We start from the raw sequence: 1,100,136 nt of genomic DNA, 5'->3' as shown, positions 1-1,100,136 counted from the left end.
ATAGTGTCCACTTCACATTCTCCATGCTTGAACCTGTAGTGCTGGTAAACTAGTTGTGTTTCTCTAATAGATCCATCAGTATGTGTTCTTTGCAACAGCAGCAGCAGATGTATCTTAAATTTCTATTGGATTTAGAGTAGAGAAAATTTAATGCAAAGGAACATGAATTTGAAAATTCCTGTGTGTTATTTCCTAGGAGTAATTATTTGGGAAGGAAGGCAGTTCAGCCTGTGTAACAGGCTCTGCTCTTCCTCCATACATTTTTGGATGGCAATGGGGAAGAAGAAGAGAAGGAAGGAAAGCGGAGCAAGGAAGAGAGAGGTTTTGCTCAATGGCTGTTCTTGCCAAGGATGGCAGATGCTGAGCGGCTCCATTGGGAATTACAGAATGCTGGGAAGAATTCTAAATCAGGTGAACGAGGGTACTGGAGGCTTCGTTACTCTGTTATCATTAAAATATGCGTTCATCACGCAATCTTCAGAAACTTTGCTTACATCAACAAAAAGAATTCCCCACACTAAATGAAAAAGAACATTATCAGAACATTCTGATGTCCTGATTCACAATGCAGGCAGGCTGAAAGGACTTGGGGAATGGAAAATAAATCACAGAAATAGAAGGAGATGAGAAAACTAGAACTATTGGAGGAGATGAAGAGAGATTTGTGAGAGAAGAGAAATGGGAATTGTATGGAACTCAGCTGGCAGTAACAGTGAACGTACTTGGGCAAGGGAAGAATAATGTGAGGGGAGAGGCAAAGTGAGAGGAGATGGATGATAGGGTGGTTGGTTGTGTTATTTTTTTTAAAGGAGAAGATAGGAAATTACTGAGGAAGACCAAAGTATAGGAGCTTTGAAAGTGAACCAGTGAAGTGAATTTAGGAAAGGAGAAAATAACTGTTGGGGAGAGAAGGTTTTTGGAGGAGGGTGCCGGGAACAACGGAGGTCTCGGAACACTGGAGCGCTGTGGAAAATGGGAAACTTCACACCCAGAGGAGATCAGCAAAACAGAGGATGGAAATCTGGTAAAGTGTTTGAGAACGTATCTACTGTGAACAAGGGAGAGTGAAAGAAGTCAAGGTAAGTTGTTTGTTTTTTAAGGTATGGAGTGAAAGTAACAGCTAATATGGATATTTGTCATTTCTGGTGACACAAGGACGACTAAGTGGCCTTCTTGTTGGAGAAAGGAGCAAAACATTAGGTTTTCCTCACGACACAGCATTTTGGGCAAGCATTTTTAGATCAGCCAGAATATTTTATGATTTTGTGGTACACCTATTTGGGGAGGGGCGAACACGGTGGTCTAGAACTATTCAAACCTTGCTGCTCATACCACTGCACTGAGCAGAATTTTTACTATGACATGTAAATTACCTTTGGATTTTTATACCAAAGTACTCCTCTCATGAAATTTTAGAGAGCTATACAGTAAATTATTTATAGTGTACTTAGTGTATGTATAAAGTAGGGTTGTTTGCTCTGCTTTAGCTGTTAGCAGTAAGAGGAATAAATCCGTGTTTCTGTTGCGTGGCATCTGTTGCAGTGGTGGACCTCTTCCACAGCTAGGCATCCTGAGCAATTCTGTGCATGAAACACAGTAGTAACACAACGTTTGATGCAGTTGTTAGGTCATCAACAGACGATACTGAAATGCATTTGCTTCCCAAAAGAACGATCGTGTTGTTTCTACAGAAACCTGACTCTCTTTTTATTCAGAAATTACTAACTTCTGCTTTTTGAAAACTAATTCTTTCTCAAATAAGTATATGGAGAGGATACCCTTCGTCTTCATCACTGTGGAAGTCTTTCTAAAAATAAAAAAAAGCTACTTCTGCCACTCTTGCTTTAGTCGTAGTAATTGCTAGCAAAGGGCATAAAATATAGAACTAAAGCAACAGTCTTGTAAATGTCTTTTTTCAGAGTTCCCCAATAAGCACATTTATTCCCCAAAGCTCTTTTATTTATTAAAAGGCTAATTGCTAACTTTAATATCAGATGGTTAGCTGTGGATGTACTGACGAAAAGGAGGGCTGAATCTCAATAAGGGCAAAAGTTTAATATTTGGAATATTTTTCAAACTTCAGTGAAGATTTTCAAGCAGTTTTTTCAAAACTAAGGTATCCATAGTGTTTGCGTTGGGTTTTTTTCATAAACATTTGGGTGACGGGCTAAGTCTTAATTCCTGGAGCTATGCAGTAATAGGAGCTGTTGGCAGCAGTGGGAGGGATGCTGGTAATTGTAGAGTTCGTAGCAGCAAAAGAAAACTTGAAAATGTTATTCAGATGTGCATAGAAATTAATTACCCAACTCACGCTCAAAGCCTCACAATTTTAGAAGCAAATCTTGTGGTCTGGGTCTGATTTCAGACTGGGGGCTGAGGTGGGTGATGCTGCAGGTCCAAGCATGCGTCGGGTGTGCAGGAACAAACACCTGGGGCTGCGGATTTCCCGCTAATTTGATTACAGTCACAGTGATACTTGAAAGCAAAAATGATGGTGTCAGGTATTCTAAGCCAATGAAAGGAAAAGACCCAAGCAACAGACCATAATACTCCTGTTAAGTATCAAATGACCAGCTGATTTAGCTGGCTGAAAGACCTACCCAAAACCTTTCGTTTCTAATTACAATAATAACAGCCCAAATTTGACGGACAGGATGGTGCGTGAGGATATGGGGAGCATCTTATTTCCCTGCTTTGGGGGCTGGAGCTCGTACAGCTGCTGGAGCTGGTCCCTCCATCCTGCATCCTAGGAAGAGCATCCTGACGCGTGCATCCTAGGAAGAGCGCTTACCTACCACAGGGGCTCTGGTGCTACTGAGCTCACCTCTGGCAAGGATATTGCTTAGGACTGTTGCAAAGATCAAATGGGGTTTCTTCGTGTTGCTATGATTCCTGGCAAATAATTTGGTGGCTTGAAGCTTGGCCAGATGGTCGCTGTATGAACCAATCTCTTGGTGAACTGTCAAGGATGCTGAGCCTCTTCATTCTGCTGCTGGCTTAAGTTCTAGTTCCTCGTGACTTCCCCCCGTGGAGGTAGGAGAAGGTTCATTAATGACATCCTGCATCGCTTTTGTTGTGGAGTTCTCTTACTTAAGCAATAGATAAACGTTACAGTAGACTGTTGTGGACATCTTCAGCTCTTTCAGAACATCCCAGCAGGTGTTTTTGAGGAAGAAATTCCAGCAGTAAACATCTCATACAGCTTTTGCTGTCCTTGCACCATCAAAACAGCTGTCATTGAACTGCGTGCACTTGTGTAAGGGCTGGGAGAACATGCTCGGAGATGCTGCCTTGGAAAGCTGACTGGATGTGTCTACAAAGTAATTTTTTTTTTTTTTTTTTTTAATGGAAAGATACCACTGAGCCAGGTTCAGTCTCAAAGGCTCAGACCTACTGCAAAGGCTGTTCATGACCAGCCCCTGGGAATCCTCCATGCTGCAGTGTTTCCCGGGCCAGGCCAAACAGCACTGTTGAAAAATGAGGTGCCAGTTAGCACCTGGAGGGTCAAAGCCCATGTTCCTCCTGGTCCTCAGTCGTGCCCCTACAAGAAGCCAACTCTAAAAGCCTCAGCTGAAGTACAGGAGATGACACAGAAGGCACGTGAGGTCATCTGCCCTGCCAAAATAAGAGATTAATTTAGTCCTTGAAATGCGGGGTTAAATCAATTTTCAGCTGTTTTCATGAATTATAATGTACCCAAATGCCTTTATCTGTATAAGCATCCAGTTTGTCTTCTCAATGACATTCCTCTACTGTTGAGTCTGGGTTATTTTTTTTAGGTTAATGGAGATTTATTTTCCTTAGTTTTAAAGGTTCCTTTTATTATTTGCAATTCCTTTGTTCTTTGGATGAAAAGGTACCATCTACCTTCTCAGTGTCTTTTGAGAACTTTGCCATGCTCCCTTCTAGATTAATTTCCCTTTTCTGGTAAAGCAAACTGAAGTCCAAAAAACACCTACTACTTATTAAAACTACTAAAACCCACAATAACATGTTTTGATAGGAAAAACAGGCATATGCTGCTCTTAAAGCAAGCTCCTTTTTTTCTGATCGTGACTCACCGTATTACCATGCTTCCCTTTTTTTGCAGGAGGAGGGCTGTGTGCTAGAATAATCCACGGAATTTCACAGATTCACAACCCAAGTCAGAACTGATGGCTACTAATTTAGGAAAGTCTCACTTTAGTGAAAAAAAACCTGTGAAATAAGGTTGGTTAATGGGCTTTGTTACTAATTGGAAACCACATCCCAGGGGATCTGCAGCTGTTCTCAAGCAGCGCAGCAGATCATCTCCTTCCCCTCCACGGGATGACTCGGTGCTCAGAGCCCGTTTCCAGTACTTTCTCTTTCCTGCCCTGCCCTTAGCCCCATGCAATCTGGCCACCCATGGTGACTGTTTTTAGGCCTGGGTGGGTAGTGAGAGGAGGAGAGGCAGGAGGGAGGAGGACAGGGCTGTGGGGCTCAGGAGCCAAGGCTCTTCTCATCAGCCGGGCATGGCTTTTGCCCAGCCGGCGAGGCGAGCCAAAGGCAAGTCCCCAACGTCCTTCTAGCTGCTTCATCCCCAGTAGCCTCTGAGCCCTCACCTCAGCTCCCTAATTGCTGGCTCCTAGCAAACCCCAGGACTCTTTCCCTACCTTAGCAACTCCCCGAACATTTGTGGCGAAGCTTGTGCCAAAAGGATGAGTTGCCGTTGTGAATTTTTAACGGCAGCGGACAGTGTTGCACCCCTGCCCTGGCCAGGACCCTGCTGCTCTGACGACAAACACAAGCAAACCTCCAGTTCTGTGGCTGTTGGGGGAATTCCTGTCTACGCCTCAGGTGGGCTCATCTCCACGCTCTTATCATTTTCCTCTCTCATGTGATAGCCCAGTGTTCCCTCTGAGCCCAGCACAAACATCCCTTCACCCCGGGGCGTGCTGCCCCCGGAACCAGCTCATCTGGTGCAGCTCCGGCCACCCCACAGCCCCATGACAAAGAGCTCCAGCCCCGCTCTGCACCTTCAAAACCAGCTGTAGTAGACCCAAGTCTTCTAGTAATTACTTGGCTGTTTGTTTCTAACTGAATACAGCTGCTCTTGTTCTATAATTAGTATACTAATTGTTAATTGGCTTTTTTGTTCTCCAGTTCTTGTGTGTTTTCAGGGCTGGATACATCACTGAGCGAGATTCACCAGCACCAAGACTTTGATGTTCCTTACCTATCTTACATAGAACATTTCTTGCATATCTCTTCTTCCATTTTTGTATTGGATCCCTATGCATAGCTAAAGACATTTGGTTAAAACCAACATATTTTAAAATAGAACCTGTGATTGTTAAATCACCTAAAGGAATAATAGCTAATATAAGGTACTTTTTATGGCGTGTTGAACGTCACGCCTTCCAAGTTGCTAGATGGGATTCTTACTCATCAGTGTGATGACCGTTCGGTCGTAGGTGCAAGATGAGCTGGTGCTCTCACTTCAATTCTTGCAGACTTAACTTTGTCGTGGTTGTCAGTAGCTGGCTCTGAGGGCACAGGGTGCTGATTCAGCACTTTTGTTTGTGGAAAAGTGTCCGGGACTGTCATCTGCATCATTTCATAAGCATTTCAGAAAGAAAATACTGTGCTCTAAAATAATTTGTGGTTATTTTACCCAGGGTTATAAAGAGCAAGGAAGGTTTCTGTAAACGTTTAAATGAACATGCCTTTTAAAGTTAGGTGCTGTGACAAAACCATTTGGCTTGGATGTTGGTTGCACTACAGAAGCTTTACAGGCTCAAGGATGTAACGTCCAAGACCCGCTTCAAAATTCTCTCCCGTTTTTCTCAAGTGATTTTTTTTTTTCTTTACAAATTGAATGATGCTGTGCACCTGCTATCCCTGCATGTAAGGGTCGTGCAGCGAGCATATGGAACTGTGTGACCCTCCCCATGGCAGGAGCTACCGCTCAGTCCGAGTGCAGGGAGGCTCTCAAACACACCCAGAGTTACAGTCGTCACCTCCACCAACACCTCCTCGCCGTGGCAGGAGCAATTCCCAGCCCTTCACCCCTTCCCACCTGTGCCCCCGTGCCCGCCCTGGCAGCTTGCTGGGGGCAGCGAGGGGGGGTACCGGTGGTGGCAGTTGCACGGTTTCCTCCCCCCACGCTGAAAATCCATCTGATCGCTCACATATTCAGCTTCATTCACACCACATGAATTTCACATCACGGCACTGAATGGATTTGATTGCAATCTGGAGGCTCTAAATTGGGTCTGTTACATACTTTTACAGAGGGGAGCTGGGCAAAAGATACAGAAAGGAGAAACTGAATGAGCTTCATGGTTAAATTTAAGAAATTATTCTTCTTGTCCCTCTTCTCACAATACCTCGATCTGTTTGCTGGCTATCAAGCAGTTCGGTGTAAGGACTATGAGGTGTAAGACAGTGAGCGCAAGATGCGAAGCAGCAGGACCCCTGGCCCTTCGGGCGGGCAGTGGACAGGCAGAGAGCAGCCCCGAGGAGCAGAAGAAAGGTCTCCACTTCCCCTCCACACATTCATTCCCTGGAAAGCAGATAGAGAGCAGCTGAAAGAGCAAGGTGAGGATAAATAAAAAGCTGAATTAGACCCAAAGAAGGGGAAAATATTCAATGCAGCAGTGATTTTTTTTGGCTGGTTTTTGGTTTTTTTTGGTTTGTTTGGTTGGTTGTTGGTTTTTTTTCCTTCATTGAAAGATAGTCTAAAACCAGAGGGGTGCTATAGAAAAGACTGTGAAGTGTAACTGAGCTGCAGGAAAACACCCCAGTGCCACCTGCACACAGTATGGCAGGGAGCATCCCGCACTAAAGCTGACTGTCAGACTAACGCAACCTCCTGTGTTGCTGTGTAATGGCTGTAGGACAGTGCTACAGGAAAGCGTTTTCAAGTTGCAGAGCTGTGCAGGGGAAAATCCAAAGCTACTGTGCTGCATACCTGGAAGAGATACAGGCTTTTCTCCTTTCCATGAGAAGGTAGCTGGCATCTCAGTGAAACTGCAGGTTGGAAAACATGGGACATCCACTAGGATATATTACTGAAGAAAGAGTGGATGGGAGAGTGAGATTGGGAGTATCTTCTCTCTGGCATTGGAGCCCCAGATCTGTGTCCACCAGGGTTTTGAAGGCTATCACCAAGTTTGGTGGCAACCAGACGGCAAATGGGGTGCTTGGGCAAGCCACAGTGCTCAGAGTAGGATGTTGCCATCCACTTCTGACAGCGCTCTGGGATCACCTGAAGCGGTCATGTAAGCAGCGATGAAGTTAATATTTAGCTTTTCTACAGCTTAGCTTAAAAACGCTGTTAGACCTAGTTTACAAAGAGACACACCAGCATCAGAATTCCCCTTCAACAGACAGAGAAATTGGGCATGAAGGAGGAAACAAATTGCCTATCATCCCCTAACAGCCTAATAATAAAACCAGGGTTTGGATCCTTTAACGCTTCTGCGGTGAGTCCCCTTCCACCAGCACCTATTATACCTTCTAAAAATAGGAGGCGACTCAAAACCTTTAATGACATTCCTCCTCCCTGGCAACTTCAAATTGTCTCGTGAGGCGAGGGAGCAAGTGTGCTTCTTGGCAAACCATCAGCGGCGTTGCTGCTGCACAGATAAGCTGCTTGGTGATCTGTGTGATAACAAAACTGAGTGCTCCTAGTGGGGATCTTGCTCAATATAGTAAATGCAAAAAGGCTGGTACGAAAAAAATTGTAATTACTTGGCATTGATATGGGAATAACAGCTCTGAATGTGGTTGGTTTGTGTAGGTATGACTTCGAGCTCTTTATTCACTTTAGATCTTACAATAAAGACCATAAAATGTACCTTCTGGTTATATTAACTAGTTCTTGAGTGATTTAGCTTTACCCTGATGGAAGTGGAGTTGTAGCAGGCTTGGCATCTGATGGTTGGTCCCTGGGTTGCCACCGAGCCACCCCGGATGGGGTGCACTTAAGAAAAATGCAACTTCTGGGCTAAGTTGTGGGCTGGAGGGTGCCCGGGGGGGTGGGATCAGCTGCCTCGGAGGGTGGCACTCCACAGCCAGGCGTGCAGATTCCGACATCTCCCCAGGTGACCGAGTTGGCACGTGGGAGGTTCTGCAATGGGGAAGTGGGGAGGAGATCCATTCGGAAGCAAAATTCGATTCAAAACGTTAATTTGTTCCCAGATTCGCTCACTGAGAGGTGAATCGTGCAGGGTTCGATGAAACCCGGTGTAATCCAAGCCTGCCTGAAAGCCTCGTGGGCTGCCCCGAGCCAGGGACTTGGTGCTCCCACAGCCCTCTCCAGGGAGCAGCCTGCTGAGGCAGGGAGGGCTTCCCACCCCCCTGGGAAGTAAAGCTCCTTGGCAGCCTTGGCCATACCCAGAGCCAAGGACTTGGGATCCCAGGCAGCTGCGAGCTGGAATTGATGTTGTTGGAGTCACCGAACCCTCTCAGAACACAGGCAACAGATTTCATTACAGGGATGTTTCCAAAACGAAACATTCTTAGAATTCGCTGTTTGCAAAACGATTTGAAATGAAAAAAGGAAAGAAGAAACATCTTGTTCCAACATGGCCCAAGACCACGTTTGAACAGGAACATTTCTGGTAAGGGAGAGCCTGTGCTTTGTCATCCAGCTGCACGGAGCACACAAAACCTTGAGCACGTGGGAAGCTCCCTTAACCGAGGGCACAAATCAGGGAAAGGAAAAAACAACCCCCAAACCAAAAAATAACCAGCACCACAGGTATATCAAAAGTCAACTTAGATTTAGATGATTATTGCTTTGGGGTGTGGTTTTTTTGTGAACCGTATTTATTGCATTTCCTTTTTGCTGTTGTGCAGCATTAAGCCCATTATAACAAATGTGGTGTTATATTCAATTCATTTTCCAGGATTGTTTTTAGAAAAACAATATGCCTCAGTATCTGCAATCTACGGACAACTTGTGTGTGCCACCTTTTTGCTGCCCTGCTCGGCTACACTGTTGCTTTCCAATTCCAGCAGTTCTTAAATTTTTCCTGTTTAACTGGTATCTCAGGCTAGATTCTTTGGGGTGCATTGGAGCGCTTCTTCTTATAATATATCATCATTCAAAGGTAAAGAATCCGTGTTTATTTAATGGACCCAAATATACTACCTATAAAGTAAATGGATTATGAACAGTGTTCTACGCTTTCAAAAATGTAAATAAAATTTAGGTTGAGCAAGCAAATATTTGTTGCAGCAGGTATTTCAATTCTTACTCTTATTTTCACTTTCTGAGGAAGTAAATATTCTCTTCCCCTATGCCTTCATTTTTTAAAGACATTTGACATTCCTAATTATGAGCGAGCAAAGGGAAATGAAAATCTATTTTAAGAGATAATTCTTCCTGTAAATAGTGCCTGGGCACTCCTGCCTCACCTCATTGCATTTGGGCTGTCAGATGAGCATGATAAATAACTCGTCCTATAACCTCCGTTTTGTTGTACTTTTTTTCTGTTGCAAATAATTGTCAGTTCTAGTCCTTGCCTACACGTTGCTGAAAGACTTCCTAAATGACAAAGATATGGGAGCCTTGGTTTAGCTGAAGATAATTTTAGCCTCTGTCTTCCAACCAAAATTGCACGGGCTAAATTTGGACACCATTTTCTTGCAGACCTGATAATATTTGGTTTATCTTTTGTTCTGTTTTCATTCTTCATTTGTTCAACAGCTCCAGTTATTTATTTAGAAGTATTTATTTCAGACAGACCATCAGTGTGTATTTGGGTTTTTTTAACCAAAGTATCTAGCTATTCTGCCAGGAACATGATAAATGTTAGCAACAGCAATTTCTAATGCACTTGCCTGACTTTACAGGAACTTTTTTTTAAAAAAAATAGGTTCACTTGCAGAAAAATGCAGACTATGAAGAAATAAATTGGCTCTTCAGGAAAAACAAAGCGTCTTTTTTGTTTACTCAGAAAAAGAGCGTAGTGAATTTCTCTTCCCTAATTTTATCATTGTACGAAGAGCTTGGTGAACCCACCCAAAACCCTGTATGCATTTAATCCTTTTGGTTGACTTCTACCTTGCCGCCTTTCTTGACTTCTAGTCGTAATTGTGAGAGTCAGCCTAGGTTCTGGGGTCCAACACAAGCCCTGAGGCAATTGAAAATGCAATTTTTGTCTCATGATTTTAATGGCTTCCCACAGACAAACTGTAGCAATTAAATCTGTGTGGTTTCTTCCCTTCCTGATTCCAGGTGAGCTAGATCTCCTGGATCTGGTAAATGTAAGCGTAGCTCAAGAAACTAGGCCAAGGTATCCCTAGGACTGCAAAACATCAGGATAATGCATCAAACCCAGTATCTTTAGATATGCCATATAGAAATGATACATTGGATGGTAAAATTGTGGTGGATGCTGCAGAGATCCCAAACTTATTTTATGTAATAATTTGTTGTTGTCATTACTGAACATCAACTGGAGGATCTGGTTGAGGTTTTGAGGTGGAAAAAGCAAGCCCTAACTCCCCAGCTGGCAACAAGGATAGGGTGGGATTTTTGGTATGCTCTTGGGAAGTGACCTTTCAGGTGACTCCTCTTCCTTATATTCCATACACGCTAATTGAATGAACATTCGAATCGTATCAGCAGCTTCCACCAGCGTCCTCCGGATTTGCCAAGTTGTGCCTGAAATTTCTCATCTGTAAATAGGGTTTGTAAGAAGGCCAGCCCCCTAAAAAAAACCAGCAGAACCAGCAAGGTCCCTTTGCTCATGGGCAAAGGAGAAACAGCACAGGAGAGGGCAGGAAAGGGAAGAGTTAAAACCAGTCCTTCTTCCAAATGAGTGAATAAAAATAACCCCGTAATAGCAGCAGGTAGAGAGGCTTCCTCCATTCTCTCCATAATTCAGCATGCACAGATCGCAAACGACATGTGGTCTTGCTATGGCAAAAAAATTGCAAATTCTTTTTTTAGAGGGTAGTGGAGGTGTTGGGAAAAGGGAGTGTAATCTCTTTTTTCCTCAGTTTCTGATGGGGGGAAGGACTTTAGCTCCGACATCTCAGCTCTCACCATGACATTGTGAAGCTTCAACCTTCAGAAATGGTGCAAACGGAGCCCTGGCTACCTGGGAGAGACCCTCACCCCGGCTCCATCACCGCCCCTGGCTGGAGCTTCCCCCGGGATGGGGGCAGTGGGCTGGAGGGCACCGGCGGCTGCCGCTGGGGCTGTGATTTAGGCAGCAAGACGGTGCTTGGTGTGGGTGCCAGCTGCCAAAAAGTCAGTGTGCTCATGAGGATCAGGCCCATGGTCTCTGGTAAGGCCCGTTCAGAGCCATTTTTGACCACCCGTTTATTTCTGCTGCCTCTACTCTCAGTATCGCCCATTTACAATTTCAGTATCGTTTTGCTTGAATCAGCGCGGAATGACTCCAGAAGCCCGTCCCTTAAACCATGCAAGGCTGCGTACTTCCCTAATTCCTTAATTTTTATTCCTGAGGCTGGGCAGGAAAGGGGTGACACAAAAAGGTGACAGTTGGAACTACTCGCTAAAGATTCGGGCTTTCTTGCCCCACTGTAAATATCTTGAATTAGCAACCCTGTACCGTTTGAATCTGACACTTGTCCCTCTCTTGTCTGGCGCAGTTGCCAGCTGATGGATGCACTATTTTTGAAGATCGTGGCTTTCAGCTGTAAGGGATGGTGGTTGTAGGACACGACCATTCGTTCTGGGCTCCACGTCATCTGTTTGTGTGATACAACCTGAAAAGTCCGGGACAGATGCGCCAGTTCTGTTCATTTATCAACAGCCTTGCTTGAGGGATGAGTTCGGGGATTTTGTGTAGCTGAATCTGCAGATTAATGAATCTGTATTGAGCGTGTAGTAATTGAATTCTAGGCAATTTTTATAGATTAGCGTTCAATCCTATAACTAAGGCATGAATTGGGGGCAGCTCTCTAAAAATCAGCAGTCAAAATAAGGAATCGGTATTTTGTGATGTCATATTGCCATTTGGCATACAATGACAAGTGAAAATGCACCTGATTTCTTATTGTGTAACACAGAGGAAAAAAAATACTTACTGTTTGCGTGAGATAAGGTGGCTTTTTTTCTCAGTTTCGTTTTTCTAGCCAGTGGGAAATTATGCAGCTTGACATTTTTGCTGAACTGCTGTTTTTTAAAGGCACAGAATCGAAATCCTATGCCTACTCAGAACAAATTTGGATCAAAACCTGGGATCACTTTTGTTTGTCGTTTTTGTGAGTAAGGCTGTTGCTCAACTCTTGAGGCTACCAGGAGACATGCTACTCTCTTGCATAAAAAGATCGCTTGCCCTTATCCTCGGGGTACTCCAGTGAAAGTTAAAGGCAATCAGGTGGTTTTGTGTGATTTTTTTAAAACCATACATGTCGCTTTATCAGTTCAACAACCCTTCAGTTATCTTCAGTTACCTCTTTAACTTTTGTACTGTTCACCCTACGACGGCACTTGAGAGATCGTTATGGTTGTGCGGTTGAACCTGGGCAACAGCATTTCACTAAATCACTGAGAAATTAATAACTGCATCTTGGTTTTAATCCCCCCACCCCCGAGGGAAAAAATAAGAATCTGTACATTCTCTTTTATATGCAATGATTTGCATTTATATCGTGATCTATCTTCAAGTAAGATAAATTCCTAGATACCATTTTCTCCCGTACATCTGTGTTTATGGAACCTCTTCTACCTTTGCACCAAGCAGAGTTGAATTTTAGTCTAAAGGGATTATACTTATCAGTCCCTAGTTTAATTTGTAAAGATGAGTAATTATGGCACTTGTCTACCTGGATGTATGTAACGACTGAATTCAAAGTTGTTTTTTCTCTTTTTCATGAGATGAGCATGGTTGCTTCTTCCCACTATAAAATGCACGCTTATGGTGCTTCTTGCCTGTGTATTTTTTCTGGTCTATTAAACATTGTCTACACAGAAACATCTCCGTTAAGTGTCTGTACTGCTGATCTGCAGGAAGATACCTCTCAGCAGAGACAAGGCGATGTCAGCTGAATTCCCAATGCATTTTGGCTGTTTGGCTCTTCCTGGTGTACCACCAGCCTGGGGCCACGGGGGTAGCAGAGGCAGTGAGAAGTGGCGGGTTGGAGTCCAAACTTAGTCTCCCAATGATTTCCTCCTGCAAAAAAAAGATGCGGAAAAAATGATGGATAATTTAAGATATTGTTTCATGTTCCTTCCTTAATGCTTTCTTCAGCCGCTCCCAAGCAGAGTTGATGTGTTTTCTTTCACAGGGTTAAATTTCAGCCAGAAAGCAGTTCAGATGTACCTGGTGTCCTCATTTCCCATGGTGAACTGCCACGCTGCATCTCACTTTTTTGCTGTCTTTGCCATAGCTGGAAGACAAGGCTTGCTGGGCAAAGAGCCTCGTCCCAGGTCGGGTCTTTGACCAGACCCTCTGGAACAACCTCAGTACTCCAATTTGAGGTAACTGCTGTGGCATGAAAGGTGATCAATGGCAGCAACAGAAGATGACTTGTACGTAACACTTGTGATATGTTTCCTTTTCTCATTCTAGTTCCTGTGTCTTGAAGGGGATTCTTGAAGGTAACTTTATTGTTTTTTCTAACTGGTGTATCAGTTGAATCGATTTTAAGGCTTGAAGGTGCCAGGATGATCAGCTTGTCTGATCCTCCTGCCCCAGACCACAGGATTTTTCATCAGATTTTAACCAATAGATCTTGTATGCATTTTTATCTCCAATATAGACGCCTCAGGAATGAGAATTCATCTCTGTGTTGGAATGCTCTCACTGTGATATTTTAATTTCCAACACCTCGTGAGATACAGAAGTTGGTATTCTATGCTTCCAGGTCCTCTGCAGGCTTCAGGTAGCCATGCCCAGGGGCTGGGATTTTAGGGTGGCAAACCCAGTCCAAAATCTGTGTCTCTTTCAGCACCCAAATGGGTAAAAAAGCACCGGTACTGCTGAGCATCCTCAGCTTCGGTGCTCAATCTTCCCCTGTGAGAAGTCTGATTACTCCATAAAATGTTAGCAACTTTCAAACCCAGTTCTGCTTTAACTCACATCAACAGCATTGCACTGCACACGTGATTTTTAGCTTTGCACCAACCACTGGAGCGTGATGGCTGTTGTGGGAATGGCAGGTCTTTTGTTTGTAGGCAAGCGGGTACTCCAGGATAAGGCGTTTTCATGTTGGTGTTTGAGTGTGGGGTATTTTTTGCAGAAAAATAGTGTTGTGATGGCTTACCTCTGAGGTGCAGTATGGACAGAAGAACCCGTGTTACGTGTGAGCTGATGAAAACTGGAGGTTTCTGTAGGGGATCGCTGGGTGCAGCATGCAGGGCAGTGCGGAGGTGGTCCGTACAAGGCTGCTGGAAGCCAGCATGTGGTGCCTTTTTCAAAGAGGTCCAGAGGCTCCAAACCTGCCCAGCTACTTCAGCCCCTTCTCTCCTGCCTAGTGGGGCTGCACCTCACCAAGGTACTCCCTGGCATTGTATGGGCTGCTGCAGTCTTGAGCCTCAATAAATTCTAGGGAAAGCGTTCTGACTAAGCGTTCTGAAAAATCCAGCCTCAAGCTATAACATCTGTTAAGGAGATAGCAAATGCTCTGCAATACTAAGCTTTTAAGATAGTGAAACTGAAAATATTCTGTCCAGATTAAATTTGGGTAAAAGTAACGCTCTGTGATTAACTTGGGAATAAAACGAGGTTTATTTCATCGTATTTAATGCGATTCAATATAATGTACTTCAGTATTTAATGCAATGAAATATTGTTGGGAAGGAATCGGGAGCTTGTCTCAGTTAAACAAGAACTGCAAATCAGCTGTCAAATAAATAAAAAAAAAGAATAAATAAATAATAATAAAAAAAGGAATAAAACTGTCTTTCTGTGACCTTACTTTAACACAACATCTTACCTGCTGATGCACTTCGTTTAATACAACCTTCATGTTTCCTGGGTTTGCCTAAACAAGGAGAAATGCATGAAGTTTTGGAGGGGTTTTGGGGGGTGGGGGTTGAATCTGTATCGCTTTCACCTGGGAGAAAGATGGGGCCTGAACGTGGGAGCTGGGAAAGAGGCATGCAAGGTTGTGTCCCATTTGGGAGAAGTGGGGAGTAAAGGAGCCTGGACCATGGGGAAAGGGGCGCACAAGGGTTGTGCCGCCGTGAGAGGGAAACTGTGTGGTTAAGAATAAGGCAGAAGGAATGCAAATGTATTTTTAGTTGAAATCAGAGCCACCTTTCTAAGTCTAAGGCCAAATTATCCAGGCTCCTCTTACACCAGGCAACAACTATCCTGGGGACTTGGCCTCAGGGTGACAAATGTGCCCGTGGAGCCGTTAAAAAGCAGAGTCATGTATTGTGGAATTCGAGTGTTGTACATACAGGGGTTTTCTCCTGGTTTTGCTACGTCCAGAAGATCCACTAGTCCAAGCTTGCAGAGAAATAAATATAAACCAGCATGTTGTTTCTAGATTTCCTGAACTGAGGAGCTGTGCAGGAATATTCAGATTTCTGTGGGCTGGGAATGTCAGCTGGGAGCAGGGGAGCCGCTCAAATGTGACGCACAGGAGCTATTTAGAGCGCTAAGAAGCTGATAGCTGCACAGCTAGTGGCAAGGAATTTGCGGTGTGGCTGTAGATGAAAATTGCCGTGTGTGTGGAGCAGGCAGAATATCACTAAGCTGCTTACAAAGAGAAATTTTGAGCGAGTTGCAATCATTTCAAAAGACAAGGCACACTGGTGCCTGAGGGGAGAGGTATCGCACCGGGCTGGGAGCGGCTGATGTTGCCTCTCCGCTCGGTGAGGGTCTCTGCTTTCCTGGCGTTATTTTCCATCGGTTATTTTCCTCTTGTTCAACAGGTGCTTCTCAGTGGTATGAAAAGATGTTTAGAACAGAAAAGATGCTCTCCAGAAGCTGAGAATAAATGAGATTACAGCCTGCTCTCTGGAAAAGGGATTGACAGTCATAGTCCTAATGCAGCTGTCGTCAATCACAGAGCAGAGACAAAAGCAAAAGCCCAGCCTGCTGCCTATAAGAATCACTGGTAAAGTGTGGGGTTTTGGTAGGTTGGGGTTTTTGGTGTGGTTTTGTTGCTTTTTTTTTTTTTTTTTTTTTTTGTGCTTTGGTGGGGTTAGAGGATGTATTGCTCCCTAAGGGGTGGGGAGACAGAGCCTTGCTGGCCATGGCTCCTTTCCTAACTCTTAAATCAAAAGACTTTTTCAACCTTTATTTGCAGGTGTTGAGCCTCCTCCTTCCTCTGGGCTGAGAAAATCTGATTGATCTCCGGTCTTCACTTGGACAGCGTGGACTTCGTTCTCCTTGTACTCCACCCAAGTGTCCCTCATTTCAGTCCGAGCTACTGAAAGGACATTAGTACCGGATTCCGGCTGTCTGCAGAAATGCAGCTGCAGAGCACCTCCTTTTGAAAGGACAAACCTAGGCTATGGTTCGAACAGTGCTCTGCTAAGACAAGGCAGTTAATCAAAGTCAATGATGTTTTACAGGCATCCCAAGCCAAATTATTTCAGACTATATTCCACTCACAGGTCAATACTGGAGGAAGCTAAGGCTAATTAGCAGGTATTTTGGTAGTCTGCTCAGCTTCATTTTTTCTACATCCTACTAGGTAAGAGTATGCAGATGACAATGACGATAATCATTTTTAAAGCCTTCTCGAAGTGCTGGTTTGGCTGAAGAGCTGAACGTTAGGAAGGGCTGCTCTTCTACCCTTACCGCAGGTTTGCAGCCAGACGCTCACTTCCTTTGTGGAACTGTTAATGGCTTTAAATGATGTTGGAAAATATGAGAAGCAATCTTTCTCGATGGGCATAATTAGAAAAATAAGCAATAAGTCTACTGCATTTGGTTATGAAATCTGTTGCCTGACTTGGTGGAGCTGCTTAAACTGAAAGGAAGGAGTGTAAAGGCTGAATTACATCTTGCATTTTAGCTATCGCACCTGGCTGTAAAAAGTAAGGATCTTTTAATTCAGTTTTGTGGGAGAAACAGATGAGAGGATGTTAAGCGAATGGCTGGAGGTACAAAGCTATCCAGGGCTTTGGAGATGGGCTAAAGAGAACTGAATATGGGAGTCAGCAGCACGGAGCTGCTAGGGAAGGTTAGAGAGTGAGAGGGCTCCAGTGAGAAAATACAGTAAGTAGAAGATGGGGGAAACACTGACGCTGGTTTGAAAACAGAAATTGCAAAACTTGAGATCCGTCAAGGCAGAGCAGTCTGCAAAGCAGACAGGATAAAGAGAGAGCAACCACTGACAGCCAGGGAAGGCAATGTTCGTGGAAGCCGCAGAACATTCAGGTAAAACAGCACCAGAAACGTCTACTTTAACTTAGCAGTTGCTGTTGAAGTGTACCGGAGGAAAACCAGGAAGCGAGCTGCCAGAAAAGACAAGGTCCCCTGAACAGACAGCTTGCCTGAGACCTACGGAGACAACTTGAAGAGATATGATCAATTTTGTTGTAATGGAGGCACCAGATAGAAGTCAGAAAGGTAGTGAGAAGAAGGGCATTTTTCCCAAGATTAGAGAAGTACAGCACTTGTAAGCAAAGTAGATAATGCAGTTGAAAATAATGGAGAGAACACTGAGGCACGAAAAGCGAAGGAAACGAAGGGACAAATTAAGAAGAGCGCAGAATGGATTACCTTCCCCTGAGGTGCTGCAAAGACCAAGCTCTTAGCACAACGGGCATCTTTGTAGAAAACTGAATCTCCTGAAAGCTGCAAGTAGAATCATAGAATCACAGAATGGTTTGGGTTGGAAAGGACCTTAAAGACCATCTCATTCCAACCCCCTGCCAGGGGCAGGGACACCTCCCACCAGACCAGGTCGCTCCAAGCCCCGTCCAGCCTGACGCTGAGCACTGCCAGGGATGGGGCAGCCACAGCTGCTCTGGGCAACCTGTGCCGGTGTCTTCCTGGCTGGGTGCCAGAGTCCCTCACCACTGCTCCCAGCGCTCTGTAATCCTTCTTGATACTCCTTGGATGGCTCCTGGCTGCGTCTCTGGTGCCCATGTGAAACAGCAGCGGATAACAGTCTGTACTAGTCTCGGTGGTCTCTGGGTGATGTCCCTAATACGAGTCCCCAGTAAGGAGCCCAGCTCTCTAAAGAGAGTGTCAGGTGGACAGACGGGTGCCTCCGTCCCTCTCAGAAGAGAGTCACCTGCTGCTATCACCCATCACCTCTTCTTAGGTGCGCCGGTTGTTACACCAGGAGCAGACCGGGCTGCCTCACTCCGCTCCAGCATCTCTCCATCATCCTGTGGTGGGTCTGTCTTCTTCAGTCTGCAGAGCAGCAAAGCAGTTCTGCAAGGGCACCTCAGGCTTCGGGGGAAGTCTCTTCCTCCTGCAGGTCCTTGCCATTGCAAGCTTCCATTCTTCTGAATTATTGCTCCCCCCCTTCTGTGTACGCTGGTGGAAGAGTTGGTGGCTGTCTGGCCATGGGCTGTGGGTCCCCTGCGCTTGGAACCAGCTATCTAACTCCTGCTCAGCCTCCCTGGTGTTACGCAGCCTTCCCATTGCCTCCTGCCGCTCAGCCACCCGCTGCGGGAGGGCCTCCCCCTGGGCACAGCTTCTGCCGGCAGCTTCACAGCCCGTCCCTGCCCCAGGAGAAAGGTCTGGGCACGTCCTGCAGCCCCAGCTTCTTCGGCAGCTCTGTCTGGGTGGGGGCATCAGCCACCACCACGGTAGATGGTGCAGACCCCCCAGCTGGAGACGCGGCCTTTGCTTTAACATCTAGCAAATCATAATTTGCTAGAAAATAACTACTGGGTTTGAAGAATAACTAGTGATACTCTAAAGTATGAACGCCAGAATGGCCAGACTGTCAGAGGGAACTACTCCGCTTCCCAGCACCCTCCAACTCCCTTAAGATACTGAAGCCTCCATCTGCTCTTCACAACAAAGAAAAGCAAAAACCTGTGGTTTTCCTCGGGTGCAGTAGAAATTCTGCACTGAAAAGAAAATCTTCTCTGCCTTCTTTTCACAGTGATGCTGGCGGGTAGGACCAGTCTTTGATTAATTAAGAGCTACCATGATTGGTTTCAGGACTTAAGCATGCCTTAAGACAGAATCACTACCACCGTCAGAGCTTGTACCAAGGATATACCTCAAAGAGAACATCTCATTCTGTGATGTCTTCCAGATCTTTAAGTTACAGCTGTTCCTTTCATTCCCTTCTCTCTGAGGAGCGCTTCTTTTCCTCTTCTGCTTCTGGCACAGGATTTCTTTAAGGTCTTGTGGGCATCCACAGGTGCCAGTAAGTAACATGGACACCAAAAGTGTGTCCATGAAGCATTACCTTTAAGCTTCATTTGCCTCACTGTGGCTAAGAATAATGGTGCTGAGAGGATACAAGGTCTTAATTGCAGAGGTTTAAAAATCCTTTGATAGCCCAACAGAGAGGGGCAGTAGCAGAGATGCCAGACTTCCAGCTTCACCGTTCTCCTTTTCCTTACCAGTTTTTCCTGCTCAGAAAGGAACATCTTCCTTTCTAGAGTGACTGATGCTTCTGTAACTACTGAGGGGTTGTCTTACTTGCAGTGCATTTCCCTTCACACTTTAAGGATGCTGCTCCACAGCCCACATCTGCCTGGCCCGTGGGTGCTGTTCCTTCTCCCTGCCTGCCTGAGAGCTGCCTGCTCCCTGTCTGCAGTGCGGGCTGGGACTGCAGAAACGAGGTAGGAGCAGGGAATGGCAATGCCTCCTGCAGCTTTTCAAACGCTCAGAACGATTTGTCACTCGTGCAAATAAACATCTGACAGAAACATATGGCTAGGAATGAGCAATAGCCCCCTACGCTCGCTCACACGGGAGCTGGTAGGGCTGCTTGATGTCATGTATGGAAGAAAAAAGGAAGGGAAAATACATTTCTTCAAAACTGGGGTATTAAAATGTTCTCAAAAGTGATCTGTGCAGAATAGCTGCCAATTCCAACTGTTTGCACGCAGTGTTTGTCTCAAATTCTGTCTGTCCTAGCCCCCCCTAGTCTAACCATTGCAGGAACTGAGCAGCGATGTGCTCAGTTTCTCCATCGTGTTGTACCTTGCGTTTGGGCTGGTGATCGCTGCCCCACCGTTCTGTTGTGTTGGCTCCTGACTTCTAAGTACCTGCTGTCCAGCTGCAGAGCCTGCCTGTCATCCTCCTCCTCTGAGTTTTGCCCAAACATCCAAATTTTTCTGAGCCTTGCTGGGTCAATTACGGTCTTTTTTTTTTTTTTTTTTTTTTTTTTTTTTTTTTTTTATAAATAGCAATGGTCTTCAGCAGGACTTGGAGAGAGAACTGCTGAGATTCAAGCAAGAGGTGATTGGCAGCTTCATCTCTGCAAACCTTGTCACAGGATTGCCCCAGAGACTCCTCCAAGGTTCTGGAGGGGTGAAGATGCTGCTGGAGCAAGTGGCCTTGTGCAGACCCAGCCCACAGGGAAGGACATGAGGATCCAGGCAACATCCAGCACCAGAATTCTACTCCACACAGCTCCTCTCCTTCCCCCTGCTTTATCTCAGGTGCTGACAGGCTGGTTTATTTTTAGGCTAGTTTTCCTAAAAATGCACAAAACGATCAGGGCCATTTAAATTGAGATCTACAGGACAAGGAGAAAATGTCAGCTGGCAGTCATGGGAAAAGTCCTGGAGCTGGATGCTAGAAGGAGCATCATGTGTGGTAGTGACTCTAAGCGGTGGAGGGAATGCCTGTTTACACCACTGCCTTTTTAAATCTCTATTTATGAACTGGTGGATGGAGGGAGGCTCTGAAACTAGGTGCTCCGATCTGTTCTGCAGAGCAGTACCTCCCCGCCAATGCCCTGCCTGTACAGTGCTGATGGTCAATTAAGATCTGATGCTACAGGGATATGAAATGTGAGGGTATCAGGGAAGAATCACATACCCCCTTTACAACTGGTTATTCAGGAGGCAGCATTTTCTTCCTCCTGCTGTGAGTGATGTTGATCAGAGTTACTTGAAATTAGTTTGTTTGTTTGTTGGTTTGGTTTTTTTTTTAATAATCTGGTATTTCAGGGGGTTTGCACAACCTCAGCTCCTGAGTCAACCATGCCTGAAGTGATTGCCTTCAGAAGACTCCTTCCCTGCCCACTTGAGTGTCTGATTCTCCAGCACTGTGCATACCTGGTATCAGCTTGGGGTCTGAGTAACCTCCATGTCACCACAGAGAAAGAAAATAACAAATAAGCAATAATGCAGTCAAAAATAAGGCAAGAGCACAGTATAGCCTTTTAGGCTGTTTTATTGAATCTTCCTGGTTCAGACCTTGAATTCCTGGGTGCGTTTATTTACAATTTCAAACTCCAGGTCAATGTTCTGTATCTGTTTTTTATAGCCTGTTCTTGGTGTTGGTCTGCATTGACTCTTCATAAGGAAGATACGTGCCTACCTATTGCATCTCAAGTTTCCACCCTTGCGATAACAAATGTGTTTCTTGCTCCCCAGTAGAAGCCAAGACCATGCTCTCTTGTACCTTTAGTCTGCTGAGATAGATAGCCACAATTCTTCCTCCCAAATATAGGTTTCTGATGCTTTTCTCAACTGCTTCACGTTGATTTCTGGAAAGCGAGCACAGAAGGGTGGAGCTGCGGTGCTGTGCAGTGGTCCTCCCTGGAAATGCAGGAAACTTGTACTTTCTCAGTTCCAAACAGCGTGTGAAATAATGAGGTTTCAACACTGACAAAAGAAGAGGAACTCATACCTGCAAGACCAGGTAAGATGGGCTAGGCTGGCAAAGAAACGTAACATGCATCTGTATGACCAATTAAAAGCTACAATAACAGAAAGTTTCCACTTAACCAAACATAAATAATTATGGCATCAAATTCAAAAGTAGAATGGGTCTTTTAACTAACTTGTAATTAGCGTGATTCCCACAGAGAAGGTATAAACATCCCCAAGTTTTCACCCATGCTTCTACCTGCTTAAAATCCGCTGGACCCAAGGGCTTGTAGTGGAAGTTTAAGGGCTGTTTTGGGATGTTTGCGTGACGCCGGGGTGGGAAGGATTCCAGAGAACTGTGTCCCAGACTTCTCAAAGCTCATTAGGTATGCTGTGCTAATAACTGGCAGGAAATCTCGTGGAGTCAGCGGAGAAATTGTGTCTTGGTTTCAGGCCAGACTAAATTTAGGAAAAATGCTGAATGAAACAGACTCCTCCATTTTTCAGAATAACCATCAGGAGAAGTTTAGCTTTTGGGAGACATTGTTCCTGATCAGAACACCACCACCTTATCTTCCTTTTTTTTTTTTTTTTAATCCCTAGAGCTAAGTGACTTATGAAAAATTGTTGTTATTTTGATGGGTATTTATTTACCAATAAATTTAATTTCATGGTGGAAACCCCTTCATATCAGATACTTCTGAGAACAAGTCTCTTCCATCAGCCCAGTTCAGTATCCAGAAAAGGCTTCTCCTTTTTGATGGAAATTGTATTTTCTGTTTTTGAATAAATGTAAAAGTGCCTTTCTCTAACTCTTTCTAATCTTGCTGGAGGTATAAAATGAGATATAAGCAGAGATTTAATTAATTTTACTTTAGGTGCTGGTTGTGCACGTTGTGCGTTGGCTCCAGCTGTGAGCTGTTTAAGTGTGTCTGTTGGAGGGTGGCCGCCTGTTTCCCCTTCCCCTCGCTGCTTTTGGGTTCACCACTGTCCTCTGTGCTGGGGACACGCACGTAAGCCCTGCGTGGCTGTGACAGCAGGACAGCAGCGTGCCTTAGCTCCACACTGGGCGTTAAGCCAGCTGCCATCCTCTCCCTGCCCATCTCTGCAGCTGGAGCGGGTCAACACTGGCTGCTCTTGGACATGGGTTAGGAAGCAACTGCCCAAGTCGAGCTCCAGCAAAGTATTTTCTTCGACAATGACAGAAAGGGGATGTTGCAGGCAGAGGGAAATCAGTTTCCCCTTTTCAGATTATTCTCTGAATGGCCAACAATTTCTGCACAGTGTTTCTGTGAGATGGTAACGCTGCGGCAGTGAGGGCGCAGTGACAGCCCGGCCACAGTGGCAAGGAGCTCGACGGCAGCTCATTCCCACTGCTCTGCCTGTGCCGAGCTCTGCCCGAGCTGCCAGGCTGCTCCTAGTCACCAGCCTTGCTGACGGGCTGCTCGCGAATCTCTGCGTTTTGGGGGCTGCAGCATCGAAGTAGCTTTAGGTTGTCAGCCTGGAAGCTGGCAGTGGATGTGTAGATGAATGGGACCCCAGGCTTTGTGGGTCCGTGGGCAATGACACTGAGGAAATAACGTGCTGCAGGCAGCACGATGCTTAGCTCTGCCTGTCAACTTCAATTTTAGCTCTTTAATTTCCTGGGGCCGCAAATGATGGTGAAGGGCTGTGCTATCATTTAAAGACTCTGCCTTATACTACATGGGTTTTTTTGAACGAGATTGTAATTTTGTTTATATCCATCCTTAGGATCTTGATCTGCTGCTGTTCTTTGACTAAAGTCTTTAGAAATTTTCCTAGATTAAAAATATTAATTTTTATTAAGGTTTTTTTTTTATATTCAAGGGGCTTTGAGGACCTGAATAAAATCACTTGCCACCTTCTAATCCAGTAAATGTTGGGAGCTGTAGTGTTTTATCTCTAATATTCAGTATTAAAGAAAATAGGAATCGGGTTGAGCCTGTCATATTTGATTGTACTGGGCATATGCATGTAGCTATTTAGATGAGGTGTGTTTGCATTTGTTCTCTTTCCCCTTACAGTCTGCTAACTGATCCATTGGGTTATGTAAAATGGAGAAAATGGAATCTTACATCTGTTGTGAAATGAAAGTCAGTGGCCAAAACACTGGATGGCCCTTTTAGAGTGTTTTAAAATCTCCCCACACATACCAGAAAGTGTAAAATGGATTTTTGATGATCCCTTGGTTTTCTCTGGAGTTTTTACATGGATAATAACTACTCTTTCTTCATATTAGAAAAGAAAAAAAAATAAATAAAAAAGATGTTTTGACACTGAGTAAGCCACACTGGAGATGATGCATGAGCTTTACTTCTGTGTGCTGCAGTTGCACCCTGACCTATACTTCCCATTTGAATTTGAACTCTCCTAGCTGCAGCACTGTAGAAATCATCCCTTTGTCTTGTGTAAGATCTTAGAAAAAGGAGGATATTCCAGTGTAATGAAAATGCATTATTTTCAGTGATGACAAAGCCAGTAACAATGCCTTACCCAATCCTTTTATATGCTTGGGAGGGTTTGCTGAGTTACAGCCTTTACTTGACTAGCTGCATCCTGGGCAGGAGAAGATGAAAGTGAGAAATTGTCTTGCAAAACCACATGGAAATACATGTCCCCAAGAGAAAATTTAAGGCAAAGAGGATTTCCAAAGTGTAAACAAAAGTGTGAATCATTGCCAGTGGGCATTAAGCTTCATAACTGCTTTTTACTTCAATTTGCCTAGCTGCACTTCCAGGCTGACTCTAGGTGACTGGGTACAATCTTTCTAAATCCTACCTTTTCCTCCTGTAGATAAGGCTTCATACCAGACCACTGCTGATGTGGTGTTTAATAAGGAAAATTATTTAGCAGTAGTGATATAGCTGCCTACCTCCCTCTTGCTGTAGTAGTAATATCTGCACTATTACTCACTTTTATGCCAGCTTTATACAGGTTGGAATTAAGATCTAGCAGGATCAGGGAATTGACACAGAAGGGGTAGAAACTCGACAGACACCGAGCAGTGGATTTTTGCCCGATGCTTTCAACTACAAATACGGTAAAAAATACAAAAGTAAGTATGTTCATTTAATGCTGTAGGAGGGAAGTAGCTTTTCAAACAGCTTTCTGTACAAAAACCCTGCAGGCTGCAGAAAGCAGATGGTTTAATAATGGACCCTGTCTCTCTGTTGCATTGAATCGTGATATTCTGGATTCTGTACCCTTTACACCATCCTTTTCTCTATTGCTGAGTGCCTTGATCTGCAGCCTGAAAAGCAAAGAGGTGGAAGAAGCCTTGTGAAAAGCGGAAAAGAGAGAAATAGTTTTTCAGTGAAACAATCACAATCAGTTTATTTTTCCCCTGACACTTCACAAATTATGATTTTAGAGCACTGAGTTTCTTGTCTCTCTTGATACAGTGGGATAGGATTCACATGATGCAAACAGGGATCTTACTATATATATATTTTTGGTGTGATTTTTTAAAAAGTTATGAATAAAATCCCTCTCTATTGCCATTGGTGGGAGGCACCCACACACCCAGTAACCGATCAGTGCAGAGAGATGTGGTGTGTTTGCAGGAAGCTGATGGGGCTGGGAGTTGTGGGGTGTTGATTGTAACCCTGGAAGCCTGGGTGTGTTTGAGTCTGCCTGCACCGGGACTGAGCGATACCTCCTGCTGTGGTAGGGTCATACTCTTCAGGAGTGATCAATCCCAAGTGAGTAACACAACGGTGTGTGTTGAGAACAGCTGCACGTTGCCCTTCATATGCCGAACAAAACTCCTTTGTTACAGAAAGAAAAAAAACCACTTCAGAAATATTGGAGAGGATTCTGCTGTGAGTGTTAGATGTTGAGTCCCTGAGCCTGTGAAACCCAATGCTTTGCTACAGGTTTTAATCAACTCAGTGTTTATTCAGAAAGAGGCATAAATCCAGTGCCCCTAAAAATTAACCTGATTTTTGACTAGGACTCGAGGTCAAGTCTCAGTTAGCTCATACTTCTGGAAATGTCTCAGCCAGAGTTTGCACGCACATTCCCCCATCCACACAGTATTAATCATACTCCTGCCAATTCAGGGTGCTCGGGTATCTCTGCATTTCCCAAGCATAATTTTTTTTTTCTCTTTCTCTTGGTGTTCTACAAGTCCACATACTATGGACTGACCCCCACAGCTACACCTAGTAAGCGTATCACCTTCCTTTCTGTGGCATTTTCCTGAACACTGTGGATCTAGTACAGGCTGTAATGTAATGCTTGGCAGACCCACCCTCCCTGTAAAACAAAACTTTGTTTACTCTTGTTACTAGAAAAGCTTTTAAATGTGACTACTCAAGACTAACAAAGTAGGAGGTAAGCAAAACAGTATCTCCTGTCTGCTATTTCAAATAGCCATTATCTTCAAGTCATCCTGAATTTTTGCACTTGCCAACTTTGAAGTCTGGGGGCAAAATGCCTACTACGTTGGCCCCCAAATTATTTCCACATCAGCAATTCTGTGGTGTTTATTTCCCCCATATATATCTTGACGCTCCTGCTGCTACTGGTGATGGATGAAGTGACATTGCTGATTCTATAGGAACGCCTTGTGCTAAGGTGATCAGATTAAAAGTGAAAAAAGGATGTGGGCTGTAAGGAGCCTCTTCCCCTTCTTAACATGTGCTACAGAGCAATGCCACCTGCGTCAGGTCACAGATGTCAGTGCAGATGGTGTGTCACTTTACGTAAGCTGGCAGGGGTCATATAATAGTAGGACACCCCGTCTGGGTCAGGTTATACAACAGATTTGAGTCTGACGGCACGAACCAGTGTCTGCACTGGGGACTGTGCTCCCCCACAAACAACATAAATTACAATGATTCAGAGAAATCGCTCACATGTAATAGATTAAAATATTTTACTTAAGATCTCCAACACAAGTGATTGTAAATAAAGAACAAAGCAACGTACCAAGAATGACAGTAAAAAGTGGCGGCGGCAGCATGTTCAGGATGAGTACAAGGTGTGTGTCCCTAGGCTGCGTGATGATGCTGCGAAACTCCAGGCTGTTACCGGTGCTGATGCTTTAGACTGGGTCTCTGTAGCCAGGAACACTGTTTCTGAGCAGAAAATCCTGTATACTATCACTAACTAAAACATTCTTAATCTACATAAAATAATTAGGCTATTACCAACACTAAGTTATTTGTGAGGTGTGCTCATTTCTTACGAACGAACGTCTTCGCCTTTTTTTCTAGTGTTCTTATTTCTGATCAGACTAAAGCCCATCTGTTGCAGCACTCTCCAAACTAGCTGGCTGCAACAAGGTCTTTTACCGTCTCATACAGCACTAATACATTACTCCGTGTTCCAACAAGCTTCTGAACATCCTCGTGGTCGCTCATTTCTTCTTTGACTGGAGACACCTTCAACGAGCACATAAATACCAGCAAGAATACCACCAGGCAGAGCAGCAGCAACAGCTGCAGGAACCACCCGTGGCACCGCGCTGCTCCCACCCCTTCCCCTGGCACAGCCATCACCGCTGTCTAGCTGCACTCGCTCTGGACCCGCCACCACTGCGGGCTGCCATGTCTGGCTGTGTATTCCACCGCTATTGCCCGCCACCCTCGGTCTCTTAACTCCACGGCAGTCAGGCTTCCTTCTCTTTGATTCCAACGGCTCACCTTTACCGGTGTCTGATCCAGATCCCCAGGCTCTTCCCACCTATCTCAACGTGAGCTGGATCACAGGCCATCCCTGCCTGTCTCTGCTATATTGGGCGCCACCATCACTGTTCAAAATGTCAAACATCCCCCGGCACAGCCACCACCGCTGACACTGCTCATTGCACTCAGCCTCATCATCTGAAGGGCCTCACACAGGGCACCAGTTATGAAGGGCCTCACACAGGGCACCAGTTATCGCAGCACTCCCCAAACTAGCCAGCTGCCACAAGGTCTTCTACCATCTCATACCAGCATACTCGTCATGCCAGTCCCTCTGCTGCCTTCTCCTGGTCTCTCCTCACCCAGGGCACATGTTCTCTCTCTGCTTCTTCCTCCTCTCTTTTTCATTGGCTGCTCAACCACTCAACAGAACCAGCCACAGCTGCACCTTATCTACCTCAGCCCCCTGCCCCTGAAGCCAGCCCACAGCTGTATATTATCAATATTAATTAACCTGCCTTCATTCCTCTACACCCACCTGTTCACCTACAGCTTTTTTTTTTTTCATACTTCATGAAGCTGCTACCTTTATTTCAATTTTAAATGACATTTCATGGTCTCTTGTACCATCTGATGTACCAAGAACTACTGAAGAAACTAAAATTAGATTACAGTCCCTGGAGCCTACCTTAGCTTTGTGCTAAGGGGCTGGAAATGGGTCTCCGTAAGGAACGTGAGGGACGCTGCTCTGGACAACCTGTGGTAAAAGTCTGCTGAAGAAAACCCGACTGCTGGACATGGGCTCGTAAACTGAGCTCCTCTCGGCCAAACAGCACATCTGACTAGCCCCACAACATATTTTATTTTATTCCCCCCCCCCCCCCGCTGTTGTCCCCTTCTCTTTTTATCAGCTTATACTTTGTGAGAATTCCCACCTCAGACCGCCTGCTGGCTTTCCTCACACTGTCCTCCAGATGAAGACCCTCTCCCTCAGGTCTGCTGGAGAGCCGCGCTCCTCCTCCAGCAGGCCCTGCCTCTGCCTCGCCGCCACCCGCGGAGGCCATTTTCTCTCCTTCTCCCCCTCCCCAGCCCTTCTCGCCCCCCACAACCTTCCCCACCGGAGCGGCGGGAGGGGAACGGTGGCTGCGCGGCCGCCGGGCCGTGGCCCCCTCTCGCAAGCCCGGAGCCCTTGGGCCGCTGGCCGGGGCTGGGCGCGTCGCGGGCCGCCGGGGTCCCGCACCTGTGCGCTGTCGCGGCGGGGCGGCTGTCGCTGCCATCTTGCGGCCGCTCGGCGGGAGCGGCACGTACCTCGCAACCGCCGCCCCGGCGCCGGCGGGAAGGGCCGCCGCGGCCATGGCGGGACGCGGTCCCGGCCGCCTGCCTGCTGGCCTCGAAAGGGAAAGCGCTGCCTGAAGGCACTTCGGGGGTAAAAAAAAAAAAAAAAAAAAAAAAAAAAAAGATACCCGGGTTTTGGCCAAAATATTTCCAGAATGAGGAAAATATTTGGGAAACAGTGACCAAATCTGGTTTTTTCGTCTCAGAAATGAAAGGGGGAGAAAGGGCAAGTTAAATCTCCCTTGGGTGCCACATCAGCATACACTGCTGAGGAGGCAGAGCTGGAAGAAGGAGCTATCTGTGGCTGCAGATTTTTCTGTGTGCTTTTTTGTCTGTATTTCTGTCCTTTCCTCTGTGCCTATGATATCCTCATTTTATACATACACATTTGTGAGTGATTGTACTGCTGTTCATCCTTGTGAGTATCTGTCATAGCATTAAATGCAAATAAGCACCTGCATGCTGATAGCCTGTAAAAACTTCCATTGATCTTGGGACATCCTTATGCAACTACGAAAAGATACATCTTTGTGTTTGTCCTGGCTTTGAAAAGCTGGTGCCCCACTCGCTCTTTCTGTGGACTTCTGTCTGTCTCTCCTGTTGTGACAAGGCAGAGACCTGATGCTCTTAGGGAAACCATGTACACACATTCCGTTATTCCTGGTAGCTTTTCCTGCACTTAAAGGCAATTACCAGGTCAACATTTCTGCGTTGAAGGCATCACAGCAGGTGTGATCGTGCAGTGAAGGTGCTCCATTTGGTTTGTGATCTCAGCTATACTTTACACGTACCTTTTACAGATGGAACGTGGCATAGCCAGGATACCTGTTTATGGCATTATCTTTACATTGTAACAGGGAAATAATGAACAGGAGAGCTAGAGCAAGGTCTCAGAAATGGGACTTGATTTAATGCAAGTTCCTGTTGGCCTGACCTGTCAGTCGCAGAAAGGTAACAGTTCTGCTGAATACTTGCATCACCATATTTTTCAATAGACACTGTGAGACACTTGGACAGGAGAGGTGGACTCTCCCTCCTGAAAAGTGCAACCAGCAGTGTCACCATTTTTGTCATCTTGTGGGGTGACAGACTGGCTTGAGGGTCTAGTGACTAGGGGAGTGACTTACCAGCACACAGAAGTTTTCAGCAGACAGAACAAACCTTTTTTTTCCCCTCCCACTTCCATCCTGGTTACGTCTGCCTTGATTTAAGGCATTTTTATTGAAATAACAGGAAGGAGCAGTTCCTACTGGGAACAAACGTTCTCACACATGGAGCAAATGTCAAACCAACCTTCATTGCTGCTGTCCATCACTTAGCTTCTTTTTCCTTCAAGATTTTGTTAATACCCAAATGTCAAAAGAGTGTGTGAAAGAGAAATGGAAGAAATTCAACAGCAGCATTGCCTGCAAATTCTCCAGGGAAATATTCTTGTTGTACACTTGGATGCTTCCTCTTCAAACTATTGTTTCTGCAACACACCAACATAAATTTATTTAATTTTAACAGTTGCTTCATTGCAAATGTTGATTATTCCCTGTATTTCTCTGCCTGTCTGTCTCAGTCCTTTGCCCACTCTACCTTGCAAGGTATCCAAATATGTTGAAAAAAATAGCATTTTTTCATTCATTGACAGGAAACACGACTTGTTCAAATATTTATTGATTTAGAAATACATTCTTTTGGCAGCCACTAGGAAAAAGAAGGTTGTAAAACCTTAGAGGACCCAAATATGGGTACCCCCTGCTGAGTCTTAAGAATATAAAATTTAAATATATATTTACTTAAGAATACAATTCAGGTAGTTATAATTGGCTTTCCAGTTTGAAATGAGCACCTGCTCTGTGATGTTAGCATATGTTTCTCTGGAAGTTATCAACAGGGAAGAAAAGCCTGGAAAACAACCAAACTGTATTGTGCCTGATGGCTTCTGAAGCTGTTTTATGACCAATAGAGCTCAGACTTAAATCAATAAATCTGTCTCTGTTTTGACTGTAAGATGAAAAAAGTTTGCAGTGCCAAAGCTGAAAGGCACATTTTTTTTCCATTATTCAACAATTTTTTTCTCTTCATGTTCACTGGTGACAGAAAAGGAGCTTCGTAGAGATGCAATACATTTCATAAATTAGTTCCTATTGGAGATACTGTTGACTCCTGGATAACAAACTGGGCATGTTCCGGTATCCCTTTTGTAGAAAACCCTTAATAAACATGACTGTGGCAGCAAGCAAAAAGCAAACACAGTTGCTGAATTGTTTTGTTTCAATCTGTGGAGGGAAATGAGCCAAAAGAACTTCAGATAACAGTTAGGATCTAACTGGTAAGCACTGCTGAGAGACAGTGGTATTTGCCAGACTGCCGAGGAAGAAAGAAAGAAAGAAAAAGATATCTGATGCAGTGTATATTGCTTTTTGGATTGAAGAACAGCATTTGGGCCATACATATGGCAAACTAGCTTACTTCTCGGGGATTTACCATGCTGTTGCAAAACCATTTTCTGTGAATTGCTCAGCCTTAGGAGTCATCCCCTTGACCTTGCCTCACTTGTGAAAGATGCTAAAAGATCTTTAAAGAAATATATCCTACAGATATAAAGAATCAAACTCTAGAAACTCTTTCTGGGAGGAGATGGACATAAATGCAGGTATTGGGTAGCTGTATCCTGTGCCTGATACATGAGTATCAACGTGATTTGGCAGAAAGAAAAGTTCTGCCACTGAGTTTGTAAGACATGTAAATCTAGGAAGAATGTGGCTGCTTGTTTTCCCAGCGATCAGTCTCAAGAAGGAGTTTGTTCCTTAACTAGAGGCAGTAAACCTGATTATTTTACTTTCAGAATTGCTGGTGTAGAACCTAAGTAAAGGCATTTAGGGATGAAATTAATTCAATAATTCTTCTGTCTGGGGCAGAGTAATGAAAGGGAAAGAATCCCCGATTTAGAGGCTCTGGAAATAAGGAATGCAAACAATCAGGGAAGTGTGTCATTTTTCTTCGTTGTTCATGTCACTTTTTCAAATGAATTATCTGATTGTACAAAAGTGTGCAGCCACCACAGTTCTAGAGCAAAGAGAAGCCTGAGTTTTGTAAATTGAAGGAAAAGCAGAAAAGATCCCTGTGCCAAACAGGGTTATCTGTTCAAGTCTGATATTAAGAGGCTGTTTCATATTGGAAAATATGCCTTCCTTAGGGGGGCTGTGGTCTTGTCAGCATCCCCCCCTATAGTTTTAAAATACCTCTTTGGATGAATAGACAATGGATGAAGGCAATAACAACTTGGACAAGCTTCATGAGTGGGATTTAGTCTCCAGTCTTATGCCATTTCAGTGCCAACTTTCCAGACCACCAGCTGCTGCTCTTGAAAGCTGCAAACCTTCTATAGGTCCCATGTCCTGTTTGAGAATGGATGTCTCAGACACCTGAAGAGACCTCATACAGCACAACAGCTATGTTCAGGCCATTGTTTAGCTGTGCTTTACTTTTTAATGAACAGCACTTTATCTTAAACTTAACAAAAGATTGTTCTCTAATGAGAAGAAAAGGCAGACCACTAAAGTTGGATTTGGTTTCTAGAATGTGAATCTCTCATTAGCATGTCTTACTGATTTGGTTGTGTATGGTTTTTAGAGTACTGATTTTAAGATATGTTGACCACTCAGTTGCCAATGAAGCCAACTGGAAGCCAAATATTTTGTATTTCTCATAGTGGCTCCTGAAATCATGTTATTTGCCAATTGTGCTTTAGAATTTAGATTACAAAATTGAGATTTAGCTTTACTACTAATGGGAATGTTAGAGGGGTTGGAGTAGTGGAATAACTTCAGATCTGTGGCTGGAGGAGCTGTTGGAACAGAGAATTTCTTAGGAAAACATGCTAAAGACTGTGTGTTCAACATGCTAAAGCAGTTGTGAGGTGAGCCAAACTTCACAGGGCACCAGAGCCAAGACCAAACTCCTGGGCTCAGTCTGGATCCAGACTATGTACGTGCAGACTGTAGATGGTGACCGTGCATCTATAGATGTTTGTTTTTCTTCACAGTAAGCTTTGTCAGGTGCCAGGAATGCTTCCTTTGATGACACGAGAGTTTCACAGACAGCAAGATGTTAAGAAAACATAAGAAACCCTAAGTCCAGAACCATAATTTCACAGGAAATTTGTACTCAAGCCACAAAAAGCTTACATCCCACAAAGGGGATCAGGATTTTGTTTTAACAGCAGAACTAACACTCATTGGAAAATATCATGCGCTTACTTCAATCCTGTTGCTGGTTTTCATACTGCCTAGCAGAAACTAAGGGTACAGTTTCAAGGTTGGGTTAAGCCAGTCTTGCTGGGTGTCACCACAGAGAGGGGACAGGCCCTCCCTCCCACACTGCTGGCCGTTCCTTTAAGAACTGGCTGAACAGGTGCTGATGGTGAAGCAAGGGTAGCAAGTGTTAGTGCATTGCACCTGATAGTTACATTTAAGCTGGTTGTAAAGCCCCAGGGTGAGAGTCCGTCTGAGTAAGCACCATGCAAAATTATGGCACAGATTTTGAGCTGAGCTGTGGGTTTTGCTGGCTTTTGAATTCTTTTCTCTTTTAGTACTTTGCAATCCTTACGTGCCCAGTTTGTTACCTTGGACTATTTGGGACAATGATGGATGTTCACTTGCCACCCCTACTAAGAGACTTGATAAAGAGCAGGATGATAAGTGCTGGGTCCTGCTAGAAGTGCTAAGTAAAGCACTTCATCTGTTCTGAGGTCTGCAAACTGGAATCATAATGCTTGGTCTCTGCTTTCCTCTTAAATTCATCTTCTTAGGAAATGTGAATGGATACCTTATTCTGGAAACTTGGTACATCATTTCTGTTAATGTGTCCTTAGTTCTGACTAGTATTTTTGCAAGTCACCACGATAGAAATGGTAAGTGCTATGCACTGAGTCTGTTACCATAGAAAAGCAAAATGCTGGCTATTCTTGTGCTGCAATATTGCGTTCTCACTCTCACAGTCACTGCTCTGGTTAATCCGCTTTCTGTGATTTGCTGGTTGTTTATCAGAAACAAGTGTCTCTTAGGAGACTCTTAGGAATGTTTTTTGCTTTGTGTTTCAGTCCCTGATTAGGAGAATAAAAAAGACATGCTAGGTAAACCTACGCTCCACGTTCCACATCACATTTCTTCTCACTGCAGCTAATTTACAGATTGTTAAGTGCTAGTGTGCTATGGTGTTTCAGCTCCATATGTTTAAAATGGCCTTTAGATGTGCTCAGATTTTCCACAGATTTTTCTGCAAAAAGCCTCTGAAACATCTCTTCGTCCCTGCCATTTTTCTGCTCTTGTTTTTATAATAGCTGTTGTCAACTTGCTTTTCTTCATGATGTGGCAGGGAGGGGTTTGTAGTTTCGGATTGTAATTACCTGATACTATGTTTTATTTTGCTTACTGAAAGAAGGCATCTCATTTTTTGATACTAGGTGGTGTGTTTACCGATGTTTCTTTTGCTTGCTTGGTTGTTTGTAAACTGTTCCAATGAGCTTATGTACTGGGTTTTGTCCCTGAAAGATAAGTATTACAAACTTTTTATGGGCTACAGAGAAGTGATTATTCTAAAGAAATATTTTAATGACACCAAAGAGACAATGTTCTGTGTTTAAACACAAGGATCTATCCATGACTTGCCCAATGCAAACAAAATGTATTATCTTGTCTTTATTTTTCTGCAGAGACAGATCTTTTTAGAATTTATTACTGACAAATGCATAGGAGATTAACCTTTTTTCTTAATGGTAATTTATGATATTATAATAGGGTCCATGTAATGCTGTCTTATGCAGGAGGAAATGAAAACAACTGTAGTATGAAGAAACCCTTTTGCTGTGGATGACATCTAGTTGCCCTTGTTGATATTACACACCCATTAACGGAAGTGTTCACCATTTCACTCTGCAGGAGTCCCTCCTGAAGACTTTGCGTGCATGTGCTAGACAATTAGCTTCTGGAAGTATGCTGTAGCCAAGAACAGAGGGGTAGTGCTTAGATTTTCAGTGTGCTTAGGCAAGGCTCCTCAAGGTAATAGTGTTATGCCATCAGTGGCATGAAGGTGGTGGAATATGTCGGTGCACCCAGCCACTGTGGGTTTTTTTTGTTTGTTTGTTTGTTTTTTTCCTAAAGCTGATTTTAGTAGGGGCAGTCAAAGGAACATCAAGCATGTTTTGGAAATCCTCCGTGCAGCACTCTCTTCAGCACCGCAACTTAGTGATAAAGTTCTTGCTATAGCCAGGAATAATAAAACAGTGGTGCTGATAACTGAATGAAAACAACATCTAATTGCCTCTTCCTATGTTAAAGACTCCTCTCTTGGCTGATGGGCCTTCTGGAGGGAGGGACATCCACATGCAGCTTGACCAGTTATTCTGCAAAGCCAACTTGTTTGTCTTTGCCATATCCCTGGAGCAGAGGTTCTAAGCACTCCCTTTTCCAGCTAGGAAACAAATACACAAAGCAACCGTTACTTATTTAATTTTAATGGACTTTTTTGACTTCCTTGAGGTTGGTACACAAAGTCAACACATTTATGCATTGGCATGACATGAGCTAACCTCAAGTCCCCTTCAGAACTCTTGATGGATAACCTCAGCACCCAGAACACCCTCACCTTCCCCATTCCATGTCTCCTGCTTAGTGAGGATAATGGATAGCAGTTTCAGCTAAGGATGATATTAAAGTCTAAAATATGGCTTTCCCCAAAGTCTCTGGAAACAATGTGGATGATTACTATTAGCAGAGAAGACAGTATATACATGTTGTTCCTTTGTAGCTGAGGAAAATGGTTGGAAATGAGTTAACACTGATGAATGTGCAGATAGCTGAACATGCAGAAATGTGGTAACACATTTACCATGCAGCCTGCAGTGTTAGCTTCTTATCTGATTTGCTACTGGTGCTGCTACTGTCGGGCTTGTGCTTAGCTGGGGAAAGAGGAGGATCCAAAGGCTCGTGGATCTTTTCTTACATGTAATTTCATCAGATGTGCTGATACTTTGATATATGTAGGCTGGATGAGACTAGACAACTTCACCAGACTGGCTCAGGAACAAGTATTATCTCTACCTGGAATAAGTTCTTATTAGAGTTATTGTTTATTTTCAGTTTTCCACCCAAATGATAGTGCAAATTAATGGAACCTGTTAAAGGTCTTATTAACTACAGCTTGTGTTTACCTTCTCCAGAGCCTCCACTATGGGAATGCACCGGACCTGCTGGAAGCCCTATCTGACTCTCCCTGGGTCAGGCTACAAAGGATCTTCTGTAAGTTTGCTGAACAGGAAAGGATTAAACTATAAACAATGTTGAATGAGATGGGCAATAGGATTGAAAGCCTTTGATCTAGGTCACCAAATTAAATCTAACACTGTTAGAGTTTTATGCATGGTTCGGAAAGGGTTATTTTATTTTTTTTAAGTCACAGGCAGATAGACAGCCGTTTGACTCCAAATGGAAAAAAAAACAATGGGAATTAGCTGTCCTTTGGTAACCTCCTCCTGGAAATCTGAGAATTATTTCTTAGCCCAAACTAAGTTAGTTAGAATCTGAGGGAACTTCTGAGGAGGCAGATGCCCACATCACAGAATTATTATCCCAGTGTGCTTGGGTGTTAACAGTCTCAGCAGACATAGTGTTGGGTATGTTTTCATTCTTGTTTGTTTGTCTTGGGAAGAAACCCACTACTGGAGACCTGGAGTACTTCTACGTCTGTTAGACAGGGGTTGGGTATTTTAATTTCCCTAACTTTCAACATCATATCTCTAATTTTCTAGATAAAGAAAAATAAACATATGATAATTACAGAACTTGCTGATGGCTTGAAAAGGATAAATCTGACTGTGTCAGCTAAGAAGGTGTGTCCAGTATTGCCCAGAGTTAAACCCACAAGAAATCTTATCACCTTTCATAGGAGAATCAAATGTGCTTAAGTTATTGCTTAAGCAATATTTTGTTAATAAAATGTTTTGCAATTCAATTGAACAGGCAGGGCAGGTTAAATGAAGTAAAGATAAAATTAGGGCTGGTGGAAGGATACTGGATTAAATTTAGGGTAAATTAAATAGCTGCAGAGTTTAGTAAAAGAAAAAAAAAGATTGTTGGTATTTCCAAATGTTATTGGAGAATATTGAGAAAACACTTCATTTTTAGTTTGGACTTTTTCCATGATATTGTGTTATTCAAAAGTAGTTCTGTATCTATAGGCAAAATCTGCAGATCACAGAAACTGAAATGATGTTAATGGTTGGGAAGACAATACAATGTAGCCAGTTAATGAAAGAGCTTGATCTGTACAGAAAATTATTTTGAGCAGATACAAACATATATAGAAAGCAAGATTAATTTAGAGACCTTTGTCATTAAAGCAGATTTTTCTATGGTTTTGTGCGGGATTTAAGGGGGATTAAATGTTTGACATCACTTTGCCTGCACAGGCTATGTTGAAGAGGTTACTGAGCGGGTGATGGAGAATTCAAATATGCGCCTGTGCTGAAAGAGTGGAAGCAATGGATCAGATGGCAGCCTGGCCAAACAAATTGCTGGTTCGACTACATTTCTAAAAGCAAGGTGCTTCTGGTTTGACAGCAGATGCCGCAGGGATGTAGAGCTGAAGGAATACTTATGATTTGCCAAAATATGAGGGAAACTGGGCGAGGACATCAGAACCGGGATGCCCCCATCTTCTGTCTTCAGTGATGCCTTGCTTCATGTGCATCCTTTGTATGCTATGCTGTTTCTAAACAGTAAAACCACTAAAAATAAAAAGTCAGCAAGGTGGATTGGCTGATCAGTGCATCTCTCTTCTGGAAGAGATGGTCCTGGTCATGAAACTTCTGTTCCTTACCTGTCTGTGGCCAACAGCAGTGCTACACAGTTCTCAAAGTCAGCATCACCATCTTCATCATCGGCAACAATTCTCATTCTTAAGAAGGCATAACAGGTAAGCAATATACTCTGTCTGTGTTCATCTGATAGACATTATGCTGTCAACAACCTTTCAATGGACCCTTTTTGTTCACTGTCCTGTTTTGCCAGTTTCTGGATTTATAGTATGCATAGTATTGATAGGGTGTTCCCAAAACAGGAATGGTGAACTGTTAGTTAGTTTTCCATAACCAGACATTTCATATTGTGATTTCATGAATGCTTCATATATATGCAGGTATGTATACACTGACACCCACAGACAGCTCTTTTAACTTGTGTGATAGCAGGCTACTGTTGTGATAGTACTGTCGTGATGTACCAAGTATTCTTGCCCTCTCACTTCCATTACAAGAAGCAGAAATGCCTTCCAAAGTTCTATGCGAGCATTATAAAGTGACTTCCATTACCTGAACAGCAGAGTAGCTGTCAAGATACAGAAGACATTTTTATGGCACTAAATGTGGTGAATTGTAACTTATTTGTAAAGATGACACAGTGTGTTCCCTTTCTGGAATGTGCTTGTGCTTTTAGACATTTAATAGATTTAGACATCTCTATTCTTAGTCTTTTCAATCAAGTAGCTGGTTTAAAATGAATAATCATACAAAGGTTTTTACATGTAAATTTCTGTGCAAAGTGTTAGTGCTTTTTCCCCACAAATGCAATTTCACATCTGCCATGTGAGGTCTCTGAACCTGTTTCCAGATTAATCTAATAGTATGTGAACAGACCAATGACTGCCAGTGGTAATCCAAGCAAAATCTCTGTTGGGAGGTAGAAGAAATTGTAACAAGTAGCTCCATTTAAGGAAGGAGAAGGGATACAACTGTAAGATTTTTCTAGGTACTTGACCCCCTATTAGAATGAGCAGGGGAGCTCACAGTTTATTCATACAATATCACATGTGGAGGAAAAGTAACATAAGTGGACTCCTCTGATATGTTTAAACTGTTTTTTTTTCAAGTTACATGCTTTGCAGCAGGTGTACCGCTGTTTACCTTCTGTATCACTTCTTGTGTGATAATCCAGCAGTGACATATCTCTGAATCCCTACGTGTCTTGATAAAATCACATTTAAGCAATACAAGGCAACAGAACATATCCCACTGACACAATGGAGGTGCCTGGAGATGCTATATCGCTCAGTACCTCTGGATTTCAGTTCAAGGTCATAAGTTCCAGTTTGGTCTAAGCCAAAAGCTCATTAAAAGAATGGCTGTTCAGCAGACTGTTTTAAACTCACCGACAGTTTTGGAGTGAGTGCTGGTGCACTTACATTTGTAGTAACAAAACAAAATAAACAGAACTAGCCCTAATATCAACATAAGGTCTAATCTGGTGCTTTGTTAGTCTCAGAAAGCAGTCGAGAATCAAATGGAAACAGAATAAAATACCTTCTTATTGCTGTAGTGTTAAGGAAGGTCTATTTTAAGCTCAGCTGATACACTTTTGTCAGTGGTAAAAGGGAAGCATATGTTGCTGTTGTTTGCATTTAGCCTGTTCCGCAATAGCTGAGAGGAATCGCTCCATCACTGACATAAAAAATCACAAAGCATGAGAGAAGCCTGGTGGTAGGAGACAGCATATTGTGCGGCATCCTGCTGGCCATCCTTTGCTGGCCTCTTGCCACAGGACAGCAGTAACAATACTAGCACAGTGTCCTCTCCATCTTCACCGATCTTTGCTAATACATACAAATGGATCCATACGACAATCCTGTGAGACAGGCAGAAGTGTGTTAACAGAAGGGAAGAATAGGAACATGGAGGAACGCCAGGACTGCACTCTCAGCTCATGCTGACCAGTGTAGCAGTTTTCTTTACACAAGGCAGTGCTTTGGCCTTCCATGTCTTCATTTCTTAGGTCCTGGTGATTTGGAAGTGGGAAGAATACTGCAGAATCTGAGCCACAGAAGATCCCACGGCTTAACAGCTGCAAATCAGCTTTTCTGTGGAAACGATCCAAATACATTTAATTTCTCTTTGTTTGATTCTCTGTTTTTTTTCTAAAGGCAGCATTATCCTTCAGTACATTGCAACAGGGTCTGACTTTCCACCAGCCTCTTTTTCTTTCTGGGGAAAAATCTTTCAGCCAGCACTAGGGCTATTAGGGACACAGCTGACAGATGGCCTTGGTTAAATGGGTGGCCTTTTAAAAAAGAATCCCATGTGAAAATGTTACTTAACCTACAAGTTCCACCATTCTAATAGAGTAACCCAATTCTCCCCCCAAAGCTATTTGTCTGCATTCTCTTGTAAAGAAGATTTTAAAGCATTAACCAAAAGTACATGAGAAAGAGATTATTCTCGTGGTCCGTTTCCTACAGCAAAGAACAAAGCATTTGACTGTCAAAATATTAGGCTTTTTGACAGTACATGTTGCTGATGTGACTGAACACTTAGAAATGCATTTTTATGTGTGTGAGAGAGAACTGTGCAGTTTTGATTATTACATTTATCTGGGATTCAAGATTTGATCAATGTGTTTAAATGTTTGAGATGACACTGCTGTGCAACTCCACAGGCTCTCCTGGGAATAAGAGTTCTGTGACTTGTACTGATTGGCTACCTTTGATTTGGTAGTAGCTAGAGTATCTTGGGGACACTGGAAAGAAGTTTACGGCCATTAAATCTAAGCTATTCTTTTCATGAAAGGGTCCTTCATAGTACTATTTTCATAAACTTACCTAGTTTCTTTCTGAATATGATGAGATTTTTTTTCCCCCACTACCTCCATATTGCAGCAATAAAGGAAGTGTGGTATCCTGGATATGAAACTTGTGTAACTGAAACCAAAACCTTTCCTAACTATCCTTCCCAAGGCACAAGTTTCCAATTTTTCAAAATCCGTTGTGATGAGGTGCTGGAGATGTGTTTATGTCTTTGTAAATACCCAGAGGTGCTTCAGCCTTCCTCCAGGCTCCTATCAAGAACTTTTACCATTTCATTAGTTATGCAGGCATTAAAACAGAAGAACAGCCATGCAGGATCTTACCAAAGGTCCATGTACTGTAGTGACATGTTTCTAACAAGGGCTGTAAGCACAAGTTTGGAAGAATAAGGACAGGGCAAGCAATAAGACATTTCCCCCCAGTACTCCCACCCGTATCCGGTCACCAGATGTCCCTCAGAGACTTCCCGTGTTAGATATAATTTCTGGAGATTTAGTGACCTTCAGTGGATTTCTTTTCCATTAACTTGTCTGATTCCCCCTTGAACCAGCATAAACTTGTGATAACCTGGTAGGTTAAAGACAACCAGCTAGGATACTAAACACATAAATCCTGTGAATGCTACTGGTTATGGAACTACGTGAATGGCATTATGTGGTTAAATGCTTTAACCAAAACGGGTCCAAGTACCCTCGAGCAGACCTTTGATCTTCCATTCACTATTAGGTATTCAAGGTTAGGTAGGAGCAGCTAAATTTGTCTTTAAAAGCCTGCAACATCTTTGCCCACTGTTAAAGAATTCTGAATTGGTTGCTTTGGTTTTGTAGGCAGTGACTAACTGCTCTTTGAGAGCTCTGTCAGATACCAAGGCACTGGGCCATGAGTCCATATAACAGTATTGGGAAGTGTCTGAAGAGTATCTCTCACTGGTTTTCATCCAAAGAGCTAGCGCTTCCATTAACTTCCTGGCGTGTCTTCCCTATGTGATCTGAAGCACTTAAAGTGCTGTTTATAACCCCTGTTGGAGTTTAATTATAGATTACTATTTCACTTGCGTAATGTAAAATGTTGCCTGGAATACAGCTGTGGTGAGCACAGCTATTATAACTTGGAGCAGTAGTTTCCTGAGTGTGTGCCTCGCTGAGACCAACAAAATCCTATTAATCATTGCTCAGATCTATGCTGATACCAAGCCATCTTTCAGAGTTCCCTTTGTTACTACTAACTCAGGTAGGTAAAGAGAGGTTTCTTCTCCTTAGGTGCATGTATTCTGCTGATGCATGCATCTGTTGATGATTTCACAAAAATTTCTTCACCAGAAGCGTTGTCCTGAATTGGAACAGGCTGCCCAGGAAATTGGTTGAGTTACCATCCCTGGAGGTATTTAAAAGACCTGTAGGTGTGGCACTTCAGAGACATGGTTTAGTGGTGGACTTGGCAGTGTTGGGTTAATGGTTGAACTTGAAGATCATAAGGGTCTTTTCCAACCTAAACAATTCTGTGATTCTGTGTAGGCTTTTCCTCTCAAACACCACAGCCTAACATCTGCCATACGATGAATGTGCAGAATCGATGACTGCATTTAGACTCCTAGGTTACAGTCCACTGGCCAAAGCTGCATGATAAAGAGACCAGGGTGCCAGGCCACCAAAATATAATCTGTATCTTTGCTGTGCTTCTGCAAGAATGAAAAGTGTATCTCGACTGAACTCGGGAAGGTTTTCTGAGACCTACACTACTTAGATCTGTCTCTTCTTTTCAATGGGATTGGTGCCATGGGAAGGAGCACTCAAGAAAACATCTGCTGATGATTTCACAATGCTGTAGGGCTGATCAATAGTTAGATATGGGTCTAGAGTTGCTTGGGAGTAAACAAATATATACATGAGACTCCTTGAAGCGTCAGTTAAATAACTGTAATGCTGCAGTGAGAACAATTTAATACTGTAACTCTTAGCGAAAGAGCAACATCTGGAGTCCAGATGCTGATGTTAAAGGAGTATCTGCTAGAGAACACTTTTATCCTTGGGTGGGGGAAGCAGTCAAGAAGGAGCAAAAATGCGAAGCAGAAGTGTATTATTTTTTAATGATACAGAATTTTTTATGGATTTTGTCTAAGTTTTGGTACCTTTACACATGCAGTGTTACCAGTGTCCATAAAATTAATTCCAAGTACCGTAAGCATATATCTCTGCCTGTAATCCTATTTTCCTTTGAAACAAAAAAAACAATCTGCCAAAGGAAGGTATTGAAGAAGAGATGTAGCATGTTTGTAATGCAAGTGCTATTCTGACCCCTGCAAGATCTTGCCTAGCTTGAACAACCACTTTTGATAGCAGCTAGAAATAATTATACGTACCCCACCATTTGTATATCAAACATCAGCTTGAAGAGGCTGTTCAACTAAGCGGGCACAAAGGATGCTTTGCATTTAGGCAGCATTTCTGTTTATTTTATCCTCATCCAGGGAAACAGAGGGAATATAAAAATCCCATAATCTCTCTTCTCAGTGGCTCATTAAAAAAAGAATTCCTGCTCTGGTAGCTTATGTTTTGCCTCTTCTGACTAGGGAAAGTCTTCCTCAGTCACATCCTTGTTTCTTGTAAGAAGTTGCAGTAGATGTATCATCGTTTTAGCCTGCTTCTTCCAGTGAAATCACCGGAGCATCAAACAGATAATTTCCTTGGCATATCCAGTGACAAATAACCTAATGCTTCCAAACTGTATTAGCTGTGCCATGGCATTCAGAACATAATTCATCATTTTCTCTTATACTGGTTCCCAAGCAGCAAAATTTCCTCATATACCTATTGCAGACCATTGTAGGTGTTCAGTTCTACTGCCCATTCTACTCTGATACAGGTTTTCTCTGTAGTGATTTTAATTCTCTGAAGCATGGGGTTTCATTTTAGCATCCACATAATTTTCATACAGAGACGACTAAAGTCTGTATTTGAAATGCCTGATGGGTGTTCTGATTGCCCTGGTAATTTGGTTCAGACACTGCCAGAGACATTCAGGAATACTAAGGTAAATTAATTTGTTCAAGCCCAACAGTTCTGAACAGCCCAGCAGCCACCTCAGTCTTCCAGTAACATAGCATTTTCAAAAGTAAGTTCTTGGGCTTTGTTATTAAGAAAAAAAGGGGGAAAGGAGGGGGGGGGGGGGGAAGTAAATACAGATATCCCATATTCTATACCTTGTCTTAAGCAGTATTTGACTACAGGGCAAACCTTCAGAACAGACATCTATCATTCAGTCTAAAGTAATAATTAGAGTTGCTATCAGCAAAGTCCCAGCGAATCACAGAAGGCATGAAAGAAATTGCCTAGGGAGAGTCCCTTGCCTGTGGCAAAGCAGCTGTATTTAAGTCATTCCTACAGATAGATGTCTAACCTATTCTTAAATAGCCCCAGTGAAAGGAGTCTGAAAACCTGCCCAAGCAATATGTTCCCTTGTTTCACTGTTGTCACCATGAGAAAGGTGTTCCTAATGTGTACCATCCATCTGTCTTCTTGCCACTGCTTATCCTACTGGGGAGCGGACACGCAGCAAAGGGCCCTGTAAAAGCTCATGATGTGTTCTGAAGACTGTGATATGTTCCCTCAGTCTTCTCCCTCTAAATTAAACTACGCAAGTTCTTACCTCTCCTGCAGTGGGGGCCCAAAGCTGGGTGTAATTCTGTAGCTAAGGGATGGCTGGTTCTGTTACTACTTGGGGCCATCCACTTAAAGCAGAACATGCAACGAGAGGTGGAAACTTAAGGAGACACCACAGCATTTTCCTTATAGCAGAACCAAAGAGTCTAATGGATTCTTTCTAAAGCCTGTGCCCCACAGTTGCCAGATCTGGCTGTAGATCTTGTCTGTGTTTACACCCAATACCTTTGTGATACGGGCACATACCAGACCCCTCTGCTGTCTGTGCCATGGTTTCTGTTTATAGAAAAAATGCATTGTGATGGGCATCTGTTGTTCATTTTAAATGCAGGCTCAGCCCATGAGATTTCCATCTGGAGAGTTCAAGTCCATTCTTAGGCATGTGATTTTCCCAGTGGAATTTGGGATATTGTGCAGCATGTTCTGCAAAGGGAAGAAAGTTAGCAACAGTCACCAGAAAGAAGTACAGAATTCATGGTGTCCTGCTGAGAGCACAGGTTCATCTGTGCTGCCTTGGTGCTACGTAGAGGCTCAGTTATGTGTGGCATGGGGAAAAATGCAGAGACAGGACTCCTGATGCAAAGGAGTGCTGCGCGTGTGAGCAGCAAATAAGGGATGAGCTAACGAGTAATTTGGCCAAATCTGTGTGATGTTTAAGAGGATCTCCAAAGACAAGTCCCTGGATCTAAGACCATTGATTTCTGAGCCCTTCTGAAAAATTATTGACTCATGGGAGCTGCTAGGCAAAACAAAATAATAAAATAAAATATTTACAATAAAAAGTATATTTGTCTGTGTCATGGATAATGTATGAAGTGGTTTAAAAACATGGACACATGGTGTTACTTCCAAGTCTGAGTTGCAATGGTTATATGAATAATATTTTTTCAAACAGCTATAATCTCTTGTATAATGATAGATACAATCTCTGAGTGGAACAGAAAAAGCGCTAGGTGTTCTGGGACTTTCTAGATATAATTGGTGTTCCTCATGGAGCTGGGCACCCTCTTACCTGATTTCCCTACCTTTCCCAATATAACTTTCTCCAACTTTATTAGCACAGTTTTTTCCCTTATCATACCAGATTCAACCATTCAGTATTCTTGGGTCCCTGCTTCATTTAACTAGAACTCTGAATGTCAGACAGAAAAAAATATGAGGTTTCTTACTATTTTTTTTTAAACATAGCAAACGAGAAATTAAAATGAGGAAACTTGACAGCACCAAAGTACGGCCACTTAAGTCTGAACAGCTTCTTCACATAGAGGACCATGACTTTGCACTGAGACCTGGATTTGGAGGTAAGCAGCTCATGCCTGCGCTGTGCTGGTTAATAGTTTATCCTCTCTCTGGAAGTTTGCTTAAACTCTGTCCAGCAGTGTCACTTAAAATTAAATGACAGACTTAATCGCAGCTCACCTCTTCTGTTGCACTCTGCAAATAAAGAAAGAAGAAATCCAGAAATACTTGAAGGCAAGGGACATTTTTGTGTTTAGCATATCAATAGCAGAAACTGTTTAAATTGTCCCCTTTTCAGAACTAATTTTAAAAATATTAGAATGAGATTCTTTGAGAACAGTGATTAAGGTATCCCTGTAAACTGCATAGTCTAGTAGCAATTAGCAAATTAGTCATCAAATTTGTTTTGTGAGATTGAAATGAACCATCAATTCTTAAATCTGCTCTACAAAATTAAAAAAACTACCCACAGGCCTTCAGTTTATTACCATGTTGTTTCTGTGTTGTTGGGCTCTGTGATGATTATTTCTTCATTTAACGAAATTGCATTGGATAAAGGAAGTATTCAATGGGATGTTCACAGTTTGGATTCAATTTTGAGTCTCCTGCATGAAAGGTAAAATGAGAAAGCTGTCCCACTAATAAGCTTTGTCTGAGCCTTTGTGTCACCATTTCTGTGTTCACGATTCATGAAAATAGACTGAACTGCTCTGGATTAAGACAAAATAAAATATATGAGGACCAATAATCAGCTGTGTAAACAAACATAAATCTGGCAGGCTAGCTGAAGTCTGTGGAGCTATTCTTGTTGACACCAGTTGCTGGGACCTGGGGCATGCCGGGAGAGAGACCTGGGGTAAGAGAAGAGCCTCTCTGGATGCACTGGGAGAATGTGAAATGGTTTCTTGTTACCCTAGAAATTCTGTCTCATCAGAGAGCAAAAGTCTTGCCTGATTTTGAACAATAGTTGAGATACATCTGTTTCTTGACCACAAAAGTTAGGATTACCTCTTGCCTAATACCTGTCTAGTCTAATATCTATTAGTCTGGACATCTTGTTACCACCTGCTTTGCCACACAAGGAATTTAAATTTTTGAGTGTCATCTTAGAGAGGAAGTAGCATTTCCATGATAGCAAACAACAGTTTGGGATGTACTTTATCGCTGGATCATCCCAGAAAGCAATACTTATGATGTACATAAAAGCAGCTTTCAGAATATACCCTGTGATCTGGCAGATGTAATTTTCCACAGGCAGTGAGGATTTTTTTACACCCAGCAAATCTGTACCAGGCTTTTTCCCCTTGTCCTTTTATTTTCAGATGACTAGTCATAGAGCCCATTCAATTCCTATTGAAGCCAGCTGTAGTTTTTCCACTGACTTCATTGCACAGGCCTCTCAATAATCACTGTGCCATGGGTGTGATTTCAGCTGTACTCCTGTCTCTCAGAAATAGCTTTCAGCAGAAGAGTGCGTCAGCTTTGCTTCTCTTCTATCATCCACACGCCATAGTGGCATGGGAGACGCTTTTTTCAGTCACATCCAATAGTTTACATGCTTCCAAATTTTCAGAACTCTCTTAATATGTGGCACAGGTAGGTGTGAATCTCTCTAAGACTAAAACGTAGATCCATTAACATTTTTACAGCACACAGTGAAAAAAGTCTCTAGCAAAATGAATGTAGATCCCAAATTTTACTCCATTATTCCTATCTTACCATTGATTTCAGTGATGTTGCAGTGGTAAAGGATGGTTTGTTTTTCACAAGAGGCAGGTTAAGAAGGCAGCAGCAGAGAGTTAGTACACAGGTGTGACCTCATCAGACGACAAAACACACCAACTGAAACACAGATCTGAATAACATACCCAGAATTATTTTATGACAGCAGAGACAGAGAACAGGTTTCTGTGAAGAACACTGGTGATTAAGTGTGCAGCAGAAGGAAACTTAACTAGAGGAGAAGGTGAAATTAGAGATACCATTGCTACAGTCATTGCCACGGCAGTTGTAACATAGCCCTGAACCACATAAAGACTTACAACACTGCAGCTTTATGTATTTAAAGCAGGTGAAGTTTTGGGTTTGTTTTTATCAAATCTAATGAAGCATTTCAGTATTGTCATTCATAAGGGGCTTGTATCTGTCACATGCCACAGTGCATGATTTATTCAGCTCAGCACAATGCATCAATTCACAATTCTGATGGGAAAAAAAAAACCCCAGGTCAAAACAGCTGGGTGAAAACTAAGTATTTTAAAATCATTCTTTACCTTTAGAAGAGGGGAATTCTTTTGCCCTCTCCTATACCCCATTGTGATATGCTGGGTATGTCAGGGAGTTGGAATGACAGATTTTATTAATCTGGCTCCACTGTGCCCCTTTCTCTGAGGTCAATCATCCTTTGCACCTGTTTGGGAGAAAAAGCATCTGGAAAATTCATGCTGTTTTGAACCTCCTGGAGATCCCTCAGTTCAGGGAACTCTTAAATCTGGCTTGTTTGATTTCGTTTAGCCCCACACATGCAAAGTAAATGAGGCAGACTACAGGATCCAGAGATTTTAGTATTTATAATTAAGTAACAAAGAAAAACCAGAGACAGCACATCCTGAATTTGACTTGTAAACTGAGCAAATGTGCACAGGAAAAAAACTGGAGGAAATGAATGTAGAACTCTTGGATACTGATGCTATCAGCTGCAGTGTTACTGGAAATAATTGTGACTTTGCTTACATGACTGGTTCCTTTCTCATGAAATTGTATCATTGATCTGTGGAGATAAGAATCCCTTTTTTGACTAAATGGACACAAGTCCATTTGAGTGTTATTTACATTCTTCTGCGGTTGCAATGCCATTCCAGCTGTACAGTCAGAATTTGACTCTCTGACTGTTGTTTTCAAAATTTAGTCCTGACCTTGTCCATTTATTAAGAGATTAGCGATCAAAGTCTGAGAAGCATATTGTGTCAAGAGGAAGCAAAACCAACAAGCTGTTTCTACATTTTTGCTATAGACATGTTACTTTGTCTGCAGTTCATTATACAGTGAAGTTAAGTGAAGCAAACCAGTAATTCAGTACATCCAAACATTCTTAAAAAAACCTAAACTTACATTGTTAAACTGCACTTATTCCCAAGGCCAGGATCTTGGGTTGTTGTTTGGGGTGGGCAGGTGGTTGGGTTTTTTTTCTTTCCTGGATTTTTTTCTTTTGTTTTGTTTTGTTGTTGCCTTCTATGTAATGTCATAATCCAATTTGCTTTGGAAGTCTCCAACAGGTGGACCCCTGCTGATGCAAACAGATGTGGAGCAGCATAGTGATTTGATTAATTCCACTAGATATTGGACTAGGAGCATGGATGTTTCCTATGCTCAAACAGCTTTACCAATTGCATCAGTGAACATTGTAGGAATTACGTTTAATCCTTGCTGCTTCCAGAAGCACTGATACAGGCCAGGAGATGGGTATGAGAGGGGTCCTGCAATGGTATAATATTGCTTGCCAGTTCTGGCAAGGCTGTCTGTCTGCATAGGTCCTACTAAAGGAAACAGAAGACTGTCAGTAGACTCAGAATCAGGTCTTTTCATGACTTATATATCTTCATACTACTATGGTGAAAGTACTTCAACTGATTTTTCAGTAGCCTGATAAACTGATAATCTGTGAGCAGGTAGCTTAAGTTTGGGCTGGAGAAAAAGTAAGAAATTACATTATGTTGCCAGCACTTCTTGGAATGGTCATCCCCGTGTTTTAAACTCAGTAAGAAACGGTAAGCACAGGCCAAAAACAGCCAACGAGCAGAGACTTCTAGCAGCTCAGATCTGAGAGCTGTGATGCAGGCTGCCTTAGCAGCCAAAACTGTATACATTGAGAGAGGTATTAAAGCAGATCCTTTGAAATGCTTTAAAGTTACTTTCTTTGCTACTACACATCTATTTGCGTATATCCTATTATTTTCTGAACAATCTTATTTCGAAATACTGGCAGAAGTCATTGGTGTGAGCTCTTGGTTTCCTGAGTTCTATCTTCACTTACTAAAAATTAACATTGCCATTAAAAAAAATCATAGACTAGCATATAGAGGAGGCCATTCTTTTATTTCTCTGTACCTTGGTTTTCCTGACAGTAAAACACTTCCATGCACTCTCTGAACTGTTTTAGAGTCTAAAGGTTATGGAACCACATGATCATTGTCACTGTGTACATGCAAGTCCTTACTGTGTATATATATATATTTGTGTATAAATATATATTGAAGTATGACAAATTTATTTTTCTTTTACATTGTGTCTTAAGGACCTGCCATTTCCTATGCTGACAGTATGTTAGTTAATGAAGTTTAAAAATCCATTATCTCTGCTTTGTCAACCGGTATAGAGAATAATAACATTAGCAAGTATTAGAAATGATGGAAAAGAATTTAGTAGCATTTAGCTGGTCAAGAATTAACATTTTTTCTAGACAATTTGCATCCCAATTCCAATTAAGCATAATCTTAATTCCTAATTTTCAGAGGATCAGAAATTCCGTTAATTTACTCCCTGTTATGTTTCCTCCCTCCTCAAGCTAAATTAGTAACATTTAAATTCATCTGAAGGTAAACGGGGGGGGGAGGGAAAGGAAAGAAAATAGCACCCAATTAATGTTCAAAAAATGCTGCAATTCTAACAACTCTTTGCCACCAAGTTGTTTTCTTTTTTGCACCACAGCCTTCCCTGAAAGGTCAGAAATATCTTCTCACTGTGGTGAAGACTCACTCTGACGAAAGTGGAATGGCTTCTTTTCTTGTGTTACTGGAAGGAGTAGCTGGGGTCCAGAACAGGAGGGAAATATTTTGGTAATTTGCAAGACCTTTAATAGGCTCCTTCGCCTGGATATTTTTTCTCTTACATTATTAATTCTTCCATTCCAAGAGTTGGCTACTGCTAATACCAGGTGCTAATATCACCTTCATTTCTTACACAAATAAGAAAGAGACAAAACCGTAACATGAAGAAAATACCATGCCAGTAATTTTCCTGTTTCAGCCATTGCCAAAAGAAAGTAAATACATCCACATAGCTTCACTTCCCTGGGGCTTGTTTACATTTGCCTCTGGTTTTCTTCCTCTACAGGCCCACAAGCCTTTTTCAGAAGAAAGGGCTCTTGTAGACCTTGATCCTTCCCTGGTCTCTGTCTTCTTCTGGGAGCTTTCTGTAAGACCTAGCTTTTTTCCAGCACACACTGTTACAAAGCCAACTGGGATACAGTGGCTGGTTTTTCTAAAGTCAACATTTCATCTTAAAGAACTTCAGGTGCAATCCGTGGTGTATTCAAAAGTCTATTACAAAAATACTATAGAATTCACTAAACCAGTCATTATTACTGTAGAAATTGATGCTAAAATGCTAAAAGGATATATTTTTTACGTAATATCCCTTCTAAAAAGGGTATTATAGAATTTACCTGCTGTACTATCTATTAAAAAAATTCCATGCTCATCAAGGAATTCTTTTGCCATGTTTCAACCTTTAAAATAAAAGACTGGAAATGGCTTGTGTGAAGATAAGCCCATCTGAAAACAATTCTGTTTTTTCTGCTGAGGAGTAATTATCTTGAAAATCTGTGGAGCCTCCATTGCGAAAATCACTAATCCCTCTAAAATAATGATTTATAGCAATGCTCTGAAGCAACTGAAGCTGCTCAGTTTAACAACAAAATCCTCTCTGCCATCCACAGTTTTGTCAAACTGGGAAATAAAAATACAGCTTTGCTCAGGTTACTTTTTTTCAAAGTGAATTTAATGTTGTTGCCTGATGGTCAGCCAGAAATTGAAATTCTCTATATACTAGGGAGAAAGCTGTGGTACAGGCATAGAGGTAGACAAATCACTAGTCTGGCTGGTTTAGGATCCTTTCCAATGCTTATTGAAATGCTCTTTTTTAAAAACACCCAATTGTGGTAAAACATATCCAAGTGATGAAGAAATTATAGTTCTCAGCAACCTGTTCCCAGTAGTTATTTAATATTGTTTCTGGTGGAGTTGATTTTTAACCACAGAAAAAAATATTTCCAAGAAACTAAAAAGCTCAGAAGGCCTTTACCTGAGGAAGGCCAATATGTATCTTATGTGGTGGTGGTGGTGGTGACAATATAATAATGTTTCCAGTTAGAAAAGTGAACAGCACACTGAAGTGCCCAGGGTTGCACGTATATGCAATGTTTAGCGTCTTTATCGTCTACTTACATTTGTTGCTAGAGTCAGAACAGGAAGAAAATATTCGCAGCTGCTATGATCTGTCAATAATAGGTCAGGGCTGGACTTAGGGGATGTGGTTTTATAACGGTCTGTGGTAAATGCTAGACTGAACAGTATTTTCTCATTAAGCAGCATAAGTACAGTCTTTGGCCTTTCCTCAGCTAGAGAACAGGAATCTCTTTTTAAGGAGTCTGTTTCACAGTTCTAGCATTTCGACCTAATCAGGAACAAATTTCATTGTAACAGTTCCCTTTTGATTTAATTCACTTTAGAACCATCCACTGTATTTCTCCTGGCCATAGCTTTTGATCTCTTTTATGCTATTGTGTCCCCACTGACTTGGTTTTATAATAGTTCCCAACTTAGTGCAAGCCGTCCTTTCAAAGAATCAAGTGCCTCTGTGTATTTAAGTGGCGCTTACAGTTTGTATGCGTGTGACCTATAACATAAGCTGCCACTAATTTCTAGTTCTGTGATCAGTTCCTTTGTATCTGCCCAGATAAGGCCAATTATTGAATGAAGCCATGCCCACACTGGAATACGCTTGTTGGGGTAGGAAATTGTAATTTTTGCAAATCCCAAGAAAGTATTAGGACTGCCATCATCACACTTGAGTACCTGTCACTAAGAAAAACCTTTTCCTCACTACACATGATAAATGGCTTAGAAAGCCAGCCATCCTATTCTGTGATATGATTTGTGGGTAGCTCTTTGCCTGTTTGAAGAATGTTGATGGCAGACATTTAACTTTATTTGCTTTAGATTCGTGCTTGACTCAGAAACTGGTGAAGCTGTTGTTTTACATAGAGAACTGCTCCCCCCTCCTCCCCTTCCATTCCCATAATTCCATATAAATAGGACTAATCCCACTGTTTTTAACGTGCTAATCAAGCAAATCATCCCCCAAAGTTTTGGTAATAGCAGTTAAGGTCAAATGTACACCCAGATATGAGCACTTCCAGTATATCCCACCACGCACCTCTGCCATAGTCCCAGGGTAGGAGTTTGGACACACCTACAATATCAAGAAGTTGAAGCTTCATGGTGGGTTAGGTTAGATAATGCACAGTTCATCTGCCTATTTGCAGTCACTCCAAGCAACCCTGGTAACCAACAGGCATTTCCAAGTCACAAGCCACCTCCCCCCAAGCTGGAACGTGCCTGTTCCACTGCATGGACTTTCAAGGGAGCCAAGGGCTGAAGCCAGATTTGTATCTTCAATGCTGTTCACTTATTTAGTCAGCTTTTGTACTGAACATGCTCCTAGGCTGGAGCACTGTGCTTCTACAGCTACCCTGCTCCCTGAGCCACCCTGCCTTGTGGACAGCTAGCTCAGGTGTCAGCTCTGCAGCCCTGCCTTGTCCTGTTTCATCACACAAACAAGGAGCTTGATAGACAACTCCTTATCTTTCTGCGGTGTTTGCATTTAAATGATGTGTGAAAGCTGTTTGTGAGTGATGTTCACATCATGTATAAATCCCACAATCACTTCTACTTAGGCTAAACCTGCCTTTAGTTTGCGAGATAGCTTAGATTTCAGTGGCAGACTGAGAAGACGACTCCACTCAGATTACAACCAGACATTTTTGCACCAGTACTTGGTACAAGTTGGTATTTAGGGTAAGTAAACTATTTGTGTGATGTGGACAAAGCAAAGACAAGAAGCAGTCAGAAATGGTTTAGGAGAGGCATAAACATTTTTATTCGTTTGTGTAAAGAAGCCTGGCTGGATACATACATTGATACTCTTGTGCATCAGCCTCTAGGGCAGATGTCTACTGCTGTCTCTGTTCTCCAAAAGCAGCAGCGTTTTCCCAATTGCTGTCTAGTCTTTTACTAATAAAATAATTGACGGAACTTTTCTGTCTGGAGTCCCGAATTTTGTTTTGAGCTTTGGCCAACAGCCTGAGCAATGCATTCCTTTCAGAGGCAGACGTGATTTCTGAGCCAGACAGCATAGCTCTTGTCAGTGCTGAAACATGCTCCTGTGTGCCCTGCTAACTGAACACGTTTTATCTTGCTTTCCCATGCACAATGCATCTTCATCTGTTCTGTGCAGGGTCAAACCCTCCATTAAAAAATACAAGTCAAATCAAGAGATTACAGAGCCAGATTTTAAAATACCTCAATAATAGTTCAAGATCTCTTGAACCGGTAAGAACTGGAGGCAGCTGTGTAATCCTCGAGGGCTGCTATTTTAAGGATAATTCCTAAAAGAGACACAGTATTGTGGCTGGTTATCAGGAGAGTGGTATTTCTGGACTATCTTAGCTTGACACTGATAAAAGGAAAAGACAAGAAAAAGAGCAAAAAAACCTGTTGCTACCTCCTGCTATTCAGACTTCCTTGTACTCATGTTTTGTACTGCATTTTGTACTTTAAAAATATTTAAGCTGACTATTTTAAACAAATGTAATTAGAATCCCATGTACAATAATTACTATCACTTTTCATGTCAAATGCAGAATTTTCCTCAGGGTGGGGGCATGTATGCACACATCACTCGCCCTCCTCTGTAAGGAAGTGATTAGACAATTGTTTTAGTGGAATGACTTGCTTGCTGAAAATTACACAGATACATCACCCGTATAGAACTAGATCCTTCACTCTAGATACTGCACACTGAAGAGACTGGAAATAATTTTACATTTTTCTGTATTTTTTGGTTGATTTTCAGTCATTTTATTGTAAAAATGCAAATATGGTTTTATAATTTGTTCATTCAGATCCCATTGTGTTACATGCTTACAGCTTTTTTTCAGTGGCATGAAATAGTGGGGTAGTATATAAAATAGTAATTTTTTATATATAAAATATATACAAATATTAGATATAAAATATATTCTAAAAAGTCACCTAGTGCAGTTTGGTATGTATTGTACTTGATAAATTATGCACTCAGAAAAACACCACACTCCATCACAGAACAAGCTTAGTATGTGTACAGCTTTTCCTTTAGGTAGTGAGCAGTCAATCCTTTTTCACAAATATCTGTGTCAAACTTTAGAAACAGTTAAGTAACTAAAGATAATTAGGAGGTGTAATAAATATTTTGTTTATAAATGTGGGAATAAGTATTGGAACTGGTAAGAAAGCTTTGCAATCTTTGATGTATTTGATACGTTTACTCAGCTTTTCCCTATGACAGTTCTCAATAGCACTCCAAGCAGTTCATTAGCTTTGGCGCCACAAGGAAGCTGTCACTGCTGTCCAAACTGTAATGCCAGTAACAACTAGTCTGGTTGCAAAAAGATCACTGAAGATTTTGTACTTATTTTTACAACTGTTTAACATCGGGTTTTACTTTGTTGCCATGGGCTTTCTCGATCAATTACTGAAGTGGACAGACTGTAGTAAATGCTAGGATGGGGTACTGTCTGTATGTTGCTGAAACACAGTCTTCCCTTGAAAAATATGGATATGTGCTCCTCATCCCTCTCTCATTCTGTTACATTGAAGGGTCGCCAATACCTGTGGGCATTGATGTGCAGGTAGAAAGCATTGACAGCATATCTGAAGTTGACATGGTAAGTTGGTTAGCAGAACCGGAATAAAGAATTTGAACCAAAAATTTGGGGTCTCAGAAACATCCAGCTGGATGATACAGAATAATACAGCTAAAGAAAGCAAACCCTTAAAGAACACAACCTTGCCTTGAAGCATGCAAGTTGTTCTCATTTAAACTAGTGAGTGTTTTATAAGAGCATGTGCTGAATTTCTCTCTGGACAAAAGGAACAGATCAGAGTGGATAGTGCTCTGATTTCAAAATGCCATCTATTCAGTAAGCCCCATGTACTTCTACATGAACTCTTAGTCCTCTGCACTGATTAGTTACATTTTTATATATATAAGATATAAGATTATTATTATTATTTATAATTACATGATGAGGCTTTATGTCCTTTGCTTCCTTTGCTTATGCAGATCTGAATATTCCCATCACTTATGGCATGGGAGGAACTATGGTCACAACAAATGGAAATAAAAAAATCACTTCCAGGAGGGAGACAGCCTCACTGCAATCAAGTACCTGTAGCATTGGAATGCAGGCTGTTCATTCCTCAGCCGAAATTGTCGCCAATAATGTCACCCAGACATTAGTGCCAAGTTTCTCCATCCTATAATAGCAGGGCAAACTAACTTTGCAAAGAGATCTCATTTACAATATCTTTTCACAGTGAGTGTAGCTCTAGTCATAGGTGTTGAGTTTCCTATGGGATCTGTCAGTATGAACCCCTGCATTCCTTTGCAAACCTATTAAAATCATAAAATCATATTATAGGGGAAGCCCCAAGTATCTTCCCAGTATTCTTACCAGAAGTAATTGTTCTACTGAGATAAATGATATCTGCTTAATAATGCAGAAGGTATGTAGGTGAGCACAGAGCAGTCAGGCTGAGCAGCGTCTCAGACTGGGTTTGCAGCATCCTCTCCATCTCTTTCCACATGTGCATTTGCAGTTATGTTATTTCCCTAAATAGGATGATAAAATATTTGTAACAATCTTTCATATTAAAAAAAAAAAATGTAATTCTTGTAAAATTTGTTTACCTTTATGAAATTCATCATACTGTCTCTTTATGATGCATTTCATTCATAAATGTACTAATCTAAACCCCCTTGTGCAATATTTGTACAAAATGTACAGATTAATGGATTTTACAAATTGACCTAATGCTCATGAAGAACTCTAATCCCTTTGTAAAGGAACCACGTACAGTTCATTCTGGGAAAAGCCTGTGAAGATTTCCAGAGGAAACTTTTTTCCCTTTGCCTTTGATTGGTTTTGAAGTTCCTTTATTGCTTCACTGATGGCCAAATCCAGCAGACCACTGGAATCTGTAAAAGTTTTATCTATATATAAATGAAGTATAAACCTCAGAATCAGCCAGCAGTGATAAGGCAAACAGCCAGTAACTCAGAGATAGTTCTGATCTATATTTAAACTCATTGAATAGCGTTTGATTCCTCTCATTAAGGATCCTCCAGATGATGTCCAGAGAAGAAATTGATCTTTTGCATGAGTTGATTATTTTGTACTGTTTTCTATTGTATGTGAATAAAACAAGCATTGTCTTCTTTCATTTTTAATTATACGAAGGACTTCACAATGACTTTATACCTCAGACATTACTGGAAGGATGAGAGACTTTCATTTCATAGTAACAAAAACAAAAGTATGACTTTTGATGGAAGATTGATAAAAAAGATCTGGGTACCCGATGTATTTTTTGTACACTCTAAAAGATCTTTCATCCACGATACAACGGTGGAAAACGTCATGCTCCGAGTATACCCTGATGGCAATGTACTCTTCAGTCTACGGTAAGAACAATACCCTTTTATAAAAAAAATACATGACTGTAATTGTGGACCAATAATCTGTACAGTGAAAAATTATTGGAAATACTTGCAGCTGAGATTCTGATGCTGGACTGGCATTAATCCCCTGGCATCAGATAATGGCAACTGGTGACCAGCGTACCAGTGGGAAAATAAATTTAGGATTGGTAACATACAGATAACATATTTTTCTGTCATTCATGTGTTGTTTCCTGTTATGGGATAACAGCAGTTTTTTCATCTATTGTAAAGAGTGCTGAAGTTTATCAAATATTAATTCATTGCCAGTTGTTTTAGCAATATTGCAGCAGTTTTACTATTGAGTACAGTAAAGCCCAAAATTATTAGCAAAGAACAAATGTGTTTTTTTTTTTTCTCTGAGTCTTTTAAAACTGTCTTAGCTGTTTTCGACCCTGGGATACCTGTAAACACGCCACTGATATTAATCGGGGCTCCAGATAGGCACGGAGAGCAGATTATTGGTGCTGATACCAGCAATGTTAGACAGGCATGTTGTGTGACTACAAGGAACAGGAAAATGAAACAGCAATTCCAGGACTGGAGCAGCAAGGTCATTAAATGTGTCTCCCTTCTGTCAACATGTTATTTCTTTTCTTTATGAAGCAGTTTTGGATGATGTGGCAGAAATAGTTTTAATGGAGGAATTTTCCCCCTATGGTAAAAGCCCTGAGGCCTGTGCATTGCAGAAATCACACTTGTCCAGTTTATTACTAATTTGGCCTCTGCACAGAGGTGATGTTTCATCTAATCCGGAGAGTTTGAAGATTTATGCAAGCACTTGAAATTTTGACTATGTAATAATTGTTCCATCAAGTAATGAATTTCTCTACCCTCTGATGAAGACATGCAGAAACCCTCACAACAGCTGTACGCCACTTTAAAATAGTGTATGCTCAAGGATCACACTGACCAGTAAGAAACAATGAGGTGAAGTATGCATTTTATTGCTATATTCATTTCCACGCTTCATGAGAGAGAGAGGGATCAGAGGAACTACACTAGTGCACCAAGGCTTACAGCAGTGGCTGTCCATGTGAGGGGTATGACATACATTCAGCTGGGGGAAGGAAGAGTGGCGAAGAGACCCAAGATGTGCAAACACATTCTGTCAGCTTGCTGGAGAGGTAAAGTGTCATCGAAATTAACAGCAACAAATTGTGTGCAAATAGTTACAAACCAAAGGGAACATGTGATGGGAAGGACAGAAATGGAAAGAAAGGAAAAAGCGAGGTGGGAGGGAAGGAAAAGGAGGAAGCAGAGCTGAGGGACAGACACAGTGTGAATCAATTTGCTATGTTTCCTCATTGCTCGGAATCCCCTCTGTGATGGGAACCCTTGCCCTGTGTCCTGCATCGCATTTGCAAGCTGGTGCTCTACTTCCTTGCCCTCGCCCCCTCTGCTCCCACCGTTGTCCTTCCCTAACCCTGCCTTACCAGGTGGTGTGTACGAGGTGACTCCTCCTTGCTCTTCTGTACCAGTTCCTGCCAAACCTGTGGATTTCTTTCTGAACATAAGCACGAAGGGCAGGTGTGCTGTCCTCTTCCTTTCCTTCTCTATCAGTTATGATCAAACTGAGAGGCAGGGAAAGGGGTGACCCTAAAGGCTGGTGAACCAAGGTTTTAAAATGGTTATGGTGAAACAATGTGTTTCTAGCCTAAGTGGTGTTGATGCCTATGTTCCTAAAGAATCAGATGTTATTAAAATACCTTTTTGTATTGCCAGTTTTACATGCAGTGGGTAGGTTGTATTCCAAATACCTACGCGCAAGGAAATTGCATATTCCACAGTTTTTCTTCAGTGCCTAGCATCCAGGATTTTACTGAAGCAAAGTGGAACAGATAACCAGATTTGTTTCTAAAGTCTTTCCCCTTTTTTCAGTCAACATTTGCTTCTTGTTCCCCTGATACTTTAGTCAATAGCTAAAAGACGGAAACAACGTTCATAGTTGGAAGCCTTATGCATGATTTTAAAGATGTCCCAGACTCACAATCTCATTTCAAGCCAGTAAAATCTTACACTTGTAGAAATTCAGCTACAGTGTAATTACCGATCACAAGTTTTCAGAGATGACTTATATAACCAGTATATCCCTTATCACTTAAATCCGTGTAGGATTCAGCTTGGGGAAAACTGAAAAATCAAATAAAAACATCAAATGACATGCAAGCTGTGACAAGAAAGGGAAATTTGGCAGTATTTACCATATTTAAATTGCTGCCTCTAGCCTTTTTTTATTTATTTGTTAAAATGTCAAGCTATATTTATTTTCTGAACATTTGTGAAAAAGCAGGTGGAATATGAAATAATGTTGTTACCTACATTTCCTTAAGCTTTTTAGAGTACAAGGCATTTCCATGGCGTTGAAAAGGAGAGTAGGCTTCCTGAAATTGCAGCTTATCTTTTTAATGCAATTAAATACTGTAACTATTCTAGCTGGGAAAATAGCACTTGGAATAATATTTGCTCTAATCTGTAATATTACCTACTTCAATCTATGAGAAATCCAGTCAAGAAATGTGAACTCCCCTTGTTAATCTCTGTAAGTGTAACCTTTCACAGTGAAATGTGTGAAAGGCTAATGAAGGATCAGGCAGGCCAGTAAAGGGTTTAAAAATTGAAGGTAATGCACTTAATAAGAAAGACTATTAACAGTTTATAAAAACATGTTCTCTTGCTGATTTACTTTTATCTTGCTATCTTTAAGCAATTTTAGAAGCATCTAAAAAAGTAGAAAAATCCAGTCGTTGGGATTCTAAACAGCAAATTGGTTGGGGTTCTCACTAAGATGTCTGCACAATCCTAGGAAAGTGTGACATTCGTCATGTAATTTCTGTTTTTCTGTTCCTTTCTGCAGAATAACAGTTTCTGCTATGTGTTTCATGGATTTCAGTAGGTTTCCTCTGGACACTCAGAACTGTTCCTTAGAACTGGAAAGCTGTAAGTTTAATTCATACCTGTTCTTCGCACGTGCATCTTTACCAGCACTCCATCTCGTTCATAATACCTTTTTCACTTATTTTGGTGTGTGACCTGAACCCTTTAACCTGTACGTATTAAACTGTGGCCAGTCTGGGATCCTTCCAGAACTTGGTGAGCTTTGGGAACACAGAAAATCCGTGATGCATCCTGCTTTGTTTCAACTGGGTTGATATTCCAGGGCCAAAATCTAAAAATGTTTCCTCTGTCAAAAATCATGGGTTTTTTCTGAGAAAAAAGTGCAAGTTAAAAGTAAAATGAGAGGGCCATTTTTGATCTCATGGAAAAATGAATATGAGTCCTTGTGTTACTGTGAATTGTCTGCTTTCTCACCCCTGACTCGGTTGTCTGTAGTAAGCTGTAGAGCTGGACAACAGAAGGTAATTTTGATAGCTCAGAATTTATACTTACTTGGATTATGAGTGGGAAATACCAGAAACCATAAAACTGGGATGCTGGTTTGTTGTTTAGTCTTGGAAAAGGGTCCTCAGCCTTCAGGCAGTCTGCTCAGTGTGGCAGCTCCAGAGTTCTGATCCTTTGTGCCCTGTGACCCTGAGCGTGCCCATCTCCCCCGTCTGTCAGGTAAGCTGCTGGCAGGGCACAGGACTGGGCTACACTTGGAACAAGACGGAATATGGTCTTTACAATTTTTTCCATGTCAACTAACTGGCAAATTGATGTGAAAAGAATGCTTCTCTGGGGTTTTCCCAAGCTGAGTGGTCTCCTTTCCCTAAGAAAAGAAAACAGAAGCATTATTCCAGCAGAAGAAGTGATTTATTTTTTACTTTCCCATAGATGCATACAACGAAGATGATCTGATGTTATACTGGAAACATGGAAACAAGTCCCTGAGCACAGATGAGCACATCTCCCTCTCCCAGTTTTTCATCGAAGAATTCAGTGCTTCCAGTGGACTTGCTTTTTACAGCAGTACTGGTATAGTAAGCCCCTGTCTTTAGAACAGAGAAGCAGAGGACACCATCAAGCGAAATGTCTTTCACATTCAAATTCGTTGCTAATAAATGACTGTTACTGCTGACAGATCTCAGTTAAAATGAGGTCTGTCAATCACACTGGACTGTGTTGGCCAAGTCTTTGGTTCTCTTTACGTTACCAGTGTAACACTTTTCTTGATACTAGCAGAAGAGGCCATAACAATACTTACAATTTAACACCTGACAATAAGAACTTGTAAAAATTTGCACAGCAATCAAATACATGCTGTGGTGAGCTCTTGCAAAATTGTGGTGCTTCTCTGAAAGTCACTGGAGCATTGGGTTTGCAGGATTCTTTGGGTCCTGGTTATATAGAAAAAACCTGAAAATGCAAACCCTAAAGGGTGAAGTACTATAAAGCAAACAAGAGGAACCCCAGTGTGTTTTATTGTCTAAAATCTCCTCATGTTTGGAGCTGTAAAATGTCATTAAAAGTCTACCAAGTATAAGATTTCCACATGAGGGCATTTATAACCTGTTAAGGTCTAATTCATGGTTTCCTTAATGTTCCATGTTTATACATAAAAAACCCCTTTAAGTCAGTGTTACATTGTTTAAATACAGTTACCTGCCCCAGACAGGTATTTATTTCTCCCTATGGATCTCAAACTATACTTTCTGGCAAACTGCACAAGGCTTTAGGAGTTTATTATAGTCTTGATTTCATGCAAGGTGGGTTTTATTTTCTTTGTATTTGTACATGCAATTATAAATTTTGAAATACTTCCCTACATAAGTAATCTAACCACACATTTTTAACCAGATAAAATAGCATGCTTGCTACTGTACTTTCCAGTCAATACATTTCAGTGTGGATATTGTCTTTTATATCAAGGCAGATTAATACAATAGAAATTATTCCATAGAATATGATGAAATGCACACCACTTTGGAAAAAAAGCCTCTAAGACATACAGGAAAGTTGCAAATAGATTTATTTACTGTATTTTATTTACAGGATCACTTCTTTTTTGCATTTAAAAAAGAGCCATTCAAGTTTGCAGTGTCTGATGCCGACTGCAGACATTCCAGTTTAAATTATGATATAGCCTAAGCAGTGAGGAATTCACAGCTTGATCAGGTTCTTCACCCTTATCTCTTGCTTGTGCATGAGCTAAGAACAGAGGTCCAGCTTTCAAGAGCCACTGTCATGTGAGAAGAGGGCGAGTGATGCCTTACTATCCTAACTGTGCCTTGCTGAGAGCTACGTCAAATTTGTCCTTGTTGCAAGAAGACCGGGATGTTTTCCACTAAACTGCTATCACTGTGTGTTGAAATGGGGTTCCAGGAACTCAGCTGGCTTCTTTCTGCCTGGCTATTCCCACCAAAAAAACACTTAGGCAAGCAAATACAGCCTTGTGCACAGCAGTACAACCTCATGCCACCCCTTTACCCAGGCCACTGCAGCATCTTCACAGCACCTCTGACTTTGCATTAACACTCGCCTGCAGATGTTTAGATGATGAGCTTATTCAGTGGGGTAGTGGTGAAAGGAAAGACTTTTTTTAAGTCCCAGGCACCACCGGGAAGTACCTGAACAATGCATGTACCATATCTGTTAATTAGAACACTGTCCTTTGTAGACATACACTTTGGCTTTGAGGTTTTGTTTCAGTTGGGAGGTTCCACTTTCTCTTGTTCCTTTATTTTGCTTCTTGTTGGAAGAAATGATTACACACAGACCCCACCCCCGAAGTCAATAATAGTGGGGAACAATCAGCACAGCTCTAATGGGAGCCAGCTACCCCTGAAGAGTGTCAGGCAAAAAATGGACAAAAACCCTGGTCAGAAGCAGCCTTCTGCATTTTAGGTTCTGCATAACCTTTTCCGTGAATCTCAGTGAACTACCCATATGTAGCATTTAGGCTTCTGAAGTTTCCTGGCCTCCAAAGGAGCGACAATTTCAATCCATTTTTGAGACAACCATTTTTGAAACTGAAAACACATAGACTGTGTTTAATATCAGAAGGGATTATTGTTGAGATATTCTTTTTTATAAAGCCGCTCTTTGTGATGGGATAACTGCTCCAACACAGGCTCATTGATGTCTCTGTTTGTACTGGGCAGGCAGATGCTGCGCAGCCAGCCACTTTTGTCTCCTTTTCTTGTCTTTCCGATTTCCCTCCCAGCGCAGGAAGCCCAGCACGCGTGCTCTGCGGCACAGAGAGCATGCCCCACACCGCACTAGATGGCAGCCTTTCCTCTAAAGTCAGCGCTGGGCCGGCGAACAGACCTGACTGCAGGAAAAGAAGCGCTGCCTGTCGCTATTTGTAGCGTGAGAGAAAGCAGGCTGGTTTTGGGGGGAGGCAGGGTGTTGGTTCCACTCTCGCAGCCGGACTGGACAACTATATTCTGTCTGTATTCTCCAGAGAGTTTCACTCGAAGTCTATTTACTTTTTTTTTCTTTTTTTTTAATAATTTCTTAACCTCACTTGTAAAATAGTATTTTATTTATAGCAGTTGTGATGCTTCACTACCAAGGCAGCAATATTTTAATGAGGTGTGATGGACAGTTTCTAAAGTACTATATAAAGCCAAAGTGGTGGCAATATTTCTTAGGCATTTACTATTACTGACGTGGATACACCGTTCCTAGTAGAAGGAGGGGGGGCAGCGAACAGAGTTCACAAATAACACAGCTCTCTTCTCCTCTCCCCCAACCTGTTCCTCTCTCTTTTTTCAATAGGTTGGTACAATCGACTTTTTATAAACTTTGCACTCCGGAGGCATATTTTCTTTTTTGTGCTACAATCCTATTTCCCAGCCATGCTGATGGTGATGCTCTCTTGGGTTTCATTTTGGATTGACAGAAGAGCCGTTCCTGCCAGGGTATCACTAGGTAAACCTTTAATGTATATTCCTTTGGGAAGTACAGAATGGAGAAGGGAGAGGGTCTGAAGTTACCTGAGCTTATTTACACAGCACATGAGTAAGTGTATCAGGTAATTAACTGAACAACACTGTTATTGCCACTGTTGTCACTACAACAAACTCCTTCAGTCAACCTCGACATTTGGAAATGGGATGTTTGGTCAGACTGGCTTTGCTATATTAGAAAACAGCTTGCACAACACAGAAGGAAAAAGGGATGATTCTGCAGATTTCCCTATGTACAATTTTACTACTTTTCCCTGCCAAAAACTGGGGGTTTCCTCCCTCTTCCCAGCAAAGTAACAGGCAGTAACAGGTAGTCAGATCTGTCCCCGAAACCGTGGTTCATGAGAGATCCTTCATAGGCATAGCACAATCCATCTAAAAGCTTTGCAGCTTTGCTTTCTCTCTAGAAACATTTGGTATCTTCCCACCCACTTGGAACCAGTTTCCTGACTGGTCCCATGTAGCAAAGCCTTCCTTTGTTAGGCACTGTGAAAAGGTTGCTTTGGTGCCTGCGCAAGGCATAGGGCTTCTCTGGAAGCTGAAGAGTAAGTTGCACATCTTTCTGCTCTCAGAGTTTTAGTTCTGAACACCACAGCATGCGAGAAAAAGACTACTTACAGTGGGGTTTTTAATAACATTACTGTTTTTCTCAGTGATGAATCCGTTGATACCACTTCAAAACTGCCTTTGTTGGGAATTTAATGCTGATAGCCTTGGAATGAGGACATTTTGTCAAAGATTAGTATCTCTGTGACGATCTAACAGAACTTTGTTAAGATATCTAATGTAACCATCATGAATCTGAGCCCTGCAAATGTCAGTTTAATAATTAGTAAAGAAGCTCCTGTTTTTTCTTCTCACTGATGCTATCCCAGAAGCCAACTGTATGTTACCATTTTTCTTAGGCAAGCAAAAATTTGAGGTTCTTTGTTTAAGAAACAAACTTCCATGTACTGAGGGAGCCCTCAATTTTTATCTATAGCTGTATCAATCTAGAAAAAATAGGACTGTAGCTACCTAGCTCAGATCCCTTTCTACTGGCACAGCCTGAAGTTACTAATACATGAGATACAAATTTATTTGTTAGTCTAAAAGCAAATTATGGTACCTCCTACCTACTTTTATTAATGCACCTAGCAATTCCTTTTATTTATAAGAAATTTAACTTCAGCTTTAAAAATAAAGCTTTAATTCTGAGTAGGTGATTCGTAATGTCAATGATTTTGCTGATCATGTCCTTTAATTTGTGTATGGATTTCTGCAGAAGGAGTTCTATGAATAACACACATTTCAGTAGCATAAGCATACATAATTGACAGACAGTGTTAACAACAAAGTTTAAAAAGCTTATCTCCCTTAGCTTAGAGTATACTTATTTTAAATACATTGATTTTCTCTTCTATGGTACTTTTCAAACTCCATCCTTCAACCCAAGGAACTTGCACAGAGGGAGAGGGAAAATTATTCTATGTTCCAGTGGTCTTGAACTAGCATAAAACTGGTGACGGCTACCTTGAGACCCAGCTGAAAAGCCATGCTATCAGTCTGTGCTGCCTCACAGATGTTATGGAGATGTCTTCACTTTCAGTGTTACATTCATATCTTTAAAATCAGGGCCTGGGTCGGGGGTTGATGCTTCAGGGTTTTTTTCTAAGAGCAAAACAAAATGAGATAAATAGCTGCATGTAAGAGGACAGACTGAAAAGATGAGGGTGAAATTCTGGATACACTGAAGTAAGCACAAAAATATTTCTTAGTTTCAATTGCTACAGCATTTTTATGCCAGTGTTTTTAGGCAGCCGTGGGGTTATGAGGGAGACATACAAGCTGATACATGTTCTCAAGAAGTGCATTTTGAGAAAGGGTTGAGAGGGAAGTTGGTGATTTCTTCAGTGATTCTCCTGCACAAGAAAGTGTGTAGTGGAGATCTTGGTTCTGGGAAGTGAGAGACCACAGACCTTTCGCTTCTCTATAGCACTGCCTAAAGCTGTCATAGAGGTGTATTCCTTATGCTGCTGAATAACCAGTGTTGTGTTCCTGCTGTTCAAATCTGGCGTGCCACAGCTCTAACTGCGTGCACTGAGCAGAGATGATTTACTCATCTCAGTATTGTATGTGATAGGTCCTTCAAGGTTCACTCCACTTTACAGAGCCTGTGCAATGAAGTTAAAGGCAGTGTCAGTCACGTGCCCTCACAAAGCTGTGCTGCCCAAGCAACAGTGACGAGCTAAACAGAACCAGCTGGCCACTATTATGATAACCTCCCCTTTTTCTTTGGCAGGTATAACTACCGTGCTGACAATGTCAACCATCATGACAGGAGTAAGTGCCTCAATGCCTCAAGTGTCTTACATAAAGGCTGTGGATGTATATTTATGGATCAGCTTCCTTTTTGTCTTCCTGTCTGTCATTGAGTATGCAGCAGTGAACTATCTCACCACGATTGAAGAGAGAAAGCAACTCAAAAAAAGGGGCAAGGTACAATCCTCTGTGTTTTGTTGCCTTCAGAAAGCATCACAGAAGCCGTAGAGTAATCCTGATAACACCACTGTGATAAGAGTACAGTAACCATCTCTGTGACTCCTTTGTATCTCACTTTTCTTTACTTGGCTGAAGGGAGGAAATGTATCATCCTCTCTGAGAAGGTCTGTGCTTTCTCTCCCTTCCTTTTCTTGTGGCAGAGGTTAGGGAGTACACCTCCTGATTTTTATTCCCCAAGCCACCCCCAAGAGAAAAGTAACCTTCATTCTGTTCTCAAATACCTATTGATCAAAGTATTTTTCCTCTCACTGAAATATACCCGAGAATTACACTTATATAATATTCCTTCCTGCTTCCCGTGGAGCAGTCTCTTTCTCCTTCTCGTGCTTTGCCATTTTCAATTAGGAAGATGGGTTTAATGATGCCTTTTTGTCCCAAGACCAGATGAATGACAAAGTAATTTTTAGAAAAAGCGTGCCTGAAGCAGAATGGTTCACAAGTTAAACATTTGCTTTCTATGAAGCATTCACTTAAAATCTTTGCTTCAAGGATATTCCCCCCATGTAAACACATTTGTTGGAATATCACAAGGGGAAAAACACAAAAAAAAGTGCATGTGTTGTTGACATGATTTGCTAATCCCACCAAAAAACTACTCATGGAAATGTTTGAAGTGATTTCCCACAACTCCAGCAATGCAGACCTATGGGAGATGCAGAGTATGATTTTTCTGTTTCAGAAGATGGGGCACATATTGCCTGAGCTGGCAATAACCAGTCCGACAAGTGTGTTCCATTGCATGTCTCCCCTTTCTTGCTCATGTCCTGCTGGGGGGGCCGGCCCCACAGATAGCAATACTGAGAGGTAGCCCTGTTCTCCATATGATCTCCGCAGAGGGAACAACACTGAAGAGAAAGCATTCTCTATTTTCCATTTTATTTGTTTAGAGTTTACTAGAATGGCTTCTGCTAGATGCAGAGTAACTATTCTTTGTTGCCAGGCTTCAGGAACGTATAGTATTGATGCAGTGCAAGCAATGGCTTTTGACGGCTGCTTTCACGACACGGATGTGGACGTGGACATGGACGTGACTTCTTTCTCAGACCGCTGTGAAGAGAATGAGACTCGGGCACGCGCAGCCAGCGTCCCCAATGTGGACACAACTCGCATAAAGAGGAAAAGATCTCTGAAGGGAAACGTGGGCAGGATTATTTTACAGAACAATCACGTTATTGACACATATTCCAGGATTATATTTCCCAGTGTGTATATTGTGTTCAACTTTTTTTACTGGGGTTTGTACATATGAACAAACCCCATTATAAGCTAAGCAGTGTTTCGTGCATGAAGGTAGCATCGTGCTTTCAAAATAATGCAACAGCAGTAGAGGTAAGGGTTCGCAGTTTCCGAAACTGACTTCTGCATCATATCAAGGCTGGTTTGGTTAGCAGCGAAACTGTTAATGAAAAACTCTCAGGAGTCTGGTTTCTTTTTCAACTGGACTGTGCAATGCTTCTTTGGGGCAATCTAATGCACATGGTACTACTGCAGTAGCACAGAAGCAGTTTGCTCACTAAGGGAGCCCTTCGTAACACCCGTAAACAGACAGCAGCTCCCACCTGAGGTATTATCCCATCTTTACACTCTAACCGTTCCTCTTTAATCAGCCCTTCTGTTTGATCTCCACTTGCCGTCCATTTTAGTAGGCAATCAGCATCAACCACCTTCAAATAGCTCCTATCCTTATTTCTTTTGCTGCATTTTGATTTTGCTAGGCAACCTGTACACACCTCAGCAGCCTTTGTCCTCGGATGGTAACTAGGGGGAAAGTGATTCTGGCTTAGCAGTGGAGTAGGGGGAGCAGAAAGCAGGAAGGAAAGCTGATGGGGCTTTGCACATTGTGCATCATCGACACCTTCAGAAAACCCCGCACTTATTAGCTGTCCCTGACTTTCCACAGGATCACTAGGGAGGGCCTCCGATCTGGAGAAATCTTTCTCACTAGTCCCTGAGGCAGCAGAGGAACAATGTCCCAGACCCAATGCACTCAGTGTCTTACAGCCACCTCGCAGGTGGATGACTAGCATCACCTGCACAAGCTGTGCCCCTCATGCGACACCCATACACCTGTGCCTCATGTTGGTCTGCTGTAACCATCTGCTTTCTGCACAACCCTTGGTTTCAGAAACATGGGCTTTGAGACAGAGATTTTAGGAGACTTCGTCTTCAGCAGAATCTGGTTCTTCTGCTTTATGTCGCATACATCAGCTTGGGGTTTTGCTCCTCTCCCCCTTCCTTTGGCTGTTGAGATTGAATGTTACAGTGCAGAGAAACTACATATGCCTGCTTGCAGCAGCGATCCCCAGCACGGTTCAAGATACCACACCGTGACACACAGGAAAAAAAAGGAAGCAGTTGTGCCAAAACCGAGCCACATACAGGAATCCTGTTGGTCCCACATGAATCCTGCACTGAAATATCCTTAGGTTCAGGCTAAGGACGTTGAATTAAGGATGTTCAGGGACACACGCAAAAAGTGCTCACAGCTCCAGAAAAGAATCAAGATGATTTTTGCCATTTTACCAAATAAGGACCATTTTCCACTTAAATTCCTTGGGTTTGTCTGTCATTTAATGAAGTGAGTTTCTATCTACAAAGTCAGTTCAAAATGGTAATTTGTGGTGTCAAAAAATGTCACAAGGTAAATGCTTGGTCACTGCTTGGTCAAGATTAGGAAATGGGAATAAATTTGGAAGCCTCAACCAGTCTCTGGTATTTGATTTTCCTGCTCCAATATTGTTTGCTCAGAGCATGGTGATGTCTCTTACTCTTTCAAAAAGCTTCATTTGTCAATCTCCCAGTTACAGAGCTGGAGAAGCTGGTGACACACTGCATGCCGGGTGATTGAAATCTGATGGAGCGAGTGGGTACTTTGGCAGCCAGTTCACTGCCAGACAAATGATCAGAGCTAAGATGGCTTTGATACTCTGCCAGGAAATCCTGTCATGGAAAGCAGAACCATACCAGGAATGACAATGCTGGGAACGTAAAGCCAAAGGACACGTGGGCTTTGGCAACAGCAACAGCACACTAGACGTCAAGCTGAGAAAATGTGTAATATAGATACATATAAAAATTACCATGACATCCTCGTTACAGCACTGCCATTATGGAGGCATCCCTCACAGATGTTCCAGATCGCCTGAGAAGATCCAATCTAATTGCTCCAGATGCGTAATGTGTGTCCTAAACATTTCACATGAACTAACATAACATCATTGTTTTCACATAATTTTTGCCATCTGCCTTACAGGAAGAGCTATTTGTTGTGTAGCCAACAGTGAATACTCAGCCTCCACCAGAAAACATACCCATGTGCTTCTTGACCCAAACCAGTTCCCTCTTCTAAATTTCTTCTAGGATCTGCAGCAGCAAAAGCCCCCCAGCACCGCGTGCCCAAGCCCTGTGTAGGCCGTCCAGCAAACAGGCCCCCACACGGAAGCAGGGAGGAAAAGATTCCTGCCTGCATTTACCTTCCCGGCGCTTCCTACACAGGTGCTGCACAGCTTGCATCGGTGGAGGACACGCTCAGTTACTTTCAGCTGCAAATGTCACCGTCAGCAGTGTTCTCCCCAGAGAGAGTACTATATAGCAAGTTTTATTATGATAATGAAGACAACTGCACATTATGATGAAACTTAACTGCATACTCTTACACCAAAGCTTATAATTTTCATCTTTTTAATGCAGTGACAGGGATGATACCAGGATGAATTATACTTCAAAAACCTATTGCTTGTATAACTAGTAAAAAATAACAAACAGTACTTAAACACATTATTTCTCATTTAGAGGGTGCTAGAGGGCTGATTGAAACTCACATGACTCTCATCTGAAGCTTGTGTTATCTTCAAGAAAGGGATACTAAATACTTTTAGTCAATTTGTCTAGACAGACCAGCATGGAAGTCTTTAAAAAAAGTATTCACAAGTATTTCCTGTTCCTGTTATTTGTGGCTGGTTTTGCAGCCAGTCAAATGTATGGGGCTTATGTCCCACAGCATTTACTAAAAGTTCAAACATCACAGCCATTATGTAAATACATATTTGTTTGAGTATTCATGTATTCATCCTAGTGGTAGTCAAGCAATTATGCTGAGAGTACTTTGTGGATTTTTGGAACAGAAATAACAGCCTCTAATGGCTTCTGTGACCAGTTGAGGTGCAGGATGTGGCCTCCCTATTTTTAGCATCTGCTGCTACACCCATCTGTAGTAAGAAAACATTCTGTAAGCGTTAATGTAGGTGATGCAAACTTTTCAGTCTGGAGAACTACATCCTTCTTCAAAGCCTTGTAATTCTCATGAAAGAAGTAAGCAGAATTTCAATAGTGACCTATTTTTCAGAGAGCTACAAAAACGTGCATCTGTAAATATCCCAACTATTGGTGAGTATTTACACTAAAATATTCATAATGTAATAAATTTTGCAAAGTGTCCTGAATGTTGAATGATGTCGTGATGAACTGTCAGAATTAAAAAGTGGAGAATGTTCTCTTTTTCTTCAAAACTCACAGCCCAATGAAAGAAATACACTTCACAGAGAAACTTAAATTGTACTATCTAATTCACATTTGTACAATTAGGACAACCTTAGGTTCACCTCTGGCAAAATCTTTCTCCTGGTAACGCATCCACATGCTGATTAAGTGGCCATGACGTTTTGGTCAGCAGGTGACTGAAACGGTCCAGGCGGTAAAGGAGCAAGGACTGAACAGGGCGATTTTCTCTCCTCCACCCCCCTTTTCCACACCTTATATTTTGCCACTTTCTCTATTCAGTGCGTTGGAGTTTGCTGGATGCATTCATGAATGCAGAACCCACTGGAATCACATAACTTTTGTTCCAAAAGATCCAGCTTGTGCCACGGACGCAGGAGTTACAACTGCATTAACAACCACACTACAAGAAGGAACCGGACTACAAAACCATTTTCTAGAGAGGGAGGGATTTGAACTGGTATTTTAAGTGTGGAAGGCTCTATTATTTCCCTCTAAACTGTTGACAGAACACAGTCCCCTCTCTCACCTGTCATTGCAAGGTCCTGCTAGTGACTAACTTAAGCCCAATATAACTTTCTACTGACACTAGGCACGCACTGCAAGGCTGCTGAGGTTTCCGAAGGGCACCGTCCTCTGGTAGCTCTGCTTCGTACGCTTCAAGGTACCGGTATCTGAGAACAAAACTTCAGTGAAACCCACCTATTTATCTAACATCTTTCAGTGAATGTAAATTAAACCATTAACGGGCATCTTTAATAAAGGCAACTAAAAAAAAAAACACCTTCTAGAAGTTTTCATGTGCTCAGTGAGGCTTCTAGAGGTTCCTCTGTGGAAGCCTCAGAGGGACTTTGGTCCGGGAAAAAAATATAACCCAGCTGAAGCCCGGGCACTTTCGTGTCAGTGAAGTAAAATCTTACACCAAAACTCCACAAGGTTTTGTGTCGTATCTCCTAATTGAATCCATGTAATAATTTTAGTGCAAAAACTGTTGTGCATTTCCTATCGGTTTCCAAAAAGGAGCCCTTTTCTCTCTCACATGTACATGCTCAGTAACTTGGGTAGACAAATGAAATATTTTTTTCCACAGGTTACGTTTTCAACTGGTAACCGGTATAAAACTCTGGTTTGGGAGTAAAAAAAAATGAAAAAGTTGACGATAAGTGAAGTTAAATGGCGTGAAAAATCGTCCGCCTTCCGAGCTGCCTCCCTCCCCCTCAGCAGGCAAAGCGTTCGCGATGGCAAACCGCGCTTCTGCACAGCTCCCGGGGGCGGCAGCGCGGCCCCCGCCGCCACAGCGGCAGCCCACGCAGGTTCGGGCCAGGGGCCGCCGGAGGAGGTCTCGCCCCCGGCCCCCTCAGCCCCGCCGCCGCGCAGCCTCGGCCGTGCCGCGGCGCCCGCAAGCGCCACCTCCGTGACACGCTCCCGCCCCGGCCCGGCCGCCATTGCCTGCCGCCGCCTGCCCCGCCCCGCCCGCTGCGGCCCGGTGAGTGCGGGCCGAGCCCCGCGTCTGAGGGGGCCGCGGGGGAAGCGGGGGCTGATGGCGGCGGGGGGGAGCGGGCACGGCCGCCGCCCCGCCGGGTTCTGGTCCCCCTCCGCGGGTGCGGGGCGCCTGGTGGCGGCGCCTCGTGGCTGGCTGAGCCGCCGGGGGAGCGGCCGCGGCCGCCGTGCTGTGGGGCGGTGAGGCAGGCCGGGGGCAGGGAGCGCTGCCTGGTGCCTGGTGCCTGGTGCCTGCTGCGGGCACAGGAGCACAGGTGTCTGCGTTTTTGCCTTCTGGAAAAAGCTTAATCGTAGCCTGGTGGGGCGTGCGGTGAGGGGGAACAGCGGGGGCCGTGTGGCCTCAGGACCGCTGCGGCCTTCTTCCCTGCCCGTTGCTTTGGAGGGCGCTGAGCCCACCTGCAGCTGCTGGGCCGCTTTAGAGGCCTGAGCTTATAAACGGGTACATCTGGTGTGTGAGGTGAAAAATACTGACGTGAAATACCTGGTTCTGTGCGAAGCAGGGCCCTGTTCTGCGGCTGTGTTTTTTCCACAAGCCCTGTGGAGAAGGACTTGGGGGTATTGGTAGGTGACTGGGTATGACTGGAAATGTGCGCTGGTGGCCCTGAAAGCCAGCGGTGTCCTGGGCTGCATCAAAAGCCTGGCCAGCAGATCGAGGGAGGTGATTCTGCTCTACCTGCTCTTGTGAGACCCCACCTGGGGTACTGTGTCCCCACCACAAAACGGGGACCTGTTAGAGCGGGTCCAGAGGGCCACCGCAATGATCAAAGGGCTGGAATGCTTTTCCTATGAAGACAGGCTCAGAGACGTGGGGTGGCTCTGCCTGGAGAAGAGAAGGCTCTGGGGGGACCTTATTGCAGCACTTCAATACTGAAATACTGTAAGATGCAGAGAGACTTTCTACCAGGGCCTGTAGCAACAGGACAAGGGGCAGTGGTTTGAAACTGAAGGAGGATGGGTTTAGATTAGACACAAGGAAAAAATTTTTTCGGATGAGGGTGGTGAGATGCTGCAAGAGGTTTCCCTGAGAAGTCATGGACGCCCCGTCCCTGGCAGTGTTCAAGGCCAGGTTGGACGGGGCTGTGAGCAACCTGATCTAGTGGAAGGTGTCCCTGCCCTGGCAGGTAGATTGCACTAGGTGGCCGCTTCCAACCCAAACCATTCTTTGGTTCTACAGTTGTAATAACTTAACAAAATGCAACAGAACAGCACACTATGAATAGTACATATCAGAGTTTAACTTTGTGAAATACGGTGTGAGTGAGCTGAGAGGTTGGGGTGATGGATTTAGGTCTGGAATTCAAAACTGGCAATTCAGGGTTGGTTGCATTTTTGTGGCTGGCATTTGGGGGCATCGGTTGTAGATATCAATGCTGGCAGCATCTTCAGGTGTTGCTAGCAATTGGGGACTAATTTTCAGTCTTAATTTTTAAGTATTCCCTTGCGTCATGGAGAACCGTAGCCTGCTGCAGCCAGGAATGTGCGTCCTCTCGGGAAGGTGGTGATGTGGATTCCCTCCTGTAGGACTGAGGTGACTGTAGGTTAGTGTTGAGGTACAGGCTGTTACAGGAACTGCTGATGAAACGCTGCCCAGGAGTATAGTGGGTCAATGAGGGTGTCCTGCTGTTGGACCAGAGAACCTAGTACTGCATGTAGATACCAGAACCAGAGTTGTAAGTTTCATGATAAGGGTTCTGTGTAAATAAAAGCATCTTAATAAATGAGAGCATTTACTTTTGGAAGTAAAGCTGTCTTTTTTCCTTACAAATGCATGCTCTGCCTCCTCATGTGTTGGCTTCACAAGCTTGCTCAGACATGCCCTGTGTCATTTTGAGTTGGCTGAGCTGACTTAGCAGGCAAGCTGTGGTGCTAAAGGGCTTGGTGTTGGCTCATTGTCAGGATTCTTAGATCTGCTTCTCAGGCAGGCTTTTACTGCTGCCTGGTGTTCTGGGCTACTCTGAGGGGTGAAATGCTGGTGCAGACTTAAGGCAAGTACGTCTGCACATACTGTGGTGTTAGGCCTACCGTTACTTGATTTTTGCCTTTATTTCCTGAGAACTTGGCAGCTAAACCCTTTGTGAATTAACTTTTTTGTTTTTACATAATGATACACAGCCATATTACCTACCTGGAAAAACAAAGTAAATGACTTCCAACTTTAAATTAAATGACTGTGCTTGGATGAAAGAATTCTTTTTATTCTACATAAACCACAAAGTTTGGTAGCATGGCAGAAAGGAAAGCAGAATCTTACAATTTTAGTTTTTGGTGTAATTGCATAGCATCAACAGAAAGTTCCCTTTCTTATGTAAACTTAGGGTGGCTAAACCTGGGATTTCAAGTATGGAGATCCTGACAGAGGCTGAAATGTGGGCTACTGCTGCTGCCTGGAGAGCATCACCAGGTGCCTGGCACTGCCGCATAATTTAGCATAAAATTGTTCCTAGGGCCTGAGGCTTCAAGTAGGTGCCCATACTTCATGTTCCTAAAACTTGCCTCACCTGCAGGAGAGGAGCCATTTCACGGGTTTTTTCTCACCTTCAGAGAGAGTTTGCTCTGGGTTTTTCTGTTTCTGTGGAAGTTGCTGTAACCCTCCTGCCAACTGAATCATCCTAGCCCACTGAACCCGGTTACATATTCCTTCTTCGCTCACCGCAGTCTCTTTCAGTTGGCCTCCCCCCTTCCATGCCACATTTCCCTGTGTTTTCATTGTATTCTTGTGTAGCCCTTAGTGCATGATGTGCTAATGCGAGTGTCCCCTCACTGCAGCCACACTCTTCTCTGTGAGTCCTGCTAAAGCTTTAGTCTGGTAACTGTGCAGCTGTGTAGGCACTGGGTTTATGATGCGTAAGCCAGCTTGAAAGGAAAGCTTACCTTAACACACTGCGCACCAGCTACTGTGCTTAGCTGGTTGGATTCTGCGCTTGAAATGCCGTACATCCTCCTGTATTGTGCTCTGACTGGAAAGTTGTAAGTCTTCACTGTGTTTTTTTCCCCCCACAATGTTAATGCATTTCAAGTGTAATAGGGTACAAGTTTCTGATCCTGTCCCCTCTCTCCACCCCCCTCTGCATGTTGCCATTATATCTCTTAATTTTTTTAAGCAGTTCTTGCTACAGAAGACCAGTCTGCCACAGGTTCTTTGTGTGGCTGGATTCCTGCATCTGTAAAGATCTGTTGTGTAGACATCAGGTTTAATTATGTGGGTTTTAGTATAAAGTCTGGTGTGGGATTTGAGCTTCTGTGAGCAGCGGCTCCCAGTAGAGCCCTTTGGAGTTTGCTGAGGTTTGAGAGTATTGGAGGCTTGCTGCGGGCTTTCTTTTTTTGCTGCTTGGAGCAAATAGTGAGCATCTGAAAGTGGCTGTTCCCAGCATACTCTGATATCCCACTGGGTAAGGCAAGAGGAGCTGCTCTGGGCCTGTGAGCTCTTGAGGTTGTGTTACTGGTTGACACTTTGATTCTCTCTCCTTTTGAACAGGAACATGCCCAAGAAAGGAGGGAAGCATGCTGAAATGGGAAAAGAAATGCAGGCACAGTGTAAACGAGCAAAGGTGGAAGCGGCTTGCTCTCCGTTGATCATGAATTTTGACAGCCCGGAGAGCCTCTTTGGAAGCTTGATCTCTCCCATCAAAGAGGAGGTGTTTTTCAGGGAGTATTGGGAGCAAAAGCCACTGCTTGTTCAGAGAGATGATCCCTCGCTGGCTGCTTACTACCAGTCCCTATTCCAGTTGTCAGATCTGAAGGAACTGTGCAGCCAGCGTCTATACTATGGGCGAGATATAAATATCTGCAGATGTGTGAATGGAAAAAAGAAAGTTTTAAATAAAGAAGGCAAAGTGAATTACATGCAGCTGAAGAAGGATTTTGACCAGAAAAAGGCAACAATACAGTTTCATCAGCCTCAGAGATTTAAGGTTGGATTATTTCATTGAATATAATTAATGCGTGGTATACTTTGCTTGAGTTGTACTAGACACAGCTTCATGGCTGTCCCCAGTAAATCCAGGGGAAGTGGCTGACATCAATGACCTGCTGAAATCTACACGTGAACTGTATTAATTAAGACATGGTTTATACTTTTGCACTGCCCATCATGTTTCGGTGCTCAACTGTAAGAACAAAATCTGACTCATGCTATAACATTAGAAATTCTTTTTTAAAAAATGGCTTTGTCATGTGAAAGCTTAGAAAAAAATAGATGCACAGAATTGATGATTCTGCATCTGTCTACTTAAATTATCCCTTCTGCCCCACTGTTTCCTTGTGCAAATAGGGGCTTTTGCTTTCCTTTAATGGAGGGCAAGGTGTGAAACAATGTGAAATATTTCCAGGATGCTCCACCGTTCTTGCTAATGGATTGGCTTTGAATTGCACCATGGAAGTGTACCAGCCCATTTTAGCTTAGTGTTCTCTCTGTCTTGTTCTTTTTCATGCCTGTGCAACTTTCATGTATGAGAATGAGGTGGTGGTGTCTGCACAGTTGTGTAAAGGACTCAGATACTTGTGGGTACTTGGATTTAGGTAGTCCTTTTTTTGTCCCATGGTGTCAACATTTAATTTGACATTAACTTAAATGTCACAGTTTAACTGTGAAGTGGTCTGTAAGGACCCAAATACGCAGCTGAGTCCCAAGTATAGTGTTGCTGGCTGATCTCAGTTCGGGTGTAGCTACTATAATGGCCTGTGGCAGGGGCATCTGCAGGTGAAGTTGAAATGTTGCATGGCAGACGCTGAAATCCAGAGCTGGAGCTGGAGCTGAAGCTGTGTAAAGTCTGGTTGAAGCTGCACTTCTGCAGGTCTGGTAGTTGGCACCTTCTGATATGAGAGTCACCGCTTCGGTGCTTTGTCTGTCATGTGTTAGATGTGGATGAGTAAAGTTTGTTCTCTAATATACCCAAACAATTGGAGTCACTGGAAAAAGGTCTCTAACCTTTGTATGCTGTCTTTGATACTAGCCCATACAATCAAGTCCTGTGTGGTTTTTTATGTGTCTTAATATGTTTTGCTGTTCGTGGGATGATGGGTGGTTTATTTTCCTCTGTTTTTTGCAGCCTAAAAATGGTACAGGGAAGAGAACAAATGTCAACACAATGTTGTGGCACCAGACTTCTTGACTTACCAGTTACCTTCACAGCGGATGTCCTTTGGGTCTACAGTGCTTGCTTTCAGGAGAAACACTCATACACAGCATCCGCCTTCGCATCCTCTGTCTCCTTGTGAGGATGTGATCATTCTCCAGAAAAACCTCGCAAGCGACAGGGAGGCTGTGGGCGCGGCGGTGGTCTGGCTTGGCTGAGCTCTGCCGTAATAACAGGGTTGTTTCTTTTTGAAGGAGGAGCTGTGGAAGATTCAGGAGAAGCTGGAGTGCTACTTCGGGTCTCTGGTTGGGTCGAATGTTTACATTACTCCCCAGGGGTCGCAGGGCCTTCCCCCTCACTACGATGATGTTGAGGTAGGACAGCACAACCTTGTCTGTGAAACTGTGCAGGCTTTTGCTCGTGGCAGTGGATACCTGCATGTGCGCTATTTCACCCCATCTCTTTTGTAAAATAACTTCCTATAGTAAAATGTTTTTTCCACTGAAAACATAACGGTAATTGGTTGCAAGTGTTTCTTTATAGTTGTTTTTCTTTTACAATTTTACTGAAAAGGTATTAATAGTAATATCTAATGGTAATTTAATGTAAAGTGTGTTTCCAGACCTGGTATATCCGTTAGATGAAAAGAGAATTTGTTTTCCCAGCTGCAGAAGCTTTCTAGGACCTTTTTTCGTTTTCCCTTCATTCAGACCCCCAAGAATCTGGAAGTCCTTTTTCCTTCACTAAGTACTTGTTCTTTCTCCAGCTGGACAGTGAAAGCAGGCTGACTGTGCTGATTCCCATTTGCTGGTCCTGCTGTTTTTAGGAAGTTACTGGTATGATGAAGTCCTGTGGTCCAAATGCGTTTTAAATTAGCTTCTGAAAGAAACATTTAAATGGGCACTGTATTAAAAAAAAGTTGGGCCATCCCACTTAAAAAGTCCCCTTTATATGTGTTTTTAGCTTTGTATTATTTTTGTTTCCATTAAATACATCTGGAGTTTCATCTTCCTTATGCTTGTTCAGCAGCTCTGCAGCCTGTGTGTTCTAGTGTATGTCATCAACCCCCAGCTGACAGCATCCCCTAGAAGTTTCTGATGGCCTGTTTGTTGGTGCATGGTGATAAGACCTGAAATTTTGTTTGGCAGGCTTTACTTCGAAGTTAGTTGTCTGGGACTTAATGTAAATCACTGGAGAGAAACTGGGGTTTCCAGTTGCCTGCCTTAGGATAAACCAGATCACACTTCACAGCTCCTCTCTGTTGTCTCTAAGTAGAGCCTAAAGAAATAGTTCAGATGTAAATTTCTGCATTGTAGACATCTGAAAAATGATATGAGGAATCTTGTTTGCCATGCTGTGGAGTAGGTGAGAGCAGAGGGTGTGAAATCTGTTTCTTCTGTTGTCAGAAAGGCCGCCTGTGTCACTTCTGTTTGCTTTCTGTCCCTGGTTTCTGGCATGGTTTTACAGACTTTCCAAGTCAGGAGAGGGTTTAAAATTTCTGATAGGTTGGCTGTGTGAGAGGCAGCAGGGCTTCCTTACTCATTTTCATTTATGACCTTTTGCAGGTGTTTATTCTTCAGCTCGAGGGCGAGAAACATTGGCGACTCTATAAACCAACGGTGCATTTAGCTCGGGAATATAATGTTGAATCAGAAGATAGGATTGGGAATGCCACACATGAATTCACGTTGAAGGTATTATAACTGAATTGCTGTATGTGGTCTGGGCTGTGATTGCCAGAAAAGTAGTCATGTTTAAAATGCTTATTTATTGAAGCCAGTATTCTGAATGATCGTGGTTGTGAAATTGAGGGGAGGGTTGGCACACAAAACACTCTGAACACAAGAAATTTGGGTGATAGTTGTCCAACCTATCATTTTTCAAAGGTATCCTTTGGTTTAGTATTTAAATAATGGACCAAGAAACCAGTTATTTCTGGAAATTCTCCAATATTCTCCAAGTTAGGCACCCGGACTCCTGGATCGTGTTTGCAGAGTTGTGTGCAGAAAAACCACTGGGTTCATATATGGTTATGAAACATTTTTGTGCTTCTGCGTGCTCTTTATAATTCGGCTAATTCTGTGCACTAAGACTTACTGCTTTACTGAAGGCTGTCACTGTTCTAGTGCATTAGATTTAAATATTTATTCTTGGCTGATAAACAAAAGCATTAACTCAATCCCGTATTAACTCACTGTATTAATTTTATTTTTCTTTTTCCAAACCTGAAAATTAAGTGTTTGGCTGTTTTTTTGGAATAAAAAGAGCACTTCATGAAGGTTGATGAGTGCGGCCCCTTTGACAGCAGGGTGTCTGGTACTTGCCCCGTTCCATTTTACGTACTTGTGCTTTTTGAAGCAGGTTATTTACTCAGCAGCCAGCCCTGCTCCGTGTTGGAAGCCTCATTAGTTTCCCTGCCTTGTGGCCTGTCGTAGGGCCGCTCTCTGGAAGGTCTCCGCTCCGCCCGGTGCTCAGACCTGCCTTTGGGTGTAGATATTTATGAATGGTGTGACACACTGGATGTGGTACTGCCATCACTAGCTGTGTAGTCTCACAGGTGGTAATACTCGGTTGTCATGATGTGTTGGGTGATGCAAAGACTAGCAAATCACAGTTCCCTTTTTAATTTCTGGAACATTTTGGGCTGGAATTCAATGGTTTTGATTTTTATGGAATTACGATGTATTCCGCTAGCCGATTTACTGACATGAGCTGAGTTAAAATACTGGCTTCTGAAAAGGGCTTAAAAATTATCCAAGTTTTTAATTTCTTTTTCTTCTGTTTGATGTTCTTCACTTCCTGTGACCCATTTCTTCCAGGTGGCTGCTGTCAGATTTTGGTTGTCTGTCTGGAGCTGTCTGTGACAGGGATGTTGTCAGATGACTCTTACTTCCTCCCTAAACATCCTTCTAGAATATTTCTTTTATCCTGTTTTCCATTTCTGTCTGCAGTCTGCCATCCTTGGGCAGTTTAGAGCACATGGACCAGTTCGAGATTATATGGGTGGTGTTCTCCCTTCCCACCAAAAACTCCCACCAGAGAGCAAAGGCATGCTGGTTTGTGTGTAAGATCCCAAGCCGCAGTGTGACTTTGGTGATGCTGTGACGGGCTGTTGGCCATGGCTGGTTTGTTATTGCTGTCAAGCCCAGAGCTGATTTGGTAGCTGGCTATCTAGGCACCTTCATGTATGATTTTCCATTTCATTTGCTGGTACTTCTCCCTTGCCTGCCCCTCCTTCCTGTGATTCAGAAGTGAGAAGGTGGCAAAGTGCTCAGACCCACATCGTCTCTTGTCAAATGCCCTCTCCTGTCCCAGTTGGGGTGTTGCTAGCTGGAGTCTGTGAAGATTCTGATTATTTTAATTGAAGAGTGTTGTGTTTACTGGCTCATGTGAATGATGTTGATGAGACTGCCCAGCAGAAAAGGTGAGCAAGAGCTGGGCTTTGCAGCAAAGACTGCTTTGGAAAATCGTGATCCCAGCTTCTTCGTGGTAGGCGTGGGGTGCTACAGCATGAACTATTTTTTTTGCAGACTAGTTTGTCATCACTCTGGTAGGTGTTCAGGGCTCTCTTCCCCTTGCCCTGTGTGACCCTCCCTCCAGCTTGTTTTCTTGCTGTGGATGTGAAACATAGGAAATGAGGAGAATTCAAAATAATCTTGGTTAGTGTAGTCCCTGCACTGGTAAGGAAGACAGTTTGTTAAAGGCAGAGAGAGGCTTGCTTCAGAACAAGTAAATTGTACATAGCTCATCTGTGATGCTTTACAGCTTGTTATAAATGGATGAAGAGACTTGATCTTGCAGAGTCCTGTGAAGCCTCATACTCTAAAGAGACCTTTCGACTCAGTGAAAAATCAGGTACTATTCACTTGAAAAAAATCTGTGTTAGACAGCTGGTAGGCTCTTAGAAGTTGGTGATGTGACCAGATTTAAGGAATGGTAAAATGAAAATGGAATCAAATTTCACCATTGTTGCTTTATGATTTTTTCTCTGTGACCATGCTATTCAACGATATAGACATTTATAGAAGCCTTGGAGGCAATTTCATGTGCTTTGCACTTCTGTCTTATCTTGACTTTCCTAATCTAAATTTTTATCAGTGTGGAGATTTAATTTAGATAGGTGAGAAGAAAGATAGGGAGGAGGAAGGCTGTACTTGTTTTTTTCAGACAACAGTGTTGTAAAATTACTATCTTTATAGAATTTTTGGCTCTTTGGAATACTGACCTTTTCTTTTGATGTGATCTGACCAAATTCACATTGCACTGCTCCTCTGCTAGCCTGCTGTGTTGTCAGCAGGTTCTTCTCGGCTGCTTCTTTGTCCCCTTCATGCAGTTGGGTTGGAGTGTGCATGTTCTATAATGTTAAAAGCTTGCTTCCTGTTTTCAGACAGGTGTACAGAAGATGCAGTAAGTTGGAAAGTTCAAGGTGTTAGACTTCTGGCTTAGAGTGCTTTACTTCAATGACGTGTACAGTGGAGGATCTCTCTATTTTGTAATTTTAAAGAATGTCAGTCTGTCTGCTCAGAGGGTATTTTCTCTATTTTTTGACTGCGATAAGGTTTGACCAGGTGCCCTAAACGTATCAGTTCTCTTTCATTTTCTTGCAGCCAGGTGACTTACTGTACTTCCCAAGAGGGACTATTCACCAAGCTGACACTCCTCTTGGCATCTCCTATTCCACACATGTGACCATCAGTACCTACCAAAACAAGTAATTATTCTTTTTGTTTTGTTTTGTTTGTTTGTTTGTTTTAGTATGGCTTTTCTGAAAATGTCTTTTGCCAGATGGTGTGTGTGTACAGTACAAACCTGAAACAGATGTTTTGAAGAAGTGATGTCCTGTTTCTTAAAAAACCAAACAAACCAACCACCTTTTAATGAGCTTGGCTTAGCTCTTTTCTGTGTTCATTCTATTTAGCTCTTGTGTGGTTTGTTTTTGTGTGGGTAACACAGGGATTGGGCATGTCACCTTCCCCCTAGAGATGTGCTGACATGGAATATATGTAGGTACCCCACTATTATATACGTGCCCTGCTGTTAGTAACAGAATCTAATCCAGTGTTTAGGTAGCAGTAATTGAAAGTTTGGGGTTTGGGGGAAGGAAGGGAGTGAGAGCCTTGTTGTTTAAAGCAGCCTGTTTACTAGGTTTTCATGCAGCAAGCTTGATTGCTTTTTAATTGGTTATTTTATTATTTACCAGCTGTAGACTTTAATGTGGAGCATGTTACAACTGCAAACTCACTGTTGCATTTAAAAAAACCCAACTCTTACCACTGGCTGAAGTTACTGTTCATTTCATAACCCAGATAGTCACTGAGTTACTCCTTTCGACATGTTTCCTCCTACTTTTGATAGTCGCCCACAGCTATTCTGGCAGACTAGCTACGAATTCTTCCTTTGCAAGTATTTTCTACTTATCTGTGTTTTTCATCAACTACCCCCTGCATGCAAGTCAGATTTCCTTCGACACACGTCTGATCCTGATGCCCACTGAAACATTGGCATCCCACAGGGAAATGCTGCTGCCACCTAATCAGCTTCTCAGGTGCTGGGTTTGGAGTCATTGGCCTGAGTTAGGAATTGGGAAGTATTTCTACTAGCCGCAAAAGAGGGCAGAACAAGTCTGGGCCTGTTCAGGATGGTTGTAAGATGAATCTCTAACCACTAGCTGTACCATTCTGGAAGCCCAGGGTGCCAATACGGCTGGTAACTCTTGATGTGGCCAGTCCTCCCAGTTGGAGAGAGGGTTAAGATGAAGACGCCTAGAGGTGTGAGTCTTCATAAAAGTTGGCTTCAGCTGATTTTAATTTACACTCGTGTTCTATTCTTCTATTCAGAAGGCACCTCCCCACCCCCCCCCCCCCCAAACCTGTTTTCTGTAAGCTTTGATTGCTGTTGCAAAGAGTGTTTGACTTCATTTGTCACGCAGAAGGCAATATTAGTGCTGAGCCCTTTGGCAGGATTGATGCTTATTCAGGGTGAGCAGTGGGGAGTTCAGTAGCGAGGGATTCTCCTCCGTTCTGCTGCCTTCTGTGTCTCACCGCTTCCTGGTGCTTCTCTCTCCCCTGGTTTAGTGAACTGAACAGACAGAAAAGTGACACTAGAAGTGGGTGGCTTGTTGGTGGAGACTGGCCTGGAGTGATGTGTTACTGACGGGTGCAAGGAGTCCTCCTGAGCGCACAGGACGGGGTTTGTCCAGCTTGATCTGGACAGAGTTACCGGTCAAGTAGTGTTGGGGAGGTGTGAATTGGGTTCCTCGTAACAGGGTGGCTGGAGACCTGACAGGCTTGCGTGGGGTCAGTGCAGTTTCTCCATGGCTGCCTAATGCCAGCCCACTGCTTTCCTTGAGAAGCGGAGCTGTCAGGGAGCATGTTCCCTGGACACTGTCAGAATGAGGAGAGGAAAAAGGAAAAGCTTGAAGAGTGCTGTTCTGAGGATAAAAAGTAGAATCGTCATCCATTAAGGTTATTGGTAACAAAGCGTGAGAGCCTGCCTCTTCACCTGCTTTCAGCAAGCACAGGTAAAAGGAGCAGCAGTCCTGATGCAGTCTGGTATTTTGATTTGGCTCGTAGCTGGAAGTATGCTCTGGAAGTGTTTCCTTGGAAAATTGAAGAGAACTCATTGAAAATAGCTGTCCTTATTATGGAGGATGTTTGGACTTGTGAGTGCTCTGGAAGCAGCATGTGCAGAAGGAGCTGGGAGGGGGGTAAGTGCTGGTGGAGGCGGAACTTTCAGGGATTTTTAGGCACCCAAGACAAAAGGGGCTCTGCTGTGCGCTGGAGGATGGTTCCTCTGGGCCAGATCCCAGGACGCAGAGAAAGGGGTTTGTGTGCGTGAGTTCATTATAAGCAGGGCAGTTTGGAAAAGCAATGAACAGCCGAAGATAGTTGCTGGCAGATGGAGATTGGGGGCAACGGAAAGGAAGCAGTAAGAAATATGTCTAATTCTGTTTAAAATCAGCCAGGGTCCTTCCCTCCCAAAGTATAGCAGACAGTAGAACACTTAAGTGGAGATGATAAAAAAACAAAAAAAAAGACTAACAAGTCATATTTTTGTTCCTTTTTTAAACTGAAGTAGTGTCTAGAGATCAGTGCTGCAAACAGGGAGTGCTGAGGGAGGGCAGGAGCGGAGGGTGAAGTGTTCCTTGGAGGACGGGCCCTGCTCTGCTGCCTGCCCTAGCTGGGTGGGATTCTGCTGGCAGCCTTGGGTGCTGGGCGCTTGCTTGCCCATTAAACCAGCCTCTGAGGATGAGGGGGAGAAGTGCCTGTTCCTGATGAGGTTGACTCAAGCTAGGCAAAGAAGGTGCAGGCAGTAGTCCTCCCTCCCCTCTTCTAGTTTATTCTTGAACTCAGGGAACAGAGATTAAAGGCCAGTTTTGGTGGTTTTTTTGTTGTTTTTTTTTTTTTTTAATGTAGCTAAGAATGGGGATTTAACACATGGAAGACACCTACAAGTTGCCTGTTAGGAATCATTAAAAACCCTGTAGAGATAGGTAGGGGTCTTGTTCCTGGTATCATAATTAAGTTTGTAGATGCCACGTTGGATTTGGTAACACTGGGTACATTTCCTCCGTCGATGTATGTGTCCCAAAAATGCCTCTTAAATGCCACCAGCCTCACGCACGTCATTGTGTGCAGTGAGGCCGCCGCACGTACGTGCGGTTGGACACGAATGGCCACAGTAGGAATTGCTTATGTACTGAGGTCAGCTTTAAGCCGGATCCACTGGTAAATGGAAGGATCTGAATCAGAAGAAACTGGACCATTCTTAAGCCAATTCCTTCCCTCTGTAGGAGCACCACTGACCTGAGCCTAGTGAGGACACAGCTGAGAGGAGTGAGTTATTGCATGAAACTACAGAGCGCTAATGGAAGGGCCAAAGGCACAAAGCAGATGTGGCATCGGAGCACTACATTTCCAGCCCTTGACATGGGTTAGGATGACTGTTTTCTTTCAGTGCAACTATTTTAGCAATTTTTTTTCTTCCTGTCCTTTAGCTCTTGGGGAGATTTCTTACTGGATGCAATTCCTGGCCTTGTGTTTGATACAGCAAAAGAAGATGTGGCGCTGCGGACAAGCATACCAAGGCAACTGCTTATGGTAAGTAGGTGGGATTAAGGGAATAATAGCGTATCCAGCTGAAACTGCAGCACTGAGGCAAGCATGTATCTTGTTGATACGCTTTGAAAGCTCAGTGCAGTGGCAGTATCTTGCCTAGCAGCACAACCGCTTCTTTTGAAGTCTTCAGGATGACTGACCGTTCTGAGGTTTGCTCCATCTGAAGCATTGCCTAGTTCATCGCGCTGCCTTTCTTTCATGTCGCATTGTCCTTGTGTGGCTTGTTTCCTTCTAAAAGTGATGCTACTTGCTTTGAAGCTGTCAGACAGGCATAGTTCCTGTCAGGCCAAGCTTTTGAATCTTTGGAACTTCACAAAGCTGTAAATTGTTCAGTGACCTCTTCATGGTAGTCCAGCTGTGCTGCTGATCAGCTCACCGGCATGCAGAAGGAAAGAGTCTGTCTTTCAAGGACACTTGCAAGTCCTTTGGCATTGCAGGTAGCCCCAGAGTGAGGGAACGTGAGCATCAGTGTGGTGTGTGAACAGCTGGTGGGGAATGTGTAAAAGAAACAAAGTGTGTTGTTTTGGGAGTAAATGTTACCCTTTGCAAAAATAAAAGTGTGTCCAGACTTTCCCTGCTTTAGTGTACCTTTTTAGGCTAGTGTGTTTAGCTTCAATTAATGTGAGAGCAACTCTGTGAATATTTAGCAGGTAGAGGTAGCTGACTCGGCAAAAAACCTGAGTAGTCTTTTGAGAAGGCTTGCAGACCGTCTGGAAAACACCATTGAACTGAGATCGTCTGACATGAAGAAGGATTTCATTATGAACCGGTTGCCACCTTGGTTGGGATGTAACTCTGACCCTTTGACTCCAGGTAGATTTTGAAGTTTCCAAAACTGGCTGACGTGGTAGAGGTGTTGCTAACTCTGCCTCTTATGACTTTGGTGGTTTATGGTGGGTGAAGATCGTAGCCTGGCACCAGCTGTGTGTTGTGCTAGGCAATATGGGTGAATTTGCACACCTTGGTTAATTCCGTGTCTAGTGGAAGAGATGACGTGTGTCTCTGGGTGAAATAAAGGTTGTCCTACACTGAAAGCAGCAGCTTTAATAAACTGCTGTGTACTGAGAATATTTAACTGGTAGATTTTGTCCTTATGCTTTAGCTTGGTATTACAGCTATTTGTAGACTGTAAAGGCGAGAGAATTTAAAAATCTCGCTCTAACTACACTTCCCCACCCCTGGGTTTGACAACATGTGGCTGTTGAAACCTAGGTTATTAAAAAATCTGGCCACAGAGAGTGGGTAGTGCACGGAGGGCTCGGTTTGCACTGTTTGTTTGTCTGGTTTTCTTCCTTTCTAACCAGCAATTTTTTTGTCTCTAGGTGGGAAACTGCCAAAAATAGATAGCCAAATTAGACTGCAGTTTAGAGATCATGCTATCATTACAGTGGAACCAGATCAAGAGAACTCTGTGAGTATAACAAACCACCCTTGTGTGCTCGGGGTGGGAGTGCGAGCGCGAGCTGTGTGAGCTGTTGCTCTGTTGAACTGCTCTAACAGGGTTGTGCAGTTACACGTAGTTGGATCCTGCATCCCATTCGGGTTCGTCGGGAGATCGCGGGGTGGTTTGTTGTTGAGCAGTGATATGGCACACTCTTGCCTTCTGGAGGGCAGCTACAGAACTAAATTTGGTCTGTGATTCTGCATGGTAGATGCATGGTTTTTATCTGAGGTTAGAAGAGATAGAGCATTATAGCTGCTAAATGGCCTCCGTAGCTCTTGAAAATGGATTTATTTTATTTTCAATTCTTTAAGAGCATGAATAAATTATAAAATCACGTTCCCTAGAGAGAGAATTCTCTTGGTTGCAGCTGCTGCTGACTGTGCTGCATTTAGTCTTCACTCCCAAGTTACCTTAAGTGGGTGCCAGTGGCACTACTAAGTTGCTACTTAGTGGCATCCACAAAATTGATGCTGACATCCTGGGATTGTGTTGTGTGTGGACTGCTTCTTAGCTATGAAGGTTTATTAGTATGAAATTGTAGAAGTGCTTTTTGTTGTCTTAATTTACAAAAATTTACAAAAAAAAAAAAAAGGCAGGGATGGGCACAGGATGTACATTGTGCAATTGTTTTTGCACAAGTGAAGTGTTTCCCTCCAAGAAAGACATACTGCAATTTTCTGATTTTTCTCTTCTGTTTTGTTTGTATCCATACTGCTTGCTGTGAGACTGCGTACGTTTTGGAAACTTTTTTTTGCAATTTTTTTGCTGCCTTGCCTTCTGATGTCATACAGGTAAACCCTGAATGCCAGCACACATGCAAGGCTTGTGTCCACAGCTTCACTGTGAGACCTGCCCACAGAACCTTGAAGTGGTTCGTGCAGCTTTGACCAAGGAATAACAGGCACGTGAATTTTAAGACGGATGTGTATCAGAATGGAAACCTATTGCTGCACACTCGTTCATCAAGACTTTCTTGTGCACCGCAACTGGCCTGTTTTCTCTGCAGCACCAGGCCTGTGAGCCTAGTAGAGGCAGTACTAAGGCAGAAGATTATAGGTCGGAAAGAAATTTTCAGAGATGTTTTGAAGACTCCCTTATTGCTGTAGCAGATGGCTGTTGGCTCATTCAGTTAGGGAGGTGAATTGCTGTAACAGTGGACTCCAGAATTACGGAGCTAACGCTGTCACCTGACTGAGATGGTGTTGAGGGTATGGATCACATGTAACCGTTTTCTTCCTGCTGTCTTTCAGGATGAAATTCGCAGAGAGATGGTTTATGTGTATCATTCTTTAAAGAACAGGAGAGAAACTCACATGATGGGGACAGAAGGCGATGCTGCTGGCGAGGAGGGCACATTGCAGGTCGGTTCCCACAAACACACCCCAAAACCTGCCGTGCCCTGGTGGGTTTCACTGCATTCGCTGAGCCTGACGGAGGTGGTAGCGGGGGCCTGGGTGCTGCTGTGTTCCTCAGCGCCCGCAGCGTTTCTGCCCATCCCCTGCACACCCAGATGAGCTCAGGCTGTAACACAGAGGCAGTCATTAGTTGAACTATGTAATCTCATGCTTAATTAAATGTTTTTGAGGTGTTAATAGGATTTCTTGCACATGCCTTACGTCCTGGCTAGCAAAGCTACTGCAGTGGCTGGAATAGCTTCCATGTCCTTTAGCATATCCTTTACTAAGGCTGCTGGATACATTGGCATATGTCCAGTCGTAGCAGGGACCGCTGTGCCTCATGCGCGATGTTCATGCCACGGTGGGTTCTGTAGCCACTAGAACGTACCACAGAAGGGTGCCCATTTTAGGGTGGGGTGGGTCAGCATTGGGGGTAAAGGGTTAACTCTTACTGAAACGTGAGGAGGAAGCTTTTTATATTGTTAATAACGCTGCAGATGAGCCATCTGCATTCTTAACTCCGTGCTTTCGCTCCAATTCTAAATACTCCTGAAGAGTGGCTGTGAGCTCTGGGACGTTTTGTTCGACTTCACGAGGGTAAGGTGCTCACTTTTAGGTCTGTGACTGGAAGCGCTGGAATACAGGTCTGCACAGCTAACCCCCAGAGAGGCAGACCAGAGCACAGCCTGCTCTTGTCCAAGTAATTACAGCAAGGCTTTTTGCCAGGCGGTTACTTACCTTTTAAGGTAAATCTCATCAGTCCTCTAGAGTAGAGAATGCTGGTAGCCGAGGTTGTGCACTGGCACCTGTACAATGTGTGCAAAGCCCAGACAACACCGTCCTGCCCTTAAAAGACACCATGGGAACGGAGGTCCTCTGGGGTTCTGTCAAACTGTGTCCGAAGACTGCATGTGGCAGAAACAAACTTGTATGACCTTCCAAAAATAATGGGGAAGGTTTGACAGGAGTGTAAATTTTAAAGTTATTTCATCTTCAGTGTGGAATCTGCATGAGGAAGCCACACACCTTAAGCCTCCCTACCTTACAAGGCGTGCTAGAACATGTAAGAGATTTCAGCTATTTTCTTCAGTATTAAGAAAGGTGGCAGGGTAATACTGCACCTTTGGAGAATGCTCTCAGAAATACCACTGTGATGTGGAAGAGGAGTTTTACCTGCTGATCAGTACCTACAGCCTAACACACTGTCGTGTAGTAGGGGAAACTGCACTTAGCTGATGGATTTAAAAAAAAAAAAATATTTTTTTTTTTCCCCCACAGCAGACTCATGGACTGCGGTTTCCTTTGTCATACTTGGATGCACTGAAGCAGATCTGGAGTAGCAGCACTGTTAATGTTAAAGAGCTTAACCTTACCTCAGATGCGGAGAAAGAAAACCTTGCCTTGTCGCTGTGGACTGAATGTCTAATTGAAGTTATTTGATGCTTTTGTGACTTAGTTGCTCCTGTAAGTACTACTTCTGGCCATTACGCGTCCCTTGAGAGAAAGGCTTATTAAATGACTTTATCCATCCAGCCTTTGGTTCGTAGTGCTGTCCACAAAGCACTGCAATACACATACTTTGCTACTTTCTGGTGCCAAATGTTACTTTTCTTTCCTTAGCTTTGGGAAAATGGGCATCGGGAGAAACAAGTAAGCGGCTCGTTGCCAGTGAGCCATAGCTCCATGTCTGTGGGTGGCTGAAGTTACGCGTAGGAACACCGGTGCTGTGCTATCCCCTGTCCTCTGGATGTATGCCTGGAGGGGTGGACATCTAAGGGTACGCATACAGCAGGCTCCAGGACCTTGTGCAAAACCCTCTAACTTGGGTTTTCATTTGTAGAGTTCACCAGCAAGAAAACCTGTTTGCACCGAGAGAAACAAAAGCTGCTCAGCAGAAGCTGTGTATGTTGTTTGCCGAAGGGGGCCAGACTTTGCCCAAGAACACCCCTTTCCTCTCAGATGCTGCCACCACTGGAATAAAACCCAAACAACAGTATTAATAGTATTTAACCTCGACCTCCCCCAGCACCAATTTAATATGAAAGTAACCCAAGCCTGTGACCGGAATCTGTATCTTCAGTGCTCACTCCAGTGGGTTTTGATGGGAGTAGTATGGTTATTTAAATACTTGAACATCAACATTTAATATACAAACTAATGTAACAGCACAGTCCGAGTGCTTACCCCTTTTTTGTCCATTTGAAGGGAAATATTTTACTGGAATGTGCCTGACTATTGCTGTATTTGGTCTGTTAAAAAAAGAAACCACCAAGCAAAATGTTTCTCCTAAAAAATATTTTATACAATTAAAATACACATGCTTAGCATTTTACATTCAAGATCTGTTAAGTACAACAGCCTGCTTTGCTTTGTTATATAACACTGACACACCAAACATGATCTAGTCATTCCTGGTTGAGAAGACTAAAACTTTCTACACAGCCTTTTAAAATTTCATACACATGTAGAACACTTGCTATACTGACTGGCTTACATAAAAAAAGCTAAACATGTGCTTTAGTTGGAAAAATACATACATACATTTGAAGATCTGTTACTTAAAACAGCAGATTTCTGATAAATTTTGAATGTAAAATAGTAAGTGCAAGTAGATAGGTGTTTGTTTTTTTTTTTAAATAGTATTATATAGAACTCCATACAAAAATAGACATCCATATATTTCATTTCTGTGGCAAACTTCAGGTTACGTGTTTTTATTTGCTTGGGGATGAATCCTGTTTGAATGCACAACTGGAATAGTTAACAGCTTTTGGAAACTAAAATACCTGTCTTTAGCTAACTTAAACTTTTTAAATAGTTCTAGAAATAATACCCTGAATATACAAATAAGGAAAAAAAAAATACGGTATTTTCAATGAAGTACATTAATTTAGCGATGCTGAAATCAAATGTAGTTACCAGTGATCTAAGGGACTCCTCTTCGTGTCAGGTGTTGGCAGCCCTACACAGCTCTGCAGCTCCGCCTCGCGTGAGGGCTGGTGGCACAGTGCTGAGGTCGAGGAACATCCTCATCCTCTGCGCCGAGGTGTATGTGCTGGGCTGAGCCACAGCAACGGGAACATGCAGTCACGCTGAGCTTGTAACGTTAAACAAGTGTTGAAAGGGAGGCTGCTAGCACCTTTGAAAATACCTACTAGGGTGAATTATTTTCTGAAGGAAGACATGATTTCAAGACCAAATTACATTGTATTAAATTAATCTATATACATCAGAACAAAATACAGCTAGAGTTAAAATCGTCACTGCTCTAAGTGTAGCTAGCCCTTGCAGAGGCCTAGCCTGACCCAGGCCCGCGTATTCTCTTCTGATACCTGCACATACGGCTCCACGTTCCAGGTGATCTTCAGTGATAACTCACGATTTCACGGGTTGGAAACAGGCCGTGGGTCAGCAAGACCAGTTCCTGACTCTGGCAGTCCGGTACGGTTAAAACAACTGAAGACAAAGGCCTACCAGCAGCGGCAGGGGTGAGAGGCAGGTTTTCTGTTGCCTCATTTCACATGCTGAGCTGGTAATTCCAGTTCAAAGTTGTCTTTATGAACAAAATAAATTGCATTTTAGCAAGAGATACGATTTGAGCCTCGGGATCGCTTGAAGCCAAAACGGTTTCACTCAGGCCACAGAAGTCCAACTCAACCTTTTCCAAGCTCATCAGTGCATTCGTTCTTCAGGGAGCTGCTTCCCTCGGTCTGAGAGGAAGGCAAAGACAACATTTCTAAAGAGCCTCTCCCATATTGCTTCTTGTGGCTGACAACCTGCAAACCCGATGTCTAGTCTTTTGCCTTTACTGTTAATACTTCAGATGCCAAGTAACAGTGACTTTCATAAGAATGGCCTCTAAGAATCGCCTTCCTCGCAGGAAGACAACCTCCCATCTTCCGCATCCGTGCAAAATTCAGTTGGTTTAGAGTTGGTGCTCGGTACCAAGAAAAGGAGAGAGGAGCTGTTGCTTAAGGTTCCAGTGGTGTGTGACTTCAGTAGTTGTTTTCCCCCTCCAGGTGTTTACCCACACAAGGTCCATCTGTGTGGCGGGTTTTACTCACAGTATTTCAATATCCCATTTTTGTGAACATTTGTCGTCTATCGGCTGATTCATAACGATGTGATTCTTGTCATAGTAACTGCCTCCTTAAAAACAAAATCACAAAGGAAAAAATTTAAAAAGAAATACTCAGGAAAGTCTACACATCATCTTTAGTAAGTGTGACTAAGTAGGAAAACCAGCTGAACAACAGAACTTCGATGAGGTTGGGGGCTGGTGTCTGCCCCGCTGCCTCTGTGTGTTCGTCTCCTTCAGCCACTTGCCAGCTTGGGCTCGGAGGAGCTCCGCACCACGCACCGCAGACCTCACACGTACCTCTGGGCAGAGGCAGCACCTCTGAAGATTCTGCTTTTGGCAAATATACTCAGATACTGAGCTCCCACTACGTGTCTGGATGGTTGTGTGCATTGCTCTCGCAGAAACACACAGATTCACGGCTACAGGTGAGATTATTTGGTGTAGCAGATCTACGTCAACCACAAACTCAGGAAGTTCTTAAAATTTCCCTCCTTTGAATACACGTAGCATGGAAATGTCAGTGCGCTTTTATCATTACACCATAAATAAAAATCCATGAAAAGGAAAAGGAGCATTCCAAAGCGCTATCACGTGCTCTCTCTCTGCCACCAGCCTTCAACATCGTATTTTGCAGCAACCTAGGCAGCGCCGCTCTCGGCTACCCTGGGAGCTGCCGCCAGTGCGCCGAGACCTCTCGGCTGAGGGGACAGCACTGCAGAGCTCCCAAGGTCATTACCAGCCGCTGCCCCACAGCTTCTCCCTAGGGGTGACACCCTAGCGCCAGCAGCAGGGCTTTAACAACTTGTGCGTGAGGAACAGACATTCTCCAGTCGGGTAGTTCGACCGGGATGGCTAACGAGGACTAGGACTTGAGCAATGACAATTTTAACCAGCCTGAAAACATTAATGGGCACTTTTCTCTTTTTGAGCCGCATCTATTCCGTGATTGCTTTTCCTTCACCATTTTGTCTTCTGTAACTTGCATTTCTTGCCATTGGCATCACTGACCTGCCTGAAGTAGAAAAGCTGACCTGAACAAATAAACCCCTGGGATCGAAAGAACAAGGATTCCCTGTGCCCTCTGGTTTCTTGTCCCAGTCGTCCCACTGTCAAGCAACTGGACATAAACCTAACAGGAAAGATGGGATTCAGTACTTAACCTTAAATGCAAAAAGGGCTGGAATATGGCAATTAACCTCATCAAAAAATGCACTTAGAACATGTGAGGCTTAGTTGGTTGTTTTTCTTTCTTAAAATACCTTTAATATCGAGCACCAGTTGTTCGCTGAGGTATGAACTGATGGTTCCATCCTCATTGAGTCTCCACTTTTGCCTGTCCTTCCCATGTTCTGCCCAGAGCGCGACTTTGGCCCCAGGCACATCTCTGCCACCAATGACATCCAGACAAGCGTTGTTAGCCTAAGGAACGAGAGAGGAAGTGAGATCCAGGTCACACAGCCTCAGTTTTGTGTCGGACGAGCTTGTCTCGGGCATCGAGCATATTGCAGTAACTGCGCTTAGAGCTGGTACCAAGCCTGGCAAGCAAGCTAGGGAGAGATTATTCACCAACTGACCAGCTGCTTGAACAAAGGGCTTTGTTACTTCCCATGTTTCTTACTATGATAAATCAACAGGTTTTTTACATTAATAACAGACTACCAGGAGCAGCGTTAATAGAAAATAATTTGCTTTTTTCATGTACTACTTCTCAGAGAAATTCTTAACTCTTTGGAGGTAATACACTTAAACTCGCGACTTTAGACAAAACCAGGTTTCTACTGCCAGGAATGTCAGTCCCGTTAGACAGATGTGAAACGCAGTCCAGCTTGCCAAAGCAGACGGCTCAAACCTGCCCGTGCACAGCGGGAGGACGCAGGTTGTAAGAGTTTTGGGTTAAGGTGCATGGGAGAGGCCAAGAGCTGTCCTGGGGCCCACGCTAGCCTACAGTAAAAGCAAGAAGCGAAGGTGCAAGGACAGCGGGCGATACAACCCCCCTGCTCCCAGTGTCCGGAAACGCACCTTGGATTTGAAGAGTCCACGACAGTAGTGCCAGATCTGGGTGTTCTTGCCGTTGTACGGGGATGCGCACACTGAGGTTGCTCTTATATCCGTGAGGCTTCCAGCAACCGTCAGGTATTTACCTTGGGCTCGGTTCCTCACTCGGAGGTACACTGCTGGCTGAAACAGCGCGAAGGGAGCCCGTTACAACACACGGACGGGGGAAGTCGATGTGAGGATGCCTCCCCTCCATCTTACAGCGGTTTTCTAAAGTTTATGTTCCATTTCCAGTTTCAGACAAGGATGTTCAATGATTTTTTTGTTGGGAACAAATGGGCATGTAAAGCAGCATAAGTGTTTTTCACATGCAGATAAGACAGCTGGAAGCAGCAACGGCAGTTTTGATTTTTTTTTAAAAAATGCATTTACGTCTATAGAACTAATTCCAGTGATATGCAAATCTCTCTAGTTCAGCACATTTCACTCATTCCAAGGCCAGTAACTGGGCTGTGCTCCACAAGCTTTTTATTCTCTGGACACAAAACTTACTGAGCCACATACCCAGCAGCTTCAAGCTCCATTAACTGGAATATACGGCAGAGAGTTACACCGTTGCTTTGGAAGGTACACAGAGAACAGGGTACTGACGTGGCATCCCTGTTTAGTCAGTTTACTCAAAAAATAAGGAGATTTTGTAGGGCTACTACAGGGTTTGAGCTTTTGCTCTGTTACTCACTGATTTTGGCACAAATAAAGAGCCGTGAGTCATAAAGGGCAGCTCTACTGGAACCCCAGCTCGGGCATGGGTTTTCTTCTGGGAGCTTTCAATCTCCTTTTTTTTGGTATTAAAACAAACCCGAAGGTACTAGCAATTAAGCCTCCCACCAGGCAACGTGTATTAGTGTAGTGCACAGTTATTCCTCACAAGGAAGGGATTGTATTATGAAGTCACCGAGCAGAATTTTTGTTTCTCCTTTTGCTTGATTTTCCAACATTTCACTTGTTCTTGTGCTGCCTTTTACACCGGCAGACTTGACTATTTTTGTAGTTCGTAACGGAGACGGAAGGAAGAAATACAAAGCAGTGCGGGTCTGTAGCATTACTCCTGTCTCAAAAAGAATTATGCCCACAGAAGTGCCGAGCACTGGTAGCTGACTGCACAAAGTCAAGGGAGCCCTCAGCCTGCGGGATTGAAACCAAAGCAAAACCCCCCAAATCACTGCACAACCCCCACATGCCAAAGTCCCAGCAAAGGACCTGAAGGAAGCCTTGTAACACCGCTAACGGTTGCGGTGTGAGGAAGGATGCTACCAAATACAAAAGCTCTTCCAGACAGAATTCTCTTTTTAAGATCAGCACCAATTATTTTCATTATTATTTGCAAAAGCTGAGCCAAAATAGGATCCTTTGGCAGTTACCAATTCCAAAGAATTCCAGGGAGCTATTAACCTCTTAGACTAACAAATCATCGGTGGGGGAAAAAACCACAAAATTCCTTTACTTTTCCAGGGGTGTGGGGAAGCAGATAATGCGTAACTAAGACTAAAGATTATTACTTTTGTTCACTGCTGGGTTTTCCCAATTGAATCTAGCGTTCAAAAACAAAACAGCACTTGCCACGATGTGGAAACAAGTTGTTCTGTGAGAAGCAGCTCTAACAAAACCTCTTTTCCAGTGGAGTTACTGCTCACGTTCCCTGCCACACTCCCTGTCCTCCTCCTGCCTGCCCAGACACTGCGCTCCCGCTGCGGCATGGCTGGGCACGCGGCAGCATGTGCTTTGACTGCTGGGGAGCTCACGTGTGCCGCTGATAACCTCACACACCTTGGAAAGGCAGAGAAGCAGCACTGGACCTGCTTTTCCCTGAATGAGGGGCGTTTCCCCCAGTCTTGCTTCTCCATCCATCTGCCTTTCACAAAGCTCCTAAGAACCATGTGGTCTGGAGACCCGAATCTTTGAATGAGATTGACATTGGCATTATTTGGGGTGAGGCAGGGAGGGAAAACCTGGTGGGGCTGCGTAAATTTGGCTTCTTTTGGAAATCCAGGCTACAGCACAATAAAATTTGCTCTCGCTTCCATTCATGTTAATTATGAAACAAGCCGATGTAGAATTGGGTTTCTCATTATTATTGTTGTATGGCAAAAAGGTAAAAATAGAGCATCTACAGAACATGCTAATGAGCCATTCAGAAAAACAAAACTCAGCTCCAAGAAACTAGGAATTATTTCCCTTTAGGAGCCTAACACAGATCTCGGGAACTGCCACTAGAGGACTTTTCTGCTTCAGTAATCTTCCAGTTGGCCCTTCTGCCTGTCATCATTTGGCCTGATTTAAGGAGCACGATGCACAACACCATTACACCTAGTGATAGAGCTGATACTTGTGCCCTAAACCCTGTGCAAAAAAAATAATAAAAAAAATCCTCAGAGTCTCACGGTACCTGCTTAACAGGACGAAGGGAGCCAATTACTTTCCAGCCACTGTGTTCATTCCAGTTTGAAATCTCACTGGGCTCCAGCAGAATCTGCTTTCCTAAAAAATTACATCCCTCGTATGCAATCCACCTGGATACAGAAAACAGAACATGAAAGGCTACACGTTACCCAAAGCAAAACTTAAGCTACAGGCCAGCGTTCAGCCTGGGCTCTTGAAGCCCCCAAACCTCCCCCGAGTAGTGCCAATACCAGAGCTCTTACCACCACGCCACAAAACGCACCATCCGTTTCAGTGGTTTAACTTTTCTGTCTAAATGAAGCCCTGTTTTCTGTTTGTCTGCCTGAAACTTGTGAACACCGCTCCGCACCCCCGTAATTTTCCCCACAAACACGAGTCTCTGCATGAGCCCCGATGGCAACAGCGCAGGTTTCAGTGCGTGCACTGGGAAACTAGGGAGCCACACACCAGACTGTGCTACTTGCAGCTTTGCCTGCTCGTACATATTAATTATGAGAGGATCTTCTCCAGTGTTTTCTTTTGTTCCAGTTAAAGCTTTTTATAGCTATTCCGCGTGTCTGAAAACACATACAAAATTTTAACTCTGTAACCTGTAGATTGCTGTTACAGCCTTTCCTGCAGTGAATATATCTGAGAATTTATGGAGAAGCCTGAACCCTTTCACCCAAGAGTTAAAGCACCCGCACGTACAGATCCCTTGTCATCCAGGCATCTGTTCAGTAAATACCGCCGTGCTGCTTCCAAAGGCAGCCTCAGGATCACAGATCGGTTTTGTTTATATCAATAGGACATTGTTGTGCAGACAGTGAATCCTAAATGCTTGGCTCGCTAACTCATCTGAACACAAAGCAAACACTGTTCTCCCCGGGTTACCTGTTGTGCAGGCCAGCTGCTCGAGAACCGGAGGGATGGCTGCACGCTGGAGCCCGCTGCAGACACCCACAGCGCTCACAGCACCTCTCCTTTGCTTTCCCCCACCGCAAGTCATTTGGAGAAACTGACGGCCAGCCTTGTGCACGACTCCGTGGAGGCTGAAGTGTGCCACCGCGAGCCGGCTCCCGATGAGGCTGCATCACTGCTGTTTCTTCAAATTAAGTCCCAAACCTCCTGGCTAACAGGTATTCAGAGCAGCCTGACCACCACTGTGCGTTCCTTACCCTTCTAACGCATTCCTGGCTTTTTTTTTCTTGCGATAACTTTCTGTCAAGTCACCGAGAACTCGCTGTTAAAATTGTTCTCGGAGCATCAGTCTCATTTGAGATGCAGTTCAAGGCAGACATTTATAGTGAACAGAGATGGGAAAGACTGTTACAGTGATAACCACGTGAAGCCAGCTTGGGCTTCTGGCGTTCAGCGACAGAGACAAAACTCATGTCAGCTCTCCCACGGAGCAGCACCCTCCGCTGTGCCATCCCTCCCACAGCTCGGAGCGCCTCAGCCCCCAGCCCCCTTCGCCAAGCCACGGTCTAGGCTCCTGCCATTTCTCCCCGTCAGCCGGCTCAGGAAGGATCCTTGTACCTAAGCCTGGCAGCCAGATGCCATCGGTGTATTTACATAAATCTTTGTCGTCTGCCTAAAGCCAACAGTAGCCTTTGGGGCAAGGAGCCAAAACAACCTCGAAATCCGCCTTCCTGAACCCTCGATGACAGCTAAGGCATACAAACCCGCCAGACATCCCACTGACTTCCTACCATCACCTGCCACCCTCAGCCTGGAGGCCATCTATCTGCAGCGGGCTGGGGACGGGCTGGGGACGTCTGTTCCCTAGGGAGCGTCACGGGGACCAGAGCAAGCCCAGCCGTTCTGCCCTGACCCTTCCCGGAGACAGGGAAGCGGAGGGAAGCAGCTAACCTGTCTCGGATAGTCGGAAAGGAACAGGAAGGCGAGAAGGGGCTGGGCTGCCGCGCTCACCCTCCCGTGCCTTCCCACCCTGTGGTCCCAAAGCCATCACCCTGCCTTTGCGGTCAGCACCGTGATTTAATTCCCAGTTCCACACCCCTGACGAAAGGCAGAGAAAGCTCATGAGGAGATGTCTCCCAACACGACACGTTTTGGACCGTAACAGCTCCACAGAGGCATGAAGATTGACATGCTCCCACCAGAAATAAGTCAGCTGTTCCTCCAAAGGCCTTTCCTCCCCCAGACTAGCACAGATCACGGGGAACGTACGCACGCTGTTCCCGGCCTCAAGTGGCGGCTGCTTGCCGCTCTCACCTGGGGAGCCTCAAGACCTCAGCAGCAGATGAACACGCTCTGTATTTTCAGCAAGGGCTCAGGATGGAAGTGACCCAGATTTTAGGGACTACAATTTGTAGCGAACTGGCAAAGCCCTGGGGGGAACCTTATATCCACTGTGGGCCCACAGCTAAAGTCAGCTCCCACTGACTGCTCTTAAAGAAAGGGAGGTTCAATCCTCAACCAACCATTCCAGAAAATGCTGTGTGTGACACTCCTGAAGGACAACAGTCCCCGGTGGGTGCTCTGGAGCATTAGCTAGGCTAGGCTTAGCCTTTGTACCAACCTCAAAGAACCAGAGGAGCGCTCAGCAGTGTTATCACGGGTATCCACAGAAGCATTTTGACTTCTAGGTGGCAGCAGACTAGATGCGTTTGAAAAACTCATCGTAAGAATCACAGCATAGATCTATACCTAAGCCTTGAACAGTCCACACTAATTCCCTGCCCAATTACTTCAGATTTTGTGTGGTTTTGTGTCATCCCGTAAGATCTCTCAAGAAAACTGCAGCCTTGTCTATTTGAAAAAGGTGGGGAAAAGGAAGGTTAAAAATAAACACTGGAGATGCGTGTCACATCACAACAGCAGTTTCCAGGCAGTCTCAGTTGCAGGATGAGACTCCACAAGTTATTTGTCGCTGCTGGGGACGTGGATGCTGAAAACCTGGCCGAGACAGAATACCTGGGGGTTGCTTCAAAAGGTGCAAGGGGCAGATGCAGAAGAGGTTAGAAGGTCACTTCTGCAGAGGTAAAATGGTTCTCACAGCTGACCCTGGGTGTGTATTCTGACTCACAGAGGGGGGTTTCAACTAATAACAGGAGCAAACTACTGTTCCAGCTGTCAGATCCAGCCCAAGCTTCTCTCCTACGTTGCTGCCTCTTTGTAGCCAAGCTTCACTGAACCACGGCGGCGGCTGAAGTTAAATCACCGCGGTTTATAGCTGCTATGCCACAGCCGGCTAACAAAGGCAGCGTGAGTTTACTCTGCCTGTCTTTTTAAGTCAGCAATCAAAACTCACCTGCTTTTGGCTTCTGGCTTGAACAACAGGCTCTATTGTTTGTTACTGTATAGGGATAAAAGAATGATTCTTACAGGGGGAAATCCATGCTCTGCCCAGAGTTTTTGTTCATTTTGTGTCCTGATACAAGAAGCAGGTCTAGTATTCAGTATTAGGATTTTGTATTGTCTCAAAATAGAATGTAAATCACATCCTATGGAGAAAGGCAATAACTGCAAGAAAAATGCATACTCGGTAGTAGCTCCTGTAACGCAAAAATGACAAGAATATTTTTTCCATACTTACAATCCACTTCTCACCCATACAGACTGAGTGTAAAAATGAAGGTCCTCATTCAAAACAGAATTGATGGGTTCGGTGAAGTGCAGCTCTCTGCCCTTGCAGCATTCCAGAGCGAACAGACTGATGGAGGGCTCAGCAAAAACCTGCGGGGTGTGGGGGGAGAAAATAAAGCAGTTTTACTCAGAATAGTCTAGCTTCACTTGTTAGGCATGATGCACACATTTGCCCATTTTGGTTTAATTTCCACATGCTTTTGGGTTAAATCGTGCTCCCTCAGCAAACATAGCAGCAAGGAAAAAGAAAAATACATCCACAGTAGAGCACACAGGGCTGCAACATACTGGATTTATCAGTGGGTTTGTCATTAGAGCGTAGTGTCCCACTAACACAGGCCATAGTGAGTTGCTCTGAGATGCAGAGGCACCTGTGTTAGCATCTGAAAAATCTTTTTGATCCAATTTGTATCATCAGGGCCTTGATTCTTTTTCATAAATCCAGTGTATTTGTTGATGGAACAGGTTACAGCAGTAGTTTTCATGGTGATCTGCAGACTGCATCTGAAGTAGTGAGGCAAATCACAAGTCTATTGTCCACAGACTTCAGTTAGCAGTGGCTCACTGGAAAAACCTTAGGGATCTAACGAATTGGAAAAGGTTAAATACGTCAGACTAAAAAGTTCCCAATGTTTTTAAGAGACACTCCTAGGTTTCTACTGACAATCTTGAGGAAATAGCATAATTAGTAACCCCTTCAACGTCATGCAGAATTGAAACGTTTTTCACTTAATGCGTTCTTTTCTACAGTTGAGAGATTGCCTATGAAAGAAAACAAAAAGATCAGGAAAGAAAACAAAAAGATCAGTTTGCAGGAAGATGTGGTACAGCTCTAAGATCAGCAGAAAAGCAGAGGGAACAGATTTAAATATACAAAGCCTGTGCTTTGGAACAAGGAACACCGGTACAAATTTTCTACTATTTCTAACCTAAAACCGTAAGGGAATTATCATAACCAGACTCATAAGCACTTGTAATATATATCTTGATGCAGCTGGTGAAGGAAGATGGAACAGGTCCGAATAACTGCTTCAATTAGCAGCCCCTCCAGGGAAGTCACCTTGTTCTTAGGAGATGGTACCATGAGATAGCTGGCCTGGGCAAAAGATAGGATTTCTTTTGCAGCGAAGATATGGCCTCAGGTGGAACAAATAAAACAAAATCTTGAATTAAAGTTGACACAGGCGCTGAGTAATTAAGAGAACTTAACTTTCACATTTGAAGACACATGCGTTGTGCGAAGTCTGTCTGAAGAGCTCAGTGGTGAATCAGGACTTAGGAATTTACTGGCACTGACGCGTGCCCTTGGTATGTAGCTTGTTCAAGTCCTGCCTCAGAGACATCGCTTGCCTCTGCTAACCTGTGCACGGACAATGGAAGTCATGCAACACTGCATGGACAGGGAGTTTGCAGAGACATTTTAAAGAAGAGCCTGCAGTGGTCTGCCCAGAAATATTTTTTTTAAGCCTATCAGGCTCCCAAAAAATTGATGTTATGAAACAGAGAGAGATTAAAACCCATAACGTTTTCATTTTGGAATGTCTGCTCTTCCCACCTGCCTTCAGCTGGATGACGTGGGTCAAATTTAGTGTGTGTCCAAAGGGTTACTTTGAAATCTAGAGCAGCAGACCTAGCGCAGGCAGCTGCTTCTCAGATCGCCTGGCTCAGCAAGGCAGTATCATCACACACTGGTTTGCAAGAGCCTGCTCCGTGGGCACTGGGAGTGCAGACCAGGAGCCATGCCCAGAACAGGTCCAACAGGGGCAATTTTCACCAGTGCATCAGTAACCACAGGAAACACCGTTTGGCATCCTCGTTGCTAGACACTGTTACCAAAGCCTAACATTTGTCCTGCTGTTGCAATATTCAATATGTTCGAGGCAGGGATGCTGTCCTAGGTCCAGCATATCCACTTACATACCAAGAATCAGAGCAGCAAATTGGTGGAGTCAATTAAAATGACCATAGCTCTCATGTGGTGGAGACTGTTTGAACTTAATGGGCCTGAGAAAGCCCTGTCCGGTTGCTCAGAGCCCCAGCACACAGCAGACGTTGCAGCTCTGACACACACACACACACACACACCCCCCATCACAAGGACCGATACCATCTTTCCAGGGAGACCTCAGAAGGACCCCACTGCACAGACGTGAAGCACAAAGAAAACACGCTGCCGTCTCAAGCTCTGAAGCTCTCATAGTTCCATAACCATATATAGTGCAAGGAGCCGATTGCTCACTTTATATATACCGCCTTACACCAACAGCTGGCAGCAGTGACTTGGCCTGGCTTTCTTCTCTGATTTTGTTTTCAGAGCTCCATGGAAACTACCAACAGCAGAAAACAAGGTTTTGAGGCCATGCTGTTACACTTAGTACAGAGGCAACTTGCTCCCCCCCTTCCTTGCAGAACGCCGAGGTGCACGCTCACCTATTCAAGAGTCAGCACTGATACGTAAGTGTGAGATCAGCGATACACAAGACAGGATCAGCTTTCTTCGCCAAGGCCCGATCCTGACAGCCCAGGGAGGAATGGGGCTCTCCAAGAACCAGAGGAAGGACAACTGGGCAACAGTACAAGAGGGGACAACCTCACATCATGGCATTGCTTTAGGTCCCCAATTTCTAAAGGCGAGCTGAAGCCATCCACATCTACCCACGACTGGCAAGTCACTCCTGGAACGGCAGCCTTTGAGGAAAGCTTGCCAGCTGCACGAATGACATTACACTAAAGCCCTACTTAACCTGACCTGTGTGTTAAGGAACTAATTGCCTTGCTTAAACCAGTGCCCATGAAGTTTCAAGAGGTTTTGCCCGTCCTCTTTTTTTTTTTTTCTAATGCCAGTGTCCAGGGAGAAACTTGAAGAGATTGAATATATTCAAGAGGCTGGTGATTAAGGAAGGCTCTGTTTATGTAGCATTTCAAGATACACGCAGCCTTGTGAGCTGTTAAATACAGTGATACTCTTTACTTAACAGGTCTGCCAGTCCAATGCCAATACAGCACGTGATGCAACGAAAATGACAGTTTTTTCCCCTCCTCACTGTGTGATTTCAGAGGCTGAAAGGTAAGCCGTGGAATTTAACACTCTAAAAATCTCTTGCACAGTTCAACTCAGCTCAGACTTACCCCTCAACAACTTCCACGTTTTTTTAACAGAGAGAAGCTGCACACCACAAATTTTTCACAATTCAGAGCAGAATTTTCTATTTTACCAGTTCAGGAAAAAAACAGGCAATGCAAGCCTGAAGTATTTGATATTAAACAAAGATCAGTGCAAGATCAGCTTCCTTCAAATGCCTTTTGTTTGCAGTGCAAGGCTTAGGTGGCTTGACCAACTGTAAAGCAACAATATACAGACAGAGAGAAGTTAACCAAAAGGCGGTAGAACTGAAAACGCAGTGCACGGGTGAATTTGCACACATGCTTATAATAAAAACAAGTATAGCTTTAGCTATCGATAACATACAGATGTTGTTTCATTATGAACTCTGCGAAAATTATTACTAATAAAACCCTTTTGAGAAGGGCTCATCCCCCAACATGTTTTTCCTTGCACCTTATTTTTGCAGACTTGGACTTTGCAGACTTTGATGGGAAAGCCCAATAAAGGCAAAGAAAGCAAGCCACGGGGCCGGACTAGAGCACCACTGTAACCCAGTCACGGCAAGGGCTGGGACGTTTCCCCACTTCGCATCCCTGCTGACCGCTGCTATAAAACCAGCATTCACCAGAGCCGTAACTGGAAGAGCCTCCACAGCCGTATTACATCATCCTTGGAAAAATCTTTACTCTTCAGTCTTGGCTAACTCATCATTTACAACTGTCTTTACTGAAGCTGCGCTCGCCTGGCTGCTCCCTTGAGTGTGGGAAGGATGCCTGGCTGAGGGCGAGGAACGCTGTGCTGGATGAGAGGAACACCCATGGTCCAGTCCCAGCTACACAAAATGACTCATTCTCTGGCCGTGGGAAACACCAATTACTTTTTGTATCTGATTTCATTATTTGCCTCATAGGAATGCTGGGGAGATTAGTTAACACCTGTATTTAACTTACAAAAGATAACCAACACAGAAATACAGGAACTATTATGATTGATCAGAGCGAGAGTAAGGAATGCCTCAAAAGAAAAAAAACAACCAACCAAAACCCAAGCACATTGCACAACCTGTAACACAGATCTCATTTTTGTTTTGAGAAACCAAGAGACTGGTTTAACTTTTGGGCTGAAGTTAGCATTTTAGATGGAAAACTTACTGCTCGCTGCAACCATCCTGGATACTCTTGCCCATGTGAGTCACACCAGATATTGCAGGGAGTTTGACAAAACATGCCTGAGAAAAGGCAGCACTAGAGCTGAAGAACATCGTAAGAACTTCTTGTAAGGGTCTCTATCCCAAAAGATTAACCTCTTCAAGCAACAAACACTGGACAAATGCTCTAAGAAGCAACCATGGCCCCATAAATGGCCCAGTCGACTTCAGTCGCTCTCTTCCTGCCAGGTGAGCTGCCCGTGCTTTCCTTTTCCTGAATTCATGGCAACGCAAAAGGCAGGTCCTGACTGATGCAGGCATGGAAACCTCTAACTCTGCAGCAAATGCAGCAACCCTTAGCCTGCACTATGCTTTCACCCACCCGCAGAATGGCTATTAACAATAATAACCAGCAAATTTCATCAATAATCTTTTCTAAAAGGGTGCTTTGGGATTTTTAGATGAAAGGAGATGATGAGAGGCAAGTTACATTAGTTCCAGTTTTCCTACCACTACTAAATACATGTGTACCCTTTCTAATGTTAAGTGGGCTTCCAAAGCGTATAACTGCCTGTTCACTTAAAGAAATACATTCCTGTGAGATATCCTTTTTAGCGTTTTCCCCACTTACAAAATCCTACGTGAAAAAGACTCATTTGTCTTTCAGAAGCATTCACTCCCCTTCTCAGAAGGGAAAGGCCACCTAACACAACGCTATTCAGTATGCAATCTAGATTAATACATGGGTATTGCAACACTATTTTTCCTCCTAGAACACCGAAAACAAGACGTTATTTTCTCATTATCAAGGTACAGATATGCTTGTTCCTTCTCTGTATCCTTTAATTAACCTATAGCTTTTCCAAAGTGCTCCCCGAAGGACAAAACAGTCCAGTCTGAATCTGAATGAAATGGAACAGCAAGGAAAAAATACAGGTAGAGCTTCCTAAAGATTTAGTTTGAGTATTATACACCTCAGAGAATAAGCCAAGATGGGAAAGAGGTTCCTGGGAATAAGGGAACACCTTCCCCACTTTCCTTACGAACCTGCCTAACTTTTACTTTGCTGCTTCCTGAACAAACAGTAAGGGAAACCGGCTACAGAGATGTGCTTAATTCCTCTACGATGCCACTGCATCGCTAGCCTGAGCCTGTTTTCTTACCTAAATTAATTTTACACTGTTCTGAAAGGCTGGGGTTTTTTTTCCATTTTAACTGGGCCAACTCAGTGATGTGGAAAGGTATTTTTCATTTTGTAATGTAATTCAGCTCTTAAAAAAGCAAATTATATCTCTGGCAACTTTCAAACTAAAAATTCTAAAGTTTGCTTTCAAAACAAACACAACTCCTCCTCATTTTTCTCATTTAGACTGCTTACTGTATTTGTTTGCATCAACGCTGTGTTTTCCAGAGAACTAACTGTTCCCTCAAATCCTTTCCTTATCTTCAATTGGTTGATCTATTTTCAAAAAAAATAAAAATAAAAAAAAATCAGTCAAAGCATTGCCAAAGTTCCTAGCTGTTTCACACAGATTAAGGCATTACTGTTACCTCACCCAAAAAAATTCCAAAAATCCCACCTTACAACACTTACAGTGTTGTTCCGTCAGGTCACAAACGCACCCCCATGCCATGAAGGAGTACGACAGATACGTAACTTCAATCCTCAAATTCTCCTTCCAAAACAGAGAGCTCAGAAGTCTCGTAGCAACTGACAACATCCAAAGATCCCCTGAAAACCATTACAATTTTAAAATGAAAACTCAAACAGTTAACACTGAAAGTACCAGTGCAATCAACAGCAAAAACGTTGCTAGATGTTCCTTTTAGTTGCTAGAACCGACAGGAACAGAAAGGGCATCGATGCGGGGTCAGATGCAGAAGCCGGTGTGGACGCCCCGCAGGTGTCAGCAGCCTGTGCTGACCGCGGTGTTTCACAGCTCCTTTGGAGTTAGCCCCACAGACAAGGATCTATATTCTTACATACATCCCGCATATAAAGGCCCAGAGATGGGACCTCACCCAGCTGTACAAAAACCAAGGTAACAGAGAGTTAATTACCATTACAGTCTTCCGAATTAGAAAGGGAATACCCAGATCCTGTGTCCCCATCTCCTCCAGCAGATTTGTTCTCCTATGCCAAAGACCTGGCAGAAACCATCTACTTTTAAAATATACAGCTGGACCACAGCTACACCGGTCAACACAGCTGGATTGTTTCCAAAGGCTGGCAATGAGCTAGCCTTAGGAGTCCTTTGTACTGCTAAACCCGTATTTTTTTCCCCCCTCTGCCAGTGTCACACATGGGTCACTACTTCCAGTCAACATCTGGGATGCAGAATCCTCACGCGGTGAGGTCATACACGGTCCCCCCCCAGCATGACAGTCCTTCCAACAGTTACACTTACGGCAAATACACCTCACAGAGCAGAGCAGGAGACAACACACGTTCAGGGCTTGGTGTTGGGGTTAAACCTTCTCCCTCTTACGTGTAAGCTATCGAGATCCACAGCTTAGGTCTGAAATTGGGCTGGTATGTAAAGCTGGATAACGGAAGGGGTTCCCAATGTCACAATTGAATTCAATAAAGCCATACAACAATTCCACTTGGGAATACGCTTGCTGCTTTCTTGAATGAGCTAACAGAAATATCTTGTAATAAAAAGGGCTCTGTTCCAAGAACAGCGCACGGCGGACAATGCACAGAGCTAACGAGGGCTGCTCCTGACCACTGACGAAAAGCACCGCTGCGTGCTTAACATCACGTCTGGGCCACACAATGCCTGCGAGCACCGTCCTGGGCGATTAGCACACACAATGTGTTAGGGGCCGATGAGGGCATTTCTATTTGTAAACCAGGTGTGGTTCAATAGCAATTTACACTGTTTAGCGCCTCGATTTTATGAAGCACAAGGGCTCCTATTTGCAAGAGAGGAACTGAACTAAGAGGTGCTTGCTTAATACAAATGTTATTTACAAAATACAGGAAGATGTGTGTAACCTTCCCACACACAGCCTGCCAAACACACATCTCCCAGGGCTTGGCCCTCAGTAATCAAGGGCTGCCAGTAGCTTCCTACTATGCCAAACTGTAGAGTTACTTCCCTGTGAGATTACAGGCTGGGGGATTTGGACGAGACCTACCATTTCATGTCAGAACTTCACTCTAGATTTAGCAGAGTCGAGTCCAAGAGCCTAACGTGAAAAGGAGATCTTTAATCTGCAGACCAGGCTCTCGGCAGGCGGGAAGCTACAGCTCCACAGAAGTCACCATATCTACATAACCCAGTAAAAAGACCAAGTTGTACATCCTTCCCACCATGCCCACGGCTTTTGGTGTTTGGAGCCGTTTGTTGTTGTTTGTTTCTTTTTTAAAAAAAATCTGTTCGCAAGATTTGAAGAACACTGAATTGAGTAATCTTTAAAGTCTAGTTTCGTAAGAGTTACAGTGAAGAGCTACAAGTCACAGACTGAGTTTGTGCTCTGTGATGAGGGAAGCAGGAAGAGTTTTGGAGAAGTTGGTCAGTGCTAGAGAGGAGTATGCAGAGCAGCCACTTGATTCTCTTTTACCAACAGTGTTATGGCCAGCTTATCTTCGATGCTTTTCGATAGAAGCATACCAAGATATGGGACAAAGGCACAGACACCACAGCAAGAATCCAGAGGCATAAGCCTTGGGTGCAGGATTACAACAGGATGCACAAAAGGCCGTATCTGTCTTGTACTGCATAGTACAAGGCATTCCTGCCCAACCTGCTGGCCACAGAGGACCTCATATCTCACCCTACTGCTACAACAGGTCACTTAACTGCAAGTTTTCTTGGGTAGTACAACCAACGTGACCTGAAAGTCACATGAAGACTATATGCATGTGTAGGAAGTACTTGTCCTGTATCTCAGAACTGTCACCAAGAGAGAGGACAGCCACATGAGCTTTGGACTGGACCATCTGATGCGTCACACACGGCTCATAGGCCGCATGCACGGTATATTATACCACTTTATTGACCCATGACTTCAGATGCCATTAGGAGGCCAAACCCTTTTTTATATTTCTGTAAAATAGTACAGTACACAGCATTACGGCAAGTATATGCTACCTCGTAATTTCAATTTTCATGTCTTCCGTGTGTAGTTTGCTTTAAGATTGAACCTTGGCTGTAGGCCTTAGAAATGTAGCCCCTTAAGCTTAGATGGCGTGACAAAATGTCTCACTGAGTACTGAGCTCGCTGAGCTGTATCATAAAGACCTATACTGAGATTGTGGCAAGGTTTTGCCAGGAGCTATAGGGGTGACTTCTGTGAGAAGCTGCCAGGAGCTTCCCTGTGTGTGATGGAGCCAACGCCATCGGCTCCCAGACGGGCCCAACACTGGCCAAGGCCGAGCCCAGCAGCGATGGTGGCAGCACCTCGGGGACAGTGCATTTAAGAAGGGGAAAAACCAACAGCAACTGCAACCAGCTGGAGAGCGGAGGGAGAACACGTAAGAGAAACAGCCCTGCAGGCACCCAGGTTGGTGCAGAAGGGGAAGGAAGAGCTGCAGGTGCCAGAGCACAGACTCCCCAGCAGCCCATGGACTGCGCCCCCCAACCCCCCCCCCGGGGCAGGGGGTGCCCGCAGGGGGCTGTGACCCGCGGGCAGCGGCGCTGGGGCAGCTCCTGGCAGGGCCCGTGGCCCCGCGGGGAGAGGAGCCCGGGCTGGGGACCCCGCGGGGACCCCCCTGGGGCCGGCTGGGCCTGGGGGGCTGCGCCCTGGCAGGGCCCCGGGCTGGGGCAGGGGCAGGGGGCGAGGAGCCTCCCCATGGGGGGCAGGGGCGGCAGGGACAGCTGTGAGGGACTGACCCCAGCCCCGGCCCGGCCCGGCGCTGCTGGGGGGGCCGGAGGTAGAGACACCGGGAGTGGAGCTGAGCTCGGGAGAAGGGAGGGGTGGGGGGAGGGGGTTTAAGATGTATGTTTTATTTCTCATTATCCTACTCTGATTTGATTGGTACTAAATTAAACTTATTTCCCCACGTTGAGTCTGTGTTGGCCATGCTGGTAACTGGTGACTGACCCCTACCCTGCCCTCATCCCGACTCAGGAGCCTGTCGTCGTATTTTCTCTCCCCTGCCCAGCTGAGGAGAGCAGTGACAGAGCAGCTCTGGTGGGCACCTCGTGTCCAGCCAGGGTCAGCCCACCACAAGACCAGTCAGAAAAATGCCAACCAACACAACCTGTATGAAAGAGAGCACCTTTGAGCCCAGAACACTCAAAAGCACGCGCCTACAACTGACCACATGCACGCAGCCTGGCTTGTTCCTAACCCAAAAAATTCCGTAAGCCAAGAAAACAAACTTCACTCTTTTCCCTGAGTGGGAGTTTGTTTAGTGCAAGCACTTGCGTCAGACATCTGACTAGAAAAAAAGAGTTCTGAAAGGTTTTTTTGTGGTGGTTTTTTTTTCCCCAATAAAATCCTTACGTATTGAATAGGCTTGAGGGATTTGATTGCAGCAGTCGGGCAGCCACAGGAACTGAGGTCAACGTAGAGGCCTTCTTCCAGCACACAGTGATTGTCAGTGATTTCCCCCTGGTAATACAGGAGCCAACTGCAAAAATAATGTGACAGAAAAGATCACCTGCTCTAGCTGCTTATTAAAGGTAAGGTTTTTTTCAAGACTTAGTATTTGCTAAGGAAACAAGGAGTAAAAAAATTTGTTTGTTCTTGTTAAGCTTAAAAGTAAGGTGACGTGAAAGGTTTATGTGGCTAAGCAACCAAATCAGCAAAACCAAATCATGGGGCACAGAAATCTCAGTTCCAGAGTCAAACGACGCGAGTGGAATGCAGACACTTCTACTGTACCAAGTTCTCAGAATCTATAATACATTCTAACTGGAGTTGAAAAAATAAATATATCACAGTAACTGCAAACTTCCCAGAGGGAAAGCAAAATGCATACTAACTGAAACCAATGACAGGACAACAGTTACTGGGATGCACTGCAAGACAAAGGGTCTAAAACATGGTGGAATACAATGGGTATGTGTTATGTGCTTTCACCTGTCTGAAATTTAGTAGTGTTTAAAAAAAAAAATATTTCACATTACTTAAAATGGTGGCATGTAAAAACAGACTTACCATCCCCGCAGAACCTTAAAAGAACATGGTATGAATGATGTAAAATCAGAAACTTCTGCTGTGAAATCTATACATGCTCCTTGGAAATGTGTATTACTGAAAGCTTTGAGCTACAAGAACAAAACAAAACAAAACCAATGACTAGAAGGAAAATGAACGCATTATCATCAACGTGAACAGAGATAGCTGTGCTCTTAGAGAACTATCCATTCGATTCACAAAGGTACAATAAAAAGGATGAATTCTCATTTAAAGAAGCTTTTATGTTTCTACAACTGCTTTAGTTTTAGAAAGATTCAAGTGTTTTACCGTCTCTGGGCCCAGTACAGGATGCTTCCCAGTGATGCTAAGGCAGTGGTATCAAGCCTAAGTTCAACTGCAGCAGCAGAGGGCCCAGAGAAAAAGAGAAGGCTAGCACTGAGGGATGTTATCTTCCAGCCAAAGCGCCCCTGAACTGCGGCTAACTCTTGCTACAGCTCAGCAATCCGGTGTTCAAAACAGGACAGGGAAGTGCTGGTCCAAAGATACAGGGCTACTATTGATAAAGTGCCTTGAAATCTTCTGTTATCACGGTGATCGTAGGTAGTTTCTCATTTAAGAACATTTTGGGGGGAACCGGGTACAGGCAGGTAGATGCACCATGAACTTCTGAAGTTCAGCTAAGCTGGTTTTATATGTCATGATAAAGGAATTGAACCATACCCCACCAGTAAGATGTGATCAATTCACCCTGAAAAAGCAGTAAGGTTGAAAGTGCTGCAGTAAAAGAAAAAGGAAAAAAAGCAGTATGCTATAGCCTATGACCTACAGCAAAGTCGCCTAGAATTCTGTACTGCCGCTGTGTAACTGAGGTGAATTTCACTTCAAAGCCTGAAAAAGAGGCTGGAAAAGAATGAAAAAAATATAATTGTATCAAGAGAACAGCTCGTATTCTGTAATGGAGGAAAAACACGATGGCTGTTGCAAGAGCTACTTCCCCCTTCATGCCCCAAACTGGCCTAGCTTCCTGCCAAAGAAAAGAAATCAAATGCTTTTGCCAGTACAGAGCAAGGCGGCCAGACACAAGTATCAGCAAATGATTTTATGGAAAAGCTCTGTCCGTGTTTTTAAAATAAATGAGTATGTTTCCTGTTAGAGAGAACAAGGCTTAACCTGGCCTTACATGCTGGAACTGCAAATGGGAGAACACAAATCAGATACAATATCATGAATAAAGTGTAACTGATTTTTCTGTAAACATAATTGTACTGCTATGTCACAGAGCGTCTATTTAAGCTGTAATTACATAGTATTTTCTACCCACTTATCTCAAAGCTCTTTATAAAAGAACATATACATATATACGTACACATACACGGTCTTTCATAAGCCAGATGCTATGCAAGGCTTTTAAAAAAGGTCTCTTAACTCATTTTTATACAGAATATATCTAATAATGAATGGTGGTCTTAATTTGACAAAAGCTCGGCTGAAGCTCTGATTTCCCCGTGAAAGCACTGCATATCTGCAATTAATCTCAAACTGCAGCTTTATCTACTTTGTCAGTTTGACATTATTATACAAGGTTTCACTTCCTAAAAAGTCAACAGATAGCACGTTAAAATACAAGTTATCAAAGCAATTATCTCTGCTTCCTAAAACATCTGTACAAGTCAACTGCTACTGAAAGAGGCTTTGTTCTTGCTGGGCAAAACCAAATTGTATTTTTAATAAATAAAATTAATGGCTTCTTAGAGTTGGTGACTTCAGCCATTCTTGTATTCTATGTACTTCATTTATTAGGGAGCCTGGCATGAGGAAAAGGTCAGGGGAGTTACTGAAAGATTTAGGAAAATTTACTTGCTTTTCAGTTTCTGACAAGCAACTAAAAACAAAAGTGAAAGGATACACTCTTGTAGACAGTGAAAACAGTCCCCTTAGCTCAGACATATGTTTATTAAAGGTGGGAGAATGTATAATCACTAAAAATAACTGGTATATAGCTTATACAAAGGTCAAACATTGGGATGCTTACGATGCTTAAGGATTTCCCAGCTCATACACACCATGCTTTGAAGTTCCAAACTGAGAGACTGTTGCATACATGGAAACTTCTATTTTACTCTAAATGGGAAATTCTGCGTATTTATCCAAAAGACTGTCCTTTACTTACCCTAAGCGATTGATTTTTTTCTCATAAAAACTTACTCAAAATATTTCCCCTAAAAGAACTGTAGCAATATGAATTATGTTCTTCCTTCCCTAGCTTTGTGGCAGAATCTTATGAAAACCAGGATTGTGATAAACCAGGACAGTATTTTTTTTTTTACAAACAGAGTTAGGACTGCTATTAGAGAGCACAAAAGGCAAAACACAGTCTAGCACGTCAGTATTTACAAGTGACTGTGCATACCCACCCACAGAAGGTTTTTTTTCCATGTATTACTGGAAATAAAACAACTGTAAAGCACAATTTATTGAAACTTCAAAGGTTTTAATTGATACTCAAGGTGGAATAAAGCACTCAAAGAATAGTTTCTGGGTGATCCTGAAAAAATAGAAGAGTTGAAGATGGAGAGAAAATTATCTTCAACTGTTTGGATGTCACCATTTCGTCTGAGTCCGTTATTTTATCTGGTATCATTTGCCAAGGCATTACTGTGAACATACTTGCAAGTCTGTGGATTTGGCTGCAAACTGCCACATGAATAGGTCTGGCAGGAAAACAGTGTTTAAGACTAAAATAATACACCAATTATGTCTTCAGACAGGAAACATTTCCTGTAGTGCTGGGTTAACCATAAAATTGTAGAACTAGAATAAGTGGAGAAAAAGAAGGGTGTGGTCAACCTAAGGAACACAATGTATGTATTTCCCATGTGCTTCTGGCTGTTATACACATCCAAGCAAGAAAGAGCATTCTGTCCAGATGACAAAATACTTCAGCTTTCTGAAGCAGAACCAATGAGCTCTGAAGTCTCTTTTGTCCAAAAAACCGAAACGTTTCTTGAAATAAAATTTTCCAAATTTCCTTAATTAAAAGCATATCATAGAGAAAGCAATGTAACCACTCAGATCATCACCCATGCTAGTAGCATACTCCAGGACAGGAAAAAATAAATCAAACAACTAACATAGGAAGGGAGGAGAACCCTGTTGGGAAAGAATGTTGTGGGAGACATAGACCATGCTTGGTGATGAGCCAGACACTTAGAGCAGGTTTTTGTTTTAGAAAGATATCACAAAGGTACATTAATGGAACGTAATTTTGTAAGATAAGGACCAAAAATAAACCCCCAAACTAACTAGTTTTTGAGACTAGAAGTGAATTATAGGGACTGCTTTCTCTTTATAAGTCGTCACCAACTTAGACACAACTTTCAGGGAAATTGTCAGAATGTATGGTAGAAGAGATTTTTCATAGATTTAATATAATCAGGATGTGTTCAGTTCCGGTCTTACGTTACCGTGAGGAAAAGGGAAGCACGGAGCAAGTGGTGCCTATTCCTTAAGGAGCAGCTGTACGTTCCTTGGAAAGTACGAAAAGCAGAGCTACCAGCCTACAAGACTAAAAAACCTAACTTCCCGGGTCAATGCGTCTGCAGGTTTGAAGAATGCAGTTCAATTTTCTGCAGTTTATACTTTCTCATCTCATGTACGAGCAAGATAGTGACAAACCAGATAAAATGCAAAATAATGGAAAGAAAGTACACCACAAAGAAGGATGAATGCATGTGATAATGAGTTTCTAGAATCAGGAAGGAAAGAGAAGGAAAATAAGTAGCTAGGGAGAGCCAAAGTCACTCAAAAACCTACTGAACTGCTTGTGTTTTTGAGGACAGAATACTAAAGGGTATGGTCTGCAAAAGCAAAGAGCAGAGCATTAGCAAACTTAACCTTTATACATCTACCAGTTTCCTCCCATCAATGGTTTTCTGTGTGGAGATGATAATACTGAGATACTATCGGAAGTAACAAAGTAAAGCATTCAAGATTACCTGTATTTAATTATTAAATGTAGTTTAGTACTAGAGACTTGTTACATAATGCCAACATACCAAATGTGGAGGCTCATTCGTCCCAAGTGGTTCCTGCAATAAAAAAATACATATCAATAAATACAAAATATTAACTACAATTTATTTCCTACAAGACAGGTCAAGTTCCTGAAATTTGTTAATTATGAACTCAAGAGCAGAAAAAAGCCCCCATTTCCCAGATTCCTGGCACGATTCTCTTCCCCAACCTCTTCCATCAGCTGCCCGTAAACTCACGACTACCTGCCTGACTTGCTCTGTGCCTTTCACACAAAGAACTTGCAGCAGTATCAATTAGTTCACCTAATGTGGATTAGAGTCCATGTAAATGTGTCTGCATTTATTTTTTCTATTTCTTGAAAAAAAGACAGAATTAAAACCCACAGAAGACTGTGACACCTCTTTCAACATGTGCTCTTCAAAATAAGGTTAAATGTTGCTTTCCTATTTTCAGTGCAGTAGTATCATTTATTAATATACTTATTGCTGAGGTTTGCCTTTATTTCACATTAGGATTTTGACAGTTCTGGCACTAATCTATTTGGGCAAGTTGCACTACCTTAGATTTAATAATGGATTAAAAATATTTCCTGTCTTTATTCACTATATGTATTACAAATATTCTAGCATAAAAATAAGAAAAAAAAAATATAAGCAGACCTCTATTACACAACATGGGGCAGATAGAAACAGTTGAGAATTTATTTCCATTATCAATTAGGCTCCACAAATTACTATGTTTTAAGGCAAATTATTCTTTCCATGAACGCAGCCTGCCACAGGGCAGTTGTTTTTACAAAGTATCCCTGACAACCTTCTCAACGGACAGAAAGATCCAGAGCGGTCATTTCAGTCTCCACCCTGAACAGACTCTTTATGTCATTCACGAGGGTCTTTAAATTGTTTCCAAGTAAACAGACGATTGGATTAAACAGCACAGCCCACATTATAACATTACTGTACGCTTTGAACTCCAAAGGTTTAACTTCTTTTAAGTTTTCCCCTTAACAAGTTCTGGTAACTCACCAACTTAACAGGTCGAATTGACATGATGATTTTACTAGATCCTCCCCAGTCAAAGAAACATTTATATTTTCCTTTCTCCAATATATACTGATCTCCACAGAAGTATTTCTGCCGATAGGCGACCCACCTGGAGAACAATGCAAACATTAAACTGAAAACATCACATCTTTCTGTATAGTTTGATGAAAATACTAACAAGTTAAATAGAACAATTTTGTCCAGCTGTCTTGGTTAAGCCCATCTGACAGACAGTGCAACATAAGACTCAATGAGAGGCACAGAGCTGTTACACACTTGATTTTCTGCTTTTACTGTGCAAACACCACTTTGACAAACACACAGCTTTGGGTCTCTGCCTTTCTATCAAATATACATTGAGCATGAGATGATGCCTTGCTTAGAAGCCCAGAGGAAAGACACTTAACTGACAAGTTTTTGAATCTCTCTCAGCTGAATCTTTACCTGTTCAGCATCCCCAGACAGGGCTTTCTTCCAACTTTTCCAGCTGGATTTAAGAAAAATGGTGCAAGAAGAGAGCGAAGTAAGTGAGGAAGCCTTGATGAGATAAAGCAAAAGCTTGCAATAGCTGGCAGTTCGAGCTTCTCCCACCCTACTTTCTCTGTTGCAAGAACAAAGAAACCCCCAGACTATGTGAGATCGAGAGTCCCTCCAGCCCCGCGCAAGCTCTCTGGCAGTGGCAGAAGGAGAAGGAGGCTAGTTAGACGCCACTGACTTTGCCACTTTTGGTGGTGTGTTCCTCTCTTAAGTCACCCATTACCCGGGGCTGTTATGTTAGGGATATTAGAGTGCGTCTCCTTTCCTAGTCCTTTCAGCACCTGTTTATGAACCTGTCATTAATTTGTCTAATGCTTTGTTAAATTTCCTGTTGCTATCTGTTACCACAGGCTCCTTCATCAGGAAGTTCCAGAAATTCACAGCCTCTGGTGTAAAAAAGGCTTTTTGCTCCCCACCTCTGTTTTAAAGCAATCTCCAGTTAGTTCTGTAAAGCATCCCCTAAACTGTTGTCATATGGGATTCTGTGAATGCTGCTGCATTAAGCTTGTCTACCACCTTCAGGATGCCACAGATCTCATTTCTATCCCTCCTCATCCATCTCTACTCCAAATTGTGTTGCAGCCTGTCATCCTTGTACCTCATCCTCATGAGACACTACTATCCAGTCTCTATGTGAGTAGTTCAAATCCCCCACTGTTGCTACCTGTCCTAAGTTTGAGGCTTTTTTAGTCTCACTTAGCAGTTGCTGATCCCTGTCACCACCACCATTAGGGCAGGTATGACAATGTTAATACTGCACTTTTAAAATTACTATTAAAGTCTGGAACTTCCACCCACGATTCCATAGTGATCTTTTCCCATAACGTATTTTATGTTTCAGCACTTGAATATCATTCTTTATGTACAGGACCACTCCTTTGCCTATAATAGCTTACTCTAACGTTCCCGTAGAGTTGGTAGTGCCTCTGCTGATCCTTCCTGTGAATGTCTGCAGTATCTGCTATATCTGAGGTGTTATTTCATGCCAAGCATCTGTCAACAGATACTGCAGATGGTCTAATGTGCCCCTCTTATTTATTGCAATTGTGCTGTTTGTTTTCCTCCTGGACTTCACATATGCGCGCTGAAAGTTAGCCAAGTCCACCCTGTAGGCTGTATCAGCTTGAACCAGTACTCTCCCACAACTGCTGCTTTAATCCCCTTCTTTTAAATAGTTCTCTAAAAAGCATCTTAATTTTCAGTGCCAGCAGCCTGACTTTACTATAAATAAGGCACAGCTCATCCTTTCTGTACAGCCTCCACCTATCCCAAAGGTATCCTAGTTCTTGACAAACTTAAAATCCCTCTTCTGTATCACTGTCAAAGTTCTTGTATCATGAAACTACAGTCTGTGTGACCTCTGGAGGGACATCATAAGCTTTTTCTAGTAATAAGAATATGCAGATCCAAATCAAGGTGTAGGCATGAGATTTAGAGAAGATTTTTTTTTTCTTCTTCCATTTACCAAGGAAACTGAAAGAAACACCTTTCTTTTTTTTTTTTTTAACCCCTGTACCCTGTGAAATCTATTCTGTCAAAGGATGTACCCAAACCCAACTGCACAGAAAAATACTTAATACTTCCATTCATGTATTTCAGTAGACTTACACTCCACTTCTCACAAGAATCGATCTCGTCTCTGGGCCAAATCCAGTCTCCTCCAAATCAGGGATTTCTTCATTGACAACGTCTAATGTTTTCCCATCTTCATCATCAGACTGAAAAAGTGCCACTGACGACTCTATGAAATCCTAAGAGGCAGCACAGGAGTTAGACAACAAGCTGTCACAGCTCAATGACACCTTGCAACATGAAACATTCTGGAAAAGAGTTGTAGCATGAAAGAGTGTTTTATAAAGCAGTCAAGGGAATTAGGTCCCTTGTGTGGATCTTTACGGGATATTTTGGCACTGAAGTGCCTAGCTGGAAGTCTGGCAATCTGATATGGCCTTCAGTGGTTTCCGCTGAAGAGAGGAAGACCCTGCTGCCCCTGAGCACCATCCTTTCCTCTATGAGGGTGACTTACGAGTGCAAAGAAGCCTGCAGGGGGAAGACAAAGGTTGGGGATTTAGCACTGAACTTCCAACAGCTTCACAAATGACTACTCCAAGCATTACCATGACTATAGTTTTTTACTTCCAGTTCTCCTTCCTCATCCTTTCCTAGTGACAAGGCAATAAGGATGGAGAGGAAAAGGTCACCTTTCCAGCACAAGGGGTTTGTGGTTTCTGGATATATCCATTGCATCTAACTGTATCCACTGCCTAATCACTACAGCTGTAAAATAAATCCCACATCACATTGCCATGTTCTCACTTACATAGCCATGTGCCATTGCTTTACGCCTTCAGCTAGCATAGTTCTTTGACCAGATTACTTGCACAGCTTCAGATTATTTGAATTTGGGTTTCAAATCTCTAACTTCTTAACCACTTAGCAATTTCGAGCACACAGTTCAGTCACTGCTTGGGAAAATGGAAAACAACCATCCATTCACTTTATTCCTTTAACTTTTAACAGAAAACATGAACTCAATTCTATTTCAGTGCTTTTGAAATATTTAGCAATGTTACAGTAAGTTGAAAATAAGTCAGTCTTGTAAACAAGAGAAAAGGTTATCAAGCAAATACAGGAGCTGATACAGAATCACAAACGTATGAGGACACCATCACAGGAATTGTTGCACTAAATACTGCTGCTGTAGCATTTAGAAGCTACCAACCACAGAGCAGTAAACTGAAGGCTACACTGAGAAAACAGGCTTGCAACAATCAAAAACCACTCAGAAATTAAGGCCAGGCCAGGTATGCAGTCAGATTCATTTGGCCCAGTGACCCTTATCAAACTTAGACTCCTTAGAGGACACCGTACCTTTGTGTAGGATTCAGTCACCACGAAGAGTGAAAACCAATTTTAGAACGAACACTTGATGTGGCTCAACCTCTCTGCATTGTTTACAGGACACTAAAAAGTGGCAGAACAAATTCTGTAGTAAAATTGGTTTTCCTACTATGTTGACCATCTCCTCCTTTTGTTTATTTAAAAAGTCACAACTACATCAGGTATACACTAGAAATCAAAGTGCCAGGTCTGGCAAAATCATCATAAACAACTGCAGCTTCAGACTACTTTTTTAGAAAAAAACAACAAACCAAACAACAATTAACCCCAAAAGCCACTAGTGCAGTTTTATGAATGAAAACCAGCTACTCTTAACAGTCTTAAAGCAAGGACTTGTAAGACTTCCCAAAAATCCATGCAGATCAAATCTGCACATGATTTCGTTGACTAAATTTAAAATACTGAAATATACCCATGATTGTTACCGCATTTAAAACACGTTTCAAATTCAGCCATCATTCTGTCCTCCCTAAATTTTCACTACAGCTTCTCTTACAATAAGCAATAGAAGAAATACATAAAAATGGACTTTTAGACCAAGGCAAATCATTTTAGACTTGAAAACATTAGTGGGAAAGCTCCAAAGGCAGCACATTCTGTTCCACTGAAAAGGACTCGGCCACTTTGCTCTTTCCCCAGCCACAACAGCCACAGGAAGCCCCAGGTCCACAGATTCCCTCATTTGACGCTGCAGAAAAGAAGGAAATGCAAGCGTCCCCCAAGCCAGCACAGTACAAACTGCTCTCTGCCCTCAGGAACAAGCCCTGTATTTGACTCCGGTGCGTCCAATATAGATGCTGCTAACAGAGCTGGCAGTACGTTGGAGAAAAACAATTCTTCAAGCTCTTTCTATCTCTGCTTTCAAAACACTCCCTGAATCCCCACATTAGAGCTTGTGAGTGTTTGCAGCAGAATTTATTTAAGACTGAAAACTCTTGCAGCATGCCTACATGCGTATGCACCTTCACCAGTGGGTGGGGAAGGGTGACTTGAAACAATCCCTCTTCTGCGTGCCATCTAACCTTCCAATTTGTCAGAAAATTAAATTCATGCCTCAGCCGAACTGCAGTCACTCGTATGTGTACAGAAACACGTGCTGGATTTTCCTAGCGCTAATAAGCTCTGGTGGAACCTGTCACACTGAGCGTCGTGGCGCAGGAACATCTGAATAGCTTTGCATAGTACTAAGCCACGTCGACAGAGCTGGGACTGACACAGGCTAATGAAGCACGCTGTACCCAGCCTGGCTCTCTGCAAAGCCATTTACGTGCTCCTGTACCACACTCCCTGCTCTGGGAGCATGGCACAAAGACACTTGATCCAGCTCTGCCTGGAGCTGACTCAGGTACACAAGGCTCATTAGCTTCAGCTGCGTGAGCCAGGCTAAGTTGTTTCCAGGTCTGGCCTGGCCTTAAAGCCAACACAGTCAAGGTCGTCTGGTGTCATGCCCAAGCCAAAAAAAAAAAAGAAAAAAAAGAAAAAAAAAAAGAAACAAACAAAAATACTCTAGCTGGATTGGCCCCTACATGAGACCACATCAGCGAGTGCATATGAAGAGCAGCGTCAATGCCCAGCCCCACTCCCTAAGCTGATCATGAATAATGCAACGCGGCTACATGTCACAAAATCCTTCATCTTCTGCAGAGACTCTTGAATTCACCCGATTAAAACAGAATTTCTAGGGAAGAGCAATAAAGACCTGATATCCAGGAACAGCCCTGCTGAGTCAGACACCATCGCAACCGTTACCACGCTACTTCTGACAGAATTTCTGAGATGACCGAGAAGACCTACTGTGCTCACAAGGGGCCTGCAGCACACAGAACTAGTTTTGGATTTTTGCCCAGGCCCTTTTGAAAACAAGAGTTTGGTACTAAAATGTTATTAAATACCTGACCTTGAGTATCGGATACAAAGTCATGAAGGGAGCATATGGCAAGCCTGAACGCTGACCTACGCACTGCACATCAGCGAGGTAGTCAATCTGCTGGTCAAGCCGAACAACAAAATGCCAGTGCCATGAGTCATTTTATCGGCAACTAAGCCAATTGCCTTTAGTTATGCTACAATTTGAGAAAAAGCATTACTTACGCTTTTATTACATACATCGGTATTTATATGCCAATTTGCATGATCAATGTCGGTATATGAGTGCAAATGATACGTGTTTTTAAAATGTTAATGACTGTTCCTGGCACGAGTCAAATTAAATACATGCATATATGTGGAAGGTCAACCCTCCTAGGCACGTGCACAATTTTAAGCTTGTAATTGTGTCCTTTGACAAGAAGATCTAAAAAGATCAATTTAAGTTACTCAAGTATCCTACATACAGCCTGAAAAGAAAGAAAAACTAAGATATAGTCAATAATTCAGCCGAATTCCACACGTTCAAAAAACAGCCTGTTTTTCTCAGAAACCTGGAAATAAATTAGAGAAGGACATTTTCCTTTAATTCAGTTTATTCTTCTATCTTTCAGTTATATGATAGATTCTGATTATAAATATAGATTCTTCTAGGTACCTTTTATAAAAACCAAAACTGCAAACTGTGAATTTAAGCATGGCCTTTCTGGGTTCACATTAACTTTATGTTTTTCCCTTTAAGTAATGACTGTTGAGACAGTCAGTTTGCTCTAAATGCCTACCCTCAAACTTCGCAAAATTCCTGGCTCAGGAATATCACACCTCCTCACATGAGGAGATGAGTAAACCGAGTATATATGATTGAGCAATCTCAGAGTGAACAATCTAATTCTCAAAAGGAGTCACTCTCTGCAGCTGTATTTAAAGCTCACAGAGTTCCTATTATAACAAAAAAATCCTCAAACCCCCAACAAACAAAAAAATGCCAAAGCAAAGGAATTGATGAAGTTCTAATCCCATGTTTCCCCAGCACTGAAAAGTCTAACTTGGCTTCCAATACTGGACTCTTGATACAGTTTTTATTATTATTTCATCTGTGCCCCCACTAAACACTTTAGTAGCAGGGATTTTTTCACCATGATTATTTTTGCTGCCAAAATTTTCTGGCACAAAAATCACAGAGACAGAGGGTAATGCTGTTTTAAGGCTTGCAACAGCTGCTGTGCTGAAAAGCTATTTTTATTTTAATAAAGAACTACACTGTACACTTCCTCATGGTTAAACTTTTAAGAAAATTCTGTTCTAGAGATTCAAATAGCTTGAAGTGCAGAAGTGAGATATTTGAAAAATCTGGCAGGTAGACAAGGAATTCTGCAAGATACATTCTTTGTATGAACTTTACAAAGGCTCTTTAGAGCCTGCTTTTGCTTTACCATGTATATACAGTGCAGTCTAAATTTCAGCAAGTAGGAAAAGAATCAGAATGAACTCGGGCAAAAGATGGAACGACTAAACCCAAGACAGCTGTACCATATAGAAAGAATAACCCTCCTCTTTATGCCTAGAGCTGTGCATAATTGGTGTGAAATTCATAAAAGTACTTACAGCCTGAAGGAACCGGAAAGACAGGAGGACACTGTCAGTTCCCCCCCACGAGTGTCTGTCTTCATAATCTCCCTCCTCCAGCAAGTACTGATGGCCTTTGTAGCGTTCTTTATCATAGGCAACCCATCTACAGCAACGACACAACAAAAGAAAGAGAAGTAACTAAAAGCAAAATGACTGCACGCCTGATTTTCCCTAACAAATAAAAGGGGAAGAGAACATCCTAAGAACCCTACAATGAGTACCACAGACTCTGCTAACAAACGAGGCAACGCTTGTTTGAAATCACAACAGTCATCCACAAAGTGTTCTTCGTGGATCAATGCTCCATGCAATTCCTTCTCCAACAACAGTTTCTTTGCGTAACACTTCCCCGCACACCTCCTCTGGGTCAGCCACGTTCCCAACACCAACATCCAGCACTAGAGAGGCCAGTACACCAGCCAAAACACCATAACCCACCAAATGTTAATGAAAAAAACACCAAGCAGTAGATGTCTTCAGTGTATTAATAAGTGATGAGATTCTACCCTTGCTGGAGCAGGTGACAAAACAATGGGATTTCAGCAGAACAGACTTTAACCTGCTTATATTGTTTCCTGCTCTCATCTAAAAACACATATATACGAGTAAACAAGTGAACTGAATATATATAAAATATTGCATATGGAATACATTTTAGCACTAAGGGAATAAGAGTTTTTAACTTTTTTTTTTTCTTTTTTTTTTTTTTCTTTTGAACAAAGAAGGCTCAATTAAAAGAAGGTATTTCCACATCAACTTTGAAAGCTCTAATGGAGCTTAATTTGAAAAAGTGCTTCCCCCTCCTTCTTTCTTGTAAGCATTTCTTTCATCAAAGCTTCCTTCTAAGTATTAGAACTACTGTACAAATTCTGTCAGCACTGAAATTTGGCAGGCAGGGATAGCCTTACTCTTTCTACCATTTGGTTTACATTAATTCAGCTGTTTAAGTTACCGCAGTATTAAATATAAAAGCCGCCACAACAGACAGAAGGATGATTTTTAATAATTTGAGGCTTCCCCGATAGTAAATACATAATGTATTTATGAATAGATTATTTTAGAGTATTCACAATTAAGTTTATTCGTAATTTAGTGCTTGTAAGATTCTGACAACAGCCTGAAAGGATGCGTATGATTGAATCTTTATACTGAAGTATTAACATTGAAATCATGGAAGAAAAAAAATAAGAATTTCTGAAAACAATTTTATTGCTAAGCTCCTTGGCCGAAGCAAACATCCTGCGTGCTTTCAAACAGTCCTGTCCTGTTGAGTCTTGGGAGAGGTTGAAAGAATAATGCATGGTGGGGTTGGTAGCTACCTAAAATAGCTGGCGCTGAGCCTACCTCGCGAGCAGGTGACCTAAGGGCTGCGTCACACAGCCCTTCTCGTGCCTGTGTACGACGGAGAGAGCGAGGCAGGGCAACACAGAATCGATCTGAGGCCCCAGTGAAGGAAAATGAGTAGGTTCTTAATGCCAGCTACCACGCAGCAGGGTTGCAAAGGAAAACCATTAAAACAATAAAACAGTTTATAGATTTCAGAGGCATTATAATGTCCAATTGAAGACTGACCACACCTACCCAAGGTCATTTCCATAAATTAATTAGAGACTATCAGAAGTATAAAAAGCAATATAAATTAAAGCTCTGTGTAAATGCTGTCATTAAGGAACAAAGTGGCCTAGTTTATTGGCATACAAATGGTAAACACTGACTTCACACCTCTCACACATTTAGTTTTATCTTCCTATGTTCCCTAGATAAGCCACATGGAGAGGTGGTTTTATCCAAGGCTGACAACTGACAAAAGAAATATATATTCCTTACTTTTCAAAACATCTTACCAGCGAGAGGTTCTAACCCCCCCTTAGTCAGTACTTCTCAGCATTTAGTTATGATTTCCTATTTTAAAGTAAATAAATATAAAAGTGAAATATACTTACACTCCACCAATTACACGTATTGATCCAATTTCCTGAAACTCCTCTTCACCACCAAACACAGCTGGGACAGAACTGATGTTCTCCGAAAACTCCTTGGACCATCCTCCAAAGTGGGTTTTCTCATATATTATTATCTAGAGGACATGATGTTAAACAATGCCTTAAGAATGCCCTGAACAGTAACTTGAAGGCTGGGGGGGTGTACTGCTCCAGTACGTGGAAGACATCCTTCTTCCCCCTCCAACAAGCCATCACTATGAAGAAAATTCAGTGTTGCATTCCCTCAGCCCTTCTGACTCAAGTGCCCTTGTCAGGCTATTTGCAGACGTTTCCACAGAAAAATACTTATTCACACAATTCTATATACATAAATGCACTCTGCAGCTATACGACTGTGATTTATTCTGTAATCCTGTGCCTGGGCAGTGCATACTAGCCTGCAGTGAATCCTACCTGGTCACAGCTAGACACACCGAGCTTAATCCTTCAAAAGTAGTCACAAAGTCCTTCTCTGACTTTGCTGAGGTTATTTCAGTGACTGCAGTTAACAGTCCCTTCTGTTTCCTCATCTGCCAAATCACACAGATCAGCCATTAATAGCATTGATATTTATTGTGGTATTGATTAGAAAAATGCCTGAGTCTTGCATGTATTTGGATAATTAAAAGTTACCTAAAACATTAGTATTTTTGTGAAGAACTAGAAAAAGGAGGGAAAAGGAACAATAACTGGATTAGCTTTCTGCTCCTCAAATCACAGAAAGGTCATGGCCTCACTCACGACTCTTGCAACGGGATCAGGTATAGGAAGGAACAGTCCTATTCCTGCCCTCTTCCTCCCCTCCCTTTTTTTAAACTCTGTATGTTAAATAGGAACATCTCTTCTCATCCTTTTCCATTATGGTGACTGATGTGTCAGTCAGGAAAACTCATTTTATTTTGTAAAAGCTTTACAATTCTTCTATAGGAAATTCACATTCTCCTAATGTGTAAGAAACAAACTACTACTACTTTTACATCTCACGAAACACTAGTAAGAAAGTCTGGATTTGACAGCATTAGTGAATACTTATTCATCAGCAAACACTGAATACTTCATCGAACATCACACATCCAACAAAAAAACCACAACAGCTTAAACAAAGGTTTTTTATTTCCAATGTGCTCATATTTTATTTCCAATGTCCTCAGTGCTTACCTTGACATTCATTGGCATTTGTACTTTTAGTCCACCCTAAAAAAAGTAAAGAGGGGGGAAAAAAAAAAAGTATTTATATAAAACTTAAAGCTTTGACATATATTTTGTAGTACTATTGGAGCATGAAGTCTTTGTAATTATATTCACCATTTTCAGTGTTGGCCAAATAAAATGCTAGTTTAAATGCTCTGATAATTCCTGAAGGCCAGGGACACTATAATCCTGACCTATGAACAAATCAGTGCGTTGACAAGCCTGTAGGAGTGCAAGCAATTTAAAAATATTCCTTCACTGTTTATTAGTAAAAGCAAATATTTACTATGTGTTTTCAAGCTAATTGATATTGACCTATTTTTAAAATTAACTTTTAGATCTTTGTTGTATGTATTTCAAGTTTCTTAAACACAGATGGTGGAACACTAAGAAACTATGAACACCAGAAGAGAGAGAAAATAGAGGCTGACATATTCATATCTATGGCCGAAGAGCAAATGCAACAAATGCACTTTCTCTGAAAATGTTAGTGAATAACGTTCCGTGAGGAAATAAGACACCTACTTCCCATGAGCGACTAAAGACAGCTGTTACATCTTATTCCTTTGTGACTTTTAAACTCTCTTTCTGAGGTTTGCTATGTATACAGTACAGTTCACCCACAACTCTTTCGTATTTAGATCTACGTGCTGTCTAGCAAAACAAAAATCAGCTGCACCTCCCAAGGTTTTTGTGCAACGTGTGGTCACAGGAGTCCTACCTGGGTAATAAACTCCTCACCTGATCTTCCACCCCTGGTAGATTCTAGCTGTACCATTAAGAAAAGAAAATCAACAACTTCTGAAGAGCTTTTTTAGTTAATGAATTGGTGTTGGCTGCAATACAATTAAGAGCCTTTCAGTTCTGGCTTATTCAATCTCCACTCCACAACAGCAGTTTCCCAGGAAGATGTCCTGGTGAATCAGAAGCCCAGCAAGCCAAGGTGACTGCTGTGCCGTTACAACACTGCAAATACACCATGGCGTGAGATGTTACATAGATAAGGTTTAACCTAAATCATATTTAGGTCAAAACTCTCTGGGAAGCAACAACATAAAAAGGAAGACACAGAGCTTATCAGGAAATTGTGAAGTCCTCACCATTTTTAAGGGACGCAGAGATTTTACATCTGCTGAAGGAATTCCAGATGGTGAATCGCATTCCTCCAAAACCTTCATCTCTCCTTTGTAATTAAAGTCTGAGTAAGCAAGCCATCTATAACAACAGGGACACAGGATTTATTGATCTGATTAGATAGATTACCAAATACAAACATCTTATTAAACTTATTTTCCTTTTTGTACTCAGAAGAGCTAGATGATGTGTTTTAGATACTGCCAGCACACCAAAACAAAGCTATATTTAAATGTACTGGCAACATCAATACCAAGATGATCTCACTTTTTCTCAGTCCAAGCTAAACATAAATGAAAGAGAAGATAATTACCAGTTTGTTCACTTACTTTAAGAAGTGACTTTGTTACGCTATGAATACACAAAAGCATCATTAGTACTGAGGATGAGACACATCAAATTTTACCTCAGATTGTCACCTTAGGAATTAAAAGGCTTCTAATATCAATCCTACTTTGTTTTTTCAGTTATTAAAATAGTGATGATTTACAAGACTTCTTTGTAAAGCAGGCTATCGTAGTATTGACATGAAGATTAAATATGGTAAGACTCCTTCAGACTGTTTTAAATCAAAAAGCTGAATGAAACAGTGGGACACGGGGTTAGCAGACCAAATAAGGGAAGAAGGAAGATGCACTGAGCCATATGAAAAATTATTTTCTTAAAACTACACAGACCGACCATAAGCAGTTAAAAGCTATAATAAATTCTATCAAAATAAAGAGAAGACTCTGTTTTTAATTCCTGCACCACCTCAAGCTTCAGAGATGTACTGTGAGATTGTGGGAAGGAAGGCTCGGCTCATGTGGAAAGGCAGACTCAAGACTCTTGTAACACAACAGCTAATGTCACTCTGCAATGATTTATAAGAAGAGGCACAGAACTCCCAAACTTTAGGAACTGCGAAGTGCTGGCCACTTACCCAGGAAACAGACTATTCTGCTCAATGCACGAAATGCTGGGCTACCAAGGGGCCAGTATCATATCGCATCACCTCTCTCCAGAAAGTCAGGATACGGCTGTAGCTTGAGAAATGCTTGGATGATGCAATATTTATTTTCTGGTATTCAGCCATAGTGTTACAGCAGGGTGGAGGACTAAGGAGACATCATCTATTCTCCAATGAACTAAAAGCTAATTATAGCTGAGCTGCTTAATCTATTTATAAAGCTACTAAAAGATAGTGTTATAAAAGACTTCTGCCAGTAACTAGAGGAAAAATGCCTTCAAAAATTTGGTTCCATTGCGAGGAGCCTACATACCACAACGCAGAAATGTATAGTTTGGAATATCTAGTGTATGTTACCCGATTTGTAGCGCTCCCCCCACCTCCCCAATATTATTTCTGTTGCTGACTGACTTCCATCCCATGACGTTACTCCTCTACCTGCTGGCAAAATGCTATTAAAAAAGGTTCAGTACTCACACTCCTGATTTGACTCTTATATAAGGGTTTTTCTCAACATCCAGTTCTTCTAAATTGGCAACTGCACTCTGTATGCAGATAGGGAGTCCCTCCGTACTGCCAGCTGCCGGGCAGAATTCTGCCTCTGGAACGCCGCAGCCCTGTGGAAACAAATCAAAGGGTAAGTAAGGTTTATCCATGCTTCCAGAGCCCGGCCCCTTGCCGTGGGGGAAGGGCCAGGAAGGTTTCCTTCTTTTTTCCCCTGTCTTCCGACTCTTCTAACTCCAGGCTTCATATGATGGGAGGGTTTTAGTTTGTTTGGTTGTTATTATGGGTTTTTTTGTTTGTTTGTTTTGTTTGTTTTTTTTTTTCTTCAAATGAAGACTGGAACTTTTAGAAAGGCTAAGGGAAGTAAATTTCCAGCTCCCACTAATTTTCAAAGAAGAACTATGCGTTTACGCCTGTTAAGCTACTTTTAAAAAGCTCAGTTTAAATACTCTCCAAGTCAAGGATCTGACAGTATTTACTGATGGACAAACCATGCCTACAATACTACCGACTTTTTTGTTTTGAAAAACAGTGCTTCCGTAACACACACAGATACATATGATGCAAGCATAACCAAAACTTTCTGGAAGCGTTTGCTACATCCCCATCTCCCTCCCTCAGTGACAGTTAGGTTCTGTAATGCATCTGACTATGGTTTCAAGCCATACGAGTTCAATTTTCTGTCGCGCTAAATACATCTACCACGTTTTAGACAAAAAAAAGAAAAAGATCAGTGCTATAAAGTATTTGTTTTGTTAAGTAGACATTTTAGTAAGTTTCCTGTTACTACAAAGCAACAACCCCTGTTACCTTACTGAAAGTTTTCTACTGATAGGTAACACCATGCTGGAGAACAACTTGTTGAACACATGATCCTCTCTAGAATTTGCAGGGATTTTATTGAATCACCCTCGTGTCATAATATTTCTATAAAACGCATGGCCAATACTTTCTCCCCCAGCGTTCAAACGCATCGTGAATCAATGAGGATCTTTCATAGGGTGCTGCTCCAGCGGCACGTTACAGAACAGCCTTCCTGCTACAGCGAAAGGTGGCTCACCTGCTCCCAGTTTGCTCAGCTGTTGCTGGAAACCTCCAGTTCTCAGTGACAACTTCACAGCACCCTTCCCCTTATCCCCTCCTGGCCCACGGACCCATGTGCATTAGGACAAAGGGCTTGGACAGCATACAGGGACCCTGGAAAGTTCTAAACGTGGCTGGAGGAAGATGCCCCTTGCATATGCACTAGATAAGAGGGATAAGAAGCCGTCCCTGAGGATGCCCTCGGGAAGCACCTGGTTACTGGATTTGTTGAGGACGCAGGCAGGTTCGTATCAGGACAGAGATACCATACGGCCTGGCCTGTAGCTTCTGCCAGACCCGAAGGGCAAAACCACGACAGCTTGCAGAGAAACCCAGCAACAGGGCACGAAAGGTCTTAAAAGTCACAGCACCTCATCTCACAACAACACCTGCACGCTCTCCTTTTACACATAGGTTTTGAGTGTAGCTTTCAAATGATGGAGTAACATCCCACCAAGGAACACACCTCTTGGCAAGTAAAGCTCTTTCAGGAGTTATTTCACTGTCAGCAATAAACGTGGCAATTACAATAGATGGACTTCAGGGTATTATTTTGATTTCCTCATGAAACCTGAAGTAACAGTTTACTTTTGCCAACTCTCCCTCATGCACAATCGTGTTTCCTCTGTATCATACCTTGCAAACAATGCGCCATTTGTTTTTGGAACAAAAACTGCAACACCAGAATTTTTATTTTCAGAAGAGTGAAACCAGAATAACTAGGAAAAAAGACTTTTAGTACAATGTTACTTTATGGCAAAGCGCTAAGGAACACCATTCCTCAATTGTAAGTGTATTGCTAGACACATTTTTTATAAAAAAAATTACCACAAAAACCTCCTCATAGTTTTCACATGTCTGTGCATCTTATTAAATCACAGTTAAGAAGTATTTGAAGTTCATAGTTTTTTCTAATAATATCTGATACGTGATAAGGCTGAAATCTGTGAATTCAACAATAAAACTTGATACTGAAAATCAGAAGCTGCACCTGTAAGAATTCCACAAATAATGATGCTACTCTTAATGGTTTCATTCTAAAACAAAGTACCTACAAGACTAGACAAGTGGCAAAATAAAGTATCTTTGCCTGCGGCCTCAGACAGTACAGGAGACGGAGTATGTTTAATTTTAATTCAGTAGGAGGCTTTTGTTGTTGTTTTTTTTTCATTTGAAGATTGGAAAAAGTCAGTCTATGTTTTCTTTTCAAGTCTGCTCTCCTGCCTCTGAAGCTCACAAGGCAGGCTCCACCTCAAGAGATGAAGAATGTAGTAGTTCTCCAAAGGGTAGGTAAAGAACTCATAATAACATCTCTCCTGTTTATCACCATTTCTCTCCAGCCAGATTTTGACAGTCATAAAAAAAAAATAAAATCTACCCATTGTGATGGTATTTGTGTGTGTAATAGATTAAGTCCACAAAGTCCTCTCACAAATCATCACACAGTAAACTGAGGTCTTCATCAAAAGCAATTCAAGTATCTATTTTTAAAGGTAATAACATGTTTGAGCAAGAAGTACATTGTATTTTCTAAGCTCATTTTTTTGAAGTCACAGTATACCTTTTGACTTAAATACTGAGTTAAATTTACATATACTAATTCACAGACTGCTGAAAATGGTAAAATTTAGTATTACTGCATGAGGTGAAAACCATGTATTTGCAGATGTACACTCCAGTACTACGCCATCAATTCATGTAATTTAAGGTTGTAAACTTTGGCTTGGTAAATATTTGCCCTAACACGTTCATATTCGCCTCCGCATATTTAATAGGAATCATTACTTTCAGGTTTCTTTGACATTCCTAATGAAGCCACCATCTTTAGAAACAAAATGAAAACCACACAGATACGATAGCATTCAGGTTGAGAACTAGATCCTTCAGTCCAAAGCCCTTTCATTTGCAAGGCGTCAAGATTTTGAAATAAGATACCCACAATGCAAAACTATTACCATGCAAAACTATTTACCACAGCGTTTCAGGCCAGATCCAAAACTGGGAAGTTTCCTCCCTGTACCTCCCCTGGCTCTGCCACCCCCATCACAACCAGCCAAAACTCAGGTCATGGGCATTATCCTACTGACACATCATGCAAAAACAGAATATAAAGCCCAGCAAACAGATTAGGTAGCTGTGTTCATTTCCAATGATAATGCACAACCAGCAAATGCTCAGGTAGGTCGCAGCCTCCAGGCACCCCGCTCTGTTTTCCTTCGCTCTGCGGTACGCTCCTGCTGCCTCCACGCTGCCATCCTGGAGTGCCTGTGCTTCCCTCGCCGTCTTTTGGGAGCAGAGATGTTTCCAAAAGGACAGGGAATACGTGTGCTAGCTCGCACAGAACAGACACTTCCCAAACAGTAACACAGCCCTCAGCAGAAAGGTTAAGGCTTCTTCCGAAGAGGGTTAGGATGACCCTCAAGACCTCAGCATGAAATATTACTCTTCCATAGCATCTCTGCCATTTTTCTAGTCCAACCAAGAGCTCCACCAGAAGTAAGAGACCTAGAGCCTTCAACCCCCTCCAGGCGGCTTTAGCCGTTTACCCTTCTTTCCAGCTTCAGGGCTGCAGCCCCAACAGGGCTAAATGATTTCAGCACTGTTAGGTCTTCTCCTTGGACTTGTAAGCTGTGGTGACTGAACCGATCTAAAGTAGCTTATTTAAATGAGGTAGCCTTTTATCTCAACAACAGGACAAAGAATGACTGAAGTCTGGCTTCTTAAGCTAAATGCCAGAACAATGATGAGAGAAGAGTCTATTGAAAACCAGGCCTAATTAGTTCTGGTATTCGCACGATTCCTTTTTAATACAGTCTAGACATGCATCTTACTTTTGATACACAGTTTGTCCTTAGGATATGTCAGCTTCCACAGCATTTTTTACTTTAAATCTTACTCTTTGTTGGTCCTCCAGCCTTTTTTACCCATTCATAATTCTTTCTCCTGCTCTGTACCACTCTCGCACTTCTCCACCAAACCAAACTACAGAACTCAACAGGGCTGGTAGCAAAATAAAATAATACTAAGGAAATTAATGACTGCTGTTTTGTAAATACCGACTAGCACATGAGACAATCTGAAGCTGCTGGGTGTCTCCCTGTGGCATCTGACAATGTAGTCCATGCTTGAATTAATAACTTTTCACCTAGCAAACCACACAAACAAAAGAAACACACCCTTTGTGTCATACCGTGAACATTCCCAATCACAAAGAGCTTTGCTTAAGGACAGTCCACAAGGAATTCAGTTATTCCCTGCTCAGCCACCTTGCAGACAGTGATTATAAACTGCCGTTTCAGATCTCCTGCCATCTTGCAAAATAGTGGTTTACAAGATTACTGCAGAATGGAAATATCAGCAACCCTTCTCAGCTCTTAATTTTGAGAAAGTAATATTTAGCACCCTCTTTGAGGTTCCAGAAACAGATAGAAAAAGCCCTCCAATTCCATACGATCAATATATACACTTGCAGTAGGCCAGAGAACTGAATTGGCTAAACAGACTGTACAGCAGGAGCGGCACTGAACCCGTGCGTGCAGGCAGATTTCACCAGCCCGGGCTCACGCTGACTTGCTTCAGCGGAGTTCAGACGCCACATTACCTCAAGTAGGACTTCATTTGACTAATGGCGTGATCTTTTCCTTTGGGATATTTTTCTCCCCCCTCCTAAGTTCCTTCAAATTAAACACATATGCATACATCTAATGCGCATCCCCAGTAAGTCAAGCCACAAGCTAACCACAGAGCTAACAGAATCTTTGCTTGCTGTGGAGGCTTGAAGCCAAATCAGAGCATGAAGCTACTGGCAGACTGTTTTTCTCAGCAAACTAACATCTGCCAGTAAAAAATAAAAATAATATTAAATGTACCTCCTACAGTTTCTTTAGTAAACATCTGCTTTTCTCTTCTTGGCAAGCTATTTTCTTCTAAAAGATTTAGCCAATTTTCAAGTCTGCTAACTGAAGGCATCTGAGTAGCCATTAAAGAAGCACCATAAAAAGCCACTTGAAGGATCGGAAGACAAGCCAGACAGCCTGGACACACAGCCAGTATGACCAAACTAGGCAGGAGAGAACCACTGAGCTACCCAGCCTACAAAAAGAGAGAACGGCAGTAAAACACGTGTGTGATCCTGCAGATCACATGAGCTGCCTGAAAAAGAAACAGCCACTTGTCAATTAAAAACAATGCGTGTATTTTTCACAAAAAATAAGGTGCTGCTTTGACAATCTTCTAAAAGTAGTTCCACAGCAGCTGAAGTACAACCTAAAAAAAAGAGGGGGATGCTTTCACAAATCAAGGTTTAGAGGACAAAACCCAGCTTAGCGAGTCCCACACCCACGCTAGCTCCACACAGCCCTACGGGCTGAAACAGCAGAAGCCCTCCCAACCAACCATACCTGCTAGAGGTTTAAGTTACACAAGAAACAGTGTACTGTAACAAAGCTTTCCATCTGTGTTCCACACAACTGAACCCCACACGGGAAGAAGAACAACGCTCGAACCTACTTAGCTCTATTACAAAGATTTTTATCAAGCACGACGAAGCTAACCACAGTGTCCTTCCGATCCAAGGGTTTTCTTTGATACCCAAGACACACCCAGCTTCCCTTGGCTTCAGACCATAGTTCCACATGTTTTTGTGGTATTTCATTAATTGTTTAGCTGCCTTCCACATTATTGAGCAATATTCCATATTGGTCAAATGCTTTTGTTTAGCTCAAATAAATGTTAACTTCGTTACTCATGCCCTCAGCCAGCCTCTTTTGAATTTATCTATTTATTGTTAAAGCTTTAAGAGAATGAAAAAGTATTTCTAATTGTTACGACATTATGCCCCCATGTTGACGGCAAAAAGGTTATCAATTTTAAGATGACCACTATACCAGTGGAGAACAGAGACACATCTTTTTTCAGAAAAACTTCCACATTGCGATACAAATGGTAATTCACTTGCAGTAAAGGGCCATTGCCCTGTGAATAACTGGAATGTTACGCTAAACAATAAGAACACTAAGTCTTCCTAAATCACAAGATCTGGTAAATATATTCCTCATGCACTGAATAACAATAGAGGCATTACATTTAGTTTTCAGCATTTGATTCCCATCTTTTCAACAAAAGGCCTTTTAAACTTCTGGCTGTACACAGAGCCAGATGCTGTAGGTGTACCACTTGTGGAGGCCCTACAGATGGGACAACACTGTAGAAAGAGTGACAGTAATTTTTGGAAGCTGTGCTGTACAAACGGGATCGGAAACCCAGCTACTAACTTCTGAAACAGAAGCCATACAGACACAGTAGATAGTTGAAGCTTTAGGTGAACACTACTTCGAAAAATATGGATTGATTCCATTTAATCTCAATTAACTGGACAGGTAAACATCTAAAAGGTGGGGAGAGTCGTTATTAAATGTCACATAAAGTTGGTGTCAAAGAAAGATAATCCATCATCTTTAGGAAGAAAGGCAAATCTAGCACAGCAAAAGCTCTGGAATTTATCTTGAAGGTGAAAAACATAATTCACGGCAAATTTGAATGAAGTCAGAAACAGAGCATACACACATTTTCCACTGCCAGTAATACACCGCTACTGCCAACAGAAATTCATTATGTATGTGAGTATATTATTAACAAAGTCTATACCTTTGTTACATGTTTGATCGAACCAACTGTAAGGTTTCTTCGATGATGCTTCATGCCTGGAAAATCCCAAAGGTAATCCAGCACCGCCTCTCCTTCTTCCAGTACATGTTTCCGACCCTGGAACTTTGGTTTCTCATAAAAAATCCAACTGTAATGATATCATCAACTGAGTTGTTGCAGTTAGGTAAGACTGTCCGTATACACCTCTGCTGTAAAGCTCAGTAACTGAGATCATCTTATCAAGCCAAATATCACACCTTTCTTACGCTGCCCCTCAGGAGTCACATTGATTTTAGATAAATATGGGGCTTTTATTTCTGTGCTTTAAATGTAAAATACACAGTTCTCCTCCAGGACATAGCCTAACATAACTTAAAATATAACCTGTATAAAAATACTACAAAATACCATGTAAATAAGCAGCCTTATTTTACCAGAGCAAATATATTAATTGTCACATCAAAACATGTCCTGTTCAGGCAGATACTATGCAAGGCATTAAAAACATACATACTAATGATGGCATTCAGTATTTCTTAGAACATGAAAGAAACGTATGCAAAAACCAAACAAGGCTGCCTCAAAACTGCATAAATGTGACAATGCATTGTCACTATGGCTGACAGCCAGACATGTTCACTGTAAGCACCACCAATTAAATTCTGATGCAACAACTGATGTGGTCCCAGCCCCAGCTTCCTGAAGCAAGCCTGAAGAAAACACTAGCAAAATCTACCTTAAAGGTAATTGTATATCCTTCTGCATCCACATTCTTCTAAATGCTACATTACAAACAGCAGCTGAGATTGTTCATTTTATGGTCCTTTTGCAACAGTTACTATATAATGAAACTGAACTGTAAAAAGAAACATTTTCTTTGGCATACACATGCTTCCACTGATGATTATGGCCGTACTGTCTCTCAACACTTCAAGCAAGAAATCTAAGCTTACTTGCGGTTCTATTAGAAACTTTCCGTTTGAAGCTAGTTCCCAAGGGAAACTTTTTTTTTTTTTTTTGTACTGCAGCATTTGAAGCCTCGTTTCATGCTTTTTTTCATTGGTACCAGTCTAATTATAAAGAAAGAAAAAGACACTTGCAGAACAGACATGTGTCATAAATAAAAAGAAACGAAAACACCAGAGAAACACATATACAGTCTTTTGGAAAGACTATTTAATTATGACCTGGATTTCTTACCATCCTCTAATTATCCTAAGTAATGATCCAATGGGAAAGATCCAGGATGTGGCATCTAGCACATCAGAATGAACTTCTTGTTTACTTTTGTTGCCATAAATATCATAAATAATAATCTGAAACAACATACAATGCATATGAATGAGGGCCCACTTCATATTGTATAGACTGTTATTTTTTGCTTGGAATGAAATCTATTTCACTTTGTGCCCATTCAATTGATATGCTACATATTTTCTTTTATGAAAAATTTTACTGAACTACAAAAGCAGTTGTTCACAGAAATACAGTAGAATTACTGGTGGCAAGACTTTTAATAATACAGTGTCATTATTAGCATGTGCAAGCATATGCACCATTAAAATACAGAGAACTAGACTAACTATCCCAAATGCTTTCCATTCAAAAATTTTGGTCTAACGAATTATTCCATGTATCATATTGATTCTATGTGACACAAATTCTTCTTACCTTTCCCGGTCTTGGATTATATTTGAGACTTGCCCTGTCAATGAGGTTCTGAAATTAAAAGGACATGGAAGACTACTATTAACATCTACAACAGCAGCACAAAGCATAGGCAGATTATTCTGCGTCCACTATTCCTATAAATTGTATGCAACCGTTGCTAGCAGAAACAGCCAGGATTTGTTTCGTTGTCGTTCAGAGTTGGTGCAAATAGTTTAATAGAATGAAACTATCGGTAGAAAGCAGCAAGTGCCAGAAAGGAAGAACTATTATGGAATTGGTAACCTCTGCAAATGTATTAACCATTCCTACCAAACAATAAACTGCCTTTCTTAACAGTGTCAAAACCAAGAGAGACCTCTAACACAGACTGAAATATTTCCAACATCATGGTAGGACTTTCTTCTTCAGTTATGTGTTTGGGCTGTGTGGCATTTTCAGTTTCTAAATACTGGGAAAATTATTTCCATATCCTCATTAGCCATTGCTTGAAATAAACTAAAAGAAATACTTATCTATGGAAGCAGCTATATTACTTACTTGCTAGCTGAGCTACAGTTTGTAGAAGACTCTGTATGAAATAATCAAGTAGCCCAGTAAGCAGGTATTTGTATTTTTTGGACAATACAGCTCTACTAATCTCCAAAGTGGAAGAAATTAAAGAACATTTTTCACACAAAAGGCAATTCCATCATCTTCAGGTTGGAATGTCCTTAACACGGACAAGTCTGTGTTTTGCTATTACACAGATTTGCTATAATGCATATTTTACTATCATGTTTTCTCTTCACATCTCTTTTACAATTAAATCACTTTCGTCTGTGTGGTGAACCAAGAATACCGTGTTTTCAAAAGCATTTTATCAGAAGACTTCTTACTTTTTAAATTATGATCTTAAACAGCCTAATTACTTTTCTTTATGGTAGAAGAATTAACCTTAAAAAGGGAGGAAGGAGAATAGGGAGACAGCAATTTCAAATCTGGGCTAATTATTAATATTAATGTGACATGACATCTTACCGCTGACAGTTCTCCCAGTTTTGGCATAGTGTTGTCTTGAGACCAATGAATCTTTGGCTGCAACATATCCTGGAGAATGCTTCCAAACCTGGTCCCCTTCTCCGAGGGGCAATTGCTGGCAGATTTCAAATACTGGTAGTACACACTTGTAGGAGGATGCTTCGGAGCAGCATCAGCTTTCTGTGAAACTGCCTTACAAGGTGTTTCACTGGGGGAAGCTGCATCTGGAAACAGTTCTGGTTGTTCCTTAGAGTCAAGTTGTCCTTTAGAAAGAAAGGGTGACTGTTCAGGAAACAAAGATCTATTTTGGTCATTTGATGGAAACGTGGTTTCTAAACTCCCTCTCCACTGACTGGAAAGACAATTGTCTTCTTTCTCAGCATCAAGCATATTTTCTTCATATGACGATGACTCTTCCTCCTCTTCCTCTACTCCCTCCTCCTCTTTACTGAACCGAGTAGTAAACTGTAAGCGCTCAGAAACTGACTGGAGAAGGGAGAGCACAGAAGCATGGTCAGTGTTATCTTTAGATATTCCACTAGGATGGCCTTCTGGTGACACATCTGTGGAAAGTAAGTCTTCTTGGGAGCTGTCATCTTCGTATATTGGAGACAAAGAGAAAGGATATACTCTATAGCGCCTGGCCTCCACACTCAGAAACGATTCTGTGCTACGGCTGTCGGTTGCTTCGTTCAACTTGTTATCCTTCCCATAAAGACAGGCTGGCTCACATTTATTCTTCACTGTTTCACACATTAGATGATCTATATTATCTGAAGGCAAATCAGAAGAAGAAAGTGAATCAGTTTGCATATCATCAGTCGGGACAGATTTGTTCTCAGTTTGAAGGGCACCTTCATAAATGATAGTAAAAGAACTGTTTTCCCACTGTTCAATTAGTGGAGAAGAGGCCAAAAGATCTGTTGGTTCCTTCACGTCGTCACTGCAGTCCAGACCATTTTCTTCAAGCTGATCATTTCTCTTGCTGTCTTGATCCTTCATTTGTATCAGCTTCAGATTCTCATTACTTTGAGCACGGTCTGTGTTGAAGCAGTTCTCTCTTTCACTGTCCTCTCCAGTAACAGACAATTCAGGTACAATGAATCGTGCATTTAATCCCGTATTAACCTCTGCTACCTCACTTGCCCCTTTTGCTAGTTCCTCTTTACTGTCCACTGCCTTTGGATCTTCTAAGGTTGCTTTTATCTGTGCTGCAGCCTCTCTTCCGCAGTCTTCATATGGACCGTCCTCTGCACTGCTTTCCAGGGACCCCCGAGGACTGCTTTTGTCTTTGGATTCATTCTGCATGCCAATACATTCTTCATCAGGCGTAAAAGATAACAAATTAACATTCACAGCTGGCAGCAATGTGCAGTCTGGCATATTTGCATTATTGCACGAGTCCTTTAACTGCAACGACAGAAGCATCGCTTCAGTCACGGTAGCATCTCTATGTATTAAATGTAAAGATCTATCAGATTTCCCATTAGTCACCGATACCTCAGCTTTGCCACACACCTCTACTGCAGCCAGATGTTCACACACTTTTCTATTCTGTCTCTCTTTTGCTGGTGTCATGAGTTCCAATTCTGGCCTTGATGAACTGCCAGTGGGCAGAAATCCATTTGTTTGGCAAGTGAATGCATTATTTGGTATCTTTTCACCTCTTTGGAGGCCATCTATGCCATTTTCCACACTACTTGGAAGCAAAGGAGGACCTGAGCAATCTGCCTTTTCACAGTTTACAGTTACATCCTGAGTTTCCTTCTTCCCTGTCGGTTCCTGTGACTTGGCAGGTAACTTCACATCCAGGTTTAAAATCTTTGGTGTTTCAGCCTTTGGTTTAGGATCAACCTTTTCAGGCGGCCTTTTATTCTCACTGCCTTGCCACTGATTGGATATCAGGTTTTGTTTGGCTGAGTTAACAACTTCATCAATTGTTTCTTTTGCTTTCAGTGCTAGTGCATTATGCAGATCAGTTTTATCAGGGATGTAAGATATTATCTTTTCATCTTGATTATTTGTATCCACCATTTCATTTCCTGTAAATGAAGATGAGCCTTTTCCACTGCTCTCATTAAAATGTCTTAATGACTGCACAGCTGACTGGATTTCTTCCGCTTCCAGCTGTACAGTTTCAGCTTTCTGATCATTTAGAGTATCTGTATTTACTAAACTATCCTTGCTCCCAGAAAGCTGGCAGACACCAGTGGCTTGCTTTGCTATTATTTCTTCTATAGCCAAGTGTAAAACTGAGCCCACTATTTCCTCAGCTTTTTTAAACAAAACAGCATCTTGGAATTCAGCACGTTCTTGTCCCTTCACATTGTTACCTTCCCATACTTCCTCAGAACAGAGCTCATTTGACTCCGTAAGTGCAGCGGGTGTTTGATCATCCACTACAGAAGGGACTTCTGAGATGGCAGAAGCATTGTTACCCAGCATCACCCGTCCCACAGCATTTTTGCACGTGCTCTCGGAACAAGCTGACTTGTCTGCCATTTCCAAAGACTTCACAGGACAGCCGGGTGATGGCATTGCCTCCGCCAAGACACTACTGTCAGCCTGCTGTGTGGAGGAAGCCTCCTCTGCCCCACCACTAGCTCTTCGACTGTAAGAACTGCGGTGCCCCTGAGCAATGCCTAACATTTCCAAGGCAGAAACGGAAAGGTTGGAGGCTTCTCTGGATCCCAGAGTAGGTGAAGTGGGCCTGGGGATGCAAACACCCCCCACATCTACTCCAGCAGCAGAGCCATCAAGCAAAACTGGAGTGAGCTCAGGTTCCAGAGAACCACCTGGGCCCAAAGCTCTCAGATCTCCTGAGCAAAGTGGCACCTTGGTCATTCTGTCCTCAGAGATTATTCTCCTACACTCAGCACCTGGAAAAATAAAGCTGTGCTGTTCAGAAGCAGCAGACCATCTAGCAATCTGGCCACTTTCAGAGTTCGTGGCAGGAGAAGGCATTTTTGCTTGGTGGTCAGTTGAAACATCAAGTACTGTGGGTGGTATCCTAGGCTTATTACTGTTTTCCTTCTTCAAAGAAAAATTAATACACCTATCCTCAGAAACAGGTGGAGATTCAGAAATGATGTCTACATCAACGTCTTTTTCAAAGACAAAACCAGAATGGTTGGTCAAAGGTCTTCCTCCAGATCTCAAGGCAGAATGAGAAACCTCCAGATTTTTTTCCTGTGACTTAGAAATGTAAGAGGAAAGTTCAGAGATGTCATCTTTACACTCAGAAGGAACAAGAGCAACCGCCGTCATACGAGTCTTGTCAATTTTAGAAGCAGCAGGAGTACCGTTGTCTGTCCTGTCAACAGTGACTAAAGGGCAAGATGCAGGCTTTACTGTGCTGTCTTCTGTGAGTATAACTAGTGCTTTGGCATGAACGTCTTCAACAGTTTCAAGGGAAACAGGACCATGGTCGTGGACATGCATAGAGTTTTCTGAGAGGTTCACCTCTACAGGCTCAAAGGATTCGCTCTTCTCATAGTCAAGATCAGGACAAGAAAGCATCTCTCGTACATCTTTTAAACTGACTTCTCTTTCCCCTATAGTTTTATTTTTGAACTTGCAACTAAGATTAACAGAAGGTAAGCAACAGCCTCCAATTTCAAAAGAAGACTCACAAGACAGAGGCGCTGCCAGCTCACTGAAGTTAGGCATCACACTTCCACACCCTTGTATGCAGGATGGAACACTGGCAAGGTTTTCCACTGCAGCCTCTGATAAAACCTTCATTGTTTCCACACCATCAGTTTCTAGACAAGGTAAACCAGTCTGCTGTGTGGCAGTGTTCTTGGAACTCTCCGCAGTGATCAATTGGTGATCATTTCGTACATGCACTGGTTTCCCTAACTGACTTAGTTCTTCATTACAAGTCCCCTTGTCCTTGACCATATCTTCATTGTTTTTAGTAGATGACACTGAAGTAGCTGGATTACCTGTGGCTATGCATTCTCCTCTGGACTCCATGCTAAGTGAAGTGGGTATTTGTTCATTAAAAGGTAAAAGAACAGTAGCAACAGAGCTCTGTGGATCTTGCTGTCTTTCTACAGCAGCCACAATTTTCTGTGTATCACTTTTTCTTGGATCACTATCTTTATTTGCACTACCTATATGCTGATCTCCTAGCAGCTGGAACGCAGTGGTACTGGGACGAAGTATCTGGCCATTCAATAGCTCTGAGTGACTATCTGTTTGATGACTACAACAAAATTCTCCCTTACTCACCGGTAGCTCTTCATTAACTGCCTTACTTTTTGATTTGGGTGAATGTAAACAATCACCCTGCATTTCTTTTGTGGACTCCGTATTAGCTGTTTTACTACAATCGTTTTCTTTATCAAAGTTAGCAGTGCCATTTTGGTCTGTCTGAAACAGCGCTTCTGTCTCTCTCAGCAGCCTGTCTTCTTTTCCAACCAAATCGTTTGCAGAGCTCATTTTAAGGGAACTGGTAATCCGGGAAGTGGAATTGGTTAGGATCTCACCGTTTCTACTGCTAGATGATAATAATGAATCTAGCGAATATGTCCTTTTAACTTTTGCTGCGCCTAAAGCAGGCGTATGTTTTAAATTTATCTCAGAACACGATTCAGTAGATGAAGTTGTGGCCTTTGCAGTTATTTCATGTTTACTGCTACCTAAGCAGTGCTGAGCTTTACCAGACTTCTTCCTTCCCACCTTAACTGCAGAAGTATTTACTACGGTATCATCTTCATGATCTTTACCCTCATCTTCCCTGTTTTCTTTTATTAAGTGTCCTGATTTCGCAGAGACAGTTGCTTGGATTTCTCCATTTTCTTTGATCATTGGAGCATTTCTGTTCTCAGCACTTTCTTCTCCTTTTTCAGCCATTTCTGTTTGATTCTTCAGTAGCTGCCTGATCCTTGCAGAACCTCGATATGTTGCATAAGTGACTGCGGGTGCTTCTGGCTTCCGTTGCATCTGCCTGTAACAAGGACCATCATTATGAGTAGAAGACAGACTATCTAAATTGCTAGCTTAATAATAAAGGTTAACACAAACTGCAGATGATGCACAATACTGTTTTCCTTCACAGGTTAGCACAAACTGTAGATTGCATGCAACACTATTTTCCTCCTTTTTCTGCTTGTTCTAAATATGGGTTGGGGTGACAAATGGATACATACACTACCTTTTACAGAAAAAGTCAATGTAAACTAAAAAGCAAAAAGTAGATGTTGCTACGAACAGCTTCCATCATTTGCTTCTCAGTAGACAATGGAATTATTATTCATAACTGCTACTGCAAGTCAACATTTGCAGTGACAGAATATAAACATATTTTTGTGAAGACATTACACACTACTAAAGCAGGTCTATAATTTAAAACTGAAAGAAAATTACTGCACTAATGCTCATTAAAATATTGAATTGAAATTTAGATTTTTACCCAAGGTCTCAATATATTGTTAAGGAACACAAAAATGAGAAGCAAAACATGGAGAAAAGAAGTATACAACCAGGGATGTGTTCTGAAACACAGGGTGGTAAGGAAAGAGAGTGAATGGAGACCAGGTAAGAATGAAGACTTGCTTGAAGGCTGGAAGAAATACCAAAATAAGAAGCCTAGAAATGTGGCAAGGATCTGGTAGATCTAGTCCATCATTAGTCTTAAAGTTAGTAGCAAAAAAAGTGAATGCAAAAACTAATGAAAGAACCACCATGGAAAAACTGTGACTCTGATCCTTTACTGCTCTTTCTGATAATACTAAGGATAAATTCAGAGACTGTCACGTTCAATTTTCTGAAGCAGCTGTTTTTCTTATTTCTTGAAACTAACAGATGTCACAAATACCTTTCTTCCTAAAGCTTATTTCCTTCCCCCTTATTTTTTTATTGGTTAAAGACTTCTCATAAAAATCAGGCAGTGACAATATGAATGTGACCATCAGCTTTTCCATTCTTTACCTTAGGACAAAGCAGAGGCTCAGGCTGTGCTTAACTCCATTCTGCCCCAGCCTCCACCTAAACTAAGAACAAGCCCTTCCAAACTCTCATCCAGTCTGCCCTATGTCTGCTAACCCGGCGGCTGGAAGTGGCCATGCACCTCTCTTGGAAATGGTCATACTCCTTTCAGATGAGTCTCTCAGGGGTGGGGGTGGAAAAGGTGTCAGCTGAGATTTTGATTTCTAACATAAAAGCATTGCCGTAAGTAAAAAATACCTTCACAGCTTTTTTAAGAGCTCTCTGCATCTTACCAGTAGTTCACACTTTACGAGAAGTTATTACAGCTCTGGAGCTGAGGACAAATAATTTAAGTGAGAAATCAAACATACATTTACTAAGAAAAATGGAACAGCAAAATAAATAATTGTTTCTTTGAGTATCACCGAGTCACTAATTTCAAAGATTGTCTGTATGAATTCCGAGTGTGTATTCGCTCAACAGGCACAGAAGACGACAAAAATAGAGTAGATTTACCAGTCTAAAATAGAATCTCTTTTCTATCAAGGTGTTAGTGGCCCAGATTCTTACTTCAATATTAATTTTATTTTGAAGAGGGAACTTAATACTATTTAAAATCACAAGGAAACTCCCTCCTTGTGCAGTATTTGTACATTCAAAGAATACAAGTGAACCAAAAGTGAAATTATTCGTATCTATAAACATTAAACCAGATATAAACAGTCATTTATATGCATGTTTTACATTGCCAGGTATATTTAGGCTAATGCCAAAATACATGAATACAGGAATTTAGACATTGTGAGAACCTGAAAAAGAAGTCTGTATTGGGATTAAATTAAAAGTAATCTCTGACAAAGGCTACAGCAGAATCTCAACATAGGGTTTATTAGCCAGGTATATTGTCATAGAGGAAACAGGAAAATTGTGTATAAATAGCATGTCTCCCAAGCATTTGCCAAGTTAGATGCCTACGTTTAGTCTTTTATACCACTCGTTTGTTTTCCTCAGATACCAATAGTGATTGCTGCTAAACATCACACACACAATTTGTTAAAGTCACCATCTTCCGATTCGCACCTTTTCAAAGAAAAATACACATTTCTGAATTAAAGAAAACAAAACACAGTTGGAAAAAGGGTCGTAATTTTTGTTTCCCTTAAAAAAAATAAAATTACATTATTTTCCACTTCCTCACAGAATACCTTCTTCTACATTAGAAAATATTTTCCAAAGCTCCAGAGATCCTAGAAATCTCAGAGGAAGGATCTGTTGAGTTCTGCAGTACACTATATTCGCTCGGCATTAAACAGTCATAGCCATAATAAAAATAAGTCTTATGAATGCAAAACCTGATCATGCTGTCATTCAGAATTAACCTTACCGAGTAACCTCTCCTATTTCAGTTACGTCAGAATGGGGTCAAAATGTTTCAAATAATCACTATTAAGCTTTTGCAAAACCCATCAGCTCTCCTAGACTTTGGCCAACCTCAGAAATAAAAGTTGGTCTACAACTGTCCTGAATCCAGAAAAAAATTTCAAGAAAACAGAACACAGGTTGGCACCAATTCTCTGAACCAGTTTTATGGATTTTTGAAAAGGAAAACTGTAATGCTACATGTTTAAAGTGAGCACACTGATGGTATTTTGCAAGGTACCAGACACTCATTTCCACTGAAAGGAAGGCATTATTTTGAATGAACGGCTCAATGGCAATGAACTTTTACTGAGTGTCTTTCATTTCACAGTTGGTATTTTGTCTGCTACACAGTGGGAAAAATTCAGAATTTATCTATAAACATGTGGAAGCACTACTGCTCTGACACAAAGCTGGAAAATGTCCTTCCATTTGCCTCTCATACCCAATACTGCCTTCAAATTCTTGCCACGAACTCAGCAATTCCTAAACCCAAACCATCCAGAAATATGACTAGGTTATTTTTGCAGAAGATTGCCTACACAGGGATGACAAGGAGAAGCCAGCATGATGGGACACTATTTCTACATTGATCTGAGCCACAGATCCAAACAAATAGTTACAACGTGTATTACACACAGCCAGGCAAGACAAACATAAGGTTTTTTTCACCTATTTGGTGCCCTTTATAATTTCTCCCAATTATTTTTGCTCTCTGTTTGTCTTCTGAGGGAATTTTATGGTCCAACTGATTGATTTGGAGTCTGAGCAAGGCTCAGAGCAACCTGCCCTACGGAGCTCTGTGCACAAACCCAATCCTGACTAGCACTGGCTACAGCACCACTTTGCGGAGCCCCATCCTGTAGCTGGCCTCTGCTAGTGCCTCCTAACACACAGCTCTGCTTTCCTGCAGACCTGCCTCTACCGATAGCTTTTGCAGTGGATGCTATTTTAAAAGGGAACCAACCTCTCCTCCACAGACACGGCAACTTCAGGATCTCTGACCTCTGATAAAAGAAATTGCTGCTCAGTGTATTATAAAATTTTTTTCAACAGACCTTTTTGTCCTGATGCATTTACTTTTACAGCACATAGAAGTGTGTTCAATCTGAATGCTCACACGCAACAAGACACTTAAAAAATGAAACGCCGTGTTCCTATGCAGCAGCAGCAATTCATCCGTAGTCTTATGAAACACGTTTAGAAGCAGGCTGCGTCACAGAAAATCTTTTGAAAGTGTCACTAGAGACTTGTCTCATAGACATTTAAAGTAACAATTCTTTTCTGATCACAGAAAGAATACGCCAGTTCAGAACCTACCTTAAAAAATCTATGTAAAAAGAAAATTTTTTTCAGCTCTTATGAGGATACAGATGAAAGCCTGATTACACACAGAACCCAGTGTGTATTCTGTCACATTTATCAAATACTGGGAGATTCCTTCTCTCTCTTCTTCACAGGAAGCTATTCAATTCCCTATAAAGCCTTAATTCAGTTTCACAAAAGGCTGTTTGACAGCAACAAGAGAGGATGTCAACATGAGTTACATTAAATTTGTCAAAAGTAGGTCCTTGTTGAGATATCTTCTAATCTGAAAGAAAAATAAAAGTTCAAGAGGGACTAACTCAAGGAGGAGGGAGTTCTCCTTCTGACATCTCATATGGTGGACAACTTGTGTAACTTGCCCCAAAAGTGGCATTAGTTATAGTCATGGTTTAGCCCTGACCAGCAACCCAGCCCCACGCAGCCACTCGCTCGCTGCCCCTCACGCAGAGGGATGGGGAGGAGGATCGGGAAGGAACGTAAAACTCAAGGGCTGAGATAAGAACAATGTAATAGGCAAAGCAAAAGCCGCGCACGCAAGCAAAGCAAAGCAAACCCAGGGATTCGTTCCCCACTCCCCACGGGCAGGCAGGGCTCGGCCATCCCCGGGACAGCGGGGCTCTAGCACACAGAACAGTGACTCGGGAAGACAAACGCCATAATGCTGGATGTCCCCATCTTCCTTCTTCCCCCAGTTTATATAGCCAGCATGACGTCCCATGGTAAGGAATACCGCTTTGGCCAGTTGGGGTCAGCTGTCCTGGCTGTGTCCCCTCCCAGCTCCCCGTGCCCCACCAGCCCTCTGGCTGGCAGGGCCCAAGGAACCGAAAAGTCCTTGATTTAGTGTGAACATCACCCGGCAACAACTAAAACCATCAGTGTGTTATCAGCGTTGTTCTCACACCACATCCAAACCACAGCCCTGCACCAGCTACTGAGAAGAAAATTAACTCTGCCCCAGCGGAAACCAGGACAGTTATAAAACAATCTTGGTTTTGAAGCCCTGAAGCGGGACACCTACAACCTTGAATGCCTCACCTCACTGCATTCATGAAGACAATATTGTTTGCATCTTTTTCAAGTGTATGTCATCCGGATGGCGACCCCTCCAATCTTCATATTTTCATAATTTTCCTATCTTTATAATTTCGTAACACAGAAAGCAGACTTCCCTAGTCTGCTTTCAAAAAGACTGAGGAAGATCACACAGCATGATACAGCACTACGTGGGTACAGCACCTCCGATCCCCAGGCAGTCCAGCTCCCTTTGCACCGCACAGCATCCGTGCTAGAGAGCCCTCCCGAGCAGCATCACCTGGCCCTGGGCTCACTGCTGAAGCATAAGCATACTGCGGGATGACTTGTTTCTGCAGCATATGGGCTTCCCCAGACGTGCAATGGTCATTTTTTCCTCATACCTCACTCTTCCAGGTATTTTCTCCCCCGCCCAGCAGTCTCCTGCTTTTTCCAGCATACCTGTGCATGTTTCCCCTAATCTCCTCTCACAGACCCCTCAGAAGCAGCTCCCAGAGCAGAGAGATCTGCAGGCTACAGGCTGAAAACCACTGATCCAAATCAGTATGTCTCTTGTGGTTCCCGTCTCCCTCTCCCTGACTATTTTAAAATTATGCTATTGTTTATTTTAATTTTTTTCCACTTAGCTTTTTTTCTACTGTGTACTTAACTGACAACTTTTTTTTCCTTCGTTATGTTAAGGTCCTTTGTCTGGAAACAACTGCCTTAAAGTCACTTTGAAGAACCTTCTGGTTCTAACCTTACTTAGTCAGCTGGTTTCTACACTCATGTCAGATCTTCATAAATGGAAAAACTAAAAGCCTTTATTGAAAAAAAAAAAAAAAGACACCGTGGGCTAACTGAAAAGTTGCCATATACAATGAAAGAAAATTATTTTTTAGCCTGAGGGGATAGCTTCATGATTTAAATCTGAAGTTTGAAATACTAGTGTCCTGGGACTCCATAACATGTGTTTCAAAAGGTCAAAAGTTTGGTTGAAGTGATTTGCACACAGCTGATTCTGCAGGAAATTTCAAAGCTAATGTTCCGTAAGGACAATTAAGAGTCAGTGACTATTTTAATAAAAGCAAATGTAGTCTTTGTGACCTCGGAAGGAATGCTTTGCCTTCCCCTTTGCCCTTCATGGGACTACTTGATTATCTTCCACACCTGGAAAAGCAACCTACTCTTTGAGTCTGGAGGAAGAAAGCACAGACCAAGATTGATGCAGAACACTGGCAGCTGGAAGAGCAAGAGCAGCATGAAGGGTCTGGAATCACTCCCAGTTCCTCCCCGCCATCCCGCCACCCTTCCCCAGTACCTGTCAGCAGCCAACCTTTCTGCCCCATACTTGCGGGAAGCACCCACGCACACCTACCTGCCACCCTTGCCCCCCCCCCATGTAGTTCAGCGAGCAACCCCTCTGTCGCTCAGGTATTGAGGTGCTTAAATGCCTGTGTCCTGCCTCTCCCAGGGAGCTGGGACAAGCACGGGCTGTGCTGTCTCTGCGGCAGTTTGCCACGCTCTGCCTTGCGCTGACATGCAAGGAGGGCTTACAAGATGCTGCACAGTCCAATGAAAAGCAAATCGCCTTCAGAAGCTGGATGGCACAAAGTCACCTGGTGGGAGACGGCCTTGCCTTTGGGCACAGAGCTGTGATACAGGCTGGAAAGGACCGTGTGAGACCGTCCAGTTCAGCCCCTGATCCACGCTGAGCCAGCTAGCTCAGGGTGCTCGGGGCTTCGTCCCACCACTTGTGAGCACTTCTGAGGGACAGAAGCCCTGTGCATGTGCCCCAGGGCCTGACCACCTTCACAGATATCCCATGTTCCTGTTGCCTCTAGTCCCAACAGCGCACATCTCCAAGAGCAGTCTGCCTCCATCTCCCTTAAGGCCTCCACGAGGGAGCAGAGGACAGCAGGAAGGTCTCCCCTCAGCCTTCTCTTCTCAAGACGGCAGCAAGCCACCCCTCTTGGCCTCTCACACATAAGGCAGAGTTAAAGCTAGAACATCCCTCTGCTCTCAAGCAGGAGTGTAGCTTCAGATGTGTTAAGGAAACCAAAGGGTTTGACTTTGCGATGCCAGAAAGATTATTCTTCCCTTCCATGTACGCCAGGGCCAGGAGGAGTTCAGCAGGTGCATCAGCAGATTATTCTGGGACCTGCCCCGAGCATTACACAGGCAACCAAAGGTGATTACATGCTCCAGCAGCCCACCTGCCTACTTAAAGCAGGAACCCAGTGGTACCCTCTCCCTGATGCTACTTGCTACCCTGCAACAGTAAAGATGAAGGTGCGAGAATTAAGCCCTGATTGACAAGTAAAGGCGCAGGTGGCCTGAAAAATTACATTGCAGGTAGCTCCTTAACTTCAAAATCACACTGTAAAATACTGTTTCTAAGAAACAGTCTCTGTTTAATTGAATACACTGCACAAGTGAACAACGCTACTGAAAAATGTTCAGTGCAACAAGACAACCCAATGAATTAATTTGCAGCTTAATTAATTTAGCTCAATTTTGCATCAATGCATCTGTTAAGTATTGCTTTTAAACCAAGCAGCTTTCACCCTTCAGAAACACAGAAATCTTTGCTTTGGCGCCAACAAGAACATCTCCTGTGGCCCACATCCCAGCTCCAGGCAGGTACCCTTCCCTGGTGGGCAGGCCTGGCTGGCATTCCTCCTGCAGCCGAGCCCTGACATCTGCCCACCCCACTGCTGGAAACGGGGCGCTGAGCCCCAGCACAGCACCTATCCTGACAAGGTCTCGGGTCACAATTTGCAGCTCTGTGAGTAGCGTTAAAGGGTGGTTTGTTCAAATCAAGGTACGGATGTAGAGATGTGTCTGGACGAAACAATTAAAGAATAATGAAGCCCTCTTCTTTAGTGACCTAACCCTAAATCCTTCTATGGGGGGTTGTGTATACCCCTGCAATCACTGCTGGAGGCTTCCCTCCACAGCTCACCAAGAGAATTAGGAGCAGGATGATCCTGATCCTTCCCCAGGGCAGCCTTCTAAATGAATTTTAGGCCATATTTGACTGTCCAAGAAGGGTGAAGCTCCCCACCTAGTTTACACTCCTCTCAAGCAAGTCACTCTCAGCAATGACTCACCGTCCACCTGAGCACCAACCACTGAACAATGCGCTCCCACCCTCAGTTTCTGAAGGCAGAAGCTAGAGAGCCATTGGAAGACATTTTTTATTTTTGTTATAAATTACTATGTTCCCCTCCTCCCTTCTCATTCCCCCCCCCAAGATACTTCTGCCCCCACTCCTCCTTGTGCTGCTTCAAGTGTCTGTTCCAGTGCAAACTGCATCAGGGAATCAAGACCAAAAGTAACCGATCTAGGTCCAAACAGCAGTGCTTGCAGGCAGGCAGGGCACACGCTGGCAGGACCACCCAGGGTCCACAGCTTCCTGGTCTTCCCCAGAGCCACCACCGAAGGCAACCTCTTACTAAAAAGAGAAGCAGCTGTCCCTCCTGCCTCTGACGGGTTGTATACTACTGTATAGCTATCCCTATTTGTCTGTACAATGGGAATCTTTACGCAGGTATTATTTAATAGAAGTAACCAACACAGTGCTCTCGTTTTCCTCTTACTGCCATCACCCAACAGATGCTTTCAAAGATGGATGGACACTGCCATGCTGTGTGTACGCTTACGGTTTTAAATGTTCAGGTCCTGTATGTAAAATAGGTCCTGGGTAGGCAATTACAGTGACAGGCACAGCTCTGACCACAAGATGTATTTGGTTTCAACAAATGCAGTAGCAACTTTCCCACTCTTCTACATTATACCTCAGGAATCACCTGGCGAGCCCACTGCTTGGATTAAGTCATTTACTTTCCATTCATTTATTCTTGATTGTCTGCCAAAGGCATCTATAGTGAAAGATGAATGCTGCTGATACTGATGGTATCAAAACCACAATACACAATCCATCAGACAAATTAAGAGCTGTTCTGTATCACCACAAGCCTGCATTTGACCAGTAACACAAAGGTGAATGACAAGCTCTGAAACAGACATGTTAACCAGAACTATGTAGACCTAAAGGGTTCTATCAGATGTGTTTCTAACAGAGCAAAATAAAAGGGCAGGATTTTTGACAGCACTAAGATGGGAAACACTATGCAATTAGATGTATAGCAACAGGTTTACTAGATGACAAAATACATTAAAAAAAAAAAAACCAACTCCTCACAAAACCCCATAATGTGTAACACAGTAGAACTGTAAATGGTCTGAAATTTTTCTCTCCTCAAGGCTACCTCCCTTTTCGAGTAGGGTGTGAAGTGTAAAAGCACAGTTTTGAGCATTTGCTTTTGATCCTATGTGGAACTGGATTCTTTCTCACTTCCAAGTCCACAAGGTTCATAAAAGAAGGTAGAGATCAGGACCTTAAACATTTTGTTGAATCGGGGTATTAGCATCTTAACCAGCGGTCAGGATTTTATAATCCAAACATTTAGAGTGGGTATAACTTTGATTTTCATCTCGTCAACCACGGGTTTCCTGCTGAACTTCAGAACAAGCCGTGCAGTTTCACAAGTACTATTGTTTTGCACACCACTACATGCAACATCCACTTATTGTTACTGGATGTTATAAAAATAAAAAAAATCTACTAGAAAATAGGCAAATGGCAAGCAGTCAATAGAACAGATCTGGCTCATTACTCTCGTTACTCTTCCCCTCCCCCCCGGGGAAAAAAAAAGAAAAACGAACATAAATTATCAGGGTTGTGTTCTCAGTCACCTATAGAGTACTGCCTATTACCACGACTGGTATTCCTCAGAAGATGACCAGTATGTACCGCAGGAAGTCCATTCTCAGGAATCTTAAGTGAAACAGCCTCAATTCCGAAGCCAAATCATTGCTTGTCAGTGAAAGGCAATATATGTGTAACTGAAAGAACGTTGCGTTATAGGAATGAAAGATAGTGGAGGCAAACCCATGTTTATTTCTGTCACTTTATGAAACCTTGATCTCCCTCCTGTAGACTTTTAGCAGCAAGAAATTAGATTAAGTGCATCCCCACTGTTCCACAGCTTTATTTTTAAGGCTTATTTAATCAGGTAAAGGTTGGTTTTTAACATCATTAAGAAGGAATGCAAAGGTTAAAACTAAACATGAACCTTTCACTTTTGTACTTACTCCTCTGCCACTATGGACTACTCTATACAAAAGTTGTCATCTTACTTAAGAGACTTTTTTACGCTTAGCAGCAAATACCTTACTTTGCATTTTTCTTTTCCACTCATAGCTGAATAAGCTTTACTGTAAGACTATATTTTACTGACCTCATCCTTAACTTTTTGTAGAACACTGCAAGCCCAATTCTTTGCTTCACTTCTCAATGGTAAGGAAATCTTAACTATCCCAGACAAATGGAAGGCTAAGGGATGCAGTATCTGGAGACTTGGACAATGCAACTCTCCTCACCCATCTTCAGGGCTGCAATTACCATGTTACTGTCTGCAGTAACTGTTGTCTAGAGGCTTTGCCGGATTTGTCATGGTTTTGTCCTGCGTGCTTCTCCTTTACCACTTGCCACTGTCTGGATTAAAGGAGCAGAAGCCGTTAAGGTATAGTTACCTGTGAGCCAACCAGTCAGGGTGACGGAGGAATAACATGACATACACATTTTGTCCCTCACAAACACGTACTCCACAGACTGAGCTCATGAATTCCACTTTCCTTGGCTCAGGGCCTGGAAATTTGAGTCTTTACCAAGTGCCAGGCCTCCCACTGAGGGCAAGATTAACCTCAGCCTACAGGTCAGAGCAGTCTGATTTCCTTGTATTTTGCAAAATATTGCTTTAAGGAGATGAGGTTAATGAAGTTGTCTGGGTAGAGGCATCTGAACCCATTTGGTGGATATTACAGTTCTGAAAGATTGTTTTTTGTGGGTTTTTGTTTTCTGGGTTTTTTAAAACAACTCTAATGGGGATTACGCAATCTAACAACTGTTCTCTTATCACTGCAACCTCCTCCCTAACCACAGATAACCTCCAATTTAATATCTGAGGGTAGTTTAGAATTAACAAATTCATTTAAATGTTCCTCATGACAAAGGGAACAGTGGTAAAATTAATAACGGGGTGGTCTTAAGGATTTGTAAAGCCCACAGCTGCAATTTGCTTCTACATTAAATGCTAAAATTGCAGTTTAACATAACCATCAATGGAATCAATAGTAATCAATAGTACCTTTGAATTTATATGGATCACTAGCACATCAAGAGATTCACAAAAGATCACCATTCCTTACCTTCATGGTACCCATGGACCTTCCTGTTCCTTTGTGCTACAACTTCCCCCCATCGTTATTCATGTGTTTTTAGCACCCACCTTCAATGACTTCTTAATAATTTCTACAAAACTATCTGGCAAGCTGTCAGCAATCGGGAGCACTTTTACAGTTTAACTATGCTAAATGAATACCAGTTAGTTAATATTTAGTAAAGTAGCTAGCTAGTACTGAAAAGAAAAATCTGCTCTACGTTTTTTAAACTTATAAACTAAAAGAGAACAAACCCAGCATAATCCCTTCCATAACAGAAAAAAGAGGTATCCTCAAGTCAAGCTTTTGAAAAGGTAAACAGCGCAAACCTCTGCTTCCACATTTCCATCTCCATTTCTCTTTACTAATTGCTTCAAAACACAGTTCACATTGTGTGGTCAGGCAGAGAAAAACACACACGAAAGTTACACAGATTGTCTAACTTGTTTGTATCCTGAGCCAAAAAGGGCAAAATGTACACAGTACCTTTGAGAATGAGCTTAAAAGGAAAACGACTGGTTTAACGTTTGCCTGATTTTACAACAGCTACAACACCCCCCCACCCCCCCCCCGCCCGATTTTCTTCCATTTAAAAAAGTAATTTTCCACTGGAAAACTTCAATCTGCATACTGACTGACTTACCCCTACCTCCAAACTAGCAACACACATTTTCATATGCTTGCCTGACCATGAGACAGGTAAATTATACTGAAAAAAATCTACACTGATTTGCACAGGTTATCTAACGACATGGGACAATTGTCAACTGAAAATGCCACCTCCAACTCTGATTTCAAGGAAACTAAAGTAACTCAAAAATACTTGCACAGAGCAAGGAGGTCACTTCAGTGAGTTAATAACCACACCTTCTGAACTTTATAAGCTTTTATTAATGCCAAGCTTACTAATCAATGTTGTTCTGAAGAAGGATTTCCAACAAGCAAGTGAAGACTGGGACCATCTGGACCCTCTATCTAAACTGTGCATACAGACTGCTCAGCACCTTACCAGTTTACTGCTCAAGGGGGCAGCAAAAAAATACCATGACTTTCTGCCACTTCCACCGCTGCTATTCACAGGCCTGCAGGCGTCAATAAAACAGGAAAATCAAAACAAGGCTCATGCATACATTTTGAAAAGCCAGCAGAAGTCAGAGGTTTCTACCTGGAAGGAAAGACGTGCATCAGCTCCTTATTGCATTGGGGGTGTGTGGGGGGGATGGAGAGAGGGAGAGAGACTGACTTTGCAAGGGGCTGGCCATGGCTGCCTCTCATCTACTTAGTGCAGGCTCCGATGGCCATGTTTAGTGTTTATTTCACCACACTCTGGGGGCCTGCAGCAAATTTCCGAGATTCCTATTTGTCTGAACAGGCAGGAGACACCCAAGGTAAGTTAGAGGAGCACAGCATCTAAGAGGACTGACTTTGCTGGCGAAGACAATAAGAAAAAGACAACTGCCCGGAGGACAGACTGCCACTGCAAAGTGAAGGATACAACCAGTAGCTGTGGATAGCTGAAGTACAGCCGAAAGCATGCTGAGAGACAATATGGAAGAAACCACATGGAACAAAGTAAAAAGTGAAAAAGATCTATTAATGCCTACTGTCTTTTTTCTCTTTGAGGCACGGAGTGACTTTTCTTGTGTGTCTGCACAGCCCCTGGCACAACAGCACGCGATTTACCTGCAGGTTTCCAGATTATACTACTGAAACAGCAAATCGCAGCAAGAGACATGCAGCAAGCCAGCCTGTCCAAGGCTTTAAGGAATACGTGGTTTGTTCAGAATTCAGACTCAACAATGTAATGCTCCTAGGCCTCTCCAGATAACAACTGAGGGAAGAAGAACTTTTCTTCTAGATCAACCGATACAGTGGTGCTGGGCTGCAACATGCAGCTTGGAAAAAGCTTCAGTCAGATGTGTGTGACTACGGTAAGATTCTGTAATAAAAACCAGGCGACCACATCACACCCCAAACCAGAATACAACTATTATTATTATTAATTACAAGCAGTACTGTATTTTGGTAGTGGAACTACAGTCTTAAGTTCACCTGAATAGGTATCACATCCCCTATTCATATCCTGATCGGCCGTTACATTTATAATATAAAGGCCAATGACAGATGCCTCAAATCGCAAGTCTACTGAATAATAAATGAGGACACAGTACCGGAGACATCCCCAGTATGGAAGCGAAATTCATTAGGCAGCTGCTTTGGGAATCTCTGACCTCCTATATGCAGATGAAACACTTCACATGCCACAAATAAATATACTCAGCGCAACTCAAATTTATAACTTCAAAGGAAAAAAAAAAAAAAAAAAAAAGAAAGGTGTTTTTTCTCCGTACATCCACTCATTCTGCAATACAAGTACGAGCATGGTGACAGACTTACTGGTTACCCCAAATGATTATTTTTGGCTTAAATTTGAAAAAAAATATCCTGGGCAGTATTGAAAATCTGAGTAAACATCACTTACGAATTCATTGCCTGTGGACAAGTCCATATTCTACACAACTATCAAAAACTGGACAGGTACCACATGCATACGTACACACCTAACTCCAAACTCACACTGTACTGCCCCACATATAATCAAATAGTCAACACAACAGCCACAGATGTTTATGGCATACTATTACCTACGTTTATGCCACAGTCAGAAAGATTTTGTAACATACAGTGTGGACCACAGCCAATGTTTTTGCTTTTCTACTCTCAAGCTCACATTCGTGCCCTTGGCACCATTTTTTTGGAAATATTACAAAACTGTTAAGGATGTTCCACATTCAGGCTAACAGTGTGTTTTATGTAACATTACAAGAAAACCCCAAAGAACAAGGGGAAACAAAACACAGAAGCAAAAAATCACCAGGTCAAATAAACCAGAAAAGATAGTTTAAAAATGAGGAAACCTTACTTGCAGAAGTAAAACCACTGAACTAGTGAGATACAAAAAAGATAAATACTCAAACCTTTATTTAGCCCACAATATGGACAGAAGTAAGCTCTTCTCACTTTTTTTTTTTTTTTCAGTAGATCCACAATACTGAATGTATTTCTAAATGCCACATCTTTAACCTCTATCACTTAGATGGATCTACACTGGATCTATCCATGGTCAAGAGACTTCTAGAAAGCCTTCTTTAAAGTTTTATTTTGTTGCAGTCAATCTCATTTATTTAAGATAGTTGCTACTATAGTTTTGCATGAAATCAAGTCAGGGACACTCCAACCATCCTTACAAATGACAGTCATTTGTCACACAGTCAGCAGAACTTAGACAAGGTAGTCCTGTGTGCACACACATGCACCAACATCAACATATTTAATACTAAATTATAAAACTTACTTTTGTGCATCGGCAGATCGTTTCCAGCCTCCCTGCAGATCCTGTGAGATATCTTTCCTGATACTATTTAAGATGGCATCATCTTTATTTACAGAATCTTCTTTTATTCTAGCTGTAGAACAGATAGGCTCCTCAATTTTCAGATGCTTTGGCTGCACGTTCTCCGGAAGGGTATTTGTGTTCTGTAAATCCTTTTCACATCTGTTGGGTTCATCTTGAAAGGTAGAAGGTTTAGATTCCACCAAAGAAGATTTTGTTGCAATATTAAATAAGCTTCCAAGAAAATGAAAAAAGCCTTCTCGGGGTTGCTTGTCTTTATCTGATGTTTTGATTCCAGGAGTCAAACTAGGAAGGCTGTTAGCCTTTTTCAGCTCCTCCTGGATTTCAGACTTGCTAAGCTCTTCTGTGGAATGATTCTTCTCTTCATTTTGACAAACCTAAGACAAATACAAGAAGCACATAAAGGAGATGTTTCCTGTCATTTTCCCACATTCCCAAATTCCTTAATTTTAGTTTGCTCCTATGCAATATATTCCTTTGAGGAGATTTGTTGTTTAAAGGTCCATTTCAAGATCAAAGCCCTGGGCTCTCTTCTCCTGTTTTTTGTACTAAAGAGGCACCTATTCTACAAAAAAACAAAAGGACTACATAGGCTAGAAGACTTACAAAACAGCTGCTGTGGAAGTGAAGTACAGAAAGACAAATGGAGAACAATTCCTTCAACTGACAGAAAAAAAAATCAAGGAAGAAGCAAGGGGCAATTTTTCATCCTTTAGACTCTGACCTGCTCAAAAAGCACAACTTCACAAGCAAACTTCTACGCACTTGGAAGATGAACAGTTTTCAGCTTGAAAATATACACAAGAACACCACAGCAAAACACAAATGTACCATAGCCTTAAACATGGGGTAGCCTGCCATTGTAAAAAGAACAGGAGAATCAAGAACAGAATTTGGATAAAATAAACTCTAATCACAACCCAGAGACTAATCCCTACCCGCTATGCTTAGCAACCCCACGTTGCACCCTTTGGCCAGCCTTCCTTCAACTCTACAGCCAATTAACTGCACAACTCTATTTCCAAATCTATTTGTAGCTTCACACAGCTCCATAGTCTACCATGCTCAAACTGCACAGTCTTCCATACAGCCAAAGTCCTACACACCACCACCCCTGCACCCAGGACCTTCTGAACTGGCCATCAGCTAACAAAGTAATTAGTACTAAGGCAGAGCTTCACTTCATTTAAACCACCTGTTCATTTCTTCAACTCTGCTGAGCACCTACCCCCGGGGCAACAAAAGCTCTGGTCCTCACCAGTTTATGCCCTTGAATTTCCTCCGTGTCAGCTTCCCTTGCAGACCCAAGAACCTCTGCCCAAGCCCATGCTACTTCTACCATGACCATCTGCCCCAAAGGATGATGCAACTTCACCGGTAGGCTTCACAAACACCGCATGTAATGCCATTTTCAGCTTCACAATCTGAAAATGCTTTTTCCCTGGCCTAAAATGTGCTGGGGAGCACCTCTCACCCATCCCCACCCTTCACAGCGGGTGCCATATGCTGCTGCTGCCTATTTTATCTTTACGGTACAATCCTTGCAATTTCAATCTCTGATTCAACCCAGTTTATTTAAACAGAATAAAGTTACCCCAGGTTTTCTTAGATGAAATCTATTCTGCTCAACAGGATTGGGAAAGGAGAACATGAACAAAAGGTCCTAGGCAAATTTAAGTTGTGTCAACAGTATCTTTGGATAAGAGTAATTATTTAAAATTGGATAACACCTACCCATCCAATCTATGCAGAGAGCTACTATTTTCATTAGGTCACTAATCCTATTTCAACTTTAAGACATACTTGTTCAAGTAAACTAAAATAAACAAGTAGGCTTATTTGAATATTCCATCTAATATCATGTTAACGATGAAAAAAGCGTTTTAATGAACAAAGTTTAATCCTTGGGAAACAGCAATTTCTTAAAAACTTGCGAGTTATGCCTAGTGATACTGGAGCAGTGGGTCTTTGATCTTTAAGCAATATTTTTTCACCTTTTTCATACAAAGAATAGATGCGATTGCTTAGTATTAAGTGATCAGATATATGTGTTGAAAATTGAATTGTTTATGTGAGGACAGAAGTTGAATGGCACTAATTTGTTCTTGAGAAATCCATACAAACTTCTATTTTCTTCACACTGGCAAGACACAAACAACCACAATAAAGTAGACTTTCAAAAGTGGGCTGAGTCAAACTCCAGCTTTTTTGGTCCCACCTGGTTCCCCACATACTGCACTAATCAGTAGCTGATGCATCCCAAAGGGATGTAGTCATCCCTGCAGTATTCAGGTATTTACTACTTTACAAGTCAACTCTACCCAAACCCACCACTGGAAATGAAGACAACAGCGCAGCTCACAGAGGTTCCGCAGTGCTGGCTGCTATCTTCAGTACGAGGCAAACTGCGTAAAGTAACATGCAAACCTAAGATGAATCTCTGGTACAATTAACTTTACCTCATAGGAACTAAATACTTTGCATAACAAAAACCAAAACACACACAAGAAAAAAATTCATTTCCAAAATTTGGTAATACATGAATGAATGAGTCACCATAGTCAACTTCAAAGTTCTACTGTCGTAGCTTCTTCCTTCACTTTGAAAAATACCTCCGCATTCTTCAATACCAGGCAGAGTTTCTCCCTTGTTTTGTGATTCATATCATTCACACACATCTGTCAGTTAAAGTATCTCGGTGCAGGAAGTGCACACTTCATATTATTTTCTCTGCAGATATAACTATTATGGACTACAAACATTTATATTAATTACTACAGTATCTATGAAGTTAACAGCTAAATGCATTAACTATAAAATAAAATATTACATTTGAAACTTGTCAACAGTTCAGTATTATGTGTTTTTGTTGGTTGTTTGTTGGGTTTTTTTAAAGTCATTTGTATTCAGGAACTACTGGGTTTTTTTCCTATTAGGAACTGAGACTTCAAATATGGCTAAATCTCTACATGTGAAACTCTTCCCCTAGCAGCTCCGAGACATAACGCTTGTAAAGACTGTGCTGCTTATTTGTGAGCATAATTTATGCCTTGCATGAAAAGCTGTTTTGTAGTCTCTGTTTCCAGAAACAGAAATCTATTTAGACTTCCCTCCCTCTTTAATCTTCGTTTCCTTACTTAACTTCTGGTAAATCAAAAGAACAGGAAGTTTTAATATGAAAGGGTCCTTCCATACCTTTAACCGTAAATAGTGTCTTGCATAAAAAAAAGCCCTGGAGAACATTTACACTGTGCTTACTTGAAGATAGACACGGATATTAAGTCCCAACACAGAAACTATGCAAATCCTTCTTTCTTGCCTTCAATACAATCGATCCTACTCTCCATATATGCTCCCTCCTGCTCCACTTTGCCTTTGCTATGAAAGACAGCACGAGCTATTGCTGCTTCATCATTTGCCCAAAGAATCTCAGTTCGAAGTCTGAACCACTGTTTAGGCATTACACAAACGAAACCGTTCCTGCTACAGATTTTGAAGTGTGTGTTTGAAGATAATGCCACATTCAAGTTATTGGGACAAAAGCACATGATCTGTAAAGCCAGTAAGCCTTTAACACGGCAGGAGCCTGCAGGCCCTAGCACCTGACAAACACAGCCAAACAGCGATTCCATGAGGCAGTGTCACGGTAACTTTCACTTATTTCTCATATCTCTCTCCAAGCTCAGCTCTGACAGAAGCCCTGAGAAAATACTCAGGGGAAAAAAAGACAAGGGTGTAGGGTATAGGCAAAGTAATCCTTTCCCTGGTATATCCCACCAGTTTTTGAGTCAGGGCCTTCAGCTGACCTCGACAGAGCAGTTCCATCTGTGTGGCGAACAAGCTTGAGCAGTTTGATATTCACACCACTGGAAAAATACCAGTGACTCTCCTATTCATGTCATCAGTTAAAATAATCATCTTCTAGTGTCACAGCAGTCTGAACAGTTTCTCAGGCTTATCGCACAAACAGTAGTTTCTGGATTAAAACCTACCTGCCAGATCCCCTTTGAGATACTTGCTGATGCAAGGGAAAATGTCTTCCTGCCATAGTGTTGTCTTTCTGCTCCTTTTCTATACTGTTATCAGCCTTCCCCTTGACTCTTTCTCTACTCTCCATGAGCTTGTCCACCTCCTTGTGACATGCTCCAAAAAAGCTTTAATTAGCTTTTATTCCTTTACCAACTTGTTACTTAAAGTTTCACTGAGCAAGCCCTGGGTAACCTGGCCTGACCTTATAGCTGCGCCTGCCTTAAGTGGGAAGCTGGGCTAGATGACATCCTGGCATTCCTTCAACCTGAATTATCTTATGGTCCTGTGACCTCACATGCAACCAGAGCCAGTGCAGAGGGGAAGCTCGGCAGAGCGTGAAACAAGATTATGACTTAAATCAGGTGACTGAAGAGACTGCAGCAATAACCGAAGCTGTACCTACCGTGCAGTCAGATAGCGTGGTCCCACCTTGCTGAAGCAACCACTGCAGAGAAGCCTGGCAGCTCGGACTCAGAACATAAGCCCGTGATGTCATGTCTCAAGTGTGATTCTTATCTGAGCTAATTTATTCCATGGTAGATTAGGTATGCTTTCCAAGCTGTAATCCACCCCTGACTGTAGCACAGACATACGCCCAAAGCCTAAGTGCACCTAGGCAGTCAGGCACAGGGGTTGCTGCCAGCGTGAACAGCCCCCCTGAAGGGCAGAGAGCAGCTCCAGCGGTGCAACAAGCACCTGGAAGAGGGATTGCTTTGCCAGGTTTGCCTCACCTCCCTACCAGCTGGGAACAGCCACCCCGGAGGCCACCGTCTCTCGGCAGTCGGGTGGCAAAAGTTCAAATTGCCAGAGGTTCTCATTTGGCAGGGGTTATGTCTGTCTGCCAAGGATACAGTCTCTTTTATTGCCCTAACAAGTGAATGAAATGAAAACGTTAACAGCACTAAAACAAAGATCTCTGTGAACACAGAATTAGCTTCCAGCCACAACAGCCAGACATTTCGAATTTCACTCCCCACGAATACAGGCTCATCACAAAGCAGAAACTCTAGATAGCTGCATGGAGACCTCTCACAGACCGCCTGTCCTGCCGCACTGGGAGCTGCTGATGGAGACATTCTGCATATCGTGCAGATATACTCCTGCACTTGAACCACCCCATCCCACCTGCACCTGTGAGAGAGGATGGCCAGTCATCAGGATTTTAGGATCATCAGTGATTCACCCCAGGGACCTCCAACAAACCATTTAACCACAACATCCCAATTTATTCATCTGAGAAACAGTCAGAGCACTACTCCAGAATTTCTGTTTGCTAGCAAGCAGAAATAGTTTAAGAGCTTCAGATTAAAGTGTTGGGTGCACAAAGTAGCACACTTAGGCATTGCTCCCTCTAATACTGGAAAATTAACCATGTTCCTAGCCTTGACTGTGACCTTTCAACATAGCTAAGATGGTTGCATTTCATTTAACAATTATGAGCATCCCATTTAATTTGAACAGTGATACAGTATGTAAACATTGTATGCTAAACAAAATCCACGCTGAAATAGCTCCAGTTGCTGGCAGACTAGCACATCCTCACAATGAATCACTACTGTATGTTCTTCAGGAGATTTCCCTTCTCTGGGAAGCTAAAGCATCTTTGGTGTGATCGCCCACTTGTTTGCAATGAGTGGGACACGCTGAGGTACAGTCAATCCACACACAAAATAAGCTTTTTTTTTTTTTCCCCAGCTACTGTGAGGAAAAGAAGTTGGGCATTCCCAACCAACAGGAGGCAATGCATACAGAAACCCAATTAAAAAGAACCAGACATAGTGAGACATAGATTAGGAACAAGACTCGTTTAAGAAAACTGTCATAATATTAAAAAAAAAATAATCAGGAAACATGTACTATCAGAATGTGAAATACAGAATAAGCACAGAACTCCTAAAAGTCCACTGTTGCTAGAGTCCATGAGAAAAATGGATTTAAAAAAACATGCAAAGCGGGGTTTTCCTATTTATGCCAGTAATTAGAGTGGGGATGGAGATGATGCAAGGGAGCTCCACCATTGTCAAAAACTGTTTAGTCTTAACTAAAAAACACCTTTTAAACAATCACAAAAAAGCAAAACCCCAAAGATTAATAAAGACAGCCTTCAGGCTTTGGGGGGATTTAAGTTAAAGGTGAGTTCTCCATCTCTACAAGCAATCTGTGCTTTGAACCTCTGAATATTTTGGCTTTTTTATACTGTGATGTTTTCCTTCCACATCCTCCTTTCCCTGCGTGTTTTGACATGAAAAAAATCAGGTCATGACAACCCCGGAAGACAAGAGTAACTAGAAAACTAAGGAAATCATGGCATCTTCATAATTGGGCTAAAAGCTAAACAGGAATGGACTTTTAGTTAAACTGTACCAGTTTTGCATTTTTAAAAATAAACCTCTTTAAATTCAATTACTATTTAACATTTACCATTTGGAAAGACAACTGCCTCCGTTGAAAGTTCAGCATTGTGACTTTAAAAATTTGTTTATCCCATCTGAATTCTTGAAACACCAAGGAGTCCTTAATGTAAATTTAGTTTGTCAGATGAGTAAAGAAAAGATGAAACAAACACTCTCTGAAACTCTGTAATGGTCTCCTAAAACCAGAGGAAGCATCCAGACTCGCCTTCCCTGAGCAAAGAAAAAACCCCGAAGTGGTAAAGGTGAACACTTCAAATGAAAAGGTAGAGGAAAAAGGAGGTACAATATGAAGTAAAGTTTCTGTTAGGTCACCTTTACAGGGAATTGTAAAGAATTGTAAACTCAGTGAAAGTCTCTAGAATGGCAGTTCACTTTATGATTTAAAAAATTCTGTTTACACCATTTGCAGAGTTTAAATTTTCTCCCTTCTGAATTTTCTCCTGAAATTACTGTAAAGCTGTGATTGAAGGTTAAGAATTGTACTCATTTCTTAGCATGTAACCATTGCCTTATTACTACAAGGTCTAGCATGGAGCCAGAGACAACAGAATTTAATTGTCGATCTTATTTCTGTTCTTTCCTCTAAATTCTCCCAGTATTACACTTCTATTGCCTTCTAGTGAAAATGATTTCACAAAAGTGAAATAATTTTAATCCTCTTTTACTCAATTATTCCCTGATATTTGAAAACAGATTAAAAAAATAAAGGTGAAATTCACCTTTCCAATGCAGAAGGTGTGCACAAGCAGGCAATACACTGAGAATGGGGTCAGACAGTGCAATTTCCACCCATACTTACATCCTACTGGCAGCCTACAGCACCTGGCACCAGCTTCTGCTTCTCATCTGCTGTCTCAGCAGTTTCCTGTGCCTGACTGAGCAAGGTTTAACCCCCTCCCCCCCTTTTTTCCCCCCACCCATTCAGAAGTGAAGTTTCCTGCTCAAGACCCTTTCTTTGAAGAACTGAAGTAGTAGAGAGTTCTATTTCAGGCTCATCCTTTCTAAAAATCTTCAGTATGATAAAGGAATTTACCAAGATTTTAGATAGGATGATCTTGAAATATCTTCCTGAACACATACAGCTGACAACACCATTAATTCAACAAAGCATCCTGGGAAACCAGGAGGTACTATGTACGCCTATGAAATTCCATTTCAACATGAGTCTACATCATTGTCAAAGAGAAAAAGATCTGCTTTCAGGTTCCACAAGGGAAATCCTGGTCATGCAAACTCTAAAACCATTCTGGTTTTGCTTTTCACTTGTGGTCAGCAACAATCTTTAAAGGTAACTCTCTGATTTTCCAAAAATTCATGATTGCCAGCAATAGGCCACCTCCCTTGACTCCCAAAAGACAAAGAATCCGTCTCTCTGATTTCTAATTACTGGGTCTAAGACACAGGCATTCAGCAGGCATCCACACACAGGCTGAGCAGACATTACTTTGGTAATGTTCATATGAAGTAAGACAACATAAAATAAAACAATGACAATATAAACCCCCCCATGCTATATGGAAACGTATGTGGGTAACCAAGCCACTGGGCTTAATTTTGATTTCTAACTTTGTGTAGAACTTGAAACTAATTATAAAGTCAGAATTAGGGACATTCAGTAAGAATAGCTATATATATTCAGCAAGTTTGTGGCATTTTTTTTTTAAAAAAAAAAACTTACGTGAGCTCACACACCAGATGAAAAACGATGTGACAGAGAATTACAGAGCAAATTAGGCTGAAAGGAATGTGGCTGGGGAGTTCATGTAGTCTAATCTCCTGCTCAAAGCAGCTCCAGTTAGAGCAGGGCTTCACCCAGCTGTGTTTTGAGTATTTCCAAGGATGAAGATTCTGCAACATCTTTGGGCAACATGTTCCAATATCTGACCACGCTTTTTTTAAAGGGGGGAAAAGGAAAAGAAAAAAAGAACAAAAAAAAAAAAAAATCTTACAGGTGACTAGAATTTCTCATGTTCCAACTCGCGCCCGTTGCCTCTTCTCCTATTTGCTGCAACTCCAAAAAGAATCTGTCTCCATCTTATCACATAAATTGCAGACCTTGCCATCAAATTTTAGTATGTCTCCTGTTTAAATACAACCATCTTTATGTTACCTTGAAATTAATGTGGGAAAGCAGGGCTACAGAATAATCACATCTCCATCTCCACAGTATACAAGAGTACTTGTCAGAGGACAATTAGCAACAGGTTTAATTTGTAGTAAGGAAGCTTTAGATGGGATGTTAAGAAAAAGACTTTGTAATTACAAGGTTTATGAAAGCAGTAGAACAGTTGTCTGCTGAAGTTGCTGAGATCTTGGAGATCTCCATCCCTGGAGGTCTTTGAGAACAAGTTAGACAAACTTCTATCAGGTAGATAAAGGGATCTCACCTTGGGGCAGCGCAGTGGGCTAGATAATGCTCACAGTACTTTCTGCTCCTATGTTTTCTATGAAGGTTGATACTGCCTCTAGTTAACCCAGGTGACTAGTGCCCAGGCTTGAGCCTACGGGTCAAATTATTAAATATTTAATGCTATTGAAATACTGAAGTCTAAATTACACATTTGGTATATCATATATGCATCTACTTCTTCAAACTTCTGCATTTGCCTGACAGAGCTCACATAGTAGTTCCTGTGCTGAGATGCTTAAGAATTTCTTCCTAATCAGTTATGGGATAATGTGGTATTTCCTCCATGCACCGCTACAGGAAGGATATCTGGGGATGATCAGCAGGCAAGTGAGTTTGCCCACACTGTCATGGCAAAGACTTCAGATGGATGAAAGCCTCGGACAGGGCAAGCCTGGGACCTAAGCCATCCACTACTACTGCAACTAACCCAAGCACCTCTCACTGCTGCGACTACATGGTAATACAGGCAGGAGCCAGGTTAGACTTGCAGCACAAGCACATCCAACAAGATGTTGCATAATTTCTTCGAAACTGTATTAACATGACATTCTCCGGCACATGGCTTGCTACAGTAGCAGTGTTAGCTTATTTGGTAGCTGTTCCACACGATCCAACTAACAGTGGGCCAACCGGTTATAAACCTCTGTTTTAAGGGCATTATCAAAAGCAAAAGTATGTGAAACTTTTGCAGGAAGCACTGTTGCAATATTCCTTTTAAAAACAAAGTCCCTGTAGCGCTAAATGTGAGGTTAATGATATACTAGCACAACCTGGACACTATGTAATGCAGATACTTAGAACACTAAGCATGAAGTTCAAGAACTGTTTACATCCACACAATCATCTGTTCAACAATCACATCACTCAAATGGAGTGTTTACTCAGAAAGAGCTCTAATTCAAAGAAACAAGCAAAACAGAAGCTGTAAATAATACCGGGGGATGACTGTGTATTCTGGCAATGAATTAATAGACCTGGCAAACATATTTCAGTAATACTTTCTCAAAAGTGATCAAGTGATGATTGATAGTCACCTTTGCACAGAAAATTCAGGCTTTGTATTTGCATAAGATGAGTATTAAAATATTGTCTCCTTCCCCACTGAGCTAAAGACCTCATTGCAGGGAAAAAAATAGCTGGGGTGAATTACAGAACTGGTAACCGAAGTGCTCTGAAGAGCCAAAGAGCTACCGTAGCTCAGCATGTCAGCTATAATTTAGCTGTCCGACCACTGCTGCTGAATCGGACTTACAGCTGCCCCAGCCTCCTGCTGAGACAGTCAATGAATATACAAAATCACAGCATGTAAGTCTATCAGAAACATGATAACTCACTAACTTGGTGACACACACAGTACGGCTTCAACTTTTGGTCACCATCCACCTGAAATGACAAGGTAGAAGCACAGTGCAGAGACATGGGCATGTACAGGAACCTGCCTGAACCCGATCCATGTAAGTACACAGATTTAGACATTCCTCACAAAGTACATTTTCCGTAACAACAAAACATTTTTTTTCAGCCCATAGTAACCTTGATGAGTCAGTGAATTGAACTGGAATGTCTTTCAATATCATACATTATCCCTTTCATATGAAAATCTCAGATGTCTCCAACTGTTCAGCTGCATTCGAGTGATCTTTGTACAAGACAGTTTATTTTGGCCAAGGTCAGGCACCAGGCACTGGGGTGTTATCAGAATCCAAGTGTGTATTGTAGGGAGCAGTGGAGGTGGAAACTGAAATATTTTCTTCACAAAAAAAAAAAAAAAAAGAAAAAAAGAAAAGGGGAACACACACCAGCAAGCAGTAGAAAATAAATTACTTTCTCCACCTCCCTGTAATCAGTTTTTACTATCTAGTTGTAATTTCAGTGCACACAAGATGTCAAACTATAGTTCTAAAAGTACTCATTACTATGCATATGAAACTGTTCAAGTGTATCTGAAGGTTTTTGATCAGCTTAAGAAAGAGGGAAGTCAGTCAGACAGGAAGCTCTCAGTACAGTTGAACAGCCAGCACATTCTGGTAATGTGAAAACCGCACCTTTCTTCTAAAGCCTATACAAACACCCAGTGTTATTTCAAAGGTAATGTAATGTACACTGTAACGCTTTAGACTTCTAAACATAGGTTAAAGACCATATAAGTAAATAAAAAGTTATGGCAAGACAAAGAAAACAGGCCAGACATTTGGAACAAAATTTCACAGCATTAATATTGGCACCAACTTTTAGTGCAGTATTACAGAAGCACAGTTTCCGAGTAGAAGACTTTACTGCAACAAATCTAGATTCAGTGAGAAAGATTCTGAATTTGGGCTTTTTTAAATTAGAAAGTAAATGAGATTTAGTTTTTGGCAAGAAAGAAACACTCTTAGGTAATTCAAACCTGATATGCTCCCTTTGCTCCAAGTATGCACCCTGCCTGAGACCTAGCCTTCTTCATGCTTCCTTTTAAGCAATTCCTGGTGTTGGAGTCCTGTGCACGTATGCTAAATGTACAGGAGGCCATTCAGTGGCATCTTCCAGGAGCTCAGAACTGACAGAGTTGGCTTGAATCCACAGGGCTTCTGAACAAACATCATCGCACTGTTACTCACCTTGATGCAGATAAACTACATTCAACATGGAATTGTTCTTGAGCTAATAACCCTGCTGGACCAAACTGGGTCTTTGCAGAGGCAACTGCCATGTCTCCTCACCTTTGGCAAAGCCTAAACAAACGGTCCCCAGATAGTGAAGACGCAACTACACAGAGACTATAGGCCACAAAGGAAGCAGATTGCTTCCCTCTCCATATACCATTAGTGCTCAATAAATGCAATACAGGATAGAAATATCAGATTCAGTGTTTGAAAAGCCTACTGCATCTCCAAGTAAATCTGGCAGACTAATCTAGCACTTTTGGGTAAGTAGCCAAGTACTATCTGCACTAAAATAAAATGACTAGGAAAAGTGCTAAAAAGAAAAGTTGTTTTTTTTTTTAAAAAAAAACACAACAAAACCAAACAAGCTAAAGTACTTAGTGAATGAACTGCTCCAATGGCTCTGTGCAGCGCATGATGTGACAGCAGCAAAGACGGCTGTTATCACCAGGCCCTGTCCTCAACATAATCATTTATGATATTTGACTAAATCTAAAGACAACTTTATAGGCAACCACCACTTTTTGTCAAGTGACATAGGAGAAAGTCCTGTTCGCAGAGAAGCATGTCCTTTTTTTTTTTTTTTTTCCTCTCCAGTAAAATGCTTACAGAGATGCTTACAATGCTTACATGCTTACAAGCACGGATAACACTGGTGAAAAACAGCCAACATGCATATGACTGTCAACAGGAAGATCTTAACAGTGTTTTGGCTGGCAACCAGTGGACCTTCAGGCAGGCAAAGACTTGCTAGTTAGATCTTCATAAATGATACAGAAATGGTGCTTTAGAGGAATGCCTGAAACCATTGCTAGATAAAAATTTTAGCTTCCTTCTTCACTGGCTAACTGCATGTAGAATTAGCACTAGACTCCCACTTCCTTAATATAAGTAAAGATGTGAATTTTAAGAATACAAAAGTAGACAGTTTTTCTGTCCTCTGCATGTGTGTAACTACCCTGGTATAATGGATTAACCCATAATATGGCAACCAGGTGCTGCATTACAGTGCAGGAATACATCCAACATCACAACACTAGCAAGTAGTCACAAGCACAGGTGGTAGGCTTTAGCTCAATTAAATATTAGTAAATAAAAACCGTACCTTCAAAAGTGCAGGCTGAGTTGTGCTTTCCTTTTGGTTGCTCTTTAAATTTATGGCTTCACTTCCTTTGTTTTCAGAACTGAAAAACAAAGATATTTTATCATACTGAGGACTTGCATTATTCAAATCTACCTGACAGTCAACACAGTATCATTCAATTTAAACACCAGAGCATTAACTGAAAAGGACAGAAGAACTTATTTTCCAAACCATAGCCCATATTCTGCACATATTGTAATGGAAAAAGCTATGCCCCAAAAAGCTGAAGATGAAGCAAAATGCCTGTTTCATTTCATATAGAGGTTTTCAAACTCAAGCGTTCAGAAATGGTACACAGCATTTCAGCTCTTCCAGCTGAAAAAACCCAAGCTTTCCATGCAGTGTATGTATTATTTTCTGCTGGAAAAATGATACTATAGTTGATCAATCATTTCTACAGCAGCATTTGTTGCCACAGCTCTATCTGGCACACCTGGCAGTTAGAGGGTACTCCCAGTCCTTATACTGAGGACTGTGATTGAGTGGAACATACTCAGGGCAGACGGAATCATCACAAAATGCAGCTACTACATGAAACAGATCATTACCAAACACACCTAATGGGGCTTTGCAGGCAAATTCAAAAGAAATTTTAGAAAGGGACAACAGGCATATTGTTATTACCAAGGCAAAATCGGCTGTTCCATTTTAAAAGTCAGAAGCCCAAAGTCACATACGTCCTTATTGCCAGTTTACCTTAGTCAAATTTCCTTCAGAGCCCATCTTTGGAATGAAGGGAACCATCTTCCCTGCCCCCCTCCCCCCAGCCATCTTAAAATGATCCTTGAGCAAAGCCCAGCAGAGAACATTTTTAATCAAAACCATTACGCTACACGCAACTTAAAAGCAAAAATGTATGAAAGAAAACATTAGAGGATGTTAACAACAGACATCACTTCTTGCATTGCATATCACAAGCTGAAGAAAAATAACCTTACACCAATATATCAAAGTTGTCAGTATTGCAATGAAGTCATTATCACTTCAAAAACCCTTCTTCATCAATTAGAAATCTAGCTTTACTACTCATAAGTGCACAAACCCTTATTTCCGAACTTGTATGAAGAGGTGAATTGAAAGCTGCTTAAATGAAAATAAAAAATATTTACATTTTCATGAAATTCTCCTAGGGTCTGGAGAAAGGATTTACACGTACCAGTACTCCTGCCACTACTGACTGTTAACCACAGGTAAGCACGTCTGTGTAAGGCTTTGGAAAAGAAAGGTTTTCTTCCCATTGTGGATTAGACATCTGAATTAAATATACTTTGATACACACGCGAAATACAAAAGACAGTCTGACTAAATGTTAGTTTCCCTCTCAGCTGCTCACAGACAACATTCCCTGAACAAAAACGAGAACAGAACTGTCCCACAATTAAGTTTTTTCAAGATCTTTCAGATCTTTTCAGATACATCAAAAGAAAAGCGCCTTCCTCTCTTCTATAGATCCTCTTAAAGTTGAAAACCATGTACTTTCAGATCACCTCAGGTAATCGTTCATAATGCATTCATAAACACAAAGATGCTTTTTCAGGGACAGCATCAGAGGCAAGTCTGGGCTGTTCTTTGCCTCTGCGTTAAGACAGAGCAGATGAATTAATATTCTATCCTATTAATTTCTTCTGCTGTTAATGCGTGTCATGAAGGAGATGTCACAATCCACAATCACTACTGAGCAAGCTGGTACACCAATAAAAGGGCTTCTCAGCACACAGCCTATTTCTCCCTCATAGTTTTTTCTTTAAAAAAACCCATCCTTCTCAAATCTGCATAGCTTTTCCTGATGCTGATACACTTGACATGAACAGGAACTCCCTGTACTTCAGAGCAGAATAATACGCTTGATTTCCACCACACGGTCTTCCTGGCTTCAGGATATCACTCTTTACGGAACTGGTCTGCAGACCACAAATTCGATCCTTGCTTTTGTTAAGTATTGCCAGCACAGATCACCAGTGCCCTATTCTTTTATCACTTTGTTTTGCTCATATTCTTCCCTTCACATCATGTTTTTTCCCCAAACTTTTTTCACTTTCCTACTTCTTTGTATTTGAAATATATGCCTGCATTACTTTCTTCTAGCTAGCCAGGCTTGGACAGATTGCTATAAATTCCATAGTGTACATACCAAAACTGAAAGAATGCAATTTTGCAGATAAGTATCTTAAAATCTACAAGTAAAAAAAAAAAAAAAGTCTCAAAACTTTACTTTCCAGCACAAAATAAACCTAAACCTGGAAGCAATTCTTCACACCCTTTCATGGTTTATATTCTAGTGTTTCTACATTCCTTAACGTTTTGCTTTAAGGTGTAGTTCCTCAACATGCTGACTTTGTCAGCAGAACCAGCTTTAAAAATTTCCACTCCTTCCTTCTCAAACTCGGCTATCTCTTCCCCCACTTAACGCAGCCAAGCAGGGCTCCCAACAGGGCCATGGTCTTGGATACAATCGAGGAGGGAGCAGAAGTTTCCATCGGGAAAAATTCAGCCTGTGATGCAGCACACAGTGCAGTGATTTGCAGCAGCACAGAAGAAGGGGCAATGAATGCCACAGGGAGGGACAAGCAAGCATCACCACTGCAGCTCACTTCAGCACTGAAGCTGCTTTTTGTGCACCTCTGCCACCCTTAGCCAGCACCCAGATTTAAATGCATCTGACCAAAAACAAGTCTCGCACTGAATGAATGAAGTTTACAGCACAGAAGTTCGCTTTGCTGGAAACCGGCCTCTTGGATTATTTAGGATAAAACTGTTTTGTTCTTCTGGAGAGTCAAGATGATCTTATACAGCCTAAACACCACAGACAGTAGCTGGTGCCACACTCAGCACTTGGGATGGGAGAACATGTTCGTTGGGCTCAAATGGTGCGGCTTATCACTTCCCGCTACCAATCCCCTAAATTTTCAGGGCTTTTTCCCTTCTTGTCATTGCATCAATCACATTCACTAATTACAAATTTTGGAACACTACCGGTATCTTCCCCACAAATTCTCTGAAGAGGAAAATAAAATAGTAAAGTTCATAGACTCACACCCAACCCTACACCCCCGTTAAAAAAAACATACACGGTGAAGCTAATGTAATTATGCCATACATTTTTATGTTGTAATGTAAGCCTGTGTTGTCCATATGAAGCTATATTCAGAGATGCAGTAAACAATTATGGAGCTATGACATTCACAATTAGAATTAATTCTTGGGAAATATGCAAGACATTTAGTATTTATGCTATAAATTCTCCATTTTTCCTTCTATGTCCATGCTATACTATCATTAGTGGCTACATATTACACTTCCCAAAACCTGTATTCCAAGAGGGTGTTTATATATATATATATTTACTTTTTTTTCCCTACAGGACAACCTCTGCAACTAAATACTGTTACAAAATGTTGACTTGGTAGCTACATATCACACCATCACATTCTTATGCCTTTACTAAGAACTGAAAACAACAGACTGGTAGCATATACACGCTCACTGTGAACTAGGGATTTCACCCCATCCCCCCACCTCTGAATCGGGCTGCATCTATATTATTGAAGTTTGGCTCCACAGAGTTTCATCCTTGCCCTAAGCTTTTCCAGAGCGGTGCATTTCTGGAGTGCTTTGCCATGGCAGACACTGAGATGCTATCTCCAGTTCAGCACTCTAGAAGTCAGGTTTGTGTTTAACCACCCACGTGGCTTTGCTAGATCAGCCAGCCAGCTCTCAGGCAGCATTTCAGCACTTCCTAAATTGCAAAGATGAATCTCATCAGTCTTCCACTCTGTGCTTCACAAACTACTACTGTTACATTATATACCCAGCAACAGGACTCAGCTAACCCCAGTTTTGAATCTACTTGTACTTGCTCTTAAGAGGTGAGAGAGCAAAGCACGATCCTAGGAAGACAGAAAACACCTTTGCCCTGCCAACTTGCTTCCATGGACTTCTTAACTATACAGGCACTCAGCTACAAATTGTCACAACCACCCATTTACATATTTAGGCAGATATTGCTTTCATTTTATAGATTTTTCTTTTTTAAAAAAGCATGGAAATACTAAAGAACACCCATAGTAATAAAGGCAGTGTCAAACTTAACACTAGAAACCCAGCCTCTCAACTACTTCTCAAACATGTAGTGTACGGCCTTTCTGCTGCTGTTTCTGCAGATATTCCCTTTTCTCTTACATATTAGTGTATCCAACATGGATGGGTTAATCTTCAGTGATGGTAAAGGGATCTCTTCTCAGCTGTCTTGCTGCTCTTCCCTACTGTCTTGCCAGCATGCCTAACCTGATTGGCATCACTCCTATTTTTAAATAATCAAGATTAAACTCAAATTACAAAAGATTCTGTTCTGTATCTTCTGCACAAAGCTTTCTTTGTGTGATTTTCTAACACTTTCTGTCCCTCTGCTGCTGAAAATATGTTTTGACCTTTCTGTAATACTTGGACAGGTGGTCTCTGAGTGAGATGCAGATTTGTGGTCCAAGTTTTTTACCATTATGCTTATGCAGGAGAGGTTAGAGATTCTTACGGGGCAGACGAATGCTCGTATTCTGCATTGTTGCTCACAATTAAAAAGTAGACACATATAAATAGAAGTACTCAAACTCAGGTTAGCTAACATACATGAGGCATTGCAATCAAGCCAAAAATCAATTTAATGGAGCAAATTTAAGTACATGGTTTCCTAGATCTTTTCCAACCACCTCTAAAACAGAACGAGACAATTACAAACAATCACATCTTCAAAAGGCCCTCATGGCCATCCCCGTATGGTGCGAGAAGTCTGCTTCCTCCATCCTTGTCCTTCAAAACAATCCCTCGGAACTTGCAAATTAAAAGCCCTTCCCCTTCTTCCTTTATTTAATCTACCCCACCCATGTTATGCACACAGCAGATTGTGAATATGTTGTGTTAGATTAAAAAAAAAAAAAAAAGCTACAGGCAGCATGCAAGTGAAATAAAGCACAAACATGCAAGTTTTGATAAGCTTGACTAGAAGCAGAGCTCACCAAACTGAAAGTAACTGTTGTGACATTTTAGTTTTCTTTTACAAGGAGAAGGTATGGGCTGCTGATTGCCGTTTGGGAAGGGGGAAATTAATCAGCAGTCTCTTAAGGAACCAGGGACAGCTGTCTAAAGCTCAGCTCGGGCAGCACTGTGACAGCACTTCTGGGTGTTGAGCCTCCCTCCTTCCCCCACTGCTTAGAAGCAAAGTCTCTTCCAGTGCAGCAGCTCCAGCAGTTACTTCTCATGCAGTCCAGATGCTACCACACAGGATACCGGTCTACCATTTTGCCATCTTTTTCTCTCTCTTCAGGGACAAATGACTCCTTGAAAAATCAAACCCTCTTTGCTACTGCACTAGGCTAGCATTATTTGCTTTTAACTGGTCTTCTCTTCACATTAACTCAAGAACCATTCAGCCATTTAATGTCATAACTCGTAGTGGTTAAGAGAATACGCAATGCCTCACCTGAAAGATGCTCCAGGGTGCCAGGAGGCAAGAGGCTTCTACATCTGGCTCTAGTGACATAATGCTAATAAACTAAGCATGACCTACACATACATCTATCTATCCAGGTTTCACGACATTACTTGTGACATCTCCTTCCCAATATTTTCCTAACAGTTTTGCTCAAGTTGATGTGTTTTTTGGGGATTGTTGACTGAATTCACTCTCTGCTGGAGTCCTCACTTAGGCTAACGTCATTTTTAAGTTTCCATTCTTCCCAGTTTCTTTATTTCAGCACATTCTGGGTGTAATGCCAGCTCATGACCCCTGCCTTTTACCTCTCTCTCAACAAAAGTAATGCTCCTCTGTGGGAAGCAACCCCTCATTTGGGTTTGATGTCATGACTTCTTTCCAATGTTACTTAGTGCCAACACACTGATACCTTCAGTACACTGATACCTTCCAGATATTTCAACAGGGGAATAGAGATTGTTAACAAGGATCTCATCACCTGGTACTTTAAAATCCACCTGTGCAAGAGCCTCCCTGAAGAACGAGTGGAAAACCATGAGTGTAATATGACTATCAAATATAGATGTGCAAGACCAAAAGCTCCATGAAGTTAGAGTGCATTACAGGGATTCTCAAACTACATCCACAGAGCAGTGGTAGTTATGCAACTTTTATTATACATCTGCCAAGAGCCATAGGTTAGCTAGTGTTGGTTTCTTCTCTGTTGTGGCTCCCAAGTGGTAATTAAAAAGATGACTACTGAAAATTCAGACCTTTTGAGTACTATTTTTCTATATATAGCAGTTACCCTACTCACCATACAGACCCTTATGGTCACTAAAGCTGGCCTCCTGCATCATCTAGATCACAAAATTTCACCAAGGGAGACCTGGGTCAAGCCTTTAACACCTAACCAAAAGATATAAGCTTTAACTAAAACTCATCAAGAAATGGAAAAATCTATCACATTTGTAAATAAGATCTTTCCATGTAAACTACTACCAGATTCACTACTTAAAATCAGGCTTACTAGTCTGATTTCTCAAGCCTCATCTCTCAGCCACGGGATCAACCTAGATCTTATGTGGGACAGATTACAAAGGCCTTGGGTTCAAATAATCTCTTCAAGTCAAAGGTCTACTATGACATGAAGCACTTGACTCTCATTCCATTTATATATCTTGCGGCAGAGTCATTCCTCAAACTGCAACCCTGTCATTTCAAAACCTTCTCTTAGACAAGCTAAATGCTATTAAGCTACTTAATTTTATCCTGTGAGGGAGGATTTCCAGACATCAAATTGTTCTGGAGCTCTTCTCAGAGCCCTTTTTGTTTGTCAGTATCTTTTTCATAATAAACCATGGACACCGCAACTAGACTCAGCACTCTAGTAACCAAGTTCATCCACAGAATACATGTACTTTGCTATTTATACATCCAAGAATCACATTTTCCCTCTGAGCCACCACTTCGCTGTGGCAGCTCACTGTCAACCATGGCAACTTGGTCTGCTTTTAATGTCATCTACATGGTGATTCCGATACTTTTCACTCTAGTCATCTGCAAACTTCATATGCTACAGTTCTGTCCTCTTTCAAATTATTTGTGGAGGTTAAATTAAATAAATTGATTCAAAAATACATCCTTTTAATTTTCTTGAAATATATCAAGTAGGAAATTATGTTTCACATGTGGTCTTTTTATATCCCTCTGTATGTCAACTGTTAGCCCACTGCCATTACACTTGCAAATATTTAATTGGAGCATCAGCACCAAGTCAGGTGCCTTAAAGAGTCTTAAGGATACTATTTCATCAGTTTGTCAACCAAAGCTGTAATCTCATAAACAAAACAGCCTGGCAGTTCCCATCCTCCATGGATATTAGGATCAACGTCATCTTTATTAACTTCTCAAGGTCACCCGGAAGCCTTGGTAAATCAACTTTTCAATCTTTCCATTCTAATCAAACCAAACACAATAGCCTTAAAAGTGAAATACCAACACTTTTCTCTAGATACTAATGTCACACTTGTGAAGCCGCTCATGTGCTGTGCAGCCAGGAAAACTATCAGAACGTGGTCTACAAAGAGAAGCCAATTTTTTAAGAGTCAAATTTTTGACATGTATATTGAATGACATCAGCAAGGGGGTACACTATACATTGGTTAAATGTATCAAAAGGAAGACATTACAGTAAAGCTCAGTGACAACAAGATTTTAGGAAATCAATGAAGATTCCTAAAAACTGCCTTCTGTGTCACATGACAGTTAAAATACCTTAGTATTTTAACAGAAATTAAAGATGCTAGCATTTTAACAGAAAACAGTAACAAATAAAGAGACTTCCTTCCTCTGTCCCATCATCCGTGTCCCATCCTGTCATGTCGTTCCCCAAGTATTGTCCTTTTTGAAAAGCTCCAAAATGAAAATTTTTGGCCAAATTCTCAGCGAGATTCCTGAGGCTAACACTGTTCCTGGGAAACCAAACGGCAGTAGCAGTGACAAAGTCTGCCCCTAGCCTCGGGCAAGGCTGTCAGGGCCTGTCTTAGGGAATGCTTGCACTGAAATCTGAATGTGAAGTTTCTGGCTCCTACTTCTGTGCTTAAGCCTAGGCCACACACATAGGGGAGGAAAAGAAAAAAATGAAAATAAATAGAAATTATAAAAACAAGTTAGTGAATTTGAAATTAGAGGGTCAAAGGAAAGCAAAGCTGCTATTCCATTTAAAAACAATTAAGAAAGGAAGTTGAGGAAAAGGGAGAGAAAGCAGAGAAAGGTAAGGAAGGAGAAAATGGAGCCAGGAACTTAGGCAAAAGAAATGTTACACAATCAGCTGATTAACTGAAGCGCTGGGATAGCACAAAATGTAATACGTTCAATTAAACTATCCCACTTCGAAACTGGCTCAATTACAGACAGCATTAAGCAATTTAGATTGTTTTAACTGAAACAATTTTTCCCCTCAGACCTGTTTATGCTGGTTATTTACATACTGTTCTGCTGGTGTGGCAAAGCTAGGCCAGCTTCATATTCTGCATTAGCAGCGCCGTGTCACACAGACTATGTGAGCTACATGGAATGCATTAGCATAAAACAAAGAGGTTTGGGTTTTTTAATCTTCTTTCAAAATGCAACTAAAAGTATGGAAAATAATGATGTTATAAAATCACAGATATGCTGCATTTTGCAATGAAAATTGACATGAAAAATGCAAGAAGCAAACTGTGTCTTTACACTGAACATATACCTTTAAGTTTAAAGGCTAGAACTAAGTGAAATAAGTATGATGGCCCATAATCGTCCTTGCTGAATGACTTAATCCGTTTTACATGTGAGGGAATTGAGCAGCCGCACAAAGGCTAGAGAAAAGAAATATAAATGTTTCTGAGTAGAGCTTACTTCGATATTGGGCAGTATGATTATACCAGATTACATCAAGGTTTTTCTTCTGGCATCTGTCAAGCATAGTAACCAACATTAATGTAGAATCTGCTCCATATTTGCCAGTCTGACTGGTTAGATAAATTCCCAGCATTCTTATCATACAAATATATTACTGGCGGCTAGCACAGAAACATGGTGTAATATCAGAAAACAGATTTATAAACTATTTAAGTTTATTAAGGTTTAAATTGTTGAATTAATAGACAACAGGCAGGCCATTATGCAACTGTTTTCAAATGGCATGTTTGTAGGGTCAGGATCAACGATGGTACTTACAAATGGCATGAAAACAGAAGATATTAAAAAAAAATAATCCAGGAAAGCTTTAAAGCAGCAGCAACTGCTGTCCTCCTGATAAACAGAGCATAACAGTTTTTAAAAGATGTCATTAAGAAAAAGCACCCAGGAAAAAAACAAGCAAGAGAGGCAGGTGTCACCAGTACAATGCAGCGAGCTCTTCCAGTCAGGTTGGAGCAGACTCTTGTAGAGGCACACAAGGCTGCCAGTTCAACACAAGAAAATACGTATCCGGTTCTCCCCATTTTTCACTCACAAAATATACATTGGGAAGTATCCCACAGCCACTTTCCAGTCCTTATCAAGGCTGCCTCTTTTGTGTTGAAAGCATTCATTTTCCATTCAACCAAAATAAATGTGATGGCTAAATCTGCAGCCTTTAATTGACAATTAAAAAGTCTGTTGTCACTGCAAGTCTTTCTGCATTTGCTCTTCATGTGCTCACAAGAAATGCTTCCCCCTATGTTTTCCCTACACAACTGTCCATAGGTGAAGCGCAGAGCCACACAGCGTTCATAAACCTAGGCTCCAAGACCTCCAAACTGCTCAAGCTGATATACTGTGTTCAGTAAAACATTTTTGCAATTTAAGAAACACTGGAACATTCAGGAAAACAAGACTCCACTTCAAAATAAGGCAAGTAATGACATCACGTTAAAAGAACACAATTAGAGACTGTATTTCTTGTTGAAAAACTGACATGAGAAAGTGAAATGACTAAGAAAACCCATGTTTCTCATCTTAAAAGTCTTCAAAAGTGATACTGTAAAGGTGGTTAGAATCTATAAAAATTATTTTAGAAATGAAAATTAAAATACCAGAAAAATAGAGGTATAATATATGCCCTGGAAAGCCTAAGCAACATAGTGCTGTGCTAATGTCTGGAAGTGTAATAGCACATGGTAACTGAGTTGTATGAAATCCAAAAACTCCTCAGAAAATAACAGTAGTTGGGTTTCCATTCTTTTAGGAAGTTTCAATAATCAGAAATACAATCCCCACAGCAACATGGTTTTGAATTTTGCTTTTTTCCCCTACCTGTGAGCCTTTTGTTCACCAAAAGACTGAGGAGTTTTCATCTTTGTAAAACTGTTCCTTAGAACAACAGACTTGTAGCTGTTTTGGAAATATTTTTGCATTATTAACTCTAGCATTTATGCCAATAATTGGGAAGGAGACAATGCTGTTAACATTTAAAACAGCGGAAGAAAAATATGTTGTTTTGTTTTTTCCAAGGAGCCCTACTATTATAATTAATACTCTAGTAACATTTCCTTTAGGAAATGTCTTACACATACACGGCCATCTGCTGGGCTTGCTCCTTCTGGTCTCAGTCCCATGAGACATCTTAGGTAAGCGCCTAATTCAAATCAAACAAGTAGTCCCACTACAGCGCAGAGAACTATTTACCTATTTAATTATAGGCAACCACTTTGGTACCCTGCTGAATCAGGGCCTTTGCTACTATTTTGAATTATCCTGCAATAAGAGTCATAATAGAGAAATCTACAAAGCAAAAAGAAAGAAGCACACACACACACCCCCCAAAATTAACAAACACACACAAAATTTTCATAATGCATCTTGCTCAGGTAAGTCTAACTTGAATTCTTCTATATGGTTGGAGTAGTCCCCTTGCTGATTCCACAAACAGTCATCCCTGATGTACACTCACAAGCTAAAATTTAACAACAAAAATTCCTGCTCTGTCTTTGAAAGAAAAAGTTTCTTTATTAGAAAGCAGAGATTGAGTTTTTCAGCAAACAATGGATTTCTTCAAAGATGCTAATGGTATCTGAATCAAAACTAGCCAAGAGGTAGTAAGTTCAGAAGAATTAAGTTTGAAATGTATTTATTACTCCCTTTTCAGTCAATTCCCAGCAGTTCCCAAATGCACAGTTTTTACAATTACAAAAATACATATTCTTTGTAAACAGGAACAATGACTGGCAGTCCCAGAGGAAGAAAGAGACTCTCTAATCTCTCCTCAGGCAGAATAAACAAAGTTCTTCCATCTCTGAAAGCTCTTACTTAGAAACTAATGGGTGAATGGAACAATAATCTCAGCCTGAATAATAAAAATAAAAAAGCCCTTTAAAACCAAATAAAAGGTTGCTCTTCCCTGTTCGATGTCACTGGTACACTTCAGTGATGCAGAAGAAATATCTGGACAAACCAACAAAGGCCCACTGGCACTGGTAGCTATTTGACCAACCAACCAACAGCACTTGGAGGGGAAAAGATAAACGTGAAATGAACCTGCTAAACAATATTTAGAATAACTAATAAAATACATCCATAGTTTAAAGGAGATTTTGGTGGTAGCTCTGGGTTAAAGTGATCCGTGAAAATGTGTCACACCTCCTTGGCAGCTTCTAAAGTGACCTGAAAGGTCATATTTATTTGCAACACAACAATTGTTCAGCCACAGAAGCTGCATATTTATGAAAGAATCTGTAGCGGATTGACTTAGACTGTAAAAGCTGTATCTTCATCCAGATGGACTAAGGAAACATACAAAAAAAACCCCACCACACAAAACCCCTGCCTCCCATTAGAACAGTGAAAATTCAATGGCATTTTTTTCACCCTGGGGATTTAGACTGCTCCAGGACAAACACTGTAGTAACAAATAATCAATTTTGTATTATTGAATAGCAAGTGGCCAAGTAAAGCATAATGACTGTCTTAGACAGAAGTTACCGATAAAAAACTGGGATGAAAGCACCGAAGCCCTCCTTCAAAGCAGCCCCAGCTCTGAAGAACACACTTAGGCAGGCAAGAACTCAGTGGGAGATACATCATTTTTGTCTACATTTTATGTAAAAGCCAAGCAAGCCCTTTACACATGTGCTGTTTTTTTTACCGGCATGAAACTTGCAACTAATCTGCACGGGTTATTTTTTCCACAAGCAAGCAAGCCTCCAGCGATTCTCATGCTCATCAGAGCTACAAATTGCTGAAAGGACAAGTTATTAACATAAGCTCTGAGAACCTCATTTGATGAAGAAGAGTCTAAGACACTGATTAACAAACAGTGTAATTTCCCCTTCCCCTTATTTTAAACCAGGGCCACAGTAGGTTTGGGTTTTGGTTTTTGGCGTTTTTTTAAGGCTACGTCTGAAGCTGGTGCCTAGAGCAAGAGTGGGTGAGAGCTCCATATGCCACTGAGCAGAGGGGCAGCTACGTGGCTGCGGGAAGGAAAGCTGGGGGTTTCCATCCAGCCGCTGCTGCCTAACTTGCGGGAGCAAGTGGAGGACAACTTTTGGATGTACGCAGGCTCATTTCTGCAGGCTTTAAAAATTTAGGAAACTGCTGTGCTCTGCACAGGCAGGAAGCACGATGCGTGCCTCCAGAGGTCAATGCAGGTACACAGGGTGTGTATTTGGCCCTGTATAACACACTGCTCCATCTCCTGCCTCTTTATTTAGGTGTTCTGCTTTTTTCGAAACCCAACTGTAGATAGAGTATCTCCACACACAAGTTTCTTTCCATATATTTCATATTTGATCTGGTTCCAATACATATCATACTGATAACATGAACAGGAAAGTAACCATCCCGATGTATATATTTCTCATAACACTTCACAAAAGACGTATTCCCCAACTTGCCTCATGCGCTCCACACCTGAACAATAAACATACAAAGCAGCCTTGGTTCCCCCTCCCCACAGACACACACGCTTTGTTCGGCGATCCATTCTTCTACACCCATCAAGCTCACTAAATAAACATGACGAGCACACACCTGCGGCACTCATCCCAGCCCAGCGCTGTTTAATGTATGCAATTACGCTAATCTGTGGAGAAGGCTGCCAGTGGAAACCAAATACTAGAACGTCAGCATTCCTGACTAACATGCCACGCTGCAACCCAGCTCAACAACAAAAAAAAAAAAAAAAAAAAAAAAGCGCGCTCCTTAACATACCAAATTAGACTTCTCAGAGCAGGAGCGTTTTTGCTGGCTTCCAATCCAGCAAGGAATCGCGGCTACCACCCTCCAGCTTACTGCACAAGGAGTTCAAGAACAAGGCCAAGAGGCCTGAGCCTTTTCATATCTCCTTTTCATATCTCCGTGGACTATCCCAGCTTCCTTGGCTGCAGGAAATGAAACTGTGATTTAGATAAAGATAACAGACTCCAGCCCCAAGTTAAATGGAGCAGGTCTATCACGAGTGCAACCTATAGATGGGCTACTGAGCACGCAAACCACTGAACTAGCATCGCCTTCCTCCTTACCAAGGCAACCGCTACACTTTTTTTGTTTATTCCAAACCACAGCTGTAGGGAGATGGTAAGGAGCAGCCTGACGAAACCTCTCCTATTGCCTCCTCAGGTCCTCTGCCAGATCCAAGCCTCTTCCTTCTCCCGTATCTTAACCAGGTGTAATAACCACACTATTCCCACAACCTTAAAGATGCCCTTGATTCAGCAGCCTAGTGATTTTTAATTTTTTTCCCCCCAGAAAATAAAATGCAATGGTTCATGCTCATGAAAGGCCAGTGGATCCTTGGTGATGTACTGATGTGTCAAATGCTTACAATAAAACAAAATCCCAAAGTTAAAAACCTAGACAGTGCACTTACGAGACGGTCAGTGTATGATAGCAAAACGCTCTGCTATTTTTCATGATTGCTAAGAATAGGTAGAGCAAGATCCTGAAGTTTTTTACTGAAAGAACTGCTGTGATACCCACTGCCTATCTGATTAAACTGCACTTAATTGTCTGCCAATTTAAACACAGACATACGCAGCATCACGAACAACTCAAAAGATTAAAACCACCATGTCGAAAGCAAAAAATAAATATTACACCTGAGGAAATAAGGGCTAGCCAGCTGGCACCTTTTCACCACAAAAATATCTTAATTAACAAGGGGCAATAATAAGGCTGCATGAGGAACAGAAGGAAACTTTATCTGTGCTTCTTTCCTACATACACACAGAAATCTGCCACCAGGAACAAACAAAAAAAAATAAAAGAAAAAAGGAAGAGGAACAAATACATGCAAAGTTTCCAAACGTTTTCATCTTGTAAAGTCTCCCTGCGCTAAGAAATATTTATTAATGACCAGATTTTCATAAACCACAAGTTTTGCATTGAGACTTACGCGCATCAGTAATATTTATATTGCATTAACGTTTGGTTTACGCCAGTCCAAAAGAAAACTTAAAAGTGTGAAAACTGTAGAGGGAAAAGAACCCACCCAAAGAAACAAAAAAAAGGCACGGGCAGACACACACACCCCGGGCGCTCTGCCCCGCTTTCAGTTCCCAAGGCAGGGGCTGCAGCCTGCGGAGCCCTCGGCGGGGCAGGGCCGGCAGCGGCCCCGCGGCGGCTCCTCGCAGCCGGGCTCCATCCGCCGGCTGCGCTCCGCGGCCCGGGAGCGGGGCAACGCGCGCTCGCCCGGCGCCGCCGCTCACCCGCGGCCGGGCCCGCTGCCGGGAAACCCCCTCCCGCGGCCCGAGCCCAGCGCGGGGGGCCTGCCCCGCACCCTGCCGCGGCTCCGTTACGCCGAAGCCGCCAGAGCCACCGGCGACGGCAGCCCCGCCACCACCCAGCGCGGCGTGACAAGCCGCCGCCCCGGCTGCTCCCGCGGGAGCCGCAGCGCCAGCGCCGGGACGGGCCGAGGCGCCCCGCGGCACCTCAGCGCCGGGACGCCCGGCCAGCCCCCCCGCCCGCGTCTTCCCTCTCCCTCAGCCGCCGGTGCCGCAACCCCCCGGGGCGGCCCGCACGGTCCCGCGTCCCCCGCGGCGGCTCACGGCGCTCAGGTGGGACGGGGCGCCGTCCTCGCCCCCCACGTACCTGTTGGCGCCCGCCGTCCCCTCGCCGGGGGTGCTCCTGGAGAAGAAGCGGGAGAAGGTGCTGTGCCAGGAGGGGCCGGCCCGCCGCCGGCTGCCCCCGCCGGACATCGCCGCCGCCGGGACAGGACGCTGGCGGGACGGGAAGCGCCGCCAGCAGCCGCCCGGCACCGAGTCCCCGCGGCGGGAGGCTGCAGCGGCACCCGCCTCCCTCCGCCCCCGGGGCGGGGCCGCCGCTCCGCCTCCGCCCGCCGCTTGTGGCCGGCGCGGGCCGGGCCCGGAGGGCGGGAAGGGCGCGGGGCAGCGGGGGGGGCGGGCGGCTGAGGGCAGCTGCGGCCCGCGGCTGGCAGCGGGGTGGCGGTACCGCAGCCCACCGCCCCAGCCCCGGGGAGGGGGGCGTTCGGGTGGCTTTTTTAAGTCACTGCGACATAACTAGCGTCAACAAAGAGGAAAACGATCAGAAGCGAAAATGAACTCCGTAAGAAAAACGACAGGCGGCCCTCGGAGCGTCACCCCGCCGGCGGCGAGCACCAGCGCCAGCCCCGGGTGTAACCCGGGCCGGCTCTGAGGGGCCGATGAAAACGACTGCCATGGAGGAAGCGGGTTTCTCCTGCCTGTTGAAAAGATTTCTTCCTAGAAAAAGAGTCTGTTGTCAGGGGGTTTTTTTTGTTTGTTTTTGCTTTTTGATTTTTTTTTATACTGAAACCATTTTTCTCCAAGGGCTGTGGCCTCCCCTCAGTTAACATCAAACTATCCCGATCAGCAGAGATGACCTTTCCGTTGCAACAACCCAGTAACAAATACCATCCTCGTTTTACAGAGGTGATGCACCAAACCTTAACGATTCACTGAGTGTGAATTACTACTCTTGACATTAGGATTTTACATGGAGAGCCACACTCTCCTCTTTCTCGCCTCGATGAGCATCTCTGCTGTTCTTTGTAACTGCTGGCACCTCACACCTGTATATCCACTCCTTTTGGCATCGTGCCATCTCACAGGATCGCCCAGTGGCTGAGGTTGGAAGGGACCTTGGGTGGTCACCTGGTCCATGCCCCCTGCTCGAGCAGGGCCACCCAGACCAGGTTGTCCAGGGCCATGGCTTTTGAGTATCTCCAAGCGTAGAGACTCCACAGTCCCTCTGGGCAACCTGTGCCAGTGCTCACCTCCTTTGCTGTAAGATTTTTTTTTCCCATTTGTTCACCTCGATCCACCCCCTCTATACCAAAGGCCTCTTTGCCCTATTCTTAACCGCTGTGCCATAGCATCAGCCTGCCCTGGCTGCAGCTTGGAGTGGCATGAAGCGGTACACTCCAGGCCCATCGGCAGAAAAACTGTCTGGAAATCAACTCCTGGCTACTTTTCTGTCTCCATTCCACTGCCTCAGTTATGAGCAAAATCTTCAAGAAATGTGAGACAGCTCCCGTTTGTATTGTCTTGTATGGCTTTGACGTGGATTTTGAAAACACAGACACAGGTGGGTACTGGACATGTACTTAAATCTCTACTGGTCAGAGCTGGGACTAGTTGGCTGTTTCACAGGTTACAAGAAGTAGCTTTCTCATGGTATAATTACCAGTCACAAACCTTCTTCAGGGGACCAGCACTTACTACACAAGGTCCTGCCTAGTTTTCAGTGGCCAGACAAGGAGCAGACAGTTCTCTTAGTGACACAATGCCCCATACCTAGCACAAAACTACAAAATGTTTAATTCCAGACCAGTGCAGAGAAAAAAGATACCACATTTTGAGAGTACCTACACATAGCTGCCCGTTCTCAGGGAAATGGCAATCAGGATTAAAACTACAAAATGTAACAGCAGCCCCAGTTACAGGAACATTAGAAGGGGACACTCCCTCTGACATTCAAAATGAGAAGTAATTAAGGCTCCAAAACCAAATTAGATGAGTGGCTATTTATTGGGACTGCACAAACAGGCTGCAGGGAGGCTTAGGCTCTCAGTGATTGTCTATTACTTGTAATTCTTACTTGCCACATACATCTTACAGCTTTCCTACCTATTGCTTAAGTAGGGTTTAATCCCTAATCTGTAGTAAACCTGAATATAATAATTAGCATTTATAAAGCTAATATATATATATAAAAAGCTATAAATCCAGTATCTCTGAAGGATTTAGGCATTAATTAATCCTCATAACCACCTCAGGATGTAATGAAGTATAATATAGTGAGTGGTTTGCACACAGAGACAGTCAAAACACCTAGCTGTGTCCAAAATCTGTCCGCACTCTACCAGCGAGGCGCTCAGAGGGGCACCACAGGGCAGCACGAAGCATTACCAGGGCTGCGCTTGTCCAGGAACAAAGAGCCAACCTCATCAGAAATGCTAATCCCAAACAGTAACATTTTGTGCTCAAATCTGTTTCTCCTTTCTTCCTTGCATCTAAAAGCAGAACATACAGAAACATACCAAACTACAGTTCTACGGGAGGCACGTAAGTAAATTCTAATCAAAGTAGTAAAACTATATTAATATAAAACCCATGAACGTCCCAGGTTAAATAATCCCTTATTTATTCCATACTCTGGAGTAATTTAGTGCCACATAAGTTAAGAGTAAATAATTTTCACACATTTAAAATAATAAAATGGGAACCGCCAGCGGAGTTGCCCACAGGAAGCCAGTTTTAGCCACCTACACCTTCCACGAAGGGAGAAAAGTTAGGCTTTTACCCCAAGATGCAGTATCGACCGTGTGGCAGGTGGCCTCGCATATTAACACAGCTGTCGGCATTAACAGCAGCACCAACACATGCAAGCCAAAACAGATGGGGGGAAAAACAGGTTCCTCTCTGCCTCAGATTAGAGTACTCACATGTGGCCCGTACGAGGTAATACGGCATCGCCAAGGGCAGCGAGAAACCATTAAAACAGAGCTGCAGAGGGGCACAATGGCACAGAAGAGGAAAATGTCAAGCCGAGGCTCTCAATACTTTTTTTTTTGTAGTTCAACCCGCCCAGAGTTTCACTTGAATCAGTATCTCGAATAAGAGAAGGGAGGGTGCTGTGCCCATTCCATATCCACTGATTTTCTACTGCAATTCAGATTTATAATGGTTGTGCACAAGGGAAACCTCCCCCTTCTCCTTGCTGCTTTAGGGTGAGCAGATGGTGAAGTTTTAATTGTGCTTTCTGAATTTCCTCCTTTTTATGGGTCTTTACAATCTTGAGTCAAATCTTTTGTTTTTGTTTGGATACCAAAAAGGAAAGCAAGTTTCCATCCTACTGATTTATGAAGAGCTCTCCCCTCACACCCTGTTTTAGAACTTTCCTGATACACTGAAGTCGTAATGAGGGGAGAAACATAGTCTTAAAACTACCAAACTAAACATTTTCACTGCAAGCACATTTTTAGCACAGCTGTTGAAGAAAAAACCCACATTCTCAAACTGTTAGCATGGTTGGACTGCTACAGTAAGAAATGGTCCTATGTTTTGAGGTACAACCCTGCTAAACAAAAGCATCGTTCCGTTTTCTGTTTTCATACATGTTTAATGCGTTTATCTAGAAAAATGTTTTGTATGTCTTGACTACTGTCTCTTGTTAAGAGGCAATCCCATTTTCCAGGCTCTTAGAGAACATGTCTACAGTTAGGGTATATGGGATGCAAATAGCAATGGTATGTTAATAATGGATGGTCCCTTACTTATCTTTTTCCTTTCCAGTATATATTATGGCAAGGCTTCTCATAGGTGGCATGAGACCATGAATTAATAACTGCACTTAATGGAGTCATCACATGTAGTATTTCCTAGCCATTTTTCACAATGTTAGTTGTCCAGATGTTAAAAAAATACTGATGCCTTTGAAATCTCTAATCTATGCTTATCCTAAAATGAAGGTGAGTAACAAAATTGAAGATTTGGGTCTCGGATATGTTATTACACAGATGAAACATGTTAGGCAAGGATTTCTAAGATATCTATCTAGCTATGACCTTCAGCAGTAAAACATGCACTGTGCAGCTTCCATCAATCCTCATCCCTTTAACTGCGAACACACAGTTCCTCCATTTGATTTACTGAAAATGGTTTAAGAGAGCGCCACACAGTCAGCTGCTATTGTTCAAATGCCTTCATGTCTGGAGAAGACAGCTGGAAATGACTCATGGTGTTAACTGCAGTTACTGAGGGTTGTAACCGTGTTCTTTATTATTTTGGGTAAGATTTATACACCGCGTTACCTATGGCCAAAGTTCAGTGTAGTAATTAAAATCTTTCAATCAACTTTTTGGAAGGCCTCTCCTATCTGTTTTCCACACTACAGTTTGTGACATTTATGTTTACCCAGCAGCAGAAGTGCTAAAATGGAAAACTGATTGTAAAGAACAAAATAAAAAAATGACCAACACACTTACAGAACCTCTTTTAACATAGACTTTCGCTGTACCTGGGCATGGAGCAAAAAGTATTCATAAGCCTCACACTACGGTGGTATATATGTACCTAACCACCCTAGACGATGACCAAAGTCCTTTTCTGTTAATTCCATCAGAACTGATAACTTTAGGCTGATTAGCACAGCTTGGCTGGAAGGCTTCCAAGACATTTTTGATAGCCCCTCCTATCAACTACACTTGTGTGAATACAAAGATGAAACTCACTTGTGTTCTTACCAACACTAATCATTGCAAAACACCCTGCCCTAACTGGAGCTCAAGAAAAACCTGCACATCATATAATGAGGTCTCTGTAAAACCATCATATTCTGGGTTATGCTTCCTTGCTAAGCCAATCTGTTTATTCACCACCATCCTTACTAGAAAACTCATGGTTAAACAAAGTGCTTCAATAAGCTAACTTCATCCAACTTCTAACATATATTCAATGTACAGTAAAAAGCAGCACAAGTTATTTAGTGTCCAGAAGAATACAAGAGGAATTTCCAAAAAGAGGAAATCCGTGAAATACATAACCAGCAACTTGTATATTGTAATTAATTTAACACTTTTCCGTATAGAATGTCTTTTGAATATCAGATTTGTAGTTAAAAAGTGAATATGCACCTTTCTGTACAAATCTACACATTTTCAAATATCAAATCAGGTTACTAATATTCTAAAGGCTTACCCTATTTCCATGCATGTACATAAAAGCACATTTTTCAGTTTGCAGATTCCTAAGAAGTTTTGAATTGTGGTGCAAGCCTACATACAGTAAATTTAAGCCTCTGGACAGCAGACCTGCCATTTTTTATGTTACCTTTCAAAGATTTAGAACTGGTCCCTGGACCCCAAGGCTTCCTAGAACCACTGACTGCAACACACTGGCAGACACGCACTAATTCCACCCCTTTGTCTATCCTGCTGGGTTTCACAACACAGAATACTTTTCAACCCAATGATCTAAGCCCTTTATAAAACATTATTAAAAATGTTTTAAAATCAGAAAAAAAAATAGGTAAAGTAAACCCTTACCACATTCATAGCAAGCATATGTATTGGTATAATCCAAAAGGAAGAATCATTTCAAGTGGCTGGAGAAATACACTGCAAAATATTCCGTATGTAAAAACGACTGCAAGTACACCCGTCTCTAACAAGCAGAATTCTTACGGATTTGAGCCAAACAGGATCATAAAAGCTTTTGGCTGCAAATGTTGCAGAATCCCATCTGGTTTCATGTAACAACTTATTTTTCTCTCCACTTCATTTAAGCTTCCAGAAAGAAATTAAAAAAAAAAGAAAAAAGAAAAAAAAAAAAAGAGGAAACCTTTTCCTATGTATACAAATTATATCCGTAGTTATTCCAAACAGGCAGAAAACACTCCAATCTTATTACAGAACAAACAGAAAACCAGCATCTAATTCTTGGCATACAAGTTTTACATAACAGTAAACAGTATGTATAGCATACAGAAAAAGGGTAAGAAATAATAAAGCCCAAATTTGTAAGAATGCAAGTGACCATTAACCGGACTGTGCGTGACTCCTCTCACCCTGCCCCCATCTTTTTTTTAAGCTCAACACAACAGAACCTTTTGTAGGGGAAAGAAGATTTCTCTTAATATGTAAGAACGAGAATTCTGAATAATCCATACATTCCCTGACTCAGGCGCTCATTATTGTTGAAGTTTGAGAACAGCAGTTTTTCAGCAAAGCAAACACCATCATAAGGAAATGTGTGGCTAATGGGAATATAACTCTGAAACTTGGTCTTTTCATCTGATGTTTTATAGAAATATTTTCTGTATGTAATGTACAGCTTTAGCCCAATTAAATATGAGTAATAAGACTAAAGATGCTTCCCTACAGTGGAAGATAGTATTTTATAGGATGTAGTTACTGTAGCTCATAAATATTAGATGTACACCAGTTTGTCCAAATTTTGTTCAGGGTGTGCTGAGCTGCTGCTGAAAAGAAAAGCTCACATTATCTCTTCATTAAATCAGTTCCCTGAATAAAGCTGTAAAATGTCCTTTCTATGAAAAACTGACTGAAGTGCTCCTATTTAGTACAATGCTAACATTAGATCAACTGTCATTCACTTAACAACTTGGGCATTGCTACAGTCTTGAAGAACGTACATAGATCGTTTGTATTCTGCATAATAAAGGACTTATTAAAATGCATTACCTGCCATGATGACAGAACACACACCTCAAGGAAAGCATGACACTTATCACCCATAAAAGTTTTTTTTATCCTTCTTTGAACCATTGCATGACATATCAGAGCAGACTGAGAACTAAGTGGTACTTTAACAGCTATAAAATGGTTGAAAAGCAAGTTTGGAACTAAAACCCCCCATTCCTACAACCTAAACTAGTTGATTTTGGATATGTGTCTCTTAATTTCCAGAAAGCGTAATACTACAACATAAAAGGTCTGTACATACGCTAATATTGGTAAGTCAACACTGAAGTGGCTATTCCACAATTGCTTTCTAAGATAAAATTTATTGTTCTTATTTTATAATGGTACTAATTAAAGAAATAATACAGCTAAAGCCTAAATTGTAATACACAGCAATACCTTCTAACCACTAGATCGGATTAGTTTATAGATCAATTCAGTTTGCTTTGAAACTTCTGCCAAAAATTTGTTAGAGCACTAACTTGCTCTTAATTTAAACCTCAACAGAGGACTTAAAACCCAGACAATTATCCATGGGTTCTAGCCACCTCAAAACAGAGTAACGCTTCCCCTGTGAAAACTACCTTAAGAATGTAAAAGATCCCCTAATTAAAAAGGGGGGGGGGGGGGGGGGGAGGGGCTGCAGCAGGGAAGGAAATAGGACAAGAGAAAAGCATCACCTTTCCCAGCAGAAACATTCTACCTTTACGAAGAAACCCTTCATCCATCCTTACTCCTCTAAAGCAAGGATGTAACCACTGGCCAACAAAATGATGTCACAAAGATGTTAAACTGGGACCAAGTTGCTTCCACGTAACCCATTGAAATAATAAACTATGAAAACATTCTCAGAACATTGTGATCATTGAAAACAACATACACTTTCTGGTTCATTGAATCCATTTGTTACTTGTTACATCATTTTTTTCCTGTTCAGTTTAAACTAATAAAAGTTAGTGGATAAGATTAAAACAGAAATTTACTTGCAGAGTGACATTAAGTCAAAAAAAAGCATTGCAAAGTTTTTCCCCTCATAACTTTAAACCTGTGTGATCATAAATACAGACAATGCCAGGATCAGCAATGATGCCTGACAGCCAATAACAACTTTTTACATTCATGATTGCCTATTTTTCCACAACTCACATTATGCCATTTCTTTTACATTGGATGTGTTGCCACTTAATCCCTGTCTAATGGTTAGATCCTTTATTAGTGGAATAAACTTTCCCAGTTCCAACTGGAGTGTACTACAAACTTGTATTTTCACTAGATATTTCACGGGAATTATTCCTGGGGAGCCGTGGCATTCAGAGACCTCTTGCCAAGTTCTGCTATTCTTTTACATGGTTTCAACTCCATGGTTTTAAAACTTTGGGATTGTTTCCCTCTTAAATTTGTACAGGCATGCCAATACGAGTGCATTAGTTCAGGTCACAAGGGTACTTTAAAGATCACCCTCACTAACTGCGCTTTTGTTTACATCACAAAGTAGGCTGGGAGTACACAAACTGAATTCTTTTTGGATGAAGCTACACTGGAAAGCTCCTTACTAGGGAGCCTGTATTGCCACTTCAATCATTTATCGTGGTGACTTCATTGAGCCTCAAGAGGCTTGGGCTTCTTCAATATTTGTTAGCATTAGCATGACTCTTCATGCTTCAGCCCAAACTTCTTCCACACATCCCCCCACTTTCCTTGATTTCATACATCCTTTTCCTTACTATCTTTTCTTCCCTTTACTGAGAACTTTTGGGCAACTCCTCAGCAAACTAAATTTGGTCCAATAACTATCTTGCTAGGCCTACAATCTCCTCACTGGTCTCCAAAGACAAAGTTGTTTTTAAAAAGGCTGCTTAGCATGAAGTTTCTAAATTATACACTTCTTTTACTGAACAAATTAACTTGATGTTCAAAGGTGCCCCCTAAATCGCAGAGAAATTACTTACTCTCCCTTGTGAGCTGGTACCCAAGTAATATGATTGTAATACAACCAAGTTCATCTTCTGATAAACAATTTGTAGAACATAAGATCATTTAATGGTAGACAAGAAACGTTAACAGCCTAGCTTTCATTTTAAGGATTGGTTTTGGAAAAGGGTAGTGGGAGTGGGTTTCATGCTATGATAAGAAAAGTGGAAAAAGTAAACATGGCTGATTCGCACAGTGAGATCCTGACATGCACTGAAAGACAATGGCATCTTATCACACACACACTATGCTTCTGAGAACAAGAACTTCATGTGGCTAGAAATATTCAGCCAATTAAGTAGCAATCCAGCTGACTGAACACTGGTAAATTAATTATAAAGTGCTGGTTCACACCAACACAGATGCTTGCATGATGTAACTTACTGTGACAGGAGCTACAAAGCCTCAGAACTAAAGTACAGTTACAGAATATTACTAAAAACACTTGGCATTTGTTAAAAGACAGCATTATAAATCCTGAATTCTGATTAGCTAGTACACATATTACTAGTAACATATGGGCTGTGCAATAATAATAAAAAAGATCAGGGCATATCAAGTTAGCCTTTGAAAGCAAATTTTCCTGACCTTTCTGAAAAAGGACAGCTGAAGTCTTTTCTCAGTAGTCCCCTTTTTTGCTTTTTTTATTCCAGTCTTTTTGACCTTCTCTTGTTATCTATTTTGCTTCTTAAAAAAAGAAAACAACCGGGAAGGGAGCTGCAAAGTTTCACTAGCAGAGTACACAAAAGTTAAAAGGAGCAGACCAGAGAGTTTTGAAGCAAAACTGTAAGGACTTCTGTGAAACAGAAATAAGGCAGACCAGAAAGAATTAAAGAAATGGATGACAAATTAATCATGAGGAGAGTTATTTCTCAAATGAGTAAAACAAAAAAACCCAAACCCACAAAAAACAACACTTAAGATTAAACTGTATTTCTTGGCATAAGAAATACTTGCTTTTAAGGACAAATATTTTGATCAACATTAATAACATTTTCTTAGTAACAAGAAATAAAATTTCCTAGTTAGAGCTTCTAAGAGAAGAGCTGTTTTCTGAGACAGCATTGCACAGCTGTTTTTAGGAAGCACTGAAATGCAGGATTATCATTCCACATATTACCACATCAGAATGCCTTCCTGTAGACAGCTAAACTGAGCTGTTATGTCTAGCCTTTCACAGCAGCTTATCTTTCTTATTAGTAAATAAAAAGTGCCAAGCATATTATAGTTAGAGGGCTGAGATTAAAAGGAGGATCCATTACATTTACATCCTACACTTAGAACTGCAATTGCTTAACAGAAATTTGCCCAGGAGTCTTCAGGCCTCACAGACTCTTGGCGTACCTGCAAGTAGCTACAGGTTGAACACCAAGTTCCCATGGATTCACGTCCCGAGTACAAGAGAGGCAAGGCTCGAAAGAATTAGGAATCACACATCTTGGAGCATCCAGGCAGAACTCATTCTTTTAACATCCTAAATGCAATGGGAGAACAGTATTGAAGACTGACAGCCACCGGGCCCTCACGAACCAACTCCAAAGAAGCCTTTCTTCCACAGACGCATGAGGCTTTTGTGCAACAGATGAACTTTGTACTAAATTCAATGTTACAAAAGCAACTCAAGGCTGTAGCAAGTGTGTATGTTAGGGACTTATGCCCGTACACCATGCGGAGAGGAGCGGTGAATATGCAAACATCCCTCCAGTAGCTTTATGTCCACAGAACGATCACAAATGTTCTAGAAGTGAGACACAACTAATGGCTGAAGTGGTAAGGAAAGGGGCGTGGCAAATAAATAAATAAATAAATAAACAAACAAACGAATAAATAAATAAACTAATAAATAAATAAATAAATAAATAAAGTCAAGCATTTCACCAACAGGCCTGTCCCCATTCCCACTCCTTCCAAGAGGTCTCCATCCAACCCAGTGTCCTGGTAGGAGGGGAACAGAAAGCTGCTGAAGAAAAAACCCCACCGTGAAACAGGAAAAAAACCCAAGAAGGGGAACAATCACCAACGTTAAAACCTGCTGTTTTCAAGAACGGCTTACTAACCACATCAGAAAGCAAAAAGTAAAAGACAATAGGGCACTTTCCTCAGATTTGTAGGGGGAAGAACAAAGCAGTAGGTTCAAACAGCTTCCCATGACAGTAAAGGCAATCCATAAGATAAACATCAAGTACTTGGTGTAGTCCAACATAAACATAAATAATCAGAATGCCATCAAGGTTCAGATTATTCAAGAAAGTCAAAAATGCAGACAGATTTTCTAACAACTTAAATTTTCTTTGGTAGAAAAAAAATAATGCCAACATAAACCTAAATTGAAGCCATATAAATGAACCAAAATAATTAAAAAATACACCTAGTCAGCAAAAGGTATTTCCAACAAGTATTATTTTTGTTACTGTATTATCCAGTGCAAACCAAAAAATTATCTGCCCCACAATTCCGTTAGAAAAACACCTCAGAATTATATGATTTTTCCTCCTTTGTATTTGATTTTTGTATAGATATTTAGATTGAGAGTTGACAGAAGGCATCACAGAAAGAGACATGAGAGATAAATACTTTCATAAGAAACTGAACTGTCAGAATTATGACATCCTGTAAGAAACATTTTTTTACAGTAAGACTCAGGTTCCTCTAGCAAAGCAAGAGAGTTAAAATTAACCAGTTAATAATAACTTGAAGTACATGGAAATATTCTACCATTTCAGGCAGGTCCCTTTGCTCCAAATATTACTCTTTAAGTGAGCCCTAGAAGGCATGCTTACAGAACATTTGTGTGTTTTATATGATAATAAGGTGTGTGTGGGAGCTTTTGCAAGACCTACATATTATATCTGCCACAGGAATCACCTAATCACTCAGTTAAATACAGCCTTCAGCATTCCCAGTGTCAGTCTGCTTGTTTCTTGGACAAAGGAGGAGGTATTAAAGGGGAAGAGGTGGCATGACAGAAATAAAGTTCTTAGCATTGGCTTAATTTGCTACCTATGGTACATATTTGTAGTCAGAAAGTTTATTAACAATTATTCTTGAAAGTAAAACTGTTTTTATACACAACAGAAGTATAAGACATATTTCATATTAATGATTAGTAAACTAGTGAACTGTCCCTTGACTGTGTTTCCAAAATATAACTTTCAACCATATGCTCTTTAAATATCTGGAAGAGCAGTCTAGTTTATTAGAAAGTGTAGCAAATATATTAAAAAAAAATTTTGGCAAAGGAGACACAATTTTATTACAGTATACAGTGCTATATTCGTTGAAAAATGGATAAACAAATTCCAAATGAAACTAACAGAAAACCAAAAATCTCTTAAGATGTCAAGACCATCAGTGAACATTTTAAGTTAAAAAAACAAACCATGGCATGTTGTATATTTGAAGTTTTATTAATGGGAATGCAACAATAACCATAGCATATCACACAATCAATTCATAACATTTCATTAAATCAGTTCCTTAAAAACATCTGCAATCATCTATAGCAAATACACTGAATATTTGAATCCTTGTCTTTTAAATCAAAATATTCCTCTAGAAGCCTATTGTAGATGGTTACTAAAAACCGAATGTCAAACTTTACAATAAAAAAAATGCAGAAATACCTAGAAATGGGCACGTAAAATTAGTACATATCTCATGCAGCTGTATTTCAGGAAGTGCTGATTTTTTTTTTTTTCTCTGGAAAATAAATATTTCCATTTGGTCAAAAGGTGCCCCCTTAAAAAACAGAGGGGCATTTCCTGATGGCTATCATCTAAAACTCAAATGAATGCAGATGTTTATTGTTAACACAATTCTTCTTTTAAAATAGGCTCTCCAGTTACAAGATTCAATTTAATTCATCAGTGTGCATACCTGAGGTGCTATGTTGCCTACATTCAGTTTTCCTGGAAGAGATACTAAAACGAAACAAGTCAACACAGTATATTTTAGCTGAACTGTTCATTTTCTTTAAATCATTTTTCCTTTCCAAGGATCTTGTACACCTACTGACAAAGTTTGTAAAAGAATGCCATATATCCTTTATTTATCTCTCATGTCTTCATTGCTTGGATCTGATCTGTTAATAAAAAGAAACATTTAATCTTAACACAAGGTGAATTCTTGTTGTGTTTTGCTTTTTGAAAAAATAACCCAGTATTGTCTGGGTTACAGAACTACACCAATAGATACTTTAGTGTAGCTACTTGACTGGGGGACAATGCAGTCAGTGTTGTTTTCAACTTGCTCTCTCATCCACTTCAGAAATTCCTCTGTAGCCAAGTTTTTTCCCCCAAATGTTGCTAACTGGACTGGAAGGCTCTTCCACATAATTCAATTTTTATATTTTTTTGGGCTTATAAAGTAAGCTGATGAGAATAAGGCCTGGAAGTTTACTTTATGAAGTATGCATTTCAATTCCTTGTACGTTTCAGCTTCCACATAACTGAACACACATTAACTCCCCAGATGCAAAGGATTTAAAGTTTATTTTTGAATAACTCACATGAAAACTTCTTTGCTCTCAATAGCCAAATTTCTCCATACTGCTGCCTGATTGCCACTTCTCAATTCACTACAGGCATTCCCTGAGTTAGCATAAATATACTGCATCCCCATCACAAAATGTGGAAATCAGCACAATTTCTCAGCACTAATAGGGAACGTGAACTGGGTTTAGACTGTTGAGAGACAGGTTAGTTTTACCCTACCAATAATGTGTTGTTGCAATAGTAACCCCATTGCTAAGTAGGGAAATAGGCAAACTCAGCCTTCACCAGGGGAAAAAAAGGCAAAACCTTCTGCCCCTGCTGCCCCAGATCTGCGAGCTACCTGTGTAATGGGTCTGCAAAAGGTAACTAAGGAAAGCATGGCTGTTGATAAGGAGAACTGTGCATTCGTTAATCAGTTGTCATTTCCTCCAGTGGATTTCATGGCATCTACAGGCTGTCATTTAGGGACCACTATAACTTAAGAGTCGTTCCAAATATTTCTATCTAGTGCTTTAGGAATGAGGAGAATAGTAGTAAAAAGACATTTTCTTGAACCATCCATTAAAAGTATAACTGCCAAACTGCATATGTTTAGGCAATAATGCAGTTTAAATCAAATCCCTCCAACTGTTGGGGACACTGAGCCATGAAGTAAAAGAAAATGTTTAGATAAACCCATCCATAAAAAATTTCAGGTCAGAAAATTAAGAGTTAACAATACATAAGAAATTAATAGCTATGAAGACCTATGTAAGTGAATGACAGCAGAAGCACCTGCTTACTGTGCTTAAAAATCCACATACAACTTTAATAGTTTGTCAGAAAATATTTAGGCAAGCATTTGAGATATTTTTAAGTAGCTTGAAGCTATGTACAAAACCATCAATTTGAAATTTGGACTGAAATGTAAAGGTTGCTCAAAGATAAGCAGAGACCCTGAAAATCACAGGAAAATAATACAAAATCATAATTATACCTGAGATCTGGAAAAAAATACATCATTGGGAATCTACCTCTATGATAATAGGGTACAGCAAGGAAGGAAACTCTGTACCGAGACACTGGTTCCCCACCACAGAACTTTTTTAGAGGTGGAGGATGCATCACTGTTGTTCTGTAGGGCAGCAAATTATTTTGTAAAGACTTATTTTTGGCTGGTCTCCCTTCCTCTGAAAACATGACCAAATGTGTTTTATTCTGCAATAACACTGTAAAATACACCATCTTTCTAATTAGCAGTAAGGATTCTAATTAGGAAGGACAGTCTGGTACCCACAGATAAATGCAGATCTGTCAAGTCAGGGACAACGGCTATCATTTAGCTGCAGTTTGAAGGTAATTAGTTTGGTTGACTCTGGATTCTGGATCGGGGCTGACATCTAGCGGCTGCCACAGCAGAGGACACGCCAGTGCAGGGAAACCGTCTTCCAGGTTCAGGTTGGAACAGGAGACGCAAAACACTTGGGAGTGTAAGCAACGTAAATTAGGGAGCTAAATTTAGAATGAGTCTACCAAAACAATACCACACTTCGCTATTCTATGCATTTAGCAGTACATGGGAGGATAAGAGACACCAGAACCTTGCCAACATACAACAGAAGGATATACAACATCCATACCAAGTTTGCAAATAAAAATGTATATGCAATACATCACCTAAGCTGGATCTGATATTTTGTATGCAGTTATGAATGTCTGCATAAACTATGATCATTATACTGTAAGATGTTCTTATTTTGGCTCTAGATTAAAGAGCTGAAGTTGAATAATCAAAACTACTGCATTTCTGTACTTTGCTTATTTTGCTAGCCTGCTTATTCACCATTTCCTGATATGTAACCTTAGGTTACGTAAAACTGTAACAGGACAGTAAGAATAAATTAAAGAACAAGCTGAACTACTACAGTAATAAATTGAAGTGCAGGAAATGGTATTATTATTGTTTACAAGAAAGCCTTACACTGTTTGCAAGAGTATGCATTAATATTTCATAGCATACACTTCTGTTGGAGAAACTGACATGATCTTTTGAGTACTTTAAGGAGGTAAATGAAAGGCAAATATGAGACAGAGCATCAGTACTCACTGTGTAATTTGGTCTGACAGCAGAAGTAGACAGAAAGAAAACAAAGGAAATAATAAAGAAAAAACCTTACAAAATGAAAAAGTTGAACAGAATGAAAATAGAGCAAGAGAATGACATATGGTATACCTTGGAGCCAATCCACACCTTCTTGTAACCCTTCTCCTTTAAGAGCATCACTGGCACTGAAAGAAACAAATCAAATTATGAAAATGTTGTAAATATACCGGGTTTAGTGGAGTCAATCGCTATACTTGTAATTTACAGAACTGCAAAGCAGCATCAAGTACTTAAGTTTTCTTCACATGGAGAAGGCCACTTCCCAAATGATGTATTCTAGAGTACCTCCCCAATATGGAACCACCATTCCAAGATGCAATCTGTATTTTAATTCCAGTTTCAAGGCAGAGGAATCATTCTTAGAACATGAGGGGTTTCTGGAAGAGCTCCCACACAAGGCAGCCACATTGTTCTGTGGCACCTCCACTTAGATAACACCCTCCTCAGACTATGCTATAAAAGATGTTTACTACCTGCAAGAACAGTGATGAATCATAGAATCATTTAGGTTGGAAAAGACCTTTAAGATCATCAAGTCCAACTGTCCTGCCACTCAGCTCCTATACACAGCGATAATGTTGGAGTACTAGAGGGAGAAAGTATAGGGCATATATACTTCATTGTAACAGCAACCCTAGGAGTACCTGTTAATATATATTAATATTAAGCTACACTGAGAACAGCGTAAACCTACCTTTTGAATCACAGGGTCATAACTGTTTAAAGGCCCCTCGTTCTTCAGTTTATGAAAACTAGCACAGCAATAAATCTAGATTGTTACTGTGGTTAGCTATAAAATTATCTTCCAAGGACCTTGGGAATTCATCAGTGTAATTCCTGAGACAAAAAGCAGTGACCCCTAAAACAATGGCCAGGTAATCAAGTTCAGTGTGAAAGGGCCTAAAATGAACATTGTAGTTTTCAGTAGCATTTAGCTGCTGATTGCACTTTTTTAATAGTATCTGAGGACTTTATTAAGACAAAAAATTAACTCCTATAAAACACTTTTGATATAATGAGAGGGTTTTTTCCTTGTGAACACTAATACAAAATCCTTCTATTCATAGGAAAACTTAAATCCTTCAGACAGAAAAGACACTAGTTTCTACAAGTAAAAATCCCCTCAAACATTACACAGTACAAAGAGTACTGTGTCCCTCTGAATTCACATGAGAACAGTTGCAAAATGGTTTTTCAACAGTAGTTTGCTAAAGCATCTGCACAGTGGAAAAAAAATCCCAACTCTAAAGGTTTTATTGTTGATATTCTGAAACCTACAAGACAAACTAGCAGCAGCACTCTGATAACAATGCTACTCAATTTCCCAGCAAAAAATAGCAGCAGCTCTTCTGATAAACCACTGCTTTCTGATTTCAGTAGCGGTCTTCCATTTCACTCTCTGGGTAACAGTTCTATTGTGAAAATTTTCAAGACACAGTCTACATGAACGCATTGTGCATTTAAAACAAGTTTTATAGCAAGTATTGTAATGTTACTACTGTTTCCACATGTGGCAGCACAGCATTTTATCTGGTTGATCCAATTTATGTTACATAATACTGAGTGGCATGATAGAGCTTAAATATGACTGTACAAAGCAATACCAATAAAAGGATACAAAAAGGGAAAATTACCAGATATGCCAGGGCTTGTCTTTGATGTTTTCTAATGACAGTAACTGAGATACTTTCACAGATGATATTGCATCCCTGAGGTCCATCTTGTTAGCAAAGAAGAGAATAGGCAGTCGACGGTGCTTAATATCTAGGCATGGGCAGAAACATAACGATCATGATACTTACTAATCTCTACATGTAATAAGCTACAAACAATACAGGAAGATATTCTGCTCACCTGGAACTGCCATTCTCTGAAGGTTGTATCCTACCAAGATGCACACTGTTGGGTCACATGTCCTCTGATGCATGCTTCAAGAATGCTCACAAACTTTCTGGAAGGCTTTGGGATCTTCCACCCACTCCCTCCCTACCTTATACATACATTTAAAGCTGCAGGTATAAATTGCTGGTGAAGCCGAGGATCAGGAGATCAAGCAACTGCCTACAAATGCTACACATCTCTGCTTAGTGAGAACTGGATGTATGAAATGGACAGAAACAATTATTTCTGTTCATTCATAACCTCACAACAATAGGTGCATAACAGTAGTCTGAATTATCCTTCGGCATCCTGGAGAATGTCCATGGCTTCATAAAAAAAAGTGCATGTCTGGACATCCCTTATCCTACCTTCACTTGAAGAAGGACTTTCTTCCAAAAGTTCTTATCAGCTAGCACTGAGAACTACAGATCAAACAAAGTACACTGGCAATTTCTGGCATATTTACACATTCAAAAGCACAAGCCTCGCTGATTACCACAAAAGAATAGAGTCATTGGAAGGAAAGGAAGTATACTCTCTTAAAATCTGACAGATGTAAAACTACCAAAAAATTACCAGCACCAATGCTAACTGTAAGATCTTTTCACATTATTTAAACAAAGGATTAGAGAAAAATCTAGATTTGATTCTATCAATCAATTCTGGATGGCAAAAGAAGTTAGACCCCTCCCCAATGAAAACTGCTATACAGTTTTGGGTTTTTTTTAAATTGTAAAAATAAAAGGTTATTTCATATAGAAAACAAGCTAAGGATTTATTTAAAAACTTCAAACATAAGCCAGCTGCCCCTCCTGGGGGAAGGGGGACAAAACCCCCAAAAACCCAACAAACTGTCAGTGCTGAAGTGGTTTGAACGTTCCTAATTAGGTTCTTTTCAAACCCCCTACTGAACCTTTCCACAAAAAACAGTGGAAGTAACACTATCTATTCATTCATACTCAGACATCAAATGCTGACTAAAATGCTGAAGATTTCCACAACTATTTACTCTGTCTGGAGCTATTTTTTCCTCTGATACCCTCGAACACAAAACAAAGGCCTCAAAATATAAGCACAGAGAATCATTAAATCTTTGCTTTGATTCCACAGCTGAACAACTTTTGTGTCTCCTGATTGAAACTTCTACATTAACCAATAGTATAAATAAATGAACCCTGGCACCCACAGGTTGCAGGTTATGGATAAATTAAGCCCACACAAATTAGTTGACATTGTGTATGCAAGTAGCCAAGTTAATCAAGAAATTTTCAGTACTTTTCTAAAGCAATTAAGAAGGGGCACAACCTACCCACATAGACTCATAAATGTACACTGAAAGATGTTTGCTAAATAAAGTGGTGGTTGCATGGTTTTAGATTATTTCCTACCTTATCATTGTTTCCTGCTACACAGTATTTGCTAGCTGCCACCCCCCACAACCCTTTTTCACAGTCATTAATGGAAAGTTAAATTTTCTATTTGCATGTAGTTATGAGTTACGCATTAAAAAAAATCCCAGACACTAGATATTTGTGATGTGTAATTTTATACAAAGAATTTCAAATTTACAGGGATTTCAGTTTATTTTAGAAGCATGTGCTGGAGGTCAAGTGACCCAAGAGTTAGTATCCAAAACAAGAAATCTGCACACTACCGTCTTACAAAATGCTAAAGAATGAAGTTTGTTTTAAAACAAATAATACTGTAACAGTGATCATTAAACAAGCCATTATTTGCAGAGCGTTGTCCAGTTATGTAAGTAAAAATAATGTATGGTTCTGATCCATAGAACAGTCCCAGCTAGTACAACTTCTAACCCCATTGACACTTGACAGTACACCCTCCCTTGCTGACAACCTCAGGCAAAGTCTGGCAAAAAAGTGAGGGAACTGTTTTACTGAAGGATTGCTAAGACTTTCAGAGACAGGAATTGATTCAAGGTTGTTACTGCATCCATTTAAACCTTAAGCAAACACACGTAAATTTAAAGCACTCCACAAGGTTCACAGAGGCAGAAACACAGATGGGGAGAAAGTAGGGTATGCAGAAACAAAAAGCAGAACAGTAATACAAATAAAAATATTGCTACAGTAAAACAGTTATATATCAATTCAGTTAAGAGCTACTTTTATCAAACATTACTACTAGAAGAACTTTTTATTCTCTTTGGTTCTCTTAGATATGAACTATCAAAAATCTGAAACACTGGAATAGGAACACTGTTGCTGCATTTGAACTGAGCTACTCCAAGGCAGAAACACTCAACTGCCCTTTCCTGGTTCTATACAATGTACTAGGTGGGCATAGCCGTGGTCTTTCAGAACTAGAAGACACAAATACGTCAAAATCTGAACAGTGCTGACCTGCTAAATCAGTGTTAATAACCTATTAATGCCTAAATGAAAAGTCCCACCTAAGGTTGCATCTCCTCAGTCTTAATATTTTCACTCTTTTGCCTTCTAATAAACCAGTGACTTATTGCAGCAGTCTTTACTTCCCACCCTTGGTCCCATTTTACCAACACAATTGCCTTTTACTACTGTGGTTAAGACCTGCTTTGGTACAAAGTTCCCTGGCCTCTCTATAATTCACCTGCAGCCTTTGGTTCACCTCATCCTCCCCTTTGACATCTGCCAGACTGTCTTTTCAGTGTCTGCATGTAAAGTGGCCCATACCCTCCAGCACGAAATTAAGAGGGCCCAGTCAGCTCACACACACTCAGCTACAGCATCTTTGTTGACTAACTAATGTATTACACGCAGTCTTCACAGAAAATGAAATCATACTAACATAACCGCCCCTATCACATACTACTTTTCTTGGGTGGAAATACAAGTCAGCTTCTCCATTCTTACTTTCAGCATGGTAACCCCACAAGTTAAGGCTCTACCAGCTTAATAAATAAATAAGGAATTACAGGATTATTTCACTTTTAAATTTCCTGCATGTAGTTTTATAATCTAGTTAGTCACAGCAACTACTTTAAGTGCTGAAAGTCAAAATTGCAGACTGCTTACAAAAACATTCCAGTAATGTTGCTATATGGAAGGGCAAAGAAGCAGAGAATTCACTGATCTCAGAACTTAATTAAAAAAGTATAGTCTCATGTAAAAAAAACCCAAAACAAAATAAACAAACCCCCTTATGAATGCTCTTATATCCTCTCCCATCCCATGTATCCTTTTATAAGCAATTGAAACTGAGTGGTATAATTATCCCTTCTTATTTGTGACTAAAGCATAATAAATAGAAAGAAGATGAAAAAAGAAATTAAAAGTTACATTAAAGGAATTAGCTGTCTTCATGGAAAAATTCAGACAGAGATAGACCTTTTTGTATGTGTTGGTCATCACATACAGGCTCTCCAGCTTTCAAAGGGTCCAAGTCTAATTCTTCCTCAAAACGATGCAACTTTGGATCTACACTGATTGGTAAGAAACCAATTCAACTCAGTGTAGCCAAATGAAGTACATAGTCAGTTTGTAAGTGTGAATAGGTACAAAAAACCCCAAATGCCAAACTTATTGAAGACTATTACTGTTCTAGTATTCATGAACAGCTAAAATATTTGCAAAGTACTCAGAATGCACAATGTGTCAGATCAGATCAGGGCTTTTCTTAAGACAACATAACAAATATGGAGACAGAAGGGGAAAAAAGCCTCCTCACCTGGATGATTCAGAAGGGTGTCAAGCTCTTCTTTGGCCACAACCATTCTTAATTTGTCACTGCTATCAATGACAAAAATAATGGCTTGGCCTTCTCTGCATAACATAAAAAAAGCAAAGAGGCAAATTATAGGTTCTCTTAAACTGTGACTAAGAAAAGGCTTCAGAAGAAACACCAAAAAAAGCAAACCAACCTGATGATTTTTTTTCCATCTATTTTTTGTTGTTATTTACCATTAACATTTGAATCCAGTCTTATTTCTGAAATTCAATCTTTTGGTAACCTGCATAATTTTTTGAGACATGATGTTGTTAGCTGTGTGACTCATACAAAGTTCACTCTACACAGACCCTTCAAAAAAGCTTGATTTCACTACTAAGGCTGAAAAAAGAACTCTGAAAATGTAACCAACCGCTATTCTGACGGTGTGGTCAGACAGACAAAGAAAATCAGGACAGGTTTTTGTAGAAATAATTTCCTACACTAGAACAAGTTTATTTAGAGAAAGGTCAATTACCTTTTCAGAAAAAAATGTGTGTCCACATCTGTTTAACAACTAGGCACATGCAGATTAATTTAGCTTTTACAAAAGCCGGCATAAACAGGATCTTTCTTTTGTTTTGAGTAACAGGAAAGAACTGTCACCTATTGCAAATCATTAAGACATTCTTCTGGCAATATGACCACAGTCACAACATATATACAACTTTCAGCTCATTATTTCAAGATATTATTAATATTTTATGATTTGATGTTCCATTTATTGAAACTTATTATTTGAAAGCAAGTTAAAGTCTGACCAATTCAGATGAACAATTACAAACACCCACACGAGGTATTTTTATTTACATTTTAATGTAACATTCACTTCTCCTTTGTTTTACGTTTCTCTGAGACATCATTAAGGCTACATTCTTCACCCCACTGCCCCCAGCACCATCTACCTTTGTATTTTGATAAGAAACAGTCCTAGATCTACTCAAAACCAGAAATAACTCAACCAGCCTAAGACTGTATCAGAAGGTCCGTTCTTTTCTGGAGTACAGAACTCCAACAGCAAATAAAGCTTTTGCGTATTAGCTGAAAACGTCTAAGTAATTTTTATGAACATACAGTATTTTTCTAGAGGAATCACAGTCTTAGCATGTATTTACCACCAAAAATATAACTTCAAAAAGACGTACGAGTAATAGGGACACAACTCGAGTTTACAGATATTTAAGACAAGTGTAATTTGAGAACATATTAGAAGACAGTTTCAAGCCAAACACAAGAAAACGGCAAGCTTCAAATATGCGAAAGCAGCCACTTAGACACTTGATCGGATTTGATTGCCATTTTGCAATTCTTGCAAATTAAATCTTGCATAACTTTTATAAACTGAACAGCAAATTATTGTTTTTACATTATTCTTAGAAGTTAATCTTAAATACATGACTACTGCACTAACTCAGGAGGAAAGGTGGACACGATTGCACATTTCGCTGTCAGCATTACGTAAGAAACTCCCTTACTGTTAAGATAAAAAGCTGTTTATGTGGCACAAAGGGTATGTTACTGCATTAAATACAGCAGTCAGAAAAATTGTTTGCTTACAAAACACTTGGGTAGTATTTTGGGAACAGCCTAAGGGCATCAGTTATTGAAATCCAAAAGATTTGGGAGACATACATCTAACACACTCGAACAATGAAGATCTACCCACATAACAAGTTTTCAAGAAAATATTTCAAATATATCATTGTTCAAAAAAATTCCAAAAAAATCAAAAAATAACACATTTTCCATAGAAAGGACATGAAGCGTTAATCCTCAGTTAAGAATACTTTACGCTCTATCACATCAAATATTAATGAGTATGATAATATTAATAATTTCTCTGTTCTATTTCTCCAAGCTATTTCTATGTGGTTTACTACTGTTAACCTTATTTAGATCAGTATCGGGTATTACAGAATAACAATGAGACAACATAAATGAAGATTCAAGTTTCATTAGAAGCCAGAAAACCAGCAATTGGCACTATTACAAATAAGGTAATACCATAGTGTCATAAAGTACCGCAAATATTCTGCTTAATAAATAACATCTAGGAATACCTGGTCAAGTTCTTAGTTACATGTTTGTTTCTCATTCTCTGAGGTTAATTTCCCTCACCTCTCAAAATCTCAGACATCAGCCAATACCTTTTAGGTCTTAAGTCACTTACCTACAGAAGAACAGAAAAACAGGAAGCCTAATTCATCTTGGTGCTTTCTTACAGGATCGATTTTCAGGTTTCAACAAGTAAATCCCACCTCTAGTATGCTCCCCTAATCGCTGAGTCAACAAGATGTCCCCAAAAGCATGCTGACTAGCAGCGTATAAAATTTTTCATTTTTTAGAACAGAAAGAGAAGTTGTATTTATCCAGCATGACCTTCTGTCAAACACCAGGTGTAAGTCTTCTCTGAATCACTTTTAACCACTAGATATTACCATACTCTGTTTAAATAACACACAAAACAGCCAATATGAACAGCAATGCTTTAAAATAAATGATAGGCTTACTTGTAGTAATGTTCCCAGAGGTTTCTGTATCTCCCTTGACCTGACATATCAAACACTGTGAAAGACAAACTGCAAAGAAAAGAAGCATATGAGACACAGAAACAGAGAACAAACGCCAAACCCAAATTATTTGCTTTGCTGCCCTGACAGAAAAAAAAGCCAGATCAACTTGAATCCTAATCAACTGGGAAAGATTCCCAAAGGAACTCTGGTTACTTTACCTGCCTTCAAACTACCTATCCTACCCAGTTGTGCAGTCTTATTATAGAAAAATTTCGTATGAGAAAATGTGTTTGTTTATTCTCTGAAAAGAACAAAACCAATTATAAAGTCACATCAAATATAAAATAATATCCCATTCAGCCTCTCTTGTTATCACGTTAGTATCGAATATTGTTTATAATGCTGAGTAAACGAAATTCAGATGATCCATGACTTAAAATCCACAGCTTGTCTTAAATTCTGTCCCTAGACAGGCACCAATAACATCCAAAGGGTTCTGTATACAAAATAAAAGGCTTTAAAAAAAAATAATTCCACCTTCAGAAAAAAAAAATAATCACCTTCTATTAATAACAGGTTACTTCAGATGACCAATCTACAAAGGGTAGTCTTCACAACTTTGACATTTTACCCAAATGCTAAATACAGTGAATCAACTTAAAGAACATTAGAAAAAAAATTCTGATCCACTCCTGAAATGTTTACAGAGGCAACACTTCATAATTCAGTAAACCACATAGAAATCAGCAAATGCTTAATTCAGTATTAAGCTTTCCTGTTTTGGGTAGTTCCAAATATCTCCCCCAAGTGGAGGCCACATAAAAATGAGGAGGTTTGGAAAAGGAAGCTCTCCAGCCATCCTTTCCACTCTGTATGTAGACATCCTCTGATTCTTGACTAGCTGCTCTGCTATGTGTAGTTATTAGCAACCCCCAAACAATGTTTTGATTGTAATATTAGATTAATGAGGTTTTGGGGTGGGGATGGGTTGTGAGTTTGAGTTTTTTAAATCATTCTACATGATGTATTTGCAGGTCACCTCTCCTGTTACAGGATGAGAATAAAGGAAAGCAATATTAACTGACTCACATTCTCACACATGTGCTTTACTGAGAAAGAATACAGTTGTTGAGCCTCCTATAAAAACACAAAACCTATCAGCCCCACACATCAGCTCAATGAATAAACAATTTTTTTGCAGATCTCTCATCCAGTGGGGCACGTCACTTGGTTTGAAGACTAACTGTACCCATTAAAAATACATTGTGAAGACTACAGAATAAAATGTTAACTAATGTTACCTGCTTGAAGTATCTTTGTCTCACAACATTCCTTTTCTAAATCTTAGCCTTCATTCAACTAATGATTTCTTCCTCCTGTTCCTGATCTTTGCCCCTGCCATCTTTACATTGCTAATGCTGTCGCCACCATTTTTCATTTAATGAGATTAGACTGCAATCTCTTCAGAGTCCCTTCCAGTGAGAGTGTTTAATGGAATATTGGTTACCACCTAAGCAACTGTCTCTCCTCAGGTCTGTAACAGTGCCCTATTCTGAAATTCTTAACAGACAGACATCAGATATTAATATACACTACTGCAAAAAAAAAAAAAATTTTTTTTTGGAACACATGTATAGTTTTATAGCAACACAATACATATGTCATGTCATTATACCACTGCACACTATACTCAGTTACATCCCACTGAAAGAGGTAATTAAGTCCAACTACTGTATATTAATTACTGTTAAATGGAGAAAACAAAAGAAACTACTACCTTGAAGTCTTGAATTTCTCTATGCTGAATCCTATTGTTGGAACAATGTCCTGAGTTTGAGCCTTTAAAGGAAAGAAAGTAAAAATTTTACAATCAAGCTGGAAAATGCAAATATTGAAATATATTTGAAACATGAATACACTACAGATCTATTTTTCCCCAAACTATGCAATACAAGAAACTTTCTACAATCCAGATACATTACAGTAAAAAAGTTCCCAGAAAGTACAGTAATTAAAAATCAAGGTTTTGTATTTTCTAGGAAATACAGTGAATGCTGTTGGACAAGAGCATTGAAGACATTTTAGCCTCAAGAATGAGATTCCACCGTTTACATTAGTCTGTTTGTACATGTATGGGTGTACATCACATAAATAGGAGATAGGTTAACATGGAAGAAAACTGCTTGAAGATTATGACTGAGGTCAAATTTCACAATATTTGTGCACTTTGGAAGTCACAATGTCAACCCAAACAAGTCTGTACATTATCGCAAGCCTCTTAGGTAGAGGAGGGTATAATTCCATCAAGATACTAGATTGGCCATACTCCCAGCTTCTGTCCACAGGCAGGATATTTGACATTGGGAATTATACTTCAGACATTACACAATGGCTTCTATTCTATTTTAACTACTAGACCACTAAAAGAAAACACCATTTGCCACAGAGGAATGGCCAAACTATAAAGCATTATTAATAGATCTGTCTGATAACCAGGTTTACTGTGGAGCTATCCAAGCAACTTATCAGCTAAGTTGGTACAACAGTATAGCTCCTTCAAGAAGCATCGATATTGATCGGTGAGAAAGGTCACATTCATTAGATTACAGAGCTGTCTGAGACAGTGAGACGCAATCCTTTTACAGGCTTTCTAGAGCCCCTTTATTAAAAGTGTTATCTATAAGCAACTGACTCCTCACATACAACTGAAGCAAGCTCAGCTTGTTCACCTGGAGCTTCATTATGAAAATGGCATTCTACCACTGTAAATAAACAGTTTAGTCCACAGTTCCTCACCAAGGGAAAATTATTGCAGAGTAGAAGAGATGTTACTTCTTTAACATTTCTTTCAAACGTATTTATCAGGCTCAGAAGAAACAACTCCAAACAGATGCTTGTATTTGCCAGACACCCAATATATTGCCCCTGGGGAAAACTAGTAGTTCTCAAGGTGGCTGGGCTGATCCACAGCTCAAAATCATCTATCCATTGATCTTCCCAAAAATAAACAATTACACCAAATCTGATCTAATGACACTTGTTGCACATTAAAGAATTTGTCACGTCTTGCAAGGATAGGACTTACACAAGTTGTACGCAAAGCTATCCTCCTAAAAGCATCATGTTAAATGAAAATGTTCAGAAGCAGATTCTCATGACACAATTTACAGCAAAGCAAGTAATTTCTATTTATTCTGCTTGTGTAATTCCCTTGGAACCTTCTCTAATACCTATTATTGTGATGAATCTTGTAGTCTGCATTCAACTCTAGTTAGGAATCCTTTACCGCTTAAGGCATGACATAAAAACCCTGCTACAATAAATGTCTCAAAAAATTACATAAATGTATAATTTGCCTGGTACAAATTGTAGTATTTCTCCAAAATGACTGGCAGCATATAGTAGCAGTTTTCATATTTGTCTATAAATCTATTTAATTTTCATGAAAGAATAATTGCCCGGAACAGAAGAGTGGCAGAGACTTTACCATGCTACATTTTCTAAACAATGTCCAGTGGTACTCTTTAGGAAAAGTTCAGTGGAAATTAAAACCCAAAAGCTGTGTCCTGATATAAACAGCAGAAGTTACAGTTTTGCAAATGCATATAACCAAGATGCACAAGCCTCTGACTCGGAACATGCCTAACAAAATTAATCTATTTCTATTCCACAAATACACCTAGAAACACGGTAAACCTATTTTAAAACTTTGCTCATAATATTATGCACTCTTAGTGGCCTGAAACACTTTTCACTGGATGAATGAACTGCAAGCATAAATGCTACTTCATTTAAAAAGCTATTCTGCTTCAAAAATGCCAAAGTCACTATTAAGTATGCATCTTCACATTATTTCCTATTTTATTATTTATTATATCTGTATTATTTCTCAGGAAAAGATTAAAATAAACACGAGGAATTTAGATAAGTTGTTATACTTACGTGCAAGTTGTTGTATTAAACCCAAATGATCGACACATCACTCATAACTGCAACCCTGTAGCAATTATTTAAGTGACTTAAGGAAAACTTTTCAGATCCTGATTTCAGCCATCATAAACCCTTCCTTACTGGTCATCTTAGAAAAATCATGCCATATCAACAGCGATTTTTTGGGAAATGTTTTCCTAATATGCATGCAGATGCTTATATTTAGTCAGTTGGAAACTCATAAACATATTTGTTCCACTGTACTAAATCAAAGAGTTCTTCACATCTTTTCCATGGTTACATTTAGTATAACAGCATGCAAAACCAGTTTAAACAACCATCAATTCTGCAGTAAAAATGTCAACAGTGAACTAAGTAGGCTACTTACATTTGAAGGTTTAAGTTTATTTATGATTGTTGTTTTGCCGCTATTGTCCAAGCCAAGGCACAAAACGTGAACCTCCTTTTTCTTCAGCCCAAGCCATCCCGCTAGCTTGTCAAACAATCCCATAATTCTCGTTCAAATACACAGGGATTACCTGTTGTTCAGAAAATCGGAGAAGGAAATAGCTGTTGGAAAACTGTTACAGCAGCGCTAGCACAGTAGGTGGGCATGTGGCTAAGCAGTCCTTAAACTTTTAAAAGGACAGTGCGAATAAGACACTATACAAACACTGTCACAGCAGGTTTGCTTGGTATGCTAAACAAATGGAGTGTAAGCTGATTATAGCGAAGAGGCCTCGACACAAAAGCAGATTGACCGTTTATAGCCCTGTCTATATAATGCAATGTCCTTGATTCGCTGGGTGGCAATACTGCCATCATTCTGAGCAGTCCAAATAGGAGTGCAACTGCAATGCCTCTTTACCTTCCATCAAACTGAAAAAAAAAAAAGGAAGACCATTATATTTTACTTCAGATTGTCACTAGTCGTAAATTAGACAACAAAGCTAAACAGTATTTCCCTTCTTCAGCATCTGTTACATAATTTACCCAATGATGAAGTAAGTAAAGTACCCTCTGTCAATTCAATTCAAACTCTCATTTTAACAGGCTTTGCCAATATTAACATGTATAAATTAGGAACTCATTCACTACAAATAGAAACTGATTATAATAGATCCAACAGACATGAAGCCAGACACCGTAACATTCACCCACACCTCAGGGAGATTGCAAACTCCTACATCAAAAAAGATGAAGTTACCTGTCAAGTAGCACATTTGAAGGAGCTTACATCATGAGTTCCCTTGTGGTACCTGGCTGAACACACTTTGCAAAGAGGATAGATAACTCTTGTCTATCCTGAATGAATTCCACTAAGAATAATTTCACCAATCAGACAGCTGAAATATTTGTGATGCATTCAATAACAAAGCAGTTAACTAATGTCAGAGGAACTTCGTGGTGAAGGCTGTTTTTTCTCTTAATAAAAGTGTCCCCCCCCTCCGCCCAGCACTGGACACATACCACAATCTTTACCCCAGAAAATCATGGCAGGTGCATGAAAAGGAAAATACATAAATGACAAGTGTTTGGTCTCACCTCTTCACTGAATTTAATAAAGTCACATAAGCCATCACCTTTGTCTGCAGTATGTTTCTGTTTCTTTTTTTAACACAGATGCTTTTAAAAGCTTTATCTAGTGCATTTTGATTCAAGACTAGTACTGATCTACCAAGTGGCTATGTGTGTAACAGCTACATACAGCTGTTACTGGGTCAAAATTGGCCAACATCAGTTATGGCGATTCCCTCAAAGAAAAAAAACATTATGGCTTTTCTTCTAACTCCCTTTCTTTTACACCCCACTCCTTTTTTTAACATACATACAACTCTGAAAGCAGATTAAGGCTCCATGTTTATTATCAAATTAACCTGACAAAACCCTGCTCCAAAACATGCTATTTTCTAGTCCAATCAAGAGTCTTATCTATGTATTCTAGGTGATAAGGTCCAAAAAAATACCTTGCTAGTACTCTTAGAATGGAAAAGGAGGAAACACAAGCACATGAAAGATACTTCTAGGGGTTCGCTTTTAAACAAAAAAACCTAAATACACATTCTTTGGCAACAGTTTCTGGCAATTTTGTAATTTTTTCTAAAAATCCACGTTTTTTCTAGCAGTTTTTCCTAACATGGCAAAATCATTATTTAAGAATACAATAGAAAAAACGTACCCTTGACTTCTTGCCCTACCCCTTTTCTGCCATTCTTTTTCCCAGCTGTGAAGAGTTTCAGCAGTTACAGCTGGCACAGGTTCCTTTTTTTTTTTTTTTTTTTTTTTTTTTGCCAGCTGATATTTAGCCTACAATGCTATACAGCATGTTAAACATGGCCTAAAATTATTTTGGATAGAGTTTGGTCCAGGAACTTGTTCTCCAGCTCCGGGACATGGAGCCAAGCGAGCTGCAGCCACACTCCCCGGAGATGCCCGAGCAGGCACGGCCACCTGTCTCCGGTGGCTGCTAAACAAGACATGGCAACCTGTCACCCCAATTGTCAGGACACTGTGCTGAAAGCAAAGAGCCACAGAGCACGATACTCATCGTCTCCTTGAGTTTTTGAGACGGTGGTCAGCGCAGGTAACCTGCGGATGGCCCTTCCAAACTCAACGGCACTAGAAGGCCATTTAATTCATGTGGACTACTCAACCATAAACGCTGAGATACCAAGGCTGCCTAAGCCACCAACAGAAGGCCTTTTCAGAATAGCATCACCTAAAACTCTAGCGATAGATGCTTTTTTTGTTGTTGTTTTTTTTGTTTTGTTTTGTTTTGTTTTGTTTTTTCCAGGATCCCCTGCTCCCACCGCACTCAGGGCGACAAGCCAGGGCCCAGCAGGTCCCCAGTAGCGCCTGCGGCCAGGGCCAGGGAACCCCTGGGCAGCCAGGCCGCTCGCAGTTGCCAGGACAGGTGGCCCCCTCCCGCCGCCGAGGCCCCCCCCTCAGCAGCATCCCACGCCGCCCCGGCCAGGGCCGCCCCCAGCCGCAACCGGCAGCGGGTGCGAATTCCCTCGCCCGGGGCGGGACGCAGGGCCCCACGCCGGTGGGACGTGGGTTCCCACAGGGGGCCAGGCCCGGCCCGGCCGACACCGATGCAGCGCCTCACGGCTCCCGCGCTCCCCGCGGCCGCAGCACCGACCTCGGCCCGCGAGACGTCGGCCAGGCCCCGCCGCCACCAGCCGCCGCCGTTGCCGAGGAAACCGCCTCCCCCGCCCCCGGCAGACCCGCCCCTTCCGGCCAGCTCGCGAGGCGGTGGTTGGGGCGGGGCGCGCCCTGCGGCCACGCCCACTGCACGGTCCCGGCGGCCGCTGTGAGGGGGCCGCGGGCACGGGCCGGGGCCGTTCGGGCGCCTCAGCGGCTGCCGTGAGGGGACAGCGGGCCGGGGCCGTTCGGGCGCCTCAGCGGCCGCTGTGATGGAACAGCGGGCCGGGCCCGATCGGGCGCGTCAGCGTCTGTGGCAGCTTTGCCTGTGCCCGGCTGCCTGTCATCTTCACCGGTGTAACTCACCTTCACCTGTGTAATTTTTTTCCAACGCCAGCTCCTCTTCTTGCACAGCGGCCACAAGAGCGCTCAGATAAATCCTCTTGGGTGTTACAATTAACGTAGGAAGAAAAAGGTCAATAAAAATTAGCATCAAAGGTGTTCACAGTAACTCTGGTTCTTAAGCAGGCGGTGTGGTGGAGTACAGTGTTCAGGGAAAACCTTAAACCCACTTGTCACTTAAATAATGGGTGAAAGTATTTAAAAATCGTGTAAGTAATGACAAAAAATGGTGTTTGGGAAGAGGGCGGCTTGCCTAGGCCAGGCACAGTGTGGGAAACATGCTTCGGTAATTTTTTGCTGTGTAGCACTGTCCAGAGAGCCTGGTTCTAGGATTGCTGCACCAACTTAAATCACTTAAAACGAGCTCCAAACAGGAGCATGTATAAACTAAACCCCAGTCTCTTTTCTGCCACGTACTTTTATTTAGCTGCCAAATTGTTCTCAATTCTGCAAAAGCGTGCTGTTACCCCCTCTGCTTCAGCACTTAACAAATGCAGTTGAAAAGACTGGTTTGAACTGGAACAGTGGGTTTTCCTTATTCTCTCAGCTCTGTTGAGGTATTCCTGGGGTGTAAAAAACTTTATATGCTGCTGGATGCCGACACCCTCCATGGCAGGCCCTGCTGAGAGCCCGCGGCCAAGCAGCAGAGGCAGGGAAGCGCTCCGCATGCTGTCCCAGGCTCGCCCCTCACAGACTGAAATACTAAATGTATTTTTGGGTTTGTCCTTCAGTTTTGAACAAAGAGAAGCAGTGACTGAGGGGTGAAGTAACCAGTTCTGCCTCCACTTCCCAGAAGGTGCTCTGTCCTCCTTGGCTTGAAGAAGCAATTTTTCTTCATGGAGCTCCACCCCTCATTTTGAAAAACTCCAGTTTTATGTATGCTGAATGCAGCTTTCAGTCTACTGTCTCAAGTTCTGCCCTGGGAAGAGGAGTGATGAATGGAAATAGCTGTTTGATGGTGATGCAAACAGTTCTTTTTAAGACAAAACTGATGCCAGAACATCCCAGATAGAATGTGCTTCACATTAAACTTCAAAGATCAAAAATACTACAAACACGTCTATTGTTTGGCTTTCTGACTCTTATTGTCACTTCCATTATTATTAAAGGTTTGAGGTAAACTGCAACCATGATTTCGTGATTTCCCTATTCCCAGAAATGTTCTGACTAGAACACGAGATTCCCTCATAGTGACCTTATAAGCCATTAAAGGAAAAGCAAGTAGCATAAATCTCACAGGGAAGTTCTGGATTGAAGCACTTTCTAAAAATTTAATCAGGTTGTGGGGTAAGTATTTGTTAGTAGAGGGCGTCATCTCCTACTTTTTATATTGAAATCAGTACATATCTGAGAGCTAGTTTTAATCGCAATAAAGAACAAAGAATACCAAAGGCATTTCTATAACCAGATCTAAACACTGATTATTCATTCGTCTTATATACACAATGTTAAACCTGACAGTCCTTAGTGAGAAAGCTCTTCCCATGTAAAATATGCAGGATGTAATGGACTGTGGACATCTGACATTAATTTCCCATTAATCTATACATGCTTCTGTTCAGTTTTGTATTGTATGCATGTGATGTTATTAAATGAAGGGCTAATTAGAATTTTAAAAATTTTGAGGTGGGATCTGATGATTGTATATGGCATTCACTTCTTTGTGAATCGCTGTGTGTTGCCATTTACATAATATGATCAGGTTTAAAACTGCATTTGTCAGTGAGAGTTTTGAAAAACACCAGAGAAGGAGTTGCATGGCTCAGTGAACCACAGTAAAGAGGGTGAACAGTACTGCAGGTTCTTAGTAGCACATTAAAATCTATTTAAAATTCAGATTCACAGTGTTTCTCAAGAAGGAGGGAATGCTGTTCTTTGGAACTTTTAATGTGTACATTTTTATCCTGATGTTGTTAACAGTATGTGCATTTTGACAAGGCGTTTATCAGAGCATAAACGGCCAGTGGTAAGCACAGAAAAGGCCACTATGATTAAACATACTTTAGCTGAAAAAAAACCACCACCCTGAAGCATCTCAAGTGTTCGAACATATTGCCGGTCCATCTTTATTAGTACACCACCCTGTGTTAAGCAGCCGGGGTTTTTTTGCATGATCATGTATGACAGGCTTCACTGTGTATCATTAGATTAGAAACTTAAGGCAAAATAAACACCATTAACTCAAAAATAACCACCAGTACTGTAACTTTTATTTGCTAATAAATATCTTAATAAACAGGCTTACCCCATCTGTAAGACCTGATAATGCCTCTTAGGAAATTATAGAAAAATAAAATACAATAATAATCAGTAACTTGTACTTTGTACAAAAATCTTATTATGTTGCTCAGCAGGTAGCTTTGCCAAACCCCATATTCTTTCTGCAAAGAAATGGCATATGTAATGCAATTCACCTTAAAAACACCCTAATGTTGAGAGCTGAGCATTCTATTACACTATTAACTTGTAGGCATGCCAGCACATGAAAATTTACATGGAACATATTATCATAGGAATAGAAGAATAATAAAAAAAAGGAAGATAACACCACTTTTCAGTAAATAATACCAACTTCACTTCTAATGTAAATTCCCCTTGGGACTGCAAATCAGTATATTAAGCTTTTTATTTCATGGTTATTCCTACAATACTGTTATAAACTGGCAAAAAGGCAGGAACAAAAATGCAGTGGGAACTTTATGGGAGATACATGACGTGAAGAAAAGTCATTCTGAAGAGTGAGGCAGTCCCAGGGGGAAACCAACGACACCATCTGTGAAATGTTCAGGCTCTCAGAATGAGCAGATCCTGCTTTGCTGTGTGCAATGTGACATGAGTTCAGACCGATGAAGATATAAATTAGAGGTACAGTACCAAGGCTGCTTTTCTGTGAGATGAATGGTGAAGGCTGAGTCACAGGTAGTTGTCATCATTCAGTTACATCTCGGTAAGAGGAAAGAAGCAATGGCAAAGCAAATGTTAACTGGGGTCTCTAAAGAAAAAGTGGGTTTCAGACTACTGGTAAGGATATGAGACCTGTGCTGAGGCCACGGTTTGTCTGTAAAATCATTTGCAAGTATTATGATTATGCCATTACTTTGGAAGCCATCTACCTTTAAAGTTTTGACATGGCTGGTTAAATATATAATCTAAAGTGTCTGGCATCAAATAGTTATTCATATATACACATACATTGATACATTTTATGGCTATGCTAGAACAGCAAACTATGAAGAGCAGTCATATTTAGTTGTGTACAATCTAATTTCACAGAAGAGACAGAGATTAAAACCCCTTTTAATTCAGATACGTTTAAAACCAACACACAGAAATAGATAGAGGCTATCCTGAGAAAACATACCAACCATGTTATCTTCCAAGAGTAAATCAAAGCTAGTTTTTGGAAGGTAGTCAAATATTTTTCTTGTATTTTTTCTGTAAGTCGAAGTGTTGTTGTTTTTTTTTACATGATGACAAAATCAAGACAATTAATTCCAGCTTGATCAGTAAAGGTTGCTTTGCTAGAAAATAAACCATTGCCTTTGAGTAAATATGGATTCACATGATTTTTTAATTTCCTTGTTAAACTGCAGATGCAATCCTGAGAAGTGCAGAGTACCTGCCGTTGTTACCGAAGTCAACAGGAGTTATACCGCACCAAACAAGAACAAGCCCTTTTGGTTAGTCTCCGGGTTTCAGTTACAGCATCACCGCGCATGACATAACTGATACCAGCAGAGAATTTTGACATTGGCCTCATCAGAAGCAGATGCAAGGCTCTAGGTAAGAGCGACATATACTGAAGTACTGTCTGAATCCAGTTCCTTCACCAGAGTTAACCAAGAAAAAAACTTTTCCCACTTTTAATCTGAAACAGCTCTCTCTACCTTATGTAAAAAGTTGGGAGAAGAAATTGCTGCAAAAGAAATGGTATTAAAGATGTTACGCTGCCAATTCAAAGCTAACCGTTTCTTGTGGAGAGGCAGATAGGGAGTCATGGCCATAAGCTTTAAAATGGTTACGTGTTTACGTGTTTGGAATCTTAAGAGTAGGACAGCTTTCTTGAGATAGGGAGTTAATGAAAGATTCCAATAAACAGAACCACTAGGAGGGCATTAGTTATGTTATTTGCTGCTGTGCCTTTCATTAAGTGGCAAATCTCAAAACTTACACTGCAACAGACTGGAAGTATGAAACAGCTTGTTCAAACAGGCAAACGAGCAGCTAGTACTGCTGTTATGAAGGGGAGATCATATTGCATAATGTTATAAGTTTAGGAAAGCAAAAAGATGGACAAATACTATTTTTTGGTAAGTTTTGTTTGTTTGATGGGGATGGTGGTTTTATCCTGAATTTAAATTAATGAGTTTGGGGAAGTTTCTAGAGAAAAAAAAACCCCACACCTAAAACATTTGTGTTAGATACTCTGTTAGATGTGGAGGTCATTTTAAATACTTATTCCAAACTCAGAGATGGAAGCCCATTCCAGATTAAACAACAGTGCAGCAACTTTGCCGTTCAGCTCTGTCATGTTGAAGGTAACCATAATCTATTTTACCACATTCCTGAGGTAGTAGCCTTGTCTTTCATGCTCAGTGCACTCTCTTCTCCCATGTTAAATGAGGCCATCCATTCCATGCAAATCTACAGAAACCTTTGATCCAAAATCTGTTTCAGTCTATTGTCATCTTCTTAAGAACTTAACTGACTTTGGATCATGCCCTGAAGGACCAACCTACATGTCCACCCAGAGAAATTAAAAGCAAAAGGTTGTAGCGATACACTCGAATGACAAGGCAGCATGCATCCTAGTAAGTGCTGGTTCTCTACCAACAAATCAGCCAATCAGTAGTGGGATGCAGGAAGGGAGAATCTGGTTGGAGAGCTGAATCCTACATACAGTATGTATAATGTAGGGCTTCATCCCACTGCCGCTGAAGTCAGTAATAAACTCTCATGAAATCTGGTCACAGCAAGACCATGCCTATTGACACCAAAGCATTTAATTTCTCACAGTTACATCACTGTCCCAGGAATTATTCCATCAAGTAGTTTACTAACACTTTCAGCAGGATTTGGAAGTATCAGGTTTTTTAGAGCAGAACCTTCCCAAGACAAAAATGGAACTTGTGACATTGGCATTTAGTAGCTAAAATAATCTACAGATTTGAAACATTGGCTGCACTTTGTCTTTTTCAGCTAATACTATTGTACATAAAGGGACTGTGATGGTAAGTTATTCAGCTTAAAGCACTCAGCTTCCTAAAAAAAAAGAATCCTGTTTTGCTTTTCCTTTTTGCTTCTCATTCGTTCTCAAGTAGAAATCAATCTGAATGACAGAAACCTGAAAATTCAGTTTGTAAGCCACTCTTAACTGGAAAGCTCTACTCTTTACTGTTTATTTAGGTTCCTCTGAAAAAAACCTAGTATGCAACAAGGAGACCAAGCAATCTTCAGTTACAGAATTGTGTCTACGGGAGGGTCTAGTGTAAATCATGATAATTTGAGCAACCTGGTCTAGTGGAAGGTGTCCCTCTCCATGGCAGGGGGCTGGAACAACATGATTGTTAAGGTCCCTTCCAACCCAAACCATTCTATGGTTCTCTGATAATTGCACCTGGGTTTTTTTTGTCATAGGCTGGACCCTGGAAAGTGAACAAATAGATTTTTTCTTATCACTGCTGTACATCAGAGCATTATGCAGTGATGATACTATAAAAATGCTCCCTAGACTGTTTCAGTGGGCACCTTTTCATCATTCACAACCAGAAATGAATATTTGGATTCCAGTGCAGATTTTCCCCAAATTTGATTTTCCAGATTCTAGATTCAAGGTTACTTTCTATACAACCAAGCCCCCAGGCATCACAGAGTTCAGAATACAAAGAGCCAGATTTCTCTCTCATTTGTGAATTTTCAGTCCCAGGGGTTTGGCTTATCTACCACTCAACATACGTGATGCTGCTTACCAGTTCTTCACTGAATTGTCAATAATGAGAAGTATTAGTATAATATTATGGTTTATTCACAAATTTGTAATCAGCTTGCTGATGTGCATGTTAGAAATGAGTATTGCCCCAAACATGTAGTATTTCCCAAATGAAAAAAGTCAGCAGTATCTCCTCACATATCAAGAACAATATGTGCAGGAGGTTTTGTGATAATGGCAATGAATATACCGGACCCCGCAAGGAAACCACATGTGGTAGTGAAGTTAAAGAAATGATAAAATATGTTATCTCATGCTGTCTTACAAATATTTTATAAGGACTTGGATTTGCAAGTGCTTTATGCCTAACTCTGCTCAGGTAAATAGTCCCATTTCTAATCAGCCTCCTTATATGAATTAAGCTGCAAAGACGTAACTGTTTACAGATTCAGGAGTTTCTAAGCGTGACACATTGCATAATTATGGACACGTGTGTAGCCTAGTCAAAGTGTTCAGATTCTTAGACATAGGTCAAATTTTGACCAAGAACTAAGTAGGTGTGAAAAGTTCAAATGATTTTGAGACTGATCTTTTTAATATTTTTTTCCCATATCTTTAGTGTCATGACTTGGCATTTTTTATTCCAGTTTAAGTAAACAGGTATGAAAGATCAGATAATATACTAAACCTTTCTGGAAGAGAGATGTACTTGGGAAATCTCTTGCAGGAAAGAAAGATAAGAGATACTTATGTAGGATATTTAAAGAAACATATACATAAATAGGTTTCACTGAATGGCATTGTATTATTTAATGTATAAAATATGGAAATATATTTGAACTCTAATCCATTTTTTAACCTCATGCTTTGTCATCAACCATTTTTGTTGGTTTTCCTCTCTAAAATATAGCATATCTTTTTATACTATACGCTGGCATATCCTTACTCAGAGCGCCTTGAAAATTTGTCTCATTTTAACCTCTTAAGTGTCTATAAATGGCTATTTAAAATAAAATAGTTTATATACTGTTTAAACATCTTGGAGACTTCAGCAGAGGGACTCAAACTTTTTATAGCACAGACTACATCTTACTAGATATGCTGGCTCACGGGCACCTTGCTTCTCCCTTATGATCACTGACGATTTCTGGAGTAACTAGTTGTAAAGAAGCGAATCAATAGAAAGGGGTTTGGTGTGGTGGTGGTAGAAGGGTCAGCACCAGCTGACCATGCAGTTTTGTGTAAGCCAGTTTGAAAATGGTTTTGTCTGCCTGTGGAGGAAAAGAGAGGCTGTCCATTTCCAGATAACAAGTCAAGGAAGTTTGGGAAGTCCTTTACACATACAGTACATGCCGTTAAAAATTTTAAAAGCCAATGGAGTGGATCAACCCCATTAGCATTATTGACAGTTAGGTAATTAATTCTGTAGGTTTGAAAAATCTCAGACATTATGATATACATCATATTTACAATTCTTTATGTACATATAGACAAATATTTTGTATCCATAATGTGCTCAACATATTCTGGTCTATAATCTGAGGAACTATATACAACCATAGCACTGGATAGGCAGCGTGCACTACTAATTACAGTATATGATGGTAGAAAATATTTGTGAGCTGTAAGTGCATGCAACTGTCTTATCTAACTCTCTTGTTTTACATTAGAGCTCCTTAGTACAATATGGATAGCTGTTCCTTCTTCACCATATTGTAGGCTTTAGGGATTTTTTTTCCTTTTCAGTGCTGATTCATTTGTCTCTCCAGGAGATTTCAAGACTACTGTCCTACTGTTAGCCCAGCCCAACAGATCTTCCCCTCACTCTCAAAATAATAATAACAGTACCATTATAAGAAGAAAAAAAAAAAAAGATTATTATCTTTGCCATTTATTCAGGAATGATCAACTACAGTTGGTAAACAAGACTATTCTGGAAGAAAACTGCTTAACAGAATACAGTGCTTTTCAATCATGTGCAAATGCCATAAGTGAAATACCTCTATTTTTAATACATTTCCTAGAAGTTGCAATGGAAAACAGACTTTTTATTATGTCTCTGACTTTTGTTACTCTAAAAGATGTGTTGGACTGGATTAGAAGTGAGTCCTCCTTTCCACTCTCTGCAGGACATATTCCAAGAGAGACTGAGCTCATTATGGGGTAGTTAGAGGTACCCTGTGCTCATAAGAGAAATTCTCAGCTGCCAGAACATGTCCCATAGAACCGTTCCATCAGCTCAGTTAACTAAACACACACTTCAGTTTGCCATGGAACTAGCTGAATTTTAGCAACTGGTCTTCAATACAAGTTAAAGTATGTTCTGTGCTGCTTTACCTTGGTGGCTGATGTCCCGTGGGGTCATCCTAACATGGAATTTGCTGTGGTTAATACAGTCTTACTATGTACTTCCACGGTCCCAGCTAGTCCATGTAGTAAATCTCTACTGCATCTGAATAAAGGGTGTCTGTATGTTACTTATGACCCACCTTTGGATCCCGTATGAATCTGCATGGAAAAATAAATTAATGGAGTCCCGTATTAGGCTCATAATATAAAAAAAATGGAAAATGGATAGTCAGTCTTAAATTACAGAAAAATCAAAGTACTACAGTCTATCAGTTCCATGTCAGAATAATCCACCTAACGCAATTTTGGACACAGAATGCTTTTCCAGAGCAAATGATTTATTTGAATTTATTGTTGGGTGCACTATTTGCAATTAAAGGATTGCCTTATGCCAGAAAATCTTGGCTGGTGTCTTAAAGCATAGCTATGTGTCTAAGCTTTTATTGGACACACACTGAATTTACATTCATAGGAAACAAGCAGGGTAACTTTTGTTTCAGAAAAATTTCAACTATGTAGCTCAGTGCTCTTCCTTACACCTCATGGAGTCCTATTGCTTCTCAGTAAGTCCAATGTGCAAACACCTCATGAGCAAAATCTACTAAACTTTTTGCTGTTATTTGTTCAATTTTAACGCCAGCATTATGGACAAGATCCTCTCTTTTTTTCACAGGTGCAGCATAAGGACTAGATACAATCAGTGCATGAGATTCATCTGACTAAGCGCAGATACCTGGATTTGAGCTAGTCATTTTGCTGTCTTTGAATGCAAAGAAATGGGCTTCTTTGGCACAATTCATCTAATCCAGAAGTAAGTAATTACATTTGTCAGATGACTCACATTCTACAAGGATCCACTTCCTTTCATTGATTAAAAGGGAACCTTGGTTGACTATCTCAAATGCAGACCTCTGAAACTAGGTGAGAAGAATTCCTCCCAGTAGTTCCCAGGGCTCTGATTGACAAGCAGGGATAGCTTGAGTAAGGATGACCGACATGTTTTCCATGTTAGATGACCATCCCACTTGGTTGCATGGACATCAAGTTGCTTGTCAGTCAACTTTGGAAGCACTGTGATTGGCACATGATGGACAGCTGGGGAGCGCACTTGTTGGCCAAAGAGATGCTACCTGGTCCTGCTCAGCAGTCAAGGCCCTCCCCTAAGCTTTGTTTTGGAGGCTTAAGTGATACACAAGTAGTGGTAGAAGTACAGATGGATGGATTTTATTCTAGGTTAATGACAGTCAAGTCTGTGAGAAAAATGTACACACGGATATTACTTGTAAATAACTTAGAACTATTTCCTTGCATCCACATTTTGATGCCTTTTTTTTTTTTTTTTTTGCTTGCATATCATGCACACTTTATTTTGTGAACTTTCAATGAGTACTTTTAGTCATGAAGCACTCTGCAATGTGGGATGGATTCTCAAAAACAGCCTACTAGATATGCTTAAATTTCTTAAACTAAATTGCACACTGCAATATGCAGGATAACCAAATAGAGCTAATTTTCACCTGAAGAAAGTATCCCCTGTAACAAAGAAAGTTACTCATATACATTTGTGGCCTGCACAGAATTAAGCTCACACTTGAAAAGTCACACCTGTTGGTTTTTTGTTTGTTTTTAAATGAAAAAATTAGGACACCACCCAAAATAAACCAACTGAGAGTAGGCTTGGAATCAGAGCAAAAGCAAATAAAATGTTTCCAAAATGGGAAAAATGTAAAACTGATCCAGATAACTATTATAAAAGTGTCATACTGCACCACAACAACAACAAAACCCCAAGCCATATAAACCCACAAAATCCTGGATTTACAATGTTTTTCATAAATGTTTTCACCCAAAGAATCCCTTGTTCTTTCCTTTCTGGTTACCCAAACTCTTGTTTATATAAAAAATATATCTGATTAATAAATGTGTTAATATTATATTTTTTCTATTGAAAATATATTTTCAGTAGTGAGATAAATTTGTAAATTAATTTCCATGAGATGTATCCAGGTTGCGTTCACAAAACATGCTGCTCTGCGTTCTCACTACCAGGAATGAAAAAACTGCAAAGTACAATTTAAAAGTGCACATACATGGTTTGGATTAGTTATGAGCAATTTTGAAACCCCATTAACAAATAACAGACTCATACCTCCTCAGTAACGTATTTAATTGTGAGAGAGGCTCCTTCCACAGATGTCACGTTGTTGGCCACGGAAGCAATGACAGGCAAAATGGATAACAAAATGGATAAAGGAAAATCAACTTTTAAATTACTCTGTGATGATAGTATTTTTTAAAAGACCATAAGAGAACCTTTACCAAAAAATTATTCAGATGTGGAATTCGGGCAGAATTTTTCAAGTGACAGTCACAGAACAAGAACAAATGCTTTTTGTCCCCTCTAAAGGCCTGTGATCCTGTAAAACACACGTGCTTGTACAATCCTGTTCAGCGGGACTACTTCATGCTGGCAAAATTACCTTTGTAGCCAGAATAGGACTGGAACTGCCCCTCTTTGAACAAGCTCATCAAATTGGCATTGTAGAACACTGGTGAATCCTGATCTTTAGAAAACTTGCTCCTCAGTTAAATCTGTCTTTTTTTTTTTTTTTAATGAAAGAAAGGAAAATTTACTTAGTGCACTACTGTTACCTCACTTAAATTAACACAGTTATTCCAACATAAAGTGACAACAGTGAATCAGGCCTAGCGTGTTCTACTCTGTGAACTGGTTGGAAGCATAATCCTTTCTGAGTTGTTTTCTGATTTTCTTTCTTTGCCACTGGTATACAATGGCAGCCTTTCCCAAGAGTTAGGAAATACATTTTGATTTACAAGGTGTAAATTAAGCAGTAAATATCATTATGATTACATAAAGTAGTTCATTTTGATATACACATATATTATACTAATTACCCAAACGTACGATTTAATGGAAGAGTTGTAATGCTCGAGTATATTGGAATGCCACATAACTCAAAAACGTCCTCCAAACTATGTGTAAATCAACAAAAGTATCTGCACCCTGTTTACATGTGACATGCATGTAGATCTGCGTGTGACTTCTAAAGCATGCAGACATGCGCTCTTTCCCCTGTTCCCAGTAGCGCATATCCCATGCAAAAGTTTGGAAATGTAGCCCAGCATGTCTGTGTAAGTTATCTGAATAAAACATGAAAGCTGTAAGTCCTAGAGAGGTACAAACATTATGTTAGGCCTTTGCAGACATTTTCTTGCATGTAAATATGGCTATTGAAGGGTTCTAAAGGTAATTGTCTTTGATGTCATTTAGATATCTGTACTAAATGAAGATCTAGCCCGTAGTAACCAGAGCTCCATTTCAGCAGTCTGCTTTTTACTCCTAAAAGCAGTTAGAAGTAGATTCAAGGCAACATATTATTACACTGCTGTCCTACATCTCCTTTTCTGCCTATGTACAAGATAACTGAATACCGCAGCATGTAACTTCCAGCATTAGTTGGTGGTTGTATCACTGCACTCAACTGGAGGATGATATGGCCAGCCTGCTCCCATGGGAATAAGCACATCGCCCCACTGATGGCTGGCCCTCTAAGGTCTACTACCCAATTATGCTTAGTTCAAGCAGCAGAGGCCAGCATTTTTGGAACAGAAAGCTTTCTGAAGTCTATGTGGCCATGATACAGCTGACAACCATGTTTTACGTGTGGTTATGGAAAAGTTACAATCAGTTTTCCAGTGAATATTTGCCACGTAGTAGAAGCAAATGCTGAGTACTACAAAAAAATAAAACCAAACCCAAACCAAACAAACACCCCCCCTCCCCCAAAAACAACCCCAAAAACCCCAAACCAAGGACTAGGGTGGTGAACAATCCCAAGGATGAACAAGTTTTCCAACCTAATCTCAAATCTAAAGCATAAAAAGTGTCGAGTGCTAAAGTAACTCAAACTCAAGGACCTTAAGATTTTGAACAGATTTCTCTCACTATCCTCCCAATTATTCACATACTGAAAACTCACTACATAAAATCATCAGTCATTTCTGCAAACAATACTAATGTTTTGAGGCACCAGCTTACCAGCATTCAAACTGTTACAAAGTAATATAACTGTAGGACCCATACATTTGGATTTAATCAAGAGATAAAATAAATATTTATGTCAAACTTCTTTTTGATTGCACATTTGGTATTGGAAGTTACATGGTCACAGAACATGAAAGAAGTCAAATACTTTTTGATCTACCAGCAAACTCTAAATACATCGATAAAGAAGCCACACCAGGCCAAATAGATTACTACTTTCAAGTAAGTTCATGAAAGTTTCCCAAATACTGTTATACAAAGTTACACATCCATGCTGAGTTATTCATCAATGTGTAGCAAGAGTCTTGCAGTAGGACAGGATTTGATCGGCAGATAACTGGCGGAGGAGCTATGCAGTGTGATTAAAAATTCCAGTTTGGAAGCATTAACATAGAAGTACTTTTTAAGTCTGAACAGGAGACTGCAGTTCTTGAAGTTGGGAAGAGCAGAAGGGAAGAATGAGAATATTTTTCCATTTTAGAAATGCTGAGGCACAAAACACAGTTGATTCTAGTACTTTCATACATGAAATCCTTTCTCCTGTATGTGCATCATGTGTAACCGCAAAGTCTGTAAACTGCTGACTATTCGTCTCTGGTGTCCAATGAGTACAACTCCAATTCTTCTAATGTCACTGCAAGATAAAAAGTTTCATCTTGGAAGCAAGCATAGTAAAGCCCCTTGTACACAAAAGAGGATAAATATATGATGAATTGCTCTTCTTCAGGACAGTTTATCTTCCTGACGGGGACATATAAGAAAGCTGCAAATGTTTCAGTTTTCTGCAACTGTCGATTCAAATTTTTAAAGACAGCCATTTAAGAATTAAAAAATATTTTGTAGTTAGGGAACTGGTATCTTATTTGATAACAATAGTCAAGTAATTTTTCCAAGTCTCAAGGAAGAATCTGAGAGGTGGGTTCTAACGGCCCGTTTTTGGTAATGTGTCAGTAGCAAATGTTTCCCACTCACACTTGCAAAGGAATGGGGCTGATACACTCACTCTTGTAGTCTTGAGGTGGAAACAAAAGAGGGTGTGCTTCTGGGGATTTGGGGAATGGTAGGGAGAGATGGTCTAAAGATCAGAATAGCAGAGAATCACCCGGCTTGACCCAGATTTCCCTCCTGGTTTCCCTTCATCTCATCTAGACCTGCACCCCAGAGTGGGTGGTTCACCCACAGAGCTTAACTGTTTGGCAGGAATGAAGTCAACACCCTCAGCATCCAGCACAATCTACTACTTGAGTTGTTCTCTAAACACCACCAGCTGCAAGATGCTGAGACAGATCACAGAGATGGCGAGGGCAGGAAGCTTCAGATATGCCTTGTCAGTTGTGCAAATCCCACCCTGGGATGTAGCATAGACACTGCCTGGTTAGATATCCTCAAAAATTGTGTGACGATCTAGCTAGTAAAGGAGCTCACAGGATGAGGCATGACCTTTATGACTTTCAGATCTGCAGTTCAAGATACCTCCCTCTGTATCCCCCAGATGAAGAGGCACTGGATAGCAGCAACTATTATGTACTTAGGCTTAACATCTGCATGGGGGATGATACACAACACTTAAGGTCAGCAGGGACTATGCAAAAAATATTGAGCATCTTAGAAGCTAAAAAAGGTCAGCTAAAAGAATAAACCTTTGCAGGGAGGAGTGGCATTAGAAATGCAAGAACAATGCTTAGCACTTATCAAGGAAGGCCGGATAAAGCTCAGAAAGAAGCCGCAGACCTAGGGTAACAAAGGTTATTTGAAGAAAGAAGGAATCTTTCAAAAAGCTGAAGTAGTATCTAAAGAGAGGAAGTAGAAAGGACAATAACCTTAGACAGATTATCTGTAAAAGCACAGTGAGACAGGTTAAAAAAGAACTTCAGGAACTACTAGAAAAAGGACACAATAATAAAACTCATAATACACCTTTTTGCAAAGTCACTGGGTACAAGAAACCTGCCAGAGTGTCTGTGGAGTCTAATAATGAATTGGGTATAAAAGAGCATGGAAAGACTGGCCAGTGTTGGAAGACTAAACCAGTTACTTGAGTTGACATTCACTGTGGAACAAATTGAAGTGACTCCCGTGCCAGAACCTTTATGGGGGACTTGCCAGAGAATCTGTCTGAAGTTGAAGTGACTGCAGGAGAGGTGATAGGACAAACTGAAAAAACAAGCAACAACCCCTCTTCAGACCAAGAGTATAAAAAGAGCTTAAGGATGAAACAGTGGAACTACTAACAGAGATGTGAGAGAAGAAGTTATCAGTTGTGTGCCATGTGACACCAATTTTTTTGGTGTCAGAAGCATGGAGAGTGATATGGGACAAAAATAAAAAGTTTCCAGGGGACACCTGGGGAACCACAGATCTGTGACTCAGATCATTGCAGGGCATAATAGAAACTACAGTAAAGTACAGGTTTATTGGATGCTTGGATAAATTATGTACTTGAGTCTCCATGGCTTTTGCAAAGAGAAGCCTGTTTTATAAAGTTACTTGTTTCCGATGGAGGAGTTAGCATACACATGGATGAAGGCGATTCATTTGATACATACACCCCATGTGGATTTCCAAAAGATTTATATTCCTTATCAAAGCTTTACAAAGAAAATAAGGAGCTATAGCATAAGAAGGTCTTTAAACTAAACCCGACTAAATAATGGGTTTAAAGAGAGGTTAGGACTAAATTGTCAAGTTTTACAATGTTATCATCAAATAGAAGTCTGCAGGCACCTATGCTGGGGTAACATCAAACATTATTGTTCAACAAATCAGTAAATGGTCTGGGAAAACAGGTGAGAACAGACATGGAAAAAGTCAGTTGGTGAGACTGAATCGTTCAGGGTAGTAAGAAAAATGTAAAATGATTGAATCTTGACTGACTGTTACCATTATTAATACAGACAGTCCCAACATCAAATAAAAGATTAGGAATTCATGGGAAGGGCACAGAGAACCAAACAGATCATGTCATTATGCTACCATATTAATATCCATAGTTTTCCCAAACTGTTACATACTGGGTGCAGGCCTTTAATTTAAAAAATGATAGAGTGGTATCAGAGGTGGTTGAAGAAGGGCATCAAGGTGTGGAACAACTTCCTTTTGGGGACTGACATTGGCTTGATGATGTTCGTAGCAAAGTAAGAAAAGATTTTTGCCACTGATCTCAGTGATCTAGATCAGAACTGATTCTTCAAGAAACATTTAAGGATGCTCACTGCCTGATCTTTGGTAGTGTTTGGTGTGGTCATAGAATGAAACTATCAGTTCTGGGTCTCTTAATCATATCATTTTCCTATGTTGTTTTGGTAAAAAAAAGAAGTATTTGTCTTTTATTAGCTTAGGTAGGAAAGGAAATGAAAGCACTGTTCCATACAACATGATAATTACATCACTGCAGCACCGAAGCCATTTCACATTGATTAGTCACTATAGGGATAATAGATGACATACTTACTCAATATTCATTCTTGAAACCATATCCAAAGTTGTGAAACCTGCTGCCATGAAGTTATTTTTATACTGACCCATTTTTATGGAGTCCAGCCAGTCACTGACTGAAACAAACAAAGGATATTCTGAAACTTCACCAGGTGAATCTGGCATTCTGCAAAAACAAAATGCAAAGGTTACCAAAGCAGTACAAAACACGACGCTCAATTTACTCTGGTAGACATTGTTTTTATTAAAAGGCAGAAGGAATGAGAGAGAAACCTGAGCTGCAAGGTCAGATCTTAACGGAGGATCTCTCTAACCCATTGTGTAAAACTTATAAATCACGTCAGTCTGCCAAGTTGCACTACTTAAACAAGACTTCGTGGTTTTGAGCACCGCAGCTGAGTAACAAACCAAGGAGCAGACATCTCCCACTGCTCTTATTTTTGTTCCCACAGGGTGTTTCTTTACAGATCTTATGTATTCAGGATGATAGTAATTTGTAAATACAGTAGTCAAAGTAGAGGACAAACAAAATTTAACATGAGATACAATTTTAAAATATTAAAACACTGCAAGATAATTTTAATGTTTATAAAAAAAACACAAATAGCTCCTTATTGCTATACCATTATGCAATGGGAACATTTTGATTACAATGTTCAAACCCTAAAAATAACCCTAAAAGAAGCAAAAGGAATAAAATTTTACATCTTTTCTTTTACATAGATTTATGTAAACTAGCAAATAAAACCGAAGGAGCTAATTTAGTCACATTTCTGGTTCAGTTCTTTTCCCTAATATTATCACAACTGAAGTTGAAAGATGGGCAGGGAAAAAAAGAAATCCAATTTTGGGGCATATATTTCCAGTCTTCTGAAGTGTACCACACTGGTGAGGGCTCACAACTTTGTACATTTTGTGTAGAGAAACTGTAGGAACAGAATGCAGAAAAAACACATTGCTGTTTATAAAAGCTTTATGATAGCCTTTAGGAGAAAGATATAATTTATTTAAAATGAAAATTTAGACAGAAAAAGCCAGCCAACATTAACTGATGGAACATGACTTACGTGTAATGTAGAAAGCAACACAACCTATTATCTTAACATACTGAGTTTCAACACCACATATTCAAATACACTAAACAAACTGATTGTCATTCCTATTATCAAAATGATTGGAAGAAAAACTGAAAGACAGGAGAACACTATTAAGTAGAAACCACAGTTAAAGACCTTCCAAGGTCCTTTCCAACCTGAATTATTCCATGATTGTACAATTCCATAGAATAACTGCTGACCTCGTAAGTTAATAGTACACAGTCATCATGCAGATTGACTGCATCAAGCATTCCCAAATGAACGGAAAAACTTTTCCAAGCAGACAAGCTTGGTCAGAGCTTGACTGCAAGAAAACAGGCTTAAGTTTTTAGATCTTAACTAATGTTTTAAAATAAGAAAAGATAAAAATGCATCACTCTGATGTTAAATAAAGTGACCCAAGTACAAGTAGCAAGTCATATCTATATTTATATGTGAATACACACAGAGGCCACTAACTAGTGGATGGGCGTTAAATCCACTAACTTGTAGTAGATGAAATGGCTGTAGCCCTAATTGTAGGTTTTCCCAGTAATCTCTCCATTCAGCCTCAGTCTTTGCCTTGTTGCTCAGCCCTTCCCAAAAAAACATACACTCCCCCTCTTAACCCACTGAGGTTCTCAGCAAGACCCACGTGGGTCTTGAGAACCCCTTATAAACCCGGAGGGCCTCCATGAAAACACCTTTATCTTAAGGTGAATTTCAGCTAATGAAGAGACCGAGGCCACCTGTACCTTCACTGATTTCAGCTAGTATCCAGGGTGAGCTTGGATCACTAAGCCTACAAACATTGACAAATCCTTCCACCAGAGCTTTACTTCTCCTGTGACTGCATTCATTTCTGTAATATTATTAATGCAAAAAACTTTGGGCAATGCCATCAAGAATTTTTTTGTAGGATGGTAATAACATAATCTCTTATTTGGTCACTGTTGTCATTCTTCTGCAGATAAATAAAGATCTAACAAGCTAAGACAACTTTCTGCAGGAAATTACTCCAAGGCAGTTCAGAAATTGCTTGAGCACTGTCAGATGGAGACACAGGCTGTTGAATAGAGAAAATAAATTACAAAGAGAAAACAAGCACATAGGAGATGCACAAAAAAAAAAAAAAAGGAACAAAGATTCACAAAGATTAAGGATAGATAACGCACAAACAGAACTCAGACAAAAAAATTAAAAAAAGAAAAATGCTTAATATAATCTGCATGATTTGAGAGAAAAAATCCTTCTACAGCAGTGTATTGACAATAAAGCAAACATCAAAAGGGAGTTAAAGTTATTTGAATCCCCGTAATTTTGTGAATTCAGACCTTTGTGCCTCTCTCTAAAACATCTAGCAACAGCCACCATCTGTTATACCAAAAAATAAGTACCCAAAAGAGTCTTACACAAGTACGTCCTCCACTAGCGTATGAAGGGTGCTCGGATTGCGGATCAGTTTGTCTAGGAAGCTGACGATGTCACTAAATTTTGGACGGTGGTTCCTCTCCTTTTGCCAGCAGTGAAGCATTAGTTGGTGAAGAGAAGCTGGGCAGCCCATGGGAGCTGGAAGCCTGTAGCCTTCTTCAATAGACAGTATAACCTAAAGAAATACCATGCATATGATTACTGGGCATTGGAGTTAAATGTCAAAAGGCAGCTTAAAGTTGACAATTAGAAACCAGTAATAACAATTAACGGCACAGCCACCCTCACTTTATACATTGCTGGGGCTTCGCTCAGGGAATTGGGACTGGCAGGAGTGTGACCAGAGCAGACACCAAGTATTTTGTAGGCATGTGAAACATGGCAGGCGCTTCTTTAGGCTTTCTGGCCACCTTCTTCAAACGGCCAAGAAAAGAGGAGGGGAGGAAAGGACTAGTATCACTATCTTTTTCACCCACTTCAGGTTGATGTTGTACTGAATGGGGTCACAGGGCCACAAACTAGCCTTGGATGGCCACTGCATGCGGGGATGCTCTACTGTTTGCATCCTGACAAAGTGTTACCGTGTGGCAGTGTCACAGTACAGTCAAGCACTACAAATGCACATTGCAGCGCCTGGTGAATTTACCTGGTGATATTATGTTTCTGCTGATTGTTAAGAGTACGATTAATTCAGGCACTGTCCCGCACACTGAGTTACAGCGAAGCACAACATTATTTTGCACAGCCTCTCTCAGAAATCTGGATGTCCAAGCTGTTTATGACTAAACGAAAGTTAACAAAATTACGGTGTTGTCATATACCCTAAAGTGAGTACAACTTCCAGATTCAGCAGATGTGGAAAATGTGTTTGGTCAGGATTTGGAAAGAGACAGAACTGATGTCACAGGTAAATCACACGCATGAAAAATTACATTTGATCAGAGCTGGAGAGAGGCTTGTTTTTAGTAAGTAACAAAAAACATTGGCTGAAAAGGACATTAGCAGCCCTGGATGACAGGAGCTAGCAAAAGTAGGTAAGGTCCATGAAAAGCTGGCTGGATTAATTCTATGTAAGATTAAAAAATGAGGAAAAAAACCTAGGTTCTGCAATGTGTAGTGGTGGCAATGGGGGGTCATAACATAGGATTTCTTGTATATAAAAGCATGGAAAGATAGTGAGTGGTTGATCAAAAAACAAAGCTAGGAAAAAGACCAACCCTACCACACACATAACCCTTCCCCATAAAAATCCAATCCATGCTAAATGTCCTCTAAAATACAAATGATTGAACACAATATTTATAATAACACGGTGCACTTATGAGAAACATACCTAATGCATTTATACCTGCTCTGCTTTAAGGAGACATTTATCATTTTCACACAGATGTATGTACATGCTGCAGACGTACTAATGCAGCTGGAAGGAGGTACATTGAACTGTTTACAGCAAATCAATGTTTTATAGCACTGGCTGTAGCTTCATTATAGTCAATCTTACTATCCTGGAGTATATCCTCATTCTCTTTTTGAATTCTGAATTAATGTTGTTGGCTCTGCTTAGCAATGCCTAATGCTTATGCTGCAAACATTATGCAAATAAATAAGAGTAATGAAGCTATGTTAGGACCTTAGCTCCCCTTCATGGCATGGTAGAAAATGGAACAAGACTCTTGTAGCTGTACGCAGCTGGGTGTCTGAGTTTTATAAAATGAGGTGACTTGGTCCTACAATGTGTATCCCTCCTGTATCCTGGCAAAAACTCCTATGCATGAAAAACAAGCGTTTGCAGCACAGCAGGGAATTGGTTTTGCATGGGGTAAGTTTAAAATCCATCAGCAACAGCACAGGGAAGTACAGGCTACTCCGAAGGCAGCATTGCTTGCCACTGGGATATCTGAATTTTATGCCCCTGTGAGTATTGACAGATCACATACTGCAGCCGGGACTGGCTGCACACACACAGCAGTGGTGCCTAGCAGTAAATAATATATCAGTATGTTAATCCTTCCACCTGCCTTTCCGGCTACTTGTTTATCTCCCTGGGATTTCCTTCAACAGGCCAAAATCCGGGTTGCTGAAATGGCTGCTATAGGAAAAAATACCATCAGGCTGCCAGGGAAAAATTTCCTCCAGAGCCTTGCCTCCTAACGATGAATCTGCCCCCCTGATCGCTCCTGTTACAGACTCAGGATGGGTGAGAAATTCAGCTCCACGTGCATGAAATTTTATTTATGAAACTGTCAAACCTCATGCGTCTCAAGCAGTTTGTGGAAAGTGGCTTCACAAAATGTAGGGACTGGTTATGGTGTGGGGTATAGCTTAGGTGACACTTGTCACTGATGAGGCAATCCCCAGAACTGCAGCTATCATCGTCTTTACATTTAACTGTACCTGTGGCAAATGATGACTTTGTGAAATGTATTTTGTTTTTAAAGCAAAGGGAAAGCTTCTCTACTTTGATGAGATGTAGAACATTTGCTCGACACAACAATAGAGAGCTGATGAGGTTTTTTTCTGAAATAATTTATTCAGGAAAAAACCCCCAAAGCAACCACAATTTTCCAGACATTATATTTTCTCTGACACATTCTATTTTACAATATCTTTGAAAAATAAGTTACAGTGCATTTTGTTTCCTGTCTTCTTTAAAAGGAACATTTCAGTATGAAGAGAAATGCCAGCTGGTACTGGGATAATTATAATTTCTCATTAATATCAGCACATTTATAAATAAACTGCAAATATCGCCTCATTAGTATCCCTTGTGAGGCAAGTATTATTTTCAGAGTCTAAGAAGCAAGAGTAAAGATGTGATAAGTGTCTAATACTGCAATGGGAATCAAGTCTCAAAGGAAGAATTAGAGCTTTTTAGTTCCTAATTTATTTATATATTTAAGCTTTTTAGTTCCTAATTTATTTATATATTTATTTCAGCTCCCACTTTGCTACTTGCATAGCACCTATCTCTGAACAGCAGAATTAGATATCCATATACCTAAAAGGGAAGAAGTATTACATTTTTCTTGGCAATACAAAATTATATCTTATATAATACATAAAGATTATACACGTTAATATCTTTTAAATGCCTTTTCCCTTGCCAGTTTAAGGTTGAAGAAGCACCACATTAATCGTGAAATGGTCTAAACATCTCTATCTACAAGAAGGATATAGCAACAGCTCTAGCAATCGGCGTTAACTCCTTGCACCTTGGCAAATCAATGTCCCATCTATTTCAGCCTGAAGGAACAGGAACATCAGTTTAGGTTCTACACAAACGAAGCCCTGAGTCTGCTAACAAAAAAAACCTGATTACTGCTCTCTAGTTCTGGTCTCCTGATGAACACTTGATGGGTGTCAAAAGGAGGAAAATATGCGTGTGTTCTGTGCTGCCATCAAACGCTGAGAAAAGGGCTGTAGGTTTCTTTTTGGCGATGAGTATGTTTAAAACTCATTAGAAGGTCTTGTGGGTCAGCATTAAGGTGAATAAAGTGGGCAGGGTGTATTTTTACAACTAATGCTTTTTGGCAAGTAAGAATATAAGCTGTAAGGGAAAGGGAATATTTTTTACAGTTAACATAGATAACTTTCCATGTTTTTTATTTTTATAAAGGGCACCATTCTTTTTATCTATTTTTGTAGACAGATGATATGTAACACTGGACACTGTTAAATACATTTTATCATTTTTGTTTGATGTTAGATGTAGCTGTAAAGGTTGAAGACAGGGTTAATATTAAATATTAATTATGATACCAAAATTTTATGTATGTTTACTTTCAAAATAATTTGAAATTGGCAAAAATGGCATCGGAAAATTAAGCTGTAATCTTTCTGATAGTTTCATTATTAGCAGTAACAGATTTTTGCTTTCCAAAGTTAACTGACAGATTTTTTAATGAGACTGAGACAGACAAAAGTCCAGGGGGACGTTGTCCCTGTGTCCTGCTGTCATCTGAAAAATCTACCAGGAGGGAAAGGCAGCTGCTCATGCCTCATGGTACAGAGCCAATCCCAGGTGCCTGCCAAGTGTTTTGATATCTGTGGGTTGAAAGAACTATATTATAGTAAGGTGTTTTTTTTACTATTACAAGAAACCTTCATAAATGTAAGGACTTTTATTCTGTTTGCTAGTAGATTTCTTGCATATTGATTACAATCTATTAAATATATATATATATTTTAATACTCTAGTTCTGCAACATGCACTAATTTATACAGTGGCCTCTAACAGGTGTCCCAGTAGACTTCACTCACAGCTGTTCTACAAACCAAATGCACGGAATATAAATCTTCCTTCCCTCACTTGAGCATTAGCAAGCCAGGCTCTTAGCACAATCTGTTCATCAGTACACTACTTTCCTTGGAAAGTTCAATATCTTAGCTAATGTTTATTAATTAAGCAATAAGACACGACAGACTGTGCAGCAGCCCTAATTAATGGACACCTCTGGTGCCTGCCGCACATCTAAGAAGTGCATTAATCAGCACCAACACAGGTCGGAAGTGACTTGCCACAATAATAAAATGGTTATTTACTTAAACAAGAACATTTCTCAAAGTTAACAACATTTTTAAACCTCTACATTATACCACGTACAGTAAATAAATAAATAAAAAAATAATCATGAGAGGCATTTTCAAACCTGGTTGCCTAAAGGTCAGCTTCCAAATCCCTGCTTAGGAATATAAATAGAGGATGCTAGATTTGCAGAGGTGTTCGGTCTCTCTGGCTTGCGCTGACCTGACAGGTACTTGTGAACAGCGCTAGTCTCTGAAAACCAGACTGGGTTTATTTAGGTGGCTGGTATCCGTTTAACACTTCTCATCGCATCAGCTTGGGCTGTGTGCTGCCTGTGCTGGCTCCTTGTGATTCGATTGCTGTGAGTGAGGGGTCAGACAAGAGACCCTCGGTAGACTTAGCTCAGCCCTACTCTTGAGCCAACTGACCGCAAGGTGTGCTGACATGGCAAATACCCGCACCAGACAGCCGTGACCTTGCCTCTCCCAGCATCGCCTCCCTTTGGGTAGGGCTGGGTGTATCGTTGGCTTCAATGTTATGCATGTAAGCAATGAGCATGTAACTGGCAGCCGCTCAAAACGTCACTCAGCCATGGTCTAGAAAAGTGAATTAATTTCCCAAAGTTGTTTAATTAGAAAAGCAATTTGTAAGATGAAATGCAAAAAAACCCCCAACAAACAAAACCCCAAAACCTTGCTCTGTGGAATTTATACTCTGAAAACTTTTGGTACTTCACAAAAACCCACCCAGTTCAATAAATATTTTATCACTAGCTAGAGAAGACCTTTATTATGATCAAAACACGGTAAGCGTTGTTCTGTTAACGTCGCCAGACATTTTGTTCTTGCAGAACCCCTGACTACTTATGTAAGACCTTATTAACTGTTGTTTGCATAATGTGTCTTTTATGAATCTTTTTAGTGCGTGCCCCTCTCCGTTACCTTCCCTGCCACATGTACAGTGTCACTGACTTTTGGGAAGGTCCTATTATTTCTGCAAAATAAGCTTATGTGAATTCAGGGTAATTTACTGTACTAAAAGGAATGTCCTGATACCCAGCAAAGTAAGCTTTACAATATGTCTAATAACTTGAAATTTCCCCATGACATTTAGAGTCACTGAACATATTTAAAAGGTCACAGGTGCTCACTGTTAACATTTTGGCACTGAAAGCCTGTGGGTAAGGCTCCAGGGAAAAAGAGTCCTTTGTGCTGTGCCTTGCTGAACTGCAGAGAAAGCCCCCCCTCCCCTGCCCGTCAGCATCGTTAGCGTTAGCAGCATCCATAGGGCCCACATCATTATTCTGTATTAGCAGATAGCTCCACTTTGGATGTAGGAGTAATTAAGTGTGGCTGTCTTCATGCTGTAGCAGATTATTTAACATACTCTAAATGGAGGGGTGGCTTTATGAATTCTCACTGCTGGCGTGGCCTCAAATAGGTACGGTGTAGGGTCTGACAGGGGGGAAGAGGACGGGCTGAAGCCAGCCTCAAACAAAGGGAGAGGCAGCTGGAATGAAGGTCTGGGTTGTGCACTGCTCTCACCTGGCAACTTGAATTCTATGTGAGGGTCCCACCAGCCCTTCAAACCCTCTTCCCAGGAGGTGAATAGTGGGGCCGAATGGACGTGATAGAAAGCCTCTGTTTCCTCCCATTCCCAGTTAGTGGTAGTTAGCACTGGGAGAGTCAAGAGGTGGTCTGGTGGCAGAGCTGGTGTGAGGAGAAGGGTTATGATTACAGAGGTAAAAAGAGATGACGGCAGTTGGGCTCCTCATAGAGAGCTGACACAACACCAGGTGAAATCACTCACAACTGGAAGAAAGACTGGAATTCCCCATGATGGAGCACAAGATCCTGTGACCGTGGGATATGATGGTTGAGGTGGGCTGACCCTGGCCGGACGCCAGGTGCCCACCAGTCGCTGCTCTCCTCAGCTGGGCAGGGGAGAGAAAATACAGTGACAGGCTCCTGGGTCGGGGTGAGGGCAGGGTAGGGGTCAGTCACCAGTTACCAGCATGGGCAGCACAGATTTGAAGAAAAATTAATGTAATTTTTTACCAATCAAATCAGAGTAGGCTAATGAGAAATAAAACTAAATCTTACAGACACCTTCCCCCCACCTTCCCATCCTCCCGGGCCCACCCTCACCCCCGGTGTCTCTCCCCCTCCCCCCAGCAGCGCCGGGCCGGGCCGGGGCTGGGGTCAGTCCCTCACAGCTGTCCCTGCCGCCCCTGCCCCCCATGGGGAGGCTCCTCGCCCCCTGCCCCTGCCCCAGCCCGGGGCCCTGCCAGGGCGCAGCCCCCCAGGCCCAGCCGGCCCCAGGGGGGTCCCCGCGGGGTCCCCAGCCCGGGCTCCTCTCCCCGCGGGGCCACGGGCCCTGCCAGGAGCTGCCCCAGCGCCGCTGCCCGCGGGTCACAGCCCCCTGCGGGCACCCCCTGCCCCGGGGGGGTCCTGCCCGGGCTGCGGGGGGGAGCTGCTCCCCCGGGGGCTCCGCGGGCTGGGGGCACAGCCCGCCTGGCCGGGGGCTTCTCCAGGGGCTGCCGGGGGGTCTCTGCTGCGGCGCCTGGAGCCCCCCGGCCTCCTCCTGCCCCTGTAGCCCCCCACTACCAAAACTTTGCCACACAAACCCTACACAATGATACAGCAAAAAAGCATCTCTTTCCCTCCCACCTCCTTGGACTGCAGTCAGTGCCAGCTGCCCGTCACCCACAGCTAGATAAGCCATGTGGCAAGGTGAGGGGCAGGAGCAGAGTTACAGAGAGATGCCATTGCAGCTGGAAGCACTGGCACCGAACAGAATCCAGGCACCACGGTAGGGCTGGCTTCGTTCTGAAGTGTCCCTGGCTTCACGGGCTTCTTTCATCTCTTAAAAACACCAGCCATGAATGGGGTGCTGCAGAGGGAACGGAGAAATGAAATACCAACTATACAGTGAGGAAAACCAGGCAAAAGAGCACTGCCCATGATATGCTCAGGGGATGTGCCAGGGGCAACCGCAGAAAGGACTGTGAGCTGATGCTGCATTTATGACAGTGCAGTCCCTCAATCAGGCAGTGCTAATGGGGGTGGGATGGAAAAAGAAACTGCCCAGTGAGCCTTGCTTGTCAAGGCATGCGTGGACATTGTACTTACAGCTCAGAGGGCGTTGAGTGGACAAGTTTGTGCTCCGTTGGGGCACAAACTGAAAAACATGGAATTCCATCAAAACATAAGAAAATGCTTTTCTATTGTGCATGTGACCGAGCACTGGCTGCCCAGAGAGGCTGTAGGGTCTCCATCCTTGGAGATGTTCAAAACCTGATCGGAGACGGCTCTGAGCGAACTGCTTTAATTGACCCTGCTCGAGCAGGGGGACTGAACTGGACAATCTTAAAAGCTCCCTCAACCTCAGCAGTTGTGTGATTCTGTGATTTGCTGATACCTTTTCCCCAGTTTCTTGTTCTGTTCTGTCTCCCGTTAAATGAAGGCTCCCAGTGAAACTAACCGTTGCATCTTTTAGTTTGGGAAGGCAGAAAACTTGAGGCTATACGTGCATTTTGATACCAAGTACATTCCGTACAGTGCAGAGTAATCAGGTTTTGCGACAGCATGGTAATGATGAAGGGGCTGATATTGCCATGGCTGTGTTCAGCTTTGCCTCTGAACAGAAAATTAGCTCAAGAATAGCACCCTCTGCTATTGCAAGGCTGAAGCGATGTCCCAGCTCCTTAGCAATCAGCTCCTAAATCACCACAACTCACAATGTGGCTTTTTTAAGGAAAGCAATGGCAGTTTTGCCTTAAATTGGTGCTTGTAAGCTGTGGCAGTTCAGGAGCTGGTAAATGGCTCTCAGTTCAGTCAAGGTACTGAGGATCAGGTACTCATATTTTTAGCTGGAATCTGCTTTTTCATTCTTTTTGGTTAACTTTGAACCCATCGGCTCACTTAAAGAAGTTGTGTAAGACTCAGAAGCTGGGCAGAGGCATAAAGTTGCTGTAGGACAGAGACTTAAATATATGAGAAATCTATACACGGATGATTTCACACTGTGACCTAGGGGAAAAATAGCCTTAATTCAGTTGTCTAAGCTTAGGTGTCAAATTTTAGACTCCCTAGGGTATCCTGCCTGGCCTTTAGTTGTTGTTCCAGAAGGTCTCAGGTCTCCTGCATGTCCTGTGTCAGCCGCACGTGGAGATCTTTGTTACTCTAGGGCATCTCAGATGCCAACAGATTGCTACCTGTGGGAAACAGAATTGAGCCTACTGGGTTTACCTGCTTATTTCACAGTAGATCCACGATGTGTTTATAGTTCAGATAGTATCAAAATAATGTTCCCACTGAAGAGAAAAGGTCTATCTCAGCTGAGTGGTTGCTTGTTCCTTTCAGCTGGGCAACCAGCCACCACTGCCTTGGTCAATCAACATAAATGTAGCTCAAAAGTAGGCACAGCATGAACCGTACCATACCTGGTGGTAATTAAGGAGCAGCAGGGAGGTGGGTTGCTGGCAGGTGGATGTGTGGAGAGGGGATGGAAGCCGTAGCATTGTCAGGGGAGAACGATCTACAGGACAGCTGGTTTAATTTCAAAGGGTAGACTCAGAAGAGAAATGCTGGAGAGAAGTAAGATTATAGCACTGGTGAGGCTGTAGAGTACAAAACCAAAGGAAATAAGGCTTTACTAGTTCTGCTGGTCTTTTCTGTTTTGGGTGGGTTTGCTTGGCTTTTTTTTTCCTTTTCTTTCTGAAACACTCTGAAATGATGTTTTTTTAATGAAAAGCTCTCTCAGATCCTTATCCCCAAATGACTGATCAGCCTTAACAAGCAACCAGACTTGAACAGCTGAATACCTTAGCAACAATATAAAACCAGCCATCTGGGAAAAGTCTTGTCAGCTCTTCAGAACCAATGCAGAGGTATTCTAGGCACATATATGAGAGAGGTTAAGATGGGCTGGCTGATATTCTGCATTTTGACACAGAGATTGATGGCTGGTGTGAAGAATGAGTATACCAGTTTGAGCTGTCATGGGGATCCATCAAATGAGAATTACTGAAAATTTAAACTGTGGTGAAGAAAAAAAACATTTCCCCTTTCCCACTCTTCATTTTCTAGAACAATTTTACTAAAAGCAAACGTGTTGTTTTTTTTTTTTAATTGGGAAAGCTCACTTGGCCACATCTTTTGCAGAAAGAAGTCAGAGGAAAACATAACTTTGTTATGAGGGAGGATTATTGTCCTGCACTGCGGTTAAGCCTGTATGTAGTTTTTAAGGTAAATAGAATGCATTTAATTCTCAGAAAGGAGAATTGGCAAATACATTTCTCATGGCAGCTTAACTCTTCTAGAATTTAACCATGTATGCCCATTGAAGGGTACTGTCAGGCTGTACTGGAGATAATGGGCCAAATTCATCATCAGAATAGTTCCAGTATTCCCTCAAGTTTTGCTGTACAGCTTAACTGAGAACTGCATCAACTTGCATATCTGATGCAGATTCCCAAGGATTTGGATGAAAGCCCCGTATAGCCAGCATTAGAACCTGGAAAGCTGCTGTGACTCTTTGTAATAAGTTTTTAATCCTTGGGAGGAAGCCAGTCAAGGTTTTGGTTATAGAGGGTCAAGTCTTCAGGCTGCATAAATTAACTGTCCCATGGAAGCTGACAGAGTTATGCTGATTTAAATAAGTTGAAGTTCCAGCGTAGGAAGTGAATAAGAAAGCAAAGCGGGGCAGGGATTGACAATCATTTTCAAGGAACATTTCAACAGCTGGCAGATTAGTCACAGGTGGTACTTACATCCTGGTTGGACATCTCCCAGTATGGCCGTTCACCGTAGGACATCACCTCCCACATTACAATCCCATAGCTCCACGCGTCGCTTGCCGAAGAGAACTTCCGGTAAGCTATAGCTTCAGGAGCGGTCCACCTTATGGGGATTTTTCCACCCTGGAAAATATGTTGAGAACTTGTCAATATGACTGGAATACTGAATAGCACATGTTTAAAAGAACAGAAGAAAAATATATCCTGGATGCTGACATTCGACATTCTGTCAATTTGCTGCAAGTGGGAAGGAAGAAATATACCTTTTTAAGAATGTGATAAAAAATTGCTTTTATTTGTGGTCTAATTCACAAAAAACAGCACTCTGTGACAACAAAACTCAGTTCAAAGAACAGAAAGCATTTTATATGATTCATGTTTGCTCAGTCATATAATCAGTCAGAACATGCCTTTTGATTGAAAACATCCCAAGCCTGAAATTCCTTCTGCATTGACTTATAAAGTCTTTTTTCCTTAAATGAAACAGAAGCATCTGTTGCAAAATGGCACACCAAAAGCACTTAATGAAACTATATAATCAGAAAGGAAACTATAGGCTTCCTATTATTCTTTACTTTTGATAGTATCTTTTATTTTTTGTTGTGTCATTTAAATATCCAGGTAAATAGCAAACCAAGTGTGTTTCTAATAGGCGTTGCTGTAGGATACTGAATAGAATAGTTTCATTCTTCGGCTTTCAAATCCAAGTGCTACCACAAAAAAAAAAAAAAAAAAAGGAAAAAAAAAGGTCAGAATTCAATCAACAAACCTGACTTACTCTTCACCAGACCACAGGATGCAGAGCTTTTCTCTGACATTAGTAATTTAAACCATTGAAGCTCTTCTATTCTCCCATAAATAGTTCATGTATGAAAACTACTTTTCCATTTGAAAATGAAGTATTTCTTCTCCAGATACATTTATCTTTTCAAAAGTATATGTCTTTATTTTCAAAAGTGTACGTTTGTTATCATTTTCCACTTAACTCTTTTAAGTCAAGAGCGAGCAGTGTCCTTCAGGTGCCACTAGATGGTAGGAGGAGGCAGCCAATAGAGCTGAGCTCACTTGGTTCCTTTCAACAAGCAGTAATGGATTGTGCTCAGCGTTTTAATTTTATTTCTGGCAGAAACAAAAGAAGAAATAAAGTAGAACATCCGTTTGGCAATTGAAGAGAAGCCGCAGTTAAAAACAAGTATGTAAATCTCTGTTAATTTGCTTTGAATACATAAAAAATTGTCTGCAAGTTGTTGAGGCCTGACTTCAACTGACTGAGATGTTTATTCTACCAAAAAAGTGTTCAGAAGCAAAGCTCTGTGTCTGTGGTGATTGCCAGTAAGCTAATTTCTCACTACTGAGTCTCACCTGCTGATGAAAAATGTAGGGTTAACATTTACGTTGTATGATGGTTATGACAGTAGCCAAGATGTCCTTTGTATGATGTGATGTTCCTTTTTTTTTTTTCTTTTTTTTTTTTTTTCCCCTCCAGCTGCTTTTTTAAAGCCTTTGCTTGCTTGGTTGTGGTTGAAGTCAGTGGAAAACCACTTACTGGTTTTAGCTGAAGTAAAGGTAATACTTTATTTTGTATTTTTGCCCGAGTACCTCCCCTGCCCCCTTTTCTTATTCCAATAACCTGGTGGTCAGATCACTCCTCTGTCAGAGATGTCAGAAATGTAAAGGACTTTACACCCCACCCGCTGGCATCTCTAAGCTTGCCCTAGCCAGCACTGCAGGCTGTGATGCTCTCCGTCCCTCCCTGGTACAGCCGGTCCACTTGGGAAGCAACTACAAATGCTTCTGGGTATGAGACTGAAGAAACAGCGTGACAAAGGAGGCTTGTGCTAAGACATTCTCCAAGGAAAGACCAGTCTAATTTCTTGTCTCTTCCCCAGGAAACAGTTAATACGTCTAAACAAGTTGGGTAAGAGCATGTGGTGCTTGATCTCGTGGTCTGGTTGCAGTGGTGCTTTGGTGGATATGTGGATGCAGGTGTCCTGAGGCAGTGGTAGATTTAGATATTCTGTGCCCCAAATGTACACTGCACACTGGGCTGTCCAACCAGGCCACATCCAAAGGATGTGTCTTCTGAGAAACAGGCACTTTGGGGTCTAACTCCAGAGTATAGTTCAAAATATCTCCTCACACCAGAGTTACGGGCCTTATCCTTTTAACTGGATTGGGCTTAGTCCTTTATTTTTAAACATTTTATTGCCAAAATGATGTCACTCCATCCTTAGATCCCTGGCTTCTGCAGACTTTTGGGGACAATGTTTTCCTGGCCTAAGTCACAGGGTCATGGTAGGCATTGAACTCCTCCTTTGGACCTGGCCACATGTGCTTTTCGAACAGTAATCAACAGTCCTGGTGATCCGTGTCACAACAGACACCGTCCTGACAACCCTGAGTGCCCTTCCTCATCAGCAGCACCATCGGTCCTGGCTGACAAACGATGTGGAAGGTGAGGGACTTGTTCCATCGCAGGAGTTCATTGCCTGAACCTTGCCGTACCGAGCAACCCCCTTTGATGCCTTTGGCTTTACATCCACTCGAGCGGAGTGCTGCCCCAGCGTTTGAGGGAGGATGAAAAAGAAAAAAGTTCGTATTTTCTTTCCTTATCATGGATCTGAGGAGATGACAGGAAAAAAACTCTACCCGTTTAGATGGCTGTGTTACTTTAAGACTCTATCAAGACAAACTGATGGATCAGCAAATTTGCTATGAGCTAGATTTGTAATTTGAAGAGTTTTATTAATCATTTATTATTGTTTGAATGTTAATGAAAAGTCTTATGTTAATAATTAAATATCTACCTGTAGGGAAAACACAAATCTATACATGAAAATAGAAGGCATTTGGGTATTTACAGATTTTACTTTTAGTGTCTATAACATAATATGGATAGCATAACAGGAAAAATATTTTTAAACTGTGTCCTTTTCATAAATCTGATTATGTGTTCCCAAATTATACTCGAAAAAGAGGTCACGTCTTGAGCAGCACTTGCAGCTAGATTTGTGAACAATTGGCTAAATATAAATGAGTTTTAAAGACTCTGATTAGGCTCTACAGCTAGTTTCATGATACAGCTTTACTGACTGATCCCTTTTGGACTGAAACAGTAGTGGCTTATTGAGTGTGAAAATGAGAATGGAGAAAAAGGTCTTAACACAATTCGGGGCAGCTCACGTTCAAGGGTATAAGATGTGTTCAGTGTTGTAAAATAAAATTCTTTTGTGCTGGCTTTAATGAGAAAGTGAAAATTTTTACAATGGATTCATCTGATGTATGAAGATGTTATATTCATAAAAATGTAAATTTCAATACTTAATTATGTCTGCGGAACATCCTTTTATGCAAAAAAGTTGTTTTATATATTTGAAAACATTCAAAAGGCAGGGATTGCAACATGACTACCTTAAGAGACGAATATGAGTGAACAGTAGTAATAGCTGCTCATGCATAATAAAAGAACACATAAGGTTTAGAGTAGCTGAAAATATATTTCCCATTTCTGATTAGAGTAATAAACAGTATTGCTGATATTGGACATGTCTTTTTACGTTTCGATGTAACTGGGAAAACAATAAATGCAATACTATTTACGCAATGCCCCACCTTGGAATTAAGATAATTTATAAGTCATTTACATTTTACTACTGTAGCAATGAAATCTGTCACAGCTGCCTGTGTGAGAGCCCTTATGCAAAGCCGTTTTGCTTCTAGGTTATTCTCTCTCTTTGGGGGATGAGGTGGCGGGGCAGAAGGGGTGTTAGGAACCAAATTGTATTTCTGCCTCATTTCATACATTAATAATGATATCGGTGATAAGCTAATTTTATTCTCACATAGTAAAAGAAGACTAATGCTGCTATTCAAATGATTAGAATTCAGCCTTTTTTTTCCCCAATTGCTGCAAGCTGAATAGTGTCTATCCCCTGATTTTTTTCTTGATTGTAATTTGATAAGCAATTTTACTATGCAGTGTCAAGAGTCCCCTTGGAATTAGAATATTAGGCTCACATTTCTTAGCTTGTTTGGAGATCAGCCCTCAAAATGAAATTTCCCCCCTTGCCCACCCACACCTCCACACACGCTCGCTTTCCCCCCATAGCTGGCAACAGCAGAGCTTGCTGCACGTTTAAGGCAGAGTTGGAACTACATGTTGCAGAATGCCTCATTCTTTACCTCAAGCTGTGCAAGAGAGGGAGACAGTCTTCCCCAAATGCCGTCTCATCTTTGAGCTTGCAAAAAAAAAAAAAATTGCTTATGAGCTGTTCTGTGAAAAGACCTCGGTGAGGCAACTGATACTGACATTGTATATGGTCCAACAGTGTTTTTGCCATCTCCCATTTGATTTTTTTTTCCATCTTAGACATCTTTTTAAAAACCAGAGCCATTAACAGTTTCTTTAATGAAATATTTAAATATATTTTAAAACTCCAGCAGAATGACGTAATGGCCCATTATTCTACCAAGGTGAAAGTTGAGATGTATCAGCAAGCTCAAAATGCATGATGTGAAAGATGTTCAGAGAGGGCACAGAAGCAAAGAAGGAAGCCTGTTAGATGCCCAGAACTTTTGGCATGCCCTGCTAGCTCCTTAAAGTGAGGCATGACACCTCTGAGAACCTTAGATATAAAACTGAAGGGAAGATGTATGAGCCCCTAATGGATGTGCAAAGACAGTGATAGACGTAAGCAGCCAGAAGCCTCAGGCTGATGGTGCCCCAGAACTGGCAGTGATGTGAAACAATGCGGGTCTCTCCTGAAAAGCCTGTTCTCTATTTTCCTTGAATGACAAACACTGCAGAGGGACTGTCACAGAGCTGGCTGTTTTTACTAAATGATGAGGTTCCAGATGCAGAGACATCTAGAACCGTCTATTTCTAGGACAAAAGGTACCAAACTATGGGCACCACTAGCTTAACCTGGCACGGTAATCCCTATGCATCTGTCAGTTACTATTCCTTTATGTAGGTTGTTACTGAATTGTGCAATAATTTCCCATTAAACAAGTGTAGTATCTGTCTTTTTCTCTACCCCAAATGACAGAGATGGGAGAAAAAGAAGAACTTCAGAGTGAAGAGAGACAAAAGTAATGAGAGAGATTAGTTTTAAATATTGGACATAATTCATCATTCTGTACAAAAGCCTTATGCCACTTTGCTGGAGCGATGCTTTTGTTTGAGCATATGAATCAAATTTTTCATGTGCAAAGTTACAAATAGTCAGAATTTAGCATCCTCAAATCATAATTTAGAACTATTCATTATTATCAAGAGTCTTCTCTAGTGCCTATTGGAATATCAGAGGAACTACATGGCAAGATAACAAAACTGCTCTGAAAAGGCATTTCAGAATTTGTTCTCATTATGCCCAATTCCAGTCAGTTCTACCAGTCTTTCATTTCCCTCAGAACTGAAATGAACAAAATCCCCTGATTTTCAAAAAGACTGGATTTGCTTTTAGTCTCTGGGAAAGTATTCATTTTCTTTCACATATCCTGATTAAGAATGCTAAAGTTAAGTATGTGGAACTTGATTCCCGCCCCCCCCCCCCCCCCCCCCCAAGTTAGCAACCCAATTTTTCAGCACAAGTTGTTTATGATTTTGAGAATACATCAATTTTAGTGAATATTAACCCTGACAGTACTGATCTATTTGTGTTTTCCAAAAGGGGGAAAACTGTTGATAGATGGAAGGAATCAGTGTTTAAGATATTGACAGAACTAAAACAGCCAAGATGAAATGTCTGCCCACAGATCACCAGAAACACTTCATGTTATTAGAGGTAGAGCAGGACGCTTCTCCAAAATACTCCACCCAACCTGTCATTTTGTCTTCCTAAAGGTCATCCGTGGGATGAATTGAGTAGTGGTATATGTACACAGGCAAACCTCCAGAGAGACAGATATATCCTACCCTCCCGTATTTCAGTTCAAAAATCAAAGAATTAAAATATTAGATTACTTTACTAAAAATTGAAGAATTATGAAATCAGGAACTCTCTCTAAACCAGCTGGGATTCTCATTAGTAGTAGTAGTAGCATTTCCTTTGAAACAAAACACTTCAACATGCTGTCTCTTGCCTGTTCTGAGGCATTGATCTTCACTTGGGTTGAAAGATAATAAGATGTCTGATAAAAATGCATAGCTTTGACCCTCAAAATCTATGTGAGTGAAATGGTAGTGAATATTTCTGACCACTTATATCTGTCCTGCATTCGTGTTTTCTTGACAGTGCAATTTAAAGGACTTTATACAATGACAAAGATACAGCAAACTACCAAAGACAAGCAGTTGATGCGATTGCCTCCTGTTTGTGTTACCAACTGGACTACAGACATCTTTCCTTGTTAGCCATGATGCCTTTGAAAGATGCTCGTTGAAAGACCCAAGGTTTTTACCCATTTAGTTTAAGAACATATATTTGTTTAGTTTCTGAATAGACAAAGTAGTTCATTCCAGTGATGGAGTGAAAGGGGTCCGCGGCTGAAGATGGGCAGAGGTCTCGCTCTTCTAGAGCCGAAAGCTCAATGTGCTTTTTTTTTTCAGAAGAGGAAGAGGAAAGTAAAGAGGAAGAAGGGAAAGACAGGAAAGAGATTAAGAATGATGCAACTTTCAGAAGTTAACTGCTTTATGCATCAGCGCAGGCAGCTAGAGCTGTCAGAGCAGCAAGAGCAGGGCTGCTCCCTGAGGGATGGGAGCCAGGAGCGGCCGCCACACAGGCTGAGCAATGCCCTCACGGACAGGGTGCACCCCACGGTGCCCGGCGGGAAGAGCAGGGCAGGGCGGTGATGGCAACGGGTGCTACAGACAGTCCCTGTGAGCACCAGGCAAAGGCGAGGTAGCAGGCCAAGGTGAAGCCAGCAAATCCAAACAACTTCCAGCCAACAGGGCTGGGGCTGGCTGGCTGCGACATCGCTGGAGCAGGGATCGGTGGTCCCAGGCTGAGCTGAAACAGGGTCCTGGGCCCGTCCATGAGCAGGGCTGGGGGAGTCCCACAGGAGGCCAGGCAGGCCAGTAAGGACTGGTGGTGTTCTCAGAGCCCTGGTAAGAACCAGGCGATTGTACAAGGACAGATAAAGAGTATTTTGCAAAACTTCTTTGAGACTGGTCTTTTGAAAGGTAATGGTGAGACTGGTGGGGCCAAGGCATCTCGTAATGTTTTAGAGAGTGGGATTTTGCATTTCCCTAGGATTAAGAATGCACCAGTGAATTTTACAGTATTGGGTGCTTGGCCCTCAATCACAGAGAAACCCTTTCCTTTTCTGAAATTAAATATCAGAACGATGCATCTCGACCAAATCCAGTTTAGAAACTATAGCACCACTTGACAGTAATGATAGGAAAAAATGTCATTTTCCTTGAAACTAATATTTCTGGCAAAGATCTATCTCTTTTCAAGAGCATCAATTTCCAGCTATCTGCCAGCTGTGTCAGCACAGCTCACATTACAGCCGTAACCAATTTCTTGAAAGTTACCCCTGCAGAGTCCTTCTATCTGCACATCCAGAGCCCATCCACTTTGCTTACACAGGTCGTGCTGCTGGAGTCAATGGAAAAGGTGAAAAGGATTTGGTCAGAGGCGCTTATTGGAAGGGTACCTTACGTTGCACAACTCTGTAACACAGGAATTTGCTACAAGGTCCATTCTTATGGCAAAACTGAGTTACTGAATACAAATATCTCTCAAACCCCAAGTAATTTATGTTAAAAAAAAAGTTACTAGGCACTATGCTTTCTCAAAAGCATCAACAAAGACTTGTCTCTGAAATGATACCCCTGACTTGCCCGGGGTTTACTGAAGTGTTTATTATCGAATCAAAAGTACACTGTTACCATTCACTGCTTGAATACTTCATGTCATTAACTATCATTAACGATTTCACAGCTAGTGATTTCCACATGCATATCTAGTTGACACGCACAACAAACAGTTCCCATGTTTCAGTAATCCAAGTGGCCTCTCTCTGTGCTGCAATAATGCCCAGATCATTCACACTCTACTGCCTTGCCCTGATCCCTGCCAGAATTCACAGAATCACAGAATCCCAGGATGTTTGGGGTGGGAAGGGACCTCTGGGCATCACCCAGCCCAAGCCCTGCCAAAGCAGGGGCACCCGGAGCGGGTTGCACAGAGTCACGTCCAGGTGGGTTTTGAGTGTCTCCAGAGAAGGAGACCCCGCAGCCTCCCGGGGCAGCCTGTGCCAGGGTCTGTCACCCTCAGGGTAAAGACGTTCTTCCTCATGTTCAGATGGAGCTTCCTGGGCTGCAGTCTGTGCCCGTTGCCCCTCGGCCTGTCACTGGGCACAGGATAATGCAATACCTACAATACACTATACACATACACCATACGATTTGAAGTGGCCAATAAAACCTCAGAAGCATACGGAAACTTGACAATTGAAAGTGAAATGCATTTAAATGCAAAATCGACACCATATAGGCTATGGTACTGTCTCCAGTATACATTTTTGTATTCCATTCTTTGGGGTGCTGCACTAGAGAGAACGTAGGAACTTCGATACTGAATTCACATACAGCTTGCTCTGAGGTACACTAGATTTTATTTATCTAAGGCTTCTTCAAAACTTTATTCTAGAAACCAGTCAGAAACATCACAAAAATTAGGCTTTTCTTTTGAAAGTTACGGTGCCACACACAGACATACAGATGGTGATGATCAGAAGTATTATGAGGCTGAGCTACTCTGCAAGTATCATTGCTTGAGTTTTCATCCCACCTGCATCAGGAAGTGCAGAGGAGGATTAATATCTTAGTAACTGATGAATTAAATGTTCTGCTCACATTTTTGTGAGGTCACTTGTCATTTTATCCTGAAGGAGTTTGCCAGTTAAGTTTCAGTCAACTCATGGATAAGTAGCTGGTCAAAAGACAGGAAACAAGCAGACAGAAAGAAAAGGTCAGTTTTTAGAGTGGCATCCCCCTGGGACCAATGCTCAAGTCCTGCTGGCAGCGTACGTATGTAGAATCTAAAATACAGACCAGACAGAAAACAAGTAAAATTGTGCTAGCGCTCCAAAGGTATTCATGGTGGCAAAGATGGTGGTTGACCACAAAAATTTGCCGAAGAGTCTTATGATACTGAGTGGCTAAGCGATAAAATGTCACAAAATTCAGTCTCATAGTGATGCACACAGACTAAAACGCTCCTAACTTTACGTCAAAAATAACAGGACTCTGTACTAAGCAATCACTCTCAAGACAGATCTTGTGGTTGTAACAGCCAGCCAGCTCTGTAAAATTATCAATTCCCTGCTCAAAAGCAGACTAGTGGGAAAAACTGAAATTAAATGATAGAAATGATCAGGAAATAAAAAAAAAAAAAAAAAAGGCATGGCACTATTATAACCTAGGATATTCCTGCGTATTGCTTACTGATTGCAGCCTTCATCCCCCACCCCAAAAGCAGACACTGAAACTAAGAGACCTGTAGAAAAAGACAGGATGGGTGTTCAAAGGTACGGAAGAAAAGAAACTAAGAAAGGTCTGTACAACCCTGAATATAATGGAGCAGATAATAGGTAGTGAGTAGAGAACCATAACTGGCAAGTAGCAGATTAAAAACATCAGCAATTTTTTTTTTTAATAAGGAAACATTGCTATGGGATGACATGAATTCTAAAATTACAAAGACCTTCAAAAAGTAACAAGAGAAACTTACAGAAGAAATATTAATGAAAGGTACTGTATGTAAAGACCTACCTCTGACTTAAAGAAACCTTTGAACGACAGGCTGCTAAAAGCTTGATAACCAGAACTGAGAATGCATCATGACGTGCTCTCTCTTATTATAGCCCTCCTTGACGTTGGCTACTTGCTTGCACTGTGGAGACACGCTTCTGAGCTTGCAAGCGTTGCAGCTGTCTGGGTTTGATCGTTGTTCCCTTCCTATGATCTCAGGTCACTTGCAAGTACAATATAAACATGACATAATAGTGTAATCAGGTAAATGTGGGTGATAAATGTGTTGCCAACATTTCTGGGGAAAGTAAGTTAAAGAAAATTAAAAAGTTCAAGAAAGGCACCTGAAGTGAGGTGTTCTTTGCTGTGAGACAGTGTAATTGTAGAAGGCTATCTTAAAGATCCCAAGAGATTTTTGTTGTTGATTCTATTGATGACATTACTATGTCTTTCTACAGGACCCCAATGTTTATAGATACCCTTTATGAATAAACCCTTTGACAAAAGGAAATAAATAGTTCTACTGTTATTAAGTTTTAGTGACAGAAAAAGGACCGAGTACTAGAAAGAGAAACTGGCAGACTTAGCTGTAAAAGTACTGCCCTGAGATAGTAGGGGCTTGCTACTGGGTGAGTATGCGGAGGCCTTATGTTTGCTCCGTGGAGCAATGACACTGTCTCGTAAAGGTTTTGGTCTCGTATCTTTCTTCATCAATAATTTTTTTCACTTAGGGGAAAAAAAAAAAAAAAAAAAAAAGGGAATAGAAGTATTCCCAGACTGTTGGGATGCATGCAAGCTTCACGTCTCTAAGTGAGCCCACATCCTGCATAAAAATATTGTTTATATATTGTAGGGGAGATGGGAGAACAGATGCTGATGAAGGAGAAGCAGCTGAGCCCAGGGCCACGGGTCAAGAAGCATGACAGGGGCCAGGGACCTGTCAAACGCTATCTCCTGCCTTCCCGCCTGGGGACAGGGAGGGGCGACGGGGAGGATCGGCTGGCCAAGGCCAGGGTGGGCAGTCAGGCTCAGCAGAGAAGAGGACGGTAACAGCCGTTCCTCCTGCAGTAGGTCAGAATGGTCCCAGTGCCTCCCTGCTGGTTTTCCAAAGAAACGAGGTGTACGCACTGCTGCTGCACCGCTGGGATGCCGGTGGGCCAGCTGGCCCCTGGGCTCGGAGCGTCAACCACTGCCAACTGCAAGAAGCACGGATGGCGGAAAGGCAGAGGCAGGAAAGACATCAAAGACCAGATCAAATCACCTAAACATGGGGTCTGCTGTCCCTTTAGGTGCTGTCACTGGCTCGCTAGCTGTTGTTTTAGGGAAATGCAGGTCTCCCACTCTCTCGTTCTTGTGCCTGCTGGTCCTTTGCAGAGATCTCAGGTTCCCCATGATATCTCAGAGGGCATTGGACCTCTACCTATAGGCAGCTGATCCATTCCTGATTTCCCACATATTTAATGAAAAACAGTACCTAAGCAAAGGAGAGAGATCACAGTATTTCTCCACAGGGAAAGGCAGGAGAGCTCAGGATGCAGCCGTTCTTCTGGACCCACCAGCAGGTAGAAGGCAGTGGCTCAGTGGCTGACCTTGCTGCCACTTGCCCAGCTGGCAAACTAGGCAAATGTTTGGGCTACTGGGGAGACAAGCAGAGGGATGTGGAATACGAATATTGAATATTGAAATGGAATTTGATATGAATAATTCAATATTGTATGAGGCCACAGGGAGATGGGAGTGATCTAAGCTTTACCAAGGAAGCAAATGTGGTGGAGCACAGCAAGAAGCTGGAGGTACCGTGAAGATGCCATAGGGAGACTCTGAGAAGAATGGAAGTTAGGCTGTTGAGGCTGCAGAAGACAGCCCCAGATCGGGGATAACTGCAATGTGAAAATGCAGTTGGCAATGTAATGGAGCCCTAGGACACAGGGCTTCATTAATTACGTTCTCGTGAAATAATTTTTTCTCTATCTCTGACCAAGGAAGGTATCCTGTTACAGCAGAAGTTACAACACAGCATTATCATACCGTAACTGCACAAACATGGATGAAGCACATCACCAAAAAATTACGAAGAAGTGAACGTATGAGAGCAGTTTTCAGTCCAAGTTAGGGGCTGCTTCACAACAAAGTTTCTCTGGTATTTCTACTCGGTTCAGTGACATACTGGTATTGTCCATAGATCACCGTAGCGTGGCAGCATGCAAATTGTTGAATAATAGGATAACCATCTGTTTGATGATGAATAGTCTGGCACAGGAGCGTGGTCGAGCCTTCCTGCAGATACCCATGCTCAACTAAATCTCCGTCAGCTGTCTGAATAAAGGGCACTGAACGTCAGGTTAGTTTCTATTTCCCTACCATCACCTTACCAGCACAAACCAGTGACTGATGCCTATGGTGGCAGCTCCAGTCATACTAACGGCAATACCAGTTTAATGTATAGTGTTTATACTGGTGTATTACTGCTTTACAGACACAGAGAATCAGCTTCTGACTTCTACAATAGTGACATTTCTTAGTATTGCACCTCCTAGACTTTTGTACTTCTTTTCTATATCTTGATATAGTTCAGTTTAGGCTGTTCATGAATTGTGGCACTGGGATGCCTTCTGTCCTATAAGTCAGCTGAATTTACTTCTTCTATTCCCCAGATGGCATAAAGTTTTGAGTAATACCCTATTAGATTATCTTTTTTCTGATGATGCATCGTACTAAATCATCATCTGACTGATGATAATATAATGGGAATAACATATTAACATAATTGATCATCCCTGTACCTTGTTCAGGGGATATTTTACTTTATCATATAATATATTAGTTGTCACTTCCATGATATATTACAGTAAGACATCATCAGAAGGAAACATTTTGATGAAGTAGTACCTAACAGTAGAGACTATTATCTAGGGATAAACAGCCCTCAGGGGTACTTTGTTTAACAGAATAGTGTAATACAAAGGTAAGAAGATACATGGTATAGTGAGAGATGTGATTTTTCTTTGACATCAGACTTGCCACTGGTGCTACACCAGCTGTGGTTGATCTTGGAATAGTAATTTATATAAATTGCCATACACCCTCTAAGCAGTGGTGACTTTTGCATTATCTACATGAATGTACCAAAAAGCTTCATCAAAGTAGTTGAAACTTGTTTTGACCTTTTAGAGTGTCTTTACAGATAAAAAAAAGCCAGTGTGAAAAATGAGGTTATGTTGTGTTTGTTTGTTTTCAAATTTAGAAATATTATTTGAGCAGAGGTATATTGGCAAATGACAAATCTTTTTTAACCAGAAATTCACTGATAGCCATTTAATAGTTTTTAGCATTCAAGCTTCATGGAAATTAAGCTTATGCATCTGGCAAAGTCATGGCAAAGCTGGCTAAATGCCTGCCTTCAGGCACAGGTGCATGGCAGTCACGTGTTTGCATGGCCAGCTCACATAACATATGGATACAACTTCTGCAGGGAGTCCCTTTTTCTGCTGTAACAAAGCGTATGCACTGAGTTTTTCTTTTTTTTCCCCAATCATCTCAGTTACATTTAGGTACTGAAAAATGAATACATGCATATATGCATATAGATATATGTAGGACATGGATTTCCAAAGCTCTTCTTGCTGACAAGCAAAACATGCATTCCAACAGGCTGCTCTAGCACAGCTGTGCCTGGAGCATCTGCAGGTAAACTCTTAGATGATAGCATTGGGAAAGAGAGTAAATCAAAAGCATTCAGCAGAACTCAATGACATTTCAAGAAAAAGCATTTTTCTCCTTTGTCTATAGATAGCTGACATTTTACTGTTCTGCTGCTCTTGATTATGACCTTGTATACTTAAGGAAATTAAAGCCAACTGGTTTTGTTACCAATGGAGTATGAAGTTACAGAATACTAATGCATAGTTTTGATTCCTTAGTTTTAAGATCTGTGTAAAGCGCTAACGTTCAAGCCAATCTTCAAAACCAGAAATTCGTATCACTTTGAGGGCCAAAATGCCAATCAAAGCACTACCTATTTTCACAGAATGGAGTATATTTTATAGCACATGCATCCCTCCATTGCTTGTTTCAGTGTTGACTGGAAAATTTCTGGAGCGGACTGGTGGTCAGTAATTTCCAACAACCCACAGGATCCCTTTAGTTCTGGTGAAATAACTAAAGAACAAACTTGAATTTTGTAAGGACGGGCATGATACTTACACCTGATAAAACCAGTGGTATCAAGATGAAAAACTTGTCAGGTAAACTCAGCGTTGAGTGATTTCACATCACCAAAAACACACTGTAAGGAAGACAGCATCCCTTACCAGCATTTCCCAGAACGATTTATTCCAGGTACGGGAGAGCTCGCTGATTGCAACCTCAATGTGCTCTGGCAAATTGATCTAGACGAGCCATCTATCCTCCTTAACAAATTTCCACACCTTCTGGCATATTCTCCAAAACTTCCCCCATGACTAGGCCATCAGTATCCCCTCAGCATGTGTTCTTATGACTAATGACAGGTAGATTAGTCTGCACTTCCGGCATAACTCAGCCTAACTTAAAAACCACAAAGCAACAGCCTCCACCCCTAGTTACATGGTCACCTACAATGTAAAAATCAATTAATAGGAAAAATTAGACATACAAATGCACTGTTTTCTTCCAAGGATGAGATGTAACGTTTGGAAAGGAAGCCCTTCACTGCTCTTCCCATCTTGTCTTTCTGTGCTGCACCCACGGTGCACCACCGATGTGGTCATCCTCTTGGTTGCTACTTCTGTTGAGTCCATGTACTTGAGTCGTTCCCTGAGCCCTCACATTTCAGTGCCTCAATTAAATGTTTTTCTCTTCACATTCATGCCTCTGTTTTACTATTATGTGCTACAGGTGATATTTAATTAGGGAACTTTTTTTATTTCTAACATACAAGTGGGTGCTAGAGATCTTTGGGTTTTAAGTGTATCTACTACTGCTTCTGCTGATTTATCTTGGCTGAAAAAAGGTACATCTCCAGTCTTAATCTGCCTGGGGTCACAGGATTCAATCCAGCATCTTTACCTCCTGTTCCATGGTTTTAGGCATCATTCTCAGTGGCAGGTATCTCACTCACTTATTTTCATGTTCTCTGTTTACAGAGGAGATGCCATTGCAGATAGCTTTCTAGTGATTCCCGTATGAACAGATGTTCCCTTGCTTTCCCCAGACTCCTTTTTCTGAAGCTCATGTTTTCTACTCCAGATTCCCTTTGGGATGCTGGAATGATCACAATCTCATTTGTCTAAATGAAGTTGTCGATGCCATGCTCTTGGTCTTTCTAGCCCTCTTTCCCCATCTCAGCCACAGTCTGGAATTCAAATAAAAACCCAAGAATAGGGGAAAAAGCAGTCTTCAACGTCTCACAGCTATATAGGAATAATGGAAGCAATGGACTGATCAGTTTTTTCATGTGTACTGCTTTTTGCAATATACACAAACATTGTGTTCATGGACTAAACCCATAATATTTTATTGCACATTTGGTCTTTTAAAAGTGCTTCAAAGCGTATTAGTTGTTTTTTTCAGCAACAGGATATGGGCAATTGCTGCTGCATTAAAAATGTCTACCAAAAATAAACACGAGGATATTTAAATAATTTTGTTTATTTTGGCATTTGAGGGTTAAAAAGCTCAGGGCTGAAACTGCCTTCTTTAGATTTGTGGTAATCACAGCAAATGTACCATACAAAAGCTCTTGAGTCAGAAAAACAAGCTTGTTTTTGTATTGTTCCCCAATTGTCTTCACAATTACGTAAAAGCCTATAAAGCATTTGTTTGATGTACGCTGACCAACAATGATTTTTCCAAGTACTGCAACCAAATTAGGAAACTGGGCTTTCACTCTTCATATTTTATAAGTATTTCCAAAAACAAGAGATGATTTTGCTGAAATCCGGTTAAACATTGAAATGGTGCAATAACACAGCTTAGCCATTTTGCCTTTCAGAGCGCTTTACAGCTCATAACTAATTACTCTCATGGCAACCCTCTGAAGATGCTGCTGTCTCCATTTAACAGCAGGGAAAACAGAGACAGAGGTTGAAGACTGGCAAACATGCAGCGATACCTGCAACTCCGCCTGGCAATCACTGCATTTCTACATGAACGCTGTTACCAAAACCAGACTGTGAATGATCTATGATGAGTAAAACTAAAAGTAAAAGACCAAGAACCTCTGAGACAAAGTCCCAGCTTATGCAGTTGTTGGTTTCCTGGGCTGTGCCTTCACCTCACAGCAGAGAGCGCTTTACGATGGATTTTGTACTTATAAAAATAGAAGAACAAATTAACGTTCAGCTGCTATGGATGCTTACATGGACACCTTTCTTCTTTGCAGTCTGTTCATTTAAGTAAAAAAATCATATAAAGTTTTTTAAGAATGAAATAATTACAGGCAAAGCTGAACCAGTTCTATTTTGGGACAGAAATATCAAAATTATTCTCACAGTACGCACCTCACCAGGAAGATGAAACATGTGACACAAGGAAATGTATTGACTTCCATAATTCCACCTTGGAGCAATCTTTATCATACTTACCAGTCCTAGCATTATATTCCACATATAACTGAGAAATGTTGCTAAAGTTATTAAGCAACAGTAACACATATAAATCTCCGGACTGTTAAATAATGAATCATATTCACTGTAATAAATCAAACCTTTCCCTCAGTGCAACACTGTGGTGTGTCTCCCAAAATACAACGATGCTGATCTCCTATCTCTCAATCTTTGTAAACACTACAAAACCAGCAGAAAGATGTTTAACGTCTAAGAGCATACAATCCTTTCATTATCTTTTTTTAGTTTAGCTCAACAGATCAGAAAGCAAGCTAAAAATAACTTCTCTCCTTCGTTATTCAACTTGCTTGATAACTTTCATGATGAAAATTCAGCTTCATCTTTTCAGCTTGCATTTGTGGCTTTTTATTTTTTTATTAAATTTTGCTCCTCTTATCATTAATTTGATTAAGCACACATCACTACTACTAAGCTGCAGGAACAAAATGTTGGCTTTAATGTGTTGCTCTGGGACTTGTCATCAAGCCAAATTCACAGATGTTCCAACGAACACATGGCATTTGGTCCATTTCTAGGATAAACATTATGGATTACTTTATCTGAAGTGTCACAATCCTATAAAGTAAGCAGTAGGATCATGTCCCCTCACCTACTCTGTCTATAGCTCTATATTTTTAATAAGCTGATCCAAAGGAGGAAGCAAGAGGAAAAGGCAAAAACAGGGGAAGAGGGGAAATCCTTGTGGTCTTCACGCCTCATCATGAAAGATTTTCTTTTTTGAAGATTCCTTTGTAGTTTTGTCTATCGTAAGATGATGTACATTTTCTTATAAACAGTGAGGTAGGTAGAAGCATTTGTACTTAGAAGTGGGAAACCCTGTGAAATTATATCAAGTAGCTGAGTAGAAATGAGATGATCATGATGGCTCATAAGGGTGTGAATAACCTTCCCAGAATCCTCATGAGGTCTTACCAACTTCTGTTATGTTACTGAAAGATATTGGCCTATAAAAACTTAATAGGACAGAAAATTGGGATTTCATATTTTGAAGCACTATGACATAAACAAAAGAATGCTTGTGCATACATGAAGAAATTGTTCATGAGCAATAAACAGCTCTTGGGACACGTTAGCAACAAAACAACTGCAAATATAAAAGTGTGATCCTTTACAACATACAGGAATGCTTAACAGCTTTGAGGTGCTGTTCACGTGGACTTAAACCTGCTGTTGTATGGCTACCAGGAAGAGTTGTGCGCATACTAACTATGAAAAATAGTATTTTTCCACAGATAATACACAACTAAAAATATAGGAAGATCTTGGGTAGAGAGATGTTCGCTCCTCATATATGCTTGTCCCGGCCTTGTCCTCCATGAAAAAAATATTACTCAAATTGCAGAAGTTCACTAATTTTTGAACAAGAATTTTTTTTTTAAGAAGCTTTTAAGGGACAAATTTTTAAAGTTTTCTTACTGTTACAAGAACTAGGCGGAAGAAAAAAAGGCATCGGTATTTCAGTCTCATGATTATTCCAAGAGTTGATTCTTCCTAAGCAAAGATAACTCAGAGTGAAATCCCATGTGCTGACAAGTGAGATGCTAGCAGACTGTGGAGCCCAGCCTGTGCATCTGCTGGAATTAAATTTGTACACACAAATTGGAGCGTGCAGTGCTGCCATTCCTCTTAATGGGACAGACCTTCTAGGCAGAACTTTTAAAGCCTGAGTTAAAGTCTTCTTTTATTTTACTGAGTCTTCACTATGTCACATCAATCTTTACTTATGGCTTTATGTGTGTTTTATACATATTTTTTTTTCACTGCATAGATTATCAAAGAACATCAGTTGATGTATAGCTGGCTAACACAAATACCTTTTACTATTGGCTATAAACAAGCCTGTGCAAAAAGCCCAGGACAATACAGCACACCACAAGCAAAAAACCTAAATACAGCACTAAAAGCAAAAACTCAAGACCATGTTAAAAACCCCCACAATTACTTTGCATTTAGCATATAGAGGTTGGTTATGTTGCCCCTGTAACAATTTCGAACTTTAATTTCAAATCCTTATGTTTCGATGTTTAAAGCTTGAGAGCACTATAGCATTATTCATGTGGAAAGCTAAGTGAAACGACGTGGCAGCAAGAGCCTTTTTCTTGCTTTTATTTATACACCTTGTAATACACAACAATTTCAATTCCAGTGTGGGACTAGAAGTGGGTACCTCGACACCAAGAAGATACAGCTTGTTGCACCGCAATCTGCAACTCTGAGGAGATCACGGACAGCTTGATTTCACGACACCTGGTCAAAAGGCATGGCTGAACTGGCAGTGGCACGGACTTTAAAAAAATAAGCAGCCAATGCAGTGCTTGGCCAACTGTTTTGTAAGGGAGAGAGGTTTCCAGAGGAGCTGGGCGGAGGAACCTTGTCTAGATGTGCCGTCAAGAAGCACAGAGCTTGCTACCTTCACCCTGGGGCACCGCAGTGGCAAGGATATTAAATAAAAAGGAAAAAAAAAAAAGACATGCAAAAGGACAAAAACTATCCCAAGGTGCAGCCCCCACCCTCATACAATTGGGACACTGGCAGGAATTTAGGACTTTCCTCGGGACATAACACACACTTGGAAAGAAGCTGTCCATGCGACAAACATTCATGTTTGTGCACCTTATCTGGGGGGGAGGAAGGATGCTTCACCAAAACATAACGTCTGCAGCAGTGAAACAGGATTTGTGGTGTGGCTGGTTATGTAGGGCATGGAAAAAATGAGAGGTCAGTTAATGGCAGATGGATGGAGTAGCAGCCTCTATAAAGGTATGACAGCACAGAGCCAAGCAGGCTTCTGCTGGCTTCCCTGAGACTTCCAGAGTGACAAACCTTCCCACGCAGAAAAACATCTTGTCAAAGAAGCCAGTAAGCAATTTCCTATATAGTTTTGCTGTCTCAAATATAGTAAAAGGTGTGTTAAAATTAGTAGGTTCCTATAACTGAACCTATAATATGCTTTTAATAAGGACTTGGTTCTGCCTTCAGGTATCACCTGAGAAAAAGCAAGCTTGAAGCAAGATACAGAGCTTCACTCTCTAAGCATTTTTCCTGGCCATGCAGTCAGGAGAAGGAGCAATAATAGGCCTTTCTAGAACATGATACAGGAAAAAGGCAGCAAACCCATATGACAGGTATTTGGTTTTTTTCCTTCTTTGTGTGTGTTCACAGTTGTTCCTTGTGTCAGTGAGATGAAAGCCCTGGGAGAGGTGCCACATTACCTACAGTTTTACTGCTGATGGAGGCCCCTTTGCTTGGGGTTCTACTGTCCCTGCTCAGGGAGAGGCGTGCTGGGGGAAGGGAAGATGTGGCAGGCAGGAGGCAGCTTTGAGAAGGTCATGCTGAGTGGAAAGACACGTACCAAGGAGCAGGTGGCCAAACCTGAGAGGAAAAGAACTTCCTAGAGATAAGAAGGGGTTGGCACAATTCATAAAGTCATTGCCTCAGCCTAACCTGCAAGCAAGACTTAGGTCTTTGCCTAAAGTTCTGGCTTACTCAAGGTCCTGTCACAAACTTCTTCTCCCCAGTTAGCAATAGGGACTAGAAGGTGAAGCCCTAAGAGGGGGAAATCCAAAAGAACTCTTACTGACGTTAAAATATTTAACCATGGAACCACAGCATCCTCTGCATGGCAAATTATGCTGTAGATGATTCTGTCACCTACTCACAGCAATGGGATATTACTACTCTGTGGAGGAGAGTTAATGCCAAAAATACATAGAAATTCTGCCCCCATTATCCCTTCCTAATTGAAAAGAAGATGTTAACTTATGCTTTTATTTCTGATGGAGGCCAAATGTTCTATATGCAGTTGGAAAGAAGGAAACAGATACAAAACCCTCAACAAATTGTTGAAGCTATGGATCCCAGTATATTTCTTTCAAGAAGAGTGTAGCAGATCTGCTAAAAAATTTATGAGCATGACAGTTTCATGAACCTTTGGCAGATCCCATTTAGAAAGGACTTTGAAAAGAAAGTCTGCACACACTGTGCATTAATTTCATTGAATAATTTACAGTGTATTGCAATGTGGTTCCCCCCCTCCTGCCCTTTATTCTATGAACTGAGCAGATTTCAGAAGCAATACTATGCAAGGAAATATATTCCTTTTGTTAGTCACAGCTGTTATGTGTATCTTTCTGTTTTTCTCTTTTTTTCTATATCTCTTCTTATTGTAACATGGCTGTACCATGAACAAAGGCAATTTCATCAAGAGACTGAAGGGATCCCAGAAAGTTTTTCAATCTTTCTGATTTCAAAACCCCTAGTCCAGGATATTTATTGCTTATAACAAATAATCCATTTATATGGTGTAAAGCGTTCCTTCCTGTTTGAGCTGGAAATACCCAGCATCAGCACAACTACGACACAAAGACACATGGTGCAGGGATGAGCTCTGGGGAAGCAGCCAGGCTAGACCATGTGGCATGGCTTGCTGCTGGGACGGTGCTACAAACCCAGGAGCAGAAATGCTGTTGACTTGCTTCAGTGCAAGCTACAAAAGAGGGCCAAGAGCTTTTTGGATCTAGTATTTCATAGAATACAGTCCCAGTTTGACAAGGCAACTCTTCACCTGTCTATCTGAACCTAAAGCCAAGGTACTCCTGCTTCCATTCTTATCCAGAATAGCTTGCTAAAGGAATACTTTTTTACATTACATAAGAAACTGAAAATTCCGTAAAACAAAATTTTAGGGCTACACAGTCAAGCACTCAAAAATTAATAAAAGCTAGAATTAAATGGGTAGTTACACAATGCTAATGAGAAATGCTGTAATAGGCTGCCTTGATGCTTTGAAGGATGGCCCGTTGGCTTCCTCCCTGTTTTACAAGTGCAAATATTTAGAAATAACTAACACAGTAAAATGCAGACTGATATAGTTTTTTCATTTAGAAGACTGAAGCAGTTGTGACTCAACACAGACACACACAGGCTCTCTCACCTTCAGGGAATATGCTTCCATTCATAATCAACATCTGCGCATTTGAAAAGTAAGTATCCTGAGCAAACCAGCACAGGAGCTGTTCATTTTTAAAACACATTTAAATTACTTCAATTCCTGCAAAGGACTACTAAACTAAAAAGGAAAAGATCAGTCACAGAGCTATGCCTGAGAAAATTATACCAAAAATCAGACCAAGGGAACAAAGACAAAATTTAACTTGATATTGAGAACATTTACTTAAAGCTGTACTTGAATGTATTATTTGGCAACTTGAATTAGTTATTCCAGTTTGTTAGAGAAAAGGCTGAAGACAGTCTCTTCAAGTTAGATACTTTTATGAAGCTAATGATGTCATTAATAATTTGCTGAAAAACTAAATTAACAATTCAGAGAAATGTATTTAAATAAATAATATAGAATACCTAATCCATCCATACATAATAATATATAATTAAATCTGTTAGATAATATATCATTAGATTACTATGTAATATAATGTACCATGCCATACAATATATTACATATTAGTATATAATTACGTATTATATTAATATAATACAGTATTATGTATAACGTTAGAATATCGATTATTACTACCTGATATATAATGTATTACATTAAGTATTATTTCACATATAGTATCTGAATAAATTATCATCATATTACGTATTATAATATATGATTATAACACATCATACAAAAATGCAGTTACAATGAGTGTGCAATGTTCATTCATTGATACACAAGCACACCAGGTCCAGACTGTTGGATATTCCATCCTTCTCCAGGAGGAAATGACCATGAACAGAGAACATTTCCTATGTGTTTGACCAACAGTACTGCTCCTGTAATTTTGGGAGCATATCTGCATTGAAAAGCTTCTCGGTGTTTAAAAAATAATAAATTAAGCATAACCATGACATTGGTAAAGAGGCTGAAATAAAAGGAATGGCTAAGTGTGGTGGCCGAGTTGCAGGATTTGGGCATAAAATAAAAATTTTCTTAGAGTTTGCTATATATGTTGTTATGATGAATTTAAAAGGAGGAGAGAGGTAAATATTCCTTAATTGTCACATGTTGTTACCAGCTTCCTTATTCTGGAGAAACGGATCTAGCATGCTTTTCTCAGGCTACAAGTGACTGTTTACCAACTATACTTCTGTACTCACCGTGAGTGCTGCAGTGGGAGAAAGAGCCTACAGACTCAAGCGAATTGTTCATGTTGAATAACATCTTATCCATGACTAGAAGTATTTATTTCAGTGGAGGCACAGAAGATTTGGCAGCTGCTCAGCCTGAGTTAAGGATAAGAAAGCTTCCAAGGAGATGCACAACACATTTGAGATTTACCCTAGAGCTTTTTGTAAAGCAAATAATAGGGTGACTGCATTTTTATTCAAAAGGGTTTGCATTAAAACCTCAGATGTGGATCTTCAAAAGGGAATTTAAATGAAAAGCAGAGTGCCTGATGGAAAAAATGTGATAGTTCCAGTCAGAGGGTCCGATATAAAACAAGATACAATGAAAAGAGAAAACAGAGGGAGCAGTAATAGGCAGTGCACTGAGAGTGAAGGCAGAGGCAGATAGAAATTATAGTAAAAATGCAAGCGCAGTGAGCAATGTGGTGTTATGGGAAAGGATGACAAGTCTCATCTCAAAATGCACTTCAGCTAATTTTACAAAAAAACAACGCAAAATCAAGGCAGTGAGCATGGCCACTTTACTAAGAAGAAAACGAGTTCTTCCATGTGGTTTCAAGTCTTTTTATGCCCTTCTTTATTTCCAAATACTGCACTTTTCTTGGTGTGGTCAATTAAGCATGCTCATCTAATGCCTTCCTTGCAAAGAAAAACTATTTTAAGAAAGCAATGAAATTTCTAAGTTTATTAATGACTCAATTGGCCTCATCTATTACTTCAGAAACCTGGCCCTAACCCTTATTGAATGGATTTCTGACGTTTGAACTCTGAACCAAAAGTCTTGCACGGAACAGGCAGTGATATGAACCTGTGAAACATTTTATAGGAGAAAACAAAAAGCCGTGAGATTTCTTAAGAGTAAAAGTTCTTTTTCTCCCCCAACCCCCTATAACTGAAAAAAAAAGCTGAAGCTCTAGACTAGAAGGAAGGGGAACAAGAAATCTAGAATGTAAAATGACACGTTCCCTTCTTATGCAGTAACACGCTGAGCTGATGCGCATAGATTTTGGAATTACTTTACATATAATGAATATGAAGTTGTGTGCGTGTTTGTTTTCTAATATTCTGGCAATGAAGATATGCTTAGTGTCAGCAGATGGAAGATTCTGCCACCTTTTAAGCCAATTATGATACAGCCACAGCGGGGCAGTCAAGGACAAGGCATACGCTTTGCTTCTAGAACACTTCCAAAGTGCAAGGCACAGATCAAATATTTTAGATACTAAGGGCAAAATCTCACGGTGCTTAGTCAGGCAAAACTCCCGTTCAAGCCAACAGGAGTTTTGCCTGAAAACGTACTAAGCAAAGACCGTGATGCTTGACCCAGATTTATCAGAGTCACACAAATCTAGGTCTAACACGTTTTTGAGACAGACAACCACCGTGCTGCAATATTTCTGCAGAATTCTGTTTAAAGGAAAATACAGGAACGGTAAACTATGAATCATCCATGTCTATAATGAAGGGAAGAATTCACAGCTGGGCAAAGAGCTGCTATCTTGAATGTCTGCCAAAAAACAAGACTGAAAAAAAGAATAATTTACCATTACAAAGTTTTGGAAATCTGATAAATACAGAAAAGTGCTCAAGTGAGATTCCCAAGGGCTTGTACGTGATTGAAAATAATCTGGCTTTCAATCTTTTAAGAGGACAGACAACAGTGAGTAATTCCTTTTCTATAGCTTTTCTTCTGATTTACAACAAACAGCAATTCCTACATGGTCAGCAGAAATTCCTCTAGCTGATTTCACCAGGGATTAATTTAGGTGAATAACTAGGTCAGTCTTGTTCCTAAGTTAACATTTCTATCACAGAAATATGAAAGTAGATGAAGTTTAACATACATTTATATCTTGCTTCAGAAACCTCCTTCTGTAATTACAGAATCTCATTTACAAGAACTTTGATATCACGTAAAGGAGAGATATTAGAATTAGTATCAAAGTGAGCAGAAATATTCATAAGCGTGCGAGACGTGCATGTTTATGGCTTCCTTCTCCTAGCTGAAGTGAATATCAAAACCCCAACACCAGCAGCAGCTGGAGCAGAGGGTCTCCCTGAAAGGCGAAGGGGGGGCGGTGGAATGCGAGTACTGCATATTGCAACACAAAAGCCAAAATCATACCAAACAAATGCCACCCTTGCATATTTAGCTGGGTCTACCCTTTGCAAGATTCCTTTACAGGAAGAGCAGCAGTTAAACGACATGAAAAGATACTTTTTTTTTTTTTAAATCTGATGGCTCTTCCATCATTAATGTATCCCAAACCTTCTGAACTGTGCAGTATTACCTAGAGAGGCAAACAGCTGTACTGTGCAGCCAGATAATAGCTTTATACCATCTTTGATTATTAAATTACATGTGATTTTTAAAGGGCGGGTCCTTGAAAATGAAAAGCTGTTGGTCTAGGGCCTTGTAATCTTACAGAGTGCTAAACCCCAGAGTCCAAGTTTGGCCAGCTCCAGGTTTGGTCACCGGCTTATGAAAGAACAGCACTGCTGGCTTCGCCTCCGTTCAGTTTTCAGGTGAGGCAGTGAGGTGCCACAGAACTAGAACCTACAGCTGGTTGCCTTGGATGGCTACAGCTGTGGAGAACATGACTCCTTGGGCTGGTTCTGGCTGGGAGAGAGGTAATTTTCTTCATAGCTGGTATGGGGCAGGTTGGGGTTTGTGCTGGAAAGGGCGTTGATAACACAGGGCTGTTTTCGTTGCTGCTGAGCGGTGCTCGCACAGAGCCAAGGGCTTCTCTGCCCCTCACCCCACCCCAGCAGCCAGCGGGCTGGGGGGCACGAGGGGCTGGGAGGGGGCACAGCCGGGACAGCTGCCCCCAGCTGGCCCAAGGGGGATCCCAGCCCACACAGCAGCATGCTCAGCACATAAACCTGAGGGAAGGAGGAAGGAGAGGGGGATGTTCAGAGTGATGGCGTTTGCCTTACCACGTGCTGGAGCGCTGCTCTCCTGGGGATGGGTTGACCCCTGCCTGCCCATGGGAACTGGTGAATGGATTCCTCGTTCGGTTTGCTTGCACATGGGGATTTTGCTTTACCTATTAAAATATCTTTATCTCAACCCAGAAGGTTTCTCACCCTTACTCTTCCGAAGCTCACCTGCATCCCACTGGGGGCAGTGGGCGAGCGGCTGGGTGGTCTTAGTTGCCAGCTGGGGTCCAACCACAACACTCATACTCCAGAAGACCGCGGCTCAGAAAACAAGTGCATCTGAGATTATCCTCCGAGTGTTCTGCATCCAAACCTATTCTCCTCAGCCATTTTCATAAAGTTGTATAGACTGGACTTCAGCATATCCACGACCTTGACACGTCTCCAACAAAACCCCCTACTCACTTTCTGGATCGATGGCTATCTGAAGCAAACATCAGGGTATAACAAAATCAAACCAATACTAATTCTCCTCTCTTTCAGAAGCATCAGGCTTTCCTCCTTGGTATTCCTGCAGGCCCTCTGCTCCCTCCTCTCCCTCATTTCTCGATTGTTTCCTTTTGGGGACATTATATATTAACACCAATCCTCGTTCAAAAAAACCCCAAACCAAACAGACAAAACACCCAGAAAGGACTTCCTTAAGTAAAGGCAGAAAAGGAAACTTGGCTTTCCCCAAATTTCTGTCTTGAAGATTGCATGTCAGAATTCCAGACTAAAAATCAATTAGGGTCAAGTCCTTGCTAAGCTAACAGAATTTCTATTTTTGACATTCCCATTTATTTTCATAGAATAAGAACATAAATAGTGTCTGAAATCTTCATGTCTCTTTCTAATTTGATAAACTTGAAATTGATAAAAGTCATTAGGAAACACAGGTCTAGCCAGCCACATGCAAATACAGTGTAGGATAATTCTTCAAGAACCAGACAAAAAACCCCACCCCAAAACAAAACAAAAAACCCCAACCCAACAAACCACCAGAAAAAAACAGGTACATCCATGTTTTGGGTCTTTAGCACACAGGAATTCCCGGTTGTAAAAAATAAGTTTGTATCATGGTCCAGCAACACTGCCAAGAACTTCTGGTCTCTTCTATCATCATAATTGCTTGCTCTCCAGAAGACACAGCATCCTCAGCACAAAACACAATATGGTAGGGAAAAATTGAGACACAAACATAAATGATCCCTATAACATCTGAAGATGCAGTATGAGCCTCTTTCTCTCAAGGCTCCTTCCCTGTGAGCTTTGAAATATGCATCTGACTGTGTCTGAAAAAGTGACTGCTTTCAAATAACCAAGTCTAACAGGTGGGTTTTCTGTTTTAAATTACTCTTATATGGGACTGGAGTCAGGAAATCATTTGATTATAATCATGGACATAATACAAAGGAATTACACCCTACTGTGGAATATGTCGAGATTTAATTATGAAACTTTACAAAAGCCTTGTGAAACCAACTGCTTCAAATTTTCAACCTGCTTCAAGTTTTCAACCCAGAAGTTTTATATGGCTGTATGCAGAGAAGTTACTTCTTACAGCAGTATTTAATGTGGATCATAAATTCCCAAGGTGAGTGGTGCAACAAATGAAAACAAAAAAAGCATCCAGATCTTATTTCCTTCCACCTAACAGCAGCTAAATAATAAAGTTGGAGCCGAGCTCTTTGCATCACTGGAGCTGAATGGTTTTCTTTTCCCATGGAATTGCTTACCACTTCTGACTTCAACAGCACACAGTAAACAAATTTAGTTTCTTAACCTGTCTTTGAAAGGTACCAATAATTTTGAATAAGGAGAAAAAAAACCCCAAGCACACATACAACCAAGCTACATTCTTTCTCAAGCTTTCAGGAGGTTGTTCTGCTTGCTCTATATATCAGAATACTATAACCTACAGTAATTACTGTCAGCTGACATGCTACTGAAAGCAACAGCTCTGACCTTAATGGAATGTCCTTAAACTCGTTAAACAGTATATCAGGAGCTGTTCAAACTGCAGGTATGTTCCAACGTGCTTAACACAGTAAAGGTATTTTATGATACACTGCACCTTGGTCAATACACTGAATATTAAAATACTAAGTAAACCGTGGTCCATCATTAGCAAGAGTTTAACAGAACAGGTGTTCAGGATAATATTCATTCACATAATTAACAAAAAAGCAATAATGTTGATTTTATGTCAGCACACCTACATTTTTAATCTTAAGTGTGGATAGTATCATTCTAAGTGAATGTAGGTGTTGCTAAAAATGTATAAGCATGTTCTGCACGTTTACAGTAGCTTCTTCAATTATAGTTTGAAAACAGCAATTCTGATTAAAAAATAAAAAGCTATAAATGCAATCAAGCCCATACGCAGCTAAAAAACCAGCTGTGTTTGAAATTAGATTATTATTCTGATAACTGTTAGCTTTAAAAAAAAAGAAAAATGTATCAGCAGTATGAGGCAGCAATAATGAAATGCTGTGACCGCTTGTAGTACGCAGTGCATGTATACACATATATATTAACATATGCTTAACTTCCTTGGACTTGGTTTCCAAGGTAAGTACTGTGCACGAACAGAATTTTCCAAAGCTCTCACGTCCAGCTGAGAAGTCAGTAACTTTGGTGCCTTGGTCAATTTGTAGCCTTTCTGAAAACATCACATGTAGCTTTCCAAGACTCACAGTCTTCATTTAACTATTATTTCAGAAGTGATTTGCAAGTGCATTGGCTTTTTCCTCCCCTCCTCTGTCCTTGCATACCTATTTAAGATTTGCTCAGAGAAGCAGCATTACTCATTTGTTTGGGTTCAATACCAACAAGTTTTGAATCTTATACCAAAGCCAGACTTAACACTCATGGCTGAGATAACGCTGCCTGGAGGGGTGGGGGATGGAGAGGGGTAAGAAGCCCTTTTCCCCCCCATTAGCTGTATAACGACAAGTAAGGAATGACCATTTTCCCCGCAGATAACTTCCTAGATGTTCTCCCCGTTAATGATACAACACCAGCCTTGGTGATGTTAAAACCAGTCAGTATTTTGACACACTTGATGAATAATCCTTCATTGTATGCTATAGCAGAAGTAAAACATATTTATAATATTTTTTTTTCTTAGACAATGGAAGGTATTATTTAAGCCCTGCAGGGAAACTGACCCTGTCTCTGCCTTCCCCAAAGTATGAATCAGATCCCTAGGTCACCAGAAGCAATGCCAATTACAGCTCTGAAAATAAAGAGGGTATTTGTGACATTGAAACATTTCAAAACGTAAGTTATCCGGAAGGGAAAAAACCCCACCACCGACAAACCAAAAAACCAAACCACTTCACAGCTTTATGCAGAAATTTAATGACACTTCTTTGTCAAGATAAAGAGAGACAAGCAGCAGGGTATGAAATACCCTGAAGACAACAGTGTGGTCACCACCAGCCACCTTCCGAAGGATGGCAGCTCCAGGGGCTCCCCAGCTCATCCCAGTTTCCTTTCTAAAAGGGAGTCTCCCTATATAGCCATACATCCTTGGCATTCCCTGCCAGCAGGGACTCAGCGATGCTGCAACGAGCTACGCAGAAGATTAACAGCAAAACGGGACTGCAAAGAGGGGATCTTCCCTTCATGCCAGTGGGATGTTGTATCGCTGCTTCACGTCTTTGGCCAGCCATGCACACTCCAACAAACAGGTACACTTGAAACCCATAGAACAAATCAGCATCTCCTGGTAATGAAACTTGCATTGCCAAAGAAGAGGTGATTGTATATTAAGTGATTAAACTACAAATTAGAAAGTAGTTGTTGGTCGGGTTTTTTGGTTTTTTTTAGGTCACAGAGTAATATCAAATGTTTCCTAGAATTCTGTTTTAAACCTAACAACAAAGAGTGAAATAAAAAACAACAGTCCCATAAGCCCTCACCTAGCCTTTGATGATGCACATTTTATTTAGTGTTTCTTTATATCTGAATTAAAAAAATAAAGCCAGACAGTATTCCCCTAACGGTATGTGACAGCTACAAAGCAAAAACCAGGAACTCAACGCTGCATAAAAGTATCACAATGAAATGCACCTTTTTTTTTTTTTTTTTTTTTTTTTGCTTGTGAAAGTAAATGAGGGATAAATTTTATTTGAGAAGGACAGTCATACCACTGGACTCTAAAGTCAGATAATGAAACATGAATTAATTCAATGAAAATACATTTCCACATCAGCATTCTAAGATTCTTCAGCTAGATCTTGAATGTATCTTTTGTATGTTTGCTTATGAGACCTCCTGGCCCAGTGTTTGCATTTGCTCTGTTACTGCTCGCCTTTGATCATAGCCAAACTACAGTGAAATTGCAGATGTGCTTTTGTAGGTTAGCTTTCTCCTCAGTTCTGTTCCATGATCTTCTGTTGTGTTAGCTGTTAAGCTGATCATTAAGATCCACTCCAGTGTCTTTTTTTTTTAACAAAGAAGCTTTTGCACCAGTCATTTTACCTACAAAAGTTACCTTGGCTAATTTTTGTCATTATTCACACTGCTAAAATAGTGAATGATAGCCTCCACCTTCTTACCCGCTCTTACCCTTTTTGATCTCTACAGTTTTCCCCACAAGAGTGATTTTATTTAAATTTGATATTCTATATTAAGTTTCAGAAGTGCCACATAAAATGTTTTAAACTCTGCAGATTTACCCGCTTGCCCTTCTCCGCCTGTTGTTACCGCTGTACACCGTTTTAGAGGCTTTCTGTTGGATCGTACTCCACTACATAACTGTTTCCACTTGGATTGAGGCTCCCACAGTTATGTTTTGATATTGCTTTCACCAACAGATGCATTTTGCAAAACTAAACTACGTAAAAGCAGTGACTTACTGAAAAAAGATCGAGGCTGGGATGATTTATTTTGCATCCATGTAGCAGGTGGCACAGAATTTCACTGTGTGACTCCTGTGCAGCCCTTTCTGTACGAAGTAGGGCACGTCTGTTAGGAAGGTGCAGTCCTCACGCAAGGACGTCTACAAACGGACATCCCACACCTCCACAGTCTGTTCTGGTGCTGTCGTGGTTGGACCCCAGCTGGCAACTAAGACCACCCAGCCGCTCGCCCACTGCCCCCAGTGGGATGCAGGTGAGCATCGGAAGAGTAAGGGTGAGAAACCTTCTGGGTTGAGATAAAGATATTTTAATAGGTAAAGCAAAATCCCCATGTGCAAGCAAACCGAACGAGGAATCCATTCACCAGTTCCCATGGGCAGGCAGGGGTCAACCCATCCCCAGGAGAGCAGCGCTCCAGCACGTGGTAAGGCAAACGCCATCACTCTGAACATCCCCCTCTCCTTCCTCCTTCCCTCAGGTTTATGTGCTGAGCATGCTGCTGTGTGGGCTGGGATCCCCCTTGGGCCAGCTGGGGGCAGCTGTCCCGGCTGTGCCCCCTCCCAGCCCCTCGTGCCCCCCAGCCCGCTGGCTGCTGGGGTGGGGTGAGGGGCAGAGAAGCCCTTGGCTCTGTGCGAGCACCGCTCAGCAGCAACGAAAACAGCCCTGTGTTATCAACACTGTTCCCAGCACAAACCCCAACCTGCCCCATACCAGCTATGAAGACAATTACCTCTCTCCCAGCCAGAACCAGCACGCTTGCTTTCCAACAAGAAGTTGCTTTGGGCAGAGGTGGTTTTGGGAGGCCAAGACAGGCTTTGGCAAGGCAGGTTTGTGTTCAGACTGGCACAAGTGGTTAGAGTTACTCTTACTGTTTGCAGCAAGAACTGCCATAGTGCATCAAGGCCAGGGCACTCTAGTCCCATAACCTGCAGCAGCAGCTATGTCAGATGTTTCAGCGAAGGTGTAAAAGCTTCAAAATAATCCACATTCTTGCATTTCTCTTTCAGATCCGTTTTATTCCTGTCCTCCTTCCTTCCTTAGGTTGAAACAGGTTTCATATCTCTGAAACTGTTACTGACTGCACTAACTGGATATTATTTCTTCCCAACAATATTCACCCCCTTTTTTAAAAAAAAAAACACCAAACCAACACAAACCCCCAAACTTGCTGAAATCTTGGCCCAAATGGTTCTCTGCAGCAATCAGCTCCATAGTTAATTACACACTGCGTGAGAAAACTATTTGCCATCTTTAAAATAGTTTTGAATTCCCCATCATTTAACTTAACTGAACATACCTATATTTTTGTACTTTGTGAAACAGGAGTGTACTTTCCTGACCTAGACCGTTCACTATTCAACATAGCATGTTTCCAGTGATCATGTCAGCCAGATTTTCAATCCAAACAAAAGACTCACTGATGTGAGTTTCCCGCGTTACCCTGGACATCCCTGCAGCAGGTAGGTACGTTTTCCTGTTAATCCACTGGAATAGTGGCTGGTTTTGATGGTATTCACAGCCAGAGCTAAAGAGATCTTTTCTCAGTATTGAGATACTTCTCATAACCTGGGATACCTCCCAACCTTAACCCCTATTATCTTTCTTGCTACAGCATCTACCTTGAGTCCAATAAAAATATGCAGTGAATCAACAAAAAATACTCCAACAGTAGAGGGGGTTTCAGCCTGAGGCATATCGACCCCTGGGAGTCTATGGAATACTTTAAAGAGAGTTGAAAGATACCAACTTGCAATGGGCTGTAGAAAAACCCACAAATGGGAGATTTCTAACAAAGTCCGCATCTCTACTGGATATATTTCATAATCCATGCGCTGAGAAAGGTTGACAACCACTGCACCAAAATATGCTTTACTGTTCCCAGACAATATTATACTAAAAAATGCAATCACTATCAGTAATAACTGTCTCAAGCAGATTCTTCATTTATCTCCTAGATGTGATCTACAACAGCATTGACACTGTATAAGAGGTTTAGTCTCAGTCCCTTCAAGTCATTTGTAAACTGTGCCTCCCTTTTCCATAAACACACTTACAGATGACCAGAGACCCAATCTGAAAAACAGCAAAGCACGTATATGTAGACTTTAATACTCAAATTTGTTAATAAGAAATCGGGAGGAATCAGAGAGACAAAACGTTGAAATCCAAGCTATACAGAAAGGCAGAGCTTGCAAATCTCTAAAGGCGGAAATTTTTAGATTGATTGCAGTACAATTTCTTCTTTTCATTGGAAATTAAATTACTTTATGATGAATAGTGGGATGATGCTTTGAAAGTCACATTAAGAACAAAGTGTAAAATACCACCCTTTTTACAGCCAAGATGTTAGGGCATACTTGTGCTGAGTTCATAAACATAATTATTTTGAACACGAAAAAGTGAAATGCAAAATTTTTAGCTGTGTTTCTCTATCAAATGCGTATTTGGAGTTCCTGCTTGGGGTGGGGGGGAGGAAAAGCAGGGATGAGAGCGCTATTAAGTTTTACAATTACATTCAACAAGTTAATTTAGAAATCTCTCGGAATCAAGCTCCTTTTGATTCTGTGTACATCTAAATGCAAATTTTCATGCTTTTTTCCTCACACATTCTCAGAATTCAAATGACAATGGTTACAGTGAGGAAGAGAGTACTCGCAGAAATAGAAAGTTAGACAAAAACATGGAGAAAGAATGTAATTTTATATTTATGTCTCATTCTTGTCCTTGGACCTTCCTCCTAAAGGTCTGCTTTTGTTGTGGTCTCTATTATATCCTGTTAACATTTCTATTACTAACTTTTAGGGAGGTTAAATAAACCAGAAAACCTCTTAAATGACCTTGGGATCACAGCTGGATAAAGGCTGACGAGACAATCTAAGAGTGGATGTATTAAATTTTGTCAAAGACACATCTTCATCTTTAGGTGCTACTACAAATAAGCCAAGTAAATAGCAAGCACCATGCCTTACACTGAATGAGTAAGTTTGGGATTTCTGTTCCTTTTAAACATACAACTATTTATTAAAAGTCATCACACCCCATGCTGTTGGTGCCCAAAGGACAACAAGCCTCTTTTTTCCATGACACTCCTTCCTTCAGCTACTCTTTTACCTGTTGGCGATTTGTCCTTGAGCATAACCCGAGCACATTTTTCCTTTGTCCAGGCCAACACAACAGAAGACAGAGGGCTGGAGGGGGCACACGCAAGGCCTCCAACCCCACGCATCCTTTGAGAATGGGGAACGGATCCAGCTGAAGCTGTCAACTCACATGATGGCAATTCATCTCCCCATCCCTTGGCACAAACCCCATCACACACTTCAGAACTAGTTACTGCATCTCCCATACACTGGTGCAGGCTGAGCACACCCGCACAGCTCTTATTAATTTGCTACTTGACTTCTTGCCCATGCTCTGAGAAATTATTTACTGTATATGTTAGAGTCATTCCTACTGTTATGTTGTAGTTAAAAGCAACCTGTTGCACTCAGCAGGCTGATGCCCAGCTAAGAACAGGGATGGGCAGTGTCTGGAGATAGGCAGCAGCTGCCAGCAGCTGGATTCCTGCACAGGAGCACAATAATCCCGATTAGACAAGATGATACCGATCGCCTTACCAAAAGGCAACCCCTCCAGGACCACTATCAAGTACTGTATCTCTGGTTTGCCAAACAATATTATGACCTCATGTGGCAGCCCTGGGAGGATACAACCTTTAGTTAAAACGTTTTTGCAAACATCAGCACTTGTCCTGAAAAGTAGGAGTTAGAGAAAGTAGGAGTTAGACCATGAACAGCACACATTTCAGCTGTAGCCACAAAGGCTAAATATTTGCCTCTTAACTGAACGGTAAAAGTAATGGAAATAACTGTCCTTTTCCTTTCCCTTCACTTCCAGCTAACCTGTTATTTTACAAAAATGCTGACTAAGCAAATATCCTGCATCTGATGCTTGGCTATAGAGCGGATGCAATGGGGAAGGGACAAGAAAGGGATTTTCGCCTGAACAGGAAGACGTGGGGTGGCGTGAAGCAAGTCCCTTGAAAAGAAGGGTCTGTCCTGTCCTACTTATCCCACTAAGATTTATTAGCGAAAGCTGATCTGTTAAAAGGTGTCAAACTGTCGGACTGTCTTACAAGCTGCAAGGAAGACTTCGAGGACTTGTGGATATGCATGCCCTCCTTTTAGATGCCATGAGGATAGATGCCACGAGGAGAGGAAGGCACCTGTGAAGAGTTTACTTGGCTATAGAAAGATGGAGAAAGGTGGGTTTGCAAACAGGCTCAGGCTATGTGGTTTCAACTAGGCTTTCATCAGAGTATTCAGACATGGTACACACGCCTGGCAAGATGAAGTTGCAAGGGTGGAGAAGAACAAATATTATTCTTTTCACAGGGCGTTAACTTGCTACCAACCATGTTCGCCCACTCATTTTGCAGTCAGTCTCTAGCAAGATCACATGCAAAAACCACCAAAACCCAAACACAACCCTCCAGATAAGGGAGAGTCATGGTGGGATTCCATACCACATGCCTGGTTTCTGACTGAGAACCAAACACGGTCATGATGCATCCTGCTTATCATTATTTGCCTCCCAGTTTGGTGACAAAATAAATGTGCTCTTAGAACCATAGAATCATTTATGTCGGAAAAGACCTTTAAGATCACCAAGCCCAACCATTAACCCAGCACTGCCAAGTCCACCACTAAGCCATGCCCCTAAGCACTGCATCTACACATTTTTTGAACGCTTTCAGAGATGGTGATTCCACCACCTCCCTGGGCAGCCTGTTCCAAATGCTTAGCAATCCTTTTGGTGAAGAAATTTTTCCTAATACCCAATTTAAACCTCCCCTGGTGCCACCTGAGGCCATTTCATCTTGTCCTGTCACTCGTTACCTGGGAGAAGAGACCAACCCTCCCCTGCCTACAGCCTCCTGTCAGGCAGCTGTAGAGAACAACAAGGTCTCCCCTGAGCCTCCCTTTCCCCAGGCTGAACAACCCCAGTTCTCTCAACTGTTCCTTGTAAGACTGGTTCTCCAGGCCCTCCATGTCACATAACAGAATTAACAAATTACCAACGATTGTGCTCAACCTTATGTCACCAAGTAGTTTTCAAGAAACCAGGTTAATGCAGGTCTTTAAAGTATACAGCCTTTTCTGATTTGTTGCCAATAATCAATTTTCTCCATTGTCTATGATTAATTTGATTCTTAAACTAAATGTCTAGGCAAGGTGCTTGTCATAGCATTCAGGTTGTTCAGAAACTATTGGTTGACGTCCTAAGTTAACTAGAAAGTTATTTGCGCCTTGTTTTACTTTTTAGCAAATTAAACCTTCTCCCCCCAAAACCCATTGTTTGTATATGGGTAAGAGTAAATAGAAAATGTCTTGACATATGGAAATTGATGCAACAAAGTAAAAAATATGAAGTCCTCATCCTGATGCCTCCAAAGTTGCTGCTTGCCTGTGTTTATATAGATTACTGGCACCAATCTGCTTTGCTCCTCTAATGAATCTAGTAAGTCTGAAATCTCCCTGGGTCGGGTATTTTACCCAACTGGCCTGAGAAGAATCAGACTCATAAAGTTTATCAAATGATTCAGGAAATTCAGTGCGATAAATCAATTCTCTAACTACTATTATGGAAATAAGAAAATATTCTATATATTAAGGCTGAATTCAGAAACACAGCTGGTAAGAGAAAGAAGTCTAGAATACATTTCTTTACATATCATAAAATTAAGTTTGTAGCAGCTGTTTGACTCACTAAAAATCAGATTTAATGCAGAATATTAAGGTGTCACCTTTAACAGAAATACCAGTCTAGTCCTCTTTGCAGTAGTGCCACAGATCTTGTTCTGATTATATACACGTTTTGCTACATGTAAACAGTTTTTCTGGAGGCACATCATTTTTTTGAAATACATGTGAACCCTGACTATGTTTTGAACTAAATGAATCTACAGCATATACCATAGACTATCTAAAAGATTTGCAGGGATGCAAGAGCCCAGAAGTCCTCTGTGTTGATAGAAATGCTTGTTTATATACTAAAAATGTCTTTTTATGAGTGACTGTTGCCTTGGAAACCACTACTAAAAATGAAAGTTTGTCTCCATGGAAAAAAAAAGAAAGAAGCATATTATTCAGTTATCCCGAAATTTACCTTATCTTTTCTTGATCAATCTGAAACATGCAGCTTGGCAGTCAGATGTTCCTAGCTCTTACGTCCTCCTTCCTATTCTAAAATTATATCTTGCTGTAAGTTTTGCAATTCCCAATAGCCAGCAGAAGCCACTCTCTTATTTCCTACCAACCCTCTTAAAAACATACGTACATCCTTTGTCTCCATAGGCTAGAGGACAAAACCCCAAGTGTTCGAGAAAGTCAGAAGGCTGTTTTCTGACATTTCAGTCTTTTCATGCACCCTTTTAAAGTGCTCAACAGCTCTTGAACCAGTAGCATCACAGTCTGAAATTCTTGGAAAACATAATGATCTTAAAAGATGTTATTCTGGGGCATTTGTCAGGTTTTTCCATCATTACTTAGTTGAATAGTCTCCTAACTAGTGCTGCAGCGTGAGCACAGAATGCAGTAATTTTCTAGGTGGTTTCCTTTCCAGCTTTTCCCTATCAGTGTTATTGTTTTTCCTAGACTTTGATTTCTGCCCTGTATGTGGAAGGATGCGTCAATAGAAATAATACAAGATCTATTTTAAACCAGTAAGCAGAGGAAGACACATACATTGAATGACAAGAGGAAGACAAAGCAAAAAGATGTCAATCATCTGACCCTAGGGTGAGCCTGCCCAGATGTGGTAAATTCACCAGGTACAAGAGTCTTTTGGCTTATTTTTGGGAGAATGTAACCTGTTTTGCCACAGTTTGTCTTTTGCATCAGTTCACATTTTTATGTCTGGCAATACAGTCACACATTATTGACCACAGCATTACAGATATAAAATTCTGGGTTCTTTGGCTTCTGTTTGGCTTAGGTTGTCTTGCAGCTCTTGTTCCAAAGAAAACATCCAATTGTACCATTCTATTTCTGACACCAGGAGGACAAAAAAGGGAATAAAAAAATGATCAGTTTCCTCTGAGCACTGACAGACAGTGGTGCACTGGGAGATGTAAGCCTAAAAATACCACTGTTCAATACACAGACCCACTCTATGGATTTCACGTAGCTACAGGTACTGGGCTATTACCAATAAAAACCTCTATGGAGAAGAAACACAAGTTCTAAAAGCACTAAAGCCTTTGTAAAAGCACTAAGGATTTAACCTTCATTTGGCAGAAGCACAGTATGGAACTAAATAGATGCTATAAAACCCTCTAGTAATACATGCAGCCTGCTGTTGGGAAGATGTTTATGTTGAGAAAAAAGGTCAATGATATAACGATGGTCAGTGGAAGCTACAAGAGGACATGACAGCCAGCGTGGGGTTCTTCTCTCTTACTATGAAAAGACTGCTTAAAAGGTGAAAGTCTTCACCAAGTCCACAGTCACTGTGACAAACATTTCCTTCTTCTTCCCCTCATCCTACTTTGGTCATAATTGTGCTGTGTTCCTTTGAAAAGTGTTTTTTTAGGGCTGTTTGACTCCCTACAGAGACCATCTCCTGGACCTGTTCCAAGGGGAGCAAAACCCAGAGGATGGAGCACATTATGGCAGGCAAGGGCATCACGCAGAAAACTTGGCTCTCACCAGATCACACAGAATGACTGCAACATGGAACAAAGACTGCAGCGGTCAGTCTGTCTTCAGGGATGAGGGAAGGATGTTTCCCAGGGACCAGAGACAAAAAGAAGAGAACTGGGCAGACTCAGCCACAGTGGCTGAAATGGTCTGGGTGTAAAGACATACTTGCAAGGACAGAGGGAGATGGAGTTGAAGGAACAAGCAATTTAAAATGCTTTTAATTTCTATTATGCAACATATTTCTATGTTGCTTCAAATTCTTCCTATTTACAAAGTTTCTAGCTCATATTATAGTGACACGCAGCATTTTTGTGCCTAGTTTCAAAGCTTTTTGATCTTCTTGGTGGAGTTCATGGTCAAAGCAGGTTTACCCTAAATGTCTGGCTGACACAGGGTCCTGACACTGGCCATCAGCCTCTAATGTCCCCTCCTTATGTGCAGTATCCTGATGGACATGCTACAGATACCTGGTCAGCATGATTTTCCAGCACAGCATGCAGATGCAAGCTTGGAGGACTGAAGCTCTGAGGTATCCCACCAAAACCAGCTGCCTCACAGACTCGTGTTAACCAGCTGGCTGAACAGATCTGAGAATAGCGAGCATTTCATCAAAGCCTGTCCTATGGTTCAAGAAAGTCCTTCAACACAGACACACTGCCATGAAATATTCCTTTATTTTTATTTTTTTAATCCATATAGCATTTCCTGATTCAAAGCAGCTTTAGCTATGATGAGAAAGGCAGGCATCAACTCCTGTAAAAAACTAAAAAAAAGGATATGTAGTAGCTGAAAGCCTCAAATTATCATTTGGTGGTTTTCCTGAACCCAGCTGCGATAGGCTGCACGGCATTCCCAGTGCCTTCCACCACTGTGTGGCATTCCCAGTGCCTTCCACCAGCCCAGCCGCTCAGCCCCTGATCAGCCCTGAGCGATGTGACTTGCCTGTCACAGGGGCACTTGCTGCCAGCTGAGCACGCTCACATGCACAATTAGCAAGGCTCAGCCAACATGCGAGAGCTTGTTAAGCTGCAGTAATGTTTATTTTTCCTTTCAAGCCTCATAGAAAGAAGCGGTGTGAAGCAAAAGATGTTTTGAGAACTAAACAAGGGAAATCTCCCCTATAAAGCAAAAAACTAGCCCCCTCCCGCTTATTAATACTGATAGAAAACCTTGCAGAGCGACTTGTTTTGCTCTAATCAGCTTGCAGTTCTACATAGACCTTGTTCTAAGAAATTAAATTTACAGTGAATTTATTAGAACACCCCTATTTTAGGCTTAATTTGGAAAAAAACACATAGAAAAGATCTATAATCCCATTACAATAGCTATATTGAATTCAACAGATAGAGCAGAGTACTTACTACAGTACAGTTAAATTGGATGAGTTCCTCATTTTGGCCATACATCACTTTTTAAAGTGAACTAGAATAAAAGGTTGAAATAAATTATTTAATGCTAATTTATTATCTCTATTAGAATTCTGTCACTGTGGGCTATCATGGGAACATACAAATTCTGTGTATTTGGCAAGAGTACTAATGAGAATGCACTCTGGCTCTGAAATAATTTCAGTTTCAGTGATATATATCTGAGTTACTTAAAATCAGCTTACAAATAGCTAAGATTCTTAATGTTGTGGTAATAATCATAACAGGAATGTAACTGAACTTCTAGTACGGTGAAAAAATGTATATCTGAACTTGTAATTTTATTAGCACCAATGTACTCCTTCCCCTTCTTTCTTCGTAGTGCAGGTAGGTACAATTTCCTTCTTTTATTCCAAGTCAAATTTAAAGAAGCTTCTCCAGGTTCAAGAATTTTTCACGTCAGCAGACACCCCCCCAACACCACAAACCAGAAAAACCACCCCCAAAACCCCACCTAAAAGTCATTTTCCACTATAACAATTTACTTGTATTACATAAGGAATTTAAGTATTAATGAAATGAGACTTAAACCTTGAGAGAAAGGTCCTATGTATCTTGTTAGAAGTTAAGCCCAAGTGAAATAAAATGAAAATTTTTATTTATGAATACAAGGCTTGCCACCATGCTTCCATCAGTGGAACAGGTGAGATTCTCTCTGTCCCCATCCTTCTCTTTTAAAAACATCTCTTTGTCAATGAACACCAGGTAACAGAAAGGGCAACTATGCAGGGAAAAAAAACCCCAAACCAAACAAAAACCCAATAGAAAACCCAAACAAGAATGGGAAAGGTCTCCCACTTGTACCCCCACATCTGCTTAAAGTGCTTTTGCCAAAGGTTTTATACAATCCTTACACCACCAAAAATAAAAACAAAGTCCCTTCAACACCCTGGCAGTGCTATTAAGCAACGCTGGCTGAGAATGGAACAAAGCCAACCCGAGCTAGAATTCCTACGGCCCAGACAAATCTGGGAGTGGAATAAAGAACAGAAGAGGCACAAGGCAATCAGCTGTTCAAATTAGATAAGACAAACTTACGCTTGTTGTGTAAGCTGCTTCAGGGTCGTCCTCTAACACTCGCGACAAACCAAAATCAGAGACTTTACACATGAGGTTGCTGTTGACCAAGATGTTACGGGCTGCCAGATCGCGGTGTACGTAGCCCATGTCTGAGAGGTACTTCATGCCAGATGCGATCCCCCGCAGCATGCCAACCAGCTGGATGACCGTGAAGTGGCCATCGTGCTTCTGCAAGTAAAGGAGCAAGTTCAAAAAAATCCAGCTCTTTTTGTTACATTTGTACTAGTGATATTAACTACAGCTCATATTTAAAACACACTTGTAACCCATCCAGCCAATCTTCCCACTGCAAGCTTGCTTTTTCCCCAGTATTTAACTTGATCAAAGTGCAAGCTATCTAATCTCCCATTGTGCAATTTATCTCCCTTTTTTTCCACATTTTCACGTACTCCACGATCCATCTACTGAGAGCATTTAATGTCTTTTATCTTCAGTTACTAAGAACACTTCCCGCTAACATTATTTCTTAATACAAGAACGACAATGCACACAAAAAACTCCTCTCTTCATCTCTTACTCCATGGCCTCCAGAAACAAACGCCCCCTCTTCTTATTGCCTCAGCTTTATTGTCTGCACAAGGTACTACTGTTACCTCACTCCTTGCTTTTTTAAGGGGTTTGTTTGGTTTTTTCAAACAAACAACAAACAAACACCAAAACCCACAACAAACCTGGAAAAAGGCTGGGCTTTACCTTACGCCTGTTCTGCACCTAACACCATATAGTCTCTGAACACTGGATTAAAATGGAGATTTGGGTTGAATTTCAGGGGTTATGTAGCTTTTCCAAAGTCTTCCTGGCCCGCTAAATCCATTAATCTCAGACCCACAAATGCATTAAGCTGCTTAACTCCTGCTGAAGTCTACTGGAGTTGAACATGTAAGTAAGAGTTATGTTGTTAACCACACTTGTCCGTCCTGGTCAGCCTCGGTGGGCCTCAGTTTCCCACCTGCAGTATTACAGTTAATATTGCGGTGCCCCCTACACCAGCAGGCTCCTGAATTAAGGGGCAGTGCGGACCAAGCGAGTACCTGTGCACAAATGTGACCATGGTTTAGGTCTGCCCTCTCTATCCTTTGCAGCAGACCGCTCACAGCAGTGTTTCCGTGACCTCAGCTGGCAGACATTTAGCTTCTCATGGATAATTCAGTGAGCCAGGCTTTTAAGTTAGTGGGAACAGCCAAACAACAGCAACCAGCTCTTCCTAGCAAGTTAACTTTCCATTTTCTCTTTCAACACCTTCAGCATTGGGCTACAGACAACTAGCAGCGTCCTGATCAGCATTTGGGACATTTCTATTGCTCATACATCTAAACAAGATAATTTTTGTAGAGAAGTTTACAGTAAATTCCTTAGATTCAGCAAAGCAACCTGCTGAACTGTATGGATATGCTTAACTCTATCCCTGATCAGCAAAGTGTTTCAGCATTTCCATCATGATTCAGTGATTTGGCGGCTATATCGAGCTAGTCAGTATATAAATATTTAAAGAAACAGGGAATTAGTACTTGGATATAATGAATGTTACCACCCCCACCCCAACAAACCACAAAACCCCAGACATGGAGAAGTGTGCTGTTCCTTGCTTCTCCTATTATTAATCTATCTAAAAATAATAAAGCTGCCTCTAATGTATGTTATACCTCTACTTGATCAAGTGATTACATATTCTTAAGTGATAAGCCATTTATTGTGCACAACAGGCTGCTAAACTTAAAAAGTTGTTTGCCTGTAAAGAAGTTGGAGGAACTAGTTCCCGAAGTCACTATTATTCAGTTAAACTCTATTGGATATATACAGAAAGACAGGCAAATGCAGCAAACAGAAAAGGCAGAGACAATGTGGATTCTGCAATTTGTAGAACTTGCAGAGTATCTTGAAACTCTTTCAGTTCATTTCATAAAATCCATTGGAAGAAAAGCCCAAGTGCAGCAGGACATGAAAACCTGCATTACGGCTAACGTTGACCAGTACTGCTATAACATGACAAAACCCAGAAAGAAAATGATAAAGGAAGATACGCATGGTTGCCACATGGTTAGGCTTCCAAGCTGCTATTCTAAGTCAATGTAATAGAATGCAAAAATTCAGATGCTAACACATCTTTTCATCTAGAAAACCTCACAGCTCATCATACCCCTCAGCAACACTTGTATATAAGGGACCGCGCTTCCATCAGTAGCCAAGCACCACAGCCACCTTACAAACTTCTCCAAACAAAGCATGTTTAATGACTTCTTTAAAACCAGCATTTATGACTGACTCATAGCAACATTACCCCTGGAACATTCATAGGATCACAGAATGGTTTGGGTTGGAAGGGACCTTAAAGACTATCTCATTCCACCCCCCTGCCATGGGTAGGGACACCTTCCACTAGCCCAGGTTGCTCCAAACCCCATCCAACCTGACCCCGAACACTGCCAGGGATGGGGCAACCACAGCCTCTATGGGCAACCTGTGCCAGTGTCTCATAACCCTCAGAGGAAAGAATTTCTTCTACTATCTAACCTAAATCTACCCCCTCTTAGTTTAAAGCCATTACCTCTTGTCCTATCACAAGTCCTCACCGTTCCTCCTGCATCAGTGCTCTGGACCTTTTTTGTCTCTAAATTACCTAGGTAAAAGTGCTAGCAGACCCCTCCAAACAATCATGTCACATCTACAAGCAACCCTCTTCCTTTGCTGTGTCCATACGAGCCACCTGTGAGCAGTCAGTTCTGCAGGCAAGGCTCAGCTGAGGGTGGAGGCACAGGTGTGACAAGCAGCCCTTGCACAACAAGCCATCCCCTGTTACCGGCCCATGATATTTCCTAGCACTGCCCCCACCACAAGAATAAGGGGAACCTCCCAGAGTCCAAAACATGCCAGTGACAGATGTTTTCAATAAAGGCTTTCCATCTAGCAATTAGCAGAGAGGCAAAAAAAAAAAAAAATAATTAAAATATTCTTACATACTTGAAGTCTTCCAATAAAGGAAGGCCATGAACTCCATCTTATATCTCATGTAATGAAGCTACATGGGATTTGAGAATTTAATAATTCTAAAGGCTCAATTGATTCAAAGTTTATTAAGCTGGTTGCAAAGAGTTAATACTCTTCACACTTACCCTGTATGGATAACATTTTTTAGTTAACTCCAGAATTAGGATTTGGAACAAAGCACCCAAGACTGACTTTTGCAAAACAACCAACCAAGCCCTCCCCCCCCAGTCCCTGCAACAAAGCACCAAAGAAAACCACCCCCCCAAACCTCTAGATTTTACCTCCTCCTCCTCATCATTAACAGCTCCATTCTTTCAACAAACCCGAGTCATCTGCAACACCTCCCTTAGCCTTTTATCCCCTTGGATCGCAAGCGTTCCTTCCTTCCTTTTTTTAATTTGTGCTCTTTCAAATCTAGACCGTGCTTGACTGATTTTTCATAAAACGTAACCTTTTCCTGCTCTTTCCCAATCTCAGTATTTGCCTTACCAGTATAGCAGAAACACCTAATTTAAAAACAATCTCATGCTTTTGCCATTCTCTCCCTCCTTCTTTCAAATTTCTTTGGGCTTCTGCCTTGACACAAAAAGTTCAAGCTGCTTTATCTCCACCTTTAAAGAAATGACAGACTTGCTAACATACCAGTTCCGATTTTCTGCTGTCCTCCTTCTGCCTCTGTAATTCTCTTTTCTCTGAATCCTCTTCTGCATCTGTTCTCCTCTGTCCCTTCTCACCCTTGGTTTTATATTGTTTCGTTGCCAGCCTTACAATTGGAACAACTACATTTTTCCTGTCGGCAAAACAGTCTTGTGCCTCTCAAGTCTCTCTGTAATCACTTTTGCATCAGTTTCCCTGCCAGTTGTATTCCCTTACGGTCTAGAAACTGTTATCTTGCAATATATCAAAATATTTGTCTGATTTAAACTGATCAGGATAGGGACTATAGGCCATATTTAACCCTGGGAAAATTCAACAAAGTTGATGAAATTATACCAGGTACGAATCTGCCTTCGTAACTTCAGCATTTGTAAATCCCCACGTACATCTGTGAGCCTAACCAGTCCTCTGGCAGCTTTCCATGATCTCGTTTCATTTGATTGTCATATAGGGACATAAAACTCTCATCTGAATGATATGGTGGTTGTGATCCCAGGGCTTTCTTTTGATTCCCATGATTTAGATTTGAAATGCACTTTTGATAGGGTTCCCACTGGGGTGTTAAGGGTGTTAATCAATACTGGCAGCAATTCAGACCTCAGTGGACTTAGCACATTTATCCTATCATCCCATCAAATTTTAATCAGGCTTTAACGGCTTTGCTAAATAAACTTTTCTCAACAGCTGAGTATAGATGCAATATCTGAGTAGTTGCCATTGCATTTATGGGGCACTGCGAACAGCCTGAAAAAAATGTTTTTCATTCAGCTGCAGTTTGCTTTTGAAAACCTTATGTGCATGAAATGTCCTCCTCCTGTTACAGGCCATTCAATAGCACTGACATATAACAGGCTGGTGAGGAGGGTCAGTTGCTGGGGGAAGGAACGATGATATCCCAAGTTTCTCACATTGCTTTACGCTCTAGTTTCCAGCTCCAGCGTGCGCTAGTTCAGTGCTCTTCTACAAGCCCTTGGCATTTTTCTTCTTCAGAAGATTCTTTCCATTTTACAGCTGAGCAACCTTTTGCAGGCGTGGTTGTTGAATTTTTCTGTATGGTTTCTGGACTTTTATCTACTCTAAAATCCACTCCTTTATTTGCCCTATAAGTCAGAGCACTTTTATGCCTTTATATTCTGAGATGTATACAGAATTTGCTATAGGTCTAAATATTTTACTGCAGCTGATTTAGATCTTATTTTAGATGGAGAATAGCATTGAAAATAGTGTGTCTGCATCTAACCTAAATCATATTCACCAGTGACAGTTCCTACTGGTCACTACACGTAAGAAATAGTTTTTGCTGTGCATTTGTTGTTACTATTCTGTCATGCAAAAATTCAAGTTGTAACTTGGTATCTCCTGGAAGTATAAACTGATGCTTCATCCTATCACGTGGCTCACTCAGCTTTGTATTGCTGGTACTGAATAAGGTCAGCTGTCAGTTTCTTCTTTAATCAACTGCTAACAGGCTTCCATACAATTAGCAATACGTAATCTCATTAAATATAATACATAAAAAAACCCGAAATGATGTTAGTTCATTTTAAATGCTACTGAGTGATCCTACACAAGAATCTAAGTGCCTCTTCAGCCATTAAAAATACGGGAAATCTTTTTATTATTAAAAAAAGTGTTGCAAGATGAAGCTCTTCCAAAGCTTATTTTAGGATGCAATAGTCACCCTCAAATCTGGAGAGAACAGCAGCGGTAACCTTGCAGCCCCCGACCCTGTATTCCTTACCCAGCTATGGCAACAAGAAGGGGATGCCCTGGAATAGCCAGGTGTCCCTGCCCACTCTGTGCACTGGAATATAGCCGCCAGAGAATCACGGAGCGGGACGGGACTTTGACGGGGGATCAGATCATCTCCTTGCCCTGTGTCACCCCGACATGCTTTTCTAACCTGCACATAAAGGCTGCTAGGCCCAGTATTTCTTATCCTACCCACTCTATACCCCATCTTAAATAAGATGCCCGCTTCAATAAGACGCCTCCCTTGAGCCTGGCACTTTGACTGGCATAAATTTCAATTCCTCTTGGCCACTGCTTTTTATGCCCATGAAGACTAAATATCTCTCTTGCTCTTTTCTTTGGGCTTAACACAGGCTCAGTCCAGAGGTCCCATTTGCTTGGCAACTATTATTTTTGATTGTGTTGTGGACTCTTCCCACCTACTCCATACAGCTCCTGAAGCACTAAGGTCCAAACAAAACGCAGTACTCTGAGACCTCGTCAATGGAAGTAGCATCTCCTCGGAGAAGCTGCTTGACAGACCTTGCAGGGGATACTCCTGGTTTTGGATTCCACTGTGGTATTTGCCATTTTCACAGGAACGTGATGCCCCTGACCTACTGCAACCTCTCGAGTCATTTCTTCCAGCAGACTTATTTCTGAGCAGTTCTTCTCTGTTCTCTCTAGCTGATTATACCAGTCTCAGTGGAGTATTGTGCCCTCATCCTTACTTATTTCTAATTACTTTTTAAAACTAATTAATTACTAGATTATTTGTTAAATTTGTTGGGATGATTTTAAATTCTAGCTCTGTCCTGCTGTCTGCCTGTGGTCCTACTCGGCTTTGCATTGCCTGAAAATTTTCTAAGTTTGGTCGCAGTCTCAGGATCCAGAAGGTTAATGAAAATATGGGAAAACACAGACTGCCGAACGACCCTACTTGATATATCTTTCCAACCAAACTCCCTTCTCTTGACACGGTACATAGCAGTACGGTGTCCACTCAGAGAAATCTCATGAAGACCGTATTTCTCTAGCTGCTCACAAGGTTCTCGTGTGACAGAGTTTTAAAGCTTTACTAAAGTCCAGGTTTCTGATACCAGCTGTTTCTCCCATACCCCAAAGCCCATGCCCTGTTACAAAAGGAAACCACTGTTTGACATAATTTGTTCTTGACAAATCCATGTTGGCTCATACTTTTCTCACCATTATCTTTAAGGTGCTTATAAATACTTTTTTGATAATTTGTTCCAGAAATTTTACAGTGGTTGACATTAAGCTGACTGGCCTGTAATTTCTTGGCTTCTCTTTTCCCTTCTTTTTAAAGACATGGATAACACTGGCTCTGTTTTGATCTCCCGGTTTCTTATGTATTCTCCACAAATTCACAAAGATAAAGATCACACCGTGGATAAAGAGTCCACATAACCTATCAAAATCTTTCTGGCTTGAAATACAAGACAGTTTGTAATATATTTCTTGTTGCTCAGTAGGAAGAATATCTACAGTGATTAAAAATACCCAGCATTTCTAAATAAACTTCTCACAACAGTATCAGAGATACTGTTGTCTGCCTCCTTTTAGTGAGGTAAAACATTGCTTGAGAATAAATGTTGGCTTTGTAGCATCAGCGACAGCTTATTAGCGTAATGTTTGATCATGTAAATACACCCTGCTTACAGTTTCCCTACTAAGCAACACGTTCATTCAAACTCAGTTTCTAACTGCTCAGTTTGTTTTTTGGTTTAGAAAAAAATACTGGAATCGGCAGTCTCCGGTGCAGGTTTTCTTCTTTACAGTCATTTTTGAGAGCGAAATGCCACCTTTATCCTACCAGGAAAGGAACGTGCCTCCAATAAATAAAAGTGCCCATGAACTCTGTGTGTGAAAGCAAAAGGAGAAGTATTACTTATGAGCTCTAATGTTGTTCCCTCTCTGGATGCAGATAAATAATAACAGGAACCATTAGATTTAGGAAAGGCCATCTGGCCTCTTTTCTCCAAAGAAGACTCTGTCTAGTGAGGCCATGTTTGATGGATATACAACATATACTTTACAACATTGTTTTGTAGAACTTTCTACAAGTCTTCATTTTTCTCTTTTCTCCCTTTCCCCCAAACTCACTAAATGTAGGTGTCTGCTGCAGCATCAAAACTCTAGTTGAAAAAAGGGCGAGCCTGATAGCAAAGCTGCTCTGAGAGTAACTTCATAACAATTACTGCATCAAAGAGTAATATATCATAATATTTTCTCCTTCTAGGAACATTTTTTTCCACACATTTTTACACTTATCTGAGCCTTTGCTAGACAGGCCTCAAGGGATTAAAATTTGGTGATTAATTCCAGGGTTTCATTTGCTGTAAAGTCTGCTCCAGTTAGTGCTCTAAGGCAGTTAAGCATATTTTTGTAGAATCTTTAGAAAATATTTTCGTTGGAAGAACAAAATATACTTCACAGCATTTCTACCTACTATGCATGCCTGTAAATAAAGCTAACATTTTTTTGGCAAGTATTTTAATTATCTGAAGTGAAAGGAAATATATCAGTCACGAGGTTTTAGGCAGGAAGAGGAGCATTACTATTGCAAAGTGACAATGAAGAAAGCAAGGTGACCCTGTGATTACCCTAGGTAAACGAATCCCTTCCTTCTACAGCTGAGGTTCATAAAACTGGGCAAGATCGGAGCACCTTTCAGACTTTAACATCTGTCTTTTCAGGGTACAGTTAAGAGAAAATGTTGCAAAGCCCGAGGAGCTTGCTTTCCCACTTTGACCCCTGGTAAGTGCATGTTCCCTTCTGAATAAAGCAGGGTGAGTAAGTACGGTGCAGTGCATACGCGAGCCTGCAGCTGATACTGCTGCGTCCCTGGCGCCTGCCTCACTGTGCTGACTGTGGTGAGCATGCCTTGGACACGGGGCAGGGGTAACCCACTGACAGCGGTCCGGCAGCCTGCAGCTGCAGGCAAATACTGAATTATTTAGAAAGAATTACTCTGCTGACAGTTTTTGGGTTTGTTTCACGTGATTCTACATAGCCAGCCACAACCAAACGTCCCCAGAAGGCAGCTTCTAGATGCGTTCTTGGTCTGTGGTGTAAATCCGTGGCCATACCGAACGATGCACGAGGAGGCTGAGCAGAGGCCACAGCCCACAGATGCTCGCCAGGTATCATTCTGGGCAACAGAACCCAAGAAGCAGTAGTCCCCCCAAGCACACAAGCCACCTAGCCTCCTCATCACCCCGTTCCTGTCTATCTGATGCTAAATCCGATTGGTTTAGCCAAGAATGACCCTTTAGATGGAGCTGTGAAAACACTAGATGAGACTTAACTCTTAGCAGCTCCATAAGTTTGTGAGGCATCTGGAGAGCGGGCTAAGCAGGGGAGGGTACGTCAGGGTGAAGGGACCAGCCTTGGGGCAAAGGGCTTTTACAGGAATTATTGCAATCATCTGCCAGGCAAGACGGAGGGAAATATTGTGGTGTCCAGCACAAACAGTGAGGGAGTGAAACTGGGATTCAGACCTGGGCTGCAGTACTGTATCACCCTCTGACCTGCTACACAGGCTCGGGTGCAAGGTGGCATCCATGTCCCTCTGCCCTCCGCAAAATGGGGTTGGGTTTATGTCACGTACAAAGACTGAAGGATCACCAAGCAGTGGTTCGGTACTCGTGGGGTTTGCTCAGCCATGGCCAGGCTCAAAGAACCGGCATCTCAGACCTGCAGCAGTGGGAAACCGCTTGCTAAAACGGTTTTGTGTTTTTAGGCTTTTAAAATCTTTTTTTGATTATGCGTCTCTCTCGGTTGTCTCTCATGTTATTTCTTCTGTAGTCTGCATCAACAAGCCTGAACAAATATACCTGACTGCAATTATCCCATCTAATTACCAAGGACATCTTTCTATCAGCACAGATAGCTGCCCTTTCCACTCTTTGTGTATTTATTATTTCCCTCTTATGCTTGCAGAGTAAGTAACTGCTAGGATCTCTGTGACACAGGCAGGTGACTGAATGTGTCCCATCCTGTCTGTGAAGCTGGTAGATGGTACCTGGATCTCCTAAATTCCCAATTCTTTCCAAGCACAGACTACTTCCATCTGGCAGCTGTTGGAGTAATACTGGAAAAGGATCCTCCAGCCCCTTGGGAAATACTAAGCTGGAAGCTCATGTTCTTTTTCAGAGAAATCTCTCCAGATCTTACCAGAAATGAAGTCACATGTACCTTATTTCTGGTCAAATGACCATTTCATTGACAGCCAACATCAGGTATACTTTTGTGGGATGATTAGCTTGCATGCCTCAATCTCATATGAGGGAAAAAAAAAAAAGATAACTGAGTTTCATCTTATGGAAATTAGTTATATATAATTGCAAAAATAATACAGGATTTCTGAGGAAAATTTAGTGTCAAGTGTCTCCAGCAATTTAGTCTGTCTGGTGGTGCACAATCACTGTAATTAATTACTGTCATTTTATGGAATTGGCTCTAATTACCTGATGCCTTTCCACTAAGGATATATCTGAAGCATCTTCATATTGCAAATGCAGGCCTAATTTTTTTACCCCCAAGCTTGAAGTTAGCAGCCAGTACACAGGATATTTTGTGGGGTGGACAGACGTAATCTAGCTGAGTTTACTGTTCAATTAATGCAAATAGCAGAGAGTAAGGCACGGGTTTGGGGACTTGGTCACATACTGCAACCAAAATACAGCACTAAATGAAATGAGGGATGAGTGTAAGCTGCTGGCCTGGGATGCGGGGGAACTGATTTCAGTTTTATTCTCTGCCCCACACTTCGTGCATAATAATGTGCAGATAACACCTCAGTGCTTTACTTTCCTGTCTGTAAAGCAAGGAAGTAAAGGCTATTAAGATTTCAAGGTTTAAAGGTCAAGGGGAGTTTTACTTGGAGCTTGTGATTCCTGACGTGACTCATACTGGCATGAAAGCTAATATCCCACCAAGGCTGTGAAGAGGGTGGTGGTAAATGTCTTCCATGAAGAGTCCTTCTTCTGGAACACCCACACAGAGTTTCATTTTGAAACGGTGAGATTGACCCATTTTTGCAGGCTTTTGGAGAAGGACGGGTTGGAGGGATGTGCTGGTGAACTTTTGCACGTTGCCATGTGTGGGGAAATATTCCTTCTGATGAGAAATGGATTTTCTCCCCTCTCTGTGAAAACACTTTGCACTGTAACGAGTGATTCCTTTAAATAATAAGTAAGATCAACTACCCTATAAGCCCTTCAAAATCTCACCACATAAGAATTGTTATATTCACTGAACACCTTTCATTAGCATTGCTAGAGATAAACCCTCTCTGCTTCTTTGTATCTTCACAAAAGCTTTTAAAAGTGTCGACTTCTATCTGCAGGAAACAACTGTTATTAATGAAGCAGCTGGATTTCTTTTTAAATAGGTTATTTTGCAGCCATTTGCTTTGCTAATTATTAACAGAAATGCTGATGACATATCTACAGTGCTTTGGGATGCTGAATATTATCTAAAGTCCTTTTAGAAAGCATTTTAGAAGAATAAACTGTATCTGAAGCGTTAATTGAAACTGTAAAATAATACACAAGGAAACCAGCTGCAGAAATGATTAGCTCACATTCCCCCCCAGCAGTTTTGCTTACAAATACATCTGATGCAATGTGAGAAGTATTGCTTCACAGTAACATCACAATTTTGCTGATGTCGGTTTCTATTAATGTATCCTAATAAGTAGTTACTATTCTGATAAATGAATACATGTGAAGAAAAACTGGAATATGGCTATCACACTAGAGCAAATCAGAGAAAAGTAATTCTCTCTCATGAATTAGCTCAGTATTTGGTTTTCTTCTCTTCTATGAAACTCTGCACACACACACACACGTGTGTGCACAGTGCGGAGTTTCAGGCCCAGGCAAGTTTTCCTGTGGCACTGATGGAAAATGACAGCCCAGGGAAGGCCCAGGTATTCAAACCAGTGGCAGTCTGTCTGCTGCAGGTGTATGGAGGGATGAGCTAGAAAGGCAAAGGGGGTGATTTTTTAAACCTGCCCAGTTTTTAAGAACTTGAAGAAGTCAGACTCTCCAGAAAAATAACCTGACTTGGAGAAATCTGAAAATTCTCACCATAAACTGTGGTGCTGGTGATTCTGACAACACAGCAGGTATCTGTCATGTGTCTTGACAAAGGAAAATTAAAAAAATAAATATTTGGGAGAGTTGGTGAAGAGGACAAGAAGAAATATTAGAGTTAGATTGCTATGAAATACTCAAAAGCAAAAGGAAGGGAGAAACTATGTTCAGAAATAGCTAAAAACTATGTTTAGAAATAGCTAAGACAATAGCTCTGATGTGCTTTCAGGGCAGTATCCTCTGTTCCAGATGCTCTTCTCTTGTGACTACCTCTTTTCTCAGCACACCATCAAACAAGTACTCTTTGACTTTATTTCCCTCTCTCTGATTTAAGACTTTCTAAAGCGTTGCTTTTTTTTTCCCCTCTGCCTATCCACTCTTTTCTCTTAGCAGTTCCTTCGTCCTGCTATCAACACATCCTGGAATCACCATCATCTAGATTTTCATGCAAATATTTTCACAGCTCCTTATTGACCACCTTTGCACTTGGGATGCCCTTTCAACCAACTTCACAAACCCACAGTTCCCCTACCCCCCATCCCAACCTTTGCCTACAACCCCAGCTCAACTGTTCTGCAAGATGGAGCTGGCAAGGTTTTAAGATGAATTTGAAATACTTGACAATCAAATTATTCACACAGGGTCTTATGTCAGTAGGCCTCCGGAGAATTTCCAAAGGTTCTGTTAACAAAAAGACTATTTTAGGATAAATTTAGCTTAGGAGGGTCCATGCTTTCCTTCTGCTTTTCTAAGAAAAATTCAATACAATCGTGCCAACTTATTATTCATGCTTTCTGTAGCCCTTCTTTAATGTTTGTTTGTGACCTTTGGGGGTTAATTAATGTCAGGACATTTCACCCATGAACTGTTTTCTAATTCAATTTGTTAAATGCAAGTAACCATACATAATTATAAATCAATTACTGAGTCTATTCTACACTTCACCAACCAAAAAAATCATAACAAAGTATTTTTGAAGGTGATCGAGAAAAATGAACCGGTTCCATAAGGCTAGGCGTTTGTGATTCAATTTATCTTTTTCTTCAGAAAAACACTATTTGAAATTCATTTTGCTAAATATGGGAACTACTTTTGTAGAAGAAATCAATTATATTCTTAAGTTTAAATCTTCTTTTTTTCCAGACATGCTCTAATGTATCACTGTACCTCCGAAATGTGCCCTGGGGAAAATGCTTCTATTCTTCACTAAAAATCCATGAATAACATTATGTAGAAATTAATTTATGATAAATGATTTAAAATCTTAACCTAGAATGGTGTCTTATTCAAATGTCATCAGAAAATGATACCTCACCCGCAGAAAGGAGTCAAGGGATCCATTCTCCATGTATTCAACTACAATCATTACTGGTCTGCCTGCAAAACAGCAAATATACACATTAGGAATATAGACATATTATGGGGCTTTTATGATTCCAGCTGTTATGCACAGATTATTCACAGTAGTTAAATACGTTACATATTTGCAAAATCCTCATTTATACCACAAACACAATTCCCTGTGTTATTCTCTAAGAATTATTTTTTTTGTTTGTGTGTGGTACTAGACTAGCTGAATGCACACTGTTTGCTCCAGTGTTTCCTCCCCTTAAAAAGGACCAAAGAAGCACCTGCTCTTTCCAAATAGCAACACTTGCTGTGTAATATTTTGGGATATATTTGAGTTAAAAAAAAATAAAATTCATAAACCATGTCCAAGAATTTATAAATGCAGTGCTACACTTTCCTTCTCAAAGAAAAAAAATATCTCAATGATTTAGGGGCATACAGATAGAAAGATAGAAGGGAATGTCACAAAAAAGCTGTCCTAGAGGGGGGTGCGTGTATTGGGTGTGTATAATCCAGCAAAACTCTGAATTCCTATGTCTGTACATACATAACATACACAATGTTACTCAAATCAAAGGTTTGCTTAACTAGCACAGCCTTCCTGTAGGCTTCCAGGGTGGGATCATATCCGAATTGAAGAAGAATAACACATGACATTTATTTCTTAAAAGAATATCCAAATCCGAAGATGAACTTTTAAACTGGGTGCTTAACTAAATACTATTTCCCTGTTGATACCCAGGAATAAACTACCTGGAACTGCTTGACAGGAGAGGCCCAATTAACACATTAATCAGGCTACACAGTGAGAACTTTTTAAGAATTGTTAATATTACAAAGGAGCCATTCTAATATATGCAAAACTCATGTAATGAACAAGTATGTTAGATTAGGAAGCAGGCAAAACATCTTAAAAATGCCAACTTTCATTCCGCTGAGCACGCCCATCTCTGGGTGCCAAGTGGTGACCCCATAAATCTGCCCATTTCATGTTCTCAATACATCAGCTGTTCCAATATTTTTCAATTCCAAAGGAAGCCACTTTCATGCTTTTTTTTTTGTTTGTTTTTTGGGTTTTTTTGTTTTCCCCCACCTCTCAAAATATGTTTGTGCTTTATTTGGAAGAGGGGATGAGAAACAACCCCAGTGGTCAGGGTGAGCAAGCGGAGAAGGGCGTTGCGGCCGTTCCAGCACAGCTGTCCTTTCTGTACCTGCTCACTTGCTGTTCAGTTTGGTTACTACTGGAAAGCAGCTATTAAATTGTCCACAATACACAAGAAGCCACAGCCAGGTTTTTCTCCTGAGCTGTTACAGCTAACCTTGAATTTCAAGAAGTGAATGAGCCGTTTCTCTGTTCACCCCAGCATGTTGACTTGGCCTTCCTGGTACACTGGTGATGCTCATTCACGCAGCTCAGTCTGGTCTTTCTGGGGTTCCTCACAATATTCTCTCATTTCTTCTAGTAAAATTTGGGGTTCTTTCTGTATTCACCCTCATGTTTAGGCCCTCAGTGTGCTTCATAATATTGGTGCAGTAGCACGTTTTTTTATGTGTGAAAATTCTCAGATGCCTTAATAGTCTTTTTGGATAGCTTTTCTGAAGCGTGAAGAATTACCAGCTTCTTTATTTTTTAATTGAATGTTTGGTCTCAGCTGCAGATGTGCATCTGCCACCAAATCAATTTATATTCATCTGCATCCATTGGTTATACCCTGGTTTTGCATTAAATGATAAATCACTGTTAAGCTCTTAGAGATCACAGCATTTTAAAAATCAATGTTTTCTTAACTTCAGCTTGCTAATGATGACTAGTTGTATAGCCTAGTCTCTTTAGTTTCAAGCACACGAATGACCTAGATTCCCTTACCTTTACCATTTGCTTGCTGTCAAGGGGCTGACATCCCCATGTGAAAGGAATATTCTCTAATCTAAAGAAGTAAATAAATGGCAGCCTGATGCTAGAGGATCTTACCATATGCAGAGCTCTCAAGCAAGCAGTAATTTCTAAATTGTTGCAGACAAGAGCATTTGCAATAAATAGGGATGTAAAGCTGGATTTCAGATGGTATATTCGGTCAGGCACCCAGAAATTTCTCTTTCTGGGTAAATCAACAATTCAAACAGCTTTATGGAAGATTTGCATTTGAAGGGACTGGCAAGTGGAGCTATTGAGCTTTAAACCAGTGCCCCTAGTTTCCTGTTGGTAACCCTCTGGCACCCTACACTTTCTGGAAACTATTTTGTAAGTTTCTCTAGAGGTTCATAGGCTCTTGTAACATCTTTTATGCTCCTTAGGTTAATATCCTTCAACAAAAATTATTTTCACACTCAAAGCAATTTTTAATTCTGCGTTCTCTCACAAAATATTCCTCCCTCCACCAAGCCTCCAACAAACTGTACTTCATTTTGCTCAGACCAACAATATGAACTTCTAGGCTAAAGTAACTATGAAATGTATCTATATGCATTTATCTGTGGATTTAAAAAAGAGATTTCAGTATTTTTCACTGGATAATGTTTATGAGTTTTTAACCTGCTCAATGTGTTCCTTTAATCACTTGAAATGATATGCCTTAACTTAAAACCACACTTTCTTCCCCATGATAGCACGGGAATGGCATGATGGGATAAATACACCAAAATAAGCAGCATTTGGCTTCAAACAGGTTGCTGTATGTTGGAAGATCAGGATGTCATCAGGTTTTCAGGAATTTTGGTGAACGATAAATTTAGTCACTCGGGCTGATAGCTTCCCACAGACTCAGTCTGTGCCACTTGCCATCCTCCCTAAATCTCAAATGAATGTGATGCAAGATTGTCTCGAGACACCACAAAAATGAACCCAACTTCATGGCTTGATTATCTTAAGCAAAAACCTTAAATCTGGATCCTAACACTAACTTCTCAAACACTCGTCTTTTAGTGTGCCAGCACTTGATAAAAGATCCTATTTTGGCTGTGAGTTTAACGTATCACTGAAGATATTTATGTATTCCAGGCTGGACTGTGACAGGCAATATAGTGAGAATTTTAGTCAGCATATTATTTGTCTTTGGAGTACCTGTAGATCAAAAATGTCTCAGCTATTGTTTTGGTTGCTTGAAGATATAGTAAAAAACTCTGCTACACAGCAGATTCCAGTAGGTACATTTATCATCAAAGCAGTAACACACAGATTCTATTCCCAGCAAACAATTTGTTGCCAATAATTTTAAAGGTTTGCAAATTTCATACAAGGATCTCTAAACATCTCACGAATGTAAGTACATCAAGTGTCAGGAGATGTAAGGTAGGACACATCTTGATTCCAAAGGTGCAGGAAAAACAGGTTCAGAAAATCAACGAGCCCTTTCCTCTGGTCAGTACAGCCCACCCAGCCAGGCTGTGCTTGGTCACCAAGACACAATGCTGAATTTTCTTCCCTAGAGCAGTAGCCTGCAGAGGCACTTGAGTGATCCCATGGTTTGCTGGTGGCTGCATGAAGAGACTCCCCAGCTCACAGATGGTTGAAGGACTGGGGCAAGCAGCTGGCTCTGGAGCAGCTGGCTGAGATGTGAGGGTGAGCAGCTGACTCTGGCACATCCAAGGGTAGAATCCAACATTGGGCACCTCAGTCCAGAAGATCAAGTCACCAGTCCCAAGGGCAGGCTGTGGGGCAGACTGGGGCTGGGACGCCCAGTCTCCAAAGGGTCAGGGGGTGGCACCAACCCAAGGGCTTGCGTAGAACAAAGTTCTTAATAACACACAAGGCTATGGATGACAGTAGTTGATGTTAGCTTCATTTTAGCTGCAAAGAGCAGATGCTATCCTTTATATTGGGGTACAATTTGAGTCCAGGAAAGAGAAAGGTCTGTGCTGAACCCTGTACAAATACAGAATACTGCTTTCGCTTTAAAGAGAACTAAAAAAAATGACTTTGAAAAATAATAGTGGGATATTTCTAACCTAGTGAAATTTTTGCCTCTAGACAAAGAAAAAAAAAGACTATTACTTAGATTATGAAAGTCCATGTTACTCTCATGGTACTAAGAAAGATGAATTCTTCATCCCCAGAACAAGGACAGGAATGAATTGGGGGGTGGGGGTGGGGTGGAGTGGGGAGGGGAGGGCAGAGAAGTCTCAGATGGAGAAGCAATCTCTGAGTATTTTATCATGGGGTAGGCTAATGCAGTTCTGGAAGGCCCTGAATCATTTTCCTCTATTTGTTATTGCTTACACATACAAAACATCAACATCTTTACTTGAGAAACAGGTTTAAGGACAGACTCCGTACAGGGAAGACAGCATGCACCAGAAGGCACTCGTGAGACCAATAACAAGTTCCCTCTGAAGCGTGGGTGCTCCTCACCGGACAGGTGGACACCTAAGCTCTAGTTTAAAGACTTGAGCAGTCCAGGCGAGCGTTTTCACACAGGTACAAGCATACACACTTGAAAAATACCTGAAGAAGAACCAGGTTAATTCTAGAGTCAAGTTCTACGTAGGAGAAGGCATGGAAAAAGGACACTGAAAAAGGTGTCAGCTTGGGCTGAGGACTTGGCACAGAAGACAGAGGTCAAGAGCATCTAGGAGAGAAAATCAACAGATGCTGCTGGAGGAGAGGACACAACTTCATGTTTGAATTGGGGGAGGACAAAATAAAAGGTTTGAAGATGGATTCAATTATCAAATGAGCCAAACAAATAATTCTTGCGGCAGTTTTAGATACCCAGCTGTGCTGCATTAGGGAGGACTGTGAGAAAATAGACTTTTAAAGTAGAGGAATTATATAGTGTTCTGAGGTTCTGTTTTAACCCTAAACAAGCATTTTACACGCTATGTATATTTAGCATTTGCAGCATCTTACTGTAACAAATTTGTCATTTAACTACATGCTTAACAATATGAAATTATCATATTTATACATGATGAAGCTATAAATAATCCTGCCCCTGACACGCGTGAGGGATATTGGCTAAAGCAGCTTCCCCTCCTTGCACATGGAGTCACTCTGGCAGATCCATGTCACTCCCACCAGCTCAGAAAGCCAGATTGAACACACAAGAGCAGTATCGCTGCTTGGCGTGATGCAGGAAGACATGGATCTCATTACTCAGAACTTGACTAAACCTGTGGAAGGTGTAAGGGTTATTCATTGCTTTGATGCAACTACTACCTTGTGGCACGAGGCTGACTGCTTTTGACAAGGTGGGCTTTCTTTCCTAAGAAAGTTCTTCACGGGAATTCTCCCACCCAGCTGTACTGCGATGTCGTAAAATAAAACCAGCATAAATGACAAACACTCTTTCTTGATGTCATGCCACCTCAGAAGATGCTACAATTTTGTATTTTCCACTGATCAATCTGCTTGACATTGTTTTTAATAAGCAGAAATGCAAAAAAGAAAAAAGCCACACATTGCAGACTAATGTAAATACAATTATATTTAAAACTCAAACAATATATATTTTTAGTTATCTTTCTGGGTTTCTTTTGTTTTGTTTTGGTTTTGGTTTTTTTTTTTTCCCACAACAGAAGATTTTGGCAATTTTTAATTTAATTGAGTGGTGGAGCGATGAATAAGGAGGAGAATCTGAAGTGTCATATCAGTGACAAAATATTCAGCTTGTTGTCTCCTGTTGTCATTTTAAATAATGCAGCGAAGCCCACTTTAATGAATTTTTAATGTAAGATTAATCCTCCTAAAAGAATACAGTTAGAACATGTTCATTTCTACAGTCTTTACTTATAATGGGATCTTTAATACCCATTATGGGAATAGATCTGTGAACATAAACAGGGTATTTATTCTTCCACTTAAAAAAGCAAAGGTTGAAATCTCTTTAGTTCATATAAGAATATATTGCTCCTGGGGCGCAGGAGCCTGCAAAGCACACGCAGCCATGTCCCCCCCTGAGGTGTCCAGGGCTCAGAAGGCATTCCTAGACCTCACCCTAGTTCCATTCATTGCATATGCCTCAAATAAGAGAGCCACTTGCCAGGGCATTGCAGCTTCTTCCCTCCTCCTCCTAATGATGCATTTGCTCGCATCACAGAGGAATTTCAGCGAATGAAAAAAAATATTTTTTTTTCCATAATGCAAAACCAATGGGGGAAAAAAAGAAAAAAAGAAAATGAATGTTTATGGTAAAAGTCATTGAAAAACATTCTGCCAGGTTTTAAGTTGTTAGCCCACATCAACACATGTGAAGCCAACGGGAATTCTGTGGCCAGCCATCTCACTTGCGTTACTGACTTACTTCACAGGAGGTCCCCAAGACCTGTGTTCCAAAAGCCTCAAAAAGTAGAAGCTGCAGTTCCAACCCCCTCCTGGAGACTTCAGAAGCCAGTTGGCAAACAGGACAGCACTGACATATATACATCTGCTGTTGTGGGAAACCACACAGATCGAGCCTACTTATCTTGCTGTTAGTTCTCTTTCTATTTTTCTGCATCTGTATACCGCTTTTCATTACTGAAATTAGTTTAGTCAAAGGAAGATACCTTTGCAAAATTGAATCATAAAAAAAAAAAATGAATGAGCATGTTACTGTCTATTTTTTAGTAAACTATGGCCATATAGCCGTTACTGAAGAAGATTTATTGTATCAACACAATCTGAAAATACTGTTCTCTGAGCTTTTTTTTTTTGTAATTTTATATTAAATACTTTCCCCCTCGCTACCGTGTAACCCACTGGCAAGAATTTACATCTGCTGGTATGTTTTGGAAGCCAGGAGAAGACTGTATGTATACTTCTAAAATACCATCTGAACCCCCCTGGCCCTCCTCTCCTGCCACAGTGCTGCACTGCCAGCAGTTCTCCTGGTCTCTCCCATGACACAGGGACAATGTGCTTTGGACAACAGATGTTTTAGTGGTCTCCAGCATTCCGCAACCCCTAACTCACATCACTCCTCTGGTGTGCCTACAAAAGATGTTCCGGAAGGCTTTGAGGAAAGAAAAGTGGATCTGTAAAGAGAAAGCAGCTGCACTGTTTCCATGATTTATTTTCTTGTTCTTGTCTTTCCATGGAGAAGCAAATGGAGTGGAGTAGAAGGCAAACCCAGAAGAAATAGGTTTTGGTCACTAGTTGGAGGTTGGGTAAATGAGGGAGAAATACTGGCTAAAATTATACCATAGAAATACAAAAACTGTCCCAAATTTTGACTATTTCCCCCTACATTTATACCTTCTATCCATACATCTTTGAAAAAAATCTGAATTTCTTCAAGTTTCCATTTGTTGCGTTGTTTATCTGTATCATCTATTTCTACATATTTATTAGCATTACAAATACAACAAGGATGAAGAAAGTTCCATTTTATTCCTGATGCTTATATTTACATGTTGTAAGCAGAAATAAAAAAGAATCGTCTTCACCATTAGGGCGAGATGGCTTATTAGAATCCAGAAGTACACATGGAGGGGAAAAAGAGCTGGTGCGGTTGTAGGCCAGTTCTGAAAGCTGTCGCATTAGCTGTTCTGAGTATGTCTGAAGCATCTCATTTGAGAGCTTTGCACTGTTTTTCAAATATTAACCTATAAACACATAAATCCATGCTATGTACGGTGAAAAGAGAAGATGAGCTGAAGTGGCTTGGCTGAGGTATCACAAAAAAGAAGTCCTCAGCCTGCAAGAAAAAGCTGTGGGAGCCACCATATCTGCAAAAAGTGCACCAAGAAGGCTTTGCATTGCCTTCATGTTCTCCTGATCCTTAGCGGGCAGCATGCCAGCCTAGGCCCTTGGGATAAACCCATGTACCCTAAAAAAGTAATCTATCCGAATTGTGGCAGTTGCCCAACAACTTCCACCGATCAATAAAACAGCTGATGTTTGCATCAAAATCTTGGTTATGTACCCTGGAACTGTTCTGTCATCCCCACGCCTTGTAAGGACCACTTTCTGCTGACTTGAAAGAGGTTTTAAGAGATGACAAATCACAAGTCAGCACAATGAACAGAGCTTAAGGATCGCTTTTGAAACATCCTATGTCAAATACTAGGTTATATCATCCCATCTTAAATCAAGAAAACCCATCATTAATGGCAGCCTTTATCAGTGTGTGAGTAGGAGGGAGAATGCGGAGTTGTGTCTTTGTAAGAATAGGTAATTTATTAGTGACCAGCCACAAAAAATGTGGGCATTCAGTTTTAGTTTAATATGTTCTGGGGAAAAAATTAACTCAATTAAAGTGATACTGGCATAAGATTTATATTGCTTAAAATTTCACTCACAATCTTAAACGTTCCAGCACTTTCACTTTAGCACTGAAGCAAAGAACAATAAAAAAATTCCATAACAAATACCAGATTCTGTTGAGATTCAGTTTGAGAGAGATACTTTTGCCCAGTTAGTTTAACCAAAACAATTCACCTCACTTTTTCATAAGTGCATTTCAGCATATTTTGCTTAATCTAATGACATTTCAACCTTAAGTTACTCTTCACATTTCAAATGTTCCTATGAATATACATCCTCTTGTGGAAAGAGCAAGGGATGTTCTTTGGTTCAGAATTAGTCCACAGCATCTGACTGCATCAAGGATCACTTGCCCTATTGACCCCAGAGCATGTAAAGGAATTTAAGCAAAATTAAGTCTGTGTATCAGGGGCTTCTGCAGTTCATCAATATGCAGCACACCATGATACAGAACAAGTACTTATGGGATGTAAGAAACAATGCTTACTTAATCTCTGTTGTGAATTTACCCATTATCATAGGTGTGTTACATTTAGAAGCTGCAAGCTACAACAGAAATTTGAAAATGAGCAAAATAAAAAAATTGAATACGTAAGGTTACAGTAAAACATGGTTTGGGTCTTTCATAAGTATAATGACATGGTTAAGGTATTATTTTAATCCTACTCTGAAACATCAGATCGTTTTTTGATTATTCATTACTATGCCTGATTGTGATATTTATACGATTCTGACATGTCTTGAATATCCTTTATGTATTTTTTCCATTTACTATTTGAGCACACATACTTTGCCCTTATTTCCCTTTGGTTGACATAAACTTTAAACTTCTGAGCTATACAAAACTGATGAGTTATCACCTCCTGCATCATTGTTTATGAATATCTCGCTGCTTTCTACACATGAGAAAGGCATCATTTCCCATTTCAAGAAGCAGTGGAGGCCACATATCAACACTCCTGATGTTTCTGAAAGCCACAAAGGAAGCTCTGGTTGTAACGTGCAAGTTGCTCAATCCAAAATTAAGAAAACAAAACATCATGTGTCAGGTTTCCAACAACTAAATGATGCACTGCACCTAACATTGTGACTGTTTTGTGATCTCATGACTTTTTTTCTTATTTCTCTGAGGCTTTGTACCTTCAGGACATGCAGGCATACATTTTCAAGCTTCTCCCTTCAACCCTGAGTTGTAGAAGATGAACAAAAGCCAAGAGTTACAATGAAGATGGGTCAAGCAGCAAACCTCATATACTACTTGAAGAGATAAAAATATGAAAACACATTGACACATGAAGAGGAAAACCAAAAGCGTTCATCTCCCAAAACTTAACTCCTGTAACTGTAGAGTCATCTGCAGCGCCAGCAATTCTAGTAATTTTAGTTAAGACTGTTCTGAGAATGTAAAAGGAATTTCAAGGGAAGGAGTCAAATTCTCATAACTATGCAACACAAACTAGTCATATGAGTCAGTCCAGAACTGTCCAGTGTTCACCAACTGTATAATGCACCTAAACGGGTTTGTTAAATATCGGTGTGTAAAATCCAGAGTTCACAGATTATTTCCCGTACATGGTATTTGGGTCTGGGAATGGTACTTCAGCAAGTTGAATTTGGTAAAGGTACACCGGCTTCCTACCTAGAACAGATCAACCCATCCCTACATGTTATTCAAGTTAACTATTCCCCCCATCTCCCACCTCACAAAGTCAGAAAATTTGGAATCTGCTTTCATATCCAATGCTTTCAGGCTAGGATAAAGAGGGAGTTCAGTTTTGGTTTTATTTTTTTCTCCTTTCACCTCGAGACAAAGAATACCTGTGTGCAGCTTATTTACAAATACATTTATGTGTGTATCCACCAGGCTCCTCCAGCTGTCCTCTTCCTGTCTTTCTGCTCCTGTTAGTAATGAACAGCAACTTGCTTCAACTTACATGCCTGTTACAATAAATTACCGCATGTGCTGAAGTCAGATTTTAAAAAAATATGCAAAGTAGTGTATATTATGAAAAAAAAAGGACCACATATGCAAATAAACTTTTCTGAACTTCTAGGGCTAAAATATTTGGAGTTGTTTATAATGACCGTCTGGGCATGAGATGAGTTATTTAGCAAGGGTGGAGAATTAAGACCTCCTTTTTATCACATCCTACACTCAGAACTTAATCCTAGTTCTACAGTTCAAGCTAAACCCTAATGGACCAGTACAAGAAAGTTTTTCTCACTATTCACGTTACTTGCTGCTCATCCATGTTTTGGTTCTGAAGTATTCTGTGCCCACCTAATGGAAATGTCCATATACGTTTGAACGCCTGTCCTCAGAAAATACATGCCATTATGTATTAGCTATAGGGTTTATAGGCTAGGCATGCCAGAGAAATAGCACTGAGGCTGGAAAGAAGAAACTGGAAGAGCCATTTGGTTCGGATATCCTAGAAAATGGATATGCAATAAAAGAATCAATTTGTTAGTCACCCGAGAAAGAACTAGCAATTTTTGTTTAACAAATACAGGAGTTCAGATGCTGGAATCCAGAGTAGGGAAAAATGCATTAACTGAAAAAAAAAGAAAAAAAATAGAAATTACTTTTCTCATTACTGGAGTACTTTAATTATAGTTGAGTTTCACTATGAACAATTGCTCCTTGATGGTTCTTGTTGAGCAATTTTGTTCAATAAGGGTCTGTCAATACAATTTTCTTTCAATTGTCAGTTTATAGAATATCAAGAATAATGGGCTTATTCAGGTGCACTTGGAAATTGTAACAAAATATTAATTTGGGGGAAAGAAAAACGGATAATCATCTTGTTTAGTATTCTATGGTTCTGTCTGAGTTTTTTGAGAAACTCCCTGTAATAAATGTGAACATTACAATGTTAGACAATCAGGCAGTGAAACACTGAAAAGGGGATATCCTCGGTATAACGCACTTTTTGTGGAGGAGGAGTCCTGGCACGCCCTAGTCCAAGACAACAGCGAGCAAACTGCCCTGTACCACTTCTAAGTTTCTGGAAAGTAAGCGCATCCTCATTTCTTGCATATTATATATTTTCTGAGGTTCACAGGGGTAGGTTGGTTTACCAAGCCTAATTTCCTTGCTTGCCTTTTCCTAAAATGTAAAAGACCCGAAAATCATGCAAAATGACCAAATAAACCATGCAAAACAAATGGTAGGAAATAACTGATGCTCATATTTCATTAAAAAAAGTCACATGAAGATACTTTCACAGGAGCTTCAGAGAGGTGCCTTGTGAATGAAAGAGGGGGCAATGATCCAGCTGCTGACTCCGTGGGGACATCACAAGCAAATCACAGCACTGATGGCCATAGAAAGGTGTGTGTGGAAAGAATAATTTTGATTTTTTTGCCCCTCTCCTGCTAATGCAGTTTGAACTCTGAGCAGCATGAAGGGGGTCTGGGAGGTTCGCCTAACACGAACTTTTCCAGTTCCTCATAGCCTAACACACATCTCTCATTGTTCTTGTCAACAGAAAAACTCAGGAGTTTATCTTGAAAGATACACTAGGGAAGGCATTTGCTTTCCCACCCTTCCTTTCCAGCTCGGCAAGCTTAACAATCTGTCTGACACTCTTCAAAGGCAGCAGCATACCATCATTTTTTCTTTCCTTAACTTCTGCAGGGCAATACGAGCATCCATTTACATAGCAACACCTTTACATCTGACTGAAATTGGGAGCTGCCAATACACAGCAAGAGCAGTGAGTTACGAATTTCCCCCAAATGGAGCAAATAACACTGTGCCTAGTTTGGAAGAGCCAGAATTTGAAGAAATAGATCCAGCACTGGCACTTTGCAATTTTTTTTTCACACCATGTGTACGTACGTGTATGTTTGTGTGTGTGTTTGTAATTATGAAAGAAGGGGTGAACTTCCACAGCTTATGTATGTATGTATGTATGATGAGGAGTGTAAACTGCCACGTGGATTAAGAATTCTATTTAATATATGCAAGGATATTGCTTGAGAAAAAGTATTTATTGCTTATGTGAATCCATCTGTCATAGACCCCCATCAACTAGGTCATCTGAATTTGCACTGCTAACAAATGGGATAACTAGAAACTAAGTAATTTGTGACAAAAATTATAGCTAAATGAAAAGGAAGCTCCTGCCTTAAAACGAGCATATTTTTGCAAAAGTCTAGGATGGATATTTGGAGGCTTGCTGAAAGCTTTGCTTCTAGTGAAGTGGCTTTATAGCAGCCACAGACTTTTTTGATGTAACTATCAAATATAAGCACTATTGCATTAGCATAGTCATGTCTAGGCTTAAAAACCACCTATATTTGAGGCAATCTATTTATGCAGAAAGATGTACCACCTCATGCCAGCAGCATAAATTACTCTTTCAAGCTGGCTAAATGAGGATACTTTTTACATAGGTGAATCTCTGCACAGTGCAAAAGCAGACACCAAATTCCACAAAAATGAACATCAGTTGTCAGTGCAACGGTGAAAAAAACCACACTCCCCAGAACTATTGACTGAAAAGTAGAATGAGAAGAAAGGAAACCAGCAGCGAGGTTGCCCTGCTAAGCTGTTTTCCAGATACTTATAGCAGGCTTTCCAGTTTAGTTCTGTGCCTCACTTAAAACATCTCTGGGGAATTTTTTAGAAAAAAAAAGACTTAAAAGCATTTTGTCTTTAGTAAGGAATACATTTTCTGACTATTTTGAAGTAAATCTGCCACTTAGCTTAGCTTAAAGGTTTTGGTGAATAAACCCCATCTCATTATCTTTGTTCCCAATGACCCTAACAGCAGAATAATGCAGGCATTTTAAGCCTTCCACGTAGTTAAATTCACTGAAACCTTACGCACAAGCTGTATGTGAAACAACCAGGTTATAGTTCAGCGAAGTTACTAAACGTTCAGTACTTCTGTTGGGCTCAGGAAAGCTGCTGTCCAATATGAGCCCCACGTCTCTGATAACAGAGGTGGGTCACTGCTGTGGGAGGCAGGGATGGAGCATGCTGCCCTGCAGTACCCATACACACAGCAGCCCTCCCGCTTTAAATTAAATTTATTTTTTATATTTATAAATTAAATAAAATTTAAGCTAATCAAATGCCAGGGTAAGCCTCAGAGACAGCATCAAGACTGCAATGGGAGGTTGATTTTGCTGGCCTGTTGCTGTTCTAACAGCCAAAGGCTGCCACGATACCTTAGAAGGAGCATTGTTACCTTGGGTGACTTGTTCCTTGGTAAAGCAATGCTCAGAAAAAAGGTCCGGTGTTTAGTGCAGTGTTTTTCGGTGCAAAGGAACAAAGAGTACATCCTATCTCCGGGGTTCAAGGATGAACTTATATTTTCCATTGATCATGCACAGTAAGAGATTCAGTTCTGAGACTCTCACATCCCAGATCAGTACTCCCTTCAACAGACATTTTTTTTCCCTTAAAAGTGCTGTAAATGTGTGTGGTTTTTGCTCACACGTACAGCAACACTGGTTTTAGCAATTTAGGAAGTTATCGTGAAAAGAAAATGGCATCCTCTGGTCATCTCTGTAACAAAGACAGGCAATTCAGAATTAAGATGGGGCTTAATGTAAATACAGATATGATGAAGTCAAAAAGGAAGAGCTAAATAGCAGCACTAGAGATAAGATTGTTAGGGTGCATTTGTTAACAGCAATGTCTGACTTACACTGCTGAGTTCCATGCCACGTGCCCCATTGGATTTATCACAGTCCTTCACTGGCTTTCAAGTGCCTGACAATCCTCACTTTCCAGAAGGTGGGCAGTCTCTCCCTGTCTGTGGGGTTGCTGCTTGGATAATTTTTTTTTTTCTATTGGCATAATCAAACAATAACATTGATTTCCATTACCTTCCTAGAGTACATGCTGCACGCTATGTAGTTGCATTTCCATTTTTCCCCAAAAAAATTCCCATTTTTTGAAGATATCATCAGATTGAATCAGAATTCCTAGTAAAAGACATTTAGTAGCATGAAATTATGAACTAATTTTATTAAACTAACCACATCTCAGAGTCCAAAGTGAAAAAAATGTGATAAAAAGCTTTACAAGCACTCAGAAAACAACAGTCCTGGGGACCTTAAAAGTAAACTTGTAGGTAGGTATGTAGCTGAGAAGCAGTTCATGAATGCAGTTAAACCATTTGTAATTAACAGAATCAGTGATATGCTGTACCTAATGCTATGTTCAAAATGGAGAATTTTACGAGCCTTGGAGCATTTCCTCTTTCACAGAGTTGTTTGGTTACAGATACCAATCTCATCATGATGCTAACTGCCAGAATGGCTGAAGGGCTATTAAACACTCTCAGATACATGAAGCACAAAAAAATTTACAAAAAATATTTTACAAACTGTTGACAAAAGACACCTGAGCAGTCATAAGAAAAGGCATCAAAGTTGCTGAGAAGCTTCTATTCAAAGAAAGAAACAAAGAAATAGTAGCACTTAAGAAAAGGAAAAGTAAGCATCATCTTGTAGTAACGAGACCTGTAATTACTGCAATAGATAAAATGGGGCATAGAGAAGTAGAACAGTTTCTTTTGTACAGCAAATCAATAACATTACATAATTTTTCAATTTTCTCCCTACTTTTACAATGAATTTTTTTTTTCTTTAAGAAAAACTGTAAGTAACATTACAGATGTCCTGAAAGGATACAAGTGTGACATTAGCCCACGTGCAGATTAATTTTACTTAGAAATATCTAGTTTGGAAAGCAACAGAACTGAACTTTGATCCTGTTTTATTTACAATTAAGATACACGTATTCATCATGTATTAGCTTTGGTGGAAGATAATGTTTAATGGCTCCAGTATAGGATGGTTAACATATATAGCCTTTCTGGGAAAGGATGCCTCTGACCTGCCCTTCTGTCCTGTTTCAGCCCCGTGTCCGGCAGCAGCTTGCTCACTGGCACGGTGCTCTCACCCTCTGCCTGCACCCAACACTGCGCCGACCTCCGGGGTCCCTTGTGCCATTGTACAGCTGGCTCTCTGCTGGGGACCTTGCCAGAGGCAGCGCAGCACACTGTGCTGGCAACACAAATGATGGGGATGGGGTTTTCCTACTCGTTGTAAGAGAATTACAGTCGTTCAAATTGTGATAAAAATTATTAAAGAAAGTTAAGGCAGCTTTCGTGAGATACGAGTTGCAACTGCAGAGGCATACAAAGGATTTAAACACTATATCTATACATAATTAAATTTTCCCTTTCCTTTTTTTTTTTTTTTTGTGTTTTAGCAAGGGAATGTAAATTTTTAGGGAAGAGTCGCGCAGTCACATCAAACCTGGGATTTCACAGAGGCATTATTAAAGTTATGTTTCACTGGTGCACATGGGCATGTTTCATGAAATGCACGATTAGAGGATACTAGGTCTTCTCTTCCAATATTTAGGTTGACCACTTAACTACAGATCAGTTTCCCTCACATTTTTTCCTGGATTCAGAAAAATGGCTGGTTCCTGAAAAGCAATTTAGCTTTCCCATTTTCTTTCAGTTTGGCTGGTTATTGGAAGACACACCTAAGCTCCCTGGCTGACCAATACCAAATCTTATTTCCCTAAGATGTGTGGAGGGGGCAGAGGGTGAAGGGAAAAAACGATGTGGGGGAATAGGCTGGAATACCTACCAGAGGAAATGCTGGGGGGTAAAGATCCACCCCCTGACACTGGATGTGAGGCCAGGATGCTATTTAAAAATCCCGCCCTCAGGAATCTCGAAAGAGACTTCACCCCAATGGTCGGAAAGGATCCTTTCAAAGAGATAAAAATGATCATTAATCAAATGACTTGTTCTTTGGCTGATAAAAGAAGTTGACTGTTTAAAGAAAGAATAACCAAATCTCTGCAGAGTTAACAGTGGTTTCACTGGAACAGATTTTACAAAGCAGTTAAAAGTCTTTGTTTGCTTTTCAACCAAGTCATACAATACACAGCTTTAACCAGAATTCCTGCAAGTGCTGCAAATGGAGAATTCCAGCACTTCTAGGAGGAACGGAAAAATTTGGTGTTTTACAGGCAGATTACCCCTACTGAATATTCATAATGCATTCCAAATGACGCTACCATAGAGGCATTTTACACGTTTGTATACAAATCAAAGAGCCCAGCAGAGGTGAAGCTATGCCAGCAAAGCTGTGTTTTATACCAGTATTTTAAAGATACCTGACAAACCACCTAACAAAAGTCATGTCAAGCAAGGGGAGAAGGGGAACCAGAATTTGCAGCTGCATTACTGACTTCTGCATCAGGGCAGCTACAACAGCCAGAGCTTCCATTGCATCTCCCAGCATCTGTCAATAAGCTGATATAGGTGAAAACCAGGAGTATAGGCATGACCCCTTTCTGCTTTGCTCTCACCAGAAGCTTGCACATTTTACGCTTTCAACATATTAAACTTCATATTCTTCTCATTGTCTAAACGTACAGTTTTATATCTGGAAACCATTATCTGATCCATCTCTTTTAACGTAAGTACTTGTGACATATCTATTTGAGTGATGATAAATACGGACTCTCTATCATTTGATCCACTGTTTCAGCTTCAGTCTATGTACAGAGATCTAGAGGCATCATCCCATCATGTCAGTGCTCAGAGAATGCCAGCAAAGGTGGATCTGAAAGGAGAGCTCTACACATCTTGCCTAAAAGCACAGAGCCAAGATTCTCCCACCTAGCAATAATTTTAAATCAACAATTAGAATAATTTTTATATTTTTGCAAGTACATCAAGCAAGCATCTATCCAAAAATTTAGGCAATGGCAAATTTCTTTTCATCATCTTGCAGGTACTTCACAGTTGTTCTTCTAAGAGATAGAAAACAACTTAATGTTTATATACAGTGAGAAAAATAAATGTCCCTCTTAAAATTTATGCAACAGTTGGGATTTTTTTTTAAACTAGTAAAAATGTAGCAAGGAAAATTTAGCCTCAAAACACACATATGTATTTGTTGAGCTTAAAGTAGCCTAAGAGAGCTTCGAATCTTTCTCTTTTATTTTTAAGCAAGAGTACTATTCTTTCCTCTCAATATACTTGCCCCTTAAATTTGCTATTAGACCTACTGCAGTCTGTGGGAAACAAATTAATTTAATCAGAGTTCTGGATGCAGTATTTTTATATCTGATTGGTTAAAGATAAGGTATAATAATGTTTTCCTCTGGCCACTCCAGAAAAGGCTTTGGCATTCTTGTGAAAATGTTTCCAAATTCCAGGGCTTGCTTTTTAAAATATTTTCAGAAGTGGTCACGGATGGAGAGTCCAGAATGCGGTACACAGAAATGAAATTTGAAAATGGAAAATGGTTGCATTAACTCCAAGATGTTTGGTACTAAACAGCATCTTAAAACAGGAGGGCTAAATGATGAACATATGAAGACTTGTCAAATAAAACTTTGCTTCTCTGTTTCAAAATACGGATTATACCAACCATAGCATACAGTCACATGCCATACGTCCAGACCTTCAGAAAGCCAAACAGCTTGAGCTTCACCATTGACATTTTCCTACATTTAAATGGTGTTAAATGGAAAATAACTCAAGTTTCCTGTCTTACAATAAGTTACTTTGTTATAGAAAGTAATGAAGACAAAATAAAATATATTTTACTTATTGTACATATTCAGAAATAAAAACAAGGAGCAGCACGTTTTGGAGCAATTAAATCTGTAAATACTAAGAGAGCTAGAGGGCTAAAATTATTGAGGCTTTATAAGCAGCAAATAAGTAAAAGAATGCATATAAATGATGTTTTTCTTTTACACTTCAAAGGTAGGATTCAGTCGCTAAAGTGTAAGTGCTTTCTGTCATGTGAGATGCTCTAGAAAATTTGAGACATTCACATGTGAGTGGCAGGCATGACACGATCTGCAGATTTGCACTCTCTGAAAGTGGCAGCAACAGGCAAAGCAGCAGTTGGGTATCGAAGAGTAGGCACTTTGTGTCATTTTAGGCAAATGAATCCCATCCAAATAGTCTACTGTCACCTCAGAAATGTCTCTGATTAAGGAGCGTACAGAGTTGCAAGAACAAGACCTCATTTATTCTCTTCTAGAAGTCCTCAAACAGCTTCTGAAAAGGACAAGATTGATAACATTCAGCCCTGATCAGTGTCCATCAACATGAAAATGCAGACAAAGGAGATGCTGAAAGTTCATTTATCTTAAAATATGCATGGTCCTAAATTAAAAGACAGCATATGTCCCAGAATGAGCAAATGGGCGCTTTTTTGGTATTATCGCCTGCACAACGTGAAGAGGGTTTCAAACTCCATTACAGAGCTATGTGTGTGGATGTTGAGTATCATTGCAGGTAGTTGGGAAAGAAAATGAATTCTTTTAAGTCCCATCAACCACCACCAGAAGGACAGAGGCTTGATGACAGCTTTGGGCATTTACAGTAATTTAGAAGCTAACTCAAATTTTTACTTGTTTGCATAAACATTCATGAAATAGGTGAAAGAAAATCTGCAACAAAAAATTGTGTTCAAGAGAAAGGGAGAAAGCTCTCTGCTAACACAACAAAGAAGGGAGGTGGGAACATGATATTAAAAAGAAAACACCAGCTTCTCAGAGATATTATAAACTTCTGTGTGGAAATCAATGAACAAGAATTGCATTTCCTTCTATTTGAACATTATTTTTTCTTATTATTGAACAATGAAGATGTAGTTTTTCCTCTTTTTCCATATTGGATCCATGCTTAACTATAGAAAATGTCCACCAAAAATGTGCCTGCTGCTTTACGCTCCAAATTGCAAAAGCAACATTTGTTTTTGAGAGGTGTATGCTAGCAATAGAATCTTAATGCTGGATTTAAACAATCCCTTTAAAGCAACCACACTGTATACTTTCCAGATGCTAGCATATTATCACTTTCATTAACCAGCTTTCTTGAGAAATACCATTCTGCCAGTGCACACTGTGCAGAGACTAGTGCTTTACATCCATTCTGTTTTATATAAAAATTATCACTCGTTTTTGCAGTAGAAGCTTTCAGTATAAGGTCTTACTGGTTCTAAACTGGGAAAAGCAGACATGAATAATAAGCCATGACTGCTCAGTCCCCTGAAATACAGCTGTTATTTAGCAGCTTACAGGCATGGATTTATCAAGAAAAAAACCCAACCTCTCCCCCCTCCCTCCTTAACAAGGGGAACAACATTAGTTACGGATATTAGCTGGAAAAGTGCATTGAAACAGTAAAAATATATGGCAACACTCTGAGTAGCTGACAGTTCATGAAGTATACACCATTTACTGAGTCTTGTGATACCAGTTTATAACTTGATGTAAATTCTTCTGTTTCACAATTATTACAGCTAAGTGCCTGTGCTCAGAGACGGTGGGGGAGTGCTGAATCAATTAGCCTGCCTTCCACCTTCATCTGTTGTTCCAGGGGGAATATCATCCCACAAATTGTAGAATTTGATAGGGAAATCGCTGGTATAGCATCCTAAACTGGCATAATTTTAGTAGCGTATTATCACACTGAGCAGAAGGGCAAGAGTAGGTAGCTGAGTAGGGGAAATACCTATGCTTAATTCAGCTTCAGAGCATATACATTATTTCACACACATTTATTAGCACTTGCATCATGACAGCAGGGCCAGCCAGAAGGAACGGTCATTTCTGCCCACACCAAAGGCACATCCCACCGCCTAGGGTTAGTGGCAATGTAACTGGGCTGCAGAGTCCTAGATCTACAAGGGTGAGAAAGTTCTGCCACGTGGCTCAGGAATAGTACTGAACAGATGGATGGATGGATGGATGGATGGATGGATGGATGGATGGATGGATGGATGGATGAAGAGAATGGCATCAAATGCACCTGGTGCAATGCTGGTGGAACAGTGGGCTAGAGCAAAGCACACAACTTGTTTGAATGGGGGGGGTGGTGGGCGAGCACTTGTGAGCTATAGTAAAAGGCATTTAAAAGGATCTAGCTAATATGCACTTTAAAACTCTCTGGGATTGAGCCAGCTGAGAAGTGTTATGTGTGCGACCTTAGTGTAATTTGTGGATATTTTCTTTGAAAAAAGAATATTTCTAGAGTCTCTACGTTGTGTCTAACGACCTGGTTGAAGTAGGTTATTAGAAAGCCTGCTGAAGATGCAGACTGCTCTTCAGGCTTGTTATTTGTTGTTGTTTCTTATTTATTACACTTTAAACTTATCCAATAGTTTCTGCAGGTGGAACTGACCATTTCAGGTGCTGTATATTTTTGTGCATTGTTATAACAGCTTCAAATTCACAAGGAGCTCTTTGGCTTTAACAAACTAGAAGGAGAATTTCCAGAGACATCACACTTACTGTCAGTTATTTTTCACTAGTACCATCTGTTAATGGCATGAAAAAAAGACTTTAGTCTGTTACTCTTTCCTCATAGATTTTGTTTATAATTTGGAAAAAAAAGGAAAAAAATCACGGTTAGTGTATTTAATGTAAAAAACCCAATGATATTTTTTCTATACAGTCAGTTGTCTTGATGCTTTCCATAGAGCGGTTGCAAAATACAGCTAAGAGAAATTTCTTAGGAACTCTGCAGATGAGCTTTTGTGTTCAGTTTGGCAGAAAGCAATGAAATGACTTCAGGCTTTTCACTCCCAGCTGCACTCTCATGATGGCAGGACTGTACCATTTAATTATGAAATACTAGAGGACAGAATGTAGAAAGTGTTTTCCTGCTTCTGCATAGGGGAATTATCCCATGTTATCACTTAATGTTGGGAGACGGCTGGCTTCTGTTACGAGCACCTTCCACTCTAAAATAAAACCTGGGTTTTATCATTACTAGTGTTTCCTCAGGGAAGCTAGAAGGGTTAGAGCATTTTCGCCAAAATTATTTGTAACACATCCATTATGGAAAGTATTGAAAAACAGTTGCCTTGTCTCTCACATGGTTTTATTGATTTATCCTTCCCAGATCACCAGGAATTGCACATCATAATCTTTTATGGGGGAACATATGGAAGGTTTTCATAAGGAAGGGCTTTAAAAAACTTTGAAATTATGTCAGGTTACAATTTGTAGAGCATTCAAAGTACTTGACTTGGAATGGAAAAAAAAGTCAGAATCAGGGTTAGAATTTATCCCCGACTAATTTGTTGGTTCCTATTTCCAGTGCATTTAGAAAACACGGATCTATACAATTATTTTTAACTGTTTTGAATGCATTAATCTGGAGATTTAGAATATGCTTTTAAAAAAATTACGTTTGAGCTTTTTAACACACACAAGTAAAGGTGATCGAGTATAAAGTGATATGCCTAAATTTTTACCTATATAACTTATATGTCTTAGGTAAATCTAATTTTCAAGATCACTAAACAATAATTTGCAATACGTATCATACAATATTAGAGCACAACAGCAATTAACAAAACCGAATGTGCTTACCCCCATTGAAATCACAGAATCACGGAATGGTGGAGGTTGGAAGGGACCTCTGGAGCTCATCCAGTCCAACCAAACCATGGCAAGATTTCCATTACCTTGCAAATAACACAGCCAAAAATTTGGAAGGCTAAATTCTGATCCCAGGAACGTAAACTAGACAAACCGAAACCTGTATGAAATGCATTTTGCTGTGCAGTTATATTTGTACTATAATGTTCTGCAGCAAATTTTCAAAGGGTGGTTTAATTTTGTTTCCCCACATTCCTCTTGACTAAATGACATCACCCCAGAGCACTCACAAATAATCCTGTCATTCCTGAACACACTTTCAAGAACCCACAGGTCTTCAACTGCCTTTGTCTGAGCAACTTTTAAAACAGCCTGAATTTTTACTTTCACCATTGTAAAATACAGAGCTTGCAGTCTTATCTCAAAGTAGAAAGTACCGTTAGAATACTTAAATACCCTAAATACAGTCAATGTAAAACTTAGATCTTCATTTACCAGGTAGACTCTGACAAATTCAGTTAGAAACAGTAATTTCCTGACATATCTCCAAGGGAACAACTACAGTGGAAATTATATCATTTACATTAGTAGATTTAGAAAGATGCCAAGGGATATGAATAGAAGAATAAGGAAAACAAAATATAAACTGCTGTCAGAGGGATGCAGCTGAGGACTGCTCGCTGTGGTACTTTTAACCAGTGAGACTGGAATTTCTTCTAAAGGAACGCATGTCAACATCTAAACCAGCAAAAGACTTTTGTGCCTGTTCTGTTCCATTTAAGGTCTGGAACAGAGTTTGTTTGTTTGTTTGTTTGTTTGTGTTTGTTTTTGTTTTTGTTTGTTTTTTTAAATAGAATCATTTAGGTTGGAAAAGACCTTTAAGATCATGAAGTCCGTCTGTTAACCCAGGACTGCCAAGCCCACCACTAAACCATGTCCCTAATCACCGCATCTACACTGTTTTTGAAGGCTTCCATGGATGGTGATTCCACCACCTCCCTGGGCAGCCTGTTCCAGAGCTTGACCACCCTTTCAGTGAAGAAATTTTTCCTAATATCCAACCTAAACCTCCCCTGACACAACTTGAGGCCATTTCCTCTTGTCCTATTGCTTGTTACCTGGGAGAAGAGACCGACCGCCACCTGTCTACTTAGGCAATATAGGGAGTTATTTGGCAGAAGCTTTTCAGATAATGAATTTTCACAATTTCAATTACAAAGCAGTGTCTAAAAACTGAAGCTGACAGGAATCTCTGTTGGGGAATAGTCACCCAAGCTGTGTGGTCTCTATTAGAAAACCTGGGTGCTCTTGCTAGTTCTTAAGATTAGAGATTTAGGGAGGCATCACTTTTGTCCTAGGATGTGGCATGGGTACATACTGTCTCCCTGACAGTGCCCATGGAAAGGAAGATCACATGCCCTGTGTAGAAGGGAGCTGCAATGAGCTTCAGCCACATTGTAAGTCTGCAATGCAGCTGCCCACACCCCGGGAATGATCCCGAGCTCCTTTTGTCTGCCTCCGAGTGCCTATCTCACTTCAGGTTTCAGCATTTCACGCCAGAAGATGACCCAGGTTCAGCTTTAGTTCGCACAGGACAGTGGCCCAAAGAAGGAGAAGGATCACAGGAACTTGTCTGCAACACCGTGCATCAAAGAGTGGCCAGTTGCTTCATTTTTTGGGGTGCTATTACATAGCCACCGTTGGTGATTTCATCTCAGAATAAACTCTGCTGTGTGTTTAAAATAGAGAATTTAGCTCATCCCAAATTATGAATATTATTAACGGAAACAAAATGGATTTTATGAATATTTGTGGTGGGTTACCTTAAAACACACTTCAGGAAAAGCTCTCTAAGAAATTTAACAAACCGCATCATATATTTATCCTGAATAGTCTTAAAAATGGAATAACAGATGCTTAAACATTCCTTTTTTTTTTTTTTTTTTTTTGCCATACCTTAGAGAGATTGTGTGCACTTGAAAATTTTATTTTTGAACAACATAATTCTGCCCTGTTATTCTGCATAGGAAAGCGTCTCTCTCAGAAAGGACTGGAAAGTAACAAGCTGCTGCGCCCCATAACCAGCGGGACTGCCCTGTTTCAAAAGCCACCTGCCATTACTCTCAGCTGGATCTTGCCTACAGGTCGGTGACTATTCCGAGAAGCGCAGCAGGCTTCCGAAGTATCTAAGGAGCCCAGATTCATAAATGACTCTGAAAGAGAGCTGTTAGATCACTGGAAACAGCAGTACCACAGCACGCTGTGATCAAAATTTCCACGGTGCAGATGTGCACAAAGAGCGATAGAAAATAACCTACATGTAGAGGATGACTCTAAGAAATCCAGGGAGCAGGAGATGGCACTTTTGTTGATGGATCAGTTTGCAGTTAGAAACAATGGCAAAACTTACTAAAAATTCCTAAAGAGCTCTTTTTAAAAAGCTTTGGAGCAGATATACTTATTAGAAAAAGCAAAAGAGAGATGAACACTAGAAACACACATGTTTGGAAGAAGGAAAAAGGTGTATGGAGGTTTGTGTGCTTTGTACCTAAGAACAGTGCAAGCAGAAGCGGGGACAGGAGGACGGATGAAAGAACTTTACATTTTGGTTTGGAAGAGGTTTGGAAGAGATTTGGATAAATACTTACCTGCTTTGGACTGGCCTAGCTGTGACAAACAACTGTACGCTCAACTTACTCAATCTGTACATTCTGGCCGGCTTGTCATGTGTTTTTTCCTTAAAATAAGAGCTTTAATAATTTCAGTAGAAATTCAAGGAAATACACAATGAACAGGCTTGCTGATGTTTAGGAAAAAAGAAAGCTTAGAAAGCTTAGAGTAAATTTTAGTATTTTGTTATTCTAGGACTGTGCCATGATTTTGAAGGGCCTGACCTGAGTTTTTTAATATTCAGCATCAAGCTGCATTTCAAGTATAAAGAACCACCGTAAAGATTTTTTTTAGCCCTTATTAATCACATATAGTATTTAAATAGGAAAAGGAATTTCCATCAAAACCCAGACTTCATTTTAACCAGCCACCTACAGTGAAGTACACTCATGTCCTGCAGTGAACTTCAGCCTGGAAGGTGTATTATGAAATATATGAGGCAACTGTAATGTCAACCTCTTTTCTTTTTCTGCCTCTGCCAGTAGGCTATGGGGGCCTTAGTGTTGCTTTTGCTTGACCTAGTGTGGGGCCAGAGGCACTGCCATGACACAAGCACTGATGGAGTTGGGATGGCCTCATGGAAATCTTACACAAACCCAGATGTCTGTCTCTTAGTATCCAAGCAATTTTTGGGGGGAACAGCAGGGAAGCTTTCTGGCACCCAGGCTCAACAAAATAACCTGAAGAAGTCTTTGTGTGTCTGAAAACATTTCTGTTTTCTTCGTCAGTGACAATAAGTAATAATAATAATAAAGGACCTGTTTTCTATGAATGTCGCTTTGCTTATTTTCACTGCAAGGTTTTTGCATGATAGCACAATGAGTAGTTCAGGTGCCTGGGTTATTCATTTCCATGCTTTTGGGCGTTTATTTTTCAGTTTGATTTTAACTGAATTTCCTTAATTTTCTTGCTTTGGGAATAACAAAACATCCACATGTTTTGGTCTCATTTCTGAGAAGCAGACCACTATAACCTAGTTCTTTGTGAAAATAATTTTAAAAAGCCTGTTTTTCTATATCAAGTCTCCTAATCTCTGTTCCAGACTTAAATTTACAGGGTCAGTCTGGAAAATACGAAGAAGACAAACACGTGGTTGGGCAAATCTGCAGTTCAGGTCCCCAACCCTGCTGAGTTTAACCTTGAAATCCCCGTGACAGACAACGCTTTCCTAGGAACCTAACATGCTGGAGTTCTCTTATTTCTTGATTGGCGGATGGGAATAAATTCAGACTTAGGAATATTTACACAGAATAAGACTATTTTAGAAAATCCCAATTATAGCAAGTTTTGGCTTTACTTAACGACTTCTCTGGGAGAAAAAGCAAATGCTGAAAGAAGCTTACAATTTCTAAAGAGGAACTGATGGAACTTACAGAATATTTGGGTAGAATATTAACATCTAATTTAATTTCCTTGCTGCTTCTAGACAAACAGGCAATTTGGGGTGGAAAAAATGAGGGAACTGCTTGAAAAGAGTTCTACAAACAGTATAGCCATTTATTTTGTGATGTGTTAAATGTCAATGCTGACTGAAGTTCTAGTTGCTGAGAGGACTGGTGTGACAACATTAATATGATTAAGGCTTTTAACAGCAATAACAACTGTTGTGTTGAATCATCTTTGTAGTCTTAATGGAATAGTAATTGGAAATACTCTGCTGTTATGGGAAAAACAATCTTGTGTGAGCTGTATATTAAATAAGTATTTTTCAGTCAGTGCTTAAACTGAACATAGCTTTAGCACAATGCTATACAATAATCTTTATGTATTTATACTTCTGTGTGATACACAGAACACTGTTCTGAGCACTCCATGCTGTACATTTGGATTTCATGATCACGCATATATTATCAAATTAGCTGGAAACAAAATAATTTAAAATTAGAGTTCTCATGACAGAAAAAAAACAAAACCTGCAATTTTGGCCAAACCCTTTGTGATTCATTTGGTAGATACCATGATTTTGGGGAATGATTGGCCCATTCATAATTAGCAATATAAACTGGAATACAGAGAAATTGTCCAAGCATCCAGGGATCAGGTTAGGAAAGCTAAAGCCCCGACAGAATTAAAGCTGGCCAGAGACATCACGGGCAACAAGAAAAGCTTTTATAGGTACACCAGTGACAAAAGGCCAGCATTTTCCCGGCCCTCTCTGGAAGGAAACAGGAGACCTGGTAACCCAGGATATGGAGAAGGCTGAGGTACTCAATGACGCCTTTGCCTCAATCTTCACTATGCTAAGGCACATAGAAGAGAGGGAGGTGATTTGCGACAGAAAACAGGGCTTCACCAAAGGCAAATTGTGACTGACAAATTTGGTGGCCTTCTATGATGGGGTTACAGCGTTGGTGGATAAAGAAAGAGCGACTGATGTCATCTACCTGGACTTGTGCAAAGTATTTGACACTTTGCCACATGGCATCCTTCTCTCTAAACTGGAGAGACATGGATTTGATGGATGGGCCACTCAGTGCATAAGGAATTGTTGGATGTTTGTACTCAAAGAGTTGTGGTCAATGGCTCGATGTCCAAGAGGAGACCAGTGACAAGTGGTGTTCCTCAGGGGTCAGTATTGGCACCAGTGACGTTTAATATCTTTGTCAGGGATATGGACACTGGAATTGAGCCCACCCTCAGCAAGTTTGCCAATGACACCAAGCTGTGAGGTGCTGTCAACACGCTGGAGGGAGGGGATGCCATCCAGGGGGACCTTGATAGGCTTGAGAGGTGGGTCCTGTAAGAACCTCATGAAGTTCAGCAAGGCCAAGTGCAAGGTCCTGCACGTGGCTTGGGGCAATCCCAAGCACAAATACAGGCTGGGTGGAGAATAGATTGAGAGCAGCCCTGAGGAGAAAGACTTGGGGCTGTCGGTGGATGAGAAGCTCAACATGAGCTGGCAATGTGTGTTTGCAGCCCAGAAAGCCAACTGAATCCTGGGCTGCATCAAAGCAGCGTGGCCGCCAGGTCAAGGGAGGTGGTTCTTCCCTCTGCTCCACTCTCATGAGACCCCACACGGGTGCTGCGGTCAGCTGTGGAGCCCCCAGCATAAGAAGGACATGGACCTGTTGGAGCAAGTTCAGATGAGGGTCATGAAGATGATCTGGGGGCTGGAGGCCCTCTCCCGTGCAGACAGGCTGGGAGAGCTGGGGTGGCTCAGCCTGGAGAGGAGAAGGCTGCGGGGAGACCTGAGAGCCCCTGCCAGTGCCTGACGGGGCCCTGCAGGAACGCGGGAGAGGGGCTTGTTACAAGGGCGAGGAGTGTAGGACAGGGCGGTGGCTTTAAAATGAAAAAGGGTGCGTTTAGGTTAGATAGAAGGAAGAAATTCTTTCCTGTGAGGACGACGAGACGCTGGCCCAGGCTGCCCAGAGCAGCTGTGGCTGCCCCATCCCTGGCAGTGCTCAGGGTCAGGCTGGACGGGGCTTGGAGCGACCTGGGCTGGTGGGAGGTGTCCCTGCCCCTGGCAGGGGGTTGGAATGAGATGTTCCTTAAGGTCCCTTCCGACCCAAACCATTCTGTGACTCTATGATAATACAAATTTCATTTCAGTCATCTTTTGGTCACCCAGTTTTTGTGATTTTGGAAGGAAAGATCCTGAGTAAAATCTGAGCATTGCTATGATGTGGAATTCTTCATCCATTTAAGACAGCAGCCTCCCATGTAAAATGTTGATCTGGTCTTACAAATGGAGTGGTTAAGAAGTTCCGGGGGCTTTTAAATTTTCAGATGTCCTTTTCCATGGCATTTCCATGAAAAGAGAGATAATAGGTTTTAATTTTGTCCTTCATGTTTAAAAACTGCAGTGAGTTTTACTTTAATGAGTGAAATACCTTTTTAGGGGCAGCATCTGAAGATGAATGTATTCAGGCAGCCTGCTGTACACTGCATTTCTGCAACTAAAGCTCTGATTATCTGCTCCTTTAGCCTGCTAGCCTGTAACAGTGTGAACAAGGAGTAGGAGATAAATGCTTTCCACTTTTAGACAGTAATTAGTATAGTTGAAAAAGGCTCACTGTTTTCAGTTAAAAAAAACCACTTGGGGCTGAAGTTCCGACAAGTCAATTGAGAAAAAGTGATTTTTTTGTTAAACAAATGTAGAGTATAAATTGCAGGTGAGGATTCCTTTCGCTGTTCACATTCATACCATTCACAATTCACATTTTTAGTAATATCAATGCCATTAAGTACAAAGGTTTGATTTTCTTCTTGGTTACAAACACCAAGTGACTCCCTCAAGTAAGTGATGCCAAGATTAGAAGCAGGAGGATCGCTATCATGAACTCAGATGAACTCTTTGGTAAGAAATATATTATATACTGGTCTACATTTACAAGTCTATATGCTAGATTAGAAAAACCTCTATGCCTGTGCTCAGTGAAGGTGTCCCAGCTCACACCTGACAACCCATGTCAGAGGCCAGGTTGCAGGCAGCCCCCCTGAGTTTATATCTGATGGGCTGTGGCATATGCATGGGCCTTTTGCTTCCTTTTTTTGGGAAATGCTACTGACCAAAAACTATTAGCTATGCTTGTTGATTATCTCTTTGTGGATATCAGTGTATTCAGAGGATTTTCCGTCAAGCTCAAAGAGCACTTGGTGTTAAGGGTGAATGCCATGTGAGAAAACCCCTCCCATCTGATCTTCCTTGAGCTAGTTCTGGCAATGGTGATTGTGGCAAGATGAATACTGGGCAGTCAGAGTTTACACAGGCCACCAAGTCACATTTTTCAATGCTTATAAAGGCATTAATTGAAAATTGGAAGTGAATTGCCAATCTTATCCAATGCAGCAAACCAGCATGTGTGTGCTGAAGAGTGTATTCCACAACAGCTAAGAGGAAAAGAGCAAAAAAAGGAGAGCGGAGACTCATTTCCAAAGTGGTTAAGTTATTACCAACCCAGGGAGAAGTAATACATGTTTCTGTTGTTTCAGGAAGAAAGGAAATCAATTATGTGAATTCTAGCAACAGTACAGTAGTTTGTTTCAGATTCCCACTATTATGAAAAATCCGTTTTATGCTTCTCTAGATGAAATATTGAAAAGAAGTTATTATCAGCTAAACTTATTTGCTTTCAAATTTTATTCAGCAGAAATTACCTTGTTAAAGTTTAGTAGGAAAATGACAATATTTACTGATAGATGTAGTCATGAATCTATTCTGAAATGTCAGATTGAATACATTTGCCTCTTAAAATGCGTTTACAGGACTGTCATTAGCGTTTTGTGCTTATATTACGAAAATACTTAAATGGAAGACTGCAAACTCACACCATCTAATTATGGTGGTTATTTTAAAAAATATTTTTTCCACATTTATATCTCTTTCAATTGTGTCCCCCTTAACAGTTTTATTATCTACTCCTGTTTTATAACCAGTGTCAAGGCTATGTTTATCTGTGAATTGTAAGATTTAAGAACCAGTAGGTTTTGCAAGCTGCATTTCCCACCAAAACTCCAAGAGTCTGGATAGGATCCCAGACAGTTTTCATCTAAATTATTTATTCAACTGGAACCTGAACCATGTATGTATTAAGAATCAGAAAGATAATTATAGCCTGTGAAATGGATAAAGCAAGACTCGCTGTAGAGAGGAAGAAAGGAATTTAGAGGTCAGAAATGTGCAAAGAACGTAGTGATGGGCTGAGTGAATAGGTTCTGAATACACAGTTTACAGATGAAAACTCAATTAAAATAATGGCATTATTTTGTGTGGATGTTGATGATAGTGCTAGAAGAATGGCAGAATCAGAAATAATTTATCTGCCTTGGCTGGAGCTGCAACGCTGAGCGAGATCAGGAAGCAAAATGCATGGGTGGGTCAGTTCACTGCAACCCTCTGCCATTAAAGTTCCCACTTGTTCTCCAGAGCAGAACACAGAAAACACATGACACTTCTCAACAGACCATAACTCAAACAAGTCTAAACAGATTTTCAGTGCATAATATGACTGTTCCACTTTCACATTTCAAAGATTTCTTGCTAATCACTGAAAATAGTTACTTTCAGCAACTTTTACTTCTGTGCACTGGAAAATTGATCTGTATGTGGGAAGCACATCCCAGCTGGCAATACTCCACACAAGTGCTTTGATTCCTATGGGAGGAGGATGTGTCTGGTTTCAGATAAAGAGAAACTCTTCCTTACTCAGAGAAACCTATCTGCAGCTTGCTAAAACAAAATGGTATTACCTCCTTCTCAAGAAGTTCCTTTCTTTCCTGTTCTGTACTCGCTCTGTTCTATCCAAAGGATTATAACTACAGTTGTTTATAGCAATCCTTGCATTAGAAAGAAGATGATGTAAATAACCAAAGGTTCCTTTTCTTCACATCCAACTCTCATGTTTCCATAAAATATAATGTCAGATCATTTATATGAGAAAATTACCAATCCATGTTTTAATTCTTTTCTTCATATGAATCTGCTGTTAAAGATATCTCAGGCTTCTTGCCTTCCATCAGAAATTTAGGTATGAGCTTTTAAGCTGTAGTAAAGACCACAATACAACCTCTTGAGGCAGAGGTTTATACACAGACTGTGTGACATCTGGACAAGCACTACCACAACTACCTGATGAACTAGCAGCTCCCTAGGGCTGATGGTCTCTCTATTTTAGGGTGACAGGAGATTGATCTCAAGGCTCTTTCTTACTCTAGTTCAGGTAATTCTGTGGACCATAATTTGTCCTTACATATTAATCTGTAGCGCACTGCTGGCATTCCCCCTTCAACTCATTACTGATGTTGGTCTGGCATGTCCTGTTTCATCACTAGTTTGGCCAAGTGAACTGGTAGGCCTAAGCAACACAGAATATGAAAAACTTATTATTTAATTCCTTATTCAAAGACTTGAAAACAAATGTAAAATTTAAAGAGAGGTGAACCAGAGAAGGGGTACAGCTTTTGTGGAATAGTTTTAATGACTCAAACATTCATCCAATTAATCAAAGCTCAAGCATACAAGATGATCTATTTAACTTTGCATATTAGGAGAATTAGGGTATATTTACACGTTGCATTCTCTTATTTCTTCTGTGAAGGCTTTAACTCAGACAGCTGCTAACTAGAACCTGGCAGCATGACATGGTTAAAAGTGCTAACGCCAATACTATCGGTCCATAAAGATTGTCAGTATACGCCATATGAGAAAGCACAAAGAACTGTGCTCTATTTTTGGTAGTGACAGAAACATTTACCGTATTTTTAAAAAGTTATTTAAGGATCTCAATTTACCAATAAAAATCTAGTTGCTATCTTGTAGCTGTTTAGTTTAATGAGATGTGCATTTTCTGAGGTTTGCAGAAGTACTAAGATACACACCTCCATCCTTAGATACCTAAAATCCACTGGACTAGGGAAGACTAATATTATTTATAACGTTCACTACAGTTAACAACTCTTCTGTAACAAGGTTCCAGCATTACTAAATTATTTAGTTGTAACGATTGTGGCTTCAGTAGCACTCCACCCCCTGGGTTTTTAAACACATCATATATACTGTCGGACTTGATGAGTTGGGTTTTTTCCAACCCAAAAGATTCTCTGATTCTATGATAAACGAACTTGTAAGTCCCCACAATAACCTTTTCACACATGTAAGGCAGTAGGCTTATGCAAAGAAGAGGAGAAATGCAAACAAAACTGTGAGGGTGAACAAGAATTCTTCGCCCACAAGCAAACTGTAGGCAACATTAGGGTAATACGCTGCAAGTAACTTTGCATCAAATTGAAAGCACCAGGGATGTATTATTAGTTTGATACACTCACGTAAGTTTGAATTTAGTTAGGCCAGGGAGGATGGCAGCTGTTTCTCTTAACAAAAGTAACAGTGGAGACTTAACAGTCAGCATGATTCTGTCTCCCATCTTTCATGTTGTCACCTCAAGGAGAAGCTGTGTTCCTTGTATCAGACATGGATCTAGACCCAGCATCTGCCATGGGACAGAAACATTGCTTCCTCCCCATTATTTTTATATCTAATATAGATTTCTTCCATAAAAGTGTAGTCTTAGTGTAACATCTTAACTCAAAAGATCATGAAACAGGTAAAACTTGGTATGATAAGGCTTCTACCCTAAGCAAGACACATCCATTAGCTTATTATCAAGAACGAACTGTAATCCATGAAAATACAGAGATATATTCCCCTAACGGTGACAGCCTTCCTGGTACAAGGTTTTATCTTATGTCACTGCAGCCTACAGTAGCTTTGTTGCCACTCTTTCATTCTTTAGGTGATTGGCAGTACAAGAACTACAACTGGAAATGTAGACTAATGGCAGCACAAAAGAAGGAAAGGTAGTAAGCGAGTTAGTCTGAGGCAATGAGACATCAGCCCTGACTACATTTCATCACGATCCATACAAGCTTGTATTCTAATCTGTACTCTGTGATTTAACTCTTTTTCCTTAGGACTTTCCTCACCTTTCCACATAACATTTCTGACGAAACTAGTGCACAATCAGGGTAATAACAGCTAGGAAACTGTCCTTAGAGGTTCACTGTCAACCTGGAAAGATATAAATAGTATGGTCCAGGGCTTTTGGTGCTGTTCTGTTTTCTCCTTAACGACTGTGAACTAGAACTAAGAGTGTGTTTCTAAATCTCAGAGACATCAAAATGGAAGACTTGGCATGCCAGGGAAAGGGGTGAGAAAACAGAGAACAACATTCTGGAAGACACAGCAGGTCAGTGGAGATGGCAGCAAGCAACCACACAAATACATCCTGGAGAAAAGACTAGACAGGCAGTTCACAGAGGGGGATCTATGGGTAATAGTAAATCAAAATAAACCCCAACAACGGTTGCTATTGAAACCCACACATATTTAAATATGAATAACACAGTTTATATTTAAAATATTTATTTCCTGCTTGCTAGTGGAAGGTAAGGCTCAGCATCCACTGCATCCACTCTTGAAAGCCATACTTTAAAAAAGATATGAATTGACTGGAAAGAGTCCAAAGTAAAGCTGTAAGAATGACCAAAGGTCTAGCAAACATATACCATGAAGAAAGACTTGACAGAACCTGGATGATTTACTGAAGACAGTAAAGACATTATAATGGTCTACAAATGTAAAATACCGCTGCAAAGAGGAAAGGCACAAAGTGTTCCACCACAGACAGGAAAAGAGTTAATGGCCATAAGGTGCAGTAAAAACAATACTGAATTTACTACTGGGAAGGTTAAGTATGATGATAGCTAAGCACACTACAGGTTGCCCAGGGAGGCTGTGGAACCTTCACCAGGAGAGGTTTCTGAGAATAGGATAGGCAACCATCTATCCAGACTGGTTTAAATACAACCAGTTTGCCTAGAGGCAGGACGATGGACAAGATGACCTCTCTGTCCTTCACAGCCCAATGCTGTACATTCTGCGAATTATGAGAGAAAGATTTATTGTTGAAAAACAGTACAAAGTTTATTTACTTTGCCGTTTACAAGGACAGAACCCTGCCTCAATTTCGAGCATACTGTAATATTTAATAATTAGGTTGAAGTTTACCAAATAATGCTTCTGGTCTAATCTGACTTTGCTAGGCTTTAAAATACAGCAGAACCTCTCTCAGCTATCATTAGCAATTATTCTCAAACTCAGCATGTCTTGGTATTAATTTGAGTGAGAGTCCCTCACCACACAGCAAAGGTTTAGTAACAACAAAGTTGCAACAGGACTTTACCAATACTCAATCATGTGTATTTACTGGTGTGTTATTGCCCCTACACAGAACAAAAAATGAATGCAAAGTTATCAGAATAAATCGACCAAACACAGCTTGTGAATCAGGATTACCGATTGCTTTATCTACACTTTTTAACCCACTCACTCCTTTAACGGGCAATTGCAATTGTCATTTATAATTGTTCTTGTCATTGCTTATACGGTTTTCCTACACAGGCAACAGATCAGCCATGCTGTTGTATCAAACCTGTCAGCACAGTGCCATCCTGTCTCCTCCTGTTATCCATTAAATATTCTGGTTACAGGTGCTAAAAAAAGCCCCAATCCTTCATATATCACCTACACAATACAACTATCTTGCCCTTTAACTTACTATACTCTTCTCTACTTTCATGGTGGAGGAAGACATTACATAGTTTATTTAGAAGATATGTGGAAATGCGATCACCTGCAGTTAATAATGATGATCATTATGCAAATTGATAACCATGCTTTTCCTTAAAAAGAAAAAAAAAATAAATCTGTCCATTTCTTATCTACGGGACTTTGTCTTTTTATGGCTATTGGTAGGAATGATTTTTGCCACCTGTTTTTCTACTAGAACCACATCTCATATCAAGGCATCCAAATATCTTTGAAGGTCAGGTCCTGTGTGTCTGAATACAGACATCTGAAGGGGAAGGATCCTGAAGGAAGTGAAACCCTGTTTCTCAGATGTAACCTATAAAAGTAGAATTATAGAAGTTTAGTTATGTTAGATACTGTATCATGGTCAGATTAAGCTGCTGCTAACAAGATGTTAGCTGTTTGATGATACACTTTTCCTCATTGCTTATCATTGTGTGAAAGATGTTACAGCAGAATTGACAGTTATAATGTATAGCTTGCTAGCTGCGAAATAGAAAAGCAGAACACAGAAACGTGACTGATTTGAATTGCAGGAAAACATAATGGCCCTTTGCTTTTTGTGAAAAAAAAAAAAAAAAAAAAATCTCAGAATGTAATAAGTGAAAGAAAAAATTAATTTTCCCCACAATTTAAAAACTAATGTCTTTTAAGCATGTGCCATTCAGGAGAACCAATATTGTGTATTCTTAATTTTTGCCAGCAACCTTCAACAAATGGAATGCATGGTATTTTGCTGTGTTGTCTGAAATATCTGCATGCATGTGTAAAAATAACTCAGTACTATCAACATTAATTAAGTTCTTCGAATACCAGTTCCTGAAGGGTAATCTATTTTGCAAGAAGGCTACAGACACTTAGTTATATCTGTGTTACAGCAGTCATATCCACAGCTCTAACTTTCAGTGCTTTATTTTGGATGATATTTTAATAAATTGATCTAGTAAATTTGGCTAACAGTGCAGGTGGTGATTGTGGGTTTTGTGCTAATTTGCTGGCCACAGCAACACAGAATTCAGTAATGTGTTGTGATATATATCGATGAAACAGGATACAAAGGAAAATAAAGGCAGTGAGCCAAATTTAAATTTACAGCTCCAGTTACTGAACAATTTACAACACAACTGAAATTCTGCTGTTTTGTATATCATTATGTGCACAGCTATACTATGCTGCATCAGAGAAATTCAGCTTAATGCCTAATGTCATGTAAAGCCAACTGGCTAATATGACACTCATACAGTCTCACCACCACTCTGGGTCACCATGGGTTGTCCACAAGCAGAATAAAAGATATTCAGGGATGAATAATGTCTTCATACCCTGCTGTATGTCTCTGCTGCCCAAGGTGGGTGCAAGTGCCTGCCAGTGCAGGGGGCAGGTTCAAGGATGGGTGGGTGGGGGGTGTCTGAAGCCATTTTGGCCTCCAACAGGTACCTCTGTGCCTGGAGATGTCAGTGAGCTCTCTGTGATGTACTGAGATTACTGACAGAAGTAAATGTCAAGATTTGAAACTGGTTAGACTGTAGGTTATATACAATGCTAATATGGAATTCATTAATGTCGTATGTTTTCTGTTGGCCCTAAAGGTTTCACTTTCCAGAAACCGATGATAAATACTGTAATGTAGGTCTCACATTTTTTGCTGTATATTCACAATAATATTCTGTGAAATATCATGGTGTAGCCTGCTTCAAACAGTCACAACCTAACTCCTACAAGGTCAACATTTAAACTTTGCAAAACCACATTTCTTGGGAGTACAATTTCACCATCCACGGCCAAGGTAAGAATGTTACAAACGCTGCCACAAAATTTCCTAAATCTTTTGCATAAGCCAGCCAAATATGCAATGCTGCGTAAGAAACATGTACTGCAAAATACATAATAAACACATCTACCTTCCAAAATGAATTCTGAACTTCATTTAACAGTCTCAGCCTGTTAACAGGTTGGAGAAAAGGCCAACATTAAATTCATCATACTAAGGGCTCAAAGACCTAGAACACAAAGTCTTGGCTAAAAATAAAATAAAATAAAATAAAATAAAATAAAATAAAATAAAATAAAAAAATCATTGTTATCTCCTGCATTTTTAAAAAATGAAAAATGGATCAGATATGAACAGCTACATACTGGAAATTGTAGTGAAGGAGGATCATGCTGCTGCTCTGCCTTCTTCACGGACAAGGCAAGGTACGCTGACCTCCGGACTCCTCTTGCACTGAACCGGTTATGTACAATAATTTAAAAAGAAACTCAATGATTAGAGCTTTGAACTTCATCTGCCAGATGACTGACTAAGGATTTCAGAACTGCGAGAGCATTCACTGTTGGAAAGTCACTAAAGCAAAACAATGCGGAGATGATGAGGGAGTTGAAGGTGTCATTCTAGACACAGACTCGATGTCATGAGGGTGTGAGCTTACACAGAACCAAAAATCCAGGTGCTGTCCTTCATTCATCCTCCTTTTGTGAAGGGATTAATTTGAAAATTCTGGAGAATAACAACATACGTAATGTTGTTAAAGCAAATGAATGCCTTAAAAGGATTCCTATTGTACATGTGGCAAGTGCAAATCCTCCAGCATCCAAAGTTCAGAAATGGAAGCAATTCCTTGGAAATTAGTTTTAAGAACCCAAAGTTCTTTGGGATAGATCTGAGGGGAAGGGGAACAAACTAAGATTATGAACACAGCAGAGCCCTTGCATGCATTGCTGTTTGGTAATGCCACAGTATTACACAGACCTGACAAGGCTGTGCTATAAATAATTGGGTAAGACACTATCAAGCTAAGCTACCTATAGAATCCAGTTTGGCTAGCCTAACACCAGTGGTTTCTTCCTGGGTTTCAATAGTCAGAGACCATTTTTTCATGTCTCTTGTAGATACAGTTATATTGGCAGGTGTTTGCTGTCAAGCATAGCTTTAGTTTACAGACTTTTCATGGAAAGGCTGTGATGCAGCCTTCAGCATGATGTGGAAGTGGAAGACACGTCTTAGTTCTATAAAGCCCTGATCTCAATGTTGGTTACATATGTTCACGCTGCAGAAAGACATCTTGGTTTTTTTATACCTGTTTATGAAACAGCAGCAGCTCGGACAATAACGTACAGTTCAGCCGAGTGTACCCTGACACCCCCAAGAAGAGGTCCCAGAATTAGCACTGTCCTAATACGACTTGAAAGGGGGACATGAATGTTTTTACAAAGTACCTAAGCATCTCTCATAAATTAGTGAGGCAATAAATAAGCAGCCTTTTATGGCAAACCCTGCAAGGAATGGTGTTGTTAAAGCAAACCAAAGAGGAATAAAGTTTCCCTTGTGCCTTCTGATTAGCCATATAAGCCAGCAATCAGATCCAGATTCTGTGCCACAGCGTATTTGCCTTGGCACTGCAAATTGCCCTTGAAATGAACTCGTTGCTAACAGAAAGCTTGTGCTACAGCAACTGTTCTGCCTACTGCTCTCCATGATTAGGGATCGCAGTTAGGACAGATGAGAAATGAAGTAATTAGAAAAGGGGATTAAAACTCTGTTTCAGACCTACTTTGGAGCAGGCTTAGTTGAGCATTTTTTCATCCTGTACTGTATATATTCCATAGCAATTTTGAAACCAGTATCATTTAAAAGTTAACATCTGCTTAGCTGGTAGCACCAGATAAAAGATTTCATTTGTAGCGAACAGGCAAATTTGTTACTGCCCCAGTCAATAGCTATTGACTTGGTAGAGCACTTCTGCTTATTATAATCAAATCCTTTTTGTTTTCTGTTCAGTATTCAATGACACTGTAATGGAAGGTACTGCTTGCAACCTGATGCAACATATATCAGCAACTGCTAGAAGTTAATGACTAATGGTTACAAAGAGGAAAGCATGTGCTAAGGACAGCGTTAGACACCTATTAATCAAATTTACTGCATCTGATGTGCCTTTATATGTTAGTGGCACTGTAACGCACATCAGATAAATAGTTTCTGCTGTTATTAATCTAAGTTTTAACACAAAACACCATTTAATCATGCTATCATTACATAAATAATTTGGCTATGACAAGATTCTGTCTGACTTTTACAGCACACCTTCTCATTATGGGAAATTTCTGTCCTGGGTTGGCTGATGCAATCCTAGATTTAGGATTTAGTGAAATGCGAGGTAACTGTTCTGCTTCCAGCTAAAGCCATGTTATTCTCTCAGTACCACAGATGGGGCAGTATAAATGCAAGGCAACATCCTAAAGATAAACTGGCAAAAAAGCAGCATAGTGGCGTGTATGCGTCCATTGCGCAGCCTGCCTGCCAGCTTCTTTCCTGCAGCAGAGCAGTACTGCACAACTTTGTCCTTTACGCTTTCTATAACTTGCACTTTCCATGCCTTAGGGTGAAATCTGTTGATAACTCATGTATTTTTTCCATTCTATAACTATTGCTGTATAATTGTTTTATTTTTTAAACCTGCCTGGCCCCAAAATAATTTCTTTCAAACTTCATCTATGTATTTTATATCTGAAAGAGATGCTATTTTTATAGGACAGTATGACTTTAACAGTAACACCTACAGTTTTTATATTACCTCTATGCAAACTTTCCAAAAACAATAATGAAGTTTGTTGACTCGTTAGAAAAAAGTGGAACTGCTGCTGCTGACTTCTTGACTTACAGGTGTCTATAATCACTTTTCCTGTAGAACAGGAACAAAAGCTCTAATGCTGGAGCACTGATTTATCTGTTTCTGTTTTCAGAATGCAATCTTCATTTCTCCCTAGACTGATGATGAGACATTACAGAAAGAAAAATTATAAATGTGACAAAGACTAAACAATCAAGCCTTTGCCAAGCACACGATATTGTACTCGGTGTGCACCTTCTCACTGGATTTAAAAAATGTTCGTAAATCACAGCCATCAGCCTTTTTCAGAAATGAGACAGACGCTACTCGATCCACTGCATGGCTCCTAGTCATACCTGTGATACTGGTGCATGACCTGCCCATGCTGGTGAAGGCTGCTGGAATTCAATTGTTGTTGTGCTGCCCATTATGAAGCAATGAGCTAAATTCAGTGAAGTTCCTACATATTTACATCTCTTGACAAAGATCTCTAATGCTGCTCAGCCAGTATTAACTTGTGTTCTTGTTTTTTTGTCAGTAGAGTGGTTACTGGCAGGAGAGCGACGGAAGACACTAAGCAATATTTTTCCAGAAGTCTTCAACCTAACGGATTTTGTTAGTCTAGTAACCAAACATTCCTAAATGATAATGAATTTATCCTTGCAATACTGTGTGAAGAAGAAAGGAAAGATCCTTTTCATTTTTAGAACCTCAGAGAGACAGATTTGAAGAAGGTCATTCCATATACCTACTGAAACCCCATTCCAATGCCATGAGCTCAGGATCTATACTTTCCTCTTTGTTCTAGTAAATTGCATTTCCCGAACAGCTTTTGATATTGTAACAAGGTGAAAACAGGAAATATTCCTAAAATATTGATTGTATTTATGTGACGGTAAGAGGACATCATTGTTTTATACACACAAAACTTATCTTTAAAAGAAAAATATAAGTACTGCATATCAGCAAACAACATGGCTTAGTTGAGGCAATGATTAATTTTCAGAAGAGTATCACTTATGAGTCTTTTAATTCATTACTGAAAAAGCTGGCATTAAAGAAATTACATGCATGTTAATAAGTCTTTTTGCTTAATACTTAAGTGATAGCTAGATATTTCAGCATTTCAGAAAATTTCGTAACTGCTTAAAATGCTAGATTTCAGAGACAAGTGATATCTCTTGTCAGCTGCAACAGGTATAAAGAGTAAGACATTTTATAGATTATTATGGAATTTTAGTGAATCATTTGCAAGTCTACAATAAGTTTAAAAGAGGTTACATTTTATTTCTTTTAAACAGGAAGTTGATCTCTTCTGATATAAAAATTGGCAAAACACAACCAAGTAAATAATGAGTGCTTGGGGGAAAAGAAAAAGATAGCTGCTACCTTACAAGACAATTTGACTTCATTGTCAACTTAGTTAACGTTTATGGTTTTCTCTGCTGTATTCCACTTGCCTATAAGCAAGCTCTACAGTCTATTTCATAAGAACCTGTAAAGACTTTATTTGAATGAGGAGGATATTTATTAAAATATAAAACCAAACCATATTAATTGGAAACAGATAGGCTATGCATTTCTTATTATGGTCCCAAACTCTGCAGTATCTACTGCCACTTTATGATTTGGATAATTACTGAGAATGGCAATCCATCTTGAATGTGGAAGTAATGATTAATTTGATAGTAAATAACAGAGGATGTGAAAACCAACAAAAAACCCCTATTAATAGGAACTTACTTTTTGTAACAACTCCTTCAAGGCGAATTATATTTGGGTGATCAAATTGTCCCATGATACTAGCCTCTCTCAGGAAATCTCTTCTTTGCCTGTCCACATAGCCACCTTTTAGAGTTTTAATTGCAACAGGTATCTCTCTTTTTCCTGGTGTCTTTAGACGTCCACTGCATACTTCTCCAAACTCACCTTAAATAGATAAAAATATCTGTTAGATCATTCACAGTGCCTGAAGAACTACAGTACAGTTTGCATTGTTGAACCTAAACACCACGTTTTTTGAAATAACCTTCAACAGCTGTCTTAAAAGCTGTCTTTTTTAATAGTTCAGGGTTACCTGTAGTTGTCAGCGAAACAAGAACGCAAAAATATTGAAGAAACTCACACATGCAATACAAGTAGACAGAGAAATAATGGATAGGATATTCGAGTTCCCAAGTTTCATCAGATCCCAGAAAAGCGAAGAATTCATCATGACTTCACAACAAATAATGACCTTTCCTTTGTGCCACATCACAAGATCATGGGGACTTGTACTTTGACTGCAAGAGCCAAACCATCTGCCCTCCGCAGCGTGGCTCATCTTGCTTTACTGACACTTTGAGACGGGGATCAGTATGTTTGTGATATAACTGAGCATGCTATGAGTAAGGAATGTAATTGTAATGATGACAACATATCTATCGAAAAAATATATTTATAGCAATATCTGTCTATAGGGGTTGTCATGCACTAAGACCTACATGAAAAGAAATGCCACCAGAATATCAGAATACCTGACTATCGTGTGATTGTAGAAAGCATTTAAAATGTACTTTATGCTGTTATGCCCCAAAAGAGCAATTGCACATGATTTATTTAAATGGGCTTACACACCTACTTGAAATTAATTACATATTTCACTGTTAATCCAGCCAAAGGCCACCAGTTTCAGCATGAATCAGGGCTGAGCTGAGTAACGAGAGGAACCTCAAAGCTTGCTCCACCTGATGTTTTCCTGTGTATGTAAGGGCCTTTGAAGAATGCGTGTCTCCTCGCATTTCCTATACACATTTACTAATTAAGCTTGTATGGAAATCACAACTTTCTTTTGATCCTGAAGCCACTCAAAATTTATATAAAGCCCCTACCAAATATACCCTGGATGCCTGCAGGTCAGTTTTCAATGGGTCATAATCCAGTAAATGAAAAACAGTGTTTGCAAAAATGTTTCAAAGCACTTCCCAGTGCAGGGTACGTCTACAGCAAAACTAAATTCTCTACCCCAGTCGTTTTGGAATCAGAACTTTTGAAAAACAAAAAACCCAAGTAATGAATAGACATATATTTAACTGGAGGAAATAATTTGTTATCCCCTCCATTAGGTGCTGTTTGAATTAGTTGTCCTTAGACTTGAAGGACAGAATGAAAGAAAATGAAATGAGAGCTCTGTCCTGTAACAGTGTGTCTTCAGACATGAACCAAATCTAGAAGAGAGAGGCCTTAAAGGCAGAAGCTTCCTTAAGAAAATTATATCTCCCTGATGTTATAGGATTAGAATTGATATTGTCATACAGCTTTTATTTTATTAGGTTCTGCTTCTTCCGCTAAAATAAAACCAGGTTTTATTAGCCAATAAGGTCCAGGAAGAGTGAAGGGATTAGAAAACCAATTTTACAGCTTGCCTTTCACTTCAAAACAGAGGTGTCATCAAGTGCAAGAGTACAATTAACAGATGCTGAACGTAACCTCTGAATAAACCAGCAGCTTCTCCAACAGCTAACAAAAGCCAAGTGTCCTAGGTCTCCTTTTTACCAAAACCCCCGCATTCATTTTATTTCTACTTAATTTCCCAAAATAAACCAAAGCATGCGCTTCCCTGAAGGAGTGTGTCATCAGACTAATGCTCTGGGAATCTTTTGGCAAAAGGGGAAGCTGCGTTGGGATTTTCCTGTATGATTTTGCCACTTTAGCTCTTAGAAGGCTCTCCTTAAAAGTTTGTTTGCCTGAGCACTGCCACTGGAAAAATACTAGCTAATTTGGACTTCCAAAGTCCTACCATAAATCAAAGTCATGGAACCTGAATGTTTTGAAGGAGACATGGTATATCAATCTTCTGTTCTGTGATATATCCGGCAGGGCTAGAACACACCTCTAAAGCCGTGACCTTATTGCATCTTACTGGCTTTTGGAACTTAAATGCCTAAAATGAGAAAAATTTCCAATTTCTTTCTCTTGATGAAACAGTGAAAATAAAAAATACTAAGGCCTTAAAATCCAGATTTTTAATGAGATTTCATGATCAATATATCCGCAGAACTGCAAAATCTTATTTCTGAGAATAATTTGGAAAGCATAGGTTATAGAAGAAATTGCTTTGCTAGTATGAGATCATACAAGAGTACTACAACTTCAGAATTTCATAAGTAATGGCACTCATACCTCAGGGACTGTAAAGGGCTGTTCACCAAGTGTTTTGAAATGAATTAAACTGAAGGAGGCAGGTGAAGGATTTACAGTCCCAAGATTTATCATCTGTACAACATCCAAAGCAGGGGAAGGCACATCGTGTTTAGGAAAGGTACGTTGTGTCTTCTCCCTGACCTATTTTTTTCCCTGTTTTTGAATGTGGGATTTGTACAGTTAGAAAGAAATTTCACTCCCCTTGGATATTAGGATTCATAAACTGGTGAACATGGAGACTAACAGCAATTTTTCTGTGATGTAATATCAGCCAGTAAGTGATCATCAGCTCACAGAACAAACACCTACATTTGGAAACCTGAGGTACGTTTAACTTCTAGTTCTGGTTTAGACTAGATGGAGATCAATGATATAATTTAAAACACTGAACTACTTAAACTGAGAAAGGTCTTGACAAAATTTCATCCTGGAGTATTTTTTTCTACATTTTTTTTTTTCAGATAAAGGATTTTGAATGTTTTTAAAATCCAAGGGGAATGTGTTCAACAAAAGGGGGTTTTAGAATGTAAGAACTGAAGCCTCATTGCTCAGGTTTGACAATAAACAAGACAAATGTTGACCCTGCAGCAGTAAAGGTTCATGACCGCATGTGTAATAAGTAGAAGCTAAGAGCCAGATGTCAATGAAGTCGCCATCGTTCCTTGCTCCAGGGAAAAAGCTAGTGATAACTAGAGAAAAAGGTTCATTGAGAAAAAGAGTTCATTGCCTGTTCAGTTTTAATAAAGTGTAAATAATCTCTGGTTTAATGATATAAACCCTACACGTCTTACTGTATGTTATACAAAAAGAAGCTAACCGAGCAGTCTAGAAGCTTACTCTATGCAAACCCTGCATGCCTCTTCTCATTCAGTCATAACATATGTGTTACTTAAAATGAAACGGGAAAAGTCGGTCACTTCGAAGTCTGATATGCTGATATTACAGCACGGGATCAAAACAAATGTCTTACAGACAGTTGCTGTTGATAGAACCGAAAGGTGACAGCACCAAATACAGTTCAACTCATTTCTCCCCAGATTTAGTCATTAGGCCTGTGGGAGAACTGGCAGAAGATTTAGATTATAAAAAGAATATAGTGTGTCCTCTGAGAAACATTGAAGAGTTGGCCTCTTCCTTGAGTTTCAACGTTTTAACAAAGAAAATAAGAGGGTAATAGTAACTCTTAAGGACAGATTTGACAAAGTACCTCTGTGATATTCCTCCTATGAAGAGGTGCTGAAGCCTTAAAACAAAGAGCAAGAAGTGATGGGGCAGAAAAAAAGTGTCATGGACAGGAGAAAATCAAATGGTATGACAATATGTCTGTTAGTGCAGCAAGCTCAATATGGAAAGTGGCTGGAAGGGACCATCTGAAGGAAATCTACAGCCATGTATAAACGGCAAATTGTGGGAACCAGCAGGATGATAATTACCAAACACTTTAAAAGATAACTTGGGTAGAGAGTTAGGTAAGCTGAAAAAGGAAACTAGAAAAAATACTTGCCTTGAGTGTCAAAGCCATCTGAACTGCAACTAGTAAATTGTCAAGACCTTTTGGACATGACTTTTTCCATTGAAAAACCAAATTGGAAACTGTTTTCAGGAAAAGATCAGTTTCAAAATTACTTGACCAGAAATGCTAGAAAAAAATTTCAAATATTTGTAATGTTCCACTTTGATATTTTCAAAATGAAAACTTACAGTTCTTAAATGGAAATAATTTTTCTTTTGAAAAATTAAAGTTACAGTAATTCAAAATGAAAATCATTGATGAAAATAAAATGTTCAAACAAAACAAATTTAAGAAATGCATCTATTATTTCACTTCAAAGATTTTAATGTTTTGTTTCACTTAGGTGAAAAGTGTAAACATCTTTTAAAAGTAATTCTATAATAAGAAATCCATTTTACATTCTGTTGCCATGTTTAATACAGAATTGGAGAGAAGGCATAAAGAAGGTTTTAGGATTGCTGTGAATTATAATGATATGTTGTGTCCCCAGCAGCTATCAGAGAAATCTGTCAGAATTTGTACTCTCTGTGCCTCAGGTATGGTATTTAACCTGTATCTTGCCTGCATGGAAAGGGATTTAAATTTCATTGCAACCAGTTTGCAAGTCCTGCTAGGCAAATATCTTTGAAGATGGCAGATTACCCAAGTAATTTTAGAAGATAAAAAATATAAAAATAAAATATATTAAAGCAGGCAAAATTCACCCCCATGCATACAAGAAAAGGGACAGAGAAGCTGAGTAAAGAATTTTCATAAATGAATTAAGTTGAGAATAAGGACACAATTTTCATCTGAACTAAAATCAATAAGCTCAATCCTTTTCTGTCGTACTAAACTGCTTTGAAATCAGCAGTTATACCAGTGCTGAACGTAGTTCAATGTGCTTTATAATCTAAGACATCAATATCTATAGTATGTCTGAAGAAAAGGAAGAAATAGAAGAATTGGATAGGATGTTTTCTGCAGAAGTCAGCCCTCTGGCTGCACAGTGCCAGCTACATATTATCTAGCTTAAGCAATCAGGTAAACTCCAAAGTACTCTAGTGATATGGACAGCACCGTGAAACAGAATTTTCCCTACTTTCAGACTGATACTTTCTCTCCCTGTTTGTTAACAGACCTGGTTTTATTTCTGTTGTATTATTTGCATGACATTTTCTAGTGCATAGAACACTTTTCAGCAACACTGGAGTAATTTCCATTGCTATCAATGTAGTAATGTATCATGAATTGAGGAATCTCAACTGAAAAATACCTCTCCTTTCTAGAGTGACTATGATATATGAATCAAGCACGACATAAAAAAAGGATCACAGTGCATTATGCCTTCTGATAGTAATTTTCCTGACAATGCTTGCTAGTATGAGTTCTTTGGTGGGCTCACTATGAGCAAATTAATATAATTTTTTTCCCACTGACCCCCTTCTACAAGATGTAGTTCTGATTTTTGCAGTCTGTGAAGTATTTTTTTTTCTTGATGACATTAGAGTTAGACAAAATAAATAAGGTTAAAAATAAAAAGCATTTGTGTGTTGGCATTTACTTAGTAAGTAATAAAATAGCATCGTTAAAAGAAATCCCAGAATGGATAGCTCAAAGATGGGCATTGGTGTATGGAACAGTAATTTTTGCTATTGAAATAAAATCACAGTGAAGACAAAACACCTGTGTAGTCAGTATTATAAGTGCCTTTAAGACAGCAATTTACAAAACTCGGTCACTCTTAATACCTTAAAGACACAGGGAAACATCTATACTGTGTGAACTAAAGATGGGTATAGTGTTAATGTCTTTCACAGGAAGAAATTAAATTTCAGAGCTGGAATTAGAGCTCAGGATTCTGTTTTTATGTTCGTCAAAATTTCTGACAGAGACCCTTTGCTCTCCCACCTTCCCTTTCTGTTGGGGCTGAGCAATGACGAATGCTCCCCAGCCACTGACGGCGTGTGGGTAACAACACCGTGGATGCAATGCACCAGCAGAACTTCAGACACTCCTTGCCAGTCTAGTTTTTGTTTTCATTTGCTGTAACTGTGTGAAGTGTTGGTGGAGCTTCAGAATGACACGCTCACAAGCCATGCACTGAGATCCACTCGTTAGGTAAGTTTGTAAGGCCTTTTTCTAGCCTTGACTCTCTCAGTCCTCAGTAAATTACAGCTGGTTCAAACAGACAGCAAGCAATCTCAGGACGTGGTCAAGAGCAACATGCCATCCACCCTAGACGGTCAGAGCACAAGTTACATGCAATGGTTTTACAAGACTCTGATCTTTACAAGTATTTCACTTTTGTTGTGTTAACCCCAAAAGTGTATTTTCTGTCACCACTGAGCTGCCACCAGGACCTTTAGTGAACTCTGGACAGCAGCCACCATGAGCCTCTATCCCTAAAAAGTCTTTCCAAAAGTGAAGGTGTGGGAACACTTACACAGCACTCTTGAGTAGCAAAACCTGACAATTAAACCAATGCTAAGACAAGAGGATAACAACGCACAGGACAGACATGCCTATAAGCATTGCATATTAGGAAAGGGTAAGATCCCTAAAAACACACAGGGCATGTTATCACCTTTAGCACAAAAGGCCAATACACATACAGGACTCTTCTGACACTTATTTTCAAACAGCTGTGAAGTGGCCTCTGTCCCCCATGTGATGTTCTGAACTGAAGGTAAACACCCCATAGATGAGAACAGGGTCTAAAACAAATGTTCATGTGTCCCCACCACACACTTGGACAGACAGGGATGTAACAGGAGATCCTGCTGCTATTTTTCTCATTCATCCTGCTTCCCACCTCTGCATCTACACCTTCCCATCAGATCTTCCTCCTTTCCCTCTCTGCCAGTGATCCTTCTTTGCACAGCTACAGGAAAGCCTGTCCCAAGCCAGCCTCTCCTTTTCCCCCTTGTCCTCCTCCTATTTTCTATCTGAGAATATTTTTTCCTCAGCCTTCTATATTCTGATCTTATCTCCTCCCAGAAAGAGACTCTGATCTAATCTCCCTGTCAGTGACAGAGAACAATATGTGACACTAGCTATGGCAAATGCTGAGTGACATGGTGTTTTGAGTGCATTTGGGACAAAGTAAAAAAAAAACCAACAAACCAAACAAAACCCCAACTAAAACTCCAACCCTGCCTAAAAAAAATGATAAAGCTAAAAAAGATTTGGGATAAACCTATCACTTTGGAGAATCTGCCTCTCAAGAGCTCCTTATTTGAATACACCCACATGTGGAACATTAGCCAAATGTAATACTTCATGACCACCACACTGGAGAGTGAACTGGTGCTGTCAGAGAAATATGCCCCTGTTTTGTACTATACTTGACCACCTGCATTATCCTGGTGACTTGAGAAAAGCAGTTTTTCCATGCCCAGACATTTTTAAAGTGGGTATACATTTACCTGCCCCAATAACTCTCTCAATACGAATTCTTGAAGGATCTATCTCCTTTGCAAACTCATGGACAGCAAGAGATGGGTCTTCATACGTGTCTGGATCAATATATGTTTTGATTCCTGGGAAACGTACTGCAAGAAAAGGAGAGAATACTAGGAACCAAGAATTCTTTGACACTCATGCAGTGTAACAACATGGTATTTTCTCCCTGCTCCACACCCTCCCCCTCCCCCCCCCTTTTTTTTTTTAACTAGACACCTGCAAGTTTTGGAAATAATATATTAAATCTTCCACATTTAACATTTCAGAACCCAAAAGAAGAGCGTAACGACCCCAAATTACTAATGCTTGCCACCATCTTCACAGAAACCAAGTGCAGAATCCACATGAGTTGTCCCCATATGCTGGCAGCACCAGGGCCTTCAAAGACTGACCGAACACAGACTGAAAACATTTCCTCTTGTCCTTCAAGTGGCTGTTTTAGGTGAGGCTTTGGAGACATTAAAGAGCTGGGTGTTATGACTCCGTAGACAGAGGATGGGCCTCTGCCAACTCAAAACTTGCAAAAGCCATGGCTGAAGCTGTAAGCAGGTTCCTGCTGGCCCCTGCTCAGATCTCCTGGGATGCTCCGGGTGACTGAACGCACGGCTGCTTCTTGAGGGCTGCTGCAGTGCAGTGTTACATTAAATATCCCTTCAGCGTGCAGTGAGAACTGATAACTAGTGTTAGTGTAAAGAACGGTGGAAATACAGTATTAGGCGCTCCGAATGTTATTTATACCTCTAGTTACTGTCGTGTTGGCTGTCTACATGGGTCCCAGAGTTTATCCTGTCCCACAGGAACAAAAAGCCAAATGCCTTTAGAAAACTCAGTCTTTGGTATTCAACTGATAAGATGTGCCAAACTCTTAAGCTGTTTTTTGTCCCAGCTGAACACAAACATCTGCTGAGGTATAGCATTTCAGGCAGGAAAATTTAGAAGTCAACAAAGTTTCTGGAAACTTTTCCATAGGGAAAAATAACAGCCCTAGCTAAGTTTTAAAGAAAATACTACTTTGGGTAAGATAAATTCCATTATTTTTTTTTTTATTGTAAGCATTTTCTTTCAAAATGCTACTTAGTATTTTAGTCTGAAGGGGCTCCTTAGAGTCTCTCCACTTAGCTCACATCCTTAAGGAATGTTTCAAGTACAGCTGGTAAACCTGGAAAATGCAGCAGGTCATGAGAGAAAATACGAGCTCTGAGCTGGTCACTTGTAAGGGTGTCTACAGGGATGCCAAACTGAGGGTTCAAAGATACAGGGAAAAGCAGATCCTCAGGACTAACAGTGATTAGTGCCAAAACAGTTTACATTCCCCTTTGCTGCTCCTTGGGCAATTTAGGCAATCTGTCCTTTACTTTGAAAACAGTGCTTTCTAATTCACTCCTTTCATTTGTGGGCGGATGCCTGAACAATCCTTTTGCCAAAAGGGTCCAATCTTTGAGATCGTTTTCTCTCAGGATGGCTCCTGGAGGACTGTGCTGCTTTGTTCTCTTCTGATCAGCTGGAACAACCAGACAGCCAGGTGCAAGACGAGAACAAAAATATCCCAATCCATTTACAAGGCTTCGATAATTTGTGTCTGCTTCCTTGGAGATGGCCATGGCAATAGTGGGTTGGTGCCAGATTGCTTTGGCAGGCTCCAGCAAGCCATCATTTTCTGGCGTGGCTAATATCCCTTGTGTTCTTGAGTACAGCACATCCAAGAACTTACGTTGTTTCTCTTGGACTATCTGTATGGGAATTTTTTTAGGTTGCTGCCATGCAGTGATTAAGTTCTGGAAAACTTTCAATCCATTAACAGAAGCTGATGTAGATAATGCATCAACTTATGAGGATAAGAGGAGGGTACTGCAGCAGGGTCCAGAGAACCTCTTTTAAAATAATTAAGTACCTCTCAGCCTTCTTCCTCTTACCATTTTGTAGCTGAGTCTAAAGCAGCTCATTATCTGATGAACCTAAATGCATTAGGTAAAGAACACATGTTCAGGACACATGAGTGTGGCTGGGCATCATTAATTAGTATGCAACAGCCATTTGGGCCACTGCTGAGAGAGTACATGCGCCATACAGAAACAGGGAGGACACCAGACATCATGGGATGTCGTATTACTGGCAAGATCACGGGTCCCATTCTAAGTCCCTTCAAAGGGTTTATTTCCTGAAATCATCCTCCGACTCACAGCGAGCTCCTAAGGGAGAGAGGAAGGACGAACAGGAGATGGTTTTCTTCTGCACACAGCAGAAGCATAGGATGTAAAATGTGGACATGACAGATCTGGGCAGAGGTGACGCTAAGCAGTGCAGGGTTTGCAGTGAGGCTTTTTTTTTAAACAGCTTCAGCCAGTCTAGGAGAGGTTACCATTATACTGATCACAGCAGAGACCCTGCAGCCCCACATATTGTTTCAAGTTGAGATGTTGGATACCAAATCTATAGGCACTCAGCAGTCAGGTAAAGATTGCCGCTAACATGACAGAGGCACTTTTGGAGGTGCTGGGTGCTAAGCGTAAAGGAGGGAGTATTGCTGGCAATCCAGTCTTAGCTGTTAGGGCAAATCACAGAAACTCCTGTTTATCCTTAGTTCTATGGAGCACATGTGAGTACTTGCCCCCTCCAGTCTGATGCTGAGATAACTGCAAATGAATGAGAAGCCTCTGAGATGAAGCTACGTGTCAACATGAAATACAGTCATCATTCACCCTGGCCTCAAAGACACTGAGCGAGGCTTTTCTCAAATGCAGTCACGGTCTCTGAGGCGTATATCAAACTTTTCAGCAGAAAGCTTTCTGTCGTCTTTCCTTTCTGATCATATTTGAAAACAAATGACAAACAAATCTTCAAAGGGAGTATCCTTTATGGGGAACTGTGCCCTTTTCCTTGACAGAAAGAGTCACTTGGCTGGATATAGTGGTGTCACCTGAAAAATGATTTTATTTCTGGTGACTTATCTTCTGCCTTGATCATAGTATTTTGAGGGATGTTACAAGAAATGGCAAAAGAATAATAAAATTTAGTGCCCTTTTTCTAATACTCTTTGAATAAAGACTTTAAATATCTACTCTAACATAACAGTAAGGCTAACAATTTAAACTAAGTAGCTAAACCAAACTAAATAAACGAATATACTGCCTATGGGACATTGCCAGGATATTCTCTCACTGTACTGATCAGTGAGCAAGAACACGAGGGAAGACACCCCATTCCACTTTTAATTTCTTGGGTGGCTGGAAGTGAAGATCCCTAGAGCCAAAGAGAACTGGATATAAATGAGGCACATAGCAACCAAGAGAGGAATTTTGAGGCAGAAATTCAATATGGTCCAGACCAGCTGAGAATTCAAAGAAATATACCTGAAAAACTGATAAATAGTATTAATAGAATACCAAAAAACCTTATTAACTAGAGTGAATTCAGTGAAATTGTTCAAGAGAATATAGAAATAAATACCCTTGAGGGTGCAGAAAGTAAAAAACTATTCAAATAGCCAGACTAAACCATCAAGGGCAAAAGCTGTACAGAAAACAATGAACATTCTTCATTTAAAACGTGATACAGATATTCTGTAACTCAGTGCTGAACTACTTACAATGTCCGTTTTGCAAATGAGCCCTTCTTTTCTCTTCAGATTTCATTTTGGCCTTTATGTACCACTGGCATCTTTCGAGAAAAACAAGTGAGGTTTTAATTAAAACACGTGTCATACATAAACCGAAGGTAAATAAAGTTTTATCTGCACTTTTATGAAAGCCAAAATCTTTGCATTTGGAATATACATTTATTTATTAATCTAAAGAGAGAAATATGCATGAAGAACTACAAACAAATTAGATACAAATAAAGATAAATCATGGTTGAATGATAAGTATGAAAATGACTACTTAATTTCAAGGCTTGATCCAATATTTTATTTCCAAGTTAGACTCCTCCAAAGAATCCTGATATTTTAATCAATCATTTCCCTGAATTCTTATTTGCATACATTGGTTTTTACTAATTATCTTATTAATTTTCATATCCAAAGGGTCAAAAAAGCTCATATTTTCTTCATGAGGTAATAGTTTCTATGACTTCATCATGTTTCATGAAAAAAGGAAATATTTTTTCACACCAGGACTGCTTTGTTTTTCCTTTCTTTTCTGAGTAGCGCTGTTCAGTCTGAGCCAGGCACTGACTTCTTCTGAGATAGCAGCTATCCTATACGATAAACAATACGTAGCCTCCTATGTGAATATGATGATTTAACATATGACTGTATGATTGCTATAAAATCGCAAATCCTTGGCAAACAACACAAAACTGTGGACGTTTGTGAATTGTTAGTGACCTTACCTGACAGTGCAAGGGTGTGTTGGAGAAAACTGCCAAATGGCAAGCTCTCAGGTTGCCTGTAACGAAATCCCCCAGCCTGGCTACTGCCTACGTGTGGGACTGTTAATGCTGATTTAGAGGGTCACATGATAGGAGCAACTGTTTCAATCAAGAAACCCCAAAATACTTGCTTTTGGTCTTAAAGCTCATTCTCACTCACTGAAGAGTTTAAGAAGTATGACTTAGAGGGAAATCTGGGCTAAGGGCTGGTGAGGCACTGACCCTGGTGGGGAACAGCAGTGCGTGCGGACATGTGCATCGCTGTACAGACATTCAGTTTCAAGACCAGCTTGAAAGAAATGACTGGCCTCTGTGTGTTCATTACCAGCCTTATAAAATAAACTAAACTATAATTATAGATTGTTTATCCAGTAAAATGCTAACAATGGAGACATGAGGAAAATGTGAATGTACCCACCTCATTTCAATGGTTCATATGAAATACTGAAGCAGAGTAGGAACACTCATAAATTCATTTATTGCTACAGATGTGATGATGAACACCAGAAGGCAGAAACTTCTGAAGCTCATGGTTATATACACTTATAGAGGGAAACAGCAACCGGTGGCTTCTCAGCTTTGGTTGGAACCTTTAAATTGCACATCAGCTGTTGGGACCACTAAATATGCCAGTGCCGTTTTTAGGACCTGATCTACTGCTCTGTAGCATGCCAACTGCCAACAACACTGAACTCAAGTTCTTACACAAGGGAAAGGTCAAAGAAACAAGGCTTTAACCCTGTCCAATCCTCCTAAGTATGCATGTTGCCCCAATTTGACTACAGAAGCCAGCGAGTAATCACCAGCAGAGGAGTCTTCCAGCTCCCCTTTCCCCGTTAGCGCTAGCTACAGAACAATCAGGGAGGAATGATTTCTGTAATGAGAAGAACAAATCACACTGAGCTTTAAGTTTGCGTTGCCTGGCATTTAGCCAAGACCCCCATCTTGCTGCGTATCCTGCGCCTCCAAGTCTCCGTCGCTTTCATTTTTCTGCCTGCAGTCGACAGCCACGCTCCCTCCTTGCTCTAGGTGGGTAATCGCTCAGCAAAGTGCCGAGGCAGGTGCTCACTTAACCCAGCCTCTCCACTGTCAACAGGCTCATCAGCAGCCCTGCGACTCCACAGCTCATCGAATTGTTAATTCTAAACAGTGAAGCAGAGCACGTCTGTAGGGTACTGATCCCGTTTTTCCAACAGAAATTTGCCTCCAGTCCTAGAGTAAATTGAGTATTTGTTTAAAATTTTCTTGTTCTGTCTTCTGTGGAATACACTCTTACCACTGCATTTAAGCAGCACTTCAAAATGAAATCGTATCTTACATAATTGAAATGGTTCCGTTGAGTAAGATGTTAGAAAGCTAAGAGAAACTCTGATATCCTTAAAATTAGCAGACAAGAGGAATAAATGCAGAAATAAATCTATTTCCATATATTTTTTAAATTCCTGAGTTTATTGACCTTTTTCTAAAGGAAGAGTTTGAGTTATGTTCCAGGATTCCACACGATCATTTTCTTCGAAAGTTTGAGTAATTCCTCTCTCTTCTGAAAGACCCTACTGTTTGTCAGTGTTTGTAGTAATCACAGGAATATTTGCTTAGCTTCTAAGATTATCTAAGGTCACAATGTGTTCCAGTGTTAACTGCTCCCATTAACTTCAACAGAATGTTAGACTTATGTGGTTTTATTATTTAGCAGACCGAGCATTAATTCCATAATGGCAGCTACCGTAGTGCCATATTTGGTTGCTGCGGTACTGCAAATAAAACCTCCAGCCTATACTGATAGGACTCCACTTAATTTTCAAATTAGAGGTAATGCTACACCAACAAAACAGAAACTTCATTACAAACCTGAAACCGCAGCACCGCCTACCGATACCAGCCCTGCCCGCGGTGACTGTTACCGCGTTCAGAGGGGTCAGTGTAATGTGTTTTCCCTAAGGACAAACGCAGGCTCTGAACCAGGACAGGAACAGCGCGGCCTCCCATCCCAGCTCTGGATTTTTCCTGGCCCCAAGGTGGGCAAGAAGAAAACTCCACGGAGACCATTCCTCACACAGAGGTCATCCACCGGCTGTTTTATGGAGAAGAGTGTATAGGGGAAGAATGTAGAGAGGGGTCTGAGCCCACGTAAGCCCCTACGGAGCCTGCAGCAGGAGCTTGAGCCCAACTCCTTGGCTCGAAGGCCCACACTCTGCACATACCAGTCTGCTTTTAGCCTTTCTCGATCCATGGCAGCACCGTGGTGCCGCTGATGTCTCACAGAGGAGATGGGGACATAATGCCTTTGTCCTCTTAAATTCTGCTTTGCTTCCGGGTGGAAGCAGGTAAAGTCCTGAAATCCTACAGGAGACACACAGAAGCTCAGTGAAAAAGGAAACAAGGCAGCATGGAAGCAGCTACGCCTGTGGGAATCTGAGCTCCAGCAAGGACTGATGTTCCAACTCAATGTGCGTTTTTTAGCATGTTCGATTAGAATTTGTGAGTTCCCTAAAAACCTTCACTGTGTAATTGAACGTGGCATCTGCCCACCCAAATCAAAATGCTTTTCTGATCCACTTTGCATAATGTCATTATTTGATCCTGATCAACACATCAATTGAAGGAAGGATGACAATCAGCACTGTAGTGAAAGAATTGTAAGTAAAGAATCAGGGTAGTTACAAAAAATAATCATTGTCCAGACTGGTGAATTCCCCTGTAGTAGTGCTGCAATGTAGATTTAATTGGCATAGCTTCAATGCAATTAAAAAAAAAAAAAAAAAGAAAAGTCAAAAAGCAATAAAACAGGACCTTCAGAAAGCTATTTTCTGTTCACCAGTGGTATCACAGGCCATAGAATAATTTTGAGTATTTTTGGAGTAAAGTTTTCCTTGGGTTAATTTCATTACATAATTCCTGTATTTTATCTTAATAGATGCAGGAATGAGCATACAAAATATATACATAATTTTGGAAGTGCATATAAAATAGATACATAATTGTGTATGATTTTTCCAAACAAATTTAAGGTAGGAAAAGTATTGAAGAATTGTTCACTCAGTGCCTTTAGCAAGCTACGTTGCCAAGGCCAAGACACCAAAAATCCTAAGGTTACACCCTTCAAAGCTTTGCAACAGATAGCTATAAGATTTTCCAAAAAATACCATAGGTTTTTTGGCTTTTGTCTTCTAATGTCAGAGCCTTGGGGATGCAGGTACATTGTATTTTTAAATTCTTGCTCTGTAGGCAAAAGGTCCAGAAACTTATTTTAAAAATAGCCAAGCTAGTTCCCAATTTCACATAATTGCTTAGCATCCCAAACTGGGTTTTTACAAAAAACCAACACTCACAATAGAACTACGAGTATAAGCAGTGTTGAACAAAGAGGATTTTCACCTCACTATGTCTAAACCTTATTTTAGCATTGTAAACATGGTTTAATGACTTAACTATTACTCTTAAATCGTATGACTCTGACCCTGACTCAATGAGACCATTGTAGTGTTAATTACCTCCCAGTGATCAGGAAGAACAAAGTGAGGATGACCAGGAGAGTGAATCCACCAACAGCAGCAGTGGCGATTACAAGAATCTGTCCCTGCTCTGCAGCCATATCCGAAGCTGAAAGAGAAGCACAAAGAAAAGGGGTTGAAGTTCCATCACCCAGGGTTCTTGCAGAAAGGTGGTAACACTTCAGTGGTCAAATGTTGCAATTACTCTGTACGTCAGATGCGAACATACCTGTGAAGTGAAAAACGGTAATCCATATCCCAACTACAATGAAGGGGAGAAGATGTTTACAGTTTTTTAAAATGAGGAGCTGGCATTATCAGACACTTGCAAGTTACAAAAGTTTGAGTGTGACAGGATTTTGGACACAAAACTAGAACATATTTTTTCTTTAGCTTTATTTAGATTAATCCTACATCTAATTCAGAACTTTTTTCCGTCCAGCTGTCCCAGCGAAGCCAGCAGCAGGGCTGTGTATGTAAGAGAGATGAAACTGGGTTCAGAAGACAGCAAAGCAGAAAAAACACACCTAATGTGTAGCCTCACACACCCTTTTGTATGTCAGGTGTTTAGTTTTATTGTCACAAAATGTGTATGGTTTTATCTATAACATGCTCTGGTGATTTGCAACACTATAGTTGAAAGAAAAGACTGATTTTCTTACACCTTGTGTTTTTCTCTCTGCTTTTTGTATGACATTTAGGAGTTAAAAAAGATCACCTGAAATTATCCAGTCTCTAGACACTTGCTATTTATATTAATTTATTCTGTATAATATAAAAACTTTACATTAACAAAGTACTACATCCAGTCCAGTTGGTCCTCACTTTCCAAGTATTACATAAGCAGAAAAATAATTAGGCTCAGTTTTTTCTCTATCATCTCCTGTTTTGTGACTCCAAAGTTTTATTTCTTAAACTCAGTTACACTTGAACATTTTACTATGTCATGTTTACCTAACTTTCTGTTTCCATGAGAAACACCACTTTGTTCTGAAAGAAGAATAAGTAATTCTATTCAATGACCTCTGGCAAGAGTAGTAAATGTAGGAAAGAAAAGAAATTTTAGATTTCTCAGGAAAGCAGCTTTGAGTTTTTAAACTTGCAAACGGTTCCGTGAGCAAAATCTTCAGCTTTCTTTAGGCACCAGGCGATTAAAACTTAGGGAAAGCACCTAAGCTGCTGCCTAGAAAGGTCAGCAGGCTGTATTCTCTCACTCTGCAGTTGATGAAACCCATTACAATGCACACATTGCTGCCCAAAGCCTCATAAAGTGCTGTTTCCAAGAAAAACATTTGGCTTCTAAATAATATTTATGAGTGGTTTAGAAATTAGCAGTGTAAACTGGCTTTGTAAAAGTAGTAAAGCAAATAAAAACAATAGTTTATGTCAAATTTTCAGCAAAAACAACTTGTTAAATTTAAGCCATTAGGTTTCTGACCGTATAATTTAATGGAGATATGCACAGGCAGTAAATTACAAGTCATTCAGTATCTGTGGTCATAAGCTCTCCACAGACAAGTTAAATATATACATCTTCCAATAAATGATGTAGCAAATACTCACTGAATAGCTAATCTCCAAAATGGTATCTAGTGATATTATGGGAGTGGATTCTAGCACTGCATTATGTTCTGCAGAGTCAGATTTAGTTGGAGAAATACAGCAGAACAAATATCATGCCACACAAGTAACAATGCCAATAACAACAGGCTCTGCAAATGAAATGCTGAATACTGTTTTCAGACTAGCAGGGGGTTGTGCTAAATGTTGTAAAGATTGTTAGAGTCAGGCACAGTTTGAAGGTGTAAATGGAGGAGGAGGTTTTAGATAAGTCTATCTTGCCCATCCTTGCAAAAGGAAGTGAGAGGACAAGCTGCAGCCCTCAGATTGTTTTTTTTTTTTTTTCTTTCTTTTTATCTCATTTTAATACAAAAAAGGAGTGTGCAAAAATAGTGAATTCATCAGGAGAAAAGCAAACCATGAGCTCAGAGAAATTAGCTGTCTGCTTCAATAGACATTCATTGCCAAGGAGACAACCCAGGGCCTTTCTTCATGAGAATTAAAGATGCAAATGTAGGGACTGATTCCATGGTCCAAAGCAGTGCTCTGCAGCTCTCAAGATGAAGAAAGTAATGTGTCCTGGATCATTTCTGCTGAATCGAGCTGATATTTTTTGCTGGTTTAGCTAAACCAGAATGCAATCTATCAGTTTAATGGCATATATTTCCTATTAGGAACCAGGGAGAAATTCATGAAGGGGAGAAATTCCGGACTGACTTAGGTCTTTCAATCCCTAAGCAATCCGAGTTTTAGCTGAGACTGAACATACATAAAAAGTGATCATTCTGTTTCTCGTTTGTATTTTACTATGTTGGCAGAGGTGCCAGAGTCCAATACATGAGATTTTTTTTTTTTTTTTCCCCAAGTAGCCAAATCACTGTAAAGGGCTTTCAGGCCTGACGCTCCCCGATGACCTTAATTTACTTGTCAGATAAAACCGGCAAATGACAGAGAAGTATAATTGGAAAATGTGGATTTGTTAAAAACTGACAGAGAGGCAGGTAAGGTAAAATGATGGAAATACTTATTTTTTCTTGAAGCGATCTTTCTAGAAATCAATAAAGGCACAGTGCAGTGAACAGCACATATATAAGCACATGTGTATGCGCACACCCAGGCTCCTCACATGCAGGTAAGAGGTTCCATAAAACACTATCTAGGCAGCAAGAAGAGAGTAATCAGGGATACTCAATAATTAAAATTTTTACAGCATTGCACCATTCTAAATTAAATTCAGCATGTCCCTCCATCTCTCTGTTCTTTTCTAATTTCTTCAACTTTCTCTTAAGTTAAAGTCCAAGTTGTAAATAAGAGCCTTTACATGTCTTGTTTCTGTTGTACATGTTCCTGAATCTTTTTTGTTTCCTGCTTTTTCTTCCTTCATTTTTCCTCTCCATCAGCTGGGCATATCGGTATATGGCCCTGTGCTTCTCCTCAGGAATATTCTTGATTATGCAAGACAGAGAAACTCAGTTTAAAAAAACAATTATGATAGGTTGCAAAACCAAACAAGCCCCTGCAACCTTAGTTCATCTCCTTGTGTGCACATATTAGAGTGCTGCATTTAATCATAGAAGTACACAGCACTTTTCCCAGAATCTCATTTGTTAGACATGCCCAGCAATCACAGAGCTAAAATCAAGATTTTGTTGTCTCTACAGTCTCCGATGCATGGTCTTGTATCTGCCAGCTGTGCACCGCGCTAATGTGTCCAGTGCAGGGGTGATCAGTGGCTCTGTGATCACAGGGATGGATGTGGCTGTACCACGAATGGGGCCACGCTGCATTCCATAGTTGAGGCTGATAAGCAAGGGGGCAAGGATGTGCTGGTGCAACAGGAATATGTAAACCACCAGCAGTGCTAAGACTCTTAAGGGAGCTTAGTATCTATCTAACTGGGCTGGCTGTTTTGTCTGGTAGTATGTCTTTCTCTCTGCCTGTCTGCTCAGTAAGTTTATTTTGACAAAAAACAGGTTTTAAAAAATGAGCAGCATAAGATGAGGAAAAAGGAGGATTTATTACTTATCCCAGTAGATGATTAGATAGTATTCTATTATGTTTGGGTATCAGAACTCTTTAAACACATTGTTGCTGCAACTAATGTGATTAGTCAAAGTGGCGATTTGATTTTACAATTGCAGTGTGTATCATACATGTACCCAGAAGTGTATTACCCAGATAAACTCTTCAGTCCCATTACTCTTCATGCTTACCTGAGGTTAGATGCCCACAATGACATTTGAAGTGTCTAATTTCATCATTCCAGCTTCCTTGTTTAAACTGTGCCCAGAAATCCCTTCTGCATCCAGCTTGGAGTCGGTTCTGTCCCCACCATCTACTCCTTACATCCTTGCCCTGTCTCAGTCCCTCTCTGAGTTCTTCACCCAGGTGTGTGGAGGAGGAACTGCACTTTCCTTCCTCTCTGTGCTGAAGGGAAATACCCTGAGGCTTCTCCACTTCCTCGCTGGGTAGGCGGGAAGAGATGGTGCAGATATTTTAGTCACGATGCAAGAGGATGAAAGACAGAGAGAATCTTCCAGCTCTGTTCTCCTGTCTTTTCTTTGAGCAAATTTCTTAAAATCTTTTAAAAGGTTATGTATTTGGTATAAAAGGGCTAGAAGCCCTAATGACAGCTCACTTCTGCCTTTTAGCTACGTTCTTTAGTTATTTCAATTTGACATCTATCAGGCAGCGGACCTTCCAGCAGACTGAAAGATAAAAAAGTGACAGAAAGACAGCTAGACAGATAACTGTGAGTAGCTGTGAGGTAGATAAGTGTGGCTGGTGAGAACTGGAGCTCTAACAGACAGGAACAGGCTGTCAGATGGGTTTACAAGGTGGCGTAAACAACAGTGCTTAGGAACAGTAGGAAAGAAAAATATAAAGTCTAATTAGGGTAACATTTACATTTTCATAAGTGCTGTAGTTCCTGTGCTGTAGTGAGCTGATGGGCTCCAATCTAAGGGGGAATGCAGGAAAGGAAGGAAGCAGTGGAAAGGCAATCTTAAAAAGGAATTTTAAAAGGGAAAAACAATGCCATCACTAGCATAAGAATCTAAAAGTTTTTGGCATGTATCTGCTTGAAAAGCCTTCAACATGTTGCCCCTAACATTAGCTTCCTGACTGGTGGGCGAATGGAAAGCCTGTGCAAGCAATTTGAGATCTGAGCAAGGATGTTGCTCTTGGTTAGGAAATGCAGAGGACAAGTAAAGTCTCTGGGCCTTCTGGACATCCACAGTAGAGAAATGAGATAGGCCAAAGTCAAATGTGAAGAACAACTGCCTGAAAGTATAAACCACAGCAAGCAAATACTTCAAGATCAAAATGAGACATTCTGAGGCATCCAGTGGTGGCTACTACTGAATGAACAGTAGGACTAGGCAGCCATGGGCAGAGACCCAGAAAAACAGTTTCTACACATGAGATATGTGCCATCTCATTTGTTTGTTTCAGCCAGAAACTGAATTTACTATTGTCAAAACCTCAAACATTCTAACAACCCCCCCCTCCATTTTGCATTGGTAATTCAATACATTTCTTCTCTGTTGTGGCATGAATCAGAGCATGTGCTTGAAAAAATATTAGAGCTCTATTGGATTCAACGATTCAGGACCCTTCTCTTGAGTTTTGGAGTTCTTCAGAAAACGGAGTTCAGGGTGTAAATCACATCTGGTGGCAAATCCAAAATAGCACGATTTGAGGCTGAAAAGTTAAAGATAGATTTTGTGGATGTGGGAAGAGGAAGAAGAATGTGAGAATTCAGCAGATCTGACAATACAAGAAAGTCACCATCTGTGCCTACAGTAAACAAATTAAAATTATTGTTTCATCATGATAAAGGTTCCAGGCCAATTAGTTTTCACAGTCCTCAAATTTATAAATTATCTAATCAGCTATTCTAGCAGCATTTCTGATTTTTTTTTTTTTTTTAATTCTTAATATGATTTATTTGAAGCATACAAATGTCTACGTTACTTTTGGATTAAAAGTTGTCATGTGCTTACATTTATCACTCTGTTCAGCCCAGGCACTAGCCCACACTGCACACATGCTAGCTTGCCCCTTAAGTCCCTTTTGGAACAAGCCAGCTAGTTCCCTTTCAGATTTTTTTTTTCTTCCTAATGACGTGAAGGTTGACCTGGAAGATACCCTCGGTTTTAGAACAAGCCCTGCGCAAAAGCTACAGCATGAAAACATGGCACTGCCTAACAGCCGTAAATTGTTCCATATTTTACAAGTTACTGGAGGCACAAGGGCCTCTGAGGTGATATAGTAAAAAGACATTTCTCCAGAAAAAAAGAATACTTTGAATCAGTAATTTAAAAAAAAACAAAACAAAAACCAGCAAACAACAACACAACACAACCAAACACAAAAAGTCTTCCGTAAACAGCTAGTTAGAAGAGCGAGAGAGAGAGAAAAATAGGGAGAGGGAAAACAGCTAAAAGACTAAAGCATGTTTGCCCTGGGACAAACGATCTTTTATTCTCAGAATATATTTTATTCTACCCTAGGAAGGACCAGAGCTGTTTGTAGTGATTCAGTTGGTACTCCTGATACATAAAAGCAGGAACTGTGAGTGAGGTTATGCTTCAGTTTATAGCCACAGCAGTGGCACAGGTCGGGGTGAAACCCTGTCAGCTTTGCTAGAAGTGTTTTGCCTGTAAGGTAGCAAAACAGGGAGATGGAATAAAATGTCAATTAGGAACATGGTCAAAAGCAGTAGTTACTATGCTCTGTAAAGTTATTACAGCAGCAGCCTCTTGGCTTTAATAGTGGAAGAAACGCTTGACGACATCCATTCATCGATCTCTGCTTCCTTGAAGAGAAGTTTTCTGACTTCTCCAGGTAACTCCATTTCCTTTCACAAGGAAAGTACAATTTTTACTCTATTAGCTGTTCCATTTATTGGTCTCTGCAGCAGGGATAAGAGTTCAAGAACAACACGCTCCCCAAGCAATGGCTGCCTCAGTCTGCTGGTAGGTGAGGGGGCTTCCCAAAAGCCAGACCAGCACTGCAAGATTAATCAACTGTCCTCATTATTGCTACAGACTTGGCCTTTCCACCTTGTGCACCACCGTTAATAATTATACCAAAATGTCTTAGTGTTCCTAGTAATGATGTATCTAGCTTTATTCTGTAAAAGTGAAGTGGCACAGAGAGTGTTTCAACCAGTAAACTGGAGCAGACACGCCAGCGCTGTCCTGCCAAGGGCAGTATGTTTTAGGACACTGATATACCCATCCCACAGTTCATGAACCATTACTTTTCCACAACTTCTCTATCACTTTAAAGAAAAATCTTAATTAATTTTGGCTTGCTCACTTTACCACTATTTATTAACAAATTATGTCAATATTCAAATGGAACAACCTCAGGTGTTCATCTGCAACTGGTCCTGGAATTCTTCTCTAGATGCTAAGACTGTAACATGTACAGTTTGTAGAGAGCTGAAGGATGTTTAAAGCTGGTGCCAGTTGAGAAGGATTTTTATGAAACACATGACTTGAAATATTTTTGGCCAATTTTATGAGATTTTCAGTTGATTAATTTTCTGTTGGCAACACAGAATTTCTTCCCAGCCTTCTCATGAAAATGTTAACTTTATATAAAATCAGTATAGCCCACATGAATTAAATCTGGCTATGTGAAAGACCACAGAAAGCAATTGCAAACCTGGAATTTTCACCAAGTAACTTGTTTCTGATGGGTAGGAATGGAGGGAGCTGCAATAGTCTGCTTTGGCCTAGCACTACTTGGTATCTTTCAGAATAATAGAGAAGAATATATATGTAAAAAATCAGAACATCTTCAGCTGAGCTGCATACTGCGAGAGTAATAAATGAGTCCAGAGGAGGGACACAAGTATGATCTGAGGGCTGGAGCCCCTCTCCCGTGCAGACAGGCTGGGAGAGCTGGGGTGGCTCAGCCTGGAGAGGAGAAGGCTGCGGGGAGACCTGAGAGCCCCTGCCAGTGCCTGACGGGGCCCTGCAGGAACGCGGGAGAGGGGCTCGTTACAAGGGCGAGGAGTGTAGGACGGGGTGTGTGTGGCTTTAAACTGAAAGAGGGTAGAGTTAGGTCAGAAATTCTTCCCTGAGGGTGGTGAGGCACTGGCACAGTTTCCCATAGAGATTGTGGCTGCCCCATCCCTGGCAGTGCTCAGGGGCAGGTTGGACGGGGCTTGGAGCAGCCTGGTCTAGTGGAAGGTGTCCCTGTCCCTGGCAGGGGATTGGAACGAGATGATCTTTAAGGTCCCTTCCAACCCAAGCCATTCTGTGATTTTGTGATTCTATGACTCTTTACACAGTTTGACTTGGACCACTTTGTAAGAGAGATGCATGCCAGCAAGGGTGAATTAGCATTTATGTGTACTGATACAACTGTGCAGCATAACCCTCCCTAATCCCTCCACCTAGATGTAGATCAGTATCTTGGAACACAACGGTACTGACAAAAATGTTGGTCTGTTCTAGTTATTCAGCTGTGTGAGACAATGCTCTAGTTCAGGCTACAAGTGCTTAGACCTATAGGTAAAAAAAAAAAAACACCAAACCTAAAGAATAAAAAGAAAAAAAAAAAAGGAGGTGAGCAGTGTTAGATCTGTCCACGGCATCATAAAAAGATTTAGTTTTCCTATTTAATTCAGCATCAGATTCAGCTCTGAAGTTATACTTCAAAAAGGATGGTAAAAATCTAGAGAGCTACAGAATTATTCAACGTTTGGAAAATCTGGATTTTTTTAGAGTGAGAGAGGTCATTTATATAATTTATGAGAAAGATGAGAAGTTTTAAAACGAGCATGCACACATTTAGATGAGGAAGAGATTTCTGATACTATTTTGCTTTTTTAATTTGGCAGAAAAGGGTGACAAGGTACAAATTAAATTAAAAACAAATTAAAAAAAAAGGGTAGAAATAAGGTGCTGATTTTTAGTTATGAGGCTTAAGCACTGACACTACCTATAAATATGGTAAGCTCCCCATTACTGGAAGATTTTAAATCAAGACTATTGGTATATGGTAGATGTTACATTTCAATCTATGGTCATTAGCTGTCTGGAAAAGTTACAGAATTACAGACATTTGGTCTGTGTTGTGAAAGGGGTACAAATGAATGATCATAATCATATGGATTGCCCTACAGTTTAGAATAGGCCGATTTTCAAAATACTGCTGTGAGGAAGTAAGATAACTGTAGAGTAACAAGGCATCATTTGAATGGTCAGAGTACTGCGTCAATTTGAAATAAGTAATATTTACCAGCAGGCACTTACTTTGCTTCCCCCCCCCCCCCCCCCCCCACCCCCCCCCTCCCTTGAAATCTAAAGCAGTGCTGTATAAATATTTGAATAAGACACGGTCCTTTGAACTACCCTTCTAATTAAACTGAAGTCTTTATTTAGCTCCAGGTAGCATTTCAAACAGCAACAGAATTTCTCTCCACCTCCATCTCGATTGATCATAAAGAACAATTCTATCTACATTTCCTTTCAATCGCACAATTTACATTTAGAACAAATCAAATACTTTTAGTCAGGAACAGGCTTAAGCAATAGATGTTGGTAAACAGCAAATAAATAATGTGTATTCATGTTTCGCTATCAAGATTCACACTGAGTGCCTGGAAGTAATAGAAGGTAATAAATGTTTAAGAGTGTTGTGAGCTCTAGCTCACCACGCAGCCCAAGAGCCAGTTGCATTAATGCAACTGAGATGGAGATGTGGGGCTGGGAAGGAGTGGGTGGAATCTCACTCCCAGGAGATGTTTCTATCAGCAGTGCCAATGACAGAAATGTCACTGGAACCACAGTCTTTCTGATTTAGATGGGTAAGTCACATTTTTACAAACATGACATAGGCTCATAGAGATTTAAATACCATTTACTTTTGATAAGTTATGTCTCTGGGTGCCTAAAGCCTAATATTTATTGCATCAGAAGAAGCAGAAAGGATCTACTGGAATTCTTGAAAGCACCCAGGTGCTCAGCTCCTATTCAAATCAATTGGCTTAAGTACCTAGCAAACTTCAAAAAGTCCATTTAGGCATTAAGCAATTGGAAATCTACTCCTAAAACATTTTTGAAATAGAAGTTAAGAAGCAATGAAAATGGAACACAAACCCATGGGTACTCTTGAAAACACTTATATAGTTTTGAGTCTGTATTTTAGCTTAAATAACTTGAATTCTAAAACACTAATGAAAAACATGGTATACATAATTGGTTAATTAAAGTAATTTCATTAATGAGTGTTTTAGTGTTGTATCTACTACACTAATTATATCTTAAATGCTAGTAAATACCTTGTGTGCAGTTTCTTTGAACAGGGAGGGCAGTACATGACTGAAATGTAAAATTGTTCAGAGCACGGACATCATATGTAGCATCAAGCCTTTTGTATATACTGTAGGAACATGTAGGCTTTTTGCTTCTTACTGGAAAATGTGGTAGGCTTATTGGTTGATGTAAATGCATATAAAAGTTTTCAATTTTTTTATTTGTAGAGTCTGGGATCACTAACAACTACAGAGAAAAGACTCCGTCGCTGTGTTCTGGGAGCTTGCCTGAGGCTGCTAGACTTATGTAGAGCCTGACTAAGGGTATTTCTAGATGTCAAAAGCAAGGCCTTCGTTAAACAAATACAGGATCACAGAACATCGCAAGTTGGAAGGGGAGCTGTATGGAAATTTTGCAGATGAAAACATTCTTCAGCTGCAGCACTGGGCTAAAACTTTCATTTGTGGTTATAAATCCAGAAGTGTGAGGCTGAGGCTTACTTGTTTTTTATCATAGAGCAGTGGTCATTTTGTGATAAGCAAATGGTATGGATTCAGCCATTCAAACTCCCAGGGTCTCACTGTTTTAGAATTAGATGCTACTTCTATTGCATATGATTATTTTTTTTCCCTTCAGTGAAACTTACTTTCATCTCCAGTTTCAAATTCAAACTTCTGGCTATAGCCGCTGTATCCTGCTGCCGTCCTGACTCTGATATGAAATATATACTTGGTGGCTGGCTTGAGACCTGTGATGATAACACTTGGAGCCTTGGACCTTGTGGAGGAATAGCTGAGCTGCTCATGCTCCTGGGGGACAAAAGAGGGGAGAAATGATATCAAGTTGAGTTGTACAAACTTTGCAAAAATGATATAACAGAACTGAAACTCTATATTCTTCTCATGAATGTAAAATGTGTTTGTAAGAGGTGCAGGTATGGATTTCTGTATTTTGATTTTGTGCTACAGTCATAATGTATGATATGGCCTTGTCTTAGATTTCATCTTTTTGTCTTTAATCTCGCATATAAACACATCATATCTTTGTGACTTGGGTTAGTAATTACACTGTAGTCAAAACTATATGGAATTAGTACAAGACTACATTCACAGAAATGGCAGCTAGAATGGTAGCTCAGTATTTTTGCACAATGGACAAACTAGGAGGTCGGTAAATACTAGTAAGCTGTAAAGTAAAGATGTGGGAGTATTCAAATACCCGCTACTCACTTCTACCCGCAGGTAGTGCCAAAATGCCGGCGCTATCCGTGGGTAGACCTGTGGGTAAAAGAAAATAAAAATTAACTTTTTCTTTAAAGTCTGTAAACTTCTAGCATGGTTCAACTGCTTCACTGCTGCTGAACTTCATTTTTCTTTCCAGGTAGCTGTAATGTAGTTGTAGATGAAATTCTCCTTAACATGCTACGAGGTGAAACAGTCTCTGCAGAACTCCCCTGCTAATCTCCTAGCAGTTGATCCTGGGCATCTACTCCAAATTCCTGACTCTTGCAGAGATGGCTGAGAATTACGGTGTGCAGGGAAAACTGGGAATTACCGCTGCAGACCAGCTGCTGTACTAGGGTGACCAGCCACATCGACTGCTGTGCAAAAACTAAGTGCTGCTTTGCTAGACGGGTCGTTGACGATACTTTTATGTGAGGGCATGACTTAGAAGAAGAGGGAGTTTATTCCCTGTCATTAGTTACTGTCACTTGATAGATCAGTAATCTGTAATATTTTATATGGTGCCTTAAGGCTAGCTTTGCTTTGTTGCAGCAGGATTTGTCTCCAAAATGACAAATGAGCAGAAATGTCCTTGGCATATGCCTAACAATCCAACTGTGATACCCATAGGGCACCATATACATTTATTACACTACGCAGTAATACTAGAGTAGGTATAAGTTACTCGAAGGGTGCTTCCAGCCTGTTAAGAAGGAAATCATCTGGTTCACAGAAAAGATATAACCAGGAGAAGAACAGGTTTCAGTTAGATTCTGTGGAATTCTTAACCTCTTCTGTGTAAAATACATATTTTTTTATATAAAGCAAACAGTTTTATATAAAACATGCCGAGTCAGCTTCACTCATGGTGTAACAAAGTCATATTGGCATAGAGCAGCAGGTATGTCAGTATTCCCCCAGTAGGCGTACAAGATTGTTACGAGAACCAAATTAAAAACCAGACACAAAAATAAACTAATATTTCTGCTAAGTGGAGGAGGAGAAGGAAGGCACCAATGACCAATATCTAAAATAACTGCATTTATTGCTCACTTCAAACTGTGGAAATAACTTCAGAAACTATAGTAAGAGGAAGTGTGGATTTTTCTACAGTATATAACCAAATTTTAAAACAGCAAGAAGCATATATTTAAATTGAAATAGTATGACACAGTGTACATGTAATCTTATGGATGGAGACTATGATTAATATACCATCTAACAAATTCTATAACTATCAGTTTTCTCCCAATTACTTGAAATGTTATAACTTCACTTTGAACAGTTTAGTGAATTTTGACAAACTTTTTTTTTTGACATTTCAGAAAATATCTATTTTCTTTTGACAGAAGGCCAACTTGTTAAAGTGATGGATTTATGTATTTATTTATTGTGATTAAGCTTGCTTCAACTTGAAAAACAGCTTGTATGTGAGCAGAAGAGGTATAATAGGTTAATACTCAGATTGGAAAGGCAATAGAGAACTCCTACACACACAGAGGAGTTTTCATACTGCTTTGTGGACATTTCACAGACATTCAGTGTCATGAAGCTAATTTCTATCCTGTAACCTTGTTAGATGTGCAGCATCCAGGGGCTTCGATGTGTAGAGGAGTCATATAACATAATGTGTAACTTGGCCAGGGTATGCAGACTTGGAGAACAAATGACTTGAATTTGTTTAGAAATGAAGCTGCTGGCTAAAGTGTGTGCATTTCTGCCCAAAGGGACCAAGTCTTTAAACACAAGTTTGCTACCAGCTCAAAATCAACCTAAGAATTAAGAGAAAAAAAGAAAAAAAGAAAAAAAGAAAATAAAAAAAGAAACCACCTGAGATTGCACTGTCCTAAGACCACACCGAATCACAGTGTGGCACAATGTTTGCGATCATATCTGTTAAATACAATATCAATACAAGACTCTGTTTCTGCACTTCAGTCCAGGTAAAGACACGGCATCCAGTGAAGGAAAGATTCTGGATATGTTCCTTACAGGTTATGTAAACAGCAAATGCTTGTTTTATACAGGCGTTAGTATGGTTTATTTCAAAGTTTTAGCAAGTACCACATGCTCCATCTGTCATGGCCCAGGTAGGCAGACAGAGACTTTATACTCTGGAATGCTCTGGAAATTTTTACTTAGGCTCCACAAACCATAAGATAAGGAGGAGACCACTACCTAAGGGGTTTCACTGCACGACCTAATAGTTGCAAGTCATTTCTTTTCTCCAGACTACTTTGCTGCTTGAAATCAAGTTCTAAGCATTTAACAATTTACTTTTTTTTTTTTTTCTGACCTGCTGAAGAGATCAGAGAAATAATTCAATGGAATTGTAGAAAGAAATACATTCCTTCAGAGGAGGATGGAAATGGAACTTTTGTCAAAAATTGGTGTAGACTCCCTGGGATCCACTGGTGTGATTTACTCCCTGAAGCCTGCAGAACAAGGCCAGTGACAGCAAAGAACTGGGAATGACTTCCGAAAAAACCCAGTCTGAGCTATATCTGTTATTACAGGCTAATTACTGCTTGTGTAACACAGCATTTGGGATACAGCAGCTCCCTAACCAGGGATGTGGACAGACAGTCAAGTATAATTTACTATTTGTAGTTGGTCAAAGATGATGAGTGTGACAAGGACTATGATGGTAATATTTAATCAACAAAATGGTCCCTCCATCTGCGTGGGCAGGCTGTGGATAATGGCAAGTTCCTGAAGAACAGCCACCTCTGTCCCTTCTGGGTGGTGGAAGGCATTTTGGCCACCTCTAATGGTTGTCTGGCTTGCTGCCCCTCACCACCTGCCTGGGGTCCCATCTCTGTGCCCCCCCATCCCCCATCTTCTTTCCTTTCTGCAGCCTCTTACGCCGTCCATCCCATGGTCTGAAAAATGCTGTCTGGGAGTAGGCAGCCACAAAAGTAATACTGTTGTCATATGAGAGAAGGGGGAGTATTTGTTATTGCAAGTGGAACAGGGGAAAGGTAACCTGTCCCCTTGGTGTGTCTCAGAAGAAAAAGCTTCAGTACCTGGTACTTGAGGAGGAAGCTACTCACACTCGAGACAAAGTGATTAATAGCTAGAAGCTTCACATTGTTTTATGTGAATGCTTCACACAAAGGAAACAGCCTTTTTGGACTGGATTCATACGTAAGACAGTTTTCCAAAGAGTGGATGCTTTGTCATTACTCCCTCCTCATGACAGTGACAAGATGTGTAGCCTTCCTGGAAAGCCAGAGCTTTCCACAGAGGTTGCTGGGGGTGGCTTTCAAGGTTGGCCGCTCCTTCTGCCGTGGCCTTTCCCAGGAAGGCTAAAGATGATCGCAGAATAAAGCCATAGAATTCTAGTCTGCAGAAGTATGGGATACTTTGTCTTATTCTTGCCACAGAAAATATGCACTCACTTTTGCATGGATTCTGGGTTCAAAAAGTGAATTTTAAACTGCAGGACTTAGATGTACTTCCTGTATGTTAGTGCACGCTTTTACCAGACCCTGATTTTATGTTGTGACAAAATTTAGACATATATCAGCCCTCCTGACATGCACCCTATTTTCCCTCAAAAAGAAGCATGGTTTTGTGGGCTAGAAGGCTCTGTGATAGATCTCTGACCTGAACAGTGATGGGATCAGGATCAATGGGAAATGGCAAGGACTATATCTGTTCTCTATTTCTTGATAACTATAAAGGATTACTAGAAAATCTGCAAAATAAAATAAATTTTTCACTGATGTGGCTGTATTTCCCATTGCAATTAAGCAGTAGGTGAACCGCTGGCCATTATGTATGCCTCAGATTTCATATAGGAGTACAAGAAATACTCTGATCCTTCACACTAGTATCAGAGCAGCATTTGTGGTCTTAAGATGGCATAGGACTCACAAGAAGCAGTTCTAAGCACAGGGGCTAAGGGTTTAAACATAAGTTAAATGAGTCTGTCTAATATAATATGTAATTGCTAGTCAGACTCTGGTACAAGGAAATTCATAAGACCTCTTCCACAGCCTTCTGCAAATTTATCTTGGTGAAAATCTGTAATTAAACATAAATATAATCCAAATGAGAAGTGATGGCAATGTTATTACACAATGTAATACAGATCCTATGACCACCCATCCAAGCTAAACAGAATTTTATTATGAACTTTGAAAATTCTATCTCTATTTCTAAGGAAATTGAATTTTTCTTGTTTGTGTGATGCTTCTTGTCAGTGGATTCAGTTCTGATTATGACAGACCGCTCAGGAATCCACGACAGTTTGGTCTCTGCATGAACATGAACACCTTTCAGAATCAAACTCTTTCCTGCAGCCACCTGTGCATGAGAGTCCGAGTCTGTATCTATCCTAATTTTATACTTGGCTTTATATTCAAGACATTTTTTCATATCTAAAGAAACAGACTGACTGACTGGAAGTTACAATGGTGCTAATGGTCTAAGACTAGACAAACTCATTTAATGGAGTAGCAGAATCAAGAGTATAAAAAAATCCTGAAAAGCCTTCTGCTTTTCCAATGTACCAGAATCCCTGGGTCTGTCCCATCAACCATGCTGTAATGAAACACTTCCACTGTATGACATTGTCAGATTAAATGACAGCTCTTTACTCACTGGACGTAGCTACTTTATGAATAAATGTTATATTCATTCAATATCCAAATGTTCTATTATTGTGATGAGTATTACTATTTTTCTCATACGCTGAAAAGAAAGGGGACTCCCTCTGATGACATTAACACTTGCAAAGAAATAGATAAACCTCCCCACGCCACACCTATGTGAACATGCTGCTCTGCTTTTATCCCTCCCTTACTTCAGAAGGAAGCGGCACAGAAATGGAGACTTTGTGCACATATATGAAAAAACCCAAGAAACGGATAAAGAGTAACCAAAATGTGACGAATTTTTATCAGTTTAGACTCATACTTCAAACCAAGTGTTTACATTCTGATGCTATGGTTGAGAAAATGTATGTATAACTAAAAACTTATTGACAAAAAATATTAATGTAAATAAAAGCTGAAATGCAGAATTTCACTCATAGTACTCAAATAACCTTTAAAAGACAGTAAAGTCTTTAAAGTAAAAGTGCCAGTAAAGCACTGATAAAAATCCAGGCACTTTCAGGCATACAGGATTTGTCACCATTTCTATTCGACTGGAAAAGAGAAATATAGCTCTCATCAAAATAATATCAGTCCCTACTTTAGCGATTGAAAAAGTTAACCAAATATAACTTTCTGTCATTTAGAATACATAATGGGAGCTCCTGGCATTACCACTCTCTTGCAATTTACTGTGTCTAGCTTATTTTACAAATGACAATCAAGGTATTTGGTTTGTTGAGTCCCATGAGTAGCTGAAAAGCCTTCTTAAAGTGACACTGGGGAAAGGGTTTTCAAAGGCTTCTGCCAGCAGAAAACATACTTATTGTGTACCTACAACTTCCAAATGTATGTGTGTGGAAAGAATCCACGGAGACAGTAACTGCATTAACTATCAACTGCTTGCAGATGCATGTTCTAGTTTATATCCATTGTCCTCCAACATGAAAATTCTGTACTTAAGCCATATAATCCTGCTCAGCCTTTTCAGAGCACTATCACTTAACAAAAAGAAATACTAACAGAGATTCAATCTATATACTACAGGGACCAGGTCTTTCTCCTGTGCACTAAAGCACAATGTCAAAGCTGAATAAGTACCGCATTAAAGTAAAGAAGATTTGGAGTTCCGTGATTCAGACATTATCAATGTTTAAATAAAAGCACCAATAATAAAAAAGATTCTTTTATGAGACCATTTGGTCACATTTTTCCTCTTTCCTAGATACATCTATCTGAAGGATATACACAATGCGACCTACAGAGGAAGCATCATTATTTTAAAGGAATAACCACAATTCTGGCAGATCAGAATTTTTACTAATCATAGCTCTGGTCCATTGTGAAATGAAATCCCCAGTCTCTTCCTTACTGTGCTCATGGAATCAGCTATGATAGCACTTACTTAACTTCAGGGTCACCTGAACTTGAATGATGTGATACACATGAGAATAAAACAGTAGGTAATTACTAGGTACAGTCAATAGGTGATTAATCAGTTCAAATAGAATCTATTGAAGACAAGTATCAGCTAACTGTGGAGTTTGTACCTATTGTCTGTGTTTTCCATGAAAAACATAGCCCCCACAGCTCTAATTTATGGAAATTGCCTCTGATTTATATTGCCTATATTCCTGTCACCAATAACTTGTCCCCAGTCATTCTCAAAAATTATTTTCTTTCTTTGCAATAAAATATTTCCATAATACCATTTCTGGATGCCTATTGCCCTTACTCATATCTCATAGGTTGTTTTAGATGAGGAGTAATTATACTGAAATCAGTTAAAGTAACTACACCTAGGAAACTCAAAGTCTGTTTTTGAAAGCTTCTTTGTATTTACTAATTTTGTGTGTGATTTTCTCTTAGACTATTTTGACATACAGTATATCTATTAAAATCAATGCCAACAGTAATATTTGGAAGATATTAGGGAAAAGACTCAGGTTCAAAAATGTGCTTCTAATATTACTTACTTTCTGATTACAATATAATCAACAGGATTAGGTAAATTCTCATTGCAATACAAAGCAACAAGAAAATTACAATAATAGAAATAATAGTAAAAGACATCATTCATAGCCTTAAAAACCCACTTCCTAAAAATCTTGTACCTTTGGTTTCCAGCTGACCAACAAACTTAAATTTAGCAAAGTGATTACAAAGATCTGACGACCAATCCAAACTAAAATGAAAACTCTGACAGGAAAAAGTAGGGCCATAGAGACAATCACCGATGGCTCTAGTACGGGCTTCAGAGAAGAAACCTACAGCATTTTAAGGCATCAGCCACTTCAGGTTGTAATCTTCTCCCTTCCCTTCTCGACCTCCCTTGTGATTAATCTCAGATGTAACAGTTTGGGGAGCTGAAATACTAAAGTGTGCTTTCCCTCTTTGGCCTTTCAATATTGTATATTTTGATTGCCTGTCAGTCAGCTCATCACTTTCTCCATACATAAAGTGAAGCTGTCAACAAGAAAACGGGAAGAACAGATGACCAATCATAAAGAAAATATGGAAAGGCCAAACCCCAGCCAAACCTCATTTTAATTGGATTATATACCTGGAAAGGCAGAAATGAGTTGGCGTGAGGTGAACCACGAAAAAGAGAAAATTAAACGAGGAGAGATGAGGACAGGGTGACTCTAAAGTCGTGTCAACATTCTCGCCACTGCAATGAGGCGAGAGGTGGGCTGTGCTTAGCAGGGCAGGCCAAACGGGACCACCAGGCATCAAGGCAGCAGGCAGGACACTGCTGATCGCACTGGCAAGGAGGGTTTATTTTATTGTCTTATTATTTTACATTATATAAATATAATAGAATTATAGAAATTATACATTTCATAATATAACATTATATGTTTGCAATTTATATATGAAATAAATCTATAACAATACATTATCATCGTTATCATTGTTATTATAGCTATAATTATTGTTATTATAGCTATTATTGTTGCGTTATTATTATTGTTGCATTACTATTACTGTTGTATTATTATTATTGTTATTATTATTGTTATTGTTATTATTATTGTTGTTATTATTATTATTAAGAATAAAACCAGGTCTGCGACTGAAGTCCATGATGGAAGAGGATGCAGTTCACAATATAATAAAGGGAGTTGGGCAGTGTGACTGGAATTGTCAGATAAGCGTGGGTGTTAAATTCCACCTTCCAGGCAGTTATGAGCCACTCTGGTGACATTTGTTTGCTAATTACAAATACTTACCAGTGAAAACCTCTGTACCAGGATCTCCAGGACTCTTTCTACCTTCAGCATATAAAAATGTCAGCCTGTCCAGTCGTCCCTTGAGAATTTTCTCATTTTTCCACTCATTTTAATTTTCTTTTGCCCTGAACTGCCTTTTCCAGTCGGAAAGAATCAAGGAGCTACTGTAAGCACTAACTAGTTTCCTAATGGTAAAAATCTGCTCTTGTATTCAGAAGTTTTGCTGTCAATAAAGCACACTTTCTTCTGAGATACCTAACACCAGGGTGTACTTCATAACGAGAAAATAAAGCTGCTGACAAACACAGCTCAACAGGAACCATGCAATCCTGCAAAATCCGAAGATTGGAAGCCTTCTGTGACTGCCTCTGTTGTGAAACATGCCCAGAGAACAATGTACCTCCAGCCAGTGGGCTAATTCCCAACTCAGTTATTTGGTATATGAGATTCATAGTTCAAATTTCTGAATCAAGTCCTGTCTGTGCCACTGGAGACCTGAGACTCCACACTAACAGCAGAGGTTCCTTCTCCCCATGCTCACCTTTAACAGTCCCCCAGCGTCCAGAAATCTGCAGAGTAGTGGGTGTCTGAATTAACTAAATTTGCTTCATTATGTTTTACAGCTCATCGACTTTTCTTCCACAAATATACTTAATTATTTTTTTGAACCAGTTTTGCTAGTGGCTTCCAAAACATCCCTAGGCAACAAGTTTAATTACAAACTGATTTTAAAAAAAATACATTTTTTTGTTTTAAATCTGCTTCCTGATGCTTTTATTGAATATACTCTAGTTCCTTGTCTATAAGAAATAGTGCATAACCATGAATATCAGTGATTTGTCCAGTCCAACTCAATATATCTCTGTAGATCATAGGAACGGTACTTCTAGTTATAGATGGGAAGTAGGTCACTGGATAATGAAACTTTTAAATTGAAAATGCAAGACCCTGGGGGAGAGATAACAAAAAAGGACAATTCACGTGATATAAAAATCTGTAATGAAAAAAGCCACAGTTCAAACACTTGAAGGTCTCTAAGTTACTGAGAAATATGGCAGGCAACCTTCTCATGCCTAACATTATCAGCATGAGTAAAACTGCAGCTGTACTCACAAAACTGCTGCACTCCTTCCCAGCAGAACCCAAAGTCGAGGTTTCCCTACCTCACACTGAAGTGTGGAGACATTTTTAAAGTAGGGAAACATCTTACAACTGAAGTGGAATTTCAACACAAGAGCAACGATCCAGCTTTTCAGAAGGCTTGTACAATGATGGTGACTTGCTACAATACAATATAGCCAATGCTCTATTTTGACAAACAAACAACAAAAAAAAAACAACCAAAAAAAAATTGTATTTTCAAAGCTGTGAAATTCAAGTGATTCTACCAACCCTAAAAATGTAGTACAGTACTGAGGCAGCTACACAAAACTCAGCTGTAACGGTGCTGACGACAAAAACTGCTTAACTTGCCTAATTTCAGATTCCCTACAATATCCATAGGCAGGTAGGCCCAGGATTTGGATTCGAGCTCCTGTTCTGTCCTGGATATTTTGTCAGGTTTATAATATCTTGGTAGAAAATTACAGAACACCCTTGTAAAAACTACTGTATTAAAAGCCTCTTGAGGCAACAAGACTTTCCATCTCCTTTTTACAATATGTTTCAGCCTTGGAGGGTGTTAGGACAGGTAGAGCGGCTGGGCTGATTTTAAGACTAGTTTAAGCCTAGGTTCAATCTTCTACATAAATACCTTTCACTTTTGGAAGCGCAGACTAATGTACACTTCTCTTTTCATTTGCTACTGAATTATTTCCTACCTGGCAAATACAGAAAAGATCCTTATTGATATACAGCAGCTTCGAAACAAGCCATACGTAAAGCAAAACTATGTATAGCTGTTTACTTGTTTCATAGATACACTTAAGAGAGCAGTTAGCTGTAGTTTAGTGCTATTAATCAGAAATCATAGAACTGTAGAATCACAGAATGGTTTGGGTTGGCAGGGACCTTAAAGACCATCTCATTCCAACCCCCCGCCAGGGGCAGGGACACCTCCCACCGGACCAGGTTGCTCCAAGCCCCGTCCAGCCTGGCCCTGAGCACTGCCAGGGATGGGGCAGCCGCAGCTGCTCTGGGCAACCTGTGCCAGTGTCTCACCACCCTCACAGGAAAGAATTTCTTCCTTCTATCTAACCTAAACGCGCACTTTTTCATTTTAAAGCCACCGCCCTGTCCTACACTCCTCGCCCTTGTAACAAGCCCCTCTCCCGCGTTCCTGCAGGGCCCCGTCAGGCACTGGCAGGGGCTCTCAGGTCTCCCCGCAGCCTTCTCCTCTCCAGGCTGAGCCACCCCAGCTCTCCCAGCCTGTCTGCACGGGAGAGGGGCTCCAACTCTCGGATCATCTTCGTGGCCCTCATCTGACCTTGCTCCAACAAGTTCCTGTCCTTAACAAAGCTATCACTTTTATTTAAGTAAGCAAATTACTTATTTTTACAGGTAGAATTGATTCAGATTGCTGTTGTGAATCTGGAATAAATGATTGAAGTCATTAAGATTAATTTAAATCTACATGTTACATTCTAACAAGTCTTTCACGTGCTGTGTATACAGTTGTTTGGGAGAATTACTTTCCTTTTCAAAGAAAATCAGGACTTATACAATAATGTTGACAATATTAATACAGGTCAATAGGACAATATTAATTGGTCAGCATCACCCTACAAAAATCAGTTTTGGAGGAAGAATTTCGGCTCTAAAATACAAAGTCTGACACTAACTAAAGTTTGACTTTGATCACTCCAATACAAATAATAAATGAGAGGCAAGAGGGAACATGCTGATTTATATATAGGGACAATCATTTGGGATTGTGTAGCATTTTTCATTATGCAAACCTCTTCAGATTTAAATACATCAAAATGTATTGAACAATCACTGAAATATGACATTCTTTGTGTATTTGTGAGCATGTGTGTACATCTTGTGTCTCAGTTCAGGCAGACAGCAAACATCTATCCTATAATATTAAAAGGGCTGAATTAATATCTGGTGTCATGACTCTATTGCAGATCCTTGCATTACGTCATCAGTAAATGTATCATAGTATTTAAATTCATGTTTTCTTCAAACACATCAGTGAGTTAGTAGTGGAGTATAAAGCAAAAATGGAAATATTTTTCCAATTAGTTTAACATGAGTTTCAAAGGACAAAGTAAACAATCTAAAATGAAAAAAAACAAAATGCTGATTTTACACTTTCAAAACCAAGAAAGTAGGTTTTGTTCCTATTTTTCCATCAGGGAAGTGCCCATTTCTAACTTTACCAGGAACAATACTTTTGGAGTTGGTAAAAACAAACAAAAAAAGTCTGAAAAAACTTTAAAGAAATCTACGGACAGGTGACAATACCTTATTAAAAGGGAAGAGCTGCCTCAGTCACTAAAGAATCGCCATTGTGTTAACATAGTATGTTAGTACTCCTGGCAGTATGCGCAAACCCAGACAGTTTGTGCAAGGTCATTGCAGATACAAGATGCATCAACCTGGTGAAGTTCCTACAGCAACATAAATGTGTTTATGAGCAGCAGGTGAATTCCTACAAAAGACTCTAAAGCTATTAAGAGCTCAGTAAGGAGTACATAATAATAGGCTGTTAACTCAGCCTCCCTGACAAGAACATCAAGAAAGGGCACTTTGAAACTATTAATACTAATACATTAAAAAAAAAAAAGAAAAAAGAAAAAAGAAAAAAGAGAATTTTCACATTATGTTTCTTTAAATCAACAAAATAAACACTCATGACTCTATTAGTGTATAAAACTAACAAAACTACGTGGGAGTAACTGAATAGCATGCCCTTTCTATGAATTCCAGTTGGCTAACAAAATCATGCATTTAAATGAAAAGCTCCTCTAATGTTCATTTTTCATTCCAACAATCACCACCCCCACCCCACCCCCCAAACCCACAGCTTTTATTTAATACATGGTAAAATGCTTATACTAATGTTAAACATGGAAATGGTACGTTTTATTGCATGGAAATGGAATGGGTCTCCTTAAAAGAGCTTCCTCTTTTCTTTTGTTTTTTTCTGCCTTCTCCCAGAATGACTGCTTGGGGACATCACTACTTAACAAAAAAGAGGTTGCTTACGATTCAGTTAGTGGCTTTGTTTTCATTTCAGTGTGAACAAAATATTAAAAGTGGAAAACTAGTAACAATCTCTCCTTCTGCACAGTTAGTGTGCAGTTGCAATGCAGTCTCAGAAGAGAGGAAAAAAAAATCCAAACTTTGTTTTTCCTCCCCAAAAGAATACGTCTTATTACATGTAACTCCCCAAAATGTCCTGAATATAGGAAAGACTGCAGGAAAAAACAGGAAAAAAGTGAAATGATACCTCATATTGGAACATTCCCTCATTTAAAGAAAGATATAACCTCACTTATTTCTCAAAGTACACAACTTCTTGACTTGGTCTGCAAATCCACCTTTTTGGCTGCGAAAGAACAACTTACAAACAGTACGTAGTTTGTGTATTGTGAAAGCACTGTCCCTAGTTTTTAAAACAGCTTGGACTTATAGATGAAGACTTTTGGGAATGTTTAAGTTAGCTCTTATTTTAAGAAGGTCTAAAGTAAACGTTCGGACAGGTTTTAGAGAAATGGAGACCTGGACATTGTATTTAACTTATAAATAAGGAAATTATTTTTTCTTAGATGGCCATCTTTTGGAAACTATGCTAATTATTTTTAGGTCATTGCTCACAAAGCTCACCGTTCTTTTTGTAAAAATATGTCAAACTTTCAAAGTTTGACTCCAGATTGTGCGTTAAGGTACTTGAAGGAACTACAAATCTGACTTCAGATACTACTAAAACTTACTGCACCAAAACTCAAAGGTGAATACACTGAAACTAGTTACTAATAACAGCAATGACAACAATAATAAAATGTTTTAAGTTGAGAGTACATCCTCTGTATTATTATTTCAGGATTAAACATGTTAAACTTTTTACCACTTCCTTTTGTGCAATTGCTATATTCTCTCTGAAGAGACAACATTTCTTTCTTACAATATGTTCATCAAAATCACCAAAAGCTTGTCCTTGGGAGGGAGCTGAACTTACTGTACTATACAATAGCTGCTTCTGATTTTTGACGCTACCTAACCATACACTTAAGATTAATAGCTGATTCCTGCAGTTAATGTTACTATTCTTGCTGTGTGAGTAATCTATTTTTTAAACTATTTTTTTCTGAAGTTCGAATGCTGAATGGCTAGCAAATATGTTTAATAATTCCTTTTATTAGGAATCAACCTCTGCTATCAGTGGATTTAGCTTTCTTAGCTTCCTCTGAAGTATGGACTAGCTGTGTTTGTTGCCTTGTAATAGTTCGCACAACTCCTATACTGATGTCTTTGAAAGAGTTTGAAAAGCATTTATTCAAAGCCATTAAAGCACCTTTACTAAATTTGTGTGGCTCTTCTAGCAGTTACTTCAATAAGCATTGTACGTGCAGTTTTCCTTGGGGAAAATGGTATTGGCTACAGACAAGAACACAAGATCAGCAAAGACTGAACTATGTGGTTTTTTAAATCAAATCCACTAGGCTTGCTTAAACAGCATTATATTTCTTGTTGAGATTTTTTGGTTCAGCAGGAACGACAACAGTAATAGCTCTGTAGGCTACTTTATTATTAAATACGAATGTTTAGAAGCTATATCTAAATAATTGACGAGAACGATTAGGAGACTAGCCAAACCAGGCACCTAATGGAGAAGGCCTAGCTCAGAACTTCTATGATAAACCCTTTGCTGCATGGAACAGATATTTAGAGGCCAGATTACTTTTTCTCCTAATAGTAATTATATCAGTGTCATTAATAATAGCTGCTGCAAGGTCCTTAGGTTCTTTCCTGCAGGCAAAAATTATATCTGGTCAGAGAGTCTCATAATTATTCACTCTCATTTTCAACAGTCCTGAGACCTATTTTTTTTTTTTTAAAGAATCTAAGGCTTTTACAGTTCTTCCCTTGGGAAACTAGGTTAATAACAACAGAATAGGAAAACTGAGAAGCTTGTTTAACATCACTTACTATGCTAAAATAAGCTAGGAGATTTCATTTTAATGATCATCTCCCAAAGCGCATTTGTAGTGACTGTTTTTTAAAAACATTTACCAGACATGGTTCATTTCCCAGGAGCTCCAAACGGCTGAGAATGCCAGAGGTGTTCCTTGGGGCTCTGGTGCCTTGCAGTGACATGCTGATCTGTTCCTGCAGCTATGGGCAAATACTAAGGTCTGCCTAATACTACTATCCAAAAGTTCTTAAGTATCCATATCACTCAATGCTCTTTTTCTTATGAGAACATGCTGAAAATGTAATGAAAATGTGTTACTGCATGAGCCCTACATTTCTTGCTTCTAGTCACATCAGAAACATTTTACTTGGAGGCAGCAGTTTGCTACTTACGCCTCGAGTAATTTGAATAATTGAAAAATATTACAGGAGCAAAGCGTTCGTTTTAAAAGAGAATGATTAGCATGAGGCTAAAAATTGCCCAGCTGATCATTCAATGCTAACAGCACAGCGCTCACTATTTTATACTGCATATACTCACTGAGTGGCCAGGCACCTGAAAAGCACATCCCTATCGTTACAAGCCTTCTCCTGTTCCCCAGTTTTGCCACCCACGTTGACTTTAACATTTAGGCAGGAAGCCTGCAAGGTTATCAAGCATGCTGTGGTAGGTATATATAAAAGAATGTGCCCGGAGAAAGAACCAGTACATGGTAACAATCCAGCCACAACAGTACCGAATGAACTGTGCTGCTCAGGAGTAACAGCGCACAGTCTGCAGGCTCCCTTCGGCCTCATGTGGGCTGGAGCTGGTGCGTAGATTATTCTTCATGATTTAAAAATCTAACATAAAAGCAAAATCTGAGCCAAGAAAGTATTAGCTGGTACTTCAGGGAAATACGGAAGCTGTAACATTGCAGTGCCTGAAAAAAAGTGATCCTTCTAACTCCGTTCAGCATTATGTGAAATTGTAACTAAAGGGGGTGGACAAACTGGAGCGGTTTAACTTTTTGAGTAGGAGGGAGGTTGTGGGTCAATGAACCTCACACATGTCATACAGACCTCACAGAAAGGCATAGGGCTATAGAAAAGAAATTACTAATTTTATTTTGTCTTTACAAAGCGTTACCCAGAAGTTCAGAGGATTGTCTGATCAACATGACATGGCTTCTTATAAGAAATGTACATATCTTGTCTAATGAGAACATGTATGTCTCCTGGTCAGTGAGGTTTGAATCCAGCTGATATTCAAGCAGGGTCACATTCTGCCTGAGCAGAACTGAATTAATCTGAGAAGATTGTAATGAAATATCTCCTTAGCTGGAGAAGACACAGAGGAACATCTGTTGTCCTAAACCAAGATGGGCCACACACCATACACTGGCAGCTCACATGGGAAAAAAAGCTGGAATGAAACAACTTGGGCACATGTGGGAAAGTGAGCTTGGTGTGTTCCCCGGGCTCCCAGGAGCATGAGGTTGCTGTGCTAGTCTTCAGTACGGTACCGAGCATAGCACAAGATTATCTGTTCCTCAAAAAGCGTGGAAAAAAAATTGGCAAGGCTTATCAGTTCATACCTCTGTACAGGTACCAAGTGTCACATCTTTTTACCATCAAAGTGCAAAGTATGTGATCTTGTATATATACACTTCTGTGGTTTTGAAATATATTTCTACACAGATAGATTTGCTACAGATAAACTACAGAATACTACTGTGGACAAACAATTCTGAAAGAGAAAATTACGTTCTTGCTAATCATTTTCCATATTAATTTTTGTAAAAATAATACTGTCATTCAAAACATTACTCATTGATTGTCTTAAATCTTCACATTATTGCTATCAAAGTCATTTACCTCAAGGTCTCTTAAGTATTTTACTACTTATATTCAGGGTGGCTCATTTTAATTCGTATTAATGAATATTCAAAGAAATAGCGGTGCTTGTTTTAATAATATATATTAAGAAGGAGCATCATTTCTTGTATAAGCTAAATAAATACAGCTGTAGACTGATAGAAAAATTAACAAGGTCATACTGCTTTCTAATCCTTTAATTCTGGTACTTTATCTCTTTGCCTTATCGGCTCTTCATCTCTTTTTAAAATCTCATTGAAAAACTAATTTCCCCCTTGCCTCTACTGCTCAGTTATTTTCTCTCTTTTATTTATTAATTCAACTCTAAATAATACTGGAATGGAGGAAAAGTCCTATCTGACATCCTACATATCCTGTCCGCTCACTGTCATATGGAGGTGAGTTACAATTTTTATGTGAAAACTGCCTGTGATTTGTAAATTGAGTCTGCCAACAAAATGAAATATTTTGTCAGAGGGATTTGGCTTTAGTGTAAATTTCATCAAAAGACGAGAAAGTGAAGAATCATCAGCCAGCCCCCCCCCCCCCCTTCTATATCCTGCTCCAAAAGATATTCTCTGCCTGGAGATGTCATTGCCATGCCTTGGGATATCACTTGGGTACATTCCATTAAAATCTGTTCTCTATAGAGAGGCTTCCTCTGCTAATTATATATTATCTTGTGCGCAACAGAAAATATAATCCAGCTGGTGTATTTGGGCCATATGGGAGAATAAACTTAATACAATTGCTGATAAGTATACAGATTGATATGCTTAATACAGCTCTCTGGGAGCATTAATTTTTGATGATTAACTTTAAGGGTTTGGGTGGAAAAGGGGAGGAATAAGCATTTTCCAGTTCAGCTGCACAACCTGAAGTGCTGCCGGCATAGTGTATATCCACCGCCGACTGCTTTTCCCTTCCCATGAGGGAATTGTGACAGAAGGACTTGGCGTCATGACAAGGCTGTGACAAGGCCACATCTCATCCCACTCCTCCACCTGACTCGAACTCGTGAGCTTCTTGGAGAGAGGTAAATAGATTACAATGGCCTGGTATCTTTCAAAAAGTACAAGCTTTGGTCAATGTCTGAGTAAGAGTTTTAAAGTATAAAAGAAAAGTTGATTACTCTTAGCAAGGAAACGGAGCTTCTATTCATACTGGGAATCTGATTTTTATAGGGAAAGACAATACTGCCTATAAGAGATTTTTTTTTTTTTTTTAAAGTACTGGGCTATTTGTGGAAGATATTAATGGATTTTAAAATAGAATGGCTAGCTAACAGACTGCAGAACAGGGCAGACACCCTGTACCAACCGACAGTTTGCAAATGTTTAGTATCTATGAGGACTCCAAAGAAGGTCTATCAAGAAATGCTTTTCAGAGTACACCTTAGATCTCTAAAGTCAAACATTTAAAGGATTCTTTGTGTGTTGGTGTAGACTCATCATCTAAGGTGACAAATGTTGCTAACTGTATAGTTTTCAGTGATCAATAATCTTCTAGCAATGAGATATTTCAACTACCAAGCCACAACATACAGTATTACTTCAGGCTCATGACAGTCTCTCCCTGGTTACATCACGTAACTATTTAAGCAATGGAAAACTTTTTCTCTTTACTGTGACAGAAACTCCTAGCATCTTGGGCTGAATGTCTGGGAATTTTTGTCTTCCTCACAGGCCAAGTCAGCTCTCTAATTATGTCCTGGGTCAGCTTATGTTCACTGCACTTTGGGCTGAAAAGCTGCAGAACAAAGTGACCTCTTGTCAGCCAACCACATAAATATGTACCAGTGTATTCCGAAATATGAAGCTAAAAATCTGTACAACCCATTGATTGACTCACAATGAATTTTTTTATTTTCTCAAGATTTCCATTTTTAGAGTCAGATAGGAAGCCAAACAATATTTTGTTACGATTCTGAGCGTTCTGCAGCAATTCACTGAAGAAAAGGTCATATGGAAGATGGTGCTTTAAAATAGACAAATTACTGAGCTGCTTTATTATATTTTAAAATTCAAATGTTTCATACTTATAGCTTATCGATAGCCTTGTATAACTTACTTTCTCTATTTCTTTATTGTTTGGTAGCTTTTCTCAGAAGAAGTGAATATTTTTCACAGAGACAGCTTACCTTTCAGTAGTTGTCTGTGTGCAATTTGTATTGCACAAGAGTGCAAATATAAGTTTCTTGCGTATTTAGCACCGTTTAGCCTCCTTCCCTTGTTCTGCTTGTTCTGGATACGCATGGAAAGATGCATCTCTACGTTCTGTGTTCAGTCACTAATTTGTCCTACTGATGAAACTGTTGGAAACTGCCCTATTTTGTGGAATGCTCACTGTAGCTTATTAGACAGGTACTTGATTTCTGTACGTTTACACATCTTCCATGAAACCTTGGGAGTACATGACAAGATATTACTTCCATTTATGAGCTGCAGAGTTGCTGCTGGTTATAATTAAATGCAAGCATGCTCCCCCAGTGTGGTCCCCAATGTCATATTGACAATTTTGCAAATATCAACAAGGAACCTTATAAGAAATAGCAGTTAATACTTGTAAAACTTTAAAATCCTGCAGAGTTCTTCAGACTTTTGCAAATTTAAGAAACGGATATAATCAGATGAATCTGGGGGACTGAGTGTTTGTACTTGATGGAGAAATACAATTTCTTATAAATCAAAACAAATCCTCTTTTATAAATACAAATGACCAGTAAAAAGGAATAAGGACAGGACTGAAAAAGATGTTCCATTTTACAAATTAGTGCATTTATTATTACCTAAGACTATTGTTTGCTGCATTTTTCTTGACTCCTTAAGACACTAATAAAATTTCTGACCTTCTCATAGTCAACGTGTTCTTGAACTTCAGCTGCATTTTTTACTGTCCAGTAGAGGACTAAATCTAGTAGACAATTCTTTCACTTTTATCACATTTCTTGTGGGTATGTAACACCATCTCTATTTTGTCACTGCTGCTGAGAACGTGAATGCTGATATTTCCCTCTTTGAGGGTTAGTGGGAAGCCTAACCTATCCACCCCTGACATTACACAAACAATGCTACTTAATACAGAGAGTTCCAAGGTGAATAAGAATGGATTAATTGATTCTGTTAATAATTGAATTAATGTGCACGTTAGTATTTTCTGGCTTTGAGTTAGGAACTATCCTTTTTTTTTTTTCCAATATACAAATCCCATTTGTATTTTGCCACTATATTTACCAAGTGCTACTGTTATACATTTCTTCAGCGCTATTTAAATATAATTAAAGTGTTATAAAATCACATTTAATACTGCAAATCATCAGACTGACTTGCAGTACTAGATGACTCATCTCTCCACTCTAGAATCTAGTCTTCAAAAAGTGTTGTAGAAAATCTCTTATATACCTATTCCTCTACTCAAATAAGTGATCTTTTTACTGCTGTTGCTGGCTTGTCTCTTACTCTGCCTGTTACACAGTACTGCCAGACAGCATGCCTGTTGTAACTTACTAATAAAAGGTGTATTCAAGAGCTAAGCATTTAGTGATTTAGGAAAAAGGTGATGCCTGTGGAATAGTGCTGGAATAGTGTGGAAGAGATGCCAGTAGTGCATTTATCTCCCCACACCTAAGAGGGGAGAGAAGATTATAGTTCGAGGATAACTCCTTATGTACTACAAAAGGTGAAAACAGAAAATGGTTCTTTTTTGGTAGAAACAGATAGGAGTGGTTTAGACTGTATACACCAAAGGGCAGTGAATCCTGTGTATTTAGTCTTGCTGCACAATGGACAAGAGTAAGTAATATGTACACCTCTAAGGAGAGCTATTTGACATGATATATCAGCAGATAATCAATCTGTTGATAAAGGACTTCTATAAAGATAACCTTTATAATTTAACATCTGTATGAATGGCTTTAGATCTTTGAAATTGTTCCTATTCACTTGAATAAAATCTCACTGTTTCTCTTGTTTAATTCACTTGGTTATTGGTTTAGTACCAACAAACAAAACAAGGGCAGTCCAAGTTGTAAGGTGGCTTTCTTTGCTAATGGATCAAAACCTGAAGGACTTCCATTACTGTAGGAAAGTAAGGTTTCCTTCCTTTGACTACCAAATATTCTAAGCGATGTCTCTTCTCCCTCTAGGTGTGCTGTTTAAATTGTTTGGATTTTTTTTCCCAGTTTACCATTTTTTTCTGCATCATTAAAGCTGCGTAATCTCAATGCAGCCAAGGAAAAAAAAAATCTCAGATCAATGATTCTCTGATTCTATTTACAGAGCCTAACATCCCTAAATATTTCTTTCATTACTTGGCTTATATTTCTGTTCTTTGTGGTCTTTTCACAACTAATATCCATTAGTTCCATTGTGACTTTCAGATGGGGACAGAGAAACAGCAAGAACTGACTTAGCAGGGAAGTGTTTAAGATGTTAAGAAAATTTAAAAATTTTCCTAGGTCTTTAGGAATGAAGGCACTGATTAGCACTACATCTTATACTGGTACAAGGCTCTATAACCAACTGGAAATGACAGAATATGTTTTGGGCTTTGGGAGAAGTAGGCTTGAAATCACGCTTTCACAAGACATACTTGTGTGCACCTTGTACCTTTACTGGTATTGCACGTTGTTGCCCTCTTTTGTGTGAAATCACCTAATTTTGACAGAATGTCAGAAATATGACATGGATGACAGGCAGTTTCTCTCCCTCGTGTAACCTTCTGTAACCCTCTAAACAAGGCTGGTGCACTCTATGATTTAAGCATGAATTATTGCTAAATAATGCCGCAAAATGAAATGACATTGACATTCATCTTAATTGTTTCAGTGTCGTGAAGTGTTTACAATCCATAAATCAAAATATCTTCAAGCATACGATCCATTTATCCACGTTCATAAATGTAGTTACTATAACACAGGTATATCTACTGCCTGCTTGCTGCTCAACTTGATTCTGATGTGAAACAAGACAGTCATTAAACAAGTTAGAAGTAAAACAACAAAAGACCAGTACAAAATAAAATGTCTACTTATATAGCATCGCACGTGGGATCAAGTGAAAAGTTTAGAGTATTTTTAAAAAATATTGAAAATATGAAACATATTGCTCTTTAGGATCTGAGTTTGGGTGATGCTGTAAGTGAGACCTACTTTCTCATAGTACTTGATCTCGTAGTCCAGAATTGCTCCATGGGGAAAGTCCGGCTCTTGCCAGGAGAGGGCAATGCTGTTTTGGGAAGCCCAGTCCTTCCTTACCATACCTATCAAGGAGGGTGCTGAAAGGGAAAAGGATAACTAAGGGTTAAAGACAAAGCACACGGTTTATCCTTTCAAACTACTGTCTTAGGATACCAACCCGAGGTAACTTGGAGTGACCTCCAGACAGAAAAGCATGACAGATGGCAATTCTCAGGGAGATGATACAACCTGGAATTAACGTCTCAAGTACATACTAGTAACTCCTTTGTTGAAGTGCAGTCCAGCTTCTGGAAAATGGCTATATATAAAAATATAGATAGAGGCGCCTGTGCCAGTCCCTGCCACCAGGTCCACACAACCAGGCTGGCTCCCAGGACATCGTGTCCATGGTAGAACCCCATTTCAGAGACAGTAAATCCTACATTCCGTATAATCTTCATTAAATGTTATAATTCAACTGTGTAAAATGTACATTGGGTTTATTCTTTGGAGTAAAATGAAGTGACACGGCTTAAACCAGATGCAGTGAAGTTGATTTCTGCTAGCTGGGCTGGCAGCAGCAAGGGTGTTTTAGCCGGTCGGTGAGGTAGCTGCCTGCACAGGAGCCAGCTTGTCAGGGGAGGCCAGTGGCAGGGAGGGGGCTATGGGCAAACACTGGGGGCAAAGGTGTGCCCAGACCTACCTGCTATAATGGAGACTGCAGGTCTGCTGCAGTGCAGCACGTAGGAACCGCTTCCAGCAGCTTTTGGAAAGGGCCCCGCATGGGTGGATGCACGCCAGAGCCAAATTATCTCTTGGTTATGGGGTTAACTAATTTTAAGAAATGCTTTTTCTGCCCTTCTAAAAATAGAAGGCGCACTGTTATCTATGCAGTAATTTCAAATGGTGCAAAAATCGCATTTTAGGAAATGGTCTTAGCTTATGTTATTAATCTGGTCAAGCATGCCAAAAGAGATCTAATATTCTCCAGGTACTAATGCTGCTTTAATGCTATTGGTGTGCAGCTTTCCCAAATTTTACAACAAAACCAGTCATGTTGTTCAACATTCTTGAAGATGACTGAGAAAGCTGAACAAAGCAGCTACCATAAAAAAAAAAAAAAAGTTATTCCAGTGATTCATAGCTTTTGCTATTTGTCTTTCCACTAACAAATATCAATTCATTACACACCCTCCCTCATTCCGCTCTATTACGAATCTTACTTAACCTCTTCTGAACTTCCAAGGAGCTGTCTCCTAAAAATAACACATTTTTACAGCTTCTGTTTTAGTCTTTTGAATGAAAGAGTCTCCCTAGGAAAATGAAATAAGAATCTGCTTCTAGTCACAAAATTTCAAGCCTTAGTTTTCTTCCCTGTAAATATTTCAAGAAGTTTAAGAAATGAAAACAATAAATAAATTCTAGAATGCAAAGAAACACTAAAGAAAACAAAACCCGATTGTTTTTCTTTGAAAAAAGGGAAACTTGCCACACAGACATGCACATAACAATCTCTTTCTTTGTGACAGTGCATTTATCCAAGAGAGAAAATAAACTTCCATCCACTGCCAATCCTCCCTGTGGATAACTATTCTGTAGTATAATAGTCCAGTCCTCTCATGTGAAAAACCCAACACCTCAACATGAAACACTAAATGAAAAAACCTACCAAAAGCATTAAGTGGACAAAACAGAGCTCACACAGGAAACTGTCCTACACCTGTACTTAGGCCGCTCTAACCACAGGTCTGCTGCAAGGGAATGAGAGAAAAAAAGAATTGCTGCTATGCTCAATAAAGGATTAACTTATTTTTAAAAGTCCTTAAAAAGCATAATGTAGAGTACCTGAATAGTACAAAATACAAATAAATAAATGAAAAGCAGTCATAGATTTTGGGCCAAAAGTTTATCGCTGGGTATGTATAACCACTCCCTCAGTTAAAATGAAATTTTTACTATTGAAGTTGAGGGTGAAGCTGAGCTCTTGTAATATCTGGGGTAAAATCAGCTACTCAAGCAGATAACAAAGATAGATCTGCTTAAAGGGAAAAAGAAGCTAGCAAACATGGATTTGTATTTGCTAAACAGTGATCGAAGGCCTACCAGGGTATTGCTTATATAAATTTGTTTACCATTTGTTGTTTTGATTCATTCACTGTTATTTGCTGTGATTTACAGGCAGGTTGAGGGAGCTATAGCAACCTTTCAGATACATCTAGGATACCCTGAGTACCTGCTCATGGGTGATGGACATCAGCTGGGCCACCTTCCCCAGCACATCATGGCTTTGTCTCACTGTGTTTGGGGGTTCACTGGTCAGACAACCAAATCCCTGGGAAATGACTGAGGTTGATTTACAGAAAACAGCAGTTTAAACTGTAGATACAATTACATTCTTGGCCTTTCTAGGTTTTACAATATAGATTAGTGCTATTACACTTCTTTAAATTATGATCTAACCTTTATAAGCTTTGCATATGTGCTGCATGTTGTGCATTTTTCTTTGGGTTCCGAATTCCAGATTTATACAGCAATTTATGCAGGTTTTCAGTCTAAGCTCACTGCAGTAACTCTGCCATTTGAGGAAGCGCATGTCAAAACACAGTCCTGGCACATCCGAAGATCCTCTCAAAAGTTCAGTGTAAGAAATAACCCAAGCTTTCTTCCTGGGAAACAACTCAGCAGCAAATTAATGAAAGAAAATTACTTTAGCCCTCTCCTAAACCAGCTGTGCTTCACCTGCACTTGAAGCTGAAACCCCCACATCACCCCTGTAGCGCTGTGCCAATCCTCTAAATCAAAATGCGGAGGTGTAGACATAGGACAGTGAATATAAAAAGCATATTTGTGTTTGTACTAGGGTACTGGGCAAAAAAAGAAAACAAAAAAGGAAAAGTGTACTTTTGTGTACTTTTGAACAAAAAGCCACAAAAGAGCCAACATTGTCCATTTCTTATATGTTCAGAAGGATAAGCCTGTATTTGTCATACAAAGGTTATCTATTGACATCTCAGAGGAAATAATGAGTTTTGGGAAAAGGATTTCAATCAGAAATTTATTGTACAAATAAACAGTCAAATAAACCCAAGTAATTAAAACCTGCAGCTAGCTCAGTTTCTATTTCTTTAGTTATTGTGAAGTGCTACCAAAAGCAATACTTTGTACGGAGATATTTCAGCTTCTTGTAACAGTTGCTCACTAGAGCAGAAGTTATTTATTCCCTAAAGATCCTATCCATTTATTGTTAAAGCTCTTTTTAACTGGAAAATTGTAAGATAGGTAAATCTTATTTGCCCATTTATAAAGACTGCTCTAATGTTCCTATGATGAATCAATGGGAAGTTCTTTTAATTAGTTGTTTCAAATCCAGTAGCTGCAGGAGAGCTCTAATTTGGTTACCCAATGAAACTATTTGGGAAAAAATGCTTAGAAGCACAGCATGGCTTTTAATCACTTTAATGGCAGCACTTTCTTGCCGTTGGTACTAGGCTGAAGAATGGCTTCTGGCTCTTAAGCTCAGCGCAGATCTCCATTTTGTACTGAGGATTCTTTGCACCATCTGCTCTCTATGTTTTCCGCCACACCGTTATAGATTTCTTGAATTATGATGAGTCATCTACAGCGCTGTGAACTCCTGATTTAGTTTAGTCTGATAAGTTTCTTTGTCTTTTCAAATTTGTATTGAATAATGGAAGTTCATTCCTTAATTCACAGTAAGCTTATTTTATTCTAAATCTGTTTGGCTTCTCTTTTTTTCAGAATCCCTTTTCTCATACACTACACGAAGGACAGAAAAATGTGTCTTTTAATTGATGATTGGATTCCGGTGTCATTTCTCAAGAGACTTTCTCTTCTTCTGAAGTTGACTTCTATTATATGAAAGCATCTGATTTCAAAACAGGTGACCTGTAGGGTTTCTGAAGCTTTTTTCCTTTAGTCCATTTTCAAATTTTCCTATTTCTTGTTCCACGCTGTCGAAAGACAGCAAAGAATTGCCAGCATTTCCCCCCTGGTTTTCAGGGTTGAAAAACTTTGATGTGGTGCCCATTCACTATGAAGAAGCTTCAGACCGAACGGTAGCTGACGACAAAAGCTCATTTGATGGCTGGCTGTACATGGAGTGCTCTACCCCTCTGGTATCTCATCTCAAATTTTACTACTTTGGTGAGAAGAAACCATGACAGGTCAATGCCCTTTTACTGGCTGGCAGAACCCTACCAGGTAGGCACAATCACTTTCTTGTTAAAAAAAATTACCATCCAACAAACAGGAACAGCTGCATCACTGTGTTCCTCTTCCCTGCTGTGTTCTGTCTGTTTGGCCAAAGCCAACGAAGTGCCAGCAGATACCAATTTGGAGAGGAGAGAGTGGAAGGGGGGTCTGAACTGGGCACATGGTGTGGTGAGGACTGCAGCTTCCCTCTTTTGGACACCATCCTCATGAGAAGGCTGTGGGTCTCAGTGGGTAAAATACTGTCATTTAGGATAACGTGGTTTAATTTAGTTAGATGTTTCTATACCTCTACCATTGCCAGTAATAATCTGAATCGTGTAACTGCATGTTATTCTTTCCTGGAGACCTCTGCTTGCTTCAAAGTACAGGAAAGACCACAGTCACCAAAATAAAGGGCTTTATCATGTTTTCTGAGCAGGGGCTTCCCAATAGATGACAGAATCCAGCCCCCTCCCTCTTCTTTCTCTCCTACCTCAGCGACTTCCCAACTGCAGCTGGGGGAAAAATACTGATTGAGGCCCCCTCAGCAACCTTGCTTCTCTTTGAAAACTCATTCATTGATCCCTTCTAGTTTCTTACAACACAGTCGGAGGAGGAAATCTGCTTTAACATCCTGCAGACTTTTGTTGGGGAAAAACTTCCTTCATTAAGGGAAGGATACTTGAGGGTGGAAGAAATATCAGTGCTGTGAGGACTAATTTATGTTGACTTGGGTTTCATGTCTCTGTTGGCCAGAAAACAAAAGACGACTGCTTTTCTGTTCATTAAGAGAAAAAGACTTTTTCAAGCTTATATCACATATTAATGGCATGAATTAAATCACACAGTAATGTGCCACTATGGAAGCCATGGGTATCTCATCACCCAAAAGCCATTCAACAACAGGTTTAGGAAATTAATGAAGCAGAATATGGTATAAGTACATTTACTTTCAAATGTTTTCTCCTTTTGCTTAATTGTAATCCTAGAAAGTTCTTTTGGAAACTACGGATATTGAAAAGGAAAAACTGTTTCTGTTTCTTTTAATAAATACAGCTATACCTAAAAAAAAAAAAAAAAAAACCCAACAAAAACCACACTGTCAAATTTTGTCAAATCATACATATGTAGTATTTATAATTGTTAACATAGATCTGTACTGAGATCCAATTTTCAAGTGTTTTTCTGGGTGCTAAAAACAACCTTCGCACCTTTTTCTATACCAGAAAATGTTATTATATTTGTACAGTGTTTCACCAGTCTAGGTTCTGTAACTATATTAGAATTTCTATACTATTGGGCACTGAGTATGATTTTATATTATACATAGCAATAAATGAAGTCTGCAATTTTATTCATGATCCCAAGCTTGAAAAAAATATTTCAGGGCACAGTAAGAAAACCAGTGATTTTACTTTTGGTTCTAGAGAGTCTGTGAAAAAGGTAATAAGCAATAAAAAGATGTTTTCTTAGGGGAGCCATTTTGCTCCAGTAACAGAACGGGAAGTAATGAAACAACATTTCTTGATCAATGATAACGCCGCCAGTATTATTAGCATTTGAGCTATTTACCAAGGAAGGATTTGCCAGGGAAGCTAAGAAGCCAGAAGACTTCAACCTCCATCAGTAACGCCACGCGTGACACGTATTACCAGCCAGCTGACAAGGCTGTAGTTGTGCTGCCTATCACCTACAGCACTCATTCCTGCAATACGATTATTACTCCTCCAGCAGAGATGCCTTTCATCCTTTTTTCCTTTTGTGTTTGCTTGTTAAATCTTTCTGTTGCTATCTTTGTAGGATAAGGGAAGAGACACTATTTTATGGGCAAGGAATGTGCTATGGATTCAGGAGACTTATGTTTGTATTCTTTTCTGGTTGTGCTCCAGAGATTTTCTTCTGACTGTGTTATTGTCATGGTTAACCCCAGTGACAACTCGAGTACTACACAGACACTTGCTCACTTCCCCCTTCTCTGTCTTCCCCGATGGGATGGGGAGGGAATCAGAAAAAAATATAAACCCATGGGTTGAGATAAGAAAAGTTTAGTAATTGAAATAAAGTAAAAATTACGACAACAACAACAACAACAATAATAATAATGAAGAGAGGGAGAGAGAGGAGTGAAACCCAAGGGAAAAAAACACCAAGTGATGCACAATACAGTTGCTCATCACCCTCTGACCGATGCCCAGCCAGTCCCCAAGAAGCGATCAGCAGCCCCCAGTCACCCCCTGCCCCCCCAGCTTATACACCCAGCATGACACCATATGGTATGGAACATCCCTTTGGCCAGTTCCGGTCATCTGTCCTGGCTGTGTCCCCTCCCGACCTCTTGTGCCCCTGCTTGCTGGACAAGCCTGGGAAACCAAAAACTCCTGGATTTAGAGTAAGCGCTACTCAGCAAGGACTAAACCATCAGCGTGTTATCAACATTGCTCTCATACTAAATCCAAACCACAGCGCTGCACCAGCTACCAGCAAGCAAATGAACTCTGTCGCAGCCAAAACCATGACAGCTATCCTAACGTACACTGGGAATGTCAATACCTTCCATTATGTACAGTATGTGAGAACTTTAATGTTAGAAGTGTGTGTGTGTCTATATGAAAGACTAAAAACTAAGCGCAAGTTTACATGGAAAAAATCATGGAAATATGAACATAAATTAAACTCTTATTAAAAAGCCCAGTTCATAACCCATATCTCTTTATATTAAAGATGTCCACATGGCTGCAACATCTTTGGGTTTATGCTGAATTCAGTAAGAATTCTTTTTCTTACCATACAAGGCTGTTTACAATTAGCACAGTGACTAGATAAGATACTTGATTCTTCACAAAAGAGAGTCTCTTACCTTCCTAATCACTTTAGTGGTAATTCACAGTTACAATGCTTGGAGGGGATACTATTACTGACACTAACCTTGGAGTTCAAAGTTGAGGATCGAGTTTTCCTGAAAAGTCATTAGAGCTTGCAAATTAGTAACTTTGGGTGAAAAATAATGTTTTTACTTTATTTTCTTACACTAGTTCCCTAAAGGTTTGCATTCAAAAGGCAGCGTAACAGTATGCTTCTTTTGAAGCACTTCATTCATTGAAAAATAGGCCTCCAGCAAGCTATAATTATAATTTCTCCCTCCATTTTAAATTCTTTCCCCTTGCAGATTTTCTTTGCTTGCTCAGAAAAGGTGGATGAAAGCCAAGTGAACCTAATACCATTACCAAAAAACAGATTCTGCTGCAGTGTGGTGGGCTAAAGGTCATCATAGATGCAATCCCCAAATTTCCTCCAGGCTAAATGTGGTTTCAACATAATTTTTTCCCTACAATGTTCCATAATGCAACTCTTTATTCCTTGTTGCTTAATTTCCCTCTCATTTATTGTTGATCTTACATAAGAAGACAGTTAAATACTCACCCAGACGATTTTGCAACACTACGGATTTTCTTTCAGTTGGAGAATGTGCTGCAAATCAGTATTTTGCAAGCTTGAGACAAAAGCATTCCTAGATCTTTAGTTCTACCAGGACTGCTCAGTCCCTGATTCTTCAAAAAAGATTATAGCACAAGATACTTAAAAGCAATTTTAGAAAAGAAAGCCTTATCAGCCGTCAGTCAGGGTGTGTGTATGTTCTGTTCTCTCTCACAAAGTGTATGTGCAAATCCCTCAGCTAAAATGTATGGTGAGATATTTGGCATAATTTATAATACAGTGATCAATTTAAAATACTTTAATAATGCTTCTTTAAAAAACTAGCTGACACCCCCCCCCCCCCCCCAATGTTTTATATATATGTACGTTTGAAGGAGTTACTCCATATGCTCTGTATTTCCAAAGCAAGCGGAACAAATCCAGTTCAGACAAGTTTAGTGGAAAGGTGGGACTCCAGGAATCACGTGCAAACAAAAATAGATCTGCAAAACTGAAAAAGGTTGCCTGTCACGTAAGTGGAAATCACCTCAAATCAATGCCCTCTGACAACCAATGGGATCTGCATCAGAATAAGCAGATTCTTGGCTCCCTTCCATTGCCTTTTACTGTTGAAGCAGCAGGACACAGTAAGTGGCTTAAAGACCTACTAGGTCCCTGCGATTCCTGAGGGAACAGCTCTCCCCAGCTCAGAGCTTCCCTGTCCTGCTTTGGCAGAAGACAACACACCGGTTGTGTGGCACCGGCGTATCAGCTCACATCAGGTAGCAACAACCCCTGTGGCTGAATGGCACAGCAAGAGCGTGGTAACTGGGGAAAAAAAACACCCTGCGCTCTGTTCGCTTCTTCCAGGCATTTTGTTCTGGATCAAGCAACAGAGTATTTGATGGCACAGGGGAGGGTGCGGGAGGCCCCCCAGGCAAATCCCTTCCTATCGTCTCTTATGACAATTATCAACCCTGTTGTGGTACCCACATCAGAACTAACAGAATGCGATGTTCTTAGCCAGCAGATTCCCTGCTTTCAGAAGCTCAAACGTTATGTCTTGTACTGTTCCCTGTTCCTCCTGACCCAAACGTTGTGGCAAGTCACCGACTGTCGGCTGGTGGAACATCCCATTTGAAGGTGGTGTGTGTGCTTTCCTGGGGGAAATATTCCAGACATGCAGGATTCCTCTTAAAAATGAAGGCTGAATGGCTTATAATATCCTTTTTAGGAAACATGGTGCTAAAAGAGAAGGAGGTGGGAGAAACTGGTTTATCAGCAGATTCAGATTGCTGCTGTAATGATGTTAATCAGCATGAAAAAAGATGTGTTCCAGCCAATGTGTTATGTAGTTATAAATACCGTGCCAGCACTGCTAGGTGGCCTGTGATGCGGGGACAACCTGTGGTGACACATTTCTCCGGAGAACTTTGTTTTCAACCTCCTAATGTAACTTGGGAATTGCTATAAATTTACTGGAAATACAACTTGAGGTTAAGGAGGCATCATTTATTGCAGCAAGGTGTCATTATGGAAACAGAGCTGTAACTAAGTCTCATTCAGCAACAACCCCTCCAGGGTCAACTGGAACCAAATTGCTCTGCAGAACTTCCTGCTGCTAAATTGATCTCAGAAGTTTGGAAATGAAATAAGCAGGTTAAAAAGCACTAGGAAATCTGCAATCTTTTCACTCCATTAATTGCTACTCATCCTGCCATGTAACAAAGACAAACCTACAATGTACGCTCATTTCAGCAAATCGCTCCTGATCTTGTTTATATCAAAATACAAGACTACATCAGACTGTAGGTCATTTTCTGTCAAACAGTACTTTAGAGGTCTGAAAGAAGTTTTTCTTCTGACAAGAAAGTCATGAATATTTTATTTGAACTTCCGTGAACCTTCTGTAAAAGCTGTTGGCGTGTGCAGGGAATGTCAGAGCTACTGTGCTTCAGCATTTTGAGTGGTATCTGTAGAGTGCATGGAGACACATCGGATACTGACTTAAAATGTACATCTTTGGACAATTCCCACACAAATGTTGATTTTGACAAAGCATTTTATAAATCACAGTGATGCTAAATAAATATGCCTTCATAAATTAATTGTCCCAGTGATGCTACAAACAAAATTATATCATATATTATATAAATGCTAAAAAGATTCCAAAGATATGCTCCCATCTGTTCATTACAAAGAATCATTAGATAACAACAAATGCTATGGTTTAGTCTATCTCTGTTTTACATAGGGTCAGGTATCTTTTAAATCTTTAATATGTCGGCCTGTGGACAGAAAAGCACACCATTTTAAGCTCTGGCATAGAGACAATGTGAAATACTTCTAGAAGGCCAGTAAGTCAATGGTTTGTACTTGATGTACATGGATCACTGAAAAGCACTGTTGCTGTCAAAGGTATGTTCGGTGTTCAGTTTTTAGTCAGGTAGGGTGGAATTAATTTTACTTGATTCAAATAATTTAAAATCTGGGGTTTAGTTTTGGCAAGCTGTCTTGTCAGAGGGACACAGGCAACTCCAAAGGGCAATTTATGACACCTGCCACAGACACCATCTTAGGGTGGCACCAGTGGCACACTGGAGCTGCCTGTTTAGATGCTGAACTTTGAGGTGGGTGCCACTGGGTCAAACGTAGACCCTAGTTTCAGCCACAGCATTCATTACATGCATCACTACTATTAGCACAGAAGCTTAGTGCAAAATCAGCCATGGAGCTTCTTCAAAGATGACCTCTAGAGCAATGCAAGAGCTATTTTAGATATGCCAACATCCTAAATAAAGTGGCTTTTCCAGTTGGGTGTATCTATATGACACAACACAGTGTTGCATAGACATATCTGAGTTGGCCAGCTTGCTTCTACACTGGAACTAATACATCTGAATTTGCTCAGCCTAGTTAACTCTTTGGAGAAGATACTGAGCCAGGATTATGCTGTGCTGGAAATACAATGGAAAGATATAAAGAACTGGAAAAGAAATTAATAGGACACTCGTGAGGTGAGGTTAAGTAAAGGTGATGCGTAGTGCTTAGTGCAAATAATGGCAGTCTACAAAGGTAAGTTGTAGTAATTCTCCTGCTTTCTGTGAATGACAGGAGGAGAGAATTAATGAATAGAAGGAGCATGGTCAAGTTATCGAGAAACCATAGATTAAATACCAGGGAACACATGGTGTAGTGAGAAAACAATTATGTCTTCTATTACTTAGATCACAGGGATGTTTGCACACCTGTGAGTCTGAGGACAGGCTCTCAAGGTGAGGGATAGAAGCAATCACACTTGAAGGCATCAGGGCAAATCAACCCTAAAAGCAAACAGCAGCCAGGTGGAGTGGTTGGATGGTCTATCTCACCTCTGCCTTCTGTTATGTCTGGGATCTGAGGTTCAGAAGAGGCAGTGGCTCTTCTTGGACTACTGTACTCATATATTCTGAAAATATGTTACAATGATATTAAATGTGTTTGAAAAATAAATGTCTTTGTCTTCTCTTTCAAGAAGATTGAGTCTCTTTTATTCACAGAGACAAAACTCCCCAGAGTTAAAGAACCATTGGGAGGCTAAAGAGTTCTCATCTTTCTGAGTTGTATAAAAATTAAAACACCAGGAACATAGAGCATCCTAGAGATCAGATGATAGGTGGTAAAAGATGTTTCAAAGGAAGGTTTGTGGAATCCTGGGCAATTACGGAATTCTGTTTCAAAAGGGAAGCTTGTTCAACTAGTAGCTACCAGTTAGCTGGTGCCCTGAAGCTCGTGGCTTTATATTTACTACACACATCCATCCCCATGCACTGATAGGCAATCTTCTGACAGAGATCCAGGTAAGAAAGAAACCTGAGTATTCACAGTTCCAGATGAGTGCATCACTTAGCTTAAGGAGCCTGTCTTTTATTTCCAGGAAATTAATTATCTGATGACTACCCTCTTAGCAAGAGCCTCTGAATTCTCAGAGATCATTCACTATGCCTTTTTGGTATTTCTCTTCTTTTTCTTGGCACTGCCTTAACCAGTTTTTGTGTTCTTCAACATTCTGTGTGCTGAACTCTGCCCTTGTAGTTTTTTTCCCCCAAGTCTTTTCTTCATCTCCTACCTCTCTGTCAAGCCAGTACAACAAAGGTGTTTCCTACAGACCAGAAAAGCAGGAAGGTTTAAGGAGGGAAGCTGAGCACTGCTGTCCTTCCCTTCACAACCTCTTCTTGTGCAAGGGACAAAGCCTAGTTGACTTGAGGACACATGTAGAGTTTACACTGTTCATTTTCTAAAGAGGACTGTAAAAATTCTGTGGCCTCCAAAAAGTTAGGAAGATGAAAGATCAGGCAAGAAACGGAGATGTGCCTTACTAACTAACATGTTACTGAACACTGCTGGCATCTGGAGAAGTACATAAGGAGAAGCATCCATTGATACTTTCCTGATTTCCTTCCGTCCGTGTCCCTTGTTGCTTATTGTCAGAGAAACAATAATGAACTAGATTAACCTTTTGAAATTCAGAAGTACTCTCTGATGAGAAAGCCTTCTGTTTGACTCAGTCCCAAGCAGAAAGGCAAGTTTGTTACATACAGCTCTCCTCTGGAATAAGCTTCTATCTATCCCTGAATAGTCTCGTGCACTGCAGAAATTTTACAGAGAGAAAACCCCCAGCTATGCAGCTTAGGTAGCTGCTTGTAAGAACTAATGGCTCATATCCACAGAGCACATTAGTGATGTGGAGCTGAGCGCTTCAGGGTCTAACTTTTAAAGTGCCTGATCCTCAGAATGAGAAATAGAGTTAAACTATGCTACGTGTCCAAGCTCTTTAACACTGTCAAAACAGAGGCAATCCAAAGCGTGCACAAAAGCAGAATTTGAGAACTATGACACCTTTTAGTTTGACAGCTGATTTAGGTATACATGAGTTTTAAGGACCATCGGGGTTAGACATTGGTATTGCACAATTTCAAAATTGTTACATTGGAACAATCCACAAAATAATGTTCTAATAAGCAAAATATTGTCCAGCCTCTTTTACTCTTATCGTTAAGTAAATCTTCTTATTTCTAATCCTCCTTAAGTATTTTAAATAATTCTCTTTGCCCAATATCACATTTCATGTCATGATTCAATTGTGAGGTGAGTTTGGTTGGAAAGTTTGAGAAACTAGCATGTTCACAAAGGGTATTCAAAATTATTTGGCAAACAAACAAACAAAACCAAACAGTAAGATCCCTAATTCAGATGTGTCTCAGTAATTGGCAATGTCACATTCATCTTACAGTATTTTACAACAGGCAATCATCTCAAGTCCCTCTGTACTCAAACATATGGTGAAACCCGTGCAAAGCAACCACCAAAACACGGCAACTACTAAGGGAATCCTTGATATATGAAAAAAATATAGCCTCCACACATGTAGCAATTCCTTGAATGCCATCTAGAAGATACTATCCTAGCGCAGCTCTGAAAGGGTCCTGACAGATTCAGATGTGTGCGCTCCAGATCTACTAGTTCTTTATATACTGTTCAGAAAACAAAGGTTTGTAAAATGTCATCAAAAAGGAAGTTTAAAAAGATCAACAAAATAAATCATACAGAATAACTTTATAATAGTTTTCTAAAAATATTATTCTGCTTGCACAGAATAATTCTGTGCCAATAACCTTATGGAAAAGAATTAATAAAGACAAACGGGCTATTTACGTATTACAGGTTTTCACCCTAAAATATACTTGTTATCATTTTGAGGAACCTATATCAATGGCATTAATTTTCTGAGACATCATGCTAACTCTGCCATAAATCAGAATTATCTATGCTTCATTAATGATCATGATCACCAAGTATTTGTGCTGTTGACTTAACTACTCATGCTGTGTGTTTTCAGATACATTGTGACTGGGTTTGTAACTGCTCATGCAAGTCGATCTTCACCTGAAATGTCCTTTCAAAATTTCCACTTTGGCTGAACACATAAAATCTTGAGGAAGAAAGGCTGTTTTGATAATTAATTCATTGGCTCCGGCTGACAAGAGAGGAGTCAACCGCTCTGAAAATGAACTCCTCTAACTGTAAGAGCTCTGAGTTTGTCAGTGTTCATTGTCAGTCCTCACTTGCTGGTCAGCTCCCATAGTTTACTACACTACCCCCATAGTCAGGCAGTTGGGAACAGCCAGCTAGTCAGCCAGAAGGTAATCTGCTAGGTGGACAGGCTAGCAAAATGTGGGAATTTCTTGACAATGGGCGCATGCATTTGGCTGGCTCCCTGGGGGAGGTTTATTTTGTTTCTCTGGCCTGGGGCAGACTAATTGGTAGACAAAGTGCTCTGGAATGCTCAGGAACAGGAGGAGTCCTCCCTGCACCATTTGTTATCCATGTTCTGGGACTGAGGATGAGTGAAGGGTGCAGGATATGCATGGAGTGAGGGGAAATGCAGGAACAAAGAGACTTCAAAACATCAGGACTATGGCAGCAGCAGCAAAGGAGGGAAAGGTCCTATGGAGGGAAGCACTGCAATGAAAACTGTGGAATGTCTGCAGGGAGTTAATTGTACCAAAAGAGGTGTAAGCTGAAATATTAGCCTATCTATGTGAGCGGATCATCCAAGAGACATCTGCATTGCCTGTTGATTTTTATAATCACACAAAGTAGGTGATGAAATTAATACACCACTGGAATGATCTCTTTTCATAAGTCTCAGAGTGGCTTAGACATTACCTTCTTTAAGTATGAGCTATATTCCTTAACATGGCTTTCCTGGTTAAAGACCTCAGCACTGTCTTAAGTATCATCACTATCAAAACAGCAACTATTTCATTCAGTACAGTTGGGACTGGGTAGAAAAACTCATGTGAAAAGATTTTATCACTTAATGAAGTTTGCATAGCACATTTAGTCTGGATGTAAATCATAGCATCTTGAATATTTACTATCTATATCCTGCAGTAGATAAAATAAGGGATAACTAGTCTTCTTCCACAAGCCAAAAAATAAGAAGCACGTTTTGGCTACTGATCAAACTGAAAATACGTAGAGATTGAAACTGCCTCATCTGTGTTCTGGCTGCAAAGGGGCTGAGGCATGTTGCAACTGAATCAGAGACATGAGCTTGAGTCCTGCCTTGCCTGTGCACTGAAAGCTACCGACGGTCGCTTTGGCGGCAGGTGAGTAAGCATCCACAGGCGGAGAGACACAGGTGGCACATCAGGCTGTCAGCCGCATCACTGGCTGACGTGCCATTGCCTACAGCCGTTCATACACCGTACCCACACTAGCCCAATGGATCACCTGTGTCGGAACTGCCTTTTTGTCTAAGCTGTCCAGAAAACAAGGCTCTCCAGGGATTGGTTTTAGGTCTGCCTGCTTAAAAATGCATAAAAATAGGCAGCTCCCAGATGGCTTTCCAACACATTACATTTTTTGTCATCATGTCTGAACGTACATTTATTGCAAACTGTTTTCAGAATGGAGAGATGACTCAGCATGTAAAAAATCAAAACAAAACATCCCTCCTGCCCCCCCATTTTCTATTCATGATTGCACTACTATCACACAATGGGAAATAAAGACAGACAAAAAACTGCTTTGGAAGTTTAATCTGAGTTTTCTTACCTAGTGATAAGAAACAACAGTAGTATAAACACAGAGGTATACCAGATGGCTCCAGTCAAGCTTTACCAATTTACTGAAAAGTTTTTAGATGGAGAACATGTAAGGTCTGAACTTGAAGTCCACTGCATGCTTGTGAAAGCACATGCATTACTTCAGAGGTGGGAGGCAACCATGGTGCTATAAGAAAAAAACCCCACAAGATGAAAACCAGAATTTTGACAAAAAAAATTTAAAATTATACAGGTTTCTTAGAGAGACATTTTTTGAAGTTAATTTTAAGAATGTATTTTCACTTCTGTTTGCAGCGCCCAAGTACTTTTATTTTCAACTTTTGCTTTCATTTTCCTAACAGATTTTTTATTACAAGCATATCTATCCTTAACACTTGTAGAAACTCATATTAGTTACTCCTTGAAACATTTGTTGCTGTGAATAAATAATGGAAAAAAAATTTAAAACAGGTATAGTTCAAAGTCTATGATTGTTATCTAACAACTATACTAGTCATCACTTGCTTAAAAAATAAGTTCATGTATGAATCAGTGCTTATTTATCTCAGTGTGTCAATCTACAATACAAAACTGTATGGCTTAACAATGTGAACAAACATATGCTATTGGTAAGACCAACCAGGTGAGCAACCCAAGGAAACAGAACTGATTTGGCTACAAAACTCTAGTTATTTTTCTTTCCATGTGGCTTATTTTGACCCTTTTAAGGGTATCTGGGTAAACGTGACATGTTGTCAAAATGGCCAGTAATAGCATGCAGAAAATACTTCTCTCTTTAGGTTTCCTACCTAGAAGCCATCCTGGTCCCTTTCTGTCTCGTAACATCCTTGAAGTCAAGGGTGTTTTTCCTCCCAGGGAAAATACCAGCAGAAAATAAAACTTTGTTTTCATTGTAATTATCCATTTAAATTTTGGGGTAAAAAGAACAAAAAACTTGTACAACTCAGCCCATAACCCTAAATATTTTATTTTGGGAATGCCTCTAGTGTTTCATATGAGTTGCTGTTCAGGTGCATCATGACTTTGTTCCTTTATCAGATTTCCTACATGGACCATAGTTTCCTCCTCTAGTTGTAAAGGAGGCAACTAATCCTTGGGACATCAGGCAGCTGTGATTGATGTGAGATACCGTCTGATGGAGACAGAAGAAGACACTGACATGAGAAAATTATAACTCTGATCACAGCCAAACTTCGGTTTTCAAACTTTTGTTTCTTAAATGGAAAGCAAAAACTTTCCAATCAAAACAGACTTTGTGTAGTTAAAAATGAAGAGTAATGATAATCTTAATGGAACACCTCTAACCAGTCTGGCTATGTTTACATCTATAAGTTTTCTACTTTCTCTCTGCATGATACACAATGTCAGAATGACAAAGATTTGGATGCTAGAGAACACATAAGTTCATCCTGGAGCACAGTTTTTTTTTTAATATGTACCTGACACACAGGCAGAGTACATTTTCTAAAGAATTAAACCCCCCTCTTATCAAAATGATGTACTAAAATCCCACAGATTTTATACATCACAATGATCAAGGGTGGCTGATTATAGCCACCCTGGAGAATTCAAATTAATCCTGGAACTCCACATGTTGGCTTCACCACAACCACTGCAAATGAGACATTTGATGAGTGTGGGGGATTTTCAAAATCAGACTAAACTAAGAATCTTACTCCTGAGACAGAATAAATTTAGTCTTGCTCAATTTAGAACACGGTAAAAGGAAGCTCTTAAGATATGATAGAAGGAAAACTGAGATTGTATATCTGAATTCTTAGTCAATGAGATCATAAAGATTAGACTGTTACCAGGTCTGAGTCTCAGATTTACTGCATTTGGAAACACTGAAGTAAAGTGTAGACAAGATAAATACTGGAGATGACACTGGCAGCCAATAAAGTGCTGCAGAGTGCTCAATTATGATCCATTATTTATGATCTAGCAAGAAAAGTGCGGGTAGGAGGAAAAGGTCCCTTTCTCAAAGGCTTGAATCCAAGAGATGAGGAATTAAGGAAGGAACAGAAGGGAAAAGAAGAGATTATTTCCTAATCGAAGACATAAATTGTGTTTTTTTCACTCCTAGAAGGCTGGCCCAGTGTTTGGGATATGTAGCAACATTAATAAAATTACTTGAAATGATCTGAGACCATTTGTATCCTAAATAATGCATAAGCAGTGTGGGTTACCGTTGGGATCAGTTTGGACTAACTCAGTGTCGGACGCATTGCTCTAACCAGAAGCAGCTGGATATTGGTCTCTCTGCACATTACAGTGAAAATACCTTTCAAATAGAATGGCTGGGGTCCAGGCTCCCTTCATTGCGGGGAAAGCTGTTCATATAGCACCTGCAGAGCCTTACAACCAAAGGTATAACCTGTCACAATTAAAGATTAAATGTAAATTACTACTCATTTTGAAATACACGTATTTGGTCATACATAGCCTGGATTTCTAAATGTGCTAAACTCTCACAGCATCCAGATGGAGTTACGGCTGCCCAGCTTCTTTGCAGATCAGGTCACAGATAACTAATTAGAATTTGGAACAGCGACATTAGGCTCTGCATGTTTAGAGTGACTACACAGAGTCAGCTTTCCTTAAAGCTACCTATAGGAAGAAATGCATGTGATCTTTAAGTTAAACTTTCCAGAGCAGCTCACCCAACTATACTGAGATTCTAAGACTTCTGTTACAAAAGTGGGCAATTTATCCTAACAGCCACTATTCCAAAAGACAGTTTGAAACAGATCCTTCTTCAGTACATGAAATTTTCATGTTCTTCTACCATAATGCAAAAAAATCATATAGATACAAAAAGTTTGCTTTTATGCTCTGATCAGTATCATCAATAAAAAACCCAAATCCTGTAAATTAAGTTTCAAATATATCAAACTACATTAAAACACAGAAAAAAGGCAAGAAAATTTTAATAGTTCTTCACGGTACATTGCAATCAGCAGAAATATTATACTCTGTTACTTTTTTTACCCACTGATTCAAAGTAAGTTTTTTCAACGTTTAAAGGCAAATGAAATGAAACGACTCCATTGTTACACAGCAGAATTTGGCCTTAACGCAATCATAATCAGCTACTTCACATTTAAATAATTTTGAAAACCGATTCTGAGCAATGAACTGCAGCCAAAATGCAGAGACATGGAGGAATTTTATATAGATTTCAGTGCAGAAAATTTACACTGCTCCTTTATTTGTCTCTACAAAAATGCTGAAACTATTCCTAAATTTGGTACTTAAAAAAATGTTAAGAACAACTTGGGAATCAGTAGCATCCACGCCTTTCAGCTCTGTTTCATGGTAGTTCCAAAGAAAAAGCAGTCTATTGTCTAAAGAGTGTAGGGCTGTGTGCAAAACCGGAGTGGGTTTTTCTCCCCTATAGCTAAGGGTTTCAGACTTCTACACCTCCTAGTAATTGCTGTATAGCACCGATGCTGATCTGTTCTTATTTTTTTCCCCATTTTTGAAGAGCAATACAACCTTCTAAATGCTGTTCATTTATTTGTTGTTCAAATATATTACATATTCTCCACTGCTATCACAACTTCTTCCCTGGGTCGTGCAAGACTCCAGGTAGGTGAATCTCCCCATTTCCAAGGCATGGCTGTAGAAAGCACAGGGAGTGTGAAAGGGGACCAGGAGGAGATGGGTACTTGCTCCTCTGCTGTGGGCAAACCCCTGGTGGTAAGGTGATGACAGGTGACAATCGGCTGGCAAGTGCCTCCAGGAGGAACGGCACCTCACGTGTCTCCCTGCATTTCCACCCAGCAGCCCCAGGGAAATCCCTCCAAATCATTCTGTGGCATGACTCGCTGTCCTCATAAATCCTCTTGCAAGACAGTGTAGTCCACTTTTCCTTAGAGAAGATTAAGTTCTTTGTAACATGTACTGAATGATAAATCTGTACATATATAAAAAGACTGGCTTTACCAGAACTCATGTGAAAACAAAAACTACCCAAAATATTCTTACTTTGATAATGTTATTCTGACAAAACAGGCACGTCTCTTTGTTGCCAACGTGGCAGCACATTTCTATTCATGCTATGCTGTAAAGGATTTCAAATTGCCTGGGATGGGGTGGGGGGAGTGGGGAGGGAAAGGGCAGTTTGTTCTTCATGCCACCATCCAGGTGGCCTCTTAGCAGCAAGTTGGCTCAAGCACACATTCTAATCTCAAATAATTTTGTGTGTGCTTCTGTGCATGCTAAGCAAATCCTGCCATCCTCTTCCAGCTCTATCAGCTAGCATCTTTCAATCAACAAATTGCACTTTGGCATGAACAGAAGGTTTAAGATGGACTTCTGCCACCCTCCCAGTCCCAGGCTAAATAGCTATGAACATATGCGGAGATTGTGTTGTTCATTTTTAGGGCTTTATGATGGCACATTTAATTGTACTAGAAGTGCAATTGATGGAAAGTGAGTTGCAGATTGAATAGGCAGTGTAGCAGATGTACAAGGTCATTCAACAAGGACTACTCATTACTTCAAATTACCACCCTTGAGGAGAAACCATAGTATGTGCCAGGATGGAGCTCTTTCTCTGACACCTCATCTTTCAGCTCCATCCCAAAGGCCATCTTTGTTTTCTTACAGATAACAATTCACAATTAGAACCTGCTACCTTAAGTTACAATGACTCAATTGCCGTGTCTAATGTATTTCACGTGTGAAGTATGCTGCTGCTGCTGCCATTCATTTTAAGACAGGCGATTGCCAGAAACTGCATACAATGTGTTTGTACATTCACAGAACTGTGTTTCTGCCCCATTTGACAGAATGATGAAAGACAGCTGCCTTACTTAGTTTTAAATCACATTAGTGTTCTATTTTCATTTACCTTTTACTTTCATAACTCTCCATTGAATTACAGTCTGGCAAAAATTTATCAAAAAAGAGCGTAACTTGCTCAACAGTTTATAGGGTTTGGTAGCATTGGAATGTTTGCTGCTTTTTATTTGGCTGTCCTGACATTCATGAACAAAGACAAATATTAGATGGACACAGTTAACGAAACCGCGAATTTGTTAATTCCCCTAGGAACCAGCAATATTTTATTCAAGATAGTTCATGACCTTTATCAACTGCTGCCTGCCAAGGAGCCACCGTCACAGCCTTCATAGTTTTCAAGTGATTTCCCAGTGAGCTAGAAGGGAAGCGGTGTCCTCTCCAGGTAGGAGAGAGGTACGTCTACGTGAGATGGAGACAACAGGGCATTCATTAAGGAATTCTCGTTCCAAGACTTCTTTCAATTTCATTTAGCAGCAAGTCAGACGTCCTGCCAAAGGAATATCTGCCCTAAGCAGAAGAAAGTTCCAGGAATTAGCTCAGCCCTCTGCAGCACTGCCTTGCACCTGTGGCACACTGCCCCACTGACCTCTTCCAGGGAATAAGGGGATACATGACCTGCCCATCCCTTCAGAGGATGCTTTTCTGACCCCTTCATGCCCTGCTTCCAAATCCCAGGCCTCTTTCCAGGGAGGACCCTTAAAGAAAAGCCTCTATTCAACATGCCCTCACCAGCATTTCAGACAATTCTGTTCTGCACAGCAAGACTTTTTGTTTAACAAATGTATGATGTGATGGTGTATGTTACAACATCAAGAAACTTTTTACTGTTCATTTTTGAAGCAATAGCAGAAATGTCTTAAAGCAAGAATGTAAAAAAAGTCTTTTACCTTTCTCTGATGAAGAGTGAGCATCACGTTGAACAGTAAATGTGGAAGGAAAAAAAAAGTGAAATCTCAGGAATTAAGATTTATATTTAACTGCTTGAATTGGTCAAGAAAAATCTCAGAAAACAGGTAAGTTAGGGCTGTTCACCTTGTATTTTTGTGTTGGAATTTCGTGTAGAGATGCTGATAAAATAGTTGAATAAATACCCTATTTCCATATAGGAAAATGATGGGTACTGTTCATATCGCCTTCAACCTATGGTCTCAAAACTGCTAATCTAGTAAATGTCAAAGAATGAAAAAGATAAAGTTGAACTGGAGATCAGTAGCAATATTGTTATTTGCAAACATTTTATCTGCAAATAGATGTCAACCTTTTTGTCAGGAATAATTCAGGATAATGGATTCAAGTAACTCTACTTTGAAATATTGTCCAATAGCTTCCAAAACACCCTCATTAATTGTCCTGAAAAATATGAAAAAATACAGGTTTTTGTCTTCAAAATGCAGAAGAGAAACCGTGAGAAAATGATTTACTGGGTACATTTAATAATGTAACTAATAACACTTACCCTGCAAGGTTGCAGAACACCCAGTAATTACGAAGAGCAGAGTAAATTTCTCTTGCTCATTTTCTTGTCATCCTGTTTCTTCAAGATCTGGCATCAAATTTATTTATTTATGAGTGGTCACCTATAAATCTCTGATAAGAACTGCTTCTTACAATCTAAAGTGCTGAGATAACATGTTCATTTAACAAACTATTTTTATCTGTGTGCTGTGTACATCACTGTGCTGACCCACTTTTACTAAATTCAGGTACTGTGGGGCCTTCAGGAGTATCAATCAGTCAGCAGATACACTCACTGGAGGCTTTATTGTTTTTTAAAATGGCACACAATGCGTGGACTGCATGGCTGTCACAACTGATAAGAGCTCGAGTCATTGCTGGACATATCCAGCCTTATTTTGTTTTTCTTCCCTCATTCTTTGTCATTGTTTATCTCTGTCTTGCAACACTTAGCTTTTGTGGTGGACAAATCCAGTTTCTAATATTAATATGTTTTTCTGCAAAATGTTAATTTCAGAGTGCCAAAGTATTTCCTTTTTTTTCCCTCCATACGTCCATCTCACATACCATTTCAAAGGCAACCATTCCCACGTATCTCACAGCAGTACTATGCTCTGGTTTATAATATGCACTGTGCTCAAGAAATGGTTAGAAACAGTAGTGATGATGGTAAAATGCCACACAAATAAATAATTGGAATGAGAAATATTTGGAATCTGTCCACATTGATAAGGTTTCTTTAAAAGCAAGCTTTAAAATCATGTAGCAAGACACGAAAACTTCTGCTCTGTTTTGTTTTTCAAAGGATGCTCTGCAGGCACTTCACAAAAAGGCATTAAACATTTCTCAGATTAAAAGAAAGTAATGAAAGTACTGGTACTATAACACTAACGATAAAAATGATAGTGGTCAGCAGTGTCATTTACTTTCCTGATAAACAGACAGACACCCAGACTAGGTGCTACCAGTAAAGTAGCAGTTCTGATATAAATCACAGAACCCCAGAATAGTTTGGGTTGAGGGACGTTTAAAGATCATCTAGTTCCAACCCCTCTGCTGTGGGCAGGGGACACCTCCCACTAGCTTAGGTGGGATGCTGTGGATGAAGACAAAACACTTTCTGAAATGGTTCATCTGCACTGGAGTCAAACAATGCTGGCTAGTCAGAGTCAGCACTCAAAGTGCTGGCCCTTGCACGAGCCTTGTCTTCCACATTAATATGAGTTCAGCCTCAAACTCTGCTACTTGTAACCTTACAAAAGCAATACAGTCACTAAAACAATTTTTATAAATGGAAAACGTTCCTACATTAGCAACTGAGTAAATGAGATATTATTTCTACTGGTTATTGATTAGCTTTCATAACGTTCTTGAATTTCCACTTTGCTGTGCCAATTCCAACTTATGAAGACATCAATAGTTTATGAAAACATAAATCATGTTCAAAGTCTCATTTTATATGGACTTGCTATCTAGCCTCTCATCAAGTATAATGGAGTGGGGAAAGTTTTGCTGGGTTTTTACAAAGAAATGTTTACTACTGCAATGGTACTGCTACTATTAAATTGTTCTTCAATAAATACATTTTTTAGTTTGAAAGTGTGTGCAGGTTATTCAGCTAGCTGTAACTTTGTTTCCACATTAACCCACAAATTACTTAGAAATGAGGATACTGCCAATGTTAATGGAAAAGTGCCACAGACAACTAGGTAGCTCCATTTGTACATGGATAATCATTAAATAAACATCTATACAGCTTGACAAAAACTGATGCAACTCAGCACAGTGAAAAGGTTTTTTTTCACGAAGAGTAGAGAAACACATTACTTTTTATACCTATGAAACCTCAAGGTAAGAAACTGAATAATCTCATTGAAGGGCTGAATGTTAGGTGTACCGGAGCCAGCAGTTCATAAAATCTTGTATTTCAAATTTAGATTAACTCCTTTTACAGAATATTAAATTCTTATTTGCTTAGGGGCATCTCTTTAATGTCATGAGAATGTTAGTAGGAGTTAATCGAAGAAATTTCGAATCACCGACATTGAAGAAAATTGGATCCTAGCAAGCGTATTGAATAATAAGATGACAGTGACATAAGAACTGGACAAAGCTTTACGTAGTTACCACCCTGCCCAGGTAATGCTAGACACATAATAGACAAAGAACAGGCAAGCCTTTCAAAAATTAATTAATCAACCCTCATCCCACTGAGATAATACCTTCTGTGAAATGTTTTATCATGGTTCTTTTAGCAGCTTCTGCTTGCGTAAGTCACCACCTTATAGCGTAAGTAAACCATACACATTGTACTGTTTAAAAAGACATCTCCCATATCCTGTGTACCATATTGCCTATGTAACTTCCACCAAGACATTTAAAAGGCAGGATTGCTCTGCATGAGATCTGTTTCTCTTCCCTCACTGACCCTGAAGGGAACATTTCCCAGTAATGCCAAGATAACGCTGCCCATTAGGGAGTAACACGCTGGGAAGGGCAGTGAGAGACGAGGGTTTCAGCAGGTGCTGAAGGTAACGAGCGGTAGCTTGTCTCAGCTTGAGGCGAGACGCTGTGTTTGCGGGGTAGGACAGGGATGTGGTGTATACTACGGTGAAACGTGATGTAAAGAGACAGCAGACTAAACAAATGAAATCTGCCACATACAGAAAAGCTAGTAAAATGAGATGAGAAAGTGAGTGGTATAGTCTGGAAATGCAAAACACTTTTGGGATGAGACCTGTACAGAGAGAAAACTTCCACGGGCCAGAGACCCCCACAACTTGCTGCAACCAAAGCAGCACCAAGGCACAAGTGGGTTGCCGCAGGAGTGACCAGCCTTGGGTTTTTAGGTCGTTTCAGGAACAAAAATAAGCAGCTTCCACATGGTTCAAGGGCAGCAACACCTCCTGCCTGGCGGTGCAGCAGGGCTGCCACGCGGGCTGCTGGATAATACGGACCCACAGCAATGGGAGAAAGCGAGACAGCAACAGGCAACCTCCCTGGGGAGATGTCTTCTGATCCCAGTCCTGTGCCAAAAGGAACTCCTAAACACAGAGAGAGCCTCTGTGGTTCCTGGTGGCCAGCTCCTCTCTGCTTTCTCGGCCATGGCACACACTTTTTGTCTCTTGATAGGTCACAGAGCTTGGTGTGTGGCTCTGAGGGCTTGACGGGACACTGGTGCAGGGAAAAAACATCGTTAGTTTTATTTTCAGCCACCGTTCAGCAGTTTAACTGTGTGTTGGAGCACCTATTAAAGGACATTCAAAGCTCTGCTGTGTTTGGGAAACTCTTTGGCCTTCAGTCAGACGTTTATAACTGCAGAGCAAACAGGAATGCTATTGAACCAGGCAGTTGCACCAGCTCCATATTCAAGTTCAGGTTCATGAGGCTGCTTACATTTTTCTGTTGAGCTTAGACAGCCAGTTTCCATTTGGGTTCCTGCTCCTTTTGTGCCCCATGCATTGTTCACTATAATTCTAGTTATTAGGTGCTGAATAAATGTCAAGAAATGCTATCTGTTATTTCTGTAATATATACTGCATTAGTATGTTCCATGCTTGCTTTCTGTTGCTTTCCCATCACATAGTGTGATGTTGCATAAAGGCTTTTATCCCCAGAGAGCTTTTTTTCATGAAATGTGCTGAGATGCTAGAAATCTATCCAAAACATTGCTGCTATCTTTGACTTTGATACAATTAGCTACTCAGTAAAAAGGCACATTGGAATACACTATGAAAGAAATAAAAAATATACTCAGTCAATTCCGAGTTGATTCAGTGCCAATGTGTTTAGCCGACTGTCTGAAAAAAGATAAGTAGCAAACCATTTCAAAGATTACTCTTCCCAAACAATAAAAAAAAATACCCCAAACTTGACATTTCTGAAATGATGAATCTTGGTTCATGTGAAATGTCAGAATGAAGAGAAAAAGAAAAATCAATATCTGTGCAGATGAAGCAATGTAAGGTCAATTGTACTATATTGCCAGTGCCAGGCCACCCATGTCTTTTTAACAGCAGTATTTTTAAAGTGTACAATACCTGAAAGACGCTGGAGATTAACTTTCAAGACTGAACCACCTTTTAACAACAAAGTTATTAAACATTTTGTTTTAGAGACTGGAGCAGAGGCATAATAAAATGGCACATTTCCAAAAAAAGTTTTTACTCTATCCTTGAGATTAGTTCACCAACATTATGCTCAGCATGTTACATTACATGAATTTTCCTTCTAATTTGATATATTTTTCCTGCCGGGTAACTGAAAGTTTTAATCAGAGGAGGGAATTTGAAATGTGTCCTGACCCTTTTGCTAACTCTTATGACAAAACCCAGCATTTCCCTGGGAGAGCCATAGGTGTGCCATGAGTATACTGGACGGGGTGTAAGTATATTACAGGGGCTCTGGCACCACGGAACTTGGGCACATTCTGAAGGAGCACATGCCTCTCACTCCCAGGCTATGTAGGTAGCTGAAGGGGGACACTCAAGGTGACTGTCCTGAGCCCATAATGCAGATAATCAAAAATCAAATGTAGACGATATGAATATTCCCCATATTGTATTTCTGTGTGCATGGTTAAGAAGTAGACCTAGGACATTTGATTTTTTTTTTTCATTTGCTGAAAGCTAAAATGTTTCTAAATTCCTTTTTAAAGTTGAACACATTGACCCTTTTTGGTTAGTCTGGGTCTCAGCCATGTACAGTGAGATGACATGGACTGACGTTCACGTCTTTACCATTCAGCACCCTGCACGGGTATACGCGGATTTCATGCCATTTAGTGTGGTCCTATGGGCCCGAATACAACCCCTGTGACGATGTGATCATTCACACGCTGGGAAAGCTGGCTGAGGAGCTCGGATCACCCTTGGACTAGCCAGAGGAACTTGCCAAATACTGACAGGTACCTATAGGTAATGAAGGGTAATCACCAAGTCAGAAAACCCCTTATTGTTCTAGAGAAGTATACCATAATGATTTCCTCATTACCTGTAATCACTGTTTTTCTTTAGGTTTAAAAGATTTCTCAGTTGACAGATACTCTAGACAAGGAATATTAGCAGAACTGGTTTTAATGCAGCACTATTTATATTTCCGAGAAAACCAGAAGTGCGATGGAACTGGATTACTCCTGGATAATTCTTTAAGAGGGGACTGAGAAAAGAGAAGCTTTTACTACTTTTTTTTTTTTTTTTTCCAATCTGAATAGTGGGACACAACATTTATTTGAAAAGAAAAAAAAAAAAATCAGAGCAAAGAGGGTGTTTGAAATTAGATTAGAGACTAGGCTGATAATGACTGACATTAGAGATCAGACTCTAAAGATAAATGGCATTAATTCACAATGCCATCCCTAAACCTCTCTAGTACTTCTAGGACCATATAAAATGGTGTATTTTTACAACCTGACCTGCTTTACAGCTTTAAGATGGAGACAAAAGTGGAGGCTAGAACATTTTGTAAAATGGAGTTAGTGCTACTAAAAGAAAGCTGTCTGTGAAGCTTTTCTTTTAAGTTTTCCTACGATAGTTATTATTGATGTCCCCTATTGCTGTTTAAAGAGAAAGTGGGGGAAAAGCCTCCCTTCGAAGGATATGAGAAGGATATGAGTGCATTATATCAAAAATGGGTTTTCATTTTAAGACTTTTTTTACAGCTAGGGGGAAAAAAAAAAATCAGCTTGCTTTTGAAATGAGATTTTTCACTCACGCACCCACTGTAGAGCTAACCTGACTGTGGCGTTGCAGTACACCAGCCTGTCAGCTCTCTCTCTAATTACCGAGCGGACAAGAGCATTTCTGAGCATGACTGAGAGTTTGTTGTTTCCCCAAATCTGGTAGGAATCTTGTTCAACTGAATGTGGTCAATAAAGGTAAAATAGGATAATATTAATTGGCTTTGATGAGCTGATGGTTAAATAGCTTCTTTGAAAAACTCAGTTTTTGCCAAGGCAATACGTTCAGGAACGTGCCTTTGAAGAGGAGGAAAAAGCCCCAGTTTCTCTTTCTGTCATTACAAGGTATCCAGAAAAGCAAGTATGAACTGCTTTATTCAAAACAGCTTAAATTTGTGATGTGACTGTGATGTATGACATCCATAGGATAAAAATCCATGAAGACACTACAATGTGGAAGAAAATACGTAATTTAGCTCTGCACTCACACAAACATTGATGATTAGAAGTCACAAAGTGACTGAGAGGGAATGCTGCTTTCTGAAAGCTCAGAAGAATCCCTTAAAATCATTTTATGCTTGCATGATTTTATTTTTTCCCCTGTCAAAGACATGAAATCCTCTTCAGCTACCCAATTCTGGCAAGAATGCTAAGGAGAACACAGTACATGTTCTCCAAGCTACTGTTAAAGGAAAGGGCTCTCAGCCTTGTCCATAGCACTCCTGGTCCATGTAATGGAGGTCCCTCCGAAAAAAATAACCAACGTATTGCACAACAGAAACGTGGGTAAATTTCTACCAGTGTTCATTTTTCTGCTGTTTATAGGTAAAAAATCCCCCAAATCACTAAAATGAGCCAGCATCCCTTGGTTAGTGTCTATTTACTTTCTTGCCAAATAAGAAATACTTAGCTAATGATATCTGGGGACAAACCATGAGAGGGAGACATGTGAAATATCAAGATGTCAAAACAACTACTTGATCTTATGGCTAAACTCACAAGCAATCCTAGAGAAGTGATGTTTTCAACAACCTCAGTTATAAATTACTCTCCTGTACTGTCTGTTCTTTTCTACATAAAAGACACTGAGGTCTTACAATTACTGCAGTGAGCATTTTTCAGATATGGAGGTCACTGTAACTTGTAAGATTATTTACATTTGAACCATTAACTTCCCTGTTTAAACTCACTTAAATAAAAGTCTGACCGTAAAAAAAAAAAATTAGAATTTCTGTTGCAGAGGACTATTCTTTCCTTTTTTTCTTATAGACTAGTATCTTTTGGGATCCTTCTACTTCTGAGGTATAAGCATGTACCAGATGTTTGTCAAAAAAGATCCTGTTAATCACTGTAATTAAACCAACTCTTTTTATTGCATACTTTTGCATTTCATCAGTGTTCTGCAAAATCAAACTGCAAATGCTAATTACATGAGCCAAAACTCAAATGCAAGCAAAAAAGCTCATTTAGATCTGATTTTTTGTTTTATTATAAAAATGTATCATGCAGAGGCTTGGTACTTCTACCTAAATTTAGGGTACTTGTATAACCCTGTTTATTATTAGCCTAGGATTTTAGAAAAAGTAGACCACCATGCCCTGCCATATATATGCTTGTCAGCATCTTCTCGGAGGCTTCTGAGCTGCTGATTAATACCAATCAAGCTGGACATGGAATAAGGTTATAACTTGGGATGAAAAGGACTTCAGAGGGCACCTGGTCTGACCCTTTGCTCAAAACAGCAATTAGATCAGTTTTTCAGGGTTTTGTCCAGTCAAGTTTTGATTACTTCTAAAGATAGGGCAGAAATCTTCAGGGCATCAAGTTTCCACAAGTATTAAGTAGTTCAGCAGAGTAAAAAGCCTTTATTACCAACCTTCACTGAGTAAAAGGCTGCTCTCAGCCTTCACACAGGAGTGCCTGAGACTTGAAACCACAGCACACGAGGCTTCACTGGGCTTTTTGCTTTCAGAACTGGGCATTCCACCTGCAGAACAACACCTCACAAAAAACTGACATGGCTTTCTAAAATTGGGCACATGGCTCTATATGAGCCACAATACATACGTGGCTCATAGCCAATTACAATAATATATTAGTACAAACGCATCACTTTGTGTATGCCAAATGATGTTAATCTAATAAATACATAGGTAAAAGATTTACTGTGAATTAAATTCATCTACAGATTTAACCTGGAAAATACTGTAATGAACCTAAGTTTTCCATCAGTCTATACAGGCAAAACAATTTTCAAAGTAGCTAAGTAGTTTAGATTATGAGGTTTAGTTCTTTCATATGATCTGGAGCTGGGCGCTCTGCCCATAATTCTTTTATTCTATTTCTCAGTGGAAAGAATAGTATTTAAACAGTTTGGATTATCAAAGATCTTAGTCTCAGTAAGAAAACTGACAGATCTAAAGTCCATTTCTCTACACATCTGCCATCCAACCATTTTTAGTTCAGTATTAAAGTTTGCCAAGTGCTTGACAGCCCAATTGCATAAGTGAATTAATCACTGCTAAACCTATTGTTCAACAAACCAGAAATTAAATCTCTGGAAAAACAGACTGATTAAGAATTGGGCAGTTTTGTAAAGAACAAACCCAAACCTTTTAGGCAGCAGTGCTAGGATTTGATTAAATCTGTGGTCACTGATAAAGGCAAGTTTTTTACACCACCTTTCATCTCCAGATCTGGTGGCTATTTTAGCCTCTCTGCATAGTGTTCCCCATGCCAGGAACATTGCCCTTCTTTAAACCTAGGGTGAGGTGATGCAGACACATATAGACACAGCCTGGGGAGTTGAGTTTCTGGTTATGTGTTATCCTGGATGTCACGAGGTTGCCTCGAACCTTTTCTCTGGGGTGTATACAATGCATTTCTCACCATATACATCTTGCCAAAAGAAAGATTTCATCCTTACGTAGTAGGAGACCTCTAGCTGATTAACTAGGCGTGATTAAAAACCTCTACTGATTAGAACACCTATCAGGAATACTTTGGAGAAAAAACAAATATAGTGTCTGAATTTAGGTTCAAGTATATCTTGCAAATATACCACCGTGTGCAGACTTACAGTTCATTAAATACGATGCTGCCATTGCTTGTGACAGGCCAGACTTTGCGTTAAGGTAACAACGCCAGTCTCTGGATTTATCTTGGCTTGCCTGAAGCTCTGCTTCAGCTTGGTTACCTGTAACTAATGCAGCTGATCACAGTGACTATCTCAGGCCCACGTGACTGGTCCTCATCTAACTTGTTTTAGCTTTTGTCTAGCTCTGTATGATTATGTGTAGTGCATTGTGTCATACATACATATACATTCTGTTACGAATAGGCAGTAATGACAAGGAGTTATTGTATGCAGAATGAACTGTCTATGACCACAGAACTACCTGCAGCATAAAGGAATAAAGGCACAGGATGACAGCAGACACCTTCAAAGTATAGTCATGGGATGATACCAGAAACCCTAGGGCTATAAAAACCTCAGCAATCATCAATTACCATCCTCATAGGAAGGCAGGTTTTGAAGCTGGGTAAAACCAGATCCAGAGGCTTTAGGGAAAAAAAGCAAAAGCATCTAACACACCTAAAATACCCACTGTACTGGGGCCAATTTGACTTAATGTCTTCATTAACAATTTAGAGAATGGGACGGAATAAACTCTCAGCAAATTTGTGGTCAATACCGAGTCTGCAGGAGTGATTGCTACACTGGAGGGATATGGCTGTTAAACCTGGGATGACTGAGGGGAGACTTTATTGCTGCCTACAAGTACCAAACAGGATGGTTTAGAGAAGATGAAGCCAGACTCTTCTCAGAGGTGCACAGTGAAAGGATGAGAAGTGATGGCTGCAGCACATGACATTCTGGTTAGATATAAAGAACTACTTTTTCACCATTTGGGTGGTCCAGTGTTGGAATAGGTTGACCAGAGAGCAATGTGGTATCTTTATCCTTGGAGATACTCAAAACTCAAATAAACAAGAAGCTGAGAAACCTGATCTCATCAGACCTGTTTTGTTTGGGGCTTGGATCAGATGATATATAGATGTCTCTTCTGACATAAATTATGCTATGGTTCTATTTTTTTTAAGAATTACAATAAAATTGCATAAGTTAGTAATGCTGTATCTGTCTTGTTATCACCGGTATCCATATATTAAATTATGTTTAGAAGGTAAGATTGCAGAGTAAAGCATTCAAAATGTGGAAGAGTTCAGAATTATGGCTAACCATCAACCAAATTAAATGCTATGCATTCAAGCCATACTACAATTCTTAATTACATGCATGAATCCATTATTCCACCACTTCAGTCACTGAATAGGATGAATCATATTCACTGAACAGGAAGTCATTCAATATTTCTTATCTTAAGCCAGCATGGTCCCAGATCATATTTGCTGTGGCTCTGAAAAGCCATATTCCCATTCTAGGATTCCGTAAATGTACCAAACTCTAGCGACAAAATTCTCTCTGTGAGGTGAATTGGTATTACTTTGAAGAGAAAAAATAAAAAAGGCAAGGATTAAAACCTGATGTTTCTTGAAAAGGGTGCATGCTGCCTCTGACATTGTGAAATCTACACTGTGATAGGGTATCAGTTTCCATTACACAATACAGGAGGAAAAAAAATCATAACTCACAAGTTTTATAGCATGCTGGGAACTAAACCAGTAGCACATATCACACATTCTTCCTAGGTTCTGAAAATACCACTTCAACTCTAGAGCCTTAATTCATGTCTGATATATCTTAATCAAATTAGGAACATCTGATATTGGGAATTACAGCAGAGTATCCTGCTGTCACATACTGGCTTTTATGACTGAATAACCCAACTCCTTTGTTAAGACAGAAATGGAGGCAATATTCAGAAGCACAGATCTAATAACAGAAGACCAAACAGAAATTCAGCCATGGTACATATATCCTCTAGTGATTTAGCTACTACGTGTGAAGGGATGGAGCTTTTGGGCTAAAAAGCATGAAATGCTGACACACCACATGCTGAGATGAAAGAGGAAGAGCAGGGAAGGAAACTCCATACAAAGAGAAAATTAGCAGAAGACAACAAGCAGAGAGAGCACAGAGCAGTGGATCTAGCTGAGGCAGAGGATGTGGAGTAGGTGGGTCGGCTGATTTGAAAGAAAGAGGCTCAAAGGCATCTGAAGACGGTACTTTTTTATCAGTGGAAAACTACAGGATGAAAAGGAAAAAAAAACCCACTATTTTGATGACATGTCAGAGTATGACCTGGATTAAGAAAGCACTTAAACATTTCTTTCGCTTCCAGTATTAAACAAAGATTACGACTGTATAATTCAAGATAACAAGCCATATTCTTCAGATAGTCCAAGTCCCAAAGATAAAAGAAAACGGTTTGCAAGCCAAGGAGGCTATGGCCCTACAGGAATTTCACCTTTGCATGGCATTTGGTAAGCATTTAATTAAGAGCACATTTTGAATGAGAAGACTGCTTCAAGAAAATAGTCTACAGAAATCAGAGATAATGTAAGTCATACATTATGGAAGTAAAAACTTGGAATTTGCTTTTCTTTTCTTCATTTAAAATTTCCTTTAGTTAGTGACATTCACACACTAACAGGTCAATGGAAAAAACTTACACAAAATGCTAGCAAATGCCACTGCACTGCCTGTAGAGAATAAGGGGTTTATTGACGTGCCAGCTTCTAGCATAAAATGTCATGACTGCAGCATTGACTAACAGTATATCAGAATAAACATCTGAAAGTTGGGCAATGCTTGGAGTTTCTGAAAACAGTCTTCTTGAACCACCAGCTCTGCCCTTAAAAAAACAAAAAATCTCATATCTATCTCCTGAAGCATGTTAAGATATAAACTAGAAATTCCATTTAAGTGGTTGAGGGATGATATAAAAATTCTGCCTGTTTCGACTTCTGTCTTAGGCAATTTAGCTCTTGCCATTTTTTCATTACTTTTGCTCTGTATCTTCAGTAAGTATCATTCTATGGGAATGGCAGCAAAGAGTATTTTGACTTTTACTTAATCAGAATTACTTGAGAAATTGTCTTGGGAACGGTATTAACAGCGAAGCAATATACAAACCAACGAATTGCCTCTGCTACTGATTACTAAACCAGCACTGAAATGTTTATAAAAGTAAAGGGCATCCATCATCAGCAAAATCCAACCAATTTAGCTAATTTGTATTGTATGTGACATAGGAAAAAATCAACAAGCCGCATTTTAATGACTGTCATATGTCTTCTCACATGATGGTTTGAAAGTACACCAAGGCCTTTGCCCTGTTAGGATTCCCACTGACATTAGTGCTGGTGTTTGTCATGAATAAATTTGTCCAGCAGAATAAGAATCCTGAGCAGGAATAGTGGGTTTGGCCAGAGTCTCCCACGGTAATATTTAGACTCATCTTTAGCAGATGATGGATGTCTGCAGTTCCTTCCTGCAGTTAATCTGGTCCTTTCATCCATTTTATTATTGAAGTAAAAGGAAATATGGATGGTATTGCAGTATGATTTATCAGGTTTTACTTCTTCAAGGCAATACCAAAGAACCAGTTCAAGCTATGTTGCACAAATACATGCAGCTATTTTCTATTCCCTGTTTCTAAGTTAATCCATAGTGGTTTGGTCGTGGTTTATTTATTTATTTATTTATTTATTTATTTATTTATTTTTCATTACCAAAGTCCTAAAATGCATCTATATAATAGAAACTAGTCAGATTATCAGTTGTTAACTCTTTAAATACTTCAGTATACTTCTTAATATGTCATTTACCAGACCCTTCGAAAGAAACAAGGCTTTTAGAATGTCAATTGCCACACTAAAAGGTTTCAGTTAAGCTCTAAAGTACAGCCTTAGTTGTCAGAGAGGGGAAAGGGTCAGATATTAAACAGGTTTCTTGAGGTTTTTGGTGGCACTGTAAGTGAAATCGCTCTTGCTCCATGCAGCTGTGCCTTAGCTGTTTTACCCATCTGTAAACTGAGACAAGTAGCGTTTGCCACACAAAAATTCAGAAGTGAATGAAGACTAATCCGTGGACAACATGGGAACGTATCAACCATACGGCATTTGCTGTATGTGCATCCCTTCAGGGGCTGGGCAGAAAAAGAAAATAAAAAAAAAGAAAAAAAAAAAAAGTAAGAAAACCCCCCTTTTTTTGAAATTAGATCCATAGTTTTAGAAATTGCCTCTGCTTGTTTTCAAACTTAATAACTGAAGTCCATGTCTTGAAGTGTGATGTACAGACTTTTTTCCCTTAAGAGCTCAAGTTCTGTAAATAAATAGCTTTTCATAAGTGCTGGGCACTCACAGGTACCTGGATATTTACGCAGGTTACATATGGGCAGATTTTCGTGCAGTCTGCGAAAAGAGGAGCTCACGCCAGTCCCAGTTCTGTCTCCTGCCTATACAAAAATATTATTAGAGGTCAAGTAACATAAAATTGCTCAGCTGCTTGTGACAGACTTAAGCTGCAGCCCAGTAGTCTTCACCTTTTTCAGACAATTTCTGTCTTCGCATAGACTGATCCATAACCCGCAGCACCTTTTAAAATAGCAGGAGTAACTTCACACAAAGTAGTAACTCTAAATGGTATGTATCAGATATGCCCTGGTATTGGTGCCACACAGATCTTTCTTTGCGGACTGGTTTGGCCTTTGCTTGTTGTGCCACTCTGTATTCCTGCTGAAGTTAATGACAGACACACTTCTCAGCTTATTTGGTGAAGCACTGTGAGTGTCCTAATTTCCTAAGATCACTAGCTTTCTTTCATGGCAGATATCTTTCATGGCAGATACATGCTATTGAATTGGGTCAAACAGTCAAGTGTGAATTAAATTACTTTTTTTTTCCCCTTTTTTTTCCTCTCTCTTTTTTTTCTGACATAAGTAGCTAACCCAGTTTTAATCTGAATAGAATTATCAGCAGTTATTCAGTTACTATGCTAAAGAAACATGAAATGCTAATTAATCTTTTTTTTTTTTGAATGAGAGAGGTATCACCATTTCATTGCCTAAATGATGATTCTCCATGAAAATTACTGTCTCTTACTGTGAAAGGAGAAGGCTTTTTTTTAGTAGAAATTTAATCTTAATTCAATTTGGATACTTCTTTGTAAAGGATTACAGGAAACAAACCTGATGACATATGAAGCAATAATGAGACAGGAGAGAGAGAATCTCAAACCAGTCTCAACCCTATTAAAATTTATGCTCCTTTACAACCTTGAAGCAGACAGATACCATAAACTGATATGGCAAGGAGACAAATTAAAAAACGTTATCTTTTTTTTTTAGATATTGTCAACATGGTTTTGTATTTACATGGTACAGTTTTGCCTGTTCAAAAAACCCTGAGCTTATGAAACCAAGATGCATTCTGGAGGAGCTTCCAAGCACTTCCAAGCTGTGGACCTAACATTTTCTCCCTTGACTCCTGGGGAAGAGCCCCTGTTGAACAAATTCCTGACTTTGCCTGGGTCTGATGGCAGGACTGACTTTTGAATGCTCAAAGGGAAACTGCAAACCAGCTTCTGCTACAGCTGGTGAAAATTAACCAGCAACAGTGAGAAAAGCAAATTCTGGCTATATATTAATCTGCTCTTATGAAAACCAATAAATATTTCTCACACCTGCCACATATTAGCAATTAATCCTGCAAGCTGAAGGTTTTGTCAGCAGGGAACTGAGGTGCCCAGAGAAACCCTCTGCATCCTTAGATGACTTGACTGCCTGTCTGTATCTTCAAGGATGGAGACTCCACCTCTCTGGGAAACCTGTGCCAGGGCTTGGTCACCCTCACAGTGAAAAAGTGTTTCCTGATGCTCAAACGGCACCTCCTGTGTTTCAGTTTGTGCCCATCACCTCCTGTCCTGTCACTGGGCACCGCTGAAAAAAACCTGGCTCAGTCTCTCATACCTCCCTTCAGGTATTTTAAATCTGCATTTATTTTTCATCCTACAGAAAAGCCTATCTTAACTTAGCAAATACAGATAATAATTTAAGCATCATTATACTGCATCCTGAGGAGAACAGACTACTAAATGAGAGCCAGGATGAGTTCTGGGGACTCATTTGGCCCCCACTCATTTCCCAAATGTGTTTTTAAGGCCTCACATTATAATTCACAGAAGAGAAATAAGTCCAAACGCCAGTACTATTAAACTTGAAAGAATTTTGCTTGCAAGAAATCTGTTTAATTAATAGAGGTACAAAAGAAGTAGGGACATGGATTTTAAACTAAATAACGAATACATGAGAAGTACAGGGTAACTGGAAAGTAAACACAGGACAAGCAAAATTCTATCTCCATTACACGTTGCAGCCCAAGGTCACCCCAGCAGCAGCGCCCACGTGTAACAGAACAAAGTGACTGGTGTGCACTTTGGCAGCAAGATACCCCATTCTTTCTTTCCTCCCACCCAGAAACTTGTGTTAGAAGGGAAAAGACAGAAGTAATTGTACAACTCAATAGGATGGCTATTCATTAAACATCTTCAAACCATTCACAAGTGGGTTTCATTTATATTTTATTCTAATAACTCAGCGATGCTGATCACAAAACATATTTGTTTCCTTGAATTGTCACAAAAATTAAATTTCAAGCACTGCCGCAACAATCACTAAACGAATATGCATGTTGATGCTGCACTTTACTGGGTGAGCGTAACTTAGTATGTCTTTTGCACAAATGGTGGCAAAAGTGAAACATTTTTCTTCACTTGGAACAGTGATAGGAAGCCGTCTATCCAGGTCACCATGCAAGAATGATTACTAAAGATATAGCTTTTTAACATCCTGTGTGGTCATTCTAGCTTAGAAAAAATATTTTTTCTTTGCATAATTAGTCAAAAAATGCTATAAATATTTCACAATAACGTGTGTATAAAGACAGCTACTGTGGAATAATTTATTGTGCAATAGCTATTCAGATAATTTCCAAATGTAGACAAGCTATTACACATTCTTCATTTTAGGAGGACAAGGGCACATCTCACTTCTCTCCTAAACCTTTCTGAGTCACTCACAAGAGGAAATCGGAAGAATTTCCTACCTGGGGAACCCTCATAGCAAGAGATGGAATAATTACCATGGATCTCCCCAGGCCCTTTGGTTTCAGGGGCTTTGAAATTTGCTGCTTTCACAGTGATCGAAAACAAAGCTATGGGAAAGGGATACTTTGAGAAAGCAAATGTTTACTCAGTTTTAAAGAAAAAGTGCCAGCTGTGTTGTGTTGGCCCCTTATTCCCTACCAGTTCTGCTGTTTTTTTAAAAATTATTTTTAATTTATAATATGGGTTGGGTCCAACTTCCAAGGCAGATGTTTATTTTGAATATTTATGTAACTTGCATCTTGCGAGGGAGGAGAGGAAGGGATTTGCCTCGTAAGCCTTGCAGGGAGTTGCTTTTTGTCCTGTCACTTTCTTTCCTTCCTGTGAACTGCTCATTTGTTGCTTTACCTGCGAAGGATTTGTCAACCCATTTTGTAATGCCAACTCTCTCAACTCTCTGAAGTACGTCATTATCTGTGGCAGTGCTTCACAGGGAAAAAGCTTGCTTACTGCACTTTAACTGGCAATTTTTTCCACATATTCTGCACTACTCGTTGCTTTGCCAGCTCAGAAGACAGCATGCATTCCCTTAACTCTGATCATGCATTGACACTTCACCAGATTTGGAACAACAATCAGTTGTTGCCCAGTACTCATTATTTAGTTGGCCAGGTGATACATCAAAAGGATTTCAGCACAGGAGACACACCAGCTGGGGTCTTGGCAAACAAAGGTAAATTTTCCCAGCCTTAGCTCCTCTGCAAAGATTACAAGCACTCAGACCTAAAATGTAGGATAATCTGCACCTAAATGGCGGGATAGAACATGCTGCTCTCAATGCTTACAAAGGTACAGGTTATTACTGTTATTTTCCTGTTACACAAACAGACCCTCTTCGCTTACTTGATAATGTGGAAATTTGTAACTCACAGACACAGGATGATAGTAAGTGTTGAAATAAGTAACAATTGGTTTGAATCACAGGCTTCCTTGAGCTGAGTCAAAATTAGTATGTGTATGAAATTTAATAGAAATATAATTTTTAATATATAAAGAGTTATGTTTTCTGGACTAACCATTAGATTCTATCATTAGCATTCCATCATGTGAGGCACTTAATTCACATAATGTAAAGATTCCTTTACTCTAGGAAGAACTTAAAGTAGAAATGCAGTCATATAAGAGCAAGTACATTAAAATTATAAATATGGATTAGTTTATGCATCTTTCCTCAGTGGTTTTATAAAATTGACAGGTTTCAGACACTTCTTCATCATACAGGAAAAAGCTTAGCAAGTTTTCCCAGCAGTGGCTACTACGACATAGCTAAGCCTACTAGCTAGTGCAACGTGCACATGAAACCTCCTACCAACAAAACATCTTCCTCTTCTTTCTCATCACTCTTCATCCTACAGTAAGTCCCTTATCATCTCCCCTTACCTTCCTCTCTGTTCTTCAGCGCTCAATACCTTCACATAATTTTCATTTTTTTCCCAACAACCCTCAATCCCTCATGCTCCATTCATGACACACATGCATTCAGTCCTGCAAAACTATAGCATTACAACAATTTAAGAGACAGAGAAGACAACCTACTAGCTAAAGAATGCTCTGAGAGACAATGCCAGCCCACAGCACATACTGGATTTTTTCTAGGCTGCTGCCAGCAGATCTGCCAGCACATGGTCTCAGAAGCGTAGCAGTGTTCTGCATGCTCACGTATTCCCCTGGGCAACGGAGTGTGCCCTACGATGTACTAAACAGCAAGACAAGGGCTTCTGAGGTCTAATTCTACACTCTGTGCTGATTGTTAATATTTTTGTGGGTCTCAGACTTCTAGAATCCATGTTTCCTATCTTTCTGCAGGAATGCAATGATCATCAGCTATAGAGAGGAAAAGGGGAACAAGATGAGATCTATCCGAGCACTCTAATGCTACAGCCCTCCTGATTTTGCTCTACAATGAAATGCCAATTTTGCTACTGATTCCATATTGCCCTTCAGCTGCTGAAGGCAGAGGAGCTCTGAAGAACCATGTGGTCCCAGAGTCAAGACAGGCCTATTGCAACATCGTCTATTTGTAGCCACTGAACTAGAGTTTATTAATGATATTATACTGCTGTCATAATGCTTCAGTGCTTTAAGGCAAGACCCATCTTATGCGATGTTCATCAAGACATTTAACAACCCGTGTCTCTAGAACTCAGGCTTCGCTCTCGGTGGTGAACGTTAGCACTTCCTATTCAGCCAGCAGGGTTTTCATCCACTGAGTAAATTCAGTGTTTCACTTTGCCTCATACCCCCTCTCACCTCTTTGGCCACACAGCTGACACACTAACGTATTCATGAGGCTGCACTAACATCTGCTGTCCTCAGAGGAGATGTCCTCTTGACGAAGAATGGCAGGACAGTGGGGGAAGGAAGCCTGTCCTCACTTCGCTAAAGCCTTCCAATTTTTTTTTTTTTTCCACAGGTAGAACTAATTTCCATGCAAATTAAGTGGAACATGTAAAATTCACACAAAATCTGAATAAGGCACCAGGCACTTGTAAACAGTTCTCCAGTTCTGCAAAAGCCTTTATCTTTCTTGACAAAGTCTAACTGGTCCAGCACAGTGGAAGCCTTCAGCAAAATTTCCTGTTGATGTAGTTTTTCAGCCTCCCTCTAAATAGCCTCCTGGCAGTGACTTGGGGGTTTCTTTGCTATTCAACCTTTTCTTCATTTTTATGTCTCTTCTAGTTGCCTTTTTTATGCCAGACTTCCCTCAGGTTCTCACTACTAGAAAGGCAGTTTCTCAGTAACTGTATTTTCATTACCCACTTTCTAGCCTCAGTCTAGGTTTTGAATAATCGTTCATAGCAGAGACCTCTCTGTTGCGAAGCCACACACATTATATTTTGCTTTGTTCACATTGATAAAGCTACTTTTCCTAACAGCTATGGTAGAAATAGGAAGATAGGACTTGCTTAGAAAGCCTTCTACTTAGAACTGCATTTCTAAAGCCATGAAATAGACTCTTCCCATAAGCCAACATCAAATAATTCAGTTTCTAGCCAATGTTCACAGATGTAAAAGCTCAGATATAATTTCTTCAAAAAGCTCTGAATTTTTCCAGACTTTATATGGCCTATGTATTGTTTGATGGAGGACTACTGTAGCACATTTTATAATGAACAGTGAGACAGAATTCTGCTTTTCAGAATCTGAAATAAAAATTTTCTGATCTGACAGGACCATGATTTTTCTGAACTAGGCTTTCCACCACTGACCTTGGTGACAGTTCAACAGAGGGAATAGTACAGCATTACTGTTTTAAAATTAATTTAGTTTAATTTTGAATCCAGTAGGAATTATGAGATGTTTTCACAAAAAATAACTCAGTAGTGATCGTCTAATCTTTTTTTCTGCTTTCAGTACTTATGTTACCGTGAACAATCATTTCCAAGGCAGGTGCCACTTCAATACTGGATTAAGATTTTGGAATAAAATCACAAAAAGATGCAAAGAACATGAAAATACATGCATTGACTCTTCAGCAATTTTAAAAATTGCTTGGTCTTAAGGAATTCATTCCCTTCCCTAAATGAAGCATCAGACAGCATGCTCAGTGGAAGAAGACAGGCTTCATGTTAGCAGGGCAACCCAGGTCATGACGTTTAGCCCCAAGTGCAGTGAAGAGCAATCACAGGAGCCGTTCAGACTTGGCAGAGCCTCAGACACCCTGTGCCTGCTCAGAATTTCTGGCTGGCCAAGGACCAGTGTGGTCACAGGACTCCCAGGAGGAAGCACCTTAATAAAAAGGAGATTCCCAAAGGAGTTGTAGTGTTTACACCATGCTGCAACAAAAGGGAGAAGAGAAATGGTAGAAACCAGCCCTACTATATTTATATTTGACAGACAGATGCCACCTATACTGGTCTTTTAAGATTTAAACCTTACAGCTAAGTCATCGAAGATACTGCTTTTGAGGGTATTGATATGAGTCTGCTACTAACGTATATTCTGCTTTGGTTATACAAGTGCAGAATGTTCTGACTACAACACTGTGATTTACTGAGTGTCAATCCTGCCTCACACCATCGCTCTTAAAACCAAATCTATTTACTTTGCACTTCTCAACATCAGTTTGTTTATAGGAAAGCTGTATGCATGGATGGCGTGGAGAAATGTGTAAGACTTTGCAGAGCCTGGATCAGGTATCTGTAACATTTTTTTTAAAGAATGGTGTATTAGTGAGGCTGTTCCTTGAGGAGATACAGAGTCTTATTTATTACTGCAAAGTACTTACGTTCATGCAGTATGAGAGCTAAAAGACATCAGCTCAGAATAACAGTATTTTCCTTTCTCTTTGCAAAACTGTACACGACTATATAAGATGAAAAGCATCATGAAGGATCTGGCCCTAATTTCTAGGCACTTTATTGCTACTTTTCCTTCTGGCTGAAACCAAGTGTAGCTATAAGTACAGAACCTGAATCATTCTCTATCAATTGAGAATATCTTGTAGTAACATTAGAGATAAACTGCCCAAAATTACTTTTTCAACAGTATGACTCCACCTTACACCCAGAAATAAGTGGTAGTAGTAAAGCAGGTTCAAGAAGAGACATTCCTGTCTTAAAACTGTGTTCTTCCTTTAGCATTAAGTAACCTGCAGTTAAAAACTTCTTAATTGTGTCTACCACTTAGAGGGCTGATACGTCATGAAAACTCTTTTGCTGTCTCATCTAAGATTAAACAATCAATTTTGGTAATTATGGTATACTGCATTAATCACAGAAGTGGTTTTTTTTCTGACAGTCTTTTTGAGATGCTGAATTAGGATTCTCACCTTCAGCTTTTCTCTCCTCTCTTTACCTTCATGCCTACAGCAATACCCCTCCGGCTATCATCTTGTCGTATCAGGCCAGTAAGATTCTGAATCAGATACCTCTACAACAAACGCAGATAGTGAGGAAAAGTCTGTCTGATGCTCAGTAGTTACTACTCTCTAATCAGTACTGAGTCATGCTAAAGTCACCATGTGGCATTTCTTTCAACTGAGTTATAACATCCAGGCTTCTGATCACCAAGGGCCACACATTTCACATAAATCTTTCCCATTAGTACAATTCAAATTTCATTTAATTTGAGAATGCATGTTAGTCCCATTTCTGCTGTTTCCTTTCTCCTTCCTTTTCTAAAAAAAAACCAGTCTGACAGTTCCTTCCCGGACCCTGCTCCATTAACTTTGACTTTCTTTGGGGGTCTTTTCCATGACATCCCCATGTTAAGCGTAACGGGATTACTTCTCAGTATCGAGAGCAAACTTGTGTTTTCTGCTTGTCTCATGTGTGTAGGGGCAATACAGAGTAGGGCAGACTGAAGGAGCACATAGAAGGGCTTATCCTTTCTATCCAAGCATATTCTTAAAATCTCTTTTCCTCTGGCAATCTGCCCAAGGTACTTCTCCATCTTACTACTTTATTAGCTTCTGATTTTGTAATTCTACTTTGTAATTCTGCATGTGACACTGACACACTCTGAGGAGCCAGGTTATGAAAAATTAAGCTCTCAGTTGCAGAAATATGCATATGGAAAATGACGCCTTCTCTCTCGTGAAAGGCAGTAAACAAATTAGCTTATGATACCTCATGATTTTGTAACATTCCCACATATCTGTAAAGGCCATCAGTTGCAAAAACACTTGCAATCTTTGTGTGCATTATTCAGTTTGTTTTATTAGCTTCCATTTTAATTGAGAAAATGTTTTCATAAAACCCCCAATATCTCTCAGAGAGGATGGCAGTGGAAATTGGAACCTATAGAATATTCTCCCTTTCCCTCTACGGAGAGGAGTATGTACTACTGTTTGTTTCAGTTTTCCATTAGCACGATTTTACATGAAAAACATCCTCAAATTCCTGCAACTCCAAATACTATCCCAACCTGATAGCATCTTAATGTGCTCTTGTAATGGATTCTGGAACAGGTGGCTAATAAATTAACCAGAGGTATGCAATCTATTATTGACTGGCATCATTCCAATCACATAGCTCTCAAATGACAGCTTGTTTCATGTAAATTTTATTGTATTGAAGGTTCCATTTGTTACCAAGAGACTTCCTTATAAATAGAAAATGCAAATAATATTTTCTACTTTACATAGAATAATGCTTTAAAAAAAAAAAAGGCAAGCAAACACTATTTTCCTCTAGGCCTTTTAATCTGTAGGATGTTAACTAACAAAGTAAATATGTTGAGAATATAGTAGTTTGGTAATCGAAGAGATAAAAATTAATATAAAAAGCTAATAGTTAGCTGGTTGGGTGCTTTTCACACTACTAAATAAAACAACTCTGTCTGAAGCAGATTATGAAGCTCTTGAAACCACCAAATGATCTTTATTTTGCCATGTAATACTGTATAGATTACCGAGTACTTTTTAAATCACCTCTTAAATTGAGCCAAATAGCCGCTTCCTTACAGATCTCTGACCCTCTATCATCCACTGATGCCCACCCCTGAACAAGTAAGGCAAAGGCGTCTCTTCTAAGTCTTTGCTGTCCTCCTCACTAGCTGTATCCATATTTCCTTGTGGGTGTGAAGCCATGAGCAGAGTGCTGTTAGAGAAGTTATTCGGGAAAAAAGGAATTCGTATTCATGAAGGACAGCCAGACTCTCTCCCTCCAATTCCGACATCAGCTTGCAGGATATTTTGCAGAAATTCCTGCAGCCCTGTCGGAAGGGCATGAAATAGGCCTTTAGCCATAGCTGTGCGTGTCCAAATCAGGCTCAAGGGCTGAAGCCACAGACTTTGAGTCTGATACATGAAATTTAAAAGGAACATAGGACTTAGTAAAACAGGCACTCAGAAAAGCTGTGTATTTTCCTGAGTGACAGGAAATTGAGTCTTTCCTTGAAAATGATAGTAAAAGTGATTTAATTTTGTCTGGAGAGAAAATGAATTAAAAGTTAGTATTTCAATCATGTATCATATTACTTATATATTACTGGTACGGTTTTCTTTTTACATTATGATTGACATATATACATGTCAATATTCTAACTTTAATGTCAAAGGAGACAAGGGTCTTGACACTTTCTTCCTGTAAAACAGATGAATAAATACATTCTTCTGAATTGATGATTTGCTTTGTGAATCCTTTTTACCTCACAGTTCTTCCTCTGATGGACAGTGCACTAAAAACAATCCAAACATTTCCATAGATAGACCTACCTTGTCCTTTACCCATTATCTGGTTATTACTATTGTAACCACCAAATTCTATGTGCTAATTATTATTTCTATTATCTAATTCTGGATTTGGAAAAAAAAATATATTTCTGCTACGAATTGCAGTTATTGATTCTATATTTCTCTGTCTTTACTCACTGATTTTATTATGCTGATCTCCTAAGTCTTTTAAGACTTATTTTATTTTTTGCCATAAATATAGTAGTTGAAGAATAATATTCAGTCATATATAGAAAAGGCAGTTGCTCACCGAGAAAACAAAACATTGTGATTCTTTCTTCCTTTTAATCATTGACACATATACATGGAGAAGGAAAAAAAAGGATATTTATGATATTTAAAAAGTTGTTCATGAGCTTTAAATTAATATTGGAAAATTATATGCAAAATAAACATCAAGTATTGCATTGGGGATTTTACATGCATTCTGCAAGTGAGTATCAGACACTGTTGTGACAGTCCTCAGAGAGTCTTTTGTAGCCTGTGTAAGTGTTACAGCTATTTGTCTTAAGAGTTGCTACGCATAAGGATTTGTCAGTTTGATGTTCAATAGAAACTTTTCCTCTGAAATACTGTCAGACATAGGACAGCTAATACTGATATCCATGGGATAAGCCACATGCCAGCCATGCTAATGTAAAGATTAACATCAAGAATGGTCAACTGCTGCCCAACAAATTATTCTGGCCTGCTGACAGTTTATCAGGCTTTCCATATTTTCTGTTTGCTATTTACCGCGTATGTACACAGAGATGATGACAAAAGATGGCCTGTTGTAATTTGTCCTCTTTCTGTGCAACCCCCCTGGGAGGCTCACTGAGAAATGAGGGTGAGGTGATGGCTGCAAGAGCAGTTTGGTCACATGCACAAAAGAAACCACCCGGGGGCATTTTCACTGAAGTGCAATGCTGAAGGTAACACCACAGAGAAACCTAAACCTGTCAAATACATATTTTGGAGTCTGACTAAGCAAATATCTTCACAGCACACATAAAAAAGGAAAAAAAAAAGATTATCCAAACTCAGGAATAAAATTTGCCAGTATAATGCCATTAAATAAAAAAAAAAAGAAACACTGCAGCATATTGTTTCATAAGACAGCACATTTATTCTTACAAACATTTTATAGTTCATGAGTCTTTCAGTTCTGTGGGAACAGGAAACATTTTCCAAAGATCAGTTCTTCTGTTTTGAGTTCTTTTTATCTGCCTCCCTACTGCCATTGCTTTTGTGCCTGTATTCAATGTGCATACAAATTGGATAATCACAATGATCCTCTATTATTTTTGCTTTACAAACAAAAATAAAGGCCAGCAAAATGAGCTGTCTTGACATTCAAATGAAAAGCAAAAATAAAAGCCAGCTAATGGTTTGTATGTATGGAGCCTGTAAAGAAATACCAATAAAGCGTAACGGAGTTTCCAGTGGCCTAGGGGAAGCCAGATATGTATATCAGAGATCAATAACCTCCATGTTAGAATATTAATATACAAAGTGAAACATCCACTTACTGATTAGTATTCAAAAGTTTTGAGTCACATGTCAGTATATCCTTTTCTGTCCACATTTGGGATAACACGCCTGCAAGACGTGGTGATGGTGACAGTTAACTTAGAATACACTGTAGGACAGAGCGTTTAAACCAAGAAACAAAACTGTCAGCAACTCGTCTGCTGTTCTTACTCATCACATTAATTGCTTTTAGGATCTACTGCAGTGGTACTCATGCCAATGCACCTTCTCCCCATAGAAGTCTATCTCAGAGGAGCACAAGAAGCCCTGGGAAATGATACTGGGTCCAAGACTGAGCCTTGTATCTCTGAAAATCAGATTTTCTTTCTGTCTAATTTCTAACATAAATTTTATCTTTCTCAGGTTGGTATTAATCATATGATCCTGCCTGAGCAGGATCAAGGTACTGTCATGCAAAGGAGTTTTGCACAGGCCAAAAGGGCTCCATTTAACCCTCAGAAATAATGTAGAGAAAACTTCAGCTCATCTTTTTCACTTTCCTGGCTTCTTTGATGACTTCTGTTATTCTTTTGAATTCCTTTCTATTATATAGCAGTTCGTTTTTGCATTAAGCTGAGATGCAGTGCATTCCCTGCCATCTTTCCTGTCATGTTTACTGGGTGGCAATATCAAGCCAGGTATTAGTGACAATCAGCTTACTCAAGGAGATGTTAATGCTCCCAGTTTCACTGATGCTGTTTAGGAATGGTTTTGGTGTGTGAGTTTAGGCTTATTCTGCAGAATTCCTGAAAATGCTACCTTTCTTATCAGGACATTTTGTTTTCCATAGATGAAATTTATCTTAAATTTCATAAAGGTGTTTCATTTGAACTTTTGTGGGTTTAATTTCAGCTTAGAAACTGCATCTTGTTTTGTGACTTCTAGTTCTTTCCATATTTATAAAGTCTACCATGACAAGTCTTTTTGGCAGGAAAATACAATACTAAATATTGGCCAACAAATACGTTGATGTAATAATTTAGTAATTGCACAGTTACACAAACAATATGATGTACTAACCAATGTGTAATTAATTTGAAAGTTCTTCATCCTATGGAAGATGTCTCTATTTCATTCTTGTTCTTATATTCAGAAGAGACAAAGGAAAGGTAAAAAAGACGATCAGTTGTTATCGATTTGATTATTCTGCTGCTCTGTTCCATTGTTTGTCTCTTTGAGCTAATATAGACCCTACCTACCATCTTGCCACAATGAAATGCCCCCAAAATGAAGTCAGTGCAAATGGTAGGTTGGTACCAATCTCACTGCGTCATGGAGTGACTCATCAACCCGTCTGCTTTACCTTTCCCTGTTCCCTTCCCCTTTTTATAATTCCATATTTACTTGCTCCTCATTTTTCAGACCCTAAACTCTGGCTTCATGAACTCTCTCAAAAACTCTCTTCATTTGCTGATGCTGTCCCTTCTGTATAAGAGCATTTATTCTTGTTCTGGGTCACTGGGTGCTAACATGGTAAGAACAGATGTTCACAAGTGTTGTATAGAACACTTGGTAAATCTATCAGATAGCATTATTGTGACATTTATCAGGTTGACATTTGAATTATTTTAGTCACTTTCAGTACAGCCTGATCAGAAGATTCCTAACTGCAACCAGTTGAGGTGAAAATGCAGAAAATGGTACAGAATATATTTAAGTAATAGTTAAAATAACAGGATGAAGTAAAAATGTTTGCATTACGTCTATGCAATATTCTGAAAACCATTTACACAAAAATCAAATAATGATATACTGCTTGTCTCATAACTTGACAAATCACTTATAAAATAAAGTAATTTTGACATTTCCCACTATACTTCTTGTCACTGCAAAGTACTCTACCATTATGGACTTTGTCTACCCCCCTGTGATGAATTGGCACCTCAGGCAGTTTTGTTCTTTTTGGTGTGTAATATCAGCAGTCAGAAAAATAGAAGAACCATTAAAGAGGAAAAAAAAAGAAGCCTTTTCAGCAGATCATGTAGATATGCTCCAACAGCATACAATTAAAGAGTGCAAAATTAAAAAAGATAAAAGGAAGAGAAACAGAGTAAGTAAAGAAGTGATGAAGGAGTTAGAAAAGTACAAGTAAAAATGCTGAAATAAGCAAGAAACCAATTTAAAAGTGTACCTTGGTTGCCTAGGCAAAAGCCTGGACGGAATGGTCTTGCAACCTTGTGGAGAATTTTGGTTTTCTGTATCATCCCGCAGTAGTTTCGATTACATGTGCAGCCACTCCTGTAACCTTCTGGGCTTGAACCGTTCAAGACTGAGCGCGACCTCAGCGAACTGCCCTCAGCCCTGGCACTCACACACACCTGCAGTCTCCAAAGGCCTAAGCTTTACTACGAATTTTTATGACAGTGAGCAGATTCCCCGCTAAGCCTTTGAGAATCATAAATGTTACGATTGTTTTAGTCTACTGCAAATAATAGAGGGCAATGTGGGGACTTTTGCAGAATAAAAGAATATTTATCTTTCTAGAAGGAAAGTATAATGTTTCATTTCTGTGGTGGTAAGGATTTCGTACTGTTTTTTAATGATAGTTACATGCCCATGTTCTCTCAATGAGCTTCCAAAGGGATCTAAAGCCCTCTGAAATCACTGCAGACGGTCAGGTGCAGGAGTAGGAGGAACCCATCCACACTGGGATGCCATGGGCAGCAGTGTCACACAGCCCTGTGTACCCACTTGTCAGATGCCACTGGAAACTGGTGGATGTTTTCTTTCTGCAGCATGTTACAGAACTTAATCCCTGTGACAGTGGAAATCCTCCATGTAATCATCCAGTTAAAGAAATTATTCAGACTTCTAAAATATACTTTTAATAGCTTTATGTGGCCATGTGAAATAATAACAATTCAATTCAATCTGTCATAAATTGTCACCAGCTAAGGGTAAATGCTTACCAAATACATCTAAACCAGACTGGGTGTTGATATATAAAGATGAAAAAGAAGTTCTAAAGCAAATAAACATTTTGAAAGGGATAAAATCTAAAAAATACTGTGAAATACATGACATTTCACTTCAGATGACGACCTTGTTACTAGCAAATAGTTCTTGAATTTTCCTCTGAATTATCTGGTATTGATAACTGTCAGAAGAAAAATATATTATTGGATGAAGGGGTAATTGACTTGATCTGGTATAGCACATTTTCCATGTTAAGTTGGAAAAAAAGTAAAAACTGTAATCATTAGTAAAAATATATTAACACTCTTCATTGTCAGCCAGAAAGACCCTTGGAATCATGAAGTTCAGAACTTTCAGAAGAGGAATGATTATTTTATAAATAAAATTACCTCTGTCCAGCATATTTACTGTCACAAGAAATTTACTTTTTTTTAATCCTATATATACAGTACATTAATCAGGAGAAATTTCCAGAAGCAAAGACAGGTTTCTTCATTTCTCAGCAGAGGAAGGACCTAATGCCACAGGAAAATTCTAAAACAGAAATTCAGGGACCCATCTCCACGGGAAGCAAAAGGCAAAAGCCATCCTGACTTCAGCAGTGACTGTAACCATATAGTCTCACTGTACACACACAGTTATTTTTTTTCCCCTGTATTTCTAAAACCATTTCCAAAGTTAATCTTTGAGAATCAATCCATAATATCCAAGAGAAAAAAACACAAACGAGCATAAATCAATCAACTTGTATCTTTTGCATCGTTAATGACGTTAAACACTAAAAGGTTTCATAACTGCTAAAAATAAGACCCCTTTAGTAAGGAACAACGTAAATCTCTGTAAACAAAGAACAGTACCATGACAGGGGTATAGCTATGGCTAATGTCACGTTAGGTTTTTAACAGCAAATGTGTTTAGTGATTTATTTATCAGACAGAAATCTGAATCCCTACTACTGGCATTTGACAGAAATCACTGGCTCTAGTACAGAATGCTTCTCAGACCCGTCATTTACAAGAAATGCAATTTTACATGGACCCTCCATCATGTCTAACACCTAATTATCTGTCTAAGTGCTTTTGCTGGGCAAGGAAGATAAACAATTAGCATGAAGGGTGGTGAATTTAGAAAGTTCAAAACCTGATTGTATTTGAAGAAAGAAAAAAAAGTTTTGATTCCTACCTGCCTGATTAAGTTAAACCTATGGTTTAGATTTTTTTTTTAAATACTCAATTAGTATAATTTTTCAATATTCATTATGGTCAGTGAGATGAAAAATCAATTAGTCACACAGCTTTGCACAGGAGACAAGTGGTGATGAGCTGGGAAATCATGAAAAACCATGAAAATGCTGCAGTTTACACAGAGAGAAACTTTGAAGGTTTGAAGACAGAAAGAGAAGCTGTGAGATATAATCTGAAATTGCATATCCTCTCAAAAAGGATTTTATTATTTTTCTTTAGTTGAAGCTTGAATAGTTTTCTATTTCTACATCCTATTTCATATAATTACTCAATTCTAAAATCTTACAAAAACAGTTTCAACTGTTTAACAGGTTGCTGCCTTTCTCAGCCCACAACTCCCTGCTTTCCCCAAAGTGTGCATTTTGGCATGGATTCATTATAGCCTTGCTTTTAAACTTTAGAAAAGAATATTTAAGCATACAAAGCTTAAAGAAAATCAATTGTACCCTTCATTTCTTTGTGGAGGAACAGAACTAGTACATAGGAGTAGAGAACGCTTGTACCTAAAATTTCCTTACCAGCACATTTGTCTGAATCAATCATATTTCAGGGCGCATTTACGACGAGTTACATTGCAAGTGCCAATAGAAGTACACGTCTCCAGTCACTCCATTCCACCCATCAAACCTCAATGCTTTTGCCTTTAGGCGCACAGGACCTTAATTAAATACACTCCAGTGAAAGTCATGAATCCTGCACAAGCACGATGCTTTATAAGCCAGACAGCCGAGCGCTTTACATTTACAATAAAGGTGTGTTATCGTCACACTATTTGATGTGTGCTCCAGTTATAAGAAACACCCAACTAATCACAAGATTCTGTAACTGTACTCCAGGCTTTAATATACTTGGCTGAAAACAGTAAAGACATTTCTCAGGACGAGAATTGTTTCAATGTCTGAAATTGTTTCAAATATCTCTAGAATTATTGAAGTTCAGAAGTAAATAAATCCTTGATATGCCTCATTGCAGGTGTGAACACAAAGTCTAAAGGACTGTGGCGAAATTAGGGCGTGAGCATTCCTAACACCCCGGCATCACCCAAACGTGCTGCTGAGGTCCCAGTGGCGAGCAGTAATACGGCAGCCCGTCACTGGGGATGTGATGCTGCACCAGCATGCAGTATGCGCGTGTGCTCAGGTCACAGACAGAAGCACTGAAGGCAAAAGTATTGCATTTGGGGTAGCCTGAATAGCTCCTTGGATGGTCTAGAAAGCGTTCACCTAAAAAAATGACACCCAAATATTGGTTGCCCCACGTTCAAACACACTGGCAAAGGTACAGGGATGGTGTTTATAGGAAACCTTGTGAGCTGCTGTTGTGGCCAGAAAGAAGCACTTCTCGCCACCCTTGCCAACAGAAAGCACCAAGACACTGGTGAGAGTATGACGGCTGCGGAGGATCTCACCAGTTTAGAAGGAGGAGAAGAGAGACCAAACCTTCACTGGTTTGCATTGGCACCGTGTAAGTTGGTCTAAAGAGAACAGTATCATCTCAACATTGCTAACAGAGACCTGGAGATGGAATGTGGTCCTCATGGACACCAAGACCCAGAGACCCTGGGAAGGAGAACTGCATGGTACAAAGAGTATTATGCCGCTCCCTGCTTCCTGGGACTTAAAGGAACAACTATGATAAGGCCGCATGACAGCTGTCCAGAAGATGGATCACAACCGTGGTCGTAACAATGAACCAGAAAACATGAACTTCAGGTGAACGTTCTTCATTATAATATCATTATAATACAAAAGCACACCTCCTGGTCTGAAGCCACCCGCCTCTAAGGCAAACCATGCCTTGGGCACTCTTCTTTGGACATGTGTGATAACCTGGCTCGAGAAGGTGGAGACTGGCAACAGTCCATGGGCCAGAGGAGGAGCAAGGTGTGCTGCCTGGTGTAAAATATGGCACCTTAGCAACTGAACTTTGAAGATCTTCCCCACCAAAGATCATGACAATCGGAAGGACCAGCGGGACGCTGCCTGGACCTGGGACCATAGGGGCGCCTTGGACCCGTGGTGGTAGCTATATTCCACTTTTGTTTTCTTTTTACTTTCTCTTCTCTTCACTTTCTGTCATTCTACCTATCGCACACTGCTTTATGGGCAAACAATAGAATTGTGCTGTTTGATTGAAGCATAACCCCTTGGCGTGGTCGCCTTGATTTTTGCGCTTCGAGATCATAGTAAACGAACCGTCACGAGTCCACTGAGTGGACCGTGACACACTGTCACCAGCAGCATCAAGAGATCACAGCTCTCTTTCAGTGCCACGTTTGATTCCAGAGCTTTGAAGGTACACTTGGAAGGTATACACAACCCAACAGATAACTGCCAGTTAACGAATGAAGGTAGTATTATATATGAAAGTCATAACCAGGACTTCAGAAGAGAATTACTGCAAGTAAATTGACTTGTAAAAAACAATAGTAGATTTTTAGAAAATTATATATTTTCAGTTTGCACAGCAAAACCTAGTGAACTATTATGTAAGTTTATATACATTATACAGCAACTGGGACAGTAAAACTAATAGGAAATGCTGCTTCTTGTCAGATTCTTGCAGCAAGAAATATGTTTTTTCCATTTAGGAGATATTTGGCATGTTGTGGAAATATAATAAGGTATTTCTGAAGAATTACAAAGGCAGTAATTTGTACAAGATTATTCTTTTTATCCCCAATTGCATTTTTTGTCCTTCCATTGGTGAGGCAATTAAAATTTTAAGTAAAAATTGAAAGAATGCTAGTGAGCAGTAATGCATAACATATGAAGATGGAAACCTGTAACAATCTGCTCTAGCAATCAAAAACTGTGTCTTACAGGCAAACCAAGGGTCTCTTTCTGAAGTGACCTAGCCTGTAATCCTTCTAAAGAATATAGGCTGATACAAGTAATTACCTCCTCCAACAAACTAAATAAATACCTGCACAACACATTCCCAAACGAGGATTTAGCAAGTGCAATACAAATGTACTTTTAGAACTTGGATTTGAAATGAAAACTGAATTCCTGAACTGAATTGAAGAATTCCATCAGCAGTAAGGTTAGCATCTCGCAGCCTGGTGGGAAAAGACATAGTCCAACTAAGAATTCCCCTCTTTTCCTTTAACACTTAAGCACTTGATGGTTCATAAGGATTATCGCAGGGATAGTGATACTTCAAATAATAGTAGTAGCAGCAGTAATACTAGTAGTAGCAGTAGTAGTAATAAAAATAATAAAGTAACAAACTGATGTGCTGCATTCTGATTGCTGAGGGTTTTGATACTGAGCCACAAATTGGAGATCTGACTCACAACTTACCTGAACCCTACAGGTCTAGAAATCAATATGAAAATACTGAAAAACAAAATGACTTTAGCTCTTTGCTGTTTGAGGTATTTCCATTTCTGCTCCGTGTTTAGCAATATAAAGATGTCATTCACTGTTTTCCCTGGCTGCATCCACTCTCACAGCATTGTTTCCAGACCTGCAAGGCACCCAGCAAGTGATTCCTGTATAATTCAAGAGTACAGACGATGGGCTCTGGTAATTTCCAAGGCTACAGCTTTTGGGTCTAATAATTTAATTTGCATATTCACACATATCTTGCATATGCAGAATGCTTCAGAACTTAACAAAAGCATGGATTTGGTGGTGGGGAAAAGGGACTGCCTTACCAGCTCTGCTTCATGAAGTTCTCAGTTTATCTGCAGGAAAGCAAAAATATAAGATTTCCCTATTTGCATTAGTGTCTTAAACTTCTGCTTTGCCCTGGGGACTTACTGTTTTCAAGACCTATCTAGTGGTGGGATTTCACCTTGTTTTTCAACTGGTGACAAGCATAAGGAAATATTTGTGTATAAGAGCAGAAACTGAGACATTTGTTGAGAGAAAAATGTACCTGGTTTAACATAAATCACTTTTAAATAGTGTTTTCTGAAAGGATAGCAAAAATAATGCAGAAGCTCTTTTTTTTTTTTTTTCAGATGACAAATTACTTATTTAACTGAATTTAAAGCAATTCCTAATTAACTTAAGTTAGTCCAAACCAAGTTCATTTACACATTAAGCCATGGATAAGGATCGGATGAAAATTAGTTTTGGCAGAATGAAGGTTATATTGGAGATGCCAGATCTTCCAGAAATGACCTTGTTCAATTTTTCAGGTGACTTCAGAGTAAAATAATAGGGCTGCCCCAAGCACAGAAGTGTGCAGCTTTGACTGATAAAAGTCAGAGAGTGTGCAGAAATCTTGGCTTCTGGATCAATGCACAACCCTTTCCAGTGCAGCGGCTGTGCGAGGGAAGGTCTCTCCCTTCCCATTTTTTCCCTGAGGTCTGACATGACGTGACAGAGCTGTCACCTACATGACTGCGAGGCATGGCATCCAGTAGGTTTACTGTGATGCTGATTTAACAGTGATTGAAAAGCAAAACTCAATTTCTAAAAGCTTTCATGATTCTTCCGTACCCATCAGCCATTAGACAAAAATCTATGCTGAAAGCTGTTCTGTCCTAGGGAGAAGCGAGAGCTGGCATGAGCCTTGCTTCTGAGGATGCAGGGAAAAGGTACTTGCCATCAGGGAAGCTGCCTAAGCACCCCAACCCAGAGCTGCAACAGAAGCTGGAGCTCAGCCCCTTCATTCAGTGTTAGGCTCAGACTCCTGCTCTTACTGTCTTGCTATAGCTCTGTGTGTTTCTGCATAAAAAATGCAGGCCTGACAAGAGTGAAAAACTAATTTATTCTGGCTTTGTCATTGTGTCTTCAGCAAAGAAAAAAAAAATAATTCTAGGTAAGATGAAATACTGCCTTTGAAAGTGAAATGAAATTTCTGCAGAAGCAATTTCTGAGAGCATGCTGTCTGCCTATCATCTGCCCCCTTTTTCTAGTCCTTCATAAACAACTTTGGAGCCAATCGGCAAATTTTAGAGGAATTTAGAGAAGTTCAAAAGATGTACTTCTACAACTGTCATGAGAAGCAATATCTGCGTAAAGACAGACACAACAATAAATGTGTAATTGTGAACTAGTCACAGCAATTACTGCCAATATTCCAGCTAAATCAGTAGGAAATGCAGGAAACAGCCCCAAGCCCAAATCTGAAGGAAATGAAGTTATACGATCCTGCTACTCCTACTACAAACCATTTTGTCTTAAAGAAAACAACCTTAAAGGTATTTTCATTAAAACATAGGGATAGCATCTATGAGGAAGATGTGAAAGGCTGAAGTTAGGTAGGTCTGACTTTGCATAAAGACTTTGTAAATGTCTTAATTTATTGCTTTCGTATATCCAGTTAGTGATATGATTGGGTATGAGAAAGAGTAGTTTTTAAAACTTACCACAAAAGAAATCCAGAACTTATTAAATTAATAAAGTTCAGATTAAGGGCCTGTACTTATGAAGGGAGAGTACAAAGATAATTAAAATGTCCAGTGGAACCAATTTTATTAAGCTGTATGATGCTTTTTATAACTGAGATGAGACTTCAGTTACCAGCCAAAAAAGTAAATATTGTGACTTTGGCATCAGTGTTAAGTCTTCAAAAAGACATGACACCTAGCTGGTGCCTCACTTCTAAGAGAACACAGAGTAGTTCAATCTCTTTGCTAAAAAGCATGTTACACGCAGACCTTCACTGAAAAAGCCCCAGCAGAATCTGCGATAGTTTCAGAGTATGTAAGGAGAATTACTCCTAAACACATTTCTTCCAAAAAATAGTGGTTTACATAGAGCTACTCAGGCATATCAAGGGGAGCAACATAAGCAGCAAGCAAGTGCCTGAAACCAATTAATCCAATTCATTTAGACAACAATTAAATACTTACTTTTGAACTGCAAGATATACTGACTACAAACTGCCCTTTTCACATTCTCTAATGTTTGCAGGATTAAAATAAATTAATTGCCTACTGAGATAAGTGCATGATAGGAGGTTTTACATTGCCAAATTCCTGCATATGTTAATGTGCTGCACCAGTGACTCCCCTGCCGATCAAGCCAGGGACCTCCAATCCACTATACTGCCCAGGGGCTGAAGGGCTGTCCTTAGCCAGCTCACCTAAGTGAGTTTGCAGAATGTTTCGCAATGTTGAATACAATATTTTCTACTTATTTAACAAGCACTACCTGGACTAGACGCTTTTTCAGCTAATTGTAAGTCTCCAAGCAAGAGTCTGCCCATAGACAATAGATACTACCACCAAAGGGGTACCCAGGGTCTCTACCGTTCCCAAAAGACATGAGTTATTAAGCATATTTGGACAATAATTATAGCAGAACTGTCTGAAAAAATAAAAAAGATTTAGCAGATTTGATCTGAGCAAGTGTAGTTATACAACTTTAATAATGCTTTAAATATCATATTTAAAAACTGTGATTTTAAATGCTGAAAATGGTGCACTACTGAATTTCAAATCATGCCAACCATCCATCCAGGTTTCTTCTAAATAGAAAGGCTGTAAAAAAGCATCTTTTTTTTTTTTTTATGGTATTAGTGATAAAGCAACTGGTGTATCTTCAGTCTCAACACTGAAAATTTCAAATAGTTGCCAGATGAAGGAGACTGCAAACACGCACTAGTATTTGCATGTTTCTCTAGTGAGCTCATGCACAGCTATGTGAGCTTCAGTGAAGTGCACCAAGATTGCAAACTCTGCCTTTCAAGGTCTGAAAATCCCTTTTTCTAGCCCTAACGTTAGGGTTCAGAGTACCTACAATATGTAGGCAGGTACTACAAGACACCAGAGTTTAAATAGAGCAGAAAGCTGTCCTAAAATCCAGCCAGAAATTATAGCTCCCTATGCAACCCATGCACATGGCTTTGATGTTTTTTCTTTCCATACTCAATTTCTTTTAAGCACTCGGTTCTTGTGCATCAGTCGTTCTGTCTTTACTGCCTTGTATCTTGCAACATTTGTTCTGCTGCAAGGCAAGGTTTAGTTGTGCAAGAAAAGGTTTCTGAATTAGTAAGACCTTCTCTCTGGTCCTGATACCAGACTAATACAATTATTTTAAGAGTTTACTAAAATTTAATGCTTGGTCTGAGGCTCTACAACAAAAACTTAACTTGAACAAATGTTTATGGTTGAATCTGAAAGCTTTGAAAATGTGTATGGTAGGAACAACTGGAAGACCATTAACTACCTAAGCAGAACAACACAGCACAGTAACAAATTTTGATTAAAACTGTACAGCTCCCTCCAGAATAAATAAGGCTTGCACAGTGACAGATTGAGAGTATACAGCAACTACCTGACTTCATGATTAACATAGTGGTACAAGACTTAAAACTGCAGAGGATAATGAAATAATGGTGTGTGTTCATGTCACTCACTGATGGGCTAAAGCAATTTTTACCTTTAAGGCTATGCCCTCTAGGAATAAGTAACATGTGGCAGTCCTTCCTGTGACAACTCATGATGTATGTATGTATGAATGTATGGATTGCCAAGGCCACAAATGATACCATCAGCTTTGCAGTGGGAAAAGGACTCAAGCATGGGAAATGCAAAAGTAGAAAAGCAAGCTGCTTAGTAGCAAGGAAAACAAAGAGCTCAGTTCAGTACTCTTATTTATACTTCCACTCTTGTACTGAGAGCTCTGTAGCAACTCAGATTAAATGTTCAACTTCAAATACTCATGTCTTTGATTTACGAGGTAAAGACTCATTTGCATTGACTTCAGCTTTTGCAGCTTTTTTTTTTTTAAATCCTTCTTTTCACCTGGGGCAAACAGATAACATTTCACCAATTTTACACTACCAGGAGCTTTTTCACATTGGTAATGAGTAACTAATGTGTTGCTAGAAAGGACAGGTAACTGACTAGTTGTGAAACAGTCCCACTGATACTGAAACTAGCATTAAATCTGAAATTTTAGAAATGGGAAACTACTGTCCAGTGAATTTCTGAATATTGTTGTGTCCACTTTTTAGATCTGTGCATAGTAGACATAAAGTAAAATAAATGAGAGACTTGTTAAGGAGATATAAGATTTACAGCTCCACTTGGTCTTTGAGGTCACACTCTTTAAAAGAGTAATTGTTCATCCCGGCACTTGCTCTGCTAAAACAGTTGACAGCAACTCTAATATCTAGTCAGTAGTGATAGAGATATACGTACTTAACCCCAACAACCTACAACCTAGGTACATGAATGTCTCATGCATCTTTCAATTTGCTCTTACACTTTTAAGCTGCCCCATGCATTCTCAAAGGCACAGCTATTGCCACAGATAGACACACCCACAGCAAATACCCACTTTTTCAATCGGACTAATTTTTATTAGTGTTTACTTTTTGAGATGTCAGATGGGATTGCTGCAAAGTGAAAAAAATGTTTTATGATGCCTTTTCCAATCAGCATCATCATTTTTATTGCAAGCTAGCAATTAACTGCCTGCCTAGTTTGTCACACTTAATTTAAAATGAAGCATGCAGCAATGTTTAGAGCTACAGTCATGGTATTTGTGTTTGACTGAGGTAGTGGTCACTAGCAGTCTCAATTTATCACCTTAAATTTAAGCTCCCATGCCAATGATTTTTGTTCTTAAAGCTATGACTGGCACTTATGGATTTCAAAATCAAAGGGAAAATAAAATAGAGTTAAGAATTCAACCACTCAGATCAATGAAAACTTGTTTTATAACTGAGTGTGCTCCAGTTAAATCCCAGCTGCCTGACAGAAAGAATTTAATGTTTCAAACAGTTCTTTTCCCACTTAAATTCTCAGAATAACTTTTTATTGCGGCAGTAAGCCACCACTTGGTGAACAGATGTGGACTGCTGATGTTATGGCCTCAGGAAATAGTGCAAAGCAAGAAAAGGTGAGTGCCTCAGCCTAAAGAAGCATGCACCAACATCCAAATGGCAGTCCCTGAACCGTTTGGTTGTCCCTGGTGTATACTTTCTCGTTTAAGAATAATGATACTACGTATTATATCGCTGTTAGCAGTTAACAACAAAAGCTTAAGATAAATTAGTAAATGGAAGAACATACTCCATTAAATTTACTATTGTGAAAATATATGTTAGTTATGTTTCTAAACTTCTTTGAAAGTGAATAATCTAGATTATTTGGTCCAACATCTCACAATTAGCAGTTAATTTGAATTGGAATTCTTTTCTGTCCCTTTAAAAAGTTAAACAGATAGGTACATATTTTTATCTGTTATTATTTGCTAACATATTTTCTACAATAACAAATGAAGACTGCACAGATCCACCCACACACGTCTGTGTATAGTGCTGGCACAGACCTACCCATCCACATCAGAAAAATAGAGGGTGAGGAGAGAAACAGAAGTCTGCATATTATTCCATACTACTCTATATAACAGAATAAGAAACACCCTATCATTCTTGTTCTATGGAAACGAGGAAGTAATTAAAAAGTGTTTAAAAATACTTTTTATATATATATACATTTAGGGGAAATGGTTTTGTTTGGTGTGGTTTTGTTGTTTCTAACCAGCCTTTCCTCTACCACAGTTTTCCATCCAGAGAGAGACTGTTACAAATTTCAAAGTCCTTAATAATCTTCTGGTGAATCAATATTTTATGTTTTGAGATCATTAGGGTAATCCAAACACTAAAGCTTGTTCCACATTTTAGGCTGTGAAACAGCCAAAGACAATTTGAGGGCAATTCTCTCTTTCATTAGGCTCACTGCAGCTCCTTGGGTTTACAGGATTATCAACCCCTACTCTGCTTCCCTTCTCAATTTATTATTCAGTAAAGTAGCCAAATGTAGCACGCTGCACTTTGTAACAAAATTTCCCATACAAGAAATATGTTTCAAGAAAAAATTAAGCAAAGCAGTACTAATTACAGGATTGATCATAAACGGGTTTTCTGGTAAAAAGAAATTCTTAATTTTCAAAATAAATCGACTACATTACTGAGGTAGTAGTGAACATTTTTCTCTTTTTTTTTTTTTTTTTTTTTGTGTGTGTGTGTGTACAAATGATGAGTATGCTTAACTGCCAGTGAAACATACAGAAAGCTCTAAATTCTCCCAAGTCCAAAAAGTTTGGTACCTGCATCCCGAGGGAGCTGTGAGCCGTGCTTACCTCATGGACAAATACACCCTACAGGGCTTTACATGCATAGACTTATTCCTTATCTTCTAAAATGTGAGCAATTCCATCTACTTGCCTTCAGGGATCACTGACAATGTTTGCAGTGTGCGTAAAAGCAACCTAATTCTACAGCATATGAATACAGCAGAAAAGTTACAACAGAGTATGTGGCACATGAAGGCGAAGCTTTGAGAAATTGGGCTAAATAAAGGATAAAGGGACAATGCACACACTGGCAGATGAGGATGATGTGGAATAACATTAGTTTGTTATCATGGAGACTGGACCAAAAATGTGTAGGCCGTTAGACTGCATAGTAAAACATAAAACATGGTCCTGAATTAAGGTTTCATGAAAAACTTCCCAGAGATTTAATTTGGAACCTTATTTTTTTAAATGAAGGTTTCAGTTGCAACTTGGGTGTATGAATTTCATATTTGATGTTTTATAGCTACATAAAAATAATTTCTTCAAGAAATGAATACATTATTTGCCATAAAAATGGTTGTGAAAGTCGTCAAAAGTAAACCACTCTCTTTTATTAAAATCTGGAGTATTTATATTACTGCCAACAAACCTCTGCTATTCTTTTTTCCTGTTGCAAATATTGCAATTCTTACAAAGATTATCTCATATTGCTTTAACTCAGAATAACAATCTTTTTGTGCTTTAAAGTCCAGAGTATACTGTAATAACATTTACCCTTATTATGTCTTTTTATCTTTAATCATTGTAAAGGTATCCAAACTCAATAGGTAAGCAGGAATTCTGAGCAGAAAAAGAACAAAACCTGAAAATCTATTTATTTAATGCTTTAGGAAACAGAAAAATCTGGTCAGAGCACTGGCCACCCAGTAATAAGGTTGAGAGTGTAAAGCTCACAGTTTCACCTTGTATCAAGAGATTAGAAGCACTCAAAGAGCACACGTGTTTAAATCATTTACTTTCACAGTTACTCCATACTTCTATGAGTGTATGAGATAATATGTGACCTCACATCCATCTGAAATTCACTTCAAGTGAATTTTATTGATTAAGAAAGGATTAACAGCCCAGTTTGTAAAATAAGCCATTAAGCACCTCAGTGATGGCACAGTATTTTGGAAGATGCTCTGGTGAACTGGAGCTCTCAGTGCTTTCCTTTCACTGAGATGCTTAATGGGACCCAAGTTCCCTGGAAAACCTGTTAGTCCTGTAGAAAACATGCACACACTTCCCTTACTCTCTGTGTGTACTCTCTCACTCGGTGGAGCACACACAGTGTGTAGTGGTAACTGCTTAGGAGGTACCCAGCTTCCTGTAGTTAAGGTCTTCATTTAATACAGCTTGTAAATGTTCATCATGTTGCTACTTAATTCACAATATTCCACTGAGGAAATAGATTGTACATGTATCAGGTACTTAAAATGTTTACCTGTCACTGCAAAAGAGAAAGGTGGGAAAACAGTTTAAACATAAAATAATATTGAGCAAGGAATGGAGTGTGATGAACTTTGCAATGGAGAGCAAGGAAATCTCGTCAATGAACTTTTCAAAAGTGTTGGAGAGTTTCAGTGAAAATGTCCTTTTAGTGTTACATAGAAATGTAGCTCATGTATCAAGCTGGTAAATACGAAAATATTACAAAACTATTAAAATAAATCAACAAAGTAAAATGATGTTTTCTTATAGCAAAGTGAAAGACATTAACATATTAACATGTATTTAGTATTAGCTAGGCTAATGAATCACTGGCAAATCATTATTTTTACGCTATTCTATATATATTGAAAGGCACTTTTTATAATAAATATGCATAGAGAAATAAAACTATATATGTTAAATATTATGCATTTTTATTCTTTAAATTATATTAAATTTATAAGAAATTCCAGATTGAGATTTTAATTAATTTTAATCCTCTGTCAACTGAGACTGAATAATAGTGACTTGCTCATGAAAAATGACACATATTCCACCCACTCATTATTTTTGAAGGTGTTAGTTTTACTCTCCCTAAAACTGCAGGAGAAAGCCATATTTTTAATGTCTCACAATACAACTATCACCTTAAAATAGAAAAATGGGAAAAAATCAGAATATTTTACTCACATTGCTGCTTAAAGGGGTTTAGATTTATTATGTTTATGCAAATGCAAAGGTTATCTAGAAAGTTTATCGAGAATGCTACTGTATATATGAATAAGGAAAACCAAGATCTGAACTGATTTTTCATGCAGTAGCCTGCCTTTTGGAACTGTTCACCAGCACTGCAGCTAATACCTTGGGTAACTACCTAGAAGTGTCAGGCCATCTTTACAAACCAGTCATGTCACAGGTTAATGCTTATAATGGAAAAGCAAAGATTTTAAAAGGGAAGGTAATGAGGCAAATGTGATATTGCATAACTGGAAAACAGATCAAGATATCCTGCAGTATGTCCCTGAACCTGCAGAAAACTGCACTCGTGCATACTTTGGAACGGGATGTAAAACCATCACAGTATCGTGTCCAACGCCTTAGGAGTGTGTTTGATGCAGGTGGCTCTATGGGGTACAGAATCTGTATGGGTCAAGTGTGGAGGTATTTGGATACAACATCCTTTTACATCAGCTCCTATGGGATGCAACATAAACCATTCACAGTGAAATTTAGGTTCAAAGATCTCGCAAACATCCCTTTGTTGATCTGAGATTAATCGCGTTTTCAGTATTTCACCATGCTGCATGTAACAAAAGTTACCATTGAAACTGGTACCACTGAACCTGATTGTTTCAGAGAAGATCAGGGAGACAAATGCAGATAAAACTGTGCTCTTCTAATCTGTCAGCACCACAATAATATAGACCAGGGAACTAAATTAATACAGCTCCACAGTCACACGTTCGCTTAAAGGGTATAGACTTCAGACTTCCATGTTGTCAACTTATTTGACCATACAAAATTCATTTCCAAATACAAGTAAGCATTTTAGAAGAGAAATAGTATTTAACACTACATCAGAAAAATGTGCCTTTCTCTATTTCCTCTGTCCAAAGGTTTCATATTCTAGCCAGAGTTCCATTTATAAACTGAAATCATTATTTTCTGTAAATTGGCATAGAGCAATGCTAAATATCAGTTAAAATACTTTTCCTTTATTAGAATAAATCATATCTATGAATATATGGAAACAAGGCATAAAAAAGCCACCTTGTGTCTAATTAGTACATGATACTTCTAGCTTGACAGAAAAATGTACAAACTGAGGGCAGAAGGCAGACACTTATTTGCCTGTATTTTTGATAGACCATAGCCTATCATCCTTGAACTATGGACTGAGTTTCCAGAGCCTCATTATTCCATTACCCTAGCTTGAAAAAAATATTTTTTTTGGCCCTCATTGATCTTCAATTACAGGATAAAAAGAATTGTTAGATAATTTTAGAACAGTCTAATTTTGAAAAATGGAGTTTGGAGTTTAATATTATGTATATATGAACTAGACATTGGATCGAGACCATTTGTTTTCCAGACAGCTTTGAGTTAATAAAATAAAATGATCATTTGTTTCTAAAGTGTAAAATACAATATTGGAAACTGGTTGAACAACTTGTCAGTGACTTACAGGATCGTACATCAGCTGTTTGCTATGCATAATAAGTTGGAATTTATAAGTCACTTAGATAATACACATTAATCTCCAAATACTTCAATACAATTATAGATCAAGTACATGATTTCGAAAGTGCTGCATGTATTATTTAAGATGATATGGAAAACACAAATTTAGAAATATTACTTTATATTCAGACAGAATAAGCACAAAGAAAATTCTTGCAAATGTAAATTAATTCAATGAAGAATGGGATTTAATTAACACTACAGCAAGTCATAGAGTTTGCCATTAAATTCAGCAGAAAAGTTGTGACTAGTTATCCAAGTACTGTGGATGAAGGCAAAAGAGTTAAGCAAGAGTAGAGGAGACAACAGGAGAGTTCAGGAAACATCAGCTGAGCCAGGCCTCCCTTGCCAAGGGGTCATCTGTAACTGACTTCCAGTGAAACAGCTTTGGGACATTAGATCTAATTTTGCACATAGAGATTTCTTGGAAATATTTGCTTTAAAATTTCAGTTTTCAAATAGTAGTTTAGTGTACAAGATGACATTGTTATTCCAAGAAAAAAATATACAGTGATCAAATTGGTCTAATTTGCTGAATACATGCTTTTTAAAAAACTATTAAATCTATTTTTTTTAAGCTTATTTTGTGTATTATAAATTTTTTTATTCACATGCCTCTTCCTTTCACACATGTTTTCCTTGTAATGGTTCTGTGCATCACCTTCCTTCTCCTTTTGGCTATCATGACTCTACATGCAGGCAGCAAAATCAAGTGCTTTTATCTGGTGCAGTGTTTGCCAACTTCCACGTCACTTCAGCAAAGTGAAAACAACCAAGACAAAATATTCTGAATAGTTAGTCCTACACAGAATTAGTTGCAGTCACTCCAGAAGGTCATCAAAGTATGAAACTGATTTAAAATGGTTTTATTGAAAAAGTCCACTTTAGAACTTGTAGCCATGTCTTGAATATCTAATAATATCCCTGCTTAATTAAGTGAAGGTTTAAAGTGAAGTCTTAAATGAGGAGAAATAAAGAAAAAATATGCAGATTTAATGTGCAAAAAATCACTTCTCAATTGAAATTACAGACTTCAAGCTAGAGGAAATAATATTTAGCAGAAGTAGAGTGCCTTTTTTTTTCTTCTTTTGCTTCTGGCCAACCAATACACTGGCCAGTCTTGATGCTGGTTGTCATCCCCTGCCTAATCTGTCAGACTAGGATTCGGACTAGATTAAGAAGGCTCACTTGTGATAGGGGTTGTTAAAGGCAACATGCGTTTCTAAAATAATATTGAGTGCATATCCTGGCTACTCTGAACTTTTCAGAGGAGCAATCATTACTATTTGTTCATTGGAGACCCCGTATAAATTTTACCACAGTGGGAAAACATTTAAATATGTAACACAGATATGAAGATAGTAAACAGATGTCCCTCACTGTTAGTCTTGGCAGAAAAAGGTGAAAGTGTATTATTAGAAATATCTTGAATCTAACAGAACTGAAAATAAATGGACTTCTGAAGCTTAGGAAACTATGTAATTTTGAGTCTGCTCTCAACCTTATTCCAATGTGCATAACTTAATACCATTATTGTATATAAATGAAAACTATTTCCAAACTGTGAGCCTAAGGCAAATGCATATGGAAGAGTCACAGAAGTGGAAGGAGAAGGGTTGTTGAGTGTAATGAAGAAACTACATTTTAAGAAGCAAATGAATCGGAGCAACCTGCTACCAACATAATTGCTTTAAAGACCGCACAGCAAACATCAGCAGAAGTGGCTTGTAATTTACCATGTCCTTCATTTTGAACATGCTCCCTAAAGGTTTGCGTGAAAGTCATGACATCTACAAACACAATTTGTTTCAGATTGACTAGCCATGATGAATGTCTTCTGTTACTACCCCAAACAAAACCACTCCTCTTGGCAAGAATGCAACAGAAGTCTTCATTTCACTTGCCATATACTGGGAACACCAGCATTGCTGTTGTTTTGTTGGTTTTGTTTGTTTTTTTTTCAAATGAAATAGCTTTTAGAAATGTTTAGGTAAGTTTTGAAAAGAGAAGGTTCCTAATGTAACTCTGAAGAATTTTGTAATTGTGGCAAAGGTTTCTAATTACTTAGGTCACCAGTTTATATCTGAAATATCTTGTACCCTACCCTAACCAGAATACTCAATAATGATAATTCTAACTACATATCATTCACTGTGAGAAAGTCCCAGCTAATTAAAATATGCTTGATTATCCTAACAGGACTCTAAGCTGAGTGGTGTGTAGACAGCACCAATAAGCTTATTCAACATTGCTGTTTAAAATTACCAAAGCTGATGAATAAACAACTCATTCTTAGGGGTCTTAATCATGTTGAATGCCCTTCACAGCTACTGACCACACCAGGAACAAACAAAATAATGGCATATGTCTTATCTCAGTGCTGTATGCCTACCAATTTATTTGTAACAATTATTTTACATTTTTCTCCACAAAAGCTCCTTTTACATATTGAAAAAACCCCCACCCTATTATTATTAAATACACAATTGTTGCAGCATTTGGACATTGTATTTTAGTGACTACAGCTTAAATCAGAAACTTGCTGAAAATGCATGTCACAGACAAATTGCCAATGGTTATAAGTGTGCTATGCAATGAAAGAAACTATTATAAAAGCTGAAAGACCACACTGCTAAGTATATTATGGGAAAAATACTTTACAGTATCGATTAACCTCTTTCCCCTCCTCCTTCAAACTAGAATTTCATTTTGTTCTCCTCATATTGCGTAACTTAGAGAAACATATCTTAAAGCCATGCATAATCTGACTAGCTTAACGGATGATACTGGTGAATAAGAAAAGAAAGCAAATGGAATCAGGTTGACTTTCACCGCATTAAAGAAATGGCTGATCATCAGTAACTGCCAGCAGAAAAAGAACATATTTGCTAAAGAAAAATTCTAACTATTTAAAAAATCTTTGGGATATAAATCAACATTGTTTTAAACTCCAATTTTTCACCTATGATTACTGTGTTGTAATCAAGCATATGTGTAAAGAAACATGATCAAAAAGTAGTCTAAATGTACAGAGATGACCAGCAGATGAAAATCTATGGGTAACAACTACGCTGCACAAAGACCTTGCCTCAAAACTCTGAATTTTGGCAGACCTGAAGAGTGTTCAACAGAACATTAGTTGAACAAGTCTGAGAATTGAAATTTAGCATTTTTATCTTGTGGTTTTCTTTGCAACTGTAAATGCTCTGATTTATATACACACACTGGCATATATACACATATACATTCATAGAGTTCAACAGACTGGCCTGAATATTCATTGCAGGATGCTGAATACCTTTTTTAAATGTATCATTTAAATATATTGTTCAGAAGTGGATTTTAAAAAGGAGCACACATCTCAAACTTTTTTTTTGTTTAGTAATCCCTCTTCCTGTCTTCGTGTCACATTCAGTATGGGCACAAACAGACAGTCCCTAGCCAGTAACCAACAAGTTAATGTTTCTTTTCAAATTTTTCACATAAATTAGCACCCACAGCACTGTTCTGCACTGCTCCCATGACAGCACAGGGTTTGGTAGAACTAACAACACAGCTGTAGGTGTTAGGTAAACAATTGCCATAAATCTCTCATTTACTGTCATCTACGAAAATTTCATCATCTTTCTTCACGTGGCTTGAGCTCTGATGTGGCAATGTCTGATGGAGGTTGCTTTGTGACTGTTTCATAGCAGGCTTTTATGTGACCTGCTATGCCATTTCAATAATTAGTAACTAGAAATAGCTGCTCCTTTAGATTTATAAACCATTAACATAAGCAGCTGGGAAGATGGTTCAAAGGGCTTCATCACATCATTATGAAAACAGAAGCTTTCTTGATGTTAAAGTTACAAAGGACAATCACATCTGTAGAGATCTGAGATTTAGGGAAAAGAAAAGCAAAGCTGACTTTTGATTAGGGTGAAAGTCAGATGTTACTGTGGGCAACAACTTAGGATAAGCAAACAGGGAACATCCCTGCCACCCCAGTGAGCATCCTGAAGCTCTACTGTCATCAGTCAGAAGGACTAATCCTGATAAACTGGCCTGCCACTGAGATGCTTTTCAGACTGTCGGGTGAGGCTCTTAACAACTTACACAATCCCCATTGTGACTATAATGCTGTACATGCCATTAATTCATGGCATTGCATTCATGTTTATCCCTGGAAGACACACTGAAATCTTTTCTCAGTTCCCACAGCTCTAAGAAAGTGATAAGAGGTTGCTGTTGCTACACATCATCCACACTGGGTTACAAATATCAGGAGCCACCTGTACTAGGAACAGTGAATTGGAATTTGGAAAATAACTTACTTGGAAAAAGGAATTAGATGAAAGGCAATCCCTTTCAGACACTGGCAAGATTTTACAATCAGATTAGGAAATATCTTATCATCTAGGATATATCTGCCAATGGCTCACATAAAATAAATATATTAGACAACGAAATCCTGCTAGATTTGCAGTTTCAGAATCTGCCTGAAAACTTCAGCTTGTCACACTAGATGGACGCAGCGGAACTAGACAGGTCTTTAATACAGTGACAGGGTGTGTGCCCACACAGGGTGACATCTCTCAAGCCTCAAACTTTGTCCACTGGTAGCAGGTCTTTGATGTCTGGTCTGTGAGTGACTAGAGTCACTCACAAACTGCAGAACTGAGGGAGGAAATGAGATTTCTGGGATGCAATGGCAGAAGAGGTATTTCTCCAGTGTAAACGTTCCACCAAGGCAGCAAAGACATGCGGAAGGAGCCCACGAATGGAACAACGCCTGCGAAGCATCCCATAGCTGGAGTGTGATCCTAGGGGGGACTTGCAGGTGAGCTGGAGAGAGCTGGGGGCTGCCAGCATGGAGGGACACGATGCAGTGAAGATGCAGACTGGACAATGGGGAAACTATTCAGTCAAAGAAACGCTACAGCTACGGAGTGCTGCTCTACAGCTACGGAGTGCTGCTCTACAGCTACGGAGTGCTGCTCTACAGTGATGCAGATGAAATGGTGGACTGCAATGGAGCAGGCCACTCTGTCTGTATAATCACGTACTCAGGGTATGTCTCATGGCTTTACTCCCACTCTACGTAGTGTAACATTAAAACCCTCTCTGTTCTCAAGGAATACAACACATACATGTGAAGTGAGTGAATGTGTATGTGGACTGTTACTTGGAAATAGGAACTATTGTTTTAAGTTCTGTTTTGCTTAATTATTCATTATTTGCTGAATTATGCATGAAAAACCTCAAGTACTTCTGAATTTTCTTTAAGCAATGCAGACTCCAAGGCATGCTAAGAAAGTTATATAGTGAGGTGTCTTTTCCTTCCATTAGTCATAAGAGAAACATAAATCACAATTCAGAATATAATTCTCTGCTTCTTCACACAATGATTTAAAGTCGATTGGGTACAATTACTTCATACTCAGCATATTTACTGCTGTATAAAACTTTCTTGCACCCATAAAGAAAAGGGATCCAGGCACTTTTCTGAACAACAGTATTGTTAAACATGTTTTGATGAGGCTTTTTCTTGAAAACATGTTTTACCTTTCAGTTGTTTACTTCAGCAGTGATTTGGGAAAGCACTTAATATGTGCTAATGTTCTTCCTTGAACAGGGACTTGGCTTAAGTGCTTTTCTGAGCAGAATCTCGCATTTATCTGTCCATTTATCTGAATTTAAAGTAGGCAATATTTGTTATCTCAAAACATTTTGAAACAAAGCTACACAAGAGTAGCATATAGCTTACTTTCCTCATCACTCCATCTGCAACATCTGTGCTTCCTAACACATCCCTACCCCATCCCTGTTTGCCACACTTTCTGGACAAAGACACAGCATGTGCTGTGATCATACAGGAACTATATATATTCTTTTTTTACTGACTAGCCAAAAGACAGGTTAAGTGGTCAGTCAGCTGGTATCTCTAGTCCAGTAAGTAAGCCTCACCTAGCTGAACCTTGCTTTACAACTTGCAGACCCAGTCAACAGCTTGGTGACTCTAAGTGGTCATTTTTCACAATTTTGAGAGAACATAAGATCTGTGAAATTTTTTTCTCTTTTATCAAGAAAATGGCTAATGGGTTTACAGTTCTTTATGGTGCCTGACAGACAATGTCACTACAGAAACTTTGTTTCCTTATGAAGCCTGACGGGAAAACCCAAAAACGTGGATATTGAATTTATGAATACCTGTACAAAATTAGTAATGAAAAAAGTAATGAAAACCACCAAGTTCATTTTATATGACTTAATATTTTTTCCCTAGTATTTATTAAGGTCTGGTAATGGTTTAGTCATCAAATCTCAGCGAGGTTTAGGGGTTGCATTTCGCAAAGCCTTTTCAGAGTGCTGCTTTCCTTTTGTCTGCTTCTTGTCATTATAGCTGAGCAGTATACTTAATCTTGTTAATGCTGGTGATTGCAGTGAGGAGGCAGTTAAGATTTTAATACTAGTGATGCTAGAGCTCTGTGCATAAAGATGAGCCCTAATCACTTTTGAATTAGTTCACTTCTGTCAGCAAATATTCTTCCTCTTCGGTGCTCTCACACTACTGTACTCACTAGCTGTGGTAGAATACAATCCAGTTTCTGTGGATGCCCACGGTACTCTTTGCATTACTTTATTCAGCAAAATGCGAACAGCAGTAATTTCTCCAAACGAGAGAAAAAACATTGAAGAACAAGTTAAGAATTTTGCATGTTTAAAGAAGAATCTGTTAATTTCACATAAACCATCAAAAAGAAAGAGCCACTAGAGGGAAGTAAATCCAATATACTCAAAGAATATAAAATGCTAGCTCCTCAGCTACTCTAAATTATTGTGGCTAACAGAATGGTCTGAATTTACAACAGCTGAAGATATTGTTCTATATTCTTAAAAAAGAAAGGACAATTTATTTATAGAGGTCTAGCACTTCATGCAATGTGTATACCAAAAACATTAAAAGGGTATGTATGAAAAGATTACATATAAAAAGCCAGTATGAACATGGGATAAGTATGTTTTGTAGGTATAAATTATTATAGAGCTAGATCTTTCATATTAGATAAACATCAAAAGAGAAACACTGTTCTAAACCAATATGTTTGGACTTCAAGTAATGCAGTCCTTGTATGCATTAGGATATTTTTGATTTGATGTCTTTGAATCTTTTTTTTATATGAGCATATGCACAAACCTCAAACACCATGCAAAATTACTGTCCATTTCAGTATAATTAATATTATAAGGAAATATTGTAACAGTGAGTGTCCCCTTTGGTCATGTAGATATTAAAAATAAGGCAATATTAAGGCAATCATTTAGTATTTTTGGAAAATACAGCAAAAGCAAAACTATAAATGGTTTACTAATAGCTGGCTAGCAATAAAAATAAAAAAGGTCACCATCCCTTTTATCTGAGAACAATGTGATCTACAAACATTAATAAAATCTCTGCAATGTTCTGAAGCTTTTGTTCTACAGCTTTCTTTTCTAAGGTTAGATATCCTAGCTTTCTCTGTATCACTTCTTATTTATGACTAAAAGTGACTCACAAAAAGTATTTATTGTCCTCTCAACAATTTCCATCAACAAAAACTTCATTAATTTTCTGCCATATTTTGTATGACATTATCTTTTTTTACCTCTAAATATATAGTTACCCTGCTTATGATTTTATAAAACTACACAGTTTGTAAGCTTACAAAAATGGTTTTATCTTTATAACTACATTTTATAGATGCCTCCATTTCATTTATTACAATGCTTTCTCCTGCAAAGCTGTCCTTTTATATCCAAATAAAATGACAGATATTCCGGAAATCTGGTCTTAAATTCCCTGAAGCCCTTCCAACAACACTTTTAGTAATGTAAGAATTAGTATTGAGAACGCAAGCAGTCTACACTCTAGAGTTTACTGTCAGTGTGTCACAAATTATCAAAACATTGGTCCTTGCACTGCTTTGAGTAAACTGCAGTGAAAATCTATATCCTTAAACCAGGAACAGACAACAGCAAAAGACATTATTTTTTAAAAACCCACCACTTAAATACACATCACAAGCTGTGTTCACACAGCTGTTAGCCAGTTTGAAAACAAACTGTATCTCTGGTGACCTCCACCTGTGCACGCTTGGTGACTTGCATTTAGTAACATGCAACAAAACATCTAAAAATAAGTACACCGAGGGGTAGTTCCGGGCACGGTGTTGTCTTCCATTAATGAGAAAGGAAAAGAGAGATACAGGTTCGCAACATGATACATAGCCTAAGAGCTTAAGGCAATTCTCAGTGCAAGGCATGTATCATTAGGCATCTTATATAATTAGCTCTTCTGTTACCATCATCGCATGAATGGTGAGCGAGTAGTTTTCATGTTTTTTCTAATCCATTTTCATGAATATTATTAGTATTACCATCACTGCCATTATCATCATCATCACAGCAAGCTGTTAATTTTTGTATGCCCAAAGGCAAACAAGTCATTACTTACTCATCAACAAAACTACTTGTCCCAGATACACAGGTAAGCAGCTTTTTGCTAGACTGATCAGTGAAAGAACCCAGGGCCTTCCTACAAGTGGAACATAACAGGATCCTCCTGAACATTAGCACTTGTACTAAATACTCTCATATTATCAAAGGTCTTCTACTCAAAACGGTACTTGCGCCAGTTTGGTTCCTGTTCTACATTAAACACTTCAGCTACAGTTGCAATGTCACTGCACAGTAGGTGAAAAACATTTCTGGAACAAATGTCAGCAAGGGATAATTTTGAAATAACCTTCTCATCTACAGTAATACAAGGCAGAAGATAACACTGCTATACAGATTGCTTCGTTGGTAACCTATGATGCTGTTTTCTGGCATAGTAAGTATTTCTAAAGATGGAAAAGGAAAAAAGTTGCAGAAATGAACAAAAATATAGAGCTCTTAGTTTCCCATGTTTCTCATAAAGGTTGACCTTGGACATGAATTTGAACTGAAATGGGGGGGAAGAAAAAGCTCAAAACCAATAATGCAAAGTGGACAATTAAAGGAACAAAACCGTCTGTCAGGATACCTCACCTAAGGAAATGGCTCACTCAAATGTTGAAATTCCTTACAGTGAAGCATGATGTAGTACTACTATGAAACATGGATACTAAAGGAAGTAAGTGCACATTCATTTAACTTTTGAATTGTGAAATTGTAATGGATAACCTATGGTGTTTTACTCTTTCAAAAGTAAAATTGTAAGGAAAGACTTGGAAAAGCATCAGCGCCGTCTCCAGTTCTGATGAACCACTGATACAGTTAGTCTCGGGTAGTTAAAGCTCGCACTTCATTTTAAACAGGAAGGTACATTTTTGTGCCCTTTGTAATGGGGTCAAGGGCCAGCTGCCAAAAGCATTTAATGCCCTCATCAGCAGAAGCTGACAGAAGCTGAAAGTCCTCACCAAAAGCACTTAAAAACATTTAACAATCTGCAAAACATCCTAACTTGCTGATCCAGACTTCCAAGAAACAAAACGATCTCCCTAACAAGGGCGTAGATGACAGGGGCACAGTAACAGACATGCAGTGCAGGGACTTACCATCTTGGTCTGTGGTAACCGTGATAGCTGTGAACTGCTTGGGAGAGAAACTCAGCTCTGAGACCCCATTTGTGGCTTCTATTTCAAAGGTGTAGTTCACGTGTGCCACAAAGTCAAGCACTGTCACCGAGGAGTTGATGAGACCTGTGTGCCTGGGGATGAAACGGATACCTCCCCCACAAATCTCACACTGGCTGGCATCCGACCCACATTTCTTACAGATGACACTGTAAGTGAGATCTTTTCTTCCTCCGGTATCACTCGGGGGGCTCCATTCCAACATAAGAGCTGTTTCGTTAATGTTAAAAATGACATTCCTTGGAGCAGAAGGCGGCCCTGAAGAGAAGGAGGGGAAAGCCTGTTAAGTGACAGTTGTCTATTTTGGAGAAAAAAAGAAATCATGAAAAAAATACATTAATCTTAAGACAATTATTTGCAAAAAGATGCTAAAAGAATTATGTTTCAATTTAATGTAAAATTTAAAAATTATCTAAATACAATCTTTGAAAATTAAGCAGGAATAATAAATGCATGGGATCATAGAAAGCTGAATAATCTAAATAAATTAGAATTAATGCAGAAATAATTTAAGGCAACATAAAAATGACTTGGGAATGTCAAAGCTAGACTTGATAACACAAATTTGCACTAAATATGTCTTGATCTTGTGGGATACTGGGGTAGAGTTTAACCACAAAATTTATTTCCTTATTTTATGTCTTGTAATGTAGGCTTTTCTGATACTTATAATCTTTGATGTTTTATAAGAGTCAAATTGAATAATAAATAAATACCAGCTTTGGAAAAACTACAAGAAGTAAAATTGTTTGTACTAGTCCTGCAATGCCAGATATTTTTTCTATCCTTCACGGCTTTTCCCTGGGAATTTCTTTGCTGCTGTTCATTAGTAGCATTAGGTGGCAACAAGCCAAGACTATTAGGCACAAGAGACAGTTTACAAGTTGTTTTTTTTCTTTCCCACATGGCACCTCATCAGCATCAGTATAACAGTGAAGACATCAACCTTGCAAGCTAAAGGTCTAACAGGGTGGCTGCAAAGCAGGAGAAAAAATAATTCATGAAGACTCTGAGGAGGAATGCAAAGATAGTTGCAGCAGGCAGAGTACAGGAAAGCTCTCAGCTAGCAAGCAGGTGGTAAAACTGTGTACTGTGACCCATTTCCCATAGCTCCCACACTAGTCAAGTTATGTCCAACAAGTTTGAAGCTGTTATGCTGACTTACTGTGTAGGATCATACGTAAATCACCTGAGGCTTTACTTATCAGCTTCCACAGCCTGATGGAAGAACTTTACCATCTGATGATTTTTCAGATAGCAATGAATGAAGGGGTGAAGGAAAGGCAGAAATTGTTAAATGAAGTCTGAATAATCTTATCTCAATTTCTTATTATATTCTTTTTCTTCCACTTAACATATTTCAACCAAGAACTTACAGACACATGGTTTTCAAAACCAATTTCTATATAGTCCCAAAATATGCCTATACAAATTATGTAAGAGACACAGATGTGGTAAAATGCAAGGCTTTATACTCCAGGTTTTCACATATGTAAGATGACTGTGGTAAACTTAACTGGCAAACTCTGGGTTTTTTTGAGCTGATTGAGTTAAATAAGCATTATATTCCAAGCTCTCAACATAAAATGACAGTGCATGTGGATTGCCTCGCCAATGGTTAGCAGAACTTTGAAAATTTTCAGCTTGCTTTGCAGCTTTCCATGATTTATACAACCTGCCTGCAAGACTTAAGTGTAAAGTTTTGATTGAGATGCTGTTCAAACTTTGAGTGAGCTTTTCATTACTTCAGGGCCTCTTAAGCCGGCTGAAAGACTATGTGAAACATTTGCAAATGACATCAGCCAATTCTCATCCAGAGTGTATTTTACCCAACAAATTGAGTGGCACAGTAAATGTGAGAGACTTAGATAGTTAAAATACCATAATGTCCTTTATAAAACTTTTAAGACAATGAAAAAGGAACTAAACAAAGAAAAAAAATATTGATCAACACTTGCAAATTCCAGTTCTACTGGTAGCATGAGGACAAGACCTTGTGCCCAAAGGATGTCAGATAAATAAATGGTCAGATCTTTGCATTAGGGAGGAAAACAAAATATAAAAGCTCCTCCTGACATTTGACACACAAATCAGGTTCTCAAATTTTGGCAAAAAACCCCCAACAAACAAACAAAACAAAACTGTTATTAATTGTTGAAGATGACCCTGAATACTAAAATGGACTATACTTTAAAGTATAAATGGAATACTAAAAGTATAAATGTTTAAATGGAAAACATTATCTTACATTTTACTAATAAACTATGTAGTAGCAAAGATTCAGTTGTACGTACACATAGCAGCAAGAATGAATATTAACTTCCATGAAGGAAAGAGGCAATAATAGTTGCAGAAAGAAAGTCACTGTTCACTGATATTTTTGATTTTTAACTCATGCTGTTTGTTTACTTATGTGGCATAAATGTGAGTATAAAAGCTGGAATGCTTGTAAAGGGAAAAAAAAACTTTCTATGGTGTGGGAGGGATAACATGGACAAACAAAAAAATAATTAAGGAATTCTGTGAACTGTAGTTGAACATTTGAGCTGCTTTTTTCTTTCTGGTATCCATTCATAACTTTAAATAATGGAGACTGTGCTTTCATTAAAATGATTTTTGGCCTGAAGTAAATGATGAGTTAGCTGCCAGTTTTCAAGCATTTGATAATTAAAATATTTGGGAGTTTTATATTGCTTTGGATTTTTTTAGTGGACAAGAAAGCAGAAAATATTTTGTATGTGTATTTATTTTTACATCTATCTGTGCAGAGTTCATAGCAGCCAAAAAGCCCTGGACTGTAAAGACCAGTTATTTTGCAGTGTATCAAGGAATCATTTAGCTGAACAGTATGTGTCTTATTTGTACTGAAGATCGATATTTCTGGAACCTGTCAGATGAAAATTGTATTTGTAATTTGCAATTTTTATGGTTACAGAGAATATTTTGAGTATTTCCTTCCTGCTCTTTGACTGTGACCTTGTGCTAAGTCTAACACTGAAGCATTTGAAATACTGTAGTAAGTATTTATAAATGCAACTAGTTAACAAAGGCTATTTATGTTACATCATTTTCCAACGGTATGGAAAACAGAGGCAGGTACAGCCTTGAAAATACTGATGTGGTCCAAAAGCCCCTACAGCCTTAGAGTGTCTCAGATTTACAAATCCCAAAAGTTCCCATAAAATTACTGTGAGGCTGATGGTTCTAGTTACTCTGGAGAACAGTCCTGAGATCAGAATAAACTCAAACTACCACAGATTATGTCAGCATCAGTTATTATTTACATGCAGAATACATGAATAATTATGTTTCCTCTAAAAACATGCTGTGAGAATTAAATAATGACTGGTCTTAACAAATTCCCACTGTTAAAACCAATGAGGAGCTTTAGAAATATGGAGGATGAGCTTTAATTGCACTTACGTATGTGCATAACTAAGCGGATCAGTAATCCCCTTGAAATAATTGGTAATACTCATGCACTTAAAACTAAGCATGTGTGTAATTGCTAGAAGGATTGGAACCAATGTTTCAAAACTGGCTTAAATTTAATCTTACATAAACTATAGCTATCAAGACAATGGGTCCTCACAGCCGAGTTTTTTTATGTTACTTCATCAACTTTGGTGGGCCAAAACAGGAATCAATCTGAATCAGGGCAACAGAAGAGCTTTGTCTGGCTTTGCCAATTCTAAATTTCTATCAGATTTTTGTTGTACTATATGTAGATGGCATCAGTAGAAGAACCAATACAGTAAGTAAAAAATATTTTTTTAAAGAAAGTGTATTTTATTTGTACTAGAGAGTGAAGGTCCTTATATTCATGATTTGGAAGTTAACTGTAAGAGATAACATGAATTATTGTACATTCATATTTCAATGAATAGGGAAAACATTATCAATTATGTTAAGAGGTTTCTGAAAGTATGTGACTGTCCGCCTGCAAATACTGAAAAAAACCTCAGACACACTTCATACTCAAGGCCCCTCATGCCAATTTGCACAACGATTAAATAGCTTTTTAATTGCTGTTAAATTATGCCAGTTAAACTGCGATTTCATGCAAATATTAAGCTGTAATGACATGCAGTGAATCATTTACTAAGATTTAGAACTTGGAACAAAGAGAGACAATTAATTCTAATCCTCAGATTCAGTTAAATTATGTGTCACTGGGCTTTTATGAATGTGGCCTGATTGCTTTGTTATCATTTATAAATTATACAAAGATTATTTGACACATTGGAAAAACTTGGCAGTAATAACCCTTCTGCGGACTTCTGTGTGCAAAGCTCTCAGGGATTTCCTTATATTGATTTTTAAAGAAAACAAGTATATTGGTGAAACTGATGGATCCTTTCCTCACAGAAAAAATCACGACTTTGGATTTTATGCAAAAGAATAAAACACAGTTCACATGGATAAGCATTAAAAAAAAATAATGCAGCTCTTCTGTTTCTTAGATGAAATGCAGCCCAAGTTGTGAGTGGTGTCTTTTGCTTCATTTACAAATTAAAATGTAAGATGTATTTCTACGCCCTCTGTGGAGTAGATGGGCATTGATGTTTTGCAGAGAAGCATGCCCACTCCAAAAGCAAAAGAGCTGAGTTTATGCCTCATTTTGGTTTGCCTGCCCTCTCCCTCTGTGAAGGTGAAGTGTATTTTGCCCTTTATGGAAGGAGAGAGGAGCAAACCCAGTGCTGCAGAAGCCTAGTGAGGGCAATGCAATATGTTAAACACTACAGTGATGACTGTCTGGCAAAAACTGTTGCTTTTTAAGTGAGAACTGCCCATTACCAACTATTGGACGCTCAGAAGTGTGTGTTATTTGAGTACTGAATTTACAGTGGAAGGGCAAAAAATAACTATCGACTTCTGAGAATACTCAGGATCAGCATCTTGCTGTGCCTTGTGAATTCATAATTGCTTTTTTAAATCCATACATACATGTAGCATAAATAAGTGTCCCTTGATGTAGAATGCTGTATTACATGTCTTCCTTTTCAGAATCACTTATTCTGTGAGGCAGGCAGGAAGAATGGAAGCCAGTGAATACAAACCAATACTTCAAGTCTGAGTGCAACGATAAATTGCGAACAAATATATATATATATAAAATAACAATAGAGGTAGTAAAGTGGAAGGATTCAAGCTCATTGCTTGATTTTGATGACGGAGTAGTGTTGACTTCAAAATAGAGGATATAGTTTGTGACAGAGATTATTGAACAGAGATTAAGTTTGTTGGGTTCAAAATCATTTAAGCATAACATGTAAAGAGATGCATTCAGACTCAGACACTCAATATAAGCCTGCCTGCCTCTGACCTTGAAAAGATGGATCAATTTATCCAATTACATTATGGTGGGAAATGTTAGTTTATGTACAGAGTAATCAGACAGGGGATTAGGTATGATGCTATTTGTTGCTCACTGTGTATGCAGAGAGATCACTGATAGAGTACTCGTATATGGTAAAGAAATACAATAAGGAGAAAGAGTAGCAGCAAGAGATTGGTAAGAAGTGCCAATCAAACAAAAAAACCCTAGGAGAAAGAGATTAACAATATATCCTAATCTAACTTTCATTCCCTTTATTAAAATTAGATTTCTTTGCTTTTCTGCAAAGTGCACACTCTTACAAAATACAGTTACATGAAATAAAAATGGGAACTGTACAATTTTGGAAAAGCATACAGTAGGCACTTTCACAGAATTAATGAAATTAGATTAGAAGCTCTTGAAAAAAGTGGATGCTTGAAGCTAAACTCTTAATTTCATAGTCTCTTAAATCAAGGTCTTTATTTTCCATAATGCTGCATATGCAAGTTTTCCAGTACTCAGGAAAAATCTGAGTGAAGAATACTGTCTAACCCTATACAGAAATGGAATAAAACACACGCATATTGCTTTGCAGGATTTGGGGAAGCAAATACAACAGGTATGAATTCAGTTGGTTCAAGATGTTTGAATATAAAGAAATTTGTCAGGGAGATCCACTATTCATTCTGAGTTCAATTGAAGTACAACTCTAAAAAAATCACAAGAAAATTGTCTAATCTCTTACTTCACATCTCACTTGTCAGGATACAAATTTGCAAATAAACATAAAAAATGAAGATCTGCCCCAAAAGTGGTTATGCAGAAACAGCATTTTCTCACTGCAGTCTTTTCTCTCTATTTAGTCAAATTGGCTATTTTTTTCATTAACTTTTCAACTCTCTTTGTTACAGTAAAGCATGACAGTTTGGAAGGAACAATCTAAATTCTACTCATATCTACCTTTGTTTATTAAATCTAAATTAGCCACATCTGCACAGACCTACTGAAGGCAGTAAGGTTGTATTTATGACAGAAACATAATTTTAATAACTGAGAGCATAATTTGAAAGCAGTGGGGCTAAAGATATCACTTAGGGAATAATTTGGCCTGCAGATTCTTCATTACTGATGATGTGCAAGATAAGAATGCAGTCTGCCTGTCAAGAGTCTCAGTGTCATTTGCAGAGCTGACAATTAGTGAAATAATCATTGTAGGTGTAAGATGAATACATCTGCTGTTACAGTCAATGAAGTACTGATACTTTGCAGTCTAGGCTGAATGACAGGCAATATATGGTGGCACTGAACCAAGAGCAAGGCAGAAACTAGAACGTGGTTCACCGCCTCGATTATTTATTTCTCCCAACCTGGGGTGAGGTGGGGCACTGGTACCTCTGTTGCGGTTGATTTCTTCCCCGCCTCCACTCACTCAGTTGCTTTGGCTGACATCCTCGGCAGGAATGGAGAGGTCTGGGGCAGTCAATCTTCCCTGACAGTTTTTGGCCAAAGCAGCTCTTCACACCCTGCTTTTTTTTTTTTTTTTTTTTTTTTTTTTTGTGAAAGCACCGGGATGTTGTAGGCAGCAGCTCCCTGATGCCACAGGGCTCTCATGCTCCTCCCTACCTTATCGATACTAATGGGTAGCAGGGTTTACAATTGTGCCCTGAAAGACAATTATGGAAACATAATGCCATGTATGAGTAATTTTTTCAGAGATGAACTGTCTTTTGGAGATGAAAAATCAATGACTTATAAATAATATGGAACCGCATCTGCATAATGCATGAGTGAAACCATCGTTCGAAGCATGAGGCTGTCAAGAGCGCCTGGGATGTGTGTTAGTTCTGTGGGTAAGTTTTTAATGGCCTGTGCTTGGGGCACTCATTTGAGTGGAATTATTTGTAATCATCATTCTCCTGTGGGAAGTCTGGAACAACAGTGTTTATTCCCTCATATATTTTGTGCAAATAGGCCTATGTGCCTTGCTCCAGAGTGAGCTGGCAGCAGACTGTGCATTGGATTGGGGTGCCTCTCCAAGCCCCATGTCCCTTAAGTAACTAGAGGCTTCTGTTGTAGATATTTCACCTCTGAAAACCTTATGGTTAGACAACTTTCTGCTAAGTGCCTTGGATCTGGGGAATGCCATTTTTGGCGAACATCACTCCCATTTAGTGGATGCATGTCTTGGTCCACATAATGACCTCAGGATTACAGAGTGCCTATGACTTTGTAAATCAGCTCCAAATCACCTGGTATATTCACAGTTTGTCCAGTACAGTGCCATCTGAAGAGACCTCCTGAAGCACAGGAAGTAGTTCAATTCTACTAGTAGTAGTAGCTGTTCAATTATGTCAGCTCTGTTATTTTTACACGGTGCTGCCTTACGCAGTGTAAACGTAACAAAATTATGGCTACACACTGATGGTTATTGCAAGAGTACTTTGTTTTTATATTTTTATCTCAAGCTTTTTGTATACTTAGTCTGTTAAAATATTCCATGCACTTAATATATAAATTTTTTATAATTATTTTAACAAGAGGACGGTGGCATAAAATATACTAGAATCAAATCCTTCACCAAAAGAGCTAAAAAAATGCTACACAGAAAATTAGGTATGTTAAGAGTTTTTCAAACTGATTTTAATAATCTCTATTAAATAATAGAATTTCATATGTAAATATAGTATTTCACCCATAGATTTTTAAATTTTTAAATGCTGCTCTTTGCTCCCAGATATAGTAGCTTCATGATCAATAAATGAATCCCAGTGAGTAATGAACTACATATGAACCTCTATGAGAAATATTTTATTACATGAGAAGAAAATTTGTGCTGTATGTTTCTAGACATGAGCACATTGATCAAAGTAATAAAAATCTCTGCTCAGTCAGAATTTCTGCCCCTAGATTGATGCGCATCAGTTTTGTCTTAATGACAAATTTAGGTTATTCAAAAATCACAATTGTCAAAAAATCTAAATAATTTTCATTATTACAGTTGTATAAAAGGAAATAACTCTTTGTTGGATATATCTTTTTTTCTTTTTCTAATTTTCTTGTGTTTTTATAGAGAGTTTAGTTTTTATTCAGTTCTGTTGGGATGATATTGCCTTATAATTTTCATTTAAATCTGGAGAGACAGAAAAGTGTCATATCTTTTTTTTCTTTATGTGACCGGTTTTTGAAAATTTTTGTACAAGTGGATTTTTGTGTATTTAAAATACACACTGGTAGTTAAAACTCAACATTGTTATCCATATGACAATGCTTACAAACATTCTATTCTCTCTCAGAACTATACGCTAAAAAGTCACCAACCTAAGAAACGTGTTTTTAGTGATATCTAGAGTAAATAGAAATACACTGTTTGAAGTTTGATTTTAAAAAAATCTTTTGGTTATCTTACATGGAGTTCTTCACTGAATGTACAAACTCACGTCCTTTTTAAAAAATATAAAAATAAATAAATGAGGCACAAGAGATTAAAATTGCAGACACTGGTACTGATCAGACTTACGGGTACATGCCATAGTTGGTGGGTCCTTCTCGGCTCTGAAGTAACCTTTCTCACACTGACAGACAGAAGTTGCTTCTAAGTAAGTCAAACTGTGTGGAGGGCACTTGGAGCACTTTACATTTCCAGCAAATGCTTTGTAGAATCCAGGCCTGCAAGCTGCAAACAAGAAAATAAATTTCATTAATAGAAGCATAAGTCATAAGTAAAGCTGTTCCATGCAGTTATAATGCTATTTTGATCATACAGTTCTTCACGGTTTTTATTATAGTATATGGACTTAAAAAAAAAAAATAGATCTGTTCTTGGTATATAATAGGAAATCATTAAAAGAGACAGCTTCCAAATGTAAAGATAGTCCTCACTGCTACTTGAAATTCTTATCTAGAAAGTTTCACTAGTACCACTAAACAAAAGCACATTATCTATGTTTTATATCAGTTCCACCTGTTAATAAGAAAGAGGGAACTTCTTATCCCCCAAAGCTATTTATATAGCTTCCTTATTTAAGTAATGGAGTCTTGCAATGCTTAGTATGTTTACCCTCACAATGCCTTGATGAGACAAGGATGACATCCCTATTCATAGATGGGTCTGACTTGCCTACAGCCCCTTGAGAAGACTGCAAGAAGGGTCACATCAGCTGGGTCCTCTGCACCCTGTTGGCACAAGAGCCTGGGAGGTGGTGCCGTAACCACCTTCAGGCGCAGGGAGGAGATGCCAATACCCTCTAGCGTGAACTACTGCAAGCTGGAGGCTACTCTTAATTGTGGCAGGAAACAACCTGGACAGTAGCTGCTGTAGGGATGGGGGATGCTGTGGTGCTCAGAGCTCGCTGCATCCTCAGTTACTTAGAGCAAAGGTCCCTGTCATTAGCCACAGCACCACCTTACCTGCCTTTTGTTAGCCTTTAAAGCAGAAACAATTCTTCAAAATAAACCCTATCATAAACCTGCCAGGTTTGCATTCTGAAATATTATTTTAAAACCATCCTCAGACTTCAGCACACATGTATAAACAGAGATTTCTTTCTTTCTCCTGCCGTTACCACATTTACGTATGCCAGCATGTATTGCAGTTACTGTCTTCAGGCTTCCCAATCTGAAAACAGAACTGAAACAAATGAAAGAGCAACTCAAACATGTACAGACCGTACAAACTCATACTCCTTCTAACTGCTCTAGCAGTACGATGGAAACCGTTGCTATAATTATCATGTGGCTTTTTATCATTTTGACATATTCAAGACTATTTTCTTTACATTGCTAGAGGAACTAGGCAGTGCTTCCTTCTCTTGTAGTAAGACCAAATAAGAATATTAAAATGAGCTGTTCTTTAAAAAGTACGCAAAAGTACGCATTTTATGGATTCACTGAAAGTTCATATTAAGTTAATTACTGAAAAGTATTAACTCCTAGACAACATATACACAGATCATTTTTGCTTCTGATTCCAAAAGACTCACATGATATAAAAACAGTTTCACTAGTAGCTGAAGGAAAAAGAGTGAAAAATGGGACTGGAAAAGGTAACAGTTGATTGCCTATCAGAATCCAAGAGCCAATTTTTCAAATGTAATTTTAAAGAGCTTAATTTTGACCCAACAATTTCAGCAGTTCTCCTCCCAGTATGTGCTTCTGACTTTGCTGAATAGACATTAGGGAGGAATCCTGCCTTGCTGTCACTGACCAGGAAAAAAACCAAAGTATTTCTGGTGTTAGAGATAAGAGGGGTGGGAACAGCAGGAATTTTTCCCTTGAAAGAAGGCTACTGGTCTGATACAACTGTGATTATAGTGAGTGGTAATTTTCTACTGATTGGAGACAGCAGGTTTGGTGCATGGAAGACAGCAGCATTGTAGATATAGGCTGTAGGCACTGACTCCTCTTAGGTTGATGGAAGGTTGGAAGAGACCAGGTAAAGCAAAATTGGGGAAGGGTGTTACACTTGCCTGCTTCTTTTTCCTTTTCTCATGCCCGGATTCTTATCTAAGGATGACTACTAAATTCTTGCTTTTAGTAGCCACCTTTCATACACGTGGTGTAATATGAAGAAGTTTGTGATGAAAAAGTTGGCAATTTCAAGTTAGTTTCAGTCAAAGCAAAATATGTGCTCTTTAAAATCTTTATTACTTCTGAAATTCATGGTTGTCAGTTCTGAAATCATTCTGTCTTCTCTTCTATCCCCCAAAATGACAAACCACTTTGGATCAAAAGAAACATAGCATTCTCTTTCAAGAGAAATATTTTGTTTAAACTTCAAGCAATTCACTATTCCAAACTAAAACTCAAGGAGGAGATTAATTTCCAGTTTTAAATAGTAAATGTTTTATTCTGAAATGGTATGTTGTAATGTATTTAAAGCAACTATGGGTTTGATATAGTATGTCTCAAAAGAAAGCACATATATGCTCATGGAAAAGATGGGGGGGGGGGGGGGGGGAGGGGGGAATGGATGACCATTTTACTTCTTTTGAAGCCAACCCAAATATGTTTAGCCTTTAATCCAGGTATGCACCACAAATTCTGAAACAGAGGAAGACACTCAGGGAAGCTCTCCTATGGATGAGTTTACAAAGGTATTGATAACCCACTCCCCATCCAAATGTATAATCACACAACCATGATTATTCGATACTTTCAAATAAAACCCCAGCCATTTATATATAAGCTAAAACAACACAAGCTGAAAACCCCTAAATGGTCACAAGCTTGGGATAACTCACCTCTGGATAACTCACTGCTGATTGCCAACATTCAACGTGAAAGAAAATAAACTGTTACTTTATCAAAATCAATAAATACGTAGCACAAGTATGAAATACAGTACTTCAGCTGCCCTACATATCTAAGCTTAGACTCTGCTAACAGATACTGCGTTTCAGTAGCACAATTAACAAAAACAATTGCTAAAGCTACCATTTTCCACAGAAAATCTGCAAGCACTACAGTTATTACCCTGGTTTATAAAAGCTCATTTAGGAAGTGTCTCGATTGCTATGACTTCAGACATACGTCTGCCTCTGAAGAAAAGAAAAGAAATCTCTGTTCCTTTGGTCTTAGGTGTATTCAGGTAGCTGAAGACTCTATTAGACCACTGTAAATCAACTGTAGCTCACAGCAATTCCAATTGAAATTTACAGCAAATTTGCACAAAGGAGGCAACAGTATATGCATTCCATTGTAATTTCTGATATATAAATAATATTTTGTAAACTGGGGTTAGCAAATGTTCTGATATGAGAGCTCAGATTGCATTAATGCATGTAAATCACTGTGTGTGACTGCAGGTTGTGATATCAAGCATTAGACATATTCAACTTCAAGAGTTCTAAAGTCACATGCTATCTAAAATAAGGATTAGGATATGACTTGTAAAGGGATTAATCAATAGGCTTACTTACATGCTTAACATTAACCAAGTTCCTCAGATTTTGCCTAGCTTCCTATTTTTTCCAATGTTTATTCTCCTGTGGTGGTTTCAGCCACACAAAATTACTTAGTACACAAATTGCTTGATGGGCAAATCAGAAACTCAGTAACTTTTAATTATAAATGGGTTGTGGTTTTGTATTTGGAGAAGGAAAAAAGGTCATCTTTCCAGTGCAAAATTGCACCCTATGTAAATATATGACAAGTAAGTTAAAGGTTTGTTCCAGATGTTTATGTATGCAGAAAGTTTCATTTTGTATGGGTTGATGAATCAGTATTTTCAGTGTTTCTCACAACATTTTCTTCACTTAGCTAATAGTTATTGCATCTATTGTTTTCACAAATTATTTGTGCATAAGTTAGTGCAAACTAAAATTTTAACTATGAAAAGCTACTGTCTGAAAAAGCTTCTAAAGATGACTATTCAAAACTCTGAAGTTTTTATCATTGTTACCAGAGTATTTTTTTCTACCTTCCAAATCACTGGCAGGCATTTTATTTTCCCTAACATTATCTAACAAAAGTGACTTTGTGAGTTACTAATTATACAAACTGTATGATATGTGACTTTTGTAAAGCCTGGGGGAAGATAATATATTGTCTTAATTGTTAAGTAATTAGCAGGGTATCTGAATGAACAATTCAAAGACACTAAAGTTTTCTCCAATGAAATACCAGGGATCAGGCAGAGAAGCACTGATAAGTTAATTTGCTTCACAAAAGATAACACCATCTATAAACATGCTTTACTACAGCTGTATCAGGATTTGGCTACAAGGTTTTTAAACTCTAGAGACTTTTTAATTAATACTATTTTCCTTATTCAATGATTAATATATGGCATTTAGTTTTGCTTGTATTATGCATAGGTGCATCTGAAGAGAAATTTAACGCTATGCAAAGCAGCGGTGAACTCTTAAAAGCAAGCGGTTCGTTGCTTGCCAGCCTCCCAGCCTGGGCAGGGAGTGGAAGGAGGCATTTAATCAAGGAGCTGCAACACGGTTTAGCCTCATTGGCGTTATATGCAGAGCTACTGAAGCGGAAAAACTTTTGAAGTGCACTGTATAGTTACTGTCTCAAATGTGATATGACCTTAGCTGTTGCCAACAGCTAAGCCTGTGGTGCAAGATGCTGTGGGAAGCCACGCTTCCCCATGCCCAGCTGCACGGTCTGCCTATGGCCGTCAGCACCCCAAGGGCCCCCAGCGCACCCCCCTGCAGGGCTTTGGCAGGGGGCTCAGAGGCAGCAGAGCTGAGTGTGGCCCCATCCAGCTGGGACCATGGGGAAAGCCACCCTACCAGAGCAGTGCTGAGGCCCCCCAGCTTGTTGCGGCACAATCAAACTAATAGGCTGCAACAAGGCTTTACCATCAGTCAGGTTCTACTGTCTGTGCTGTACCTCCTTCCTCCAGAGGCCAGGCCACACTGCTCCTCCTCCATCTAAGCCCCTCTCCCTCAAGCCTCAGGGCTATTTAACCACTTAGCAGGAACGAGCTACAGCTGCACATCACCCATGCCAATCAACCCACTGTGCTGAGGCAAGGCCACATCTGCAGTTATCAGTGCTGATCAACCCACTGCCTCCATTCCTCTACACCCACTGACTGTGGTAGTGAGAGAAGGGGTTAAAGAAATTTTAGTAGCTCTATTACCTAGATTGTTGTTGTTAATGCTTTGTTTTACTAACGATTGTGCAAATTAACTGAAGCAAGGAGTCTACAGTCCCCCCCCTCCCCGAGGGACAGTTTATGATGAGAACTAGCTAAAACCAACTCTATAGTTTGGATAAAGACCAAGGAACAACTGAGTTGGCGCAAAAAGAGAAGGTAAAAAGTTCAGAGCAAGGGAGACTACCAAGCCTTCATCCCCACCACCCCCACAACCACCCCTAAGAGGCATCAGGCAAGGGCAGTGGGGAGGGACTTATGGAAATGACTTCTCAGAACTAATTTTAATATTAAGAGGAGACAGGTCATGAATATGTATAGCTGTATTTGGAAACCTTATGTATATGGACATTTGATTGTATAAATTGAGGCAGGTTGTTGCCCCTGGCACACACGGCTTTGGTGGGACTACCCCCAGTGCTGCCCAGCGCTGAATAAACATACCTACTTTACAATCTGATAAAATTGGGGAGTCTGATTCCGCAGGTCAGTAGCTGCTTTTGGCTGAGGGCTCGGTCCCTGCCAGGTCCATGACTCCGCCATGGCACAGCCCTGCCCAGCCTCAGGCCCTCCCAGCCACCCGCGGGCCAACACCGCGCCCCAGCCCGCCACCAAAGGCCCGTGGTGGTGGGACAGGCCCTGCCCACCGCCTCCATCGCTGCTGGCGCCCTGACCACCTCAAATAGCTGGATATATAACCTAGGAAGTGCAGAGAGCGCCATACTGCAGTGAGATCCAGCCGGCAAACCAGGCACACATCCAACGGCAGGAGGGCAGCTGGGGGTGGCCTGTGTGAGGGCTGGCGGCCGCGGGCCTGCTCTCTGGTGGGATTCACACAGCCAGGAGCCACGGTTTCATCTCCTGATGGAGGGGACAGGATTTTTAAAGATCTTTTGAATCTCCCAGTGCAGTAAATAAGGTCTCGGCCCAATTACTACAACATGGAGTTGCGGGCTCTCTTGCAGAAGAGTCTTTACTGCTTGAGGCTGTTATGGCCATTAATTTCTTCCTCAGCCTGCAGGGTTTATAATGTTAAGACACAAAATCCAGAAAATGCAAACATGGTGGTCATCTTAGTGGTCATAAACCTCGTTGCTTTAAAAAAAAAAAAAAAAAGAAAAAAGGAGCATTTTCACTCCTCTGTGGGAGTGTGTCACTGGGAAAGAAATAAGCCAATTCCAGTTCTCAGCTGTTTCAGTTTTACAACATCTGAATCGACTGTTCTAAAGGCAGCTGAAGTAAGGGGAGGCCACAGGAAACTTTGGAGCAACTTTTAGGCATGTCTGACACTGTTGGTCTGTGTGTGGGAAGGTATTTCTCATGCAAATAGGATTTTTATGGCTTGCTGAGGACTCATCGATCAAATTAAAATACAGAACACTCTGTTGTCATTTACAATGAATGGCAACCATCAGTAGCTGTGGAAGAGGTGTTTTAATCTTTCTGAAACACATAATTTGCTATGCTTTTCCACCTCATACATTTTTTGAAATTGCTTACCGAAACTCACTAATGCACTATGAGACTGACATCTTTCATATTTGTTATATTCTGTCAATATATAATTATTCCAGTTTTAAAGTTCTCTTACCCCTCTGGTGCCTGATCACTATAAAAAGGGCAGTCCAATAAGGTCTCTTCTAATCTACCACTGTTCAGAAACAAGGAACTATAATATTATTTTAAACAATTTATATTTTAGTAAAAGTGTATAGAAAAGAACAAATCAAATAAGTGTATAGAAAAGAACAAGAGAAAAGAATGTAACAGAAGATGCACTTTTTATATTACAAAAGGCAGTATATGATCACAAAGTCAAGATTAGGATATTACAGGACCTGGACAATGAAGCTATGAGGACAACCTTTGATTGTGAGTACTAGCTGATTAAATAATTTCATGTCTTTTCTTTTGTCACGATCCTTGTTTTATTTAGGTCATAACTGTGAGAAAAGAGAGTGGAATCATTTTGGGTCATGTTCAAACCAGCAGTGAGACTGTGCAGAAGGAGTTGCAAGAAACATGAGGCATCACAAAGGACCCATTGCAGAAAGACTGGCTGTGACAGATTATGAATTATGGAACATGCTGGTTAGTTGAAACCAGAAGAATAAAAGACATGGTGTATCAAGAAAGCAAGGCTCTAGTTTGGTTCAGTTCCTACAGATGGTAAGAAGGGGAAAACAGGAACCCCTAGGAAACTTAGTGACAAAATGACCCAACTTTTGGGGACAATAAACTGTTTTTCCTTTTTTGTTTGTAATAAAATTGATGGATTATATTTCCATGTGCTTCGGCATACGCTTAAATGCATCTGTGTTTGTACGCTCCAGTCAATCTCTTCTCTTGCCAGTATCTTCTGCTCTCTTATATTTCTGTTCTTTGAGGTGAAGACAAAGAAGAGCCCTATGCACACCCTTGACTTTACAGAGGAACAAGGGAGAAGAAAGAAAAAGTTGCAGGTATAAGGCTGCTTCCTCAAACATACTATATAATGAAGATAGGTAAATTTCATTAATTTATCTTTCTCTTTGTGATAATTCCTTTTTCCCCCCAGTGATTTATTTTCTCATTCTCGTATTTCAATGTGCTATTGAGGTTGTTTATTGAATTGATTAGAACAAATGACAGAAGATAATTGGTATGTTTCAAACAGTATTTTCAGTTCATATCAGTGCAGTTTTTCTCTCTATAAAACATTAGTTGAAATACAGTAACTTGAGCAATGATTCGGGTCACACACCACGTTTTTAAAGAATTTGTGGTTTATCCAAAAAATTCACACAGACAAGGAGAACAGTCAATTATATTAATTTTATCACTGCCTGTCATACTAGATAAAATTCAATAGATCATCAAAGAGCTGGGGTCTGTACTACACAGCACAGGTGAATAGTATTCTGCACGTCTTAAGGTACTTTGTCAACTACTTTCAAAGACTTTTAAGTTGGCAGCTAAAGACTTCTGATAACAACAAAGAGAGACATATTGTTTGCAACAGAGGTGACTCAAATTGCTTTGCAGCGTGAAAACAAGCTATCTTATTAAATTTCGCTTTTCACATATGGAGTAATAATTGCCCAGTGACTTAAGCTGCTTTTAATATTGCTGCTGGAGACTATCGTTGCCTAGTTATAGAAGGATTTTCAATGATCTGGCAGGAAGACTCTCTATATTCTAGCTTCCCCTTAACTTACAGGCAAGATGGAGGCAAGTGACAATGTAGTAATAATACATGTACCTGCTGCTCTTTTTTTTTGTTAATCACAAGCAGGATACTTTCATAGGTTGCCTACCCATTGCAATTGTCACATTATTTACAGATTTCTCCTGTAGGTGTACATTATATATTGTTAACCTTGTCTTTAAAAGATCTTGACTAAGGATTCATTTTTATATTTTCAAAAAAAAAGAGCATCCTAAACACTTTCATATAGACTAGAAATTAATAATGATTCTAAATATGTAAGTACTACGCAAAGAAAGAGATGGAAAATGGAAAAACCATTTTTCAATACTGACAAAACTTTTTTTCTTTCATTTAATTCTTAGCACTAGTGGAATTATTTTTATATACTAAATGAAATTTACTGCTACAACAGGTTGATGGCAGGTAAGGATGTTTCAGCTTGAATGAACACAAAACTGGCAAAATTATAAGCAGCTGAAAAGCAGCTCATTTCACTGAAACAAACACTGAACAAAGGACTGAAACTACACATCTAAACCATAGCCATAAAAATAAAAGGTATTCATAATACAGGCTGCACTGCTTTACAGCGGGTCTGCAAACTTTTAAAATTACTCATTAAACACATTTTATAAACTGTACTGATGAGTTAATACAGTTAATTTTTTAGACAAAGTCGCTATACTGCAACTTACTGCAACTTGTTCTGTGTGTGTGTTTAGCTTAGATACACCTTTCTAAAGGGGGACCCAGAGATGGCTGTACAGTTTCATTTTGTCAGGTCCTTTTTTGTATGCCCGTGTAAGCCCCAACAGTGAAAAATAAACTCAGGTTAAAAACCAAAACAAAAGCAGCTTTCATGCCACTTAGGTATGTCTGGAAGAAATTAGTGATTATCCACTGACTAGTGAAGATGTGTTAGTGATTTGAGAGAAACATATTTATTTCTGGCATCTGAGTCAATAAAAAGGCTGCCTAGACAACCCCCAGAAGCTATTGGAATGAGAAGACTCCAGTTTTAAACTGCACAGAGACTGTGCTACCACAGTACTGCAGCGCTGCGTTACTGCCATTGTCACCAGGTACCAGCATTAAAAAACACGTACACAAGACCTTTGCAAACTTTGGCTCAAAAGTTTCAAGCAGGACCACCAAAGCTGGTTCACTACAGGGGCGATAATCTCGAATTCCTCCATGCAATGAAAACCTATGTGCCTAAATGTACTGTAAGTTTACTCTGTGTGGCCATAAAGATTTCTTGTTAATTGGTAAGGGTGGCAAAGGCAGAATCTAGCCTGTTTCACACAGTTATTGCTGATCTCTGTTAGCAGTTTCTAGCAGAGACACCGATGCTGGAAGGTCCTCACCTGGCACACTGTCTTGAAGTGTCTCAATGATGTGCAAAGCACCAATAATATATAGGCAGGCTGTTAGCCACAGATTTAAAATACACCGCGGTTATATTTGTGGAATTGGGAAGAACAAAGAGTCAAGATGTTTCACAGAAATGGTGACTGACAAAAATGGCTGGAAGGCTGAGGTACTATATATTAGTGATGGAAGAGAGAGATGAAAACAACGGGATGCACCTCCCTGAGGGGGCAAGCAACTATTTTTCCCTGCTTTGTGCTGCTGACTCTGTTGTGGGGATCCCTGAAATCTAACAAATTTTTGGAGGTTAGAACTATGCATACTCAAATGCACTCCTCTGTATCCAAATTAGTCTTTATTGCTGTTGATATTTTATGGATAGACCCCATAGAAAATCCACAATTAGACATTAATCTTTAAAGAGATTGTATAAATACTATTTTCTACACTGCATAATTTTTAAAGGAATATCACTGTGTTTTAGGAAGATAGTGAACAAAAGAAATCAGTCAGGCTAATTAAGGCACACAACAGAAATGGTAATCAAGGAACCTGACAGCAGTGAAAGAGAAGGGAAGTAATTTCCTGCAATATAATAGTACATACTCCTGAGATCAGGAAGCTCTGCAGGAAAAGAATGGAAGGAAAATATTGCACCTCAAAGCAGCCATCTCTAGCATCGCCAGTAACCACCTTTAACTACAAAAGCAGGGGAAATGTAACCCTGAGAACAATTCAGGGCAATGCAGTGCTGGAGTAAATGGCAGAAGCCAGTAATTCCCAAAATCTGTCCACAGCAGCTGTAAAACCTCTTAATTTTAAAACCATTGTTCCATTATTACGAAGCTTTATTTTTAAGAAAATACTTTCTTTGTTCCTTCAATCCTGTCCAGTATAAAGCTGGTATCTGAGTGACCTGGAACAATGGCAAGGCCAACGAGTATTCTGCACCTCTGCAAATCCTGAAAACTGAAATACTAGATAATCAGCTGTAATAGTCAGCACCCCGGCATCTTTGCTGCAGGGTATCTCTGGGGTAAAAGAAGTATTCCTCTGCTCAGCTGCCCTGATTTATTTGGGAACTCGCAACACAAAGGACCAAAAAGGGGGAGCATACCTCAGTAGCCAGCACTAGTCAGGAAAGCTCACTGGCACACGTCAGAATAGTGGAGAGAATCCTTGAATCTCCAGGTAAATTTTAATAACTTCTGTTTAATATGTTTACTTTGCGGTTGATGCACAAGCCAAGGCCAAATGGAAGATTTTGCGCTCTATAAAGCAAGTGGAGCGTGTTTACTTCTATGACATGCATGTTGCAGTGGCACATCCCTCCTTGCATTTCTGAGGAGGACAGATTCTTCTGTAGGTTTCTTTATCACTTCCAAAAATGAAAGAAGGAAACTGTTGTTGCTGTAGTCCTCAGACTAAAGCAATATGGAAATCAAGAAAATCCGTTAGACCAAGGACACCGTATCATAATGCACATAAGGAGTCGTTTATTTAACATTGCTGGGAGCTGTTCAGCGTATCACATTTCTTTTCATAAAGAAAAGTGGAAATAGTGGTTAGGCTACAGTTGTAGCTGGAAGGGCTTTTTGAGGGGAGGGATAAGGCAGGAGTGCGATAAGTTCCTCAGCACTGCAGTGAACAGTACAAAAGAGAAGTCTGAAAAACAGCAGTAAGAAATATTATTTATTGTAACTGTGGAAGGAACCTGTGTTTGCTGGAATTTCTCCATACCATTTCAAGAGGAATTAGTGTCCAACTTGGAAGGCCATGAAGGCTTCTGTTTTCACAGGATCATTTACATTCTGATGTCCAGCTGATGATTCCTACTTTATCAGAAGACTGCAAACAGGCATTAGACTGTATCAAGTATTTCTTTCTGCAAGAGGAAAAAATGGGCTGCAGAAATCAGATCCATTTTGTGGTTAATTCTTTTTGCACATTAGTTATCTTTATATCATAAAAGTGAAAGCAGCATTTCTATGAGGAGGTGCTCCTTTGTGTACCTCATGATCAAAATGAATGCAAACCCATAGCATATGATTGCTCTGCAATGCTGGTGTTAGCATAGGGGCTGAATTTAATCAAGCCCATTTAAGCTATGGCCACCTCTTCTTCTTTTTTTCCTTCTGTTGTCACAGTAATTGTAAAAAGATGGATCTCCCAATTCAGAACTGCAGGGCTAACTTTGCTGTCTAGTTCAAGTTAAGTATCTGTTACATTGCTTGTAACGTTTTTCCCAGTATCATAAATATGTTCAGGTAGTGGCCAATGCAGTGATGGTTTCCAAAAAGATTTTTCTCTATTGGAATGTTAAAAAAAAGCTCTCTGAAAGTTGTTATAACACTTATAAAATCATATCTCTCAATCTGAGCATAACTAAATGCTAGAAAAATACCTCCTCCTGTTAGAAAGATTGAGTGCTTCCTACCAGATATATTCCTACCAGAAAATTTGAAACGTTTTCTTACTAGATATATGTACAAAAATTGATGACGTATAGAAAGTAATTTGTCCACCTTATGATATCTTTATCAAATGCTACCATATACATATGATTCTTCTTCTCTGTCCTTTCTACTGATACTATAAAGCGATATTTCTGTCTTATCCTTCCTGATATTTTTTCTTCTGTCTTCCTTCCCCTAGTATGAGAAAGCTTTCTGTTTTCAACTCTGCATGCCTGTTAAGTAGTTCATCATGGATTTCTCTGTTCTGTGTGCAAGAACAGACCATTTGAATCTGCAGATGCACTTTTCTCTGTCCATAACAAATTAGTCTGCTAGCTTGGGTTAATTAATTCCCATGCTAGCAATTATTTCATTTGTTTTGCAGGTGCTTTTTCTGGAAGCAATTTTTCTGAAGCTGTAAGGCTTCAACTTTTGACAAATACCAAAACTTTCAGCCTGCTAGCTGTTGCAGACATTTGTTGGCTGGCATTATGTCAGACTGATTTTTCGTGTAAGAATAGTAAGTTACCAGCACACTTGTCAAATAATTAATGACACTTCGCTTCATGCCTCTGAACACATTCAAGGTGTACACTGAAAGCTTTCCCTGACATGACTTACTACTTTATTACAAAACTGTAGTACAGCTTTCTAGAGAAGGCATACCTTGAAGGAATGTAATATTCTTACAGGCAGTTATTAACAATAAAAATCTGAAGAATAGTGCAGTCACTATTTACAAGGGTATCATTTCTTGTTACAGCCTTATTGTAAGACTGTAGTTTTTATTGATTTAAGATCTCAATGCTCATTTTTTGGGTTCACAACTTTCACAAGACCAATTGCTTTTATAATGGATCAGCTAAAGCTTTGCCATTCTTTTTTTTTTTTCCTTCTCTGTGTAACTGTCTCTTTTACATGATTATAATTAGCAAGAAATCATAGCAATGAGAATACTGTCTAACCCACTTTAAGAGGTACTTCATATAATCCAATTTTTAAAAGGACTGGCTTAAAATTATGCTTACATTTTTAATTATGGTTGCCAAGATGGCACATTCAAGTATGGATTTGTATGCGCAATTTATTTAAGCCCCTGTTTTATTTGTACGTACAGGTCAGGAGTTCAGGCACACAAGCAAAGTTCATGTAATCATGCTGAATATATAAATGCCCAGAAAAAGGTAATTGTACAGGTATGCAATTTCTGATGCAAAAAATGCTGAAATATTCTTATAAAATCATGCATTTGATCTTTAAAACAGAATCCTTTTTGACGTGCTTGTAGAAAAACTCACAAGCTTCATTTTCAGACACACCAAACATCATTAGTGACACCCAAACTATTTCAGCTCTGATTTGCCACATTTAGTAACACTGAAAATGAAGCGCTCATGCTTCTGTGGAAACCAAATCCCTTTTTCTTTTGTATTATCTCTGAGTGCTTCCAAGCACAATAATGTGCTTGGTTATTAAAAAATATTTCAAATACATCTTTTATTCTTCTACATTACCGTACTAAATATTATGTAATTTTATTCTATTCTATCATTAGTGTAAGACATGGAGTAACACAATGTGGTACTTCTGAATAAAGTCACATTGCATGTCAGCAACATACACAATATTCAAATACTGACCACCAATGTGGCTGTTAATGTATCATGTAAAATGACTTTAATAAAGCTCAAGAACTTGCAGTCCATACATTATACTACAGAATTTCCCCATCCATTTAAATGTCCATTTTATGTCCATATGTAGTATAAGCAGGTGATATTTTAAATTAAAAGAACTGTAGGTTGCATTTTGTCTCTGGTTGTGATTTGGTTTTTTTATTTTTATTTATTTACTACACAAGTGTTGTCTGCCTATAAAATACAGGTACATGTAATGAATGATAGATTCTGCTCTCAGAAACTTCATTGGCCATACTGCCATTGGTTTTAATACAAAAGGTCTTTATTTTTGTGTTACCAAATATCCCTGTCAATCTTTCAGAAAACTGTTCCTTAATTACAGCTAATGATCAGGGTAAGAGCAACTACATTCATCTATTGCTCACCCCAACAACAATCAGTTTTCCTGTCTTTTATTTCCAGCCAATTTTGCTGTGGAAGCAACACAGAAAATTCTCTAGGTAGTCCATTTAAGCTTTCCTCTTCCTTTCCCTTTCCTCAGCATATCTGTAGAACTACTTGCAGTACTTGGCCTCAAATTATAATTACTGAATTGCATTTACATATGACTATCCCCACTGTATGTATTGCATGTTGCTTTCTCTACAGCAGGTAAACTGACTACAGAACAGCAAAAAGCAATGTTTAAGTGAAGCCTCGGGTTTATGTAAGAACTGCAACCGTGTCCTACCAATGAATGACAGGTAAGCAAACAATACTAAACTCTTTTGTTAGGAACAGTCATTTTTAAAAAAACCCAAACAAACATACTTTAAAGTTTTATGTTTGCACAAAGCATAGGTTAAAATTTACAGATTGTTAGTAGTGTTACATGCAATAGCAGAGAGTAGTGGAGATTGTGTAGACAGATGAACAGTAACAACAGGAGAAACAACAAAATACAAACTTACGTTCAAGAAGTCAGCAGGCAAATTGCTCAGTAGTCTTGAGATCAACATTCTTGTAATTTTTTTATTTTATAACCAAACATTTCCATCTTCTCCAATCCCATCACCACTGCTGCATTTGGATTTATAAGAATTTCAATATATAGCCAATGCCTTAGTAAGCCAAGGGAAAGCTCTCAGTATTGCCTCAAATATTCCTCTACTGGTCTTATACAACAGGCATAACTAAATCCTTTGGTGATGCAAATCCAACCCCATTTTAATAAAACAGGAAGGTGCCTTTTGGCAGAACAGGGTTTCTAATTTTTGTTTCACCGAAGTAGTTATGTGGGCTATACCTTCAATCCTTGTGTCTAGAATATTTCACATGCTTGATGACAAGTATCAGAGTTCAGTACTTCTACTGAATGTACTAAGATATTTCATGGGAATCTCAAAGAGGTAAACCATGAATTTCATATGAATTCTCAAACAACCAGGTTGATGTGAAAAATGCTTCTTTCAATAAGACTTCTGGTACGGATAGAGAAATTTGAGCATAAGAACAAAGGTAAGTATTACTATACAAACATATTAATTCTGCATAAAACCTGAATGTTTCCCAGAGTAGCATATTTCTAGTTTTCAGCTACGTTGGATGCACACTACAGTGTTAAGTACTTTCCAAAGGAAGTAAAAATCATTGTCCTCACCCTTAAAAAATCCCAACCAAAGACTTCTATGCTTAGAGAGGTCAATGTGACTTGTTAAAGGTCTTCTAGCAGCCTTGTAGCAGAGACAAAGTCAACCAGCTAATTATCCTGAGTACAGGTGCAAAGGCCTCACCAGTCACAGGCCAGGTAGGGCTGTAGCTAGTTAAATGAGGAGCTACGCACCACAGAACAGTAACCAGCACCAACAGGTCAGCCTACAACTGAATTTACTTTTTTGTCCACTTTGATCTACTCCACCACTGCAAACATAAAATCAGACAGATATTTGGCATAAAATTGACCTTTTAACTGCAGATTGTTTAGCTTAAGCGTTCTTTTTTTTAAGTTAGCAGCACCAGTCAAGTAGGATTGTGTAAATATGGTATCCTGCTATATTTAGATATGTAAATCCACATGACGGTCAGGTTTAATTCTGGAAACAAAATGTTTAAATTTTGTAATATGCATATGTGTTGGTAACATTTTAGGGCAATCATACATTTTAAAGATAATGGTAACAAATTTTATACATAGATTTTTAAATGTTTAACAAATTATCAGATATATCTGGAATAATCCCTAAATGAAAAGAAAACTAAATTAAAAATTAGGATTACACTGTCTCCAACACTGAGAATTACTGATGTGGCATCCCCATTTCTCATTAGATTGTGAATTTAATTCTAGCGAAGTTTAAGTCCTCATTAAGAGGTGTGCAGGACAGTTAGTTTTGAAGTTCATAAATATCTGCTGCTCAAACGGGGCTGTAGACATACGATAGGAAGTAAGAGAGCGATCACTCACTCACTGAACTGCAGACCCTGGTTGTGCCTTAGCCTTAGAGCAGTTAACACTACATTTACTTCGCAGTTGGGTATGGCAGATTGCTTGTATGTGGTCAATTTTCACTTTTTTTCCCCCACTTATATTCACGTTTATCATACTGTGAACAAAATGACTGGGAGAAAAAGGTCAGGGTCTACAACTCTGATAGTAAACGAGATACTGCTGCTGTCGTTGTTCAGTATTTTGAACTGTAAAACATGGTGATCTGTATTTATCAAAAGAGTAACAATAGACTGTACGATTTGGCATATCTCTTTCATATGACACTGTTTTTATTTAATAGACTTATTTTTGGATAGAAAACTTGAGAGGGACAAACAGCTGGCCCTGTTAAGAAACAGCCACAATTCTGTAACTTACACCTGCCATCTACATTTTCAATTAACATATAAAATCACAAATATGTACATGTAATATAATGTTTGATTTTAGAAAAAATATATAAGTATTTGTCACCCTTTTGGCATAGCATTTAGAGAGTATTTCAGTTATAAGTTAGTTATTTTAATTGCACTATCACAGTCATTGGTAACTATCACTATGATCATCTACTCTGTATTGCTGCATAATAGATACATTTTAGCTTTGCTTAGCAATTTCCAGAACTACTTCAAATATCATGTATTTTAGGGTGACACCATGGATCACTTGTTTAATTCTCTTCCTTCCTGGTTTCATTCTACGAAACTGAGATTTTTCTTGACCATGATGATCTTACTCGCCTCCCAGACTGGTTTTCCTGGCCTTTCCTTCTGCAATTATTCCAGAATCTGCTTTCTTCTACTCACTCTGGGATTATGGGTATTGGGGCATTATACCCTATATATTTTCTCTACTGATTTTTTTTTTTTTTAAATGAATACACACTAATAAAACCATTCATTGTAATTGGGAATTAAAAAAAAAAAGTTTTCCTGTTGCTTTATTTCAAAATACAATGTTGTGCCTTTTCTGTCTTTCTTTTCAGTTTCTTCTAGCTGTATTCTATGTTAGTGTGAGTTACTACCAGTGCTGTTTAAGGCTAGGATTCTCAGTTCGCAATGTGAAAACGTTCCACAAAACAGCAGCTGTTCTCTGTAGTTTGATACAAAAAAATATAGTTATATGATTACTCATTGACAGCATGTGTGCATCTTAGGTGCTATGGAAGTCAAAAGAGGATAAGTGCTTTGTTCCCTGGGAAGTATAAATTAGACCAGCACAAGCTGCATTTGCATCTTACAGTATCTGGAGCTCTGCGTGAGCCTGGAGTCTTCATCATGCTACACATAACACAGATAAGGATTTTTTCTGCTCCTCACAATTTGTGTAAGTTTTCTGAAATAAAGCTCATTTGAAAACTCAGAGAAACAAAAAACCAAAGTGGAGATATTTCCATTTGGTGATACATAATGCCATTTTTGTGATACAAGAACTTTTTTTGTTATGAAACATAAACATTAATTAAAATGAGAAGATTCTCTTATATTACCTAAGGCTAGTAAATAACAATCCACCTTTTCATATTAGATTTGTAATTCTTAAAATGAGAAATGTTTTAGGGGGTCAAAGGAAGCAATAGCTTAGGTCAAAAATGGAAATTAACATGAGCAGTCTCATCTCAGTTATAAATTTGCATGTACACATTTCAAATCTATCATAGTAGGCATACAGGAACTTGACTGGCAGTCTGATTAAGAAAAGCACGAGACCGGGGTTAGAGGTAATTTCATTTGCAGGTTGTATTGGTCTGGGAAAACATATATAACATCTCTGATATTATGCTTGGTATCAGCTCACACTACAAATCTATAATACTTAAAACAAATAGGAATTAATCACAAGCCTTCTCCATCCTCCTCCTGCTTTCTTCCACCATATATTATAAATACTGCACTTGCAGAATGGATCCTACTCAGTCTCATTTATATAGCACAGCTAAGCTTTCAAGGCGTACAAACACTACACAAAGAGGCCTGTCAGTTAGATTCCCAGTCACTTTTGATAATATTTGAAAGAAAACAATGAACTCAGACCCTCTTTGAATACAGACAGAAAAAGGACTTAACACAGCAATCAAGAAGCACAAGAACAGAAGAAAAGCCAACAGAAAGGGGATGTCTGTGTGTTACTACGTTTTAATATTACTGAAATATAAAACTGGAAGCAACCTCTGTTCGGTGGTAAATAAAGTGTTAGACTTCATAATGCTTCTAGTATCTCCTTTATGATCCCAATTAAATCTTCAAAATTTCATCCATAATATTATAGCTTCTTCTTTATAGACTCCTTTCTAATGCAAAACTTAAGTTCATGCAATCTTAACACTGTTGTTGGAATAATGAGATTTGAATCAACTATAAGACTCTTAATCTTAATTGGCAAGAGGTGTGGGAAGATGAAAACTCCCCTTTCCCTATAATCTAATCAAACCCAGCAATATCAGCTTCCACATTGCAATGTCAGCCTTTCCACTGAAGGGCTGAGCAGGAGGTTAGGAAATAATGAATTGTAAACATTAATGTAAATATCAAAGGTTCATACTGGTCATGCCAGGTAAGCCACCTCAGCAACATTTGTGTTCCCTCTTGTACTCTCTCACCCGCCTTGCTGGCACTGCTTTCAGCAGCCTGCCCCAGCAGGCTGAAGCAGGGGCTGTATTTTGAAAGGTTTCCCAATGGGTTGGTTGAAAACCTAAATTGCATGCTTTAAGGAGGAGCCCACAAGAACTCCAAAATCAGAACCACTTCCAGATCGTCTGGTCAAAGCCAGGAGGAACTTTAAATTCCAATTCTCAATTCAGAAAGAACAGATTTTTGCAAGAGCTTTTAGAAAAGAGGCCCTACCAGCTATAGCTATTGCAGCAAGGCAGAGGGAAAGACTCCTGTGGTGCTTGTGAAAAACTGGAGTTTGAGGCTTGCTGATAGCACCCTATGGCTGCAAGCACCTTCCTATCCTTGATGCTAATGCTCATCAGGTGCATTGACATTTGGACACTGGGGAAAGACAGAGATATTGTCCCTGAGTCCTGACGAGTAGCAGTCATAACTCACCTCCAGCAAGCAGGAAGAAACCTTGTCTGAATTTCTAAGAGCTCGCTTTGACACAGCACAGTACTGTAGCCATTGAAGATGAGAACACTGTTCAGGACAATGCAACTTAGCCAGCTAATATACTTGAGAGAGGTGAAAGACGTAAACGGTGCTTTTTCCACCCTCTTCGGTAAGCGTCAAGGAGCCCAGGAGGCAGGCTGGGGAGACACTGCACCACTGCTGCTGAGGCAGATGTGACGAACCATCAAGATTCTTGGATTATCCATTCTAATAGCTGGTAGCAAAGGGCTAGAATTTGAAAAGTAGCTTGATTTTCAAAAACAGCTACAAAGTAGGAACAATCTTCACACCATAAACAACGGTAATCCCTTCATGGCTTCTTGAGTCTACACATGCGAGCTTGCCCAGATTTCTAAAGTCACCATAAAATGATGAAGAGAGACTTTTTCTTCTATTATCCTGCATAGATAAGACTCTGAAACACCCAAGACAATCCCCAAGGCAGGGATGTCTGTTTGCCTGCAAAAATATTTCAATGACCACTAACAGTATCATCTATCTATCATCTTTTGTATAAAACACAGAAGCAAAGGTGAGGCGTTTGATACACAGTGGAGTGAGAAAGCAGCTGGCATTACTGCAATTTATGCATAGCCAGCCAGACAAGCTGTTGCGACGGATGGTTATGCATTTTAGCACAGCCTGCGGTTGGCACATTGTTTAAATAAAAAATATGAGGCCCACACATCCAAAACAACGATGGAAAGCTGATGATCAGTCTTATAGGAGTGGGCTGTTGCTTCTTAATTATTATTTTGTTTTAATAAATATTATATTTTATGATATACATCATTTATTACTTAATACCAAACCACTCGCGGCTGAAGTGAGTGATTTTAGCTAAACTGCTGAATTGCCATATGCTAGGCAGGCCTTTTATGCATTAACCAGAAACACGGAATGAAAATGGCTATTGCTGGCGGGTAATAGCATCCTCCTAGTGGTGGGGCAAATCTGGCAAGTGTACCACCAGGTTCAACGTCAGTAGTGCAGTGGCCACTATTTAATATGCTCCAATAACCGGAACGCTATTTCAGATGCAATGTGCCATAGCTTCTATCTTACTTTCGCTCCTCTCAGTCCACTAAAATAATTCAAGGGACATGGAGTTACTTTTTGCTCTACTTCTGCCACATTAAGTTCAAGCAAAGCACAGGGAAATAGAACCGACCTGAACAAATGACTGATGGTTTCTCTTGGGTTTCAAAGGCAAAAAGGTGTTACAGGAAAAATGCAGCCTTTTACTGACTGCAGACTTTTCTCAGAATAGAGGGGACAGAACAGAAAGAAACAGAATTCATTACTACTTCTAACTGGAGAAAACCCCTGGCAACTGCCAGCATTTCCTTTGTGTGAGACCATTCCTGGGAACACTTAGTTGTACGTTAATATGCCCAGCTGCTGAACTGCAGAGGAGGCCTGTTCACATGGTGATGCAGTATATATGGAATAATAAATGTCAATAATAATGATAAATATATAATAATATATAAGCTGTAACCTTTAGCTAACCCTAACCCTTAGTTTTGCCATGATTTTGAAACCTGCTAACATAAATTAGGAATTATTTTCACTAATCTAGTAAATTACTGTGAGTTTATTGTGAACTGGCTGAAGATGCATCCTGTGGTTAAGGCATTCATGGTCAGGGAGGAGGAACCTTCTGTAGCAAAGGACAGTGGACACAGTCAAAAGAAAAGAGATAATTTGGTGTTGTCAGTACAGGCAGAGACCTGGGCACTTCATGTGAGCACTGGCACAGAATATTAACGGGGCTCTGCTAAGAAAACAGCCAACCTAAATTTGCTATGGTAAATTAGCAGCTAGCCTAATTTATTTTATTTTCATGCACTGTATGCCAGATACTAATGTTTTTACATTTTTTTTATTATTACATAATGCAGTGTTTTTATTTTTGTTTATTTTTCAAGCACTACAGTACAGTTTTGTCCATTGCAATCTGATAATTAGATAGCCAGTGGTATTACAGAACTCCTTATGACTGAATTCAGTGCATGAGCATTGGTGGATTGCCGAGTGCTCTCGTGATGTAAGAAAGTCTCTTCTGAGACCTGCTCACAAATGAAGCAGAACTAACCAGTCCCTCTTGGACAAGCTGATTACCTGGAAAGCAATCAGCCATGAGTTTGTTCTGCCAGCCTCCGGGATATGAGCAAATAGTAAATGTAACTTCCAGCAGAAGTAACACAGAAAGCACATCTAAGAGGCAAATAGCTGTAATGCAGGTACAGGCAGCACTGAAGCACACAAGTTCTTGTTGCTGTTCCAAAATACTCTGCTGTGACACAGAAAGCACAGCCATCCGTACCCTGTCAGTCAAGGTCTCACAGCAACTAATTTTCCAGCAGTGATCAGGAAGCTTAGAGCACTCGTTCATCAACATCCAGGGAACTGAACTAGATCCCAGTACAGAACACTTTGCCCTTCTGGTAACGCAGTTTGTGTTTTAGATTTTAACTGTGACAAGCTTTGCATTTTGGTCGGGTTTAACATGGCATTACAGCTGCTAGGTGTTTCACTTTGTTACTGCCAGGTCCAGACATACCACAACCTGGAAAAGGAAAACAAGTGCCTGCAACAACTGAGTGACAAGCCTAAAACACCTGGGAGAAGACCATTGCAGAAGAAATAATGATTTAGACGAAAACAAATTAGGAGCTGATTTATATTCCAGGAGACATTTTATTGCCTGCCACTCTCTATCCCACTGAAATATTGTGATGGATTGGGGTGAGTGAAGAGAATTACTAGGTGCTGGTAATGACAATTTGAACAATGAGGTGAAGGAAACACACCATGCTCGGCCTCTTCCCAGAACAGGGTTAGCTTGTTGTGGAAGGAATCAAGGAAGGAAATACAACCCATTAGTCAGTGGAGGCACTTCAGGATGCACATTCACACTGTGGGCATCCCTAACCCCAAATTCTGGTGAATTTCAACGACTGTATTCTGAGGTCAAATTACTGACAGGGAACTGAAAACTGAAAGCAGATTAAACAGAACTTTACCTGCTTTCCACAGAGCTGCAAGCCACCCAGCAGTTACTTGTCAAAGCATGGGAAGAGATCTATCCCATTTAATCCGCAAAAGCCTTGGTGAAAGGGGTGTGAATACGTTCTGAAAATGTTAATAGCCTAAAGCATATTTGAACTCTTTCTATGAAAAAGCTGTAATCACAAAATGACTATGTGCAAGCCAGGCCACTTCTGAAATGATGGTGTTGCAACTACTGTCATCATCATGATCCTGCACATATAGGCATTCGGCTTTCTCAAGACAAGTGTCAATCTTGCGTTCCCAACAGTATGAGAAAATAATCATCGTAAGATCTCTTTCATTTGATAAAAAAAAAAGAACCTTTTTGAAAACATCTAGAGCCAGAAGAGCAGAGTTATTCTGCCAAAGGGAAGTGGTTGCTGAAAAGGGATAGGAAGATTGGGCGAGGTAGTAGTGTAGGTGTAAACTGAGTCATGGCTTTTCTATAGTATCAGTGGCCACAGTCCAGCCTGGTCTCAGGTAGTATGTTACCATGACAACTTGTCCAAAAAAATGAAGGAGTGAAACAGAAAAGAGAAGAAAATCTTTATTTTTCAGCACGTCATTTAGAAAGACACTTAGAAGTTAGTCAAAATTCCCAAAGTGTTGGAGCTCTTAGTCATGTTTCTGAGACCTCTGAGATCTATCACAAAAGGTTGTAGGACCGTCATGGAAAGGCAGTCTTCTTTCTCCCTGGGAAGCCTGTGAGATTTCCAGGGGTTTCAGGATGCTTTCATACTCTTTAAAAGTGTGGATACACTCCATCAACCTGACTCGCTCAACAGTAAGTCTCTGACATCTGCTGGCTTGTCACTAGGTGGAACAGAGGTTTTCTGAGCCCACGCTGTTCAATGTGAGCTACGAGATGTATCTTCAGGCAAAGGTGGTCTGAAGTGAGGTGCGAAATGTCACACCCAAAATACACCACAGCCTGACATACAGCAGCAGGAAAAATAAAGGACATATGTCTTAACCCTTCCATCTCACAGGGCCCAGCTCTGGCACACTCCAAGCACTGAGCTTGTTTAACTTGCTACTGCCGAAATCAGAGAGGATGAGGAACAGGAAAAGGAGTTCAGATGTGAACCAGGAGAAATCCAACACCTTTGGGCAACCCTTCAGGAACTAGCTTTGTGCTAGGCAGCGGCCTGGTACGTGTCCAGGGTTAGCCCAACAATTGTGCTTTATTCTCTGCCGTTACCTGAATTGGGTCAAGGTACTAGTTTGCCTTATAATGCTTATCAAAATACAGACATGTTTTTGAGGCGATTCTGATATTTGATTTAAAATCAAGGAAATGCTCAAAATACCTGGACAGCGGAGAAACAGATGGCTGCTTTTTTGGCTATGGAGAACAGAAACAAGTAGAGACCAGACAATTTCCCAAGAATGAGACAGGCAATTGAAAAGGAGCCAAAAAAACCTCCTTCTTTGCTACCACATGATTGGAAATATTTGGGGAAAATTATATAAGCACAGAGGTAAAAAGAAAAAAAAAATCTGAGATCTCTTCCCTCTGAGGCCAGCTATGACTCTAGAAAGAGGCCTGTGGTTACACAGAAAGGAAGGTAAGTAACAGGAGGACTGTTCCCTGAATTCCCTCCTGCAGGGTCAGATGGCCAGCACTGACATAAGTACTTCCTTGCTAATCTTTTTGTGATCTTTTTCTTTGTTGAAGGATTTCTGAGCAATAGGAAATATATTCTCAGAAGAATAAAAGGGGAATAGTAGAGGGATGAGACCCTGGGAACAGCCATATGGATGGAGAATGACTTTATTCTCTGTCCTGGCGTTTTTGATGACCTGAACTTGATAGTACAGTACTCCCTCTAAAAGAGAAATCTCTGGGTCATGCCATGGCAGGAGTGATGCCTTCCCCATGCAGATTTTTATGATCTCAGCGACAGACTGAGCCTTGGGAGACAGCAAAAGTAGGGATAAGACAGCAAAGGAAAAACTGATTTTAGAAAGCACCCAGAAATAAGAAAGGAAAACTCCTGACAGGAAAATCTCAAATCTAAGGAGGCTCAATAGGAAACAGGCTGAAATACTTTGAATCCTGTGAGGACTCAGACTGTGCACATATGACACGCTAATAACAAGGTCACTGTGTGTTTTTTCTCTCATCCCTGGCACTTCAGATCCAACAGACTTGTTTTGGGGAGAAATAAGGATAGGCTGGAATGGAAACCGACCACCATGTGACAGCTTTGTTTTTGGAGAAAAAGATTCTTTCTAAATCATAGAGAGGGTGTGAGATATCATCTGTGTCACCTTCCCCTTTCGGGAAGGAAAAAAACACGCAACTTGTCCAACTGGCATGCCAACAGTAGAAGCAGTTGAAGCAAAATTAGGTAAATAAGGAAGAAAGGTTAACAAACTTTAATTTCATTGAATAAATGCCAGATGTGCTCAGTGAGTAAACAGGACTCCAAGCCAATCAGACCACTAAGAGGAGATGGAAGGATGGGGAGATACTCCTGTCTTCTATCATGTTTTAGAATGATGCACAACACGGACTGCCTGTGAACCCATTACATTTGAAATACACATACATGAAAAAAATTAACATGTAGCCTTCCAAGCATTTTTAATTTCTCAACCTTCCTCCTCTCACTTAAACATACTGATGTTTTTACAGAAGATTCCCCTAGCTGAATGATACCACAAATAATTTCTCTCAGGTTTCAGTAAAAGCCAAGCAGTTCAGGTGAGCATCTCATGATGCCAAATATGAGTAGGTCAATCCAACCTAATGTATCTAAGAAAAACAACTAGGAAACAAACATTCTGAAGGCAATTGCTGTTAAGTGGCAAAAAACAATGACACTAAATGAAAGTATGAGAAATCACAGGGAAAAAAAAGCTTGAGTTTATAACTAAAGGTTTTGACAAGATCAATAGATAAGTACACAGTTGCAACACTGAGCAAGGAACTTTGATGGACAGTTGTGATTATCTGCAATAATATCTGCATTTCCGAGAACCCCTTTCCCAGAAAGAACTTAAGGACAATAAGGAGAATGTGTTGTGCTGCAGAAACTAACAAAAGATTAAAACAGCTAAATATGAGGAGCTTGGCTAAGCAGCAAACTCCAGAAGAAGAGGAAAACGCTGTATAAATACGTACAGCATATAAACACACAGGCGAGGTAATCACTGAGGATAAGGTGGGTGATAGGTCAGTGGAGTAACAGTACAAAGTGAAAAAAAGAAAAACAAAGGAAAAAATGTGGTCCAGATCATAAGAAAAACTTTTTAAGACAGCAAAACCTATTCAGCTGTGAAATATTATCCCAGAGGATAAAGAAGTTCTACAACCTATGACATTTTAAATCCACTGTAAACAATTCACTAACATCAAAAAAAAGAAAATAAATGTAGAAAACTTTTGGTTCTGGACAAAGTGACCAAGTCCACTCCTCTATCTTCAAAGTTCAAAGAACATTTATATTATCCCTTTCTCCAAAGACTAGCCTCATCAAATAGTGGAACTTTTAATATTTCATGCCCATCTAAATCACATTTTTACATATGGTACTTTACATGTTCACCATTCAACATTAATAGCAGAATTTTCATTAGGTAATACGAAATAATATGAAAGGAAAAGATTGAAAATGTATCATCCAAGTCACAGGTGTGCTGTGAGCTGAGATAGCAATTATCAAGATCATTATTATAGTACATTAGCGTCTAATGGTGTGCGATAAGGATTGCAAAATACCGACTATGTACTTAGCTATCTTTCATTTGGCATTCAGTGACAAAAAGGAAAATTATCTGTATTGTATGTATACACTGAACGACTGAGAAAATAGAAAGCAGTATTAAATGCTTTGACATGTAGAGCAGAAAACTAACACATTAACAGGAAAAACTTAAATACTTTTTCATTTTTATAAACAGCAGTGCCAGCTTTGGAAAAAAAGACCTGTCAGAAGGTGCTAGGATGGTGCCTTGAATAAAGCAATTTTTGTGTCCTCGGGTCACTTAAAAAATGGTGGTAGTGTGTGTATGCGCACATGTGTGTCCATGCACACACATGCACAAAGGACCACCAATTTCATAAATATTTTTAAACAAAATGCTTTTCTTTCACCACAATTGACTTTTTGAGCAAAAGATGTCTGGCTGAATCAATTTAAACAGCAACATGGAATTTGGCAGCAGTCCATTTCTGCTGAGATTAAACCAGCTGCTACTGAATCCATTGATCCTTTTAGCTATTGATTTGTTAATTTAATAAAACCTGAAGTTTTAGAATGTGAACAAATTCACAGTGCTGAGGAGACAGGATTTTGATAAGCTCTGCTGCCAAACTGGTAACACTATCAAATGAGAAAATCACATGATTTAAAATATTAAATATTTTCAGTGTGGCAGCTTGCTTAAAATAAAATTCTAAAGTGAAGCGTGACCTGTTCGAAAAAAGCTCTTGTAATTAAAAAGGATAAAAACCAACAGATCTGCTCCCTTTCTTTTCCTTGTACTAATATTAGTGATTAAAACAATTTTGCCATATTTCATGCTCCTCTTTGACAAGCCAAATTATCTTTAGGAGAAAATAACAGATTCTATTCTTGTTATAAGTAAAATTAACGCAAGTTCTAACTAAGGATCAGGTTCTCCCTGAGATATCTCATGCCACAACAGCCCTCGCTGTGCAGCTCCCAGCTTTTGTTCTCAGTGGAAAGAGTGTATTGCCAAACAGGTAGAGATTTCACAGTGTAAATATGCCATGCTCTTAGCAGCTACCCAAACTGTATCACTGGCATTATTCTTGTCTTTTTCCCTGCTTGGGGCATTAGAACCATTAGGATGTACTTGTTTTCTCATTAATTCAATTCACATAAATGAATGCTTGTGAGAGTCAGAGGGCCATAGCTATAGACTGCCAAACTGATAGAGTGACCTCTATTGCTGGTGGCATTTAGAGCAGATCAGCAATTTATCACCAAAATAGTTTTTCTCTGGAAAATGCTAGTTGCAGAAAATGGATGTTTTGGAAAAAAAAAAAGATGTAACAAATCTGTAAAAACCTGCCTGTTTTCCTACCAGCTGTCCCGAAGAACGGCTGTGGATCCCAGGCTGTGAACAATTTGAGCTCCAAGGGGATGACGGAGGATCGAAGTAACTTATAACAGCTTTTAGCAGCTCAGAAGGTGAATTTGCTGTATGAACTGCATCAGAGGAAGGAATCAGAATTTCAGTGTTTCTGTCTCAATCAAATGGATTGAGGTTCTGTATTCCCAGTATAAAACCAAAATGAGCAAAGTATATGGTAAAAAGAAAATATTACTGTTGAGGAAAGTCTCCCATCTGGGAAATTTTCCTGAACTACAATTAGCTACAAGATTGGTGATTGCTCGGTTTAGCCTGCCATACCACTCACAGATCAGCACTGTGAGCTGCATCATCACTTAAGAGCAAGAGAACAGGGGCATTAGTATAAAACCTGATGAAACAGAATATGAAACTGAAGAAAATCTGGCAACACATGACTGACTCCAGATTTAGCATGGGTTTCCTGAGAAATGGAGACCAGAAGCCTTGACATTGCCAAGCTTTGGTTGCACAAACTATTCCCCAAAAACCTGTACTTGCACTAGCTGAAAAGCACATACCAAACACACACCATTCTAGCCGTATAAGCGGAGAAATTTATACATACAAATGTCTATATAAACCCCCAGTTTCTATGTTTTTTAATTACTGTTGAGAGTCCCAGTGCACTAGATCGGAAATGCAAGATTCTGTTTGAATGGTTTTCATGAATTCATTGCAGTCTTTACTGAAGTTTTTTTCCACTGGAACAAAGAGGAAGCATGGAGATACACAAAGAGTTGTAGGGGGGATATTGTAAAGGATATACATTTTCTCCTCCAAAAATTAAACTATAAAGTGTGAAAATCAAAATATAGGTGGAACAAACCCAAGACAACTTCCACTCACAAGAAGTTGTTTGTGTTACTCATGGTCTATTACTTTGAGACTTGGCTCATTCTTATTATATCTGATGTTTACTCTCTTCGAATAATATACAATATCTAAGCAGTATTGATATATATGTAAGATTAAAATAGTGCCAGATTTTAAGATAGTGCCAGATATTAAGATAGTGCCAGAATTCAAAGAGCAGTCTCTTGGGTGGCCACGTGAAACGTTTGAAATTCACATGCCATGCCACCAGCCAAGAACACTATCTAATAAAAAGACAAAGCAAAAAAGAATTAATACATCACTATTGAGATAAGCACCTTGATAAGTCTGAAGGAAAGCACAGGCTTTGAACTTTTCATATTTTCCATTCCATACAGGTTTACTCTATCACTGAAGATATGGGCAGAGAGCACACTAGACGAGTTAAATTCAAGGAAAATTTAATATGTTTGTAGAGGTACACGACATGTGAAATTATGGAAAATGACAAAGTCCAGGAAATCTAGGTAAGTATTAATGTGAGTCTTCAGGAAATCCATATACTTACAAATTTTGACTGGCCATGAAGTTCCAGCCTGAACAGAAGTAACTCAAGGTCAAAGCTATGAATGGTATGCAGCCTGTGCAATAAAAATGTAAATATCCTTCATCCCATGAAACTATAAATATTTTTAGTTACACTGTGCAACTGGCCATCAGCACAGCAAGGAAGAGAGTGATGAGTCTGTTCTTCATAGACAGCCAGTGCAGATGCTGATAACCAGAACTATAGAAAGTGCAACTCTTGCTGCTATGGTATTCTGTATGTGCATACACCACATACACATACAAATAAATCTCTATGGATCAAGTAAAATAAGGAGAAATAAACCTAAAAGTAGATAGCTTATTCATAGGTATCAGCAGTAATGAGAGGGTTGAAAAGAAATGATTTTGAACTAATTAAAAAATATTGAAAAGCTATCTTCTACTTTTCTATCTACATTTATCCGTCATTTTGTATCGGAACAGCTACAGGTTGAAAATGTGACATAATCAAACCAGCTTTCAACTGGGCTTAAAGTCAATTTCCCTTCCTAGTCCTGATTCAATTTAAAATATATTGTCCTTTTGAGTGGAAATCTACCTTAACGGGAAGATGGTTAAAACTGATCGTCCTGCCAAATCCTAAATATTTCCATGACATAAGGGTTTACATTTCCAGGTCTGCAGTGCAGGGGCTGTTCTTTCTGGGCTTTTCTAAGGGATCTTGAATGACATAAACTTGATGTGAGATTGGGCCTTTTGCACATCTGCCATAGCGACTCAGAATTATATTACCACTCAAAGAGTGAACAAACATGAAACATTCAATAAATTCCTCTGATGTGATTATGTCAGACAGAAGTTGTTTTTCATTTAGTTGCCTTCAAACTTGATGCATCCCAGAGCCATCACCAAGAAAGTAAACACTGTGATTATGAAATGAAATAGTAGCTGCTATACACTTAAGATCAACTTTTATATCACTTTAAACAATAAACTTTACTTAGGATAGGTTATTAACATGAGAATATAGCAATACTTCTCCCATTCTTTCAAAAAAGCCATTGATCGCTGTGCTACCTTTTGTGTTTGAAAGAGGCATAAACAGCATCTTACCTTCTAAAGAATGGGGACTCAGATAATATTGTATCTTTTACAATTTCAATCCAATATGAAAACGGGGTCCTGGTATCATCCTAGATAACTGGGATAGGATGATTCCTGTACCTGTTATATTCTTCTGCATCAGGAAAAAAACCCACCAGTCTAGAAACTAATTCCGAAGCATAACAAAGAATAAAAGCTTCAGATGTTTAAATTTAATACAGTTTGCAGTAGCAGTGGACAACAAATTTTCTTCCAATAGAAATTAGTAACTTCAATATACAGTTTTTCAGAATCAGTCTGGCTAGTTCTGTTGTATTAGTTGATGCAATTACAATAATAGGTTTTAAATGGGTTTATATTTCAAGAATGATTGTGCTGAATTGAATTATTCCCTACTTATCATGAAAATATTGGATGAACATTCCTTATTTTCAACCCACACTTTTAAATTGATTTCCATCCACTTCAGTGTGACTAGATTTTTAAAATAAAGCAGGCAGATACTTCACAATCTCAAGTGCTGTCACAAGTAGCAAATCTGATCCAGAATGTAAAAATAACTGAACTAAGTCCAACCTCTCTACACAAATATGCAAATGGCACCCACCTAAGGAAGTCTACACATCATCATCGGCTCTCTAGCCAAGAACTTGACTTACACAGAACAATACAAAGTTTTGTTTAAGGCTTTCCCTTTAGAGATATTTAATTGCTGAAGAAATGTTGATGAAGTTCAAGGTGATATGGAAAGGAAGACTAAACGAAGGTATAAAGCAGAATGAGGTGGACTGAATAATGTGGTTTTCTCCTTGAACAGTATGCTGAGATCAGTTCCATCTTGGGAGAACCTAGGACAACCTTTTTATGAAAGGATACCAAAGAGAGTTTTTAAGGCTGATAGTTTTAATTCCTAATGTATTTTTGTATCTAGTAGTGGGGAAGAATATTTATTGTGATTAAGAGATACAGAAGAAAAGAAGAAACTCCTTATTGGACACCATTACACATCAAATAATATATTAGTTTCTACCAAAAAAACCCATCATAATGAGGAAATAGACAAATGCAAAAGAAACACTAATGCATAAGTCTGATAAATAAAAAGGTCAAGAGTTCTGAGAGACAAATCTGGTAATAACTTTATTCGCCTTGACTCACACAGTACTCATTCATTTTCTTCACAACTGAGGAATGAGACTCATGTATTCATACAGAATCAAATATAGAAAAAAGAGGTGCCACTCCCACAGACTGGCACTAAGCAAGGTGGCAGTAAGGAAGGTGCTCCTTCCTGTGTGTGGCACACGGAGGCAAAGCAGTCCTCTTGGTGGGCTCATGCACAGCTGGATGATTTGGGCTCAGAAATGAAATAAGGGTCTGGTGGACCCTTAGCATTGACAACCAGCAAGCAACAGCAAGAAAAAAGAAGTAACTTTTGAGAAAGGTGACCAAGGCCTTTGGATTTATACACAGTGGTTTTCCTCATGGATTTCTCCACATATCTGGGCTTGAAGGAGGGACAGCATCAGAAACTGGGAAAGGCCACAACAAAGAAACAAACCCCCACTGTCTTATTGCACCTGTAGAGGACAGTTTCCTGCATGGCCTTAAACAAAGTTCAGTCACATTAACTGATAAATCTGATGATATAAATCTACTTAGTGCTTCCCCTGTGTGGACTTGTTTTCCTATGTGGAGGGGGGCACAGGGCTGGCAAATACAACACAGGACTTGTGAGATTATCTGTGCCCTTTTGGAGAAGTAGCTGGAGACCACAGAGAACATCTTAGGATGTTTAAAATGGCACTAGGCATTATGTTTAGGCAACTGAATCTCCCTACTAATATCCGACAGGATCAAATGCTGTTAGAGAATCAGATCTTGAAGGAACATCAACATAGCCATGTTTGAATATGTTTTTAAATGCTCTACATAAGCAATTATCATAATTATTCTTAATAATAAATCTGAAACAGGCAATGCACATGCTTACTATAATAAAATATATCTGTATCAGGTATTAAGAAAGGTCTGTGAATTATATTTTTTTACCATGCCCCGAAAACTTCCTAATGAGAATTAAAAATCCCAAATACTAAGTCAATATGATGATTTACTATATGCCAGAAACAAAAGCAGGGATCATTCCTAATTCTGTTTCTGAATAGCAGGGAGCACTGTGGTTCATTATATCCACCTTTTTTTTCACAGTCAGATGCTGGAGGTTACAGTTTTCGAATATAAGCATCGACTGTAATAGAAGTATGAACATCAGGCCAGAGGAAAGAGTAGCTGCTGTTCTGTACGTTGAAAAGGAGCGTATGTATTCCAGCCCTCAAAACCGATTAGTTATATGGACAGAGGAGAGGAAAAACTGAAGCCAAGATACTACAACCCTGGTGTTGAATACTGTTGAAACTTCATTAGCTCTGCATTCTCCAGAAACTCATTATCTGAAATAACATTTGATATTTCAAAAAAGTCAAAGGGAGCATAAGAGCCGCTCTTACTCTGTCCTTTTACATTTTCATGAAGAGTTCAGCTTGAGTAATACATTTTAATTTTATTTTCTTTTGTTTGAGAAAGATGGTTTAATTCAGTATTACCTGAACTGAAAATATTCTCAATTCATAGAATCACAAAATAATTCAAGTCGAAAGGACTCGGTAGAGACCCAACTGAGCAAGTCTCAGGTAGATCAGCTGCCCAGGGACTCATCGAGTCAAGTTTTGAATATCTGCAGGCATGGAGATTCCTCAACCCTTCTAGGCACCTGCTGCAGTGCTTGACCACCCTCAAAACAATCGGGGAAACAATTTCACTTATTTCTGAACAAATTTCTTATGTTGCAACTTGAGTCCATTGCATCTTTTCTTTTGCCCATGCAGTCTTTAGAGTCTGGCTTTGTCTCCTCTATAACGAACTGTGGTGACGTAAGTCGAGGCGACTGAAAAGAAACACTATGTCTGCATGGCTGGGTTCGGACAAAATGGCCTTTATTGCTTATACAGACTATTTATATATCTTAGACAGTGCAGGTGTTAGACCCTGATAGGTTTTTGTGTCCTTCTTCTTGCTTGCTATTTGCTGTTGCTGTAGGTGCCCGTACGCTGCGGTTCTAAGTTCCGGTTCTTCACACCCTGTTTACATACCTGACAATTTGTGGCTGTCTTAAAGGTACACGGCTAAGTCTTTGAGGTCAACTAACTTGTCTGCAGACCCGCTGCAGACCCCAACAATGAACACCATTACTTGTCTGAATAGATGCCTGTAGCTTTCCCTTCTCCAGGCTGAACGAGCCCAGCTCCCACAGCCTCTCCTTGTGCATCCTGTGCTCTGGCCCCTGACCAGCACGGTGGCCCACCGCTGGGCTTGGCCCAGTACCTCAGCCTCTCTCTTGTATGGGAAGCCCCAAACTGGGCACAGTGCCCCATGTGCAGTTTCACAAGTGTCAAAGAGAGGGTGAGGATCACTGCCTTCAGCCCGCTGGCTGAAGTCTCGCTAGAGCCGCTCGGGATGCGGCTGGCTTGCTTTGCTGCAAGGGCGCAGTGGCTAGCTCTTTTTTAACCTGCCATCTACCACTTCTGTTCTGCAAGGCTGAATTCTTGCCAGCTGGCACCCAGCCTGTGTTAGTGCTTGGAATTATTCCAGTTCAGATCCAGGATTTTGCACTTGCCTGTGCTGAACTTCACAAGGTTTCTTTTAGTCCATTTCTCCAGCACGTTGAGGTCCCACTGAATGCCAAGCCTTCCCTCCAATGTGCTTTCAAATTTAGTGTCAGATCCTGAGCTTGCTGAACATGCAGCTCACCCCATTGTCCACGTGGTTAATGCAAATGCTACATGGTCTTTGACAAGGTATCAGCAGTTGAGGTGTGCCACGGATAACCAGCCATCATCTGGGCTTCAGACTGCTGATCTCTGCTTTTTATGCCCAGCAGCCAAGACGGTTGGTTTCCACCTATGTCGTGGTCTACCCATCCAGTCTGTAAGGATACTACCATATGGCAGCCCACATCAAAGGTCTTTCTAAAGTAAAGTAAAGTAAAGAGCATCCACTGCTCTCCCCTGGTTTGCTCAGCCTTCACATACCATTGTAGACAACCATCAGTCAAGCTGGTGAGACACAGTTTGCCCTTGATAAATCCGTAATGGTTGTACCAATCCCCTTCTTGTCCTCATGTGTGTGGATGTGCTTTTCAGGAGGATTTGCTCCACAATCTTCGTGGCGATTGAAGTGACACTGGCTAGCCTGGATCCTCTTGACCTTGCCTCTCTTGAAGATGGGTGTGACATTTCCTTTCTTCCAGTCATCAGAAACCAGGATCCAGTTATTGATCACCATGACCTTTCAAAGGTGGCAGATAGCCTTGCAAAGGCATCGCCCAGCTCCCTCAGCACCCCTGAGTGCATCCCCTCTGGTCCCACAGGCTAGTCTATGTCTTATTAGTTTATGTGCTCCTTAGCTCCATTTTCCAATATGCTTCATTGGGGATGATACTTCATTCCCACTGATGCTCAGGGACTCAGGAGGCTCAAGAGCATATATATTGCCAGTTAAGACCGGTAAAATAAAACCTTGACATTATTCTTTTTTATCTTTATGTAACAAAGACATTTTAAACTTCCTATCACTTCCAGATGTCCCTCTGACTTCTACTAACACTCCCCAGTTACCCTAAGTGGTTTATCACTGCTGCGTGTTTTTCACTCGCTTCCCATTCACTCTGAATGGGAAAAGTCACTCAGTGCTTTCTATCATATAAAGTTCTTCACATTCTGAGTTCAAATGAGTCTTCCAATAAATTTTATGCTCACAGTAAATAGTATAGGTTACACTTGAGAAAAGCGTCTTATACTTCTGTATGACGTTATCATATGGATATATTTATTATGTAACCAAACACTGCAAAATACAGACTAACATTAGGAGTCAGATTGTTTGCTTGAAAACTTGTGTTTTTCAAGCAGATTTGACTATAAATATTGTGGTTGCATCTGACCATCTGCCATTCTTTTCTTCAATGACAACAGAAGCAGTTCACAGCGACTCTCCTAATCTATTTGTATGCTCAGACAGCAACTTGATACATGGCTTTCATAAGCACTTTGAAGTATGTCACACATGCCAGGTTTAAGAATCTCAGAGATAGGTTTCTTAATAATTTGTTTCACTGTATGCAAAAGAGAGGACAGAGAAATTCCCTTATTCAATCTGTCAACTTTCTACTCTGTATGTTCAGTTAGGAAATGTATGATTTTCTATGCGTAAGTTTCTTTGTCTAATCATACTGAAAACCATCAACCTAAGTTTGATTATGCTCCACATTTAAGCAGCTACTTCGCTGTTCATTGAATGTGAGCAATCTTCCGTAGGTTGCAAAGCAGAAATTTTTTTTTATTACTCAATTTTCTTAATGCTCATGCAGTTTCATGCTGATTCAAGAGACTGCAACAGCTTCATTCTTCACTTTACTTATTTGTGGCCATATTTTGTGAGAGCAATAGCTGTCACTGAACTCTACTCCTCTGCGTGCTGTGTAGTCTTCTGTTACCAACTTACTGAAGCAACTGAAGCACTCAATACACCAGATTTGTGTAGATATATTTGTGGTTTCAACATACTTTTTTTTGTGTATGTCCCATATTTAGATTTAATTTCAGTGGCTCCACATTTTCTAGGAAATTTAATACTTGTTCCTATAAATTTCCAGTCAGATTATTACCACTGGTAAAGCATGGGTAACTAATTGCTACTCAAAGACAGATTCACTACCATGAATACAAGTTCTCTGTTCCATCAAGAAATTACATGCAGATTACTCATCTACTTTTTATTTATACTGCAAAGCAAACTCAGGGAGACACAATTTATATTTGTACTTCTTGTTGTTACTTGTTAGAAAAAGACACATGTGATGTAACACTGTTTGCAATGAAAACTCTAGGAAAACTATAAATACTTTAACCTGCCTTTTTGATAACAAATTGAAACCTTGTATCTAAATACAATGTTAACCTATGCATTGAAATACTTCATTTCTGTTTCATATTCTGTTCTGATACGTGAAAAGATGTTCTAAATAAAGTATCAAAGTCTCTAACTTATTTTAAAACACAGGAAAAACTTTGATTCAGAAAATCAAATAAGTATAAAAGATAAATATGAAGTTAAAGTAAGATAAACTAATTTAATATTATTTAAAGTATTCAATAATATTGAAAGTCACATGATTATAATTCATCTCTTCTGTTAGTGTCCTGTCATGAAATTTCAGAGATTTAATATGTATGCATAAAAGGAAAAAACCCCTAACCATGTATTTTTATCATTCGATTAAATTAATGTTTTGCAGTTGTCCTTGGATAGCTGGACAATAAATGCTTTTGTTCTGATTCAGAAAGAAAAGCAATGTCAAACTCTTCTCTGCAACAGAAAATCTACATTTTCTCAGGTTGTTGGGCATGGTGCATCCTCAGCTCTCTGGCCTGACAATAAAAGGAAAGTCAACTGGGAGCTTGGAATGCAAGAAAATGGTGCTGTCCTATTCAGGGCAGACTTTTCAGTCCCATGCATTTCCAAAATTGCTAAGTGCCTGGAGGGGGTTCTTGGTAAAAGAGGCAGACTGAGTCATTTTGCCTTGGAAAAGAATGAGAAGCTTCCTTAATGGGAATCTATTTTAATCAACTACCAAAAGACCTGAAGCTAAGATCATTCTTTTCTTTTGCAGGAACCACTAAAGCCTGGCCAAGGGTAACAAGCAGAAGAATAGTATATCTTTTGCAGGACCCACTAAAGCTTTTCCACAGGTAACAAGCAGAATATTATTTCATATACAGGGATAATGGAAAAGTCTTTCCTTTCCCATTCATTCATAGTGAGTTAGAATTTCATTTTAAACCAGTTTCAAAGCCTGACAGCAGTGGAAAACAAACTCACAAACCTCATTTAATCATGAAACTGTGTTCTCAGGAGCAGGAAAACATTGCTTTTATTTTTGCTTCCTGCTGAAGGGTGGGGAGTTTATCCTTGCTGCACTGAAAGCAGAGATTTTAGACAAAAAAATCTGTTCTTTTCTCCTAGAGATGATAGCGCTCCAAAACATTGTCAAATTCAAAATCTCAGAAGCTGTCTATAGTTTTCTGCCAGGTTTCTCCTTTATTTATGCCACCTGCTGCCGCCCTGTCATAACACAGGCACAGCAGGAAACAGGAGTGAAAGGAAGGGCCACAAACACAGGCGGCTGGATTGTGTTTTCCCACCGGAGCAGCAGGAGGTAAAAATGATAGGGATTATGTTGCCACTTGCCCTGAGGCAAAATGTTAATAATGGAGGAAACAGCCTTATGCTTTCCTCTCCCAAGGGAAAAAAAAAAAAAAAAAAAAAGGATCTTTGATCTTGGGAAATTGAGTTTTTTACGCCCCTTAAAGGTTGTTCACTAGCTCATAAATGTATATTACTGCATGGGGTTGTTGAAATAGCAACATGATAATATAACGGCTAAATTTTGCCCAAGAAATGTGGTTCTCATGCCTTCCAAGGTGGCATCAAATGGGATTTTCAGATAATCCAAAAGAAGGGGTTTTATTCCAGCACAGCTTTATTATTATAGCAAATTCTTTTTTTTCCTTCATATTTCAGGATTTTCACATTAGGTAAGTGCTTAGAAAATAAATACTATGGTCTGTTGTCTGCAATATAATCCACATGCACATTTTAGTAGAAAGCAGGAATAAAATGCATTTGCTGTGCACTAAAGTCTACAAGTTTAAGTCTAGATACTGAGAAAGCAAACAGATTTCAGGTGGTCTTGATCACTTTCTCTCACCATAGCATTCTTTCCAGTTGTCACTGAACTTTCCATAAACAGTACTGGGGTTGTGTTTATGAAGGAGGCACGATTAAGTACTGAGTGCTTTTTTGTTGATAAAACCAGGAAATGTGCAGCAGCAAAGCCATGCTCCTGATCTCGTCCCAGATCAAACAAAAATCATCTGCCCTATTTCATAAAAATAAATCTTTGCCAAAATCTTGAAATCCTAACCCATAAGAAAATTAATTGCATATGACAGAAAGTATTCCTTTCCATGACAGACTTAGAATGATTGGCAGTACACATTATGCTTTGTTGTTACAAAGCATAATCATTGCTGTCTCAGGTGAACCTGTTGATAGAAATATTTTTGGTACCTTTGCTATCACTTTCTGGTACTCAACAGGCACTCCTGAAATTACAGATGTAAGAGCAGCCCTTGGCAATTTTGCCCTAATATCAATGCAGTTGATAGGATTTTTCATTTCCTCTGCGTGGCTTTGGGTTGTAGCAACTTCTCTCCTCATACTTACTTTATACTTCAAGACTAAGAGTATGTACACCTAACTCCTTGTCAGTATTAAATGGAATTATGCATATTTACTGCTGAGAGAAAAGTTCCTTTACTGTATTAATTCCAATGAGAAAAACTACTGACTCATGTCCAGCACAATATGTTAAAGCTGATAAAGTACAAAAGTTTATTACAGACTGCCATTCTTTTCCTTTTCTACTTTTTATTTTGCTAGAGTCTTATCACAGAAGCAGTTGTATTTAGCTGTTTTATGTTTTATTTGGGGAGAAGAATGTAGAAGCATTACCTGCTGGTCTGGAGTATATAAATGTTAAAGAAATTTTTAAAAGGTTGCAGGTTTATCATTCTAATAAATGAAGGTATTGCAGAATAGTTTTGTCAGTGGATAGCTGGGCAATAGTTGTTCTGCTTCAGAAAGAAAAGCAAGGTCAAACTTCTTTAAAACTGAAATTCTACATATTATCAGCTTTGCTGCGTATGGTGCAACCTCAGTTCTGGTAGGATCTTATAGAAGAAGCTTAAAGGTACATTAGCTGTTAGATTTTTTTACGAAACAACACATACATGGCGGACAAGCTATGGTGTGCACATTGAAGATAGAGACAATCCTTCAGAAAAAGATGTGAGTCTAAGCTTCCTACTAGTATGTGAACCATAGGCAGATCAGAGAGGAGAAGCAACCAGTCATGGGTGGTTTGTGTGGCAACAGAGACTGAAGAACTGGAATGTCTCAATGGAAAGAACAGTGCAGAATCGTACGTAGCCAGAACAAGATGCAAGTCATTAGAGTACAAACATATTGGCAGCCATCTACAAACTGACATAAAGAACTTGCAGAGAAGTCTGTACATGGGATGCAGTTCTGCAGAGAAACACAGAAGTAACCTTTCCGCCACCTTGGGTACTAAAAGCAATCATGTGTAACGGTAGCCTATCCAGGCTTGGTTTCCTACCAAGAAATCACATTCTTTCCCTTACAATTAGTAGGAGTCGTCCTACCAAATCCCTGCTGAAGTCTGAAGACATTTGTCAGTATTGTGCACAACACTGAGCGGGGGGTGAAGAAGCAAACAGGTTTGTTAAAAAAAAGGGAAAGAAAATTACTTTTAGCTACATATAACCTTGTGAAGCATCACTACGGAATGCATAAAAAAAATGTTCTTAAATGGTACCTTAATGGAACAACCAAATCTAGAGCACAAAGAAGAAAGGATTCTCAACGTAGTTCTAAGACTGCTTTAAGAAGCAAGTACAATTGAAAAACTAGCTAGCAGCGTCTGCCTTGGGAAAGAAAGAATTAGCAAATTCTAGCTCTGAAAATCTCCCCCTCTTACACCACGTTCCCAGCGCAAACTTCTTAATGAAATATCTAACAGTATTAGGGAAGATAGCACACAAACAAAAGACCCTCTAAAACAATCCCACCTCCAAAACTAAAGCAAAACACCGTACCTAAATTCCTTAGTAAGGATGAAACTTACTGGGGGAAAAGAAGAATAAAACCCCCACCTCAGAATACCTTTATTTTCTGTGTATTTGCTTTGTAATCTTTTTGTTTTTTATAAAAAACTGAGAAGAACTTTCGCTACATTGAATCTAGGCTTACCAAGACTAAGCCTTGACACCTAAGATACCCACAAAAGGTTAAATTCTGTTCTCAGTAGTGAGGGAAACGGGCTGGAGGGCTGGGGTGGCTGAAGCTGGCAGGGGCCCACCTGCAGGAGCCCTGTCAGGAGACAACCACGAGGGTCACCAGAGGGACATTACACAAAGGCCAGAAATCTAGTGCAAAAAACCCCCATACAGCAAAACAGCCAAATTCATTATGATCTTTATGTTTACAGAGGTTTTATTTAGCTTTGTTATATTTTATTTGGAGAGAATGTAGAAGCACCACCTGCCAAGCTGGAGTAGCTATTGCAGTTACAATAGGACTTCAAATTGAAAATGCTTACCTGAAGGAATACATTTACCTTCAATGTTTACCAAACGTTTGCTTTTTGATGTTGTTAATTTTCCCTATGTTTTCTAACAACACTAATGACTTTAGTCCTTATGGAAGAATTAGACAAACAAAGCAAGCAGCAGGAAAATACCTGCTCTGCTTAGTCTGTAGCAACTAAACTAAGCTAGCCAAACAGCACGAAAAATAGGATAGCTAAGAGAGATTTTTGAAAATCATTGACATCCAACACAACTGATACCCAGAGCTCAATATTTTTTGTGTTTTTTTCATTTGTTTGCTTGTTTTCTGTGTGTTTTTTTTTTAAGAGATTAGCAATTTGATGAATAATGAAATCATTTAGCGGACACTGTCATGATGCTTTCCTCTCTTTGGAGCCTTCACAACTAACAGAACCTGTCAGACACACAACAAACAGCACAACTCTTCCAGGTGGAAACATAGAAATGATTTTAAAATTTCAAAGTCTTTGCAAGCCTGATTCCACATTTTAAATGCTACTTCTGTATAGAAAGCCAGGAGAACACTTGTTTGTTCTCCCTACATACTACTTCAGCAGGAAATTCTAAGGCCTGCTTTCGCTGCTTGGTGAGAAAGGCCATTTCCATTTGTAGTCTGTACAGTTTCAAACCAGCAGCAATGCATTGTACAAAATGCTCGGATGGCTCCAGCCTGTCTGAAAGCACATTTCTCTCAGATCTGTGTTTTCCAATTGTCATCCTGTATGAGGTTTGCGGGGCAAGGTGTTGGTGGCAGAGGGCTACAGGGGCGGCTTCTGCGAGAAGCTGCCAGGAGCTTCCCCCGTGCCCGATGGAGCCCATGCCAAGTGGCGCCCAGACGGGCCCAATGCTGGCCAAGGCTGAGCTCATCAGCGATGGTGGTAGTGCCTCTGCAATAGCGCATTAAGACAGGGGAAAAAATAAAATCCCCCTGCCCCGGCCGGAGTACGGGATGAGGCCGTGCGAGAGCCCCAGCCCCGCAGCCCCCCAGGCCGGGGCAGGAGGAGGCCGGGGGGCTCCAGGCGCCGCAGCAGAGACCCCCCGGCAGCCCCTGGAGAAGCCCCCGGCCAGGCGGGCTGTGCCCCCAGCCCATGGAGCCCCCGGGGGAGCAGCTCCCCCCCGCAGCCCGGGCAGGACCCCCCCGGGGCAGGGGGTGCCCGCAGGGGGCTGTGACCCGCGGGCAGCGGCGCTGGCGCAGCTCCTGGCAGGGCCCGTGGCCCCGCGGGGAGAGGAGCCCGGGCTGGGGACCCCGCGGGGACCCCCCTGGGGCCGGCTGGGCCTGGGGGGCTGCGCCCTGGCAGGGCCCCGGGCTGGGGCAGGGGGCGAGGAGAAAGAAGCAGCAGAGACAGAGTGTGAGGAACTGACTCTGCCCCATTCTCTGTCCGCCTTCGCCACTCTGGGCAGAGGAGGGAGAGAAACTGGGAATTAAGTTAAGCCTGGGAAGAAGGGGTAGGGTGTGTGGGTTTTTCTTTTCTAATTTGAATGCTAATAAATTAAACTAATTTCCCCAAGTCGAGTCTGTTTTGCCCATGACAGTAATTGCTGAGTGACCTCTTGGCCCTTATCTCAATCCAAGGAGCCTTTCGTTACATTTTCTCTCCCCAGTCCCATTGAGGAGGCTTTGGTGGCTTTGGTGGGCACCTGGTGTCCAGCCAGGGTCAACCCACCCCACATCCAAGCACTGTCAAAGCACAGAGCAGTGGATCTCAGACCCTATTAACCGGCTACATGTGAGGTTAGGCAATGCAGCCGCGGGGGGGGCGGGGGGGGGAAGAATCATTCAGCAATGGGTGCCTTGACAGCCCTGGAAAAAGCACAACATTTTTGTCTGTCAGCAGAGAGGTTAATTTTAATAGACCTTTGGTAACAGGGATGTGGCTGGATGGGCACAGGCTGCCATTGCCGGCTGCTGTCAGCACCCTGCACAAAGCGCCAGAGAACAGCGTTTCAGCGCCTGCTGAGGGCGGGAGGGAAGCCTTGTTAGCTTCTCCCAAACCGCCAGGACAGGGCCTGACAAGCCTGCAGGGAAAAGCCAAAGAAAGCAACGCTGAAAAGGGAAACGCAGACTTTTATATTGTGTTATCCTTCATGTTACAATACAGCCGAACTCCAGGGGAGAGAGTACAGACCGTATGCATAATATCTTTCCTATTCAGACCAACAGAACTGTGCTATTGCACTATCATCACTTTTAATAAAGAGTTGAGTATCGGTGTGTGCATCACAAGCTTCCCCCATATTCATGTTGCTATCTTAGGAAAACATACTGAAGATGTTTTCTTTGGTAGCACTCTTCTTCTTCCCTGTGAGCCTTTTGCTTCTTGCTTTTATAAGCTTCTGATGTTCAACAGTTGTTTCAATCTGATTTTTTTTTATAGTTGATATAGAGCTAGGAAGTCCATTTCTTCAAGAAAAGTTGGCTTTTCAAGACATTCAGGTATTTAAGTAAAGTTACTTTAGGGAACTAAACAACACTCACAAGATGCATCTGTTTTTCTTACCACTGCCACCAAAACACAAAGCAGGTGTTTTATAGGAGGAGGTGGATGCTACAGGTAGCATTGGTATGAACAAAAGCAAATGTTTACATATTTGCATCTGACTTGAACCAGTCACTTTAAGGGACCTTTTCCAGACAATGAAGGAAAGCTCTCTCAATCTGTGATTCACCTTATCTTAATATGTATCTATATATATAATTGTAAAGTAAGTATCTAAAATAAAATATATTGATCTTTCACGAAAATCACCTATTTTTTTCTACCGACTAGAAAGAAAGCCTCAGCTGCTAGCTCAGATTTAGACATCTAAAGTCAGGTGTGATGAATCTTTCCCTGTTAGATTATAAAGGCCAACTATCATTCAGTTCCCCCCACTGATAATGACTATTACAGAATCAGAGATACATAGCACTCACGATCCAAATAATTAGTGACTATAAGCTCATGTTGTGGTTTAAGGGACAGAACAATTTACTGTGGTGTCTCTACATCTGCCCCTGGTTTTTACACTGAAAAAACAACGTATTTGATTTCCTTGATAGTGGCACAGTATTTTCTAACTCTGTTATAACACAGCTAGAGCCCCACAGTGCCCTGTCTCCTGCGCTCCACAAAGCCAGCTCTGCCCTCTTTCCTCTCCCAACCCACCCAGCTGCTGCCAGTGGCACAGCACCGAGAGACCAGCGAGCACTCACCCACACGTAGGCATCCCTGTGCATCTCACTACTCGCACCAGTGTAGATGTTGGACACTTTGCAGCTGCCGAAAGAATTAATTTAAAGTTTTTCACTTATTCTTTTTTCCATTTCTGCATTACAGATACTAGCAGAAACTCTTTCAGCAGCCAAACGTGTTTCTTTGGTCACCCTCGCAAGCCTATTTCAGTCAATATATGTTCTTTGATGCTCAGTGCTATCCATTACATAGCTGGAAAACTGTATTAGCTGAGTACTCTAAATTAATCAGTAAACTTGGACTGTGAAGTTTATAATTTTGCTTATTTCCATGTGAAAAAGGTGGCAGAACTACTTGCTTCATTTATCCTTGTATACAAATCAAAAGAGGAACCGGTGATAAAGTGTATTTTAGACCATCAGAAATTGTAGTTTGAAAAGCATTTTTCAGATCTATAGTTCATAATGAAGTGTGCAGAATGATGATAAGGATGAGCTACCCTGAATAAGTATTAATTTCATTCCTACTTATCTGTCTCTTTTTCGTGTCATGGCTTCAATTTCAGGTTATGATTACCTAGATAAAAAACCTCACCTTAAAACACTTCAGCATTTTGTGTGTGAGTGTGCAAAGCAATTACGGAAAAGATCATTTGTTTTCTTTTGATTACAATCTGCATGCTTAAGGTACTGAACTAATAAATGATGCCAAAAGTTCATAGAATGAAAAATTGCAAGAGCCCCAGTTGCTGACTTACTTTATGAAGAAAAAGGAAAAGAATATATGGGAAAGTGGAAAAGAAACAGAAAGAGTTAAGCATGTGTTGTAAGACATCTTGAACAAAGTAGCTTGGCTCTTCCCAGAGGACTGGAAATGGACAGAGAAAGGATTGCTCAGTTTCAGGAGAAACCAAATAATTCCTTTTCAAAAACATTGGAAAGCAGAAATAGGAAAAAATTGGCTTGAGAAAGCAAGCTGGTTTTTTGCTCAGCGATCTTAATGGCATGAGCAAAGTGCTAAAAAAATCTGGATTTTCTGGAAGAAAAAAATGTTGCAAATGGGGTTAGCACAATCATGCGCAGGGCTGATGGCATTTGCAGCCACTCCAAATGCCTGCAGGTCGGATATGCAAGGTAGACAGCTGCCGAGAAGGGAAGTCCTATGTTTCTTTTCCTTCCTCTCAATTTGTTCTTAGCCACTTTAAGCAGACTCCTCCCTTGCATAAGATTTAATTGATCTTATGAATACACAGTGCGTTGGATCAGTCTAAAGAGTTAAGAGAAAAATGTGGGTTTTTTCGTTTGACAGGTTCATTCTGTGTCAGCAAATGGCAGAGCTGATCTTGCTTGCTGCTGTGTGGTTGCCAAATTACTAACACAGATGCCTGGGAAGCCGGGACAGGAGCATGTGGCTGCTAAGACAGGCCACGGCTTTCGACAGACACACAGCTGGACTGGAATAAGGGCACTGTGAAGTACAACTTGCATTTTTTGGAAATACACAGTTGCTGTGCATGAGTCATCACACGTATCATCCCCAGAGAACATACCAACATGATACAGGCCAGGGGTACAACGATGAAGCTAGACCCTCCTTGTACTGGCTGCACCTGACTAGATTTGTGACAAATACTTCAAATAAGAGCAAGGGGTAGGAAAATCCTACCATGGATATTTGTGGAGGTGGTAGGGCTCAGATCCAACGAGCAGCTGAAGTGGAGAGAGAACAAGTTAGGACTCAAAGACAAAATATCAGGGAAGTGAAAGAGAATGTGACTGAAAGACAATTTTGGGGACAAGCGCCTATGGCTAGGAGCCAAACAGACAGGAATGCAGAAACAAAACACATAGGGCTCATGTGTACGGAAAGGGGCTCTGGAGGGAGACAGAAGAGAACTGCTATACACTGTGTGAAGATCAACCTGGACCCAAAAAATGCAACCTGAGATGGGAGATAGACATTGGGACCTGATAAACGGAGGCTGGGCTTGGGAATGATGGGAGACAAGGATGGCAGTGAGGTCTCAGTTGAAGGAGCAGGACAGTGACTGAAGAATGCTGAAGAGATCAAGTCAGCAGAGGAGGAGACGGAAAAGGAATGCACACCTACTTGTCCGCTAACATGATGATGTGACTTGGAAATCCAAAGCCTCCTATTTCAGTTTCCGCAAAGTGGTGGAAACCACTGTGCTGCTCGTTTTCCTTTCAGCAGAATATCCACCAGAGAAGGGCAACCCTTACTGCTCTGTTAGTCAAGAGAGGAGGGGGAGAGAAAGAGGCCAGTAAAGAGCTGAGAAAGGAGGTAACACCAGGTCTTGGCGACACCAGCAACTCCAACAGCCAAATGGGCATTTTGCTTTCCTGAATTTTGCTTTCACCTAGAAATAGCCTCCTCCAGGGTATATATGGAAATCAATAAGGAGTATACTTCACATAACAGCAGCACTATAATCTGGTGAAACTTGCTGGGAATTAATAGGAAAATGAAAGAAAGGCAAATTATTTATTCTGCTTATCTTCCTAATTACATGAGGAACAACTGACTATTAATGGTGAGACAATCAGTCTGAGACCACTAAGAATTCATTTCTAAGTGTGCCTTCTATACACATGTAAGGGTAGATAATGAGCCACACAGTGACTTTTTGACTGATATAAATTAAATTTCAACTAACTAGACACCTTTATAACTAACTAGTCCCCTTTATTTTTAAATATAAAAGTTTTCCGCCATATATTAATGTTTTAAAATAAAAATACTTAATGTATTACCTATTAATAGTAGCCTGCACTATGAGAAAAATGCATATTATTAAAGGTTTCGATATCAGTAAGCAGGAAAAAAAACCCAAATTTTCTCTCATTCACAGATGGAATCAAATCATACAGCCAGCCAGAAAACAATATTTTTAACAAGTCACGCTAATCAATAAGAAAGCCAACATGAATGGAAGGGTTCTCATTCATTTTACATACTCTCTGAAATATCATCAAGCAAACTGCAACTGCCAAAGTAATAAACCTAAGTATCCAGAACACTTTGTACACATAATATTTCTAGCTACACAAACCTAACAACACACTAAATGAGTTTATTAGTCTCCTCTGTAGGCATTAAGGGGGCAAATACGCTGTACCCCGTAGACTTGCTCTCCACAAAATTTTCACGAAAGTTGTGATTATCAAGTAATGTAAATGCAAAACCAGACTCATTCATATATGCATATACATGCATTCATACAAACATATACCCAAACACATTCAGAAAGTAATGGGAAAAGATCACCAGGCTATTCCTAGCTGTTTCATAGAATCACAGAACGGTTGTGGTTGGAAGGGACTACAAAGATCGTCTCGTTCCCACCCCCTGCCAGGGGCAGGGACACCTCCCACCAGCCCAGGTCGCTCCAAGCCCCGTCCAGCCTGGCCCTGAGCACTGCCAGGGATGGGGCAGCCACAGCTGCTCTGGGCAGCCTGGGCCAGCGTCTCGTCGTCCTCACAGGAAAGAATTTCTTCCTTCTATCTAACCTAAACCCACCCTTTTTCATTTTAAAGCCACCGCCCTGTCCTACACTCCTCGCCCTTGTAACAAGCCCCTCTCCCGTGTTCCTGCAGGGCCCCGTCAGGCACTGGCAGGGGCTCTCAGGTCTCCCCGCAGCCTTCTCCTCTCCAGGCTGAGCCACCCCAGCTCTCCCAGCCTGTCTGCACGGGAGAGGGCCTCCAGCCCCCAGATCATCTTCATGACCCTCATCTGAACTTGCTCCAACAGGTCCATGTCCTTCTTATGCTGGGGGCTCCACAGCTGACCGCAGCACCCGTGTGGGGTCTCATGAGAGTGGAGCAGAGGGAAGAACCACCTCCCTTGACCTGGCGGCCACGCTGCTTTGATGCAGCCCAGGATTCAGTTGGCTTTCTGGGCTGCAAACACACATTGCCAGCTCATGTTGAGCTTCTCATCCACCGACAGCCCCAAGTCTTTCTCCTCAGGGCTGCTCTCAATCTATTCTCCACCCAGCCTGTATTTGTGCTTGGGATTGCCCCAAGCCACGTGCAGTACCTTGCACTTGGCCTTGCTGAACGTCAAGAGGTTCTTACAGGACCCACCTCTCAAGCCTGTCAAGGTCCCCCTGGATCAGCATCCCCTCCCTCCAGCGTGTTGACAGCACCTCACAGCTTGGTGTCATTGGCAAACTTGCTGAGGGTGGGCTCAATTCCAGTGTCCATATCCCTGACAAAGATATTAAACAGCACTGGTGCCAATACTGACCCCTGAGGAACACCACTTGTCACTGGTCTCCTCTTGGACATCGAGCCATTGACCACAACTCTTTGAGTGCGACCATCCAGCCAATTCTTTATCCAAGGAATAAGGGATTTCCTTATCCAAGGCATAAGGAATCCTTATGGTTTGAACCATTTAAATCCAGCAACATCTCCAGACACCCCAAGAATCCAGTAAGCCACAGGGATGTTTGCTCTATGGGAAGATCTGCACGTTGCCTAGAGCCATTTCTGGTGCAGCTCACCAAGCAGCAAGGATACCCACAGTCAAATGTGGGACAGTGGATGTATGACCACTCTTCAGCTATAAAACTTTTGCAGAATTAATCCACTGGGGCTATAAGCAACAGGTTTATAATACAGTGCATCTCGGATTGATCTAAAGCCTACTGAAGTCAAAGGGAGCCCTTCAAATGATTTCGTATTAGCTTTGGCTCAGTCCCCTAAATTAACTTGTGGGCTACATTAGCCAGATGAAAGAGGCTGGGAACACAGAAAGGTGGTACATGTAGACTTTAAATAGAAGATTTTGGTTTTAGTATAGGTTTTGGATGCAACAGAAAGTTTAAGAGATAGATTATTTTTTTTTTAACAATTTAATTACCTTTACTCATTTAAAAGTTTGTATTCACACTGTAGCTATAAAGACCTATACCTGTTTGTTTGCAGTTAATATAGTAAATTTACAAAACCAAGCAGTAGGAAAAGATATTTTCAATACTATTTACTTCTTCAAGAAACACTTATCCCAGAATCCACAAGGTTGAGAGGAGTCTAAAATGAAGAGACTTATTTTAAAGTTCACACTAGTGTAGACTCTGTGTTGATTCTTTTGTACAGCTGGCGATTTTACCATCACAATCTGTGGTTTACAAAAATCCAGAGAAGCCTGGTCATATTACAAATGTGTTAAGGAGAGATTTGCTGAATGCTTCTTATCCTCTGAATTCAAGTCGTATTAAAAATGATCAGGTTTGTGCTATGCTTATTCATACTCATGTTTTAAACAGTCAAATCTTAATTTGTGTGTACCTGTTCTTAAAGAATGTTACAAGGAAAAATACTTTCCTGTAACATGCCTCTTGCTACAAAATACTGGAAAACCTGCTCTGGCCATCATGTCCACCTCTGAGCTCAGGGGCCACTGGCTTTAAAGTCTCCTTTCTGCAGGTGGCTTTAGCCAAATGACCTTGTCCTCTCAACTATAACATCTCCAAAGTGTTTCACAAACATCTTGTAATTATCTCAATAATAGGGTTTGCTTGCTGTAACAGGTACATGTTTTTTGTTAATAATCCACCCAGGAGTGTGCCTGCACAGTCCTGATCTTTTCAGCTGCTCAGAGGTAAACACACAGATGGGAAGAAAGAACGGGTTGCTGTAATAATTAGCCTTGAAAATTCTGAGCATGGAAAATACACCAGCAGCATGCACTTAAAATATAAACCTATGGGTTTCAGAGAAAGTTCAGCTCCTGCTGGTGCTTCTGAAAATAGTGTTACCAGTTTGCACCTCTAAAAATCTGGCTACACGGTTACTACTTCCTGAAGACTTTCAGAAAAATATATATGCACATCAAATCGACTTTTAAGAATTAGACAGATGCGCTTTTGACAATTTTACTCTGATCCCAATTTTTACAGCCCAGAAATTCCATACTGTGCTCCCTACGCCAACTGCCTAGTTAATGCAGATTTGCTATTTTTCTTTCTACGTGTTATACATAGTAACTTTTCATGATGGTATGTGCAGTGCAATTGGAAAACCGGCAATAATATTTTCATAAATTATTTGAATTTGACAATTTAAATACCAAATGCTAAGGAATCTTTAATTCAAAGTTAACTGATTACCTTCTAAAATGTAACTACCTGCTAAACTGTATGCAACTTATCACAGTGAACCATTGCCATGGAGGTTCTACAGCCATAATGCACTAAAGGGAAGAATATGTATACATATACGTATATGTATGTATATATAAAATAACAATATAATTTACCTCTATTCTTTATCAAAACGTTCAGTGAGGTTTGTCAAAAGTGTAAATATCAAATGCTTTATGTCTTTGAAGAATTACAAATTTATGTGAAATTATATACTGTATGTGGATCCAAACTAGAATCAAAAGAATTCCTCATTAATATCACAGTATAGGCTTATCAAAGTCAGTCTTTGCTCCCTGAGAGACTCTGTACACATTTCTTTAGAGACTGCAGTCCTTTCCAGGGGATGCACGACCCTATATTTGGCTGTTGCTCAATAACAGCCTGTTTGCTGCAGCCCAACATTTACTGAGTATGACAAGTCACTGGGTGGCTTGGAAACTCTACTTAGTATACTCTTCCCGACAAGAAATGGTCTTCATAAAACTTCAACTTTGAGTCCCCAAGTACACCTGCTTCTTGAACTCCACAGGTCAGACAATCTTTAATCTATTTAATACATACCACAGTGAGCTGCATTGCTCTAGTTCCTTACGCAGAATGTTGTGCAGTGTCAAGTCAAATACAGAAGACCATAGTAAAGACTTGATAAAAATGAATGAGGTTACGAACACTAAAGGCACAAGAGACCTAGGAAGTTTAATTTCTTCCTATTTGGTAACCCAACCACAGTCAATGGATTTTGGATATGAAGTGAATATAAAAGATTAAATGTATTATTTCCAAACAGCATGTGGTATGTAGATAATGCTTGCTGCTGTAAAATCTGAAATAATGAATTTAGTGATATTTCAAAGCAAAAAATATTTTTGTATCAAGTATTTTCAGATAATGGATGACAAAAATGTTGGGATATACCATTTCATGCTGTTAAAGTGTACAGCAATCTAATTATTAAGTTATCCAGATAACAACTAACGTGTGGCTGATTATATCACATCTGTGGAGATCTTAAACTTTCCTCTGAAGTATTTGCTATTGGCTTTGAAGCTGGAGTAGCTGGATGTTGTCTGAGTCAGCATGGCAACTTCTGTTTTCCTACTGAATGAAAGGTTGTGACCTACCTGCTAAGAAAAGACTCACACTGTAATACAAAAATCATATAAGTAAAATCTTATTATAGCTAAAGACACTTTTTCTCTAAAATACACAAGTATTTTAAAAATCAATGAATGTGTGACAAAGATTTCAACTTCCCATAAAAAAAAGCTAAGAAATGTCACTGGTACATTTGCATGATAACTTAAACAGTCAGCCACTGGAAAAAAATGAAAGCAATTTAAGGCTGAGATTTCCTTCTGCAAACAAATTCATTGTTTTTTCCTTAAGAGACCCTCCCACGTATTTGTTATTTTCCAGTTCATGACATCTTTCCATTAGTCACTTGTAGCCTGAAAAAACACTAATTGTAACATTTACCGTACAAATAACTCTTCCCTCCTCTCAAACTTCACAGTATTGATTTTCACAATGCAAATGACTCAAGATGGTTTTTCATTCATTCAGATTTAAAAGAAAAAAGGTTCCTCATCCCAGTTCCTCGCAGAATGACTTGAGGTGAAAAATAACTCCTCTTACTTATTCTTTTCCTTTATATATATAAAAAAATGCTTTATGTTTGACTGATCCATACATTTTATCCACTCTCCTTCAACCTAAAGTAACTGAAAATATGTTGTTCACTATCAGATTACTAAGAATATGTCCCCCATGCAAAACCAGATGATGCTATATAATGTCCAGAAATTTGGGTGAAAGGCAGGCAGAAAGAGAGGCAGAAGTCCTGTCAGATTTTTCTTTTTGGCACGCCATCACGAGCTGCCTGGAGCAGCGAACCTGAACAGCACTGGGGCTTGAGCAGGCTGAATGAGGGTAATTTACTGAAGTCTATTAAGGAGACCACAGAGTTGAAAGTATAACGCGCTCCTCACATTTCACAGCTTCAGCATTCAGTTTGATGAGGTTCTCGGCAATTAAAGTTATTCTTTGTTCCATCTGTCTATTTGTTAAAAATGGGCAATTTTCTAAAAACCTTTTAACCTACCTGATAGGCAAGCACTAAACTTCCTGCAAGCAGACATACAACTCGCTACATTTTCAAAAAAATTAAATTTTTACAAGACTGTTTTGAAAAATGTTGTGGTTTAGGTGTCAGGGAAGCCTCCCTGAAGCTGCTGGCAGAATATCAGGAGGGGAACTACCTACAAGAGGCCTTTGGAAAGGCAAGAAGTTTTGCACCCCTTCTGAAAATCTCTGGGGTCTAAATGGAGCCCTCTTCACACACCGTGCAACATGCCACTGACCCCTGTGCTTGCCAGCATTAACGTTTTTGCAAAACACAGTGATCATTTATGGATTATCAACTGCAATTGCTTCTTGGTACCACAGGAAAAGGAGTCCGTTAAGCCAAGTTAAACAAGACCATAAATAATCGAAACACTTTTTTGCTTCTCAAGATGAACTCTCTTGCATTCAGTCCTCATGGTAATATACACTGTTTTCTTTATATTCCATATGCTATGGAAAACAGCTTCAAAAAGTACGCTAGGAATTGGTATTGCACCTGAGCTTTTTTAATAAAAAATTCATTTAGTAACATCCTTCAAAATGCAGATGGATATTTTTATTGCATTTTGTCTGAGTGATGAAGCATTTTAGCTGAATTCCAGTTTGCTAGCCCATCAGAAGAGAAAGCAAATGATAAGTAGGTGTCACACATTTACTTCAGTAGGAGCAAGGAGGAACTCTAAACACTCAGAAGCCAGATAATTTATTACCTGCACGTAAAAAGTGAAGTTTAATCCTTGCTATGCAACTAGAAAAGGAGTGATGAATATAATGGATATAATCTGCTTAACATGAACAGCAATAAAGCACTAAAAAAACCCTTCAGAAATCTGCAGCACAAAACAAATATGCTGCTCCTAACATGGAATGCTTCAGTTACATAAATTACAAAAAGCTGTAAAATGTTTTACAATCTACTACAAGATCATCTGCCTTTAATCAAAAAGTTATTCTTCGGCTGTAGGTTATAAATGAGGTTTGGGATTTTCACTTATTTCATTTCTGACCGAGAGGCTTTTTATTTTAAGATACGACAAAATTCAAATGACACTGCACATTTTAAACTGATATAAACTGATACAACTGAGAAAATCTGTGGGGAAAAGAATGCACGCAAAAGAGTATAGAATTGTTAATGTATTTCTAACAATATAATGCAGGTGTTGCAATCTAAACTTTAATTTCTCGATTATGAAAAGTAAAATAAAAAATATTGACCACCAATGTAAGAAGAAGCACCGGTAGATTTCCTGCTAGGAAGGTGGCAATATTTCAGGTACTGCTTTACTATATTTGAGCTTGGTTTATGAGTACATTGTATTTCTTTACAGAGAGACTGCTCGGTATGGTACTTGTACACTCGGCTGAGCAGTACCACTTTCGTTCAGCACTGGACCTTGACTCTGGCTCCCAGTTTCCACCTACGTCTGAAAGGACAGAACGGCAGATAAAGCCTGTAGAAAGCCAAAAGTCATCAGAGAACTGACAAAACCTGCAAGAAAGGAGAACTTGCTATACCGCTAACCTCAGCAACTGCAATAGCTCCATCACACGTGTTACAGAAACTGTACTTCAATCAGAGGCCTCATGGTTCAAAATTTGAACTTTGAGCATTTTTATGCTTAATATTCATCACTAAATTGTAAAATCTTGAAGTCTTATAATAATACAGTGCATGTATTTATACTGAGGATTTATGAAGAAAGAAATCTGAAGACTGTGCAAAATAATGTGTGGATTTTCAGGCCTGTATTTTTGAGGACAATTAATCAGTGCATCTACATACATCATGTACTTAAGCAATATTTGAATGAGGAAATTTTGATTGCCAAATCTATTCACATCTCTGAATGTCAATCCCAGAATACTTGTCAAAGCCATAGAGAGTCCAGACAAAATTAGTGATATGAAAACTTTGCTGAAAAGTCTGAATTTATCAGCTCTCTACAACCTGATCAGAAACAACTCAGAAGTATTTCTGATTTGACGAGACATACTTTCACAGAATTGTTTTTCTATGCAATAGGTGAATGGATTTCAGTCTTTTCCTTCAAAACTATCTGCATGTTAAAAAAAGTTTGCTATACCGTACCGTCATAAGAAAAATACGCATATCATTCCCTGCCTAGTTTACTAAAGTTTAGAACTTGTTTCCTCTTTTAGTTTTTTAAAGCTAATGTTATATTTTGCAGTAGTATTATATAGCATATCTCAGCTAATACAGGGGATAGTTGATTTCATAATAACTATGAAAATATCCTGTCCTTTAGAAAACTTTCACACTCCCCTTGCGTAATGGGTACATCTGCAGGAGTTTAAAAGCTGTTGCCTAGAACTGTTATAAGATTTACTACGGTGTTAGAATGTGGTGCATCTATTCAGTATTTAAATGTAATAGCCCAGGACGTACCTGTTTACAAATAAATGTCATGCCACATTATTTCCTGTCATTATAGCAACATTATCTTAGAGTCTCTTTCAGCTGCTGGAGAAGAGTCATTGCTTAGAAGAACACAAGAAGTAGATGGGAACTTTTTTGTTTGTTCTTAGTTTATTTTGGCTGAGGTTTGTGCAATCAGAGCAGAATTTTATTAGTGATGAAGATTAGTTTTTACTTTCACAAGCCATTGACTTGTTCTCATTGCCAATAATCTTTAGGGTTTCCTTTCTATTTCAGTACAATGAAGTTTCTGAGGTACAGTCTACTTCATATAAACCAGTGTTAATGCAAAATAAAGCTGCCTTGAGGATCAGTACCATTCCAAACCATAAAAACTGTTCCTTTTGTTCAGTCGGCAAGATGTGGGAGGCTGGTAAATAGAGGAGAATCCAAAGAAGATGTAGAAATCTTCAAATAAATGAGCAATGAAAAAGCAAGAAAAGAAAAATAAGAATTATACAGCCAGCCATGAAACCATTGTCATTATTGAGACTTCATCCAAGACACAGTCCATCATTTGGGGTGACTTAAGCCTTTGTCTCCTAGATGGCAGGATTCTAAAATAAACCAGCATTTTTCAAGAGATGTGCTCAGGCAAGGTGAAACACCTGTGGTTTTGTATTACTTAGCAGAAGTCTGTACCACCCTTCCATGTCTAAATGGGAACTATCTTACTAAGACAGTGGACGCTGGACGCATAGCTGAGCAAAACAGAGTTCAGACTTTTGGATCTTAGGACAGAGAAAGGCAGAAATGACAAAAAGTGCATATGAGAACACCGAAGCGGTGGGTGTTCTTCAGGAACTGCTGCATTTGAGCCACAGCAACTGGGGAAAGGACCACGGTAAAGAAAAGTCCACCTTCTTGTGACAGGCATCTACAGATCCTCTGTAATGGGTTTCAGTTGTGTGAAATGATAAAAGGGGAAAAAAGAAAAATGCAGACAATGTAATTTACTAAACTTTGTCTCCTGCCACATAATGCTTGGAGAAAAAAAAAAAAAAAAAGTGCCCATTTTACTATGGTAGCAATCAATCTTGAAGTAAATCAAAGCGTTCAGAATTTAACAGACGCAGATGGTTTCCTATTCACACATTTTTATTCATGAATTCAATTTTGGGTTCAAAAACCAGTATAATTACTGGGAAGAAATGTTTGAACTTTACTAAACTGTCAGTTGTAATGTTGAAATAGATTATCAATTTCTTACCAGAACAAGTGAATAACAAAGTTAGATTATCAGGGGCAAATATGCAGAAGTAAAGAATTGGAATGGGCTCACATACTCCGGAGGGAGGCTGATTTATGCAAAGTGACAGTGACAACCTGGATCTAAATGATTAGAATCAACCTCATGATCTAGTTGCAAGTGCACGGCCTTTATCTCTCTTGTCATCCTAAAGGATAATCCCTTCAATTTTATCTCAAAGGTCTTTTTCAATGCAAATGATTCTGTGATTGTACCGCTTATCTTTAAAAGACTGTTTACATTCATATTTCGTTTTTATGCATCATCTAAAGACTGGAATTAATCTTGTATCAAAATGAGTAAAAATAAGAGGGATGACTGAGGGTCACTTCATTGATTCTTCAGTCGAAACTTCACAGAAATTCAGAATGTATTCTAATGGACCCCAAATTAAATTGTTACTTTTTATTATTACTTTTAAATATAATTAATATTCAATGCAAGAATAATTCAAGGATGAACTTCTACTGCAGAAGGTGATGATTATTCAGTCAATGACACTGCCCAGAATCAGGATGAAATCATTATCTGGACCTGGCACTTTCTAGTCAACACCATTTCATGAAAGACGTGAACATCAGCTAAGTATTAAAACAGAAGGAAATGCAACAAAATTGATGAAATAAAGGCAATGAAATAAAAAACACCAAGCAGGTTATGGCTGTACTACCCCGGTGGATCCAGCTTCATAATCCAAGGTAGCTATCATGCCCTAATCTAAGAAGTATGAATAGATCTCATTAAGGCGATTTATTTTATTCTTAAGGTCAGATGAATGTTATTTCTGTATCCTGATGACCAGAGCAATATAAAACCTCCATTCAAATATGGACAATTCAGATTAATTCATTTACATTTCTATTTTTTCACTTTATTCAGTACAGTTGACATAGCTCAACATCCTAAAATGACTGATGTGCTTCAGTTGGCTTCAGATATTTTATATTCTTATTGAGTTGATAACACTGAAAAAGTGTTTATTTTATTATTGAAGTATATATTGAATATCTTTTTTTTTTTAAACAAGGCTGCTAAGAGTTCTGACTAAATATCTAAACTGAGCTTTGCTTTCTGTTTATAAATGTACAAATGGCAAGTTACACTTGCACAGCAGTGCGGAAACCAGGCTGTTGCTGTTGTGATTCAAGTTATTTAGTTAATGATAACTGGGGGAGTTGTTTTCTGCATCTTAAAAAGTAACACCTTGAAGCTTTGAGGTATTGCTTTGTGGGCTGTAAAACAGAGTATGTTGCTAGTTTGACAACTTAATGAAGCATAGATGAAAAACACCAATGAATGATTGGAATATTTATTTCAAATAAAAATGTATGATTTTTAAATTATTCATTATTATTCTAAAAAGCCACATTGTTGTGGCTCCTAATGATAAATATATAGAATCCCCATTCTTACAGAACTTTTTGACGAATACAGGGCATATTAAACAGCCTCAACAATGCCATTTTAGGAACTATGAAAATGCCACCCAGTTACACCCAGTAAATATCTTCATATTCTGGCAAATTGTAAAGCACAAATGGAAAACAAATTCCATTGTTATTTAAATGGAGAAAGTTTGAGTTTTATCTTTGCATGGACAGAAATCCAGTTGCTTTCTACTTTTATAATAGCTATTATAAAATATGTAATAAATATGCATAGATACAGAAGGAATTTAATTTCAGAAGGGTAGAAGCATAGGAAAACAGATTGTTTAGTGCTATATGGTGACAGAAAAACGGATAACTGAATAAGACAGCAAATCAAGTTGAAAGACACTGTGAAGTCTGTGTTTGTATGAAGCAGGAAAGAGCTAACCACATCTCAAGAAGAAAAAATGTTCCTATCTATAGAAAGGAAGAGATGAACCTGTTATGAAGAAAAGTATAGTAAAGATGCAAAAAATAATGAAGACTAAATGGCAAGACCCATATAGCCAAATTAGCCAGCTCTGTAGGTGAAGACTCTCAATTAGCGAAGCCTAGAACAGACCACGGAAAAAAGGAAGGGAGCACTGTGGAGGGAAGAGAAGATACCTTTGTGAGGAACTGCATGGCATAAAAGGAACTAAACAGACTAACGATTTAAATAAGAACCTAAAAAGGAAACAGAACTTAAGGAAAGACTGATTTTGTGGTTAGAACTTGACAATCATCAACAAAGGAATCCAAATTTACCTGCTCTCCTCTCCTCCACATATGCTGCTTTGCATAGCAAAGCAAAGACAACTTTGCAAAATGAGAAAACAGTTCACAGAAAGTTTTACTTTATCTGCACATTCATCCCACAGTAGCACCACCTCCTGTTCTTGCACACTATGCGGCTGCAAAATAGCATATTGCGAGCTGGGCGAAGGTAGCAGTGTTCCCACCACGTCTCCATTAGTGCAGTCCCTGCATGCTGGAACGTGCCTCTGCTGGGATGGGGAGACTTCCCCCCTTCAGCCCCCCCACCCCCACCCCACCCCACCACCCCCCGAGCTGAAAATGCCTCGAAAGCATGACTGATCCATAAAGCAGAAAAAACCCACGGTAACCTTGTGTCAAGAGAAGGACAACATTTGGTAAGGCTACAACATTTCTGTTGCCTTTTTTTTTTTTTTTTTTTCTTTTCCAAAGGGTGCCAGAGCCTTGTCTTGGTGGTATTCCTGGCAGACTTCTTGCCTCAAAACTAAGTCAGACATGCGAGGGCTGGGCTGTTCCCACTAACTCCCCAGTCCCTCACCTCACAGCTGAAATCCTACAGCGTTTTATCCCATTGAATTCCCTAGTATTTCTTTGCTACCCCAAGTCTGCATTTCATAAAGATTTTCCACCCCAAGGGTCTTCATCCTCCCTTAGCCTTCAGCTGCCTTCTCCTTGCAGACCTGGTAGCTCAGAGGCTTCCTACTCCCAAATCAAACCTTCTGTTTAAGACTCCCATATTTTTTGCCCTCAGATCACTTTCTATTCACCATGACTGCTCCAACACCCTTTCTGTCCATTTTTTACATGTATCCTGCTGTACCCCAGCCCAACCCACTCTTACTGGTCACCAGCACTGACCGCTGCCCACCCCTCGGCTGTTGTGTCTGGCCAAACCCATAACGCAGCTGGTCCTCTCTGCCAAAGAAACACCCCTGTATATGATTCTGGCATGGATTTCAAAGGTTTTAAAATAACCACCCTGGACAGGACACAGGAGGGGAAGGCAGCAGAAGAAGACCACCTGGAAAACCCTCATGGCTGCCCTGCTGGTGTATTCATAGTCCCCCCCATCTGTGAGCTCATACATTTCTTCTTTCTTTCTTTATATAACTAGATAAATACACAATACCTTTTTGAGATGTAATCAAAGTGGTTTTTCAAGCTGCTGACCTACGGCAGTAGTTGGCCCAAACCTGAAGGAGTGCTGGAAGTCTTCTGCATGGTAGGGGCCGATACCGTGGCTAACTCCTAACACCACTGACAACTGCTGCAGAGCTTACCAGCACTGTAAAGGTGCTTTCGAAAGTTCACTGACCATTAGTATATAAAAATGGCAATTAAATTAATGAATTAAAAAAGCTTATTATCTTAAAATGGTTTGTATTCTTTCCTTGGTAATTATTTCACTGGCCTTCAGGGTTAAATGTTGAGCATGGAGAGAGGATACACTTCTGTCTTCAGCAGACAGCAAAGGGCAACCTGCACATACCACAGGCTGCTTCTGCAGAGACATTTGTATTTTTTTAATCTGATGCTGTTTTTCAGCATCCTTTCACAACTACAGAAGAAAAACAACCTGAGACTGTGCTCACTTGCATGTTTCAGTTAGGATATATTGCTAGCATTAATTGCCCATTAATTGCACCTACTTTTTATTAAAAAAACCCAACAAACAGTCCAAAGGGAGGAGGAGTGGGAAGAAGAGAAAGTCGCAGTGCAGTAGTTACTGACCACAGGTGGCTTTTGTTGTCAGTTTTTTTTACGTAGCTATATTCAGCCTCGTATCTTATTCCCTGAGCACGTTTTTGTGATGGTATTGTTATGTGCTTTGTTGAGTTTTACAAGTTTAGAGAAGTATTCTTGTCTATCAGAACAGTCCACTAACTTTGCTATATCAGCATACTCACTCGCCAGCCTGACGGAATCAGAGCAACCAGCAAGGCAGGAGGTGCCCTGCTTTCCCAAGAACCCCATCGCCATTCTGTATGACCTGTATATACATGCACAATCATATTGCAGGATCAAAAACTAGCTAAGAGGAATTTGCCTGACACTTGAACCACGATTGAGTATTCTGGAACACTAAACATATATTCATACGTCAAGGCACAATGTATGGCAATTTTTTTCATAGAGTCATCTTACTACACAAGATAAGAACCTGAATATCCTAGTCTGCTTCTTTTGCAAATAATATCCCAAATGAAAATGGAAATTGCCTCTGGTAACAAAAAAATAGCTATTTGCAATATGACATGGATTTTCTCATCCCCTGGAAAAATATTTTTATAACTATCAATTCTTTTTATGTTTAGTCTTTGCAAAAATTTGTTTGTTGCAATCTATCTGTATAATAAAATACATTACAGCAGTTTAATGTGGTATGCATATACCGTAAGAAAGTACATGCATTTAGCATTAAAAGAAGCGAACAACCTGCACTCAGTTAAGGTGGGTGTCTGGTGCACAGCAGGAAAAGAGAAATTAATTCAGATTTGTTATAAATATATGTCCTTATAAATTTACATTTTATTTATCTATTTTTTCATGATTTAAATAGACAAATCCAGATTTAAAATAAAGATCAGCACACCCTTAAAAAAATAGCTCTTTGAAGTCAGGCTTCTGCATCACTAGGCTGATTTTCAAGAGTGCTTTAACCCCAGCAGTGCCCAGTAACAGTGATGATGGGAAACCGGCCTTCAGCATTATAGAAAAAAAAGATTCCATAAACTGCCTCTGTGGGAGAAATGAAGCGATGTCTTTTGGGGGAAACCTGGACTTTAAGGGCCATTTGTATCAGTTTTTGCAATCTGTCCAGTGCCATTGAGGTGCAGTGCCCTGAATTCACACTGTATCAGCTAACCTTTAAAACTTAACTGACTTCAACCCAATGCCATACGAGTTCTCCTTTGGCCGGTTTTGCTAGGATCCCACTGAGGAGTGGAGGATTTGCCATCGGGTAAGTGACAACTGATAAATCCTCAGCTGAGAACCTGTGCTGCCGGTCAGACTGTTACCGTTTTGGATGACGAAGAAAATGTACCTTCTCCGAGCGATGCATTGGCTAATTCAGTCAAGGGGTGCATGAACCGCTGATCCCCTCCCTCCATTCGAAAAGCATCTCGCTGCGGGCATGTGGACTTCCCTGGTGTCCACATATTGTGCTTGTGCTGGACTCTGGGAGCAGCATGTTGGCTGGTGACGGGAGGCACAGCCGGTTCCTCTTGGTTCCCTACCCGGCTGCAAAGCTCCTTCATCTCTGTCTCTAGAAAAAGAGGCTGCTGGCCATTCCTAGTGCTTGAGAATCACTTCTTTTGGAGTTACACCTATCAACGCTAGTAAAATTTTCTGCTGTTGTGGATACCCCCTTGAAATGCAACCTAGCTTCCAGGATTATTAGAACTGAAAGCCTGGCTTTCAAGGGTGCATAACAACCAGCAGTTCTTCAAAGGCAACTGCTGGGAGTTAGGTAAAATAAAAAAAAATAATAAAAAAAAATAATAGGTCAGAGGCTTTGATCTCTGCTAACAGCCTTACCCACTTGTTGCTGGAAAGCCGCTGGGGCACTGAGCGCAACAGGCTTTGGCCACCCTGTCCATGTATACTTGAAGATGTTTTTAATCACTGAGTTTTCCAATTCATCAACTCGCTGATCTTATTTTAGTCACTGAGTGTAAAGGGCAGAATTACTTTTTTGTATTTGGAAGAAAACAGAGGATCATGAATCTAAACAAAAGCTTCACGCACAGGCAGTTCCTCGCTCAAGGTATATGACAGCAACGATCACTGCTTTGAAAATTTATTCCTGAAAACAGAGGTATTTGAAACCCGTTTGAATAACACGTACTCATTAAACAGCACTCTCTTTAGGAGATGGAAACCAAACTGTGTGCATCATAGCTACTTTAAAACAAACAGGAAAAGGTAAGTCCTGAAAAATTAGTTGGCCAATACCATGACAGATTGCTCTGCTTTTTTCTGTTTGTGAACATAAAGAAAATTTAATAAGCCAAGATCATCCAATTCCTTCAGGAGTTACACTGCAAATTACGACTCACATTTATTTTATAACAGTAATGCACCAATGATTTATAATTTCGATAGTAAGATCCTCTCAGGGCTGAAATTCAGCATATGAGAACAGAGACATAATTTATACCTTCCTTTCTCGTTTTGAAGGTTATTGCTTTTGGGTTTGTGTGCATATTTAATTTTCCATATACATGTTTAAACAAAACACTGACATAATATGTAAAAGATGAAATTTTACAGACAATTAGCTTGTAGTGTTATTTGTTTCCTCCTCAACGCTCAGTTATGATTTCCTTCTACTCCTTTCTCCCATTTCCCACTTTTTTCAGCTAGTCATGCAACTATGGGACGACTGGTCTCCCGTGCTGGCTTACCTACATGGCTGCTGTAAATGAACCAGCCCTCTCACTGCAAGGTGCGGTTTCACAGGGATGCAAGTGCTCTTGGAGTGGGCAGGGAGAAGGGTAACTACTTTCTTTCCTCTCGCATACCTGGCAGGTGTCCCCTGCTGTCCTCCCACCCAGGACTTTCTCCCACAACCTCCTCTCCTGCTCCTCAGCTTGAGCCTCTGGGGGCATTGAAGAAGCAATAAATGAAGAGGGACAGGACCTTTTGCACCAGTGGAAGGACTGGTGGTGGTGCGGAAGAAGAATCGCGGCAGGGCAAGGCAGAGAAGCATCTGAAAACAGGGCTTTCTGCTTTGGAAAGCAATGCATGCAGATGCTGTGACCTGGACCATGGGTTGCCTCTTCTGTAACCTGGACTCTTCTCTGCAGAGAGCAGGGAAGCCCCGTTTTGGGGTAGGGAAGAGCCAAGACCCAACTCCTCAATCATGGGCAGAGCAAGTGACCTCACAGACATCTGCCTGTTCTCGAGCCAGCTCTGATTCACCCTGAGCTGTCAAGCAGCAGCAGACCCAGACTGTCCTCAGGGTGGGAGGGAACCTCTACGTACTGCATTGAAGATGTACAGTGGAAGACCAGGAAAATACTTGTAGATACGATCGTTCTGCAAAGCAGTGCAAAGGAGGCAGCTGACAGCGAGCTTCCAGGCTATGCCCATCCTGAGTGCCCCACTTGCGATTCACAAAGCCCTGGAAAAGCAGCTCTCCCTACCCCTGGCAACTTACCAGGGATGGAAGCTTACTTAAAATTTTCTACCTGCTAGGTATCTTGAGGTTTTCTAAGTCTAAATACCAATTCTCCTTTCACCTGCAATGAAAAAAGTGGTTTAGCTGATGACAGCCAGTCTTAACGACAGTCTTAATGCCCTATAATGATGATGGGATATGTGAACATTGCCTAAAAAGAAAAAAGAAATCTCAGACAGTCATAAGAAAAGTGCTTCACAAAGAGATAAAACTGAATTAACTGTCTTTTCTTATTTTTGTGTACTTGCTTTCTCCATAAATCCAAGTTTGATTTCTAATGGGCGGGATTTTTCTAGTAGGGGTGGAAAAGCACTGGAGCCCCCAGCTGAGGCGGGCACGCTGGCTGCTCCCAGCAGCGTGACAAGTGTCACTTGGTGGCTGCTGAGACCCGCGTGTTTAACAAGGGATAAATGTGTGACTGCTGCCAGAGCCCAGCTGAACCGAGTGAGTGGAGGAGGATCTCAATGATCTGAAACTGCAGTGTGGGACAAGACACCTGTCACAAAAAGAGTAGAAGGGTGGTGTTTGGGTTTTTTTTTCAGCTGGCAAGGCTGTAAAATGACAGACCTTTCCTTGGTGAGCTGGAAAGCTGGTTGTAATTGTCACCAGGGGTATCTGTGACAAGATCTGAATGCGTGAGAGATGTCAGCTCAGGCTGCAGCCCTGGGAAGTGCTTGTGTTTACAGATCTCCACATTCTTGGGGTTCTTTTGTAAATTTTTCAAAACAATATTGTGTAACATTGTCAGTAATTTTTTGCAATATTTAAGAAACAGGATAGAATTTAAAGCAATATCTGTTCCCAGATGAGAATGGAATTTTTTTATCACAGGAGCGTTTTATCACATTTCACTAAATATACATCTATTCCAATTAAATTTGCTGTATTTTCTTTCACTTCCTCTACGTGAGCTCATGCACTGAAGGGTTATGCACTAAGAGACCTCTTATAATGAGCAATATGAACAATGTACAGGGAGGCAGTGAGAAGAAGGGAATGTTAGCTGAATTCTGTCCTTGCACGAAAACACCCTCCGTTAACACCTCCTAAGCTAACAAACCAAAATGAGTAGGAGATATTTTAAGCCACAGTGGGTTTGGACAGAAAAGCCTGCAGATTTGTAAGAGGTTACTCTTTCTCTAATCCTTTTAACACACATACCAACTTTCTGCCAAAATGACGCTTCACTTTATTTTTGACATATTTTGACAAAATGACTGATTTATTAAATAAAGCCCTATGATGGAAATCTTACAGTATTATACAGAAATAACTTCTATATTTGAAGTCATAAGGGAAAACAATTTTCTTTTCTTCCTAAGGAAAATACTTTAAATGCCTAATATAAATCACAGCGACCTAGATGCCCGAAAGCTGCCTGCCCATCTTTCTACCTTGCAATTTATCAGTAGATGATAACATGCCTGGCACATTGCTTCCTTGCTGTCACCATCCACTTGGCATAAAAACTGATACTTTGATAGCACATACTGTTTATTAGGATAAAAGCTGAAGTCATAGCAAATCCCCTTGATTTTTGATAGCTATTATCCCTAGAACTTACAGCTCAGTTGCACATACATGGCACACCACACAGAGACTGAAAACCTTTTTACTTCAGAAACTGGAGGGATGGCATTCTTAGAACCTCAGCCCTATTAAATCAATGGGATCTGAGAGTGTTTGAATTTTCCAAGTGTAAAAATTTTCCAAGATGCTGCGAATCAGAAGCTGGGCACCCTGAAAACTAAGGGTCCTTACAGTCTCTGAACCAATTACACTCCCCTGATGCCCCCTCAGTATGTTCATACATGAAATCCTTCCCTTATGTGGAGCACGGCATCACCCAAGGACACGGCAACGTTGCGCAGCCATGTCACAGCCAGCAGCAACATGCAACCGGGATACCCTCCGTGCCGGGATATTGGATATTGGGAGTTTTTCCCTTGCTGTACGAGTGGCAGGACTGCAGCTGCGGCAGCGCCGGCCGAGCCGCTGAGCTAGTGCAGCCGGTGAGCGATAGCCGCCTCCTGCTTTAATTACTGACTCGAGCTGGCACATCGCGCTCTTAGATTTATATTTTGCTGGGCGTGCTAACATGGATTGTTGTTGACTCTGCATCTCTTCCAGCTCTGAGTGGTTTTAACACCTGCAAGGTAGGTTTGTAACAACCAACCCCACGTTGATTCCCCATGGAAAATACTGCACTGAGCGGTAAAGCAGCCTGCAAGCTGTAACAGCAGGAGTGCTTACGTGAGAGGTGGCAAGCAGTAGCAGCTTTTCTTGAGGGAGGCTGTCTTCAGAACAGAAATTATATGCTGTCAGTATGTTTCTTACTCCAAAGATCATTCAACACTAGAGATACTATGGTAGCCAAGGATGGCAACTGCAGGTTCTCCTGAAACCTCCATTTTCAGCAAGGACCTGGTACCTCATATATTTGTAAGAATAGATCAAACTCCTGAGAACAGTCTCAGGAACATCCTTATTCCAGTATGAGTCCAGTCTAGTTTTGTTTGCATCAGTTTTTATATGTGAAATGTAAGCACTGTCAGATGTTCAGCTGGAACTCAGAAAAGTAGCCGTGGGAAACAGCTGCATTTTGAGAAGTAGCCTGAGCACAGCAGAATCATGTTGCAGCTCAAGACATTTTCCTAGTAAAATATATCACATAATGTTGCTACTATTGTAGAAGTAGATGCAAATTAGTTCCTAAATCAGTCAAAAAAAAAAAAAAAAAAATCCACCAAACTCCACCAGGGAAGCTGTCCTTCCAAGAGGAGTAGTTAGAATGAGTCAAGGCATTAATCACATCATGTCAGTACAAATACTGAAAAAAAGTTTCAAGAACTTCAAAGCCAAACACTTTGTTAATGCACAAGCTATTTAGATGGGGGATGCCAAGCCATTTGCTGAATATTATTGAACTAGCTTTTAAAAGGTAAAGTGTTTTTTTTTAAATTTAGAAGTACAGACGCAGAGCAAAAAAAAAAAGCAGTCTTTCATAGCTGGTATATACCATTATCCATCTGCCTGTTTGGGCCTTCTTACCACAATAATGGTGCCAGTGAGGGCTCTGCCAACTGCATTTGCAATTTTCTTTCTGTTTTAAAGAGCAGGCAATTTTAGATCCTATTTACATTACTCATATGATTTTCTCCAACTGAAAATCCCTCTGTTACTATTTTCCACTGACAGAGAAAATATTGTTTGATATGCAGTCTGTTCCTTGCCTTCCAGATTTCGAATTTAAGCTCGTCTCAGCAATCAGTTCAGTATTTTCTTTTAAGAAACAAAACCTCACCTCAGCATTTACAGAATAGAAGCAGCATGAGAAAAGTAATAAAGTTACTGCTGTCCCAACGCATGGATTCCTACTGAACATCATACAACCTCTATCTAAGACAATCTGCATAGGGATTTAATTATATATTATTCTATAGAGCTCTATTATAAATTGAGTTGTTTTAAAATACCTGGTGGTGATACAGCTGTTGCAGTAAGCACAGGGTGACATATAGCCTTGCAGAGCCGTGACACAGTCTGCATCCACTAATATGCAACAGGTCACTTTGGTCCCTGTGAAGTCCCATCCCCAAGGCAGTCACCAGGAAACAGTGAGGATGCTGGGCCTCAGGAGTTACAAATCCTTAAATAAAGAAACCTACAGATTTTCTAATCTCTGATTTCCTAGTGGGTGTTTTCCTGAGACAGTTTGTTCCCATTTAAAAGGTAACAGAACAGGAAGAATGTACAACAGTGTTTTGGTTTACGTGCACAAACACCGTGCAGGATACTCTCCTCTCCAGCTGTCCTTTTAGCCCAGCTGACTGTCAGACACACAAAACCAATGAAACCCTGTTCACCAGGAAGTCCAGGATGCAGGAATCATCCCCCCACTCCCCAATACTCTCCTTGTTCCCAGGAATAAACCAGGTCACGTTAAACAAAATGGACATAACCTACACCAAATGCTTCCCAGCTACGAGCACCTGAATGGTAAGGACCTGTAAGTCAGTAACTTTATGCAACTGGTGAGGCAGAATGTTGTTTCAAAACCTGTTTGTATCTAAGCAGATCACCTAAATGTTGAAAATAATAGCTAAGGAAAACCAGAGCATTAACATTCTCAGAAACAACCTACACCAGACACTGAGCTAAACTTTGACTTCTCCTGTTATCATTTCCTTACTTGCAGAAGATGCAATATCTCAATTTTAAGTGCCACATTATTGTTTTCTTTCTTTCCAATAATTTGGTGGACCACCAAGTAATGTCTTATGGTCTGTAGGCTGAGAAATTGTTGGAAGATTAATCTGCCTCAGAGCAGCAAAGAGGCAGGGAAGATTCAATTTGCATCTACGTGTGAAGGGATGACTGCTGATTTCTGTCCCTAAGGGTCTGTCTTCTTACTTTAAGTTAAAAATAGTCACTTACATGAATAAACAAAAGTCACTGAAATTTTGAATGACTTCTAAACTACTGCTTTCTCATCCACAGGGAGCAGGTATACTCTGGGGGGAATGTTTTAAATGTTCTAAGAGCTTCTTCTAATAAAGAAATAATAAAATGTTTCTCTAATATAGTTGCCACTGAGAGATGAATCTTCTGCCAATCTTACTAACAGGAAAGTGTGTATTTCCTGAAAAGGCCATTTTTTTTAAAGTGAAAAAAACAACCAAACCCTACCCTTGAAAAGAAAATGCTGAACTACAAAAACCAAGTTTTGTACAACTTAGACGAGTTCTGCCTGGCTTTTGTATTTATAATTAAGATAACATTAATTACCCACATGGAATATAACTTTACTTTTTTACTGAAAAAAATGCCATCTTCAGGAAAACAAAACCAAGCAACTCACAGGATTTTAAAGCCATGTTGTTACTCTTGACAGAACATAAGAAATAGTTCAGGAGCTTGATTTAAGTCTGTGGGAGCTTAAAGTTCATGAATTACAGCTTCTGCGGCCATGCTCAGAAGCTACTAAACAACATAAAATGGGCAGCTGTCGCAGTCCAATACAACCTTGAGCTCCGGGTTTCAAACATTTTCACTGGGAAATATATATTTTTTTTAACAGAAAAACAGCGCAAAATACAGGCAAAGCTGTTACCTCCAAAGTCCCACACACTCTGCGGCAGGAGGCTGGGTGACCTGCAGCTCCTTCAGCCTCTGTCCCCATCAGCATGCCCACCCCGCGCAGGTGGTGGGACGAAGGGCAGGGCTGGGAGCAGGTGGTACAAAAGCAGGCTGGGAATGAACTGCCTGGCAGCACACTCACAGCGAGTCACCAAAGTGACTTTGTTCACGTTAGTAATTGTGGTGGTTCCGTTTCTCTATTTATTAAATCAAGGTGCAGCTCAGCTCACAGCCAGAGGAGAAATCCGTGCTATTACCAAGGTGATGGGAAATGCTGAAAGTGGGTGCTCTCCTTCATCCTACCCACCTGGCACTGCTTAGCCCAACAGCAGATTAAAAAAAAATAATAATCCAATATCTATGATACATTGAGGAAGAGTAAATTTAGAGTTTAGAGGATATTCACCATCCCATACATAAAGATTCTGTACATTTTTAAAAAAATTATAGAACAATCCTGGCTACTGGACTTGGTTGAATCTAGAGAAATAACATTCAGCTCTCCATCTAAATTTAAGAGAATCAGAAAAACCTTTTAGAGAGATGCTGAATTTCAGAGATCATTTTAATATTTCAGCTTCTAAACTGTCTGGGACAATTAAATGCATTGGTAATATGCAATTTTATTACTAGATGTAAACAACAATTCAGTCTGTACACCTTTTTAACATAAGTAGCTTAACTCTAGTGAGAAAACATTTATTTCTCCCAGTTTCTCACCGGCACATGCGAATTACACCTGAGCTAAAGACATAACCTTGATTTTGGATTCCTTAAGGATGTCTCATTAACAGTGAAGCTGAACTAAAACTTGTCATAAATAAATGGAAAGGACATTGATGTGGGAAAAAATGTTATTTCATGACTTGCGCAACTCTTGCTACACAAAGGAAAGTAGTTTATAAAAGAATAAACGTGCTGTATTCTTAAAGTAATTTTAAAAGATTATGTAACTTATTACGGTTGTCCATTACATTGACTGCAATATAAGTGTAATTTTTTTACAGAAACAAGTTTAATGCAACTATCCTCACTGCCAGTGCAAAATGCTTTAAAAACACTATTACTTTAGGAAAACATCTTCAGCTGTGAGTCCTAAAGTTAGAGTTAGTAGAATAAAGTTTACACTAAGAAACATTCCGAAAACCATAGGTGTTATTTTGGCAAAGCAATAGAGGAAGGCTGTAGGGTGGTGTTCTGGAAATAAGTATCTCAACCAAGATTAATAATGAGGAAAAGCTTATTTCGAATTGATGAATATACATACTCACTCTCAGCTTCAATTCACTGGAATAACTACTCCACATTAACATAACAACAAGTCAGCAATCAGCAATCTGAGTCTCAGGTCACTGACCACCTTCTGAAAGATGTTGCCCTCTCCACCCCTTCCTACTATACATGATCCTCATGCAAAACTTTTGATCTTCTTATTACACTCTTAACTATAAAATATTTCAGTAACCAAGTGGCAAAACTTTCCATATATCAAGTTCTAAGTGTAGGGATGGCACAAGTAATAAGACAGGCTAAGAACAGAGTTTAAAACAGCATCACCGTGAATTTGGTGGGCAATGTCAGCTGTTACAGCATCACCAGAGCCAGCAGGTGACAAGGTGCGGTGCTGCACAGCTCTGAAAATTATTGTTTTGCGTAGCCCCACTATTTTAATTCTGCTGATTTTTCTTACTTTTTAAATTTTGCTGCCTTCCTTCAGCTTTGTATTAGCTTTCTGGTGAAGACGGGATGATGGTTCCAGGAATGGTACTAAGGAACCATTCAGTGACAGACGGCCAGTTTTCATCTATGCCAGGCTACTAGAATCAAGAGTTTGCTCAATTTTAATTTCCCACATAAAATAGGTTGCTGAACCTATGACCATTTTTCAATATGTAAACTTCTCTTCCTGCAAAACCCCCTGGACAGATGTGGGAGCTTCGCTATGTCAAAATGGGTACAGCCAAGGAAGCACCTGCGTAGACCTGGAAGGGCTGATATACAGATACCAAAATACAATTTTATGATTTCCCTCTAGATTATTTTCATTATAGACTCCCAGAAAATCTCTCACTTTTCCTGGGATGGGCTTCAGGCGTGGGCAGAGCAGAGCTTTCGTCATCTTAATTGAAGGACTGATGATACAACACTCCTGTGGGGCTGGGCGCCTCAGACTGTGATGTGCTGCTGAATCCCTCTGACAACCCACATACTGAAGCAACTAAAAATTAGTTACATTTTAACAAGTAGCACAGCTCATTATATTTTTACCTTATTATACAGTTTTTTAATGTTATTACTACCTAAAATCCCTGGTCTACTTTGCCAGGCAGTCATCTGTTCTTCCAACAACACCTTTAAAATAAACACAGTCCCAAGAAGGCTATTTTGTTAAAACATTTTTAGAGCTGATGATAATGACAGAACAAACAAAGCAACAAACCCCCTACATTTAAAAAAAACAAGGAAGGTATTTGGCCAGCACTAATAGTTATTAGCTGCTAATTTGCCTTTTGTTAATCTCCTTCTCTCAGTTTGAGATGTTCATTCTCTACCAGATCATCAAGATAAAAGATAAAGGGTGTGTTCTGTGCTTTCCTGACACCAGTTTCAATTGCTTCCACTGGAAGTAAGCTTAGAATCATGGTATTTATACTGGGAAGTGTGTTTTCTGAAGTGTAAAAAGCACAGCATAAACCATGAAATAATTATTTACGCAAATAAAATAAAAGTATCAATTCTCAGAGCTCTATCATTATTATGTATGGCATTTAGCCCAGGTTAAAATGTTCCAATTAACTATCTTTTTTGTAAACAAAGGGGGTTTCATCTAAAAAACCCAACCCATTACTTTGAAAGGAGTTTTCACACCATACCCACCCTGTTACAAAAGTATAACTTAAAAAAGACCAAACCCTACTGCTCTTAAAAGCTAAAAAATCAAACTATATTACACTTAAAAGCTTACAATTTAATCGAGAGAAGGAAATAGCCAGGTGGATAACAACAAAAGATGTGCTCGGAACTTCTATTTTTGGAATACTGATATTAGAATTTCTGCCAACGCTAACAATAATGCTTATTGCAAGGTAAGTTTTATGGAAAGAAATGTTAGTATGGAAATAAAAACTTGGTCTTTTGCATTGCAGAGAATCGTTCTCCTTCGAGAGCGTGACCACAGTGGGATAATTAGTCTGACATTTAAACCTTTCTATCCTTTTGAATTGTTTATGCCCTTTAAGCAAAAGAGCTGATTATGAACTTCAATATTTTTCATCAGCCTAGAGCGAGTCCTAGGTTGCTCATATGTAGATAATTGACCAAAACAGTTCCAACTATGCTTAATTTTAATAAAACCTAATGAAATTTAAGTACTAGTAGATATTTTTCCTTTGACAAAGCAAGTCTTCATTGCTTCAAGCCTATCTTCAAGGAAATCTTCTTGTAATGGCTGATGGCAGGTAGGGAACACAATGTCAGCAAACACTAAATGAAGGGTAGCTTAACAAAGCAACGTTCCTAAATTATTTTAAAATAAAATATAAAAAATATTTATTAAATCTAAGCAAGTCTGCTCAATTTGTTGTGTGATATGCACTTTTTTGGCACAGGTTATGGAATGCCAAGTATAAAGTAAAAAGCATCAAAAATTGAGAAATACGTTAAGAAAAATATTTTTTGGGGAGAAGTTATTTTTGATACTTTACTGGAAGGGTTTGATATGGAGAAATAGTGTGAAATGGGGACAATGGACATCGACTGTGATTGTCTATGTCTGCTCAGGAATGTGGGTATGGTGACTAGTCATGGGTGCGGTGTCTGGTCACATAGGCACACAGCTTTGAGGAGACACCTACCCTTCTTCCTCTAACAAAGGGGCTATTTAAAAAGAATGAGAAAAGGATGAGAGACATTCCAAGGCTATCTAGAGGGAGGGAGTGCTAAGTCTTCTTGCTGGAGAAGATCGGATGGTCCCAAGGACATGAATCACCTACAAACCTGCAAGACCACCACATTCCAGGCAAAGGACTGATAAGCTAATTAACATATGAAGCGGGGTTTAGGTAACGAATATGTATAGGCGTTAATTGAATATTCATTTGTTTTATTGTATAAATGTGAGATGGTTCGTCACTTGGGTATGCACGCTTGTGGAGGAGCGATCCCCCGTGCATCTGCGCGCAATAAACATACCTACTTTGTAACTTTCGAGTTACAGAGTCTAATTCCGCACGTCAGGTTGTTTATGTTCTTTCAGAAAGACACACAAAACATCAATAGTTTTCTTGAGCTCCCTTCTAGGCAAACAGGCTCCCATTCCGAGGGCTGCCCTCTGGTCTGTGCTGCAGCAAGCGGCATTGCCCCCATGCTCCACTCCACCAAGGGCAGAGCGGACGGAGGTGCCACTCCACCACCCAGCTTTCCTGCACCACCTCCCCCTTCTGTGGGAAAGCTGTGGACAACAGGCCACGGACAGACTAGGAAAAGAAAGGGGAAACACCGCACCCCAGGAAGAAAAGAATTTACTGGCCAGGACTAACAATTAACAGCAAAGACCCCCCACCTGCCTCAACCTTTTCTGACTCCCACCGCTATCCATCACTTGTTAGCCACACGGGCACCCTAAAAAGCTGGCAAAAGAGAAAGGAGGTTGCTTAATAAATGGCCTTTCTTCAGCAGCCCTGGCCAGCTGCTCTATGAGGGCCACAGGTACCTGCAGGTACTTCTGAAAGCAGCCCACGGAAACCCTCTAGGACGTGGGGAGCATCTGGCAGGGAGGCAGGTGTTCAACCCAACCTGCAGCAGCCAGGCAGCCCGCTCCGCTGGAGTCAGCACAGCTGTCCTGACATTGGAGCCAAAATCCAGCTCTTTGAGGGGCGACATTCAATGTTCTATTTTTAGGCTGGCAACTCAGAAGTCAGCCACCTGCTGTTTAAACTACCCTAAAATTCGAATTTTGCATACACAGAAAGCAACAAGTGTTTCCACTGCTGATATGCAAGATAATGTAATTAAAAGGGCTTTTTCAATCTCTGACTTCCATCATTTCCATCTAGCCTGAAGCTAGATTATCGCTGTCCTAAGAGGCACTGCATACTCTTTACAGTTAAAAACTTTTCTTAAAGTGAATGTAATGTGAACTTAAAAAAGGAAAAAATCCTGCTACCTCCTAATATTATTGTCTACTCATTCAGAAGAGCTGTGCAATAGGGCAGATGCACACATACTTTACTGTATTCATTTATATATTTTTATATATAGATAGATAGATAGATATATTTACTGTTTTCAAAAATACAGAACAGTTGTCATCATTCAGACAACATGCCATTGGTGCCTTCCCAGGTCAGATTAAAACTACCACTAATGCCAAAAAAATAACACAATCAACGGTATGCCTTGGTACAGAAAGCAATTTAAGTGCCAGTTTTTGAAAACCCTTCCCTCATTCTCATTTTTTTCTGCCCCCTCCTCTTCTGCAACTATTCCACAACATGTCCTTTGGCAGGAGACCAGGACATGCCTCTAGAGGAGCAGAATGCATCGTGGAAATCACTGACCCTAAAATAGGTGTGTCACAGTTAACAGGCGTTCCTATTGAGGAGCTGGCAGAAGAAAAGTCTAATGCAGCCCTTGCAGCCCTTGGCGAATGAGTCTTACTACTACACCCTACCCTGATTTGAGGACCACATTTTGAAAGGTGCCTGAGAAGCTAAGGAAGAGTGCAGAAAAAAGCCAGAAAACTTTGAAGCCTGGAGAAAATGTCCTATGGTCAGAGGTTTAATGAGCTCAATCCTTTATTTATTTATCACAAGATTTAGTGGTGACTTAATTACAGTATAGGGGACTTTCAAAGGGAAGAAAAAACAGATATATATTTTTTTAAATGTATTGGAGGGAGTAAGGACAAGACAAAAAAAAACCCAAACCAAAACTTGCCATCAGTCAGAGAGAGAAAGTGAATAAATTCAGCTCAGTTTAAGGCAGTGTATTTTAACAGTGCATTAACAACTAAGATAAACCAGAGAGCGTTTCTTATGCCTCAGTATCTCCAAGCAGAGCCTATGCAACTCAAGGAGACTTGTGTTAGTAAAACACAATGTGTATTTTAAATAAATATCCATGACTTGGCTCTGTACAGGGCTAACTATGTACCACATAATGTTCTGGAAAGCACCAGGGTGCAACTGGTCAATGTTCACAAACAGTGCCTTTAGGTCTGGCTTTCCTGAGAAGAAATCTTCTTCCAGATAAGAGGGAAGAAAAAAAAATACCAAACAAAAACACCTTTAAAAAATTGAGAGTAAGACATTAAAGTAAGTATTTAAATTTCCTTAATTGATTTCGCTTGTGTTTCTTGGCTAATGCAAGCCTTTGTAAAGGTACCACCAGATAACATCCTAGAGCTCAGCCTGGCCTTAAGGAATGGTCCATCCTAAAAGGCTCTGAGATGCCCAGGCCAGCTGAAGGTGGGCTCACAAACACTGACAATGCCATCAGAAAAGGTTCTTGCTCAGGGATCTTCAGCTGGGTACTGCTCTTGCAAGCCTGAAGGCAATACTCAGCCAACCCAAATTCAGAGCTATATTGCTGAAAAGTGTCTTAATTCACTAATATGCTTAAACAGTTATTAACAGGGCAATTTCAGAAAAATACTGCAAAAAATCTCAGGTTTGTGTTTTGGCTTTTTTTTTTTTCTTTTTTTTAATTAAGAAGCCCACACAGTAAGCCTCTCCTTTATTGACACTAACACTCATTTATCACTAGTTAGGCGTTTTTAAAAATAGATACAACGTTACTGAATAAAATGCAATAAATAAAACGAGAAATACCATTTTGAAAAGTCCTTTGTCTTTTCCAGGAATGGTCAGCATCACAGCATCACCCCTACAGCTGCAGTGGTGAAAACACTGAAAACACAGATAAGACCCTCTGGCACTGAGTGTTTCTTGAGCCTGTGCTACTTACCTTGGAAATACACTGATTTAAACACCACCTTGGGAAGACCTCCTCAAACTGGTAAAATGCACTTGACTCATGGGTTGTCCTTAACACAGACACAGTGAACATCTGGGAGTTGCTAGGGTTAATGAGTATGTGACACAGCAAGGTGGATTCACTCACACTTCCCTTAATTAACACATTTATAAATATTCATAGGTCAACTAGATCTCTAATTATTCCCAGAGACTCGGAGAAGCCTAATCTTCTATTAAAATCTTAGCCTTTTATCTTTTTATCTACTAGACTTTTTTTTTGACCAAACGTTAAATCTGTCACTTGAAAAAAACCTGTGAATCAGGCAGTGCTCATTAAAATCTGGAAAACTCATTTCAGTAAGAAGTTAATTTAATTAAAACAACGTGAAGTATGAACGGCATGGTGCAACAAGCTGAACAAGGACCACAAAGCCACATACTATGTTGCCTTATTCCAGGTGTAATACCATTTCGTGTCGGCATTCTTCACACTACAGTAAAGCCTGAGGCAAAAACTAAAAGAGGACTTACTATTTTCTTGCACAAATACATCTCACGAGTCTGTGTCCATGATGAGTCTGTCCCTATACTGCACACAGATACATCAATAACCAGCCACCTCATTTTCCTCCTCCACAGTGGTTTCACCATGCCATTCCTCTACTCCACAAACAATCCCAGGCCACAGTGGGACCCATCTGACCCATTAGAGCATACCACAAATACCAGCCTTTGCTGGAGGTGCTGGTAGAGCATCCTGCCCTCCACCAAGACATGTTTACCACACTCAGATTTCACAATGCAGCCCCGAGGGTGGAGAGGATGCAGATGCCCAGCAGAGTCCGGCACTAACGCTGCATTTATGGCAAGCTGGCTGCCGTGTCCGCACTGCTCTGTGCATTTCGAGCTTGCCTATGAAATCCTGCCCTCTCCCAGCTAGGCTGCTGCTCCTGCACTCTGGATCCATACTTGTGTGGGAACACATGCACGGAGATGAACTCTGCTCAAAAAATGAAAAATCTCTCCAATTTCCTGCCAAGAACTGTTCAGAATCACATCTTCAGAACAGTGGAGATCTCTCAAACAGACTCATATTCCTCTTCGATAACTACTGAACGCCCAGAAAATAAAACCCGTAGTGCTTAGAAACCTGTCATCAGCCACTTCAGGTTCTGATTTTTTTCTTCTTTTACCTGTTACAGATTTTCCTTTGGCAGAAATGGCTTTGCAATATCACAGCTGAAATACCACCTGCAAAGAACCTATACTCCAGTTTCGTGAGCTGAAACGTTTGCAAATGCCGAAATACAAGTCCCAGCAACTTCTCTTCTATGAGGACTGCAGCTCCCAGGTATCAGTGCAGGTTTTGCCCTACGTAAAAGCCCAGTGATGGAGGTAGGAAGGGCTGCACAATGCACTGGATGCATACTGGAAGATCAGCCAGACAAGAGAATACACTGTGTGGAGGACAGTTAGAGACTAGGGTAGGCAATACTTGGATGTGAATGTGCGGACAATTTTGCTCAAAGGTTAGAAAATAGGCAAGAAATAGGTAGAAGAATGGCAAAAAATCTATAGCTGTTTCAAAAGGGTAAAAAAACAGCTCCCTTGGAGAATCTTTCTTGAAGAATCAGAAAAAAAAAACCAAAACAAAAAAACCCAACCAAACCCAAAAACCTGAATTGCAAGTAATTTAAGCTTGAAGAGACACTGCTGAACAGGAAAGGTAGTTCAAAGACCTTACAAGGACTACGGGGGATGCACGTGCAGTCAGTTGCAAGTTAGCAGGAGTGTGATTCTCAGGAGCCTCTTTCAATGACAGAAAACTCAAACACAATCCAAGACTGAATCGCTCTTTGCCTAGCCGAAGGCTGCACGCTGCAAGGTGAAAGCAAAATAATGCAAGATTGCTGAAAACAGCTTTATATTTTGCCAGTGAAAACATTTGGCAAAAGGTACTTTGGTATCTGTGTTTATACAACTTACTGAGGACAGGATTCATTGTAATGCTCTAAATCATAAACGTATAGCTTGTGTCTCTTTGGGATTTTAATTATGAGGACACTGAGAAGAAATTAAGCAACAATTTTTATAATACTGGTATAACAAAGAAATAGAAATTAAACCCCTCATCAACATATCTGCATCTAGTGTACTATTTTCTGGGTGTTCTGCAGCTCCAAATTCCTTTCCTTGAAAAGACAGCGTTTCCCACAATCCTTTTGCTTTTGTTCACAAGCATTTTTCCATTACATCCTGCTCCCATTCACATTTTTCCATTACATCCTGCTTCCATTCCCACTCATTATGCTTTTTTCCCTCTTTTTCATAGTTCTTTCCCTTTTAATGATCTCAAGACTATACAAGAAATGTTATCAACCTATAAGCGTATCATCATGCAAAATGCATCCTACAAAAATAAAATCAGCTTCCTAAAAATACTCTGGTTTGAAGAACTTGGGAATTACGTTTATGTAACAATGACGGATAAATACAAAGCGATGGAGAGCAATTATAGCTACAGGTATCCAATACACAACAATTACTTCTTTACTGAGAAGCATAAAACCGCAGTGCCTATATTGAAGTACATAAGTTACTATTGAGTGTTATACGCAATTTTATACATAGAAACACATATAAGATTTTGATATTTGTCCTGGTTTTGGTTGGAATAGAGTTCATTTTCTTCCTAGTAGCTCATGCAGAGCTGCGTTTTGGATTTCATATGAGAATAATGTTGATAACACGCTGATGTTTCAGTTGTTGCTAAGTAGAACTTATTCTAAATCAAGAACTTTTCAAGTTCCCAGGCTCAGCCAGCGAGCAGGGGCACAAGAAACTGGGAGGGGACAGAGCCAGGACAGCCGACCCAAACTGGCTAAAGGGATATTCCATAGCATAGAACGTCATGCTCGGTGTATAAACTGGGGGTGGGGGTGGCCAAGGTCACAATTGCTGCTCAGGGACAGGCTGGGCATCTGTCAGCAGGCGGTGAACGACTGTATTATGCATCACTTGGGTTTTGGGGTTGTTGGGGGTTTTCTATTTGTTTCTTCTTGAGTGTTATTTCTCTTTCTCTTTATTATCTCCCTTTTCATTACAATTACTGTTATTATTATTATTATTTTACTTTATTTCAATTATTAAACTGCTCTTATCTCAACCCACAGGTTTTATGTTTTTCCAATTCTCCTCCCCATCCCACTGCAGGGGAAAGGGTGAGAGCGAGCGGCTGCGTGGTGCTTTGCTGCTGGCTGGGGTTAAACTACAACAGTTCTTTGTTTTGCACCCAATGTTGGGCATGAAGGGTTAAGATAACAACAGATATGACCAGAGCGTGTTAAAACAAATTTGTTATAAGCATTCATTGTACTGCTTTAATAATCACTGGTCACAAAGTTGATTTATTTGCTCTCCGAGTTGCGTTGTGCAATGCCTTCCTTGCAGCATGTGTTCGCTGTTCTGGTGTTTATCTCCTTTGGGGCCTGGGTCGAGGTTATCGTTTTGCTCTACTTTGTAATGCTGCCTTGTGATATGATAGAATTGCTGGTTACACAACTAATCTGGTCCGTGTACCCTGCATTACTGTCACCTCTGTACTCTGGGAGTCATCTAATGGGAACTATTAATAATTACATCTTTTGCCTTTTCTCCTCGGAGAGCCAACCTATGGAGGAGGCATCCTCCCACATTTTCCCCTTCCTCACCAGGTTAATTACAGCAGCATTTGAGAATTTTGAAAATTTTGAATAGCCTTGGGATGTTGAAACCAGCATGGTCCTATTGCAAGGAACCAGCATGTTGCTTAATGTGCTCCACATCTTGTTTAAGGTTAAACTATTTTAAAATACCACCCAGAGATCTGTGCAAGGCTGGATAGTTGTGAGTGGCAGGGTGTGCGGGATGGTATGGGCAAGTGTCTAGGACAGCGGGCACCTCCAGCATTTTGGAACTTCATCCCTGAACAAGTTCAGAATATGGAAAAAAAAATGATATATTTGGAAAGAGTATGCTGTTACCCTGGCAATTCCACAGAGACACAAAACTCTGCAATGTGCTGGGGCTTGGCCCATGCCTACCAAGCCCAGTTCAACACCATTCAGTACCACCAAGGGGAAAAAAGGTCCCCGGGTCTGATGGCAACAACAGACACTGTGGCTACTCCAGCCCCAGCGACAGTCATTGCAACTGCTCCAAGCCCAGCAACAGACATGGGGGCTACTCTGACCCTAGAGTATTTCTACACAGAGTAAAGTAATTCTATACAGAGTAGCCATCTATATTTCTACAGAGAATAATCCTACACAGAGCAGCCACCCACACTGGCAGTGTAGCTGAACCAGAGAACCCACCCAGGCTGGTATCAGTCACCCCTATACACAAGAACAGACATGAAAATCAGCGCATTTACTGAAGGAGAATGAAGGTCAGCACAAGGACATGAGGAAGAGGCAGAATGAGAGGTAATGACAGTGAGTTGCAGGATATGCAAAAAGATTTCAGCCACCACCCAGCTGAGCACATTATCACCTGGTTGCTCTGATGCTGGGACAATGGGGCTAACAGTTTGGAATTAGAGGGTAGGGAAGCCAAGCAGCTGGGATCACTTTCTAGGGAAGGGGGTATTGACAAGGCTATTGGAAGGGGGACAGAAGTCCTCAGCCTCTGCAGGCAACTCCTCTCAAGCATTAAGGAAAAGTACCCTTTCAAGGAAGATGTTGTATGTTGCCCAGGCAAGGGGACATCAGTAGAGAGGTATCCAGTGCCTGAGGGAATTAGCTATGCTAGAGATTATTGATTATGACCTGAACAACATGCAATTATCCACGGAACCAGACAAACTCCAATGCACACGACCCATTGGGAATTTGTACAGAGCGCATCGTCATCGCGTGCCAACTCATTAGCAGTAATGTACTGGAGAGATGAAGCTGTAGCAATGGCAGATGAAGTGGCTCACCAGCCCCGGGATATGAAAACAATCTCTCTTCCTCCTTCATCTTGGCTGTGGAGAAACTGATCCAGTGACTTGATGAGGATAGATCCTCCTCCCCGTCTGTATAGACCTGCATCTCAGCTGTTAACAGGGGGTGTCCTTTTGCTCAAGAGAGAGGATATAGAAGGTACACGCCACAGGGTAGGCAGGACTACACAGAAGACATGATTAACTGGGATGGAAAACGTATATCAACCCTAGAGACACAGGTATGTGAATTGCAAGGAAAAACAATCACAGATGGGGGTTCTGCCCGGAAGATTGCTCCAGGCTCTGGTGGGCAGGTTCTCAGGCAGAATGGAAGGGCTGATCTTTCTCCTGATCCGATGGAAAGGAATTCTAACCTGTTTCTACAAGAAGTGGGCAGGGCAGCCTTGCACCACAGCCACTCTGCATCGCTCGCTGCCCTGATGGAGACTCCTGTGAACAGAACTAGAAGGGCCCTCCTTCCAGCAAGGTGGAGGACAAGGATAATCACGTTTACTGGACTGTGTGGATCCCATGGCCTGGCATGTCAGACCCACAGGAGTATAAGGGTCTAGTAGGCACCAGTGCAACGTGTACTCTAATGTCACCAAGCTGTAAAGGGGCAGAACCCATCTGTATTTCTGGAGTGGCAGGGTTATGCCAACAGCTAACTGTATCGAAGGCTGAAATAAGACCGACTGGGAATGAGTGGCAAAAGCACCCCATTGGGACCGGCCCAAAGGCTCCGTGCATCCTTGGCATAGACTGTCTCCGGAAAGCATATTTCAAGGACCCAAAAGGGTACCAGTGAGCTTTCAGTAGAGCTGCCGTGGAGACAGAAGAAATTAAGCAGTTGTCTACCTCGCCCAGTCTCCCAGAGGACCTTCTGTCAAGGGGGCTGCTGAAGGTTGAAGAATGACAGGTGTGATCACTACCCAAACAGTGCACCGGCAGCAATATCACAGCCACCAAGACTCCAATTCCCATCCATAAGATGATTCATCAACCATAGAGCCAAGGAGTGATCGGCAGGACTCACTCACCCTTTAATAGCCCCATATGGCCAGCGTGAAAGTCTAATGGAGAGTGCAGACTAGCGGACTATTGTGGCCTGAACGGGGTCCCACGCTGCCACAGTGCTGCCATACTAGGCATGCCAGGACTTCAGTATGGAGTAAACAGCAGCCAGATGGTATGCCAGAACGGATATCGCTAACGCATTTTTCTCAATCCCTTTGGCAGCAGAGTGCAGGCCACTGTTCGCTTTCGCTTGGAGGGGTGTCCAATAGACCTGGAATCAACTGCGCCAGGGGTGGAAACACAGCTCTACCATCTGCCATGGACCGATCCAGGCTGCGCTGGAACAGGGTGGAGCTCCAGAACACCTGCAATACATTTACGATATCATCCTGTGGGCCAACACAGCAGAAGACATTTTTCAGAAAGGGAAGAAAATAGTCTGAATCCCTCTGAAAGCTGGTGTTGCCCTAAAGTAAAGTAAGGTCAAGGGACCTGCACTAGAGATCCAGTCTGTAGGAATAAAATGGTAAGATGGACATCATCAGATCCCCATGGACGTGATCAAAAAATAACAGCTGTCTCCACCGATTAGTAAGAAACACACACAAGCTTTCTTAGGCGTTGTGGGCTTTTGGAGAATGCATATTCCAAATTACAGTCTGATTGTAAGCCCCCTCCATCAAGTGACATGGAAGAAGAATGATTTTAAATAGAGCCCTGATCCCCGGCAAGTGTTTGAACAAATTAAATTTTATGTAGTAGCTCTTGGGCCAGTTTGGGCAGGACAAGATGTAAAAAATGTGCTCTCTACTGCAGCTGGGGAGAATGGCCCTACCTGCAGCCTCTGGCAGAAAGCGCCAGGGGAGAGGCGAGGTTGACCCCTAGGCTTTTAGAGCCAGGATACAGGGGGTCTGAGGCTTGCTGTACCCCAGCTGAAAAATAGATACTGGCAGCTTATGAAGGGGGTTCGAGCTGCTTCAGGAGTGATTGATACTGAAGCACAGCTCCTCGTGGTGCCTTGCTTGCCAGTGCTGGGCTGGATGTTCAAAGGGAGGGTCTTCTCTACATCAGGCAGCTGATGCTGTATGGAGTAAACGAGTCGCATTGATCACAAGAGCTCAAATAGGAAACCCTAGTTGTCCAGGAAATCATGGACGTGATAATGGATTGGCCAGAAGGCAAAGACTTCAGAATGTCACCAGAGCAGGAAGTGACATGTGCTGAAGAAGCCCCACTGTATAATAAATTACCAGAAAACGAGAAGCAACGTGCCCCGTTTACTGATGGGTCCTGCCATACTGTAGGAAAGCATCAGAGGTGGAAGGTGGCTGTATGGAATCCCCTACAACAAGTTGCAGAAACTGCTGAAAGAGAAGGTGAAGGCAAATCGAGTTAGTTGCAGAGGTGAAAGCTATCCAGCTGGCTTTGGACATTGCTAAATAAGGAAAATGGCCAACACTTTACCTCTACACTGACTTATGGATGGTGGCAAATGCTTTGGGGATGGTTGCAGCAATGGAAGCAGAGTAACCGGCAGCATAGAGGCAAACCCATCTGGGCTGCCCCGTTGTGGCAAGATATCACTGCCTGGGGATGAACCTGGTTGTGAGGGCACATCATGTAGATGTTCATGTACCCAAGAGTCATACCACTGAAGAACATCAAAACAACCAACAGGTGGATCAGGCTGATAAGACTGAAGTGGCTCAGATAGATTTGGATTGGCAGCATAAGGGTGAATTTATAATGTGGTGGGTCCGTAACGCCTCAGGCCATCAAGGAAAAGATACAACAAATAGGTGGACTTGTGATAGAGGAGTGGACTTGACCATGGACACTATTGCTCAGGTTATCCACAAACGTGAAACGTGGGCTGAAATTAAGCAAGCCAAGTGGTTAAAGCCTCTCTGGCATGGAGAACGATGGCTGAAATATAAATATGGGGAGGCTTGGCAGACTGATTCTATCACACTCCCACAAACCTGCCAAGGCAAGCACCACGTGCTTACCATGGTGGAAGCAACCACCGGATGGCTGGGAACATGTCCTGTGCCCCATGCCGCTGCCTGCAACACTATCCTGGGCCTTGAAACGCACGTCTTATGGCAGCATGGTACGCCAGAGAGAATTGAATCAGTAACAGGACTCACTTCCATAACAACCTCAGAGATACTATGGCCAAGGAGCATGGCATTGAGTAGGTATATCAAATCCCTCATCATGCACCAGTCTCTGGAAAAATCGAACACTACAATGGACTGCTGGACTCCACCGACAGCAATGGGACCTTCGAACACTGGGGTACACGTCCAGCAAAAGCTACCTGGTTACTCAACATCGGGGGATCTGCCAATCAGGCTGGTCCTGCTGAACCAAAATTTTTACGTACTGTAGAAGGGGACAAAATTCCTGTAGCACGTTAAAAACATGCTGGGGAAAAGAGTCTGGGTTATTCCTGCCTCAGGCAAAGGCAAACTCACCTGCTGGGTTGTTTTTGCTGAAGGACGTGGGTGCGCTTGGTGGGTAATGCGGAAGGATGGGAAGTTTGGTGTGTGCCTTAAGGAGATTTGATTCTGGATGAGAATAGCCAATGCATTAAATTATATGATGTTGATTGCTACATAACACCATATATGATCACTTCTATGGTGGCTATATGCCCATCGCTGCGCTGGGCACCGTGGGCATCTGTCTCTGCCACTCCGGATTTGGGGATCTGAACCCAACTCCCTTCCAATCACCACATTAATGAACAAACTTTAAGGAAACCAGACAAGTACAGGTCAGAACTAGCTTCAGCATGCAACAATCCAACAGCACACACCATTTTTCCTGCTCTGAAAGACTGTGAATGACAGATTGAGCCCAGAGTCATGGACTAAATGAACTCAACAAGCATTTCACAGGGGTGACCCACAGACTAAGGGAATGATATCTGTCTGTATATATCAAAAGACAGGAAGGTGATGGTGTGCTGGAAAGTGTGGGACCTGGGCATGACATAAATGATATAGAATAAGGGGTGGATACTATCCTGGTTTTGGCTGGGATAGAGTTAATTTTCTTCCTAGTAGCTGATACAGCACCGTGGTTTGGATTTACTATGAGAATAATGTTGGTAACACAGTGACATTTTTAGTTTTAGCCAAGTAGTGTTTATACTAAGTCAAGGGCTTTCCAGCTTCTCAGGCCTTGCTAGCCAGAGGATTGGCACGAGAATCCGTGAGGGGACACAGCCAGGACAGCTGACCCCGACTAGCCAAAGGGATGTTCCATACCATGGGACGTCATGTTGAGTGTATTAACAGGGGGAAGCTGGCAGGGCAGGGGAAATTGCTGCTCAAGGGCTGGTTGGGCATCTGTCAGCAGGTGGTGAGCAACTGCATTGTGCATCACTTGGAGTTTGTTTGTTTGGAGTTTGTTTTTTTAGTTTTATTTCTGTTTTTGTTATCTCCCTTTTCATTAGAATTACTATTAGTTGTAGCATCACTATTTTATTTTACTTTATTTCAGTTACTCAACTGTTCCTATCTCAACCCACGGGTTTTACCTTTTTCCAATTCTCGTCCATGTGGCAGGGGTGTGTGTGTGGGTGAGTGAGCGGCTGCACGGTACTTAGTTGCTGGGGGGTTAAACCGTGACAATAGTGCACACAAATTCAGGTTTGAATAGTTTTGAAGTTCCATGAAATGTGAACACAATCATAAATTCAGAAATGATCCCCAGCCTCACACTGCTAAGCCTATCACCTCCAAGCCAACACATAGAAAATGACATTTTCCGTATTGGTTGTGGCTAGTTCCCTTATCGCAAACTGGCCACGTTGCCATGACACAGCGTTTGGTGCTCTGGTTTCAAAACACAATTGTTCTTTCTTTGATGTTTCTTCAGTTTATAATAGCTTAGCTACTGCGAGGGCTGAGCAAATGAAATAAATCTCACCCATTCTAGTTACTGATGAAGTCCTATCAGCGAACCGCCACCAAAATTGCAATAAAGCTTTATTTCATAGCGCATTAGTTGGTTCACTTCATGAAAGAGCTGAAAAGAAAATTAATGTAGTGGGTGCTCTGGGGACTAAAACTTAGGACGAACTAAGGAATTGAGTTTTTGATCATATGAAAGTAATTACTGTTATTTAGGGAAATAAAATCCTGAATTGTATTATACTTTTCCTGGTACAGCCGCTAAGGCTAACAGTGCTTTGGAAAAGATTCATTTCCTTTTGAGAGAGGCAGTATGAAAGAAGAATAAGTGAATATGAGACAAAAGACACTGTATTGTGATACAAAATATTCTCTATAGAACAATAACAACTGATAAGTACTGTACAAGGTTCGCATGAAAGCAAAGGCTAAAGGAAAAAAGGACAGAACTATATGATTGTGAACAAGGGAAGTTAAGCAAATATGATAACACTTTAAACAGAACAGCAGGATTTCATATGCTGAATTAATGATTTACACAGAGAAGTATAATGACAAGTCAGAAATCTTACTGCATTTTTGCTGAAGGTTACTGAAATTCCTTCACCATATCTAATTACAAAATTACATCTAATTACAAAAAAAAAAGTTAACGATTGTAAATATAAGTTGACCAAGTATAATGTAAGCATTTTCAGAAATATCTATATTTCAGTTGAATTTCTAATGTAAACAATCAAATGCTGATGGGGTAAAAACCATGTCACTTGCAGCCAGGCTGAATTTGCTGTTACTCATCTTTTCTTTTGCAACAGCATTGTTTCTAGGCATAGCAACGTGGAAGCACTGGGATTCTGGAAACAGTTTTGAGGAACCTCCTGCAAAACCAGGAACTCCAGGATAAAAATTCTTGGCTTTTGCTTTATGGCACTCAGTGGAAAGTCTTCATCCTTAGATAAACTCTCAATTTCAAATGTTTATTTGAAACACACATAGTGACTTTGCACTAAATCTGTTTCTAGACTCAATTGTTTTGTTTAACTTATTTCTCCCACTAAATGGAGAACTAAAGACAGACTTGCAACTGTCACATAAACATCTTCACCCTTTTTTAAGGGACCAAAAGTGTCTGCAAGTAAATTAGGACAAAAAAAACCCAAACCAAAACAAAAACCCCAAACAAACAAACCAACCCAAAACCAAGACAAACAAGTGTAAGAGGCAAAAGCCATGATTTGCAACCAACGAGCAAGCGAGTTCACTGCAGAACAGCTCTTCACATCAGAATTCAGTAGAATTATCAGTGTTTTCCCAAGAATCACTAAGGGGTGAAAAAAAAGTTGCCTAGGGAAGTGGGATGAACAAAAGAACTAGTCATACTTCCAATAGAGCTTGGCCTGTGACTACAGGGAGAGCTAGCATCTTCTCTCCTCATTCAAAACGTATTAGAATGGCCACATTAATAAATGTTTTGCTTTTAGCTTTTAATATAATGGACATCTCTATTGCATATCTGAAAAATCAATAAGTACAGATCAATAGAAATGCAAATATCAGCAGGTTTTTTTTCCAGTACTGTCTATGTAGAGTTTTTTAAATAGTTTCAAAAAGTCAAGTAACTTTGGAAAGCATCCTGATAAATGTAGACTAATGCATGCACTAAACAGGCAAGTGGAGATCAGAAAATTCACAATTTTCCATCTTGTTCGGTCTCCCAACGGCCAATGTACCTTACATCACTGGAAAAAGGGAGCATACGAACCCATTTTTCCTCTTCAGAACTACCTGCTGAAAAGGAAAAAAACCCAACCTTTAGATTCCCAACCATAATTCAGTTATTATGAACATATTATCCAAGTCCTACCAATCATATATTCCCTGTATTATTGGTGAAAAGTAGGCTAGGAAGAACATCTAAAAGAGATGTCGGGAACAGGCTAGCAGATACATTCCTACAAGCAAGAAGTTACAATATTTACTACTACCTACAACAAATAAAAATACATTATCAAACATATAGAAAACATTTTGTAGACATTATCAGTCACGGTATTCTTGACTGAACAGAAATCAACTAGCCATGCAATACCTTCTCATGTTTCAGATACATCAGATGCACAGCGAAACACAAGCACCACTTCTGTCCGGACCAAAAAGGCAGCTGCGTGTCTGCTGTCTTGCTTTAGCAAAGCACATTTCCCTCTGTCAGGCATCTATGCAGGCCTTTTTTTTTTTTTTTTCTTTTTCTTTTTCTCATTGGATTTATTTAAGTTTTAATGATATATTTGAAAATAAGGCTATCCATGTCAATATCCACTTTATTCTACAGTTTTCAGTCTTTCCAGAAAAGATCTTGGTTTCTGCTAAGGCATCCTGTACCTACTACTTAGCTATCACGAAGACCTAAGTCCAAAAGGCTGTGAATGATGACCCAGGGCTGAATTTCAGGTGCATCAAGCACCGTGACCACCTATTAGTTTCAGGCGTAGGGGAGGAAATAATTCAGTTGTCTCCATTAAGGAAATAAGAAACCAGTGATTATTTCTGTCAACAACTATTTAGTTGTTAGCACTTCTTAAAAAGAAATTGAATTTCCTCAAACATTATTTGCAATGTGGAATACAAGTTTCAGTGCTATACATCCCACTCAGGTTTTACGATAAAACATGAAATACCTACTCTGATGCCAGAAATACTGAACAGTATATCTTAACTGCATGCTCTATGATACTGATTTAACTAAAATCCTTGTTAATGTCACAAATCAACCAGCACGGTTTGTATTTAATCACTGCTGTAATTGCAATGACATGTATAATTGTTGATTTTTTTTTTTTTAAGTGCTGGGGGGATAACTTTTTGGATAGAATTTATGACTAGAAATGGGAACATTTGGTGTCTGCTCCCAGTTTCTAGATTTCCATTTACGAAAAAGAAGAGGAAAAGCCACAGGCGGTGTTCTGAAAGGCAGACTCTCCATTTCACACCGTGATGGAGACACCTCTTACAAATCGTAGTCCCCAAAAGATGCAGTCACTAGAACAGTTTGTCTCAAAGACCGTGGTATGTTCCCTATTCATTTTTTCCCTGCATGATGGGAACATAACGGTTCTGTGAATATGGCCCTTAACATCTCTCTATTAGGACAGGAGATATGAGTAGCAATTATGATAATTAAATGTAATTACATTAAAAATAATTAGCACTTTAGCTATCAATTGCCATGCACTGTACAGCAATTAAAAACAGACGAAATTTCAGCATAATTTTTATTACTCTATTCTTCATTCAAAACAGTAAATGGTAAAGAATATTTTCTTTTCATGTGTGCTGTGCTCTCATTTTAATGGGCTTTACCGTCATCTGAGTAGAATAAGTACTACCAGAGGTGACATAATTGTCAAAACATTACAATTTGGACTTTTTCCCAAAAGACTCAAGTAAATTATTTTAATATGTATACTTATGAGACATTGAACAAAAGATGATTGCCATCTAACTTTATGGTCTAACAGATCCCTCCTCATTACAGATATTTAAACAAAATTAAAACGGATGATAGGATCAAATTGAGTAAACAAACTTTTAAGTAGACTTTATTGCTGATTGACTACAGCATGAAAAATACTCCAGCATGCCAGTATCTTGCGAGAATTCAGTTGGACTGTTTGTACATATATAACAGGAAAACACGCTCCAGCATTTATAAAATCTACCAAACCAAAACGACGTTTTCTTCCTGGATCTATGAAATAGTACTGTCAGCTGATACAGAACATGAGGTCTTCGTAAAAGAAAATCTCCTGAGCAAATGAGTGTGACTTGAAGTGCTTGGAACTGGGATTGATGAGAGACCTCTTACTCAGCAGGTAGAAGTGCACTTCAAAGCTGCCTCAGTGATGGATAGTTTCTCCAAACTTGCTCACGGAAAGACATCTCTCCTTCTCCCACTTTCTGAGCAGAATCCCCTTTTTGTGCATAAAACGTCAGGCCACTGAAAGTGATTCCTCTTTGGAAAGAGGCCAGTGTGCCTTGCCTACCAACTGACCAGACCAAAATGTGGCCATCAGGCAAAATAAATTATTTACTTGCCAGTTATCAGTTCTCCAAATTCAACTAATAATATACTCGAAATTCAAATTAAGTCCTTTCTCAAATAACGTCATAAAAAATTACAACAATTCTGCCAGATCCACACAGGGACACTGGTGGTTTGATTTGGTGGATACAGGAATAGTAACACAAGAAAAAGAAAACATGCATGCACCATTTCTGATTTAGTTACAACTGGATTGGAAAGAAAAAAGTAAAAATTATCTGGAAAAAAAGTTTCACTTGTCATCCTTAAAATGACTACATCAATAGAAATGCAGCAAGAAGAAGGGGAATCATTCTGCTATCACCCAGTGTCACTGTGTAACAGACACAGCAGATGCCGTGTAAAATTGCAGAATTTGTCTAGCAATGTAAACCCATAAGAACACATAAAGTTAAATAAAATTGTACCCAAAGGAACCAAGGAGTAGATTGCTCGGGACTGAGCTGACTAGTATTTATTGTTACCAAGGTAGTTTTAGATAGCCTGTTGCCTGAACACCACTTCTCAGCCACTTTTGGGACCAGCCCCTCTCCCATCCCGTGTCTGGACGTCGATGACAAGTGCTGCAGGGCACAAAATATTTACCTGTACGCATCTGTGCGGCACCTAGGCAAGCTGGCCCTACCTTGGTTTGACAACAGGTGTCACAATTATAAACATGACGAATACCTACCCCTGGAAGACATTTCTGGCCAGTTCATGAGGTATTTACTATCAGCATTGTGAATTCTAAGAGTAATTTGAAACGTATTCATTAATGATTAATGGAGTAAATATTTGCTGGCCTAGTGAGGCAACTAGGAATCCAATGTTTATCTGTGTTAAGAAAATCCATTATTTAAATACTTACTGAACACCTGTGTTATTCATAAGCTTGTGTTGTAAAAATAACTGGTCCCACGCTTGGCGCTCACATTACTCTTTACTTCAGAAAGACCCTGTGAGGCCAAACCATTAGCTACTCACACTGCACCTTCTTTAAAGCTTACAGCAGCATTAGGCACGTGGCTGTTTCAAGCTGATTTACAACACGTACTCCATTACTAGTGGAGTACTTACAGACCTGTGCTTTTAGGGGTTGTAGCGCTTCAAGGCATTTTAAGGAATATTAAACTTTTAGCTGTCGTTCCTTTATGTATCACATTCAGCTTCTGCCCTCTGCCTCCAGTCTTTACAGGCCTCTAAGGGGATTCTGGCTAATTGGCATAATTAGGGAATAGACATGGGATAATGTCACTGCTCTCCTGCAGAAAAATCCTAGAGGTGATGGGTCAAAAGAATAAATCTTGTGGGGAACTGGGAGCCTGTGAGGATCAGGAGTGGGAAAACAGAGAAGAGCAAAAGAGAAAGAATATTGCTGGGGTTTGTTCAGGGCTCACGTCTGCAAAATGTAATCTTGTACTTGGTACCCTGAAGGGAGCTGGGAGACCAATGCTTTGGCTAACCCGCCAGCTACAATCATTTGATTTTGAACTGATTTGAACAGATCCTGTTTTTTCAGAATAGTGACAAAAACTCTAACTCAGGTCAAACTACTACTACTTTTGAAATCTTTTGTTTGAAACTTTTTCATAAGACCAGACTTTTGAATGACCAAAAAAAAAAACCCCAAACCCCAACCCAAACTACACCAAAACCTTTTTTGCCAAGTTTAGTCCCCTAACTTTAGTCAATCTCTATAACAGCTTCCTTCAGGAGGATACACAACTCATTCTAGACTGCAACAGGTAGGTAGAATTTAAATGATTTTATACAGACATGCACACACACGTAGTACCTAAAGACAGAAATGCTTAAACAATAAAGTAAATCAGGTCGCATTAGCTTGCCAAGACACATATTTACATGGTCCACGTCTAAAGTGATTTAAGAATCATATACTTCTACGCGGTTCCATTAAATAAAACTCTTTCTCCAAAATAAATCAAACCATTAATAAATTTCACTTTAGTATCTTATGTACATGGGTATTTTTGAAATATAAGTTCATTCAAAAAACAGAGACATTTCTGGAATGTCACTGTTGGGTAATGCTTTTTGTTAACAACGTTCATCACACATTTTTAATTTAACTTCTTCCTTTGCCTGCGCAATAAATGGAATAAAATATAAGGTGGTGGAACTAAATTACAAAGAATTCAGAGTATATAAATCTACGACTTCTAAAAGGGTGTAAAAAGCCCCTCTGAAAGAAGAATGAGCAGAGATTCAAAAAAATGTAAGATGGAAGTGAAGGAATAGGTTTTGCTTGACACCAAAAAAAAAGGGATAGAAAAGGAATAAAATACACATCCTTTTTGACCATGATAGAGAGGATGCTATCCAACAGATGATGATATACAAAAAGAAAGTCAGCTTAAGCTGCAACAAAGAGAATCAAGGTAAATAACAAGGAAAGCTCTTCCAATCTTATGATGGTGGTAGGCAGCAATTGGAAGCTTGTAGTCTCCCTCAGTAAAAGCTGTAAACACCTTAAAACCTCTGCCAGGGTTGGTATGAGTACAGTGCAGCCTGCATCGATGCCACCAGCAGAATTAAATGATCCCTGGGGGTCCCTCCTAACCTCACATTTCCATGAGCACTATGATCTCTGCAGGTAACACTTTAGAATATACTATTAATCCCACTTCATGTTCCAGTTACAACACTCCCTGTTGGGGCAGGAAAAAAGTAAATCCGTAATTTAAGTCACAGCCAACACCTGTGATGTGCTTCCAGAGTTTAAAGGTGGAAAAAACCCCCAGCCACAGAAGAGTTAACTCTGCAACCTACACTTGCATTCAAAGTAACAAACTTAAGTACGATATAATCAGTGGTACTATCTGGCACCATATTTTCTGGGTCTGTTCTTCAAATGTGGATGAATATAAATAAGTTTCAATCCGAGCCCTCCAGCCCAAGATGGCCACAGGACATGCACAGGCAATCAGGAATTTATCAGACTGTGCTGCTGAATGGGCCACGGGGGTTTCACACAGAGTTGCATATATTTACCGAGCTTTCTTTATGTGCAACCACTAATAGCTCCTGGTTCAGAAATTGATAGTACTGTCGTACATTTGTTACAAGGAGTAATTATAATGCCCATTTTTTCAATCAGGAAAAAAAAAAAATCAATGCAAAAGGCCCATTTACTGCAGATAAAGGAGATTGAAAAGTTTGTGGTAATAGCTGGGGCCAGAAAGAGCCTTTAAGAAACAGCTTTGCAAAGAGAAGGGAAGGCATGTGAAGTTTCATCTCGTGTTTGTGCAGGTGAATATAACTGAACAGAAACTTATTTGCTTCTGAAATACATTTTTTAAAAGATACACAATAAATAAAAAGCATTTACAAAATTCTCAACCTACTGTAGGCAGTCCGTAACATTTACTCAGCTTAACGTGCTCATTAAAATAAAAAAGAAATCATACCACTTATACTAAAATGAAAGAGAACCACAAGTTTCATAGCCTAGAACTCCGTGGTTTTTTTATTAAAACCTGAATAGTTGTAAGCCTCTCTAGCACCGTATTTTTAATAACCTAAGAAATAAAAGAATGTCAGCCAAGGTGTGCTTTCCAAATTGTCTTGTTCATAGAAGATGCCATGCAGATATCTATTTCATGCTAAAGAACTGCATATTATTGCCATTCCTGTTACCTGTCAGTGCAAATGAGCACACTTAAATATGACATTTGAATTAAGATGACTAAATATCTATGAGAAAAACGCATAAGGTCTTCTGATACTGATACTTGTATGGTGGTGCCTTACCCCCCCAGCTCCTCTGGGCTGCTCTACGATCCCAGCAATTCCCATTCAGCCTTGCCCTTTGTGTAACGAGCAGGGCAGTTAAGCATCCCTTGACTGTACCAGTCATGGGATCTTATATATATTTTATATATATATATAATATATAACCATATATATATATAACAATTTATATATAGCCACAGCATCCCACATGGCTAAGGTGGGAAGAGGCACTGACCGTACCAGGAACTCCCATTCCCTGACCAAGCTGGGGAACAAGAATGGGAATAATCAGTCCTGGGAAGCTGGGAAAGCTCCAACCACCTTGGAACATCCTGTAACTGAAGTTGTAGCCTGAGTGCAATGGTAGCATTGTTACTGAAATTTTAAAAATTCCAACCTGGATTGTAGCTGTTACTTGATGACTAAATTACCTTGCAACGCAATGAACAGTGGTCCTGAGAGAGGCCCCTTGAGCTCTCCTGGGTCACAGTGGGCTGCGACCCGCATCTCCCTCGCAGTGGGATGCTTCTCACAGCTCCTGACCTCTCAGGTTTGGAGGACTGTTGCTGAAAGCTGACAACAGGCCTGGGCAAAAACCTTCCACCCCCTGAGGCTAAACCCTCACTGCTGACACCCGGTGAGACATTCAAACTATTTCATTGAACTCGAGGGGAACTTTTAGCAGCCATACCTATCTTTGTGTCCATGCACGTGTGCGTGGATTTAGATACCCGATAGCAAGTATAGTATGAACGCTGCCACCTTGGATCTGTAATAAAGTCACTATTGTGATTGTAGTAAATCCTATTGACTCACGTTGCAAATGATAAATTAATCAATGATTACATGCTGCTAAAATCTTGTGATCCACCTTAAAAAAGCGAATAAACCTTAGACTGCTGCCAGATCAAAAGCATGTAAAAATTCCACCCGTGGTGAATTGGTATTTTACATCATAATGAGACCGTATTTTGCTGGTATCTTGAACAGTGGCTCTTTAGATGATTCTAATTGATTACACATGTAATCCTTTAGATATAAACCATTGACCAAGTCTAAGCCTGGGCCCAGCTGCACCTAAGCTCCATCAGAGGTTTAGAAAGCAAGGGGATCTACTCTGAACCTCGTGACTCAACAGGAGGGTCTCCCTCACCCTTTTGCATCTTCAGTATCTGCGTAAATCATTCTAGCTCAATTCTAACTTGATTTTCCCTTATATGTTTCATCCACGTAGTAACAGAGTGAACCTTGCCATCAAACTTTTTGGAGTGGCACTTCTACAAGTTCATATACAAGCTATTTTTCTAATACCTTTGATGGTGATTGTTTAACCAACATAAACCACTCATCCATGACAACCTGCCAGCAGGTGAGGTCAGTGCTAACAGCAATTTAAGAATCCTTTGCGAGCAAAAAATCTGTGATGAGAATAAACTATGATTATTAAATTTCTAAATGACAGCAAAAGGGGAAAGACTTCGTGAATATGTGAGGAAAAGATTAAGTGTCAAAGAATTTTTTAAAAATTCAAAAGTGCAAGTAAAACAAAAAGTCTTTCAGTAGGAGAAAGAGAAAAGGTCAAAAATTCTGGACAACACTCTTAATCACACAGTTTTTTAGTCTAGCAAGGAGCAAGGGGTTTGGACTCAACGATCCTTATGGGTCCTGTCCAACTTGAGATATTCTATAATTCATGCAGAAACAATAATTGCCTATAAAACAGAATTGGAAAACTGCAGGCAAGGAGTCTGCAGAAAGCAATCAGGTGATCTGGGATTGATAAGGGGGCCACCACAAAAATACCACACTGATGCAAAACAAAAAAAAGAGACAAAAGAGACAAAAAAAGAGATGGGGGGGTGGCAGGGGGTGGAGAGGCTGCCAAAAAGAGAGAAGGGGACAAAAAGCAAGCAAGCAGGGAGAAAGGAAGGAGGGGGGGAGGAGGGAGACAAAAAAGTGGGGGACAGGGAGAAAGACAGGCTGTCCTTCCATTCAGCTTTGGAAAGGCATCAGATTTTCTCCTCTTTGTTTTTGGCACTCTAAGGTGCCACTTTCAGGAAGGATAAGAACCAGCACATAAAAATCAAGAAGAGAGCAACAATCTTTCAGCACCTGGAAAGCACAATTTTAAAGAAAGCTGAAACATCCCTGACTTTGCTGCATGAAATGAAGACTGAGGTCATGATAACAGTTTTCAGCTGTCTCAGAAGGACTGTGATGACCTGCATTTCCTATCTAGAGTGAAAGAACAAGGAAGACATTTAGGCTGGAAGGACGTTTAATAGTAAGGAGAGTAAAGCATGAGGAATTATATTCTGTATCCATCAGGGCATCATCTGTATAAACAGGTATTAGGAATGTTACAGATGTCAGGGACGTTGTCTGAACAATTTCTGAACAACTTCCAGGGTTCATCTCTGTAAATCTATGGTGGTTTTCTACATGCTGCCAAGCACACACAACTGTGTTTTTAAAGAGGTATGTCCACAGAACTAGTTTTGTTCTTTTAATATGCTTCACTTGGTGTCTTTCGGACAGAGCAACCATCTTAACAGAGCTGCATGAAGACTCCCCTCCCTCCAATACTATAAGTTTAAAAAAAAACAAACAAAAAAACAACAAACCAAAACACACCACAAAACAACAAAAAACCCAAAAGTGAATTTGGAAAAGCTCAAGATTTTCATTTTTCCTACGTAGGTTTTACGAAGGATGAAACTGTAAGCTAACACTATTGTGGCTTACATCATAATCCCGAAATGCTTTCCCAGATAAAACTACCAAAACAAAAAGCAGCTTTGCCTAGTTCAGCATATGCAGCTGAAAAGCCTCTACTGAAAAAGTAACCATGAAGGTTACAGCGAGGAAAATGAGATGCTTCATTAATGTAAACCAAAGCAAGCCAAACAGACATAACCATGACGGAGATTTTTGGAATGGATTACCTAGGTGGTTTGGGGGCTCTTTTTGGATTGGGATTTTTTGAATAAACTACTGAACTGTCAATAATAACAGTATTGAACTATTGTTAGTTTAAGAAACTTTCAAATGGAAATATGGGAACTATAGTGAAGAAAGATTAAGTGAATGAGATATGGTCAGCCAAGAAAAAGAATAAAGAACAACAAATTAAATCCCTATGAATATATAACAGGCATCCTGTAGAGAGGAGTAGGTTTTATTTGCACTAGTTTTTTTTAGGACAGAAGCAGAAATGGGCTGATCCTGCATCACTGGAAATGTAGGTCATTTATTGAGAAAGCACTATTCTAGGAAAACATTAAGCATGGGGAAAAGTTGTTAAGGGAAACTAAAATTCACTGAAGGATTTTAAGTTGTCTATAAAGATTGAATCAACTAAGCTTGAATAAATAGATTTGATACAATAGGAACTATCACCTCTTTCACAGTAAAGATTTATTATTTTGGAACTGAATGGAAAAAAATTGTGTTCATTTCACACATTTTTGTCTTTATTATCAAAAATAATTTAATCCAGAAAATTCAGATTCCCATCATACCATTCAAGTAACTGTACACAGTAGCCAAACATTTTGCAACTAACTGAATGCAATAAGTCAAAAAGGAAGTTATTAAGTATTTGCAATTAACACTGTTTGACTTTTTTCTAGTTAAAAGTTTAAGAGTCTACAATACTTGAACAAAAATGTGACCATTTATTGATTCTAGGGTAATATAACACTGTCCTATGTATTAACTTAACATCTATTACTCAGGCTTAATGCCATGTTTTTAGCAAAATTTAAAACAAAGCTTTTAAGTGAGCTACCCAAGAAATAACATGGGGTAGCAGTTAATCTTCATTTGACCAAAAAAAAAAAAAAAGAAAAAAAAAAGAAAAAAAAAAAAAGGAACACCAAGATATTTTTTTTTTTCTTTTTTTAAATTTGGCTATGAGTGCGACTTCAAAACTTAAAAGTTGTTTTGATAATGGTTCTCCAAGTCATTAAAATTAACTCTGCATTATGAAGTACAAACTGTGGAACACCTTGGCATGTGGTTTCCATTCAGTGCCAACCAGTGCCTTCTGTGAGACAAGTAGAAAGTGCCCTGAATGTTAAAGTTTCTCCTGTGTTTTGTCTGGTAAATGAATCCACACACTTGTTTCCTTTTAGATAGAGGAGTTATTTCTGTAGACAGATTAGCAGACAATCTTTAAACTAACCAAACCCTGATGTATATCACCACCTATTCTACGTAACAAGAATTTAACATCATGAGTACAGCAGCAGCTTCTCAGACACCTAATGCTTTGCCCTCTTCAAATTGTGCCTTTGTGCGTGGAGGAGAAGATACATAAAATTAAAATCTTTCTGCAGATAAATATTGTGTGTGTATATAGCAACACGTGCATACGGCCATCCAGCATATATCGTTATGATCTTTCGGGGTCTGTTAACACTTTTAAAGCTTCACACAAGCACACGTGAACTAACAGAAAAGCATAGGTATGTCAGACAAAATAAGTGTAGCACACATCACATGCATGCACCACTGAGTTGGTACCACCCTATTGAGTTAGCGTTGTTATTGTAAATTTGTATTCTAAAATATTACATAAACATCACATCTATATTGTTAATTATACATTATATATTTTTTATTGTATTTATAACATATTACGTTACTTTCACAATTTTTTTGTGGAAGCATCTACAGTTCCTTTCTCCATTTTCAACTGTTGTCATCTTCACAAAGCAAAACCTGAACCTCTGGATTTTTGCAAGTGAAGCTGCTGACAAGCTAACGTCATGCTCCTCTAATGTAAGCCATATATCCTGAGAACCAAACAGTATTTTTCAGCACTCGCTCACAAAGCAGCTTGCCTAAAGGAAGGTCATATTCAGTCATTATATCAGGGAATCCTTCTGCATGAACATGTTAGCTATGTGCTGTGTCACTTTACATTTATAGTAGCATTAGTCCAAGTCCGATGTAAATTTTATGACCCAGAAGGTTATATCACTTAGGCAGTCTGTCAACTATCTTTAACCTTATCAGTCAAGCTACTTTTTGACAGAAGCAAGCAAAGCCCACACGCACCGGGAAGAGCAAGGGGACTTTGCTGCTGTTTTGGGGGTCTGGCCCCATGGGATGGAGCGCTCTGGCTGGTTGGTTAAGGAGCTGCTGGAGCAGCATGCACACAGCGCTCCCTGACCATCTTTTGGAAGTCACTCCTCAAGGTTAAGACACATCTGAAAAGCAATGCATCGCAGTATCTACAGTCTAAAATAATGTTAAACGACAAGCACGCGTCCTTTCTGCCACATCATTTCACAAGTCAGCTGTTGGAGAAACATGAATCATTTCTGTTCCGTTGGGACAACACCAGAAGCGCTGCCTTTTCAGTTCTCTCTGCCAAAGGAAGGGAGAAAATAAACACATCCATGCCTACATATTCAGGCAGTTTTTCTCAGAGTACTAGTGCCAAAACTGGTAAACAGGCAGATGTCAAGATATACTCAATACAGAACTGTGAAGAAAATTTACCCCACGGTTCATAACAAGCAACTGATCAAAAAGAAGACGAGCCTGTTATGAAAGTGTTTTCATGTATCTTTTCCCTCATTTTATGTTTCTATCTTTTTATCATTGGATATGAATTCCTCACCACACCTAAATTCATAGGTTTCTAAGTCATTGACAGCCAGAGGGTATTTAGGTCTAACTCAGGGAATCATGTTTCTGTTAGCCCCAGTCCTGTGCACACTAGTGTAAAGAGCAGCATGTGGGGAAGTGAGCTATTAGTCTATAACACAGCAGTGAAAAAACAGTGTTTATCATTTCGGTAGCATAAGATGTCTAGACATAGAAGATGAAGAAGGGTTGGGAGCATTTCAAGCATACAAGCGCAGAACAGGCACAAAGCCCTTCTTTCTGAATGATATTTTCAGGATCATGTGACCAACTACCCTGAACTTGCTAGTGGATACTAAATAAAACTAATAGTATGTGGTAGAGCTTTGGACATGGCACGAGAAACCTCAAAGGGTACTGAAGATGCAGTTAACATCAGAGAACAGAGATAAAAGATCATATTTCTGGGTAAAGGATTTTATTTTACAGATACTGAATGCATGACCACTTGATCTTAGATCTAACTGATTTTAAATGAAATTAATAGCTAGAAAAGAAAGAAGCAGATCAAAAGCTATAAATGCAGTGCTGATGAAACAAGAATTTCCATAAGAGAGTCTACTTGTGAAGCAGGCTTTGCTCATTCTGTGCAAGTGATCAGCCATTTTAAACAGTTTTGAGACCAAATAAAACAAAACCGAGTAAAAGATGACCTAAGTTGTTTCACATAGGTAACCTACTGGAAGGAAAACCTGCACACACACAAACACACCTTTGTAACAATAAAAAAATGTATGCTTAGTTACAGGACAGGCAGTGACCAAGAATGTTAAAGATGCTTTAAGCTCCATCTTACTAGAAAATAAAAAGGTTCATGATTACTGTATATCAATTAAAATTCTGCAAACACATATCCACAGATAATTATATATAGTTATTTTCAAACAACAAAAAAATCCCAGAAAAAATTCACACCTCTTTCATCCCTGAGTGACCAGAAATTTCAAGTGGTTCTAGTTCATTTCTCTTGTTAGAGAAACATGAGAATTACAGAATCACATTTACTAAACTGTGTTGATTAATATAGCACAGATATTTCTCTCTATATTATGATCTCATCTCGCATGAGCTTTCATATGAAAATGTGTTTATATATAAACAATTTTACAAAACTGAGTCCATGTCTCCTCTTTGCTGTTCTCCCCTCTTCTTCAAACATGCTTCCCTTCTTGAACTATTTTCCACTTCATGAACAAGAAGAGTAGCAGCAGACTCAAAATATCTTCTGCCTGACACCGCTTAGCAGATTCATTTCCGTGCATATTCATATTTAATCAGGATTCTGCCATTTGCAGTATCAGTATTAACCACTGCCCAGTTCCCTTCTGAGCACAATAATGAATGATTATCAAGACTTACAGTTCATTACAAACTTGTAATACAAGCTATTTTTCCAGTGATCTGTTTTGCACATTCAGCATTACTGCAAGGCCAATGTGGTACTTCACAGCAAAATGTTATTACTAGTCTAACTTTGCAACTCTTTCAATGTCATTAATTATTGGAATAGATGGCATTGATGAATAAATACGATGAAGGAAGAGCTAGGACATAAAATGGAATCCCAGGATCACGGTATCGGGGAAGACACAAAACACCCTATAGCTGGTGCTATGGACCTCTTTTTAGAAACCAGAATTTTAACTCTTAAGCCTAATAGATCTAGAACAACTATTAACACTGACATTGCACAGTTTGTACGATCACTGCTAGTTTCTGATGCTATACCAGCACTTAAAGGAAAAAACAAATGAAACCAAAAACCTGACATATCCACAAGGCCAGCTACACCTTCCCACTTTTCTATCAAGGACAAGAGATGTGTGAGAAATACCAAAGCTCAGAGCATCATATGTTTTATGCTTTTGTAAAAGTTCTGTTGCGACAGAGTTGTGGTATTTGAAACTATTGTGTGTTCTTAAAACATTATATATGTAATACCTTGTAAGGCTGTGAGGTAAGAAGATAGTGAAGTATCTCTACAATACTTGAGGCTGAAAGCCTCTTCCTTTTATGAAGTCCATTGTGCTCAGCTTAACTGAACTGCTGGGAAGTGTGGTGCGTCTCCAGTGGCTTCAGAGCAGGACTGGTGACGTGACCATGGGAACATTCAAGCATTTCAAGAGACATCAGAAATGTGTTTGGCTCCAGTTACTCCTTGTGAATTCACTAATAAGCCAAAACTAAGGAAAAACGTCAATCTCCAGAGACGTGTGTAGGCTTAACACCTGTGCCAGAATCCACCATGGCTTTCTTGTCATTACTGTGCAGACTAGGACACAGAAAGGTCCTTACCAGAAGGTAACTGAAAAAAGGAAATAGAAGAATTTAACTATGAAGCAGATGTGAAAGGTATGTGTCCCAAGAAAAGGAAACAGCAGCAAAACATCCCACTCAAGGTAGCTCAGGCCTCTAGTAGACATGTCCAATGAAGCACCTCTCGGAAAGGACTATGTCTTTTACTGTACGTAACATCAACACAGCCAGGAACACCTACTGAAACGCTAATGGCTTCATGGCATAAGGTAAAGATACTTCCCTGGAAACAGTGTCAAGGACTGGGAGGATGTGGCACTACGTGTTGCAGGGATGGAGAAAGAGGAGAGGAGAAAAAAACCTGCTCTTCTGTAAGGGCTTCCAGGCACTCAAACTTCCCTTCAGAAACCTGTCAAGGACTCAGGACAAAGACTATGCTTATCAAATACCACTTCACATTTCTTTTACAAGCTCAGTTAGTAGCTATACTCTTCAGAAATGTCAAAGCTACTATTCCCTTGCTGTTATATTTAAGGAGGAGGGATGAGGTAGGGATTATGCAGACACAGCATGACTCACTCAGGCGCTGTCATATCGCACTTACAGCTACCACTGTGTAAATAATCACTAACGCTTGGGAAGAAAAATGCACACGCACCCAGCTAAACCCAGTTCTTTTCCTGCTGAAAGAGGCTTGAAATTTGGTATATGACTAATTATAATAATATTTATTATTAATTGTAAAAATAAATAATAACTAAATTTGTTATTCATAACAAGATAATGTGCTGCAAAAGTAGTTTGGATCCTTATAGAACTGTTTAGTAAAACACTTCTGATAATTCAGAAATTAAAAGTAACATAATCATTCATTATAAAATTAATACTTCCTTTCTTGGTGATAGGATTGCCTCCGAAGGCTTCTGATTAACTGCTGAACAAGATTTAGCTACTATTTCCTTACAATCAAACAGCCTTTCTGCAGGAATTTGCTAAACATCTGCTAACATCTTCTAACCGTCTGCTAACTTTACAACTCCTCCGCTCCCATAATTGTTCCAGAGCTCAGGCAGAGCTCTGCCAATCTGCTTCAACAGATTGCTCTGGTATAACATAAAACTTTGTAGAAACTGATGAAAGAACTTTAGCCACCAGTTCTGGGGTCTGGAGGTTGGGCGCTTTGTGTGGGCATCCACACTTTCCATAACACTCCCAAGTCAGCATTTGCTGAACACGGTTTCTGGTGGTGCGCTGTTGGACTGTCCTGACTTTGGGATAATTTGATGGTTTGGGCTCTGAATGTGCCTGTTGGTTTTAAGGTGTCCTGTTGGGTTTTAGTACTTAGGAATGAAAGAGAGGTGAAAAAAGCCCATCAGAGAAAACACAAAATATATGCAGCTGTCAGTGAATTTCAGGAATAAGATGCTCAGATGCAACCCAAAATATGACATTTTCATCATACTTTGTCTCTTACATAACATTAATCACATCTATTTATAAGAATTTCTTCAGAATCAATTATTTTTTTAACTTATTAGCAAATGTAGCAATAAAAGTTATTTTTTTAATAATTCCTTTTAAATAATCATTTTCTTAAAAGAAGTACATCCAACACTCCAGATCCAATCCACTACCACTAAACCACAGGAATATTCAGTTTAAGTCCATTACCACTGACAAAAGAAAAAATTGCCATATTCAGAACAATGATAGGTATAGTCGCTGTATAGCTCATAAAATCTTCTGTTCAAGATTTTTGGGAAAATCTGATGCTACTTAATTTGGCAAGCACTGGCTGTGCAAGGTAACAAACAGCGGTACAATTCAGGTTTGATACAGAGTACTTGTACAGCAACAAAAATGCGCTTCTGAGGAGATTCACAAACTCTAGCAGGAGCTGGAATTTATGTTAACAAACCACTTTTTCTGTTCTTGCTTTTAGCTAAATGGAAACCTTACAAGTAAATAGCATAATGAAGATAAGGCACTGTAAAATTTCAGTATTTCTATTGTTAAGTTTCATCCCTTGACTACTCAAGGAATTCTCTAACTGATACAACTTTTTGACTGAAGTTGCAATAGATTAAATTTATTCCTCCGAAGCTGGTCTAATTTTAGGCTCCTTTGTGGTCTCGTTTAGGGCTCTTAGTGACACCAGCATTTATTTATTCTTTTGTTCTCTCTGATTGCACAAACCTACAGAATCATAGTAAGAGAAAGCTACAGAACGTTTTAATAAGGTGGAAGCACTTCACTTGAAACTGTGACATGAATTGCTAAAGATTGAAGCCACTGAACCAAAATCCCAGGCAGATTGTACCGTAGGCTCAGATTAAGGCTTCGAGCTTTATAATAAACCTAAATGAGATGCAATATGGATCTGACTCCTCCTACAGTGTAAGAAATCTAACTCTGATCAGCTGCTTGGACGTTATCTTTTTGCTCAACTCCATCACAGAAGCCATTCTCTGTTGTGCAGATATAATTCATACGCATTTATTATTTCAATTTTCTACTGCTCCAACTATTTCCAGTATCAGAATGAGGTTCTTGTCACCCACCGCTGCCTCCTAACCAAACCCAAGGTGTTCTGCCCCAGTCTTGCCATCATTTCCAAACACTTTTACACTCTAATTTTGTCTCCATTCATCTGGGACCTGCTTCTGCTCTCACTGCAACGTCAGCAGCAGGTTTGCCATGAGCGTGAACCTTTCTTCTTCTTCTTCTGTGTGTCCTTTTTCCTCCTTTCCTTTCCAATAGCAGGCTGTTATGCCTGATTTTACTGTTAGCTTTCCTTTTAGTATTTCATGACACTCTAATTTTTTGCACTTGCATTTCCACCTCCCACCCCCCCCCATCCCTCCAAAGTCTCTATGAAGGCTACCCAATGTTTTTGGTTTATTTCTTTACATCACCACCCCAGAAATCTAGAAAATATTAATCGACTCTACAGAAATGCCATCCTCCTCTTTTCCTGCTCTATTTCCCTTAACTGCTCTTTGTAGCAATTTTCCACTGATTTGTTTCTGAAGACAGTGTATCAAAGAGCTAATATAAAAAAGGAAAACAGCCATTTGCCTTCTTACACCTCTGTTTTTTCACAACAAATGTTATTTCCTATAGGATCATTCATTTCAACAAAACTAAAAGATAGTAGCAGCAGCTTTGCTGTTTAGCATTTCACTAATGCATGTAAAAACAAAGATCAGACATGCAAAGCTTTCATCACAATTAAATACTACGCAAAGCATCCATGAAGCCATCAGATTTTTGTTCCCAAACAAACCATTTGAATTCATAAAATTAGATTGGTATTTTCAACTTTGTCTGTACCTGAGGCACCATTGTGTTGAAGCATGTTATTGGAGAAGAGTTGACCATTATCAGAGTGACATCTTCAAGTGAACTCCATTTATTTCTTTATTAAAAAGGCATTTTGATTAGGTTTAATTATACAGCAATTATGAAAGCTACTGTAGTTACTGAAACATCCTTATTAGCCAGAGTGCAGAGATGGTGGTAATCTTGGTTCTCTTTTTATTAGTCAAAAAAAACAGCACAGGGATCTGATTCTGAACTCTGTGAAAGTTCTGTGTAATTGAGCCAGTAGCTGCCTTTAAAAAGCAGGTATTTTTTTGTTGTTGTTGACAATTTTTTTTGTTCACAATTGTCTGCACAAATTCCTGTCACAGGTTCAATCCTGAGACAGTATATGAATTTACTGCACTGAAATAAAATTTTCTTATATGGCTTTTTGTCATTCACAGCATTGGTGTTAGCATCAGAAGAACATAAGTAGTTAAAAAAAAACACCTATAAATCCATTGATACTAAACCCGTAATGAATATAAAACTTTTTCGTGTGATTTCTATCCTGCTCTGTGTATCTTCTTATCATTAAAAAATGAATTATCTACCTATTGAAGAACACATTCTATTTACAACCAAAAAAATTTGTTTCCCATAAAAAACCCCAAAAACCCACAGCAACAACTTGCATTTTGTCATCCTGTGTGCTTCAGACACTGTGGTTATCTTTGGTGTACCAATTTTAGAAAACGTATGATCTGATTATAGTCAACATGTGACAAACTCAAGAACACTAATTTTGTTACATGTGGATGAGTTTCCATGTGACCCTGGAAGGATCCTGAAATGGCTGTTAGATCAGAAAGCAAAAGGCCCTCTGCATGGACCACTGCACAGGCAAAATTAAGTATCCAACTTCAATTCCTTTACAGTTTTCTCTAGCAATTTTTTATAATTTTGTCAAATGCACTAAGGAAACCTGTTCTGTGGTGAGTTTCATATGATACCATTCATAGCATATCAGGACATTTTCCATAATATTTCTGTAACAGGGTTTATAAATAAATAAATGAATGAATGAATAAATAAAATCACCTAGTTGTTTCATGCTGTCAACCCAACCACACTCTGTGTGCATTTAACTTTGACATTTACAGCCTTCACCTATTTGTTAATGATGTCTTTTACTACTTTTCTGTACCTGACAAACCAGTCTGCAGAGGAGCAGCTCTTGCTCACCTAAACATTTTTCCTTTGAAACCCTTCTGACACGTTTCTGGTCAGACCACCTGGTCTCTTTTAGCTGTTTTAGAAAGAAGCAGACCCATGCTACATTTTCAACTGCTCTAAAGCCCACTGCAGTCTTCTAATTTGGGTTAGTAAAATCCAAACCCCCACAGATCATGTGAATCAGAATTTGTTGCTTTGGTTGACTTAAAAGATGTTAAATATTTTTTCGATAAACAAATGCTTTGAAAAAGAAACCCTATGAAATTTCAAAATATAGTATCTTCCTCCTTTTCAAACCAAATTAATCATTTTTTTTTTTTTTGCAAAAGTAACCTGTTTTAAAGTGTTGAATTGCTATTTAAATTTTCATTTTCAAAGTGGTTCCACACTATCAGGATGCCAATACTGCAATTTATAATAAAGACAATCCAAATTACAGAAGATTAAATGGATATCACATTTCAGGTCTAAGCTACTTTAATGAGAAAATCTGTCATCACTTTACAACAGTATTATTTAATTCTTAAAAGCACAGAAGGGAAAGGATATAGGTGCAGGTTTATTTCATTTAATTCTAAGGGTGTTAGTCTCTGAACTTTTAAACTGAGTTAACGAAAACATTGAATTGTCAAGATTAAATGGTCTTTTTTTTAAAAAAAAAAAAAAGCCTCCAAAGGATTACTATACCTGGGGGAGTTCTATTAGAGAAGAAGTAAATGCAGAAATCTTAGTGTATCTTCCCATGCCTGCATAGCCTGGCTCATAGAATAGAGGGAGGCTTATCAAATAAATTTCTAATCAATGCCTTCATGCAGTTTAATTTTAGCATTTTCTCCCACCTATTCCTATAAGATTGCTTATTGCACCTAAACCTCTGATAATTGGAACAATTTTCTATGACTGTGTGTATGCAGCAGTTGGGAAAGCTCTTACATGACCGTTACATTCCTAAATTATAAATTGTGCTTCTAATTCTTGATTAAAAGCATCAAATGTAAGGGTGAGCGCAGCGTAACTGGGAGTTACGTATGTGTCTATGAAAAGATTACCTTCCCATTCCCAAAGGAGAAAACAGCTTCAAGATTATTAATTTCTTGTGAAAACCTGTGTCTGTGTCTGTGCGTGTGAAGCGGGGAGGTCACTACCTGTGATTCTGACACAGAACTAACAGAGAATAAAGAGAGGAGCGCGGGCGCGGGATCAGATCCAGCAGGCACCACTGTTTCCATGCGGATGCTGCAGCTGCTGAGAGCAGAACCCCCCCAGTACCACCTGCCTCGGCACGGTACTCGAGCCAACAGCACAATCATCTTGTCCTCACTGCCTGCCATCATAATTCAAGTAGATTCAAGTAGAAGTGAGGAGCCCCCCCGGTGATTTAGCAGTGGAATCAAATTCCTGGAAGATTACAAATCTTTCTATAAACCTAATGACCCAGTCAAAAAGTCTTTCTATAAACAAGATACTCGAGCTTGTGGATATTAATTGGTGCAGACTACCAAATGCATTAGCCATTTCTAAAAGCATCATCTCTGCATCTACTGCAAAATCAGTAATTGTTAATATGTCTACAAGGTTTTCTGCATCAGCTATAGCAGGGCATTTCTAGCAAAAGTAGAAAGAAAAAGCTTCTCAGCCTGACTATATTTTATGGAAATAGTTATAAAAGCTGATTTGGAATTTGGAGGGAATTAAAAACACAAAACACACACACACACCCCCAAAAGAAAAAAAAAAAAGAAAAGAAAAACCCAAAACAAAACAAACAAACAAAAAAAAAAACCCCAAAAAAGGTTTGTATTCCAGGTCAGTCAGTGGGTTCAACTGTATAGGTAATAGTATTCATTCTTCTTTCACTGTTAGTTCTGTGAAAGTCACAGTAGTAAAACTACTACAATAAGTTGCAAGATCCTAACTTTGCAAGTATGTAAATGAACAGACAAGCCTGGTGTCTGAGTGCGCTTCATATTGTGGGGGAGTTTCCGTAGCTGCTTCGAGCAGTTGTACAGAACAAGTGGGGTTTTGTGCACTATAAATCCTGCTCACTGATTTTAGTCTTTATAATTCAAAAAGTGCTCACAGAATACTGGTAGTGCAAAGAAAAGAAGCCAAAAGATAATGTTTGACTTTTAGACAAGACAGTGTAACCTAATCAGCGAGGTAATACTTCTCTGACCCTAAATTCCTTGACCTCACAGCAGATTTTGTCTCAGAGCAATTTTTTTTTTTTCTTTCTTTTCAATTCTCCTACAGATGTTCACTTCCTTGAGGCAGCCTGTTTACTTGCAGCATATCACTACCACTATTTTTATTACTAACTATACTAGTTAGTATAGTCTCAGGCCAGGGCACACTGCAAGCAGGGCCACCTGCCCCTCAGCTCTCCCCTTCAAAATATAATAAATAAAAGATGCGCACCGGCAAACCAGGCTGCCTGGGCTGCATGCAGAGTTTGAAAGAGGAATGTGAAGGTGGATAATGAAGAAGACAACTCCTGGAGAGCTGTTTCCAGCTGTGGGAGGCAAAGAAAGGAAAATGCTGCAGGCATTGGGATGAAAATGTAAAGTGGCCATGAGGAGCTGGTGTTACGGGCCATGCAAAGCCACCCTTCCTACGTGGCACAAGCAAGCGTAGGTGTAGCACAGACAGGCTCTAAAGATCTTCATAGGAGAAACTAGTTGGGCTTTTTTGTTTGGATATTCTTTTATTTTCTTTGGGGGTTTTTCTTTGTTTTGTTTTGAAGATCTAGATAACACAAGACTGAAATGACAACATGGCCAAATAGTGCGCTATGGGAATTGGCTCTGCAGTATCTCGGTGTCTGAGCAGAGCAGACAGCCTTTGCTGTCTAAAGAGTTGTGCAGTAAATGAGTTGGAGAGACTTTGGAAGACAGTTGGGAGAGGGGTTTACTTATCTCTAAGGACAGAAGTGACTGCATCACAGACATTTCACGCCAAGAGAATATCCATGGCTTAGCTACAGCAGGAGGATGAGAAAAGACCAAGATAAAGATGCTGACCAGGATGAAGGGAAGAATAACGATAAAAATATGCAAGGATGAAAAAAGGAAATAAATAGTGGCTAAGCACTGGTGCAGGAAAACTAGTAATGCTGAGGTTAATTTATTGCAAAATGTCAGAAAGTAGACATTTCAATTTGATGCAGAAAGATAGAGGGGAGATTTAGCAAACACCCACACCTGCCTGCCTGTCCTTCCTTGTTGTAAGGCAGCACTGAATTTATACAGGTGTACCTTACACAGAACAGTTTAAGTCTGGCAAGTTATGAAAAAAACATCTTTCTGATAGCAACTGGCAGCCAGAATTATTTGCATTTTACTCGTTTGCATTTTTAATTATCACATAGCTACAGAAGGGAATTTTACCGAAAGAGCTCCAATGAAATAATTAGTCATAAAAGCATCTAACTGATTAAAAAATTACACAAATCTCAATGTCACAAGAGACTAGTATACCTTTCCCGAAGTTGTAAAGTAATAAGATTTTAAAATTTGTTCCCCAGAAGGATTATAATACCATTAGTCTTAGGCAATATAAAAATTAAAGAAAAGAGATAATAAAAGCTATGCTCTCTCCTGCTGTAGCCTAACTTTGAAATAGAACTTTGGAACTGAAGTAAAGCGGTGAATAAGCAATACAATCTTAATGGTAATTTTTCAGTATCTAAGGCAGCAGATTTGTACTAAACCGTTCAGTGAAGCATCCTTCTAACGAGATTTTGATAAACGTACACCCATTTTTGAACCCTATTGCAAAGATTATATGCTTGGGAATTAAAGTTTTCAGAGCACTGAATTTTCAGACAGACATTTCAGATTTTTTGAAAGGAAACCTTCACTTAATTTTGAGGCAGAGGGTTTGACGCTCTGAAGTATTTTTCCATTATTTCATGTAATCTGGAAATTCAGAAACTGGAAAGTACAGAAAATTCAGAATCTGCTTTATTTCAGATATCCTTTCTTGGTTTCTTCAATAGGAAGACACTCTAACAAAGTTACTGACATCTCTTCTATATTTTGTGAAACTAATGTTAAAGTGTTTTTAATGAAGATGCTATAGTTTTTGCTCCCAGTTGCCCATTCATGGTAGATTCTCTTCTGCTCTAAATGAAATGTGTTAATTTTTTTTCTGAATTAATCTTTTACTTCATTCCTAAAGGGAATTAAATGTGGAACTGGCCATTTCAAAAACAGCACCTAAACTGAGAGCAGTCTACTTCTCCACAGTCTCCTTGGCTACATACTGCTAAATAAAAGCAGTCCCTAATGCCTCTTACCGGCTTTATCATGCTGCTCATACTGCACAGGATTTATCCTTGGAGACAGCACGCCGAGGTCCAAGTCATGGAACGAGCTGATGGTTAAGTATGGGCAGTCAGGAATTCAGTGTGTGAGCCAACTCCCTGCTTCTACTTTTTTGCAAACACAGAGCCATTGAGAACTCAAGTCATTTTGATGTTCAACAAATTCATAGATAGCCATGAGATGTCGCTGAAAATACCTACGTAGAGCGGAGAAGAGGAATATGCAAGCAGAATGTGTTTTGGAGGTTGCACAGCTAATGAGAGATAGAGCTTGGAAGCCATGTTACATTCAGCAGACAAGGTGGCTGGGGATGCTGCAGGCTGGTCAAACTACACAGGCAGTTTTGTAGCGAGGGATAAAGGCTTCCTACTCTCGGCTGCTGCTCTCCTCAGCCAAACTGAAGAGCCCCCTCCTCCCTGGGAGGAGGGCAAGCTGGAGGGTCCTGCTGCATCACGCAAGGAAACTTTGCTGGGGCCCTTCCAGCTCCCTGCCCCTCACCCTCCAACTGTTCGCTTCTGCATTCCTACACTGTGGACACCCTGGTGTATGCAGTTCCCCTGTATCACCTCTGAAGTGGGATTTGCTGGGGTGGGAAGCGGTCCAGCCAGGCTCTGCAGGAGAGCTGCAGGTGCCAGGAAACGCTGTTGCTCATCCCCCTGCTGCCCCTGTGCCATAGCCGCGGTGGGCTGCCTGGAGGGCTCACACAACCAGATGGATAATGAAGACAACATACCTGAAAGAAGCCCTCACTGAATAAAGAAAAAATTGCCGGAATCTGGATTTCTTAAATATATTAAATATTAACAGGAAGTATTTCCTGGGGCATCCTTTCACAGTTTTGAGCTTTACCTACGAAAACACTGTCCTACGGCTCTTTTCCGTACTACAGTGGGAAATCAAGTGACATAAAGATCAGCTGACACGCATTCTGCAGTTTGAGTAGGAAGCACTGTGAAACAGCAAAATTATATCAGGATTTCTTTTTTTATTTTTTTTTTAAGCTAAGAATTCATTTCCTTCAGATGTGAAACCCTTTTCTATTTAGCGAGCAAAAGCGGGGTTTTAACTGCATGATATTTTTACATGGGTGGATTGCAACCATTTAATGAACTATGGATTTGAAACATACAGCAGTAGGTTGTATTCAGGAGATACCAGAAAGTGAAGAAAGATGAGAAATATTTGTTTTGATATTTTGTCATAGTTCTGGAAGACCCAGGACAATCTCTCCTATAAAGTACAATAATATTATCCCAATACTACAGAAAGGCAACAAGACTTACCTTATGAGGAATATGTATTACAATGAAATCAAGTCTTTCAGTGGACAGAGTTCAGAAAAATGAAGCAAACAACAAGCAACATTGTCAAAAGCATGCTTCACTTGTTTTAAAGAAAGCAGTATTAACAGTCAGAAGAAAACCAAATCAGTAAAAATAATGATAAAAGAATTACTGCATGTATCATAAAATTTGAGATTAATAAAACCTCTGGAACACATCTGATAAAACCCCACTGATGTAAAATTTTTGGTTCCAGTATAATAAAAATACTTCAAGCCTAGGACAGAGATAATGACTATCCCATAAAGTATAAATCTTTTAAACTGTTCTCTGGTTGAATAAAATATTTCTTCCCAAGAAGGCAGGAGCAATGCATGTGTGAGTATGCACACAAACGTGCATGTTCATATATATAAATATGTGTATAAATATAGACATACAGACATAATTAAATACATACTGGTATTCTAAGTACAGGTGAAAAGAACCTTCATAGTTTAGAATGTCCATATTGAAAAGGAGTAACAAACATATAAGTAAATGAGGATGAATGAAAACTTTGACATATCGTTAGATGTTACACTGTGCATATTGTGGCACAATGATGATCATGCTGTTGTCTCAGCAATTCCTTAAAGTTCATGAGTCAAGATCATTCTGTAGTCCCAAAACCAATGTCTTGAGATTCCTTCCTGTAGGATTCATGTGGAAGAGGAAATGGTAAGCACAAAATGAAAATTTTCTGGCATTATTGGGGAGTTCCTCCCTCTTGGGAATCAGTACAAGACACTGTAAATACAAATTTGTTTTAATGTCCTTTACGTAGTTTTAGGCGTTACCATAACTCTAAATATTTTATAAGCAGTTTAGGTGGTTTTAATAATAGTATTTTTGCATTTCTTTATTCAATTACCAGTCTATACTTTTAGCTTTCATTTTAATGTGGTTTTTAGTGTAAATTTTCTAATCAATTTCTAAGACCTAATTAATTTACACAGAAATAGTAGAAACCCCTACAGAAATAGTAACACAAAACAAAAGGAAAGAATTGAGAGGCATCACCAGTACCCACAGTGACCACAGTACAATAAGCCAGTAAGCTGGGTTCACAGCTGCTTTCTGTCATCAAAAAGGATGCTAGGCAACTTAAGTAATTGATAAATTCAGCATTTAATTTATAATCACCTAATTGGTCTGTATCATTTAGCTGGTTTGGAGTAGAAGTAGGGGTGGCAACTAGGTCAATATCTCTTTTTGCTGATAAAAAGGCAAAGCAAAGCAAGTCAGCCTTAGAGACGCCAAGTACCTATACAGCTAAATCTTGCATTTTATGTTTCTTCATATCATACTGGCAGTTTAGGAACCAAAGCCATGGCAGCTGATAAAATTTTAACACCAAAAAATGTTTAATGGCTGAAAAACGTAGTACAATGTACATGACTAGCTCAATAGTTAAAGAGTTAGGAGGCAGATGGGTAAGGAGAGGCCATCAGCAAAACGCTATAAAGACATCTTCTCAACTCTATATCAAGTAGAGGTAAAACAGAGTCAAGGGAGCCTGCATGTCTTAAATCTGAGCATATCTGTCTGGTTAGAAGAAGTTTTATTTGTTGTTTCCCCTATTTTAACCCTAGTCATCTCTCATTTAGTCTAATAAAGCACAGATAGCAATGCTGGAAAGTGTAACACTAGTGAAAAACAAAACATTTGCAAGATGTTCAACAGCAGTTAAATCAATCACACTTTCTTGTTCTTCATGGTAAACAATTAACAACATAGTATTAGGTGAAAAAGTATGATATGGTCACTGCAGGATGAGACAATTAAGATTAAATTATTCCCACTCCAGCTACAGCTCAACAGACAAAACTGTGTACATTTGGTTCACTACGAACAGGTTAAAACCAATTAGAATTGATCATTCATAATTTTCAAAATTATCAAAGAAAAAATATGCAGTATGTACACGGTTCCAACACCAACAATATTGTCTAACCCATCTGATCCTAAGAATTCAAATCACTAAGTATCTCATTAGTTTACTCTTTGATTTCACTATATTGCTTTTTGTATGTCAAATTATGCACTGGTCAGGATGTTCTACACAATGCTTCAATTAATGCCTATCTAGAGGACTATTTCTCAAAAGTGTTACTCAAATTAAGGTTCAAATTAGTTATAGATTTTGTGCTCAGCTTGAAGTATTAGTACCATTCCAGTTGGTACTTTGCACAAAGCTCCACTCGTCAGATATTTCATTGTTTTGGGAAAAAAAAAAAAAAAAAAAAACCAAACCAAAAACAAACCTGAAGAAACCCCGAACATCTTATTCTATACTGGGGTCAGTTCCAAGTCAGATTATCACATGGGAGACATGGAAATAGCGTGCCTCCAAACATGCAACCTTTTCCCTGGAGTCCTGTAAGAATGAGTCACATCACCCTTCTGACAGTGAGGTCTATCCCCTGGAGTCCCCTTCCTTTCCTCCCTGTTCATGGTTCCTGGTGATCCCCTAATCACTTTCAGGTGATTTCTCCTGTAAAATACTTCAGAAGGGCAACGCTCAAATATTCACAGAATCCCAGGATGTTTGGGATGGGAAGGGACCTACAGGCACCATCCAGTCCAAGCCCTGCCAAGGCAGGGGCACCTGGAGCAGGTCGCACAGCGTCGCATCCAGGTGGGTTCTGAATGTCTCCAGAGAAGGAGACCCCACAGCCTCCCCGGGCAGCCTGTGCCAGGGTCTGTCACCCTCAGGGTAAAGATGTTTTCCCTCATATAATATTCTTAGGCTTGGGGTTGGCTACATCTAGCATATAACCTCCCTTCTTCGCTTCAGACCAGGTACATAAAGATAACCTTTGGTAAAGGTAATCTCAGTGTTTCTGCAGTGTTTTAAGTATGCATAATAGATGTTCTCCAGAACATGTCACTTGATGCTTCCAAGTGTTAAAGGGGCTTTATGATGTGAAGCCTTTTGAGAGCAAACATCCATCTTCAGTCAAAATCTGAATGTACAGTTTTTTTGGGGACACTGAGGGTCCTTTAAATAATTTAGTTCACAACACTCACTTAAGGATTTTACTGCTTTGATTTTCTGTTTGGTTTTGGATCTCAAGTTCTTGTTTACAAGAGGACAACATGTTAACATGTTAAGGTAAGGCAAATAATTTTATAGTTTTCTACAAACTCCAAACGTTTCTTTATATCCTGCAGATTCACGGTTAGGAAAGCTTACCCATCTAACCATTTGAGGTAGTATGATGATAAATCCATGATGAATCCTACTCTTATTTTACTTGCATAGAAGTGAGGATTTTTCATCACCGGAGTTCACTAGCTGCTAACCACACACTTTGATTAATAACATAAGAACCAAAATAGAAGGAAGGTGCCTAAATACATAGCTAGAGGTCATTGCAATCTCACTCACGAGGTCATGCAAGAGGGAGCAGCCTCGCTTCCTTCATTGCTTAGAAGTGGAGAATGGGCAGATCATTTGAAAGAACCACAGTCTCTCTGAGACATGCCAGCAGCCTCCGATGAGCTGTGACCGGAGTAGAATTTGGATCCACCCCCGCAGGAGGGGGCCTGGAAATCAGGACCATGTTAGCTGAAAGGAATGTGCTCGAGCTTGTAGGCCACAAACCCTGGGAGGACAAGGAATGTGAATAGATAACAATCAACAGGGTGAGTCATGCTGAGAGAAGATAAGGGAATGAGGAACAGATGGCGCCAAGGATAGGTAACACCTTGCTGTTAATTGACGGTAGTTAACCACCAATCGGGGATTGCCTAGTATGCAATGCTTAGCTTCAAGAACCAATCTGTTTAAAACGTGCAGCTTCTGAAAGTGTATATAAACTCGTGCTTCTGTACAATAAATTGGCATCTTGCTTGCATCAAGCTATGTCCCATCTCTTCATTCGCCGCACACCCCTGACCTGCAGCTAGCACGAGTACAGAGCACAGATCTGCTGGACTTACTTTGCCATCTCTCTGATCAGGATGCTGCCACTAGCTTGTGATTATTCAGGGATCAAATCAAAAGCTCTGTGACTGCTCCACAAACCCCCAGCAGAAACATTCCCGTCGTCGTCGCCTGTGCTGCCAAGGAACAGGAGCCCAGCGCTAGCTGAGGCAGCTCCACGTGGGGCTGGGCCAGCTGCTGCTGGGACACCAAGCCATGGGCAGCCCTACTCCCCTACACACTGAGAGTGCGATGGGGAGATGCTGTGATTAGCTTCAGAGCCCTGGCCAGGCTAAACAGAGATGATTGAACAGAAACAGAATGACAGGGTGGGCGTGGGGAAATGGAAAGGTGAGACCCGAGAAGAAAAATGCCCTCCATGCTGCCTCAGGAGCTTGCATATTTATAGCCATGTTATGGACTGCATCTTTGGACCTGAGAGCAGGGCAAACGACTGAAGATGTGTTTGCTGCTGCACAAACCAAAGCAAAATTCTGGCAGACTCAGCCTTTTTCAGGCTGTGCTGACAAAATACAAAGTGGAGCAGCAGCTGTGCTTTCCTTTGGGGATACTGAAAAATACTTCTCTTGGATGATGCACTGGATTAACTTTGATAGCCAGTGGAAAAAGCAGAGGAGGTGCCAGTAGCTTGGTGCCAATATTTATGCTCCGAGTCCTTTGGGTTGGTGTTAATAATAGCACTAGTTTAGGTAAAGCTCAGGAGGACCAAAGGCTGCAATTTAATAACTATTATCATAAAACCAAGGGAAGACTCTGTGTGATCTGATCTCCCCTTCACAGTTGCCTGGCACTAAGTAATTCTGGTGAAGATCACACATAAAATCAAAGCTTTCTGAATTAAGCAGGCTTATTCAATTCCCATGAAGATCATCAGGAATTTCTCTTTGTAACAATTTAAAAATGGAAGGTGTCGAGATTCCAGATGATCAGTAATGGTAGAAAATGCTAAAACAGATAGCTCTTCTCTCTATAGCTTAGCATGATATCAGCCATTGATGTCTTCACACACTGATTTTTAAAAAACACAGTGTTTCCTTTGCATTTTTCCCAAGATTTGTGATTTCCTTTTGTAAAATAAATGCTGGTGACTAGGAGAGTCTGCATTCAATGGCACCATTTACAGCTAGACTCTGCGTAAGTAATGCTGTACAAACTCTCTTATGTGGTTCACCAATGTTCCCTCATGGGATTAAGTTTCTGGCATTACAGATCGTCCTGAGAAAAACGAAGGACAGCATATACAAAATCCTCTGTTATAAAGGACTTCATGCATGCCTTTTTAGATCCCAGTATCATCACCAGTGATGTGAGAGCAAAGGCTTAATTTCATTTCAGTGGGATGTAGACTACACACCCAAAACCCATCACAGCAGGGTTATCCAGCCTCAAGAATATACTGAAGAAATTTCACTGCAGCACAGATCACTGCTGTACAGAGGCAAGATGAAAAATTAATGCCTTAGGTCAAAAAAGGAAACTCTACCACAGAATAGAGCATTCCAGGAACAACTGTCATACTGAGATTGAAATTCAACCAATAACAAGATGCTTTTGGAAGACGCAGATAGAAGCAGCTGACAAATCAAATTCAGATCCCTGAAAGTGTGCAGCTTATTCCTGGAAAAATGTATCATCTCAAGTAAAAAGTCAAGTGTTATACAGTAAAATTAGAAATGGGAAATAGTATTTTTTTTCACATTAAGTTTTTATTTTTAAGCATTCATAAGCATTGTGTTTTCAATCCAAATCACATTTGTGTAGAACAGCAGCTCTACCTTGCACTGCAGAACAGTCAAAAAAAAATTTTTTTGGAAGGAAATGAGTCCTCACAGATCAACATATGTAGAATTCTAATCAAAATAATAAAAAGCTACGCATTAAATGCAGAGTTGTAAAATACAGTAATTTGTAGGATAATAATTGAAAATATTCCCCTTTCCGCCTTAATTCAAAGCTGTATGAAAGCAATTGGAAGTTTTATATGAACAAAAAGTGACAAGTTAAATTGGACTAAGTTGAAATAACTGGCACTACAACAATGTTTAAATACCTCTAAAATTTCCTAGACATTTGTCAAAATGAACAGCCTGGGCTTAAGACAAAATGACAATGTTGGAGTTTTTTTGGAAAGCACTGGGGACTACAAGCATATGTTCTGAGAGCATTAAACAATAAGAATGGTTTGGCAGAAGTTTCTTGAATATTGGAAAATATAATTATGCAAAAAAAGCCCCCCAAACCCAAGTCTCAGACCAAAATCATGTCAGTTCTTACTTGATCAATCTAAATCACACAGCATCCCATGTGCAATGGAACCCAATCTCTTTATCTAATTGCTATGATAATTATTCTCAGAAACTAGAAGAACAAGAATGGTCCATCTGCGAAGGAATTCAGTGCTGCAGCACATAAAAGTAATTCCAGGAAAAAAAGAATAGGCTCAGTATGTGGGAGAGAGTACATGTGTGCATATCTGTATATGGGGAATATTTTTTTAATATACTTTCAGAGGATCAATATACCTGCAGATATGCTTCTAAATAAGAGAAAATATTAAATAATGCTGTATTGTCAGGGGTTTCTATAGTACGTAGTAAAATAAATAGCGAGATAAAGGACTACTAGGCAGCAAGGAGAAGCATAAAAATTAATCCTTCTTTGGAGTCATATTTATACAACTTTAAATATACTACTTTAATTATATGCAATGTTTCTAAGGCTGGAAGTCCCCCTTCTGTATCGGAACTCCTGCTTTCACATAAAGTATTCAATATATTCAAACTTTTCTGTTCACTACTTAATCCTATTAATGAAGGGTTGTCATGGCTTAACCCCAGCCAGCAACTCAGTACCACACAGACGCTCACTCACTCTTGCCCCCTCCATACCCACCCCCCACTGGGATGGGGAGAAGAATCAGGGAAAAGGAAAACCCATGGGTTGAGACAAAAACAGTTTAATAATTGAAATAAAGATAATAACAATAATTGCAATGAAGAGGGGGAGAGAGAGGAATAAATCACAAGGGAAAAAACCACAAGTGATGCACAATACAGTTGCTCACCATCTGCCCAGGCAGCCTCTGAGCAGCGATGAGCTGGACCCTGGCCACCCACCCCCCCACCCCCAGTTTATACACTGAGCATGATGTTCCGTAGTGGGAATATCCCTTTGGCCAGTTCGGGTCAGCTGTCCCAGCTGTGTCCCCTCCTGACTTCTTGTGCTCGCTGGCTGAGCCTAGGCAACGTGAAAAGTCTTTGGTTTTGAGTAAGCCCCACTTAGCAACAACTAAACCATCAGCGCGTTATCAACATTGCTCTCATACTAAATCCAAACCACAGCGCTGCACCAGCTACCAGCAAGCAAATTAACTCTGTGCCAGCCAAAACCAGAGCAAACAATCACCATTTTTAGGATGCTCTCAGGAAGCATTTATTGATAAGTAAGGCCTGAGGCCACTCAGTATTTCTTTCCAAATGGACATTGATCAAATTAAATCAAGTATAGCTTTATAAATGTTGTTCCTACCCACTTCTGTGGCAGATTAAGTGACCAGGATATTGTGACTCCTGATTTCTCCTCCAGCAAGACAGACGTTGTCTGTGTTTTCCTATTACATCCCCAAGAATCTGCACATTCAAGTTCATTTATTAAGACTGAACTCCTGTAACTCCCTCTCCTGCCTTGACACCACGTTGTAATGCCTGTTCAGAACATCACAAGGATCACCTTTGCATGTTTTTGCATCCCATCTTTTTCCTCCTTCTCCTCTTCTTTCTTCCCCCTTTATGACATCAAATATAAGCACCTTGACCTCACGACAGCTGTTTGTGTTCTACCCAAGCTCGCTTATCTCAGCCTACTACCAGCTCTGCTATCTCTAGTTGGCTTGAGACACCAATCTTCATTACCACCCTGTCACCTTTCTGGTTGGGTACTTTTGTAATTCCCTGCTTCATAAATATCTGAAAAATAATTGTCATTATTTCTACTGAGAAGCTCCCTCACTTTCCATCAAGCCTGCACAAAAAACCTTTTTAAAAGCTAATTCTCAGGTAAGACTGTAGCACGGCTCAACAGCACCTCATTGACTTCTTCCTATACCCAAACAGGCTGTGACTGTATTTTTAGGAAAGTTCTGGCAACTTTTACACAACGCCTAGAAAAACAGGTTTTTGTTCTATCATTAGAGCACTTGGTTAATAACACAATGATAAAATATGGTAAGGGTATTACTTATTACTTTACCATCTATTTTCTTAGTATTGATAAACCTCTGAAGACTATCACTGTATACCGACAGACAAAAATGATCTAGCTTCTCACTTTCGTTGTGATTACTCCACTGAGCTAACACAAGCCATAATCCCTCCAACAGCAATCAGTTTGTATCATTCGTTTCTCTTCTCAAGCAAACCTCCTGTTAAATTTGAAATTCTCAGTCCTCTTTTCCTGCAGCTGCTGGCTAAATCAATACCGTAATAGACGTGCTCTCAGCAGAAAGCCGCCTCACTTTTGACGCTGCAGTTGGTCAAACAAATGCAGGCAGCTTAGGTTCCTTCTTGTCAGGCCCAGTGCCACAATACTGTTGACCTTGTAAAGCTCCAGATTCCTGGAGCTCTCGTATGATCTTCCTGAGTTAACCTCCCAGCTAACAATTTCTGTTAAGATAAATTCAGCCACGATGGATAAGAGCAGTTCGCACTGTTTCATTGTTTGAATAATTTAGGCAGATTCTTTGTACTTACTGCTACCATACTGCTTCAGCGGGTTCAGAGGGGCTAAGACTGCTAAAGACTTTTTAATTTAAAACATATGCAACTCCTTTAATTAAGATTCCAGTCTTGCCAGAGATTCCATGGAGTACCCTGCTGACATACAGAGGTGTGTACTGAAATATCTTTGCAAAATCTCACCTTGCAACTTAAAAATAGCAACACTGTGTTTTAATCTAATATGTTTTAATGTTCTAATGTGTTTTAATCACATGAAACTGAAAAGAAAAAAAAATGATATTTCCATTACCAACAAGACATTTGATAAAATCCACTTAAAGTTTGGCAAATATACAAAAGACGACCCATTCTTCTGTCCCACAGCAGCTTTTTAAATATGTCAATCATGTTGGAAGCTCTTTTATTGGAATGTTAGATTTTTCACAATCCTGAAGTTATTTTGTTGCAAAGATAAGAGGAATGTTGCTGACCTAGCGTTTAATGCCAGTTCAGCAGTAGTAGGAAGGAGTGAAGGATACTGATACTCGATGTCTCCCTGCTTGCATAACGTTTCTTGGCTTTGCTGCCACCTGCAGCAAAACACAGGGAAAAAAAGGCCAGTTTAGATATTTCTGTCCTACTCGGCTTCATTGCTTTCCAGTCCCTCTTCGTGACCTGCATGTATTGATTTTCAAAGTTTATGAGAAACAAATAGGAAAGGGTGGCTTCTAAACTAATTCAGAATTTCCCAAATGTTAAAATGTTTTGTGAAGGAAAAACCCCAACTATCAGGGAGTTGATATGCATGTTTATTTCACTAGATAAAAAAAAGACAATTTAAAACCATGTGGAATTGAAACATGTATGCCTACATATTTATTTAGACATTTCAAGGCATCATTTCCCCTTTAAAATTTCGAAATCCTACTGATAAATAACAAAACTCCTTTCCATTCTATTTAAGTGCTTAAGTTTCTTTTAAAGGTAGCCTGTGGGTTTTGTTTTGTTCCATTTTTGGGTGGGTTTTTGTGTGTGTGGTGTTATTTGATTTTTGAGTTTGGTGGTTTTGGGTTTTTTTGTTTTGTTTTGGTTTTTTGGGTTATTTTTTTACAATAGCAAATATAAACTTGCAAACATTACCTTTGAATACACAGTTCAGAATTTAAAATACATGCTTAGTTGAATGACTTATTCAAATGTTGCTAAATAGAATAGAATAGTTCAGTGTGGGGCCTACAACAATTACGTAGTCCAAGTACCAAATATATATACTTTTGAAGAATACCTACCAATGATATATGTATATCTTCTTAACTGTGAAGTCACAGACAAACCTTTGTAATTCTAGGTTGTTGGGTTTGTTTTGTTTTGTTTTTTTAATAAGTCCCATTGGAAAAAGAAAACATTAACACTACAGAGGAAAAGCAGATGGTCCAGCATTAGGGTGGCTTCACTCATTCTTCTCAGCATCAATTGAAAACTAAGATTTGACATATTTCCTGTTCCTCAAAGACCATCATTTTGGCTTCCAAACTGTAAAACAGACAGCTCAATTAAAACAAAAGCAACATATAAGCAAGTTATCACTGAAAGGGACAACTGCCTTGAAGAGCTGGCCAAGATTTCTGTCTCTACCTTTTGTGAAAAGTCTACTAGACCTTTTTGTCATGATAAAAATACAGGGCCTTGTTGGATTGCCCTTCTCCCCCCTGCTCCCAACTTGAATAATCATTCAGTTTTCCAATGGTCGTCTTTTATCTCCTGCTTCTTAGGAAACTTTCCTACTAGATGAAAAGTTGGTCATAAATCACCCAATATGTAGTCAACCTTCAGTGTAGGTCACTGGAATCCACTATATCTGAATATTAATACAACTTTATAATGTATAAGCTATGGTTAGTAGGGAGTGTATCTACTCATCTTCTTTTCATGCTTGAGGCCACACTGGTAACATCAGTCCTATGCTTCATAACCTCTATCAAGTTCTAGTAAACACTGGATACCACTTTACATCACTATCTTAATTTATAAAGCAAGTTATGTGAAGCAATCCTCATATTGGGTCACCTACGTCACCTTCAAGCAACACAGAGGACAAAGGTCAAGTTATGGTATCCAAGATGAAAAGCTCAGTTATAGAACAAGTTTCTTTCCTTTGGAAATACAGGAATCTACTCTTTCAACAACCACCCCCTCACAAACTGCTCTATTTCAATCTTCTACCATGACCAGGTCCATCAGAAGGAAGCTCTACAAACAAAAGCTTGAGAGAAGACCTGCCAGAAGTTGCACACATCCCACTGATCATTTCAGTGATGCTGTGGATGGGGTACGACAAACATCAAGCCAAACAGTGAAGGGAAGGAGCAAGATGTCTTAAGGTATGCAGGCGCTCCTTGTGTGCCTTCTGACATATTAGTGGCTTATTTTTGGCATATTTGTCCTAGCACTTAAAAACCCCCACAACTATGCATACAGAAGAGTTTGCTGGATTACATGCCTTCCCATGTGACAAAAAGAGAATTTAGTTCAGTAGCTGCACCCGCCCAATGACTGAGGCCATGTAAATTGCACAGAGGTTCCTGCAGGTTAATTTATCCTACAAAATCTTTACCAAGGGGAAAAGGAAAAGCTCCAGCTTCATTCACAGATCTTTCACAGGCAGCTTTTTTTTTTGTTTGCGTTTGGGGTTTTTTTGGTAGACTGGACACAAAATATGATTGATGACATTTAGTTGAATATTTTTTTTCCACATTACCTTTTGTCAGATACGGTTTCTAAGGACAACAGAGAGTGAAGCCTTTGACCGTATCCAGCGTTCTAAGCTGCTGAGCAACTGTCTCAGAAGTTTATAACTTTAGAATACTGCTCAAAGACCCCACTTGAGGTAGTGACTCTACTGGGCTCAGTACCGTACAAGTATAAATGAACATGTGAGAGCCATGCTTCAAAGAGTTTGCAAGCCCATCCTCTCTATCAAAGATAATTTAACTCTCTGGCAGTAAATCCAGATCTGATTTAAAACTAAAATAAAAAGAAACCCCAAGTTTTGCACGATGAACTCCTGCCAACTTACAAACAGCAGAGCTTCAGAAATAACGAAAAGGGAAAAGAGACTAGAAACTCAGCACGGAATCCGGATTTTCATCCTGAAAACTGCATGGCTCAAGCTGAGGGGGAGAAACGTTACTTCCATGGACAAACATGCTGCTATGAGAGAGAGCAGAGGACAAGACCAATATCACAGGAGCAGTTAACAGAGAAACTGTCGTTCCCTTGGGATCCTTGTACAGCTGCTGATCAGCCCAGTGAGACCCTGCCAGCAGCAGCCACCTTTGTGCTGGGCACAGAGAGGTGAGCTGAACACTCACCTAAACGCTCCCCAAATGAATGAGTTCAGCTTTCAAAGTAAAGATGAAGGCACACATTACGAATAACGGCGATACAATTTCTGCTGGCAATCCCTAACACATTCTTATATACCAGTTTCTGAACAAACTCATTCCTTGAAATTACAAAGAAAAATTTCTACTGAAAACTAGGGCAAAAGAACTGAAACATGAAAACAAAACCTGTCCTCGTTTTCAGTAGATAACAAGGAATTATTACCACTTTAGAAAAGAGTATTAAGGAATACTATGTGTCTTTGACCTTCCTGCAAATATAAAGTTAAATTTTTATTAATAGAGAAAGACTGAGGACATTCTGATTTGATTTTTTTTTTTTTGTAACTTTTTAAGTATTAGAAATTATAGAGTTAAGAAATTAAGGAGGAAGGTGTTCTGTTCTTTTCCTCAGAAGTACCACTTCTACAAAGAGTACTGATTTTATTAGAGCATCAACCAGAAGACCTTAACAGAAAGAAACACAGATACAGGAAACTGTATTCAGGCATTCTTCACAGTTCAGAGCAAAATGGTATAGAATTAAAGGACACAAAAAACCAATAAGCCTCTTGCTTGCTATGCTGTTCTTATTTTGTGTCTCAATGGGAAGAGAATGACAGATGGAAGTATAAAGTATGTTTACTCATATCAGGCCTTTGATATGCAAATGCTTGTTCTGAAAGAATGAGAAATACACTGACCAGCAGACATCCCCTCAGAAGGGGAGCATCACACAACCTGAGGGAGAAGAGATATAAACACTCCTTGGCAGATGCATTATGAATACTGACTAGGGCAAGTTCTGCCACAACACTTTCCTGAGGGAAGCGTTACGTTTTGAAATGTAATGGCCTGACAATATTTAAATGCAAAGAGTAAAAGGAGAGTGAAATATCTCAGGGATGCTGCTAATAAATAAAATACATTCACTCACCTGTGCCTTTTTATTTTTTTTTTAATCTCACAAATAGTTGCTAATATGAAAGTGCTTGTTGTAACTCTGCAGTAAAGCCAGAAGGGTTTTCAGATATGCTCAATCTCTTTTCCAATGTGAAAAACCAGTATCGCCTATTTTCCACCATGATACAGTATAGAGTCTGGATGCAGAATGAATGCCCCATGAAGCTCAGAGTACAGCTATACAGTAACGTTTCAGAACCAATAATAATAAAAAAAATTACTTCAAGCACTGTAGCAAGGGTTAAAGAATACTATCTTTTACCTGATGATTTAAACAGGGTATTAAAGCAGGATCACCAAGATGGTAAAAACCAAAACTACCCCACTCACTTCCCTTGTGTTTAATATACTCAAACTGCACAGGGTACTGATTTTTTATTTTCTTAAGGATTCATTACCTTCTCTGACCATCACCAGCACAGAGATCTAATGCAGAAGAAAAATACTTCAAGATTTTTCTCAAGTTATCCCTTTTTCAAGATACCTGCCACATCTAATTGTTCACAGTGGAAATGAGGTCATGCATTTCTCTCAGCTACAAGTCTTTTTTGAGAAAAAGGGTTTCCTATTATTATTTTAATAGCTTTATCATAGAATTTTCACAGTAATGACAGCTATTGTAAGCATTTGTTTCTAAAAAAGCCCGCGTTTTATATCCCTGCTGTAGTCCTCTTGAAAAACAAACCAACCCAAAAAACTCAAACAAAAAAAGCCCCAAAAAACAAGAAAGCACAACCCCACACCCTTCAGAAATGGAAACCAAAGAACTGCAGAAAGTAAAAGGACTGATGTTCTGGCAGTTAAAGCCAAAAATAAACACAACATTAATATATTTACTATTATTATTACTCACTTATGAAATAACATAAAAGTTTCATTGTGCTCTTGTCCCTGAGTTTCAGGTTAAATTGCTCTGCTGATGCATTTAGGTAAAGAGGGATAAGGTACAGGTGTAACGAGCCCATCAAATACCAATTACTTACATTGCTTCTCTAGTAACTACACTGTGTGGTTTTTTGGATGCAGGCAACTGTAAAAATTACCAAAGACAGAGATTTAGTCAAAAATCAATAGGTTGTTTTATAGCTACTGCACCTTCATTTCTTCCAGGTTTACCTAATTTATTCCTACAGAGTAGGAAAATCCATAAATCAGAAACCAAGATAACAGTTTTATAGGTTCTCTTGTAAGAAACTCCTTTTTTTTTAATTATGTACAATTCCTTTTCTGTGAACTGTAAATATTGCTGTCCAGTAGATTCCAACATTGCTTGCTATTCCTTACAAATTAAACTATTTTTATTGCTACTAGACTAGATACTACTTCAGAAAAAACAAACAAACAAAAAATACTCTAAGCATTTTAAATTAGTATTTTATCCACAGTGTGGAAGCTCTTCTTTCTGATCAGCAAATTACAGCCTTCACGATACATTTACAACACAGTAGTTGCTAGCTACAGAGAAGTAACTTCACGTAAAAGAGTCAGTACCATAATTAACAGTTGCTACTACCGGGATTTGGGGACCAGAGATGCTAACCAGTCACGTCTGATGGAATATACCAGCGAAGACTTCAGGGCTGGCTCGAAGTCCTTGCAGACCTTGCTTGGTAAATGAATAAGAGGTGCATTGACACCTTAAAGTAACTTAGTTGTCCATCTCACTTCTGGGCCCTTGGCCGTCCCCGTCACATGTGCTAGTTCCCTCCTGGTCTTTCCAAGGTGGAACCTCGGTCTGCTCCCGTGGAAGGAGGGTTTCTCTCAGAGGCTGCTCCCGGGAGGCAGGAGCAGCTGTGCCCACACCACTCTCCTGTGGGAGCTGTGATTCAGCTCCTCATGCCTCCATTATGGCAAGGAGCAGAAGGAATAATTCAAATACAGCTATTCTCATCAAACACCCGGACACGACTGCAGCAAGACACTGTTTGCCAGGGAGCACCTCCCAGCAGCCAGGCCCTGGTCCCCCCACCTGCCTCCACCGGGTGGGCACACAGGGGAGGGAGATGCGGCTGCTGCATCGTGGACATGGATTTCTCAAATGTACTACCAGGAGATGTGTACAAAACTAGTGCCATCTGGGCACTGGTACAAGAGTGGTACGGTATGAAAGAATATTTCTTCTTCGGAACTTTTTCCCCTACAGTATTGTCACACAAATTTATTCAACACTCACAGGGTAAGAGCAATCTCAACACTGCCTTTTAAAGTGATGTGGTTAGTTTTTGGTTCATTAGACTAGGCAATATATTTTATTAAGGCATATCATTTTATCAGCAGACAGCTTGCAAACAACATTTTTATGTTTACTGTTTAAAAAAACCCCAACATTATTTCTCTCTGTAGCTGTGGTGATTAGCATGACCTGTATTTTTAAAACAACAAAAATATGTCCACAGAGAGCAATCCCACAGTTATTTGCAGGGGTGGTTTTATTTATATTATGATTACTACTTTTGCTACAGCTAACTGGAACATGAGTGGGTAGTTTTAAAATTTATTCTCATTTAGGCAGGCCACCTCTTCCTTTAGAGGATGGATTCAGTTTACGCAAGTTTTTCCTTTCACAGTAGTTTGCATTACGGCTTTTTAAGATTTAAATACAAATTAGTTCTAAGTTTTAAAATGCCATGATAATACATCTGCATGTAAATGTCAGATTGCTAGCATAAACCAGCCTGAACTGTTAGAATACATTTTTCCTACAACTTTCCTTCATATATGGCTCATTTACACTTTAAAACACACCCCACCCAACAAAGCGTATGAACTGCTGCATAAGTATTAAATCAAGCTAATGGAGAATTATGGAGGTGGTTGTGTCTGCTGATCCCTGTAAGCGTTGCCCTCCCTCTGACCGGAGCCTATAAAAGTATTTAACAGCTAAAAAGTTGACAACTAGATTTTTTTCTGATTATATTTGTACACAAGTATTAACAGTTACTTAGTCAACCACCGACTTGATTCTGGTTTGCCTGACCTTAATGGAAGTTCACCACTATTTTACTTTTGAAACTACAACTTTTACTCACCATTCCTCAACTGCATCATTGCCCCACTCCCAAAATGATACAAAAAGCCTGCCAGGTTTGATTAAATACTGAAGGCCCGACACTGAAAATTCTGACTTTGGCATGTAGTATTTTCATATGTACACAGCACTACAGGATCCAAATATGAGTCTTAAACTCTAACATAAATGGTAAAGAATAAGAAAGATGTTTTAAAAGTTGATATAATAAAGGACTTGGCAAAATGATGTTGGCTTATCCTTAGTTTCATCCCAATTACTGTATTAGAAAACCAGCTCCAGCAACAGGAGACAGCACAATGAAGTCTGCTAGCCTGATTAGTGAGAAGAATCCACTCACAACACACTCATTCTCCGAAAACTGAAGACCCTCCCCTCAAATACGTATTTATTAAAGAGGGCATGCACGTCAGTATCTGAGTTTGTTCTTGAGTGAATGTATGTTAGCATGTTCTTGCTGCCATAGCAAACATGACTAATCCTGGAGTCTGAAAATGAAAAGTTCCTACTAATTTCAGCTAAAGTCACATTGGATTTTGCAGGTTTCCCAGTTGAATACACGTACTGAATGGTCCCCAGCTTTTAATAATTGTTCAAAAGAAGCACTTCAGAAAAACTCTGGAAGATGTAATTGGCATGGTTTTCAGTTTATCACTAAAATTTCTAAAAGATGCCTGAAGAACACACAGACCAGAATAAGTATACTTCAATAATTTATTTGCAAGTCTATGTCATGTCTTACTTGAAAGAAATACTCAGCTTGCTTCACATGGCCCTATACCACCTCACGCCTGCTATCGGATTAAAGCCTAGGTTTCAAAGCTACTAATACATCAGTAATCAATTTTTGTGTTGTAATTACTTACTGTAGAAAGCCTTAAAAGTTCACAGTTTACCTACCACCACCACACAAAGTTGATAAGAGAGAAAGCATTTGGCCTGTCCAAGGCTACCTTTCAACAAAGTATTTCTTGGATGCCTTTCAGTTGTGATCAAACAGCATGAGTTATACCTGATCCCATTATTCCACTCCACCGTTTACCACTATTATTTACTTTATTCTGTTGTTACGGCATAATTGATAGTGATGCAGCTGTAGAAGAGAGATTTGCATTCAACTGGTTTAATGTCCTCTGCTGCCATCCATAGCAACAGTTGTAGCTATCCAGAATAAACAAGGATAGCAAGTTATCTTTCCCCACATTTCCAGAGTTCCGAAAAAAAATTTCTTAGGTTATGAGTGGGACTGTTTTCTTAGACAGGGCAGTTGTATTTCATTCAGGCTAGGATGAAAGCTCTTTACCGAAAAGAAAGGTTTTGGAGAGTTCTCTGAAGCTCAGGCTCATCTAAAACAATTGTTTGGCTAAAACTGTGAATAATTTCTTCCCTCCTTTTCTGTTTTTTATTCTAAAATTGGTAATAAAAACTGACAGACATGATTGCAGAATTTGGTAGCAGTTAACAGCTTGGTAAACAATCACTAATAATTCCCTGATATATTAATTGTGTAGAAGAGAAGGGTGAGAACGGCAGTAAACTGGAACTGTTGCTCTACTTCCACCCTAACAGTCTTGCCAGGGTCTTCAAACATACGCTGCATGCTGATCTGCATTTTGCACTAGCAAAATTCAGATTAACTTATATAAATATATATATATATGTATATTAACTCAAGAAAACCTTTGTTGTTGGTTTTTTTCCAGCTAATATGGCTTATATTAGCCATTCATCAAAGGGAAAAATCCAATGAAGTTTAGCAAGTTTCCCACAGACTGACCAGGAGCCATCCTGGTCAGAGCACTGAAAAAAACCCCTCTGTAACAGGACTTGGTCAACATTGCGGCCACATCCTTAAGGACATTAAAGATGTGAACAGATTTCTTTCTTTTCTGCTCTCCCCGTTCATTTGTTTTTCAGAGAAACACAATAGTTTCTGTTGGGACTTTTCACTAAATATTTGGAATTTCAGCAAACATTAACAACTTTCACACATGAAATTTTATTTCAAAACTTTAGTCACCTTATCAAGTTACACAAAGCAGTGTAGCCCACACAATTCAAGTCAATATACATCAATACATGAAAAGTAAAATACTTCAAAAAATTAACCCTTCAAGCCCCAGATATTAATCACTTGTGAGTGATTAGAATATGATTTCCTGACAAAAGAGAAACATTTTGCATGGTTGTGGTAAAATAATTATTAAAAAAAGAGGATCCAACAATATCAAGATATCCAAAAGCCACTCAAAAGAGTTTTGAATTTTCTATACTGCAGTCACAATCCATAATATTTTTTTTCTATTTATTTTAAATTTTGCGTCGTTAAGCATACTTCATGTTTCTCAAGGGAAGCATTTTAAAATGCCTAATGTAGAAGGAAAAAAGTAGCTTTCTGATCAATTTAAATTTTGCACCCCCCCTCCTGTCCTGAGCTTTCCTTTGAACAGTTGAAGAGAATCCCGATTTTTACTGAGAATTGAAAAAGAAATCTGGCAAACTCAGATTCTCTTATTAACATGGTGTCTCATGACCTGTTAATTATGGTAACTATTTGTATAATTTTAAACTGAGATAAATATATAAAATGATAACAATGCATAGTTTACAAAGAGAAGCACATGCAGAAGTAATCAAATATATTATTCATTCACTGTGAGTCAAAGATTCCTTATTCTGATTTGAAAAGAAAATTTACATATCCCTCCTACTCTGGGTTTTGCCTTTTCTGGCATCCTAAATGTTACAAACTAGCCATGTCTTCAGGCATTCCCCTAGGTCTCTCCCCAGGGCCTTTACTGCCTCCTGACTTGGCGCGACTTTGTAGCTTCTTTTACATTTTCTGTTAAAGGTGGTGGAAATTTTATTCTGAGTAACAAAGACTTTTGAATCTTTAACTATTATTCCAGTCTCCAATATCCCAATGATTGAACACTAAATTCTTGCTATCCCTGTTAAAGCATCTTGAACATACACATGGAGTACAAGGCTTCTCCACAACACAGTGGTTTAGTATTAAAGTGCATTACATTTGAAAATCATGGTTTCTCAAATGTTGCTTTAAAATAATTGCAAACAAAATTGTAAAAGGCAAATTGCACATTTGCAAACAAAATTTTGGAAACAAAATTGTAACTGCAGCAAATTGCCTGTGGGCCAGCAGTGTGCCCACGTGGCCAAGAAGGCCAATGGGATCCTGGGGGGCATTAGGAGGAGCACAGCCAGCAGGTCAAGGGAGGTGACGTGACCCTTCCCTGTCTATGCTGCCCTGCCAAGGCTGAATCTGGGGTGCTGGGTCCACTGCTGGGCTCCCCGGGTCGAGAGAGACAGGGAGCTGCTGGAGAGGGGCCAGCGGGGGCTACCGAGGTGATGAGGGGACTGGCCCGTCTCCCTTATGAGGAAAGGCTGGGGGAGCTGGGGCTGTTCAGCCTGGGGCAGAAAGGCTGAGGGGGATCTTACCAATGGCCGCAAACATCTCGGGGGCGAGTGTCAGGAGGCTGGGGCCAGGCTCTTTTCAGTGGTGCCCAGTGACAGGGCAAGGGGCGACGGGCACAGACTGCAGCCCAGGAAGCTCCATCTGAACATGAGGAAGAACATCTTTACCCTGAGGGTGACAGACCCTGGCACAGGCTGCCCAGGGAGGCTGTGGGGTCTCCTTCTCTGGAGACATTCAAACCCCACCTGGACGTGACTCTGTGCAACCTGCTCCAGGTGCCCCTGCTTTAGCAGGGGGGTGGACTGGATGATGCCCAGAGGTCCCTTCCCACCCTGACCAGTCTGGGATTCTGCGAATATGATGGCAAATATGGCCTTTAAGATCATATTCACCAAGTGGAATAAATACTTCAAGACACTGGAATACTTACCAAGTTTGGGAGGTGTTCCCCCACCCTGCTTCTTGCCTAAATTACCAATACATGTAGATACTGATATGTAAAATACTGCACATATTCAAATGACTTTTGAATATGATTTTTCATTGCTTTTTTATCTTGACTACTCAGTTTTTCCTTGAAGATTGGTTTACAGTAAAATTGAAATCTGAATTTTGGACTCTGCACAGAAGATATATTGCTATGAAATTTATAGTTCCACAGGGACTTTATTAGGGCTGCTACTGAACTGTGCATCATTTTAATTAGAATTAACACTTTCATCTTGTTTATGAATATATGTAAGATAAGCTTTGAAATATTTAACATCTGGGAATACCATCAATCTGCCACAGTGAAATTAAGACATTTCACATACATAACTATTATTATATAACAGCCAGATACCAAATAACTAAACATTCATTGTTAGCATTTGGAGTATAATCTCTCCATGCATACATTTCCACATCCTTTGGGAATGTATTTATGCTTTGATCATTACCCCTTTGAAGCAACACTTCTTTAAAGACAGGCATTTCAAGTGCAGTCCTTGACTCTGTTAGATGTTTCACCGGTAGGTACGAGACCTATTTTACATAATTTATTCCACTGTTAGCAGACATATCCCTAGAACAGCACAAGCTTATTGCAGTGCATTGGTTCCCAAGGATCATCTACCTTTGCCAAGGTATTTAATTTATGGGACAGAGAGATTCACAGAAATTACTGTCCAAAAGGCCACCGTCACCGGGTCAGCCACCTCTTGTGAACTCAAGATTCTTCCCTGTGGAATATTCTTTTGCGATTTGATGGGGCTCCTAAAAGAAAAATTGAGGGGGGTGTGTGTGTGTGTGTGTGTAGGGAGGACAACACATGACAGGACCAGACCAAACCAAAAATATCCCCCAAAACCCTTCAAGAAAAGGACTTTCTGCATGTTAGCTAAACCACCATGGGACTGCAGACTCTCCCTGAGCTGCTGGTGAGGAAATGCAGGGAGCAGTGACCAGCCGCTGGTACCTCTGAGAAGGAGCTAAGGAAGGGGCAAGACATGGGAGACCCCCAGCAGCAGAGAAGGCTCCTGTGAGAGAAGCCCTGGGGGCTGCTCTGGTGGAGTTTGGCTCCACAACTCACTCAAAGCCACTTTTCACCGTGGCTGCAATTGATGCAGGATACGTGAATTCAAATGATGATTAAGAAGCTGCTGTGAACCATCCATCACCTGTCATGGCACTATTTAAAACCCATATAACAAAATATCAACTGCATAAACCTGTCAGGAATCTGTAATATCCAGCAACCAGTAAGAATTACCTTTAAATTCTATAAGCTGTATTTTCTTCCATACCCTTGCTGTAGGCACTAAACACCTAACGAACACCTAAGTTCCTCTAAAACCCCACAGGACTACCCTGTGCAGTTGGACATCAAAGTTCAGCACTGGAACATGCGGTCTGGATATTGAAACACGTGGGTTAACTTTGGTAATAACTTTTTTAAAATTCTACCAATATAATAGCCTAGTCTTCTCATGCTGACAAGTCAAACAATTTTTACATTTAGAAAACAGTTTTGTCTTAGAAATACGTAAGAGAATAAAGAAACATGTAGTCCTCAAGCAACAAGAAATCAATTATTCCACTTTTACAAACTCAGCTTCCTGGCACACTATTAGAAGCACAGAACATTAAAGGACCATTTTTTTTGTTATGTAATTGCTTTTTGGGGGGATTTTTTTTTCTTACATAAAAGCAAGTAGAAAATAAGGTATGAGTAGCAGAAACAGGTCGTAAGAAAAAAGTCATATAAAGACGGAACTCAAACAACAATGGGGAAAATTGCAGAGAAACGCACTCAATCAAATACAACCTTTTTGCCTGAAAGCAACTTAGATGCATCCACTGCTTAGAGTAGGCTGAAGTACAGTAGAAAAAGAACATAAATACATTCCAGCTTCCTGGAAATTTTAGTCTACACAACTAGATACCTACTGAAAAGATAGGTTGCACACAAGAAATATATTCACTGTATTTGGTTCGACCCTTCAAATCCTACATTCAAGTTTAACCACTGATCAGCATGAGAATTATTTCTTTAGTTCTGTATAGCTTTGGAAGTATTAATCTTTTAATCAAAAAAATCCCATGGAAAGTCTTAACAGAAAACTTTCTAGAAGTGACATATTTAAAAGGAAAATGAAAGTAAGATCTTTAGGATATACATGTAAACTTGTCACCAGAATCTTCCAAAGATTTACCAGCAAATGAGTTCTCTGGATAAAATTCACTTGTTATGTATCATAATAAAATTATGAACAGTACGTTTCTGTGATTTTCTCTCTTCAGGTGGTGTTGTAGGGTTTCCTTGTTTGTTTTTAAATGTTTGCAACATTGCATAGAACTGTACAAAATGCCTTGTGTGTGTCTCTTGAATATTTAAATTAATTATTTGAAGAAGTCTGTTATATGATATGAAAGCAGAGATAGACACAAAGCTTTGAGAGATATAAACTTTAAAATGCTTACATAAACCCCAGCAAGACTGATGCTGGAAGAGCAGTACAACCAAAAGAGCAAATTAGAAGTACTGGTAGAAGCACAACCACGTTTGTTCAGAGTGTGCACATATGGGGACTGAGACACCTAGCAAGCAGGAAAATTCTACAAGTAGGTCAATAAATAACTATAACTAATAATAGTGATGTAATAAACCACCTTTTTTTTTTACTTTTTTTTAACATTACAAAGGTGGCAATACCACTTTTGTAAGGTTATCATAGGTATGTCAGGGCAAGGAAAGATGCTTAGAAAAAAATAAATAGAACAGCATCTCTAAACTGTATCAGATGTTCAGTTGTATTTCCTTTTTATATTAGTACCAGGTGCCAAGGCGAAATGGTTCTGCAAGTGAGCGCTCAATGCCACCTGCCCAGCTCAGCTCCCAGTACAGGTCTTCCAGCTCCCCACAAAAGACTAAAGCATTATGGCACTACAGACCCAAAAGAAGTATCTTCCTTTTCAGAGTTTGGCATCCATAGCAGCTGACCTTTTGAAGTTCCTGTTACTGATCCTCTCTTCTTGCCAAGAGACCTGCCACAGCCTTCAAAAGGCACCCACCTGCATCACTTCTCTTGAAAGCTGCAAGCTGGGTGCTGCAAGCCCAGTGGAGATCCGCCCGGCACCGGCACCTCCATCAAGCTGAATTGAGCTTCCTGCACATGACAGAGGTCAGGGAGTGACGCAGAGCCCTTGCTTTCTGACCCCGAAGCAGCTCCAGGACACGTTTTACTCGAGCAGTGCTGCAAGGCAATACACTGCCAGGGATGTGGTTTTGCATAGGGAGGAACTGTAATCACAGTCAAACTTCTGCCCCCTTCAAGAAGCATCATGGTACAAACCCCAACCTAAATTGCTGAGGACAGAAAAATCTGTAACTGGCATCTCAGCCTTCACGGGAATTTTCCTTCCTCTCCCTCTTTTATACAAAGGTGTCAGTCATAAATCCTGCAGCTAACAGTACTGCATTTGCCATCCTTTCCTCCCTCCTTTCATTTGGCAAGAGCTTAAGCTCACAAGTAGCCTCCAAACTGCTTTGCTCAAATAATGCCTCTAACATGACAGATTTTGGTGGGGGTAATTTCTGAAAATCTTTTAAACACCACTGACCTTGAAATCTAGTAGTTAGTTCATGACTTGGAATGACTTTATAGCCTATGTCAATCTTGCAGTGTAAAACAACCGCTTTTGATATTATTTTCAGCCTTAAGCTTTAGGAAGAAAAGGATGAGTCAGTTGGCTAAAGCAAATCTCATCTCGCATTTTTGCAGAGTTACAAAAAGCAAATACAGTTAAAGTTTTTAAGTACTAATACATGTTTATATGAATTTTGTATTCAAGACAAACTTTGTCAGAAACGTCTTTGCACAGTTACTGCACTCCTGCTTGTGATTCCTAGGTTACACTACACAGAAGGAAACCCTGTATTGATTGCTTTTGAAATTACATTTCTCAGCATAAATGCTTTAATAATTGACTGAATAAAGTGATGGGAAATCTCTACAAGAACAGTTCCATTACAGAAACTGTTTTATGGTTTATTTGTGAATGTGTTGCCAATTAATAACTTGCCTTGGAGGAAGTACTGGTGATTATCTCCAGATTTTGGAGCTCAACTTTATGAGTTCTCAAAGGGACATTATCTATATTGAAATAATAATGATATTCTAAAAGGTTTCAATTATTTCAAACTATGAATTAAAGTCCTTGTGCTCAGCAGTGGCATGTGAAAAAACTTTAAAAAAATAAAAATCTAATTCCTAGATTCTGAGAATTTCCAAGCCAGAATTCTCTGAACATTATATAAGTATACATATTTTCATAAAGTGTTAATATTTAAGTGAAATTTCTTATCATTAAAAAAAAATCCACAGCCTACTGCAGTGTAAAATCTTGGAAACTTTCAGTGAGCACAATTTTTTTCTGAGGTTATATTTATTCATTCAGGGCCCCACCACAAGTCATCAATGATGAACAAACATTCTAGAAACTGAACTTCCACAGCGACAAATATATCAAAACCCTATTAAGCCAGAACTGTTACTTTGCTGCAACACGCGGCTATGGATGTCCTTAAGACATGATTTTTACATCATCGTGCTGTACACAGAGTTTCTTTGCCCAATTAGTGGCCAAGTTTGTAAGCCACAGCTTCCTCAAAGTATTTCTTTTTCACAACTTTCAATTAATTGAATGCCTAATAGAAGGCATTTTGTATTCAGCCAATGTTATTAGGTCTTTATAAGTGAACCATTATTGTTTTATTCTCCTCCACGTGTTTGTCAAACAAGACCTATTCAGAACTCATAAAGACGTACATTTTCCAGCATATTGAGGAAACCTATATGCTAACAAAAATACGCAATCATAAGAAAAGCTCATCACACTTCCCTTGCAGCTGGAAGAAAGCCTCCTACAGCTGTAATGAGATACAAGCAACCAACGCTGAACTTTTACACCCATTAAATACAGCAGGCCAAGGTTTTCGCTCAAGCAAAACTCACCTACGTTCAATATATTTGATTGCTGAAACAGTTAAGGTTGATCATGTGTAAAGTGCAATGAACGTTTTCCAAGTCAAATTAATCTGAAGTGTTTGAACTCAAGCTTTAGCTACTGACTCCCAGAACAAGGAAAAGAGTAAAAAAAAAGTTGTGGCAAGCAAGAAAAAGCTGTATTACCCAAGACCAGAGAGGCATCATTCCTGTTAGTCTCTCTAGCATGAGACATATGTTTTGAGGCCAAATCCCCTCACAGCGAGGAACACAAGACAGTAACACAGGTTAGTGCCTTCCTTCTTCACCTCTTGCCGTACTACAGCAAACAACCTGCCAGTCTTTATGTTATCTCCATTTTTACCAATACAAGAGTAATTTGGGACAGGCACACCAAGAATAGGGCATGACCAAGTATTCGATTACAACTAGATTATTACTGTTGGAAGACAGAACCTTGTTTTATATAGAGAAATCCATCTGCATACAGATTTACAAAAGATTTGTGAATGAGACCTACAGACTTTGTTCTTGTTCCCCTACTCTGGCACTTCACAGACGTAGCACAGATGCCCTTGCAAGCCCTTGGGCTACATGCCCCAGCCCCTTCACACCTACAGTGTCAGAGTCTGTGGACCTAAACTGTTATCATCCCCTGTGTTGCAATCCCAGGACCCAGCTCCACTGCTGACACTGCCATGGGGATAGGCATCACACATGAGTCTAATGGATGGGGCAGATGGGAAGATACTGAAGTAGCTGAGAAACCTGCACAGCAAGTTAAAACCACAACTCAAACAACAGTTAATGTACTTATTCTATAGAGAAATGAGTAGATATACAAATACATTTGTATGTATACGTGCATTTTATAAAACGTAAACCATTTGTTCCCAGCAGTATTACAAGTTTTACACACAACCATCACCAATGTACTTCTTCCAACACAGAAAGAACAAGTAATTGTTATTTACTATGGGCTGCTGCTAATGGTAATATAGTGGCATGATTTGACAAGTCATATGCAACAACAAGATCGATCACCGTGGTCCCTTTGACAATTTTTGTTTCCTGTTTATCAAGGATACTTGGTAGGGTCAATACCCAACAGTACACACTAACACAAAACCTGAGACGAGACATCTCTGTGTAAACAGCATGCTTTTGCTTCTGAAATTTCAGATCTATGTGGACAAACAAAAAGGTGACAGTTTTTGAAACTTGCTATTTAACTTAAGCTGCCTTCCTTGTTCCACTGTCAGAGTAGGTTTCAAACCAAATGCTGTATTTCAATGCACATTTCAGTATGAAAAGAAAACGCAGTAATTTCCCAGGATTAATTCAGTTAGCGAACAATGAGTTTCCTACATATGCATAATTTATTCAGATGCAGCTAGAAAAATCAAGGCTTTAATTTGAATTTTTACAGTGAAATATTCTTGAATCCAGGTAATGGTGGCTATTGTAACGTCACTTATTTGCTCAAAATAAGGCAATGTAAGTCAGTATGTGACAAGACAGTGTGCAAACAACTTGTGGCCATTTACTATCAATGTTGTTTCCTTGAACGTAAAATCAAATAAAAAGTTTTTTGCCTGTCTTTTAAATCCTCACTTCTGAAGCAGCCCCCCTTTCCAGCTGTTATATTGACTTTACTGCGTTATGGTTTATCAAGCTCAACAAATCTGCAGATGGCAATAGATTAAGTAAAAAGGGTTGGGTGTGAGCTACAACATGAATTTATAAGGTATTGAGATTCTTCTGGCTCCTAACTCAGGCACTCGAAGACAGGAAATAAGTAAGCACCTAAGGGCACCTGACACTGTTGCAGTAAACCATGAATGAAAAATTTTCTGTAATAAATTTAAGAAATATCCTCAGTTTAAGACAATGAAAATAAAATATCAAATCATACAGTTTTAAAAAAACAAACAGAACAAATCAACCCAAAAACAAAACCATGTGTATCTTCAGAAGCTTTGCAGGAGCCAGACTGGTACCCAGTGTATAAGAAAAGGCACAAACATGTAATTTTGAAGAAATATAAAAGCCATAAAATCTAAGTGTTGAGAAAAAGGCAAAGTGAAATACAACAAAGTCAGATCACCTCATACTGGTCCAGCTCACTAAAAATTCATCTCTAATAGTAAATAATATCACATTAATTTCACTTGGTCCACCATACAATTTTCCTCCTACTTCAGCTAGGTAACAATGTTATTTTTAATTCACACTAAATGCAAGCCTTTCAGGACAAAAGAGCTCTCTACATGCAAGTGGAAAGTGGGCAGTGAAAATGAAAGAAAGACACAACACAAAATAGCTTGGCACATGACCTGGCGTTTAGTAATTAAAACTACTATGTATGAACGTAAAAGTGCTACCAGAAGCATCTGCAACGTCCACCTACAACAGTCATTTAAATTTTAATCTACTGTAAATATACACTCTAATGTATACAGTTCTTGAGTTCATATCAAGTCTTATTTTTTGCAGCATGCTAACAGTTATATGTGGTTAAGTATATTTAAAAAATTTGAACAAGTCATTATCAATTGCTTTTCTATACCGTTACCTACGGATCTGCTATTATCTGGGATTCCTATTTTTTTCATGTATTATCTTGGATTGTACTAAAAACATTTATTTAGTGGTTCAAGCTAAAAACTGAATTTGGAAATGTCAAACCACAATGCTGTTTTATCCATGTTCAGAATTCAAGTTAAAATAAGTGGTAAGTGCTCACAGATGTTGTGCAGCCTTACATAGGCTAGAAAGCAGGTTTTTTAGTGGAAAATACACATCACTGATAGTCACAAAAGGTCTAAGTACTACCATTGAAAACTGTGAAGTCTAAAGCTCTTCAGACTCACATAAATTATATAAAATAATAATAATAAAATAATAAACCATCATTTAAGCACAGGAAAATAGCATCAACTCCTTCCACAGGACTTGCATATTCAGGAATTTGCTACAAATTCCAATAAATGATACGGCTGTTTACTTTAAAGAAATAATGCAACTACTTAATAATTTTTTGAGTTGGATAATAAGTTAAAAATACTATTTCAGAAACAACAAAACCATTTACATTAACTCCATAAGAGATCAGTGCAGAAAAGATTGTGATAGACAACTGTACTCTCTGACACCCAAGAAAGGGGAAGAATTCAGTGAGTTGTGTAGCCTTTCCATCCTCCCTGCTCTCGGGAACGTTGTCAAGGGATGCCTGCTAAGCACAACACGCCGTGTAGTGGTGCAGAGGGAACAAAGGATAGCGAAGAATAACCTTGGAATTGATACTGATGGGTCTATGGTCATACGTAACCACTCCTCCTAACCTTCTTCACGCCACCTCTGGTGCTACCTCTACGCATGCTCCCACCTACCTCCCCTCCTGCTCCTTCACAAATCGGCACTGGCTTCCTGGCACAACATTGCATGTGCACGCTGCAATGACGAGCTTTGAGGTGGGCTCACTGTGAGGTTGCACTTAAAAAGAAGGAAATTGAAAACAAGAGGAGGAAATTGAAAGGCTTTGGTTTCAGGGGGAAATGAGGCTTCAATTAGGGTGTTGGTTTTTTTCCTTTAAACTGGTAAGTTTGCATTATCATTCTTCTTACTTGTCTGCCCTATATTTTGAAAGGAAAAAGGAACTTACTGATGTTCCACCCACAAGAAAAATCACTTGTGGTGGTCAAGGAGACAGATCGTACCAACTCAGGCAACCACAGAGCTGCAGAAGTCCCAGGACCTTCTGCACCTGTCCCATCACGCAACAAAGAAAGCACCGTCAGTGGAGCTTCTCAGTCCTCCACTCATTCAGCACCTCTGACAAATTTCCTGCTGCTGGCTATCCAAAAGAGTGGGCACGGAATTGTACCCTTTCTTGTAGGGATCTGCTCCAGCACAAGAGAACTGTTCCAGCTCTGCTGCAGGAGGGACTCTGTGGTGGAAAGATTTTCTCTTAAACAGATAATTTGCAGTCTTTGAAATTTAAATTTAATCTTATTTTGTCCCTTTTTGGTAGTCCAAACCTTCTTACACTTTTCATTTACAGATCTTCCTTCAGTGCCTACGGACTGGCAAAACAAAACAAAACAAACACCAAACAAAAAACCAAAAACAAACCATGAGTAAATCAGTACCTCGGAGAAAAACCCAAAAGAAGTGTACACAAAATTTATCCCTGTAACTATTAGAAAGCTTGCTGTTCCAATGCATGGGGTGGTGGTTAAATTTTTTTTTCCTTTTTCTGCTTTCATGACAGCAGACAGGTAACTAAAGCATGAATATAATACTAACTTCTTGGTTTCCCAGCAAAAATGACATGCTATAGGTACATATATGAGGACGAGGTTAGTTCATATTTGCAAAATGAAAACATCTGCCAGTTGACTCAGATGAAATGGCTGAAGATAAGATTGCCAAGGTAAAAATCTTAACACAAACACATTACCACAAATTTGAGTAATGAATAACAGAAAGAAGGGTTTGTTCAATTAAACATATGCTCGGTGCATTCAGACATTGGTATCCCTTGGAAGTGTCCTTCAGCCAACTCAAGATCAAAGAATTTGAAATTTACATTCCTACTTCTTACTTGTTTGTATTTGTTTTATTAAAAATAAACAGGTGAATGTCAATGCCTGTTGGTTTACATTTTAAAAACTTCTTCAACCCTTTGGGGGGTGGGTTCCTGAGAATATTCCTCAAGAGCAATCATCTTGTTACAGTTAAAATACACTTCTGCATTATGTTCGGTTAAAACTAAAATAAATCCTGAAATGATTATAAATTAGTATTTGCTATACATAGTTGAATTTTTCTCTGCAATTAATTGCTAACCTTGAGTAATTCTCAAAATTTTTGGTAAATCATTAAAGAGCTAGACTTCAGTAAACAGTCATCCAAGTTTTATTATATCATACCTAACAAGAACTGAACTTTTGTACTTAAGTTTTTATAGTGTTTCTTGTTATGATTGTTTCTTTCTGTGAAAAAATAATAATAAAAAAATCACTTAAAAGCCTCACATGGTCTGTATATGTTACACATTTTTTAAATTTAGCACAACTCTTGTCTTGAACTGACATTCAGAGAAGATATGACATTGCACTTGCTACTTTTAACTGATGTTCAGTAGAACCCTGTGCAGCATCTCCTCCTTCTATGTTGTAATTTGTGAATGGGGCTGGTATAAATGATTCAGCAAACCAAGTACTTCATATTAAAGCCATTTATGATTAGCATTGCCACGTTATTGGTACCAATTGGTTTACTAATACCTAAAGAAACAAAAGAATATGTGAACGCTGCTGCTATTTCAGGACATTGAGGGAAAAAAATAATCTTGAACGTAGATTCAAATCACAGAGCAACAGTCTATTTACACAATCAATTCAGAGAAGATGCTATATTTAAGATTATGCCATTAAAAAAAAAAAAGCACCACACAAATAACTCTGAACCTCTTGCAATCAATGTTACTTTTCCCCTCTGACTTCAGAAAAGGAAGACAGTCCTGAAATGAATGAAAAATTCTCTATCAATGTGCCTCTGAACAGTTCTAGATGCATTGGGGTATACGTTTAATAAGTATGGATATTTTAATCTGGTTATGAATTATTCTCAGACACTTTCATTCTGAAATGATGCTTTTAAAAGCACCTACAATGGATACAGAATACTGATAGACTGACAGACAGAGATAGATGTGCATAAAACCGTTATATATTGAATTAACTGAAGCATTGCCAGTTAGGTTATTTTCAACTGCCAAAATTTACTTTACTTGCCTCCCTATGATTTTAACAGCAGTCGTAAAACTGATCAAAGAATTTTTTTATTCCAATTCTTGCTGCTTTGTGAAACTAGGAGCAATGACAACAACAGAGTATCATTCCTTATGCCATTTAGTGCTTCCTGAAGTAGAGAGTGTGTATCTCTACAGATATCAAAATAGAAATTTATTTTTTACATTCTGTGACAGATAAGACATGTTTTCCATGAAGAGCTTATTATTCCCCACTGAGCCGTGTGCCAGTGTGTAATTTAAAGTTTGACACCATTTGAAAGTAGGAAAAATACACTGAAGTATTAGCAAATATTGCCCACCACCTAATCACTTACCAGAGCAGATTTCAAAATACAAAATTTTGAAAGTTATTTTCATGCAGAATAAATTTATCAGTTTTGAATATGTTACAAAATATGTCTACAAGCAGCACTGACAGAATGGCATCACATACTTCCAAGACACATATTTCTAATTCCAGCAGCGGAATGGGAGGGACAAGACACCTTTGGGTAGGGATTTGGGGGAGGGATCTAGAAAACACGAAGATCATATAAATATATCTCACGTCTTCTTAATAGACCAAGGTGTAGCGGCTTCTCTTCTCCTCCTGCCTACCCCCTCCCCACTACTGCCAGCAAGATCAAAGCAAACTTCCTTTTCTGATTACAACGCATAACGTGCTTTTAATACTTCACATTAGCCAAGGTTGCTGTGCAGCTTCCCTAACACCAAAAAACCTGAGGAGCTCTTGAGCAAAATACTCAGGCAATAGCAGTGTCACTTGAGTAATTTATGGATACGGACTCTTTCTCCTTATTGCTACAAAACAGATGTAAAACCAAAGTAGCCTGGTATCTTGGTGACTACTGAGGCTTTCTTTACAATTATTACTGCAGAAAGAGTACCTTATTCTCAAGTCATTTAAACAATGTAAAGTAGAACACGCAAAGTACATATATCCTTTAGTAACTCTTTCTGAAGCCATCAAAACAACTAAGAAACTGTGCAGTACGAAAAGATGCATGCCTTTCAAGATTAAGTAAGAGTCGCCTATCCAGCAGTCCTGGCAGGTGGAAAATAAAGTCTAAACATACACACTCTCTCCATGGATAGTAGTCTCAAACTGAATCCACAAAAGCGCAGAGTCCTGGGCTTTACTCAAGTATACCACAGCATTTACAAAGTTTTAGCAACATATTAATGTTCTGAACAGCACAAAAGTTAAAGTAATCTGAATTTTATCATTTGTACATGAAATCCAGTTCTCACAAAGACACAAATGCAACCACGCTTTAAAGAGTGGCAGCGAGAGCATTAAGGAACACTTGCATTGCACAGAAGACACGGCTTTTGCTCCTGCAGGTGTTCACTGTCCTTCCTATGAAAGTGAGAGGTTGATAAGGGAAGAAAATAAATTTCCCTTTGTAGTCACCTCCAAGTTGAAACCTTGATTTGAAATATCCTTAATTCGCTGTCATAGTGACAAGGTACTGTTATATTGTTCTATAGATACCAGCACAAAGTGCAGTTTCAGCAAGATTCTTGAAACTACCAAGCGCAGCTATCCTCAGAGAGACAGTTCTTTAGATACAAGAAGGTGGCAAACAACATTCAGCAACTAACTGATGTACTGACACCTACTTCACAATCTGTATTTGTACATTAGTCTTAGTGAAAAAACAATACTAGAGATACAGCATTACTTATATTATTGTAATTAAACCATTTTGATCACTTCAGATTTTAATCTTTTGCATTAACTCTGAATAGGGCCTCAAGAGTCTCTAATTGAACTTGATACCTACTGATTTTCTACTACATTAATATGCATGTTATTCATGGTGGCATTTAACCCCCTTTGGTTTTTTTACAGAAGCATGGATAATGACATTATCTCTTAAGGTGAAACCAACCCCTCTGTCTTTATGTGCTTACAGGAATGGTCTGAGTATGAGTTAATTGACCATGAGCCAGCAGTGTGCCCAGGTGGCCCAGAAGGCCAACAGCATCCTGGCTTGGATCAGAGGTTGTATGGCCAGCAGGACCAGGCAGGGATCACCCCCCTGTACTGGTGAGGCCGCACCTCAGACATGTTCAGCTCTGGACCCTCCCTACAAGACAGACATGGAGGTGCTGGAACGTGTCCAGAGATGGGCAACGGAGCTGGGGAAGGGTCTGGAGAGCCAGCCTGAAGGGGGGTGGCTGAGGGAGCTGGGGGTGTTCAGCCTGGAGAGGAGGAGGCTCAGGGGGAGACCTCATGGCTCCCTGCAACTGCCTGACAGGAAGGAGGTGGTAGGCGGGGGTGTGTGTGTGCGCGCGCGTCGGTCTCTTCTCCCAGGTAACAGGACAAGAGGAAACGGCCTCAAGTTGCACCACGGGAGGTTTAGGTTAGCTATTAGGAAAAATGTCTTCACCAAAAGGATTGTCAAGCACTGGAAGAGGTTCCCCAGGGAGGTGGTTGAGTCACCATCCCTGGAGGTATTTAAAAGACCTGTAGGGGTGGCACTTGGGGACATGGTTTAGTGGTGGACATGGCAGTGTTAGGTTTACAGTCAGACTCAATCTTAAAGGTCTTTTCCAACCTGAATGATTTTATGATTCTATGACTAGATTCCTTCTTAGGCATATGGAGGGGGAAAAAGTTATTTTTTTTAAGTCACTGCTCATCTCACCCTGTGCTAGATACCTCAAATGTGTTAGAGGAATCCTGCTCCAAAGCCTGTACTTATCTCCAGGTACCTAGATAATACATATATTATCTGTACCTACAGAAGGAGTCAGGGTAACTAGCTTGTCCACACACATGCACATTGTGGGCATAGAATATCATGACTTTTTTGTTTAAAATTTAAAAAAAAAATAATAAGTCAAACAATATTTTCTTACCATGGCAGGAACCATCAACTTCTTCATATCCTACACTGCAGATGCATCGTCCTAGAGGCACAAGCCAATCCCCATCTGCTCCACAATACAATTTTGGAGTGTCACGCTCCTCAGCACTCTTCACACAGGAGCCTCGTACTTCCACCAAAGAGGAAGAATCAACCCTTGGAATAGTATCAGGAAACATAGCCAAATTACGGACTGTGAAAGGGCACTTCTTGTAATAAACACGGACTGACACCAAAGCAATGCATGCTCCAATGTCCTGAAAAGCGAGATAGAATCCTTTCTTGTTTATTGGCCCAACCTCACGAACTTCCGTGTTGAGTTTAAGAATGCGGTCACCCAAGTCCATCTGGGTAAAGCTCTCATCAGCTGCAATAGTATCAATTTTAGTGTACTGGTTTGGCTTGAATTTTACTCCATGGGACTCATCCGACTCCATGTAGTAGAGATTGAAAGTTTCCTTGCAGGTCCCCAGTACCCATGGAATACTGTTGCAGTCCCTCAGGGTAAACTTCATTTCCACATAAATTTTCTGTGCAGCATCACGGGAGATCCAGTTTGTTTGAAGCCAGTTGTTTTGGTTTGGTTCCATCACGTTACACACCTGATAAGTATGAATGGGACGATTGTGTTCATCCATTTCAGTTATGGCATCCCACTGAAAAGAAAATAAAATTGTTTGAAAACTAAGAAAAATATGTATTATGCATATCCATATACAACACTGAGCCCATCTATACAGACACACCCCCCATGTATGTGCACCTATGGATTCACTAAGGATAATTAAAGTTTAATGGAAAGACAGCAACTACAGAATGGTACAAATATTATTTCAGAAACTCTCTGATAAATTTCTATTAACAAAAACGTTTAAATGTACCTCAGAGAAGAGGGAAGTACTGGCCATATTTACATTAGGAAATTTAATTAGTCTGAGAAAATGCCTGGCCATGTCATTCAGTCATCTATGGTGCAAAAAATTCGCTAGAACAGTGCTGTTTGGTATGTTGGTGGGCTGGTGCTCTGGCAGTTCTCTAAGCAATGTCCACAGCTCAGGCACACAGTACTGGTGCACCTGCAGCAGTTGGCAGCTGGGAAGCAGTCATTCTGGGCTGGTGGGTCTGGGCTGTTTGGTGTAGGTTGCCCTGGTTTACACAATTGCCCTTAGAAACATTTAGCTGTATATACAGACATTACATTCCTGGCTCCATAGGGTCTGTATTACACTTATTTCTGCTTTAAAAAAAAAAAAAAATCTGTCACAGATGTCATGCCATTATTGTTGCCTTTATAAATTCTCATTTGTACAGTTCAAAGGTGAAGAAGGAATTTTTTTCCTCTTGCCTTCACACCCCTGAGGTTTTACATTACATCAAATTAGCTAAAAACTTCTCAAATACTGGTGGAAATTCCTGCATAGAGGCTCTCAAAAAAGATGAATCTTTGAAAAAGTATCTATGTGTTACATATAAAAGGTTTATCACATGCCTAACTTGTTATCTGCTACTCTAAAGGATTATCAACATCCCCAAAATAGCTTCAATATATTTGAGACAACTTTCCACTAAACACTCCTAATACCAATACAGCATTAGAGAGAGATGTTGTCTTACCAAAACACAGAACTAGTGATATGTCTGTATCCAAAAATATCATATCCCACCAGAAGTTTTAGCATGGTTTTTAGATGCACTGTTGTCTTATGGCACTGACATACAGAAAAAAACAAAAACCTGTTCATAAATATCACTCAAAATGACAGACTACATTGTGTTAATGCTATGATACATCAAAATATACATTATTCATGTTCATGGTTTAGCATACATGGAATAGATTTATTATGAAGCCATGTTTAGTTAAATTATTTGCCTGCAAAAAAGATTCATAAGCTTAAAACTAAGAAAGCAGAAGTTAAAAAGTTTACAGAGTATTTTCACTCTTACCAACTTCCTCAAATTTTGAAGTTACTTTGGTTAAATTCACTATGTAGCATGTTAAAGTTAAGTATTACTTACATACAGTACACACATAACACGCCAAAGCATATGTTCAAATTATGCGCAATATACAATTCTGACTACAAAACCAAGATATGAACCTTACACATTATTGGTAAAATATAAATTCCAATCTGTTACCCCCGTGGTATACCAATCCCACACATTCTTCTACTCTAATACACAGAGTATCAGTATTTTTAGAATTAAATTTACACTCTTAAAAATGCATTTTGACTACTTCAGCAGCTTAATATTTACAGTGCGTATGTACTTCAGTATTACAAAGAAGGTATAGTTGTCCCATGGCCTAGTGGATCGAGAAAGTGTAGGAAGTACAGTCCAGTTTACTGTTTTAAAGCAATAATATATCTATCTATCTATATCTATATCTATCAATCACCCTTTAGAAACACTGCGGAAAGAAAGACTATCTGTTCATCTTTTCTTGTGAAAAAGAAAGATATTGCTTAAGAGTTAGGCCCTAATTTCAGAAAAATTACCAGACACCAGATGACTCTCTTAAGGCCCATGTGAACATGTAGAAAACTAACTGGCTTTACTTTGAGTTTTAAGAACAAATAATGTCACAATATGGAAGTGGGGCAACACACATCCAAGACTTTTCACGTAATCTTTATCTAAAAACAACACAAGACAAAAGAACACAACAGCAACAACATGGGAAGGGGAAGGGAAAAATAAGTGCACCTTCTTTAGGAGTGAACTGATCCAACAACCTGTGGCTCCATTAGCCTGAAAACTTTGATTTTAAACAGTAGCTGGCATTCATGTAGAAAAAGGAATTCTAAGTGCTGCCAGATACAATCAGAGGATTTAGATTCCGGGTCACTGCAGTGTACACCTGGAAGCCATGCCAAAAGTCAGGGTAAGCGAAGGCCTTTACAGGCCATCGCTTTTGGGGATTGTCCCTATCATGACAAGAATGATAACCTCATCTGAAGGTCCTGTCCTAAGGATCACAAAACATACTTCTTATACAATAGCCAGACAATGGCAAATAACTGACAAACAACGTGCTGACTCAAGAGATTCTTCCACAGCCAAGGGCTTTTGGCCTTTATGACTTGCATGCATTCAGAAAGGGCAAAGTTGCTACTTCAGTATTCACAGCAAGACCAGAAGTTCAGATTTGGTCAAAACCACGTGATGAAGGACTAGTTAGCACAGGGCTTCTTGTGTCATTTTCCCCAGATTGGTTTGAACTATGGTTAAAGTCTACCCTATAGCTAGCAATATAATACCCCGAGTAGATCTTGGCTTTGGGAAAGGAAAAGGGGACTCTGATGCTCTGGTGGGCCAGGCCTTTTCCCTTTTGCCAAGCATGAGCCCATACAGCTTAAACAGAGTCAAAATTCCACAGCCATGACGAATTAAAGAAGAGAATTAGGATTAGGTTTTAAATTTTAAATAAAATTGATTAAAATCCACAACTCCAAGCCTTAAAACCTCACTAGAAGAGGTCTTTTAACAACAAAGCAGATAAGTCTCCCAGCTGCTGATCCCCGTTTTGCCTACCATATCTGTTATGTGGTATGGACATATCACCTTTTCTTCACATGTAAAACATGTACTACAAATTTAAGCATTATTACACAAATTTCTGCTATACATAAATATAACCACAATGTAGATTTAGAAAAAAAACCCCAAAGGTTTTCTGCATTTATTTCTGTATCAAGCCCCATTAAAAGGAATATGTGCTAAATGTTCCAGAGAAGACTCAAAAAACACCCAAACCAAAAAAACCCGCACAAATAATAATAAAAAAACCCACCCCCCACCACACCAAACCCAGACTTAAATTGTATGTGGGATGAAAATGTAGTTGTTAAAATAGAGAGCAGTCTTCAGAACGGAGTAAATTAACTTAAAGCAAAAAAGCCTCGACATACTACTGCCTCTTAAAAACATTAAGAAAAAAAAAATCCAACATAACCTCCCCCACCCTTACTGCGGGATTTTCTTCAGAAATATTTACATATTCACTTTGAATCAGTATCTCAATTCGAACTTAGAAATTAAAGCCCTGACATTAGCTGCTAACCATGTAGTTAATAAAGGCTCAGCACTTCAGTAATTAGCTTAAAAGAATAAAACAAGATGGACCGATCACACACGGACGGTGCTTTAGTTCATTCAAGCAGTCCTTGCATGCTGCATGCCTGTGTCTTTCTATTGTGCTCCCAGATAGTCTGCCATAAACTCCCAGTTTATAAGAATTCATGCAATGGGCAAGAAAATATTTTAAAGCTATTTGCAAAAATGTTCAACAGAAGTAGTAGTCTAACCATCATACATATAAAATACTTTCAAAAGAAGTTAACATCTAACCATCATTTTGAGGTAACAAATCTAGCGATCGCACTGAGACATACTGTGTAAGGTATGCTTATAAGTACAGCTGTGTGCTGGAATGTGCTCTTAATTACTAGTCCCAGATATTAAATGCAAATGAGGTGAATTCCAAAATGTCAAAATAACTTACAGAAAATTCTGGCAGAACTCAATCTGTGACAGTCTCAGACAAGGACATGTTTTTCCTGGGTGAAATACAATCTGCTTTTCATTTTACACTAAGCCTTGCATATTTTTTTTCAGTGCAGACAAGAAAAAGCCAAGTAATTTATCAAATACACACTCTTTTGGGTGTATTTCATATTATAGCACTTAATTAATTGAACTAAAAGTATTTATAAACATTCTAGTCATGCAAAACTATTCTTTGCCTAAACCTTAAAAGCAAAGGTTCAGAGGCATCTCATTGGTGATGTCTGCACAAGAATGTGGTAGCTCCCCACAAAATACCTAACCTGACATGCACAAAAGCTGGCAGAAGCTGTCTAGTTTAGACAAACTGACAGTTCAGACTTCCTTCAACGAGAGCTTCTTGGCATCCCAATGCACTGCATTACTTCCAAAATTTTTTTATTGTGTTCCTTTCAAATGAGGAAAGCCTCTGACATTGTTGATGGAAGTAGCAGCGGTGTAAAGCTAATTCTTACAAACTGAGTTCCTGGGCTTAGGCAGAAGAAATGTCAAAAACAGGGTTTGGAAGAAAGACTTCCAAATTCTATTTCAACATTGTAACCTCTTATCCATGTTGCTGTTGATTACATTTTACCATTTTGCTTTCACATCTGGCATAAAGGAGGAGTAAATGTCACTAAAATAGAAGAAAATGGAATGTGAAGATTGGTAGAGAGAAGATTTTAAGATTACTTCCCACATTCAAGCACAAAATACAAGATTAGGCTACAGACCACACTGAGATTTTAGTTAGATTAAAACTTAGCTGCTTTCATATCTCTACAAGCTACTTTACAACCTTTCTGTTTCATTTTAGAACTTCACTAATATCACAGAGGACACTATAAAGAGCAAATTACCTAATTTAAAATTGCACTAGCTATACACAATACTGAAATCTGTAATCTGTTTTCAGTGTTCCCCACTTTTTGTTATTCTCATTTTAAGCCAAACACTACAGACCAACAAAATCAGCAAGAGCCATTTATTATAATTCAGTAGGTTGTATCACCAAAGGCTGCATGAACAATACAAAAAGAGAGATTGCATTTCACGTATTTTATCTTATTTTTAAACATGTTACCGTCTGATAAGAAAGTGTCTTAGTGATGCCGTGCTACAAAAAAGTAAACCCAGCGGAGCAGTTCCAGCCTGATGGGAGCAGTCATAACTTCCTTGAAGACAAATTCTGAATCTTGACCTATCTTTAAGCCATGGTCAGCCTCTGAAGCAAACCTTTGTTGGGTCATATTGGCTGCTTAAAGAAAAGATGTTAAAGTGACGATTGGCATGATTTGACCAGTATTAGCGGTACACAAGGTCGGATTCAGAGCAGGAATGCAGAACAGAAAGGACTGAGAGGATATAAGCTCACCCTGTTGTCACCTCCCAGCCCTCCACAGCAGCGCCGTAAAGTTGCATGTTCCCATGTGAACCCTACAGTTCCTCTGACTTCCAGTCCCAGGTGCTGCCTATGGGAGCAGCGGTCACGGCACTGCCCCACAGCCAGGAACACTGCATCTTTTCCCACGTGAAGGGAACAGTGCATCTTTTCCCCACTGTAGGCTCTCCTCCACCATGTCCCTTAGCTTTTTTCCCATGCTGGCAATCTCCATCATGCCATTTGTGTAGAAAGCCAAGCAGATTCCCACTGTTTATCAGCAACCCTGTTTGTGGTTGAAGAATTCATCACGGTATTTTATTTGTATGTCAAACTTTACTGTAAGAAGCTTTTCCAATTAATAGGAGTAGTTATATCAAGCATTTGTATTTCATAATGTGTTGGTATCTAGATAACTTCACATGTAGTGAAAGACACTTTCCCCCACAAGTTGTCATGCTGATTGATGATTTAATAGTGGGTTGTTAACCTCAGATAACAGTCATTCAGGCACTGATCCCAGCAGCGTTTTCTAGGATGGCAGTTTTAGCATATTGCACAGTCCAAGATTCTTTTTATTGACATTTTACTTCATTTAAAGGAAAGGGTAGGGACACTAGTGTAAGAGTCGGTCTAAAGAGAACAATATTGTCTCAACATTGCCAACAGAGACCTGGAGATGGAATGTGGTCCTCGTGGACACCAAGACACAAAGACCCCGGGAAGGAGAACTGCATGGTATGAGGAGTACTATGCCTTTCCTTGCCACCTGGGATTGAAAGGAACAACTACAATAAGGCCACATAACAACTGTCCAGAAGATGGATCACAATTGTGGTCATAACAACGAACCAGAAAAACTTCAGGTGAACTTTCTTCATTATAATATCATTATAATACAAAAGCACACCTCCTAGTCTGAAGCTGCCCGCCTCTGAGGCAAACCATGCCTTGGGCACTCTTTGGACACACATGATAACCTGGCTTGAGAAGGCGGAGACTGGCAACAACCCATGGACCAGAGGAGGAGCAAGGTGTGTTGCTTGGCATAAGAAGATGCCTTCTTAGCAAATGAACTTTGGAGATCTTCCCCACCAAGGATCACGACGATCGGAAGGACCGGCGGGACCCTGCCTGGACCTGGGACCATAGGGAAGCCTTGGACCCATGGTGGTAGCTATAATCCTCTTTCCTTTTCTTTCTACTTTACCTTTTATTCACTTTCTGTCATTCTACCTATCGCACGCTGCTTTACGGGCAAACAATAGAATTGTGCTGTTTAATTGAAGCATAACCCCTTGGTGTGGTCGCCTTGATTTTTGCGCTTTGAGATCATAGTAAACGAACAGTTTCGAGTCCACTGAGTGGACCGTGACAACTAGTTACTTCAGTGTATGCCCCTAATCAGTGGCTTTAGGAATGGAAGAAACCATCTGCCCTTAAAAATTTTGCCGCATTTGTATCCTAAGCTAGAAAGTTCCCTCCCCTTCCTCTTTATCCTTTTACTCAAAGGACAACTCTCTAAAAATGAAGAGTTCTTCACTTACATATACCTAAACAGAGTATCTTTGCTCACTCCTGAGTAAGGAAAGGTTGTGGCAGATTTAGCATGCAACACATGTGGATATTAAGTACAGAACCGGATCCCTGGGTAAAATATTTACACAAATGTTTTGTTGTTGAGCAAAACACATAGGGGTAAGTACTGGCCTTCCATGCAGAGAACTGAAAAAGTTGTGCCTGAAATTAACATGGGATAGGAGACTGGGAAACAAAGTGTGTTGACTTCAGCTATTCTGCATTTGACTACCTCCAAAGAAAACACATCTGTCAAGGCAACTTCTCAACAGTAACAATGGCAACAGAAGATTTCCCTTCTAAACCAAGGAACAAAATATGTAAGGTTCACACTAGATCTTGTTTATCCTATTGGTTGCAGAGAACTAGGTACTTTTGGAAATGTAGATGTCAACTACTTCTTACACAAAGACGTAGGCTGACATTTGAAAATTGAGTGAACCTGAACTTAGTGATTCAGTTTTCTGCCATATATCCCTCATTGCCCACAGATGTCCGTTTGGAACAGGTCAGGTCCCTAATAGTAGAAGGGATGGACTAGGTTTGTTACATAGAACTGCCACCACCCTAGAAAGCAGTCTGGAGAAAGTTACAAGTGTGTCCATGCAATTCATTTACCCAAGAACAGTTACGTGTTTATGACATCTAGTGAGGCTAAAGGAAAGCGGACAGTATTTTTTTCCAATATTTTAATTGGTTCTTCTTATTTTTTTATAATTTTTATAAATGGTTTATTACTCACTTTGGCCATCAGTATTTTCAGTTCTCAGCTAGGATTCATCTAATGAAACCTACAACTGAATTCTCACTTTCAACTGTTCGCTACTGACAATCTTTTGGATCCCATTTCCATGGAAACAAGCTGAATGGTAAAAATAAAGAGTTTTAAAAGTTTTTTTTAATTCCTTTATACTATCTCCAGTGAGATGATCTCCATAGAAATGAGATCAGAAAGGTCTGAGCTAAGAAACAATAGAGAAGGACCTGCACTTGGCAAGCACAGCTGCTGCCTGCCATCTGCAGATGCAGCTTTAAACACCTAGCTGCTGTGGTGACATTCAAGCAAAACCAGCTATACTACGTAACAGAATTGCCAAAACAAAAACTTCTTTCAAATTGATGTGCTTATAAAAAGATCATTTCAAAACACAGTTAGCATTTAAAAAACCACACTGAAAACAGCAAGATTAAAAAATATTAAGAACTACAATTACTGTAAATTAAAGGAATTGAGTCAATCTATTTTCCCATTCCCTCCAACTCATTTTTCTTTACCTCCATCTTTTTCTTCTTCCAAGATATACAAGTCTATTTGTGAAAATAGATGTTCAGACCTCTGAAGCCCAGTAAGACAAACGATAATACAGAAATTATGAAATGTGCCTGCCTAAAAGAAGAAGAAAAAAAAAAGGCAGACAAAACTCCACAGTTGTTCATGTATTTCCTACCAAGTACACGTTGGCATAGTTGGCAAAATAAAACAGCAATTAAACTACTTATGGTCTTACATTTAAATCAAGCTGATTTAAAGTTGCTTAGGGAATGCATATAAATGTATCACGTATTAGATTAGCTCTGCAGAAGTATAACTAGAATTGCAACACAGGTTTAGAGGAAGAAGTGACATCTGTTTTCTACATAGGCGGCAGCAGCAGCATATAGACACAAACTATGACAGTCGATGGCAAATCCCTCATAAAATCCATAGAATTAAATGTAATTAAAGAACATAATCAGAATTTTAAAAAATAATAAAGAACGAACTACTAGGGAAATATAAACAAGAAAATATAGGAAAGAAAGTGGCAGATTGTTCTGTATTCTCCAAATGCAAGTGTTAGTGGGTCTTGGGCTGTGAACAGCTGCTCTATGACTGAAGTGGCCAGGATGATTCAGAAAGCTGTTAATGCACTCAAAATTGAAAATCCAAACCAGCAAGTTGCTTTTCTTTTATTTACATGAAGCACTGAATACTGAACAACCATGAGGATAAGCTACTTCAGATGGTCCAGCTTTACTTAGCTCTGAAAACTGGAAACTGTTGTGGTTCCTATGAATGTTTTCTTCGTAGGAGCAAGACTAGGATATGGTGAGATTCAGGGGATGAGCTCTGGAATCCAAGTGAGACCAACTTCAGATTTAGGAAACAGTTGACTCTCACACTTGGGGATTAGCCAGAGCAGGACTTTGGGATCAGAAAGCAAAACAGGACAGCCCTGCTCTAGCTTTGAAGAGAGCATTGCAGCTGTTCCGGAAGAAAAGGGAGTCACAGGTCCTGAACATGGACCTTTATGCATATACTAAAAAACCATAAATCTGATGTAGAGCTCAAACTACAGAGGCAGTCAATCCATTTGACTGACCAGAATCTAGACAACAATATCATAATGCACCAATAAAAGAGTTACTCGTGGATCAATGTTTCTGCTGTCTGGATATGGCAGAGAAAGCATAAAACAAGCAGCAGAAATACTAATACACATTTTCCTCCATTTCAGATCGCGAGAGGGCAAAGCACATTCAGAAAAGGGACACACAGAAAAATGGAAAGAAAAATGAAAAAAAGAACTCACACATATATGCATACACATGAAAGTTGTTTAGAACAGACTGATAAATAATTGAAGCCAACCACTGACATATAAAGAGTCATGTTTTCCTCAGTACCCTGGAACAAGACCGTTGTTTCCCTGAATGCGTTATGGACTGTGAAAGAGTCAATGACTTGCATCAGGGATCTGCAAGGATAGCGCACCAGACTGTAATTTTCTTTTTAAATGAGACACACTAGTAAAACCTCAGCAGGTGGTGAGATGCCACAATCACACGGTGAAAAGTGCTGCTGATCACCTTTCCAGGGCACCTCATCCCTATGTAACACAACACTTCCAACATACTCAGAACTGAAAGGAAAGTGAGAGCAGAAAGTCTACACCTTTCCAAGACACAATAGCTCTTAGCCCTCAACCCTGCTGCATGCCCTTCAAAATCTGTCTGCGCTCCATAGCTTGCTGACCTCTGCTTTACAGGGGAAATACGAATAATAAATCTATAAAACAGTGGTTTAGAGATACCTGCTACTAGAACAGAGTTGGATCTAGCTAATCATAAAAGTTGTGTGCTACAATTAGCAGAGAAGCTGCCAGCAGCTGCAGAGTCCCTCTGCTGAGACAAAAAATGCTGATGCTGGCAGGGTAATGAGAACAAGGGGCTAGCAGTCCTCACTTGGCTGAACGAGACTTACAGGAGTAACTAAGAATTCATGCAGAATGTGATAGCTCTAAACAGCAATACCGACGTCATGAAATGCATGGGCCTGATGTGGAATAACTGATGTGTGTATGTAAGAGACAAGTTTTGTCACCCATTGGGAAATAAGAGATATGATGACTTAAAATACATATGTGTAGATGCTTATATTTCCTTATAATTAGAATAAGGCAAACAAGGATTAAGAAAAAAAAAGTTGCAACTACACAGAAATCAGACTGTAGCTATAGAGTTCAGTCAGGCTCCAATAGCTGTAAATAGCTGTTTAGTAGCGGAAGACTTATTTGCTGCTGTATTGCTTTATTTCCTGAATACGTGGAGCTGGAGCAATCCTGACTCTGCCCTTCACACTATGATCAGAGTAACTGGAGCAGGAACATTGTAATACTACTCAGTGAAGCCACTGCACTGGGTACACTGGTAATGCTGCACAATAGCTGGCTGCATCAGCTGTGTGGCCTGGGGGAACTCGCTGAATCTCCAAAATAGCAGAGATAATGTTACAGTAAATGTTTGTGTGTCCCGAGGTACTTAGAAACAAAACAAAACATGGACTGGAGAGACTTTTACAGGAAAAAAAAAACAAAACAACAACCCAAAACCATGAACAAACTCTACATTTCTAGTTCAGAAATTTCTACAAATTCAGAGGTCACCTATTAATCTTACTCAGCTGTTTGTGACCATCTCCATGCACCATGTCAGTACTGCACTGACTCTGACCCAACAAGCCTCATGGTACCAGAGCTGGCCCACAGGCTGCCCTCCTGCCATACCCCACGTCCCACACACCTCTGCCCTGCACATGCCTCCTGAGAAGCCAGAACAACATGAGAGCAGGGAACCACGCTTGGTAGGAGATACTCTCAGCCCTCAGTTTGAAAGCTGACCTTATCTGCTTTACAATTTAATGCACACAGTACTAGGAGCCAAACGACGGGCTGCTTCTACCAGTTAACCCCTTCCAAAATTCTGTATTGCTTCAAGTCATAAATCTGACCTTAATGCATGAAGTTCCAAATATTGTTTCCCTTTCACTTGCTTTCCAGGCTTTGAATCTTCTATTTTAACACTGGAAATTCCCCTTCAGCAGCCCGAAGGTCCTTTCGCCTCTACCACTCCAAGAAGTGGAGGTTTAAGCAAACCCCACAGCGATGCAGCAGCCCTGGCTACGCGCACGCAGGGAGCGGGCTGTGACTCAGAGCTGCCCATCTGCATTGCTTGACTAAGTGCTCGGAGAAAAACATTGCAGTACCAGTGACAGCAGCGACCGTACAAACACCTCTCCGTACTCCACGTTTTCCCCCTGAAGAGCAGTGGATGTCAGAGTCTATTTTTACGTGGGCATCGGCATATTTAAGTTACTGCAATTAGCAAGCAGTCAATGAGGTTAATACGGATGAAGTAAAACCCAGAAGAATATCTATCCATTCCTTCTTCCCATCTCTCCCCTATTATTTCCTAAAGTCTCTGGTGTTTAAAAAGAAGGGGGGGAAGAGATCCTGCCATTTCTAGTTCTTATTGAATTCGTACCAGTCAATTAGTGTTTTTAATTGAAACTATACCAAATGGAAACGATTAAAAATAATAATTATACAAAGCAGCTACATAAGGCTTTTCATCTTTGGAGTGCTTTACAAACACTAACACGTTAATTCAAACAAAGACATAAAACTAAAGAAGCAAAACTAAAGATAATGAGAGGAAGGTTAATTGAGAGATCACTGATTTTTATGAGCATGCGCTGCAAGTTATGGTAATGAGGAGCTTGCTGTATCAGTGACAATGCCTTTACCTGACACTGCACATACCCACATGAACTGAACCGATGCCACTTCAGAATTTTACTGCAGCACAATATTCCTTTAAGTATGTTGCTAATGGGCTCCTTCAAACCTGCCCTTCATCCCTCTCCAGCTATTGTGCTACCAGGCAAAATGGAGCCTGCTCTTGCAGCAACACACCTGGCTGAAATACCTGCTACTAAACTGCTGACAAGCAATTAAGAATTGCACCTTTCAGTGATCACCGCATGCCTTTCACCATCACCCTAACAATTGTCATCGCTATGTATCAATAACATGATTCACAACTTCATTTCCAAGTTTACTTACCCCTTTTGAGCAGTATCAAAAGGAGGAAAGCAAGATTAGAGCTATGGAAATTATTAAAGGTAAAAATTTGCATTTATTGGCTTGCAAGGGATCATGTTGATATACCCAAGTGAAAGCCAAAAGCAATGGCATCACAACCTGCCACCCCAAAAGTGGTGGAAATTAAATCAGAGGTGAAGAGAAGGACCAATTGTTAGAAGTGGAGCAAGCTGAACACTCTAAGTAGCAGCTCAGTTTATTTGCAGATATGCTCCTAAATTTATTTGTATATTCTAGCAACATGCATTACAGCTTTACTTGTTTTCTCGGCTGAATTAGAGCAGCACATAAAAATTCTGCAGAATAACTTCCATTAGAGGTTGGAAACAGCTTTATCAAAGCATCCAAAATATGTAGATAAATAAATACCTTTTTAAAAAAACCAGAAGTCTGCAGTATTTTTAAAAGAAAAAAAACCCAAACATTAAATGCCATACACATCAGCCTTATGCATATAGCCTGCAAACTGCAAAGCAGGAACAGAGGAAAACAAAAGGGGAAGAGAAAAGAAAAGAAAACAGTCACCAGTGTTTTCCAGCAAATCAGTTAGTTCATGCTTCCAATGTAATTGCTTATTTACTGAGAGCTTGTAAAGTAGTATTGTCTCCTGGGGGAGCCCAGGCTCAATCATACTCGTTAAAATGTACTGGAAGAAAACAACCTGATACCCTTCCCTGGTGCTCCTTCTTTTCATCCCATTTCTGAGCGTACAAATGGAGGAAGCATCAAGCTCTTAATTATCCTATAAGCATATATACACTGGTATTGAAAACACTCCATTCACTAGAGTTGAGTACAGTATCATCAGAGCAAACTCAGACATCTCCTCTTTTCTACATTGTGCTGCCTTCGTCAGATATATCTAAATAAGAAGAGATGAACTACGATAATGAATAATTCACATGCTCTTTCAGCCTCCCCCCCTCCCATTACCCATATTTTCAATTAAATAAAAAACAAAGATACTTTCTAAATCAATACCTGGCAAAGCTAGTGAGAGTAAAGGAGAAAACTTCATTTTACTATATTTTGGTAGACAGAATAATGTTTCATACAGCTTTATTCATAAACTCTTTAAAGTGGATCCTCTCTATTTTTTGGGACAATTTTGAATCACACTGGTACATAATGAGCACTGGTTTGTTCATGTCTACCTATTTGGCAGAGTAGACCAAGCTATCTTCTTATGTAGGCTTGCAAACTCCTTAGGTCCACCCAAATTAGAAATCAGCTAGAAAATATTACTTTAATGAATAACTCCATGTGATGAGACATATGCAGAATTCAGTAAGTATATTTTTCCATACGTCTTTCGAGGATTCTGAAGGAAAAAAACCACAAAACCTACAGAGTAAGCTGTGGAGAAATGTATCTATTTACTTGTTCCACTTTTAGTTCACCGTTTCCTGAAAGAATACATAATTCCCCATAAGACACATAGAACAAACTTTGGCTGTCCCAAAGGATCTTGTTTATCACTCGAGGCATCACTCACCGTGTGGACACTCTGCCTTAGGAGCGTGTCCTGATCAAGGCAGTTGCAGTTTCCAGGAAACCGTTTCTCAGGGATGGATCAAGGATGCTTATATCTCCATCTTTTATGCCTTTGAAGGGATGGGTTGAACATAGAACTAAAAAGTAGAAACGTCCCACCGTATCAGATTATTTACCTCCACTGAATGTGACACCTAATGAAGGTATCTTCACCGTACTCTTAACCTTTTGTGGCAGACATTGTGAAGCTTCTTCAGAGACTTATGGTCCGGTGGAAATTATCCCTTTCTAGCCAAAATAACATTGAATATCCCAATCTTCACCTAGTTGGTATCTTTTTTTCAGTTTTGTTCTATGTCAAAGTACAACAAGAACCGGAGTTTAAATATTTCTAGATGTCCAGTGTTAGTGTTGACAGCTCAAGTCAGCAACACATGACCACCTCACAACCTATCCCACCAGGTGTTTCAAGACCTTTTTGTCAGCACAGAACACATGGCTCTTGCCACGTGTCTCTGGCATAAAATTCACAAAGGAATTTATAAGACTGAAAATTGCAAGTCAGAGAGAAGATAGCAAGCAAAGACACGTAGCAATAGCAAAATTAAAAACCTCCTGCAAACTACTGTAATACTTAAGCAATTCAATGAAATTCTGAGCGCTTGAGTTCAAGAGCAAATCCATATTTAACATAGGAAAACAAGCTTGAGCCATAGTTTTCATTTTAAAAGCACATAATTTAAGGAAAAGATATTTAAACTTGACATTTGCATTTGCTTTTAACACTAGGAAATACTTAAACATATGTTGACCACTCTTAGCTTAATTTCTGTATTCTACTTTTTGGAGTTTATAATAATTATCCTTATATTTTCTTGATTCTGCAGTTGCAAGGGTAGCAACTGACTTCATTGTCTTAAATACAACGAGATTTTTCATCTCGCTGAAACCCAGAGCTGTATTTGGAGCCCACCGTAGGCAACTAGGTTTGCAGACATATTGAACAGCCACAAGCTAATGAAAAAATCACTGCAGCTACGGGTGGCCGTGGAATGTCAGCTACAGGTCAAATGAGACAGCAGGTTCTTTTAGCAATTAATGGGGAAAAAAAAAAATAAAAATCACACTTGGCACGTTTTTCTTCAAGAACTTTCACTTTTAGTTGTCACAACCAACATCTCTCAAGAGAATGATACTTTATGTTATAGTTGACCACAATTTATTGAGATGTTAGCCCAATGTCCCTACTTAATTTATCGCCTGCCAGCAGAATGTCCTTTTAACATGAATGTAAAACCCGTTCATGTATATAATTTCTGAGCACCAAAAAGGAGGAACAGATTTTTTTTGGCATATGTCTTCACAGGGCTGTTTTTTTGGTTTGGTTTGTTGTTTTTTTGTTTTTTTTTTTTTTAAATTTTGGTGTTTGCTTTGTCGGGTTTTTTTTTTTTTTTTTTTAAATGAAGGGCACTAGGAAGATCTAGATTTTTATTTAAAAACTTCCACACCAGTGAAGGTCTTCACATATCATTTATTTACAATAGTTCCATGACTACCTGGTCTAACTAAGAAATATTGAATAAAGCTTCCATAAAAGTTAGATTAATACCAATGAAAGAATGCACACCAAAAGCAGACAATCTTTATAGAATATTACTAAAAATCTTTAACTTCATTTCTATAAACTGAGCTAAATTTTCACTATGAAACACAACTATTTTGTGTGTGTGTGGGGGGGGTTGTTATTTAGGCTATGCTTTTAACAGACCTTCCAGTTTGCTAGAACATAAATGTTGGAGTATTCACATGGCCGAGGGAAGAGAGCAGTACAATTCAGCTTTGAGAGTTATCAAAAGAAATTCCATCCTACAGAATTAAGAGGCTACACAAGAACTGAAAGTCCAGGGAAAGGGAGAAAAAGACAGCTTCACGTCCAGTTTTTATCTTCTTAGTCCTCTCATACTCCAGGAACTGTCCTACAGACCACAGCAGTGACTTTATCTGCACTGTGGTATATGATGTGACTATTCTACTAGCATAGTATTTAGCCAAAGAGAGGGTCTTCCGGAAGCTTCCAAAAGTCTGGTTCTCGATAGTCTATTTAAATACAGGATTTCAGAATGTAAACTTGTCTCATTATTAATCAAAATCATTTGACCATCTAAACTGTACGACTATGTACCATTTTTGTAGAGGAAAAGTATCTATCACGCTGTTGAGCATATAAACTATTGTCATCAAATGATCGAACAAATGATAATTGTTTAGTAGTTTTTTTTAATATTCATACCTTAATTTTAATTATTGCAGAATAACAACTGTGGAGAAACACACTTCCAGTTCCCTAAAAACGTACTTACTAGCTGTCCTGGTTTCAGCTGGGATAGAGTTAATATTCATCTTGGTAGCTGATGCAGTCCTGTGACTATGATCAAATTGGAAAGCTGAATTCTGCCATTCCCTCACCGCAACAGAATGGAAAAGAAAACACAAGCAGCATTTCTCCCCTTTTATAGACTTGACCTTGCAATCTAAGATGTATGCCATACCATGGGGCATCATGCTTGGTATGTAAACTTGGCAGGTTGGCTGGGGGATTGTTGCTCGGGGACTGGCTGGGTATCGGTCAGTGGATGGTGAGCAGTTGTACTGGGCATCATTTGTTTTCCTTTATCCCTTTCCCTTTGGATTTCATCCTTTCCCCCACCTTTCCAATATAACTACTATTATTATTATTCTTCCATTTAAATTCTTAAATTGTTCTTATCTCAACCCACGAGTTTTACATTCCTTTCTGATTCTCCTCCCCATCCCTCCGGGTGGGGGGCAGTGGGTGGGCAGCTGCGTGGGACTGCGTTGCTGGTCGGGGTGAAACCATGACAGCCCTTTTTGGCACCCAGCATGGGGCGTGAAGGGTTGAGATAACGACAGGTCTAATCAGACTGTGTTAGATTAAATTGTTTTCAGTATCCACTGTACTGGATTAATAATCATTGGCAACAATGCTGGTTTCTCTGCTTTTGAAGTTGCAGGGGCTAGACCATCCAAGAATGGAGACATAACCCAGAGGAGGTTATGTATGTAACTGCATACATATGTTATGAACTATGTAACTGCAGGCACCAGAGATCAGTCTGTCATTCCTTCATCATATTTTTCTTTTCTTCATCAATCACAAACCATGTAGATAGAAGTAGACAATGATCATATATGATTAATTGAAATAGACTGTTTCTATTAGCTTTGCACAAAAAGTTATTTTTCCTGCATTGTATTTGTATATTATTTTTATTGCAGCCACCCAGTTGCACATTTTTCCTTCCATACCCCATTTTTAATACAAAGCTCTTTTGATTCCATGAGGACACCCATCTCAAGATTTCTGCCCTTATTTATCAGATTTAAGAAGTGTATTTGCATTTGAAGTGTAGCTACAAAAAACAACACTGAGGTATATCATCTGCTAACCATAGTCTCATAAGCACTTTGGTTGAAATTACATGCCTATGAAAATAAGTCCGTCCTCAGAGCCAAGTGCTGAATCCAAGTCCCTTCCTACCCCCCGCTGCCTCCACAAAACACCGTACACATCTTCCCTAATTCTTCCTATTCTGCTCTTCTGCTGAAACACGAGATGGAGGATTGTCAAAAGGAAAACTGTTTTTGTAAATTGATTTATGTAGAATATTCACCTGCAATCCCTTCTCAAATCTGCAGAGTCCTCTCTCAAAGCAGGTATGTTGAAATAAATAAGCATGTTCTTGTGTGCGCATCTGTTTTCTAATGAGATTTGACACAATAATTAGCGTGCAGCAAGCTGGGGTAGTTTAATACACTTCCCTCCTCGTTTCTATCCAACTTTATAAAAGTTTCATTAATCTTTGCCACCAACAACAGGAAAGCAATAAAACGTGTATAACAAAGTAAATAACAGTACTTAATAACAATCTACACTTTCACTTCAGTTCCAACATTAAATATTGGTTTCTGAAAATAAACAGGCTACTCTGCAGAAAGGCTAATTAGCTCGTTAGTCAGACAGTTCAGGTAAGCTAGGTACTCTAAGGTTCACCTTTTATATTTGCTGCAGAGGAGAAGTATCAGATAAAGTTTTGGGGACAACATGTGATTTTGATGCTAGAGGAAAGAGTAACACAGTTGTCAGTATTCACTTTTTTAATGCTCTGAGCTGCTGCTTTATTGCTCATTATTCTCGACACAGCTCGAAAACTCCATCTTAGTATTGTAAATTAAAAACCAATAGATGATTAACCAAAACAAAAGAAAGGCACAGAATGAACTGGAAGGTTGGATGTAACACGTGCGGTACAGAAATAGAAAAGAGAAAAATTATGCTAAAGCCTCAAGCTGGCAAAACCACAATAAATACATACAAATGAATTAAAAACTCCTCAAGAGCAGGGTCTAATACTTTTGTTCTCTTCGTAAAGAAAGTTAATGTTTTTTCCTATGAATCAGGATTTCTGTATCAAACTTCATATAGAAGACATTTATTCAAAATTTGACACTAATACCCACTATAACTTCACAGATTTCTTAATTCCTTACCCTGCATGTGTATTCCTACATAGATTTTGTACATGCAAAACAGGCACTTGGACCCAGGATTAAAAGGAAAAGAAAAAAAAAATACTAAAACGTTTCAGCAAGTTACTTTAAGCAGCTTCTATCTGATAGGGAAAAATTATTTACTATAAAGACTTGATTAAAACTCTTGTCCAAACATTTTTCCACCAAGGAAAAAAGCAGTACTACCCTAGAGAAAGTTCGCCTTGCGTCTAGGAAGTGCTGTAAGATTTCTATACCGGTTCAGAGCTCCCCAGTCAGCAGGTCCTCTCCATATCCCAATTCCTTCATGTAGCGTGTCAATAACACTGACTCTGACACTGGATAGCGATCCCTCTTCTGACTCCGCTGTCCCCAGATACATTGCAGATTACTTGTCCACACAGCTCTATTATATTTGCCAGCCCTAGAGAGACAGAGGACCCTAAATGTACATGTCTTGGCTTCCACTTGCTTCTTGGTTTCTACACAGTCATACACACATCCCAAAAAGTTTTATTCAGACTTACAGCCAGGCTTTTTGTTTCAAGCTAAAAAAGCAAGTAACGAGTAGAAGGTACAAAACACTCCTACAGTAAGACGCCTGTTATCTTGTTAAGAGATCACAAGGCTGCTCAGAAGCATTACGGCCAGGGACTCAGGGTTTGTAGCTACTCCATACTTCCCAAGCATCACCTCTTATTCAAAGCGACAACCATCTCCACCTCCCACTACTTAGATTCTGCAGAGTTCAGGTTTGAAGCTGTCTCCAAGGACAGCCTTTAAAGTACTATTTAATGATATATAGCGCAGTGGAGCTGCTTGTGCCCAACATTTTCAAATGCTTTGTGCACCCCTGCCGCACACCCAAGCTGTGTGTAACGAACGCCGCCTGCTCCTCCAGCGGCTCCATCCTGGGCTGAAACCATTGCCGGGGCAGGGAGCATGCTGCAAGCCAAACGACTTTTAAAACACTGCCACTCCTTTTTGATTGCATTCCTGTTGCAGAAAAGTTACAATTCACTGTAAATTGAATGAAACGTAGCAGCATGATTGAGAGAAAGGAGAGAATGGAGAGCGGTGTAGCAGCAGCAGCTTGGGGCATAAACTTCACACACTAGCTTTGCTGCCAAGGTATCAAGAAAACCCAGAGTGATAGTACAAATATATATATATGGTATAAATCTTATGATTGTGGACAAATCATAATCAAACTGATATAGGTCTCTGATAAATCTGACAGCAGGACTTGGCAACTTTTCTGCCCAGCATTCTAGCTCCCTGTTCCTACTGGAAAATTGACTTAGTTGCCTGCCAGTTTTCTACAGACACTTCCCCAGTTCCATCGATAACGCGTACAGCGTGCCCAGTAACAAGCTGCTTTGCCTGGTGCCGCATCTGCGAGCAAATCCCCTGCCCCATCCGTGGGTGTTGAGGTTGTTGAGCACCACTAACACCTCCCACGATGGCTCTGCGTGCAGGTGCAAATACCATCAACACCCTAAGCTGCCTCTTGACCACAACCTGCAGATCTGAAAGAAATCCAACCCCTTAGGGCATGATTTCCCACCTCTCCTGCTGCTTCCCAGCCACGGTCAGCCTCTGCCCTGAGTATCCCAGTGACGACCCACTGGTCTAGTGCCCCTCGCCTGCATGCTTTCTTACAACTGCTACTACTGAGCACATTGGTAGGGAGTGCTCATCACTAAACAGTTATCCTTTTCGTGGGATTTTGGCAGGTGGGAGAATGACAGGCAGGATGCCAGTCAACATAGAGAACATAAGAATAAAATAAACAGTAGTCTCTTGTACATAAAACAACTGCTCAAGTTAGCTCAGATGATTCAGAGGCTCTGTTGGGAAGCTTAAAGTCAGGACTAGAAAAGTAAACAAAAAAAAGACTTAATTAGGAACTGCACATTTAGCATCTTTGAAATCACGTACTTGATTTTTTATTTTGCCCCAGCTGTTGTATTTTGCCCATGTTTTTTTGCTCCTACTGTATTCACAAAGTATCATTTATAGATTTCAGCACGTCACGTATAAAATAATCTTAAAAGCTCTAGTCTGCAGAAACTTTTTGTGGGCTTGTTCTGTTGACAGGACCTGCCTTGATGGAATTAGTAGGTACTTAGAATCAAATGATGTATCTATTCTATGTTAAATAGCGCTGTCAAATAAAGTTTGGGGACAGAGGAGGGTGGCGTGGATGAGATGAGTACACTAGATATGTTAAGAAATTGCTTAGAAAAGCAGAAACCTATTTTCCTACAGAATATTTGGCCTTAAAATTGCTGTTCTGCTGGAATGCTCTACCAGAATACCAATAATTATGCTATAAAGTGTCATGAAATGATAGTACTGCATGCAATATTTAATACAAACTAAGCCCCATAAGCCTGCTCTTTTAGTTTTTAAAGTCAGGTTTTGCTTACTTCCAACATCATATTTTGAAATGGCTATTATGCTTCAAAGAAACAAAGTGCTCCAGTAATCTTCAATAGTCTTGATAACACAGGCTTTGCCACAAATAATCTTAAGAAAATCACAGGAACACTAAAAAGACAATTCTAGGCAGCCCCTCCATTTTTAACCTTTTTCATCAGTGTGCTTGTGCCATTTAATTTTTTTCTACTTTAGGTACAAAGTGTATTACACAACTGTATTTCAAATCTAAGTATTTAAGTCTTTATAGCACTTTATAAGGGAACCTTTAATGGAGGAAAGATTGATGACCACAAGAACAGAGATTAAACCCCCTATTTGGGGAATAAATGGTATTCATTTGCTTGTAGTTTAACACAAGGTCTCATTATGAGTACATTCTTCATCCCAGCAGGAATACAGCAGTTTATGCTAGTATAGATCACAAACCCTACAAATTCTGTCACAGTTACAAATTTTTTTGCAAGCCAAAATAGTTTGGGAAATATTGCGCTGGGTTTTAAAGCACCCTGTGTTAACTAAAATATTTTGGAGGAGAAAATAACCAGTGAACATAGGAAGAAAAGTATTACATGCATGCTAGGGCATAATTACTCAAAACCTCAGAAAATTACCAGGGTTGATTTTCTGAGTACACACGCCACAATATTGCTCAGATATTTCTTAAGAAAACAGAGAAACTGATGTTCTGCCAGATGACTTCAGCATGATAGCAACTACTTGGAAATACTCACTTTCCAACTACATACATTTCAACCACTCATTTCTGAGTTTGTATAGTACCACATGAGGCTTTTTTTCTTAATTAGGCAGGACTTCTTTCAGGTATTACAATTTATCACAGTCCTGATGTGACTCCTGGACGTTCCCAGAGGTTCTTGATTTGGACCTACATCCTCTTGACCATTTGAAGAACAGAGCAGACTACACATTGCCTCCAACTCTGGATCTCCAAAGGCACTTTCAGGGAAGAAATGACCTGCTGAGTAACCTATTTTAAAGCCTCCTGTATCAGGTATGTAAATTCTTATATGCATGTCAATACTGGGATTACAGGTGCTTAGTCATACCCATTCCCAGAGATCAGCTACTCTGAGCCCTCCTGTTCCCTGTTACTTACTTCTTCAGAGGCACAGAAAAACCTGCAGTGAGGCATATGTAGATGCCAAAGACATCAAAACCCCCACAAAATAATAAAATACTGCTATGCTTATTCTTGAGCCAGCTTCCTGAACTTTCTTAGGCATTTTCCAGGATGCACGGTTTATCTACAATGCCAATACTGCCTTCCCACAAGTTACCTCTCATTCACAGGGTAATAGTCTATTCCTTTCATCCATTGAGCTTGATTTACTAACTTAAAAAAAACAAACAAACAAAACACACACCACATACACAAAACTATGTATATTCCAAAAAATAAGTCACCCAGATGTGTTTACCAACTTCAGAGCTTATTGAGAAGAAATGGTAAATTACTATAATGGGGATTTTGAATATTGGATACTTATTTAATAGCTGGTATCCTTAAGATTTCTATTACAAACTGTGTAAGGAAGGGGGTGGGACACAACACCTCCACAAAACTCACTGGAATGTAATATTGTTAATATTACAGGAGGACAGGATTGATTAACCCAGTTTTAAACACTGTAGAGCAAGAAGAAACAAGTTGAACACAGAGGGGGGTGGGGGGCAGGACAAGAATGGCTAGTAGTGACAGTGCAAAGCCCCAGCTGCTTCAGCATCCCATCCCTAGTAATGGCAAATAGATTCATAGAGAAATCCAGGAGCAGGGTTAACAGACAGGGATACCACTCCAGAATACTCGCCAAGTCTCCAGCTGTCTCACAGACAAGCTGGCTCAGAGCTTGTATCTTTGTAAATTTTTCCCAGGGCTCCCCTGTCAAATTTACAATCCCAAAATCACAATCCAAAACTACAGTTTGAGAGGGGAAAAAAACCCCACCACAACAAAAATAAGGGACAACAGAATACAAAAGCCTTGATTTGGCTGGATGGGAGAAATACTTAAATACATAGTTGAATCCCATTGCCACCCAGGTCTGCCCTTACCTACCTAGATAAGCAAAGATGAATAATACGGTAGGACTGGTCCAAGAACACCTTTTCCACATGTTTCTTTCAATTCATATTAAAGTCAGTATAGCACGTGGATACCATTTCAGTGGAAGTATCTATAAAACAACAAACGCAACCAAAAATGGATGTTCTAATTCACAGAGTTGTTTCCCAGGCATACTTGAAAGTAAAAGAAAGTCTGATCTATTCTGTCTTTATTTCTTTATTCTTCTGAGCAAAAGGAACCATAATCCATCATGTTTTTGCCTTATAACATTCGTATATGGAAGTTTCTGGGTAGAGGTGGCTTAAAAAGCACACAAGGCACGTAAAACTAAAACATTTTCAGACTAGCATAACTGTTGCCTTTGCCTTCCTTTTCTGCCGTGTTCTGTACCATGCAGCCTTAGCATTCTGGGTGTGTGGTGCAGAGAACTTTTCATCGTGAGAACACTGTTTTTAAGTTTCCTGACTTCTGTGTACGCACAACATCAAGAGATTAGTTACACTGAAAGATGGATGGGATTTTCCGTGGCATTTCACGTCTGCTGAGGGTGCCAACCGTCCGCATGCATTTGCACAGACAAGCACAGTTTGCACGAACAAACATTTGAACGACAATTTTCAGCTTGTGCCAATTAGAACAGTGCTTGTTTAAGTGATAAATACTTGCTCATTTTCTGCCTTTAGTTCCAAAAAGCTGAGGAATTTATCTCCTTGACAGCCTTCCTGAGGCAACTGATATTACCTCCCCAAACCTGCAATGAGAGCGAGGTGCCGCCTTACAGGTGGACACTGCTCCGGCTGCCCAGGCTACGTGTGTGTGCGCACAGGTAGCGCCTGCAGATGCTGAACACCAGCATCCCCCTGTGCCGAGCAGAGAGGCTACCTGGTGTTTTTAATTAAAATGCAGTCAGCTGAAAATCATTAATAATGCCAGAGAAAGAAAAACAACCTTTACTCTACTGGGCACGGGTAATAAAGTTTTTGGGTTTTTAACTCACTGCGCTCCATCTGTGAAGGTTAAGATGAAGGTTAGCTCAGAGAGGGTTGCAGCTTTATTTTGTAGACTCTGTGGTTACGTCGCATGCAATCCCTACCTCCACAAGCCGAATTACAGATTTTATTACAAGATTACACCTATTATTTTTGTCTTAGAAATTAACATTAGTTACTCTCTGTACTAGAAGCATGCCTATAAAAATGTAAATTTAGAGGCAGGCCATCTAAACAGAGCACACTGAACTTCAGCATACCAGACAGGTCTAATCTTGCAGACCTCTGGTAATTTAAATTCTAACAATGTAAGAGAACTGTAATTGATATTCTGCATAATGGAACTAAACAGAACCATCAGTATTCCAGTGGAGACTGGGGGAAAAGGAAAGATACTTTTAAATTGAAGTTACGTTATTCAGTTTTAAGTATTTTCATTTTGTGAAAAGCCTTGTTTATTCATTTGTTAAACATACAGAGAAAAAAAACCAAACTCTCATTATTAAGGACTGGTATTTACCACTTATTTGTCAGGGATTTGCTTGGGGCTGGGAAGTGGGTGTCAGCACATACCTGCAACTTCCCTTACCACGGCAAAAAGCATGTCTCTCAAAATAATGCACAGAGACTTACTTTAATGTTCAGCACCCACAGAATTTACCTGTATTATCACCTACACCTTTCCCTCCCCACCCCCCCAATTCAAAATTGTTAATGTTCCTTACTCCAAAGATTAGAATTAGCATTTGCAAGAAATGTTTGTAATCTAAGAGGCATACAAATATCAGTTCTCATATCATTCTTAAGCCTAAGGCTTTTTGTTACTTTAAAAAAATCTATTTGCTCAAGTTCTGTAAAAGAGAGAAAGATGGAGTGCACCCGTGATGTCTCCTGCCATGAGGGTTTCAAGTAACACAAATTCAAAAACACTGTACTAGAAAAAAATTCTCTGTCATATCCTCTCATTCTTCATTTAGGTGATGTGGCAACACAAAACCTGCTGAAAGCTGGAAGAACCTTTTGGGATTGAAGAGCTCAACTGCAGTTTAGGAATTACAGATATCACCACTTGCATTGCCAAATTTCTCTGGAACTACTGGGCAATATATTTAACCTCTTTATGCTCTATTTGTCTATTTACTAAAGCCAGAATGCTTCAGGTCATCAGTCCGCAAGTACAGAGACGTATGATTTGGGCCATAAATCTACAGAGTCAGACAGAAAACGACAAGTACAATAGTAACATAAAAGTGAGAAAAATCCAAGCAATGATATATTCAGGTGAGCTTTTCAAAGAAATCTTAGAATATTTAGGAATTTCAGACTACCAAAAACCTAAAATAGTTTAATTTCTCTTAAAAATAGGTATTACAAAAATAAACAAATCTGAGAATGAGGATAAGTTGTTCTGAATTCAGTACTTCCATTTAATCACCATAGATATACATGTGCCTCCGCACCTACCATCCTTCAGTCTCCATCTGCATGCAATAGCAAGAAATCTGTGTATTGTCCCCCCCCCATAAAGACATCCTACAATCTCAAATCCAACACATCTCAGTTTGCCTTTCATTTCTGAAACTCTGTTCCCCAATTATTTTTTTAAGAAAGGAAAGATACGTTAGTCTTTTCCTTATGTCAATTTATTTCCGATTCAAAGCGTTGATCCTATTTTATTAGGCTCAGTGAAGAATATTCTGCATTTATTTCAACTGCAAGGGTAAGGCTGCTTTGTAGAGCTGGCTAATGTCCTACAATAAAACAGTTCAATTAATTTGGAATGTGTCCTACTGATTAATAAAACCTTTTACAGAATTGGGTGTTTCATCTGTATTCATAACCTGGCACTAATGACTTTCTTAATTCAGCAAATGTCGCAACACAGATTATCAAATATTTATGTTAAGATATTGAAAATTTAGTTTTAATAATAAAATCTGATAAAATTAGCAAAGTTTTGTCTCATATTCTGGTCTAGCTTTATAGTTAAATTCTACTCATCTACAGACTAGATGAACTGGGCAAGAGAAGCAGTTGCAGTTTAATATATTCTTGCCCCTGTAGAGTAAGTCGGGTATTTTGTTAGAAAAAAAGAGAAGAGACTTGATAAGATGCTGGGGTAACTGCTGTATATGAAAATGTACAGCATGTGATTTAAGTAAACCATTACTTTTTAGGGCATACCATTTTTCAAAATATAAATAAAATAACAAAAATGCATACAATTAACAACAGTGTATTAGATTCCTGTATTTGCAGGGGCTAATGTTCATACTTGCAGAGAAGTGCCCGGAAGAATTTGAGTGAAGTTCTCCAAAGGGCCAAGAAGCTCAACTCAAAACTTGAGAGGAATTTGCTCAAATGAAGAGGTTTCAAGTCCCCCTGCAAACTAAACCCTTGCTGCTTTCATAATACGAGACAACATTCTATTATTTCAGTACTCTGCAGGTTTTGCTCCAAAGTGAAAGAAAACCCATATTCAAATTAGCTTTGGAATGCTGTAATACAGCAAGCAGATAAAAAACAGATAGGCCTGTTGATTTTTCTATCACTCAAATGGAAAAACAAAACAACAAACCAGGATTTTCATCCTGGAGTGATAGTTATCTAGTATTCATTGAGTGACACTTGTCCTACAGTTCTGTCTTCAATCCCATACAATGCATGTATCGCTGCTTTCAGTAAAAACTACTGTTCCATTAGTTTTGTTATTATCATAACAAAAAAAATGTGGTCAGCTCATGCCCAGTTTCCAGATTCAGTCAGCACTGATACACAATCATCACAAAGATTACAACCCTTAACTAGAACTGTCCTTTTTGTTTATTAAAAACAAACAAACAATGTTTACTTTTCATCTTCTGTAGAGATGCAGTTCACAATCATGCTTTACTCTTCACAAGTGTATTTATTAAAAAATCATTTACTTCACATGCTGATCAGAGCCTATTTCTTCCCTCCCGTATCACTGCTACAAGTAAAACAGTCTCTGATATTAGAAGTACATTTGTTCCATTAAAAGTGCATATTATTCATTTTTAACAGAAATATACTTTAAATGTCAGCTACTTATTTATTTCTAGTTCATTCAAACTGTATTCTCCAGTGGCAAAACACAAATAGCACTTCCAAGGTACATTTACCGTCGGTTTTACATGACAATGCAAGGTATGAACCAAAGCCCTACAGAATGACAAAATGTCTGTACCACCCCTTTATTTAAAGGAAATGTTCCCAAATGGAATCTAGCTAGGGTGCCTCAACGGCTGTTTGAATTTCCTTGCACTGTTCCACACATCTGTACTTCCCAGTGATCATCGTCAGCTGCTGCTGCTGACACAGAGATACTGATTCCGGAACAACTTTTGTGATTATGGAAATCCTGTGAGTAATGAAAAACAAAATACATCTTTAGCAATGACACTCAAATTGAAAAATGGTAAAATAAATCTATCGTTTGTATTTCTTATTCCCTAGTAATATAGGCAAATCCACAGTACAAAGGAGGCCCTTAGGAAATAAATCTAGAATAATTTCCTTTTTAGTTATTTAAATCTTATTTCAAGACTTTTCATTACAGTTTCAAGTCAATAGTTATTTATCTGTGTAGAAAGAATAACATCAGAAATACCGCAAGAATAACGAACATTTTTATGAAAACCGTAATAGCATTTGGTGTTGGAAGTAAACTGGGATAGGAATGAACATGTGAAAGATACTTTTAATCCAAAGATCTGCTACGTCGTATGCCTGCTGAAAGCACCTGGATATCCCACACCAAAAATTAGCACTTTTTAGAAGTCTACGCTCTTTGGAAAGAGCCTTGTGCATCCCTCGGCATGGAACGTGGTTTGCTCTCAGAACTAGACAATGGTAACACCTTAAAACCAAACAGTTGCAAGAAAACGGGAGAACAAAGTTTATGGTTTAAAAGCATACCTGTTCAAAACAAATTAAAGAAAACAAAAATCCCTTCTGCTTGTGGGACACTGAAGAACTGAACACATACTTGACTAAAGACACTTCCCCGAAGAAACACACATGGTATGCTTTACATACGATAGGTGTTGATACAAATCTGAATTTAGCTTTAATATTTTCAATATTAATTACAGAAGGTATTTCAAGATGCACTTTATGAATCTAATGAAATAAAAAAGGAGTAATTAGCACTGCCTTATGATTTTTTCTTTCCATTAGAATACCAGTTACTGCAAACAGCTGATGAAGCACTGCAGTGAAAGCTACAGAGATCCTTCCCTCATTCTAAAATTCTGCTTGGATCATCTTGTTACAGGAAATCCAGGGTTAGTACCCCAAAACAATAAGATTGCACTGTGACCTGCCTCTTCAGTTTTCACAGATGAAAGGACTAGAATCCAGCTCTGCACACATACACGGGTCTTCAGCCCAGCAGACACTACGTTAATGCTATCTAGTTTTACAGATTATTCAAACCACTTCCCTACATTGCTTGCTTAAAAAGCCTTTCTAAACATGAGCACAGTGAGTTTCAAACAGGTTACAAATGGCACGGAATATGTTTTTCATTTTTAATTATTCCTATTTAATACATATTTATATAATGTATTAATAATTATATATTGATAATTGCATATAGTGAATATATATTAATAATATATAATATAAAAGTAATATTAAATATAGGTTAATATTTTAAAGATAGTTATATAACATTTTTTAATGTTATTCTGTACTGCTGGTGGGTTGTAGAGAGAGGGTAACACTTTTCCCACTTTCGTATGAAGTTTACCACACTGCAGAAAAGCGGCAGTGGCCCACATGACCACAGAAAAGGAAAAAAGAAAAAAAAAAAGAAGTGATGAAAAAAAATTGGATGGGACATCTGCTGGAAGTTGTCTACTCACACTCCCCTACCCAGCAGAGCAAGCAGCAAATTTAGAGAAGGGTTCCTGGGCCGTGCTCAGCTCATCCCTGGGGATGGGCATCCAGCCACCTCCCTCAGCACCTGCTCCAGAGTTTGGTAGTGAAAAATTGTTGTCCAATTAAAACTTCATGCTATGGGCTACAACTATTGCCACTTCCATGCTCTATAACCTCCCCTTACCTAGGAAAAGGCTGTAATTGAGTCGCCTGAGCCTTCTCCCCTCTGGGATGAACAAGCCATACTCCCCTGCTGCTCCTTATACATCATATGCTTCAGCCCCTTTTCTTGGTGCCTTTCAGCTGGATGACTACTAGTTTGTTTATAACTTGTTTCCTGTACTTTCCAATACAGCAAATATTTCCCTTATCAATCAACAAATAAAATGAGCTTCTTCAAAAAGAAGTTTAAAAGGTAGATCACAATTTCCCTATCCAAGAATAAACTGGTAAATGAAGTATCCATGAAAACGGCCATGCACTGACACAACATAGCTATTAATTTCTAAGAATAGTTTCTACTCCTATTAATAGCTGCTACTAGACAGTATTATACCGTGCTATTAGATAATACTAACAAATTGTTGGAATGGCCCCTTGCATGTTTTGCACACATTTGGACACTCCCCCAGATAACTGCCAGGCTCAATTTCCCAAGTTAAAAATCAAACCCTTCTTCAGGCCATTTTTAATATGCAGTTTGCACACAGTGACGCTCTTGTGGAGGCTAAGAGGCTCCAAAATAGCAGCAAGTTATTCCAGTAAATATACCCAGGCATGTTTAATTACTCATACTGATGTCCACTAGCCTTCCATTACTTTACCTTACCAACTCAACCAAAGGCTGTGCTTATCTTTCTTTGGTTAATATTAAAAACCAAACAAACAAACTACATTCATAGCTGATGTTTTATGATAACCAGGAATAAAAATACTCCTGTCATCTGTTGCGTAACATCCATATCAACTTACATCTATACCCAGATAAATTACACCAAGGAGTGGAGAACCACACTAAGTGTCACTTTTGCCCTTTGCTGTATACATCGGGACGTACTCCCACCGCACAGACAGCTGTTGATCCTTAACAGATGATGCAGTAACAACAACATCCCATCTTGTACTGCAATTTCCCTTTCTGTAAGTGTTTTGCAAACTGTACGGGGGAAATAAGATTACGCTAAGAGCTGTGGTAAATATATAGCATGTCCAGTAAATACACAAGGAAAATGCAGTCAGACAACAGAAGATACTGGTTAAAGACTCTATCCCCAAGTTATGTGTGCTGGATGATCACTTCTCTTGTTAAGTTTCATCATGAGAAACTTAAAAATGCAAATACCATGAAACAAATAAGCTGTAATTAAAAGTATATCCAAGGGAACTTTTAGATGGCATTTTTTTCTCCTTAATGCCTACCTATGACTTCTATTAGCAATAAAACAATTTTACCATTCCTTGGGAAAAATAAACTCTCTAGCTGAGGCTTTATTCAGGACTAAAGTTTTTCACAAAAATGTTAAATATAAAATAACGTTTAACATTATTTTCCCAAAGAACTACAGTTAAAACACTTACATTAAGGCACATAACATTGAAAAGCTCTCCTTACAGTCCACAAGCTTAAGAGAAAGAAAATAATCACAAGTAAAATATTCAAATAGGATTTTTCACTTCTTTACAGTTATTATACTGCTGAACATCAAGCTGTACTTTTATCTTAAAACTGTATTCTTCCTGAAATGTGTACTAGTAATTAAAGCGTAATTAGCGCTGAAGCAACGAGGTCATACAGTGTTTTGTTTCTCTATATTAAATTGAGCTCTGTCTACAGGTTTGTTTTCATTTTACTAAGAAACTTGTGCATTGAGAATAAAAACATCTGCACATTTAGAATCAAAACATCATTAATAGTAAAGTGCTGTCTTATAAGTCTATTTCCATTTTAATTATTTTAGCGCAAAATGTTTAAAATTAAAGTTTCAAGTAAGACATACAAGCATTACTATCGCTGGTGTTTAAAAAGAAAGTTCTTCCAAGTTAACCTCATTCTCACACTAATATTCTCCTTTTATGATATGCTATTTTGCTACTACTACAGTTTTTCTGAATTCTTTTGAACATTAATTGGCATAATTGCTAAAATAATTTACCTTAATAAAAAAACCCCAAGAAATACAGAAGTAAGTGTTGGCTTATTTGGGAGAAAAAATTATAACAGAATGTGACAAGCCAGAAAGCCAATTTCATAGTTTAAAAACAACTGGAAAGCTATCCAACACCCACATATTATCCAGAACCACAAAACACAGAGATATGTTTAATAGATATACAAAGGAGTCGACAGGGTTTTTTTTGTTTTTTTGTTTTTGTTTTTTAAAAAAAGGGGCATATTTGTAGGAACATAACAACACTAGTGTCTGGCCTCAGAGTTTCCTTTCCGCTCCAGGAAATCCTGGAGAATGCAGTTTGGGAAGGTTTAAAGCAATACACAAATGCAACTGTCTTTAATAAACATCCATTCTTTCAGGTTTTTATACTCAATCATTTTCTTTCTTAATATTTCTCCTTTAATTTGTTGACCTCCCCCACAAACAGAACCACTGCTAACCTTTGGAAAAAAAGATTATGTTGTCTTTATACACAGAAGATTGCCATTCTGTGGTGTACTGTGGGTACAGCCATCACCAAAATACACATCTATCATTTGTGGCATCTGAGCCTAAATTTGTGCTTTCGGCTCTGGTGGAAGACGACTTATTCTAACAGACAGAAAGTCCTAAATGAGCTGTTCTAAACGAACCCTTTGTGACAGCATCACAAACCTAATGCAGTATTTCATAAATATCCCTAGAACATGAAGGATGGCTTGATATTGGCTTCCTGGGAACAAGGGATTGACGTTTTGAGCCCTTCTGGTGTAGAAAAGTAGTAATAAACCAGGGAAGTTTCCCAAAGGAGCTTAACAGTTCTTCATGTATTGTTAGAAATCACTATGTGTATTTAACTACTAATTTTAGGCATTAAATAGATATACCAAATCAATTGGTTAATGACCAATACGACAAAAAAAAAAAAACACCCCCAAAAAAACCACAAAACCCCCACTACACAAAAACCTTTGAATCCCTTAAGAAAATAACGTATCTTTTAAGAGCACAGTTGCACTGATATTCTAAATATTGATCATTTGCAGACAAAACAACAGAAAAGCAAATTAAAGTTTATTGGGTGGCGAGAAACTGACATTCTGAATCAATGAATCAGTCTGTTACATTTAATCCCAGTTGATTTGAGTAGTTCAGTATATCTTCCAAGCTTGTCCTTACGTCATATCATAAAGCGTAAGGCAAATGGAAATTTATTAAGCTATGAATCCTTTATTACTTAAATTCAATAAGCTCTAAATGGCTCAGCCATAAATGGCAGCTCAAGTTCTCCATGTTTAAATTTTTTAATACAATAAAAAACTTTAGTAGAATCGACACGGTGGTTCAGTGGCAGCGTGATGTACAGTGATAACTGAAACAGGCTTATGGCACTGCTCGTAGCCCAGGGAGAAGCAGTAAGGCCACAGGGAGGGATGGGCACAACCCAACAGAGACTGAACATGAGCACCGAGCTCTTGAAACCAAAGATGGAGCTGGCAGATGCAGAGAGCACAAAGTCCTCCCAGCAGAATTAAAATCTCTAAGATATGGGGTAAAGGTGAAATTATATATTATTTCTGGTTGAAGAAGCAACTCGTCACCTACTTCGTTACCTAGATGGACCCAAATGACACAGACTAGAGATTTCAACATTAGAAAATGGCCTAACCAGAGCACTGAGTAACCTGCGCTGCAATCCAACACACCTCCCACCCCCTCAAAATAACCACTGGCACAGCTGGTGCCCAGCAAACAAGACTAACTTGAGTAACAACTCAGAGCGTAACAAAACTCGTAATAAGGTTGCCTTCTTTCATCCAGATCTGTTCTTCCAGGTAGTGTTGTCCCACTGAAGGACAGCAGATGATGCTGCCACCATGTTTGTCTCCTCCAGTGATCTTAGCAACAAGATGCTGGACTTTCAAGTCACAACCACCAGAGTACGCAAGCCTCACTGAAACGCAACAAGGGGTGCAGCCTAACGCCTACCAGCTGCTACAGAAACCCTCCTCATGCAGGTAACCAACCAAGAGGTGAAATCCTCATTATAAGGCGGGGCAGCTGTAGCCAGCAAGGTTTTGCCAGATATAAGTGATCTGACAAACAGACAACACAGAAGCTCTTCAAGAGGTAGTAAGGGACCACCAAAACACACATCAGGAACAGTTACATTCCACACTGAATTGCTGCAGCTGACAAAGTGGTGCCACTTTCATCTTGCTCCTGGACAGAGAAGATTTAGCTCTTGCAATTTATTCCAATGCAAATGCAGAAATGCAACAAGCCAATTTTAAAACTAATTTCCTTTTGGGATCCAGTTCTAAATTAGTTTTCATATTCAGAACACCTAATAAACAATACTAAAGTCCAACACGGAATAAGTTATAATACTTGGAAACACCACCGGTGTAATTCTACAGTAAAATAGTATAAAACGCTGTGGAGAAGTATCCTGCACAGCATACTGGGGCAGGGGAGAAAGCTAATAGAACAAAAAACCCACCGAAACCAAACAACATACAGTCTACTTCATGGAAACATATCCAAGCTGACTCCATTGGAGCAGCAGCATGAACATCCATAGTAGAAGCAGGGTCTGATGTGGATGCTCTTCTCAAGGTAATCTTTTTCCCCTAGTTTTGAGCTGTGTTGAGAACGTGTCTGGAAAACCACAGGAAAGCTATATGAAATCATTTTTATGGGGCTTATTTGGTGGTCTTAGTAACTTTGCACTAGGTAGTACTAATGCTGCATGGCATCCCATCGGCATGGTCACTAATTGGTCCTTCCGTGCCATGCCATCTGCTTTTTCAGGTTACTTACACCACTTACTCTACAGCGACTGGTGTATGAAGATGAGGCAATTCATACACAGGACAGGACTGTGCGTTAGATGCCAAATAAATCACCACACACGTTGTGCTGCACAGGGACATAAATTCACAGCACCAACACTGAATGGATGTTTGTCAGCAAAAAAAATAATTTAAAACTACTGACTGGAAACAGTTTTCAACCGGATGCCGAGCCAATTTTCACTGTCAGTAATATCTAGGAACGGACTTATTTTATTATTAGTCTGATATTAAATCCATCTGTTAGATGTTTATTTGAAATACAAGTTATAGGATGCAGTCCTCTAAAATTCTAGATGAAATAACACATTCTTATCCCAATGAAATAAATGCAAATTTTGCCGTAACTTCAATAACATAAAAAATTGTCCCAAATGCGATATTTGGATTGACTCAAGTCTTCATAGAAATGCACTTAAAACGGACCAAATGTGGAATTCTAAACCAGCAAGTCTGTGAAGCTTTTTGGTAATCTCCTCAGGGGATACATAAACTATTGCCTACTTCACCAATGAAACCCGTCTTCTCTGATTATTATGGCAATGCACCCCAGAGCCAAGTAATTATTCTGTCACTTAGCGACCACAGAAGGAAGACAACTGAAGTAAAATAAGGATCTTTCTGCTTTTTGGCAAAATAGAATAATAAAAATATACACACACACTTTCGTCAAGTGGCACAAGAACACTCCATTCACTCCTAAATGAATGGTGAATTAAAACCGCCCACCCTATCCTTCCCTTCACTTTTTGGAATCTAGATCCCTTTTAAATTATATGTACTGTAAACAAACAACAACAACAACAAAATAGAGTATTGTTTAGAGCACATGGAAGCAAAAACAATAAAAATATCTGTATTTTCAAAATCAAGCCTTTATACCCTGCTTTTTCTGGCCACGAGCATTTGCTGAATTACACAAGACAGTTTGAATCATTCCCTTTATGCTTCGCAAAAATCTTTAAACACGAAAAAAGTCCACAGCATTAAGCTGTGTTTTCTGTGTTTAGAGAGACTGTTCCCTTTAAGGTATCTCCTTTTTGAAGCTAAATCCCACTCACCATACTCATTTTTAACCAGTAAGCTACATTCTGTAAGTTTTATAGCAAGCACAAATGAACTATCTTGACTTCTGCTTTGCACACTAACATTTGTCTTGAATTGTGTTTTAATCCAAAGTTTTCTATTTGGCTTGAGGCAGCTGGAAACTAAAATAGACTTGGACTGTTTCATAGGTCTCTCTGGACATTTGATAAAAAGAAAGGAAGAGTAGTTTTGTGGAAGGGACATTCATTAATAGTAATATTGAGAATCCAATTGTATTAAAGAGTAAATACTTCACAGTATTTATCAATATTGAGTCCCCTGGAACGTTACAAGTCTTCAAAACTTAAAAGAATTTTGAAGGTTTCCTCTCCCTGACTTCTTTATGCTTTTATTTTTTTACCTTAAAGTTTGCCAAATCCTATTTAGTCTGCAGGCTAAAAATAAAATTAATTAACAGTTACTCACTTTTAAATAAAATATGTTGATATAAGAAAAAAACCCCTTAAGTAGCATTAATTCACTGAAATGTCAAATGTGACTGTAACATATAGTAAGAGACCTTCAGTCTGAGATTTGTTATAAATTTAAATAGAAAAACAACAAAAAACAGATAAATATTGTGCTATCTACAGAAGGTATAGAATTACATTTCAGGTGAACAGCATGTTTCCCCAACTTCAGCATACTTTTATTTTTAAACCTTATTCTTTCTTCTGAAAGAAATAAGAGATGGACAAATGCAATTTATTTCAGTGTGACTGGATATGGAGTGGGCCATTATGAAAATACAGCCTTCTCTTCTAAAATATGAGAGGATCCACTAATCGAGAAAATGTGCAAGAGATTAATGAAAGAGAACCCAGAAATAAATACTGGTATAGGATATACTGCTAGCACCGTATAGAAATTGATGTTGTTAAAACAGAAATGCTGTTCTAGTCCACTTCAAGTTCTCTGAATGTGAATGAAGTGCATGATGCTGTGGGAATACTTGTATTTTAATGTTCAATGAAGAATATAACTAATCAAAAGTACAGTCAAGAGAGGCTCATCTTCGGCGGTTTACACACAACCCCATTGCTTGGGAGCACTCATACGAATAAATATCCTGGGGTTCTGTTCTCTTTTCATCTTCTATATATTGACTCCTACTAATTTTAAGGTAAACTCGAGCCTTCTGGTTTTTTGCACAGTCCTCATTATCAACCATGTTATCCCTCAGGAACATGAATCCGGACATTGCTTTAGCTTTAACTGCTAAATTGTCATATTCAGATGCACAATTTCATGTATCTGGTTTACAAACACGCCACCTTGCTGACTTATTTCTAACTTGAAGCCTTTTTTTGTGTGCCTTTCTTACTGTCTTATTGCCTTCTCCTAAATTTTGAAACACTAGGATAGTGATCACTATCCTTCTCGACTTTGGAACACACAGAATACATTGAGACCTGATCTGTAACTAGCACTTTTTTTTTTTTTGCAATATAGGAACGTGAGCACAAAAAGTTCTATGGATCATTTTCACAGCCACAGTCTTCCAGAATAAATCCTAATATAGCCTGACCAGTTCGTAAAGCAAACCTGAGGGGACAGACAGACAGCCCCACACATCCTAGATACACCACTATACATTAAGTTATAAACTGAAGATATATACCTAACTTACAAGCCATCCATAGGGACATAAAATACAAATAAGACTTCAAAGAACCCCAGAATCCATACTTGAATGGTAAGAGCAGTGCAGATACAGGCAAAGAGAAATAACTCCGATATCATCTTATTCCTCTACAATTTTGTAATGAGAGGGACTTTTGGGGGTTTTGTTTGTTTTTGCTGCTTTGGTTTTTTTTCTTTTTTTCACATCTTAAAAGTTTTACACAAAAACATTTAACGACCAGGACACTACCTGAAGGAACTACTGAGACTGTATGTGTTCGAATGAGGCTAGAAAAAGGACAACAAAAATTCCTAACTAAAAAAGTGACTTTCAGAAGATATTATTCAATTTAAACCTTCTTATTTAGGCTGATTCTGACAAAATTAAGTGAGAAGAACATGAAGAATAATTTTAATTCTGAAATGTTGTTTCCGATATGGAAAATTATGTTAATATGCAGAATCACTTAAATATTTAAAACACTTAAAATGCACAGAGGTTTTGCTCCTAGTATTTAGCTACATATTTCTGAAAACTTTTCATTATGTGAAAGTATTTATAGCTTTGTCTTTTCATCCTTTATAGGATTTTAATGTGCTTTGTAGCTCAGCTTGAATTTCCCACAGGTCATAAATTCTACATTTTAAACATCTCTACTGACAGACTTCAAAAGTAGAATAAGATTTAGATTACTTGCATCACTTTCTGTCAATTATCCACCTATTACTTATTCACTTGAGCTATCCAAGTGCTACAGCAATACATCAAGAATTTCTACATGGATTCCTATGCATTATTTTTCAGTTGCCACCATGACAAACAACCATATCATCACCTCTGTCAGAATTTTTTAATCAGTAGATCCGTAGATCTCAAAGATCTTTGCAAAGAGGGAAAAGAGTCAGCAGTTAGCATTGCTTTAGTAATTCATTACTTTTTCACAGAAAATCACAAACTGTTCACAAAACAGAGCTGATTTTCCCAATTTCCCAGTCTGGGCTTCTTAAGGATGGTGGGAAGACAGCTTCTTATGAGTTAAGAAAAAAAAAAAAAAGTTTAAAAACATTGTTATTCTGGCTTGTTAAAATTTTTTTAAATATTCTAAAGTTCAGGAAATTTTCAGAAAACAAAAGAACCTAAATAAAATATTCCAATGAAGCCAATTTCATTAATGCTTTGTTTCATAAATAAATGAATAAAAATATGAGATTTTATTTTTCATTCTCACATGAAAGTTTTATCTCAACATTCCTCCTGGTACATGAATGCAGCATGTTATCTATCACCAACATGCACCTCAGCCCTGCGTTGTAGATGAAAGAAGAGAGACACAGAGACCCCTAGAGTAACAGCAGTGATGAGAGAAGGCAGAAACCTGCTGTTTTTTCATCTCTACCAGGCTACGTTGCCTCCTGTGGGGTCTGGTCACGTAAACACAACAACAAGCACTTGCAGGTTGTATATTCACGTTAACAGCACACAGTCACGCATCCATGAACACTTGCAGTGCAGTTATTGCAAGTGCATTAAAAGAAAGACCGCTCTACAGTTGCTCTCTAGTGTACACATCCTACTGTAACTTCTCAAGCAAAACTCAGTGCTGTGAGCGTCTCCTGCTCAGATGAGACACTTTGGGTGAGCCTTCACGGGCATCCATCACCCGAGTGCTCTGACAATGCATCTCCATCTCAAGTGTCCCGCACGCAAAAATTTAGTATATGCACTCCTTCCCACCTAAAGGGCAAACACCTTACAGAAGCAGCCATCTAGAAGAAATTTTTTGAGGGGTGAGAGGTGTACAAAAGTGTTTTTACAAAGCACTTTTTTTGGCATATTAAAGTCTAGTAGTGTTGTGGGGCAGAAAAAATAGTTGATACATTGCACCCAGGCACTTCAAAATGCAGGAAGAACTGGGTAGCACAGTGTCATGGCTTAACATCAACAAAGCTTAACGCACTTCCAAAATCAAAAAGTAGGATAAGGTGGAGCACAGAGCTGCAGGAACTGAATGTAACTACCTCTGCCAAAGAGAACAGCGCCAATATAAATAGCACAAAGAGAGCCAGAACAATTTTGCAAAGTTTTTACTCCAGCTAAAAGCCTTTTGACAATAGTTAAGGGCAAGAGACTTGCTCAGAAAAGCAAGTTACACAGGTAAAATTGTCAGAGGGCACCAATTAAAGAGGGATATTAACATCGTTTCAGGAACTTCAGAAGCAGAGGTGTTGCCTGCTTGTATTCACGGACGGCAGATCAACTGCTCCTACCTGAGCCTCATGGAGCCTACTAGCCAAAGCAATCCCTTTAGGAATTCAGCCTTTCACATCAAAAAATATTAGCTCCCAGTTATTAAGCAACTGAGAAGAAATTTCCTCCATGAAGGCAGGACAGTAGTATTATGCCAGAACTACATTATAAACCCTTTAAAGTAAGGACTGAACCTTACCAGCAGTTTATTCAGGATGGATCCAGACTCTGCTGTCTACTGAACTGCAGTGCATAGGCACCACTACAATCTTAATAAAAACAACAGTAGGGCAGGAAAGATTTATAGTAGTTGCTAACATATCTTCACAGGACACATAAATACTGACACATAAATTCTGAAAGAAGCTGACCTTCAGCTAGACTTTAACAGCAAAACGTCCAAATGACTCACAAATGGGTCATGTAGCTAAACTGAGATTAAAATATGTATAAGCATCTTGAAAAAAAAAAAAAAAAAAAGGAGGGGTGGGAAGAGGGGCAGCTAGTTACCCAGTAAAGTGAAAGCACAGAGCCCTACCTATAAAAAAATACCTACAAACACAACACTCTCTTTATAACACTCATTGAACTTACCTAGATTGAAGAAAATGTTCTCCAAAATGGAAGTTCAGCCTTGTTTTTTATAAAATGACACCCTAAACTTACCTCTCACTACATAAAAAACCTCTGAATTCACCATACATCTTCACCCACCCTTGTTCCTTCTCTTCTGTCCTCCCAGCACGCCTGCAAGCAATACCCCTGCCAGGGCAGCCCCCAGCTGTAGCTGCAACAGAAAATCAGACCTGCTAACGGGGGAGATAGGCTGCAGCTGCATCCCGCCACTAAAACCTTGCCTTTGTCACCCCTCTGCAACCCCCACTTTTCAGGAGATGCGTAGGAATTGCAGATTTTTGAGACTTTTAGCCTTTGGAAATGGAAAATTAACCTCTTATCTTTCTATGTGCTTTTGTTTTTCTCTTCACAGTAGTGCAACTGGCATGGTGCTAAAGCTAAAAACAAGTAGGAAATAATGAAAAGAGAAAGCCATTCCCCCCCCCCCCCCCCCCTTCAGTATTAAACACCTGTGGATTACCAGCTGGATGGGGCTGTACTGAAGAAAATACATGCTCACAGCCTCCAAAGGTCAAAAGGTGAAAATACTGGGTAATTCCTTGCCCTTCTTGTCGTAAAGCTATTTGCTAGTTTTCTGCAACAGCAAAGCTGGCATTGCCTTTGCCTTCGGAAAGACAAAAGGGCCAAGAAATACATGGTAGCCATCTCCAATGAGTCCACTTGTACTTAATAGGGGTCAGGATGCTCACAACGAAAGGAATACCAAGTTATCAAAATGCTAAGAGAACATTAAGCAGCAATCTCTGAAAATGTAAGATTAAAAATAAAATGTTTAGAAGAGAAAGAGTAAATAGAATTGCATTCCCTCTCTGATTCACTCTTCAAAAGCAGAAATGAATAAGTGATTTTAGAAAACTGTTGTGTGCAATGAATATTTAAAGTTAAAAATGGAAAGTTACATTCTTAAAATCCCATCAGCTTGAGAGAGTAAATGACATTCCTGATTCATTTTCCAACAGAATTGGTGACAAAGTTCCTTTTGAAAGAGCCTTGAGTTATCTGTCTGACCAATTTTCTCCAGAAAGCAAGCTGTATGTAAAATGTTTTCTTTGGGGAAATACAAGAAGAATCTGTTTAGGCAGTCACCAATATTTATGACAGATGATGACACGTGAATTTGTTGACATCCTGACAAAGTCAGTACAGTGTTTTTCATGAACCAGCCTTTGAAGACTTATTTGTAGCAAGACCACGCTGGATAACAGGTCTCTCATGAGCTACAGGACTGGCCAAGTAATGCAATCTAAGAATGAAAAGCAACTATTATTCTACAAGTTCATAAATCCATAGCTCTGGAAAAGCTTGTGTCAAGTATTAAGCTTTTAATACACTTACAGAGTGGGCAGATACTTCCGCAAAGTATGATCAACATTTACTAATCACAACAAATGCAATTACAAAACACAAAATAAAGTCTCATGGTAACAAGCCACCCTCCAAACACAGAGACTCAAACACAAGATGAGGGAGAAATGAGATCTGGAAAATACATGAGCAAATGTAAGACAAAGCTGGTCGGACAGGAAAAATGCACATTTGACCCGTGACAGAAAGCAAAGCTCATCTAGGTCCTTAGAGAATAAGGTGGTCAGAGCTGCTGTATTTGCAACATAGTATTAGAAAATAATAACAGTAATTAGAAAATATTTTCAGGGCTCACTGGTAGTAGTATCCAGATACTCTCTCCAAATTAAGTCAAATTTCTTCAGCAGCAAGCTGAAGAAAGCCGAAAACAAAATTAAGAGAGCTAGTCAAAATGAAAAAGCAAAATCAAGAAGTTTTGCAAACAAATCTCTCATCAGCTTGTTTCACTGTTGGGCTGCAAGAGTTATACACTGATAATTAGAAGCGTGCTCCTTTCTCCCTGCTCTGGGAAGCCTTAAAGGTTGGTAATTACTCCATCGATGATACAGTTACATGAATAAATTGTACTGATTCTGGGTTACTGTAAAAATCACCGTTATATGGAACTTCATTATGGTTTGTTTGGTTATTACATTTTTGGGGACCCTATGGCCAACTTAGTGTTAGATTTTCAGGCAGGAATGAAAAATATTTCATAAGACAACAGGAAGCTGTGGCACAGGTTAAAGCAATAACATCAAAGCTTCATGTGAAGGATGTTCTTGAAGTTGGTAGGCAACTCTTGCTTCCTTACTGAGAAAGAAAGAAGAAACAGGTGGAGAGAGAGCAGTAGAACAAAAAAACCCACACTTCGTTAGCAAAGGCACAAGAAGGGCAAAGCTGTCGATGCAACAACGAGGAACCGTGGAGCTAGAGAGGCCTCAATGGGCCTGACATTGCTATTAAAGATGCTTCTACAAACACTGATAACAAATCAGTTAATGATTCCCAGAACGGTTGTCTGTAGGGCCACCCAAAAACCACAAGGCCACATCATTTGTGAAATGAAGGCACTTGGACACCCTCCCCCACAACTGGGCACTCCCCAGGTGTCTGCAACAACCAGCTCAGGCCCTTCTCCCTTGGTTCCTTCACCAAGCTGCATGCTGGCTTGGAAGGCCAATCAGTCTGGCAACCACCAAATGGTACATTCACGTGGGAAACTGAAGTGTATTGGTCTGGTGATATCTCCAAGATAACCCGGTTTGCAATTCAGCCAAAACACAACTGGATGGTACCATGTCATTGGTGACTGTGTTGGAGGGAAATAAAGACCCTCCTGGTTTGCGGTTAATTTAAGGTGTTTCCTCTGGAATTCAAACAGTACTTGATTGCGGATTTACCTTTAAAGCTTGCAGGAGCTATGGTATTTTACCTGAAGAATACCATTTCGCTACTAGAATAGGACAAGATTCACCCTTGTAGAACAGTTGAGAGAGTGATTTGAAATAAAAATCAGTACAATAGTGAAACAATGAAGCCAAGCATGTCAGCGAAGTTGATCAGCAAGATATATAATACAGTTTTTTACTAATAATATTAACAGATGTAATAAATAAGCAGAGAAATGAACTAGCAAGTTGCACATAAGCACCATATAAATTTGTATATGAACTATATTGTTTTATATACTTTTCCTTTTTATTTTTACTATATTGTTTCATATAATTTTCCTTTTTTTTTTTTTTTCTTATAGAGAGAAGGAGTAGAAGAGAGAAAGCAAAACCTAGGATACTAGTACCATGACTGCCATACTATGAGTTATTTTATAATGAAAATTTATTTCCTAGCACAAAATTTTGGAATTAGTGACACGATAAGCACCAGGGAAATGTATATCATTCACAGTATGAATAAGAAGTCCATTTATTATTTCACACATACAATATTGCTAACTGGTCTAAATAAAACATTAGTAAATTTGATTGCATCTGTTAATCCTTGAAAAAATGCACTGTGAAATTAGGTTTGTATCAGGTATATGGAAGTTCACTGAACTTGCATAGTGTGCAGGCTCTGGATGCGGGGTCAGCATAGGCTATCAAATGTTTCAGAAGTGTTTCGTTTTCATATTTCAATTCTGAAAAAGAAAAATTCAGAGACATTCCCAAAGAGAGTATTTCAAGAAGACTTTGAATGAACAACACTGAAAGACCACAGGTATCTCTTTCTACACCAACTCCTTAAGACTTTAACATACTTTGCATATCTGCCTTTATCAGAAATACTGACCAATAAGTTGAACAAATGACAACTCTCTGAGACCTGAGAAAATACTAGAATCAAATAGAAGTTCTAACCATATAATAATTCAGCTTTGCAATTATGAATAGTAAAGAAGGATCTCGGATTATAAATTATCTTATTTTAAGACAAAATATGGTTTCTCTGCATGCAAGTAATTCACTTCCCAATGTACATGTACCTCCCTTTACTAACAAAAATCACATTTATAAGTACAGTCAATGCCGGTGATTTCAATACTCCTTCCTACACTGATGAATAACAAAATTAATGTAGGTCCATGCTATGAATTCAGAACTACTTCACAGCTTTATTATGTTTATTACCAAATAAATCCAGCCAAGTGATATATGTTTTGCATCTCTGAACTGGCAACAGAATAAGTAAGAAATATTTAATGTGGATATCTCAGTTCAGGCAGTGTTACTCAACAGCGTCTGTTGCTTACTGTGATCCAAAGCCTTGTTTTCACTCCTCAAAACCTTTTTTTCCCTAGGGTAAAAATGTAGGGAATACAGGACCAATCAATGTTACTGCAACTCACATCAAAGGTTGTCAACCATAAGCCAAGTGTGAAGGATGCCACAGTAATAAAACTGGCAGGTGTTTTTATCTTGAGATAATTGTGCATGTTTTAAAGCTGTGCGCAAACTAGTGGTGAAGCACCCCCTCTTTAGTCACTGAAAACCAGAACTTTCTTACAGGGGTGTAAGAGTCGGTCTAAAGAGAACAATATTGTCTCAACATTGCCAAGAGAGACCTGGAGATGGAATGTGGTCCTCATGGACACCAAGATGCAAAGACCCTGGGAAGGAGAACTGCATGGTATGAGGAGTACTATGCTGCTCCCTGCTACCTGGGACTTAAAGGAACAACTGGGATAAGGCCGCACAACCGCTGTCCAAAAATGGATCACAACCACTGTCGTAGCAACTAACCAGAAAACTTGAACTTCAGGTGAACTTTCTTCATTATAATATTGTTATAATAAAAAAGCACACCTCCTGGTCTGAAGCCACCCGCCTCTAAGGCAAACCACACCTTGGGCACCCCTCCTTGGACACGCTGGTAACCTTGCTTGAGAAGGTGGAGACTGGCAACAGTCCATGGGCCAGAGGAGGAGCAAGGTGTGCTGCTTGGTGTAAAAGATGGCTCCTTAGCAACCGAACTTTGAAGCTCTTCCCCACCAAGGATCACGACCATCAGAAGGACCGGTGGGACGCTGCCTGAACCTGGGACCATAGGGGCACCTTGGACCTGTGGTGGTAGCTATAATCCTCTTTCCTTTTCTTTTTACTTTACTTTTTCTTCCCTTCCTGTCACTCTACCACGTGCCACTTTACGGGCAAACAATAAAGTTGTGCTGTTTGATCAAAGCATAACCCCTTGGAGTGGTTGCCTTGATTTTTTGCGCTTCGAGATCATAGTAAACGAACCATCACGGGTCCACTGAGTGGACCATGACAAGAGGCTCTTACTGCAGCAGCTGCCATTAAATTCACACACCTGATGATTATAACACCCTCCCTGCCATGCTGGAAAACAGCTTCACCAAGTGCCCCTAGCCATTTCTGTTGGGTTTTTCTTCTTCTTCTTCTTTTTTTTTTTTTTTTCTTCTCTTCATAATTTACTTTCAAATCGGACGGAAATTTTAACTAACAACATCAGTGGAAGACGCTCGCCTCTTCCACTGACAATTTGAGCTTTAGCTTCAGCACTAGTGATTAAATTAGCAAGTCAAACAAGGTAAATGTGGGAGGAGGAAACAGAGACATCTTTGCTGCACCTTTTATGCCGAACTGATTATGCTGATGGCCACATTTTGTTTTTAAATCACTAATGTATCTGCCCAAACAATCCATTTGACATTGTTTTCACAAATAAGTAATTTTACCTATGGAAATTTTTCACAGAGCCTAATCAGCTAACATAATAAAAGGGGACAATTGAGGAGGAACACGCAAACTAACATCAGTAACTTCCAGACACTGGCAATTTGCCTGTTCTTTACAAACCCAGTATGTCCTTTGTTTATTAAGATGGACAAAACATTCCCTACTTGTTCAGCCAAAGATGTTGGCAAAACACAGACATTTATTTTAACAACCTTAAATTCAAGGGCAATCCAAAGAAGAAGGAGCAGGAGAACAAACTACTTCACAGAGCATTAAAAAATCCATCATACTGACAGAGCTCTCTTCTTCCAGGAGCCAAGAAAAAAAATCTAGCACAATGTACTGAAGACAAGCCTGCTCCCAGATACCTGCATAGCTTAGTACTGGACAATAAAACAGATTTTGTGCTTACTTAAATACACTTTTCATTCGTTCATTTAGACAGCTCTTAGCTGGATTTAAAAGATTACCTGGTTTGCTATGAGAAAAGGCACTGGCCAGACTATTCTTATCTTGATTACAACTATTGTTATCATTTATGTTAAGCTGCTTCATGCTTCACTTTTGCTTTTCATTGAGAAACTTCCATATTTTCTTAGTCAGTCACAAGGGAAGCATAATCAAATAAGTCACCATTAACAAATAATACGGTTAAAAGCAACTGCCAGCTTCTTACTGTGGAATGCAGACTTCCCCCCCCTCAAAAATAAATAAATAAATAAATCCAACCCTTTCCCAAGGAGAAGCAGTTATTTCCTGGGACATTACATCTAGCTGTTTCTGTGGTTGAGGGTGTTGGGGAGTGGTGATCTTTTTCTAGTCTATTTTCAGAGACACCACAGTCCATTCTAATCGCTTTATAATTCAGCAAGTATGGCAGTGCTGGTTGCTTCAAACATGGTAAAAAATTATTTTAGGTGGCCGTGCCCAAACTGCTCTCACATCTGAATGCAGGCAAGCCATGTGCTTGCACGCAGTCTCCCTACTGCAGCCTTTCAGTGCTTACGGGGGGCTTGTAAGAAAGATGGGAACACACTTTTCAGTAGAGCCTGTTGTGATAGGACAAAGGGTGAGGGGTTTAAACTAAAAGAAAGTAGATTCAGACTAGATATAAGAAAGAAACTTTTTACAGTGAAACATTGGAACAGGGTGCCCAGAGAGGTGGGCGATTCCCGTGCCCAGAAACATTCCAAGTCAGGCTGGATGGGACTCTGAGCAGCCTGCTATAGTTGAAGATGTTCCTGCTCACTGCAGGAGAGTTGGACTAGATGACCTTTAAGGGTCCCTTCCAACCCAACCTATTTTACGATTCTATGATTCTTTAGTCTTTAAATCCTTCTACTACTCATATCCTATGATAGTTCTTTGGTTGAAAAAACACCATGAAAGGTAAGGCATTTAATAGGCACACTGAGTTACCCAAACTTAAGCACAGTATTTTTTGATAAGGGAGGAAGGTAGCTATTAAATTGGGTTTTTCCCTTAGATTTTCCTACTGAGAACTCCTCCAGACAGACATCAAATGAGTAGTTTCCATCCTGGCCAGCTGCTCTCTTGACCATATATTCGTTCCTGATAGTTCCCTAACATGAATCAAACTGCGGCCACATGAGTCTACTGCAATTCAGTCTATCGACAGGGTTGTTAATCCATTCATTTCCCTCCAGTTTTGTGTTAATGTAAATTTGGGTTGTGTACTTTGCTAGTGGAACAGGAATCTAGAACACAGCTTTCAGACAACGACCACTTTTGAGCTGAGTGTCTATTGATAGCCAATCTACTCTGTTTAACAAACTATCTCCACATTATCTTCTCTGTAACAAATTTGCATCTTCAGCCTATATTTCATAGTTCTACACTAACCAAATCAAACATCAGCTGAGGTGTTAAATAACTATGGTAACTCAGTATTTTAGTGAATTAAATTAGTGTAGAATCTTACAGACAAGATACAAAAAATTAAAATATTCTATTTACACCTGCCTTCTCAAAAAAAAAAAAAAAAAAGGAGTTGTACATTCATCTACATTTACCTTTTTAGTTTCAGTGGAAGGGCTGTGCAAACTTGAGTGGCAAAATTCCTTATTGCAGGAAGCAGCAAACACTTTGGTGCTCAGAAGCCCATCACATTTTCAGTAGAGTAACTTTTAACTGCTGAGCTATAGAGCACAACCCATTGGGTATTTGTGCTGAACCATTTCCTATTAAATAAATGACTTTTTCATTTAATAATGGCAGTACAACATTGCCCATTGGCAGTGATAACTACTCAAGTTAAGTTCAAGGTTACTGAAGCAAAGCTACTGATTTAAGTAGAAAGACTGTAAAATGAAAATTATTTTTATTTAAGGCAGTTACACTTTAGATATTGAATAAGCATTAAAAAATTAAACACTGTACATTTTAGCCTGGGTACTAAACTGAAAGGAAAGATTTGTGCAGATGATATGAAAAAAAATATTACAAGCTAGATTTTCTTTGTGGAAAAGGGGAAAATATCATGGAAACTACAGCAGCCCCAGTTTGAAATCTAGATCGTGCAGACAGATATAGTCATCAAAAGTTTTTATCCTCTACCACTGAAGAGGTCACTATCAAAATGCGTAATGGCTCTATATAGAACCACACAGAACAGAGTTTACATCATTTGTAGAAAGGTTTTATTAGAAGTCTTGTTTGATGGATTACTTAGGCTAAAAGCAGCAAGCAATCAAGCTGGAACAGAAATATTGGATAGAAATAGTTAAAGAACAGAAAATAGAGTATAAGCAAAAGAAGATCTATATCCAGCAACTGGAAAACTCTTCAGGAGTTCTACTGTACATGCTAGCATTAGGGCAAGAACAGCATTTCTGAAGATAAAAAAGAGTGAACCAGACACAACCAGGGATTAAAAAGAGCAGAAATGTGGGCAGGTGAAGAAAAAAAATATCTTTATCAATGTAGCAGAAAAGTCAGCTGTATGGGAATGGGGCTGGGAGCATGCAGAAGTACAGAATATGTGGACGGTATCACTTAAGACTTATTTTCAATAGAAAAATGAGACAAAATAGTATAAAAAGAGATAAAACATAAATACAGATAGAACTTCAAAAAGACATTTTCTGAATTGAAAATACCTACAGTGGCTTCCATATAAGATACAGAATTTGAAAAAGAAGAGACAAAAACCCTACATCCATTTTGTATCCAGCACTGTGACGGTTTACAGGAGGAGAACTACCAGCCACTAAAAAACAACACCGTAACGCGCTTTAATGCACATTTTCCCTTTCCGTGTATCTCATGTGAATGTGGACAGGATAAGAACAGAGGTTAGGGAGTGGGAAACGTGTATTTTATCACTGCGTTTATCTAAGGACTCTTATTCACCACGAATGGTGAATGCCCATATTCACCACGAAAGGATATGACGAAAGGTTTTGCTGTGTTCTCTGAAACAGCACGTTTCCCCAAAGCAACAGGTTACCTCAAACAGCAGTCCTCCCAAACGGCTTTGGTAACTCTTGGGAAAGAGAAATTTCAGGGATTCCTAACTCCAGCTACATTGCTGCTTTAAGTAGCTGATTGTCACTATATCTGATTACAGTGAAAAGACCTATACTTATTCTAATTAGATGTTTTCATCAAGTATATTTGATAACACATAGATTGATACAAAACAAAGGTCAGTCATGAGGGCACTTCATAAAAGATGGAAGAGTACAGAGTCAGGAAGGAGGCGGGAAAAGGATCAACCACCTGTGTGAAGAATTCCTCGATAACCCATCAAGTACCACTGATGCCTGACAAAGAGATGAGCGCAGCTTCAAGGGAATAAATGCTGCTTAATGTAGGTAGAGGAGTGCTAAGACTGAGGAGCACTCTCTGCTGAATAAATTCACATGAAATATGTTTCAAGTAGGACTGTTTATCACAACATCTCCTGAAGATACTGGTGGCAAGAAGAAAGTAAGCTACCAAGCCTTGCATATTACAACCAGACATAGCACTTCTTGGGAAATACAGATGATGCAGGAAGATGAAATCCCTATAAAGATGTATTCCAGGACAGCATCAACAGCAAGTTACCAGGGTTTTTATCTGGGATACTATTCAGGCTAAATCCAGTGTGAATATAGCAAGCATTCTTCCAGGTTTTTATTTATATCCATTATTAAAAATAATAATAATAAAAAAAAAACTCGTAGCAGTGCTGTTCCGCTTGGATATTGAAGATAAAGACTTTTCAAGGCATTTTATTAGACCTGAACTTGAATCCATGGTGAAAAAGTGGCTAACTGGCTAAAAGCAAGCTATTCCTTGCCTCACGTTCACAATTCAGGGTGCTACTACATGTCCCAGAGGCTGAACTGAGAGCTGGTACATCAGCAGGGAGGAGGAGGATGGGTGCCCCTGTGCAGTGACAGAGACAGGTCTGCAAAGCAGCCTTGTAGCAAGAGTTTGTCTAACTCCCAAGTATTCTAAGGATAAACCTCTCTGTTTTGAGACTGGCTTCCATTCAGAATCACATAACTTCACAGAGAAACAGGCAGTAAAAAATTCGTAAGACACCCCCTCGCCCCACGTGAGTTGTGAATTGGTGGCATATCTCTACTGTTAAATATAAATAAAATTATTATTCTGTGATTTAAAGTACCTTAATGATTTTTCTAACATCAGAGCCCCTTCTGCGATTTTTTATCATATTTAGGTATTTCTTCCCAGGAATCTAATACAAAGAAGGAAGAACAAGAAAAATTATGATGAAACTGCAGGAAATCATAATGAAAATACCTTTCTAATACTGTCCCCGCAACATACACAGTTAAGTGCATGGAAGGAACTGTAAATATTTTGTTGTGTTCTCATTGTTACCACTGATAATATGCTCCAGATCTCCTAGCTAAATTAGAAAGGTTTAAAAAACTGCTGAAAGCACGTTCTCAGACTGCAACATGTGAAAAAGAAATAATCCTGTAGTATCACTTCCACGACCAAGTAGGTATACTTCATGGGTAGGATTAAGAAAACATGGAATATTATTGTCCTGTATCTTTTTAGTGGTTTCTTGGGACCAAATGATCCCAAACTCCCACTTATATTGGAAATACATTGGGTATTGTCTTTTCACTTTAGATTATGAAAGTGCTTGTTTCTCTAACAGTAGATATAATTTGGGATAGGGAAAAAGGGGAAAGTCTGACAAAACTTAAAAGGGACGTAGAAAATTTGAAGTAGGTATGTCCAGTTTTCTAGTAAAGCAGTATTCAACTTTATACCCCCTTTGTAACCATGTTTTTAAAATACTCTATATTTGTGTAGGGTTCTGTCTTTGGACCATTCACTTAAACCAACAACAGCACTTTTCTTTTGCAATTTTTGCATATCTATCTTGAGATTTTAAAAAAAAATCAAATTTACTACCAGGAGGTCTGGTGTCAGTCAACTTGTTAAATGAAGTCGTTCTCTCTGCATAATTTTTAAAGTTGTATTTAATTCTACCTCTTTTTCCCCTAAAATGAAAATCTGGGATTAAGACTGAAGCTCTGCTTTGAAGTCTGAATTTTCACTTCTCCCTACTTCTTTTTTTCATGCAAGGCATTTCAAATTAGGTTATCTGTGGCTTTGGAAGTCTTCAAGGTTTTCTTGGCATCCAAATGAAACACAACCTTTTGCCACGATGAATGCTATTTGCTAATTGCTTTGGGGCTGCTGAAGCAGATGAGGGAGCACTAGCATCCCTTGTGCTCCCACCCAGTAACAACGGAATTATCACAAAATGACCCATTAGCACCAAATGTATGCCCTTTATTGTATTTATTTTAATTCTCTTCTCTTTCCCTTAGAACAGTATGTAGCCAACACCATAAGAAGAGAAATTAAAACAATCACAACATCATCTGTAGCTGTATAAATTTCAAATAGCAGAAACTGCTATTTTGTGATTATTTATTTAATTATGGCACTTAAAACTTCATCCCCCCGTGACTTAGTATGATCCACCATGTCGTTTCCTACCACCCTACACACTGTAGCATCGGTATTTATTTATTGTGAGGAGGAAATGCCTGAAACAAAGTCTTTCGTGCTTCAAGTTTTCCCATAGGATTTATCAGATTACCTTCCAGTACAATCCTGGTGCGGACCTTGGAACGCTTGGAGGAGGCCCAGTGTTTTATTTAGTGTATTATTTAGAATGCTGTGCAGCGTAGCACTTACACTGCATATCTTGCAGAAAGGTTTTTTTATCATAATTCTAAGGATGACATGTCGGAAAACCTTTTTGTAAGGTTAAATGTAGTGCTCCTAAGATTCATGTGACAAAAAATATGTCTTTGTACATATTAATACAACTTCTAAACTAATCTATTCCCTAGACCTAATTAATTGATCTAAGCTAACTGATCCAATTGATTTTTTTCTAATACATACTTATACCAAGTAGTTTATGATGATCACCCTCTGAGGCATCAGAGGCAGAAGAGTGAAAACTTCTTTTAAACATTCTCTTCCATCAAGCTGTATTTTGAATTTCATTGGACTTGTCACAGATGTTAAGGTTACAGAAAAAAGGAATCTCCAAGATATCAAAGGAGAAATTCTCAGTCATTTACATATGGCAAACTGCTGAAGCAATTGCTGTTTAGAAAAGATGTCATGATTGCTATTTCTAATTACAGCATTTGCAAACAGATTACCATTTGTCTAACCTTCTTTAAAGTACATATTTGAAGATAAATTGCCAATACGAAACAAATTTATTTAACTTGGGAAAAAAAGATGGAGGTTTTAAAAAGTAATGGAAATGGTAGCTATTGAAAGCACTACAATAAAAGAAACTAATACTGGCTTCTCTGACCTGGTACATTCTGTGAAATTATTGGACGAAGAAATACAACAGTCTGAGGATAAACTGCTTCAAGATGTTGAACAGTCTTAAATAATTTGTCTGGGATACAAAGGACCATCCATATGGAAGAGTACCAAAGAACAGATTAAATGAGAGAGGTGAACAGACTTTCTGGATTGGATATCGCTTACTGCAGAAAGAGCAAAAAATTCACCTAGCTAGGAAAAGGGAGATGCAGGCTCGTTATATATTAACTTGCTGAAATACGCATTTGTTGGTTTACTGTGTTTACTTTCATGCCTTCTTTACAAATCACAGGAAAGACAGAAAACACATTCCATATGATTTCACCTAAACACCTGGAGGGCTCAACATTTACCCCCACTCCCACTTGTGTGACACTGTCACTTGGATCCATTTTTTTCTGGTACTTTTATGAATGTTTTATTCCTTACTGCCCAAGGCCGCCTTCAGGACTCAGTACCTTTGTTCCATTAAACTGCATGCAAGTGACTTTATTGATAGCTCTGCCACCTTGCATCAGCATTTCACAGGCACTGAAATGACTTTGTTTCAGCTTCTGCAATAGCATTTTAATGGGAGTGTCTCATCCACCGTTGACTGAAAGTAAAGGAATGGGAGACTTTAAAGTAAGAAGGAAAAAAAATTCATGCCAACTAACATATAAAAGGAGACAGCTGAGCTAAAGAAATTAGGGTTCTGTGACTACTGCCTGCCTGTCCGTAATTCCTTCCATTACTAACTTGGAACGTCTTAGCTTATGTGACAGAAAATCCCCATGCTACACCTCCAAATATTCTGCAGAATCAGAGCACGAAAATAGTGACTCAAATGAAGGAAAGGACAAGAGTGCACCTCTGCTCTTTGGTCTCTTCCACGCGCTGGCTGGCAGAAAGCATGCATGTCACTGGAACCAGACATGGCACGTCTTGCTTCTTGCCCCGGCTGCGGTGGTGGCTCCAGCACAGAACTGCCTGTGCTGCACAGCACGGGCTGCCCCGGGACATGGAGTCCTTGGACAGATCTACGGACAACTGGGTTTTGCTGTTCATGCGTCTCATAGGTCAACTTGCATTAAACAAGGTTCTCTTGTTCTATTACTGTGTCCCTGTCTTCTTTTTTGGTATGTAGGAACTTTGATAGCATACTTAAAAAAGGCTAACGGGCATAAGCGACTGCATTTACTAGGCTACACAGAAAGCACTACATTAGAATTTATGCTTAAGTGTCCACTTGTGTACCATGTTCCTCAAGAAGTTGAAAACACTTTGAGAGGCACCCAAAGCTCAAGTTACTCATTCTGTAAACTGTGCTTTATATCTTCTTACACACTTTTTTTTTTTTCCCCATATGTGCTGAGAAGCAAGATGTAGATATTCCTTTTACACATTTCTGTATTTCAAAGAATACGCATTCTGGCAAGCTTATGCTGGGGACTATTCCTCTAAATGTTTAGCCTAAAATCTTAGCATCCTCAAAACAAAACAAAACAAAAAAAAAAGCAAGGAGCTCCTTGCTGTACACACAATCAACACATTTCCTCTCATTTAGAAAATAAATATGTATTCATCATCACCCACTTCAGTAATTCTTTAGAATCTAGTTCTGTAAAAAATATCTCCATTAGGTAGTTTTGCTGAGATTTATAAAAGGGCCAGCTGAGCCTGTGGATAGCAAAACTGTGTAGATTGCTGACAAGGAACTGGGTACCAACACAAGAACTCGCACTTTATTTTTCATGTTTAACATTAAAAAATCATAAACATACATGAAAGGAAAGTCAGTAAATTGCTAAGAAAAATTCCATTCAACTTTCTAACTCGTTAGCTTTTCTGTAGAACTATTGCCCTCTGTTAGTTAAGATCTCTTATCTGAGATGACTTTACACGTATGGACCTGTATACGTTATCCTTATTCCAACAACTTCCAACTATACCCTCCCAGTTAATAGCACAGAGGCACTGGCTGCCAACCCTGCAAACTGCCACTTTTCTAACCTTTAGTTGCTGAGTCAGAAATGTTTTTATCACTATGAAAATGTTTTTGGTATGCATGTATGGGGCTGAGCTGCTACAGTGGATCATACCTAGTTGGTCTTTTTCCACCACCCTGTGCTTTACCATCACTAGTATACTCATCTTCAGAATATCTTTTTGAAGCAGGAAAGGATCACCTTCTATAATAAATGTACCAAAAGAGGAAAACTAAGTAACTTGTGTGAACAGCAATCTACCCTAGTCCACTTCCCTGGGAACAGCTGGTGAGATGGTGGTATCTCAAGAGTCAACATGAGATCTGTCATTTCCACTCACGACAAAGGTAAACAGCACCACATTGTATTTCTCGTGACATTTACTCAATCTGAACAAAGACAGTATCAACAGCGGTTACAAGCCACCTGTCTTAGAACCATGATGCCTCCGTAGTGACAAAGTGTCCATCTTCTATGGGAAGCGGCACATTCCCATGCCGCACAACAATAACGTATGTCAGTTAAGATACCCTTTATCATAAGTCTTTTGACACTCTATCAGCATATTTAACCATTTTCAATGCATTAACATTTTGAAAACCAGGTTTGGCATTCTAAATACCAGGACAAGATCACAGATGGGAAAAATGAGATTTGAGCCTAAGCAGTATGAATTCACTATTACATTCTTGTCTTCTTTGCTGTGCTAGGAACTAGAAAGAAAATTCTTCAGAACATTTTATGACTTTCAGGAGTCAAACCAGAATGGATATTCCAAAGTTTTCAGGCAAAGGAATAGTGTGCGTAGCTAGTGGCTGGGTATGGGATTAAACACAAACCCTAGGGGGTTTTCCTACTACATTCTGTTCTCCAGAGACATGCAGCACTGTGATATAGAAAAAAATCTCTTTTCTGTCCTTGCAACATTTACTTCAGCGTTATCTACTATTATGCACTAAAAGCCTTAAGCCAGTAAAATCATAGGCTTAATGTACAGTAACAGAAGCAAATTATCTGTATGCCTTTTCCTAATATTTGCTGCTCCTTGTCCTGTGATTGATTACAAGTAGAATGGCTGTTTATTTACAGAGATTACATAGTTCTCTGCATATATTGGCCTCAAACCCATTCTATTTTTCTTTCTGACTTAAACAGGAGCAGGATTAGATCTCTGATGGAAGCTTTACTGCATAGGAAGCATTGATTTGAGAGATTAGCAATACACTGTTGCAGCAAAAGATATTCTTCATCACAGCTAAGTAAAACAGGTTACAAGACAGTCTGTTGAGATGCGTTATGTGTTTTCATCAGCCTGTGTCATTTTTTTTCCAAAGTCTAGCTGATTACATAGGCTCATTTTATCAGTAAACGGGAATGGCATTAAGTAGTTTGTTTGTGCCATGGAGTATATTCCAAGGACAAGTAAGAAAGGTAATTCCCTTACTTGGAAAAGAACACAGCATCGTTAAAGGCACACACTCCTGAGTTAGTGTATGCCTTGACACAAATGGAAGACTGGCATGAAGAAAACTCAAACCCAGCTTCAAGGTTCCATGGTTAAGCACTGGGAGTGCTGCTCCAGCTAGATTTAGGCTGCTGTCGGAATTTCACATTTCCTTTTGGGAGCAACTGAAGAAGAAACATTGTGGCTGCATATGGATTAACTTTTCTTAAACTCATAGACAGGCATGCTTTCCACTAAGCTGATTATATATTGGAGCAATTTTTATTTTTTTCTTTCATAAATTGTCATTAATTTCAGGAATACAGACAGTAAACACTAATTCTATTCTTTGCATGTACATCTTTTCATTTGTGCCATTGTGAACATACATTTCCTTCACATTACCTACCAACCTGGGTGCTGAGGTCATTCTAGAGAGCACTCTCTGTGGGCGCAGATTTGCAGGAGAGAGCGCAATTTTTTTCCTAATCTTTTCCTACTTGCCTTCCTCAGAAATCAGAATCAAGAGTGCTACAGTCTTTGCTAGGATGCTCAGAGACGTTTACATTTATAAAACCCAGCCACAGAAGTCTGCATTTATAAGTAAACAGTTCCTAAAGTGCTATGTAAAAAAACAGCTGAAAAGGAAGAAGTTACGGGAGATGCCAAATTTTCGTAACATTAGTGTGTTACAATGTCCTGAATTTTCATACTGTTACAGTGTTACAAATCTACAGAATGGCTTAAGGTATTACTGAAGCACCATACTCAGCCTACATGTCAGATACATAACTTTGCATTCATTTGTGATCACTGAGATGTCTAAGAACCATTCCCTGCAATGAAGTATAAGCAGTGTTAGTAAAACATAACAGAAATAGTGGTGTAAAAGACACACACATTTGAATGAAACTTTGCTCATTATTAAGGGCTGTCCACATACTTTTCAAAAATAGCTTAAGCTCCTTCCTCCGTTCTCTTAAATCTGTGTCTGCTTAGAGGCTACATAAATAATTTCATTTGGTCACATACACATCTGTTAAATTTGATCTAATCAGCTTTTTCATTTTCTTCCAAGCTATCTTAATAAAACAGGAAACTAACAGGACATTCGTTCAAAAACTTTTTATATGTGGTCCTCATGTTTGCACAATCAGCACTTTTCATGGTTTCAGTTTTCACAGAACTGAATGGAAACGTGAAGGAGTCATTGATCTCACACTGCCATAAGTGATGCAGAATCTGGGCTTCTGATGCCTGGTTACATCTCACAGGGGTGCGGATCAGTGGAGTAGCTTGAGTTGTTTAATATGAATGAGCAATTACTCACCGCCTACACATTCAGCCACCCACGCCCTAGTGAGCTTGTCTCTCTGCTTCTGTGTCAAACTCAATTCTTCTAGAAACGTATAATCGTTTTCAAGCCTTTATACTGCAAACAGTTCAGCATTTACTAAAAATTTGTTTACATGAATCTCTTAAATGTAGCTCTATCTATAAATCCTCCATATATATAAATGAACTAGGCTAAAGATTTTATCTACAACGTAGCCCTAGTTACTCCTGCAGAGCTGTAGATTTTTATAATAAAGGTGTATTTTATAGAAATTAGATCACACTCTATATGTTGAAATGTGCAATTTTATTTAGTCCCACCAAAGTATGCAAATTCGAAATACTCTATTAAATTCTGAATAAAAATACTGTTGGAAACAGTATTTCTAATGTAGCCTTAATTATTCAGTATTTAACTAATTCCTCTAGACAAATAATATTTTAGTAGCTGTTGTACTTCAAGGAGTTGCAATAATTGTGCTTCATGATTTTAAAGTTCCAAAATTTGCATCCTGCTTATATTACTGTTTAGCTGCTGTCAACTTTACATGCTGAAATAAAGTATTTTATTCTATGGATAACAAAAGATTCATAGGTGGAAGCTACCACTTTTACTAGACTAACTGATGCAATGGAAAAAGCAAATAAATTTTTCTACTCTGTCTAAAGCCATCCAGAAGAAAGGCTTTTGTGCATGAAAGTCTGTGTGCTGAAGTAGTCTAATGAATTAAATGATCTCCGCCTACAAACTCTGTCTAATTTATACCCACATACCACCATCACCTTAATAACAGTACTACTTTATGTGTAGTGATAATGCGTCTCTTACCAGTTTCTTCACCTACATCACTCTCCCAGTCGCCTTCCTATAACCCTCAGCCTCAAAATCTGGCAGCGACCCCTGTAATTAGCGATGACATCTGAAAGCAGGAGCAGCCCCACTAAGGCCCGTGGCTCGTTGCCTTGCAGTTGGGAGGTTTTCAATGAATTCTGCATTTTGAGTGAGTGAGGGGGTTTATACTCCAGTTGTTAACATTCGTGCAAATTATACCTTTTGGGACCAAATTCTCAAGACTTACTCTCTGCTTAACTGAATATATTACACTGTCAAAGACATGACACGTCAAATCATAGTGGAAAAAATGTTCATTATTTTACCCGCAATAGAGTACAGGGCATTCAGATTTTAAGACAACCTTTCCTGCATATTAATGATAATGTTTTTCTCAAGATGGAAAACACTAATTCTGTAAATGAATCCGGTGTTTTCCCTCACTTCAATGCAACGGGAAATCACACCATCAAATGCAGCAGAGAAACTCTGGTACACACTTTAAATTGTGATAGATCTTTAGTAATCTTCAGCCTCTTAGGAAGCTTTGTCCTTCATTGAACTTTGTTTCCCACAACTCACTAGGAAAGCCTAACTTGCGAAGATTTGGCCCATCACCTATAAATAGAAAAGTTTTAAACGCACTGTTCTTTGCAGGATACTGAACTTTCAATAGTGCCTTTTTCCCATGCGCATGTATATCTCATTTCTCATTCTTTTACAATATCTGGAAAGAAAAAAAAAATGGAAATAAAAGGAAAAGATGAAAATATTACAAGACACATTACATTTCTAATCCATCTATTCCACCCAAAAGCATTAAATCAGCTAAAAAAAAAATTGTTACATAGTCATGCTAGAGAGCTATTTCTCACAAAGTTTAAAATTTTTATTAGGATGTTGGGAAGCAAGTTGAAATCTGTATTTCCCTAAGTGGGCCAAACTACTTGAACGTTTTCTTTCTGTCAGAAATATTAATGTGAAACATTTATTTTGAAAAGACCCACCGGAAAACAGTCACATTTTACTCATGTTCTTGTATTAAATATGTGTGGACTTGCAAGTACAGCTCAAATCAGATGAAGAGGGGAAATCTTTATCTAAATGAATACAAATTAATTCAGCACCTTCCACTGCCAATGTCTGTTTCTTTGTGAGTATAGATGTGACGGCTGTTTTCTGTGGCTGATGAACAGCTGAAAGCAGCTGTTATAATTTAAAGCTCTTGTGATATGCATGTTTCACTCTTGACACCGTGTTTCTAAAAGTCCTCATCTGAATGCTACAGTTCTGAGCTACACATGACATGCTCTTTGCAGTGTGCCCTGGAATGCCCGTGGTCACTCTTGGCACCTCTTTGCAGATCCTTTGGTTTCCCTCGGCATCACCAAGCTTCTGATGAACCAAAATGGTTGCTGACAGCTGCCTGAAACAAGACGCTGAGCTTTGTACTTGAAAGTATGCTTCAGCTGAAGTGTGTGTGTGGGGGAATAACTTCTGTGATCCTGCAGAACAGAGAACTTTTCACAAGCCATTGATCAAAATGATTAAGTTACCCTGAGAAAAGGCTCCATTATGGCAGATCAGATGTTTTGATTAAATTTTCTAACCTCTTGCAGTGAAACCAGTTTATTCCTAGAACTATCTAGTGCTGTTCTTCAAAGAAATGCTCCCCACATTAAGTTCTGACTACAATAAGTATTGCCGTAAAAATGCCAAATTACAACCCCGAGTATGCTACCTGTAACTGCAAAAAATTACTTCTTGTAGAAAGGCAGATCATTATACATAGTGTAATGATGTGACAATGGAAGAGAAAGAAAAAGCTTTGCCAAGCTTTAAAAGCTTCCTAATTCCAAGCATGGCTCTACTACTGGCTGACCCCGAGGTAGCCTGAGTGAGAGAAGCCACTTCTTTTTTATTGCATTTCCCAACTATGATTTGATCTTTTTCATGATAAGAATTTGGCATTATTTCATCAGCATTACCTTGATCTCAGTAAGTGAAAAGGTTAAAACCTGCCTGCTTTACAGAAGTATCAGGCATGCTGAATCCTCTGGAGTGACAGAGGGGAAATCCATGGAAGGCAGGAGGAGAACAGATCTCCTGGGACACCAAGCTCTGCTGCTACAGTTACGTTGTGATAGGCTCTTCCTGCTGGAAGGCTGCTCCAGAGCACTGATTATGCGAAACTTAGTAAGTTACTAAAAGTAATAATAATACCTCAGCAAATCTTCCTAATTGATGCACTAATATACAGTCAAAGTATTGACTTGAGATTATGTTGAAGAAAAAAAAAGAAAAAAGAAAAAAAAAAAGGTCTTGTGGGGTGTCCTGGTTTTGGCTGGGACAGAATTATTTTCTTCTTAATAGCTGGTGCAGTGCTGTATTTCGGATTTAGTATGAGAATAATGTTGGTAACACGCTGGTGTTTTAGTTGTTGCTGAGTAGCACTTACTCTAAATCCAGACCTTTTCACATTTCCCAGGCTTGGCCAGTAAGCAGGGGCACAAGAAGCTGGGAGGGGACACAGCCAGGACAGATGACCCAAACTGGCCAAAGGGATGTTCCATACCATATGCCATCATGCTCGGTGTATAAACCGGGGGGTTGGCCATAAGGGACCGACCACTGCTCAGGGATGGGATGGGCATCGGTCAGCCGACGGTGAGCGATTGCGTTGTGCATCACTTCGGTTTTTTCCCTTGGGTTTTATTCCTCTCTCCCTCTCCTCTTCATTACAATTATTACTGTTGTTGTCATCATTATTTTTAATATTTTCAGTTTATTTCTATTATTAAATTGTGTTTTTTTCAACCCATGGGTTTTACCTTTTTCTGATTCTCCTCTCCATCCCACCAGCCGGATGGGGAGCAGTGAGCGAGCAGCTGCGTGGCACTTAGTTGCTGGCTGGGGTTAAAGCAGGACAGGGGGTTATAGAGCACAGAGAGAAATTCAACTGAAATACATTCTTCTCAGGAATTCTCTCATATGATGCTATTAGGAATCAAAATGGCAAAAGCATCTTAATTTGATCAAGACAGTAACTTACACTAAGGCTTTACTTCTCAGAGACTACAGTGGATTTGTTAGGCTGCAAGAATAACCATTAGTATAAATTTTTATTTTTGTAATGGTTATACCTCGTACCTTCCTTAAATTCCTCTTTATGAAAGAGAATGAACACAAGCTTTATATCAAGTCATTTTGATAAGAAAAAAGCCCAAACAGGTCAATGATGTTAGCTAGAAAATGTTTTACAAAGATGTGAAAAATACACAAGTAGCCACATGGATATGCGGCCATGTACTTTACTATTATATATGATATTTGGTAAAATAAGCTGATTGTTCCCAAATGCTGTTAGGCTGTTGGGTCGAAATACCTTTCAATCATTATATTTCTTCATCCAGGTTATCTGAGAAACTTTAAAAACTACATAACATGGCATCACATAAATGTAATGAAGTTTACACTGGTAAAACAAAGGCTGACAATAAATGATCAGCTTCCAACAAGCTTTTTTAGTCTGGAGGAAAAAGACTAGAGAACTGTCAACAAGTGCCCTTAAACAAATCAAAATGAGTTAATGCAGGTAGAAAGATTTTTCTTTTTAATATATTAATTACAGAACCATCCATGCTGGAAGAGTCTTTGGTCATCTGGTGTCACCACTAGCTGAAAGCTGGATCAACACTGAATTCAGACCACATTGCTCTGGGTTTTGTCCAGTCAGGTCTTGCAAACCACCAAAGATGAAAAATCCACAACCTGCCTGGCCTCCCAGTCCCATTGCTTGTTTATCCACACAGAGAACAAGTTTTTCCTTATACCCAGTCAGAATTTCCTCATTTCATTTTATTCTCACTGTCTCTCATCAGCCTGCTGAGCATGTCAACAAGAAGCCTGGCTCTGTCTTTTTTGCCCTTGTAGGTACTGCCAGGCTGCTAGGTCCTCCCAAAGACTCCTCTTCTGCAGGCTGAAAAAACTCACTTCCCTCGGTGTTTCTCAAAGGACCTAACCATACTGGTGACCTTCTGCCAGATGCTCAAGTTAATCAATACCCTTCTTGTACTGGGGGCCCAAAAGTGGATGAGGTATTCCAGTCATGGACTAACGAGAGCTGAGTAGAGAGGAATGATCCCCACCGCTGCCTATAGCCCTGTTAATACAGCGGACACTGCTAGCTCACAGCGCTGCGAGGGCACACTGCCATCCACCAGGATGAGTAAATCAGTCCCTTCCAGCCAAGCACCTACCCGACCAGTTAGTACTCAGCTTGTACTGTTCCAAGGGATTACTCCATCCCAGCCACAGAACTTTTGCCCTTGTTAAACGTCACAGAGCTCCGACCAGCCCATTTCTCTAACTTGCCTACATCCCTCCGAATGGCAATCCTACCCTCGAGAAAACTGAGTGCACCCTCCAGTCTGGTGTCATTCCCAGCCTGTACAAGAGTACATTCCAGCTCCTCCGCCTGGTCATTGATAAAGGTATTTAACAGGACAGATCCGAGGATAGACCCCCAGGAAACTCCAGTTGTGAGCACCTTCAAAGTAGCTTTTGAACTGTTATCTCGTATCCTTGGAGGCCAACGATTCAGCTAGTTTTTCATCCATATGGTAGTATATTCCTCTAGACTACACTGTCCCAAACTGGATGCAGAAGTACTGTGGGGACAGCAATACCAACAGACAGAAACTAAAAAATCAAACATTTCTTTTCTGACATGCCATCAGAAATGAAAATTCATTAATATCTAATTTATTTTTTTTCTCTCTGACAGATTGGATAGACTGTAAAGTAACTCCCATCGTGGTTTAAATGTCACTTCAGTCTCCCTGCAGTAAGTCACAAAGTAGGGCTAACTAACTTGGTGGTCACATAAAAGTCACAGCCAGACTGCTGTGCATGCAGTGAAAGGACATGAGGAAACCACCTCACATTGCAGCAATGAGCACTCTGGTCAAATATAAACAAAAAAAATGTTCACAACGAAGACAGTTAAGTGCTGAACTCGGTTGCCCAGAATCTCGGGAATCTCCATCCTTGGAAATATTCATAATTTGCCTGGAAAAAACCTAAGCCACCTGGTCTAACTTTGAAATCAGCTTTGCTTGAGCAAGTGGTTGGACCCCCAAAGGTCCCTTCCAACCTTGAATATTCTATGGTTTTAGGATTTTGTGAGTTTTCTTCCTTGTATTATTGGCATTGCCTTCACCAGTCTTAGCACTGTCAAAGCAGAATATGCCATCTCCTCTTAACAGTGACAGGTTCTGTCACTCAGGAGTCACCTGACCACATTCAAATGTTCATCTGTTCTCCAAAGATCATGGGTATTAACCTTTGTCTTCTGACCACATTCACATATTGCTCTCTTCCCTAAAGGTCACGGGCATGATCCTTTATCTTGTGACCTTTGGAACTCATCTCATAAAAGCGAATACTTTTACTTCTACAAGCCCATTGCAGTCTACACACATCATGCCTGCTAAAGCCCCTATTTAACTGCCTGTGGCTCAGACCATGTCACTCCTCTCTAAACATCTTCACTGATATTGTTTTTCCTTTGTTTAAATCATATCAGAGCTCCACACATCCTTCTCTATTAGTGTGTCTACTGTTGTGTGCCCACACAAATAACTAGGCTGTCTGGCCTTTAAACCAGTTCTCATGACTCATCTTTGCCATTCCACTTACACAAGAGATTAGGTGACTAATAATAGCTAGAGGGACAACAGGAAAAATGGGTTAACTGTAATCTATGAAACCAAACAAAACCTTGGTTGCAGCTTAGCTTACTGTTCACAGCACCTCTTCAGCAGAGTGCATTAATTTTCCTGTATGACGGCAGGCATGTAACAGCAAGTGGGAAACTCGAACAGAAACCACTTCCAGCATGCCAGCAAAGAACAACCACCTCTATATAGCAACTTTGAAGAGTTACAAGAGACTTAGGAGACTGACACGTGCTCCGAAGTTTTCCTTAGGTACCTAGCCCTAAAGATCCATGCCGACAGAAGCAGAGATCACGCATATATATGACCTTTCTGGTGGTATTTCTGTCAATGTCAATCTGACCATCAAATTTCTTGTTGGTCACTGTAGCTGCCTTTCACTACAAGAGCTAATTGTAAAGTATTTTTCCTTTACTTTATTAAATAAGTTGTGGCCTTTATGCACACTTTTCCCAAGAAAATTTCTTGCTCTTCTGTAGCAGAAAACAAACAGCTGGTATAATCACATGCCGTAACAAAAACCATTGTGGTGTTTATGTTTGTTTACGGTAAGTGTCCACTCATCATATTATATGATAGTTCTTCCTGATCTCCATAAAACATCTACAGTAAAACCTTATTAAAACACTGGTGTATTTCATCTATTGTAGGCACTGTGTAAGGCAGCGGTGAAGCACAGAGAGTAAATTCTCTCAAAGGTGAAAGCAGAGCTAATGTGAACATCGGGAACCTCTACTAGATCTTAGATTAAGTAGAGTACACATAGAATGATAGTATATGATTTCTGTTTTGCCTCGTGTCTGTTGGTAACAATAACAGAATTATTTGCAGGCTGAATGTGAACAGCTCATTTTCTGTGGGACAGGGAGAGATTGCAACTTCAATAAACCCTCCGAAAAATGTATAAATTCCATAACACAGTATTTATATTTCAGGAATATATATACATAGTGGAGACAATGCATACTACTGAGTATCACAACTTTAGTTTTAAGTCTTTCTTGGTACAACAATTCTACTGGCATAGCTACCCTTGCAAAGCCAACAGCGAGGTGTGGCTTATAATAACAAAGTGACTGTTTGTGCTCATGTACGCAAACTACCCTCCCGAATAATATCTACTAAAACAAAGTAGATTATTTCTTTCCATACTTTTTGACCTAACCACTTCACATGTTTTAACTGATAATCATCATGCATCTCCACACAAATGGGAAACTTAAAAAAAAATATATATTAACGTAGGTTTTTATCTAACAGATGTAGATTGCTTCCCAAATGAGCATTCTCTTGCCCGCCCCTCCTGAGCTATCAATGAATAGATAAAATACAAGGTTTGATCATTCTCAATTCCATCAACTGATTCAACTTTTTATGTCTTGACAGCCTAAAATAAGGAATTTTTTTGTGACAGTAAAAGCCAATCGAGAATAATCTCATTTACTTAGATTAAGTAAAAAAGAAATCCTGTAAGGATAACCTGATACAACCACCCAATTACATGGTGACGTGGTTTAAGCCCAACTGGTAATTAAGCCCCACTCAGCCGCTCGCTCACTCCCCCCTCACCCACAGGGATGGGGAAGGGAGTTGGAAAGGAATGTGAAACTGGAGGGTTGAAATAAGAACAATTTAATAATTGAAATAGAAGAAAAATGAAAGAACAATAACAACAATAATGACAATATCAGTTACAATGAAAAGGGGAAGGGAAAGAATAAGATCTGGAGGGAAAGGAAGAATCACGTGGTGTGCAATGCAACTGCTCACCGCCTGCCGACCGATGCCCAGCCAGACCATCCGCCCACCCCAGCCAAGCCCCCCGGTATATATACCAGGCATGATGCCCCATGGTATAGAATACCCCTTTGGCTAGTCCAGGTCAGCTGGCCTGGCTGTGTTCCCTCCCAATTCCTTGTGCCCCTCCAGCCTTTTCACTAACAAGGCCTGAGGAACTGAAAAGTCTCGCATAAAAGCCACAACACAGCACCGCACTAGCTCCTAAGATAATAATTAACTCCACCCCAGCTGAAACCAGACACATGATCTTCCTAATCAATGTATTTTCCTATTCTTCCTTTTCAATTGTATAAAAAATTAGACTCCATAGTTCTTTGACAGAAAACGAAAACAGAAATGTTTCTTCTTTTGAACTTCCTGATTCCAAATTAGATTTGTTCTTAACAGACTGGTATCATGAAAGCAACAGCATTAACTCAGTTTAATCTTTAGTTAAAACAAAAAGAATAGTAACAAGTAAGAATGACAGAGTTCAGTTCCTGACCAAGTCCTCTTCCCTCTCTCTTATTTTCTATGTATTTTTCTTTCCTCAACTGACAACATGAAAAAAATGTCCACTGGGAGCCAGTCTACACCTATCAAAAACAATCTAAGAAAAATTTCCACCTACTATATGTAGTGATAAAAGACTACAAAACTGTATTGACAAAACTGTGAGTACAGAGACTTTGGGTTGGAGCTTCTAACAGGAATAAAGCAAGCTTAGTAGAGAAAGAGTTTGTATTTACTATGAGTAAATAAAACAATCCCCCAGCTGTATTTTTAAAACATATTTCAAAACTTCGTAGATGTGATTAAATGGCTTACAGTAACAGAAAAGGCACCAATAAGCAAAAGGAAATCTCCTTTTTAACCTAAACTTGCATTTATTATTTTCTTAAGCCTTTAGAATTGTGAAGGATCTACTTACTGAGTAACTTGTTGGTAATACGTGAAATTAGACACTGGCAAGAATTCAGTCAGTACTACTGATATAATAATTATTTGTATATAATTTCATAATTAAAATAATAAAAATAATAAAGTAATACTAATGAATAACTGAGAAAAAACAGAACAATGTTGACTTGCCTGGGGCAAAATACTTCAGTATAAATTGCAAAGAGCACAAACAGCACTTCCTTGTAGGATACCATTTCAATCTCTACTTTTGGGTTTTAATTGGAATAGTATTACAAGTGTAAAGGAAAAGAGGACTCTGTAAGCTACAACAGAAAAAGACAAAAGAATAAATTCAAAGGTTTCCAATGCTCTGTTACAAATGCAGATCTAAATGAGCCACGTGCAAAACATTTTACAACAAAGAGTTTATTTCTGTGGGTGTTTTCTTAGTGAAACACAAGCTATTCCAGCAGTGTTCTCCTGAAGCCAGAATCCATGGTGACGGCATATCACGACATCCTAGCTGAAGGGCCTTCCTCATATGGCTGCCCAAAAGACACATAGGTACAAGCACAACATTTACTTAAACAAAGACCTGTTGACCAGCAAATTCATAGCATGTTTTGTTTGAGTTCTACAAAATGCGTATTTGGAAAAATTCCCTATCCCTACTATTAATTCAAATGCACAAACAGTTCTCTGAAACAACAAAGTAGTTTAAAATACACGTAATCTCCAGTAGGAAACATGTGTGACAATTTAAAAAAGTGTATTTGAGAAATAAAGGTATTTTGAATAAATAATCCATTATGTTGCATTATTGTAATGTATTTTTATCTCATTTCTTTGTTTTTAAAAAGCTCACATTATTTTCGAGACTACTTCTTCAGTTTATCAAGATCTTACCTTCCAAGACACCTGCAACCCTCCCAAGCTTATCTTTTGTAAAATTAGTAGTCTTTTTTATCGTATCACTCAACATGGGACTACTGGCCAGTTTCTCCTAGTAGGAGAAGAGACACATAAATCTGCATTTCTAACATTTGTTCTAATAATTTCATAGTCTCAAATTTATGAATGGACCAAACTTCCAAACTTGTACCTAACTGCATTATGCCAAAACCAATTCAAGTTACCTGTCAAATGATCCACTTTACTGATCTGAAAGATTTCTACTGTGTATTATAGTATCATAGAATCATGAAACTTCTAGGTTGGAAAAGACCTGTAAGATCATTGAGTCCAACCCTTAACCCAGCACTGCCAAGTCCACCACTAAACTGTGTCCCTACATGCCACATCTACATGTCTTTTAAATACCTGCAGGGACAGTGACTCAGCCTGTTCTAATACCCTTTTGGTGAAGAAATTTTCCTAATATCCAATTTAAACATTCCCTGGTGAAACTTGAGGTCATTTCCTCCCGGCCTATTATTTGTTACTGACCTCGTTTGTTATATCTTTGTTTTTGTTGATATCACCTATCACTTGTTGTATGACCTAGTCTATCTAAAGCAATACCACACTAAACCTTACCAACATATTTATTGATTTTTTGAATATAAACTGTCTCTCAAATAGCACCTGGCCTGTCAAATGTATATTGAAAATATACTCAGCTACTAAGCTTTATTGAAATTCATATTGTAGTGAAAAATCATCATGTACTTTTCAGACCAGTATATTCCACTGCAAAATAATATACTATGACATTCTGAAATAGTGATAAAACTGATGTCTAATCTGTATTGCATCAGTTTTACCAATTGTCCTATGTCACTTTCATGCACTTGCAGATTACTTACACTGATTATCTTTACTTGCTTTTCTGGCAATTTAGTTATATTATAGATGCAATTCTTCTGAAGCACTTCAGACATCTGGTAAACATTTGGCATGATGTGTTTTACCTGGTTTTATCAGCCTGAATACAAACTAGAATTCTAATGCACGTCTATACTTGGTAAGTCATACATAACACAAAAAAATAACAGCAATATGTACCAAGATGAGATTACCTCATCATTCACAAATTTTAAAGAATTGATCGTGTTATTATCTGTTGATAAAAATATCTTACATTTTGTCACTCCACTTTATTTTTCTTTTTCCCCCCTCTTCCTTGATGGCATCTTCAAAATCCCTATTATTGTGTCTTTCTTTCAGGGCGGATTTAATCATTTAAACTACAGTAGTGCTAGGCTAGTTGTCAACATGCCTAGTTCTTTATTCTCAGTCCTTAAACATCTGTCCCAAACCAGTTATTCTCAATGACTCCTGAATGTGACACATGCAGTACTACCCAGTTAACATAACCAAAGGGACACACACCCCTACTAATTTCTGTTTCTTAAAGCGGTAACTGTAATGAACCTTTCCAGCATGGCTTGCATGCAGAAGGCCTTCGTAACTAACAATCTGAAAACACCTTCTATTAAAAAATTTCCTAGGGAGCATTTTAGTCTTCATTCGTGGACATATTCTTACCACAAATGCACAGTTCTAATAAAGAAGCATTTAAGATTGCAAAAGTAGATGCTATCATATAGTGTCAGTCACTACACAAAAAAGATACTATTTTTTTTTCAATGTGTACTTACACAGAGGAAAGCCAAAGGATTATGTTTTAGGGAGGTTGGTCAGTTTGATATTGTTTTGAAAGCACAAATATATTTGGTTGTGTTTTTTTTTTAAAGTATCTACAATGCTTTGAAGATATTAACTGATACATATTTTACAAGGTGAGGATTTAGAGGTTATGCCTATGAATATGAACATAATAAAGAACTCCCGCACTCAGAGTTGCATGATGCTCTAATACTGCGTTAAGATGACATACTGATGACAGGATATACTCAGCTGACACACAAGTCCCAAACCACAGTCAACTGATACAGCAATATAAAAATACATGTACAGTAAAAAACCCTCCCAGTCTAATTTAGATGATGCAGACACGGGAGACTGGAGCAAATCCTCAGTCATTGTTTTGTAACTGGGATCGTGACATTTTGAAGGCTAGCTTCAATTAAGGATGTTTTACAGGTGGTGGTGAAAAATTAAAGATGGAGACTATGTATTTGAATTACAAGGTATGAATATTTTCTAAAAAAGCAAAATTGTACTTGACTCAGAAAATTCAATCATAATACTTGCCATAAATGAAGTATTTTATCATTAAATTATCCTATATATGATTTGTCGTTTTTGTTTTAAGTACATTAAACTAACGTCATAATAATTTCTTAGTTGTCCCATTTTCCAACTGACCAACTGTCAGTTACTATTTCTAGACACAATTACAAATCCAGCACAGAATGTGGCAAAATGAATGCAGAACAGATTGAACACTGAGGGGAATCTAACCAAGGCAGCTAGCAGAAATGAAAATGTTGCAAGCCTGCTGACAGATTGGAAAGGAGTAGAAGGAAGCCAAATGAACTGACAAATGCAGTCAGAAAACTTGTGAGACAGCAGGGTACAAAAAAGCTAGACTCACAACGATTGGGATATAATAGTAATTTCTAAAACAACGCACATCAACAAGACATGCATGATCATAGAGGACGATCTACAGATATTTATATAATACCATTACCATTATTAACAAGCCAGTGATGAATTAATTAAACAGACGCTCTCTGCACTAAACACAGTATTTGAATTAATTTAAAATGAAAGTGACAGAACTGAAAATAGTCACGGTTGCCTAAAACACTGTGAATCTTCTGCCGTAAAATGTATTTCATTATCTGTCTACAAAGAAAATCAGAGTAAAAGTGTGGCATGTGGTGATCACGCTTTTATTCTTGACTAATTCCAGGATTCATGCAGCAAAATTCCTTCAGTACCTTTATGTAGTCATATTTTGTCTCTTAGGTAGCCGAAGTCTAAATTTTTCAACAACTCTTTAGCAAGGTATGATGTTAGATACACAAAATATATTGTCACGTATTCTGAAGACTATTTTCATGGTGTTTGGGACAGAAAAGAATGCATAATATTTCTTCAAGAGACAAGAAGATACCCTTCAGAATGCTCAAATTAGAATCAGATGCCAAGAAAACCTTATTATTGATGTCATTTGTCTATTAGGTCTTTAAAGATTAGATTGAGCTTCCTTTTATAAGATACGTCAATCTATAAATTCATTTTAGAAGAAAAACCTTAGTATTTATTTTTATTTAAAAATTTTAGGGACAGGGAAATTCATTTTCAGGAAAAACTTCTTATTGAATTCCCTTGTCCTCAAAATGCTGGTCCTTCTAGTTGCACTCTGAGCAACATTTGCGTAATTGTTGTACAATGCTAGAGATTTCTGTCAAAATGTCCTTGGGCTGTGTAGCCCCCTTACAAGGCAAATGGAAAGTGAGATCCACAGTTGCACAGTGTAAACCTTAAGTGCACCAAAAGAGCCATATCTGAAGTTAAAGGTTCTGATTTTTTTTACATGTGTAACGCTCCTGTTCTGACACGCTTCCATATGTGAACGGAACGTGCAGTAAGTCCCTTCGCAAACCTACAGACTGAGCTAAATGCCCAGTGTGGTCCCAGGTAAGCGTATATTTAGTCCATAAACAGAGGCCCAATATTTGTGTTCCATTTCCAGAGGCAGTTAACTGTAATACTTACTTTGCTTCTGTTCGTAGTCATTGTCCTGCCTCCAATCTCATTTGAGGTAAATGAATTTACTTTCAGTAAGATGCATTTACCGTAGGACACACCTATATGCCAAGAGTTCAGAGATTTTTGTTATTGCAGTTTCTATAGGGTTTCACACATTTTTGAGGCATATGCTGTCCATATCGCCCACATCTGTGACTTAAACGGGTACAAAAGACATAGCCATTAACCTAGATTGCATATATTTTTAGATCAAGGAGTTCCATCAGGTATGTCAGATGCCATCTGCCTCTATCCCAAGGTGTGGCTATGAAAGCGCTCCTCTTTCAGATGGTGGCCAAGACAGTCTCCCTGTTCCTTTCGTATTCACCTTCAGGAGGTAAAATGTAGTCCTCCATTTTCTTTAAAAAGCAAAAAAGAGCAGGGAAATCCATGAATAGTAAGACTTTACATTTGCTTTTAATTTAAGGTCTCGAAATGTACTTTATTCTTTAAAAGGATTTTAAAAAATGCTGGGATTAAGAAAGCTGCTGTCTCAAATATCATGTCAAGTCAGCATTAGCTGTGGCATTTAGACAAACTAAGATTTTGAATAAAAGTATTGTTCTTCTAATGTCATATTCCCAAGGGTAATGAAAGTAATTACAAATTGTATCACACAAGGGTATGAACTTTACAGGGCTGTGTTCTCTTTGTTATACGAACCACACAGTACCTAAAAATTGTTGAATTCCACTTCCAAGGAACCCAGGTGTGATGCAGAACTTCTTTTACGACACTGCTTGATGCTATTTCTATGTCCAATGCCAAGGAACTACAAGAATTACCTACCATCATTCCTAAAATTTAAACAAGCCAGCTTTGACATACCAGTGCAAATGTAAACAGATCAAAAATGAGTAATAAACATTCAGCTCTTTGAATGAAGTGAAAACTGAAGAAGTCAAAACATAGAAAAAAAGAATCAAAAAAAGGTTCTATTGAAAAAACTGAAAAACTGTACAAAATCACACACAGAATTGCACCGAAACAATTTTTCACTGATGTTCAGAAACTTTTTCAGTATCTTTGATATTCTTGACCTTATTCTTAAATCACAACTTAGTAGCTAATGCATTTCATTTTCAGTACAACCATAGAAAGTAGTGGCTTCAGCAAAGTATAGTGCTTCTTACCAAGTAGTTCACCACTTACTGCACCTTTCTCTAAGAATGCTTCAGTTCTCCTACATAGCAGCTACAATAGTTGTATTTAAAATTACAACTCTAAAAAGGAAATTATAAATGCCATTTCAAATACAACCAATTCTTTTAGCCAAAATTAAGAAGCTTTCCAAAAGCATCCCCTACCTGACTCAACACTTGTAAACAAAATCTTAATAATATACTTTTTATTGACATTACAAGAAGACAAATTAAAAAAAAAAACAAAAACAGGTTTACTCAGCATATATAATTAAATATTGCAAACCTCTATGCATTCTGAGAATCAGCAGGACATAGGTTAAAGTTGCATACAATTATAAAGCTTCATTGAAGTGTTCACAGAACATTAATAGGGTAAGAAATTTCAGGCTAAAGTTCATATAAATATCAAATCATTCTTGTATTGCTTTCAAAAATCATCAAGCCCCAGTTAAAATGTCTATTGTGAAACTTTCCAAGAGTTGTGGGTAAGTGAACTATGGTGACCACAGTAAGGTTGGGTTTTTTTGCTTACTGGCAACATATCACAAATATTTTATGTATTTACTTTGTAAAGAGAAGAAAAAGAGGGATATTGAAAAGGAAAAACTTCTTTTCAATGGGATTGTTTAAGAAAAATTGTTCTGGGGCTGAAAGCCAAAGAAGCTTTTTAGACTTCTTTCCTCTGTATAATGTAATGCTGTTGAGTATAAGTGTGTATTATAGGTACTGCTATTATGCTATTTATGACATTTGGTGAAAACCCCCCTACAATTCATTTCTCTTAGTAAATATTCCTGTGTCTAAATTTGTCTTCACTGAAGTTCTGTCTTTTTTCTGACTAACCCTAATTCTGCAGGCACAGAACGTATGCGATGAAAATTTTAAAAAGCCCTTCTATATACAACAGTACCACACAAAAAGGCATAAATACGACAGCAATGAAAAACCCATCTCCATACTCCATAAAGATTCAAGCTTTACTCTTACACAAAATTTATCCCATTGCTTCTGATTAATTTGCTATCCCCAGTACCATATTTTATTGTATATTCATAACTTTAAAATACATGCAGCAAGTTACATTACTCCAATGGAGTCAAGAAATATAAAATGTAATAATCATAGATTATAAATGATCTGTAGCTCAGGCAACCAAGTTGTAGATTCATGGCGATTCCCATGAGGAAGGAATATTTGGAGTAAAGCCATTGCAGTAACTCTTACTCTGTTATCCTGGCACTTCTGTAACAAAGAAGGAAATCCTTCACCCTTAGAAACAGTCTTCAGTATATACATCGAAATAATTATGAAGAACAAAACATTCTCCCTCAGGAAATTTCCTGCACTGACCCAAATGGGGAAAAAAATAAAAAAATCTAGAGTTGTTTGCATCTTCATCAGACACTGATCCTATACTGTGGGAAATCAGCTGCTCCTGAGTTAAAGCCAGATTTCTCATAACACTGTTACCTCAACTACATTACAGAGATTTTGATTTTTTACTGAGGTGGTTTGCTGCATTTTTGTCTTAACATACTAATATCTACTCCATAAAAGATGAAGATAGAAAGCACTTGGCAGGTTAGAGTTTCTGGAAGAATGTCTCCATTGCATTTTCTTTTCTCTTCAGAAATGTGCAAAATTTCCTACAAAATCAACTTGCTTTTCTAATTGTTCTGTTTCATTTTATTTTTAGAGGCAAAGGGAAAAAATGTCATAGCAAAAGAGCCTTGGAAATTTAAAGCTGAGTTAGGCCACTGAAGGGAAAAATTCAAACACTGTGTTGTCCTGTGCTGCACAAAGCACCAAAGAAATACCAGAACGCGCTGTAGCCTCGAACCAGGTAATTGTACAACTCAGTGGACCAGATCTAAGCACACACAATCCTAGGGGAGTGTATATCTACTTGCACATCTCTCACGTTCATATACAATCACAACTGCATATAGAAGACTGAAGTGGCCGTACGCATAATAGAAACAACCAGCTTTTGAGCTGACAGCTAATAACAACAGCTGCTGAAACAGTTCTGCTATATTCCATTGCAGAGGACCAAAACTGCAAACAGCGTATGTTTTCACAAATGTTCTCTTCAGAACGCTGTCGCTAAGGCTATGCCTGCCCCAGTACAGCGGGCAGGGCTGGGGCAGTGGGCTCCAACACTGATGCACAGTCCCCCACACTGCTTATTTGGTAGCAGAGCTTCCAGTGTGGCTTTGGTCTTGGCCAAGCAGCACTTCCCTAGACATCTTCTGGGCATGGCGCAATCTGGATAGTGCACGTCAGGCAGGGACTGCTTCCAGCAAGAGGTGTGGATGAGCCCCATAGTGAGCTAACGGTTAATAAACTAAAAGACAATGCCCGGTTTTTTTCTGATTGCTTACATACATACGTATGCTGACACCATATGGATATGCATGGCCAGTTCTTCACAGAATTTAAGCACATTTTTAACTTCAAGCACACCGCTTCAAAAGAAACACTTAATACCTACAAAGACAAGCACATGCTAAAGCACTGTAGTAAGCAAAAACGTAAATTTTCAAGCACTTCCACTACACAAATAGTTAACAATAAAAAAGACCTAAAAATAGATTGTCAAAGAACGAAGCTCATTAGTTTCTGGTTTATAGACTAAAAACTGCTCATCCCCTAGACAGAGACTCAGATAAGAACAAGTATTTAAAATGGCTTTGTGGAGCCTTCAAAGCCAGGGCACAGATCCTGGTTTATTTAATAGCACAGAGATAAACTCATTAGCTGTGCATGAAGTACCTGTTTTGAATTTACATATAGACACCTCATTTGCTTCTGAGTGGCTTGAAAATATCAGTTTGCGCTAGCTGCACGGTGTGGTTTGGTACAAAGACCTCCAAGCTTTTTCTACTGGATATATATCTATGTATATTCACAGAAGCAACACTGCACAGAAACACGACGAGAGCTTCTGAGAGCGCTCAGGTCTAGGGTTTTGCTCCCTAAACTTTGCTTTGTTTGGTACAAAGACCTCAAAGCTTTTTCTACTGGAGATATATATATGTATATTCACAGAAGCCACGCTGCACAGAAATGTGAGAGTTTCTGAGAGCGCTCAGGTCTAGGGTTTTGCTCCCTAGCTACCAAACCCTGCCCTTGCAGAGTGCCTGTTGGCTTGGATTTGGTGCCACAGAGTTGGCTATACTGCTTGTGGCTCAGGTGATACCTTCATTGGACTTGATCAAGAATCTCTGCAGTTTTGCTCCAATGGGCAGTGTAAACAGTCCTCTGACTCCTTCAACTGAAGTTCACGGTCACATTCACTGCCAGAAATCAAATACTGCATTAGATGGACCAGCAATGTGAGCACTTATGACAATTCTTACACCTGATTTTATCCAAAGAAATAATGAAGTTTGAGTTTCAACGAGGAAGAGAACAAAAACACATAGAATTTCACTACTCATTAATTTCCCTACTCACTAATTTCACTACTCACTAATTTCACTTAACGGATTCAGTATGGGCCATGGGCCTTCTAATTGCAGGGCAGAAAGTTTGAAGTAAAATGACTTTGGGTAACAGGAACAGAGGAAAAGAAACTGAAACAAGAACAGAAAACACAAGAAAAATCTTGATGTAACCACATGGACAGTGAAAGCAATTGCCCTTAGTTATTATGTCATGGAATGAAAAGCTAAAGCTAATCCCCTTAGCTTTCCCACGTGAAAGTGGAATCCAAAACTAATCCTTTTATAGCAGCTATACCACATGAAATAGGGTGTTTAAACAAATCCTTTTAACCATCATGGCAAGAATCAGGGAGCTAAAGTCAATCCCCTTAGCTATCCTACATGAAACAGGGAACCAAAGCAATCTCCTTAGTTAAGCCAGTGTTAATAATGAACTCCATCAACCTTTTAAACTATTTTGATATAAAATTATTAGTAGTGTTCTTCTGACATACCAACCCAACGTGAGTATGCAGTAGCATCTATGGTACAGTAAACTGGACATCACTATCCAAATTTTATGGCATAAATCACATGTATAATGCTCACCACTTCATGACTTACTAGTCATAAGCATAATGCAAGAATATTGATGTATCTATTAGCTGAGAGGCAAAACAAAATGTTTGAGTTCTTCTTTAAGAAGAATTAAGAAACTGGGAATACTCCTTACAGTAAGGAAAGCTGACGAAAAGTACTAACAGACTTGCAGAGAAAGCACTGAATGCCACATTAAGCATCTCAACACACTAGCTGTTTTGGCTGCTGACTTAAACTTTGGTTTGTTTGGGTTTTTTTTTTTTTTTTTTTATTTTCTCTCAATATGCCCAGTTTTATAATGCTACTAGTCAATTCCAAAGAAACAGTAACAGACTTCTTAAAGTAACTGTTGCTACTTGCATTCATACCTACTTGTTCTGTTCAGTGATGGCCGCCTTGGGGAGACTTGATTGGTTTCGTTTTTTAAACAGATCAGGTTGATAAGATCCTTTCCCAACATAAATACTCAAAGACCCGTTCACATCCACCTTGTGTCAGTGTGTTCATGGGTAAACTTTTCATTGTTTCTAGAAAAATCCACAGGAACATCAGGCCTCCAGAAATACCAAATGAAATCTGTACTGTTTTGTCAAATGAGACCATAAATCTCTGTTCATTTCAAGGTTATATGCTTGTCTTAACAAAACAAAAAGTCAGCTAGAACATCTGTGTTCTTCAAATGCCATTCTACATCTCAACAGCGCTTGTGATCTTTCAATTTACTTCTGCAAGTCACGTATTATGTTTTAAACTCTTAGGAAGAGATTCTTTTGATTAAATATAATAGAAGAGGATTATCTTCTTAAATGTGAAATATAGTTATAAAATATTATTCATAAACACCTGGATTTTCTACTGGGTTTCTTTCTAGTTTGTTCTCCACAGAATTCTGATTATTAAAAATAATTCCATATCCTTATTAGCAGTCCATAAACATATCCGCAAACTCTCTCTTTTCCACTTTTTGAAGTAGCTGATTAAGATTATATGACAAGTATCCAATTCTGCTATGACCACGTACATAAACAGATAATCCATGTGGTAAAGGCCACATGGGATCGCTTGGATCCCTTTGCAGCATATGCACATTAAATGATGTGTGCAAATTACTCTGTAAAGTGTCTCTTCTTAAATCTGAAGCTTTCAATTCTTTATATTTCAGACCAGCAATTGCTGCACACTTTAAATGTTAACTGTTCCTCAGAGAAAAGTTTTCAAGCTCAAGTGTTGTACTAGAGGTTTAGAGACGGACATCTACTGGCAGAGAGAGCGAAGCAGAGGAGAATTTCTTCAACACCACACTTTCAGTCCAGCTGGAGTAAGTTTTTCAGTAGTTTCAGGCCTAGTTTTACTAGTCCAGCATTTATTAGAGGGTCAGGATCTCAGGTCAGCCCTGAGTTCATGGAAGACTTGTCTTAGAGACAGCAAGTGGGATCAGTGCAAAGCAGCAAGGAGGAGGTCAACAGGCAAGGAGCATGCACAGCCCAACACTACTACTGCTTCTTGGCGGCCTTTTAGCTGGCAAGAGTCAAAGTCTATGGTTCTACTTGACATTTTAGCATGAATGCATGGGCAGGGATGGACGTGTTACTGAGGAAGCCAATAAAACAGGGAATTTTTAACAGAAGATAAAATACAAAGGAAAAAGGAATGGAGCAAGGAAAATCAGGGAGAAGTCTGCCTCTACCTACAAGGAAGAAAACGAAATGTATTAGGCCCTTGAAGACTGCAACATGAATATTGCAGATGACGTCCTTCTTGTCCCACACTTTCTCAAAAAGAAATGGATATGGCTGTCTCAGCACCAAAGGGAAAAAACTCTGGGAAACAGAGCAGTATTTAATTGTGCCCCAAACTGTTCATAATTGCTGTACTGAGATCTACTTGGTGAGAATTCCAGCGGAGCACAAAAACTATTCGTATACAGTCTTTCTGTCCTTACAACTGTTTAAACTGTTGCTAACCACATTACATCTCATAATTTAAAGCACCATCAGAACATAAATGGTTTACTGCAATTTGCAAAGGGGTTATGTGTGTTCTTAAGTATGTAAAAGAAGCTTAGAGAATGCTTTAAGCTTACAGATGTCTTGATAAATTACTTTTCTGTAACTTCAAAAATGCATGCAATGTATTTAAACATCTGTATAAGGTTCAAAAGTAAAGTTGGGAGTTTAGGGTTTTTTTTAACTCCCTTTCCCAATATTTCTAAGTAAAAGCTTCCAATATAAGGTCAGTTGACTGCAAATCCTTAAGAATATATTAATTATTTTATTCCATTAGTCATAGAAGATCCACTTTTCAAAAATATATTATACCTGTCACTAAAAATGATGAAAAGAAAGCAGCAACTTGCCTAGAGCTTCCCCCAATTACTGAACACAGCATATGAGTAAAAACCAGCAAATGGCCATGAGACAGTGAAGCATCTTTTGCTGCTGCCACTTTTACATTTTTCTCTTGGAAATAAAAATATTTTTGTGGCTTTTGAACAATCCAGAGAGATTGCTTTTCAGAATACCTAGATATTTATCAACTACTTAAGCATTTATGAGACCATTTCCTAAGCACACAGGAATTCCAAAGGGTATTTCCCATAAGTTCAGTATAGCGGTTCTTAAGTCTCTGAAAATACAATGGTTCAGATAAAAAGATATTCAGTATGCACCTGGTATTTATATAAATATTGCTTTTCTTCCACTTTCCTTTTGTCCTTTCTTTTCCATGATTTGTAATGAAAGCAACACTCAGTTTGACATACTTTCTAGCTCCGTGTGTGTGCACAGTTAATGCCGAATTATATCAGAACAATATTACATTTAATTGGGAATGGATATGAGTGAATTTTTTCAATTTCAGAGTATGTACATGCCGGCAGAAACCATAAAAGTTCTGTAATTCAACAGTGCTGAAAATACACCCAAAGCAACTTAAATGAATCATTCTTTCTCCCTCAACCCGGTATGTTTTCCTCCTCAAAATATGGTTCTTTCTCTACAGGAAAAAAGGCAAGAATGTGTTAATTTTCACTGCATTATACTCTCTTTCTTTTTTTTTTTGTACTGCACTTTTTGGTAAGCCAAGATAATGTAAACTTATGAATGCAAGATATGAATGTACAACCTATGAAGACTTAAAAGCTATTTTTCATTCACTGAGTACACAGACTGCAACCCATGTATGGTACTCTTATTTATTTTAACTTCAACTTCCAACTGTTTTGGACAAAAACCCAAACAATACAGGATTTAGCATACATTTTGTGGGGCTGCAGAACTGAAAAAGTTTAGTGTTTTCTGTGCTGCACTAATAATGTTTCCCATACCTACAATGAGAAACATAACAGAAAACAGAAATACTGCTACTGACATTCTGTGCCTTCTTTTGGTCAGTAATATATAACATACACTGAAAAATAATCCATTTTCTTTGTGCATTATAATTGAAACATATGTGATACACAAGATACATTTAAATCAGTATCATAAGAAAATAAAGATTTTTACATTTGCAATTGGGCAGTTTCTGGGCATTGACTGCATGAACTGATTCTATCTAAAGTACGAACAAACATTTTTAAGGAAGAAAACATTATTTTTAAATCACATTTCTCTGAATCAAGGATTACAAGACTGCCTGATTTGTTTCCTTTTTCTTTATTATGTTCTTGATGCTACTCAAAAGTGATTAAAATAACCCCAAAACAGGGTTCTTAATAGTCATGAAAGCATACAGACAAGGAAGAAAACAGAGTATTTGGTGTGAGGAGGGAGTCAGGGAAGTTAGATCTCGGTTGAGAAAGAGCCCAACTCATTAAGGGTCATATCATTTCACTATGAATTTGATACAGTTGAATTTCAGCTATGCGGTTTCAACATGGATTTTGCCCTCCTTGGTATGTTTTATGTTAACCATTTGAATAGTCATGGAGGATGAACTGGGGATGACAAGTTCCTACCTTGACATCCTAGTAAGAGGTTACCCTACTGGAATACCAGTAAGAAAAATGTTTATGCTTCACAGATGGCCCATAGTTCCAGTTATATACAGGAAATTTTGCCTTTACTAGGAGTATATTTGTATACAATACCGTTTCAATTAAACAGGAATGGGAAAATAATGCAGAAAGTATATGCAACATTACTATTACAAAGTTCAGACTTAACACATAATACACTAAAAATACAACAAATTGCTTTTGGATGAGCAGTTTAGAGACTACTTCTATTGCCGTACTATTACAGATTACTATTTAAGTATATAGCTGTGCTGTATTGAACCATTCAAACGTGTTTAAAACCCTTCATTGTAAGAAAGCAGATATAAGTAGTTTGGGGGTTTTTTTGTGGGGTTTTTTTGTGTTGTTTTGTGGGGGGTTTTTTTGTAATTTACAGCAAATTATATCTCATTGTTTAGGCTATGAATGCTTTACATCTGTGACTGCACAGCGGCAAGCACAAATGGGCCCAAATGTGATTGCGATATCCAAGTAAGAACACGACAGTGTATTTTGCCAATAACTATCCTCTGTGAAACTTGTAATTAGATGTTTCACACAAAACCAAATGAAAAATAATCAAGATACTGCCCAAATGTATGTACGGAAAAAAAAAATATAATAAAAAGAGGATTAAAAATAATATCTCTTCTTCACAGTGCCTAGCATAACTTGTGAATTTAAGCATTTCAGCTGGAGCATCCTCTGGTAACCCTGCATTCATCCAACAGATACTCAAACCCCCAGAACAGCTAATTCTGTGGCCAGGGTTTTCAGGTTACATATGCAGGCAAATTAATATTTTTGCCATTTTAACAGGAAATACAAGCAAACCAGGCAAAACTAAAAATTCAGGCATGCATCAAATTACTCAGACATCGACAGTCCCAGGGACTTACAGTTTTCAGCAAAATACTTTCTAAGAGATGTTCCTAAAAGAAACATGGAAGCTTGACTCCCACAGGCAAGTAATCTCACATTAGCAACAGCAACTCCTTTAGAAAAGCTTTAGTAGACATTTAACTAGCTCTGGGATATACCTGATTATTTAATCCCTGCAGAGGGAAATTTCTCACAGAAAAAAATACCCATCAACTTACCTTTTCCTTCATGTAATGTTTTGATCGTCAAAAATGATTCTAAACACAGCGTTGCAGAGCATGGTGTCTGATTATATCCAAATTATAGCTCATATACGTGACTTCAAATATTTTTCTTAATGTCACCTCTGTAAATTCCCCATATTGAGTGAAAATCTGATTAGTTTCCTTTTTCCTTCACCCTTGTTGAATGTTCTGACAACTAAATCTCTACCTTCTATTAAACTTGTTATTAAAACCACAGCCTTTTTGACACCTCTGAAATCCTGCTGGCGAGTTTTCATAGATGTAACTACATATCTTTATTACCATTGAACTGCTGTAATAGAGGGAAGAATTTAGACTTTTGGATGCATTTTTCTCAGTTAAAATTGCTTCTTGCTACTTCTGCAACATCTGTCCACATAGCTGCAGTGCTCTGTTCTTCAGATGATTCAGAGTCTGCCCAGGTGGCCCAGAAGGCCAACAGCATCCTGGCTTGGATCAGAGGTTGTATGGCCAGCAGGACCAGGCAGGGATCACCCCCCTGTACTGGTGAGGCCGCACCTCAGACATGTTCAGCTCTGGGCCCTCCCTACAAGACAGACATGGAGGTGCTGGAACGTGTCCAGAGATGGGCAACGGAGCTGGGGAAGGGTCTGGAGAGCCAGCCTGAAGGGGGGTGGCTGAGGGAGCTGGGGGTGTTCAGCCTGGAGGGGAGGAGGCTCAGGGGAGACCTCATGGCTCCCTGCAACTGCCTGACAGGGGCTGTAGGCGGGGGGGGGGGGGGGTGGGGGGTGTGTCGGTCTCTTCTCCCAGGTAACCAGCAATAGGCCGAGAGGAAACAGCCTCAAGTTGCACCACGGGAGGTTTAGGTTAGCTATTAGGAAAAATGTCTTCACCAAAAGGATTGTCAAGCACTGGAAGAGGTTCCCCAGGGAGGTGGTTGAGTCGCCATCCCTGGAGGTATTTAAAAGACCTGTGGCACTTGGGGACATGGTTTAGTGGTGGACATGGCAGTGTTAGGTTTACAGTTGCACTCAATGATCTTAAAGGTCTTCTCCAACCTAAGTGATTCTATGATTTGCTTGGAATAAACCACCTTCAGATAAAGTCTTTTTTTTTTTTTTTTTTTTTTTTCTTTTTTGTATTGACATTTTTTTCCTGTTAACTTCCATGCAACTTTCATTTTAGCTATGTTTATAATTATCACAGTGGCCTGTCTGGGATAGAGGTTTGCTCTTCATAGTTGTCCATATGGTACTGTGTTTTAGACTGGTGACCACGACAGTGCTGGTAACACCCCAGTCAGTGTTGCAGCTGCTGCTGAACAGCGCCTGCACAGCATCAGGGCCTCCTCTGTTTCTAACTCTGCCCTCTCAAAAAGCCAGCTAGGGGTGGGCAAGAGGTGGGGAGGGGAAACATGCTGACGAAAAGGACATTTCATCCCATATAACGTCATGCTCAGCAATCAAGCTGCTGCTGCTGCTGGTGGTGGTATTTTTTTCAAAGCAGCCATTGCTTGGAGACTGGATGGGCATCAGTCTGCTGGTGGGAGGTGGTGAATAAGTGCTTTTGCATGACTTTTTTCCCCCTCCACTTACTAAACTGTTTTTATCTTGACCCACAAGGTTTTGCCCTTCTGATGTTCTGCCCTTCCCGCTGAGTGGGAGGCAGCAAGTGACTGGGCAGGGGCTTAGCTGCTGACTGGGGTCAATCCACCACAACATACCACAGTAAGAAGCGGAGGATGCCTTTGAAGTACAATATCTTGTTCACCAAGTCACAGTTCTCTAACCACAGAGCAGACTAGGAACCGATAAATAAAATTGTTCTTCATTCTGGTTTTAAATGCCCTAAAGTATCTTATTCACCCCACAAATCCTGACCTTAAGCTATGTTTACAAAGATGGTTTAGTGAACGTAACACGCTGTGACCTTTTTCAGCCATTATATTGAGTATCGTATGATGCATGACTAAAAGTAGCGTACAATATTCAAGCACAGATTACAGAGACTAGGAAGTATTATACATAGCATAGTCATATAGCATCATAAATACCATATTTTAACTTTTGAGGTTTTTTCTAATCAGATTTTCAAAAGTAAGTTGCTTGGTAAGTATTTAGAACATGAAAGTCACACAGAATCATATAAATATTTTGGTCAGAAACACCCACTGAAGGATGATGTATATTTACATACCTAGGGGTGGAAATGCCGCTTTCACCTAACAGATAGATTACTATGTGATACAGAACGGCAGTTCTGGAAGACAATAATGAGTCACAGTGGGAACCAACTAAACACGAGCCCACAGTATTATTACTGCAGTGAGAAAGCCTAGTGGCATCTCTTCGTTGGTTAAACAGGAGAATAGTAAAGAAAAATGGCATGATGATTTGTAACTGCAGAAAATAATGAAATTGACTGTAAATACTACATACTCATGTCCATATTTTCAAAAAAAAAAAGCAGCACACAATGATTTGAACTTACCAAACATACAAATCTGCAAATCCACATGGCCACTTCAGTATTGATTTTAAGGATGATGGTGAGAAGTAGTAGTAGGAGCAACAAAGGAATTCATCGACTTAGATACAATATGAGGCTGAGAAGGAAGAATCAGACAGTAGGAACCCTGTTCTAAATAGTGATTTAATTAATTAAGGGAACAAATTACCAAGGGAAATTATGGTTTCTTGATGTCTTTTAAAAGTGAAATACTTGATACTCAGTAAACGTAGTGGTAAGGCCTGAAATCTTAGAGCCTGTGATATCAGGGTGACCCGATTAATTGTTCTTCTGGTCATAAAAGAAGTATGTATCTATTGAGTTCTACTAGTTACAGTATTAAAAGTGAAGACTAGAAGTACTGATGATATTCTAATTTACACTGCTACATTTAATGTTCAAATCACCATCATCCTTAAAATCAATACTGAAGTGCCCATGTGGATTTGCAGATTTCTGTGTTTACAGACACACATAACTTACATGGTTTCTGTATCATAGACACATCCAAATGACTGGGAACCACAGTGAGGAGAATTTGGATTTCTTTCATGCTATAATCTGTACTATTTATTTGTGGTTATCTTTTGAAAAATATAGTTCTCTGATTGTAGATAACAGGGTAATATGAAATGCAGAACTAAACTGTGGACACTGAGTGTCATCTACCATACGCTCCCTGCCTGTTACCTATAATGCCATGCTGCTACCTGAGCATGTTTAATAAGCACTAACCTCACTTTCTGTTTGCTTATTAGTGATTTCACTGCGTACATCCTAGTCTCGTATCACAGATACTTGCTCATGTTTCACTTGCTTATCTTGCTACCTTTTACCACTTTCTTACTACTTTCTCTGTCCTCCCTTATTTATAATTTCCTCACCTTATATTGCTTACTATATTGTGTATATTGTGCTTAAAGCTGAACCTGGTACTTATCATTTCACACAGTAAAGTCATACTGTCTTTATTCTTTCCGTCAACATTCTTAGCTAACTTCTTACCCTGATTTCTACTCTTTGTGCATCCAATTACTTTGTATTGGAGAGTGCTACTTCTTTTGTGAATTGCTTTGTTTATTGATAGTTTTAATAAAGGAAGGGGCCTCAGCTTCTCTCTTCCTTTAGAAGTGTTTTGGGTTTATGTGACTTCAAAGGAAATTAGGAGAATTCTAAAAAATAATCAATCTACTTAAGAAAATGAATAGTTAAAAATCTTAAGTATTGTATAAGTACGTTCCAAGATGTATTGGCCCAATCACCTTCAGACATACCAGTTAAGAAATGAAAGCGAAGTTGGATGCAGCTATTGAAAGAAACGCTTGCAGGCTGGCACTGGGAAACCTCAATATCATCTCTGATTACAACATGAGAAAAGATTAGTGAGTGATTACTGGTGACAACGTCCTAAGCCATTCAAGAATGTGTTACCATAAACTATAGAAATGTCTTCTAATTATCTATGGAGCTAAAAAGTGAATCGTTGAGTGATGCATTTACTGTAAAACAATTATTTTAACAGAGAGGGTAAAATAATCAGTCTGGAAGGGAAAAAAACCCAAACAGATCTTTGATTAAATCCAATCTCAATGGATACATAACACACCACACACACACACACCCAAAGTGTAAATTAATGAGGGTTATTAACACACTTAAAAGATCCCCTGAAGAAAGAAGATAGTCAAAACAGAATTACTTCAAATCAGTAGGAAAATTACCAGTTGACAAGGTAGCTATTCAAATAACTGTAGGAACTGGGATTAAAATAGTTTTAGTACTCACACAGCTGTCAAAATATTTGGAGGACTTCTAGTAGTCTATTTACTACTAAGGCTATATGTTTTGCCTACTGTGACAAGTCAAGGTAGCTTTTACAAGCCCCTTCCACATGTAAATAATTTCCCACAGCTTTCTGTTTTTGGATTTTTTTTTCTTTTTGCTGATTATTTTTTACTGATCTGAAAAATCAGTTTTTGGGGGTTTTTCTTTGGTTTTTTTTTTTTTTTTCTTTTGTTTTTTCCACACCTTGCCCTTGTTTTGCAGTAATTTTAAAATGTTTTGGAGCTTATGAAGTGGCTACACACAAGTTAAAATTTAGATTAACATTAGAAGCAGAGTATTTTTCTGTGATTACTTTTCTGCTTCAAATAATAACATTTCATTCCAAACTAACAGTTGCAAAGTAGATACAGGTCATGCAAAATGAAGCATTCTTAGAGTTAAGTAGTAGTAGTCATGATAGAAGTTTACCAGCAATAGACAAGCCATTATGACAACAGTCTCCAAACTGTAGCTCATGAGAAACTTTGCTCACAATATTGTGTTACATTGCTTAATGCAATGGGAAATAAATATTTAAAAAAAAAAAAAAGTTACGTTGAAGTCAGAAGGAAAAAAAACCTAACACGTGGAGTTGCCCAAGGTACATAATTTTATTAGCATTACTGCTAATGGATAAGTGAAGCTTATGGACCACTACTTTTCAGTTAGGCTTTCAGTTTTTTTCCTTTCCTACCTAATTTTCAAAACCTTATTAACCACTTAAACAGTGCTTAATCTCCTAGGAAAAAAAAATGCCCTGCTAACAGTGACAGCACCACAGGCTGTAGTGAGAAAACCTAAAAAAAAAAACCAACCGTGTCCCCAAGGTCAGCAAAGTGACTTCAGCTGGAGCCCTGGATAATGGTTCACGTGAACTCGATTTGCCTGCCCACTAGCTCACGTTCACATCTTCTTTTGAAACCTATGAAGGGGTTCCTTCCCATTTTTTATACCAATAATAAATTAAAAAAAAACCCTTCTGCATTTTCAAGGTTATGGAGTGACAGTTTGTTGAGTAAAGATCTTCTTTCATCTCATAGCACATGCTTTTTCATAAATCAATCGGTTATTTTGAACTATAGCCCAAAGAACAGAGGAAGTATCAGATGTGTCCATTATTAAAGTTGAAATTTTAGACAGCCCATCACCGAGAAGCTAAATTGGAACTCAATCAACAAAAGCTGATGCTATTGACCTCAAAGACAGTAATGTTTTACATTGCATTTTTGCAGCTCTAAGCACTTACTTTATTACCTGTTCAAAGTACAAGGAAAAAATCTGAAAAGCTAATGAAGAAAACACATTTCTAAGAAAAACTATTGTAGTCTTGTGCTTCAGGAAGGTTGCACAAATAATTGGGAAGAAAATTAAAAAATAAAATCACATATTATATTACCAAGGAATGGATAGCACAACTGCACATGACTCATCTTTGCAGCTAAATGATGGGATTGCATACAAATGCCACATACAAAACTACTGTGTTGCATCTTTACTTGCTTGGGTAGGTACCGCTAGAGGTTACTAAAACTGCTGAAAGCTTGCTAATATTACATTATGAATGCACTATAAATAAAGTCTGGGAGGTAAAGGTTAAGGTTCTGCAAATTCCAAAAGAACACCTCCTAACTTTTTCTCCTACTTCACCCTAGCCTGTTAGTTTAAAATCTCTGAGGCATACTCAATATTACCTAAATCCCAAGCATTAATATTTCAGTTGCTATTTAGTTTAATGGAAACATTCTTTGTGACTGAGTATGCCAGTAAATTAATGACTTCTGTTAATGTCACAGTCTCAAGAAAACCTATCATCCCATCCTCCTAACCTCAAAAATGTTAATCAGAGCAGTAACTATATGTCAGTGGCATTTTTCTTACACATGTAAACACCAAACACATACTTTGTTTGTTTTGTAACATGTAAGTAACATGGAAGATTTACTAAGTGTCTGAACAAAAATCTCTATCAAAAGCACAAACAAACCAAAATCTGTCACTCTTCTCCAAGAAAATGGAAAATGCTGATAAGCCCAACATGGGACAAAATAGGTTCTTACTTCTGCAGTGAAAATCTCAGTCACACCAATAATTATGCCATATTCTGAATTATATTAGGATAGATAAATAACTCAGCACTATGGACATAAAACAACATATCTGATATTCATGCAAGGTACAGAAAGAACATTTTTGTTGTTCTTTACTAAATCAGTAAGTATAATACGACTTATTAGCTGACAGCAAAAGTACTATTTTGCCTCTTATTTTAATAAGAATCATGTCACAATTAACATGAACATTGGCCTTTTGTTTCAGAGATTGCATACAAGAGTGACTTGAAGCATATAAATGTCATATTCTGTTAATTACATGAGTACTTGTAAGCCCAACTTTCTTCTTACCTTTGTGTATGGTACAGGATCCCAGAATAACAAATAGAAACAGTTTAGAAATTCATTCCAATTTAGTTTTTAACTTCAGTATCTTTAATATTTTATTAGCCAAAGTAATGTAATTTTTCATATTTTAATGGCTTTATGCATTTTTTGGAATGTTGAAATATCTATACCAGAACATACATTTGGTATATTTTAACGAAGTTTGTCAGAATGACGCTCTGAAAAATCAGCAAACATTGATTTTCATCAGCAGTTCTGCATAACTCTCAGTAAGAGAAATAACTCTCATTTCTCATTTCATAAAAGTTGTTTGTCTCCGCTATTTATTTGGGGGTTTTGTTTGTTCTTTCTTTTTGCACCATTTCAGAGGTGCAGCATTGCCACTGGGTCCTACTGCTCACAGGAGCCTTTCCCAGAATGTTGACCTAAGACATTTTTCGTCATCCCACTGTGAGAAAAGGAGAAATCTTGTTCGTCTGCATATCGAGTGTGCCCAACATCGCATAGCCTCTTTCTTAAATGGATCATGCTTCTCCAAATCATGTATTCTCTCCTGTCCAACTTCCCAAAAAGTGTTCAAACCCTTCTCTGTTGTAGTGCACATGAATCTTTATCCCATTTACAGCTTAGATTAATACATTAAGATTTGAGACGTATTTTCTTCCTGAGTTAACAGTACCTGCACACTTCCCTTTACTACCTCTCTACACTTAATTTAGCCAGTTCCTCTCACAGTTTTTACTCTAGCCTCCTCTGCCTATTTTATGGCCCAGGCAGCCTTATTCTCCATGTTTTCCTCGTGCTACAAACTACTTTTCTCCCACATATTTACTCTAGCTTTTTTTAAAAAAAAATTATACTTATTTGGGAAATTCTCTAATAAATTGAATCCCAAGTGCAGTCTTAAAGTCCTTGTATTCTAGTAAGTGCTACGAATTCTTAAAACACAGCAAAGGTCCTAAGACACCTGAAAACTTCAATATGCTGCAAAACTAACATTAAGGGTATATATGACCAACCAAATAGTCATGTTGTAATAGCTATGTTTTAAATCTACTTTGACTACAGGTCTTTTTGTGCTCTTATAATGTGGTTACTGTTACTGGGGCTAACTAAAGCTTTTAAGAATTTACAGAATAACTGAAATTATGTCTTGTGTGCTTTCCAAATGCCAGCCTGCCTGTTCAATTCAACAGAGCTCATCACAAAGCTAGAGTAAAAAATTCCTTGCTATATTTTCTCATCCTGGTATATGACGGTATTTGCTTCTTGCGAAAGAAAAAAATCCCTCACTGTATTTTCTCATCATAGTCTACAGCAGTATTTACTTTGTCTAGAATTTTTGAAGGAAGAAAAACTTGCAAAATTATAACTCAGATTGCATGAGACTGCATACTAAATGTAAACCACAGAGGCAGCTGTAGCAGACTGAAATTATGTCCAGGAATACAAAAGAAAATGGAAAATCCTGAAAAAGAGTAATCTATAAAGTTGAAAATAGGCTGAGATTGAGAAAAGTCACATTGCTTGAAATCCCTGAAGGCAGAGACACAGAAGGCATTTTATAAAAATAGATTATTAAGGTGCTGAGGATAGACAATTTTACTTCCTTCTGGAAGAGATCACAAGAAATAAAATAACTAATAATGAAACAACATTTTTCACTCAGAAAACCAGTATTTTCTGAGCTCATTTCAGAGAAGCAAGTAATTATACGCCTCATACACAAGAATTAAGAGATAATGCCAGGTAATATAAAAATAAGCGATATACAAGATGTGCAGTGGCATCAGATCTAGAAGCTGATAAAATAGGTGTTAAACACTCCAGTATATTTTATCTTAATTAAAAAGTGAAACTACAAGTGCCTCTGATATTCAGTTATGTGCATTAGCTGGGTGGAAAGAGAAGATAGGTTTTGGAAGTGTAGCCACTGACAAAGCACTGGTGGGTGACCTTCAAAGAGTAAAAATGCTCCCCTTCCCCCTGCTCGGATGGGCACACCATCTCCAAGTATTCCAGACACCGCTAACACCCTGGGGTCCTGCACGCAATATCAAGTGCTTCCTGGCAATCTGTACTAACGGTATGACATTAAACTGGAACAGTGAACTTTAATCTAGACTGCTCAGTGCAGGGAAAAAAGCAAAAGATTTCAATTTTTTTCTCTAAATCTTTAAATTGGTTTAATGACATTAACATATTTATAATGGGGTTTTTTGTGATTTAGCTAACCTGATACAATTTTACCAGATGCTAAAGTCTATATTAATCCTCATTTAAATCATTAAAGTTTTGTTTCAAGTTATAAAATCTAAAATGATTCTTTATTTCACAAAAAATGTAGTCATAACACATTCCTCCAGCATAGGAATTTTTAATATAAAACTTTATGATGTGTAACAGAATTGGATTTCAATATAGATTCTCAATACTCAGAAAAGCAAAAGAAGGGCATCATAACGTGTACTCATGTCACTCTCACAGCTGTTATTTCTACTTACAAGACAAGCTGCTCCAGTCATGAGAACAACTAAAATCTTTCTGATGAGTCTATGCTGCAAGAATGTCCACCCAAGTATAACAGCCATTCACTCAGAATGCCAAAATCAAGACAATAAAGCCAAAACGGTGAGTGACTTACCCCATTTAAAGGAAATGTTTTCCATCCTAGTTCTCCGAGGGCAGCTGTAGTATCAAGTAACACAACTGAAAATGGAAAAAGAAATGGTATGTTTGTGGTATTGCTTGGTTTAGACATACACAACGTAGTAAAGTATTGAACTGGTATGGACTGAACGTGCTATACTAGCCAGGTACATCTGCATAAAACTATTTTAACAATTAAAATATTAGAGTAGGAATATCCAGTATCTAAACATATAGGCTTTCACGGCTTGCATTTCATTATCAAATGTCTTAGAAGACATAACTCATACACAGTTAAATACATACAGGGTAAATCTTTTGCAGAAATTATTGTCAAATCACTATATGCTACCGATGCTTAATCATTAAACGGTGCCTGAGCAAGCACGCAAATTTCTGCAATCCCTTGCCTGGAAATCTAGAAAGCCTGCACATGGACTTAAGCATTAAAGCTAAAAAAATAAACAGATTTTCAAAAGTAAGATGCTTTAAAAAAACCCCATACACTTCCCAGAAATAAAGTTATACAATATATATATTGTATAATTCCGAAAAAACACAGACTAACTTTAGGGTTGATATTTTAGGTATAACATCACAGTGCTGAAAGCTCCTACATATATTTTCCACCACTTCTGTCATACTCATCGTGGTTTTTTTAATATATGACAGCATGTGTGTTCTTGTATTTTACAAAATGCTTATTATTTTAATATGTTAAATTACATTAGCCTCATTCTTCTCTTCCTTTCAGTAATAATGCAAAAATTATACAGAACACAGCTCATAGTGACATGAAAACTAAATATTTAGTACATAAGACATTGTACCTACATGTACTACTGCCCTCTAATGGAACTGTTTCATCTGACCCTCTAGTTTAAGAAATGTAAATTAAGATTTAAACATAAAATTAAGTATTGCATAGGGCAGTTTATTTTAATTATAAAGTTGCTGTGTTTGGAACACTCAGTTCCTCCTTACAGCCCACAAATTCCAGTTCTTCTTTAGGTGGTTAAATGACAGAGAAAAATGAAGCTATCACATCTCTCTCCATACATCTGGGAGTTTTATGCTGTTACGCAGTATATTCCACCTTTTATCTGTTCAAATAATCAATGTTCAGCTGTCAATAACGTGCTTCTGTAAAGCAGTACAGCAGCAGTAGCAGAAGCCAGACACCATGGGATTTTCCCTTATGGAAAAGGCACACTGGTAAGGGAAGTCACCGATTTACTAGAGGAAACGCCACCGAGCATCTTCCCTTGTCTTTCGTATCAGTGACAATTAGAGTTCCTCTATATGTGAATGCATGTTGACTTCTAACCTGAAACTGAAATGGTCTTATCAGTCAATTTACAGTCAGGTAACAAGCTCAACATTAACCAAATAAAAGTTTAATGATTTATTTGGAGAAACTAATGACATTTTAAAAAGAATATTCAACGAAGGAGAGTATTCTGCTCCCCAGTTCTTCACCACTTCTCCAGTTTATGAAGCTTTGTGAATAACTTGAAGATTATTTTCATTATCTATACACTTTTTCAAAAGCCCTATTTTACTTCCAAAAAATGGAATCACTACCCTACTGAGACTATTGCTGCCTTATGCTTACTTAAAAAGCTGTGATTTACAGCTGTCATCGTATTTCCCATTTGAATCAGGCTACCGTATTCTTGTTGAAGAGTCAGAAAAGTGTCTTCCCATGTGGCCTGTGATGAAGCAGCTGCCTGTGTAAACCTTCAAGTTATAAAGTACTGCAGATCTGTCACCTCCAAAAAATTTAAGCCACTGGGTTTAGATATTTCCATTTCACAGGGAAGACCAAATGCTCAGCTGGTTTCAGGATATATTTCGGTTCATCTTAGGAGTTTGTTTTCTTCTCTCCATCTCTCCTCCACTCCTCTCTCCACCCAGAAAATGTGGACTATTTGTAAATGTACTTGGTTTTCAGCTGAGGTTATATCTTGCTGCTTAGCAAGTGCCATTCTGATGACATTTTAATTTTTTAATACAGAATTAAACAAATAATCAAATAAACCCCATTATACGTTATTGCTAAAGCTATGGATCTGCAGGCAGAAATGAATTCTTTCTACAAACAGGACTGTGGCTTGAAGTGTCATTACAGTTTTACAGTTTTTGTGTTAGCAGGACCATGATTTAATAAACATCATCCAGGTATTAAAAACTAATACTTCCATGGAACAAGCCCCAAAATACAGGAAGGAAAACTAATTCATTTCTTCAGTGGAGCCTGAATTAATTAATTCCTTGCCTGAATTAATCTACTACTTGAAAGCTCAAAGCTATACATTAAAAAATTAAATACTAGAGTAAATTCATCACTGAAAATATGCGGTTTAAATTTAGTTGAACCATGATCTAATAATATTTCTTCTATACATTTACCAAATTATCCCCATCAAATAACTGAGTTTTGTTAAAATACAGTTTTTGATACACTTTACATACCAAGCCTCTTGTACGCTCACATATGCTCACCTATAGCCACCAAATGTTAGAACCTCCAACTGAAGAATTCAGACAACCAGACAACTACTAACTAGACTTAAAATACTACCACCTTCAGAGTCAGAAATGAGAATCATAAAAATTAAAATACTTTTTCCAATAGCACTTGTATTACAAGACATAAAATAATTATCAATCAAAAATGTGCAAATACTGACAGAGCAAGTAAACATTATGGCAAAGAAATACAAACCCCAGGAAAGTGGTGAAACCAGCAGGGCCAGCTATATAAAATGAGGACACAGATAAAGTAATAAAATCCTCACACACTTCAGTGATTTGGAGATATCTACATGATTGACTTCAGTGTGGGACAGAGATACCCAAGCTATCTTTAAATGAGGTAATTAAGAAGCAGTCTATCCCCAGCAGCACAGACCTGATGGCAGACAAATTTGCACTGCCAAGAAGCTTCCAACTCTGAGCTCCTTGGCAGAAAATTCACTCTGCCAAAGAAATCCAGACTAAGAAGAATGCCCGCATGTGTACATCTGAATTACATGTAGGAATGAATGTTTCTCCTCTGACCGCAGAATAGCGAAAGTTTCAAAAGAATTGGAAATTCACACGCAAAGAGACTAAAAAGAGATGGTGGACACTACACATATGATGCTTAAAACGAGAAAATTCCCTTAAAAAGTTAATGGGTCCAGGAAGCTACACTTACTGACCCTTGTCCCTACGTTTACTTATTTATAGTCCTTTATATGCCATAAAAAGCCCCATACCTCTTAAATGAGCCTTCACGTAAGTGGCCATTATGGGGAAGCCATTAGCTGCCAGCATAAGCAAAAGTGTGTGTCTGGAACTACTGCAGTTAATATTTATGAAAAAAACTATAAATAAATTGGTTGCGACTAAGCAATGTTATTGACATTTCTGATACCCAACCTCCACTTGTAGCAGCCACTTTTCTGAGGTGAGATAGAGTATAAAACTTGCAAAGTGAACAAGAGTGAAAGAGTGTAGGTCTCCCATCACCAAGTCATGTCATGATTGAAAACGAACACAGAGATCCTTTAAAATATCTCTTTGGATAAAAAAGAACTTAGATCTAGCACTTGCACATCCTTCCTTAACTGAACTACGGATACTGTCACTTGCCCAACAACAATACAAATATACAGCTGTAATTCTATTGTGTTAGTTAACTGCACAGTTCATACTTAGAATTTAAAATTGTTTAGCTTTGTTTTTCAGTGCACACTTTAATAGATATTACATTATTATAACTCATTATGCGCTACTGAGCTGCAGTTTCTTTTTTTTTTTTATATATATATCTTACACTGCTATTATTAGACTTTACAACTGAAATTAATCTTTTCAGAGGTTTCGCCTGGTCCTGAGGGAACTTTTTTATTTAAAATTATGATGAGCAGAACTCTGAGGACTGGCACTGTGGAATTTTAATTCTAATTCCAAAATACTGTTCTGAAGATGAACTCTACAGTCTACAATGAACAAGCCTTCCAAACATTCATTTCACCGGTTTCTTTTTTCTTTATGCATCTCCAGACAGCCTGACCTAACAGTTTTAAATGAATAACGGATTTTGGCCAACTTCATACTCCAACATCAGATAGGCCACCAGATCACCCAGCCTCATCTCCCACTCATTGTGGACTAATACATTTCACTGTTACCTCTACAGTGGATAAGCCAAAGCCAAAGATTTGCAAAGAAAACAGAACGGCAGACATTCATTTCTTAAGACACCACTAGTAACTCAGGGAGCTGCAGAAAAATACCAGTGGGGAAAAACCCCATGAAAAAATGCCAAAGCTCAGAAGACGACGACTTGGCCAGACCGCAGTCCAGGTGGCTCCCACCACATCCCACCCAGCTAACGCTGGGCTGGCAGGGACTCGCCAGTGCCTGCGCTGGGAGCAGGGAGCACTTGCTGCCAGGCTGGGCAGCGCGTCGGCCCCATTTATCTGCTCCGCAGCTCAGCCAGCAATCGCACACCACAGCCTCGGGAGCTATGGATGCCCTGTGTGTGGAATCTCTCATCTGCACTGGCTAAAAGATACCCAAACAACAGATGGAAGTTTCAGTACCTTCCACAAGGGTAGGCAGTCATCACAGATGTCACCCAGAAAGAGGCGAAGCTGGCACCTTTTTTTTTTTTTTTTTTCTCTGAGAACTTATTAACTGCAATCAGTTTATATTTACAGGACAAACACACTGAGCTTCTAAAGTCTCTCACTCCCAGCCCTCAAGAGAGTTGCTGCTCTCTTCTGACGTGTGTGCACTTTTTTCCCAGGTTTTATAGTCTGTTTCACTTTTAAAAATAGGATAACCTGCAGTATTCTGAACTCATTCCTTCTAAACAATACACATTAAGATAAAGAACCATGCTTGTTTTTATAACCTGTTTGTATATCCAAGGTCACATTAGCTTACTTTTTACTGCAGCACTGCACTTATAGGCAGTTATTATTCTATCAAGATCACTGTCCTTTACAGAATCACTCCTTTTCATCATTATTTTCCAGTATGGGTTGCATTTTTGTTCTTGGATGTACAAAGATCAATTTGTTTATATTAAAACAAGTTTTACTTTTAAGAGCTGAACTTTACTAAGTGATGAAGGCTGTTCCCTGTCTGCAAATTGTCTTTCTTTACTTACTACTCTTTTGTCAGCTATAGATTTTCTACTTATTTCCATGTTACCAATGAAAAATGTAGACCAGTTAGAATTTTGAATGTGTAAGGAGTATCTCAAATTCTGTGATTTAACAGAGTCCTTAAAGATTAAAAATCCTAAAGAAACCTTAAAGTTTCTTTAGATGTCAGTTTGTAAAAATCCATTTACTAAAAAATGTTGTAAGTTTTTTACTGTCAGAACACTTTGTAATATTTTTGTCATACTTTACAAAGTCTAAACATATTACATCTGTGGCTTGTCTTCTTGAGGAAGACAGAAAGAAGGGGGAGATATGCAATATGCTAGTTACCTTTGGCAATTAAAGTGTCATCAGTTGGGAAAAATTATTTAAATGCTTGGGGTTTTTGACCAGGCTTGTTTTTCATAAAACAAATGAACCGTCATTCATTATATATGTATCAATTCAATAATTTTCCAGTATTTCCATTATTTTGCATGCAACAGCTATCTGGTTTAGGCAAGATTAATGAGCTGCAGTAATAAAGGATGAGAAGCACCTGTCTAGTAGCAATTCTGCCGGGAAAGTACATAGGGGTCATAGCAAATCATATAGTAAACAAAGTATGGACAACGCTCTTTGAGCTAAACAGGATTATAGCCAGCAAAATGCATAAAGTAATCCCTCCCCCCTCTTCAGCGCTTACAAGCCTCTAGCAGCAGTGCTGTGTCTGGTTTTCAGTGCCTCACTTCCAAAAATCCCTGGCTCACTTGCAAAGGCACCACAGGAGAGCAAGGGGAACGAAGGGATCTCTAGAAAGGCCGTGCTCTGGAAGGTCCGAGTGCACTGGAGTCATTTAGCTGGGAGGTTAAATTAGGACTATCCACTAACAGTCTTCTAGTGTGCGAACGGGTGTTTAAACCAGAAGAAAATAATCTGTTCTCTGTGTTAATGGTCAAAAAGGAAGAAGGGATTTAAATGACAGTAAAAATAGTTTTATGTTAAGACTTCAGGAAAAATTGTACTACCCCTACAGTTGTAAAGAAGAGGGATAGCTGTGACTAATTGGAAAGCTGGGGAATCTCCACTATAGGAGGCTTTTAAGACACCTTAAACACTGTCAGACCTGGTTTCTACATAATCTCATGTTGCCTTGGGGCAGAGGGGAGGGAGCTAAATGACTTCTTAAATCCTCTCCAATGCTGTGATTTTTATAAAAATCTAGTTACCTGGTTAATGGTGCTTTCCTTTTCTTTTCAAACCAGTACTCTAACACCTACGCTCTTCCAATATTCTTGAATTCCCCGAGTCCCCAAACTCATTAAATTTACCATCAGTAGCCCAGAGATCTCCTTAGCCAATTCTTTCAGGACTCTTGGAAAGAACTATTTATGCCAGATGGGGAGTACTTCATATTCTTCATGTTACACGAATAAATTACTAATTTCTAATTTTCTCAATTCTGAACACCTTATTTTCTGCATCTTTCTAAAAATAGTTCAATACTATGCACACAAACATTTTTATTCATAATACAATAGAGAAATTCCCATTTTCTAGAGTGTTGTGAGACTTGGGCTTTTACCTAACACACTTAGCTTCTATTTTCAATTTTCTACACTTCATGTTTTGTAACGTGTATTGATTTCCCCATATATCCTCTCTTTTCCATTAATTATTACAAGTGTATATATACTTCTAGTTTCTGCTTTCATGTTACCTCTAATGTAGGTTGAGCTGTTATCCAAAAATGGCCTTTTTTATTGAACACCGATTTCCCAATGACAGATTTTAAAAAGGAATGTTCACTTCCACCTTTTTCATTTTCACATTTGCCCACTCACACTAACACACAATCAGAATTCTCCTCTAACGAATGAGAACCAGTCAGAATAATCTCAGTCATGATAAATCCACATCCTCAGTCCCAAGAAGTTTGCAACATTATTAGACTGGGTGCAGTATTTTTTGTGTTGGATAACTGCCTGGCTTTAACTTCGTAGTATTTTACTCCCAGTTACATGAGGCTTCCAGTAAGCACCTTCATAAACTAATTCCCCCACAGCACCATTTTTCTTTCTATACATTACATACAGATGCTTAAGGAATAATTTACCCTGTTTTCTAATATGATTCATTATCTGTTTCAATCTTACTGTTGCCTACCACTACCTGGATAGATATAATTTCAAATCCTATGGCTCTGAGCTAAGATTAAAACAAACAGTGGTTCTTTTGCATAAAATGCCACTACCCACCTTTCTTATTCAGCCTTTTTATTTCCTGGAGAACCATATTACCTATTTCTAGTAAGATCATTTTTTAAATGAAATTAAAATTTATGCTCTTTGCTATATCATTTTATGCTTTCCTACCCTTTCATAGTGCTCCTGCTATTTCAGAGCCAATATAATTATCCTTTCCGTACCTTAAATGCAAACATGCATGCTCTCCTGAGAGTGCAAGGCTGCTGTAATCCTACTGCTCCATCTCTCACCGGAATATAAGCCAACATTTTCATACCAAAAGCTTCAGTTTTACATTAGCCTTTTTCACATTGCCTTTCTTCCATTCTCACTTGAAAAATCAACATGAATCCGTTTATTCTCATGTTGTATTATTATTAGCATTGCTGACCACTGCAGACCCCTCAGTTAACATCAGAGTAACCTCACTGGATTAAGTGTTAAACAGAAAAAGCAAGAGGAAGCTCTTATTTATTCTCTTCTTGTGCTTTTTTTAGGGGGGGTTGGCTTTTATTGAATTTGGATTATGAAATGCCTATTTGTATGTGACTGTACCATGTAAATAAGCAAGATAAGTAAACCAAATGTTGTACTATGTTCTTGCTACCTAGAATTATAAGACACCACACGGAGAGAGCTGATTCATGTAATTATTTAAAATGAAAGAGTAATTCTTGCACCTACTGAGAGAACTGATGGAGGCAGGGGCAACTGATTCTAGCTGTATCTTCAGCACTGTTATGCCATATACTGTCAAACCATCGAAGCTAGTGAGATGGAAGTAGCAATTAATGGAACCTTGGAATAGTATGACATTTCATTTGAACAATTAAGTGGATAAGACATATTGAAGACCAACACTTTGGTCTTCAATATGTCATTACAGAGCCTTTTGCAAGCTTATGTGTTCCCTTCTGTTTGCAATTCATTTGCCAAGTATTTAGTTTTTCAACTCCATATACTTTTCAGCAATCGGTTTATGAAGGTAAAGGAAAGAAAGAAGACACCTGCTTCACAAACCATTTGGATTTTTATATTCATTATTCATGCTACGCAATTGATCCCCAATTGTATCATCATGTTACTTTAGAAGAACAAGTCATGAACATCATATATGATTATATCTGTGGAATGGGAAGTTATACGGACATCCACTGAACTTACATTTGCATGAACAAAAAAGCACTTTTACAATCATAACAAGGCATGTAGCCATGGTAGGATGAAAAAACCCTCACACTCTAAACAAATACTCCAATGTGCATTTCAGCATCTCCAAAGTCTCTATTTAAAAAGTCAAATCTAAATTAAACCCAGCAATACCTGAGACTTAAAATTCTACGAATAGGCTTAATTAATTTCATGACTCCTACAGCACCAAGGGATTAAGGTATTTGTGCTTTGCCAGCATCTTCTGAGACTGTAAACGGTCTACTTCATGTCTAAACTTTCTGTATCTAGAAATGACTGTTGAAATTATCACTGTAAATTTTGATGGATGGTCATAAGAGTCAGCCTTCCTGGACGAAGCCTTGGGCTTTCATATTCAGGGAACAATAGACACCAGTCCTTACATGTTACTTTCACACTAAGACCATAATTAGAACATACAGTCAACTAGTTGCTTATTGCATTTACTGTGGCTTATTTTTAGTGTTGTTAACACGTACTTTTCTAAAAGCAGGGCAGCTGATTTAAAAAAAGTAGCAAGTCTATGTCCACAGGCTGTCTGTCAAGCTTTAACTTTAGGGTTTAAAGTATCCAACCACAAACATTTCTTAAATTAACAAGAGCATTTTTACTTCCTTCTTAATGCCAATTTATTGTAAAATAAGCAATTGCAATGCTTTAAACTCCTATCAAAATGCTCTGATAAGCAATTAGTATCAATTACAATTTATAACCTGGACACAGCCCACTGAACATACCTGTATCTTATCACACCTCTGCTTCAAGGTTGATGCAGGTAGGTATCGACATGATCATACTTATCATTTTTTACTTTTAGGATCAGAAAATACTTGAAATATTGGAAAAATTTAAATATCTATTTTATAAAATTGGAGCTTGAGACATAGTAAGATTTAAAAAAAAAAAAAAAAAGTGACAGACTTCTTTTCAGGCAACAAGAATCCTTGCAACCAAAAGAAAGAACAGTAAAATTTTATGTTCTTGTTTTTCCATTATTTTTGTACCCGCATTAAACATATTTAGAATAGTGATAAAATACTTAACAAAAACAACAACAAACAAAACCAAAACAAACTGACAAACAAATCAACAAAATAGAAAACCTGGTTAATTCTGAAAATTGGTCAATTATGCTCAGACACTTTCATTTAAATAAAGTTTTTTTATGTTAAGACATCCTGCAACACACTGAGTTCACTCCTTAAGTAGTCGCAGTACAATTAAAATAGAGACTTTGGCCAACTTAGCCTTTACAACTATTTAAGCCAAGGTATGAAATTAGTAGCAGCTTTCTGTACAAAGTATGTATCTTGCAAAACATTTTTCTAGTGTACAAAAAAGAATAATCAGGTGAATGAAGGAAAGAGAAATGACCTTTACTGCTGTTTTACACAGAACTGAGAAAAGGCTCCCTGCATAATGACCGACAGCAGCAGCTCCTTGGTGTTAAGTGCAACTAGAGATTCTCCTACCTCCACACCAATGCAACCATCCATGCTTTAATGCTGTTTCTGCACATGCGTATACGACCACTCTGATGGTGAACATCTCTCTGAAACAACTTATGAAAGACAGAAGTCTTTAAATGTTTTTTTCTACTAGGATAACACATTGATTTTCTTTTTTTCAATATCAAAGCGCTGCCTTACCACACAACTTTAATCCCTGTTCATAATACAGACAAATGTTCCAAAGAAAGAGGAGAAATTAAACAATTTATCAGTCACAGGCATGTAACACCCATCAGTAAAAGATACAGCCTTTCCCAGGAAGGCAGGTTCCATATTTCATTTCATGAATACCAAGTGGAGCCTTGGGAATCAACCCAATACATTCAGCGGCACCAAACGAACCAAGCATGTAGAAAATGTATCTGTCAGACCAGAAATACATGACAATTTCTGCACCAAAATCTTTCTGGGTTGATAGATATAATCCCAAATTCTACACAGATAGATCTTAACTACATATTCTACCGCTTAGCAGGTTGTTTTGTGCTAAGACAACCATAAACATTATGTATTTTGAAGTCTAATGCAAGTCCTTGCTTCTCCAATGTGAGTTTTATTCACAAGCACACACACACAAAAAAAAAAAAAAAATTATTGCGGTAAAAAGCATATTCACATCTAAAAGAAATTAGTTTACTTCAGAAACATGAACCCCCACATTTTCCTCAGGTAACTGTGGGATGTCCTACCTCTCCTAGCCTAGAACACAGGTTTTTCCCCACAAGCAGCATCGAAGTGATTTCAAAGTGATTTCATTGAACACTGCACTTCCAAACAGGGGGGTGAGACAAGAGGAGGTTTTCAAATCCACAGCTCAGGCAGAAGGAATGAATTCCTACAATTTTCAGGCATCAGAAGGGGCTGAGCACTGCAAAGTCAGCCCTCCAGGACAGGTGGTGTACACAGAACTGAAGAGTAAGTCCTGGTAGGTAGAAGCAGACTGCTCTGCTTCAGTGGATTCCTCAGAAAGAATGAGATGGGGGGGGGGGGGGGGGGGGAAGCGAATTTAGGTACCAAGGAAACAGTGTGTTCTTAAGCACTGACTCAGCTTTCATTTATAAGATATTCCATTTCAGCGGGAATTGCTGTTAAAATGAAGTGAGATAAATTAATGCTGTTCACAGGTCCAGAAAATGACACCAGAGCTGGTTTAAGTCACATCATTGTATTATTTCCCTAAGCTTTTGGTTTCACGTGTGAGATACAATGAGGGCAAGAGCGAACGCTGATAAAAACAGTAGTCACAAAATCATGATAGGAGTCTAGCTGCCCTATGTAATAATTGCCATTCTGACTTGAAAAAGCTAATTGATATTCAATTCACCATCAAGCTTATATCAACAGTAGATTATTGGGTAGATTTTTCTAAATGAGCATGAAAACCTGGCAATTTTGTCAACTCTGTTTATTAACCTGAGTATATCTTCATTAGGGAAATTAGAAACAAGTGAAATTCAGACAAATGGATTTATCTTTCCTTGCACTGGTAAAGTACGAATGACTTTTGTGTTGAAGTCAATCCTATTAGATTGGGACTCGGTTTGTGGAGTCGTGATGCTAGATTTGATATTCTCCACTTTGCTGTTAACCTTTCCTATTCTGCATTCTTACGAGCATTTGCTTTTATGCCTTTTACCGTACTATTTTTTCTAAGCGGTGATAAAATGAACAAGAAGTTTATATGACAACATCCAAAAATAACTTTTGGAAAAGTATAATAACACTTGTGCGTAACTGTCAGTCAGACTAGTTATGAAGTTAATGATCCCATAGCTATTTCTCCCGTATTTTGCATTTCTTGGGATTTCCACTTCAAGGGGGAAGGAAACTTCCCACAGTTCACGGGGATAATCAAACCCGCCCTCGGTACGCATTGTGTCTTACACTGCACTGATCCAAAGACGTAGCCTATTAGTGAAGTAGGAAATGGTATTGCAAGGGTTTGTTGCCTTTGCATAACCGGGCAGGTTAATTCAGAGGTACCTTTCAAGCTGGTCATCTGTCTCTTTTCAAGTGGAGTTAGAACCAAAATCTACACACACCTTTTCCACAGCGTCCTTTTAAAGAAAGAAGTTTTGAAGAGAACAGCTGATAAAAGTGACAAATGGGGACTGGGAAGACAGATGGCCACTGCTTCCTCTAGTAGTTACTTAATAACCATAATGAAAAATTAGCTGTTCGGTGACTCCGAGGAACAGAATAGACAGATGTTAGGAGAGGTACCACGGCTGAAGCAACTAAAGCGAGTATGTGCTTGACTGGCAGCACAGCCCCGTGAAGAGCTGTCTGAGAATCTCTAACTCAAGAACTGAGGCAAGGGACTAGGTCAGGTTTTTTGCCAGGACCCTTGAGGGTGCAAGTTCCCACAGGTGCAGAGCATGTTGCTCCAGACCGCTCAGAGCAAGAATCAGGAGTCTGGAACTAACACAGAGGGAAAGCAGACGTGGGAACAACAGTTGGGGATGCTTCAGGCATGAAACACGAAGGCAGGCGATTCTGTTGTGGCGCAGACACATCTACTGAAGCCAAAGACTCTTTACTACTCTGTCTTCTACTGCTTGTGTAGTAGCTTTTTGCTCAGCGTAACTTCTTAACTCCAGGAGCTAAATAAGAGTTTACCTATGTTCAGACCATATTTTTACATCATAAAATGAAACGGGGTCATTCCTGTTTTGTAGGCATAAAAGCTATAATACAGAAAGCAGAGAGTTCCTACAGCCCATAAATGTCAGATTTTGACTACCCTGCTTTCCCAAGCCAACCATAATGCTAACGGTACCTGTATGAAGTGGTACAGAGGGTGGAAAAGCATAGCTGTTCAACCCCCATCTGTTGCATTGTTGCAGTCTGAACCCAGAATTTATCTCCAAGTCTTATACATGAACCTCCAGAAGTGACAGGACGTTATTATCCTCACCCGTTACAGATCTACGCCAATGCCATATAAATAGGATATAGTTAGCATTTCATACTCAAATAAAAAAGCCATGCTTCCTGATCTCCCAATGACCTAAGAAAGCAAGCGACATACAATGGATAGGGGCGAGCTATCAAGCCTTGATTTTTACTTTTTCTGCTTGTTAAAGGTGATGTAATTAGTAATGATTTTAGCTGTCAGCAGGTAAGGCAAGTGATCAGGAGAGCCACAAGCTGTGGGCATATCAAAGCAGAAGCAGTCATGACTTTCAAAGGTGTCAGTGCTCTCAGGCAAAGTTTTTTATCCTTTGCTTCCTGAAGTGGCATCTTATTTCCTTGATAAGTTATCTAGTTTAGAAGTGAAATACCATAGTTGGCCTTACTGCTATAGTCTGAATGTGACCATGATGTGCAGAAAAAGAGTTCAGCAGAACTCATATGAAACAAGCATTCCAGGAAGGAACACAAAGGCAACTCACAAACCATGAGATTAACATTTGGCTTTATTAAATGTTTACCTTTTATTAATGCAGACCCTCAAAAATATACCAAAGTAAATGGAACTCATCAGCAAGAAGAGTTGTTCCACTCACAACAAATATTCCCAGAGATATCCTAGGTTTATATTCATGATAATAAAATGTTTCTTATCTCTTTTGATTAAATATCCACACAGCTGGTCAGTTTAATGTTTTTCAGCTTTGTAATTCTCTCTTTCATTGAGTCAGCCTGTCACTTTTTCCACTAGCTCTTCATTTATAATTTATGGTGTCAAGCACCAAGCTTTCACAGCATGAACATTTTACAGGCGCTAGGTCAGGTTGTCAAGCTGAAGTACATACTAATAATCGGTAGCTTTGAAAATCTTGGTCTCTTTACCTACAGTGGAACATCAGCTCAATTGTTTTTACAAAATAATCAAGTTTGCAATACTTTCAATGTATCAACAAATAAATATACAACATTCTGTCTTTTACTTGACAGGAAATAAGTTCTGACTATCTAACCGAAGATCAAATTGCTTTAAAAAACTGGACAGCATGGAGTACTCACCTCTACTCTATACAGACTTTGAGCTTTGAGTGATATACTGTTAATGCACCTACATGGAGATTAAAACTTCAAAGATAACTGAAGAGCATAAAATACATCTGAGAATGCCATTCTTCATGTAGTAAGCTGTTATGCTTGATCCGTTGAATAGTTGGTCTCATATTCAACAGTACATAGGTATGGTCTGTTTTTCTTTGTGACTATATGATCATCTAACTGGACAAAACAAACTTTTTTCCTGATTTGACACCAAGAAGAGAAAGTAAAAAAGACTGCTTTTCCTTATTATTTTGAAGAGTTTTTTTCAAATTTTCTACAGTTCAAGATGTAATCTGGATATGATGCAGGGAAACATATTTTTCAGTACATCTCTTCCTGGTCCACAGCTCTTTAAATGCCAGGAAAAAAAAGGAAAAAAAAAAAAAAAAAAAAAAAAAAAAAAGAGTCAAAACCTGACAGCATAGTACTAATACTTTTTAAAAAATAATTAAACAAAAAACCTTCCTGCTAAAACAGTGCAAAGTAGAAACAGTCACTTCTGATATGACTGAAAGTAGTCTTTTTGGTAACGTGGTTGTCACGTGTAACACACATGAAGGTGGAAAGCATTTGTGGGACTTCCACTGACGTGCAATGCGGATGTCTTGGGCAGGCTGATTTGGCAGGGACAGCCCTGCATCGCTACTGCTGGAAGTGCGGTAGCACTGGGTGACTTACTTAATTCAAAGCACTGCTTTGAAGGGCTACTTGAGACTTAAGTGCCTGTTACACAAGCCAGTGATGCAAGAGGAATGTCACTATGGATCGCCGGAGCACTGCCAAGGGGCTTTGAAGGCAATGCCAAATACAGGCTGTATAATACTACATCCATGCTGCAGAATATGGGAACCTTTATAGTTGAATGAGTATCACAAAGGTAATTTTTGCATTAAAATTTGCTTTATAACATTTTCCTTCAACATTCTGTCTGAAATGTTTGAGCCCAGAAAATGTGAGAAGGGGAGAAACAGCATCACAATTGTGGAGATGAATTACCCTATTAAAGGAATAATAGGGAATAATTTAAAAATTATTCTTTGCTCCTATCTGAAGACTACAATATAATGAAAATGTTCAATTTGTTTGGGAAGGCTATCCAGTATATCATAGAATTATGGAACTACAGAATGGTTTGGGTTGGAAGGGACCTCTGCAGATGATCTAGTCCAATGCCCCTGCCATGGGCAGGTACATCTTGAACGAGAGCAGGTTGCTCAGAGCCCTGTCTGACCTGGCCTTAAACACTTCCAACAATGGGACATCCACAGCTTCCCTGGGCAACCTGTTCCAGTGTCTCAACACCCTCATCATAAACAGTGACTTCCTTATATCCAATCTATACCCACCCTCTTTCAATTTACCCATCACCCCTTGTCTGGTCACTACAGGCTCTGGTAAAACATCTTTCTCCGTCTTTCTTAAAAGCTCTCTTTATGTATCAAAAAGCTGCAGTCAGGTCTCCCTGAAGCCTTCTCTTGCCCAGGCTGAACAACCCCAACTCTCTCAGCCTTTGTTCACAGGACAGGCATTCCAGCCCTCGGACCATTTTCATGCCCCTCCTCTGGACCCGCTCTAACAGTTCCACGTCTTTCTTGTGCTGGGGGCCCCAGCACTGAACATAGTACTCCAGGTGGGAGTCTCATGAGAGCAGAGCAGAAGCAAAGCATCACCTCCCTCAGCCTGCTGGCCACACTGCTTTCTATGCAGCCCAGGATACGGTTCTCTTTCTGGGCAGCAAGCACATATTGCCAGCTCAGGTACGATTTTTCATTCACCAATATCCCCAGGTCCTTCTCCACAGGGCTGCTCTCAATGCATCCATACCCCAGTCTGTATTAATATTGGAGCTTGTCCCAGCCCAGGTGTAGGACCTTGCACTTGGCCTTGTTGTTTCATGAAGTTCACATTTATCTACATTTCTATGTATCAAGTATATACATCTATGATCTACTGTGAAGTAGTTTTTACCAACAGAACAAAGACCGAGCCTGAAAAATTATTGCTGCCGGTGTACTTCTTCCTAAGAAGGTTTGTTATACATAAGTACTTTGAAAAGCATCTGAAGAATGCAATTTATGGACCTCCTTTAGGAAATTCTGTAGCTCATACAGACCCCCTCCTTTAAAAGCCCAGCACACGCAGTTCCATAGAAGTCTTTTGTTTTCACCTTTCATTGAAGATTTTACCAGATGTAATTAAAGCACAGAGGAAACTTTGTCATGGAGTAACCTACAAGAAATATTATCCACACACGTTTTTAAATTCTGCTAATGAAGCCTTCCAAGACTGCCTATTTTGCTATTCTAGTTTCCTTTAAAAAAAACACGCTATAGCATGGTTACATGCCTGCTTACTGGTGTGGGGAAGGGTAGAACCTAAACCAGTTTCCTCCTCTTCCAACTCCTCTTACGGAGTGGGAGCCCTCCATGTCAGTGGGCTGTTTTCCTGCAGTGCCTCTACAGCACCAGCTGCCCTAGAAGTCACCGCCAAGAGAGATGGGAGAAGAACCAGTTAGTCCTCCCGCACCCAGATTTTCCGCAATCCAGGTGTCAGGCATCTTACAGAGCAGGTAATTCAGTGGCTTTGTCTTGCCTAAAAAATGGTCCCTCCCTGATTTCAACGGGTGGCATCTCTATCCACACAGTCAGTCAGAGTCTAGTTGGGATTACAAAGGATTCAGAAGTAAAGCTGGAGAAATACAATAGTGTTAGCTGCAAAAGATGTGAACAGCAAAGTAGCAAGAAGGAAGAAGCCCTGCAGAGAGGCAGCAAATCGATGGTTTGCGGCTAGGCCAGGGCCACCCAGATCAACAAACTTGAAGACCACAGGTCAGTTGGTTAAGGACAGGTATTTTTACCCAAAGTTCAAGTGAGTGCATCTGACAGTTAAGGAAAACCCCAGTGAAAGCTGAATGCTGTGGGAATTGCAGTTTGATGAAGGTGGTTAAGGACCAACAGACTGATGATGCCTACAGAGCAGAGGATGGATTGAGTGGGTGGACTAGAGCAGTCAGACAATGAATTTTAGAAGAGCGTAACATGAATTGATGAGGTTACAAGGAAACACAGTCTTATGGAGATAGTAGAAGAGCTTCAGAGGGTGCAAAGACTGATAGAGGAGTCTGAGGGAGAAATGCCTCAGCCTGAAGACAAACATTTGTATGGGAAGACTTGGTGGAAAGAGAAAGAAAGAGAAAGAAGGGAAGGAGGAAGGAAAAGAAGGGAAGGAGGAAGGAAAAGAAGGGAAGGAGGAAGGAAAAGAAGGGAAGGAGGAAGGAAAAGAAGGGAAGGAGGAAGGAAAAGAAGGGAAGGAGGAAGGAAAAGAAGGGAAGGAGGAAGGAAAAGAAGGGAAGGAGGAAGGAAAAGAAGGGAAGGAGGAAGGAAAAGAAGGGAAGGAGGAAGGAAAAGAAGGGAAGGAGGAAGGAAAAGAAGGGAAGGAGGAAGGAAAAGAAGGGAAGGAGGAAGGAAAAGAAGGGAAGGAGGAAGGAAAAGAAGGGAAGGAGGAAGGAAAAGAAGGGAAGGAGGAAGGAAAAGAAGGGAAGGAGGAAGGAAAAGAAGGGAAGGAGGAAGGAAAAGAAGGGAAGGAGGAAGGAAAAGAAGGGAAGGAGGAAGGAAAAGAAGGGAAGGAGGAAGGAAAAGAAGGGAAGGAGGAAGGAAAAGAAGGGAAGGAGGAAGGAAAAGAAGGGAAGGAGGAAGGAAAAGAAGGGAAGGAGGAAGGAAAAGAAGGGAAGGAGGAAGGAAAAGAAGGGAAGGAGGAAGGAAAAGAAGGGAAGGAGGAAGGAAAAGAAGGGAAGGAGGAAGGAAAAGAAGGGAAGGAGGAAGGAAAAGAAGGGAAGGAGGAAGGAAAAGAAGGGAAGGAGGAAGGAAAAGAAGGGAAGGAGGAAGGAAAAGAAGGGAAGGAGGAAGGAAAAGAAGGGAAGGAGGAAGGAAAAGAAGGGAAGAAAGGAAGAAAAAGAAGGGAAGAAAGGAAGAAAAAGAAGGGAAGAAAGGAAGAAAAAGAAGGGAAGAAAGGAAGAAAAAGAAGGGAAGAAAGGAAGAAAAAGAAGGGAAGAAAGGAAGAAAAAGAAGGGAAGAAAGGAAGAAAAAGAAGGGAAGAAAGGAAGAAAAAGAAGGGAAGAAAGGAAGAAAAAGAAGGGAAGAAAGGAAGAAAAAGAAGGGAAGAAAGGAAGAAAAAGAAGGGAAGAAAGGAAGAAAGAAAGAAAGAAAGAAAGAAAAAAGAAAGAAGGGAAGAAGGAAAGAAAGAAAGACAATGTGTTACACAACAGCAAAAAAAAAAAAATCACAAAGACAGAACTAGGAGTTTAGGAAAATGTCAGTTGGAGACAGTCAGGAAAGGCACTGAATAGTGGTAATGGATAGATGGGCTGTACAGGACAACAATGAACACTGACTCTTAAAAGTAAACGTTTATTATTCTTTGCGCATCAGGAATGGTGTACAAGTTGGAAAGGGGAGGCATCTATCAGCTTTTACACATATTTGCTTTCATTCAGACAACTTGCCGCCAGAATTGTATCTAGAATCCAAAATACATCATCACTAACTGATTTGTCTAAAATGCTAAAACACAGTCTTTCAAAATGCAGCAATTTACACAACATACTAAAACTAAGACAACTGAAGCTGTCTTCCCTTCTCATTTCAGACTGCATGAGAGAAGCCGGTCTTCAAGAAACAAGATTTCATTTTCAGTAACAATAGAGTTATTCTGGAGTAAACAATATCCTCCACAGAGTTAGCATACATTCAATTAAGACTGCTGAATCTAAGAATAGTTTTAGGGCAAACTTTCTTTTTTTATTTGCATGCAATTTTTTTCTGCCTATAAAAAGGATTAGTGAGATTATAATGAGAATTTAATAAGGAATGAGATGGAGAGAATCAAGTGTTAAAATTAAATATTTTAGGGTAAAAAATAAATATATAATTGCATCCCTAGTTAAGAAAGCAACTATAAAGGAAGATAATATCTAAAATTGAAGACAAATTCATTACACAGATTTCATAAACCCACTTTGATCTAAGGTCTCTCTTCTTACAAGAGCTAGCTACCACCATACCTGAGCAATTTGAAATACTGTGCTTATTACTCTCACTTTCCCACCTGTTCAAAATCATTCTCAGACTATGAATATAATACTATCTCATGGCAGGCTTCTCTACCCTCTACATGAATGCAATCAATTACTGTTTAACGTTGTTTCCCACCAACAATAATGAATGCCTTGATCAGAATCTCAGTGTGCTTTTTTGATTGTCCACAGTCCCTTCATTTCCAGCGCTTGCTCTCAATCAGAACAAGTTATTTAAATCTCATACTTAATTTAAAACAGATGAAGGGGGAATTTAAGATGTTTCATTCGTGTAAATGCCAGATTTATAACAATGAATATTATCTTTTATATTGCTATACAGCTTAATTTATTTCATCTAAAAGCAATAAAACAGAGTAAGTACTGAGCGATCCTAATAGCCAAGCAGAATCAAATTATGAAGAAAATGCTGACATCTGAATTATAATGCATTAAGGTAAAATTACAGCTGAATTTGAGGATAATTTCATTCAATTTGACTTTCAGAATGCCGTACTTTCTGCCTTATTTCAGTATCATACAAACTGAAGGGTGTTTTGAATCTACAAAAATTATGAAATATTATTTGAGGTTTTATAGTTACGTTATCATTAAGTGGATATTTGTATGGCAACACTATATTGGTAGTGAACATGTTAGCTCACCATGTACATTTTGTTGTATAAATGTCAGAAATAAATCTGGGTTAGAAAAGTGAAACAAGTTGTTAAAAGAGCTTTTAGCTGCCTTAAATAGAGAGCAAAAGAGGTGAGGAAGTGCATAAAAGGCATGCTTTTGATACAGACAGTATTTAACTGTGTAATTCGTAGAGCAATTCCTCAAAGATTAGTCATGAGTTTGATCTTATTTAAGTAATGTCCTTGGCCAAAGTAGGCTTGTTCTAATGAGATTTTTTTCATGGGAAAGTTGGGAGGCATTGTCAACACAGCTGAAGGCTGGAACACTGTGTGTGGGGCTATGGGGAGAGAAGGAATGATTCTTCCTATCCAGAATAATAAAGAAGGAAGGGCATTAAATATAGATCATTCGACAACTCAAAGGGAGCCAAGGAGAATTTCTTTTATGAAGTGGGAGCCTAGTGACAGACAGAGAAGATAAGATGTGCATGTATTAGCTGATGACAAGCCAACCAGGGACCAATCAAACCACACAGGAATGAAGGTGACAAATGCCATCACACGAAGTGTCAGGTATGTTTACTAAAAAAACTATTGCACAAACACCTGTAAAATCTCACCAGCAAAGCAAAGAACGGCACATAGTTCTGGCCACCTTTGCTCAAGAAAGAATGAGTTAAAATGGGATGAAGAACAAGCAAAGGCAACTGTAACTGTCATAGTGATCAGAAATCTCTTGAATGAGAGATGAAAACAGCATGCCAAAACCCAAAAGAAGAGATACGACTCCTCCTACAACAGTGTAGCTGGATAAAAATTGAGAATATAAAGTTGTTCTCAAGCTTTGGGACAATGCCAGCACAAGCATAAATGAATAAGAACCAACCACTAATAAATGCAGTTTATAAATGCATTTCAATTTCATAACACTGAAGTTCAGGACAGCCTTCCAACAGGAGCAAAGGGGCAACGTCACTTCACTAGATGTACAATGAAAACTAATCATTTTCTTATATGGCATCATAGGAGGCAGTTGCATGTGGTAACAGAGCTCTTTCCCAATCCTGTGTTCTAATTACAGTCAAGACATTCGATCCAGTGTCAACAGTCTTAGCATGTACCACTAAAGCAAATACTATTATTTTTCTGCGAAGAACAATTAAAAAAACAAACAAACACCACCTTTCAATGCCACTATTGTTACAGCTTTTCCTGTATCGTAAAAGTATTGTTACAATATTTTCCTCACCTCCAAGGAAACTAAGCCACTTGCTTAATGATAAACTGACTCTTCCACTGCTAATTTCCTTTCCTGTCTTTGAAGCTGATGGTAATGTCTCCCCTCCAACCTTTTTGCTTTGGGAACACAGTAAAAAGCACTTAAATAATTCTTGAACTCTCTTCACAGGACTGCAATATAGATCTTTCTGAACCACTGCATTATCTTTAACATAAGTCTCCAAAGGACATAACCCACATTATGGACTAATAGCCTGTAAAACTGCATTTTATGAACTGTAGCAGTTTTGAGCAATAAAAATGTAATCAATAGACTCAAGTTGATGACATTTCTTCCCTATCCTACACTGGAATGAATTTATTTTTTATATTTTTAAAATTAAGCAATTTTTTAAAAGTGCTAGAACCTGCTTGGAGTCTGCTTGGAGTCTACAAATCTGTTTGCTTACACCTGGACATAACATATTATTGAAAAAATTATTTTTTTCCTGCCAAACCAACCCCAAAATTTTATAAATTAGAATATTCATGTAAGAGACTCAGAGTAACTTGCTTTTCTATCTTCACTTCCTTTTTCTTATTTTCTTCTCCTCTCCCTTATAAAAAATATACTGTTCCATCTCATTATCTGAAAAGAAGGATAGTTCACTGCTACTTTGGGATCTTTAGCCATAAATTGTATTACTTTACTGCAATGACAATCATACTTACATTCCTTACAGCTGCACAATAATGTTTACCTCTGTTCAAAGAATACTACCTCCATGAAGCTCACCAACAAAAATTTTACTTTATTCATAAAGCATTTCATATCAAGGCTATTTCTTAAATTATTTTCATAATTTTCTCTTTCTTGAAACCAGATCAATAATCTTATATGTTCCATGCAGCAAAGGCCCCAAACCCCAAACATTCAAAGTAACTTTTTGTGCATGCTGAATAACTGTGAAATCAACCTGAGCTATCACCTGTCGGCTCAAATAATCAGGTCATTTGGACAATGTATTCACTGAAATTGGTGTAATTGCATCTCATTTGGACCCAAGAACACCAGCTATCAGAAAAGAAAGAATCCCTTAGGTCAGAGACTCAAGCATCCATAATCACAGTTAAAAGTTTAAATACATTAGTGCAAAAGAATGAACAGGTCTTTAATTATTCTTTGCACAGCTTGAGTATCAACTCAAAAACTTCTTCCTTTCTTAAACGCACTATAAAAAAGAAGACCCTTAATTAAGCAGATGCTTAACTGGAGGGTATTACACACACACCCCCACACACCCCCATCATTTTTAAGATAAGGAAAGTATATTACATGCTACAGTGAAGGAAAAAAATCTCCAACCACAAATTGCTTTGGCAGTCTCATCTGACTTGCAGAGGTAGAAAATTCTCATCTTCTCAGATGGTGGCAATTGGCCTTAGCCTGAGAATATGAGCAAGACACACAAACCTGTCACCTGCAAAGAGGTTTCTCCTTACACAGCACAGCAGAACACTTCACCCAACCCCAGTATTTAACAATTTTTAGTGTTTCAACGGCAAAACAAAATTGCTACAACAGAAGGAGAAAAAAAACCCACCCTAACAAGCTTCTGCTTAACAATAACCCCAAACAGACAATTCTGCTCCACTGTCATTCTCTTTCATTCCCAGCCTTTGACAGTGCTTTGATACACTTTGATATTGGTATCATTCACACTCCATGACATCAGCATGGTCTGGTAAATGTCTGCTACTTAGACCTGAGTTTGGTGATGCAGCAACTCCAGTTCTACCCACTCCCTTTATGCCTTTTATACAAACCAAACGTTGCACCTTTCAATTACAGTATGTCCTTAATTTTATTTACATAACTGAGTGCAGTTCCAGATGACTCACTTCAGTTATCCTTTGTTTGCAAAAGGACATACTGCGTTATTTTTCTGCTGTCAAAAAAGTTTTACTAATTGGTATTTTTTCAGTCATTCTTACTTCTGGAATTTCAAGTGAATTAATGGGACCTTCCAACTTCATGGGGTGAGTCCCTTACATAAATAAAATAATCTTATACCACCAACACTGACATATGTAGTTACTGAACTCACTGGGAGCTGATCAGAGGGCTGTACAGAACACTAATGTAAATTACCCGCTAACAGAGCACACTGTTAACTCCTGTTCTGGGGTATGTGTACAAGTGAAGATGATACTTAGGCCAGACATCTCAACAGGGTTCTCAAAAGGCCACATTTCACTTTTATTCAAATAGAATGGAAACAATACTGACAGCTAAGGAGAGAAAACAACGAAAATTACCAGGATCTATATTAAGGCAACCAAAGCCCAAGTCATGATTTAGTGATTTTCTCAAAACCCAGCAGCTGTAGTGGGCTATTACCAAAGAACCTTACAGTATTATCTCTGACTAGGTGGAAAACTTTGAAATGATCTACCACATTTTGCAATACAAAAGAAATATAAAGAACTCTACTGAAGACTCTACTTCTGACTCTACCTCACAATATTTGGAAGTTTGGGTTTATTAAAACCTACTGTATGTCCATTTGATTTCTATCACCAACCTTGGTTTGGCATCATTATAGTATACCTGCCATTGTAATATTCCCATTCTCTATGGTGTGCCTTGTGATACTTGCTTCAGTCACAGCTGACCCAGAAGCCATTGTGTTTCTCTGGGGCATTGCCTTACAGCAATAAAATTAATATATAGCATGTATATTCATCATGTGATTATTATCTCTCCAGCTTTGGTCTTGGTTTTCTGCTCTGATACCCAAATGGTCCAGCTGTCCTTTCCTACTCCTCCTTTTAAGAAAGTCACAGTGCCTTTCGTTGACACACAAGCTTGTTTCTCTTGAATCTGCACTTTAATAGTGCCTAGTACAATCATGTCCTAACTGATTCCTCTTGAAATGATCCCACAGAATGTGTCACAGTGCAGAAATATCTGGGAGAACGCTGATTATTCACAGCTTCATTTTTACCTATGTAGATTTTGATGCTGAAATTATTTATCAATGCAAAACAGCACACATCCACCTATGCCAGCCCACACAGAAGGTCAAAGAGAACAAAATGGCTGAAAAAACCCAAACATAAAACAATTCAGTTTTTAAAATATCATTACAGAGTTACAATTCAAAGACAATCGGTTAAACCACTCTCAGTTTCTAATCAGCTTACTTTCTTCCTCCATATATACCTATTCCCTGTTCAGGTCCTTTAATAAATGCAATGGAAAGCTACTACAGATACTGTTGGGGCTAGGAAGAGTCAAGTCTGAGCGAACCAGAAACATTCACAGCTAAAATTTGGATTGCTGAGTAATATGTTTTGCTGATTCACAGAATGGTTGAGATTGGAAGTGCCCTCTGGGGGTCATCTTCTCCAATCCTCCCCGCTCAACCAGGGTCACCTGGAGCAGGTTGCCCTCAGGACCGTGTTTAGACAGCTTCTGAATATCTCCAGTGTGGGAGACTCCAAAACACCTCTGGATAACACGTGCCAATGCTCAGTCACCCTCACAGTGCGGTGTTTTTAAAACCCAAACCATCATAGTGTGGTTGAGAACCACCACAGTGCAGTGTTTCTCAAAAGACAAAAAAATGTTTCCTGACATTCAGAGACCACCTCTGTGTTTCAGTTTGTGCCCACTGCCTCTGCTCCTGTCACTGGGCACTGCTGAAAAGAGCCTGGTTCTGTTTTCTTTGCAACCTACCTTCAGGTATTTCCATAGACTGGTAAGACCCCCCCCCCGAGCCTTCTCTTCCTGTGGGCTAAACAGTCCCAGCCCTCTCAGCCTTTCCTCATAGGAGAAATGCTCCAGTCCATCACCTTCATGGCCCTTCACCGGACTCTATCAGTATGTCCCTGCCTCTCCTGTAATGAGGAGCCCAAAATTTACTTTGAGTGTGGACTCACCAGCACCGAGTCAAGGGGAAGGACCTCCCTTCATCTGCTGGCAATACTTTGACTAATGCAGCCCAGGATACCATTTGTCTTGGTGTCCTCATCCAGGTCCTTTTCTGCCAAGCTGCTTTCCAGCTGGGTGGTCCCCAGCATATACTGGTGCATGGGTTGTTCCTCCCCAGGTGGATGACTTATGCTGAACTTCAGGAGGTTCCTGTCAGCCCATTTCTCCAGCTTGTTAAGATTCCTCTGGATGGCAACATGGCCCTCTGGCATATCAGCCACTCCTCTCAGTTTTATGTCATCAGCAAACTTGTTGAGGGTGCACTCCACTGACAAAGAAGTGATCCCCTCCAACTGCAAAAGTGGAGTTTAAATCAAAAATACAAAAAAGTGCAAATAGCAGAGAATCTTCAGTTCTTGAACAGTAATAACAACACACGGTTATTTTCCAAACTACTATTTGTAAATAAAAATTTACTTATTAGAATCGAAAGGCAGAGAGGCAGGGTTAACAAACCTCTTGGGACTTTTTAGTCACTTTTAGTTATGAACTGGAAAAGGCTTGAATTTCTGCAAGGGCCAACTGGGTGAAAAGACCAGTTTGGTAATCCCGTTGAGGGAGGTAAAAGTACTGTTGTGCATTAAAAACTGACTAAAAGGTAAATGCACATATTGCTGACAAAAAGTACATAGCAAGGTGAAACAATGCTCTGTGTTACGATCACTGTTTGATATATTTATTAAATGGAAAGGAAGCAACTGAGGACCACGATCCTCACGCTCTTTTCCCTTAAAAAGAATGCAAATCAGGTAAAACTATGCTTAAATTGCAGCAGAGTAAAGCAAGTGTATGGAGGAAGGTAGGGCAGAAAATCAGTTCATAAATTATTTTGGACTCATCTAAACTTTTAAACAATTCAGAATTTCATATAACAACAAAAAAAAAATTTAAACAAATTAAGGTTCTACATAAGACAAACTACATTATAAAACATTCAGACCTCCAGGCTAAAGCCTGAACAATCAGATGAGCAATATGGTAATTTGTTCATTAACCTTTACAATGTATGTACCATGATCCATCTGAACCAAGAATGGAGGTACAAATGCAAATCAGGAAGAAGACTGCCTGTTGTCAGTAAATTTTAACATTATCTATGTGCCATTCTAAATGTCAACTGCTAATCAAGCCTAATCTATTATTGATTTTCTTTTTTGTTTTCAAAATACCTGTCTGTAGCACCAGTTTCAATCAGCTTTTATTTCTTGAGGCACACCTCTCAAGTATAACATACTTCTATCAGACTATAGCTGTTAAAAATAATTTCCTAATTTGCTCTAATATAACAGAAAGCCACTAAGGCTAAGGCTTCAGGACATTACTTAAAATCAAAACTACTTCTTAAAAAGGAAGTAAGGAAAATTATTATTAGTAAAGTGAATAGGCTAAGCATTACTGGAACTTTTGATGTATTGCGGCAACATCAGGTGTGCCATGAAAAAGGAACGAAATGGGAAACTAGGTACACGTGTGACCTCCGTTCTAACTATGGTTATAGCTCATGTTACTTAACTCTCTCATCTTACAACAGTTTTTTTGCCTCTTCAACATTTACCAAACTAAAATATTCTGTTTCAAACCCTATGTTTGAAGTGGACTTCTACAAAAAAAACTGAAAACAAAACTGCTCAAACATTTCCAAGAGCAAGAGAAGGGAAAATATGTTCTGCATCTTTACTTCAAGAACACTAGCATTTCTGTGATTTGAAGCATCCTGACAGATATTCACTGATGTCCTTTGCTATAAGCTCACATTTACTCAAACTGAACATGTTCTCTACAGCAATTTGAAATTTTGGCTCTGCCAAAGCTTATGTACACTTACTGCATTCCATCCTTAGCAGACTCTGTGTATCAGTTTGACTGTGCTGGTACTGTTACCACGGAGCAACTAAGCATACTCCATACATACATAAAATCTTAGGGCTGCAAGGCTGCACGGGATGGTCCAGTCACTGTATCTTCCAAGTCAACAGGTACAGAAAGCTTTCTTCTCATTCTCTCATCTCATTCAGAGCTCAGAGACAGTGGAAGGACAAGGAAACCAAACAGCCTAAATCAAATGCAGCAAAATGAGGAATGAAACCATAAAAAGCAGAAATTAAAAGGAACTTGTGGGCACTGATGGACAGACACCTTTTAGCAGAGGAGTAAGGCTGAGAAAGAAAAAAAGAGGAAAGAAAAGAAAGGACAACTGAAGTGATAAAAAGAGCCACAGAATATGAGGTCATGGCCATCAGAGCTCTTATGCAACCTAGCAAGGACAGCCCTGGTACGTTACCTGAAAATGAGCCTATTTTACTTGCAAGTTTCAAAATTCCTTTGCTGCTTAACATAATCTACTGGCAAGCTGCATGCCTTCATTACCATCTAATGCTTATGCCATGGAAGATGGCATCTCTCTTGCCTTAAGTAATTCAGATCATTTAGTAGAGGATTACACTGCTAATCTAAACAAACCATCATCCTACGTGAATGGCATGTGAAGAAGGAGAGAAAAAAATGAACTTTTTAAAATATAAAAAATTGCACTAGAAAAGGAAATTTTGTATTAACTACATTTTTATACTATTGCAAGTCCCACATTTAAAAGTTAGGATAAGCCAGAACTGAAGCAGTCCCTGTGGCTCACAGTCTACATCAAAGACAGCTAGTTCCCAAGCCAGTGGGAGCCGACAGCTCTGTGGGCGAGCTGGCCAAGAGTTCTGTTGTGAGTGGAGGCCTTGACTTCAGGAAGGCTGTTAAGAGACCAGGTACAGAAAATGGTAAGAAAGTTTCAGGTCTTTAATTTGTGTGGCACAAATCGACTTCATAAGCATTCAACATTTTGACACGCTGGGTTATATCACGGATTTTTAAAACAAGGACAAAACGTTCCTTGTAGAGAACAACTTAGTGAAATACAGGAGGGAAAAAAAAATAACAATTAGTTTCACTGAAGACTACACTGAAAACCAAGGTGTGGTATCTACCTCTGAGCACATAAAAAACTAACTCCTTGGAAGATGCACTGGGTGTCACAAATGGGTCACAAGCTTTGGCCTTTAACTCTTCTCCTTAGTTCAGTGGCTATAAAGACACAGAAGACTTGCTCAAAAGAATATTGTGAAAATAATAGTTTTGAAGTGATTCAACACTGAAAAAATAACTGCATGCAGCCTAATATTTGCACAAAGCCATGTATTAAATGTCGGCTACAAGAAACGTTGGACTCCTTCCAATCACCAAATGCATTCATTTCTCTACACTAGATGAGATGCCCTTTAGATAGCCTATAGAAAAATGAGTATATGATAACATCATTATATTCATCTGCATCAAGAGGAACCATTAACATGACATGGAATACCATCTGATTTCCTCATTGACTTTTACAATCCCAGATTTCTTCAGAAGCAGTTTTTCTCTAGCAGACCTTTTTTCTTTGTGCAGTATACACAATCATTCCTCCTCCTTTGAATACAACACATCTTTATCACTTCCAATACAGGCAATTTTACAAAAGCAAATTCTTACCCTTAGCATGAGATCCTTCTCTGTATTTCTTAAAGAAGGAAATAGCTAATTCTGAAATTCTTAGTGTGGAAATCTATAACTTAATAACCTTTTTTTATCATATACCAAAATCACAGGGTAAACGTTCCTACTGCTGTCATAGCATCAACAAGAGTTTGGGTTTCCACCACAACTGATGGCAGTCTGAGTGCGAGTTTGGCTGAGAAGCTTACATGTACCACACCTCTCATCATGTTTCTTCATTCCTAAATACTAACAGTATTCATATTTACCTAAATTAAATGCCCCTCTAAAAAATAAAGTCCACTAAACTGAATGATTAAATCTAACATAACCCTCTGCGTGGGTGTTCCTGCTGTATTATTCTGGCATGCGAGCATTTAGCAACTCCAGCAATACAAACAGAAGAAATCTAACAGAGTCAAAGGTTTTACATTTCCTTTACCTTCCCCTTCAAAGATCTTCAGCAGCCAGACACAACAGGCACAACATGAAGGACTATGCAATTTTACGTGGCCCCACTTTGTTTAGCAGAAAGTGCTGGATCCAAACCACATTTTGAAATATGAATCCCTCATCTAAATGCTTTTCATGCAATCAATTTCCAGCCACGAAGAATGGAAGCGCTACAGAAAAAATGGCTAGGCCCCCTTTCATATATTTTTTTAATATGTCCAAAATATAGTTCAGCAATTTAATTCTAAATTTTTGCAGAATTTCTCCTATAGAATTTGATTTTAAACCAGCAGCTGGAACCCACTGGGAAAACTGGCCCAGGAAATTTCAGGGAGATAATCACTTTTACCAAGATTAAAATGCTACTGCATTATTTTACAGAATGCTTTCCAATTCATTCTTTTATTCCTTTATTTTAAGCCAAGAAGCAACCAGCAGCCAGAGAATACAAATTACAGCAGCAAGCGCGCTCTAACCAAAGGTCCCCAGCCAAAACAAATCACTCATTACATGCATCAATGATACTGTTTGCTATATGTGACTTTTCCCCTTTTCTTCTAGGTGCAGAAGCCATTAAATGGATTGAGACAGTAGAGATCCCAGTAAATACACCTTTCACTATGTCCTCATTCTGTGTGTACCTTCACAGTAGCTTGTTACAGATGGTGCCTACTACCCACCTTTTCCTTTGCGTGGAAGTGACACAGCACTGATTTTAATCAAAGCTAAAACCTGTGTAATTTCAAGAATCTGTTGCCATGAAGGAATGCTGTATTACAAATGCAGTTAACATATCTGTATATTAAAATGTTCACTCCGGATTGCTCATGTTACTGCTTCTCACACGAGTATTGCTTATGCTATTCAACAGAGCTGCCCTGCCCTGCGGGGAGCTGCTGTGCATCTAGCCCTCATTAATCTGGTATTGCTCTTTTTGGAGAACCTGTCAGCAAACAGTTAAGACACCTCCAAAGACTGCCTGGAATTCAGTCAACTTAGAACAAATAAAACCACCTCTCCTAAAAGGAAAAAAAAAAACAAAAAACAACCAAAAAACCAAGTCTACCAGCTTCTTACAAATCTACCTAAACACAAACCAAGAATTTCTGTTAAAAGAGTATTACACCTTTAAATTCTTGTTTTTTCCTAGAGATATTAAGTAGAATCTTAAATATGAGCACAAACAAAACAGGGGACAGTGGAAGAAAAAGGGAAAGTGGACGAAAGGCGATAACAAGAAAGACTTTTTCCACGTTTCTTATGGTGGGATGGTCTTGTACCAGCTGGTACAAGGAATAGAGACCCATGGACAGAGGCCAGCCCTGGACAGGCAGCTTCCCCCACAGCAGCCTCCTGGAGATCCTGTGTGGACTTCTGGGCTGCACCAAACCCCACGTTTCCCAGAAGAGGATTTCAAGCAACATTAACACCACAGTTAAGGAAATGTTAAGGGTCACAAAGCTGGTGACCAAGTGAATGAAGCATGGCCGCCTCTGGCGGGTAATACAAAAGGAATCAGGACCCCACCTTTCCTCAGAATTTCAGCTTGTCCCCTTCTTTGCATAGAGATAAATCACAGTGACACAGAACTTTGAGCCGTGGTGCGGGGTTTGGCAGAGAAGCGTATGTGGGGAGAGTTAGGGATATAACCTCAAAAACATTGGGACAACTTAAAAATAGATTTTATAGTAACCCATTCCTTACAGATTTTTGAAGAACAGGAAAAAGATTCAAAGCTAAAGTTCTTCATTTTAATTGACCTTGTTTCAAGTCTGTTTGACGTTCGTCGTTCGTACAATTTATTCTATGTTGTGTTATATCATTAAGACTTTTTTAATACTAAATGTTTCTAGAGTTTTGAATCAAGATTTCCGAATTGTTGTTAAATGTGAATGTCACCTTTTTATATTTAGAGATTTTAAATCCTGAGATTATTCCACAGAACATTTATTTTCAATCTAGATATAATTTCCCCATGAAATAAATGTTTTTGAATTTTGAAAAAACTGATCCTACTGGGCCACCAAAAGAAATGTCAGTTAAGAATATTACAGCATTTTCTTAATCTAGTCTTAGTTTAAAGATCGAAATACCCCTACTTTCTTTAAATACACATAATAATTATTGAGGCTTTAGGTGTTTAGAATGTGGAAAGATTCATAAAGCAAAGTAATAGTATCTGCTAGCTTACAGGTTGAGGCATTTGTTTTGTTGGGATGCTTTTGGGTTGCTCTTTGTTAATATAATGGATTAGCAAGTTTCAGATATCTTTATAAAACATGGAGTGGATTTAAAACCAAGACTGGTCTCTAAGCTGTGTTCTGTAACACATTAAAATTAGTACTTACGTTAAAAACAGATGCTGAATTAATTGAAGTGACTTCTCTTTGATGCTTACCTATTTTGAACAGACTTATTCTTAGATGTGGGAACGATCAATAACCTACCTACACAAAAGAAAAAAAGGTGTTGCAAGATTGATAATGAAAGCATCCTTGGAACTAGTATAAGGATTGCTGGAATAAGTAGTAGGCTGGAAGACTAACTAAGGGGATTACAAGAGACATAAACCAGCTGAAGATAATGTCACTGTTAAATTTTACAGGCTTTTGTATGGTCTGGAAATATTCTGCCAGAAGAGAGAGTGATAATTATTGACAAATAAGCACAGAAATGGAAATAAATGTTTACAAATGCATTTTAAAAGCCCTAAAAATAAATTACTAGATAAAAATATAGTTCTTTATGTTTTTAACAGGTCATACAAACCTATTCCAAGTAAGAAAAAACCAAACATTAGTACAAAAATCCTGAATTTTACAGAAGTTGCCAAGAGAGAAATTCACAAAACCAAAAATGATAAGGAAGTGGCACTCAACAATTAGAAAGTAATCTAAGAGAAAGGTCTGGAGAATCATTTTCTCATGAAGTTGAGTAAGCTGATTTGTATAGACCAGAAGGAAATCCTGCAAACAATTTCGCATTTTTATCATGCAAGAGAAATCTTTTCAGTAGTAATTCTTAGTTCCAACCCCTTATCATAAATACTGGTATATCATTTACAAGTTCAAAACCAGCTTCTGAAGATACACTGTTCACAATAGATCCTTTTTTGTTGACCTCTCCTGCACAATAACATGGTTCCTGGAGGTCAGCAGAGATTTTGGACAAATACTTTCTTTCCCTACTTGTCTGTTTCCACACTATTTACCATTTTCTCTCTCTGTCACAGAGTTCAGCATGTCAAGGGGCGTAACGAAGGACTAGCCTCTTCTTATGTCAATGTGCAGTTAGAAAAATTCAGTGATCCTCACGGAAATGTTCCTTCCACCTTACACACACAGCTGGTATAAGAATGTATGCTAACATAGCTGTGCTATATTGGGATATAAAAAAAATGAAATGCTTCTCATATTGCATATTGTATCAGTTTCTAAATATCACTAATCAGTTAAAGGAGTTTTAAACATGTTAGGGTTTTCATTTTTTTCAAAAATTGCCAACAAATCGAATATTAACTTACTCTATATCTTACTGACAAATAATTTACTGAACTTTCAGACTTTCCTGAAATCCGCAAGTGAAAAGTCTAACATCAGATACCCTAAACAAACCCATCGTTCAGATCTAAGTAATCTGACCTAAAAACATGTATCTGGAAACGCAGAGGAGATCTGCATAAGAAAACACTGAATTTCCTGCATGCTTTTTCCTTCTCTCATTTGTAAACTACTTGACTTGCCAAAAGAAGTGACACCTGGCCAAAAATTAACTGTTAAATGCACACGAGGATAAGAATGGTCATCCTGGACCATTCTCAAGTGTATCTGATCCAATACCGAGGGCCAGTTTGAGAGTAGCCAGCGGGAGATGTTGAAAAGGACCGCAGAAGAGTAGGCAGGTGAGGTACGGCCATCCCCTCTGTGCTGGTGTCAGTCCGGTTTCTAGGAACTACACTGGCTTGTTTCCTGCTGTAGGCAAGATGCTGGCTGAAACTGGAAACACTGCTCCCTGAATAAATCATGAGAGATGGAAAAACCACTGCTCACTAACTGTCAGCTGCTCTCTTAAGTTTGGCTTTCCATACCTCCTTGTAACATTTAGCTTAAATTTTGACTTGCCGCCTTCCTCAAGAAGGCCACGTTGTATACTTTTGGAAACACTTTAGTTCCCCTGTGGTGCCTTCACACCCTCATGTTACATGAGAACTACTGTACTGACCTAGTTTTAAACTGTATCTGCTTAAGCGATACATTTTTTAATATTTCCATACCGATCATTCTCATTCGTCCAAAACAAATTATTAACAATATCCAAACAGCACTTGGTACTGCCAAATACAACACCAGGAATATATCACGAAGCATTAACTGCAAATTTGTGCATCTCATACTTATGGCACACAAATCGAGGCTTTGGGATAACAAGTCATTCTATGCGTATCTTCAGCTTCAGAGGTTCCAAAGTCTTCATTAGCACTCAAATCTATATGGAGGTGAGATGCGTGGGTAAAAATATATTTTTTAAAATTTCTTAAAAGCTTGAAACTGAAGTATGATTTTGCTCATGACTTTACATACTTAAAAGGGAATGGCACACTTTTACTGCAATGGTTGTGTTTGTTCCATTCTCTCATCTTTCCGGAATGATGAAAATGCTCACAAAAAATACTTGCTGGAAAACTTAACATCAAAATCCATCAGGATGAGTACAACACAGGCTGCAGCACAGCCTTCTTCACAGTACCTTAAGTCCTCAAAGTAAGGGATACCCTCTAGCAGTGAAACACCAGTCTCATTCAGAGAGAAGTTCAGTCCCCACAGACACCAAGTCTCCTTATTGCTACAGGAAAATTCTGAGTGCTGTATTCAGAAAGAGTGCTTAGCTGTGATGGATTGCGCTTATGTAAAAATAAATATGTGAATAAAAATAAGCCAACTTCTTTGAACTGATGAATAACTCAAGGTCATTAGTAATCTGTCTGAGATTTTAATACCAGAATCAAAAAGCTTTATTACCTACTTTGAGCTACCCAATTTACATCTAGTGTAATCACTGTGAAAATAAAGGCTATACAAATTTTGGAACTTAAATTTGACATTATTTCTTACCTCGGGGTTTGGGTTTTTTGATATGAGGAAGAAAATTAATGCAGGTGCCTTTTAGAAGGAAGCACGAAAAGACCAACCTTGCATAAGCTGACAAGATGTATCGATACCTGGTAACTGAAAAAGCAACAGCCTGCTTTTACAGTTCACCGGTAGACCTGACGCATTATCAACTCCGTAAGTTCTGTAGTTTACTTCAGAAATTAATCGTCTGGTGTCATATCATTACAGATACAGTTTGAAAGAAACCAGGGTGAAAATATTATTTCCATTTTACATATATGTGGAAACATACATGCATGGATGCTTAGCAAAAGACACGGTCAAGCTGTTACCTGATGCGACCTTTGTCTTAAAAGGTCATACACGTTTTGCACAAAGAAGTTCACAGCTCAGATGCTATTATTATCTGGACTTCAAGGTTTGAGAGCAATTGTCTAATTCATTGCATTCTGGCAACCAAACAGCAATCCCACAACACAGGCTGAAATCCTGCCTAATAATGCAACTTGTTCATAACTGGATGTCATGGACAACTAATGAAAATTTAGATGAACATGCAAGCACTCATCCTACGCCATTAATTAAGGCTTATGTTCCAAGCAGTTTGGTTTCAGACTGCAGTGGTACGTTGTTCCTATGCAGCTCCATGGCTATGCCTACCTACAGGGTTTTTCTAGTAACAGCTAGCCCTTGGCATGGTCATAATTTGTTTTTGAACTTACCACTCCATTAAGATGAATGAGTAAATTCACTTCCCTGTCAATAGTATTGTTTGTGTCTGCCTTGCTACAGATACTGTAAAACGCCACGCATTGATTTACTGGGTGAAGAATGACAACCTAAGAGTCTTGGAACTATATAAAAAAATACATCTTTCTGTTTGAATAAAACGAACAAAAAGATTAATCCCAACACAGTAATAACAATAATTTATAAGACTGGAGTATATTAATTCTCTGAAAATCCCTCTTTAATAAGAGGAAATAAACCATTAAAAATGAAGTGGAAGGGCTGCCTGTTTACTGTGCCGGGTTAATAAACGTATTCCCCTTACACCTTTTTCTCCCAAGCAATCAAGAAACCCATACAAAACATTCCTTTCCCATTTAGTATTAATGCTGGTATGTTTGTAAATACAAAATAGAAGACTAAATATATCAGATAGTAAAGCCAATCTAAGTTTTTATTATTATTACTAGTGAAAACCCCACAGCAAACATGTTCCCAAGACGTACATTCTGAAGATATCACCTTATGAAAATTTCAGAGTTTGTTTGGGGGTGCTTTTTTCTCACAAGATTTCAAGAAATTCTTTACAGCTGGGACTCCCAAGTGTTAGTAACTGGCATTTTATACTTACACGTTTAAGTGTTTACACAATGGGCAACTTCTTTATTGTACTAATTTTCTTTCATCCAATTCCTGGATTTAAAGAAATTCATCATTAAAAGTAGACTCTTCTGCTAGCATTTTATTAATCAGGTGGGGGGGTGCGTTTTAAAGCACCTGTATTAATTCAATAAATTTTCGGTTTGCACATGCTTTGTTGAGTTACACTTATTGTTTGATTTCTATGGTACAATGACAGTACCAAAGACAAGAGGTCGCTCGTTTCATTGTACGTTTTGAAACAAGGTGCAGAAAGAGAAGTTGTTCAGAAGTTAGGTAATTCATCAATACTTATACAGCCAATACCTCAGTACCTGAACTTGTTGAGAAAAGTTATGTCAACATCAAAAAAAACCACTTGACAGCCTTCTCTTTGGCCTAAATTGATTTTGGTAACTATTCCCTCCCACCCCTTTTCACCTAGTTTTTAAAACACTATTTAAACAATACTAATTTAATCCTAGGATATCAAATACTAGTTTAGAAACCTAAGCTGACAAGTATTACTTAATAAAAATTCTTCACCTTTGATGCAGACACTGTGCCTCGGTCATTCTATAACACAGTGAATAGATTTATTGTTTTTTTAAACCACATTCATGTATCTTGTTAGGCCTTGTGGTAACATAGCCGACATTAGCATGCACTAATGAGCGATAGAAAAGGAAAAAAGCTATGTTGTGCTACTTGGAAAATCTGACATTTTCTAAGACACAAGTAAGGGTAAAATCTAATACAGCATTGATACGACTATGTTATGCAATTACAAACTGAAATTATTCATCATGTTTAGTGCACAAGAGGTAAAGGAACATCCAGGCCACAAGTGACCCTGATTGCCCAGGGTATCTGTGGCCATACCATCATATTTTTCCTATCTTCTAGATACTGTATTCTCTCCTCTTACTGTTACCCGCAGGGATACAATGACCACTGAAAACAGATTGTAAAACAGCAGTGTGAGAATATATGAACTACAGATCCGAGAGTACTCCACAACTGAACCCAGTTTGTTTTCTCTGATCGTCACTTTCCACCATAGCTGTTTCCAGCCCTTTCAGTAACAGTGGGTGAAATAATTACTGTCGGAAGCAACATAGAGGGCTACCCTCCAGTCCCCACATTTCCACTCACGTCACACTAAAACTCCGTCAGATGGAAGCTAAATCATACAAAAATAATTTTAAAAGTAGGTGAGACACTCCCAATTTAGGAATAGAGGCATCCTACATCCTCCATATAAACAGAGAGATGTACATCAAACAAACAGTTAAGGAAAGGCGCTGCTCTATCCAGATGTTCAATAACATATATTGATGTTTCACGATCAGTTATAAGGTTGTTGGTGGGTTTTTTTCAGTTCTTCATAAGAAAACCCGATATCCTCTGGATGTGCTGTGCATTTTTATTTTTCTAAACAGGACAATTCCCTTTAATCCAGAGGCATTTTGCTGAAACGCACAGTTTACAACCTAAGGAATTCAAAGCCTGCCTTCAGTAAGAGACGATGAGCACGCACCTGTGACAAAGCCAGCCTTGAAATGGTAATTTATTTTTTTTTTCGGACAATCACAGCGTAGCACGGCAAAAGGGGGTGCCAAGGGCAGGACTGGGTGCTAGCTGGGTATTAAGGGCAGCTGGCTGAGGGGGAGCGATTCCCCTCGGCGCACCGAGCTCTCGCAGCCCCGCTCCGCAGTCGCTCTGCGTTCGGCTGGAGCTAAGTTAAACCTTAAAAAACACATTTTAAGTAAAAAAAAAAAAAAGAGCCGATGGTACCGCTCGCCCTCAGCGGGAGGTAACTGCCGTTCCGCTGCTCGGTCCGGGCAGGGGTGGCCGCAGCCCCCGGAGGGGCGAGGGGCTGCGGCACGGGGAGGGGGATACCAAAGCCCCTCTGCTTCGCTCTCACCAAACCCCCAACTTTTGGGGGTGGCGGGCACAGGCGGCACGAAGGGGCGGCGGCGCCCGGTCCCCCGGTCCCTCTGTCCCCTCTAGCGGCCGGGGAAGGGGGGGGGGGGGGGGGTGTGTGCAACACCGGGGGGATACCCAGCTGCTGAGCACCCCAGCGCCCCGACACCGGCCTCGGCAAGCACCCCGCTGCCCCGGGCCGGGCGGAGGTGCGGCCCCAGGCCCCTCGCACCCTGCGGCCGCCGGAAAGTTAGCGGGAGCCCGCCCGCACCGCAGCATCCCTCCCCCCCCCCCGCCTCCATCCCCCGGCCGCCCTTACCGTGGTTGCTGGCGACGTGACCGGCGGCGGCGGGGCGCGCTGTCAGCAGGGGGAGGAAGAGGCCGACTCTCCAGAGCAATCCCCTCACCTCACAACACCCCATGGCTGGTGCCCGCCGAGCGCCCCGCGTCCTCAGCCCGCCGAGGCTGCCCGTCCTTCTTCAGGCCGGCGGGGAACGCCGCCGCGGCGCCCCCGCCCGCCACCCCGCCGGGGTCCGGTGCGGCCCGGCCGGCTGCGCTGCCTGCACTGCCGCCGGGGGCTGCCCGGGCCGGGGCGGGCGCATCCACCGGCGAGGTCCCGGGGCACGGCGGCGGCCCGGAGGGCGGGGGCGCGGGCAGCCCCCACTGCCGCCCCGCCGCGGGAGGCGGCGGCGCTGGGAGCCGGGAGAGCTCCGGCAACTTCGAGGAGGCGACGGCCGGGGTTGGGGCGGGGGGCGGGGGCGTCGCGCTCCGTTCCCTCCTCCGGCTCCGGCCGGTGGCACCTTCAGCCCCGGAGAAGCGCTCCCGGCAGCTTCAGCAGCTTCCTCCGCGGGAGCAGCCTCCTCCCCCGTCCGCGCCGCACGGCCCCCCGCATCCCCGGCCGGAGGCAGCGCCGAGGGGCTTCAGTTTCCCACGGCGGAGCGTCTCGCCCCCCGCCGCCGAGCTCCCGAGGCGGGAGGGGGACAAGGGCCGGGCGCCTCCTCACGCTCCCGAAGGCATCAAGGAAACTTGCGGGGCGGCATCCCCGGCCCCTCCGCCGCCGCTCCCCGGCGCTGCCGCTCGCCCCCTCTCAGTCTCTGTCTCTCCCCCTCTGCCGCGGAGCAATCAGAAACCAGGCGGCTCTGGTGTGATGCTCGCTGCTCCCTCCTGATTTGCGTGCCGCGCAGCCGGCTGCAGTTTTTTGGTGCCGCCGCCGCTCCCCTGCCGCCCGCCGAGCGATCGCCCCCTCCGGCGCGGCCGCGGGGCCGCCCCGCTGCGCCCAGCCCGGCGGGTGCCGGCTCCGCCGGGAGGCCAGCGCGGCCCCGCGCCCCGCCAGCAACGGGCGGCCCGGCGGGGGCGGCGCGGGGAGCGGGGTAGGTAGAGCCGCTGGAGCGGCGGCGGCGACGGCCCCTCCTCAGCCGCCCTCCCGAGGGGAGCGCGGGGGTGCGGAGCGGGGCGGGCGGGAGGCGGGCGAGGCGAAGCGCCCCCTCGCCTCGCCGCCGCCGACAGCCCGCAGGTCAAATGCAGCCGGTTCAGCGCTAGAGGGGGTTAGCTGACAAGGCAAGGCAAGGGGGGAAACATTAAAAAAATAGAAAAAATAATGAAATAAAATAAGCAGCCCGGCCGGCGCGCTCCGCTGAGGAAGGGCCGCGGGGTTCGGCCGCTGAAAGGCGGGCGGCACCATGGGGCGGGGGCCGGACCCGCCCGGGGCGGCCACCGGCCGGCGGGGGGCAGCGGCGGGAGCCGCTCCGGGAAGTTCCGCCGCGGGGGTGCGGGAGGGAACCGGGCGGGAGCCGCCCGCCCTTGGGCATCCCCGGAACACGGAGGCTTTTTTTGGGTTTGGTTTTTTTTTTTTTTGTATTGTGGGTTTATTTTGGGGGGTGGTTTGATTTGGTGGGGTTTCTTAGTTTGTTTGGGTTTGTTTGTTTGTTGGGGTTTTTTGGGGGTTTTGGTTTTTTTTTTGGGGGGTGTCTATTTCTTTATCTATTTATCTATTTATTTATTTATCTATTTTAACTTTTCACTCAGGTCACAGGTGGCCGGCTGGGGGTTGCGCACCCCCGGCAGGTCTCCGCCGAGGCGGGGGGGCAGCGCTGGGCGCTGAAGCGCCCTGCCGAGAGTGCACCCCACATAATCCATCGAGCATTGCCATTTCTGGGGGGGAAAAATCCAACCCCCGACGCGTAGGAAGGTACTCATAGCTATGTGACTGACTGTGCATCTAAAATCAGGTGTCTAAATCCACACGCAGGAGAAAAAAAGCTGATTCCCAGGGCTTCTGAGTGAATGCAAATCCCACTGAAGTCAATGGGTAACGCATCTACAAGATCCTGCACCAGAAAATATCAAAGTTCCTGCTGAGGTGCCTAAAGAAATGTTCAGAGAAGCTATATATATATAAACAGTTACTTTGTAATGCAAGAATAAAGAGTATTTTTAAAATTTTTAATTTAAGGATTATTTTCAAAGGGCTTGTTCAAGGAGCAAAACCAGCCCAGGAATACATATCTGGGGAGTTTTAAAAGGATTTCTTTAGATTACAACCTACAGTAATGTAAAATTTCCCATATTTAGCTGTATTAACAATGTCCTGTAAGGAAATGAACCTTTATTCAAAAAGAAGGTAACGGGAAAAGCTTCAGGAAATATTTATAAATATGAGTACTTTGCCTTAACTTCACAGGGTGGAAAAGGAGAAAGTTCAATTTCTAGGATCTGGGGTTGGACTAGACGACCTTCAAAAGGTCACTTTGAACCCAAACTACTTTATGTTTCCATGGTTCCGTGTCACAGTGCTGTTCTGTTTTAGGGTTAACACAGTCACAAGGAAAGAAGTGCAGACATTATGAGGTTAGCTTTTTTAGGGTAATGGGTGAGAACTCAGGTTTTTCTTCTCCATTTCTTGGTTCAGTAGTAAGATGCTTCTCAAACAAACCACTAGAAAAAAATATTGTAGGATACCATATGTAAAGATCCCTCAAATTAAGATGAGTCATTTGGGGCCTACGCACAATGGAAACCACAGCTTGTCTGTAACCTCTGAAAAACACTTTTCATGTGTTAACGCAAAAGGGCAATTAGCACAGCAAAAGTAAACTGAGGTTCCTTCCCGCAATTAGCACAGCAAAAGTAAACTGAGGTTCCTTCCCTCGCATCCATTGTGTGATATGGTTTGGGGCTTTTTATAATAGGCTTTCCTCAGACAGCCCTAGTAACGCATGTGTATATGTGTTTATGCATGTGTGTGCACTCTCCACATACTTGTGTGAACTTGTGCATCTCCATGGTGCACACCTGCATACACCCCAGGTGGGCATGCTGCACATTACGCATCCTTACTTGCCATGAATGAAGACAAATTAGACTTCTTCCAGGAGCTTAGAAGGTCTGGCTTACCACTTCTTTTGCTTTTACATTTCACGTCAGACTAGAGCTCAATCCAAGAAGGGAGGCAGTGAAAGATGTGACAGGAGGATAGACAAAACCTTTTTATGTTTCCTCTCACACGCAAAGCACAGCTTTACCTCCTGGTAGCCCTGAACTCCACAAGCCACAGGAAACTCTTAGATAACGAAACAGCTAAAAGGGTTTGCATTTTCTCTGAAGTGTCCCTTCACCCACTTTTAACAAGCTACAGAATTTCCAGGGGAACAACTTCGAAAAAACACCGTTCATTAACCCACAATGTTACCAGAAAAACACCTACAGATTAAATTTTTATAACCTTGTGTATTATCTGGAATTCATAATTAAATCTTAACCACCATGCTTTAATCTTTCAAATGTATGCAAGCATGCTAAACGTAACAGAGGACAGCAAAAATATTAAATATAAAAAGGTTGAGTCCTATTTGTATACCCATTTGTTTCTGGAATTTAAAGCCACTTAGTATTGTAAACAGTGCAGCAATAAATTTTGTAAGAGATAATTACACCAGGTAAGACAAAGAAGAGGAGCCACAGCTTGAGTACTTCCATCCTCAGACTTCTGGAGAGTATGTTTTCTTAGAAGCAAGGAAAACCACAATTTGGTCTGTCCTGGGAACAAAAAAATACCTATTCTACTTTTATTTTTATTTTCCTAAATAAAGGGATCATCTTTCTGTTCAAAAGAAACAAACAAACAAGAAAGGAAGTATATAGCATGGACATAGAATTACATGGAATGGGCTGTCCGTTCTTCTTCAGGTAGTTACCCATAAGTAATTTCTCTTGAGTGTACCGCAATTGTTTTAATTATAATAAAACTGTGACTTCCTGCAAAAAAAGAAAAGCTGTTCCTTTTTTATTTAAATTCCCCATAATATAGTGTTGTATTTTGTGTAAGCCCTGTGAAGAGTCACTCACAACTGTATGTGGTTTAGTGTGATCAAAGAAAATATTTCAATTAAGACACTGACAAAGAACAGATTTACAATAAACTTAAAACGCATTTTCCATGCAGCACTCAATAGGATTCAGTGTTGTTAAAATTACTGTAATATTTGGACCAAGGCACTTGCGTTAGGATTTTTTAGAATAATGCTCGCACATACTGACCTTAACTGTAATGTGTATACTACAAAAAAATACAATGTAATATTGATCCCTTAAAGTCTGAGCCAATAGCTTTTCTAGTGAATAGAATACAGTGCCGATTTGGCAGTCTTAACCAGAAAATAAACTTTTAAGAGTATCATTTTTATTCAGTGTTAAAAATTACACTTTCCCATAAAATTTAAAGTGAATTCTACTTTGTTATATGTTATATTCTTGTTTCTGTCAAATTATGCATTTTTTATATATATATTTAGTTTGAATGAGTGGGCCTTTTAGTTTACAAACATCTTTAATCTTTAGCATATTTAATGACAGGCTGTCACTAGATCATTACTGATACTTTTCCTTCTTCCTACTATAGTCCCCGAATATGCTTATGATATGTGCAGCAATTCACATAAAGTTTTTTAAGTGTTTGCAAATTCTACCAGTTTTCTTCGCTTAAAACCCCATGCCCGCACCCACATCAAGGGAAAAAATTAGAAGGTTAATAAGCTGTCAGCCTTATTACCTTCCCTATTATTGATACAGAAAAAGATAATGAAAGTAAAGGGGATGATAGTAAAAAAGAATACTGTCTTTTCAAAGAAGTCTGCTGGAAAGATAAGAGTACTAAAACTAGACTGAATAGGTATTTGCATTCTGGCATTAAAAATATTATTTGAATTACAGAACTAACATCAACACTTTAGTCATGAATTTGCTATGCTGTAGAATATTTTGTTATAGGCAATGATTCCTGCATGTATAGGATCCAGGGAAACAATTTGCCAAGTCTTGCCTGTTAATTATGTAAGCTATGTTACTAGATTACATTTTTCTTTTCAGTTGGCTTGTACATAGTATGGACCTATTCTGAGCATGCTAACACATGCTCTGCAGCGTATAAGAAGGTGCAATTTAATTGAGTGACAATGAACCAATTATACAGAACAATGTTTTAGGAAAATTACTGACAAAATGTGCAGTATAGTAGCTTCATCCCCATCTCGTTACATGCACAAGCTTTGAATTACCTCAAATTATTTTTACACTAAAACTACTGAATCACAATTATCAGATTATACATTGTACAGGATTGTAAAATGTTACACATTTTTCAAAGTTTACACATTACAGTTACAGCAAAGCCTAAACGACAACTCTTTCTTCACCTCCAGTATTCCTTTTGCATTTCCATTTGAATATATAAAGTAAAATTTCCACATTTTAAAGGGGTGATGCAGGCAAATCGGCTACCACGTTTTTCACTTGCAGTTTTTTGAGATAAATCTAATTATTTGGATTAATAAGCAAAGCAAAACATCAAGTCTAAGAATTTTATGTTTTGCAGGAAGTTCTAATAGTAACAGAATTGTCCTGGAAATAATTCAAGAATAACAAATTGGTTGGCAGTGAATATTTTCAATATTTAATTTTAGTAAGTGGAATCTTGTTGCAGCCAAGCAAAGGGATCCCAGATAAAGGCATCAGAATGAATTAGATCATGGATTCGGAAGGAGAGGAATGGAACAGGTAGACCACAAAAATGAATATTGTGGCCTCACTGGCAATGGAGGAGCCCAAATTTTCCCCATAGTCTTGGTAGAAGTATTGTCAGAGGTGTAGGTACGGCTGTGGTTTGGTAGAGCATCTGAGTTAAAATGCAAGAGAGAGCAGAATTACATACTAATCAAACTTGGGAGTCCAAGACAGGTAAGCCTTTGTATAAGGGCTTTCTCCTCTCAGTCAATTAAATAATTCCAGCTGAATTAATTGCAAAGTGAGTTGGGTCTGAAAATGCTACAATAATTTTATTCATGAACAAAATGCTTTGGAAAAAAAGGGAAAAAAAAAACCAGCCCTGTAGTTACTAGAGAGTGAACCAGATTCTACTCACACTACCCAAATAGTCTCCTTGACATAACTGAGAGTGATGAAGTGAGGGTATACTTCAAGGCTGTGTCTAAACTGTTTATCTTCTGGAAGTTAGAAGACTTACGTTTCACTCTCAACAGCACATAAATCTTAGGTTCTTTTCTAAGAATATTTAGAACCAATTCATGATTGTGGTGGGATATTTCTTTAGTAATTAGAAATAATAGTAAATACAACCATAGCTATGTATAATGGTAATGCTATAAACCTTCTGGGTTATATTAAAAGGATCATATGCCCAGTTTCAATGACCTACGTTTCAAATTATCATTGACATATTACCACTAAAAGTTTAAACAACATACTTACAGCTTTGAAACGGACTTAAATTTAAATGTGTACCCTTTTATGAAGAGGCAAGAGCTTGCATTATACACCAAACTCATAAAAACGGTGAAAATAAAAATGAGGTCAAAAAGATTAATTCATATTGTAGGTTGTGATAAAACTGGAGTTTTGCTTTTGAATCATATTCGCTATGGACAAATTGGAGCTGTCTGTATCTAAATATTCTACTTGAGTTTTATAATAGTTTAGAAAAATGGGGAAAAAAACCACATTTTTTAATACCTATTGCTTCTGAAATCAAACCCTGTGGCTATATACTATTTTACTTGAACTAATACTGTATCTACTTAAAGAATTGACTTTTCCTGATTGTTTTTCCTTTTTGGTACTGCTGCCCTGTAGATGAAAATGAGATAAACACTGAGGTTGGCTCAGTATAAATAACAACACATGCAAACAACCAGACTTATTATAAAGACATATCTTTTTGACTACAGCTTAATGCAGAAATTGCTTCGGGCACTAGAGCAGACGTGTTTATCATTACCACAGATTAATGTTCTGTTTCGTCACTCCCATACATGCTTGCATTATCTTAGTAACTGGTGTGACGTGATGTATACATTTTTGCGCATCGAGCTGAGCTAATCTCCTCGATGACAAGCAATTGTTCCCACAGAAAACTAGCTATAGGATATAGTAACTATATCGTACGTGAGACATGGGTGGCAATTATTTTAACATAGCTGATATAATCTGAACTAGTCCTGGAAACTCTGAGTCAAAATGTTTTCAGTTACATGCAGTGCTCCTTCATACCACCACCAGATTAATTTGGTGCAATCGCTTAGTTTTAAATTCTACACAAAATATTTTAACTGTAACTAATTTTGAAAAAAAAAAAATGTTGGCATCAAAGAAACTAGTCTGATTTTGAGAATGTCTGTCCTTGGCACACCCTCAAACTGACATATAGGAGTTAGCCATTCACAGTGACTTCAGTAAATTGTATCTCTCAGGCAGCCTTTACTCTGCCCTTAAAACATAAAAAAGACACCTTGGAGCACAGTCACAACCTATTAATTTGAAAAATAACAATAAATCTTCAGGTTTATTTACTTAAAATAGCCACAAAATATCTAACACTTTTGAACACAGTTAACATTTATTAGTGTCAGAAGCCCTAAACCCATCATTTTGCTTGGGCGTCATGTTGCTTTCCACCAGCAATGACAACTCATCTATTAGACATTTGAGGAATGTGTTTGGATGTCCAAGGGAATTTTGGACATAACTATAATGAGACATGGAAGTATGCCTTCAGACCTACCGTTAAATATTTATATATATGTATGTATGTACATATATATTTTTTGCACATATGCTAAGTTTTCCAAATATGCAACCTAACACTGCAGTTCACTTTTGGTGATTGTAAGAAACTACGTATTTTGTGAGGACATCAAGTAGCCTGCATATTCTAATGATGCATTTCGCAAATTAACATTTGGGGATTGTTTAATTTTTTAATATTTTTAAATTTTAAAGATTATAAAATTGATAACAAATTGCAGACTGGTATTAACTACTGCAGGAACATCCTCAAAGTCTAGCTACTTCCATAATTTTCACATGTGAATTTCCCAGCTTTTTACATTCTTATCATTTTCATCAGTTATGTATTTACATTACTAGGTGCTGAGTTGTGACATTGTGATCACCAGACCCTTTTCAATATGTGTACAGCTGTATTCCTAAAAAAATTACCCCTTCAAACTTAGTCTGACTGAAGGTCCCCTGTATCTGTCTAGAAATAAAGCACATGAAGTGGGGCTGGGCTGGGCAAGGCAAGTTCTTAGGGTTTACACTTTGAGTGGGCAGCCATGGCACCCCAAAAATACCTACAAGATCTATGACGTTTGTCATCTCCCTTAGACTACAATGACCTAAACTTTGTAGGAAATGGAAGTTGGGGTAGCAGACTAAAGGTCCAAATGCTGTTCATGATACAGAATGAAGAAAATTGTCAAAGAATGCTGTTATGTGCCAATAAGCCTTATTTATAAAACCTCAGAAATTCCATTTGTATCTAAAATGAAATAATTTCAGTTGAAATGACAAGGACACAATTTTTAAAAATAAAGCTCTGAGACTTTTTTTTCTTGTGAATAACTACTACAGATTTTTGGTTTTGTTAGTATAACATGTGTTTCAGTGCCTGATCCCTGCTCCATTCAATGCCCAGGATTAGTAGTGTTCAGGACCGTGCTATTGAGTGAGGCAGCAAGGTGTTGCAAACATAATTTGTTGTGTGAATGTACCCTTCAGCAAGACAAACTCAATTCTGTCCTGACCTTTGCTACAGCCTTTTTCAATGACACCAAAGTCACTGAAATCAATGTTAAATGCAGGTAGCTGAACTGATCACGTAGGTGGGAGTTGTCAGTGATGGATAAAATGGGTACTGACCAAAGGTCATAAAATTTTAAAAAAGTCTCATCCCTTTGTCCTAATTTTTTCCTGATCCTTCCTAAGTTTTGCGAGGTCAAAGCCATTATGATTTTTAACTAAACCTTTGGTAAATGAGAAAGAAATTGCTACACATTTTCTCATTTGACCTACACTTAGCAACTAGTCTACGGTACAATGTAGTATGTCAGATTGCAGTTTTGCTTCATTCAATTTCCACCAAATTAAAAGGACAGGTATAAAAGGAGTCTTCATAACAGGAGGTTTGCCTTGAATAAAAAGGAGATACCACTTTCCTCTGTAATATAGTATTGTTTAGGTCTCTTCAGGCAGGTGTGACAGGTTGGACTGACCTAGAGCAGAAATAACAAAAGGAAGCTATTACAGTGCTCTTATATCTGGCACAAATCAAGTGATATTTATCCCATAATATATCACTACAGAGGGGAAAACACCCAGAATTACTTAAACAGGCATTATTTTGTTTTTTTAACTCATGGGTCTAAGAAGAAATCAACCAAAAAAAAATGCATATCTTGTCAAAAACCAGTGGGAAAGGGTTTAAATTTCTTTTATCAAAACTTCAAGCAATTGTAATAGCAAAAAATTAAAATCCAAGGGGGGTATGTGTATGACAACCTTGTGCCAGTAACCCCTTGGGGGGCTCACTGGGAACTGAAATTTCTCTGCTTACAGCGATTGTCTCTACACAGGTATCTTGCTTTACCTGCTTTAGCTTTATCTGTTGCTATGATTTATTATTTCTTAAGAACGTCTGCCTGGCTTTGCTAGCTCCGTTCCTTCACTGCCACAGCTTCAGCTGGCCCTCTCTTACTAATCCTCGCAGTGTTTTCTAATAATGTGGAACAGAATTTTAACACCTACTTTCTAGATGCATGGTTGCTTCTATTCATCGATGTTTATTCACAGTGTAACTTCCTATGGTGCTGTGTAAGTTATGCAAAAAACACCTATGTGTATTGGTTGTTTAGAAAGATCCTATCCAGGCTTAGAGGGACTGAGGGTAAATAATTTTCTTGAGTCTTTGAGGAGCAAGTGTTGTCAACATTTTATTCCATACATTTTATCTCCAATCCACTACACGCAACAAGACTCCTACTGGGAACATCCTGTCCACTGATATTAGTGGAGACTGGCAGTTTTTCAGTAAGGCTATGCTTTTGATTTTTAGAAGATGATTTAAAATAAAATAATTGCCTCATATAAAACAGAAAAGGTTCCACTTTGATTCCTGAAATCTATTGATTTGGATCATCTTAAATACTTTGTCAACTTTATTAATAATAGTTAGATAACGTAAGAATGACCATTACAATGCTCTCCTAAAAAGAGTCTACATGGATGCCACCATAACTTTTGTGAAGAATAAGATATTTCTGTACATACACATTACTAAATATATTTGTTGTAGCCATCAACTGCTGATGTAATATGGAGAAACTGCATATATTAGAGGGTAGGTGGTATATCTGGGAACCTAGTAATTGAATTAGTAGCTTAAATCTTACAATATTATTTAGCATTATGAGGTACAAATCATGTCATATTTTGAGCTGTGATCTTTATTTAACTCCAAAATCTGAAAGAGATCTATGATCACTGGTCATAAAATGCAATAAACAAATGTTAAATAAATATACAACTAGATATTTCAATGTAGAAACGGAGTTACTTCTAAGAAAAAAAGAGTTTTTGGAAGAGAGCAAATATATTTGAGCTGCTGATCCTGGGATAATCAGTCCATCACAACGACTCAAACAAGCATTTGAAATATTTTGGTACAAATGCTTTTAATATTTGAAGCCTAAATTTCCAAAACTTTTCAAAGTGGATTGCTGGTAATTCTGTAATCTTTACTTGATGCTATATTAAAAGTAAACAGTAGGCAGAAGCTAATGCTTTTTGACCTAAGAAGTATTCGGGTAAATTATGTTCTCATTTATGATGAATGATGAGATGAGAAAGATGAAATGAAGTAGTGCCACTAACACTGATTTAAAAATTCTCTCACTTCTACTTACTTTGATCACATAAGACTATTTTCAAACTGCAGAATACAAAACCATTTTAAATTATTTTATCGTCACAGGCCAGAAAAGAGTGAGAACATGGAGTCCTTAACTTCTTAATATTTCAGAAGTAACAGCCAACCTAACAGATCTTGCTCCAAATACTGTTTTCTAAGACTGAAAGGCCAGCGGTATCAAAAAATGCTAATTTTTTTAGAAAAAGAAATTAATCTTAAGGATGCATAGTATGAATAACAAACACAATCTGAACTGTTACAAGGACTATCAAATGAGTTTTAAGCTGAATGTTGTTCTGCTTGCTCAGTCGATGGATTAAAAGTAGTATGTGGGTAAAGAATGGGAAACAGAACTAAGCTCGCGTGGTTATCTATTACACACAAGATGCCACTAGAGGGACTTGTACAGCCAAGAGTAAATTACATGAGCTTCTGAAAGCATTGTGGATAATTTTTTAACAAAAATGGAAATATGTATAAAAATCAGTTATAGCTATATTTTTTTAATCACACCTAAGAAGAAATCTGCCCTTTCCATCTCTGTCTTTTCTTGACAGCATCCTAATTTGTTTGTAATGTTGACATCCTAAAAGGATGCTTCATCCGAAGCGTACCTTTAAGATTATTTATATCACATCGCTAAAAATAGACTTTGTTTTGAATTCTGAATGTGGTTTAAGTACCTTTAAAGTTATTCTCACTCCTCTTGATTAAAATTCGATTTATGCAATTTGAACAGTTCATTTGTTTCTGTGCAAGCAAGGCAATATAAAACCGTATACATAGTTCACAGGAAAACCTCATACATATAGGTAATGAATATTCCATGAGGTGAAAGGACTGAAGAATTTTCAAACGAATTTTGAGAAGGGTCTTTACAGTGATCTAGCTGCACCACATGAGTAAGCTGCTAAAATGGGATAAGGAATATTCCTCCCTGTGTTTATAAAATGAATACTCGAGCTGCAGTAAAAAGATGGTTTTGTCCTTTCAAATTTTTCTACAGATCTGTTTCACATAGTAAAATATGTAACATTAGTCCCAGAACAGAAACATTGTAATGCCATAAATAAGAAATAAATAGACAGTACAGTATGCAGCCAAACTATAACAAAAATGTATTTGTGTAATTGCTTGCTGTAAAAATCAAAATGTGGTTAAAATACATTGATATTGGTTTCATATTTATTTCAGACAATGCCCTAATTTATATTAGCAGATGAAGTGGGTAACAATTTAAATTCATGAGAAACACATTTCATGTGACTATTTACTTTGATCATTGAATGGATATATTCAATTGAAGTTTGACTATAATTTTAGATCTTATAAAAGTGCACTCTTAAAAACTTTAAAATCAGTGTTCTGAAATTCCAGACACAAATGAGTTGAGGTATTTAAGACAGTGGTAATTTTGTGCTACTGAAATGGCTGGATCGAATTCAAAGCAGAAAGTATCATCATCTCTTTCTATTACTCTTCCAGTTAATGCAAGTTGTGTGTGTTATATCTAGAAAAATATTTTTGGCAGGAAAAAAAAGCCACCTTTATAACTTCCAAACTCAAATTTGAAAGTAATGCTATATTGCACAAAAATGCATGTTGTCTAATGTCTTTAAAGAACGTGTTCTTATTTTCAGACCATATCAAATGGTAAAAAGTTGAGACATTTTTGTATTAATGGGAGAGTAAAATATTACAGTAGAGAAAATATTAGTAATCAGTCTACAAAATCTTATTGTTTAAGAAGAATGCAGAAAACTTTCACACATTCTCAAAATGTAACAAAAGAACTCGGACAAAATATTGCTATTTTGATTAAAAGTTTTGGGTTATACATTTATTTCCTCTTCATATTTTTTTACAAAAGTTTTATTTAAATTGTTTTTTGCTCATGAAATACTTAATGACAGATCCAATATTTTGTGTGCATGTGTGTGGTTTTTCTGTTAATTCTTATAAGGAGACTGCAAATTTGACAGCAGAGTATTAAACCAAGTAGATTACTGACCTTACCATACTCCATGGAAAGAAAAACAATGAAAAGAAAAATCCTGTCAAACTTAATCTAGAACATTTTGATTAATCCAACAGCATAAGCAAAGCTTTCCCACAAGGAGTTTTCAGTCACATATGCTAATATGCAAGAAGCATACAACATGGCAAGTTCTGTACTGTAGTGATTACATGAATCCAGAGACGATAAAAACAAACCTTAAAGAGGACAGGCATTTGAAATCAGGAGCAAAAATTACTACCATTTCACTTGCAGGTTAGTTACTTTTAGGGAAGCAACTGTGTCTAATTTATCTTACCAATGAAAGTACAAAAAAATCCTGAGCAACTGCAAGGGGGAATCTCTAAATCAAAATTGGTTAAAGAGCAGAGGAATGAAGCAATGGTGCACAATCGAAATCCCAAAAATCTTTATGCATATAATGTAATTATATGACTGTATCATTGTACTGTAATCTGAATACAATACTACACATCTATCAGCTACTGGGCACTCAAGTGGTTTCTTCTAGCTTTTGGTCCAAGAAAAGTCATCACTCACCTTTACATCTCACATCTCGTGGACCTCCTGAGTACGTACCATACACTTAGCCTGGAAAGGTAGGTTGACTTTTTCTGCCTGCAATAGCTACTCACATATACTAAACTGTTACACTGTCTCTGATGGTTATCATGTATTTTTCTCCATATTATCTTACTCTAGCTACTAATACCTGGATTTACTAAAAGATAATTAAATAACAGGTCTAACTCTCTGATAAATTCAGTTTATTTTTTCAAAATTAAAAGGCAGGGTGGATACATGTATCTCTGGAAAGGTGACATAAACCAACCATGTTTTCCAATATTCCCACACAGTTTCAGTTTTCGTATATAATTGTAAGAATCAAAAAAAAGTATGAAATCAATCATTTGAGAGTGACCAGGTAAGGAAGAACTAAATAAGAAGATGTGGCATAAAAATATTACCAATACAAACTCAGATCTTAACTAAATCCAGACTGCATTAAAATAATGTATTAAAAGTTATTTATTAAAAATGTTTCCTATTGAAAAGAAACAATTTTTTCCATAATTTATTGAACAACTTGAAGTGAGAATTTATTTGAATAATTCCATAGTGGTTCAGAAGTTTGCGTTCACATTCGTATATACTCTTATCTTACGTTTTCGTGCCTGATTGTTTAACCACTTAAGATAAAAAAGTGTCCTAGGAAGAAGGTATTATTTTCCAAAATTTAGCAGGATGCTTTGATTACCAGTCTCAGGCAGTTTCTGCACCACTTTTTCGGGTCACTTTGAAGGGTTGCACCAGCGAGGGCTGCTGAGCCTGGTGTTTTGGTTTGTGTGCAGCAAGGCATGCCCCGGCTCGTGCAGACAGTTGAGTGTTGATGCCACAAACTCCATTACCTCTTCATCCTGGTTTTCCCCGCAAAAGTAGCCCCATGCCCTGAGTCATGGACACCGTATCTCAACGTCCTTCAATGCCCATATTTCTTTGACATCCATCCAGATATTATTTTATCAGTGTAGGCTATGGGAATAATATTGGAGAGTTAGGAAATGAACAAGGGAGGAAACAGAAAGCAGAGCCAGTGTTGCAGCACTAGAACACCTTGTTCTCCTTAGGACTGGGCAACCTTCCTTTACCATTTACCCCTCTAACGCTCGATCACCTGCTTATCCACATACTATCATTTTTAACAGCTCACCTGTATTTGAGTTGCTAGGAGTCAGGCCAGAAATGGCAGGTTTCGATGTTTCTAGGCAAGTAATATAAGCTTTTACTATGGAATTACTATATGGCTGCAAGAAGGCGTCATGGGCTTCTGCCACACATTTCTAAGCTCACGGGCAGGTGGGTATACGTTGCCTCAGAGAGCGAGGTGTGATTTCAGTAATAGCATCACTTGAGGCACACCTACCTATCCAGGGTCCCATAGAAGGACGTAATGATTCATTATAATAATGAAAGTGGCCATTCATTGAGTTTCTGGTCCTCAGCAATCATAAGTTGTAATGTGAACATTAAACATAATCTCCATTTTAAGAACTTTAGCATGTCCCAGCCTCTCTCCAAAGCATGAAGGTGTCTAACTCTCTTACCAGTATCTGTGATTACTGCCTGCTGCCATACTAGGTGCTCTGAAGATCACAGCGCTGCAAGGAAAGTCCATTATATTTTCAATGTCCTACAGGAATTAGTTAGATGAGCCTTTACATGATAGAAGGCCAGCTGACACTACCTACAAGCTCGATGCTGCTAAGAATAATTCTATCGGTTTCCCCATGATCCATTGCAAACCATAAAATCTGTGAGAGGATTGGAAAAGCTTCTAGGTGTATGATGGAAGCAAAGATGCTCCACTGGGCTTTTTTCCAGACAAATACACAGCACCAGTTCAGCCATGGCTATATCTACGGCAGTTATTTCTATTTCTGTCACAGGCGGCCTGGAACGTCCAATCTACACACTATCAAGGAAGTCAGTCTCTAAGCAGGACACAAAACTGCAAGCAACCATTCTTCTCTTTCAGCAAGGCTTTGGTAGATCAGTAGCTGCCAAAATTGAGGGCTGAGGCGTGAGTGCTGGTGCCTGTAAAGTCCCAAGAGCAATTCTTCTCCTGGTGGCTTGGCTGCTGGGGGTCAGGGCCAACTCAGAGAGAGGACAGCTGCCAGCTGCCTTCCTGCTAGTAGCCATGGGGAAGGTCCCCCAGGCAGCATTGTGGGAACTCGTCAGGCAAGGCCAGCCCCTTGCCTGTGGGAGCTGATTTAAGGTGACCCTCTGTCGCTTGGCTTCCACCCAAGCTACAGCTCACGGTGCAAGGCAGCCTGTGCAAAGCCAGGGGATTCTGGCAGGTTGCCTTCCCAGCTTCATCCAGACCTGGTCCATCACCATGGACGTGCCCCTGCCACTGGACAGTGTCTGACCTATTTACTGACACTGGGCTTGATCCTGAACCTGACTTTCTGTGCGATGTTCCTGGCCTGACCTCAGACCTGCCTCACCGCAATGGACGTGTCTGACTCTCACTTGAACACGACTGCCACCTTCCCTCTCATGGCTCATTGGGGTTGGGGTGCTGGGAGCAGCAAGGGCTCCCTGGGGCAGCAAGGCGAGACCTCACCTGCCAGCGGGTAGGGCAGAGCAGGGCACAGCTTGGGGCAGCCCCAGCCCTGGGAACTGGGCACCTTTCTGGGGACTGCGGGTTGGGCTGGGCTCAGCACTGGGCTCAGCAGACCCGTGGCTGGGCAGGGCAGGACTGTGATGCTGTGGGGTTGCAGCTCGGGCAGGGACCAAGCATGAGAGCCTTGGCCGAAAGCAGCTCCCACAGGCAGGGGTCAGCTTCCCACCATGGCAGGGGTCAGCTTCCCACCATGGCCAGCAGAAGGGTGAAGACCACCGTCAGCTGCACTGTGTCTGAGACCAGCATCCCCACTCTGCACCTTCCCGCAGCAGGATGGGTGCTCTTACAGCAGCCTACTCCTAACCTTGGACTTGTTTCTAATGTATTTTTCCTAATGCTAGCCTATGCCTATGCTCAAATATTTTCCAAAAATCCCTTGGAATACCTAAAATGCTTATATGGTTATTTTGACGCATCAGTGACACCTTTGTGAAAGACAATATTATAAATGTTATTCTTCGCAGAGCCCAACACACCGGACAGGAGCAGTCACTGTGCATGTGTAGCCTGCGCAGGGAAAAAATCGTTCAGTTTTCACATAATGCTAAGTGGCCATAATGATTAGCACCTGTGCACTATAAATTCAAAATTTGTGCTCAGAGAGGTTGTACATAAGTTCTACAAGCATCAGAAGTACGCAATACTGAACTATTTAAACACCCACTCAATAAATCCACGCTCATCTTCCAGGAAACAGCAATTCAAACAGCAAACAGATCTCTTTTTTCTGCTGACAAGACCACTTGTATAGCCTCCTCGAGCTGATTTTATCTGCCACAGTGTGTGTCACGATGTACACCTTTTCCCTCTTTGCTATTCTACCTAGATGGAAAACTCACCCTTGTAAAAAGCGTATGGCTACACAGGACACCCTCAGCTACATCTTTTCCAAGCCAGTTAAAGAGCTCTTTTGCTATTCAGTACAGCTGCACTTGAAACAGCAAGTAATTCCTGGGAGGACAAAAAAAGAACTAAGAAAGTTTTCTGGACATCCGAAGTAAAATTTATCCCATTAGGCGTCCAGGAAAAACAGAAGATAGTACTGGACATCTTTAGCTTTTAGGGAGTTGCTGAAAGTTCAATTTCAGAGATACTAATCCAAACAATCTTATTATGTTAAAAATATCTGAAATTAGGAATAGAGAACTTGCATAACAAGAGATTGTGATGGAAAACTGTAATTAATACAATTCTCACTCTTAAGTAAATTAAATGGAACAGCCATCTTTTTACATGATCTGACACTACCTAAAAAGTGACTGTTACTAAAGGAGTGTAAAGTGGGAAAAGTGAGAAAATGTGAGAGAAGGAGTTCAACTTATTCCCCATTTATTGTTTTTAAAGTGTCTGTAGAGGTTAAAATTCAGACAGATCACAAAATACAGAAACAAACCAGAAATAATCATAGAATCACAGAATGGTTTGGGTTGGAAAGGACCTTAAAGACCATCTCATTCCAACCCCCTGCCAGGGGCAGGGACACCTTCCACCAGCCCAGGTTGCTCCAAGCCCCGTCCAGCCTGACCCTGAGCACTGCCAGGGATGGGGCAGCCACAGCTGTTGATTGGGCAGCCTGTGCCAGTGTCTCACCACCATCACAGGAAAGAACTTCTTCCTAATATCTGATCTAACTCTACCCTCTTTCAGTTTAAAGCCACCCGCCCTGTCCTACACTCCATGCCCTTGTAACAAGCCCCTCTCCTGCGCTCCTGCAGGGCCCCGTCCAAGGTTATGTGGTCAAAGGTTATACGGAATTGCATTTGTACTATCCTGTTTCTTCTAAGGCTTTCAGGTGATGCTAAGACTTATTCTAATATTCTGTTGTCCAGTGTTTTCCAGTGTCTTCTAATCTTTTGACCCAAGTCACAAGTACCAATTTTATCGACAATGGGAAATCTGTTGATCTACATTAAAAATGTCATTTTGAGGCACTTAGCAATGAACACCGTGCTCAAGCTATACTACTTATTCAATACCATATTTTTTGATGAAACACTCCTGTTATACTTTTTCCTTTTTGGAAACTCATACACTCACGAATGCCTTCTGACTTGAGGAATCTATATCAAGAGGATACTTGATACCTGAGGAACACTTATCAAGACATTCTTCATCACGCCAGAGTTTGAGAGAGACACAGTACAAGCATTAATCCTCCATGGGATACACAGCAACATAACCCCCTGCTTTACAAGCCATAGGGGACCACTTGCCTGGCATGCTGCTCAACTGTTGCTTTTTGACAAAACGTGCAGTAATCATAACTCCTGGGCATAACAGGGTTTCAACTTTGACCTCCAGAGAGTCTCTTGTGCATATGCTCATTTGCTTTGTTCTGTAAGAGGAGAGAGATGATTTGTTGTTAATACCAGATCCCATAGTCAGGGCTTTTTCCTGTATTCAAAGTATAAATACATACAGAAGCTTGAGCACAGAGTTAAGAATTTGGAATTTGAGCATAAAACTTTTAGTGACCGGATCCTGTAGTGTTTTAGTCTTGATTAAGCTATGTATGCTTTCCACAATGCATATGGGCATGATAAGACTCTTTAGAACGGAATTCACAAGTAACATAAGGAGTTATTTGAATGAGCAATAGGAAATGAGCAGAAATTCTGCACTGTTGCATTTTAGAATGCAATATTTTCAGCTCAGAGTTTAAGATTCTTGATGCCACAGGTTTGTGTTATGAGGTGGAAGGTATGGCATATTGGTTTGTGTTTCAATTTGCAGGTGAGAGAACTGCATCCTGCATCCTTAATTAGGGTTGCTTGTCCCTTGAGTTATTCACGTTACAGCTTTATTTTGTAATAGGTTCACTTTTAGTAAGATACAGGTTTTATTGGGTTCGGTTTTGTTGGTTGTGGTGGGTTTTTTTTGTAAGTTTTAAACAGATTTCTCTTTTTGAGGATGATCTAAATATGAACAGCAAAGAATCTAAGTACCTGGAAATATATGTTATGGACTGACTCCTATGGATAGGATCTAAGAAGGATTGGGGTATTTGTCTCCTCTTCTAGCTGTTCTCGTCATCCCCATTAGGTTTCATCTCTTTAAAACTCCCAGGAGCCATGGGGGTTGCACACAAAATTATAAGAAGAAAAATAAGTGTTTATCACAGCTGATATACAGCACACTGGAGAACATCTTTCAAGCTGCAAACAGCATCTGCAGGAATAATGTCAAATGCTGAGATTTCTAAATTTTCCTAAGTTTGCAAATGTAAGCCACAGTATCTCACGGGTGGCTACAGTAAAAGGCTATGTAACTGAAAGGTACAGAATTATTAGCAATATGAAATTCCTTGAACTCCTGCTTGTAGCTAAGGAGCCTTTAAAGAGCCTTCAGGGAAGAAAAATCCATGTTTTCATATCCTAAAAGTGGACCATGTTAAGCTTCATTTCCTTGCTTACAGGTTGCTTAACTCCTGCAATGAGAATGTATTTGTTCTTGAATTATGTCTTCGCACAATGGAGCACAATGTAGTTTTCCACAGACATACATGCTGTACATGATATTGAGCGAAATTATTCCTTCTAGAAATCCCATTCCATTCATTTTGTGGTAATATCTATCATCTGCCATGTATACAGGGGGGAAAAAACATCTAACAAACACATTTTTTTAAATTTACAAAGTGTGTATTCTATTGTTGGACAGTTACACTTATGCATGATCTTATTACTAGTACTATTTTATACTACTTTATATAACATCTTCAGTTTTTCACCAAATCTACTGTGAGGTTCAAATGTAATGAAAATACACAACCATATATTCTCTTACATTTCTCACATACACTGTTTATGACTTCCATAGGAATTAGTTGTAACTTAGAAAGTTGCAGTTTCATTCTGTAATAGGTAATATACTTCCTAGATTTCTATAAAGCACTATTCTCCCAAGATATACAGCAGTCATTTGGTTTATTAGATCTTACTGTCTTTTAAAACACAAAATCAATTGCTGAAATGATAACATGTATGAGCATAGTTTGATAACGGACTTTGATTTCTTAAGTACACCATGATTAGGTATTCAAGATATACTGCAATATTTAATTTTTTCCATTACAGTTTGCTTATTACACTATTTTCAGACTGTAAATTATTTAAGTCAGCTGAACATTTGGCCTTCAATAATTTGTTTACTATGAATTGTAAATTGCAGTACTCTGTCAAATTTCATGCAATCTAGTGAAAATAATCCACTTTATTGGGGGTTGATATTATTGGTTGCATGAGCTTCCCCAGTGACTGGTAGACAATACCAAAGAAACTTTTCTATAGTGTAAGAAAGTAAAAGACAAGAGTGAGCAAAGAGTCAGGAAGTTAACAGGTCTAAGGTTTTTATTTATTGAAACAACAGAATCATTTGCATTCCAAGAACATGAATCTTTGCATATTTGCCATTTAATTTGTTAGAATGTGTCAGAGATTTTGATTATAATTTAAAACAATTGTCTTTTAATTGAGTGTTTTATTTACATAGCAGTAACTGACTGTAGTGGTTAGCTCTCACAAAAATTAGTGTACAATCTGCATGAGTTAATTAAAAAAATACTCTAAGATGAGACTGATCTCTTTTTCAAATAAAAGAAAGGATAGGTTAAAAGAATAACTGCAATCTCTCTTTTCTGTTTCAGTCTTTGTGGAAGCATGACAAATATAAAGCTTGGATCTTTTCCAATTAAACATGGAAAATACCACTTTATTAAGGTTAGTGTTGGTAAACGTATTTGATTAAGGCAAATACGATTTGTCCAAGGAAACAACAACTACACTACACATCCTTTGGAAAAATAAACTGATAGACTATCTGCTATAACAGAAAGGATGAAACAAACCTGGATTCCTGCTGACCCGTATGGGCTGTTCACTATTAGCCAGGGATAATGTTCTGGCATAACAGTCCATTCCATAGTGAAAACAGTGAATACCGTGTTCTCACAAGAGATAAATACCCAGTTTAACACACAATTTAAGAACTATGAAGTCGATATAGTAATGGACTGTTTGTTTGAATAAGTAGACAATTTACAGGCAAGATTATTCATTCGATGCTTTTTAGAATGTAATTAGCTATGCGCCTCACAATCTTAAGTTTATTTCAATAGCGAATTCTTCTATTTGAGATATGTCTGACATGCCCTAATTCCCCACTTAAACTGGCCCAATGCAGAGGAACCATCTTGAAAGTCAATGGATTGCAGTAGGGTAATGAGCAGAAATGAGCATTGATGTTCACAATTCATACCCTAATATACACAGATTGGATACCAAGGAGATGAATTATATCCGTAAAGGCAGGACTAGTGTCCTTTAAATGGCTTTCCATTAATGCTGCGTTATTTTATTTATTAAGCAATTTAGTTTAAATAGGTGATAGATTTACATCAGACAGGGTCAGATTTTCCTTACTAATTGCAAAGTGGATTATACTGTCTCTGAAATTACGCCTGCATTCTGCCTTTCCAGAATAAAAAATTTGAAAAGTAAAACTGCTGCACTTTGCAGCAAGATATCCAGATATAGCTGTTGTTCAAATGGCTGCTAGCACAACCAGCTTCAGCTTGGTCTGCAAACTCATTTTCATTTACTTTCAAGTACTGTATGAACACTTTTTTTTTTTTTTTTCTTCTTCCAATGAAAACTGAGTTCAAATATTAAGTGACTTAGTGGTTGTCTTTCTTCTTGCAGATCAGAAACTCGGCAAAACTTCAGTTATCCAAACCATCTAAACTCTTCAAGCTATAAGCAAATCTGAACTGGATACCAATTAGTGAAAAGAGGATTTATGCCGGATTCCGAGTTTTCCAGCCACTAGAGGGCAAGGTTTTTCTGTGTCTTTTTCCATGTGAGAAAGTGTTTGACGCCAAACCCAGAACTGTTATTTCCTTTAAAGCATCTATAGCCTTGAACACGCCATACATCCAGGTGCATCTGAATTTGAATCTTTTCACCACTGTTGAACAGCATTCAAGGAACAAATTATCTCAGAAGATGCCTACATGAGGATTTTCCTTAGGTTGGTGGTCATAGTAAACAGGAGTGAAGATAAAATCTTAGTTGACATCAACCCACGTTAACTCAATCCCTCATTTACTTTAGGTGTGCAGCCTGCACTTTTGTGCCAATTGTGTTATTAAACTCTTTAAATGATGCAAGGTAAATTGAGATAAGGATGTCAAGTACTTACTTCAAACCTCTGAAATTTGAAAGGCAATGTTTATTCTCAGATTAGAAAGTCAACTACCATTTTTATCAAAGAGAGTGTGTAACCTCTTTGGTTTTCTTTTGCATGTGGATTTTCCTTTACTTTTTCTGGACCATGCATTTCCCCTTCTTTAAAAGTTACATAACCTCTGTGGTGGGCCGACCCTGGCTGGACACCAGGTGCCCACCAAGCCGCTCTGTCACTGCTCTCCGCAGCTGGGCAGGGGAAAGAAAATATCACAAAAGGCTCCTGGGTCGAGATAAGGACAGGGAGATCACTCAGCAATCACCATCATGGGTGAAACAAACTCAATTTGGGGAAATAAACTGAAAATCAAAACTGAAAAACACCTTCCCCCCACCCCTTCTATCTTCCTGGGCTCAACTCACTCCCTATTTCTCCATTTCCTTCCCTTGCATGGAGCAGGAGGACAGGGAATGGGGGTTACGGTCAGTTCATCATACATTATTTCTGCTGCTCCATCCTTCTCGCATTCTTCCCCTGCTCCAGCGTGGGGTCTGTCCCACAGGAGACAGCTCTCCATGAACTTCTCCAACATGAGTCTTTCCCATGGGCTGCAGTTCTTCATGAACTACTCCAGCATGGGTCCCTCCCACGCTCAGGAACAGACTGCTCCAGCGTGGATTCCCCACAGGTCCACAAGTCCTGCTGGCAAATGTGCTCCAGTGTGGACTTCCCATGGGGTCACAGCCTCCTTCGTGCATCCCCCTGTTCTAGTGCAGGGTCCTCCACAGGCTGCAGGTGGGGATCTGCTCCACCATTAACCTCCATGGGCTGCAGGGGACAGCCTGCCTCACCACAGGCTTTACCATGTGCTGTAGGGGAATCTCTGCTCCAGCGCCTGGAGCACCTGCTCCTCTCCTTCTGCACTGACCTTGGTGTCTACAGAGTTGTTCTTACATAGCCTCACTCCTCTTCCACTGCAATTTTTGTTGTGCAGATATTTTTCAACCTTCTTAAATAAGTTATCCCAGAGGTGCTACCACTGTTGCTGCTGGGCTTGGCCTTGGCCAGTGCTGGGTCCATCTCGGTGCTGGCTGGTATCAGCTCCATCGGACACAGGGGAAGCTTCTGGCAGCTTCTCACAGCAGCCGCCCCTGTGGCCTGCCTGCTACCAAAACCTTGCCACGCAAACCCACTGCAACCTCTTACTTTTTGCACCAGGAATTTAATCCCATTTTTCTCTGATTTTTAACATGTTCTTATTTTATTTTTTATTTTATATTTGGGGGAAAAATGTCTCTACTTATAACCTCCGGAGATTTTAATTATCTTCCTGTTTGTTACTTCTAGTCAGGCTGGGTATTACAAGACCTAGTTCTGAATGACTTTTTTTTTTTTTTAATCAATAATATTCTGAGGTTTTGTCTATGTAGTCTGTTTGGAACCTAGCTGTCATTGCTCTTTTCTTGATTCTCTTTGCTAGTCCCATTGCTAGTATAAATATTAGCATTGCCAACTAAAGCATTGCTGAGCTGAGTAAATCTCTTGAGTTATTATCACCTCACTCAGAGCTGCTCCACGTTCTTTGATAATACCATGTGTCTCCAGTTATTTCTTCATGTTTAGTCCTTTATTTTATACAGTCCTCCTCTGTTTTTTTTCTGCTAGTGAATTTTTTTAGTGGTGTTTTTGAGATGGAAATATTTCCTTTATGTTTTTTCTTAAGATTCTTTCATCTGTATATTAGTAGATTTGTTTGTCTAAAAAACCTATCTGGCAGTGTTATGAATGGTACACCGAATAAAGCAACACAGCATTTCACTGATAACTTTGTAAGGATAAATCAAAGTTTTGTAACACCTGAAATATTTTCTCAAATACAGTTTGAAAGAGATACTCGAAGTGTTGTCTGCGCATCCTTGTGGTTTCTGTTATCAACCTGCAATTGTCAGTTCCTTTTGCATTTGACATACATCTCAATCCCTCCCAAAAGAGAGATGACTTGTGTTCTTTCTGGTAACACCCATGTGTTGTTAGGCTATTTTCTGGAATGCCTTAGCCTGTGGGAGCTGCATTTGTACATCTTTTTATCAGAACTGGTGTTGGTGCTGGGCAAGCTTCTCTCACAGACTTCAGTCCCATAGCTGTGGTGGCTCTTTCATGACCATTACCGTCTCAGCTCAATCCCTGTCCTGGGACCTCAGTGGACCACTTTTCGTCTGGTGCCTACTCTTTGATCTGGTCAACGTGGACAAATTATTTGAAGGCAACATATTTTTGCACAGATAGTCAAAGCCATGATGTGGTCCACATGGAAGTCCATCAGACAGATATATGAAACCAAAACACGGCATGAATTTAAGTAAGAAAGAATCCAGAAGCAGTTTGGGTTGTGCTGTAGGAAAATCTGTGTCTGTAAGGACTGGAAGATAAAGGCCACAAGACTGTCTTACCTGCCAGATACTATCTTTTTATCCTAATATATTATCTTCCCTGACATATATTCTTTAACAGGTAAGATAGGAAAAAGACCTGAAACCCTTCTATACGACTGATATTCTAGCCTGGGGAGGTGTTCAAGCTATGAGTGCAGTAATATATCTGCAGTCAGATATTCTGACTATCAGTAGCCCTGTCAAGTCAGCAGAGCTGTACAGTGCCAGTGATGAAACCACTCCACCTGAATGGAAAGATATAACTTTTACAGCTACTACTTAGTTTAGAATATACTGCCTACAACTATTCTGAATAGTTGGCATGGTCAAAAATGCAGTTCTCCAATTGAAAAGAAATCTTAAATATAATTTTCAAATACATATTATTTTAAATATGATTTTCAAAACAAAATTTAACACTTCCTGGTTAAATATTATTGTAATATATAAAAGCCTAAACAGTGTTCTCTTAATTTATATTCCACTCTAACATTATGAGTTGTATAAAGACTGGAGAGAGAAGCAGTAAATTCTAAATTGAATACATTACTAACACCAATCTAACGTTCAATATAATAAAATGTAGTATAATGTGGTATTTAAAATACCATATATAAACATACAATCTACCAATAAAACACACATAAGGACTGATTGTGAGTTGAAAAGCCAAGCAAGAAAGGTGAATGCATTTGTTCACCAACGGCCACCTCCATGAATGGGAGTAGTTTTTAGGGAATCTAAGAAGAGTGTCCCCCTGCTTTTTTGAGGTGATCAAACTTCCTCATAGGCATTCAAGTCATAGGAAACAGGTTGTTGCTGATAAAGTTTTACTTGCAGAAGGAAAACAAACTGTCTCTGTAAAATTATTTCCAACAAGGGTCTAAACATGCTTCTACTGAATATACAAAATATTCACATTCCATTAAATATTGAGAGTGATAGAGGAGAAATTAAATGCTGAATGTTAATGCTGAGGCTGGCTCCCTGAGGCATATGAAGTCACTGGTCCCTTGCAGTGAAGGTAGGAGACAAACTTCATCTAAACCCGATCCAGTGACAGCACCTGCCCTGCGCTAGCTGACGAGCAGAGCAGAGATTAGTATCCAGCTATAAACAGCTATATGCATTTTAGGAAATAAATCAAGGACTTGAATTAGCAGATTGACCAACAACAATCTGTAGCGCTAAGTATCAATTGTGCTTGCTGTCTTTGCCAGAAAACTCTCCTTCCTTTGACATAGTTTGCTAAAAAGAATAAAAAAACAAACATAATCTTAGTGTTCAGTATCACTTGGCTGCTGCTCTTCGCTGTCTTTGCCCCATCAGTTCACCATATCTCAAGAATGATCATGACAGTACCAAATGATGCAAAGTTATTTGGGATGTCATTTGAAGATAGATGAATGAGGTGAGAAGTTTTCACTATACTCACTCAAGTTCTATGCACTACAAAAAAAAATATAAAGTCCTTGGCAAATAAGAACTTAAATACATGACATGAATTTTCTGAATATAAGAATGTCATTGTTGCACTTGTTAGAAGGCAGTGTGAAATGGAAGGGGGAAAACCTGCAGAGCTCTGCTCTGACATATTTAAATAGAAATTCTGTTCATCACTCTCAACCTCTCAACTGCTTTTAGATCATTGTTAGGTCTGTTCCTTCTTATGTTAGTGAAGTATGTGAACTGTTTATAGGGAAGACTTATTTTTTTACCCATCCATTAGTCTGATCATCTAATTACAGCAAGGAACAAATTATCATTTTTACTCATATAATATGTGTGGTTTAGCTATAACCCCTTTTAAATCTGCAGCACCTTTAGCGAAATGGCAGATAGCTTTGCATATTAAATAATGTGTAAAGAGTAATATTCATTAAAAACTATATACTCTATAGTGTAGAAAGCAGTCTCAAACTTCAGCATCCTTCAGTTTGTAGCTAATATAGTCTAGATGAACAAGCAGATTAATTGGATATTTAGTAAAAGTTACAGGTATAATTGCATTGGTTTGCTCATAGCAAATTATGACTATTCCTTTTTTAAATAAAAAGAAAGAAACAAGGTAGTTTATTAAAATTAATTACTACGCTCTAATTCTTACATTTTTCCTCTGATGTTTATCAGAACTTAGTGGGTTTTTTTTTCTTCCAAAAAGGCTTTATTAAGTCTTTTTAAAGATGCTTCTTCTTCTCCCAGTGCCAAACAGAACCTAAAAACTAAAGATTCAAAATACAGCATCATGAAATAATAAGCCGTCACCTTGAACTTTTGATTTCTTTCCAAGGATTTTATCTTTAATTTTTGAAGATACAGGGTAATAGCCTCTATTCCATTTCTCCCTATTTGTGAAATTGCTGTCTGGGTTTTGTGTGTGTGTACGTTTGTGCATGTGTTCATACATGAGCATGTACTCGTGTGAACTGTAAAACACCATCCACACCATGAATTAACTTATCATAAGAAGGAGACATTTCTAACAACTTTCCTTTAGTTGCAGTTAGAGAGGATACAGGGGACCTCAAAATGCAACAGCTATCCAAATAGAGGGCAATATTATGGGTCCTGCAAGACCCTGCAAGAATTGAGCCAGGTTAAGCTACCTGCTAGATAGAGAGCAGTGAATGGAAAAAATCTTCCTGTCCTTATGTACCAGAAGGATAATTAATTTAAATCATTATCTGTAAGTTATGTGCATGCAACCCTAAACATAACTGAGAAATTCCATAATTCTGCTCTTTTGTCAGGCCTACTGTGTGAAACCAAATTCTCTTGGGTGATCAGAAAAAATATAACTTATATTCCAAACAGGTTAAAATAAAAGCAAGAAGGAACTACAGATACATTCAGCAAAGGCATAACTCATCCTGATCCTTTTAAAAGCAAGCACAGGCTTACAATACACTTACATAGTATACTGTTCCAAACAGTGTCCAACAATTTTATTCAATAAATCATACAAAGTGAATGTGTATGAAACTGCAGCAGGGAAATCCTTGGTGTTGTTAAAACATACAATATCATGGACATACTTTGCAAGCTTTGCGTTATCTCTTTTCTATGTCATTTACACTTTCTAGGTTTTAAAGCCAGTTAAGTAAATGCTGATGTGACTCTCCAAGATGCACGGTAGCTGTATCACTGGTACAGCTGCGTGATTACTCTTAAGTCTCAGTGGTAGCTGCTCTTCTAATGAGCCAGGATAAAATCATTAAAAAGTAATTGTGTGCAGGTTTTGCAGATAAGTCTCCGCTCTGGGAGAAGGCAATCCTGACAGACTGTAATATTTCTAAGGCAATATACTCCTCCCTTCCTGTTTAATGAGCCATAGTTTTTTAATCTGGAAGTTTTGGTGATAGGCAGAAGAAATGCACAAGAGGTTGGTCTGGAGGCATCTGTATGCAGCTGTATGTTATACATGGCTATATGCAAAGTAGACAATGAAAAAATGGGAACCAAACCCGGCTCTCAATCTCCCCAGAAGTTCTGTGTTACTGTGTTAATGTACATTTGCTTTCAAATGATAGGTTGCTTTTACTACTACCATTTAATGTAAGTGAAAACATACAAAATGTGCAAAAATTTAAGTTACACAACAAAACTGAAACAAAATCTAATTCTAGTTTGTAGAATCATTCAGAAAATAATTGCAGTAGAGGATTTTCCATTCCTTAAAGACGGAATGCAGCTATTTCATGGATATATTAAAAAGAGTTCACAAAATAAGGAAGTAAAAGATAACAGCTCCTTACAGGAATTCAAATATTCTTAGTATACTACATTCATAATTAAACACAGTCCATCTAACAACCATTTTGTAATAACATTCTATAAAAGTAGGGAAAATAATAGATATAAAATGGATAAGTTATCTCCCTGAACATGTTGAGGAAACCCACAAAGTCTAGAAGAGGATGATAGCATTTAGAAGTACCTGGTCTGCTTTCAGCTCACAGGCATGCATCACTTCATAAAAGCAGTCTGCAACACACTATACTCTGCTTTCATCATGCTACGATAAAAATATCAAGCTTTTAATATTCACTGCACTGCATCTCCTCCACTCCACTCCACCTCGACTTTGCTTGCTTAAGATCATAACCCTGTCATGAACAGAGACATCCAGTGAAATAAACTGGTGAGCTAGAAAAGCACAAATTTTAAAAATCTTTGAAGTATCACTTAGCTGTAAAAACACTAATTTCCCAATTCTCCATAACAGGTTTCATCATCTTTTGATGAGAATAACAAGAGCAAATAGCAAATGGCATTGCAGAGATCTGAGTAAAGATATTTTCATGCAAGTCGAGTCAACTTAACTGTGATTTATTCTCCAGATATTGGTACGTTTCCCCAAAAATGCAGGCACAAAATAAACTTATCCTGACTAAATCCCCTATGGGGAGTATAATCTATGCAATGCTTTTGTTTAAGTGCAAAAGACCAGAATTTAATTTTAGCATTTGATCAGATGAACTCCTTTTTCTGACACACCAAAGGAAGAGTTTTCGCTTATCAGGGAAGATAAGAGTGTTGTACTTAGTCTGGTGGTCTTTATCTACCATTTTTTTCTTCTATAAATTAGGTCCAGAGGGAAAGAGACAACCAGTAGTACCCAAAAACCTAGTAACAATTCAGGTTTTTGGTTTTACAATATCTCCAATTGGATTCTTCGAAGGCAAACCTTGGGAAGCCATGTAGTTTAGTGCAACCTCTTAAACCAGGAGTATGAAACAGTATAGGTATGGAAATGTGCATACTGTTAGTTGACACCTTTTCTTATTGTAGGTATCTACATGCACATTCTGGTACTTCCTTAACTTCCCATGTGAAAGAGCTCAAGTTGCCCTAAACCCTTTTTATGACGGACTTTCAGTTACAGTTTTTATGAGAAAGGATAAAACCCTTCTCTCACATTGCAAGGCCCGTTTAACTTCCCTAATCATTATAAAACAAGTGCTGCTTGTTTTCTCTCACATACTGTCTCTCACCTCTCACCTCGCCTATGTTGAAAGTTTTTCTTGACGTTTATGATGATAATAGCATCTGTGATGTTCGATGCGTCTCTCCTTCTGTGTTTCCACCCCTCTGTCCCCACAACTACCTTATGTTATGCTACAAAGCACAGCACCAGAAAAGGGAAACACTTTGACCAGGCCCTGATGCTGCTTATTCACAGGGGTTGCTCTATGAAACCTTCAGTTTAGTACTGCAAAATTAAAACAAAATGAAGAAATTATCTCATTTTTTTCCCCCTAGCCTTTAGGAAATAAGATAATTTGATAAGTCAAACAAAAGACTATGTCATAATAAATTAAAATTTTACTTGTGGCAAGAGGCCTACCGGAAAAATGATCAAAGTTGGAAAAAACTAGTTATTTTTAGCAGGTCATCAAAGTCTAAACCTAGAGAAGACTGTTACATTTGAGGGGGTACACACTATTGCAGTGTCTCAGGGTATGGATTTGATTACTATTCTGTCAAATACAGCAACACATTGAATCTACCCCTTACAGTTGAACACATTTGTCATGTTACCTGGTCTACACATTTCTCTTACGCTATAGTGCAGGTCTGCTAGAAAGGCATTTTGTTAAAGCAGCATTCTTCTAAATGATGTCGTTAAAATGTATAAAGCAATTTCTTCAGCCTTGTTAGCTAGACAAGCTGTTCTTAAGATTAAGACGAGGAAAGAATAAATGACTAAAAGACTGGGCTGGAAGCAGATGTGACTTTTGCATCTGGTTTCAATATAAAATTTTTGATGTCACCTGCAACAGTTCTCCGAACTATGACGCATTTTCCCCTTTGTATAAAATATGGGTTACAACTCCTTGCATTTCTGTGCTGTAAGAATGGAGGCCTTGTCTTACAATGAGCTCTGCACATTTCCAGCTTTGTTCAAGACTGACACCTGCCTCATCTAATACTCACTAGATACAGGGTAGTTTAGGGAATAGCTTGTTTGTGAGTTCAGAATATGATTCAGAATAAGACTCTTATACAAAAAAATTCAATCCCATATTGTGATCCTTTAGACCAGACTGAAAGGGCAAGCATAGTAAAAGCATAAGCATTTCTGTTTTATCTGGAAAATTCCACTATTCTACATCTTACAAACCTAAGTTGAAGGGATATATTTTAATTATTCTTCTATATTCTGTTTTTATTCCTTGAGCTACATGGGTTTTTTAAGTGCACTCATATGTCACTGACGTTATACGAAAATGTGATCAGAATTCATAAACATGAGGCACCATTGTAAACTTACTTGTTTTCTGATTTCATCCCTGGAAGATTTAGCCTTTATATAGATAATTGGTGACATTTTCAACAGTCTCTAACCTCCGCTAATGTTGGACATTATAAATTGCACACCAAAAATTATTGATTACTGAGTTTCTTTATGCAACTGAGAATGTTCAATGCCTTAGAGGAACTAACTCTAGCTCCTCAGCCTTCTGTATTGATATTATATCTAAATTATCCACCCCATAAATGACATCACCCATCCTGTCCACAGTCCTTTGAAATGTGGAAAGTTTCTACAGAACCATGTAACTTTGCTTTAATAAAAACTTTGCTTTAATAAATCTGCTCACCTTCAGGGTGGGATGGGAGGTTATAAAACCTAAATTAACTAACTTTCACCGAGGCTGGTGCTTAGTGCATGCTGGTTGATCTGCTCCTCTTCAGGGTGGCTGCCTATAGAGACGATGTAATAGAATCATTCTGTCTCTGTAGCCTGTAGGACTGACAACACAGAATCATAGAATCATTTAGGTTGGAAAAGACCTTTAAGATTATTAAGCCCAACCCTTAACCTAGCACTGCCAAGTCCAATGTCCCCAAGTGCCATGTCTACATGTCTTTTAAACACCTCCAGGCATGGTGATTCTACCACCTCCTTGGGTAGCTTGTTCCAATGCTTAACCACCCTTTCAGTGAAGAAATTTTTCCTAATATCCAACCTAAACCTCCCCTGATGCAACTTGAGGCCATTTCCTCTTGCCCATCTTATTTCTTTTTGTTGTTGTTGTTGCAACACTGATCAGATTGAAGCAACACCCCTGGTCACAAATATAAGCACTCATGTTCCAAGGGCACTGAAATTTTCATTCTGTTCTACATTTTAGTCTTTCAGCTTTAACAATCGAAGATAGAAACAAGTGTAAGAAAGTTAAAGCAAATAAAGTTTCTGTAATTCAAGGAAAATTTCATGGAAAATATAAGAAAGAAAGTAAAAAAGAAGTGGATTAAAACAAGAATAGAGCATTACATTCTTCAACATTTTTACTTCTGTTTGCATAACAAAGAAGAGAAAGCTTTCCTAGAAAGCAGTTAATTTCATTTCTATAGTGTGTCTTACAAGGTGAGCTTGTGGTTATGGTAGACTTATACTGCCCTGTATAGTTCCTTTTGCTTCCTACCTCTATCATAAGAAAAGTAGAAGGTTTTTTTCTTAAAAAAAACCATCAAAGTATTCCTACCAAAGACACCTAATGAAGTCTTATGCCCTGAACAAAATATAACAAAACACTGTCTGCCTCTGTCAGGAAGTGCTACTCTCTCCATTTCAGTGCGTGCTGGAACAAAATTCATTACAGGTTCAGACTCAAGCCATACTTTTTTCTGAAGCAGACATATTTTACTTTATAACAGCTATGTTGTATATTTTAGTCAACTGTAGAACTTGTTAGTCTTCTTAAATTTCATGTAAATGAACCTCCATGAGTAATTAATGTTGAGATTCAGTAAAACAGAGATGGACATCCATGTGCTCAGATTAAAAGTCTCAGGAGAAATGTGTCTAGTCATTGAAACGTGGCTTAAGATATTGTTTAATTTTCATTCAGACAGTACATGAAGCAAAACTTACATGCCTGCTACTTTTACCACCAAATTGATAGAAGAAGTTTTATTTATAAAGAACTTTTAAAAACATTTACCACCTTTGGAGTTTATGGCAGTAGTTTATTGCCTTCTTTATCTTTTCTTCTACAACTTCAAGTTGTGCCACTCCACAGAATAATATATCCCTCTGAAAGGACTGTCTAGAAAAGCCGTAAGATTTTATTCTATTTGAAAAAACAAAACCTTTAGAGAATCTCAATTCCATTTCAATGGATGTTTTCAGTTTCTACAGTGCCAAATCAATTTTAAAGAAGCAGCTTCCTTCTGTGTGCTTCCTACAGATGCATCTATATCATCATGGAACTTAACTTATATTTGGACTTTTGCTATTTAAATAATTTTTTTCCAGAAAGACATAAACAGTCATTACACTGACAGAAAAGAGGAGAAAAACAGAATTTGCATTAATTAAGTGGAATAAACAAAAAAAACCCAAGTAACATTTATTATACAAAATGGCTTCTAAAGAACTATGACTCTTCATCTGTGCCATACAGGAAGGGCAATTACTGGCAAAAGGAAGGGGAAAAAAATCTCTAAAATGGTCTGCCTTAGTATAAAATGTGTTGCGTAATGAAGGTTGTTTTCTGCTTTACTTCTGTGAGTGAAGATTCTCTTGGTTACAAAAGAAAAATGCTCATTTCTTTTGCAGTCCAACAGAATCATGAGTAACAGAGATATAATTATTGTTTAAGAGTTTTAACTGATGCTAAATAGCTCTTTTTTTGTTCCTGATTTAAAACCCATTTAATATACATCTCTTTTTTTCCACAGCCTATCTTCCAGATTTTTTTTTAAAGAAACAAATTATGCTAAATGTGGAGGTATTGAAGTTGTTTTGGTATATGTTCATTTTTGTCTCCATCATAAAGCACAGACACCCAACTGAAGTGAAATCTGGGCAAATGTAGAAGTCAGGAAAGCTGTTTCCTGGAATTCCTTCAAGGACTTAGGAGCCACAGTCTGGATATTAAGTCAGTGTCTCAATAATCTAACAGTTGCTGTCCCTGAAAGCTTCTGAAGAACTGAAATGAAACATCATCACCCACCCAGGAGCAGAATTTGGATCCAGACAGAATGTAGTGAGCTAAACCACCACTGATACTGCATATGCTTCTGAAAATGCTGAGCATCCTCAAAGGCCTTTGTCATAATGTTAAGCATGGGTGCATCTTGCACAGTTGCACAGTAAAACATGCCAAAAGTCATAACTCAAGAGGTGAAGCTGGGAAAAAAGTAAAGGTTTGACAAAGTCAACAACAGTTCTAAACTTATCCCTGATCTAAGACACCAAGCTTTTAGACCTGACATATGAGTTTGGGCATATGCTTCCCTGAATGGCAAATCCAAAACCCAGACATGCTGCAAGAACATGAGATGCTCTGTACAAGAGGTCATTCCAAAAGACAGCAGTAGAAAGATCAGATTATTTCCACAGTGGCTATTGTAAATGACTATACTATAAAGTTTAGTGGTTTTACTAGAATAAGTATTGACCTCAATTGATTCACTGGTTTTTCAGTGGGCAGAATTCATATTTTTTGATTAGTATTATTTAAGGTCACAAAACTAGTTCATTTCAGCATTTGATTACACCAATACTCTGTTTGGATAATGTCATTTGATTAAATATTGTTCTGCTTAATTTGAGTGGGAGCTGGAACGTAAAACCTTTGCTGTTTAGTTACTTTCAGAAACTGACATTTTTTGCAGCTGTGTGCTGCCAGTTTATTTTTTTTTGTTGCCAGGCAAAGTATTCTAGCTTTTCATGACAGCCAAGATAGCCTATTCTGGTGAAACTGCAAAAAGGTGAAAGGAAAAGGCAATGTCTGATAACACCTACCTACACTGAATAAGTCATGCAAAATACTGTCAAAGTGACACGCTGTCTGAAAGCTGTGAAACCAAGGAAAGCTTGACACATGCCTGCAGGTATTAAACCCACACATCATTTCCACGCTTTAGATTCCCCTTCACTTCTACTGCAGCAATGCTGAAAGAGTTCAGGGTTAGGATTGATATTAAGGGCTTGTTTTCATCAATAAACTGCTATTGCAACTGATACGTGATGTTTGCCAAGCTACAGTCTACCATTTCAAATGATACAAGTATATCCCACTGCTAGATTTAAAGCTCCTTATAGCAAGGAAAGGGTTAAACTGGGCAACAGGTTAGGACTACTGGAAGAGTACTGAGAAACAGAAGATAGAAGGCCTAGTAGGACCACAGGAGAGAAGTCATCTGCAGAAGACAGTTTGAGAAACTACTCAGCAGAGTGGAGGAAATAAAACCCCACTTATTTTCCAAGGGGATGCTGACAATTCTGTGTGTCTGGGGGGAAAACAGGGCCTGGAAGAAAGTTCTGTGAGATTAATATGGTTAATATCTACTGACAGGAGCAAATAATGATAGTGATGGATGTATGGATTCCAAGAAGGTGCCCCAGGAAGTGAATTTTTTCTGTATAACTTGAGTCATTTAAGCCAGATCTTATATTTTAAGGCCTCTATAGCTATCACAGGAATACCAAAAAAAGGCCACATTCTTCTATTTCATGGATATTTTTACTGCAGCAAAGCTTTAGTATAGGTTTTGTTTTGTCTTTCTGTAGTCAGAATTGTTTTTTTAAGTATATAGATTTTTTGTGTTTGATTCCATTATGAATGGAAATGAATGTCTTTCTCAAGGGAGCAGAAAAGGTACTGTTTCCAACAACTTTCTTATTGAACCAAAACCAGATCTTATGACTGGGGTGATACTATAGCATGAAGATGAAGTTATAATGGCTGTAATTTGTCTAGGTGCTAATGCACTGTTTCTGAAAGTTGCTAGATGCAGAGTATTGGGCAAGAAATCACTAGCAGCCTATATATGTTGCAATATTAAATCCATTATTACGTTTGCAGAAGCTTTTTTAGACACTCTACAATGACTTAATGCACTATTTGCCAACTGTATAGAAATAAAAATATTGAACTTATGTACAGAGCCACAGAAAATTCCTGGTTCTTAAGGTGAAAGAAACTTAACCGTATCTCAAGAGTGTACCGTATGTTTTGTTAAGTACAGCTAAGAAAGCTTAAATGTAATTAGGAACTACTGCAGCAAGGCTTTATTTATTCACTCCTGTTAGTTCTTATGATGGTTTCAATATTGTTGATCCCAAGTAGTACATTATATTGAATTCATTTGGTTTGTTATTTGTGGCACTGATATATTTGCATTCAGTATATGCCTATGATTTACCAGTGTGGAGAGCTGAGTGTTAAACAATGATTATAAGCAAAGAGTGGTTTGAAGACTTTTATCTAAACTTCCACTATTCTGAAGTTCAAAAGAAGTAAAAAAGCATCTTATCATGGCGCAGTTTAACGACAGTGTGAATGCTCCGGAAACTTATGTGAAGCTTGTCCTGTACTTCTGTTTAGTAACACCACCCTTACAGACTTAATTATGGACTTTATTACCCTATTATCTTTTCTGTCCACCTTCTTGAAGACTATTGTATAGAGAATCTGTTGCCTGTAACTCTGTTTCTTAAAGGAGAATCCAAGCATTGAGATGAACTCTGAGACAACTCTTGTTGCAAGAGGTCAATAAGGAGGATTTATTTACATTTACTACTTGTTTCCTTGAAAGAACACAGGAAAAAGTAGTTTGTGGTACAGTATTCTTTACTACCTTGAAAAATTGCTCATTTTGCTGATCAGGCCCTGGTGACAGCTCAGCGTAATGAAGGGTGAAATGTCTCCCAATACACAAAGCAGAAATTTGCACACACTGCCAGGTGTATGTCTTCACAGCACGACACCAGACAAAGCAAATAGTTCCCCAAAACCCTTGTAACACTTATTAGACAGTGATATAGGTGTTGTCTAATGACAGAGTGATTTATACCCAAACAGAAGGGAAATGCTGGTAAATATTAACTAATACCAATTTTATTATAGTTCTGGATGCTGCTCTTCCACACAGACTGTGTGGAAAAGTAACCACTACAACCACTTCAAGCAAAAGATTTTAAGAGATTAGATTTGTTACAATGTCACACCAGTAGGTGTGAGATAGTTACGGAAGAAAGGATAAAGTGCCTGGATGTTTGCTCCCAATCTGTGCCACAGGAGTCTGGGCAGCCAGATCTTTCCTTTTTTACAAGGTAGTAAAACAAGAAAAACTTTATCCTCCCTGTTTATGCAATGCACAACATATTTCTGTCTTACAGGCCTATTTCACCAGAGAAAATGTGTTCTAGTTAACATGATACCCAGAAGCCAGAGAAGCGCTTAAATGTCAAAACCCCTTCTATGACTGGTGTTTCAGAAGTTTATCTCTTTATTATAAAGTCGTTCCACAGCTATATGGCTCCCAAGAGAAAAAAAGTCACTTACCCTCTACACTGAAGCACAATTACTTGAATATATTCGCAGTGACTAATCAGCGTTGAAGAAAACACTGAGATGTAGTTTCATCCTCCTTACTATGGCCGTGACACGATTTAAAGCGCTAACTTTTCAATCTTGACGGTCTACGAGTGCGAATTGCTCAGAGGGGCAGAGTTACCTTTCTTCCTCCAGGTGCCCCAGGTGCTGCCAGGTGGCCCCGTGTGTCGGGGCCGTGCGATGCCTGTGTGCCCGCTGGTGGCTGCCCAGGGGCTGGCAGCCCAGGCAGAGGGCGGACGGAGCCTGGGAAATGCCTGCCTTGCCCCTGGATGTGCCAGTCGCGGAGGGAGTTTGAAAGCCAAGTGAACCGCCCCTCCTGCACTTAAAATGGATGCAAGCAACAATTATTCTGAAATTGCTGAGGCTTTAGGTGTGTTTAGCGTTAGCTTTGAGGAGAGGAAAATGTTATTTTTCAAGATGCATGTGTTCAGCGGTTGAGAGCCTGTGTTTTGCAGAGCCCTGCGCACAAGAGGCAACTCCTAAATTCAGACTAAATTTTCAAGCATTGATGGGAGAAGGTTGTTTTAGAATAAAGCCCAGAGGCTAAATGGCCTCAGTCCCACAGCCCTGGCTTGAACCTCCTCTTGCTCTGCCTCCACGCCTGTCAAGCTTACGTCCACGCAAGGAGCTGGCAACCGCCATGGCAGGCGGTGGCCCATGTGGAGGAGGGACTCCTGCCTCCCTGCCCCTGCAGGCAAGTGGCTGCTGCCTCTCTGGTGCCAGCAGTGAGACAGGGCACAGCCAGCGAGACAAGGTGGGGGTCCCTCCCTGCGCTGGTGAGCCGAGGGGCTCCCAGGAGGTGGCTGGGCCAGGGCCTGCCAGGAGCAGGGCAGCCCTGGGCAGCTGGAGGCCGGCCCTGCCCTGCCAGCACTGGTGCAGGGGCTGCCGGCCCGGGGGGCTGCCGCGGGGTCCTGGGCACTGGGGAGGGTCAGGGGGCCCTGGGGAAGGCCGGCCCTGGGTGCTTGCTGCCCACCCTGCTGCTCCTCCATAGGAGCCGTGGCACAGCCCTCGGGGTCTCTCTGGCTGCCACAGGGAAGGAGCAAGGAAGAGGAAGAAGGGTAGTTAAATATTTACATATGTAATGCTATTTTGCTGTTAATAGCAGCGTCAGAATGTAAAAATGATTTGTTAAATTATTGCTAGTTGTTTCTATTACAATTAATCATAAATTATAGATTTATATTGAAGAAATATTTACCTTTATTTCTCTCATCCATCTAAGGTGAAGGCCACAGACAAGTCCAGGATCTTCCTTTCAGCAACCAGCCTCCTCCCTGTGTCACACTGGAGTCTCCCTTCGTACGTCTTGGAAATAAGCAGCCTTGTGTGAGTATAGACAACATGTTCTGTTGTCTTTTTATTTTTTTTTCTTTCTTTCTTTTTAAAACCAGACTTCGTAGTAGTTCTACTTGTAATAGTTTGTCCAGAGTTACACATGCTCCGTAGCTTTCAAAATCTGAGGTTTAACCTGTCATTTCTGTGTCCATATGATTATTCCTGCCTCCAAACCCCAGTCTCATGCAAAGCATTAGAAACTGGGTTTTTTTCTATGACGTCACCAGTCTCCCAAAATGTGCTTGTTTAAGAGGACCCATACTGAAATTTAATTATCCCCATTGTGTTTATGACTGAATATACTCTATATCTGCCTCACTAGACATTGGGATATTCAGTGATAAAGCAATTTACTGAACTCAGTCCACAACATCTACACAAAATAATACTTCAAGATCATCTTACCCCTCCCAGAAATTTTTATGCAGTTCTTCCATTTACTGTGGCTACTGGGAGTGGTAGCTTTATTTGCTGGATCTTTAGCTAACAACACCGGCAGCCATTTGACATGCATAGATCCAGGCCAGAACCCTATCAAAAATGTGTTTAACAACAACGAATAAAATCGGTTCAAGCAAAAGACATGTTTGAGATTACATTTTAAGTTATTACCCCTAACAATTCTCTCTGGTTCTATTACTCTTTTGTCTGTTGCTTCCATTGTTTACAGCAGTTCTAAGGTTTGTCTGTAACATGCATAAACACAATTCATGGAACACCTTGCTTTTTAAATGCCTGCTGGTAGATACGAGCAAAAAGGCTGTTTTGGGTGAATTAAAATAACATTAGTTCATGAGTGCACCAAGCAGACCTGGAATCATTCCTCAGCCGTTACAACTCAAACTTCCAGTAGCTGAAAGCAAAGCAAATATCTAAAAAAATTTTGTTAGTGTAGTGTCCTTTAAGCAACATTGGACAGTATGTGTTAATGTATCAGTCTACATACTCTAGACACCTGTATAGAATTCCTTTGCAATATAGTTATTAAAGTATACACAAATTCTGATCATTTCTTCTTTGATGAAAACACTGTTTACCACCAGAGCTTTAGAATGTCACCCAGTCACCTGTGAGCAAGAACTGTGGGTGTTCCATGCAGCAAGACTTCTGGTTCAGGAAGAGAATATTCTCAGAAACAGCAAGTCAGCCTTGTATTCAGAGTATCAGTAACTGATAATAATTTATGATGATCCTAGTTAAGCTATTCCACTGGCCTGTATTTTAAAAGCTTAATTTTATTTCAAGAGTCTTCCCTCCCTCTTTTAGATTAGTGTCCTTGTCAGACACTGGATTTGCTGTCGTCTACTAGATTAAATTCCTAAAAGCATTCATTATTGTACTGTGGGAAAATAACTTCTCAGACTACTTCATATTCGTAGAAAACAAATGGTGCAATATCAGTAACACCGCTCTGTGAACTGGAATATACATCTTAAACCCCTGACACTTGCTCTATTTTCTTTAAAAGCTTCTTTATTCAAAACATATTTTCCCACTGTCTTTAAGGAAACAACTGCTTGGCTACTTAGTATCTCACAATAACTGTCACAACTTTTGCCAAGGAAAGGATTAGTCCATTGCAAAGACAAATGATAGAGATCTGAAGCAAATCCAAAGCAAAATGCCAAATGCAGTCGAAATTAAAGAAGCTGTGAATCAGCAATATACTGACATAAATAATTAGAGGAATTTATTTTGTTTAGAACAAGCAAACAACTCTGCAGTGATGTACAATGTATTTAATTCTTTTCAAAAGCTGCTACTTCACAGGTACTAAATTACAAAAAATACTCTAAACATCACTGTCCTTGGCCCTGTGCTCCATCTTTAAAAAAGGGTCACAGATTTACATCTAACACATCCCATTAGCTTGGTAACATGACTTCTGATTGTTGTTGCAAATTCTACAGTGATTTTTCAAAAGATGAGCCAAGCTGATTCTTGTAACTTTAAGATATCTATCAAATTAACACTGTTATGCTGTATTACAAATAATATTTGTTCATTGTTTTACCAATGAGATAAAATGTTGCTATCAGATTATCTGACTACATGTAATTTTTTTATATTTATATTGTATTATTTATGCAATTTTAATTATCTGACTATATATGTGACATTAGGCTTTATAACTACACTATTGTTGTATTTCAAAGATTTTTACTGAATTCTGCATTAATGCCGTACTATCTTAATTGTAATAAGCTGTTTAAAATCTCCATGTTTTATTCTGTAGATGAGCCTTGCATAGCAGTTGATTAAAACTGTTAAATGAAGCATTTAATGTGAATATAAAGTCACATGCCATCTCATTTTTATCACTTCTCAAGGTAAGTAAAATTTTCACTTAACTATGAATATTAACACAGCAGTATCTAAATATATCATTATCTTTCATTCTTAGCTAGTACCTGAATCAAATAACTTTTAACTTCTGTAAAATCTCCTTTTTTTCCTTTAATATTTGATTATTTTTTTTTCCCACGGCAGTATGAAGTGTTTCCCACTAGTCAATGGTAGCTGTAAGGCTGTATTATGGGAACAGTTTTGAGGCTGAACTATTAGACTGCAAGGCAGGAAACTATTTAAAGTTCATAGGAAATTTAGAAGAGTTTTTAGATTAAGCTGTATTTCCAAGACTGTTGCTGTGCTAATGAAGAATATGTGGTGTAAACTGCTGATATTTGCAATACAATTTAATTAACACTTTGTTTTTAATTACATCACATTTTGCCAAATCCACCAGCAACATAAACAGCACTGTAAAGGAAACATCAAAGCTGGCAGAAGAATTGGTCCAAGCAGCGAACAGGTGTCATTTCCATTCATTTATTATTCAGTGATTCACAGGATTAGTAATTACAATACTTTTCCTTATTTGATCATCTAAATTGCCTCAAATGTTGCAGGACTTGTACATAATTGTCCTGTGTTCTGAGTTTTAGCATTTGTACTTTCAGAAACGAAAGGTAAGAGAAAGCAGCCTGGATAGTCATCATAAACTAAGGAAAGTGGAGTGCAGCCTGAGTGGAATGCAGGTTGAAAGTCAGTTTTTAAAAAGTAATTCCATTGAGCTATAGACAATAGTTAATGCAGAAAATGCCATTTGATATAGTCTGTGGGCTCTGACATAATCTTACTGGTAAATCAGAATGTAAGCTGTCTATACACACAGTTACTACTTGAAAACATTAATTAAATCTTCCATATAAGATCTTTAGGATTTGCAACAGAAAGTGTCAAAATGCTGCATCGTACTTTCAAGAGCCTGTATCATAGCAGCACAAAACAATGTGAACAACACCTTGTTGTATTCTTAAAAGTAATGCTATAGATGGCATTTTGTCTCTTATTTGTCACACTGATCACATGTGATTTGTTGTTAGAAATGTATATTGTGGAAGCATACATGGGTTTCTTCCATGGCCTGTTTTTAAGGGCTTTTATCTTTAGAAAGATAAGAAAAACCAAAAAAGTATGGCTGATTCTTTTCCACATGTGCCTATTAAGAGTATGGTATGGATACAGCAACATGTTTTTCAAACGTGAAGTATCCTAGGTGCAACTGAGAGTACAATTTGGTGATAGAGATATGCTAGACTTAGTTAGAATCAGAGTACAGGCTGACTTTGAAGGCTTGACAGTTTAAAAATATTTAAACTGAGAATATTTGCCTTAAAAATATGTAAAGGTTAATTCTGTACAGTACTTTGACAGAAAGAAAATATCAGAGTATTAGCTGGTATCCAAAGACTAATCTTGGAACTCATCATGGAGTGCATGCCTTGTTTGTGCTGTGTGCAGATGTGATATGTAGCTGGAGGGGTTTTGTTTGGTAATGTTAGTATGTGTGGACAATGAAGAAATGAGCCTTGTCTGGTGTGGAAATTGGTCAGCTGCATGAGTTTTCTTAAAAGACACAATACTGAAACAAAAGTTTGCATTATGCTTCCCTTCCTCAGGTATAGAGCATCTCATGCTGAAGCAACGCATTCATTTTAAAGATATGGCATCACGCTTGCACCTTTAAGCAGCTGAGCTCAAGCTGCTTTCATGCCTTAGCATGAAATCAAGTACTACAGATTTGCATCCAAGCCTTGAATCTTCTGTTTCATCAAATAAGCACAGATGGCAGGGGATTTTCTAGATTAACAATCACCTTCCTCTGTCCCTTCGATCTCCAGAGTAAGTGCTGATAAGTCTTTCTACTGGTGTTTTCAAAAGCTTCTAAAAGTGAGACAGACCTTATATTTAAAAAATATTTTAAAACAACAGTCCTTCGGAAAAAAATACTATTGTGAAGCACTCTTCAAAACAGCTATTCACTTGATGTGAAATGATACACAGTGAAAGTGCCACCACTATGCTTCAGGTACAGACGGGGGAAGGTGATGATTGCAAGCACTTAAAATAACTGTTTTGAAGAAACAGAAGGTCACTGCATAAGTTATATGATTGATTTTTCGTGTGGAACAGCATAATCTAAAGACTTTAATTCAGGATTTGAGACCTGGATATTTTCACAGCTGCATAGTATAACAGCCCAGAGGGTCTTAATTTCTAAGCACTGGAATTAAGTTTTAAGTGAACTGAGAGACTTCATTCATGGGCACAAATCATTCTGAAGTAACTTTGGGGGGTTTAAAGTTGTTTGTACAGACAGAGCTGTAATGTCACTTATTATTAGCATCAATTACTGTGACAGAATTTGATCTAAAAGTCCTGAAGCAAGCAATTCTAGGGGAATAACTCAGTTTATTTAGTTTATTTATTCACAATGTAGTTTAATAAAGATATAGTATTCATAGAAAATGACACATTTGAACAAAATTTTTGATTTCATAGATGCAACACTTTCTACAAATTATTTGGAGGCTAGGGAACATTTGTGCTTTCGACACTAATGCCTCAAACCTCTTATATTTGCAGAGCTCAGAGGTTTGGCAGCAGGCCTGCAATATGCTAAGGCTTGCTGATCTTTTGTATAGATCTCTTTTTTACATCAGCACAATTCCAAACTTTTCTCTGTAATTTTCCTGTCACAGTGCCACAATCGTGACAATAGAAGTCCTGTACTCTGTGTTAGGACTCAAAGGGTACCTCCCAGCTAGCACAAATAGAAATTGCATCAGAACTACTTACTTAATAGGCATCAGAATCAGGAATATTTTTTTATGTTCTGCTCACATGAGCATTAAGTATCTGGGATTTTTTGTGTTCAACAGCTTCAAGTCAGGACATAGGACTAGCTTTCATAATCTGCCATCTATATTAAGCAGGAAGCTCTGTTTCTTTAGGACTAGGAATAGATCCTCTCTTTGCTGCTGGAGTTGTTGGTTCAGACAAGACAGATCTCCAAGAGATGCATTTCCTAGAGTTCTCTTCAACTGGTTCCTATGAGAACCCTCTCAAGTGAACAAACAATTTAATTTCTGATTATTGTAGTGCATCAAATGACATTGTTTAATCCAGAATCATCACAAAAGGGCCAGATGGGTTAGAGGAAGGTTTCTACATAGATAGTCTAAATTCTTGCCGTTTAAAAAAAATAGAAAAAGCCCCTCTCATCTGTTTTAGAATTAGACAAGAAAGTAACAGGAGAATCTGAGGTATGTAGGATGGAGGGTACTGGCAGAAAATGCCCCCCCACTCCCACCCCCCAAAAAGTGTGTGTGTGTGTGTGTGTGTGTGGTGTGGTGGGGGAGGGTAGGGAAAAAACCAAAGAAAGATAGAAGATGGCAGAGTATGATATGTATTTTACAGCTTGCTGCTTGATAATAGCAGATAAACTGATAAAGATGCAGTCTTTTAAATCCCTTGTTTCTTGGCCCAGAAACAAAGGAAATCCAAAAAAAGCTTTAGTGGAGGTGTTCTTAACTTATAGGAGAGAACTGGGACCACTAAACATTACTTATTTACGTAAACATAAACATATTGTTACGTACATATTGTTATGTAAACATATCTCAGCATAAATAAAAAAAAAAAAAGAATTGCTGAATTTACAAAGAAAACTTTGTGAACATGGTCTTCTAAAACAAGATTCAACCCTCTTCTCAGTTCTTTCCATATGTTTAATGAAGACACATGAAGATTCTCATACTTGAGGGTTTTTATTTTAAAAAATGACTGAGTTTACCAGCCCATAAAGTTGGCTTTGAATTCCTGGAAAAAATTAAATAGTGAAGCAGTTAAACAGCATTTGCTAAACAACTGATCATGGTGACATACAGCATATTTTTGCCTCTGAATCAAAATCTTTCAACTTTTGTATGATTTGCTTAGTTACCCATCACCCACAAAGCTTACACTGCTGCCACAAGCTTCTGTAGGTTTGAAAACGCAGAACTAGTAGATATTCCTCTCTATTTCTCTCTGTTGCACACTTCTGTCTTGTGAATAGAAAATTGTATCGAAGCATCACTGAGACCTTCAGCCTGAAATAATAAAGGTGAGAAAGAAACAAGAAATACCTATAGTAAGTACCAGCAGAGCATTGTTTGGGTTTTTAGAGCAGGGCAAAAAATGTCTTGGTTCAGATATTTTCATGTGCCTGAAATGCCCATGCCACAGGGCTGAAAGATACAAAAAGTTGCTGTTGCTATTATTTCTTATCCTGATGATTGTCTTGGTTCTGTCTCAGATTGCAACTTTGCTGTAACTTTCCTTCTTCTTGTGTTGAATTGCTAGGACTCCCAAGAAGTGCCAGCAGCCTATGAGTTGTACAGTTTTCTGTTTCCCTCTCTGATCTTTGCTGTCTGTGCCTCAGCATCCTGGTTCATCACCTCCCAGTGGCTGTTGCAGGTGTTTCCGCTGTTCGCTCCTTTGAGTTTGCCTCCTTTCTGGAGTCATCCAGGAAAGCAGAAGTAAAAGGCAGAGAGAGCCTGCCTACGTTGGATGTGTCACAATGTCTTTCAGTATCTGAAAGAGTTTACTTCTGCTTTTTCCTGTATCCCCATTTAATGAAGGAGTACCTGGTAGATCTCTGAGAATATACATCACAGGTACTAAATGTTGCATCGAATGAGCTGTGAAATGTAGCAGCTTTAATGAGGAAATAGGGAAAGAGTCAGACCTGGCACCTGACAGACCCACAACAGTAAAAGGCTCCCTCTTAGTGTTGAACTTGTTTTGCCATGTTAGTTCAAATCACAAAATTAATTGAGATTGGATTATGAATCCCTGTTGAAAAATTCAACATTGGCATCTCAACTCCCAGATGTTACACTGCCCTCTCCCGCTAATACACAACTATAAACAGTAGTCAAGTCAAGCACCGGTATAAGGCACAACTACAGCCATGCGTATACATAAACCCCAAGTTTTAATAGCTGAAGATGTGGAAACAGGAAAAATAGGGACAGGGAAAGGGAGCATCAGTTGGCACCACTGAACTATCACAAGTGAGTGGAAAGTGAAATACATTCTCATCATATTAGTGCAAAGTGAAATACATTATTTCTACAAAATGTGTATATAAATCTTGTTAATAATCTTCCCTACAGTCAGGACCTAATCCTACAGTTTATATTCCAGACACACAGTGAAGCATTGATGAGACCTAGTGTCCCATTGCAGTTCAGTGAGGATGACTCCCAAGACAGCACCTCCCCCATTATCTGGTCCCTTCAACTTGTGCAATGTAAAATAGAATTATCAAAATTCACTAAAAAAAATTAAATATGTTGCTTTGTAGTGGCAAAACAGCATGATATACTTTATAAATATTTTTCTGTTAGTTTTGGTACTCTAGTGTGCTTGATTCTGGAGCTGCACTTGCCTATACAGGCTGACCCTGGGAAATCACATCATGTTGAAGTTTATCTTAAACTGACAGGTAGTTTGACTTAGGCCTGGTGACCAGGTGTGCTTCACAGATGTGACAGGGTTATTCCAGATATCTCACACTTCCTGTGCTGCATGGGAAGCAAGAATAAACTAGATAATTTCTGAAGCTATTCTGACCCACCTGGAGCAGCTTCTCTGTTGAGTTGTCCCCATGCACACCTGTGCTGCTGGATTTACCGCGATCGGCTGGGAAATGAAGCTTGTTATGTGCAAGGGAAGTCCATTTAACAAGACTGAAGAATAACTCTGGTTATCCTTTCTCCATGCTAGCAACAGCTTTAGAGAATAAATGAGGCAAATCTCCAAGGAATTAAGTTACAAAAGGGTTTCATTTAGGTGATACAGGTTAGGGTAGGGATGGACATACAAAGATGATACTGATTTGTGGGATTGATTCCAGATTTTTTGAAAATGCAGTATGTTTTTATTAATGAAATCTAGAATCAAGAACCAGTACTGCATCTACTGTTCTGGGTTTTTTTTACGTTCATCTTCACCAACATAACTAGATTGTCTTCGGAAGATTCATAACTGGTGTGGAAAACCTTTCTGCTCTGGTTTATAGGAATACTGTACTGTTTTCATGACACAAAAAGAGTAAGTTAATATTTTTTCTTCTGTAACCAGAATAACTTCTCTAATTTCTAATTATTTGTTCTGATTTTACTTGCATCTCCTACTGCTCTAACTGTCCATGGGTCTGATAACTATTATATTTCCAGAAATAATGTAGGGATTACTTGGAAATATTTGCATGTATTCTAATAGGAATGCATAAAAAAATGCTACTGTAATACAATTTAAATGAATGTTGTGAGCCTAAAAAGGAAAATAAAGCTAGCAGTTTTAATCTGCACAAATACTTGCTTTTAGTATATTGTCAAAAAGTATCATTATTTACAAGTTTTTAGAGTTTAAATACGAGAGTATTTAATCAAGTGTAATTGCTCTTATTGAGCCTGAATCAGTGCTGAGAAATGAATGGTCTTATCTGAACCACAAATCTGCTGCTAACCAAAATCAATGAGAAGTACAAAAGTCACCTGAATTATGAGTTGACCCTGCTAAACAGGACTCAGGTGACCAGCAGCAGATTTCAATTATTGGATCAACTCTAGGACTGGATGGATACTTTACAATTAGTTATTGATTTAGCCAGCTTTCATACATCATTCTTTTGTCTCTAAGCATAATGGTTTTGTCATTCTTTTTTAACTCCCTAATTGTTGTACAGCCAGATGTATTCCCAAGCCTAAATGTTTTTTTTTTCCCCTACATGATATATCCTCTAGTACTGAATGACTTGTCCTATAACCACTCAGTAAAGAAAAACTAGTATAAAAAGGTAACTAATCAGGGCGGTTGGAACAGAGTTTATAAAGGTAGATAACAGGGCATGTTGAAGAAATTAAGTTCTTTTCAAATAGAACCAAAGTTTTCACTTTTTCAATCCTTTCAATGGGCAGAAACACTTAATCCTGTGAATACTGTGCTGTAGAGAAGTCTAGGAGCAGTACTTTCAAATGTAAATGAAAAAGAAGAATGGATACATTGTGAATAAGATTATTGTAGTGAACTGCATTTTTGAGGTCTTTCTGAAGGCTACGGACAATGACGTTTCGTACAATAATAAAACAAGTTGTGGCATGGAGCAGAACAGTTTTACTTGAATTGTTACAAATGCATTGTGCTTGTCCTGAGAGGTGTTTTGCAAAAGAAAGGCAAAGCCAGAGTTGTCATTGTTCCCAGCTGAAGGTCTTGAAAATAATTTTTCACCCACTGTTCTTGAAAGATTTGGCAAGTCTTGGCTCTTGTATAAGTGAATAATAGTAAGCAGCAAGCTAAAAATACTACAGTGAAATGAATGAATGCTGAAAACAACTAGCAGAGGGGTTTACTGTTCCCTTCTTTCATTTGTTACCCTAACAAATGGACCTGCAATACGTGCTTAGAAAGTAATAGGTGTATTCTTGATTATACTGATTAGAGGACCTGATAGAGCAGCCTTTTCAGCAACAAGAAATCAAGCTGGAGTAAGCATGCACTATATCTTTGTATCTTAAATGTTCAGTGTATGTGGGTAAAAGAAGAGGGGAAGGCTGGAGAAAAAGACCTTGATATTATCTGCCCGTTGGTGTGCAGCTAGGATGACAGCTCCCTGTAGGCAGGGCTGTCAGGAGTGGCAATGGGGGTCCCCATGGTGAGAATCAGGGCAAAGCCAGGGAGTGCGGGCTGGGGGGTGGCTGAGGAGAGCCCCAGCCCTGGGCGTTGGGCACCTCTGAGGCCATGTTGGGGTCAGCATCAGGCCCAGTGTGGAAAGTTGGGCAGGACCAGTAAGGCCAGTTGGCACCCTCAGCACCCTGACACTTGTGACAGATCTAATTTCACCTGGAAGATTGTTATGCGATGTTCACCTTAATTGTTAACTCTCATTGGATCATAATAATTCCCTGGAAAGTCCTTTTTCAAGACTGGATGGTTGCTTTTGTAAAATCAGTAGTAGTTCTCAGCACCCAATGAGGATTTTGCTGTTGTTGTATAGCCAGTTACTGTTCTGAGATCCCACCATAGACTTCCATATGCTTATGCTAAAAGCAGTGAAATGGTCACTGAACTGAATTCGTTGTGCCAGCGTTGTTACAGAATGTTCTTTTTTAGACCCATGGGTCTTTAGACAGTGTGAATTGTAGTTAGGCCACTAACTTTTTTCTTCTGGTCAACTTGGGCTGGCTTCCTTTCAGGTGGATTTAATCAACAGAGTGCACATTCCCTTTCACGGTGGATGGGACATCTGGGTAGTACTAAAGAAAGTGTTGCAAAATCATTTGTTATAATGAGAAAGCTATGGAGAAGCATCTGTACATGCTTGTTAATGTTTTTGAGAAATCTGTTGATTTGCGAGGATACCTTAACGAAACATTACTACAAACCATAGCTTTTGCACATATTCAACAGCTCCAAATTAAATGGTAGAACAAAAGGTTGTTAGGAGTTACTAGTTTATTGAATTGTGAATTTTGAATAATTGTTTTTTCTAAGGAGATTATATATGCCCAGTTTTAACAAGCTTTCTGAACCTGTTGCTTTCTGAGCTCTTATTGCATGGTACGCCACCAGTTCAGTGGTGTTCTTTCTTCAAGGTAAAGTGTGATGACTTGAAGGGAGTTCGTAGTTAGTAACTGAACAGGGATTTGCACTTGGTGTTCATTTCTCTCCTTTGTGAAGAGAGACAACTGTGTGTCTCTAAGTACCTTTTGGATTTTCCAATTATTTTACACTTTATTGCTGTAATTGTACCACCTTGTCCTAGTAAGATTAAACATATTCCCAAGTGTATAATCTCATTTTACTCAAGAAGAAATCTGTATTCCACCTTTTCATTAATTATGGTGGAGCAGCTGGTGACTAGTTAATTTTTATGTATTACTAGCTGATTACATGAACCCTACCTTTGTCATTTCTTCATCTAATGTGAAAGGTCTAACTGATTCACAAGCTAAATGAACCCAGTAGTTTATCATAACAAAGTCTAATGACATGGTGTGATTTTAAATGATGATGCTGTTTTCACTACCAATTAGTGTTAATTTTCTCTACCACTCTTACTTTATATTTCAACTTTTAGGATTGGTAAACAGGAAATGAAAATTGCATATCTAGACAGACTGACATGGGAAATAAACAAGCAGTAATTTTTTTATGCTTGACACATGTTACCATAACAGAAAATAATTTTAAGCAGTCAGAAGTTTTAATAGATACCCAACTGAAGTGTTTCTCAAGATTCTTGAGAGAGTGTTATGCCAACAAGATTACTTGTTTATTAATTTAATCAAATGATATGCTAGATTTGGCAATGCAACACAGAACATTTGTGTCTAACTTTAGTAGAAGCAAACTTTATGCTTATTTTGAAAACAGTTTTAGAACTGAAGATAAGGTTTCTCAATCAATGTGAGATTTTTAAATATATGGCACAAAATGGCTGCTTAAAAAGTGTTCCTATTTGAGACATGAACGACAAAATGATTGTACTGTTGATCAAGGCTCTTCAGAAAAGACCGAGAACAGTATCTACTGATTTTTTTTTCTTTCCTATAACTGAGTGATTTTTTATTTTTTTTTCTAAGTGCAATGCTTTCATCTGTATTCTTCCACATCTTTTGTAACATTAGTGAGACTTTTGAACACCTTTCAGAAAGTACTGTGGATACACAGAATTGACCTGGTTTCTGTCAGAAACTTGAAACTAAACACTGACAACTTGCATGAATAGCTTGACTATTTGAACTCCATGTCTTCATTGAGCTCAGGAATTACAAGGACAGGCAACATCCTTTAATAATTTTAAAAGGAAATTGAAAACAAAACCTATCTTTGGAAACTAAAATTTTCCTTGAATTAGCCAAGAAAAAGACCACCAGAGGTAATATTTTTCTAGATTTTTTAATTGGATTATCTTTTCTCTTGGATTGTACAGGTTTTTTGAGCTTGAGATGTTCTTTTCTGAAATATTTATTTACATTGACAGTATTCAGGAGTAATGTCCAATAGGATATATTACAATCTGTAATTCAGGATAGGAATATTTTGAAATGTTGTTTATCTAAAGTCAGTTTTTTATAGATTTTGAACTTCCAATGGAAATTTCATTTCCCAAAATTGGTACCAATAGATGTCAAAAATGCTTGCTGACAATGAAAAAACTTTTTTCCCCAAAAACCTCTTTCATTTTCGCTATCCACTTGTCTAACGGATGGCTTTTTTATTCCTTTTATTTGGGGCAACATGTTTTACAACCATTGTCTGTATTGTACTAACCCATGCTTTTCACAACACTTTTGCTATGCATTGTGATGTCTATTTTCTGTCCAGTTATTCAGCTTCTTTATACTGTGACCTTTATTTCTTTCCCTTCCCAACCTCCTACATAATTTTATATCTCATGTCTGTAGCTTCCATTTTCCTCTCACCTCTCTCTTTCTCACCATTTTCTCTACCTTTCACGCTTCTCTCATTGTCAGACTTTCCCTTTCCCTTGCTGTGTGTGAAATACACATTATACCTCTAAAACAGTGATTATTATTCACACTCTTTTCACATCTGGCACCAGCTACTGCCTCTTTACTGACTACTCAGATAAAAGCACTTAATACACAGGAGCTCTTTATATTGTCTCCCACTAACTTACAAGTGATACTTTTTTTGTCCTCACTACCACACATGCTTGTCTCCTGTCATTTTGTTCCCCACAGATGGACTTTTGACCATATGCCCACACTGTCATTGAATCTCAAGCTCTGTTTTAATATGATTATTTGATTTTACATGATCAGAAAGGGATATTGGGGATATTGGGCTTTAGTAAGCCTGACTCCTGCTCCCTGTCTTATTGGTCTTACTGGGCATTGTCCACCAGACTTTTCAAGTCTCCTGTCACATAGCCTTTCTAGTTACATATTAATCATCTAGCCTAGCTCTTTTTTTGGCCTTGCTTTGGTTCAGCTGTTTTCTGATTCCTTAGAAGATTCTTATTTCTGGCTCTTTGCGCTCTTACTGGATGTTAAGATTGCTAAAGCAACCTCCAGCTTCATCTGAACATCTGCTTCTCTTCTCCTACTCTTGTAATATAAAGCATCTGTGATGGCAATACCACACACAGACATGAGCCTCTCTTTCTTTCTCAGTCATCTTCCTATCAAAAAACTTATTCAAGCCAGTTTCAGCTGCTTCCTTCTTGTCTGTCATTCCTTCCTCATTCACTACTTCCTCTTGGTTTCCTGCACAGGATTGGTAGGAAATTCAACGAAAATACCATATGGTCTTTATCTTTCCCAGATGTCCTTCCTTTCCAATGATTCCTTCCCCTTTTTCCATCTCCCTTATGTTCACTCAATCCTTCCCTTAGACTACAGTTGCCAAGTGAATAATATAGGTATCTTTTATAGATAACTTCTAGTCTTTCCTAAGAGATACTTTTCTTTTTTTTTTTTTTTTTTTCCTCCTTCCCTAATATGGAATTTTGTCCCTGAATTCAAATGATGTTGCTGTGTTGGTGACTTGCACTCTACTACTGTACTCTAAATCTCTCTCTTCGCCTTCATCTAGGTCTAGAACACATGCAAATCTAAAATCTTATTGTAGTTAGGATTTAATGGATATAATTGGATCAGATAAGGTTTAATACTTGAAAATTTAGTATTTTGGACTAGTACTCTGAGGAGATTTTGCATACTGAGAAACTGGACTTCCCTGAACCACTGAAGTCTGTTATTGATATGGTGAATCTATGCTTTCTCTCTGATACCTTCCTTTTAAAGCTACCAAGATATTCTTTTTGTTTGACTAGCCAACCCAACCTTAAACAAGGTTTATGATCTCAAGCTTGAGGTTAGATATGTTTGGTTTTACTATAGTATCTGTTGGCCCTTATCAAGTTGCGTTTGTTATTAAATCGAAATATAAAGCTATGACATTAAACTTTACTCATTCAAAATTATTTCTTCTTAAATATTCATTCTCCAGAGACAATAAATGTTATGCACTGGCTCTGTAAGAAAACTCATTTTTCTTCAGAAAACAACCTCTGTTAAGACTGAAAGTCAAATTGGTCCTACATGCAACTTATAATGAAAATAAAACACAAATCTAATAAAAATGACTAAATATTTTAATTAAATAATTCAACATTTTAAACTATACATAGAATTTTAGTCTGTCACCAAAAAGCATTTGTAATGCTAATCTACCAAATCTTCTGAATCCATTATCTGTTGTGGCAAGAAAGTAAACATAAAGCCAGAGAACAAAAAAGAGTCTGGGATCCTGAAGGCATATGTGTAGGAGGATGTTTTTCTGTTTCTGTTACAACTTGCGCTTTTCTATATCTGATGGTACACAGATGAACAGAATGGTAACTCCACTTTAAGACTAAAGCTGAGTGTACTTGTGTAAGAGAGTTGAAACCCACAGCTAATCCTAGTTAGAAATTTCATAAACTGTTCAGCTGCTGCAGCTGCAGTTTGACAGTTACTGCTGCATTTTGCATGTGGTATGAAAAATATGAATCACAAAGGGTAGTTCTATCTCCCTCCCCACATTTGCTTTAAACCCCTTTCTCAAGACAGTCCACTGCTTAATATAAGTTATATAGTTACTGGTTAGATTTTATTTAATCCTACCATAGTAACTGCTTATAAATATTTAAATAAGTTCTTTCAGAATTGGTCTTAAATGGTAATGCTGAGTTCACTTTATTTATTAATTTATTTATTTATTAATTACTTAAAAGGAGGCAACTGGTAATCTTAGAGTTGTCTGAACATCTTTCATAAGGTTTTCGTGTTCAGAGGGAAAGAAGGAAAGGAGAAAAGGGATGAGGCTTGCAGGGGGATGTTACCTCACGGCTAACCAGTCTTTTGAGGTCATGATATGCATCAGGCATTTTTTGCCGGCTCCACTGCTTCCCTGATTCTCCATCTGAATAAAAAGTTGTGTTATTCATGTGTTCCTTATTTCATAACTTCAAGAGAAAATGTGTATATTTTTACTGGAATATGCCTCTGGATCTTTGGAGTGGAGTGTATGTATCAGTCACTGTAAGGAAGAATAATTAGGTTGTAATTAACCTTTAGAGTTCAAGAGAGCTTAATGATGGCTGATGATGAACAGAGGAAGATGAGGTGATAGCAAGGTCCAAGTAAATGAAGTCTGTACAAAGGGATGTTTTAAAATGCTTTTAGCAAACAAGTGCTTTTTAAAATCTGTTAGAAAAATAGATGTTTTGTTTTCAGATAGTTTTCTTTAATACCATTCAGGTTGCAAGCTGATCATGCTACAAGGAAAGAACACTTTACCTTTACGTTTGATAACATCACTATTACTCTCTTCTAGAGATTATTTAGGATATGAATACAATAATATACCATGTTAAAACATCTGATGCCATGTATGTGTGCTAGATGTACTGGAAGAGTCTTTCTTTTATCCTGTGAACCAATCTTTGGGGGCATATTTATAACCATTGTTTGTGTTCTGTGGCAGCATAACCTGAATAGACAGACCAGGCTCTCTCCAGGACAAAGTCTGTAGCTCTCTGAATCTTTTAAGTTGTGTATAACCTACTACAGTCACTAGCTGATGCATTTCAAATCCCTTGCTAAGCTGCTACTGTGGATATCAAGGAAAAATCAGGCTGGTCAGCATACCAGTAATTGATAGAGAGTAACCAAAACCCCCGCCTAGTGATCACAGGGCTTTATGCCAGTTTGGAGAAGTAAGCTTTTAGGAATAAAGGACATCTCCAGACTATAAGACCAAGTGTTGGGGTTAAAGTAGCAGGGCAAAGCAGAGTAGATTTTCTACAAAAAGTTGACATTTTTTATGTTTTCCTCGGCCAGCTCTAGTTAAGGGATGATATTGTAAAAATGAAGTGAGACATTGTAAGGAAATAGGAAAAATGTGACAAGACTGAGGAAGAGGATAAGAAGAGGTCCAAGTGAGAAATAAAACCACTGTGACTGAGGAACAGGAAAGGAGGAGGTTGGATTTAGAGGGCAGTCAGCATAAGGCTCAGAAAATGTAATCAAGACATTCTCTCAGAGATCTGTACTTCAGCTATTTTTACAACAGTTTCTCTGGGCTGGAATTTCTGGCTGGTTCTTCCCAGCATTTTCCCCCTGAAGCTGCGTATTAAAGAAGAAAAAAAGAAGTGTCACTTCCAGCACAAACCAGCAGTGAAAGATTAAAACAACATTTTCCCCTCACTTCTTCCACCTCTGTCAGTGAAAAACCAGAATGAGCTCTTTATTTGCTATTTTTCAATGCAATGTTGTAAAACAATTGCCTTATCAATTTCTTTGTTGTGGCATAGCAGTGTGAATGTGGAACACTGAGAATTAGTTAGACCTTCTTGATACAGCAATTACCATTTGTCATAGAGCTTCTGCACTAGGATGTAGAAAATTAAGCAGATCTGTTATGTGTTTTTCCAAAAAACTACTTTACTTCCAAAAAACTACGATAATGAAGCATAGTAGTAGTGGCAACAAAACACAAATGGTAATTTGCACTCACTATGCATCCAATTAAAATTCTGTGTAAAAGCATTGGCAAGATAATATTTTCTGTCTAATATAGATTTTGCCTTAACTTCTCTTGTTCTGGGCACTTTAAGTGCTAATGCACCTATCTTTCTAACATTTATTTGCCTGGTTGCCCATAGCATATTTTGGAAAATGGAAATGTCTTACATTCTCTTACCAAGTTTCTGCAGTATGTTGAAACCACTGATTTATGTACTCTCTAACAGACAGATAAAATACTCTGTAACCTGATAAACGTTCCACAGAAATTATTACATAATACTTTTACAATTATTAATTCTCCAATACAAACTTTCTGCAGATTTTAACTTGATTGGCAGCCTTGCTCATTAAAAACGTGTGACCAGAATTAGCATGGTTTTGCAGACCACCAGTGATAAATAAACAAATATACAAAATGGAAGCATTAATGCTATCTTTCTACAATATGTTTTGGATCAGCCTGTCCTTCATGTTCACTACATCTACTCCAAACCCCATCAATAGGGAAGGATCTTTGTTGTTCTTTAATACTTCACCATGACTACTCTCCTCAAGTCCATTTGGTTTGCACTGTTTGATATAGCAAAATACGCCTCTTTCTTTGAAATAACTTCTCTTGAGAAAATAATTGCATTTACTTAAAAATGGAGAATTCTACCCCACTTTTAATGATGGTAAAAAAGTCTTAAAATGTGTCAAGAATGTAGTTACATGTTCCTTTTGGGACAAAGAACGGATGAGAGAACTGTAATTGACAGTCTAAAAGATGCTTGCTAGAGAGCAGACACAGTTGCACCAGGATCTGTCAAGCAGTAACCCCACGTGTGGAATACTTTGAGGAGTAAAAATCATTCATATTTCAGCAACTTCTAAATACGAAGTATGGTGTGACCATGTTTGCACCAAAGAGTCATTTCTGCAAATCTTTGTTTAGGCAAAGTTTTGTTCATGTGGTGCTGCTGAGGAATAAAATTTTATGGGATAGCTAGTGCCTTTATTAGTGAAATCAGACACATTTTGTGCAGAAGCACAGAATATAGATAACTATTAACTTCTGGGAGGACCACTGCATGGAGCACTTTCCCTACTGCTATGTGACATGCCAAAGTGACTCTAGAAACCCTTGCCAAAGATGAATCTTCTTTCTAATTGACACTTCATATAACTGACTCCTGAAGCTTAGAGAAAGAGAGTGACAGTTACGGGAACATTATTTTGGAGTGCTTGACTCAGAGAGGGGAAGTTAATCTGTGCTGCTGGGTTTACTAGGCCTTTGGGGAGCCACAGGTTTGCCAGTAGCCCTGAAATAAAAGATATGTTTTGAAACAACTAATAAAAAATCCCACTGAATTGCAAAGATTAGTCAATAGTTACTGTATTTGGAGACGGCCAGAAAAAATTCCCCTCTATTTGCACTGGGTCCACATTGGTTTTTCACAGCAGTTTCTGTGTTTTCTTCAGCTACAGACTCTTAAGTCCAGCCAGAACTTTCCAGAACTGGAGTCCAGAGCTTCAGAAAAGCCCTTCAGAAATGCTCAGAAAAATAATGAGAGTTTGCCTTTCCTAGGTATGTCCAGCAGATGCCCCATTATATCCCTATATTTTTTGTTTAGTAGGTTTCTGAGTTTGGAACCCCTAGTCTTAATAAATGAGTCAGTCAGGAACATCAAATGATGCTTCATTCCATGCCTGCTCTGCATGCGTCTTGTCTGAGAAGGTGTCAGTCATAATGCCTGTAAGGATGCCCATCTCTGCTGCCCTATTCAGTTCAACTCAAAACCCATCCACCTACATGCAGATTTTTTGCCATGTAACTGTAACAGGAAATTGTGGCTTAATACTTGACCTAACCATTAAAGAAAAAAACCAACAAAAAAACCCAAAAAAACAAACAAACAAAAAAACCCCAGCCCCATAAAGTAGGAATGAAAATCTTCCTTCTTTCTTAGAAGACGAGCTAAACTTTCTGAGATGTGGTATATGTTCAAGTGTAGAAAGCAACTTGAGAAACTGAAAACTGAATGTGGTTAATGTAATGCCTAGTATTTCAAAAGACATTAACAATGGCAAAGAAATCTGAGATTATAGTGTTTGAAATAAATAGACCCAAAGATGACTTGCTAGATTTGAGAAAGGGGGCATGTTTTAAGATGTCCTTGCAACACACTGCAAGGAAATAATCTAGTGGAGGTGCAAGTGCCAATAGATATGCATCTCAATCACTGCAGCAGCTGATCAATAGAAGACAAAATTTTAGCTTATGAGGGATGTTTGTGTGGCAGTTTCATGAATCCACTCTTTCCTTTAAAATTCTTCTCTGTGTCCTTGTTCCCTCTTTTTAGCAACATCTTGACATTTTTTGAAACACGATTGCTTCCACTAGACAAAAGATACCATGTCTTTCCTCACTTATGCTTACCCTGAACACTGTCTTCTGCCTCCTAATGCCCTGAATGTGGCTTCTGTCTTTGCCTGTTTGCTCTCTCCACCTTCTTTATTCCTGACCTCCTCTACTTGACTTTCTTCTCAGAGTGCCTGCAATCCCCTTGAGATCCTTCTCCTGGTCACAGAAGGTACTCAGGAGGACTGTCAAAGCAGATAAAGCTGTTTCATCCAAGAACTTTTCTTAGGCTTACTTTGAAATGAACTATAAAGATAGGGTAAATGTCTGCAGGTCATCAGACAATAATTGCTACCCCAAGTTCTGTGAGCGGGCAGAGGAGTGACACTGCCACTTGTTAACTTTTGCACTTCCTTATGAGTCATAGCAAGTTTCTTGTTTTGCTTTTAAATTCTTGTGTGCAAGTGATTACATGATTATGTAAGCCTTTGGTGTCATTCATTTCAAGAAAGACATTTATACATTTTACACACATAATTAGACAAATGGAAATACAATCCTAAAGTTTCTAATACCATAAACCAAATAAAGACCAAACTGTTATTTTTAAGTACCATGAGTTTTCATCCAGTTGTGATATAGGTTGAATTATTTTAAAAATAAAAAATAATAGGTAGTATGGAGGAAAAAGGGATATCCACTTTACTTTTCTGAAAAGCTACTGCTAAAAATCTGAATTAATAGCTGTCTAACCCTTTGCTAACCTGATTGCCACTGCACCCTGTTGCACTGAAGCAACAAGTCAAACTACAAACTACAATATCTGTTACTTCAGTCCTTGAATTCTTCAAAATAAGAATCAAACAGGTGTGTAGGGATACCTGTGCCACAAAGGTGCAAGACACTTGCATATTTGTGTCCTTACATTGCTATCTTTTACCTTGCCTTTTCAGCTTTTAAACATGATTTTAACAACAAAATAAAATATAACAAGGATCAAGACAGACTGTTGCTCTTTTTCCTAACTCAAATTAAGACTCCTCTGCAGTAGCATCATGTAAGATACTGTGGGTTTGCTTCTGCGAATCTTCTGGCAACAGTTAAAGAGATGTGATACAGAAGAAGAATATGCTTGTTGTGCTGTACTTGCTTATTCATTTTCCACTTTACCTGACAGTCTATGTTTAGGGCAGTAGTTTGGGATGTTTTGAGAATGCAGGCACAGTACTTTTGCACAGAATGTACTTAGTACTGTATGATCTCTGGAGATGATGTACTAAATGAAAAAACCAGTAGTGTTGCAGAAGCTCCAATGTGTTTAAGCCTCTGTTTTACACAGTCTCTGACTTAGATACTGTGGGTAGTGTAGAGGACACTCCACTAATCAAGGAGAAAGACCACCAGGTCTCTCTTAGTGTTCTTCAAGTAAGAGGGAGGAAAAACATATATAGAGTAAAGAAATGGAAAAATTACAAAACCCAGCATCAGATGTACCTGGAGCTGTAATAGACAGAGACTCCAAGTAGTCAATAGCAAGGCACCATTAAATTCTGTTAATAAAGAGCCCATAAATACACCAGCTAACTCAACTGTCATCAGTAGTGGATTCAAATAAGTAATTAAACTGTAGTTTTCCTTATGCTAATTTTAAAAGACAGGTGATTGCTCAAACCATGAACAATACCTGAGGGGGAAAAAAGGAAAAGTTGAGATAACTTCCCCAGTTAATAATGTTTTGCATTGTACGAAGTTAAAGGGATGAATCAATTTTCAAAATATCAGCGAGAAAAGCTAGATGGGAGAAAGCTAGCAAATGTTCATAGAAACTCCCATTTCTTGTCCATCACTATCAGGTGTAATAAAAGCATCTACATGAATGTTTCAGTACCTGACGGACTTAGGAAGTGGCTACTAAATTGAGGTGGGGGGTGGCCACCTTAAAGCTGGGTTGGTTTTGACTGCTATTCTTACATTATTCTAATACTGTAATGGAAGTATTATGTAAAGATACGTAACAGACATTGAAAGAGTCCCTTTTCCCAAGTGTTCAGAAATGCTTTATGCTTCCAATGGGAAATGCAACTTACAGAGTTTAATACATTTTCTGGATACAAATGTGAGTCTTTAGGCAGGGCCTGAAGGGGTTGTGGTGCTTGTCAAGCTCTTTCCAGGTTCCTGCATGTGGTGTGTTCTCCAGCTCTGTCCTGCTTCCATGTGAGACAAAGCTCAGGTATTCAGACTCCCCTCCCACGCCTGATTCCCTTGAGAAGGCAGCTACCTCAGCCAGAAGGTACCTGTGGCAGAATCTGGCCAGGTTCACAGTTTTGACAGCTGGGAGATTGGAACAAGAGGCGATGCCATGCACTATTCCTGCCTGCCTCTCTAGGTTCGACCTTTATGGCTAATAACAGCAAATTCCATCATGGGTCAAAGTTTGAAAACTGTGTGTTTAAAACACTTTTTTTTTTTCTCTGAGTTATGCCAACATGTGTTTCCATGGCAATAGAAATGACAATCTATTGGCAGCTTGTAGGCAGGCAGCAGCTGACAGCTCTCAGTACCAGATTTCAGGCGTTGACTTTCAAATAACAGTTCCAAGAACCCACTGCAATAACAAGCACAAAGACTGTAGTACAATATTGGCTCCTCCTGTATGTATTACTTTAAAACAGAAGGAACGTGGCTTGAGGACAAAATTATTTAGAGAAATATTTAAGCCTCTCTATTGTCAACTGCTTGCTTGTGCTTTTTGGCTTCAGTCCTGCAAATATGCACAGCGTGTATAGATGTAATTGTATATTTTTTTTATGTGATACCTTTATGATAGGGCAATTTTTGATAATCAGAGAAGATATTTGGTGTCTCTATAAGTGAGATAGTTTAGGCAAAGAAACTTGCAGCAGTGCTAAAACACTCCAGGATACGGAGCGAGAAACTCACAAAACTCTGGGGAGGAATTTAGGATGTGTTTTCTTGGGACCCATGAAATGTAAAGGAATATTCCCAAGAAAGAAATCTATGAAGAGAGAAGAGGTGATGTGGGGACTCTCTGAAGAGCTTCCCAGGAACGAACGCAACAGCAAAGCACTGTTAAAGAACAAGTTTTCACTCTGCTTGTGAGTCTTTCAGGACCGATCAGGAGCAATAACAGACAGTCATCTTGTGCGCGCCCCTTACAACAGCATTTGCTGCCAGCAACAATGCTGCCCTTTCCCCCTCTGCCACTGCCTCGTGCGGGACTTGCAAACTCCTACTAATTTGTAAATCAGATCACGAGGAAAAAGTCTTTAGCTCTTTTTTTCTTTCCAGAACATAGGTGGTGAAGCTCTTTTCTGTGTTAAAAAAGAGTTCTAATTCATTGTCCTGCTAGTACTGGCCAATATTTATTTCAGTTAGAGATGGAAAACTCTGAGACAATATTTATTTCAACAGAGCTGGAAAACTCTGAGTCAACACCTGTTTGTACGTTTTATGAATTTTCCTTTATATGTGGTTTATATGGTGTAAATATGATTTTGCTAGTGAAATTCACCTTTTGCAGAGTGTAAACACACTTGTTGATAGCAATTAAATCCATTTCCATAATGCCTTATGGAAGCCCCCTGTTCATACAGAAATTTCTAAACTGTTTTCTTTGTGTCACTCTGTCATGAATATTTCCGAAGAGGTCAGTCCAGGACATCACTTCTCCTGAAAGGCCTTGAAAAAGCTCTGAACTGTTAATCCCACATTCTACTCACCTCCAGGACTGGAAAAATGATATCTTATGCAGTTCCTGATGAATATAGAACAGGAGTCAGTGACTTGCAGTTGGCTATTCAAGAACACTGACTTCTCTCTCCGTTACTTGAATAACTATGAATAATGTTTTAGAGAAAACAGCAAAATGAAGGATTTCTCCAAAGGAATAAAAAGAAAAAAAAAATGGTGACCGTTACTGGCTAGTGGTGCATTAAGAGATTTTATTTTCTCTGGATGAACTTTCTTTTCAGAGAAAACTTTATTTTCTCTGGGTCATGCTATTTTTTGTGGAATACTACTGCCTGAACAGGTACTCACACAGCTCATTGCTCTTGACAAGAAAGCACAGTTTTTTCCTTGCACTTGCTAGTGCTTTGCTAACACATAGTTCCAGCTTCTATCTCTTCTTGGCTGCATCCAGCTTTCTCAATCTACTCCCTGTCTTGGATAAAGAGAGTTAAAGGCAGTAAGTTGATCCTACATGCACATTTTCATGTTTCCCTAAATATGAAAAATCTCCTTTCACCTCTTGCCCTCAAAGTAAGAGTTAATTAATTTGAGTTCAATCCCAGCTGTCTGGCAGTATGAGGATTTCATGCCTGGTTACATAATGTCATGCTGCTTCTATCTGAAAAAAAGCCTCAGCAACTCTGTTCCTGGACAGAGTGTCCTGTGTGGCCTATTTAGAAATAAAACCTGGCGCTGGGAGGCTTCTGTGAGGTGCTAGCTATTGCTTTATCTGTTTCTGTATACTGCTTAGCGTAACATCTTTAGTTAGTCCCAAAACACCCAAGATTAACAGAGGAAGTAAATTTCCATGAGTGCTTCAGCAGGGGAAAAATAAAGATGCCATTTCTTGGTGGAAGAATGTATGTTCCAAAGGCCAGTATAAAAGCAATTATGGAATTGTTTGCAGATGAGATCCTTTCCTTCCCCGTTTCAGTTCCCCTGTTTTGCCAGTTTTGGCTAGAACACTATCCTAAGCCAAATATCGATCATTATGGGTTTAAAATAGGAAAATGGAACTATTCTTAAGAGTTAGGTAATCAGATAAAGAGTTTAAGTGTTAGACCACTGTCTTTAGCCTTGCACATGACTATAGGCTTTCTTCATGACCTTATTTTTGTTCCAGGCATTGGTAGATTTAACTTTCTGAGGTATAGCATTCATTTTTGGTTCAGGACAGCCTCCTTTCCTAAATTATGATTCCTTAGAATTAGCTCCTAAGGAAACAATGTCATGTCCCTATAAACAGAAATCTTTTTGTCATAGCTGTCAACCTCTGTCACAGGAATCATTCCACACAAAAGTCTTGAAGATGTAAAGCTCCAGGAGATGGTGCGGACTGTACCTCAAAACAGGAGGTAGCCAAGTTTGTTATCTAGTAAGTTTATTCTGAACTTTCATCTCCACCCAACTGCAGTGTCTGGGACATCATGTTGAGAAGTATTTTCTCCCTTGTTTACCTGTTTCTTTAAAGGCAGACAATATATTTTATTGCCTGCATTTTTAGGAACCAGGGCACTAACCCGTGTAGAGTGCTAAGTTTACTGATTACCTGTTACTTTGAGATGAGAGCGCAAAAAACTGTTCCTCGAAGAACATAGTCATTAAAATACTTTGTTAAAAACTGCTCAATTCATTGGGAGTGATGTCAATAGAAAACCTGAAATAATTCTAATAAAGTATGAAAGCTAGCATTAAACAAACCAAATACAGTATTGATAAGATTAAACACACTGAAGGACTGCTGAGCCTGTAAGGATGCTGTTGGGAGACATTATATCTAAAGGGGAAATGTGTAATAATGGACATCGATTCTCAATCCTTTGTTAAAGGGAAATTGCTAGATGTTATGATTTGCCTCTAGTAATGTGAGCAGAAGTGTAGATACTGAAGTGAATAATTGCAACATGCTAAACTTATTGTAATTTGTTACTGTCCAATATCCCTAATTAGAACATTGGTAGGCTTCCATGAAAAGGAAATGGAGAAGAATAAAACTTTTTTTCAATAATGAAGCTTATTGAAACGAAATAAATATTCTCTCATCAGCCATCAGTCATTTGTGTTTCAATTACTGTCATACAGATACCTGTTGTGGCTTCATCTAATAAATACTAAAGCATAACAGTTTCTACACCCAGCTGATGCCCTCCTAAGCTATGTTTCCTTTTGTCATCCAGATCCAATTTTTTTACTGAATCATAATTACTTGTTTACAGAAGTCGTAGTTTTAGCAAGCTGCATATATGAGAGGCCCAATCTCAAAGTATTTGTGAAAAAGGGTATCTAAAATTCTCTTATCTTGGAAGGAGCATGGAAGGATTTTCTCAGAGTGACCCAAGTGCTACAATTTAAATTCCCTGTCTTCCGTGGCTGGGAGCGCAAAAAGTAAGTGAGAGAGTGAGAACACTTCATGGGCTCAGAGGTGGCTATGCAAGGAAAAGTTTTTATAACAAACCAAGCTTTTGGTGTTTTATGCTGAAATACTTTACCTCCAACTAATCTGCCAAAGCAGAAAAGTCTCTGAACATGACTTTCCTCTGTTTATATTAATGGCTTTTTTTTTTTTTTTTTTTTTTTAATACAAGATTGTTTGTGAGGAAGTAGCTAAAAGCTTTAATATTCTGAAGACCTTTTAGACAATATGGTGGCACATGTACCCAGGAAGCTAGAAATTGGCTCTGTATAAATAAAATATCTAAGTTTATATTAATATGTAAACACTGTTAAACTTTTAGGAAACAATATATATATATATTATATTTGAAGCAAAAAATCTGGCTCTTTTATGTCTGTGCATCTGTTAGCTGAAAAAACCCTGAAGCATACCAAAACTCAGATGTGAAAACCCAATTCTGTGGCATGCATCACAAAACTAAGTTAATATTTTTGGTGGTACACAGTATTTACTAAATTGGAACAAACTATGCCATTGAGATGACAGCTATTACAGTGACATAGTGCAGGGATGCTGAATGCATTCATTTCAGGGTGACTTAAGGTATCTCGTTTATTATTTCTATCCCAAATTTCACACACCATCAAGAATTATGAAAATACTGGTTCCTGCAAAAATCCACTGAATCTTTTTTTTTTTCTCTCTCTTCTGAGAGCCTTCAGTGTGGTAGTATACCGGGGCTGCTATGAGTGCCTGAAGACGATTATTCCTAACTATGGGGAAAATAATCTTATGACACGAAAATGCCAATTTGTGACAAAGTAGCCATTTTAATAGTAGGTTTTCATGAATTAGTGAAAGTATTAAGCACACCTCTAATTTAACTAAACATACCATAATTTCTAAAGTTTTGTGGAAGTTTTACAATGACTAAAATATACAATTCTATTCCAAACTCCTCACACTTAGAGAAGTGCTGCATAGTAACAATATGAAATCCAGTGAGAACATTCTCGCTAGTATTCTTATAAGGTATTGCCATTCTGAAGCAAAGTAGTAGAGGTGTTTCAGGTTATTGGTAAGAGCAATGCATTTCATTTCCATGGACAATTAAAACCTTGGGTTAAGCTTTGCGATAAGTTTTGGCACTAGGTTTTGTAACTGAACTACCTAGTGTTAAGGGGTGCATCTGAGCACAACGATATCTCACTGTGATAAGATAATACAAATAGATTTTGACAAAACAGGAAGACCAAAAGTGCTTATATATTTTACAGTATTTATAAATAACATTGTAAAGATAAACCTGACGTGTACCCAGGGATGCAGAATGGAAAGTGATATCCAGACATAATAATTACTCTGTGAAAGAGCTTTAGGGAAGTAGTGAAGGTGTAGCTTAGTTCTTGGTAAAAAAACAAACATGTGCTTGTGGTCACTTACTACAGCAGCCTGTGGCAGACTTTGAACAAGCAGGACTACCTTGTGTCATTTGTGGTTGTATCTCTGAATGCTGTAGGCAGGGACATCCTCCTCGACCATTTGCAATGAGAAAATCCACGGTGCTCTCCATCCTCTTTCCTTCCCTGTATAGCTGCACAAAAAAAATGCAGGACTTTGCTACCAATACAATTCTTAGTGCTCATAAAATATTCCTTCCCTCTTCCTTAAAGAAAAAAATAATAAGCTACCTGGTAGGTTTTAAATATTGGAGGCTGCTGTGTAATGCTTACAGTCCGGCATGCAAACTGTGATGCTGGTAATCAGTAGGCTCAGGATGAGCCTCTCAGCAAAGGATATGGAATAGAAAAGGTAAGTGTAGTTCTCCTGACCTGGCTTGGTATGCTGGAAGTTCTCTGTCTGCCTCATTATCAGGTAGCGTGTTGGGTAAGAAGCACTTTTCTGAAAGCTAATGAAGAGGCTTATGTGACATTCAGTCCTCACAACTGGTGCCAGTAGCAAAAGAAGCAGAAGACTGGAGGTCCTGAAAATTACAAGGCTGTATTTAAAACTGAAATTATTGGCTCATGGAGAAGTCAGTACTACAGGTTTGGCTAGACCACCATACAGTGCAAACCAAATCTTGCTTACAAATAAACAAGAATTAATTCTGAAGAGTATCTTAATACCTCAGGCCACTGCCTATAATACTCAGTGTCAATTATGCATCCACAATATTGTGTTTTTCTATTTTGTATCCCACATATTAGCCCCTGCAGATTGAATTTTGTCTAACAAGTTCAGCACAAATACATGTATTTTAAACATGAAACTGTTCAGACTTCATGCTTTTCTTTTCAGATTTGGTCAATGATAAACAGTCTCTTTCAGATTCTTGTACAGCTGTTGTTACTGACATGTACTTAATTGCTGTATTTGAGCACCTCCGTTCTCATCCTCACATCAGCCATATAAGCTAGGACATGTTATTAGCCTCAGGGTGCAAAAGAGAGGCCAAAAGGCTTAAGTGACTTTGCCATGGTCCCAGTAAACCTCTGGACTCTGAGGTCCTAGACTAATGCTTTCACCGAAAGAACTGTCCTTCCACATTATATAGCATCTGTGCATGCTTAATAGTTTACTTCATGACTGTGAGACTAGAGTACTGACTCCCATTTTTTTATATTAGGTTTCCAAAAGAGTCGATTCCTCTCCATTGCAAAGGAGAAATTGAATGTATTTAAACAGAATTAATTGAAAATAATGTAAGTAATCCTGTGAAAGACAGTATCCGTTCTCTTTTTTCTTAGGTTGTCACTGAAATTTGTTAAGGAAGATGGATGATACCTTTGTTGAAGGAAGAAGGAATGCGTTCAAGAGGGGAGAAAATTCCTTGTAAGCAAATGAATTATCTTCTGGGGAGAAAAGCTTCTAGATTCAACATGAGGTAGAGGTAGGAGCATACAGGAACTGGGCGCTGGGGAACTGGTGGCTTACAAAGCAATGGTGACAACAGTGGGGAGCATGCAGTCAGATCACAGAAGCAACAAAACCTTTCTTTTTGAAGCACTGGAGTGGTTTGTGAAGCTGTAACTGATTCACAGAGTAACTGAAACACAGTCTGGAAGTAAATGCTTGTAAGGACACAGTATAGACCCTTTATTTTTGTCCTCTGACATAGTTTTCTCAGGAAAAAAAAAAAAAAAAAGGGTTACAGAATTGGCTTTTGAGTATAAAAGATGTTCAGTCTTCACAAGACACAAAATATGAGAAAAAACCCAAGGCAGATCCATCTCAAACCTCTTGATGACTCAGAGTACGATTATAAGAACATAATCCTGGTTTTGTTACTATTAAATGGTGAAAGTATATTTTATCAAGATTTCTATCCCCCAATTTGGACAGCCTCTACATAAGACAGAATGGCTACAAAAAGCTGTTGTGGCTGCGCAAAAGGGAAACAGAGAAATTACCCTGGAGAATTTGTCTAAGAAGGCACAGTAAACATTGAGGAGTGGAGAGGAGATGAGGGGTGGTTTGTTAAAAAAGCTGGTAACTTAGCTATGGGAAATCCAGTATAACTCCATTCCATGCAGAGGCTAAGAAATGTCTACCTACTACAAAGTTAATCAGGCAAAATATTTTGAACGCCTTTAAACCAGTCCAGTCCCCTTGGACCACACCGTTGTTGTGAGTTTTCTGGTAAGAGAGTTGCTGCAAAGCCTTGCTCTGGTATGTCATACATTATCAAGACAAAGTCTGATGCATGTCCTGATTAGAGAGAAATCCTTATTCTAAGCTCCATTTAAACACGTCTTCAAATCCCAGTTTAAAAGCTTTTCTTCCTAGGGATAAACATAAGCACATCTTTATGTCTCTTTGATGAAGGGCCATTTTTTAGGCATTAGAATTAAAAAAAATAAATTATTTCTGCTTTGTTCTGAAACATCACGTGAAAAGACTGTTTTCTGTTGGTATTCTGATCATTGACTTCAGAGTGGTTTCTGAGGCCTGAAGATGTAACAGCATATGCTTTTAATATATCTAATATGTAACTAATCCTCAGATTCCCCTCATGCTCTCTCTTTTCTAATTATGCTTTCTTCTGAAGTGCTTCCAAGTGAAGCAGATGTAAGTTTATATTGAATATATTCTTGGTTCCTTAGTTTTTACTAGTTCTGGCCTTTTATTCACTAGGTCTTATCTTAAATTAAAATCTTACAATCTGATGAAGAAAAAGAACTTATTTTTCCCTCTGTGATCATGGGCTTCACTCACTGCTGGCTCCTGAGGCTGATAGGCACCACAAGCACACTCTAAGGAAATTTTTGGAAGGTTTCTTTAACAGAGACCATTAGCTAGCTGTAAAAGTGTAAGAACACCAAGAGATTTAAGACTTCAGGATTATTAGGAAGCCCTTGCATAGGGAACTACACATATTGAAATAAGATGATAGAAAAATAAGGCAAACTGGGGCAAGAAAGACATTAGAAGCCCAAGAAATTTCCACGTAGAACCTATTGACTGCAAAGTTCTAGAGAGTGTTTGTTGCAGAAACGAGTTATGGATTTGAAGGTGCTGAGTGCTGGTGAACTCCTGTGTAAATGGTGGGAGTTGCACAGCCCAAACCCAGACTAAATGCTAGCTCAGTGTCTGTGCCTGTCATTTTCTAAGTCTTCAGAGGTAGAAAGCTAATAGGAAATGCTATCAAGTAGCTTAGCATCGGTTACCTGCAGGTGGATGATAGAAATCTGACAGGGGACCTTAAATGGGAGGCATGTATTCTGAACTTGGAGCCCACCAGCACACCGATTGCTATCTCAGAAAAAAAAAAAAAATAATCAAGGTGACCTTTACATTTAAAGGCCTAGAGGTTTATGTGTCAATCGCAAGTCTGAAAATCTATATTCCTCCAGTGGAAAAAAAACCCAAACCCCTATATTATTTGCTTATGTAATTTCTCTCTCTCTCTTTTTTTTTTTTTTTTTTTTTTCTTATAGAAGACTGTGTATGTTTTTAAGGACAGTGTATCTGCACTATAGGGAGAATGCCATCTATTGCCTTTCTAATATTTTTGCATTGTAATGGCGTTTAGTAACAGTTTGAAGATTACAGTTAGAAACTTAGCCGGTTAGTAGCCAACGCTGTAGTGTAAGTTAAATTCATTGCAGCCTAATTTCCGTGTGACTGCTTGCACACTGCAGTCCAGTTTGGTAAAAAGCTGTCTTTCTTAGAGTGAAGTTTGAAACACCGCCTGACAGTGATGTCACAGCAAAGAAAAGTGTAGCAAAGCTGTGTCACCGTTCCTTATGTGGGTGCACCAAAAGGAGGCTTTGGACTATGATAAATTATTGTTTAACAATTGAAGGAGTGACATACTCTCCAGGAAGAATATATTTCTTGATTTGTAATTAAGCTATAAGAAAAAGTAGAAATCCATACTGCACTGAACACACACACCATACACATGCATTTTAATCACTTAATCTGACTTTTAAAGGTGTCATTCAGGATCGTAGGGGTTTTGTGTTTGCAGTTAGGGGGTAGGAGGCTTAGTTTAACATGAAATGTCCAATAAATAATCTTGGTTTTTAAGGGTAGAGAAGAGTTTATCCTTTCATTCAGATATTTATTCTATTTAAATATATTAAGTGTGTACAGGATTATAAAGGATTTATTTTTGGAACATGTGATTGTTCTGAAGTGATTTACTGAAATTTCCATTTGAAATTATTCTCATAATAATAAATTTGAATTCTGCTGGTCAGTTCTAACATAATGATTCACAAATGCTATTAAAGAATTTTCATAGTTCTTACAGTTAGATCATAGATGTATTCAAGGAAAATAACGCCCATATTCTTCATTAAATGTTGGGGTTTTCCCCAAGATATACCATAAAACTGATTTTCCTATAACTGCATTGATGCAGCCAAAGGTATGAATATGCCTAAGATTGCTTGAGCATTCATGGTGAATCATATGAATACACTAAGTAAAAGAGAAAAGAAGTGACATTTTTCAAGGGAGTTCCTTTCAGAACTGTGAAGTAACTAAATTATTTTGGTTGGGAAGTGAGGAGACCATGTTGCTAGTTACCATTGAAACTTACAAGGAATTAGATTGTGTCCAATGAATGATTATTTTTTATCAACCTATTTGCTGATAGAATGTAAGTGTAATTTGCCTTTGTCTTAGACTACTACCAGAGGCTAAAATACTAGGCTCACACATTCACCATTGCCTCACACACACACACACACACACACACCTTTTTTAATTTCTTCTTAGTTATTTTTCTTTTTTTAAAAAAATGGTATACTTGATCTTTTGCACAAGTACTGTGTATGGATTGAATTGCAAGGTGGAATCATATATTCCACTTATGATGTAGAAGTGTGCTATTTTCTTTAAAATAGGGAGGTGTTATACTTCATAATTTTTCAATATTGTCTATAGACTAAAGCCTGTAAGAGCTAGAAATGCCAGAAAGAGAAGGCTGCAGTCTTTGCACGTGATATAAATGTAAACGTTCATCCTAAAGTTTATGCTTATATGTTCACACGCATTTAAAAAAACTTGCCCTTTGAGGCCTTTGTCAACACCAAATAACTGTCGCGTGATAAATACCAGAAGTTCACTAATTTTAACTTGTAACACTTGAGGATAACAAGCACGGTATTAGCTACGGGAAGTATTGAGCCAGAAGCAACTCTTACTGCTAATTGAGAAGTCTGGCTGTTGACCAAAGGCTATTGTTGTTAATACAGCCCCAGGCGTAGTTTTGTAATTGCAAGGAGTGAAAACACCTTGGCACTAACAAAAACTACCTTTAAAGATCCTCACCACTATTTATAGATATTCTCTTGGATGTTGTCTCAGTTGAGCAGTAGCAAACTTAAATTGCCCTGATTTAAGGAGTAAGGAAGAAAAGTTCCTGACTGAAAATTATTCTGGATTCTACCTATGAAATCATGCCTGCCAGGACTCTTCAATATGTTCACCAAGTGGTCTCCTTGCTTGTTAAAATGCCTTTTGTTCAAACAAGCTCTTCTCCTTGTTCATCAATATTGCCCACAGCTCCCCACTGCTTAAGTTTTATGTGTGCATGCTGTCCAAACGGGGGCTGGATTCTGCTACTTTTCGTCATTCTCAGCGATCCCTTGAAATAAAATTGAACTGAGGTAATCAGCTCTTACAAGGTCTCATCCTAAAGCTAAGACATTTGGGTTGACTGGGGTAGTAGCTTCGAAGCGTTTATATGAATCCTTTGAAGTTTGCCCGGCATTATTAGTGGCATGTAAAATCCTTCAAAGCCAGATGCAGCCATTTTCCTGACACAGAGTTGGAACTTCCAGAGGCGTACTAAATTGGCATCAGTGAAACTACTGTCACCATGGCAGAAGTCTACATGAATAACACTGTCAGAGTCCAGCCCTATTTGAGTTTATAAATATAATTGCAAACGCATAAAGCCAGATACAAGTCAAAATCTAGCTGAGGGAGGATGCGGGTATCGGATAAAGAGACAAGCTGGCACAGGAAAAGAAGGAATGCTGTGCCAAATGGAGTAACTAAGAAACAATAGTGTCCTTCTCAATCAATGATATTTAGCAGAAGAAGAATGAATGAGAAATTTCTGCAGCATTAATCATGCTTTTTCCCTGCTAGGGAGTTGCTCATTCAAGGACTGACCCCTTGTCTGGCATTGTGTAAAGTGTGATATTGTTAATTAAATACCAGCCTCTTGAATGTGCTGGGCCCTTCAAATTAGCCTATTAGCAGTTTAACACAATTAGATGAATTAAAACCAGCATCCCTGCTTGAATTAAGACAGCATTTGTTCCTTCTTTGTAGCTCTTTTTGTTTCTGGAAATACCCATTTCTCAGCTGTTTTAAAATGATGTTTTGGTTTGACATTGCAAAGGCTGCCCTGGCTGCTCCAGCCCAATTCTGCCATTCTCACTGGGGGTGAATAATCCTTCCCCCCTGAACCTACCCCTGCGACTAACGGGAGCTGCTCATCTTGAGCCAAGTACTGCTCTGCAGAGTTGAGGTGACCAAATGGGATCCTTGCTGAAATTACGTTTTACAAACGTTCACAACGTGGAGTTTTGGTGGGTGAGATTGTGAAGCTGTTTTGGTGAAATTTTTGATTAACATGACTTCTTGTGGAAACCCTTACCTACAGAGCCCCTAGCAGTCAACATGCATTATTAGTGGAAGTAGGCTCCAAGAGAGAATATAGATGTTTGGAAAGATAAAGTTGGAAAAGTCAAGTTTTGCGTTCTTATTTTGTCTTTAAAAATCCAATCAAAACAAAAGCCTAAATAACACTTCAGATGTGATAGGTTAATGTCGCTCTGTCACCCTCCCATCTAAATTATTTGAATGTGTAGGCAGGATGGGGGTGGGGGGCGTGGGTGGTTGCATGTGATGTAACCCAAGGAAATATTCCTTCAAGAGACTTTGAATATGCAGTAGCTAGCATTCAAAAAGCGACAGATTTTACACAGCAATTCTTGGCAGCTTGAGTGTGATAAATAAGCTAGCTCAGATTTGATATGAGTTTTTTTAAAAACTTGGTTTCTGTCAATACAGATACTGCCATCTTAGCCATATCCATCGGAAGTACACTTTAAAAGTGGACGAGATTATAAAATTAAAGTCGTCTAAAAGCCAGCTGTTGCTTGTATGGAAATTGCTAAGAACGGCTTGTAGCTAGTAACTCAGTGTAGAAGACAAGTAAACCACTAGTAATGAGGGAAGGAGCATGCTCATGCCTTTCAGCAAATACTATACATAGAGATAACTTCATAAAAAATTTACTGATGCTTCTCATCACCAGGGCATAGGCTTCTGCCAAAAAACTTTTAGTTTACCATACTAGATCTTAGAGCTGTACCCTTTGAGCGAGTGGGAGTTCTGCCAGTCCTTACAGGCTAGATCAGGCTGTCCTTGGACCAGTGCACGTGCAAACTCAAGTTCAGTCAAGCTGTTTTGCAGAGACCAAGTAGAAAACCCCATGCGAATTTTTGGTATGCAAGGTAAGACAAAGCTGCAGCAGTCTTCACTGTTCATTGTGCTTTTCTTCCTCCAAACGTGAAATGCTAAAATTGTCAGTTATTCTAGAATGTGGCCACTTCTTTAAAGAACTGATAGCTATAAGGCAGGTTATATGATCAAAGCAGCGGACAAAAGTGCAGTTCAAAGAGGTTTTTTTCTTTAGATACTGGCTAAAATTTTATTTTAATGTCTGGTGAACGCTGAGACTCACATAATGCTACTATAAGCACCTGAGGAGTTATGCACTGTAATTTGTACATCTTTATTGTCTTGCTTGTCATACTACATCTGAGACATGAGTGTCTACAGAAAGCAGAGATCATTTTAGAGAACTGATGCTACAGCAAACCGAGCTTTTTTGTGGATTGCTGAAATCATATGAAAATCTTACTACATTTTATCTTCAGAACTCCTGGAGTTATGACTGAATGAAGTTTGAATCCTGTATCCAATAAGCCTGTTATCTTCTATGAATTAATACCACAGATAAATATATCCTTTAATCCTCATTTTGTTTAATATTGTATATTCTACTCATGAGCTAACTCATTATGAAAATATCTTCCCTGAACTTCAAAACATTGAAAATACATGGTCTGTCTCCCTCCCACCATATATAGGTGTATAGATAAATATATTTAGGTAAAAAATACTGGGTTTTTTTTTTTATGACAGGAAATAATTACATATTAGGGTTTGTTTTCTTAATTGTTGGTTGCTCTGTAAACAAATGATAGGAAACTGGTCAGCAGTAACAAACTTATGATCTAACAGACAATATGAAAGAAGTAACTGATTCTACCTGGACTAGAGTTCTCTTGAAAAATGGCTGGCTTAAGCATAACTTACACTTTAGCATTTTTAGGATGGTTGAGAAGTGTTAATTAATAAGAAAATTATTCTAGATAATTTTGATTTTCTTTAGGAGACCTTTGTTAATTTTACATGACTCAGCTGCAAATCCTTATTCTACAGCTCGTTTATTTCACCTTTCCACCTACTGGCCGCATTCTTCCATCAGAGTACCATTCTGATGCACACTTATCTCTAATTCTTATAAGAATAGAAAATGCATTATAATACCTCAAAAATCAAAGGCAGAGTAGTTCAAATTCCAGCCCACTCCTTCTTCCCACATAATAGGGGTATGAGGTGTTCAGACTGTGATCCTATATATGTTTTAGATATATCTCAGAAAATAAGGTTCCCAATTTTGCTTAAAAACTTGTTCTCAGATATTTTTTAATGAAAATGCAGGAAGGTTTTGGTTGAAACCCCAGTTCTAATTCCATCAGCTTTCTTAAAAATCTTTGTATTAAGTCTTTTATTCCTGTGATTAATTAAAGGTTACTTCATAATTAGTCAAGTTTTATTATTATAGTATATATAATTATATCCGAAGTTCAGTAAATAGAATGCAAGTGAACTAAGCTCTAAAGCTGGCTTTGAATCGCAGAAAATATTTTGCTGATGTCCCGGGCGTAAAGGCTGAAGGTTTTGTCTTATTCCCAGGTTTATACACAGATTTATTTTTTTTCTAGAGAAGGCTTTCAGAACATTGCCTGAAATTTGACTTCACTTCGTAGTCCACTTTTTTACTTCCTTTCACATTATCTGCAATTTGATTTTCCTATAGCACCTTCTACATACAATGTAATCTACTAGTGGTACAGCTGTTTTCAGAGCATCTGATTCAGTCAGGCTGACAGTACTTTAATTGTTAAATATTTTTCTCAAGTGTAGTACCATTTTAATGGAAACTGCCATACCAAATAGTGACAATGACAGGCAAACAATACAGACAAATCTATAATAACAACAGTTTCCCTTATCGCAAGCATTACAAGCAAACGCCTAGTTAGAAAACAAATATTAAAAATGTGAGAGAGCAGTAAAAACTGAATAGGAAAATCAACAGTCTGAGAAGTTATGAGATGGGACAGAGGCTGAAGGGCTAGATTATTGTTTAACATGCTAATAAATATTTCTGCTCAGTATTAAACTAGTGAACGTTTCCCATGCTTAAGGCAAGGTTAGGCATAAACTGATAAAACGCTCAGTATTTGCATATGTTTTAACTGACGATGGATGCGATGCATGGTTGAATGTCTGTCATGCCCAGTAGCTAAATCGGTCACGGTGCCAAAGCATAACTACTCAATAGCAGTTGTCTCAGACAACAGCTCATTATCTTGTTCTAAAGCACTAAACGTGAGTCATTAAGCATGGGGTAAATGGAAGAGAACCAAAATAAAGTAAAGCTGATTAAGGCATATGGCTGTATATTAAACAGTTTTCTTAGATCAGAACTGAATGGTAAATATCCATCCCTATTGATATATTATGCTATTGTACAGTAAGAAAAAATTGTCAGCTTTAGATACAGTGAGTAGGAAAGACCTGTTCCCAAAATCAAAGCTCTAATCTATATATTCTGGGTTGATTTGCCTCTTAAGCAAGAGGACATCTTTCCTTTAGAAAGGGATTCTTAGCTGTCAAAACCACCTTAAATACTAAATATGGAACTCACTAACTTTTGGTTAAATCTGTATTGTGACACCATAGGTATAACATGTTGGAGTAACTCTAGATTCTAGCAGTGCCCTAAGATACGGATGTAAAGTGGATTAGAAATTGAGGAAGTGCTTTCACTTTCCTGGCATGGTAACATTGGATCAACATCACAGACTCTGTCAGCAGTACAAAGTAGAATTAAAAGTGTTGCTTTAGCCCCTATTATCAAGCTGATAAATTGCAGGGGACATAGCTTGATTTACCAGCTATAGCCTTTCTCCCCAAATCTTTGAGGATGAATGTACAGTAATTGCACTATACTGTCCAAAAAATAAATACTGAATGCTTATATTTGTCTACAACAAAAATCATAAACAGAATATTGATGATATTGGAACTGGAAAACAATTTCTGAATGAAAGCTATCTGTAAACAGTAGAAAGTAAAATTTTAAATTTAATTTCCCCAAAATGGGATTGAAGGGGAGGATGTGTGTCCCGAAGTTTCATATGAAGGACAGGAACACAAGTACTATTCGGTCTTGCTTCTACTCTTGAAATCATAACAGTTGGTAGTGCTTTGTTATTGTCTGGCTTACACCAGGTTGTGGCTCTGTTTCAAGGAAAGTGTAAGTGTATATAGAGAAGATAAGTGCGTATTAAAACATCTTTAAGCATTGACGTACATGTTGACCTTACAGTCACTTCAACAGAACTAAATAAACAATATTAAAAATATTTTACAAATATTAAATTTAGTTTCAAATTTAAGTAAATTAAACACAGTTAGAAGACCATTGTGTTCTTTTTCCATTAACCTATGCAGCATACTTGTTTCAGCAATGAGAAACAGAAAAAATAAGGTTGGAATACATTAATAGATACTGTTCTTGAAAACTGCACATTATTTGCTGGTTATGAAAGTCTTGAAGTCTGTGAACAAAGACAACACTTAAAAAAACCTGGACAAATATTCAGATGTGTGTTTCAAAAAGTCCCACATCCCTATATAATCTACCAATCTGTAAAATAACCAGTATACCACAAGTTAAGGTGAAAAATAATTACAATAATGTCACCATTATAGAGGTCAGCTCTGAAGAAATTTATGAGATTAAAAATTAGAATATATAATCATTTTGTCAATATTATGATTTTTGCAAATATTTCATGAACAGAAATAGATTAAAATGAATATAATTTGTACAATGAGTAAAATACATATAAAATATTAATTATGAATTTGTCTCAAAGGCTTTCCAATACCTTGATGTGAATTCTAAATATGTGGTAAGACTAATAAAAACCAATGGCTGTATGTATATAGAAATCTTCTGTGAAATGCTTTTGCTATATTTTGATGCAAGTATATTTTCTTCTGTGAATTATCTCTGATGTACCACTGGGACAGCATCACTGAGAGGTATAATAATTTGTAGGAGATTAAAAAATACTAAAGATCAGGGTGTAGAAAGAAATCTATATCTACTTTTTTCCTTCTCCTTTATAAACACTTCATACATTTATGCCTGTACAAAACAGACCACAAACTGGGAACACTTCTAATATTAAAATGAGTACCTGTGGTAACTTGCTAAGAAGTACTAGGAGCTGCCCTGGCCAAACCAGGACAACTTTTATTTTATTTTTGTTTTAAATGAGTAAACCAATAGAGCTGGTATTACAATATAAAGAAATGAAGAACAAAATATTTAGAAAATCAATGTTTTAAAGACTCTCTGGTGTCCCTACTCTACCTTGTAGCCAGAGAAGACACAATCCATTTAGGATAATATAGACAAGGGTAAGGGAAAATCACACTGGAATATGATGGACAGAAGGCTTTTGTTCATAAATAATGAGTCATTTTAACATAATTATATTGCCACTGCCATACTTTTTTGGCTCATGTTAGGTATATGTGTCTTTCTTTTTAAATGGCTTATAACTAGCAGTAAATCTTCAAGTAACATCCTATGACTGATGAATAATGGATTCTTGGTGATTCAGCTAGTTTTAAAATGCATGTCTGAAGTGTATTATGCAAGAAGGTTTTGGTTCCCTGTTATAGCCAAAGTTCTACTTCTAAAACTAAAAGTAATTTTAAGTGCAACTATCACGCCACCTTTGTGTTTGTGGGACAAAACATCTGCCGGGGCAGTATATTCCTGAGACTGTACTGCATGTTGGAATGGCTTATTTCCATTGTGTCCTAGACTTTTATTAAAAGTTTAGAGTTTTGGTAATATATAAACAAACAAAAAAGATTCTGTAGTAACTAAAATAAACATTTCCCAGGAATGAGTCTTACAGAGTCAGCCAATTAATTACCCAGAACAAAAAGTATTAGTAGGGATATACTGCATGATAATCTAATTTCATGACTGTTACCTGTTACATTTGTATATCCGTGTCAGTAATGGAAAGCCTACAACAGCTGAATGATGCTTCTCCTTTGCAATGCCTTGGGAAAGTGTTAGGTTAATCATCCTCATGACAGCATGCATGATGTAACCATGAATTATTGTGCTATCTTGTGTAGATTGTAGTAAAACTAAGATAGAAAATAAAAAAAGACATGCTTTAACTGCCAGAAAATCTGTCAGGACTTGAAGGTAGAAATCCTATCTTCCTGATGGCATAGTTGATCAACTGCATATACACCGTCACTGAAGAACAACAGAAGACAGGTCAGTGACATGGAAGAAAGTCGATTCAAACATAAATTTACACTTGAATCATGTGTGTCAAGACAGGTGTTCTGGTAATTTTTCTCACTGCTGAATAATGGTGTAAATCCTCAGACACCTAGCACAAATGGGAGTGCCTTGCCTTTTGGATGACAGATGAGAATACCACGAGTGTTGAGAATAATAACTGGTAAAGCTACGAGTCCCTATTTTTCATCTGAAACTAGGCAAGGAACAGCATAGCACGTGTTTCTGTAATGCACATCACCAAACTGCTTGTGAAAGGTCATTCTTTCCTGTTTCAGTCACACTTAAAGTGTTCTGAGGGAAGCCAACATAAGATTTCAGAGGTACAACAGCCCCAATAGCTTCCTTGCTCTTCTGCTTTCCAATTTTGTGTGTTACAGCCCTTTCTCACCATGTTTACCATCTCCTAGAATTATATTGCACACCTTACTACAGAGAGTATTTTCAGGGGAGCGCAAGTAATATCTACTGACTTTATATATAGAAGCAAAGCCTTATGTTTGTTACATTTTAAAAAAAGAAAAAGTTAAAAATTAGAGAAAATACTCCAAAGAATGATATTTAGAAGCTCAAAGTGTAGCAATCTCAAGAAAAAAAAAAACAAATGTTCTTTATTTTTTAAATGTCTGGTTATTTTCAAGGCGATTTCTGAATTCTAAAAAGTCCAGTTCCTAATTCTGAAGCGTTCAGGACTGGCAGTCCATCCTACCAATATTATCATTAAAACATCTTACTGGGTCACCTCATCTGTGGCAGCTACTTGCATGTTTCTATGATAAGATTAAAGCTCTTGTACTTAATCCCATTTCATTCTCTTCTCTTTTGCTTGCTTTCTTATTTTACCCACACTTCTCATCCAGGCGTACAGGAATGCTCATCTGTTTGTGTTGGAATAATTGGAAAACTTAGAAAGTTTGTATTTATGTGGCTGTTTCTTTTTCCTTCCACAATGCCTGTTCAAATGTAAAAAAAAAACTTTCATACAGTGATCTTGAATTTGTTCTTTTTATGGCATGGATTTCAAAAGCTGAGAAACTAAGATCAAACCAAATGAAAGCACCCATATATTAGAATAATCAAAACACAGTGTTATTCAGTCGTTCTGTTCATCAAATCTCTTGTTAGTAATACAGGTAAATACCTACAGTACATCTGGCATTCTGTTTCCCTCCCCTGAAAACTTTCTTAATTTTTATGCCCCACCCCCCACCCCCATCCCCCCGTCTCTTTTGGGGGAACTTTTCTACCATGGCTTTCTCTGTTACCTGCTTTATGATTCTTTAATTCTCTTCACCTCTTTTTTTGTCCCTTTAGCAGATGTTTCTTTCCTGTGCCCAAATTCTGGTCGCTTCTCCTTTCCATTTTTCATTTGTTTTCTCTCTCTCCTGCTGGCAGACAGATGGGGGACGGGCTGCTTGGCACTGAAAATGTTATGGAGAGGTTTAGTTCCCATCCCACTATGAGAACAGGCTGTTCCTGTGATATTTCTTTGCAAATAGAAGGAGAATGCTCTGGAGTACCAAATGGCACCTTTCTGGGACTGCTCTATTTTCATGACATTCTGAAAAGTTCTCGAAGATGTTCGTGGAAAAATTTGATATGGGACTGACAGCCAGGATTTGAGTCCTTTTGTCTTCCACATATTTACTAATGCCATTTACCAAGTACTTGATCTATTCATCATTTTTCTTTTTGGGTGATGCTTTGAAAGACAAGTGTGAAAGAATAGTTGGCTTGTACTCTCCCAGTATAAGCCGAGTTCTCAAAACACAAAATGTTCTTTCTAGCAAGAAAGAATACTTACTGTATGTGTTGAACTAGAACACTATCTAAACATACATCAGAGGCTCATCTCATATGCTGCTTTTATCTGAGCAGCCTGGCACTACAGCCATACCATTAACGTGCATCACTGTAATCAGAAACATAGTATGCAAAACTTCTGCCACTTTTGAAATGGTTTATAAAACAAGATGTGGATTTTTTTTTTTTAAAAAAAAGTTCATATGAGCTTGACTTGAAAACTAAAATACAACTCAGTTCCGAAATACTTGTTCACAGTTACAGTTGACTTTTCCAGCTGAAGAGATACTGGTAGATAGCCTTCACCTAGGAGGATTTCATTACCTGCAGCTACTTGTTTCTGAGCTTTCTAACCTTACGTGTTTGGGAAATAAGGTCTTAGCTCTCTCATTAAAATATAGGTTAGAGAAATTTTGACAAAATATCCTTCCCTGAAGGGAAAAAATCCAAAGAACGAATCTACAAACAGCATCACATTCGTTCTGTTTTTTATGAGCAGCTTAAACCTTCTTGTGGAGATTGAAACATTGGGTTTGTAAGACCTTTGAAAAGTTGAAGTTCAATAAGTTAAAAGCCTTTATAATTCCAATAGACTGAAGTACTCTAAAAACAAGGATGACTTTATTATTTGTATTTCCTTTAATCTTGCAGTGGTAATTTTCTGTTCAGGATGGGGTTTGAAATGGTGAGGCCTGAACTTACTTTGTTAAAATAATTGATTGAATTGGGAAATAAGGAAGGAGAATTTGTCATCTTGTGTCTTATGACTCATTTAACTTGTCATATCTACAATTGTCATGTGTGCAACTCTAATCGCTTTGAAAGCAGCACTGTAAGACAGCACCTTGAGGCAGATCGGTAGTTAGGAGCTGGGAAAGTCAAAACGGGTTCCTTCCTTCTGTATTCTGCAACAAATGAGTTTGGAAATACTCACTGATAGATAACTCGATAGATACAAGTTACAGAGAATTGACATTCAGAGTCTCAAACATCTTTTGGTCTCTTTGCAATTACTGCCAATCATCTTAAATTTCTCCATAATTTTGGACACAAAAATTTGACTGGAAAACAGGGTCTTAAATCCCTTAGGAAATCTGTTTGTTTTCCTGAGGAAATTTGAGGTTTGTGTCTCTATTTGATAAAGAATTTTGGATCTGTCTTTCAGGAGCTTAGTCTTCCCGTTTAGTTTTTTTTTTGAGGATGTGAGTGGAGAGGTTAAAAGGTTAGTTTTGCAAACTAAAATTCATCTGAAATTCCAAGCCTTCAGGATCTAAACCTGTGCAGGGCTAATTACTATGGCTATGCAAAAAAATCATGCCTGTATTTTTCTTCTCTCATCAATATAAATCTATTCTACTCTTCAGTAGTTTGGATGCCAGGACTACAAAATCTTGGACATGATGTTGTGACATGTATAGCGACTCAGCTAATTGCATTTTAGAATAGAGAGTACTAGATGGTGGGCCACCATGTTTATTTTGGTGGAAAATCCTACAGAAGATGCTGTATAATGTTTCTCTATTTGTTTTATTTTCCTTCAAACAGTTCAACCATTCAGTGAAAAGCAAGAGGCAGGCAAGCTGTTACAGGAACAGTCTGCGATGAAGAAGGAAGGAATATTTGTGTTGAATGGATGAAACAAAGGTAGAACAAAAGTAATGTTTTATCAAATTTATAGTTAGTTATGAAAATATAATGTCATATCCCTAAAATCTGTATGTGCTGTTCCAATAGTTGACTTTGTGCATTGATTTAAGGGATGGTGATAGATTAAGGTGCCTGCAGTATTAAGGACATCTTTTTCCCCTCTTTGTGTTTGAAATGAGCCTGAGACCGGCCCGGTGAATGAGTATTCAATTACCAAAAGAATGTTTTAAGGCTTTTAACCATGTTGGAGTTCTAAATGACTACTCTATTGAGTAATTTGAAATACGGAGATGACTGCTAATGGTCTAGGAGATTTTCGTGTCTAGGGCGTTGATACCCTAGATTTCAACTTCATAGTGAATAGATGCGAATATAGCTAAAAAAAAGAGGTTTGTATAAAATTTCTAGTCTTGGTTGTTCTAGTCTAAAAGTCTCCCCAAAACCAACAACCACCCTTCCTCCTAGTGGCTGATATTCCTAAACTAACAGCTCCTCATTTAAAATTAGAAAGGTTTTATACTTCTCATTTTTCATTACGTTTCTTAATACTAGTATGTATCTTAAAAAATTTGCATTGCTTAGCATTGTTGGTATCCACATTTTTCAGGGCTTGTGAATAAATCATGTAGGGGAGATAGTTTATTCATTTAGCTGGTGTTTAAGAAAGGATGGAATTTTTCCTGGCTATCAATTTTACTATAATTTCAGTGTATTTACTGTTAAAAACAATGTCACAGACAGCTAAAGCCAAAATAAATACATATATTTAAGTACCCTTTGACATGATTTTTAGAACCTAAAGATGTCATTTGCAAAGGAAAGTCCTTTACTGTGAACCTTATGAACTGTGGCATTATGATAGAACTTGAGTTTGGTGGCCTTTGTACAAGTTTCATCAGGATGCTACTTAAAAAAAGTGTAATAGGAACAGTTAAGTGTTGGTGATTCATTCTTTTGAATATAATGCCTCAGAATGAGATAAAGCATCAAAATGCTGCAGTTTAACCTACCGCTTTGACTACTTAATAATGCAGATTCCAGTCTTAGTTGGAAGGCATTAATCTCAAAACACAGGGGTCTTATGCGCTGACTGATATAATTTACTATGCAAGAATGGGACGTTGGTGCTGCCTGTGAGTACATACCATAATTCACTTTGCAGAGATGTATGCTGAAGAATACATAATACAAGCTCTTCCCAATGAATAGCTGCTCCCAAAGCCAATGTGAAGTTAACATTAAAACCAGAAGCTGTTTAGGTGTATGATTTGTATGCTTTGCTGTGCAATGATAGCCAAGGACACTGCTATTGTTAAGCTCAAACAATGAGGTCAAGTCATATCTTCCTTTCCTATTTCTGCTCTAAACTCCCTGTAGAGACCCTTGTGTTCACTTGGTTTGCATTTAGAAGGCTATTATTTTCAATTCTGCAAGCTACACATCAAACTTGCATTTAAGAGTGTCATAAAAAAGCACACCTAGTGGGTTCCTCCCCCCTCCCCCCCACCAAACACTGAATAGTCACAAAAGTAAACCAAATCACTTTATATTCCCAACTTAACTCCTGATTATTATTTTTTTCTTGTTGCCTACCATCTCTGAAATTGCCTATATTTAGATCCATCATCATTAATACAGAAGCTGAAGCTCCTCTAACTTGCTTAGGAGGAAGAGTTGTTTCTTCACAGAGATCCTTGCTCATGGAATCTAATCCGATCCACAGGATCAATCCAGAACTAATAAAACCTATCTGTATGGCTTACATGTCAGACTTTATCAAATCTGAGGCTTGCCTGCCAAGGATATACTGTGCAGACATAATACAAGACAGTTATTGCTTCCCTAACTAGTTTCTTCTTCGATGGAAAAATGAAACGATGTATGCCACTTCCTAAGACGCATTATCTCCAACTAGAAAATTATAACACAAGCACACATAAAACATTATCACTTAAAATCCCTGAAACACATAGTTGTTTCAGCAGTATTTCACAGGACAGAAGGTCAAAAAGACCTCAGAGCCCAACCCTAACCAATTCTTCAGCCTTTAAACTCCTAGAATCCTAAGGATTTAAGGAATACAATAAATTAGACCCTGAAGGGTAAAGAGCCGATAGTCTTAACCAGCTAGCTTGGAGCTGGTGGACAATATTATATAGAATTTTAAATTGAGAGAACCTTCAAACATAAGCAACTTCCTCTTGATGTGGTTGAATCTAATAGAGTATGCCTCTGTTACACAGAAATAATTGCTGTGCTTTTAAATTTAAATATTTCTAGACAACATTCAGAAAAACATCTTAGTAACCAATTTCATATCCTTTCTTATGATTTTATCGTTGTAATGCACTAGACAGACAATAAACCAGAAAAAGCTCCTGACATCATAGAGCCTTAGGAGGCTTTTGAATCTCTGTCTGCAAGGTCCGAGGCTCGATCATTGCTGGAAGTTTGCTGATCCATTTTATAGTTTTCAAGGATTAACTCTGTTTTTGTTTTATTAAACCTGCTTGTGCTGGGTCAGCTCCTGCACTTCCAAACGATCCAGTTCCATATCCTTCTGAAGACTATTAAATGCATGTTCTAGCAACTATATGTGTATTTTCCAAATAAGAAAAGCTATTTGGGAACAGTGTACCAGTAAGTATAATGAAACGACTGTAGAAAAATGAGAATCCTGGCAGTGCTTTTTGATGCTCAGGGAAATCTCTATACCTCTTCAACAGCCTTTCGCCACACTTTGTCAGCTTGGCTGTAAGCTTCCTGGCTACCAGCATCCTGAGGTGGAGACATTTAGGGGACAGTCACTGGACAGAGCTGCTGTGTTGGTGGGCAGCTACACACCTCTGTCAGCCAGCTGCCTGCCCTTACTTCTGCCACTTCTGCATCTGCAGGCTTCCGATAGGCACAAGGCTATCCTCCCACCTTTCTCCACTACCTGTGCTACCGCTGTCCTAGGCGCTTGCCCTAGCTGCACTGAGTTTTACCTAGAAGTGGCTTGGCTATTGCACAGCCATGTCATTTGACCAACGAGGAAAGGCTGGAGGGCTATCCTCATCCTCATGAGGTGTCCTTCACACAAACATGCACACACTCTCTTCTAAGGATATCTCTCTCTTTCCCATCATTTAAGGCTATGAGGTGGAAGAAAATAAAATAACTAACTCCATGCAAGACAATGCAATTACCTCGTGCTGTCAGGAGTACAGCTGAGGAAGAACAACAAAGCCTCCGTTCTAGTACAGGACAGTAAGTTTCCCTTTGCTGCTGGAAAAAGCACAGAGGTAACATTTTGGAGACGAGTTTACATCTCTTATGATCATTCCATCCCAATTTGTTCCATAAGCAAGAATGCATTCATAGAATCATTTCGGTTGGAAAAGATGTTTAAGATAGAGTTCAGCCATTAACCTAGCGCTGCCAAGTCCACCATAAAACCATGTCCCTAAGCACCACATTCACTGCCCTCCGGCAAGCAAGACATAACCAAGTGGCAAATAACCAGCAGAGAATGCCTGGCGCCATCCAACATGATCTCCTAAGACATGACATCAAACTCCTGCCACCCTTTGCCCTCCAGAACTGGCCATGGGGAGATAGAGCTGTACTCTTCTGGTTTACCATTCAGCTTTCATGTCGCTATAATTTTTAGTGGACAGGCTCAAGCCTGCCCTGCCTACGTTCTAGCCCTGTGCCACCCAGGAGCACATGGCCTCGTTACCGTGGTGCCACAGCCTGGCTAATATATTCTGCTACTGAACAGGGCTTATTAACTTGGCTTCAGTCAAAACCAGCAGAAGCCACAGAGCTTCCAGCTGGCTGGGAGCACAGAGTGAGTACACAGGCATCTGTGAAACAGCTTAAGTCTGTAGCCCAACTTAATGATGCTTTTAGAAATCAGTTTATAACATAAGTTGGGGAAGGCTTATGGAGATCAAAACTGTCTTTCCTCTCCCCCTTTCATTAAGCACTCAGCAGTTTTGAATATAGATTTATAAAAGGCTGTTTAAGTAGTTTGTATTCATCCACTATTTTAGAGCAAAACCCAGGTTATGCTACTGAGTAGCACTGTAAGAAATAGGAAAGAACTGTGATACTAATACACAATAATTTTTAATTGGCCCCTTTTTACATGCCATTCAGTCTTCAGTACGATTTTTCAGTCACACCCTTAAAACCCAAAGTATTATTCTTTTCACTTCAAATTGCTATACATTATCAGAAATACTTTGTATTATTTTCTGAACACATACCAACAAAAAACCCCACGCAATTCAAGCCACAGTGCAAGTTTTCTGGAATCATCACTCAAAAAACCCCTGAAGTCCATTACCCTAAACAGTTCACCTTACATTTCTAAATTATTGATAATTAACTTTTACTGAAATATCAAAAGAAACAAATCTCATGCCTATTCTGGTAGTAGTCGTCTCTTACATTAAGAGCAGAACTAAAGCCTCTTTTTTTCCCAAATAACCATACTGCCATTTGACAAATCATTAGATGTAATAGAACAGCTTCCTCTATTTCCTTCAGTAGTCCTGAAAAGTGGAAACTATATCCTGTTCTTATAGAGGGACATTCAGGCATGAATTGAAGCATAAGCTTGAAAGTGACAGACAAAAAGCTTAAAAAATCCCCATATATGAAAAGGCTTCTGGAAGTTGTGTACAGTTTTTTAAGACAGTAGTAGACAAGAAGATGTAAGTCAAGTAGAATAGTGTTTTCAAAGAATTACATGACAGAATTTTAATTTGTTTTTTAATTAACCCAGACTCATTTTTCAAAAATCACTTCAACACTCAGGTGTCTAAATCACAAAATCTTTCAAGATCTGAGACCCCTGGAAACCTGGATTAATTTGCCTTTATATTTTAAACATTTCTTAAATTTCCTCAATTTTCAAATATAAAATTAAAAGTTACTTATAACCAATGACCTAGTTGATTCCTAGAAGTACCTAATTTTTTTATGCATTATGTGTTCCTAAAAAAAACTGGGGACAGGCTTGGGTACTGAAAGCTATTCAAGAAACAAAAGTATATGATTTCCTCATGAATTACATGTAACACTACAATAAGTTCTTGTTAGGTTGCCCATCCAGAAGGAAGAATTGCATCAGAAATAAAATGGCAAATATAGGTTTAGAGCAGCTCCTAAACATTAAAAGTGCTATTTATATGATCTCCAGTTGGGAACGAGAACTTTTTAGTTAAAGTGAAATATTAATGGAACCACACCCTGTGGAACAGCTCTACAAATCTTTCTGTGATAGAAAATTTTGGTATACAACGGTCTTGAAACAGCTAAAACCCAGAAACTCCCTACAAGCGTTACCATTGATTAATAACTGAATAAAACATAGAAATGGGAACTACTTTTATAATATTAGTCTTATCTGATGCTTATGACAGAGTGCCGAGCCCAAAAGTATTTCTCCTATGTATACTTGACTTAACCAGGAAAAAGCTTATTAATGCGTTAGCAGAATAACTAGTAACACTGAACAAATAGAGAGCTTCTCCCTGAATTAGGACATAAAATCTTATATTAATAAAATATAAAATTTTATATTTATAACATATATAATAAAATATATATTTTGTGGAGTTTTTTCCCCGTCTAACTTTCCTTCTTTTAAGTTCCTCAACTAACAGTCTTTTGCCATGTGATATACATAGGATTGTGCTATAAGAACTGGGCATTGAAGTAGTTTTAATCTTGTTATTTCCTTAGGAAATATAGCTTGCCTTATAACACCTAGCATAACTAAGAAAAACCTCGACTAGAAACAGCCTCTACTACAGCATGAAACACCCCCAAATTCCACAGCAATAAACCACCTCATCTGGAGTGACACTAAAAAAAAACCAACCAAAAAACAAACCAACAACCAACCCACACCACCAACTTTCCAGAAAAAACAACATAACTAGACACCACTAGGTAGCAGCAAGAACTAGAGAGGGAAAGTTGCTTCCAAAAGAAATTCACTCTCTTTATCCAAAGGAATGTTGCCACAACTGCAGATCACAATCAACACTTCACTCCTCCCTACAGACATTTTGGCCTGAGGTAGATATGGGGCAGTCATGGTAACTGCTCAAACAAGGTACTTATCTGAGATTGCTGACACATGGACTCATACTGCCAAAAAACCCCACCAACCCACCTCAGGTGACTGCTATCTCAAGGGTTTGAATTCTCAGGTGGATTTGATCTCTGTGATGAAACAAAACTTGCCTCCAAGCAAGCTGTGGAAAGAACTTTAAGTCTGGTCATGAAGATGTCCAAGTAAGTAGTTTTTTTAAATGAGGAATTTTCAGGAAGTATAAATACCAAAAAAAAAAAAGTTAGAAGTCAAGTTAAGGGCATAAAAAGAAAGATGAACTTCCATATGGCATAGTGAGTTTTCAGGAACGGTGAAACTTTTTCAATGGTTTTCTCAAATGCAATATCAGTGTTTAGATTGCAGAATTGAAAATAATAGCCTTCTAACTGTGAACGTTGGGTTCTATACAGGGTGCTGAGAGCAGAAGCAATAAAAGAAGATGTGATTTGACCTTATTGTTTAAAAGTAATAGTAGTAATGGCAGAAACAGATTCTGGGATACCTGTTTGCATGTGTGATTTCTGCCTTCTGGAAAGCTAAATATGTTTAAATTTGAGAGTATAAATGTGTGTGCTACAAATAATTTTCATCGTACTTAAAAAATATGATATTAACTGCTACTGGTTGCGTAGGATTGGGCTAGACAGGGACAGAATGCTGATAACCAGCTTGGCAACAAGAGTGGCACTGTATTCTCTTAACGTTCAGGTTTCTTGCCAGCATAACACGGAGAAGGTAGTTTTGGTAAGATCTTGAAAAGAAGTAAATTTAAATGTATGAGCATGTGACTTTGGGGCTTTTTGCTTCCAAATTTTTTTTTTTTATGTAAGATGCTAAAAAAACAACTTCCAAAGTTGAGTGTTTAACATTAGCTTCCTTGAAGTTTTTACAGTATGCTAGCACTTTGTTCTTAAGCAAACAGCTGTGCAACTGTTGGTATCAGTAAACTACCAAGTTGCTTGACTAACTTTTTTTACCTAGTAAAGTACTAATATTTATAAACTTGCATATTTCTTCATGTTGATTTTTTTTTTTTTTTTTTTGTAAAGGAAGTAGGGAAATTACAATTGTTTGATTAAACCTCTTTGAATGTTCTCTGTATGGATACTATCTTAGTGCTTCTGTTTGTTTTTTCAGATTACATTTCTATTGTCTTGTTTCTTGAGACAGAAGGTGACAAATAAGGGAATAAAGGAAATGAAAAGCAGAGATAGGAAACTGTAGCTTCTGTTTCTCATATTTTCTTTTGGGTTTTGAAAGGATCACAGAAGCAGTAAGCAGCTCCTTTGAAAATTCCTTTATCTGTCATATCTGGGGTAGTTCGAGAGCTTTTACTTCTTCTAACCTATCTGTGGGATTGAAGATTTTTACCAAGATCAGGCTGTGCAAATACCGTTTTTAGATTAGCAAATCACACCCAGCAAAGTGTTAAGGTGCATCTGAAAAGAAAAGCAGAAGTTGATAGGAAAACTAAGTGAACATAGACACCCCTAAGAGAAATAATGGGAAATTGATCCATATTTTGAGGTTTGTTTACTAGTGTAAAAACAGAAACAGTGATGTTATTTCTTTTTTGCCTTTGAAGACCCTGGTTTTGGAAGTGAAGTGAAGAAATGTGGTGAGTAGGTTGAGGTGGTGATACCACCTGCAGCACTGTAATGTGCAAATGAATGCCTGGGTTACATCATCTTGCTTTCCTCCAGTCACTTGTAACAAAATAAGATTTCTTGCAATGTTAACTTTATTTTGATAAAGGATTTAACTTTTTTTTCTGCTGAAAACACACCCTTTGTACGCTGTAAGGGTTGGAGTACAATTTACTTTTTGCTTGGCAGCCTGTATCAATTAACTTGATTTCATCTAGTTCTGTGTACAGCATCTTTCTAAAATTTCCTGGACTTTTTAATGTTATCTGTTGCTACTCTGCATTGATTTTTATAATGGGATAACAAAAATATAAAGGTTCTAAGTGTGCGTTTCCTATCTTATGCCAATTCACTCTTTGTCTTTTTCTTCAGTTTAAGCATATCAAATGTTCTCTATTCATGTGCCAGTGAGTTTCTGTGTGGTCACAGGAAGGAAAATTTATTCATCAGTGTGCTTAACTTTTGTATTATTATGGCAGAGGCATAATCATGAATTCCTATGGTGTCTTACATGAAATGTAAACTATGATCTAATCAAATAATGGTCTGAAGATGTCCAGGAGTTCTCCTTTTCAAACAGTCTTTTCCAAATATATTTTGTTGGCAGCCATGGTCTCTTCCATGTAGTAGGCAGCTCAGAAATCATTTGGATTTATTAAAAAAAAAAAAAAAAAAAAGTTTTCCATTTTCCAATTTAAGCAAAATACCTGGTATTTCCTACAGTCAAGTTTCCTGTCAGGAAGAGTGACAGAAAATAGGCAAGGAACGCTGGCAAGTTGAAGGGAGGCCCGTGTGTATTGTCCTGGATTCATGCTTGCCTCTCTTGTTAGTGTGCATTAACAGATGTGACCTTGTAGGAAAACTCGAATACCAAAGAGTGGCATGACACAGCTGTATTTGATTCTTTCTGTAGACAGGGGGAAAGGGAGAATGATAGTGTGTCCTAGTGACATGACGGATTGGGAGAAAATGATCGTAGTAATCTGTTTCTGATGCAGTTTTCAAGCCAGTAGGTTGTCTTTGGGAATTTTTTTTCTCATGCCCACCCCCTTTTTCTTTTTTCCGTGGTGTTCAGATTATGTGTGAGACAGATGCTCAGCCTCTAGTCACCATTCTCCTGTGGCTTTTGTGCCTCCAATTTGATTGAATATGAGCACAGCAATGCTTTTTCTCCTTCAGACAGTCTGACAAGCGCTCTTTGTGTGAATGGTGCACTTGGTTGCTCTAGTAAACAGAGCTGTCTTTTTATCCAGATGTCAGGAAAAAACAATGACTTCCTCACAGTGCACCTGCATTGTACCGTATCTCATTCCTCCAGGGATCTAGAGGCTAGAGATGCCATCTTTTAGCTGAATCAGAAATGTTTGCAATCAGGCTAAGGCCAAATGCTTCCTTGTGGAGAAGCTGTAGACAGCCACCCTTATTCAAGGAACTTTGTAGTGTTCATGTTGTGGAGTTCTAGGGAAATGCTCCCACCTGAGGGGAGGTGTTTTCAGCCACACAGCTGTGCAGCAGGACAGAGGAAGGCAAGAGCTCAAGTTTTTAAATGAGGCAGAACTGGAAAAGATACAGGCAATCAAGCAAAAGTTTTTGGATGCTCTGAGTAGTCATCCCTTGTGTGCCCTGATCATCTCTCGGGTTCATTTCTCAGGGTTCCATGCTAAGGCCTCATATTGCAGCTCACACTGGTGAGAGAAAACGTGTAGAAGTTATTAGCATACCTGTATAGTCTGAGTGAAATTACCTTCTTCCCTGGAAAGGGAGAGCTGCACTATTATGCTTGACTTTCTGAAACAGGATTAATAAGACATCCTCATGTCACTGTGATCCCGCGCAGCTGCTGGAATGTGTGCTTTTTCATCAATGTGTTCAATTTTTATATCAATACCTCAGGAAAAGACATCTGGGTGCTGCTGAACTTGATTATTTTATTTTTTTAAACTTTATTTTACTTTTGCACTAGCTCGCTTTGTAGACATCTGTGCATTTCTGGTAAGGAAGTGAGAAGGGGATGTTTTAATCTCCATCCAGCCCAAGATCCAGTGGCAGAAGACTGGCTATGCTGTGTTAAGGCCAGGCCCCTGGTATCAGAAGCGTTAAAACTCCTTGTCACAAGCTTCCTGCCCTGAATTTTGTCTTGGTGGGGAGAGATGATGGTTCATGTGCCTCCACCTTCCAAGGCTGAGGTTGAAGGTCTGCTGGGAATTGGTTTTCATAGTTTGTCCTACTGGTGGATGTGTGTGGGGAGGTTGGTTTGGTTTCTTGTTGTGGTTGGTTTTGTATTCCCCCCCCCCCCCCTTCAAAACCAAAGGGAAAGCTTCTTTTATTCAGAGTGCCGTTTTCAAGGAACGGGAAACAATTCAGCGTGTTATTGTTAAGGCATGAACATATTGCTGAGAAATACATTGTTGAGAACAAAAAGTCTAGCAAGCCACCCAATTGAGATGACAACTTAAGTATAACAAAATAAGGAGTGTTGAAAGGACTTTGACAGTTTTCATTAACAGCGTTGTCTGAGGGAAATGCCTACTTTGCCAGTTTTGGCAGCAAGTCAAGACAGCAGTATAAGGAGCGTAATTACCTTGGGCACTGAGCCAAGTAATTTTGTAGTAGCATTTTCATGCAAAACACATTAAAGATTTGACATAAATTAGAGAATATTGGTATACCTCCTGTTTTAAATGTCATGTTCTTGACTTAAAACTATTAAAACTAACTAGGAGGACCACATGTGGAAACTTCATAAACCAAGCAGTCTTACCATGCAAAGCCTGTTAGACAAAGATTTTAATGTAAAAAAAAAACCAACTAAAATTTTCAGCTCTGATATTAAAAATTGTTGGTTTTCTGTCTGGTTTTGGTTTTTTTCCCCTTTACAACGATCCTAAGCAATGGTTGCCTTGTTCTGACTTAGTGCAATAATATGGCAAAAAGCTAAAACTACCAGAGAATACCACTGAATGGAAGGGAATGGTTGTGGAAGAGGCACTGAATCTGCTGATGATTTCAGGACGGCCTTCAGAGGCTTCCATCATTTTCCTCAGTCATAATCCTGAACTCATAAGCAGATAAAGCAGCTTAATTACTTGACTGATGACCCCTACTAGTATAGATAAAAATTATTATCAGTTGAATAGTTCCATGTCATAATTCCCCCTCCTCTAAAATCTAATTCTTGTGCAACAGAACTTTAGAACTGTGGAAATGTATGATCAGTCATCGTGTGTGTTCTGGAATGTCACCATGGTGATTCAGTGATGATTGTTTCCCTGAACTGGGAGGGTGGAAAACTGCATTTGAACTTAACAGAACTTTTGTTTTCAGATAGCCATTTTGGAAAGGAATGCATGACAGGCATGCGACTGATTTGGTTGTTAAATTCTGTTAGGATGTAATTGACTTTTAGTGGAAATTTGGTGGGTTTTTTCCCCCCCTGATGTTCTGGTTACAGTCACTGGTTATGCAATATGCATATGTCTTGCTACACATAAAAATTTTTCCATTGCAAATGAGAGCCTTAGTACAGGCAGACCTGACTTGGCTGATACCTGAAGGGCTTGATAAACTTGTACATGTTTTGGAGCACTCTCTGTGTGCCCATTTAGTTTACACTAAAATGTTTGACGACTTTGTTTTTTCTTTCTACCTTTCTCTTGCTTGCATCTCAGGTTTAAATCTGTATGTGCCATGAGAATATAAATCTGTTGGGCAGACATTCACATATTTTCAGTAGAAGAATAAATTTGCAATGTGAAGCACTAAGCATTGAGCTTGATGTACTCCCCCTCTTCTCCCCCACCCCCCCCCCCGTTGTTAATATCATACATATGTATGCCAGAACTTTTTGTCCACTTTCTTGCAGCAAGAATCAAATGTGCATAATTCTGCCACCAACCTACCCCTGAGATCTCAATAAGACTGTCAGCTCTTGCCTTTCAAAACAAAGGATCAGAGCAATCTGGATCTTTACAGGGAAATGCAATATAGTTAATCTAAAGAGAAAGTTTAGCAGCTTAAACTTTTTCTTGTTTTTTTGTTGACCACAATTGGCTTTGACAAAGCAAGATTGGCTCAAGCTGGATTCTGTATTGCAGTGAGTTTCCTGAAAGCAAGTTTAAATTTTAAAGTTATCACTTTTTCTCAGTATTAGCAGACAGGATGTCTTCTGTGAAATGTAACCGTAGCTTAAAGTAGCCTTTCTACTTCAGCTGAGCTACAAACAAAGTTCTAAACTTCTTGCACCCATATGTAACTGCCGACTATTTTTTGTTCCATGACTTGCCAAGAAACTGGCTGAAGATATCCAAATGACTTGTGCCTCATTTTCCAGCCTGCTTTTGGTAATGCATACAAAGCTGGAGATGTTTTTCATATACTTCCTGATGTTTGAGATGTCTGCGAATGAAAGCCACCTTAATAACTGGTTTCTGATTTCCTTGGGTACTTTGGCGAGCAGATACTCAGTGGGATAAATAAAACTGTCTTGGTCTGGCATTTTGTTCATAGCCCTTGCAACCTGAGTACCCTGCTCAGGTCTGGATAACCCCACAGCACAAGTTGTGTTTCAGAAGACATGTACCACAACAGAGCTTATGGCTACCGCTGTGCTGTCCTGCTGTGAGGCTGGTGCAGACCTGGTGGGAATGAGGGGAAAACCTGTCTGTGTTCTGTTGTCCAGCCATACTACATAATGTAAAAGTGCATGGACTGTATGGGACCCCACTAATGGAAAGACCGTAGTGATGTTCTTAAACATCTTCACAGGTTTCCCGTTGTCTTTGTTGCTCTCATCCGATTTAAAAACTGGTTTTGATATGTGGGTGTCTATAGCAGAAAATATATACAGTTTTCTCACCCTGTTTGTACTGCAGGGTCAGTTGAATCTCCTTTTCAGCTGAATATCTACAAATTGTGTTAAAGAGCAGTTAAACTCCTCAGAAGAGCATTTTGTTACAAATGCTGGCATGAGTTTGTCATTGCAGCCTTCTGTATTTACAGATGTCACCGTAAATTTGCCCATTCAGTTAGAGCACCCACTGTAATAGCAAGCTCTTCAAAAGACAGGCACTTTGCATTTGTGTATTTATGTATTTATGACTTCATGATTTTTAAGCAGCCAGTTGGTTTTTTTTTGTAGTTAATGACTTATTTCCTACTTTTCGTACCTAAGTACTCTTTTATTGTTTTCCTGCTGTGGAATCTTTTATACTGGCAGTCTTAATTTTTAAGGCTGTAGAGGTGTTGTGTGTTTTCTTTTTTTCTTTCTATGGAAATGTGTGTCCCAATATAACTCATTAAGAGCTTGTGTCAGTGCTTTTGTTTGATTCCCTGCTGTGAGGAAGTGTTTTAATAAATCATTTTTCTGAAGATGATGGCACTTTTTCTCTTGTTGAAACTGCAAGCCTGATAAAGGTGCTTAATATTTAATGTATCTGACAATTCCAGTCAATGATGAGAGGGCTGTGCTCCTATGGTAGAAAAGTAACGATGGCTCACAAAACTTCTTCAGGGCTCATGGTCAGGCTGTGGTTGACAGTAAAACAATATTGAGAGGTCTGAATAAGTAGTGTGTTAAAGTTCTTTTGTGAAATAATTCCAAATGAGAAGACTTGCAAGTCTGTCTGGACTGTGCTAGTCTAGAGTGATCCTACAAGAAAGATGACCTCTTGGGTATGCCCAGTTAGACGTGGGATCAGGCTTCAGGCTCTATTAGGAACATAAAAAGTCCTGGGTACTTTTTTTGGGTTAGCTGAATGATTGTCTGAGACTCACGGGCTTTCTAAGGAGAGCATTATAATCATTTGTATATAATGGGAATATAATTTCTGGGAATTACTATGAGTTTCTTAAGAATAACAAGTCTGCTCTTACCGAAGTGTCATGTTTTCCTATCTGCAGCTACCTCCTTTTGGTTACATCTGGCAGTTCCTGGTCTGCTGGAAGAGGTGTGTCTCACTTCCAGCTGCTCGTAGAAGTTGCTGCCAACTCAAAATCAAGCCACAGGGCTGCTTTTATGTCTGAAACCTCCACTTGTCCTTTTTGATTAATACTTCCAAATGACTTGGTCTTTTAAAATACATATTTAAAACCAAACAAAACCCCCTCTTGATAATCTGTCCTTGTTCACTTCCTGAGATTATCTGTCCTGATAAGTTTTTCTCCACAGGCTTGAACTGACTTGCTGCTTCTGATTACAAGTCTTCCTAAGCTTGTTTCTAGAACAATAAATTCTCTCTATCACTCTATCAACAACATACCATGAAGCACTGGTCACTTCTCTTTAATATGTTCATGCCTGGATGCCAGCTAATATTCAAGACGAGAAAGGAGTTATTCACCTGACACGTGGAACAAACGCTTCTATCGGACAGATCCATAATAGCAGCTTTTCTGCGTGCTTTGTTCATCTACAGCAAACGAAATGACCAAGCCTTTAGCAGAGCAGAGGAATGGAACGGTCTTACAAACTCTAATGGCTGAAGCAGAGCGTTCTTTTCACTTTTGGTACAGAGCCGAGCTCTATAGTTATTAGTTCATCTCACTTCAGAAATCTAACTGTTGCTGTCATACTTGCTCTAATTCCAGAAAGCTGCTGTTACATTTGTATCTTGCTACTGTATACTGGAAAATCAGCTTAGCCTACAGTAAGCAAGCTTCTCTTGCTTTACTTAAATAAAGCTACTTATTTCTTTTTGAAGCCTGCCTTTTCAATTGTTCTTTGTCTTCAGCTCTTTTACATATCTGTTGTCTGGTAGGAACAGGTCCTTCTCGAACAATTCCTTGAAAACTAAACAGAAAAACCCTAATGCTGTATACGGGGACAAAACCAGATCCCCAAAGCTGGAATCCCAGTCACGCTGCATAACACAAGGAGTTGGTCTTTTACAGCATCTCGTTAAACCTATTTCTTTATTTCAAGGAAATTGTTTGACTGAATACCTGATATTGTTGGAGCCATGTATCATTCTACCTGACCAAGCCTTCACCCTTTTCCCAGGATCCTGGTCATAATAGGTGCTTTTTTCTTTGACTGCCTTGTCTCAGTCTTGCTAATATTACAGTCTTGCTGCATAACATAAATAGGCTTGTACCAGAACTTGGACCTTGGAAAAAAAATATTTCATTTTGTGGGTGCGAGAGTTTCAGCTTCTCCTCCTCTTCCTTTTTTGAGTGTTGTAATGCAAATACTGTCTTAAAGGAATAAGACACACGAACATGACTAAAAGTCTCATGCTTCATTTTTCTGTAGATGCATGACTGCTTGAGGACTATTGCATCTTTCTTTCTTCACAAATGCACCTTTTTGCTATAAATATTAAATGACTAGACATAAGAGTGATTTACCCCCCAATATTTTAAACAATAAGTATTCAGGCAAAGGAGGTCTGCAGTTATGCCCACCTTGCTTGCTCTTACTCGCTTATAGGAATTTTGCAGTCATTTTCCTTTATTTGTGATATACTCTTGCCTGCAAGGGTAGCTACACTGAATTAACCTCTCTTCAGGCAGCCCATGTGTGGTCTAAAGCTGCATTTGGGCTGTGCTTTGAATTTGACTCCTTTGCATACTAAGGCATAATCTGGAACAGACAGATGCCCCCTTGGGTGTCAGTGGAGCTACCCTGAGACCAGCTCTGTTGGAGTAGCACTGACCTTCACATTTTAAGTCAGATAAAACATGTAGATATCATGCTAACAGAAGTATATAGTTAGCTTTTTTTTTTTTGTCCTAGACACTGAATTCAAAACTGTGAGTCATTGTGAGCACAATAGTTATTTTGTTAATACTGCTTGTTTTAAAATATTATGAAAAGAAATAACTTGGGGAAAAGTACAAAATCTGATTTTACTCCAAAATGTCAGTGTGCCAGATAATTCTTTGTGATCAAATACAGTAAGAACAGAGAGCCTGAAATCTTTTAATCTGTGAAAGGAATTCATTTGTTATGTAAATTAAGTGGGAAAATTGTGCAGATGTGAGAATAGGAAGTTTCACATTCTAAATCAAACTCCTAATGCCTTTGCACCAGTTCATCTTTTATTGAAAACTTCATTAATTTTCTGTTAACCTTAAGAACAGGTATGTAGGAGAACTTCATAATGTAATTGACCAAAGGTTTTTTGCTTAAAAGCTGCAAATATAGTTTCATATGTACATATATAGGTGTATACAATCATACGTTATTTGCCTGTTTCTTTGAGTTAATTTTTAAGTATTTAAAGATGTGCAAGACTGTAGCTTTGCTCAGTATTTTCAACCCCTCCTCGGGCAATTTGGTTTTCAAAATGTTTTATACACTTCCCTGAAAACAGGATACAGAAGAAGAATGTGGCCAGATGCCATGGCTAGGAAGGCAGATGCACTAGGCAAGAACAGTTAAGATGATTAATACCTGTTTTTCTCTGAATGCAGGCCTTAATGAGCATGTGAGGCAGAGGACATCACCCCCACTTTTCTTGGTACTGCCTTGAAGCTTGGAGGAGCTTGTGAATTCATGTAGTCTTGCAGAAAACAAGTAATGTGGTTTTAGGCTGCAAAAGCCAAAGCAATCTAAACTGTGAGCTTTCAAACACGCGGTGATTTCCTGTCTCCCCTACTTCCTTGTTTGGCATCTGACTTCTGGTTTTCCTGTTGGAATAGGTCTGCTTACAGTGGGAAGAATTTCTCTGTGTTACCAATTACAGCCCTGCAAGCTTCAATATCAGTACAATTTAGTTTTTCTGGTTCAGTCTAGGACTTGGGGTATCGACCTCATGAAGAAGGCTAGAATAATTTGGACATCTGCACTGTTAGCATAGGTGAAGTAATCACCCCTTGAAGTGACTTGTAGCTGTTCAGTAGCAATACAGGATTTAAGAGATAATTCCAGGCTTCATCTGATTCAGGAGGCAACACTTTTAACCACGTTTCATAATGAGGCCGCGCTTTGATTATTGCATCCCAGTAGCAATTGGTAGATTTTCAGCTATGGAAGTTCATTCTGTGCTTTGTATAGAGTACATTGCAACTGTACATCTTTTATTAATTAAAAGTGGATTTTGATCTAAAAATCAATTGCTCCTCTTGAACAACAGATGAGAAGTATGATTAATGCTTCTGACTGAACATGAAGTAGAAATGTGGTAGACCAACAATTGTCTTAAGGTATCTTGCTGTGTTTCTCTTCATGTGTCAATGCAAATCTAGTCTGAATAGGAGGGAAGAATTAATTTTCAATTGAGACTACATTTGTAAGCTATGTACAGTCTATTTTGCTCCTTGTACTGTTAAAAAAATAGATTTTTTTTATAGTAAGCTCAATCTCCTCCTGTTTATGGTAACAAACTGCTTTTTCATAGCTCCCAAATTATGAAAGTTTGTGAGCTTTGTTTTAAGAAGACATACTTGACTTCAAAGCTTAGCATTTTTCAGGAATTTACTTAAATGTATGTCTCCCTATGATATTTCTGCTCCTCTTGCTGACTCTAAGCTGCATGTGCAATGCTGTGGTTTGATTTCTAATATGTAGAATTTTACAGACTAATATTCTATATTAAATATAGAATATATACGATCTAGAAAAATAACTTCAGCTGAGCTCCTACTGTAACTCCATACAGCTGAAAAGTCTGAAGTGATCTGTTAGTAAAAGTTAACATCTCATTAAAGTGAGGAAAATATGTAACTAGAACCAAAGCAGAAACTGCGTAAGATATGCAATTGTCTTTGGACTCTTCATACACTCTTTTCTAGGGTTTACCGACAGTTATTTCAACTGTTTTAGTTCAGTTAATCCACAAACAGAGTATCCATAGCAGGTTCATCAGTGTGCCAGGCTTGCTATTTTTCTCTCCTTTACTTATCTGTTTTTTGCCTTCCCTCGCCCCCTACACCCCTGCACCACCCCCACTCCCCCCACCCCCAAGCTATGGAAAGTATTTATCCATGTTTGAATACAGATGATAAATCTCTAGAGGTGCTTTTGAGAGATGAAGCTTCAGGGGTTTGAAAGATAGACATTTACATTTAAAGTGCAAATTATTTGGGCTAGTGGGTTATTATGTCTTCAGGGCCATTTCTGCCAGTGTTTCTCTGAATGTGACACATGGGACTGACTTCTTCAACCTTAATAAAGATGAAAGTTACTAGAGCATGAAACTTTACAAACAAGTTCTATTGATATATGTTGAAGATTTTACTCATTTCCATTTTAAGTGGAAACCAGTTTATAGGCTTGTAAAATGGAGCATCCTAATCATTGGTTTTAGCACTAAAAATAACTGATATGGCTGTAAAGTTACATGGCACTTCACAAATATAAAGTTAGTGTTATCCTGAAACAGCTCTGAAGCTTAAGTACAAAACCAGACATAGTCCTGGAATAGAAAACAATATAGTAAAAGAGAACAGGAGATAATGAAGAAAAAGAAAGAAAAAATATTTATCTTTTTTTGAGGTGAGAGAACAGTTAGGAAGAAGGAGTAATCATCAGGAGTTCAATATATAAAATAGAGATGAAATAATTAACAAATCCTCCAGATTACAGCTATAGGTTTCTAGCCATAGTTTATGAAAGTAGAATTTAAGGTGAAATGACTTATACTTGAAGATAAGGAGACTAAATCTGACATAAAGACATCAATGGAAGATGTGGGAGAAAGGGAAAATAAAATAAGAAATGAGTTTCAGTAATCTTGGGGAAAGGAAGCAAAGACTCTTGGTGAAGGCAGACATGCTTGTGATGATGAGAAGGAAAACTAAGTGGTTTTGAAAATATAGGAACAAATCAGCTTGAACGGTCTGAGCAGTCAATCTGCAGACTGACTTGCGTACTTGATACATTTTGCTTTTTTTTTCTTCTCTATTAATAGTGTCTCCCTCTTTCCTACTAAAGGTAGAAGTGAAGTTCAACTGAGATTCTTCGTGCCAGCTTTGACAGTTACCATTTGGCACTATTAGCTTAGAATAAGATGTTCTTTAGTGAAACAAGGGAAGTTAATAGACTGAGGAAATACATTTATGTTTAAAGAACTTCTGATGAACCCCAAAAATATGGTCCCAGTAATGTATATCCAAAACATTAAATATAGTCCCCAGAGACTGGAAAACACAGGTGATACGCTGAATATTTGAAGGCATAGTATCTTCTTTTGCACTCCTGTCTGCATGAGAGTTCTGGGATAGAGATAACAGCAGACATGTTCTACATTCTTCAGTCCATGAAATCTTGCTCAGAAATATTAAAGATAACATATGGACCTAGGCTCTTCCAGTGCAGACCAGTAACTAATTGCTACCCATGACGTCTGTAAAAGTTTATAGGTATTTGGCAAGCACATATATATATTAGTGTTACCAGCTCCTTTACATTGGACCTTCCGAAGCCCTTGAGTATCCTGGCCTTCTAAAGGTCCTCTTGGATACAGACATGGCCTCAGCTCATACACATGGCCATTTGTAACTGTCTCTTTGTAAGACAGAAATGAAATGTTAAAGCCTTGAGGCACTAAGCCTTGGATGTTTGATGCAGGCTGGGTTGCTGAAAGAAAAAAGGTGAACAAAAATTCTTTCCCTTTATACAAGGAGCAAGCTGGTAATGTAAAACTCCAAAAGCTGGTAAGACTATCTCTGATATTTATATGATTTAAAAGAATATATGACTTAAAAGAATATAATATATTCTTATAAGAAAATGTAGATTTCATCAACACTCTTAGTAGGGTCTAACTGGGCCCCAAAGAGTCTAGATCAGTTTAACAATCACTCAAATGCCTACAAGGAATATTCTGGGTGTAGGCTGGTTTGGAGTTTGGTGAGGGTTTGGGTTTTTTTGTTGTGGTTTGGTGTTTTTCTCTGGTGGAATTTGTCTACTCCAGATTACTGCTCATGCCACTTGTCTCTGATTTCTGAAAGTCAGTGGGAAGTACAGAGCTGCTACAGTTGGTTATGCACATGCGTTCCTGTGCTGAGTAGGCTTTCTGCTTCTGTCCAGCTTTCTCCTGTGTTTTTGTTGGGGGGGGGGGGGGGGGGGAGAATTATATATTTATTTTTTTTTTCTCCTGATGAGATTTCTGTATTGCTTGCATCAATAATTCATAATGTTCATTCTCTTGCTTGCTCTGAAGAAAGACAAGGAAAGAAGGAAAGAAGATTGTAGTAGAGGGAGGCAGAGAGGCAGGTTATTTCAGGAAACAGGACTGAGAGGTAATATAATCTAAAAATGGATTGTAACTGCTCTCAAACTTGTCTTTATTGCCCTGAAGCCTCTAAATTATCTTTTCATAAAAACCTGCTTCTGTGAGAGGTATTTTCTATTCCCTTCCTGGTCAAGAGGTCTCAGATTTCTGTGCCTCAGAATTATTACCTTGACAATCAATAAGCCTACACTAATTCATCCGAGATTTCCCATTTGAAATTATTTACTTACTGGTAGTGTCACATAGGTGACAATATCAAGCTGAAACTGGAAGGCTGATGTTAAAGATGCATTTATTTCCATTAGCTCTTTCTGAGAATTACAAGCTCATGTTTTGATAGAAGAGCTGTATGGTGTGCTGCTCCAAGTCACTGCTTGGAGTGGGAAGGTGCACTTGGAGCTGCCAAGTAGGAGAGAAATTTCACCCTCACTTATGAGGGAGAACCGTTTGACCTCTCATGTGCCAACAGATCCTTGCTCTTTGGGGGCTCTGGTCGGCTGGTGCTTGCATAGCCCTCTCTTAACCCTGTTTTCCTACCACAGGTGAGCATGAGTGAGATCTGTGTGGTTCTATTTTCATAGCAGTGATGCTCATCACAGGCATGCTCAAAATCCTGGCTCTCCTCATAGCTCGCTTCCCCTTGGCTCCCCTGCCGCAGGCAACTCTCCTACAAACACACGGTGTCAGTTTGAATAGTGTCCACCTGCGACTCAGCACTGAGACTGGAGCACGGAACTATAGCGGCCTGGCGTTGGGCTATATTTTCTAAGCATTCTGGCTACATCCAGGAATGAATGCCGGCTAAGAGAGGTTTAAACTGACCAAGAGCTGTTTCTTGAGAATGTGTTATTAGTGGGTTTTTCCTCTACATTACTTCAGAGTGAAGCCCCGTGTGGAGGGGAACCCTCAGCAAATGCTGTCTGTGCATTAAATATTTGCAGAATGTTGTTTCTCAGGCTTAGCTCTTATATTCCAGCACTTTGTGACTTTCTCCTTCTTCCCATCTGTCTGTCCCAAATACCGTAAATGCCCTTAGTTAAGGGCCCAATTTCCACTAAAAATGACTGGAGTCAGGTATCAACTGGTACCAATTTGTTTTTCCCTGGACCTTCTGAAAATCACAGTGTGGATCAGCTGTGTGAGAACGTTCAGTTTAGCAAGCTTTTTGACAGAAAACAGAAGTTGACAAAATCTTATGTTAAGTTTCTCTAGTTTCAACTGAGGCTTTCTAAATAACCCTTAGCAAGTTTTAGTACTTCAAATAAGCAAACAGCATTTACCACCCACCCTTTCAGTTCTTGCTTCAAGTGTTTCCATTTCTGTTGGTTGAAGACTTGCTACCTCTGTCTCCCTTCCACCAAAATTTGTTTTATGGCAAAGCTATTATGACAAGCATTGGGAGGCTTGGGTGAAGAGTAATTTTTCACTTTCTCACTGTTGTTTTTTTGTTCAGATTGTCTTGTGTGGTGGTAAAATTAGTAATATTTAAGATCTGAGAAGTCTGGTTAAGAAGTTTATCCTAATTAAATGAATGTGGTTTTTTTTTTGTCTAAAAGCTAACAGTCTGTGATTACTCCCAACTGTCAGCTTGCCGTGCTGCCACGCTAGTTACTGTGTGACTCCTTAGAAATGTGTCAGTTGGCAAGTTCCTTGAGTCCATCCCTCCTAGGGATGGATATCTGGCTTTATTAACATTTAAATTATTGGTTTCCTCACCTTTTTTTTTTTTTTTTTCTTCTCTCCACCTTTTTCTTTTTTTCCTCCCCCCCCTTTCTCTTCTGGAATGGTATATAGGCTGGGTCTCTGCAATCACTTGGCAGAGAACAGGCGAGCAGACAGGAAAATGCTGTCCAAATGTTCTCTCACTATGATCAAAGCTAATAAAGCTTCTGTCTGACCTGCCCTAAATTGTACTTGTGTTATTACACACTTGGAGCCCTCAGATCTCCAGTACTTGGAAGCTCAGTTTCTCCATGGGTGAGAATATTTTCTTCTGAAAATGTGTATTTGAATTGGTTTGCATGTATGAAGAATAAAGAATGGAAAATAGCTGGTGAGGTTTTGTATACATAACTTTCTGAAGCTGTCATTTCACACTTCCTTTACTGTGGCTTATTTGTAAATCAAGAGTCATAAATCAAATGTTTGTATGTGTGTATAAGACAGATCTTAAATCATAAAAATATTATTGACTATTGAAGCAGTGGGGGAGAAACTGTTCTGTTGCCTGTGAGCAGGATTGGGTCCATAAACAGGTTTCATCTGTCTATAGCTTGATGTAAATGATAATGTTGGTCTGAGCTGGGATCGATTTAGGATAAAGCAAGGCTTGCTCTAGGCACATCAATACAGATTAAAATATGACTTGTTTCAGCCAGTTTGAATGCCAGGCAAGATATTGCTGACTCTTAGAATGCAAATAGCTTCACTTCTGCACAGATACTGACCACTCTGCACTCCCTCTATGAAATTTTATGTTCTTGGCACCTCCCTAGACTCATGTATCTGCTGGCAATGAGGCTCATTAACATTGCTACATGGATCACCCAGTAATCCACCCATCCTTGTTAGTTAATTGCAGTAACATCTGGCTGTTTGGAGGATAGCTTTAACACTGTTTCTGCCCGTTCAGCTTGAACATAACTTCCTGCCATCTCAATCAAAAATAAGTGTGAATCATTTTGCACATAAGTTCATTTCAAATTTATTTTGTCTGTGTTCCAGAATTGCTTAGTCCCAAATGTTGAGTTCAAATGTAATGAGATTGTAAACCTGGGATCTGTACCTATGACTGTGTATGGATATTTAAAAAACAAAACAAAACATTATCTTCAATCATTTCGGCCCTTTAATTTGTTGAAAGAAAACATGAAGAAAAACAAAACAAAACATTATCTTCAATCATTTCGGCCCTTTAATTTTTTTGAAGGAAAACATGAAGAAAAAGACTGTTCTAATTATTTTTATTTCATTTTTAAATTACCTTGCTCCAAGAGATGAAGCTTTAAAAGTAAACATTAAGATATGATGCTTAGTCAATATGCAAGATACAGCACCCTTGATAGTGAAGAAGTGGTACAGAGAGTATTTGGGGTCTGAGACCTAACAATTGTTGGGCTTGTATTACATGCTATGTAAATTCTTCTTTCTGTTCTCCCAAAGGAAAAACTGGTTCCAGTCCTCTCTCCATGACGTTACCTTTGCTATACTGCCTGAACAGAGGTCACTGCAGGTGCTTGAGGCAAAGCTCTGAAAATATAAAGAGTAGAAGAAGATACCCATAAAATGCTTCCTGCAATAATCTTTACCTTTTGAGCTCACTTTTAACAGTCAGGGCTATTGAAAGCTCCCCTACTTAGCTGGGATTTTGAGTAAGGGGGGAATAAAATGAAGGGCCATTATTGTTTATATGCTGTGATTATTACTTCATTCTGGCTAAAGAGGAGGGAAGCTGAGATTGTGGGGTGGAGTTCTGATAAACCACTTGGCTCTGGGAAGCCCTGTGGGCTACGGGGCAGGACTTGTGGAGCTCAGTGGTAATGCATCAAAGAACAATTAAGGAGATGCCTCGGAACTATGTTACTATTCAATACGCTGCAGGCTTATATACCTTGGTGGCTAAGATTATGGAGCATGGAGGGGGGTCAGCCCTTATTGAACTCTGCCCTTCTCTACGAAGGATGGATTTCTTAACGGAAAGAGCACTGGACGGAGTGTTTGCCATTTATCTGTCTGATAGTTTTGGTCAAATTATTTTGTTTCTTGTTATCTCCGTTTTACCATCTGCAGAATGGAGATACTGCGTGCTTGCTTTGTGGTGCGATCTGATCACCACGAGTGAAATACAAGTCTTTACTGAGATATATTGCTACTGCTTACAGATGATGTATAGGAGTTTTCAGATCTTCTCCTAATTAGTTGTACTCCTGCACCCCAAACTTACATAGGTACATATTTCTTTGCCTTTGCAGAATTCCATTAACTTCAGGTCAGATTCAGGCTGCCTTCCTGCATAACAATGGAGAACTAGAGACTTGTTTTGTCTGTAGTACTTTGGGTTGGAAGAAAGTACTTTTAAAAACAACCTCTAAATCAGAAAAAAACGTTTTAAAATCAGTTTCAAAATCAGGTCTTATTCAATTTAGGTCAATCACTAGTCTAGAAAGAAAAAATTCAGAATAGAAAATGAGTTTTGTTGAATATGTATGTCTTTGGGCTTCTCTATGACTTTTCTTGTGGGAGTTACATACAACAATATAACTGAATAACTCTCTAAAATGGTTATAATGTATTATGTACTGCTTTTTCTATATTACTATTAGCAGGAAGTAAATGACCTCAGTATTAGGGGGTGAGTTTCAAAACTGTGGATGTGGAATCATAGGTTAAATGTGAAAAGAGAGCAGGTGAGCTGTGTGCATACTTTCTCTTGAAACTTTAAAAATATATTCCTGCAAGGAAAGAACTTTCGAAGATACAACGAAAACTAAGGGTATTTCTCTTTCTCATTCTTTCTATGATAGGTGCTAAGAGACATTTTTGGTAAAGTCAACAAGAAGAGTTTGTATAAATATACCCACATTTATTGAAAGCTCCCATTGCATCATTTCACTAATCATATGCTGGAGATTGCAAAAGCAGTTATAAGGCTATTCCTGGTTCTTAAAAATTGCTGTGTATGCTGAAAAGAGGCCCAATTTGTAGACTGAAAGCAGAACTTTTCAGTTCTGGGCATACTGTTTAATCACTTACGATTTTGACAGCGCTAGCCTAGAGCAGAATGAAAATAAGTGTTAAATTAATTTCTTATATAATTTCTCATATAACTTCTCTGAAATGATCAGGTATTTTCCATATGAAGTCAATGGGGAAGAGGGGAAAAACACCCCAACCTGTCCTTAAATGAATTTTTTTTTTCTACTTGCTATGTTTTTTCCCTATTGTAGTATGGACAATTAATCACTAGAAAGACTTCCCTTGAAAGTAACTGTTTTTCAGAGATCCCACTGAAGTAAGGGGTAAAAAAAAAAACAACAAAAAAACAAACAAAAAACCCCCAACAAAACCAAACAAAAAACCAAAACACAACAACCAAAAAAACCCCAACAACAAAACCAAAAAAAAACCCGACAAAAAAAGAATAAAGAATTTATAAAGTTTATAAGATAACCTTTGGGTTGTCAGAACACTGGACTGGTAAGCTGTTGTGCTTTCTCTTAGACATGTTAATCTTCTGCCTTCCTTCCTGTGATGTGAAAACCACAAAGAGTTTCAGTATTTGTGGTTAAGAGTAGTAATAACCTGTGAAAAAGGAAGCCCTTTCTCTGAAGGAGATGGTAACAATGCTATATTTGGTTAGGTATCAGGAATTAGAGTTGTCACACACCTAGTTTTCATCAAAACCAGAGATATAAATTCAGCCTTACTATATCAATAGATAGATCTATAAATGTATTTTTTTGAGAACAAAAAAACCTTTTTGTTATATAGAATAAGCGAACTACACGCCACCTGGATTGAAAGCTCCATTGCTGAAAAATGTCAAAAATAGTTGTGAATGATGTGGTTTCAACAGCCAGAGGTTTGAGGCCCCTCCAGAAGATTTCCTGAGCCGATGGTACTGTTATTAACCAAAACTGCCAGGTCAGATTTACTGTTATAGCATGACTTAATTCTTGGGTTGATCAGCTGTAATTCAACACATGTTTTAATATTGCCCTGTGTAAATTTTCATTTCAGAACATAGGATATGGGCTATACACATGGGGTGACTGAATCAAACTGTCAATAGCATTCATGCTTCTTTCTCACTTTTTTGGAAATTCGTCAGTGATGATGCCTAAATCTTTGAGTTGAGACTACTCTGTATAGTTTTTGAAGGAAAAAAAAAGAGCTGGGTGAGAATACTAGACAGTTTAAAAAGGCAAGCTGCTAAAATCTAATATTAAGGAGCTAGGGTATGAGCTTTCTATTATGAATCTTTGGAAATTCGTCCTATTCAATTTATTGTAGAATATTGGACTTCGAAAATGCAAGAATGTTGTTAGATTTGGGGATTTCACACAACTACCAAAAAGTTCAGTGGCTAATGGTTGATTTTATATTATTAAACCTTGAAATTAAGATGAAGCGTCTCACATCTGAGCCTAATTAAACTCTAAAGCACTTTAAAGTATCAACAACAGCCATCATCCATAAGCATAACCTATTTTTTATATTTTAAATGAGCTCATGGGGGAAAAGCCAAATCATCACATTAGATAATCATAGTGTTTCTTTATGACTATCAAATCATGGCGCTGTGAGATGGATCTCAGTGGCAGCAGACCTTTCAGAACTTTCCAGGGTAAACATATCAAGTAATTTCTTTTTAAATTTAAAAACATCCTTAAATCAAATCTTCCATAGCCCTTTTGAAATGTCACAGTTTTTAATGCTTTTTTGATGCATTCCTTTGTATCTGTTTAGATTCATTGTGGCTTTTTTAATAATGCCTTCAGAAAATTTTGGTAAGAAAAGAATTATTTTTGTGGTTGGTGCCATATCAGACAGTTTGCTAACATCAGTGTGATGTTTCAAGATCCTATAGCTCTTCATTTTAGTCTAATAAATCTTTCGTAAGCCTAAGTAAACTCATAGTTCAGACTCTGCCTTCCCCTAAATGGGAAGTACACATTTGCAACTGGACTCAATCACGTATTCTAAATTTGCTATATGCAATGTAATATTTAAAAACAGGATGGAAGGGGGAAGTAAGTCACCTTAAATATCTTTCTAAAATTGGATCTTTGACTTTTTTTAAAAAATTATTTTTAACCTACTCGTAAGGCTTAGGAAAGTCTCATGCACATAAAACTGCTGGAAATGGGTAAAGTCAATGATCATATGCATTGCAATATGCATATATTTCTCGTTATCCACCATTATCTTTTTCTTTTCTCTCCATCTTTATGTGAAGTCTTGATCCTAATTCTGCAGAAGTTACGAATTAATAAACCTTATTGGCAAAATAATTTTCCTAATAGTTTAGATGTGTTTTTCCAGTTTTCATACTTTGAAAAACAGCAGTAATAAAAGTTGCTGCTGTATGTAATTAACTTTTTTCTCTTGGATTTTTATTGCCTTTGAACAGGTTAAACAAGTAAGGCCTTAAAATGAACGCTCTTTCAAAGCAGGCAAGTGTTATAGAGTGCTTTTAGGGCACAAGACAGAACTGTTCTCTAGATCATGGTTATTGAGGCGCCGTTATGCCATGTGCTGAAAAAAGAATGTGTGTGTGTGTGCTTCTTGGATTGTACTGCGCAGTGACCAAACAAAAAATTCCTTATTTGCAATATGCAAAGGAAAAAAGATCAGAGGATGAAACATGCAAGGTCTGTTTTTCATTGGTTGTTGCTGGTGACTTATTTAAAACATGTTTAATAAAAATGGATTAACTTAATTTGTAATAGGTAACACTTAGAGAATGTGGCTGCCTAAGATTTAAACTCAGTCTCTAGCTTCAACATTAACTTTATTTTCCTAGCAAGCACTAGATGACAAATGTTTCCAAAGCTGTTTCCTGAACTGAAAAAAGTTTTAAAAATGAAGCACTTTTAAAACCGTCGTACATTAACAACCTTATAGCTGGATACTTATTGGCTTCTGTATTTACAAGCTTACCTGTACCTACGTGGTACTGAAGATCACAGTACAATGAGAATACATGGGCATGGGGAAAAAAATACTATAATTTCATTACTGTTTTGGGGACAGCATGCAGTATCTGGATATTTTTTGCCTCTTCTTCCACACTTGGCAGACGTTATTTTCATTATTAAGGTGTAGCTATGTGTATATTCTGACCTCATTTGATATATATACCATTTTGCTGTAGCGTATATCTTGATAGATTTGCTTTTTGTTATGCATTAAAGATGGCTTTTTAGTTCTTCTAGCAATATAGCCTTTTTTTTTTCTTTTTTTTTTTTAATCTTCAGTTTGGAGGTGAGGTTGTTAACTCTGATGTTAATTTAGCTGTGTATGCATACACCCCAGCATTCTTCTGAAGTGCAGTTCAGGGGGTAAGATTGTTAGCTGCAAAACTAATACAACTGCAAACTCCAAACGTTCTGTGTATGTCAGCCAAAAGTTAGTCAATACATCATCCTAGACTAGTAAGCTACTTGCTGACTTAGTACTTCTCAAATATTGCAAGGTGCTGTCCATTAAAGATGGTATTTCCTTTCTTTAACCATATGATTACTGACATACTTTTAAATAAAGTAACTTATGGTGGTAATCCTAAAATGCCTCTCACTGGTCTGAACTGATACATTAGCTCATTTCCCTCTGCCCCCCTTCTTGAATAGACAAAAATTTCTCAAAATTCCGAGTAAAAATGTAAGATTTGGAAATAAATACATGTGCAATTTTTCAGTCATCTCTGCTGCTGCCGAGATGAAATTTTCCCCCAGGTCCCGTTTTTGACATATTGAATAATACTGGTCTTGGTAGCAAGGACAACGTAGTTTCATATGATATCTTTCCACTTTCCTATGTGACATCACTGGTAGTAAGTGCTGTTGCTTCCCATCGCCATTTACCCCTTATTGTAGTATATGCTATTTCTTTGCCAGTTTCTTTGAGATTTCCATGTGGTACTGTGATAAAGACCCTGTTAAAATCCAGTTCAATTAAATTAATGCTATCTTCCTTTATCTGCTCAATCTACCAATGTGTTATAAAAATATTTCATATTATATTGTGTATCTCTTCCTCATATTTATTTAATTATTTTCTTGTGACTTGGTAAGTTCTGTATACAAATATATTCATAGATTTTTATTATTACACTTACCTAGTGCTGTACCTGTATTCCAAAGCAAGTTCAGAGGCTGAAATGCATTTCTGAAACATAGTAGACATGAACAATAAGGGACTTTTGAAGATGCCTAAAGGGTCCAAATGCCAATGTCACATTAAACTGGAAGAAATAAAATGTCTTGATTCCTTAGCATCATTGGTTCGTATGGGACTTCATAGGCAGGCTAATAGCAAACCCATCTAACTTCTCATTAAATTACATTTGTGTAATAATAGCCTTGCAGTTTTCTGCACATAAAATGCCATATGTTGAAAACCACAAAGTTTGACTTAAAGGTCTTGTTTGTGTTTTGCCTTCAGATAAACTGGAATTCTGGTTTACAAACGTTAGCATATTAAAAGTCATTCCCTGGTTTGTTTTTCCCTTTCCTTTGCTCCTGAGATTCCTATCCCTTCTTTCAAAAGTGCCAGCTATCACCTTACAGTAACAGCAGCTGCTGTAGTGGGGGTAATGTCTGTGGGGAGAAGGGTGAATGCACCAAGATGTGTGTTCAGTAACTTCCTTAAATGTCAGATTTCAATTTGTTTCTGCATGAAATTCAAAATCTTCAAACCTGAAAGACAGCTGTTGCTCCAGGAGACTGGGGAGACACTGTGCCTTGGAATAGGGTGGAACACTGAAACAAAATCTAGTCTTTAGTGTAGAGGGTTGTTTGAACTCTGCCTAGGGAAGATGTTCAAGACAGCAAACATACTTACTGTCTCCTTTAACTTAGCATTTCTTTAATGAATTGGGTGTGGAACTGTAATTGCCTTTTACTGGGTTTTGAATAGATCTGAAGTTATTTATTATTTAAAACTGTAGTGAAGTGTTTTTGAGATGCACAGCTGGATAGCAGCAGTAACCCTGCATGCTGTTAAGATTTTTATTTTATTATTTTTTCTTTTCTGTAAAAGTAGCCTTTAGGAACAAATGTTAGGGATTGAAAACAATTGCTTTCCTCCATGTCAAGATGAGAATATGGAAACAAGTTGCTGTCTTATTTTTATAAACCACCTTAAAATAGAGTTATATGCATTAACATGTTGTGGTTTAATCCCAACGGCAGCTAATCGCCACCCAGGTGCTCGCTTGCTCCCCCCAGGTGGGATGGGGGAGGGAATCAGAAGGGTAAAAGAAAACTCCTGGGCTGAGATAAAGACAGTTTAATAGGTAAAGCAAAAGCCACGCATACAAGTGTCATGTGAAAGGAAGGGGGGGGGGGGGGGGAGACTTTCTCGACCCCAGGTGTTTGATCTGTCTACCAGTGCCCCAGGAAAACTGAGACCCTTGTGCCCGACCAGTCTGTCGGCATCCCATTACAGGGACCCTTCGCCAAACAGTCCTGCTGGACCAGAGGGTGGTTTGGCCGACTTGTTCAGGCAAATGTGCCAACAGCATCGGGGGGACCCCTCTGCAGGTCTTTCCACTTTATTCCGATGCGTTACCTGCTGCCAGCAATTTCTAGTGTCCACGAAGGACTAACACTAACAGTTTACGGTATAACACTCTTTATTAATATAAAATCGTGGCAAATTAAGGTTCGTGGTTGCCAGTAATAGGGACTGTCTGCAAAAACAAGCCTGAAGTGATATACAACCAAACTATAATCACTAATAATAGCTAGCATGAGTTAGTTACTTAGCGCACGTAAGATAGTTTTTACCCAACAGGTGTCCCTACGGGGGAGAAGACGGGCCCAGCCTGTCAACTGACCCCAGAAGTTATGACGGAGCCTTCCCGACCTTCTCCCCTCATTTGCCACTTTTATGCTTCATAGGACATTGCATATTCATTCATTATACACGGGACTGGTTACAAGTTTCTGGTTTCTAACACAAATTAGTGCACATCCTCAGGTAGCACTACTGAAACTTTCTACTAACTGCGCATGCTCCTCAAGAGGGATTTTGCCCTCCTTCAGGGGGGCTATTTGAGTTGGAGGTCGTGATCTCCCACTACCACCGTTATCTACAAGCCTGAAGTGATATACAACCAAACTATAATCACTAATAATAGCTAGCATGAGTTAGTTACTTAGCGCACGTAAGATAGTTTTTACCCAACAGGTGTCCCTACGGGGGAGAAGACGGGCCCAGCCTGTCAACTGACCCCAGAAGTTATGACGGAGCCTTCCCGACCTTCTCCCCTCATTTGCCACTTTTATGCTTCATAGGACATTGCATATTCATTCATTATACACGGGACTGGTTACAAGTTTCTGGTTTCTAACACAAATTAGTGCACATCCTCAGGTAGCACTACTGAAACTTTCTACTAACTGCGCATGCTCCTCAAGAGGGATTTTGCCCTCCTTCAGGGGGGCTATTTGAGTTGGAGGTCGTGATCTCCCACTACCACCGTTATCTTTGTCCTCTTTCAAGTATCTTTTGATGCCAGTGGTTTGCAATACCTTATCATCCTGTCTTCACTTAAGCAAGAACTTTCCTCACTTGAAGGCTTCTTTCAGTGTAACTTGGCTAAAAGAACACCATTATCTGGTTTTTGTTCCTCATCCTTCCTTCCCAAGGCTGATTCCCTTGACTGGAAGTCCCTTCATTCATAATTCAAGCTGACCCACTATCTAACTTAGTGAACACTGAGTCGGAGTTGGGTAATCCACGAGTTTAGATAATTCATCCCCTTTGGATTGACTTCAGTCCAGGACTAGTCCATCTCCATCATATTTAGGTGGAGCTTGAGTGACTCTGTTGTTACTGTTGAGTAACTATTGTTGTTACTGGCTGGTGCCACCTGCCAAGTGAGGTGCATTAGTATCCTGGAGGCATGTAACTTTGGGATGGAGGTGTGCATTAGTATTACAATGAGATTATTTTATCTAAGCAAAGTAATTTTGCCACAGTGGTTGGCTCAGCCATGGACATCTCATCTTCATGTGACAACTGCTCTGCAGCTTATCAGCTGTGTGGTGCCATTGAGTTCCCATTCTTGCAGGGAGCAAGGCAGAGCCTGGCCGTGGGGTCTCCACTCCACTCCACTCCATCCTCCGTTACCCCCACCAGCAGTTGCTGAGCAGGGTGTGTTGCTTAGGGAGCTGTGGTGATGTAGATTCTGTGCATGCCAACCATCCTGAAAGCCATAGCTGTATTTTTACACTAAAGAAACCCACCTTTCTGTAATATTACCCTTCTACTAGGTACCAGTTTTCTCTAATCCCTCCCCCCTACCTTGCCAAGTAGTTTTCCCACACAAGCAAAATAAAACAAAGAACATCTAACAAAACATTGTTATTCATGTGGCAACATCCGACCCTTACAAGTGTTTATGCTGAGAGGGTAAGAGTTTTAACTAAGGGACAAAAAGAGTGTTTTTCCTGAGTGGGTTTATTGGCTGTGTCACAAACGGCATATCTTTCATCCTGGTCTTTGACCTCACCTTCAGGGCAAAAAGTCTTGGATGTTCCTCTAGAGAATATCGCCTTGATCAACAGCTATTCTTCTAAGATAATACAAACCACCCTGGCAGGCTGCTGGTGATAGCTTTCTAAAATGCATTCTTCAGTGTTCTTGTTTGCCTGTGGTGACATCCTGGTTTTGCTACAGTTATGGGTGTACGAGCTCATACTTTAGACTGTAGTTCTAGGTCAGAAAATGCAGAAAGGACCCAATGCAGCACGCTCTTTCCACTAGAGGACAAATATTTTTTTCCTGTGTATAAGTAGTGCAAAGCATCCTAAGCAAAATTAGATGCTTTTAAACGTAAGTCTAGAAACCTTGAATATGCACTAAATATGCAAGAATTTATTAAATGAAAAAAGGGAAAAAAAAGTAGTTGCCCAATCTTACTGTGTATCAGTACTTCAGCCATGCATGTTTCTGTACAGTATTGTACAGATAAAATATTCTTCCTAATTTAAAGATGGGTCCCTAGTTTTTTCTTGTATGTAAACAGGCATTTGATCATAAGTTATAAATTGTTTTTACAAATAGTATAAGCAACCATTAAAATTAATTACATGTTTATATTTACTGAAAACTTTCAGTACATCAAACTATCATTCCTGTAAAATATTCTGTAAACTAAGTGAGGCTTAACAGATCACAAACAAATCTGCATCCTGATCCGTCATCAAAGCTTGATAAATATTCTCAGTCCCTGGTAGTGTCTTCCCATGCTTCCAACCATTTTTATGTGAGTTGAGATTTATTCACACAGGTCTCATGCAGACCTCAGGACTCCATAACAAGTCCAAAGGAGCACTGGTAAAATACAGTGAGATTTTCAAGAGTAATAACAGAAATCTGTGCCTTTTTGGTGCTTACTATTTACAAGAAGAATAGAATAGTTAAAACATATTTATTCTGCCTCTTGTACCGTAATTTTTTAACATGTGTTATTTGAAAAAGAATACACATCTTTACTGCTAACATAGTTTATTTAATTCTCTTCTTCTAAAATGGTATGTCTGAAATAGCTCGGTCTCGTCTGTTCTAACACTATGGGTAAGTACTCCTCATTCAAAAATTGTATTGGGTAACAAAAGCAAAACACAAATATGGATGATTAATGGTGGTGTTCAAGCTTTTAAAGTATCACAAACATGTCTGCCAGGTGACTTATATCAGGGAAGCATGTGTCTAATCCAATATTTTTTTTTATGCTGTAGTGCACAAAAACTTGGAACACTCTCAGATGAAGCATGTGTGAAAACGCCTACTTTTCACACTTTTGGTGGTTTACTAACAGTATTAATAAAGAGAGAGTAATCTCTGGCTGAAGTCTTATTTTTGATATGTGCTGATTATGAGAAGTATTTCTTGAAACTTTATTTAGATTCTGACTGTCGTCTTTACCATGGAGCCAGAATTTGTATCTAAAGAAGACAGAGTACAGCAAATAGAGCTGACAGCAGCTGGCATAGGTCTTACATATTTTTCATTTAATTCCATTCATTGATCCAATTTGGGTAGAGATAAAATAAGCATTTCAAGTAGCACTTCTTTTACTATTCCAAGGTGACTTTTGTGAAATTTTGGGAACTATGAAACTTGTAAAGTTCATTTACATTAGCAGAAAATTAGTCTTTGTATGCAATTTTTGGATACTACGTGTTATTAATAAATACAATGATGCTGCTTTTAAATATGGACTTTAACTTCATTTTTTTTCCCTTAAAGTATAGTTAACATTCTTTTTCATAGGCATGGGAAGAATAAAAAAGCTCAAATTCTATCTAACCTTCAGTTTGAAAATGTGTAGTTTCCTAAATGTTTGCTGTAGTCCTTCCCCAGTAACTAGGCAAATATCCTGAGATGAAGTATTGTTCCATATTTAAATTTAAGCAGATTTACTTTTTTTGTAGTCTATGAAAATATTTACAGTACTTTTTACTTCAGAACAACTTAACTGTTTCTTCCCACTTCAGAAACTGAATTACAAAGAACTAAATACTAAACAAATCTTTTAAAGGCACAAGGTCTCTATTTAGTCATGCAACATTTTGGCAGCCCTAATCCAGACTTGCATACTGCCTACCTCATGCTGTACAGCAGACAAGTCCTCAGTATATGTTTCGTGAAGTACCTCAAGACACTTTATTCTTGGCTAATTAATAAGTCATTAGCACCGTGTCTTTCTGAAGCTAACTTTAGTGATGCTGCTCTTGCTGTTCTTCAGTTACCTTTGGTTTTCTCTAAACCCTGTGGACCTCTTAAAACAAAGCACTGCTTACTTGTGGATGTGTTTTGGTAAACGTTTGCCTCTGAAGCCTTCCTGCAATCAGAAAATTTTGGCTCCACCACCTGTCTCCTTTTTTGTTGGTTTTTTTTTTTAAAAAAAAAACAAACACAAAACAGAAATCATGACTTGTCATGCCGCAGAACTGGAGAATAAAGCATTTTGTGTGCTGTGCAGCTACTGGTCACACCTGGCAGCTCACCTGCTGTCCTTGCTAGTCCCCAAGCTTCTCAGTAGAGTTACTTATTTCAGTGGTTTCTTCCACAGTCCATTTAGTGCTGTAGCTACGTGTTCTCAGTCATTCTCAGCTGCTACAACATATTTCACACAGCCTCCGCTCCCCTGGGGAGGGTTGGGTGGAGAGCAGGGGTGGTGGCATGCCAGCGTGCTGGGCATGGTGATGGGGAGGCTGCTGGCGTAGCTGCAGAGAGTCACACTGTTCCAAGCAAGGCTACCACAGCTCAGGTCAGCAGTGCTGCGGGGAGATCGGGCAGAAGGCTGGGCTGGGTCAGCCGGCTGCTCTCCAGGCTCTGGGTACGGGACTGCCTGAGGCAGAGCATGGTACAAGTGGAGGGAACCTCCACCCTGACTCGCCCTGAGCCCACCTGCAGGAACAGCTGAGCCCTTCAGGGCTGGCTGTCCTGGTTTCAGCTGGGACAGAGTTAATTTTCTTCTCAGTAGCTGGTGCAGGGCTGTGGTTTGGATGGGGTGTGAGAACAATGTTGATAGGACACTGATGGTTTTAGTTGTTGCTGGGTGATGTTTGTACCAAGTCAAGGACTCTTCAGTTCCTTGGGCCCTGCCAGCCAGAGGGCTGGGGAGGGCACGGGGAACTGGGAGGGGACAGAGCCAGGACAGCTGACCCAAACTGGCCAAAGGGATATTCCGTACCATGGGACGTCATGCTGGCTACATAAGCTGGGGGAAGAAGGAAGTTGGAGGCATCTGGCATTATGGCATTCCTCTTCCCGAGTCACCGTTACACATGCCGGAGCCCCGCTGTCCCGGGGATGGCCGAGCCCTGCCTGCCCGTGGGGAGTGGGGAACGAATCCCTGGGTTTGCTTTGCTTTGCTTGCGTGCGCGGCTTTTGCTTTGCCTATTACATTGTTCTTATCTCAGCCCTTGAGTTTTACGTTCCTTCCCAATCCTCGTCCCCATCCCTCTGGGCAAGGGGCAGCGAGTGAGTGGCTGCGTGGGGCTGGGTTGCTGGTCAGGGCTAAACCACGACACTGGCTTAGTAAGGCACTGAGATATTTACTTCCACCCACCCCACCCCTCTCTTGAAAGTCATCAGGGTTCGTTGTTTGGGGTTTTTTTCCTCTCATTGTAGTTTTTCCAAGGCAGTGACTTCTGTTTGTCTGTTGCATCATTTTCTGTCAATCCAGAGGATCTACTCAGACACTGTTCCCCACTTTCCCAGGGATAATCCAGTACAGGCTACTGATATGTTGTGTGTGTTTGTTTTTTTTTCTTTTGATGGGCTGCTATAATGGGACCTTGAATGGTGTATGACCCTCCCTGTGCAGTTGTGGAGAGCCAGTCTGTGGACGGTACAGATTTATAGTATTTTTTTAAAAGACAAAAAATAAATAAGCCTTTTTTCTCTCTCTTTTTTTTTTTTAGAGTAATGATTTCTGTATATTGGTATTTTTCCTTCCGTGTTCTTTCTTTCTTTCTGTTACTTGTAGACAGTAACTTAATTTTCTTTCAATACAGAATAAATTATGCATCCAGTTCTATGGTTGACTTTCAGATGTGCCTTGTATATATCGCACTGTACTGTTAAAACAGTTTTCCTCTTTTGAATTCTTTGATCTAATAACGATTGCATTTGTATAAAAATAATTCTGTACTGTTTTGGTTACCTACTGTTTTCTTTGGGAGCAGCACCAAACACTCCAGAAAAGAGTGTAAAAATCCTTGCTGTGGGCAATACTGAACAATCTATTTGCAGAGAAACTCTACCTAAACCTTAAGAATTAACACTGGGTTTAGCCCTTACTCTGATGTAATCCTGAAGATTCTCATTATTTCTGCAAGTATGCAAGGATCTATGGATTTCTGCCTGAAACTGTGATCACCAAAGACTAGATCTGACAACAACTGTTGCTTATTATTCATTTGATTTAATTAACTGCAGTGGGGTTTTGTTTTGTTTGGATTGGGTGGGAGGAGATGTTTACATTTCCTATTGCTTGGTTTTAACATTTCCCTCTCTCATACTATGAGAGTAAATGTGGTATAATGAAAAAAGGGGGGGGGGGGGGGGTAGGATGGGACGGGGGACGATGACGACTTTTCCTACGTGTCAGACTCCTTTATTTAGTTCCTACATAAGTTTGGTTTTCCTGTGAAGCAGAACATGAAAAACAGAGGCAGGCTCAGGTCTGTTTTGAGCAAGGTGTTTGCAGCTACCACAGGTGTAGGTTTCTCATACCTTGCATCACCAAGCTATTCCAAACCTGTTCAAAGAGGTTTTGTGTTTCTGTTTGTACTTACTGCAAAATTAGACCTGCTTATTTAACAGATTTATGATTTAATGCTTCAAAGCTTTGAGGCCCTCTGGGAGCTGCAGGAGCCAAGCTCCTATTCTCTGCTATTTTGATACAATAAAAAACATTCCTTTCTTACAGCTTCTGATTTCATGGACTAGTAGGTTTTGCTACTAAATGGTGGAACTGTGTAAGCATCTGCTTTTCAATTCCTCTCCTATAGGAAGGATAATGTTGACAGTAGCTACCATATCCAGACTTCTTTTATTCTTCTCAAAAGCCCATCTTCACTGGCAGTATTCCTACATCAATTTATTTCCAGCATGTTTTGCTCTTTTTTTTTTGTTTTCTTTTTTCTTTTTAACACTGTAACTATACACAATTTCCTGAGAAACTTACTTCAAACAAAAAGTTGTGCTTTCAGAAAGCTAACTAGAAATTTTATGCCATTCAAACAGGATGGTACAACAATATGTGATTGGCAGCCAGACCACTAATGACAGTATGGTGATTCAAAGCTATAATGGTTTTAAATGGTCTGAAAATAGAAAAGCTTGGATTTGGAGGATTTGGTGTGTGTCTGAGGGAAGAATACAGAAAAACCCTATGGTAATCTATTTTAATTAAAAGCTTAGGCTGTGGTGGTGGTTGCAGTCAGGTCATAGATGCTTTACTACAGCTCCATGACTTGCTAAAAGCATTGTATCTTCTATTATTTTTTTTTTAAATGGCAACAAGCAGGAAGAAAAGGCTACCCAAAACAAGTATGTTAAGCATTCCAATAAAGGAGTTTGGTAAATTCCCTCTCAGAAACAGCTACCTTTGTTATTGTAGGTTACTCCAGTCTCTGGTTTTGGATTGTAAGTGGGTCACCAGGAGGTAAAACTGTAGTTGAAATCTATTGAATCCAAGGTAAATATTACAGGTAAAATGCTTTTGTGTGATGCTATCTTTTTTCCTTATTCTTTTGTGGTTGTTCCTACTGACTTTAGACAGAGATTTTCTTTCCTGCAGGGGTGTTTATTTAGACTGTTTGAGCTTAAAAGTTATTAGCAATGCTGTCCGGGTTTTTTAGGAGTCATCTCTTTCAGGTATTAAAGGAAGAACTCTTTTTCAGGAAAGGCAGCTTTGGAGGATACTGTTGTGTTCTTAAGGATGGTCATCTCTAGCAGGGATTTGTTAAATCATTACTAAACGTTCAGAGAAAGACTCCATAAAGTAAGAAGAGCCTTTGATTCCAATATATATATATATATATATATATAGCTAGCTTGAACCCATTGCAGGAAGCAAGTTAGCATTAATGATAGCAGAAATAAATAAATAAAGCATTATGCATACAACTTTTAAACCGTTGCCTAAATAATTCCAAAATTTAGTTATTGCAGAGCAACTCGCTCATTGAATATTGTTCTCTTCTTAAGAAAAGCAAATAAACCCATTGCTCATTTCCCAGAAACTGAACTCTGAGACTGTAAAGCATAACTTTGGCTGCAAAGGACGATGGTTTAACTACTAAGTTTTTCAGAACTGCTAAAATACAAATGACTTAAGCTGTAAAAAAATTTCATATTATTTTTTTTTTCAATTAATGGCCATCAGGAATACATAAAAGCGATTCGAATCTGAGTGTTGTGAAAGAAACACTTAACTATCACTTCCCATCTGAGCATCTTAATTCACAACAAAATTTAATGTTTGGATGTAGATTACCCTTTCTTGATCTCAGTAACTTAAAAATATGTCTCTCTTTGTGGTCAGTGGGAATCTATCAGTATGTAGCTGGTACTGTAATGGCTGAGGGAGGACACAGTAAAGGGCACTGGTGTTGTAGCACATGGTTTCTACCTGAATAGCTTTTCCTTTCCTTTGAAAGTCCCCAAGACATAGAAAGCTTTTAGGCTGTGGCTAGGTGGGGAAAAAAAATCAAAACTGCTCATTGATTTAATACTGGGGGGTTTATTTATCTTTTTTTTTAAAAAAAAAAAAACATTCTTGAGGAGATTTATTAAGTCAGAAAGATGGAGTGGGAGGAGGAGTGCTGGACCCTGGGGTTTATTGTATCTGTGTGTGTAAGAGGAAATAATCTTATTGTGTAATATCTTGGCTTTTGGGATTTTTCTGCTTAATTTAGCATTCTGGCAGATCACTGTATTTTCATGAACTTGGCAGGGTGAGCTCGTATTCCCCTGCTCTTATTTTTATCTTTCTGCTTTTTCAACTTTTATCTTTAGGCACAATGAGAGGAGGAAAGAAAAGCCGCTGAGGTATACCACTGACAGCAAGACCCCATTTACACTTACCGATGACCAGCACAGATACAGCATTATTGAATCTTCTTTTACAAATGAAACTGTCAGCAAATAGAACATGCTACACTTCTTTTTATAGTGTCCCCCAAGATTCTGGTGTGATAGAAAAAGAAAGGAAGATATAGATAACAGATAACACAATGTCTTGGAATGGGGAAGCGTTTGTCACTAAGGCTAAGCTCAGAGATGCATGTGCAGGTCCCATAGGATCTGAACGAACATATCTGAAGGCCCAATCTAGCCTGCAGAAAAAAATAATGATTTTTGTTTTGGTTTGGAACGTAGTCAGATTTTTGGTGATTCTAGCCTACAGAGAGCCCTAAGGCTTTAGTCTGTCTGCTGTGCTGTATAGCATAAAATAACAATTTTTTCCTGGTAATGGCTTTCCACAATAAAGATAAATTTGTGTTGTCATGTTACCCCTTCCTCCCTAGCAGATGAAAGGGGTAAAAAGTGAAATTGAAAGTATATTAAGGAGGACCAGAATCCTAAGATTCTGCCAGCTATCTGGAAGTACAAACAAACAAAAAAGGTAACATCACAGGTCCTTCAGGCTTATCTTGAGTAAAAAAAAAAATCCAGTAAAGTTTGCTGCTTAACTAGTTTAGAAGCATACTGATTGGAGGGGGTGGTAGGGAGCATTATCCACCCTAGGGATGTCTCAGCAGCAGTTTGACAGTGGCGTAACTGTATCAAGACAAGAGGCTGTGTCAACAAGGTGGATATGTTTAGGTACAAGTAGCGTTTATCCATTAGGGTTACGCATGGATTTCAATCTTGTGGTATTCCAGTGTGTATGTACAGTTATAAGGCCTTTGATTTAACTGTAGAATTACGTGAGGCTTGAAGTTGTAGTGTAAAGCTTTTACTGGCATGTTTGATGTAATTGTACTACTTGTTATTTTAAAGAATTAATTAAAACCAAAAAACTGCCCTCAGTCTTTCTGCTTTGCCACACCATAGGTTGTGTGTAGGGAGAGGTAACGATTAGAGGAACTCCATTTTAAAGGCCCCTCAAAATGAGTTTTGTGTCACTAAACTGTGTGATTTTGAATTTCCATAAATCCAGCTGTTAGTGTCAAGCAATGACCTATTCTGTGGCTCTGGACAAGCTGAATAGTGTCTTTTCTTTATAAAATGGAAATGGTGAACTTTGGCTTAAGTGATTGGAAGTCTTCAGATGGGAAGAGCCCTACTGAGCTAAACATACTTACTATTTCTGAGCCCTTAGACTGCTATAGATTATTTCAGATAGCTTAAATATAAAAGCTAAAGCATTGTCTGATTTTTAAGCCCAGTGTCTAAGTGGCTCCTAGGAGCAGAAGCACATGTTATGCCTTCCAGGAAGGTTGGATATCTTCCCTTTCCAGTGGTCTGCGGGTCCTGTTTCTGGGTCTGCTGGGCTAAGAGAAGAAAGACTTAACTCTGATGCTTTTATGGAGGGAATAAAAATGTTACCTGACTCAAGACTGAATTATATCTCTTTTGGGCTTAGAAGAGGTGTAACTTTGAGAATTATTTCTTACCCAAAGGGTTGGAGGAGACGATGCTATTGAAGGTTTATTATTTTAAAACAAACAAAATAACAACAAAAAAAAGTAGCCCAAGTAAAATAACAAAGATTAAAATCTCCAAGTTGCTTAGACTGCTAGAAATCCTGATCAAAATGTGACGGCAGGCAGAAGACTAAGGTGGATAAAAGATTTTGAGTTGAATCAGTTCTTTGCAGGACTATGCAGTTTGCACCATAGCCTCGAAGCACGGCATGTGCGCATCGCCCTGCCTTTTCTGTGCCTGGTCTGTAGGACTTCCTGACAACCCATACCGAAACACATGCTCAGCCTCTCTAAAGATGTCTTCTTCCAGCTGTCCAGTCTGATCTGGGTCCTTGCTGAGTAGTCTGATACATGCTCTGTTTTAAAAAGGGTTTAGCTTCAGAAGTTTCAAATTAAATGGGAGTACTCTTTCCCAGGGTGGGCTCGGAAGCTCTGTGGCTCAAGGGCATGCCAGACCAGGAGGAGCGTACAAGGCTTTATGGTGGATTTATCTTCCGTGAACTTGTCCGCTAGTCCTTTAACTCATGTAAATTTCTAGTATTCGCTACAGGCTCTGGCAAAGAGCTAATTTTAAAAAAAGCAAGCTGGTTAGACTTCAAAGAATAAGTTCATGATTTTTAAACTTTATGTAATTTTAATTATGTATTTTATGTTGACCCTGTCAAAATCCTTCAGGAAAATGACCTTTCTTAAGTGAAATAAGATGGTCCTTACTTTCAGGAGAAGATGTTAGTGTAGTGCCAAGAAATTGTACGTTGTGGTAAAAAAAGCCCTCCCTCCTAAAGGCAAGAAGAGCAAGGGGAATAGGTGCCACTGTCTTACATGAACCTTTTGGAATTAATGTAGTAGGGAATTTTGTCGTGGCTGTGATGGCAGCAGAGTTTCAGTGCCGTTGCTGCATCAGAATCTCACCTCTGGCCTTTGGAGGAGACAGGCAGTGCTGAAAAGTGAGGAGTGGAAAAAGAGGAAAGGAAAGAGAGGGAACAGTGCTTTACTTTTTCCCCTCCCCATCTTCAGGATAAATGGACAATGGCTATTCCTAGTTTTTTTTAATCTAGGATTTATACTAGCCTTTAATTTACTTAGCACAGCACTATTGAAAAGCTGGGCTGTATATTACTGGCACCTCATAGATTCTGGAAATGGCATTCACGGCTGATGTGATATTCTTCAACTATAATAAATCATCTTAACTGTAACATCAGTACTTTTATTCTTTAGGATGCGTACTGTACTTGTATAAAAACTTTAGCTTGTTAAACTTTATAAACTTTTGAATCAAAAAATACCATGTGAGCAATGTAAATTTTCTTCAGGGCTTTATAGGATTGAGTAATGGTTTGGCTTGGGTAGAATACTGAAATCTAAGAACGTTTTTGCCAATTATTTTTTTATATTTTTTTTTAAGAAATATTTACTTTTTTTTTATTTCGTCATACACACCCCTCACACATACACGCACACAAGTCGTGTGTCATCTGTGATCACATGTAGAAAGGAGAAGATGAGGTGGAAGACTGAACGATGTCTATTTGTTGAGTTCTGCATAGAAAAATAATTCTGAGCTAACTCGTTTAGTCTGTTTTCAAGAGTTGCAGAACTACTTTAGAAAAGTTAACATTGATTTGGTGGTAGAGAGGTTACTTTGATTTAAAAAAAGTATTTTAGTAGACAAGCCAAAGCAGTAAGTCAGAATACCCTGTGCCGTTTAGAGGAACATGAGACAAGTACATCGTCTAGGTTGTTGGACTTCACAAAATGCCTCATGGAATCAGAGCAACAAGAAATAAGCCTCAGTTGTACGGGTTTGTAAATACATCCTTACATACTTATACTGAAAGGATGTATAGCAAAATGAACCTGTGATTCAACTTGTTCCTTAGCATCTATTTTAAGTACTTGAATTTTTTTGTTTGTTTTGCTAAAATAGGAAGTGAATTATTTAATTGGGAAGATGTGAGGATGTGTATGTATCTATTATAGGTTGTTCAGCAATGCAAACTTTCTTTACCAAAGTAGATTTAAAAGTTGTTTTGTTTTTAAGAAAAAATCTGGGTGATACTGTTCTGTTTTGAAAAATGACATTTAAAGATATACAAGCTTCTAATAGATTTATTAACTTTTAAAGGTGATGCAGGCAGAAAAGGCTTTGGTGATTTCGTATTTTAGCACCCACCAAAGATCTGTTACTGCATCCACTCCTACTTATTCCTAAAACATGATAAAAGATTTGGAAAAAAAAATACTTACCGCCCTCTGTAGTGAAGAATTTTTTTTTAAAAGTTGGTTTTGTTTTTTTTCTTTTCAAGTGATTGTTTGAGGATCTCTTTAATCAGCTTAAACTGCAGTGGTTGAGTCAGCAGTGAGGTACGTGAGGATTGCTACTCTCATGTTTTGTGAAGATCCATGTAGCTCCATGAACTACCACAGCTTGTGCCCTATTCATTGGGTAGCTAATTCCTAGTATGTGTTGCTTAATTGGGTTAAGGCAAATATTGAACCACTGTAGGAATATCCCCATGGGACTTTACATGGTTAAATGCACTTTAAAAATAGCTTTAAGTTAAAAATAGCTTTAAGTTAGCCATTTAATTTAAAGTATTTGGAAAAAGCAGAGTCTGATTAGAAAATGCCTTTTCTGTGATCGTTTGCCACATGAAGTCTGACATCTGGTAATTTCTAAACAAGCTGACAAAATACAAATGAGTGAGTGCCTGCTGCCAGCGCTGGTGAGGGAGGTATCATTAGGCACCAGGGAGGATGCATGGCTAAGCAGATGTGCCCTTTGTTCAGAGACAAATTTTTTGATACTGTGTTGGTAACCCTGAAGCAGGACATCTGTCCACCAGCGTGCCTCCCTGCATTGAGCACCAGCAGCTCCAGAGCAGTGTATGTGTGGCCACTGCCCACATGTCCTCTGCCAGCCACCACAAACATTTGCTGGAGCAGTAAGGACAGGTCGCTGAAGGAAGGTGAGACCTTCGGTTGCATGGTGAAATGAGCAGCTGGCACGCCCCCATACTAGGGAGAAAGGGGGGTCATGGGCTGAGGAGTTTTTATTCAGTCTGCTGCAGTAACTACTTGCTGCAGCTGTGACAAAAAACCTGAAAGGTATCCGCTAAACAAAGACTAAATCTGGCGTCCTCATTTAGGGGACAGAACTAATTTAAATTCTAGCAAATATGTATCCAATTAAACACAATGTCTTTTCTTGTAAGACGCAGCAATAACAGACTGAAAATATTTCAGGGCATATATCTTCTTAAAGCACTTCCAAGAGGAAGGCCATCTTCCTACCCCCCCGGGTTTCGTTTTTTCCCCCCTTCCTCAGTTTCCCTTTTCCCTTGCGGCACTGTACTGATTGCAGCACCGCAACCACTTTGCAAGTTTCACAGCTATTTCAGACTTTCCCACCTCTTGACCCCAGAGAAGTCCCTACATCTCAGAGTCTCAGCAGTAGGTTCATGTGTCTGAATAAATAAGTGGTGCCTTCAGCCTGTCATTCCGCCTGCTAACTCACTTCTGTCCCAGCCTTTTCTGGACTCCCACGTTTCTCTTGCCTCTGTCTGTCCCTTCCATGCTGACGTTTATGTCTCTATTTTCGATCCAGTACAGCTGCTCCCACGTTTCTCTCCTGGATTCTAGCATCGACATTTTTAGTTTTCATGTTTCCTTGTGGAAAAAGCTCATTAGGAGCTTTGCTTCCCCACAGCCCTCTCCCTGACTAACAGAACCTGCCTTTCGATTGCTGTTAGGTCCTCACAATTGATTTTCATAACACCAAGGTCACATGGTTCACCAGTTCCTTCCTTTGGTGTTTCCAAAATTCTGGCTTGTTTTAGAACTAAGGATTTTTTCCATGGGCCACATCTATAGCACGTTACCAGTGCTTTGTCTTCATTTGCCTTTTCCTGGGGAGATTGCTCACTTCCCCAGGTAATTTCTCCTGTCGTTGCTCCTGCTTCTAAACCACTGTTTCATCCAGTTTGGGTAGGTGATGAGCACCTATATAGCTTGAATGGTGAAATCCAACTGTAACAGAGAAATCTGCCCAAATCTACTAGTTTAATATCTTGCCAAAGCAATGTGCAAACAACATGAGCAAATAAACAACCGTGGTTGGTCCACAGCTGTTTCACATACCTGAAAAGAGGGCAAAATGAGTCTCTGCAAAGCAACTCGTTCAGCTGCATTTCATCTATTACAGTGTAAAAAAAAAAAAAAAAAAAAAAAAAAACCAACCAAAAAACCAAATACTATTAAATGACTGAAGATCTCTGAAGGGATTTTTACTGGCCTCTGCAAGACATGTTTTAAAAATCGTCTTTGTTTATGTTGAAAAACATCTTTTGTCAGTACAGTTCTAACATTCTGGAACCAGGAAAAAAAAAAGTCACTAAATTTAGCATGAAACTGAGTGGTGGTAGTAATGATGGTTTTACTTCTGTGCAGTTCCTTTTGTACTGAAGGCAAACTTTAAAGGTACTCAAATCATAGGCAAGGCTCATTTCATGCACTACTGAACAGCTGTGAAACAAAGGCACTGCTGGCTGCTTAGCTGCACAGCAACCCGCTCTGATCCGCATGGGAAGGTTCTGACAAGCTGTAAGTACTGGAGGTTGAATCTGGCCAAGACACAGAGATTAACAATCTTGCACTTAGAGAGCCATGGAATCTTTACCAGTATCGATAGGTGGCTAGGATCCTGGTTTAACATCATCTTCTGTTTCTTTCAGAGGGAGATGTCCTTATGTTCCTACTGACCCAACAGCAATCGAACGTGCACAGCCCAGAGTCCCGCCTGTCTCCTGGGTTCAGCTCCTGATCCTGGGACGCAGGAGAGGGATTTGTGCTCCCTGGGAATAAGGTTGTGCAGGCAGAGCGTGAATCTCGACTTGCACAGATGTGCTGTTAAAAAGCAAAGTAATGGGACAATTTTGCCAGTGAAACTGGAATTTTGTCGCTATAGCTTGTTTTCATCTGAAAGAGAGGGTGAGCTTCAGGCTGTGTCTGCGCTAAGCACATAAGGGGGTGCACCAGCGCAGATGTTACCTGCTGCTTTCTCTGCAGGACACTGTAATGCTCTCAGACCTACTGGAGCAAATGGTGCTTAGTTGGTTTTGGTCAACGTGAGCCTCATTTAGCAAAAACAGGCTTTTTGAGCTGTTTAAGTGCTCTGGCACATGCTGGCTGGAACATGCAGGCTGGGTGATCTTGCAGGCAGCTTGCTCTGCAGGTCAGATGAGTAGGAGGGAGGGAAGAGAGTAATGAGCCGCCAAGAGCACTTACTGCATCTATGTGGGAACTTCTGTCCCTGGGGTCCACTGAGCACTGGCAGGTCCCATCCCCAGCACCCCTTTAAAGGCAATGCATTGCTGGTGTGAATGCACCCTTTGGGACATCACCTTTTGGGATACTACTTATATTACTTAAAAATATACTTTGGCTAATTTGCCTTGTTAACTGTCCGTTTGGTTTGGTAGGAGGTGCTGGACTTTGTAAACTTAATCTGGGTCGACTTTGTGAACTGTCCAGGGAAGTGGTGGAGTCACTGTCCCTGGAGGTATTTAAAAGACACGTACACTTGGTGCTTAGGGACGAGGTGTAGCGCTGGACTTGGCAGTGCTGGGCTAACAGTTGGACTTGATGATCTTCAAAGTCTTTTCATCCTAAATAATTCTATAATTCTAATGTTCAGCCATCCTAATTCAGCAGCTAATCAACTGGGTCAGTGATGATACAAAATAAATACACTGTGAAAACAAAATGGTTTTAGCATATTGGACCTTAACTGCCTTTAGGGTTTTACATGCCTTGCTAAATTGCAATTTCATACACAGAGAATACTTCCAGTAGCAGAGTGGCTTCTTAATCCCATGCTTTTGTGATCACTTCCTTTCTAGAGGAGAAAATAAAATGTAAACTTAATTGCTTAAACTCTGAAAAATGCTTTTCTTTGAACTCAATGAAGCACAAAGATGAATAGTTTATTACTAAAGGGAATTTAGCTCTATTTACAACTGCTTGTACTGTGAAATTGGTTGTTTGTGATCTCTAAAGACTTGCTTTCTTTTCAGGGATATTACACTGTAGCTCAAACTACAGTGGAAAGCCAGACTCTAAAAAAATTAGTCTCTAGGACAAGCTGTTTCTGTATTTATGGAAAATAAATATGGATCTTTACCAACTTTAGTATTCAAACCAGTGAACTTAAAAATCACTGAAATGTAAACTAACGAACACTGATGGTTTTAAAAGCAATTATTCTGTAATACTGAATAAATGCTGTTCTGTTGGTGCATACTACCTCATTTACGTCTCCAGCGCTGTTAAACCAGCTTTGAAAAGCAGTCCAGAACACAGAGGCAATGAAGTCAATTCAGTGTGGTGGACAAATGCATCTCCTGCAAAGTTCCTCCTGTATTTATGAACCTTTACACTTGTGATCGATGTCTGGTGACCTACTGCACGGCAGAAATGTAGGCCAATGATTTAGCACATGTACGCTAATGTCCCAGCTATTCTGAAAGTTTCCATCTGCATATATGGCCAACAAAATTTGTAATTCTTCATCAGGTAGCAGGATAAACCAAGATTTTTAGGTATACCAGCATTTTCTAGGCCATCTTGCTACATAGAAGCAACCTCTGAAAAAAATTCTTCCTTTTTCTCTTTCAGAATAACTAAGGAGGACAGGAAAAGGGAAGGTAGATGTATTCAAACCATAAGAACTGCTGCCATTCTTCAAGACACGGGTAAGGTGTCATGCAGAGCATTATGTCCAGCTTTGCTCAAGACCAGCTTTCGAACGGGCCCGCGTTCAGGGCAGGGCCAGCAGGCTGATCAGTGGAGCAGGGAGCTTCTCTTACCCCAGGAGACGTGCAGCACCTGATCTGTGCAGCCCTGGCAAGAACGAAGGGATCATCTTTGCAGCATCTTTCCAATAGAACTGAGTAGATGTGGGGGTATTGGAGGAGGTAAGAAAGCTGACACTTCTTAAGGTAGTGTTTGATAACTTGATAAGTGGGATTATATGAAAAGGGTAAACCCACTAAAATAGCAGAGCAGGGAGCCTGCTGATGCAGGAGGCACATTCCAGGTCTCTGTTCTTGTGAACAGATTGTCATCAGCAAATGACTCGATTCTTTAGGAAAAATATTGAAGGGCTGTTTAAAAAAATATTTGAGGTAAAACATCTCTAGTTGTTTTTTGCTGTGTGTGTTGGTTTAGGCTTCCCTCCCCCTTGCCTTGTAAAAAGCCTGCTTCAATAGCATATATCAAAAAAAGTGCAAATCTGACATATACTTGTTGCTTCCAGAGCAAAAGCTAGAATGAAGGTTAAAAAAACCAAAACATCTTAAAGGAGGCATAGTTCATTCAGCAGTTAGTTGCCAGTACCAGAATCTTGGCTTTGCTCAGCTTTAATTTTATACCATCAGAAGTTTTTCCTGTTTTGAAATGCAGCTCTGAAGGCACAGAATGGGTGATGAGGATTTCTGGTTATAATTCAAAACACAGGTAAAACTAACTGTGGCCTGTATAGCAATGAAAATGAATGTTGTTCTCGCCATTTATGCATGAAAAATAGGTCAAACTAAATGCACAGTTTCTAGGCTACTCACCATGCTGGTTCTAGTCTCAATAAAGCCTGATACCAAATTAAGGGAAAACATCCGTGCTCTAGGTCCACAGATACTCTTACTGTGTCCCACACACTGCTCAAAGGACCTGGACACCTTGGGTTTTCTATAGAACAGCATGTATATCGCATTTCCATGAAGGACTGATACTGTAGGTTTCATGTAAGATAAGCAGCTACTTAGATAATGCAAATGACACCATTTTGATACCAACAGATTAAAAAAAAATAATAATTAATGCTTTAACCCGATGGCCTGATGTATTGTAAGGGCCACCAGCTGTCAACACATTGCCAGTTTATTACATTTAAATTGGACAATAACCTTTTTAGTGCAGGAAAGTGGTGGAGTGTGAAACCTGCTTTCAAGGACGCGGAGGGCCATGTGTTGCTTGGTGTTCATGCGTGTTGGGTGTATTTTCATCATATGTCTTGGCCTTGGGAGCAACTAGCTTGTTTCATTTCTGGGAGGATGGATCATGTTGCCAGCACTATTCTGACTTGGCTTGGTCTTAACCCTGTGCTGTTGTGAGCATGTACTTGGTGTTTTGGCTGAGAGACTGTACAAAGCATGCTTGCATCACTCTGTGGTATAGAGTATTGTAAATATACTCATTATCAGTATGCCTGTAGTACTTGCTACTTACAATCCTCCTGCTGCTAGGCATGGAGTTGGAATTTTAAGGCCATAAACCCTAGTGCTTTAGTGAAATCATATGCAAAATTTACAGGGAAGGGTGAAGCAATCTGAATTACTTCGGTATTTGAGGCACTGTTTGCTGAAGGCTGTAAATGGCATTACTGCCACATACTCTGCTCACTTAGAAGTCTGATAAGGATGGTTTTGCCAAGTCATTTCACTTGAAATACAAGTTGTGCCCCAGAAATGTGGTTCTCTAATGGAAATCAGAGTATTTGGGAAGAAATACAAGTCTGTTTGGCAAATAAAAATGCCTAAGATATTCTACATTTGCAACTGGTATTTCAATAGTTACATTTCTGTATGTTCACTATTTCAGTTTCACTTTTATTTTTCTGCTGGGAAATTGCAAAAAAAGTACGAGAAAAATCTAATCACACAATTTACGTGAATTCTTCATCATGTTAACGTAGCTCCAGTTCTTGCAAAGGATACTTCATGGTGGGATAGCAGTCCAGTATGAAATAAAATAGGAACTGAGGGGACAAAAAAAAATAATAAAAAAAATCAAAGGTGTGAATGACCTCTCATTCGTGCATATGTGAAACTGAAAGAATATATTGAATGCAGCTGCACGTATGTTTCCCTTGGTTCTAACTGTATTCCATATGTTTTGTTAATTTTAGATGAATGTTTGATTAGTAAAATTTGCTTATGCCATCAGGTGGATGAGAGAGTGAGTTGGAAGATGGGATTAGAATTTCAGGTGATCTTGACATATAGGAGATATAGACTTAGAGTAGGTTTTGGTTAGGGATGAGTGCTAATGCACAAATCCAGGTTGAGAAACAGACTCGGTACTTGTGCCCCGTGCTATATTATGAAATGAATGCAATCAACACTAGTAATGTGGCGAGGAAAACAAAGGCTAGAGTGGGATATAGAAAGTAGGAGCAATGTATGCTTCTCCCAGCATAGAACTTGGAAGCTAGTGTGGGAAATGCATTTCCAAAGAGATGTAGGTTAGTCAATAGAAGAGCAATTACAAAGTTTACAAAACTGAAAACCTTGAAAACAATGGCTGCAAGGAAAGCTTGAGTCAGCTTCAGAACCAAAAAGATAAATTAAACCTTTAAATAAGTTCTTCCATGCAAAGGAAGAGAACAATCTATTCTCCCTGTGCGTGGTGAAAAGGACAAACGTAGATGGCCATGACTTGCAGCAAGGAAGATTAAGGTGAGGTATCAAGAAAAGTTTTCTAAAATTTTATAATTCTAGAATTACCCTTGGCTCTTCTGTTTCCAAGCAGTTCTCATGTGATAAATTATTTGCAATGAGGTGCTGTATTTGTCTTATCAAAGACTTTTTTTTATATTCTGAGTAGTTTATAAAACAATATAAATGAAAGATTTTGCATTTTGGTAAATCTAATCAACTATGTAAACAAAAAAATTTAAAATTATTGAGTGAATTTAAAAAACAACCAAAAAAAAGATATTCCCAAGAGAAAATTAGAGCAAATTAATAGGGTACATTATTTGCTGTGAATCTTTCACTTTAAGCAAAACTTAGGAATTAAGCTATTATTGATCCTTAATTAGAATAATGGTGCTATATGCAAAGTTAATTGTTTTTATTATCACTCTGAATACAGGTTCTCTCATTGCTTTAAAAACATGCATCTTAGATGTACTTTTGAACAGTCTGCATATTGATAGCTGTTAATGTTGTGTTAAAACCCATGCAGTATCATTCTGTGAATATTGGAAAAGTAAGGGTAAGTAAACATGATTAACTGCAGGCTGTGATGCTAAACATATTCAATTATTCAAGTGAATGTTTCTCTCTCTTTCGGCTAATGAGAAATTTATGGATTAGCCTTTTCCTCTTTCCCTGGTGGTTATTCCCTCCTATTGTTAAGAAACTAGGGGATAATATAATGAGATGCTCACTTGATTACTATCAATAAGACTTCAAATGGTATTTTTAGGAAGAAGCAGCCAAATTCATCCCAGGTGCAACATCAACAAAATCAATAACATAACAGTAATGAATATTGCTAAAGAAAACTGTCTTGATCACTGCTATGTGTCTGCATGATCGTTCTGATTTACAGCATGTTTTTTAATTTACCAAACACCTTTTTTAATGACATTAAATCTTGCAATATTTATCCAAAAGCTCAGCCTGGGGAAAGGATCAGTCTATGAATATGTGGCAGTTTATTTATACAACACAGAACCTTGCTGACCTCAGCAAGGTGCTGCCTTGGGAGGGTCAGGGCCTATATATAGTGTGTGTGTGTGTGTGTCTATATATATATGTACATACACACACACGTAGTGTTATATATATATATATAAATAACGTACAGGGGTGTGTATTGTTAAGGGCCCAAAAGCAAGCCGTGGCCACGCTCTGCATGTCTGGGCAGCTCCCACGTGCAGGCTCCTCCAGTGGGGGATTTTCACAGGATTTGCTGGGAGAGGCTTGAGTAACTGAGACATGGGTGAGCTGGCCAAGGGGCTATAGTAGCTCTTGCAGAGTACAGCCTCCACCAGTCAGCTGAAAAGGAAAGGGTCCCCTCCGGCTCTAGGGGCAAGTGGCACCCATGGCTTGTGTTCATAGGACTAAGCTCTGGCCACCAAAACAGGCTGGTCTCTTCCATACTGCTCGTTGGGAGCAACCTCTGCCACGTACTTCACCCACAGACTGACTGCTCCTGGGCGCTGCCTGGAAATTTGGCCAGGAGCACAATTATCCCGGTGCACCACCACAGGGCAGCGCTCATGCCTGCCCCAGGCCTTCAGGGAGAGATGTACGCACAGCTCTCGAGCCAACGGCAGGTACGTGAACGCTCCAGCCTCCTGGCATTTCTCCTGCCATCTCCTTTGTTTCTGCTGTCGGACTGGATCTTAGGCTGAAGTCCCCTACTCTCCTCACCTTGGCTAATACCCCCATTTAGGACGGGCTGAGCAGACCTAATGTAGACGCAGGGCAGGAACTCATCTCAGAAAGTCCCCTTGATATATCCAATAACCAGCTGAACCTCTCCAAGCACCTCTTCGGAAACCAAGCAGCTCCAACAGACAGCCTTATTTCATAAGAAAGGTTTATTTTAAAGCCTTTTCTTAATTTTCTTTCTTGAAATTTCATTTTAACACATGGCTTATCTTAAAAAAAAAAAAAAAAAACAAAAAACCAAACCCAAAAAAAACCAAAAAAAAGAAACCAACAAAAAAACCCCCAAATCTCACAACTGCACGCGCTCTATTGATATGAAACAAATCTATCATGAACTTATTGCTCTTTTTTTTTTTTAATTAAAATTTTCTATTATGTAAAGCATGAGTCTTAGGCTTACTGGCAATCATTCAAGCTCTTGGAACAGAAGATCTTAGCACAGCCTTATAGAAAATTCAGTGAGAGAGCCTCCTGCAGGAGTTCCCTTTTCCACAATGAGATTTCAGTAAATTACACTATCCCTTTCAAGAGTAATTGCAATAAATCTAATATAACCAGCAAACATGAAATATGTCTGTGTATCACAGTTCATTACAATAGGATCTCCATTGCAGACTAATAATAAATAGTAATGCTCAGATAACAGCCAAGAAAATGTAATGTCTGAGCATTGAATGAACATAAATAAGGATCTGAACTCATCGGATCCTGTTCTGAATAGAATAAATGGATGCCCTGTGGACTTCTATCAGAGTGATGGATGAGGGGTTTTCTTTTTGACTACTGAAAATGCAAAGAAATTAAAAATGTATCCAACCCCCAGACTTCCAATGCTCTCTCTGCATTTGCAGCAGCTCTCCCCTCCAACAAATGATTGAAGACTGTGAACACAGAATGTGAAGGACAGCCACTCCAGCAGGAATATTTGAGATCATAATCCAAGTTGTGGCAGTACCTTGGGCTCTTAAAAGGATATGGTCAAGTAATTCTGCTGTGGGTTTTGTTTTGCGCTACTTTTCAGTGTCTGTTAAAAAAGCAAATCAAAACAACAACAAAAAAAACCCCAAAACCAACAACAAAAAAACCACAAACCCCTCCATGTTTTCTGGAAAATGTGAGCCTATTTTCTTTTGTTCTTGGCTTGTTCTCATTTGGCAAGTGTTGATTTCTTCCCTTCATTTCTTTTTGGAGCACAACCCGATTTAGTATGTTTTTTCTTCTGCATTACTGATCCTGTCAATCAATAACTAACAGTTGTGTTCATTTTTAATATTATTTTGTGCTCTTTCAAGCAACTCTGTCTAAGCACACCGAAGCATATTTGGGCTGCAGCACAACACGCTCTATTTTAATCTTTCACTGATACTAGCAGATGCACAGAAAACGCTACTTACTTGCAAATTGTAACTGAATAATTTAAAGCATGGCCAGATCATTACTGTGAGTTCATGAAGGAGAAAATTAAAGGTTTAAGGGACAAACTCAATTTTGATCTAAAACTACCATAACATGTGGAGATAATAAACATACATCAGTAGTGAAATTGGTCCAAATATCATCCCTGAATTGACAGTGTGCGTGGATAATTTTGCGATAGCATTTTATTGTTATTCAGGCTGAAGCAGAAGTAATCAAACCTCATTTGTCAAGGCAAGTTTGTTATTTTAACCATCTGAGGGGAATGGTTCTTTCAAAAGTTACAAAGGAAAAAAAAATCTACGATGAAGTGAGTGTAATTAAAGGACTTTCGTCTTGAGGTATGTGATACAGGACACCAGTCTTGAGTGACGAATGGTATGACCCATTAGGGACCACCCCCCCATCCCACCCCTTTCTTTATTCTGTATTTCCAGCAATTTATAGTTGCTTTACAACTTCAGCAGCTTTTAATAATTTGTGATGGTGTTTTCTTTGCAGAAATATTCCTTGTGCAGTGCTTGAGTGTATAACAAATATTATTTACAATGGGTATACCGATCTAGTATTAAGATTTCAAATAGTTATGTATATTATACATAACAGGTAAAGGACATGTATCTGTTTCAAACTTCTGTTAAAGTGGCTCAACTTCAGCTGCTCAGCAGAAGTTTGAGAGATGCAACGAACTGGTGCTAGAATAAATGTCTTCTCGACAGTCAGCCGAATCCAGGAGGGTTGCTTTGCTTTTGCGGTAGTTGTAAAAATGAATTATCTTGTCTCCTTCTCTCTTGTCTGAAATAACAACGTTGTTACTTTTAGAAAATCAGAAGTGATTGTGACACGGGGATGAATGAAAAAACCCTCATCTGGGATCCCAGTGCTGCAGCTGATTGTTAGACAGCAGGCCTGTTGATTTCGGAGCTGATGCACGTAACGTTTCAGCTTGCTCCTACTCTAAGGTTGCCCAGGTTTTATGTTAGTTTTCTTGTCCCTGTGGGTGAAAAGATTTTAAAATCCAAGATGGGCTACTAAGATTGCCTGGTCTGATCTCCTGGATGGCATAAGCTGTAAAGTAGAGGCTGCTGATCTCAATAACAAGAACATAATTTTGGTTGGAACTTGAGCATGTTTTCTTCAATTTTATTTTTGTTTGGTTTTTAGAAAGGCGGTAATCCATGGAAAATCCACCTCCTCTCTTCTAAACCTGTTTCTTTCCTGCCATTTTCATTCTAATGCTTATAGTCTTAGTATTGAGTAAAATTGGTCATAATTCTTTGTCTAATTTTGTCTAGACCAAATACTGACCTTTTTAGCGAACCTTGTCACATCATTCATTGCTAGTTTCTGGTATTAGAAAACTTCATCCTGAGCAAACAGTTGCAGGCTGTGAGGAAGTTTCCTACTTGCTCATATCTTGGATAAAATCCAGTATGTGAAGCAGAGCTTCCAGGCTTGTAATCGCTCCTACAGGGCATATGGTATTAAGACCCTTCTCACCAGCTTTTGAATCCTTGATGCCAGAATTTACACAAACCCAATACATATTTTATCATTCTGACTCTAATAATTTGTTCTTTAACTTTGGCAGTAAGACAAATAATTGTGAAGAATGTGACCATTGTTTTGGCTTTGGAAGGCCTCGTGCCCATGTCTGGATTTTAGCCAGGGTATCGTGTAAGGCTGTTGAGAAGATGAACTCTTCTGGGCTCCTGTTAGCTGTACAGGATGGGGACCCCTCTTCAGCTTGGTTCACAACTCATGTCTGCCTTCTTTCTAGAAGTTATTGCCTCCCTGGGTATGCTACCACCATTAAACAGTCGCTCCGTAGGCTAGCAAATACCTTATTACCAAAATTACTTAATTTGAATTTGGTCCCCAACATCAGGATGGAGAAGATCAGCTGGTGGGTCTGAGATATCCCCACCCCTCAGTAGGGCAATGGCGAAGTGTGGCTGCAGGGGGAAGGGATGGGAACAGGATTCTGAAAAATCCCCGATCTTAGAACATGCTGAACATACAGTAACAACTGCATACTGAAAAGGACATTGCCTATGTTCTGCATAAATCTTGGAGGCATTTTTCTAGCAATCTCAAACAAGACAGGAACACCCTGAATTCCTCAAAGATGGGAAGACCAAGCCTGCAAGGAAATTCAGGCTGGCCCTGGAAAGCACTGGCTGTTGTCAGGCCGAAGATGCTGGGGATGTGGCTGTGCTTGTGTTGTGGGACAGATGCAAAGCCAGGTCAGTTCTGCTAGGGTTTGCCTCATCTGCCGCAGTGCTGCACAAACGTGGCTGCATTGCTCTAGCTTCTGGCTGGGAGTGACTGTTCCTGCAGCGTCCAGGAACAGGGCATTTGCAGGTGTCACTTTTTGCTCTTGTTGTTTAGGAGGTTGTGGGCATTTTATTTTCATTTCCCTTTTATTATGATTTTTTTTTTATCATTTTCCATCCTGTCTTCCTCAAGTATATTAATATCAAACCCAAATCATTTCACTTGATGCTGATTTGTCTTTCGAGAAATGTAGTCCTTCAGGTTACAACATTCTTACCACTTAAAGGTGCTTTTCATACATGTGTTCTCCGTTTTGTTCTCGGAAGGGCAATCACATCTACTACTTCAGATTTTTATAAAATTTAATTTTTAAACAGTGTCATAGTTCTCAGCAGAGAGATCAAACCAGAGCTGCATCAAATTGCATTCTGACCTCAAGGTATTATCCTCAAACTGCAATTCAAGGTGCTTCCCCTCATTAGTTTAATGAATGCTACAGTAGTTTGTCTCGGTTGACTTTTTTAATAAATAAGTGGAAGCCCTTTGTTGCCATGGCTTAATATCATTTCATGCCCTATCCCTTAATGATTCACAGACAATTTGTTAATCCGGAACTCTATTTTCCCTGAAACACTCCTGGCCATGGTGATTATTCCCATAACTGCATCAAGCTGACTGGGAGCTCCGGCTCCTGCCCATGAACCATCCCTCCATCTCCACCAGAACAGATGCTAAGGAAGTCTGCTACTTTACTCTCCTGACTCCTTTTGACTAGAAATTTTGATCAGGTGCTTCTTATGTGAACAGAGTATTTGAAACTAACTAATTTACACTCCTATACAGGTACTTCTGTGTTACTGGTCTGATCTAGTGAAGTTAGGGATTCCATGTGCTGCTTGCTGATTCAAGCCAAGCTGCCAACGAGGCGGTACAAAGTGTTCATGCTGGCTCTTGCTGATACCACTATAAGATTTAAGTTGTGGATGAGCTGCCAAACGGGAAAACCAGACCCTCCTGCTCGTAGCCAAATCTGCCTTTCCCCTCCAAGAGATTTCGAAGGATTCTGTTTTTTCGCTGTCATCTATAATTCTGAAATCCAAAAGTTTCCAAACTTGTGTCCCAAGAGCTATCATAGGGTATTGTGCATTCCATTGTTAAATAAGTTGAGATTTAGTTGGTTTAAAGTGTCCTTTGGGTACATATGTCTGCATTTGCAAATGTAGATTAGCATTTTAGTTCAGACCAGAAGTGGGCTTTGGAAGGAAGTCTTCCAGTTGTCCCCACTCTCTAAACTTTGCACCACGGACCGCACGAACTGGACTACACTTGGACCAGAACAAACTGGGGCATGCTTGATGTGAGGCATCATGGGCTGACCTCAACTGGTGACCAACTGCTCACGGACTGGTAGGCATTCAGCCGACATGGTCAGGTTAGGCTCCATCCAGAGCAATCGCCCCCATCTCAAAATGCTCATGGGATGGACATAAGCTCCTCGGCACCATGCTTAGCTCCACAGACGGGCTGCTGTTGAGCTGTGCTATTACCTGTGGCAGGCAGATATCACCAGGGATTCTGAAAACCAGAAATGTGTGAACGCTTTTTTCTTTTTTTTTTTTTTTCTCTGAAAAATGTTTCTCCTGAATGTAGCTATTAGTACCAATACTGGAATGGTCTGAAAAATATTGAGCCTTTTGTGGATGTGCATTTTTATACCCTTATCGTAGGGACTGTGGTGGATAAAGGCAGCAAAGATCTGCATCCCAGATGGATCTCAGTGCTTTTGTTTGTGTGGTTAAAAACATTGGTAGCGTATTTTAAAGTATATTGTGTTTGAAATGGCCTATAAGAAAGGAAGCCTGGTTGGGAGACTAAGCAACGCTTAAGAATGTGTGTTTACAGGTAAACAACAAGTAAATGAGATATCCCAGAATGAGCAAATCACAAATAATACTTATTTCTACCTCTGCACAGCTATGCAGACTTCAGTGACCAAGGATTTAATTGAAGACTGATTTAGTGTCAACTATACAGCACAAATTGAAGGAAAATAGATATGCACGCTTGTACTCTTTGTTTGCAGAAATAAATTCCTGAACCAAAATGCTTTTGTGGCCCTGTGCCGACAGTATTCCAATTTCTCCTGATGATAGTGGGGAGGTGGTGGTGGTGGAGAGGAAAATCATAAACTGAAGCCAGTAGCCTATTTATGGAACGTAGTGATTCACATGCAAGGCACGTTGATGCCCTGTTCTTGTACACTGCCAGAGAAACAGATTGGTTTGGTACTGTGGAGCCCATGGGCTGTATGCTGGCATCAGCTTTAGTGTGAACTGAGTGGTTTAATTTTTAGGAGAACATTTTTCCATATGTTTGTAAATTTAAAGTGGCTATTTAAAACATTTTGATAATAGAAATCATGCTGTTGATTTTTCTTTTTTTTTTTTTTTCTTGTAACTTCCTATGAATTAAATTCACGGTTCTCTGGCTACTGTTCTGGATGTATGTTTTAATTTAATTAAAAAAAAACAGACAAACAGAACAAAAGAAAAAACCTCTTTATTCACCTATTCTGGACACATCCTTTTCCAACTTATCCTAATATAAATAGTATGTTATTTAATTCTGTTGGCTTACGTAGGACTGGTACCAGTGGTGAATCTGGCAGTCTTTCTTATTGCTGAGCTAAGGAGATGCTTCTCTGTTAGATGTTTAATACACTGTTTTCTTTGCTGTGATGGATTTTTATTTTTTTTGTTGCTGTTAATTGTTATTGATGGCAGCTTGGAGAATTATACCCTCTGTGAAATGGCCAGCACCAAAAAAAATTAAGCAATTACAAACCTAAGCATTAATACAAACATAGCAATTTAAAAGATGTGTACACACATACATTCTACGTTCAAGCAAAATGAAAATTAACACAGAAAATTACACAGAAAAGCCCACATATATTACAGATCAACATTTTGTTATTCCTATTAAAAATATTTATAGACAAGATGGTGAGTTTTAAATCCAGTTCAATATGGATTACAGAAAAACTAAGGAGGTTTGAATAAATCAATTAGATTCTCATTAATACTACCCTCAGTGTGAAAACGTTTATTATTAATACAAAACAGTATGCTTTATCTACAAATGAATCTATCGTATCATTTTGTCTTTTATACCACTTTCTAGTCAGCAATTATTGATCTATCAACATGAAAATTCTATGGATTTTCCATATAATAGCAGCCATTTTCTAATGTAGGAGTAGCTCCTTATTTTAAATCAAGCTAGTGTTGTAAAACACTGCCTAAAATATGTCCAAATTGTGAAGCTGTGGATAGATTTCACTTGCCTTTGGGTTTAATAAACCTAAGGTTATGTGCCTTTTCGTGGGTGCAGGTGGGGTTTTATGTATGATGTGTGGTTACAGTGGGTTTGCACAAGTGAATGTTACTTTAACTTTGGGTTTCCAAGTTCCTATAGGTAGCTTTGGCAGAATTACTAATTTCAGAGAAAAAGAAAAATTGCTGTTCTGCTATGAACTGTCTGAGTTACAAGGCAAATGGTTCCAAATTTGCAGCTCTGCTGCTCCACAGAGTACAGGCTGAGTGCGGACCGCAACCTCTTCAAGGCAGGACGAGCTCTGTAAGCTTTGTAAGCTCGGACCAGCTGCTGGGTATGGTGAACGGTGTACGCACCTGGGAACCTCCGGTACGTGGGGCTTGGATAAGCAGGTATTCCTGTATTGTGGGAGGTTCATTTATATTCCTGTCTCTTCAATTAGAACGCTGGAATGTGGCTGCTTGTATTCGGTTCAGGAAAGAGCATGAACTAGTCTCAGTAACACATAATTTTCATCCTGTTCTTTGCAAAGTAAATGATTCTAAATCAGGTGTTAAGCTGTGGGGCCAGATGATATACTTCTGTGAGGGAGCGAGGGCCATATCCACAAAGGGAAGCTGGTCAGAATTAGCCTACATAGGTTCACACTGTAACTGGGGTACAACTCCGCTCTGATACAGGCAAAAGCATCGTGTAGCTGGCTACAGTTCACTGAGGGCTGCAAACCCCGCCGTGGGCTGCAGGCAGACACCTCGAGTGGTCAGCTCTTAGTGTGTTCTTTGCTGCAGCACACCTCTGCCGCTACTTGTTTCACTTGCTAAATAAAAAGGAGCTTGTGTTCTGGCAAAAATTAGGATACAGGAAAAGAAAATCACTAGTCCAGTCCTGTAAGGATCTTCATCTAGTAGGCCTGAATGGAAGGACTTTAATGTTGATAGGACTGAGCAGTTTGGCATCTGGTTCACATCTAAACCCTAGCTGCTATATCTGGGAGACGTTCTTTGTCCTTGATCTCCGTTAAGGGCACAAATTGCAGTGATATCTGCCTTTTTCTTTCACAGCACTTTTCCACTCTAGTATTCATCCTTGGTGAGTACCAAGGAAGTCGGAGATGTGTTTGGCCTTGGGGATTGTGCATATCAGCCCGTGCTCTTCTGCCACAAGTGCTCGTGGGATTCATCACAGCGCACAGTGAACAACTTTGACATATAAAATAACAGAACTAAGTTCCATGCATGTCACTCTGGAAGAAACTGTATATCAGTTTTAAAAAGAATTAATGATAACCAGCTCATACGTGAATATATTCAGCTGCCAACGTGTAAAACTGGATGAGTTGAATCTTATGCTGTGTGTGTGTCCAAGTCACGACTACGCATTCCCCTGAAAGGCCTATAAGCTAAGAGGTAAGGAATACTAAGGTGTTGGGACTTGCTTATTTTTTCAGAACAGTTTTCTAGAGAGCCCAAAGAGTTCAGTTCCATGCAATTATCTTCCTTGCATGTGTAGGTACAGCACAGTGGGGAAACAGGCCAGAAAAAACAGGCGATGCTTGAATATACCTAAGAGAGAAATTTTCTGGAGGAGCTAGTAGGTTTATACCAGCCTTGCCTCCTGTACCCAGGCACCTGTGGCGATACTGTGTGAATTCCCAGCTCACTGGCTCAGGAAACCCTCTGGACCTGTGCAATCCCCCCTAAGCACAGCATGGATGCTGCCAGCCCTGCCCCCCGCCGAGCCCTGCATGTTGGCATCCTTGTCTGGTCCCATAAGGGATCGCTTTTTGTGAAGGCCAAGGAAAAAAAAAAATTACTCGTCAAGAGGCGAAGAGGAGGTACATCTCAGTCATGGTATTTCTGGGCACGTTGCTGGTTATCTAAACTCTCTGGCTGAGGTTGAAAGTAGCCTCAGGAGTGTATGGATCCCGCTAGAAATGAGTGTGGGAAACTTTTCACGCTCATTAATTAGCTCTTTTTTTGCAGCATGTTGTGTTTGGTTGTTTCTTTGGGGTTTTTTTTGTTGCTTTTTTTTTTTAATATATATATATATATAGCTATGCTCTCCCTGTCACACACATGCAGCTTATTGGCAACCTGGCAGTGGTCTGTGTGCCACATTATCGATGCTTTAACCGCGGGAGTAACCTGTGCATGTTCTGTCCATTGTCGTAGGCAAGAGGTATTGCCTTTGGCAGCCTTGAGGGGGAAACTGAGGCAGTGGGAGGGCAGAGTTGAGAGCTCTTGGCTTTTGGTGTCTTGAAACAAGCTGAATATGTTTGTTTTCTTCATCACACATATTTGATCTATGTTAATTTGTGCTGCACCAGAGGTTCCAGAAATATTTATGGAAGACAAAAACTTGTAAGTCCCTGCTTATATGTATACTCTTAGGCAGTCAACTAGATTTCCCGTTGAAAAGATACAATCCCCTATAATGGTGTAGTGGAGGAAAATATATGTGCTGTGTACACAACAGATATATTGTCTAAATAATTCATATGAGGATCACAAAATTTGACAGTCTTGTAAGTGACTTCACTGAACTGAGCTTTTTCCCCCATACAGATCTTTCTATTATTAAAAAGGACATAAATGGCTATGGCTTTTATTAAAATACACTTTCAAAAGCAGCAGTAGTACATAAAGTACTAAAGCACATAGGAAAAAAAATCCCTTAAATAATGTCTATTTGTAATTGCACCAACAAAGATAATCACCTAATGAACTGAATGTACAGATCCACAGTTCTACCAAGAGCTGCATTTGATGCCCAAGCTACTCTAATTGCTACCTGTGTAATTGTGTAACTCATGTAAATTACTAAAGACAGGTTGATTTAAACACAGTGTTAAAATTTAAAAGGAGTGACAGTACTAATAAAGCAAAATAATCAGAATAGATGTATTTGACAAAGCCAGTAATTATAAACTTGAATACCAATTAGCTCTGAGTAGGTAGGTTTATTCCAGCTCTTTCATTGGACTTGAGAGTAATTACACTCATTTTCCAAAGTATTCAGAAAAATTAAGCAAAAAAATTTTATGCAAAACCCCCACGTGCCTAGCACCTGCCTTTTCAGTGTTTCTATTTACTGTCATGATGAAAATATACATGCTGCTAAATCCATCTGCTCAAAATAGACAAATTGTTACCCCTTTGTTGAATTTAAGTAATGAAATCTATCTGCCAGAGTTCTGCACGTGGGGGAAATCGATCCAAGTAAGACTGTGTGAAACACTGACGGAAAAACTGCTAAGGCGGCTTTTGAAGATATATTGACAATGCACCTGCTTTTCTCACAGCAGTTTTTCTTGCATTTGAAACTATTGCTTTTAACGGTATAGTCACTGTAGCATTGGCTTCTGGTTTTCTCTTGTGAGTGACACATCATCTATCTATCTGTTAATCATTTTTTTATTTTAATAGGTACAAAACACTTTGTTTCCCCTCTCATTTCCTTTGGGTTTATCATAATAACTAAGTTAAATCAATTAAAATTCAACTTAGTCATTTTTTTAACTCTGAAATGCAAATAAGTGTCTGTACTTTCTGTAACTATGCATTAGCTGAGCAAATACAAATTTGCATAATTTAGCAAGTTAGAGTTTAGGTTGATTGCAAATCATGATGTTGCAGCAGCAAGACTTGGTAGAATAAACTCTCAAGGAGAAATGGGGAAAGTCTCATTACTTAGGACATCTTAAATTGAACTAGAAACAACATTAATATTACAGGGCTTTGTGTTCATAGGGATTTTCTCAGAGAAAGATGAGTTAGCTTACTCGGAATGCTGGTAGGCTTTTTTTTTTTACAATCCAAATTTTAGCAGGAATGTAGGTAATACATAATGTATAATTGACTGTATCATTTTGGATAAACCTTTGAAAGCGCTGTTGTTTTTTATTCTAGCAACTGAAAAATATGAAGCTAAGTTGATAGAAATATGTGAGTATAATGTTATCTATACTATAGAAATTTCTTTCTGATTTTAAATAGATATATATATATATACATGAGGAAACATTTAAGGCAAGAGTTAAGGCAAGCTTAACATTTAATTTTTTCTGGAAAGTAATCGATGAGTGACAGTTCTTTGGTCTGAAACCTATACCACCTGTCAATTGTTCAGGAGAAACGGACACAAAGAGGTACGGTGATGCCACTTTGCTACTACAAAATCTGGTGTCTTTTATGTTTTGAACATGTATATTAGGTTTACATACAAGTACAGATTTTGCATTCATTCTTTTTGTTGGGTATAACAGCACATCCATTACAGGCAGTGCCTCATTTATTTCGCTGTTGGAGTAGTTCATACTGAGAACATGGAAAAAACAGATGATGGAAATAAACAACCTTTCATGAATTTCTTTTTCCAAACAGTTTCAAAGTTTGGGTTAAGCTTTTTGAAACATGGCACACTACCACTGTCAAATGCTTTATTTTAGGTAGGCATATCAGGCATAGTCTTACCAAAGTGAAAAGACTATTTGTTTTACTGAAAAAAGCCTGCGCTTTCCTAGGATGATCCTCTGACACTGACATTTCTCCCAGCAGTATGAAGTAATGCTGTATAACATAAATTATTTTCTTTTTTAGTTGAACATTTTCATTATTTTAAAAAAGAAAATAGTAGCATAGAGATTAGCTGCCTGAAAAAGAGCAAGACACAGATTCTCTCAGAATGCCATGTTCCAAGTTAGTGAAAGGTGTGTTGAAGAACTGGCAAAAGAACGACAGAAAGAAGATGATGGGTTGATGGTGTGTGAGAGGTGATGGCTTTTTGTAGGCCATGTGGAATGTTAAAAGTAAAATCGTTTCATGCAATGGTAGTTTGAATGCAGATTTCCAACCATGCTAGAAAAGAAAATATTATTTTTGTCAAAATGTCACTAATCATTCTGGGGGGTTTGGTTGTATGAATGGAATGTGAAGGACAGATCTGGCAATTTTCAAGGAAATTATGATGATGAACCTGAAAGAAACATCTTTGTTGATTTGAATCTGGTTTTGATGTTTAATACCCTAGCAGAATTTGTAAGTGATGATTTCCCTTTTGTAAAGCCTTTGTGGTTTATGTTCTTTGTGGGCGTTGCTGATGTTTTCCTTTGCAAAGTGGGCAAAATTCAGGAGGAATTTATTGTAAATGAATCAAACACAGTGTTTTCCCTGAACAAGAAGTGTCTTTTCTGAATATCTAAAAGCTGGAAAAGCCTCACTGAGCTTTGGAAACTAGCTGCAATGCTCAAACTCTTCGTACTCAGATCCCTGCTTCCCTAAACTAGTAACATTAATTATACAACTTGAAATTTGAGGCATTTTGGGCAATGGTCAGTCAAAAAAATATCTAGTGTGACTATTGTAGTGACAAAGGTACTAGTTAAGTCCAGTGAGTAAATAAGGATCGTGTGTTCATAAAACAATTTTTTTTTTTCTTAGGTGATGTTTCAAAACAGTTATGGAAAACTCTGGGTTATCAGGTGTACAAATACACACACAAACTATCAGCACCTTTTTTTTATATATGTGGGAAGGAGTAAAGTCACTGGACTTGTGGCACTAGTAAGCAGAATGCCTGTCATATTTTAAGAAAGGGTCATCAAGGGCATGGATCTTATTTGGATACAAATGCCAAGGCTAAGTTGGAAGCCTTTTAATTTTTTGGAAGGCTAGTTTAGAAAATGACATGTGTGTTAGGTTAATTAGCTGAACCTTGTGTAACCATGAATGTTTGCTCTCTCTAAACAGTGAGGTAAATCACTGTGAAAAGAAAACCACTCAGAAGTTTGTTCAACAAAGCTCAAGATCTGCTTGGAGGAAGTGAGAGACATCTTAGAGCAGCAGCATTCAACCTGTCTTTCAGTTGATAGGTTCCAGATTTTTGGCAGTACCTGTAAGGAGCCCTAGATAAGGAATTTAAATATGACGGCACATTGAGGTCTGTTTGGATCTCTCAGATTTACAGAACAATGTACCCTGTGATTTCAGCTTTATTTCCTGAGCTCATTAGGAAATATAGTAAACAAGCAGGACAAAGAGGGGCTCAATCCCTTTTTGCCCAGACCAGCCTATCATTTAATTCACTTATTCACCATTCAAGTTGTAGGATTCCATAGCTTATAACCTGTGACTCTTAATATCGTGCAGAAGAGCTGGTTGCCTAGCCGACAGTGAGAGGGCTCATTGTTCCTTCTCCATCATGCGTGGGTGTTCCCTGTATCGCTGGGGAGCACAAAAGCCTCAGCAGTCCAGTTGCTGTTGGATCCACTACAGAAGCTTTTTGGATAAGCTGATGTTTTATACCCTCCAGCTTGGAGGTTTGGTCTATAGGTTAAATTAGTGGCTTCCGAGGAAATGGCTAGACAAAAGATGATGGTTGCAGGTGACAGCAATTTGCAGGTGATCGCGGCTGCATAATGACCCTTCAGCCCTTCCTGGGCCTGTCCTGCCTACCTGGTGCCCTGGCTTTGATCTAATGGTGCTGCTCCCAGCACACATCAGGCTGGAGCGTGAGCTGGGTGAACAGCCACACAGCCAGCCTTGTCTTTACCTTCAGCAGACACCATAATACTTCATGCCTGACCAAGAGCCTGCAAATGACTGCTCTAGCAGATAAAAACCTGCTTCCCATGTGAGTTGGATGAAGCTCACACTGCTTGCCTAACTGTTGCTCATAGAAGTAGCCTGGAGGGAAGCAGATAGTGGAGAAGCCCCTGAGACTCTTCCGCTATGGATGGACGATTCTTTACTCCTGCGGACAGGCAGAGCATAGGCACTATATTTTTCTTACTTAAGTGAATCTACTTAATTTTAGTATCAGTTGCTAAATGCTGTCTGCTTTTTACTCATCAGAAAGGTTTCCTATTTAGTACAAGGAATGGCCTACTACCTCTGGATAATGTTTACCTGTAGCAAAAAGGGCATTTTGAGGGAAGTAAAGATAAATGTGATGAAGATTTTTGGATAGCTGGAAGCACAGTATACCCAGAATATGACTGAAGACAGACACTACGGTCTCATTAAGCAGATTAATATATTGTATGTATTTTCTAAATAAAAGTCAGGTTCTGGAGAGCTAAAGACGGTCAACTATCCATTAGTGAAACCACACCAACAGTACTGACAAATATCGGGTGGTTGTCCTCGTTGCCCTGGGTGAGGAAGGGGTTTCTGCACTCTCTTCAATTTTCTGTGCCAGAGTGCTTTTTTATTGCTAGTAACTGTCTTCAGCCCTACATTCACTTTATGCTTGTTGTCTTTCTTTTTCTAAAACTTAGTGCTCCAGGCAAGAAAGCCTCCCCTAACTAATAAAATGTAACCACACAAGTTCTGTTGGGTAAATACACTCAGCTCTTGATTCAGTCTCTACAGTCGTTGCTGATTATATAGTTTGTATGCCAGAGCAAGGAAAACTCGAGGTCTGCTGGCCCTCGTGAGGACAAATAAATTTGAGACGTTAAAAGAATCAACATCAAACATGAAATCTGATGGGGAGCAGAATCATTTGGGTATCCTAAAGGCTGTTTTCCCTTGAGTAGCCTACTGGCAGAGATCTGGTCCTGTCACAGCCAAAATATGTATCAGTCCTTCCTCCAGCTCTTAGCACTTACAGTGGAAAATTATTTTTTTTAGCCCAGAGGAGCTGGAAGTAGAAACCTCTCCTCTTACTTCTGCAGCACCAGTTGCTCTTTGACTGTCCTACTTAGTGCTAGTGTGATTAGGTGCTGTTACATGTGGAAGAGAGAGCTTGATATCGTGGAACCATGGCTGCTTATTTTTATATCATTGATAGGTTTGTCCAATATTTGCTATTGACAAGGTTTTTGTATAAGTAACTGGTGACCCTCATTCTTTTTCACCTTTCAAATACATGAAGAGTTTGTGTAATACATATCGAATGTTAAATATCCATTACTTGTGTGTCTATCAGGGCTTTTCATACACAATAATACTTTTTTAGAAATAAGTTTACATTTATAAACTACAGGAAACTGGACTTGCTATTTCTGTATATAATGGGATAGAATTGCCCACTCCTTTATGTTTCAAATTGTTATTTATTTTTTCCATCACAATTCTTTTGCCCTTTCTAACTTTTCTTAGCTAAATTCAAGCCTGTATAGACAAATGTGGGAAATAAAATAAATTTGCTGTTAATACACAGGCACAGTTTTAATTAAAGAACTAAAAAATGCTGGGTTTTAATGAGTCTCACTTCCAGCATTTATGTGTATTAACTGCAGTAAATTGGCTTCCTTTCCATTTTCTGTGAAACTCCAAAGAACAGAATTAAAACAAGAACTTCTAAGAGATTTTATCCTTGAAATATTAATTGTTAATGATATATTTAAAAATCTTATGCTTTCTATCAAAAATTACTTCAATGATCAAGACAGCAGAACAAAGAAATGCTTCTATATTGGAAAATATTATACAGGTTATTGTTTTGAATAAAGCTAGAGAATTCTTAGAGAGATATGGGAGATTTTGAAAATATAGTTTGTAATATATTAATTTCCTCATGGATTGGAAATGAGTGGAAAATTGTTTACATGGCAGATGCTGTCCTTGCATACCTTAGTGTTTTACTGTTGAGGTGTTGAGAATGAAATTTATCACTATGTGAAACTCACTGAGTTTTGTGTTAAACTGTAACTACAGGCTTAATCTGCTGGGGCTTGGAAGAAAGAGATTTTAATTAATATCTGTATGCCCATGGCTTTCACTTTCAATTATTACTTTGAATTATATCTAGAGTTTTTTTCTGAGAACCAGTCTTTAAAAAAATCACAGCTGATATGTTCATTCCTGCAAGATGGTTAGTGCCTTCATTTCTCATCAAAGTCATTGTAAAATGAATGAATGCAACAGATTAAGAAATTGAGTCTTAAATTATTCATTCATTATTCACAGAACTGGGAATCTCTGATGTAGCTTGGAGGATTCATGGGGGAAAAGAAGAGGATACTGTGGGAATTACTGTACTTTTGGACATGAACTTGAAGTGGCAATGTCAGATCACTGACAAAGTAGGCAAGCGCAAGAACTGTAAGAAAATAGTGTGGCAGAATACACAGTTGAAATAAAACTTTATATATATAATTTAGTGCATATTTAGTTTTAAATTGAAAAGTTTGGTGAATTTCTTCTAGTAGTTAAAACTGAACACATTAATTGCATGGTAGTTGAAGAAGGAATTATCACAGCTACTAGATTAGTCTCTGTTGCTCAGTAGCTTGTGGCAGCTGCAAAATAAAGCCAACAAAATATTTATTTATGGACAGCTCAGAGAATTTAATTCTTCAGTTGGAATTATCATATAAAGGCAGATGGGAGTACAGAAGGTTAAATCAAAAAAACATTCTGCAGATGGAGAGATAGAGGACGAAAATAAACTGAATTTATCAGTCATTTTGAAAGGGATGTTTTAATTATGGAGATCTATGACTGTAGAAGGTACATAACACTATATTAATCTAATAAAATTTGGTATCTACTTAATGAAATTCTTTCTTCTGTCTTGCAAGATGGAAAGCTCCTTGAATCCCAGATTGTAGGAGAAAGTTTTTATTATCATCTCATCCAAAGGTCTCCAGTCATTAGAAGCGTTTCAGGTTACTTTCAGTGAGAATTTGCCTGGGTAGATCTTTGCATCCAGGTGTAATTCCATAGGGCCCCACAACCCTGCAGGGACTGATCCAGACTTCAGGGCCAACAGTTGAAAAGCTTGGACATTTTTCAGTAGTCTGAGCATACAAATCACAGACTTCTGCAAGGTTTCCTTTTGAGGGTCGGGTAAAATATTTGGATCCTTCATACGGAAAATTCCTTTCCTGCATTATCTACAGATAAGTCTCATGACACAGGCATTTGAGATGCAAGATATTCTGGTTTTCACAGGCTGTTTAGGGTAACTGTGAATAGCTTTGAGATTGCTTCAGTCAGTTCTCTAAATGTCCTAGGGTTAATATTTTCAGGACTAAGCAAGTGGAAAACCTCATGTATTGTTATTGTGTGTGTATTGGCTTTCCCAAGTGTTTCTTTATACTAGTCTGTAACCTGTGCTAATTGCCTTAAGCGTGTCCCCACAACTGTCTGGCTTTACTGAGGACTAACTCATAAAAAACCCTGTCACAGTTATTCTACATTTTGGCATGATTGTGGCCCACTGTAAGGTGGGACCTTTTCTTTCCTAGATTTTCAGTATTTGCAAAGTCACAAAGCCACACTGACAAGAAGGACAGAAACGCAGTGCAGCGTGGACAGCAGCAGTGTCTACCCACATCTGTTTTGTTTCAATATTCCACAAAGTGGCTCCTTAAAGAGTGAACAACTGCTACCCTTCTTAAGGCTATTCTCCTTTTGGCCTTCCTGCGAGCTGTAAAATGCATGAGCTGTGGTTGATGAAGTTATAATGTGATTATACCAAAGTTAAAAACCGTGATGGGGTCATACACTCATTTCTACATGTCACCAAACCTCAATCAAAGGAAACAAGGTGCTTACATTCCTGGCACATGCATCCTGTTATGCCTTCTGTGAATCTTTAATTAAAAAAAAAATCATTAAAAAGTTGTAAAAATCAGTTATAAGTTCATCATGCTTGCAGAAATAAAAATAATCCCTTCAAGACTAAGTTTTTAGAAATAACAGTGAGAATTTCATGCTACTTCTATTATCACCCAGACCTATGGTGCTCATTATAAAGTAAATATTTCTTCATGGAAAATTCCTTTAGGGTACTGAATGCAAGTAAAGTGCTGGCAACTTGAAGATAGCCATTTAAAACTTGAAATAAGTTTTTTGTTTTTTTTTTTTTTAAGAAGAAGAACAGGTTGTGCAGACAATTCTTCCACTACAATAAGTGGAAGACAAAAAAAGGAAAAAAAGTAGCTATTTTTCATAAGGGAGAAGAATGATTTAAGGTATAAAGGTTAAACTGATTTACCTCTCTTTCCTGGAAATATACAGAAATTCATGGTGCAACAAAATATTTTTTAGTATCCAGAAGACAAGATAAGAACCTGCATTCATTTATCAATAGAAAAGTCACTTGAAGCCTACTTAATTTTGTTCTAAGACAGAATCTTGCATCACTGGAAAGGGGAGAAGAAACATGTCAGAAACATCTAAGGTTTTTGGCATTGTCCCAGATGACATTCTTAACACAAAATAGGGGAACATCATCAAACAGAAAAAAAGTGTAAGCTCTGTGCAGAAGTATTTGGAATTCCAGAATGAAATAATCATTGAGGTTTTCTGTCAAAATGGAGGGATGCAACGGAATGAAGTTCAACAGATCTCAGTATGCCTTGAAAGGATCATTATTGACTTGGGTAGCAGAGCATGGAATATACTTATCAGATGTGTAGGTGATGTGTAATTAGGGATCCTTCAAGCACAATGGAGAATGCCATTCAGATTCAGAGTCACTTTGCTGAACTAAAGTAAGGGACCAAGCAGTGCGCAGCACAGTGAAGACAGTGTGAGGCAGAAAACTTTGCAGCAGTTATCTACAATGCAGGCTGGAGAATGACTGGGAGTTAATTTTTTTCAGAAAAAAGCACAATTATCAGGTGAACATGAGTTATCAATAGCATGCCCTTGCAAGAAGAAAAAGCGTTAAAACAATGTATGTAAATGGGACTGCCACTGCAAAGCATGCAAAATAATATTTTTTCTCCACTTGGGACTAAATACTTAGCCTCAGTTGGAATTCAGTGAACGGCTTCCTGGAAAGCTGTGGAGCTGGGGCTGTCAGTCTGGAAAATTACCACTTTTCCTCTCTTTTCTCCTTTCTTAATCTTTTGTTCTCTAATTTTTATTATTTTCTTTCCCCCTGATTCTGCAGTTTAATAATGGACACATTTGTTTCTTTGGCTGCTCCAGGTCCCAGCCCTACCCACCCACCAAAACGCCACGAGTAACAGCCCCCAGCAATTCATACAACGCGGTCTCATTGATTCCAAAATTTTGCAATACGTTCAAGATCCTTTGCTCGGTGCTTCGTCTGGTCAGCTTCGCAAGCAGGTGATGCTTGTGCACTTGCAGCTAAAGGGGCCTTTTGTTCATAACAAACCACCAGATTTCTTCTCTGGCTTTTAATGTATGTTAGAATGTAGACCTTTAGAATTTAGGAGCCTTTCAGTGGTGATATTTACAGAGGAAAGCCTAGGAACGCAGTACAAGCAGACTTACCTCCCTTTAAATAGTTCCACAGATGGAAACCCGCGCAATGCATGTCTGACAGAACAGAAGAATATTCTGTTCCTATCTGGCAAAGTAATGTCACTTGTTAATCCTGGTTACAACTTGTTTAATTGAGTCTTATTTCACTGATTAATGCTATATGAGGTGTAACTATTTCTGACAGCCTAGCAGTATGCTAAATGCCATGCAACTGTCTCGCTGCGTTTGTTTCACCCCTTGTGGCCCCTTCTTAGACAGGTAAGAGCCTCTGACCCCCCTGCTGTGCAAGCACAGGCTCTGGAGCCCTGTGTCAGCCTCCAACACGCCGTGGCCAATACAGGCATCCTTGGAGAGGCAGCCTGTGGGTCACACCAGCACCCCTAGACCCGTGAAAATATCTAAGCAGGTGGGGATCTCTCCTAGCAGTAAGAACCATTTCAATTCTGTTTCAGCTGCCCTTGTTCCTTGTCAAGTTAATACTTGCCTTTCCTATTGCTATTTTTATCTTGTTTTGTTATTATTTATATTCTTTCTGGAGAAGGTGGTTTTCATGTTGTTGGCAAGGAATTTTGGGTGAGCGTCTGTTCAGGTGTTTCTCCTGACAGTAGGAATATGTTCCTTAGTTTGTCATTCAGCATTTAATGATTTTCCCCTTAAATTCTGAGTTTCTTGAAATGGGCTGAAATCTAAAAATATTTCTGGCAGAAGCAGTTACACCAGACATCTTAATTATTATGTTTCCAAGGGAATGACAGCCTGTGTAAGGGAAGTTGACATGTCTCCCTGCAGCTATGTGCTTTTTCTATTGGAACTTGAGGCTGTTATAAATTACCTAGGAGTGAGACAGACACGAACACGTTACATCAGATTTACACCAGTTGCCACATTATGTAGTAAGTAGGCTAGCCCTTTCAATTCTTATTTTATTTCTCTGCTATTGAACTTATTGATGACAGTGGATTTCTCAAGTAGCTATCGGGACTCGATAAAAGCAGCTCCACTGTTCGCTAGTCTGCAGCTTGGACACCTACAGTGGTGGCAGGGGAGGCAGGGCTCAGAAGCAGGGTGGAGGAGCAGTGGTGATGGAGTGCTGGTTCAAAAAAATACACCTGTTTTTCTTGATAACCCCTGTTTGATTTTTGAGGCACTGCTTGTTATACCTGCTGCCAAATTTTCTCATCTGTCAGGGCATGGGAGCTCTGCACCTGCTGCCTCCTGGTTAAATGGAAGAGGAGCAGGCATCCCCTAGACCCCACGCTGTGCAGCTAATAGGACAAATGAGTAAAGATGAAAGTAGATTTAAAAATAGACCCTGCTGATCAGGTATTGTGTTGTCATGTTGCATTGCACTGCCATCTAATTATTCAACCAGTTTGTTCAGAAGATCTTGCTTCCACAGGAAATTTATGACAGGGAAAGGAAAAGGGGAAATATTTTACAGTTTAATATTATGTGTTAGGATTATTCTGCTAATCTCAAACTCCTCCTAAAAGAGACCCAGCTAAAAGGGGCAAACAGATGAGTGCTAAAATGGGCTTCTTATATTGTCAAAAAAATACAGAGATCTCTATATAACTTTGAATAATTTTATTACTCGAGAAAGAAGGAATTATTTGGAAAAATTGCTATATCATATTTTATGTAAAGACTTCTATGCAATTTTGAGCAACAAGCAGTTGTCAACAGCAATTGAAACATCACAATCATAAAACAAATAGCTGACAGTCAGTAATTTGCAACTAAGATGTAAAGTTATTGGTGTCTGATTCTCTCCAACCGTTACAAACTAATTTATCCACATGTCACTCAATTCACTGATGTTTTCATTGCCACTGCTTTCCATGAGGTTCATGAAGCCTGTTTTCCTGGATAGTCACAAGATATTAAGTTTGCGTACTGACTTTTTGAATGCAAGAGTTATTAGGTTTCCTTTAGTCCAACTATTTTGGTGCCCTCTGAATAAATCCCAGAGTCATCACTAATGCTCTGAGGGACCTACATTTGATTTTAGGAGTGTATCCCTGTAGGGATTTGCACACCAATATTAGGACATTTTAAAGGGAAATTTAAGAGCTGAGTAGCATTAAAACTTTGCAGGACAGCCAGGATTGCTGGACTGAATGCAATTTCCTATGGTAGGCATGTACTCCCCTCTTTTTGCTTTTTTTGGGCGCAGAAGGCTTATGTGTGCCACCAGGCTGTGGCTCTGTTTCTCTCTCCCAACTCTTCACAAGCAAGTGGATGCTGATAACAGCACGGAGATGCTTGTCACAGTCCCTGAAATCTCACCTCTGCCAGGAAACCTCAGTAAGTTTTCTTGTAGATGCAACTTCCATTTCCAGTGTCACAAATGTGAGAAAAATGAAATACCAGAACGCTAATAGCTGTTAAGGACAACCCAGGAACAGGATCATTCTGAAGCTGAAAGTCCCTGAAACACCTGAGAGAGGGGTTAGCCCACAAATGAAGTATTTTCTCTTAGCTAAAAGTGAGCAATTAGACTTATATGAATAACACCATTTCCATTAATGTCTAGAGACACTGAACTTTCCTGTGAGTCTTTATGAAACATCAAGCCTAAAATTTCCGGTACAGGAATGCTTTAAAACGATTTTAAGGGTTTTTTTGCAATGATATATTTTGTTAAAGAGAAAATCCTATGTCACTTATGTTCCCAAGCCATTGCTAATTTCCTTCATTGTGTTGTCCATCACATGTCAGTCTCCAAAGTACCCTGACTGTCTCTCTGTAGACCTTTCTCTAATGTCACAGAGTTGAAGACTAGGATGCCCTAAAGAAAATATGTTTCTAAATAAGATTCTAAAGGCAGGAAATATGTTTCTAAAAAAGATTAACAGCTAGCTATAGTCATTCAATTTCTATACAGACAGATCCCATGAATTACAACTGCAACTGCAGTTTATAGATAGCATGCACTTTGAGGAAGGCTGCAGCAGAACGACCGTTGTGGTTTCTGTAAACCCCACATTTTCTGGATCTCAGTCCATTGCTTTTGAATGAGAACCATGTTAGGAGGAGATTGCTAACTGATGTAGCTATAAATAAGAATGAAATAACTGTTGATTTCATAGAATAACCCTGTAGTTTTGTCAGGACAGCTGGAGTTACTCGTAAGAATGGATAGGTTTGCTCTTAAGTGGCGTTATTTCGTTCCTCACTGGTGAAACTTAATCCAAATAGATCTGGACTGAAGCCAGCAGTCAGAAGAAGCTCCAGGAATTTGTCATGGCTATGTCTGTTCCCCAAGCTGGCTGGCTGCTGGCTCCTTTAGTTTGCAACCAAAGAGCTTCCTTCCTCAACAAAACTTCCGTTTGCAAGAGCTTGTTTGGGGAGAAAACAATTAGCTGTCACCCACTACTCACTCTGCAGCAGTCTTGAGCAATGAAGTCCTTGTGATCATATAAATATATCGTGACCTGTAAAAGAGGGAAGGAAGGTTTCTTCTGCGCTGTCAGTGACTGCTGCATCCAGCCCTGTTGCAGGCCACCTGCTGACGCAAGGTTTGGGCATGCCTGGGTGAGACAGCACAGGCTGAACCAGTGGGTGCCCTCAAGCTCTCAACTTTGCTGAGACGTGCTAGGAAGGCACAAACAGCCGGGTAGAGCTCGCCAGGTACCTGCCGGCTCATGTCCCTGCTTCTCAGCCGAGACTCATTAATAGGCTGCCAGAGCTCCCAGGGCAAAGCCAGGCGGGTTCACTTGAACACACAGCTGGGGGGTATTTAAACAAGCACATTTCTCTGTGCCCTCGGAGGAGGTGTTGGCAAAGCTGGGGAGCAAGATTTTGGAAAGCTTCAGTTGCTCAGATCTGTTTGTGTGCAGATTGCCTACAGAGAGCGCGCAGACAGGCAACCTGCTTCTGGCACTGAGAACAGATGCTGAATAAATATCTAATACTTGTTATATATTTAATATTTGTTACGTTTGTATAGTACCTGACCTTGCAGACTCATCTGTGACCATATCACACACAGAGAGAGGAGGCTGGGAGCAGGAAGAACTAAAGCTGAAACTAAAAAGTCTAACCCCAACCACATAACAGAATAATTCATTGCACTTTGTCTGGGTAAAGACATAATGAGGCTTTATAAGAACTCACATATGCATGAAAGAAAATGTCTTTGGGGTGCTAGCGTTTATCTTTGTTGCTCATTTCCACTAACCATGAGAAAATCCTATGGCTATAATTATAACTGCACATATACCACAATGTATCCTAGCCTCTCTGTTGAGTGTAATTCTTTATATTTAGTTAAATTTTAGTGGATCTGCTCGCGAAGAGACACTACAGCAGATGAGAGCTCACAGGCTGAGAATCAACCTGGCTGCAACTAAAAATGGTTTAAGTATAGGATAAAAGAAAGAGAAAGTGCTTGTGATTGACAGATTTTTTTTCTGCCTTCTCAATTTAAGGTTCCTGACCTGATGATCTCATTAGCTCCCTGGACTATTTCTGTATTTCCAGGACAATGGATGAATTAAGGGGTGTTTTACCCCTATTTTGACAAGATCTATTGATGTGGGAGAGGTCCCCTGTACTTACATTTACAAGCACTGCTGGAACACCAGCAAAAACTGTCAAAATAGAAGAAACATGTCAAAGTTACCCATGCATTTGTCATTCAGAAGATGGATTGCTGAGCAGGGCTATAGGTTAAGGAATGTGTAAGCCATAGTTTGTACAAAACACAGTGGGTGATGTTACAAGTAGTATTGATTTCATAAGGAATAGTGTAGCTGCACTCCAGCCAGAAATCAATGGACAGGTAGTGCCAATTTTGAAGTCAGAGTGCTAGTTTTCTAACATGAAATGTTAAGTACTTCAAGTTCTGACTGCTATGAGGAAAAAGCATGTCTCTCGGGTGTCTGCCTTGTGCTAGAGTTCACACTGAGACACTTTAATTTGACAGGTCTGAGCATCCGTCTCCCCTTGGAAGAGAAGACGACACTTTGAAGGTCTTCCATAATATTGCTTCTTGGGTGCAATTTGATAAAGTTCATCTTTACAAACCTCAGGTGTCAAGTGTATGGGTCCCCATATGGACGGGAGTATTAAGTAAGGGGTAAGAGAACAGGTTTCTTGGATATGCTTCAGTAAACAGAAGAGGTGGCAGTTGAAGAAGTACATAGGTTTAAAACCAGCAATGCTGTCGTGTCGGTGGACTTATTGGAGCAGAGGGCTATTGTATCAGAGGAGACTGGACTCTGCAGCACAGTCAGTCCTTGGTTCTACCACAGGCTGCTTAGTCAAATCCAAGGTTGTATATAAAAAAAATCACATTACCTGAGGGAGAATGTTGGTTTTCCTTCATACCTGTCTCCTCTGCTGATAAAGTCATTGCCTGAGGAGTTGTGTTGGCCACTAACCGTGGAAGAGCTGGACTGAGGTCTTTTGGAAGCCTGCCTGTGCTTGACTTGCTATCTGATGCTGACAGATACAGTCAGATTTCTTCTGCAGTGAGGTTAAATTTGATTTGGAACCTGTTTGTAACTTGTTTGGATATAGCATAACCATTTGCATAAATAACAGAGAAAGAAAAAAAAAATCCACAAAAAAACCAACAGAATGCAAAATGAAAGATTTTGGGGAAAGTAATTGCAGCCACCGGCTCACCTTTTCTTTGTAAATGTTTGTGCTGAAACCTAGAAGCTGTTCTTATCCTTAAGTTTAGATGATGATGTTCCAGTTGCAGAATAACATATCGTAAAGCTTAAAGGATGCATAGATCTAATTACATGCTTGTATGAAATATTATGAATGCCTAGAACATTTCTCTCTCTCCTTCCAATTTAAAGCAAGATCATTCATAAAAAATTCTAAATTTTTAATCTAGACTTTTAGGCAATTAATACAATCAGTAGTGCATTTTACCTGCATGCCCATTCTTTTTACAAGGCCTTAATATTCATCACCATACCTGAAAAGAAAAATAAAAATCAGCCTTAATACTGACAGTAAAGCCATCTGTCAGTGAGCAGCTCCAGAAGGGCTAGGTAAGAAAGGCGTAACTCTCTTCTGTTATACCCTGTTTTACAAATTTTGTGTTTTGTACAAACTACTTAAGAAAAAAAATCCTGAACAGAGGTCATAAGTGTCTATTAATTGCTTTACTCGCATGTTTAATTTCAACCCATATCTTCTCATTGTGCTTGGACATTTTATAAGAGGTGAGCTGCAGTATCCAGCCTTATCCAAGAAGCTAGTTCAACAACGGATATTTTATATTTTATTTGAATTCCATGAAACCGCCATCAACTCTTCTCTGAATAACTGAAGAAAATAATAGTACATAAGTCAGTCCAACTTTTTCAATTACCAGCTCTGTGAAATGAATTTAATTTGCAAAGAGAACACTTTGCAAGTTTTTCTCAGCATTTCCAAATCAAGATTTTATCAGACACCTTAGGTAACCAAGGTATGTGTAAAAAGAACGCTGAACATAACTCATCTATGTTTAGTATTGCTTTCAGCTAAACGGAAGACAGAAATTACATTTTCATCTCCAGTGGCAAAGAGTTCTGCATCAGGAATCACAGTTTTTAGAGAGTATAGAGACTGTAGATTTAAGCATTCACTGATGTTGGTATGATAATTTTTTGGTGTGAAGTACCACAGTAATTGTAAGCAAAGCAACAGAAATTCTAAATTGTATTTAGTTTTTTTCCCATATTTTAAAGCATGAAACCATTTGTTATAAGTATTTTGCCAAAAAATCTGATCAAGACTAACTTACTGGATTTGAGAATGGTTAGGTATGTGTATGTGTTCAAATCCAGCACTCAATTATACAGTGCATGGATCTAAATAACCCTAATGTGCTGGTTGTGAGTGGTGATATGGAGCTCCAAATGTAGATGCGAATTCTTTGATTTATAGCAGAAACTTAACTTAATCTTTTCTCTTTTCTTTTCTTTTTACTTTTCTTTTTTCTTTTCTCTTTTTTCTCTTCTCTTCTCTTCTCTTCTCTTCTCTTCTCTTCTCTTCTCTTCTCTTCTCTTCTCTTCCTTTTCTTTTCCTTTTCTTTTCCTTTTCTTTTCCTTTTCTTTTCCTTTTCTTTTCCTTTTCTTTTCTCGGAGAATACCGATTAATTTGAGTCTTTCATATGATATTTCAAGGAAAGTTTGAGTTAATTTAACTGAATATCTGTCTCGGTCCTCTGCAGTTTAGCAACAAGTAAGGAAGGCCCATTACAACGTGACGAAGTCTCAAGGACTTTGTTTTGTTCTGGCACCAGTTTCTCTGTATGGTAATCGGGAGATCCCTTTCGTCTCTCTAGAACTCAAATGTCTACTTGTGAAAAAGGAGATAAATGCATTTTCATGTGCCACAGAGGACAGGAGGAGAGGGATGCACTCAGGACTGGGTCACTCTAATCCTACAGCTGTGAGAGCCTCTAGGTATATTTGATTTTTATTTCAAGCTATTATAAAGTTGTAATCTTGCAATTTCCATAGAAATGAAGTGATGCAACAATCTTTTTATCTATTAAGGTATCTTTGTGCCTCTTTCTAGCTCACCAAATCTAGATTCTCTTATCTCTGTCTAAACTTTAATTCCCAGTCTCCACTTCTACTGCCCTTAGTTACATTTACACTTTAACCGAAGGTGGTGTGGGGAAACACCAGAACCTGTAAGGACATTAGGTAAAAAGGAGAATGAGGCAAACTCCAAGCCAGGGAAACCCTGTAGGAATAGCAGTACTGTCTGGAGTCTGTCACACCCTGAAAACTTCTCAGGAAAGACTGTTATTAGAAACACTGGCTCAGAAAGCAAGCTCCTCTTAAATTCTCCTGGGCATAAACGTAGAAATATACCTACGAGCTTTGTTTGTGCTTCAGTTGGGTGTCAAAAGTCTGGTGAGATAAATTTGGGCTAAAGACTTTGTAGTTTGTTCTCCATGAATGAATGCTTGGCTAGGGCTGTGAGGCAATACAACATACCTGTTGCACTGTAATAGTACTGGCTGGCTGTGACCGCTGAGCATCCTCTGTGACGGGAGTTTCATGAATATATCCTGCAGTATCATAGTTTTGCTTTCTGAACCTGACAAAGTGCAGTTTTTAAGTATTATCAATGATACAATTTCAAGTACAGTTTTGGCACATTAAGGTTGCCTTTTTGTCTTTTGACAGAAGCAATGTGTATCAGTTGCTCACTGAAAGAGGACGTTGCCATATAGGTTTTTTATTTAACATATAAGCTTACAGTCTACTGTAATATGTATACATATTGTATTGGTTAATTTTGCCTTTCAATGTCAGAGAAAAACTGTAAATAAAAGAGGAAAAATGATAACTTGATACAGAAAAAAATAATCCAAGCAGAAAACAAATTCTTTAAAGAGCCAGTGTCTAGGACATTATGTAGAGAAGCAGGGTGTGCACTGCATTTAGAACACATTAAGTTACAATCTTATTGTCAAAATTGGAAATATTGCCTTCAATAATGTTTTCCGTTGTAGTAGTCTACATGTAGATAAAAATATTGCATCACTTTTAAAGTTTTTACGTGGTGTCGGAATAGTTTTGAACTAGAATGTTTTTATTCAGTCACTTTCTCTGGTGATCTGAATTGGGAGTTGAGCACAGCTCTACCAGGGACAAGATTACTGGGTTTAAAACTCAGTTTCTTCCCATACAGCATCACTTCTTGCCTCCACACTGTAACACTAGGGAAGGTTGTGTGGTGTCCTCTGTTTCTTCTCAGCTGGGAAAAAGTGTCTGCAGAGACACCACTACACTCCTCAGAAGTGCAGCACATGGGCACCACTACGTATGCATCCATCTATGTCTTCTGATTTTATTCCAGCAAGTGATCCCAAAATGTCAGTGGGCAAAAATAGACAGCAAAATCAATGTCCCAAGTATAAATAAATAGATTGTGTGCATACATAGTAGACGTATACACAATAATATCAGTGTAACTGATGATACATTACATTGAAGATATGAATTTATCTTCATAAGTTCATAAATTTCCAGGCCTGAATTCTTGAAAGGGTGTTTACAGGTTTTTGGCTGCTCCGTTCAAGATGCCTCTAGACTAGTCAGAACACAGGCACATGTTTGTTCATCACTTTGAAAACTGACATCATGTTCCGGGGATGCGTGTGTGGAATAAAGCTTGCCTTTGAAATCAGAAATTAAATTGGAGTCATTTATACTACCTTAGCTCTTTTATCCAGGCAGAAGCAGCTACCTATTGCCAATTATAAATAGGTTAGATATATATGAGGGCTTTTTTCCCCACAAGAATCTTATGAAGTCCCTCAAGGATGTCACATTGGCAATAAGTGTCCTGCAAATAACGAGCAAACTTGACATAAACAAAATGCTTGCCAGATTCCCTCAGTCCCAGCAATTTGCTCATGATCTGGCAACACAGCTGACAGCGGTGTCTCTTCTTTTGTCAGATAGGTGAAAGGCAACCCAGAGACTGTGTTTTCTTCCCCCACCTCCACCCCATTCTCTCTCCTCTCTGTTCACTCTCCTTTTTCTCTTTTCTGTTCTCTCTCCTTCAGCAGATGTACAATTTCTCCTCATTTGAGACCTCTGCAGAGTAGCTGAAAAATGCAGCTTCTGCCATTCCTCTTCAATTTTCTTAATTATTTCCATTTGATGACTATGCTTAAGTCTTCCTCTACTTTTACTAGACACTGTATCCAAATAAACATGGAAATGGAAAGTTGCTGTTTAGTGCTAAGTTACTTATTTGCCTGTATATAGAGAAAAACAGTATCTGCTTCTTAATTGTTTAAGCATTCAATTTTATTCCTTCAGAGTGTTGATAGATACCACAGGAAAGTCTAGATTGGAAGGGACCTCTGAAAGTCATCCAGTCCAACCAGCTGCTGGAGGTAGTGCCTTAGATGAGGTTATCTAGGGTCCTCCTGGCCAAGGCCTGAACACCTGCAGAGATGGAAATGTTGGTGCTTCTCTGGGCAGCTGCACTGGGTCTGCGGGCAAGGCGTTGGCAGTGGGGGGCTACGGGGCGGCTCTGCCAGAAGGTGCCGGAAGCTTCCCCCGTGCCCGATGTCACCGGTGCCAGCCCAGCCGGCCCCAGCGCTGGCCAGGGCCGAGCCCAGCAGCCGCGGTGGCAGCGCCTCGGGGGCGGCGGGTGCGAGGGGGGAAATAAAATCCCCCTGCCCCGGCCGGAGCGCGGGGGGAGGCCGTGCGAGAGCCCCAGCCCCCGGGCACCAGGCAGGGCAGGGGGAGGCCGGGGGGCTCCAGGCGCGGAGCAGAGCCCCCCCGGCAGCCCTGGGGAGCCCCCGGCCAGGCGGGCTGGGGCAGGGGGCGAGGAGCCCCCCATGGGGGGCAGGGGCGGCAGGGACAGCTGTGAGGGACTGACCCCGGCCCTGGTCCCGGCCCGGCGCTGCTGTGGGGAGGGGGAGAGACACCGGGGGTGAGGGTGGGCCCAGGAAGACGAGAGGGTGGGGGGAAGGTGTCTGTAAAATTTGACTTTATTTCTCATTACCCTACTCTGATTTGACTGGTAATAAATTAACCTGTTTTCCCCAAGTCGAGTCTGTTTGCCCCTGCCGGTAATTGCTGAGTGACCTCCCTGCCCCATCCCCACCCAGGAGCCTTTCGTCGTTCCCTCCCCTGCCCAGCTGAGGAGGGCAGTGATGGAGCAGCTTGGTGGGCAACTGCTGTCCAGCCAGGCTCAACCTACCCCGGCAGCCTTTTCCGGTGTTAAATTGTTTTTCTGGTAAATAACTATTTGCGTACATCCCAGTAAAAGTTCCACTGATGCGCCCATTGCCAGCTGCCCTGTCACTGTGCATCCTTGTGAAGAGAGCACCTTCATCTTCGATACGTGCCTTTTAGGTAGTGAAAGAGTATGATAACATCTGCCATGAGGCTTCCCTTCATCAGGCTGAACAAAACCAATTCCTTCAGCTTGCCTTCACATGCCACTTCTCCAAACCTTTGATCACCTTGGTGACCCTCCACTGGACCATTTCCCATTTTTCTAACGTCTCTGTTGAACTTGAGAGAACCAAAATGAAATACAGTATTCTTGGTATGACTTAAGTGCTGTGAACTAAGTGATTCCTTCCTCTTTCTTTCTTTTTTTTTTTTTTTTTTTTTTTTTTTCCCTTCAACATGAGCATTTCTCAGTTAAGAACCTCCACTGAATGTCTGGATGGATTTTCTATTAGATCAGATTCTCCTTCCAAATTGAGGCATTTTTTAACATATCCCCTGAGTGATCAGTGTAAATTGTTGATTTTCTATTTAAAGGAAACTCAAAGGTTTTTGTGCCAGAAAAACTGCTGACATGCAAGTTGACAAGATCATAGAATACCCTAATGATTGGGCTCAGTCATTGTAGATTAGATTAATTAGCTTGTTGGGGTTTACTTTCAAAGGAAAGGTTATAAATTTTAATAGTTTTAATAGCATTTTGATATAGCATAAATGATTACTGTTATGACCATGTGTATCTTCGAGACTACTTAACTGAGCAGAAATTTGAGTGCCTTTATATGACTCTTGCCCATCATGGATGTAAAACTAGTATCTTAACAGGTTTAATTTCTTTTTTTAATATATTTTTAATGAGGACTGTATGAAATAGCTGCATTTTAGCCACAGTTTAACAGATCTACCCACAGGGGTGTGAAAATCTGGGATTTTATTTCCATTTAGTACAGAGACAAAAGCCTTTCAGAAAACCCTGATTCAAATTTATGTCCCTCATGACATTCCTAGAATGAACAAACTTGATATTTTGGTAAGGATCCCCTTCTAAAAATTTCAGCATCTGTAAGCTGGGAACTTCATCAGGAAATCTGGGGCTTGTTACTTCTCTAGCATAAGGTTAAAATGTGATAAAGGTTAAGAAGGAAAACAAAACTAAGTCAGATTCCTTTTTAGTCATTTCCATCAAGTAAATATTATATTCTTAGAGATTTTGTTTCAAATAAGTACGTGGGTTTTGTGATACTCAGCATATCTGGTTAAGAGAATGTGCCTAAGAAGAAAAATACTTCAGTGACTAGCTTATTAGATGATTGATCCTATCTTTTATCGCATTTTGAGAGAGAGGTTATACCTGTAGCGGGGTTGATCGCAATTTCTGATTATGATTAATAGGGCCTTTTTTTTTTTATTATTAGACCTACTATGTAGATTCTGTTACACATTTTCAAAAGCTTTAACAAGCAAAAGTCTTCCAGAAGAAATATAATTGAAAAGTTAAATAGCTTTTTCAGCTGAGCTTCTACATAGGAAGAAGCAACATGAAAGACAGATAATTATCCCTAGATAAAACATCAATTATTTTTTCATTTTTTGTACATCAGATCTTCTTACCTTACCATATGCTGATAACAAGGAACAAATATTTTCTGGAAAATCTAAAGCTTAGCGTTATCCAGCAGCTTGATGGCTAGGCTGTTTGTTAGGGTAAGGGGGAAGAGAGGAAGGCAATTAAGCAGCTACCAGCTGCTCATCTTAACTAGGATGAGTAAGGAGAGACAGAGTCGGGCTCTGCCTTCCTGCTGCCCCAGCCAGCCAGGCTGCAGGGAGCTCACCTGCCTCTTCTTCCCTTCCCTTTCTCTCAGGCTGCTCTGTGCAGCACTGATGATAGCTTATCTGGCTCTTTCAATTAAGGGCAAGAGTATTTTTTGCAGCAGCCTTGCATGAATGGATTTATCTTGCACAGAGAGCTGGTTGGGAATCAGAGGCTGGGAGGGACCAGGGACTAGATAGCGGGAACTGTCTAGCTGGCTCCCAGCCCCAGCACATGGTGAGAAATACCACTGCCATTCCTAGGCGGTTTTCCTAGCCTTTTTTTTTTTTTTTTAAATAGCTCCTGCAGTGAAAAGTTCATAACACCTCCTGCTGTCTGTCTTGTTACTGTGTTACTTTTCCCACTACCTAGCTCAAATCTAGCTCAAACATAAACTGACCATTTTCCATCCATCTTTATTGATAACAAACTATCTCCTACCTCTGTGCAAGAGCCTTTCATGCACTTTAAGAGATGACTCTGGCCACTGCTGTCTCTTCTTTCAACTGAACAAATCCAGTTGGCTTGATCTTGCCTCACAGATCCTGTCTTCTAGGTCTTGGATCACTCCTGTTGTTTTTCTGTGAACACGAAGTGGCCAATGCCTTTGTTCAAATATCCTGACTTACACAGAGGCATTACTCTAACCAAGGTCTTGCTAAGGCTGAGCAGAACAGGGGATTGGTGTGTGTCCTATTTAGCCTGGTTATATGTCCCAGGATGTTTTTTGGTTTTTTTTTCCTTTTGCCAACAGGGTGACATTATTAGCCATGGCGTAGCTCATGAACCATTTCTATACAACTGCTTTTTATTGCAATTGCAATAAATAAAGTCAATTGCATTTATGTTGGTGATTGTTTCTTCTTGAATATAATACGTTGATTCTCTGGAATATCATCGTATGATCAACAGACCATACCACTTATATGTTGAGACAGGGTTAGAATTCAACCTTGTCTTCTAAAGTGTGGCCTGGTTTTATGCACATTTAATATTCTAGTGCAGTTTCTATGGAAAACCGCCATCTTTCTAATGCCAAAACATGGATTTGGAATGACTCATGTTTGACAAATGTTCCCGAAATTCGGAGCCAAGGTCTGTGCCCAGGTATCTATCCTCTCTGGAGGCACCTGGAGTATCACAGTGGCCTGGACCAATGATGGAGGGCCTAATACTTCTTTGGGAGAAGTGAATGCTCTGTTCTTGACAATCACAATAGAGTTTCACTGAAATGTCCCAAGTGTGGGAACTCGCAGCTCACTGGAAATTTTGAAGAAAAAAAAATTTAGTCTGATTTAGACTGATTACGTGTTGAAAACATTGTTGTCCCTCAAGATTTCCAAGTCAAAAACTTTTAAAAAAACTTATCTATCTTGATAAAAGGGGACATCTCAGATGAAATGAGAAAAGATAGCTGCAGATCGCTTATACATTCTACTCTGACAGCAACTGTTCTTTCCTCCCCTTTCTGCCCACAACACTCTCTGACAAGTGACCTACAATGTCAGACCAGCGCCTACACCAATTCCTGGTGGACAGATGCCCACGCTAATAAAATACAGAAGTCCAGCTCTGTTGAAAAACACAGGTTGAATATATACTGCATGCAGAATTGAAACCGCCTTCCTAACCTTAGAGGGTACATATCACCAAAGTGGTGTCAAGATATGTGCAGAGCATCATAAAGAAAACAAAGCTCTTACTGAAAGCAAAGGACCTGATCATGGAGCTAAGCACACCAAAGATGAAAGACTCTGTTGACATAACCAGATTCTAGTTCTTGAAATTCTCACTGCAAGTACTTAGTTTGACATTGAAGGGGGAAAAAAAAAAAAAAAAAAAGATGGATTTGAAAAAATGTGTTAAGAATGGGTCTCTTTTAACATGCATTGACGGTAAGAATCTGACATGACCTTGCTTCCTCATTTTTCACTTGTACAATGTTTTCTGACTAATTCTTCCTTTAAAAGCTGGGTTTTTCTTCTCTTTATTGAAGAAAAAAATAATTCTAAACTTAAGCCTCTCTTATCCTGATGTTACAGTTGCAATTATGTTGATGTATGCTCCCAACCTTTTGTAGCCTACCTCTAAAGTATTTGTTAAACAACTCCTACATTTCAATCACATGCTCTTGCTCCCTTTATTCTCATTATTCAAGGTTCAAATGTATTTATTTCCTTGCACAAGCTGAAATCTGAGCACATCCACCTACTGCCTACCCAGTCTACAATTTTCTCCTTTTAATATAGCAAAACTTTATTTTTTAACCCTGTCTGACAAATAGAACAATCAACATAAATTCTTTCTAATTGAGGTGCAACATGGCATATCTCAAAATTGAATTTTATTTTGCTTTTCATCCTAGCTCTTATGTCTTCACTGATTATTTAATTAGCTTTTGCAAAGTAGTTAAAAGATAACGGATTACAAGGAGTTTAAAACTCAGCCTTCAGCGACTTCAGCTCCTCTTAACTTACAGGGTTCTTGACTCGTTTTTCACAGTGCAGAGATAGATCAGTGGTGTTTCTGTGTCACCTGAACAGGTGATGCTCAGTGCAGATCCTTGTGGGCAGACATTTGTTAAGACATGCTTGTCAATCTCAGAAAAGAAATTTGAGGCAGCCTGTGATGTTTTCTTCAAACTTTGCGCATGTTGTGTCTCAGTGCTGGGCAGGCAGAGATCTCCGTTTCTTACATTAAGATGTTTGAGATGAAGAGGCTGATGTTCTGAGAGGTAAGTTGGTTGCTCCCGCTGAGAATCACAGTCTTGAAAAATGTACATTGTTTTGTGCTGTCCAACTTCTCCAAGCTTTTAGAGTCAAAGGTGTTGGAAGAAATACATAATGCCAAATTCTGAACTGCCTGCTATGAGCATTCAAGGAACGTGTAGAGAAGTTATGAATTAATTGATATCACAGAGCTGTGACAGACCAAACCCGAGGGACAAGTGATTGCAAATTGCATTGTCAGAGAGCAGCGAGGGCTGGCTGCTTGGCAAGGGAAGGCAAGCGGGAGCTGGTGGGGGTGCCTCACAGCACCCCAACTAGGAGGGCAGAGCAGGTCGGGTGACAGTGACCTGGATCAGGCATGAGCCAGCCATCAGGGAAGAGGCTGCAGAGCCTGTTGGTGCTCTTGGGGCCCTTGCTCATATCTTTTGAAGTACATGCATGTGTTTTCCTGGCCCTGCAGAATTTTTCAAGATTAGTTAAGAAAAGGCTTGAACAAGCTTTTCATACCAAACCTAGTTTAGCTGCTTAGAGAACTAGATTTGTCAGCAGGTAGACAATGTTTTACTGATCCAGCTTATTTGTAAACAATAAATGGTTAGGGTGAGAAAGTCTTCTTGGTTTTTTGCCTGCCTTTAGATGAAGAAGGAAATTTTCGTGTGTTACCATAAATTGCTTAAGACTTCTAGAAAAAAAAACCAAACAAAAAAAACCTGCTCCAGTATATTTCTGTCCTTGAATAAACAAATGTGGGAAACACAAACAAAATTCTAGAACTTTGTAGCCAGTTGGACTGTGTGCAGCTGAAAACCCATTAGTAAAACTATCACCTGAGGTATGTTTCCAATTGCTAAACAGCTTGGGCATTATCTGAATCTTTTACCCATAAAGTATTTAGACTTTATAATTAGATTTTAGAAAGACATGGATTGATTAGCTCTTTTCCTCATTTAGGAAATGATACCCCCTTCTGGATTTTGACGTCTGTTTCCAGTGATGCCTACCGTTTAGAATCCTGTAATGTATTTAACTCCGATCTATCTATACAATATCTGCAATACAGGAAAACACCATTAAATTTTAAATAAGCAGGATTCCATTAGGTTTTCTCAGCTTTATGGATGTTTTAGCTGCTAATGTTAAGAGGTTATAATATTTCATGCCTCTACTTCATACAGAATAGATTGCATTTCTATAATCCTTTGCTTCTCTGTTTGCCAGTTGCCAACAATCCAGTCGTGTCTCATTCCAAACTTGGGCTGCATGACTGCTTGGTTTCCCTGTATGGTATGAAAAATGTGTTTCTGTGAAGCTAATGAACAGACTTCGTTTTCAAGTGTAAGGTTCAGGCTGAGCTCTGAGTTTTAAGTTCTTAACAGTAGATTTTGAAAAAAAATGCAAAGATAAAGAAAAGAAAAAAAAAAACTGGGGAAGGAAGGGTGGGAAAAGGGGTTGGAGAGGCCAGAACAGTGGGGCAATCTTGTACTTCAGAAGATACAGGAGAAATTCTAGTAATAGATATGGGCAGAGAAGAAGGAAGGATATACTTTTGAAATTCCAGACAGGAACAGGAGATGTAGATCAATCCCGTATTTCACTCATTACAAGTGGGGAACTTTCTCTCCAGTGGCATAAAAAGAGTGGAAGCAGATAAAAGACTAATAAAATCACTGACTACTGAGAGCCAAATACTTACAGAAACCTTTTATCCTACAAAAGAAAATTATCACTTAGTAGTGGTTTTATAGCAGCAAAGAACAACTCCAGTGATGGCTGGGGTTTCTGGTTGTGATGGTCATTTACTTCTAAATGATAACTGGGAATGGCAACGCCAGCCACAGTGATGAACACAGACTGAAAAATCCTGAAGAAAAAGAGTATGTAATAAGAAAAGAATAAATACTACTGTTAAATCCCTTAACAATAGTAGCAGAAATAGGGCACTGCTGAAGTAGCCCATATTTTATCAGTTCTTCTGAAACTGTTCCTCCTGCTGAGAAGACAGACAAAGGGAGGCAGGACAAACTCCACTTTTCTGAAGAGAGGCCAAGCAGAAACCTAGTCCTGGCACCCATTAACCTGACCTTGAAAGCTTTGTCATGGGAATGCATGTGGCAATGTTTGAAACACTGGAAAAAATAAGTTCATATTAGCTGATGATCTTGGACCTTTATTGTCTGGCCAAGCTAATTAATTTAGCACTTTAATAAGGAGCTTGTAGAATGTAAAATCTTGCTTGTTAGCATGTTAACAGGGCTGTAAACCGAGCGCTCTCTTTAGATTGTAATATAACCAGCTTTATGAGAGCAGAGGGATTAAAAGAGCTTCCTCCACAGCACATATCTGATTTAAATTAATAAAAATACTAATGAAAAATTATCTTGGGGATGAGATAATAGACCTGCTATGAGACCGCCAGTACCCATTCCCCATGGAATTCAGGCTCTGGAAATCACAGCCTAAATCCTTTGGGGTTTGCTGAAGTCTTTAGCAGCAGAGCCTACATGCTTAACCCATGAAGGACCAGTTCAAAGCCTTCAGCATTTCCCCAAAGACAAATTAACTTTCACAGTCATTAACAATGCCCTAAAAACAGGGTATCTTTTCTGCATTGCATCTATCTTGTTTCAGCTGCAATTCCTTTCGTCCAAGTGGGAACTGAATATGTGTTAGACAGCCAAAGTACCTTTTGCCTTTTTCCTGATTATTAGTAAGCCACAAATACTACTGTCCTTCTTCATCTCAGTCTGGATGCTATTGGCTCTGTAGCCTGGTAGCCTGAGGCTTTGGTCACATGCAGCACCAGAAAGATGAAGGTTAGGGTGATGCGAGTATTTTACAATCTCCTCGCAGGAAGCTGAACAGAGAAGCCCATGGAGCAGGCCTGGATCTGTTAAATTATCTTTCTGCTTGGAAAATCTTATGGTACGCCTGTTAACAACGTGTGTGGTCTAAACTTGAAGGAGTAGTGCTGTTTTGGTTTTTTTTTTAAATTAAAATGCTGTAAAAAAGGATGGTTTAAGTTCAGTTGTATCCAGTGTGCCTGACTGACAAGAGTTACTAATTCTTTAACTCATAAAGTTGCTTTGAAGAAGTTCTGAAGAGCACAGAGTCTGAAAAAGAAGAAAAGATTCACTATAGAGCTGAAGGAGCGTGACTAATCCTGGCTTGGCACTGTATGTTTCCTGGGAATGGAGTTAGTGCAGTGAAATCCCATTGAGAGGGGTGACCCAAGGGACCAGAGCGATAGCAGGGGAAGAGCAGGGAAGAAGTGCCAGTGAGACATTAGCTGGCCAGGCCCAGCAGGGTAGAGCAAATTGCCAGCCAAGACCTGAGAGGAGGTTCTATTTCTGTTGCATATTTAAAACCAGATTTACCCAGGATTGGAGCCATGGTCCACAAAATGGTCACCAGGTTTCCTAATGGTGGTGGAGGGTTCATACCGAATGCAGAAGATCCCTTTTGCATAGGAGCACAAGGAGCACCTATAGCCACCGACTGCTTCAGTCCCCAGGGGATTTCTTCTATGCAGCACAATGGAGAGAAATTTGTATCGGCAGTCCCTGTGTATTCTGGAGATTATTCAAGGTTAGCGAAGGCAACAATATTAATGTTAATGAATATTCTACCCCAGCACAAAGTTTTGTGCTTTCTTTGGTAAGCAGTTTCATGTTTCATATTTCATATTTGTGATTATTTACTGACTGAAGACACTCTCCATGTAATTGCCTGGCTGTGCTGTCTGGCATCTAATAGCATATTTTTAAAGTAGCTCTTCTTATTTCCATCTCTCAGCTTTCTTCATTCTACTTTACCAGCTTCAAGAAACCGGCCTTGTTAAGCCATTCGACTTTGGCAAATATTATTTTAATTCAGCGATTAACTCTATTTTACCCCAAACAGCAAACTTCAATTTGGATTTGTCTAAATAATTTTCTGCATTTCAGACACGTAGTTTTTCTAATTTTTAGAAACATCCTGAGGATTACTAACAGTAAAAGAACATTGTATATTCTCAAATTGTTATGATTTCTCTCTTTAGAGATGTTTCTTTTTCGCTAATTTGGACAATCCAACTATATCATGATTCCTATAATAAAACGGACTTGCCTAGTAGATTTACTCATACCACTCATAGGAGTTGTTTGTAATTTAGCCCAACTGAGATTATGACCTCATTAAATTTTATGTAATATGTACGTGAACAGCAACATCCCCATCTCCTCCTCCCATAGCAAAAAGTAAAACCTTGCCACTTGAAGTTCCATTGATAAACAGGCCAGGGAGAAAAAAATGCAGACTAAGATAGTAAATCTGGTTGGGTTTTTGTCTGGATAGGGAAGTCAAGGCACAAAATTATCCAAGCAACTTTGCAGAAATCCACTAAGTTCCAGTGCAGGATTAAAAAAAAAATGTCCTTTTCATTCCTTGTGGAAAATGGTGAATTTCGTTGGGAATAAGAAGAAAGTCCAGATTCTTTCTCTTCATCTTCTAGCCACACCTGCCTGAAGACTGCTCTGTTTGGAGACAAATGCTGAAAAAGGCACAATAAACTGTCATTTAGGATGAAAGTCAGTGACAAACCAATTGCTCTCAATTCATTGCTCCTCATCACAACAACAAGGAAACAAAAGACCTATTTGTGCAGCAGCTCTGGATAAGAAAAAAACCCCACCCAACCCATAAGTATATTGAAAAGCCAGGGAATTCACACCAGCTTTGGAGCCTGTAGTAGTTTGCACCTTTTAACAGTAAAAGCCTGAGTAGTTATGCATGGTCAAGGAGCCATCAGCTCCGCATTCAGAACCTGAAAGAACTGAAAAAAATACTCCTGATGAGCCTGGGGACATGAGCTGAAACTTCCCTGGACCTGGCAAACATAAGAGGTGTTGAGGAAGGGCTGATGAAGCTAGGAGTATGAAGATTCAAGAACAGGACTGGGAAAAGCGTAGAAAAGAAGGTGTCCAGGGTAGGGTTTTAACAGTGGGCGGTAGAAATTGTAATGCTGAGAGTGGGTATTGTAGCAAAGCACATGAAAGGTGATGAATAGAGCCAGGCAAAGTACTTTGGTGGAAAACACAGCCTACAGGCAATTTTTGTAGTCTCCTTTTTTATCCCTGAAGAGCTAGGTGCTGTAACTGGAAATAAATTCTGAATCCTATAGGGAAATACGGATATTTTATGGAAACTGCTGGGAAAGGCTGGAACACTATTTGGCGTTTGTTCTGAGGAAAATAAATCTGTTTGGACTATAAAGTCATGGTTCCCCTTCTAAAAGTTTGATTTTATTTTAGTGTTCCATCTTCTGTAAGCTGCTTGTCCCTCAGGAGCCTCCAGAACTGGAAGAACTGGAATTCAGACAACAACCATCTTCATTAAAACTAAGGTTTATCGGTAGTGAATCACTCTTGACCTGCATTTTAAATAGCCCTCCATTAAACTCTTCCCCTTTTCATCTACTTTTGAATTATTTTGCCATGTATTACTCATCCTTTCACCAGATTCTGCTTGATCTGAAAGCTGTACATGGTATAACTAACATCAGATATTATAGCATCTGTGACAAAAAATAGGAAGAAAGAAGCAGTTTTGTTTCTGAAGAGAAAAAGGAAACTGATAGACCCCAAGGTGAAACTAAATCTAGAGACTTCTGCGAACCTGGAGCGCCAGCAGCCAAGGGGTACAAGGTTCTGCCTAAATGCTCTGATGAACACAATTAACTAGACAGATTTTCATTTCCTTTCTCTTTGTTATTTGTTATCTGTTTTTATTACATGATCATAATTTTTTAATCTGTCCAGACTTCTAATTAGCGTAAGAGCTGCTGAAAAAAAAAAGAGTTTGAATGGTTTTGAGTTAGCATGTTTTCTTTATGGTCTTTAAATGGAAGGAAAATGGATATGATCTCCTTCTGTTAGTTTCTTTCACAGAAAGAAACTGTTTTGCACAACTAATAATGGTGACCCTGACCAGGGAAACCCTGTCCTGATGTGGAAGCCAGTGCAAGGGTGCAGGCAACATCGCTGCTCACTGTACTGTTAGAAAGTTATTAGATGATGTTACTTTAGATTTAATTTGCCAGCTTTATCATCTCTCCTGCCAATTTTTAGCTAGGATTGCCACATATTTCAGAGAGAAAACAGCACTGCTGAGATCTGCCTTCAGGCAGCTGTTCTAGTCAAGATTTCACGTTCTGAAGCAGACGTAACCCTTCCTTCTCACAATGCTGCCGACACCTCAGGGAAAACAGAAGACAAAAGGAGAGAAAATGTTTAACTTAGAGACATGCAGAAAAGCCTTCCACATGCTGTGCATGTTTTCTTGTTTTTAAGAGAGGTTTATTAAAGGTCTTATGTTAATGAAAATGATTGTACAATCAGCCATTGCCTGTAGTTCTGAAAGGAATGATAATATGCCCTTTACCGGGGCTCAAAAGGGATTCTTATTTTAAACTTCATCTGTTAATAGAGCAACCTTGCTTTGAAGTCAATGACCACTGCAAATATCAAACATATTTATAGATGGGTACAAATATGCATTTGTGAACTGTCCGTCAACTTGCTCTCTTCCAGCCTATCCCAGGGTTTAGTGAGATCTCCTGTAATGTCACCCTTTCAACCAAAACCATGATGCGGGCTAGCCAGCCTCTGGAGATTAAGCACCAAGAGGATACTGTTACACTTCACAGCAGTAACCAGCGCAGTCTTTTCAGTTTGCTTGTTTGTTTGTTTCTCTCCCTTTCTTCCCCTCTTCCTCTCTTCCTTCCTCCTTCCCTCCCTTCTTTCCTTTTCTTCCTTTTCCTTTTTTTTTTTTTTCTCCTTAACCTGCAGTATTCATTACAAGTCATGCATCTTGTTTTATCATTAAGTGGAAATGAGATAACAGAAAGAAACTTTCTGCTGAAAATAATTTAACTCCCAGGGGAAAACAAATATCAGTTTTATCTTTACACAGAAATTCATTGTATCAAGGAAGATACCAGGGAATAAATTCTAAGAAAAGAAGTCAACACCTGTTTATACCATTACTTATTTTCCCCAGCTTCTTAACTTTTATAATGTTCAGCAAAGACAGGAACATAATATTTTTTTAGTATCTTTTTCTTTGCCATTTTCTGCAATGTTATTCTAAGGTTCAGTCCTTAATGGTAGGCTTTGAATAGAGATTTCTTCCTGGTCATCCTTCTTCCTACCTGAGAACAGAAATGCCTGACCCACAACCTGCTGAAATCAACAGGAATTCTTTCCTCTGGTTCCAGGGAACCTTGGGAGAAAGTTCTTTGGATTTTACTAGATTTTCACTGCTCAAAATATAGTGAGCTGCAGTCACCTCTTGCTGGGTCAAAAGGAAGCTTGTCACTGTCTTTTTTCAAGACAGTGATTACACCTTTCTTGGCTTTTACCAGTCCTTAGAGAAATATTCATGTCTTGCAGTCTCAAACATTGCTGTTTGCAACATCATCTGTAATACTTGACAAAAATGAATGAGGGTTTAGTTGAACACATCTGCATCTCAGAGAAAAATGAAAACAGGTCTTAGCTTGTAACCCCAAAGCCATTATGTTTTTCTCTCTGTCTCTCTCCCACATACTTTTTTAAAAATCTTTGGATATATTATGAGTTTTATTCAGTGGGTGCTTATTTATTTCTTATTTTCTGCTTTCTAAGCCATCCAAGCTCTTGTGCAGAAATCAGTGTAGATCTAATACTTCGGGAGTGTGTAGATCAATGTAGGCACATGACTAGCACTCTATCAGGCAATGAAGGGCACGCCTGTGCAATAAATCCACAGCTGTTGCGCTTGGAAGGCCTTTCAAAATCATGACAAACATCTTTAGAAAATGCCTGAATAATTAAATGTTTTCCCCACCTTTTCTTTTTCCCTACACTCCAATATATTTGGTCACTCCCTCATTCCCCACATGCATCACATCTGAAAACATGCCGCTGGAGTCAGAGCCTGCTTTATTATTCATCCTTTTCAGAACAACATGCTGACAAACTTGAAAACATCACCTAAACCCACACCTGGAGTTTTGAAAAAGAAATAACTTCTTGCAGAGGTGTAGGATCTGTCTCTGTTCCCACAGAAGTATCAAACGTGGGTTGAATGTGCACTACAGGATCCTGAAAAATGAAAGGATTTGGAAGAAACAAGTGGTGACCTGTGCTAATCAAAGTAGTTTTGTCTCTGTGCCATGACATGTTTACACTTTTAGATGCAGTACAGGATTTGGCAGGATTGTGTCTCATCACAGCTATGTGGGAATTGTCTGCATATTTCAGTTGTCATAATGAATTTTCCCTGACAATAATCGAAAGTCAACTTCTGTTCCCATTTCTGCTTCAAGTTAAACCAGGGTAACTCTAGAATAATTCTGTTGAAATGACTTCCAGTGTTGCAACAGCGTATATCTTGTATTTCACATTTTCTGATACTAGAGAAAATGTCTGTCTTTTTAATGTGATCGTAGCCACGTCGCATGCAGTAGCCTGGCCAGCTATAGCCTCCCCTAGCCCATTTTCGAAGTAGACTATGAGCAGATAATCTGCTTGTTACATAGAATATTTACTGCCACAGCCTTTGAAAAATAAATACTCAAAACCAAATAATTTTACCAAGTCATCGTGTGGTTAATGTATTCAAAGTCCAGAGGCTGCAGAAATTTTCAGCTCAGAAATGCTGAAGACAGTTGACAGCTTCCCTGAAGAATGAGGTGTTTTCTGTCCCCCCCCTCCCAGTTCTGCTCTGTGTACCCAAGGAGGAGCCTGGGTGCAGTCAGAACTTCAGCAGTGTGACACAGGAGTCTGCATCTCTTTCAAATAGTCGAGAGGAGAGGAAAAAAGGCACCCAAGGAATGCCAGAAGCTCAGAAAATTCACGTAGAACGAACGTCTTTGTCAAATGCAAACTCTTGCCCACACACCAAAACACGTTACCAAGTTGTATGGTTTGTGGCTTACAGCAAATTGAATTTGACGACACTTGATGCTCAAGAAGCCTTAGAAATTGATTTTATGCAGCTTCAGTGAAGTTATTTCATTGGGTTTGGCCTGCCTCTGAGCTAAAAATACCATTCTGACAACAAAACACGCAAATCCAAGTTCGCATCCAGGGACTAAACCCCAAACTTTCCTGCCTTTGAGATCAAGTTTCTGATTGAAGGCTCCATGTTTAGCATTCTTTTATTTTCTTCTAAACCATCTGGATCAGCTTTCCATAAAAAAGAGGTATTTTTTAGAAAGGTATTTTTGGTACTTTGTTTCCTCTACTTTGCAATCCAGAACTGCTGTAACAGAGGCAAGTGTTCACTGTAGGACACAGATCACCAGCGTAGTAAGATCTTTACAAATGCTCTTTACCAACATGTCAACTCCAGAGGCTTTTTTTATTTGAAACAGCTGCTAGAAATCCATCTTTATGTGAATGCATAAAAAAGAGAGATAAATATATATGTGTACACCCTCATACGGATTGCATACTTCCAGCAGGGTGAACTACTCTTTGCTAAAGGAAAACTCCTCTGGGTTCCTGTCCTGTGAGCCAAATTCCCATTAGCACTCTACACTTCCAGGTGCATCCTTCTGCCAGTGCAAATCCACACAAATACATCTCATTAAAGATCCCTGCCTGGCTGCTTTTCTTAATGATTTACATTTAAATTTTAATTCCCTTCAGAAGAGCTAAGGAAGAGTCACAGGAATAACCTGAGATGAGCCTAAAAAGAAACTTGGAAACAGAAATATAGATAGAAATAATAGGTATAGAACAGTCAGATTACTGGAGGGGGAGAGGGCAGGGAGGGAAGGGGACTGTTTTGATAAAACTATCTTTTTATTCCACGGTAAAAGACAGCCCCTGTCCCCAAGGACTGCCAGTGTAAATGCCGAAGGGAACAGAAGTCCGACAAGGACAAATGACTTGCTGAAGGTCAAGCTGCAGTCGCAGAGCCTGGAGCTCCTGCCTCTTCATCCAGCATCCAAGTGCCCCAAACTCTTTGCTGAGGCTCAGGTTTGTTGTCGGTTCTTTTGGAGGAGAAAATACTATTTTAGCAAAATATTTCAGAATAGATCTCAGTATTAGAAGGCAGTAGTTCGTTTTAGGCTGTATTATATATGTGTTGTATCTTAACTTAAGGAGACCCTTTCTGGCCTGTAGAAATTATGTCATCAGTATATCTGTGGCACTTGCATGCATTACTCTAGAAGACAGGAACATAAGCAGCATCTGCCTTTTTTGCTTGACTGGCTGCATTCAATTTCATTACACTCTATGCTACTTCTGCTGCGATTTTGTATAGAATACACCTTACCAGGAAGGTCAGATTGGCACCAGATTTTACATTATGACTTATATTGCCAGTAATTAGGAAGCGCTTTCCCCTTTATTCCAATTTTAACTCGTGCATGGACCAAACAATCCACCTGCTTTTGAAAAAAACCCCAATTGTTCTATTACAAAAATAAAAGAAAATGGACAGTTATAGATAAAAAGTTATGTTTCTGGCACATGCTTTAGCAATGGCTGTTGCAATATCAAAATTGCTCTGTTAATAATCTCCTGTTAGGAGCTAACCACAGGTGATGTGCAGCAGACAGCAGCTCTGGTGGCTTGCAGCAATTCACACGCACAGAGAATCTATTCTGCTTTATGGCTAACGGGTATCTCTGAGAGGCAGACCTCTACCTAATTATGACCCAACAGAAACCCTTCAGTTCTTACAAAATGAAAAAAATACCCTTAAAGTGCACAATTCTTGTGATCAGACATTCAACAACTCATGTGTCATGTTTCCCAGAAGTAACCGTTATTTACCATTGCCAATGGATTTCTATCAGTTAGATCTCTTTGTGCCCTGCAGCTTTTCCCTCTATTTATGCTGCCCTCCCTTAGCCAAACACAGGTTTCATTGTAACACAATGTTAATAATCAACAAAACAAAAAAAATTATATATTTAATGCCGGTTTATGTGAGATAATGAAGCAGTATATTTTATTACCACGGAGGAGTGCATTTTCAGCGTTGAATAAATTTTGATAACAGCAGAGAGAATTGCAATGGAGTCACATCTGTGACAGCTTCAGATTGCGCTTCTAAACTTGCAACAGGTCCTGCCACTGTCGGTGGCGTACTTAGCGCTTCAGCTGCAGTGATTTGTGTCCAAGCTGCGGCTTGTTGATCAAGAGCTTTACTAGGAACAAAACTCTCAAGGGAAGTGTGCATGCCAGCAGTGGCATGGCATTTTGTTCCTCCAAATATACAGTGGACTCTGAAAAGGCAGCTATGTAGAAGAAGTTTCTCGGTGCAAACCAACCAGCTAAAGAACGTTTTAGATGACTCCACTGGCAGGTGGGAGTGCTCTACAAAGCTGATGACATGTGGTGCTGGACTTCAGCTTCCTCCGTTGGACATCACTGTGTTGTGGCTCGTAAACCTTGCACACTCTATGACCACCACAAAATCCTGTTTGGGTTGCAGTTTGAAAGCTGTCCACTTTGGTGCAATCTGTTAGAAGATTAAAACCACCAGTACGGTCTAGCAAGCTGTACTGCTTGGGTGATGTGAGTCTAACAGCAGGGAGACTGTGGCACTGCATGGAGCCTTCCTTTGCACAGGACTGTCATCAGGGAGTGGGCAGTCAAGGACTGAGGGTTTTCCTGACTGTGCGCTCTGATAAACTTCCTTCTGCCCCACCTTGGTGCTGGGGCAGTTTTTGCATCCTTCAAAAGACTGGTCAAGACTGTATGAGTTGGCATCAGGGCAGAGGTAGCAAGCCTGGTGTTGGAAAAGCTGTTACTAGCAGCTGAGTAGCAGCTACCTGGTGCCCAAAGGATCTTTATGACTTGCAGCAGATGAACATGACTGAATCCACATTGATGTACTCTTCTAATTTTAGCTTCTCAGTCTCATATTTGTTACTTCTTTCCTGCAGAAAGGTGCAGATGCTTTGCTTTTCTTCCTAAAGGTCAATTGTATGTTTTATTCTCTGCTTCCTTTACTAATTTGTTAAACATGAAATGAAGTCAAAATGCAGCTCTAATAGTTTCTCAAGCTAACTTCTCCTTCCAAGCTTTCTTAAGCCCCTCAAATATACTAAAAGGAAATTTTTCATTTGTGAAACCAATGAATTAAGAAAGGGAAGGCAAGAAGAAATACTTGGGAGTACGCTTGAATCTTGACTACCTTTATTGCCTGAAACATCTAGCAAACAGATCTGATGTTTCATATTTGGCTTTTGCTACAAAACCTCCTTCACTCAGGTTCATTCCACCCAAATTGTGTTCATTACTTAATTATTGGCATTTCCATTTAATTTATATAGAGCATGTTGTTCTCTATCCCAGCTCTAATTAACAGTTAGCTACAAGTACCCCCATTATGACAGCAATTAGCTTGTATGCAATGGTAGCTTTTCCTCGGCTGGGAAAGGGGAAGACCTGTGGTTCAGGTGCCCCAGAGGCCAGAACAGCAAATGCCCTGCACTTTAATCTATTGGAGCAGAACTGATCATCATATATGTTTGCTCTTAACCTGAAAAAAGGCTCCCGAGCCACAAAATTGGGATTTGAATCTGATCTTCCCTAACACAGTTTTGCTATAAAGTAAGCTACAGGCCTATTAATTTTTACTGGACAACTTTTTAGAAAAGTTCATTTTTTACATTGTATTTTCACTGGAATAGGAAAATGTAGGTTTTATTTTATATATATTGTATACCTATACAATTATACAGACATGCTTCATGAGAGTGAGATACGTTTGCAGGTTTTAGTTTTGAAAGAAATAATGGAGAAAAAACTAGAAGGGGATATTTGGTCTGTAGACCTGCTCCAGTGGATGCACGAAGCTTTCTCACTGATAGTATAATGAGTACCACCCCATGATTCAACACAATTATCGGAGAAGAATATTCAATTGCAGTTTCACAACTACCGTAGCTGAAGCAACGTTAAGTACAAGAGCAAGCCGTGAAAGCTGGGGTCCTTCTCCTGGGTATTTTGAGGAGTAACTGTTCAGCTAGAGGTAAGTGAATTGGTCTCCCTTTCCTCATTATTTTGTTTTCCACCTCATACAGTTTTCAAGAGCCTTAATTTATCATTTGGAAAGTGCTTTAAGATCCTTTCACAGAGCTGGCTATAAAAATGCAAAGTATTAGGAAACAAAATCCCATGAACAATTAAAAATTAATCACCTTCAAGCCAGAGCTTTCAGAGAAATGCCCAGTGGAAATAAAAAGACTACCTGGACTTGCAGGAAGAATGCTGTATTCACAGGAAAACTGAAGAAAAACAACCACTTCCAACTGAGGGATGTTGTTTTCTCCACTGTCCTGCTGCCGCCTTTTCTTCTTCTGCAGTCCCCTGGAAGTTTGCACTGCCAGAAGAAGCAGAAGGAGATGGAGGACAAAGGGCATTGCCTGAAAAACAGCAACGTGGAGACGCCCGTGCACTGCCTGCCTGCTGGCAGCCTCGGGCAGGCTTCCCCCATGAGCACTGGCTTAAATAACTGGTTTAGCCCTTCTGTGGGGGGTGACCAGGCTTGAAACAGGGGCTGACACTCCCCAGCAGGGAGGTATGGGGGGTGGTTGGGGGGCATTTAAGAGGAGGTATATGAAGCTGAAAAGGCGAGAGAACAGTCAGGGTCTGTCAGAGACAGAGGCTGGAGCGCCTGGAGAAAGGCATGGATGGAAAGCGCTTTATCTGGAGAAGCAGAAATGCAGAGGAGTAGGTATTTGGAGTTCAAAGGATTATGTGGGGGCTGGTTATGGGGGTGGGTAGGAGGAAGTCCTTGTTCCTTGGGACAGGAGGAACAGCAGCAATGTGAAGATGTCACACCTGTGTCTGTGTAAAACCTCAGTCTTGCGGTAACTCTCATCTCCACACTCTACTTCGTCAGCACAAACCCAAGGAAGTATTGCCATAGAAAACTGCTGAACAAGAAGAGTGGAACAAGCACCAGGAGGTCCCCAAGGGGATCCACTATCCTCACAGAAGCTTGTTGGTCTGTCCCTGAACATCTCCAACTGAGTCTCCAAGCCTTCTTGGATAGTGTCTTCCAGGCCTTTGCTGGCCTTACCATTAGGAAGTTTTTCCTCATCTGAATCTCCTGCATTTTAAGCCCACTACTCGACTTGTCCTACATGGCATGGTGCAGTCATGCTCCTGGACAGTAAATTGACAGAAATACGATATTGGACATTAAAAGGCAGAGTGCGATTGTGTGTATGAAACAAGAAAGATGGTACATGGCCCACTGGACTGCAACATTATATGCACAGGACAAAGAAGTGTTTGAGAAGAACTTATTTATAAAAAGATATTTTTGCAAATTGGATTTACAGACATAGCAATAAAATAATCTGAAGTAAAAGACTCAGCATGGCGATTGAATAAGTATTCAATGTTATGCATCAGTGAAGTATATAGATCGGTAATAAAAGCCCCAAGGAAAACTGACTCAGAGCACATAACCTAACCATGGTTGCTCCAAACCGAAAGTGTTTGTGCATGCGATCTGGTTATCTGGCTGAACTGAGGCACACTCATCCCAAACTTTTCAGAAGTTTTATGTTTAAAAAACTTTCCTTTGGCTATTGTCCTGCAATGACCTTCTTGGCCTTTTTCTACAGAACTAAGATACTAGTTATTTTGTCTGTCCAGATTCCGCCCCCCCCCCCCCCCCCCCAGTTTCTATTATTTTTAATGGATGTTTCAGGTTCTCCTTTTACAGAACATGGTGAGAGCTACACTTACACTAGAGAAAAAAAAAATAATTTCAGCAAGCAAGCAAGCTATAAATGCCAAGTTTCTTTAATGGTAGAAAAGACTAACTTTCTGAACCTTGATATCAGTAGTTTTGTAAACCGCTTTGCCAAGTGACTTGGTTTTTTTGTTGGGTTGTTGTTGTTGTTGGGTTTTTTTTTTAACAAAAGTCAAGCTGCCAGCCTGACAGTGTAAACAAATCTGTTTTTCTGGATTCCCTTTGTCAGATCAGCCTCCAGCTGAAATACAGACAGATTTATCTCAAATGAAATATATCAGGCACATGAAGCAATAATTATAGCTGCCTGGTCGTATGTCAAGAATAAAGAGCCAGCCTTAGATCAGGGTCAGCAACAGAGGGTGCCTAAAATACATACGATTTTTGAATAGAAGCTGGGAGGCATGGTTTCTTGATAGATACACAGATAAAATGGCAGTGAGTCCAAGTCTAGGCAACACCACCAATATGTTAAGAGGACATTAGGAAGAACACAGTAATCAACACGTAGAAATAACTCTCTGTGTGTGGAGAGTCAGTTCTCCAGCTTCAGCCACACGTCAGGCTCAGGCACTGTGAACTAGACATCACCCGAGAGCCACCCTGCCGAGCCTTCTTTCTTGGGGTTCAAATGAGGATCTGCAGAAACAGGGAGAAGCTTTCTCAGTGTTCCTGTGACTGAACCAGCCTCCCAAAGAACATTGAAATGATTTCACAAACTTTCGTATTTTGGTCTTTGCAACAGCTGTTCCCAAAGGACCATAGTAGAGGAAAATCCAACACAGGTTTGTATTGAGTAAAATCTCTTCATAAAATCCTCAGCACCAGGTACTCCAAGCTGTGATTGTCCAAGGGTGGCACTACAACCCTCAGAGAATTTGCTCTTTCTGAGGGGTTTTTAACATGTCCTTAGGACCAGGCACCTTTGCCTTTCAGTGCCTCCTGCAGCTTTGCTGTATTGCACGAGGGTTATGGAAATTTTTCAGTTGAGTGAAGAAGTTGGTTGAAGTCGTCCTTGCCTCGACCAGGGGTCAGGTTTCGGAAAAGCAAGGTGAAGCTGCTTAATAGGAACAGATTTCTTCTTAAAATGTACCAGTTTAGTTATATCCTATCACAAGGGACACCACGGCAATGACTGCCAGGCACACCTTGGCATTTAAAACCCTCTGGAGACTCCCTGCAGAGTGCCTGTCAGTCTAACACCGTTGCCAGATCAATGGTCCAGGAAAAATACAGAGGACCCTAAATAACCCAACTAGCATGGCCTAGTGCATAATTCATACTTTTGTAACTGCGTAGCTTGGAAATCCAAGTCAAAGCCTGCAAAAGAAATCAAATAACTTAGTGCTTTTGTGAAATAAGCCCATTCCCACCAACAGGAAAGGAAACCAGAGAGCAAGGATGGGATCTTACACTGTCACCTTTCCTCAGGAGTTCATCCTGACCGTTCCTTTAGGGACAGCTGATGCCAATAGTATTTTTTGCAGAAAACTGTGTTATGAAACCAAATGAAAACTGGTGAACTGGCTAGTGTATTTGTATATATAGGCCACAATTCTAAAAGAAATGTTAAGATACAGCATTTAGTACTACGCCACAGGCTGGCTTAAGTGTTAAAAATTATATTCTTTGTTTAATTATTTTTTTGTTCACTGAAGTTTAAACTTACCCTGAAGATCTGTGGAGGAACAGGGGAAAAGCAAATAGAAAAGAAGAGAAATGTCCACAGTTTAACTCCAGATCCATTTGGGTCACTTTGTTTCATACAGTTTTTGATGCCAGTGCTGAGGACAGATTTCAGTCTGAATATTTATTTAGGTATTATTTATAATGCATCTTATTCAGCCTGCCACTTTTTTTCTTTGGGCAAACACACCCCCCCCCCCCCCCCCCCCCTCTTCCCCCAGAGAACAAATAAACTAAACCTTAACCCCATATTATTTATTTTAAAGTCATAAAATTCCATTTGGTAAACAATATTTTTTTTTAATTAATCTGAAATTAAAACAGCAGTTTTTAAGCTGTCACCAGCTTCAGCTTTTGATTGTCAACAGCCTCATTTTTTCTACAGGATTAATGTGCACTAACATAACTAATTGACGTTGGTACAGAGCCATATTTAGTTGCTGCTATAGATTCAGAGAGGAAAAGGTATGGATCCACTAGAAATAGGGAGTGTTAGAGTTAATAACATAATTAAACTTATTTTTGGAAAGCATTAAACCTAGAATAAGTCATTCTTGTCTCATATGATGACTGCTACACTAAGCTACAGTTTGAGTTTACCATTTTTAAGATTCTTGAAACGTTGTTTTTCAATTTGTAGTCTGCAGTGTGTGTTTCCTGTCAGGTGAAAATTAATTCCACTGTTTGTTTATTTTAAAGACTGGCTGCAAAGTTGAATTTCTGTGCTGCCAGCAGCTGACTCCTGCAGAAGCCACCGCGATGCAGCAGCAGGCTCGGAAAGCTCCTTCCCAGCACAACCCACCACTTTGGTTTGGCATTCATCCCTCACACCAAACCTGAGTGTGGTGCGGCCGCGAAGTGTCAGTATGGACCTATCTATTGCATGTCCATGGAACCTAATTCTATTTTTTTTTTTTTCTTCTGATTACAATTTGGTATCTTCTTCCTTATTCTCTTTTCCACATTTTTCTAAATTATGTAATTTTGGTGTGGAGAACTGAGGTAGGACTGCTTTTGACCTGGTTAGTTGATTTTTGTGAGACTATTATTCACTTACAGACAGGAGAAAATATGTTGTAAATAGGGAAGGATCTGAATTAGAATTGCTACTTAGATCATAAGAAGTCAAAAACTTATTTGAAGAAACTAATTGAGTTGTCTCATCATCTAAAGAATTCTCAGCTAAGGGGGAAAAAACAGCTGATATCCTTTAGCAAAAGATTTTTGCTGTTCTGTGCAAAAGAAACTGTCACAGTTGGACATGCAATAGCATTCCTCTCAGCTGGAAGATTAGTATCACTGCACCTCTCTCATACATTATTCTTATCTACTGTGCCAAATTGAAAGCTGTATCTATGTGCTCTGTGAGGAAAAGAAATATTTTTGTCTTTTGAAATTTAATTTTTGAATTAACCATTCTCCTGTGCTGTTTTAGTCCAGACTCATGTTCACAGTTTTTTGGCTTCTGGCTTGGGGACATGTATTTTATACTTCATATATTACTATTTTTCTTTTTATTTTTTTACAGAGTCTGATTTTTATGGTGTTCTACAGCCCTGCCAAAAAACTGCCCACTCCCCCTGGGAATAGCAATGCTGTGTTTGAAATCTTTAATGGTCTTCAAATTCAAAGCCTATGTATCTGAGCTCTCAGAAGTGCCCTAATTTCAGTGGAGCTGAGAGTGCAGCAGACTTACACACAGGATTTACACACTGGGTGGTTTACTGAAAAGTTCAAATAACTTTATGAATATTATAACTTTTTATCAGCTAAATAAAAATCTGACAGAAAAGTAGCTTACACAGAAAAGGAGGGCATGGCTCAGACCCAAATGATAAAATTTAGAACATTTCTTCTATCTGCTAGTTTAGGGTGTAGATTAGTTTCTGATCCATATCAAAGCAAAAGGGACCAAAATGTAAGTGGCACTATACAGGACTGCCAGCTTTTGTAGCTTTGAAGATGAAGTCTGAAATACAGGAATTGTTACTGATTTTTTACAAGGGGTTTTGGACAGAGGGTATTTTAAAACTGGTTTACTAAATAGACAGGTTTGATTTTCACTACTGTACTGTTAGGCTGCTAGACACAATTGTCACTAGAGGACTGGCTAGGACACCTCATGTGGCACCTTCTCCAAAATCTGATTTACTTTACAAAAATCTAAAAAATGAAGGAGGACAAAAATATTCTCCAAAGTATTCTAGCGGGATGTGCGCTGCAGGGAAGAAGATGGAATTGAGTACTTGGCTTGTTTTGACAGTTCCTGTTCAAGTTTGTGTTTACATGTAATGATATGCAGTCTCTGTATTTCCTATGGCATTTTTCTTCAAGTGATGCATTTTGTTATGTTTAATTGGAAAGAGATTTTCTCCCTATTTTCCCAACACTCCACCAAAACTGACTTGCGCTATTAATTTTTATGTGAAACAGTGTATTTTGTCTGTCAAAACACTAAAGAATGATGAGCTCTTTTAATTTACATTTCTGTATCAGGCTAGATGAGTTTGCATTTAGGCATCTCATATTAATGCATCTTTCTTTTCAGAAATGAAGAACAACTCGAAAATCATTTGATGGGAATAAGAAACATGAAAAAAACTCTTCACAAAATTGATCAGCAGGTTTGAAAATTCTGTTCTTGGTCAGTAATTTATATCATAAAAGGCCATGAATCTATAATGCTGTTAACATTTATTAGAGGTTTTCCCTTTTTGTTAAAGATACTGCCTTTGGTTTTCACCTTATCACCAATTAGTATATAGGAGGTGATGGGTTTTTTGGTGATGGGTTCCCATGGATGTACTGCCTACAGGCAGTTACTTACACTGGCTGCACTTGTGTGCAAGATCTGCTTTTTATTTCTTCCTTTAAACAAGCTAACATATCTCTTCTTTATTATTAGTGATGGGAAAAGGATTCCAGATAGATTTGTTGTTACTTTTGTTCGCTATTAGCAGAATTAAGGAGTAGGGAATGTGCGAGCTCTTGGTGACATGTATGTTTATCTAATTAAAGAAGTGCAATGGCAGTTTGTACAAAATAATTTCCTGAGCATACTAATAAATCTGTAGAAGAATTTGAAGACAGATAGTTGGAGGTTTTTTATTATTTGGATCCAAGCTTGTTGACGTGTTTTTTTGTTTTGTTTTGTTTTTTGTTTTTTGGGGTTTTTTTATTAAATTGGCTCAATAGTTGGCAAGCATTTACTTACAATTATTTTTTCCTCCGGCTGATGGCATAAATAATTGATCTGATAAAAGATTCTAATAAATTAAATCAGTAACAGCCTTCCAGATGAAATGACACACATCCAGCACCCCCCACACCCAGCAAGAGTGCACCAATTAGACCCGTGAAATGTGTTTGGCCTATAATAGCTAGCCAAACTTGTGGGTTCACTGTCCCTCAACCATTCAGAAAGATAAATTTATTGGGCAATAAGAACTAATTGAATGCAGGGGTTAGAAGACAGTATTGTTGGTCTCAGCCTTTTGTTCAACAGCTAAGGGGTGGGGATGTTCCCTGGGATGCAGGGAATCCTCAATTCTGTCACTCCAGTCTCCAAGGGACTTCAGAGCTGTATGTCTTCCCTCCTGTGAAATGCCCCCATGACGACGTTACTCTTAAAGGGACCACTCAGGTCTTCCTGTCAATGCTGCCAAACTTCAGTGTCCACTAGAGTATGGCCTGAACCCAGGTGAGTGTCCTAACCACCAGCCCTACCCCACTACAGGGGGGAAATTTTTATCCAAGTATTATTCACCCAGTGTTAACTCCTTGCTTCAATTAATAGTCATTCTCACATAGCAAACCAGTGTCAGTAGAAGAGATGCAGAGGAGCCTCTCCAAAGACTTCCTTTGCTTGATGATTAGTATAGCCTGTCAGATATTTCAGCTTGTGCTTTTTTTCTTCCTTTTTGCCAAATGTAATTCTGTGCACTTTAGTTCAACTTGTTCTCATTTCATTTGGGTAAAGAAAATTTATTTTTGCTTAGCATTAGACTGTGGTGTTTTACTTCTCGTCTGACAACCACTGTTTTCTGGTTATTTGAAATTAAGTGAGGTTAAAAAGGGTTTTCTAAACATTGCAGTGGATACACAACACTATTCTGCAGAAAAGCCAGTGCAGCTGAAACTTTATGAGGAAGAAATGCTCAGTTGTCATTTTAATTTCCTCTTATTGTAACAAAATTCTTAGCTTCACATTGCCATAATTTAATACCTGAGTGAGAACAGCAGATTATTTTTTTTTTTGTTCCTAGCAAAAGTTCACACTGGCAGAAAAATCCATGTATGAAATACGTTACAGAGGAAAGCTTAATTGTAATGCCAAAGTAGAAAATCAGACACTGGCTGATTCTTTGGTACCATCTGAATTGGGTCTTCTTTTGCTATTTCTTTTGGAACATGGGATTAACTGTTCCAGCTGACTCCAGCGTGAGCAGTTTCAGACTTGGATTGCATCATGACAAGGGACTCACTTCTCCCAGATCTATTCTGTTAAAGCACTTTGCTCTAAGAGCATGTGCAGCATCATGCATGGTCATAAGCAAAATCAGTTTTTTGAATTAGGCACCTGTTCAGGTACCTGGCAGGACTGTGGCAGAGCCCTGTGCCCAGAGCTATGAGCAGTCCCTATTTCCTTCTACCTGGTTTTCCCTATTTTTCTGTATCTTCCATAGATGATGGCTCCAAGGCAGATTTAGGTGACTTACCACATGTCAGCTGAAAGGCTCAGGAGGCTTGTTTAGTGTTGCATGCTGCTCTTGCTAAGGAGTCCCTAAGGTTCCTGAACTTTGCAAGGACTTCAAGTCCCAGTGAGGGGCTACGAAATGGTGCTGGGGCTGTTCTCCCAGGAGGTCTAGTCAGGTTCAGGACAGAACAACAACAACAACAAAATTACTCTAACAGACTTGGTTCTTAACCAAAGTAGTTTAACACCTGAAGCCATTGTTTTTCAAACTTGGATGTAAAAAACAAAATGTTTGTCCATTCTTTCTTTGTCCCACCCCCTCCCCCCATGATGGCAGCTAACCCAGCTGTGTCCACAGATGTGTCATGGATGCAGATGAGAATAACTGATCCAATTCTCCATTTTGTCCAAATGGCTGATGAGGGGCTCTGCCAGGGCAAAGGTAAGCACAGCCTTGTGGGGTGGGTCAGTGCTGCACTGCTGGGGTCATCAGCCCCTGCAGTGTCCCTTTGCCCCCAGCCTCTCCTTGCCCTGGGCAATGCCCAAATGCCCCAAATGTCACCGTCTTGCCTTTCAATCCTTTTAACCACACGCAAGTGTTACAGCAACAGAGGAGACGGAAATGGTATTAGTTTTTCAGCTAGCTTTTTTTTTTTTTTTTTAATTTCTTGAAATGTTTACGGGAAACTACATTAGAATCCCAAAGTAATGAACTTTAAAAAAACATCTGGAGATCTAAACCAATTGTAATATAAAGAGTTACAGTAGTACTGATGCGTGACCACAAAGATATGATCCATTGCGAGTGTGGCAGGTAACTTGCAGTTGTGCTCAGGAACATAAAATTCTGATCTTAAAAAAAAAAAAAAAGAAAGAAAAGTGGGGTAGCTAAATAATTGCGGAATGAAAATGATAGAAACTATTATTTGGCTGCATAAATACAGTAAGACTTTACTTAGCGAATACTTCTTCTGGGAGGGTTATGTGCACAGAAACACATATGCATGTGCTAAATAAATGGGACTGACTTGATGGAAATGGTGTGTACAAGTATATAAAACCGACAAATATATTTTATGTTACATAGATTTATATCTTTTTCTAAACCATAGATAGTTCCTAGTTGCTGTTTTAATTTTAGCACTGAGTTTCAGGGTTTATTTTTGGCTTTTGGTACCTTAAAAATGCTACCTTAAAGACATAAAATGTGATATAAAGATAGAAAACATTACCTCTCATGGAAACACGCTGAAGTCATTGAGACTTTTTTCACTTCAGTTTCTTCACAGAAGAGCAGTGCTCTGTTTAAAGACAATTAGATATCCTCAGTCCTTTTAATACCCAATTATTTTCTGGACCACATATTGCTGGTGCATAGAGAATCCTGCGTCAGGTGGCACATGATGTGCACCCTGCAACTCTCATCCTCAGGGCCCTGAGAAGAGGGGACCTTTGGGGAGAGATGCCTGCTCTCCTGCATGCAGCCAGGCTGTGAACCTGGGAGATGGGACTGCACACAACGGCTGCAAATGGACTGTACCACAAATGCAGCCAACCCACATGGCCGTCTTATCTGCTATGGTGCTGCTCTGCGGGCTTCATCATGCAAGATTAATGTGATACATGTTACAACAAGCAGACTTGAAATCAATAAGAAATAGTCTCCAGTGAAGCTCTTGAGACCCCATCCCCTGGAGTAACAGGAGGGTAGTTCAGCATCCTTCAACATCAAATTTATGTCAGGAAGATTCCTGCCAAAATCCACGGAGCTGAACCAGTAACTGTTTCAGTACAGTCATCTCCCACATGACACCACATAACACATCCTTTCACTACACCATCAACAGCTGACACAAACTGTTACGAGAGAATCTCAGTTTCCCTGAATCACTGTATATCAGCACTCCTCAGCATCTCAAAAAGTCTCCTTAAGAGTATAGAAGTTACTGCTTTTCCTTACTTGTATGATTTCTTTTTATGGAAAAGTCATTTAGAGTGGACATAAGTCTTGATGTAAACCTAAAAATATATATATATTTAGGTTTTCAGTAAATGCATACATTTATTTAAGTTCAACAGCTTTTTAGTGGCACACCTTGCTATTGGCATTGTGAAATGAACTGAATACTTCACTGATTTCTTGCTTAGCTGATTTTTGCTTTGGCCCAGCCTATCTGATCGAGCAGGAGACAGTACTACTCACTTCTAGCTGCTATTCCAACCCTTTGGTACATTCAGAAGATATGAAAGTCATAAAACTATTCATTGGAGTTAGGGGACTGCAGCATAGTTTTTCTTTCTGGTTAGGCTGCAAATTATTGGACACAAAGAGCAGACCCTTTGGTGAATGAAAAGGCAATGAAAATGAGGTGGATTTATCCAACTATCTACCACAGTGAGATGGAAAAGTACTACCATATTCAGTAATACTTTAATTATTGATGAACAGTTCAGATGTCTTTCATGTCTTCTGCAAAGAATATAAATGTACTTTTTCATATTCAAACTGATACAATTTATAAGGCTGGTAATGTTTTCTACTCAAGGTTTGTGTTTGCTGAACAGGTATTTAATTTCTCTCAATATGTAATACTATTTCTGAATTACCTGATCTCATTTTTTTTAAAAAAAAAGATGACACAACACTGTTGGTCAGTCCTGTATGTTTCTTAAATACGGAACCTTCCCCAAATAGAAATTCTCCTATAGAAAAATACACTAAAATTTCATCCAGAAAGAAGTTTTTGTTTACTTGCTTTATCCCAGGACAAACCCATGTAGTACTTGTGTAGGAGCTTTTCTTTCTTTATATATGTTCACTTTTGTTGTTTCTTTTCCCAGGAGGAAGTAACACAGAAAATTCAGAATATTAAGTACTTTTTTTTTTTTTTAAAGTCTTTTAGAAAATGAGGGCAAAAGTGAACGAAGTCTAGTGTCCTGCAACAGGCACTTGGAAATTCTTACAATCTACTTTTCCCAGTTTTATTACATTTGACAGTCAAAATGAGCATCTGAATCTACCTAATGCATTTGGAAGCACGGAATAGTTGCATTCCCAAGCCACCAAGTGGAAGCCAAGCGAGTGCAGCAGCTTGCCACTAGAGCAAGAAGTCTTCAGGGGAGCAATGGTTTTTATGACTGCCAGAATGTCTCCAGGAACATTGTTTCCTGCTTCCCACTAGGAGCCCTGCAACGTACAGAAATACTTTATAGACACGTATGTGAATTCAATGCCTATTAGACTTCCAGGTCTGCAGATTGCAGTCCAGAAAAGAATGCTGCTCAGAGAAACCTCTCTGTGCAGTCCCACCAACATATTTCATCTGTGATCAGGAAGACATGTGCCATGGCTGGCAAGTGAGGTCATCACTGTCATGTTTCCTCTTTGCTAGCGTTAACCATGAATGTGCCAGCTGTGGTGGTGGTTACTTGGGAAGTAGATATATAGTGTCTGAGAAAACTGTACAAGAGCATCCTTTTTGTTTCATATACACCCCTAAGCATACATTACATGTTAAGAACATTCAGTCATCAGTAACCTATTCAGGCATTTAACCAAGAAGTGTTTGTACATTGTACTGCTGGCGAATATCCCAGCTTACATAAAATACTCCTGTAGGAAATCTTGCAATAAAACCTTCCCTACCACTCTTCTTTTTGGCAGAAACCCAGAGCAGGAGCTCATCAACATGGAGGCAACAAAGCTGCACCTTTGCTGTGTTCAAGTTGGATTCGTTAGGCGCTCAGAAGTGAGCTCAAGAGAAAGCAAAGCCAACAAGTCCCATTCTAAACTCTCATCAAATGGCTTCATAGAGATGGTAAGGACTACAAAATTTGGCTGTCTGTGGCTATTTTTCAGATTAAAGCACTGAGCTATGCAAAAATCAAGGTGCTCAACGCATTAAGGCTGCAATTCTGCCCTTAGTACATTCTGCACTACTGTGCATAGAGTACAATTTGTGAAATCACTTGCTGTTTGGAGACCTTTCAGATCCTCACACATTATGTTGAGTTGCAGAACAAATTTTTAGCATGGCCTCTGAATTTTTCATACTTCAGTTGCATAAACTTGCTAACTAAATACAGAGTGAGTCCTTTTATTGTTCCAGTTTTCTTCTGAATAAAAATAAGGATATACAGGGAGGAGAAAGAAAGAAGTGCAAAACTGTTGATAGGTTTGAGAGTACTTTTCTAGTAAATCAATGTAAATCAGTGAGGTTGAGTGGAGTGACCCCTTTCTGAGGAAGACAGGCTTGATTTCAGGTTCATGTGGCCCCAGACCAGAAAAGAGCTTTGAGATCACCACAAGAAAAAGCTACTAGTTCTGCTGCCAGGGATTACTGCAGAGCTGCTGCCAGAGAGTCTGGATACAGAAACATCCTAGTTTATCATAGTTGGCTTTGAAGGGAAGGATGGTCTGCAGAATGCAGCCTAGAGGGTATCTGGCTAGGAAGGAGCCTGGCTAAAGACATGCCCTCAGAAGCTTACAGATCGTGGGAGTGTGAAAGAATGATAACAGAGGACATGGCTGAGTTTAAAAAGTATTAAACTTTAAATAAATAAGACCTAATCCCTGAAGAAAAGAATCTGAAATAGAATGGCTGGGAGGTATTTTTTGATGCCTTGGTTAGCAATTTGGTCTAGAGGCATACAAGAAGTGTTTGCCAAACAATTTAATGAAGTTTTAAAAACTTCGAAGGTTCTAGAAAAGCAAAATAAAACTAATGAAAAAATACCTCTCTAACCCCAAATTCAATAAAGCATATATTGAGAACTGGCAAGAACTAATAGTTTACCACTTTGTGCTGTGAAATTAGCCCAAAGATTTTGTAGGGAGTCATTACTACGCTAGTGAGGTGTCCCATTAAACAAATCAAACCTTCCAACAGTTTTTACACCTGCTGAGGAGAAGTAAAGAGTTTGGAAGAAAAATCCAGCAGGAAAGTATGAGATATCTGCTAAGCTTTTACAGGTATTTTTTCAAGGGCAGAAAGAGAAGTCTTCAAGGCTAAGGCTGAGAAAAGAAAGGGTAAAATTAGGGGCAGCAAGATTAAAATATTACTCAAGGTTACTCAAGATTAGCTGTATGATGAATGGTCCACAAAACACTGCATAAATCAAGATAACTAAGATAAATGGAAGTCTAATTTAAGGAGTGTGCTGTCTCTGGATCAGAACTGGAAGGAACCAGATGCATGCCTGCCAGTTTGGGAGGTACAAAAGCCATACCAAAATCACAGCAGATCTGTACAAGGGCTCTGGTTTGGGATACTGAGAGCAATGGCTGTTTCCTGATGTCTTTACCAAAGATGGCAGAGAAAAATCAAGTAGGAATTGAAGCTGGGCAGTAGCAGCACTTTTTAGTGTGCAACCCCTCCCACAGAACAAAACTGTTGGCTTTTTTAGACTGGAACTTCTCACTCCTGTGACAATATCTTGGCTTTTTGCTACAACCTTCTGTTCATGTGCCTTTCTGTACATTAGTTGCTGTACTTCCTTCCCACTGCACACTCAAATCTCTTTTCATCTTTCCTTCCTTTCCTCTCCCACTCACCTTTCTGAAGAGCTAGAAGATATGATCAGAGAGGCTAGGACACTTTTGCCTAAATGTTATGCAAGAATTGGGGAGTTTTGTTAAGGAAAAAAAAATCAACAAGACCCACTATACAAATGTATTTTTAGAGCTGAGATGTCTTTAACACTTGCATTGATGTTTAAAAATGCATTGGCCAGAGAATTATTATCATTGTGCATGCAGAAAGCAACAGCCTGACCACAGTGAGAGGGCACAGAGCCTTGTGCGACCAGAGAGGTGAGAAAAAAATCTGTCTTCAGTGGGTAAAGTCTCAGTGAAAATATTTAGCTGCTGAAAAAGGTGATCCAGTGAAAAGTGGGAGTGCTGACAGCATTTGATGAATGACTGGGGTAAAAGAGCTTCAGGCTGGGTTCATCAGCTGCACCAGCCTTGAAGGAGGCATTTGAGTTGTAATTTAGGTACAGCAGGGATAATAATCTCTGCATTCCTTGGGAACGATAAATTCAGTCTGCCTGAAATCTGGGGTTCCCAAGCACGGACTGTAAATTGTGATTAGGTGATAGTTGCGAGAAGAAGGTGGCAACTAACTAACTCCTGAGCATCTCTCAAATGGAGGAAGACTGATTTGGGATTACAGCCAATGCATTCTGGCCCAGGGAAAGAAAGTTCCCATTGCCTATCAGGTTTTCCAGATCAGTATTTTTTCCACCCCTCCCACCCCTGCTTCTTCACAGACTTCCTCTTTCCTCGTACTGCAAAGTTGTGTTTAAAATCACTGCTGATGAGTAGGGAAGTATCACTTACTGAGCCCTCTGTAGCCTAGTTTTGTTTCTCAGTTTTCTTGTTGGGTGGTTCAATCAGCATCACTTCCCCCACATTTTTTTAAGCTGAATCAGTTAAGATTGAACTTTCCACTACCCAGAAATGCCCAGCAATAAGCTGACATTCATTTAAGGAGGTTAATTTTATTGTTTTATAGATCTAAGTATGGATGCATAGTGAAATCCAAGCAACTGTTCCCACTTGCTGATTGTTCACAAGTGTGTGTACTAGACCATCCCCCACATTTATTAATTTGTAAACAAGTAATGGGGAGGTAAGCGTTGCCTTACTTCAGGTGAATATGAAGGGGAGAAAAAACATCCAGTAACAATTGTCATTACGCTGATATTGCCTTTAATAACAAGCAGAAGCTATCAGAATTCAGAAAATAACTGATACTTAAATGGGCACCATAATTTCCTTGCTGCTGCTCTTTTTTTCCCCAAGAGCGGTAAGGAACGGAAACTTCCCAAAGCACAGTAATTCTGGCCACAGCTCTCTCCTCCAAGATGCTTTCCCTTTTTCTCCCTCACCTCATCCACAGTATTTTCTTTAACTGATGTTAATTAAAAAATCAGGAAACATTCTGACATCATCAGAGCAGCATGATTAGGCTGATTAATAATTTAGTTTCATGAAAACTTCAATCAGAAATTATGGTTGTTTGCAGGAGTTTTCAGTGTTTCTTCAGCTTAAGAACTACCTTCCCCTTGTATTCCTTCCACTTACTGTTCCCTCTCCCACTGCCCCGAGGAAATTCCTTCTCCCATCCACAAGCCTGTGAGACTGCAGGGTGAGCCAAGTGGCAGAAGTGACTGTGATTCAAAAAAAAAAAAAAAATAAATAAAAAAAATTAAAGGTTGAACAGCAGTTTTAAATTTTTACTTTTAAATATAGATTCTTGCAGGCATCCAGCTTGCAGAGTACAACATCCCAAGGCACCTTTATCTGCCTGGTATTCAAGAATAATAATAAAACTACTGAAAAGTGGCATCGTATTAATAGTAGCATCATAATAAATAACCTGTTCACTTCATTTATCTTTCTTAAAGAAACTGTATGAGAAATAGATACAGGTCCAAGGATGAACAATGAAAATTATCACAGTCACAGAAGGACCTTTGCTATTTAGTTTGCAGGGCAGTTATTTCAGGCTATAAACTAATTAAAATCTGCTCTTTCCCAATCCTCAATATTTTGTTACTGGGCAATGTGTACTTTATGAAAAGTTAATATCTGCCTCTCCAGCATCTGAACCCACCTACATTAAGTCATTTTATTGCTTTGACTGGGTACAGCAATTGCTGTGTGCCTGCATGTTAGCAATCGGTGGACTGATTTTTATTTTGAGCTTGAAATATAAGAGACAAGGGAGCATATCTATAATATAAGACACATATATGTGCCTGCCTCTCCCCTTGCTAAATTACTTAGTGGTTAATACATTATAATGGAACTGTTTATATTTGTTAGCTATAGATTATTGCATATTACATTAAAAAAATCTAGCACCATTGATAAATCATACTTTTATTCTGTGCTCCATTTAGCCAAAAATATGCACATAGGTACAGACGCATTTTATTATACAAAGGCACTACTGAATATAAATATTGTCAAACTTCAGATTAACTTAAAAACAACATTGTGCAAATCCTGATTCTGCCAACCCACTGGTACATCCTCCACATTTTAAAGTGTTCTACCTAAAGCAGCATAAAGACTACATTAGCGGGAAAAAACAGGTGAAAATACACCGCAGATTACACAAATAGAAAAGTAAGAGAGACAGCAGATGTCACTAAGATGAGAAAACTTTGCTGACACATCAGGAAACCTTCCACTTAAATGATATTTAAAAATTAATGATCAAGCACTGACAAAATAAGGGTTGAATTGCCTTCTGAGAAAGGAGACGATGTCTCATATACATCATGGTCTCTGCTAGAATCAGGAAAATCACAACTTTCCTGAGTGAATTCACAGCTTAAAATAGGGGATTAAGCCAGAATCACATAGCGTATTTAAAAATATGCATCTCTGTTTAATGTATTTTGTATAAGCAATCACTATCAGTTGCCCAGACATGGCAACAATGTTTGAAATACTTTCCGAAGGCTCTGCAGGCAGTGTCAGCCTAAAAAGAAAGCAGCCGCGGAGTATGCAAAAGATAAAGGGTGCTGCCAGGTTCTCTTACCTGGGCATTTAGAAAGGTCTGAATTCTCATGACTTTTAAGTGTAAAACTGTACTTTTGCAAAAAGCTATGGCTTTTAACCACAGACTAAGAACATCTGTACTTTGACACTAACCCCTTCTTAGGAAAGGGCCTTGCTTGGTCATTAGGCTGGCTATTTTAATTGCAAAACAGCACCAGCTCTGGGAAAGTAGTATACAGACACCGGGTCTCCTCACTCCTTCAGGAAGAATAGAGTACGTCCAGTTTTTGCATCTCAGCTGCAGCAGCTCTTCTTACAGCCAGTTTTCTTTTTAAATAAGGTGATAGAAGGGTGACTGTATTAATTTTACTAAATTACTTAAGTGTCAGCTTTAAACAAAGACCATGCGTTCTGTGAAAGGGCACACAACTTCTCTATGGTATGGTAGCCGAGGATAATAGAAATGGAAGCTAAATATTTTTGCCACGCTTTTTCAAACAATACAAAGAATTTAACTCATAAGATAGACGCTTAAAGTTAATGCAGAGATGATATTTAGCCTTTCATTGCTCCACTAGAAGCATACCTACTTTCTCTGTGTTCTACTGTCATCATCAACATTTGTCAAAGGTGAAACAGAAGCAAGTGGAGAGAAATTGCACAGAGTTGTTAGTAATTGGTTACGTTTGTAGGCATCATTCTAGAAAATGAGCTTAAAGGGAATGGAGTGGGGAGGGACAGTATGGTTCCAGACAAGAGCACACTTTCGGTGTACAGGACAGCAGCAAATACAGGAGCGCGATTTATTAATTCGGAAATGTTTATAATGTTGCTCTGACCTCACATGAAAACTGCTTTGTGGAAAAGGCCCTGACAGTAGCTTCAGCTGAAAAGGCAGAGAGAGAGAGAGAGAGAGAGGATGGATTCCAGCAAGTAATAAAATCCTGGTATTTCTGCTGGGAAGGGTCGCTTGCTGTGGGCCAACATGTGGTCAGATCAAGGCTTGCTTTCCATCAGGAGTCCACACTGGTATTTACAGAAGCCAGATCAGATGTAATGATGGAAGCTTCTGTGAAAAATTCCGCAGGCCAAAACCAGCTAATTTGACTGAGATTTATGTGATAAAATGTTGTTGATTATCACCCAGAAAACTGTTGCGCTCCAGGGCTGCTTGCCAGGTGCCATCAGATCTAGATCAAGTTCATAAGTACTTATAACAGATTTTACACTATTGTGTCAGTAAGCTCTAAAGGGAAAACAACTGTGTAAAATGCCTTCTATTAAAAAATCCTCCAGTGTAAATAAGGGTGAGGAAAAAAATCATGAAATCATACAACTCTACTAAAAATGTCAAATTGCTGGTTTCATTGTTTTATACTTTGGTTGGCATCAGCGCAGGAATATCTACAAAGAATGAAAAGGAATAAATTTTGCCACCTTTGAAATATATGGGCCCCCACCCCGACTGCTTTGCTTTATAGTTCCTGGTGTACTAAGACCACATCTCAGTCCTGTGAAACACAGTTCTGTCAAAGCATCTTATGATTGAGTAAGGAATTGGGAGTATTTCACACACATCGCAGCTGGATTCAATTCTTCATTAGAACAAAGCTCATAATTTTAGCAAGTGCACCTACTGTCAGAATTCAGCCTCAAAATAGAATGAATATCATGTCTGAATGTTAATCATAAAAATAAATCTAAAAGGAAAAGTTTCTCTCAAGTCTGAGCACATGATGATTTGAAAGGGAGTAGTAGGTGAAAGAAACCAAAACAATAAATGTTATATTAATAGGGGTTTGCTCTTTTTTGTCTGAACTCTGAAAGTGTTTATAAAACATAACAACTACAACTTTATAGTCTGATCTCACAGCTAGGAAAATTCTTTGTAGCTGACAATGAAAACAATGCAATCTTCTTTGTCACCATTCCACAAAATAGATGTTTGTGTTGTACAGAATTATTCAAAACCAAAACTCAGAGTTTTAAATAGCTTTAAAGTCTTAGATAAAGGGAGTCTGGAGTAGAATTTACAAATGCAGAAGCCAGTGGCCTTGACAGCAGTTTATTCATGTCTCATTTCTTGTAGATTCTGGGCTCCTTTTTGATAAAGTGCAACCAGACCTCTGCAGGACTTTTAACTTTGCCTTGCTGATGTGAGAACTCAGCTGGCTGTTAGAGCAGGAACTCTCAGTTACAAAGTCTGGGTTCAGACTCCTGACTCAGGGACAGTTTTGCTATGCAGCCTTGAAGGACATTCTGTAATTACAGATGAGGCAGCAATCTGGAGATAGTGTTTTATTTTCTATCTTGCCAAAGTAATGCAAGAACTAGTTAAAGTTCACAAAACACTAGGAGATCTTGAGGCTGAACATCCCATGGAAGTACTAATGATTTATTTCATCTCTTTTTGACCATATGCACACAGTCAGTTAGATGTTTTTCCAGAAAAGACTAATCTTGTCAGAATAACAAACTTGAGCTCTTCTTTATCGCTCCACATCATGGCTTCCAGTATAGAACAAAACTAGCTGTAATTGATATAGATTTCCTGCAATCATTTTCTTGATTCTTCTCCATGTGTTAAATAATGTATGGAAATTTATACCCTACGTTTATGAAAAATTATTTGCTCAGTACTCTTCCAATTTCTAGTGTCAGATTTTATTTCTTAATCTAAAATTAACTGGTTAGTGAATTTAGACATGCATTTGATCTCTCATAGTAAAGCATTTTCAATATGCCAGAAGGTATGGCCACAGAAACTGCCGGGAGGTTAATCTATTTGAGTGTCAGTAGAGTGAAATAAAAAAAAAAAAAATAATGCACTTCTTACTTGATAGTGACAGCAAACTATAATAACCAAGGAACGATATAGTGATGTCAGAGGTGTCTGTCATTTTTACGAGCTATAGACATGCAAGTTGAAACTTTTGCATCTGGCAAGTGACTTCAGTTTGGTGTATCTACTGTTACTCTACTGAGATCTCTAATCTATAGGTGGCTACAGGGATCAACTGGGAAAACTGAAAAATGGCTCTATAAACCATGGCTACTATTCATGATACTGAATTTGCCAGTGGACTACACTTGATGCTGTTTGATCATATCTGATCTTATTGCCCATACAGCATGATTTCTGGTCTTCCAAAGACTGTCTTCTAAAGAAATTGTAAACCAAAGCATTTGTCTTACATCTCATCTTCAGTAACACCCCACTCCCTCCTTCAGGAAGACAGCTCATCATTTGAGAAAACTTAATCTAAACCCACATCCCTGTGGGCGGCCAATGTCTTTCTACGTGGGGTCTTTCTGAGGCCTACTGAGGTGAAAGGAAAGAGGCTATCTCAGTGTGCAACCCCGAAAACTGGATCAGACTTTCCCTATAGGACTGACACAGAGAAAATACCCTTTCAAGGTGTATTCTATTTTGCGTGCTAATCCAATCTCTGGAAGACAGTATGGCTTTTAGTTACCTATTATTTTCATTCCATAATTTCAATACATGTCTGGAACCCTAGGAATGTTGATTAAGTCTTAAAAGAGAAAACAAAGAAATAAAAAAAGGGGCACAACAGTTTCATTTATCAAAGCTGGGATCTGTGGGCTAAAGAATATGTTACCTTGGAAGCAATCTGTGTGAACAGTGAAGACTGAAGTGCACAGGTTCTTGTAGGACAAAAAAAATCAAAACTGTGGTCCAAAAGAACATAAATGGATCAATTCATGTGGTGAAGGCAAGTCATAAGTGGCCATGTCCCTTCCAGATGTAATTCTCTTAATGAATGAGCAGAAACCACCCACAATTTCATGCATAATTTCTGTTCTCTGACTGTTTGCTACAGTGCTACCCTCCTCCTCAGTTTTAGAATGTATTATACAGTTACAATGCCTTTATCGTTAGCTGGAAATATCAGATATTTTGCTTTCATTAATGATTTCAACGTAGCAAGGAACAATTTGGAGAAAGGATCAATCACCAGCTCATAGCTGCAAGAAGTTCATTGTGCATGTGATAATGGAACTCAATCTTGACTGAAGGATGGTAGAGGATGCCGCCCCCCAGGTAAGTATTTTTTTCATTCAGTAGTTATTAGTCATTTTTTGTTCAGATCTCAGGAGCCAAAGTTTCTGCTTTTGTAGAAGTGGTAGTGAGATAGTAAGATCTTTGATAGTGACATCCTTAGGCCAGTCTTTTCACTTCATGTTTAAGAGGATAACAAATCTTTATGGTTTTCTCCTCTAAAAGAAAATAATAACTTGAGGCATGTGTGGGTAAAAGGATATTGAGGTAGAGATGACTGAATTTCTTTCACTCAAAACTGTTTTGATTGAAAACTTCTCAATTCTACTGACAAACAATATTTTTTTTCACAAAATGTGCTTCCATTTCCTTGTTCTGCTCTGAAAAAATTGATAACGCAGAACTGTTCAGTCAGCACAAGACATTCATTTCAGAAAGGTCCAGAGCTGTAATATGGGCATGTCTGCTCTTCTTCAGTCTAGGCTCTCCAGGAGGAAACCACTTGCTGCTGTGCACTGCTGCTTCCTGTCACTCGGAAGAAGTCTGACTCGTGATTCCCATTTTCCCCATTTTAAAATCCATGTACTGGGATTAGTGTCATCCGAAGCCCTGCTGCCATTCAACACCACAACAGTATTTCTAAGTAAACACAGGCATTTCTGATTTCTCACTGAATTTTGCAACAGGGCGAGCCTCTGGGTTTACTGTTTCTTCTGTGGGTGAGAGAAAAACACATTGTTCTCTTGACATTTTTTCAAATGAAAAACAATTTAACAGTTCTTATTCCATGGATTGCTTCTTCTTTATTTTTATAAATATAAAGGTAGCAAAGAATAAGCTTGGTGGTGCTTTCGATGGGTTTTGAACTTGCTGTAGTAACTTGCAGTCTAGCGTTGTATAGCCTTTTTTTTTTTCCTTGCCATATCTCAAAATAATGACAACACATTGTAAAGCTGGGTACCATTAGGTTTTTGAGGCATCCCAGTTTAGTGAGTCAGTCATTTAATTTATAAGACAACACAAGTGCCAGAAAATGCACAGGTTTGTACCAGCCCTCACAGTCTTTCCTGAGCAGCTCTGGGCATAATAACAGATATTTTTCTTTTCTTTTTTTTTTTTTTTTTTTCTATATCTGCTTCCTGTAGCAGCTGAATATAAAATTAGGTAATCTTATACAGTCTGATTAGTAACTTAAGGATTAAAAAGGTGATGTTTGCTCAGCCATGGAGGAACTGCAAAGTTCAGTGGCTATCAGTTAACATCCTCCAAAGCAAGGAGTTCAAACTCATATGCAATCAGTATTTGAAACACAGTAAAGCATTGCCAGGCATATGATTACATACAAGAAATTTGGTTGGGATTTATGTCTTAGTGAACTATTTTCAGTCCATTCTGGGGTTATGGTTACTACTGTTCCAGCATTCTGTCCACTGTGATTTTACTAGCAACAGCACACATCACTCTGTGGAAGACTGTGCCATATTACGGTAACAGCAGCTTGTTTCCTTGAGTTGAGATCCAAAATCATTAAAATATTACAGTAAGGTGCACTGAATTTCTCCAGCTCAAGATTGCAGCATGCATGTTAATGATGAAATAGTTGATTTTTTTTTATAATGCAGACATGCCCAAAGAACAAGCCCCCTACTCAGGTCAATTTTCTCTGTGTAAATGCCTCCTTTTTTCAGTGCAGTGCACCAAGTCGGGCGCTACAGGGGGCCCTACACCTGGCCTTGTGCTCACACCTCTGCTTGCCTGCAGCGCACTGATGCAGACATGTGCACCCTGCCCAGCACAGGGTCCCAGCTACCTGTCCTGGGGGGCTGAGGAACACTCCTGAGCATGGCACCCTGTGTGCAATCATCAGCTGCTCATGCACAGCCCAGTTGTGCTGGCCTGGGAGGAGGCAGGGCAGGGAGAGCAAGAGCAAGGGGCATCGGTGGAGTGCTGTGCAGGAGATCGCGGTCTAGAGAGGCACCACAGGCCACATCCCCAAAGCCACCATGCAAAGCTGCCAGTGACCTCCCTGCAACAGATGTGGCAAAGGCCGGTGAGTTTTTTGCCTCCTTGGGAGGACTATCATTGATACCAGTGATGCCAGACATTTAATGTATAAACTTAGGTTTAATGTACTACATGTACAACCTTAGTATAATTATTAGATTGTAATCAAGGAGTCCTTGTATTACTGTATTTGTTATGATAGTGATCAAGAAGACCTGGTATTGAGTGGACAAGATTTATGATTTAACTACACACTACCGTCAAAACTGCCTTCTCCAATCTCTATCTCCCTGCTGCTCGGTAACATTTACACTGGGCAGTGTCTGCATTATTCACCCCCCATGGCCAGGCCAGGGGCAGCCTTGGCACTGCCAGCCGACATGCTGAAGGGATGGGTGGCCTCTGTGCCCTGCCGACCGTGCTGCCTGAGGGGGTGAGAAAAGGCGTGCTGATACTGTGCATGTGCAAGAGAGGCTTCTAGAAGGGGGCAGGGCAGAGGGGGGCAGGAATTGTGCCCTAAGTGGGGGGTTCTGAGGCAGTGAGGCAGTGAGGTGCCCAGTAGTGAGGCAGTGAAACAATGAGGCACCAAGGCAGTGAGGCACCCAGGCAGTGAGGCAGTGAGGAGCTGAGGCAGTGAGGCAGTGAGGTGCCGAGGCAGTGAGGAGCTGAGGCAGTGAGGAGCTGAGGCAGTGAGGCAGTGAGGAGCTGAGGCAGTGAGGAGCTGAGGCAGTGAGGAGCTGAGGCAGTGAGGCAGTGAGGAGCTGAGGCAGTGAGGCAGTGAGGCGCCGAGGCAGTGAGGAGCTGAGGCAGTGAGGAGCTGAGGCAGTGAGGAGCTGAGGCAGTGAGGCAGTGAGGAGCTGAGGCAGTGAGGAGCTGAGGCAGTGAGGCAGTGAGGAGCTGAGGCAGTGAGGCAGTGAGGAGCTGAGGCAGTGAGGAGCTGAGGCAGTGAGGCAGTGAGGAGCTGAGGCAGTGAGGTGCTGAGGCAGTGAGGCAGTGAGGAGCTGAGGCAGTGAGGAGCTGAGGCAGTGAGGCAGTGAGGAGCTGAGGCAGTGAGGAGCTGAGGCAGTGAGGCAGTGAGGAGCTGAGGCAGTGAGGCAGTGAGGAGCTGAGGCAGTGAGGAGCTGAGGCAGTGAGGCAGTGAGGAGCTGAGGCAGTGAGGTGCTGAGGCAGTGAGGCAGTGAGGAGCTGAGGCAGTGAGGCAGTGAGGAGCTGAGGCAGTGAGGAGCTGAGGCAGTGAAGCGCGGAGATAATGAGGCACCAAGACAATGTGGCACAAAGGCAGTGAGGTACTTGAGGCAGTGAGGAGGCGCTGAGGCAGTGAGGAGCTGAGGCAGTGAGGCAGTGAGGAGCTGAGGCAGTGAGGTAGGTGCTGAGGAAGTGAGGCAGTGAGGAGCTGCGGCAGTGAGGTGCTAAGGCAGTGAGGTGCTGAGGCCTTGAGGCAGTGAGGCAGTGAGGCAGTGAGGCAGTGAGGTGCCGAGGCAGTGAGGCAGTGAGATGCTGAGGCAGTGAGGCACCTGGGGCTTCTGTGGGGGATCTCTGTGTGGGGTTTGTAAGGTGCCCCGGGCATCCTTTGTGGACTCCATGCCTGAGGCCAGAACTTCATGTGTGTCTGCAGCTGTTTCTTAAGCCTTCATGCAGCTGAATTCTGGGTTTTGAGCGTTTATGTCAGGTGTCCATCTGAAGGTGAGGTGTGGGGCAGGGGGCTGTGTGGAGCCGGGAAGCGGGTGGGGGGGGCCCTGGTGAGAGGCAAGGCCCTGGGCCAGGGGGACCATGGCTGCAGCTTCTCATCATTTCTTAAGGGTTTAGGATGTGTAGCAGTAACCTTTTTTGTGCTGGAAACAGTTTACTCTGGTAATGTGTTGACGTTAATTTTCAGTAATCCAGTTTCTAACTGGGAAATAAGCACAGCAGGAAGGTGAGCTTTGCAGGGGAGTGTGCTAGGCCCCTGGGTGCACCAAGGCTCTGAAGTGAAGCTAACAAGTATTCTCTGAGATTTCATCTGAGTACTTGATCTAGTCTTTTTCCATTTTTCTGGTCAACACATGAATGCCATTGACAAGTGTAACTGACAAAACTAAAAAGGATGAGGAAATAGATTTTCAGTCCAGAGCAGATGAAGTGACATTACTTACAGAGCGTGTCCTGCTGGAACTCTTGGAGTTTGTACTGAGCTGTCTTTAATGTGAGGCTCTTACGGCCATAGCAAAACCTCATTTATATTTTATTTGTGTCCAGCCTATTTAGTGAAAACATGCAAAACACTAGAGTAAATAAATGTAAAAATTCTGGAGGAAAAGGAATGGACACAAGTTCAGACACAACTACTAGTTTATTAAATATGGCATATTGTAATTTTTTAGATGTTGTTTTATTCAAGACTATTTTCCTTAATATTTGTGGTATCTTGAAAGTCACTGTGTAATCTGGAGACTTAAGACATTTTTTTGTGTGTTTATGCTGCAGAACCTAGAACTGAATTTTAGTTCATTGTATTCCCATTTATGTATTCATGGAGTTGAAGAGTAATGTTCATCGGTGTGTATATTGGAGGTGGAGGATCTGGTGCCTCTAAATGGATTTTGCATAAAGTTTAAGTGTAAAGCAATAGTAGAAGCAGCCATGGGTGTCACAGGGGACTGACCTTACATCATAACGTGTTATTCATAACTGAAGTCACTGTCCAGAACCTGATGAAGACACTGGCGGGCAAAGGCAGGTTTCCAGCCAACAATCCTGTTTCAAGCGCAGTGACATTTCTGTCTTCCAGGAAGCACTCCTTACTATTGAAGTGAACAGGGAAGTATGGTCACTTTCTTATATATTCCATGTATAGTCAAGGGAAAGCTAGCAAATAATATGTAAAATATATGTTACATTATTGCAAAATAACAGCTTTTTAAAGAGTCAATTTCTGAATATGTGCCTGTGTACAGATAAATGGAAAATTACTGTTAATGAAAGTGCAGAGGTGTTACTGCAGCCTCCAAAGCTGCAGTATTGCCAGCCTTGTGTACTCAATAATTTAATAAACCAGAGAGTGATCTAGCAGGTCTAGCAGATAAAAGTGTGCATGCAGAAAAGCCTGTTCCTCATATGACCCCATTTTCCAGATTTAACATTTCAAGTAACAGATGATCTCAGTGCCCTAGGAAAGAGAATATTCAACACTCTAAAAATGGCCTAATTTTGCCAGCATACCTTTTCCTGAGATCACAAAAAAGTGGATAAAATCTGCATGGGCTCATGTGACTTAATCATATTCTCACCAGTCAGAGGGCAGGAGAAAGAGAAATGTGGCTGACTAACAGTAGTATTAATAAGGCCTGTGTACATATAGACTTTATTTAGAGGCACGGTGCCCTAGGAATTGGTCAAATGAGGATTTTGCTCACTGTAGACCAGCTATTGTTGTTCCTGTATTGGGAGCTTCAAGTTAAAAATTGCCTTTGGATTTCAGAAGGGTGGAAGTAGGTAACCAGGCATGTCCATATACAAGACAGTCTACAAAGGGATAGAAGTGCTTTTGCTAGAGGTGGCCTTGCATTCAGGAACTGAACTGAGCTTCCTTTGTGTAAACAGGCACATAGAATTAAAAACAGAGTACTTATACCATTTTCCTTTTCTCTGACTGACTTACCTTTGGCTGGTGTCTGGCAGCCGCTCAAACAAACCTCTGCGTTTTGCCTCACTGTTCTTGACTTGGGGAGTGCAAAACTGATATCTACAATCAAATTATCATCCAAAGTGATAGTGTTCTTGCTAATGCTTAGAACATTTTTCTGAAATTTTAATTGCTCAGACTTAGTTTTAAAAGGCTGCCACATTACCAGCAGGTCAAGAAATGCCAAAGATTGGCTCTTAGGCCCTGTTTTCACTCAGCTAAATTCAAAGTGGCAGTAATCCTAGTTATTAATTTCATGCATATGGTGTACTGTAGGCTCTTGTGGTGGGGCAGCCATCTCAAAGGTATGTGTTAGAGAATAGGAAAAATAAATACCAACAGGGAATTAAAAAATAAATAATGTTGCTGCTAATCTAAGGTGACAGTGTTTCACAAAAGAATCTGGCATCAAAAGGAGGGAACAAGTGCTGCTGGGAGCTTGCTGTTCTTAGAATTTGCAGATTACAGCCCAGAACAGCACATGAGAAACTTGTGAATAATACCCGTTGTATGCTTCCTGACATCTGGATTGCTGCCAACATCTTCATTTCAATAATTGCACTTTCAGTGATTGCTGTACTATACAAGAAACTGATCCTGGGGACACTGAGAGGCAAGCATATTTTTTTCTTTTTTTTTAGGTAGGTGTAAATGACTAAGTGTTGTACCAAGGAAAATAATACAATTTAATACTTAATCCCAGGAAGGCTAGTGGGATTAATAATATAGAATAGAATGAATGTGAGTGACCTTAAGTCAAATATTTAAATTTAATTGTTTAAAATTTTATTCATTTTTTAATTTCATGAACAGCCAGGAAACAGGAATTTTACTAGAAGGATCTGCCTTCAGCATATGGTAATGTGTTGACTTTGGTGTAGTTAAATTTGTACAGTAGACTTTTTGTCAGTAAAGTATTGGTGTGCAAGACAGTCTTACTCATGTTTATCATATCCCCTTTATTTTTCCTCACTGAATGTGTCACATAGCCAGTTATTCATGGAAATCAATTTTTAAATGCTTGTGCATGTCTCTTCTCAGAAGTAGGTTATATTTGTTCATCCAGTCAGGAAATGGAAAAATACCAGATTATCTTTTTTTTGAACACAGCTTAGCAACCCTCTGAATATTGGCGGCTGAGCCTTACGTAGGGAGATGCTGCAAAGAGGTTCAGATACATTTGAACAATGCAATTCCATTCACAGTATTCTAGGAACATGATGAAAAGAATGAGGCTAAGTTTGTCAAACACATTATTCGTGGCAAATTATTCATTCAACTTTAACAAGTATACAGCTGCTGCTGTACTTTGCATGCTGTTAAACCTGTTCTTCAGCGGCTTCCTCTAAAAGTGACATGTACTGGGGTGTCTCCATCCTTGCTGGGCACACATGCTAGATCATCAGAAGTGTTTTCCCATAGCTGCAGGCCATATCATCCTTCCCTATCTTATCCTTAGTTCAATTAAGACATGACACACTTTTCTTCCTCACTGCTCTCCTTTTATCTCCCCTTCTTATGTTTCTATGACATATTTCCTCTCCATTCAAGACTAGAATTGGTCCTGAATACTGATAAGGTTAAATTTGCTGTAAATTACTGGAGAAATAGGCTAGCCGTGGTATCTGGGATCTTGCAGAAATCAAACCTTCCATGTTCAGAGGGTTCCAAGAATTATCTGGGATTTCATCCTTTATTTTTCACAAGGTTTAAACCCAAATGCTTTTTTTTAAAAAAAATTGCTTTCATGTTTCTCCATTTGAAAAGTTTCCCAGTGAAGACTCAATGCAAAATGAAGTAAAAATATATTACCTCTCTTAGGCCTGTATTAATTATGAAGGTTTAGAAGGCCTCAGAAATTGGGCTGGCCCAACAGAAAGGTTCCTGCTGTATGGTAGTAGTACAGTTCAGTTTGGTTTATTTGTTTGGTTTGTTTTGTTCCCCTCTGTTTTTTGATCTTCATTTTTTACTTTCAAGTTTTTTGAGTCCTGTGCTGGCATTTCTACTCAGCTTCTTAGCTTTTTTTTCTTTTTTTTCTTTTTTTCTTTTTTTCCTTTTTTTTTTTTTTTTGGTGTGTGCTTTTTAGTATTTTTAATTGGAATAGAATGAAATTGGAAGATTAACTTTTACAATGATTGCTTCAATAGAAAGGAAAATTGTGATTCACCTCTGCTGTCAAAAAGCCCTATGTCGTTAAGAAATTAATTCAGCAGATCAAGCTAAGTCTTGAAGCCTGACAGGCCAGATTAAGTGACTGAATCAGTTTGCATGCTGTTACCTGCAGTTGTTCAGTACACACTCTTCCTCTTTTCAAAAGTCTCATGTACTTTTACTGTAGTTGTTAGCCTTGGCTAGACAATAATTTAATCTTTAGGTTTGTGCCTGTGTTAAGATCATAGTTGGGTAATAAATACACAGATGGAATTTTGGAGAAGCTCCCAGATGCTAATATGATCAGAGTAGACCTATTTTTCCCTTATTATTTTTAATCATTAAGTTGTTCTCTTTGTAAATACTTATCTGCTAAATGGTGTGTACAGATTTTTCTAGAGATTATTTTAATGTGTGCATAATCTGCATAGTGAACTATATTGCTTCTTATTAGAGAGGAACTACATGCAATATGGAAAGCAATTTAGCTTTGATAGAATATAGACAAAATTACCTTTTCTGTCTTGGATCTTTCTGTCTTGGATCTTTGAGCTTGGCCTTATGCCAGTAGAAACACTTGTTTATGTATGTGTATTATAGAGTTACTGTAGTGAAAGGTTTAGTTTAAAATATTGTAAAGGGGTTTTAAAAATTATTTTAAAAATATTTAAAGACATCTTCCTAAAAATTTTATATGCTACCAACAGAATAAATTAAAATTAATTTATTTTGTTAATAATTAGGTTAGGAATCTCACAAAGAGGCAAAGAAATTATCAGGTTTTTAAACGTGGCAGAGGGGCTGAGAGTGGAGATGAACTTGTTTGTCTTTGCCCTTTGAAACAAATTTTCCAGTTCATATTTTCTGGGTGACTCCTATTTGTAATATACCAAGCCTCAAACTTCAGATCAAAATGTATTGAGGCATTAAGACTGTTTACATCTAGGTTGTTTGTTATATGTGTCTGTAGTGGTTTATTTTGGGGTTTGGTTTGTGGTGGGTTTTTTTTGTTTTGTTTTGTTTTGTTTTTTAATTCAAGAGTATTTTGGGCACTGGGGGATTAAATGATGATTGCCTCATACTTCAGGGATGAGTGATGCATTCACTGTGCCAGTTGATTTGATTATAAAACTGTTTGCTTGATCTGGTTTGGATTTTTGACTTGACACAAACAAAACAGTAACAGCAAAAGCAACTTGGTCAAAATCAGGACAGCATTCAGTCTTTTCCAGCTGTAGGTTATTTTAGTTTTTAAATACTTTAGCATCTGGATTTTGCTTTCCATAAAATGCTCTTTTGTCTGTTGTGGCTTTTAATGTTCTGCTTATGAGAAGAGGGTGGGAAAATGCTAGAGTTAATTTGCTGGTTTCTTGAGTCTTACCTTTCCACGATCCACATGTTCAATCTATTCAAATTGTATAAAATGTAAACCTGTGCTGAGATTTAGGTAGATGTTGAAATGCAGATGATTTATTTAATAGCATTTTATCATTAGAGTGTTACATTTTGATTAAACAACTGTTCAAGGTAACATACTTGCCCCAGTAGAAGTTGAGAATTCAGCCTATCAGTTAGAAATTAATTTTCAGAGCAACAGAAGTTAAATCCATGTATATCAATGAGAAGGATATGAGAAGTTTCTGCAAGTACTTTTTTTCTTAACCAAGTTACAAAATCGTACAAGTTTGGTAGAAACTGTGTTTTACAAAAACATAAAAAATATTGGTACATATTTTCTCAAACCATCAATAGTGTTCATACAAACTTTTGGAGGGACTGGTATGTTTCAGAGCATAAAATCTTTGGGAAGCTTGTCCTGGGTGATTCAGTCAGTTTACTTACTTCCCTGATTCATTCTGCCAGAGAGTATTTGTATGTTTCTACTCCAGGGACCCAAGCTTCTCCTATTTACTCTGTTCCCTACTTTTCTTCAGCAATTTTAGTATCTTCATCTCTGCATGTTGCTTTTTGGAGACAGCTCAAAGCCCATGCTTATCAAGAGAGAAGATCCAGCACTTTTTGAAAAACTGGTGTCTTTGCCAAATTTCCAGGCCTGGCATTTGTCATCCTTTACTGATTTCTGATGTTGCTGACAGTGTTCTTAAAGCTATTTTTACAAAGCAAACCGTATGTTCTTTTTGGTGGTTTGAGAAGCTTCTTGTGTCCATGGTGATACATCTAAGTGTTTATTGTTCTGTTAGTTAGTATGGAGTAGCTATGGATATTATCGGTTCACAGATACACTGCTATCCCTGAGTCAGTGGTACCAACGAAGGAGAGCACGGAGAATGGCTGAACCACGTGCTCTGGAGACTGACATGGATTTTCTGTGCTTAGAGAAAAGTGGGTCTTACACACATGGGTTTCATCTTGGCATAAACATTTTGTTCAGGATTTTTGTTTTAACACTCCTTACATAAATGAATAAAGTAGTCCTACAAATCATCCTTTGGGTAATTAAGGGTTAAGATTCTGCTCTGGTGCAGTAGGTTTCGTTTTGTTTCTGTGAACTTCTGCAGTTGTGGCTGGCAAACTTCATTTGCTATAATCAAAAGAGCATACACTTACCCCAAGTCCCATTGTTTTGAAGGTTGAGGAGAGGGTAAGCAATAGCTCCTGGTGCTTTATCTCTCCTAACAGAATTAGCTGGAAATACAGAGAGAAGTAAATGATACTTCATACATAGAGTGTAGTAAAATCTGCATGGGGCTCTCAGCCACATGCACGTAGCTTTACTACTTCTTTCTGTGGTCTTTGAACACAGGGTATAACAGGAATTTCATCAGTTGTCTGTATGTAAGTAACCTTATTGTGTGCATAGCTGTAAGTATAAATGGTAATACTGGAAATTAGGAAAGTACAAGAAATATTATGGTTTATTTGTTTTGGAGTTTATTACACAACAGTAGGTACTTGTGATAATAGTGTTTTAAAATCCTTTTAAGCATAGCACATGATGTTTACCATCACTGACCTCTTAGTTTTAGCCCTGTGTCATCCAATTTTCTGCATCGCCGTTGTTGGTCTAATTAAGGAAAATAAAATTACTAGTTGGAGTACTAGGCAGGTGCAGTATCTCTCATGGGTGTAACTTTGCAGCATCCTGTCACTCAGTTTATATGGAAGATAAAAGTAAAACTGGAATCATGTGTAGGGCCTGCAGTACAGGGAAAAGAAGTTCTGTTTAGCAGCATGATGGGATCCTCTGCCCTACCCCTGGTTCTCCTGGTTTCTGCTTTTGTGGCACCATGTTGATGAACTTGCCCATGGAAAGGGAAATCTTCCAAATTCAAGACCAGTTTTTGGTTGTTTTAAAACTTTTTTTAATGGTTTGAAATAGGTTCTGAGACATCCAGTTTCTAAACCTGTTTTAAGTGGAAAGTAGTTGGTCTTCAGAAACTGATATCCTTCTCTGTTTAGGTTTTTAATACAAGCCCACATAGAGGAAGCAGAGGACAGAAACTTATTGAATACTGTGACAATTACAAAACCCTTTTCTGATGAATAAATGCTGTTGATGTGCTATGAAAATTGAGTGTCTGATAGCCATCCAAATTTATCTTTTCTGTGCCTGGAAAGTCATGTAGAGACTTTACACTTGGCTGTAATACAGCCAGTATTGGCACGCATACCAAGATTTAACTTGAGAGGTTAGTGGTTTGTTTCAGTGAGCGCATATTCAGCTTTTTGTATTAAGTCAGAATGCTTCCTATAGTTTCAAATCTTTCCACGAGCCAATTTGTCTAGGTCAGAGATGTGTCTGAACTGAGGTTTGTAAAGGCACCTAATGAGACTGGCAAACAAAAGTAGCTTTCAGGAATACCAGCTCTTTTTTTGTCAGTTCCAGCTACAGCACTCTAGTCCAATGAATTGCCTTTTCCTGCAGAATTTGCTTGCTTCTGTTGGATTCAGGTTCAGAACATCACTGCTACAGTATAGAAATAATGTGGGAATGTTACCATGAGGGAATAGTTTAAATCGCTGGTATTAAAAGTATGCCCCCAAAAGTCACATTAGCATTATTGAAAATTGTCGGTTGCTTGCATAGTGAGACATGTACTTAAGTGAAGTTTCAGAAGCAATGTAACTAAATGTTGATTCAGCATAAATAATAAGTTCTACAGTGTTCACTAAGAGATGATCATGATGCTTAATACGGAACCACATCTTCCTGTGCGGACATTCCTAGCTTTTTATGGGTAAAGAACTGATTTCTCTTCTGTGGCATTTTAAGACATTCCCTGAGTTAAACCTGTGGTTGTTTTGGTAGATTTTTTTCCTCTCTAGTTAACTCTTACTAGTATTGAGATTTGAGTTTTGTGTTTGTATTTAAATTTAGAGTTCTACATAGTAGTGCTTTTAAAAAAATTGATTTTTGGGCTGCAGCATTTTGTTTTAAATAAGAAATCTCAGAATTGATACAAACTCTGTGAAGTGACACTTGTAATGTCTTCTTCTCCCATCTCCTTTTTTCCGTGACTGCTGCATGGAATCTAGGCTGATGCTAATCTAGAAGGACAGTCACACCTCATGAAAGAATCATCACTGCTAATCAAATCAGAGTGAAAACCCACCACTCTGCATCAGTGGAGACATTTAATGTGCTGAATATTTCATGTACTGGGGGCTGTGGCTGTAGACAAAACCCTCTCAACAGCTCCTCGTTGCGTGCAAATATTTACTCAAACACTCTGGTGTGGTTGAACTGGTGTGCAGCAACACCAGGAAGCCTTGAGTGATCCTTATAAATAGTGGTAATTACATGTGACTCCACACACGCTAGGTCACAGTGGCTTGCAGACAGCCTTTTGCTTTGTCAAAGCTCCCCCCTTGCCTGCTTGATTAAGTGGGCAGTGTGCCACAGGAAATTTGATGCATACGGGATGACAAATGTCTGTTTTGGCTGCTGAGAATTGAACTCAGTCGTAGATCTGCAGAAACATCAAAACACAATCAAGGGCTGACATCAAACCTGTGAGCCAAGAGAATTCCTCAGGCAAAAAGGGTTGAACTTGAAAGTACAAGAAAGCAGTGCTTTAGTTTGTACGCTGGTACACCAGTTTGGTTTTGGTGACTTGTTACAAGGAGGGGTGGAGGAAGTAACAACCCAGAAAAATGTGTGTTTCTGCCTTTCCAGTTATTCTTTACATTAGGGTTGTAGTAGAGGAGTGGCAAAAGAGCAAAGTAATACAAAACAGTGAGTTTGGTTTCAGTTTTTATATTTAGCCTTTTAATTGTTTTCTCTGAAGTATACAATAGTTGATCTTGGATATCTGCAGTGAAAAGTGTGCTTACTTCTTGTTTACCCCAGTAGTATGTCTTTGGGAGATCGGGAAAAACTCCCGAAATAGTGGCGCAAATGATCTACTCACCCGCTGCTTTTGCAATAGTTTGCTCTTATAGAGCTGTTTTAAAAAGCTGTCTTATTTTGTTGTTTGCATGTTGCTCTTATTTGGTACCATGACAAGTGCTGACACAAGGGGCAAGACTGTAAAATCAGCTTCATTATGTGCCTTGCTGTAGACATAAGGATTGACTTTATGTTATTTTCAGGCCCTAGGTCTGCACAGCCTGTATAGTCGTGTAGGTTAATGTGTGTGATGGAATCCACGTCCAGCTTGGAAGCAGGTTATAAGTTTGCACTGGCAGCCCATCATCTTTGAGTGGAGAATAGTTACTGTGTTCCTTTGTGAGTGATGGCAGAGGCTGGTTTTGGCTAGTGAACCCTACATCAAACTTACCCTGTGGTCTTCATTTTAACTTGAGCATTTCTGCATCAATATTTCTGGTGTTTGCTTACAGCCTTACAAGGTTTACAGTCTTTTTTGAATACAAAATGAAGGGAGACATCCTGTTGAGCTGCAGTCAGGCATCCTCTTCCCTCTGCTTTTGTAGTACTGCTGCATCAAAAATAGGGGCAAAATACTTGCTTGACAGGTATGCTTGTCAAATAATAAAAAATATTCCTAAACAGGAGTTCAGGAGTTGTGAAAAGAACATGTTGAAAGAGTTATTTGCTGAATTTGGACAGTCTGTGGAGCTGGTCAAATAATGAACTGCTGAAAGGAATTTGAAGCAAATGTCAATATTTGTCAGATAAATTGCTTTCAATAAATAATTTTTCCAGGCTCTACTCATCTGTTAGGAAACTTAGTGATGTTGGCACTAAAGTGAAGACTTTCATAAGGAGTACAGAAGCACTGTGTGTTAGGGATGTTTCCAGAGGCAGTCCCTGTAGTAGGGCAGTAGTGCAGCTTCTGCCCCATCTCACTTGTATGTTCTGTTGTGCGGCTCTGCTCTAAAGAAAGAAGAAAAACTGCAGTTGCTTCCATCTTGGTCCATTTGAGTATCCACAGGCTCTTTTTGATGTTGAGGCTGTATCTGTGTTAAATAAAAAGGATTAAAACCAAAACAATTTTATACTCTGTGCATCCTGTTTTACCTGCAGTGGCCAGATAAGTAATAAGTAGAAACATCTATAACTGGTAATAGCGGCCATAGCTGTTTCAGTAGGGGCTGGGGACACATGATTAACCCTTTGCAAGTAAATCTGTCACAGCCTGAAAAAGAATATCAAACTATAAGCAAATAAAACCTGAGGAATAGCCCTACAAATACATAAAGCAAGCTCTGGAAAAAACTTAGCTTTCTTCCAAGAATGACAGATTTACTTTCTGGATGTAAATGGCTAAATCTGTCATGTTCCCAAGTGCTGCCTTCCAGTGTGCAATCTGGTTTTGCATGCAGCACTGTAAATGCTACTTGCCCCAGGCTTATGTTCTTGAGGTTTTCCTCTCATTGCCTGGGTCCACAGTGGTAGTGAAACTCTGTTGATATTGGATATGTCCTTCCTCAGGTGTGATCAGTCTTGAGGTTTATCATTTCACAGAGAGTCTAGCTATGGAAATTTAAATTGCACATTACAAGCTGGAGATTCAGATAACATTTTTTTTTTTCCTTAGGAATAACTGATTTTTGAATGACAGAACTCGCAATCCAATACTTGCATTTGTCTTTTCCATAAACGCTTTCTGTGCAAAACAGAACACTGTAAGACGTGAGCATGATTGTTTCCCACTGTAAGGAAGAGATCATTTGTAAAGAAACACTTTTTCTCAATGGGTAATGTACATACTTGTGTACAATATTTTATCAGAAGATCACAGTGTTACTTGAATGTGGCGTTACTATTTCTCCTTCCAGATGGATTTACATGATGTCAACCTCTTCAAACTAGATTGAATCTGAGAGAACTGGTGATTTTTATTTTTTTTTTTTTTTTAAGGGGTAGGCCTCTGTTCTCCTTGGTGTTCAGAAATAGCAACACCCACACCCCCAACATTTTTGAAGTTGCATATTGTATCCTTTTGAAGAAGTCACACTTCTGAAGAAGAATGTGAACTGCTGGGTAAGCAGCCTGACATGCTGTTAGGCTTTGTAAAGAATTTCTTACACAGTGACCTTTTTCAGGAATTGTTCCTCCCCTCTGGGAGGGGACACAAATTCATTTTGTTCCTGTCAAGAAATGTTGCAACAGTTGTGATATGTGTTGTAACAAGTTTCAGTGGTAATGAACTTAAGTATTTTGGATTTAATAAAAGCAAATCCTGATACTTACTGCAAGCATTCACAACATTGCATGGCATGTAAGAAATAAATGCATTGCTACTGTGAATGCTGAGTGGCTGCATGGATTCACTTAATATGACTTTAAAATTTTACTTCTTGCCATTTGCTTAGTACCCAGGAAGCAGTAAGTGGTGGTTAAAGTAGGAGTTCTACAGACACTATCACACAAAGCTAGTCTTTGATTTCCATGTTTTCTTTTCCCTGTTTTGCTGCTTCATTATGGCCTGTGAAAGTATCTTAGCCTGGAGGGTTTCAGCTGAGCTTATCTGGACTTTTGCTTGAGTGGGATAGCAGCGATATGAGTAAGAATTGCACAATGTTATCAGCTACAGGGAGAGAAGCCAGACTGTGTATGTTTATTAAAGTTTTTTTTTTTAAATGTAAGGAGGAGTGTTCTGTAGTCCTTATTGTACAGCATAATTTCAAGTAAAAACATATGAGATGCAAGGAACTTAAGTCAATGGTTTTTCAGCCACATTCGGGCTGTCTGAAACAATACTGTATGTGTGCACTGAGTTTTCTGAAATAATGTAGTTACAGTTTCTTGGGAAATGTGCATTGATGAGATCTTATTTGTGCCTTAAGTCTTACAATCAGGGAAAAAACCCACCATAATGTGTTCGCATTGTGTATACTCTGATGTTCAGTCAAAGGTCTGTTGTTATATTAGGAACTTAATCCATCTTTGATAATGGCTTGTGTACATACTACATCTAGGCTGCTTATGTTCTGAACTTCAGCTAATTTGAGAATTGGGAAATATAATGGTTGTCAAATTAATTCAAAAAGACATGGAGGAAAAGCTGGAAATCCTTCTATTTCTTTCTTTTTTTCTTCTTCTTCCTTAACTTACCTAAAAAAGCATTGTCACTTGTTCTGATCCTGGAAGTGCAGAGCAAAGAGCAGCATTTGGTTGCTGAAAATCCAGGAAACACTTGAGTTGTCGGTTCTGTTGACATCTGACTGCCCTTGTGTGCTTTAAAAATTGGATAAGGAAACAGGATGTATTGTGCTGTTCTTGTTTTTTAATGGGAATATCTCAGAAAATAAATCACTTCCTCCACCCTTTTTCTATGAGGAACACAAGGATAATTCAGGCAGAATCAGAGTAGAAGCTTCAAGTAATTGAAGTTCTGCTTTATCTGGTTTTGATTCCCTAATGGACCTTCATTCCCAAAAGACTGAGATGAGATGGGTATGTTCTGATTAATGTGGACTATTTACTATTCCTGCTGATAAGCTGGAAGGATGCATTAAATCTGCCTCCGCAAGTGGCAGTGAAGTTTCAAATGGTAACGAGGACAGCTGCATCTTTCTTTGACTCCTGAAGGTCAAGTATTTCTAAATCCTCTCCCAGCTTATAAATAAGACTGCTGATGTGATTCAGTTAGTTACGGAAACTGTAACCTCAAGGATATTTTCAGCTTTTTGTATTGGTGGAAATACTTCTGGCTGTATTTATAATGGTATTCCACATAGTACTTTCCCGTGTTTTTTGAACAGTAGCTTGTGTCAAGCCAGAGATGTATTTTGAATGAGTAGCTAAAATGCCCGAATCTTAAACTGCAAGTTTGAGTTAGAGCCAGACTCAGGGGTGACAATTACATGAGGAAGAGTTGGTTCAAAAGCCCTTGGCTTCCTTAGGCTTGTGCGTTTCAGACTAGTTCAGTGCTGCTTGTGCTTGGTGTCTGAGACAGAAACAGAAGTGATTGCTTGGAAGATCACAAGCCATTGATGTGCCTGTCAAGGTTCAGATTTTTAGCTTGATTTTCCTCCCCCCCTTTTTAATTAGTATTAAAGAGCTGCATAAAATGTAGATTGCAAATGAATCTGAGTTTAATCCCCATTTGAGAAGAGAGGGGAGAGAAACGGCTACTGTCTTACTGGTTAAAGTTAGGGAGAGTAAGAGCAGGGTCAGAGTTGCATGTAAACCTTGTAACCAGCCTCCTCTGGTGGTGTTACCCTTGCCAATGTCACAGCCCAAAATGCCAGTCTTATGCTTGCAGGACCTCTGCTGCTGCTGGGGGACTCAGAATGTGGACCAGTGGTCACTGTCCCCCTACTTTTTTGCGTGTCTTGTGCAGCAGTCTTCTATTTTGAAGCTCTTTGTTAGGCTTTTGTTTCCAGACTTACACCCTTTCTACTGGGGCCCCAGCTACTTCCATTTCCCTTGTGCCCAGTGAACACTCAGCCCCCTCTTACCCTTTTCCTGCTGCCTGTGCTAAAGCTGAATCTTACCTCCTCAAGGATGAGAACAGTTTCTGTGGAAGGAATCCATTGTCTCCACAGGACTGAGAAGCCTTGAGCTGATCCTGAGTAATGACTTGTTTATTCAGCCCACAGAACATGGCTGTACTTACCTTACAGAAGCGTGTACTGTAGTTACTGTTGCAACTTCAGTGGTACAAACTGATAACAACTATCTTGCTCATAAAATACTGGTGTACTTGCTCTACTGTAAAGTATATTAATGCTAACATTTCAGAGAGCTTAATCTGATAGTAAAATTTCTTATTTCACTGCAGATTTCTTCTTTGGGAGCGTGATGTAGTGCTGTGTTCCTTCTATGAACGTATTCCAGAATCTGAGGCTTCAAACAAAAGGTGAAGTAGTGACTGTGCAAAGGCGGTCAGTGCTACTGACAGAGCTGTCATCCTCTTCCTGAACAACTTTCTCACCTTTTGTGTGAGCTGCTTTCTGATATGATTTACATATTGTAAATACTTTGAGGATGTCCCTGAACTTCAGATCATGATTTGCATACAGGGCAGCAGTCAAAGTTAGTTTAGTTTAGTGCTCTGTCTTTCACAGTGGCTAGTACTACATTTGTGAAGAAAGGTTTTAAAAAAGGAATAAACACAAAGATGTAAGATAAATCTACCTGTGTGGTTATGTTTCACTTGGATCTCTAAAAAGTAGGCATGGATTTGTCCATGATGTGGGAGACATTTACTAATCCATCCACAAAATATATTTAGCATCAGTTGTAACTGCATAGTTTAGTTATTTTTCCTGTGTTTCATTCCCTTTTAATTAATGGTAAATTCTTGTTTCTGTGTTAGGGAGTTCAAGCTACATGTTGAGTGATAGAACATTTCCTTTCATCATTTATAAAATGTCAGTTTATCACATGTGAGATCTTTTCTGTATGGAGAAAATGAGTGTTTTAACGTGGTGCCTTTACAGACACAGCAAATTTATCACACTAAGGCGTGGACAGACAATTGTGTAATTGAAATAATCTGGAGTTAGAGTGGAAATTCGGTTTGCTTCTGGGATTTTGATATTGCTATGGGACTAATACGGCGGCTCCTTTTACTGGAATTGTTATAAAGGTGCAGATATTACAGCTATGAAGTTATTTTTACTATGTTAATGCCAGTTCCAAGTAACACGTCTCTATCCATGGTAATTTTAGTCAGATATTCCAAACTCAGATTTGGGTGGACACATTTTGCTGGTATTTTTTAAATCATGTTGCTTAAAAGGTTAGTTTTTCCTAAGGCATGGCTACTAATGGTGAATGCCTGGACTGTTGAGTTTCCTGAATATTCACAGAAGAACAGTTAAATTTTCTGTGGTTTTGCATGTTATATACTACTAAAAAAGTCTTTAGTGGACTTGAAGAGGAAATCTGTCATTGGGATCTAGAAAGACTTCAGTAAACTTCAAGGATGAGCTGACATGCCATGGATCCCCTTCGCAGTACGGTTTTGCCTTGAGCTTTTTAGTAAACTTGACAAAAACTGTATGTCAGAAGAGCATGACAGAAGCATACATCAGTAGTTTTGGTTTTCTGAAAGCTATTGGTGCAACACGGAAACGTACATCCAGTTTTCAGATGCCTGATGACAGTGTTCAGTGAAGAGTTGATTGATATGCCAGCCCTCCTCTTCTCCTGCATGTGTAAAACAGGGAGGAAAAGCCCCAGATCAAACTGGTTTTCATTTGCTTTGCCAAAGTGGCCTCCACTGAGTAGATTCCTGTTATCCTTTATTTTGTAACTTGTTAATTTTTGAGAGATTTCCTGAGGAACTACCTAAAATCTGAGGCACAGGGAGCTACGATTTCTGAGATCTGCAAATGAGTGATTTCATCTTGCAGCAAAAAATCCTGACATGCTGACGTATGACCAAACTGATGTGCATCCAGCTAGTGAGAAGCACAAGGCTTTATGGAAAGCCATTCAAAGCACACTAAAAAGACACCTGCTGGTCAGTGCTCAGATTTAATCAATTGGCAATGTCATTGTTGCTGAATTCCTGCTGTGTGCACACTCTATACACTATCCCAGCCAAAACAGGAATTGTCTTCACTCAGTGGGTGTTTTGCCAGCAGAACTGAATGGCAGATATCCCCTCAAGCATGTCATAGATGTCCTAGTAAATGTCAATGACATATAATGTATGGATATGGTTAGTTAATCATTTGGTGCTAGTAACACAATAGACCTACAACTGGGTTCCTAAAAGTGTGGTTCTGTAAGGCTCGCTGTATGCTTATGTGTAAGTTACATAGACAGTGGATCAGTATGAGGTCTGTGCCCTGTAGAACACGTGAATTCATAGAAAGCTATTGTTCTCGTGCAAGGAATTCAGTCACTTGGAAATCAAATTCAGAGCCTGTGCTACAAAGATTGCCCATGTTCCCTGGCTTATGGAGAATCAGACCAGGGCCAGAGAGAGACACCCTGCTGGGGTGCCATGTCTTGCTATGGAAGAAAGTGTTTGCAGGTGATAAAGGATTACTAATGACAGCTGGAGGGCTGAGGAGACTCAAGTTTGTACAAATCACTGGCTCTGAATTGTATTAAGGAGACCAGTGCACCATGTCCACATGTTTATAAGGAAGGCAGTGTAATTTTGAGGTGAAGATATTTTAAGAAACTAGAAGCCTCACAATGAAATCTACATGATGCCTGTAGTCCACCAAGAAAATGCAAAGTGAATCCCATAGAAACATTCAGTGTGGGCAGTGTTGCTAATCAGGTAAGTGAAAAAACCCAAAACAAACCAAAAAACTTACCAAACACTCAGGCTCATAGCAGTATGGAAGAAAAGCAGACAGCTCCTTTAATTTTGATGGTAAATCTTTTATCTTGATTATTTTCTTTTTTTTTCTTTTTTCTTTTTTTTTTTTTTAACATTGTGAATGACTTCTAGATTGTCAGTGTTGAATTAGTGCGATTGGATATATGGCACGGCATTTGTGTGAGGCAAATGGGCACTTAAATTATGTTATTTATATTTGTATCTGGTATTATGTTTGTATCTATAGACAGTTACATCGTTACACGTCACATTATCTTAGTTTACTATAGACTCCCTTTGTAATGACCTGCTACACTTGATTTTTGAGATGGTAGGGAGCAGAACAAACTGCATAGATGCATCAATATAAAGATACAAAACACGTGCCTTTATGGTAAGGTCCCAAGCCCAATTTCTTACAGTGCTGACCTTGGTGACTGTGTCACCTCAGGTAGAAGAGGCAGGTGAGGGGAGGGTTGGTTTTTCTCTCTGGACAGTTTGCGTATTATTTCCTTTGTTAATCTTGCCAGGGAGGCAGGATTGTGCACAGACATTCTTGAGCTCTGTCTACCAGATTGCCTGCTTGTGGTCACAGACAGGCAAGCAAGGAACACAACACCCTGAGAATGGGGTGAAGAACACTGGGTTGTGGGCCCACTACTCCGGAAAAGTGGAGAGGCAAAGACAGTGTTTAACTGTTTTTTGCCATGCTGATTTTCAGGGTTCTGTGCAGGACTTATAGCCCAGTAATGAATTGTATCTGTGTTGCTTCCAATTACCAGTCCAGTCTTCTGACTCCACTCCTTATTGTATCCTAAGACCAGCTGACACCTCCCAGCCCTTCCTTCCTAAAAATGCAGGGCAGAGATGCAATTCATGGAGATGAGAACCGATATTTTTGCCACTTTCTTAGTTGTATACTGTTTTAAATGTACTGTGGGAAAGAATAAAGCAGGCAGCTGCCCATTGGTTGTATGAATTTTGCTGTCATTTAGTGTTGAGATAACGGAAAAAGAGCTATCAGTCATTTCTGTGAATACATGTAAAATGTCTTGAGTGTCCATGTGGATGTGATCTTCCCTTTAACCACCTAAAATGAAGCCTCTAATACTCTGCTGTATTAGATGATTATGGATGCTGCAGCAGATCTTTTCTTCGTCCAGTTGACAAGGCGAAACACTTATGTGGCCTGGGACTGTAATATGTCAGAAGAATTAGAGACCAAGATCAAGCCAGACTGTCTAATGTAGATTGCGTGCACACCATGCCTTTGAAACACAGGACAGCTATCCTTAGTGGGAATGAAAGATAGTTAAACCTATTGGACCAGAAGTTGATGCTCTCCTATAACCTTGTACAGAGAACTGAGTTGACATAAAAGTGAATGTAGCATGGATCATGTTTGAGAGCTTGTTTTCAGTATCTGTAGTGTCTGTTATTAAAATTCATTTCTTTAGTTGTCAAGCAATTTCTTCGTTTTGTAAATGGAGTTAGTTCCTGTCAGAACTCTTGTAAACTTATATTTTATGTCTTTTACAAACAGACTGGTAAAAATTGACCAACAAAATTATTTCAGGCCTTTTTACTTTCCGCTTTCTGTCTTCTGGTGATCTGAGGTCTGTAAATGTTGGCTGTTAAGTGCTGTGTTACATAAAGCTAGGCAGTACAAAACATCAGGTGTTGTATTTTTTTGTATCTATTTATATATTAAAAAAATTAAATGTTTCTTCAAATTTATACTTTTCTGCAGGCCAGAGACTGCACATGCATAGCTAATCTGCTGTACTTTTTAAATTCAAGTAAAGGCTGTGGGAACTTCTTCCTACCAATTCTAAGCATTCATGTCACTTTTTTTTCCAGACTGAATTTACTGAAAACATAAATGCAGACATACTATCAAAGTTAGGTTATCCTGATCTGTGAAACTTACCTCTGAGAAGTAATTTGACTACTGTGATTTTCTTTTAGCTTCTTAAATTGTATAATGAAGAGATGTTAGTATTGCACGCCAGAAACCCTCATAATGACAATTGAAAGGAGTAGTATCGTTCCTCTAGCTGTGAATTTCCTGATGGCAGTAATGCAGGCTGAACTATAATATTAACTATTTTTCGTCTTTATTTTTGGTTTGTAACTTCTTTTGGATTTGATACTCTACTTATAGCTTTGGCACAAGTTTGAACAGACTAGTCATACCTCATTGGTTGTACATTTTACCCTTAAAAAGATTAAGAGTCTTTCTTATTGATTCCCAAGCTGAGCAATTTTGTTTTTTGTTTTCATACTTTGACCTCTAACCCTGGGATCCATTAGGACACCGAGCCAGCAAGGTAGTAGACACATCAACTGCAGAGGAAAAGGGCTAAAATGACACTGTCTCCAGTAAGGGATGCATTAATAGACCTGAATTCAAACATAGAAAAGGCAATTTTTTTCCTGCTGGGAAGAAAAGTCCTCAAGAGAGTCATCTTAGACTGAAGAACATGATATGAAAATCAATAAAGGCTCTATTGTGCTGGTGATGTGTCCGGGAAGTGTCATTTTATATCTTGTTAGTGGATATCTAAAGGAAGTTAAAGCTACTTTGCTCATAATAATTGGATAAATCCTCTTTCATCAGTGGTCTATTTCGCTGTTCAAAGTAAAAGTAAAAAACAGTGGAGAGTCCAGTCTGGATATGATGAGACTGAATGAAGACAGCGGCTGTTAAGGGTGGTGGTTTGTTTATTTATTTATTTTTTATTAGGCTGATACTGTTTCCAGAACTGATTTCCAGCTCTGTTTTTCAGTCAGAGATACGACAGAGTAATTAAAAATAGAAGGCTTCTTCTGTCTGTTTAATTGGAATAAAACTCTGCTCATGACATTTTTACTATAGTAATGCTCCAGACGAACTGTAAATGCACTGTTTGCTTTATTGCAGTGGATGAAGGAATTATGAGTCTTGGTTAAGTTTATCTGCATTATTAATGCTATAGGCTGGATAAACTGAAATGGTAGCAATGATAACTGTATGCACAGCCCTAGATATAGTTGTGGTCTTGTGGAATTAGCAACTAATATGGTAATATTATGATAGAATTTTCAATTAAGTTACTGATTAAAAAGAGCATAGAGTTGGCAGAAGGAAGAACATGAGCTGGAAGAAAAAAGGAGTTATTGCCTATACTACAACTCAGTTTTTCAGTTTCTTTCCATTGGTAACAGGCATTCTGCAGTTGCTATTCCATGTTATCATTTCAAATGACATACGTGAAAGAAAATTGAGACTTTTTCCTTTGTCTTTCAAGCCAGACTGTTGCTCATTTTAACATGAGTATTACAGGGGTAGGAGCTGACTGAATATTGAAAAAGACTGAGTAATTCCATGCATAAATTTTGCTGATGGCAGATTTTATAAAGGTACTGTACTCTTCTTTGCTTCCCCTGTGTACCACAGGGAAAAAAAATGCATGAGTGTTGAGTAGTCTTTCCTCCTGGAAAGTTTAGTTGTTATGTCTGTGTCATGAGCCGCTTCACTTCGTGGCTTTCTGAGTGGTTACATTAATCTCGTTGGGACTGCGTGAAATTATGCTTATTTGCCAAACACTTATTCCTCTTACCAAATGCATTCTGTGATCTCCTTTTTGCTTTTCTTAGTCCTTCACTTTTACACAGTAGCTTTTAACTTAGTTTCTTAGTGAAGCTGAAGCTTTCCCAAGTAGTTTGTCTTTTGGACCACGTTCTAATTGTAAGATTCAGTAACTTTATCTTTTCAGTGCATCTTTGTGCTTTGCATTGCTGTTTTTAGGTAATGTCTTCCCTCCACTGAGACTGAATAGTGGCTTTTTTGTGTTTGCTTTATTTCATTAAAATATGCAAAGAAAGACGTAAAACAAGTTCTTTTATAGCTAAGAAGCATTGCAAGGTAGAAAGAAAGATTGCGTTCTACCTGCTGGGCTGCTGAATGGATCAGTGGTGCAAGAGGAAAGGCAGAAAAACTAAACTTTCCCCTTACAGTATCAGCTTTGATTTTTTTTTCCTAAATAGTAGAATATACTGTTCAACAAATCAATGTTAAGAAACAGCACTTTCCATGTTTACCCCCCACAGCACACATGCACTTTCTTGCAGTAAAGATGCCACACTTATCACTAGTTGTGTGATAATCTGTCCCAGCACCCTCAGATATTATTTATTTCCTTACTATTTTCTTTTTATTAAAGTAGTCTCAATAATTTGAATGAAAATCCTACTGAAAACAAGGAAATTGCAGAATTGAAAGACGGGTTTGCTACAGAAGTTCTTGCTTTAGTAGTATTTGACCTCATGTTGTTTGGGGTGAAATACAATGACAATTAGGACCACCTTCATTTCTAGGGTTTTGTTAGAGGTTTATGGGACCAGAAGGCTTGATAGTAAATACAAGGCCTGGCTAATAGAGATTTATGTAGTATAAGCAAACTGCAGTTAAAAAGATAAACCTCCAACAGACTTTGAAAGAATTTTTTCAGCCTTTGATAGTAGTATCACCACTGCAGCATGGATACCTTTTGCTGTGTATTTCCAATCTTGCTGCTGGACTGTATTCTGAAAGAGTAGCGGTTCTATGACTACCACCAGCAATGTGAAACTTACTATAAGCTTTAGATGTGATCTCTCAAGAAGTATATTTATCAAGTACAGTAGCTTCTGTTATTTTTGCTACCCCTGTAAATATCCAGTCCCTTTGAGAAACTTGTTAGGTTTGTGACCTTTCATAGGAAGACGTTTTCTTGCATGTTCCTCTTCATTACAACTGCAGGTGTGTATAGATGTATTTTTCACTCATGCCCATGCATATGCAAAATTTCTAGTTTCTTACTGAAGCTGTATAGGTCAGAGGTTACTTCTGTGCCACAGAATACTGTTCCCACTTTTAACTCTCATACATCTCATCGCTTTCACACAAATTCATTTCAACAATAGAGCTCAGTTAACATCTGCTATTAAATTTCTGTTCTTGAATTTAAATTACTGTCTTAATCTCATTAATTTGAATAATGCATTTTATTAAAATTGGAGTCTAAATTCAGCACTGTCGGTGCCGCATGAGCCTCCTTATTTCTCCCTTCACCTTACTTATCGGAGAAAAATAGCTGGAATAGTATTTGGATATGGCTTTAAAGAATATTTTTCCTAATAGTTGATTGTCCTTGGTTGATGCCAGCCAGCAGCTAAGCCATCACCCTGTCATTCACTCACTCACACACATACTCCTGCCCCAGGAGCATGAAGGAGAGAATTGAGCAAAACTGAGAAAATGCATGGGTCAAGATATAGATAGTTTAATAAGTGAAGGAAAGACGGAGAGAAATAAACAAACAAAAACCCTCACAAAGAGATGCAAAGGCAATCACCACCTCCCACAAGTAGACTGAATCCCAGCCAGTTTCTGAGCAATGGCTGCTGCCCCAAAGCTGCCTTCCCCTTAGTTTTTATTGTTCATTATGATGTTATGTGGCATGGAATATCCCTTTGGTTGATCAGGATCAGCTATCTTGGTTCTGGCCCATCCCAGCTTCTTTCCCACCCCTTGCCTGCCTGCTGGGAGGGACAGAGTGGAGGAAAGAAAGCCTTGATGCTGTGCAAGTACCACTCAGCAACAGCCAAAACACTGCTGTGTTTTCAGCACTGTCTTAGTCACAAATCCAAAACACAGCTCCAGTTGTACTACTAGGAGGAAAATTAACTTCATGTCAGGTAGACCCAGTAAATTGATACAAGAGTACTTTTTGATTTTCTAAAATTCTTGTTTCTTTGATGTGCTCCCTTCACACACACTCCCCCCATCCTCTCTCACCCACCCGCCCACTCACCCCCCAAAAAAAAGAAAAAAAAAAGTGACTTTCATAGAGTTTAGCTGCCTTTTTCATGAAAACATCGGAAAGCCAAGATATTGTAAGTTCAGGTAAGTTTATTTTAATAAGGGGGTGTGGCTTCTCTTCTACTTTCCCCCATCATCTGGGCCTGTGAATGGCAGAATATCCTCAAAATCCTGCTCTGGTCCTGAGATCTCTTCAGTGTCTGCAAATAAGAGGAGGTTTCAGTCAGTCTTTGACTATTGTTTCATTCCTCCCCTCCTCCTCACAAGCAAATACTATCTCCCAGTGCTCTTTAAAGTAGTAAATGGATGATGGAGGTTAAACTGGTGCGCTAAGAACAGAGCTGCATCTTTTATTACCTCTGTAGGTCTGTCATCCCATTGATGCTGCCAGAAATGCTTCTTTACATTCATGTTCACTATGATGAATCCCCTCGGAGGAGATAACCATTACAAGTCAAATCACCAGCAGTTCAGCATAAAAGCAGGGCCAGAGTTTCTCCAGAGAATGTAATCATTTTGTGTTAGGGCTCTGTCCAACACAGACCTATGCTCGTCAAAAGTGATTTGCATGGTGTTTTTAAGGAAAAGGTATTTCTTCACAGGGTGATATGTGTGTCAAACCAACCCACACGCCTCATCTTAAGACTCCCAAAAGATACAGTCTCCTCTGCCAGGAGAGAGATATTTCTTTATGGATCTACAGCTCCATTCTAGCTTTTGCCTACAAAAAAACCCCACAGCCAAATAAAACCCAAACAAAAACCCCCAAAAACCTGAGCACAGTGACTTCTCTGTACTTTTCAGTATATTCATTAACAGAGTATCATTCCTCCTAAATTAAGTTTCTTGGAGCCATATTTTGATTTCAGATCTTGGAAAAGGAGCAGTTAATGATAAGATCAAGGTGCACAGGGCCAAGGTGATGCCTTGCTGCAATGGAACACCTGATAAGTGATTCAATGCAACAGGTGCTTACATCTAAAAAAAATAAAAACCATGTGAAAAATAGTAGTAATTTGGGCTATTTGTCCAAATTACACTTTCTTATGGGCAAAAAGTAACTGCTTAGTATCTACGATAGCTGGTTTGTTGTGTTTTTAATTTTTAATTTATGTTTTCTAAATAGTCTGTTTCAGTTGTATTCTGTATTGGCAAGCAATATGTCTTGAAATAGACACTAGAGACAAAGGAGTTCACTATAGTGATATGAAGGATGAAAAAGAACATTCTGGATTCATTCTGTGTATCTTCGTTTGTCATTGCTTTGATGTCTATTCTGGTCATTATGAGTGGATCTATTTAATTGCATTTTCATAAGCTGTATAAACATCACTTTTTACCAGTTGTTTAAGTATTGCTTTAGTACTAGAAAAACAGGAAATAAAGTCAAGCTTAATACTTTCTCAAAGCTCTGCCTTTAAACTGTGGTATTTCAGTTGTATGGCAAAGGAGTTCTGTAGTAACCAAACAGAATATAGAATAGAAATATAAACTAGAACAATAAAAACTGAACTCAACTATTACTGACAATAAAGGAAGCACAGCCTCAGCACATACATAAGAAAACTGGGAGTCGGAAAACCTCTGCTGCCTCTCCCGGAGAAAGCCTTTTTTTGCTTCCTGGCAGTTTATCTGTTAAAGAAAAGCACTGGGTGACTTCCTGGAACTTTAAGGTGTGTGAATCTTGTGCTGTCTGTGCTCCTGGGGCATGTCTCACAGCGGTAACGAGATATGAGAGGAATCCTTCCGGGCCGTGCTTTTGTTTCTCATCAATGGCTGAGGTCTAGTTGTGGGGTTTTATGGTGCGTATGAGCTGCACAAAGCTGCAGAAACAGATTTCTGACTTCCTGTGGTAGACTTTGAGTCTGTCAGTCTCCTGATGAGCACTGAAGGGCCCCTGGTGAATTCTGCAGAAATAAATGGGCCTGCCTGCTAATCCTGCCCTTCCCCAACCGCTGACGTTTTGGGAAACCCCAAGCTGCCTTTGGGGCACCCTGCTGGGAGATTTATTCTGTAGCTGATGAAGAGTTTTTGAGGTTAGTAGTGCTCAGTACAGCATTACTGACAGAATGTATATTATTGTCCTTGCCTCAGTCTCATTCTTTATACATACATAACTCTGATGTCACTTAATTTTCAGTATTTTTTTTAAATTTGAAAATAATCTGCCGCTTTTGGAAAACAGTGTTACTTTTCATTTAAGTAGTAAGGGTGTTTACTATAAGCTGTCGGTTACTTCAGGCTGAGGTTTTTGGGCTGTGAAAATGGGAGCCTAAGATTTAACATGAATTTAATTATTGGTAGTTATGTCTTGCTCTCAGCAATGAGCAGGAATGCTAAAGATGTGGAAATATCTGCAACAGAATTTACAAGCTGGGGAAAAGAGTTTGGCTTTGGTTCAAATATTTGCAACAAACTTTTTCATAAATTTGTTCATCACTTCATTTTTATTGGAGGTACTTGAGAAAAGTGCCTTGACTTTTTTAAAAACACTGTGAATTTCCCATGGAAAAAGTAATCGATGGAATGTAAAGTTTGTCCAGCATTTGGGGAAATTTTATTCTTTCCCTCTCCCCCCTCTCTCTCTGAAATGGCTGTTACTGCCTTGCTGATAGTATTGCCATCACAAGTCATTGGGACTTAAGCTGCTGTTTCTGCAGCTCCTCAGCATTTTGAAGAAGAACACAACTTAAAAGACAGAGAAATAATAGAACTCTGGATATATCTCTGTAGAGGTGTTTTTATAAAGACTTTTGAGTTAACTACATTATCCTTACCTATAGAGATAAAATCTAATTAAATTGTGCATTACATGTGAAGTAGTAGGGAGACATTATTAAAATAAATAATTGATTCTCTAACCCTCAGATTAAAGCCTCTACATGAAGAAGAATTAATGTGAAGTAATGCAAGCTTTACAAATAACAAAAGGTAGTATACCCTATTTGACTGTGTAATGGATAAATTGGGGTTGGTGAAGGCTTGCTTCTTTTTACCATAATTTTTTTTTTTTTCATGTGTTGGAGCAGCCACATTCATGCTAGATGGCTATCAGATAACAATGTGAATTACAAAAAAACAAAACTTGTCTAGTTTGACTATCCAAAGATGTTAGAACATGTTTTCCTTTTGTAGAGCAAAGGTACTCTGCAAGAATTGAAAACACCTTAAGGTTGCGATGAAAGAGAGAAACTGGCCTGAGAATTGAGGCTACAAAAGTTTTATATGAATGTATAAGCTACAGTTCCTTAGACACAAGTATCAGAATTGTTAGTTTATTTTGTCTTCTTGGCTGAAAAGGGTAGTGTTAAATGGTAAGGGTTTTTTTTCCTGTTCTTTTCTCGTACATGTTTTCTGTATTGCTGTGCTATCATCTGAGACAAGAAATGAGAGCATGAAGCTTCCCGTCTGGTTGTCCAGGATTTGAGGTAAAAACTTGTTTTAATGTCATACTTTCTTGTTTTCTTGTAATTTTGCCTGTTGGAAAGAATCAATATGAAGTTACACCAAAAGCATTTTACTCAAGCCTGCATTTTTAGTTAATAACCTTAACAGATGCTTCAAATAAGCTATACTGTGAGTTCTTCACCAGCTGGATGCATTGGAGTCAGTGCATTCGGAATAGACAACAGAGTTGGGCAGAAAGGATACTGATGTTACTTTTCTTCACCTTTTGTTTTTTTTAATCTTGCCTTAATCCTAAAACTTGAATGGTTATTAAACCTCTCCTCTCTCCCCACAAACTGCACCAGTAAGACCTTCCATTATGTTTCTTACCAATTGAGAGTCCTGACCTAGTGCCAAAGAAAGGTGATAAGCATTTTAGACCATTGACTGCAAAAGGCTCTAGATCTATCCCAAATGTGAGGCTTAAAAAATTACTTTCTGTGTTTAGGGTGCTTAGAGTTTTGTTGGGTAATCTTTGCTTGGTGTCATGGCCATGTTTAAGATGGTGTCAGTCTGCAGGGAGTATAGAGTGAAGTAGTGTGTCTTTGTCTGGAAAAGAGAGAAAAGGTCTCAATAAAGCTGTTCATAATGGCTGAAAGATGAGAATGTGTTGTGTAAACACTTATAACATAATCCATAAATACTGGTTTCGCAATTCTTAAAAGAGATTTCAGAAATTGTTTCATAAGCATTTATAGTTAATTGTCCACTTCTAGTGAAACTCTTCTTATTTCTAGGATTATTAAAGGGGGAAGTGGGGGAAATCCTAAAAATGTTGTGAGGTTGTGGATTTTTTCATTGCACATCTTGCTGTTGATGAATTTTGTGTATCATTGTATTTATAGGTTTTGTTATCACACACACTATGATGTCTTAGTTTTGTGGGAGTCCTTGGCTGTTGAGGGGGATTAAACTTTCCTCTGTGGTTTGAATGAGCACAAAGAAGATTTAATCTACATTCCAAGACTTATAAGAGGCAGAAATCCCTGTGTAATTAATGAAGAAAAGATTCCCCCAAACAGCAGTTCAGAGCAGAAGCTTAGTGTCACAGCTCCACACTGGCCTTTCCATTTGCTGTCATAAAACATTACAATATGATTAACTCTTTTCTCCCTAAGGTTGATTTTTTAATATATTTTTTTTTTTTTTTTGTCAGTGAATTCTGGCTTTGACTTTTAGGTTGAAGAATACGATATTGCCTATTCTTAGTAACTTAGAAATTACAGAGGAAAGATTCCATGTTACTTTGTGTGTACAGATGGTCTTTTCAATGGTCAAGCCACAAAATGTGCCATTTCATTAGAAACTCAGAAAACCTAAATGCATGTGTTTCTGAAAGAAAACATGGTTATGTTAATACATGATACTACAATCTTAATGTCTGTGAAACCAAAATATGAATCTCCCTGATAACTTCAACTTCATTCTCTTAAACAATTTGTTAGGTGTTTTTTGGTTTAAAATAGGATTCACCTGCCTTACTAACTAGTAATCAGATGTCTATTAATTTCTTCATTAAGTGTTTTTGTGTGCAGGAAGTTACTTGCCCTGTCACCTAAGGCTGTAAACCTAGTTAGTCTGCTTAATTAGTGTCTTCTAAGAGCTGAGACACCAACAAGCAGAATGAAACCACTGAAACTAGGATGAAACTCCAGTAATAACTGAAAAACAGAAGCAAAATAAAAACATACCTAGTTTGTTCCTGACTGGGTCTGAGGGTTCTGACTAGGTCAAAACGGTGCCTCAGAGCCTTCATTTTGATGTGTTGTCATCATGCCACAGCCATATAAACACATCAGGGAGTTATAACTGTAGTTTTGGTATAAACGGACATTTGTGCTATTCTAAAAAGGTGAAATGACAGTCTTTAGAAAAGCATTGGTATTTACACAATGTTGAATTTGTAGCCAACTGTTTGTTTACTTCATCCTTGAAATTTACTGTGCATATACACATAAGGCATTGATGGGCTAATCTCAGCCAACCAGCAAAAACTCATTGAAGAAGGAGCTGAGGTTCTGCATCAGTAAACTTGCTCCAGTATTCTGTACATAAGCAGATAGATCTGCAGAATTTTGAAGGACAGTAAAAAAAAACCAAAACAAAACTAAAAAACAACAAAAAAAGCGCCTGAGAATCATTTGAGATGTGGCAAAATACTTCACAGAGATTTGGAATCTCGCTGAACTCAGTAGTTTGCATTTCCATTTTTCATTATTCAACACATTCTGCTGAGGAACTTAACCTTTAAGATCTAGAGAAGTATACTTGTACATACTTTGCTTTACTACACTTATTCTAGGTAACTTTTAAAAAAGCTTATATGTGGCTTGACTTACAAATGCTATGGCAGTCTGTACTTTGCTTCAGAAGAAGGATGATGATTTTTATTATTTTGGGGAGTGTTGACTAGTAAGTTTTCTAGGTAAGGAAAGCTTGCTGGCCTCTGGAGTTGTCAAGAGGTAACATTTTTTCCCTGATATTTTAATAAATGAAGGTTTAAATTCTAAGAGTGCAAGCTGTAGCCAGCAGGAGCCAGCCAGGAAGAATGTGGCAGCAGATTCATGCCATAGCATTGAGCTAGAGCAGTAGAAATCTTGTATGAGAGCATTTTCTGCATTGTGCATTCTTATGTAGGTATCATAGAATGTGTAGGAGTTGTGGCTCATTTTTTATTTCAGCCACATCATTTATATGCATTTGTTATATTTAGAAGGTCCTAAGTAAATGTCAGAACATATTTCTGTATTTCTAGTCAGTTCTGAAATGTCTAACACCAGCCTACAATTGGAAATTCATTCAAATTCCACAAGCAGCCTGTGTCTTGTACTGTATGTCTACAGAATCTCAACCCACAGGCACAAAAGATGTGCCTGTCATGAATTTGCCATGTGCCTTCAGTTTACCTGTCATGAATTTTGTATGTACTCTGTGAGTTGCAAAAAAGCACTGTGGCAAATTTTTAGCTGACGATAAAAAAAAAACAACCAACAAACACAAATCATTCCCCATTAGCCCTAATCTTGTGCTCTTCCCTTATAGTCTTGGTACTTGCAGGCTCTGATTGAATGCAGTGTTTGGTTTCCATTTTTTCCAGGGGAAAGTTAGGCCAGGGAGGAGTTAGTGCTGTGGAGCTATTGGGAATACATGTGCATATGTTTTGAAACTCCATGGCACAGCGCATGGTCCGTTTCAGAGTACGGTGTAGATTCATGACTAAGCAGGTATTAGAGGCAGCCCCATGTGCTCAGCTGATTGTGTACTTCATCCCATGTAACACTGAAGATGTATTAATCCTTAGTACTACTCTCAGATCTGAGCATTATTCTCCAGTTCACTTGGCCAGTATTTCATCCTCTCTTCTGAGAAGAGAGCCTATTACTCATTTTATGTAGCGAGATATGCTCTCAGTAGTCCAGATGCACTGTTTCTGAGTTGCAAGATGAACAAAAATCTATATTCTGTTCAATTCACCAAAAACCTGATATCTTGCTGATGTACCTTTTTTTTTTTTTTTTTTTTTTTAAATCTAAACAATGTTATTGTAAAGAATGGGACAGTCAGTAAAGAACAAAAGAACAATACTATTGAAATGTTTAGTACTTATTATCCAGTAAGTATAGATGCCTCTCAACAGAAAGTAAGGGGTTCCTCTCCAAAAAAGTGGTAGGAGAGGCAGGGAAAATATCCCAGGAAAACCCTGACAATCAGGAGGTTTCCTGAAATGGGGAAAAGATTCTATTTCAGAACAATTGATTTCCACAGAAACTTTCTGACTCCTTCTATTTAATGTTTTATAAACAATTAGGTCACTAGAATTTTGGGAAAATACTGTATCTTGAAGTTACTTGACAGTAGAAGTATACTGATGGTGTGTACTACATACTCTGGGATGTAGGAGTCTTAGTATTGTTTGAGAGGCTTAGACTTTGTCAGGCAACTCCAGTTACATGAGATGACTGGTAGGCATTAAGTAAGGACCATGTTGTTGGAGGAACCACTTTTGATGCTATCTAGTAAGCTTTACGTTGTGGATTTTGCCTCACAAGGGGAAGAATTCCTTGGAAATTGTGTCATGACATAATGGTATTTAAGGCACGTTTCTCAATCCATATTTTACATTGCTGTACTGCAAAGGTAACAGCAGCATCTTGACTTTCAGGTGCTGAGCTTTAGCAAAGCTCCTTAGCAAGCTGATAATTCAGGGGCTGAATGCATAATAAAATTTTTAATTATACTAGTTAATACTTGGATGTCAATATAGCTTTAAAGGACCTCAAAGATAGTGACAAAGGTCTATTGGCACAAACAGATGTTTGAAACACCGAGCTGCTAAAGCATTGAGAGGTTGAGAAAATACCTTCACATGTTTTGTGTCAAAACCTCTGGAGGTCTGAGGGCCATCTAAGCAAAAATATGAAAAGCCACACATACATTTTACACTGGCTGGGCCCTGTAAATCCCCCTCATCCCCTATAATAAGAGTCAAAAGTTTAACCTGAAAGGAAGCCAGTGCTTTTTAAGTTCACCATCCTCCTAGTATACGACCCATACACTTTGGCTACTTCTCAACAAAAGGACAAGAGAATTCTCTTCAGCCTGGCTTCCTGTTAGCTCTGCAGTGAAACCTATGCAATATTGATTTTAATGATGTAAACTCGGTCAGAGTTAATGAAGACAAACTATTTTACCTAAGAATTAGTTCCAGTCGTGTCAGAAACAAGGAAGCCTAAGTGTATCTTTAGATCCTTGAGCTAGCCTTGATCTAGTCTTGTTACAAGCTTGCTCCCAGTACTAGGAAGAGGATGACTTCTGTTAGGGATAGGTCAGGCTTTTCAGACTCAGATTGTTGTAGTAACAGTGTTGTAGCTTCTTGTGATTTCATCACATCATATTATGGCTTTTATTGGACTCCAACTTCTGTAGTCAAAGGTGTAAGTATTACTACTATCATTTGTATAGAATCTCTTCCTCTCTTGGTTATAGATAAAACCTTGTAAAGCATATTAAAAAGTTAAAGGATCATGTTTTATTTTAACCTCTAATCAAGGCATATTGTTAGCAAGCTTGTTTTGTTACCAAGTTCTTAATAAAAGGTAGGTCTTGTACATTTTGATATCCATAATGCAGATTTTTAGGTGGTGTGCTAGCCTTTGAAGAACTGGGATACAGGATAGAGTTCAGATTGTTGGTTTAATACTGTCTGCAATTTCCTCACAGGGAGAGAAGGTCTTCGTTCTAGTTATTCAACACTAACTTTTCTAATGTTAATACATAGCTTAAATGCATACTTTGGGAATGACTAGTAAGAAACAGAACAGAATAATACACAGGGATGTTCTGTATTGTGCCAGTGCACAATTGCTTGTATGAACTTTCTAGCAGGAGTGATTACTCAAAGAGCTGGTTTATTAGAAGATGTAGGCTTGGTTGTGTTTAGGTGGGGAAGTATCATAAGCATAAACAAAGTAAGGAGGAAGGATACAGGAACAGTGCTTCATGCTGAAAACACATTAGAAGGGAGCTGAAACTTTGTGGAACATGATAGACATTGAAGTGGGGTAGAATTGTGGCAAAGATGAAAGGACAGGTAAAAATCTTCTTTTCAGTAAGTTGCTTGATCTGAAATATTTTGTGAATGAAAATAATAATAAATCTATGATTAAACTAGAAAAAATACTTTAGTTGTAGCATAAGAACATATCTGGACCCCCCCTCCCCCCCATTTTTGTTTGTGTAGGAGGATGAACACCAGCCATGTAATGGTTGCTCACTTCACTGGATTCATCAGCATTATCATTCAGGTATTTTAGTCTGTGGAACAAATTAGGGAGTGATGGTCCACTGAGAGGAGGCAGAGCCTCCCTGCAGCCCCAGGGAGCCAGGTGAGCTGTTGTGCTATACAAATCATGTCAGCCTCTCCTGACAGCAGCAGCCAGGACTCTGTGGGAGATGGGGGGCTTTGTTCCAAACTGACCATGCTCTGGTCTTGCTATAGCACATCTGGATCACACTGTATCTTTTTAGAAGAGGATGTAAAGATCATTTTGCCTTACAACCTCTTCAATGATAGTGTAAAACTGAAGAGATAAGCAAAGAGTATTTAGTCAGGAGGTAGTTTTCCTGTTGTATACACTTTTCAAAGACTAAGGTAGTTTTTGGAATCTGGATTACTTGACTTTCACATGCTGCTAGAAACTTTACACTTAAGGGCACAATTTTTAAGCTCTTTCTAAAAATTAATGCTGTAGAATGTAAAGGAACGTAATTCCAATACTGGTCTCTAGTTTTGTTTTGTTTTAGATGAATGTGTAGTTACTGTTGAGAAAGTTTCAAAAGTGTTTTCAAAACAAATGCAATACATAAAAAGCGAGCACAGTGCCCAGATGTGAAATGAAAGCAGTAGCTGATGAGTACAAATCCGAGGGAGTTGTGCTGTGATTATAAACTGTGCCAGCCATACCCATTTGGAGGACTGTTTCCACATCTGGTTGCAGTGCTGCAAAAAAAAAGGAAAGGTCAAAAGGATTATAGCACTTACAAATATAGCAGTACAGAGTAGGCCAGAGTCCTGACCCCAGTATCAAAGAAAAGAGGCTATGACAGTAAGACAGAAAATTTTATCCTCCATTAAGTCTAAGGAAGCAGCAGCTTTAGGAACTGTAACTGTTTTGAATTGCCTTGTGTACCAAATACCAACAATTAGGCATAATTCAGTAGGCATAATTTGCCCTTAGAGAAGTTTTGATCAGATGTGGTAAGGAATAAGAGGGCTATACGAGTGAGAGTCATTCCTCCACACAAAAGTACACACAAGTCCTCCTTTTCTTCTCTTGGTTCACTCCATGGTTGAAACATGTATGTAAATGCTTTAAAGTGGTTTGGAGTGGTGGGAGGTGAGGAAAAAAAGATCAAAAGAGAAAACAAGCATTCTTCTGTTCTAAAGAAAACAGGACTAAATGACTGAAAATGAGCCAGTCTCAGGAGGCCAAATAAATTCATCCCCCCTTCAGTATTGTATATGTGTAAGGTTTGTGCTTTGTAAAGAGTAGCACCATAATTCAAGCAGTGTTTTAAGAAAGGAAAAGAAAAAAACCCCGGTCTTAGGACACTTTGATTCTTGAGGTGGTTGCTGAGGTAATTGCCCATTTCATTTCTGGTATGTTTTGTGTCCGTCCTGCCCACACCAGCGCAGTACTGCAAAGAGCAAACCCAGGCTGACAGAGAGGTGTCAGGGTTAGACTCCGGGTGTTGTGATGGAGCATTACTGGCAGCTGGGGGAAGAGCTGCAGAGGGAGCCCAAGACTTGCTTGACAGCAGAGGATCTGCATGAAGATAAAGCTGTCATGAATGTCCCACCTTGGAGAAAGAAGAGTTTGACTTGGTCTCTGGACATTATTAGAGTCCAGAAAACCCTCCTGTAGGGACCAGTCAGAAGGCTGTGGGGGAAGAGTAGAAATCCTGAACTTCTCTCCAAACTCACACTTTTTCTGAAATAAGTTTTAGAAGAGAGAGGACATTGTGACTATCTTATTATTTATTTTTTTGAGAGTTCAATATTTTACCACAAGGAAGAAACACAGAAATGATACTATCTTTATCTGGCCCGGCCCTAGCCCAAGCAGCTGAGCTAAGATTTAAGCATGTTTGCAATGTTTCTGGGTAGTCAGCTGAAGTGAAGCACAGCAGCTTTCTTTTTTAACCTTATGAAAATTGGAGGATGGTATCTGCCTGTGGAGCTTCACAATGCACATTTTAAGGAAGAGCAGGTCTACAAGTTTCAGATGCCAAAATGTAGTTCATTACACTTCAGCTGAACAAATTGCTATACTAATCCCCCTTCTAATGTGAGCTGAAGTACTTTACCTTGGTTCCCAGTTGTATTAAAAGCAATTTCAACATCCTTGTCAGGAAAAAAATGGCACACAAAAAGGCTGACTGTGAAGAAGAACCTGACCAGAAAGGACGCCTTGTTAAATATAGTATCATGCAATTTTTTAGTGCCTAATATATTTTCATGGTGGCCTGATACTTCAGAGGGTTACAAGATCCAGCATTGCTGGAATTATTTATGAGAAGTTAGATTCTTTTCTTGCAGTAGAGTCTCTCAACTGCAGTGGTTAGTGAGGAGTTTGGCTTGGTTTTAATCCACAGATTTTTATAATGGTTCCCCATCTCCGCCCCCCCCCCCCCCCCCCCCCCCCCTCCATATTACTGATACTTGTACTACAGACATAAGAATGGTTTTAGTGGTAGTTGTTCCCTTAAACAAAATATGGGCAGAATTTGCAACTGTAAAATGAATAAATATTCTTTTAAGTATGCCTCTGTGCTGTTTGCACATTTGTGATATGAGGTATTTGGAAATACTTGTGTTGCACAATAAAACCTAATGGACCTCTCATGGCCTTGGGTAGGAAGCATTAGTCCAGCAGATTTTCCCAATACTGAACCAGTGCAAAGCATATCATGCATGCTGTGTCACACAGCATTAAAAATCATTACTGACTGGCAGAAGACTGTCTTTGTGGTCTATACAAACAAGGGATTTTACTTCAGCTCTTAGATGGTAAAGTTTACAGCAGTCCTCTTAAATATAGTATTGTACACAGTCTGGAGTTGATTTGAGAAGATAAGTAACATAAGAGCAGGTATCTTCCTCATGTCCTAGTGTGCCTAAAAGCTGTACAGCTTTCCTTCCTCATTATAAAATTTTAGTAGAGGTCAGAATATGTCAAGGGGCCAGCAGCGGGACAGACAACCTTTTGCTTTTTACCTCTAGGATTCAAATCCAGCCAAATCATTAGTAGCTGCAAGTTGTTACCACCCGGTGGCTAAGCACTTCATGTAAAATTAATTTGGTAGTCTCAGCCCAGTTCTGAGTAAACACATTTCCACTTTACAAATATGATGAAACCTGGCACTAATTGGCACCCTTGCTAGCAGCCTCATCAGAGATGCCAAAATAACTGAAATGTTTCTTTGCTTCTAGTGGTGGTCTCTCCAGGTCAGCAGTGAAATACATTGATGGGGCAGTATGGAGAAGATGGCACAGCTGTTGCCCTCGCTGTTTTGTGGACTAAGTCTGCAAAGTTGTCAGTCTGGTGCATTTCTCATGCCAATCTATGTAGAGTTATTAGGATTTTTCCACCACTGTTGGTGCACTTTGAGCAGTCTGTTGGCAGTCAACTTAGAAATCCTTTGTGCCATCTGTGTGGTTAATACAGTGATAGCATAATAGCTAAGCGGTTCAAATGTAGGTTTGTATAGTATGTTTAGGAACTCAGAATTACAGCCGGTGTAGGCAGAGTGCATTGCTGACAGGTAGCTATTAATCACTTTTAGCCATTCTTTTCACTGCCAGCTGCTTTGTAAATGAGGATTGGCACATGGTAGATGAATAGCTCCTCATTGTCCAAAATGAGAGGAGTGTGTACCTTGTTTTCAGTGGTAGTAACAATGTAAATGTCAGCAACCCCAAATGAAGATCACAGATTTCGAAGCGAGACAGTGCTTTATTGTATATAATGTCTGGAGGGATACGGGTTTGGGGGAAATAGTTATAAAGAGGGAGAAGGAAAATTCTGTTGCGTCTGTTTTGTGAGAATAACTGTGTGTGTCTGATAACTTATTCAACTGAATGAGAAAGTCAGTTTGAGAAGTGCAGTCACTGACTTAATCTCCACTACAAAAGGTGGGGGATTTGACAGCATTCACAAAGTAGGGGTACCAGTGTTGCTAGGGAATCCCCACTTGCTCTCAGTGGGAGTTACAGTAACTCATCTGGTGTTGTTGCATTTTAAACAACCTGATGGAAATCTTTATCTAACCATTGTGCCAAAAAGTGACGGTAGTTAGAAGAGAGATGGGTTCCACTAGAGACTTTCCTTCCTTCCGAGTGACTGCTGCTTTGCCAGTGCTTTTGCTTGTGGTCAATGCAACAGTGCCTTCAGGAGAAGTATGCAAAATGAAGCTCCTGGCTACTTTTGGTAATTAAAGATGTCATTTATATCTGCCTCCAGCTGTGAGGTTCTCAACTCGGGCCTGCATATAGTGCCAGGCAATGCTGGAAATTTTCACCTTTTGTTTGAATGGCACATGTTCAGGTTGAAGATACATCATACAGGGACGAGAGTCACAGTAGGTAGTCATTGCTTTTGCTTTCCCTAGGCAAGAAAGAAGAAACGCAGAAATTGCATTTTGTATGGCTACTTTTTCATGGAGTTGATTATGATATTTTCCTTACTCGAGCTTTTAGTTCTGCAGTTCGCTTTCTTTGAAATACAGCATCTAAAAGGTGTTCTGCTTTTCCTTTCAGAAGCTTTGGAATCTGCAAGAAAATTCTGCACACTTACTGCTTTTCCATTATAATATTTTCAGGCTGAATATACTGCCATATTCACCAAAGCTCTCAATTTCTATCATGAAGCCAAAAAGCTTTATAGATAAGCAATTATCTATCTATATATGGAAAGATAGTCTATTTGTTCTGAAGGGAATGAAGAAGGTAGTATAGTCTGTCTTGAGAAAGAGATCCACAGGCTGGCCCTTTGAGAATCAGCGTAGTTCCATGGGTTTGATAGAGGTATGTCAGTTTGTGCTAGGTAATCAGCCAGCTCAAACTAGCTGTCTGTGCTCTGATTTATTTGATTAGTACAATAAATGTGACTATGTCCGTGCTGGGGTACTGGGCCTCAACTTTTTTGGCTTTTCTGATGGAGGTTGTAAAAGTATATAGATGTTAGAAAGATCAATAAAGTTCATCCAGAAACTACTCACACCTTGGACTGCCAGAGACACAATTAATTTACTTCTGGGGAGAAATTACTCTGGGGATCAAAACCAGTCTGTGCAAAGTGGTAAACTGTTGAACCTGAAGAACTGGAATCTAGCAGGACTGTTGCTGCATTACCCTTGAGATCATGATTTATGAACATACATACAATAGGATCCAAATGCCAGTAATGTGCATGCATGATTAAAAACTTCCTTGATTTTTGTTTAACCCAGTATCTTCATGTCCTTTTATTATAAGAAAACGTGAACATAAATTGTCTGTCGTCTCTTAACCACATTGCTTGCTACTTTGTATGCTTTTACTAAGCTGGTACATATTGGTCTCTCCTTGAAAGTAAATAAAGCTAATCTTTTACAGGTGGTTGGGCTATGCCTTTTAAACCTTCTTTTATGCACTGTTTCTGAACCACCTGTGCTTCCGCTGTATCCACTAATGAGAAAAATAGTGGTATTGCTGTGGGAGCCCTGGTTGAAGGGCGGAAGGTGATGGGTAGGGGGTATTCTTAGTGCTATAAAACGTGCCCTCTCCCTCATTTCCAGAAAAAAAAACCACAAACCCAACCAATGGCAATAGCAGCCACGTATAATAACAGCAGAAGTAGCTGAACTGCATTAAAATTGGCTACTTTGTAGCCAGGCAGATTTGCACTTCTGCTTTTATACCTATCAACATTTTTATTCCTTATTTTCCAAGAGAAGTTGGTACTGAGCTTCAGAGGTTTAGTGAATTAGAATACCTTTTGCTGAAAAGCTTTTGAAGCCTGAAAGGTGGTTATCCTGTGACCTCACAATTTACAGACACATGATTTTTAATTTCTTCTTAATTTATTCCAAACTGATAAAGTACTCTGCTTAAGACATGCAGAAAAGTGGAACACAAAATAAAACCATCTGTCTTGTGGACTAGCTTCTTGACCAGCCTTGTTAAGGTGACTTTGTAAAAGAACATCGGTGTAAATTGGAAAATGAGTATGGTCTAGAAATAACATTCATATGGTAAAAAATACTGTCTACCACCTTGCATTTTCAGCATACCTGTTGCACTTAAAAGGCAGTCACACCAGTGCTTTTTCTCTGTGCAGTGCCTGCATCTACCTGTGTAGTGCAATATAGTCTACCTTCACTTTCATGTTCTGCAGTCCAGCAGTCTTAGCTATTTCTTAGCTTGTGTAATATCCAGCTGAACTGAAATCTGAATATGCTATATTTCATACCTTGTTAAAGACAGAAAAGCTAGAAGGATATGGGAGTTGGAAGAAATAACACTAGTGTAAATTATGTGTGTTCATTCTCATCGTCATGTGCTTTTAGTGTGGCCCCACAGTTTAAGAGTTAGGTGAGTTCTCAGTGAGCATTAGAAGTGGAGTCACTAATTTAATTTCCTTAAGTAAAAAGAGGTCTAGTAGGAGTTAAAGCTGGTCAATATTTGAGTGGGATTGAAATTTGTATTTTAAGCTGTACTAATACAGTGTTTGACATTACAGACTCTGCTCTCAGTTTGCCTTATACATTTACAGTAGACATTTCAAAATGTAACTTGCGCTATAACAAAGATATGAATAAAGGGCAGAAATGGAGAAGTAAAGTTATTCCTCTTCTTGTGGTTTAACCCTGGCCAGCAACTAAGCCGCATACAGCCACTTGCTTACTACGCCCCTGGTGGGATGTGAGAGAGATTTGGAAAGGTAAAAGTAAGGAAACTCCTGGGTTGAGATAAAGATGTTTTAAAAGGTAAAGCAAAATCCATGCAAAGCAAACTGAGGAATTAATTCACTGCTTCCCATCAGCAGGTAGGTGTTCAGCCATCTCCAGGAAAGCAGAGCTCCATCACATGTAACGGTGACTTGGGAAGACAAACACCACTGTGAACATCACACCACCCACCCCTTTCTTCTTCTTTCCCCAGATTTATATACTTGGCATGATGTTCTACAGTATAGAATATCCCTTTGGCTAGTTTGGGTCAGCTCTCCTGGTTGTGTCCCCTCCCAATTTCTTGTGTCTCTCCAGCCTTTTTGCTGGCAGGGCCTGAGAAACTGAAAAGTCCTAGATTAGTATAAACATTACTTAGCAGCAGCTAAAACCATCAGTATGTTATGGATACTATTCCCACACCAAATCCAAAAGGCAGCAGCGTACCAGCTGCTAGGAAGAAAAATCATCCTGTTGTAGCTGAAAGCAGGACACCTCTGTAGCCACTACTTAAGTAATTTTAATGCATGGATGTTTTCCTTAGGTATGGTACACTGGAACTGTTTATTACAGTGACTGCTGCTTTGACTAGATGTTTTTAATTATAGGTATCAAAAGAGATGAATATGGCATTTGGAGTGTCTGTCATGGTATGTTTTTGTGACTCTTTTTTTCCTAGCTCCTTGGCATTCAGTTTGCTAGGTGAAGTGAGAACATTTGAGACCTATACTAAACATTTCATACTGCAAATTAATTTAAATGAGTAGCTGTGGGGCATCTGACTGATGTGGCAAATACCAAAATATCTTTTAGAACTCAAAATACCCAGGCACAGTTAAATTTTGGGATGAACATTGGAGTTATAATGATATGCAACTAAGAACCCATTTTGTATGTTTAATTTAGAATCTGCTCCAAAATACTGTCTTGCTATTATCTGAGACTGGAGTCTATTCAAATGCCACAGTTTTTCTGTTCCCTTGGGGGTACACAGAACTGATCAAAAGACCAATGTGATTGTATAACTATGTTTATGGAATATGTAACATAAATTACATACAGGCAGTATTAGAAATATTTTTTAAAAATCAAACCTTGAATTCAGTATGTGATAGAAGGCAAAATACTGATACTAGTAGAAATGGAAATAATTAATTTAATCATTCTTTGTAGTTGCTGTAATTCATTTAACCACTTCAAAAAATTTATTCATTATAAGCCATTTACTCAAAATAATTCATTTATCCAACAGTATAATTCATTTGCTGCTTTATGCATTTAGTCAGCAAAATTAAGTCTTCTGAGTAAATGTATTTGTGAAGATTCACTATCCTTTTATCAGGGCATTAAGATGTCTCAGTTAAGTTGAAAGAAAAATAAGTCTGTTGTCATAAAGATTAGCCTCACAAGCAGCTTTGGTTGTGTTTATAGCTCATCTTCTGCCTGAACGGATACTGATGCTGGCTGGAGAGCTCCTTTTCTGAGTGTAAGCACAGCTGGAGTGTGAGCTGGTCAGCTGAGAACTGGGAGTCTATTTGCTGTAGCTGTGAAACATCAGCATGCTTACATGTCCTTTCAAGGCATTGTAAAGCACAGCATACACCTGAGAATAAAATGTTCATGTGACATCTTCAAACTGCTTGCTTGAGTATGTAGAGATGACCTGTTCCCAGGCTCTATGTGAATGGTGCTGGCTGTGTTAAAACATACTGAACTAAATCACTAGGGGTGGTCAGCTAAGCCAGAGAGCAGAGCAGGAAGCTGCTGAGGACAGAACAAAGTTCAATGGCTTTTTTTGTTGTCATTTTTGTTCAAATAGTTTCTCTTCTGCAGGTGTGCATGGTTTTGGTGGTCTGGGTGTCTTTTTTTTTTTTTTTTTCTCTTTAATTCCTCACCATAGATGGAGGCAAAGTATGGAATTAATCTGCAGAGCATTAACATGCTACAATATAGCTACCTTGTCCATCCTGGATGTTTAGAGACTAACAGACACGTGGCCATGGAGTGCTTCAGGGAGGCTGGGGTAAACTGCCCTTCGGAGAGGCAGAGGGAATATCCATCAATAGTAAAGCAGTCAAGGTACCTATTTTAGCTTGGCCATCCCAGAGTAAGTTCTGTTCCCTTTGTAAAAGTATGACCAAGAAGAGGTTCCTTCGTTGAGCGTGGAAGTGGCCATTTGATTGGGTATGAAGAATGAAAGTTGTCAAAGTAACAGTACAAACAACTGTCTGTTCGTTTCTTTGCCTGAAAGGCCAGTACTGTTACTAAAGAGATTTCTGGTGATTTCCCCACTGCCCCAGGCCTGCAGAGCAGGCTTATTATTTGCAGAGTTAATAAGCTCCTTATGCTTATAAAGAGATACACAGTGTAGGTCAATATTTGCAGTAGGCAGATGTTCTGCTTGTATCAGGGTCTTGGTTCTGCCTTCCTCTGTAACTCCATGCTTTTTAATTTAAGATCTGTAAGGCAAGTAAAATCTGTAAAGTGAAATGGCATTCAGTGGGTCTCCTGCTTGATCACACAGCTTTAGTATAGACTTTCACCTGTTTCCAGATCACTGGACTGTTCTTCCCCCTGACACAATACTTCCTGAAACAGTTCATTTTCAGCTGCTCTTTTCAGTGTCCTTGGCCTTTTCAGTTTTCCAAGCCACTTACTCACTTGCCTTTCTGTTTTCAGTGCTCGTTTCCTGCCCCCCCCTCCCCCCTGATTCAATGAGCAGCTCAGGTACTGATGAAAGAAGGCAGTGGAGGCCGGCATGGAGTACAAGATGCTTCAATGTCCAACCTCCTGCTAGGGTGTCTTTACTATTAAATTACACACATAAAAGTCAAGATTAATGGCACTTGCATTATGCTTATAAAATGGACTTAAAGGGAAAACACATTTTCATACAGATGATAGCTTATATCTTTTATATTTTTGTGATTCTATGCCATTAAAGTTCTTAGTGTCTCGTCAGTAACAAAAAATATGCATGCATAGATTTAAATAGTTTTGTAATAATTTGTTACATGTTTATGTGATTCTCTCTTGGGATATGTCATGGTTTAACCCCAGCTGGCAATGAAATACTAAGCGGCCACTTGCTTGGTCCCCCCTCCCACCCAGAGGGATGGGGAGGAGGATCGGGAAGGAATGTAAAACTCAAGGGTTGAGATAAGAACAATGTAATAGGCAAAGCAAAAGCCACACATGCAAGCAAAGCAAAGCAAACCCAGGGATTCGTTCCCCACTCCCCACGGGCAGGCAGGGCTCGGCCATCCCCGGGACAGCGGGGCTCCGGCATGTGTAACGGTGACTCGGGAGGACAAATGCCATAATACTGGATGTGCCCCATTCCTCCTTCCCCCAGTTTACATACTCAGCGTGACATCATATGGTATGGAATATCTCTTTGGCTAGTTCAGGTCAGCTGTCCGGCTGTGGCCCCTCCCAGTTTTCTTGTGCCCCTCCAGCCCTCTCACTGGCAGGGCCCAAGAAACTGAAAAGTCCTTGGGTTAGTATAAACGTTACCCAGCAACAACCAAAAGCATCAATCAATGTGTTATAAACTTTGTTGTCACACCACATCAAAACAGAGCCCTGCACCAGCTACTAAGAAGAAAATTAACTATGCCAGCTGAAACCAGGACAGGATAAGAGGTATATTAAGCAAAGGGAGAATGTACAATGCTAAAATAGCATTTGACATTGAGAGCTCCTAAATTTTATTGTAAGGGTGTGTAGCTGGGTGCATTCTTTTGGAAGATCGCTCTAAGACAAGCTGGGAGGCAGAAAGATTAAGTGGTTTCTTTGACTACAGACTGAATCACAGTGGATGGAGTGAGCAGTGTGTTGCAAAGTTGTGGCTGCAAAAAGAACAGGTGAACAAAGAGGTATGGGCAAGAGTAGTCCTTTTGCTTTCAGGGTACACCACCACCAAAAATGCTCTGAAATGGTAGTGAGAGAAGAGGTGGTGGCATTGGAAAAAATAAAATGGTAAACATTTGTTAAAATTTTGCAACATTTGTTAAGAAAAAACAAACAAACAAACAAACAAAACCAAAAATCCAACAAAGAAAAAATTTAAACTCTGGAAACCAAAATCAAACAAAAAAAGGCAAACAGACAAGAGCAAAGAAAGGGTTCAACAGAAACAGATAATTGGTCAATTTTGTAAGTTGAGTGGGTTCAAATGCAGTATGGTAATACAGCTGTGCTCCAGGAGCTTCTGCAGAGGTAAGCTAGTGTTTTATTCTGCCTCCTGCTTCTTTTCCCCTTTTCCCCATCCTGGCGGTTAGAGAGGTGTTCTTCTAGGACCATAGGTGAGCAAACAGTGAAAGGTGAATAAAAATCTATTAAATTTAACAAAAGTAAGGCTTGGAGTTGTCCAGTAGCAGGATGACAGATGATACCATGAGCGAAGGGATAAAAAGGAAACGGAAAACTTTTAGATCAGATGATAGTGTGTGGTCTTGGAAACAAAGGAAGATGTAGATAAATGGACTGGAATTCATTAGCTCTTGTAAGGTATATCACTTTTTTAAGGACACTTCATCTTTCATTTTCATCTCTAAGTGAACCTTTAAGCCTAAGATGAAAAACTTCCTGAACATAATTTGGCATTTTTTGCAAATTATGAAAAATGAACTTCCCCCCCCCTAAGATTTTTGAAACTGAGAAGTCTTTTCCTAGAACCAAAAGAGAAGATAAATTCCATGGAAACTTTGTAGACTGAAGTTGGTTTTGGCTTTATAATAAAACCCAAATTTTGAGCAAGCTTAGAAGAGAATGATGATTTGTATTACTTACCTAGTAAGGCTTTTTTTAATCTAGGTGAAGAATCCTGTTCAAAGAGATACCTATAGCCCTTCTGGGATGTTTGAATTGAAAATAATTACACTAAATTATTCTTTTTCTTCCTACCCTTTCCCCCTCCAAAGCTGAAAATTTAGTGGAAGTATTAATTGGACATTCTTTTACTATTTCTTATTTTCTACTGACACAAGTTTGGGTAATCTTGTCTCTTGGTTTTGGCAGTCTTCCTCCTTTCTCCTTCTGGAATTTGATATCTTTTCCAAATTTGATCAGTTTTGGAAAAAAACTGTAGGATGGAAAAATTACTATTAGAGCCACTTGTCAATAGGTGCAGTAGCAGCTGGCAGGCATTCATTAAAAATCAAAAAGGTAATTTTTCGTATCTGAAAATCCTGTTCTGTACCATATATACATGAATATCCAAGTGTTGGCCAGTCAAAACACTTTTGTCTCACTTTGTGTAATTATGAGTTGTACAATATGGGAATAAGAATGAGAAGATGGAATTCAAACAGCTTTTTTGGTCATTCAGCCTTAGTATCTTTAACTTTTGTAGTACACTAACTGTATGATACTTACAAAGCTTGCTAATGCAGCATTGCATTAAAGTTATCATCTAAAAGCTATCATGCAGAATTACAGAATGTCCTCATTTATATTTGTATGCATTTGCATTTCTTAAGTAAATAAATAAATAAATAAATAAAAAGTAGTGAAGTAGTGCAACTGAATTAAAATGAAAACTAATTTTGGTTTTGAATTTTTGAATTCTGGTTTCTAATCAGTCATCACTGGGAAGGTTCTTGCAGTCCAGAACAGATTGATTTTTTTTTTTTTTTTTATGGTTGTTTTCATGGTGCCATGACCCTGTAGGAACAAATCTGCTTTCACTTCAAGGCTTGAGGGGCATCCCTTTTTATCTCAAAGCTTAAGAAAACCTTTACATAAGTATGCGTATCCTTGGTAAGAATGACTAACAGTGACAACATCAACAAAGATGTTTTGATTTCTCTTACTCTTCTTTTCCTAATATCTTTCCTCACTTCCAGAATAAAGCTACCTGAACCAACAAGTTTGAAATATGAGAATAAAATGGTGTAGATTATTTTAGGTAGTCATGGCACTTAGCCAGTGCTGTGCATTTGTTTAATAACTTGCAATCAGAGAAATAATTTATTTTTCTGAGATTAGATTGATTTCTTAGCTGTATAATGTGGGGGTTGCTTTTTTCACATTAAATGAAGTATAACACTTTCAGATTCATGCAGCTCTGAGAAGATAAAATAGTGCCAGGTATAAATAGAACTGTATCATACTGAGTTTTCTTTTGCATTTCACTCATTCTTTTGATATGTAAAGCTGTTACAATTTATTATCTTGGCAGAAAGCTTACTCTAAGGATCAAAGAAGTTGTCATTTGAGGTGGGCTAAATCAGAATAGAAAAAATTTACTACAGGAAAGCTGCAAGGAGCAAAAAAAGAGTAATTCTGCTATTAAAAAGTTATTGCCAAAACCAACCTTTATGGAGTCATCATGCCTTTGATTTAGCAAAGCACAGAACTGAGGCTTTAAGTCTGAGACACCACCACAATATTTAACAAAGATAAATGATACTTTGAATCAGAAGAAGCGTTTCTTATTACTTCACACATCAGCAGCCTAAACTTTTTCCACTTACTTTGGTTTATTAATTTTAAAGATGATGACACCTATGAGCCACAGTTCTCACAGCTCTAGGTATGTTTGCCGAATTCTGTAGACCTGGAGGATTTAGAACAAAAAGACAGTTAATCCTTATTGTTTGTATAAAAACCCCCAAACTGTTTTGAGAATGACAGAAGAATGGTGCCAGGGCTGTGCCCTTACGTTCTTAGTATAAAATGCAAACACAATCTTTAAAATGTTTGTAATACATACAGCTAAGTGAATTAGCATTACAGTGCTAGTTTATTTTTTCTTGAATACAGAAAAAGGTCAGAAGAATTCTTCTTATTGTACTACTTGGTCTTTAATGAATAGATATTTGTTCCTTTGAGGATCTAGCCCTAGGCTTTGACAAGAATGGAAACATGATGCGCCATTTACTGTCTGAGAAAAATATGAAATACTTAACATTTAATTTGTATTAATTGATACTATGCCAATAGTAAGAAAAAAGTCACACTCTTCCTTGAAAGAGCTGAGAATGCTCAGTGTGCTTTGAATTTGACCTGTATCTTTATAATTAGAAAAGGCTTGTAACTGTGGCAACCAAAGTACCATTTTTTATTTTTGGGGGGGCAACTCTAATATGCTGTTGACTTTTCATTGCTGCCTGTAACATTACACAGAAAGTCAGTTAAGAAGTTACTTAATTACTTCCTCCATCATAGTAGCTCTGTCCCACTGCATTGCTTCTTACCTTTATTTTTTCATTGTGATTTCAGACTTGGATGAGGTTTAATGCTTTCAGGGAGCTCTTGTTTTACATGCTGGACAGGAATAATCTGAAGTTTCTGAACTGCACGCATGCAAGCCACACTTCTTTAGGATGGTAGTACCTTAGAGGATATTGGACAGGTTGTCAGAGGAGCAGCAAGAGAAGGAAAGACTTGTGTTGTATGATGAGTACTGCTTCTGTGATGGATTTTTTGCTCTGGAGCAATGAGGACTTTTAGAGCATCAGAAACAAAAAAGTTTATTGATGTATTTATTTTAGCATTGAAAACCTTCATCTTTATCCCCAAGAATGGAAACCCAATTGCTTACGTTTTTCAGTAAGGAAAAAATCCAGTCCTATTTTAACTTAGGAAGACATTAGCCCAAGTAATTAGTGTTGCAATGGTGCAAGTGACTGAAAATGCTGTCTTACAAGGAGACAATAAAGAGGCCATTCCATCAATAAATATAATGGGAACTATATGGAGGAATAAGTGATAGAGTTGACATCTGTAAAAATCACTGCCTAGAGAGTTGGGGAGTTACTAAACATGAGTAAATTTTTACTAGAATATCACTAAATCATTATTCAGTACTCCCACATCGAATAAATCTGTAATGATAGAAATTTTAATACCTTTTGTCTCTAAACAAAACAATTGCTGCAAGTGGGTAACATTTCTTCAGAGCAGTCTGTACAATAAACAGAAGCTGCCAGCCAGGAAACAAACAAAACAAATCTGCTATTTCTCCCACACCCCTAAACTGAAAAACTTACTTGTAACTCATCTTCTTATGTTAGCAGAGGGCTCGTTTTTTCCACACCCTTTCATTGCTGTGCAGCGTTAAGGCTGTGTTCTAAAGGAACATGCTAGTTATTCAGTAAGTGGAAAAAGAGCAGAGAAACATCTTCAGGAAAAAAAATTCCCCCCTAGAGAATCTCTAACTGTCACCCTTACTGACAGAACTGAGCATGTTGCAGCATCAATACCCCTGTTGACTCCGTCAGAACCCCTTGCACAGCAATGTCCTCCTGCTCTCTGCAAGAACAGACACTTGGCCCCAAGGATTATATACACAGCTTGCTCTCATGACTGTGTACCAGTGTTGGTGGACGTGTTTTCTCTATACCAGCACAGAGGTGATAGATGAAAAAAATGGTATGAAATGCTCAGATTGAAAGAAGAAAAGATTTGCTGGAACATGCAGCCTATTGCAATAGAAATGTTCTTCCAGAAACCAGGCAGGATTGTGTTCAGATCTTGTTTGCCAGGCAGGATTTTGAACTTTACTTGTGTTCTTATGATGGTTTGTCTACCAGGATCCATGATACTAGATACTCTTATTTCCAGGTTTCATGTCTCTGGGTTAAAGCAGATTATTTACAAACTGGGACTTAGTTTTTTCTCAGATATCTTATATATTTTTTTCTTCTTAACAAGAATACAAACAAGTTTTGAAATGGCAAAATGATAAATGAAAATGAACTTTCTTCTGCGTGGTCCTGAGAGTAGTTTCTGGGAGACTGATTTTTCATCTTTTCTGGTTATTTGTGCTTCTTTACTATGATAGCCAGTTGCACCTTCTTCCTACTACTCTTTCCAGTGGTGCTAGAAAGCTGCATTTGACCCCTAAGCCATGTATATGCTGCAGCCGTGCCCGAAGACAGTGTCACTGTGGTCAGTCAGAGGTGGTTTGGAGCAGAATGTCCCACAGGAGAAACCAGAGGGAATTGTGTTTTAGAGGCTTCAGTACTCTGCTTGAAGGTGCCTTGTAGGAATATGTTTGCTGTCATGTGCTGATGGGAACAAACTTGTCCTGTTTCCCAGACAAGGAGGATGGGAGGGACAGAGGGCTTCTCACAGCAGCCTCTTGCTGTGGTTCCCAAGGGGAATGGAGGACTGGGGTGAGCCCTCTCTGCTTTCCAGGTACTGCACGGCTGTAAGGACTGCGGCTCGGTAGCTATCCAATCTTTTAAAATCTCTTTTTTTATCCTTCCCCCCCTCCTCCTTATGGCTATGAAAAGGCCATGTATAATCTGGCTCTATGCCCTATGTCAAGAATACCTTTGGTCTAGAATAAATTGTGGGGCTCCTGCCATGTTTTAAATGGAGTCGTGTTTCCAGCTAAGAGATTCTATGGAGGACATTGCCAGTTCAGACCCTGATGTTGCCCTTATCTCCAAACAGAAGGAGTAGGACCTAATGAAATCTATTAGTGTTTATAACAGTGTTAAAATTTATGACATACTGTATTCCTAGCTCATAGTGAAATAGGATGAACAAACACTTTCAGTGGTTCCGTGCTAATAGATATGTATTTCCCTTTGAATGCTGTGTTTTCGTATTTGCCTCTTTTTCTTGGCACCTGGGAGCGGTGGGGAAAGATTCTGAGCATGAGTTACTTACAGTACATGAATGAGTTCAGCCTGATGGCCAGATTCTCAAATGTCTCTGAGGTGGGTTTAACGAAGTCCTTAAAATGAAAAAGAGCTTCAGGCTGTCAGATCCTGTTTATTAATTAAACTGAGTATGCTGTGGCTATCCATGGATTTTTCAGTGCTAGTAGAAATACTATAGCCTTTATTGATGGACAGAATTGTGAAGTGAAACATAACTAAGGCAGAACAAAATTGTATCTGGAAGCAACTGGAAAATGTGCAAATTGGCATTTGAGCAGAATGGCTCCTTAACAGAGAATAATGGAGCTGTGTGATGACAATGCATTACAGTTTAGGATTATCATCAAGACGTTTCTGTATTTCTCCATGGTGATAGATGAGTCTACTGATGATAGTACCTCTGCAGCTCAAATCTCTGTTGTATAAAAAAACAGTATTGGAAGTGCAAAGAGCTGTGATACTGGTTTTAATTCAAATCCAACAGATGTCTTTGTTTTCCAAGTATCTGTTTATATAGGTGTATTCTTTAGCCTTGACTTATATTATCTTTCAGATGTTTTAACTTAAATTAGGGTTTGGCTGAATAATTTTTCTCTTAAAATATTCAACAATGAAAATATTCTATGTGTTTTGCAAAACTTTCTTGCAGAAATATAAAAAGAATCTGAAAACTTTGATACGGAATGGTTTTGTAAGTCAATGATTCTTTCTTCAGAAATAATCTTTGAATTTTATTTTAAAAGTAACTGTTACAAGGGTTTTAAAAGAAATCATTCCTTAAAAAAAACAAAGCAAACCCCCAAACAACTAATTTAGGTGACACATGAAAGGGTTTTCATAGCAGGGCTTTTGACACTGCTAGAAGATTAAAAATATATTCTCTCATTACCACTGGTCTTTAATAAATGGGTTCTTTTTAGCATAGCATCAGAATTCCATGACCACCACAGCAGCAAATGAATTGAAGATATTTTTTTTATTAAAAAATAATAATTGTGTCCGTACACCATACAGAAATGTTAACAAAACAGACTTTTTCATTGATGCTGGAGCCAATGAGGCTGCTGCACACTATGTGTTTGGTATACAGAGAGCGATTTACCCCAGGGAAGCTAATGGGGCTTTACCCTCCTCCTTAGCCTGCCTGGGATGCCTTATCCACTCAAGCAGCCTCTTCTCCAGCTGCTCTTGTCAACAGCATGGTGACACAGTCATTCCTCAGAGTGTAATCTGCTTAGTGGAAAAGACAGTGCTCCGTAGCTTTCCAACATCTGATATTGCTGCCTGCCTTTCAGAGGTGTTGGGTAGTATGGCTCTGACTCAACAGAGCCAAAATGCAGCTTTTTCTCTTACCCCTCAACTTCACAGTCATGGTGGACTGTGCCCTCTTCTTCCACTGCTTAAGTTGTAGCTTTAGAGTAAATTCTTTCTTTAGGCAGACTGAACACAAACTGTCAGTCCATTCCAGTATCATTAGATATTCTGTAAAAGTCTAGATGAGTTCCTTTTTTTTTTTTTTTCTTCACACATCCAGAATATTTGTCTAAACTGTCGACTGAGTTCCCTTACCTCTGTGCAGTGTAAGGAAGCTCTCTTAAGATTTTATTAAAATTCCCCTTTTTGTTCACCAGCCCGACTATCTCTCCTCCCAATTTCATTCCAAGATGATTTGCAAAACTAAACTGTTAGCTCATCTCATCAGAAAGCACAAAAATATATTTGAAACTTCCTGTGCTTGTAGAAGCTTTGCAAAGGTAAAATACAGCATTTTTGCCTGTGTTCCGTGTTACCTCTGTGTACATGTTTATCCTCTGTATTTGCATATTGTCTGCATGTGGCTTTAGAATGTATACCCTTCTGGAGAAGTCTGTTTTAGTTGAATTGTGTTTCCTCTGAGGCCTGTACTAGGCTCCCTGCTGTTTGCTAACTATGTCAGCTGGCTGGGAAGCTCCACTTCTGCCATTCAGCAAATGTTCTGCAGGACCTGTTTTGGTTTACTGCATGTGGGGGAGCTGGTCACTATGAACGTTTCAGGGTGTTACTGTTTGGTTGCTTTGGGCTGTCCACTGCCTCTCACAAGGTTTGTTTCTGGTTCTTGGGATGGCTGGCCTAAGGTCTAGGTGATATTTCCCCTTAATTTTAGTGTCATCATGCATTTTGTTTTTAAACAAATCACAGCAGTTTCTCCTAACTTCACTTTCTATTAATTTTCTGGCAACTTAAACTTACTAATTTTTACAAGGTGTTAAAAAACTTGGATGCAAGTGGACTAATTAAAATGTTACTGCAATGTTCATATTTGATTTTTATGCTTAACTGGGCTCGTGCACATAACAAATGGAAAGTGTATTCGATTAATTTTTGTTTAACTTTAAGGCAAATGTGTGACAAGCTAGAATTCTGGATGTATGGAACTTCTTGGAAGATGTTTGATCTAGTGAAATTTAAAATGTGATTAAAATGTCGTTGCCTAGAAATAAATAGTACTGTATCCTGTACAGAATAGAAACAAGCCATCTGAAGTATGAGGACTCGTCTGTATATGTGTTTCACCAAAAGTGCTCTAAACTAGACTAGAAAATGTCCTTAGGTATTACAAAAGTTAACTGTATCTTGCAAGCCAGCAGCCTCTGTAAAAGCACCTACTTCAGTGGACTGAAGTTGATAAACTGTGTTGTCAGGGCTACCAAAGAGTTTGTAAAAAAATTGGGTAAAAGAACATATCCAATGTAGAACAGCCCTAGTTTGGCTAAGGACTGTGTAACATGTTTTGAATTTCTGTACTTACTTTTACATAAAGATTCTTGCATGCAGAGTTACAGCACATTAGCCAATGCACCGTAAGAACCCGCTGTAGTTAACATAATTTAAGTTTATTCCGCTGCTGGCTAAGAGGGATCCCCATTTCAAGGGTATGTGTATGTTAACCGAAGAATTTGTTTTTTCTTAAAAACAGAATTAAAAATGGAGCCAAATTCCATGTGTGAACTTCAGTAGGAAGTGTGTGATGGTCAATTTTTTTTTTTTTTTGTAAAAAAAAATAATCAACCCTAAGCCTAAAACAGAGTAGCTAAAACTTTGCTGAACTTTTTGGATTCATCTTTCAGTAATTCCAATTAATAATTTTGTAGCAATTTGAAGTACCACTTCTGGCTCCAAAGTAATCCATTCAGCAATAAAAGGAGTTCTGTCACAAGTCTGTTTCCTAGAACACTGGTTTTTAGTCTGTTTCTCCAATTCCTATGTTGCTTTATTTTTTAGAAGCAAAAGGGATTTACTCAGAACTGCTTACATTATTCTTTCCTGGAGACTGCCTTGTAGATTGTAAGGGTCTGTTTCAAGCAGGTGACAAAGATGATTTCATTTAGCAAAGTGTTTATAAACCCGATTCATCTTTCAGGCCTACAGAGTATTGCTGAGATGATGCATTCAGCTTGTCAAAGCTATCAAAGGGCATCTGCCTCTCTGATGGCTAAATAGCTTTTCCATCAATTTGTGTGAACCATCTCAAGATAATCTCCCTGTAAAAAATGCTGTAATCTTTATTCTTTTGGGGGCTATGAGATTTCCTGTAATAGCACCGAATTTAGGGTAAGTTATCTGAGATAATCTCAAAGAAGGAGTCCAGACTTCCAGATCTACGCTTGCAGATCTCCAGGAGTGATTGGTAAATGTATACAAGGATACTGCCTTGTCTTGATTTGAAACTGAGAAATTGCAGTGAAGTGAAAATGGTTGGCTGTTGTTCTGGCTTGCCCTTTGGTGTCAGTTTTATACAGTGTGGCAAGAACATTAAGGCAAATTTGTATGTTATACCTTTTTGTTTTGGTTTGGTTTGTTTGTTTATAATTCCATTTGCCTTAATTTGTAAGGCATAACCTCTAACAGATCAGTGTTTTCTTTGGGCATCAAGAACACCTACCAAACTTTAAGAGCAGTAAAATTCACTTCCTCTAATGGCTGTTAACTAATTTCTTACAAATAACAGAGATACATGACCTGATCTATCATAGTACTTAACTCTAAACACATTTAGTGTGGCAGATTATTAGTTTATCTAAAATTTCTTGGTGCAATTAACTTTAATCTTTGCTGAGAATCTCTCCCTGGTGTATTGTTTCATTTTTTAGATTTTAGCTCTCTAATAATACTGGTGAGTAAAGTTAGAATCATAGTCAAATACGTCTTTTGTTTTCAATGTACATTCAGTTTTTAAAAACGTGTTTATATCGCCTCTGAGAGGAAAAAACATGATCAGTATAGTGTCCATATTCAGGAATACCTTTTATCTGGGCATATGCTAATTGTTAACTGCATTGTCTTTGAGTGTTGCTTTATTTATTTTTTTTTAAAGCCAAGTCTAAAATGTTTTTAAATACAGAAGAATGATTATAACTGCATTTCCAGTATGGATTATTGTTTTTAGAATTTATTTTTGTAGTAGCTTGATAAGGAATAGTGATCAGTATAGTTATGCTAAAATAGCCAAACAGCTGGAAACCTCACCAGCTGATAATGCTGCTTATTTTTAATGATTCTCTGAAACTCACTTTGTGGACCTTTTCTAGCAATGCTTGACATTGTGGGTTTTTTGTACAATTCAGACCTTTGCACAACAATATATAAGTGTACTTTTCTCAGATGTTAAGTTTCAGGTTGAACAGGACTTGCAGATAGGAAATGAAATTTAAAAAATAACCTGTGAATGCTACATAAAATATATGCATAAATATAAGGCCATATTTTGGTGGCTCAAGCCCTTACTGATCTGGGTTTATATATGTTCTTAATATCCTAGAAGTGAAAATGAATTTATTTCTTTTAATCTTTGAATCATTCAGGATTATCTGAATGCTCTGTATTCATCCTTCTGCAAAATATGAAAATATCAATTTAATTTTATTCCAGCTAGCAGCATAAAATGGAAAGTGGTCAGTAAGGAAACACTAGAAAGGAGAAACAGAAAGAATGCGCTATGCTATTAGTTACCTCTTTGGTAATTACAATACATGATGTATAGTTCTTATGAGAAGTTTGCAGTGTTGGCTGGAAATGGAGTGCCATTATTCATTCTTGAATGCAATGTAACTTAGGAGTCCTTTGGCAGCACAGTATTTGCTACTTGGATTATTTAGGGAAGAGTGTATATTCTGCAGCTGAATCTTGTGGGATGTGAGCGTAACATCGCTGGAAGTTCCATGCTGCTGAGCCAGTCACAACTGATTTCTGGAATTCAGCTGCTCTTGTCTTTGAGGTCTCTTTCCCATTTGTAAGGCGTAATTTCCCAGATCTTCCTCTTTGTGGGAGATTAGGCCTATGGTGGGTTTTTTCCTTGTACTTTTAGTTCTTTTAAGATAGCAGTGGTCATGGACCGCAGGTTAAATAACTTGTATTGCGTTAGTCCCCTGGTGCTGGGGCAAGCCTGAGTTTAGTTAAGCCATATCTGGCTTAACATCCCACAAATCTGTCTGGCTTCATGGAAAGCCAAGAAGGAGATACAATATCCTCCAGAGTTCTCCTGTGTCAGTGTGTGAAGTATCTGTACGGTGAGGTCCCTCTCCTATTTATGAATTTGGGAGAGGGGATGAATATCAGATTACAGTAGCAGTTTGATTTGCTTGGGGTGTTCCTCCTGCCTGGACACTGCCAGCAGAAAACCAGAGAAATTGGTGTTCTTGATAGTTATCCTTGAATACAGGAAACCCATTTTTATTGGTTGTCTGAAAGAGAAAACCTGATTTCCCATTTTTTCCATTGTTCTCTCTGACTTGTGCCATACCTTCTGAAGCGCAGCAGGATGAAGAGTGGGCTAAAGTTCTTGTGGCCTTGCTAATTCCAGGAAAAGTGAGCATTCACAAATGCCCACTATAGTGTCTCCTATGCATACAGGATATCTGACTTCTCTGAACTGCTGCCTGCTGCCTAATTTGCTCTGTATTGTCTCCATAAGAACATAGCTGCTTACCTAAGATAGCTACTGGGGGAGACCTAAAATGAAGGATGGGGAATATTCTTCACTGTATTTCACATCTCTGTAAAGAGGTATATTGTATATGTGTCATAAACATCTGTGATTTTTTTTTAATAGCAGTACTGATCCTTTCTAATAAGCAAGAACTATTTGCACAAATGGACTGCTCTAGTGATTTATTTTTTTTTTCTGCTTCAAGTAGGGAAAGCTGTAGAACCAAGTTACTGCTGAACCATATATGACAGATAGCCCAGCTGTTCCTTGGTAGGCAGTTTTTAATTCCCTCCCTCTTAGAAAGTTTCACAGCTAATTATAATTATACTTTAAAGCAGATCCCTTTAAAAGCCTGCCTGATGAGGCCTGCCTATCTGCAGTAGTTACGACCATCCCTCAATCCTGCAGAAAATGACAGAGCTAGGAAAATGGTAATCCAAATATATATTACTTTTTACATTTAAATATGTAAATACAAATCTGTTTGTGAAACATCTAATAGTTGTCTTATATTGCTGCATTCTTAGGATGGAAAATATTTGGCATGTAGATTAGTGGCCATCAATAAGGAGATGTTGCTTTTACCCACCCACATTAGTAGATGTTTTTACTGGCACTTGCTGTTGGGCTATGAGTGTATGTGAATGCAACTGCAAAACAGTTCCTCCCAGATGATAACTTTGATTGTGAAGAGCTGTTGCACAAAAGCAATACAGGAGATGGGATTGGAGTTTTGAAAAATACATTTCTGAGGTTTGTACTATGTACAGATATGTTTTCATTTTAAAAGCCATTGGGGGCTCTTGGTGTGTTAAGTTATACCTTAAAGCAAATCAGGTGGACTGTCTTTGGTCGAATTATTTTTTGAAACTCTCAGATTATCTTTGAGTTGTGCTTCTTACCTTCAAGTTTTGCAGTTTAAGCCGGTAGAGTTTATCGGGCTGAACAATGAATTTGTAAAGGCTGAAGTGCTGAAATTAGAACTGCTGACATATTTGCAGGATAAAAATAAGGGCACTTCTACTAAGTATTTTAGATTTTAGTGTTATTGAATATGTTTGCATTTATACTAATAATTTCCTTAGAAAAGCAAAGATTTGTTTTTCACTGGTTTTTTGTTTTTGTTACTCTTATCTGTCAGAACCCAGTGGCAGAGCATTGTAAACCAGTAATTTTATGTTGTGACATCTGATACCAGTCTGGCCTTGCCTTCTGCAAAAGGGTTTGGAACTGGTGGCTGTAAGTGATGCTACTGAGAATCAGTACTGCTCCTGAATCAGGTGTTTGACCACAGACCAGTTACATTTACCTTTTGTAATCTTTACTATCAGTTAAAATGAGGTCAGCATTACCTCTGTGGAGCTTGCAGACTGGATACCGCAATAGCAATTTAAGATCCCTAAATTACGGGTTGTTATGCTCAGTCTTACAGTGGATTTTCAAAACCTGAAATGTGAGTTGGTCTTTGTTGCCCTTCTGCAGGACCTGTGTAAAATACATGCTGTACCTGGTAGTAATTTGTGTGTGGCTTTATATATAAAGTGAAATATACATTTCCTCTGTCTTAATTGGCATAGTACTAATACTTCTTATCTAATACTTTGAAAGCAGACATGAGGGACACTTGGAAGAGTCCTTGGATCTCTGGATTAGATACATATCTAAAACCAGAACTGGTTAAAAATGAATGTTCTATAATGTCACTAGATTTTCTAATAGGGCTTTCCTTTCATCAGTGATGTTTCAGGTGACAGCATGTTACTGGATTGTGTTGGTACTGTTGAAAACATATGGGGTATGCCATTAATGTTTTTACTGTTTGCAATTTGGTTTTGACAGCACAGTTTATCATTAACTACCTGGTAATGAACCATTGCAAACACTCTCCAGTGAAACGAGTAAATGCAAATATCTCTTAGAGGAAAACAAAATGCATTTTTACCTTCTGTGAAATCTCTGTTGTCTGTGCAGTGTCCTCTTTCAATCATCCTAAATGTACCATTAAGTAGCACTCGGGGGCAAAACTGGGAGAAGTGGTACTGCAAGTGTTCCTGAATGTAAAAATGGCTCTAATATTTCAGCATCTGCCATGCTATCATAATAGCTGTGTTTCCACTCAGATGGGCCACTTACCTTTTTTGTAAGTGCAGACCTTAGTATTTTAAAGACTAAAATTATTCTCTCAGAGTGTTAAAAATTTAAGGTGTCTTGAAAAATGTAGTATAATTGTGTGGAAAATGGAGATTGAGAGATCCAGCGGTCATCCACCTTCATCTCATTAAGACCTGGTTCCTGAAAATGAAATTATTTGCTTGAAGCAAAGCTTCAATCAGTGTTCTACTTAACAGCTTGCTGCATTAATTTTTCAGCGGTGACTTCTTAACTTCCTGTATTGCAGTACACACCACCTGATGCTCATCTGGGGTGGGGGGGGAAAGACTGAAAAAAAAATTCTGCTGGTTAGGAGGATGAAGCAAAACACTGGAAACAGCAACAGTTTAATTTTTAGGAGTATGCAGGCACTTTTGTCCCACACTGCCTGCTATAGTGTTTATTGAGACAGTAATTTCTGTACTTTGTAGCTTATTCAGGAGGAAATGCACCACAGGACTGTTCTTGTCTGATGTTAAAACATTTGCCAAAATCTTACATGCTTTCCACACAATTTATACCAAAAAGAGTTCTTGCCTTCATTAGAGGTCCAAAACGTGCAATAAATTGACAGAGTGGTCCTGGTTGGTCTTCAGCTCTGTGAATTGCTAAAACAGGAATTATGTTGCGGTACCCTGACCAGGTACATGACCCAAGATATCTGAGAAGAGCCATGCAGCTTTTCTACAGAAAGACAAATTGAAATGCGGTCAATAGGGAAAAAACCACACTTAGTCACAGGATAAAGTAATGCCAGGCCTCAGTTTTAAATGGGATGATGAGAACTCCATGCCATGCATCCCTAGGGGCACCAGCTAGAAAATGCTAAATACATGCTCCTATGAGGGATATTTTCCTAGTAGCTTTGATAATGGGGTCATAGTTCTACCAGAGGAAGAAACCATAAGATCAGTTCACCATACTGGTATGAGTGAAAACCCAAGAAATCTATATTGTTTCTGGGAGAGGGTCTAGAGGGCAAGCAACCAATCCTGTTCTGTGTCAGGTAAGTTATGATCTTCAAGCACTGTGGGAAATTGGGTCTTAATACAGTTCTACCCATACTTGTCAATTTAACCTAAATGCTTTCAGATATCACCAATCTCCCCTATGCCACTGAATTTGACCTTGGCATAGAAGCTGTGTATAATGTTCTAAATCAACACAGGGCTGGTAAATTGCATCTCGGTATTGATGGAATAGAAATGTATATTAAATTCTTCAGCTTTCAGAGAAAAGAAGCTACTGCCTCCAGAGAGTCCTGAACTAATGTCATGATGTTGGAAACCATGTAAGTGCAATGACTAGCAAAGACAGGAATAAATCAGGTAAACCTATGACAACAAAATACAGTTCTATAATAAAAACACAAATTCCTTGTTAGTGAGAAATCACTGTCACACCTCATGCATTCACACAGATTTCAGTATTGCAGTCTATTGAGCAACTGGTAAAGTTATCCCATCTGCACAAATGCTTAGAAATAACTTTTACCAGTTCCTTAATTCTATTTAGAGTTTTGTAGCAACTAATGGTCACTTTGTATAACTTCAAGTCCCATCTATAGAATTGCAAACAAGAACGTGTGTACCAAAATGTATGCATCTGTACAGAATGCTTGAATGACAATTTATAGAATTCTTTCTCCTTTGTCTCATTTAAAAGTCTGTATTTAGGACACAATGCAGATATACTTTCTTCCAAAGGTAGTAACTTATATCACTTATTTCAAAATGCTTCCTTTTAATGTGCATGATTTTTTTGCAATTAAATAATGAAAGCAGCCAAGTCTAATAATTGTCATGAAGTGTGTTTCAGCTATAATGTCTACTACTTTCTGAAGGAAAAAGTATCATAAACATGTTAATTAAGGAAAGCTGGAAAAAAGACAGAAGAAAATAAGAAAATAAAGTTATAGACAATAATTAATATCTTAGCTGTAAATTATAATACTCTTCTCAGTATAAAAATAAGTTAAATCTATTAGATATTTTTTAATATTATGATGTTCTAACTAAGAACGTTATGAACTGTTGAACCAGCATCTATATTGAAACTGCTGCCAGGCCTCAAATAGTTGTCTTGGTCAGTTGTTAGTTTGGTCCTTGGCCTTGTTCTAGCCTGCACCACTGTACTCAGTGCACACAATACTCAGGTGTGGCTTCAAAGATTATATATTCCAAAAACCATTGCTAAGCAGTTTGGGCACTACTGTTCCTGTTGGGCAGTGGTGGTGGCAAAGGGGGAAAGAGTTCAGTGAGTCTGCAGAGTACTCACTTTGCTGTTTTATTTAATTACATAGAAATAGCGTTAGATAGCCAGTACATATCTGTCCAATATGAGTTGTCCTGACTATGGAAGCAGTGCGCTACAGCTCTGTTCTGGATTCTCACAATGGGGGTACCCCTATGCTTATTTAAAGCTAGACCTGAATTCTGTCCCCAAGAATGGCATTTCTCACTGAACAGCATTTAACAAAAGAGAAACAGCATATAACAAAAAAGTACAACTCCAATGTCTGGGAAAGTTGGGGATAAAAACAAGAAGAAAGTGGATGTAGCTGGAATTGCAGTGTGTAGAGGCTTACATGACAGCTGAATAGATCAGAGCTATGACCTTAGGGAGACTCAGCTTCCCAAGCCTCACTTCAAATGTCTATATTTTCTTTTTGAGGAATGGTATGTGTGGACTGGATTTTTAAATATTCTGCGCTGTCTTTCTCCTAAACGAGAAAATTGTGAGCAGTATGTGTGTCAAGATACATTAGATAAACCTAGCTGGCCAGTCTTGCTCATTAGCTAACATGAGGATGTGCCTAGTAAAAACAAGACGGATAGAAGAGGATCTCAAGGATAAATTTAAACACAAGAAAGCCTTATTGATATATTGCAACTCCTTGGAAAACTTCTTTAATCAGAATTTAATTTCTTTCAATAGATATTAATGCTTTTCTTGAGCCAGTGTGCATTTTCTGGTTTTGTTTTCTATCTCTCAAACTTTACCCAAATATTCAATTGTTAGCGCACTGTGACAAAACACAGTTTTTCAAAGGAGTAAGTGTTCAGCTAATCTAAGACTGTATTGGGAAGCAGTGACCTTGGCAATTTCCTTTTATAGGAAGAAGGGAATGCACAGTGTTGCCCCAAGAGCAGCACTGGAGAATTAGCATATTTCTTTGGTAGTGGAAAACAATCATTCATTGAACCAATTTTTGGATTGTGTTCACCTTCATGATCCACTCATCTACTTGTTTCTCATTCTGCATATTTATATCTGGAAGGAAATAGGTTCTGTAAGTGCTTGTGTTTTTAAAGTTGCGTTGAGAAAGGCACTGTACTGCATTTCTGTTGCAGTTTGAGTGCAGACCCAAGGCATTGCTTACATCTAAACTCACCTAGCATCCCAAATTTTTGGACTCAAGTATGTGTTTAGACAAGGACTTTGACCAAATATTAGAGCATTGCTGGGGAGTAATTTAGCATCTGTGCTACTCCTTAAATGCTCTGCTTGAATCTGCAAACACATGTCCAAAAATGTCTCATGGATATGTAAGGGTATGTAGAACACACTACTTAATACGTTTTTGGATTTATGCTTTACTAAATTGTTCAGAGAAAACTAAATAACTGTAGTAGCATTTAACCCCATTTTAGTCTGCTTCTCTGTATAGCCCTTTGCAGGGATGGATACAGGATTGCTCAGCATCCAGTTTTTACTGTAGATGATCACATTCTTCAGTAGAAATACCCCTTGCCAGCCTTATGGCCCAATCCATGTGATCTGGATGCTTGCCTTCCCCCGGCCCTAACACTGAAGGATGTGATTTGAAATTGGATGAATAGAAGGTCTAACATGGCAAATGCTGTCCAACTAAAGTGTTAGAACTGGCATGGCTCTGGGACCGCAAAACAAAAATTCTCTGGAATCTAGTGATTTTGAATATTCCTAGGTGGATCTGCACCATGGCACTGCTTTTACTTTGCTCCTCCTTTATAAATTATAGAGACAGTGTGACCTGTTCTTCTCTGCTCAGATTTTGAGCTTCAGTTTGCAGTCTTGAGTCTCTTGACAGAAAAAGCAAGAACTATTTTTGGGAAGAACTATGAAACTTAGATATTATCTTTTCCTGACACATTTTTCTTTTTTTTTTTTTCCTGAGGAACTGTTTTCTTATATGTGCTGCTAAAGAATACAGTTGTGGGTTTGGGTTTTGTGTGTGTTTGTTTGTTTTTTTAAATAGTGTTTTCCTCTATTAGACCTGTTTCCTTTATAGGTTTGAGAGTAATCAGTTGAAGCACTTACAAGTTTGTAAATATTATCCAGGACACCAGTAAACAAGGTCATTTTTTGCCCCAAAGCAGGCATTTGATGCTTGTCAAAGATCTTGTCTTTAGATTTGTTCCATACAAATTGTTTGCGTGCTCTGTGACATGCCAAGGTTCTGCTTGACAGCAAACCTAAGTTTTGTTGTTTGCTTTTAATGGGTCTCATTTCTCTTGTGAATTGTCAGTCAGTTTCTTTTCCTAATGGTTCTCTAAAGACCCTACAGTTCTAAATGATCTGTCAGCATATCTTTGCAGAATGTCAATTGAAAATTTTAAGATTATCAACAATATTGTTACAACACAGTCACACCCCCTACCTTCAAGTGACAACATAAAAACCCTTAATGCACAGCATCATGATTCAAAATGGCACTAACATAACTTTTGTATTGGAAGTTCTATGCAACTTTAAGTTATCTAAAAAGTGGTTTTGGCAATGTTTTTCTTAAGCTTATTGTTGATGGAAATTCAGTTGTTTGTATAGGATATGTGCAAAGATATCTCTTCATACTAGAACAATAAAACTTGAAAGTCCAAGTAAACTCAACAAATCTTTAATTGCATTTCCCCCCTGTCCCTCCTAGTTGCCCAGTTAGATTTCTTGATGTGCAAAATCATTCTGGTTATGTACTTGTTATTTAAAAAACAGTTCTACAAACAGTGTTATTGTCACCAAGAGAAAAATATAACTTGTGTGATATGCTTGTTTCAGTACACTCTTTAGTTCTGAATATCCCAGTTTCTTTTCAGAAGCTGGTATTGTTACTGGTGGCCGCTTCATACTGTAACACCCTTCAGGTGTTCCTGGATTAATAGAGACAGCAAAGAAGCCAGCATTAATAATAATGTCGAGGAATAATTATGCTGGTGGTGGTTCTTTTGGGGGTGGGGAGTGTTGGTTTTTTCCTTCCCTTGCACAGACACCTTAACTGGTATGTAGACTTTGTGCCTGGTTTTGTCCATAGCATGGATTCACTCATCTTAACCAGGCTTTTCCTTTCCCCTCAGGTAAGTCTTTTTAGTGTTCCTGACTCGGAAAACTACATGTAAAGTGAAAAGTAGGTCAGAGAGAGACAGCCTTTTAAGCCCTGGGCTACTGCTAAAGCCCACGGTATTATTTGGTGCACCTGCAGCGCTTGGAACTTCTTCAGTAAAAAAAAGAGATTCTTTTGAGAGAATGAAAATGCAGGTCACGTTCATCTTAAAAGGGAGGGAAACCTGACATGGTAAGAAAATCAGCATTTTCAAGACTACTCCAAGAGAAAGCATTTGGCTTACATTCTAGGCTTAGGGAACTTTGAAGGAAGAAAATGCCTTGAAAAGTTGTGCATAGTTAATATTGCCAAAACTGTTGATAAAATGATGTGTTGGAAGGGTGGAAGCTTGAACAGCTGGTAAAATGGAACACCGGAGTTCCTACTATTGTTTTTCTACATTAGCAGCTTCAGGCTACTGGGAATTTTCACTTTTCCCCAAACATTTTTTTGACAGTGATAAATTAATGATGCTGAAAATGAGTCAAATATTAAAGTACAGTCAGTGAGGGGAAAAACATTGGAGATAAAGGTAATTCTTAATGGGAAAGTAGGAGTCATGAAATAATATTCCTCTTCCTCCTGTATCTTAGCTAAAAATCTATAAATATGATTTCATAAAATTGCCTGAACCAAATGACCACTCTCTTCCACGCTCCCCTATTCCTGCTCACAATTGTGTGTTTCACTTTTAAATAGAGCCATCTCTAACAGCACTTTGTCAGAGTAAGCTTATACAGATCACAACAACATGAGAAAATTATCCTGCCAGGGGTAGCATGTTTGATCAGTTTACTTTATGAGCAGAAAAGTGCTGGAACTATCCCAAAAGGAGAAAGTGTGGGAGAAGAGAACAAAAATTGTGAAATAAATCGCATACCTTGGAGCAGGGGAGGGGAAAGTAAAAGGATGGCAAGCGGTTGGTGGCAGAGGTGCGCGCAAAGTGCGTATATTCATGCAGATAACTTTAAGATCCATGCCTTACCTCTATCACCATATTGAGGATATTGTTTGGGACAAATGCTAGGAAGTGGCTCTATTATTTGGAGGCTGGATTTCCTGCAAGGAAATCTTCCTTATAATACAGGCAAATAAGCAGTAAGAATGTCCTGTAGTTCCATACTATATTTTGGGAAGCCTTACATTTGCTCTTCACTCATGCAAACCATGTTGTCTCCATACTATTTTTCACCATTTTTATTGTCAACCTTTTGAGAGTTGCTTTGGGTTTGTTTTGTGAACAGAGATGCACAAAGTGTTACATGTGGGTTAGAATTCCAACTCTTTTTGAAATCCTGGCTCTTCTTTCATCCCATCTGTCCCAGGAGAAGCAGCATGAGTTTGTGCACTGTAAGACCAAGTTCCCTGTTGACATTATCCAGTCCAGGTTTTTTTTTTTTTTCTACCAGTCATGTGTATTGCTCTAAGAGAAATGTGGGAAGATGAGATTAAGATGCTGCCCAGTAATTCCTGGCATTTGGGGGTGCTGGAGTGGAGTACGCAGTGGAACTGACGCATAAATCACAGATAGGAGAGGCAAAGCAGCTTTGGCTCTGAGAATTTTTTTGTTCCTTTTTCCCCACATGAAGCCTCAATATGTACACTTTTGTTCCACTGCTGGAAATTTCTGTCTGGCACTAAACAGTTCTTCTTCCTCTTCCACTCCCCTTTCTCCAGAAGGACTTTGTAGGTCCAGAGGGAAGAATAGTGAACCAGCTCTTTCACAACACCAAAAGAGAAGACCAATATTAGGGAGATGCTGATCATGAGATTTACCTCAGACTGTATCCACCCTGTGTTGCCATACATGAAACAGAATAAAAGCGCACATTGTTCCATTTGCTGAGTTGCTGTTCCCTGGAGTAAAAAGGTGGTCTTGGTACTGTGTCAAACCTGATGGTGTGTTAAGAATGATTGCACTAAATAAACTTCCACAGGTATGGCCTAGCACAGCTTCTCCCCTGTCACCACATGAGAGATTCCAGGTGCAGCCTGTATCACAGGGCTCTGTGTGGTCTTTTTTATATTTGGAAGAAGAAACCTGAGAGATTTGGTTTCTCCAAGCAAGGTCCACGGAAGGTATAGAAGAAATTATCAATGGAGTTAGGGTATGGGACATTGATGGTTCATTTGGTGTGTTGCAAGATTCCCAGACTAAAAATAGGATCTTCCAAAAGTTGAATATGGAAGCAAAGTGAAAGATGTAAACCTTTGCATGCTTTTAGTTCCTTCCTTGTGAGATAAGCAGATATATCCCCAGGTTTGGATTCCCAGTATGGGAAGCTGCGAAGAGGACAACCTAATTGCACATTGCATTGTAAACTGCAGTTTAATATTTTTTTCTGTGAAATCTGAGTATGTTTTGTACAGCAGGACTCAAACAAGCTGAAAAATCTGCAGTAGCCTAGCTTCAGTTTGCTAAGGCTGGTTCACGTGACTAAGAAGAACAAAAGGGAAAGCCTTCCACGACTCTGAGTATGGAGGCTGTAGTCTTCAGACTAGAGTAGCATGGAGCAGTACAGCTTGCTACACAAATTCAACAAGAAACTCAGAAGGTGTATCTTTAGTAGGTCAGCCTCTCCATTCCTTTGCCCTTGAGGTCCTTACCAAGATGAAGAGTAGTTGGGTTGCAGTGATATGGCATCACTGGAGTAGAAGTCACATGGAGGTGAGAATTTGGAGAATAATTAATGAATAGATTACAGTACTTCACTTACATGGCAGGTGCTGCTCCTGGTTAATATCAGCCTACAGATAACACTGATCCTAACAATGAATTCAGAGTACATGTCACACTGTTTAGTAGTGCACTTTTGCTGAGAAATCTCAGACAATGGGATACTTGTTCAGCGACATCTTTTAGCAAACCCATTCTTTTATCACACAGTCGCTTGAATAGATTCTGTTGCATTTTTATTATGTACAGAGCTGTGAGGAATGTTTAAATTAAATCTGGATAATGGCCACAACTTGCATTTGTTGAAAACTAGTTGTAATGGAGAGAGTTGTAATAAAAGCAAAGACAATTCAGTGAAGACTTTTATCTCATGTAATGGTACAGATCTTCTGAACAAAAAGGTATTGTCCACTGATAATTTACAAAGCTTAGTAAAAAAAAAAAGATACCTCAGAAAGTCTGTAAACTTGAATGGTACTCATGTCACCATCTCTCCATATGCATTACCCACCACATAGCAAAAGACTTGTTGCCCCAAAAATGTTCTATGTTCTTTCATTTTAGCTCAGAATATGAAATGTAAAGCACAGGTATGCTGGTCAGGACTCTTGGGAACCTTCTACCTCTGTTGGAATTCATTCTTTCTGGGAGTACTCTTAAACTGTCTGTAAGGATGTCTGGGTGCCATAAAATGATGTCTGAAACGCAAACTATGCTAAATGGTGCTTATTTTCAGAATGCATGATGTGGATGGATACATCCTGATGTTTCTATAAGCTCTTCATGCAAGTGCTAGTAACAAGTACAAACAAGAAAAAAAAAAACCAACCACATTTAATTGTGACTGTGTTACATAATTTGCTGAGGAATACAGTTCAGCTTGGTTGTCCTCATCCTGTTTGCTCTGTAGGTTTGATGTGGACTGAAGCGGGAGCTCTTCCTCAGCTCTTCTCTCTCTTCCCTACTTTGTTCTTTTGGAATCAGCCATGATGACTATGTATGTCTGAGTATTGTATTTAATCCTGTGTTATAGAATGGTGCAGTAGTTTATTGTTGAGATTTTTTGACAATGGTGCTCTTCAAATTTTTCTACCTAACCACTGTGACACTTGGTGCAAGGGAATAATGTATCTTCTTTAGCACCTTGGGTTGGAATAGAGCTGGGCTTCTGAGAGAAGTTACCAGTTCCATTTGGGAAACTTTTTTTTTTTCTTCTCACTGTCAGATCAGACTGTGAGGTTGCATTTTTGTTGTGAATTTTTTGGTGGTTTTGTTTTTATTTTTTGTTTTCCTCTGTTCTCTTACCACTTTAGGAATCTGATAGAGGCAGCTGTTAAAATGTGTAGAATCTGAACAACCTAAAGTACGGTAGTATTTTCTGCATCCTCTCCCTCATATTACAAATGAAAACTATCAAACCTGCCTGGAAAAGCTGTCACTATCTCTCAATTTGAAATAAACTTACTTCACTTATATCAAACTCAACCATCTTCTTGTTTCATTGTCAGCTACCTGATACATCTGTTCTTACCGATCTCCAGTCCCCTGGCATATCAAGTTATCTTTGGTTTTGATGAACAAGCATGGTGACCGGGGCATGACCATACCACCTTCAGTTCATGGAGTTTCCAGATGACGGTCCTGTGAGTGATACAGCAAACTGATCAGCTTTAAAGGGCAGGTCTCTGAGAGTACGAAAAGGTCACATCTTAGCGTAAGGCACACTGGGAACTAATATGTGGGCAGAATTGATGCCAGGATATAGAAAAAAGTGGATATGGAAAGGCAAAAAATAAATAATATTATCTGATAAAACACAGCAGGGCTTGTACTATGATTAAAGTGTTTCAGAAGGCTGATAGTACTGCTAAAACTAATTGATATTTTAATTAAATAAAACTAAATGAACCATAGGTGTCATCCTAGATATGAAAAGTTTAGAGAAGATTTCTTCTATTCTTTACCTTTTACAGATTTCAGAGATGTATGAAATCTGGCAGTTGTCCCCAGGGAGACTTTCTCATTTTCAAGCCTTTTTTTTTTTTTTTTTTTTAAAAAAAAAAAACCTCTCTAGTCACCCTCCTTATTTGTCTTGAATATTAAACAAGCACCTCTTAGGGATTAACACTTGGCAGCCTTGGCTTGATCAAAACTGTCTAGACCATGACAATGTATTCTACCTATCTTTGCAGGTTTCACTGGTTTATTATTTTTCTGCTTGTGTTAAAAATGCAACAGCACAAACAAATACCTCCTTATACAGTAGATTGCTTAGAAGCAATGAAAAGCAATGTAAAGCTGCCATAGAATTTCCCACTTGTTTGTTTTTCCCCCTCTGTTATGATGTCAAACCCAGAGAGGTGGCTTTAGTCATAACCTTAAGACAAAACTTCTCAAACATGAAAGAACAACAGCAAAATAGTGTTCACAACTGGACCCATTCACTTCTTGTTCTTAGCGGTATACTGCACACAACTGGCAGTTACTACCCTCTAGACTAACCAGGCTAAAGACTTACCAGGACTAGTACAAAATTGAGAATAGGTCTTCTACAAACATTCATCCCTTTCTGACTACTGTGTTTAGTTTTTAGTCATGATGAACACTTAGTATTTGCTGTTGAGGAATGAAAGTCAAGAGTAAGATGCAAGCAAGCATTTTGAAAGCTTGTCTTGTACTTGGAGAATTACTTGCCTGATTTATAATGTGTAGCTCTGAATGCGTTGGCTTATGTTTTTCAATTAAGTTGAACCAATGTGTTTGAGCAGAATGCATACTTTCCCCCAGAGATGCAGCTCTATGTCATATGTCTGGAGTGGTATGAAGACATGCTAATATCATGTGGATTATATAATCCTTAGAACTTGAATATGATGCATAAATTGTATTCTTTGTGGAGCAGGCTCATAAACTGCTATTGCTGTCATTGTTTTCACTGTCTGTAAAAGCATGAGTTCTACTGTATTTCAAATGGAATGCCCCTTTTGCGCGACAGCTGTCCCTTGCCTGATTTGTTTCTCTGCCTGGCATTCTTCTGCCTTGCAAGAACCTGACAACGTCATCCTTGTTGTTGAGATGACTGTTACTTTTTCAAACTTCTTTGTGCTGGGAGTTCCTTTCCCTTCTGCAGCTGAAGGCGTGTTCTGAACAGATGCAGCAGAAAAGAACATGTGGACTGAGGAACTGCAGGTTGCATTACTAGTTGCCGTGGTGAAGCACAGTTGACTGACCAGGGGAACAGACTAAATGAGACATATCTGGAAAGGAAGAACATTTGAGTAACACAAGTATATGGATAATGTTCATGTTGGGATGCAGTTGCAATTAGTGTGTTTTGAAACTAACGTTGCAGTCAAGCTGGAAATATTTAGACTTCCTTTTGCTGTTTACGTACTTGCAGAAGACTTCCTTGTTGCACTGCACACCCCTTGCCACGTTCAACTCCAGGTTGGCCTTGCCTTTCTGAAACTTACCTCTCCAAGATTGAACAGCAACTCTATATCCTTCCTTGGTCACTTTATGATCCTGAATTCCACCATCTCTTCATGTCCCTGACCAGTTCTTCCTTATTTCTAAGTATCAGGTACAGCAGAGCACCTTTTCTTGTTGGCTCCATGGTCACCTGAGAAAGCAAGCACTTTTCACTGCACCCTAGATGTACCTTAGTTTTCTTGGGCCCTGCTGTGTTGTCAATCTAGAAATTATCAGAGAGGGTGAGGTCCTCCAGGATGACCAGGTCTGTGAATGTGAGTCTTATTCCAGCTGTTTGAAGAGGACTATCTACTTCTTTCTGATCAGGAGGTCTATAGAGTGGGTACCTGCTACATCAGCACTCATGTTGGTCTCTACATTCCATCTTCTCCCCCTTGTAAAGGGCAATTGCCCCTCCTCACCTTCCCACCCTGTCCTTCCTAAAAAGCCTGTACCCACCCATCACAGCACACCAGTTGTTTCTCCCACCACGTCTCTCTGATCCCAGTGAGGCTGTTGCCCTGTAGCCATGCACAGCTCTTTGTGTTTGTTCCCCATGTTGTGTGCATTAGTGTAGAGACAAGTCAGAAGCACATAAGCATGCTGATTCCCTGGTATAAGCTAGAGTGCTTTCCTCACAAGGCTGTTCTGCAGGCACTTCCTTTACATGTTTACTTTCAAAGGGACTGAATTTCAGCTCTCTTCTGTTGATTGCTATGTCCCTTCTGTTCCCACCACCCTGACTTCTTGGCTTGCCTGTCCCACCCAAAGTTTATTTCTTCAAGGAATGCTGTGCATATGGGGTGCTGTGGGTGTGTATTTAGAAAGGCAGAACAAATTTCTGACATCGTGTTGACATCTCATGTTTGCAGGCAGGCTCTCTGCGGAGCAACAGTATGCCTGAGTTTCTGCTGCTTGGGTAGTGTCTTGGGAGGAAAAGAAAATTAGAGATGGGGAGCTGCTACTTTTGCTACCTGAAGTGAGCACAAGTCTTGTTCTTTCATGATTGTGGAATCCAAAATACCTCAGCTTTCCTCCTTCCTGTGCCTCTTTATAGCAGTAGGTTATGGTGTGGATGAAGGGAAAAATGTGGTATTCACAAGTAGCTGCGAGAAGAGGATGGTGGGCTTCCTCACTTTGATTTTCAGTGCCCAGGCCATTCCGGTGCAGAGTACTTGAAAATCTTTAACTTCTGGGTTATGAATTCTTCCTGTATGAATGAATGACTTTGCTATTTCCTTCAGTTTCTGCGAGTCTGTGTGAGCTATCTATTCAGCATAATTTCTCTCCCTTGTTGTATATTATCTGTTGTTACAGCTTAATTTTTATGTATTTGTTCATTATTCAAAATAGCATGACAAACACTTGGTACAAACACATCTTCGCAAATAGTTGTCTTCAGCTGTTCTCTGTTTGTATATGTTTATGTATCTCTTGGTCATATAATACTCTATCTGCTTGCCAGATTCACAGTTAAAATGGTATAAATTTGAAAAAGGAAAAATTCCAAATAGCTTTTGGGGATTTCCTTAAGGGATAATATCTACAAAAAGTTTAGTCACACTTGAAAAAATAATGTGGTTCAAGAATATACTACTAGAGTTCATGTACGTTCACCTCTCATCTACAGTATTTTTCTCATCTGATCTTTTTAATGCTGGTAGAAGCATCTAACTGAGGACTAAGAACAGAAGTGACCAGAGGGTGGGTCCCTTCTTCCTGCAGTTCTTTATTTTTGGACAGTTGATTTTGGGGGAGACACAGGGGGATCAGGTATCTTTACAAACTCACATGTGTTCTTTATTCCAGTGACTAGAGTGCTCATCCCAAGGACTGAAAGTACACTTTCCAGAATGATGCCATACAAAGTTTCCTTTCCCTTTTGCCTTTCATAGAGGGGGAAAAAGCCCCCAAAAACGTCATCACAGCCCTTCAGTTCTACTTGGAAAGAAAGGTTGCCCCCCTTGTCCGGCCTTCTTAGTCATCAAATGCACAATTTTTTTTTCTTTTTTTCTAGCTTTTCTCTGGAGAAATTCATGGTAATGTTTAGTCTTGAGGGCACACAATATATCTAAAAATCTGGTGAATTTTTATGGCTCACTACATATGCTGAATGAAATGGCTTAGTTTTTGAAAAGGGCTGAGCACTCACTGTTTGGTAAGTGGAGCCCCTTTTAAGATCTAACAATGGGCAAACAAAATCAGTTTGTAGGGATTTCAGATGGAAAAATGTATACTAAAAAAGGATTAGTACAGTAATAACCAGCTCTTGATTTTGATGTGGTGGCAGTGTGAAATTGCGTGTTACTGTGTGGCACACAAAACTTTTCAGTGATTGTCTTAAGTGGTGAATTTTATCTTATAAAATAACCCTGTGATTTCTTACCAGGGAAATAACATTGTTTTCCATGGACTGATGGTGCCTTTCTTAATAGTAGAATGTGAGTGTAATTCCAAGGACATTGAATATCCTCTTTTGGAAGAGGAAAATGTTAACGGATCGCCTTGGAAGACTTACGCTGACATTGGGATGTGCCTGCACAAGTAGTCTTACAGGAAATGTGTGTGTAAATGCCGATTAAAGTAAGCAAAAGTGATCACAGTTGGCTCTTTTTGCAGAGGCGTGTAATGTGAATTCTTGTCTGCTCTCCACATCATGCTAAAATTTGGTAATTGGGGTATATTGTGAGACTTGATAGTTGCCTGGCAGAGGTAACCTCTCTCAGGAGAGCTCACTAAGCTGGGTGAGTCTACTCACTTACGTAGCCATGGAGGTTTCTATGCTGCAGTTCCTTCTGAAAGAGGTTGTCGGGGACTGTTTAAACAGAAATACCATAGCAAAAAAGGAAGGGGATGGGGAGAGTGTCAGCGTGTCTGCACACACATTGCTAATACATTGACTGAAAAATGATGCTGGTATGCCTTGACATAGAGCTGGTGATGATGGGAAGTAGGCCCTAGGTGTTGTACTAATTCTCTGTGGTTGGGCAGATTGTAAGGTTTACCTTGTGAACACTACAAAATTGATTAAATACAAGTTCTACTGCTAAAAATTAATTTAATTCTGATTTATCAAAATACCTCATCTGCACATAAATCACATGATGTATTCACACTGTTTTGGTGTGTTCTCTTTGGTTTTGCATTAGAGTATCTTTTGTACAATGGTCACCTATGGAATACAATTTTATCTGAGTAACGTTGTTGACATAGGAAATAACTAGTTGTTATATTGGCTTCAGTCAACTTGATTATAATGAAGTAGTATGCTTCTGTGTGAAGTCAAGCAGTGTAATAAGACCTTTTTTATTACTACTGGACTGAAGATGTTAAGGTGCAGTACTTAAGACATCAAGAGAACCTTTGAATTATTTTTAATAACTTGTTGCAATAATAGGTTACAATAAAAGTGCATTATATGATATGTTATATAATTACATTATAATGATAATAGGTTAAGGTTTCATATCATTAGATATACGTTAAGTACAATGAAGGGTAAAACTTATTCCCATGATTTTGTCACGACAAGCAATAAAGTAAAAAATTATCAATAAAATACAGAAATTAAAACTTAAGATGCGTTTTCTCAGTACACTGAGCTATCCAGACATATAAATAAATTACACCATCCTTACATAGTTTAATAGCTGAAAGAGGGTAGATATAGTTTGGTAATAAGGGAAAAAAAAAAAAATCCTGTGAGGATGATGTAGGACACTGAAACACATTGCCCTCAGAAATGTATGCTCCATCCCTGGAAGTGTTCAAGCTCTCACTAAATCAGGTTTTTCAAAGCCCCAGCCAGTGTAAGATGTTCCTGCCTATGGCAGGGGGGTTGGACTAGATGATATGTAAAGGTCTCTTCCAACCCAAACTGTTACATAGCTCCGTGACTTGAAGAGATAAAGGACCCTTTGAAATTTAATCTTAAGCATTTTACTCCATAATGCTAAAATATGTTATAAATAACCAGCTATGAAAAAAAAAATCAATATTCTATAAGGTAGATCTTTATTATAAACAATTTTCTTTAAAAACTAGTCTTTTAAATTTAGATGTTGCTAATACTAAATTTAATGTTTTGCCATTCAGTCACTTACATGATTGCTGGTACTTAAACAGAGCTTTTACACCCAACCATTTTTACTGCTCTTTTATAGTAGTGTACCTAAGTGTTTATCCATTTGTTTCTAAAACCTTAATACATCTTCATGATTATTGTAGGTGGCGTAACAGTCATTGACTATAGACAAAGCTATTTAGCACCTGCTATATTAACGGTCTACTTTCAGTTGTTTGGATCTTTGCCAGTAAGTCTTGGGTAGTTTTTATGACAGAGAGAAAAAAAGTCAGGAAGAAAAAAACAGTTCAGGGAGGAAAAAATGCAGCGAACGCTGGCTGCTATGTTTGGATTTAGAAGGCAAATGCCATCCTAAATAAAACACATATCCATCTATCCATATGTGTTTGAGTGGATATGTATGTATGTGTGTATATATATCTATCTATATTTTTCTGTTGAGTGGAAACCTGTTCTAGATTGGCAAATCTGAATGGCTGTACAAATCTGCTGTATGAATAGTAGCTATCCTTGGAGCTTGGTAACAGAGCTCTCTATTCATTTTGTCAATATTGGGGTACACAACCTCTGGGGGTTGGGGATCGTTCTCTCTTTGTTTCCCTGTTTCCCACCCCACCCCTGCAGGGATAAATTAGAAATAAACCAGCAGACCTTTACTGGCATGCCTTGAGTGCAAGATCTAATCTGCTGTAACAAGTTGCCTATATATCAGACAACCCATGTTGTTCTAGAGTGAAAAGCTACATTTTTTTAACATGCTGGTGAGAGTTTTTTAGATAACCCTATATTATCTGGGAACAGTTATGTATTTGCTGTTCTCACAATTTTTGTTGTAGTAGCCTATGAACTTCTCAAGTCCTACTCGAGGCCTGTCAGTCAGGGGAAAAATACACACGCAGACTGTAAAAGCCTTGCAGCTGTCACTCTACAAGAAATCTATCTGGTCTCAAAGGTGATAAGGAGATAAATCAGGTGACAAGATGTGCAGAGCACATCTAAGGATGCACTGCTCAAGACTTCCGGATGCCTACAATTGGAGAAAATGTATCCTAATCTGGAAAGCAAGATCAATACCAAATGGTCAAGTAATATTAAAGGGCAATGACTGACAATCAAGACAGGATCAGAGAAGTCCTGGAGATGGAGCATCATTGCAGAAGTTCACAGTATGTGTGGGCTAAGCTATTACCATAGGCTGAAGCAGATTTCACTGCTTGCTCACTTTTTGATAGCTAGTTTGTTGGGGTTAGTAGCTGAGGTTACTGATGGTAAAAAGAAGGTGCCTACACTTTTAACCTGTACTTTGACAACGGAGAGATTTCATGTAAATAGTAGTGGGACAACAAGCAGAAGGGCACAGCCTACTTGTGTAGCTGCTAGCAACATGGAAGGGGTAAGCTTGAGGATGAGCAGCTCCTGGCAGTGAGGATCAGGAAATGTAGACGGGGAAAAGGTGTGAAACTGGCATCTTGGTTCAAGGTTGGAGCAGTTATTTAGAAAGTAAAGGAGAAACAATTTCAGAGAGCTTTCTGAGGTGACTAGGCCTAAATAGGTCACCACCACTGTCTTGTGTCATCATCCATTTTGACATTGATCCAGACCCCAGAGTTTGAGTTATGCTGTTTCTACATTGTCACAGGACATCTGTGGATTAAATACTGGTGTGATGTGTCATCCCTTAGCTAATGCTGGTCTAGGGAAGAGAGTAGCTTGTTTGTAAGGTGATAGAATAGCCAGTGCCTGTGCCTAGATAAGACTTGAATATTTTACATGTATTCAATATAATACTGAAGTATTATATGATGTATATAATGAGAATAGAAGGTTGTAGGGAGAAAGAAGGCTGAAAAAAATTTTAAGGAGAAACGAACAGTCAGGAGAAAGCAAGTACACAAGAGAACATTAATTGAAAGTAAATTCTAATACCTCATTGAGATGTAATTTCTAATACTGTTGTTAAAGTAGAATTTTATATTGCATTTTTATACGGTGCTTAATTTACTCTGTTCCTCTCTATCCTGCAATAATAGGTTATTTTTTATTATTTTAAAGCAGAGTGCCTGACAAAGGATAGCCCTACTGTGCATTCAACTTTTTAGGGATTCCAATAAAAGATTACTATCCAACTAATTTCCTGCTCTCTGATTGGATATTTTTCAGTTATTAGTATTCTGTTGTCTAAACAGATGTTATTCAGAAGTACAATATTCCTCTAAAATGTTACTTCCAGTTACCATTTATGTGCTTAATGTACAATATTATTTTGGAGACTGAGGTGCAGTAAAATACAGTTATCACATGTCCTTTGTCGTAGTTTGTGCAAATGCTGTCCCATTTTGTTCTAATTAGGGATGCACAAACTCTGTGATACTAGTATTCACTAGTTTGTCCAGTTCTTAAAGATCTTGAATACTTAACAAATTTGTGCTTCCCCTTCCCCCCCTCCCCTTGAGGAAGCAAAAATTAAAGACCATTCTCACTGATGGCTGCTGTTCAGCATAGCTGTTGTTTTTGTCAGTATCATGCAAGATTGGAGTTTTATTGTCTCTTTGTGTCTTGGGTCTCAGAAGCATTGAACTTGGTTGTTCTGGGCTCTCCGTTCATAATTAAACAAAAGGCATTCATCTGTCCTTATTCTGTTGTATTATTGTAGCTACCAGCTTCAAGATCAGTTTTCCCTGAATGTGTGCTGCCTCACCTTTATATCCAACGAATAATTATCTATAGTTGTTTAATTTTCAGATTTAATTGGGTCACATTACATTTGTCTTCATTTACTGTATGTCTGTTTTAGTGCCTAAACAAAAGGGAATTCAGAGGGAACCTAATGAGTGAGTACGTAATGGCTGAATGAGTGTGTTTGACAGCTAGGCTTAAGGGCTTGAACTCTTTTGCACTGACTATAGTTAAAGTGTAAGAAGTAAAGCTCTAATACTGTTGTACAGTTAGGAACGATGTTATTGCTTTAACTGTACCACTATTTTTGTGGTAATAACACAATGCTTATAACATGATTAAGCAAATCTATCTTCACCCCTTGTATACATACACTCAATATTTTATTTTTCCTCCTTGTAAAATTATTTGCTACCAGTTCTATTTTAGGCCACTCACTCTCTTGGCAAAATTGCATGACTCAATATTATGTGCTCATCATTGAATTCTTTTAGCCATTATCTAAACCTCCAAAGTAGGGCTAATGAAGTGCTGCCAGATCTGTGACATGTATTTTATGCTAAAAAAGGTTAATTCATTCTTATCTTAATTGGTGGTTTTTTTAGGGCTAATATTCTTATCTATATTAAGGATTACAAACAATCCTACATAGCAATGGAAATCAGAAGGACTTTTAAATTTTATTTCTACTGTATGCTCAGCACCAAATGACTTCAGCCACGCTGCTTGATAAATGCATGAAAATTCTTATCACTTACAAGGAAGCAAATAACTTTTAGCTTTTTGTAGTAACTCCAGTGTGTTACATTGGCTAAATCAGCTTTTCCCGACCTCTGTGGTTGCTCATGACCTCTCTATAGTAACTAGAATCTTAAGAACCTCCACTATCTTGGTTTATTTTGTTTGTTTGGGATTTTGGTTTTTGTTTGACTGTTTCCACCAAAATTCAACTTCATAGCTTTTTAGGGTAACTAATGCAAACTTTCTTCTGCTTTTTTGTAGTTGGAAGGAATTTCCTTTCCACTTGGCCTTTGTAGGAAGGGGTGTTTCCAATTCCTTTTGTGTGCTTTGCTGATTGAAAGCTGAAGCATCCCGTATGCCTCCTGTTGCCCTCTTACTCGTTCTGTGTAGGTTACCAACCTTTCCTGCATTAACAGAGCTGTGGGGAGGGTGCCAGCAAGGCAGTGCTAAGAGAGAAGTTACTCAGTTCTGGTAACTGAAACTTGTATTGTTGGAGAAACTGTTCAAGTTTTCAGGCATGTAAGCTTTTAGGCCAACAGGAATGTGAAGATTATTATTTTCTGTACTGAAAGAAAACAAACTAAAAACATCCAATTCTCGTATTTTTCAAGGAGCACCTGTTATGCTGTAAAAGTAACATAAAAACTTCAGAATTACCTGGTTGTCTTAGCTGTTATTAATCTACTTTTATATGAAAGATTGTGTCATTGGTTACTTTTGGACATGAAAAAAGATGATTAACCTAGGACGATTTCTTTTTAACCTGAAAAGCTCTAAAGAAAGGCTGCAGAGGAATAAAATTGGTAACAATGCACGCTTTTTGGCTTTCCATAACTCAGCAGCCAAACCAAAAGAGAAAAAAAAAATTATACAGTGCATTATTATTGAACAAGAAGATATACATGGAAGGCTGGGAGGAATGTATAGGGTCACTGTCTGCAGCCATGGAGATGAGTCATTGTGCACTACAAACTTGAATTCATAGTATCTTAATTTATATCTAAAGTATGATGCACACACACACACCCCCCCTCATCCCTCAAAAGGATGTGTCATGTACTTAAAAAAGCTTTAAGTTACATCTGTAAGTATAGAACGGTTTGTGATTGCAGCTCCTGCATTATTTTAGTAGTAAGGTAATACCTACATATTTATTCTGAACTACAGGCTCAGATACAAGTGGACAGCCCACTGTGGCATTTTATGGCTATGGTGTGAAAATAATACCCTTTTGCAACCACATGTTTAGTTAGAAAGCCATGGTACTGAGCTTCTGAACTCTTAAAATTTACTGTGGAATCTTCCTTTATATACACTTCATATAGAAAACAAAGGACAGAAATTATTTGGCAGCCAGAGTTCTTCCATAGAAAGATCATCTTCTTGGGAATTAAATCTAGCAGATTGTTACAGAGAGTAAACAAACTAGATGTAGTTAGCAATTCATTTTGACTTCAGCTGTTAATGAGATTTCATTGTTTATAACCACCTGTGTATGAGATGAGGGAAACAGTTGAGGCGTCTAAATATCTGAAGATCCATTACAGTTTGGCAGCTCCTTACCAGCCTTCCTTTTTTAATTTCTTCAGGCCTATCAAGTTTTTTTGGGAAGCTGATGTTGAGTGGGGCATGGTCTGCCATGGTCTTTTAGAAAGAGAATTGTCTCTGATCTCCTTGACAGTAATGCATTAAAAAAAGGAGAAGAAACAAACTTAAACCTGAAACAAACAAAAAAACCCAAACACCCAAAACCAAAGGAGCTGGGTGTTAAAAAACAGTGCTTCAACACTGTAGTACTTCTGGTATTTAGGGGGGCGGGGGAGGGGAATGCAATACTTGTTTAACTTCTACCAGTAAGACCCAGTAAATTCGCCTTTCTAAAGAAGATTTGTAACACTTTGTTTCTCTGTCCAGACGATTGTCTTGCTACTTGCTGGCATTAAGATTGAATTAAATACAGCCATGTTTTAAACAAAATAAGTTTCGCGTTGAAGACTCAAAAATCTTAGTGTCATAACTTAGATTAACAAAAAGTAAATTACTGGTTTAGATAGCAAACACATTATTATAACTTTCAAGGCAACTACATGTCTTTTTACATGTCACAAATATTGCAAGTATCTGCATGGGGTTTTGTCTCATCTGCTAACAGACTTTAGAAAAAAAATTGTTTACCTTAGAACTCCTTTAAACCTTTACTGGCATCCCCAGTTTCTCACCCGTAATTGGAAGCACTTCGTCTTCAACTGATGGAGCGGGAGTGTCTCTCTAGACTCCTTGAATCAAAAAATAGTGCTTTCTCTCTATTTTTTTTAAATATCATTTTCCACACTGATAGTACCACAACAATACCTTTAACAAAAGGAAACAAAAACCTACTTGTCTTCCTTTCCACTCTTCTCCTTGCTCATTTGCTCTTGCTTTTTATTGATGTGGAAGCTTACACAAATGTGTGATGAGGTAATTAAAAAGCAAACTTAGTTATCTTCAGTATTATTTTCATTAACAGTCTAACCTTTCACACTGTTTTAGCTCTTGAAACCAAATCTTTTGGTCAGTTTTCAGTGCACGGTTTCCCAACTCAGACTGCATGCATGCACAAAGCTTTACCTAGTGAGATTGTATGCATACAGACACTTGCAACCAAATGGAAATAACTTGCTAAATTTACTTACATAATTGTTTTGCACAGGAAAATATGTGTGCAAATACCTTGATTAAATTCAAGTTTCTCATGCTAGGTTCTGAAAATCTGTTGCTAGAAAAAAGTAAATTTACATTTAAATGCACTCCTGCTAGAAGTTAAATCTCAATTTAGCCCTGTCAACAAAAATTAAGCTTATATATACAAAGGAGTAGTCTGATAGATTTACAATCAAGTATGATGCATATGACTTTGAATGTGATGTTAGTTAATGCTATCTGAATAGGCAGATAATTATAAGTTATAGACTGAAGTGTTAGGAACCTAAATGATGTTATTTAAAAGTTACTAAATTGAGTTTCCTAAGTTTGAGTTGAAAAAGCTGCCTTTGATTTGTGAGTAGACAAATTTATATAGATAGAAAAAATGAGACCTACAGTATGTAAAACAAAGGATCAGAACCCAAGTACCTATAACAGTATCTCTAGAAAGCAAGGTAATAAATCAAAAACTTACTTAGAAATTGTTTCAAAAATATGATTCTGATTTTCTTTGGGCATCATCTGGCTTCATTGCATTTTTGCTGAGTCAGCATGCCTAAATCTGAGCAACATTGCTAATGCAAGAAGCAGGTAGAATACTTCCTTGCTGATCCCCTGCCTGCTGCCCCCCCACCCCCAGCCCAGCTTTGGGAATTCACAGTCAGGTTGGGCAGACTGGGAAAAAAGAAGGGAGAAAGTAATTTGTTTTGCAAGTGTAGTTCAGAAAAATAAAGCTGTGATCGCATGCCATAAGGAGATAGCAAATCAAAATGGTATACGGCTAATCGCAAAGATGATGACTATACAGCAGTCTCTTAACTTTCTGTATGCTTTAATTATCATTGTAATAATAAATATAGTTGATTCATAATTAAGTTACAAGTATGTTGGGACCACTATTTAAAAAGTGTAGAGTTTAAGCTGAGTGCTTCCATTTTGGTTTTGGAATATGGCAGAAAATACATTATTGAAATATAGTCTAATAACTGACTACATATTGGCTTGTCTCTATAGACACTTACTACAAGTAGATAGGTAGGGAATGTTTCCTTAAACATTTGAGAACTAGTCAAGTTGATCATACAGTCGTCTGGGGGTTATCCATGGTAGCCAGTTTCTGGCAGCCAGCTGAGAAGGTTGGTATCTGTAGGTGAACCTCAGTGGCTGGAGCAGAAATACATTCTTCTGCAGGACAAATCAGGTTACCTGTTTTATTTAGGCTTTTGGTATGAATTCCTCTTTTCCAGTACCTCACCTACCACTTTTTCTGAAGTGATCTGTCAGGTCTTATCCCTTCAGTGACCAGAAACACCCAAAAAGAAATGCCACAGAGATCACTTATCATGATAAAAGGGTAACCATCTGTGCTCAGGTGTATCTCTATAATATCTCTTCATGCTTTTATAGTTTTCATTCTGTCACACACCTCTTTACTTTTGGGTTGGGTAGATGGACCACACTGACAAACAAAATATATTTTGTATCTATTTCTGCATAATTATCCATTTCCAAATAATCACCATTGGTAGGGGGGGCTGAAGTCTTGTTGGTGCTGTTGGACCAGTCAGTAACTTTCTACACTTCATGAGGAGGCCCGGCAAGAGGGCCCCGCTGAGAGGAGCTGGCAGAGCCAGTACCTCAGGGTCTGTGTTACAGGTTTGTGTCAGAAGAGCTTTTGCAAGTTCCCAATAGAAAGTTACTGTTTACTTCAACATCTGGCAAAACATCTGCCACTTTTCAAAATGGCCTGCAGTTTCTGCGAAATGGATGCCATTTACTGGTCTGCTTCATAGTAATAGCTGCAAAAGCTATTGTCTGCTCTCATGTGGCACTTGGATGACTTTGTTGTATTTCAAATACTTCTGATAGTTGCACTGCTGTCATGGCCTAAATACGTAATCAAGACAAGATTTGTTTAAGGAGGTCAAATCTATTGTTAAACCAATTGGCAGGGGTTGCCCAGAGCAGCTGTGGATCCCCCCTCCCTGGCGGTGTTCAAGGCAAGCCTGGACAGGGCTTTGAGGCACCTTCCACTAGCCCCGGTTGAGCTGCCCACGGCACTGGGGTTGGAACTCGACAATTTTTAATGTCCCTTCCAACACAAACCATTCTATGATTCTTTGATATGTACAGAGATCACTGAATTGGTTTAGTTGGGTACCGAACTGCTAGCACATAGTAATAACTATTAGTCAGTAACACCTTGGGCTGAATTCAGGTGTGTTACAGTTCAGGGGAAAGGCTCCTTTTCTAAAAGGTCAGGCAGGCAAACCTTAATTTGTCTCAGTTCTTTGTGGCTTGGTTATCAGCCAAAATGGATTTCTTGTTGAAAACATGAAAGGGAAGAAATGCATTGTGATTCATTTTTGCACAGTGCTATTAAGAGTGTAAAGATTGGGCCACAGTTACACAAGGGAAAACCATTATTTTTTTTCCCCCTCCAGTGTTTGATTTATTTTATGTATTACAGTTTTTCTTGCACTTGCATTAGGGCCATTTGTGGCAACTTTTATGTTCTGCTTTGTGAATCTACTTGGTGGTTCATTTTGAAATAAACCACTCTGCATATCTCTATGATAGGCAAGTAGTGGTAGCAGCTTGGATGTTGTTATCCCATTTGCCTCAGGCAGATCAAACCCATTAAAATGGTAGCGACATTAATGTAAATTAGAAAATAACAATATTCTTTTACTTTAAAATAAACAAGTCAATAAAATGATTAAATACCTAAAAAAAATAAAAATGCTGAGGATGAGATAATACATTTGATGAATGAGAAAATTAGCAGTTGCAAATAGTATTTGAGAATTTCTAATGTATTTTATATGCAAATTAATAACACATTTACAGATCGAAAATGCAGCCGTTACATGGACAGAGATTGTCAAGATACAATTAATACTGGATTCTGTTTTATCTTTATTGGACTTGGCAACAAACCAAATACAACAATGTTAATGCAGTACTTTTGCCTAGGAACTCTGCTCCTGTATTTTGTAAACCGTTAATGTTCATTTTTTAAATAAATTGAAATTCACTCTTACTGCAGTCACAACCCATGTGGCATTGCTTATTTTCCCCACGTGAAGGGGTAAGTGATACAGTGTACTCTGAGTAGCATAGTGTTGATGTTACCAAAAAATTGGTAAATATGTTAGAAGCAGCACTGTATTGGAATTGTGTGACAAGGCTTTGGTAGTGGGTGGGCTACAGGGGCAGTTTCTGTGAGAAGCTGCCAGAAGCTTCCCTGTGTCCAATGGAGCCAGTGCCAGCAGGTCCCAGACAGATCCAGTGCTGGCCAAGGCCAAGCCCAGCAGCTCGCCTCTGGGTTAGTGTGTTTAACAGTGGGGAAACACTTGCTGTGCAACAGCCATTGCATCTGGAGGGAGGAGTGGGAGTATGTGAGAGCCACAGCTCTACAGGCACCAGGGTCGGGGAAAGAGGAGGAGGGAGGTGCTTCAGCCCCCGGCCAGGCGGGCTGTGCCCCCAGCCCATGGAGCCCCCGGGGGAGCAGCTCCCCCCCGCAGCCGGGGCAGGGGGTGCCCGCAGGGGGCTGTGACCCGCGGGCAGCGGCGCTGGGGCAGCTCCTGGCAGGGCCCGTGGCCCCGCGGGGAGAGGAGCCCGGGCTGGGGACCCCGCGGGGACCCCCCTGGGGCCGGCTGGGCCTGGGGGGCTGCGCCCTGGCAGGGCCCCGGGCTGGGGCAGTCTGTTCCTGAAGGACTGCACCCCTGGGGAGGGACCCATGCTGGATCAGTTGGTGAAGAACTGCACACCATGGGAGAGATTCCATGCTGGAGAAGGTCATGGAGGACTGTCTCTTGTGGGAGCGACCCATGCTGGAGCAGGGGCAGAGTGTGAGGACCTCTCTGCCTGAAGAAGAAGGAGTGGCAGAGATGACATGTGAGTGCCTGTCCACAGTCCCCATTCCCCATCCCGCTGTGCTGCTGGTGGGGAGGAGGTAGAGAAAATGGGGAGTGAAGACCAGGAAGAAGGGAGGGGTAGGGGGAAGGTGTTTTTAAGATTTCGTTTTATTTCTCATTACCCTTTGATTTGATTGTCAACAAATTAAATTAATTTCCCGGAGTCAATTCTGTGTTGCTCGTGATGGTAATTGCTGAGGGGTCTCCCTGTCCTTATCTTGATCTATGAGCCCTTCATTATGTTTCTGCTCCCTTGGCCAGCTGAGGAGGGCAGTGACAGAGCAGCTTTGGTGGGCACCTTGTGTCCAGTCAAGGTCAACCCTCCACAATCATGAAGGATGCATTTTGAAACATCCTTTCTGGGCAGAGGATCCCTGTGGATGTTGACTATGGACTTATTAAGCCCAGTTTAAGCCCTCACTGGTACTTGTCAGTTTGTAGGCATGTTGGATGCCTATCCTGTTATGTTGGACCAGTTGTTGAGTAGATAAAGATTCTTGTGTTGACGTCTGAATGTAATTGTAGATTGGGGTGCATGGTTACCTTGTGACTGTTTTACTATTTGAGCAACAGGAATTTTGAGTTCAACTAAACTCAAGAAAAAAATAAAATTATTCTTTTATATGGCAGAGAGATGTCAATATAATGCATTTGTGGTTTGGCAACAGAAAGAAGTGATGTGAAAACATCTAAAATGCTTATAATCTGTCATGCCTGCCATGACTGCTGCAGTTCTTGGGTATTTCATTAGAGTCAAACATCAGTATTTCTGATCACAATTAAAGGGTAGCTTGAAGTAGTCATCTGCGTTTCTGTTACTTCTGTTTTGTGTTTGGTATTTTGTTCCTTGTGCTGCTGGTCTGTAATGCATCACTGCAGCCCATCAAAGAAAGGACCATTTTGCCAGTTGTGGAGGTGGTGGAAGCAAGTAGCTGGGGATGGTATTTGGGGAAGTTGTGTTTGTGTTGAGAATGGTGGAAAAGTAGAGTTACTAAGGAGGAGGGATGTGTTAAATGAGAGTAACGGGCTATTAATCGGGAAGTCGACATATGCAAAGTCTTCAGTGGGGAGGGGGCATGTCTGCAAGGAGGGGGACTTTGATTTACTTTACTTTTAAACAATGGAATTGGAGTCTGATTTCGGAAGCGATACCCTTTTTGCAACAAAAAAAAGGAGGATCAGCATGTGAAACAAGAAACTTGAAAGTACTTGAAGAAATTTCTTAAAAATATTGTGAGATAGAGAAATTATACCCTATGTCCTTTGCTCTTGCATCCCTTGGGGCTGGTTGGTGGCACAGCTGCCAGTAGAGACACACTGGAGAGCTGGGCAGGGGATGCTTCCAGTCTACTTTAGAGCTTATTTTTATCCACTATCAGTTTTGGCTTGGCAGAGTAAGAATTAGGAAGACTGGCTGATGAAAGATATCAATATGTTTTCATATGTACATTATAAATTACACATTAATACTAAAAAATACTGTAAAATAAATTTGTTTATATACTCAAGAAAGTCATAACATATTCTTCTCCTTCCATGAATTTTCTTTGCATTATCAAATAGCTGCATATTTTCTAGCTCCTTTTGATGAATTTTGCCAAAACAAAATTAATATAAAGAAATCCTTTGAACTCAGAAAGATCTGACAGAAGCTTAGACTTTCAAATACTGAATTTTTAATCTATTAATTCTAACACAAAAAGGAATCAATGAAAACTTTCATTATAAACCCAGAAGGACCAAAACAAAATTCTTTCCTTTCTGGTATTACAGCAGAAAACACTTTTTTTTTTTTTTTTTTTTTTTTCCCTTGACAAATGTTTTCTAAGATAATGTTACTCGTAACACCCTGCTGCCAGTTCTGCCTCTTATACTTTTATAGGAGGAAGGAGAGATAAGGATGTTTTATAGCAAGCAAATTCAGCCTTAGCAATTAATTCTAAACTCTGAATCTGCCTCATGAAAAGTGTTTGTAAAGTTGTCATTGCAGCCTGGTGTTGGTGTAGTCCTTTGAGTTTTGTTCTCTCTGGGTTTTGGTGCACTCTTTTAATAGGGAATATCTTATCATGTGATGAAATTGCTATTTTTTCTTAAAATTTACCCAAGTTTGGATGTTGCAGTAATTTGGGTTTGGAGCCCAAATGGCATATATTGCTGGATTTGCAGATGCTTTGCAACTTTAAAAAATGATGTTAGGCTTTACAGTACGTGCGTAAAAAGGGGACTAAGTTAAAATCATGACTTTTTGGCCTTTAAGTTTGATTTGGTTTTAACATTTAATCTTGTGAGAAACCATTATGCTGAAGTTCTATTCCATACACTGGAACTGTGACCTCAAATGAGTAACTGAGTTGTCCTTCAGCTTCCTAGAACTTTATGAATGATAGCATCATAGGATAATTCTGGTGGAAGGAGGCTGTCTTGTGAGGTTTCTAGTTCAGCCTCCTGGTCAGCCATGTGATCGTATCAGGCTGCTTACAGCTTGATTCAGTTGGGTCTTGAAACTGTCCAAGGACAGAGACTACACAACCACTATGGACAACTGCTTCAGCGCCTTACTGTCCTCATGGAGTGGGAAGGCTGTTACCAGGTCCCTCTCCGGGCACCTCTTTCACAGGCCAAACAAGCCCGGTTCCCTTAGCTTCTCATCCTTGGTCAAGTGCTTCAAATCCCTTACCATCTTGGCGGGCCTCAATTGAACTTGCTCCAGTTTCTTGATGTCTGTCTTGTATTTCTTTAGACCTAATTCTGCATGTCCCTTTTCAACAGCCATGGGAAGCACATACAAACTCCAATTAGCATTTGTGCTGCCTTTGCTTGCTCATTTGTCACCTGCATTTTAGGCATACTTGAATTTTTACAGACTTCCCTTAATCTTAAGAAAAGTTTTTGAATACTTTAAATTGCAGCTATGGCTGCATTTTAATAATAAACATTGAACTAATACCATAAAAGTGAAATTCTACTTTAGTGTTCCTTAGGGTGGGAAAATAAGCATTAAAATAAATACATTTTTCATTATTTTTCTTTATTCACAGCTGGAAAATAACAGCACTTTCAGGTTATGGTTTTTTGTGTTGTGTGTTTGTTTTTTTTTTTTTTTTTAATAAACCCCACATTATTTCCAAAAGCAAACCAACTGCCTGTTTTGTGTTTTACTTGTTCATCTTCTGTTTTCAGATCTTCAGCCTTGCTGGTAGGAATTTCACACTGTGTTGTACTGCACAACAGCATAGCCCTGATGTGTTGCTTTCAGTTGAGGAGACTTTATTTTTTGGTAAAAGGATGAGGTCTGTTAAGAGATTTTTTTTTTTTTTTTTTACGAAATGTCTTCCACCAAAGCTGGGGCTGTGATGACTGTCACAATTCATGAATCTTGGAGACTTGCTAACACTTTTTCCCTCACTTGCTCTGTCAGCAAGTTAAACTTGGACACACATTTGTCTTGGGTGCAGCCCTGTTGTATTCGGGTGTGCAGAAAATACTGTAACTTAACCTGAGGCTCAGTGAGTTTTAGACAGTGATGAATTTCAGCTCTCAGCTCCTTTGGGAGCTGTGGTTTTGTCCCTCCTCATGCCAGGGGTGGTTAATTCTCAAAAACAGGTGTAGATTCTAAACAGCTTGAGCTATGACAGAGGTTACTCAAGGAATGAAACAACCTGAAAAGGTAGAATGGAACAAAGATTCATGTGTGTGTTTCCAAGGCAGGTTCTTGGCACCAGAACAGATGTACCTCCTACCAAAGGGAAAGGTGGAGGACTCTTTTCCCTTGTGCTCAAGTCCTCGGCCATCCTTTTAAGTTGTTGGGAGCAGAGGTATTAAGAGTAGAAGTAGTAAGCAAGTGGCTAGTGATGGATCACAAGATTAACCAGTATCTTAAAAAGAGTTTGTTTTTCACTCCACAAGAAATTGATGCAGACAGTTCATTGGAGTAGTGATTGTGCTGGGGCATGTAGGTGGTTGGAGGGGAAGACGCCATATGAAAAAAAAAAAGCATTTTAATTTTGGCAGATACTGCAAAAGATGCAGGGAAAAACAGTTTGAGTAAAACCTGCATATAAAAGCATGTGTTTACAGTGTGGAAATATGAATACTTTACAGCTCTGACTTTAAATATTATTTCATGGGTTAGGTGAACACCAACGAAAAGGGAAGAGGAATGAAAACCAATGTTGTATTACACTCCTGAGTGTGAATCCTTATGAATGGCAGTATGTGTAGGCGCTTGCTTGCCATTTACATATAGCTAGAGACCTGGCTCCAGTAAAAGGAACAGGTACAGGTACTGCAGTGACAGAGGCAGTCACACGGATTTATGTGTTGGAGTTATGTCTTATTTATATAAGAACAAGGGATGAAAAAGCAACGTACATGATTAACTGCAACCAGACCAACAGCAACTTGCAAGCTAATAATTTAGACTAGTTTTATAATTACTTACTAGGCACACAGTACTGTTATTTACAAAATAAGGGTTTTTACAGTACACCTGGTAAATGTCACATTACTTGGTGCTTTTGATGTCTTTAGCTATTTGATATGAATACGGGACATATGAAACTGTGGTTTGTTCCCTATACAAATTGATGAGTCAGTTAATGCTCATCTTAGAAAGTGACTAAATACTTAAAGCAAGTTATTTTATATAGCTTTCTAAGTTACATCAACAGCTCAGTCATTCTGTGTATAAAAATTAGCTGTTTTCTTAATTACACACATGCTGAACAGGATAGTGGACTGCGTGGGCTGTTAAGGAGTTAGAGATTATGTTAACTCCTGAAAAGGTCAGTGCAAAGGCCATGTGTGACTTAAACTTTGAGGGCTTTAGCAGCACTCCGCCAATGTCCTCAAGGGGTATTCGGCTGCAGTGTATTTAAAGGAGTAAAAGAATGCAAGGTTTTCTTGAAGTATTTAATACCTCCAAATTAGTCTTTTTGAGGCTCATTTCTAATATTTAGGCACATGTAAGATCATGGGCTGTTAAATTTAATTGCATGTTTTTTGTTGGCTTTTCTGGTAAATTTATCCTTTCTAAATTCTATCAAATGTCTGTGTTCTCACAGAAATGCATAGTTCTTTCCCAAAGTTTTAGCTCAGTTTTGACCTCTTACAGCCTAGATTTAGTAAAGGGTCTTGAAAATAAATAAACCCTGTACAGGTAATATTCACGCGAGTGTCTTAAGCTATTCTTTGAGAGTACATTAAGATCTTTGCAACTATCTTCTGCAATTCCTGCCCATCCTCCCCTCATACCGTCCCCCTCCATCCCCCCCCACCCCCCAAAAATAATAATATAAAAAAATCAGGCATGATTTATTTTCCTCTATATTAGAGCCTTATACAAAAAAATGAAGCAGGAAAGGGAACCAGATCACAGATAGCGGAGTGGACACATCTGAGAATTTGCAGGGGCATAACACTTTAGAACTTGTAGTCCTCTGAAAGTATGCACCTATTTTTGCTTAAGTTTTTCCTTTTAGCACTATAGTTACTAACACAAAAGTGAAAAAAAACCCCAAACATGTCAATATACTGTTTGATTTTTACTAAGCAAATGTATTCTGCATTTTTGTCTAGTTGAGCATGTGTCAGAACAATACAGATACTAGTTGCGTATGGTGTAATTAAAGTATCATGGAATTTCTCAAACTAGGTGATGCCTGATTGTGCACAGGGAAGATATATCTTACTTATTTTTATTTTGAAAAGAAAAGTTAACGTGCAGTTTTAGATTGAATAACCCAAACTCTTGTCTCTGTGAAAGTACAAGATAATGTATTGTATCAAGGTTTATGAACCACACTGCATGTCTGCTCAGTTTTTACTTTCTTACAGCTAGTGGCTCTTCATATATGTAATATTTGCTAGTAAGAAAACAAAGAAAAAATAAAGGATATTAGTTGAAGCATTATTATGGAAAGTCCCATGAAATCTGTGCTAGCCATTTTCCTTGCCCAGGTAGGAGGATTATGCATTCTATTAAGCTCAATTTTGATTTTTCTTCAGATAAGGCTCTAGAATTAACTTTTTAATTTTCACTTTCCTGTTTTTCAAATGCTCTGCATGTTATAGTGACTAATTATTTTGTTATAACCCCATAATTTTTATTGAAGCTTCAAAGTGCTTCATAATTTGGAAGACACTGCAAAGACCAGTTCCCCCAGAGGCAATGTTAATACTAAATATGCTGTGTGAGCAGCATTAGAATCAAGTCAGGAACTTTAGAAGTTGTAAAATCTCTCCTAGGGACTGGTCCAAAGCTGGTCAGAATCAATGGCGGTCTTTGATGGGATTCAATGGGTATTGACCCAATCCCTGGATAACTTACTGCTGTTTTATGACAGCCATATATCTTTACAAATGTACACAGTTAAACATTGAATTGGAAATATTCATGTTAATCTTACTTGTGAATGTCAGTGGATGAAATAATTTATTTTTTACTGTTTCATATAAAATTGTAGAGTAAAAAAAAATATGTAAAAGCAACATTTTGATCTCATAAGATAAACGCATTTTCTGTATCTTCATTAATATTATTAAAAATCTGGGAGAATATTGGGGAAAGAAAGGTATTTGAGAGAACTGAGGCTGCAATGGTTTCAATGGATAATTGTTTTTCTTCATATAATGGATATGTGCAGAAACATTGTTTGCCTCAGCATGCTACAACATTTGGTTTTCTGATCAATAATTTACAATATCAATCTCTTATTTCTAAACTAGATGTTTAGGGTGTCCTTGATTAAAACAAGAGGTGGAGCAACATGGAGTATCCTGATGAAATACCATCGTATCACCATTCTCTTAGTATGTGATAAGTAATAATATAGAACCTTAATAGATTTATCAGTCTGGTATCTATCACCTCCTGCAGTTAAAATTGAAGTGGAAAATTGCACTTATGACATAGAGAAGATACTAGTGAAAATGCTGAAGAGGGTAACACTAAGGTTTTCTTGATCCTGGTGTCACAGTGAAAACTTCAGTGGCTTTCAGCATCATCCAGTGTCATATACAGGTGCCATCCATCATCACTGCCTATGGCATTGTTTGAAATTAAGTGTCAGAGGCAGCTGAATCAGAATGGCTGGATTTGTATAGCTTCATCTGCCTTCACAAAGAGTGTTAATTTCCAGACTGAAACTCAGATTCTGAAATACGGGCCTGAAATTGAACCTGATAGCCCATTTCTGATGGTGAAAGAGTTTTCTCTTCATAAGCTTTCAGTGGTTAACAAGAGTGGCAGCTGGCATCTTAACATAGAGGTTTTTCTGCATTTCCTGCACTTTCCCCTGTGAGTCTGAAGGGGAACAGCAAGTGACTTCACAGACAGTTAGGTAACTGCTGTTACCTAAGTTAACGGGATTTAATCAGTATACACAAAAGGATAAATTATTTCTCTTAGTAGTCAGCAATATTTTAAAAGTTCGAGGACTAAACACGCTAGTGCACATTAAGGATTGTGTTTCAGTCACTCCATAAACACATTGCCTTTTTTCTAGAAGTAAAATGTGAAGTGAAAACACTTTAAGATCGTTTGTGCCCTTAGTCCTGCTGAACTAAACTTCCATTTCTGCCATATGTCATCCTGTGCCATGGATTTAATAGATTGTCATTTATTAATTGTCTCCAAATGCAAACTGAAGATGTCAGACACTAGAGCCCTTGTCATCTACTCTCTAGAGCTTCAGATTCTCTGCCCAGGGTGTTGGATCAGCAGTTCTGTGGCTGTGTTGAAAACCTAGGTGAGTACACAACCAATATCTCAGGTGTTGCATGCAGAACTGTGAAGTGTCGTCTTCTGCTGGTGGATTACTGTTGCCCACCGCCCCCCACCCCCCACCCCCCGTTTGTACATGCCTTGTGATTCTTGTCGTGAAAGGTACTTTATAAATGTATGTTGAATAGTTAAATACTGAGCCAATTTGTAAAACATCTAGATAATATTTTAAACCTGAATTAGGTTATTACCTTGTTTGCATTTGACTAATGTGCCAGTTCATTAGGAAGCTGGCATACAGAAAGCAAGCGTATTATGGTAAAGAATGGATGAAATTTTACACACATCTTTTAGAAAGATTTCATGTGCAAGAAGAAGAAAGAATATAGTAAAAATCAAAGCACGCAGTTATTGTAAAATGGTTCTCTTCCTGTAGTTCAATTTCTGAAGTAAAGAATTTGTAGGTAACAAAAAATTAAATTGTTCTTATTCACTGTCTCCAAAGCCTTTTTTCCTCTCTTCCTCCCTACTATCACACCTCTTAAAAAGAAACAAAACTTACTTTTCATTGCTATGGCCAAGATACTTAGTAGCCTGACTTTACTAATCTCAAATGTCAAGTTCATCTATGAATTAACAAATTTAACATGTGACATGATGACTGTGGATTTTAAAAGAATAAAGGACACGTGTGATCTCCCTGGACAAACCATTGGAGGGGTGCTTTTGAATTAGTAAAGAAAATCTGGAAATTTTTCTTCATTTTTTTTTTAAAGGCAGCTCTTTGTGGACGATATTCACACAAAACCAGAGAGGCATAGTAGGCATAAAAGTGAAATGAAGTAAAAGAGTGGCTGAGACAAGGAGACAATAGATATTCCTAAATGTGTCCTTAAGTCGTTATATTTTGTAGTCTTCCATTCTCCAGCTTGCTTTGGGCTGCAAAGGAGATCTCTTACTGCTGCCAGGCTGTTTTACTGTAGCCCTGTTTGACTTAAGAGAGTGTAATATAATTCTTCTCCAAACAACATCAATAAATGGTTGATGGCGCCTATAGATGCTGCACACAGAGGGAGGTTTGTATCAGAGCTGAACAAGTGAATGGGGAAGAGCTGTTGCTTTATCTGCCTCCTTTTGCTTTTGGCTGTGGAAAGGAGAGGGGAGGGACTGAGGTGTGTTATAGTTGATTTGGTGCTATAGCAGACAATGTCATGTGTCACCTTTTTGTGACTTTCAGAATTTAGTATCTCCTACTGCAACAGAAAGCAATGGAAGAATTGCAGGCTAAAAATGTTAGGAGCGTAGCATGATGTGGTGTTGTTCCCTGGTAGCAATGACCATCTCTCAAGTTCTTCCTTAATCCCTTAATATTCCTGTTATGCATTCAATATTGGAAGGTCTAATCGTTGTACTAGAGAATTCAGATTAATGTTTGCTTATGGCCTTTTGATGAACGTATTTGGATTTTTACAGTGCAGATCTGCATTGCCTTACATTGATATACTTAACTAATGTTAAGTGATGGTGCTCCACTGATATTGAAGACGTAGGTTAAGGCTCAGGTCTGATCAGTTCAGAAGTGCATAAAAAAACCCATGTAAATTCCAGTCAAGTTTGTACTTGCAGAGGGTGGTATTAACGGTATAACCTAATGAGTTTAATACTGCACTGCTAGTACTTAATCATGTCATGTTCTGCTGTTCATCGTTAGTTAATATATGTCAGAGACTAATGAAAGTGTCAAGGTTAAAAATATATCGGTAGTACATTGTTCAAATTGATTTTTGGTCCTGGAAATAAGTTCATTTTCCTTTCTATAATTTTTTCTTCTCTCTCCTGTTTCTGCCTCCCCCATCCCCCTTTTTATGGTTTGGGGTTTTTTTGTGTTTTTTGTTTGTTTGTTTGTTTTGTTTGGGTTTTGTTTGCTTGTTTGGTGTGTTTTTTTTAAGTTTGGGGAAAAGTGTTGGTGTAGCTTTTTTTTTTTTCCCTTACAATTTTTATGATTCTCTTGTTTTATTTGATGAGAGAAACCAATGTTTTCTGCAAAGAATCTCATGTTTTTACTGGGCTACACCACTGTGAACTGATTTGGCATAAAGGGAAAGGCTGTAACTGTCCTGGTTTCGGCTGGGATGCAGTTAATTTTCTTCTAAGTACCTAGTACAGTACTGTGCTTTGGCTCTGATGTGAGAACAATGTTGATAAGGCACTGATGTCTTTAGTTGTTGCTGGGGGATGTTTATATCAAGTGAAGGACTTTTTGGCTTCTCGGCCCTTGCCAGCAAGAAGGCTGGAGGGGCACAACAAATTGGGAGCAGACACAGTCGGGACAGCTGCCCTGAACCAGCCTAGGAGGTATGCCATACCATGGGGCATCATACTTGGTATATAAGCTCAGGGGGTTGGCTGGGGCTGGGGGAATCATTGCTCAGGGACTGGCTGGGCATCGGTCAGTGGGTGGTGAGCAGTTGTACTGAGCATCACTTGTTTTCTTTTCTCCCTTTCCCTCTGGATTTTATCCTTTCCCCTATCTTTCCATTATAACTGTTATTATTACTGTCCATTCCTTTTTATTCCATTTAAATTATTAAATTGTTCTTATCTCAACCCTTGAGTTTTACATTCCTTTCTGATTCTCCTCCCCACCCCTCTGGGTGGTGGGGAGTGAACGAGTGGCTGCGTGGGGCTGGGTTGCTGGCTGGGGTTAAACCACAACATCCACATCATTCATTAGGAAACCCTTGATACTTGTAGCCATACTTGTAGAAATACTATTAGAAATACTTCTAGAGAAGGGGTTGTTTTGGAGTTCAGCAAGTAAACGAGGAGGAGCTGCTGCTGCCCCTACCTCGTCTTTCTTGCTGTGTCAGACAGGAAGAGAGAAAGGATGTACAAGACAAAAGGGTAGCTTTGTAAAGTGTAAGTTTTAAGGCATTATGTAATAGCGATCTGTACCAAATGCATGAGCTCTTTGTGGGGTCAGTAGGTGGGCCCAAAAAAATTCATTTCATTAACTCACAGTTAAATGTGAATGTCTGTATATGTATGCATAGTTAATAATCACCGATACCCATTATTTCACAGGAGTATTCCAGAACTGGCCTGTCCTCTGGTCTAACACTTCTTGTTCAGTAGCCAGATTATTTGTGTTTGGGAAGTGATGTATTGGCTGCTCTGAAATCACCTGGATGATCCTGCCCACTTGATGGCCTCACACCTTAAACAATCTTGAATTCTACTGTTCTTTAAAGACAGCTCTGGGAGTAGGGAAGCCACTTTAGAGGACTGCAGTACGAAGTGCACAACCCCTTATTTGAAGTGAAAATAAAGCCTCAACTATTGTTCCTGTTTACAGACGTTTTAGCAATTATGCAACTAAGCAAATAAACTAACTTGCTGTTTGCAAAACATCACTGGGCAAATAAATGGTAAGAGGTGACTGAGCTCCTGAACCAAAGCAAACATCAACCACACATAACTAAAGTAAGGACCTGATCTGAAAGCAGAGATATTTTGGACTCCTCCAGGCTTTAAATAGAGTTGACAGTGTGCAGAACCCCACCAGACCTAGGTAACCCAAGGGCTGATTGCTATGAGAAAATTAGGTTGAAAAGAGGTTAAAAAAATTATGTTAGTTCTACTTAAATTTCATTCTAAAAAAGTAATGGAAGGTTGTTTCTGGTGGTTTTCGTGGGTTTTTTTGGTTCTGAGCTGCCCGTCTTGAATTGCTGTTATTAAAATAAGTTGCTCTTTTTGCATGCTTAGTCTTAAGTATTTCTGGTATGCTTGAGTAAAGTAAGTAAGATACTTTGTTTCTCTTCTGTGTTCATAGTGGTTTGCTGTGTATTCTGTGCATTGAGTTTTTTAATACCCAGTTAATGCAAGTGTAGCAGGAAGAACATTATGAAATATGGAAGGCCTTATCAAGTCTGTAAATTATCTGATGTAGTGTTGGATCCTCCATGACTTCATTTTTTCACCCTCACATTAAATGAAGGAAAAACAATTACTGTCAGTGTATGAGTACTCCCTATCCTGTGTCACATCAAAGAGCTCTCCTGATTAAATAAAATTATCTCCTCCTCACAGTTCTGTAGTTCCAATGCCACAATTTCTGCCTGACAGCGCTACCTGTTCATTAATCATCTTTCAATCTTTTTTTCCCCCTCCATTATTTTTCTTGCAGATGACTTAAATTTATGGCTGCCGAATGTTTCATTGCTAAGCTGGGGAATTCAGTACTTGGATTCTGGTATGCAATGTTAAAACCCCCATCATTTCCCCAGTATGCAGCTTGAGCTATGTAAGAGACTTTACAGATTCCAAGGCTGACTGAAGTCAGGTCTTTAATGTAGGAACAAGTATAGCAAAACCATAGGTAGCTTTCTCATAGCAAAATAATCTGAAATACTGTAGATGGACACCTTTGATACCTAAGAAAGTTGAAATGCTGTTACATGAAATCTTCTGTTACTGGTGTCTGATATGATCCTTCTAGCTTCAAGAGGTGCCATACTACAGACCATCTTCCAACTCGTAAATGTGAGATCTGTGTAAGGATTATCATAACCACTTCAGGGATTGCCCTATTGAAGGGAGTCTTGTGTCAGATGATCAGTTCATCTGTTATTAGTGACTGGGGTTGCAGGACTCCTTTCTTACAGTTCTGATAGCCTTTGGGAAAGGCTGAAGAGTTTATTTACATGCTTGATGCTTCTAATATTTTCTAATCATCCTCATTTTTTGAAGGTTGTTAAAACTGTTTTCAAGTTTGCTAAATACATAACTACTTGTGAGCTATAGAACTTGGTCACAAAACTCGGGCAACAGAAGAATAGGATATATTTAATATGTGATTTCACTTCTTAATGGGTAGAGGCATCCATAGTACATTATTTTACATTGGCTTAATTTTCTGTGGATTTTTGTGTATCTGAGATAAAATAGGACAGATGTGCAGTAAGACAAAGATTTGATCTTCTACTCATCTGTCCTCATCCTCTTTCAATCTGACAAGACATTTATGTTCAGTTTTCACCATACCGTTCAGTTTCACAGCTTCAGTTTCTTACTAAAGACAAATCATTTTAAAATAGCTGGCTAGAAGGCTACCCATTTAAGTGTACTAGCTGATGAAGTCTCTAGCCCAGAATATCAAGGTACCTTACTTTCTAGTGGTTTGTTGTTTTGTTTTTGGTGGTTTTTTATATACTCTTGATACCGTTATTAGATTTCTTCTTGGAAAAATGACTGTGAGAATTTGTCACCATTTGGTAGACTACTCGGTATCTAAACACTGCCTCGCTTGCATTCCAGAAGATACAGGAAATCCAGTTGTTTGTGTTATAGTACGCAGTAAGAACAGCATGATACTTTATCCATGAAAGAAAGAAAAGAGTCAGCGTTTGAGTAGGTCAGCATCATGTGTGAAACAATGGCAACAGTCTTACCAGCATGTTCAAGCTAGGCTCTGCCATCCAACATGTTCAAAGAGGGATATATCCTCACTCCCTGTAGATTGCATGGACTTGATATGCCCGCGTTTGTCTGCGCTCCCTAAGTCTGGAGGTAGTTGTTGGTAAGGGATTTTGTGTGTGTGTGTTTTTTTTTTTCTCCCACTGATGCCCAAATCTTTTGTCTTCCTGAGCACCAGTTAAGACTTAAATATTTTATTATGCTTTTGCATAAGTAATTGCTGACAGTGGCATAGTAGGGTTCCTCTTAGAGGACTACCTGACGTAATGGAAATCAGAAAGCATGTTTTCACTCGCTGGAACATACATGTGCCTGTAGCTTCAGCTGTTTTTAAGTAACATAGGAGCTATGCTGGGAAATCAGTGGGGAAAAAAAATTAGTCAGTGTTGTCTGAACATCATCTGAAGACACCTATGGTGTATATATACATATTTTTAATATTGAAACAAAAAAATTCCAATGGTGACTTTTGCTACTTAGTATTTTAATATTAAAGTGTGTGTACATATGTTTTCTTGCACATTCATTTTCATAAAGTGAAAATGGGCCATGTACAGGAGTAAACTTAAGACCACTGGTGGAATTTTGAACAAACAGACCTTTTAGAAATCTAAACACAATGATGTTGGTATTAAGCAGATAAGTAACATGAAACTTAGGAAACTCTAGGAACAGGAAAATTGTTTGAATTTTGCAAATGCAGAATGTTTTTCTTGGTATCCACTTAATACATCTAGGATTCAGACATTTCACGTAAATGTAAGCCAGTGGTGTTACATTTCTGCGTATTGAAATAATAGAACTACACTTGTAGGATTTTTTTTACATTTTCTGTCATTTTTAAACGATTTATACATAAAAATTGCATACCTACTGCATAAATGCTAATTATTTTCTCATTTTGCTGACTAGAGGAATTACTTTAGTCAATCAAAAAGTTAAACTTCAGGAGCACAAGGAAAATGTTTTGTGTGTTCCTCTTGCTCTGTTGCACTGTGCACTGAAAATTTTATTTTCCTGGCAGTATTGTCATATTTTATCTGCCTTCAAATTTTGTTATGTTCCAGCTTCTGTTCTGGAGTAGAGTAAAAAGATATATTTCTTTACCCTAGGGATAATTGATTATTTAGTGGGGCGGGGGGGGAAGTGACTTCTGGGTTGTGGTTACATGGTCATTGCAATGTGTGCATCACCCTACCACATGGTGGTACAGCTTGGATCCCTCTTAGGCATGCACGTACCGTCCTTTCTGTCAAATGATACGGAAATTTCCCTGGGGTTTTTGCTCTTTGTTCTTTTTGCCAGATGTTGACTGACTGTGGTGAGCAGACGGTAGCATAAAGGTTACTAGTACCTACATATATTGTAGGCTATTTTGGCGAGTGTGAAACAAAGTGGTGGTTTTGAGTGTGTGAAACAACAGTTGAGCTTACAGCAGATGCGTGGCTTGTGCTGTGTAACCAGAGATCTTTTGGTACTTGGAACTCTAAAGCTGGATTTAATTTGTTGTCAAACAACAGTCTGTGACAGACAAACAGTACTGCTGAACAAAAATTAATCATCTGTAAATATTTCAAATACTGGGAAGGATAACTAGGTGCATATGTTTCTTACTTCAATCTCGAATGATTTCCCCCCTGTACAATTAGCTGAACCAAAAAAAGAGTAAGTTTATAATGGAAGTGCCAGCTCACTGTAACGTAAAGCTACAGTCACAGTCTCTATAAACAGCAAGTGAAGTGTGAAGGATTAGTCTGAACCCCAATAGACACTTCTTATGAAGAGGTAATGGAAATGAAGAGTTGGATGGAAAGGTTGAGAAAGATTTATCTAAAGTACTGCGGTTGCTCTGCTATGGTTTTAGAACAATTTAACAGATGTTTGTCATCTGGATTTTTCTATCCAGTCTCTCAGAATGTGCTAATTTCATACATATTCTCCTCTTGCTTTCTCCCTCCTTTTCTGCAAGCAGAGCAGCACATGGAAAAGGGCTGCCATGTGAGCGTCCTTATCCATGTGAAATTCAGCACTTGAAAAGAAGCAACAAGTGCCTTAGCTGGCAGAGCCAGGCGGCTCTGGGCTGCTCCTGTCTGGTTAAGGAGGTGAGAGGGATCGGTCCAAAACCTGTACTGTTTGATCAACTAGATGTAATGTTGGTATATACATGGATGTAGGCATTGTGCTGAAACAGATGCATGCAGGAAAGGGAAAGTTCTTTGAGACAGCATGCTTTTATTTTAGAAAGATATATATCACCTTTCATCTTTTTCTGCAAAGCTCTGTATAAATTGCAGGTGTGGTGTGAGAAAGTGTGTGTATATTCGTAAAATCTGGTTGGAATATGCAACAGAGTCAGTAAATGGTGCTTTTTTTTTTTTTTTTTTTTTCTCTGAATAATGAATTCCATAGAACAAAAGTTTTGGATTTTTTTTCTTTTCATAGAAAGAATATCTATATTTGGAAGCTGTGCATTAAAATATTCTTTCTACGTTAAGTGCTATAAATGTGTGAATTTTCTGTCTTCTCTAGTGCAAGAAAGCCAGAGGTACTTTATCTGCCTCCTGAAATTACAATCAGCAGCATTACTTTGAATGGTTGGAGTGATAGACTGCTGATTTTAACATTTTCTCTAAGTTTTGATTTTTGTGCTTTTTTCTGACATCTCTAGTACTAGTGTCATCAGAAAATATCTTTCCCTTTCTGCATCAAAGGGAAAGATAACCCATAACAGTACTGTTCTTAAAAATACCATGTTTTCTACATGTATAAAGGGTTTCTAAATGAGTTAGTTAAGATTTTTTTTAAAAAAATTAAGATATAGTTGCCTGTCATGAAGGTTTTGCAAGATTCATTGGGCTTGAAATGGCTCTTGTGTTTCACCATTTTCTGCTTGGCCAGTCATTGTTTGTACCTGAAAAGGAGTTTTTTTCCCTTCCTCCTCTAAGGAGTAAGTTATTAGAAACCCGTCATTGCGTGGTTTTGAGGCGTTCAGCTTGGAGGCCTAGAAGTTGCTCTGAGAGCAGAGGAGCACCGTCCTCTTCTGTGATGTCAAAACTGCAGGTTTTAGCCTGGCTTTGCTGCAGTTGCAGTCAGATACCTAACCAGCCACCACTTCAGTACGTATTTGGCACACGAGATCAGACGAGCTGACTTGTCTTGTTGCGTGCAAGCCAACGTCAGGACTGCATGCATAGAAGAGCCAACAGTGTGAAGTGAAACACTGAGGCACTTCATCCCAATTCAGTGACATCCTCTAAGACCTAAATCTGCTGCTGCAGAGCCAGATGTCGGTTCTGACGGTAGACAGAGATTATGTGTATGTCTTGACATGATAATAAGGGGAAGAACAGGAGGAGGAGTCTGCTGGATTTATTCAGCCTGACAATGTATTTGTTGACATAAAAGGTGTCTGTAATTGATGATCAGATGAACTTTGTGTCCTAGAGCCTCTGTGTGACATGCACCTACTCATGTGTAAGATGTTAATTGCTAATCATCCTGGATTATTCATTTCCTGAACAATGTGTGTGAAATATACATCTTGGCAAAAAGTGTAAGTGAACGTGCTGTGTGTTGAGTAATTAAACCTGTCAAGGGCAGTACATTAGTCTGTGGTTTCTCTTTTGTGGTAATGGTAGGGATACATTTGAAATGTCTGTCCTATGCAGGGAATGAAAAAGGGTCTGTAGGGGGGAAAAAATGTAACCATGTGATTAGGTAGTATGTGTGTTTGTGTGTATCCATATACTCATATGTCAGAGAGCTAAATTAAAGGCACTGAAACAACAGATGCAAATGAAGTTTCTTAATTCATGAGCATTTGGCTTTGCAACATTGGCTTGGCTTTTATATTATGCAGTACTCTGTACACTGTCGTTAACACAGCAGATTTTAATGCTAGCTCTCTACTTCTGAAATACCATTGGTGTTCTCTTTATAATGCAATTGCGTCGCTTACCTCAGAAATATTAAATAGGTGTTTTACAATTTTTGCAAATTTTTGATGCTCAGAAATAGCACTTTGATGTTTAGCATGGTCATAATTGTGTTCTGTTTGGTTCTGGCAAGAATCTTGTGCTCTCGTAACTGGAAACTTACTGTCTAAGGGGTCTTCAATCCCCAGATGGCTGCTGTCTGGGAAGATTTAAGAAGGGAGATGGGTAGTGGCCCCCATCTGTGACTTAACAAGGTGGTTAGAAGTAGCTCTGGTCCATCTCCACCCCAACCTTCCTTCTCCCTTGCTTATTGCTACTATATCTCCTTAATCATCCCAGAAAACAAAAGAATGTGTAGGAAAGTTGTTAAGAAGCAGTGAAAAATGAGCTTGGAGAAACTAGGAATTCGGAGAGGAGTAAATAGACTAATAAAGAGGAAAATCAAGGAGAAAACATTATAAGTATTAAGGGATGAGAGAGCGCAGTGCTCTGCAGCTAAAGGTGGGTTTTGGCTGGGATCTTAAGGACTCTGTGTGCATGTGCCTGGGTTCCTTTTCCCCAGTGGCGACTAAGAGATGGTCCTAAAACTTAAAAGGGAAGGATCTAAACTTTCTGGCCTCAGGAGCAGGACCTCTTCAGATTTTGGGAGGGGAAGTAACTATTTCTGTCTGTATGCTTTAACTCTATGAAAATGTCACCTCTGAGTGATACTTTCTGCAAGGAGCATCTCTCCTCCCCAGACTTGAGTGTAAGTTAGTTTGTTAGTTGCCTTTTCCCTGCTGGGAAAGAGCATTAAAAAAACAGGAGAAGAAAAACAGTAATTCTGCTTGAATTAAAAATCATTACACAAGTTCTGAAGCTGTTATTACAAGATTTACTTCTAGGTCTGTTTAATCTAAATCTGTGAAAGGGTAATTGGGACCATGATCCAGGTGTAAAAGTGTGAGAAAGCAGAAGTGGTATTGTGGGTCAGTGGGAAATAATTTGTTTGGGTTTTTTTAAGTGGTTTTTTTGGAAGATATTCTACTATACTTAGCTGTAAAATAATTACAATAGCTGGAAATATTTTAAAAATTCATACCTATGATTAAATGCAAAACATCTGCAGTTCTGTTGTGGATCAAATAAATCTGCCAAGAATTAATTACATAGACTTGAGTTGGTAAGTTAGATGATAACCACAGTATACTAATATCACAGAAACAGAGTCATTAAGGTTGGAAGGGACCTCTTGAAATCATCTAGGCTAAGACTCCTATTCAAGCAGGATCTGTTGGAGCAGGTTGCTCAGCACCATGAATATCTCCTGGATGGATACTCCATGACTCTGGGCAAACTGTTCTAGTATTTGGCTGACTTCACAGTTTTCACTGTGTTCTTGTGTTCAGATGAAACCTCATGTGCTTGAATTTGTGCCCACTGTCTCCTGGCCACTGGGCACTAGTCTTGCCTCCCTCTTTGTTCCCTCCCCTCACTTACCACATTCTCCCTAAGCTTTCTTTTCTTCAGGCTGAACAGTCCCAGCTCTCTCGGCCTTCCTTCGTGTCACAGATGCTTCAGTCCATTTATCTTTGTGACCCTGCACTGGACTGACTCCAGTAAGTCCATATCTTTCTTTGACTAGGGGCCTCAGAGCTGGACTCAGTACTCTAGATGCAGCCGCACCAGTGTGGAGCAGAAGGGAAGGATCCTTTCCTTTGACATGCTGGCAACGTTCTTTCTAACAGAGGTTCTGATGCCATTGGCCTTTCTTGCATTTATTATTTCTCAGGTTAACTGATATTTTTGCTCTTTGTTTTAGCTTTTGCCTTGTTTGCTGCCCCACTCAAAGTTGGTTTTGCAGTACTACATAATTCTTCCTTAAGTCTGAGCAGAAAGTTAAATAAAACTTGTGGTGGAGCAGGGTGAGAGCTCTTCCATATTCCAAAACCGATCTGCCCAGTAAGAAAAGGTAGATGTTGGAAGGAATCACATGGTCTCAAGATTAATTTCAGAAGAACCTTCTTTCAGACTCTCACGCTTACATCACAGCCCTTATCTTAAGGTGAATACTTTCCCTGCTTTCTCTATCTTTCTGTTAAAGATACAAGCTCCTTGGGGTGAAGAGTGTCTTCTGTGTATATGCACAGTGCCTAGCACTGAAATGTTCCTCAGTGCAAATGGCCTACAATTTTTAGAATACGTACAGGTGCATGGCACATCTTTATGATCTACTTCAGACAGTTTTAGATCTGCCTGCAAAACCACTGGGACTGCACCAAGATCTTAGGATAGACAACCTTCAAGGGAGTGCAGCATTTTAACTTCTGAGCACTTTGGCTCTTGAGTTTTTAATGTGCTTTTGTAAATTGAAGTTCATGAACTGAGAAATGTATTTTAATCACATTTCTTCTTGCTTTTCTAAAGTCCTCTGTTAAGTCTGTTTGCATTTCTGAGTAAGCCATAAAAGGAGCAGATGCTATTTTCTTACTGTGCTTTAACTCTGCATTGTGTGTTTGAAGAAGCAGTGTGACAAACGCTTGAAATTGAAAGTTCCTCTGAAAAAAAAATTACTTCTATAAAAAAAAAATAATAAAATTTCTTTTCTTCCTGCATGCTCAGGAGATCTCTGGTTCATGCACATGCTCTCTTATCATAACAGTAGATTATACTTATATCTGTAAAAGGCAACAGCTGTGTCATCTTATTACAATCATGACTGAGAAACTGTGTCACCACCAAGGTTCTTGGTGTTTGAGAAAATGTCAGCTATAGAAAACTTTTCAGTAGACAAATGTTAGTGAGATATTAAACTGGTCTTGGTGGACAGAACAAGGGCATAATGTTTGTCAGTTTCTAAAGTCACACAGATCTCAAAAAGGTATTGCATTTCTTTTTTTCATCATCACCCCAGAGTTGTTTTATTTGCAGTGAATGTTACTTCATTTTTGTGGAGATGGATGTATTTGTCCTGTAAGAACAAACAGTTGAGTAGCTGGTCCTAGGTCTCCTTTTCAAATAACGAGAAAGTGTCATTGACCAAGTTGATGCCTCACTTTAACATTCCTCCTGCTTTCAGTCTTGAGGTGACTACTTATCCTGCATGTGGCTTGCTGAACCTGTGCTTTTAGAGAAGTATAGGAAGTCTGAAGCGCATGAAATCACCAAGATACTAAACAAGGAAGCCCAACAACTTTTTTACCCCCATCCCCATTGCATTCCTGTTTCTTTCTGAGTAACAGTTTTCAATATAATTTTCTTGATAAGCAAACACCAGTCATTAACTAATTAACGTATATAATAGCTCAGCATTGGTCCCTTAAGGATCCTATGATGAAAAATGTGTCTTATTAATCCGTGTTTTGGTCAGCTTGTTCACTGGTCGAACATCAGTTGTGGTAGGATTTTGAGGTTCCAGGCAATGTCTGTTGTCACGGAATTTTATGAGTAGCTAGAATGAGTTTGTACTTTTCTTGTGGAATGCTTATTGGGATAAAAGGTACACTGACTGTAGCTTAGAATTACTTTCAATTCTTTGTCCGTACCTTCAGGAATTTGTGAAGAGAAGCAGCTATTGCTTGGATGATTGTAACATATCTTGATTGCAAAGCAATGTCTGCTAAAAGCAATATTTACACAAATAAAATTCAGTTTTAACAGTACACTATTACTTTGATTTGCTGATTTTTCTCTCCCCACCCTCTGCCCTCCTTTATTTCGTTGTACAGCAGTGAGTGCTGTTGACTCAGTTTTTTGGCAAGTATGATTATCATTTGTTATCTGTTCTACATAGGATTCAATCTTAGGGTTTTTTTTTCATTTTTCTTTTCTCAGACTTATGCATCTATTGGTATGCAGCATTTGCCTGTGTGTGCATTTCAGTTGTACTTTTTGTAGTACAGTAATCCTCAAATACATTGAGAAAATGATTGATTCTTCTGCAGTTCCCTAGCTTTAGTATGAATGCATTACATATTATCTTTCTCCTTCAGAACAAATATTGTAGCTTTTTGGATTGGGAGTCTGATACTTTGTGCATATTATTTAGCATTTTCCTATCTCTAATCTTATAGTGTATTCAATTTCACGTGTAGAGAGTTGGATGAATAATTTTTCATACATATAGATAAAATGTGCACACACCCACCTCTGAAAAAGGGGTAATATTGACTTAGAGACACGTTAATTAATGAGCTGTTTCTACTTTCCATGCCAGCGCAAACAGGTGGCAATGCAGATACATCGTTATACATCACTGTAATTTTTCAAAACATGCATTTTCTTTTTCACACCTGAGCAGTTGCACAAGTGTACATATAGCTGCTGCTCTGAATTTACTGTGACTTGGGATTCAGTTAGAATGTGTGTTTAGATATTCTGCATGCAATGTTCTGTAGTAACTCTTTGTGAGTCTTTGCAGGTCTCCATATTGACAATTTATTCTTTCCATTAAACTGGTAAAAATTAATATGTCAAACAATAATTTATGTAACAATGTTCTGTTAACTAATTTCAGCTTTAAGTTTCTAACGGCTTTTGCAGCAACCAAAAATCCGTGTTTTAAACAGTACATACTGCTTCCCTACCCCCAGAGAGTAATGTGTGATTATAAAAAAAGAAACACAAAACCAAACAAACCCACTCCCCATCCCCCAACAAACCACAAATGGGCAGTGAAACATATGGCCCTCTAAAGGGACTAGTTGTAGACATACCACTGTCTTCTAAGCCACAGACAAAAGCTGGGAAATATGATTTGAAGTTCTACTGGTTTTGGCTGTGATAGAGTTTATTTTCTTCATGGTAGCTGGTATGGTGCTACATTTTGGATTTGTGTTGATAAGAAAGGGGTGGGTTTAGTTATTGCTGAGCAGTACTGAAGTCATGCCAAGGCCTTTTGTCCTTCTCACCCTGCCCTGCCAGGGAATAGGCTGGAGATGGGCAAAAAGCTGGAAGGGTACGCCACTGGGACAGCTGAGCGATTAAAGGGATATCCCAGACCATACAGCAGCATGTGCAGCAATAAAAGCTGAGAAGGGGAAGAAGGAGGAAGGGAAGATGTTGAAAGTGATGGTGTTTGTATTCCCCAGCCACCATTAGGTGTGACAGAGCCCTGCTTTCCTGGAGACGGCTGGACACCTGCCTGCCGATGGACAGCAGTGAATGAACCGCTTTACTTGCGTGTGCAGCTTTTGCTTCACCTATTAAACTGTCTTTATCTCAACCCACGAGTTTTCTCATTTACCCTTCTGATTCTCTCCCCCACCCTTTTGGGGGGAGGTCAGTGAGTGGCTGAGCTGCTCACTGGGGTTAATCTGTGGCAGAAATTCAGTCCTGATTCTGAAAGGGAGTCAAATGTATTTTTTGGCATGTTTACACCAAAGGCAGCACAGCTCAGTGCGTGCAGCTCCTCACACCGAGGATATGAGTTATGTTCTCTTACATGTACCTGGAAGTGTAGTGTGTAGTCATTAACTGGTTTGTTCTGTCCAAGCCAAGAGCATAAGAACTTGCTTGAAAACTTGAATGAGGGACAGAGAAGAGCGAGCAACTTGAGGAAGACCAGGTCTCTTATCCCTAATTCTTCTGTTGATTTTCATTTTTTGGTGTTTTCCCCACCGCCTGCCCACATCCCCTTAGGTCAAACCTGGAGGGGAAAGAAGCAGCAGCACTTGTTACTTCCCGTCTTCCTTGTCCCTTGCACCTCCAGGTTTCAGTCTAGCTGTGGAAATGGAGACTGAGATGAGCTAGCTGAATTTCACATTAGCGGGAAACATGAGTTCTTGATTTAGTGCAAACTTCGGTTTTCAGACTTCCCTGAAAACAGAGCTCAAGGGGAAAAAGGTTTTCAGAATCACAGGCTCTTGATACTCCTTACTTGATTTAATTGGACATAACGACATAATTAAATTTTTTTTGTGCAAGTAAATCTTCAAAGTGTGGTTAATAAGTTGGAGTCTTCTGCTGTAATGGACTGAGTTCTGAAACAGTTCAACCACCACAAGCTGACTGTGCCACTTAAGTCAGAGGAAAAAAAATCAGTTTTCATCAGGTTTTTTCCCCCATTTTATCTGTTTGTGTCGTCAGAACCTGTACTGAATGAACCACATACTTCAGATGTCTTCTAGGAGCTTGGAAAGACCAGATTTGCCTTTGATAACCACTTTGATTTCTTGGAGTTTTTAGCCTCTTTGAAGCTTTCAAGATGGTTCAGATCTCCAGGTGACCTGCAGAGTGAAGTGCTCTGCTGCATTTTGCACTATTGTCACCTTTTGTCTGCCTCCTTGGCCTGGGAATCTGTTTTTTTTGACTCTTCTTCAGCAGATTGTGGTCATCTGTGCAACTTTCTGTTTGTTTTGTTAAACAAAGGGAAGGGTACTGTGTTGTCTTAATCTCTCCCACATTAGTTTTTAGATGCTTGTTTCTTTCTTCATTTGTTGTGTGCTTAAATATTTAAGCATGTTGTGAGGCCTTTTAAGGATTATGGCACATGCAAGATGTGTTTGGGTTGATGTTCTGGGCTAAATACCTACAAGGAGCAGATTTGAGTGAGCGGGAGGGTAAGTTCTAGACCTGGGTACTTCAGTAGGTTATCAATACCCCAAGCCTGAAAGTTATAAATTATTGATTAGGTATTAGCACTTTTCAATAGTAAAATGTGTTCTATCCCAGCAATAAACTGTACGTGTAGAGGACAGAGGTATGAGGACAGTTTATAACAATTATTTTCTTTTTCAGCTGAATATATCCCAGTTTAGTAACATAATTTTAAATGCCTGGAATAAACTATTTAATGAAAAATTTAACATTTAGTGGAATTTGCTTAAGAAACTGAGTAAGAAAGGTATAATTGAAACTGGAATTTGGTTTGTCCATGATCTGTCTGCTATAATGAAGTTCTATTAGTATAAACCAGTTTCATACTGTAATTGCTAAATGTCCTTCTTAACCATTCTAACAGTACAACTTAAATGGCTTCAAAGGAAAGTGAATGTCTACCCAACATAGTTACAGTGCTAGCTCAAGCAAGCAAAACAAACAAGAAAATAAGTCAAAACCCATAGACCTGAAGCTTAAAAATGAGCCTTGAGTGATATTGCTCCTAATAATTGGATAAGAGATTGATAAGTCAAGACATTACATATTGTCTTTGCATTTTTTCAATGCTAATAAAATGATACAGGGCAGTAGAATCACTTGTGTAAGGCCAAGTACAAGATCTTTGTGGACATTCTGTAAAGATTCGCTCCTGGAATCTGTCCCCTGCCATTCAGTGTGTCTCTGATTCAGAAAACAGGAAAACTCTGAAATTTATCTAATGCTATAAAACTCTTGGGCAATGACAGTATGGTGCCAACTGCAGGGTATGTAAGCACTTGAGTCACTTCAGAGAAACTGGGATTCTTTCATCCTTATAAAGAAATGCATATAAGCTTGTCTGTTGGGCTCTTGTTTACTCCAGGCTAGAGTTTTGCCTGAACAAACCTGATACATTGTCAATGTATTCCCAGGATTTCTTGATCCACGCAGGTTTAAAGATGATAATAGCTTGCATTTTAATTCTCATTTTTAATATGTAATATTTGACGAGAGTGATACTGAACCTTTTTGTATGTATGAATTGCATTGTGTCGTCTGTTTAGACAAGTGAGGTGATTGAACATTACAAGACAGGGATTGCAGTAATCTGAGCTTCAGAAGTACTCAAATTGTAGCACACCCGTTCGGCTGTGACAAAACCAAAATTGCAAAGGGGAAATTGCTTTTTCAAGATGATTGTACACTGAATCCGAGACTTGGAATCCATATATGATGTTAATCAGCATCTTTGTGGGCTGTAAAATGGTACATCTGTAGTGTGACATACACTTTAATAAATGTATGTATAAATCATACACATAAATCAAGTAATAAAGTGGTGACAAAAAATAATATTACCCTTTTAACATAAGTTACAAATGATCTAGTGTCCAGAAATAGAAATATCTCAAGATAAATCTAGTAAAAGAATTTTCAGTTGTGGTCAGTCCTTTCCGTTTCTGCTATTTTAATTTGTATTTATTAGTTAAAATACAAAAGTCCCCTTCTAGGTGCAGCTTTGAAAAAAACTTGTCCTGAGGTTTTTAGTAAGAAACCAGACCCAGTTGTTGGCTACTGTGTTGTCTGCACACACTCCTGTCCATGCTCCTGTCAAGCCTCAGGGCTGAGCTCTTTCTCTCTCCTTTCCTGCTCTGTAGCATGCTGCTGCCTCAATTATATAGTCATTGATTGTTGGGGTTTTTTAATATTCTTTTTTTAATTGGAAAATGTCAGATCAGGTTCCCCTTATTTATAACACTTTTCTCAGCTATATATCAAATTTGCTTGCATAAAAGCTTTCTATCGTGGCTTCTTGGGTTGTGCATTGTGGGCCCTGAGTCTCCTTTAATATGATTCATACTTAGTCGTAAGGACAGTTTCTCTTCTCAAACAAGCAAATCCAAGAAACTTGTCAACGTGGAGAAGTTGTTTGTCAGAGTCAGTTTTGAAATGCAGCACTAAGCATCTTTAAAGCTCTTGTATTATGATCTAAGACCTTGAAAAAGAGCAAAGAACATAAGTAATTTCTTTTTTAAAAGGTGGCAATAAACCAAGGTACCATTATTCAGAAATATATTACATTAGAGAATATCTGAAAACACATTTTCTTGTGGAAAAGATTTTCTTTTTAAAATTCTAGTAGCTGAAACATTAAACTGATGGGAATAAATAGCTTATTTGTCTCAAGTGTCCAAATGAACTATGTAGAAAATCTATTTTGGCTAAACAAAGAACAGATGGTAAATAATGTGATTGCATTAAAATGACTATGATAGTAGTCACCACATAAAAATGAGCAGTGCGCTGCATTTTTCTGAAGTCTTTGTGTTATAGTCTGGGGAGAAGAAATATCACAAGAGAATGAGAGCAAGTCCCTTATCATTTCTTTTATTACCTTCACAGAAATTGGCCTTATTGTAAGCATATGCGTAAAAGAGAGGCTACAATGTCATAATGGGCAAGGATCATTTAGAGAAAACATTACCGTTGTCATTTGCTTTGAAATCTTTGAATGCAAATGAACACAAAGGATGCTTAATAAATACTTAGAATGAAAATGTTATTGTTACATGAATACAAAAGGTCTGTTATTCTAATACTTAATTAACCGAGTGTTTTAAAGTGATTTTGTACATTCCTGGCAGGACTTGGCACAGATTTAAACTCCCTGTGATGCTGTCTGCTGCTCTGGTTCTGGTCCCTCTACCATTTTGAAAGCAGCCATTCACATGGATTCTCCAAAGGGTTTGACAGAACAAAGCGCAAAGCAGTTTGACATAACACAACCAGTATTTTTCTCCTGTTTCCTATTGGAAGAAGGGAAAAGGGCAACTTAGAGGAAAGCTAAAGTTAATTTTCAAAGTTTTGTTACCTGTTGAGGGTTAAAAAAAAAAAAAATACGGTGCTCTTTGAATCCTTTACAGGGATCCCTAACCCCAGCTGCAGGGACAAGAGAGGAAGAAACCGGAGTTTTTTCTGTTTCCTGAGGTAACTGTGCTCCTAGTGACTTCAGGATTTAAAGTTAGGTGCCAAGCAGAACCAGATCCTGAAGACCTGAACTTTATTTCTTCGAGGCTGTTGGAGGGCTGGATAGAGCCAGAACAGAGCAAAACCAGAGACTGGCCCCAGGTTTTCCAGGTGAAGTTTTTCATTCAGCTGGGGCCTCTCTGTGCCTGGCTGCCGTGATCTGGAACAAAAGCATCCCGCGAGCGATGCCTTGTTCGTTTGTCAGGAGCACGGAGTCGAGTCAGGGGGTTTTGCCAGTGCCTTACTTGGCATTCTTTTATTATTGTTTTTTTAAAGGGTGCTTGAAATGTATCCAGGTGACACCCAACACCTGCATTTCTGAGAATGTAAGAATAGGAAGACTTTTAATGGTTTGTGGTGTTCTGATTATTTTTTTCCTCCTCTCTCCATTTGGTGTTATACAATTTCAGGTGTTACTGTTTTGGGTTATTTCTGGAGTGCTTTCTGGGAGGGAAGAGAGCAAAAGGCAATTTCATTACTCTTTGTTTTTAAAAGCATTTAAATACTGCTGCTTGGAAAGCATTGTGCTGTGAAGAATTTTGCATTATGTTTGCTTCATTACGCTTTTTGTCTCTTGCCTTTCTGTGATGGGAAAGATGCTAGAAAAATATGCTAATAGAAAGTTTAGTCATTTGGTATTGGACATATCTGGAAGAAAATTCACTTCCTTGCAGTCAGAATCTCTTTTTAATACTTGAAGATTGCTGACATGGAACAAGAATTATATTTTTTTGAGACAAATGGTATGACTACATCTTTTATGAGTGGAGAAATAGAATAAGGCTTTAGAATTTCATTGTGGTCTGGTAACAAATATCTGGAAAGGGATGTAGAGGTATTTTTGACAGAAAAAGCCTCTGAAATACTCTTGCCATGCTAGTGTGCAGATTCTCACCTCCTGGATAGTCTAGCATACTTGGGAGTTTTTTCTGACTCAAGACCTGTACTGTACATACCGTCCAGCACTCATCCCAGCACAGCTTCCTGCAGAGCCCTCCATGTGCTTCAGTAAGTTTGATCGTCCTTACCTTTGGCGTGGGAAAACTCAGTGTTGCTGTAATAGCAGAACGCTCTTGATGTCAACATTGTGTAGGCTTCCCGTCCTTTTTCTGTTTGGTGATTACGGTGTGATTTTGGAGACCCTGACACCCCACTGCACTTTGGTGGTGTGGACAGGCACGCAGCTGGGTGCTTCCAACAAACCAGTGATGCCTGCACATCCAGATTCTCACTTGGTGCTATGTATGTGTGCACCCTATTCTGTTGAAAGCTTATGGATTTATGTCAGGTCAGAAAGAAGTTCAAAATTTCCCCATTTAGGAAATCCAAGAAGCAAATCTAGGTGCTTTCTGCCAGAGCAGGACTTTTCTTTAATCATGTGCACAAAAGCAAAGCTGATTGAAAGAGACTGCTGAAAAGGAAAAACTGGTTATTAGGCACACTGGCCTTGGAATTGTTTTTGCCTTTGTATTGGATCAGAAATACCAGAAGTAGCAGGCAATTAACTCTGGAGAGATGCAGTGTACTTTATTACTTTGAACCAGATGAGATTCTGCTGTGGTATAGGTCTGCATTCTGTAAGGTTAATGTGAATAACAGCTTTCAATTTCAAATCAGACTTAAGAAAAATAACAAGGACTGGTGAGTGTAAAAAATATTGTTGGATTCTGGGCCACAATATACCAGAAAGTTCAGAGTCCTTTCACTCAAATGTGATTGCGTAAATTAGTGAATAGTGTGCTAGATTAATTCTCATAAGACTTCAGATCTGTATGAATATTTCCTTGGTTTGTTGAGTAACTTTCAACTTGTTTCACTTCTTATTTTATTTTTTTATTATTATTATATTTTTAATGTATTTATTTTATATACAACTTTGTTGTTACATTAACTTACAAAGCCAAAGAGAATGACATACACAGTTTATATTGTTTGTGATTGGTGAAAAAGACAAATGTTATCAGAGATACACATCATGCATAATATCATGTGTTTGATAATTCTGAGTGATTACAAAGGAAATAATCTTAACTCTTTAATATAGTAATATATTTTGCCTTTCTTTCAGAATTGTGGTGTTTGTTGTTGGGTGGGTTTGTTTTTGGTTTTTTTTCCTGTGAAAGGAATGCATAGATCTTGTAAGTGGCAATACTGTACCTTTTCCTCCTGCTCTTACTTTAAAGAAGAGAGGAACTTGTTCAGGAACAGTGCTGTTTAGAAAATCGAGGCTGCTTTAGAAATATGATAATTAAGGGAACAGTTGTCAGAAGACAGATCTGTGTCTCTCAGTTTTGAGGTGTTTTATGGCTGTACAAATAATTGAAACTTTCAAAGAAAGGCATAATAATACACCCTTAAATTACTAAACATTCTAGACTCAGATTCTGCTTTCTCATATGCTGTTGTGTTTTGGGAAGGTTTTTAATAAAAAGTGAGATTGTACAAATGCAAACCTGAGGTAAACGATAAATTTTCAGTCCTTGTGTTGGTAATATGTGCAGTACCATTGAAATACCACACTTGCTTTTTTATGTCTCTGTTTGGTTAAGAAAGTTAAGAAAATAGGTTCCACTGAGAACATTACATACTATATTTATTGTATGATCTTTACTGCACTTTTTCCTTCTTGTGGTTCATAATCGTAATACTGCTTAATTTCCATACGGTTCTTCAGGGCAAGTATTTTCCTTTAGAGGCAATTTTTATAACTTTACTATACCCGTTATCTTAAATCCACAACGCTCTTTGAGTAGACAAGTACCATGAGAAAATACTGTAAAATATTCTTTTTAGCAAGAAGATCACAGAACAATGTACAAAGTGGCTGCGAAAAAAACCCCAAAACCAAAACTCTGATTTATTTATTTTTATGTATCACTTGCCTTTTCATTAGAAAAATCAGTAGCATTTAGTTTCAAGTAAGGCCTTCAATTAGTATTTATCTAACTATAAGTATCTAATTATATTGTAATTAATTCATTTTTCTAATTGCTTAATTTAAAGTGTAACTGGAAAACCTTCTGTTTGGGTAAGTTTGGGGCAAGTAACAGGAGAAAAGTCTGATAGCAATTAAAATCAAGATAGATATACCACCCTGTACGTATTGACTTCTAGGGCCACGTAGCATCATGTACTTTCAGCACAGACCACTGGAACTGGTAAATAGGCTAGGGTTAATTTTTTTTATGTAAATCCAGCATTTAGGTGCTCTCAATAGTTCTCAGACTTAGTTATGAAACATAATTACTGAAAATGACATTAAATCCCTTGAAGTAAACACCAGATAAGGTATGAAACAAAATGCAGTCATCTGATGTTTTGGTTTTGCAGCATTCATGAAGTACACTAGGTGATGTGACTTGAATCATTAGCGTTGGATTTTTGGATATCACACCCTTTTTTGCCCATACAGGGGAAGGGGGGCAAGTCACTGTGATATTTGCATGATTTCAGTGCTTTGATGTTCTGTGAATATAGAAGTAAGGTGAGGGTGAGTTATGCTATAGTAAAGAAAATGCTAATGTTTTCAGTGAAGTTCAGGTCTTACTGGGTTTTGTTGTGCAGTCATAAACTTACATCAGAAGAATTAAAAATCTGTCTTCATAAACCAGCTTTCTCTTTAGTATGGAAATTTTCATTGTGACTGTGGGATAAAAGTTAGAGCAAATTCTGATTCCAGCTTTTTAAAAGGTTCAGGGGTCAGCCTGTCAGCCATCGTTGAGAGATACTCTGGATTTTATTTATCATTATGAGAAAGATAAACACTCAGAATTTATTTTGGTACTTTAAGTGCAGCTAGTGTGAAGAACAAGAAAATCATAACACCAGCTATTTGTGATTCTGAAACAGTGCTACCAGCTACACAACTGTCCAGTTGATTTTTCACTTCCATAGCTGAAGACATCATTTAGTCAGTACTATATACTGCTTTGTCAGATACTTCGATAGCAATAGCAACACTAGTGCAGACATCTCTTCTAAACACCACTAATATTTACAGTATCATTCAGTATCATTTACTGTTTCAGTTTGAGGCTGTGATAAAGTCTAGGTAATTTCACAGCTCTTTGAAAATTGTTGTGAACTATGTTCATATTTTCAAAATTAAATTCAACTGAATGATTTAATCGGTGGTGGGGCCAGCTAACAGTTACTCTGAATCATAGTGTACTAGAGGATTAATAATGAAAAGAAAAATTATTGTAAGCTCAAAATTTATTTATTTTTAAAAAAATTCTTGAAATATTTGCAGCTGGGAGATGGTTGAATGGCTACCTGCAGGACAGCTGTCAGTCTAGTGGTGGCAATGCACATCTCTCTCTGCTCCCCTTTCCCAGCCTGGATGCAAGCTGACCTTGACAAGAGCAAGCTGCCTTGTCAACTTTAAATTCTGATTTTTAGTACACAGCTGCCTATATCACCTGATGTGCGTTCTGTCATCGCTGTGTGGATGGGAGTGCCCATGGCACTGCAGTCCTGAGACCAGCCTACTGAGGGGCCAGAAAGGAAAAAGATAATTTGTTTAGTAAAGGTTGATAATGATGCCTTTTGCTTTTGCAGGCATAGAGTAATTCAGTATGTACAGCAATACTTGAAAGGCTTTGTAACTTCTAGTCAGTGTTTTGAATTAAAAGAAGAATATTACATTAAGAACACTTGAGAGATGCATTTTCAAAAGGCCGTTTCATACTTCTAGGTGTTATGAGGCAAAGACTGAGAAGTTTTGGACACTACAATTCAAAACTTTTATCCGCTTAGTCCAGTTACTTGATAGTAAATGGTCATTAGATTGTTTAATTTCTTTTAAGGAACAGGTTTGTTTTTTCCTCTTTTATGCATACTATTTTTATTTCCCATATTGAATTTTATCTTGCATTATTAAACAAAATCATAAAACAGTCATGTCATTAAGAAGCTTGTCAACATATCTAAAATTTTTCCTTTATTTTCTGCAGATAACACTGAGGCTAACTGAATATGAAAATAATAGAGAAATCCTCAATTTCTGCAGATAACAGAGGCGAACTCAATATGGAAATAATAGAGAAAACCTCAAGAAACAGAGATGTCTTAATGGGGTCCAGAGAGGAAGCAGGTACCTAATAAAAGTTGCTATCATTAATCGTGGGGGGAAAGATGCATAGAGTGTTAACTCGAGATGAATTTCAAGCAAAACATATAACTTTGACACTTGCAAGTATGTCTTTATGGAGCACTTAACCTGTGGGTTTCATTGCAACAAGGTATTATGCAGGCCAAGAGCTTAGGAAGATGAAAAGGTAGTTCGATATTTATATCAATAGTTAAAGTATCCCCTGTGCCGTTTGCTGGAATATAGATATAGATTTATAAACAAACACATAGCAGTATAAATAAACATATAATAGCATATAATGTCATAAGCCAAACAGGAGATGAGAATTGTATGCATATTATAATATTAATAGCTACAAAGTATTTTAACTTTTCTCAGTCAGGGGAAGTAACTTTTGTGAGAGCTGAGACTTAGAGTTAAATGTATAATCCATTACTGAAATTTTTGTTTCTATACTGTGGAACTTTTTCGTAAGCAAATTCAAGCTGTGTGCACAAATGCCCATACTTGTCTGCAGTTCAGTGGATGAGAAGTATAGACTCAGGTGAGCAAATCTCTGCATGTTTGGCCCCGAAAGCTAATTTATGCCTCTGTTGTGAATGGTTTGGTGACACTTACTTTTCTATTGAAAATAACACCCCTGAGTTTTTCACTGTTTTTTTGGCATTGTGCTTTCTGTCAGGAAAAAAAAAAAATGTTCAGAATTTGTACATAAATAAGGAACGCTATTAGTAAAATAATAGAAAGAAGTTTATATGATTATTACTAATTACAGAACCATATATTCCAAAACTAAAACAACAAAAACCCCAACAAACCCACAGAATCCAAACCGTATGTTATAAGATATTACAAAACAGAAGAGAGATTTCCTAAGATAAGCACATTCTTCCTTCTGATGAAACAACCTATTACAGCGTAGTTGGTGTGATGATGTGTGTTGCTGGTGTCTTCAAACTGTGCTGCTACCATGAGTCCAATCTGAACGATGCTGATGGGATCAGCCCTCCTGACGAAGCCGTGCCCTGCGGGGTGATCCGTCCCTGGCTTACCGCTGGCAGTGGAGTTCTCCACCTGTGCAAACTGAGAACTGGACCTGCCTTTAGGGGGATGTGCTGTAGAATAGTCCCTCCAGAGAAGGAATGGATGCCTGTTTGCCTGGAGAAATAAAACTGTCAAAGAAAAGTAGAGAAGAGCTGTCTGTTGCCCAGAGGGATGAAAACTTTTCTGATTATCTTCATGATTTTGGAGACAAACATGATAACTACACGTGCCTTTCTTCATACTGTTTCTTTGACAGCATGTTTGGTCATGTTTTATGAACTAATATTTTCTGGCTGTGGAACACGTTCATATATGCTAGATTCAGTGTCAACATTCCAGGGTTGGCAACAGTAGAAATTAATTTGTCAAACCATGCTAATGTGTAGTTTAATTTCATTGTGAAATGGTGTTTAGGGGCCAGCAGAACCCACTAACGTATTTTTCCATCCCTTCACAAGAAATTATTAGGTTAATATAATGAATTGCTTTAACTTGGAGTTGTTGTCCTGTTGTAACTTGATGGGAGACTGTTGATTATTGAAGTATAAATGTGACTTAGGTTAATTTGGACTAAAGAATTTTTATCAGTCATAGTTCCCATAACACTTATGTGATGATTCTGCATAGCGTGGGAAATGAACACCAGTTGCTCGCCTTACTTGCATGGCTATGTTTATGGCTCTTTTTTGAAAAGTAAAATGGTAGCTATACCGAAATAAAGTTAAATCAGGAGTAGCAGTTGGTACAGATTACTTTGCCTTTGGAGAAGTACATAGAACGGCCATTGTTAGACTCTAACAGTTAAGACAGGAGAAAACAGCCCAGGTACTGTTCTGATTGAGGCTTGTTTCTCCACTCTGAGGCTTGAGCAAAATTATTGGCAGAAGCGAACGGCGTTCCTATCAGTGAACAGGATCACAAAGAAAATTCAGAGCACTGTTATCTGACGGTGCTTTGCTCTAATACAGATGGATCAATTCTCAGAATTGATCTCTCAAGTACATTCTGTTGCATTATCAGTAATTTATTTTAGAGCAGTATTTTTATCACATGAATGAAGTCAGGATAAAGACAAATCTCATGATGGTTTCTGCAAGGAGATGCCTTAGTTTCTGCTGAAATTGGGTACCGTATTAAAAATGTCAAGTTGGTCCAAAAGAATGCCTGTGTAACAGGCTGTTTGAACCCTTACTGGGCACAGCAGACCACGTGTAGTGAAAGAAATAGGAGCCTGGAAGAGGTTTGCAGGAATACTTTCATTTTAGTAAAAGTTAATCACTTGAAGAGTGATGATTAAAATGATAATTACCTGTATTTTTTCCACTACCTGACATTCAAGTGGCAAACTGAATGTATTTTCCAAGAATAAAGTATGTAATCATATAATTAAAGAACCATGCCTGAAGGAATAAAATGGGAACTGCGTATAACCTTACATTTGTGCCAGTGCACGCTTCTAAATTTCTTACTTTCTTTTGGTGCTGTCACTGATCTGATGGCTCATACATCACTCATGTATAAGCTTGTATGGCTGACTGTTGAAAGTGCATTTAGGTATATAGGATGGGATATATCATGTGATATATGCATATATAAAGAATAAAAAACGTTATATATTGTGCCTGTAAGAATTTCTAGAAATACTTAATATTGTAATAATTCTGTTTTCAATTGTTTATGTTGTCAGATGTTTTTCCTCCTGCTTTATTATTTGTAGAATGAAGGGAAAGAATAGAAAGTAAGGTTTTGACCTGCTGTGTGCTTCTGAAACTGTCGATCTCTGCATTCATAGCCAATTTAAGTAGTGATGACCAAGTAAGATTGTGTCTGAACCAAGCGTGCTGTTTGCCCTCCTCTGTGTGAGGATGAGGGGCTGATTGATGATCGAGTGGGCTAAAGGCAGTGGGAGAGGAATGGGACAGAAGGGTTGAACTTGCTTTTCTGGTAAACTGAGAATTAAACCTGAGCCTTCACATTTTTCTTGCTGCACAGTAACAACTGTTTCCCAACAGTCACTCCATTAGTTGAAAAGGCAGACCTGAATATTTGAAACCTGCAGACTGGCTGAAGCTGGGATCAGTCTGGCTCTGTATGCAGACAGCTTTGTATGCGTGAGGGGGCATCAGAAAAAGTATTCATGTTATAAGTTTCGAGATAAAATTAGGAAATTCTAGAAGGAGTCAGGTGACCATATTATGACTTCCTCATGATTAAAATTCTTACATCCCTAAGTGTGAAAGAGACTGAGTCTTCTTGCAGGCTGGAGCAGAGCTCTTGCCTTAAATAAGCCATTGCTTATGGCATTTCTGTTGCTACTCATGTTTTCCAAATACTGAATATTCTGTCAAAATACAGATTTGAATTATAAAATGAGGTTATTTCTGGCTTAAAAAAATATGAATGCAATTGTAAAGAATTAAGTTCTATATTGGTTTTGCCACTAAATTATGTATTAAAGCAAGATGTTTTCATCTGGTCACAGAATGTGCTGTACAGCATTAGACACTTGTGACTAGATTTGCTCAGCACCTAAATGCTAAGGACTGGTTGAAATAATGTTCGGTAGCTGAGCTTTAACATGCAGAGCACTAAGTTCTTGTGGCTTGAGTTTGATTTATACATAATATTTGTGTCTAGTCTTAGTGGTTTTATTCTTCACTCTACCTCACTTCTGTGCATGACAAGGAAAAAGGGGTAACAGTACTCAAACTCCTGTGCCTTGGTGAAGATGAACTAGTATCTAAATGCACTGTGACTGGAATAATACAGAACTCTGAAGGGGAAATATTGCCTGACTGTTGGATTTTAATAGTGTTTGATAGGTATGGTCTAGTTCCACAGGAAATATGAAAATAAAACTAAGGTATAATGTTTATCAAGTGAAGTAAGTTGAACATGGATTATGTCACTATACATATGTGTATTTGTCTAAGCACGTGTCGAAGATGCAGATTTAACATACAAATAAACTCAATTTTAGCACTCCATGTTACAGGAATTTGTAATATGACTCATTTGAAATCACTTCTCTGTAAATGAGGTGTAATAATGTCAACTCAATAGCACAGATGAATTGCTAGAATTACTTTTCTTTGAAATTTGTGGAGCATCACAAACTTACATGACTACTTCTACTGTAGCCATCTAGTCATGTGTTTTGTAGGAACTTTTTTCTTCATGTTATGGGTTTTAGAAATACGACTATTAAATTGAGCATTAAAAAACCTTCTGTCCTTATAATACAGACATTTATCAAATTGTTCAGTGCCGTCTTTTTCTTTCCCACCAGATGTGCCTTCAAATCTTCCTGAAGCAAAAATATATTTTTTTAAGTTATTCTTTTTTTTAAGTATAGCAGTTGTATACACCTGCCTAACAAGATATACTATATAAGAAAAGTTTTCTCATGGTCCTTTGACAGTAAGGAGCTGACATACTGAAGCCTTGTTTCCATGATTTTGTACTGTCCCTGTACAGTAGCTGTGGAGCACTTTCCCTGCTCTCCTGTATGTCTCTCTTCCTTTCCTGTATCTTCTGCTCCTTCCTCTAACTGCTGGCAGGGCAGGAGTCAGCAAGTGCATCCCAGCAGCCGCAGCCTGTTGCATGCAGTGGGCGAGCAGCTTGGCTAGTAAGTCCATGTGCCGGTTGGCCAGCTGCCGGAATGGACAGAGCATGAGCTGGTAGTTGACACCTATCTCACGTTTAGGATGGGTAATTTAGGGAGGCACTCTCTCCTACCCAATTTGCATTCATTTCTTAGCACTTCAGCATTGTTGAGATTTACTTAACCAGCAGGTTGAAGGCCTTGAGACAATATATGCCTCCATTCCTTGAGCTTCATTTCCTTAAAGATAGATATGCACACGTATATGTGAAGCTACCTTTCCTTTGAGAAATGTTTGAACTTGAAAATGAAAGATTTTGGAACTACTTATTTTAAGTATTTTGGAAATACTGTCTTATCTCCCCCCACTCCCCACATATAGTGATTTTGATTAAAGCTGATGTAAAGTAAGTTTTGAAAACCACATTTTTATGCTAAGGAATATAAAGCTTGCAGTAGAGGGTGGTTAGAGAATTAACTATGAGAAAGTTTCCATTGTTTCAGGAAGCTTTTCAATAAAGAAGTTGCTTTTAATTGTAGCGAACTGTTCTGTGGTTATATATTAAAATGCATTGCTTTGGTTTGCCATTGGTGAATGTAACGTGAATTCAAAATATGTCTATTTTGAGATCTCCGAATGAAGGCTTCTTCAGAAGCAAAGCTCTGAAGGTAGAGGATTCTTCTTGACTGCCAAACATTTACTGCCTGTGACAAGTAAGCCTGCACCGGTCACTAGATGCAGCTGGGGAAAGAGAAGAATCTCAGAGCCCTGAATACTTCATCAGTTATGTTGAATTGTTTGTGTAATTGGATCCTGTGACGATCCAGCTCCACCCTTGCCCTGAACACTCCGTTCCTGCCAGAACAGCTCTGCACACAAATGATGTATTATAGATTGTCGGTAGAGATGGTCCCCATGGAAAGCATTAATTGAAGACACACTAGTTATTTCCTAAGTGTGCTCCAGGAGCACTATCCTGTTGTGCTCTCTTTTCAGTCTTGTCAGAATATGTCCAGGCTGATGTTCCAAACAGTCGGTGACTCAGAACAAACCAAGTACAAGAATATTATGGAAGAACAGAACAACTGCTGCAGCATTTGTGAGTGAGAGAATCAGTCTGGCCACCTTTAATAATTTTCTTTTTTTGCATCACTGGAGAGCTTATCGTAAAACTTAACTATTACGTTTGTCAAGATGATGGAGCTGACTTTATGTGGCATAGAGCAAGATTAGCTCTCCAAGATTAGATCTCAGCAAGATTAGATCTCCAAGAATGGTTAGATGAAATAATACACAAGTAATTAGTGCCAGTCCTGAAAACCTGGTGTTCCCCCTCCCCCCACCCCGCCCCCCCTCTTGCTCCTGAATAGTATTATCTGCTCATAGGAAATACAGATTCTAGTGACCCTGTCTATCATAAAGAAGCTACATTTCCAGGTAAGCCTGACAGTTTCAGGAATGCTTTCACAAAGTGCTTACAGTGTAAGCTATTGATTCAGAGAACAGTAGGGCTGGGACGGATGGACATTTCTGGAAAATGTGGTCCTCTGAGCTGGAAATAAATTCTTCCATTCGATGCTGGATTGAAGGACAGCAGTTGGTTATATGCAGTGTTGCAGCTGATCTTAAATGACCAGCTGTCTGATGATATTTCCTAATCTTCCTCTCAGAAAAGAAGGGCATATTGCTCAATATTTTTGGTAAATGGCTGTATGATTCTCAGCTTCCTTACCGCTAAATACATTTTTGAGTCTGGCTATAATAAGAAGTCCTTGCATTGCTGTCGGTGGGCTTGTCGTCTTGATTGGTAATTTCCTAGAGAAGCTAAGGACTCATTTATTTGGGAATAGTTCTTGTCACTGAACTTCAAGAGCTCTGCTGAGTGCTTTAAATATTTGGCCAGTTGTTTCAGTGTGAAAATAGGAGCTGAACATTTGAAGGTTTTGGCGTGTTTCATCAAGTTACAGTAAGAGGCATACACAAAACAAAACCTTCCACTGAACTTACTTCTTTACATAGTCAATAAAACAGAATATTACAGAGAAATTGTATTATGCAATGATAGTATTTTCCTCAACTTTTTTTTTTTTTTGTGAGAGGAGAGCAGGGGGAAAAAGGTTTGAGTTCTCAGATGGCTGGATTTGGTTTTGGTTTTTGTTGCATCTAGAGCATAAGCTTTTTAAGTCACCTGTGTAAGTTAGATAGGCAGCCCAAGGCTTATTTATATACAATACTGTGTTCTTTTTGTGCAAAGCAGACGTAACCAAAAAGTAATGAAAAAAACTTGGTATTAAAAGCACTCTTAAGGTAACCAAAATATTTTACAATATTGATAATTGCAGAGCAGCTTTTTAACACGCTGCTCATCTGCCTGCCACAATTTTTCAGCCCACTGTTTGTTTTGCCAAAATGGAGCTGACAATGGAAAAATATTTCAGTTAACCGCCCATTTCTTTCATCATGCTAAAGTTTTTCAGCTGTGGAAATATGGTAGAAACTTCCCTGAATGGTGTAGAATGTAAATGACAATGCTAGAGTTCTTCCATGCAGGGATCCTGATGAAACACTGCTGTTCAAACATTGTAAAGAAATTGCTGCCATATGTTGTGGATATCGGATATCTTTGCCAGCTGTAAATTAGTGAAAACCCTGTGTTCTATTACATTAATTGCAGATATTTCTTCTTAAGGATAGCATTTGTTAATATATTTATAGTCCATTTGTTTTAATAAATACTAATTTTACTTCAGTGTTTGTCTGAACAGCCAGACTTGAATGGGTTATAGATCTGCTGTGTTCTTCCCTTTTAAATTGCACGTTGTAGCTGTCAACCTTGTGTTAACATTATTTAAGAGAAGATGTGGTCCGTGTACGTGTGTGTGGGTTTTGGTGATTTGTTTTTCTTTTTTTTTCTTTTTTTTTTTTTTTTCCCACTCTAAAAATTCTGGTGTATTTCTTTAAGCTAAGATAATTTAAACTTTTTTTAGTGCCATGGACATCTATAACTGTGTGTGTATATATATATGTGTATATATTTAACATGAAGTAAAGAACGTTTGCACTTAGTAATTTTATTCCACCTTCACTAAGCAATACTGGTTGCCCTCTTCCAATGTATTCTAATAGATTCTTTTAGGAATACATAAATCTGAGAGAATTTACTGCCTGGATTTGCTGTATGTCCTGTTATCACTGCTGTGGCTGATGCATGGTGATGTTTCCCTTTCATTCAATACAGAACAACAGTTTTGCTGTTGTTATTATTTCTTCATAAATACTAGTCTCTCAGAATTCCTTGTACCTGTTCTGTGCAAATATTTAGCCTCCTTTCTTGTTTCATTTGCCATTTTTTTGGCAGTTCTTTTTTCCCCTGTGAAGTAAAATGATATTCTTGTATTTGTAATTGTTAAATTAAACAGATTAATATGAAGGTCCAGTCACTGTAACTGGGGGATGAAAGTAACCTCTCCAGAGAAGGCAAGAGATTAGTATTTGTGTGGGTAGTGCAGCTTATAGCACAGTACTGACTGTCTTTCTCAAATTGGAAAAATTACCTCTACGTGTAAGATATTTACAGTGGTCCTGCCTGGATACAGAGTTAGGGTTCTGGCTTCAAGCAGCTGGGTTTAATAAGCTTTCCATCCAAAAAAGAGGCTGATTGTTATGAACCGTAGGTCAGAACTTGGTTACTGAAGTTACCTCTTGAAAATGAAAACTTGTGTAGGTAGCTGATAACCAGATTCTGCCATAGCTTGGTGGAAGCTTGTAGTAGATAAGGATTTGAAGAACTGAGCCTTCTTTTTAACCAGTATGGGAGAGACTTCTTGTTCCTGGAGCCCACCCAAGCAGTTTATAAATGCCTTTCTTTATAGAAGTTGAAGTTGTAAATTCTTAATGATGTATTTCTCTCCTTAAACCATTTTTTGGTATATGAGCTGCCCTGCTGAGAACAATCAAAGCTAAAACCCCAATTTTCTTAGTTTCTGCTAGTAATTGTATTTTGGTTTTCATGTTGCTTTGTACCAACTAGCACCTGTTACAATTACACAGGTTATAAGGGACACATGACACTGTATCTATGCAATATATTGCATAATGCTTAAGGATAACTATTGATGTTGCAGGTATGCAATTAATAGCTCTAAGAAAGTCACTGAAAAGTAATTTTCCACGGAAAGCACCGAAGTTAAAAGAAAAAATGCAGGAACTTGTTTGCAATTGGATCTTGATGTGTCACTCTGGTCTTTAAGTAGGGCTGCTATAAATTTTCACCAGTGTATCTTGGCTTTGTGGAATGACCTGTATTTCCTGAGTCTCAAACACAAGTTCAGGTTCTTCTGATGCGTAGCGAGCTGTGTGGTTCAGTTTCCGTAAATTAGGTGCCAAGGCCCATAAACTATATATTTAAGTTCCTTTTAACACTTCTGTTTAGCTAGACACTGTGAAACTTGTGCTTTGTAAACTAAACCCCGTTTGTTTTTCCTTTCTTGATCTCAATGAATCTGAATGTCCTCTGCGTGTGACCTCTGTAACAGATATCATTCATCTTAACAATACCTAATACCTTGAAAAATGTCTTGAACAATTTAAGTTTAGATCAACTAGCTTTTTAATTAGCTGATCACAGATGCACTGGGCTGTATCCATTTTTCTCAATTATACTTATATACTAATTTCAGTAATTTTACATGTTTCAGTCTACAGAATAAGCTGGCTTTTCTTTACATATTTTACAGATTTATTTTTATTAATTAGGCCATATTCACTGCAGAGGTTGCTGGACATGAAGGACAAGCTTTGTTGGAAGTGTTTGGCATTTGCTTTACTGTTTTCCCATTGCAGTCAATTGGCATGTCTACAAAGCAAAATGAAGGTGAAAGTGTAGACATACTTTTTGCTGCTAATGTTACCCCTGCTAGCTGGAATTTCAAGGTTCTGCTTGCAATCATATTGCAACCCCGAGAGCTAGATGCACTGCAGTTTTTCCACTGCAGTTGGACCATTTGTGCTGTTCAGTTTAAGGCTGTTCCTCAGATTTTACAAGCAAACTTTTGCTTTGGAGGGATAAACTTATTCAGTACTGAAATACTAGTAACTTAATAAGGATATGTGACTGTTAGCACTTTGTGAAAAATATCTTTTCAGGTGCCAGCTGTGTTGCTTCAGGTCCAGTGCTCAGAAAGTGCTTGTAGTTTTAAACTTAAAGTTGGCATATTACTTTCAGAAGAGTGTTACTCCATGTGCATTAGAAAACAGTTGTTATTAAATAGCTGAAAGTATTTGTGTGATACAGTCAGAAAACAGCATGATGTGTTTGTAGTACAGCCTGCTTTTGCCACATTAAGTTCATGTCTGGGTTTCTGATAAATCACCTTAATACATGAATGCGCAAGAAAATACCATAGAATAGTTTAAATAGCTGTGTTCTTTCTGTATAAGAAGGTATAGTGTGTTATTAAATTTATCTACACTACATCTTGGTTAAGATGCTCCACTGATCTAATTGGAATGCAAAGTTACAGCTACAGAAAATTTCAACTGGGGAAGTGCCTCCATCTGCCTTTCTTACCTAGAAGAATTACTGCATTGTTACTCAAAGGTGATAAACACCACGTTTAGGAGTTTTCAGCCAACTGGCTTCTAAACTCTTGACCCAATTTGAGTCTTCATCACATTTGAGACTCCCTCATAGGGCTCTCTGTGAAACAGTTTTGTTTACTTTTTAGGTAGTTGTATCTTTTCTGTATGTCAGAGACATTTTTGGGGTTTTGGGTTTTTTTTTTGGGGGGGGCAAGGTGAGCATTTTTATCCTTTTTTTAGAAAAAAGAAACAAGTATGGACGTAATAGAAGGTGTTCTGAACTGTGTTCAGATTTGACGTGAGCATGGGCTGGGCACCAGTGCTTTTAGATAGAACGTCTTTGTGGTAGGAGATCTCAGGCAAACGTGCCCATGTTTAGGAGACTTTGTTACTCTTCCCCCCTCCTTGTTTTTAAAACTGAGTGTTATGTGTATACCCAGAGATGTGGTAAATATTTTGTATACCTTCCCTAAATATTAGTGGATAGCTTTTGTTTTTAATTTGAAATTAAGCATAGAGGAAGAGCTTGATCTAGCTATTTTGGATAGCTACCTTACTAGGACATCCTGTAAAAGATCTTTAAAAGTAATGGTGCAGCTTCCTTGGTAATATTTTTAGGCTTGAAAATACATAATTTATTGGAGAATAAAATCTTCTGAGTTTTGACTTCCGCCCCTGCCCCCCCCCCAAAAAAAAAAATAAAAAAAATTGTATTTTTTGGGGAATGGAGTATGGAAAAGGTGATATGATTTAATGAAGTTTGTGATATATAATTATGTTACAATATCAGGAGGCGGAATAGATACATTTGACAGACGTTTGCTGTCTTGGTCAGTAGGATTTGGCTGTTGACTTACATTGGTTTCCCCCATAAACAGCCAAGTTGCAGCAAGGTATCGGGAAGGTATTTGTCTTGTGTTCAGTGGCTGGAAAAGAGCAGATGAATAGAAAAATGTACATATATGCTTACGTTATACATATCTTCTTATGTATAGTGGGTATGTACATGCACACATCCAGATGACTAATTCTTCGTCTGATCTTTCCATTTTTATCTTCTACAGGAGACGGAAGGAGAGGAGAAGGCTGGTGCCATATCAAAAAAAGGAAACTCTAAAATGTTCACTCATTCTGAAATAAATCTGCCTGTTATTTTACAGTAGAATACCAAATAGTGAAAAAAAAATGCCAGTGTGTCTTTATGGAGATATCAACAATTTTTTCTGTAAGATTTACAGAAGGAAAAATATTCCGTGCTGGTTTTGATGCAGTGAAAAAGTGAATAATGTGGGGAAACTGTGCAAGGGTCTTGTTACTTTGCTGCTTGATATTTTTAGAAAGTCTCCTGCTCATATATAACTAAGCTACTGCCATTTCACATTAGGTTAATAAGTAATAAGTAATTGTAACGAAGGATAAGGAGGCTGAGAGGTAATGATTAAAATGTGGTCGGTGCTGTCTCTATCGCACAGATGAATAGCAATATTAGTTTAAAACCCCAGGTTCCTGGAGGACATGACTCTCTCCCTCCGCCACCAGTGTCGTATTTTCTTGTCTTGGGTCACTTCATTATTAGTGACTCTGACTTGTTACTAATTCAAATTCATGTGTCTAAGAACATGGAGTTCAATAAAAAGAAAACAGTTATTGCCATATGCAGATTCCTCCTAGGTAGATGAGATTTCCCTGGCAGAAATGATGCGTTTCCAGTTAAGGGTGTCAAAAGCATCTGGCCTAGGCAGTAGAATTTCTTGCATGTGCCAGTTAATAGTAGCTTTCTAAGGAAAGCAAATATTAATGGAACAATATGCTGTGAAGATAAGGTAGCGATGGCATTTGTAGGAGTAGCTCCATGAAGGAAACGGCTTCTGCCACTTTGCTGGAAATGCACTAGTGACATTTGAGCTGGTATTACTGGGTTGAAACAGTTTCTGTTGTGTGTTGATGAGTATATGCATAGGGGTAATTTGGGATTTAGTTTTTGCTGAAATGTCACTAAACTAAATATACGTTGGTTTTACTTGGATGAATCAGCGTTGCCTCATAAAGGAGAAGTGGGACTATTTAAATGAAAAAGTCCTGGTATGAGTAGTGACATTGTATATGTGTGTAGAGAACTGAAGACCTCTGGCACAGATGGGTTGAAAGTATTCTTTGATGCCTTAAAGAGGTTGAGGATGTATCAGTTGTCCTGCTCCATATACCCTTGTTGTTTCCACATTATCATGGTGAATCCAGTAATCCATCAAAATTACTTAGATCGAACAATTCTAACAGTTTTGTAACCATCCTTTAGATTGTTATAACCATGGCCATTTTGTCATCGGCTTTTCAATTCCAGAGCCAGTGCCCATCATTTATCTGCATAAGTAAAACCAATGGTAAGCACATTTCTGCCAGAGTGAGACTGATAATGGTTTCTGTTAAAGTCTTTTTAATGATTCAATTTGAAGCAGTGATTTCCAGAGGAAGGAAATTCCATTTGTTAGGGGTCTTTTACTGTAGTTCTTTTTATGAAAAATGTACCAGAGAATAAAACCCATAATTTCTTCTTTTTTCATTTTCTCAGGCTTGCAAAATAACTGCATATGAAATACCAATGTGTCATTATGCCCCACTTCCAAAAAGAAAAGCTTTGTTTGTGGAATAAAATGATGTAACTGCAGGGTACTACAGCCTCTTTTCTGTTCTAAGAAAATTATGGGTCTCCAGGTACTGCATAAATTAACTGACATTGCTTACATGGTTTTAATCATGTCTGAGGTTCCACATTACCTCAAATGGGAGAACAGTGGCTGAAATGACTCCTCCTATATAGAGCTTTACCACCCTGCTACTACAGTAATTATACCTGTGCTCGAGCACAGGACTAAGCATCGTGAATTTGCGTCTGAAGCATTTACTGTTCATTTGAGTTCACACGGGTGGCAAATGATTTTCCAGTGCTGGCAATCCAGCTCCACAGTTCCTCTTCTGTCTCCATACTGAACTGGTGGCAGGTTTTCCTGATACTACTTTTTAGTTCTGTACAAGTGTATAAAGTGTGGTTTGTGTTTTTGTTTTTGTTTTTTTTTTTAAAAAAAAAAGAGGGGGAGGGGGGTGGAATCAGAAGTGTTAATGAGGAGCTTATGTTCACGTGATGAGTAATGTTATTTAAAAAACATGTAATTTCTGCACTTCAGGAAACAGAATGCAGGCAGTTGCCCAAACTTGTCAGTAAACAGGGCATGATTGGAAATTCTTAGGCTGCAGTAAATTAAGTCCCAAGTATTTTTTGCTTTTTGGCTTGTTCTTTTTTTAAAATCTGCTGCTGTGGACAAATGTGGATCACCAACATCCTTATCTTGAATGCTGGCCTTGCTTTAGAGGACCCATGCCTAGACTGGCGTCATGATTTAAGTGACTAGTGTGAGATTTTGTATAGGCATACTCCAGCCAGTTTAAGATGATACGTTTTTATAAAATGGGCAATGGCCACATGATAGCTCTGTATGTTTGAAAATTTAATGATTCTGGTAGAGTTTTGCACTGAGTATCTTACATGGGTAGACTATCTCATTAAACACATCTCTGCTTGCTTTAAAAACCTGGGCAAATTGCATAATGTTCAGTTCCAGAAACTGCAACAGCCTCTTTTCCAGCAGCTGAAAGCTGGTGGCAGGGTCTGGGGGATTAGTGACACTGCTCTTCACCCTCCCCCAGGGCCAGCGGTTGGCTCTCTGTGGTGGCACAGACCACACTGGAAGCCTTAGAGTGTATGAAGGGAACTTCTGATCAGCATGGCTAATCCCTACGTTTAAAGACACTGCAATGCTTTAAAGAATTTCAGATTTTTTGTGGTACTCTGGTCTTCTCAGTGCACTGGGGCAGGTAATTTAATCCTAATTTCAGACCCACATATACAAGACAGAGCAAAGTCTTTCCCTTCCTAGGGGGCTGGATTCTTGATAGCGATCTGTATGCAAGTTGTCATGCTTTGAGGTGTCTGAAAGAAATCTGTCTTTAGATGTATCATGGCGTGTCTTCTCAAATCTACTTTAATATTTGTAGATATCTCCCAAGTAAAACCTCAGAGGGTCATTGCTTTCCAGTTGTGACAGTCATAATTATTTGTAAAATGGTGTGTAAAAAGCTCACTGGATTTTTGAGACATGTTTCTTAGCAGACTGGGTAATGCAGTCCTAGTGGTCCCTTTTAGTCTGAAATGCTATAGCTTGCTCTCAGCTGATCACCTGTTAAAATTTCTCTTTTCCGAAGCCACAGTTTACCTTGCCCTTTGAGATAGAAAAACTTTTAGGTCAGGAACTCGGCAGACCACGCAGTTAAGACAGTCGCTGATCCTCATGACTGGTTGCTACTGGAAAACAAATCTGTCACTTCTAGAGCTGCTTGTAAATGGGAGGGAGTGGTTGTGGTGAAGAAGTACTTCTTAGCTGATTTCCCACACATGAGGGAACAGGCTGTCATCTTTTGTGCATGACTATTACTCTTCACATTTTTGTATTTATGGCATCCACAGAAAATTCTTAGAAATGTTTCAAATCTTGATTTCTTGAATCCCTAGGATGATTCCTAGGCTGATGAGCATTCAGTACTTTGTGATGGCTAATGCAACTTTACTGATAAATAATCTTGTTGTTTGGTTGTTTTGTTTTTTTCTGTAGTCAAAATATGGCAAAAGGAATTTCAGCAAAAAATGGAGGGGAGAAAGTTGTCTACTTCCCACCTTGAGTGAGAATTGTGCCATTGGGAAAAAAAAAATTAAGTCAAGGGAAAGGTTACCAAAGGAAAGCAAACTTGTTTCTGCACTGTCCTACTTCTTGCATTTTATGTCTTAGAAGTTATAAATTATTTAGCTCCCTGCATTGCTTTGAACATTATATAAAGGTAAATTTTATGTGGGAAATTCCCAAAATCTGCATGCCATGAATGTTTGAAAAATGAACAAAGATGCAGAGTTTTGCAGCCCCTCACCCCTCAAAATATTTTTTTCCAGGTTCAAAGCCACAAAGTGCTGCCCTCCCTCTTTCTCTGTTGAACAGCTGCTTCTCAGACTGCTCATTGTGTCTTCTCATATCTGCTTTCAGGATTGCCGATATCTCCCAAGTAAAACTAATAGGTTCATTGCTTTTCATTTGTGACAGTGTGACAGCATATTGTCACCTCTAGTCACATCTTGTTCTACGTTCTGGACACTTCTTGTTGGTTCTTTGTCACACTCAGCCTTCTGCTGGGCATAGCAACTTTTTGCAGTTAATTTCCTTTGGGTTTTGTGGTTCTTAATTTGGTAGCTGTTCTCTGAACCCTGACCTCTTTTTTTTTTTTTTTTCTTTTTTCTTCCCTTGCTGAATTTGGCACTGTTAGGACTCCCAGTGCTTCCCCATGCCTCATCAGTGCCCATTTGCAATGTTAGGCTAAGTGATGTAGCACTATCTCTTTTTGACTTTCCTATTCGTGCACCCTGTGTGTTACCTCTTGGATAGTAGGCTACTTGATAGCAGAACCATTGCACAGTGACCCACAAAGCTTCTGTCCTTAATAATGCAGTGTTGAGGTTTTAAAGGTGTTACTGGTAATTCACCCAAAAAATAATAGGGAATCCAATTATCTGTGCTTTGCTTGAGTGTATCGCGTGAGGTCAGCTGTGGTTTTGGGACTTTTTCTGATTTGAAACAGATTTTTCTGGTTGTGCATTAACACGGCACCATCCTTGGCTTTCCTGCTTTATCACTCTTTTTGTGGATTAAATGTTTTGTTTTCCGCTGCCTCACAGGTTCTGGGTTTCTTTCCTGTGTTTAATGCTGCAGAGCCTTTTGCCCTCAGTTTGCCAGTTCTCTCAGTTGTGTAGCAAGAGGATACGTGTGTGCATGAGTGTACCAATATGTGCAGTGTGCAATTTGTTGAAAATGCTTACAAGTAACTTTGATGTGAAAAGACCATTCATATGTTTCATAGAACAAATTGCTATTCTCCCACATATCAATAAACTGTCTTTCTTCCTGTACTGTGATAATTAATAAATAAGACATGACAGGGCATGAATTGTGTTGAATTAATTTATACCTGCTAGGTTGTTAGCTATGAATCTGACATCTGAATGCAGTCCATGCATGCATTAACAAGATTCTTGTAGAAGCCTAGCAGTCTAAGATTATAAAATATAGACACATATACACGTTTTTATAATTTTTATTTTTAATAGCTACATACACACACACACACACACAAACCTGAATTGGAAGTAACTGGGGTAGTTACTGATGAGACTTCCATGGCTTGTTTTACTCTGAAAGTTCTGTGGAAGGTTTGTAGGGTCTCATCTAGTCAGTACAATTTTCAGCTCCATAATGAAATGAGCAATTTACAGTCACAGCTCAGAATTATTACTAGAGAGTCATGCCTCTAGATTTCTTCTGCCTGTTTTATAGCAAGAAATATTTTGGTGGCCTGCGCTATTGCTGACAGCTTTGTTGTGAGCTTTCTAATGGCAATAAAAAAAGCCCCTCCAGCACAGCAGCTAATTCAAGATTTATGAAGCATGTGGAATTCTTCTTGCTTGAAAACTAAACGTGTACATAATCGGGAAGCAGAGTCTGAATACAGGGAAATCGAGGAGGGCATTGCCCCTTATTCTGCCCCAGTGCACCATAAACCCCCTGCGGTTACGAGAGCCATGCCACAAAAGTTGAAGCTTTTCCATTCTAGTAAATGATTTTCAATCATATGTGTAAACACTGAAAAGGCATGAAGGAGGTAGAATATATATCTTCCCTAAAATTTTTTCTGTCAGTGTCTTTCTCCAATGCTGTTGTAGGTCTTGTATGTTTTCTCTTGTCTTTTCTTGCCATTACGTCTGTCTTTATAATTTACTTCCTAATATGTTTTTTTATATTGTCTTACTTGGTGCTTTTAAATCATATGTTTATGATTTATCATGAATTTATCATAAATCATAACCAATCAATTCAGATTGGTTTGTGGATAATTAGGCCTTTCAAAAGTGTTAAAGTTAAGATTCCAACTCTCATTTTGAAGATTCCGGCTCAACTGTAAGCTTTGGAAGCTTCACCTCAAAATCTTTACCAAGGCTGATGCTTAAAAATTGTTTTTGTGTATGGCAAAACTAGTGAAATCCGACTTCATAAGCACCGGTTTCCTCAACCTCTGACTATTTGTCCTTAGTTTGCTTGGGCAAATTACAGTACGTGTTAAAAATTACGTGTTAAATACCGTTTTTTATTGCACTGGATGAACCAGCGCGTAAAAGCAGTTTGACCAGATGGCTGCTCCGTCTTGCAGTGGGTAAGGGGTTGAGCTACAATTGCCTGCAGCAAGCACCTGACCTGGAGACAACTTCAAGTTCAACAGTGGAAGTTTGTCTGAAGTACGAAACTAGAAATATGGTGGGAATCACTAATGTGAAAAATAGTTCGTTGTTCTATGACCTTTATCACTATAACCAGTTGTACTTTCGGTTTCTTTCTGCTCTCTCCCAGGGGCATATTTTGTTCCTTTCAGGGCTTTTGGAGGATTTTCGTCTCTTCTTTTGCTGGCAGAAAGCTTCCTATAAAAGCTGGGAGAAAAGGTTTTTGCCTTGTGGAGATGGGAAAAATGTGTAGTCCTGCAGACAGCAGTGGTTATTTCTGCTGAGTTTACTGAACCTGGCATCTGTTACAGGTTAATTTTGAGTGTTGGACTCCATGAACTTAAATGGTTCAGTCCTGTATTATCTTGCCATGTTCTAATAATGCCAAAGCAGATGAAGGTGCAGACAGGTTTTTCCAGGCTGCATAGACTAAAATTGCTGTTAACCTTACCCATCTATTTTAGAGTATTGCCTTTTAATTTCCTTCAGTTTTGCTTCCAATATGCCCAATTCTCCTTCAGTCTACCTTAGGCCTTTCTTAATTTTTAATAATGATGACTAGAAGGATGCATTACTTGATAAACAATTTTATTAAAAAAAACTGTGTGTCTGTTGCCCAAGCTTCTGGTGTGAAGCTTTCAAAACTCTTTCACAACCTTATAGGCATCAGAGGTAGAGTATGTCGCTCACCATCTGACACATAGGTTCCCTGACTACCAAAAGCTTGGGGCTTTTTGTAAACCCAAAGAACCTCAGCACTGACAAAGGCTCAGCAGCACTGCATCTAGCGTACACCTCAGTGCTCCTCTGTGAAGGGTGTAATACGTTTTGGGGCGTGTGTAGCAGCGAAAGTACTTCATGCTTCAGTCTTGTATGGCTGAAGGAGCAGCATGTGTGTGTGGTGTTTTTCCTGCATCCTTGGGGTTGGGGTTCCCTCCTCTGACCCCTAAATTCAAATCCACTTCTCACCTTTGGTAAGGACCAACAAATTATCTTGTGTTGTATCTTGCTCTCTCTCTTCTTGGAGACATATATATATATATATATATATATTGAAAGATCTACCTATAAGGTCCTACAAGAAACTGGAGTGGGCACGACTGAGTCCTAGAAAGTTTCAAAACTTTAGTCTTAAGGTGTGGGATGCAACAATAGTTGTAGTGTTGTCAGTGCCCTAGGTTTGCATTGGGTTATAAAATGGATAAAGCTTCCTGAGTCTAAGCAGTGAGCTGCTCAATAAAACCCCAAACCAACGATAGGAAGACCTTCATCACTATCACTAGCTGTGTTTTAAAATGCAACCAAGCACCATTTCACTGGATTATTTTTTAAAGGATGTGTTATCCATCTTCAGGGCAAGCTCCAGCCTGTGCATGGAAGGAGTTCTTCAAGGCTTAGTGTACTATTTGGACATGCAGACTTTTTTTAGCATTTTCTGCAAGTTGGCTCAGGCAGCCATCTGCCAAGTGTCATGACCTTCTGAGTCCCATTTTAGGTGCCAAGCTTTATCTGTGAATTAGGTACAACCCTAATGTGAACTGCTTTTGGCTTAAAAAATCAGATACTGAAGCAGCGCTCTGTCTTTTAAATTTCTTTGTCAGATCTGTGTCTCTGCATGAACAGTTACGTTGCTGGGAGTAGCATATGTCTGCGAACCAGGGACACGTGTTCCTGGCCGTGGTGACGACTCTTACCTTGGGCTGTGTGTGGGAAGACATGAATGAAGTGTTGTTAGTCACTAGCATGTAAGATTTAGCATATCATTGTAAGGCAAAATCAGAAGGCAAGAATGCTTTTTGATGCATGGATTGGTAGGATAATAAGGGAGCACAGACATAATTTATTAATTTGTTAAGGCAGCATGTTCCACAGCTCAGTCATCAGGACAAACTTGAATTTTTCCCCTGTGTTAGTCCTGTGTCATTTCAATTTCAGTCATGAGGATATAGAATCACAATCGATAACTGTAACTTGGATCAACGCATAGTATTTTCTATGGATTTTTCTGGTGCAGTATCAGGATGAGAAATTGTAAATGTGTGTAGAGTGAGTTTAAAGTATTTGGCTGCCACTTTCAAGTGTGGCACACTACCATTTGGTTACAGAATTAAGGGGAATTTCTAAAATACCCTACAAGGCATTTGAATTTGGAATACAAGTAACTTTAACCATGTTATGTTTGTGTTGTAGACTGGTTTTGAGTTTTAATTTATAAACACTTAAACATCTCAAAGCTTACTAAAACTTCTATTCATTTCTGTTTAGGAAGAATATGTATAAAAACACACTGAAAAACGTTTCTGTGCACAGCTAAGCAGGCAACTTAAAATATGAAAGCAAAAGGGATATTGCCTCTTAAATATGAGTGTAATAGATGGGATTTGAGGCAATTCTTTAAGCTATGTACATGACTATGCAGATAATTCATATTTTAATATTGATGTAAAACACTTTCACCCAAAAATATGTATAGGAAAAAAAGAAATTGACCACTAAAGATGTATGTAAAGAGAAAAATTTAAATGATATTTTGAAAGTGACATGCCAGCTATGATCTACCCTGACAGCTTTTCTTTTAAAATTTGAAAACTGGAAATAATAAAATCAGATTACAAGAAAAACTATTATGTACTGTAGTAACATACAAAATATTATTTAGATGAGTACAAGTCTTTTGTTGCTAATACATGTCAAATTCAATAATACATGGAAATGTATTGAGCAGTCATACTGCAGAGAATAAGAGATTGAAACCTGACTTAGTTTTGAAAGCAGCCCTACCTACTTTTGCATAAACTGCTATGGAGGGACACCTCCAGGAGCAGTGTTTTGTACCTTTTCCTCCTGCATTCCTCTCTGGTTGGCATGGGGTCCGCTGAAATAACTGTACAGAGAAAAATATTTGTCAATTGTAACAGATGTTCACTCATCTTGTACAAGATGTCTAGGTTGCATAAACCTAAGCTTTGAATGCTACGTGGGGGAGTAAGAGGACTTCAGCACAGCTGGTGCAGGGGCTCAGGTGCAGGATACTTTGTAGTGCTGCAGTTTCTCTCCTTCCATCTTCCTTTTCCCTGTTCACTTTGGATTGCATCAGTACCTGTTGTTGTGCTTTGCATGTGCAAGATATTTCAGTGAACATACATGCAACTTCAAATGCACCATGTGAGTGTGTATGTGCTTTAGGGTTTTATATGAGCCTTAGTAGAAAGATGCCTTGCTTTTGCATATCACTGGTGTGCACAAAAGCTTTCAGATGCACAAATGGAAGGGAAGTGAGGGTTAAGGTAAATTTTAAAACCAGAAGTTTGTATCATAGCTTGTGCTGTGCAAAAAGTAAAACAATTTTCTACCAGCTGTCACTTCTTATGCTTGCCTATGCAGTCAGGGACCCAAAGAAAAAAATTGTCATGGTATTTATGGGATTAGAATTCAATATCACAAAAGTGTGTGTGTTTGAGGAAGTTGGACAACATGACTCTCCAATTTTCATTTATGTGGAAATTGTAAATATTTCATAGTTGTCGTAAATTTAAGAAAAAGAGATTTTCGTGGCTGAATGTTACTATTAAATTGTTCTGTTGTTTTCAGTACTTGAACATTTTCCTCTATTATTCATTAAAAAATTAGATAGAACCTATTTCTCTACTATGATTTTTTTTTTTTCTGGCAATAAAGGCTGTTCTAATAAGCAGTGAGCCATTCTGTTCTTCAGTCTGATTGGCTTCTTAACAGGTATTTAATGTTTGGTCACTGCCTAGCTTTAGGGTACCTAAGCAGTAAAGGGGTACACAGGTAACGCAGGAGATACTAGTGGATGTGGGTGAAATGTTTTCCTGTGACTGCAGTTTGCCGGGAGATTGCTGGCATGCTGCAGGGCAGCAGAGCGAGTTGATGTCCCTGTGGGGTTCCCATGACTGTTTCAAACAGATGGTTAAATTTTGACTTTTGCTTTTAGGTAAAAGTTCAATTCCACTGCTAATCTGGCATCTCAAATCTCCCATCTATTATGTTTCTTCCCCCAGTCTTGCTCTACATAGAGAAACTGAGCGAGCTTTAGGGGTCAGCACTTCACTCCAGACTGACTGAGGACTTTTTCCCCTCCTGCTTTTTGAGTTGGCTTTATTTAAATTGTCAGTACCTTCAGCCTGCCTGTGTGGTATCTTGCTGAAAAACTTGGAGGAGATTCTCCATTTACTACCTTTGACTGATTTTTAGCTATTCTATGTCCTTGCCATCTTCCCTTTTCCTCTCTGGGGACTTGACTGAATGTAGAAGAGGTGGAGCAGAAAAGTAGTGGATGACTGTGTATGCCTGAGCAGCATGTGATTAGATTTAGGCAGTCTCTGCTTGAAGAAGGTCTAGCAGTGGCCAAACCACTGAGTTGGTATGGGAAATCGTGCTACTGACAGCTGCTGAATTCCCTTGAACTTGGAATTCACAAGGGTTGTATTCAGGTTGATGTCGGTGTAATCTAAGAGCCACATGAGCTTTCTGTCTAAAGCTCTGATTCACAAATTTATTTTTAATGCACACTTAAGTTCACTTTGGTCTAGTAAATCATCAGTGTGTCATGCTTTGGGCTCCCAGGTCTTATGTTCATACCTATTTGCTTTTCTAAATTAGGATGAGGTGGTGTATGACCAGTGAACTGAAAGGGCAGATGAAATTTGAAAGCTTTTACTTATGTGCTACAGGGAGAAAGTAATGAGGTGTTCTGCCTGAAACCAGATTAATTTAAATGTGTCAAATTGTTCTACAGAAATTTCTTATCAAAATAGCAGTGAGGTGAGTTTTACAACATCTCTGATCAGTACAAGTTAGCCTTAACAAAACCGTGTTTTTTCCTTCTACTCCAGGTTAAATGCTATTTTTGTTACTAAACAGAATTATTTGTTATTAAATATTCTACTTATGTCTATATGACACATTACTTTTGTATCATATAGAAAATGATGTTTGAGCGCACATTTCATTGCCATGGTTCATGTGGTAAGACATGTGTATTTTAGCACCACAATGCAAGCTACATTTAGTAGAAGTGACCATGGAACATGCTTTAATTTCTGGAGTATTTTGTACAAACTTACAGCTCAGTATGAAGAATAGACCATTATATCGCTCCTGGCCAGGTAGGAATGTGTTAAGAGTATCTGATTGTCTGGCAGCTAGGAACAACCCCTGGTAACTTTTACCATAGGAGTTCAGAAGGGTTTCTAAGCTTGGAGTAATGCTCTGATTTTTCAGAAGCTGGAGAAAACTGAAGTAAGGAGAAGAAGGAAACCGTGAATAATAAAATGAGTTTGTCCAGGAAACCTTAATCCAAAAGGAAGGAGTCAGTGAAGTAGCCACATCCTTGTTGCTAGTTGATACAGCACGGAATGCATTGCAGGGGGTGTTAGTACTGGGTGGGAGTGAAGGGAGACGCATGCCAGAACGGAGGGCAATGCTGTACCCAAATACCTCTGTAAAGGGAAGGACATTTTGTGACTACAGCTGTCTTGTCTAGTATGTTTGGGTTGGTTTTTTGGGTTTTTTGGGTTTGGTTTTTTTTTGTTTGTTTGTTTGCTTTTTAATTTATTTTTGAGGCAGGAGGAAATGGGTGATAGTTCTGATTTGTGTCATTTCTGAGAGGCATTGCTGTGTTTGGGACATGCAGGTGAAGGAAGGTGAGGAGACCCTGTCAATAGAATTGGTTAGGACAGATGGAGAAATGCATAGAAGGAAATTATCATAACAGTGGTGAAAGATGTGTACACCACCCTCTAGCACGAAAGTGCTAACTAACATGAAGAGTAAGCAAGCTAAGAGCAACGGCGGTATGTTGTGTATAACATAAGATAGCGACTGGCTTGCTTTTGCAGGCTATCCAAGTAATGTCTTGGGGCTCTGGTGGGAGATTCTGCTTTTAGGAGTCTTTTGTGGTTTCATCACTCTTGAAACAATGTTCTAGTAAGTTTCAAATACAGGTGGTGCTGATCTCTCATTTACTCTGAAAGTTGGTTTACAATATGCAATCTAAACCACAAAAAAATTAAATTGTGGCAATTATAGAGGCATTATGTATTTTACAGTGCAGTAAAAAGAAATCAAATCATAATGGGTTTGTTTGTGTACTTTCAGAATAGGAACAAAATTATTTCAGAATACTGATTTTTGATAGAGAACAATGAGCCCCATTTATTTGTAAGTAATTGTACCAGTTTTGATGGTGTCTTTCATTGTTCTGATTTTGCCAGTGCGTTTGTTTTTCCTTTTCTTCTTTCTTTTTAGCTTATCTCCAATTCAGAATATTCAGGCAAGAGTTTCAACTGATATAAATAGGCGAAATTCTTTGAAAATGGTGAAGTCATTTCTTCATTTAAATCTGCAAGGAGCTGACTATCCTCACTTTTAGCTAAAGCAATAGCATTCTGCTTTTTAAATTAAATAATTGCTTCCGAAAACTTGAAAAGAATGTGACAGCAGTTGTTGAACCAGTCATGTGGAGTCAGGCAGAATTTGTAGCTTACATCTATCACTAATAGAAGTTACAAGCACAGAGCAAAAAGAGAATGTAGTGGTACTGTCAGGAATTTATGAAGAGCTGTATTCTTTTGTTTTTATGCACACCCTGGTGTGAGGCAGACAGATACCAATGTTAGTAGCTGAATATTTTAGGAGGAGGGATGTGTTTGTGTGTGTATCTGGGAAAATGTTATGTAGCTGTGATATAGTATTACCTGAGCCTGGGTATGTGAACAGTATAGCTTTGTGAGATTTGAGAAACAGTCTGAGGAAAAACAGCTTGAGAAAAAGAGTGAGACATAATGAATATGTGAATAGTTTTCTATTAGTTGAAATTCAGTTTATAAAGTTTACTACGTGTTCTTTAGCTCCATTTTTCTTAAATCATGTCAGCAAACATGAACACATATGAGGTAGTACCTATCCGTGAAGTTGCTTGGTATTTCTCAGTTTGAGAAGTGCCTCTGTTATTGTTTATAGCTTTACTGTACTTTAAGAAGTGAAATTCTAATGTTAGATATCTAATTCAGATTCATTTCTGGCTCTGTATATTTTTTCATTTTTCATCAGTAGAAGACAAAAGTGAAAGAAAACTGCATGGGTGCAGCCGTGTTAAAGAATAACTTGCCAGTTCTTTTTATCAAGTTCTGTAACATACTTGAACAGTAGAGATGGGTCTAGGCAGGGTAGTCCCCCTTGTGTCAGGGATGTGAGGAAAATATACCTATTTTGAAATATTTTGTCTTCTAAAAGCAATGCTTTTTGCTCATGATAGACTTCTAAGAGATTTTTAGGAGATAAAACCTAAGATTTTTGCTTTATTGAGCATGGTCTGCAGCAGTCGGTACAAACTGCACATACATCCTTTTAATTCCTGAAAATATTTAAGCAGGCTTTCTTGAACCCAGTTTGGTATTCAACTGACCTTGCCTCATAATAGTTGTTTTAATCTCTACCTCTTTTCTAGTAATTATTAGTAAATAAATATTAGAACATTTGCTTTTTGTCCACTGCTGAACACTAAGCTGACGTTTAGTGGGAATGATCATAAAGCATACAAGATCTACCACCTGCATGGTACAGTAGAGCCCATTATTTTGTATGAGAAATGAGGATTTATTATTTTTTTCCTAAAGTGCATTTACTTTTGTTTTCCTATGTTGGATTTCATCTGCATTTTACTGCCCAGTTATTCAGTACTGTCAGATCCTCCTACAGCTAACACACACACATTTAGCTTTGCCAGTGTTTTGTACATTGAAACTTCAATGTCCAAACAGGGAGTGTATGTTCAGGAAAGATCTGAAGGTTAAAATCTCTTGATGAAGTCATACTCCAGAGACTCTGGAATATCAAAAATAAGAAAAAGACTCAGTTATGGTTTAATTTAGCTGAATTGAAGAAAACAGAATTGAAACAACTGGTAATTAAATTGGCTTTAGGGATGTGGGGGTTGGTGTTTTTGTTTGGGTTTTTTTTGTTTTCTTAGGGAGTTAATTTCTTAACAAAAACTCAATGTAGTAAAGTAAAATTAAAAATAGCCAAAATAATAACTGTTTTGCTCAGTATGTTGGAGGAACTATTCTACTATGTTCTTGAAATAACAGGTTTGTTTCATACTACAAGGACTAGTGAGATATTGACCATCAAAACAAAGTCAAGAATGAACACTGGAGTTTTTCCTGTTTCCTTCATGCTTTTGTACCTTCCTTTTCAATTTTATCTACCTACAGGATAGTTTTTGAAGGCACAAGCAACTTAGTATAGTACTAACCATAAAGCGAGGCTTCTGATCTGCAGGTAGCTTCTGCCCTTGCAAAATTTGTTCTAGCTTGAACCGCGTTTGTCTTGAAGCCTGAGTACCTGAGAAGCAACACCCTCAGCCTTTAGCATACCCACCAGAAACCCAGGTTGATTTTTGATGTTTTCTTCAGAACCTTTCAGAGAAATCTGCCAGAATTATCCATCTCTAGCTCTGTTTAGTAGGAAAGAATCACAAAGTGGGGCTCTAAACACTGGGAAAAAATGTGAGAATTGAAAATCGGTATTGAAGGTAAACTAAAAAACCCCATATTGTTAAGGGAATAATAGTGTATTGCTGGTTGTCTGGGAAGCACAAGAATACTGAACAGCTCTTTTTATTTAAGAGACTTTTTCCCTGAGATATAAAATTCTTTGTTCTTGCTCTTTAGAGGTGTTTCTTCACTGTCAAATCTGTAGGGTTCTTACTGATTTAGCTTATTCATGGAAGTACTTAGTTGAAAATAAATAGGCACAATAATAATGACTATTATGGCAAAAGAAGTTTCCAAATGTAGAGAGAAAACACTATTTTTCCAGACTTTGTCACTGGATGTAGAACCTCACAGTGGTTTCTCAGTCTCTCTTACAGCACAGCTTTTCAGCAATATCCATAATATATGACATTAAGTATTAATATGGGCTTTTATGCTCCAAGGACATTGCATGTTAGTAACCAATACATTATCCATGTATTTTTGTTCTTCCTGCTCCACCTCACGCTTACTGGTAGGTGTTGCATGTTCATGTTACTGAAGAGACGTTAGGTAAATTATTCACAGCCAAGTATGCCCTGACAGTTTCAATATCTTTTGAAAACCAGTTGTTATGAATAGATAAACTCCTGATGTATAACTCTTCAAATTTAAGCAATAGAGCACACAGTAGGAGTCCTAATGCTGTATCCTATAGGTCTTGTTGTGCCTTTGCTCCTTAAGATCAGAGCAGTGACCTTTTCTGTCACTTTTCTGTACCTTTTGTGTACACCACACTGCAGGACAAAGATGCTATTCTGGTCACTCTTAAGTCTGGCATATGTTTTTATTTTTTCACTGCCCGTCTAGCTAAAATATTTTACATTTTTAAAGCTCCTCTCATAAGATTGTAGTTTGTTCTTCTGAGATGCTCAAAATCTTTTTTTCTTTATATAGTGCTATGCACTGAACTGCCAAACAACTTCTGTGAGGCACTGAGTGACTTGCATTAATTTAGTTGGCCAATGAGTTGAGCCACGAAGATAGAAACTTTGGCAGCTTAGGTCCTCCCAATGAAGTCTGCCTGACCCTTAGGTTATGCACAAATGTGTGGTAAAAGAAAAGGAGTTGTCTGAGGTAGCTTGCCTGTGCTCAGTGAAGCAACATGCAGAAAATTAAACCATTCGGATCATTATTTTGAAAGTTCACGTGGCAGATGATTTACTGTATCTCCTAATTTACTCTGTGGAGAGAACAAGGAGCTGAATCCAGGGAAAGAGGCATCAACCCCTTTTCATAACCAGAATTCCTGTTTTCAGGGTTGAGTGATAAGCTGCTGCTTTGAAGTCTTGAATGTAAATTTGTGAAAAATTTTCAATAATCTACTGAACAGACATTTCTGGTTGTATACTTGATCCATCATGGTGATACCTGTGATGTGTGGAGGATAAAGCTCGCGTTTTGAGAAAAGAATATTCAAATGAGAGTTGACAGAAATTGAGAACTATATAAAGGTAAAACAAGCAAAAAAACCTTCCAAGTATATGTCAAGAGTGTTTTCAGCATGTCCAAAAAATTGATTAACAGCAGCGTGGAGCAAAATTCTTTGGTCAAAATGATCTTCATTAAAACAAAAAGGCAAATTCAACTTTTTGTAAATTTGAGTTTAATAAACTAGTGTTCTAAAACCAGAAATTCTTTCTTAAACAGCATCACCTTTGCTTACTTTTTAAATTCATTTTTAAGACGCATGATGTTCAAATCAAAGAGTACAAAATTATAGTTTGTGCCAAGCATAAAGATCATAAAAATCTGGTTTAGATTAGCCTGAGACAAATATTTTTCTGTATTTTTTTGGTTTTGGGTTTTTTTTGGGGTATCATAAAGAAGCTGAGTAAATGATTTTCTCCATTTTTAAACGGATTGTTGTTTAAAGTGCCAGGGATCAGAATTTCAGTGTGTTGAGTTACATAAACATTGAACCAAGAGATGATATCTTCCCCAAAGAACTTACCAATTACTGTTTCAGTCGAAGCCTTGAATGATTCATGCTTCAGATTTGATTTTAGTAGTCCGGTATATTTAGTATTATATGTTAAACTCATTTCTCTCTGTGGGGAAATGCATTTTAGCTGAGGGCAGCTGGTACCTTGAGATCTTCAATTTCCATAGACAGCAGACAAGATGTTGCTTGCAAATACTGTCAGAAAGAAGTCTACCTCTACATACAAAATGTGCTGTACTTGTAAAACAGTAGTTGCAAATGGTTACTTTCTCTCATGGGAAAGAACAATGTTGACAATATATTGACGGCATTTCAGTAATTTCTTTCTTGGCAGTGCTTACTTTCTTTGGGCAAGAAATGACTGTTGATTTATATACTCATACAATTAACTTCATACTTAATATATCTTATCTTGGAGGCTGACATTCTGTGGAAGTAGCCTTTAAAATAATACTGTCATTTAAACGGTCAGCAGAAAAGTCATTAATTATAGATCCCATTTTAGACCTCATTTAATTTATTATTTGGTAGTTAGTTATTTTTGCCCCTGGCTAGAAGAGAATGACTGAATTCACTCATTCTGCAGTTTTCTGGCCTTGTAATAGCACAGAATTATTAAACACTACAATGGTTTTTGTGTGTGGAAGGACTAATGGATTTATTATTTCCTTTTTGCTGTCCACAAGCAGTTTGTGGCTTTTCTTTGTTTTTATGTTTAGTAATTAGCAGCTGTTGAAATACTTCACATGTGCAGCTTCTTAACTGATAGCTGTAATCTGGAATTTCTGGAGGTAGTGATTCCTTTTTGTTTTGTAATGAAACCTGTCACATGCCCATGCAACTTTGGTGTGTTTGAGATGGTACGGAATTATCGAAATAGGCAGCCCTTTGCAGGAGACATATAATACTTTCTGTTTCTTTATATCTATCTCTGTGACATCTGATGTATAACCGCTGGCCTTTAAGTTGATGCTGTTTGAAATGAATGGGAAAGCTGACAGCCTTTTGTCCAGGCAGGTGGAAAACTCAGGGGGATCTTGCTGAATCTCTTTCATTTCCATCCTGTTTTCCAGATGTAAGGAAGACCTTACAATTGAAATAAAATAAAATATTAGCTTGCTTGTGCTCTCCTCCTTCAGATCTCAACAGGAATGGTTTATTTACCTTGGGAAATGCTGGAAACATCTGGTCCTCTGTCCCTGAATATTTGCTATTTCTTTTGTATTACTCAGCACAAGCTTCATATTACTGCTTGTACTTCTGGTTTGCTGCTTTATTCTTTCTTGTAAGACTTCAACTTTAAGTGTGGAAAGAGGTTTAAAGTGGAATTGTGGTAGGAGAAAGTTGTGCAAAGCTCACAGAGGGTGGCATGTGAGATACTGACAAGCTAGTACACTCAAACTTTTCTGTTTACTCCTTAAATTAGAGAGGAAGTTGTATTTGTTCAGGTTTTGGGGGCAGCTGACTTCAAAAGTGTTGTGGATTTGTCCCAGTGTCTGAAGGAGAGGCAAGAGTGAGGAATGTGCAGCTTTGTAAGCAAAAGATAATGTCTGGGAGTTCAGCTCTTCAGGTGCTGTGCTTCAGGTCGCTTCTCTAGTTACTGTTCTCATTCCTTTTCTTCTTCTCCCTCAGTCTCTGCTCCTCCTCTGAAGCTTCCTTCCTTTTAATGCCTGAAAAAACTTGGCATTGGTTATGACATTTTTGTGCTGTTCTGGTGACCTCTACTAATGTGTCACTTTCTGGGGCTTCCTTTGCATCAGTCTGCATGTGCCGTTTGTCCCTTTGGTCTTCTGGAAGGTCTTACTGTCATTTGTCTCTAATAGTACAAGGAACTTAAACAGTGGAGCCCTGTTTATGGCCTGGGCACTTTGAGAATGTAAAAAGCCCCATTTTCTGATGCATGGTGGGCTGCTTCATAAGAAAAAAAACACCTTATAGGACACAGAGCAAACCTGCTTTGACTTGTACAAATCCCCTGGTACTGATAGCAATCAAAGGAAGGGGAGGAGAACAGGGCTTTTGGAGGATGGTTTATATTCAAAGGCCTTTTTGAACACTAAATATAAAGAAGAGAAAAACTAGATTTAGGATTATGTATTAGGATTTCCTAAGGTTAAACACAATCAGTAAAATAGTGGCTTAAATTGGAGTTCATGTCTTGATTTTCCTTTTAATGGATGTAGTTCATGTTCACTGACTGAGTAAATGAAGATTAATGAGCCCTGGAAAATAAGTTAATTTACTCATAAAGTGGAATTACCTTATGATGAAACCATCATAAAAAGTGTTTATGGACTGTATACAATATGCTTCAATCTGTGTCGTGAATCTTGTCCTGGAGATCTGCAGCATGTCTTTTTGAGGGAATAACAGTTGATGAACATCCAAGGCAACCAGACTGATACTTTAATGTAGAAGAAAATACATGGCTGACGAAAACAGTGTGACAGTCTGCAATAATGAATTTTACTCTGCAATTGGGCAAAGCCTCACAAAGCTGGAGGAACAGAGATTTCTGTAGTTTTCTGAAACTTTAAAGGTAATAATAGTACTTGAAGATACATATGCAGAAAGGTGCCTGGCTGAACAAGAACAGTTAGACCTTTATAAATTTTTGTTTGCTTTTGAAATAGAAGACAAAAGGTAGTGCCAAAATCAAAATAAATATACAAGGGGTGAGTGCAGGTAATTGCAGCAATGCATGCTCATGCTTGAATAAAGATCAAGCTCAGGACTGAAGCACAGAAGTGTTCTGCAGTTGAAACTTGTTAAAGAGTCTGTTTGTGCACCTTTATTGTAAGTGGTTTTGGTTGTTTGTTTGGGTTTTTTTTTAGTTTTATTTTGTGTGAAATGTATGCTGTTATCTAAATCTGCTGCTTTCCACCGAAAACACGCTGCATTAACCCCTACAGAAACCCAACACAGAAACCTCAGGCCCTGTGGTGTGAGGGAAGGTGAAGCTCCAAGACTGAAGGTGGCTTTTGGTTACAAAGGGGATACACCTCATTCTTTTTGCAACTGCATGGGATAATTCTTTGGCAGTTTGTTGGCATTAGACACGCGATCACTTTTGTTTTTATGAAGATTTTGCAAAATATAGTTATATAACCATCTATTAAACAAAATCATTTGGCTGATCCATCCCTTTCCTGGCAGGTCTTCGTGTCATTCGTAATGTTCAATATTCCATAGGATATTATTAGGCCAGTTAACATTCACCCTTAGCCAGTGTCCGGAAGATACAAGGCATGTAGAGATGTTGATACTTTCAGTGACTAGTCTGATACTTTCCACAAGTAGAAATCCCTGTATTTGACTGTTGTCTACTTTGTACAGTGTAGCTAAGGAATAAACTGGGGTTTTTTTGTGTTGCAGATTTAATACGTGAAACTTTGTAGCAGCTGTTCTTTTGCCTTTTCAAGGAGTACTTTGAATGTTTAGCCATTTATCCCCAAATAGCAATAGTTCTTATTTTCTTTAATCCAAGAAATAAATATACTTGTGAAAAACTTGTCTCTGTTTTGGCAAGCTACTCGGTATTGTCTGTCCTGGCTGTATGACTGCTTATGTCTGTCCATGTCTGCTCTGTTCCAGCTTTCCTAGTCTGATGAGGGTGGAACTGTGAGGCTGTACTGGGGTCACTGGGGAGCCCCCCAGATGATTCTCAGTGGAACTGTGTGAACCAGAGTGACATGGAAAGCTCCTCCATGAATACTGTGACTGCATACGTGGCTAGCATAAAAAGCAAAGGGTGTGATGAAAATAAGGTATCAGTTCATCTACCACATAACCAGTCAGCTTCTAAATGTTTAAAAGCAGTGGTATAGCTTTTCCCCTGTCCCCTGCCTTCAGCTTCATTTTTATTTTTTTTCTCCAAGTGGTCTTGAAGATATGGAGAAGTACTGTCCAGGTTTTGTTACTGCCAGAGCTCCCTCTCTCATGTGATGCACTTGCTACTGATAAAATACCTTTTCTAAAAAGTTTGTTTCATTTTGGTTTCATTTCTGGATGTATTCAGCGGGGTAGTGTTTTCATCAGCTAGGACAGTACCTAGTGGGCCAGTAACTTTCCCATAATACACACCTGCAGGAGGAGGGGTCCTGGGTTTTTACAGCAAGGTTTTGGATAGTTCCTTACGTTTCTTGATGCTCTGTTTCTTGCTGTGGTTAGATTTGCAGCTGAACTTACCTGCTGCATGAAGTTGCTCCTAGCCCCTCTCCAGCCCGTCTTCTCCACTGTCAAATTTTTTGAAATTTTTATTTAAAATAAAACACTAGCCTGTACTGCAGTCTGACCTAGCTGCTGCACAGCTCCTTCCTTCTGCTCTCAAAGGCCTGTGTTGTGACTCCTCCTGCGAGGGTTTTTATGCCGACTTGTCACAGGTTTGTGCCCCACCTGTGCACAGGTACAGAAAGGTGCGTCGTGGCGTGTTTGAAGCGAGCTCCCCGTATGAGACACCCAGGCACTCATTTGATGTAGGACTGTCCAGTCGGTGGTGGCTGAGGCACGTGCTGTTCTCGGGAAGCTACAAATGAGCTGCTCCAGGGGTCTGTCATGCGACTTACCCTAGTGCTGTGGGGATGCCATGCCTGCTAATACACAGCTGCAAGACAAAGTGGTCCTAAGTTATCCTGAGACCAGCCAGTGTGCCCAGCCCCCTCCACTCCAGCTACAGAGTACTGGGAACCCTTAGGTACCTACTGTCCTCTTAGGTGTGGGGTTTTTTAGAGCATCTCCTACCCACAGGTCTCCTTGGCACACAGCAATTGCTTGTGATTGCGTCACACAAAGGTTTTTGCATGTGGATAGTAGAGACTGGATGACTGAACACCTTGGCTAACTTACTAAGTGTAACACGTGTGGATCAGGAAGACTTCCAATACAAATAGATGTTTATGAAGAGTGATTTATTGTAATTTTTTTTTTTTTTGCTTTTAACAGCTACTGTTAAGCAGTAGTGGTTTTCATTAGCAAACTACTTCTTTCAGCTCCAAAGCACTGTAATTACTTCCTGCTATAATCCTTTCTATTGTTTGGAATTCCTAATTACAACACATCTCTAGGAGCAAAAGGTTTCTGGAAAGACTTGAATGGAAGAATCCTATAAAAGTTGATACATACATCTCTGCAGTGAGTTATATTTGTTTGTTGCAATTTATGAGTGTTTTTACCAGAACAGCTATGGAAAAATGTTCTGTAACAGTTATTTACTGCATTTGGGGGACAAATAAAACCATTAGAGTTTTGCTAATTTTCATTCATTTTGTTTTTATTTGTAACCCTTTGAAATATAAGTAATGCTATCTCAGCTTCCTCAGTCAGATTCAAAAGGACTTTTCAGTCTATGTTGCTTACAGAAATGGGCAGTAAACTTCTGTCTTCTGGGGAATCTTTCTTACTTTGACCTCAGTAAAAGAAAAATTCTTTCTAAAATTAAGCCACCACCTGTTAAGCGACATGGTGTAGCACTAAGAAAGTCTGAAGTATCTATAAGATTGTCAATAATAAATACATTTTTAAAGCAGAAAAAATATATTGCTAAAATTCAGCTACAGTAAAATATTGCTGCAGAAATCAAACGAGAAACATCTTCATGTTTGGGGTTTTTTATGCCAAGGGGAGATGGTAAGTGTGGTGTGTTTTGATTCCTGTTCATTGTCTAGAGGTAGAACTGGCCAAGGCATGGTTAGAGGGCTTGGGGAGAAGTGAAGAAACACTTCTGCTGAAGAGACTGTAGCTTTTGCTGGGAAGGTCTTCCCAAGCCAGACAGGCATTTCAGCTGTTTGCCAACAAAGAAATACTTTGTTGCATGCAGGGAAGAGTAAAACCATTTCTTTTATGAATCTGTTCCAGACTTCACGTTTGAGTCTCATGCCAGCATGGCTCTGTTGCAGCACTCCCAAAACTAGCCAACTGCAACAAGGGCTTTTACCATCACATACCAAGTTAACTTCAGTAAGTAGTTAACACCCCTTGCCCTAGCACAGCCACCAATCCCCCACAAGGTTTCTAAGGTCTATCTACTGTTCACACAATTTCTTCACACTTTTCAGGCTAATCCCTCAGCTTCTCACCTCTGCTACCTTCTCCTTATCTCTCTTCATCCAGGGCACAGCCTCTCTCCTCTTCTTCTGGCCCTCTTCTTCATGCAGTCCTTAGAGCTATTTAACTGCTTCGCAGGAACCAGCCACAGCTGCACCTTACCCACATCAGCCAGCCCGCCGCCCCTGAAGCCAGCCCACAGCGGTATATTGTTAATTAACATGCCTTCATTCCTCTACATCAGGGGTCCTCAAACTTTTTAACTGGGGGCCGGCACAGATGAAGTGGCAGGGAGTCATCTGCAGCTGCTTGGTTTCCCCCCCAACTCCTGGGGGGGGGGTGTGTGTGTGTGTGTCTGTAAATACCAGGGGCTGGATTGAGGACCCTGGGGGGCCGTATCTGGGCTGTAGTTTGAGGACCCCTGCTCTACATGGTTCTGGGAGCAACACTGAGCTACCTGGGCACGAGAGATTTCTAGCAGGAGTTTTGGGCTTTGTGGCTGGAGTAGAAATTTAATGTTTGTGCTAGGGCATGCGTGAGCCCAGACAAGCTACAATAGATTAAGATGAGCGGTTGCTTCCATGCTGAGCAGTAAATAACCGAAATGGGACATAAGGGCACATAAAGTCTTTGTAACTGACTTTGATTGCATTATCTGTTCTTTCTACCACCACTCTTATTTCTGGCAGCAATATTTTTCCTATTGGGGATTTTTCATCTATTTAAGAGGTCTTTGTATAGTTGTATTGCTACAATGAGCTCAACTTATTTCAGGTTTGCATATTCACCATTTCTGTAATTATTTTGTAAGATCTTGCATAGGGGCAAAATGCATAAATGAGTCATTGCTGGCAAATGGATTTTCCAATTTTCAAAACAGTCGTGCTTACTTCACTGCCTGCCTGCTGTTTGGAAGGAGAGCCTTGTTTCACAAACATAACCAAGTTTGAGATCAAGCCTGTTTAAGGTAAAGGACAAACTGAGATATATTTGTTGTGATGAAACTTGTGATAATGCTCTGAACCTAAGGACGCTATAGCTTGAATTAAGGAAGTCTTCTTTAGCCTGAGAAATCTTTTCCTAATTTTCTGGCAAAGTTAGGTCAGGTTATTAAGTTTGAAGTCATTGTTGTTCAGAACTTTTTTCTTTTCCAACTACACATTTTTTTTTTATTTTACTGCAGTTGAGTCTTACATACATTTTTGCTACAGGGTTTCATACTCATAAATGGGCTTGGATATTTTTTTTTAATGCTTAGCATTTGAATACAACCTTTACACTAAAAATTGGACTTTCAAGATGTCATACTGTACTGTTTATTTTAAAAAACCCAGTTACCGGCATCTTTAGTTTTCAGAACAACATGTTCTATCCTTTCTTGTCATCGTTACAGACATAATATTTATGTAATATCTTCCCTAAATAAAGGGCAATCAACAGTTTTACTCGTTTGTTAGGCAGCCGTGTTACTGGTAGTTTTTTGTACCCTCAATCCTGACATGTTACTTAAAAATTCAAATCCAGATTTCCTCAAAGTGTGGAAATTGTTCAGGTCTGCAGAGGCACTTCACCTCTGAATGGGAAGCTTATGCTTCAAGCTAAACCCTGCACTTTTAGTGCATGACTAAGTAAAGAGATTTCAAATTGTTTGCAGATTGCAGCACTGAAAACATTTGAACTGCATTGCTTTGGTATCAGTCTGTTGTGTTAAGAGAGAGCATATGGCCAGATCACGCAGCCCCCTTGGCTACTGCGAACACTGGCACCCAGCAGATTTCTGATCAGAAGTGTCTAATATCCACACATGCCTTTGATGACTCGGTCAGGATTCCCACTCCTCTTCCTGACAGCTGGGGTAACAGGGTATCCAAATAACATATATGCCTGTGGAAATGTTGGGGTTTTTGGTTTAAAAGAAGACATGCAGTCATAAGGCTGTTTGTGAGGCGCAACATATTCTAGCTTAATGTTTGCAAACATAATAGCTGTTATCTTAAAAATGTGGACAAATTTTAGGTATTTTTTTTAAAATGGTTTTGAACTTAGCCTGATAGTGTTACTAACATAAGTTTCTGACAACACTAACAATTTGCCTTATGCACAAATTTTGATTACAGCTACTATATCCAACAGTATGAGGACTGTATATTCTAATGTAATCCAAATTTTAATTCAGTCTTATGGTAATGCTACAGTGATAATTTTCTTCATAGTCTAGCATCTACACTTGTCATTTGCTGCACCACAGAAAACATCTGAGTTACACTTGAGTAGATTTTGCTGTTTTGTGCTAGGTTTTTTGGTTTGGTTTTGGTTTTTTGGGTTTTTTTGTGGTTTTGTTTTGTTTTGGGGTTGGTTTTTTTTTTCCTTTTTGGCAGTGGTGTAGTTAAAAAAAAATTGCCATTACTGTACAGGTATGGTAAAGAACTGATTTCTTTGCAATTAAAAATATTGCTTTTGCAAAATTATTCTGATGTGTCTCATAGCATGTGGAGGAAAATTGTTCTTGAAATAAGAAAACCTTATCATTTGGCTTTGTCATAAAATTCTTAAAGACTATCCCACCCCAAGAGTTGAAAGATTCACATTTATATCTTTTTGTGCCATCTTAACTTTGAAGAGAATAACTGGCTCAGTCTCTGAACAGGTGGAATGAACAGGATGAGAGCACTTTATGAATTCATTATTTTTTCTTATTCATTGCATTTCATTGATGATATTTCAAAATACAGTAAATAATTGTAATTACAGTTACAGGGAAATTATCTAAAATACAGATAAAGAATTATTTCAAACACAGTCTACCAGTTCAAAGTCTCGTGGTAATGACTATGAGACTATATTTAAAAAAAAAAAAAAAGGGGGAGGAGGGGAACCTATTTTCTTCAGTCTTTCTGACTCCTAGTTATTGCAGAGAAAAATAAGTGAAATAGTAAGTTGCTGTCTCTTCTTGTGAAGTTGCTGGTTTCTGCTGCCAGGAATCTGTATCACTGCCATTAGATTTTTCTTTTTTTATATTCCTTTTCTCTCTGTAATTTTTTGTCATGGATATGCTCTTATTACCAGCACAATAAGAGCACCACATATGTATTAAAGTTGGTAATGTTACTATGAGAGGTACTGGTTACCAGGGATCTGGCAAAATATAGTTTGTGATCTCACAGGCCAGAGACTGTTTTAGTGTTAAACTAATACTATGCAGGGAGGAAGACAGTTGTCGGTGTATTACCTGTTTCAAACAGTGAGTAGACAGGAGTACATAGCTGGTTTGTGTAAGGATGGAGTTCTGAGAGCAAACCGCAGGGCTTTGGTGTCCCAGCTTCCTGGTGAGTCAGACGCTTTGCAGAACTGGTGGCTGGTGTAGATCCAGCACGGTCAGTAGGCAGGCTGCTGCTCTCCTTCCCTCTGAAAAATGGCACTGCTTTGGTCCCCATTTCTTTGCCTGCCAGCCAGGGCTGCATTTTAAATGGGCTGCTTTTAAATGGCTCACTTTCCTGTGGGAGCCGTGTTCCTTTTCCTCTTGAAACTTTCATGCTTCATGTCTCATGGCAGATGCTGTGAAGCTAAAATTCAGGTGGTGGTTTAAGTTAACCTGGCCTTTATGAAGGACAGCATGGGGAAAGAGCTTCTGAAAATCAGAAGGAAAGGGCATTGAAAGGTAAAAGGAATAGAATCTGTTGTGTGTTCAGCTCCAGAGGTGGTTTCTTGTGGAGCAAAACCCTACAGGTAGGGAGGAGGAAGGAGTAAACAGGTTTGAATTGATTTTGAGAGAGACGGCAATGCTGCAGGGAGCAGCTAGAGCCCTACCAAGGGTTAAAGGCGTGATGTCAGAAGCTGATCTTTTGTTAAACAGTCTTATTTTGAACACAGGAAACTGAGGTCATGGAAGAAGAGGAACATGTATTCCCATGAGATCATGCTTTGGTGAGAGGCTGTTGAATTAAGCTGATGTGTTGCACAAGAAAAAGCTCTAATCCACCTCTTGTATGTGTGCTCAAAACCAAACAAATGTAAAGCAGTTTTCTTTGTGCGTTATTTATAGCCGCTAGTCCTTGCAACACACTGTTCCTCTGTGATAACCTTAGGCTGCACTTTGGCTTTTCAGACTCTTAGGAGTTCTCTGGAACAAGCTTTCTTCTATATCAGCTCTTTACTTTGGTTGCTGGCACGCTATGCACCATGTCAGTCTCAGACCACTGAACTCTGCCACTGTGCTGCAGGTAAAATGGACATTTTGTGGAGCAGACTTTAAGCCTGCAAGTGACTGGAGGCTGTTCTGAGGCTTATTATTTCTATTAGTATGTGTTTTACGGTGACCAAGATAGCAATCTTTTTGGATGAAGTGGAAAACAAACTTATTTCATGGACAATGTAAGAGAAGGTGGAGTATGAGAGCAGAAGGACTCCATGTTTCTGTCTGAAAATGCCAGTGAAGTAGAAGACTGATGACAAAACAGCAGAAGTAGTTTGGGTAGTTCATCTGCTCACCTTTCCATGTGGTCCAGCTCAGTAAACAGGCTGAGTGCTGAAAGTTGTTCAAACAGTTGCTATGATATGCCTAATCCATTGGCTTTTCCTTCCCTTCACCCTCATTTACTGATGACCAGCTATGATTTGGAGGGGTTTTCCAGGTAATTGCTGCAATCATTAAATGGCATAGCAAAATAAGACCATATTAGTGTTCAGCTGAAATGGGGAAAACCCTTATAACACAGCATAGCAGCTCTCATGTAGGTTAGTTGCCCTCATTAACAGGTAAGTCCTGTCCCCCAAAAGTGATCCTTACCATGCATGTTAGAGATTTTATTTCAGATTGGAAAAAAATCAGACTTCATTACAAACTCCTAATTTTATTGTATAATGCTTCGAGTTTGTATTGATTCACCGTACAGTTAGGAAGTTGCTCCCCACTTGGCAAATTCATTGTGGTCTTGTCATTTGATGTGTTTAGAGAATGTTTTGAGACCTGGTCACACTCTCTTGTTAGTTGTCTTGCTCATTGTCTTTTTTTTTTTTTTTTTTTAATTTATTCATTATAAAGATCCATGCATTGATTTGAGAATAAACCACATACTAGTTTTTTAGAGTTTGGGTTGTTTGGGTTTTTTTGGTTTTTTTTTTCATTCAAAGCATGTGGTTGGGTTCTTCTGAGCATTCGGTTAAATCTCAAGATGTGTATCTACTCAGTCACTGACTGACTGGTGCTGTTTAACCAGGTGTTATAAGTAATGCAGACCCTGTACGTGTTACTGTTTGTGGTCTGCTGAATATTCTCACAAACGGTACTTGTCTAACAGCAGAAATTACTGAGGTTTCTGTGAATCAGAGATCAACAAAAATGATGCAGATCTGTGTCAATGGGATTTTTTGCAAAATTTATCAGCCTTAAAACACTTACTGGTGTTCCTGCTGTGTTCAGTGCCCAGATCCACTCTGTTTCATTCTCATGTTGAATCTGTAGGATTGTAGCAGGTAGCCAGATACTTCCAAACAGACAGAACCAGGTTATAAAAAATTTCAAGAACTATTGCATGATCTCCTTGATGCAGAGTGTTCCTCTTGGTCAAAATGTTATTCCTAAGTTGCTCAAAAGGGAGGTTAATTACTCTTTTTGTTATACAGCCTAGTTATGTTTCACAGCAATTGCAGATTGTATCAGCCTGAAGCATAGTGTAAACATGTTCCCTGAGATAATATGACACAGGTAAAAGCCATCACGTTAATAAATTCAGCTTCCATTTTTCTGGAGGTTTTTTGGTGGCATGGATTAAAATGCTCAAGTTTGTAACTTTTTGATATTACACAAGTTTTTTAAGATTTTTTTGTCTTTCACATGTTTTACTGGAAGTTTTAATTGCAAGGCAATAGACTAATTTTAATATAATCAGCAAGTGATTGTTAGACTTTGGTATTAAATTAGGTTGAGGTAAAGGAGAAACTGAAACTGTGGTTTAACTTCTTGAGATTCATAAGATGTTCCCTGGCTGTTGTATTGGGGTAAAAGGCATACACTAGTTCCCAGTTCACCATCTCTGTACCTCCACTATCATATATCAT

At 39.4% G+C, this 1,100,136-nt stretch overlaps 5 protein-coding genes across 10 annotated transcripts; 2 read left to right on the top strand and 3 right to left on the bottom strand.

Moving 5' to 3' along the window:
• Nucleotides 1-37,099: 37,099 nt before the first annotated feature.
• GABRR3 (gamma-aminobutyric acid type A receptor subunit rho3) lies at nucleotides 37,100-70,787 on the top strand. Its single transcript, XM_005236036.3, has 9 exons — nucleotides 37,100-37,599; nucleotides 45,105-45,217; nucleotides 54,851-54,918; nucleotides 56,494-56,717; nucleotides 59,611-59,693; nucleotides 60,528-60,668; nucleotides 63,414-63,566; nucleotides 65,886-66,082; nucleotides 67,086-70,787. The coding sequence occupies exons 1-9, from the start codon at nucleotides 37,472-37,474 to the stop codon at nucleotides 67,392-67,394; spliced, it is 1,416 nt and encodes a 471-aa protein (XP_005236093.1). The 5' UTR covers nucleotides 37,100-37,471; the 3' UTR covers nucleotides 67,395-70,787.
• A 1,107-nt stretch (nucleotides 70,788-71,894) lies between these two features.
• On the top strand, nucleotides 71,895-90,507 carry RIOX2 (ribosomal oxygenase 2). 4 transcript variants are annotated; one of them, XM_055803157.1, is made up of 11 exons: nucleotides 71,898-72,128; nucleotides 75,618-76,053; nucleotides 77,472-77,591; nucleotides 78,783-78,911; nucleotides 81,825-81,928; nucleotides 85,214-85,316; nucleotides 85,982-86,147; nucleotides 86,657-86,745; nucleotides 88,029-88,139; nucleotides 89,454-89,639; nucleotides 90,016-90,507. In XM_055803157.1, the coding sequence occupies exons 2-10, from the start codon at nucleotides 75,622-75,624 to the stop codon at nucleotides 89,613-89,615; spliced, it is 1,416 nt and encodes a 471-aa protein (XP_055659132.1). In that variant the 5' UTR covers nucleotides 71,898-72,128; nucleotides 75,618-75,621; the 3' UTR covers nucleotides 89,616-89,639; nucleotides 90,016-90,507. The 4 variants fall into 4 exon arrangements, with proteins under 4 accessions (XP_055659133.1, XP_055659132.1, XP_055659130.1 ...); XM_055803158.1 differs by lacking the exon at nucleotides 90,016-90,507 and having other exon boundaries at nucleotides 71,895-72,128; nucleotides 89,457-89,707; XM_055803155.1 differs by lacking the exon at nucleotides 90,016-90,507 and having other exon boundaries at nucleotides 71,899-72,128; nucleotides 89,454-89,707.
• CRYBG3 (crystallin beta-gamma domain containing 3) lies at nucleotides 90,454-185,078 on the bottom strand. Its single transcript, XM_055803154.1, has 22 exons — nucleotides 184,885-185,078; nucleotides 169,833-169,911; nucleotides 157,170-157,606; nucleotides 137,837-142,790; nucleotides 136,820-136,867; nucleotides 136,349-136,464; nucleotides 135,149-135,296; nucleotides 128,393-128,532; nucleotides 126,933-127,047; nucleotides 125,800-125,835; nucleotides 124,603-124,736; nucleotides 122,636-122,762; nucleotides 117,872-118,014; nucleotides 115,709-115,835; nucleotides 114,704-114,736; nucleotides 110,667-110,776; nucleotides 110,010-110,136; nucleotides 100,250-100,389; nucleotides 96,698-96,821; nucleotides 94,276-94,434; nucleotides 93,516-93,675; nucleotides 90,454-92,324 (listed from the first exon to the last, which is right to left on the bottom strand). The coding sequence occupies exons 1-22, from the start codon at nucleotides 184,989-184,991 to the stop codon at nucleotides 92,236-92,238; spliced, it is 7,653 nt and encodes a 2,550-aa protein (XP_055659129.1). The 5' UTR covers nucleotides 184,992-185,078; the 3' UTR covers nucleotides 90,454-92,235.
• Nucleotides 185,079-196,835: 11,757 nt separating this feature from the next.
• ARL6 (ADP ribosylation factor like GTPase 6) lies at nucleotides 196,836-215,371 on the bottom strand. Of its 2 annotated transcripts, none has more exons than XR_008747038.1 (8): nucleotides 212,504-214,344; nucleotides 209,963-210,024; nucleotides 208,183-208,251; nucleotides 205,634-205,728; nucleotides 201,718-201,847; nucleotides 200,153-200,208; nucleotides 199,217-200,039; nucleotides 196,836-197,528 (listed from the first exon to the last, which is right to left on the bottom strand). XR_008747038.1 is itself a non-coding variant. In XM_055803031.1 (8 exons), exons 2-8 carry the CDS (start codon nucleotides 212,624-212,626, stop codon nucleotides 197,503-197,505), a joined length of 561 nt encoding a protein of 186 aa, XP_055659006.1. In that variant the 5' UTR covers nucleotides 212,627-212,654; nucleotides 215,258-215,371; the 3' UTR covers nucleotides 196,836-197,502. The 2 variants fall into 2 exon arrangements, 1 of the variants encoding a protein (XP_055659006.1); XM_055803031.1 differs by lacking the exon at nucleotides 199,217-200,039 and adding an exon at nucleotides 215,258-215,371 and having other exon boundaries at nucleotides 212,504-212,654.
• Nucleotides 215,372-227,782: 12,411 nt separating this feature from the next.
• Nucleotides 227,783-740,856, bottom strand: EPHA6 (EPH receptor A6). Of its 2 annotated transcripts, XM_055803065.1 has the most exons (18): nucleotides 740,724-740,856; nucleotides 702,999-703,063; nucleotides 612,275-612,938; nucleotides 467,859-468,014; nucleotides 458,944-459,279; nucleotides 385,493-385,617; nucleotides 363,992-364,154; nucleotides 353,510-353,618; nucleotides 349,237-349,307; nucleotides 345,614-345,739; nucleotides 338,255-338,440; nucleotides 313,369-313,491; nucleotides 297,526-297,587; nucleotides 284,674-284,883; nucleotides 244,246-244,395; nucleotides 233,929-234,122; nucleotides 231,457-231,606; nucleotides 227,783-228,639 (listed from the first exon to the last, which is right to left on the bottom strand). In XM_055803065.1, exons 1-18 carry the CDS (start codon nucleotides 740,824-740,826, stop codon nucleotides 228,525-228,527), a joined length of 3,108 nt encoding a protein of 1,035 aa, XP_055659040.1. In that variant the 5' UTR covers nucleotides 740,827-740,856; the 3' UTR covers nucleotides 227,783-228,524. The 2 variants fall into 2 exon arrangements, with proteins under 2 accessions (XP_055659040.1, XP_055659041.1); XM_055803066.1 differs by lacking the exon at nucleotides 313,369-313,491.
• Between the last annotated feature and the right edge of the window lie 359,280 nt (nucleotides 740,857-1,100,136).

This window comes from Falco peregrinus, chromosome 4, assembly GCF_023634155.1.
Source record: "Falco peregrinus isolate bFalPer1 chromosome 4, bFalPer1.pri, whole genome shotgun sequence".
Taxonomy (NCBI): domain Eukaryota; kingdom Metazoa; phylum Chordata; class Aves; order Falconiformes; family Falconidae; genus Falco; species Falco peregrinus.
This window is presented reverse-complemented; position numbering and strand designations above follow the sequence as displayed.

Coding starts and splice junctions, on each gene's coding strand:
- GABRR3 (XM_005236036.3), top strand. CDS start 37,472: ATGGTCCTGGTCATGAAACTTCTGTTCCTTACCTGTCTGTGGCCAACA. Junction 54,919..56,493: donor GCATATCTGAAGTTGACATG/GTAAGTTGGTTA, acceptor AATTATACGAAG/GACTTCACAATGACTTTATA. Junction 66,083..67,085: donor AACTCAAAAAAAGGGGCAAG/GTACAATCCTCT, acceptor CTTTGTTGCCAG/GCTTCAGGAACGTATAGTAT.
- RIOX2 (XM_055803157.1), top strand. CDS start 75,622: ATGCCCAAGAAAGGAGGGAAGCATGCTGAAATGGGAAAAGAAATGCAG. Junction 78,912..81,824: donor CACATGAATTCACGTTGAAG/GTATTATAACTG, acceptor ATTTTCTTGCAG/CCAGGTGACTTACTGTACTT. Junction 81,929..85,213: donor ATCAGTACCTACCAAAACAA/GTAATTATTCTT, acceptor CCTGTCCTTTAG/CTCTTGGGGAGATTTCTTAC.
- CRYBG3 (XM_055803154.1), bottom strand. CDS start 184,991: ATGTCCGGCGGGGGCAGCCGGCGGCGGGCCGGCCCCTCCTGGCACAGC. Junction 127,048..128,392: donor ATAAGAGTCAAATCAGGAGT/GTGAGTACTGAA, acceptor CTGTTGTTATAG/ATGGCTTGCTTACTCAGACT. Junction 124,737..125,799: donor AAATGCCAATGAATGTCAAG/GTAAGCACTGAG, acceptor CATGTCCTCTAG/ATAATAATATATGAGAAAAC.
- ARL6 (XM_055803031.1), bottom strand. CDS start 212,626: ATGGGATTGTTTGACAAGCTAGCGGGATGGCTTGGGCTGAAGAAAAAG. Junction 210,025..212,503: donor ATAAACTTAAACCTTCAAAT/GTAAGTAGCCTA, acceptor TTTCCTTTAAAG/GCTCAAACTCAGGACATTGT. Junction 197,529..200,152: donor AGGTGTGGATTGGCTCCAAG/GTATACCATATG, acceptor TTTTATTAACAG/ATCAGATCCAAGCAATGAAG.
- EPHA6 (XM_055803065.1), bottom strand. CDS start 740,826: ATGGGGTGTTGTGAGGTGAGGGGATTGCTCTGGAGAGTCGGCCTCTTC. Junction 385,618..458,943: donor GGTTACCACAGACCAAGATG/GTAAGTCCCTGC, acceptor TTTCCCTTTCAG/CACCCTCCTTGATAGGTATG. Junction 231,607..233,928: donor CTAGTGGAGGACGTACTTGT/GTAAGACTCTTT, acceptor TTGTTTTTGCAG/AATGCCAGATTCACCTGGTG.